General features: G+C 39.9%; 2 protein-coding genes, 2 long non-coding RNA genes and 7 pseudogenes across 42 annotated transcripts; 4 read left to right on the top strand and 7 right to left on the bottom strand.

Moving 5' to 3' along the window:
- Positions 1-114,560: 114,560 nt before the first annotated feature.
- Positions 114,561-119,840, bottom strand: LOC309640286. Its single transcript, XR_014252163.1, has 3 exons — positions 119,295-119,840; positions 114,669-117,465; positions 114,561-114,587 (listed from the first exon to the last, which is right to left on the bottom strand). It is a non-coding gene; the product is annotated as an uncharacterized lncRNA (long non-coding RNA).
- A 97,052-nt stretch (positions 119,841-216,892) lies between these two features.
- Positions 216,893-223,385, bottom strand: LOC309640235 (AP-3 complex subunit sigma-1 pseudogene; annotated as a pseudogene). Its single transcript has one exon. The product of its transcript is annotated as an AP-3 complex subunit sigma-1 pseudogene (transcript).
- Positions 223,386-234,743: 11,358 nt separating this feature from the next.
- DLGAP1 (DLG associated protein 1) lies at positions 234,744-1,085,333 on the top strand. Of its 22 annotated transcripts, none has more exons than XM_082418629.1 (14): positions 234,744-235,284; positions 353,043-353,204; positions 530,298-530,414; positions 757,051-758,079; positions 824,142-824,356; positions 907,285-907,462; positions 920,239-920,479; positions 978,063-978,092; positions 1,025,917-1,026,296; positions 1,032,836-1,032,927; positions 1,058,372-1,058,793; positions 1,075,101-1,075,192; positions 1,079,211-1,079,363; positions 1,082,117-1,085,333. In XM_082418629.1, exons 4-14 carry the CDS (start codon positions 757,123-757,125, stop codon positions 1,082,324-1,082,326), a joined length of 2,970 nt encoding a protein of 989 aa, XP_082274755.1. In that variant the 5' UTR covers positions 234,744-235,284; positions 353,043-353,204; positions 530,298-530,414; positions 757,051-757,122; the 3' UTR covers positions 1,082,327-1,085,333. The 22 variants fall into 22 exon arrangements, with proteins under 22 accessions (XP_082274755.1, XP_082274744.1, XP_082274759.1 ...); XM_082418618.1 differs by lacking the exon at positions 234,744-235,284 and adding an exon at positions 257,061-266,354 and having other exon boundaries at positions 348,541-353,204; XM_082418633.1 differs by lacking the exon at positions 234,744-235,284 and having other exon boundaries at positions 344,192-353,204; positions 530,303-530,414.
- Positions 253,462-256,681, bottom strand: LOC309640311 (serine/threonine-protein phosphatase 2A catalytic subunit beta isoform pseudogene; annotated as a pseudogene). Its single transcript has one exon. The product of its transcript is annotated as a serine/threonine-protein phosphatase 2A catalytic subunit beta isoform pseudogene (transcript).
- Positions 267,469-273,250, bottom strand: LOC309640231 (serine/arginine-rich splicing factor 10 pseudogene; annotated as a pseudogene). Its single transcript has one exon. The product of its transcript is annotated as a serine/arginine-rich splicing factor 10 pseudogene (transcript).
- On the top strand, positions 455,672-462,269 carry LOC309640244 (large ribosomal subunit protein eL28 pseudogene; annotated as a pseudogene). The gene has a single exon. The product of its transcript is annotated as a large ribosomal subunit protein eL28 pseudogene (transcript).
- On the top strand, positions 641,067-647,647 carry LOC309640211 (PX domain-containing protein kinase-like protein pseudogene; annotated as a pseudogene). Its single transcript has one exon. The product of its transcript is annotated as a PX domain-containing protein kinase-like protein pseudogene (transcript).
- On the bottom strand, positions 777,352-787,590 carry LOC309640230 (cytochrome c oxidase assembly protein COX11, mitochondrial pseudogene; annotated as a pseudogene). Its single transcript has one exon. The product of its transcript is annotated as a cytochrome c oxidase assembly protein COX11, mitochondrial pseudogene (transcript).
- LOC309640256 lies at positions 985,584-1,025,897 on the bottom strand. 11 transcript variants are annotated; one of them, XR_014252117.1, is made up of 6 exons: positions 1,017,797-1,025,897; positions 1,010,100-1,010,571; positions 1,004,215-1,004,353; positions 1,002,604-1,002,699; positions 999,514-1,001,626; positions 985,584-996,892 (listed from the first exon to the last, which is right to left on the bottom strand). It is a non-coding gene; the product is annotated as an uncharacterized lncRNA (long non-coding RNA). The 11 variants fall into 11 exon arrangements; XR_014252118.1 differs by lacking the exon at positions 985,584-996,892 and adding an exon at positions 1,005,967-1,006,124 and having other exon boundaries at positions 1,000,682-1,001,626; positions 1,017,797-1,018,313; XR_014252119.1 differs by lacking the exon at positions 985,584-996,892 and having other exon boundaries at positions 1,000,682-1,001,163; positions 1,001,368-1,001,626; positions 1,017,797-1,018,311.
- LOC309640224 (large ribosomal subunit protein uL10 pseudogene) lies at positions 1,043,124-1,044,196 on the top strand (annotated as a pseudogene). Its single transcript has one exon. The product of its transcript is annotated as a large ribosomal subunit protein uL10 pseudogene (transcript).
- Positions 1,085,334-1,112,485: 27,152 nt separating the features above from the next.
- On the bottom strand, positions 1,112,486-1,120,886 carry TGIF1 (TGFB induced factor homeobox 1). Its single transcript, XM_082418737.1, has 4 exons — positions 1,120,308-1,120,886; positions 1,119,872-1,120,056; positions 1,114,275-1,114,501; positions 1,112,486-1,113,467 (listed from the first exon to the last, which is right to left on the bottom strand). The coding sequence occupies exons 2-4, from the start codon at positions 1,119,885-1,119,887 to the stop codon at positions 1,112,892-1,112,894; spliced, it is 819 nt and encodes a 272-aa protein (XP_082274863.1). The 5' UTR covers positions 1,119,888-1,120,056; positions 1,120,308-1,120,886; the 3' UTR covers positions 1,112,486-1,112,891.
- Positions 1,120,887-1,153,433: the final 32,547 nt, after the last annotated feature.

Here is a 1,153,433-nt window from a genome sequence, read left to right as displayed (position 1 = left end):
GAGGAAGCTCTGACCTTGGGTGAGCAGCTGCCAGAGAACAGGTAGTCCATTGAAGCAAGTGACTTAGAAGGATGAAAAGGTATCCACCAGTCAGACAGCAAAAAAAGTGGGTGGAGACTAGATCATGGAAAACATCATTAACAAAGTTACCTAATAATGTATTATTCAAATTGGGGAACTTTAAAAAATTTTTTTAAATGTTTATTTTTAATTTATTTTTGGCTGTGTCAGGTCTTAGTTGTGACACGTGGAATCTTTCATTGCGGTGCACAGGCTTCTCTCTAGTTGTGGCGCATGGGCTCCAGAGTGTGCAGCCTCTGTAGTTGCAGTACGCAGGCTCAGTAGTTGTGGCACACAGGTTTAGTTGCCCCGCGGCATGTGGGATCTTAGTTCCCTGACCAGGGCACATCGAACCCGTGTCCCCTGCATTGGAAGGCGGATCCTTAACCACTGGACCACCAGGAAAGTGCCCAAATTGGGGAACTTTTGATATTGAAAGAGAGTTATTTAATAATGATGCTGGAACGATGGCCAAGATTGGATAAACAGGGTGAAATGATCACCCTACTTGTATACCATGCTCATGTGATGGAGAGTAGCTGAATGGTTTTAAGGCTGGACAGTGACATATACACGTTTTCATTCTTAAAGGTCATTTTTAGTGGCAGTGTGGTGGATAACTAGGAAGGGAGAGGCTGTAGACACAGAGAGATCACTTAATTGACTAAGACAGTTAGTCATCTAGATGAGCGTTGCTAAGAGCTTCATCTGAGGCAGGCATTGTACTACGAGAAAACAGAAGAGGCAACAAATTTGAAACATATTTAGAAGTCAGAATCATACAGATTTGTAACTGGAGTTTGAATATCAAGAGGAGAAAAGATTTTAGTATAACTACAGAGTTTCCGGGTTGGGTGACTGGATGATGGTGAAACCTGTTGAAATAAAGATCACAAGAAGATCAGTAGACGTTGGTGGAGGGAAAGCAAAAGATTAGTGCTGGCAGTGTGGGATACAGTGTGATAGAAATGTCCTGTAGCTGATGGGAAAGAAGGACAGATGATCAGAGTAAAAGTCATGGCTCTAGAGGAACACATGAAACTATTGTAATTACAAAACTACTTGGCTTCAATGGAATGTTTCTCACGGTCTGTACTTGCTGGAATTCCTGGAAGGCCTCTTTGGCTTTTCAATATTAATTCTTTTAATGTTAATGTGTCCTCTAGAAATACAACTCTAATAATGCTTTCTATTGCGCTCTTGTTTTATAACACATGTTTTCTCTATTTCACTGGAGAATATTTCTTCGGTTGTTTTCATAGCTCTATTTCAAAACATTTTGCACAAATTGTTTCCAGAATATTCACCTATGACATTTGTGTGATTGTGGCAGCCCAGACATTGAATAATGACAGTTAGCAACATGATGCTCGAGGGTATGACCCACACCACACGTTCCATCCTATTGTTTCATCTGTCATTGTCACTGAGGCACATTTAGGTATATTTTAATGAAACTATCCAACTAGAAACACTGTCATAAACTCAAAGATGCAGGTACTCATTCATCTACTGTTCAAGCAGTTAGTAAGGCCCTACTATATTCTAGGAGCTTTTAAAGGTGGGAAGGTTCAGTAAGCAGATGGTCTTCCAACCCTAACTGTAATTATAGGTACCATGTTCATCTTGGTTGAGCTGATGTAAGGTTGTCCTGTATGACTCTTTGAATTTCTACCTCTGACTTCACTGTGAACCCATTTTTTCATTTTTCCTGGGTCACAGCCGTCCCAAGTGTGAGTAATATAAAGGTTGATTAGTGGACAAAATCTTTAAGTAAGAAATATTTACTTTTGTAGCAAAAAATTTTAAATATCTTTATTGGAGTATAATCGCTTTACAATGGTGTGTTAGTTTCTGCTTTATAACAAAGTGAATCAGCTATACATATACATATATCCCCATATCTCCTCCCTCTTGCATCTCCCTTCCACCCTCCCTATCCTACCCCTCTAGGTGGACGCAAAGCACCAAGATGATCTCCCTGTGCTATGCGGCTGCTTCCCACTAGCTAGCTATTTCACATTTGGTGGTGTATATATGTCCATACCACTCTCTCACTTCGTCCCAGCTTACCCTTGCCCCTCCCCGTGTCCTCAAGTCCATTCTCTACATCTGCATCTTTATTCCTGTCCTGTCCCTAGGTTCTTCAGAACCAATTTTTTTAGATTCCATATATATGTGTTAGCATACGGTATTTGTTTTTCTCTTTCTGACTTACTTCACTCTGTATGACAGACTCTAGGTCCATCCACCTCGCTACAAATAACTCAATTTCGTTTCTTTTATGGCTGAGTAATATTCCATGGTATATATGTGCCACATCTTCTTTATCCATTCATCTGTCAATGGACACTTAGGTTGCTTCCATGTCCTGGCTATTGTAAATAGAGCTGCAATGAACATTGTGGTACATGACTCTTGAATTATGGTTTTCTCAGGGTATATGCCCAGTAGTGGGATTGCTGGGTCGTATGGTAGTGCTATTTTTAGTACTTTTGTAGCAAATTTCATCATGACATTCTCCCACTTAGACTTTTTCAGTGACTCCCAGTGCTTCTAGGATAAAATCAAAACTCTGTGGTGTGTCATATAAGATCATTCATGATATGTCCTGGGCCCATCTCTCTAACTTGTTTGATTCCCACCTTCTCTTACACATCTTTCTGTCCAGCCATATGCGTATCTTTACTTGCATTATCCACAAATGGTCCTTTCATCTCTCATTCTGTGTTGCACTTTTCTTTGTGCCTTCTTCCTAGTTCACTTTTACCCACTTCCTTCCCTAGGTAATTCTTACTTGCCCTTCAAGATTCTTCTTAAGTATCACTTCCTCTGAGAAACATTGTTTGTTTCCCAAACTGAGTTAAGGGGCCCTCCTTCTTGCCTTGTTAGCTCTCTGTATGTATTTCTATCCCAGCACCTACCATGTTCTATACTAAATATGTGAGATTAATTTGTCTCCTTACAGCAGAAATTTCCTTGAGACTAGAAACCACGTTTTCATCATTATATCCTTAGCACCTCGCATGATTCCTGGCACATGGGAATTGTTCAGTAAATGTTTGTTGAGTGAATAAGTGAGTGAATGAGTCGATGAGTGAAGGAATGAACATGCTCCCTATGGCATCCTGTTCCCCAGGATTCTAGCATCCCCTGTCTCCCTCCTTCCCTGCCCCTCTGAGCTTTCTTCCTGAGGCCATGAACACAGCACTCCCTCTGTCTTTCTAAAGCCACACTCTTACTCAAGGGCAGAGCGCCTGTAGGCTCCTGCAACCCATTTTCCCATGCAGTTGTCTCTGGACTATAGAATATTCTCTTAGGCTTTCACTCTTCAGGACTAACCCCAAGCAAGGAATCTCCCTGAGTAATTTTTTCATACTTCCATGGTAACATATTTCAGTCAGTCAATCCAGGAGCAGAAAATGATTGTCCAGTACCTTGTTTATGTCTGAGCTGTGCCAGGTTTCCCTATACAGCCCTGGAAAAAATAGCCATGTCCCTATCACATGTGGATGGCATTTCACTTTTATATAGGACCCACATTATTTCATTTTACTTTAGTTTTTCCTCACATCACTCCCATGAGGTAAATCAGGCCAATTCTAGTTTTCCATATGTGAAAGATGGAGAAAATAAGGCTGCAAAAAGGAACATAAAATGATTGGCTGGTAAACAGCAGCTGACATTCAAACCCACACCTTTGACTCTAGATTCATTGACCCATCACTAAACCAAACTGATGAACATCTTCCCTCATCCCTGTGTGGTCTGGTCATACTTATGGGGCAAAGTTTAGGAGATGTATGTGTGCTTTGGCATCCGCCTCCCCCCAGCTCACCTTTCTCTAAGTCCTTCCTAGAAGAAAATTCTTTACTGCCTCACCATGTTCTGAAGCAAGAAGAACAGAGGGAGTTGCAGTTCTTATATGAATTTCTGCATTGTTTTGGAGGTGATAGTGGAGTGTTAAAGAGCCTCCATCACCCGGGCATCTGCTAAAGACTTCCTAGTCGTAGATGACCTTGTCACCAGCCCAGCTTCCTGAGAGTCACATCCCCCAACAGGTGGAGGAGACAGTGAAGACAGGGCAACTTTGGGCCTAATTTTGATCCCAAGAAGGAACTGACTTGTGAAGGAGAAGGATAAGATGGAAACCTAAGGAAACGTGGCCATTATCTTAGAGCAGTGAGGCTCCATCTTTAGGAGGTGAGAAGAGGCAGTCTGTTAAAATACACATTGCTGGTTTCCACCTCCCAGAGAACCCTGGGGTCTGAAGTGATGTCTCAGATTCTGCAACACCAAGCACACCAGGCAGGTGATCAGAGGGTCCACTTTGACTTTGAGCATGTGGTAGAAGAAACACTTGCTAGAGTCTGCAAGGGAGTGTAAAGAAGATGATATTTGGGGTTGACTCTCTTGAGTTCATCTACCTCTGTTACTTACTAGCTGTGCGACCTTGGAAAACATCCTTAACCCATAAGGGTTCAGTTTCTTCATCTATAAATCAAGGACCTTTCCAGAAACAACCCAGATACTTTATCTTCCCATTTCATGGGATCATTTAGAGGCTCTAATTATATTTGCAAAGGAGCTTCATAAAATGTTAAACTCAGTAAAGTGATAACGGGCATTCTAATGCTCTATATTTTAGTTTGTCTTCACAACAACCCTGTGTGATACGTTTTTCGAAGTTTCAAAGGCTCCTTGAATCTGTGCCACAAAACTCCTGAGGGAGAAGAGAGCTGAAGAGAGTCATCTTTCAAAGATGAAATTCTGCTTGTGTCACTGTTTTTTATTTCAGCAAGGAAAAAGCAGGCCTGGGTTCTAAAGAACCCACCTGACCTGGTGATCCAGGGAGTGCCCCAATGAACACAATTTTTAAAATCATATGTATAATAGGAAAAAGGAAGCAAAATAACCAAAGACAGAACTTTCTAAAAATTATGTCAGGAAGAATCTGTACCAAAAAGAGTTAAGGTTTGCAAAGAAGTCCAATAACAACCACAAAGGGCAATTTTATTTATGTTTATTGTATGCGTTTTCTATGATTATACAAAAATGTACTTCAAACCCTCATTTTTTGTCTCACAGCTTCCATGTTAGCAGTTTTGGCACAGCTTAGCTGGGCTCTCCACTCAGGGTCTCTCAAAGCTGCAATCAAGATGTTGGCTGGGCTGTGATCTCATCTGAGGCTGGGGTCTTCCTTGAAACTCATGTGGTTGTTGGCAGAGTCCATTTCCTGGCATTTGTGGACCTCATGATGGTTTGCTTTTTCAGGGCCAGAGAGAGAGAGAGAGGTTCTGCTGCTTTGAGTCTCTGAGCTCAGGGAAGACCCTCTTATAAGCCCTCTTATAAAGGACTCCATGGATTAGGTCAGGCCCATCCTGGGTAATCTTTCTTTTGATTAACTTAAAGTCAACTGATTAGGGACCGTAATTGCATCTGAAAAGTCTTTGTGTTTTGCCATATGAAGTGACACAATCACATGAGTGACATCCCATCACTTTTGCTCTATTGGTCAGAAGTAGGTCACAGTTTCTACCCACTCTCAGGAGATGGGATTCCACAAGGATGTGACTTACTCGAGGTCACCCAGGGTGTGTTTGCCACATGGGGAGACAGAAGACCTGCTTCTGTTCGGTAGAACATTTACCAGGCTCACAGGAAGCTCCAGGTACAGTGTGGGACCGTAAGATGAGGTCTCTTTCCCTGCCTGCCTCTAGATGGCTTACAGTCTAGTGCAAGTGATAGGCCAGAGGTTTGGAGCCAATGAAGAGAAAACAGAAATCTCTATCTCTTATTTTGTTTCTAACTCCTTATGGCAACACTGTGAAGGGGAATGATCTTCAAACTGAAAAGGGCAGACATGGAGAGGAAAGTGGAGAGCCTGGGTGGGTGAAGAAATAATACAGCAGCACTTAACTATTCTGAATGTGTCAATGACTGTTTGCCTGGTAAATATCATTGATGGTGGGAGAAACCTTATAAATAAGGACGCTGAAGTGATTCAGAGATATCTGAGCAATCAAGGAGAGAAGGGCTAGAACATGGACAGATGAAAATATTCTAATGAAAATGTATGTGGTAATTATCGTTTGAAAGAACTCTGTGTGCACATATCAGGCACCAGCTCTCAAATTCTCTTGGGGGCCCTGGAAATCCCTGGGGCTCATCTCTTAGGCCAGCTTTGCAGACCTGGGCAGGCCATGTAAGAATTGATCCCATTGTCTCTCAGACCCCGAGGAGATGTAAATAGCACATGGAAGAATAGGGTTCTACTCTTTACTGTTTGAAGCACAGAGCACCATCCAGAATGAAATTAGGCTCCAAAAAATCTGTCTCACTTCCTTGAAGCTTATCATATAAAGGAATGCACCTTTCTCCTTTCTCACCTTCTCCTACGTTTGATGCTAGAAAGAAAAAGTTGGGGGAAGGGAGGAAAAAGAGAAAGAGAGGCATGAAAAGCTGAGGAGCTGCTTTCCAGGACCAATCTTTGGACCCAGATCTCCTGCCCGTCCACCGCCCCCCCCAATCTTCCTAAGTGACAGGCATATTCAGACCATGCAATGCGAGGTTAGCATTTCCCCAAGAATAACCTAACAGAGAACTAAAGATAATTCCTCAGAGGCCAAGGACCTAAAATATCTGCCACGTGTTTTTCTATGTCTATTCCCCGAGCAATCAGGGATCATTCTCCAGCGTCGAGAAGACTGTTGGCTTTGTCACTGCTTTGCTGGCAATACAAGTGTGCACAGCTGCGTCCGCACACGGCCTCAGCAGTAATGCTCCGAACTTCCTGCCTGGCAGACAGCTCCACCCCACTGCTCCAGAATCTGTTCCAGTGGGTGAAATTTGCAGCAATGCGTCCCTTGAGTGTCCTTGTCCAGAATGATTTTTCTCCTCATGTGGCCTCTCTGAATCAATTCCCTTTGGACTTGAAATAGAAGATGTTGCATGCCCCCTGGGAGTGCGACTTTGCCACAGGGGCTAGAAGGACAGCTATGTTGAACCAGGTGTTGACCTCTTGGGATTCAGAATATCTGGGCTCCATCCTGAGCCATGCCTCCCCTTCCCCATCTAAAACCATAATTTCAAGTAAAAAAAGTTTTTCTTATAAATCCATGTCGCAGATTCCTCTTCCTCTGAATGAGTCCTGTTCCTTGTATGGCAAAGGAGGATTCAGATAAAGTCTGACCTCCTTATCACAGCATGCAGGACCCTGAGATTTAAACCCTGTTCCCTCTCAGCCTCTTCTATTACCTCCTTCAACAGAGCTGGAGCTGTTCAAAATTCCTTGTAGACCCCATTGAATTCTGTGATTTTAGGTCTGTGAAGGAGTTGTGGTTTTCTCAGGGGGGAACATCTTTCCCTTCCTGCCTCTGCTGTGCTTCTATTCTTGTCTCCAAACTGACTTTGCCTTTTCCATCATTGGTGACCCCTTCCCTTCCCTTCTCAGCTCCCCTGGACCTCAGGCATGTTACCCTCTCTGCGCTCTGCTCCAGCATTTATGTTGGATTGTAAGGACTTACTTTCCTGTGTGTCTTTTCCACTCTATCTAAGCACGATGAGAAGTGGAATCATGGTTTATTTTTAGACCCCAATCCTTTAGCATGGTGCCTTTATAGAACAATAAATATTTGTTAGACAAATGATGACTGATGTTGACCCCATGTAAAAAGATACAGTGGGGAGGGCATAGGAGATGAAAAGTCCCCAATTTTAGCACAAAATGTTGCCCATTATAGTGTAGTTACAATAAGGCAAAGCTGATGAATATTATGTTTAGAAAAGCAAGCCTCAAAGGACTTATTGTTATGTTACCAGTACTAACTCTGAAACCTTGGTGTGTTGCTGAGTCAGGAGACAGATCATTTTACTTTTAAAGATACATATTGTGAATTTGTGGGAAAAGCGATTCACTCTGTACATGTGACCACGAGAGCCATTGAGAACCAGGCAGAGGAGTTTTTAATGGACACAGTGGAAAACATGGAGCCAGGTATTGTTTTGTAAAACAGGAACTGGCAGTGAAAGTTGTGTGTGTGGCAGATGAATTAGAGAATGGCTTTGGAAAGTGCTCTGTCCCTTCTTTCTTATCAGTGTGGCAATTCCTTCTTCTCCATCACTGACACAGGACTTTTCAGCTCCTACTTAATTCTAGAAGCAAGGAGTTAAAATTTCATAACAGATTGACAGTTATGATTGTAAACATGCTCTTTATTATGTGCAGCGAAACTCTGTCTACCTACAACTTCTATCCACTTGTTTTAATTTTTTTTTAATTGAAGTATAGTTGATTTACAATGTCATGTTAGTTTCAGGTGTACAGTAAAGTGATTCCATTATACATACATATATAACTATTTTTTCAGATTCTTTCCCATTATACACAATTACAAAATATTGAGTACAGTTCCTTGTGCTATATAGTAGGTCCTTGTTGGTTATCTATTTTATAGATATTAATTTGTATCCGCTAATCCCAAACTCCTAATTTATCCCTCCCCCGCTTTCCCCTTCGGTAACCATAAATTTGTTTTCTATGTCTGTGAGTCTACTTTTGTTTCGGATATAAGTTCATTTGTTTCCTTTTTTTTTTTTAAGCTTCCACATATAAGCGATATTTAGCCTCACATGTTAGGGGTGACTGGCTTTATTTTCAGTGTCTCCTTCCTTCCTGGCCAAGTCTTCTGGTTAATTTCTGAGTACTCTTACTAACAGACTTTCACTAATCTTTTAGTCTTTAAAAACCTAAAACCAAACACCTGTTTATCTTCTGGGAGAAATGTCTGTTTAGGTCTTCTGCCCATTATTGGATTGGGTTGTTTGTTTTTTTGATATTGAGCTGCATGAGCTGCTTGTAAATTTTGGAGATTAGTCCTTTGTCAGTTGCTTCATTTGCAAATATATTCTCCCATTCTGAGGGCTGTCTTTTCCTCTTGTTTATGGTTTCCTTTGCTGTGCAAAAGCTTTTAAGTTACATTAGGTCCAATTTGTTAACTTTTGTTTTTATTTCCATTTCTCTAGGACGTGGGTCAAAAAGGATCTTGCTGTGATTTATGTCATAGAGTGTTCTGCCTATGTTTTCCTCTAAGAGTTTGATAGTGTCTGGCCTTACATTTAGGTCTTTAATCTATTTGGAGTTTATTTTTGCGTATGGTGTTAGGGAGTGTTTTAATTTCATTCTTTTACATGTAGCTCTCCAGTTTTCCCAGCACCATTTATTGAAGAGGCTGTCTTTTCTCCACTGTATATTCTTGCCTCCTTTATCAAAGATAAGGTGACCATATGTGCGTGGGTTTATCTCTGGGCTTTGTAGTATAGTCTGAAGTCAGGGAGCCTGATTCCTCCAGCTCCGTTTTTCTTTCTCAAGATTGCTTTGGCTATTCGGGGTCTTTTGTGTTTCCATACAAATTGTGAAATTTTTTGTTCTAGTTCTGTGAAAAATGCCAGTGGTAGTTTGATAGGGATTGCATTGAATCTGTAGATTGCTTTGGGTAGTATAGTCATTTTCACAATGTTGATTCTTCCAATGCAGGAACATGGTATATCTCTCCATCTATTTGTATCATCTTTAATTTCTTTCATCAGTGTCTTATAATTTTCTGCATACAGGTATTTTGTCTCCTTAGGTAGGTTTATTCCTAGATATTTTATTCGTTTTGTTGCAGTGGTAAATGGGAATGTTTTCTTAATTTCACTTTCAGATTTTTCATCATTAGTGTATAGGAATGCAAGAGATTTCTGTGCATTAATTTTGTATCCTGCTACTTTACCAAATTCATTGATTAGCTCTCGTAGTTTTCTGGTAGCATCTTTAGGATTCTCTATGTATAGTATCATGTCATCTGCAAACAGTGACAGCTTTACTTCTTCTTTTCCAATTTGGATTCCTTTTATTTCTTTTTCTTCTCTGATTGCTGTGGCTAAAACTTCCAAAACTATGTTGAATAATAGTGGTGAGAGTGGGCAACCTTGTCTTTTTCCTGATCTTAGTGGAAATGGTTTCAGTTTTTCACCATTGAGGACGATGTTGGCTGTGGGTTTGTCATATACGGCCTTTATTATGTTGAGGGAAGTTCCCTCTATGCCTACCTTCTGGAGGGTTTTTACCATAAATGGGTGCTGAATTTTGTTGAAAGCTTTCTCTGCATAGATTGAGATGATCATATGGTTTTTCTCCTTCAGTTTGTTAATATGGTGTATCACATTGATTGATTTGTGTATATTGAAGAATCCTTGCATTCCTGGGATAAACCCCACTTGATCATGGTGTATGATTCTTTGAATGTGCTGTTGGATTCTGGTTGCTTGTATTTTGTTGAGGATTTTGCATCTATGTTCATCAGTGATATTGGCCTGTAATTTTCTTTCTTTATGACATCTTTGTCTGGTTTTGGTATCAGGGTGATGCTGGCCTCGTAGAATGAGTTTGGGAGTGTTCCTCCCTCTGCTATATTTTGGAAGAGTTTGAGAAGGATAGGTGTTGGCTCTTCTCTAAATGTTTGATAGAATTCGCCTGTGAAGCCATCTGGTCCTGGGCTTTTGTTTGTTGGAAGATTTTTTAACCAGTTTCAATTTCAGTGCTTGTGACTGGTCTGTTTATATTTTCTATTTCTTCCTGGTTCAGTCTCAGAAGGTTGTGCTTTTCTAAGAATTTGTCCATTTCTTCCAGGTTGTCCATTTTATTGGCATATAGTTGCTTGTAGTAATCTCTCATGATCCTTTGCATTTCTGCAGTGTCAGTTGTTACTTCTCTTTTTTCATTTCTAATTCTATTGATTTGAGTCCTCTCCCTATTTTTCTTGATGAGTCTGGCTAATGGTTTATCAATTGTGTTTACCTTCTCAGAGAAGCAGCTTTTAGTTTTATGGATCTTTGCTATCGTTTCCTTCGTTTCTTGTTCATTTATTTCTGATCTGATCATTATGATTTCTTTCCTTCTGCTAACTTTGGGGTTTTTTTTGTTCTTCTTTCTCTAATTGCTTTAGGTGTAAGGTTAGGTTGTTTATTTGAGATGTTTCTTGTTTCTTAAGGTAGGATTGTATTGCTATAAACTTCCCTCTTACAACTGCTTTTGCTGCATCCCACAGGTTTGGGTCGTCATGTTTTCATTGTCATTTGTTTCTAGGTGTTTTCTGATTTCCTCTTTGATTTCTTCAGCAGTCTCTGGGTTATTAAGTAGTGTATTGTTTAGCCTCCATGTGTTTGTACTTTTTACAGATTTTTTCTTGTAATTGATATCTAGTCTCATAGCATTGTGGTTGGAAAAGATACTTGATACTATTTCAATTTTCTTAAGTTTACCAAGACTTGATTTGTGACTCAAGATATGATCTATAATGGAGAATGTTCCATGAGCACTTGAGAAGAAATTGTATTCTGTTGTTTTTGGATGGAATGTCCTATAAATATCAATTACGTCCATCTTGTTTAATGTATCATTTAAAACTTGTGTTTCCGTATTTATTTTCATTTTGGATGATCTGTCCATTGGTGAAAGTGGGGTGTTAACGTCCCCTACTATGATTGTGTTACTGTCGATTTCCTCTTTTATTGCTGTTAGTATTTGCCTTATATATTGAGGTACTCCTATGTTGGGTACATAAATATTTACAATTGTTATATCTTCTTCTTGGATTGATCCCTTGATCATTATGTAATGTCCTTCTTTGTCTCTTATAATAGTCTTTATTTTAAAGTCTATTTTGTCTGATATGAGAATTGCTACTCCAGCTTTCTTTTGATTTCCATTTGCATAGAATATCTTTTTCCAGCCCCTCACTTTCAGTCTGTATGTCTCCCTAGGTCTGAAGTGGGTCTCTTGTAGACAGCATATATACGGGTCTTGTTTTTGTATCCATTCAGCCAGTCTATGTCTTTTGATTGGACCATTTAATCCCCTTACATTTAAGGTAATTATCAATATGTATGTTACTATTACCATTTTCTTAATTGTTTTGGGTTTGTTATTGTAGGTCTGTTCCTTCTCTTGTGTTTCCTGCCTAGGGAAGTTCCTTTAGCATTTGTTTTAAAGCTGGTTTGGTGGTGCTGAATTCTCTTATCTTTTGCTTATCTGTAAAGGTCTTAATTTCTCCATCAAATCTGAATGAGATCCTTGCTGGGTAGAGTAATCTTGGTTGTAGGTTTTTCTCTGTCACTTTAAATATGTCCTGCCACTCCCTCCTGGCTTGCAGAGTTTCTGCAGAAAGATTAGCTGTTAACCTTATGGGGATTCCCTTGTGTGTTATTTGTTGTTTTCCCCTTTCTGCTTTTAATATTTTTTCTTTGTGTTTAATTTTTGATAGTTTGATTAATATGTGTCTTGGCATGTTTCTCCTTGGATTTATCCTGTATGGGACTCTCTGTTCTTCCTGGACTTGATTAACTATTTCCTTTCCTATATTAGGGAAGTTTTCAACTATAATCTCTTCAAATATTTTCTCACTCCCTTTCTTTTTCTCTTCTTCTACTGGGACCCCTATAATTCGAGTGTTGGTGCTTTTAACATTGTCCCAGAGGTCTCTGAGACTGTCCTCAATTCTTTTCATTCGTTTTTCTTTATTCTGCTCTGCAGTAGTTATTTCCACTATTTTATCTTCCAGGTTACTTATCCGTTCTTCTGCCTCAGTTATTCTGCTATTGATCCCTTCTAGAGAATTTTTAATTTCATTTATTGTGTTGTTCATCACTGTTTGTTTGCTCTTTAGTTCTTCTAGGTCCTTGTTAAACATTTCTTGTATTTTCTCCATTATAGTTCCAAGATTTTGGATCATCTTTACTGTCATTATTCTGAATTCTTTTTCAGGTAGACTGCCTATTTCCTCTTTATTTGTTACGTCTGGTGGGTTTTTGCCTTGCTCCTTCATCTGCTGTGTGTCTCTCTCTCTTCTCATTTTGCTTAACGTACTGTGTTTGTGGTCTCCTTTTCGCAGGCTGCAGGTCTGTAGTTCCCATTGTTTTTGGTGTCTGCCCCCAGTGGCTAAGGTTGGTTCAATGGGTTGTGTAGGCTTCCTGGTGGAGGGGAGTAGTGCCTGTGTTCTGGTGGATGAGGCTGGATCTTGTCTTTCTGGTGAGCAGGTCCACGTCTGGTGGTGTGTTTTGTGGTGTCTGTGGCCTTATTATGATTTTAGGCAGCCTCTCTGCTAATGGATGGGGTTGTATTCCTGTCTTGCTAGTTTTTTCGCATAGGGTGTCCAGCACTGTAGCTTGCTGGTCATTGAGTGGAGCTGGGTCTTGTCGTTGAGATGGAGATCTCTGGGAGATTTTCGCCGTTTGGTATTACGTGGAGCTGGGAGGTCTCTTGTGGACCAATTTCTTGAACTAAGCTCTCTCACCTCAGAGGCACAGCCCTGATGCTTGGCTGTAGCACCAAGAGCCTGTCATCCACACGGCTCAGAATAAAAGGGAGAAAAAAAAAGAAAGAAAGAAGAAGATAAAATAAAGTTATTAAAATAAAAAATAATTATTAAAAGAAAATTTTAAAAAGTAATAAAAAAAAAGGAAAGAAAGAAAGGAGAGAGCAACCAAACCAAAAAACAAATCCACCAATGATAACAAGTGCTAAAAACTATACTAAAAAAACACTGAAAAACAAAAAAAAGACGGACAGACAGAACCCTAGGACAAATGGTAAAAGCAAAGCTATACAGACAAAATGACACACAGAAGCATACACATACACACTCACAAAAAGAGAAAAAGGGGAAAAAATATATATACCGTTGCTCCCAAAGTCCACCTCCTGAATTTGGGATGATTCGTTGTCTATTCAGGTATTCCACAGATGCAGGTACATCAAGTTGATTGTGGAGCTTTAATCCACTGCTCCTGAGGCTGCTGGGAGAGATTTCCCTTTCTCTTGTTTGTTCGCACAGCTCCCAGGGTTCAGCTTTGGATTTGGACCCGCCTCTGCGTGTAGGTCGCCTGAGGGCGTCTGTTCTTCACTCAGACAGGACGGGGTTAAAGGAGCCGCTGCTTCAGGGGCTCTGGCTCAGTCAGCCTGGGGGGAGGGAGCGGTACGGAGGAGGCGGGGCGAGCCTGCGGCGTCAGAGGCCGGCGTGACGTTGCACCAGCCTGAGGCGCGCCGTGTGTTCTCCCCGGTAAGTTTTCCCTGGATCCCGGGACCCTGGCAGTGGCAGGCTGCACCGGCTCCCGGGAGGGGAGGTGTGGAGAGTGACCTGTGCTCGCACGCAGGCTTCTTGGTGGCGGCAGCAGCGGCCTTAGCGTCCCATGCCCGTCTCTGGGGTCCGTGCTGATAGCCGTGGCTCACGCCCATCTCTGGAGCTCCTTTAAGCGGCGCTCTGAATCCCCTCTCCTCACGCACCACGAAACAAAGAGGCAAGAAAAAGTCTCTTGCCTCTTCGGCAGCTCCAGACTTTTTCCCGGACTCCCTCCCGGCTAGCTGTGGCGCGCTAACCCCTTCAGGCTGTGTTCACGCCGCCAACCCCAGTCCTCTCCCCTGGGAAGCCCAAGCCTCAGCTCCCAGCCCCGCCCGCCCCGGCGGCTAAGCAGACAAGCCTCTCGGGCTGCTGAGTGCTACTCAGCACCGATCCTCCGTGCGGGAATCTCTCCGCTTTGCCCTCTGCACCCCTGTGGCTGCGCTCTCCTCCGTGGCTCCAAAGCTCCCCCCTCCGCCACCCGCAGTCTCTGCCCGCGAAGGGGCTTCCTAGTGTGTGGAAACCTTTCCTCCTTCACGGCTCCCTCCCACTGGTGCAGGTCCCGTCCCTATTCTTTTGTCTCTGTTATTTCTTTTTTCTTTTACCCTACCCAGGTAGGTGGGGAGTTTCTTGCCTTTTGGGAGGTCTGAGGTCTTCTGCCAGCGTTCAGCAGGTGTTCTGTAGGAGTTGTTCCACATGTAGATGTATTTCTGATGTATTTGTGGGGAGGAAGGTGATCTCCGCGTCTTACTCTTCCGCCATCTTGAAGTTGAAAATCTGTGTTATTTATTGAAACTTGATATGAAACTTACATTTTGGTTGCATTTATCTTTTCTGCGGCATGTGAAAAAACCCGGAAGTACAATTTTAACTGCTGCCCAACCAAGACTCGCCAGACTGGTACTTAGAAGCCTGACTTTTTCTCCCGTAATATTCATTTCATTAATTTCACTGTAGCTATTCTATCAAAATAATTTTGAAACTCGTTTCTGTCAACCTGCATATGAACCAGGCATTACAGCTTCGCCTGAAACTTCAGTATGACAGAAATACCTCTGATCATATGTCATCACCTAATTCCATTCACTAAGCATTTTTCTAGCAGTCGATATGGGCTGGATACTGAAGACATGAAAATTAAACACATGGGAAAGGTCAAATCGTTTTTGTTCACAAGGAGTTTGAAATGCCTCAGGGAAAACAGCTATTTACACAGATAACCATATGCCAAGGTGCTATATGGACATCTGACTCAAGCATGAACAAGGTTGGAGCACAGAAAATGGAGAGTTTTATTCCCTCCTGGGATTGGGGAAAGAATCATGGGGAAGGTGGCATTTGACATTAAAGGTCATGAATGCTGGGAGAATTTCACCAACGTTGGGCCGCTATGTCAGTGATATTACTGATGACATTACAATGATATTAAGAAAGCATCATACAACAAAGATGCAGAAGTGGATAAGTTCAGGGCATTTTTTAGAGGGCGCAAAGAGGCAGGCACAAGGCAGTTTAGGACCCATGGATAGAACAGAGTAGAAGATCCAAAAGGGTATGTACTAGAGCCAGATTGTTGGGGCCCTGAATGCATGACAAGGAGTTCATGGTTATTCTAAAAAACTGGGACTCAAAGACAGTAGAGCAGGGAAGTGATATGATTAGATTTAGGTTCCAGAGAGAAAGAACTATTGGCTCTTTATGGCACACACTGGAGCAGGTAGGAAAAGGAAGAGAGATGAGCTCAGGGGCTGGAGCATTTATAATAATAGTACCTCTAAGAAACACTGGAGTTATGTTTGTAATTTATCTGGTGCTTCTATGTGTGTTATATTATTTAACATCAAGCTTCATGTGAGGTAGAAGTGCACTAAAAGCTGTGAAAAGTAGAGAATGGATTTGATGTCATGGAGGAGTGGAATAGACAGAGCTTGTCAATTATATGTGGGATACTAAGAAGAGAGGAAGCTGAGGGTTCCTCCAGAGTTTCTGAACCAATAGCTTCAGAGAACAATTGTATCAGCTGGGGTCCTGGCAGGAAGCAGTCGACACACTTAAACGAAACATCTGAAGAGTCAAATGAAGGGGCATTTTACAAAGATGAGGGCAGGGGTAAGGGGAACCCACAGGGATAGCATTATTTGCTGGACTAGCAATGGGAGTTCTGAGGACATTACCATCCCTGGGCTTGTAGAGGTGAGGGAGGGGATCAGCTACTGAATGAGTAGGTCTTCCGACCCAGACGGAAGCTGTGGTCTTTAGCAGAGGAACAGAGCCAGCGCAGGTTCGCCCCACAGGCAGGGAGGTGGGAAAATGAACATGTCAACCCCACTCTTGTCCTGCTGCTTCCCCACATCGATTGATACCAACAAGAAGCCAGAGGGCAAGGGAGCCCATTGAGGAGGCCATTAAAGGTCAGCTCCCCAGGGCTCGGTGTGATGTGAAGAAAGGTGAAGACAGTGGTTAGTGGATCTGGAGAGGCAAGTGAGAAACCTCGATATGATCGTGCTACCATTCGTCTTATCCAAATTGTTAGTAAAAGATTATCGACTAAGACTGAGGGCTTTGTGAACCAACTAGCTGTTCCTTCCCCTTGACATTGATCGCCTCATCACCACTGTCTATGTAGTGATGTCACAAGCTGAGAATTCCCTCATGCATCTGTCGTTTCTCCAAAAGAACTTTGTCACATGGTTGGTTGAAATCAACATAGTAGCGTGCACACTGCCCATGATATTCCTAAAACCAAGTAATGATCAAAACATTCGATCTAACAGAATGTAACCTTCATGATGCTTTTGTAGTCTGCCTTTTTATTCCTGACTTTTTACATGCTCATAAACACCTGTTTAATTGTGCTGTTTAGTAGTGTTTTGAGGATCAAAATCAAACCTACCAGTTTACAGAAATGCACTTGAAATTAAGAGATAAGCAACTCAAAACAATCATGTATATATTTAGACTGCTATAGAAAAACCTCATGGAAACTGCAAACCAAAAATCTGTGTCTCTTCATTTATTAGAGATAGAAACACACACACACACACACACACACACACACACACACACAAACACAAACACACACAGAAAGAGAACCTGTAAAAGTTAATGCTCAAATAATGTAAACTGGCCCTGGACATCAATCTTTTAGGCTATTTATTGACCCATTTATTACTCTGACCTATTTAGAAGCCACTAAGTTTAATTACTGCCACACAAAACTTCAGATCCCATAAGCATTTCCTGCCATATCTTGCCCCTTTTGAATCTTGTATGAGAGAATTCCCACTCTACAATCACCACACCCTATAAGACTTCCATATAAAAGTTTATTAGTATAAGTGGTGTATTTAATATTGCCTTGTCGTGTTTGTGGCTTTATCAGTTTCCCCATCTATGTTATAGTGTCTTTGTAAAAACAGCCCATGTCCTGGTTACTTCAGTTGGTGTTTAGTCAATGACTCTTGAGCGGATGAATGAAGAATGGAGGGACAGATGAAAGGATGGAAGAAGGGATCAAGTGGAGGAGGAAATGGTGAAAAACAATACCAGCTTTGTTGTTCTGCGTATCCTTGGAGCTAACTTCACTCTTTCATTTATAATAACGCTGTACACTTGCATCTGTCATTCACATCTTTTCATAGCTACTCTGTGGTAAATGAGATTTTCTTAGAGGCCATAAAGCAGTTCAAATCTGCAATTTCATTAGGCATTCAACTTCCACTATAAAACTTAATGACTAAGCAGATGAACATGGAGATGATTTTGTAAGAAGAAAGTGCATTGGCCCACACATCATAATTGCAAGGCTACTGTACAGCATAAGCAATTCAGATAAGCCAGCTGCTCCGAAAGAAACAAGGCTGCCTTCCTGGCAGTGTTTATCAGCCGAATTATGCTCACAATTCTCTTTCAATGCGTACTTGATTTTGATTGGGATATTCTGAATACATCATGTGGTAAAATCACATGGCCCTGAGCATCCTATCTTTTCAAAAGCACCATGCTTCTTGATTAGCCCAATTATATTTCTCCCTTTCCAACCCACAAATTTGTCTCCATTTCACAGATGGAGAAACTGAGGCAAAGTCAATTTAAGTCATATGATAAGTTTGTACCATAACTAGGATTACATCTGGTAAAAGAAGTGTGTGTTTATATTAAGCTGCTAATTAAATTTATATACAGTTATAATAGTTCTTGTGAAAGCATCTCGCGGCGGGTACTCACATAAATTGGTAGAAGTATAAATCGGTACAATCTTTCTGAAAAGCCACTTGTCAACATCTATTGAGAACAGTGAAAATGTTCATATACATTGACAGTGTAATTAGACTCTAGGTATCCATACCAGGGTAAGAATCTGGGATGTGTTAAAGGATTTATGTACAAAGATACTGTTAATAACAATGCCAGGCACATAGTAAGTGCTCCACATCATTTCATTTAGTCTGTGGTCCTCCCAAAGGAGAAGGGTAGTGTCCTCCCCATCACACAGATAAAAGCTACTGAGGCTTAAGAGGAGATGAAGTAATAAAAATAAAAAGATGAATAAGTCCATGGCCACCTGGATGGTAGAGAGAATCGGAATCCAATATTATTTATTGCACAAAATTTAGAAACTGTATAAATTCCCCAATTAAGAACAGACATGAGAGAGACTTTCCTGGTGGCGCAGTGGTTAAGAATCCGCCTGCCAATGCAAGGGACGTGGGTTTGAGCCCTGGTCTAGGAAGATCCCACATGCCGTGGAGCAAGTAATCCCGTGCGTCACAACAATTGAACCTGCGCTCTAGAGCCCGCGAACGAAAACTGCTGAGCCCGCATGCCACAACTACTGAAGCCCACGTGCCTAGAGCCCATGCTCCACAGCAAGAGAAGCCACCGCAATGAGAAGCCTGTGCACCACAATGAAGAGTAGCCCCCGTTCGCTGCAACTAGAGAAAGCCCGCATGCAGCAACGAAGACCCAACATAGCCATAAATAAATAAATAAATAAATTTATTTTAAAAATTACAAAAAAAGACTTGAGAATGTTAAGAGTTACATATGATAAAAAATTATACTTTAAATAACTTTAGTGGTATTGTGATTTATATCTAAAACAAATATTTATTAAGGACCAATCATTGGATGGGCATTTTCTGTATCCTGGAAATACACATATGAATCTGGAGCTTAGGCAAGAGGTCAGAACTAGAGATAAAATACACAGGATTCACCAACATGGTATATAAAGCCTGAGGCATTGAATACAGTGAAGTAGGGAGTGAGTGAGATTAAGAAGGGGTTCAAGAGTCGACCTCTGAGAACGTCAACGTAAAGAAGTTAGGGAGACGATAGAAACCAGAAAAGGAGACTGGGAAGCTGCAGCTGCTGAGGTGAGGGGTCAGAATGGAGTCCAGGAAGTCAGGCAAAGAAAATATTTCAAGGAGGAGGGTGTGACCAACCAGTCAAATGCTGTTGAGAAGTTGCGTAAAATATGAATTGAGGCTTGAATTTAGTAATATAGAGGTCTCTGTTGACCTTATAATTGTTTCATTGAGAATGATGATTACAAAACCTGATTGGAGTGGCCTGGGGAGGAAAGACAAACTGAAAAATTGGAGAAAACAAATTTAAATACCTCTTTCCCTGAGTTTCATCATAAAGGAGATCAGTGCATGGAGGGTAATGATAGGTCAAGGAAGAGTTTTTTGTTCATTTGTTTAAAAAAAGACATTGTGGTATGATTGTTAATAGGATTGCTGTAGGGAGGGAAAATTTGTATTTTTAGAAAGAGAAGTTAATTGCAAAAGTGATGTCCTTGAATAGGTGAGAGGAGATGGGCATAGCCTAGCGGTTGACCTTAGATTGGGTCCTGGACAGATTAGCTATTTTAACAGAAGGAAAGGCAGAGCACATGCGTCCATATGGTTGGTAAATTTTACGATGGAAAAAGGATAAGTATTTCTTCTGATTGTTTCTATTTCCTTATGAGGTAAGAAATAAGGTTGTCAGCTTAGTGTCTGGAGAGGGAAGTGGTGTTGGAGATTTGAGGAGCGATGTTAAAAAGTTTTTTGGAGAATGGGAATGTAGATTGACAATTGAAGAACAGATAGAATGGCCAGGCAGTATTTAAGGTCTACTTGGTCAATACAGAGGGGTGCAGGGCTAGAACTTATTGGCAAAAGCCTCAAAGGAGATGGCATTTTCTTTTCAGAAAACAAAGAGGGAAAATGGTCTAGATGTGACTCTGAAGCCCTGGAAATCCAGGGCAGAAAAAAAAAAAAAAAAGCTCCTGCTTGAAAAGAATGCAGGAAAAGTAAAGTCCTCAGAGGTGAGTTCAGGTTGAGTTAAAGCAAGGAGCTTTGGAGAAGATGCAGAGAAGAGGAGGAGGAGGTGGAGGGTTTTGGTGATGACAGATTACAGGTTCCAGAGGTGACTGGAAAATGTTTCAAGTCGACTGGGAAAGTGTCCAGAAATGAGCATTGCGTATCTTGAGATGCCTGAGGGGCACAGGGCATGCTGTGGTATGCCCTGAGGGTTTCTCATAGAAAGGTATTATTCTATTTGTAGTCTATTTACTGGGCTGGATTCCTGGTCAGTTGATTTTAGTGAGTTGGAGAGTGTAGATGGGAGAATGGAGTGATAATTTCACTAGAATTGTGTGAGGCACATCGAACTCTCCTTACTATCACTTTTGCCAGTGTCTAGATGAAGAAAGGGTGGTGCGTTGATAAAGGAAATACTTATGACGTAATATTAGTGATTCTTTTAATTCAATAGTAAATACAATAGCAGAAATCAAAATTGAATAATAAGAATGAATCATGTAAAATGCAAATAAGAGCAATTTCTTTTAGATGTGATATTGTGCTGATAATGCATGGTTCTTTAATTTTTTTTTCTACAATGAGCATGGATATATTTAGAGTCCATAAATCATTTCTCAATTTTTTGTGTATAATTGTGCATCCACTTATTGTTTTACCCTTGCAATTATGGACTCATATATTGGCCTAGGAGAAAACAATATAAACAAAAAATGAAACAGAATGAAAGAGAATAGATTAATAGTAGCATAAAAGGCAATAAGGGGTTAAAAATATTCCATTGTATGGGTATGCCATAATTTGTTTATATATTCATCTGCTAAAAGACATTTGGATTATTTCCAATTTGGGGCTATTATAAATGAAACTGCTTGAAAAATCATGTTCAAATCTTTTGTGGACATATGCTTTTATTACTCTGGGTAAGTATCTAAGAGTGGAATATCTGGGTCATTTGGTGGGAGTATGCTTAACTTTTTAGTAAACTGCCAAAGTCTTGAAAAATAGTTGTAACAGTATATATCCCAAATGGTGGTGTGTGATTCTGTTACTTCACTGTCTCACCAACATTTGGTCTTTGACTTTAGGCTTTCTATTGGATGTGTGGTGGTATCTTATTATGGTTTTAATTTGCATTTTCCTAATGACTAATGATGTTGAGTTTATCTTCATGTGCTTGTTTGCCATCTGTATCTCTTTGTTGATAAAATGTCTATTCTCATCTTTTGACCATTCTTGAGTTGTTTTTTTTAAATATATTCTAGACACAGTTCTTTGTTGGATGTTTTGCAAATATCTTCCCCCAATTTGCAGCTGGCCTTTTCATTTTCTTTCTTTTTAAAAAATTTTTATTTTATATTGGAGTATAGTTTATTAACACTATTGTGTTAGTTTCAGGTGTACAGCAAAGTGATTCAGTTATACATATACATGTATCTATTCTTTTTCAAATTCTTTCCCCATTTAGGTTATTACAGAATACTGAGCAGAGTTCCCTGTGCTCTACAGTAGGTCCTTGTTGGTTATCTATTTTAAATATAGCAGTATGTACATGTTTTGACAGTGCTTTTAAAAAACAAATTTTTTATACTTGGTGAGATACAACTTCCTAATTTATTTTTATTTTAGAATTTATGTTTCTTGTATCTTATCCAAGAAATTTTGCCAAACCTAGGGTCACTAAGATGTTTTTCTATGTTTTCTTCCAGAAGTTTTATAGTTTTATCCCTTATCTTTCCATCTATGATTTATTTTGAATTAATATTTGTAGGTGCTGCTAGATGAGGGTCAAGGTTCATTTTTATCTTTATATGACAATCCAGTTGTTCCAGCACCATTTGTTGAAAAGATGATAATTTCTTTCTATTTAATTTCATCTGTGTCTTGGTCAAAACTCAGTTGACTATATCTGTGTCAGTCTATTTCTGAACTATCTGTCTGTTCCATTGATTTGTCTATCTTTATTTCCATACCTCAATGTCTTGATTACAGTAACTTTATAGTGAGTCTTATAATAATATAGGATAAGTCCTCTTAACTTTATTCTCACATATAAGTTTTAGAATTATATTGTCAATTTCTACTAAAAAATGACTGTTGGGATTATGTTTTTCTTGGGATTTTGTTATATCTATAGATCATTTTGGGAAGAATTGACATCTTAAAAATATTGAATCTTCTGATCCATGAATATGGTATATCTCTCCATTTATTTAGGTCTTCTTTAATTTCTCTCAGTAGTGTTTTACAGTTTTCAGTGTACAAATATTGCACAACTTTTATCAGAGTATTAGATTTGTCCCTAAGTATTTTATATTTTTGATGCTACTGTAAATGTCATTGTTTTAAAATATTCTCAGCCTTGTGTAAGTTCTGGAGCTTGTTCTCTCTACTTCTTTTGCGTGGATGTTCCTTTGTCTCAGGTAGTTTCCACATGGACATGTGCTGATCAGTGCTCAGCCGAGAACTCCTGGAGACTGTAGATCTCCAGAATTTTCTCTCTGTGTAACTCTCTTGTTTCTGGTAATCTTCTCTGTGATGTATAGTAGCCCTGGCTTCTCCACTCCCATCTGCTTCTCCTCAACTGTGGGAGATCTCTGGGCTTCCCCTGGGTTTTCCTCCTTGAGCTACAACCTAGAATCTCTCTCCAGGCACCAAGCTGGAGCAATCTAATGTTCACCCTGTCTCCCTGCTCTGAGATCACTGCCCTGTGATGTCTGATATTCAATGCCTGAAAGCAGTATATTTTGTCTTTTGTTGTTGTTTCAGCTGAAAGGGTAAGTGCAGTCTCTCCGTTGTGTTCAGAAGCAGAACTCCTTTATATCCACTTTTCAATACCTCATTTGAGCATCATGCCTCTATGTGAAGAATACAGATAACCACTGCTGTAGGCAAAAATAATGTCCTCCAATTATGATCATGCCCTGATTCTCAGAACGTGTAAATATTAATGTTATTTTACATAGGAAAAGGGACTTTTCCTATGTAATTAAGGTGGGGAATCTTGAAAATGGAAGATTATTCTGGATAATTCAGGTGAGCTCAACCAAATCATAAATCCTTAAAAGTGAAGGACTTTCCTAGTGCAAAAATTAAAGAGATGGCTGAGTAAGGAGTTGATATTTTGTTGTTGGCTCTGGCTTTGAAAATGGGAGAAGAATCCAGGTAGCCTCTAGAATCTGGAAAAAACAGGGATATCAGTTCTCTAGAGACTACTGAAAAGAACCAGTCCACAACATTTTGACTTAGCCCAGTGAGACTAAGTAGTCAAGCTTCTGACCTACAGAACTGTAAGATGTTTAGTTTCTGTTGTGTTAAAGCTCTATGTTTGTGACCATTTTTTACAACAGCAAGAGAAAAAGAACACATCTGCAGAACATTTAAATTTTTAAATGGATAAACTTCAAAAATATATATAATAAACAAGTTATATTTTCCTTTGTAATCTGTAAGTTACACTGCTGCCATTTCAGTACCCATTTGTTAAAATATTCTCCAAAGTATTTTTCCGACAGAGGCTTCAAAAACTCTAGTTCCATGGCTGATGTTTTGTAGATAATATTCTAGTCTTATTAGTTTCTCAGCCATTTGTCATTTATTTACTAGTCACTAGTCATCCTATCCTCTTGGTGACAACTTAAGTATATGACATATCATTCTGTCCCTTCCGCTCTATCATCACGATAACAGTTTTCATTTAGCAGGATAGCTTGTGTCAAAAAGATCGAGATGAATTTAGGAATCAGAATTTCAGGATTACAGTCCTCGTTTTGTTATTGTATCACTTTGGGCAGTTTCACTCTGTTAAACAGAATTCATGTTGGTGTGTCTTGGAGGCAATTGCATTTACCCTTGCTCAGAAGTCCCATAGGAGATGGAAGGAAGTAGAGAAAGGATTCAAAATTCTTTTGTGGTTGAATTTTTTTTTTTTCATCGTAAGAATGAATAATTAACAGAGGAGAGTATTTTACTTAGAGACCAAGAATTTTAATGTAAGTCAGCATGCAAAGAAAGAATATACATGAAGAATACTTTTTAAAAATTGAGGTAAATTTTACAAACAGCAAAATGCCAGATTTAAGTGTACAATTTTTTGAGTTTTGTGTACACATGTGTAACTACCACTTGAATCAAGAAATAGAACAGCTTTATGCCCAAAGAAAATTCCCTTATGCCCCTTAAAATCTAGCTTTGCCTCTTTAGAGGCAAACATTATTCTGACTTTTATCACAATAATTTAGTTTTACCCATTTTTGAACTTTATCTGTATATGGAATCATACAGTATGTATTCTTTTGTGTATAGCTTCTTTCACACAACATAATTTTTTGAGATTCATCAACATTCATGATGTTGTTACATGTATCAATAGTTTTTTCTTTTATTCTTATCCAATCAGCTTTACTGAAGAACAATTTACATACTATGGGGAAATAAAATTTCCCTGGTTTTCTCAGTGCTCCTGTAAAAAACTTCAGTCTCCTGACATATGATAGGAAGATAGAGAATGTTTGCTTTCCTTTCCCCTAGAAATATTTCACTCTTCTCACTCCATGAGAAGAGTATGTAACCATTTGTCTAACTAAATACTCTATGTGAAAGGACAGTACAACTTTTCTTATTTCCCTGATGTGGCCAAAAGGTTACAGCTCAAAAGAGTCTCCAAAGCCTCCAGGGTGCAAGGAAGCTTGGAATGTCATCTCCTCAGGTGTTTACATGTCAACAGGGACGAAGTCCAAATGTTGGAGGCATTTCTAGGTAAACAAAAAAAAAATCCAAGACCCAGGGGCCTGTCTGGCTCCTAGAGAGGTTTTATTGACATTCCAAAAGTTTAAAGTCAGAACCTAGGATCCTTTCCATCCTGGCTCCAAGGAGCAAAGGTTTCTCTCCATCTTTTTGGCAGGAGAGAGGGAGGCAGGGCTTCTTTCCTGGGTATAAATGGCAAGAAGCCATTGTTCTCTGTCTCTGGTCTACAAGGTATAACCCACCAGTTGTGTAGAAAGTTTAAGTAATTTGAAGATAAAGAATTCAAGCGTACATGCTTAGTAATTTAAGGACAACTTAATCATTTATTGTTTAAAAGAAACTGACAATTTCATTATGCAGAGAGTTTTCTGTTTCACCCCCAATTATTTTTCAACAGCAAACATTAGAAATATTGTTAATAATATGCTTACAGCATCCAGCACTTACAAGGTTGGACACACACAATGCTGAGGTGCTGTCGATTGTTACAAGACTGATTAATTCAATAGGCCCGTTGGCAACTAAATTTAGAAAATAATTTAAAATTTGTGTAACAAGTTACCCTGGGCGCATATGGCTGCACAGATTTGTATCATCTCCTCTTATGTGTCTTCTCTCTGTGGAATAACTTGGTACTTTCCACAGCTGGAGTTCAAATCTGTACATATGTTTCTAATAAACTATAAGGGCACAATTCATATAGTATATTGGTGACACCTCCTCAGAAAATGTTACCAGAAGGGTCCTTCCAGGGCCTGAGAGTGGGCTTTTGTCTAACATCCGGAAATGAATTGTTTGAAGAGACACACACACTGACAAAGCAAAAAACTTTATTGGGAAGGGACGTCCGGGTGGAGAGCAGCAGGGAAAGGGAACCCAGGAGACCTGCTCTACCACGAGCTCGCGGTCTCAGGTTTTATAGTAATGGGGTTAGTTTCCTGGTTGTCTCTGGCCAGTCATCTTGCTTGTGCCCATATTTGGTCTGACTCTGTCCTTCCTGGTGGCCCGTGTATCTCTCAGACAAGATGGATTCCAGCATAAGGGTTTGGGGAGGTTGGCAAGACATATTATGGGCTGGTGTCTCCTGCCTCCTTTTGGCCCCTCCTGAATTCTTCTCGCTGGCGGAGCTTGTCACTTCCATGTTACCTCCTGTTGTGAGATAACTTATGCAAATGATTATTATCATGCCTGGGCAGGGCGGGAGGTTTTTATCAATGGTTCCCTAACAAAAAGAGAACACAAAGAAGAAAGTCATGGTTCCTGAGACAATAATCTTTGTTTAAGAAGGTCGTTTTCAAGGCTGGGTGGCACCTGTGGTGATAATTCCAAATTCAGGGTAATGTCTGTGCTTGACCCTTATATCCCTAGAAAACCTCTGTGATCTATAAGAGAAAATTATTATAGAAATAAGATAATTATATCTCTAGAAGACCAAAAAAAATCTGAAAACTTTAAGCATTCTCACAATTCTCTGAAATATTTGGGTGTGGAAAAAATAACCAAATATTAGTTAAGCCAATAAGGGAAGGAATTGAAGAATTCAGACTTATTTCTAGGAGTATTATTAAAAATGTGTTGTATGTCCCCAAATGTTTATTGTGACATTTTCTATAATCGATAGCAATATTCTATAATGATTTAGTAAAACATAATACATCAGATCCTTCCTTTATTTTCTCATGGCATCCTATGTATTCTTCTATTCTCCTATTTTTTTTTACCATGTAATTATTTCTTACATTCCCTCACCGACTGTGAACCTCTGAGAATGACAGTATGTCACAAATACACATCATTAAAATCACTCCCTTGGATATTTTCTCAATTCGTTTGCTCCTTTGTCATTACCATGTTATCCTAACTTGTCAAAACCACAACCCTAGTTAAAGCTAACTTTGAACCAACTTTGCACCTTCATTCATGCAGCTAAAAATGGCTGGAGAAAATAATCAGAAACATACTGACTGGCGTCACTTTTCATGACCACAGACGTCCAGTCTGACTTTCATCCTCCCAGCAATCAATCCCTGGCTCGTCCACTGGCCTGGATCACCATTTTGTACTTCTCTTCTTTCCTCAAACTTTCACCACTTTCTCCAACATCCCCACTTTTCACTGATCACTTTGCCTTCTACTTTTCTACAGTTATTAAGAAAAACTGAAGCAATCAGAGGAAATCTTCCCCACTCTCCCACCACAGCTACTCACCTTCCTGTCTGTCCCATGCACTCTGCACTAAATTCTTTTTATTTATTTATTTATTTGTTTGTTTGATTTTATTTTTTAAATTTTTAAAGTTTTTATTTTATATTGGAGTACAGTTGATTAACAATGTTGTATTAGTTTCAGGTGTACAGCAAAGTGATTCAGTTATACACGTATCTATTCTTCTTCAAATTCTTTTCCCATTTAGGTTATTACAGGATATTGGGCAGAGTTCCCTGTGCTATACAGTAGGTCCTTGTTGGTTATCTATTTTAAATATAGTAGTGTGTATATGTCAATCCCAACTCTCTCGTTTACCCCAGGACATCTTTCCAGCAAATCTCTCTCCTACATCATTAATTTTCCTCTTTCTACTGCATCATTCTCATTAGCATACACATATGTATTTTTTCATTGGAATTAAAAAACAAACCAAATAACTTCTCTTGATCCTATTTCCTCTCCCATTTCCACCCCACCTCTTTGTTCACAATTTTTTCATGTAAATTGAATGACTCTTTGCTTCTCTGATGCTTCCATGATGCTTGGCACCATATACTCCCTCCAAAGAAGTATTTGGGAAGAACTAATTGTGTAGTTGTATAAAATGATAGCTGTAAAGATGATATAGTATTTAAGAAAAATGTATGTAATATTGTGCTGAATAAAAAATCAGTGAACAAATATTATATGTGCACCATTTATATAAAATGTGAACATTTTGACAAAGAACAGAATCTGTTACACAAAAATGATGAGACAGTTTTGTCATATTAGAAGGAGTAACGATGATTGATTACTATTCTATGAAAAGTTCCTCAATGTTTGTTTACATATACAAAGTTAAGCAGAAGGAAACAGAGCCTCCATCACAGCCAGACTTTAAGAGTAAACCCATTGGATACTTGGTGGAACCACGTGCAGGGGGGAGTCAGGCTACCCCAGTCCAGGCCAAACAGCCACAGCTCACAACCTGAGGCCTGACCCAGGGCTGGCTAGAACTTAGCCCTTAATCTATTTTTGAAAAGTTATTTTTCGAGCTCCTAATGAATGCCAAGTACTCTGTTAGGTGACGGGGATACAGTAGTGAATGTGAGTATCCATGACCTCTGGTAGATAAATGGAAGAGTCCTGAACTGGACTGGGAAGGGGAGGTGTATGTGGGAGGCTTCCCTGAGGAAGTTGTCCTTGAACTGAAAGCTATAGGAGGAGATGAAATTAACTGGGGGACCTGCAGGATGAAGGGGAGACATTCTCGTTTCAGAGGGACATCTGCATATACAAACCCTATGACTGGAGTCTATGAAGGGAGCTTGATGCTTTTAAGGAAATGACTGAAGTCAGGGTAATTGGAATGCAAAGAGTGAGAAAGGAGGGGCTTAAGATAGCACCAGAATGGAAGCATGGGCAGATATGCAGGGCCTAGAAATCCTATCTTGACCTTCATTCTAAGAGCACTGTGAAGTCATTAGGCTTTTATGCAGAGGAGTTATGAGATCAGATTTGTTTGTTTAAGGCTACTTTGACTACAGATAACAGCCCTGCTTTCCCAAATTGTCTGTGTCATGGCACACTTACAGGATGATATTTCTTTCATGCCCTGGTGAAAGTAAGAAGAGATTTTGGGGTATTTAGATGAGATTTGATAAAAAGTAATTAATTATCATTAATTAATTGTTCTTCATATAATGTGATTATAATAAGTACGATGAAACGCAAACATTAAGATGTATATTAAAAATTGAATTTGTAGAAAATGTCCAATATAATGCTGAAGCTTTCATTTGTCAAGTGTACTTGCACCCATGAATTGTTAGAATGGTCATCTTGCAGTCTACTTGGACACCAATAAAAGGACATATCAGGCAGAAGTAAACACAAGTTTATTTGACACAGAGATTTGGAGCATGTCTTGAGCTGTATCTACAGTAGCTTCCATCTGGCCAGACTCTGGGTTGTACACCTTGCTCCTTGGGCACCTGTAACCCATACATGTCATTGCTTGGGGAGCTCTGGGTTTTGAGAATGGACTGCGAAAATCCAAAAAGATTGTATAGGTGGACAAACTCATGGGCCATTTTGTTGCATAGCTGAAGAAAAACAGCCAGTTGGGTTAGCATGGTAAGTGTACAGATGTAGAGAGTGTATGGATTCGGTAGATATTTTAAAGGTAAAATCTATACGATTGATGACAGTTTGGATGTGGGGGATGAGGGAGAGGTGTCTGGCTTGCCAAAAGGATAGTGGTGCCATTATTCTAGGTAGAGGAGCATCAGGTGGGGTGGGGGGGCACTACGAAATAAGTCTTACACGGGTTGTGTTTGAGACATTCACTTGAATATATGGTATAGGTGATTCAGTTATTTTTGAAATATATATTTGTATCATTTTTAAAAAATTTTATTTCAGTGTAGTTAATTTACAATGTTGTGTTAGTTTCAGGTATACAGCATAGTGATTAACTTATGCATATATTTGTTCTTTTTCAGATTCTTTTCCCATATAGGTTATTACAGAATATTGAGTAGAGTTCCCTGTGCTATACAGTAGGTCCTTGTTGGTTATCTATTTTATATATAGTAGTGTGTGTATGTTAATCCCAAGCTCCTAATTTATCCCTCCCACCCATGTTTCCCCTTTGGTAACTATAACTTTGTTTTTGATATCTGTGAGTCTGTTTTTTTTTTTTGTAAATAAGTTCATTTATATAATTTTTAAAAATCATTCCACATATGGAATATTCCACATAAAATAGATTCCACATATGGATGATATCATATGATATATGTCTTTCTCTGTCTGACTTACTTCACTTAATATGACAATCTCTAGGTCCATCCGTGTTGCTGCAAATGGCATTATTTCATTCTTTTTTGTGGCTGTGTAATATTCTATTGTATATATACACCATATCTTCTTTATCCATTCATCTCTTCATGGACACTTAGGTTTTTTCCATGTCTTGGTTATAGTAAATAGTGCTGCTATGAACATTGGGTGCATGTATCTTTTCAAATTAGAGTTTTCATCTTTTCCGGATATATGCCCAGGAGTAGGACTACTGAGTCGTATGGTAGTTCTATCTTTAGTTTTTTGAGGAACCTCCATACTGTTGTCCATAGTGGCTGCACCAATTTACATTCCCACCAACAGTGTAGGAGGTTTCCTTTTTCTCCACACCCTCTCTAGCATTTATTATTTGTAGACATTTTTGTTGTTGTTGTTCTTTTTTTTTTAATTTTTAAATTTTATTTTATTAATTTTTTTATATGGCAGGTTTTTATTAGTTATCCATGTTACACATATTAGTGTATATATGTCAATCCCAATCTCCCAATTTATCACACCACCACCACCCCCCACCCCGACACTTTCCCCCCTTAGTGTCCATACATTTGTTCTCTACATCTGTGTCTCTATTTCTGCTCTGCAAACCAGTTCATCTGTACCATTTTTCTAGGTCCCACATATATGTGTTAATATACAATATTTGTTTTTCTCTTTCTGACTTACTTCACTCTGTATGACAGTCTCTAGGTCCATCCACATCTCTACAAATGACCCAATTTTGTTCCTTTTTAGGGCTGAGTAATATTCCATTGTATATATATACCACATCTTCTTTATCCATTTGTCTGTCAATGGGCATTTAGGTTGCTTCCATGACCTGGCTATTATAAATAGTGCTGCAATGAACATTGGGGTGCATGTGTCTTTTTGAATTATGGTTTTCTCTGGGTATATGCCCAATAGTGGGATTGCTGGGTGGTATGGTAATTCTATTTTTCATTTTTTAAGGAACCTCCATACTGTTTTCCATAGTGGCTGTATCAATTTACATTCCCACCAACAGTGCAAGAGGGTTCCCTTTTCTCCACACCCTCCAGCATTTGTTGTTTGTAGATTTTCTGATGATGCCCACTTTAACTGGTATGAGGTGATACCTCATTGTAGTTTTGATTTGCATTTCTCTAATAATCAGTGATGTTGAGCAGCTTTTCATATGCTTCTTGGCCATCTGTATGTTTTCTTTGGAGAAATGTTTATTTAGGTTTTCTGCCCATTTTTTGATGGGTTGTTTTTTTAATATTGAGCTGCATGAGCTGTTTATATATTTTGGAGATTAATCCTTTGTCTGTTGATTCATTTGCAACTATTTTCTCCCATTCTGAGAGTTGTCTTTTTGTCTTGTTTGTAGTTTCCTTTGCTTTGCAAAAGCTTTTAAGTTTCATTAGGTCCCATTTGTTTATTTTTGTTTTAATTTCCATTATTCTAGGAGATGGATGAAAAAAGATCTTGCTGTGATTTATGTCAAAGAGTGTTCTTCCTATGTTTTCCTTTAAGAGTTTTATAGTGTCCAGCCTTACATTTAGGTCTCTAATCCATTTTGAGTTTATTTTTGTGTATGGTGTTAGAGAGTGTTCTAATTTCATTCTTTTACATGTAGCTGTCCAGTTTTCCATGCACCACTTATTGAAGAGACTGTCTTTTCTCCATTGTATGTCCTTGCCTCCTTTGTCATAGATTACTTGACCATAGGTCCATGGGTTTATCTCTGGGTTTTCTATCCTGTTCCATTGATCTATATTTCTGTTTTTGGGCTGGTACCATATTGTCTTGATTACTGTAGCTTTGTAGTATAGTCTGAAGTCAGGGAGTCTGATTCCTCCAGCTCCACTTTTTTCCCTCAAGACTGCTTTGGCTATTCGGGGTCTTTTGTGTCTCCATACAAATTTTAAGATGATTTGTTCTAGCTCCGTAAAAAATGCCATTGGTAATTTGATAGGGATTGCATTGAATCTGTAGATTGCTTTGGGTAGTATACTCATTTTCACAATGTTGATTCTTCCAATCCAAGAACATGGTATATCTCTCCATCTGTTGGTATCATCTTTAATTTCTTTCATCAGTGTCTTATAGTTTTCTGCATACAGGTCTTTTGTCTCCCTAGGTAGGTTTATTCCTAGGTATTTTATTTTTTTGTTGCAATGGTAAATGGGAGTGTTTCCTTAGTTTCTCTTTCAGATTTTCCATCATTAGTGTATAGGAATGCAAGAGATTTCTGTGCATTAATTTTGTATCCTGCAACTTTACCAAATTCATTGATTAGCTCTAGTAGTTTTCTAGTGGCATCTTTAGGATTCTCTATGTATAGTATCATGTCATCTGCAAACAGTGACAGCTTTACTTCTTCTTTTCCAATTTGTATTCCTTTTATTTCTTTTTCTTCTCTGATTGCCATGGCTAGGACTTCCAAAACTATGTTGAATAATAGTGGTGAGAGTGGACATCCTTGTCTCATTCCTGATCTTAGAGGAAATGCTTTCAGTTTTTCACCATTGAGAATGATGTTTGCTGTGGGTTTGTCATATATGGCCCTTATTATGTTGAGGTAGGTTCCCTTTATGCCCACTTTCTGGAGAGTTTTTATCATAAATTGGTGTTGAATTTTGTCAAAAGTTTTCTCTGCATCTATTGAGATGATCATATGGTTTTTATTCTTCAATTTGTTAATATGGTGTATCACATCGATTGATTTGCATATATTGAAGAATCCTTGCATCCCTGGGATAAATCCCACTTGATCATGGTGTATGATCCTTTAAATGTGTTGTTGGATTCTGTTTGCTAGTATTTTGTTGAGGATTTTTGCATCTATATTCATCAGTGTTATTGGTCTGTAATTTTCTGTTTTTGTAGTATCTTTGTCTGGTTTTGGTATCAGTGTGATTGTGGCCTCATAGAATGAGTTTGGGAGTGTTCCTCCCTCTGATATATTTTGGAAGAGTTTGAGAAGGATAGGTGTTAGCTCTTCTCTAGATGTTTGATAAAATTCGCCTGTTAAGCCATCTGGTCCTGGACTTTTGTTTGTTGGAAGATTTTTAATCACAGTTTTAGTTTCATTACTTCTGATTTGTCTGTTCATATTTTCTATTTCTTCCTGTTTCAGTCTTGCAAGGTTGTACCTTTCTAAGAATTTGTCCATTTCTTCCAGGTTGTCCATGTTATTGGCATAGATTTGCTTGTAGTAGTCTCTTAGAATGCTTTGTATTTCTGCAGTGTCTGTTGTAACTTCTCCTTTTTCATTTCTAATTTTATTGATTTGAGTCCTCTCCCTCTTTTTCATGATGAGTCTGGCTAAAGGTTTATCAATTTTGTTTATCTTCTCAAAGAACAAGCTTTTAGTTTTATTGATTTTTGCTGTTGTTTTCTTTGTTTCTATTTTATTTATTTCTGCTCTGATCCTTATGATTTCTTTCCTTGTACTAACTTTGGGTTTTGTTTGTTCTTCTTTCTCTAGTTCCTCTAGGTGTAAGGTTAGATTGTTTATTTGAGATTTTTCTTGTTTCTTAAGGTAGGATTGTATTGCTCTAAACTTCCCTCTTAGAACTGCTTTTGCTGCATCCCATAGGATCATCGTGTTTTCGTTGTAAGTTGTCGCTAGGTAGTTTTTGATTTCCTCTTTTACTTCTTCAGTGATCTCTTGGTTATTTAGTAACGTATTGTTTAGGCTCCATGTGTTTGTGGTTTTTACATTTTTTTCCCTGTAATTCATTTCTAATCTCATAGCGTTGTGGTCAGAAAAGATGCTTGATATAATTTCAGTTTTCTTAAATTTACTGAGGCTTGATTTGTGACCCAAGATGTGATCTGTCCTGGAGAGTGTTCCGTGTGCACTTGAGAAGAAAGTGTAATCTGCTGTTTTTGGATGGAATGTCCTATAAATATCAATTAAATCTATCTGGTCTATTGTGTCATTTAAAGCTTCTGTTTCCTTATTTATTTTCATTTTGGATGATCTGTCCATTGGTGTAAGTGAGGTATTAAAGTCCCCCACTATTATTGTGTTACTGTCTATTTCCTCTTTTATAGCTGCTAGCAGTTGCCTTATGTATTGAGGTGCTCCTATGTTGGGTGCATATATATTTATAATTGTTATATCTTCTTCTTGGATTGATCCCTTGATCATTATGTAGCGTCCTTCCTTGTCTCTTGTAACATTCTTTATTTTAAAGCCTATTTTATCTGATATGAGTATTGCTACTCCAGCTTTCTTTTGATTTCCATTTGCATAGAATATCTTTTTCCATCCCCTCACTTTCAGTCTGTATGTGTCCCTAGGTCTGAAGTGGGTCTCTTGCAGACAGCATGTAGATGGGTCTTGTTTTTGTATCCATTCAGCGAGCCTGTATATTTTGGTTGGAGCATTTAATGCAATCATGTTTAAGGTAATTATCAATATGTATGTTTCTATTACCATTTTCTTAATTGTTATGGGTTTGTTTTTGTAGGTCCTTTTCTTCTCTTGTGTTTCCCACTTAGAGAAGTTCCTTTAGCATTTGTTGTAGAGCTGGTTTAGTGGTGCTGAATTCTCTTAGCTTTTGCTTGTCTGTAAAGCTTTTGATTTCTCAGTCAAACCTGAATGAGAGCCTTGCTAGGTAGAGTAATCTTGGTTGTAGGTTCTTCCCTTCATCACTTTAAATATATCATGCCACTCCCTTCTGGCTTGCAGAGTTTCTGCTGAGAAATCAGCTGTTAACCTTATGGGATATGGTTGTTAATAACCTTGTATGTTATTTGTTGTTTTTCCCTTGTTGCTTTCACTAATTTTTCTTTGTCTTTGATTTTTGTCAGTTTGATTAGTATGTGTCTCAGCGTGTTTCTCCTTGGGTTTATCCTGCCTGGGACTCTCTGTGCTTCCTGGACTTGGATGGCTATTTCCTTTCCCATGTTAGGGAAGTTTTCGACTATAATCTCTTCAAATATTTTCTCGGGTACTTTCTCTCTCTCTTCTCCTTCTGGCACCCCTATAATATGAATGTTGTTGAGTTTAATGTTGTCCCAGAGGTCTCTTAAACTGTCTTCATGTCTTTTCATTCTTTTTTTCTTTACTCTGTTCCATGGCAGTGAATTCCACCATTCTGTTTTCCTGGTCACTTATCCGTTCTTCTGCCTCAGTTGTTCTGCTATTGATTCCTTCTAGTGTATTTTTTATTTCAGTTTTTGTACTGTTCATCTCTGTTTCTTTGTTCTTTAATTCTTCTAGGTCTTTGTTAAACATTTCTTGCATCTTCTTGATCTTTTCCTCCATTCTTCTTCCTAGGTCCTGGATCATCTTCACTATCATTATTCTGAATTTTTTTTCTGGAAGGTTTCCTGTCTCCACTTCATTTAGTTGTTTTTCTGGGGTTTTATCTTGTTCCTTCATCTGGTACATAGCCCTGTGCCTTTTCATCTTGTTTATCTTTCTGTGAATGTGGTTTTTGTTCCACAGGCTGCAGGATTGTAGTTCTTCTTGATTCTGCTGTCTGCCCTCTCTGTTTGTAGACTTTTTGATGATGGCCATTCTGACCACTGTGAGGTGGTACCTCACTGTAGTTTTGATTTGCATTTCTCTAATCATTAGCTATATTGAGGATCTTTTCATGTGCTGTTGACCATCTGTGTGTCTTCTTTGGAGAAATGTCTAATTAAGTCTTCTACCCATTTTTTGATTGGGTTGTTTGGTTTTTTTTTTTTTTCGATATCAAGCTGTATGAGCTGTTTGTATATTTTGGAAATTAATGTCTTGTCAGGTTTCTTAAGGTGACGATGCTGTATTTCCCCCCTTCCCTTTTTTTTCCTTATGTTCCTTGGTTCCCAGTGTTAGGTCCACATCTTTTCCCTCCTGTTTCTGTGTGCTGGGTTTACCTATTCTCCCAACTTCCAGTTATAACTTTATGGGGGAAAATGATAAACTCTGACCCTGTACTTTTTGTTACAAGATTTTCTCCAGACTTTTACCGCATATGTCCAACTTTCTGTAAGTTAATTCCACTTGGAGGGCTTATTTCTCATATCAGATGTGTCATATATCAGAACCCCTCTGATGTGCTCTTCCTGCAAACGCACCAACTCCTTTCCAAGCAACACCAGGCTACTGGTCCATCATTTTCCCTGCAAATGCCAGTCCCTCCCTTTGGCAGCTCGTTGACCTGAAATTTGGGGCTCCCCAAAATGTCAGGTCTTGGATGAAGCCTCACACTGCAGGTGATGGCTTCTGGCATCCTTAGTGCCTTCCTAAGAACTAGGTAATGAGGGAGCCAGTGGTCCCTGGAGTGGACTTTGACTAATGAGAAACAGGAGTCTGTGGAAGCCAAGGAGATTGATTTCCCTACTTTCTTTCATTCATAGACTAATATAAATTATGGGTTTGCTTCTCAGCCTGTGTGGAAAAGTCCTGTGAGCTGAGAGAAACACCTGCTGAGCCTGTCCTAGGCTCCTTGTGAGACTGTGGCCGGTCCAGGAAAGCATCCCCGTGCGGCCCACATCCTTCCTCACCTCCCTTCGCTGTTTCTTCACCTGCAAATCATGCATCCCCACGTTATTCATCACCTCAGGCCTCTCTTTCTAAAGAAACCAGGTTAAGAGAGCTCTTCAAATCCAACATTTTTAAAAAGAAAGGGAACTTTTTTTTTCATCATTCAATTTAGCTCCTGTGTCTGTTAAAAATAACACTCTCATCCCATCCCTTCTGATATAAATCTGGTGCTCATTTAGGGCTGCTCATTCTTTCTTTTCTTGATTAAAGTCAGACTTTCAAAAGCTGTGGTTGTTCTTCCTTCACAGGAGGCATCTCCTCTCCAGCGCGGGTCATTGACATGACCCTGTTCCATGGTCACAGCACTCTTACCTTGATTACTGCACAGGCTCCTGATTTCTTAACCAGGTTCTCTGGTTCCAGTGCCTCCTTCCTGTGATCCGTCTTGCACCCTCTACCAGCCCCCAAGATTGATTTCTTACATATCACCTTCATTTCATTCTCCAGAAACACGTGCACACAAACACATGCAACAACACCTTTAATGATGCTGCATAGCCTACTCTAGAAACTTGAAACTCTTTCTGGGTCTGAAATCCTTTAAACGAGTCAACATTCCAGTCCATTCCTCTCTTTCTGGTGTAGTCACAAGCCAGGGTGTTTTTAACCTTTGAACCTTTGCTCATATTATTTCTTTGGCCTTGTTACCGCATCCTCCAAGCTTGCTCTGCTCGCCTCATGACAGGCTAATAAATCAGGAGATGAGGTGCTGAGGCAAGAAATAGTGACTTTATTCAGAAAGCCGGCAGACCGAGAAGATGGTGACTAGTGTACCCCAAAAAACCATCTTATCGGGATCTGGATGTCAGTTTCTTTTATAGAACAGAGAGGGGGAGGAGGTGAGGAAGTAAAGTCAAAAGGCCATTAGTTTTGCCTGGCTTGGCTGTTATCGGGGAGGGGATGTGTTAATTTCTTCTTTTCTGCAGCCATTCACAGGTGGGCAAGGTCAGATTGTCTCCCTGTGAGCTGAACAAAGGCACTTTAGTTTAACATTCTGGCAGAGGGGCAGGGTCCCCTGAGGCAGGTCATTATGTATGATTATAATAACAAAAGCAATGAAAAGTAAAGATTAAAGTCAAAGAAACATCCAACATGGAGTGTGATTTTGCTCTTCCATGTTACAGCCTGAAGTACCTTTTCCTTCTCCTATAGAATTCCTCCCTGCCTTCAAACCCCACCTTAATACAGTCTCCTTCATGAGGCTTATCATAAGAACTCTAGAACACTCTTCCCTTGAATGTCTTTAACATTAGTTCTATGAAGTTTAATTGTTTAACTGCTTATTGCTTTATGCTACTCATTAAATTGGTTGATATTTTTGCTCTGTTTTCTGAACTAGATCACATTTTGGACCATAGAAAATGTGTCAATTTTTTTATGTGGCCTTAATTATGCAAGGCACAGGATAGATGCACAAAACATTTCTTTATTGATTGTGACTTTGAAAATGAATAGTCCATGTACTATAACTAGAAGTGCCTTCCTAGTTGAAAGCTAGGTAATACTGCCTCATAATAATGATCAGTCACAGGGTTAGTGCAATTTAAGCCAGGTGATATCAGATGCCCACTATACATAGTTGTGAATGTCACTCTACAGGTGAGCCAGTGATTGAAGACTAGGCATGTATGGCTCACTGCTGATATAGAAACAACTGTACTCTTCCCCCATCTGACTGACCCTACCCTGCTAGGGAACATTTACATTTGGATAGGCAGTAGTGGAATTAAGAAAGCAAGTCACATCCCAGCCTATATCTCCAGTGCCATTTTAGACCAAGATCAGACTTTTATTGGCCAAAGTATTGGAATGAACCAAGTAAGAGGCATGGGTATAGACAGTGAAAAATTCAGTGTGGCTACAGTGAACTGAGGTGTGATGAGTGACTGGACAGACATTCAGGTAGGGAAGGTAGAATTTCAGATTAAGGAGTTTGCATTTCATCTTTTGGTTAATGATGCACCACCAAAGCTTTTTAATATAGAAATCTGAACATGCCTATGTTTTAGAAAGATAATTTTTGTAGCAGTGTGGTAGATGGAAAGAGTGGAGCTGGGAAAGCTGACTGGGAGGTTTATGTTTATGCCTGGCTTTCAAACTGTGTTTCAGGGAACAGTGTGAGTGTCTTAGAGATGCCTCATGGGCCAATTAGGGTGAGTGGGTGGGAATCTGGGCCTCCAACTTTAACCTGATGATATGGGCTTCTAAGTAAAATGTTGTTAAAAGAAAATATTTTGCAGCTTAAAAAAGATGGAAAACTCTCAGCTTACTTAGACTGCATGGGAATTACTGGAGAGATTTCAAAAATATCTTGAGGTAGATTCCATTGGACTTGGTTATCTATAACAACTGTGAGGTCAAACAAATAAGGAAGATCACTGGGTGATTGCATAGAAGTGATTGCATTAAACAAGGTCGAGCTCACTCCAAATGGAGAAGATTCTCATGAGGTGCCTCAAGGCAAGGATTTGCATAAGAGGTGATTAAAGATTGGGATCTGGAGCTCAGGAATAAGCTCAAATATAAGTATGGGAGTCATGAACATTAGATGAGCTTTGAGACCAAGGAGGCAGATGATGTCATTGCAAGAAAGTAGAGACCAGAAGAACTGAGGTAACAAACTGAAGACCAGATGGTATTCAGACCATGAGTATCACTTACCTGCCCACATGTATTCTTCTGCCTTTCTGGTGTTTTATGTGGGGTTTTTATATTTATTGTCAACTTTAAAAAATTCATTATTTCTGACTCCTCTGGATAAATTAGAGGGTCTGATAATACTGGGCTCCCATTCCCTCAGGGCCACCATAGGCCAGGAATGCTGCTGAGTGGTGCCCCCTGCACATGGGTGAATCTTATTCTCATGTCAGTTTCATTGAAATAAATGGAGCTGGGGTGAGATGCTTGCATAGGGATGTGTGGGCATGTCTATTCCCTCCTCCTCAGGCAAAGGTGTCCAGTAAAACTACAAATGAGGAAAGAACACTAACGTATCAGAAACATGAATAATTATAACTAGAGAAATACAAGGTGGAGTAAAAACAAAGACTGGAAATAAGAGAAAGTGCAGGCAGAGAGAACCTCCATCCAACAGATGAGGGGGTCAAATTATTATACAAAGATGCTAAGCAGTATGTCAGCCAATAAGTGGCAGAGTCAGAAACCTAAGTCAGTTTTCCAGACACTTAGCCTGGGCACCGAGTGATGCCATGCATCTCAAACTTAAATGTGTCCACGTGTCTCCTGAGGACCTTGTTAAAATGCAGATTCTGATTCCATAGGTGTGACGTAGGGCTAGGGATTCTTGTTTCTGACAGCCTTGAAGGGCGAGGGAGGCTGCTGGTGTGGGGCTCGTAGCAGCAGGGGATCTATTCTATATCCTTAATGTGGTCAAAACACGTGTCTAGCAAATGATTTTCTTCTTTAGAATGCTCACCTATGGCTCTCAGGAAAAGACAAGACCCCAATTTGAACAGAGTTGTGAGATTCGACAGGTTTAATCTCAATGTCTTAACCTTCACTTTGTGTTTTCATCCACTTAGGGCCCAGCGTGTTCCTGAGGGAACCAGTTCTGGGTTTGCTTTTTCCCTATTAAGGCTTAACTCTTAGGAAAAGTCAGAAATTATTTCACACTAACGAGTGAATGCCTGATAGCAAATTTGAATACTTTTCTTGGAGTATTTGAGTGTCATCAATACTCAAAGTTCCCTAGTTCTAGAACATCATTTATCAGTCATTGGGAGAGGAGTGTCCATTCTGGGGTCCTGAGGGAGGCTCTCCATCTACAGGTAACCTTGAAGTCCTACCACAGCAGAAGTTTTTTATACGTTTAGCTTACATGAGTTCCCATATGTTCAAGGTTCTCTCCAGCTTTCTCTTTTACCCTTTTGCTTTTCGCCCCTCCTCGTGAAGGACTAACTTAGCAATCTTGGAGATTTGGGGGCTTTTCAAAGGCTAGATGAATCACATTCCTTTTCCTACTGTTGACCTGCTGAGATGTAAGAAGTATCTGTTGGGTTTGCCCTACCTTGGAAATCAAACACCACCTTAGTCTTGAACAGAAAGCAAAGGTTGAACCAGTTTAGAATCTGGGTAAGGAAAAGAGATTTGTGCAAGACCAATGCCTTGCAAAGGATTTTGTATCAAACAAGAATTTGGAGCAGAACTAGCGCTCAGAACAGTGCAAAAAAGGCCTCCATTAAATGATGATTAGTTGAATGAATGAGAGATTTAATGAAGGGGTTATTCTGTAGCTGAGGAGAAAGGAGCTAAAGCATAGTGATTCCAAATAGTACTCTTCCATTTGTTTTATCTGATGCAAGTATTCCTTCCTGCCTTCGTTGTGTAAAGGCAGCCCCAACTCCTCCTGATGATCAGGATTAATTATCTCTGCCAAGATGGTGACTCCATTTCTTGCCTATTGGTCCACGGACAAGAGGAGTCCAATGACAGCCTTGGCTTGTGGTTCAATGGGAACTTTCTGTGTCCTCTGCAAAGAGCGCTCTCCCCTTTGGTGACCAGGGCTCCAGCCTAAAGGTGCAGGGATGAGAAATGCAAAATCCCCCAGTGGGGTCATTAGGAGCAACGGAAAGTGGGCCCACTCCATCTGCCATCTCTTAATTTCCAGACTGATGTATCCTTCCCACTGGGGACTCAGTGCCATCTAGAGGTCTCGGATTAAATGCATATACTGCATCCCGAAGGATAGCACACCATCCATTCACAGTGTTGCTTCTGAGCTTCATTTGTGCCTTTAGAAAGCCATTCTGGAATTCTATGCGGCTGGCTGCTTCTGGATAATATGCTGTGCAACGCAGTGGATCCCATGGTCATGGGCCCACTCCCTTACCTCCCTCACTGTAAAGTGGGTACTCCGGTTGGATGCAATTCCATGCCTGTGGATCAGGAATTCCATAAGCTCTAGAGAGTGGTGCTGGCTGAGGCATTGCAAACAGGAAATCCAAATCAATACCTAGAAAATACCTATTTCTATGAGGATGAACTGCTGGCCCTTCCAGGCTGGAAGGGGTCTCATTCAGTCTCCTTGCCACCATGTGCTGGTTGGTCTTCTCAAGGAAGAGAACCATAAGTGGGGCTGAGCCCTGGTCTCTGTTGCTGGCAGGCTCGGCGTGTAGAAGTTCATGCTTTGAGCCCTGTATGCAGCCTTTATCTCTGCCACTGTGGATACTCCATTTGTATACCCATCACGATGGTGACAAAGTTCAGCTAATGTCAACTGGCTGAGTCATTTTGTTCCTACTTGGTTGTTCAGCACCCCTTTTATTTTGAATGGTTTCTGATGGTGCGTTGGATCTCCAAGTATCAGTATCAATTTAGACCCTGTGTCCAACCATCTTCATCATGTCTGAGTATTTTCCTTTCCCCAGGTATGGTCAGCAAAGTAACAGCTACAAGTCCCTTTAGAAAAGATAAAAAAAACAAGGAATCATTTGAATTTATACTTGCCGCAGTTTTGCAAATTCCTTTCTTCTAGTGAGTGGCTTCCAGATATGAACAAGGGATTAGGACATTTCACTGGGGCCCCTGCCCTCAGCCTCTTGCTCCTTGATTCTGCCTTCTCTGGCTACAGATAGTAAGCAGAGAATCCGTTTTGACTGCCCCTGCCATTTTGCCTCTAGGGATACCATATTCTATTAAATCTCTCTATGAACTGCTTACTTTGTGTGAGTCAATGCACACTGACTGCCCCTCTGACTTTTCCAGTTGTTCCAGGAGCATCAGCTACCTGGCTTCTGGTGGTTGAGTGTCCCCACGTGGTCCTGACTGCCTCAAACCCCGTCAGTCCCATCGGTGTTCATTAACCCAGCCCTGGGACAGCATCTCTTGCTACCTTTGCCTCAAGGAGACCCCCCACTGCCATTCCTGGTGATGCTCGTGCCCTCTCACCCACTGCCTTCATCAAGCCCCCCTCAACATCCATCCCCAGTGAATCATGGCCACGTGCAGTTCATTTTTGCAGTCCTTGAAATAGATAATCTTTCCCGCTTTATCAGGCCCAGCGTATTCTCAGCTGGGTGATGCTGGGATTTAACTCTAGTTGTATCAGCCTGGTATCCAGGAGAGGAGGTGGGAGCACCTCTTGAGGGAGGTACGTACCTTGTTGGGGAGAGGGCCCAGCAACACCTCCCAGCATAGAGGAAGTGCTGGCTTTTACTGGGGGTGGTGGTCACATCTCCAAGCTCTGAGGGTTAGGGTCTACAGAGCCAGCTCCGCTGGAATATCCATCCAGCTGTCCTATCTTATGCTTCAGGGTCCCAGGTTTTCTCACCCAGGTCTCCAAACTGTCTTGGCTGAGTGTTCAACTTCTCTGGAGTTCTGCGTCTCTAGCAAGTGAGCCTGCCCCTCAACTGAGTCAGACCTCTGACTACAGGTGATAAAGGGCTCTTTGAAAGCAACCAAAAAGGCCTTTGGCCCTCACTGTTACCTTTTATTTCTTTTTATTTTTTGAGCTTTTTAATTTTAATTTTTATTTTTGAAATATAGTTGGTTTACAATGTCACATTAGTTTCAGGTGTACAGCACAGTGATTCAGTTATACATATATATACACATTGTTTTTCAGATTCTTTTCCCTTATAGGTTATTACAAAGTATTGAGTATAGTTCCCTGTGCTACCTTTAACTGTTTGTTCATGGCCCTCAGTTTCTCCTTATACTTCTCTGGGGGCTCAATGCAACTTAGCAATAACCAGTCAGCTCGGCTGTCCTTGTAGCAATTACTCCCTCACGTCTTTCCGATGCCTGGATGGCTGCCCTTGGAGGGGCGTCCCCTCTGCCAGGATGTCTTTCCAGGTCACCAACAAAGATCTCTGCAGCAGCTGGGCCACCGCTTACCCCAGAGTCTGTGTGTGGCACACACCACTCAAGGTGGCACCCTCCTTGTCCCCTGGGTGGTCAGTGAGACAGCCTGGCCCCAGCTGTTCTTCTGTCCTTGTTTCCTTGGACCAACCCTGGCACCACCTGTGTTAGTTGGAATCCTCTGAACAGCAGACACTAGGATGGGATCAGACATGCAGGGCAGTCATTAAAGGAATGTCCAGGAAGGATCGCAGGAAAAATCAGGAAAGGGCAGGGAGAGGCTTGGCTTGACACGTGTGAAAGGCAACGGAAGCAGGGGATGGTAAAGGATGGGGTAGAAAGGGAAACAAACCACAGAGCAATGCTAGGAAAGATTCCGCCTGGCTAAAGCAGCATCCTCATGGCAAAGTTGACTTAGAGAAGTCCCCTGTCTAGAGGCATGGCTACGCACTTGTCCCCCCACTGCCCAATCATTGGCTGGAAGCAGTCCCGGGGGAATGTGAGCCTTGGCATTCACATGGTGGGGTCCCGGGGCATGGGGGCCAGTAGTGGCGGTCAACTGTGCTGCCCATTGCCACCATCAAGGACTGTAATTGCTTCCTGACTAATAGTGAACACTTCTTGAGCATTTTTTATACACCAGGCAGCATGTAAGTAAGACCTTTTAAATGCATCTTTCCCTTTCATCTTCCCAACAAGTATAATGATTGTTCCCATGTTTCAAAATTGAACTAAGGCTTAGAGAGGTTAATTTGTCAACGGTCATAAGGAGTTGGTCCCCTTCCCAAGAATCTTATACGACTTCCCATTAAAGTAATTTTGTATGTATTGACAAAACACATATTCTGATTCTGAAAGTTTACCCAGTTTTGGAATATAATGGTAAATCAGGCAGCAAGGACCCTACCCTCACAGAATTTAAATCTAATAGGGGTTAGATTTGTTAGAAATTGATGTGCAGATATGCAATTATAATATGGCTTGTCAACTGCATGGAAAGGCCATTATGATGTCATGTAAAGCTTCCTGGGGGATGTGATATTTAAACTGTGACTGGAGGATGGGAAGCATTTAGCCAGGTAACAAAAGGTGGGCAAAGGAGAGCACCAAGTGGAGGAAACATTATATGCAAATACCTAAGGGCCAAGGAAAGCATGGAACCTGCAAGATAGCTTGTGATAAAGAGCATCAGAGCATGTGGAAAAGGGCTCCCAACTGTTAGTAATTTTAGACTGTGTTCTCTATGGATGTGCACAGAAGCAGTGACACACAGAAAAGACAGGGTCACATATCCTCAAAAAGTGTGTATTAAATAGCATGAAAGTTGCCTTTCAGATGAGAAACAGAACATTCTTTAAAAAAAATTATGGAACTGCATTGCATTGCATTGAATTGACTTAAGGTGTTTAAAAACCTTCTTATTTGATTAATACAAGAGTTTCCTGGTTGAACTCTCTCCCTTCCATCTGCCTCCACACCCTGCGCCAAGGCTACCTTCTCTGAGCTATCACATCAGTTATTTCACCCTTAAACATAGGGTAATGGTTTCCCATTGATTCTCACAGAGAATCAGCTTTGTGTCCTGACCTTCAAGATGCTTCAGAGGATAGGGGACTTCTGGTTATAACAGCAGGAAGAGTTCCTTTGTATAAACCTGGCCGGAATTGTCAAAAAGAACGATTTCAGGGCACTGGAAATCAACCCAGGAAAGAAAACAAATTGAAGCATTTATTCTTAAAAAAGTGCTAGACATTCGGGTAAGACCATGTTACTTTCTTGCCAAGGGCACTGTCTCCCACCTCACTTCTTTTAGGCAGGAAGGATGGTTTACAACCTGGGCTGCTCACAAAATCAGCAGCTTTGCTGCCAGGAGGGGTACAATCTGTCGGAGTTAAAGGCAAAACCCTGTGGGTTTTCAGGGTAAAAGTGGCAGACGTTCACCTACATGGGAAATAAGCCAATCACCAACTGGGCGTTGATAAACCAAACACAGTATCTGCGTTCAGTGGAACAGCACTCGGTGAGAGAAGGGAAGGAACCGCTGACCCGTGCAGTAACTTGGAAAACCTAAAACACATTGTGTGATGTGGAAGAAGCAGTCACAAAAGAACGTCGTATATGACGTGATTCTATTTATGTGAAATATCCAGAAAAGGCAAAACGACAGAGACAGAAAACAGGTGACTCAGTTGCCTGGGGTGAAGTTTAAGGACTGAGAGCCAAGCAGGCACGAGGGAACAAGTTGGGGACAGAAGTGTCGTAGAACTGGACATGGAAGTATTCACCTGACAGTATAAATAAACCAAGACTCACCAAACTGTACACTTAAATTAGGATGCATTTTATAATATGTAAATTACACCTCAATAGAGGTGTTAAAGTTCTCCAAAATCTTGTTCCGTTGCAGACATATTTCCTGATACTGTCCACACTCACGGTGCAACAGAGCCGAGGTCCAAGTTGGTCCTCACCGGACGTGCGCTCCTCTCCTGCGGCTGCAGCCACACACCCTTCGGGCGGGGCTGCCCAGCTGGTGGGGGGCGGGGCAGGGGGCGGGGCAGGGGGCGGGGCTGCCTGTGGTGCTGAGCTGAGCGCAGGTCATAGGTGACAGCTGATAACTGCCCCTTTGGCTGCAAGAAGCCCCATTTGCCCCAGGGGACTGAAGAGACATTATTATTTCTTACGTCTCCCCCTCCTGAAGACTTTAGGGAACACGACCCACGTCCCATTTTCACAAAGCTCTCCCTGACTATTCTAGTTCACAGTGATGTACAGTCTGATAATTAGTTCTCCAATCATTTAATTCAATAATCTTTCAGCAGATTTTGTTGAAAGCCTACCACGTGTTGGATCCTCTGAAGCAGCTAGAGAAAGGCAAAGTTCTCACTTCCGTGGAACCGATATTCCGATATTCTAGCAATTACATATGGTACTGTACCTGTGTAATTAAATCCATGTTCGTTTTGTTGCCTTTGTGATAGTATAATTTGTTCTCTGAGGGTAGAGAATCTCTTATGCCTCTTTGCATAATCTCTAATACCATCCTTAACACAGTTTAGACCATTTAGTCAAATGAAGGTGTTGTCTCTCTCAGGGATATTTGCATTGGAAGTCTTAATTTTATATATAGCAAGAAAGACCTGGGAAGAGCAATTAAGGAATTTTTAATTAGGGAGCGGGTGGAGATTTACTGGTACCAAGTAAGTGAGAAGGGGTGATTCTCTCTCCATACTTCTGAGATTAAAACTCAATGAGTTTCAGCTCTGCCTGGATCTACTCCAAGTTCGATCTACTTGGAAAGTTCTAGATCTACTTTACTCTTCTATCTATACCTGTAACTTGGAAGTATGTTAAAGGTTTCACTGATAGTGGTAGGTAAAGCTAGCTGCTTTAATATAACTTTCTGAGATTCAGTAGCTTAAAAGTTTATTTCTTATTCATGTCAAGTCCAATGCATGCTTGGCAGGTGGTCTACATCATGGTCATTCCAGGGGCAGGTTTTTAGGTTCCCTCCATTCAGCTGGAGCTGGCAGAGAAGAAGAGATTCCAGAGGGAAGATACACCCTCTCCTGAACCACTTCTATCTGGAATTGATGTGTGTCCTTCCACTTCTGTTCTATTGGCTAGAACTCAGTCACATGACCACATCTAAATAGCTTTGCTTTGTGCTGAGGAGGAAAAGGAAAGAGGTTTTATTGAACATGTAGCCATCTCAGCCTCAGAATTTGTACGCTGTTGTTCCAGAATAGCTCAGTAACCTTGGATATTTCTGACAAATGCTTATGAATAATTCACTTTGACACAGTGGAGAAATGCCATATGCTGGCTCTATTTGTGCTAACTTCAATTTTCATTTGGGTTACTTGCGTTTTTATAGTAAAAATAATAACTCACATTGTTTCACATGACATTAAATAAAAACTGCATTTTACAGATAATTAGTATTGTCTGATGCCTATTTTGTAAAATGGGAGTGTGTGCACAAAGACAGTCTGGAGGGAAAAATGTCAAAATGTGAATAGTGGTTATCTCTTTGGAAAAAGAAATATTTTTCCCTCTGTTTTCTGTTTTCCTGTATTTTCTGAAAAGTTTTAGAATAAGCATATTTAATTTTATAATCAGACAAATAAAACCATTCCATTTAAAATAATGGCAATCAACTTATAGATGGCGTAGCTGATAGTATGGGATGCTTCCACATGCTTTATTTTATTTTATTTTATTTTATTGCTCCTGGGGGTCAATAAGGCAGGCATTAGCTGTATTATGCCCATTTTGCAGATGAAGGAACTTAAACAGGTGATGCAATTAACTTGCCCAAGGGCACACAGCTAAAAGTAGCCAATCTGGGACTTGAACCCAGATCATATCCTTTCAAATTCTGTGTTTTATTCATAGTGTCAAGTTGGTTTCAGGAGCCCAGCAGTAAAATATTGTACTGTTGAATGTTCGGGTTCCCAGTTATTAAAGAAGAAAAATACACAGAAACATGGTTGGAAGATTCTTCTAGAGCAACTCTTAGAAAGACATCAGAGAAGTTTCCCTGTGACTTTCCCAATGACATGATACAGAACTAGGGGAAGGGAAGTGCTGAGTGCTTTTAGGTGTTTTTAGGGGAGGGCTTTTGACAGAGAAATTATAGTGTATGGTCACCTTTGTGACCTCTGTCCACGTGGACAGAGTTTGTTTTCTTGGCCCTTGGCAGCTCTTTTAATAACAAGGACTGGAAAAGTTTCCAGGCCATCTTGTCTGTGCCACATCTGATCCAGATGGCTTTGCACACTCCAATTTTAGTTACTATTTTGTTTTCACCTCTCAGGGTAAAAAAGAACAGCCTGTAACATTGCTGTGGAGAAATTTCTGGAGCACGCACTGCATGGTGAGTGCACAGGAAAGGCCAGGTTGCCACCGCTCTGGTGTTCTAATTAGCCTCTTGTCATTGTCACAGCCATCAGAGTCCTCAGCCTGCTGGGGTTCGGGCAGTGGTCTGTTTCAGGGGCATCTGGCGGGAACCAGAGAAGATGATTGGCATGCAGACTCTTTTTTTTTTTAACATCTTTATCGGAGTATAATTGCTTTACAATGGTGTGTTAGTTTCTGATGTATAACAAAGTGAATCAGCTGTACATATACCTGTATCCCCATATCTCCTTCCTCTTGCGTCTCCCTCCCACCCTCCCTATCCCACGCCTCTAGGTGGTCACAAAGCACCGAGCAGATCTCCCTGTGCTATGTGGCTGCTTCCCACTAGCTCTCTATTTTACATTTGGTAGTGTATATATGTCCATGCCACTCTCTCACTTTGTCCCAGCTTACCCTTCCCCCTCCCCGTGTCCTCAAGTCCATTCTCTACGTCTGTGTCTTTATTCCTGTCCTGCCCCTAAGTTCATTAGAACAATTTTTTTTTTTAATTCCATATATATGTGTTAGCATATGGTATTTGTTTTTCTCTTTCTGACTTACTTCACTCTGTATGACAGTCTCTAGGTCCATCCACCTCACTACAAATAATTCAATTTTGTTTCTCTTTATGGCTGAGTAGTATTCCATTGTATATATGTGCCACATCTTCTTTATCCATTCCTCTGTCAATGGACACTTAGGTTGCTTCCATGTCCTGTCTATTGTAAATAGAGCTGCAATGAACATTGTGGTACATGACTCTTTTTGAATTATGGTTTTCTCAGGGTATATGACCAGTAGTGGGATTGCTGGGTCGTATGGTAGACTCTTAAAGATGTGCCACGAGGCTGGAAGTCTCATTAAGAAAGCTTGTTCAAGACTCAACAGACATAGAGAACAGACTTGTGGTTGCCGAGGAGGAGGGGGTTGGGGGAGGGAAGGATTGGGAGTTGGGGACAAGCAGTTGCACACTAGTATGTATAGGATGGATAAACCACAAAGTCCTACTGTATAGCACAGGGAACTATATTCAGTGTCCTGTGATAAACCACAATGGAAAAGGATATGAAAAAGAATGTACATATATGTATAACTGAACCACTTTGCTGTACAGCAGAAACTAACACAACATTGTAAATCGACTATACTTCAATAAAATCAATTTTAAAAAAATGAAAGGAAGCTTGTTCACATGCTGAAGGACAGAGAGAAAGAGAGAACCACTTCCTAAGAACCAGCGTTTGGACTGGGCTGGAAACTAGTCATTACGTGACCCAAAGGGCATGTTCAAGTTGAAGCTAATGACAGGTAAGGTTAGAGCCAAATAAGCTAGTCCAAAGGCATTACAGCTTTTATGTCACCTGCCCCAAACTGCCAGCTCCTCCCACTCTCTCTCCCTTTAACCTTCCTCTTATCACTACTGCATATGCTGTTCTCTCTTCAGTCTTCCCAACAGAGCAAGTTTTAAAGAACCATGGTGGTCCTGGTGGCGCAATGTTATTTTAGGTGGCAGAATCATTTCGGTCATGAGGGAGTTTTCTCTCCTGTTTTAGCAGAGCCTCCTAGAGCCTGGGCATAATGTACCAAAACCAAGGAAATCAGACCTTGAGTTTCACTTGCTCAAATGCTGTGATGGAGCAGACAGTTAAGGGGTAAATTCTCTGGTCATGGGGTAAGTGTCTGAATGTCACAAAGGGCAAGCAGAGCATATGTCATCTTCTCCAGATGAGATCCAATATTTCTGACCCTATTCCTGAAATGTAGCTTGAAAATTGAAGATGCTCCAAAAAATGTCTCCTGATTAATGAATTGTCAAAAACTTGCAAGAGTCACAATAGGAAATGATTCTCCAACAGGAATGAAGTGATACATATACATATAAGCCAAGAATGTTTCAAACTCTGTCACACTAGCCTCTTGCAGTGTGACCTAATTTGTCTCCTTCATCATTGGCAGATCTGTCAGGAAGTCAGAATTCAAGGGAGAGAGGAACCATGATGGGCTTTAATTTCTAGAAAAGAAATTTCAGGCAGATGTGCGCACCAGATATTATGGAACAGCAGCCGTTTCCAAGCGTATTTATGTGAGACTGTTAAGTTTTATCATTACAAACACTGTTTATGGAGCGAAGATGATGTGACCTGAGTGTGAAGGAAAAAGCACATGGGGGGAGAGTGAGAACTGGTTCTGGGGGCGGGGAGCAGGTGTGCGACTTGCATGTGAGGAAATGGTAATGAAACAGTGCCCTTAATCCTGTTTTTGAGGATGCATAGAGAAAAATCTGAGTTTTCCTAATCCAGTTCCACTCCCGGCAGTTAGTCAGCATTTGTAAGGAGAGGGCAGCCTGGTATGAATCAAATCTGTCAACCAGACACGGCAAGAAAGGGTGACTCAGGCACATACAAAGTCCTTGGAAGACGGAGAGGGCTGTGTTCCCACAGCTGACGGTGCCCTGGAGAGGAGTCCGGGCACCTGCGAAGTCTGGTTCCATAACTTAAGAGCTGTGTGACTCTGGGTTATCCTGTCGAAGCCCCATCTCTCTACACCATACAATGGACACAGGATAGTCACACCTTATATGTTGTTATTAAACCTGAATTCTACCTATGTACATTAAATGCAACTTCCTAATTCAGGGAATAGTCAGTAACCCTAAAAACACAGAGAAAATCCCATTAGAAACCTCCTAGATTTCTCCCAGGAAGATAAGGCATGCCCACATCTGTGAAGACAGCTGCCATTTGGATAATAATGATACTATATTAAAATATATAACCAACAAGGACCTACTGTATAGCACAGGGAACTCTACTCAATATTCCGTATTAACCTAAATGGGAACAGAATTTGAAAAAGGATAGATACATGTACATATATAACTGAGTCACTTTGCTGTATGCTTGAAATTAACATATTGTTAATCAACTATACTCCAGTATAAAATAAAATTTTTTAAAAATTTATTTTATTTAGTTTTGGCTGCGTTGGGTCCTCGCTGCCGCGGGCGGGCTTTCTCTAGTTGCGGCGAGCGGGGGCCACTCCTCGTTGCGGTGCGCGGGCTTCTCCTTGCTGTGACCGCTCCCGTTGCGGAGCACGGGCTCTAGGCGCGCGGGCTTCAGTAATTGTGGCTCACGGGCTTAGTTGCTCGGCGGCATGTGGGATCTTCCCAGACCAGGGCTCGAACCTGTGTCCCCTGCATCGGCAGGCAGATTCTTAACAATTGCACCACCAGGGAAGCCCCTAAAATAAAAATTTTTTAAAAACCAAATAATTATGGAAGAACTACTATTAGGATGTGAACTAGAGCTAATTAAATGTTGCTTTATAAAATATTCTGAAAACATAAAAAGAAAAAAAAAGAGCAAGTCAGAAATGCAGAGACAATGGATTTCTAACACATGCTCCTTAAAGAAGCATATTTAGATACCAAAATTCTTGGGATTGCCTCAGTGTTTGGCTGGTCTTATCATAGATGGGCCTATGTGGCCTTACTTGAGAGCCTGTCGGTCTCACTCAGGAAGACCTCATTTTAATTTTTTCTGTTGATTTTCATGTTGTGTGAATTGTCAGCATTCAGGGTCATTACCAAGCACTAGCACACGTCTTTAGCCTATAAGGTTAAGAGCACTTGGCCTACCGAGTATTCACTCGTCTGCTACTACCCTCCTGCTATCCAGCTGGGATCATGGCCCTGTGCTGGGAGGGATGGAGGGGGAAAGAAACTTCATGGAATTTTCCGGGCGTCAGCAGAGTGCTCTGTAGAGAAGTAAGACAGCATGAAGCCCTTGCCGATTTAAGGGAGAAAGGAGATAGGAAGCTGGGAAGGAAAGGGGCAGAGGAATTGTGGATTGAGATAAAAAATTAAATGTACCTATTTCCTAGGAACCTTGAGCTTCAGTAATCCATAAAATTAAGCTCCTCTTTTTATTCTGTTTCTTAAATAATTAGTGTTTCCTAATCATGCCTTAAGCTTTCCAGGCTGGCTTTGTTTTCTTGACCTCGAGTTGACCTCATCAATTTCCCTGCGCAACTTTTGTTTTACTCACCCTTTGGGCCTCGACTCATTCATCGTTACACTTTCACCTTTGTGATAACCTTCTTTGTAGATTGCCACATCTTCTGTTTGTTTGCTCAGGAATAGTTTACTATCTGGATGTCACTATTTCCATGTCAGTTGGGAACATCATTAGCGCTTGAAGACGTGTAAAGCTTTTTGAATGGAGAACCTCAACTTTTTCCACCCTGTCTAGACTGTTTCCTGCTATCCCCACTTTACTCTTTTCCTCAGTTCAGGGGCATTTACTATAGCTCTTGGGATCCCCCTAAATACTTCACTAATTTCTCCTGTACATCTGATCTTTAAGGCTTTCTTTGCTTCTCTGTGCTTCCATTTAATTCTCCTGAAAGGGTTCTCCTTACAAACTCTTTCCCAAGGCAGCAGGCAGAGCTGGGTAGCTTCTCAAAGGGACCCTTTCTGCTGCCTTGGAAAGCTGAATCAGGCCCCCCCAACCCCCAGGCTCATCTAGGAGGCTCTTCAGTTTCAGCTCGTGTGTATTACATGTATCTGACACTGTTCTCAGTGTTTTACATGCATTCAAGCCAGATGACAACCCCGTGAAATAGGTATAATTACAGTTACTACTTCCATTTCCTAGATGAGGAAACTGAGGCCCAAAGAGAATAATTCCCCAAATCATAGAGCTCAGAGGTAGAAGAGTTGGGATATGAATGCAGAAGATTTGGCTCTTATGCTAAAACTTTTAACTGCCACATGTTTAGGTTAATACATTTTAGTCTTCTGCTTTTATTTGTTGTTCCCACAGTAGATCTCAGTTTGCATTTCATGTTGATCTGATCCTGCTACTTCATGAAAGCTTACTTTGACTTACTACAGAAACAGTACAGAAACAGAACAGTTTGCAAAGAGCAGAAGACAGAGGAAATATCAGGAAATGAAACTAAAGAATTACTGATTTTATGGGAGATTTGAATGCTTAGAGGTCAAACTAGGACTATATAAAAAGGAGATGGTCTTGGTCGTAACCACTTATAAAAGTACTAGAAAAGGGGGAGATTGAGTGTTACCAGATCAGTGATCAAATCACAAAGAAATCTAACAGAGGAAGATCGGCAGTAACTCAGAGCCGCCTGAAATGTACTCCATGAGTTCATTCACTTAACAAATACTCTGTGCCAGGGGGAAACCAGACTGGGGCAAAGCAGTGAGCAAAATGGGCCAAACTCCCTACCATTAGTGAATTTACATTCTAGTGGAATACAGATAAGATAAATAAGGTAAATCAATATAACACAGTGTATGTCTAATGGCAATACATGACATGGAGACAGAAAGAAATAGGGAATGATAGGGGTTGTGACTTAAAGAGGAGGTGAGAGAAGCCTCCCTGGGAAGGTGACATAGAGGGAAGACCTAAAGGGAGTGAGAAAGAGACACACGGATAACCGGTGGAAGATTGTCTCACGCAGGTGGACCCTCAAGTTCAGAAGCCTTGCAGGAGGAAGTTGCCATCATGTTTGATGAATAACAAGGAGCTGGTGTGGCTGAAGCAGAGAAAGCAAGGGGCAAGTAATGAGGTCTGGGTATTGTGAAATCTTCAGGCCATGATTAGGACTTGGATGGAAAATGACTCTTCCAGAAGCATGCCAGATATGAGAATGTATCGAGAGGTGCCTCTTTAAAGATGCAGAGAGCACATAATAAAAGCCACTGTGGGAACCATCCTCTAAAAAATGGGATAGCTATGGACAGATTGGGAAAATCAAAACAGAGCACTTCAACCCTTATTTAGGCAGCAGCTTCCCGTATGTCAGAGTGGATTTTATCAGCTTGAACTAGCAACTAACAACTCTAAAATCGAAATAGAATGTAAAAAGCAACTGTGTGAGGCCATGGTGAATGGTCAAAAGAAGGAAGAAACTGGAGGGGAATCCACCATTAAATCAGTCATTACACAGATTCTTATTTATATACCCCTCTCCCCCACTGGGCACTTCCCAGTTCTCAGGGAGCATTGCAGATAGAGTTCAAGCAGAAAACCACAGTCCTATTGACCTCAGGAGTCAGAGGATGGAGTTTGAGGCTTCCAGAGTGGCTGGAAGTTGATTGGGGGAGGAGAGGAGTGATCCTAGGAAGGAGAGAACCACAGGGGAAGCTTCTATATCTGTATGTAAATGCCCCTTAAATCCTTGCTGACTCTTGATCTGGATAAGGTTAAGATTACAAGGATCCCAGGGGAGGAAACAGCTGGAGAGTTAAAAGAGCTGAGCAGGTATTTCAGCAACTTCCCACCACAGGGGTATAGGGATATCTGAATCTCAGCAAGATAGAGAGACTTAGAAAATACCTTGGAATTTACACCAAAACCCCAAAAGGACCATGGGAGTAAAGACCATATCCTGGGGTTAAAAGATTGACCCTAGGACAAAGGGCAAAAAGGAAAGAGGGCTAACAAATTGCAAAACCAAAGCATTAAAATGGGAGGGACCTTGGGTTTTTGAGGACATGCCAGTGTGATTTGAGTAGTCAGTGGGGTGCAGAGTGTCAGAAAATGAGCCCAGACAGAAATGAAGGGGCCAGATCTTGTAGAGCCTCAGAGGCCATGGGGAAGATTCTGGATTTTATTATGATGTGATCAAAGCTATAGGGGTGTCCTGAGGAAGGCGAGGACACAGTCATATTTGGTAAAATCGTCACTCAGCCTCCTCTATGTAGACTGGGCTATAGAAGTCAAAGTGAAAGCCGGCACCTATTATAGTTGTGCAGGTGAGATGATGATGGTTATGACTAGGACAGCCGCTGTGGGAGGTGGAGAGGAGGGGTAGCGTTTGGTACATGCCTTGAAGATGGACAGAACTCACAGGAGGGTTGGATATGGATGTGAGAGAGAGAGAAATCAAGGATAATTCTCGACCTGCCCTGGCTTAGAAATATTCACCCCATCAGCTTCAGGCAGATGACATCAGGTAGGACCACACAATCCATCATACTCCCTAAGATGGAGAAAGCGCTGGAGGATGGTCCAAGATGTATATGTAATGGCAAAAATGTCCAGCCAGTCAGGCTAGTGTGGTATCCAAAAAGTATGGCAACAGGTCAGGGAGCTCAAACAGCAGGTTACAGAGCGCTGCCATTGGTGACTGGAGCCGAGCTCATGAGAGTCACGGAGCAAACAACATTTTAAAGTGTGGCAGCAGCTAGAAATAGGGCTGAGCCAGAGTTCTTCGGGGTGACCAGTGGGAGAGAAAGGGGGCCTCTGCATTAGAGGGTCTTGGGCACCAGGCAAGCCAGTACTTGCAGGGAACAGACAGACCCGACTTACCCAGCTTGGGATAGAACATGGGCTTTTTGTCCTGGGAAAGGAAAATGTCTAATTAAGGGGCGTGAGGTGGCTGATCAGACTGAAATGATGAGGAAAAGGTGATGTGGTGTGGATTAACTGAGGAGTGAACTGGGGCACTTTCAACGCCCTGTCCCAGCAGAGCAGGGCAGGTCCCAGAGTTTACAGCAACGCCATCTACAGATCAGGACTTGCAGTTGCCTGCTGTAGGCGTCACAGCCAAGGGAAGGTAGAGACCAGGGACTCTATTAAACCCCAGTGGGAAAAAACCCAGAAAATAAAAACTGTTGACACAGATTTGGGAAATTTGAGCCCTGTGCACTGTTGGTGGGAATATAAAATGGTGCATTCATTATGGAAAACAGTATGAAGTTTCCTCAAAAAATTAAAAAGAGGACTACCATGTGATCCACTAATTCCACTTCTGGGTATACACCCAAAAGAATTGAAAGCAAGGTGTCAAAGAGATATTTGTACATCCATGTTCATAGCAGCATGATTCACAATATCCAAAAGGTGGAAGAAACTCAAGTGTCCATGATGGGTGAATGGATCAACAAAATGTGATATATCCATAAAAAAAAATTAGCCTTAAAAAGGAAGGAAATTCTGGAGTTTGGCATTAACAGATACACACTACTGTATATAAAATAGCTAATCAACAAGGACCTACTGTATAGCACTGGGAACTCTACTCAATATTCTGTAATGACCTTTACGGGAAAAGAATCTGAAAAAGAATGGATATATGTATATGTATAACTGAATCGCTTTGCTGTACACCCGAAACTAACAGAACATTGTAAATCAACTATACTCCAATATAAAGTAAAAATTAAATTTAAAAAGGAAAGGCAGGAAATTCTGACACATGCTACAACATGGATGAACCTTGAGGACAATATGCTAAATGGAAGAAGCCAATCACAAAAACACAAATACTGTGTGATTCTATTTGTAGGAGGTCCCTAGAGTTCTCAGAATCATAGAGACAGGAAGTAGAATGCTGGTTGCCAGGGACTGGGGGGGAGGGGATAGTGGGGTGATGTTCAATAAGTATAGAGTGTTAGTTTTGTAAGACGAAAAGAGTTCTGGAAATTGGGGCTGTACTGCAATGTGAATATACTTAATACGACGGAACTGCATAGTATATAAACAGTTAAGATGGTAACACAAAAACAAAAAAAACCCAAAAACCTAGTGTGGCATGCCTCCCTGCTGGGTGAAGGAGCAGTCAATGCAGGCAAAGAGGTCAGCCATCTGCTTCTGGGAAAAGGAGGTTATGCTCCCCCCTCCCCTTGGCTCTCAACACCTCACTGGCTTCCATACTTCCTTATTCACAAGGGCCTCTGCCCTCTTTCCCCTTGTGAATGATGGCCTAAAATGCTTGCAAATGTGGCTTTCCTGCTGTCCTTAGTCACCATGGACTGAGATGAAGTACACCGTTTTACTATTTTTCCCCCAGAATAATTTACTCAACTTGACCCAGCACTTTCTCTCTGAATTTATCTGAGACTTGCTAGAAAATAGTAAACTAAAAGGGATTTTTCAAGTTCTCCAACGTAAAATCAGCAGAAAGGGAATTCGGTCAAGGGTGGATTTGGGGGGTAACTTTCAGCTGAAAGCTGGCTTATGTCAGTTTTCATTTATTTAAAAGAATTCTACTGATTGAGCGAATTTGAGTTTCCTTCTTTGCTGGTCTGTAAGATCTTAGAAGTCAGGACTTTTACCGGGTTTATCATTCCTCCCCCATGAACTGATAAAGTGGCTGACTGCACGTAATAATTGATCAAGACATATTCCTTCAATTGAAATTGATATTCATCCTCTTTGGTTTTTCTTCATTTCTTTTAGCTTGTATTGAAATAGTACCTAGAGTTTTGATTTTTTTTTTTCCTTAAGTATGTATTTCATGATTTCTAAGAACTCTATTATTGGGCTTCCCTGGTGGTGCAGTGGTTAAGAATCTGCCTGCCAATGCAGGGCACACGGGTTCGAGCCCTGGTCCGGGAAGATCCCACATGCCGCGGAGCAACTAAGCCCGTGTGCCACAAGTACTGAGCCTGCACTCTGGAGCCTGCGAGCCACAACTACTGAAGTCTACGTGCCACAGCTACTGAAGCCCACACGCCTAGAGCCCGTGCTCTGGAACATGAGAAGCCAGCGCACCGCAACGTAGAGTAGACCCCACTCACGGCAACTAGAGAAAGCCCGTGGGCAGCAACGAAGACCCAACGCAGCCAAAAAAAAAAAAGAACCCTATTATTTGTAACCTTCTTTTCTTTGTTCTTAGAAAACTTTGGATGGCGTTGAATCTCAATACTCTTCTACTGCTTATTTTCACGTAAATTTAGTTTCCCTAAATTGTTTAGAGGGAGGCTGGGTTCAGAGAGCTTTTGCAGTTACACAGAACTGCCTCTCTCTTGTATTATTTCTGTGTAGTGTTAACTCAAAGAGTCTTGCCCTCTGAAATATCCAGGCCGTGTCCACCTCCCTCATTTTTTGTGGACAATCCTTTTCCTTTCTCTGTATTTTGCTTATCCTGTTAAGTTTTGCTTTCACTCCCACCAGTTTCCCTTTAGTGCGGACTCTTGTCCTGCAAGAAAGCCCTTGTGGGTCGGTTCTGAGAATTCGTAGAAGGCCGGACTGCTCCACCCCCCAGGCCCAGGGGAAGTAGGGGTGGGGGCGGGGAGGCCTGCATTCGCCTGTTATCAGAAAGGGTGGCACTGCTCCCAGCTTCAACTGTTGTTCTCAAATTATCCTTCCACACTTACCAGTGAAACTCTGCAGCTATTTTGGGGTTCTCTTGTTCTCTGGCCCTTCAGGAACCCCTCTGGCTCCCTCTGGTTTGGGGAGCAGATGCCATACACACAGGTGTGCCTCTTGGTGATTTGTCCCCATCTTCTCGTATTTCAGGATTGGTAGGGACATCTTACCTCTTAGTTTTGTTATGGTAAATGTGACCATGAACTTTGGGTTTTGCTACCTCATTACTCTTTCGGGGGAGTGCGTGCGTGTGTCTGTGTGTGTGTGTGTGTGTAGGGGGTGATGACCAGGGGTAGAGGGGTGGTTTTTGAAGGTCCAGTTTGTGAAGGCCACAAACTTATGCCCACAGCTACTATCTCCCCAGAATCTCCTTGAAGAGGTTCTTAAATCAAACCAACACACATCCAGGAAAAGGGACATTTTACTTTATGTGTGGAGATAGTTCAGTGGGATTTGAATCAACCGAAACTGAGGACAGGGGCTGTAGCGAGAATAAATAGTCGTTTGTGCTCCAGCTGGAAGGGAGCCTGAGCTCCTTGCCCTTCCGCCCTTCCGCCCTTCCCATGGCCCTCACCCTGGTCCCCTAGCTGAGTGAGAAGGGAAAGCTCAGGGCTGTCTCAGTGCACAGACATGGTGGAGCTTTGAGAGAGCAAGATGGGACCTGCAGTCCAACTTCAGCCAAAGGTGAGGAAGGAGTCTTGAGTGTGGAATTGAGAGCTCTTCACGCCTCCTCCTGGACCCTGCAGCATCATGGCTCAGCATCCTGTCCTCGGTCTGTTCACACATCCTCCTGGGTGGGGCTGCAGGTGAGCAGTGAGGGCGGAGGGTACCACTAAGTTTCTCCAGCACTTTTGCTCTTTTTTGTCCACCCAAGCCTGTGGCATGGCTCAGGGGTTCAGCTCTTGCTGTTCTTCTCAAGGGACCATCACAGGTCAGTGTTGGAAAAGATCCACAGGCATCTCAGTGAGGTTACTTCTCCTGTGCTCACCAGGTATACGTGTCTCCTTGAGACTGGCCCAAGATGCCCCATGCACTGATCGTTAACATTTAGGTAGTTAGGCTTGCTGGCGGGGTACCTTACACACTCACCCAGGAGGTCACATCACACACACACACCTCCCCCACATTTCATACTTCATCTTATGTCACAGCTGTGACCTGCTCTTCAGTCAAATGCACATCAGAACTGTACATTCTACACCAGGTAGGAGTGATCTCAATTGTTATTGATAACTATAGAACACAGCAGAATATAAGTATTTTTGTGAGGAAAATACAAAGATACCTGGTAGTATCTTTGTCAGAATGCCAGTTAAATAGCACCTTTAGGGCAAAGTCAATGTTTGAACCTAACCCTCAGCCAGGAGAAATGTTCCATGAAGAAGTGAATAGTGACATTAAAAGTTTTGTATCCTGGTGGGGAGAAAGGTGGGGTTTGCTTTCCCAGCTTCCAGATTCTTCTTTTGGAGACTAGCATCTAAAGCATTCTTATGGGAAGTTTCAGAAATGTGTCTAGAAGGCACCTCTAGCTTCCGTGTCTTACCTATAGCCCATCTGGCTTTTGGAATTTTCCCCGTAAGTGCTCATTATTTCACTGAATATCCCACTGTAGGGCCTGTGAATCTGGTACTTCTGGGCTGAGTGAAGGGCGGGTGTTATCCAGAAGCTCGGCAAAGAGGGTGCCCACGTTAGTAACAGATACCTTTCCCAATAAAGGGCGTTCTTTTACACTTTCACTTTTCACTGTGTGTTTGGCACAGCCCAAGCATCCTCCTACTTCTCATCCTCTGTAAAAGGTACCTCAACCCCCTCCTGCTGTGGTTAGTGCTGCTTTGGCTCAAGGTCAGTTCCTTTGGGAAGCTCTGCTTCTTGTCTTCCCCCCCAAACCTTTGCTTCTCCTTGGCTTCTGAATGACTTGGACCTTGGAAATAGATACTTTTCTGATAACGACATAGGCAACTCCTTTGTTGTTTCTATTCCATGGAAAGTCAACATAGAAACAAGAAAAAGAGAGAAAGCAATTCTGGGGTATTAAACAGTGTACTATTGCCCAATGCATAGCACCACCAAGCCAAAGACTTGCCTTTCTTGACCTGCCCATTTAGAAGTAAGCTTGTATGAGGCCTGGGGATGAACCTCCCTGGCCACCAAGAGATATGGTACTCATCCTACTCCCTGGTGAGGGAGTGCAGCCAACCACTCACTGGCGTGCTTACCACTGAGCCCAACCTGGTCCCAGAATGAAGCCTGATGACTCTGGAAAGTAATCAAGACATTCTTCCAGGTCAAGAGCTTTACTCTCCCCACAGTAGGCTTTTCCTGGGAGAATTACGTGACCATGCATGAACAATATGAAAACAAATCCATCAACAACATTTTGCTCAGAAGCCTAAGTGCTCCTGTTTTGATATGTTTGTCTTGACTTCCTCTGCTGTCCTCTGGACCCCACAGTATCCAAGAGGGAGTCAGAGCACAACATAGGAGAGAGGGCAACTCTACCAAAAGTAACAAAAAAGGAGTTCAACCTGACAATCAAAATTCTAGTGGATTTGCTTTCTAGTTCTCCTTCACTTGAAACGAGAAATGTTAGCATGTGAATAAATGTAATTCTGAGATAATATAATTTTCCATGAAGTTTGTTCATTTGTTCATTTATACACTCAACAGATACAAGTCACTGCAGTTAGGTCACTGGTGAAGATTTGACCCCTGTACTCATGGAGCTTGTAATTCACTCCAGCAAATGTGCAAGTGCCCTCTATATGTTGAAGATGGTGACGTAAGAAATCAGTAAGAAGAAGATATAAATATGGCGTGGCCACTTAAGTGAGTCCAATTCTACTCCAACACAGCCCTCATAAGAGGAAAATGGAAGAGGGGAGGGAAGAAGAGAATGATGGAAGAATGCAGTATAACTATGATGGGTGGGGGGACTGTAAAGGGAGACAGCCTTGGAAAGAGGTAGAGTTTCTTGTGGGATGAGGCCACGTCATCTTTCACAATTCAGAGTTGCCTGATATCTGGAGGGTGCTGAAAAGACATTCATTGGCTAGAATTGTAAGCTATTGAGTGCAGGGATCCTCTATCTCCAATGACCATTATAACCCTCAAGACAGTGAATATCTGTACAGTGTCATCCCCACAGTAAGGTGTGAAAATTCACCATGTATTTTGATTTCATTGGCTTCAAACAATAATGTTTTCCTCTAATTTAGGGCAATATTGATAAGAGCAGCCCATTTTACTATCACAAAATTTCCATTTAGAAGACATTATTTTGCAATTTTCTGAATTCTATTTCAGCGATCCTATTTTTCAAAAAATTTTAAATTATGTTAGAAATAATACCCAATTTGTTTCCTGGAAACTTTTCCACCTTCTAGACCTCAGGTAACTGATGTTTTCCCACCCAGTGGAATTCTCTGTAGGTGGCTGTATGAGTTAGTTGATAGTTATGTTTGTATAATCCAAAAAATTGGTTATCAGTTACGGTAAGTGATAAGGAATTTTCCCTGTTTCTATAGCAATGTAAACCCTGGAGATGTTTTTCAGCAAGTCTACTTCCTAAATTATTCCCTGCTTGTGACTTAGGAAGCTAAAGAAGATCCATTGGTTCAATTAGTTTACTAAGAAGCTCTTTAGTGCCCTGATGAACAAGATAACTGAAACACTGTGATACAGCATTCCCATGGCTGGAATTTAACAATAGTTTATTGAGCAAATGGTATGTGAGAGACACTGAGCTAAACTCTTTGAGAAATGCAGATGAATTACATAAGAGACCTACTCTTCTCAAGGAACCTACAGTTCAGTGGGAAAAGCTGAAAGAAAATGAGTGTAGGAAGGAAGTGAATGTAGGAGTGAAACAGTGAGCAGGGAAATTTCAGGGAAAAAAAGAGAAAAGATAAGTATATTCTGATACATAAATACCTAATGAACATTTAGCAAAGAGGAAGAGTACTAATTTTTATTAACTCTAGAATCTTAAAAGTAACTAAAAAACAATTGACCTAGAATTCTATACAGCAAAAACATTCTTCAGTATAAGGGGAAATCTAGACATTATCCAGTGAAGGAAAACAAAGAACATTTGTCACTGGGAGATCTATCCTAAAAAATGGCTAAAAGAAATTCTCTAAATAGAAAAGAAATGAACATCGCAAAAAGAAACAACAATGGGAAGAGTAAAAGTATAGGTAAAGTTATTTTCTTCTCCTCTTATTTTCTAAATTATGTTTGACGGTTGAAGCAAAAATTGTAACACTGCCTGGTGTTGTTCTCAATGTATGTAAAGAAAATAGTTAAGACAATTATATTATAAATTGGTGAGGGTAAAAGGACATAAGTGGAAGTAAGTTTCCTACACTTCACCAAACTGGTAAATTGTCAGCATATATCCTTTCCCCTTCTTGAGTTTTCCTTTATTCTGCCCCTTGGAAAATGTATGTGATGGCTGCCATATAACTTAGACTATTAAAATAAAGCCACAACATAAGGATAATGGAACAAAAAGCTAGAGCAACCTGGCTCTCTGAGTATTTGTTAGAGCAGAGCTGCTACACCAAGTCTGGACTTCCCACGGATTCTTAGTTCAGAGAAAAATAAATCTCTACTGTGTTTAAAAAATTTTTTAATCTCATGGAAAAACCTCATTCTTAAATCTTATTTAGCAGTAGCTTCAAATGCTGGTTTAGGGATGAAACCCAGAGAGCTCTAATTTTGTGAAGCTCCCCCAACTAATTTTAAGTTCCCAAGTTGGGAAATACCACTCTAGCATCTGGCTAAGGAGTAAAAAACAGTCTGATATCAAATTCCCCACTGGCACAGAACTCACTACTTTGCCAGGCCACATATTCCTTCTTTGGAAAACTGAAGTATAGGGTATTCTTTATGATTTTGAATAGCAATTGCTCCGTGAAACTTCAATATATTGATCCGTGTTCTATACTTGAAGCCACACAATTCAGGTTCAATCCTTATTTTCTCCTATGGTTTCTTCTATGAGTTTCATAATTTTGTATTTTACATTTAGGTCTATGATGTATTTTTAGTTAATAATTGTGAGAAGTGCAAGGTCTGTGTCTTGATTCATTTATTTTTGCATGTGGAAGTCCAGTTGTTCTAAAGCACCATCTTTTCTACATTGCATTGCCTTTGCTTCTTTGTCAAGATTTGTTGACTATGTTTATGAGGGTCTGTTTCTGGGCTCTCTATTACATTCCATTGAGCTTTCACCAATACCACACTGTCTTGATTACTGTAGCTGTATAGCAAGTCTTAAACTCAAGTAGTGTCAGTCCTGCCACGTTGTTCTGCCCCTTCAATATTGTGTTGACTATTTTATCATGAATGACTGCTGGATTTTGTCAAATGCTTTTTCTGTGTCTATTGATATGTTTATGTGATTTTTCTTCTTTAGCCTATTGATGTGATGGATTACATTAACTGATTTTCACATGTTGAATCAGCCTTGCATATCTGAGACAAGTCACATTTGGTTGTGGTGTATAATTCTTTTTATACATTGTTGAATCTGATTTGCTAAAATTTTATCAAGGCTTTTGCATCTATGTTCATTAGTGATATTGGTCTGCAGTTTTCTTTTCTTGTGATGTCTTTGTCTGGTTTTGGTATTAGGGCCATGCTGGGTTTGTAGATTGAGTTAGGAAGTATTTCTTCTGCTTCTATCTTCTGGAATACTTTGGAGAGAATTGTATAATTTCTTTCTTAAATATTTGGTAGATTTCACCAGTGAACCCACCTGGGCCTGGTACTTTCTCTATTGGAATTTTATTAATGATTAATTCAATATCCTTAATAGATTTAGGCCTATTCAGATTATCTATTTAGACTTACTTTTTAAAAACACAATCTTATTTTGTCACTGATGTACCTAACATCTTTTAATGACTCCATATTGCTCTTAGGATAAAGTCCCAAGCCCTTCAGATGGACAGTAGTCTATATGATTTTGCATTTTATTCCTCTAGAGCCTCTGTTTCACAGTTACTTTCTAGATCACAATTATATAGACATTTTCAGTTCCTTGAAGGTTTAATCCTCAGGGGTTTTGCCCCCGGCCTTTCATCTGTCCATAATAGCCTTCTCCCAGATTCCTTTACCTAGGTAATAAAATCCCTCAGATCTCTGCTATACTTTCTTTGTGTGCCCCTTTCATACTACCAACCAAAATGTAATTAAGTCTTTATTTTTGTTATTATTTGTTTAATGCTTGTCTTCCCTCCTAGACTGTAAGTTCAGTGAAGACTCTACTTGACTTGATCACTCTTACATCACCCTGCACTTGAAACAAATGGCCATGATATATTAGTCATGTAACAAATATCTGTTGAAAGAATAATTCTCACACTGTTTCTGTGGAGGAGGTACTTACGTTACCTTCCTTGTATGGATGTGAAACTGAGGCTACAGAGAGTGGGTAAATCGCTCAGTTGCATTACCAGTAAATTAGATGGACAAATTGAAAACCAAGTCCAGGACCCTGGCCCCCATGTTATCAAAAACTGTACTGCAACAGGACCCTTAGCCAGGGCTCCATATAGATTCAGGATATACTGGCCTTCATGGGATCCTTGAAATCATTCATTTCTTTATAAATTAGTTTAGATATGTGGATTTTGAGAAGATCGAGGGTCCATAAATGTTATTCACTTCTTAAAATGCTCGGGTTCACAAATAATTTTAAGAACCATTTTCATGGAGAAAGGTCTTAAAGAGTCATCATTTGTTTTTCAACCTGTGTAGACGAAGCTTGTTAGTACTGTGTTTGGCACATAGGAAGAATAAAATCCAGCTAAGAGACGTCCTAATAATGGTTTTGACTTTTTGACAAGAGTAGTGCTGAAATCGTTTATTTTTGTTTAAAAGTTAATCTTAAATGCTGCTTTAAGAGGGGCTGAATTTCCTCTGAAAATTTTCGTTATTGTTTCAGATTAACTGATGCTAGCCAGCTATTTAAACCAAATAAAGTACCTCAAGAGGAGAGTTATTGAGATTTTTTTTAAAAATCCATTTCTCACTATTTCATAAATAAACGAGGCTCAGTATTTGTTAGAAAGAACTGACATTTTATAGAGGGAGAGGTTAGAGAGAGCTATGTCTCCTCAGTAGTTTAAATGCATAAACATTTTAAGCAGTAATAATGGACTATTAAGTAATTGCCTTACAATGTTTAGACCCTGGTCTTTTTGTATAAGCTTCAGCAAAAGCCTGGCTAGAAGGGAAACGATTTGCTGATCATAGTTTTTAGACCAAACTCAGGCTCAAATCCCCTCGAGAATCAGGGAGTGTGCTATGGGGAAATGGGTTCCTGGGTCTCTGGAAATGAGCCAAGACGTTGAAAGCCGATTCTCATTTCTCCTCCCAGATGTGACTTTGCTGACGGTTAAATTGCATCAAGAACCATTAGAGCCTTACATACATTAATATGCCCTTAAAAGAAAAAGCATATATTAGGAGTGCTTGGTCTTTCAGGATGGAAATATAAAGCCCAGGCATAAAAGTTCTGTTGTGTGACAAGAGTTTGGTGATTTCCTAGTTCTGGCAGGTCCTTACTTGTACTGAAAATGTTCCCTGAAATTTGTCCCATTAGGGCAAAGCCATACTGAGACATGCTGAATTAGCTCTTGCACTAAATAGCCTTCTCTTTAAAATTCTGTAAGCTTGGCTAAGTAAACCTGACAGTTTATAGAGAGATAGGTGTGTTTTCTCTTTCCACTAATAAGTAACCCACCCGAAACCCTGCAGAAGCCAAAATTCAAAATGGGATCCCCTGTCTCTATTGCCTTCCCATCTCTTCTGGCTGTTACTCAACAAGTACATACATATCTAGAGACAGAATTAAAAGTTGTGCCTGGTACACAGTTGTCCGTACCCCCCAAACCCTTATCCACAGGGAATATGTTCCAAGACCTTCAGTGGATGCCAGAAACCATAGATAGTACCAAGCCCTATATATACTATGGTTTTCCTACACATACATACCTATGATAAAGCTTAATTCATTAATTAGGCAAGTAAGAGAGTCTCCGAATTGCCAGCTTCTCTACTCTTGAGCTTTGGGGCCATTATTAAGTAAAATAAGGGTCATTTGAACACGGGCACTACCATACTGAGACAGTCTGTCTGATAACCGGACAGCGGCTACCAAGTGACTAATGGGCAGATGCTCTGGGCAAAGGGACGATTCACGTGTCCAGCCATGTGGAGCAGGATGGGCACAGATCTCATCATGCTACTCAGAAAGGCATGCAATTGAAAACGTATGAATTGTTAACGTCTGGAATTTTTCATTTAATATTTTTAGACAGTGGTTGACCATGGGTAACAAACCATGGAAAGTGAAACCACAGGTAAGGGGGGATTGCTATGTTCCTAAACTGCTCACAGGACCACGTCTCTTCCCTGTGGTCTCCTGGGGTTATTACAATGGGAGTAATATGACTTGGAGTGATAGTGTTTTTTCAAAGTTTCATTTTGGGAATATATTTCTTCTTCAGTCAAGAGATCTTGGCTATAATGAATTTCATATCCATTACGGAGGAAGCTGTTTACAACACACACGTGGTTAATATATATCTGTCTGAACTTTCTAGGGGTTGAAGTTCTGCAGTTGAAATTCTCACTGGTCTATTTGTATCAGTTTACAACCATGTGTATTATAGTTTAGAACCCAATATTTAGTGAAAAAGGAATATTAGAAAGGCTTCAGTATGGGGGCTTTGATCATTTCACAAATCTTAATACTTGAGGATAATTGGAGAAATCAGATGTAGGGTGGAAAATGCCAGGGTGGTCAGGTAGCAAAATGCTGCTGAGGGGCAAGAACCAGAGAGAACAGACACCTGAAAATAGCAAAAATCTATCTGTATGCATGACTGGTGAGACAAAGGTTTCCCCCAAATGGATTCCTGCCATAACACTACAAATAAAACTCATTAAATATTTAATGTGAGTAATGTTAAGGTAAGTGCTCAGCTGAATGCAGCAAGAGGATCTTGAAAAAAAGCCAGGTATCTCAACAATTTGTAATTAATCATGAAAAGAACACCATGAACCGTCCAACTTGTTTTGTCCATCTTTTTGGGGAGGGAAATTAATGTTTAAAATTATTATCAAAAAAAAATTATTATCATTGGTTCTCTAAAATGGGTTGTTGAATATTGGATCAATCTCCTTGTTAGGCTTTTCCTTTTAAATAAGATTGTAGATTGGATATTTTGCTAAACAAAAGAAAATAAGACCATGTTGAGAAATCTGTTTTCATAGAGGATTCAAAATACAGTAGTAGCATAAAAGTAGCATAAAAACATCCTTGAGTGATCCCAAAGTGTACATTTTGTTTTGATATGCTTCTCTGTGTTATTGACATTTTCCCTGTATTTTACGGAATAAAACTGAGGAAAAATCATCTAAAACTTAAACCACTGAGGGAAACACCCATTAATATGAATATGTGGTGAATGAAAATTATGTAAGTTAAATTGTCTTTAAAAACTGGATTACAGTTCAGTGACTGAAAAAGAATTCTCCAACAGTTCACATTACTTACAATATATTTGGAGGCATTAATCAGATGGGAATTTTTCTCTTCTTATACAAATTGTAAGTTTGATTTTATCTTTCATCACAACAGTCTCTAGAGACATAGAAAAGGAGAAGCCACCTTTATTAATTTGTTAATGGAGGTTTATCATTACTTTCATGTTATACCTTTGTTTAAATGAGTTTTGCTGGCATCCTTCATCTTGTATTCTTGTGATATTAAGGGCACCGAATGAAAGTAGAGTTCAGGGCAAGGGGAAGACCACATTCTGTGTCATGTACATCAAATAACACAGGCTATTGTCACAATCTATCAGGCCTTTTCTGCTTTGTCTCCTTGGGGACCCAGCTCAAGCCTTACCACATCCTGAGACCCTTAGTGGAATTTATAATTCTGCTTCTATTCTTACTGTGGTTACCCTCAAGTTTTTAATTAAAAATTTGGGAGGGAGAAATCATTCCAAACTTGAAAATGTTGCAAAAGTAATACAGGAAAACACCCACATACCCTGTACCCAGATTCACCTGTTGTTTATTTACCCTTTTGCTTTATCATTTCTCATTTGCTCTGCTCTCTCTTTGTTGTTGGTGTTTTGTTTTATTGCTCTGCTCTCTTCTCCTATGTATCAATGTACTTATATTCACCTATCTATCATATATATAATATATAGCTACATAATTATTTTCCTGAAAAATTTGAGGGTAAATTACATACATTAGGATCCTTTACCCCCTAAGTACTTCAGTGATTAGGGATATTCACTTACATAACCTCGGTCCAATTCTCAACTTTGTAAATTTACATCAATAGGATATTTTTATCTAATGTTCTGTCCAGATTCTAATTTTGTTGTTCACCTAATAGAGTCTGTTACAGCGTAATTGTTGCTTCCAATACAGAACCCAGTGTAGAGTCACGTATTGTTCTTTGCTGTCATGATTCCTTAGTGCCCTTTATTCAGAGACATCTCCACAGCCTTTTTTCCTTTTGTAGCATTGACATTTGGAAGAATACACTCCCAACCCTTCCTTTTTATTAACAGAACCTTCAGCAGTTTATTTTTATGATATTTCCTCATAACTAGAATGAGATTACACATTCTTGGCCAGAATACTGAGTACATGATGCTCTGTTCTTCTCAACATATCACCTCTGAAGATGAATGATGTTCGTCTGCCCCTCATGGGTGCTATTAATTGGTGAAGGTGTGACCTGATTTCTCCACTGTATAACAGCAATTTGTTTTTCTGCCTTACAATTAATAAGTGGTCTGTGGAGAGACGCTTTTTGATCAAGCAAATATCCAACTCACCATCACAATTTCCTCCTAGCTTTGGCTTCCATGGATGGTCCTGACCTGACCCAGTCTTTCCCATGATAGTTGCAAAGTGATGATTTTCCAACCCCAGCAGCCCCTCCACAAGGACCCATCAGCTCTTAGCCTTCTACTGTAAGCAAGAGCTCCTCCTTGTCTGTTTATTATTGATATCGACTCAGAAAATTTATAACTCATTATATATATTATCAAAGAAAAGGAATTTGAAAGTACAACTATTCTTAGTTCTTTCTTTTCCATCACCAACTGTTCCAAATCTTCACCATCCGTTTCACTCACGCATCCCTCCTCTCACTCCAAGGTTATCTGGCTTCCCACTTACTCAAGGAAATTGGGAACATCAGCTGTGAATGACTCCACCTCCTTTCTCTCACCTTGCACATAAAAATATATTTACATCTACATCTATTTTTGTCCACTTTTGTCAAGGCACAGTAGGTGAAGCAGCCTTCCTCATGATTAAAGCCAAATGCTTTATCTATGGTTATTTTTCTTCCTCTTCTCTCTTTTATCTTATTGAAAGTGTGTTGTATAGAATTAATCAAATTCTTTGGTTCGTGAAATATTCTGTGCAGTGGTCCATGCTTGGTTTTTAAAATCTTTTTATCTGTCTATCTCTCTATGTCTTTTCCTTCCTTCCTTCCTTCCCTCCTTTCTTCTTTCCTTCCTTCTCTCCCTCCCTCCCTGCTTCCTTCCCTCCCTCTCCTCTCTCCGTCCTTCCTTCCTTCTTTCCTTCCTTCCTTATTATCTATCTATCTATCTATCTATCTATCTAATCTATCTATCTAATCTATATATTTAATTAAAGTTATGAGCGACTGTGAATTAATGGCCTCTTATTATAAGAAGATCAACCATATTGAATGGGGTCCTCACAGTGACCTCATTAAACCTCAGTTACCTCTTTAAAGGCCCTGTCTTCAAATACCGTCATATCCTAAGGCACTAGGGGTTAAGACTTCAACATATGAGTTCCGGGGGTACACAATTCTCATCCCACTTAGCATCTCACATGAGCCTTTCAGCTTACCTCGCTGTGGACAGTCTGGTCCCCCTGAAGTCCACCAGTGCCCCCAATGTTATCCAACTAAACTACAAACAGTTGAGGAACAATTTGTCTATTTTAAATACTTACCACTTTCTTCTATTCCCATCTGATCTTCAGCAGTATCACTGGTGTCAGAATTGTGGTCTTGGTAGAGCAAGAAAGTGCTATCAGAAGTGATGTCATCTCCATGCATTTTGACTATCATGCACCAAATCCCTTTTCGGCTTTACAGTTGACTACTTTCAAATTTGATATGTGTTTTCTTTTGAGTTATTCTACGGATCACATATACAGTTAGGGGCAACCTCAACCCAGCCTAGAGATTATTCTTAATTTCTTTTCTCGTTCATGAATTAGTATGAGGATGCTTATTGCACTAATATATGGTACGTGCACATATCCTACGCAGTTCAGTGAACATCCATGGAGCACTTGCTATGTTCCTAGCATCCAGCATTCAAAGATGAGTAAGACATGATTCCTGTCCTCTAGGAGTTGAAGTCTATGTGTGGACGCATATACGTGAGAAAATAAATTACAGTTTGGTATGATGAATGAAGATAATGGACGTTTCAGCAACTTTTCTGGTAAATCAGATGGTTTAAAGAAAAATCTGGCATGTCCAATCATAAGACTTTTTACCTCTCTACCTCCTTTTAAAACTGTCTTCACATAAAACCTCTTCCCGTGTTATTAGTCATTTATTTATTCTCCCATAAAACATTGGAAAAAGCACCAAAGGACTGTGCCCTTTTGCTCAAAATTCCTGTACAAAATTCAGAGCAGGACCCTTAGATCTGCAAGCATGATGCTTACATCTCAGTACTGATGCTTTCTGTAAGATTATGTGTTTTCTTGGTCTTTTCTTTGATATTTCATCTTTGACCCACACCATTTTCTCTTTATTCTTCCTTTAAAATAGTTCCATTAATACATTTTTAAATTATACATACTTTCTCTTTGGGTACCATCTTTTTTTTTTTTTTTAATTTATGAAAACCACCACCAACCACCCTTCTCTCATTCTCTTGTTTTAAGTCTTTTCTTTCATGATCTGTACTATGTCTAATCAGAATTAACTCCCTTGATCATTGATGTTCATCTAACTCTAGCTGAAAACATTTTTCTTCTTTCCATAAATACTCTACACTAAAAAAATCTGATGCTAGAAAAAAATTAATTTTATTTCTCACTGTCATTGGCATTACTCCTTCCTTTACATAATTTTCTCAACATTTTCTGACATCTTTAAAGCAAGTAGAGCTTTCATCATTTTTCATTTAGTTTTTAATCTTTCAAGAATTTCTTTACCTTTACTCTGTTGATGCCAAGTTTTCTTTCTTCTGAGAAAGTAATTCCACTTTTGAACAGTTTGATCACGTTTTATTTCACACTTTTATTAGTTCTTGTAAATAGATCTTGTCTCATTTACTGAATCATTTTCTTTTTTATTTTTCTTTTTTTAAACTAATTTTTAGGCTGTAGTTTAAATAAGAATACTTTGGAATCTCTAAGTGTTTAATTTCTTTAAATCAAGATCACTGTTATTTATTCCCTCCAATTTACAATGCATTCTCACACATTCTGAGAATTTTTATCTTTCAGATGCCCAATTATTGGAGCAGTAAACATAAAAATACACCCTTATGTAGGGGACTTTTCCTCTGTTGACTGGTACGAAAGTTTAAATCAGTGCATTTATCATCATTGTTTTTATGTTATTTAAAAATAAATTTAGTCTGTCTTTACTCAAAAATATGCCTGCACAGTTTCACAGTTTACAGTATAGATTCCTGTTTTATGTTGTGTCTCTCACAACATATTTGTGTATTTTCATGGCATGCTTTAATGTCCTTCTCTCTTTCCTCTAGTGGCTTTTCTCATTCCTGTTCACCCTGTTTGGTCCCTGTGTTTGTAGAGCACAGTTTCTTCTGGGAATAGCGATTCTGTTCTCTTATAAAGTCTCTGAACTTCTTCCCCACTATATTTGCTTTCTTTTCCTCTATAATCTTCAAGCAAAACTGACTCTTCTAATGTTACTTTTTCCCACATGGTTTTCTCGTATGAGAACAAGATTCTCCCCGATGAATTCTGCCTGGATCGGATTTAGTTTTAAGAGCTTCATTTTCCCCTTTCCCTCCTTTCTCCCATCTCTTCAACTGTAGAATAAGAAACATCATATTTCTCTTTCCTGAAGATTTTGCCTGCTGTCATTTTCTTGTAGAACTCCAGTAAATTTACCTTCATCTATTTGATCAGATGCAGTACATAGAAGAAATCAAAACCTAGAATTTGGCAAGAGGCAGAACTAAACTTGAGACCCATATCCCCAGCTACACTGACTAGCCACATAAACTTGGGAAAATTATATACCCTCCCTAAGCCTCAGTTTCCTCATCTGGATAATGAGTATATGATGGTAGCATCAATCCTTTTAAGAATTTTTAAATGATAGATGGTAGAATACTTAGCATAATTCTTTACAAATAGTAAGCATTAAATACATATTAATGATATTTTAATTTCATATGCATTATCTTCCTTTTTATTCTGAACTTTCAAGATGTCTTTGCTGTACCCAGTAACACTGTGATTTGCATTGTTATACATTTGTGGTTTTTAAAAATGACAATTTCTTTTTTTTTTTTAGACAATATAGTGTCCATTTTCTCCCCACTAGAATGCTTTTCTTGTCTAGATCTTAACCAAAAGTGATTTCTCGAGTCAAGTCTGTAGTAAGTTTTTGACTGTTTGGTGAATTTCAATTTTTCATTCATCCTAATTGAAAGTGATTAGTATGTGGCAAAGCTAATACTTCTAGGGCTCTAGTTCTATTTTAAACTTCTAGTAATCTGTCCAAACACCAAACCTATGTGCTAAATTTACTGGAACTGATCATTTGTCATGATGGAGTTTATGGGAGGGCACAGTGTTGCCTAGAGCCACTACCTCAATTTGGAAGCTATTGGACAGAGTCTTTAACATTGGCTTACACTTGAAATCAACACTAACATCTTCTTGTGGTCCTTTTTAACTTCTGGTAGAGAGTTTAACATTCACTTAGTAAATAACTATCTTAGGAATATATTCTATAATGTTGCTTCCAGAAATTACAGAATTCACAAAAGAAATACCATGGAGGCTTCTCAAAGTATGCTCAGGGAAAGAATATTGAATTATGTCATTTCCCTCCCTTCAACCTATTTTCAAGCTGCTTACACAAGGAATATGAAACAGTTCAGAGTTTTCCAAAACATCACACAAATAATCCCTGAAGTTGACTACAGACCTTGAATGCAACCTATCCATAAAGGTGGCAAGTTCAATAACTGTTCTCAGACTTGAATGGAACTTTCAAGTGGTCGGCTTTAGTTCAGCTTTAAAGATCATAATCAACAGCAATGAGATGACATTTTTTGTTGTTATTTGAAGCTATGTGTTAAGATAGTCAATCTCCAAACTGCCATCTGTATCCAATGAACCTTTGACTCTCCTAGACATCTGTTTTGCATCCTCTGCTATTGTTTTTGCAAGTTTTTTTTCAAATTTCTAAATATGTATTATTTTAGTTGAAAAATTCATCAGGATACTGCCACAAGTAACCGCAGTATACAATACAACCAACCAGCATATTTTTAAGAGCTTCTTTTCAGATATTCACCTTCCTCTAGAAAGAAAAATGACTAGAGAAAAACTAATGGTGTTCAAAAATAACACAGACAGTCTTACTGGAAAATATTAAAGCTCACTAGAGTTCATTGAAAAGGACTTGTGGATATTTATGTATCTATTTTATCTTACCTTTCCCCACACCCAAGTCATTATTAATTTCTGATAGTTTTATACTGATATTTTAATGTTACCTGAAGCAAAATTAAAATCTACCTCTGTTACACCAAAATTTTTGTCTTTATTTTGAAGAAGTATGTTGTTAGGAGTTTGAGAAGAAATAGTAAGACATTTGAGAACAGGACCTATGTTATCTTCACCCTTGATATTTTTTTCAGCACTGACACGTCAAAAATGAATAACTCACCCGAGTGAACATTAGGCAAAATCAATTCATAAAAGCAAACAGTTAAATTATACTGTAGTGGATATAACCAAAATATTACATTCATTGTAAGACTAGTTTTCAAGAAAGTGATTTTGTAAATTCTAAGTCAATATTGTTTTCATTACTTTAAGAAAGTATTTCTTGGAGAGTCTCTTTGTCTGTCAAGGAACCATGGTCATTTTACATTGTGATTGGTTTTAAAAAATGCAAATTTTAAAAATCTGTCTCAAAGAAAATAAATTACCCAAGAACTCATAAAATTTTAGCTTAATAAATAAAAGGGAAAGTGTTTAAAGTACTTTGGTCTATGTTCTACAGGCATGCCCACAGGGGGGAAAAAAGAGGCAAAGGATAGGAAACTATATAATGAAAATATAGAACACCTATGGACTCAAACAAAACAAAGTCCAGTATGTTATTATGCTTTTAAACAAAAGAAAAACACATTTGAAATTACGGTAACCTTGGGAAGAAAGCCCTTCTAAAAGGCTTTGTGCATTGTACCATATCTCCATTCATACAGAATCAAATGAAGTTAGGTGAAGATGTTAACAGAGCCAATCAGGGCAAAGGCTGGTGGAGACGAAAAAACCCATATGTTCTGAGCGGTAGAACAACTTTCATTCTTAGGAGAGTGGAGGTAAAAACAGGTGACCTCGCCATCCTGAGAATTAATTGAATCAAACCAATCCCTTCCTACTTTCAACCTTTCTTCTCTAAAGAGACATTCTAATTGTATATCAAAATAGTTTCTCTCTGTAGTCATCTCTGTCCTTTTAATGCCATTTCCTTCACTAACCAGTACTCTTTCCCTGTTATATACATGCTAACTAGAGACTCTCCAGTCCAGATGTTTGCAATTGATAACAGACAAACTGTTTGCAAATGGAGTCTAGTCTTATATCGTTCATTCATTTGATTAATATTTCCTGAATGTCTACTATGTACCAGGGGCTATTCAGCAGATACCCAGGTGAACACAGTTTCTGCTTTCATGTATAAATTGCAGTATAAACAGGTACAGAAACATAGAGGAGCAAGGAGGGACTGGATGAAGGGAGGGGGCTCACAAACTCACTCCACTGTCCTAGAAATGTCCGTGTGAAGATGTTCTGAGGGTCTAGGAATATGGCATGTGATTCTGTATTGGGGGGGAATTTTTGAATTAAGGGCTATTTGCAATTTCTTTGGACTGGGTTGTGTATCTTAAAATTGGCATAAGAAAAAGTAAAGGCCCCCAGGCCCCAGGTAGGTACCAGAATAACAACATGGCGCATGGCAAAGGCAATAAGGTATTGATTCAGGATGTTCAAGTGGAGAGAGAAACAAAGCAATTGATACCTCTCCCCCTGCACTAAAAAGGAGCCATAGATTTATCTTATGGGTAAAATATCATGAGTTAATTTCCCGTTTTATATCTGTAGAACTGCCATTTGTACCTTTAGACATCTGAGGCAGTATTTACTTGCGCCTCAATTTAAATGATCAACAAGTGGTAAACCTGCTTTAACCTCAAAGGCATCCCCCTAGTTCCCCAGCTGAAACTAAACTTCCTGGGGCTTTGGTGGCCAGTGTGGGTCGGGTGATTAAGAAGCCTTTCAACCTGCAGGTGGAGGAGGTTGGATGATCTCAGAGATGAGAGATAAGGATGTAAAGTGTTCTTAGAAGAGGCCACTGAATTCCTGCATTAGCTGCCAGCTTTGAGGAGGATCTATTGGTGATTGAGAGTTGAAGGAGCTATAGTTGGAAGTCTGGGAGGGCTAGAAAGCAGTGTTTAAATCTGTGGGCTTCAGAATTCTAGTTCAAACCCAAATGTCCAGAGAAAAAAGGGAAATGCTCCCCTGACGGTTCCCGTGGGACTGTTGTAGTACGCCATCCAACAAGATGCAGGGCAGATTGGCTTGTCAAATCAGTAACACCTGAATCTAGTTAGTGCCGGGTAATTGTTAATCAAGCATGATCGAACCAACCTGGATTCCACCACAAGCTGGAGGGCGTCTAGCTTCTTGCTTTGGCGAGCAGAGCTACAGGGGTGGAGGAGAGAGGCGCAACCTTGGGACAAACTCGGGCTCAGGAAACAGGACTCAGAGCCGGGACTTCCCTGGCAGTCCCGTGATTAGGACTCAGGGTTTCCACCGCGGGGGCGCGGGTTTGCTCCCTAGTCTTGGAACTAAGATCCCGCAAGCGACTTGGCCCCGCCGAAAAAAACCTCAAAACGTCACAAGGAACGTGAAGGGCTGGAAATGAGGTGAGTGGCCTCGGCTTTCTGATGTCAGACACGGGTCAGCCTTGAAGCCAGTGAGAGGTGAGTGAAGACAGCCATTAACTGGCAAGCATAGCTTTAAAATTTTTACCTGGACACATGTATCATATATTCTTTGTGTATTCTTTTATTTCTCACATGTTTAGGCAAAGTTTCTTCGCCCGTCCAAAGAGCAGTTAAATAATATTTTTTTCACTTTTTCTTTTTTATATTTAACTCTTTATGTTAGAGTATAAAGGGAGGCTTGGATTTGATGATTGTTCTCCCCAAGGACCAGTTTCCCCCAAGCTCTTTTTTGAATAATCTAGCCCCATTATTGTTTTGTGATGGTCCTTTTTTTACCTTACATCCTATTACTGTCTGTAACATCCCAGACAGGCTATGTTTCAGGATATTTACCCTGTCTCACTCTTATGTCATGTTTCGCCCCCATTCCACACTATTTTATTTATGGGAGTTTTATATGTTTTATGTTCTGTGGGTAACTTACTATCATAACATTTCTGTTTGAGACTTTTAAAAACTCTTATTATATATACCTATTCTTCCAAATAAACTTTAATTTTTGTCAAGTCCACAAAAATACCATCATGATTGAATTAAACCGTTATATTAATTTGGGAAATATTGACTTTTCAGTACTATTTAATACTTCTGGGTTAAAAATATGTGTATCTTAACATATTTGATCTCCCTTTGCACCTTCCAATTAAGTTCTATAGCTTTTTTTCTTAGGAATTGCAAACTTGCTAATTCTAGATATTTCATGTGTCTTTTTCTTTTGTGAATGAAAAATATGTTTCTTTTATCTTCTAATTTTTGGTTATTGGCATAGGAGTTACCTAGTGATTACTGCATTATATTTGACAACTTACTAAACTAGTTAGTTTTAAAAGTTTTAAAATTGTGAATAATGTTGCATTAAACATTGGGGTGTGTGTATCGTTTCAAACTAGTGCTTTCATTTTCTTTGAATATATACCCAGGAGTGGACTTGCTGGAAACTATGATAGTTCTACTTTTAGTGTTTTGAGAAATCTTCATACTGTTTTCCACAGTGGCTGCGACAGTTTACATTCCCAGCAACAGTGTACAAGGGTTCCCTTTTCTCCAGGTCCTCATCAACATTTGTTATTTGTAGACTCTAATGATAGCCATTCTGACAGGTGTGAGGTGATAGCTCATTGTGGTTTCAATTTGCCTTTCTCTAATGATTAGTAATGCTGAGCGTCTTTTCATGTGCCTGTTGACCACGGTATGTTTTTGCTGAAAAAAATGCCTATTCAAGTCTTCTGCCCATTTTTAAGTCAGGTTGTTTGTTTTTTTGATATAGAGTTGTATAAACTGTTTGTATATTTTGGAGGTTAACCCCATATCAGTCATATCATTTGCAAATATGTTCTCCCTTTCAGTAGGTTGTCTCTTCATTTTGTCAGTAGTTTCCTTGCTGTGCAAAAGCTTGTTAAGTTTCCTTAGGTCCCATTTGTTTAGTTTTGCTTTTATTTTTTTTGCCTTAGGAGACACATCCAAAAAAACAGTGCTATGATTTATATCTAAGAGCGTTCTTCTTATGTTTCCCCCTAGGAGTTTTATGGTTTCAGGTCTTACATTTAGGTCTTTGATCCCTTTTGAGTTTACTTTTGTATATGCTGTGAGGAAATGTTCTAATTTTTAAATTTTAACAATACATAATCATATATTAAACAAATAGCTATCATTCATCTCCATATAATTAGTGAGAATTTTTCCATATTCTGGCATATTTGGCCAGTTTTCATTCTTAGTGTTCTGTGTTATGGCTAGGGGTTTTTTTAGTACTGTAACTTATAGCTAGAAACAAAATTGTAAAATTGACAATTAAGGTTACAGACTGTACTGGGTGGAAAATTGAAATGGAAGTTGTATTTAGTTTGGCTCACCTTTTTAAAACCAGAATTTTGTTTCTTTTTCTTAATAATATATTTTGGTGTCACTGGCACTCAGGATTTTTGTCCAAGAACCAATAAATACAATGACTGTACTTTTTAGTGAATTGAAATACATTTTTACCTGTTATGATCAATAAAACTTCATCCCAATGAATCACTGAAAATTTTGTGAAGACTTTTATAAATGATAACTGTACTAATAGTTCATTGAGCTTGCAACATATGAAGTCAAAGCTGAAGGAAAATTTCAAGATGACTCTTAACTCTGTATATGTAAGATGGGATGCTTAAATGTAAAGTCTTGTTTTTTTAAGATGTATTCCCAAAATGGTTCAGGGTTAGCTTTGGTACAGATTAATGGAGAGGTCAGTCAGTCAATCAGCAAACTTGTATTAAGTGGCTATTCTGGGTTTAGCACCATCCTATATTCTGAGGAGGTTACAGAAATTGTTCTCCCCTTGTGTTCAGCCTATTGTGCTAAGGAGTCCCTCCTTCCTTTGCAGGTTTAGTTTCCTTTGATCATCCTTTAAACAGCAGTTTTCCTGCTGGTTCCATCCTTGGCACCCCCCTTCTCACTCTCTTTCCTTTCCGATGACTCTAACAAGTACCACTATATAGATGACTTCTGAAATACCAGCTTTGGTCCTGACAGCCTTATACCCTGAGCTCAGTAGCTGAATATAAAGTCCTCTACCAAACATCTCTGTTTGCCCTTCAGGTATGTCACTTTCAGTATATTCCAAGTGACCCAACATCTCTCCTGACTCTAGACCTTCTGCTCCAAATTTACTTAATTGTTGGTGCTTGAAACCCAAATGTTGTTCCTAATTCCATCTTATCCCTTACTTCTCATATCCAATTAGTAAGAAAGACTCACTGATTCAGTTTCCTTAACACCTTCTTCTTCTTTCTTTTTTGTTATTTTTAAATTTATTTATTTTATTTATTTTTGGCTGCTTTGGTTCTTCGTTGCTGTGCGCTGCTTTCTCCAGTTGTAGCGAGCGGCTACTCTTCGTTATGGTGCGCGGGCTTCTCATCGCGGTGGCTTCTCTTGTTGCGGAGCATGGGCTCTAGGCGTGCGGGCTTCAGTAGTTGGGACACACAGGCTCAGTAGCTGTGATGAACAGGCTTAGTTGCTCCGCGGCATGTGGGATCTTCCTGGACCAGGGCTCGAACCCATGTCCCCTGCATTGGCAGGCAGATTCTTAACCACTTTGCCACCAGGGAAGCCCCTTCTTCTTCTTTCCTTCCACTGTATCACCGTTGCATTACGTTTGTTCAAGCTCACAACTTACGTCACCTGGATCACCACCATGACATCTTTACTATTCTTCCTGCAGTTCCTCCCCACCCCCAGTCATTGCTTTTCATCCCCTTAATTTCATTTTAGGTGCTAATATCATCATGTCACCCTTCCACTTAAGACTGCCTAATGGTGCCCTATTGACTCTTTTTGATGGAATGTAAGGCTGTTTCATTGTCTTCTGCTCTCCGTACATCCATACTATTTTAAGCCAGATAGCATGAAACTTCCTGTTACCCAGAGTCCCATGCTCTCTCATATTTCTTTATTTTTCTTATAGTCTTGTCTCTCTCCACACAACACATTTCTCCCACCATTTTCACCCAGCTAATCTTTTAAAATTCAGTTTAGTTTTCACCTCCTCTAAGAACCATTCCCTAACTTGTGGTGGTTTTAAAAGTACATCAACAAATTCTTTACTACTTCTCCCTTCAAGAGATGAAGCTAATTATCCTCCCCTTGAGTATGAGCCAGACTTGGAAACTTGCTTCTAACAAATATAATAGGCAGAAATTATGGTAAATCACTTCCAAGAGTAGGTTTAAAAAGATTGCAGCTTCCTTCTTGGTTGCACTCCCTCTCTCTAAGATAACTTTTTCTGGGAGAAGCCAGCTGCCACATCATAAGGTCACTTGGGCAGAGTATAGTAAGACCAGTATCGAGAGGACCTTAATTTTTTGACCAGCAGCCAGTCAGGAACTGAGGCCAGCTAATAACCATGTGAGTGGGGGGAGGTGAGCTCCACGTCCTTACGTTCTGCCATTGTGATTGGAGCCACAACAATGTAAGTGAACTTGGAAGCTGTCCTTCCCCAGTTGAGCTTTCAGATGAGATTGTACCTCCAGCCAACAGCTTGACTGAAACCTCGCAAGAGACCTTGAGCCAGAACCACTCAGCTAAGGGCCTTCCAGATTCCTGACTCACAGAAACTGTGAGAGAAGAAGTGTTTGTTGGTTTAAACTGCTAACTTCTGGAGCAATTTCTTAACCCTTTCCTCATCTCTGTTCTCATAACACCCTGTGCTTACCTGTATGGGACCACTTATTTCATTATTGAAATTGTCTGTTAATTATTCTAATTTCCCTATCAGACTGTGAACACCTTGAAAGCAAGAAGTATGTTTATAAACTACATATTGAATGGGTAAATGAATATAGCAGATGACCTCCACTCTCATAGAACTTACATTCTGTTGAGAATATTACTACACATAGAATAAGTATAAACAATAAAAGTCTATAATAGTCAGTAACCTTAGGTGGTACAGATTCCACTTTATAAGACTTCGGAGGGAGGAGAGACAGGTGAAAGAGAGTCAATCAGATCTAGATAACTAGTGAATTTCAAGCCACTATCTGTTGCAGCTAAACCACAAAAAGGAGTTTACTGATTGTCTTGGATTTTTGCTATTTTTTTCCTCCATGGCAAATTACGAATGATTATCTTTTGCACACATTATCACATTTAATTATCAGCTGGACAAGTAGGATGTTTCTCCTATCTGAAGTTACAGTTTTTAGAGCTGAAGAATAGCCAATAAGTAACAGAGTCTTACTGGGACATCGTTTTGCCTCAGTGAAGAGCTCTTTCCCCTAGACCATATTGAAAGGGGATCACAGCTATGTGACTCAAACTGTGAGAGTTAGTTTGCGAAACAGTTCACAAATACAGACATTTTTGTCAATATTGCCTGTTGTAATTTGTGGGCTTCTAGAAAAGAGGAACTGAATTTGTTAAATTCACTTCCTGTTCTCACAAACCACCAAACACTTAGGCATTTAGCAGTAGATAAAAATACGCGGCTTCCAAGAGTTATCATCATTCAGGGGATTATCACACTTTCAATCTCTTCAGATAAATATCGTTTTGTAGACTTTCAATAATAGTAGTGCAACAAACTACAAGGAGTTGTTTTGCTACTGATTTTACAGTATAATCTTCAATTTGAAACACATTCTGTAAATAGGCTTCAATTTTTATCTATTGAGTGTGCTTTCATATAACAATATTACAAACAAGAATTTGCAGTGAGAGAAAAGAACATTTTATGTTCTATTCTTAACACAAGGACTACATTACAAAGCATAGCACAGAATGAATGGTAATATGAGCAAATTCTATGCCATTGATTACTTTTTCCTTTACAGTTGATGAATGAACTTTAAGTTTCATGTAATTTACTGTATGTATTAAGGAAGAGAAAATACTATTTTCTGGGTGGCATTTTGTCCGGAACAGCATCTCTTGATTTTGTATTCAAATGAAGAGAATTAAGGGCGTTCTCTGTATTGATATCACTTTGTAGTGCGATAGAAGCAGCTTGTGGTGAAGTGAACGTAAATTCCAGATGGAGAGAAGTGATGTTGAACACTGTCTTGCTTCTATCAGCATGATAAATTATTTATGTTTTTTCTCACATAATTTCTTCTAAATCATAGTGCTACAATGGCTAGTTCTCTATTAACTCAGCTCTTTTTTTTTTTCAGTTCTGTATCAAACACAGATAAGAGCAGTCAGTTGATACTTTCAAAATTCTGCCTGGATATCATCTTATCCAGTTTTGAAAGCTCACAATGTACAGTTACTTGCTTAAGTCCACAAAAATTGGCTTCTAAGTCTTCCCGTTCCTTTTGGCTGGGCTCACTCATGGACCCTCAGTAAACCAAGGGTCAGGGAGTCTGTTCTGATCATTTTGGCTGGACTGTCTCACATATTTGGGGGTCAGCTGGCTCTAGCCTTGTCTAGGATGGCCTCAGCTAGGACAACTTGGCTCTTATCCACATGCACTCTCCTCCACCCGCAGGCGAGCTTTGTCATACGACAGGGGCAGGTTTCCAAAAGAAAGAGTGGAATCACATAAGACCCCTTGAAAACTAGGCTCAGAACAAGCACACTATCACTTTTACTGCACTGTTGACCAATGCAAGTCAAGAGGCCAGCCTGTTTTCCAAAGATGGGTAAGGGACTTCCATCTCTTGATGGGAGTCTTTTCAAAGTCACATTACAAAGTACGTGCATGCAGGGAGGGGTAAAGAATTGCAGCAACTTTTGCAACCTATCACAGAGCCTGTCTCTTTAAATATTTCACTTACCCCATTCTTAATCACTTTTGTTCTGAAACTCTAACGAATTTCATTTCCATGTCCCGTAATTTTTTCCTGTTTTCCAACTCTCTCTCTTTTTTTTTTTTTTAACATCTTTATTGGAGTATAATTGCTTTACAATGGTGTGTTAGTTTCTGCCTTATAACAAAGTGAATCAGTTATACATATACATATGTTCCCATATCTCTTCCCTCTTGCATCTCCCTCCCTCCCACCCTCCCTATCCCACCCCTCTAGGTGGTCACAAAGCACAGAGCTGATCTCTCTGTGCTATGCGGTTGCTTCCCACTAGCTATCTATTTTACATTTGGTAGTGTATATATGTCCATGCCACTCTCTCACTTTGTCACATCTTACCCTTCCCCCTCCCCATATCCTTTTTTTTAAAATAAATTTATTTATTTTTGGCTGCGTTGGGTCTTCGTTGCTGCACGTGGACTTTCTCTAGCTGCGTAGAGCAGGAGCTACTCTTCATTGCGGTGCACGGGCGTCTCATGACAGTGGCTTCTCTTGTTGCAGAGCACGGGCTCTAGGAGTGCAAGCTTCAGTAGTTGTGGCACGCGGGCTCAATAGTTGTGGCTCATGGGCTGTAGAGTGCAGGGTCAGTAGTTGTGGCACATGGGCTTAGTTGCTCCGCGGCATGTGGGAATCTTCCTAGACCAGGGATCGAAACCGTGTCCCCTGCATTGGCAGGTGGATTCTTAACTACTGCACCGCCAGGGAAATCCCTATTTTCCATCTCTTTTCCTCTCTGTAAAATATTCTAAGCAATTTCTTTTGGCATAGTTCAAGTTTACTATTTTTATCTTCAACTCTGCCTAATGTGCTATTCAAATTCTCCATGAAATTTTAATGTTGTTCAGTTATAATTTTAATTTCTAAAACTCAGATTATTTTTCAGACAAGCTTGGTGGTTCTTGATAATTTATCTTCTCTGCGTATGTTTTTGAGTTCTTTTATTATACGTAATAAGCATAGTATTTATTTAATCTGTGTCTGATTTTTCAAAATTTCAAACTTTCAGAACTTGCTTTTCTCTATCTGTTGGTTATCACTCATGGTGCTTTGCTTCCTTGTGTGCCTGGTGATTTTTCATTGTGAGATGTTAATTTTCCATTAAAAGTGTTTAAGGATTTCTTTGAATATAGGATGATAGCTCATTTGTATTTGCTTCTGTCAGGTGCCTGGGAAAGTATGAGGAACAATTTTGAAATTGATTCATTGCTTAAGGTTTTTTTATTGCAAGCACAGTTTGGGCTAATATCCATATGAGGACTTGCTGAAGGTTACAGTTCTCAAGGATATTTTCACCCTCCTACTCTGCTCAGGACCAAGGGAAATTTCCATTTATTTTCATAGGAGTTAGGAGGATAGAGCATGTTTACTGCTGGATCACTTTCTTTAAGACTTTATAATGCAGGTTTTACATATCATGTATTTCACCCATTTCAAGGGTAATGTTTTTTCACTTAACAATATGTTTTTGAGGTGCATTCATGTTGTAGCATGTATCAGTAGTTGGTTCCTTTTTATTGTAGAATAGCATTCCATTATATAGATATACCACATTTTGTCTATCCACTAGTTGATGGAAATTTAGGTTGTTTCTGTTTTTTGGCTATTATGATTAATGCTGCTAAGAACATTTCTGTCTAAGTCTCTGTATGGATACACATTTTCATTACTCTTGGATAGAGATCCAAGAGTGGAATTGCTGGTTCTTATGGTAAATTTACATTTAACTTTTAAAGAAACTTCTAAACTATTTCCAAAGTGGCCGAATCATTTTACATTTCTACCACTATCGTATCAAGGTTCCTGTTTTTCCACACCCTCACCAACCAATGTTATTGCCTGTATTTTTTTTACAGCCTTTCTAGTGGTTTTAATTTGCTTTTCCCTAATGACTAATGATGTTGAGCATCTTTTCATATGTTTATTAACCATTCATATATATTCTTTGGTAAAATGCCTATTCAAATATTTTGCCCATTTTTTAATTGAGTTGTTTGTCATCTTATTAAGGTATAAGACTTTGTATATTTTGGACACAGTCCTGTATAAATATGTTTTACAAATATTTCTTCCTAGTCTCCTATTTGTCTTTTTATTTTCTTAATGGTACCTTTCACATGGCAGAAGTTTCTATTTATATGAGATCTATAGCATCAATTTCATGTCATAGACCATGCTTTTTGTGTCATATAAAAAAGTTTGCCTAACCCAAGGTCTCAGATTTTTCTCCTATGTTATCTCCTAAAACTCTAAAATTTTAGTTCTTACATTTAAATCTATAATCCCTTTTGAGTTAATTTTTGTGTTTTGTGTGAGATAATGGCCTAAATTCATTACCTTGCATGTGGTTATTCAATTGTCCAACTATCATTTGTTAAAAAAGGCTATCCATTCCCCATGAATTGAATGAATTAGCACCTTTGTCAAAAATCAAATGACCATAAATATAAGGATTTATTTATGGACTCTCGGTTTGTTCCATTGGCACATATATCTGTATTTATGTCAGTAGAACACATTATCTTAGTAATTATATAATAGTTTAGAGTACATTTTGATTTGGGAGGTGGAAGCTCTCCAACTTTGCTCTTTTTCAAAATAGTTTTGGCTATTCTTGGTCTTTTGCAATTTCATATAAGTTTGTGGATCATTTTGTAAATTTCTGCAAAAAGTCTGCTGAAATTTTGATAGGGATTGAATTGAATCTATAGACAAATTTGGAGGAATTTTCATCTTCACAATGCAAACATCCAAGAACATGGGAATGTCTCTCTATTTAGTTGGATTTTTAAATATTTCTCTCATCAATGTTTGACACTTTTCCTTGTCCAAATATTATACTTCTTTTGTTAAATTGATAACTATCAATATTTTATTCTTTTTGATGCTATTGTGAATGAAATCTTTTTCTTTATTTCATATTCAGATTTTGCATTGCTAGTATATAAAAATTAAGTTTGATTTCTGTATGCTGGTCTTGCACCCTGCAACCATGCTGAACTTGTGTTTTAGTTCCAGTAGTTTTTAATAGATTCTTTATATGATTTTCTATATACAAGACTATATTGTCTGAGAATAAAAACAATTTTTCTTTTTCCTTTCCAATCTAGATCTCTTTCTTGCCTGATTACACTAACTAAATTCTCCTATAGAACATTAAAGAGAAATGGCAAGAGTAGGCATACTTGCTTTGTTCTCATTCTCAGGGGGAAAAGCTGAATTCACTCTTCTAATGAAATGTCCCTCTTTGTCTTTGGTAACTTTTGAAAAAATTTTAAAGTCTATTTTGTTTGACATTAATATAGCTATCCCAACTCTCTTTATGTTACTGTTTGCATGGTATATCTTTTTCATCTTTTTACTTAAAACTTTTTGTGTCTTAGAATCTAAAGTCTCTTATAGACAGCGTATAATTAGATGTCATCTTTTTATTTAGTATGCTAGTCTCTGCCTTTGACATTTAATGTAATTTTTGGTATGGTAGGATTTACATTATCTGCCGTTTTATTTGTGTTCTATTTTTTTTTGTTGTTCCTCTGTTCCTCCATTACTAATTTTTTTTTTGTCAGATATATGCTTCCTAGTGTATCATTTAAATAAAAAAAATTTTTTTTTTCTATGCTCTTGCATTGTTTTCTTAGTGGCTGCTCTTGAGATTAAAATATATATCTTAATTTAAGGAAGTTTACTTTCAATTACTATTAACTTAATTCCAGTGATAACTAGAAGCCTTGCTCTAACGTAGTTCTCCCCTCCTTTTGTGGTATTATTTCATACAAAAGGTGTCTTTTACATTATAAGCCTATCAACTCATTTTTGTAATTATTGTTTTATGCAGTTGTCTTTTAATCAGAAGAGGAAAAGTATTTTAAAATGTTAACACTGTCTTTTATATTTACCTTGGTAATCACTTTTACCAGTATTTTTTCTTTCTTTGTGTGGAACTGTTACCATTATAGGTCCTTTCTTTTCAGTCTGAAATATTTTATATTTGATACGTGATAGACCATTTTTCTCTTGTTGCTTTCACAATTTTCTTTTTGTCTTTGACTTTCAACAGTATGATTATGATGTATGTAGGTGGATCTTTTTGAGTTTATTCTATTTGGAATTTGTTCAGTCACTTGGATGTGTAGATTATGATTTTCATAAAATTTAGAAAATTTTCACAATTATTCAGATGCTTTTTCTGCCCTTTTCTCTCTCTCTTTTCCCTTTGGGATTCCCATTTTGCATATTTTTGTATGCCTACTTGTATCCTGCAGCTATCTGATGCTCTGTTCTGTTTTCTTCTTTTTTTTTTTCCCTTATTTCTCAGACTGGATAATCACTATGGACCTATCCTTAAGTTTGCTGATTCTTTCTTCTGCCATCTCAAATCTATTGCTGAGTTCATCTAATGAACTTTTCCGTTATTTTACTTTGCAGCTCTAGAATTTCTATTTGGTTCTTTACAAAAATTATTTCTGTGTCTTTATTGAAGTTATTTATTTAGTAAGACATAATGGTCATGGTTTACTTTAATTCTTTCTGAATAATTTCCTTTAGTTCTTTGAACATATTTATAATACCTATTTAAAGTCTACTGAGTCCAATATCTGGACCCGCCTCAGGGGCATTTTTAAATTGACTGTTTCCCCCACCCCGTGTATGGACCATACTTTCCTATATCTTTGCATGTCTCATAAATTCTTGCTGGAAATAAAAATACTAAAAAATATATTGCAGCAACTTTGGAATCAGAGTCCCCTCCCTCAGTATTTGTGTTAATTGCTCTTAGATTATGTATTCCCTTCAATGTGTGGTTATCGAGTTGTCTGTTTGCTTCTTTTTATTTTTATTCTTCTTTTCACTTTTAGGCCTGGATTCCCAGGGTTCCTCCCTAGATCATCATTGTTTAATGGTCCACCAATGGTCGGTTAGAACATTTTCTTAAATATCTTGACTCAGTGAGTCTGCAGTGTTTTGCCAAGGATATTTGTGTGTGAAAGGGTACCTCACATTTCGGGCATTTTACAAGTCAGCCTCAGCTTTCACTTCCTGATTGCATAGCGCAAGCCAGGATCAGCTAGAAGTGAGTAACCGGCGTCCACTCTTTCCCAGTTCTTTCTGGGCCTACCAAGAACCCTGTGCATATGTATAACATTGTAGATATCGATGAACATGTCAGAGATTTTTAAAGTACAGTACATTCAGCTAGTTCCTAAACTTTCCTTTTAAATTTTTGGCCAGTCTCCTGTTTGCCCCAACAGTAATCAGACTTAAGCAGCTGTGATAGTAACATTCCAGTGTATTGCTATTGTTTTTGATAATGACTTGGGGCTAGGGTTTTTTCCTGCAGAGCTGAGTTCTGAGTCAGATTAAATAGTGGCCAGTGCTCTGGGATCAGGGATTTTCTAGGGTGCTACAAGCCTGGCCAAAATACTGACTGTGCTCTGGAGACAGAGCTTTTGACAACATTCTAAATAGACCAGTCTCCTTTGCTGGATGCGAGGCTGCCAGCTTTCCATGGCCATTGCTCCGTGGGTCTAGGGAGGAGACATGGAAGCAGCTTCAGCTGTAAGTTAGCCACAGACCCAACTGTTCTTATCGGGTTTGGTGGTTTTTTTCTGTTTGTTCTGTGCCTTGTCTATTCTTAGCATTCTGAAATTATTGGTATTGATAAGTTCACCATTATTTTTGTTGCTGTTGTCAGGAGAGTAGATTCACTGAGATTCTCACTGCATCATTCTAGAAGTCTCACCTGCTGGGTTCTTTTCTTTTTTTTTTTTTTTTTTGCCCATTTTTTTTTAATTGGGTTTTTTTTTTTTTTTTTCACACACACACACTGTATTTTATTTTTACAAGAGATAAATAGACTGACACCAAGCATTGTACATGGATGACCACAACAAAAGCAACAATGATTGCAATTACCAAACATGAAACACACTCATACTATGTCATAATATTGACATTCAGTCTAGTAATCCTCCACTGTAACAGCTCCTTTACTTTGCAGTGAAAATTGATTTGTATATTCTTTGCCTCTGAGTCCTTGTGGGATTTTTTTTTTTTAAATTCAGACAGAAAGTCACAAAAATTATACTCATCCTCATCAGTTCACTCAGTCCCATGTAATTAATTGTTTTTTTTTCATCTTGATCTTTTGTTAGCACTTTTATGAGTTCATCAGTTTTTCATCAGAGTTCTGAAAATGCTTATTCATTCAGTTCAGCAGTACAGTCAGTTACCAGAAACCTGTACTTGTCAGAGTCTTTTCCATGAATTTCTTGAAGATGAAACCCTTTTATAGGAACATATTTGCAAAATCATCAGAGTACACCCAGAACTGTCTGTAAATGACAAAAGACTTAAAAATGACCACGGTAGAAGATTTGATGAAAGTTCATAATAATGCAGTTGACAAGAAAATTAGTTATTTCTGAGATATACATTTTAAAGTAATAACTAGGATTATTACTTATAACATTATACCAGAACATATAAGGTTTTTAGAAATTTCATGTAATGTCTGAAACATTTATATTAACATATTTCCATACATATTTCCATACAAATACAAATATAAGATTTTTAGGAATTTCATGAAATGTCTGAAACATTTATATTAACATATTTCCATACAAATAACCCAATGAAAGTTTAGTATTAGTTGTTTTGTTTGTTTTTTTATACTGCAGGTTCTTATTAGGCATCAATTTTATACATATCAGTGTATACATGTCAATCCCAATCGCCCAATTCAGCACACCACCATCCCCACCTCACCGCAGTTTTCCCCCCTTGGTGTCCATATGTCCATTCTCTACATCTGTGTCTCAAGTTCTGCCCTGCAAACTGGCTCATCTGTACCATTTTTTTAGGTTCCACATACATGCATTAATATATGATATTTGTTTTTCTCTTTCTGACTTACTTCACTCTGTATGACAGTCTCTAGATCCATCCACGTCTCAACAAATGACTCAATTTCGTTCCTTTTTATGGCTGAGTAATATTCCATTGTATATATGTACCACAACTTCTTTATCCATTCATCTGTCGATGGGCATTTAGGTTGCTTCCATGACCTGGCTATTGTAAATAGTGCTGCAATGAACATTTGGGTGCATGTGTCTTTTTGAATTACGGTTTTCTCTGGGTATATGCCCAGTAGTGGGATTGCTGGGTCATATGGTAATTCTATTTTTAGTTTTTTAAGGAACCTCCATATTGTTCTCCATAGTGGCTGTATCAATTTACATTCCCACCAACAGTGCAAGAGGGTTCCCTTTTCTCCACACCCTCTCCAGCATTTGTTGTTTGTAGATTTTCTGATGATGCCCATTCTAACAGGAGTGAGGTGATACCTCATTGTAGTTTTGATTTGCATTTCTCTAATAATTAGTGATGTTGAGCATCTTTTCATGTGCTTCGTGGCCGTCTGTATGTCTTCTTTGGAGAAATGTCTATTTAGATCTTCTGCCCATTTTTGGATTGGGGTGTTTGTTTCTTTGATATTGAGCTGAATGAGCTGTTTATATATTTTGGAGATTAATCCTTTGTCCGTTGATTCATTTGCAAACATTTTCTCCCATTCTGAGGGTTGTCTTTTCGTCTTGTTTATGGTTTCCTTTGCTGTGCAAAAGCTTTGAAGTTTCATTAGGTCCCACTTGTTTATTTTTGTTTTTATTTCCATTACTCTAGGAGGTGGATCAAAAAGGATCTTGCTGTGATTTATGTCAAAGAGTGTTCTTCCTATGTTTTCCTCTAAGAGTTTTATAGTGTCCAGTCTTATATTTAGGTCTCTAATCCATTTTGAGTTTATTTTTGTGTATGGTGTTAGGGAGTATTCTAATTTCATTCTTTTACATGTAGCTGTCCAGTTTTCCCAGCACCACTTATTGAAGAGACTGTCTTTTCTCCATTGTATATCTTTGCCTCCTTTGTCATAGATTAGTTGACCATAGGTGCGTGGGTTAATCTCTGGGCTTTCTATCTTGTTCCATTGATCTATGTTTCTGTTTTTGTGCCAGTACCATATTGTCTTGATTACTGTAGCTTTGTAGTATAGTCTGAAGTCAGGGAGTCTGATTCCTCCAGCTCCATTTTTTTGCCTCAAGACTGCTTTGGCTATTCGGGGTCTTTTGCGTCTCCATACAAATTTTAAGATGATTTGTTCTAGCTCTGTAAAAAATGCCATTGGTAATTTGATAGGGATTGCATTGAATCTGTAGATTGCTTTGGGTAGTATACTCATTTTCACAATGTTGATTCTTCCAATCCAAGAACATGGTATATCTCTCCATCTGTTGGTATCATCTTTAATTTCTTTCATCAGTGTCTTATAGTTTTCTGCATACAGGTCTTTTGTCTCCCTAGGTAGGTTTATTCCTAGGTATTTTATTCTTTTTGTTGCAATGGTAAATGGGAGTGTTTCCATAATTTCTGTTTCAGATTTTTCATCATTAGTGTATAGGAATGCAAGAGATTTCTGTGCATTAATTTTGTATCCTGCAACTTTACCATATTCATTAATTAGCTCTAGCAGTTTTCTGGTGGCAGTTTTAGGATTCTCTATGTATAGTATCATGTCATCTGCAAACAGTGACAGTTTTACTTCCTCTTTTCCAATTTGTATTCCTTTTATTTCTTTTTCTTCTCTGATTGCCGTGGCTAGGACTTCCAGAACTATGTTGAATAATAGTGGTGAGAGTGGACATCCTTGTCTCGTTCCTGATCTTAGAGGATATGCTTTCAGTTTTTCACCATTGAGAATGATGTTTGCTGTGGGTTTGTCATATATGGCCTTTATTATGTTGAGGTAGGTTCCCTCTATGCCCACTTTCTGGAGAGTTTTTATCAGAAATGGGTGTTGAATTTTGTCAAAAGCTTTTTCTGCATCTATTGAGATGATCATATGGTTCTTATTCTTCAGTTTGTTAATATGGTGTATCACATTGATTGATTTGCGTATATTGAAGAATCCTTGCATCCCTGGGATAAATCCCACTTGATCGTGGTGTATGATCCTTTTAATGTGTTGTTGGATTCTGTTTGCTAGTATTTTGTTGAGGATTTTTGCATCTATATTCATCAGTGATATTGGTCTGTAATTTTCTTTTTTTGTAGTGTCTTTGTCTGGTTTTGGTATCAGGGTGATGGTGGCCTCATAGAATGAGTTTGGGAGTGTTCCTTCCTCTGCAATTTTTTGGAAGAGTTTGAGAAGGATGGGTGTTAGCTCTTCTCTAAATGTTTGATAGAATTCACCTGTGAAGCCATCTGGTCCTGGACTTTTGTTTGTTGGAAGATTTTTAATCACAGTTTCAATTTCATTACTTGTGATTGGTCTGTTCATATTTTCTGTTTCTTCCTGATTCAGTCTTGGAAGGTTATACCTTTCTAAGAATTTGTCCATTTCTTCCAGGTTGTCCATTTTATTGGCATAAAGTTGCTTATAGTAGTCTCTTAGGATGTTTTGTATTTCTGCAGTGTCTGTTGTAACTTCTCCTTTTTCATTTCTGATTTTATTGATTTGAGTCCTCTCCCTCTTTTTCTTGATGAGTCTGGCTAATGGCTTATCAATTTTGTTTATCTTCTCAAAGAACCAACTTTTAGTTTTATTGATCTTTGCTATTGTTTTCTTTGTTTCTATCTCATTTATTTCTGCTCTGATCTTTATGATTTCTTTCCTTCTGCTAACTTTGGGTTTTGTTTGTTCTTCTTTCTCTAGTTTCTTTAGGTGTAAGGTTAGATTGTTTACTTGAGATTTTTCTTGTTTCTTTAGGTAGGCTTGTATAGCTATAAACTTCCCTCTTAGAACCGCTTTTGCTGCATCCCATAGGTTTTGGGTCGTCGTGTTTTCATTGTCATTTGTCTCTAGGTATTTTTTTATTTCCTCTTTGATTTCTTCAGTGATCTCTTGGTTATTTAGTAACGTATTGTTTAGCCTCCATGTGTTTGTCTTTTTTACGTTTTTTTCCCTGTAATTCATTTCTAATCTCATAGCGTTGTGGTCAGAAAAGATGCTTGGTATGATTTCAATTTTCTTAAATTTACTGAGGCTTGATTTGTGACCCAAGATGTGATCTATCCTGGAGAATGTTCCGTGCGCACTTGAGAAGAACGTGTAATCTGCTGTTTTTGGATGGAATGTCCTATATATATCAATTAAATCTATCTGGTCTATTGTGTCATTTAAAGCTTCTGTTTCCTTATTTATTTTCATTTTGGATGATCTGTCCATTGGTGTAAGTGAAGTGTTAAAGTCCCCCACTATTATTGTGTTACTGTCGATTTCCTCTTTTATAGCTGTTAGCAATTGCCTTATGTATTGAGGTGCTCCTATGTTGGGTGCATATATATTTATAATTGTTATATCTTCTTCTTGGATTGATCCCTGGATCATTATGTAGTGTCCTTCCTTGTCTCTTGTAACATTCTTTATTTTAAAGTCTATTTTATCTGATATGAGTATAGCTACTCCAGCTTTCTTTTGATTTCCATTTGCATGGAATATCTTTTTCCATCCCCTAACTTTCAGTCTGTATGTGTCCCTAGGTCTAAAGTGGGTCTCTTGTAGACAGCATATATATGGGTCCTGTTTTTGTATCCATTCAGCCAGTCTATGTCTTTTGGTTGGGGCGTTTAATCCATTCACGTTTAAGGTAATTATCGATATGTATGTTCCTATGACCATTTTCTTAATTGTTTTGGGTTTGTTTTTGTAGGTCCTTTTCTTCTCTTGTGTTTCCCACTTAGAGAAGTTCCTTTAGCATTTGTTGTAGAGCTGGTTTGGTGGTGCTGAATTCTCTTAGCTTTTGCTTGTCTGTAAAGCTTTTGATTTCTCCATCAAATCTAAATGAGATCCTTGCCGGGTAGAGTAATCTTGGTTGTAGGTTCTTCCCTTTCATCACTTTAAGTATATCATGCCACTCCCTTCTGGCTTGCAGAGTTTCTGCTGAGAAATCAGCTGTTAACCTTATCGGAGTTCCCTTGTATGTTATTTGTCGTTTTTCCCTTGCTGCTTTCAATAATTTTTCTTTGTCTTTAATTTTTGCCACTTTGATTACTATGTGTCTCGGCGTGTTTCTCCTTGGGTTTATTCTGTATGGGACTCTCTGCGCTTCCTGGACTTGGGTGGCTATTTCCTTTCCAATGTTAGGGAAGTTTTCGACTATAATCTCTTCAAATATTTTCTCTGGTCCTTTCTCTCTCTCTTCTCCTTCTGGGACCCCTATAATGCGAATGTTGTTGCGTTTAATGTTGTCCCAGAGGTCTCTTAGGCTGTCTTCATTTCTTTTCATTCTTTTTTCTTTAGTCTGTTCCGCAGCAGTGAATTCCACCATTCTGTCTTCCAGGTCACTTATCCGTTCTTCTGCCTCAGTTATTCTGCTATTGATTCCTTCTAGTGTAGTTTTCATTTCAGTTATTGTATTGGTCATCTCTGTTGTTTGTTCTTTAATTCTTCTAGGTCTTTGTTAATCATTTCTTGCATCTTCTCAATCTTTGCCTCCATTCTTATTCCGAGGTCCTGGATCATCTTCACTATCATTATTCTGAATTCTTTCTCTGGAAGGTTGCCTATCTCCACTTCATTTAGTTGTTTTTCTGGGGTTTTTTCTTGTTCCTTCATCTGGTACATAGCCCTCTGCCTTTTCATCTTGTCTATCTTTCTGTAACTGTGGTTTTTGGTCCACAGGCTGCAGGATTGTAGTTTTTCTTGCTTCTGCTCTCTGCCCTCTGGTGGTTGAGGCTATCTAAGAGGCTTGATGGTAGGCTCTGGTGGTGGGTAGAGCTGACTGTTGCTGTGATGGTCAGAGCTCAGTAAAACCTTAATCCACTTGACTGTTGATGGGTGGGGCTGGGTTCTCTCCCTGTTGGTTGTTTTGCCTGAGGCAACCCAACACTGGAGCCTACCCGTGCTCTTTGGTGGGGTTAATGGCAGACTCTGGGAGGGCTCACGGCAAGGAGAACTTCCCAGAACCTCGGCTGCCAGTGTCCTTATCCCCACGGTGAAACAGAGCCACCACTCGCCTCTGCAGCAGACCCCCCAACACCAGCAGGTAGGTCTGGTTCAGTCTCCCCCAGGGTCACTGCTCCTTCCCCTGGGTCCCGATGCACACATTACTTTGTGTGTGCCCTCCAAGAGTGGGGTCTCTGTTTCCCCCAGTCCTTTCAAAGTCCTGCAATCAATTCCCACTAGGCTTCAAAGTCTCATTCTCTAGGAATTCCTCCTCCCGTAGCCGGACCCCCAGGTTGGGAAGCCTGACGTGGGGCTCAGAACCTTCACTCCAGTGGGTGGAATTCTGTGGTATAAGTGTTCGCCAGTCTGTGAGTCACCCACCCAGCAGTTATGGGATTTGATTTTACTCTGATTGCGCCCCTCCTACCGTCTCACTGTGGCTTCTCCTCTGTCCTTGGACGTGGGGTATCCTCCTTGGTGAAGTCCAGGTTCTTCCTGTCAATGATTGTCCAGCAGCCAGTTTTGATTCTGGTGCTCTCGCAAGAGGGAGTGAGAGCACGTCCTTCTACTCCGCCATCTTGGTTAATCTGCTGGGTTCTTTTTAACATTAAGGATTAAACAACTTTGTGGTTCCTTCTTTGAGGAGGGAGTTAAATAAAAGACCCATTTCTTGGCACATGGGGAGAAAAAATGAACAAGTGCTGTTTAAAACATCTTTCTGAATAAAATTATACATTTTATATAATCCGGTGGTACTTTTCAGTATCTTAAATGTAATATCTGTTATTAAATCTGTCATAATTTGTGAAAATGTTGGGAAGAGTTACACTGATAATAGGAATATGATATTTTTAAAAAATTTACCAAAGCACTTGGGATTATACTTAAAGAATTTAAGTGGCTTAACCTTCAGAATGTTAGCTCAAATTATGTAAAGGAAGTATCTTACATTAGTACTTTTCTCAAAAGAACGTCATGGCAAATATAGGCATAAAGTATTCATGACAACAAACTCTATGTCATATTTAACTACTTGTGAACTAAGATATGTATATATACATGTATATACACACACATAAAATTGAACTACACAAATTTTTTTGTGGGGAAAAAATCAGGATATTTTGGTGAGAAAATTATAAATATTATTTTAGCTGTTTTTATTTCAAGAGAAAAAATAATTGTCTTCTCTCTACAGTTGCCTGCATAATTTTTTCACTGTAGAGGAATTTTTGTGCAGACTTTCATTTAAGAATTCAAACTTGATAATTAATGTTGATCAACAGAAGAACTTTGGCATAAAAATTAGTAGGAAGTTGTTTAACTCCTTTCTCTTTCCATCTCAAACCCTCCCAGTTTTATGGAACCTTCTCTATAAGGCCAATCTCATTCGCTTTAGTGAAAAGAGATTTCTTTCCATCCAAACTGCCAAAAATGCAAATGACAAAGAGAATACATGAGACACTTGATTATTTTGAATTTTAGCAGATTATATTATATGAAGAGTTTTAAAGAAGGAAAATGAGGTACTTAAGACCACACCATGGGGTTGGTCAGAGGCACAGTCAGACATAGCTGTGCCCCGTGATCTTGTGTACATTACCAACTGGCACTGAGCTCCTGGGCAAGTCACTTTGCAGCTCTAAGACTCAGTGACCTCATCTATTAAGTTGGAGAATCATACCTCACAGAGGAGTTCTTGGTCAGTTAGATAAAGCGTTAAAGTACTTGGCAAATTCATCACACATATAAGCTGAAAAATAGGCACTATAGTAGCTTTGCCCTTAGAAGGAGATTCTAGGCTCTAAAGAAAATGGACAGCTGTGAGCTATGGACTTTTGTGTCAGGAGCGGGTTAAAAGTAACAAGAAATATCAGCTGACAGGAAGAGGAGTTAGATTTGGCTACATTGTACCTGAAACCACATAGTTTAAGGACAAGTAGGCTTTGTCCTCTCATTTTTTTCCTGAAGATATTTTTTTTATTATCAAATAGTGGAGAATTATTTTTAGTGATGGCCATTGGTAATAAAGTTTGAAATCTACAGTGTCTCCCCATGAAGAACATATACTTCTTGAAGATGGATGTTTCTTCTGTACCTCCAAAGTATCAGCATCTGGCAAGCACTCAAATAATATTTGTTGAAATATAATCCAGTTACATGTTTTGAAAAATGATAATTAGAATTACACTACACCTAAAGAACAGCAAAGTGAGTCCCAGTAATGCTAGAAGTTTACATAGCAAGTCTCACTTGGAAAGCAAAAGCTTTAGTTCCATCTTTAAAAACTGCCCTGGCTCTGACTTGTTTGGCCAATGAGACTAAAACAGTTCATTAATGTGTTAAGTGTCAGAGATACATGTGAAACTGCATTGCATATGATCATGAACAGACTGATGTAAAATACTTTTTTTTTCAAAAAATAACCATTATTAAACATGTTCCCCAAAAGTTAGAATCACAGTAAAAGATTACTCTGTGCAGAAAAGTGGATTTCAAATGAGTGCACCCCTAACCTCTTTATTACTTTTAACATAATATTTCTCCCTGATGTCTCATAACCCGTGTTATAATTATTACTCTAAATTCACTGGGCAGCAACAGTGAATAAGTTACAATCCCTGGCATTAAGTTCAATGGGCTCTTTACCCAGAGGACCTGCAGGCTGTTCTTTTCTTAAATGGCATACCAAATGCTTATTAATGACATTAATAATTATCTAAGTGATTAGTGAATTTTCTTTTCAGAAGCAAATTTAAAAGTAGGTCTGGAAAAATCATACTCTGAGGACATAATAACCTTTTTTCATTAGAGGGACATGGAATGACCATTCCATTTATTTTGAAAAGAAAGCTCCTGGACAAAGGAGGATCTGTGAATGAAGACCATTCTTCGGACAAGCAGGAACTTGTACTAGTTGTAATAATGGTAACTTCTCTCTGCATATCTAGATTTTTTTCAAACATTTTACCTGCCTCCATGGAGCAGCTTTTTGAAAAGTCATTGAAAGCATGATGAAAGTCAACTGTAGGAACTGACACTTTTCTATTCTCCACTTTTCAGCGTAGATATTTCAGAAACCATCAAAACCCAACATTTAAGAACTATGAAAGAATCTGGCAACTTTCCATCCACTGCCGCTACAGAGAGGAACATGTAGGAGTGGTCTCAGTAAAAGCAGCCATACATGAAAAGAAATGGCACTTAGGCTATTTAGCTCTGGAAGATATTTACAGTGTACATGGCAAAAATGTCACGTGTATATGCATGCATGTGCATATGAATGTGTGTGTGTAGATACACAGATATGTTCAATCTCATTTGAACAATGGAATCCTTCTAGCTGTGTAAATGAAACAGTCAGTCTGCTAAGCAGTATGGAAATGCCATGAGAATATTCCACTTTTTTCAATGGAAATCAGACCCAAAAGAGATGTGCTTGTTCTAGCTTCGGAAGCAAACACCAGCTACTGTGTTTCAGTCCCTGCTAATTTCCTGGCTCCTAACTGCCGCCTAAGGACTCTACCTGCTGCTGAACTTGACCTGTGAGTCCAGCCTGCTCTCCACATTTACTTGATTGTCTGCCTGTTTTACAATCAGCTTTTTGCTTTGTATTCTCTTATTCATACATGGCCTGATTCCTTTGCCCATTTGGCTTTCATTTCCTTAGCTTTTGTCCCTGTGCATCTGGGCTCTGGCATTTTTATTGTAACAGAGGACAAATTTTGTATCTCTCTGCCCTGATTACATTTGTCAGCAAACAATGGATTCATTGAATGATCTAGGTCCTACTCATTAAGGTGAAAAGGCTGTAAGATCACAATATCCTGTGGAAATATATATATATATATATATATATATATATATATATATATATATATATATACATAAAATATGTATTTATATAATGTATAATAAAATTCATATTTTTATAATTATATGTAATACATAATTATATTTTCTGTATAAGAATTATAAAATATAGAACAATACTAGCTACCATGTATTGAAGTTCCACTGTGTGCAAAGTACTTTGCATGCCTTATCTCCTCTCATCTTTACGGAACCACATCAATTAACTCTTGTCATTTTCATGCAATTTACAGGAAACCAAGGGTCACAGAGTACAGCTAATAAGTAATAGGGAAGAAATTCTAATTCAGATTTCTTTTCTGCCTTAAAGGTACTCTCCATAAAACTTATGGATCTGGAAAACAACTGCATACTGTGATATTTCAGTGGAGGACAAACCTTGTCAGTATAGGTAAAGCAGAAGGTAGAAACCACCAGTTTTCTGGCCAAAAGTAGTCTTTTGTGATCATGGTTAGAAAAATCACTCCTCGTAGTTAACTATACTGTTTTCTTTCCTAACGGTCAATGTGAGATCAACAGTCCATGCAGTCCATAATAATTAAAGGAAGAAATTTCATCTTTATCTCTTCCTTCTCCTGCATCATCTACACTCTGGTGTGTACGTCCTCTCTAGACCACTTGATAAACTCCATTCACCCTTCAAGGAAGTTCTTCTTGATCTCCTTCATCTTTACATCCAAATCCTAAGCACACACACACGAAGACAGGTCCTCTACACTGTGTGCTCCCACTGCATTGATTCCCTACTTCTTTCATACTTATTGCATGTAATCTCCTCCACCCACCATTAGTTGAGCCTGAGAGCAAGCATTCTCTTTTTCACATCTCTATCTCCAGTGCCTAGGATATAGCAGTAACCAGGCATAAATGAATGAGTGTAAGCCTTGAAGAGAAGAAACGCATCAGTGAATTGTCAAACTCAGTGAAGTAATAGAAACCATTCAGATGAGATGAATTTTCCCTCAGTTGCAAACATTAGAGCCTAATTTCCTCCTCTCCACCCCCAATTTCAGAAGGATTCCCAAATAAAATTTCTAGCATCAATGTAATTTTAATGATTTTATTGCGACTTAATTCATATACTATACAATTCACCCATTTAAAGTGTACAGTTCATTTTGTAAATATATTTACAGTTGTGCATCCATGAACCCAATGTAATTTTAGAACATTTTCATCACCTTAAAAAAAGCAACAGTCACTCGCCATAACCTCCACTCTCCCCTGGCCCTAGCCCTAGACAATCAGTAATATACCCTCTCTCTATATAAATTTAGCAGTTCTGGGCAACAACTATAAATGTAATCATACAATATGTGGTCTTTTGTGACTGGCTTTTTTCACTTAGCATAATGTTTTCAAGGTTCAACCATATTCTAGCATGTATCAGTAATTCATTCCCATTGCTGACCGAATAATATTCCATTGTATGGGTGTGCCACATTGTTTCCATTTTTTCAGCTGCTATGAACTTTCATGTGCACATTTTTGTGTGCACATATGTATTCATTTCTCTTGGGTACATGTCTAAAAGCAGAATTAATTTGTCATATGGTAGGTAACTCTATTTTTAACTCATTGGAGGAACCACTAAACTCTTCCTTGACAACTGCACCATGTTACATTTTCACCAGCCATGTATGAGAGTTCTACCTTCTCCACATCCTTGCTAACACTTGATTGTATCTGACATTTTTTTAAAATTAATTAATTAATTTATTTATTTATTTTGGGCTGTGTTGGGTCTCCGTTTCTGTGCGAGGGCTTTCTCTAGTTGCGGTGAGCGGGAGCCACTCTTCATCGCGGTGCGCGGGCCTCTCACTATCGCGGCCTCTCTTGTTGCGGAGCACAGGCTCCAGACGCACAGGCTCAGTAGTCGTGGCTCACGGGCCCAGTTGCTCCGCGGCATGTGGGACCTTCCCAGACCAGGGCTCGAACCCGTGTCCCCTGCATTGGCAGGCAGATTCTCAACCACTGCGCCACCAGGGAAGCCCTGTATCTGACATTTTGATTCTAGTCACTGTAGTGGTTGTGAATTGGTATTTCAGTGTGGTTTTTATTTGCATTTCCCTGATGGCTACTTATGTTGAATATCTTTTCATGTGCTTATTGGAAATTTTCAAATTTTTTGGAGCAATGTCTGTTCAGATACTTCACCATTTTTAAATTGGGTTATTTGCCTTTCTATTGTGTAAGAGTTCTTTACATGTTCTGAACACAAGTCACTTCTCAGATATATGATTAGCAAATATTTTCCCTCATTTTGTGTTTTGTATTTTCACTTTCTTGATGGTGTCTTTTGAGGCACAAAAGTTTTTAATTTTGATTAAGCCCAAGGTACCTGTTTGTTTGTTTTTATCACTGTGGTTTTGGTATTATTTCTTAGAAGCCTTTGCCTAATTGAAGATCACGAAGGTTTACTTCTAAGAGTAAGATTGTCTTCTAAGTTGATTCATCTTGAGTTAGTTTTGTTTATAGTGTTACGTACAGGTTTAACATCATTCTTTCACATGTGGATATCCAGCTGTTCTGGCACTATTTGTTGAAAAGAACTAAATTTCAATTCAGTTGAATTGTCTTGGCACCCTAGCAACAATATGGTTTTAATAAAGGCAGAATATATTCATTAAAGCCAGCAAGCAGTGACATCAAGTCCCTAAATCCTTTATCCTTTTTCCATCGTTGCCTCTATGTATGAATCTAGGACCTTCAAAACCAGAATGTGAGTTGCTTTACATTTTTGGAATAAAGCTATAAAGTAAAGAACAAAAAACTTTACTGGCCTTTAAAATATTCTCTTTGCTCTTGAATCCAAAATGCAGCCGTCTCTCATTTAGCAGCTTATTAAGTAGTCTGATGCATTAGCACTTAAGTGTTTGTATAATATCATCTCTATAATTTAGTTTCATTATGTCCACATCAACTGAATACAGAATGAATGTGATAAGTGACTTCCCAGATATTCTGCTTTAACAGATGGGACTCATTTCTCACAACTACTCAATCCACAGTGACTTGATACATTTCGTATACTGTGTTCCATTTGTGACACATGAACAACATCTATTTGCAAAGAGATTTACCCATAACTATGAGAAATATCATGAACTATATAATCCAGTGTATCAAATTGTTTTCTTCTGGATCTTTTGGCCACCTTATATGTAACTCTCCCCCAAGTAAATACGTTTGTTGTTTTTGAAATTACTGTTGAGCTGACTGAAAATCTTTCTTGGCATCACTGAGAAAGTAAGTGTTAGAGTACGGATTAAAAACTGTACTGAGGATTTTTAATTCTTTGGATCAATAGGTAAAAGAAAAAAATCTTTAAAAACAAGCCAATTAAAAAATAAATCAACTCTTAGAGGAAAACGTAGGGCAAAATCTTCATGATATTGGATATGCAATGATTTCTTGGATATGACACCAAAAGCACAGGCAGCAAAAGAAAAAATAAATAAATTAGACTTTATCAAAATTAAACACTTTTGTACATCTAAGGACGCTACCCACAGATACCATAGTCAAACCTTTATTTTCCTAAAGAGTTTGTATTACGTATTAGTATGAAAATAGTTGTTCTTCATCTAATCTTTGGGTATTATTAACTGAAGCAGAGTAAATGAGTTCATTAATCCTGGCCTTTTGTAAAAGAACAACATATATTTAGAAATTTTTCAAATAATATGTGGATTCCTTAAACCCACCTTTGGCACAAAGGTTATGAGATGCTTCAGTCTCCCTTCACATCGATTCAACACTTAGAGGACTAAGTAATATCCATCGTCTTTTAAATTTTCCACAAAATATGGGTATAAAATATCCTTCTCTATTTTGCTGCCTTGTGAGTGAAAATGATTCCTGAGTTTGACAAGATTCAGATAGTCCTCACTGGGAGCCGGCACATCTTAGAGCAGGTACCATATTTCCACTTGAATATTCAGGCTCTGAGTGTGTCAGTTACATCTGAGTGATGGTCACCTGGGTGAATAGAAGATTTTTTCCTACTTGCAGTTTTATTTGTGTGTGCGTGTGTGTGTGTGTGTGTATACATATGTGCCTAGCAAAAATCCTCTAGAGCTACCACTTATTCAAAACACTAAAAGCATTTTCAAGGAGGTTGAGTGAAAGTTATCACTGAGGAAACATTCTAGGTAGAAGGTACCCAGTGCTAATAATATTGGGTAAGAATAAGATGCTAATTGAATTAGTCAAATCATCCCCGTTTTATACCAAAGAACAGAACCAACCCAAGTCTGTTAGGCTAAAAGACTGAAACAGATTATGAAATATTTTAATTATTGAATATCTCATCAAAATTTTTCTTTCTGGGCATAGGTATTGAGAATTAGCAAATTTTCTCATCTTTACCGTCTAATAAAATGCCATCGCCATGACAGTTCGTGCTCTTCCCCATACTGTGCTGACACAACACATCAGCTACTCTCGAATTCTACTTCATCCAACCAATAAAGCAAAGACTGAACATCAGCGCTCACAGCAGCACATTGCATGATCTAGCCCAGCATCACTGTCAACTATTCTTATACAGATGAACAAATAAGTCCTTTCATTTATACAGTCATCTCTAGATTCCCTAGCAAAGGAAGGGAATCCAGAGAAAGAATAATTCAATGGGCATCCTAAAGCTTTTGACAAATGCTTTAGCCATGGTTTCTGGAAGCAGAAATCTAACAGGAATAAGTACAGGGATCTGGAAGAATAGTACTAAGGGAATCAGGAGGTATAAGGAAAATTTCTTCTTCTCATTATATATGCTTATTTTTCCTGAATCTTAAACTATTTGAGAGACAAAAGGTACTAATGATACTTTGCTTAAACCACTTCTTTGACCTGTTCTCCCTCCTCTGATTCTTTACCTGGATAATGCTACCCATCGTTTAAATCACCTCCTTGGAGGGGCTTCCTGACTTACAGACTATGTTATGGTCCCCTAATTTGTGGCCCCTCATTTACAGTAATGACTTGCATTGTAATTACTTCGAAGAATGTCTGTCTTCCCATCTGGATATTAAGTTCCATTACAGTGGGATGAGCCATCACTGTGAGCTCAGCAGCGTCCAAGGGCTGACACACAGTAGGCAGTGAATAAACATTCATTTAATGAATGAATAAGTCATAATATCCCCTGGGGAAGCAAAACTACCCCTCGTTGAGAAACACTACTTTACCTCTGTATGATATATAGTTGTTCGACCTATTTATTTAAGATTCACTTTTAAAGAACATACTTCTAAAATTAATATTTAAAGAAGCATTATTTTCTGGATAGAATTCGCCTTTATTTCCCACAACTGAATATACAGGTCTAGCAATGATTTTATGGATTTAGCATCAAAACATTCTCCTGGAGCCAACCCCGGTCTTTGTTACATTTTATTTCAAACATATTCCCAATTCCCAGTACTTGAGGACTATCTTTTCAGAAGCAAACCTCCTATTCTTTTTGTGAATACACTGTACCAAGGGTAGTTTTTCATGGCTTCCTAGGAAATCTGTAAGAATTACTGAAGTTATTTTTAGTCCAGATAACTCTTAAAGGCATCCTTCATCTGTCTCAGTCATTCACATTTGCCTTTATTTCAGAGTTCCTTTTACATTAGCTCCACTCTGCTAGAATTTAGATGGACAAGAGCAAAGTTGCTTGGGCAGAGGTGAGGAAAAGTTAAAAGGATTGTCATTTAAATTGCCTTCCTTTACCTACTGCTTGAAGGAAAGTCTCCTTTGAGTAGAATGTTGCTATTATATACCATTTACATTTTAATCAAGGACTGAAATAACTGAGTGCAGACATCCCAGAATAGTGTGAGACTGTTTTGTGAAATGCCTTGGAGTGATTTTCATGTACCCTAGAACATGATTTTATAGATACATTTGAGGTCTGGGATGACAGAAAACAGAGATGATTGCCTTTTAGACTTTGCAAAATTGATTTCTTTGCCTAAGGAAGTCCCTGAGACGGTATCATTTTGATAGTAATCCTAACCAGGTGCAGTGCCCACTTACCTGACACCGGATATCCTGATGGACTTGACTCTAGCTATGCAGAAGCACTGCCGTCATCAGCTCAGCAGAACGGGAGACTCAGAGGATCACAATGGGAAATGGTGGTTTCTGTTGGACATTCAGTCCTAGAACAGGGTGACAGTTATAGAACAAGCTGTATTTATTGCCGTTGGCCCTAGTCCAAGTCTCCAAGGCTACCTTACATCTGTTCTAACATTCCCTACCAAGGGTCAGCAGCTGCAGAAGCAGAAGGTCAATTTGCTAGCCCTTGTTTTTCTATCGTGATGGTGGAGATAAATGTCATGGAGCACTAAAATGAGTGCCCGGGAACTTCCGTTCTCAGGGCATCTCCTGCAGAACTTACGCCAGTTGTATTCATTTGACAAACAGGCAGCTCTAGAAAAGATGCCAGTACCAGTGGATGGAAAGATCAGAGCTACTGTTATGGACCATCCAGCTGAATCGATCATATTCCAGGCGACGTCGAGAGCAGTTGAGGACCAGGTTGCCAAGTCAACATGACTAACTCTTAGCAGAACTTGGGTCATTTGACCCCATCAGTAGGAAAAAAGTTTTTATACTATATATTGCCTAGACTTTAATGTGATTTTGGATGATTTGGGATTTCTTGATCAATTCAGGCTGCTGCGGCTTGACACAGCTGTACCATAGACTGGGTGGCTTAAACAACAGGGACTTATTTCCCACAGTATTGGACATGGAAGTCCAAGATCAAGATGCCAGAAGGGTGAGGTTCTCTCCTTAGATTGCAAATACTGCCTTCTCACTTTGTCCTCACTTGGTCTTTTCTCCACACATGAAGTTGGAGAGAGAGAGAAAGCAAGCTCTTTGGTCTCCTTTTTAAGAAGGGCACTAATCCCATCAGGGGTGCTCCACCCTTATGATCTCACCTAAACCTGATTACCTCCCAAAGGCCCCATCTCCAAATACCGTCACGTTGCAGGTTAGGGCTTCAACGTATGAATTTTGGAGGGAGGGGACAGTTTTGGAGCATGGGCCTCTTTGGAAATGGACAGACCTGAGAAGAAGGCTCTTTGGACTATTACAAAGTGGTGTGAAATTGCTATTTGGGTCAGAGACTGCCAAGAGGGGGCAAAGCAGCCAAGGCAACTTGAGGCAAAATTCACGAGTTTATTTTGGACCTACTAGAGACCACTGCCCCACCTAATTGCGAATGTCATGCCATATGAACTGTTGATGTTTGTTTATGCAGGTGCCTGCCTGCTGCCACAACTTCTCAGTGGCATTCGAAGAGCAATTCTCTCCATCCTGCTAGGTCTCCCCATATTGGTTATTTCTAATTAAAATAAATATTTTCTCCCTCTTACTATAATGACAATATCTCCATCTTATTTTGGTCACTTTTCTTTCAATTCAGTATATATATGGAATGCTTGCTCCTCAGAGCTCTGAAAAATTATCCCTGGAGGGCAGCAACTGGTACCTTGTGCTTTGGGAGGAGTCACATCAGCTAGAAAGGAACTCAGTGGGGCAGCTGGCGGCTACAGTACCATTAGCATCATCTAGGTGTTCTTCTGGGGCTCCTTTCTGCCCTTTAATCCTTCTCTAGCTCCTGCCAGCATCTTTTTTGGGGTGTATCTTTGTTCCCTTTCTGTCCTAGTTCTTATACACTGCACTAGATGTCAGTACACTCTTATCTCCATTATTTGACGCTGTCGCAAGCCTTCGTTCCTGGATTTGAGATGGTGTTTGAGAGAAATATAATGGTTTCAACACTCATGATTATCAGATGTATAGGTCAGGAACTTTGTAAGACTATTTTTCTCTCCAATATACTTGTAGTTATTTGTAGAAAATATCATTGGTAAGCACACTCTAAACTTGTGTGCTTTTCTGGTTGTTTGTAGCCTTTATGTTATCATTTATAATTCAGATAAGTTAGGTACTATGCTATTCTGTTAGCTCAAAACAATTAAGAAAAAACATTGTCATCAGTTTTAAGTTGTCTTGACTCTAATTGCATATACTATACTATAAACACTGGCTTACCAATTTGTTCTTTTTGTGTTGCTAAGTTCTGTTCAGTGACTCACCTTGAAGTCCCCTCAAAATGGTTCAATTTGGGTTTCTTTTATGTTTCCTTTTTTAGTTAAATAACCACCTAGGTCACTGCAAGTCTCTACTAATTATACTCAAGAGAGTCTGTTTTTAAATCAGCCAAGGCTTTTCCCAATTTGGCAATTGACTGCTCAGGTGTCAGGCTGCTGCTTTTGCATAGAAAAAGTCAACATATACAAGGCATCATTACTGTTCTAACAGTTAAAGATTGCCCATGGTTGAACTCTTACTTATGGGGTCCAAATAAATTGCTAAAATGAGAATAAACTCTCAATCGGAGAAGAACTAAGATAGAACTTTGGAAAGGAAACCAAGTAAGATTCTGCCTGGAAAATAATCAATAGAGACTCTGCAGAATAACAGACTGATATACCATAAAAAGAAAATGTTGTTAAGGTATGTTTTTAAAGAGTACAGTAATACTGGCTATGGAGATGGCAACATTTATTCATGCGACCAATATTTCCTGAGTGGCCATTGTATGCCAGACACTGTGCCAGGCCCTGGGCTAGGTTCTGGGAATAAAACCGAATAAACTAAAAAGACTCTCCCAAGTAGCATAGGAGGTGTATTACTGTGTAATATTTGTGCTGTGCTTTCAGTATTAACCATGAAATTTGTGTTGAGATAGACTCTAGAAAACTCAAAGGCAAAGCAGAAAGGCATAGGCTGCTTGATTTCAAGCTCTGTTACTTACTCTAAGTAAATTTTCAGGCCTGCTTTACCTCATCTGCAAAATAATGATATTAATTGTACATACTTCATGTATTTGTGTCATAATTAAATGAGTTAATATAGGTAAGCATTTAAAATAGTGCTTGGGGCTTCCCTGGTGGCACAGTGGTTAAGAATCCGCCTGCCAATGCAGGGGACACGGGTTCGAGCCCTGGTCCAGGAAGATCCCACATGCCACGGAGCACCTAAGCCCGTGTGCCACGACTACTGAGCCTGCACTCTGGAGCCTGCGAGCCACAACTACTGAAGCCCGTGCGCCTAGAGCCCATGCTCTGCAACAAGAGAAGCCGCCGCAGTGAGAAGCCCGCTCACCACAACGAAGAGTAGCCCCCACTCGCCACACTAGAGAATGGCCCACACGCAGCAATGAATACCCAATGTAGCCAAAAATAAATAAATAAATATAGATATAGATAAATAGATAAATCAAAAATAAAATAGTGCCTGACATATAGAAGCATTCAGTAAAGTCAGGCAAAATCTAATCCAGGAATATCCTGTGATAAAAAGGCTCCTGAAGCAGTGTGTGAGTTCAACAGAAAAGAGTTCTATGCTAGATTAGTAATGCCTGCAATGAGTATGAGGGTGGAGAGTTGTGGCGTATGTGCCACTTTTATATATCTTCTCTGCGCTGTCTCTTACTGTGCAGATAAAGAAGCTGAAACACAGACAAATTAAAACATATAACTAAGATGACATACTTATGGAGGAACAAAGCTAGAATTATCATTCACACCCCTATGCCAATTTTCTTAGCCCCACAAATCATCTATTACTTGTAAAGAAATGATTTTCAGACAAGGCTATACAAGTAGTTTCTCAAAGAAGAGAAAAATCTTACCAACTATCCAGAGGAACTAAAATAGAGAATAATTAAGGAATAATGTACCAGATTTGCTGGATTTATATATTTTAGAGATGAGTTAAGAGTTAATTGTTGAGTTGGCTCTTTACAAATTATATTCTTTTTCGTTTTACCAGTGACTTTTGAAGATAACTAGTTAAATTTAACCTAAAGTTATTTTCATCCACTTTTCCATAGCACCATTCAAATCATGTGCATAAGAATTTCTGTAGTCACAGCAATGTATACAGACTGGTTGGTTCTAATGTGTAGGTTTATGTAAGCTGGAAACCTTGAAACAACACACTATTTTTTTTCAAATTAAAACATATTTACTAATAGATCTAGGTAGGAAATTAAAAGAATCCATTAAACCTAGTCATTGAATCTTTATCTGCTCCTGTGTTCACAGAAGAAATAGTTTCTTCTTTCTTTGTAGCTGGGGAAATTAAGACACAGAAAAGTGAATTTTCTGTGAAATGAGCCACGATAAGCAAAAATAAACCCATGAGAACTGGCTTCTCCTCCAGTGTGCTAATTGTGCAGCCTCTTACAAGTTGCCCTACATTCTGCTTTTGGCGGAAAACATGCAGAATTCATGGGTGAACATTTCTAAGACAAGAGGATTATGTCTCTTTGTTTTGGAGACAAAGAAAAATTGTATAATATCGTGCTGTCAGCATGTGGAGCTCCAGCTTTTTTGGCTTGTAGTATGATAATGCAGCTGATATTATGTCATGTACACAGTGGGTGCCAACAAATTGTTATTAAATTCAAGTGAATAAGGAGTGCTACTGGATTTAAAAGATGAACAAACATTTTTACTTCATTAAGAAGTAGCGAAGAGCAAAGCAACCTGTTCTGGGATCCACAGGATTTTTGAACTCATTTAGGGATAGATATTTGGTGAATACACACACACACACACACACACACACACACACACACACACACACAAATAGAAGAATGTGCTGAGTCATAGCAGAAATTCTATATAAAACAAAACCTTACTAAATATTAAAGAGTGTGAGAATTTCAATAAGGAAAAATTAACAGAAGTGGATGGATTAAATAGATTCTTTACTACTCTTAGCTTCACAAGGCATGGAAACATAAACACCAAGAACAAGAACAAAAATCCCCAAAGTCACATATATTGGGTTGGCCAATAAGTTCGTTCGGAACCCGAAGGAATTTTTTGGCCAACCCAATAGTTCCTGTGATTGTTTTTTTTGGCTGCCTTGCATACATTTCCTTTTCAACTCATCCTCCCGTGTTTACTTTTGGGGAATTATCCTTCCCCACAGCATGTATAGTTTTGAAGGGAGGCTCATTCCTGGTGTCCACTCCCCATAGTAGAAATGAGGGTACCACCAGGGCTGTCATGTGACATCAGCTTAGCCAATCAGATTCTGTCTCCTGGGATGCTGGCTCATCAGCAGCACTGTGTCAATGGTGGCTTGTTGTGTCTGCTGGCTTTGAACCATCCTTGTGATTCCTGCTTCCTGCTACTTCTTGTGCATTTATCCCTTTCCAACTCAGGTCTCTGCCAGCTTTCTTCATTTTATTAACATCCTTACTGAGGTATAATAAACATACAATACAGTACACATATTTTAAGTATACATTTTGATAAGTTTTAACATATGTAGACATCCATGAACTCATCACCACAATCAATATCCATCTCCCTCAAAGTTTCCTGTGCCCCTTGGTCATCCCTACCTCCTCCTCCTCCTCCATACCCCCTATTCCCTAGGCAACCACTGATCTTCAGTCACTTTTGATTAGTTTGCATATCCTGACATTTTATATGGATAGAATCATACAAAATGAGTATGTTTTTGTCTGTCTTCTTTCACTCAGCCTAAGTATTTTGAGGTTCATCCATGTTGTAGCAAATATCAATGGTTTATTCCTTTTTATTGCTGAGTAGTACACCATTGTATAGATATACAACAGTTTGTTTATTCATCTGTTGATAGATATTTGAATTACTTCAAGCTTTAGGGTATTAAAAGTGAAGTTGCTATGATCATTCATGTACTATATTTTGTATGGACGTATGCTTTTATTTCTCTTGGATAAACACCTATGAATGGAATGGCTACATCAGGTGAGAGGTGTATATTTTAAAAATTAAGAAATTCCAAGATGGTTATGCCATTTTATATGCCCATCAGAACTGTTTGAGAGTTACAGGTCTTTCAGTAACACCTGGTATGGTCAATCTTACTAATTTTAGCTAGTCTACTAAGTGGGTAATGCCATCTCACTGTGGTTATAATTTGAATTTCCCTGATGACTAAGAATAATGAGTATTTTTCATGGGCTTATTTTCAATCCATATATCATCCTTGGTGAAGTATATGTTCAAATCATTTGCCCATTTATTTATTAGGTTGTGTTTTTTCTTACTGAGTTTTGAGAGTTCTGTATTTATTCTGGATGCAAGTTTTTTTGTTTGTTTTTTCATCATGTGTGTAATATGCAAATATTTTCTCACAGTCTTTGACTGTCTTTTCATTTTTCTTAACAGTGTCTTTCTAAAGTACAAATGTTTTACTTTTGATGAATTCCAGTTGAGCAAATATTCTTTTAATGACTTGTGCTTTTGGTGTCATATCTAAAAAATTTTTGACAAAACTTTAGTTTAGGCAAAATTTCTTGATGAGGTAACCCCTCTGTCATTATGAAATAGCTTGCTTTATCCTTTGTAATACTTTTTGCTCTGAAATCTACTTTGTCTGATATTGATATAGCCACTTCAACTTTCTTTGAACTACTTTTGGCCTGTTATATTTCTTCATCCTTTTACTTTAAATCTTTATGTGTCTTTAAATTTAAATTGCCTTATCTCTTTTATCCAGAATTAAAATCTCTTCTTTCAATTGGGGTATCTAGGCCATTTACATTTAATTTGATTATTGATATAATTAGGGATTAAATCCATCATCTTGCTATTTGTTTTCTCTTTATAGCATCTGTTCTTTGTTCTCTTTTTCCTCTTTTATTCTACTTTAGTTTCTTTATTGGCTTATTAACTGTGACTCTTTGTTTTGCTAATTTAGTAATTGTTTTAGGGCTTAATAGTGCGTGTATTTACTTTATCACAGTCTACATTAAAGTGATATTGCATCATTTAATGTATAGTATGAACACCTTATTTACATTTCCATTTTCCCTTCCTGGCCTCTGTGCTATTGTCAGATATTTTACTTTCATATATATCATAACCCAACACTATGTAGTAATTGTTTTGTGTCAATAGTTAATAACATTTAAAAAATTTTAATCAAAAAGAAATCTTCTATATTTGACCATATAGTTATGATTTCCTTTCCATTGCTCTTCATTTCTTTCTGTTGATCCACATTTTATTCTGGAATCATTTTCTTTCTGTTTAAAGAATTTCTTTTAACATTTCTTGTAGTGTGGATCTGCTAGTGATATATTCTTTTACCTTTTGTACTTTTGAAAAAGTCTTTATTTTACCTCCACTTTTGAAGGGTAACTTCATTGGGTACAGAATTCTAAGCTGATGGTTTTTCCCTTTCATGACTTTAAGGATATTGCTCTTCTTATTTGCATTGTTGCCAATGAGAAACAATATTCCTTTGTTTACAACATGTCTTTTTTCTCTGGCTGCTTTTTATATGTTCTCTTTATTACTAGTTTTGAGTGTTTTGATTATGATGTGCCTTGGTGGAGTTTTCATGTTTCTTGTGATTGAGGGTCCTTGAGCTTCTTGGATCTATGGTTTTATAGTTTTCATCAAAGTTAGAAACTTTTCACTAATTGTTTCTTCAAATATTTTTTCTATTCCTCTCTTTCTCATCTCCTTTGGAGACTCCAAGGACATGTTACTAGGTTCACGAAATTGTCTCACAACTTTCTAGTGCTCTCTCTGTATTTCGTTTTGGAAGGTTTATCTTGCTATGGCTTCAAGCTCATTAATATTCTCTTCTGTCATATCTTATCTGCCTTTAGTCCTTTCTAATTTATGTTTTATTTCACATGTTCAGTTTATTTTTCTATGCCTTCCATGTTTTAACTGTTTGAATATATGGGATACATTAAAATGACTTTTCATGATCTTGTCTGATAATTCTAATATCCACATCAGTTCTGGGTCAGTTTTTATTATTTTCCTTCTCTGCATTATACATTATATTTTCCTACTTCTTTGCATGACTTGTAATGTTTTGTTGGATGCTAGACTCTGAATTTTAGCATGCTGCATGTGGATATTTATTTATTCAATATAAATGTTCTTGAACTTTATTCTGTAAGATAGTTAAGTTGCTTGGAAAGATTAATCCTTTTGTGCAGATGTTGACTATCTCTGTAAAGAGCCAAATAGTATATATTTTAGGCTTTGTGGGCTATACATGATCTCTGTTGAGTATTCTTTATATTTTGTTTTCTTAAAACTCTTGAATAATGTAAAAAAAGTTTTGAAACATTACTAGCCAGCAGGCCATAAAAAAATAGGCCATGAGCTGGATTTGGTCCACAGGCCATAGTTTATTGACACCTGCCTTTCAGTCTTATTTTTCTGAGTTGTTCGGCAGGACTGAAGCAGAACTCCGTCTAGACCTTACTCTTCACTACTGAGGCCAAACACTTCTATAGATTCTACTCATAAGGTTTCAGTCAGTCAGAACTGGCACTGATTCCATACGTGTTTACAGTTTTGTGAATATTTCTGGTGGGAGGGTAAATCTGGTCCTGTTATACCATCTTGGTCAGAAGCAGAAATCTTTCTAGTTTTCTTTTGATTCTGCCATTTCTCTAACAATTCTGCAAGGCTGTATGATTCTTCCAATAGATTTCCTTATGCTAAGTTGAACAGAGTGATTTCTGTAGCTTGTAATCAAGACCTAAGCAGATACAATATATCAGGAGCGGCTGATTAAGGTAATTGTGTTGTACTCTATGGGGAAAAGAAAAACTGCATTGGTCTCTTGCTGTCCTGCAGAAAGTTGGGGTTTTGTTTTGGTTTGAGATTTTCTTTTTTCTTTCTTTTTTTTTTGCTTGTGAGAATATAAACTGTGCTTTTAAAGATAATCATGTAAAGTTTTAATAAATTAAACATTGAAATTTACACAAATTTTATGCAAATTTATGTATATGAAACACATAACTATCACTAAATATGCGCCAAATATCATATCTTCTCAATGAAGTGATAAAAATCTATTAGCAATCCTGCTGGTTCTCCTTGTGGTGACTTTAGAAGATCACAGAACTTCAAGGATTGCAAAAACCTGAAGAACATTATTTCTGCACTGTCAAGGGCCACAGTCATTTAAGAAACCAACCTCTAAGCTCTATAACAGACAACTCATTTCTTTTAAGAGCTAAAACCTGGAATCTGTTTTTTTCCCCATTATATTCACATATTCAAAATCAAACCAGTTAAAGTCAGAGCTTTAAGTTAGGATTTTAAAAAGGGAATAGAAATTGTAATGCCCTTCCATTGTTGAAGGCATCTGGCAGACGATGACAATAAGTGTCTGAAGTTGGAGACATTAAAGAAGAAGGTCAAGTCTATAACAGTGCTTACATGAAACCATGACAACCTTGATTTATTGATGAAGCATAGATTGGAATATATAATGGAGGATCAGAAACCTATATTTAAGAGACTTCTCTAACAGATAGGTAGCCACCTGCACCAATATCTCCATTGGCAGTACCAGACTCTTCCCTGATGTCACACTAACCCCTGGTACTCTGGTTTACTGTCCTGAGCCTGCTCCTGGGCAGCCTATTGTTTCAGGAGCAGCAACACTCTTGGAGCACATCTTATTCAAGGGTGGAGCCAATGAAGGACCTGCTGGTGTAGCTTATACTGTCCAATTGACAGTATTCTGCTATTACCAGGAGACTTTGGGATGCTTGGAATTTCTGACTGAGTTGCTGCTGGTTTTGCCTGACTTCTACTGCATGAACAGGGCTCTGGAAGGGAGCTTCCAGACCCTGAGGTTTCCCTTCTCAGACCCTGTGGTCACCTGCTGACTTTGTGGTTACCTGCATTACAGCACTTTGTTGCTGGGCCTCCTGCTGCTGACTATGAGGCAGTGTCTAACCAAAATTAAGAGTGTGACCAGAACCACTAGGAAAAAACCTTCAAGTGCAGTCAAGGGGGTCTAGGAGGGAAGGACTGTGCATCTTTGCACAGTACAGCTGTCAAACCAGGGACATAGTGAGACTCAAAAACCCTGCTCTGTCCCCAGATTCATGTCATCAAGAGAGTCAGCCTGCCAGCATTGGAGTCATCCATTTATCACCTACCTGACAGGTTCTCCTGCTTTCCTTTCAAACATTACTCTTCCTATTGAGATGTGTGCCTGTGTACCCATCATCAGCCCTCATCTCTTGTAGCAATAAAACATCCCTTATCCTTACCATACAAAAAAAATTAGAAAAGATTTGGTCAGAAAAAGAAATAAAAATTCCTTATAATTCCACCATTCAAAGGAAATAATTTTTAATAATTCTAAATCTGTACTCTGCCTTTTCCATATATGTCGTCTGTATTTACATATACATATGTATATATCTGTATCTATAACTAACCCCTTTTTTCCAAATATAATTAACTTGCTTTTTTTCTAATTTTTTGTGGTAAAATACACATAACATTAAATTACCATCTTAACCATTTTAAGTGTACAGTTCGGCGGGATTAAGTGCATTCATAATGTTGTGCAACCATCTTCACCATCCATCTCCCTAATTCTTTTCATCTTGTAAAACTGAAATTCAATACCCATTAAATAATTATTCTCCATCCCCCTCTCCCCCAAGCCCCTGTGGATGACCATTCTACTCTCTGTTTCTATGATTTTTGACTACTCTAAGTACTTCCTTGAAGTGGAATTATACAGCGTTTTCTGTTTTTTTTTTTTTTTTTGTAACTGGTTTATTTCATTTAGCATAATATACTCAAGGTTTATCCATGTTGCAGCTTATGTCAGAATTGCCTTTCTTGGTGAGGCTGAATAATACTCCTTTGCCATGTATACCACACTTTCCTTATCCATTCATACACCCAGGGACACTTGGGTTGCTTCCACATTTTAGCTATTATGCATAACGCTGCTATGAACAAACACTGGTGTACAAATATCTCTCTGAGACCCTGCTTTCAACCCTTTGGATATATACCCCAAAGTGGAATTGTTGGATCATATGGCAATTCTATTTTTAATTTTTTGAGGAGCTGCCACACTATTTTCCACAGCAGCTACACCATTTTATGTTCTTACCAAAAGCGCACAAGGGTTCTAATTTCTTTACACCCTCACCAACATGTTATTTTCTGCCTTTTTTTTCATAGTAGCCATTCTAATATGTGCGAAGTGGTATCTCATTGAAGTTTTGATTTACATTTCCATAATGATTAATAGTGTTGAGCAACTTTTCACATACTTATTGAACATTTGCCTATCTTTTTTTGAGAAATGGGTATTCAAGTCCTTTTCCCATTTTGGAATCAGGTTGTTTTTTGTTGTTGAGTTTTAAAAGTTCTCTATATATTCTGGCTATTAATCCCTTATCAGATATATGATTTGCAAATATATTCTCTCATTTTATGCATTTCCTTTTTAGTCTGTTGATAATATCTTCTGATGCATGAATTTTAAAAATTTCTTAATTGGAAGCCCAATTTGTCTATTTTTTTCTTTTGTTGCCTATTGTCTTTGATGTCATATCCAAGAAATCACTGATAAATCCAATGTTATGAAGTTTTCCCCTATGTTTTCTTAAAACTTTTATAGTTTTAGGTCTTACACTTAGGTCTTTGATCTATTTTGAGTTAATTTTCCTATACAGTGTTAGGTAGGAATCTAACTTTATTCTTTTGCATATGGATATTCAGTTTTCCCAACAATGTTTGTTGAAAAGACTGTCCTTTCCCTATTAAGTGGCACCCTTATCAAAAATCATTTGACCATATAGGCAAGAGTTGATTTCGGGGTCTCTGTTCTATTCCATTGATCTTTATGTCTGTCTTTATGCCGGTACCACACTGTTTTGATTACTATAACTTTGCAGTAAGTTTTGAAATCAGGAAGTGTAAGTCCTCCACCTATGTTCTTCTTTTTCAATATTATTTTGCTTATTTGGGGTCCTTTGAGATTCCACATGAATTTTAGGATGGATTTTTCTATTTCTGCAAAAAAAAAAAAAAAAAAAAAGGCCATTGAAATTTTTATAGGGATTGCATTGAATCTGTAGATAAATTTGGGCAGTATTGACATCTCAGCAATTTGGAACCTTCCAATCCATGATATGGGATGTGTTTCTATTTATTTATGTCTTATTCAACTTCTTTCAGCAACGTTTTGTAGTTTTCATTGTACAAATTTTTCACCTCCTTGATTAATATATGTTTTATTTTTAATGTTATTGTAAATGGAATTATTTTATAATTTCCTTTTCAGTTTGTTCATTGTTAGCCTATAGAAATGCAACTGATTTTTGCATGTTAACTTTTTATCCTGCTACTTTGCTGAAATAATTTATTGGTTTTAACTTTTTTTGTGGAATCTTCAGACTTCTCTACATATAAGAATTTATCATCTACAAACAGAAATAATTATCTTTTTTTCCAATTTAGATGTCTTTTCCTTGTTTCTTTTTTCTTTTCTTTCTTACATTTTTTTTTTTTTTTGACTAATTACTCTGGCTAAAATTCCGATACTATTTTGAATAAAAGTGGCAAAAGTGAGCATCATTACCTTATTCCTCATCTTAGAAGAAAAGCTTTCAGTCTTTTACCATTGAGCATGATGTTTACTGAGGGTTTTTCATACATGACTTTTATTGTGTTGATGTAGTTTACTTTAATTCCTAGTTTGTTGAGTGTGTATCTCATGAAAGGGTTTTGAATTTTGTCAAATGCTTTTTCTGCATCAATTAAGATGATCATGTGTATTTTCTTCCTTTGTTCTGTTGATGTGGCATATTATCTTGATCAATTTTCATATGTTGAACCATCCTTGCATTCTAGGAATAAATCCCATTTGGTCATGTTGTATAATCCTTCTAATTTGCTGTTGAATTCTGCTTGCTAATGTTTTGTTGAGGATTTTTGCATCAGTGTTCCTAAGGGATATTGGTCTTTAGTTTTCTTTTCTTCTAGTATCTTTGTGTAGCTTTGGTTTCTTTCATGGTAATGCTAGCCTCATAGAATGAGTTAGGAAGTATTTTCTCCTCATCAGTATTTTGGAAAAATTTGGGCAGGATTGAAGCTTCTTTTGATTTATTTTTTCTTTTGATTGAAGAGTTTAATCCATTTCTGTTTCTTTGTATGCTTTGTGATTTTTTGGTTGAAAACTGGGTATTTGAATCAAATAATGTGATAACTCTAGAAACCAGATTCTCCCCCTTCTCCAGGGGTTGCTGTTTTTTGTTAGTGTTTTGTTTATTGATCTTGGTTTTGATTGTTGTAGGCTGTCTCTGTGCCAAGTATTAGCTTAAAGTGTAAACTTAAGTCTTCTTTTTCAGCCTGCCCCTTTCCCTGTCCATCTGCAGTCACCAACTTTCTAATATTCCCCATACATGCAGTTGCTTTTCAGTGTCTAGTCTTTAACGTCTGGTTTCCAAAAGGGGAAAAAGAGAAAAATAAATGGGAGGGGGAAGAGTGCTGACCCTTTAATTACACTGGAAATCATTTCAGCTGAATGGGGAGGGGCTTGTAACAGTGGGGAGAGGTACAACCACAATGGCCACCTGCCTCTTTGTACCTCAGACAAAGGTCTGATCAGATGCAGCACTCAGTGATCACAGTACAGATTCTTGATATTTGGAAGACACTATCCAATCCGTTTTGCCCATCCTGGCTCCTGCAAGCAATGAGCAGGTTGATCTTGGAACGTGAGCACAGCTGCCTGCCACATGGCTGGGGATGGGGGATTGGTAGCAGCAACCGTGCTAAAAGCTGAAATTGACCAAAATGAACAGCAATGATTCACTGTGCAAGCCTATCCTGGAAGTTACAAGCCTTCAATAGATGCTAGAGTTCCAAAAGAGTTATATCAGATTCTGCCAATGCAATTGTAGTCTAGATGGAGAGACAGCTTCCTTGTGCTTCCTACTGGGCATCTTCCCAGAATCCTTTTACTTGCTTTTTAAGCTTATACACAGTGACATTATTTCATTTGAAATGTATATGTTTATATTGTCATGTTTGATGACTACATAGTACTCAGTTTTCTAGATCAGGGGTGAAAATTTTCTTCTATAAAGGGTCAGATAACAAATATTTCAGGCTTTGCAGACTGCACATGGTCTCTATTGATGATGCTTCCACTGCTGCTGCTTTTTCTTCCTACTTTTCTTCCTTTTTTATACAACATAAAAAATGTAAAGGCTATTCTTAGCTCAAGGGCCATCATCTGCATATGCTATAAATTATAGGCTAAATAATAAGGTTTTTCCTTTTATTCACTACCATAAGCATCACTATAATATGAAAGTGAAATAGGTAATAGTTATAGAATAGCAAAATTTATTTCGTCTTCTGCTTCCAGCCTTTACATCATTTTACTGATGATTAGAATTTCCTCACTAAGCGAGGAGACCTGTTTTCCTGCTTGCTCTAAATTTTATTAACTTGATGCAAAAAAAATTACAATAGACTCTTTCAATGATTAATTCAACATACATTTACTTACAGCCCATTAAGTGCACTGCAACATACTGGTAGTCAACTTGATCACACTAGTTTCAGTAGCATGAGCCCTCAATTCAAAACAGAGGTTATTGGTAGCATCATTTAAGCTGTCCTTTGTACTGCATTTTGTAGAACAGCTTTAACTTGGGATGGATCTTAGGGTTTTGACGCTGTAAGCTTTTTGAGGAAATGTTGTCCAAAAAAATGAGGTAGTGAAGAGTGAAATTTAACATGTTGACTTCCTTAATAACCTTTCTGCCCTTAAGGTAACCGTAGGTTACTTTCTGCTGCAAAAATTCCTCAATTTCTTCCTTCTACATTAATTTTTTTTTTTTAAAGATTTATTTATTGATTGCTATGTTGGGTCTTCGTTTCTGTTCTAGGGCTTCCTGTAGTTGCGGCAAGCGGGGGCCACTCTTCATCGTGGTGCGCGGGCCTCTCACTATCGCAGCCTCTCTTGTTGCGGAGCACAGGCTCCAGACGCGCAGGCTCAGTAGTTGTGGCTCACGGGCCTAGTTGCTCCGCGGCATGTGGGATACTCCTAGACCAGGGCGTGAACCCGTGTTCCCTGCATTGGCAGGCAGATTCTCAACCACTGCGCCACCAGAGAAGCCCTACATTAATCTTAAATGACATTCCTATAGAACCTGGTTCACAGGACTAATTTTCAGCAATAGCGCCATGCTTTTGAAAGAAAATGTTGTTAGGCTTGCTGAATGGTTTCAGATACAGAGTTGTTTCAAAAATATATTTTAGGGCTTCCCTGGTGGCACAGTGGTTAAGAATCTGCCTGCCAATGCAGGGGACAAGGGTTCAAGCCCTGGTCCGGGAAGTTCCCACATGCTGCGGAGCAACGAAGCCCATGCGCCACAACTACTGGGCCTGCGCTCTAGAGCCCGCGAGCCACAGCTACGGAAGCCCGCGTGCCTAGAGCTTGTGCTCCACAACAAGAGAAGCCACCGCAATGAGAAGCCCACGCACCACAACGAAGAGTAGCCCCCGCTCACCGCAACTAGAGAAAGCACGCACGCAGCAAGGAAGACCCAACGCAGCCAAAAATAAATTAATTAATTAAATAAATAAATTTAAAATATATATATATATTTTAAAATATGTATATACTGAATAAAAAGGGCCAAGGCTGGGCTTCCCTGGTGGCGCATTGGTTGAAAATCTGCCTGCCAATGCAGGGGACACGGGTTCGAGCCCTGGTCCGGGAAGATCCCACATGCCGCGGAGCAACTAGGCCCGTGAGCCACAACTACTGAGCCTGCGCGTCTGGAGCCTGTGCTCCGCAACAAGAGAGGCTGTGATAGTGAGAGGCCCGCGCACCGCGATGAAGAGTGGCCCCCGCTCGCCACAACTAGAGAAAGCCCTCGCACAGAAACAAAGACCCAACACAGCCATAAATTAATTAATTAATTAATTAATTCTTTTTAAAAAAAGAACCAAGGCTGCTGAAATCCAAATATAATGACATCAATGACATATAGTAAAGTATAAGGTAAAAACAATTGATAATGACAAATAGAAAGTTTATTATCTATTTGATTAATGGATCGAGTCTTAGAGGATAACTTGATGGTGGAAGATGGACATGGAGAGGATTCTTAATGTCTAGTATCTTGAGAATTGGCTAAGAGATAAAGTCTGTCCAGAAAGCAAATGGCACAGACAGAGGCTGCACACTGGAGGTTTGGGTATCCTGCCTCTAGAGGTATGTTTCATTGAACTTTTATATGCAGCTTAGCGTTTGTCTATTTCCTTTTCATTGTCTAAATAAAAAACAAGAAATGATTTTTTTCTAGTTTCCAAGTCCCTTAGGAACAAAACTCTTAACTATAAAAAAAATTGTGAAATTTGAGAATATAACAGATATGATTTCCTATGTCCTTAATTAATACCCATAGATCTAAAATATCTGGAAACTACTTAAGTGACTACTCTCTGTCAGGCACTGTGCTGGGTGCTGTGGATATAGTAATGGACAAAAATGGGCAAAACTGCCTGCTATCATAACCTTACATTACAGTTGAGGGAAACTACAAATTGAAAATGAGTATATTAAAAAACATGGCGATAAGGTCTATGGATAAAAATATGGTCCCCCAAAAGGGACAACATAGATGGCTAGGTCTCACTGTCAAAGAAACATCTTTGACTTCACTCTCCATGTAATGTTTGTGTTGAGACCTAAAGGAAACAAGGAATTGAACCATTCAGATACGAGGTATGAGGGAGGCTTTCAGGCCAAGGTCCTCAGGCAAGCGCAGTCCGAAGTGTTTGAGGATCAGCTTGGAGGAGGTGGGGTGGCTGGAGCATCATGAATAAAGGAAAAAGAGTAAGAGTTGAAATCAGTGTGTATCAGGCCCAGACTGGGAGTCTTGTGGGCCAAGGAAGGATTGGGAATCACTGATGGGGGTTAAGCAGAGCAAGAATAAGTGCCATCTGAGGGTTGTCTGGAGAAGGAAGGGAAGAGTAGGATCATGGAAAGCACTTAGGGGCCTTTTAAAATAACCCACGCAAGTGGGTGGTGATGGTTTGGTCCATGATACTTGTACCTGGAGATGGTAAGAGGTGCTGGTGGGTAAGATGTAGAGTATGAGAAATTGACAGAAGTCATGGGTAACTTTCTTGTTGACTCATTTTTGCTTACTTCTTCACTGTATCTACAAAAAAATCTATAGCAAACATCTTGATTGGAGACATAAAATATTTTCCCTTGAGGTTGGGTAAAAAACAAAGATGCCTCCTATGTCCATTTCTGTTCGTCATTGTACTGGAGGTCTTGGCTAAGGCAGTAAAACAGGATAGAGTAATAAAGTTTTAATTATTGAAAGAAGAGATTAAAATATGTTACTGTGATTGGATATACCTAGAACAGAGAAAAATGGCAAACTTCGGTGAGAAACAATACAATTTTATTTGTTTTTCAAAAACAGAGGGTTTGGGGTTTTTTGTTTTTTTTTTTTCAAGAACAATAATGTGGAAACAGCAGATGACACAGCTATAATGACGCAGTCTCACTTTGGAGATGTGTGAAATGCAGTGATCCTTGAGTACATCACATGATAATTTCCTCACTGACAAATCTGTAAGAAAAAGAGGGAATAGAAAGGCTGAATTAGCTCTGCAGAGTATAATATACCTATAACCATACAGTATTTTTTAAAAATTAATTAATTAATTAATTTATTTATTTATTTTTGGGTGCGTTGGGTCTTCGTTGCTGCGTGCAGGCTTTCTCTAGTTGCAGTGAGCGGGGGCTACGCTTCATCGCAGTGTGCGGGTTTCTCATTGTGGTGGCTTCTCTTGTTGTGTAGCACGGGCTCTAGGCACACGGGCTCAGTAGCTGTGGCTCTCAGGCTCTAGAGCGCAGGCTCAGTAGTTGTGGTGCACAGGCTTAGTTGCTCCGCGGCACGTGGGATCTTCCCGGACCAGGGCTTGAACCTGTGTCCCCTGCATTGGCAGGCAGATCCTTAACCACTACGCCACCAGGGAAGTCCCACCATAGAGTATTAAGTGGAGACTTTTTCTTGAAAGAATAAAAGACTTCTGAAGTTACAGGAAATGATTTGTAATAAGAAAGTGAAAAGAGTATTCAGCAGGACTTTGTTCCCTGTGTAGTCCTACATCTCAGAGGGTGTCTCTACACTGAAAACAACCTATTAATTGGAAGTAAAGTCAAGGAAATGGATCTAGAGACCAAGAAGTGATAGGGCATGGATTCAACATTTGTTGTTTTTTTTGCCACCTCAAACGAGAACGTGGCTCCTGCTTTTGGTCACCATATGCAACAGCACAAGGATGTATAACGGCTGTGGGAATAGTGGCACATTCAGGTACAACATCCTCCCTGGCATGATTTCACAATGGTCAGAAATCTCTAGTTGCCTCTGTTAGGATTCTGTATCTATCATTCTGTCAAGAGGATAGCCAATGGCTTTGATGAAAATAGAACTACTTATCAAAGTCTTAGTTTATGCCAAGTGGAAACAGTAGTTAATCAATTAAGCGGAAGATCAATATACAGAGTAAAGTTGACAGTCTAGAATTATCTGAAATTAATAATAAAATTTGACAGGAATAAAAAATAAATTCCTCCACTAAAGTTATACAAATTAACGGCATGAAAGAGGGTTGGAAAGTCTGGTTTAGCTACAGTTTTAGAGGGGAAATGCCTTTCATCTTGCTTCATATTTCTGTATGGAGAGACCTCTAATAGGGTGATGTTCCTGTTCTCTTATCCCATGACTTACCTGACTAAGGGGTCACCAGCATTAATTCATGATTGGTGGTGGAGCTGACCTTCTATAAATGTGTAAGTGCTGAAAGGCATTCTTACTTCTGTATCCCAGGGCATCACAAGAGAGCAATTAAGGGTAAGTGCATCTACTCTACAAAACCAAGTTCTTTATGATTGCTCTCTTCCAATACCAGGTTCACAGGAACCAGATATAAGAGTTAACAAACTCATTGTGTTCCACACTTATGCTACATACTTCAGTTTAGCTTGTATCTTTAATAAATTTCCATCCATGTGACTTTTGTGCCTATCTTTCAATTTACCCAAAGTCATGTGGGCAAAATTGTATTATTAACTGTGTTCCCTCAAACTCAGCTAAACCGAATATGAAACAACTTAAAAGTATCCATATTGAGCCAAGAATATAGATGATTTAAAGGCAGAGAATACGAGTGGTTTTAAAATACATGAAGGACTCTCTTTGAGAATAGGGCTTGCTCTGTGTAGCCTGGGAAGGAAACACCTTTTTGTTAAATATAGAGAAAACATTTATAGCAATTCAAGTGGGGGCATAAGAATTCTTTCAAGAATCTACCAAGAGCCAATCACAGTGCAAGGTGCTGAAGATACAGCCGTGAACCGGCCCAGCATGATCCCTTCCCTCAAGGAGTTTGCTATTCAGAGGGAGAAACAAACAGGCAATCACAACATGGTGTGAACAGTAACATTTAGGGAAAGTACAAGGATGTTACTAGATCACATATAACAGAGTGTCTGACTCAGTCTAGGCATATGAGAAGGATTCCAAGAGGAAGTGCTATCAAGTTGACGACTAAGATGGTTGATCTAAGTGAAGGAAGGGGAAGTAGAACAGTGTTCCAGGAAGAAGGAACAGCATGTCGAGAAGCTCAGAGAGGAGTAAAGATGTAAGGTGCTTGGACTTCATCCTAAAGATAATGGGAAATAGCTGAAAACAGAAATGTACCAATATTTTGATTTTACAAAGATTACATTGTCCTATAAAGCACAGAGGGTAGCACAGGAAGAGGGGTGATACAGATGGAGTGCATGGGGATAGAGGTGGAGAGAGGAGGGATACACTTAGAATATGGGATGAACGACATGTGAGGTGGTCAACTCCCATCACGTGAAAAGTTTAAGATGCTGAATGACCACATGGTTCAGATGTGTTGTATATAAGCTTCGTATTTTGACCAAGCACACAGTGATCTCTAAGGGCATTGCTGCCTCTAGATTTCTTCACTACCTTGGTTAGTTCAAGTTGAATAGAACTGGGCGAAGGTAATTACTCTTTGAAATTGGAGGTGTTAACAAATGTTCAGCCAAATGAAGCGTAACAGCTGTGTCTTCTCCATCTCACCACCCAAATATGTGGTGATTTTCTGATGTGGAGGTGGTGAGGTCTGAGCGCAGTGTGAGGGGGTGATTTTTTGACATCTCTCTTTTCAAAAAGACATCATTACTTGGAATTTAACATTCCCTAGCGAACATTTAGAGAGATGATTGGTATTATCCCTAGAGATGAGTGGAAGCAATCTGCCTAAATTATGGCTGGTGGTTTATATATATAATCATATATATATGTATGTATTTGTTCTTTATATTTTCAATTCTTATCAAAGTAATATATGCATGTATTTTAACAAATCGGTTTAAACCAAAATATTAACCATGAAAAGCAGCTATCTCTTTCCCACCCTCCCCAAATCTCAAACGCTGATCCCTAGGGGCATTCACTTTTAGCTTTTAAAGCTATTTCTTCTGGCATTAATTTCGTCTCATATTTATTCTATTTCTTTACTTACCTCTTTTAGAAATTATCTGTTGCCTTCCCATTATAAGAGATACAAATCTAAATTTATTTTCTTCTTCTGGCTTTAATTTCATCCTCTATAAAATGTAAGAACGCAGTAAGCATTCAACCACTAGATTGCTGTGAGCCTCAAAGGAGGTTATCTCAGAGCTCGGTCACTGCCACCAAATGGAATGTCCCTTTCACCCACAGAAACATTCTCCATCCTCTGCTCCAGCCTTAGAAACTCACTGAGTTTTAACAGGGAACATGGCTGCTCAGGTGTCACTGCAGCTGGGAGGTAGCCATGTGACTGTCTTCACCCATGGAATATGAATAGAAATAATGAGGGCTTCTTCTTAAAAGGAATTGTCACTTTCCAAACCTTCTCTTCCATCTTTCCTATAAGCTGGAAAGCAAATATTCTGGTGTCAAATAACTTTGACCCAGAACCAAAACACCTTAAAATACAAGGCAGCAAGATAGAAGGATGTCCCAGGATGTCCCAAGATAGATAGAAGTCCCAGGATGATCTCATGAAGCAGAATTGTCCTCGACACCCCTACATCAGTAGTTTGCCTCCAATTTGGGTAGCTAAGGGAGCAGACACAACTTTATTATTCTGTCATGTACTCCTATGACCTGTAGATTATTGTGTGAAAGAGAAATGTTTACATTAAGTTTATTTGATCCACTATAATTTGAAGTATCTTTGTTGTACTCCCTCAGCCTTTTCACTAACTATTGTAAACATTTTGTAAACTAGCAAGTTCTCACTAATGTTCGGTTATTATAACTCAGCTCATCCCATAGAGTCATTGACAATAGCTCTGCTCATTCGCTGTGCCCTTCCAAGTTTCCATCCCAACTAAAAATTAGAGCAAGTCAGCCATGCAAATTAGCGCAGAACTAGCAATTTACTAAATAGATCCCTTGTGGTTTTAAAGAGTTAATACAGTTTCTAAAAGTACCTAACCAAGCCTGCTCAAAGCCAAAGCCTCAGAAAGACCTGGCTTATTACAGACTAGTACTCTCAATTTTAAGGTTTTGATAGTAGTTTTATAACATTCAGCTATTTGGGTGTGAACAACTAAGGCATTCAAAGACATTGGTTGTTCAGTTTAGCAAACATTAATTGAATAACCAACATTCATACAGCACCGATTTAGTAAACCTCTCCTGCCTGGGAGTGGAGGCAGTTCTCTCCTGGGACTAGATTAGGAAATGGAGACTTTTTGGCAACAGTTGGCAGCCGTAAAAAAGAATGAAATAAAAAAGAATGAAATAATGCCATTTGCAGCAACATGGATTGACCTAGAGATTACCATATTAAGTATTATAAGTATCATATTAAGTATGATATGTCTGAAGTATGTCAGAGAAAGACAAATATATGATATCACTTACATGTAGAATCTAAAAAATGATACAAATGAACTTATTTTCAAAACAGAAACAGACTCACAGTCATAGAAAACAAACTGATGGTTACCAAAGGGGAAGTGGTGGGGGGAAAGATAAATTGGGAGTTTGGGATTAACAGATACACACTACTATGTATAAAATAGATAAACAACAAGGACCTACTGTATAGCACAGTGAGCTCTACTCAGTATCTTGTAATAACCTATAATGGAAAAAAATCTGAAAAAGAATATTTATATATATATATATAAATATATACATATATATGTGTAACAGTCACTTTGCTGTACATCTGAAACTAATACATTGTAAATTAACTATACTTCAATTTTAAAATGGTTTAAAAATTTAAATATATATAAAATAAAATAACTAGGAGGCTTTGTTGAATAAGAGAATTATGGTACTTAAACAGACATCTAGAAACACACTTTCCACCCCATCATGAACCAAAGGGAATACTTATGGGGAGAATTCCAGAAAACCAACCAGTGGGACTCTGCTTTGGAGAAAGCCTTATTTTGTTTTGCACAGTAATGGTAATTTAATACTGTAGTAACAACCGCCTGGCAGATGGCGTTTTATTGTCCTTATGGCACAGACCTCTAGTATACTTGACTGAGCTTCTCAAGGAAACTTCTAAAGTAACTAATTTGTGTTGCTTTATCAATGTGACAAGGATTCTGTGCCTAATTTAAAGCTAAGTTAGTGACAGTTTGCATTTCTGAGTTTCAGCATGTATTTCCTCTACACAAATAGAGAAATCATATTTTACAAGTGAAAAATTTGGGCATGCTGCCTGATGGGTATGAGTATATGGAGATAGCGAAACAAGTAACTTGAAATTGAGAAACTCTTCCCAAAATCTCCGTGTTTAACGGTCATTACGATGTTCAACTCGTGCTAATATCAACCTACTGTCTGCCTAAAACCTAGGTAAAAATGAGTTGCTCTGGAATTAGAATGAATACAGGTGTTGTTTATCGTCTCATTTTTAAAACTGGAATTCAACCCCATGGATATTTTGTAAAATCATATTTTATAAACATAAGTGATCTATTAAGTGCTTTAATAAGGGCTATGTTTTCTGCCAAACAGCGTACAAGAGGAGGAAGTCTTTTATACAATAGTGTAAACCACATACTGTTTGACCTCCAGCTTCTGAGAGGGATATTTAATGTGACAAAGGGAGTATATATTTCAGAAAAGCAAATTCTGCAATACCTCAAAGTATTTACCTCTTTAAGTTGTCACAGTAACATGATTTATTTGAGTATCATTCTGCACCAAACCCTTATGGCTTTTGAATCCATATTAAAATCTGTGCTAAACACAGGGGTTGCAAGCAGTTAGATGGGTAATGATGCACCTTCTTGAGTTGTTTTTTTCTTAAACATTATTTGGAAATAATTCACATACCCCATACAACTTACCCATTTAAAGTGTAAATTCAGTGGATTTTAGTATATTCACAGATATGTACAATCATCACCACGGTCAATTTAGAGCATTTCATCGTCTCTAAAAGAAACTCCATACCTTTAGTTGTCACCGACCTATATCCCCTTCCTCTCCAGCCCTAAGCAGCCACTATTCTACCTTCTATCTATATAGATTTCCCTCTTCAGAACAGTTTGTATGAATGGAATCATACAATATGTGGCTTTTGTGACTGGTTTCTTTCACTTAGCCTAATGTTTTCAAGATTCATCCATATTGTAGCATGTATCAGAACCTCCTTTCTTTTTATGGCTGAATAATATTCCATTATATGGATATACCACATTTGTTTATCTATCAATCAGTTGATAGACCTTTGAGTTGTTTCCAGTTTTTGGCTATCATGAATAATGCTGTTATGAACATTCATGTTCAAGATTTTGTGTGGACAAATGTTTTTATTTCTCTTGGGTGTATGTCTAGGAGTGGAATTTCTGGGTCATAAGCTAATACATTTCATCCTTGGAGCTACTACCAGAGTTTTTTGAGCAACTACCAGAGCAGCTACAGCATTTTACCTCCCCTGTATGAGGGTTCCAATTTCTCTACATCATTGCCAACACTTGTTATTGTTCACCTTTTTAATTTTAGCCATTCTAGTGTGGTATGAAGTGGCACCTCATCCTGGTTTTGATTTGTATTTCCCTGATGACTTACAATGTTTAAAATCTTTTCCTGTGCTTAATGGCTACTTGAATATATTCCTTTGAGAAATGACTATTCAGATCCTTTGTCAGTTTTTAAATTAGGTTACGTGTCTTTTTATTCCCCCAAGAATTCTTTATTCCCATCTGATATTCCATATTCCATGGATAAACAGCTTCTCTTTCCCTTCACTAAAAAGTAGTTGAACTATTTTTTTTTTCCAAAGGCTAAAGCCTTTTTAGAACATTTGTTTCTTTGTGGTAAGCTTCTGCTTTTCTGGAGAGTATTGGAGATTTTAATTGCCTTCCTTAAGGCTTCATGACATGACTAAATAAACCCAACACAATTCCTTTCTGCATTAGTAGTTAGAATTTTCCAACCAGAACAGCTCTTATTGATCCCTAGGGGACCAGCTAACAGAATGACAGTGAGTTGGAGAGCTACGTAAGTGTCTAAAGTGATTACAAATTTTAGTATTTTTCTTTCACATTCTTCTAATTCCAGTGAGTTTTTCATGACGACTTTCAAATTTTGCTTTGTATATTGTAGACCCAGGCAAAAAGCAATTTATCTCCCAAACCTTACAAAATTAATTTAATTGTGGTTAAACATTCATTTTGCTGTGATTTGTGCGCATTTGGCTTTGTAATAAGAATTCCTCTTTATAATATAGATATATTTTTCACACTTTTATCTGCCAAATAAAGTACATCAATATGTGTGAGGAAAAAATATGAGAAATGGGCAAAACCAACAGTAATGATGGACACTAACATACCCTTTTAAGTCTTTAATCAGCAAGCAAAGGAAAAATAAATTACAAAGATAAAAGGATTTGAATAAAATAATTATAGAAATACAATAGAACTGATAAATAATCACAGGCTATCTATCAAATAAGCAATAAAAAGTCAAGAATAGTTCTTCTTTTTAAAAGTTTAATAATTTTGCTCCCCTGTTTAAAACCCTCAAAAGCCTTCCCGTTGCTCTCAGGATAGAATTGCAAATATCCCGTGTAGCGTAAGGAGGTTGTGCACATTCTGGGCCCACATGACCCTTTTTGCCTCATTTCAGCCATTTATTTCCTGACTATAAATTTCACTCATGTTAGCTTTCAGCCAATTATTATTTGAGTGCATGAAGCTCTTGCCATTAAAAGCCCTTATACACAATGCTTATGGGAATTTATGGTGTTTTGGTATTTGTACGAAATGGTATTAAGACCAGAAACCTAGGAATAAACAAATCTTAACAAACTTACAGTTACCAAAGGGGAAAGATGGGAGGGGGGGATAAATTAGGAGTTTGGGATTAACAGATACACACTACTATATATAAAATAGGTGAACAACAAGGACCTGCTGTATAGCACAGGGAACTCTACTCAATATTCTCTAATAACCTACGTGGGAAAAGAACCAGAAAAAGAAAGGATATATGTATATGTATAGCTGATTTCACTTTGCTGTACACCTGAAATTAACACAACATTGTACATCAGCTATACCCCAATATAAAAGAAAAATTAAGAAAAAAAAGTCCTACAGAGACTCTTTTTTAAGAGATTCTCAAGGGAGATGCTTAACAGAGAATGGTAACACAGAAACACAAAAGAATCATAGCACTTATGAAGAACTGGGCTGCAGTCTCATCTGAACTCTGGTTAACTGGGCTGAAATATGTGGTCTGGGCTAGTGGACCAACTGGCCTCCAAATTTCCTAAGGCAAACCCCAAGTCTTCGATTGACTGTATACCAACCAGTGCCATGCAAGACAGAAAGCACTGAGGATGGTCAGCCTGCTGGTTCCAAAGGCTGCCCTGGGTCAGGCAAACATCTCAGACAAACGGGTAGAAAAGGAAGGCGAGAAACCACCACAACAAAGCACTAACAACATCAAGCCATGAGGAGAGTGCACCTTTCTTGTCCTGGATGCTGGCATAACAGTTCCTCAGCCTGGGAGAGGTGAGAGCGGGTTGTTGGAAGCGTTAGAGAGAATATCTGAAAATCCATCCCCTCGTGTCAACATTATTCCCTTTTCTGAGATGACTGACACCTTTCCGTGTCTTTAAAATGAATTATAAGAACAGCCTCAAAAAACGAAGACAGGCAAAACCAGAAAATCACAACAAATAGAGAAGGAGAGAAAAGTCAGAAAAGTTATTTTTCTCAAATAACATCTAGAGAGGCCTAGACCCAAACTGGTTTACAAATAGATTTATTCAAACACTTGAGCAAAAATACCTCTTACGTTATTAAGTTTAGCGCAATCAAAGGAAAGCTTCTCAATTTACCTTATTTATTAGTGGTGAAAGTACACCAAATAGAGAAATTAAAGTTAGGTCTTCCAGTTCACACTCAGCATCAAGATAAACCCCAAGTAGTTGTAGAAGAAATGTAGATCAATATTGTTATAAATGTGGCATGTGGACATATATCCCAAAACAGCTAACAAAGAAGAAAAAGGCAATAGAATTGAATACATGAAAGTTTAAACTTTCATATCGGCAAACTGTCATAAATGACCTGAAAATAGAATCCAGGCAAGCTATTTACAATTTATATCAATATGTCTGACAAAAATTGAAATAAATATATAAGACCCAAGTAGACAAATAGGTGAAGAAAACGATTTACAATTTACATAACAGACAAAAAAATTGAAATAAATATATAAATAACTAAGACCCAAGTAGACAAATAGGTGAAGACAAATGTGAATTATAAATTTGGGAAAAACAATTTTTTTTGGAATGCATATAATTGATTAAACATTAGAATGTACATAAAAATCAGTAAGATAAAGAATAAACACTCCAGTTGCCAATGGGTAAGGCTAATGTGGAAACAATTCAAATGTTTCATAAATATATGAGAAAATGTGCCTTAGACACTAGTGTATTCTTATATGTGGAATCTAAAAAAATGATACAAATGAACTTATTTACAAAACAGAAACAGACTCACAGACAAAAAACTTACAGTTACCAAAGGGGAAAGGTGAGAGGGGGATAAATTAGGAGTTTGGAATTAACATATATACACTATTATATATAAAACAGATAATCAACAAGGACCTACTGTATAGCCCAGGGAACTATACTCAATATTCTGCAATAACCTAAATGGGAAAAGAATCTGAAAAAGAATAGGTATATGTATAACTGAATCACTTTCCTGTACACCTGAAACTAACACAATATTGTAAATGAACTATGCACCAATATAAAATTTTAAAGAAGAACCAATCAGAGAAACACTGTGGAAGATGAACTGAATTTAAGCAGTTAAATTTTGAAACACAAACCATCAAAAAAGAAACTAGTATATTGAAAATAACTATTAATAATTCAGATCTTTACTAGGCATTTCTTCTGGCCTCTGAAACAAATTCTGAGGTTTACTATCCTCCCCACCTTGTAGGTTCTTTCAGCCATGTGACAGAAAAGGAAGACAAATGACGGGGTGGGGGGGGGGGGGTGGGTGCGGGAGGAAGGTAGGACCATGGCCCGGAAAAGGTTTGGGGTTTTTTTCCTGCAGTTTGTGGAGGAGACAGATTCGGATGTAAGCTGTGGTGTATGAGAAAAATGATGAGGGGAAAAGTAAAATTTCTAATATATTATTGAAGACTTAACGGAAACCACTGGGAAATTTGTTTTATATTTTCCACTGGTTTCATACACGGAGTTCTACTGGTTTTATACACTGAGTTCTTTTTCTACATTGCTCTTGGTATATAAACTCTGTGGATCACAGCCTTACGTGATTTACATACAATCTTATAGATACAGAATGAATGTCTTTATAAAGATATGCTATAGTCACAAGTAAAAAACAAATGGAGAGAACAAATGCTTTTTGTTATCTCTGGGTGGATATAGGATAATCAATAATTTTTTTTGTAAGTTTCTCTCATATATATACGTGTGTGTATGTGTGTGTATCTTTTTTTTTTTTTTTTTTTTGGCACTGAAACCTGGGATCGAATCTCTCCTGTATTTTAAAGCAATGTATTTATTCTTGTTATTCCCTCCTCAAAAAATAGAGAACAATAAGGGGGAAATTTATAAGTTGGTTATAGTATTTTTAAGAGTGGCATTGCCTTGGCATATTTTTGAAAAAGTCATTTTTTAGAACATCAGAAAAGTCTGCATAAAAAAAAGTTTCCACTTACAGAGCTTTTAAAACGAATTTAATGTTTTTGATAGAATTAATGTCTGTCCTGAATCCATATGACTCACATCCCATTTATTTTAGCTTCAGAATAGAAAAGGAAAATTAAAGTTTGTGTTTTTTAAATAAGAAAGGTGACAAATCTTATTAAAACCTTTGAGATGATGGCAGGGAGGAAGGGACACCTTTTTATATAGGCAAGTTTCAAAATATATCAACTTCTGCCTCAATATTTTTTCCGAGTCAGTAGAAAAATTTTTCACTATAACTAGATGCATTTTCACTTTCTCTAGAGAATCATGTTAGACTTCAGCAGTGAAAATGTGGTAGCACCACGTATACTTCAGTGATACCTGTTCTAGTCCTGGCATGCCTATGGGCCAGGCACCGATGCTTTTCACATGTACACCTCTAGTTTGTAGTCCTCACAGCAAGTAAGGGTGTAAGCTGAAAATGCTGCCTAGAAAACCACAGTAGAAGACAGAAAAGTAATGGATGTGTTCTAGATACATAAATGTTATAGTCATGCCAAATTTGGGCAATGCATCCTTATTCCATATAGATGAGCTAAAACTATATCTAATTCTTTTTTTTTCTTTAACATCTTTATTGGAGTATAATTGCTCTACAGTGTTGTGTTAGTTTCTGCATTATAACAAAGCAAATCAGCCATACATATACATAGCCATATCTCCTCCCTCTTGCGTCTCTCTCCCATCCTCCCTATCCCACCCGTCTAGGTGGTCACAAAGCACCGAGCTGATCTCCCTGTGCTATGCAGCTTCTTCCCACTAGCTATCGATTTTACATTTGGTAGTGTATATATGTCCATGCCACTCTCTCTTTGTCCCAGCTTACCCTTCCCCCTCCCCGTATCCTCAAGTCCATTCTCTATGTCTGTGTCTTTATTCCTGTCCTGCCCCTAGGTTCTTCAGAACCAATTTTTTTTTTTTAGATCCCATATATATGCGTTAGCATACGGTGTTTGTTTTTCTCTTTCTGACTTACTTCACTCTGTATGACACACTCTAGGTCCATCCACCTCACTACAAATAACTCAATTTCGTTTCTTTTATGGCTGAGTAATATTCCATTGTATATATGTGCCACATCTTCTTTATCCATTCATCTGTCGATGGACACTTAGATTGCTTCAGTGTCCTGGCTATTGTAAATAAAGCTGCAATGAACATTGTGGTACATGACTCTGTTTTGAATTATGGTTTTCTCAGGGTATATGCCCAGTAGTGGGATTGCTGGGTTGTATGGTAGTTCTATTTTTAGTTTTTTAAGGAACCTCCATACTGTTCTCCATAGTGGCTGTATCAATTTACATTCCCACCAACAATGCAAGAGGGTTCCCTTTTCTCCACACCCTCTCCAACATTTATTGTTTGTAGATTTTTTTGATGATGGCCATTCTAACTGGTGTGAGGTGATACCTCATTGTAGTTTTGATTTGCATTTCTCTAATGATTAGTGATGTTGAGCATCCTTTCATGTGTTTGTTGGCAATCTGTATATCTTCTTTGGAGAAATGTCTGTTTAGGTCTTCTGCCCATTTTTGGATTGGGTTGTTTGTTTTTTTGATATTGGGCTGCATGAGCTGCTTGTAAATTTTGGAGATTAATCCTTTGTCAGTTGCTTCATTTGCAAATATTTTCTCCCATTCTGAGGGTTGTCTTTTCATCTTGTTTATGGTTTCCTTTGCTGTGCAAAAGCTTTTAAGTTTCATTAGGTCCCATTTGTTTATTTTTGTTTTTATTTCCATTTCTCTAGGAGGTGGGTCAAAAAGGATCTTGCTGTGATTTATGTCATAGAATGTTCTGCCTATGTTTTCCTCTAAGAGTTTTATAGTGTCTGGTCTTACATTTAGATCTTTAATCCATTTTGAGTTTATTTTTGTGTATGGTGTTAGGGAGTGTTCTAATTGCATTCTTTTACATGTAGCTGTCCAGTTTTCCCAGCACCACTTACTGAAGAGGCTGTCTTTTCTCCATTGTACATTCTTGCCTCCTTTATCAAAGGTAAGGTGACCATAAGTGTGTGGGTTTATTTCTGGGCTTTCTATCCTGTTACATTTATCTCTATTTCCGTTTTTGTGCCAGTACCATACTGTCTTGATCACTGTAGCTTTGTAGTATAGTCTGAAGTCCAGGAGTCTGATTCCTCCCGCTCCATTTTTCTTTCTCAAGATTGCTTTGGCTATTTGGTGTCTTTTGTGTTTTCATACAAACTGTGAAATATTTTGTTCTAGTTTACCAATGGAAAAATGCCATTGGTAGTTTGATAGGGATTGCATTGAATCTGTAGATTGCTTTGGATAGTATAGTCATTTTCACAATGTTGAGTCTTCCAGTCCAAGAACATGGTATATCTCTCCATTTATTTGTATCATCTTTAATTTCTTTCATCAGTGTCTTATAGTTTTATGCATACAGGTCTTTTGTCTCCTTAGGTAGGTTTATTCCTAGGTATTTTATTCTTATATCTAATTCTGTGAGCAATAATACCCTTCCCTTTCCTGGTGAAAAGCTCAGCTCTCTTACTAGTCATGCAAAAACCTCACATTTAAAAAAAACAGAAGCAATGTTTTCTTTTGCATGAATTTTAACCTCATACAGACTAGACTAACAGAACCGTTATTTAAAATTCTACAAGGTTTCTGCCCGTTTCCAAGATTTTGTGAATGCTTTGGGCAAAAAATAAAAAATGAATGACAGTTCCCATATACAGTGGATGTTAGTAGAGGCTGAAACAAAAATATTCCGTGGCCTTTGGAAGTGGGAGTGAAACGATGAATAAGATGTCACAGAATCTCTTAAACCTCAAGCTCATTTTGTAGATGTGGCAAAAATCATCTATTGTCTAAGATGACTCAGGAATTCTCAGGGTCAAATTTGAAATTATATATAGCAATCAATATTAGGTAGATGAATACTATATATACAGTTTTATGTTATGTTACTTGGAGTAAATAAGATAATAAGATATAATGATAAGTTAGTTGCAATAAGATAACTTGTTCCATATTTCAGATACAAGTGTGAGCTCTTAGAAGAAAGACTATTCCACTTGGCAGTAGTCCAGCAAATAGATCACCTGGGGCAAGTTGCTCAAATCTGGCTTCTGTAGGATGGAACGTGATAGATGCTGACTACTCCTCTGGGTAATTCACAGGGCACATTAGCATGTCAAAGACTTTCAGAAGTCCTGTAATAGAGACATCTTTTAACTTTGTTTAACCCACTGTCTCCCAAAATTGCTTGACAGTTGTTTTAGTCATTTTGGACTGTTAGAACAAAGTACCATAGACTGGGTGGCTTATAAACAATGGACATTTATTTCTTACAATTCTGGAGTCTTGGAAGTCTGAGATCAGGATGCTAGCATTGTCAGATGCTGGGGAGGGCCCCCTTTGGGTTGCACACTGCTGACTTACTGTGTTCACATCGTGGAAAGAGAGCTAGCTCTCTGCATCTTCTTAGAAGGGCATTAACCCATTCATGAGATCTCCACCTTCAAGACCAGATTTACCTCCCAAAGGCCCCGCCTTCTAAAACTATCAGATTGGAGATTAGATTTCCACATATGACTTCTGACAGGACACAAACTCTCAGCCCATACAACTAGCAAATCTTTTTCTTTCTTCTTCATATACGCAAACTCACATTTCCATTAGTCTATATTCCACAGACACTCTCCAGGGAAATCAGATCAAGGGAAATGCCCTAATTCCAGTGTCAAATTGTCTTGACATTGACTCCCTACCATCCTTAAAATACTTCAAAAACCCCACAGTGATTCAGGCTCCAGCAGACTACCTACTGTGACCAGTGATCTCCAGCAGCTGACCCAAGAGATAATTAGTATCCACCAAAACTCAGAGTCTCAATAGTCAAGGCTCAAAATACACATCCTGTTCTCTTATCTGTGAGAACAAAGAACATAAGTAGAGACCCTAACATAATTTCTGGACTCAATCCTAGAGCTAATTTGCAAATGTTAGAAACCATTTGCCAACAGACTCCATCTTAAAAGAGAAATGGAAAGATGGACCAAACTCCTGGAGTAGCTCAATCAAAACAGGCTGACTATAGTCGAAAATAAATGCTTCTTCCTAAGTCAAAATGGGATTTTTCCCATTAATTTTGATTTAATTTTTCCATATTAAAATTGTCTTAATAAGAAAATGTGGATACAATTATTGCAATGAAATGTCATAGGATAAAGGGGTGGGGGAGGGGAAGATTGGGAGTTTGGGATTAGCAGACACAAACTATTGTATATAGGATGGATAAACCACAAGGTCCTACTGTATAGCACAGGGAACTATGTTCAATATCCTGTGATAAACCATCATGGAAAAGAATATATGTATGTATAATTAATCACATTACTATAGAGCAGAAATTAACACAACATTATAAATCAACTGTACTCCAATAAAATTTAAAAAAAAAGAAATGTCATATGATGAAATCATCTGAGAGAGTACCTAGAGAAACAAAAAAGCACACAGTAACTTTATTGAAGCTGGCAAATTTTGTAAGGCCAACAGGAGGAAGAAAGAAACGAAGAAACAGTATTTCTCTAATTGTAACTTACATGTGATAGTGAGAGTAAAAAATCAAAGCTGAGTTTCTTCATAGAATTAATTTCTCTTCTTTTTTGGTTAAAAAAGATGTTCTTTGCTCTATTTTCTTTCTTTTTGATTTTGGACTGTATCTGTCAAGACTAAACCACAGAAATAGAACCAGTAGGAGATATATATTAAGAGATCTGTTACAAGGAGTTAGCTTATGTGATTCAGGGGGGGTGGCTTGGCATGATGGAAATCATTGGCCGGGCCATGAGCAAGGGCAGCTGGAACTCTCAGATGGGAGACGGGAGCGGAAACCGCTACCCACAGGTGGGGCTGCAGCTCCATCAGGAAGCCTGAGGCTCCTTTTGGGGACTTCTGAGTGATTGAATGAGACCTACCCAGCATATCTAGGATAATCTCCCTTAAAGTCAACTGATTATGGACTTGAGATAAATCTTCAAAATAACTCACAGCAATACCTATATTAGTGTTTGATTGAATAAGTAGGATTATAGCCTAGTCAAGTTAACACATAAACCTAACCATTATGGAGACATATGAGTTCATAGATATAACCAAGTATGTTTTTAAAAGTGATTCATGGCTCAAAATCGATGAATTCTAGGTATGGTTCCACCAACCAAACACATGCACACACACATACCCACACACATACACACACGCATCAAGTTACATGGTAACATGCCATAGTTTAAAACAAATGCAAATCTTGTTTAGGATTAGGTTTGGCTTTATATGACAACAACAGTGACAAGAAGAAAACATTATTTTTTAAAAGATAGAAGTTTATTTCCCTTTCACATAAATGCACTGTGTAGGTACAATATCTAGGGCAGGTATGGTGGCTCTTCCTGTCAGTGATTTGGGTCCCTTTCTGCTGCATCCTCTTCCTTTCATCTCTTCCATCATCAAGGTTAATTCACCACCCACGAAAGCTTCTGGAGCTCCATTCTTCATTTCTGTTCTCTAAGTAACAAAAAGGGCAAAAGAGGAGAAAAGCCTGGGCCCCTCCCCTTTCAAAGAGCCTGGAAGTCCCTCACGTGTGCTTTACACCTCCATAGCCAGAATTTGGTCACTCGCCACATACAGCTGTCATGTAAGGTGGGGAATGTAGTCTCAAGCTCCAGGAGACGGTGCGCCCAGCTAACTTTTGTGGTTCTGTTACAGGAAGCAAAGGGAAGTGCATGCTGGAGTTGGCAACTAGCTCTCTTTGCCTCACAGGGCGATCTTGAAATCTGCAAGAATATTCAGCCTCTTCTAGTTACACTAGCACAGCCTCTTTGAGATTGATTTTGAAGGGTGGGTTGAGCAGGCATTGTAGATATGCTTACGAAGCATAATGGTGATTTTTCACTGGCTCTTTTGGACTTTGCTGGGTTAGCAACTTCTGTCACCTAAAACTCCAGACTTACCTCTGAAACCCTCATGGTGGAAAGGGTTTCAGGATCTAGGACCAAAATTTTGGGGATTAGCATCAAGTCAAATCACTTCTGGCAACTGGCCTTTTCTGTCTTGTCCTCAGATATAGTTCTCATTCTATATTCAGATTTAGCCAGGGGATTTGTGTGCGTGTGCGTGCGTGCCTTTGTGTTTTTATGTTTCTCTCTCAATATATCTTAGGGTCTATGTTATCTAAGATGGGGGAGAGGAGTGGTCCTGCCTTGCTTTGACCAGTATGACCTTAGGGTTTGATGTCACTTCTGATGATGTTGCTGAAATTAATCAAAACAATTTTTTGCCAGCTTTGATTTCTGAAAATTAGTTGAAGTCTGAATTATACAATATTTGCCTTCTCCCTTTCTCCTCAGCTACCCAGCGTAAAATTTCCCTCCTTAAATATTGACATAAAATTATTACTCTTGCATTCAATAAAGGAGGCTTACACATGCAAATCTAAGAACTAGGCTGTGTGGTGAGCAGCTGTGTTTTGAAGAGGACCGTAATTTCCTTTTACATTTTCAAACCTGCAAAGGGGCTGGGGGTAGAGAACAATATCCATTTCTATTTGTGAAAAGAAATGCCTCATTTGTTCATTGCTGATGTCTTTGATTAATCTTGACATGCCTTGACGGTGCAATGATGAGGTTGAATACCTTTTGCTTATTGCAGTATTTGTAATCATTTACAAGGTTGCTGAGTAATAAATAATTTTATTATTGTTGGGAGGGGATGAGTCAATTAGGAAACAGTGATTGCCAACTGTTTATCCCTTATAGCGTCATGTAAAGAGAATTATGATACCAATCACAGCTTTCCTTGAAACTCTAGTCTTTAATTGGCAATAGCAGAGTACACTAACAGCTAGTGGAAGACTCCTTAAAACTATATTTTTTCCCCCAGATAGTCATAAAGGGACCATTGTCTTCCTATAGTTGAAGTAGCATTGAATTTTGTATTCTCTATTATTTTAAACATTTTCATTTCCTCCTTCTGTTTTGGCTTACTCCTTTTTGTGCATCATCTTTGGAAAAAACTATCAAACTGTCATGTGTGTCATTTTGCTAATCATATGTCAACAATTCATAAATTTCGATCACCTTTTGGGTTTGATGTTGTTGAAGACATTTTTTTCCCCTTCATTTGGAAAGTGGATGAGTGGTTTCAGCTCAGAAATGCAGAGAGCTGGAAAAAGAGCAACACACCCACCCCTACAATAAGAAAAAAGCTGGACAAAGTGCAAATCAATGACTTTTCTTAAATCTATCAGAGAACTGAGGTAACAGGGCCAGACCACAAAGAATACATGTTATATGATCCCATTTACATGACATTCTGGAAAAAGCAAAGCTACAGAGATGGAAAACAAATGGGTGGTTGCCAGAGGGTGAGGTTTGGAGATGGGGTAGACTACGAAGGGATTGCAGGGGAGAAGTTTTAGGATGATAGAAGGAGGGTGGCCAACGACTCACCTTAGTTTGCCCAAGACTGTTCTGATTTTACAACTGCACAGCCTGTGTGTCAGGAATTCCTCTTATTTACAGGCAAACCAGGGCTGTTGGTGAAGTACAACCAGGTGAAGTACAACCAGATGAAATACCCTGTATGGTACTGGCTTGATAGATCCGTGACTCTATGCCTTTGTCACAACCCACAGAACTGGATGTTGCAAAAGGTGAATTTTACTGTATGAAAAATTTTTTCAACTCAACTAATATGTCAGGGATCCCAGGGCATAATGCAGGCTATGACAAATGAATCTAACTATGTTAGAAGTGAACTTGATAAGGAATTGGAATCATATCAGTAAAAATTAAGAGCAGATATGTGGAGTTTTTAGGTTTACATGATAGGAATTTGCAAATATTTGCAGGGCTATTATAGAAAAAAATGCATTAAACAGTTTTTGTTGTAGCAGCATGATGTAACTGATACTCTTGGGTTTGTGTAATGCACAATCTGAACAACTGTGCTCTGTGGCCCTGCATAATTAGACTTAATCATTAAATATCTTGAGGTCTTATTTTCCTCATTCATAAAATGAAGACATTACAATGATGATCCCTTTTGCATTTATTTATTGAGGCTATGGGCTCTGGAATTGATCATATCTGTATTCCAATACTGGTTCCAGAACTTTCTACCTATGACTTTGGTTAAGTTATTCAACCTATCTTTGCTTTGGTTTTCCTTTCTTAGGATAAACATTATAATGGCACCTACCTCCATTGCTGGGATAAAGGTAAAATGAGATCATATATATAAACTAGCACAATGCCTGGCACATAGTAAAAACAGACATCATATATTATATATTCCAAGTGGATTGCTAGCTTTCTCATTTGACATTTCTAGTTGTTGGACTTATGTAATAACAGAAGAATATAAAAACTAAAATGCCAAAATAGACTTTTTTGTCCTGTTTTGAAAAAAATCAAAGTTGCAATTCTTATAAATTTAACTTTGTCACCTACATACAAGAATGGAGTTGAAAAGAACATAGAAGGGTGTTACAGGCAAGAAATAGTTACATAACAGAAAAACAGGTACCAAAAAATTGAGCAGTTTTTATTTGTCTGACCTTGGGTCAGGTCCTTTTCACCACAGAGCTTAGACACTCTTACTGTATTAAACATATGGCAGAATTAAGGGTTGGAGTACTTTCTAATCTACTGCTACAAATCTATTGGAAGCTACCACAGTTGTGCAATTAGTGACCTGTTAAGGTAGTAAGCAGGGACTTCCGGTTTCCAGTTGCACATGTAAGGAGCTTGGAAGTTGTACAAGCTCCATCCTAACAAAAAATAAATAGCTACATACTCCAAAAAAATCAACAACAATTCTTCTTGGATCCATAAGAGAGAGGAGGATGCAGTAACAAAGCACTGCCCCCAAGATTAGAACAATGGATAGGTGAATACAGGCTTACCAGAGCAGACTTGCAAGTAGAGACTTCCACAGGAACCAGTGCCAGGGTAGGAAAACCTGAAATGTAATTGATGAATTGCTGAAGGCTTGCTGGAGACAATGCTCAGAGTTAGAAACTCCAGGGGGACTCAGTCGTAGGGAGGGCCCCACAATATTGTGAGATTTACCTCCAGGGAATTCTATCAAGTTCCCACAGTAAACAGTAGGGGAAAGTCCCCTTGTGCTTCCAGCAGGAGAAGAGGAAAAGAAAACATTTTGAAATATGCCAGAGCACTCTGTTCTTCACAAGACCTCCTGTCAGGAGAAACTGGTGAACCAGAGCCTAACCTACTAGGGTATTATCAGAGCCTATCTGACCTGGGGAAGGGAATTATCTGGCTCCAGCCCACTCTAGTCATCCTGTCCCACCTGAGGAGGGAGAATAAAAACCTGAGAAACACTTGTGACGTTCACAGTTCAGAGGCACAGGCTCACTAAAAGACTGAGACCTAATCATAGGACTATAGAATCCTTCCCCAGCTCCACACATTGCCACAACATTATTAAAGGCCTATTTACAGCTGTTCCTTTTACCTGATACATCATGTATGGCTGCCAAGAAAAATTACAAGGCATACTAAAAGGCAAAAACACAATTTGAAGAGACAGAGCAAGTATCAGAACTACACTTGGAAGGGATGTTGATATTATCACACTGGGAATTTAAAACAACTATGATTAAGGTGCTAAGGGCTCTAATGGATAAAATAGACAGCAGGTAAGAACAGCTGGGCAATGGAAGCAGAGAGAAGGAAATCCTAAGAAAGAACCAAAAGGAAATACTGGAGATAAAAAACACAGTAACAGAAATGAAGAATGCCTTTGATGGACTTATTAGTAGACTGGGCAGAGTTGAGGAAAGAATCTCTGAGCCTGAGGATATACTGAGAGAATTCCTGAAAAACAAAAAGACAAAGAGAACAAAGACTGAAATAAACATAACAGAATATCCAAGGACTGTGGGGCAACTACAAAAGGTGTAACATATGCATAATGGGGATACCAGAAGGAGAAGAAAGAAAGGAAAAGAAGAAAGATTTGAAACAATAATAACTGAGAATTTCCCTAAATTGTCAGTCATCAAACCACAGATCCAAGGAGCTCAGAGAACACCAAACAGGATAAATACCAAAAAAAAAAAAAATGAAAACTACACCTTGGAATATCATTTTTGAATTACAGAAAATCAAAAATAAACTCCTGGAGGAAGCCAGAGGGAATAAAACATCTTACCTGTAGAGGAACAAAGATAAGAATTACATCTGATTTCACCTCAAAAACTATGCAAGCAGCAAGAGAGTGAAGTATTTAATGTGTTGAGAGAAAGAAAAAAACCCCACCAACCTAGAATTCTGTACTTTGCAAAATTATCCTTTAAAAGTCAAAGAGAAAGACTTTCTCAGACAAGCAAAAATTGAAGAAATTTGTTGCTAATAGACCTGTCTGGCAAGAAGTGTTAAAAGAAGTTCTTCAGAGAGAAGGAAATTTTTATAGGTCAGAAACTCACATTTACATAAAGTAAGGAAGAGCACTGAAGAAGGGAGAGGTGAAGAAAAAATCATTTATTTTTCTTATTCTTAATTAATCTAACAGATAACAGTTTGTTCAAAACAATACCAACAGTGTATTTGATTAGTCTGTACCATATATATATATATATATATATATATATATATATATGCTTATTTATGCTTATAAAGTGAAATGGATGACAGCAATGATAAAGGAATGGAATGAAGCAATTAGGATTATTGTTATTATAAGGTACTCACACAACTGTGAAGTGGTATAATGTTATTTGAAAGTGAACTTTGATTAATTGTAAATGTAGATAGCAAACTCTAGGGCAACCACTAAAATAAGAAAAAAAATAAGTATAATTGATATGCTATGGAAGGAGAGAAAATGGAAATCAGATAAGATGCTCAGCTAAAACCACACAAGGCAGAAGAAGAGTGAAAGACAAAAATAGTAATGAAGAACAAGAGCAACAAATAGAGAACAGAAACAAATATGGTAGATAGTAACCCACCTATATCAATAAGAACTTGGAATGTCTACAGTCTAAGTGCACCAAATAAAAGACAGAGATTGTAAAAGTGGATCAAAAAGCACAACCCAACTATACATTGTCTACAAGAAACGCATGTCAAATATAAAGACATATATAGGTTAAAAGTAAAAGGATGGAGAAAGTGTATCATACTAACACTAATCAAAAGAAAAAAAAAGAGTATGTTATTTTTCAGACAGAGCAGAACTTCAAAGTAAGGAACATTATCAGGGATAATGAAGGCCATTACATAACAATAAAGGGGTCAATTCTCCAAGAAGGCATAGTAATTCTTAAGGTGTATGTACCTAACAGCAGAGCATCAAACTACAAGAGGCAGAAATTGATAGAACTGCAAGGAAAAAGAGATGAATCCACTATCATAGTTATAGATTTTAACACCCCTCTCCCAGAAATAGACAGATTCACTGGCGTGGAAAATCATTAAGGACATAGTTGAATTCAATGATACCATCAATCAGTTGGATATAATTGACATCTATAGACTACTTCATCCAACAATAGCAGATTACACATTCTTCTCAAAACAGTAAACAGGAAAGGCCAGTCCCCTTGGTTTATTGCCACTCATTGGCTATATATATATTGCACTAAGGGGGGCCATGCACAGCACTAGTTGTAAACTAGTTGGTATTTTAACAAGCCCTATCGTCGAAGAGTTCCTAATCCAACCAGAGAGAATGGCAAATGATTATATACTTAAGTGATAGTAGAAGAATCCAAAAAGCCCCTTGGAGCAAGATGAGAAGAGGACAGATGCACTTTATCAAGATTTTATGCATATATGTGTTTACTCTTGTAACATTAGGGGATTGAGTTTGTAAACTCAAAACCCCAGAAGCACCTGCATACTAAATTTACCCCAGATAAAAAGTATATATTTCAAACTGAAATATAGGATAAAAAATCTTGTCTTTCTTCATAACAATTGAAAAAAAACCTAAATAAGCATGAAGTCACACCATGAAGAATTATTTTGCAAATGCACACAATGTACCTGTACGTGTTTTTACATGTTCACAATGTAATTATACTGCTTTATATTTTATTAGATACTTTTACACATATATTTTGATATATTGGAATATATTAATATATTTGATATTTTGCTATGTATGTATATATAGTCCATATCCCTATAAATTTAGTGACTATGCATATTTATGTCATTTATAGGGGTACAAAGTAGTTTTATCAGAGCATAAAATTAAATAAATGTGATACAATATACACAAGGAAAAAACCATAGAAAACGGACCAGAAAATCTCTTGACATAAAATTGCCAAAGCAGAATCAGGTAATATTAGAATTTTAAGGAGACCTTAGTAGCCTCTAGTTCAAGTCTGTTTCAGAAATAGAAATCCCATTTACTGTATGTCTATTAGTTGATGACCCACTTATGCTTGAATATCTTCAATATGAGAAGCTCACTCCTTTATCAGGCTGCCTGTGACAACACTGGCTAGCTCTAATCTCTTGGAAAATTTATTCAGAATTCCTCTCTTTGCAATGACTCCAGGGTAATGTAGGTTTGCCTTTTGGAGCAGGAGAAAATAGGCCCATTCCATGTTAAAATCTTACTTATGTATCATTCTTTAATACCTTTCAAGCTGTTTCACCTTTATTAGCTTATCTCATTCTTACAGCTCCTGTTAAGGTTTGCAGAAGTATAGTTTTCTCAATTTTATGAATAAACAGCAGAGGCCCCTGCTATCAGGCTGTATAAAGGGAAACAGTGAATCCCATTTAAGTGGAGAAATTGTCTTTGTTTATGTGTCTGTTTGTTTTACAAAATGTTAGATAGCTCTCAGAATCTTTGGCGACTCTGTAAGGACAGAGTTCACATTAAATAACCCCCAGAACCACAGCTCAGAGCTGTCTGAGCCCAGTGTGGCCTCTCTACCCGTATTCCAAAATCAGTGCCTTCCCCTCAGGCAGCTCCATTCTGATCTGACTTTCGTGGGTGCATCCCTTGGGTGGAATATGTCACACGTCTGCACTTTAGTGACAAGGGAAGCTAGGAAATAGGGTTCTTGCTGAATTTTACATGGAGAAGGCAAGATACACAATGTAAGAAATAGCAAAATGTAAAGAGCAAAATGCAGTTCAATTATTTTGAGCTGTCAGAAATGACAGATGCCCACTATGACGTCCTAATTTCATTTCCTGATCCTGAGTTCCCCTCCCAAATAATCTTCCAGGATTTTCTCTCCTGTTTCTATACCTTTTTCAACCTGCACATGGAACTTTACATCTATATCTGTTTATCCAAAATTTACTAGTTTGGGCTCATTGCTTCAGCTTCTTTGGATCATGTCAAAACCAGTTTCATCACTCATCATGAGAGCACGCTGAACCAGTTTTGCTTAGTAATACCTTGAATACGAGTCCTCTTTAAGTCCATGGGGCATAGCAGAATATCTCTTGGGTGGTGATGATGGCTTGAAAATGTTACCAAGGAAGCTCTGATATGTTCTCTATGAAGCACTACTTCAAATACTTTAAATATATTTTAATTTTATCAATTACCCCTCAATCAAGCTGAAAAAATAAAGATATTAAGAGAAGCTGGGTGAAGGGTACACAGGAACTCTTTGTACTATTTTTGCAACTTTTCTGTAAATCTAAAATTATTCCAAAATCAAAGTTTATTAAAAATTTAAAACAAAGAATCACTACTTTTTTGTACAGTTATTCAGGCTTCCATGAATTCATCTCTCTTCCCCTCCCTCGCCACCCTATCCTTAAGAGTGTCACGAAATATCAGGTCACCTTTGCCAGTTTTACTGCCTCACTGCTAATGTCTTCCTACTCACCTGCATCATACCTGAGATAGGTACTCTTCCCAATACTTGTTTATTCTAACCACATTTTGTTTTCTAGTTGTTAAGAGTATTTTGAAGAATGCAAGAAGAACGGTAAGGGGGAAGAGTACAGAAATTTTACCACTTCAAAAAATGTCCACTGTTCTAGAAATGATCTTACTGATTGATTCATATTCACTCATTCATTCATTCACTCAAGAAATATTGATTGGGTACTATGGAGAGTATCCTTTCCTTTGGGAAACCAGCCCCTCCTACTCCATGGGGTAAAGATTTCGGGCACTATACCTTCCCCTAATCCTGAGGCAGAGGTGTGAATGAGACCCAGGATGAGACAGTCAGAATCATTTTCTGGAATTAATATGTGAACAGCCTGCCATATGCTTAGAGCTGGATGCAGAATGAAGCTGCCCTATGGCAGGCAGAGCTGAGAGTTCCCGGTAACAGAGAGCCTTGATGGCATTCTCCGAGCTCCTGGATCCTGCTGTATATAAAGCCCGGGCCAGCTTTAGGCTTCTCTGTTTTATAAATTCCAGTTTTGTTTAATCTAGTTCGTGTTCCGCTTCTGTCACTCGCAACAGAAAGGACACTGAAAGGACACTAAAAATATTCTATCGTTAGTCTGACTTTTAGGCGTATTCGTGCTTTTTTTCTCTTTTATCTTCAAAAATATATTCAGGAAACACAGAGGCTTTGCCAGGGGCTCTTCCATTCTCTGTTTTATAGAGAGGAATTAATCATGCATGGCATAATGGGTGAGGTTAATAACAGTATGTTCAAGGTATAGGAGGAATATCAAGGAAAAAATGAATAAATGCAAAAAAAATCCACAAAACCCACCCCATGCCTTCTATCCCCCCATCACCACCTCCCTCCCTCTCAGTACCTTTGTCTTGATACCTGTTTTTGTGTCAGATCCTTGATCAGTGCCTGAATCCAAATCAGCTTCAATCCCCCTCTTGGCAGTATTCGAGGGTGACTGACAAATTTATTTCTCTTCTTTTTATTTTTTTTTTCTAGCATTTTAAAAATGTAGACTATTCTTTTAGGTAGAGTTTTTATGTTGCCTTTTATGCAGTATCTTGTCATCAAGGTTAACCTACAAATTTATGGTCATTTCATAAGCTGACAATATATTTTTTTGACCTTCACTTGAATCCCCTTTCGGATAGTTTTTTTCTCCTCCATTGGCATTGGATTTGTAGGTGCCACTGGCTGGTTAGTTCACCTTGGTATACTCAAGAGGAACAAGATGGGTAGAATTTAACCTTTGACATAATGATTGGAAAATAGCTACTTGGTTTGGAAAACATCTTGATAGCATCAATCCATTGGTTAATTGGCTCAAAGTCATACTTTTTTTTTTTTTTTTTTTTTTTTGGCTGTGTTGGGTCTTCGTTTCTGTGCAAGGGCTTTCTGTAGTTGCGGCGAGCAGTGGCCACTCTTCATCACAGTGCGCGGGCCTCTAATTATCGCGGCCTCTCTTATTGCGGAGCACAGGCTCCAGACGCGCAGGCTCAGTAATTGTGGCTCACGGGCCTAGTTGCTCCACGGTATGTGGGATCTTCCCAGACCAGGGCTCGAACCCATGTCCCCTGCATTGGCAGGCAGATTCTCAACCGCTGCACCACCAGGGAAGCCCAGTCATACATTTTTGACCTTTAGAAAATGGCAGTGTTTCATTCTGAGTCATCAGCCCGATTACTCTTTTGCTTTAGAAAACAAAGGTTTCTGTGTATTACTCGACTTAGCTGAATTACATATGCAGAATTTAACACCCTGTGCTGTGACCTACAGTTCTTGCCAATGGCTAAAATCTTCTAACATTCAGTAGAAGTTGCATTAAAAGACCAGCTCCTGAGGTAATGGCATTGATGAATTTATCTATTAGAAGATAATAGTTTAATTTGCTGTCCACAATTTGTGAAACGCAATGGGGTCATTACTATATCTTAGTCATATTTTATCTCTCAAGTAATCAGCACAGTTTCTGGCACCTAACAAGAGCCAAATAAAAGTCTATAAATAAAAGTTTATACATGAATAACTAAATGAATGGACAAATATTATACATTTGAAAAAGAGTATACTGAATAATTTTCTCTAAATTTGCAATGTCCTCTTAGGCTTAAAGGAATTGTTTATGTTGGGTGTTCTTTTAGGTGAATCAGAATGAAGAACAAGTATTTCTGCAACCAATAGAACTTTTCCATTTTGGGTATGTTTCTCCTTTACAACAGATGTTTTCAAAGCTTTTTCTCCAACGCTTTATATTAAAAAGTGCCTTATTGCTATAATACCATTTTGCTGTGTTTCTGTTGATTCCACATAGAGTAGCTGAAATATTATTGACAAATAGTTTCCTACAATCTTAACAGGAAAAAAGTTAAAGGTTATCCATTTAATTATTAAAAATAACTATAAGGCATTATGTGAAGATGCCTTGCTAGCTCAGAGAACAGAAAGATAAAGACAGTCAAAGAAAGAAAAAAGCATGAATCAACTCATAAATGATCTTCAGAGAATTTATCTTCTTACATGTTATTAAGATGCTGAGAATCATTCTCATCTCATTTTTTAATCTACATTAAGAATGAGAGCTAAGTCATAATAGGACCTACTAAGTAGTAGGCCAAGAAAAGATTCTTGCAAATGTGAGAAAAAAAAATGTGTGTATATTTATGTACTTAGAAAAAACTCATTGGGACTTCCCTGGTGGCGCAGTGGTTAAGAATCCACCTGCCAATGAAGGGGACACAGGTTTGAGCCCTGGTTGGGGAAGATCCCATATGCCGTGGAGCAACTACGCCCGTGTGCCACAACTACTGAGCCTGCTCTCTAGAGCCCACGAGCCACAACTACTGAGCCCATGTGCCACAACTACTGAAGCCCGTGTGCCTAGAGCCCATGCTCCACAACAAGAGAAGCCACCGCAGTGAGAAGCGCACGCACCGCAACAAAGAGTAGCCCCTGCTTCCCACAACTAGAGAAAGCCCGTGTGCAGCAACGAAGACCCAACACAACCAAAAATAAAAAATAAATAAAATAAATAAATTTATTTTAAAAAATCTCATTGGTTCACTCAAAATAATATTAATCATTTTGGAAAGTGATTGTATTTATATTACTGTACTTAAACCTGCTTTTTTGTTCATTTTCATTTCTTCAGAATGAAACTGCCACCTGTATCAGGAAACTTACAGCTGAATAAAGAGCTGCTCATTTTAATAATCACCATGTGTGTTTCCTCATGCAGGTCCGCATCACATCTGTAGGTACAAATGTTGAGCTGCAAATATCTCCGAGGGAGGCTATACAAATAAGAACTTGGACTCTGGGAAGAGAGTGATGTATTTAAATCTTAATTTGGCCTCCTGGGCAGGTTAATGTAATGGAACATTGCTAAACTTCAATTTTCTTGTGTGAAATATAGAAATGATGATAGATTGTTGCCTTGAGAGGTAAATGAGGGAATATATATATATTTTTTAACTTTCTATTTTATATTGGAATACAGTTAACAATGTGATAGTTTCAGGTGTACAGCAAAGTGATTCAGTTGTACATATACATGTATCTATTCTTTTTCAAATTCTTTTCCCATTTAGGTTGTTACATAATATTGAGCAGAGCTCCTTGTGCTATACAGTAGGTCCTCATTGGTTATCCATTTTAAATATAGCAGTGTGTACATGTCAATCCCAAACTCCCTAACTATCCCTTCCCCCAACCCTTCCCACCTGGTCCATAAGTTCATTCTCTAAGTCTGTGAGTCTGTTTCTGTTTTGTAAGTTAGTTCATTTATATATTTCTTATTTTTGTTTTTTTATTGACATATAGTTGATTTACAATGTTGTGTTAGTTTCTGCCGTGTAGCAAAGTGATTCAGTTATACATATATATACATTCTCTTTTTAAAATTTATTTATTGTATTTATTTATTTTTGGCTGCATTGGGTCTTTGTTGCTGTGCGCGGGCTTTCTCTAGTTGTGGTGAGCGGGGGCTACTCTTTGTTGTGGTGCACGGGCTTCTCATTGTGGTGGCTTCTCTTGTTGTGGAGCATGGGCTCTAGGCGCACGGGCTTCAGTAGTTGTGGCTTGTGGGCTCTAGAGTGCAGGCTCAGTAGTTGTGGCACACAGGCTTAGTTGCTCCGTGGCATGTGGGATCTTCCCAGACCAGGGCTCGAACCCGTGTTCCCTCCACTGACAGGTGGATTCTTAACCACTGCGCCACCAGGGAAGCCCTATACATTCTTTTTAAATATTCTTTTCCATTATGGTTTATCACAGGATATTGAATATAGTTCCTGGTGCTATACACTAGGATCCTGTTGTTTATCCATTCTATATATAATAGTTTGCATCTACTAACCCCAAACTCCCAATCCATCCCTCCACCAACAACCCTCTGCCCTTGGCAACCACAAGTCTGTTCTCTATGTCTGTGAGTCTGTTTCTGTTTTGTAGATAAGTTCATTTGTGTCTATTTTATATTCCACATATAAATAACCTCATATGATATTTGTCTTTCTCTCTCTGATGTACTTCACTTAGTATGATAATCTCTAGGTCCATCCATGTTGCTGCAAATGGCATTATTTCATTCTTTTTTATGGCTGAGTAGTATTCCATTGTATATATGTACCACATCTTCTTTATCCATTCATCTGTTGATGGACATTTAGGTTGTTTCCACGTCTTGGCTATTGTGACTAGTGCTGCTATGATCATTGGGGTGCATATATCTTTTGGAATTATAGATTTGTCCAGATATATGCCCAGGAGTGGGATTTCTGGATCGTATGATGACTCTATTTTTAGTTTTTTGAGGAACCTCCATACCATTTTCCATAGTGGCTGCACCAATTTACATTCCCGCCAATAGTGTAAGAGGGTTCCCTTTGAGAGAGTATATTTAAAGTGCTTATCTGGCATAGTATGTGATCAGTTGTAAGAATAATACTTATTATTAACATAGTACACAGATAAAATCTTATAGACCGTGAGGCAGTAGTGGTGTCTGTTTTCTGAAAATTTTTACAAAAAATTCGAATTATGAATTTCTAAGTATAATAAAATAAAAGACTTAGTCAGGCAATCACATTTTCCCCAGCTTTTTATTTTGAAAAATTTCAAACATGCAGAAAACTTTCCAGAGTATTACAATGACCACCATATATTCACCACAATTCACCAACTGTTCATTTTTTGCCACATTAGCTGTATCTCTCCCTCCTCATGTTTAAATGCATCTGCATGAATCTCCTAAAATCAAGGACATTCTCCCATGTACCCTCAGTGTAAAGATCACTTTCAAGATGCCCAGTGTGGATGTGCTACTATTATGTAATAGATCATTCATATTCAAATTTTCCCAATTGCTGTAATGTTCTTTACAGCTGTTTCATTTTTATTTTCACTTTCATTTTATTTTCATTTTCATTTTAATAATGTTCTTTATAACTTTTATTTTTTTATATTTTAATTTTTGTTAACATCTTTATTGGAGTATAATTGCTTTACAATGGTGTGTTAGTTTCTGCTTTATAACAAAGTGAATCAGTTATACATATACATATGTTCCCATATCTCTTATAACTTTTATTTTATTTTCATTTGATCTTTGTAACTGTCCTTTTTTTTCATTTGTGTTATTTGACACTAATCAAGGATCATTATTTGCATTTTATTGTCATGTTTCTTTTGTCATTTTTTTAAAATAGATCTTTATTGGAGTATAATTGCTTCACAATACTGTGTTAGTTTTTGTTGCACAGCAAAGTGAATCAGCTGTATGCATACACATGTCCCCATATCCCCTTCCTCTTGAAACTCCCTCCCATCCTCCCTATCCCACCCCTCTAGGTCATTGCAAAGCACTGAGCGGATCTCCCTGTGCTATGCTGCTGCTTCCCAGCAGCCAACTATTTTACAGTGGGTTGTGTATATATGTCGATGCTACTCTCACTTTGCCCCAGCTTCACCCTCCCACCCCACGTCCTCAAGTCCATTCTCTGTGTCTACCTCTTTATTCCTGCCCTGCAACTAGGTTCATCAGTACCTTTTTTTTCTTTTTTTTTAGATTTCATATATATGCATTAGCATACAGTATTTGTTTTTCTCTTTCTGACTTACTTCACTCTGTATGACAGACTCTAGGTCCATCCACCTCACTACAAATAACTCAAATTTGTTTCTTTTTATGGCTGAGTAATATTCCATTGTATGTAGGTGCCACATCTTCTTTATCCATTCATCTGTCAATGGACACTTAGGTTGCTTCCACGTCCTGGCTATTGTAAATAGTGCTGCAGTGAACATTGTGGTACATGTCTCTTTTTGAATTATGGTTTCCTCAGGGTATATGTGCAGTAGTGGGATTCCTGGGTCATATGGTAGTTCTATTTTTCATTTTTTAAGGAACCTCCATACTGTTTTCCATAGTGGTTATATCAATTTACATTGCAACCAACAGTGCAGGAGGGTTCCCTTTTCACCACAACCTTTCTAGCATTTATTGTTTGTAGATTTTTTGATAATGGCCATTCTGACTTGTGTGAAGTGATACCTCATTGTAGTTTTGATTTGTATTTCTCTAATAATTAGTGCTGTTGAGCATCTTTTCATGTGCCTCTTGGCCATCTGTATGTCTTCCTTGGTGAAATGTCTATTTAGGTCTTCTGCCCATTTTTTAACTGGATTGTTTGTGTTTTTGATATTGAGCTCCATGAGCTGTTTGTATATTGTGGAGATTAATCCTTTGTCTGTTGTTTCATTTGCAAATATTTTCTCCCATTCTGAGGGTTGTCTTTTTGTCATGTTTATGGTTTCCATTGCTGTGCAAAAGCTTTTAAGTTTAATTAAGTCCTATTTGTTTATTTTTGTTTTTATTTCTGTTACTCTAGGAGGTGAGTCAAAAAAGATCTTTTTGTCATTCTCATTCTAGAAAATTCTCAGCATGTTTTTCTCTTCTTTCGTGACAGTTGATTTGAGGGCTGTAGGTCAGTTGTATCACAGATTGTCCCTCAGTTTGACTGTCTGATTGTTTCCTGGGTCCCAGATTCAGGTTCAGATTTTTGGCCAGATGCTCTAGGTACCACATAGCTGGTGCTGTTTCCTTCTCAGTGCCTCAGGCAGGGGGTACTCGATGTCTCACTCCTTGTGAGGTTCAGTTTGATATCTTGGAGTGCCCACCACACTTTATGATCACTTAGGCTCCCCTGTTCCCCTCCTAATTAATAAATAATCTATGAAGAGACAGTGTGAATTTATATGTCCTGTTCTCCAGCAACTTTTCACTTTGTGGTTTTACTATCGAATTGTGATCTTAGCCTGAATCAGTTATTAATATACGGTTGCAAAGTGGTGACTTTTCTAGTTGTACCATTCCTTCTGCATTTATTAGTTGGCATTCTTCCATAAAGAAGAGTCCTACCCCTCATTTTAGAATCACTACAGACCCCCAGATTTTTATAATTATGATTAAATGTGTTAGAGCATATTTAATATGTACAATAGAGGTGTGCCAATTTTTTTTTAGGTCTAGAATATTAGAACTGTGTGTTGTCCCTGCTGTGGACTGTCCCCAATTCAAAGCTACAGTGGTAGCAATGGGCAGGTGTATATTAGATTCTTCATAAGGATTTTTAAACTTGATGTTATTTTTAAAGAAAAATTTATGCTTTGTTGTTAATAACATGTTGGGATATTTACACTGCTACTATTCTTCATATCAATAGATGCCTAACTTAATTAGCATTTAAATATAAATCTCCATCAAATATAATACTGTATAGGATAGAAAACTATTTCCTTTATTTATGACAATGTAAAACACAAAAGTAAGGGACTAGTACCAGAGCCCAGAGGCTTCATTTGTTTATCCTAAACTTAAAAAATGGCACATTAAATAAAAAGTTATTATATGCTTTGGAATTCTTCCTTGGAATGGTTATTTGTTTTGGTGAGAAAAAAAAATAGGTTTTTGACCCAAGGGTCGAGATATGTATTGGGTTTCTCTTTGCAGGGCTCTTATGTTTTGAATTACTGCCCTAGAAAAGTTCCCAATTCTACTATGAGGTTTTCCTAGCCTCATAGTTTAGAATGAAGGGTCATTGTTAAGTCTGCTGTGTAACAAATCACTCTTTCTTTGTAAGAAATCTGTTTTTCCTATCTGATTACTTTTGAGATTTTCTCTTTGTTTTGCTTTTCTAAAATTTTGCTACAATGTGTCCAGTTATGAAATTATTTTTATTTAACCTTGTGCTTGAATATTGCTTCTTTTCCTTCATCTAGTCTTTCTTCTGAAACTCTTTACATGGGATCATCTTATTTTTTCCTCCATGTCACTCATCTCCCTGTATTTTCTCCCTCTTCGCTGCTCTCTGTACAACATTCTGTATAAACTTTTTCTCTCTCTCTACTTATTATGTCTCTTTATCTCTGTCGCATTGACTACGTTTTCTTCTTCTTAGTTTCAATTTAGATCTTTTCAAATGCCTTTCTTTTCCTTAGTAACTTGTTTTCCTAGTATTTTATTTTCTCCTTCAGAGAATTTCAGTTCTTTTAGGTTTGTAATTTTTAAGTAATTTCTGTTCTATTCTTTCTTTAGATTACTATATACTTTCCTTAAATTCTTGGGATATTTTTTCTAATCAAAGTGGATTATCTCCTTAAACATTTTATCTTTGTGGTTTTTCTGGGGGAGTATCCCTCCAGAGCAGTTTGCTTTTGCTTTTGCTTCGTCCACCATCCCAAATGTATCACCATCCAGGAACTAACTTTTATGTTAATTTCTTGGCTTGGATTTTATTGAACCAGAAGTGGTACTTTAAACTCCTCTGAAGCTCAGATCAGACTCTCCAGGGAAACTTTTGTCCATAGGAAGATCAGAAGGAAACAACATCTGTCTTACCATCTCCCTCTGAGAGGTAGAAGATATTTCCACCCTTTTATTAAGAGGACCACCATTTGAAGATCCTATCTTAATGTGGGTTTCTCAGTCCTCATACTTTGGCTTAGGCAGCCCAAGTCCCCTTCCCAGGTGGGCACTCCAGCACAAGTCCCAAGATTATGAAGGTTGAACTACCCCTCCCCCACCCCATCCCACTGAGCATTAACAATGCACTTACTGTCCCCATTTCTGGGTCCAAGCTCGTGCCCAACACTGAGGGGTGTCTCTTTCTTTCTCAAGAGTGCAGCTTTGTATATAACAATGTATGTTATTTGTTTTTTACAGAATTTCCAGGTGTTTTTAGACAAAGGGCTTTTAAATGATCAAGTCAGACATATTGTTGCACTGGAATTCTTATCCCATACTTTATAACTGATCTTTACTTCCCCTTGAAATATACAGTAAGATTATTTGTAGTGGCATAATTATGCCATGTACCCTTGTTCAGGACTGAGGAATGTGAATGGAATTCTTCTGGGTGAAGCTTCCCTCACTTTCCTGATGATAAGAAGATGAACGTTCCCTTTCTTCCTGCTTGGAACTTTAAGCAACGCGTGGAGGTAGAGTAGCTATGCTGGAGTCAGGACAATGAAGGCAGTTTCCTAAAGATGGTAAAGCAGGAAGACAGAGGAGCTTGGCTCCTTTTTATTTGCATATGCATGATGAATAATGATGCTGAACACCTTTTCATGTGCTTGTTGGCCATTTATATATGTATCTTGGAAAAATACCTGTTAAAATATTTTGCCCATTTTTAATTGGGTCATTTGTCTTTTTATTATTGGGATATAGAGTTCTTCATGTATTTTGAATAGTAGACCCTTAGCAGATATACAACATGCAAATATTTCCCCCCATAATGTGGGTTGTCTTTTCAGTTTCTTGATAGTGTTCTTTGAACCCCAAAAGTTGTTAATTTTAATGGAGTCCAATTGATTTATTTATTCTTTGATTGCTTGTTTTATTGTTGTCATATTTAAGAAACTGCTACCTAGTGCCAAGTATGAAGATTTAGGTCTTTGTTTTCTTCTAGGGGTTTTATATTTTTATCTCCTACATTTAAATCTTTGATCTTTTTTGAATTAATTTTTGTTTATGGTGTGAGGTAGGGGTCTAAATTCATTCTTTTATATCTAACTATCCAGTGTCTCAGCACCATTTGTTGAAAAGATTATTCTTCCCTCATTGAATGATCTTGGCACCCTTGTCAAAATCACTTGACTAGGTCTTTGGGTTTGTTTCTAGACTGTTCTATTCCTTGATCTGTGTCTATCCTTGTGGCCAATACCACATGGTTTTGGTGACTGTTGCTTTGTAGTAGGTTTCAAGATCAGGAACTGTGAGTCCTTTTCACTCGTTCTTTTTTAAGATAGTTTTTCCTATATTTCCATATGAATTTTGGGATCACCTTTTTATTTCTGTAAATAAGGAAGTTGAAATTTTGATAGGGATTGCATTTAATCTATAGATCAACTTGAGGAATATTGCCATTTTAGTAATATTAAGTCTTCTAATCCATGAACACAGGATACCTTTCAATTTGTAAATTTCTTTCAACAATGTTTTGTAGTTTCACTATCCCCATTTCTTCTTGTATCATGGCTCTTCCATCTGGGATTTTTTTCCTTTTCTTTAAATAGTATCCTTTAGAATTTTCTTTCCTGAGGATCTGCTGTTAAACTCTCAATTTTTGCTTGTTTGAAAATACCTTTATTTTTGGTCATTACTGAAGGGCATTTTTGCTTGCTATTGAATTCTAAGTTGGCAGTCATTTTCTCTTAGCATACTGAAGATAGTATTTTATAATATTTTTCTTCCTTTGCTGCAGCTGTTGTCAGTCTAATTGTCATTCTTTCTATGTGAGCTTGAGCCTTTCCTCTTTCCCATACAATTTAGAATCAATTTTTTAAGTTAAAATAAATACCTTTTGGAATATTGTTTGAAATTGCAATTTATCTATAGCTAAGCCTGGAGAAAAGTAACATATTTACAATACTGAGTATTCCTTTGAATGAAATATGATATTGTCCATAATATCTTTTAGTAAAGTTTTGTAATTATCTACATATTGTCCTTGCTTATTCTTTTTTAGATTTTCCTCAGGTATTTACATTCTTGATGCTATTAAAATTGCTATCTATTTTTAAATTTCATTTTTTTTCTGATGCATGGAAGTAAATTGACTTTTTATATTTCTCTTATATTCAGCAACTTGTTATACTAATATTTCTAATTATCTATTTGTATAGCTAGAGAGAAGTTTCTATATAGTTATCCACATCATTTGAAAACAATAGCAATTAATGATATTTTCTTTAATCTGCATGCATTCAGTTTATTTTTCTTATTGTGTTAGGAATTTCAGTTTAATGTTTAATAGAACTGACCAATTTAGACAGTTTTATCTTCTGAGTTTAAAGAACTGCTTTTAACATTTCTTTGTAGCATTTATTTAATTTCCATTTTGTGTATAATGAGATGTTGTGGCACAGAAAAGGCAAATCATTTGTTTTATTTCACTCCTCCAATTTTGGAGTTGGGAATGGGATCTGGAATTTTGAAGTAGTGCCTTCTTTAACCTCATCATATTCAGTCTCATGATGTTTAACCCCATCAATATTTTCTTGTCTGTAGAAAGCAAAACCGTTTTTTTTTTCTGATTTACATTATTATTTGGGGCCTGGGATAAACTTAATGACTGTCAAGATTACTGGTTAGCACAGAATGTAAATATTTGAAGATCAACAGCAGCCACAAGGAAGTGATATTTATCTTCCTTTCAGAGAATTAAAAGGGTGCCCTTGTTTATTAGAGCATTTTTTTAAAGGTCATAGCCTTATTATCACTTTAGCAAGATTTTAAGTAAAGATCATCTATACTTTTTAAAGCGTAACTTAAAAAATGTAGTTGAATCTGAACTAACAATGGTACTCCTAGAAAAAAAACAAATAACCCCAATCTGTTTAAATGGGAGTTTATTTTATGATAAATAGGGACCTAGGGACATGTAATCAACATTTGAATATTTTCCTCATACAAACCTTACTTAAGCATAAAATACCATGATGAAACTAAGAGGCTTAATTTATTATAGTGACATAACTTGACATACATTTTAAATTAATTCTTTTCTACCTTCAACTACAAAGCACATAACACTTTTTTTTTTCATCAGGTAGGTAGTAAGTTTCCACTAACTCATTTATCATATGCACGCAAGCAGATAGAACAAAGTATGCGGAAACTTTGAGATAATCCTTTAGAGACTCTCATGTTCTCTTCAACACAGAATCTTAGCAACCCAGTTTGCTGATAGTCTCCTGGCTTTGGCTAAAGACCATTTAGAAAACTACGGAGAACTTCAATTAATGCCCTTCCTGAATATGCTTGGCTATTATTCTAATTTTTGAACTAACTTCCTATATTTCATTGTTGCAATTGCCACATTGACACAGTTACAGAGATAGTTGCATCTGTATAGCAGAAAGCAAGTGGGCCACGTGCCAGATGAGGGATCACACTTATCTTCAACTGAAAAACTGAAAGAATAAGTCATGTTCTCAGCTGTTGAGAGCTGTCTCTGCGAGACAGAGCGGAGGGTGATTGGTGCCGAGGTCAAGTCCACTCTAAGAAGGGGATTTCGTTTATCTGGAGGTCCATGTTTTCATATTCTTGCACACCATTTGGAACTAGTAATAAAAAGTATTTATTCTTTCCAGCTGTTTAGGTAGGTGAGAATTGTTACTCAATGCCAATTTTATTCTGGCACACGTCTGCACTGTGTGCCAGAAATCCTCATTTCAAATGACACAGTGTGGTAAACACTGAGTCAAAAGACTCCCCTCTGTCCCCTGTGACCTTAATGGATGGGAAGACAGAACTGTTCAGATTGGAAGCCCTATCATAAAACTACTCTATTAATAGGTATGCATACCTGAGCCAGTATCTACTCCTCTTATGTTTAGAAAGACTCTAAATTATTGACTGTAAATATTTTTTCTGCCATCTTACAACATCTGTGCAGCACAAATCATTAATCACTTTCCCTGCAAGGTATCGCCTCGAGTGCTGGGGTCAGCCTAGCATCCTCCTCCTTAAGGACCTGCTCCTGGTATCTCAGTGAATGCTACCTCCGTGCTTGCATATTACACTTGCTGTAAGTGCTCTTGGGTTATGCTTCCTGGTCCCATCCTCAAGGAAGTTCATCTCAAAATCCCAATGTACTTGCTCAGTTTGGGCATGTCTGACTGTCAACAGTGGCTGCTAAAGACTGGATCCTGTGCCCTAAAACATACAGTTCCAAGTTTTGCTGGTATTGACATCAGTTTGGCAGTCTAGATAGAAGGGACTGCTCCATGCTTATTTGAATGACATACAGGATTTAATAACCATGGCCTCTTACTCTCTAGAAATTAACCTACTGGCAAAATAGTTCTTCCTTGTATACATGAATTTTTGTAATCCTGATAATCCCTGTATCAAAACGTCGACTGCCTAGGATAAGAGAATGAGTGCAAAGAAATGAATGAAAGAATGAATGAATGAAAGAATGCATACGGCTGATTTTCAGTGTGCAACAGAAACGAACACGGTATTGTGAAGCAATTATACTCCAATAAAGATCTATTACAAAAAAATAATCAATGTGGTCCATGATAAGCACGCAGAGAAAACTCTGAACAAATTCTACCCATTATTGACGTTTGGTTCTATGTAGTGATGGATGGTTGATGGATGGTTCTATGTAAAAGAAGAAAGAGGACGCTCCAGAGGTGAGAAAAGGATGTCTGATTTCAAAATAAGAGACTTCTTGGTTGCTATGAAGACCAAAAGGAGGGATCATAATTACAACATCAGAAACTGCTGTTGAAGAAATGACTGTTAACTGCAGGGTTCACAAGTAGAAGGGACCTAAATTATGAACAAAGTTTTCTGTGTTATTGATGCCCAGCGTTGATATTTTTCACTTGTGGCCCTTCAAAATATTATGAGCAAAGGATGCCTAGAAAGAATGTGCTTTGTCAGCATTTTGGGGGCATGTTGTTGGTGTTAGAGTTATTTTGAGGGTCCTCAGGATGGCTTGTTTTGTTGGCAGTGTAGGGACTGTTGAGGAATGAAACTGTTGGAATGATGTTAAGAAGCTGGGACACCCTAGCACAGCATGGCCTGTTTTCTTGGTATATATGGCTAAATTCCCGCCCAGGAAGGCTAAAACCAAAAACCACATTTTCCCAACCTGCCAAGGCTGATTATTATTACCTGTAAATATTTGCCAGTTTGTTCAGTAAACATTGAAATGCCTTATTCTTTGGATTGACATATTTTTATAATTAGGGAGAAATACTTTTGACGTGTGCTTGCACCATTTATATTTCTCCTTTTGGATTTGTCTTCATGTCTGACCGATGCTCCCATAGGTGCATTTCTGATTTTTCTTTCATTTATTGATCTCTTTTTAATTCCTAAATCTTTTTATTCATTATGCTACTTTATTTGCATATATGATAAATTATAATTCCCGATTCATTATTTACCCTTTAATTTGGAAGGCAGCTATGCTCACCACTATACTCCCAATGCCATACCTACCCTTTAATTTGGTTTAAGATAGTTTATGACGAAAAGTCAAATTTTATCAAGTTTTCTTTATGGTTGCATTTCTGAAGTTCAGCCTTAGAAAATCCCATAAGTAAAAGACACTCTGTTTCTCAGAATGTACAAAATCACCACTATTTTCTTCTTGCCATCTGATACTTACTTTCTAAGTGTTACAGGATGTGTCTAGTTATAAAAAGAGTGGAGTAAATCATTCTTTTACTACATTTTTTTCCAGTGACAAGGATGAGTAGGAATAATTGCTCTCCATGTGTAGTGATGACATAATATAAGAGAAGGGCAAGCTCTGTTTCCAAGCACAGAGCAGTATTCAGACTACTGCATTTTAGGGCAGGCGGGTGGGAAAGGACAGTTCCACACAAAGATGGGCACACGTTGTGCCCACCTTCAGCCTTCTTGAACCATTTATATAGTTGGTCCTAAAGGACTGATGCTTGAAAAATTATGCTAGGTCAATATGAATAACTTCATATTTCAAGATTACTCACTCTTAATCAGACCAAAGATTCTGATGTTTATCTGTCTCTGTTCCTAGAACGAAGAAAGAACAATTAGAAAGAAAAAAAAACTCTTAAAAAAATTTTTATTTATTTATTTATTTATTTTTGTCTGTGTTGGGTCTTCGTTGCTGCGTGAGGACTTTCTCTAGTTGCAGTGAGTGGGAGCTACTCTTCGTTGTGGTGCGTGGTCTTCTCATTGCAGTGGCTTCTCTTGTTGTGACACACGTGCTCTAGGCGCACGGGCTGCAGTAGTTGTGGCACAGGGGCTCAATAGTTGTGACACACGGGCTTAGTTGCTCCATGGCATGTGGGATCTTCCCAGGCCAGAGCTCAAACCCACGTCCCCTGCATTGGCAGGTGGATTCTTAACCACTGTGCCACCAGGGAACTCCCCCCCAAAAAACTCTTTAAAAACAATTGTCATGAAAATAATAGCCATATAATAAATGTTCATATCAATATCATCATTTCATTTTAACCCAAGTGTATTGAAAGTAAGCTAAAAATATAAATGTATTAATTCAATCAACATATACTGAGCAAGAACCAATTAGGGTCCTCTTCCTGATTTCATAGAGATTATATTCTCACTCTGGCGTTGGGTGACAGGTCACAAAAAAATTAGTGAACAGGAAAAATTTAAATAGTTTTGATAAGTGCTCTGGAAATAGTTAAAATACAGTCATGTGACATAAAATGACAGTTGGCGTAATGGTCAGGGAAAGCATCTCAGAGGAGGTGACATTTAAACTAAGATCTGGGTGACAAGAACCACTATTATTCCTCCTTCTCTTATTCCCAGTAAAGGAACTTGCCCTTCTTATAATTCAATAATACAAAAATCACTATGGGGACTATTAAAATACCTGGAATATTGAAAGAATAAATGTTTATTTGGGACATTTATCTTCTATTATATCTTCTGTATAATTATGTCAGTTATTTGTAATTATATTAATAATCCTTAAATTCATGTCTATCATTGATAAACTTTATGCTTTTTAAAATTAGGTTTATATTAATCTGGAATTTTACAAATATTCCAAATCAAAATATAAGGAATTAGAGCAGGGCCATGCTTATGTACCTGTCGTGTTACACAGAAATTATAGACAGATCCTGATAAATTTAGGAAATCAGTACAAGTGAATCATATGGTTTTGGGTTTTAAGGTAAGGGCAATGACCATTAGAAACATGGAATGTATAACTTTTAAAATCATCAAAATAAAATTCAGTTAGTCTAATGGAAACAAGATAAAAGAAGAAACAACAACAAAAGTAGAGTAAATGGAAAGTATGGTTTGCAATGGTAGAAATAACTCTGAAATTATAAATAATGAGAATATATATAAATAAGTTAAACTCACCAGAGACTCTAGGATTGGATTTTTAAAAAATTGAGCAACATATTTTATATAAAAAGCACTATTTGAAAAAAATTCCTCTGGATACATGCAAAATATTTTTTGAGACATTCATGATAATTTGGAGTTGCAGGCAATTTAGGGTGTATTGATGGAGTTTTTGAGGAAATATTGTGGATGGATACCATGCGGTACCATTCAGCCGTGTGAAGCCACAGCTTAGATGTACATTGAGCACATTCAAAGTATAGAGTGGAGTGAGAAGAGTGAGAATAAAAAATGTGTGCACAATAGAATTTATATAAATTAAACATCTCCATAAACAAAATAACATATACAGACAGAAAGATACAAGTTAAAAATATTTAAATATTTGCTCTCATAAATTTGACAACTTGGAAGAAATGGACCATTTCCTTGAAACCAAGAACTACCTATACTTAAAGACGAAATAGGTAGTCTAAATAGTCCTATAATGATGAATTAAATTTAATTTATAATTTAAAAGCTGGGATAAAAGAAAAGCCCAGGCCCAGATGGTTATTCTGGAGAATTTCACCCAGAAAATAACCTCAATTTCACAAAATCACAGAATCACAGAGAATGTATGAGGACGTAACAATTCCCAGCAGCTCATTCTCTGAGATCAGTGTTAACCAGTAAACCCAGACAAAGACAGCATAAAGCAAGGTAACATTGACTAATAACTCCCATGAATGGAGATGCAAGATCCTCAACAGGATACTAGGCATTCAATTCAGCAATGGATAAAAAGAATTAAATACTATAATCAAGTGGAATGTGTAAGCCTACTCAATATTTGAAATTTAATGTCATCCACTGTATTAACAGTCTGAAGAAGAAAAGTTGTATAATCATATCAATTGACACAGAAAAAGCATTTCACAAAATGTAACATATTTATAATGAAAGCTCTCAGCAAACTAGAAATAGAGGAAACTTCCTAAACTTGATTTTTTTAAAAAAAAGTCTGTTGAAAAAAAAGAGCAAATATCGTACTTAAAGTGCAAGACTGGGTGCTTCCCTATAACATAGTGTACAAGGTAAGCTTTCACTACTCTTATTCAACACAGTCCCGAAAGATCTAGTTGACACAAGGCAAGAAAAAGAAAAGGCATATATATTAGAAAATTTTTCTCTATTTACAGGTTATTTGATGATTTCAACATGAAAAATCCTGGGAAACCTACAAAGAAAAAAAAAAACACCTTGCAGAACTAACAAAAAATTGAACAAGATTGCAGAATATAAGATCAAAACACACAAAAATGCAACAGCATGGATGGACCTGAGGGCATGTGCTAAGTGAAATAAGTCAGATAGAGAAAGACAAATATTCTATAACCTTACAGAAATGAGGGATCTAAAAACCGGAACTCATGGAAATATAAAGTAGAATGGTGGTGACCAGGGCTTGGGGAAATGGGGAGATGTTGGTCAAAGAGCACAAATTTCCAATTAGAAGATGATTAAGTTCTGGAAATTTTAGGCACAACATTTTGATTACAGTTAATAATAATGTATTATATACCTGAAAGTTTTTAAGAGAATAGATCTTAAATGTTCTCACCACAAAAAAAAGAATGGTAATTATGTGACATGATGAAGGTATTAGCTAACACTATTGTAATCATTTTGCAATAAAAGTATATCAATTCAGCAAACAGTACACTTTAAACTTACACAATGTTATATATCAATTGCATCTTAGTAAAGCTGGAAATAATTTTAATTAAGAAATAAAACATATTTAGAAATGTAAATATATTTAGATAATATTCAGAAATGTAAACATATTTAGCTTATATTAGCATATATTAATATTTCTATAAATTTTAGGCAGATAGCTATATGCTATCTATATAATATATTGCATTATGTGTAGTGATATAGTATTTATGTATAAATAACATAGCATGTATTGTTTTAATATTGTATGTTATATTGTATTAAATAAATGGTATTTCCGTATAGTTAATTAGTCTGGCCCGTGAAAAAGCAGAGAGTGTATAGTGGATAATGGTGCAAAAAAGAAGTGTAACAAAGTTGGATCCCTAATCACAGATGTTGTGATAGGTGCAATATCTTTGCAGATCAATGTAGCCTCTGAAATTCATATGTGGCCACATGCATTCTTTTTAACTCATAACCAGAAAGAGGATCAAAGCAGTTTGCATTCCCTTAAGATACCCAACAATATATATTTATTGTCTTGCCCCAGGGCCATGTCTTTCCTCAGTGACTTGTGCTCTCTCTCCTAATATTGACTGAAAGGAACTTAATTTTCTGGATATTCTGCAGAACATAACATGTGTTCACTGTATCAGTTGACCTCAGAGTAATAGAGGTGTCCTTAAATAAGACCCTAAAATATACCCCCCCAAAATGATATATTGATGCATTTTAAAGCATTAAAATTAAAAGACAAACATGACTGTAATTTCATTATCACAATTATCTAATTTTGGGGAATGAGAGAGGAGAAGTATACCAAGACCTTAAAGATTGGTTTGGTTCTATTTCTTAAGTAAAATGGCTGGTACTTGGTGTTTTTACTATCAGTATTATTATTTAAATTGTGCATTCATGTGTTAAATTGTCATTTTATGTATGATGCATTGCTCATTAATTTTTTATGAGCTGGAAGAGCTGATAAAAGAAATGAACATAAAATTAAATCATTATAAAAATGAATGATACATCAAAAGCAATAAAAAGGAGTTTGACGTCATTGGAAACAGAGATCTGAAGGATAGGTTTTAGATATTCAAGCAAAATAGAATAGAGAAGAACATAATGTTTAAAGAGTTAAGAGAAAAAAATGGAGATATGACCAAAATATAATCAACATCTCCTGTTATAAACGCAATAGAACAAATGGAAAATATACATGTTTTAAACATATAAAGGAAAACTTCCCTGATATAGAGGAAGAGAGAATAAAATGTACAAAGATACAGAATAATGAACACCAGTAGATAAATTAGTAAAATTACTGGACTTTAAAGAAATAATTGTATTGGCATCTGAACAAAATACTAGGTTAGTCTCATACTTCTTCACTGCCATATTGAATGAGATAATAATTAAATGCCTAAAATTCTAATGAAAGACACTTTTATCCAGAAAGTTGCCATTTAAGAATCAAACCAAGAGATACAAATTCTCAAACATTAAATAATTAAGGACTTGTAGCATCTGTTAATCTACTTCTAGAAAAATTCTTGTTGAGAATAAATGCCAATCAACACAAAAGTTGACTGGAAAAGCTATGATTAAGAGATTATTAGCATTTAATAATTTTCATATGAAACAGGCTAACAACTGTGAAACTATGGTTAAATAATGGAATATAAATGTTATAAATCTGCATATTATAATAATGATGATAATATAACTAACTATGAATCTGCAGGGGATAGAGAAATGGGAAATAGGTTATCTTACTTCTTTCTTAATGGAATAATGCTCATATCCATGAGAACAGGGAAATGAAGATGATTTAAATTTAGCCAGTGGTGGCTAGTGTTACATTTTACCAGTTGGGAAAGAGTTTAGTCACACATTCTATACTTCATAAAAATTATTTCTGTCAAGTATTCTGCTTTTTAGCCTAAATAATTATATTTACATAGCTACTAATTATTTGTTTTCCAAACATTTTCATTGAAATATATCTAACCTACTGAAAAGCCCATATCATACATATACAAGTTGATGAATTATACAAATTGAAAATATCAATGAGACCACCACTAACTAGGTTAAGAAATAAAGCAATATTAGAATCCTAGAAGTCTCTTTTTGTCCCTTTCCAACCACATCCCCCTACCTCCTTCCCAAATGTAGCAGCTAGGCTGACTTCCAACATCACAAAGTTTTGGAAATTTACGTAAAGAAAAAGAAACTGCTTTGTGGCTTGCTTCTTTTGCCCGGGGATATGCTGGTGTTGTCAGTCTTTTCCACTTTACCTGTTGTGGCTCAAATTAGCAATTCCCTGATGACTCATGAAGTTTCTCAATTCTTTATGTTTATCAGCTATTTGGATATGTTCTTTTGTGAATGACTATTCATGTCTTTTCCCATTTTTTCATCATCTATTTGTTATATTGGTTTGAAGAAGTTCTTTATATTTTCAAGATACAAGCCTTCTGTGGGTTTTACGTATATTAAATATCTTCTCCTACTTGGTGTCTTGTCTTGTCACTTCATGATGTTCTCTTTTGATTACACCTAATTTTGGATCAGTGCATTTATCAACATCTTTTCTTACAGTGATTTTTGTGTCCTTTTGAAGAAGACTTTGACTATTCCATGTTTGCAGAGATATTCTCCTATCTTATCTTCAAGAAGTTTCATTCTTTTGCCTTTCACATACTGTACTAACATCTAATTGGAATGGAGGTTTGTGAAGGAGGTATTGAAATAGTTTGAAGGTGTAAGGGCTGATATTTTTAACAGCTTTATTGAGATATAATTGATATCCAAAAAACTGCACATGTTTAATGTATGCAATTTAATGAATTTGAACATATCAATACACTCATAATTCTATCAGCACAATCAAGGTAATAAATATATCCATCACCTCTAAGATTTTCCTTGTGTCCCTTTTTAATTGTGGTAAGAGAACTTAATGTGTGACCTACCTTCTTAACAAGCTTACTATACTGTGTTGATAACTATAGGTGCTATGTGTACAATGGATCTCTAGAATTTATTCACCTTGCAAAACTGAAACTTTATACCCATTGAACAATTCCCCATTTCCTCCTACCCACATCCCCTGGAAACCACCATTCTTTTCTCTGCTTCTATGAATTCAACTATTTTAGATACCTTATGTGAGTGGAATCACACTGTATTTGTCCTTTTAAGACTGGCTTATTTTACTTAGCATAAAATGTCTTCTAGGTTCATCCATGTTTTCACAAATGGTAGGATAACGTTCACTTGTAAGGCTGTATAATATTCCATTTTATGTATATGACACGTTTTGTTTATCCGTTCTTCTGTCAATGGACATTTGTCTTGTTTTCATATCTTGGCTATTGTGAATAATGCTGTAGTGAACATGGGTGTGCAGATATCTCTTCAAGATACTGATTTTAATTTCTTTGGATATATACCCAGAAGTGGGATTGCTAGATCATATGATAATTCTATTTTACTTTTTTGAGGAACTTCCATAATGTTTTCCATAGTGGCTGCACCATTTTACATTTCTACCAACAGTGTACAAGTGTTCTAATTTCTCCACATCCTTGCCAACACTTATCTTTTTATTTATCCACATATTCACTCTTTCCATTGCTCTTTCTTCCTTCTAACATCCCCATACTTTAATCTGGGGTAATTTTCCTTCTGCCTTAAAAATTTTTCCTCTACTATTCCCTTATAGTGGGTCTACTGGTGACACACAACTTCAGTTTTCCTTTGTCTGAAATTTCTTTGTTTTTCCTTCATTTTTAATGATTTTACTGGGTTAAATTTTAGGTTGGTAGGGTTTTTATTTTTCTTTCAGCGTTTGAAGATGTAATTCAATCGTTCTCTGCTCTCATTGTCTTTTAGCTGATAATTAAGTTAGCTGTCTTATTTTTGCATCTTTGAAGGCAAGATATTTTGAATCTCCTGTTGTTTTTAAGCTTTTTCTTTGTCTTAGATTTTCAACAGTGTAACTATGTACCTAGTTGTAATTTTCTCAGATTTTTATCACTTGAAATACATTTTAATTTTTTAACATATAATTTGTTGCCTTTTATAAGTTTTGGAAAATGCTCACCAATTATTTGTTCAAAAACTGTTTTTGTTCCATTCTTTCTGTATGCTTTTGTGAAATCCAATTACATGTGTATTAGGACAATTCACTGTGTTACATATGACTCATAAATACTTTTTCATGTTTTCCTTTTTTTTTTTGTCTCTATAAATTCTGTCTGGATATGTTTTTCTGGCCTATTTTCCATTCTACTAATTCTTTCTTCAACTGTAACTAATAAGCTACTGAACACAATAGTTGAATTTTTAAGTCCAGTTTTGTGTTTTGAATTCTAAAACTTCCATTTGGTTCTTTTTTAATAGTTTCATTTTCTCTTCTAAAATCTCCATCCTGTCTTCAAATTTCTGAGTATATTAATCACACATACTTAATATTATAGTCTATTTCTGATAACTATAAGGTCTGGATCTCCTGTGGATCTCTCTCTCTCTCTCTCTCTCTCTCTCCTTTTTTTTGGTCATTTGGTCTTATTTCCTGATATATCTGGCAATGTCTAATTGAATGCCACTCATTGTGTATGAACAACTGTAAAGATAAATTTAGGCTCTGCCTGATATTGTCTTCCTCCAGAAGGAACTTGATTTTACAGGCATACCTGGGATATTTTGTAGGTTCAGTTCCAGACAACCATAATAAAGCAAATATCACGATAAAATGAGTCACACGAATTTTTTGGTTTCTCAGTGCATATAAAAGTTGTTTACACTATACTGTAATCTATTAAGTGTGCAATAGCATTATGTGTAAAAAACCTGACATACATACCTTAATTTAAAAAAAAATTTCTTGCTAAAAATACTGACCATAATCTGAGGCTTCAGCAAGTCATAATCTTTTTGCAATAGTAACATCAAAGATCACTGATCACACATCACCATACCAAATATAATAATCATGGAAAAGTTTGAAATATTGTGAGAATTACTAAAGTGTGACACAGAGATGCAAAAATGAGCAAATACTGTTGGGAAAATGGTGTCGATAGACTTGCTCGATACAGGGTTGCCACAAACTTTCAATTTGTAAAACGTGCAGTATCTGCAAAGCCCAATAAAGGGAAGCACGATTAAAAGAGGTATGCCTTTACTTTTGGCAAGCAGTTATGCAGGGGCAGAGATTGAGTTAACTTTATGGTATGCTTTAGGCTTTGTGGAAGCTGGATTTAGCTGTGATTCACTCCTATTTTTGGAGTGTAGCCAGCTTTTCAGTGATTGTAATGAAAAACTTCTTTCCCTTCAACTTTTGAATGTCAAGCTATTACGACTTTGGAGCTTTTTGGCCTCTCCTTGGGAATTTGCAAATGGCCAGATTAAAAGGTATGTCAAATGTAGGTTCATCCCTTCTCTCTGGGACCTTTACACTTTAAGCACTTGCTGCCTTTTGTTAGCTTTTTGATGGAAACACTTATGTTTTTCATTTCCAGCAATTAGAGTTGATCTCAGTGGGAGAATTGTTCAGCAGGAAGCTAGTCTGCCTTTATTGGAAATGTTAACACTTCTAATTATATTTTAAAGACCATGTTTTTTAATATAAGAAGATATGAGGAAACATTTTTTTCAGCAATTAGGAGTTTGGAGAGGGTCCTCTTACTCTTTGTTAATTGCAAAACCAGTACATTTTTGTCCAAGTTGTTGAAGAAGGCACTTGGGCAGAAAGAAAAAGAAAGCAGTTGGTAGGGCTCTTGATCTTATATTTGTTCTGATTTGACTTCATCTTGCTTTTATGTTCCATGAATTGTTTCAGACTTCAGTCTAGATTTATGGAGTCATAGAAACATAAAATATTTGAATTGAACTTAGACTTCATCCTTAACATTTTCCCTTATTAAATCATCTACTTCCATTTTTGTCATTATATCCTATCATATCTTCTTTCCAGGGTTTTTAAAGTTTACTCTCTACTATCTTTATTTCCATTATCATCATCTTTATCATGTCAGGTATGAAACACACTTTATACCCTGTATTTCTAAGGGAGGTAGTTTAAATTTTCTAGCTTTGCCTCTACTGTAATGAAGGAAATTAGAATTGTTACTTCATAGATATTATCAAGAGTACCACTAACCCCATCTAAGACTAGAGTGTTGGTAAAAGACCTGAGGAAATATCCCAAGGAAACAATGAATCTCAGATTACAGAGGCCAAAGATACAATTTGTACCTGCTGTTCCATATGTAGAAAATTTCTATTTATTTTCAGTGAGCTTAATATAATTGAGGAAACTCATTTCCTTATAGTCTATACCTGAATCATTTTCCAACTAATCTCATCATTTTCAAATTCATCCTTCTGGTACCTGCTGAAGTGAGCTATCTAAAACACAAATATGAGCATATTAATATATTACTATATTATACATATTGTATTTTAAATTATTGTATATTAATATTCTTCTTCAAACCTTTCAATGGGCCTCTATCACTTAAACACAAAGTTCAGGTTCCTTGGGCTTTCCATGGTTCGTCTCATACCTATACCTCTCGTCTATCCAAATCTAAACTTTTCCACCTTGCATATGTATTAATGCACTTTGGCCGTATTTACAGGTATTCTTCAAATGCATGTGATTACATGCATGTGATTACATTACATAGGAATTGAACAACCATCTTGTGAGGAGACCCTCTCTCTTGCTGGCATGATAAAGTAAGCAGCCTGTTGGGGGATCCCATATGGTTAAGAAGTGGGTAGGCCTCTAGAAAGGGAAGGCCACCTCCAGAAACAGCCAGCCCGGACCTGGCGTCCTCAGTTCTGTAGCAACAAATGAATGAATTCTGCCAAAAACTGGAGTGAGTTTGGAAGTGGATCTTTCCTTAGTCGAGCTTCTGATGAAACCGCAGTGCTTGCTGATAAGATTGAGACTCTGAAGCTAAGAACCCAGGTAAACCATCCCCAGACTCCTGTGCCACCAAAGCTGTGAGCTAATAAATGAGTGGAGTTTTAGGCTGCTAATTGTGTGATGATACTGTTGTACAGAGGTAGAAAACGAGCGCTCCCATCATGCTGTTTCTCACCTTCGTATTTTGCATTCGCTTGGCCTTGATGCTGTACCCTACCCACCTTTGTTCAACCAACACACTACTATTTGTCATTAACGAGACAATTCATCACTTCAACAAAGCTTGTGAATTCTTGGCTAATGCTGCCTTTTGTGAAATACAAATCGTCATTCATCTTGCTCCTTAACCTAATTAATTTTCAACTTTAATTTTGCACACTTCACACTATATTAGGTGGGAATATTTTCCATAGACTAAACTTGAGGACAGAGACTGTGTCATATTCATCTTTGTCACCACAGCATCTATCACTGTGCCTGTTATGCCCCCAAACATTTCTTGTTCCACTCTTTTCAAGCCTATGACTATTGCTCTGACTTTACTCTTGTTATTATTCCCTTTCTTAGACTGCCCTTTCTGTTTCCTCCCCTTCATGTAAATAGAAATCATTATTCAAGGTCAACTGCAATCGTACCACCTCTGATTATCTTTGAATATGCTTGACAGTCTAAAAATTCGTAACAAAGACTAAGTGTACATTTGATCGCAGAAGACAGGGCAGTGGCCTGGCTTCCTTATCATGCCTCACTGCTCAGAACTACTTCCTGTTCTCCACTGGATGCTAGACAGAAACTGCCTCTTACAGTGAAACCAGGCACCAATTAAAAACAAACTGATTCTGTGTCCTTAATGTACTTTGGTCTAAACTTTCTATGTTTAATCATTCATATTTTTGAGGGGCGTCAAAAGTAGGATTGTTTTAGCTTAATAGGGTTTCAGGGGGGGAAAAGCTTGCAACAAACGAGAAACGAATGATTTATAGCAGTACTCTGAAAAAAAAAGTACATACTTTCATAAGAAAATTTCAAAAGTACTGATGAATAATGAATAAAGTACATAGTGAATGAACAGAAAAAAAATTTTTGGCTACTAATTATAATGCTTTCTCTTTGTTTCGGTATAGTGCTAAAATGTTTTACGTATGGATACTGTCTCATTTAAGCCTTCCAGCAGTCCTGTGGGGCAGCATGTTATAGGGGTTAACAGGGTAAATCGTGGTGTAATAGGAATGCCCTTTTCTCATGGAGTTGTGGAGGTTACCTGAATTGATATATAAAGTGCTCTTAGAATAGTGATGGCATTTTGTAAATGTTAGCTACTGTTATTATAATAGAAGAAACAGGCTAAAAGAGGTTAACGTTACTAGTCAAAGGAACATTACAAGTAGGTGGAGCTGCTGAGTTTAAACCCAATGTGTCTGACTCCAAATCCTGCAGTCTTAACCACTCAACTATATTGCACAGTAATAATTTTTTTTAATTAATTAATTAATCTATTTATGTTTGGCTGCATTAGGTCTTCGTTGCTGCGCGTGGGCTTTCTCTAGCTGCGGCGAGTGGGGGCTACTCTTCGTTGCGGTGCGCAGGCTTCTCAATGCGGTGGCTTCTCTTGTTGTGGAGCTTCAGTAGTTGTGGCACATGGGCTCAGTAATTGTGACTCGCAGGCTCTAGAGCACAGGCTCAGTAGTGGTGGCGCACAGGCTTAGTTGCTCTGTGGCATGTGGGATCTTCCCAGACCGGGGCTTGAACCCATGTCCCCTGCATTGGAGGGCTGATTCTTAACCACTGCACCACCAAGGAAGGCCCTATGAAACCACTGAAATGATCAGTCTTATCTACTGGTGGCAGGAATTTAATGGTTAGACTCAGAATAAAAACTAACTCTATAGTATTACTACTTAATAATCTATTATTATTCTACTATTTCATAATATATTTAATAATTCCCATTCTATGGATCTATCCTAAGTGGGGAAAACAAAACAAATAATTAGGTACAAAGATCTTGATCACTGAATTATTTATAATATCCTTGACTGTTGAAGAATAGTACAATGGTTAAATACATTATATTTTTATATTATTGAATATTTTATTTCCATATATTTATAATTGAATATCATATGCATGTTTTTAAATAATGCTATTATATAGCTAGATAAAATTCTATTTTAAAATAGAATTATTTTGATACATTTTATAAAAGAATTGCCTAAGAAAGAAATCTAGTATACAAAATGAAGTCTAAAGGGAAATAAAATCATAAATGAAAATAGCTCTCATATATGAGTAGAATAAATGAGTGACATTTTAGTTTTCTATTTGAACAGTTATTTACCATACACACCTCTATAATGAGCATGTCTTATGTTTAAAACCAGGAAAAGAACAATAAGTTTGATTTTTAAAACAAACTAAAAGCCTGATTCTCGTTTATGGGTTATAGGAGAAATAAAAATAAAAGATTTTTAATAGGTTCAAAATATTAAGTATTGATCAGATCACAAAAGCAGTATATGCTCTAGATAAGCTACCAATTGATATAGTAATACTATGCTTTTGCTGCCCAAATACGACGATTTCGGTAATAGAGGTATTATAACTTGGAATGAATCTCACTGCATTTCCACTCATGTCATGATTCTGTGAATTACCAGCAGTACTACCAGAGGAAGGAAAAACACCCAGCCCAGGTCCATGTCCCATACTCCTGATCATTTCTTTCCATATTCTTGTGGTGATGGCTAACGTTCAGCCATGGCCAAGCATGTCCCTTTATAATTACTGCAAGAGCCTCATAGCCTATAAGGTCCTATCAGCAGGGAACCCTACTTATATTGTCTGTGTTGAACATATCTCATAGTTGAGTTTTTAACTTTAGCAACGATGGTCCTCAGGAGAAAAGGAGATGCAAAATATTCATGTCTTAGCAAAATGTCAGTTATCAGCATGTACATGTTGCATCTCCCTAATGACTTGGTTTAGTAAGCGAGCAGAAAACACCACCTTGTTACTGTGAAATAGGAAAACTATGAACCAAAGCCTGACCTTTTGCATTCCCTCCACGGGAAGCCTGTCTGTGTGGCTCCTTTATGACAGCATTTAAGCATATTTAAGTATCTCTAATAGATACAAATAGGCTTCCTAGAACCAACATCCCCCTTTATTTCTCCTCCCCCTTACCATCAAACTTCTTGAACAATTGCACTCTCCACTTTCCCATTTCTTTCTTTTATCCAAAAAAAAAAACAAAACAAAACGCAATTTACACTGGCTTCCATCCTTAACACTCTACTGAAAGACATCTTCACGGTTACCAATAATCTTCTCATTGCTGTAACACATGGCTGACTTAAAGTTATTACTTAACATGATCTTTTTCCCCAGTTTTATTAAGAAGTAATTGACAAACATGAGTGTATAAGTTTAAGGTATACAGCATGATGATTTGGTTTACATATGGTTTTTTTTTGAAGTATAGTTGATTTACAGTGTTGTATTGGTTTCTGCTGTACAGCAATAGTATATACATTCTTTTTCAGATTCTTTTCCCTTATAGGTTATTACAAGATACTGAATATAGTTCCCTGTGCTATACAGTAGGCCCTTGTTGTTTATCTGTATTATATATAGTAGTGTGTATCTGTTAATCCCAAGCTCCTAATTTATCCCTCCCCTCTCTTTCCCCTTTGGTAACCATAAGTTTGTTCTCTGTGTCTGTGAGCCTGTTTCTGTTTTGTAAATAAGTTCATTTGTATCTTTTTTTTAAGATTCCATATATAAGTGATATCATATGATATTAGTCTTTCTTCATCTGATTTACTTCACATAGTATGATAATCTCTAGGTCCATCCATGTTGCTGCAAATGGCATTATTTCATTCTTTTTTATGGCTGAGTAATAATCTAGTGTATATATGTACCACATCTTCTTTATCCATGCACCTGTTTTTTTAATAAATTTATTTATTTATTTTTTTTTGGCTGCGTTGGGTCTTCGTCGCTGCACGTAGTTGCGGTGAGCAGGGGCTACTCTTCTTTACGATGCGCGGGCTTCTCATTGCGGTGGCTTCTCTTGTCGCGGGACACGGGCTCTGGGCGCACGGGCTTCAGTAGGTGTGGCACACAGGCTTAGTTGCTCCACGGCATGTGAGATCTTCCCGGACCAGGGCTCGAACCCGTGTCCCCTACATTGGCAAGCAGATTCTTAACTACAGCACTGCCAGGGAACTCCCTATCCATTCACCTGTTGATGGACATTTAGGTAGTTTGTATGTCTTGGCTACTGTAAATAGTGTTGCTATGCACATTGGGGTGCAGATTTACATATGTTTTGAAATGACTATCACAGTAGGCTTAGTTAACATCTATCATCTCATATAGATACAATAAAAACAAAAGAAAAAAATTCTCCTTGTGATGAGAACGCTTAGGATCTACTCTCTAAACAACTTTCCTATACATCATGCAGCAGTGTAAATTATAGGCATTTGACACTGAAGACTTCCTTTAAAATTTGTCTATTTTCCTGGCTTCTGTGACACACTGCTGTTTCTTGTTCAAGTCCTTTTTATGGTTGCCTTTTCTCTGTCTTCTCTGTGAACTCTCTATCCCCTACTCTGTTTATGGCTCAGCACTCTATCTTGGACTCTGCATCTTCTCACTCTCCATGGACAGACATTCATGACCATCGAGTCACATTTACAAATTATATAGTCTCCCTCCTAAGCTCAAAATCTGAAATCGCCCGTTTTCCTACTTTGACATTTTTATTTTCAGATTGTACTGGGACCTCAAGCTCAAAACATAGAAAGCTAGTGAAAAACAAAAAGAAGCTGGGCTTCTGAGTTTGAATCTCACTTTCTCAATTTACCAGCTGTGTCACACTGGACGTATTATTTAAATAAACTCTCTGAGGCTCAGTTTCCTTATTTGAGTTTTTGGGAAGATTGACTAAGACAATGTTTTTTTGTTTGTTTTTTTAATCAATCAAAAATGGAGGTGCTGGAAATTGAACCCAGAGCCTCATGCATGCTGAGCATGTGCTCTACCACTGAGCTACACCCCCTCCTCCCTCATCTATTGTACCTGATTTGGGCCTTTTAGTGAGACCTTGCCTATGCCAACCATGGTTTGCCATTCACAGTACATTTCTAAAATGTAAACTTTCGGTTGGTAGGGACTGCTGTTGCCAGAATATGCCATGTTTTCTCACTTCCTATCATTTTGTACACTGTTTTCTTGCTTTGAATCTTCTTTCCTGTTCTTAAGCTCTTTTCTTTAAATTCTACCCATCCTTCATGTCACATAACCTCCGGAAAGGCTGCTCTGAAGTCTTAACACTTGGTCTGGTTCCCTTTCTGTGTCTTGTCCTGTGGTTGCACTTCTCACCCTGACGTGTGATCACCTCATTCTTGTGTGTGTCCCTGTTATACTGTCATCTCTGTAAGGTGAGGGACCTTTACTGATTCATCACTGTATGCCCAGAAGCTAGCAGAGTTCTGCCTGCCTTTTAAGAAGAGCTCAAAATACATTTGGAATCACACATTTAATACTTTTAAAAGGTGCAAGTCAAGAATCAGTGTTAAAAATCCTCTGCTTTCCTATAGAACCATTTTTTTTAATGTTTTCTATTTTCAATAATTTTCTCTAGCCAATGCTAATAAATGCTCTATTTGAAAATTAGTCCTATGACTAATTAGTCCAATGACACCTCTTTCAATAATGGGCTTAGTGCACTCAGGAGGCTGTCAGCAAATTCTTCTCTCATAATGAAGATCCCTTTCCTCATATGGGGACCTGTTTTGATTTTGGTGTTGCTTTCCTCATTCAATATTTTTCTCTTCCTAATTTCCTTTTAATTTTATTTCTTTATCATCTTGTCATCACCAAAGCATCCATTTTCTTTGTGCTGTTGTTTTCAGGGTGAAGGGAAATGACCTTCTTGTTAACACTTCTCTGGTGCCTGACAGCAGTCACTTCTCCTAGTGATTATGCTGGTAGTCGTGGGCCAGTCACTATCAAATATGAGGGTGCTGAAATTTTATGTACAAGAGCACGATGGTAGTTTATCACTCCAAAGAACTGATGAATGTTTTTAGGCAATTAAAAAATCTGTTAAGCTTCTGGAATCTTCTTGAAGCTTTTATAGTCATAATTATCTGCCCAAAAGTTACTGCCATAAAAAAGCATTTTATCATAATTTACGGAAGTTACCTTAAAATTAGATTTTATTCTGTTTTTACAATGAAAAAATAGTAATCTGGCTATAGAATGATAAAAGTATAAGAGGAAATACAAATTGACATAAGAAGAGAAAAAAGACATTCTCTTGCCTTTAAGGAGTTTCCAGTGTGCTGGAAAAAACAGACACATATAGATAGAAATAATCAGAGTTTACTCACATGTGTGGTATAATAAAGCCAGGCATGGTGTGGAATTTCAGAGTGTGAGAATGACCCTAGACACGAAGATCTGTGTTTCCATCCTGTCAATAGTTTAGCGTTATAAACTCATGTACATTTATTAACCTTTTAAAGTCTTGGTTTCTTCATTTTGAAAAATCGGGTTATTAATGTACTTTACCTCACAAGAAGTATTTGAGGATTAAGTGAGACAACATATATGCCTGATATATTGAACGTATAGCAAATGTTCAGTTCATGATAACTATTATTTTAATTTGCAAAGCGCTATAAACAGAGGAATGGATAAAGAAGATGTGGTACATATACACAATGGAATATTACTCAGCCATAGAGAAGAACAAAATAATGCCATTTGCAGCAACATGGATGGACCTAGAGATTGTCATACTAAGTGAAGTAAGTCAGATAGAGAAAGACAAATATATCACGCATATGTGGAAACTAAAACAAAAGGGTACAAATGAACTTATCTACAAAATAGAAATAGAGTTACAGATGTAGATAACAAACTTATGGTTACCAGGGGGTAAGGGTGGGGGAAGAATAAATTGGGAGATTGGGACTGACACGTACACACTTCTATATATAAAACAGATAACTAATAAGGATCTGCTGTATAGCACAGGGAACGCTACTCAATACTCTGTTATGACCTTTATGGGAAAAGAATTGAAAAAAGAGTGGATATATGTACTGTATGCATAACTGAGTCACTTTGCTGTATACCTGAAACTAGCACAACATTGTAAATCAACTATACACCAATAAAAATTTTTTTAATGACAAAATAAGGGCTATAAAGAGAATACAGGGGAGAAACCTTTAACCATACCTGCAAAGGACAACTGAGGAAAAGACTCAGCCACAAGGGATACCCTTGCGCTACTTGGAAGGCAGAAAGTAAGCGGGAACACTTGTGTTCTAAACACAAAACACTTGTACACTATGTGTAGTTCATACGCATTGTTGCAGATCTGCTGACTTATCTTGTTGGCGTGAAAAGTAGCTGAATCTACCATTGCTTCACCTTTTCTTGCAACCTCCTTTAGCTCTCTGCCTCCTGTGCTACATGTCTTAGCTTCATGACAAAGGGGATGACTTCTGTGCTCATCGCCAAGGGCAGAGCCGACAGGACATGGGTTCAGCCCATCCATGTGGGTTTCCAGCTCATGCGTATGGATTCTATCCTGCTTTTGGTCTTCTCCATTTGCCTCCATACTCCTTTTGATTGCCTGCCTTGCTAACTTCAAGATCTAGCATTATATGAGGAGACACTGGTCTTACAGAGATGCTTAATAAGCCCTCACAATTGTCTAAGCCAATCCCCCAAAACAAATCCATATGGGCACACACTCACTCACACTCTCACCTACTGGTTCTTCTTCCCTGATTGTACCCTGACTGATATATGTTCTGCTCTACCAATCTTCCAGTTTTTCTTTCTCTGCTTTATGGTCTTGTTTTCCATTGCATGTAAATATCATGCCCAGAACAAAATCATGACAAATTTCCCATTCGCGTCTCTGAACACAGTAGCAAACTTGTACCATGACATTAGACATATATACATTTATTTCAGAATTTCATTATCCTTTTATAACATTAATCTATGAAATAAATGAAAATATAAATGTATAAATGAAATATTTAACAATAGAGCTGAATGACTGGTTGATATCATTTCTTCAAAAGCAAGATTACAGTATTTGTGTTTGCACTAAAACAAACAATACGTAACATTGAAGGAGCATACCATTTGTAAGACTGGTTATTCTAAAGGACAGCACGTGTGTCTTCTAATCAGTTCTGTATACATTAGAGGTTTTTACAAATTGACAAAAAGAAAGGATCAAAATAGGGTAGAATGCAAATAGTTGTTAATATGGCTTCTGTCAAGCTCTTTTTCTGCTTCTGCTAGGAGGGACTTTGACATTTAAAAAGATCAGAGACTGAAACAAAAGAAAAACTCAGAAAATTGCAAGTAAATAATTATCTTTCAGAAATACATACTTTATATAAAGATACTATTCTTGGTTCTCATAATTTTTTTTCTCCCACTCATGATTTTCTGTACTGCACTGGTGTCCATGGTAACATCCGTAGTTAATGAGTAGATTACCACTAATGTCCTACAACTGCCAATCACTATTTTATTTTTTTTCTCAAATCATCATATTTTAAGCTTTACTTATTTATTTTTACATCTTTATTGGAGTATAATTGCTTTACAATGTTGTGTTAGTTTCTGCTGTGTAACAAACTGAATCAACTATACATATACATATATCCCCATATCCCCTCCCTGTTGCATCTCCCTCCCACCCCCCCTAACCCACCCCTCTAGGTGGACACAAAGCACTGAGCTGATCTCCCTGTGCTATACGGCTGCTTCCCACTAGCTATCTAGTTTACATTTGGTAGTATATACATGTCAGTGCTACTCTCTTACTTCATCCCAACTTACCCTTCCTCCTCCCCCTGTCCTCAAGTCCATTCTCTATGTCTGTGTCTTTATTCCTGTTCTGCCCCTAGGTTCTTCAGAATCTTTTTTTTTTCTTTTTTAGATTCCATATATATATGTGTTAGCATACGGTATTTGTTTTTCTCTTTCTGACTTACTTCACTCTGTATGACACTCTCCAGGTCCATCCACCTAGCTACAAATAACTCAATTTCATTTCTTTTTATCACTGAGTAATATTCCATTGCATATATGTGCCACGTCTTCTTTATCCATGCATCTGTTGATGGATATTTAGGTTGCTTCCATGTCCTGGCTATTGTAAGTAGAGCTACACTGAAAGTTGTAGTACACAACTCTTTTTGAATTATGGTTTTCTCAAGGTATATGCCCAGTAGTGGGATGGCTGGGTCATATGGTAGTTCTATTTTTAGCTTTTTGAGGAACCTCCATACTGTTCTCCATAGTGGCTGTATCAATTTACATTCCCACCAACAGTGCAAGCGGGTGCCCTTTTCTCCACACCCTCTCCAGCATTTATTGTTTGTAGATTTTTTTGATGATGGCCATTCTGACTGGTGTGAGGTGATACCTCATTGTAGTTTTGATTTGCATTTCTCTAATGATTAGTGATGTTGAGCATCCTTTCATGTGTTTGTTGGCAATCTGTATATCTTCTTTGGAGAAATATCTCTTTAGATCTTCTAACCATTTCTGGATTGGGTTGTTTGTTTTTTTTTTATATTGATCTGCCTGCGCTGCTTGTATATTTTGGAGATTAATCCTTTGTCACTTGCTTCATTTGCAAATATTTTCTCCCATTCTGAGGGATGCCTTTTCATCTTGTTTATGGTTTCTTTTGCTGTGCAAAAGCTTTTAAGTTTCATTAGGTCCCATTTGTTTATTTTTGTTTTTATTTCCATTTCTCTAGGAGGTGGGTCAGAAGGGGTCTTGCTGTGGTTTATGTCATGGAGTGTTCTGCCTTTGTTTTCCTCTAAGAGTTTTATAGTGTCTGGCCTTACATTTAGGTCTTTAATCCATTTTGAGTTTATTTTCGTGTATGGTGTTAGAGAGTGTTCTAATTTCATTCTTTTACATGTAGCTGTCCAGTTTTCCCAGCACCACTTATTGAAGAGGCTGTCTTTTCTCCATTGTATACTCTTGCCTCCTTTATCAAAGATAAGGTGACCATATGTACATGGGTTTATCTCTGGGCTTTCTATCCTGTTCCATTTATCTATATTTCTGTTTTTGCGCCAGTACCATACTGCCTTGATTACTGTAGCTTTGTAGTATAGTCTAAACTCAGGGAGCCTGATTTGTCCAGCTCCGTTATTCTTTCTCAAGATTGCTTTAGCTATTCGGGTTCTTTTGTGTCTCCATACAAATTGTGAAATTTTTTGTTCTAGTTCTTTGAAAAATGCCATTGATAGTTTGATAGGGATTGCATTGAATCTGCAGATTGCTTGGGTAATATATTCATTTTCACAATGTTGATTCTTCCAATCCAAGAACATGGTCTATCTCTCCATCTATTTGTATCATCTTTAATTTCTTTCATCAGTGTCTTATAGTTTTCTGAGTACAGGTATTTTGTCTCCTTAGGTAGGTTTATTTCTGGGTATTTTATTCTTTTGGTTGCAGTGGTAAATAGAAGGGTTTCCTTAATTTCTCTTTCAGATTTTTCATCATTAGTGTATAGGAATGCAAGAGATTTCTGTGCATTAATTTTCTATCCTGCTACTTTACCATATTCATTGATTAGCTCTAGTAGTTTTCTAGTAGCATCTTTAGGATTCTCCATGTATAGTATCCTGTCATCTACAAACAGTGACAGTTTTACTTCTTCTTTTCCGATTTAGATTCCTTTTATTTATTTTTCTTCTCTTCTTGCTGTGGTTAAAACTTCCAAAACTATGTTGAATAATAGTGGTGAGAAAGGACAAACTTGTCCTGTTCCTGATCTTAGTGGAAATGGTTTCAGTTTTTCACCATTGAGAACGATGTTGGCTGTGCATTTGTCATAAATGGAATTTGTTATGTTGAGGTAAGTTCCCTCTGTGCCTCCTTTCTGGAGACATTTTATCATAAATTGGTGTTGAATTTTGTCAAAAGCTTTTTCTGCATCGATTGCGATGATCATATGGTTTTTCTCCTTCAATTTGTTAATATGGTGTATCACATTAACTGACTTGTGTATATTGAAGAATCCTTGCTTTCCTGGGATAAACCCCATTTGATCATGGTGTATGGCCCTTTTAATGTGCTGTTGGATTCTGTTTACTAGTATTTTGTTGAGGAATTTTGCATCTATGTTATTCAGTGATATTAACTTGTAGTTTTCTTTTTTTGTGACATCTTTGTCTAGTTTTGGTATCAGGGTGATGGTGGCCTCATAAAATGAGTTTGGAAGTGTTCCTCCCTCTGCTATATTTTGGAAGAATTTGAGAAGAATAGGTGTTAGCTCTTCTCTAAATTTTTGATAGAATTCGCCTGTGAGGCCATCTGGTCCTGGGTTTTTGTTTGTTGGAAGATTTATAATCACAGTTTCAATTTCAGTGCTTGTGATTGGTCTGTTTATATTTTCTATTTCTTCCTGGTTCAGTCTCAAAGGTTGTGCTTTTCTAAGAATTTGTCCATTTCTTTGAGGTTGTCCATTTTATTGGCATATAGTTGCTTGTAGTAATCTCTCACGATCCTTTGTATTTCTGCAGTGTCAGCTGTTACTTCTTTTTCATTTCTAATTCTGTTGATTTGAGTCTTCTCCCTTTTTTTCTTGATGAGTCTGGCTAATGGTTTATTAATTTTATCCTCTCAAAGAACTAGTTTTTAGTTTTATTGATCTTTGCTATTGTTTCTTCATTTCTTTTTCATTTATTTCTGATTTGATTTTTATGATTTCTTTCCTTCTGCTAACTTTGGGGTTTTTTTGTTCTTCTTTCTCTAATAGCTTTAGGTGTAAGGTTAGGTTGTTTATTTGAGGTGTTTCATGAGGTAGGATTGTATTGCTATAAACTTCCCTCTTAGGACTGCTTTTGCTGCATCCCATAGGTTTTCGTTCATCATGTTTTCACTGTCATTTGTTTCAGGTATTTTTTGATTAACTCTTTGATATCTTCAGTGATCTCTTGGTTATTTAGTAGCGTATTATTTAGCCTCCATGTGTTTGTATTTTTTACAGTTTTTTTCCTGTAATTGATGTCTAGTCTCATAGTGTTGTGGTTGGAAAAGATACTTGATATGATTACAGTTTTCCCAAGTTTACCAAGGCTTGATTTGTGTCCCAGGATATGATCTATCCTGGAGAATGTTCCATGAGCACTTGAGAAGAAAGTGTATTCTGTTGTTTTTGGATGGAATGTCCTATAAATATCAATTAAGTCCATCTTGTTTAATGTGTCATTTAAAGCTTGTGTTTCCTTATTTATTTTCCTTTTGGATGATCTGTCCATTGGTGAAAGTGGGGTGTTAAAGCCCCCTACTATGACTGTGTTACTGTCGATTTCCCCTTTCATGGCTGTTAACATTTGCCTTATGTATTGAGGTGCTCCTATGTTGGGTGCATAAATGTTTACAATTGTTATATCTTCTTCTTGGATTGATCCCTTGATCATTATGTAGTATCCTTCTTTGTCTCTTGTAATAATCTTTATTTTAAAGTCTATTTTGTCTGATATGAGAATTGCTACTTCCCCTTTCTTTTGCTTTCCATTTGCATGGAATGTCTTCTTCCATCCCCTCACTTTCAGTCTGTATATTTCCCAGGTCTGGAGTGGGTCTCTTGTAGACAGCATATATACAGGTCTTGTTTTTGTATCCATTCAGCCAGTCTGTGTCTTTTGATGGGAGCATTTAATCCATTTACATTTAAGGTAGTTATCGATATGTATGTTCCTGTTACCATTTTCTTAATTGTTTTGGGTTTGTTATTGTAGGTCTTTTCCTTCTCTTCTGTTTCCTGCCTAGAGAAGTTCCTTTAGCATTTGTTGTAAAGCTGGTTTGGTGGTGCTGAATTCTCTTAGCTTTTGCTTGTGTGTAAAGCTTTTAATTTCTCTGTCGAATCTCAATGAGGTCCTTGCTGAGTAGAGTAATCTTGGTTGTATGTTTTCCCCTTTCATCACTTTAAATATCTCCTGCCACTCCCTTCTGGCTTTGTAGAGTTTCTGCTGAAAGATCAGCTGTTAACCTTATGGGGATTCCCTTGTATATTATTTGTTGTTTTTACCTTGCTGCTTTTAATATTTTTTCTTTGTAATTAATTTTGATAGTTCGATTAATATGTGTCTTGACGTGTTTCTCCTTGGATTTATCCTGTATGGTACTCTCTCTGCTTCCTGGACTTAACTATTTCCTTTCCCATGTTAGGGAAGTTTTCAACTATAATCTCTTCAAATATTTTCTCAGACCGTTTCTTTTTCTCTTCTTCTTCTGGACCCCTGTAATTCGAATGATGGTATGATTAATGTTGTCCCAGAGGTCTCTGAGACTGTCCTCAACTCTTTACATTCTTTTTTCTTTATTCTGCTCTGTGGTAGTTATTTCCACTATTTTATCTTCCAGCTCACTTATCCGTTCTTCTCCTATTGATTCCTCCTAGAGAATTTTTAATTTCATTTATTGTGTTGTTCATCATTGTTTGTTGGCTCTTTAGTTCTTCTAGGTCCTTGTTAAATGTTTCTTTTATTTTCTCAATTCTGTTTCCTAAGATTTTGGATCATCTTTACTATCATTACTCTGAATTCTTTTTCCAGTAGACTTCCTATTTCCTCTTCATTTGTTTGTTCTGGTGGGTGTTTACCTTGCTCCTTCATCTGCTACATATTTGTCTGTCTTCTCATTTTGCTTAACTTACTGTGTTTGGGGTCTCCTTTTCACAGGCTGCAGGTTTGTAGTTTCTCTTCTTTTTGTATCTGCCCCCCAGTGGGTAAGGTTGGTTCAGTGGGTTGTGTAGGCTTCCTGGAGGGGAAGGGGGACTGGTGCCTGTGTTCTGGTGGGTGGGGCTGGAACTTGTCTTTCTGGTGGGCAAGGTGGCATACAGTGATGTGTTTTGGGTTGTCTGTGAACTTAGTATGATTTTAGGTAGCTTCTCTGCTAATGGGTGGGGTTGTGTTCCTGTCTTGCTAGTTGTTTGGCATGGCGTGTCCAGCATGGTCTTTGAATGGAGCTAGGTCTTAGTATTGAGATGGAGATCTCTGGGAGAGGTCTCGCTGATTGATATTACGTGGGGCCGGGTGGTCTCTGGTGGTCCAATGTCCTGAACTCGGCTCTCCCACCTTAGAGGCTCAGGCCTGATACCAGTGCGGAGCTCAACACCCTGTCACCCACACGGCTCAGAAGAAGAGGGAGAAAAAAAAGAAAGAAAATATATTAATTAATTAAAAAATAAAAATAAAATAAAATAATTAAAAGAAAAAATAATTATTAAAATAAAAAAGGTTTTAAAAAGTAAAAAAAAAAAGAAAATGAAGAGAGCAACCAAACCTAGTAAATAAACCCACCAATGATATTAAGTGCTAAAAACTGTACTAAGATAAAGATAAAAATCAGAAACAAGTCAGTTGCAGACAGCAAACCCTAAGTCTACAGTTACTCCCAAGGTCCACCGCCTCAATTTTCAGATGATTCGTTGTCTATTCAGGTATTCCACATATGAAGGGTACATCAAGTTGACTGTGGGGATTTAATCTGCTTCCCCTGAGGCTGCACGGAGAAATTTCCCTTTCTCTTCTTTGTTCGAACAGCTCCTGGCGTTCAGCTTTGGGTTCGGCCCCACCTCTGCATGTAGGTCGCCTGAGGGCGTTTGTTCCTGCCCAGACAGGAGGGGGTTAAAGGAGTGGCTGATTAGGGGACTCTGGCTCACTCAGGCTGGGGGGTGGGAGGGGTATGGAATGAGGGGCTAGCCTGTGGCGGCAGAGGCCAGCATGATGTTGGAACCACCTGGGGTGCACCGTTTGTTGTCCCAGGTTAGTTCTCCTTGGATCACGGGACCCTGGCAGTGGCGGGCTACATAGGCTCCTGGGAGGGGAGGTGTGGGTAGTGACCTGTGCTTGCACACAGACTTTTTGGTGGCTGCAGCAGCAGCGTTAGCATTTCATGCCTGTCTCTGGTTTCTGCGCTGATAGCCACGGCTTGAGCCCGTCTCTGAAGTTCGTTTAGGCGGGGCTCTGAATCCCCTCTCCTTGCGCACCCGGAAACAATGGTCTCTTGACTCCTATGGTCTCCAGACTTTTTCCCGGGCTCCCTCCCAGTTAGCTGTGGAGCACTAGCCCCCTTCAGGCTGTGTTCATGCAGCTAACCCCAGTCCTCTCCCTGGGAAATTACCTCCAAAGCTGGAGCCTCAGCTCCCAGTCCCCACCCGCCCCGGCAGGTGAGCAGACAAGTCTCTCAGGCTGGTGAGTGTTGGTCGGCACTGATCTTCTGTGCAGGAGTCTGTCTGCTTTGCCCTCTGCACCCCTGTTGCTGCGCTCTCCTCTGTGGCTCCGAAGCTTCCCCCCTGCCCACTCCCCATCTCCGCCAGTGAAGGGACTTCCTAGTGTGTGGAAACTTTTCCTCCTTCACAGCTCCCTCCCCGAGGGGCAGGTCCCATCCCTATTCTTTTGTCTCTGTTTTTTCTTTTTTCTTTTGTCTTACCCAGGTACGTGGGGAGTTGCTTGCTTTTTGGGAAGTCTGAGGTCTTCTGCCAGTGTTCAGTAGGTGTTCTGTACGAGTTGTTCTACCTGTAGATGTAGTTTTGATATATTTGTGGGGAGGAAGATGATCTCCACATCTTCCTCCTCTGCCATCTTGAAGAACCCCGTCCAGTCACTATTTTCTTAAAGTCAATGCAAATTCTCTCTAATTTCAGTGGTTTTCTCATTCGCTCTTTCCATGATAAACAAGAGCTGAATCTGTACCAGGAATGCATGGCATCAACACATGGCTATCTTCTGCCTTATCTGTTTTACCACCTTGGAGAGTTTTATCAAGATAATAACATTTATTCATAAACACTTGGACAGATTGAAAACCTCCCTGTTCTCTTTATATAATGAACATGAAAATAATAGATGATCATATGTCAAATTATTCATGAAAGGCACTGTGCCTTAGGTACCATATTGATGAGTATACCTCAATATTTTTCTATTAAAAGACTGTTTATAGTATTAAGAGCAACAGACAAGAGTAAAACATAATTTAAGAAATGGCAGCCATGTTTATTTCTAGTGAAGTACAGACTCCTTTTGGCTCTACTTCTAGTGAAGTACAGACTCCTTTTGGCTCAGCCAAAAGGAGTCTGTACTTCACTAGAAATAAACAGTGTAAGAAAGTTAGGGAGTGTGAGAAAGTTAGGGAGTGCTAGAGTAGCATTTTCCATACACACTACTTTCCAGAAATTGATTCATGAAATCAGCTTGGTTGGTCATGGTCATCCCTCTTTTATGACATAAAAGAGAATAGGATAGGATAGGACAGAACAGGATACACAAGTCAGATTGTATCATGTGCAGTAGGAGTTAATATTTTGTGAAATTTAATTTAATTTGAAATTAAATGTAAAATGTATTTGTCACCACTGTTTTTGTCCCCTAAAAGAATAATATCACACTTTCTCTTGATTCTGTGAGATTTTAAGTTAAATTTTTTTAATTTTAAAAATATGTCATTTATTTCCTGGAATTATCATAAGAATAGGCAGGGAATAAAAAGACATGTCTGAAAAATATAAACAATTTCTACCATAAGAATTCTACTTATTTATGAACTTATTAAAAAATTAAAAGTTAACCAAAATTCTTCTCATGGACAAAATTGTCTTTGTCTATGACAACATGTTTATAAGCTGTTTGTGCTAGATGATGAAACCTTGATTGTATGGATTTACAGAAGAGAAGCCAAAAAGAGAATTAAACTGCTCAGCTTGGGAAAAAATGAGAGAATTAAGTTAACTTTTATTCCTTGAGATTATAGTCTGGATACCAACTGGATGTTCACATACCAACTGGATATTCATATGTGTAAGATGTTGCCTAATGGCTTCTAGATTCAAATCTATTTTTCTGAAAAATTCTAATTTCTTCATCACCATAAAATTTCTTGTATTCATTTCCTAGGGCTGCCATAACAAATTACTACAAACTAGGGAACTTAAAACAACAAAAATGTTTTTCACTGTTTTGAAGGCTACAGGTTTAAAATCAACGTGTTGGCATGCCCGTGTTCTCTATTCTCACTTCTGCTGGTTGCTGGCAGTGCTTGGTATCCCTGGGCTTGTATTTGAATAGCATCACAGGGCTGTGTGATCACATTGCATGTCCTCACTGCATGCATCTCTTCCGCTGTTAGTCCAAGCTGGCAGTGTTTCTGCTGAGATGGTTGATGGACCTATGAGTCACGTGCCTAATCTCTTCACCAAAAGATTAACCAGACATAACCTTGGCTCTATTTTCAGCTCTTTGAATAGGCTTAGAACATTCCCAACCATCAAATTCTGGTTCCTTTTTGCTTAGCAGTTCCTTCCTCAAGTTATCTGTTTCCCCTAACTTTTTACTATGAGCAGCAAGAAGAAAGAAGACTGCACCTTCTACACTTTTCTTGGAAATCTCAGCTAAATATCCAGGTTCATCCCTTACAAATTCTACTTTTCACCCAACAGCAGAAGAGAATGTAGTCAAGTTCTCTGCCACTTTATAAATAGCATCATCTTTGATTCAGTTTCCAATAACATGTTACTCATCTCCACCTGAGACCTTACCAGAAGCACTTTGAATATTTCTAGACATATTCTGTTCATGTTGATATATGAGTTTGCCAACATAAAAGCTTTTTCTATAGTTCTCACTTCTTTCTGAGCCCTCACCAAAATCACCATTTATGTCTATATTTCTAACAACAGTCTCTTCAAGGCAATCTAAGTTTTTCTATCATGCACCACAAAATTTTTCCAGTCCATACCCATTATTCAATTCCAAAACACTTCACCATTTTTAGGTATTTGTTAGAGCAGCATCCCACTCCTGGCACCAAAATCTATATCAGTTTCTTAGGGTTTCCATAACAAAGTACTACCTGGATTTAATATAATGCTACAGTAATCAGGACAGTGTGGTATTGGTGAAAGAATAGACACATAGATCAATGGAACAGAATAGAGCCCAGATATTGTCAACATATCTTTGACAAAGAAGCAAAGGAAATTCAATGGAGAAAGGATAGTTTTTTCAATAAGTTTTGCTATAATAAATGTACATGAACATGCAGAAAAATGAATCTAGACACAGACTTTTCTCCTTTCACAAAAATTAGCTCAAAATAGATCATTAGCCTAAATGTAAAATACAAAACTACACAACTTCTAGAAGATAACATAGGGGAAAATCTGTAGTGACCTTGGGTTGGGTGATAACTTTTTAGATACGACACTGAAATGTGATCCAAGAAAGACAAAATTGATTGATAAGTTAGCTTCATTAAAATTAAGAAGTCAACTGGAACATGAACAAAAGTGTTAGGGTTTGCTAAAGTTGGGTGGTGGGCACATGGTTTGTTATGTTCTCATTGTACTTTATTGGGTGTCTGAAATTCTTAGTATTAAAAATAATTTAAACTAAAAAATAAGAAAATTCTGATATTTTTCCTGTATAACATTTCCTGAAAATATTTTATTTTTTTATTTATTTTATTTTTTTTAAATTTTATTTATTTATTTATTTATGACTGTGTTGGGTCTTCGTTTCTGTGCGAGGGCTTTCTCTAGTTGTGGCAAGTGGGGACCACTCTTCATCGCGGTGCGCAGGCCTCTCACTATCGCGGCCTCTCTTGTTGCGGAGCACAGGCTCCAGACGCTCAGGCTCAGTAATTGTGGCTCACAGGCCCAGCTGCACCGCGGCATGTGGGATCCTCCCAGACCAGGGCTCGAACCCGTGTCCCCTGCATTGGCAGGCAGACTCCCAACCACTGCGCCACCAGGGAAGCCCCCTGAAAATATTTTATTTAACTCTGTACATTCTTTTTTTAAAAATGTATCTTCATCATCACTAAAAATGTGTTTTGAATGATCTAACATGATTATTGCTTGAGATGCAGATGTTTGACCCAGGTATAGTATTGTAACTGAAAATTTGAGGACTCAAAGACTCATTTGCACAGCACTTCAACAGTTCTTCTTTCTTTAATTCTTCCTGTGGATGTAGATTTGTGGTCTCCACAGATAATTATTCTCTCTGTTGTTTTCATAATGACATTCAATACTCAAAACCATGGTAACACCCCCAAGAATAATTAGCAAATTTGCATTAAATTTCTTTGCCCACTTTTACTTTAGAGAGATGACCTCTCTAAGAAGCCAAAGAGACTGTTGACAGTTTGGGTGGCGCCTTCCGTAAGTGTCAACTTTCAAAATAAAGTCATTGAGAGAGTGTTCTCTAATATGGAAGTCTATATCAGGACTCAAATATAAAATTATTACACTTCTTCTGACAGACAGTAAGGAGGGGACAATCCCATGTTTTATACTCAGATATAAGTTATCACCAGGTAAGCTTTTCCAGCAGAGACTAGGCTCCTTCATTTATGAGCTGTCCTGGGCATTCAAATACTCTAGTACCTAGAATTGTGCGTGGCTTATAGTATATGTTAAGTAAATGCTTGTGAATGAATGAATGAACGAAATAGAATTTGCATTAGTTAAGTATGAGTGTACATGAGGGTTGTGTGCTGTACAATACTCAGGGGTAAAACACATCACTGACAACATAATTGTCTGTTGAGTATGTCTCTTTTTCTGGTACTTGGCAAGCAAGTGTCTTGTTTTAACAAGTTAAGTATACATTAAGAGAAATTTCTGACAAGAAATAAGAAAACATTGAACAGAGGTACAGTTACTATGGACTACGACCAGCAATAACGTTGGTGTTGGTGCTACAAACTACAAACTAGGTTCTGAAACAGTTTACTTCCTTGTGCATGAAAAGCATCCCAGAAGGAAATTTTGCTGTTGAAGAGAAAAGGATTATGTAAAATAGTTAAATTAAAAATATTTAAACATCAAAATTATGCAAAAATTTAAATATTTAAATATGGAGTCATATTATGAATCACTTGACTTTAAGAAAAAAAACCTTGATAAAATTAATAATTATATGTATCATGTAGCTTGAAATGTAGTAGCCATTATTGTCAATAGCAAATCAACACAAGAGTTGCATTTTGCAACAGTAATAGCTTACTTGGCACCTCTATTTACAAAAAAATCACTTTTGGTGAAACTTAATTATATGTTTTGAAGACATATTACAAATATTCTCTTTCAGCTGCCTGGCATATTTGTTGTCTTCTGTAAAGCTTATTTTAAAATGGTATTTTACTTCAAACAGCAAAATAAATGGGCTTCAGGCAATTTCATACCTATTTTGTAAAGCTGTGTAAAGAAGCATATTACTCTGTTACAAATAAATTATTGTCATATGTATTTTCCACTCTATTCTTAACCAATAGATATCACTCACTTCTCTCTTCAGATTATTGAGTGCCCCTGAACTCTCTTAAAGAAGATTTTGACAGTCTGTCTAAACCATTTTTTATCACATTGCTTGCGGGAGACCACTCTGTTTTGACTAGACTATGAAGTGCCTGCAGTACATTAAGAAAAAAGGCAATTCATTAATAACTATAAAATCTTTGAAAAGGTAGTTAAATCATTTCATGCTACATTGTACTATTTAAATTGCCCTAAATGTTTATTACTGGTTTTGGTGATTCTAGGTAAATATACGATACAATGGTAACACCGGTAAACAAATGTTCCCCAAAGAGTGAATTGCATACCACTGGTGAAGCAAAATATTATTTTAGGTAATACAGAGACCAACATTGTCTAATAGTAACACATTTATATTAACACGTATGGTAGCTCGTCTACAAAAATGATCCCCAATGAACCATTCTTTTCTGTTTTCAAGCCATTTTTAGTTACCTGCCACATTGAGTCTAGGTGAGTTGCTTTAACCAGTAGGATGTGGCAGAAGTGATGGTGTGCCATTTTCAGACCTAATCTTTAAGGAGACCTGACCCCTTCAACTTTTTGTGATTTAGGAAGGCCTGAGCCACCAATTAAGAAATCTGGTTTCCATGCTAGACTATGGGACAAGACCATGTAGAAAAGCCATTTGGAGGGGAGAAGATCTGAAACCACATGCAGAGAGAGACAGAGGTCCAGCCACCTCAGTGTCGCAACTGAGCCCAGAGTTCCATGTGTCCCAAGAACAGAGTCACAGTCACATGAGTAAAGACATCCTGGAGGTTCCAGCCTCAGCACCATCTAACTGCAGCAACAAAACAGACCCAGACCAGACCCAGATCAGCAGAAGAACCATCCAGCTGAGTTCTAGTCAATTCTTAAATCATGAGAGATAGTAAAATTTTATGTGTGTGTTTTTTTTAAAGGATACAAAGTTTTGGGGTGGTTTATTACACTGCAGCAGACAATCAAAATGGAAACTGATAGCAGAAGTGGGTACTGCCATAGCAAAAAAAAAAATGTGGTATTGGTTTTGTTATTACGCAGCAGGTAGAGACTGGAAGGGCCTGAAGGTATTGTTAATGGAACCTGGAAAGTATGGACATCAGGATGAGAGGCTGAAGAAAAGGGAACTCGAGTTGTATAACAATAGGAAATTCATAAAACAGCTGCCTGAGATGATGTGGAAGATAGAAGAGACATCTAAGGAACTTGTCATTTTAGCTATGGAGATTTCCAGACAGAAAGTTGAAAGTGCCAGTGGACTTATTTTGGCCCCCTTTGATGAAGTATGGGAGGCCTGAGATGAGCTAAAGCATTCAATTTGCAAACAGAATTTAGAGGAATGTAATGAAATCAAGGCTTGCTAAGTCTGAAAATACAACGGTTTCTCACCCCAAGTATCTCCTTTAAAAAGACTCTCAAAAATAATAATAGACCTCAGTGCTAAGATCACATCTATAGCAAAATGTAACCTCAGGTAAAGATCAAGTACAGGTTACACCTGTAAGACCCTTTGTGAAAACCTCAGGAAAATGTAAGGCAAGTGTGCAGGCCATATCATCTGGACAAAAGATTTCTAAAAATCTGAGGGCATTCCTTATAGACCACCTCTGACAGATAATAGGGTGTCTAAGAGAACATCTAAGAATCTTAAGGGTGTTGTTCCATAGCAAGCTGACCCATGGCCCAAGTAGAGAGGGGCTTCTCTTGAAGAGATTTGTGCTTATGGCTTCTGTCTAGTGGAGCGAGTTATACCATAATACCTAGATGGCTTAAAAGTTCATTTAGGGGCTCTACTAGCTCAGACTAAAGGGTAAAGAGACAGTTGAATAAGAAAAGAGACCTCTGAGCCCTTGAACTACAAGAATAGAAAGCAGACAGAAATTTCCTTAAGTTGCCCACTCAGGCCATTTATCATGGAAAAAGAAGAATAAGCTCGGAAATTAGAACCAAGAGTCCAGAGGACAGAGCTGAGTGATTAGAAGAATCACTCTCAGGAAGCAAAATTTGGTCTAAATCAATATTCACTCCCTGGCCCAGAGTCAGGGCAATTGGAAACACGTATCTGTCTAGATTTCGTAACTGCTATGGTCCAGTGTCTGTTACAAGCCTTCCCAAATCTTTTTGAATGAATTGTCTCTTTCAGTACTCCTGTTTCTGTCTCATCTTTGTTATATTTTGCCAATTCCAGGCCTAAGCCTTAAAAACTCTTTGTTATCTTCTGTTTTTGCACTTTTGTAAGTCCTGAAAGACCACACAGGACATCCAGCTGCCCTGCTGAAGGGAACAATGTAGAGGCCTAGTGGAGAGGGGGAGACCCCAAGACTACATTGAGAGAGAGAGGCCCAGCCATCCCATTGCTACAGCTGAGCCCTGTCTTCTAGAACCATCCACATCAGGCCACCAGACATATCAATGAAGCCACCTTGGACATTCCAGCCCAACCAGCAGTAAATGCTGCTACCTGGGGGTCCTCAAATAAGAAGAGCAAAAAAATCCATCCAGGTGAACCATAGCCAAACCAGAGGATTTTGAAGAAAATAGAATGGTGGTTATTTTAAGATAATAGGCATTGGAGTGCCTTATTATGAACCAATAAAACTATGTGTTTTGGAAACAAATGTAGTGATTACATAACACCTGTGATCCCCAGCAGATTGCTGCCTTTAGTGGATCTGCCCAGATAGTGGATTCACCATAACATTTCAGGCCTACCCCCTGAATGCCTCAAACCTACAGAAATTGAAACGTCAATCATAATTTTTTAGAAGGATGCAAAGTATAAAAAGTGTGGGTTTTTACTGTGGATTTTTAAAAATTTTATTTTTTATTGAAGTATAGTTGATTCACAATGTTGTATTAATTTGTGCTGTACGAGAAAGTGACTAAGTTATACACATATAAACATTCTTTTTCATATTCTTTTCCATTATGGTTTATCACAGGATATTGACTATAGTTCCCTGTGCTATGCAGTAGGACCTTGTTGTTTATCCATTCTATTTATACCAGTTTGCATCTGTGAATCCCAAACTCCCAATCCATCCCTCTCCCACCCTCCTCCCCCTTGACAACTACAAGTCTATTCTCTCTTCCTGATTCTGTTTCATAATTAGGTTCATTTGTGTCATATTTTAGATTCCACATATAAGTGACATCATATGGTATTTATCTTTCTCTTTCTGACTTACTTCACTTAGTATGGTAATCTCTAGGTCCATCCTTGTTGCTGCAAAAGGCATTATTTCATTCTTTTTATGGCTGAGTAGTATTCCTACTGTGGATTATTAAATATTGAGTCTATAAGCACATCATTACATTTTTTCCCAGCAGTACTTTAAATCGTCACTTCTGGGGGTTGGCACCTACGGATTATAAAAATATTCCTATAATTATACATAATCGTGAATTGGAATAAGACCGGTCATTGGTATTTTTTTGGGTTTTGTTTTTTATTTTGTTGTTGGTTATCCCATCATGGATGAATAATTTAAAAGAGAATTTTTAAAGCATAATGACAAAGAGACTGATACAAATGTGAGTAATATTACTGTTAGCAATACAGCCATACGTCTTCAAAGAGTTATGAAGACTAAGTAAATAATACTTAGTGTTTCATAAATATTATCTACAAAAGAACCCCAAAATATCATTAAAATGTATAAAATAGTTGACTACATCAAAGTAAAAATCTTCTGCACAGCAAAGGAAATCATTAACAAAATGAAACGGCAACATACTGAATGGGAGAAAATATTTGCAAATTGTATACCTGATGAGTGGTTAATATCCAAAATATACAAAGAGCTTATATAACTCAATAGCCAAAAAAATCCAATTAAAAATGGGCAGAGGATCTGAAGAAGACATACACATGGCTTATAGGTACATGCAAAGATACTCAACATCACTAATCATCAGGGAAATGCAAATCAAAATCACAAAGAGGTATTATGTCACACCTGTTAGAATGGTTCTTATCACAAAGATAAGAAATAACTGTTAATGAGGTTGTGGAGAAAAGGGAACTCTGTGCACTGTTGATGGGAATGTAAATTTGTGCAGCCACTATGGAGAACAGTACAGAGGTTCCTCAAAAAATTAAGAATAGAACTACCATATGAGCCAGCAATTCCACTTCAAGGTATTTATGGGAAGAAAACAAAAATACTAATTTGAAAAGATATATGCACCCACATGTTCATTCCAGTATTATTATTTATAATATCTAAGACATGGAAACAACCTCAGTGTGCACCAATAGGTGAATGGATAAGAAGATGCGGCATACATATACAAGGGAATACTATTCAGCCATAAAAAATGAAATATTGCCATTTGTGACAGCATGGATGGAACTTGAGAGTATTATGCTAAGTGAAATAGGTCAGAGAAAGACAAATACTATATGATCTCATTTATATTTAGAATTTAAAAAACAAACAAAAACAAGCCATAGATACTGATAACAGAATGGTGGTTGCCAGAGGCAGGGGATAGGAGGTGGGCAAAATAGGTGAAGGGAGTCAAAATGTCTAACCCAGTTAGAAAATAAGTAAATCATAGGGATACAACATGCAGCATGGTGACTATAGTTAATAATCCTGTATTGCATATTTGAAAGTTGCTAAGAGAGTAGATCTTGTAAGACCTCACCACAAGGAAAAAAATTTATTTTTTAACTATGTATGGTGACAGATGTTAACTAGACTAATTGTGGTGATCATTTCACAATATATACACATATTGAATCATTATGTTGTACACCTGAAACTAATGTAATGTTATATGTCAATTTTATCTCAATATAAATTTTTACATAAAATATATAGAAATATTTGATGTTTCTTATTTTGATGAACTGGCAATAAAATTTGTTCTGTTCCATTCTGAACCATAGATTTAGAGACACACATTAAACTAATCAACCTCAAGAATAATTTTGAAGTACCCGAAGTATGCCAAGCAGAATCTATCAAAATATTCAAAATTAAGTATAAAGATATTCAAATGCGTCTCAAAAATTAATGTCTATTGTGCCAGGGGACAAATGCAAAAGCTTTGGAATACTTGCGTTCAGTGTCACGTTTAAACACAAGGTTAGAGATGCTGAACTTTTGTCAGGTTCTTTATTAAATTTGTCATTAAGACGTGATAAAAATCACGTTTGTGAACGGAATAAATACAGTGATCGATAAAGTGCTTTCATCAAAAAATTAAGTTTATTTTAATATTCTAGATATGGCAGAAACCAAAGAAATGATTACTATCTTAAGTGTGGCCATGTACAGTTCATTAACAACTGTTTTGCAGATATGAGTGAATAAAGAATTCCATGAAGACTTTTTTCATTCAACCATTGAAAATAGCTATGATTAGAGATTTCTAAATAATTTGACAGCTCCTTCCCAACTGGTAACATAGACTAAACGTGATAAACTGAGTTAAGCACTGACACTAAAGATGTATTTGGTCTTAGGCTAAGAAAACCTGTTTCAGGCATTTAAGTTGTTACAACAGAAGCAAATTATATTCTGTGCTGAACACATAAGCAATTTTTGGTCCCATTAGTTACACACAATTTTTTAGGAAAAGTATTTTTTCATCTGTTAAAATTTTCATCTACATTAAGGGTAGACCTCCAAATTCTTGACTGTTTGTGAAGAGATAGGGAATGTTTACAAAAAACTGTTCTTTCAGACTGAATTATGTTGACTCTCAGAAAATATTGAGTGTTTTATCTGGTAATTAGGTCTTTACCTTTCTCTGGAAGAAATATTTAATCAGTAAGATTTTTATGCAGGAATTTGCAAATTAATTTTGTACAAATAATGGCTCATTCGAAAAGTCTGAATGGATGAGGATTAGTCAGGATGAGTTAGATGAAGCTGTGGTGATAAATAGTCCCCCATATTCTTTGACTTGCAAAACATGAGTCTGTGTCCTACTCAGTTTGGCTAGAACCCAGGTCCACAACAGTGGCCTTCATTTTATTTTTTTTTTGCTTTGAAGACGTATCTTTTAATAGGTGAGCAGGGGCCATTAGAGAGGAAAGTACCTATGCGGTGCCTTCCACAATGCCAGAGGGTATTCAGCACTGGCATTCCAAGGCTAGTGAAAATGACTTTCTTTCTTTCTCTATGTGTGTGTGTGTGTGTGTCATTTTTTTTTTTTAAGTGAAGTATAGTTGGTTTACAATGTTGTGTTAGTTTCAGGTGTACAGCACAGTGATTCAGTTACACTGTTTTTCAGATTCTTTTCGCATATAGGTTCTTACAAGATATTGAGTATAGTTCCCTGTGCTATACAGTAGGTACTTGTTGATTATCTATTTTATATATAGTGATGTGTATCTGTTAATCCCAAATTTCTAATTTATCCCTCCTCCCCACCTTTCCCTTTTGGTGACCATAAGTTTGTTTTCTATGTCTGTGAGTCTGTTTCTATTTTGTAAATAAGTTCATTTGTATCATTTTTTTAGATTCCATGTATAAACGATAGCATATGGTATTTATCTTTCTCTGTCTGACTTACTTCATTTAGTATGATAATCTCTAGGTCCATCTATGTTACTGCAAATGGCATTATTTCATTCTTTTTATGGCTGAGTAGTATTCCATTGTGTGTGTGTATATATATATACACGTATATATATATATATATATATATATATATATATATATATATATACACATATATATGTATATATATATATACATATGTGTATATATACCACATCTTCTTTATCCATTCATCTGTAGATGGACATTTCGGTTGCTTCCATGTCTTGACTATTGTAAATAGTGCTGTTTTAGAACCTGATGGGACAGATTGTCACTATCAAAGCACTGCCATTTGCCATGGCAGGGGCAAGAAAATATAAGGAATTGGGCACTGACTCTTAAAGCTTCTACCAGGAAGTGACCCACATCATTCCATTCACCAAAGCAAGTCACATGGTGAATTTCAAGAAGGCAGTGAAGTGCAAGCTTACTGTGGGCCAGGAATCATGAGAACTAGAATATTGTTAGCTTCCTAACGGCACCATAACTTCTTTACAAGTTAAGTTTGCTTAAGTATGAAGTCAAAAAGAATGTAAGCATCACATAATTAGAAGTACACCTACCTCCTTGATCAGATTGATATCTTGTCTAATCTGCTTATGAAATTTTTTGAAGAGTTTGCTAAAAACCATTTGAATTATTATAAAAAGACACTTGAAATATTTGGAAAAAGTTCCTGATAAACATTTTTCTCAGTCAGAAGGCACTGGTGAGTGGAGAATGAATCTTCTTCTTACCATGTGTGGGCAAAGTACTGATATAACTACATTCATTCATTCTGTAGATTACTTCAGATGACAGTTCGAAATAAAAGTCTAACAAAGGTCACATATCTTCTCAGGAACTAACCCTCAGTATCCAACTATGTTCGAGAAAAAAGTAATTCTTTTGCTTTCTGATCCCATATGCAAAGTTTTGATTCTTTATTTAACATAAAAACTTTAAAAAGCAAAAGTATTTTATTCAGGAACCTCATCTTCACCTTATGCTAAACCAAATGTGCCTTTATCACTGACTAATCAAAAACATTATCATTTTTTCTCACTGAGTAACGTAATTTTTGATGTGCAGTTTTGCAAATTGACTAGATTTAGCATTACTTATGTAGTCTTTAACATAAAAGCTTGTTTTTAATCATATTTACATTTATAATCACTCTACTTAGGGCAAGTGAGATCATTTTAAATGCATGGCAGTGATACAAAATTATTTTAAACACATGTATTTTAATACAGGGTAACAAAGTATCAAGTAAGCAAAAGTATAGGTGGGACACACATACAGCCAAAAACTGTGGAAGAGTTATGCAAATGCTGATGTTAAGAAAGCAGTAATGCAGGGCTTCCCGGGTGGCGCAGTGGTTAAGAATCCGCCTGCCAATGCGCGGGACACGGGTTCGAGCCCTGGTCCGGGAAGATCCCACATGCCGGGGAGCAACTAAGCCTGTGTGCTACAACTGAGCCTGTGCTCTAGAGCCCGAGAGCCACAACTACTAAAGCCCTCGAGACTAGAGCCCGTGCTCCGCAACAAGAGAAGCCACTGCAACGAGAAGCCCGCGCAACCCAACGAAGACCCAATGCAGCCAAAAGTAAATAAATAAATAAATTATAAAAAAAAAAGAAAGCAGTAATACAATAAATGGATTATAAATAATTGTTTGAATTAAAATAGAAAAATAATTGGCTTAAGTTTGTTCTGAGTTAAAAGTTATCTTACCTTCTTTGGGACTTTTAATCATGAATAAATTTTGGAAGTGCTGAAGATTTAAAAGTACTACTTCCAATTTTAAAAAACCTGATTTTCTAAGGCTACTTATTAATAAACTTTCAAAAATCTGAAAAAAAAATGTACTGTGAAAAATAATTTACATAAAGTTATTTGAATATGTACATATTGTTGCCTTTTTAGTATAAAATATTTGCAGTTACATAAATAAGTAAAGCATTTTCAGACCCACAGTGATAGTTATACTGTGACATTTTTCGCCCCACTCTAAATGGCTTTTTGAGTATATATAAGAATAGCAAACATTTCTTACCAAATGATTTACTGCTGTGAAAGTTTACTCTTAACCACAACTGGCTTAAGATAGGACAGGCAACTGCTTGGGTGAGGCAATTTTAGAGATGTCGAAAAGCCATCTAACTGCCATGAAACTTTACCAAAAACTTCACTTTGTTTGGTTTATGGTGTGAATTCTTATTAAAACCTAAGTAATCCTAAAAAGGACGTAATATTCTCACCTGTTAGTTATTGTTTGTGATTTCAAGTCTCTGAAAACAAACTTTGATTAGGAAGGAGTAAGGGCTGATGTTTTAACTGAATATTTGAAAGAAAAGTGAGGAATGTAAGGATGAGGAGGAACATAGATTAAAAAGTTGAAAATGTCATGACTTTATTCAGGGCTGGCCCTAACAGTTAATCTAAAATCAGTAGCTAATGATATGCCACCAACCCCTTGCAGATACTTGAGATTCAAATCCAGAACCTATGCTAATTATTAAAGAACTGCAAATCAAAACTACAGTGAGGTTTCACCTCACATCAGTCAGAATGGCCATCATCAAAAAATCTACAAACTATAAATGCTTTAGAGGGTGTGGAAAAAAGGGAACCCTCTTGCACTGTTGGTGGGAATGTAAATTGATACAGTCACTATGGAGAACAGTATGGAGGTTCCTTAAAAAACTAAAAATAGAGTTGCTATATGATTCAGCAATCCCAATCCTGGGCATATATTTGGAAAAAATGAAAACTCTAATTCGAAAAGATACACTGGCATCTTTTTTTAAAAAAATACTTTTGTCAGTTTCATGTATTCATGTACCTCATAGTTTATTCAGGAAGATTTTTAAATAACAATTTAGATAAATCCTAACAAAGCATGCATTACTCCATCAAACAATTTTCAGTGAACTCCTATTTTGATACCAGTTGGTGATCATTTTTTTGTATGTGTATATGTGTCTTTTAATTTAGTAATGTTTCCATTTGGTATTGCCTTGGTATTTCATTTCTGTGGAAAGTCTAGTGGAGCCTTGAAAGTCCTCAGCTCAGTTTTTGGATTATTTTTTACTTTATTTTTGTTTTTGTTTAGCTATCTCTGATTTTTTCCCCTCCAACTAAACTTTCAATAGTTCAGATGTGTAATATATTTTAAATTACAAATCTAACCGTGTCCTACAATGTCCTAGAAATGGTAAGTGATTCGTTTTGTCCAGAAGCAATATCACCATGAAATCAGAATCTTCTTTTGTTTATTCCTGGGTTCTAAGGACACTAATAAAAAAGCTAGCGTTTTCCAAGCAGCAGTAATCACGGAAGGAGGGTTTTTCTTTAGTGTTTTATATACACAAAGTTTTCTATTTCTCTTATATATAATAATATGTATATTATTATGACTTTATGAAATATCACAACCACAATTTGAATTTTAGACAGAAATTTAAAAGAGTATTTTTGAGGGTATGAAAAGTAAAACTTTTAGTTGTTTGGTTTGTTTAGTTGTTTCCTTTCTTCAAATTTCTCCTTTATCCCCAGAGAAAACCCCAAACAAAACTCTAATAATTTATTTTTCTTATATCAGTGTAGGTGTTCTGTTACTAACCTACACAGTTCAAGTGATTAAAAAAAAACCCAGCAAACTTCTAAGGACACACCAGCTACTTCCAAGTTGCCTTGCTCCCAGATGAGTGCGAAACTGACCATTCACTTGAGCTTCTATGATGGTGGAACCACACAAGCCAGGAAACAGGGTCAGGAGCTGAGGCCATAGGATGGAGGATGTATAATAGCTTCCTTGTACCTTTAGCTACGCAATCCGAAGGAAGGCTTTGAAAGAGCTGAGGGTTTGATGCCAAAGAAGAAACCCTTTCAGATGCATTTACCAAATGTTAGCTTAACGTTCTTGGTGTGGTTTTCTGTTAATTAAATTACATCACAAAAATTCCCACGAGCTCATTAATTTCAGTCGTTGGGTAGAAGAAAACCCAAATAAACTACTAACTTGTCATTCACTTCTTTCAGCAGACAGAAACTCAGTTGGAAAATGCAGACACAAGATGAGCTACTGGAATGTAAAGAGGTCGGATGGAGTAGGAGCCATAATGGAGACACGCACGACCTTCCTGTGTGAAAGAGGAGACTGGCCAGGAGACAAACAACAGGAAAAGGCAAGAATGGAGGACTCTTGGCAGTGATCCAAGTAACAACCTAGGCTGGAGGAAAGAGAAAATCGGCTCCTCTAGACAGAACAAGGAATGATAGGTAAGTGCTTGGAGTGCAACCAGTGCTTCCAATGACAAGTTGGTATAGGAGAGTCAGGTGTTATAAAAAGGGCCAGGGACCGAGCAGGTATGAGAGAGAATCCAAACAGAAAAGTATAAAATAAACTTTTTTAAAAAAATGGAGCACTTTGCAATTAAGTATTGAGAAGCCTATCTGATTTGTACTTAAAAGTTTTTGGTTTTTGTTTTGAGTGCTTGCTCTGATGGGGCATCTAAAGCTGTTTATAGATAAAAATAGAAAATATAGCTGTCTGCTTTTAAATCAGTAAAGGCACTTTTATGAAATCAAAAACAACTAATAAAATTGCCATGCAAAATAGATGGCGAACGAATTGCAAGAAACAGCACTTACTTTAATGGTTCCATCGATTTCATGGGGGTGATCCTAACACACAGTTTGGCTAGCCAAGCTGTTAAAAAAGAAAATTCAACTGAGTAAATTTGAAGATCTAGCTGGCGCTATTGAGAGATTCATGGATCCGGCAGCATCCCATCCAGTAAATAGAATGGTGATCCAAGGGGTTGTACAAAAGGGAAGGTATTTGTAGGCAGAAGGAGGGTGGGGCAAGGAAGGTATTAGCAAAATAAAGGACCTTTCAGGCCAGAAGTCACCTTCTTTGGGGAGAAGGGTGAGTGTCTTTCACCACACAGATTACTTCTCCTTCCTTTGGAGAGGGTCCATGTGGCAAATTACCTCACTGGTGCTGACCAGAAAATTCCACACTGACCAATTAAGATTACATTCCTGCGGAAGGCTGAAACTACAGTGAGGTCAGGTATTAAATCTAAGTTTAGTTTCGTAGCTTTTAGCACAAGTGATGCCATCTTAGGCCTGTGGTTTTCTCCTTAACAAAGCTTAAATAAACTTTGATAAATACTCCCGTGTAGGCAGCGTATGACTCAAAGGGTTACAAAACAAAGAGAAAATAGCATATCCAAATTAAGGAATTTAAGGTTTGGGGATAATTGCAGTTTTCAAGATAATGATTAACGACAGTATACTCCCTGGCAATAACTGTTGCTAAGAAAACCCTGTGCTGGGACTTTGCTGAGAATCCACCAGCCAATGCAGGGGACACGGGTTCGAGCCCTGGTCCAGGAAGATTCCACATGCTGCGGAGCAACTAAGCCCATGCACCACAACTACTGAGCCTGCACTCTAGGGCCCGCGAGCCACAACTGCTGAGCCCGTGTGCCACAACTACTGAAGCCCGCGCACCTAGAGCCTGTGCTCCACAACAATAGAAGCCATCGCAATGAGAAGCCCACATACCGCAACGAAGACCCAACGCAGCCAAAAATAAATAAAATAAATAAAGAATTGTATTTAAAAAAATAAAGAAAACTGTGCTGTTGTTGGAGGTCACTAAGAGAGGAGGAAGGACAAGGTGGAGAGAATTAGTTTGCTTTTTTTTCTGTTAATGAAGTAAAATTGAATAGCTGTCGTATCATCAAAGGTTTGTTAATGCAATTGTAAAGAATTACAGTTTTTTTTCCAGTGAAAAATTTATTGGATAGCATTTATAGAGTGCAAACGATATGCCACATATGGTTCTGTCATCTTATGCTGTGTGCTGTCTTATGCTCTGGGAACCCAGATGAAAGCTTGTCAGACCACAGTTCAAGTTCCCATAGGTGTTTATTCACATGCATTTTGAGGAAAATTTGTATGGAGAACCTAACCTAGCTACAAAACCTCAGATCACATCAATGTTTTTAAAAGGTACAGAACCACAGAGACAATTTAACATGGAGGAATGTGTAAAAAGAAAGGAATTTTCCATCGATTGCCATTTAGCCAGTAATGGCAAACATGTTCGTATTTCCTTGGTTCCTTTGCAGAGTCGCTCCACTGGGGACAACTGCCCTCACGGCAGTGGCAGTGGCAGTGGTAAGGAATCAAACTTCCAGTGGTCCCCCCGCTTCACCTCTTGGAGGCAACAACATTAAGATACAGGATAGTCAAGACTCAGCTCATTTTCCCCTACTGTGCTGGTTCTCTGGTCTTTCCAGTAATGATGGCACCATCCACCTTTTCACAGAATCCAGAAACTTAGAACTTAGCAGAAACTGTCCTCAGGCTTTAACATCACATTGTAATAAAACTGTACATACTGTTGACTCAAGCTAATTAATATCCTAATCATCCATCCCCTTTGTTTGATCCCCCCGCCATATGACAACCTTTATTTTCCCAACCTGGACCAGACCATGGCTTCTTTCAACCTCCAGGCTTGACTGCCTTCAAAATGTCTGCTTTTTAAAGATTACCAGAGTAATCTTATAAAACTACAAATATTCTTCTGATTCTCTTGCTTAAAATGCAACATAGTTCCTTGGTGCCTATGAGTCGTCTCAATGTCTCAACTCCTTAGCAAGTATCTAAGGCCTAACTTAATCAGACTCCTTATTTCTTCAGTTGTATCCCCAAGTTCTTTATGCTCCAAAAATAGCAAATGACTTACATTTTCTTGTACGTATGTATTAGGTTTTATACTATGGGGAGTTCTCTCTGCCAGGACTTCTCCTGTTCTTCATATCGGCCTTGCAAAGTCTTATTCACCCTCTACAAACCTTCAATTTCCTATTCAAATGTGTCTTCCTCTCTGAGCCCCTCCCTACCTAAAAACAAAACAAAAAAATGTTCACTTTTTTCCTTGTCCACTTCCCTGCCTTTTATATACCTTTGTTAGGACACATATTTTTAGATTTTTTTTTTTTTTTTTGGATTGCTTCTTTCTACTGTAGTGTGAAAACATACTTAATCTTAGTACTTGCAGTATTTTAAACACTCATATGCATGAAGTTCTCAGCATCTGTTTATAGAATTAAAGATTTGTCTTAGAGCTCACAAGAGAAAAAAAGGGTCATTACTGACAGCTGAAATGCAGGGAGTTATAAAAGAGTTCAGTATATCCTGGGAACGGTGGTTAGTTTTGTGTAACTGGAGCGTATGGTCATATGTAATAGGAAGTGGTGGTATTCGTTGGGGACAGATTATAAAAGATCTCATATGAGAAATGTAGGCGGCTCTTGAAATAATCTAGAAATAATCTGGAATAATCTTGCAATAATCTAGAGCCTGATTTTAGCAGTGGCAGATTGGAGGGAATTTCCTAGACATTTCTGGGAATAGTGTCCATATTGGATGTGTGACATGAAGGAGAGTGAATAATGGGAGATCCCTCTGTGGTTTCAGCTTGAGAAACTGGGTAGATTGTGACACCATTATTTGGAATAAAGAATATAGAAGGCTGACCAAAATTAGGAGACATTCTTTTCTTTTCTTTTTTTTTTTTCCAGATAGGGGATTTCAGGTACTTGAAGTATAGAACACGGTTATTATCTGCATAAAAATGAAGGTTGAGTATGTTCAGACCTTACTGTCGCTGAAACAATTTCAGTCTAGAACAGCACCAAGATTAAATTCCCTGAATACCAGGAGGAATTTTGAAGAGGAGTAGCATATTGCCACCTCTGCCCTAATATCACCCTTCTCTGCCTTCTTGAAAAATGTCAAAATAAACCAACAATATATATTTTGTTTTTGACGACAGAAAAAAAGTCTCTCTTTGTGCATCTCCAGAGCACCTAAAAAACAGTAAGAACTTTACATCTGGGCTAAGAGAAATAATGGAATGAACATGCTTTTGTGGAATACACTGGGAATGCCATCAAATAGAGTCCTTGTTACCAAATACTTTACTAAAGGATATAAACACCAAACAACATCATGAACATTCAAGTCCCAGACAAGTGCCTTTATTTTAGTTAAAGGCCAATCTGATAAATTAATTCTGAATAATATTGTGTGGACAAAGTTTCAACTGTTTGTTCATGGTATCACTTTCCAGAAGGTTTACTTGGTGAGACTGTTTATAAAAACCATGCTTCTTTGTAAAGTTTGACTCACTTTTAAGTGCCCAAGACAAAGGAAATAATGTTTGAGGTATCACAAAAGGGTAGATCTCAATGCAAGGCAAGGAGCAAAAGCCCATTTGTATGTGACATATTTATATGTAAAAAAGACCTCTTTGTCTTAGAGGAATGTAATCGCTCTTGTATGTACCTTTGTATTATGCACAACGTATTTAATCTTTCCATGAGCATTTACTGACAATTTTATTAGCAACGGAAAATACAAGATGAACAAATTCTCTACCTTCTTGGCTAACTGGTCGCTGTGTTTTCAACTTTTTCTTATGTAGTATGGATGCTAGTTTCTGTATCATTCTCTTTGTCCTACTCTGGACATATTCCATTTTCTTATCAGTGAACTCGAAATATAACTAGCAGATTGAATTTTAACCCTTCAGCCATTGACTGAGATAAGCTATAAATACTAAAAGGCTCAATTCCCCAGATCAAAGAGCTATTATGTCTGCTAATGAAATTTTATCTTACATTAAATTTTAAGGTTGGCATGCCTACTTTGGCTTCACATTGAGCCGATATTAAGCTCGTCACTTTTTAAAAATAAACTGTCAGTATAATTTCCCCATCTGCTTACTCAAGTGATCTTTTAAAATTTTAAGAAAAAACATGCTAACGAGAGGCCCTAAGATTTATTCCTATTAAGTTTCATCTTGTTGTAGCTCATTGTCTGAGCATGCCAGGACTTTATGAGTAGTTCTTCGGTCCTCTGATGCAGCGCCTATCCTAACAGCATTGTGGCTTTGCAGACTTAACCAGCTTAGCTTCTTTATTCAGTGCAGTGACAAAATCCAGCTGTAAAAAGGACATGGGAGAACTTTTCTGTGTAACTATAGAGTTTTCTGCCTGTCATCTTCAGTGACTGATAAATTGCATTCATCAACACTTTTCCGGATAATATTGTTCAGTTAAATATGATTTCAACTAATCGGACTATAGTATAGGCCACAGTTTTCAATCTTGTCCACAGGCTATGAGTGATGTACTGAAGGGGAGCAGACTATGCCACCCCAAAATAAGCCACTTTGGCATGTTGATTATTTTTTATTCTTTATTTTTAAAATTTTATTGGCGTATAGTTGATTTACAATGTTTTGTTAGTTTCAGGTGTAAAGTGGCTCAGTTATGCATATACATATATTCATTCTTTTTCAGATTCCTTCCTCATGTAGGTTATCACAGAATACTGAGTGGAGTTCCCTGTGCTATACAGTAGGTCCTTGTTAATTATCTATCTTATATTTAGTAGTGTGTATATGTTAATCCCAAGCTCCTGATTTATCCCTCCCTGCCACATTTTCCCTTTGGTAACCATAAGCTTCTTTTTGATATCTGTAAATCTGTTTCTCTTTTGTAAGTAAGTTCATTCGTATCATCTTTTTAAAAATTAGATTCCACATATGAGTGATATTATATGATATTTGTCTTTGTCTGACTTACTTAGTATGAAAATGTCTAGGTCCATCCACGTTGCTGCAAATGGCATTATTTTGTTCTTTTTTATGGCTGAGTAATATTCCATTGATTATTTTAAAGTTACTTAAGAAACAACCAGTGCAAGATGGACATGCTGACTTCCTTTGCCCCTCCCTGGAAGCATGAAATAAATCTCCCACGTGAAGGGTATCCTCCCTATACCAGGAGGTAGAAGGCATCCTTCTCACCAGAGATATTGAATTTAGGGCCAGGAAAGTTGTATAAAAACACCTTGTTACTTCTTCACTAACTTGGTACCCCAAGCTCAAACCCCTTTTACTTGTCAGTTCCTCACAGATTTATTTTTTCCTTGTCTAAAAGGTGTAAAAGCTGCCTGCTTGGGTCACTTTTTTTAGTCGCATTTTATAGATTCTGTACATACAAAATTAAATTTGTTTTTCTCCTGCTAATCTGTCTTATGTCAACTTAGTTATTAGACCAGCCAAAGAACCTAGAAGGGAAGAAGAAAAGTTTTCCTCCCCTACAGTACTTACATGAATTACTGAAAATTAAGATAACTTTCCCAGTATTTGTAAGTTTCTTTTGATCTAGTCAATAATCCTATCTTATTACATGTTAGTCCATGAGAATTTATGCCTTATGCCTTATGCATGTATATTTGTTTATATTGATGATCAACTTCTTAAGTGACTTATTAAATCATCTTTTTCACAGTCCTTTGTAGAATTTTCCTGGGGACCAATGTGAAATTTGGCAATATTTAATATCACAACTTTTTTTTATCCCCTTTTGAAAAAATACTATGGTGACATTGGTAAATCTAAAGTCACCCAACACTTCCCTCTATATCCAGGATTTTTTTTAAAACAAAGATTACTGACAATATTTCTTCAATTGTGTCTGAAAGTTCCCTCAGTGTATTTTACTTTAACACATTTTAAGTATCTAAGGATGACTTACTGTATCTCATCTTCATTAGACTTCAGCTCTCAATAAAGTTTTAAGAACTTTTCTGTGTTGCAGACCTTTCTCTTTGATTAAAAAATATTAGTAACGACAGAAAGGACACTGAAAATAAGACAAGTAGTGTGGTAACATTATGCCAGCTACCTAAATGATTGTGCTTAGGCCATCTTTGATCTTATTCCAATTTTTCTGTTTCCCTTATACTAAAGTCATAAAAATGGAGTCTGGACCATGCTTTCGTAGATCCTTGGTCCTGTGCTTTACTTCATAGCATTTAAAATTGTAATTTTCAAAATCTGAGCTCAACACAAAGCCTGCTTTGAAACTCATTTTGTTTCTTTAGAAGCTTTGCTCTGTCAATTCAGAATAATTTGTGACTGTACTAATGTTAGAATGTTTCATCCCCATTGAATATTAGTTCATTGAAGAGTTTCTCACTATTAGATCATATCTATTTCCTCCAGGTTTTTGGAAATGAGGGAGTCATGTTTGATTACAGTCATCTTTCCTACCTTTATAATTACTTCCTATGTCATTTTTACTTACAGTTCATTCCAAATTTTGCTTATTGTTTGATTTTTCCAAACTAACCCATATACATGATAAAAATTAAATAGTATTAAAGAATTTATAACATTTCATCTTATTCCCCACCATTTCCAATCCTGCTACTGACAAGCAAGCATTTTGTAAATTTCTTCTAGTGTTTCTTCTGGTGGTTCTACCTGTAACTATTAATAATATAAAAACATTTCTCGATTTATTAAACAAAATTTTGATTCTCCTACAAATGACTAAGAGTTAGTTAAAATTCAAATACCCCCATCTAGCTGTCTCATAATATTCTCAATTTTATTAGTTATATTATTACAGGCATACCTTGTTTTATTGGGCTTCACTTTCTTGCACTTCACATGTACTGTGTTTTTTACAAAATGATGGTTGTGGCAGCACTGCTTTGAGCAAGTCTATTTGTGCCATTTTTCAACCGTATTTGCTCACTGTGGGTCTATGTCATGTTTTAGTAATTCTCACAATATTTCAAACATTTTCATTGTTATGATATTTGCTTTATTGTGGTGGTTTGGAATCGAACCTCAGTATTTCTAATGTATGCCTCTATTTTAGTTCAGTCATTGCTTGATTTTGTAATCTTGATCCATTAATTTCCGACAGTCTCTCCTTCAGTTGAACGTACTAGCTCTCCTCACCTTCCTTACGTCCACCTTCTAAATTCTATCAGGTGTAGCTTTATCTTTACAAAGGAAATACCAATGGTATACATATATATAGTTATATATATATAGTTATATATATATAGTTATATATATGTAGTTATATATATGTAGTTATATATATAGTTATATATTGCGTAAGTTGATTCTTGAAACTCAATAAATAGCATGTAATGACAGCTATGTAACTACTGCCCAAGAAAGAACACTCTGGTCTAGGATACCATTTTAATCTCTTCATGTCCAATGTCACATACCCAGGACCACTTGAGAAGAATGCTGCTTAAATCCCAAACAAATGTACTTTTTATATACTTCTTAAGTTGCCTGAAATCATGCCTTATTTTATTTTGTTGCATAAATTCACCATGGCTTTTTAGTATAGTTCTATTTTTTTTTTTAGAATTTTTCACTTTCCCTACATTTTTGTGGCTGAGAGAGTAAATATATGCATTCTTCAATATAACACTAAGAATATCCAGTTACCTATTATTTCATCTGTTAATTGGAATGTATCCCATTCTTTTAAAAGATATCCTTCTTGGAGTTCATTGTCTTAGGGATCTAATTTGAACCAATTTCTTTCTAGGCTTTTTACAAGCAAGTCATTCCAATGTTTGTTTCACTGCATTCCTAACGCAATTACAGTGTTTCTCTTCCTTGATCTTTACCCTTGTTTTGTGGAGGACAACCTCAAGAAATTTCCTCAGAAAGGGGACATCAAAAGTGAACAGTAGGGAGATTCCTTAAAAAACTAGAAAAAGAGTTACCATATTATCGAGAGATCCCACTTCTGGGCATAAATCTGGAGAAAACTGTAATTTGAAAAGATACATGCACCCCAATGTTCATAGCAACACTGTTTACAATAGCCAAGACATGAAAATAACCTAAATGTCCACTGACAGAGGAATGGATCAATAAGAAGTGGTATATATACACAATGGAATATTACTCAGCCATAAAAAAGAATGAAATAATGCCACTTGCAGCAACGTGGATGACCCTAGAGATTATCCAACTAAGCGAAATAAGTCAGACAAAGACAGATATCATATGATACTGTTTATATGTGGAATTTTAAAAAATGATAGAAATGTACTCATTTACAAAACAGAAATAGACTCACAGACATAGAAAACAAACTTATGGTTATCAAAGGGGAGCGGGGGAGGGATAAATTAAGAGCTTGGGATTAACAGATACATACTACTATATATAAAATAGATAAACAATGAGGACCTACTATATAGCACAGGGAAATATACTCAATATCTTATAATAACCTATAATGGAAAAGAATCTAAAAAAGAAGATATGTACATATATATGTATAACTGAATCACTTTGCTGTACACCTGAAACTAACACAACATTGTAAATCAACTATATTTCAAAAAAAAAGTTTAAGTGCCAATATAAAATAAAAATTAAAAAAAAACTTTAAAAATATGAACTGTCATTGTAGCTTATATTATCTTTATTTTATACCCACAATTGAGTAACAGATTGATCAGGTATAGGACTATACGTTAATTGTTTATAAACCTACCGTCAGTGGGATTTTGCTTGTTTTGTAAGTTTGATATCCTCTCTCTTTCTCTGCCTCTGTCTTTCTCAGACTTAAATTTGTTTATTCTTAGTGTTATGAGATTTCACAAGAATGTATATCTGTGTGGATTCGTTTAGCACCCATCTTTCTATGAATTGTACGGATCCTTTTTATTTTATTTGTATGTTTTAACCAAACCAAATAGTTTATGGTGTTTCTTATCTTTCTCTTCACTGTTTTTGGTGTTGCCATTTTCATTTTCGTACACTATAATTGCCTTTGGTGTAAAATTCTTTGAGTTTTGACAAAAGTGTAAACAAGACAAGATACTAAATGGTTCCGTTATCCCCAAATATTCCCTGTGCTGCCTCTTTGCAGCCAACTCCTCCCCCTCTCCCCAATTCCTGGTAACTTCTGATGTGTTCACATTTCGTATAGATTTGTCAGGTAAATAGAATCATACAATATGTAGAGTTTGAATCTAGCTTCTCTCACTTAGTTTAATGTCATTGGGATTCATTTGTGTTGCATGTATCACGAGTTCGTTCTATTACTGAGCACTATTCCTCTGTATGGATGTACCACAGTTTGTTTATCCCTTCACCAGCTAAAGAACATTGGTTTATTTTTATTTTGGACAATTATGAATATAGCCAATAAGCATTCACATATTAGCTATGGTGTGAACATAGGTTTTCATTTTATTTGGATAAATACTTAGGATGAGGGTTCCTCTGTACATGGCAAGTGTATATTTGAATATATAAGAAACCACTACACACTTTTCTGAAGTGCTGTAACATTTTGCATTTCTACCAGCCACACATGAAAGTTCCACTTGTTCCACATCCTCATTATCATTTGGTATTGTTCATTGTTCTTGGTCCTTGGCATTTTGGTGGTATCACATTGTGTTTTTAATTTTCATTTCCCTTATGAATAATGATATTGAAATTTTATTTATGGGCGAATTTACCATCTGTATATCTTCTTTAGTGAAGGGTCTGTTCAAATATTTTATACAGTTTGTAATCGGGTTGTTTCTTTTCTTATTGAGTTTTAAGTGTTCGGCAGGCATTTTAGATACAGTTCCTTGGTCAGATATGTGATGTGCAAAAAATCTTTTCTAGGCTCTGTCTTTTGTTTTCATTCACATGATAGTGTTGTTTACAGAGCAAAAGTTTTAAACTTTGATGAAGTAAAGTGTGTGTGTGTGTGGGTGTGTGTATATATATATATGTATATATATATGTGGATTGTGCTTTTGGTGTCATAACTAAGAATTCTTCACATAACTCCAGGTCCCAAAGACTTTCTCCTCTGTTTTTGTCTAGAATTTTTATAGTTTTAGGTTTTATAGTTAGTTCTGTGATTCATTTTGAGTTCATTGTTACGTGTGGTGTGAAGCATATAACAAACTTTTGAGGGTTTGGTTTTTTGTTTGTTTTTTTGCCTGTGAACATCTACATTAAGTCCTTTAACAGGACTCATTTGGGAGTCAGTGCTCTACTGTCTTCTTCAAGGGTTGCCATTTTAGAAGGGCAGTGCCAATCTTAGTCTAAGACATGTTTCTTTTTTTCTCCAGAGAGTACTGAGATTCTTCTTTTACCAACAGTGTTTTAAGATTTTATGATGATATACCCTAGTTTGAGACTTTCTATTCAAGGTACTTGTTGGGGACATCAATATAAATGATATCTCAACCAAGAAATGTTGGCAGATGAAATGGATTCCAGGAAGCTCTGGGCTAGCATATGCAAAAGTATTAGGAGCAAAGAAGGGAAGAGGCAACAAACAAGGGAGATGAAAATAAGATGGATGGTTAACCTGGCACTTGGAGCAGCTGTGCTAGACAATAAACTGCCCAGAAGAAAACACCTAGGCTCTTCTCAAAAGAATTGGACCACATTCTATAGGAGAATTCAAGCAGCTTATCTGCATGTTAGTGATGTAGGAACCATTACTCTTTATTCCAGAATTTTGCAGAGTGGGGGAAAGTGTTGTGCAGAACCCAATCAAATGGTCATTTCCTGACTGTCGTAAGCTCTAGTCATCTGGGGATGTGGTTAATGTAGGGTGGTGAGAGAACAACAGGTAAATGTAGTAGAATAACTGGGCAGCAGTAAGGACCAACTGTGCTTAGTGGTCTTCAGCGTCTTCAGAGATGGGGCAGCATGGCTATGTGTCCATCTCTAGACTCATACATCTGCCTAGTGTGGGTACAGAGTAGGTGCAAGGTGGGAGTTTTGCCCAGAGCCATTACGTATACTAACTTATGAAATCTCACAATCATCCATTGCCATCATCTACTTAGTTCTCATCACAAAGCTTTCACTCCAGTGATTACCCAATCCCCATTTCAGGATTTCCTCAAAGCCAGTGTTTTTCAAACACAAGGATCTAGAACTCTCCACGAATGAATAACCCTCTTATCTGTCCATGCCTTTTGTGCCCTCGTCCCTCACTTGATTATCTTCTTATGTCATGGATCCCCTTCTGAAGAGAAAGGCAAAGAATATGGTAAATAACCACTGCCTCCGAGGTGAGGATACCTACTAGACATGTCTAGTTGGACCGGCCAATGGAAAACTCTTTAAGACCATGTCTCCAGCAACGTTTGAAACACACCAGCAATCATGCAGAAGAGCAAGGTCCTGGAAGAAGCCAGCTCCATCTCCAACCTGCCAAAGGCACCAAGGTTGACAGACTGATTATCTGAGGAGGGGCCACTCAAAGACAAGTGGCCTCAAATAGTTCACTGATGCCTGAGTGCCATTTGACGAATACTAAAAGCAGAAATAGATGAGAGGCTAGATGGTGTCCCAGGATACGTGGCCTCCTTTGCACTCTGGTAGACCACTTGACCTCTAATATGTAGATGACTAAACCCTTGACCCTTGATTCTCTTTCTCAACTTCTATAAAGAGACTGTGGGCTGGAGCTGGACTGCAAAATATTTGCTGTTGGTCTCTGGGGAGATGAGTACTGAAAATGAGTAAACATTTAAAAACTCTTCTAGAAATGTAACATTGCTGTGACCTTTGAGCACATTTTGTATTTTATAAATGTATTGGTTCTTGACAGATTAGGATTTTTAAAAATTAAATCTGGTCTTTCTGAAATTCTGCTCCATGGAACATAATACACATAAAAAATTAGTGCATTTCTCAGGCTATTGTAAATGTGAAATAATGCTCTTTTATACTTTCTCCAAGAATATTTTTTAATTTTAATATTCCCACCCTCACCCCCTCCCAAAAAAAGGCAAAAAAAGGAAAAATATTCTGCCAAAATGACAAGCTCTTTAAAATGACCAAATCTGTTCCATTTTTTCCTTAAGCTAAAGTATGACCGCCAGTCAGAAATGGGCTTCCCTCTGGTCGGTGTCATGTTTCAGTCCTACCAGGATCATGTCAGGAGTGAGAAGGTCTTCAAAACTCCCCCGTTTCTTCGTTTTATTCTTCCAATTCTCCATTTTCTATTTCCCTGCATTTTCCTGTTACTGATTTCAAGAGCAAGCAAGTTGAATATTTTGCAGGACTTTATTTAAATAGAAGCAACCCTGGGGACTTCCCTGGTGGTCCAGTGGTTAAGACTCTGCACTTCCGCTGCAGGGGGCATGGTTTGATCCCTGGTTGGGGAACTAAGATCCTGCATGCCGCAAGGCATGGCAGATAGGTAGGTAGATAGTTAGATAGATAGATAGATAGAAAGAAAGAAAGAAACAACCCTAAAGAATGTTACTTTCTAAAAATTTGATTTCTCTCTTCTTTTGTTACTGCCTTCCACAATATCTGATTCTTTTTTAGTGTCCCTCGTTGTTGACCAAAACATCCCAGCGGCTCCCTGTTGCCAGCTCCATCAAAGCTCACTGACTCTTGTTCACAGAAGCTGAGTTGGTGGCCTTCCTTGCACTGTGCTGAGTGCGTGTGCGCACTTTCGCACCTCCACAACTTGACCCTCTTGCTTCCCAGGGGTGTGAAACGTTGAGCACTGCCCTGCAAAGCAGACTCAAAGGTGTTATGTTGTGAAATAAAATTTGAAGAGCTGAGCTTTGAAACAGAACATATTCACATCTCTACCTGAAATCTCTTTCCGAATGCCTGCACAGTATCAGGAAGTCCAAGATGAGAGCTGTGCTGACGTCTACATTCTACCTGCTCTAATGAGGTGATAATTTTTGTGACCACCTCATTATTCTTCACTTGACTGTTATCAACTGGAAAAAAGAAAAGAAAAAGAATTGGCTGAAATATCAGGAGACTCTGTTTTAATTTCACACCGGTGAAGAACATAAATCTATGCTGCTCATTCCAGACTTGATAGGAACAGGTGTCTGAGTTTCAAAACTAAATAGTCAAGGGGACAGGAAAGCAGCACGTAAGGGATGGGATACTCTTTACAAGTGTAATGCACTTACTTCATTGGTCTTTTTAAGCAGAAACTTTTCCATGGGGAAAAATTCCTCTATTTATCACAGGACTAATTAAGTGAAAATTACCAAATTTCCAGTAAACTAGCAACATTTATCTAGCACCTACTTCATATAGATTATCATCTTAGCACTCAGAGGGAGGCTTCCCTACTAAATTTAATTACTCCTTTTTTTTTTTTAACAGTGATAAAATATACTTTTATTTACTTCATTGAGTAAGAGGGTCGTAAAAAAAATTATTGCTAAAGTAGATACCAGGCAAACAGAACGGTGCTTTAGAAGCCCAGTTACCTTGGAGTTTATTTAAACTAAGAGAAAAAGGTCATAATGTTTTCATGCAATACATACTTCGTTCTTTAAATAACAATTGTGACAAATAACAGAAAGAATTAAGGAATGCTGTTTTTGTAATCCATACAAAACACCAACATTTTGGGTTATACATAATTTAAAGAAATGTCCCAAACACTTTTCAAAATTCTGTAGTAGCCAATACATAGAGGCATGCCTTAGGTGGCCATAGGAATGCAGTTTAGAAAATAAAGAAAAAAATCACACTGGAACTACTCAATATCTTCAAAATCACTGAGCAAGAAAAGCAACAATGAACTTCCATACTGATTTTACATAACTTCTATACAGTACCTTGACTTAAATCCAAGAGCAAAAGTTAAGGCTCTCCTCCTCTATTTTTGGTAAACAACTGCATGGTAAACTTAGATGACTTTTCCCCCGGATTTTACCTGGGAGTGGCCTTTAAAATTTTTTATTTAAAAGAGGGCAGGTTTGGCACTTTTATACTGATTTCACCAATGTTAATATTTCTTGGGATCTCAGGAAGATTCATATTCTTTACAGCTGATACAGCATGGGCTGGAGCTCCCGCTAAGCCAGCCTCAGATTTCTCCAGTTTATTTTGTGCATCAGTTTGTGTAACAATCTCATCATGTTGGTCTCCAATACCATTCCCCCCATCACCATTTCTGCAAGAATATTGTGAACCTTGTCTACATGGAAAATTAAATCCAGTTCACAGATGTTTTCAAAACATTTGTCTAATGTTTCCACAAATACTTGAATTAGATCTAAAATGCCAAGTTCACTTTCTGAAGAATCCACCCAGAAGACAAAATATAATGTTGCATAATGTCTATAAATCAGTTTGTTGTCAGATCCTCCAATTAATAATCCTCCTTCTAGGAAATTACGTTTTCATCTCTCTTAGATACCAAATGGAATGTCTCCCTGATGATTTGCTGTTGTGTATCTTCACTGTAGGGCTGGTAGAACTTGGAGAGCCGTGGCTTCCCGTGGTTGTTAAAGCAGAGGATCGCCTTCATCATGGCTGAGCCGGGCCGACTGGGTGGGAGCTGGGGGCCAGGGCGGGGGCGGGCGCGAGAGCCTCGCCTCGGGATCTCGCTGGCGATCCTTCCCCACCCGCCCCCTCCCGCATACACAGCTAATTACTCCTTTTTGCCAAAGCAATGCTTTTATAGATTTAGCATATATATAAAATCATGTCTTATATCGTATTAACTGTTTCTATTTCTCGTTCTCTCACTAGACTGAAAATTCCTTGAGGGCAAAGATTAAGTTTTAAACTTCTCTGTAACCCCCTCGGCATCTATCACAATGCTTTCTGCATACGAGATGTTCAAAGAATGCTTGATGAAATAAAATATTGGAGGAATACTAGACTGGTTCCCTGTGTGGGGTTCATCTGGGGGACATGACCAAAGTTGGAAGACAGGATTCATTATTAATTAACTCATGTGGTCATTCCAAAAAAATTTACTTTGTACCTGCTGTGTGCCAGCATTCTTTAAGATGCCAGGGATAGAGTCACAAAAGAGATGTAGATTGTGTAGTCAATGCCCTCATGAAGTTTACACTTGAGTTTGGGCCCAAGAATGGGTTGCCTTACTTCTGGCGCTGCATCTGATGTAATTGTGCCATGAGTAGTTATGTTCTCCCCTTCCCACCCTAAATTCCTGACAATTATACACCTGCCCCCAGGGTTCCCATGATTCTTGTTTTCTTGCTGACAGATGTGAAAGTAAAAGTATCTGATTGCCATTCATATTCTCTGTACCCCTATTAAAACAAAGAGCCAGAGATTCTCATAACTACCTCACGCTTCCTGGCATCAGGTATTCTCCAAGATTTGCTGATTTTGCCTCCCCTAATTGCATAGGGACCAGAGTTAGAGGCCATGGAGGAAGTCCTGACACCATTCAGTCAAGGCTGTGCAGTCTAGGAGAAAAGACTGAAAGGGATTTAGAGCCTAGGAAGCTGGGTCCGATCTGGACCAAAATGCATATTCGATACATGGCCTGATGCAAATATCTTAGCTTTTATGAGCTTCACTTTTCTCACTTGTGCCTAGAAAATAAAGATGCTCACAAAGCAAAAGGAATTATGAACATTGTAGGATTAAAAGAGTCTAATTCTGAGCATTAAAATTGGTACCATTTCAAATCAGGCCATAAAGGGGAAACACCCATCTGATTCCTCTGATGGGTGTAGCAGTTTTTTGAGAAGCCACTAGACTATCTATGAATAAAAGACTAATTTGTTACCTTTTCTTCCATTGGTATAAAGGACACTCCTCCATTGCCCTGTGGTTTCACAACCACATTGTCACTTAACTGGATGGCAAGAATAATGGATTAGCAATCTGTCTTGGCTTGGGTTCCCCAGTAAGCAGAGACTGAAACAAGTACTTCAGTGCAGGTAATTTGTTTGGGGGTTAACACAATGTGCAGGAGTGAAGAACTACAGAGGCTAAAAAAAAAGAAGGGGGAAAAAAACTTACATAAGTGTCCATTCTGGATTCATTATTAAGGTGTACGAAAAGGTCTTCTGCCAGGACTAAGAATGTTATCTCCCAGAATAATCCATCTAAAGAACAGGAAGCAAGAGCTCCCAACCCTCACTGATCAAGGGTTGACTCAGGGCAACCCTGTGTTTCCAAGATGCCTATGAAGTTAGGATGAGCAAGTGCCCATGAGTATCTGGTAGCTTTGGAGAACCACTAGGGTAGAGGGCAAAAATGCCCAGTCCGTGCTAATACAAGATGCTGTCAATGAAAAGTGAATCACATCTTCTTCATGGAACTCTCCACCTGAGCTGTGGCTGGAATCAAAGTTATGGCCAAGAGGATATAAGTTGGCATACTAGATGCATCTCCTGTACAATCAGAAAAGAACAAGAGATTTCTGTGGAAAAACATGACTTTGGGACAACCTGACACATAAAAACACATATCTGCCACCTATGAAGTTTTAAGGCCTTATATTAGACATAAAATCCCAAATAAGCTGGCTGTGCATATTAGTTCTTTGTGTTTGAATATTTCTCTTCCTTGAAATTTATGTAAGTATAAATAATTTTTATCTGTGTCTAAATGACTGTACTGATAAGTTTTGCCATACACTTACAGAAGAAATAATATCATTTCTACACAAAAAATCTCAGAAAATTGAAACTCAACTCACCTTATGAGGCTGGTATTACTCTGATATCATAACCAGAAAAGACATACAAAGAAAATTACAGACTAATATACCTCATGAATATAAAATTTTGAAAATTAATGAAATTTTAGCAAATTGAATCCAGCAATATTACAATAGGATCATAAATCATGACCAAATCAAGTTTTTCACTGGAAAGCAGGGTTGGTTTAACATTGCAAAATCAGTGTAATTCACTATTAATTGAGTTAAGAAAGGTGGGAAATGTGATCATCTCAGTTGATTCAGAGAAAACATCTGATAAAATACAGCATCCATTACTGATAAAAATTCTCACCAAGCTAGAAATTGCAGGAATATTACTTAACCTTATAAAAAGCATCTATGAAAATACTATACCAACATCACAATCAATGACGAAGGAATTAATATTTCTGTGCTAAGTTCAGAACTGCAAGAAGAATGTCCTCTCTCACCACATATATTTAACGTTGTACTGGAGTTTCTAGCCAAGGACACAAGAGAAGAAAAAGAAATAAAAGGAATCAAGATTACAGGAGAAGTAAAACTGTATTTATTCACAGATGACATCGTTACCTATTTAGAAAATCCTTTGGAATATACAAAAAGTTATTAAAACTAATAAGTGAGTTTAGCAAGTTTTCAGGATAGAAGATTAATATACAGATATCAACTGTATTTCTATATACTTTCAATGAACAATTAGAAATTGATATCAAAAGAGTACCATTTTAATAGTATCAGAAATATGAAATGCTTCAGATAAATTTAAAAATAGATATCAAAATTTGTGTGCTGAAAACTACAGAACATTGCTGAGAGAAACTAAAGACCTAAGTAAATGGAGAACTATATGGTGTTCATGTTAGGATGTCATTTATGCCCAAGTTGATCTTCAGATTCAAAGAGATCTTAATTGAAATCCCAGCAGTCTCTTTTGTAGAAGCTGATACTCTGACTCTAAAATTCATATGGAAGAGCAAAATACCAAGAATGGCAAAATAGCTTTTTAAAAAATGAACAAAGTTGAAGGATTTATACAACCTAACTTCAAGATTTATAGTAAAGCCATGGTAATCAAGGCAGTGCGGTATTGGCATAAAGACAGACACACAGATCAATATAACAGAATACAAAATCCAGAAATAGACCCACGCATATATGGTCAATTCATTTTTGAAAAAGTTGCAAGGGTAACGTGGTGGAGAGAGGATCGATTATTTTTTCAACAAATGGCACTGAAGCAAGGGCATATGTGTATGCAAAAAATACACTTTGATCCTCATACTATATACAAAAACTAACTCAAAATGCATCATAGGTCTCAGTATAAAATCTAAAACTGTAAGAATTCTTGACTAAAACGAAGGGGGAAAACCTATGTGACCTTCGTTTAAGCAAAGATTTCTTTTTCATGTAAATTTATTTATTTATTTATTGGCTGCGTTAGGTCTTCGTTGCTGCTCGCAGGCTTTCTCTAGTTGAGGTGAATGGGGGCCACTCTTCCTTGCAGTGCACGGGCTTCTCATTGCAGTGGCTTCTCTTGTTGTGGAGCACGGGCTCTAGGTGCTCCAGCTTCAGTAGGTGTGGCACATGGGCTCAGTAGTTGTGGCTTGCGGGCTCTAGAGCGGAGGCTCAGTAGTTGTGGCGCACGGGCTTAGTTGCTCCGCGGCATGTGGGATCTTCCTGGATTGGCAGGGAAGCCAGTGTGTTCCCTGCACTGGCAGGCGGATTCTTAACCACTGTGCCACCAGGGAAGCCCAAGCAAAGATTTCTTAGATCTAACATCAAGTGCATGATCCATAAGTGAAAAAAATAATAAACTGTATTTCACAGAAATTAATGACTTCTCCTCTTGCAAAGGCACTGTTTAGAATGAAAAGATAAGCCACAGTTTAGGAGAAAATATTTGCAAGTAACATATAAAGGAGTAGTGCCCACAATATATAAAGAACTCTCAAAACTGAATAATAAAAAAACAACCAATTAAAAATAGGCAAAAATTTAAAGATATGTTACTAAAGAAGATATTTGAATGGCAAATAAGCACATTAAAAATATGTTCAACATCTATAGATAAATGCAAATTAAAGCCACACCACAAGGGAATAACTCTACACATGGATTAGAATGCATAAAACTAAAAAGATTGACCATACCAAGTATTAGTGAGGATGTGGAGGAATTTGAATTCTCCTACACTTAACGGTAGAAATGTAAAATGGTCCAAAAATGTTGGAAACAGTATGATGGTTTCTTGAAAATTAAAGACACACTTAACATATGATCAGTGATCACTCTCCTGTATATTTATCCAGAGAACATGTTCCTACAAAGCATATGTCCAAACAAAGACTTGCACATAAGTGTTCATAAAAGATTATTTTGTAATAGCCAAAAAGTGGAGAAAAATATACATCAAGATGAGAATGGATAACCAAATTGTGGTATGCACACACAATGGAACACTACTCAGGAATAAAAAGGAGTAGGTTAGCGCTAACAGTAAAGACAACAGCACAGATGACTCTCAGATACACTATAGTGAGTGAAATAAGCCAGAGGAGGAAAAATACATACTATATGCTTCCATTTCTGCAAAATTTTAGAAATCATCTATTATTAGAACAGAAAGAGTGGGTTTGATAACTGGTAGGAGGGAGATTTTGGAGACGACTCATATGTTCATTATCTTGATTATGGTGATGGTTTCATGATGGTCTCACATACTGATACATCCCACATACACATGAGTGTACACAGACATACATATGTAAAAATATACCAAATCGTGCAATTTAACGTGCAGTTTATTGTATATTAATTATATTTCAACAAAGCTGTTTAATATAACTGCATCATTTTCTTCCATCTTAAACGTTGTATACAAATCACATTTCCTTTTCCTTTCTAACTCAGGATAATTGTTTGGTATATTAACTGCATTTTTGAACCAAAGTGTACAAATAATGTCAGTATCTGTTAGTTAATTAAGCCCCTTTACCCACACAAGTGGCCCTGGGCTTCTGTGTTTTGTGAAATTTTGTTTTAGCTTTTTAGAGTTTGTTATCGGTGGTTTCAAATATCAAAAATTTGGTCTTTTGATTTATTGCTTTAAACCTGTCATAGAATGTAACCCTTATCATCCAGTTAGAAGTCAACCAAAGATTATAGGAAGATGTGTTATAAAAATACCATCTCTGAAGTCAATAAACTCAGGTTCACATTCTGACTCTGCTGCTAATTGGCTGTGGATCCAAGGAAAGTTATTTTTAGTCAAGCCTCAGTCACCCCGTCATGAAATGGGACTGCTACTGGCTAATTCATTGGTTTAGTTTAGAGAATAAATAAAACATTGTATTTATATACAAGGTCTAGTACACAGTAGACACATCAAATTTTTGCATTCCTTTCTCTCTTTTTTAAAGTAATACCTGTTATTTACTTATTTTAAATGTTTGTTTATTTATTTGGCTGCGCCGGATCTTAGTTGTGGCATGCGGGATCTTCGCTGCGTGTGGGATCTTTGTTGCGACATGCGGGATCTTCACTGCGACACGCGGGATCTTTAGCTGTGGCATGTGGGATCTAGTTCCCTGACCAGGGATCAAACCTGGGCCTCCTGCATTGGGAGCACGGAGTCTTAGCCACTGGACCACCAGGGAAATCCCTTGCATTCCTTTCTTCATTGTATTAGATGAATTAACACTAACTCTCTAGCTGATAAAGCCCCAAAACCTCAGTAGCTAAGTGCAATAGAAATTTATTTCTTGCTCATGGAATGTCCAGTTGGTAGCAGGGACTGCGGGGGGAGGGTAGCTTTTGGGGTCTTGGCCATTCAATACAAGGCACACTGCAAGCATCAATATCCAGCCAGCCATGCAGAGAGAGTAAGTGCAGGAAATTTTGAGAGGTTTCTATGGGCCAGGCTTGGAAGTAGCATATGTCATTTCTAGCAACATTCACTTCACCAGGACACAGTCTTGTTACCGTAGCCTAGGAAGAAGTGGAAACCAAATTTTGGTGAATAGCTAGCATGTTTCTACCACATTCCCTGTGTCAATCAAGAATGGAAGTCTGAGAAACACTCAGATGAGCTTTAGGATATAGCGTTAGTAATATCCATTTGTTATACAGAGCCTATGTCAGGGCTATATTTTAGAATTGAGGTTGCTGATACGTGAATTTCTATGTGAGGTGTTATCACTCTAAATACTAATGGTTATAAAATTATAATCATCATCATCCCTGTGGATGTCCTCAGCTACCAGTTCTTGAATGCCAGCTTTCCAACAAGCATCAAACTCTGCATTTTACCAATATTATTTCATTAATTGCTGTTTTAGAGTGGAGAATTCTTAAAGACAGAAGGCATATCTTGTTTTTTTCCTGCAAGTATTCTGATGCTGAGTACAGTAAAAACAGACTATGATTGATATTTTTTGAAAGAATGAATATTAGAAACAGAATTTTCAAACCTAGGAAATCTGCCTCAGTTGTTCAAGCTTCCCAGACACGAATGTATGCTCACCATATTTTTAAGTGTATCTTAAAATGTCTTAGAATGGACATATCAATATTAATAATGCCTGTCTGGGAACTATGCTTCTGAGGATTCAATAAATTATATCTTATGACAAATTTGTATCTACAAAAACTGACAGAAAGTGATTCTCAAGAGAATATGGCTTACTTACAGAATTTTTTGTGTGTAATTTATTCAGCTATCCACACGAATACTGGAAATTCATTGCTGACTTTTCTTAAATTACACATTCTTTCACTAAAAAAGGAAGTTGTTTTGCTTTTTTTTGTTTGTTTTGTTTTGCTTTTGAAGACAACAATAAAAACAAAATAGAATTCTGCAAAAGTGTGTATGCTTATTGCTGATTTATTTGCTGGTTTATGCTAATTTGAGGTCATTTCAGTTTTACAAATTATTCTTTAATCTAGATTCTCTTTGACAGGGATAATGTTTAAAATGGCACTTTTCCTCTAGACATATCAAGTTCATATCTATCTTTATTATGAAAAAGTTAAATACAAACTGGAGTTGAAAAAGGCAGTCAAATTAAGTGTAATGCAAAAAAGAATTATTGAGACTAACGATGTAATGATGTATTCTTTCAGTTGACTGGATATTTTGCATGTAAAATTAAAGGTTAAATTCTAATCCTATTATTTGTTTTTAAACAATTTTACTTAATGTAGTCTGTCAAGAACATTTATGTCTCTGGAGATATTAGAAGACTTCATAATTATAAGCGATTTCCCAAAAGGGTAAAATGTCTTGCTCAATTAAAATACTTAAGGGAGAACTATTGTTTTCAGCTTTATTGAGGTATAATTGGCAAATAAAATTGTAAGATATTTAAAGTACACATTGTGATGATCTGATACATGTGTACGTTGTGAAAGGATCTCCCCCCTTCATTGAGTTAATTAACACATCCATCACCTCACATATTTATCATTTTATTGATTTATTTTTTTGGTGAGAATGTTTCAGTTCTACTCACTTGGCAGATTTCAATTATACAGAGTGGTGGTATCAACTGTAGTCACCCCATTTTACATTAGATCCTCAGATCTTATTCATCATATAGCTGAAAGTTTATTCCTTTTTACCAACCCCTCTCGATTTCTCCCATCCCCCAGACTCTGGCAACCACTTTTCTACGCTGTCTCTATGAGTTTGACTGCTTTTTTTTTTGTTTTTTTTTTAAGAGTCCACACAGAAGTGATATCATGCAGTATTTTTCATCTTCTGTTGAGCTTATTTCACTTAGTATAAGGCCCTGCAATTTCATCCATGCTGTTGCAAATGGCAGGATTTCCTTTTTAAAGGCTGAATAACATTCCACTGTATATCTGTACCACACTTTTTAAAAATCCATTCGTCTGTGGATGGACACGTAAGTCGCTTCTGTACGTCTGCTATTGCAAACAGTGCTGCAGTCAGTCGGGCCCAACCTCAGAGCTGCCTCTCAGACTTCCGTGATTTCCGAGGCTCCTTCTTTGTTCTCATGGATGCAAGCCCCATTGACTACTAGGGCCAGGAAATCCAGGCCACTCCCTCGGGTGGCAGCCACAAAAGCTGGAGCCACAGACATGTATACGATCTCCTTCCAGGATGATACTGGCACCTGGGTAGTGTTATTGGAGGAGGCTGGAGGGAGGAAGTGGGAGAGGTGTCCACCGGCTTCCCTGGCCTCAGGGGAGGACCACAGCCAGCCCTTAGTACCTGCTAAGTTAGAAGCCTGACCCTCAGGCAGCAGCTTTTAAAGTATGCAGATAAACCTCTTTCAGGGAAATACTGGAAATGGGTGATTTTGCCTGCTTCCTCTGCGCTGAGCCCGCAGGGCGATAGGCCAGGTGCCTATCAGGAATTGTTGCTTTGCTATAGTCTTGCGGGTCTCCAGACACAAGCACGTTGGCCTTCACAGCTAGGTGTTTTGCGAGTCCTCCCTCCCGGTGGTTGTCTTAAATGCTGGAGTGATGATATATGCATATGTATAACTAAATCACTTTGCTGTACACCTGACACTAACACAACATTGTAGATCAACTCTACTCCAACATAAAATAAAAATGAAAGCTAAAAAATGAAAAAAAGAATACATGTAGATGTGTAACTGAATCACTTTGCTGTACAATAGAAATTAACACAACATTGTCAATCAACTGTCCTTCAATAGAATAAATTTTTTAAAATGTTGGATTGATAGATGTGGGCTCCAAAGCCTTCACTCCTCAGGGAGATGCTGGGAGTTAGGGGTTCCCTCCCGACTGTGTGGTGCTGTGCCAGGGGTGGGGCTTATTGCAAGTGTGTGTCTCAGTCTTTCCTACTATTTTGATGGGTATATTTTCTCATCCGTCCAGTGTGCACGAATTGCTCAGCTGGTTTCTGGCTCCTTTGGAGGCAGTTGCTCCATGCGTAGCTGTACATTCAATGCATCCATGGGAGGAGGGGGCTTCAAGAGCCTCCTACATAACCATCTTGGTGGACTCTTTCAATCTATTCTTTATTCTCTATTTTTAATTTTTTTAAAATATTAATTACTTATTATTTATTATTTTGGGCCGCGTTGGGTCTTCGTTGCTGTGCGCAGGCTTTCTCTAGTTGTGGTGAGCGGGGGCTGCTCTTCGTTGCAGAGCACGGGCTCTAGGCACACGGGCTTCAGTAGTTGTGGCTCGTGGGCTCTAGAGCGCAGGCTCAGTAGTTGTGGCGCACAGGCTTAGTTGCTCTGCGGCATGTGGGATCTTCCCGGACCAGGGCTCGAAACCGTATCCCCTGCATTGGCAGGCGGATTCTGAACCGCTGCGCCACCAGGAAGTCCTCTTTATTGTCTATTTTTAATTTCTTGAGGAACCTCCATACTCTTCCCTAGTGACTGTAACAATTTACATTCCCATCAACAGTATAAAAGGGATCACTTTTCTCCACATTCTCACCAGCACTTGTTATCTCTTGTCTTTTTGGTGATAGACATCCTAACAGGTCCTTTGCCCACTTTTAAATCGGATTATTTGTGGGTTTTGTTTTAGTTTTTTGTTTTCTATTGAGTTGTACTGAGTTCCTTGTATATTTTGGATATTAATCCCTTATCCAATATGTGGTTTGCAAATATTTCCTCCCATTCCATAGGTTGTCTTTTCATTTTGTTGATGGTTCCCTTTGCTGTGTGGAAGCTTTCAAGTCTGATGTAGTCCCAGTTCTTTATCTGTGCTTTTGTTGCCTTTGTTTTTAGTGTCAAATCCAAAAAATCATTTCCAAGACCAATGTCAAGGAGTTTACCTCCTGTGTTTTCCTCTCTCAGTTTTATGGTTTCAGGTTCTAAATTCAAGTCTTTAATCCATTTGGAGTTGATTTTTGTGTTTGGTATAAGATAATGGTCCTGTTTCATTCTTTTTCATGTGTATATCCAGTTTTCCCAACACCATTTATTGATGAGAGTAGCCTTTCCTCTGTGAGTAGTCTTGGCTCCTTTGCTGTAAATCAACTGACCATATATGCTTGGATTTATTTCTGGGGTCTCGGTTCTATTCCATTGGTTTATGTGTCTGTTTTTATGCCAGTACCATACTATTTTGATTACTATAGCTTTGTAATATGGTGTGGAATCAGGCAGTGTGATGTCTCCAGCTTTGTTCTTCTTTCTCAAGATTGCTTTAGCTATTCAGGGTTTTTTGTGTTTCCATACAAATTTTAGGATTGTTTTATCTATTTCTGGGAAAAATGCTATTGGAATTTTGATAGAGATTACATTAAATCTGTAGAGAGCTTTGGGTAGTGTGGACATTTTAACAATATTAATTCTTCCAAACTATGAGCACAGAAACTCTTTCCATTTATTTGTGTCTTCAGTTTCCTTCATCAGTGTCTTATAGTTTTCAGTGTACAGGTGTTTCACCTCCTTGGTTAAATTTCTTCCTAAGTATTTTAGGTATTGGGATTGTTTTAAAGGGAACTCTTAAATACAATACTTCTGAACAAAAAAATCTGTAGTAGGTCTTTTCTCAAAATGTATACAATAATATATTAATTTTTTTGTTATCAAGATATTCTGATTCTTTCTCTCCCTTTTACTATATGATGATATATAGTTTGCCCAGGGTCATTACTGTATATATTAGCAGTCTCTAGAATATATGGGTGAACATATGTTCTTTTTTGCGTTTATTGTTCTTGGTTTCATTTATTTTTATTTTTAACTATAAGTTTCAATTTCTAAACCGTTAAAAATTTTTTAAATAAAGTTTTCAATCCGTATGTGAAAAGCCAATCCACTCAAATAAATTAGTTTGATAATTTAATGAAGAAAGAATCAGATTGTGAAGGGCTTTGGTTGTTATACATAAGCTTTCAGGTTTTTTCTTGAAGACAAGGAGGATGTACGGAATAATTTTAAACAGTAGAGTGAAATAGCTTATTGTTTTAGGAATTTGATAAAACTTGGTGACTAATTAGAGTAGATAAGGGAGGAGAAAGAGTATCAGAATGACTTCTAAATGTCTGGCTTCAGGGTCTGGGTATATGGTGGAGGGGATCATCAGGGAATACTGTGTGGGAAAGAGCTAACGCTGGATGGAAGGTGGACTGTTTGGTTTGTATCTACTGAATTGGTGATGTCTGTACATTTCTTGCAGGTGGAGATGTTACATGTATAGAAGTGCTAGTTTAAAATTCAGCATCAAATCCTATCTCCTAAAATGCTGTCATTCTTTGGTTTCCATGGAACCTGTCTCTTCATGGCACTGCTGTTCTGAGTCTCTTCCCACCTCTAACACTGGCCTCTTCCTCTTTCACCAGTGGATATTACAGAGACTCCCCAGGGTCCTGACCAAGGGCCCTTTCTCTTCAGAGACCTCACTCTCACCAGTGGTCTCAGCTACCATCTTGGGGGCACAATAATTACAGCTTAGGAGAGGTAGTAGGAAAGTTTGGGAGCAGAGAACTAGAAGGGAAACCAGAAGACAGTAAAATAATGGACATTTCTAGTGGAAATTTTGAAAAATCACATATCCACTGCATAAAATTCTAATTAGGAGATCAAGGAAATAGGAACTACAAAGGGGCTTCTTGTTGGGAAAATTACACCACGTTTACCAGAACAAAGCCAGATTGCAATGCACAGGGCTCACACTGTATTGCAATGGATGAAAGAGTAAATGGGGGGGTTTGGGAGGTGACAGGAAGGGGACACAGTGTATATAGATTAACGTGTACACAAGAATGATAGGGTATAAAAGTAGAGTTGGGACAGAAGCTAAATCAATTGTATTCCAGCATTTATATCTTTAATAAAAAAAATCAAATAAAACATAAAGCAAACATGTTCATTGAAAACCGTTTGAGGATAACAAGACCATTTCCTTTCACTGGATTGGCTCTTAAAAGGAAAAACTAGACATGACGTCTTCACATGTCTTTCCTCAGTTTTTTTTTGGCATTTGTTTAGCATGAAAAAGAACACTTTCCATTTATTAAACCTGTAAGTGATGGGTTCTAAAATTTGGCTACAGGTTATATTACATCACACACGGCCTTCTACTACCTAATATTAAGATATATTACAGACATCACAAAATATTCTCAAAGCCATTCAGGTTAATTCAGTCCCACAGATATACATTGATATTCTATTGAGAGGCAGTTACTATGCTAGGTATTGGGGACCCCTATAGGGATAGCTACAGTCTCAAAAATACAACCCAGATAACCTGAAAAACTTAATATAATGTCATAAAAACTAAGATAGTAGTAGGTTCAGTGAGCGTGGGCACGACTTAATCCAACCTAATGATTCAGGCATGAAGACCACTGAAGCAAGCCTTGGAGGAGAAATAAATACTAGCCAGCAAAATCAGAGAGAGGGCAGGCAAGGCAGAAAGAATAGTATGAGAGAGTTACAGAACTATTCTAGAGCATGTTGCATGAATGGCATTATAAGCAGCAGTCTGATTTACTGAAGCATAATGTATGAATCATGAGAGCAAAGGCCTAAGAAAGAGAGAAAAGCAGGAGAGCCTTGTATACCATTCTAAGGAACTGAACTTTATAAATTTATAAGGGCGCTAAACCATAGCTTTAACGTGTGACGTGTAACGTGGTCTGAGTTGTATTTTTATAAGCCCATTCTTGCTTCAATGAAAAGGAGGCAAGCCTGGGGGAAAGGAAAGAAGTTAAGATGATAATAACCCAGAGGTGAGATGACAAAGCCTTATACGGGCATACTGTTATAGAGATGGAAATATAGGAGGGAGTCAAGATCAGTTCAGATGGTGGGAGAAGTCAACAGTGTTTGGTGATGGATTAGAGGTGACTGGCGGGTGTAGAAGTCTAGGATAGCTCATGGGTTTCTGGTGTTGGTGACTTGGTGGATGACTGTGCCATGAATTCATATAGTATAACAGGAAAAGGAATAAAAATTGGAACAGATGGAAAGGGCAGAAATCGATGAGTTTAATTTGGACCTGTTAAGTTTGGAGTGCCAGTGGAAGTTGTAAGTGGATTTGTCTAGCAGGTCTTTGGATTCCCAAATATGAAACCTAGCTGAGAGGTCAAGGCTGAAGATATAGATCTGGAATCACCATTTAAATGTTACTTAAAACCATGAGAATGAGTGAGAAGGCTTTGTTAAATGCAGAAGCAAACGTGTATGTCTTTCACACTTACCATTCAGGTTGTCCTTCGAGTTCTTTCTTCTTTCACAAGTATACTTCATTCTAATGGGATTTTATCGGTTTGACCATGTTGTGGTCTAGGGGGAGTGCCGCCACATTGATTTAACTAGAGAAATGGAAACGCCTGAATAGGAACCCTATCTGTTCATGGTTTCTAATTTCCTCTTCTTACCAACTTATTGCTGACTTAGCCTCCTTTGAGTTGTCTTCTTCAGAAGGAGCTATGCCTTTCTGTGTTTCTTCTACAGTAAAGGCTCTCACGCCACCTGCTACCAACATGTGCTTTGGGGAGGATGTTCCCAAGGGTTGGGTAAGTTGTGTATATTCGTTTCCTCTAGCTGCTGTTATAGCAACTTGGTGGCTTAAAGCAACATGAATTTATTATCTTAACAGTTCTGGAGATCAGAAATCGGAAATCAGTTTAACTGGGCTAAAATCAAGATAGTAGCAGACTGGCGTCAGTTCTGGAGGCTCTAGGAGAGAATCTTTATCTTTTCTAGCTTCTGTATCCCTTGGCTCATGACCTCCTTCCTCCATCTTCAAAATGCATCGCTCCAACCTCTGCTTCCATCATTCCATCTTTTTCTTCTGCCTTTGACTTTCTTGTTTCCCTCTTATAAGGGCCTTTTTGATTATATTGGGCCCATTGAGGTAATCTGGGATAAACTTCCCATCTCAAGACCCTTTACTTCATCACATCTGCAAATTGTCATGCAAGATAACCATTCACTGGTTCACGGGATTAGGACGTGGTCATCTTTCCAGGGCGATTATTCCACTACTATACCGTCCATGACAAGAAATGAACACAGCTGCTCGCCCTGGCTTGCAGTAGTGCTTATAATAGGCACTATGCTTATTTAAATAAGATAACTGGCCATACATACAGTATTTAAACAGCATTCTTTAAGTGAAACAAACTTGCAGTTTCACTTGTACTGCTCATTTCCAAACAACTCTAAGCATTACAGTGTAAATTTCACGGCCAGTCAATGTAACAGACATTGATCTTTTTTTGACCTCAGCATCAAATTCTCCTTCTTTATAGTTCCCTGAACTTGTTTTGAGGAATCACCTATCTCCAATCATGTGCACTTTTGGAAGCATGATAAATCCAGGTGCCTGCCTTCCATTCTGGAAGTCAAAGAACCAAATGTTTCCTCTCCCTCTCCTGGCACAGCCAGGGAGTGGGAACCTGACTGAAGTTTGGCCAGTCAGATGTTCTCCTTTGTGACTTGAATCTTGATCCAGTAACGTGAACTTTGAAGAAATAGTTGACATTTACTGACTGTAAACTGTACATTTTAGTGCAACACCAAACAGAACTGCTTCTGTCTTTCTGACTTTCTAGAGCTACAGTATTGCCACAAACCCTGCCTGTTTCAAGACTGCAAAGCTTTCAATATCTTTCCAATAAATAACTTTCTCTTCAGTTCACCAGATTTGGTTTCTGTCACTTACAGTCAGCAAACCCCAACAATAGCAGTGTTACATAGATATTATTGCTGTCTGGTTGAATGGACCATAAGAATTTTTAAGAAAATGATTTTCTGCTTCAAGCAAATTTATTCACTAAAGTCACCTAATTTGATTTAGGGTCTGACAGTTATAATGGCCTTATTTATGTGACCTCATTAAAAATTCTATGGATTAGACACACTTACAAATCTGGAAAGGCAAGGTAGTTGCTCTCTCCAGATTATGAAGGCTATTTTTCCTGTATCAGTACTTTGCCTTTTCATGGAATCTTATTTGAAGAATAAGTGCCCCTATACAGTCACTCTTGAATTGGCTGGGGATAATTTTTAGAGCTTTGTTAAAGTATTATAATCACTGCTGAGGATTTATCTCCATTTCTTGGAGTGTTTCATGGTTTACAGATTTTTTTTTTCCTCTTTAATGGAAAATCACTCAGTGAAATTGCGGAAAAGCGATTATTTATCTGAGTCATATTTTTATGGAAACTGTTTTTCACTTCCCTGTATTTTTAGAAGGGTTTTCTTTAAAAAGGATATTCTATTAATATTTATAATTAGATATCACACAAAGCAGATGCTAAATCTTATGCTATAACTTTATGGGTACAATTACAGAAAGAAGATCGTATACTCTTTAGCATAATGTACTCTCTGGGAGCTGTAGAACAAAGGGCAGACATTCTCCATGAAGATGCCCATTCTTTTTTGAGTGGAGGGAAACTGGAAAATGATGATTAACCACTATTTAACTATTATCATCCATAGTATTGATACTTAAGTGGGTAGAGCAGAAGCTCAATAAACACTTAATTGATTGACTCTTTTCTCTCTTTGACCCAAATCTTAGTTCATCTATTCACACAATATTTATTTCTCTTCTTACTTTGAAGCCTTACGGGTGCTTCCTACTTTCAGAGCATGTGGACTTGTGGTCCTCAGCCTGTGTGAATGGGCGTGGCTTCCAAGTGCAGTTGGGATGGAGAGCGGGGAGTCTTCTGAGGTCAGAGGATAGGAAGAAAATGGATTCGTTTTTCTAGTTACCTTTAGGCCAATACCTTGAGAAGCTGGTGGTAAAAATATTGTATAATCTAATCCACAAGAGCCTTCGTTGTACAAATGGGGAAACTGAGGCTCTGGGGGAGGTAATGGCACCGGGTGTGAACGTCAGTCCGGGTGAGTCTAGACTCTTTCCACGACCCCGGCTCCTCCCTGGCGATTGCTTCTTCAAAAATTCTACTAGGGATCCCGAGGATGGAGAGAGAGAAAGGCAAACCCTCTGCCCGTCAACATGAGTTCCTGTGATAGTGTTGAGCGCTCCCGATGACAAGGTTGGGAACGAGAGCTGTCAGGTGAGGAGGGGCAGGTTCACTTCTCCGCGGACGCTGCGCCGGGGAACGCACGGGACACGCCCACTAACGCGCGGGCGCCTCGCGGTTCCTTCGAGGGGTTGCGGGGCTTTCCCCTCCGCGTGGTGTGAGCGCACTTGCGGCCCGGAGCTGCGCGGGCATCACCCGCAGGACGCCGGGCGCCTCCCTGCGGCCCGGGCGCACGTGCCTGGGCTGGGTCAGGGCTGGTGGCCCGCCGTAGTAGCCGGGGCGGGTGGGAGTGCTGGCTCCGGGCCGCGGCCGCCGCCCGCCCGCCGGCTCCCGCGGTTGGGCGGAGGAAGCGCGGGACTCCTCCTCCCCGCCGTATTAACATGCACCCAGGGGCGGGTGACCAGCCCAGCCTCGCCGCCCCAGCCCGCCGCGTCCCGGCGCTCAGCAGCCGCGCCAGAGGCGAGCGCTGCGCTCCGGGCCCCGCAATCCCGAGGACACGGCCTCTCCGACACCTCCGGCCCGGGGGTATCGGCGGCATCCGCGGCGGGAGCGGCCGTAGCCGCCTCGGCTCCTCACTCGAGTCCTTCCCATCGCCTCGCTGGGAGCCTGTCCCGGCCACGGGGACACTTCTTTCGTCCTCCCTCCGAGGCTCGCGGGACCGACGGACGGCCGCGGCGACCGAGGGCCGGACTGCGGGCAGTGGCAAGGTAACGCCGGGCTGCTCCGGGGGCTGGGGCGTGCGCTCGCGGCGGCGGCCACCGGAGCCCGGGCCGCCGCCACCGCCGCCACCGCCGCGCGCTGGGCGGCTCTTGCCCGCCGCGCGGTCACCGCTTCTGTCGCGGGCGGAGGGACTCTGAACTGGGCTCCCCTAGCCGCCGGCCGGCTTCTCCTTCGCCTTCCACCGCCCGGGGCGCACTCCAGCGACCCCCGGGGTACTCCGGGAACCTGGGGATCGGCGCGCCCCTCTCCGGCGTGCGGTTCTCGCTGTTCCCCCCGGGGCCTGAGGAGAGGACGGATTTCTAATTGCGACAGGGTCCCGGAAGGGGGAGGGGAGGAGAACAACAGTCCCCGTCACGTCCACCGGCCAAATTCCCACCCCTCCCCCCACCCCGACCCCAACCCCCGATGCACCTTGCAGGGAAGGAGGGGGCTGCTCCCTGCAGGGCATTTCTCGACTGGCTCCTGGGTCTTTGGCGAGGCAAGTTGTTGCACTTGTTTTTTAGGTGACATTTTGGCATTGGTAGTGGAGCTAGCCCCCTCCCCTGTGTGTGTGCGTGTATGTATATGTGCGTGTGCGCGCGCGCGCGTGCGCGAGCGCGCAAGAGAGAGAAAGCCAGAGAAGCAGAGACAAAGAGAGACAGAGGCACGCAGGGAGAGACCGAGATACAGAAAGAGAGACGCACGGAGAGAACGGGGTCCAAGGGAGCGATCACGGGAGGGTCGACCCCCGCCCGCGGCCGAGGCCAAGGCCGATTCCCGGCCAATCGCGGCGCGGGCGGTGAGACCCGATATTCAGCCAGCTGAACAGTCGGGGCTGAGCCGGGACCAGACAGGGACACCCCTCCTCCGGGCCGGGAGGGATAACAAATTGCACTTTCATTGGGGGGGCGGCCGCAGCTGCAGGCGGGACTTCGGGGGCCGCGCGGAGATGGAGATCCTGCCTGCAGGGCTCGGGAGGCTGCGCCCCTCGCGGGAGGCGAGCCAGCCCAGCCTGGCGCGGTGGCCCCGGGAAGCGGTGGGAAGGGGCTGCTCAGGTGCTTGCGCCCGCGACACTGTCTGTGCCGGCGCGCCGTTCCCGCCCAGGGCTCTCAGGCTCGCCTCCCTCCCGGCCAGGAGGCTGCGGAATTTTCTGTCGGAGAAGGGGAGGGGGTTTGAGGCGACGAGGAGGCCGGGACAGGACCCTCCGTGGGGGGGGCGGGGGCGGTGAGATGTTATCTCCTTTATGGACTCCTGCGAGACTGTCCCCTCTTAACACCCTGAGCTTGGCTCCGTTCTTGAGAGATCGATGCTCCTTCTCCCCCACCCTCCACCCCCAGCATAACACATGAAGTTATGGAATTACAGTGATGAAAAACATCATAAAAGTAACAATTCAAGGCAGATCTTTAGCTTTTAAAGTCTTCGAGAATGGCTTTGTAAACTGGTGATGGATCAGTCTGACTTGTAGTCAGATCCTGGGATGAGGAATGTTCAGAACTAGGAAAGCAATTTTAGGACCAAATGCAAACATCTTGCAAATTATTTTTTACCAGGAAGGAGCTAACTGCCTTTTGACGGTTATTTATAGCCGAATTTCAGCTTCAGGAAGCAACTTTCTATTGGCCTAGGTAATTTTGCATGTAGAGCAGTAATCTTTATCCCAACTTGAACCAAAATGACAGGAAGGCAAGAGATGTTACAAGTATCCTAATTTATCCAATGTCAAAAGGATAAAGTTTTCTTTGTTTACATTTTTAAGAAGGAGATCCAAAGTCATAAAGAAATATCGAATAACTTTGCAAAACATTTGAAATTTAACTGTTTAGGTTACAAAAACTACCCTTGGTTCAGAAAATTCATATTGTGGCGTGAAATAGGAAAGTTCATAGAAATCTGGTATCAATGGCCTTGTTATTAGTTTCCTTTGGGTGTATTAGTTCAGTTTAAAGTTGCTGCAGTAAAGTCACTTCCTTGAAATATTCCTAATTCTAGATCTAAAATTCCATGACTATTAAAAAAACAACTGACTCACTTAAGAGAAAGTATTAGCTACTTTGTATGAAAAGAGACTTGAATGGCTTCACAAATATAGACTATTTAAAAAATTACGTCTGCTGTTTCTCTCTCTATTTCTATCCCAAGGTTAGTTCGCTAAATAAAATATTTGATCTCAAAAATTATAGACAATATAAATATTGGCAAAATGAACTGATAAACAGATTCTTTAAAAGATTATGAAGTAATTTTCTGACAAAACTCTTCAAGTCACACACTAGCAATTGTGCTTTGCGGTGGGGGGGGGGGGTGGAATAATACTTGAGTTTTCCTTATGGGGAATTTTCATGGTTTAGAATCTGTAATTTCTCCTTCAATGTAAACTTCATTTTGCCAGGACTAAAACCTTGATATGAGTGATTATTGAAATCAAGACCTTCTCAAAATATTATGTAGCCCATTCAGGGAAATAGCCTAAACTAACTATAAGTTGTTCTACTTTCTAAGTCCTTCTAAGCGTAAATGTTCTATTGAATCAAATTTGGAAATACGGATTGCATGCACTTTGATTTAACTTCTACTAGGTTATGTATGCCTTTGTTCTATATGGCTGTCTAGACTGATTACTATTTATTTATTTATTTTTTAGATTACTTTTTGTTGTTAGTTTTTGGCTACGCAGCGCGGCTCACGGGATCTTAGTTCCCCGACCAGGAATCGAACCCGACCCCCTGCAATGGAAGCGTGGTGCCCTAATCACTGGACCACCAGGGAATTCCCTAGATTGATTAATTTTTAAATATAAATTTAAAACTGGGAAGAGGGGAAATGAAGTTTTACTAACTACTCATTTAGAGATTTGTAGCATAGTAACAATTTCATGTACAACTCAGTTGAGACAAGTAGCATTCTTTGAATAGCAACTTCTTCTGGAAACAAAGAGTTCAGTGTTCTGATTTGGATCTCATGTAATATTTCAAATTCAGAAAGAATAGTAATATGCCACCTAAATGCGTGTTTTCATAGTGAAGTTTCTATGACAGATTCACATTATGGTATCTTCTGGATCATTCCCACAAATTGTTTTCCCCTTATTCAGAGCAGCCCTGCTCGATGCAGAAGGATCTGTTTCCTCTTAGGAAGCATTCCATTGGAAGACTGTCATGAAGATTTCATCTCTGTAGAAAGCACGCTTGCCTCTCATGATTAATCTAAGGAAACAGTGTAGTTGTAAGTTCTTTTGTTTCCTTTTCTCCTTTATCCCGCTAAAGGAGCACGCTTAAAGCAGGAGCATCGTGAAAGGACTTTTGAAAAATCTGAACACTTGTCTCCAATCCTCACCTCCCACACTTACAATCTATGCCTTACCGTCTATGAGATGTTGTTTTCTTTGTACATTTTTATTTTAAAGAAACACAATCACAAGAAGACCCTTTGTCTAGAATTCTAAAAATTTTGTGCCGCAGATACAGTTGGAGGTTCAAAAGCACCCCTTCATGTCTTGTGCCATCTCTTATTTCCAGAAGATCCTCAGGGCTTGTAATTCTTCATTTTCAAAGAAAGGAATCATTTCTTCTTTGACTTTCTTCCTTTTTTTTTTTAAATCATGGGGAATGTGTAACCTGATTCCTGTTACTCCCCAATGAAGGTGACTTTCATTATGTGGTCTCTCAGGAATTGCCAAAGATGTTGTTCCTAGGAAGGTCTAAACCGTTCTTCTACCACAGAGGAGGATTTAGAACTAATCATCAGTCTTTCACTTTAATTTATTAAACATCCACTGACAACTCATTGTATGAGATACCAGGTACCAGTTCCTTTTCTTCTAACACATACCTCTTTGGCTTATGCAAAATGTATATTTGCTATGTATAATATACCATTAATGCATACCAAAATTTGTGACTTCTTTTTTTTTGTAACCCTGCAACACCCAAACCACCTGCTAAGGAAAACGTGTGGTTGAGGGCAGAAAAAATGGGATGTGGATATAAGGTGGTTAAAATGGTGAATGGCTGTTCTTTGAGGTCTTTTCCTCCTTTCTCTGATTGCACAGAGGTTGGTATTGCGTGTGAGTTGTGCTGACCCACAAATTTTACATCTTTTAGTCTAGACAATGGTGGGGCCAGACAGCTGGTGTACCAGTGAGAAACTGGAGATCTTCTCTGCCTTTATTGACCTAAGGTTTTCCCTGGATGGTGTTTATTGTTTTCTCCTTCCTGCAGGAGGTAATGATTACTGGGTAACAAGTGACAGCCCACTTGGGAGCCCAGCTCACACCCAGGAAACCCTCTGGATATGTGGCCACGGATCTTTGGCTCAGATTCTTGGGCCTTTTCTTTCCTGGGTAGGTGAGAACCTGCATAGCGGGGGATATCATTGCCCAGTTTGGGGTTGTTGTGAACTAGATATCAGTGCTCTGGGTCTTCTCTGAAGATGCAGACCTACCCTCCTCCTGGGATTTGCCTGACACTATACTGTTCATTTTCACATTCATTTATCATGGTTTGCTCCTCCGTCGTCATGGACAATTTCTATATCTTCTCCCAACGTTTCTTGTCGGATTTGTAAGCAACAGCACAAAAGCAAGCGTGAAGAGTGTGGTTTGGCAGTGCATTAACTGCCCGATCCTGCCAGGACTTCTTAGGATTCAGCAGACTGGTAGTCTCATTGGAGCCATGGATGAGCAATTAGGAGAGGAGGATTTGTGCTGGGACCTGAGTATCTCCTCGCTCCTGCATCCCCATCTGCACCGGGAGGGCTCAGAGGCATTTCAGTGGCTCCATCAGGCTGCTTGTGGGAAGGTCTCTCTCTCTCTCTCTCTCTCTCTCTCTCTCTCTCTCTCTCTCTCTCTCTCTCTGGGCGCATTTCCAGCTCTGCTACTTTACTCCCTGACATGGTTTTGGCTAATTTGGAAACATCTGCTAGAGTAACTTCCCTTTTAATTCTACTACAGGAGAACGTTTATGAGTATTCTGACAGGAGGACTGGCATTAACCCTCACTGTAACCTCCAGATTACATCCTTGCCCTGGGGACCCTTGCTTACTGGGTTTCAGTTTCAGTGGAAACTCAGTGTGATATCTTTTTCCGGGCTAGAAATTGCCCCTGGTAGATAGCATGGAGATTTCTTTGCAAGACACAGGCTGCCGTTCAAGAGGAAAATGGCATTTTGATCTTGTCTCAGACTTTGCGAGCAGCTCTTCTTTGATATGATTCATCAGACTAGTCTAGCAAGAAGGCAAGGCACAGTCACTCTCCTCGAAGCTCTTTACCCAGATACGAATGCAGAAGCAAAGTCACCTTTTCTATCAGACAGGGATGAGCTTTCCCACTTGGAGCTGGGAAGGGGCAGCAGGGTAACCTTGAAGCAGTAACACATTTAGAAGTTTCCTGTGTGAACTCCCTGGAACATGTTTCTTACATTATTTCCGCTTCCCTAGACCTCAGCTGAAAGGTCATTTAATCAGTGAAGCTGTCCGGTTGCAGGCAACTTAGTTGCCTTGATACTTTTTACCATGGTCCTTTTACAGTAAATAATGAGGCCTTGACTTTTGTGATTATCTGATCGATTGTCTTCCCCGCTGAACTATGCATTCCCTGAGATCAAGGACTAAAATAGCATGTTCACAATATATCACTGACGCCTAGCACAGCACCTGGGACTTAGTAAGTGGTCAGTAGACATTGACTGAGTGAATGAATGAATGATGAGTGCATGCAAATCTGTATTCCAACTGTGTAAGGACCGTAACTCTGAAGGTAGTATTACATGGCTTTTGCATGGCCCTCCTTGTAGTCTCAAACTGTGCATCCTTTGGTCCTAAGCTTCTTCTGATAACACCTGGTAAACACAGGGCTGATCCCAGCATGGCCAGCATGTGATGGGTTAGGTTGTGCTCTGTTTCCAGCTACAGAAACTACAGTCTTCTGGTCAACAGAGGGAGGTTCTGAAATAAGATACGGATTAAAAAAACAAAGCAATACAAACCCCTCCCCCCCTGAAAAAAAACCCTCTTGCCCCTTTTCCTTTCTCCTCCTTCTCACTCACACATACGAATGGCTTAACCACCCCACTTGCCTTTATCAGATTCCACCCCCTCGCCCCGCCCTTTGATGCTAAACACAAACTTCTTTCCCACCCTTTACCCCCAAAGGATCAAGCATTCCTTCCTGTGTCTCCACTGAATCTGATGCACATTTATTTATTTTAAAACATTTATTTATTGATTGATTCGGCTGCGTCATGATTTATTTATTAGTTTTAGTGTGCGGGATCTTTTGTTGCGGCGCAGGGCTCTAGAGCTCACGGGCTCAGTAGTTGCGGTGGGTGGGTTTAGTTGTCCTATGGCGTGTGGGACCTTAGTTCCCCGACCAGGGATCGAACCCAAGTTCCCTGCATTGTAAGGTGGATTCTTAACCAGAGGACTGCCAGGGAAGTCCTTGATGCATATTTATATTCCATTTTCTGTTGATGTGCTTGTCAACCTCTATGAGACCGTAAGCTCAAGGGATAACAGAGATAGGGGCTAGGAGAGGGGTTGCTGATGGAAGGGATGCAAATGTTCACTGAAGATTGAAAGGTTGAATCAGATCACAGGGATGAGAGGTATGAAGTGGGAGGGGGAGAAGTGGCTACAACTGACTTTCTTGCTGGAGGTTGATTTCTGTAGAGGTACCTACTTAGAACCTATGTGGGGTGGCTCTTGATCATAGGGGATGTTGGAATCTACCATTTTAAATTATATGGGTTCACAGCCTCCTTGGTATTTCCATGACATTTTTATACTAGTTTCTGGCCAGGCAAGTAGTATATTCTGTCCGATCTACACTTCTGAGACACTGGAACGATGAGGTGTGGTGGGCCAGCGGCACGGGTGTGCTAACCTGCCCTTCCCCCCGCCCCCAGCTTTAGATGTTACACCACTGCTCAGCCTTACAGATCTGCGAGGCAATGTAAGACTCAGCATGGACATGACCCATGTTTTTATAATAATGCATCATCACTTTTCTAGATTTGCCTCTACTTTATCGGTAATTTAAAATATTCTGCTTTGATGCTAAGAATATCAAGGGGTTTAGATGATCCACGGCAGATATTTGGCATGGATATAGCCTTTCCAAGGATGGGCGAACGAGCAAATGAAATCATATGATCTTCCTTGTATTCATGAGTATTGAGACTGTCGAAGTGCAAAATATAGTTCAAATCCTTGGGCAGCTGAAAATCGAACCCAAAGCAGTGGGATCGTTTTGGAATGCTTCCTAAAGAGCACGGTCTTATGTTGGACTTTCCTAGATGGTAAGAGTTAAGTAGGAGGAAGGGATGACTTTTCAGATAAAGCAAAACTTTGACAAAGACATGGAGATGCAAACCAACTTGGCAGATTGCTGGCTCAGGGAGATGGTCTTCTGCACCAGCTTCTCTAGTGCATTTTAATTAGACCTGGAAATGAATTTGACTGAGAAGGATGGAGGTACACTCTGGATGGTTTTACTGATGATTCAAGAATGTTTAGCGTTGACAGGAGCATTGAAGGACTTTGTATAGACAGTGACATGGAGAAGTGGCCTCTGGGACGGATGGAAGTGGATCAGTCTGCCACCAGATGGGGACAGAGGGATGCCTTAGGGGGCTGTTGTGCTAATTCAGGTATAAATGATGGGCTCCAGGTGGAGGGAAGTCAGTATGGGAGAAGAGAAGACATGAAATATTTTGGAAAATTCTCAAGTAATAGTCGACTCTTTTCTTTCTCTGTTACTGTGTACCTGTGCCTCAAACTACTTTTCAGTTCTTCATTACAAATTGAGAATTATTGTGAAATGTTTCAGCAACACGAAAAATTAAATATTATGGTAAACACACATGTACCCAATCACTGCACATGGTGTTGATACTCTCAGAGTCTCTCCAAGGCTATGTCCCCTCAGTGGTACCCTGTACACTGAATTTTGTGTTTATCATTGCCACACATTTCCTCATCCTTTGCTAGGTATGTAGGTATATGTGTGTACTACACAGTAGAATCTTGTTTTGCTGTTTTAAAACTCTATAAATAGGAACACCATGCTCTTTGTAGTCTTCTTTACCCAACTTTAATTGATTACTATTTTGTTGATATGAATAGGTATTACTTATTCACTCTTACTACCCTATGGTATTCCGTTGTATAATATATAGTGATTAATGTATTGATGGACATTCTATTTATTTTCCAACAAGGCTGCTACGGATGTTCATACGCACATATCCTTGTGCTAACAAAGGACCTTTCCTTGGGGTATATTCTTAGGAGAATTGTAGGAGGGATTTGTACCTTCCCATTTAGCAGATAATGCCAAATTACCAAAAAGAGTTTTGTCTATTTATCCTCCCACCACCCATCTATAAGAGCTCCTTTTGTTCTGTATCGTTGTCAGCACTTAGTGGTATATGTTATTTTTTGCCAGCCTTTGGGATGTGAAATTATATCTCCTTGCGGTTTTAATGTGTTGTTTCCTGACCGCTAATGTTGTTGACCATTTTTTTGCTCTCTTAACATTCAGATTTCTTTGGAATGTGTAGGTGTACATGTTGTCCACTCTGCCACTGCATAAAAAAACTCATTGATTTGTGAGAGTTATTTATATATTCTGGATATCAGAGTTTTTTCTGTAATTTCATTCCAGAAATGAAATGAAGCTCCTTTCAATGGGCTTCTCCCAACTGGTGGCTTGTCTTTTCATTTTTAGGACATCTTTCGGTGAAAAGATTCTTTTTAAAATTTAAAATAGATGCATTTTTGATTCTTCTTGTTATGGTATCGATATCTTGTTTAAGAAATCTTTTCCATTTCTAAGTGGTAAAAGTATCACCCTTTTCTATCTCATAAATTTTTTTTTTTTAATTTTAATTTTTGGCTGCGTTGGGTCTTTGTTGTTGCTTGCGGGCTTTCTCTAGTTGCAGCGAGCAGGGGCTACTCTTCATTGTGGTGTGTGGGCTTTTCATTGCGGTGGCTTCTCCCGTTGCGGAGCACGGGCTCTAGGTGCGCGGGCTTCAGTAGTTGTGGCACGCGGGCTCAGTAGTTGTGGCTCGCGGGCTCTAGAGCACAGGCTCAGTAGTTGTGGCGCGTGGGCTTAGTTGCTCCGCGGCATGTGGGATCTTCCCGGACCAGAGCCCGAACCCGTGTCCCCTGCATTGGCAGGCGGATTCTTAACCACTGAGCCACCAGGGAAGAACTCTCATAAACTATTAAAGTTTTATTTTCACATTTAGTTCTTCAAGACTTTCGTATCAAAGGTTATTTTATAAAGCCCTTAATTACATTCCAGATTAGGGCACAGCATATAACTTCTCTTGGTCTTAATTTCTTCCTCATGAAGTTAGACTCTGAAGCAGTTGTACTGTATGGATTCTGCTGCCGCCCCTCCACTTCAAGACTTCATCATGTTACGTCGGGAATGTACAGAGCGTCTTAATGGAACTTCTTGCCTCCAGGGTCTCCTTCTGATTCAACTTGCATCTAGATTTACTTTTCTAAAGACCTATCAAAGTCACTGTGAGACTCCTCAAACTCTGACCTTGAGACCATGAGGGCAGCAGCCACGACCATTTTTACTTCCCTGCATCCCCCAGACTCGAGCACAAACCTGGAACATGGCTGGTTGGTCCTCAGATGTGTGAGTGAGAGAAGGCACAGCTGGCTCCCTTCGTGGCTCAGCTCCATTTCTTTTTCTTTTTTAAATTTTTATTGAAATATAGCTGCTTTACAATATTGTATTAGTTTCAGATATACAGCAAAGTGATTGTTATACATATATTTTATATATGTATATAAAATATATATATATACACTTTTTTAGATTCTTTTCCTTTATAGGTTATTACAAGATATTGAGTAGAGTTCCCTGTAGGAGTTCCCAGTAGGTCCTTGTTGTTTGTCTCTTTTATATACAGTAGTGTGTACATGCTAATCCCAAACTCCTAATTTATCCCTCCCCCCCTCCATTTCTTAGTCTCTTACATCAAAACTCTTCTCCACCATGACCACCTCTGCTTGTCAGGACTGTGCTATTCTGGCCCTTCTTTCTTCCTCCTCCTTTGTTTCTTTTTCCTTCATGTATTTAAATTCTGTCGAATTGACAGATCGCCAGCAGCACATTCTCCTCGGGCCTAGAGAAGAGGAGTCTGGAATTTACTTTTCCCTTCATGTCCTTCTGTACAGTTTGAGTGTTTTACCATGAGCAAGAATTTCTTTTAAAATCATTGTTTCAATGCTTCCTCTATCCTTCAAGGCCCAGTCAAACCTCGCCTCTCACATGAAGCGTTTTATGACTATTCCAGCCCAGGGTAGACTGTCCTCTGAGTTCCAGTTGCGTTTTTCTGGATCATTTACTTTATGATTTACATTTTAAACATGTAATGTGAATACTGCTAGATTTTAAGCTCCTTCAAGTGATGAATTGGCTAATGTGCTTTTTGTCTGTCTTCTAGGCCTAAACCCAGGTAGCCAGCAGAGTGGTTTTTTTTTTTAGGAGGTGGCAGCTGCTTTCTTGATGATTGTAATTAGTTATTGGAGATGGCTTGGGCTGAGCGGAGACTTGGAGTGTGAGGACATTGGGAATAGTGACATTACTGGAACATGTAAGGATCTGGAATAAGAGGCTAAATTGTGGTGATAAAAATTTGAGCTCTATTTTGGTTATGTTGACTTTTGACATGACCTGTCCCATCAGCAACTTGGGAAACATTAAACCTGAGTTTTAAGAATTGATAAAGATTTGAGGTTGTGGATTAGGGTGTTCTCTGCTGGAAGTCTATCATTAGATTCAGGATACTAGCAGCTGTTTCTATGTTCCAGACAGTAATCTTACTCCTCACCACCCCCAGTCCTGATTCTACTATTCTGATATGTAACTAACTAGATGACTCTGGGCAAGTTCATTCTCGGAGTTCAGTTTCCTCATGTGAACAAGGAGGATAACTAAAGTTACATATCAGAGGTTTTGAAAGGACTCAGTGAGCCAACCTTTGTAAAGCATCTCGCTCAGTGGTGGGCTTATGGTGGGCACATAATAAATGCTGTTAATAACAATACATTTTTATCTGCAAGAACTCATCTGCCAACCATCTTTTTATAACAAAGTAGCACCTTGGTTTAAAAGGTGCTATTTTCAAAGAATTTAAAAATTATTTAGTCATGAAAGATTTTTTTCTCCTAGTGAAAATTCCTAGATCTGCTTTCATTTTCCCTAATTATCTGATGACAATGAGAGCAATTCACTGAACAACTGCAATAATAGCTAATATTTATTGAGCAACCCCGGTCTTTGGACTCCGGCAGTAGTGCCTTTAGGCTCCACAGGCAGCATTTACAGGGAAAGAGGCCCACAGCCCCTACAGTTCAGTCCTGTCTGATGTGGTATCATATGCTGTGAGGAGAGTACAAAAGAAATCAAAGTCATGTCTTTCTCCCCAAGGAAGATTTAATTGTCAAAAAATTAATGCAGCTAAAGCAACATGCAAAGTGTACATTTTAATTTACTCTGACCAGAATGCATATTTATTAAGGCAAGATGGGATATGGAAAAGGTCTCTAAGCTAACCAGAAAGAGGCAGTTATGCTTGACCCTAACAGAGGAGCATCTCTTAACGGTCACGGTGAGCCCCGGGTCCATTGTACTTTGGCAGGTGGGGCACTCGTCTTCTGATTGCATCCACCTTTGTCTGCTGCGTGTGGCTTATCTTCTGCCTCCAAGTCATGTGTCTTCACGCAGCTCACAGTGAAGACTCAGCTGTGTCTTCACAGCTTCTCTCTTAGAAGGGGCTCAGCAGATAAAAACCAATACTAAACAGAATGAGAACTTTACTGATTGATTAGATGGGAAAATTCCATTGTTTTTTCATTAAGGGAAGGGTTTCTGGACAGTTACATCTAGATTATTTGGGTTTTGTAGGATTTTTATGTGTTATAGCAGCATGATATTTCATGTCTTTGTGATTTAGGTTTAAAACCCCATACACCCAAATACAAAATACTTTTTCACGTCCTTAATCTCACATCCTTAATTCTTTCAGGGAATCCTCTTGGGTAGAAATGTTGGTACACACAAACTGGCTTGAGGTGATCCAAAGAGAGCTGATAAACACACATTAAATGTGAGAAATATTGGCAATACTAATTTACCAAGAGGTTGTGTTCCATAGGTGTGCTTATAAGCTGATTATTTTTGGACACCCAACAGAATTATCCCATAGAAATTATGTATCTGATAGTGGCTGGCTTCTAAAGTTAAATTTCTAGAGTCCTTTTTCACCCATTTTCTACAAGCAAATGAGTATTACTATAATGAAAACCATAGCTATTTAAAATTCCGGACCCTATATCTATGAAAAAAAGGAATTCTCAGTTGTGACTAGGAACACATACCACCCTTTCTGCCACAGAATTAAGAAGTCTCTCGCTCTGCCAGGGGTCAGGTGCTGAACCATGTTCAGGCAGCAGCCGCTGCTAACACGGCGGTGTGATTTCCCCTTGATCCAGGACCAGACTGGTGAGGGGATGAGGGAACCAAGAGGCCCACTGATGGGCGCTAATAATTGTTAACGAGCTACATTTATATAAACCACTTCTCTTTATTTGAATATTTGAATGAAAGAAGAAAACTCTAGTATAGCTCAATTACCCATATTATGTCCTGCATTGAGAACCAAGATATGTAGGTGATTTCTAAGTCAGATGTCAATAAGGGAGTGATGGGTAGAAATGTATTCCTTTGTACTTAGTTCATTTTTCCAGATTTTTATTTTCCTATGCATTTCAGATCCTAAAGATGCCCACAGTTGGATGATAGGAATTACTGATTCATTCATTGATTCATTCAACTAACAACAGTTTATTGAGTAACTAGTACATGCCAGGCACTATTCTAGGTACTTTGAATTCGGTCCTGAGCAACAGCAAGAACGAAAGACAAAAGGCATCCCCTGTGGCGTTTACGTTCAAGTGTGAGGAAACAGACAGCAAACAATAAACATCAGACTTCTTTTCGCGTGTTAGAAGGAATAACAACTATGAAAAAAATAGAACCAGATGAGAGGGATTATTGAAGTACCGTTCTTTGATAGATTTCTAGTATAGAAGGAAATAAGCTTTTTTATTATTTTTATTTATTTATTTATTTAAAGACTTAAATAATAAATTTATTTTTAATTTATTTATTTTTGGCTGCGTTGGGTCTTTGTTGCTGTGCGCAGGCTTTCTCTAGTTGAGTTGAGCAGGGGCTACTCTTCGTTGCAGTGCGCGGGCTTCTCTTTGCGGTGGCTTCTCATTGCGGTGGCTTCTCTTGCTGCGGAGCATGGACTCTAGGTGCGCGGGCTTCAGTAGTTGTGGCACGCGGGCTCACTAGTTGTGGCTCACGGCCCTAGAGCGCAGGCTCAGTAGTTGTGGCGCACGGGCTGTGGGATCTTCCCGGACCAGGGATCGAACCCGTGTCCCCTGTGTTGGCAGGCAGATTCCTAACCACTGCGCCACCAGGGAAGTCCAAGCTTTTTTATTTTTATTTTTTAAATTCAGACCTTCTCTTGAAAGGTTCTAGCTTTGGGATTTGGCAAGGCTCTTGGAAAGGTGTGGGGTGATGTTCACTGCTATGTAGTTCTTTTATCCTTTCTGTCTTAACAGCAGTCTGTATACTTTTCAGATATAGTATCTACCATATTGCATTGTAGCTGCTTGTGGTTTTTAATCTCCTGCTAGATTATGCACTGTAACAACATAGGGCATGCTTCTTAAGAACATATCCCTGTAATAATACTGCTAGTAATAATCATAGTTATTATATCTCTTACTGAATGCTTTCTGTGCACTAAGTGTATTATGCTGCCCCTAAATAGAAAGTGATATCATGCTTTAGAGAATATATTCTCAGACTGCAGAACTCTCACGGGTAGAGCTGATCATAGAACCGAGTTCTGTTAGCACCAGCCTCTGTACCCCTCTGGTGCCTAACCCAGTGCCTGGCATTTGGTTGGCATCCAAGAAATATGGAGTGAAATGGGAATCAAGTAAGTGGCCATACTGTGAAACTGATAACTCTCAGAAATGTGTCTCCAGCTGCCTACAAGATATACCCTCTTGTTTTCAATTGTTTCACTTGACAGCGTAGCTGGCCCAGGAGGTGGTTCTTTGGAAATTTCTTGAAGTGACCCCTGTTTTATTCTTCTTGAATTCCTTCCTTCTGTTTCCACTCATCTCATTTGTGGAGAACTTGATGGAAATAGAAATATTTCTGCTAAAATCATAACCCTGTAGTCTGAAGGTAAAGCTTTTTGTTCTGTAATGTCTGTTATATGACGGAATCTCCACATATCCTTTTTCTGAGTTTTACCTTGCTGCTGACTGGGGCCTGCTCTGATGGGTTCTTTCAGGACGTAGGTGTTTCAATGGCACCAGGAACCAAGGGCCTCAATAAGTTGTGTTTGGCTCACCTTCCACTTTCCACCTGCCTCTTCCCACTTGTCAGAGAAATTTTGTGTGACAGAGGTGAGTCTCTGCGGAATCTTCTGGGGGTGGGACCATCTGCTTGCTGCGAAGAAAGTCAGTTCCTTCTTTCCAGGAAAGGATCTGTCAGCTGTAGGAGAAATGTTAGCTTCTTTTTTGTTTTTCCTTTTTAAACATCTTTATTGGAGTATAATTGCTTTACAATGATGTGTTAGTTTCTGCTCTATAATAAAGTGAATCAGCTATACATATACATATATCCCCATATCTCCTCCCTTTTGCGTCTCCCTCCTACCCTCCCTATCCCATCCCTCTAGGTGGTCACAAAGCACCGAGCTGATCTCCCTGTGCTATGCAGCTGCTTCCCACTAGCTATCTATTTTACATTTGGTAGTGTATATATGTCCATACCACTCTCTCACTTTGTCCCAGCTTACCCTTCCCTCTCCCCGTGTCCTCAAGTCCATTCTCTAAGTCTGCGTCTTTACTCCTGTCCTACCCCTAGCTTCCGCTTCCCATCGAGTAATCTACTGGAAAGGACATTTAGAGCATCCCTCCAAGACAAAGCAGCACACACACAGGTGACACCGGCAATAAAGACCGAATTTAGGGAACACGGTGAACGAACCTGACACACCTTTGGCAACATTCAGATAAGGACTTTAATGGCAAGCGGGAAAAAAAAGATGTTAGATTGTCCTCCTAAGAAATCCCAGCAGGAAAGTGCTCATTGGCTGTCGGGATTCTTTGCGATTGAGCCTGATGGAATTAAACACTTCAATCTGTTTAAACAGACACTGACAAATCAGCACTGTTGTATCCTTACCTCAAGTGCAAGGTAATTCAAGTGGCCTATAAAATACTGGCATGCTGCTATAGTTGTTTTTTAACTTTCATATTTTAAGGAAAAGGCAAGTTGACCGTATAAGCATCTCTATCTCAAATAAATGTTGGTACGGGATGTTTGGCGCATGTAAGTTATCAGAAGCTGAGATGAAGATGGATATGTGTCAGACTGGTAGAACAGTGAACACCCTTTGTAAAGTCCCTGCTGCCATAGTGTCACAGAAAACATGCATTTTGGAAGCGCAATGTCTTCCATCTTTCTTTGCGTGTTTCTACATGCGTTATTTCTGATGCTCTTGTTTGGGATTGCTTTACGTTCCTTACGTAAAATAAATTTGAGTGTTGACTTGCCTAGGGCATAAACTTAGTGAAAGTTCTAGAAAGCTGCTAGAAAAAGCAACGTACTGATAGTAATACATTAATTTCTTGAAGACAGGAAGTATATGGCCAAAGGCTTGGCAAGTTTTCAGTCTACAAGTGTCCTACGTTGAAATTGAAATTCAATTTTTTTTGATATTAGACACGTTCTTAAAATTAACCTGTATACACATGTATGGAGTGCACATGAGTCAAAAACGTTTTATTAGAAATCATATCATTGAAATTGAGTAGTCTACCTCACACAGTCATATATGTTGAGGTGTAAAATGGAAGGATAACTAATCTTTTCTAAGATATTTTAGTCCATCTGCCTGGAATTTTGCTCCCTCCCTCCTCCCAACTCGTTTTGCACACGACTGTTTTGTTTTGTTTTGTTTTCTCATTAATGCCACTCTTTCCCACCATTTGCAAAGTAGTTCAACTTATCACCGTATTCTCTTCCCAGCATCCTGGTTAGCATAGAGATTCTTAATAAATAAATATTGCTTCCTAATAAATATTTATCCAAAGAATGAATGTGAATGAAGTTCTCAATGACTTAACATTTTTTTTTATAATAATGAGCCATCTTTGAACCATTATTTACTTCACACCTGACACGAAATTGATAAACAAAACCGAGATCATACAGCATGATTTGTTCCATTAGTTATTGTTAACTGATCAATTATTCAGTAATTCTGAAAAATGAGAAAGAGGTTGAAGATATTATCCTTGCATTCAAGCATCTCGCTTGGCTAGAATGTTCCAAGAGATTTGATTGCTTTCCCTATAAGGTGGCATTAAATATCTTTGTCAATGTTTCAGTTCATCGATATTCTTCATAAAATTTCAGAAAGGAACCAGTCCATCTGTTCCTAGAGCACTGTCATTCCTTGGCAATTTTATTGGATTTTCCTCTTGGCTGCTTTATCGTTGTTTTGGAAAACTTGTTTTTCTTCTAAGTCCTGGCAGTGTGGATGGAGAAAACCAAAGTCTTCCTTCCATTGTTAGTGATTTCTCCTTTGTTTCCGAAAGATAAATTGAGCCTTCTATGATGGTTTATAAATTTTTGATGATGTTACCTAAACACTTTATTGGCATAAATAGGATTTTGGTTGAGCAGGAGCTGTAAGTGCTTTAGTTAAACATAACCATTATTGGACCCCATGAAGAGTTTAAGCCCATAGGATATTTGTCTTTCTCTGTCTGACTTACTAGGTCCATCCATGTCGCCGCAAATGGCATTATTTAGTTCTTTTTAAAAAATTTTTTTATGGCTGAGTAATATTCCATTGTATGTTTATACCACATGCCAGTCATTTTTTTAAAAAATTTATTTATTTTAGGCTGCGTTGGGTCTTTGTTGCTGTGTGCAGACTTTCTCTAGTTGTGGCAAGCGGGGGCTACTCTTCTTTGCTGTGTGCAGGCTTCTCATTGTGGTGGCTTCTCTTGTTGCGGAGCACGGGCTTCAGTAGTTGTGGTACGTGGGCTCAGTAGTTGTGGCTTGCAGGCTCTAGAGCGCAGGCTCAGTAGTTGTGGCACACGGGCTTAGTTGCTCCGTGGCATGTGGGATCTTCCCGGACCAGGGCTCGAACCTCTGTCCCCTGCATTGGTAGGCGGATTCTTAACCACTGCACCACCAGGGAAGCACCCCCCTTGCCTTTATTTTTGTTTCAAATGGAAAGTTTATTTGCTCAGTACACCAAATAGAATGCAAGCACTGTCATGACAAATATACAGAAATATGCAAATCAACATAAAATAGTAATTTAGTTTAAATGAAGGGAAATCTCTTTAAATGTTATGACAACATACTCCTAAGAATCTTTTTTTCAGTTAATTATACATTTAAATAAAATAAACGGTAATGAATTAAGTGGAAGTTAGCTTGTAAATTTTTCTTAAAAATAAAAATCCAACCCTATTAATCCATGTCAGTTAAACACTCTAACTAAAATTTCCAAGTAAGTGCAAAAATAGGTGGAGTTAGTTACCTTTTTTGCTTGAACAGTCCCAAGGAAATTGGTTCCTACAAATACAGCAGGCAAACTGTTAAGACCGACCGATCTAGAACATAGTGTTGAACTAATTTCAGTCTCAAGTTGTGCTAAATGCTCATCATTAGTATTGCAAAGTTCGGTCCATGATTTGGTTTAATGCCAAGACAGATCCCAGGGCTTCCCTGGTGGCGCAGTGGTTGAGAGTCTGCCTGCCAATGCAGGGGACACGGGTTCGAGCCCTGGTCTGGGAAGATCCCACATGCCGCGGAGCAACTGGGCCCGTGAGCCACAATTACTGAGCCTGAGCGTCTGGAGCCTGTGCTCCGCAACAAGAGAGGCCGCGATAGTGAGAGGCCCGCGCACCGCGATGAGGAGTGGCCCCCGCTCGCCGCAACTAGAGAAAGCCCTCGCACAGAAACAAAGACCCAACACAGCCAGAAATAAATAAATAAATAAATAAAAATTTAAAAAAAAAAAAAAAAAAAAAGACAGATCCCAATTTGTTACAGAAACACATAGGTTACTGTTACAAGTTGGTGAGCACGAGAAACCAGTGTGAGACCACTGGCATGGTTAAATGTTTCAGAAATATCTTGTCCAAATGTGTAGCCAGCCCTGAGTGGTGAAGTACCCCACCCACCATGATCATCTGGATCTGACCATAACAGATCACACATTGGGCCCGCATGTGGAACTTCTTGTAAACGATCCAGGGCTCTTATATGATCCAGTGTATCTATGGATGGGGAGAGGCCACCGTGGAGGCAGAATATCTGTCCATCTACTAAAGCTGTAAGTGGCAGATAATCAAACAGATCTGTAAAATATTTCCAAACATTGGCATTTCCATACTTTCGCAGACATTCATCATAAAAGCCGTATACTTGGGTAACTTGTTGGCTTTCGTGGTTTCCTCTCAATCTTGTAATATGTTCTGGATAACGCACCTTTAATGCCACAAGAAGAGTCACAGTCTCCACAGAATAATAACCTCTGTCTACATAGTCACCCATGAATAGATAGTTTGTATCTGGTGATCTCCCACCAATTTTAAAGAGTTCCATAAGATCATGGAATTGACCATGCACATCTTGACAGATGGTAACAGGACAACGGACCTCTTGCACATTTGATTCTTTTGTTAAAATTTCCTTAGCCTTTTTGCACAGCGTCCGCACCTGGTTCTCGGTAAGTTGTTTACACTCGTTCAGCTGCTCGACCCATTGGTCCAGCTCCTTGGTGAATGCCTTGTCGTCCATGGTGGCCCGAGTCCCTCCCCCGCTGCCCCTGCCCCGGGCGCCGGTCCCTTCACCCGGCGCCACCACCGCCGCCAGATCCCAGTTCCCACATATCAGTCATATGTGGAATCTAATTTTTTAAAAAATGATATAAATGAACTTATTTACAAAGCAGAAACAGAGTCACAGATTTCTAAAACAAACTTACAGTTACCAAAGGGGAAACATGGTGGGGAGGGATAAATTAGGAGCTCGGGAGTAACATACACACACTACTAAATATGAAATAGATAACTAAAAAGGACCTACTGTATAGCACAGGGAACTCTACCCGATATTCTGTAATAACCTATATGGGAAAAGAATCTGAAAAAAGCATGAATATATGCATAACTAAATCACTTTCCTGTATGCCTGAAACGAACACAACATTGTAAATCAACTATATTCCAGTAAAATTAAAAAAAATATGTTAATGGAAAAAAAAGAGTTTAAGCCCCTAGGTTTAAAGCGGGAAGCCAGCTTCCTTTCAGAAAGATACCCCAAACAGAACTAGTTTGTCATCATTTAACTTTACATCCCCACGTAGCAGTAATTCTCAACCTCGGGTAGGCATTGGAAACATCTAGGGAACTTTGGAAACATACCGATCTCAGGCTGTGTCCTAGATCACCTCATCTTCACCTCTAGGGTGGGTTCAGGTGTGAGCATTTACAAAGCTTGCCAAATGATTCTGGGGCACGTCTAGGGATGAGGACTGAGGACCCATGGCACTGGTTCTCAAAGTATGGTCTCTGGACCAGCAGCACCACATCATCTGGGAACTTGTCAGAGATGCAAATACTTGGGCCCAACTCGGACTTACTGAATCAGCAATTCTGGAGGTGGGGCTCAGAAGTCACATTTTAACAAGCTCTCCAGGTGATTATCACGCACGTTAAAATTTCAGAACGATTGGCCTTTAGGTTCCTACCTCCAGCCAAATACTTATGTTTGTATGTCTCTGCCGAGAGTTCCCAGGCAATCACGCTTGGGAATTGGTACTTTTCATGGAGGGAGAAACATAAAACATCACTGCTTGAAACAAGGGATTGTTGCTCGAGTTTTCCTAACTTGGCCATGTTTGCCTGCTTTCCAGACCACTTCCCTGGGAGCTTTCCACCCTTGCCTACTTCTAGAAATGTTTCTCTGAGCTTCTGACTTTCTCCTTGCTCCCAAAGTCATCGTGCATGTTTTGAGCTTCTGGGCTGCTTTTTCTGGCCACCTTTCCTGGAGTTTGCTGGTTTTTAGCCACCTAGCTGTGTGTGTCTGTGTGTGCATCTACTTGGCTCTGAGCCCATGAGCCCCTCCCAGCTCTTCTGCATTCCAAGCCTGTCCGCAACTTTCCTGGTTGTAATTCCTGTCTCTGTGACCTGCCGCTATCCAGGCTCTGGGTGCAAGTTTAATCTTTTCATGTTTTGGGAGAGGGAAGTGAAACAAAGACTTCAGAATTGAAGCAGCTAGCTTTCATCTCTCCAGAATGACATTTTTGTTGAGTGATATTATGACTGTGATTAAAGAGTTATGAATTTGTAGAACATCTGGAGCGATTGCATTCAAATATACCCAAACTCTTTTCAGAGTTCAGTGATGGATGCAGCTGAATCATGGTGATTTTCCATCAGTGCCCTCCTTCCTTTGATGTGGGGATTGAGAGATGACTGACTGCCGTGACCTCTTTTGTGACCATTTGAACTTTATCGACTTGGGAACTTCTCTTCTACCTTGTCCATTGTTTTCTGGGATTGTGGGAGTTATCTTTCCAGACCCCTAGTCCTTCCCTTTTCATTTTACGAGAATACATTTCCATTATTCTGAAGTTTATGTCAGTGTTTTTATGTGACTGTATTTTTTGTTGCATGTACATTATCTTCCTAGTTACTGCTCAAGTCCGAAACCTGGGCGATTTCTGAGGTAGCTTTCAGGTGAGTGAAAAGAGAAGTGGTTTCTATTTTGACTTCTTCACATCCACTCGTAAATTTTACTAACCGCCCACCTTTATTCTCTGTTATTCTCTAACTGCCGACCTATTATTCTCACAAATCAACTTCCCTTCCACAAGTCAGCAACCTCCAGCCTACCTGGTCTCTTCACCGTCTATTTTTCTTTGCTAATCCAAGAGCCTCCTTTCCTGCTCATTCTGTTTTCCCATTCACCCTCCTCCAAACAATCCTCTGAAGTTATATTAGATAAATCATTTTGAAATGTTTCTTTTAGCTGAATTTCCAAATTAATTCATTTGATGTCTTGCCCTCATGACCTATTAGATGAAGTTCAACTCTGCAGTATGGCATTTAAGGTCTCTTATGACCTGGTCAGGTATACTTTCCCAGCCTTAACTCTTTAATTTGTAATTTTTATACAATTTTAAGGTTATTTTCTATCTACAGTTATTACAAAATATTGGCTGTATTCCCCGTGTTGTACAATACATCCTTGAGCCCATCTTATGCCCAGTAGTTTGTGCCTTCCCTCCCCCACCCCTATATTGCCCCTCCCCCCATCTCCCCACTGGTAACCACTAGTTTGTTCTCCTTATCTGTGAGTCTGCTTCTTTTTTGTTATATTCACTATTTTGTTGACTTTTTTAGATTCAACATATAAGTGATATCATACAGTATTTGTCTTTCTCTGTCTGACTTATTTCACTTAGCATAATGCCTTCCAAGTCCATCCATGTTGTTGCAAATGCAGAATTTTATTCTTTTTTATGGCTGAGTCATATTCCATTATACACACACACACACACACACACACACACACACACACACACACACACACACACACACACACACACACACACACACACACACACCCCTACATCTTCTTTATCCAGTCTTCTGTCGATGGACATTTAGCTTGTTTCCATGTCTTGGCAATTGTAAATAGTGCTGCAGTGAACATTGAGGTGAATGTATCTTCTTCAATTAGTGTTTTTGGTTTTTTCAGATACATACCCAGGAGTGGAATTGCTGGGTCATATGGTGGCTCTGTTTTTAGTTTTTTGAGAAACCTCCATTCAGTTCTCCGTAGTGTCTCAGTCTTAACTCTCAATCCTCTACCTCACGTACGTAGTTGTATGCTTCAGGCTGCCTTATGTGTAATTCCTCAAATCATGTTATCTCTTATCACATTTCTGTCTCTGTGTTGCCTCTGCGGTTTCCTCGTCTTGGTATGCCCTTACTTACTTTTCTGCCTGGCAGACATCTAAGCATTGCTCAGGATGGCTCAAGTTTCCCTCCCACAGCTTCCAGGGAAGTTTTACACACCACTTCCTCTGGTTCCAACAGTATCTTACGTGTACTTACTACAACATAGTGTTAAGACTTTGCCGCCATGCTGGTCTCTTCATGAGCTGGTTGAGAAGAACTGACTTCTTGCAGGACCAACAGAAGAAGCATTCATCCCCCAGATAAGTGGAGAATTGGGAACACCAGACGATGCTGTTGGAACAAATGGAAAGCATGTGGGTCCCAGGGTGGGTGAACTGGGTGATGGAGGCCCAGTGGTATGAGAGTGATGTGCAGACTATTTCTATAATCTGGACAGATTCAGGAAAAATGAGGGTTTGGGGAAAAAGTTCAAAAACCAGATTATAGCTCAAAAAACAAAGTGAGAGAGAGGAAGAGTTAGCATGACTGTTATCTTTTCTTGCTTAGCCAATCACTCACTACAAAACTTAGTGATACAAAATAACCATTTTATCACGCTTACAGATTCTGTGGGTCAAGAATTCAGACAGGGCATAACACACTTGTTGGAGAGACGTGTGTAGATGAGTGTCTGTGACATAAAGCAGCAGAGGAAAATGCTGTTGTATATGGACATGATGCTTTGGGGGGAAGGCACCTGCTTTAATTCCTAAAATAGAAAATAGGATGGAGAAGATGATGGAAGAGATACCTTTGGGGTTGGGCTCTGTAAGAGACGTCTCATAGCCAGGCTCAAGTTCTAGGGCTGGGTGAGGAAACAAAATGGGTAAACGTGATTAGATAGTGGTGAATAATTTGTGATGGTTGGAATGAAAGGCGTGTGGCAAGATATACATTGTAGAGAAGCTTTGGGACATAAACTAAAGAGCTTAATTTTATTTATTATTATATGCAGCAAAGGATCATTGACTTTGTTTGTTTGTTTCTTTAGCAGAGCTCTCTTTCTAGAGCCCAACCAGACGTTGATACTAGCATATACTAGAAATGTCTGGAGAAGGAATAGGTGAGTCGAGTAGATGGGTGTAGGGGTTTGTGTCGCCAGATCTCTAACAGATAAGATGCTTTCAGGTTCTGTTGTGATTATAGACTAAATGGTCAAAGAGATAAAGAGTATCCTTGCCCTTGGCTCACCAGGAATCTTTCAGAATAGGTACTTACTTGGTTGTGACAGGGAAGGAAGCTCTGTGAGGGCTGCTATATTTACAGTGGCTAGAATAATGTCTAGTATATTTATAAAAATCAGATTAACAAATGAATATGAGAATTTTTGTACATGTCTCAATCACTCTTTGTACCCATTTTCCTTTAACCTCTTCAAAATCAAGGTATTCCTGGTGGAACTTAGTGGTTTTCAGAAGTTTGGGTTTGGTACCTGATTTCTACAAGCTATTTGAATACTTTTTGTTAACAGTTGATTATTACGTCAAAAAGTTGTTCCCAAGAGGAAACTTAAATTAGGTAGAATTATACTATGCTGGAACAGAAAATGTTTCCAGAGAGCTTTGATCCACTTCTGGTGCTTTATTACAGATGAATAAATTGAGGTCTAGAGAAGTTAAGTGACTTAACCACAGTCATCTAACTGGTAAATGTTGAAGCCAAGATTAGGAGTTGACTTCTAATAGACGCTTGGTATTATTTCCATTGTGTAAAGCTGCACACCACTTTGATTTTTCAAGTCAAATCTTAGCTTGAACTGTAGGAGAAAAAAGTCTCCATCTGGCTCTGCTAAATTCCCAGAGGGAAATTTAAATCCTAGGGTGGCAGAACTCAGGAATGGAGAGGAAATTAACATTGTGTTTAGTTAAATAAGTGAGTGTTTAGAAAAGACACATGTGGACGCTTGTACATTTAACTTCTTGCGGGTTTGTTTTCAAGAATTAAATTCATGTAGACTGGACACTGCCTAAGGTAGAAGGCTTGGCGATTTATGCAATTGTAAGAATATTCTGTAGAAAAGCCCCAAGAGATTGTTACTTAAGACCTGTATTTTCAGGTTGAAAGAAGAAGATCCTCAGAGAAATTAAGTGTCATGTCCAAGGTCACAGAACAATGAGTGACTCTTTCAGAAATGGAAACCAGAACTCTTAATTTGGGAGAAGTGAATATTGCTTTTCAGGTATAAAATGCGTAGCCTTAAAGGAAATATTTGGGTTTAAAGTGGTGCATTTAAAAAATATTTTAATTGTTAAATGTCTATTTATAATATGAAACATAGCAGCGTAACACATCCCACAAACATGGCATCCACGTACAGGAAGAACCTCATCACCAGCCATGAGATGCTCCCCATGCCCTCGGCTTCCTACATTCGGTCCCCATCCTCCATCCTCCACAGTGAACTACTCTGTGGAGCTTTCCTCTCTGTCGTTCTCTCTTCTTTATTCTTTGACCATTATATGCATTATCGGTAAAAATCTATTTCTTAAAAATTGTGCTTGCTTTTGAACTTGATCAAAATGGCAGCAAAGTGTTCGTATTCTTCTGCACCTTGCTTTTTCTATCCAGCGGTATGCTTTGAAGATCCGGCCATGCTGACGGACATGGTCAATCTATTGCAGTGATGTGCAAACTCCAGTTATGCACAGTTCATTCATCTCTTCTCTCATTTTTGTGTATTTGGTTTATTTGACAGTCGCTTTTGTTTGTTTGTTTTTGCTGTCACCAACCAGGCTGCCACAGACATTCTTAGGCATGTCTTGTGATAAATGTCTGGGAAAGGCTGGGCTGGGCAGTGTCCCACCTTTTCCAGATGATGCCCAGCTGTTTTGCAAAGTGGCTGTGCTACTTGGGACTCCCAGCAGTGGCATCTCAGAGTCCCCAGTGTTCTAAGTCCTTGCCAACACTTAGTGTCACCAGCCTTCTTAATTTTTGCCAATCTGGTGGGTGGATATTAGCATTCAAAGGTGGTTTTTATTGTGATTTGGGGTCTAATATTTTTCTGTTAGAAATAAATGGACAATATTGCAAGGGGATGTCAAAATAAGGCATTTTATAAATACTCACTTTAGGCAAGATGACTAAGAAAAACTTACAACACAGTCACATGAAGAAAGTCTAAAATGCGAGAAGAGAGATACTTTCGCACATTTAGCGTGATGGCTGTTGATATATTCAGCAATCACACTTTCATGTTTGTTAATATTTAATGATAGTCTTGAATTAATTAAGTGAAGTTCAATTTATTCATAGTTATTCATTTTATCCTGATGTTTTAACTCATCCTGGAAGAGAATATAGTAAGGTGGGATTTATATATATATATATATATATATATATATATATACACACACACATTAACATTTATATATATGTAAATGACTCAGGATGAAATCATATACTGACCTAAATAGATTACATTGCAAGGTTTGCAGAAGTAATAACACTGTAACTCTTTGGGCTGTTTTCAGATTTTCACAGTTTAATTTTTTAAAAACCCTCTTAGATCCTTGTTTGAAAAGTGTCCTGCCTGTGCTTATTATGTGACATTTGATGACCCCAGTGATGTGATACAGGATCTCTTGGTTCATGTTGTAGACTGTTTTCTACCCCAGTGGGATCTGATCAGGTAGCACCAACTTCCTGTTTTAATATGATGGTAAAATTATGGAATCCCTGGTACCCATTTCTACCCTCCACTGATTAAGTAAGAGCAGTTTTGCTATAATAACTTGTTACCAAAGATAGATGATCAAACTCAGAGAAGTGGAACATCTTTTGATAAAGATCCAATAAATGCCCAAAGTTAAATGAGTTTTAATAAATGTCTCCCTCTATGATCACAGATCTGCACAGTTTATATTCCTGTTTGACAGAAAAGATCCTCTTTGTATTGTGAAGTTATTTTGTAATAAGACATTGAGCATGGACACAATGGGGTCACTTCAGGTGTTACTGTCGCCTTAAGGACTTGGGATGGTTACCTAGCAAGAATCAGAAGGGACAGAGTTAGGAGACCAAGTTTATTTTAGGATCCGCTCGGAGCTCAGCGTTTAACCTGTGACCGTCCTAGAGTTTCTAAAGCAGTGGACCCAAGCAGCAGATGGTTTTTCTATCTGAAGTTGGATTGAACAGGCATAGGCATGCTGGATTCCCACCCACCCCTCCTACTCTCTTTAGGTTGGGTCTCACCCTTTGGTGGCAGCAAGAGACATGATCCAAATTTCAAGATGTGAAAATTGCCAGAAGCCATCCAACTGACAAAAGCCGCCGAAAGAATAAGCTCTCCTAATCCTAGCTGCCTTCATTGCATCTTGAGGCCTAGCAGAAAAGCTGAGGTGATGTGGATTCCCAAACACCTATCTTACTTTTGTTGGCAGGTCTGCAGGATTCCAGAAGGTTCGGAGTTGACAAGTTGAGTATAGCCAAGGGTGTCCCTTGGGGTTCTGTCCTTTGTTGATTGCATAACTCCCTTCCCAACTCCACCACCAACCTTCACCCAAGGTGGACCTAACCCATCTGCTTGTTGCTCTGTCCCCATTTATTCTTTGCTTCCTCTGCATGTGGCTTTGCTCCATATGGTATCCCGAGCCTGGGAAAGCCGTCTCTGCTCCATTTGGTTAATTAGTCTCCGACTGTGTCTATGGCTCACCTTGTTCTTATGTTTACAAGATTATAAAAACTCTGAAACTTTCCCTTCCCAGTTTTCCTGCATCTTCAGGTATAACACCAAACTACAGTTTCCCAAATCCACTACATTAAGGCATTCTATTTCCACTAACTCAAAATCTGTAATGATAGTTCTATAATCTATAATAACATTAATCATCTCATAATCATTTCTCAACAAATGATCTTCTTAACCAAATACATTTTGTATACTTCTCATTTAATCTAATATCTTTCCTTTCTAGTTACATTTCCCTTCTGATTACTGCTACTCGGTATTCTTGAAAGTACCCCATCACATTTTGTTGGTTTTGCATGATTTCAGATCTAATTGAGGAGATAATGCATATGTAAGAGGAAAACATAGCAATTTATTAATACCTAGAAAATTTACTGAGATCTTATTTTGTCCTAGGAAGATGATAGCTTGCTCTGTGTGTGATGTGTATTATCATTTAATTCTTACAGTGAGTCACTGATGCAGTAACGTTATTATCCCCACCTTATAGATATGGAAACTGAGGCATGTAACGGTCCACGGTCACACAGGAAGTAGCTTGTAGAACCAGTAGAGAGAGGGTGCAAATATGAGATATCTGTCCACGTCCCAACATTCTTCATCTCTGGTCTCTACTTCTTTATCAATATGATACATATTTCATCCTCTTTAAACCTTTTCTGAACAAGACAGGTCTTTTAATTTTTGAAACCTTTTTTCGTTGAACTGTAGTTGATTAACAATACTGTATTAGTTGCAGATGTACAGCGAAGTGGTTCAGTTTTATATATATATAATCTTTTTCAGATTCTTTTCCATGATAGGTTATTATAAGATACTGAATATAGTTCCTGTGCTATACAGTAGGTCCTTGTTTTTATCTATTGTATATGTAATGGTGTGTATCTGTTAATCCCATATCCCTAATTTATCCCTCCCCTTTTCCCCTTAAGATGGGTCTTTTAAATAAATCAATCTGTTCCTTGGTCTGAGAGAATGGCAGAAAGTAGTATAAGAATTCAAAAGCAGAAGCAATCACAGCCAGCACTTATATGTAAAAAGAGGCTTTCTGGACCCTAGCTCAAAGGCATGAGTAGGACGGGACTTTCAAATGCCTTATCAAGACCTCTTGGGACGAGACTTTGAAGTGGAAGACGTCTTCTCCTACAGTGGCCTCAAATCCGGCCATCCTGCTGTCTTACTTGTATTGGGGGTGTGGAGATGGAGCTAGGGTAGTTGGGGGACCAGAAAGGATCAGTAGTCTGTGTGCACGTAGAGTGTCAGTTGTGTTGTCCCGTGACCAACACAGCCATCACCCAGGCACCCTGCTCCTTTGAGAACCTGGATCTTATCTATGCTTCATCGGGTTCTGGGTGCTGTGATTTCCTTTTGCTCTTCCGTTTCCCTGGAAGTGAATATGACCTTATCCATTTTGCAGGAAAAAATGCTGGATCAAGGTGAACCACTGGGCAATTGGGTGTTTGAGGAAGTCATACAAATTCCTGTGATGTCCAGTTTCTGCCCTCAAGGAATTTACTGTCATGTTAGAGAGAAAAGACGGGCATAACCAGATTCACTAGAGAAAACCCCCAAAACAAACTTAATAGAAATAACTATGAAATCATTATGTAGTAATGGCTTTGTGGAAATAACTATCAAACGATAATAACATGGAGGTGTTAGGGGTTTGCAGATGGAGGGAGGTAAGGAGTAGGGTTGTCCCTTTGGTGTTTCCTGTGGTTTAGATTTCAGGGAGGCAGTGGTCATGTCTATCCTGGTCACTGCAATGTCATCAGCACCTGGCATAGTGCCTAGCCTGTAGCAGATGTTCAATACGTGTTTGATTGTATGAGTGAAAAGGCATTTGGGGCTGAAAAATATAGGGAAAACGTTTTCTGCATCCCAAAAGCAAATTCCAGAGAACTAACTTTGTGTCTTTAAGCAGGCAGGTAAGCATCCTTGGCTCAGGTTCAATTCTGTTTGTGTCAAGTGCATCCTGTCGTAGAGGCTGGACCACTGAGCTGGTCCCTGGAAATCAGAGCTGACACCTTCCTTCATCTTAACCTCAGCAGTGGGACAATAGGAGCCTGAGCTGAGATCAGGCCCAAACAAAAGAGTGAGTGTGGTTAGTCCTTGGTGGCCACCTTCAGTACTGGTGGCCAAATATTAAATAAACAGTCAGTTTTACACTTGGATTTCAAGAATGATGTACAGTATATTATTTTGCTCAAATATAAATGAACTCTTCTGTTAACTCTCTTGTGATTTGTGGAACTACTTATTTTGTTTATTCTTTTTAACTTAATACTTCTGCTAGTTTTGAAATTGTTTTGAGCTTGAAAAAATAACAGCGAAAAAAGTAAAGAAAATACAAATCAGTGTTTAGCCCACCGAAGAATATGTAGCTGTGTTTCATTTCCCTAGACACTTGCACAGAGTTTGGTGTCTACTCGGCATTACATACGTGTTGGAGTGAATGGGTAGATGGACCTAACTGTATTTTAGATTTAAAAGCAGTTTCTTCCAGTAGAATAAACAATAACAGTAAATGTCAGATTCATGCTGCTAGGGAAATCTACCGATAAATTGGTTTTGGAAAAGTAAATGAAGAATGAGGTGCAAATTTAGTAGTTAACTTCACCGTCTCTTGTATTTGCACTTTCCTTCCAAAAAAGGAGAAAAAGATAAAAGCAATCTAAGAAATAACTACTTAAGCCAAACTACTGCTTCTTTTTCTTTCCCCCAATTTGTGATGAATAGCTCTGCACTTTCAGATATGCCATGAATTAAGTCAGATTCCCACAGAGAACAGTATGTTCAATATTTGGTCACAGTTTGAAGGCATCCCCAGATGGTTTTAAAGAAAAACTAATTTTACGGGAATGCAGGATAAATGACTGATTTTATCCTTGACATTACAAAGGTCCCTCTATCCCAGTGACTATGATCACTTTTTCTTATCTTTATATCAAATGTACATGAATTGAAATTTATATTTTAAAAAGTTGTTAATGCTGAAACTGGGAAGATGACATAACCAGCAGAAACAGAAGAGATGAATTCTAGCAAATGTGTGTTAATCTTTTACACTTTCTCTCAACTGGAATGAGGAACCTGGGGTCCTCAGATAGGGGATGCAGCATGTTATCAACTCAGTTGTTTAACTGGAGTCCTGTAAAATTAGAAAGGAGGACAAGTTTGCCTAGGTTCCCTCCCCATCTGCAAGGATCCTACTGCATCCTTTTAAGACTCTCCACCAACATTCACCGAGTGCCTCGTAAATTCATGTGGTTTCAAATTCTCTGCCCTCTGCTTCCCCAGGCAGCCATAAGATCTTCTCTGACCACCTCACTGACGTATTGTCCCCTGCCCTCAGGGTCCCTGCAGTCTGTCACCTTCCCAGGACGTCTGTAAATGTTGCTCTGGAATAGGCAACCTTTAAAGCATCTTCTGAACCGACAGAATTGAAGCAGCTTTTCCATGATGAGTTTCTGTATTTGAAGCTCATTCAGGAAGCACTGAGTTCTCATCCAGAACAAACAGCGGTATGAATGAGCACATCTGCCCTGTTTTCTAGCAAATTCTGTTGAGAAAATATGAATTTGGAAAATTTTCTCTTAGATTGTTTGTGATGTGAGCGAAGTTGAATCATTTTACTACACTTTGTTGTACAAAGCTGAGGGTTCCAACCTACAGTATGATCTAGGAAAACCATTCCTGTAGCTTGATGTGAAAGACCTTGCACTTAGTAGGCAAACAGATGGTCATAATGAATTTAGAAAAAAATAGCTGCCTAATCACTGTCATAGTTAAATGAATTGTGAACTACTTCTCACCTTAATATTGATGCAAATGTTCTGCCAGTGAACATGGCACAACTTTCATTATTCATTTTTTTAACATCTTTATTGCAGTATAATTGCTTTACAATGGTGTGTTAGTTTCTGCTTTATAACAAAGTGAATCAGTTATACATATACATATGTTCCCATATCTCTTCCCTCTTGCATCTCCCTCCCTCCCACCCTCCCTATCCCACCCCTCTAGGTGGTCACAAAGCACAGAGCTGATCTCCCTGTGCTATGCGGTTGCTTCCCACTAGCTAGCTATTTTACGTTTGGTAGTGTATATATGTCCATGCCACTCTCTCACTTTGTCCCAGCTTACCCTTCCCCCTCCCCATATCCTCAAGTCCATTCTCTAGTAGGTCTGTGTCTTTATTCCCATCTTGCCACTGGGTTCTTCATGACCTTTTTTTTTTTTTTTTTCCCTTAGATTCCATATATATGTGTTAGCATAAAGTTCTCCATAAAAACTCTAAGAGGACATTTTTTGATTAATCCATTTTCCAGATGAGGAAGCAAATACCCATAGAAGTGAATATTTACTGGTTTTGGAAGAATTGGTGGGTCACATTTAATGACAGCAAAAGAACAATTTCATGATTTTTTTTAGGTTTGAGCTATAAAGTGTACTCTGTCCTAGTAGTGTCTAAAAGATCACTCTTTTACGAGTTAGATATCAATCAAAATAAATCTTGAAAGATGCATTTTGTGGGCAATAACGTCACTAATCATGATGCTTAATAAGATTAGAACCTCTTCCAGAAACAATTAAATTTTATAATTTATGTGTATAAGTTTGTACGTGTAATTCATTCACAGTCTCATTTACCAAGCATACATACACATAATTGGCTTTTTTAAATGGCTTGTAGAGTATATTCGCAGCTATAGGCTAGTATTTTCTTAAATAGTGAATGTTTACTACACTTAGGAATAAACGTTTAATTCTCACTTATTATATAAATAGATAATGCTAGTATTAATATTTTTACTTAGGTGGCTCAAGTTTCTTTCACATTTGGACTTTGCTTTATTTAGCAAACAGATATTTGGCTTTTATCCCCAAATTCATTTGTATATATTGCTTTATAGTTTTCTTTTTTATCTATCAAAAGATAGATATCTATCAAAAGAAAATTTATGGCTAATTTACCAGTGAAATGTGTGAAACTTTGAGGGTTATAAATATATTTGAAGAAAAGTTAATATGTGTCTGATACATTAATTCACTTTTCAGTTATTTAAAAATATTATAAGTAAGCTCACTGAAGAAAAATTCAAAATTATAAATAAAATGAATTGATAAAATCCCAGTGATCCTATTAATATTAATATTTGTATGATCAACTCATTGAGATTATTTTAGAGGTACCTTTTTATTTACTAAAATACCATACATGTCATTTAAAAAACTTTTTATTTGAGGATATTGCGAATCCTTTTACATGCTATAAACATGGAATTATATTACCAATTTTGATGGCTATACATGTCATTGATTCAATATATATGTATATATGCATGTGTGTGTGTGTATATATATATACATATATATATATATATATATATATATATATATATATACACATACACACACGCACACACACATAATTTAAATCCTATTTAAGCCCCTATTGTTGAGCATTTTAGGCTAGATCCAGGTTTTCTTTTCAAATAATAAAAAGACAGTGGTGAACATACTTGCACATTCATGTATGAACCACATCTCTTTTGGGGATAAAGTTCTAAACTTGCAATTGTTTTACTAAAGGCAATATGCACATTTTCAAGCCTGTTTTTTTTCCTTAGCTTTGCCAAATTGTTTTCCAAAGAGATCATGCCAATGTAACTTTTGTTACTAGTGTGTGAATATCCTTTCCCCAATCCCTTGCTAACAGTGAGTCTTATTATTTTATACTTTTGACGGAGTGCTTGTAGTGAGCTGAGTGGTGGCCCCCCAAAAGATATGTCCACGTTCTAACTCCAGAACCTGTCAATAACACCTAAAATGGCAAAAGGATGAACATGGCCTTATAATGCAAGGATGTGACTAAGTTAACAATCTTGAGAGGAGGAGTGTATTCTAGATATCTGTCTGGGCCCTAAATGCAATCACATAAGAAAGAGGCAGAGGGAGTTTTGAGAGGGATACTGAGGAGGAGAAAGTACTGGGAAGACAGAGCAGAGATGCTACCACAAGCCAAGGAGTGCTGACAACTGTTAGAATTTGGAAGAGGGAAGGAATAGATTCTCCCCTAGAAGCTCCCTAGGGAATGTGGCCCTTTCAACACTTGGATTTCAGACTTCTGGCCTCCAGAACTGTGACGGTATACATTTCAGTTGTTTTAAGCCGTGAAGTGTGTGATGATTTGCTACAGCAGCCCCAGGAAGTTAGTCCAGTGCTGTACAGAATTCACTGTTTATGAAGAGGTATTATTACAGTTTGAAGGGAACATTTCTGAACCAAATTCTCAAACATCATCAATAACCTGGTCAAGTTCCCACTTCATCTTTAATATCGGTTTATAATTCTCTCTTATCACCTCGGTTGTCTTCAGTAGGTACCAGAGCCTTGGGTCACCTCTTTGTCTCTGCCCACAACTAAGTTCTCCTCCCTCAGAAAGAATCACCCGTGCCTGAGATGTCAGTTACTTCTCTGCACTAAGACCCAAATTCCTCTTTCTTCCTCACATGTCACTGCTGAGCTGTGACTAGACGGTGGCTTTCTGGATAGCTTATTAGCACCTCAAAACCAGCCTACCTACTGCTAAACTCCCTGTCTTGCTCCGTGTAATATATTGTCTACCGTGGTGATTCATATGTTTCTCCACCCAGATGTTTAAGCCAGAATCATGCTTCTTAATTATCACTTCCATGTGGAATTGCTCACAAGGCACTCTTGATAAGCATTCTTAATACCTCTGTCCGTTCCATCTGGATTACATGATGAGACACCATCATGTATTGTTATCTGTCAGAGTTGCCATCTTGATCCGTTGTACTGCCCCCAGCCCCAGACACCTAGTAAATATCCTGTATAGTGAAACCAGAAACTTGTAACAAAAACTGGCTGTGTCACTTTGTCATTCAGCACCTCGTTACAAGATAAAATATAAACTCTTAGGAATGACAAATGAGGTCTTTGCATCTCTTGTTCCTGCCATCATACCTACCTGTCTTTGGAAAACTCTGCTCTAATAATCTGAACCAACTGCAGCTTCCCAGTTTGCATGCCACAGCTTCCAGCTTTGCTCAAGCCATTCTGTCCTTGGAATGTCTCCTTAATTTAGATAACTACTAATTCCTTAAACCTTGATAAGAGGTCTCCTATATCTGAGAAGCTTGCTTAATTCCCCCACTTTGGTATAGCGGCATTTCCCTGTGGTCCCAGTTTGATACTGGGAGTGGTAACTTTGATAAATCTGTTTGTCTCCCCATTAAATTGTGAGGTTCTTGAGGGTAAGGGCTGTTTGTCATCCTTATCTCCAGTTCTACCAAGATGTCTACTAATTATTAGAAATTAACAAAAAATTAGCTGATATATATTAAGTACTTAATTTATGCCAGACATTGTGCTAAGGGTTCTACATAATCACATCTAATCTTACAACACCCCTAGGAAGTTCCCTTCATTTTGTAGGTGAGGAGTTTGATCCACTGAGAAGTTAAGCGAATTGCCTGATACACATTTAGTACAAAGTGGGCCCATATTTGAATACTGGTGGTCTGACTTCAGAGTCATTTTTCTAATATAATCCTTTCAATACCATAAATTTCCTTCTAAGCATTGCTTTAGCTGCATCCCACAAAATTTGGTATGTTGGGTTTTCATTTTCTTTCAGTTCAAAATATTTAAAATGTTCCCTGACATTTCCTATTTGGCTCATAGGTTATTTAGAGGATATACTTTTTATTATTAATATTTTTTGTCCTTTACCTGATACATTATATATATTTTATTTTATTTATTTTTTTCCTTCATTTTGTTTTTATTATAGCATGTTTGCTTAATTTACAGCAAGCAGAAAATAAGCTGGGTCTTGTTTTGATCCAAACATTGATGTTTTAAAGGTTGTACACAATATTGGTTAAAAAGGACATATAAAAATACCTTTTTAGAAGCTTCTATAAGAAAGAAAATACAAAGTTTAACCCCACAACTTTCCTCTTTGCTAGAACTGCAAACTACTGCTACAGTTTTAAATAGACTTTTTGTTGTTTAAACTATACGTCCAGGAAAATCTAAAAAAATTAAAGAAACATGCATATAAATGATTGCATAGCAGAGCATGAACATTAACTGCAAACAGTAAAGAAATGAACGTTAGAAATACTATCAAATATACAAAGGTTCTAGAATCAATCCTTTAAACACATTCCACAAACACTATTTAAAAACCACCTTTTGTTCTTTACAGGCAAGGCCTAGATTACTAAAACCAAAATTGAAAAAAAGTAGTCCTCTAAAAGGAATGGTTTTCCCACATTTCTTACTTACTATGCCTGTAAGCAAGCAATCTAAAAGTTTTAAAGATGCCAGCTTTTATTCTGAAATGAGATTGGACACGTCAAGTCACTTTTTATTGCCCCCAAATGATCTCATAGAGAGATGTTAGAAATTATAAAGAGTTAGGGTATTATTTTCATCAGGTACTACACTGATAATCAAAAACTCAAGAGATGTGACTTTCTTAAAATTAATTTTTTCCAGAATTATTTTAAATCTCATGGCACCACAGAATCACTTAGAATGGGAGTGTTGTCTTTTAACTTGCCTCACATTAAATAAACCGAGGTGTGAAGAACAAACCTCCTTCATAAACATATGGGCAAATTTTGATACAAATGCACACACCAAATGCTTTAAGCATCAAAATTCAGTCCTTTTACACTATGTGCACACACAAATCAAACCTACTTTGAAACACTTTACTTGCTTTTAACAGCAGTAAGAAAACTAAGCAATATTATGGTCAACAATGCTCCTTAAAGTTTAGAGTAACTGCGTAAGAGCATTCTTTTCCCTTAAAATTATTTCTGCCATCATCAACCTGCCCAAATTTTAAGGTGAGTTTTTCCGACGTTTGTATGGTTCCAAATCTTCACAGAAACCAGGAAAGTGAAGGCTCCGTGTTTCAATCAAAAACTCTATCTCCCTGAAAATGCTACTTAACCCAGTTGACATCATTTCCCAAGACAGTGGGGTTAACAAAAGAACTATTCCACACTATGCCAAAAATTATCATCGTGGGTCTAGACATCTTGACGAGACCAAAGGTCCACCCTGAACCTAAATGTGTCTGGTCGGTCAGTGTTGTACGGTGGCTACAACTTCACTTTTGTATCATTCTACCTTATTGGCAAGCTACATTTCTAGGTTAACAGTTCTACCAAATATGGATATGAAAGGTTATTTTTAATAAGACAATGTTGCAAATTATGGTCAACCAACATCTTTTCACCAATACCTCAAGTATTAAAAAATGAGAATCATTACAAAAATATACAGAGACACCACAAATTGGTAGCTGCCCATAACATTAAACAAACTGGACTCTTAAGAGTGGCTTCTCAACAGCATTTCATTTTAATAATAACCATTGCCTGGTACAGGGAAAACTGACAAGTGTTTTTTAAGCATCATTGCAACACTGTATTCCTGATAATTTAAGTCAACCAAACTGGGAGTAAATGAATGATACATGCCTAAAAATATCATGGTTTATACTATCAGTGGCCACTGGACTTAGGACTAGTCCAAGACCTTGATCTAGATTTTGACCTAGACCTAGACAGTGATCTTGACTGAGATTTGGATCTAGGTGGTTCTTTTTTCCTTGATTCCTTTTCATATCTTGAGCCAGACGTATAATGTGTTTTGGAATCTGTTTTAGAGGTGCCTCTAGTTTTGGTGTGAGATGCAGACCTAGAACGTGATTTAGCCTTCATTTCTTTCTTGGGCTGGGACTTGGACCATGATCTTGAATTGGATTTGGATCTTGAAAAAGATTGATTTCGGTGTTTGAATCTATCATTGTCGGAATGGCTTCTGCTACGCCGTGGTCTTCCAGTCGGTCTACTGTTTCTAGGACTATAAGATCTTCTGTCGTTGTAATCAAAGGAAGGAGTTCTTGATCTCCTTTCAGTAACTTCAGCTTCTAGAACGTCTGTATCTGTCATAATCATCATAGCGTGCAGAGCTATACACATTCCTCCCTTCCTTGGCTTTCATCTGATTTGGAGTCTTTTGATCCCCCTGTGCAAATGTATTTCAGTTTGGCGTCCACAAATCCATTTTCTGTCCAAATTATGTAAAGCATCTTCTGCATCACGAACATCCTCAAATTGAACATATGCAAATCCTCTTGGACGGCGAGTGTAGAAATCAAGTGGAACATACACATCAACTATAGGACCATAACGACCGAATTTACGTCTCAAATCTTCAGACCTGGTATCGTCCGCAAATTCCTTACAAAGAGAGACGTGTTGGGGGGACACAGGTACGGGGACATGACGGCGGCGTGAGTCTCAGCAGGGACACTAAGGGACTCAGCAAACCGTCTGCACCTCCGGCGCCGGATCCTCAAGACACACACAGCCAGAGAGCTGCGCTACGACCTATTTTATTTATTTTTTATGGAAGTGTAGTTAATTTACAATGTTGTGTTAGTTTCAAGCATACAGCAAAGTGATTCCATTATACAGATAAATACATATGTATTCTTTTTCATATTCTTTTCCATTATAGGTTATTACAAGGTATTGAGTATAGTTCCCTGTTCTATACAGTAGGTCCTACTTTATATTATTTTTATTATTTCAAAATTTTAAGTTTTCTTAATAAGCCAGCATATAGTATATGTTGGTGAATGTTTCATGTGAAATTGAAAAGATTATGTGTTCTGCTGTTGTCCAGAGGGGTGTTCTGTAAATGTAAACAGAAATTATGTCAAATAAGTTGATTGCATTGTTTAGGTCTTCTGTGATCTTACTAATGTACTCTGTCCTTGTTCTATCCCTTCGAGAAGAATGGTGAAGTCTTCAACTATAATTGTGGATTTGTCTGTTTCTCTTTTCAGTTTTGCTTCATGTATCTTGACGTTCTATTGTAAGGTGCATGTGCATTTAGGATTGTTGTGTCTTTTTGGAGAATTAACCCCTTTATCATGCCACGATGTCCCTCTTTATGACTAATAATGTTCCTTTTTCTGAAGTCAACTTTATCTGTTATTAATATAGCAACTTCAGCTTTCTTTTGGTTAGTGTTTACGTAGTTCATTTTTTAATTCTTTGTGAACTATCTGTATCTTTATATTTGAAGTGTGTTTCTTGCAGACGGCATATATTTGGTTCTTGCAGACGGCATATATTTGGTTCTTATTTTTTATTTTTTTTACTATCTATCTTTTAAGCTGCTTTCTATTTGTCGCATCTGTTGTTCCTTCTTTTTTCTTTTATTATATTCTCTAATAAACAGCATGTTTTATAATTTCATTTTATCTGTTGTATTAGCTTCTTTATTCATTTGTGTTAATGTTTTAGTGTTTGCCCTATGATTTGCAATAAACTGTACATCTTTAATTAATTAGAGCCACCAATCAGATGTCATTTTATCACTTCACACGTGTTATGTAAGGTCTTTTCAAGGATCTTACAACAATATATTCTCTATTCCTCTCTCCCATCTTTTGTGCTTTTTTTCCCATAAATTTTACTTTTACGTATGCTATAAACATACAGTATGTTGCTACTATTTTTTACTTTAGACCGTTTTATTTTCAATCAATTAAAAATAAGAAAAAAAGAATTTTATGTTATATTCATTGATTCCATTTTCAACACCATTTCTTTGTGTCGATCCAAATTTGTTTCCTCTCATATTCCTTCTGCCCGAAGAACTTCCCTTACCACTATTTGTAGGGAAGGTCTGCTGGAAATGAATTATGTCAGTTTTTCTTTTTCTGAGAGTGTCTTTACTTCTTCATTTTTGAAAAATATTTTCACTGGGCATAGAATTTTGGATTGACTTTTTTTTTTCTCTTTCAGCATTGCATTGTCTTCTAGCTACAATAAGTCCACTGTAATTTTAATCTTTGTTCCTCTGCATAGAATGTGCCTTTTTCTGTAGCTGCTCTCTAAGATTTCCTTTTTTTTCTAAAGTGGAATTTGTTTGCTTTTTATCCTGCCTGTGTTCTCTGAATTTCTTGGATCTGTGTTTGCTTAGTGTCTGGGTTTTTTTTGTGTGTGTGAATATTCTTTTTTTAAAATTTAATTTTTATTTTTATTTTATATTGGAGTATAGTTGATTTACAATGTTGAGTTAGTTTCAGGTGTACAGCAAAGCGATTCAGTTATACATATACATATATCCATTCTTTTTCAGTTGCTTTTCCCATATAGGTTATTACAGAATATTGAGTAGAGTTCCCTGTGCTATACAGTAGGTCCTTATTGTTTATCTATTTTATATATAATAGTGTGTATATGTTAACCCCAAACTCCTAATTTATCCCTCCTTCACCCCCCACATTTCCCCTTTGGTAACCATAAGTTTGTTTTCCAAGTCTGTGAGTCTGTTTCTGTTTTGTAAATAGGTTCATTTGTATCATGGTTTTTTTAAGATTCTACATATGAGTGGTATCGTATGATATTTGTCTTTCTCTGTCTGACTTACTTCACTTAGTATGATAATCTTTAAGTCCATCCATGTTGCTGCAAGTGGCATTATTTCATTCTTTTTTATGGCTAATATTCCTTAGTGTCCATTTTTAATTTTGGAAAATTCTTGGCCATTATTTCCTCAAATATTAGTTCTGCCCTGGGAACTAATATTTCCTTCTGGGATTCTCCTTCTGGGATTCCAATTACATAGTGTATTAAACCATTTGATATTGTCTCACCACTCTTGGATACCCTGTTACGTCCCTCACGCACATGTGTGCACGTGCACACACACACACACACACACACACACACTCGTCTTTCTTTCTGTATTCCGGTTTGAGAATTTCCTATTGATGTATCTTCAAGTTCCTTGATTTTTTCTTCAACTATGTTGAGTGAATCTGTTGACGGCATTCCTCACCTATTTTTAAAATTCTGGCATTTTCATTTCGTTCTTATAGTTTCCACCTTTCTGCTGAACCTTGTAATCTGAGCTTACATGCAATCCTCCTTTTTCAGTAGATTCTTTGACATATCAATCATAGTTATTTTAAATTTCCTATCAGGAATTTTCACCATCTGTGTCATAGTTGAGTCTGGTTCTACCAATTGCTTTGTCTATTGGGAGTGTGTTGTTTTTTCTTGCGTTTTCATATGCCCTGTATTTTTTGTTGTTGTTGAAATTTGGATACCTTGTGTAGTTCAATAGAGACTGAGGTAAACAGTTTTCATGCTTAGAAACAGGCATGTCTTTCCTTTTTTCTAGCCCTTTCATGCGAGAGTTTGAGCAATCTAGTTAGGATGTAGGTTACTCTTGAAGTTTGTTGTCTCTATCATGGACCTCAGTGAGCCATGAGCTTCAAATTCCCCTAGTGGTACCTTGTGTTCAGGATCAGGTTGGGCTGTCAGAGGTGTTTTGTTTTTCCTCAATGTCTGCTCTGTTCTCAGCTTGAGATTTCTTCTTAGCTGAACCTCATATCAGGTCTCCTTCCATATTTTTGTTCATCTCTGAGCAGTGTTCTCTATGACTTGAGCTCTGTTAGCATTTAGCATCACTACTGAGTGGAGACTGTATCCCTGGGTGTTTGGGGCGTGGCCTCCTGAGATCTCCTGCCCCTTCCCCATCTGTAATTCTGAGCCCAGCGTGTATTCTTTCTCCTCCCTCAAGAGTAGGTTGTTGGTTGTTCTGTTTGATTTGTTTTCTTCCCATGGCTGCAGTGGGTATTCTCCAGTACTCAAGGCTGGTGGGGTTAGTTCCTCTACCTCCAGAAGATGAATGCTTTAGTTCTGTAGGAGAGATAGAGGGGAAGGTTCCAGGTGGAGTTCTGTGTGCTTCACGTGGGAGTTGCTATTCCCTTTTCCCAGGTATGCATTACAAGGGATGCTTTACTTAGACATTTTCTCAGCTTTTCTGTGAGCACTTGGTGGGGATTTGTGGAGACATTGACCTGAAGGTGGCTGGACTCCTCTAATTTCTGTGACCTCCAGGGGCTTCTAAATCTCTTGCCACTTCACCCCTAGCTTCCGCCCTGACTGAAGTCTTCTTCCTGGTGCCTGGATGTGTCTCTCACAAGTACGCACAGCTCATATTATTTCTCCCTGCAGTCAGCTGTCTTTCCTCAGATGTGAGGCCAGTTGTTTGCCTCACAACCTCAGCTCTCCTGTGGGTACAAAACAGTCATGAATTTTCAGTGTGTCCAGATTTTTACTGTAAGTGTGGCAGTACTCTTTTTCTTCCTTTCCATATCCCTGAGTGGAAATTAAAAGTCCCCAGAGCTCTTATTTTCTTACTAAATCATTAAACTAAGGCAACATTTACCAAACCTTAAAGTTTCAGGACCCTGTTACATAAAATTTATTGAAAACCCCAAAGGTCTTTCATTTCTGTACTAGATGATCTATAGATAGATAGATATTTACTGTATTAGAAATTAAAACATATTTTAAAATAATTTATTAATTAATTTAAAAATAAAACCAATAAACCCATTATATATTAACATAACGTTTTTGGAAAATTAAACGCATCTATAGAACAAAGTATATTTAGTGATAAACATTTTACTGATTGTTTTATAATGTTCCAAATCTATTTCGTGCCTGGTTTAAGAGACAGTGCAGTTGGAATTTCGTATCTCCTTTCTGCATTCAGTGGGTTGCTGTGTGACATCATATAACCTCTGGAGAATTCCACTGTAAACTCATGGAGGAATGAGAGTGAAAAGTAGAAATGATGTTTTAGCATTATTATGAAAATAGGTTTGACTTTGCAGACCCTCTGAACAAGATGGGATTGACCTCCCCCAATAGGAGGAAATGAAACTATACCCCTCACACAAATGAATATTTATCCAGTGTGAATATTTATCCAAGTCCCAGTGTGTTAGAAGGTTCAGTTTTCTTATAACATACTACACTTCTGAGATCTTAGGAAAGAGAAAAATATAAAGGCAAATGTGGATCTAGTAAAGGACTGAAGTCATGTTTGAACCTAGGTCCACCTGACTCTAAGCCTATGTTCTGTCTCCCATGCCCTTCTGTCTTGGATGGATTGGAAAACAGGTACACCAAAGTCCACTCCACAGTTAGCACCTGTTTCCTATAGCATCTACATTGGTCTTCCCCAAACTGGGAACAGCATCTCACACCCTGTATAGCTACAAATAATGTTTAGAAGATTGTTGGATCTTATAGAAAGGTAAGTCATGAGCACTACCTTTGGATATTTAGAATTGTATAGGTCTGTATGTATACAGGCAATTCATAGGTTTCTTACTGTTTCATATATTAACCAAGCATGTTTAATACTTTTTAAAAGTTCCCCTTGTATGTTGTTTTACAAATATGTTATGGCTATCAACGTGTAACTTTTATTTTTCATGAGTGAAAGGAATTCAAAATCTGGAATTTGTTATCAATAAAATGCTCCTGTTTTGATATTAGCAGCCTGTTAGCAGTCTAACCTTGGTACAGTTCATCTTTGGAACTTGCAATTATTATAAGTTATTCACGAAGGATGTAATTGTCAGGACACCTGATAATAAAGAGTGAGAGGACAGACAACATTATATGATGGAGTGTGAACATATGCTTTGTTCTTTCTTCAAGTCTGCTGCATCTTTGTTGAATTTCATGATGTATTAATATGTCACTGCATATTTAGGTCCTGAAGCATGAAATATATTCTAACCAGAATGCTTGCCAAGATACTAGTGCCAGAATTGGAATGCTGGAGTGTGCTTATTGAACAGCACTAACATACTAAATAGGTTGCAAGTTTATATTTTACCGTGAAGCCTTAAAGTGATTAAAAGAGGAGAGAGGGAAAGAGAACTGACAGGTTCTGTAAAAACTAAAACGGAATCAATTCTCAGGCACACACCAATATCATTCATAATGCAAATGTCCATGATATAAATAGCCTGCTTTATTGAACTCCTACTGTATTTCATTGTGTTAGGCTCTTTCCTGACATTGTTTCTGTCCTTCACAACTACCCTTGAGGTGGGTGATACCCCCATTTTACAGATGAAAAAACTGAGGTTCAGAGACATAAGAAACTTAGTCCCAAACCCCAAATTAGTAAGTGACAGAGCTTATATTTGAGCTTGTATCGGCTGAGGTGCAAAATCTATACATGTCACTTACATTCCACCAAGCTTTTTTTTTTTTGCAACAGTAGAGAAAAGGTAAGCCAAATTTGTAGTCGAAATATTAATATTTGTGCTTAGAAACTTGAGTTGTTAATTCTCTATTAAAAGGCAATTCATTATGCAGCATTATATCCTAAGGATTTGACAAATCTGTAACCTGATTCACTGCATACAAGTTTTCCGATTTAAAAAAATTAATTTACTAAGGTTTTTCAGGGAGTATGAGACAGAGACAGGGTACTTGCTTTAAAAGCTCTTTGAAAATTATTAATTGACTAAAAATTGTTCCTCTAATATTAACAGCTGTTATGTAAACATCATGTCCTTGGCCATAAGCAGGAGGAGGAGTGGGAAATTGTATTTCAGTGGACCCAGTGTTCAATCTTGTTTTGTATAATGTCACAAAATCCTGTACAGTGAGCATTATCTTTTCTTTAGAGACAAAGAGCTATAGATTCAGATGAGAACCAACTTGTGCAAATTGATGCAGCTCATAATTGGCAAAGTCAGAATTCATATATGAGAATATCACACGTTCATCTGACAATAAGAAGATGCCAGCCACCCTCACTTTGCTGAGAGGGACTATCGTCTCTACGTTACTTATTACGATTTTTGTAACAGAGTAAACATTTGTCATAATCACATTGATTATATACTATACTAAGCATCCCGTAAACGTAACTCTTTCATGTACTCCAAGTCAAAACAATTAGGTAACTTTATGTACTTTTTTATGAGTAAAACAAACTAAACTATTTCATCTTTATTTTGAAAGGCAATTTCCAGGACATGTCCTGGCAGTAGTTTAAATTTACTTTAATGTCTTCATAAAAAAGGAACCAAAATAAACATGTTATTGAATATTTTCTGTATTCTATCTTAGCGTTGTCTTAGGTCTTTAAATGGATTTTCTTATTTGATAATCACAAAAATTCCATTCGGTACTGTTTTCAGTCATATTGGAGATTGAAGAAATGAGGTCTATAGAGTTGTAACTCTGACCATCTTCACATGGTTAGTCTAAGTCTGGCATTGAACACACAGTGTCAGATTCAGAGCCTAAGGATGAAGAATGGTAATTGATACTTATTTTGATGATCTTGTGGCACCTCAAAAGAGAAATCCTTTCTGGATTGTCAAGAAGGATTGTGAAATGTAGGTTTCTAAAAAACATATTCTTGAAGTATAGAATATATAAACAATGCAGTAAACAGTTTCCAGCTGGATGTATTTTCAGTGATCACATCCATGTCAATAGCCCCCAGATAAGAACCAGAGCATTATTAGTTCTCTGGGAGCCCCTTATTCCCTCTTTGAGCCATTACCACCCTTCCAAGGAAACCTCTGTCCTATACCTAACACTATGTTTGTTCTGCCTGAGTTTGAACTTTATAAGAAATATACTGTGTGTGTTCTTTTGTATTTTTTTTTCTGGAAATCTTATACTTTATTTTTATTTTTTTAATACCTTTATTGGAATATAATTGCTGTACAGTGTTGTGTTAGTTTCTGTTGTACAACAAAGTGAATCTGCTACATGAATACACATGTCCCCATATCCCCTCCCTCTGGAGCCTCCCTCCCACCCTCCCTATCCCACCCCTCTAGGTCATCACAGAGCACCGAGCTGATCTCCCTGTGGGATACAGCTGCTTCCCACTAGCCATCCATTTTACATTTGGTAGTGTATATATGTCAGTGCTACTCTCTCACTTCGTCCCAGCTTCCCCTTCACCCCCTGTGTCCTCAAGTCTGTTCTCTATGTCTGTGTCTTTATTCCTGCCCTGCAACTAGTTTCATCAGTACCGTTCTTTTAGATTCCATATATGTGTGTTAGCATACAGTATTTGTTTTTCTCTTTCTGACTTACTTCACTCTGTATGACAGACTCTAGGTCCATCCACCTCATTACAGATAACTCAGTTTTGTTCCTTTTTATGGCTAATATTCCATTGTATATATGTACCACATCTTCTTTATCCATTCATCTGTCGATGGACATTTAGGTTGCTTCCATGTCCTGGCTATTGTAAACAGAGCTGCAATGAACATTGTGGTACATGACTCTTTTTGAATTATGGTTTTCTCAGGGTATATGCCCAGTAGTGGGATTGCTGGGTCATATGGTAGTTCTGTTTTTCATTTTTTAAGGAACCTCCATACTGTTCTCCATAGTGGCTGCACCAATTTACATTCCCACCAACAGTGAAGGAGGGTTCCTGTTCTTTTGTATTTGGCTTCTAACTTAGAAACTGACCCTGAGATGCAGATTCACATGCTGGAAGTGTACTGGGAAGTCCTCTTGGTAACCACCTGGAGGGAGTGGGTGAAGGAGGTTTCAGCAGGAGGAAACTGAATTGAGATGCAATTGCACCAAAGACCTGAGCCAGTCCCACATGGAACTCCAGGGCTGGGTGGCCAGGATGCGCTAGGGGCCTGGGTCCCTGTACCTCCACCTTGGCCATCTCAGTCTTGAAGGGGGGACTGGGGACTCTTAGAGTGCCCCCACTGGGCCATTGAGATTCGCTCCATTCATTTACCATTGTGGGGAAAAGCTCCCCAAGGGGAAAGGGGGAATAAATTGGAAATTTGGGATTAACAGATACACACTACTGTATATAAAATAGATAAACAACAAGGACCTTCTGTATAGCACAGGGAACTATACTCAGCATCTTGTAATAGCCTATGATGGAAAAGAGTCTGAAAAAGAATATATGTATATGAATCACTTTGCTGTATACCTGAAACGTTGTAAATCAACTATACTTTAAAAAGAGAGAAGATGGAAAATCAGAGGTTAAAAAACAAACAGATTCACTTTGCTATAAAGCAGAAACTAACACACCATTGTAAAGCAATTATACTCCAATGAAGATGTTAAAAAAACAAACAAAAACAAAAAACAAAAAAAAAACCTAAGCAATAATAAACTTAAAAAAAAAAAACCTCCTCCAGGATTTTGGTTGGTCTGTTTCCTCAAGAAAACTTGGAAGAGGAGGTCTAGTGGGGTAAAATGAAGCCGTTGCTTCAGCAGCTGGTCTCTGGGCCACAACTTGTCATCCCCTTCCTCTCCTACCAATTCTAGAGCCCCTCACTCACAGTTACAGCACCTCTGCTTGTCTGGACAGATAACCGAGTAGAGTGATCCAAATCATCATCTCTAAAGGGTCTGCGTTCCTGAACACCATGCCCTTCTCAGGCTGCAGCACTTGTCCATCTACCACCACAGTTGGTCAGGAGGATATAAAAAAATGCCCTGCAGGGACTTCCCTGGCGGTCCAGTGTTTGAGACTTCGCCCTCCAATGCAGGGGGCACGGGTTCGATCCCTGGTCGGGAAACTAAGATCCCACATGCCTCGCAGCCAAAAAACCAAAATATAAAAACAGAAACAATACTGTAACAAATTCAATAAAGATTTAAAAAATGGTCCAAATCAAAAAAAAAAATCTTTAAACAAAAATTAAAAAAAAAATGCCCTGCAAATTATCTGAGTGCTAAATATGTCCTTCACTGCCCTGTTGAGATACATCCGCTTATCTTACCCTAATGTTCAGAATCAAGTATTGCTGCCAGAATTGTGACTTCTTTCCAGGTCTGCTAGTCTCTTGATACAAGGTGCTCAGAGTGACGGGGGGGTGGGTAGCTGTAGTTTAAAGTTTCATTTTTCCCTTGACGTGTCCCCTTTGGAAGTGTTTCCTCTCTGGGAACCAGCCCTTTAGACCTTTGGTACCTGCAGTTTTGAGTACAGGAAGCACATGTTTCCCAAATGGGTCACTGGGAGAAATGTTAAATGAGTCACTCTTACATCCACCCCTTGGTTCCTAAACAATCATCATAATTTAGGGTATAGATTGCATCCTAGAAATATGGTGCCCCGTGCTGGCACGTTCCCATACCCAAGCAGGGACCTCAATTGCAAGTTCAAAAGGCCATTCCATCCTCTGTTGGGCTAGCAGCTTTTGGGTGGTGTGACATGTGATAGGACTGGTGGATCCTCATAGCTGTGTGTCTGCTTCCATCCATCATTTGATATATGTGGTCCTCTGGTCCAATGTGATATTACCCAGCCTCCTTTATCTGTGGAGTAAATACAAGCCCGTGGACAGTGGTTCTCTTTGAGATCCTTTGGGCACTGAAAGCAGACTCATACTTGGAGTAGGTATCAATTCCAGTTGAGATGAATCACTGCCTTTTCTAGAGTGTAAGGTTTCCAGTGTATTTCAGCTGGCCAAGCATCTGGTGATTCTCCCAGAGGGATAATGCCCTATTAGGGTATCAGTGTTACTTTCTGTTGCTGGCAAATTTGACAAGTGGCTGGGCAGTCGGTAGATCACGAGGATGTTGGCCCTGTGCACAGCATCCAGGTCCACTACCACGACCTCTCTGTTCATGTACCCATTGTACTACCGCTGGAGTGGTCAAGGGGCTGCTGGCTGATGTCAGTTGACCAGATCATCTGTCTGCCTGGTTGTGTCTTCCTCTTCTGTAGTGGCTGTTCCCTGGAGGGCTCTAACATAGGTTGACAAGTCCTTCAAGCTCTTCCTACTTCGTGCTCACTCCCATGGTCTTTCCAAGACCCTCTCCCCAGACCTCCTTCCTCTCAATCTTTCTTTTTTTAATTTTATTGAAGTATAGTTGATTTACAATGTTGCGTTAATTTCTGCTCTACAGCAAAGTGACTCGGTTATACACATATATATTCTTTTTCATATTCTTTTCCATTATGGTTTATCACAGGATGTTGGGTATGGTTCCCTCGCTATACAGTAGGACTTCGCTTCCTCCCAATTTTCCAGTCATTCTCCTTCCATGTAGCACTGCCTGGAATTTTGCATCCTGTATCCAATAGTCCTTGACACCTCTAAGTATTCCCCTTTCCCTAGTCTCTGGGTACTGAGTAAATGGTTGTAGACCCCTTTGTGGAAGGACTGGGTGAATCATTAACATACATACTTGCCATGGGTTTCTGGGTCCTTCTTAGGAACCCAGTTTTTCCGTTAGTTAATGGGCTTGGTGTCTGAAAACTGGCTCAGGTCCAGACGTTAGGCAAAGGATCGTGAATTTTTGTTGAGGCAGCCCTTCTCAACTTCCTGATTATCCACCTTTGATTTGTTTTGATCATATAATTGGACAGTATCCTTGTTGGCTGCCCATCTTTTTTTCCACAGAGGATGCTGAGTTTGATTGACCGTCCCCATTACCCTGAAAGGGTCACCAATTCCTGGCTGCCATTCTTGATGACAGTCATGCTCATCTCTGCTGTCAGGGGCATTGCTCGGTAATAGCATCTCCTACAGTCAGCCCTGGCGTAGGAGAACAGCACCATCAAGCATGTCAACATAGTCTGTACCTATCTAACTAGTACATTTCTTATGACTTTGGTAAACTGTGTGTCCTCCAGGACCTCCCACAGAATGTGGTCACCTGGTAGGTTTTCTGGCCTTAGTACATCCTGGAAAATATACTCTACCATGCCCACTTGTCTGTACATTTTGGTCCTTTTTTTTTCATTGTCTGCCATGGTGTGGACATTGCTTCCTCCAAATTTCTGAGAACTATTTTAGCAGCACGTTTGCACTGTCTTCTAGGTTCATGTTTAGGGAGTTACATCCTATATCGTGCATGGTTGTTCCCATATCAGTAAACTGTTCCTTATTAAACTGTATGTCCCTCCCCACTAGGTCTGGGACTCTCAGCATCCTACCTGGACCCCTCCTCTCAGCTCTGGCCATGCGCGTTTGTTTGGTCCCACAGCTCCTTCTAGTATTCTAGACTCTCTGCTCCCCCAGAAGACCCAGCACTTAGCCAGCCAGGTTGTGTCGTGACTTGACCTAGTAATTTTTCTGGCAGATCAGAGGGGAAGTGGACTGAGTTGTAATGGTGACATTTGTTGTCTTGCAAGGAGAGGCCTCAACATCATCTTTATCCAGGGACTGGTGCCAGCCTTAGAGAGGGGAGTGGCCCACTTTGTTAGGCCAAGGAGGTTCAGGGCAATCTCGTGATACAATATTTTCAAGTGCATTGACTGAGATGTTCTTATCTCGGATCTCAGGGTCCCTCTCGTTCCCGACAAGGGACCTGACCTTGGCGCAGCAGACTTGCTGGGGCCGGCTGAGCGGCCAAGTTTCCCCTTATTTAAGCCCAGATTCTCTGACTGCAGGAGCTGAGAGTCTCTGTATACGTTCACCAAGGAGGCTGTGTAGTGCCTCTTGCAAGATGAAGATACCTGCCACCCCTGCCGAGTCTCCCTGTATAAGCGTGACCCGTCAAGAAATGGCACTTATTTCTGCTCTCCTTGAATCTGGGCTGAGTTCGTGACTGGCTCTGACCAATAGGATGTGGCAGAAGTGATGGTTATGTTCCTGGACTTCTGAGCCCATTAGAGGCCTGGCAGCTTTCTCTTTCTCCTCGTGGAACCCAGCCACTGTGCTATGAGGAGCCCAAGCCACAGGGAGAGGTCACATGAAGGACAAGTGAGGTGCTCCAGTTGAAATTCTAAGCCGATGTCTTAGGCGTAAGCCAGAATCCAACGCCAGCGTAGGAGTGAACCACATTTCATGGGCCCTGAGATGACTCCAGGCAACACGACGTGAAGAAGCAAAGCTGACCAGCTGGGCCCAGTCAACCCACAGATCACAAGAGATAATAAAATGGCCGTTGTATTAAGCCACTAAGGTTGGGGTGGTTTATTATGCGTCAGTGGAGATCAGAGAGAGTTCGCCTAAGCTTTACGCTGCGCTGTACATTGGTGGCCTCAGTTTTTCATTGTCTTTCTCTAGTGTATCCTTAGCAAGAGCTAGCTGATCCCATTGCCCTTATAATGACTACTTCACCCAAATCTGTCAAACAGCCACGATATTGTACAGTGTCTTCCCTTCTGCCAGTAGAAGTTTTAATAATTGTACCATTATCGCATCCCAGGGGCTGTCAGTTCTCTACTGGTGATGGGTCCTCCTTGTTAGTTGTTGGGTGGGCGTTGTTACGCTATTCCTGGTATTAACCCTCTTAACTCGGGTCCACCAGGAAACACTCTGAAACTCAGAGGTTTGCAGGAGACAACAACATCTATAAGGGAAAGAGAGGAGCAGGTGAGGCAGGGGGAGAATTTGAACTGAGAGGTAGCGACACTAAGGGCCTCAGCCAAACCTGTGGGATACTCGGGACCAAGACCAGCCCTTCAGAGATGTCCTGCATTGAAGCAATAGTGCCAGGGCCACATCACAGCCATTCATGGGATGCCGTTGATCCCTTTGACAGAGGAATCCAGGCATGAGCCTTCAGCGGTCAACACTCCGGGCAGCCAGGAAAATGAATGCCTTGGGTGTTGGGGGGATTCTGTGTGGTACACCAGACCAGCCACTACAGTTTCTTTTGTTGATTGTAATGGTGAGATTCATCCATGTGGTTGAGTGTAGCTGTTAATTGTCTGTCCTCATTGTGTGACTATACTGAAATGTATTGATGGGTTCTGTTGCTCTGAACATTCTTGATCAGATCTTTTGATGAATGTGTATATATATGTAGGCGTATGTGTATATATTTGGGGGGATTATATACCTGAGAGCAAAATTGCTGGATCAGAGTAGATATGAATTTCCAGCTTTAGCAAATACAGTTTTCCAAGATGTTGTAACCAATTTATACTTCTATCAGGAATGCATGAGGGTTCCGTTATATATAGTTTCATATTTCCTTTTAATTTTTGGAAATGTGATACTTTTATATACATATATGAGTATTTCTAATAATTCTTAACTAGAATGATACATTATTTAGAAATCTTGGGAGTTCAGTAACGTTGAAAAAAGTCAAAGTTAATTTTATTTGGTTGTTTTGATATATTGGTATTGAAAATCTAGCTAGATTTATTGAATTTTTCTACCAATTTGATTTTTATCTGCTTAAAGCTTTAGCATATATAATTGGAGGATTGATTTCCTTTTACCAATGTTAATTTTGTGTGTCTGGATCCCTTCAAAAGGAGATACATCTGTAGTTATTAAATTTTCTAGATTTGTATATTCTTTGATAGAGGTAGGAAGACCAAAGTGTTATCATTTCTCAGCATGATGTATATCTTTGAGGGGCCCAGATTCATGGCTATCTTGCTGTGCTTGACTGCCTTCCACACATGAACTTCCCTAAAGATTTTAACCACCTTGGAAAGAAACAAATAAAAAATTTAACCATAGTCTAAGGTGTCGTCTTTTTTGGTTTTTTTTTGGCTGCATGGTATGTGGGATCTTAGTTCTCCGACCAGGAATTGAACCCACACCCCCTGAAGTGGAAGCATGGAGTCTTAACCACCGGACCACCAAGGAAGTCCCTGTCATCTTTTTTTTTAGCATCATTTTTTAAATGAACACTGTCAGTATACCAGAGTCAGGTGCCTTTTCTCACCTAGTATTTTATTATGGTTATTTTCCTTGTCAAAAGAAATCTGCATCATCATTTCATTTTATATATTCATGGTTTAGATATATCAGAATTTATTTAAATAACAGTGCTGAACATTTGGATTGTTTTCATTTTCTTGGCTCTTGTAAATAATGCTAATTATATATAAAAATATAGCTTCTCATGCTATTGTATCAATTAAGCTTAAATTTTGGAAGGAATTATTAGCTTGGGTTAAAGAGTTTTTCTAGATATTGTCAAATTACCTCCAGAAATATTCTTATTTGCTAATGTGTTACCTCTGCTGTTGGGTCTACAATTTTCCTACACTTTTGCTGTGGACACAGTATTTACAGTGTATCACTTTTGCCAGTCTGATATATGAATAATATATGTTGTTGCTTTAAATTTTATTGCTTGTTTAGTAGTGAGATGGAATATTTTAGCATATTTTCATTGGACATTTTGTTATTTCTTTTGCAAATTGTCTTTCATCTGTTTTTAATTGGTTCATCTTTTATCAATTACTACCAACTATAAACCCTTTGCTTTCCTATATGCCAATATGGCCTATATGCCATATCCTATATGTCAATGTCATGTTTGTATCTTGCCTTTGCTTTTCAACTCTTCCTGTAATTTTGACAAATTTCTTTTTTTGTTTATGGTTTATGCTTTATGGTTTAACCTGATGCTTTTAGGACCTTTCCAGCCCCCAGGTTTTCCTCTGATTTAGATCTCAAATTAGACATGTCAGCCAGAGTGAGATGCTTACTGGTCTAGTTCTGTGGTTTTTCATGGTATTTTCTATGCCTGGCATAGCACTCCACCCCCAGATGTACAAATATACACACCACTATAACTGCTATAAAGAATAAGCACCTGGTAAATATCAACCCTTTTGTCAAGACTTTGGTCAAAGATGACCGTCTCCTGGAGCCTTCCCTGAGTCTCCTCCCTTCCTCCTCTCTGTAAAGTTGATTGTTCTTTTCTCCTTGTTTCCTCTATCATCCTCAAAGTAACTATTATGAGACCTCCAACACTTTAAGCCTTGCATGCTCTTACTGAACTGTAAATTTTTTTGGACAAAATTTGTATTATGTCCATCTCCATACTCCCAGCAATGTAGGATACTTACACAGCAGATGTCTGTTGGGTACTTTCAGATACACGATTGATTGAAATGATTTGCCCAGGCTTGGAGGGCTGCTAAGAAGCACAGCCCAGCCTAATCCCAACATTCTGTTCACTTTTAAAAAGTTTTTTTATTGAAGTATGGTTGATTTACAATGTTGTATAAGTTTCAGGTGTACAGCATAGCTGAATATACATATATATATATATATATATATATATATTCTTTTCAGATTCTTTTCCCTTATAGGTTATTACATAATGTTGAGTAAAGTTCCCTGTGTTATACAGTAGATCCTTGTTAGTTATCTATTTTATACATAGTAGTGTGTGTATGTTAATTCCAGCCTCCTAATTTATCCCTCGCCCCCACCCCCTTTCCCCTTTGGTAACCATAAGTTTGTTTTCTGTGTCTGGGAATCTCTTTCTCTTTTGGAAATAAGATCATTTGTGTCTTTTTTTTATTTTTATTTTTACTGTACCCCATTGCCACTGTTCTGCTTGTGAGGTAGTGAGGACCAGGAATGGTTATCGTCTGCACAGATAATTCAATTCAGAAAGTTCACATCCTAATCCTTTCTTTTTCTTACCTAGTTTACACCCAGCTAGAACTTATTTAATTTACTTGTGTAAAGAAGAGATCTTTTTCTCCTTAAAGGGAAAAACTTGAGCAGCCAAATAATACTTTGGGATGGTTTTATGGAAGACTTGTCCATTTTCTTTAGACTTAAAAGTCCTCCCGCCTCCAGATTTTTTGTTTCTTACTGCAAATGTTACTTTTTTTTCCTTTTAACTAAATTGTGTTTTGCCCATTATTTTTTCTGGTTAGTAAAATTCGTATTGCTAAAGTGAGATTAAATTGAACGGTTATTGTTTTGTGGCTAGAATTGCATGGAATAAGCCACCTTCTTCCATAAAGTAAATGGATTTCATGGTTCAGCAACTAGCACAAAACTCATTTAATGTGACAGGAGAACATGATTTTAAAAGTTAAGATCCAGATGATCACAAAATCATTGACTTCTTTTGAGCTGGAAGTGACCACAGAAATTGTTCTTTCTTCAAATCACCAAAGTCAACATCGTAGAAATGTATTGATCTAGCTTTTGACTAAATTGCCTCTATTTGCATCCTCTCATAAGGCCACTAATTTTATATGGTTCTAATTTTTATAAGGTTTCTTCCTATATCAAGTTCTATTGGCCCCTTATCTCTCCATTGAATGCTATTTGTTGGGAACCTACTAACCTTCTCTGTTACTTGGACTATTGCAGTAGTCTAACTGGCCTTTTGTTCCCGTCCAACTCACTCTGTCCCACAACCACTCCCAATCCACATCCACACTAATTCTAATGTGCTTGGGGTTGCCAAAGGACATCTGCTTACCATTGCCTGTCTTCCTACCTGGTGAAAAGTTACCTGCCACTTCCTGGCAGTGTGAACTTGGATATTCACTAAACCTCTGTTACTCGATATTCTCAGCTATATAGGCTGATAATAGGTCTCCCACCTCACTGAGTGGTTTTACAGGTTAAATGGTGTGTGCAACAGCCACTATTACAACCACACCAGACCTTGTGGTCAGTGGCACAAGGTCCCAGACCTCTACATCTCTTCCATGGACCATCCCAGGGAAGGTCTAATCCCATCTCAACAAGCCTCCTGAATGGTATAGCCCCACTGGTGTGTCTGAGTTCTCTTCCTCATCAGCTATCTCTTGGAACTGAACACTTGCAGACGATTCTTTGCTCATGTGCTACTTATTGAAACTCTATTTATTCTTGTGCTAGTTATTGAAACTCTATTAGTTCTCTGTTTGTTCTATTTGTTCTTGTTTCTGCTCCCTGAGAGCAGGTGCATTTTGTTTGATTTCCTGTTCTCTTCAGCAGCAGAACAGTGCCCTTTGTAGCGGAAACTCAGGATGTGAGTGCTGTCATTTTCTCAACCCCCTGGCACCTTCCTTGGAGGCCAGTCTATTCTTTCAAGCTAGTTTTGGTTCCCTGGGAGGGACACCATTGATCCTAATGCCATCAGGGAAGCCACTGGACCCAGTCTCTGTCCTGAGGAAAAGTCTTCTAAACACATAAGCCAATTAGGTGAGACACAGTGAAAAAGCCACTTTGTATTAGATGTGAGAGTGAGAAAGGTCACAGGAAAAAATAGGAAGCTGTTATATGCCATCCCCACCACCCGTGTCTGTGGTTATATTTTTAAATTCTCAGATGGCAACACATTTTCTGAGACAGAGAAAGTTGGCACTTTGAAAAATATTTATTTTCTTGTTTTTTGAGTAGTGCTTGAGGCAGTGCTGGCCTGAAAGAAATATGGGGCTTTCTTCCTCCCTTTCCTTCTCAGTTAATGGTGGGTGTTTCTATGCTGTCTCCAGATCACAGGAAGTATCCGGAGGAAATGAGCTAAATCCACCACACGTGTTGACCACCCTTGGGAAATAGGCCCGGCGTTGCCCTGTGACTTCACCATTAGCGAATATCTGTGGCATTAGCACTGCTGCTTGGCTACAGCTTCTTTCTAGGTACTGATGACCAGTTTCAAGTTGTAGTTAAAAATTGTGTGGAAACTCCCTTTTCTTTTTCAACCACTAACTGCACCAAGTGCCGAAAGTCCACTTATGAATGTGAATGTTTTTCCAACTGTGTGGAGCTGAATATATTTCGTGTTAAGTAGATCTCTGATATTCTTGTTCTTTTTCTAGAGAGCAAAGGTACCCTTCTCCACCACGGTTATTCTGTATCTCAGCAATTTGCCCGAAGAACTGGTAGGATATCGTTGTTCCTATTTTTAGCTTTTATTTCAGGATCATAGGAATGCATGGGGAGAAGATTTTTTTTTAGTTTTATTGTATGTAAATTTTTTACATCCTTTTTTAAAAATATTCTTTTCCATGATGGTTTATCACAGGACATTGAATATAGTTCCCTGTGCTATACAGTAGGACCTTGTTGTTTATCCATTCTGTATATAATAGTTTGCATCTGCTAATCCCAAACTCCCAATCCTTCCTTCCCCCATCCCCATACCCCTGGGCAACCACAAGTCTGTTCTCTATGGAGAAGACTTTTTCTAATCATACGATGGATACCCTACATAATTGTCCCCCATAAACCATGTGGGGATGTTTCCTTCTGACGAATCTTCTGTGACTTTGCTATGTTTGCCAGTCCCTTCTATGTTTTCCACATATTATTGCATCCTCTGATTTAATAGGATTCGATGTTTATATCGCTATTTTTCCTTTGAAAGAATTAGAAAAGAAAGAGATATATGACAAAATTATGTAGACTGAGAAAATAGAGTCCATTCCAACTCATTAGATTTATTTTAACCCTAAAAGCTGTTTCCTGGTAATGTATGTGAAAGCATATGTTATATGTAACAGTCAATTCATGATATCTATACTTCTATTACCACCTCGTGTATTAACTGTGGTGAATATATGTATAGGTAACATCTTATGGAAAAACCCGAACAAACTTTTTGGCCAACCCTATATATTTGTTTGTTTATTTATTTATTTTATAAGCTTTATCCTCATTTCTTCCTTCTACCTGCCATTTTCCATTTTATTACTATCTCACAGAGCAGTTGGCCTGTGCCCACTAAATGCAAACTCATTTACATAATTATTAGAAAGGAAAACTGTCTTCATAGGAAAACAATCAAAATGTATTTCCAACTAAGCAGGAACTGACTTCTGTGTTATCTAATGCTGTTAAATGAGATTTCATTTGCTCACACTGCTTACTGCATGTCATTAAGCGTTGTCTGTTCTTTCCAAGTAAAATGTCCTGGAATATCGATAGGCTTGTAGAAATAAACTGCTGGATAGGACTTCCCTGGTGACGCGGTGGTTAAGAATCCGCCTGCCAGTGCAGGGGACACGGGTTCGAGCCCTGGTCCGGGAAGATCCCACATGCCACGGAGCAACTAAGCCCATGTGCCACAACTACTGAGCCTGTGCTCTAGAGCCTGTGAGCCACAACTACTGAGCCTGCGTGCCACAATTACTGAAGCCCACGCACCTAGAGCCCGTGCTGCGCAACAAGAGAAGCCACCGCAATGAGAAGCCTGCACGCTGCAATGAAGAGTAGCCCCCGCTCGCTGCAACTAGAGAAAGCCCACACAGCAATGAAGACCCAATGCAGCCAAAAATAAATAATATAATAAATTTATATATAAAAAAAAAAAACCGTTGGATAAAAAACGTTTTCATCACCATCTCCAAACCTCTGCCCCTTTCCTCCCTCTAGAGTCGTACGACTTTGGTGTCTAGCAAGAAGCCTGCCTCATTCAACAGTGGCCATCTGTGGGGTCTCTACAGGCCCCAATCCTGAGAGCCATTTAGCAGAGGAGGAGTTTTGACTGGAATTGGGATGTTTAGAGGTTGATGACCGGATAGTGTGGGAAGTTGCAGCCGGGACCGAGCAAGTGGGAAGAAGGGGCTGCAGAAGGGAGCCAGAGAGAAAAAAGGAAAGTGAGATTCAGTTCTCTGTAATATTGCAGAACCTAACATGTATACACACAACATTTTGTCTCAGAATATCAAATCGATCCTACAAGTCAGCCATGGCCTCTGAACTAGAGTTTGGCAAGAAGAAAGGAAGAAGGAAAGAAGGGAGGAAGGAAGGAAGGAGGAAAGAAGGGATGAAGGGGGGAGGGAGGGAGGGAGAGAGGAAGGCAGGCTATGTCCATTCCAAGAGACAACCTCAGCCTTTTTTGTAAATTTTTTTTAATTTTCATGAGCATGAGAACAAGGCTCCTTATTTTAAAATGTAACAAAACATTGGTTTGCATAATTGAAACATTTCTGAAAATGTAATTTAGAATTTGGCAGGAATATAGACTTCACAGGGGAATGAAACTTTATCATCAGAATTTTTATATCTTGAAATGCATGGTGAAGTATTGCCTATCATTTCAAAAAAAAATTCGTTTTTTTTTTTTTTTATATTAAGTACAATGCGCTCTAAGCTCTCTCTCTCTCTTTTTTTTTTTAATTTTATTTATTTATTTATTTATTTATGGCTGTGTTGGGTCTTCGTTTCTGTGCGAGGGCTTTCTCCAGTTGTGGCAAGCAGGGGCCACTCTTCATCGCGGTGCGCGGGCCTCTCACTATCGCGGCCTCTCTTGTTGCGGAGCACGGGCTCTAGGCGCGCGGGCTCAGTAGCTGTGGCTCACGGGCTTAGTCGCTCCGCGGCATGTGGGATCTTCCCAGACCAGGGCTCGAACCCGTGTCCCCTGCATTGGCAGGCAGATTCCCAACCACTGGGCCACCAGGGAAGCCCCGAAAATTCTTTTTTAAATTGTTTTCTTAAGGAGAATTTTTAGCTAAAGACCTTGCTTTCTTTTCTTTTAAAACACGGGTAGCATTAAACATCATTTTTATATTGCTGAGTTTGAAAGATGAATTAAATAATTAGAATTGCCATTATCTTGGTCAAATTATATTTTCCGAATTTTAAAAATTCAGCCCCTATTTTCTGGGTATATTCTAGTTGATCATAAACGAGTGGCCTTTGTGGCAGAAGTTCAGTACTTTGTTTACAGACCAGGTAAACATTCCATTCCATTAATCCCCACTAGTGACTAACTACTCACATACGATAATGGAGACTTCTGAACAGCCGTAGTCTTTATATTATAAATTGTAAAGTAAATTAAGCTACTTTGAAATTTGCTGACATTTCCAAACCAGTACTAATGATACCTCACGTCAGTTTATTTAGAAAATAAGCCTTTAGTTTACAATATTATTCAGCAAAAAAGAAAAACAAAAGGTAAAGCTACTTTTTAATCTGATATTAGCCAGGGCCAGGGTTCTGCCATAACTGATAGATTGATCCATTATCTTTTGCAATATGATACTAAGTGAGGATTCCAAAATACGCAATATTGTTGGAGATAAAAACGTCTATAAATCTGTACAGTTTCCATCAAAGCTGGCTTGACCTATAAGCATTCTAAATGATTACTTTGGGAGAGAAGCAGGGAAATTTTGGTGGGAGCTGTGGGGAGAACAATGGGCCAGACCCCATAATTTGCTGGCTACAGACCTCATTATGGCAGGCCTTTTGACTTTCTCTAATATTGCCTGTGGAATTTTGCCCATGGTTCGCCTATGGGAAACCTCTTTAAAACTGAAATATTGCCTAGAAAATGTGAGTAGGCGTAAAGTGAAAAGTGAATATAATTTACAGCATAAAAAAGTCCTACCTGAAAGGTACACAAAATGGCAACATTTAGTAGGAACTTCAAGTATTTGAGGATAAATCTTTCCTAGGCAAGTAGATAACTGAAAATAATTATAATTATTTTATTTGTTTTAGACAGATTAATCCTTTTAATTAATCCTTTTATTAATCCTTAACTTTTTTTTTGTTTACCAATTCAGTGCTCTTTAGTAATAACAAAGCAGTACTCTATAGTGGTCAAGTCTTAAAGTCAGAAAACGTGGCTTTGGTCTCCGATTCTGATGTTCATGGGCCATGTGACCTTGGAAATGTCATTTTGATCCATCCGCATCTTTCTTATCTGTAAAATAGAATTAACCATGCTTGCCCTGCCTGCCTCCCCTTGTTTTCTTGAAAATTGGATAAGGTAATAAATATTAGTTATTTTGTTTTTTGTTTTTTATTGAGGTATACTTGACATAGAACATTATATTAGCTTCAGGTGTACAGCATAATGATTCAGTATTTGTGTTTATTGCAAAACCACCATAAGTTTAGTTATCCATCACCGCATTATTTATTATTTTGAACATGACTGTTTTAAATGAATGTATGGGATTATTTATGATTTTGGTTCCTAACATTAATAATATAAATGGAAGAGTCTCTTTCTGATTAACCTATTTTGTTCATAAATATAAAAATAATTTCCTCACATTTAGTGGATTTAATAAAACATTTAAAATATATAGTTACGAGTTCAACTTTGACCCCTCATACATCTTAATGTCCTAAAGGAATTTTAAACTTAATATCTGTTTTCACAGTTGGATAACACAAAGTTATTGATTGCTGTTTAGGTACCTATTGGCCACAGAGTAGACTGCAGCTGTTGCTACCCGGCACAAAAAATCTTCCTGCTCTCGAAAAGCTACAATCAGTAGTCCACTCTGTTGGTTTAAATCTGTGATTCCTTTCTTTCAGGGACCCCTGGACACATTACTCTGTCTGTGCTCCTGTGATGCTTAAGTCACACTTGTTAAAATACAGATTCCTGGTCATTTCACCTGTGTGGTCTTAGGATTATGCTTTTCGAATAAGATCTCCAGGTGCTACTGATGTACACTAAATAATTCCATATCACTCTTTTTTGGCCACTAAATTCTCAATGTCTGACAAATTAGTAAGTGTAATTAATTCTTCTCAATTTTATATAAGGAAAACTCAAGGGGGAAAAAAAGACTTTATCATGCCTAAGATAATAATCGGCACTTTCATTTTAGATTTTCTTTTTTACCAGCAGCTATGGCTAGCTTTTTTGTTCTATCTAGGATAGGCAGCATTATTTTTGCAAAAAAATAAAAAAATTAAAAAAACGCAAAGATGAGGTTTAAAGATTTCAACTTCTTTCCCACCTTTCGTCCAACCAAAGCCTGTGAATGTCAACTAAGAAACCGCAGTGTCTGTTTCAGCAGAAGAGTGTTGTGTTGCCAGCCATAATGGGCATCAGCTGGGCTCAACCTACAGCTGAAATAAATGGTTGAAATTTTTAATCTGACTGTTGATCATTTGGGAATGCTTCCACTGCCATTAGTAACAGTGTATAACTTGATTTCCTGCTTTTTACATGATTTACCCAACCCGATGTTAGTCTTGATACCCTGATAATGTCTAGGCTTCAAAGGAATTTAGAAGATTTTGCCATTTTTTTAGCTATCTAAGAGAAGAGTTAATTTATGGTAGAATATGGAAAAAAAGGATATCCATTGCTCTCAAAAATAGTAAACTTTGGTAGGTGCCTGAGATGGAGGAAAGGAAACCTTCAAACCTTTGAAGCCAGAGTAGATTGTTCTACAGCAGTGTTCTTAATGTGTTGTCCCTCGCCAGCAGGATCAGGACACAGGGAGCTTGTCAAAAATGCAAAATTTCAGGCCCCACCCCAGATCGACTGAATCAGAAACAATGCGAGTGGGCCCGGCAATCTGTGCATTAACAGGCCCTCCAGGTGGTTCTTATGGGGGCTAGAGTTTGAGAACCATTGCTCTGAAGCATCGTTTGTGAACCCTAAGATGCAGTCCAACTATGCATTCTTTCAGTACCCCTAATGTAAAAACCTGATGATTTATTTCCATTGATCTAGATCAGTGCTTCTGGCCCAGCCCTTCTGAGAAGCACCAGACTGCCATCAGCCACCAGCAGATGCTGAAGCAGCAGGCTAGACACCTCTGTCTGTCCTTTCTCTGTTCAGGACAACAGCAGGAGAATTGTCCTTGATGATACATGTAGGGCAAGGCTGGAATGTTTCTGCAAAATAATCCAGGTCAGCTTCTCTCTAGCTAAAATTCACCAGATCAGCCAGATGTTAATATCTTGTCAAGATCTTTGTTGGTTTCCTCTAGTCCTGAATGCGACACCTGCACCGTTCTTGGCTGCCCGTGTAAATGAGGCAGATCCTGGGTTTGTTGGCATACCAGTGCCTTCTGTAGACAGGGCTTTGACAGTGATGCTCTCAGGGCCGTTCTGAGACTCGACCTATGTCGCTTTTTTGCCCATATCAAATTGCTACTTAGAATGCATAATAACTAGGCTGTACTTACACACAATTATGCACAGAAGGAGAAGAGGCAGGTCCTGGGAAATACAAGATGCTTACAGAATAGGTGCTTTAGCTACACACACCTTGAAGGTTTCTTTCCATTTTTTAAAATCCCTTTCCAATAGCTGGCTTGCTCTATGCCGATCTGCTTCTCCACCTGTCTCTCAACAAAACCTGCTCCTACACCTGTAATTTGAAAAAGGTAAGCATCACATACTTTGGGGTTAATTGTGCTGTCAGAGTGTTGGCTTTACTTTCAACAGCCTCAACAAAGGATTTCTGAGAAAAGATGGGGAAAAAACTTTACTAAACATCCTAGCATAGAGGGAAGAAAAACCTCAAAACAGTCGGCATCATTTATTATGTTTACGTTTTTGTTTCTCTACTCATTAGGTGTTTAACTTTGGACAAATAGCTTCTGACCTTTAGTTTCATCACCTGTAAAATAGGATCATACTGCCTATTTTTACAGGGTTATTTTGTGTGGTAGATATAATTAATGCAAGGTGAATGTACATAAGTGGATGCTTAAAAGCTGGTAACTATCATTTGTTACTTGTTACTTTTAGGGCTTCATGTTAGGAGTAGAAGATTAACTTTATTTGCAATGCAGAAATGCTAAGAAAGTGGTTTTTAAAAATAGAAATATATCCTTTCTTTTTAACAGTTTGACATTGAAATGAGTTATCAAAAAGATGTTTTGAAATCACCTCCCCTGAAGGTCTTTAAGATAGGTCACACTGGATGTGGAAGAGGCTGGCTTGTTTTAGATGACTAAACTCTAAAAATTCTTCCCCATTTTGAAATTTAGTGAGTTTATCCTTGGCCTGATGGACACATAGAAAATTGATTTAAGTGACACAGATGAAAGCAAAGAAATAACAGTTGTTCTCCATTGACCAATTTTAGTGTTTGTGAAGTGGTTTGTATAGTTATCTTTTAGTAGCAGCAATAATGCTTTTAACTTCCATACCCATCATCATCTTGCATCAGTTTCAACACATTTTCTGTAATAGCTATTAAGTCAATAGACACTGCAGCCTGCTAGACTCCGAGCTGGTAAACAATTTGTCCAGGATAGAGAGGGGCCAGGCCTGTGTAATTTCAGGTTAATATATCTGCTAAACCTACATGCAGTTTCCCCTTTCACTATGTTTGACTTCAACTCGTAAGGTAATTGGGAAAGTTGAAAAGTAACATTTCCAGTAATGAAAAAAATCAATTTATTAAAATCTTTTTTTCCCTTTATTCTTGCAGAAGAGCAGAGGGAACTGTGATATAAGAAATATGTATTTGGCATTTGACCCCTTTAAGATACAGAGCTGCTAAAACCCTTGGAATTTCCTAAATGCAGCGAGCAATAAAGGTGTCCTTTGTTACATTAATGAAGTGACTTATGGAAAGCACCTGAGGATGGGGGCTGGTTGCCAGGGGCGCCAACCACGTGATTAGAGGGTGGGACCTTCCAGTCCCACCCCCTGACTTCCTGGGAGGGGAGAGGGGCTGGAGATTGAGTTCAATCGCCAATGGCCAGTGATACGTCAATCATTCCTAAGTAAGGACGCTTCCTTAAAAACCCAGAAGAGCAGCATTCAGAGAACTTCCAGGAGAGTGAACGTAGGCAGGTGCTGCAAGAGTGATGCCGTCAGAGAGATGGAAGCTTCCAGCCCTTTCCCTGTGTGCCTTGCCTGTGCGTCTCTCCCATCTGGCTGTTCTGTGAGTTACATCCGTTGTAACAAACAGGTAATCTAGTGAGTAAAATATTTACCTGGGTTCTGTGAGTTGCTCTAGCAAAATAATTGAACCCAAGGAGGGGGTCGGGGGAACCTCCAATTTAGAGCCCGTTGGTCAGAAGCACAGGTGACAACTTGTGATTGTCTGAAGCCCGGCGGTGGGGGCAGGGAAGCCTTGCGTGTTTGAGCCTCTAACCTGTGGCACCTGATGCTACCTCCAGGTGGATAGTGTTAGAATTGAGTTGAATTGTAGGGCACCCAGCTGGTGTTGGCAAATTGCGGGAAAAATCCACCACACATTGGAATTGGGTGCAGAATCTTAAGGACAAATCGAAATGTGCAGGAATTCACCTTGGATGTTGCCTATTGTTAAAAGACAAAATTCAACCGAGTGAGTTTTAAAGATCTTACTGGCTTTGTTCAACAGTTTATGAATCAGGTAGCATCCATTCTGGCAGAAGGAATGGAGCTCCAAGGAGCTGTACAAAATGAAAGACTTAATAGGCAAAAGGGAGCAGGACTAAAGAAGTTATACTGGGCAAAAACGTGGGTTGGTTATTGCATCTTTCCTTTAGAAGATGGCAGGGGTCTATCAGGATGATTTCCTAACTAGCGCTTATCAGGCTTTTCCTGATTGACTGGTTAAAGATTCCATTTCTGGGAGAGCCAGAAACCATAATTAAGTCTCAGCTTGGTGACCCGGGGCTTAGCATAAGCGACTACATTTTAGGCCTATTGTCCTGTTTTTAACACAACTGTATATGCTTAAAATGCGTAAACATAGCATTTTTTCACTGCTTGCTTCCCATGAATGTGCCTTATCTCCCGATATGATTTTATATGTCCTGTGGTTCTGAACACACAGTAGGAATTTATGAATATTTGTTGAATTTAATTAGTATTAGGTATACACTGATATTTCTAAAAAATGTATATGGCAGAAATAACACACACCTGACTTTGTACACCATTAACTAATATGCCATATGCCTCATTCTCTGTTTAGAATGAATGCCTTAGGAAGTCACTAAATCTTAAAAGCACACAGTAAATTAGAGTAACATATTGATGAATGGTCTGTAAAACAGCTTTATTCACTCATCAACTCTGCTTAATAGCCAGATAAACATGTCCTGAATAAAAGTAGGATTAAGAAATCTTTACTTCTATCTGAATACCTTAAATGTTAAATACCACTGGTTCCCAAGATTAAGACTGAGCTACAGAATTACCGGTTTGTCCTCATGTATCTTAACATTTTATTAACTGGAAATGTAATAATGGGTGAAATTGACTAATTTTGGCTCTAATAGTTCCAGATTTGTGACAGTTTCACCCCACTAAAAATTGCAGGACTTCTGTCTGTGCTGTTTATGAAAAAAGGACTTGTTAACGCCTGTAAGTGTAATTAAGAGCAATGAACGTAACAGTATTTGAGAAAAACTCCTTGGACTTTAACGTGTTTCCTTAAAATATACAAATGGACGCTGATAATTTCAACTGAATGTTATCTGTTCAAAGAAGGTGGACGTGGGATCCATTTTTTTTTTTTTGATGTAAAGGGTGGTTTCTAAGAACATATAGAAGTAATAAAATTTTAAATTGTTATGTAGACTTTAGTAACGTAAATGGCCTTTCTTAAGATTAGTACTAGCTCTGACTTTGACATCAAACAATTACAGTGAACCAAAATCAGCCTTGTGAAGCCAAACTAAGGAAATACAGCCCTTTAATGACTAAGTCATGATTATTAAGAAAACTACTACTCATAATAATGATTACAAAGACTTGTTATACTTGTTATTGACTAGGTATTGTGCTAAGCAATAGAACAATAGAATAAGTGATTTATTTTCTCAAAATTACTCTATGGCGAATGCCTTACCATACGCATTTGACAGGTGATGGCACAGAGGCTCAGAGAATTTAAGTGAACTGACTTGGTTATACAGGATCAGACCTCAGGTGTGTATGGCTCTAGAGCCCATGTTATTAACGTTCGGCTCTAATTTAACAACTCGGCAGCTTTCCCTCTTATTTTCAGTTCTTCCCCCACCGTGAAGTATCACACAGATGATACTCCAAAGAGCTCCGAGAACAAATTAGTACAAATTACGCAGTATAGGTTTCAGAAATAATGTGTAAAACCCAGCCAGGACCCCTTAATTCAGTGAATGTCAAGCCCCACCCTCCAGCCCATGGGCCCGCTTCACCTATCCAGAAAGTACTCCTTCAGCCTCTTGTTGCAAGAAAGATGTAGGAGGTTCTTCTCTCTATTGGGCCTCTTTAGGCCACTCAGCCCTAGCGTGAGTTCCTGCCTTCCCAAATGAACCAGCCAGGTTGTTCTTGAAAGGGGAGAACATTTTGCTTTCTCTCAGAGACATCAGGTACCAATGCTTCTGTCCACTCCACATGGTTTGCTGTATGGAAAACTACCTTGATCTTTTATTCCTGGGAAAGGCTCTTCCTCACTCTCTCGGGCCTCAGAGTAGCAGAAGAAGAACATCGTAATTGAGAATAGCACAGTTTCCTTACTTAACTTTGCTATTTTGGAGGAATTCTTGGTCCTCACCATCATGAAGGACACTTAACTCTACAGAGGGGCTCCTGCCCCGTCCTTGGGGTGGAGATGGAATTCCCTGTTGGGTTTCCTGGTGGTCTTACCTTTGAAGGTAATGGACCATATAATGGCACTGTCTTTGTATCTTTGTAGAGCAGACTTTGGATCTGGAAGCTTTGTCAGTTTGCTCTCTTCCTTTCTTCACTCTCTTTTTCCTCAGACTTGGAATCAGGAGTTAAATTTTTATTTTCTCTTACTGAGTAATAGAGGCAAAAATCACCTGGAAAAGACTAATTCAGCATCTTTCACGTGTTTACAACTCAAGCTCTCCTTGCGACACCTATGGGGTAGAAACTTCTCTTTGTGTATCTAAGTTAAGCTCAGGGTGGCTTCTCCATATGCCTTTTTTTGCAGGATGCGTGTTTCTTGAGTCGAATGGACCCTGAATCGCCCACAGAATCTGTCACTTTTCCAGTGGTCTGAGGTCAGAGTGCACGTGATCATGAATTTGTCTTTATCCCAGGATTTAGAAACATTATGTTAATTCAAGCTCACACATACAGTGTTAGTTGGGCAATTGACTACCGAGTGTTTTTGTATTCCTTTTTGGTATTCAGGAGAGGCTGCAGATTGTGTTTTCTCTCCTACAAATCAGGAGTTTTATAGTTAATGGTTATTGACTTAAGCAGTTTGTTATAAACTCTTCTGGTATTCAAAAATCATTAGGTTGTAAAAAAAAAAAAAAAATGCTATTTGGCCCTCAAAATATACATTGTATCTATCTACATTTACCAGAATAATTCACCTTTTCATCTTTCCTGCGTCTTTTTCCATCCCTACTCTTAATTAATGGCAGATATTTATAGGGTCCCTACTGTATGCCTAGTAGATTTACTAGGTTAAGAAATCACCAGCAGCTGGCCAGAGGTAATGCACTGAGTTCTCTCACTGAGATAGACATTACTATTTAAAAATAATGATTTTAAAAATGAGACCAAAGTCTTAATTTCGTTTTAAACTTGCTACTTGATTCCAAATGAGTTTATCTTGATTTCTTTGGACCCAAGAGACTGCAATACTTACTGCCCTAATTTTTTAGAGACAGTAACAGCAATATAAAAAGAAAAAAATATCAGATTAAATAGAAGTTAGTGCTCATTTGGAATTTCATCTTCTTTATTTTATATGCCGATAGGAAAAAATGTGAGCTTAGATAAGGAATGCCAAATGCAGTATGCTATCTCTTTTACAACATGTGTTCTGCGTTGGAACACTTCAAAATTTTACATAAAATTCAAATGAAAGACTGAAAATCAGGAACTGGAATCTTAACACTGGCATTTCTCTGTAAGTAAATAGGATTCTTCCTTCTTTTCTTTGACACTAATATTATTCTTTGACTATTCTGAGGAAGATTTAATTTTAACTAATGGCTTATTTCAGCATAGCTGGGCCTAATGAAGATATTCCCCATGTGTGTCTCATGTTCACTTCCTGGAACCAAATGCTCTTTATCCTCAACAGATGAGGACTGAAACCCCCATAAAGCAATTTCTAAAATCCTTGAAGAGAAAAGAAATCTTAAAATGTCACTGTTGACATCACAACCTTGCTAAATTCTCTGATCATCAAAATCTTGATTTCTAAAAATAGATTTGTTCCCACCTGCTTAAAATCATCTGATTCACTGAGGGAGGAATTTGTGTTTCAAAGAAGGAGTATTTTAACAATAAAACTGAAGTTTTCATGTGCGAGCTACATTTTTATGAATAATTAAATTCTTTCAAAAAGCAATTGAAGCCAGCGATGTGAGGGCTTTCCATTTGGGGGATTTTTTTCTTCAATTCTTCTCCAAGAGAATATTTCCATTTACAAGGGCATCTTTATGTGCTGTTGCTTGATTGTTTAGATGTTGTCATATGTAGATTGAAGTAAGTTCTTTTTGAAATGCCAATGAAATAGGGAATGAAGAAAAAGGAAATTAATTTTTAAATTCTTACACCTTCAATAGCTCCTTGTTTCCTCCTGATTAAGAACAGTAGACATTTGATGATTGATATTTACTAAAATTTCAACAGTTTATACCAACAGCAAAATCCATGTCATCTAGTAAATGGATACTTTTTGAGGCTCACGGAGCCCCTAGTAGAACTCACTGTGGCTTTCTTTTTCTGATTTTCTTTGCATATACAGAAACTTTGTTGTCACGTTACCCTATTCAGCCACATAGCTACTTTTGTATTCATTTATTCAATAAGTATTTATTGCACACCTTCTGTGTATTGTAAATACTAGGGCTTGGAGAGGCAAGGGTAAGTAAAATGTTGTGTTTACCCTTAGTTCATCAGCTAGCAAGAGAGATGCACAGAAACAGACAAATGCAGACAAACATGTAATTACAAATTGTGTCACTAAGTAAAAAAACTGTGGATTGAGATGAAGAATAATGGGAGGGGACCTGGTTTAAATAGATTGGCCAAGGAAGGCCTTGAAGGAAATTGCACTTGAGATGGGATCTAGATGTTGAGGGTCAACCACATGTAAAATTGGAGGCAGAGTGCATTCCAGGTTTGTGCAGATATGTGCAAAAGCATTTGGGTGGAAAAGAAATTGACATGTTCAGGAAACGGGAGGAAAGACTGCTGTGGTTGAAGCAGAGAGAGAAGGGCATGGGATAAGATAGAAGCGTCTCCGTAGGCAAATAAATAGGAGTCCAGACTTACTTTTCCAAGGTCACAGTAAGGAGTTAGGGTTTTAAATGCAAAGGGCAATCACCAAAATTGTTTAAGCATGCGAATGACAAAATCTAATTGATGCCTTAGGGTTGTTTCTTCTACTTCCAGGAAACCCCACCTATGGGAATTTGATTTGACAGTCATTTTGGGGTCTGTTCTAAGTTTTAAGAGGTGATGAATGTCTTGTTCGAGGTGGGAGCAGAGGACATGCAGAAAAGTAAATCCATTCCTTAGCGGTTTGGAGCTTGAGTAGACATGACTTGCTGATGGATTAGGGATGGGGCATGTGGGAGAAGGAAGAAACAAGGGCAACTGCTACGTTTGTGGAAGCACAGGTGCCCGCTGATACCTTATCCTGAGAAGGAGAAACTTGGAAGCAGAGATGTCAGGATTCCGGTGTTTTCTCTCGGTCGGTCTGTTTGAAGCAGCCTTGAAATACCAAAGTTAAGATGCCAGATAGGCAGCTTGAAATGTGAGGCTGGGCCTCAGAACCGAGACTTGGCCTGAGGCATATAAATGTGAGAATCATAAAACATAAAGATGATTTTTATCCATGGGCCTGAGTAAGATTACCTTAGACTGTATGGTTATTATAGAGAGATGGGTAGATTATAAAATATCTTAGCCTTTAAAATGTAAGTAGGCACATCAGCCAGGATAAGATATCCACCAGCATTCTCGTTTATGGTCCTCAGGAAGGCATGTTTCAGTGTATTGTGACAAGAGGCTAAATTCCTTTTCTTCCTGGAACATCTAAAGCTTGGGTACAGACTCAGAATAAATACTCTAGTAAATGATCTACATCGAGGACCCCTGGATCCTTGTTAACTTTTAGTTAGAAAACTCTGATGTATTTTCACTCTGATTTTTTAAGGATCCAATCAAGCAATAAGTAAAAGAATCACAGAGCTTCCAAAGGGAAGGTGCATAAGCCCCACCTGGGTGTAGACGCTCTTTTCCTAACATACCATAATGACGTGAGGTATAAGGTCTTTGTCAGTGGATCCAGGTTGTGCTCCCACCGCTTGTCTGTAAACAGGTTTGGAGCTGCCCATCTGGGTTGCTTACGGCATTGCTGGCCCCAGGCCCCATTTTTGTACGACATCTGACTAAAGAGGGAGTAGGCTCCAATTTCCTTGACCCAACTTACCAAAAGAATAAATTCACTTATTAGCGTCTCCTCCTGAGTCAACAGTTCATTTTCTCCCTTTAAGAGTTTCTAACCCAAAACAAATACACGAACGACAGTAAATCAGTAACATCAACAAAAACCAATTACCTTAATCTTTTTCCATACAAAATTTTTAAAATTTATATTTAGATCAGATAAAGAGGGCCTAGTATCAAAGCAACACACAGATGTGATGGGATCACAGCCAGATTGCTTGTCCATTTCGGTGAACTACTCTCTGGCGATATTCAGAAAGGCCTCTGGTGCCAGGGGAGTGATTGTTCTGCCTGAGAACATCTGTTTTTGGGAGCATCTCTTAACAAAGGCTATACCTCTTCTTGACCATGACACAACATAAGAGCCAGTACTTGAGCAACTCTAAAGATCGCTGCTGCTACGGAAGATCAGTTTATCTAAGTTGCAAGTCATCATCCCAAGGTGCCGCTGTGGACTATGGGGTGGTTTCTTCACTTGCCCTCAAGCTAAGGGGCCCTTCATCAATTAGTGCCATACGTGTCATCGAAAATAGATGACAGCCTGTGATTGGTTGGGACTGACATCACTCGGCATTCCAAGTTGCAAAGAAATAACCAGTGACTCCACCCAAGAGTATCGTGTTATGGGAAAACAAGGATCTTCATTGAGCAAGGAATTGAGATCCCAGAAATGCAAGAAAACCCAATGTGGTTGAAGTTGGCCCAAGGCAAAAGTGTGATGAAGAAAGAAGATTTTCTGAGCATATTCTCAGCAGCTGGACTCTGTCATTTTTCTGACATGAAAGGAGGGTGGGGAAAGTAACCTAGTTAAATTTCCCTAGTTTCAGAAGTCTCCTGCCCAGTGCTGTTGAAAAACAAGTGCTTGCATTTTAGAAAATGATCACAGGAGGAGTCTTCTTCCCTAGGAAGTACTTTGTTTTGTTGCCTAGACAGATATATCTCCTTGAAGTTGATGTATATCTAGCTTAAAGCAAACTGATATACAAGCTTGACTTGACCAACTCTATCAGTGGGAGTAGGCTAAGTTAAGTTGAGGTAATAAATAATGTTGCTTATGATTGATGTTCATTTTGGACGACTTATAGTCCTGCACCAAGCTGCTTTCTTCCAGGATACGTGCAGACTAATGTAGCTGGCCCAATGGTAAGCTCTCCAGGTATAGGTCAGAGAAAAAAGAAAACTTGGAGGAACCGTGAAAGAGGTTTGAAAGGAGATGTGCTCAAAGGGGGCAAACACACCTGTACAGGGATGTTTAAGGCAGTTTTATTTGCAATTGCTAAAACTTGAAACCAACCAAGGTATCCTTCAGTAGGTGAATGGATAAATAAACTGTGGTACATTCAGATGATGGAGTGTTCAATGCTAAGAAAAAGTGAGCTATCAAGTCATGAAAAGACAGGGAAGATACTTAAATGCATATTACTCTGTGAAAGAAGCTATTTTGAAAAGGCTATCTACTGTATGATCTGAATTATATAACATTCTGGGAAAGGCATAACTATGGAGACAGAAGAAAGATTAATGGTTGCCAGGGATAAGGAGGGTGGGAGAGATGAGATGAGTAGGTGCAACACAGGATTCTTAGGGCAGTGAAACTATTAGATATGATATGGTATGGTATACAGCTCAGAAGTAGATGTTAAGTACTTTCAATTATTGTGCAGCCAATCCCCAGCAATTTTTCATCTTGCAAAACTGAATCTTGGCCCCTATTAAACAACAGCAAATCCCCATTTCCCTGTCCCCTTAGCCCCTGGTAACCACCATTCTGCATTCTGTTTCTATGAATTTGACTACGCCAGGTACCTTATGTAAGTGGAATCATACAATATTTGGCCTTTTGTGACTGACTTATCTCACTTAGCATAATGTCCTCAAGGTGCATCCATGTTGTAGCATGTGTAAGAATTTCCTTCCTTTTTACGGCTAAATAATATTCCATTGTGTGCTATACCACATTTCGTTTATCCATTCATCTGTTGATAGACACTTGGGTTTCTTCCACCGTTTGCCTCTTGTGAATAATGCAGCTGTGAACGTGGGTGTACAAATATCTCTTTGAGACACGGCTTTCAGTTCTTTTGGGTATATACCCAGAAGTGAAATTACTGTATCATATGGTAATTCATTTTTAACTTTTTGAAGAACTGCAATACTGTTTCCCATATTGGCTGCACCATTTTACATTCCCCCCAATAGTGCACAAGTGTTGCAGTTTCTCTACATCTTTGCCAATGCTTATTTTCTGGTTTTTTTTTTTTTATAGTAGACTTCCTGATGGGTGTGAGGTGATGTCTCATAGAGATACATTTTTGAGGTAATTTTGACATACGATGTAATTTTTATTTATTTTTAAAAATTTTTGTTGAAACATAGTTATTTACAATGTTTTTCAGGTGTACAGCAGAGTGATTCAGTTATATATATATATATAAATATATATATTTTATATTCTCTTCCATTATAGGTTATTATAAGATTGAGTATAGGTCCCTGTGCTATACAGTAGGTCCTTGTTGGTTATCTATTTTATATATAGTAGTGTGTATATTTTAATCCCAAACTCCTCAATTCTTTAATGGTTAAAATGTCTTTGGCTGCGAGTGACATGTAACTTCCTTTCAAATTCACTGAAACAGAGAAGTCTAAGTATTTTGAGGGAATCCCATATTACATCTTGGAGAATTTCTGCATTGAAAAACTCTGTTTTAATATATTATACAGATAGTGTGAATGATGTGTGTTTCAGGGAATACACTTTAAGAAGTGCTCTTGTAAGGGAGTAGAATGGGTTATAGAGTTAGGAACATCAGGATTCAAAGCCCAGTTTTATCTCTTATAAACTGACTGGCCCACAAATAAATGCAGTGACTGCAACAGACCATAAAATATTCATATTCTGCACCAGTGTTGGTTATTCCTGGGATTAGTAAATATTATCATCTCTGGGTTCTGATTCAGGCACCATTTCTGTGATATTTGCTAGCTATCATTAGCTAGCAAACGTCTTCTCTGAAACATCCTGTTATCTTCTTAAAAATTTTTCATGTTGCAATCATCACTGTGTCATCTACTGCTCACAGGAATGAGTAGTTGTTGCCGTGTGTCCAAATCTGTTGCCTTCTCTCATGAAAAATCATGATGTTTCAGGGGAACTCTCAGCTTTCTAGAATGCTATTATTATAGAGTGAGAGATGAGAGTGAAGAAGAGGTGAAACAGTGGGGGTTAAGTAAGGAACGAACTAGATAATGAAGTGTGTCGTGTGTCAAGTTCAGGGGGTTGGACCTTTTTTCTATAGGGATTGAATGGCTTGCAGTAAGTATTAGGGTAAACAGTATGGAGGATGGATTGGAGACTAGTTACCAACATCAAGATTAGGTCGTAGATCTTTGCAGTGTTACAAGAGAGAAAGGAGGCTCTGTGTTGGAGTAATAGCAATGCTAAGGAGCCATTGCAAAATGGAACAGACAGGATGAAGTAGGATAGGTGGAAAGAATTCTAGAATGACTTCCACATTTCTGATCAGGGGAGAGTGAAGCTAATAACTGAGAAGGAGAAGATTTTGGAGGAAAGAAAATGACTTCCGTTTTGGAAATGGATCCATGGAACATCCCTTTGGAGATGTATAGGAGATAGATGAGTAGGCAGTTTTGGAACCTGGGAGGACTTGACCTGGGGATCGAGAGCTAGGAGTCTTCCGTGAAGAGATGGTGATAGGTTGCATCCATGACCTGGCTATTGTAGATAGTGCTGCAGTGAACACTGGGGTGCATGTGTCTTTTTGAATTATTGTTTTCTCAGGGTATATGCTCAGCAGTGGGATTGCTGGGTCATATGGTAGCTCTATTTTTAGTTTTTTAAGGAATCTCCATACTGTTCTCCATAGTAGCTGCACCAATTTACATTCCCTTCGCTGTACAGCAGAAACCAGCACAATATTGTGAAGCAACTGTACCCCAATAAAAAAAAAGTGGGTGATAGGAGCCATGGGGAAGGATGAGCTTGCCTAGTGAGAGCTTGTAATTCAGGAACAGAACCGTGAGGTCAGTAGCATCTCAGGGGTGGGCCAAGGCAGAGAAGATGGTGGAGAGAAATAAGAAGGAGTAACGAAATACCGAAATGATGGCAGGAGAGATGGCCAATTTTTTCTTTAACAAGGTCTGCATTAACTATTTTGTAAAAAAATTTTTTTAAAGATTTTTGTTTTTTTGATGTGGACCATTTTTAAAGTCTTTATTGAATTTTTGTTACAATATTGCTTCTGTTTTATGTTTTGGTTTTTTGGCCCTGAGGCATGTGGCAATCTTAGCTCCCCGACCAGGGTTCAAACCTGCACCCCCTGCATTGGAAGGCAGAGCCTTAACCACTGGACCGCCAGGGAAATCCCTGCACTAACTTTAGATATCACATTAGCAAGGAAAAAGCTACTTTCCCCAACCTTTTTCAAGTGATAAGTCAAAACTTGTATGAATTTGGCTCTTGGTATGACTCTCCCTATCTGGTTGTAATAAGTATTTATGATCTAACTGAAATCAACAATCTCAAGGTAAGAGACGGAACTGAACAAAAATTGACCCAGAAGAGTGACAGTTGCTGGTGGTGGAAACTGCTTGAGAGAGTTGAAGTTCTGGGTGCTAGTTCAGATTTTTTGCTACGGAATAGCTGTGTGATCTTGAACTTCCAATTTAACTTATCAGGGACTCAGTTTTACCATCTGAAAATTAGTCTCTTCATTTCCTTCCTGCTGTAAAATTTTATTACTTTTAAAGCAAAGTCATACATTTTGCTCATTCAAGGTCAGAGAAGTCTTCCCTAGAATAAATGGTATATAGCATTCATTAATTTAAAATAAGGTACATTTATTTCATTTATGAATTAAATTTCCATCACAATTACTTTCAATAACATTTTAAAATCATCATCTGGTCAATGATACGGCCTTGCTTTAATCTTTATTACATAGATTTGTAAATTATGGCCTTGTGTTGGTTTTTCATCCACATCTCTTATTTCCCAATTAGGCCATTAAATTCTTTTTCACTCCCCAAATCATCAGACAAAATGCCTTGTAGATGTGTTTGTAATAAAGGCTCAATACATAGCTTTCAGTTGATTAATATCATTTACCTTTCCGCTCCAACTTGACCCATCATTTCTTCTTTTTACCCTTTTCATCCATTCCCATTTACCATTCCAAAAAGGATTTGAGTAGTTAGAGCACTGTGGGTGTTTAATAAATAATAAGAACAGCATATTTCCCATTTTAACTTAAATCCTGTTCCGTTTACAAGACACATTAGAATAGGTAGTTTGATATCTCTGAGTGTCACAGAGGCAACACTTCTTTTACCCCAAACACTCTTGCTCCACAGACTTTATACCCTAATTTTACCTATTATGCAACTCTGATGCTTCACTGTTTTCTTTCTTTGCCTCATTTCCTTTGTTGTAACTGGCATCTCCTTCATTCTAAATGTAGCCCTACTCTGTGTGCTTCTTTTCATTCTTGCATTTCTAGGTCTTACGTGTTGAGATCCCAGTTAACGATCTTCTAATGGTCTCTAAAATAGTTACTGCCTGCTACTCCATTTCCTCACAAACGCTATGCATGTATGATCCTTCTCATTAATACAAGAATCTGAAAAGACTCTTGCCCATATTTTCCCATTACCACCTGTGTTCTTTTTAAATTTTTTTGAGTTTTATTGAAGTATAGTTGGTGTACAATATTATGTAAGTTACAGGTGTGTACATACCTGCGTTAACTCTTAACCAGCTCTTTGACCTTGGACAGGTGTATTGGCCTACCCAGGTGTGGCTAACTTACAAACGGGTGATACCTGCAACTGTTGCTTCTACATATTGCTAATGTAGTATTAAATCATGATGATGTATATCTGGTGATTTGCCGTATTTAGTGAACCATAAGCTCCTGAAGGGATGCTTTAGTTGCCAAAGGAGGTCATAGCTATCGTTACAGTCACCCTACGGCCCACCCATGGGCACAAATGTACTAAATATTTTTTTGAGTAACTTTCCCTTAGACACTTTGTCAGCCCACATCAATACATGTTCTAAATCTTTGTGGCAGTTTTTTTAAAGTCATGGTTTGTGTTCTACACATTTCTTTGTGCTTTTCTATGCTTGGAAAGCTTTCATATAATTTCCTCTAAAAACCTACAAAAACTTCATGTTCTCTACAAAAATGATTTGAACAACAGTATAACATTATTGTCAGTTTAAGGGCATGTTTACCCTAACTCTATTATAACATTGTACCCTAATTAATATGGGATTATTCATAACTGAAGTGATAAAAGTAAAATGTGAAAAATAAATCTACTTTCCTTTTATTATATGTATGTATATATATATTTTTTTTATTGTGTATCTTGTTTTAAAAGTCTCCGGATGGCAAGAACCCTGAATATGTAGATTTCTTTTACTGGAACAGCCTGTCAGTTGTATGATACCCTGCGGTTTTTTGAGGTCCATATGCTAATTCCCAGGGCTCTTCTTTTATTTATTTATATAATGTGGTAAATTATTCCTTGCAGCAAGAAGCAATCTGCATCTCTCAAATCAGATGTGATTAGCAACAGAAGGGCTTTCTGCTAAGGTATGGACCAGTGACAGAATGAATGTATGTCACTAACTGAAACAGAATGAAAAATGAATGAAAAATAAATATCTAATCTACTTGACACCAGTTTGACCCAGGTTTTAGGGGTTCTGAGGAAGGCATTTTAAGAGCTAATATCCTGAATAAAGTGGCTATGTAGCTGATGATAATCTCAAGTAATCAGAGAACAAGCTTCATTGTCTCACCATGACTTTGGCATTCTCTTGATTCAAAATCTGTGTGCTTCCTGATACCGTCTGGGAATACATGTATGAAAATGAGAGTGGAAAAAGGAAAGGGAAATCTAGTGGTCTAATGGCTGGATCAAGGCAGTAGTTGTTCGGGTCAGGAAGGCTGAGTTCCATTTCTGGCTCTCTCCTCCCTTCCTGGCTACAGTACCGGCTGCCGAAGCTGTCGTTATTACTTATTGTATTGTTTTTTAAAGTGATTATTTCCATGGCAACGAGGCACCGTTCCAGGCATCAGGGAGGCGTGACAGCCACAGTGGAGTTGAGAATCAGCAAAGATAAAGGTATGTAGAACTTTGAGGGCAAAGATGTAGGATGGACCTGGCAAAGCAGCAAAGTTAGTCTAATTTCAAATGTCAGTTAATGGAAAATTTTGGTTCATGCTGACTAAGGCAAGCAAATAAAGTAGCTCTTTTTATTTTTCTAATGGTAAAAAAAAAAAAACAAACCGATAGAATACTCTTCTGAGAGGAATACTGCGGGTGAAATTACAAGATCTAACCTGGAGACATCAACAGGTAGTCTTTCTTGATCTGGCCATCAGTCTTATCTTTTTATGGGTGTCCAATTGATTAATGGTAATGGGATAATTTTAGCGATGTCAGAATGAGGGACTAGAGAGAGAGAGTACTTGATCTGGAGGCTGCCTTGATATTAAAATATATGTTCCCACTATTGCTGTTAAGGTTCAACTTGTTTTCCAGAGATTAACAAATAAAATTATTTTTATGAATAAGACATGGTATGTGAAAATAGATTAATCCCTGCCATTCCATTCTGTCATCAGAGTGGGCTGCCTTGCTTCCACAGGAAAACAAAAATAGTTAACAGATCAGTAATAATAATCCTAAGGATCTCAACTTTTTTTTTTTTTTTTTTTTAAATCCTTTTTTTTTTTTTTTTAATAGCTACTTTATTTATTTATTTATTTATTTTATTTTTGGCTGTGTTGGGTCTTCGGTTCGTGCGAGGGCTTTCTCTAGTTGCGGCAAGCGGGGACCGCTCTTCATCGCGGTGCGCGGGCCTTTCACTATCGCGGACCCTCCCGTTGCGGGGCACAGGCTCCAGACGCGCAGGCTCAGCAGTTGTGGCTCACGGGCCCAGTCGCTCCGCGGCATGTGGGATCCTCCCAGACCAGGGCCCGAACCCGTGCCCCCTGCATTAGCAGGCAGACTCCCAACCACTGCGCCACCAGGGAAGCCCAGGATCTCAACTTTTTGAGCACTTAATAAAATCCAGGTGCTGATCTAATCAATTTCAGTATGCTAGTTACTTCTCTGACAAGAGGGAGATCTTTTGAAATCCTATTTAGTGTGGACAGTTACCTTCATAATGAAATTTAGCCCTTAAAATGTCCTCACTGGACCCAAGAAACCTAGATAAAGCTGATATTAGGTAGGTTAGGTAGTTACTTCTCATTATATGTCAGATACAATATTGAAGGACACATTTGATTGTGTTATTAATACTCCCCTTGGGAGGAAGCGCCTCAGCTCCTGTTGACCAAAGCCATTTTGGGGGATGCAAACTGCTTGCTGCTTCGAGGAATAATTTACCATTTTATGGCATTACCATAGTGTCGGGAAGCTTTATTGACTTTTGCCCATTTTATTAGCGGAGTGAAAGAGCATTTTGGACTAATCTTTTCCAAGTCACTGAGTTTCAGAGAACTGATCTAGAGTTATTTTACTGAGTAGGTAGGAGCCATTGAAATGATCTCAGTTAACTTTATTCTCAAAATTGCATGTAGGTTCAAATGGGGATGGAAATACGTAGCTTCTTCTCTTCACTGTCAAGATGCGTGGGTTTTCTCCATTCGGTTGCTTAAGAAGGCCACCTGGTCACATTACATGGGTTGAAAAGAAGGCAGGAAAATAATGCATTATATTTGAGCACTTTGTACGTACATAGCATAGTCCCCAAACAATCCCACTCGATCCTCATGAGGAAACATTCCTTTGAAGTATATATTTTCCTTGTTTTATGTCTAGGGGTGCTTAGTTCTGTACAAATCCATACAAAGTTTAGTGACTAAGTTTAGAACCCAGACCTCTTAACTACCCGCCTAGTGTTATTTCTAGCATAGCCTCCTCCCGTTAAACCAGAGAGAGATATCTTCCATTTTAATTTTATTAGGATTATCTTTTCAAAATTTAATTATATAAGAAAGAAGAATACTAATGGAAATATGAAAATCTCCTTAACATACTGAGTACTTGGGGTTTAAGTACATAATATGTTACTCGTTAGTAGATGTGCTTGCACAGTAGTTGAATTTTAAAAGTTGAAACTCCAAAGATAATGACCTTTCAATTAGATGAATATTAGAACATGATTCCCCAGGTTATGTTTTAACGTTTTGTTTGTGCTTCTGTACTCTCTGGAAGATGATGCTGTAATTCTTAGGACATTTAGCCTTTGTAAGAAAAGGGAGTGAAGGTAATTAACCTCTGATTTCTTTGCTAAACTCTGTTAGCAGGCAGGTGGGTCCTGTGACCTCTACAGGGCAAAATTATGTGAGGGAAAGACATGGCCAGGAATCACCTGCTAATTCTAAATACTGTTACTGAAATGCCCACTGGGCCTATACATGTTACTTGGTTTTCAAGGTATGTAGTGGCCCTGGCTTTGAACCCAATGTTGCTGAAATGTGTCAAATTCATGTTTGCTTTAAAGAACTTCAGGAGAGCCGTTCAACAATCCTTATTAAATCCTTGCTGTCTTCATTACTATGCTTGACGTGAGAACTATATATATGTGAGAGAGCACAAAGTATAAAGCCAGTGATACAGGAGACCTTTCATTCTTCATATAGCCTTTTCTAAAAATGGATTAGCATTCCTACCCTGGAGGGTTAGCGAGTAAATATTTTATTTAAACCCAGGAGTTAAAGACCAGAAATCTACAAAAGAGAAGATTTATTTTAAAGTGGAAAATAATTGATTCTCCTCCACAGAAGTGCTATGGTTATATTCATCATATAGGAAGAAACTTTTCAAAAGCAACTTCATACCAAGATGTAATATTTCTCTCAAAAAGGAGCACAATGCTATGTTTTTATTGTCCCCAGAGTTGTTAAATCTTATTTCTATGTTCTGAAATTTTGCCTACCGGGAAAAATCTATTAATTGATCATGAGAAAAATAATAATGAAAATCATAACTGTAATGCAAAATGCAAATAATCTAGTAATGGCTAATCCTTCATTGAGGGCTTAATATTTTGAAAGTGCTGCAAGCCTAAGAGATGACTTCTACAACTATCCTTTTATATACATAAATAAAATTGGTATATAAATAAAATTTATGATATTTATAACACATATATAAAAATTCATGTATGAATTAAAGTTTAGTGAAGTTAGCTTGGAAATGGAATCCTGGTGACTCTGACCAGAGCCTGGGCTGAGTCACTGTATTCCACTGTGTGAGGTAAGAAAAATTAGAAAGAAACAAGTACCTGGAAGTGTAGAGTAAGAAGAGATCCCCTCAGTATAAAGCAATTGAGAAAGACTTCACAGAAACAGTGGTGCCTTAGTGGGACTTTGGAGGATGAACTGGATTTGAACACACTAGGGTTAAAAATAACATCAGATCAATTAAAACTTTAGTTGAGTTTATTGTGCGTAAAAGAACAGTTCATGAACTGGGAATCTTCAGACTGAAAGGGGAACGAAACTCAAAGGTGCATTGTGATAGGTCAGCTTATAAAGTGAAAATGTGGAAGCTGTTTAACCTTTACCATGACTGGTCACACCGTGGAGGTTCATGGATGGAAGGAGGTTGGTGAAAAGTGATTATCTTATACCATTTTAGGATAATGATTTAAGTTCTGTTTATGATTACTGGAAGCATTTGCAAGAAATAACCTAAATTTTGCCGTGTCACAGAATAAGCTAGATTGGGTTTTACTTGCATGGTTTACCGGTTTTGTCAGTGTAGGGGATTCTCAGGTCAGGTCTCCATTTAATTTTCACCCCAGTGAGTGGAGAAGGTGAAATGCCAAAGGAATAGGAAATGGGGGACTCTTGTCTAGCCCCTTCCTATCTGTTGGAACGTGAAATGAAAATCGAGACAGATTGTTAGAAGATGAGAAACACGTTGTGGAAGACCTTAAATATGAAATTAATAGAAAGGCATAATAATGCCACAGAGCCAGATCCTTTCACTTTGCTCCATGAAAGATGACTTTTGAAGATTGGGAGAGAAGAATCAGATTCATCAAATATTACCAGTGAACTGACTCTTTCAAAACGTGCTCCCAATCGTTTCTAGCAATTGGATATCATTGTGATTGTATTTTATGGTATAAATGTGCCTCTGAATATTTATCAGATTAGTCTTCATTTTTTATGTCTGTCTGTCTATCTACCTACCTGTCTGCCTACCTGCTTGTCTCTGAAGATAATTGTAGGCACACTCTAATAGATACAATAATGGCCATACAAGGTCTCAAAATTCTAGGCCTTAGAGAGTAGAAGCACAATAATTTTAACATGAGAAAACTTTTCAGTAAGTCATATGTCAACCATTTCAAATTGTGTGTGTATATATATATATGCACACAAAGTACATACATATACTACTTAGATATACATATACACATATACTAGTACATATCATACAATAGTATTGTATATATATAGGTATATCTTTGAGTAGTATATGGATAAACATATATAAATACTATTCTATGTATTTTTATATGTATAATATATACTATATGTATATTATGTGTGTGTATATATATAAGTGTATATATATATATATGTGTGTGTGTGTGTGTATGTATATATATGTATATCATTGAGTAGTATTTACCACTTGAGAAATGCTACATGACAGGCTGGTTGGAAATTAATGATTATTTGTGGGAAATTAATTAAGGAAATAGTATTCTTGATTGTTGTCTAACGCCCCTTAAATGTTAAATTAGGGTGTGCCTCACACTTGAACCATCTGTTTTAATCAGGTCAGTGGTGAGGTATATTGTGTGTGTGGCAGAGTCGAACTCAGCTGGTACCTGCGTTGCTAAGTTGCCCTCAGGAGTACATCCCCAGAGCGGCTGAGTCCTGACACCAGAACAGTGGATCGAAGACAGAGACATCTCATGGGCACTGTGTCTGAGCAGAGGAGATGAGATTGGTAAACTCATATAGAGAAGTGAGTTGAAATCCTGGGAAACAACATACTAATGATAAGGGAGAGCTTAAATGGGCTGGACAAACAAAGTCAGAGGTTTGTAAAGACGAGATAGTTGATGCTGAGTATCTGTTAGATTAGATTCTACTCTCAGTGGTATCGCTTAATGCTCTGCTTATGTGCTTCTGGGACTGGGAGCAGGTCTGTCACCTGCACGTAGATCATCTCTAGTAAATGGGAAGAGGGAGTGCTTTGGGAGAGGAAGGAAAGGGAGAAAGATGGAGATGTGTTAAAGTATGTCTTATTTTCTTTCTTCTATGACTCCTTACCCCCCATTTTTATTCTATCAGTAGTCTCTTCTCCAGCCAAAGACAAATGCTTGTCCTCCTTTTCTGCTTGTTGAATTGGCAGATGTTTAAATGTTATTGTTATTTTGAAGGGGTAGTTATTTTAGTATGTTGTAGTGAAAATTAGAACAATAATAATTTTCAAAATTGAGATATATTCCCTTTACTTTCTAGTGAATAATATTTGGGAAGTTATTAAGAATTGTATCTTATGCCTTGTGTTACCCATTAGACTCCAACTCCTTTTAATAGTCATGAGTGTAATTTTACTTAAGATTTTCATCAATCTCATTTATTCTGTTCCTAGAGGAATATGTGTGTATAAGGGATGCAACACATCAACAATATTTTATTTGCCTTCTTTCTTTTTCTGTGAGATTACATCTGGGTTTTGAACATGAAATTGGCACTTGTACATGTACTTAAACTAACTCTAAATGTCTAAGCAGTGTATATTGGTTTATTCATTTTTTCAAAATTGTCTCCCATTTTCTAGTATATATCTCTTCAGAGACCTCTTCTTTCATTTAAATATTTTTATTAGATCTCAGTGGTAGAATATGTGCCTTAATTACTTAACTTGAGTGAGCTTCAGTTATATTTTTGGAACATAGGCACAGCAACTTAGTCAACATACTTCTTGAACGTCTACTGAGTGTTCAATATACAGAAACTATTGAAGAAATGGAGCACTTTACCTCTGCCTAAAGAAGGCCCGGTCAAGTCAGCTTTACTAAGAAAATATTTACTAAAAGATGAGAGTGGTATCTAGTAGAACCGAAGGAGATGAAGGCCCACTGGTTTGTCTCAGGGGTAGAATTAAAAAGCCCTTGGGGAGAAGGGAGCTATGTCTGTCCCCTCTACTCTGTTCTTTTCCTTCTCTGCACTCTTGTTCTCGCTGTTCATCCTCTGTTTCTTGTTTCTGCCTCTAAGTGCCTACAGTCTCTCTCTCTGTTTAGAAATTAGCACAAGTAGCCCCAGGAGCTTCCATGGCTCCTGATCCTACATGATTTTCTAGCCCCAAGAACAAGTAGTAATTTATTCAGTCTTGGAGCCTATGACTATGTTGGTGAAATGCTTAAGAAAGAGAGGACCTAATCACCCAACTTAGATGATGGGTAGGGAGTGGAGACAGGAGATGACATGCTAGGAACATGGAAGCAGGGACCCGCCCTCTCTGTGGAGGGGAGTGTGATGGGTGTGTAGTTGTCAGAAGACTCTCAGAAAAGGGAATGTTTGCTGAGGTGGCACCTCAAGTGCATCAAATGCAGAGGTACATAGGAAGAATGTGAAATACAAGATGTAAAATGTGGAAGTCTCTGTTCTTACCTCATTCCTGGCCTACCCATTTCCTACTCTTTCCCAGTCTACTGTCTACACTGTAGATAACCATAGTTTGTAGCACTTTCAGACTTTGTTCTAATATACACACCCACTCACCCACACAAACACATGGATGGATGGATGGATAAGCAGATAGATACAGAGTTTTAGTTTTTACATAAATGAGGTCATGTTGGATACATTATTAATCTTGGCCTTTTATTTTTCTTTTAACAATGCATCTTTCTATATTCAGTGCCTGTGACTCTATTTTTCTATATTTAACTGCTGCATATTATTCCACATATTATTCCATAATACAGGTATGGATTTAATTTAGTCATTCCCTAAGTTCACGCCCAATAAAAGTTAAGGAATTATACTCTCAGGTTTATGCAATAATAAACTATCTTATACATATTTCTGTGCATATGTAATTATACTTAATATGATGGATTCCAAATTGTAGAATTTTTGGATCAAAGCCTAGGTACTCTTTAAATTTTGATACAGCCAAGATGCCTTCCGAAAAGGCTGTACTAACTTACACTCCCACCAAGAGTGTGTCAGATTACTTGTTTTCTATTCTCTCAGCAGCTCTATGAAGAATGTTTTCTTGGTACCCTTTCAAAGTGAATCATGACTGTGTTTATATTACCTCAGTGGTGTGGATTATATATTTTATAAGAAAGGTCTCGTACATGTCACAATATAAGGGCAATGTAAGAGAATTAAGTGTGATTGAAGATGAAGTTAATTTAAAAACCCTAAGCAATGTCATCTCTTCACTAAAACTTGTTTATCCTTTAAAAGGAAATGTTGATTACACCCAACTCATTGTGATCAAAATATGCTCCATAATTTCTTAAACAAGAAAAACATGGCCAATGACTAAAGGTTTTAGAGCTTTTTATAAGTACTTGACATTTTCAAGCAATGTCTTTGCCTGAGAAAAAATTAGCTCAGAGTCTGGGAATAATGAATTTAGAGGAATACGCCAGTTCTTGTCTATTCTGAACTTGATTCTCTCCTTGAGATGATTAGAACGGTAGAAAATGATCTCTCCGAATTGCTAAAGGCAGAATGCATCATTCTCTTTCCCTTTGCCTCTTCTGTATTCATATCTGGAGGGAGTATTAGCTACAAATGCAACCATCATGCCTGAACTCTGCACACACACGTGTGCATGTTTGTGTGTGTGTGTGTGTGTGTGTGTATGTGTATGAATGGGGAATGAATAGCAGACACCCAGAATAGCCCTCTGAAATCCTTGAAATGCATGGGTTGCATGGCAAAATCCAGACCTTTGAAGGTCCCTTATTTTGGGAAGAGAACAGTTCCTCCCATTGATTCACTGGATAGAGTCAAAATGTATGGAATCAGAAAGCTCTATCACAGTTATACTCACCTTGGGAATTCCCTGGTGGTCCAGTGGTTAGGACTCAGTGCTCTCACTGCCGAGGGCCTGGGTTCAATCCCTGGTCGGGGAACTAAGATCCCACGAGCCGTGCGTTGCAGCCAAAAAATACAGAAAAAAAAAGTTATACTCATTTTAAATGACCTAATCAATAAGTAATCTAGGCAACAACCGTTGTCGAGGAAATAGTATTTTAAGTATGCTCTGGACGGTTGTGGGTTAGTCTTGTTAAGTGCCCTGATGCACATGCCAGATTCCAAACACCTGAAAACCCAGGACATTGTTTTGTGTCCAATAAGCCCTTGATGCATCTGTTAAATAAAATTTGTTTCACCTCTACCTTCGACTAAAGAAGAGAAATATTGCCAACTAAGAATTACTGACCAAGTGCTCAGAATCTTTCTTCAACAAAACCCAGACTTTGTTGTAAGACTCTCCTTTTGTTACAGAACCAAAACTTGGGCCGCTCGCCCACACGCAGCAAAGCCAGTCTACTGATACCAGATTGTGGTGAAGGAAAGTACAGTGGAGTCTGAGACAGCTAGCGCTCAAAAAGCCCAAACTCCCCAAGGAGTTTCTGCAAAGCGAGCGTTTTTAAAGGCGAGGCAAGGCAGCGGTATCCCAGCGCATGTGATCAGGTCATGCATAATTCTCTGACTGGTTGATGGTTAGATAAAGTAAAAAGGCGATAAATTGTTACAAATACTTCCTGGTTCCAGCCGGACTCCAGAGGGGTTGTGTTAATTTCTTCCAGGTGGTGGCGGTTTTAGCATCTGCAAAACTCAGGAAATGTGCATCAGATACTGTTATCTAGGTACTTCAGAGGAGCTACAGCAGAGGATGGGGGGAGGGGTCTGTCCCAGGAAGGCCCCATAGGGTCCTACTTGGTTATACTTTTAAGACTAAAGACCATTTACGCTTCTGACTTAGAAAGTTTCCTGTTGACACTATCTTGGCTAAAACTAATATTTCCTAAATTGATGGATATTCCTTGATAAGTGACGGCAAAGGTCACAGTCCTCAGATAGGAACAGTAGAGTTCTGATTGACTGAGATTGTGGTAAGGATACATCACTTTGGTTTCCACTGAAATTCAAGTAACCATTTCTAACAGTGTTAAGGCTACATGATGGAAAAGCAGAGGGGGAAAGGACAGAACTCAGCTGTTGCTACTTGGATCCCAGTAAGGGAGTTGTGGTTTTACATTATGGAAAACGTAATCAGATTGAAAGCTCTTGAGATAGAAGACAAGTTATGCAACTCAAGTATGTGCCAAAAGTAATTACTGGATATACTGAAAAACAAGTAAGTTGCGTAGGAGAGCCTAGTGACATCAACAGCTGGTTATTGCCTTGGACCACATACACTATTTGAAATAATGCCAGAATATATGCCAAGCGTTATTTATGCTTGGGATGGTTTTAGGTAGCTATTTGCTATTTTCTATGATCAAATATGATTCAGTGTTTTTCATTTGTTTTCATACTCTTCTGGAATGTTTTTCTTATTTTAGAATCTACAGATTTTCCTTTTTATAGCAATATATCACATGTAAGTGTATTATAAATGAAAACTACCTGTTTGCCAAATTTCTCTACATCAACATTTATAAACTGAGTTTAAACTGATGAAGAGAAAAAAGTTGGTTTTGTATAGTTAGAAGCAGTAGGACTCATATATACGCGTAAATATTAACTGGACATAAGGGTTTGCTCTGTTTGAAAAAAGCACTCAGTATGATAAATTCAACTCTCAAGTCATAATCTAAAGGATTTTATTCTACTGCTTCTTCTTCAGCCTAGGACTTGGCACAGGTACATATTGGGATCCCGTTACATGCCAGGTGCCGTGCCCGGTGCAAGGCTGCGCGTGGAGGGTCAGGAGCCCAGGTTGGGCTGCTCACCACTCATAAGCCAATAATTCGAGAGGCAAGTGTCAGTAGGAAGAAAAGATGCTTTAATAAGAAAAGCTGGCAATCTGGGGAGAAGGTGGACTCGTGTTCAGAGACCAACTCCAAAGATTCTGCTCAGCCATGACAGCTTTCAAAAGGAAGAATGGGGTGGGGTTTGGGGGGGAAGAATCTCAGTGAATCACCCAGGCAGGAGGTGGGGGTCTGCATCATTCTCCACTGAGTGCAGACTGGCTGACTCTCTCTGCAGATGTTATCTCACCTTGTAATCTGCCTGCAGGATTGCTTAGTGGGCTGTTGCCGGTAGAGAGCTAGTCATTTTTGAACTGCTTAATTCTTTGTCCTTACTTCTTTTTATCTAGGAAAAGAATCAGCAGGTTAAACAAGGTATTGGTGTGCATTCAGGAGAGCATAAGTCAGGAGTTAGTTTCAATTGCTTAGTGATCTCATTCCTGTAATTAGATTCTTTTAAGATTAGAGGGGAAAAGAAATGGGCAAACAGGAAACGGGAAAAAGAGGTGCTGTCACTCATGGCGTGTACAGGCTAGTATGATACCTGAGGCTTACAGTAAAGACAGTAGAATAATACTGTTCCATTGCTTTTTTAAAAATTAATTATTTATTTTTGGTTGCATTGGGTCAGTTGCTGTGCACGGGCTTTCTCTAGTTGCGGTGAGCAGGGGCTACTCTTCTTCGCGGTGTGTGGGCTTCTCATTGTGGTGGCTTCTCTTGTTGCGGAGCACGGGCTCTAGGCACGCGGGCTTCAGTAGTTGTGGCTCGCAGGCTCTAGAGCACAGGCTCAGTAGTTGTGGCTCATGGGCTTAGCTGCTCCGTGGCATGTGGGATCTTCCCGGACCAGGGCTCGAACCCATGTCCCCTGCATTGGCAGGCAGATTCTCAACCACTTCGCCACGAGGGAAGCCCTGTTCCATTGCTTTTTAAATGTAATGTTGAATCAAATCAATCTTGGGGGCTCTTAGAAGTAAAACAATGCTTAGAAAACCATTTGCTCTAGAAAGAACTCAGTTTTGGTCTTGGGTTGGTTGGTCTCAGTTTGAATATCTAAATGTATTTCTCACAAAGGAGACTGTTGAATTCTGGAATTGCATATTGCTGTGGAAGGGTACTGAGCAAATAAAGAATATATGATATGTTTGCTTATCATCTGACTGAATGCTAGCAATAAACTCCTCTTCTTGTTGAAGCTCAGATTGGGTGAATAGTATCAACAAGATTTAAATTTGGGGACTAATCCACTTAATCCAAATGCTGCTGTATGACCTTGGAATACCATTCTGTAACTTCCTTTGGTTCCTTATCAGCATCCATGTATTAATATTTCTTTAAAAGACATGTTTGAGGCCTTCCCTGGTGGTGCAGTGGTTAAGAATCCGCCTGCCAATGCAGGGGACGTGGTTTCGAGCCCTGGTCCGGGAAGATCCCACATGCCATGGAGCAACTAAGCCTGTGCGCCACAACTACTGAGCCTGCGCTCTAGAGCCCGCAAGCCACAACTACTGAGGCCGCATGCCACAACCACTGGAGCCCGCGCACCTAGAGCCCATGCTCTGCAGCAAGGGAAGCCACCGCAATGAGAAGCCCATGCACTGCAACGAAGAGTAGTCCCTGCTCGCTGCAACTACAGAGAGCCCACGTGCAGCAATGAAGACCGAACGCAAAAAAAAAAGAAAAGAGACATGTTTGAAACTCTTGGATCAGTGGGAAATATTATGGTAAAATGATAAAATTATATCCGATAAAAGAAGAGCTCATAATTATGAAACACTTAAACACAAGTTCTGAATTTTCTCCCCAAATTATGGATCAGATTTCTTTTCTGGCAATTATGCAGAAATTGTTGTTGGTTTGAAAAGTATTAAATCCTCTAAGTTACTAGAAGAGAAAAAGTGCTATTTTAATTTTTTTCTGATCAATTTTTCTATTAATAATAGTTAAAAGTTATCTATTTCCTGTTCTTTATTTCCAATCTAGTAGTTACATTGAAAATACAGATTTACATTCTACCCGTATGTCCCAAATAGTACTTTTAACTCCCTAGTATGAATTGATGTTGAAATCACTGTATTTTCTATTCTTTACTTCATAACCCTTTTCCCATCACTTGATTATGTTTCTTGACATTTACCTTTTTACTGGTAAATACACTTAAAGCCACCATGGTTTGATTTATCAGATTCAAGTGATGTATCGCTGAGCTCTAAAGGAAAGGAAATGAGAATCTTTAGGCTACATCCCATTTTTTTTAACTTTCTCTCTACTTTGGTGAAAGTATTTTCAGCTTCTTCTCATCCTAATCCTGCATTTGTTTTAGTCTCAGTTCTGCTGTTGAACAGATTCAATGCTCACTGCCAATCTGTTGCCATAGTCTTTCCGTTCGTCTCCTGATGGCTCTAGTAGTTTCGATTATAAGTGCTCATGGGAAAAATATTACTAAATATTTTTGCATATTAAAACATATTTGTATATGGGTTTTTTTTACCCACATGCCATCTTGGCAGAGTGTAAACGCCAAATCATAGTTTCTTTCTTCGTGTGTGTGTGTGTGTGTGTGTGTGTGTGTGTGTGTGTGTGTTTACTGAATTTTGCAAGCGTCGTTCTCTTGTCCTCTGGACAGTGATCTGAAGTAGTCAGTGGGCAGCCTCACCATGTTTTCCCTTAGAAGTCTTTCTGCCTAGCTTCCCAACTACTCTTTTCCATATATTTTATTTTTGTTTTTATAGCTTATATTTTATATTTTAGAGTTTTCCTGTTTTTTTTAAATTTTATTTATTATTTATTTTATCTTTAGCTGTGTTGGGTCTTCGTTTCTGTGCGAGGGCTTTCTCTAGTTGCGGCAAGCGGGGGCCACTCTTCATCGCGGTGCGCGGGCCTCTCACTATCGCGGCCTCTCTTGTTGCGGAGCACAGGCTCCAGACGCGCAGGCTCAGTAGTTGTGGCTCACAGGCCCAGCTGCTCCGCGGCATGTGGGATCTTCCCAGACCAGGGCTCGAACCCGTGTCCCCTGCATTGGCAGGCAGATTCTCAACCACTGTGCCACCAGGGAAGCCCAGAGTTTTCCTCTTTTAAAGTAACTTTATTAGGTCCTGTCTCAGGGTTGACCATTTCAATGAGTAGTTTTCTGAGAAAGGAGGGTGCCCTTTGAACCTATGGAGTCAAATGTTATTTAAAATTTTTTCTTTAAAATTTCCTTGACTTACATTGTTAAATACTTTCTGGTTCTTTTTTTTTTTTTTTTTTTTTAAATCATTCTTTTTTTGGCCGCACCGTGCAGCATGCGAGATCTCAGTTCCCTGACCAGGGATTGAACCTGCACCCCCTGCATTGGAAGCACGGAGTCTTAACCACTGGACCACCAGGGAAGTCCCTGGTTCTTTTTAAAAAATTTTTTTTTCTTTTAGAGATTCCTGTTACTGCCTACTTGAAACAAAATGTCCCAAACAGAAATACTTGTCTTTCCTTACACACTTGTTCCTTTTTATCTCCACTGACTTGACAAGATAAATGTGTTAAATCAAGTAGTTACACTGACTTCTTAACTCCCCAGACGTGCAAGGAAGGCAGATCTAAGGAGGTTCTATCTGCTCTTTGGATGAGCAGGGCAATGGGAGACAAATTGAAGAAAAGAAAAAAAGGCTAATGAATCATTCTACATAAGACAAGTGTAAACAGAAAATTCCAGACTGTGTTGGAGAGGTTTAAAGTAGTAAAGAAGATAGACATGAGAGGAAGGGAGAGACATAGTGACTCTGTGTGTGTGTGTGTGTGTGTGCGCGCGTGCACTCATGCGCACACGTGTGCACACCCTGATGCAGTGATGCACAAGGCTGGCCTGGAGGTGGCGCTGTGTGTGAGCAGGGGAGGCGTGAGATGGCCTGGGTACATTTCACTCACAGGTCCTTGGATTTCCTTTCACACCCAAGTTAGAACCCTGGGAGGCTCCTTGGGTTCCTCCCATTTCCTCACCTTATTTTCTTACATCCGTTGCCCCATGAATATTAGCCTCTATTATCTGTTGATTCTGCTTCTGATCTGGCCTTTCCCATCCATCACCACTGCTTGTCTTCAATTCCTGCCTTAGTCTGGCCTTCAGCCTGTCCCCTTAGTTTGTTCCTGTAGCTATTCTATTTCCTCTTCCTGTGTAATCAATTTTAGCACTATTATTAGAGTGATCTTGCCGAAATTCACATGCATCTGTCTCCCGATGAAGTTTTCTAGGTGGTTCCCTACGGTCTGTACTAAACAGGATAAAGGCCGGCTTCTTGAACGTGGCGTGGGACCTGTCAGCAGGTTCTTCTCTGACCATCTCCCACGCACTCCCTGTGTTCCAGCCATCCACAATCCCATGCATTATTTTCCTATTTCATATATTCTTTCTTTGTACCTTTTCTAGTGATGTGTCCTGCCGCCTCCCCCTCCCCCTAGCCTCAGTCCCTGTTTCTTCAAGACTCAGCTTCAGCAACACTGGGATTGTCCCTTCGTGTTGGAACACATGCCCCCACCCCCACCCTCCACCGCATGTATCTTTTCGAAATATAGTTTTGTCTGGATATATGCGCAGGAGTGGGATTGCTGGATCGTATGGCAATTGAGTACATTGTTGATGTCCAGCTTGCACTGCTGCTAGAAGTGTGTGCTCTGGGGTGATTTCAAGGAAGAGGTTATTTTCTGTACCTGAGAACAGCGACCTGGTCTTAAAATTCTGTCTTTACAGAGATGCATTATGTCAGGTTAAGAATTAACACCCGTTCATGGACTTCCCTGGTGGCGCAGTGGTTAAGAACCCTCCTGCCAATGCAGGGGACCTGGGTTTGAGCCCTGGGCTGGGAAGGTCCCACGTGCCTCGGGGCAACTAAGCCCGTGCGCCACAACTACTGAGCCTGCGCTCTAGAGCCCGTGCTCCGCAACAAGAACAGCCACCGCAATGAGAAGCCCGCGCACCACAACGAAGAGTATCCCCTGCTCGCTGCAACTAGAGAAAGCCCGCGCTCAGCAACGAAAACCCAACACAGCCGAAGAAAAATTATTTAAAAAAAAAATGAATTAACACCTGTTCTTGTGTCCTCCTTCATGATAGGAAATTAAAACAGCAGAACCTTGATCAGAATTGGACTGTCAAGGTCTTGGATCAGCCCAAGGTCAAACACAGCTCCCTGTGCATGCAGAAGGCTTGCTAAAAGGACAGAGAAGGAGGAGGATGTAGTCCACAAACCAGATTTTGCCTGCTTTGCTATTTTGCCTTAGGCTCATTCCGAAGACCAAAATATTTGCTCTCTGTGTGAAAGCCTCATGCATTTGTAATCTTGCTGCATTTTCTATTCCTAGCTGAAATAGGTGCACAAAGCCCAGTTTTAACAGACAATGATTAAGGACTGAAAAATCAAAACTAGAAGTTACAAGGGTGATTACAAAAAGCTTAGAGCAGTGCTGAAATCAAGCAGGAGATCATAGTAACATCTGAAGTGAGATGGGGTTTGAGTCATCAGAGCCTTTGTGGGTTAAGAGGGCTGTCTGTTTAAATCACAAATGCATGTGATGTGATCTGCCTTAATATACATTACATGGATAGGTGAAAAACTGCAAGTTTTAAAGCTGAGATGCTTAAATGCAGGCTTTCTTAGTGCCATGCTTTTGTGCGGTAGAGGTCATGGAGTTTTCTTACGCTTCTCTCTGTCTGCCTCACGCCCCGGCCCTGCACTTAGCTGTATACATTGTACTTAACAAAGTCTATTTTTTAATTTTATTTTTCTTATTGGGGTATAGTTGCTTTACACTGTTGTTAGTTTCTGCTGTACAGCAAAGTCTATTTTAATTGCCTATTTGTCCGTTTCCCTTGCTAGACTGTAAACTCCTCAAGGACACTGACAGTCTTATTGACATTCTCTTTCTCTCTCTCTGTACCTAGCAACTACCTAATACAAGTTGTTTTTGAATGAATGAAAGGGACAACTGCTTATGCAATCTTTGAAGTTTCCTGAGTCTTTCTGTTTCATTTTTGTTGAGTGTGATTGTGTATGTGTGCTGTATTGTGTTGTTACATTGTTATTTTTGGCTAAAAAAGTACACTAGGCTGACTATTGGGTAATAATATGTTATTAAATAGACTTAGTTGATTACCTCCCATGAGGGTAGAAGGGGAGATGATTAGCATTTTCTTAATTTTCTGGGCATTGTTTCAGGTGGGTATTACAAGCATGCTTAGTTTTGAAAAAGATCAAAAATACACATGCGTATACACACACAACAGAATTGGGAGATAGGGAAGCAGAGAATGGGGATAAGAAATAAAAAGCTTATACTTAGAGCCACCTTTTCACCTTTCTTCCTTAGGATCGTTAACAATTCTATCATCCACGTTTTTCTAGGGGAGATAGGAACCTAAGCTTTGCTTCATTTTCCTGTCCGGAGACATGAGACTGGAATTAGTTCTTAGTGCCATTAAATCCTAAAGCAAGACTAGGTAGATGATGTTGATTAAAAAAAATATATATATTGAGGACAAGAGAAAAACTCAACAAAAAGCCATTCCACTTAAAAATGGTGCTTTGCCTGAGCCCTCATTAATGACTGTGGTTTCAGTTACTTGTGCACTGTTGATTCTCAAATCCCTATTTCCACCTCAACTTCTTCCACGGGCCTCCAACTTCAGTAGATGAATGATCATCTCTATGTGAATATCCCACAAGAACTTTGTATTCGTGATGTTACCATCTCCCTCCTTCATTTTCCTCTCCCCCAGATACGTTTTCCTGTGCCCCTTCTCTAGCTTAACTAAAATATTCAGACCATTCTTTACTCTGGCATCTTTCTCCTCCACATTCGAAACATTCAGTAGGTCTCGCTGCTTTTGCCTCCTGACTAGTTGTTCAAATCCACCCCCTCCCTCTAGTCTTACTACCTTCTTCCTAAGACTTAAGTCCTTGCCTTTGCCTTTCTCACCTGGACTACAGTGCTGGCCCCTTAATTACAGTCGGCCTTCGGTGCCCACAGGTTCCGGATTTTGGTACCCGTGGCGAGTCCTGGAACCAGTGCCCCATGGATCCCAAGGGACGACTGTGGTTTCCAGCCTCCATGATGCTCACTGCTTCCACTCCTGTAACAGTAATAGGTACAACAAAGTGTTCCTAATTGCATCACTCTCCGACTCAAGGATGCTCCCCCTTGATCACCTGCCTGGTCCTTTGTGTCTCCATCACTGAATTGCTTCAGTCCATTGCCTTGAGCACCATTCTCCTTTTTTTTTTTTTTTTTTTTTAACTAAGGCAAGAGTTGTACCAGATTTTCTCCCCTAATCCCATTAGCCAATGCCCCAACTCCATCCACACACTTCTATTCTCTTTCCCTCTGGGCAGAATTCCTGTCCTCTCTATTCCCCAAGAGCCTGGGCTTGTCTTTCTGTCCAACACTCACTGTGGCATCCAAGTGAGGCATGTGTTTCTACTGCCTGGCATTGTACCTGGTTGCTCAGTAGGTATTTTAATTCGACTGTAGAAAGACTAAGGCAGGGTCCTTAGACGGATATCATAATTCTAGGGAAAACAGACAATGTAAAATTACTTGAATTAGGAAAAAAGAAAGAAAAGTTGTGGGTAAGTAAGGAATTGCATAATGTTTGTAGTTCTTGATGATAATTCAAATCAGAAGATAAAACTGGAGAGGTTCTTGTCAGCTAGAGACAAGGTAGAATAACAAATATTTGTTCTTAATGAAATACACACACACACACACAAAATTAGGGAGAATTATTCCAACTGATGACTACATCTCAGATATAGGGACAGGCAGTTCTATTTCTGGCTGTCCCATCAGATGATGTTGTGACCTTAGAGATTTGTCTTTGCCTATCTGAATGTTTCCTTCCATTGGAAAAATAGCTACATATCTCTAATGTAGGATGGGGGTCAGCTGTATTGCTTAAATTTTCGTACTAGTCTTTAACTTACTTTATTCCACAGTCACTGCTTCATCAGTGTTTGCAATAGAGAAATAGAGGGGATGAGAGAAATAGCACTTTTTTGCCCTCTGTTCCCTCTGTCTCTTATCAACTGAGAGAGAAGTATGAATTTTAATAACAGTTTTATTTCAAATAGCATTCCCCGGGTGAGTTAATCATTCCTCTATTAAAAACCTTTCAGTAATATTATACCACCTTGAAAATTAAGAAAGTATTATAAATCTGTAGTAGTCAGGATGCTCCAAAGAAATAGAACCAATGGGATATGAAATGTATATAGATACAGATATAATCTCTCTACCGAGCGATTTATTTTAAGCACTTGGGGGCTGGCAAGTCCACAATCTGCAGGGCTGGCTAGCAGTCCAGAGACCCAGGGAAGAGTTAACATTGCAGATGAGGTTTGAAGGCAGTCTGCTGGCAGAATTCCCTCTTCCTTGGGGCAAATCAAGTCTTTTTCTAAAGGCCTTCAACTGATTGGATGAGGCCCATCCACATTATGGAGGAGAATCTGCTTTCTATGCTAGTCTCATCTAAAAATACCTTCACAGCACCCTCCAGGTGTGTTTGACCAAATACCTGGATACTGTGTCCTAGCCAAGCTGACACATACAATTTAACCCTCACAATATCTGAGTCATAAAAATTAAATACCATTGGCCAAATTGGGAGAGAAAATTGTGAGGGATAGGAAGGAAAGATTTGTTAGAAAATGCTTAACGTTTCAGAACAAAATTTTAACCATGGTGATGCCTGTGATTTACCAACATTAAATCTATGTCTTAGGTATTATATTTAAATTGTTCTTTTCTCCTGAGAATCTTGAATTTACCCCAGTGCAGTCATACCATATGTGTATTGCTCTTTGTTTTGGAGGTCCTTAAAATGAGTACATTGCTTATATCCTTTGTACAAATGTATGTTGACAAAACAAGATTCATTAAGATTTTTTAGCATTTTGAGAAAAATAGGTAACCAACTAAATATTAAAGTAGTATCATTTTGAAAAACCACTTAAGTTTCCTGAAGAAGCTAATTTACTATTTCTGAGTGTTCCCTCTGTCCCTGTAAATCATTTTATTTTTGTGTAACATTTGAAAGAATTGCTAAATTTCTTAAGGAAGAATTTGATTTCTTAGTACTTCTGAAAGAAGTAGATGCATTGAATTTGAAAGTTTGCAACTTTTTGTTGTAAAAGAAAGCTTATTTGGTAAGACGAAGTGAAAGCAATTTAAAGAGGATAAAATTAGGAAAGTGATCATAAAGAATACATTTTTGATTCTAAAAATATTGAATCAAATCATTAACCAGATGATTTTTTACAGAGTTCTGAAAGCCACGTGCCAACTGATTTCTCTGAAATTATACTATGCCAGTCCCTCTGATGTATCTACATTGGTACTCTGAATAACTGACTGTATTATGTGTTAGATGTAATTAGTGTTTAAAATTAGTTTGCTTGGATCGTCTTGAAGCAAGTGCTTTATAATTTAGGTCAGCAAAGAAAATGCAGTGTACTAGATTAGCACAGTTCTAGCTATTTTTGTTCAGCAGCTGCAGAATAAGAAAACTTGACTATAAGATTCCCTCCCTCCCCGACTGACAAAGTAATGTACTACATTATTACATAGCATTTACGTCTTACGAAAGTGAAGAGCAAAGAATCAATTTTTCTGTGGGATTACTTTGCTACCTGTCTACATGTTTGTCTAGATTATGTTTGATTTATGGCGTGAAAGATCACAAGCACTGTTGACTCTTTGGATCTTGCCTCTAGAAATATGCATGGAAAGTGTTTGCGTGTGCTTAATGTTATCTCACAATATGAGGCAGGAAGAGTTCACTCTTGTAAGGGTGACTGACAGGTTCTTACTACAGTGAGAATCTTTAAAAATTAGGAGTTAGGGGAGAGCCAGATAAATTATTTTGAAATCATCCATACAGGTCTCATCTATAGCAGTGTTTCTTAGCTTCTTTTCATTATTGCCCCACTAAAGATCCTACATGGACATTTTTTTTTCTAAGCACTCCTGTGTGAAACTTTAATACATGGATAGATACTCTATTCCATTTATGTACTCTGGCTCTTGGAACAAAATAGCTAAGATTTTTCACTTCCTGCAAGAAACAATCCTCGTGTTAATACATGACTTCCTCTTTATTAGTACTTTTCTATCAGATTTGCAAATGAAGTTTTATATTAAAGGGATTCAGATTTTTTTCCTCAGAACCCTAATTTCCAAGAAAAATTCAACTCCCCAACCTCCCGTAAAATGGTTCAAAATTTTCAATTTTTGACAGTTTGATTTAACATAGATTTATTTACAACTAAGCATATCTTAAGAGATGATTATTTGGGACCCAGATAGACTGTCTTAGATTTCAGGATGATTTAAATTCATTTTATTTTATTTAATTTATTTTTTATTTTTTAGGAGAAACATTCAGCAAACAAGAGCAGTGAGGACCTTTGTTCTTGTAGGCATTACTTTTTTTTTTTTTTTAACATCTTTATTGCAGTATAATTGCTTTACAATGGTGTGTTAGTTTCTGCTTTATAACGAAGTGAATCAGTTATACATATATAAATTCATCTTATATTGGAACTTTGCTAAGTAGAATCCAGATCTAGGAGAGTTTTATTGCAGAATGTGGTCCCTGACTACATCGGATGAATATATATTTGAATCATTTTGACAATGTCTATATGTTTATAGATTTTTGGCCAAAATTATCATAATTTGTTGCAATCTTAATGTAAGTCCACTTGAAAAAAATCAGAGTATTTTGCTAAAGAGGAAAGACAAGATATATACATACTGATGCAAAAAAAAAAAAAATCTTCAACTAATTACAAGCTATCACATTTTTGTGGGACTAGAGATACAGCTTTTGACTTAATATTAACTTTTTTTTTTTGACATCTTTATTGGAGTATAATTGCTAATATTAACTTCTGAAATTTAAATTTATAGTTAAGACAACAGCCAAATAGTTATTTAAATATTTCATTTCTAATGGATAAAACTAGAAGAGGGTATTTTATTGACAATAAAATTGTAAAGACAGGATTAAATGAATTTTTAAAAAAATCTCTGCCTGTGAGTAGCACTGGATAACTCAATTTAGTAATACAGAATTTCATTTATTTGTGCAATTCTCATGCATATTTTCCCACTGCCAATCAGGTCATTTGTATTTTAATAGCTTTATTGAGGTATACATTACCTAGTCAGATTCATTCATTTTAGTTGTATAATTCACTGATTTAAAGTACACCTGTAGGGTTCCACAGTCATCATTCCGATCCACTTTTAGGACATTTTCTGTCACATCAAAAAGACCATTGAGGCTTTTGGCAGTCAATTCTTGTTCCTTCCTCCAAGCCCCAGGCAGCCACTAATATGCTTTCTGTCTCTGTAAATTTGCCTTTTCTAAACTTTTCCTAATTATGGAATCTGCTTGCTATGGGTTTAGTTTGCTGTTCTGTTTCTAGTTTTTTTTAAAAAAAATGATGTCAAAGTTCTTAGACAGCTAGATCATAGGCCTGATTACTGATCCCCTGCTCTTTGTTCTTTTTTTTAAAATTAAAAAAAATTTTTTCCTTTATAAATTTATTTATTTTACTTATTTTTGGCTGTGTTGGGTCTTCGTTGTTGGGCTTGGGCTTTCTCTAGTTGTGGCGAGCCGGGGCTACTCTCCGTTGCCGTGCGCGGGCTTCTCACTGGGTGGCTTCCCTTGTTGCAGAGCACGGGCTCTAGGTGCGCGGACTTCAGTAGTAGTGGCGCGCAGGCTCAGTAGTTGTGGCACACGGGCTTAGTGGGGCATGTGGGACCTTCCCGCACCAGGGCTCGAACCCACGTCCCCTGCATTGGCAGGCGGATTCTTAAGCACTGTGCCACCAGGGAAGCCCTGTATCTAGTGTTTTAAGGGGGAAACTTTATTGCAATATGGCTACATTTCCTTCCATCTCCTTGTGTTACTACTGTCATATTTTTACATCTTTATCTGCTATAAATCCAACAATAGAGATGTACAATGCTTATTTTATGCCGTTAGCTTTAAATCAGTTGAAGAAAAAACGTATTTACACAGCTTTTATATATTATCCTATGAATTTTTCTTTTTTTGGCACTGCATTTCTTCTTGTGGATTTAAGTTACCATCTGGTGTAATTTCCTTTCAGCTAAAGGACTTTCTTTAGAATTTCTTTTAGGGCAGGTCTGCTAGCAGTGAAGTATCTCAGCCCTTGCTTATCTTTTCTTCATCTTCATTTCTGAAGGGAAATCTTGCTAGATATAAGATTCTCAGTTGATAGTTGGTTTTTTTACCCCCAGCACTTTACTAAATATGTTATCCTTCTGATTTCCCTGTATGTGATACATCATTTTTTTCCCTTGTCTTTCAAGATTTTATCTTTATATTGGCATTTCAACCATTTGTCCATGACGTTCCTAGGTGTACCTCTTTCTGTTTGTTGGAATACTTTGGGCTTTTTGTGGATTAATGTTTTTCATCAAATTTGAGAAGTTTTCGGCCATTATTATTTCTTCAAAAAATAGTCTATTCCTTTTTCTCTCTCATCTCCTCTGGGACCCTCATTTGCACATATGTTAGTGTGCTTGTTGGTATTCTGTAGGCATCTGTTTACTCCCCATTCTTTTCTTTCTGTTTTTAATATTGTACAATTTCTATTGATCCTATGTTTAAGTTTGCTGATTCTTTCTTCTGCCAACTCAAACATGCTTTTGAGCCCTTCATGACTTTTTCAGTTACTGTATTTTTAAACTCTAGAACTTTTCATTTTCTTCTTCTTTATAATTTCTCTTTATTTATATTCTCTATTTGAAATCTCATTGTTATCATACTTTCCTTTAATTCTTTGAATTTGGTTTCCTTTAGTTCCTTGAATATATTTATAATATATTTGCAGTCTCTTTCTACTTAATCCCACATCTGGGCTCACTCAGACAGTTTCTGTTTTCTGCCCTTTTCCTGACTGTGGATCACAATTTCCTGTTTCTTTGCATGTCTCGTAAATTCTTTGTTGAAAACTGGACATCTTAGATAATATAGCAACCTTGGACTCTTCCCCACACCCACCACTCCCCCCTCCCTGGTTTTATTGCTATTGCTGTTTGTTGATTGGTTTAATTTCTTGCCTGAGCTAACTTTGTAACATCTGTATTTCCAGAGTTCAGAAATGGTTGTTTTTGATAATTTTGTCAAGTTTTCTCATTGCTTTTGGGGGACAGGATTTGCAGAACCCCTCACTCCTTCATTTTGGAATTTCTGCCTCCAATCTCTGTGTTTGTCAGTGTAATTTCTGCTCTCACTCATCTGTCTAATCTGTACTTGGAAATGTGAGTGTATTTTCTTTTGTATCTTCCTATTATCATATGTTTAAATAACTATTTTGATTTAAGAATGGAATACATAAAAGACTATACATTGAACTTTACAGAATGATTTTTTTCTTTGTCCCTACTTCTTAAGGCTGTCATTTGAGAGGACTGTACTAGATTTGGTGTTAGAAGGCCAGAAAATTCATTATTATATTTTGTACAATTAGTTTTAATATGGAAAAATTTAAGTCTTTAGTTCCTTTTGGGCATACCATCAATAAAACAGACTACTAATAATGTTTCTATTAATTAACATAATCTATTACTATATTAGATACTCCCTGAAAAACCCTTCTGATCCAAAGTCCTGATAGAAAAACTACAATTTCTGTTGGTTTTCTCTCTGCAGGAGGTAGCTTTAACTGAAGTTTAGGTTTAATGTTAATGTCTCATCATTTAACTCTTCTCACAAACAAGAGACAAATAGAAACAACTTTTATTGGTTCTTCTTTCATTCCACAGAAATTCTCCCCTTTTCATCCCCAGGAGTAAATCCTTTGACTACGAAGTGCTGTGATCCTAACACTGGATTGTAGACTTCTCATTTCCAACCAGCCTATCCAAAGTTACTTCATTTATCTCATTCATCATCTTTTTTGTGTTTGAAAACTATTTCATTTGCAGAACTTCATTGAAGATGAAGTTTTCCTTTGCTCTCACTGTCATGAGGCCCACCTGTTCTTCCATTCATGTTTCTCTTCCATTTTGGTCTGCTCCAACATCCTAATCACTTAGCTTCTGCTTCATAACGTTTCTGGTTGCTCCTTTTTTGTTGTCTCAGTCTTTCCCTTTTTCTAACATAATCTCTTATGAATGAAATAAATTCCTGTCTCTGGTTTAATTCACCTCCAAGCACACATATCCAATTCCGTCCTTTCTAGAATCATAGCATTACACCAACGTTGGCATTTCCCATACCTTTGTCCTCAGCGCTCCTCTCTTTTCTATCAGTATCCTCTCCCCAGGTACTCTATCTCTTATAATCCCAATGAATTTAAGCACAGCTGAAAACTCCCAAATTTATACTTTCTTCCTGACCTCTCTACTGGGCTCCAAAGTTGTCTACCCTGCCTGAGAGCCACACTTGGATTATAGCTATTCCTTACCCACAGCCACTCAAGTTAGAAACCTGGAAGTCATATTTGATGCTGACTTGTTCTGAGCCCCACACCTAATTTACCAAATCTCTTTGGTTCCGACTTGAATATATATTCCAATTATTTCTCTCTCCCTGTCTACTATTCCCATTCCTAGTCCAAGCCACCACCATCTCTACCCTGAATAACCACTGTCATGCCCTCCCTGGTCCCTCTTCATTTTTCCTCTCTATAATCCAGTCTCCAAATAGAAGCCAGAGTAATCGTTCTAAAACATAAATTAGATCCCTGTATCTGTTGTTACAGACAAACAAACAAAACCTGCTGGAGTTTGAGAGGGCTAATGAGTTACATCCCCCTCCTCGCCACCAGAGTTTTAAAGCAATTGAAGGAGACAGAGGTATCAAACATGGAGACCAGAGTGTCAGCCAGTGATGAACTGGCCCAGGCAGTCACAGGCAGGGCTGAATACCTGCAAGCGAGGAGCTCCAGGGATAAAGAGGTTACCACAAAGCTCAACTCTGGGCCCAAAGCAGACCAGAGCCTTGCTTTCTGCAGGCAAGAGGAAGGGGCTGCCTATTCACGGCTGGCTCTTCCTTCCGAACTCGCCACTCAGAGGTGTGAGAACATGAGAGAAGCCCCTAGTGATCATCTCACAGGTTTCCCTTCACATGAAGAAAACATTAAGAGTCAAGAGTCAGTATTCCAAAGGAAGATCTCTAATGCTTTTCCCTGCACTTAGATTAAAATACAAACTGTTTGAATATACTTGTAAACCATATATCTGATTAGGAGTTAATATCCAAAATACACAAGGGGCTCATACAGCTCAATAGCAAATAAATAACCTGATTTAAAAAATGTACCAAAGACCTGAATATATATTTTTCCAAAGAAGACATCCAAATGGCCAACAGGTACATGAAAAGATGCTCAACATCACTCATCATCAGGGAAATGCAAATCAAAACCACAATGAGATATCACCTCATATCTGTTAGAATGGCTATTACCGAAAAGACAAGAGACAGCAAGTATTAGTAAGGATGTGGAGAAAAAGAAACCTTTGTGCACTGTTGGTGGGAATGTAAATTGGTACAGCCACTGTGGAAAACAGTATGGTGGTTCCTCAGAAAATTGAAACTAGAACTCTACTATATGATCCAGCAATTCTATCATTACTTCTGGGTATACATCCAAAGGAAATGAAATCAGTATTTTAAAGAAACTCTGCACTCCCACGTTCATTACAGCATTATTCACAATAGTCAAGATATAGAAATAACCAAAGCGTCTACTGACACATTAATGGATAAAGAAAATGTGATATGTATATATAATCCTATATAATATATATACATATTTTTATATTATACATATGTATAATATAAAATGAATATTATGCAGCCTTAAAAAAAGGAAATTCTGCCATATGCAACAACAGGATGAACCTGGAGCACGTTATGCTAAGTGAAATAAGCCAGTCACAGAATGACAAATACAGCATGATCTCCCTTATATATGGAATCTACAAAAGTCGAACTCATAGAAGCCGAGAGTAAAATGGTGGTTGCCAGAAACTGGAATATGGGGGAAATGGGAAGATACTGGTCACAGGATATAAACTTCCAGTCATAAGATGAATAAGTTCTGAGCATCTAATTTACAGCATGGTGACCATAGTTCATGTAATGAATTGTACACTTGAAAGTTGCCAAGATCTTAGATCTTGTGTTCTTCCCACATACACACAAAAATGGTAACTATGTGAGGTGACGAATGTGTTAATTAGCTTGATTGTGGTAATCATTTCAGTGTATACATATGTCAAATCACATTGTGTACCTTAAAGATAGACAATTTTAATTTGACAGACCTCGATAAAGCTGGGAAAAGACCCAAACCCTCCTTTCCTGGGGTTCCTAGGATTGAGTGGGTAGTACCTGCTTCTCTATTGTCAGCTTCTAGAACTTTCCCTCCCACTCCCTATGCTGCAGACATTCTGGCTTTCATTGTTTATTTCTCAAACACACCACACTAGTTAGTCCCTGAAGGCCTTTTAACTTTTTCTTCTTTTAGAAGCATTCTGCCCTCAGCTTTTGCATGACTAGTCCTTTTTAATTATTCACATTTGTGCTCAAATGTCACCTCAGACTAATAACATGACCACCCAATTTAAAGGAAATGCTTGAGCAATTTATCATCCCATTTTATTGTCGTCACAGAACCAATGATTATCTGAATTTAAATTGTTCATTCGTTTGCCTGTATAGTGTTTGTTGCCCTCCGACTCTGGAATATCAACTTCATGGGGTTAGAAGTATGGCCTGTTTTGTGCCTTACTTTATCCCAAGGGTCTCGAACAATGTGTGATTCTAGTAGGCCGTTTGCAAAGATTTGTTGGATGAATGGACAGATTATTCTTTCTGTTATTCTGATGCTTTCAACAGACAAACATTTAATGGAAAGTTCCAGTCCTGGGCAAGCACATATGTAGATGTTTGTAACCTACATATGGTATTGGCTGCACTGGAGTTCATGTTTTAGATGACCTGGGATGAGAGGGAGCTAGTAGTGTAGGTCAATGCTTTCTACCAGCTATTGGGTTGGCCAAAAAGTTTGGTCGGGTTTTCCCAAACAGAAAAACCCAAATAAACTTTTTGGCCAATCCAATATATCCCTTGCTGCCCTGGGGCTGTGGAATCCCTGGCAATAAGGAGCAGATAGGTCCGGGCTCCAGGGGGTTCTGTTGGTTGCCCAGTGGAGAGGTGCTGTGACTGTGGTGTACTTGGCCATCAGATTGGCCGACCTTGCAGAAATCAGGGGATTGCCAGAGCTATCGGTCATAGAGCAGATGGGGTTCTCTGTGGTTTTTCAGGTCTTACGGAATTCTTAGAGCGCGTGCTGCTCTAACTACTCCATTTCTCATCCTGTCTGAAAGTAGAGCATTACTTGCATAATTGGTTAAATAATTCATTTGTACCACAGTTACTTACTGAGAGCCTTATTTGTTCCAGGCATGATTTGGAAACTGGCAATACAGAAGTGACAAAACACAAAATCTCATTTCCTATGAAGTTTGCCTTCTAATGGGGAAAGTACAGATAATAAAGAAAGAAATGGTATTTCATATAGACGATGAGGTGGTGGTGAGTGCAGTGGAACAGAGTAAGGCATGGGATGATAGGGATCTATTTACATGGTAACGTTTGAGTACCTGAATTGGGAAAAGGGAGTGTTATCCTTATGGCTATCCAGGCTGGGGAATGACAAATGCAAAGGCTCTGTGTCAGGGACTTGATAAGTTCCAGAAGGGGCAAGGAGGCTAGTGGACTACAGCAGAGTGAACAAAGGGGATAATAATAGTAAGGTATGAATCCAGAAAGAATAGGGTATTTGGGGGCAGAGGGATGTCATGATCTAATTTATGATTTAAAAGGATTCCTGGCGCAGATGTAGAGAATGGACTTGAGGACACGGGGAGGGGGAAGGGTAAGCTGGGATGAAGTGAGAGAATAGCAATGACATATATACACTGTCAAATGTAAAATAGATAGCTAGTGGGAAGCAGCTGCATAGCACAGGGAGATCAGATCCGTGCTTTGTGACCACCTAGAGGAGGTGGGATAAGGGAGGGTGGGAGGGAGGCCCAAGAGGGGGAGGGGATATGGGGATATATGTATACATATAGCTGATTCACTTCGTTATACAGCAGAAACTAACACAACAATGTAAAGCAATTATACTTCAATAAAGATGTTAAAAAATAAATAAATAAAAAATAAAAGGATTCCTGGGACTTTTCCCGGTGGGGCAGTGGATAAGAATACTCCTGCCAGTGCAGGGGACACGGGTTTGATCCCTGGTCCGGGAAGATCCCACATGCCTCGGAGCAACTAAGCCTATGTACCACAAGTACTGAGCCTGCGCTCTAGAGCCTGCGAGCCACAACTACTGAAACCCGCGCGCCTAGAGCCCGTGCTCTGCAACAAGAGAAGCCACTGCAATGAGAAGCCTGAGCACCACAACAGAGTAGCCCCTGCTCGCCACAACTAGAGAAAGCCCGCGCGCAGCAACAAAGACCCAACACAGCCAAAAATAAATAAAATTAAATCTTAGAAAAAAAGAAAAGGATTCCTTAGGCCACTGCACTGAGCGTATACTATAGGGAGCAAGGCCAGAGGAGAGAGTTAGGACACTGTTGGAAGAATACAGGCCAAAGATAATAGTGGACTAGATTAGGATGGTAACAGTGAAGGTGGTGGGAAGTGCTTAGATTCAGGATGTATTGGGTTGGCCAAAAAGTTCGTTCAGGTTTTTCCATAACATCTTACGGAATTCTCTGATAGATTGGACATGATGCGTGAGAGAGTGAGAGGAGAAAATGATGACATCATTATTTTGGGGTTGTGTTACAAGAAATAAGGAGCTGTCAATGTTTGATGTAGGGAGAAAATGGGAATAGGCAGATTTGGTGGGCTGTCAGGTGTTTGGTTTGGGGCATGTAACGTTGAAGATGCCTATAAGTTGTCTACATAGAGATTTGCCAGGGCTGTTGGATACAAATCTGAAATTCAGGGAAGAGGACTGGGCAGGAGATACAGATTTGGGAGTTGTCAGTGGTTAGGTACTAGTTGAACCTAGGAGACTGGACGGGTTTACCAAAGGAATGGGTAGACAGAGAAGAGTTTCTTGGATCTAAGGAAGAAGCTCCAAATGAGACTGAGCATGAGACACTCAGGAGAGAGAAGGAAGAGTGGGGGAGGGCTCACGATGTAAGAAAGAGTACCAAGGACCAGTGTGAGCTCACTTCCGTCACAGGTGGTCCTTGGGTCAGGAGGGCGGGTCTACGATGAAGATGAATGGCTGACCTGGGACCCAGGAATGTGGGCGTCACTGGTCACCTTGACGAGAGCAGTGTCCACGGAGCTGGTGGAGGAGTTGGAGCTGTGATTGGAGCAGATTTAAGATTGTGTAAGAAAGATATTAGAGACAGCAAACAGACGATTTTTGAGACATCGCTGTAGGGAGAGTAGAAGGGGAAGCAGAAAAGTAGCTAGAGAAATATAGGGGACTCCCGAAAAGGTTTCTTTCTCTTTGTAACTTTTATTTTGAACTGATAGATTCACAGAAAATTGCAAAAATGTACGGGGTGGGGGGGGGGGAGGTTCTCTGTATTCTTAACCCAGTTTCCTGCAAAGGTAACAACTTGCATGACTATAGTAAAAATCACAACCAGGAAATAGACATTGGCACCAGGAAATAGACATTAAAGATTTTACTAGTTGTATATGCACTCGTGTGTGTGGGTATTCTATATGATTTTTATCACATGTATACATTTGTATAACCACCAGATCAAGATCCAGAACTTTCCATAACCACATGGCTCCCTTGTGCTACCCCTTTAAAGTCACACATTCCCCCTCCCTAACCCTGTCAACCACTAATCCATTCCTCACCTCTAAAATTTTACTTCAAGAATGTTATATAAATGGAATCATACCTATAACCTTAGGGGACTGACTTTTTGCACTCAGCATCTTGCCTTGAGGTTCATCCAAGCCGTTGTACCTCTCAGGGTTTAGCTCCTTTTTATTGCTGAATAGTATTCCATGGTATTATGGACCCATTGAGAGACATCTGGTCTATTTCCAGTCGTTGGTTATTAGGAATAAAGTTGCTGTGAACAGTTGTGTACAGGGTTTATGTGAACAGAAGTTTCATTTCCCTGGGGCCAGATGCCCAAGAGTACATTACTAGGTTGTCTGTTAAATGCATGTGCACTTTTATAAGACACTGCCACACTGTCCTCCAGAGCGGCTGCACCATTTTCCATTCCCACCAGCAGTGTGTGAGGGACCCAGGTTCTCCACATCCTGGCCAGTATCTTGTGTTGTTTCTCTTTTTTATTTTAGCCATTCTAACGCATGCATAGGCATAGAGATTTCTTGTTAAGAAGAGAGAAATTGCAGAAAAGTCGGAACCCTACTTATACCGCCAGCCTCTTGTTAGGTAGTTTGAAGACTGTTAAAAATCCAGCCCATATTTTAAAGTATTGAGTGGCTGCTGTGACATGTATGACCGTAGAAGTCATGTTTGTTTAAAAGAAGTTCATGCCCCCACCTGGAAGCTGATTCACCTAAGTTATACACATCTGGGCACTAGGGTAAAATTTATGGTAGTTTTCAGCAACCTAGGAATTACAAATTTGAGCTTTTGTATTTTTTTAATCTATTCATGTGTTTGTCAGAGGGACAGTATGTAACTTCAGTGTTCCTAAAAGTTGATTTAAGCTTATTAAACACAGGTGAGTAGGACAAATAAAAACCCTTGAAAACAGAGTGGAGGAAAATATATATTTAAATATATATATATACAGGCAGACCTCATTTTCTTGAGCCAGAATTGTCACCCAAATGCTCGCTTTCTTCCCCTTGGTCACTGTACTTGATAGATAGCCTTAAGGCCTGCGTTTCTGCTTGGAAGTCTCTTTGGAGTGAGTGAAGGAGCTTCTATAATTCTGGATAGATCATTGTCATAATCACAGAAGACATTAGTGTTTAATTGTGCTGACAGCGCAAAAAGTCGAGAGTTGATCTCTCTTCTCTAGGGATTTACAGTCACCCGTGCAGAGGTAGTGGGGAGTCACACACAGAGAATCACCTGTAAAGAAGCATCAAGTCAGATAAGAATAAAGGCTTAGACATTCCCCAAAAATACTGCCGTGAGTATATGTTTCCAGGGGGGAGGGTGTACAGAATTAAGGGTGGTGGTAGAGGGGGGAGGGGGATGCTGGCTTTTCTTCATTCGAATGGAAACACTTATGGAAAAGACAAGATGACAGGTGTGGATAAGTGGATGAGAGCTTGTTTGGCTGCTAGGACAGGGAGGACGTGCCAGGCGTCAGGAGCTGCCTTATAAAACAGGAATCGCAGGACATTTATCTTTGTTGAAGGAAAGCCACGCCGTGGCCTGTGCGCATGTGTATCCTTACAGCAAGTGGAACTGTGACTTTCACTTAGCAGGTGCTGAGTAAATGTCATTAGCTTGATCAATAGAACTTTAAAAAGGCAGAGGGGATGCTTTTCTAAGCCATGGTGAGAGAAAGCAGTGCTGTGAAACTGCAAACTTTGCACAAACACGGGGTGCTGAGGAAAGGGAGAGATTTGGGAGCATTTTTCACCAAAGGCCAGAATTCTTGGCATGTATAATAAAATGGGCCTGTCATGTGACAGATATGTCACCAAATGCAAGTTTGTGTGCCCAGCACACAGTGAAGCCAAGTAATGCCAAAACGTTGGAGTTTGGAGCAGAGAAAGGTTTATTGCAGGGCCATGCAAGGAGACTGGTGGCTCGCGCCCCACAAACCCCGAACTCCTGGAAGGGTTTCAGCAAAGCATTTTTAAAGGCCAGGAGAGGGAGGGGCGTGGTTGGTTGTTGCAAATTTCTTGGTGTTGGAATCCTTTGTCCTTGCAGCTGTCCAGGTAGGTCAGGTCACAATGTTCTTGTAAATCTCCAAGACAAATGTTATTCTCTGTTTTGCAACCTTTTATCTCTGTATGAATGGAAAAGTGTTATACCTTTAAAGGTCAGAGCCTTGAGAATGGGCTATCCTGCATATTTCAGGCTATAGGCAACTTTCTTAACTCCAAGCAGAAGCAATAGAATACAAAGGTTAAAGTAAAAGAAACAGATCCAATATGGAGGCAGGTTTGTTTCTCCCTATTACATATAGAATCTAGAAGCCTGAAAGTTCCTTTCTTTGAGGTTGCAGGAAAGAACAAAATCAGGGAAGAAAGAAATTTGGCATGAGATAGGGAGGTGTATCCTCATTTTGATGAAGTTGGCAAATGCCTCTGAGTGATTAAATCAATGGTTTGGTGTTATCGCAGGAGTTGTGCAAACTTTTCTAGAAACTACTGTGAATATTTTTCTTCAATGAGGATCTTACTCTATGACTCATTTCAGTAACTCATAGTTTTATTCCACATTTGTAAATTAAGTTTGGCCGGGCAATCTGTATGATTCTCATGGCAAAACTACACATTTGCATTTAAATGTATCAAATATGCCAAAACAGACTTCTAACTAAAGAAGGATCATTAGTTTTACATTTTAGCATAGTTCAAACAAAATGTATATAACAAACAAAATAAATTTGAACCCGGTATGACTTAAATTCATGGTTCTATTTGTGCATCAAATCTAGGTTATTCATGATGAAACACTAATATTTTGATGAGTGATTAGGTACTCAGACTTATCTTTATTCAAAAGGAGTCAGAATAAACCGAAGTAGAAGTCTATGGTTTTAGATATTGATTTTTTTCTGTTTATTTTCATATGCTGTAGATTTAAAAGTATTTTATTATGCTGTGTGTATATATGTGTGTTTTCAGGTTAGAAACAAAAGTCTATTCACCTAAGAGAATGAACTAAGAATTGAGCACGTGTAATAAAATTGTTTATCTCAGAGCTGCTAAGAACTTACAAACGTGACCCTGTAATAAATAAGTATAGCTATTTTTGTAAGTTCTTACAAACCAGAAAACTCCTCCCGCAAAGATGTCAGGCTTAATTTTCTGCTCTATGGAGCACAGCTAGTAGGATAGCAAAACCCAGTGACATTTTCCACAGTGTGAGTTGCCAACCACTAGTAGCCTGTGGCAGTGTTTAAATCTACAGCAAACAAGCTAACAATTGGTGTTATGTAATAACACCAATTATGGATTATGTAATTCTTAAGATTCCTTTCTGTGGTGTTTACATCACTGTCAGAATCATAAAGGCAGAACTAGGGACTTTCTACTAAGGTAGCATTTTCTTACACCCATGAGTCCATATAATCTTTACGCTTCTCTGCAGGTTTTTTTGGGTTAACCTCTGCATCTTTTGCTAAACTCCTAATGAAATGGACTATATTTGAGTGCGCTCCCTTACGTGTGTGTTAGGGCTGTGATTTCAGTGGTCATTATTTTTGCAGAATGGCCTATATTAATTCCAAAGTCTCCTGGGGAGCATTAATTAGTAAGATAATAACATGCTGCTACCTGGGTTCTAATAAATGCTTCAGCAATTAGATCCAGCCTGCAAATTGAAACGTTGGTAATAGCAGTAGGAAGAGTTGAATTCAGAGGAACTGAGAAACGATTTATTGTATGAATAGAGCAGAGCGAAAGTCAAAAGAGGAGCATTACAATATAATGGACCAAAATATCTGTAGGTTATGAAACACTGTCAAAGTTCTAGGGGAAATAAGATTATCTAAATGGTCCTATTACAGTTCCTTTTTTTCCCCTGGATCTGTAAATGACATTTTATGAATAGACAGTAATACTTCAATTACCTGACAATGGTGTTGAACAGAAGGGTGATAAATGAGTAAAATTTCTAGATAATGGGAACACATCCCAACTGCCAGATTGAGTTTATTTTATTATTTTGCTTTTTATAATTGAATATGTATGGTATGTGTTTCCTGGTCATCTCTTAGAAGATATTGCTCATAATTGAAATTTTTCTTTTTGCCTTAAGTGTTTACCTTATGGAATTTAGAAAAAAAAATATTGGTACCCAGCTGTGTTCAACACACTGTGTTATAGGCCTTGTGAGTAGTATAGAGGCTAATAGAGACCCTGAACATCTCACGTGCTATTGGTAGAAATCAGTACTTGGGCAACTAGTCCTCACATTTCATATGTCAAGTACGTAGTTAGTTATATTGTAATACTCTGTCGTCCAGGACAGAATGTGAAATCCTGAAGGAAAGGGACTGTATATTATTCATTTTTTTAAAGTATAACTTTCAGAGAAAAAATCATGGAGGACTGCAGTTTAAGAGATTTCAAAGTAATGTTAGTTGAGTGGAGTTGGTGGAGATGGAAAATTCTAGAAATTTTACAATTATTGAGGGAAAATGTGATTATACTTACTTTTCATGTTGAGGAAAATTGAAATACGCTGTTTTGTATTAATACCTTTATATAGCTAGAAGTATTTTGTTTAGAAAAATATAATGCCTTATTTCATTTTATAATGCCTCATTTTAAACTGGTTTTTTCTTAAACAATCAGATTTGGTACACATAAGTTAACATATTTTTCTAAGATGTCCCAGAGAGCTGAACTGTACAGTATCCAATAACATTTCCCTCCATTTTTTGAGAAGAAATAAACACTTTGAACAGATGGGATAATCAGCTTTTATTGTAAAAGCCAGGATATTATCTCTTCTCACTCTACAGAGTAATGAACAGACAGCTAAAGCATCCATTTTCATCAAAGGAGTTGGACAGTAAAAACTGTTCTTTCCTTTTTTATGTTATATGATGGAGAAATGCATTCTCAGAAATTAATACTTGGTTTTAATTGCATCCCTTGGAAAGCTGTCTGATAAGGTGGAATATTGAACTGTGAAAATGAAGACAAGAGGATTCATTCAAGAAAAAAATCTTTTCTCTTAATTTCCACTGATTTATAACCTATATACAATATAGCACATGAATCTTAAATGTACAGCTTAATGAAAATGAGGGGTGAATACACCTGTATAACCCCTACTCATAGGAAGATACAGAATAATATCAGCCCAAAGAACTCCCTTGTTGCGCTTCCTAATTAATACCTCCCACAGGTAACCACTATGATGCATTTTTTTTTTTACTATAAATTAGTGTTATTAGTTTCTTGAGTTTTATATAAATGGAATAATAGATTATGTTCTCTTGATTTTTTTTTTAATCCATATTATCTGTAGGATTGATTGATCCATGTTGTAGGCAACAGTTCATCCTTCTTTGTGGCTATAGAGCAGTCAATTTTATAAATATAGCATAATTTATTAACTGATTCTATTATTGATGGACATTGCCTTATTGCTGGGTTTTGGCTTTTATGAATAAAACAGCTATTATGATTCTGGTACGTGTCATTTGGTGCATATACCTACTCATCCCCTTGGCTATATCCCTGGAGTGCAATGTTGGTCAAAAGCTCTGTATTTGTTCAGCTTTAGCCCCACAATCTTTCAAGATGATTGAACCAATTTACACCTGGACCAGTCACGTATGAATTGCATTTCCTCTGTATCTTTGTCAACACTTTGTATTGTTTTTTGTAATTTTAGCCATTTTTTTCCTAAAAGCTATCTTGTTTTACTTTTCATGTTAGTCTACAATCCATCTGGAATTATTGTTATGTTTTGCATACAGTGTGAGAAAGTAGTCAAGACTCATTGTTTTCCACATGCATTTTCAATTTATCAAGCACCATTTATTGAAAAGAACTAATTCATTGTTTTCCCTACTTATTGAGATGGCATGTTTGTCATAAACTAGGTGGCGATGCATGTGGGTTCTTCACTCTTTGTTCTGTTTTATAGGTTACTAGCATAAAACTATTTCTAACACCATTTAATTTACTGTAGAGATGCCCTCATTTCATGTGGTATTGCTCAATTTCATTTTTCTTCTTAATGTCCTATGAAGAGTTTCTTTTGGCATAGTTGGATTTTTCCATTATATATCTTGCTTCAACTCAATTGTTTTCATACTCAATTTTGTTCATTTCTTTCATCTATTATTTTTGAATTTAGTTTGCTATTCATTTCCAAGTACTTTTGAAATCTGTTTAAACTTTCATTTTGAAGTAAGTTGAGTTGCAAAACATTTGCAAGACTGTGACAAAGAGATCCGATAAACTCATCGCCCAGCTTTGCTAAATGTGGACATCTTATGTAACTGTAGTACAATTATAAAATCATGAAATTAATATTAGCTATAAAAATTGGTACCATTTATAAACCTTCTTTAAATTTTGCCAATTGTGCCACAAATATTTTTTTTCCTAGTTCAGGATCAAATCCAGGATGACACATTGTATTTAGTTGTCATGTTTTTTTTTTTTTTGGTGCAGAAAAATGCTATTTATTTATTTATTTTTTAACATCTTTATTGTAGTATAATTGCTTTACAATGTTGTGTTACTTTCTGCTGTATAATAAAGTGAATCAGCTATATGTATACATATATCCCCATATCCTCTCCCTCTTGTGTCTCCCTCCCACCCTCCCTCTCCCACCTCTCTAGGTGGTCACAAAGCACCGAGCTGATCTCCCTGTGCTATGCAATGCTTCCTACTAGCTATCTGTTTTACATTTGGTAGTGTATATATGTCCATGCCACTCTCTCACTTCATCCCAGCTTACCCTTCCCGCCCTGTGTCCTCAAGTCCATTCTCTGCATCTGTGTCTTTATCCCTGTCCTGCCCCTAGGTTCTTCAGAACCTTTTTTTTTTTCCTTAGATTCCATATATGTGTGTTAGCATACGGTATTTGTTTTTCTGACTTCACTCTGTGTGACAGACTCTAGGTCCATCCACCTCACTGTAAATAACTCAATTATGTTTCTTTTTATGTCTGAGTAATATTACATTGTATATATGTGCCACGTCTTCTTTATCCATTCATCTGTCGATGGACACTTAGGTTGCTTCCGTGTCCTGGCTATTGTAAATAGTGCTGTAGTGAACATTGTGGTACATGACTCATTTTGAATTATGGTTTTCTCAGGGTATATGCCCAGTAGTGGGATTGCTGGGTCATATGGCAGTTCTATTTTTAGTTTTTTTAAGGACCCTCCATACTGTTCTCCATAGTGGCTGTATCAATTTACATTCCCACCAGCAGTGCAAGAGGGTTCCCTTTTCTCCACACCCTCTCCAGCATTTTTTGTTTGTTTGTTTGTTTTTTGGTTTTTTTTGTTTATTTTTTATTTATTTTTTCTTATTAATCATCCATTTTATACACATCAGTACATGTCAATCCCAGTCTCCCAATTCATCACACCACAATCCAGCATTTATTGTTTGTAGACTTTTTGATGATGGCCATTCTGACCGGTATGAGGTAATACTTCATTGTGGTTTTGATTTGTATTTCTCTAATGATTAGTGATGTTGATCATCCTTTCATGTGTTTGTTGGCAATCTGTATATCTTCTTTGGAGAAATGTCTGTTTAGGTCTTCTGCCCATTTTTGGATTGGGTTGTTTGGTTTTTTGATATTGAGCTGCCTGAGCTGCTTGTATATTTTGGAGATTAATCCTTTGTCAGTTGCTTTGTTTGCAAATATTTTCTCCCATTCTGAGGATTCTTTTCGTCTTGTTTATGGTTTCCTTTGCTGTGCAGAAGCTTTTAAGTTTCATTAGGTCCCATTTGTTTATTTTTGTTTTCTTTCCATTTCTCTAGGAGGTGGGTCAAAAAGGATCTTGCTGTGATTTATGTCATAGAGTGTTCTGCCTATGTTTTCCTCTAAGAGTTGTATAGTGTCTGGCCTTAGGTCTTTAATCCATTGTCATGTCTCTTTATTCTCCTTTCACTTGAGGAACATCTTTAGACTTTGTCTTCATGACCTTGACAATTTTGAAGAGTGCTGGCCAGTTAATTTGGGGAATGTCCCTCAATTTGGATTTGTCTGATGTTTCTTCATGATTAAATTCGGATTATTCATTCTTGGCAAGAATACCCCAGAGGCAATGATGTGACCTCAGTGAGTCATATAAGGAGGTAAACGATGTTGACACACCTCATTTCTGGTGTTGTTAAGTTTGATCATTTGATTGAAGTGGAGTCTGTCAGTTTTCTCCACTTTAAATTTATGGGGTTTTTTTTCCTTTGTAGTTAGTAAGTATCTTGTGGGAAGACAGTCTGAGAATACGCAAGTATCCTGTTTTCTCATATACCTCTGCCCGCTAATTTTATCCTCCGTCACTGATTCATGCCTCTGCAACAGTTATTATGGTGCTGGTTGTGAGATGGTGATTTTCCCTTTGCCTCATTCCTTCTGTATTTATTAATTTGATTTCTACTCTAAGGATGAGCTATCTCATCCTTATTTATTCATTCAACCACTTATCTGTAGTATGAACTCAAGCATATTTGTTTTATTCCATGAGATAAAATTCATTATTATTATCTGGTCATCGGGAGCGCCTTCAGGCTGGCTCCTCAGTCCTTTTGACTTGCCATCAAAGTTTGAGCACTTGCTTACTTTCTGGCCCCAAAAGATGGGGCTCATCTTGCCCCATCCCCTCACCATGCTCATCTCTGCCTCGTTCCTGAGAGCAACCATTCCTCCCAGGATTTTTCGTTCCTTTTATTGAAGAAGGATATTTGGAAACCAAGTTCTGGGTGCTAGGTGTGTTCATTGAACTTCTACAGTTGCTTCTAGGTTCTCTCTCATCTGACAGAGCTAGGACATAGGTGTATATATACAAACACACACACATCTATATCTATTTTACATCTATTTGTGTATATACACACACACATATAATCATGAGTTTATATTGATGCATCTGATTCCAGTCCGTCATCACAGGGTTCATTCAAGTCAACTTCCTTCTATTTCTAGTAACTTTAGCGCTGAGAAACCTCACTCTTATTATCATCAATGTATTTAAATTATTTACTCAATCTGGAAAATGCACATAGTTTCACAATTGCAATTTTATACCTCTGTAAAAATATCTTTAACTACAGTACAATATGTGTACAGTTCTTTTTGTCTTTAGCCTTAAAGTATGCAATCAAAACACTGTTTCTGAAGGTTACTTAGGTTAGCTCTGTTCTTTCCTGTCCTCTTCAGTGTGGGTTATGTTATTTATTTATAATGCAATGTCTATGGAAAGTGTTCATTTCTGAGTATTAATTTCATATTCTGTTGCCTTAAAAAAAACTCTTTTGTTGTTTGAGGTACTGTTTTTATTGATTCTTTAGAATTTTCCATTTTCCACTTTAGCGTCCACAAGTAGGAATAGTTCTACCTCTTACTTATTCTATAATTGATTTATTTCTTCTGATTGCATTTGCTAATAAAGTGAATAATAATGGAGATACTGGACCCCTTCCCCTTGTTCCTGATCTGAGTAGAAGTGCTTCTAGTGTTTTCCCATTAAGTAAGATATTGGTTTTAGGATTGAGGAATATAAATATTTTTCATGTTAAGAAAGTGTCCTTTCTTTTGTTTTCTTGAGGGTTTTTATGATGAGTGAATGTTGAAATTTTTTTTAGGCTTTTCAGCATGTATGGTAATATATATGGTTTATGATATTAATAGATTTTCTAATATGAACCAACCTTGCATTTCTGGAATAAGTCCTACTTGATTGTGTGTGATGTTGTATTTTGTTTGCTAAAATTTCTTTAGTACTTTTGTGTTGATATTCATAGACAACTATGGTCTGTAATTTCTTTTTTTGAACAAAGTTTTTTAGGTTTAGGTATCAACATTATACTGGCTTAAGAAGAAACAGAGGTTTTTCTATCACTTACAGTTTATAGTGGAACTAAGGGACAGGACCCCATAATCAAACCCATGGGTATTTCTATTGTAAATTGTAAGAATATTCATATTAAGCGTCATAAATAATGATGATAAGTGGCCTCACATCAGTTCAGGTCAGATCAGGTTTTCCTGACAAATAAGACACAAGAAAATCTTATCTTCAAGAGATTTTTTGGGAGTTTGATATTGTCAGTAAGGGGTTTATTTATTATTCCATAATAATAAAAATATTTAAATTTTTATATAAAATGTATATTGCATTATTTAATAAGAAAATTGTTTACAAACTATTAAAACCTTGACCAGTTTATGCTATCTTAGGAAAATAAACAAGATTTAGTATTGTGTTATATATCTAGAAAAAAGCTAACCATAGGAAAATAGTCTAGAAGAAAATGCACCATATTAGTAGCAATGACTATGATGTGGTGGTTTAAATATTTTTATAAATATTTTATAAATTTTATATTTTAAATATTTTTATTTTATACTCTGCAGATTTTTAATGAAGATAGTAATTTTACAATGAAAATAATTTTTTTGTCAAATCGACTTTAGTACATAGTCTTCATTGTTCTGTAAGTTTGACTATAAGCAATTTGAAAAAGTCGCCTTTTGTTATCTTTTCATGGTGGTAAATTCCACTCTAAATCAGGTCCTTCATGATAGAGAGGGAGAGAAATTTCTTTGAATATTGTTTTAATGTGTTTGTTTCATGTGCTGAATTTTACTGGCTAATTTCATTCTCAGTCTGTCTCCTAAAACATTATAAATAAACTTGGGATGAGTTTATAAAAAACAGTTTTATATTAAACCAGTAGAGTTTAATCTGGCATATTGTCTGGTTTGCTGTGGAGAGCATCAAGATATAACAAATAGTCCCTCAAATATGAAAGAGTTCAGATGCAACAAGAACTTTGAAGAGCAGACATCTTTTAAGTGCTAACGCTACTTTCCTGTAGTCTAACTTTAGCAAATTGCTAATTCCTGAATCTGTCTCCTTATTTATAAAACAGAAGGAAGAACACCTCATCTGAGGATGAAGTGAGGTCATTTCTATAAAGCACCAGCCCAGTGCTTTATATTATGTGCTCACTAAATGGACATCCTATCTTCCTAAGTTTTAACCAAGAACAGCAAAGAAAGAGGGAAAGAATAAAATACCTACTCTTCATCAAGCACTGTTAAAAGCACTTTATTTGTATTAATTTCATTATTCTTTTCATAGCCCTCTGTGGAGGGCACACATAGCTTCCCAAAGAGGCAGGGTAGGTGGCTGGGCTGTGATGTCAAGTCTGTTCCTCTGACCCAAAGCCCACACTCTTGATGACGAGACAATCCTGCCTCTGAACTATTAATGTAAAAATGAGAGTAAGGCTGCTATTCGTGTGGTTTAGTATGTATAAGTAATATTGGAAAAGTAACTCTGAAGCTCAGTTAACAGATTGGTATTTCTTTTTTGTCCCCTTCTGTGTTTCAGCACACAGTGAATGGTGCTTTTGAGCGCCTTCTGTGATTACCATTCACACCTTTTCTGGGGACACTTTCTTAAAAGAACCAGCAAGCATCCAGTTTACTGAGATATAATCCCAGATTCATGGAGTTGTTGCAGACTGGATACCTCTTGTCTCACTGAGACTGGGTAAGCGTTTAAAAATTCATTTACTGTTATGGATGATGTTGGGTGTGATGACCTCTTCTGAAATCTTTCTGCTTTGATATAAATCGGAAAGTTTCAATAACTAGACACATGGTGGAGGGAAAAAGTAGGCTACTGTAAAAAGGCATTGGTATTTGATTGATGCATTTATTATTATATAAACATATGCTGATGTATTTGAAGATATTTTTATTACTTAATGTGAAGTATGATGTGTTAACATTGCAAGGGGAATTTCACGACAAGCATTCTTTTAAAATATAACTGCAGACCGGTTTTATGAAACCTGTAATTGCTACAGTCTATGTTGTTTCTACTGCTATAAAATCGATAACTAAATTGGAGAGGCTATCTCCTTGAAATTGGTTATGATGAAAATGTACCTACTATGATTATCATCTATGCAAATCCTGCCCTGACTGTGAGCTTTCCTTACCTGTACTTGTAGTGCGTATAATTTTACTTCTGCGTACCTTTTCCTCAACGTTAACATTTTCTGTTCCAATATACTAAATTGCCAGTCAGTCCATTTGGGGTTAATCATCGAAACAGAATTGAGGCTGGGAAAAGGTAGTGAAATCGAAGCAGATGGCAGAATAGGAGTAGTTGCTGCAGGGAGTTTGGGGGAGATGAAGAAGATGAGCAAGGTGACTCTGCATCACTTAGAAGGATGTTCCAGTGGCCTCCATAAGGGCAGAAGTGAAGGGATGAAATAAGTGCTTTGGTCATGACATGAAGTTATCTTGGGTGGATAGATGTTGAGAAATAAAGGTCATCCAAAGGTTTTCCTTCTCAAGTTTCCTTCTCAAGAGTTATTCTGCATCTCAAGTACCTGAGATTCAATGTGGGTCAGTACCTCTGAGACTGAAATAGAAAGATATTTACATGAACTAGACATATTCATGTGCCATGTGTAAAAACTTTTCATTTATTTCGTGTACAGTGTAGGGAAGGGATATCAAGAAAGTTTCCCAGTGAACAAAGCCTGGGAAATGGAAATTAGTAAGCCTGAAGGTGTGAAAATGCCCCTGGTGATAGCACAGTGGCTGAGAACATGGGCTTTGGGGAACAGATCAGTTTCTCTGATTTGAATCCTGATTCTGCCACCTTTTGGCAACCACTCCTATGGTAGTTGTGAAAATTAAATAAACTAAATTACAAATTAGCACACAGTAAGTGTTCAAAAATGGGTATGATTATGTTAGGTGATAGTGCACGTATTTGTAAGGACTTTTTTTGTTTGGTAAGGACTTTTACAGTTTCACCAATTCTTGATCTTAATACCGTTTTCTCTATGAGGACTTAAATTTCTCATCTGTATACCCTCCTACTATGTTGAATTTTCCTTAATCTCACCTAGCCAGCACAGTTAGGAAGACATTACTACATTTTTCAAGACGAGATTGTTGGCTTTCAAATCTGGCATATATTATATTTCTCAAGATCATTGGTATTTTAAATTTTATGATACTAAATCTGCCACTTTCTAGCATCTTAATATAGGGTAAATTATCTAACTTTTCTAAATAGTCTCATCTTTGAAATGAGAACAGTAGAATATCTATGAGAGTTTTTGTGCAGAATAAATAATGTAAGATACAGTGCATGACACAGAAGTACTCGATACACATGGCTACTGTGACTGTTACTACCATTATTGTAATTATTCTTCTTAAACTCATTTACGAATGATGTGATTGCTGATGTTGTCAGTCTTTAATTTGTGGAACTCGAAGCAGGAAATTCTACAGTTTTTTCATTTTTATAAATTATTATACATGAAAAATCTTACACCACTTTTACACTTTTGAAAACATTATTCACCATCATCATTTTGTACCCTCTAAATACAGTATATTTCGTTTAAACACAAATCTCATTTCATGATGCTACTAAATTATCTCTAAGAACAACTGCTTTTAAAACTCCCCAAACTTGTTTCTTTCTAGAGGGAATTATAAAACTTCCATTTTACATTTTTCACATTTTTATGATTCTTAATATCAGAGTTTGGCTGTTTCACCCTTAACTTTAGACTGCTGACCCAACCTCCTAAGTCTGTAAAAATCGTAAAATAAATACTAGGTAATCAGGATACTCTTTACTACTTACTCCATCCAGCCGTTATAACTTTGTACTCTGTCTTATCTCCGTGGTTCTGAATGCTTAGAACTTGATTCCATAATTCAGCCTTAATGTTCAGCTCTGACTCAGATTATATTTGCCCCAGTGCAGTACTGGGTTTGAAATAACCAGTGAATTTTAGGAAACTGAAAAATGTGCCTCCGTCTTTCATATTAAGATCTGATATTGACCACGCAAAGCTGTGTACCAGGCCTCCTGATAATGTTCTTATGAACTGTTGTAAATAATAAAATAAAAAAATTTTTTTTTAGTTTTTCTCCATTTTATTTATTTTTCTGGTTTATTTCCAAAATGTTTTTAAGTAAGTTGTGTGAGCAAGTAGGAATAAGAATATATCAAATGTTTCAATATGTAGCTAAAGACTTATGGCATATGTAGGATTAACCAATAAAGTAAATTTTCAATAGAGCTAGTTTATTTTTTTATGTAATCTGGGCCTCAACCAGATTTTTGACAATAACAGTGTAATTATTTCACTAAAGCTTTTATAAGTAAGTAGATCATAAGATCTTTCAGAGTGGGCAGCAAGGTAACATTAGACCATTTGAATACATTTTATAACTTTTTTATTTGCCACTTAAAGTATCTGGATAAACAAAAGGACTTATGCAATTATATATAAAAGTTAGAAACTGTTTTTATTGAAAAGACAGCAGAATTTTAAAACCACTTAGTCTTAGTGGTATAAAATATTTCCTTCCTAATTTTTAAAATTCACGATCTTTGAGAGCATTTATCCAAAAATTTAGCATTATTTTCTACTTATATCTTTGAACATAATTCTTATAGTTCAAAAACAAGAAATTTAAAGAATTCTCATTGCCTACCATTAAATTCCAAACATCATCAAGTGCAGGGTATTTGTTTTAGGTGATCTCAGTGTTACTGGTAACGCTCAGTGTTTCTAGAAAGACTCCACTGCCAAATTAGGTGATCAGAGAAGACTGTCACTTTTGGAGTGTTGTTCATTCCCAGGTGTTTAGTCTTGCCTTTCATTTTATCATGTTTTCCACTTCACTATTCTATCAAAGACTTTTTGAGGAAAAAAGCATCTTCCCAAGTAAGGTCTACAATAATTTCTCTTGCGTTTGATGTCTAACAGAAATAAGCAATGTCAAATACATCATTACCACTTCCTTAAAGTTTCTGGATAATCTGTCCTATTTCTCATATAGTTTCTGAGGACTGTTTCGATTGTTTCCTGGGAAGGGCAGGGGTGGAAGTAGGGGATTTTTGTAGAATGGGGAAAGTATAAGGAGAAACTTGGGATGTCTGAGTACATAATCCTAGTGCATCCCAGGACAGTTCCTGAGAAGAAAAATCCTGTTACTTCTCCAATGTTCTGAAGGAAATGAAACATTTGGTATTGATATTGGTGGTTAATGAAAATTTAAGGCCAACTTTAATTGATATGACCTCTCATTAAGTCAGTACTTAGCCATATTTATATTGTTTACTACAGTATTCACTGATAACCCAGATGTCTCATTTCATTAATTTAAATTGGGTTGGGAAATCTGCAGAGTCAAAAAGCACTTAATACTTAAGATTTTTTTTTCCCAAAGGGTATAATGTATTATTAGTACTTAGTCTAAGTTTGTATTTATTTTTATTTCTACTTTATAAGAAAACTGGTACTTTTCCCCTTATGCACATTTGCCTTATTGGTTTTACTTATATAGCCTCATTCTGAAAGTATATGGATAATAGCAGTAATTCATGATTCTTGGTATGAATTGTAAGGAAAGAGCATAGAGTTTCATACCGATCTGGAATTATTGATAAACAGATTATATTTATGAAACATTTAAGTTCACCTTAGTTCTTAAATAGTATCAAAACTCCAGTTGTTTTTACATTATAGAGATTTTTCTAAATAAGTCATTTCATATGTAACTTCTTCAGGTTCAGTTTTATAATATGATTTTAAGAAGATCGTGATCTAGTGAATTTTCCTTTTATATTGTTTGTAAAAGTCAATTTTATCTAGGAATGGCAAAATGTTTATTTCTTGGCAAATTTGCTAAAAGAGATCTACTCAGGTGTATTGAAAATTTGACTGTATAATTAAGAAGTCAGGATGGTTGTCAGGCAAAGAATAAAGTGGGTCCACAAATACCTTCCAGCTTTTTATATTTGCCCTGAAACTAAATCTGTGTGAGGGAAAGACCACTGGACATGAAGTCAGAAGACCAGGTTGTTTACTGTGATTTTAGGCCACTCACTTTCTTGGCCTCTTAAGATTTAGTTTATTTTTTTCTTAACAAACAAACAAACACATTTCTTTGGGTTATTGGGGAATTAAATGAGCTAATATTTGTGAAAGTGTTTTTGAACTTTAAGGCTCTATAAAAATGGTGCCTGTGAATGTTGCAGTTACCAGTGGTGTAATATGAAAACTTTTATCATAAATAGTTTAAAGAGTCTAAATGTGAAATTCTGTTAAATCTTTTAATTTAAAGAATTTCAAAAGGTAAGCATTTTCGATGGGTTTGACATCGCACTTACTGTTACATGTCTCTTTTCATTTAGCACGTGATGATTTCTGTTTCTTTCATTGATTGAACATGTACATTCAGAGTAAATGGTATATATTGACATTTAATATTTTATTTTTGTTACATATTAAACCCTTGTTGGATTATTCAGAAGATTCAGAGAATCTGTCATTGGTGTCAGAGAAATGTTAAGCAAGGAATAATAAAGATTGTATAAATTTAGCAGTTCTGATGAAGTAAATTAAATTTATTTATGTTCCATAATATAAATTGGGAACTGGAGTGAAATATAGGTCCTTTTCTGATCATATTATATGTGATAAGGAAAGACAGGTAATTTATAAGAAGCATAAATTTGCCTCTATGAACTATGTGTCTAGATACCAAGTAGATAGATTTTCCGGTGTAGGTGAAAACTTGGTCCTGACTTACTAAGGTAGATGACATAGGAATTGATGGGGGTGGAGTCAAAACGCAGTTTTGTCTAAGTCCAAAGTCAGGACTCAGCACCTAGCTACACCTTCTTCATGTATATTATAAAAGAAATCATTGATCTGCAGTGTGATACGTATAGCTGATTCACTTTGTTGTACAGCAGAAACTAACAAAACATTGTAAAGCAACTATATCCCAATTAAAAAAAAAAAAGACTATTTTGTCCCCTTCAGTTGCACACAGAGTCTCAGTGCTATATAAACTGTGAAAGTGCTTATACTAAGTTGTTTTAAAGGAAATTTTTAATACATGAGCAAGAAAGATATTTTTGAAGCTCTTCTACTAATTTTGGACCATTTACATCTAATAAATGACCCTTTTAATGTCCTGATAGGTACCTTCGTGACCTGTAGAATGATTCATAGATGACTACATAGGGGAAACAGTTTATTTGCATAGTCTTATTCTAAGAAATAAGTAGCTCCCTGCTCTAGGTTCATTTAACATTTTATTTATTCAACTTCTGTCCTACTTATCATCTTGTCCTGCAAAGAATGCACACTTGGCAGTTGACCCTTTCATCATGAGCTCCTAGAGAGAACAGTCTGTGATCTATTCATCGTGGTGTTCTTGCTCCCAGCCAGAGTTCCTGACAAATAATAGGCACTCAATAAATATTTAGGAAATGAAAGCTGGATAAAAATAATCAAGTACACACCCGGGGTCCTATAACAAGTCGCTGTTGTAATTGATTGTGAAAGTCTTGTTTTTTTATTTCATGTACTAACACATTCTGTGACTCATTTATTTATTCAAGAAGCATTTATTAGATATATACTGTGTGCCCAGCCCTTCTCTGGATACCAAGGATACATCAATAAGCAAAATAGATGAAAAGCCTGACCCTCAAATGTTAATATAGAAGTCAATGTGAAATAGAGTGGATGTTATTCTTTGAATTAGCCATTGACCTGACCCCTTACATGAGCAAAGAGGAGATCAGATGTCATAGGATCATTTTGTTATAAGGAACAGAATCCCTTTCTAGCTAACTTAGATGGAGGGGATTTACTGGGGTGACACACGAGGAGTATGTTATGTAGGTTTGCTGTGTAAGTTCAGCCTGGCCTGCAGGCAGCCGTTACTTTCTTGAGCTGACAGTCTTTGTGGGTCTCATGGCCTCTCCTCTTCCGTTCTTCCTTTAAATCTACTTCATTGTCATCTTTCTACCTTCAGACCTGCTCCTTCCACACTTGCCCGTGGCCAGCACACTGGCCCCCAAAGTGTACTTTACACAGACTTTCCAGAGCAGCTGTCCAGAGCTGAGTCCATCTCTGTGGACCAGATTCCATTTCTGGAGTGGATCTGATTGGTCCACCTTGATCAGTTATTCATTTAAACCCAATAAGCAGTAGTTAGAAGAATGGAGTTACCTGGTGCATATATAAGCTCCCTCTACGCCAGAGGGCAGCAAAAGGACCCAAAAATGGGATGTGCGTACAAGCTGGCTTCTGTATAGTAATAGGCGAGTCCCACTGTGTTAATAGTGATTATAGGTGGATTGGCATTTATGGTTTATTTTGGTGCTTCTTATGCGATAAATAGAAAGCATATATTCTGATACATCACTTTGTGCCCAAAGTAGCAGTGGCAACCAACCAATAGTCTTATATTTCTACATTATAAAAATGTCACAGATGATTCATGGCATATATTTAATATGCATACTTTAAATGCCTGAATGTGATAAATTATTGGTAGGATTTTTAATTTAAAGGTTCAGTGGAGTTCACACTTTTTCTAACACCATAGCGTTTCAGTTCCGTGACGTTGCTGATAGTCTCCTTTCAAATACATCTTGCACCAAAAATCTAGTATATTTGGTTCTTGACAACTTCAAGCAGGATATGGGTGATTTTTACTTTTCTTCCATTCTCAGGTTTAGTATGTAAGCTTTGATGTCCAGACCTGGAGTTGGCCACATCCCTTAGCAAAAGGACCTTATTTCTTCCAGGCAGTGCCTCCTTACCTTTCCTTCCTTTACCAGAGCCATGCCAAACTCTAGGACGTCCCATTTCAGTCCCAATCATCTGAATTTTCAACTAACATATAAACCCATGAATCCAAGTCCAACTAAAACAAGCTTAAGGGACCGTTTAATGAGGCTGCTTGGCTTTTTGAACTATTGAATTATGTATTCAGTAGTGTTTATTACTTTTATTGTGCAGAGCTCTGAGTTCAATGCTGGGGACCTAGCAGTGATCCTTGTTCTTTTTCTCCTGCAGTGGGTGGTGGTGTGGGCAGTAGGGCAGGATAAAAAGCAACTTTCTTATTTGATACATTTTTGCCATTTAGTTGGATATTCCTGCTTGTTCTTTGAGATGACTTTAAAGCCCACCATGTAAGAATAACTGCTTCTACTCTGGACTTTCTCACCCATAAGAAATTCGCCCCTATTCGGATAATTGTTTACTGCCCAGTTAACTGTCTTTTGAGGAATTAACTGTTTACTGCATTATTGTATCATCCTGTAGCCATTTGGTCTACAAGGCATAAAGAGGTTCTTGAACCAATTTGTTTTCAATAGTATTAGAGTCTTCATACATCTGTTGCATTAAATAATATACTAATTTGCACTCAGTTTTAATACTTGTTCAAAGTCTAATGTAAACACTATTGAGCTTTTAAAGTTCCTCGTGGGGCTTTCTTCACTGATTTTTCCCGCAGATTTGGAGTACCGCTATAATATATTGCTACTGCCGTATTTCCTATAGTTTAGGTAAAGTCAAAACTCAAAGGAATATATTGCTTCTATTTAAAAGTCTGGATTTTTATCTTAAGAATGCTAAGACAGAGGTGGGCCTGAAAGTGAGAAATGGTATTAGTGACTGTAGTTTCAAACTCTTCCCACCCTCCCTAAGGAGACAGAAACTTTCTGCTCTGTCCTGCATCTAATATTCCTACAGAACTGACCCCTCTATTGAATGCGGTTTGAAGCTCACCTGTTTGACTTGAGGCTGTGAAGACACATCTCTAAACTCAGGCTGGGACCTTTTTTTTTTTTTTTTTTATTTTAAACAAACTCTTTTGCAAACTGAGGTCCAGAAACTTTCAGTCATCATTAGAGCTGGTGGACTCATTTGCTACATACAGTAACAGGGAGATGCTTCTGCAACAAGCAAATTAGGCCAGGAAATCCTTGGTATTTCTCAGGTTTCATGTTATCCAATCAAGAACTTGTTACCCATTTCTTTCTTTCTTTCTTTCTTTTTTTTTTTAAATTTATTTATTTTTGGCTGCGCATGGGCTTTCTCTAGTTGCGGCTACTCTTCGTTGCAGTGCACAGGCTTCTCATTGTGGTGGCTTCTGTTGTTGCAGAGCACGGGCTCTAGGCGCATGGGCTCAGTAGTTGTGGCGCACGGGCTTAGTTGCTCTGCGGCATATGGGATCTTCTTGGACCAGGGCTTGAACCCGTGTCCCCTGCATTGGCAGGTGGATTCTTAACCACTGTGCCACCAGGGAAGTCCTACCCCATTTCTTCGGATCATCTTGTATACAAATGGCATTAAACATAAAATGTCAATTGATACTTAAATTGTCACAGAGGCTGAGATATGAAATGAACTGAAGTGGGGAGCTTTTCACCCATCTATTCATTCAGTTAAGTGTTCAGTTGGAAATGCATTTTGAGAGCCTTTCTTACATGAGTGGAACTGATGTGGGGATTCAAAGGAAATGCTTATTGTTGTTTTAATCTGAGGATGTGGTCAGTTACAAATATGACCACACATTTCTCGCTCCTGGGATTGATGGTGAAGTTACAGATGTTCCCATCTAAAAGTAGTTTGCTTTGGTCAATGGGACATTAGCAAAAGTGATGCAAACAGTCTTGAAAAGTGCTTGCATGGTGCAGCTTGCCCTCTTGATGCTTTTTGTACCTGGTGTCCGTGGGAAGCAGCACAGGGCAGCTTGTTAGATGATTAGAAGCACATGCTGCCAGAGCCCTGAGTGAGGACGTGTAGGCCCCGCAGGCCCAGCTGACACTCAAACTGATCTCAGATGCGTGAGCTGACCTAGCTGAGATCAATGGAACCTGACCCAGAACAGAATTTTGAGCTAAATAAATGGTGGGTGTATTCACACATTGGATCTGGGGGTGGTTTATTAAACAGCAAGGGTTAACTGACCCAGGATGGAAAGTAATACACCTTTAAGACAGTTACACTGGAAGGCGGGGGTAACTTACAACTAAATATTCTCAAGCTTAGATTACCAGAATTTGCAGGCAAGAGAAACTTTTATAAAGATGGCAGAAGTTGGGGAAGAAGAGTTTAGTTTTAAGGTCAACTTTAAAATCTAAGTAGGCTTTGGGTAAATATAAGTAAGCAGAAAGGACAGTATACATGAGGAGACAACAGCTGGGAGGACAGAAGGAAACATGGGACTTGAATGTAAAATCTTACTTTTCAGTCAACTTGATGGAATATATCCAATGACGTCATACCTCTATGAAAGTACTAGCTTTACCTCGAACCCAGGCCATTTGAGGCGACCGCCCCGGAAACAAATCTGAAATATTCTAATGTTTCTGTCCCTTATATTCATCTGTTATGCCTCTAGCTTTAAGTTCAGGTCAGAAGAAGAGTTGAATTGGGTTGAGAAATTTGGGTGAGGCCTAAAAAATGTGCTTTTGGAAAAGGAAGTACTTCTTCTTTTTACTAAATTAATCTCTCCAGTCATGTAAATATGCTTTATTTTGCTAACTTTACAAATTAGGGATCAGAAGTTTGTTAAAAAGCATTCTATTTACTCTTTTTTAGTTCTTCTATCTCACCGTGCACAAAATATCGTTCCTCTCCATTTGAAATGATAAACCCATAATTTTGCTTTTAGATGTATGACAAGATTGTGCCAAATTGAGAGTTGTTATAACTAATTACTAATCATGGTGTGTCTAATCAAAATTGTCATAATATATCTTGTTAATGGTACATGTATATGAGCTGAAATTTCAATTAATATGCTTTCTATCTCTACTGAATTCACAATATGCTATATAACACTATTTCTCCTTCAGATCATGGTCAAAGAACCCTTCCTCAAAGAGAGCTTATTTATAAATTCAGTCTATTTCAGTTTTACTAGGGTTTCATAGAGCTGAGCTCATTTTCTTTACGGGACTTCTTTCAGTCTTTGTTTGCACTTTGATTGAATGAAGTCTGTCATCTTCACTGAATGGTAAGCTCCTTAAGAGCAATGACCAAATGTCTTTAGAATTACTGTTTTGTTCTTGGCATGGAGCTCAGTGGCTGGCATCTAATAGGCACTGAACAAATATTTGTTGAAAGAATGTATTAATGAAGAGATAGCTCTTTTACTCTATGAGGTCTCAGTTTCAATGCTAACAATAGAAAGGTGAGGTGAATTTATTCCAGTCAGAGACAACAGCTGAGGTCCTAAATGGAAAAGAGTTTCGTAGACTCAAGAAACAGAAAGAGCAGGTGAAACCAAAGCTGGGTGGTCCACAGGGAGAGATGGCTTCAGAGAGGGAGTCAGGGCACCAATCAGATGGGGACTTCTAGGTCATGGTAAGAGCTTGGGTTTTGTTTTAAGTGCAGTGGGAGAAATTGTAGGATTTAAAACAGGGTAGTGATGTCGTGTATGCTGAGAAACCCTTGCTACTGTGCAGAGAATGGGCAGGAGTGGGAGCTTAGGAGGTAGGTCAGAAGCTCTAAAGTAGTGAGGATTTTGAACTCTGTTTCATGCTGAGGGTATGGAGAAAAGTAGATGAATTTGTGATATTTTCTGAAGCATCATTAGGATGTGCTTGACAGATAAAGAGGAATTGCAATATTTCCCACGTTTCTGTCCTCACTGATCAAGTGTCTGGTGTTTCATTCACTGACGTGCAGAAAGCCTATGGATGGGGTGCAGGTGCATTGGTAGAGGGGTGGAGAAAACACAGTCTTGTGAGTGAAAAGATGGAAATCAGCATACCATGCAGGCACTAATCAAAAGAAAGCTAAGATGGCTTTATTACTGTCAAACAAGGAGATTTTAGAGCTAGAAATATCAATATTACCAGGGGAAATAGGGATATTTCACAGTGATTAAGAGGTCAGTTCATCAAGGGTCCTAAATGTGTCTGCACCTGATAACAGAACCTCGCATCACAAGAAGCAAAGTTTAATGGAACCAAAAGGAGAAATAGACAAGTGCACAACCATAGTTGGATATTTTAACACTCTGCTGTCTGTAACTGATGAAACAGGTGGAGGAGGTGGGTAAGGTGTAGAAAATCAGAACAAAACTACCATGGTACATGACCTGCTTGAATATTTCACACAGCAGCAGAGAATATACACCCAGAACATTCACTGGGAGAGATCATATGCTGGGCTATAAAACAAGTCTCAAGAAATTAAAGAGGATTGAAGTCGTCTAGCAAAGGATGGTCTCTGAACACAAAGGAATTAAACTGGATCTTAGTAAGACTATCTTAAAATTTGGTAAATATTTGGAGATCAAACAACACTTATAAATAATCCATATTTCAAAGATGAAATCATAAGGGGAATTAGAAAATATTTTGAACTGACTGAGAATGAAATCATTTCAGATCAAAATGGGTAAGATGCAGCTAAGCAATAATTAGAAGGAATTGTTTCTGTATTAAGTCCTTATATTAGAAAAGAAGTATCAAATTAATGGGCTAAGCTAGTGCCTAATGAGACTATAGAAATATGATACAATTAAACCCAAAGCGAGCAGAAGCAAACATAAATCAAGGAGCATAAATCAAGAACTTAGTGAAATAGAAAAAAAAAAAACCAAAACACAAAAAGGCAGGTTTTTAAAAATATTAGTGAAACTGGCAAATCTTTAGCCAGACTGACCAGAAAACAGAGAATAAGCAAGTTAATATTAGGAAAGACAGATAATGTAAAACAACTGAGTTTCATGCCAAGGATGAGGTTTATTTAACATTCAGAAGTCAATGTAATTCATCATATTAACAATTGTAAAAATATGACTCATATGATTATCTCAGTAAATGCAAAAAAATTATTTAACAGAATCCATAATAAAACTTGCAGCAGATAAAAGGGAAATTCTTCAGCCTGATAAAGGACATCAGATTTAACAACTATTTTTCATTGTTAAATCAGAAACAAGGCAAAGCTGTTTACTCTCACAACTTTTATTTAACGTTTTACTTGAGGTCCCTGGCAGTACAATAAAGCAAAAAAAAAAAAAGGCATGTACATTGAAAATGAAGAAGTAAAACTGTTTTAATCAGAGATGAAGTGATAGTCTTTTTAGAAAACCTTTTAATATGTGCCAAAAAAGCTTTAGAACTAATAGACGAGTTCTGCAAGTTTGCAGGACACAAAAAAATCAATTGTATTTTTCTATACTAACAACAAACAATTGGAAATTGAAATTTAAAAAATGTAATTTATAGTAGCGTAAGAATATTAAATATTTAGGAATAAATTTAACACAATATATTCAGGATCTGTAGACTGAAAAGTTCAAAATACAGTTGAGAGAAATTGAAAAAACAAAATAAATGGAGCGACATCCCCTGTTCATAGATTAGAAAACTCAATATTGTTAAACTTTCATTATCTCCAAAGTGTTCTGTAATTTCAATGTAAGCCCAGTGAAAATCCCATAAAACATCTTAGTAGATTGACCAGTTGATTAAACAATGTACAGGAAATTTTAAAAAAAAGACTAGCCAAGACAAACTTTTAGTAAAAACGTAGTTGCAGAACTTGTATTACTTGATTTCATGCCTTACTATATGCTACAGGAGTACGTTATATACTACAGAGGTACATCATATACTACCGGGGTACATGATATACTACAGGCGTACATCATGTACTACAGGGGTACGTCATGTACTACAGGGGTACAGCATGTACTACAGGGGTACATTATGTACTACAGGGGTACATCAGTTACTCCAGGGGTACATCAGGTACTCCAGGGGTACATCATGTACTACAGGGGTACATCATGTACTGCAGGGGTACATTATATACTACAGTAGTCAAGACACTGTGGTGTTCAAGTAAGGATATTTTTATAGATCAATGAAAAAAATAGAAAGTCTACAAATATGATGAATTGATTTTTGACAAAGAAGCCAAAATAATTCAATACAGAAATGCTAGTTTCTTCAACAAATGATGTTAGAACAATTAGATATCCACACAGGAAAAAAATAAACCTCAACCATCACCTCACATCCTACACAGAAATTGATTCAAACTGGACGATAGACCTATGAACTGCATATAGACCTAAAAATCGTAAAATGTAGGGGAAAAACAGGAGATTATCTTTGTGACTTTGAGTGAGGCAAAAAGCACAAGTCATAAAAGGAAAACAAATTAATAAATTGGACTCTTAAAAATTAAAATATATTGCTTACAATATATTTGTGAATATACTGTATCACAGTACACTACTTAGAAAATTAAAAGACAAGCCGCAGACTGGGAGAATATATTTGTAAAATATAGACAAAGATAACCTGATTTTTTTAATGCATAGGTTATTTGAGTAGATACTTCACCATGGAAGATAAAGAAATAGCAAATAAGCACATGAATAGATGCTCAACATCATTAGTAATCAGCGAAACACAAATGAAAATCACAATGATACACCCTTTCATTCCTGCTAGGATAGCTAAAGTGAAAACAGAATAACAAATGCTGGCAAGGATGCAAGGCAACTAGAAATATCATCCATCACTGGTAGAAATGCATAATGATACAGCTTGTTTGGAAGACATTATCACTGTATGTGTGCAGTTGATGAATTTTATTGTATGTAAAAATATATGTATTATATAATCAGTAAATTATGAATATTATTATATTTCAGTAAAGTGCATAAGGAAATGTTTATTCTACAGAGACCATAAGCGTAATCCAGTATAATTACAACTTGAGTAATTTCTAAATCTATTACTGGATCACTATATTGAACCCAAAATTCCAGAATTTAAAAGCTCTTGATTACCTAAAACTTTGAAGAATGAAAAATATTGGCCAAATAGAATTGCTTATAACAACGTTGGACTGCATACATAAAGAAAATATTCATGAAAAATTGTTTCATAGAGTACACGTAATGCCTGGTTACATCCTCATTTTATTACGTAATACCTAGAATCGAGGAGTGTCGTCAGTGGTAAAACATAGAATGTTCTTGCACTAGTTTCTAAATTACCTTTATTGTTTTCAATCATCGATCTGAATTGGTTTAGTATTTTCCCCAGATGATCTATTGGTCTGCTCTGGCTTTTCTCGGGGTGTTCGAAAGCTGTCTCCAGTGTCTATGTGGATAGACACTGTTTAGGAATCACTAGTGACCTTGGAGGCTGATTTTAAAGAGAGTGTGGTCTGTGGGGTGGAGGCTACTTGAATTTGGAAGTTGCTAGAGATAAACTCTCAAGTACTATGCACAGCAGCTCTGCTATTTTCCACCATAATTAAAAGTTCAGTGACAAATCGTCCTCAACCCCAGATTGGAGCTACTGAGTGCTTTGCTCTAGCTGCCTATCCTTTTCAATGACTGAGTGCTTTCAATGACCATGACACCCAGTGACTGGTCAAATGTTCATGATTATCCATCATAATACTTATAATTATGTAATATTTTGTATGGCTAACACAGATCGATCCTGTGTAAATTATTTCCACCATTTTATCTTAATATTCATCTCGTGTTTATAAATTTAGAGTGGTTATAAATGCTGACAGCACTGAAGAATCTAGGTTCTGCATATTGAAAATAGCATTTTTCTGTATTTGACTGCATAGTACTCAAACTAAGAGATGAGAAAAAGGTATTGATGACACTGCTTTTTAAAACGTTTTTCTTTTCCGACCGATGACAAAATAAAAAACTTTTTTTTCAATTGTGTCTAGTGCTATTTATTCAAAAAGATCTACTTTTCCATCCTGAAATTCTAGAAGTAAAAGTGTTAGAAAGGTTATTTTAATGTTAGCACCCAGAAAGGCTTCATTAAATTTCATCACGCATAAGAGATACAAAGATGGCAATGGTCCTGGGTATGTTTTCACTTCCTTTAAGCAACATATGAGAATTATAAGTTAGTCTTTTTCAGTCTTACGGGTTTGTTTGTTTGTTTGCAGTTGTTACGTGCATGTGTGTGTGTGTGTGTGTGTGTGTGTAAAATTGTAATTAGGGTTTCCACCACAGATTTAATGAAAGCTTGGAAAGGGCAACTTTAATCCATTATAAACGAGAGCAAGAATGAATTAAAATCATAGCTTTGGATCGTGTTGACAGGAGAGACAATGGGGGGACTTCGGCCCATTGAGTGTACAGTCCCCCATTTGAAAGGTTTCCTGTTGGTTTTATGTATTTGCCTCCTACTCAGTTTTGCTACTGCTTTGGCTAAGAATGTACTGTGGCGGGGGGTGGGGGGGTTGTTGAAGAGAACAAGAGAATTACAGCTCTTTAGACTGTGACAGAATATACCATTTATTGAGCTAAAATTAAAAAATATATATATTTAATTCAACGAACCTTTAAAACATACAACCAGTTTAGCTGATCAGCTTGAATGCATCTAGGAAGAAAAACAGAGTTCATCAAATAGGCATAGTCTTCTATATTTGGAGTTGTTATGGTCACTTCCCCCAGCGCACCAGCTAAGATGACGCCAATAGCTGTAAAATCGTGAGAGGAACAAACGGTAGAGATGTGAGCAATTATACAGTATCTCACTCTGTTTTTCTCATAACCGCCTCCTTTCAATAGCATGCTGTGTTTACGGGGAAATAACCCTAGGACCTCCTACTTTGTTTCCATAATATTTTTGAAAGTGATTCTTCTGGAATTTAATTAACACTTGATACTGAAATTCTTATGAGGAAGTGTTAATGGCAAAGACAAGGTTGAAGGGAGAAGAGAGAGGAGACCAGTGATGGGTCACATTCCCTCTGGGAGTGGGAGGGCTGAGATCTGAGAAAGGTGGATGGAATGGCCTCAGGATTGAAGAGGAAAAAGGCAAAGATGTAAGTCAAGGAGTGGGAGTTCCTCCAAGTCCTGCCAAGTTCTGTTTCCAAAGTTCAATTGTTATTTCCTACTCAGAAAATTTCAATATACATAGACCAAATGGAGATTTAAGGTCACAAACGGCCGATCAGTCTCCTCTCTCATCAACTTTTCCTTATGTTAATCCTGTCCCTTGAAATGCTGTATCCTCCATGCACCCAAGAAGATTTGAGCCTTTTCAAGAATATCTTTCCCTACCTTGTATTCCTGTTGTACCCAGTTGAAATGTTTCCACCTTTCATAATATTCTGTAACTCCCTGCAACAGTTAATTTCTCTTTTGGAACCTTCCTTCTGGTTTGTTAATGTACCTATAGTAGAGCTTGTTTCGTGTACTAGGTTCATCCATTTTGGTCACCAAACCGGACTATGCACTGCTTTGTCTTTTTGTCTTCACATTCTTAGCATTTGTTGTGTAGCATGATTAGATACCCACTAAATGTTTAAATTTGAATATATAGAAGAAAATAATTTAAGATGTATGTTTAGAAAATCACAAAAAAGCATTAAGGCTACATAAGATACTGTTACTGTTCTTTGCTGTTCTAAGATGATACATATATAATTCTTAAAACTTTTATGACAGATGCAAGTTTTGGTAAGACAAGCAGAGCTAGGAATTTTGGGAAAAAAACCTCAAAAGACTCATATATGTCTCGAGATGAAAAATTCTAAGTTACATTAATCAGAAGTCCTGTGAAATATTTTTGATATGAATAATAACAAACATAAGATACTTCAAGACTTAAATATAAAAGATTATCTTCAGGGTGATGTTCTTATTTAGGCAGGTAAATATACTTTTTAAAATCATGGAAATGTGGTCCCTTAAGCTGGCATTTAGTTCTTAGTGGACTTGTAAATCGAAAATGACATTTTTGAAAAATAAAGAGAGCTAGCTCTTACCAGTTTTCTTTGCCGTAAGATGAACTCAAGTATCTTCTCCAGGAAAGCCTTTGTGAGTATATTCTACTGATACTCTCCCCCTGACCTGTTCTGTCCTACATGGAAGGCAATTCCACATTGGGTAAGTGAAAACTCGTACTGAGAATTGGCTTAGTGCATTGTTTTAGATTTTGCCTGCACTTGAATTGGGCTTTGACTTTGACATCATGTTACAACTTTTAGATTTCCTACCACCTTTCAGACAGTGCAGTTTTATGGTCCAGCAGTTCACATCCTAATAATTCTTATTCCCTCTAAAGATTTGTAAATTTTTCTGTGTCAAGCAATCGAAATGCACTGCATTTTCTTTCAAATTAAGATTGGTGAAACCATAAGTGAAACATTCTTGTTTTAATGATGTCTGAAATAAAAAGAATCCTAGGAAGTGTGTGAACCATTTGCTATATCTAGATGCTATGCTATGTCTTGCTTTTTAAGTAGGTCTTTCCTTTTTCATATCACTTTCTCATAAGCAGAGTAATATCCCTATTAAAAAGCCAATTTTTATTTTAATATATTTTAGTCACTCTTCTGTACATTCCCAGTTGCAACAGCTGCTAAAGTTTGTGTTTGATCATTTGGGGATCAAATTCTAATTATTCTTCAGCTCTCTTTCTCTTCCATCCCATATCTGTACTTGAAATTCTAGAGGGAAGCAGACAGGTACTTAAATAGAAACAAAATCAGGCATGAATAGGGAGTATGCAACTCGCTTTTGGGAGCTTGTTAACTTTCAGACTTTTCAATATCAGTGAATTCAGTCAAGAATTATTCACAAAACAGTGACTTCAGAGCCCTGGAAAACTTATTTTCCTTACAATCCTTTACTCTTAACTTAAGGAGGAGAAAATAGAACAAGAAATATGCTCCTTTATTGTTAGAGTTTATAGGAAACTACACTGAGTAAATTTTCAAAGGTAATTCTGTGCCATGATACCTGAAAAATTATACTACTACTTGAAAACAATTATCATGTATCTTTTTCTATGTCATGTTATCACTGATCATTGTCTGGCAAATGTTATTAGAGAAGAGCAAATTCATTAATAAATTGAGCCCAGTGAGTGGACCAAGTAATTCAGAAACGATGGTAACAAATTAAGAATTGTATGTCAATAACAGAAGTCCAACAACAAGTCATCAGTAGGTGTCCCCACAGGAGGGAGGGCAGAGTAGTGAGGAATCTGTTGGTCTGTAGTATGACTGTGACCATGTGTATGAAACAGGAAAGCATACAGAGTTATCTTTATCCCCTATACTCTTTTGTTTGGAAATATTAAAACCTGGCCGGATATCAAAATCCATCCATCCCAGCTGGGTATTATTTCACATCTAGGGTATCTCTCAGTGTGGATCTAGCCAGCAGGCTTGGGTTTAGGACATGTGGTGAGATTGGCAGGGTTAGGAAAGGGTAGAAAATGCCAGAAAAACCTGGAAAGAGACAAAACATCGAATCCCTGGAAGGGGTGGCAATAGCAAGTCAAGTTCCCTACCCTCAATAAACTGGGATCTCAGCAAGGATGTAGACATGAGGCAGAAGTCATGCATCTGGTGACCAGATTGTGACACACGGTAAACAACAGGTGTTAGAAAAGGTTGATCCTGATAATCTCATCATAACTGGGGCACAGAGTAGTTCCAGAACTCCCACCCTAGTCCTGCCCGATTCCCTCTTCCCCATCCACCCTGTAACAGCACTTTTCCGTAGGATGAGGATAGAGATAAAAGCCACTTGTTTCCTATATTGTGTACCTGTGCATAGTAAACAGAACTTGTGGTATTTTCATATCCAATGTAGTGTAAACAGTACATTATTTCTTGTGATGCCCATGTGAGATTATTATTACTTTCAGAGAGTGCAATGCTATGTAATACATAGACAAACATTAGCTGTCCTACGTCGATGAAAAATATTTAGACGAGAAAATCAATATGATGGATCCAGTTGGGCATAGGAAATGTACAGCTTCTGATTGCCATTTAATCTATGACATTTTCAACTGGTAGAAAAAGAAGTCCGAGATAGCAATGGAAGAAGATTGGAAAAATTATTTTTTCTCTGTGAGTCTGTTTCTCTTTCGTAGATAAGTTCATTTGTGTCATGCTTTAGATTCCATATAGTGTAAGTGATATCATATAGTATTTATCTTTCTCTTCCTGTCTTACTTCACTTAGTATGATAATCTGTAGTTCCATCCATGTTGCTGCAAATGGCATTATTTCATTCTTTTTTATGGCTGAGTAGTATTCCATTGTACATATGCACCACATCTTCTTTATCCATTCATCTATTGGGGGAGAGATGGATTAGGAGTTTGAGATTAGCAGATGCAAACTATTATATATAGGATGGATAAACCACAAGGTCCCACTGTAGAGCACAGGGAACTATATTCAATATCCTGTGATAAACCACAATGGAAAAGGAGATGAAAAAAATGTATATATGTATAGCTGAATCACTTTTCTGTACAGTAGAAATTAATACAACATTGTAAATCAGCTATACTATGATAAAATAAATTAAAACATTTTTTTTCTGTGTCAGTTCTTCCATGTTCTTCCTTACGTGCCAAGTGCCTGTGGCACAGCTGTGGGTAACGTGCTTAGTAGGTGATGAATCACGCCAGTCATTCTGTGAGCTCCTTGTGATGCCTGTGTGAGATTATTATCACTTTCAGAGGGTGTAATGCTATGTAATACATAGACAAACATTAGCAGTCACATATGAAACCTCATCAGTGCAAACCTTCATCCATTCAGTCAACATTCATTGAGTGCTTACTGTGTACTAAATGTTGTACTTCTTTACTCATTCCTACTTCAGAGTAAGACAGTTGATATGATATGTCATGCAAATATTAGAAATAATTTGATTATTATGAAGTATATTTGAAAGATTTGTGTAGGTTAATTATTTTTTCTTTAATAACTGGTACCTGGGCTGAATTAACTCTTATTAATTTAACTTTGAAAATCACTTTATTTTAAAATTAGGTGACCTTTAGCCTAATTTCAAAGATGTAATTATAACAGATTTGGTAATTATAAGCATAATGAATAGCACTCAATGCATACTACCTAAAAGATTATAACTTTTCCCTTGTCTACTTCTACAAAGAATTTGAAGTAATTTACTGTTTTAAAACTCCAGTAAATAAATATAATTAAACACTAAGGGGGGAACGTGGTGGGGGATGGTGGTGGTGGTGTAATGAATTGGGAGATTGGGATTGACATATACACTAATATGTATAAAATGGATAACTAATAAGAACCTGCTGTATAAAAAAATAAAATAAAATTCAAATTTTATATTTTTCTATATATATATATATATATATATATATAAAATTAGAGACTGTTCAAAAGAGTTATCAAAAGCGAATTAACTGGAGAAAGAATTTCTGGGTACCAGGGATTTTTTTTTTATGGCAAAGAAGCATTTAATTCATTGCAAAATGTCTAAAAAGTAACATGGTAGCCTGTATCGTCCACATTATTATACTAAATACTAAATAAATTATAAATACTAAAAGTATTTATTTAATAATGATAATAATAAATGTATACACCACTTAATTACCATATGGCAGGTACTAATATAGGCACTTTACATATATAATTATGTTCTTACACCTCTAAGGTTCAGTTTATGGTTACTAACCCAATTTTGTGGATGAGGAATTTGAAATTAAGCTAGTTGCCCATATAGTAAGTGATGTAGCTGGGACACCACCCTAGCAGTTTGAGCTCAGGGTCCGTGCTCACAAACCCTTCCTCAGATTACTAAGTTAATGACTGTGTTATGGATAATACATTTAAATTTAATTCTTAAAATTTAATTTTGGGGAAAAGCTTGATGTTCTTCAGATAAATGTTTATGTTGTCCCTCTGTAAACCATGAAGGTATACCTGTTTTAACTTGTTGAAATCAGCACATTACCTTTGTTTCTGTAGACCCTGGGTATTTCATTATCTCCTCTTATCAACTGGCTAGTCAAACCTCTTTGATTTTTTCTTCTTTCTTCATCATATGCCTGTGCTCCATTGCACTAAAATAAGCGACTGCATTTTATGCTATAATCACTCCCGAGGCTCTGTTTTCAGGGTGTTCTCATTCATTTATTTGAACATTTATTGCGTGTTTCGTTTATCCAGGCACTGGGCTAGGTACTGGGGAAACAATGGGGAATGAGACCAGCAAACCTGATTCTTGCTCTTATGAAACTTAGAGGGAGGGTCATGCTATAAATCACTGTTGTATGATCAATTATTTAATTACAATTATAGGAGTCCTATGAGATTCTAAAGCCAGGCAACTTGATGTAGTAGGGGATTTGTGAAGCCTTCTTTGAGGAAGTAATATTTGAGTTGAGAAGTAAATGAGAATAACAAAAATTAGAAATTTGCAATTTGGGAAATCACAGAGGTTCATGAAATTGTATTCAATACTCAGAGCACGTATTGCTCGGTTTCTCCTTCCAGGCATCCTTTCTCGGATCACCAGGCATTATTATGTAGTGGGTGGTGTCTTCCGGGCATAGTTTCTAGAATCAGAATCTGCTTACCCACCTCTGAGTCAGTTTGATGCCAGCATTTGGCTAAAGCTCGGGCATTTGAAAAATCAGCTTCCAGAGGTTTTCCTAGATGCAGTTCTGGATTTGCCCCATTTATGTCCGCATGAGGAAGATAGGTCTCTCTCTACCCCACAGACTCTCCTTCTCTCTCCACTCTTGTGGGGACTGCAGATTTTGAAGCTGGCTTCTGAAACTCACTATCTTTATACCTGGCTGTAACCTTTGGTAAAGTTCAACTTGTTCCGTCTTCTTTTTAACTTTATTCCAATAAGAGATGCCTTCATTTCAGGAGCCTGCTTGCTGATGGTCTTCTTGCTCTCCCAGTTCCAAGTTGGTGACCTCTCTCTTTGTTCAGATGAAAGCCTCGTGAATTTTTCTTCCTTATCTCAGAAATGCTCCTAAGTCAGAACCCACTTGTAAAGGAGAGATGAAGACTGTCTTGGGCTGTTAAATGATCCATCTGGTCCTTTACAGCTCAACTTTTCACTCTCAACGAACCGCCAAAGTTTTCTCTTCTGCTCCTATTCACAAGAGTTAGTTTTTACAATCAGTTTTAAGTGAAAGAGGTATCTTCAACTCACCAGAATAAACTTCCCTCGTAGAGCTGCAAGGCTCACGGCCTCTCTTAGGTAAGTCTTTTCTTCTGATGGGCTTTTCTCCATGGTACCTACTCAGACCACCCTATGCAATGTCACGGTTACCTCCACTTCCATTCCCAAGCACTTTCTGTCAACTAACCCAGCACTATTTTTTTCTTTATCCCACAGCACATAGCACCTTCTAACCTACTATAAAAGTCCCTTATTTATCACAGCAATTGTTTGTTGTCTGTCTTCTGGTCTATGGTGTAAACGCCACGTGGCAGATATTTTCTGTTTGTTGACTGATGTATTTCAAGCGCCATGAACAGTGCAACCAACAGATAGTTGCTGGATGGTTGAATATAACATCCAGAAAATGTTACAAGCAGAATTCTTCAGTAGAAGAATAAGTCCGTCGTTTTTTCATAGCCTTTAGAAGTATAGGAAGGAAGTGAAGAGATAACATGGAAAAGCAAAGCTTCCACGAGTTTGTGTGTGCATACGTGGGCACTTATGCTGGTGGAATTTATACCAAGCGGTTATTACGGAGATTTGATTCATAAATAATTTTTACTTCTCCTAAACAGATTTTCCAGGGACATTATTATACTTTAAAGGCATTTATATTTTAGCAAAAACTAGACATAATAAGAAAATTCTGTATGTTGGTACAGAATTTAGTATATCATGAAATTATGAAGTATGAGAGAGTAATAAATATGAGATTAGTAATAAAAAGCGTTAATATAAAACTGATAGAGAAATCTAAGACTGAAAATAATAAATTGAATGTAATAGCTTTTGTCAGGAATTTTATGATTCCACTCCACTTTTCAAAATTGGAGTTCTTCCTCAGTGGAGTATAAACTGTGTGGGTTGCAGTGGTAAAGACCATGGACTCCGGAGTCAATCTGTGTTCAAATCCCAGATTTGCATCTTAGCTGTATGACATGGAACAAGTTTTAAAATATTTTTCAATTTTTTGTATGTGAAGCACTTTATTTTTTTTTATAAATTTATTTATTTTATTTATTTATTTTTGGCTGCATTGGGTCTTCGTTGCTGCGCGCAGGCTTTCTCTAGTTGTGGTGAGCGGGGGCTACTCTTCATTGTGCTGTGCGGGCTCCTCATTGCAGTGGCTTCTCTTGTTGTGGAGCACGGGCTCTAGGCACGCAGGCTTCAGTAGTTGTGGCATGTGGGCTCAGTAGTTGTGGCTCGCGGGCTCTAGAGCACAGGCTCAGTAGTTGTGGCGCATGGGCTTAGTTGCTCCGTGGCATGTGGGATCTTCCCGGACCAGGGCTCCAACCCATGTTCCCTGCATTGGCAGGTGGATTCTTAACCACTGCGCCACCAGGGAAGTCCTAAAGCACTTTAAAAAGTGCCTGACAAAGTGTCAGCACGAAGAACACTCATTATTGAGTGTCCCTTAGAAAAAAATTTTAATGCAATTCTTGGCATTGGATCTAGAGGAAACCATATGTATGATTTAAATATAGCATCAAGCGTACCGATATTACGCAGCGTACCAATAATATGCTGCTAAAAATGTTCGAGAAGAAAAAATTCGAAATGGACACTAATGGCCTATAATTTCTTGGGTTGGAATCTATGTAGAAATCTCAAGAAGGAAGTAAACAGAACTTGACTCTAATATGGTCCCTGGACTGTTCAAAAGGATTTGTTACTGAAAGATGTTAAAACCTAGCATTATTATTTCACAAATGTTGTTCACATATATTGTATTCAATGATATAGATAGAAACTGGAAAGATATCCCTGGCCTTTGGGGCTTATTATCTAAATAAAGCAGACAGGAGTGAAAGAACCACTATAATTATCCCAGTGGGCACTTTAAAAAAGTGAGGCTGATGTATAAATTAGGAGGTTTTATGATTTTGAGGGTAAAAAGATTTTGCCTTTGTCAAGGTTTAGCTGATGTAATAAAATGCTGAATAGTTACTGCCCAGGGGCCCTGATGCAGATGGATTTTGCCCAGAGGGAGAACACTTCCTTACTCAAATAGGATGCTTGGGCCTAATGCATTAGAATTGTACTTTGACTAATACCTAGGCTTCCTTTGTTTAATGCTGTAGAATTTTGGATTTGTTTTTCTCTTTGGACCTAGACTTTAGAGGGAGAAATAAGTCAGCATTGTTTACATGTGAGCATAGAGTAAATGTGCATTTACTGGCCTAAGTAGAGAAGAACTTGAAAGAATTGAATCCAAGAGAGAATTACTAAGATGGTCTGTCGGTCATGGGATTGGAGAACTGCTTGCATTTGTAAAGAGCCAGGACAGGGAATCTTATATTCCAGAGTGACTTGGAGAAGCATGGAAGCAAGAATGAATGAAACCTTTCCCTTTGGATATGTGGAATAATATTTACTATTTTAATAGTACAGGAGAAGTTGACATTTTTGTTGCTTCGAGAGAAGTATCTTGTGTTCTTACCTACTGAGTGCCTGGTTACATGCCTGGGAACTAAACCCAGGATACACAGGGGAATCAGATGTTTCCTGCCATCAGAGAACTCACAGCCTGGTGTAGGAAAGAATATAAAAACAGATATGCTATGGGAAGCACAGTACTAAAGATGTGTTCAAGATATTATGAAATGAAAGAGACATCTAACCTGATTGGAGTAGAGGAGTGGGTTAGGGCAGCCCTTGAAGTAGTGACAGATGAACTAGTAAAGAATGAGATGGGAACCAAAGGGGAAAGACGGGGGTGGGAGGAGGGATAAATTAAGAGTTGGGGATTAACCTATACACACTACTATACATAAAATAGATGACCACCAATGACCTATTATATAGCACAGGGAACTATACTCAATATTTTATAATAACCTATAAGGGAAAAGAATCTGAAAAAGAGTATCTATCTATCTACATATCTATCTATCTATCTATCTGTCTGTCTGTCTGTCTGTCTGTCTGTCTCTGAATCCCTGTGCTGTATACCTGAACCTAACACGACATTGTAAATCAACTATACTTCAATTAAAAAAAAATTAAAAGAATGAGATGGGAAACTTCCTGGGGAAGATGACAATTGAAAGTTCATTGTAGATTTATAACTTGAAAAACACCAAATTAACTGCACATACCTGTGTACACTCATTACACACACATAAACACAACTGCTAAAAAGAGGATGAAAACAAAAAGAAAGTGTATAGTTGAATGCAATTAAAAGAAACTGGCAGCCAAGGAAATGAGAAGTATCTTCTGAATGAGGACTAGCATTTCCCATAGGAATGATTCTAGGCAGACCAACCCCTGGTGTAAGATTTTTAGCGAAGTGTCTCATGAGTGAGGACAGAGGAATTCTAATAAGGATGGCAAAGTGCTTCATCTGAGGCTTCCCCTTTTCTCCTGCCTTTTAATTAGATGATAAAATATGGATAAATCACAAAATATTTAGCTTGCAAGTGTAGCTTAGAAGAAAAGAAAACTGATTTCACGGATCGTTACAGAAATCCAAGAAGCCATTCATACTATCTCAGAGCAAACACTCTGGTCTTCCTTTCTTAGACTTTGAGAAGTGGTGTGAGGAGAAAGGAGTTAAACCTTATGGTAAGAATTTCATTTTCCAAAACCCTATGAATGGAGTTTTATCACCCCCATCTGTGGAAAAAAACTGAGGTTTAGAAATGCTAAATAACTTGTATGTTGCAGAAGGAAGAAAGTTCTGGAGCGAGGATTTGCCTTCATTCCTAAGGAGCCAAAGCTGTTGGTTTTTCTGACCTACCGTGTTGCCTCCGCCATGTTGCCTCCTTGGTTTTCATAATTGTCTTCTCTTCTCCACTAATCCTGAAGACATTGGGCTAAGGAAGAAAGAATGAGCTAAACTGAAATTCTTTCATATCTCTTTGGCGCTCAGTTCTGATGAAAGTTTTGGAGAAGGCAGAGGCTACCATTTAGAAGGAAGTGCTTAGTTCATGGTGATTTTCCACCTTTCAGAGTTGACCTCCTCGTCCACGCCTGCTCTGGTAACTCTTCAAATTTCCATCCAAACTGCAAAACTCAGTGCAAATTCCCTTGTTCTCTCTTGCTTTTGACACTTACCTCAACGTTCTAAAACTTTTCTTTTTCTGACCTACAAAATTCAACACTGGCTTATATCCTCCCATGTATGTCGCATTATTTCTGTGTGCACTATTTTCATTTCCCTACGTGGTTAAAGGCCCAGTGTACGTGGATGATGCTGTAACTTTCTCCTTCAGACCCCAAAGCACAATGCTGATCACACTGTGCATTTTCAGTGAAAGCTTTTGTCAGAAAGTGTACCGGTAACCAAGTCCCGAATTGAACATTGAAATCATATATGTTGTCATATCTTGGTTACTGACATCTAGCCTGATCATATACAGGTCTGTAGTTTATGGGATATCGCCATATGCATTGTATTATTTGACACTGCATCAAATGTATTTATATGACTTAATTGTTATAATGATCAGAAAATGTTTGCTTTTCAACTCACTTGTTAATGAATGAAGCACTCACACTTGTTCTTCTGGCCTTTCTATCATTAAGAGCCTTGGATTTCACATGTATTACTGTTTAATAACTTATTTTAGCTTGGTTGGAGCTTTTAAAAGGTGAAGTTGATCTTATTTGGCAAAGCATGTGAGAGCAGTTCCTTCGCGTGAGGCTTCCTGTTTTGTTAATTAGGGTTGCTGCCAGCTTTTCACATAGAAATTGAAGTTGTCCTTTAGCGTTTTCCTCCTTTTTTTTTCCCCCTCCTGGAGGTTCACCAATAGATCTATTACTATTTGTACAAATGTGTATCTTTTAATTTATGAACACAGCCTGATCTTTCCTTTGGAATTCTTTGTCCGGTAACTACAGGGGCAGTCCCTGCATTTTTTTTTTTAACATGTTTATTGGAGTATAATTGTTTTACAATGGTGTGTTAGTTTCTGCTGTATAACAAAATGAATCAGCTATATGTATACATATATCCCCATATCCGCTCCCTCTTGCGTCTCCCTCCCACCCTCCCTGTCCCACCCCTCTAGGTGGTCACAAAGCACCGAGCTCATCTCCCACTAGATATCTATTATACATTTGTTAGTGTATATATGTCAGTGCTTCCCCCTCCCCGTGGCCTCAAGTCCATTCTCTACATCTGTGTCTTTATTGCTGTCCTGCCCCTAGGATCATCAAAACCATTTTATTTTTTATATTCCATATATATGTGTTAGCATACGGTATTTGTTTTTCTCTTTCTGACTTACTTCACTCTGTATGACAGACTCTAGGCCCATCCACCTCACGACAAATAATTCAATTTCATTTCTTTTTATGGCTGAGTAATATTACATTGTATATATGTGCCACATCTTCTTTTTCTATTCATCAATCAGTGAACACTTTGGTTGCTTCCATGTCCTGGCTAGTGTAAATAGTGCTGCAGTGAACATTGAGGTACATGACTTTTTATTTTTTTAATAAATTTATTTATTTTATTTATTTTTGGCTGCATTGGGCCTTTGTTGCTGCATGCGGGCTTTCTCTAGTTGTGGTGACCGGGGGCTACTCTTCGTTGCGGTACGTGGACTTCTCATTGCGGTGGCTGCTCTTGGTGCGGAACATGGGCTTTAGGCACGCGGGCTTCAGTAGTTGTGGCTCGCAGGCTCTAGAGCATAGGCTCAGTAGTTGTGACGCACAAGCTTAGTTGCTCTGCGGCATGTGAGATCTTCCCACACCAGGGCTCAACCCTGTATCCCCTGCATTGGCAGGCGAATTCTTAACCACTGCGCCACCAGGGAAGCCCCATGACTCTTTCTGAATTATGGTTTTTTCAGGGTATATACCCAGTAGTGGGATTGCTGGGTCATATGGTAGTTTTATTTTTAGTTTTTTAAGGAACCTCCATACTGTTCTGCATAGTGGCTGTATCAATTTACATTCACACCAACGGTGCAAGCAGGTCCCCTTTTCTCCACACCCTCTCCAGCATTTATTGTTTGTAGATTTTTTGATTATGGCCATTCTGACCGGTGTGAGGTGATACCTCATTGTAGTTTTGATTTGCATTTCTCTAATGATTAATGATGTTGAGCATCCTTTCATATGTTTGTTGGCAATCTGTATATCTTTAGGTCTTCTGCCCATTTTTGGATTGGGTGGTTTGTTTTTTTGATATTGAGCTGCCTGAGCTGCTTGTATATTTTGGAGATTAATCCCTTGTCAGTTGCTTCGTTTGCAAATATTTTCTCCCATTCTAAGGGTTGTTTTTCGTCTGGATTATGGTTTCCTTTGCTGTGCAAAAGCTTTTAAGTTTCATTAGGTCCCATTTGTTTATTTTTGTTTTTATTTTCATTTCTCTAGGACGTGGGTCAAAAAGGATCTTGCTGTGATTTATGTCTGTATGTGATTTATTCTGCCTGTGTTTCCCTCTAAGAGTTTGATAGTGTCTGGCCTTACATTTAGGTCTTTAATCCATTTTGATTTTAGTTTTGTGTATGGTACTACGAAGTGTTCTAGTTTCATTCTTTTACATGTAGTGGTCCAGTTTCCCCAGCACCAGTTATTGAAGAGGCTGTCTTTTCTGCATTGTATATTCTTACCTCCTTTATCAAATATAAGGTGATCATATGTGTGTGGGTTTATCTCTGGGCTTTCTATCCTGTTCCATTGATCTGTATATCTGTTTTTGTGCCAGTACCATACTGTCTTGATGACTGTAGCTTTGTAGTATAGTCTGAAGTCAGGGAGCCTGATTTCTCCAGCTCCGTTTTTCTTTCTCAAGATTGCTTTGGCTATCCAGGGTCTTTTGTGTTTCCATACAAATTGTGAAATATTTTGTTCCAGTTCTGTGAAAAATGCCATTGGTAGTTTGATAGGAATTGCATTGAATCTGTAGATTGCTTTGGGTAGTAGAGTCATTTTCACAATGTTGATTCTTCCAATCCAAAAACATGGTATATCTCTCCATCTGTTTGTGTCATCTTTAATTTCTTTCATCAGACTCTTATAGTTTTCTGAGTGTAGGTCTTTTACCTCCTTAGGTAGGTTTATTCCTAGGTATATTATTCTTTTTGTTGAAGTGGTAAATGGGAGTGTTTCCTTAATTTCTCTTTCAGATTTTTCATCAGTAGTGTATAGGAATGCAAGAGATTTCTGTGCATTAATTTTGTATCCTGCTACTTTACCAGATTCATTGATTAGCTCTAGTAGTTTTCTGGTGGCATGTTTAGGGTTCTCTATGTATAGTATCATGTCATCTGCAAACAGTGACAGCTTTACTTCTTCTTTTCCGATGTGGATTCCTTTTATTTCTTCTTGTTCTCTGATTGCTGTGGCTAAAACTTCCAAAACTGTGTTGAATAGTGGTGAGAGTGGAAAACCTTCTCTTGTTCCTGATCTTAGAGGAAATGGTTTCAGTTCTTTACCATTGAGAATGATGTTGGCTGTGGGTTTGTCATATATGGCCTTTATTATGTTGAGGTAAGTTCCCTCTATGCCTACATTCTGGAGAGTTTTTATCATAAATGGGTGTTGAATTTTGTCAGAAGCTTTTTCTGCATCTATTGAGATGATCATATGGTTTTTATCCTTCAATTTGTTAATGTGGTGTATCACATTGATTGATTGGCATAAACTGAAGAATCTTGCATTCCTGGGATAAACCCCACTTGTGCATGGTGTATGATCCTTTTAATGTGCTGTTGGATTCTGTTTACTAGTATTTTGTGGAGGATTTTTGCATCTATGTTCATCAGTGATATTGGCTTGTAGTTTTCTTTTTTTGTGACATCTTTGTCTGGTTTTGGTATCGGGGTGATGGTGGCCTTGTAGAATGAGTTTGGGAGTGTTCCTCCCTCTGCTGTATTTTGGAAGAGTTTGAGAAGGATAGGTGTTAGCTCTTCTCTAAATGTTTGATAGAATTCGACTGTGAACCCATCTGGTCCTGGGCTTTTCTTTCTTGGAAGGTTTTTAATCACAGTTTCAATTTCAATGCTTGTGATTGGTCTGTGTATATTTTCTATTTCTTCCTGGTTCAGTCTCAGAAGGTTGTGCTTTTGTAAGAATTTGTCCATTTCTTCCAGGTTGTCCATTTTATTGGCATATGGGTGCTTGTAGTAATCTCTCATGATCCTTTGTATTTCTGCAGTGTCAGTTGTTACTTCTTTTTCATTTCTAATTCTGTTGATATGAGTCTTCTCCCTTTTTTATTGATGAGTCTGGTTAGCTGTTTATCAATTTTGTTTATCTTCTCAAAGGACCACCTTTTAGTTTTATTGATCTTTGCTATTTCCTTCATTTCTTTTTCATTTATTTCTTATCTGATCTTTATGATTTCTTTCCTTCTGCTACCTTTAGGGGTTTTTTTTGTTGTTGTTCTTCTTTCTCTAATTGCTTTAGGTGTAAGGTTAGGTTCTTTATTTGAGATTTTTCTTGTTTCTTGAGGTAGGATTGTATTGCTATAAACATCCCTCTTAGAACAGCTTTTGCTGCGTCCCATAAGTTTGGGGTCATGTTTTCCTTGTCATTTGTTTCTAAGTATTTTTGATTTCCTCTTTGGTTTCTTCAGTGATCTCTTGGTTATTTAGTAGCATATTGTTTAGCCTCCATATGTTTGTATTTTTTATAGTTTCTTTCCTGTAATTAATATCTAGTCTCATAGCGTGGTGGTTGGAAAAGATACGTGATATGATTTCACTTTTCTTAAATTTACCAAGGGTTTTTTGTGATCCAAGATATGATTTATCCTGGAGCATGTTCCATGAGCACTTGAGAAGAAAGTGTGTTCTGTTTTTTTGGATGGAATGCCATATAAATATCAATTAAGTCCATCTTTTCAATGTGTCATTTAAAGCTTGTGTTTCCTTCTTTATTTTCATTTTGGATGATCTGTCCATTGTTGAAAGTGGGGTGTTAAAATCCCCTACTCTGATTGTGTTACTGACGATTTCCCCTTTTATGGCTGTTAGCATTTGCCTTATGTATTGAGGTGCGCCTATGTTGGGTGTGTAAATATTTACAATTGTTATATCGTCTTCTTGGATTGAACCCTTGATCATTATGTAGTATCCTTCTTTGTCTCTTGTAATAGTCTTTGTTTTAAAGTCTATTTTTTCTGATATGAGAATTGCTACTCCAGCTTTCTTTTGATTTCCATTTGCATTGAATATCTTTTTCCATCCCTTCACTTTCAGTCTTTATGTGTCCCTAGGTCTGAAATGGGTCTCTTGTAGACAGCACATATATGGGTCTTGTTTTTGTATCCATTCAGACAGTCTGTGTCTTTTGGTTGGAGCATTTAATCCATTTACATTTAAGGTGGTTATCAATATGTTTGTTCCTATTACCATTTTCTTAATTGTTTTGCGTTTGTTATTGTAGCTCTTTTCCTTCTCTTGTGTTTCCTGCCTAGAGAAGTTTCTTTAGCATTTGTTGTAAAGCTGGTTTAGTGGTGCTGAATTCTTTTAGCTTTTGCTTGTCTGTAATGGTTTTAATTTCTCCGTCGAATCTGAATGAGATCCTTGCTAGGTAGAGTAATCTTGGTTGCAGGTTTTTTCCTTTCATCACTTTAAATATGTCCTGCCACTCCCTTCTGGCTTGCAGTTTCTGCTGATAGTTCAGCTGTTAACCTTATGGGGATTACCTTGTATGTTATTTATTGTTTTTCCCTTGCTGCTTTTAATATTTTTTCTTTGTATTTAATTTTTGCTAGTTTGATTGATAATGTGTCTTGGCATGTTTCTCCTTGGATTTATCCTGTATGGGACTCTCTGTGCTTCCTGGACTTGATTGACTATTTCCTTTCCCATTTTAGGGAAGCTTTCAACTATAATCTCCAAATATTTTCTCAGACCCTTTCTTTTTCTTGGACCCCTATAATTTGAATATTGGTGTGTTTTATGTTGTCCCAGAGGTCTCTGAGACTGTCCACAATTCTTTTCATTCTTTTTTCTTTATTCTGCTCTGCGGTAGTTATTTCCACTATTTTATTTCTCAAGTCACTTATCCATTCTTCTGCCTCAGTTATTCTGCTATTGATTCCTTCTAGAGAATTTTTAATTCATTTATTGTGTTGTTCATCATTGTTTGTTTGCTCTTTAGTTCTTCTAGGTCCTTGCTAAACATTTCTTGTATCTTCTCCATTCTATTTCCAAGATTTTGGATTATCCTTACTATCATTACTGTGAATTCTTTTTCAGGCAGACTTCCTATTTCCTCTTCATTTGTTCGGTCTGGTGGGTTTTTACCTTGCTCTTTCATCTGTTGCGTATTTGTGTCTTCTCATTTTGCTTAACTTACTGTGTTTGGGGTCTCCTTTTCACAGTCTGCAGTTTCGTAGTTCCTATTGTTTTTGGTGTCTGCCCCCAGTGGGTAAGGTTGATTCAGTGGATTGTGTAGGATTCCTGGTGGAGGGGACTGGTGCCTGTTTTCTGGTGGATGGGGCTGGATCTTGTCTTTCTGCTTGGCAGGGCTGTGTCCAGTAATGTGTTTTGGGGTGTGTGTGAACTTAGTATGATTTTAGGCAGCCTCTCTGATCATGGGTGGGGTTGTGTTCCTGTTTTGCTAGTTATTTGGCACGGGATCTCCAGCACCAGAGCTTGCTGGCTGTTGGGTAGAGTTGGGTCTTAGCAGTGAGGCAGAGATCTCTTGGAGAGCTCTTGCTAATTGAAATTATGGGAGAGCTCTTGCTAATTGATATTATGTGTGGCCTGGAGGTCTCTGGTGGTCCAGTGTCCTGAACTCGGCTCTCCCACCTCAGAGGCTCAAGCGTGACACCAGGTCGGAGCACCAAGACCCTGTCAGCCACACAGCTCAGAAGAAAAGGGAGAAAAAAAGAAAGAAAGAAAGAAAATAAATAAATAAATAAAATTATTTTTAAAATAAATATAATTATTAAAATTAAAAAATTTTTAAAGTAATAATAAATTTTTTTAAAAAAAGAGAGCAACCAAACCAATAAACAAATCCAGGAATGATAACAAGCACTAAAAACTATACTAAGATAAACATGAAAATCAGAAACAAGTCAGTCGCAGACAACAAACCCCAAGTCTACAGTTGTTCTTAAGGTCCACCACCTCACTTTTGGGTTGATTTGTTGTCTATTCAAGTATTCCACAGATGCAGGGTACATCAAGTTGATTGTGGGGATTTAGTCTGCTGCCCCTGAGGCTGCATGGAGAAATTTCCCTTTCTCTTTGTTCGTACACTACTGGGTTTCAGCTTTGGTTTCAGCCCCACCTCTGCATGTAGGTTGCTCTCAGGCATCTTTTCCTGCCCAGACAGGACGGGGTTAAAGGAGCAGCTGATTCGGGGGCTCTGGCTCACTCAGGCCGAGGGGAGGGAGGGGTACAGATGTGGGGCGAGCCTGCGGCGGCAGAGGGCAGCATGATGTTGCAGCAGCCTGAGGCACGCCGTGTGTTCTCCCGGGGGAGTTGTCCCTGGATCACGGGACCCTGGCAGTGGCGGGCTGCACAGGCTTCTGGAAGGGGAGGTGTGGATAGTGACCTGTGCTTGCACACAGGCTTCTTGGTGGCTGCAGCAGCAGCCTTAGCGTTTCATACCCATCTCTGGTGTCCGCGCTTATAGCCAAGGTTCGCGCCCATCTCTGGAGCTCGTTTAGGTGGTGCTCTGAATCCCCTCTCCTTGCACACCAGGAAACAATGGTCTCTTGCCTCTTAGGCAGGTCCAGACTTTTTCCCAACTCCCTCCTGGCTAGCTGTGGTGCACTAGCCCCCTTCAGGCTGTGTTCACGCAGCCAACCCCAGTTCTCTCCCTGGGATCTGACCTCCGAAGCCTGAGCCTCAGCTCCCAGCCCCCGCTGGGTGAGGAGCTCACCCCACCCCGGTGGGTGAGCAGACAAGCCTGTCGGGCTGGGCTGGTGAATGCTGGTCGGCACCAATCCTCTGTGCGGGAATGTCTCTGCTTTGCCCTCCACACCCCTGTTGCTGCGCTCTCCTCCGTGGCTCTGAAGCTTCCCCACCCCCCACCACCCCCAGTCTCCGCCAGTGAAGGGGTTTCCTAGTGTGTGGAAACCTTTCCTCCTTCACAGCTCCCTCCCAGAGGTGCAGGTCCCGTCCCTATTCTTTTGTCTCTGTTCTTTCTTTTTTCTTTTGCCCTACCCAGGTAGGTGAGGAGTTTCTTGCCTTTTGGGAAGTCTGAGGTTTTCTGCCAGTGTTCAGTAGGTGTTCTGTAGGAGTTGTTCCACATGTAGATGTATTTTTGATGTATTTGTGGGGAGGAAGGTGATCTCCATATCTTACTCCTCCGCCATCTTGAAGGTTCTCCGCCTGCATTTTTATTGTTAATCTGATGGAAAGGTCTGATGATTTTCCTACACCTGAAAAAAAGAAAAAGATGTTTAAAGTTATACATATAGTACCAAAGTAGCGAATTCTCTTTTTACTTAGGGTTTTCTAGGTCAGTTTATCTTCCATAAAATTGCAAACATCATAGGAGGCTAACTATTACAGTGTACAGTCGATGAATTAGAGAAGCTGTTAGATATGGTAGTTTTGATCCCTATTTCATGTTTCTGGTATATCTATTAGCTGCTTTTTATGTGGCTCCAAAGAAATTAATATTTATTAAGTGTTTAGTGGAAATCAGCACATTGTTATAGGGTACCTGTGTTTGGCTACAGATATTTATGCAGCAATCAGTTTAAACATTAGAGCAAAGGCATCAGCCCAATAGGGAGGAACTCGGGCTCAGGACAGGACAGTCCTGGGGTCACATCACATGCCCACTTGGCCACTTGTCAGATGCACAGTCTTCCTCAAGTTACTTAGTCTCCGTAAGGCTCAGTTTCCTCATGTGCACACGTGAGTAATGTGAATGAAGAATGTTGCCTGCCATATCAGTAAACAAAGATGTTGCATCCATCAAGCCATTACATTACAGCCGCCCCACTCCATGGTGAACCCTGAGGGAAGTCAGGATGGAAAGGGGATAGCCATCCCCCCACCAACGGTGCACCCTGAGGAGACTCAGGATGGGAAAGCACAGTGTACTGGCCCCAGACACACACGCAAACACACACACAGAGACACTCTCTCGCGCTCTCTCTCTCTCTTTTAATTCTTATATCCTTCTAATGTAATTATGTTAAAATTTGTGGAGGGACAGTCGTCTGATTGTTTGAAAAAGGAAAACCAACTGCAGTCTCCCTGCTTCCAGTGTAGGGTCTGTATCAACCACTCCACATGTACCCCTCTCGTAGTTCACTTTCCTGAGAACCTGGGGGATCAGACATGTGAATTCACTTGCCAGTAAGCTTCCTTCACTCAGAGCTTAGGCAGTGCCTTCCTCTAATCTGATTATGCCTTTATCAGTCATCCATCACTTTCCGGATTCGAAATTTCCTTGCTATCATCCCCATTTCTGTAATTCCCTCTATATGATGTTTCAGAAGTGGCATCATTCCTGAGACTATCACTGTACTCAGCAACTTCCCCCAAAACAAAACCTAAAATTCCCCTGACAAGTAAACAGTCATTATGTCACGTTTCCCTGGACTCTTCTCCCAGTTTTCACACACTGTTTTCTTCTTCCTTTGGTAGGTTGCTTTGTTTTGTTTTATCATTGGAAGTGATAGGTAATGTTGTGAAGTGATTAAAAACATGGGCTTTGGAGTCAGAAAGACAGAAGTGGATACTTCAAATTACTGACTCTCAGATACTGACAATGTTATTGTATCTCTCTGAGCATGATTTTATTGTTTGTAAAGTTGGAATAACTACGTTACTTCACTTAGAAAATTGTTGGGAGTCTTATCTGGGAACAGCGTATATATAAAACTTATATCCTTCTGGACTCCATGTGACCTCGAGGGGGGGTTTATTGTTGTTATTGTTTCTTGTTGTTCTTGTTATTGTAACTTTGCTGGTCTTCCTCCCTTCTTCCATTCCTATCCCCTCCCCCCCACTCACCCCCTCATCTGGCCCTACATGCACACTCAGACCAGGAGCTTCTTGACTTCAGTGTCTGTTCCTTTTCAATATTTATTGAATTAATTGAATTTATGAATGCATTTATTTAATAGTGTTAAGGCTGAATAGAAAAAAACCTTTCTTGTTTCGGCTCAGAAAGAAAGAAATGATCAGAAGCCACTCAAATGTCTTGCCGGTATTGGACCAGCTGGACTCCATTCATTCCTTCATTCATTTTTTTCCATGGCCCCTATGGACCAGTCACTGTTCCGGGAGCTGAGAATCCAGCAGTCAACAGAAAAGGTTCCAGCTCTTAAAATTCTAGTGGGTGGAAATAACCTATAAACAGATACATAAATGAGATCATTTTACTTAGTGGTAAGTGCCACCAAGAAAATTAAACAGGACAAAATGATCGAGTCATTGAATATCTTTGGTGACCTTTGATCTGAGAATTGAATGATCAAAAAATGCCTAACTTTGGAAGTGGGGGAGTGCTTTCTCCAAAGGAAATTGCACAAAGACCCTAATGTGCAAGAATATAGAAAGAATTCTTACAGATCAATAATGAACCTATCATTCAGGGGGCGATGACAGAACAAAACATGTTTCCACATGTCAGGACTCAGAATGTATCACATCTCCATATATATGTCATGGAGAAGACACTTGAACTATTTTATCCGATCTAAATTCTCTGGAAGGGAAGACATTTTAGAGCAAAACTAGTGGTGAGCAGTAACAATATTAGAGCTCAGAGTCAAGTCTAGACTATTGTTGTTAATATGGGTGTGATGTTTAATGCAAATATTAAACGTGTGGTGTGGGAATAGGTGTTGGAAAACAATGAGGGAAATTCTGCTCAAGGTTTTGTCTTGCATTTGACATTGATAGAAGGACTTAAAAATTTATAGGAAAACCATAGTAGAATACAATTGGTAGGCATAATTTATAAATGGTTAAGGACTTTTTAAAAACTATTATTTTAGCAAAATCAGTCAAGAAGTGCTATAATAATTATATCAACAAAGTCATAAATAAAATGGAAGAATAAGACGAACTATTGTTACCATTGTGGATTAAATTCTCTCTTGAAAGACAGACCCTTTTAGAATGAATCAAAAAGCAATATTTATCTATATGCTTTATGTAAAAGTCTAACCTGAAGTGAAAGGTTCCACTTTTTTTTTTTTTTTTTTTTTAACAAATAAAGACACGGGCAAAGCTTTATCACAAGAATGAGAAAGAAACTTTGCTATTACAAATGAGATTGTGTTTCTTTTGAAGGTTCTGAGTGGATTTGTTGGTACACAGGAAAGCTATGGATTGTTTGTAATTAAACATTTAGTGATCTCTTATTAGTTTTAATAATTTTCTGATTGAAGTTATCTTAAGAAATTACTTCTACCCCTGGACAATATTTTTTGCAATAAAAGTTTAAAAAATATAAATTTTTCTATCATACAGTAGAGGATGGATTGGTTATAAACAAATTATAGTTCAGAAGAATACTATACAGCCATTAAAACCTGATATCTGATACTATCCTTAAGTAATCTTTTTTGGCAAAAACATTCTGGAAGAATATAGAGCAGATGTTAATAGCATTTAGTTTTTTCATTCTTTTTATATACTCTGAGCTTTGTATGATGAATCATCACAATTTTAAAAAATCAATAATTATATTTTAAAAAGCAAGACATTTCTGCTTAGAAACAGTATGACAAAATGAGCTTTTCACTTTCATAGATGCTCAATACAGATTCTTTTTGGCTCGACTAAGTAATAAATTTAGAGTTGAGGCAATTCTTTGACTAGTGCTAAATCATGGTCATGAAGGTAGCGTTTGTACTACATTAGGGAATTTTCAAATAACAACTCAAAACACATAGGAGTGATTTACACATAGGAGTGATTTCTTCCAAGAAATCCAAAGTGCTTTAAAGATAGACCTGTTGGGTGTTCTTTCAAAATAAATTTATGTGAGCAGGGCACTTTTATTTTTTTTTTTAATTTTTTAAATTTTTAATTTTTTTTAGCAGGGCACTTTTAAATGGAATTACTATGACTAGAAATATATGAATAAAGTATATGTCAGAGGTTCATAAATTTTATTGTGTATCAGAGTCCTTGAATGGCTTATTAAAGAAGAAATTGTGAAGCTTCAACCCCAGAGTTACTGATTCCAGTAGATCTGGGCTAAGGCCCAATCATTTGCTTCTGTAACAAGTTTCCAAGCGATGCTAATGCAGCTGGTCTAGGAACCCACTTTAAGAACCTCTGGTGTTAATTCAGAAACTGGGAAGGCTCTCAAAGTACCCTGCTTGCAAGCTAACAGTTGAGCCTGCCACAGTTTCATGCACATATATCAATACTAATAGAAGACACTATACCCTAGGTTAGAGACATAGACGGTTTATTACAGCAAAAGTGGCAGCCAGAGAACTGTCTTCATTCTGGTGCCTGCTCCACACACCCGAGTCTGCACAGGGCAGTGCTGTGAGGCTGGATGTTTACCTGCGCTTTTGCAATACGTTTGCATCATAGGAGAGGAACACCTCAGTTAGGAGACTCTGAGCTTTTATTGGTTGCTGGGCCATCTGCCTGCCTTCTATTACAGAGAGAGAAAGAGATTGATTTTCCCTTATCCTAGAATGTAAGCAAATCTCTTCCAGAGACTTAGGAAGGAGCTGTCTTTGTCTCCAGGGCTCTCTATCCTAATGGAGATCCTATCTCTAGCTTCTCAGGCTGTCTGAGATGCAAAGATCCCCACAGTAGCCTTTGCTCAGAAGGCTCGGGACCCTATGGAAGTGTGAAAATAACCAGGGATAATAAAATAACCAGAGACCATTGTTTCCCCACAGTGGGTATAGTGGATACGTGAAAATGACAGCCATTAACTATTTCTAATTAAGTCTTTTTTTATTTTCTCTTCATGAATGAGTTTTAATAAGGAGTTGCTCATTTTCCCATGTGTACTTCCCATATTATACTTCCATAATCTTTTGCCCACGGCACAGAGCTTCTTAGGCGCTATTAGGCAGAGCTGCGTCTTCTCCAGGTCACGAAGCTGCATGGTATAAAGCGAGGGCATCCTCGCGGTCAGATTCACCGGCCTGGGAGTTTCTCCTTTGCTATTTGGTAGTATCTTCTCTGGATGCTAAACCTTAGTTAACCTCTTGGAGCTCCTGATTCTTTGCTTGTAATATCGGCACACATTCCTTGTTCTCTTAGCAGATAAAAATAATATATACCTAGTGCTTTGTATGACACCTACTATATAAAAGGTGTTCAAAAATTGTAATTATAATGATTATTAGGTGTGCCATAGCCAGACAGAGTCCCCAGCTAATCCAAACTAATACACATAACCTATCCCACACTGAGTTGAGGTGAAATACGAGTGCCGTTACTTGGAGAATAACTCCAGATGACACACCACTTATGGCGAAGTGCTCTTTGGGGATTAAAGATGTTGGAAGTTTAAAGCCATCCATCGTCTGAGCAGGAAGTGGCTGCTTTGCCAGGCACAGGGAGCCGCTCGGGCAGATGCCACCCATTCTACCCATTAGTCCACAGGTGATGGGGGAAGATAGGAAAAGAGGGTTTCTAAGGGCCGTAGCCTGTCCTCAGGAATGTGGTCTCAGGTAGTTATTTATTCTCCTGAAGCTGAGGTTGCCAACATCTAATGGTAAAGAATTATTTTTGGAACACGAAATGTTTCATCCGACAGAGAATGTAGATATCACAGAGCTATTCATCAAGACAGCCATGCTGAAAGTGGTATGAACTGCAGGATTTAGGAGAGAAAGAAACTGGAATTAAACTATGAAATGATTCAAGATGCAAGGTGGAAGAACTAACTGAGTTCCAGATTGTAGAAATTCAAGTAATTGTACCGGAGAATGTGTAACTCTGAATGTGTTCCATTTGGGTGGTCTAGTTTATTTGCCCATTGCTAGCGTGGTTCTGAGGTCAGGCTTTCCTTTAGTTTGCTGAGTTTTTTCCACCAAAATGGAGCTCGTCTTTCACCTTCTGCATTTGTGTGTTGTGTGCCTGTGGGTGCACGTGTGTGTGTACTCCAGTTTTGGGAGGGCTATAAAGGTGAGTGACACAATCTCTGTCCTCCGTGAGTTTATAATTAATAAGGAATGGAAAGAAAGGTAATGCATACAATGATAATAAGGCAAAGTCTAAGCAAAATCAAGACAAGAGGAGACTGGGCCATAATGTGTGTCTGTCTTCACAAAAGTTGGCTTGAGTGTTGCATATTTGCTGAGAGCCCAGATTATGAAGTGAGAATCTCAGTTTTTACTCTTTCTTCCTGATTAACCTTGCACCCGTTGTTTTCCTTTTAGCGTGTTTCCTCACAGCTAAAATTGTATAATGCAGTAAAGATAAATGAAATGATGGATGACTAGACCATAGTAAACACTCACTAAATACTGGCTCAGTTGACTCTCCTGCTTTAACCATTAGCATCTTTAAACACACTTAAGAAAAGCCTTTCTTGAGTACAGGAAGAGGTCTCTCAGAAATATATGTGATAATAGTAACTAACAGTGATTAAGCATAAACTTATGTTGCAGGTATGCTAAGTACTTTACCTACCTTTATTTAGTTTTATGAACATACCTAAGAGCTGAGTGCCTTTTTTACCCCCACTTTACAGATAATGAAATAGAAGATTAGAGAGTTTATGTAATTTTCCTAAAGCGTGTAAGTGATAGAGCCAGATGAAGTGGTACCAGCTCACTTAGTATTATGGTTCCTTGACCTTTATTCATTTGTTCCTTTGTCTGAAATCTATCTATCTGTCTATCTGTCTATCTGTCATCTTACTATTCTGTCCCCACCCCTGAACACTGCTAGAAAAATCAGTCTTCTGAATATTTTACTCATTCACTATCTCAAGAATCATTTTTTGTGCTCCTACTAAGTATTAGACAGTGTGCTCTGGGGAATAAGGCACGATCTGTCTTTTGGAAGCATAATACAGCACAACCCAACAAATGTTTGTTGACACCCATCTAAGAATCGGGCACTGGGGCCACCATTAATCTGTAGGGGAAGCCAGTCATATAACCAGATAACTCCGGTGCAGTGTGGTGGGTGCTATCATGCAGGTGAACGTGGATTCCTTTGGAACCACAGGGGCAGAAAGAAGACAGACACGGAGATATTTCAGTATCTGCACCATGCTGGATGCCATGCATACCTCGTCCTATCCACGCCTTGCAGCAGCTCTGAATGATCCCAGAGGACATGTGTGGTTTTCTCACTAAACCCTGACTCCTAGCTTGTGGGATCAAGGATGCCATCAGGGAGATTGGGACATTCATGTTGTGTCTAGAAGGATAAGTGTTAAACATCTGGGAAGACATCTTAGCTGGGAATAGAATGTAGAAAGCGTGGTCCATCTGGGAGGAATGTATAGTTTGGCCTGATGAGAAAATAGGATATTTTCAGAAGGATGAACAGGAAATGAAGTGAGGAGAGTTATTTAGAATCAACTGATAAAAGGCTGTGAATGTGATGCCAAGGAGGGTTCTTGACTCACAAGTGAAAAACAAAGGCATGTCTCAAAGGATAAAAGCTGTGGGTATGAGATACTCCAACGTTTGGCTCGATTTAAACCCTTGGAATTTATAACTCGCTGATTTGCTTGTAGTTGGGGATGGGAGGGAACATGATGGAGACAAAGAAAAAGAAGATACAAAGTTTAAAAGACATACATTTTTGGCATACCCCCAAGTTAAATTATTCTGTAACCTGAGAGAATACCCAATGTGCCTGATTTACTCTAATTTTAGACAGTTGGCAGAATAAGGGTATAATTATATAATTTCTAAGTAAATGATGATTTGTCCAACCAGTATTCCTAAAGTGGATCAAGCCCTTAATAAGTTTGTATTTGATCTATCCTTGTAGATAGACTCTTAGTTTTACCTGTTCACCTACTATAATGAAATCATAACTTTTATGCATTAAATTTTAAGTCTGTTCTCTCCTGGGAGAGAATCTCCTAAACATGTATTAAATTCAGGAAATGAAGTAGGAATGTGTTTTTTTAAAGTGATCAACATTATTCTTAAAACATTGAATTCTCTCTTTGCTAGGGTGTAGGGGTACAGGTGGGAAATGGGCTGCAGAAAACCATTGAAATGCTACTTTTGTGATTTTAAATGCTATAAGGGTTTTTCTGAGCTAAAGCTTTTTGTCATAGAGATATTGATTCTGAATTCAGGAAAACACATGCAAACATAACCTCTTTAACAAATGCCAAATGGTTTTATCCATGTCTGAATAAAAATGAGTCTTAATAATGACATAAGGTCTAGAGAATTTGGTGTTCTGTGACCTAATGGTTTTGTCTTTGCATGTGGAAACCTCCAAGAGGGACACTCTGCTTTTAAATCAATCCGTGTTGTTTGGGAGTGTAGTTTAATCTGATTTTGCCTGAAGTAGTGTTCTTATTTTAATCGTAGCTGTGATCTCGGTTGATATTATTGAATTTAACATGTAGACTGGATCTTACCTATCCCTTCTCCTGGAAATGAAGAGACTTGTTTCTGAGCCAAATTGGACTGTCCACTAACTGACTCCATCACAGGCATTTGTCGGAGATATATTTGCAGGCAGTGTTTTCTCTGTTCCCGAATGCGTATGTGTGATAATCACATGCTTCATTATTGGAGTTAGTTCCTGCTTTTCCCATTTGCTTCTATCATCTTGTTCTAGGCAGAGAAGGAAGATATGTACGTGGCAGCTTCCAGGCATTAGAATCATAATTACCTTTGTCCTTAAATAGCACCTTGACCCACCATAGATTCCGTCTCCTTTTTCCTATGTTCTTTGGAATACTGCGTGTATTGTAAGTACAGCTTTATCTAATTGACTAAGTGATAATATTCAAAATTCCAAAGCTATCCCTTCCATAGGAATTTGTATGTGGGCTACAGGGTCTTCTCTGCTCACTTAGGCCTTTGTTAGTCCCTGGGAAGATGGGAACAGACATCAGCTGGTGTTGAAAGCAATGATGGGCCTCGTCTACTAGGCATTTGGTCCCATCGCACACTGTTCCTCACTGTCTTTTTAGCCTGTTTCTCCCTTCCATGGCTTCTGTTTTCCAGTTGGGGAAAAAAGATTGTCCTGAAAATTCTATCTGGCCTAATTTTTACTTGCAAGAAAATGTGATACAATTGTGTATGTGTGTGTGTGTACTTAACCTCCAAGCCCATTCCTGGAAATATATAGGGAAATATTTATTGTTAAGGACATAATGAAAGAGCACTATTTATCGTAGATATTTTTCTTCTAATTTTTTCAATAATGAGAAACTAGTGAAGTGTTTTATTGTATGAACAAAGATAAATCACGAAAATATGAGGCTGACAACAGACAAAATGTTCATTTCTTGCTACATAAAAATCTCGTTAGAACAACTCTAATGATCTGATTTAAAAACATATATATTCAAACAGCAAAAAAAATGCATATAAATCAACTGTAATCCAATAAAATTTTAAAAAAACACAAAAAATTAAAATTTCACGGTAGTGGCAGTTAATGAACATTTTGATAATGGGTGATTAGGCTTTTTGCTTTTACTTCTGTTTTCCAAAACCAATCAGTTATTGTCTATGTAATTAAAACATTAAGCAAACAATGATAAAAATTAATAATTTCGATAAAAAGGATAAGTTTGTCATTGCTCAGGCCCATTTTTATGATTGCTAGCTCTGCTTAATTAGGACAATTCCATATTACTTGTGCTATTCAGCTTTGAACCTTGAGCTCATTAATGGCAGAAAATGGATGGAAAATACCTATTTGTAAGGTTTTAGATGAAAGCCATCTAGCAGTGATTTCTGTACATTGCTGGGATTTTGGCAAAAATATTTGTCACCTACTGAGTCAGAGTCTGTATGTAGGGCTCTGACAAATGTATTTTAAACAGTGCCCCCAGCAATTCTAACATATAGCTCAAATTTGGGAACTGCTAGCCTGGAGGCAGCTTTTCAAAATACTTTCCCTTTCTAATTTTATTTTTTTGCAATTTGAACTTTTTTGCGTTTGTGATGCTCTTCCTTTAAGATCAGTGCTTCATAGTTTTTTCTCACATCTGTAATTATCAGTATTCATTAAATTTCTCGGTGTGTATAGTGCTAGTACCTTCTTGGGCTTGCTTTTGCCAGGAAAAGATTTCAACGATCGGGAATTCCCTGGTGGTCCAGTGGTTAGGACTTGGCACTTCCACTGCCAGGGGCCCAGGTTTGATCCCTGGTCAGGGAACTAAGATCCTGCAAGCCACACAGCGTGGCCAAAAAAAAAAAAAAAGGTTTTAACTATCAACTCCAATGTGAATTAATAGTGAGATAAAGTACTACATAGCACCATACTTGTGTTTCTTATGGTAGATACAAGTGTACCTCCCTTGTTGTAATGCCTGAGACCTATTGTTGGCATTAAATTTGTTTGTGTGTATATGAGAAATAATCCAAAATGTATTCTTTAAGAAGTATATACCTATCATACCAGGTAATAGCTGTAATTTGGAAAGCTAGTTTTTAGTACGTCATTGGGCCATCTGGTTTGGAAAGTTCTGTAGACACTGTGCTTAAGTGAATATTTAATAGTTTTTTATGGTAAAGTCCACACCTAAGGGTATAACACCAAGAAAAAAAAGTCACGGCCTCCCAGGGGCACCTCTTCCTAGGCCAAACCAGAGAAATGCCAGCAGCTCTGTTGTTAGTTGTATAAATACCTTCCACGGCATGTCTAATGAAGGCTGGCATCTTCTCAGTCTGTATTTTGGTTTCCATTTATATTATCTGCCTGCACAGGACTGAGGGCAAGAAGCCTAGATATCATCACACATTGTGTAAATTTTCGAATTAGATTCCTTGTATCGTCAAAGCCAGCATCTCCGGATAAGAGGAAATATTTGTTTCAAAATGAAACCCACATTCCCCTGTCTTCCTATTCCTCCACTTACTATGCTTTTGAGTTTTTACAAGATTAATAAGATCTGAATAATAACTGAAACACAACTCTGTTACAGTTTCTCTTATCAAATATTCATTTTTTTATTCATAGAAATAAGAAATATCAAAACATTTTGACTACTTCCTGCAGGGCAGTTTGTGTTAGGGCTATAGAAAGTACATCATAGATCGAAAAAGTTAATAAGACCATGTATGTAGTTTTCTTGTTTTCTTAGAAAATTTTCATTTGTCTCTCCCCTTTCAAAACTCATTATTTGATGTTTAAATAAAATATTTTTAGAGTTATAAATGTTAACCCTAAAAATCTGGGTGATCACTGATTGACAGCACAAGTAAATGATCTTCTGTTTGTTTTACTTTTCTTGGATTTTAATTTGCAATTTACATCAGCACCCTTGGGAAACCCAAATGTATTCCTTAGACAGGCTGTCTTTACTGAGTTCTAGAAGGTGGTTCAAAACAGACTGAACTTCACTTCTACAGTGACTGGCAGCTTTTCTCTGCGACATCACATTCAGAGAAGTTGTCTGCTTTGTTAGCTGGTGCCCATGTTGCGTTTGATCTCCACACAAATGTACTCAGCTATTGTGTCTTGCTAACTAAGCAAGAACGGCTGATGGTTAGATTTCATAGATGATCCCAACTAAAATTAAAGTTATACATAATGTTCAAGTCTCTGTTTTATACTTACTTTTTTACTTCTATAAAGTTCACCTACAGAATACTTTTTCATATTAGTAGCTTTTATAATTTATGTAATTCTTCTAATACTTATTGTATTTCTTCATTTATTTTATTTTTTTAATTTAAAAATTTTTTGATGTAGACTATTTTTTTTAAAAGTCTTTATTGAACTTGTTACAATATTGCCTCTGTTCCACTCTCGGGCCTTTGGCCCCGAGGCGTGTGGGATCCCAGCTCCCCGACCAGGGATCCAACCCACACCCCTGCATTGGAAGGCGACACCTCAACCACTGGACCACCAGGGAAGTCCCTTCATTGATTTTAGAAATTGTATGCATGTAGTGTATAAATACTACCTAGTATATAGATACTAACTAATAAAAACCGAGCACCTAGTATATAAACATTAATGAATAGAAATATTTTTGCAAGTTTTAAAAAATCTGGCCTCAATTTCCTCCTTTGGCCTAATGTTTCGCTCATGTGTGTAAAATGTTCACTCTGTTTCTGGTACCCCAAGCCTATCTCTGCATTATGACAGCCTTCACTGCCTTCAGTAGCAGGGCGCCCCTCTATCTTAACATAACGTTCAATTCTGTCCTGCTCTTGGACCTATTGGAATCAGACTTCCCAGTGTCCATCTGGCTGCACCCTCAATTGTTATAAAAAAACTCCCCTCTTGGGCTTCCCTGGTGGCACAGAGGTTAAGAATCCGCCTGCCAGTTCAGGGGACACAGGTTTGAGCCCTGGTCTGGGATGATCCCACATGCCGCAGAGCAACTAAGCCCGTGCGCCACAACTACTGAGCCTGCAGTCTAGAGCCCATGTGCCACAACTGCTGAAGTCCATGCACCTAGAGCCCGTGCTCCACAACAAGAGAAGCCACCGCAATGAGAAGCCCGCGCACCACAACGAAGAGTAGCCCCCGCTTACTGCAACTGGAGAAAGCCCGCGTGCAGCAAAAAAGACCCAACGCAGCCAAAAATAAATTTATTTATTTATTTATTTATTTATTAAAAAAAAGAAGAAAACTCCCCTCTTTGCCTGGCCACCGTATTTCAACCCTCAACACCAGTACTTTATTTTTAAATTTTTTTAAATTGAAGTATAGTTGATTCACAATATTGTGTTAGTTTCAGGTGTACAGCACAGTAATTCAATTATATATATATATTCTTTTTCAGATTCTTTTCCCTTATAGGTTATTACAAAATATTGAATATAGTTCCCTGTGCTATACAGTAGGTCCTTGTTGGTTATCTGTTTTATGTATAGTAGTGTGTATATGTTAATTCCAACCTCCTAGTTTTTCCCTTCCCCAGGCTTTCCCCTTTGGCCACCTCAAGTCTGTTCTCTGTGTCTGTGAGTCTTTTTCTGTTTCATAGATAAGTTCATTGTGTCATATTTTAGGTTCCACATATAAGTGACATCATATGGTATTTGTCTTTCTCTTTCTGACTTACTTCGCTTAGTATGATCATCTCTAGGTCCATCCATGTTGCTGCAAATGGCATTATTTCATTCTCTTTTATGGCTGAGTAATATTCCACTGTGTATATATATCACATCTTCTTTATCCAGTCATCTGTCGGTGGACATTGAGGTTGTTTCCATGTCTTGGCTATTGTGAGTAGTGCTGCTATGAACATTAACCCTCGTACTTTACACCCTCCTTCCCTGCTTACTTTTTTCTTTTAAGATCCTCCCTCACATAAAATGATGTCACTCATTTATCTTGTTTATTTTCTTTCACCTTCCCTAGATTGTAAGTCCTACAAAGGCAACGTTTCCTGTCGGTTTTGTTCTTTTCTGTACCCTTAGCATCGTGCACAGGGACGCCAGCTGACCTCACTAGATATTTCTTGAATGAGTGATGAGGCCTGGATTCCCCAACCCTCCTCTTCTTTCTGTCTCTCTCCATCCGCAGCAAGATCCCACAGTAATCGTAGTTCTGTGTCAGATGGAACTGTGCTGTTCTCGCCCTGAATCCTCAAGGCCAGAGAATCCAGCCTCCTGGGGGGGCTTCCTCTTGGGCCCCGTAGCTTGAGAGTCATTTCTGGTCCCTGGATGGAGTCATGTGTGGATGTGTTTCCCTGCTTGTGCCCTGAGGGCCCTCAAACATGGTCTTTTCTCAGCTTCGAATCCTCCAGGCTTTGGGAAGTCATCCTTTTTGCCCTGTTTCTACGCCTCACGAGGGACCAGCCTGATGCTCTGTCTGGTTCCTTTCTAACAGGCTTAGCTGGGTTTGCTTGCCTGCTCTCAGGTGTAGTCGTTTGTTTGCGTTTATCACACGCAGCTTATTAATTCGGCCCATCTTCCCTCTACCCTACTACACTCTTGGCCTCACAGTAATTTCGTTATTCTTCCTTCTTGGTTTCTAGATCCTGACATTGTTTTTGTCCACATTTTTGTCCAGACTCTGTCCCTCGAAGTGTCCCCGAGTAAGAGATATAAAGTTACTGTGTTCTGAGTTTGCCAAAGCATCATTTTGTTTTTCAAATCAACTTTTTCCACATTCCTCTCTCTGAGTATGGTAATTCTGCCATCAGTCCAGGCTACTTTAAAAGTCATCAGGAGGTACAGAGTTATTTTTCCCCTGAAATCTGGCTGAACTGCCCTGTGGGTTCTTTCCATTCTCCTAAAGTAATTTCTCTTTTCCTTCTACCGACATCTTATCTTTTCAGTTCTCTTCTCTACCTCTGTTCTTCCTATAGACTTTGAGTTTTTTTAAAGTATAGTTGATTTACAATGTGTTAGTTTTAGGTGTACAGCAAAATGATTCAGTTTTATATATATATATATATATATATATATATATATATATATATATATATATATATGCTATAGAGTAGGTCCTTGTTGTTTATCTATTTAATATATAGTAGTCTGTATATGTTAATCCCAACCTCCTAATTTATCCCTCCCTGCCTCCTTTCCCCTTTGGTAACCATAAGTTTGTTTTCTATTAGACTTTCAGTTTTAACTAGTCTAATTCTCTTTGAGCTTTGGGATTCTAGATTAGAAAGATAACTTATAGCATGATAGCTTTCAATTTCCATCCTAGCTTCTAATTTGTGACAGTTGCACCAAACTTTCCTCTGTGTGTACTTACATAGAAAATATTGATGAGATACGCCCCTTAGCCTACTTTGTTTTTTTTAGCAATTAGGTCTACCACCCACAGTCTGGGTTCCTGGTATCCAAATAAGGATCAAGACCTAGGTGTGAACAGCAGTGTCACTGGAGACCTGTGAGACCATCACTCCAGAAACCCTGTGGATCCAAACCACCTCCTTAGCTGTACGCCATTGAAAACAGAGCAGGTCAGCCCACTGGGTGTCAAACATCAGTGCTAGTGACTTGTGCTTGTAAAATTGAAGAATACCAGATTCAACGGCACAGGGAATGTAATAATTCTGCTACAGCCATAGGTCAAAGGCAGCAGGTTCATTGACACCAAATTTTAGCCCTGGTGATTAAATTCAAGATTTGCTTGCTCAGAAACCTTTGGTGGGGTACTTTGTTGTATGTATTAAGTGGTTCTTCTTTCCACTATTATTTTTTTTGTTTCCTCCTCTGTCATCCCACTCCTACCCTACTCCACCCACATTCAGCTTGCACTTAGGGGACCTCTTCCCTCTAGGAAGAGTTGGCATTTATACATCTGCCCCTTAAGGGCTTCTCTCCACTTGGATGGCCATACTTAATGTTTAATTGAAAGTGACCTGTGTCCAGTGAATTTGAATTCCTCTCATATGTTCTCTTATGTGATTTCTTTGGCGAGAGGATCTATTGTGTTTGTACCCACATCCAAGCTTTACCTTCATTTAATTCTGTTGACCCATTAGGACTTTGGGTCCCAGCTTTCCTGGATCAGACAGAAGCATATTTGGCAGCTTGGCTGTGACTATATTCTGCTTGAAATTAAACTTATAAACAGTTTGATTAGAAATAGTGCTTTTTTACTTACGTGTTAACATCATTGAATAAAATGTGTGCAAGTGTGTGGATAACTTCATGGCAATGTCTGTTTACTAATTATGTCTCCATTATCACATTTAGTAGGTTTCAAAAGATTCTTACTCCACATTGCTTCATCTTTTGAAAATTTACTTTATAAGCTCTGCCGATGATAAAGTCTTGCATATTCTGCCGTTTAAAGTTGTACACAGGTTTCTTGAGGAAAAGGATGTGTAGACAGAAATATAATGAAATTATTTTCACCAGAGTTGACGATCCATCTCAGTTTTTATTTTAATTCTCCTATTGATTTTGTAGGGCTCTTAACCGGTATGTAGCAACTAATATATTTAGGTGTTAGTACTGGCTCCGTAAGCCTAAGTAAATCTAATCCTTCTGCTAGACAATAGCTCTTAAAATAGTTAAAGACCCAAATAGTTTCCTAACTATCCCATTTTACATGTTAAACATTCTCACTTTCTTTAACTATCGCTCATATTGCCAGGTTTCGGGAGCACTTAATTCAGAAAGCACTTGAACTCATCAGTGTTCCTTTTGAAAAATGACCGCCAGAAATCAGCATTATACCTCTGATGGGGTCCAATTTGTGTATTATACATCTGATGGAGTCCAATGAGATTATCATGTTCTTATTGGGTTTACTACTTGGGTTAGGCAGGCAGATATTTCATTAGCTTCTTTTGACAGCCATGTATGCAGTAGATAGTATTGAGCCCTAAAGCCACGTCCATTTGCTTGTCCCATTCACTTTGTCATTTTTCACCTGATCCACTGTCACAACAGTTTTCCCCATCCTATGTGGCTGGGGATGAGTTTGCTTTTTTTTTTTTGTAAACAAACTCATTACAATTTTTGAAAGTAAATACTATCAAAAAACGTGACTGAGACAAAATACTCAAGAGAGTTTATTATGGTGTAGGCTGACTTACGACATATTTCCTATAATTATTTGCTGTGATCATATCTATATTCTATACAATTTAAGTTAGAGGCAGCTGCCCTGGCAGAACTGGAGAGAATGCTCTTTCCTTTCAATGCTGGGCCAGTTCCACCACCACAGATCACACTGCTTCTACTTTTTCAGTGCATAAATTTTGTAAGGCTTTGCTTTCTTAACAAATACAGTTAAATATTTGTTAATGCTTTAATGATGACATTAACCCCTTCCATGGCAGACCCCTTTTTTGAGGTCTAAAGCATTTTACTGTTTTCTGAAACGCTGGCAATATTGAACATACATCAGATATATTCCTTTAGTTGGACTGCAGTGAAAATTGATGAGTTTAGTTAAGATTAATTTATGGCTTTGTACACACTGTTTTCATTTCTACAGGGGGCTAATTTATTAGAGTATATGTTATCCTCAGATACCTTATCTGTACCAACTCTATTCACAAATCATTTTGTCTCACCATCAGAAAAATCTATCATATTTATTCTTTTGTCAAAAAGAATAAATTATAGATATTTATAGCAATTAGGTATACTGATCATGTAGATTATTAATGACAAGTTTTAGACATGTCTTAGTGACACAAGTACTCGTGACAAAGTAGAATGAGTTTTAGAGTTCATTAAGTTGACTACCCTTCTTATATTATAGGACTTTCACTCAGAAAAAAATCATCTCTATGATATACTAAATCATAGATATAGGAATTATATATATATTTATTTATATGTGTTATATTTATTTATATGTATTTGTGCATTTATCCATTTTTAAATTTTTATTTCTGTGTAGCGTGTGTGTGTGTGTGTGTGTATAAGCCTAAGGAATTTAAGAAGTGTGCTCAACTTTGTGTTTTCCAGAGAAACCCTGAACACTTACCTTACAGAAGAATAGCTATGATATGGGAAACAACATAAAACGATAACTAACACATAGGAGTGAATGAAAGCTAATTATGGTGAATGTAACCAGTATCAATGCAAGCTTTTTAGATGGACCACATTTTCTAAAATTTCAAAACATGAAAACAGAAACTTACAGCTATGTGACTCTTAACATTCCTCCAACTTTTATACATCTCAGAAGTAGCTGCCTTCAGGCCGTTGATATAATATAGACATTAATGTTAACACCTAACAGGCATTCCTTTTGGGAATTGCAAATGATGAAAGCTAAAGCTAGAATAAAGTTAGGTTGATAGTTTATTTCAAAATTAGCAGGCAGAATTAATATATTTCTCATAGGCTTTGTCACGATTTAACCAAAGACAATTTTTTGGTTAGAGAGAAATGTTTATTTCTACCAAGGCCATAAAAAGGAAAATAAGCTTATTTTGGAAGAATACAGAGGATGGAATTAGTAATGATAGCTTAAAGTTTTTCTCATAATTCTGTATCAGAGATAATCCATCATCAAGTATGTCCTGTCAATTCTCAGTGCCCAGTACTGTCAGACTCGCAAGTATAAGATGGGATTGTTGCTTACTTCATAATTGTCAGCATAAGACACATGGAACGTTCTCCACAGAAAGATATCTAAAGGGAAATGTGTCATTGCAAAGGCGGAAAGTTGTATTGTTTTTATCAGACTGTGGAAGAGTCTATATCAACATTTGATTAATTACTGTAAAAGCTTAATACAAACCCATAAGGGGTTGGTGGGATGGGAAGAGGGGGAGCAGTGTGGAATTGTGGGAATATCCCTAGCCTGGGACATAGGACCCATGGGTTTTGAGCCCAGATCTACCATTAACTAGGTATATGATGGTTTGAAGGCAGGAAATAAACACTTAAAAAATAGACTAATCATATGCTTTGAACAAGTAATTTATTCATGCTGGGCCTCAGCTTCCTCATCTGTTTTAAGTGAAGCCATGAATCAGAGATTTTACCTGTTTTGTTCATTGATGCATTCCAAGAACTAGGAACAGCACTTGGCAAGATTGTTTCTCCATAAACATTTGTTGGATAGATGAATGAATGAATGAATAATTGCCAGAGTAGCTAGATGGATTCATATTACATACTTTAATTAACTTTTGCCTTGAAGAGTTGCCAGGACTTACACATGATTAAAAAATCTGAAAACTAACTTATACAGGTATTAAGATTTCATTCAGTATCAGGAATGTGAAGGTCATGTTGAGGTTAAATAGAAGCCAAAACCAGTGTTCGTTATTTGATAAAATCCGTGAAAAAGAACGTAAATGTCAGAAAAATGTTAGCAATATTTCAAAAACAATACGTACTAAGAACAGTGCCTGGCAATTATAAAATGACAACTTATTTTCATTCATTGTAATGGAAAAGAAATTGGGCAAACTGTGATATAGTGACTTTTTTATGAATAAATCAATTTTTTGATTAAAAAGCAGTCACAGGCATACCTTGATAATTTTCATTATAGCAAGATGAATTAACATCAGTAAAATTGTCTGGCATGTTTAGTCGAATATATAAAATACAAAATTAGTGGGAACCACAATTTTGAGATTATATACTTAAGTTTTATCCATCTTTGAACAGTTGAAAAATCATTTTTTAATATTAGTAAATTTGATTTAAAATAATAGGGTTTCCCTGCTTTGTATGAAATATTTACTTTAGTTAAGAAAAATAGCTAATTAATAATAGTTTTCTTAATATTTAGAATGTCAAATATATTTAAATCATTTTTAAACTAAAGATACAGGCATTCAAGTATTTTTTAGGCTATGGGGAGACCAGATAATTTGTTTACCTACAGTTATGTCTGAATTTTACCCATCATGCTACTTCATCACTAGGACCAAGATTCAGTCAACATTTTATTTTTAAAGCCCATGAAATCTTTCCCAAATCAAAGGGCCCTTTGACTATTACCTTAAACTTAGCCTAACTTACAACCTCTTGTGCTAACTAAACTTATTATGGTAGACATTTCACAACATATACATATATCAGATGATCACCTTGTATACCTTAAACTTACACAATGTTATACATCAAATCTCAGTAAAGTTGGGGGAAAATAAATAAATAAATAAATATTCACAGCCTCTTGCAATCACAGTAAAAAGACATTATTACTTGGTGTATCTAAAATGCCCAAGATAAGGGATATTGGCCAAATAAAAATGAGTAAATACCAGTGCCACTTTTGTACTTAACCTAATGTTGAAAGTCAAAACCTCACGGATGTTTAAGGTTTTTCATTTCATAATCTAGTTTCACAAATGTTACACTTGACTCTGTGAAGTGTTATTATTTCTATTTCATGAAAGAAGTAGCACAGAAAATTTAAGTGACCTAAATAGAGTTACACAGCTACAAAGAACGATTAAGAACTTAAATCCAGGTCTGCTGTTTCCTACTTCAGTGCTTGTTCCCTGCGTCACCACTCCCCATGTCACTGTGGCCATGTCACCACTGCCCATGTCACCACGGCCCACACCGTCATTACCTTCACATATGGCAGCTTCCAGTAGGATTCTAGCTTGTTTGCGCAGCAAGTAGACAAACTGTACTAGTGTCTACAACTGCATCCAAGGTTAAGGGATACTTTTATGCTTGTTTTGGGGAGAAGAGGTAAAGATTTTTCTTGTTGTTGTTCACTTAAGAGAACCATATCACTCTTACAGATTAGCATTCTGAGAATGGAAGTACTATGTCAATGCAAAAATAACCCTCTCATGTATGTATATATCTTCTATAACATGCCATATTGTATAAACTGTAGTTTGCAATAAGAACATTATTACAAATACTGAACGACAGCAACAACAAAAGAATAACAAAGAACCAAAGATAAGGAGGGCCTTTTTTATCGCCTAAATCAATTTGAACATGTCAGGAGTCCAAAAAATCAAAAGCTCTCTCCCATTATCAGATCCCCTAACTAAAGGGCTGTTTGATAGTAGGTTTGTAAGATAAAGAAGGTGGGGAGGAGGCTTTTAGAGGGCTGGGTGTCCAGTGAGGGCAGACACTGTATTTGCAATGACTGAAAGTCCGTGAAGAATAGGATTTAATGCCAATGTATTGCTGTTTGGGCAAATGAAAGTTCAGGCAGCCAAACTCTCACTACAGTGAGAGTTAAAGGCAGCTTTGTGCTACCCATGCTGAGTTCTGTCACAGTAGTATCTCTGGAAACCGTCTGGGTTACAGTAATATGTGACAACAATCCACAAAACATAATTAGCACTAAATAACCCAAAAGATAGTTATAGCAGCAAGTGCAATTACAAAATGGCTTTTTACATAAAGCTAGCTCGGAGCAGTTCTCTTTTAAGATGCAAAAAATAGTCTATGGTTCATATACAAATCTACTAGACATCCTTCATGGAACACATGACGTATATCTTCCCCCACATAAAACCCACACAAACTATTCTTACTTTCAGAATACGAACATGCCTTGGGTTCAAAGTCATCATGACATCCTAAAATTATCAGACTTGGAATTATGGCTAAACTGTGCACACTGGCTTACACACTTACAAACACAGACACACACACGCACATTCCCCATGTGTGAATTTGAGTTGTAAATAAAAACTGAGGAATTCTGTAAGCAAGTTTTAAATTAAATTGTGCAGTTCCATGCGTTTATTGAAGTTTCTTTCTGATTGAAGAAACTTGCAGCGTTATTGGACCACGAGGACCTCCATTCTACACAATCCCCGATCAAAGCCTGCCTATTTTTCACAATCCTCTGTGTCACCTACATGTACAGAAGATGATCAAAAAACCACTACACCAAGGGGGAGAGAAAGCTCCCACTGTTTTGGTGACAACATTTTATTTCGACTTTTTTTCCTTTTTAAAAATCAGCATGAACTAACTTGCTAAGGAAATTTATTTATGGTTAGAAACTATATTCCAAGTCTAATAAGCAACCAAAATGTGTAATAAGGCTAAGACCAATATTTATGAGTATTTAATAAATAAGATATTCATTTCTTTAAATATTACATATATATTTATATTTATGCATATATATATACACACACACATATATATATATAGTCAGATACATAGAAACTATATTTCTTTTTAAAGCCTTATTTTTTTAATTAATTAATTAATTTTTTTATTTTTGGCTGCGTTGGGTCTTCGTTGCTGCGCGCGGGCTTTTCTCTAGTCGCAGAGAGCGGGGGCTATTCTTCGTTGCAGTGTGTGGGCTTCTCACTGCGGTGGCTTCTCTTGTTGAAGAGCACGGGCTTTAGGCACGTGGGCTTCAGTAGTTGCAGCACGTGGGCTCAGTAGTTTTGGCTCGCAGGCTCTAGAGCGCAGGCTCAGTAGTTGTGGCGCACGGGCTCAGTTGCTCCGCGGCATGTGGGATCTTCCTGGACCAGGGCTCGAACCTGTGTCCCCTGCCTTGGCAGGCAGATTCTTAACCACTGCGCCACCAGGGAAGTCCTAAAGCCTTACTTTTAGGTTAATGGTGTCACATAGAATTTAGATGCCATACATTTGTTACATGATTTTTTCCTCTGGCCTTATAAAATAGAGAATTTGAAAATTACCTATTGGTAGAATCGTACTATAAGACATATTGTAATTTTACCATGAAATACTTCTAACTATGGGAAAATACAATTGTTTAATTTATTTTAACCTCTGTCTATAAACAGAACGTCGAAAAGATCTCAGATAATCAAAAGAGCTCATAATGACTCCTCACGCTATAACCAAAGTCATCTCACCATAACATAATTATGGTCATGTCTCTCATGCTTCCTCACTCCTCACCCCCCACCAAATCCCCAAATGTCAGTGGTTTCACATTATACTTGGATAATGACCGAAGCCATCTCATAGCCCACAAGGGCCTGTCTGGCTGGGCTCTTCCTCCCCTCCTGCTCCCCCACTTAAACCTTTCCCTTTGTTCCCACTGCTTAAAGGATATTTGCATGTGCTCACTCTTAGACAGTCTCTCCTTTACTGTCTTTCCCTGAGATTTTATTGAATTGCAGCAAGGTTTTGCCCTGACTTAAAATGAAGAGTGCTGGCATGAATGAGTTGTCTATAGCTACGTGAACCTTGTAGACAGTCCTTTAAATTTGAGTAAAGTCAGCCAGATCTTAGTACCATAGCCTCTAATGCAAATCATATCCCAATGGAGAATTGGTGATAAATTACTTATGTTTTAACTTACACTAAAGATATTGAGTAAATTTTTGACTATCCAGAGTGACAGAAAAATGGATCATTTTCTAGAACAGATCATAAGCTGGGCCATAAAGCAAACCTCAGTAGTTTTGAAAGGATGTAAACAGTGCAAAGTATGTTCTCTGATCACAGTGGAATGAAATTATAGAAATAAATAGCAGGAAAAAACATGAGGAACTCACAAATATATGGAAACTATACAACATATTACTAAATAACCAGTGGGTCAAAGAAGAAATCAAAAGGGAAACCAGAAAATACTTTGAAGATGAATGAAAATGAAGACACAACAAACTAAAATTGATAGAATGCAGATAAAGTGTTATTTAGGGAAATGTTTAGCCATAAATGCTTAAGAAAGAAAAAAGAGTTTAAATCAATCAAAATAGATCACAGACCTAAATATAAGAGCTAAAACATGATACTCTTAGAAGAAAACAGGGGTAAATATTTATGACGTGGGATTTGGCAAAGGATTCTTAGATAAGACACCAAAAGCATAAGCCGTAACAGCAAAATAGGTAAATTAGACTTCACCAAAATTAAAAATTTTGTGCTTCAATGGACACCATAAATTAACTAAAAGTACAACCTGCAGAATGGAAAAAATGTTTGCAAGTCATATATTTGGCAAGGGACTTGGATCTAGAATATATAAAGAACTCTTACGATTAAATGTAGAGTTACTTTATGATCCAGCAACCCCACTCCTATTTGTATGCCCAAGAGAATTGAAAACGTGTCTGCGCAGAAACTTGTGCAGCTATGTTTATAGCAGCATTTTTCATAATAGCCAAAAGATGGAAACAACTCAAGTGTCTGTCAGCTGACAATGGATAAAGAAAAAATGTGGTATGTCCATAGAATGGAATGTTATTTGACCATGAAAAGAAATGCAGTATTGCTACATGCTACAATGTGGAAGAATCTTGCAAACATTATGCTAAGTATAAGAAGCTAATCACAAAAGACCACATATTATATGATTCCACTCATGAAATAGCCAGAATAAAGAAACCTATAGAGAGAGAAGGTAGGTTAATGGTTGCTTACGGCTGGGGGGCATGGGCATGACAGGAGGATGGATTTGAATGCTAGCTAAAGGGTAAAGGGTATAGGGTTTCTTTTAGAAGTGGTGAAAATGTTCTAAAATTGACTGTGGTGACAGTTACATATAGCTGTGAATATGCTAAAAATCATTGAATTGTACAGTATAAATGGGTGAATTGTATGGTATGTGAATTATATCTTAAGAAAGCTGTTTTTTTTTTTAAGGTGATAGGGGAAAATATTAACATAGGTAAGAGCTACCAAATAGCAGCGAATCTTAGTTTAGCCATCATCTTTTTCAAAGTTAGATTGGGGGCTATGGAATAAAACATTGTGTCTGAGTTTCATTCTCTGCAAGAGAATCTAATGAACAGTGTAAAGGAAAAAGGATCAGTCAGTAGATATAGAAAGAAAGGAGAGAGAGGGTCTACCAATCTCCATCAGTCCAGTATAATTGTCAGTCATCTATCTGTATACAGCTAGTGAAAGCCTGTCTTCCTCCGATCAAGGGCCACCTGGTCCTGCAGAAGACATCTCCTGTAGTGAATGATGGGGAAAAATCCGTGCTACTAACCAGCTAATGCCCAGACAATCTCAGTTCAGCTAAGTAAGTGTGCGTTTCTGGTAAACCTCTTCTGAATGCTAACGTTTTTGTAATGGAATATATTCTTAATAGCCGTTTGTATAAATTTGTGTGTAACCACCAAGAAGTACTATCTAGAAGATCCATTCATTGTCTCAGAAGAAATTTCTCATAGAATCTGGAGTCAGGCATGCCCCATAGGGTGGTCTGTGCTCCATCCCATTGGTGGGCAGTCTTTTTCTGCATAATGGCCAAGCTAAGAAAACGAAAGTGTTTACTGGCAGCACTTTTATTTCAAATCACAAAGTGCAGAATCTGCGATCAGACTTCCATATAATTTTATTATCACTAAAGGATTTCTTTTTCTGGGGGAAAAAAATCCATAAACCGTAAAAACAGCACGCATAGCATGATTACAATGCTGTGCTTTTGAACATATATGTCAGGTAGGAACTGGTGGTGCTGGGTGAAGTGTTGGTGGGATGTCTTGGTTCAGTCAAAACCAGAACAAGAAAAGTGAGCACCAAGAACAGACCTGTGGGTGCTGGGGAGGCAGGAGGGGGAAGGATGGTTGAAGAGATCACGTCATTTCCCAACACAGTGGGAGGTTAACAAGTGATTGCTTTTCTTCTCCACTCCCATTTGCTAAATGGAAAATTTTTGTTTTCATGCTGTATCGGTTTCTTAGGGCTGCCATAACAAATCACCACAAACTGGGGAGCTTAAAACAACAGAAATTGATTCTCTCATTTCTGAAGCTAGAAGTTCAAAATCAAAATCAAGGTGTTGGCAAGATCACTTTCTCTCTGACCCTTCCTGGCTTCTGGTGGTTCCTGACAATCCTTACTATTTCTTGCCTTGGGGCTGCAATCTCTTCCTTTGTCTTCACATGGCCTTCTTGTAAAGACACCAGTGACTGAATTTAGAGGCTACCCTAATCCAGTGTCATCTCATCATAACTAATTATCTCTACCCAGTGCCCCAGTCTGCCCTTTGGATGACGGCATATCCAGTTGACAGCTTGCCTGGAACCTCATGAGAGATCCTGAGCTAAGCAGGTGCCAGATTCCTGAACCTCAGAAAGATAACACATGATTGTTGTTTTAAGCTGCTAAGTTTTGAAGTCATTTGTTCTGTAGCTCTCGATAAGTAACACACCATCTGACAGGAATACTTCCTTTGGGTGCAAAATTGGATTTTATGGTTTCAACATATCTTACAACCCTAGTAGTTGTTTCTTAAAAAATGTAAGTGAGGAGAAGTTCCTTGTTACACATGATAAGCAGACAATGTAATGATAGAATTTAGCCGAAGTGATTTTATGGTAAATAAAATGTTTCTGAAAGGGAAAGATAAATAGTAAGAAATCTTTATAGTTTCTCACCGATAGCCTCTTCATCTCTGCTACAAATTAGAAGTTCCAAAGATTAGGAGAGCTAGTGTGCAGGTAGCCTTGCATTAATCATAGTATCCAGACAGCAGATGACTGAAATATTAGATTCATAAGATATATATATATATATATGTGTATATATATGTATATATATACATTTACCTTACATTACAGTGATAGAAACAGATATTGATCTCTTATCTCACTAGGAGTCTTGTGTTTGTGTAAAGCTACTGTCATAAAATGTCCCGAATCAATATAGATAAAGATAAGAAAAGATAAGAAAAATTCAAGCAAAAGGGGAAAATAAAGGAGAGTAGAGGCAGTAGGGTAAGTAAGGGTTGTTCAGGTAATTCACATAGTGAGTGAGTGAGCACATTGGCAAACCCATGCCTGACATGAGTGTCTGGTTATCAGACTTGCCCAGAATGTCAAATTTATATGAAGTTTACTCTTGGGTTTTTTGTTTTTGTTACCTAATAAATGACTAAAGGTTATACATATAACCCACATGCTGATGTCAGAAGTCTTCATTTAAAAATATCCCAGAGCGCTTTTTTGCCTGGAAGGCAGTTGATCCTTGATGGCTGTTGTCGTAATACATAGATATGTGTGATCTTCTGAAATTCACTTAAATAGTGTTTAGTTTGGTTTTAACTTTCTCCCCACGTGGGTTCTTGGAAGTGTGAAAAAGCAATTGAAATCATTACCTTGACTTCCTTCTTCTTTAAGCCTTTTGATGGACATGCCCATGGGCAGTGAAATAGGGAACAAAATGAGCAGACCAACAAAGAAGCCAAGGACCTGGTCTAGTCAGCCCTGAACAGTTCTACGCTGACCATTTAACTAGTCAGACACTCAGACATGGTTAGCACAGTAGGAGTCCTCCAGTTCTTAAGGTGAGCGGTTGTTGTACCCTCGTTGCCAGTGTGTTGACTTTCTAGGCTCCCTACCTCCATGTCATGGTTTTCTTGACCATCCAAGCAAGCACTTAGTGGAATCTATTTATGCTTTATCTGTGGCAAACTCAAATTCACCCTCTTTCCTAAATCAAGAGCTGTTTATTTTACAGTTAGGTGGAAAGTAGAGGTACTTACGGAGAGAAGTGCTGGGAATTGGTGCTGATGGGGTAGTTACAGTCAATGTCATTTATTTTAGAAAATCAGCTGAAAGAAAAATTAACTCCCTCGTCAAAACGATCTCTCATGTATTCTACAAATTTCACATTCCATTAAGTCATTGAGATTAGTAATCACATTGTAGGCAGCAAAATGTCACAGGAGAGTTCTACATACAGAACAATTTAGTGTTAATTGTATTAAGCCGATTAAGACTTACCCAAAAATCTATCATTCTTTGAGAGAGAGGGTTATACCTGGTGCCCAGGGGAAAGGAGGGGGAATCTGAGAAGTTCTAGTTAGGTATTTATTGCACAGCCAGAGGAGCATTGGGAAGCAAGTGAAAAGCACAAAAGGAAATTCAAAGGTGAGAATGGAAGATTCCATAGACAAATTCTGCCTTCTTCATGGTTTTGCCTTGGGCCATGGTGGCAGTTGGTTATACCTGGAGAAATCCCGGCCATCTGCTGCCTTCCCCCTGCTTCCAGTTTGCCTCTGCAGGAGGTGAGCTTCCAGAACCAGTTGGAAAGACTCAGAATCTTAGGTTCTATCAATTCAGCTCAAAGTCCCCAAGGACTAGCATGGTTCATCTAGATCTGCAAGATTCGCCTGCATTTCTTGTGTATTCCAGTCCTTCACTGCGAAAAGCTGAAGGATAAATGATCAAGTGAGATCAAGTGAGTAGTATCAGGGTTTGGCCCAAGGCAGGGATTCTGAGAAGCCAAGTGACAGGCAGCCTGGGCAGAAGTCCAGACTAGGGGGAGGCAGGGGCGAGGCAAAGGGAGAATGCAGAGTTGAAGTGTAGGTGTAAGTGGGGGATGAATCTTATGAACCAGTTATTATTACAAGGGCAGTTTTCCAGCACTGATGGGAAGATCACCAAGGACCAAGAGTGAGGCTTATCCAGTACTTCCCAGGAAACAGTGCAGCTGGGATCCCTTCTTCTTGCTGGATTGGATCTCACAATCAGAGCTCATGGTGGGAGCTGAACCTGGCACAGACATTTGATGGCTTAAAGGGGACCTGGGTGTGGGGATGAGGAATGATTACAGCACTTGGATGGACTTCCCGCCTGTTCTTTTTTCCCTCTTTATTTTTAGTTCAATGTATAAGGATTTCCCTGGATTCAGGGAGTCTTAACACCTTTCCCTAAAAATATAAGAACCTGCTGGATGGACTTTATGGGTTTTCTATCTTTGTAATTGATTTTCCTACCACAACCATGCCCTCCAGAATGTAATTTAACAAAGCACATATGATGCATTTATAAGAAGTTGTGGGAAAGTATCTTCATGTGTGCTGTGTAAAGAAACTTTCATTAGAAAATGACTCTTAGCTTCCATTATGATATAATATGTCTTAGGCAGTTCTGCAGTAACAGAGAACCATGCACAGGGTGGCTTATAAACAACACAAATTTATTTTTGACAATTCTGAAGGCTGGGAAGCCCAAGACCAAGGTGCTGGCAGATTCTGTGTCTGGTGAGGACCCACTCTGTAGCTCACAGGTGGCCGTCTTCTCACTGTGTCCTTACATGGCAGAAGGGGTGAGGGAGCTCTGTGGGGTCTCTGTTATAAAGGCACTAATCTCATTCCTGAGGGCTCCACCCTCATGACCTAATCACCACCTCCCCAAAGGCTACATCACTAAATACCATCACATTGGGGATTAGGTTTCAATATAAGATTTTTGGTCAGATACGAACATTTAGTCTATAGCATAACACTGATTCAATCAATATTAATGAAACTTTTTAATGAGCAGGGGGTTGTTTATGTTTGTAAAACATGTCTTCTTGTTTATATAGTTTAATATTCTAAAGTAACTGCAGTCTATTTCAAAGAAAAATCATTAAAAAATAGAAAAGACAGTGTACAAGGAACACCTTTCAAATTTGATAATAACCCCCTTTTCATAGTATATGTGGCGATAAACTATGATTGATTAATTGTACATCCATTCACTTATTTATATTAAAGTTCTAAGCACCAGTTCTACCAAGTTAAAGTGAGCAAAACAGATACAGGTCCTGCCCTTACTGAACTTAGAATTCCAGTGGAAATTATTTTTCATCTAAAATTTTCTTTGCCATCTTAGGCCATATATTTTGCACTTGGTCAGATTTTAGAACCATTTATAAAATCATTCTTTATGTTTTTCTTTAATTTTGTACTTCATATTTATTTTATTTAAATATATTTAAATGTAAGACTTGAAACATTTTAATAAGAATTCATTAAAACTAATGTAAGACTTTATTAAATCTCACATGAGGCATCCCTGCATTTCAGATAATGAAAAACAATGTATTGTAGAAAGATGCCTGTTGTGTTAGTTTTCTGTCACTGTTATAACAAATAACCACAAACTGAGTGGCTTAATACAATGCAAATTATCATCCAGTTCAGGAGGTCAGAAGTCTGACATGAGTCTGATTGGGCTAAAACTAAGGTATCAGCAGGATTGTATACCTTTCTGGAAGGTCTAAGGGAGAATCCATTTCCTTACCTTCCTCACCTTCTAGAGGCCGCCCTCATTCCTTGGCTTATGGTCCTCCCGTCTTCAAAGTCAGCGGTGGCCGGCTGAGTTCTCCTCATCCTGCCATCTCTCTGCGTCCCTCTTCCACTTTTCAGGACCCTTGTGATTTGTCCAACCTGGATAATCCAGAATCATCTCCATATGTGAAGATAGGCTGGTTAGTGACCATAATTCTGTTTGCAACCTTAATTCCCCTTTGCCATGTAACCTAAAATATCCACAAGTCCTGAGCATTAGGACATGGGCACCTTTAGAGCTGTTATTCTGCCTCCCGTTTCTACTGTCAGTGTAAGAAATGACCACCCCATCCAGCCAAGCACATGTCAGTTCTCTTCAGGAGGAGATTACACTGTCTCTTTGAGTTACCTGTTGCAGTTTCTGTTAACATTTGCCTGATTGCCTGTGTGTAATCTCAAGCTCACCTTGCACTATTTGAGCCCTTTCCCTCTTCTCTGCAGCTCTGGGAGCCACTAGCCATTATTCTTCTCCATTTGAAAACAGTTCATTTCCAGAAACCATCACTGCATTCAGGCTTAGTTATTGATAGACATAGAAGAGATTAGCGTTACCTACAGTAATAAATACGTTTGTCTTACATGTTTGATAAGTGGGAGGAATAATAATGACAGCAGCTAAGCTCTTTGTCATTAGTAATTCATTTCATTGTTCTAACGGTGCTATGAGGTAGATTCTTACCCTGAGAATGAAAAGCTTGATGGGAAGGAATGTAATTTACATGTATCGAACAATCATGATTCTGTAACCTTTGAATCTAGTCCTGTAAATAAACACTCGTAAACAATAACATTTTACTTTGGCTTTTTTGTTTATTTTTCATTTTTTATTATTTTTTTATTGAAGTATAGTTGATTTACAGTATTATGTTAGTTTCAGGTGTACAGAACAGCTGTTCAGTTATACATATACAGATTTTTTCTTTTTCAGATTCTCTTCCCTTACAGGTTATTACAAAATATTTAGTATAGTTCCCTGTGCTATATAGTAGATTCTTGTTGGTTATCTATCTTATATATAGTAGTGTGTATCTGTTAATCCCGTATTCCTAATTTGTCTCTTTCCCCTTTGGCACCATAAATTTCTCTTTTATATCTGTGAGTCTCTTTCTGTTTGGAAATAAGTTCATTTGTATTATTTTTTAGATTCCACGTATAAGTGATATCATTTAATCTCTGTCTTTCTCTGTCTTACTTCACTTAGTATGATAATCTCTAGGTCCATCCATGTAGCTACAAATGGCATTATTTCATTCTTTTTTGTGGCTGAGTAATATTCCATTGTATATGTATGTATACCACATCTTCTTTATCCATTCATCTGTCGATGGACACTTAGGTTGCTTCCATGTCTTGGCTATTGTAAATAGTGCTGCAATGAATATAACATTTCACTTTGTATTGATAACTGTGGATCCACTAGTTTGAAAATGTGTCTTGGTACAATCATGACAGCTTACATTTGTGAATCCTTACCGTGTGTCAACACTGTTCTTAGTGCTTTACAGGGCTTATCTCATTCAGTGCTCCTCAAATATCTATTAGGTAGGTGATATTATCTTCATTTTACAGTTATGGAAACTGAGGTAGACTGGAGTTAAGTAAGTTGCCCAGGAGCACACAGCTGTAGGTCACTGGTCCCAGCCCGGGAGACTGGGCACACAGTGCTTGCTTATTACCACCCTGCTCTGCTGCCCACAAATTGCCTGCATACTGCTGCATCTGTGAGGGTTTTGAGATCTATTCCCTTTCTTATTTGGACCCTGAGTCAGTAGTTCATTTGAACAATGGCCAGTTTTGTTCCTGTTTCACTGCATGTCATTAAATGCTAATAGTTACTCAATTTAGTGTCACTTAGTACAAAATGCATTCTCTCCTTTTATTTGTTCTTAAATGTGGCCACTTTTGATGATAATGCAGGAGTACATTGCAAGTGTGCAGTATTTTGTCTTCTGTAATTTCTGATAATAGAACTTAGACAAACATTTAACTGCATGTTTGCACACACAGATGGTGCACACACACGTACACAGAAATTGCACAGGAAATGCTTTTACTTCATTAGTTTAGGAAATTAGAAGTGCTAAGTACTAGCTCACATTTTAGCAGTTTGTTTTCTGGCTGTATCGTGACGCCCTGCAGCAAAAGCTTTCTTTGAGTACTTTAGTTAACTAAATGTAGAACTGCATAGCTATTGCTATGTTATTGAAAGATGCAAATGGATATGTTTCTCTCACCTTTGACAAGAAGTATAGCAGAAGACACTATAGCATCTTAGTGTTAGGAGGGCTCTTAGAAAGTTCCTAATGCTCTAATACAGCCTCCCAATTATGAAATAATTTTTATGTGGTGTTCCTGACACTTTCAATGATGGTGAACAAACTTCTTTACTAGGTGTTCTATTCCATTTCCAAGCAGATCTCATTATTTAAAAGTTGTTCCAGGGACTTCTCTGGCGGTCCAGTGGTTAACACTCTGTGCTTCAGATGCAGGGGGCGCGGGTTTGATCCCTGGTCGGGGAACTAAGATCCCACCTGCTGCGCGGCACGGCCAAATAAATAAATAAGTGTTTGATTCTGGTAAAAAAAAAAATTATAAAAGAAAAAGTTGTTGCATTACCGAGATGAGTATCTACTCGCTTTCTTTGTCTCTGGTATTAGCTAACTTAGCCCACTGCCTCACTGCTTGGCCCTTAATAGGAATTCAATATATATTTGTGTTTGATGGAAGCTCATTCACCTTTTAATATCATGGACATTCAGCTCAATTCAGCTAAAGTCATTCACAGCCATTAGAAGTTAGATTGAATCTCTGCTTTCCAGTTCCCCTGCTAACAGAGAAGTTATACGTGTATCATTATAATTAAGTATATGCTATACATGTGCTCAGGATGCTATAGAATCACAGAGGAGAGACTCTGGATGGGGCAGGGAGATGGAAAGTAGAGGAGGGGGCGACAATGTTTTCAAGAGTAAATAAGTTTGATCTGAGTCTTAAAGATGAGGAGGAGTTATCCCAGGAAGAAGGAATGCAGAGGTGAAAGGGCACCTTAAGAAGAGAAATAGTAGCACAAAAGCAGGGAGGCATCCTGCTGTGTGTTGGCTCCATAATGCAGGAGTTACAGTTGAAGCGGAGAGCAGAGGACTGGGGTGGAAATGGGGGGGTGGGGGGGCGTGGAGGGGGTAAAGTCATGAAGGCCCTGAGTGCTGTGTGTGGTCACTTTATATTTGTGGAAGTTGGGGATCAAGGGAGGCACAGTCACACTCGGATGCTCTCTTCTTTTCCTGAATTTGGCTCCTTTTCAGACTAAGCAGCTACTCCCTTTCTTCCCCACCCCCGATGACATATCTTCAGTCCTGTCCCCATCATGCACATCCTCTGAATGTCTTCTAGATTTCAATGCACCACTTGAAATGGGAGTCCAAAAACTGAACTGAATATCCTGGTTGCTTCCTGAAAAAAATCAGGGTACCTAGAGATTGGTGTTTTTCCTTTCCGCACTCTCATTCCATGAACACCGTCTATCTGTGCTACCTTTTTGCTAAGTCATGTTATACCTTTGATGCATTTGAGTGTGTAGCCAATTAAAATGCTCGGTCTTTTTCAGATGGCCTACTTTGTAGCCAAGACTTTCCAATCCTTTCTTAATGCTTTTTTATTTTGCTTAATCTCTGTGCATTCCTTGGCAATATGAGATATCACCCAGTTCACCATGCCTCATCATGACTGCTTGATGAGATCATTGGAATCCAGACTTTGCCTCTAGTGTAATCATAAATTTAGCCTTTTGCCATTTACCTATCTGCTGAGGATGTTATTGCATCTTGGGGCAAAGCAGCACAGATCTGTTTGCTCCTGAGAATATGATGTTTTGTAAAAGGCAAGAGAAAGATTCTCACTCACCTCCCCCATATAAAATATATAGCTGATATTTATTTCAAAATACAACTATTAAGTAACAAAAGCAACTTAACCATATCAAATATTCATTTATATTTAATATGTCTACGCATAGCAAAATAAACTAGAACACGTTCCTAAAGAAGGTAATGTCAATTTATTTTCTTTTCTATTTCAGACAAAGGTAAATGCATTATTAGATAGTTAATGACAAAATAAATACCCCTTTTTTTCAACTTATATGATCCTGAAATTGTACATTGTTTCCTTGGTTTTCAAGATCACGTTCTTGTTATTATATAAAATTGTTTTCATCTTCAAAGGAGTTCTTGTCCTCAGTATTATAGGCTGGCACCTGTAGAAAAGTAACAGAGAATAGGCATAAAATAGAACAATAAAAGACAGCAGTAGACCTAATAGAGATTATTCTGATGGGCAGTAGATGTTTTGTTTGGGGAAATGTCTGGTTCACTAATGCACCTGTCTACTTGCTAAGAGTGCCATCAGCCCTTTGACAAAAGTTGACTGTTTAGATTATTTTTGTTCTTTATATTATTATTTCTATCATTTATATTATCTATCAAAGTGCATTAACCTTGATGCTAAATATCAGGTGTTATGCTGTGTAAGCACATACAGGTCAAGTACCCAACCCAGGAAATCTCAAGAGGATACTTACATTTCAGTGGAAATTGGTTTATTTTTAGAGATCACTTTCCTCCTCCTCCTGAGTGATGCAGGCCCAGAAACTGAGCCTGTCCACTACTGCCACCGAATAGGTAATATCAGTAGAAATTTTCAGACCAAAATCTTCTCTCCACCATTTATAGGGAGAAAGTTGACAGACTTAATTAATGAATCATTTGTCTCTTTCTTCTGTACCCCAAAGTATCCAACTTGTTTGTGATTTAGGCACAGGTCTAATTTACTGTCTTCTAAATGACATTTTTTAAATGTGGACTTTTAAAAAATTTTTATTTTGATTTCCAATGTGTTAATTTCTATTGTATAGCAAAGTGATTCAGTTATACATATATATAATATTCTTTCTCATATTCTTTTCCATTATGGTTTATCACAGGATATTGAATATAGTTCCTTGTGCTGCACAGTAGGACCCTGTTGTTTATCCATCCTATATATAATAGTTTGCATTTGCTAACCCCAAACTCCCAATCCTTCCCTCCCCCAACCCCCCCTTGGCAATCACAAGTCTGTTCTCTATGTCTGTGAGTCTGTTTCTGTTTTGTAGATAAGTCCAATTGTGTCATATTTTAGATTCCATATATAAGTGATATCATATGATATTTGTCTTTCTGTTTCTGACTTAGTATGATAATCTCTAGGTCTATCCGTGTTGCTACAAATGGCATTATTTCATTCTTTTTTATGGCTGAGTAGTATTCCATTGTATATATGTACCACATCTTAAATGAGGACTTTTAAGATCTTTTGTCTAAATGACTTGTTAAAGAGATCTTGCAGGTGAAAACAGTAAAGGACTATTTCTTTGGACTTATTCCACGTTCCACACTCATATACCTTAGACTCCTCTCGCCGGTGCCCTCTCTGCTTCCCTTGCTTCTCTCTCCTGCATTTCCTCCTCTGCTTTTCCTCCTTCCAACCTCAGCCCCTGCTGCTGGGCTCAGCTCCACACCCTATGGAGGGTGAATGATTGCTAGGAGTCCTTGAATGCAGTTGTGGCCCAGACATTGTCTGAAAAAATCTGTAAAAAATACAAACACATGGAGGGTAAACAATACGCTACTTAATAATCAAGAGATCACTGAAGAAATCAAAGAGGAAATCAAAAAACATCTAGAAACAAATGACAGTGAAAACACGATGACCCAAAACCTATGGGATGCACCAAAAGCATTTCTAACAGGGAAGTTTATAGCAATACAATCCTACCTTAAGAAACAAGAAACATCTCAAACAACCTAATCTTACACCTAAAGCAATTAGATAAAGAAGAACAAACTAACCCCAAAGTTAGCAGAAGGAAAGAAATCATAAAGATCAGATCAGAAATAAATGAAAAAGAAGTGAAGGAAACGATAGGAAAGATCAATAAAACTAAAAGCTGATTCTATGAGAAGATAAACAAAATTGATAAACCATTAGCCAGACTCATCAAGAAAAAAAGGGAGAAGACCCAAATCAATAGAAATAGAAATGAAAAAGGAGAGGTAACAACTGACACTGCAGAAATACAAAGGATCATGAGAGATTACTACAAGCAACTCTATGCCAATAAAATGGACAACCTGGAAGAAATGGACAAATTCTTAGAAATGCACAATCTTCCAAGACTGAACCAGGAAGAAATAGAAAATATGAACAGACCAGTCACAAGCACTGAAATTGAAACTGTGATTAAAAATCTTCCAACAAACAAAAGCCCAGGACCAGCTGGCTTCACAGGCAAATTCTATCAAACATTTAGAGAAGAGCTAACACCTATCCTTCTCAAACTCTTCCAAAATATAGCAGAGGGAGGAACACTCCCAAACTCATTCTACGAGGCCACCATCATCCTGATACCAAAACCAGACAAAGATGTCACAAAGAAAGAAAACTACAGGCCAATATCACTGATGAACATAGATGCAAAAATCCTCAACAAAATACTAGCAAACAGAATCCAACAGCACATTAAAAGAATCATACACCATGATCAAGTGGGGTTTATCCCAGGAATGCAAGGATTCTTCAATATATGCAAATCAATCAATGTGATACACCATGTTATCAAATTGAAGGAGAAAAACCATATGATCATCTCAGTCGATGCAGAGAAAGCTTTCGACAAAATTCAACACCCATTTATGATAAAAGCCCTGCAGAAAGTAGGCATAGAGGGAACTTTCCTCAACATAATAAAGGCCATATATGACAAACCCACAGCCAACATCGTCCTCAATGGTGAAAAGCTGAAACCATTTCCACTCAGATCAGGAACAAGACAAGGTTGCCCACTCTCACCACTATTATTGAACATAGTTTTGGAAGTTTTAGCCACAGCAATCAGAGAAGAAAAAGAAATAAAAGGAATCCAAATCAGAAAAGAAGAAGTAAAGCTGTCACTGTTTGCAGATGACATGATACTATACATAGAGAATCCTAAAGATGCTACCAGAAAACTGCTAGAGCTAATCAATGAATTTGGTGAAGTAGCAGGATACAAAATTAATGCACAGAAATCTCTAGCATTCCTATACAGTAATGATGAAAAATCTGAAAGTGAAATTAAGAAATCACTCCCATTTACCATTGCAAAAAAAGAATAAAATATCTAGGAATAAACCTACCCAAGGAGACAAAAGACCTGTATGCAGAAAATTGTAAGACACTGATGAAGGAAATTAAAGATGATACATACAGATGGAGAGATATACCATGTTCTTGGATTGGAAGAATCAACATTGTGAAAATGACTCTACTACCCAAAGCAATCTACAGATTCAATGCAATCCCTATCAAACTACCACTGGCATTTTTCACAGAACTAGAACAAAAATTTCACAATTTGTATGGAAATGCAAAAGACCCCGAATAGCCAAAGCAATCTTGAGAAAGAATAACGGAGCTGGAGGAATCAGGATCCCTGACTTTAGACTATACTACAAACCTACAGTAATCAAGACAGTATGGTACTGGCACCAAAACAGAAATATAGATCAATGTAACAGGATAGAAGCCCAGAGATGAACCCACGCACCTATGGTCACCTTATCTATGATAAAGGAGGCAAGAATATACAGTGGAGAAAAGACAGCCTCTTCAATAAGTGGTGCTGGGGAAACTGGACAGGTACATGTAAAAGAATGGGATTAGAACACTGCCTAACACCATACACAAAAATAAACTCAAAATGGATTAAAGACCTAAATGTAAGGCCAGACACTATCAAACTCTTAGAGGAAGACATAGGCAGAACACTCTATGATGTAAATCACAGCAAGATCCTTTTTGACCCACCTCCTAGAGAAATGTTAATACAATCCAACATACTTTTTCAAGGCTTTGGCATAAAAGACACGGAATTGTAAAATGAAAACCTTAGTTAATCATGATGTGTGTGCCTGTGTACAAACACACACACACACACACACTCACTCTTCGCCTAAGAATTCTAAGTTGAGTAAGTCACAGTAAATTTTACAGAACATATTGAAGTAAAATGAGTCCTTTTGAAGTAGTAGAACTTGGGTACAGAAGTATGATTTTTATTGCTAGGATTGCTTTTGACAAGGTGTTGCCACAGGGCTGGTCAGAAGGGCAGAGCATGAAATGATTTGCTTGAGTAATGTGGAAAGTCAGGGGTTCAACTTGCATTAGCATCTGCATGCTTGTGTGTTGCCTTGAGTTGTCAGAGCACACTGTTCTTTCCTCCAGTCTGTGTTCTTACACGTGAATATTAAGGTGAATCATTGGGTGGCACAGTAGAATCTAATCTTTCATTCTTTTACGAAAGAAACTAAATAAGGACGATTGATGGTGAATTTCCTTAGAATTAGTTAAAATTTTCTAGATAAAAGTCTATAACATTTTACATTAAACATGGTGGCTTTTGTATTTTCTTTTTCTTTGGCAAAATTTTTTTTAAAACTTATGTTTATGTTTAGTTTCTTTGGGGAAAACCTTAATTTACATCACCCCAACTGAGATTTAAGTAGTAACATCTCTCAGCCTTGTCTTTACACCTGAGGCATGTGGAAATGATTTATGCGAAATGGCCCGGACTTCAGGGTAGGTCAGACTGTGGCGGGAAGATGCTGAGTTTCATTGACGGTGCGCTTCTTTTCATGCTCAAAGCTGAAACTTTGCAGAATAGGGAAAACAATGGTCACTAATGAGTTTAGTGTAAAAAAGAAAAATATATGTGTATAAACAGTTGAAGTCAATTTGAAAGAAAATCAGAACAAAAGGTAAGAAAAAAACCCAATTTCCTTGGCAAGATGATGGAGAAGAAATATTTTGTTGGATAAAGGCATGAATTAAAATCTCAGAAATCTGCAGTTTAGGACTCATGAAAATAAGTTTTTGTTTTCACTTGTCACCTCCCTGGTTTCCACCTCTGCTTCCCAAACAGGTTCAATAAATTGTGGCAGAGGTCAATCTAAAGGATTGATAAACTTGGACGTGTACTCTATTCCGTAATGTATTAAATCTCAATCCCTGCTCTGAGGTTTCTGTCTGGAACGCCTGAAACAAATTCCTACATTATCTCCCAGGCTGCCTCAGCACCTCTCCTCTGTTTTGTCCAGCTCAGTTTGATTTCCTCACTGGTCCGTCCTGCTAATTTGGGGCCTTTGTTTATGGTTTCTCCCTGTCTGCCTTTCAAAGGCTCTGCCTGTCTTCCTAGATCTTGTTCCATTGAACTGCTTTCTATTCCTGGAAGTTTAGCACTTGACTGCAGACTGTCATGATTCATGCTTTTGTATGTTACTATTCCTGCATGTAAGCTATTTTAGGTCACGTCTTATTCATTTGTGCTTCTACAGCTGTCAAAAAATCAAGGGTCACTACAAAACATTCCTTGATTCAAGGTGTTTCTGTGAGAATTAGGACATAGAGTCAAGATGGGAAAACTTTTTTTAACTTCAACTGTTCCCCAATGTCCATAGACTGGAACAGGCCAAGATGTGCATATTTATGTAAAAATATGCTAAAATTTTTATGATTTCTTGCTTATGGACCTCAGAATGTGGTCTCATAGTCTGTCTTTTAAACAATGTGAAAATATAAACAATGTGATTGACAAGCATTATTTTAGATTCTGGATGTGTTCCCAAATGCAGGACAAGTTGACTAGAGGTAAGAGTGATGTCTTGGATGGGTCATGGTTGAGTCTAGTAATATGTAGATATTAGATCGGACTCAATTACCAGCAGTTGGGTATCTCAGAATTAACATCTTGAGCTATCAGTTTTCTGCTAACAAGCTGGATGATCATGGGCATGGTATTTACCTTCTCTGCATATAAACATCCTTGACTTCAAGACAGTTTGGACCAGTTGACCAGTTGGACCATCTCTAATCAACCTTGCAGCTCCAAAGTTTTGGTTTCCATTTAATTGTTGGTAACTGGGACCATCAACAGAAGTACCTCTTTGTGCAAAAATAGGGTAGCTGTGAATCATGGCACTTAGAAGAATAATTTCTAGGAATTAGGATTCCAACTTCCACGTCTTGAGAAGAAGGAATCTCCTGGGCAACATTTGCCATGGATAAGCCTTCCCTCTCTCCTGTGAACTGTCTCTGCCTTACGTAGCACAGTGGGGGACACATTACATAGGTCTGGATCTTCAAACTTGTTGTGCATCAAGGGATGAGAAAGAAGGGGAGGCAGGATGAAATGTGAGATGTTACCTCCCAGAGACTTTTTATCTTCTCTGAAGCATACAAATTTTAGAAAGGGAAGGGAGGAAGGGAGGGGCTGACCCAGAGGTGGTAGATAGAGTGCCGACCCTGAGAACAAAAGAAGGTAGAAACACGCTTATATGTGGAATCTAAAAAAAAAAATGATACAAATGAAGTTATTTATAATACAGAAAAAGACCCACAGACATCGAAAACAAACTTTTGGTTACCAAAGGGGAAAGCAGGGGGGAGGGATAAATTAGGAGTTTGGGATTAACATATACACACTACTATATATAAGGCAGATAAACAACAAGGACCTTCTGTATAGCACAGGGAACTATATTCAATATCTTGTAATAACCTAAAATAGAAAAGACTCTGAAAAAGAATAGATTTATATATATGTGTGTATAACTGAACCACTTTGCTGTATACCTGAAACTAACGCAACATTGTAAATCGACTACACTTCAATTAAAAAGTAAATAAAGACCCCAAAACATTATTTTTATAAGGTAGAAATGGTGTACAAAATACAAATGGAAGGAATTATTGGAATTTAGTTGAATTCCAAAGGAATGTAGTCTTGGGTTTAGCAAAATCAACCAGGGATTGGATCAGTATTTATGCTTATTCTGGTCCAAAGTCATCAGTATCAAGAGCCTGAACCATAATCACCTTAGAATCAGGAAGAATGTCTTTTGATAATAAGAATTCTAAGAACTATCTCTTTTGTTTGCAGTGTTTGAATGTTTCATAATATCATTTTCCTTTTCTCACTGAAACTTATCTTTTGCTTCTTCTTTTGTAACTCTTCATAGCATTCTGGAAAAGGTTAGTTTAGGGCTGGCTGGATGGAGTTGAATGGCCATAAAAATCCTACTGCACAGCCCATGACTGTGTTTCCTAGGATTTTTCTTTTATGAGACTTTAGTGCGTTAATGAACGGTCCTTTGCTACTTCCCTGGAAGCAGAGCAAGTGGGTGAGTTTCTGCTGACACATAACCGCACACGGCGCTTACTGCGTCAGTTTCCTGCCTTTCTCTTCTCCCAGGGATTTCAAATGCCAGCCACCAGCGCTGGGCTTGTTGATAAAAATCTTTAACTGCTATGGTACTTTGAATCTGAAAATCAATCTCCCGGTGTCTTGAAAGCATTCAGCCTCAAAAATTCTCAAAAGTGAGGAAAATATGAGTTTGTTTAAGAAAAAAAAAGCTGGCTTACGATTAGGGGCACAGCTATGCTATGGTGAGATGTGAATTGGTTTCTGATATTCAGCTCTCCGGCGATAAATAACACTGACATCTGGGGCAACGTGCTCCCGACTCACCAGCAGCAAATGTTTTATCTTCCGTGGCTGCATTTGAATTCTGCAAAAACTGTTCTTTTTGAATTTGAAGGTAAACCTGACTGCTTTGTTTTGTTTTGAACATTCACCTTCCCATTCTTAGCTACTGGTTTACAGCAAAAGCACAAATGTTTTAAAAGCCCACTGCTGTAAGAGCTAGGAGTGCACTTTTGTGTTAAACAAAAGAGTCTAGAATACAGTGTTTCAGGAGAATATTGCCAATTTTTTCTTTCTTTCTTTTCTGACTCGCCTCAATATAAGTGATCACAAAGTTTATTTTCAGTGGATGCAGTGAAGCCACGGCCAGCCACAACTTCAGATACTTTTCCCAGATCCCCCTACTGATACTAAATGGGGTTTTATTTATTTTCATAAGAATATTACCCACCCCCCCCAATTGCTCTTATGTCATGTTCCTATTTACAGTGTCCTGAATGCATAGATACGATTTGCACATTCACAGTTTCAGAATGAGACAGTGAGTTCTTAGTCTTTTTCAACTCTAAGCAAATTCTGGAATTCTGCAAAGAGAGTGTGGTAAGGCAGGTTGTCTCCAACTTTGGTTACCGAGAAAAACACAGGACGAAGTTGGAGGCCCCACTTGTCCCATCTGCTTGACCATGACTTGTTCTTCTCCCTCAGAGCCCAATGCTCCCATCTGTAAGGTCAAGTTCTTGGACTAAATGAACTTGACAGACCTTCCAGCTTTAAAAGTTATATAATCCCACGTCTGGAAAATTTTCCTAGAAGATAAACAATTTATAGGATATATGTCTATGAGGATTTTGGAGAGAAAGATAAACACCCATCCTCCCTCTCTCCCTCTCTCCCTCTCTCCCTCTCTCCCTCTCTGTCTCTCTGTCTCTCTGTCTCTCTGTCTCTCTCTCTCTCTCTCTCTCTCTCTCTCTCTATGCATCTAAGTGTATTTTACTGGAGGCTGCATTCCTCTGAGAATCCCTTTTACTTCCATGTTTCTAAAAGTGTTTAGTGCCCTAACATTCTGGTTTAACTTGGTTTCCTGGGGCATAATAGACTTTTTGTTTTTTTTGAGTATTGAATGAATCGGTTGTGATACCTGATTCAACTTATGTGGGTATATTCTTCCTAAGTCCATACTTTAGGATTTTGTTTTCTCTTTTCAGTATGTGAATCTGCTCTTAAATAAATTATTTAAGCAGTCAAATGTTTTTTAAAAGTCTTGTTTTATAGTCAGCTCTACATGGAGAGTCTGTAGGAAGGAAGTGACACGTTGTCACTCCATTCATAGTAGGAAGTCACGTGGTACAGGTCTGAAGACTCAGCTTTTATCCTTAAAGTGAAGTTTCCGAGTAAAAATCTTGCTTAAGAATGGTGGTGACAGGCATGAGAAGGTACAAGGTTACTAAATATAAACATAAAATTATAAGAACAAGCGTTCCTGAGCTGAAAAATTATTAGCCCCTCAGTAATCTAATTAACCATGAACTATAAAGCAGTAGCAAAATACTCTTTCATGGTGATCTTCTAAGTTGTTGGCATGAGGACTTTCTCAGGTACAGAGAAACAGTGTGACACCAAAGCTGCGGAGTAGTTGTTGTTTTTGTTTTTTTGTTTTTTTTTTGTTCCTGTTAACTACATGGGGAGGTGACAGCTGTGGGTGTTGGACCTAATAGCAGAAGTGAGCTTACCACCAATTATAAATACCAAGGTGAATGGAGTGATAACTTCTCCCTCCTAAATGTTTTGCCCTCTTAGATAACAAGGCCTTTGATTTCTTCTAAGGGGTAACTTGTCTTCTGAAATGACTGTGGGCCAAAGGCAAAGAACGGATCTTAGAGTAGAAGGGAAAAGAGTGGTCCCCTCCTTCCCCAACATCTGCAGGTTCCATCCCGTCTCTGGGGAGGTTCCAGAGGAACATCTGCTAGACTTTGGAAGTGCGATTTGCTTGGTGGAAACCAAATTATTCTTTTCTCTGTAAAGAGGCACAGAAAGGTGAAGTTACCTGCCCACAGACACCTGGCTGAAGGATATGAGCTTAGAGTCTATTGGATGTAACTATGGGCAGTGGAATAGAAGGATGGAGACGAGGAATGTTTACAAATGGCCTGTGGATCTGGGGAAATTGAAAGTTGAGAAACAAATACTAAGGTCTGTCTTTACTGCATGGCTACTATACTTCCTCAGGGTAAACATCATGCCTGGTTCCTTTGGGCCAGCATATCTAGAACCAATTTCACTGTTATTTATCTTTGCCAGAGCATCTGACCACATCAGGCCGTTCATGTGCATCAGGCTTACAAATCAGGCTGTTGTGCATCCGACCGCATCAGGATTCTTACTGTCCCCACGTAGCCAAGTGCATAGTTGGTCATTCCATCTAGTCTCTTTTCCTTATTTTGCAAAATGAAATTCTGTTTGTCATTCATTCATTCATTCCTTTAGTCATTGATTCAAGAAATACATATTGAGCACCTGCTACGCGCCTGGTGGTGTTCTATGCATTGGAAATTGAGTGCGGACAGAACAGACTCAGACTTATCCTCATGCCATTCACGCTGCAGAGAGAGCATCTATACAGCCATGAACCGAGTACGTTATGACAGTAGATACAGTGTATGACATGGGGACAGGGGCAAGGGAGAGAAATAGAGCAGGGAGGTGAGTGGAATGGCAGGGGACAAAGCTGCCATTCTCAGTAGGGGAGGGAAGGAAAGGAAGCCTCACCAAGCAGGTCAAGTTCACCCAACAAGGGGAAGTAGATGAGTGCCACACGGGTGTCTGGATGCTCCAGATGGCGCCCAGGGCCCCGAGGTGGGAGGGTGTCCAGTGAACTTGAGGAACTGCCCGCAGACCAGTGCACTGATGCAGCAGAGGAGGCTGAGGCCAGAGGGGCCCTAACATCATGCAGGACCTGGATTCCACTGTGATGACTTCAGCTTTACACTGAGAGAGAGAGGAAGCCACTTGGTAGGTTTTGAGAAATGTGATTTGATTTTTTTTCTTTGAGGTGTAGTTGACATATAAGATGCTATTCATTTCAGATATAATTGACTGACTTTTTAAGAGGATCGCTCTGGCTGCTGGGCTGAAAATAGACTGAAAGGGAGAAGTGAGGAGGTCTTCTGTAAGCTTGAGAAGTGCAATAAACATCCAGGTGGAGATGACGAGGGGCAGCCTGATGGAAGAGCCCGGGGTTCCGGGGCTGCCCACTGATACTTCCAGCTCTCCTTTTTTTGCATTCTTGGTAATGTGTCTACATGTCTTCCCTCTTCCCCCTTGAATAATTAACCAGATTCAGCAACTACAGTAAGAAAATGATATAAAAGGCAGTTAATTAAAGTAGAGAGCCATTCGTGAGGCTGATAGGCTGGAAAACAATGAGAAAGTTTGATTTCAGGAGAAAATAAGTCCTTACGCAGTGAAATCTTCACAGATGTAGACTTAAAGCAGTAAATATCCTGAAGGAATTGAAATATCCTGAAGGAATATGGTTAGAGCTCCTGCGTTGTGTTCTTTATTTCACCGCAAAGGTCATTGTTCATTTTTCCTTTGAGTTTTAAAGTCAACACCCCTGCTTGCTGCTTCAAGTTATTTTTTTCCTAGTAAGCTAATTAATGCCATTATATAGGAACCCCAGGACAGGCTCGCGGAGGTCAGCACGGCGCCTGTGGCTGGAGCTCCTGCAGGAAGGGCCAGGGAGCTAGGAGGCCACGTCTCACTCTTGCCATCTGAGGGTGACTTTGAGCAAAATCACCAAAGTTTTGTTCACCTCTCCATCCCCGGTGCCGTGTTAATACCCAGGGAATTAAAATGATTTTGCTGTGTCTGTCACTGGCATATTGAATTTTAGATCTCAGTATATACCGAGTTCTTAGATGATAGGGATTTAATTATATAGCAGAAACAGAGTGAAAACTTAGCTTGCATTCCCATCTCTCTCCTTTAGTAACCTTGGTAAAGGTGTCAGTCCTCTTAACTGCAGTGTCTTTATCTGTCAAACCTTTGCTGTGAAAAACATACAGGATAACATTTCTAGGGCTGCTTTTTGCAGTAACAGGGCATAGAAATAAGGCAGCATTAGTGTAGTCATTGAAAAGCTGAGGCTGGCCTACGAGGATTCAATTTATGGTTCTATTCCTTCCTAGCCAGGTGAACTAGGCCAAGTTTCTTAACCTCTTTTTTCAGTTTCCTCATCGGAAAAATGGGACTGAGAGTATTCTGCCTCATATCCCAGGTGGTTCTGAAGATGAAATGCCTTAATCCATGAAAAGTGCTTCCAACAGTGCCAAGCTCACGAATGCACGCGGCCGTGATTTACGATAAGCCTCACTGCTGTGACTGTCAGGGGGACTCCTGTTGTTCCTTGTACCTTCCTCCCCGGCCCTGTACTGCTACTGTAAGTGAAATTCTAAACCTTCCAAAGCTGCTTCACTACCAGGATCCCAGGACATGTTTTTGAAATAAGAGACCTTATCTCATGGGGCTTCACAGCTTTGAAACAAGATATGATGAAAGAATTAGTATCACTCTCTCCCTCTCTTTTATTTCTGAATGGAGAAATAAAGGTAAAATGAGTGAACAAACGTCAAGAGGAATTGAAAAGAAGCCTAACTAACTAGCTAGGAGTCCTCTCACTCCGCATCCGTGAAATCGTGCGCGATGCTGTCACCTGTTGTGCGGACTGCAATTCCTAGACAACCTCTGTTGTCTTGCCTTTGTTACTCTTTTCCATCCTGTGATAAACTAGAAGAGTCTTGTTTTTTAAAGAATTACCCTTAAGGGCTTCCCAGGTGGCGCAGCCGTTAAGAATCCGTCTGCCAATGCGGGGGACACGGGTTCGTGCCCTGGTCCGGGAAGATCCCACGTGCCGCGGAGCAACTAAGCCCGTGCTCCACAACTACTGAGCCTGCGCTCTAGACCCCGTGAGCCACAACTACTGACGCCCGCACGTCTAGAGCCCGTGCTCCGCAGCAAGAGAAGCCACCGCAATGAGAAGCCCGCGCACCGCAGGGAAGAGTAGACCCTGCTCGCCGCAACTAGAGAAAAGCCCACGTGCAGCAACGAAGACCCTACTCAGCCAAAAATAAATAAATAAATTTATTAAGAAAAGAATTACCCTTAGGACTGAAGTCTTGGTAACCGAGGAGGTGTGGTGTAGGTAAATGGGGAGACTGTGGGGATATATCCTGTAGACTGTTGGGGCAGGTACCCTGGCCCCAGGAGGATGGATGACGCCTCGCTGGAACAAGATGTTATGACCTGTTTTGTTCTTTGCTGCATCCTCAGCACCCCCCGAAGTGCCTTGTGTACACCAGACGTGCAGTGGAGGAAGATGAAATTAGAGGGGTGTCAATGTCCTAGATACAGCTTTAACATCCCATTGATATAAATGCTCTCAAAGGTCAGTGCTTAGGAAACAACACCCACTTTAAAACAAGGTTGTTTTCTAATTGAAATGTAGTTGATTTACAATATTGTGTTAGTTTCAGGTGTATAGCACAGCCGTATATATATATATATATATGTATATATATATATATATATATATATACACACATACACACACACACATATGTATACAGAAACACACATATTCTTTTTCGGATTATTTTCTCTTATAGGTTATTACAAAATATTGAGTATAGTTCCCTGTGCTATACTAAAACAAACTTTTAAAAATCAGAAATCACCCCTTAACAGAACTTGATAATAGAGGCATTCTATGTCAATGGGTAACAGAGAACAAGGATGGAAGAGTTTGAAACAATAGATATATAATACTTATTTATTTAAAGTTAAGTATATATTTTATGGAGTACCTATAGACATACAAATGCTAACAATACAGTTAGTTGGTACCTCTCTGATACTGCCAGATCATCCAGTTTCATTGCATATGAAAGTGTTACACAGGAACACTTTGTCACCGAAATTCTGAAAACAATTTGTTCAGCCTTCTGAAATAATACCTCAGGAGAGTGAAGAAAATCATTTAGAACATTTCCTTAATATTGTTAAAAAAGCAAAGTTCCACTGAGTGAATTATAAAGATCTTATGGACTGTTTTCAACGATTCCTGAATCCGGCAACATCCCAGGTAGTAAACAGAAGGGAGCTCCGAGGAGTTGTACAAAATGAAAGACTTTTAAGGTAGAAGGGAACAGGAACAAGGAAGTTATGCTAGCAAAAAGTGGACTGTTGGGGCAAGGTCACTTTCCTTTAGGGGATGGCAGGGGTCCATCAGGCCAATAACGTCACTAGCGTCGCCCAGGCAATTTCTCAGTGACTGGTTTAAGATTCCATTTCTGGCAGAGCCAAAACTGCTATTAAGTCTGGGTTTGGTGATGAGGGGCCTGGCATAAGTGACTCCATTTTGGGCCAGTTGTCTTGTTTTTAACATTATCTATGTGAAGAACTTGGTAAAACCTAATTATACTTTATTACATTTTATAATTGTATCATGCTCTGCTTCTTCTGGGGAATATCAGGTAAGTATCTCCAAGATACATGCCCGCGCCCTCCCCCTCCTTCCAATAATAACGAACTCATACTCATAAACCCTTCAATAATAACTGAGACAAAAATATACATGAGGGTTTCTTTCTCATCAGCAAGTGGTGCTAAAAATTATAGGTTTTCAGTGTTAATGTTTGAACGTGTACTTAAGGCATTGGATTTTTATGAAAGGTTCCCCCTTCCATAAAGATGACTTAAAGTGGAACCGTGCATATGAAAAAAAAGAAACTGATGGATCTGAGCCCTGCCCCAACCTCTTTGCTTTCTCTTCAGCACGTAGGTGTAATCATGTTAGGTGAATAAAGAACATGTGTGCATTCATTGATATAAATGCTCTCAAGCTCTCTAGAAATAGCAAAATCAAATCTGACTTGAAAAGGAAGCGTAATGCTTCTCAGCAAAGTGATACTGTCCAAGAGAATTCTGATGATACATCATTATTTCCTGCTCTAAGGTCAATGAATTGCTCTGGGACTCTGTGTATTATCTCTGCACTGCTGTTGTCTGGGACGTACTGCTCCTTTCACAATGTGGGCCTATTGCTTATAAAGAAGAAAAACTGCTAAGATTAAGACTTTTAAGAGATTGAATGTTTGTTTTACTGCATTTAAAAAAAATAGCAGTAAAGCTGCTAAAACAGCAAGCTTTGCCTTTTTTTTTTTTTTCTGAAATGCTTTACTTTACTAAAGAAATGCGCTGAAAAATCTCTTCGTAACATAAGCTTCCAAACGTGAGCATATGTCTTTTGTGGATGTCAGGTCATATCTGTAACTCATCACAATATATATATTTGCAATACTGATGGAAGAAAGGGTATGCATAAAATGTTAGAGCTTCAACGACAATTAATATGGAAATATTTGGACTTCAGAGAATTAGTAGACAGAGTCACAGCCCTCATGAGTGTGCCAGGAGTTCTCCTAAGCACATAGAGGAGCTTATACAATTTGAATATCAGAGTAATAGCAGTAGTCATCGGAAGAGTAGTAGAATGTAGCTGTTGCAACTGCCACGTTGAATGTTACGAAATTGCTAATGCTGGGTCGTTTTTAATCTATAGAGTGATAATTTCATAGGACTTAACATTACTATGGTTATAAGAATAAAGACGAGCTAAAAGTTTATGGAATTTTACAGACTGTTCAGAAAATGTCTTACCAGACATTTGCTGCATTATAAGAAAAGTTCTACCAGTGTGGTATGCTATCACAGTGTACTTGGCTAAGACCCACTCCGTGACACTGAACTACAGCAGACATCATTGAAATGCACGTACCTGGGATTTATGATACGCCCTATCACGTATGAACTAAAAGCAATTTTATCCTATATTCTTTAGCCTCTTAGTATCCTTGTGATGTGGATAGTGATAAAAACCGTTCCTATTTTGTGGTGGAAAACAGTGATGCAGAGACCCAAGAACTCCTCTGTAGTCACTTAAATATTCTGGCTTGGGAGAGGGACAGCCTTTGGCACAGAATCAACAAAGAATGACCAGTGATATTTATTTTTGTGTTATTGCCATTTCTCCTATCACTAACTTGATGACTCATAAAAATAAGAATCAAATAAATATGATTACTGTCACATTTAAAGCAGTATTTACTCCAAAATAGGTACCACATGATTTTGTATAAATCGTATAAACTAGGCAGTTTTTATTTTCAAAAGATAAATTTAATGTGTTATGGCGATGTTGAAAATCTAAAAAAATCTCAAAAATCTAGGAAAAAAAGAATGTTGTTTAATGCATAATTTTTTTAAATTAGAAAATTAAAGTCATTGGTTAGATTCTTAAGAAGTGGCCCATTAATCGATCAAAGCATGGTCATCTTAAATATCTTCCCCTCCTACAGAGGACTTGGTGGGAGAAGCAGGACTTTGTTAGCCAGATATCCTGCTGGCACTCTTACCTATGGAAATGCATTTCAAATTATTAATAGAATGGACTGCATATTAGGTAATATTAGGGTATTAAAGTGACATTTTTGGGTGTACTTAAGGTAGGATGGTTATGTAGGAGAATGTCTTAGTTCTTAAGACATGCATGCTGATGTATGTAGGGTTCAAACATCATGATAACTTCAAATGGCATAGCACAGAAGAAAGAAAAAGATAACAAGGATGAGCAAAATAATAACAATTGATGAAATTAGGTGATGGGCACACAGATGTTTATTGTATTGCTATTAATTTTTTTGAAGGCCCGAACAATTTGGCAATATAAAGGTAGAGAGAAAATATTCCAACATATAGAGATCCTAAAGTCCATTTTTAAAGTCCATTTGGATGTTGCTTACCTTTGAGCCACAGTGTAGGGTAGCCCAGCTAGGAAAAAATAGAGTGGGTTTCCATTTTTCTAAAGCTACACCTGAATGAAATATCCAACTTTTCTTTTTAAAAAAAATAGTGGACATTTCTGACACCAAGGGGAAATCCCCAGGAGATAATATTTATCATCCAAGTCAATGGACTTAGAAGTAAATGTCGTGGGGCATGAAGATAGCATGGAATAGCCCATTGCTGTGAAACGGTTGTGTTTGGTATTCAGTTTTGTTTGTGTTCTTGTGGGTTTCATAGTGAAATCTAAAACATATCATCATGGACTCTAAAGTGACCTTGAATTAGCTCTTGATCTGACAAGGTCATGGATGATGAATATCTCTGCCCATGGGAATGAATTCTCCTCTCATGATGACTCAGGGATGCCAAGTCTTGGGAATACCTGGCAGTAAGTTCACCGAAGCAAAACTGGGGCAACAGTGTCCTAGTCCTCAGTGCCCATCAGTTGTAAGTCTGTGTTCCTACCTGAGAGATGACAACAAAGTTGCTCTTAAGGAACACTTACTATGTGCCAGGCACGGTACTAGGAACAGGCACTTCCTACGAGAAAGGAACTATTATTATATCATCTCACAGATGGGGAAATGAAAACTTAGAAAGATTGCAAGTAACATGGTTCAAGAAACAGTTTTTTGAAAATTTATTTTATTGAAGTATAGCTGATACACAATGTTGTGTTAGTTTCTGCTGACAGCAAAGTGATTCAGTTATACATATGTATTTGTTCTTTTTCATATTCTTCTCCATTATGGTTTATCACGGGGTATGCAATATAACTCCCTGTGCTATACACTAGGACATTGTTATTTACCCATTCTCTATATAATAGTTTGCATGTTCTAACCCCAAACTCCCAGTCTTCCCTCCCCCACCCCCCTTGGCAACCACAAGTCTTTTCTCTGTGTCTGTGAGTCTGTTTTGTAGATAAGTTCATTTGTGTCATATTTTAGATTCCACATATAAGTGATATCCTATGGTATTTGTCAAGAAACATAGTTTTTTTGGTATTTGTCAAGAAACATAGTTTTTTTAAGTGTCCAAGGCCAACCGTTAACGCAAATGACTGTGACTCCAGAACTTCCTGCTTTGCCCCCCACTGCAGTGCACAAGCCTCACAAACTGTTGCCTAAGGGCAGCTTCCTCCACCAAATTAGCTCTGGGTTTGGGGCAGCTGGGAGGAGAGGTGTGTGGCAGGTGTGTGTACACTCTACCCGTGTCTGATGTACTGTCACCACGCTCATGTGACCTGCAGCAGCCTGAGCAGCTGAGGGCATGCTGCGTGAGTGCATCCCTAGCCCCAGTTGTGTATCTGACACGCACCATCGCAGGCAGTACCAGCTGCCTGACTCCTAGTGCTTCTGTCTACCCTTCTCCCCTGGTTGCCGCCCTGTTGTCCTCACGTTTCTGAAAAGAACTTCTGAATGCGCAAGTTAGCAAAATCTCTTTGCTCTGCCACTTCTCAGAGGAAATTGTGACTGTTTTTGAAGCTAAAAGTCTTTTGTATAAGTTCGTACTTCCAAGGCCAGCTTTAGCCCCAGATCTCCTTCACATCTGGCCACTTGTGTGTGCCTTCATTTCAGGTCTGTCTCCCGGAATGCTGGGCATACGGGCTTGCAGATGCTGGTGCAATCAGCTGCGAGACAGATAGTGTCCTTGAAAAGGTGATCCACACAAGCCAAGTTAATTCCCATGGCTTAAAAAAAAAATAGAATGCATAAAATAGTTCAGGATGAGTCTTGGTAAAGTTGTCATATGGGCAGTACTCCTTTGGCCTCTGAAAAGACTGGGGAGGAAGCTATAAAATGGAGTGTATTTTGTTATGGAAAGCCACATTCTATAAAAAAAAAAAAATCAAAATTATGCAAGAATCGATTGAAGGCTCTGAGGATAAAGGGGAACCGTTTTTGAGTAGCAGATATGTTGGCATCTCATGGTTTCCATGAAGGAAGCATGTTAGCACATCATTCTTCTACATAATGGCAGACGACCATCCCAGGTAAATAACTGTAAGGGAGAAAGTCCCCAGATAGTATCACTGGCTACTCAATATGCTAACAGAATCATTGCCTGGGCTTCTTTCCAAAATATTCAGGATCATACCAATGTGTAGCAATGTAATGGCAGTGCACAAAACCTATGTTTTTAACAAATTGAATGAAGGGAGGAATGAGGCGCCATACTTTTTTCTTGCTGGTATTATCCCGTATCTTACATCCGGGGCTTTGGGATTTTGCATTTCTGTTTGTTTCAGATTGGTGACAAATTATTTCCTTTTTCTCATTCATCCATTCAACAAAGAGTTACCTCTTTGTAGGCACTGTGTGATTTCTATTGTATTTTATATGAAACCATTCTTTTTAATTTTTTCGATTAAAGTATAGTTGATTTACAATATTACATTAATTTCAGGTATACAAAATTGTGATTCAATATTTGTATAAATTATACTCCATTTGAAGTTACTATAAAATATTGGCTATATTCCCTGTGCTGTACAATATGTCCTTGTGTCTTATTTATTTCATACATAGTAGTTTGTACCTCTTAATCCCCTACCCCTATGTTGCCCCTCCCCCATCCCTCTCCGCACTGGTAACCACTAGTTTGTTCTTTATATCTGTGAGCCTGCTTCTTTTTTGTTATATTCACTAGTTTGTCATAGTTTTTAGATTCTACATGTAAGTGATATCCTATGGTGTCTGTCTCTCTCTGACTTATTTCACTAAGCATAATACCCTCCAGGTCCATCCATGTTGTTTTAAATGGCAAAATTTCATTCTTTTATGGCTTCGTAATATTCCTCTATATGTGTGTGTGTGTGTGTGTATCATCTTCTTTATCCATTCATGTGATGATGGATACTTAGGTTGCTTTCATGTCTTGGCTATTGTAAATAATGCTGCTACGAACATTGGGGTGCATGTATCGTTTTGAATTAGAGTTTTCCTTTTCTTCAGGTATATGCCCAGGAGTGGGTTGTTTTGGTAGTTCTATTTTTAGTCTTTCGAGGAACCTTCATACTTTTGGTAGTTCTATTTTTAGTCTCTTTGAGGAACCTTCATACTTCACCTTTTCCACGGTGACTGCACCAATTTATATTTCTAGCAACAGCGTAGTAGGGTTTAAATACAACCATTCTTTGTAAGAGTTGTATTTTAAGCTGATGTGGTATATTCTTGTCTGGTTGCATCTATAGATTTATGGTGAAATTTCATCATAATAACTTAATGCAATGAGAGGCACTCTAGGAAGATTCACAGACTGGTTTCACTCATCGATTCTGCAACCCGAGCGTGCTTCGCAGGCAGTAGCTTCAGGATCACCTGGAAACTTGTTAGAAATGCAAATCGGGGGGCCTGACCTGCTGCATTGGACATCAACAATCAGTATTTGAATAATCACCATGCATCAGAATCCCCTGGAGGTTTGCTCAGTCACACAGGCTGAACCCCATTCCCAGGAATCCTAACAGAAACAGCTAGTAACAGGGGAGTTTTGAACAGTGGTGAAAGACATGACCCTGGGCCTGGTAACTTACTACTTTGACTTTTAATAGAACAAAAAATGAATTTCTCAAGGTACCCAAGAAAAGAGGTGGAAAGGCCATTGTTTTTTTTCCTCTAGTTCTCAGCATCTCCATTAAAATCGGGAAGAAGTGATAGTAGACGATGGCCTCATGAACAGCGAGATCAGAGGGCATGTGCATCTTATGGTATATTTGGTATCCATCGTCACTGAGCCAAAATGAAATTAGGTTCGATGATTGCCGGGAAACCACATGGGACTTACAAGAAACCCATCAGTTGTTGATCTTTTCAATAGGAACGTAGCACGCCTTGAAATATTAGATCCAAAAATGTTGCCAATTTCCAACAAAAAACTTTTTACATTCCAGTGCTCTGAGCAACTCAGTTTACATCATAAAAGATAAAGTTATTTCTATGATCATACCTGGAATTATCCAGAAGGCTCCGATTATGTGACTCATGTTAGAACACCTATGATTTTATTCGAATTGTTTCATTTTCACGTTTATCCATATATAGGAAGAAAAAATTATTGCACGGCTTAACCTTTTTTCTTTAGATTTTCAGTCATTTTACGGAAGTTCTACTTTCATCACAAAATCTGATTACAAGATTATTAGTTTGATATTATTTATTATTAGTCTGATGTTATAGTCTGATATAATTGTTATTAGTCTGATGTTGATTTTCTAGAAACTGTCATTAAAAAGGTTATTCTCTGAGGGTCTTAAATCCTTTTCCTCTCAATTTTCAATATTTTTCCTAAGATAATATTTTATCATAACTATTTTTTCTGTAATAGTATATTAAATCTAATAATATTTAAATATATTATAGTAATACTTAAATCCAAATAGCATATTTGTAATAGTATATTAAAAAGTTACGGCATCATGGTGCTTATTCTTACTGATAAAATATACCAACTAGATTTTGATGTATAAGTACCTATGTGATAAAAATACATTGCCAGGGCTATAGGCAAAAAAACTACACGTTTTTTATAAAAAAAAAAATATATATGTGTGTGTGTGTGTGTGTGTGTGTGTATATATATATATATATATATATATATATGTATATAAATACTGTGGAAACCAAGGAAACAGTTAATCATTTCCTGGGATTTCCTTATCTGTTAAAAACAACAACTTGTGTCTGGTAACTGGTACTGCATTTCAGTAAAGGACTATTTGGCTACCTGAGAATTTCTAACGCAAGTAAAGTACAAGATAAAGGAAGTATCACTTTAGAGGGCAAACTTGACATGCTTGGAGGACTAAGAAGATGAAACAAGATATTTAAGTAAACAGAGCGTGTAAAAAGAGGATAAAATATATGGGTGAGGAAATGATATGAAGGAGGTCCTAACAGATTCAGTCTCTATTATTGAAAATAACCATGAACATGCAGATAACCAGGAAGACTTATGTAGTTTGATTTTAAATGGAAGATACTTTGCTTAGCCTTTGATTTGAGAAAAATAGTTGTTGGGATGCTGCAATTCTGACTGTAGCTCTGAGAGCCATGAGCCTGATTATCACTTAACCACTGGCTAATTTTTCTAATGTGAGACTATTTATTAAAGAAGCAAATCGGGTTTTGGTACTTTTTTCAAAAGAAGAAATGTATTTTTAAAATAGATATTTTTTTCTCTTCAGGGATCTTCTAAGTGTATACTGAAGAACTATAGACTAAAGACTGATCATTCCCATTAGCTAAGATTGCTTAACCGATACTTTAATGGTCAAAATTTTCTAACAAAATATTTTTGTTTCTCTAGCTCCTTGTTTTAAAAACCTAGATTCCATGAAATAAATGATGGAACAAATTGAATTTTCCAAATGATGTCAATAGTTTATTTAACATATAGGGGGTAGATCAAAATGCAACCCTTCATACATCTCATACTTAATGACACTGATAACCGAGGCTTTGGAAAATGCAAATGGGGTGGATTCTCTGAGTTGCTATTTTGGTCGCTACTTTTTGGCCGTTATTAGATATGACTTAAGTCTTGCAGTCAGAGCTGCTCTACTATAGACTGTAATATCAACAGTCTATATCAACTCCCCCAAAGCTGTCCAGTGTACCACTCTCCCACATCACATCATGGCCCTACTTTGCCGTCTGTCTGCTCGGTGATAAAGTCTGTCCCACGTGACCTACACTATAGTTCTCAAATTTTGACGTTCATGAAAATGCATGGGTCATTTGGTATCAATGTTCATTCCTGTTTCTACTCCTCAAGAAATTGTAATTTAGTAAGTCAGAGGGTTGGGGGACATTTCACACATCTACTCTGCTAAAAAGTTACCCCAAGTAATTTAGATGCAGGGGGTCCATGGATTATTCTCATAGATCTTTACCCAAAGGTTACCCATTTCTAACAATCTGAAAACAAGCAGCTTCCATTGCCAGCTCATTTGCTTTCAGTGGCCTGAAAGGGAAGCTACATACTTTGATTAGAATTAATGGTGCTACTGTAAATGTATAATCCTTCAGTATGTTGTATCATCATGTTCTTTTTTACTATAGAAACCTTCTCAATAGTTACTGAATATGTTATTTTGAAGGAAGCATACCGAAAAAAGGAGTGAGAGGAGATAATTTTTCAAACTTCTACTGTATATTTGAACAGTTGAAAAAATTTTTTTCAACACCGAGAAGGTTTTTCTGCTTCTATTTAATTAAAGGAAAACACAGTCCATCAAAACGTTGTCTGAAAATTGTCAAATTGACTTAAATTAAAAAGCTAGCTTTATTCGTTTTTAGGATCTAAATAACTTCAGATGTCAGCCCCTTTTTTTCTACTTAACAAAGGCATAAACTTAACCTTAGGTTATCAATAGAAAATAGTTTAGAATTGTTATGTAGATTTGGGTCATAATTTATGGAGGGTCTTCTAAGAACTTTTATAGATATAATCTCATTTAACTCATGACACTTTGAGGAAAGTGGCATTCTCTTTCACAAATGATGAAACAGACTGAGAGGAAATGTACCTTCTACAAATAGAGGTATGACATACCTGAAATACTCTAAATGGCATGTGTCATCTACAGGTTGTTTTTGCAGGTGAGGAATCCTAATGAATTTTTTATTTTGCGTATATAATAATATTGCATCATAATATTTTCATTATAGCTTTACAACTCATAACTCATTTCACGCTAGTCATGATCAGTGACAGGAAGTAATTACAAAGTGATTCATGTTAACTTAGTTTAAGTTTCATAATTTATGCTATCACTGGAGCCATTTGTACATGTTGAATTTCATATGCTCAAAACTCAGGCAACAATTGCTTCCTCCCCCCCCCACATGGAGTTTTGCACACACATATGCAAACATACAGGCATATACACATACATGCATACACACATGCAAATGCACACATACATGTATACACACATATACATGCATACACATGCACGCATAAACATTCATACACACACATAAACACACACACACACACACATAAACCGAGAGATCAAAAGTGACAGTGTCACCTCTTTAAGTCACAGTATAGTTTACAGCCAGTGGGCCTTGCCAGCCTCCCCTCTTAATGAGACAGACTCACACGTAGATACTCGCGCAGCTGTGAGCTCCAGTGCCCCCAGGGGTGGCCCCTACCAAATGGCAGCATGCAGACCAGTACGAAGCCTCCTCCCTGGCAGGCAAACCCGAAAGAAAGAAGGGGCAGAGGCCAATCTGAGCCTGCTCTGTTCCTTCTCTCACATCGCCCACTAAAATGTCAACCCTTTGCCATGGGGAGGCATGTGGAAGAAGACCAGAGGTTATTATTCTAGCAGAAGTCTTTTCACCAAGACCTGAAGTCATGGAATTTGGGGCCACCCACCAAACAGTATCCATTATAACTTTAATGTTTTGTATCATAAAAGTGATTCTTGCATAGTGTAAAATTCAAGTCAATAAAGTACAAATAACAAAATTAAACTTTCTCGTAACACCACCATCCCCTAAAAAAACACTTAACATTTTGATGCTCGTGCTTCTTTCATTTTAGACATTTATGTACATATGCATGCCTACATATATTTACTTATATTTTAACACACATCTTAACACATACACACATGTATGTCTCCATCTTCATAGGCATAATTCTAACATGACCCTAGTAATTCTTACTGCCGTAGAATCCACACTTTTGTGTAATCCCCTCTCCTTGAGTGTGGGCAGACTTTGTGACTTACTTCTTTTTTTCAACCATTTTAAAAAATTGAAGTGTAGTTAATTTACAATGTTATGTTAGTTTCAGGTGTATAGCAAAGTGATTCAGTTATACGTGTGTGTATATATATACGTGTGTGTGTGTGAATATAAATATTCTTCTTCAGATTCTTTTCCATTTTAGGTTATTATAAGATACTGAATATAGTTCCCTGTGCTATACAGTAGGTCTTTGTTGGTTATTTATTTTATGTATAGTGATGTGTATATGTTAATCCCAAACTCCTGTGAGTCTACTTCTCTTTTGTAAATAAGTTCATTTATATTAGTTTTTCCGATTCCGCATATAAGTTGTTACATGAGCCAACGCGGGCTGTGAAAGAATTCACAGAAGTATTAAGAAAGGAAGAAAAGAAAGTTTTTATTCACTTTCCAAGGGAGGAAAGGGGCCAGACGCAGAGAGTGGCATTAACACTGAAGGGTGGGGTTTTGAGTCTTTTACTGAGTTTCAAAGGGCAAGATGCAGGAAAAGGGGGTGGGTTCATGTCTCTTCTGGTCCACAGCAGTACCCAGGCTGGCTGTGTCTCTATAGGATGTGGTTTCTTGGAGAATAGACTTTCAGTCTTCAGTAATTTTCCAGCCTTAGGGTGTCTGAAAGAGACTCGATAGTGGCCCTTGACAGGCGCTACTCTATTGTGAACAGTGTTAGATGGGTTTACGTAAGTGGTATCATATGATACTTGTCTTTCTCAGTCTGATGTACTTCACTTCATATGGGAATCTCTAAGTCCATGCATGTTGCTACAAATGGCATTATTTCATTCTTTTCATGGCTCAGTAGTATTCCATTGTGTATATATATCACATCTTCTTTATCTATTCATCTGTTGATGGACACTTAAGTTGCTTCCAGGAGCATAGTTTTATTATATGTAGGGATAAATATGTCTGAACCCAAAGGAGCCATGGATGTGGTTTATTGAGTTTTCAAGAATAGGAAAAGTGCTTATGTATTGGTCTCTCCTGCTCAAGTATGCCACCAAGCACATTTCTTGGAATTTCTCAATAAATAGTTGCTAAATAAAAATGAGGGGGAAAGAATAAAAGAGTTAAATGTAAACAGTTGTTATTCAGCATTCTAAAAATCAGTAGGGATGTTAAGTCTTATAGGTTTTAAATCAGCTAGACCAGACAACTGTGTAGATAGTATTATTTACTTTTATGTAGTAAATCTCATCTCCTCGAGGATAAATATCAATGAAAATAGGGAAATAAACAGCATTACATTAAAGTGTTAAGATAATTCATTTAGGGGGAGAAACATGCCACAATTTATTTATAAACCTTAGGGGATCTGAGCTATAAAATGCAGCTTGGGAATCAGAGAATCATTTTTGACTGGTCTTTGAAAACGTTAGCTCAGTGTACCACTGTAGCATATGAGCCAACAGATTTCCTGAGCCTTATTAGGAAGATATATGAAAACAGAGGTGAAAATATTTCAGTGTTCTTATAACATTCCAAGCTTCACCATCATAAATATTATGTGTGGTTTGCACACTGTCGTCCCTCCAAGAGACCTGTTGGACTTGATGAAGACCCACCCAGAGAATGACCAGAGGGATCATGGCACTTCTATTAAAAATAATATTAAAAATAAATATTATTAAAAATAGATTCTATTGAAAATAATTAAAATAAGAATATCCAGCACTGCTTCAGCTCTTACTCCAGTCCAAGTGGGAGTTCCTCTGCGTGTATTTACAGATCGAATCCTCACAAAATCTTCTTGGGCAGGTAATATTATTTCATGCCCATTTTACAGATAAGGTTACCAAGGATCAGAGAATTTAAGTGACTCACCCAAGTTAGACAGCTAGTAAGTGGCTGAAGCAAAATTTGAACCCAGGAAATCTGGTCCTAAAATCCATGCTCTTAACCATGACACTCAACAGGGAACATCATATATTCTGTTCTGGGAAGTGGAAGACAGGGACAAAGTATTATGGGCACATACAAAACAGAAAACCATGCCGAGAGACTGAACTTGGATTTGTCCTCTGTTTACCAAAATACTGAAAATAGGTTATATTTTCAGATGAATAAGAAAAAGTGTTACTTTGGACAATACAGGCAAAAACAAGCAAAAAAACCCACTTTTATTTAACACATTATTCCAAATAATGCTAGGAATAAAATAGCCGGTTCAAAAAAGGCTTAGATAGTTTTATGGCTTATAGCACCAGAACTAGAATAACTGCTATTTCACCTACAAACATGAACAATTTTCATGTGGTTCACGTGATTATTAATCTCATGCTGGTGTCATGATGTCACCCCTGGCCTCCAGGTCACTTCCTCACATTTGGGGGTGGGGGGAAATGCACCAGACTCATTTCCTCCCCTAATGGGTGACTAGCACAGGTGATAGTGTCACAGTTACTTTTCCTTTATTCCCGCCTTATTTTAGCAATTTCCCCATATTGGCGCATCTTGAACTTTGCTGTTACCCAAACCTCTCCATGTGTGAAATGTTTGATTGACAGTAAACCCATTCTTATATTAATCCTCTCCTTTTTAAAATTTGAGGCTGCCCTCCCCCTGCCCCGCCCCGTCCCCCCGTCCCCCCGTCACTCAGATTCTTACTTTTCTGGACTCTGTCTCTCCTGGGTAATTTCATTTCCTCCCTGACCAGTCATCATTTCATTAAGATTTGCAACACCCTCAATTCCTTTACCCCATAGTCATTGGACTCGTCCTGTCCTGATCCTAATCTTAAATCCAACCACATTTTTCCTACCGCTTCTGTTTTTAAACAGCTAGAGAGTGTCTAACATATGCATTTCCTAATATTTGTCAGGGAGATATTAAATATATGATTCATGAGTCAATAAATGCATGAGAAATACAATAGCTTTCCTAATTGGCTGTCACACATTCATGATTTCCAACCTCAGATGGTTCATTAATATCCATTGACAAGCGGCACTTAAAACCCTTTACAGTATACACGGTGGATGAGAAACTGACACTGGAGCCACATCCTTGGGCCACATAACATCTCTAAGCCTCAATTTCCACATCTGTAAAAGGGGATAACAATATTAGCCACCTTATAATTTTTTTTCTTTTTTTTTTCTAATGGTGCTTCATTATTTTTCTTCATTAAATATGTGTGATTTTGAATTTTTAAAAGAAAAGATATTTTTAAAATTCCATTGAACACATACTTAATGGGGTGTCCACTGTGTTTTGGACACCATGAGAGCACAAGATGAATGTGCTGTGCCCTCTGGTTTCAAGGAGCGCTTCATCAAGTCGCAGAAGATGTTCTTCCAGTGAGCTGGAAAATAGGCTTGATTAGGATAAGTCTTAGAAGAGAAGGACAAAAATGTCCTGGGTGAGCTCAGTGAAGGGAACAGCTCTGACCTGTGCAGAAGTCAGGTTACTGTCAGCAAATGAGGTAAAATAGGCTCTGAAATTTTCTTTTTCGATCCAAAACAAACAAAAAAAAAGTTTAAAGAATAAGTTCTAGGATCCACTTGCTTTTCTGTTCCTTCTGCAGTAAACATCCTAACTCTTCTTTTAGATTCATTTTTATGAATCAATAAGAAAGGAGACAAAGAATGTCAAGATGTATTCAAATTGCCATGAGGAGAAAGGGGTGTAATTACTAGTTATAAGAGCAGCCCTAAATTCATTCACTTATTGTAATTCTTCTAAAGGAATATATATTGAATATTTTGAAACATATTGTTAAAATATGATTCAAAGAAGGGCGACTGTTTTGATAATTTATAAAACAGAAGGACTGGATTATATAAAATGTTTTCCATTTGATATAGTCTTTCAATCAAAGTTAAAAACCTAAAGAAATCTTCCAAAGGAAATTATTGTTCTCAGAAGGAAGGGTGGACAAGTTTGTGATTTGGAAATTAAATTGGCTGGGTGAATAAGTAAGAGCGGACTGAAAACTTAGAGCCCTTGTATTGGGAGGCATTAACGTTGGGTTGAATCCCAAGTTTTCCTTGGTTACTGTCAAATGGAAATAGAAATTAAATGTAAGCAGATCTTATTAAGAATTGTTAGTCTGAAGAGCACTTCATCAGTTCTAAAGTATATGTAAGTGTCATGGCTAATTAAAATTGAATTTTAGTGCTGCTAATATAATTTGCAGTCTGAAGAATCTGCTCTCTGGAAACCTCTCCAGTACTTGGTCGAGATATTCTTGGTACGGTAGTTAGTATTCATTTGGGACCAGTCTAGTTATGTCTAGTTGACCTTCCATCCAAGAAACAAACAAACAAACAAAAAAAACAAAGCAAAACAAAAAACTTTACATATCTTGGGTTTGGAGAAGAGTTTTTTGGTGTAATTGTTTATAGATACGTTGAATTCTTCTCAAATAGAATCAGGAGTGAAAGCTGAGATACGTAGGCTTTGAAACCATGCTTATCAAAGCATTTTTAAAAATTTTAGTGGAGTCGTGACAGGAGGAAGATATAATTTATGTGGACTCTGTTTACTCATAAAAAATAAAATAAGAATAGGAATAAAGAAACCGTGACAGGCTACGAGTAGTCAAAAAGAGTAGAAATATTTTCCCAGATGTCCTATGGTGTTATCTATTTCCTATGCAGTTCTCTATCTCCACCAAAAATGGAGATAATCCTTATCTTCTATATTCCCACACTTGTATACATCCCTTTCACACTGAATCAGGACTGACCTGTGTACCACAATACTGCAAAAGGGTGGTTTGTGCTTTCTGAGCCTGCGTCCTCAAAGGCTGCTGTGACTTTCACCTTGGCCTGCTGGGTCACTTGCTATGGGAGCAAGTTGGCCTCTATGCTGTGAGGACTCTTTACAGACCTGTGGGAAATCCCATGTAGAAAGGAATAAGACCTCTGGCTAACAGGCAGCACCAGCCTACTAGCATGTGTGTGAACCACCTAGTAAATGGTCTTCTAGCCTCAGTTAGGCCTTCAGGTGGCCAGAGTCCAGTCAACATCTGTCTTTATAATCTCACGAGTGACCTTGCATCAAAAATTGATAATAATTATTGCTTTAGGCTATTAATCTTTGGAGTATTTGGTTATGCATTAATTGATGATCAATACAGTTACTTACACTGTAATGTATAATTTCATCAAATGCCATTCTGACCAAGGAGATGAGACCACATATTATAAACAACTGTTGTAGCCATTTAATGCTACTTAGAATGCTTTAGAACTTACATCAGATGATCAACAATATCAGTTGCTACCACATTTGGAGCTGAATGATTAATGAAACATCTGCTTATATTCCAGATAGTTGTAAGAGTAAGCCAATGGTGGCCATGATCTACCAAGCTGAATGATAATTAAATATTTGCCCCTATTTGAAACTACTTCTGTTTTTTCCACATTACTGTGAATAGCATGCATTCCTATTTTTTGAAGAGTAAAACTTGGCTAAAGCTGAGACTTTAGATCTACCGAAGACTCAGCCTCCAAAGAAAACTCATAATAGTTTCACACGTCATCAGGTACGGTTAATGTCACTTTTTTGGTGACTATTTCACATTTATTGGCTGTTATGTGTTTTTTTCAATGAGCTATATCAGGAATTTATCCTTGACCTTCCCCTTGCACTGAGTAACTCTCTTGAACTCCAAAAACCAGAAATTGCAAAATTTCTCACATTTGTTATGTTAGCACATTGTTTTCCTACTCGAAATATCGGACTTTTATTTTTTTAACACCTTTGTTGGAGGATAATTGCTTTACAATGGTGTGTTAGTTTCTGCTGTATAACAAAATGAATCAGCTATATGTATACATATATCCCCATATCCCCTCCCTCTTGCGTCTCCCTCCCACCCTCCCTATCCCACCCCTCTAGATGGTCACAAAGCACCGAGCTGATCTCCCTGTGCTATGCGGCTGCTTCCCACTAGCTATCTATTTTACATTTGGTAGTGTATATATGTCCATGCCACTCTCTCACTTCTTCCCAGCTTACCCTTCCCCCTCCCCGTGTCCTCAAGTCCATTTTCTACATCTGTGTCTTTATTCCTATCCTGCCCCTAGGTTCTTCAGAACCATTTTTTTGTTTTTTTTAGATTCCATATATATGTGTTAGCATATGGTATTTGTTTTTCTCTTTCTGACTTACTTCACTCTGTATGACAGACTCTAGGTCCATCCACCTCACTGCAAATAACTCAATTTCATTTCTTTTTATGGCTGAGTAATATTCCATTGTATATATGTGCTGTATCTTCTTTATCCATTCATCTGTCGATGGACACTTAGGTTGCTTCCATGTCCTGGCTATTGTAAATAGAGCTGCAATGAACATTGTGGTACACTGACTTTTAAAGTTGATGGTGAATTCCAGGCTCTTACACTTATTTCTGCAAAATTGGCCATTACAGCAACCTTGTCCTCTTAATTCTGTTGCACTGTTATAGTCTTTAGGCCTTCATTCATATAAAGGAACGCCTTCAGGGTGCTGATTTCTTGCAGCAAGATCATTACTGAGAAGACAAGTCTAACCTGTTACAATTTCTCTCTTCTATATGCCCTGGCCCATCAATTAGTATATTTACATCTCCTATTAAGTATGAACACCTTAAACTGCATATAACCTTAAACTGAGCTGCTTTCAAGTATGAAGAATTTTCAAAAATGTTGATGACCTATCAATAGAGCAAGAGATCAGATAAATTTTTTCTGTAACTAATGTTGCATTCTTGACCAATGGCATCTATTTATGTGTTGGTGGCAGGAATTCTGGGGGTAGTCTTTGTGTTTTATGCCCAATTTTTTTCTCTTTCTGAAACTAATGAGTAAAATTAAGAAGCCTAAGTATGACTAAAGGAATCCTTGATTTTAGTAATACTGTATTCTAAAATTTTGAGCTAACTCCATAGTAAACTCCAAATATTTAAAAAAAATATTTATTGATACCTACTATTAATAATGGATGCATGAGTCAATCTTCAGTTACATAGAAAAGTAGCCATGTATTTGCATTCACAGTGCTTATAGCCCGTTCCCTTCTGACTTGTATATTTTATGGGCTTTTAATGTTAAGAGTAGTAATGTTCTACTATTCTGTCTTCTCAATTGAATATATTAGTTATGGTTCAAACACTTTCTGTATCACTCACAGACCTGGCAGGAAGTAAGTTGCACTCAGATGGTTTAAATGAAGAAAGTTTTTTAAGGAAGGGTCGACTTACAGAGTGGTTGGCAGGACTAAGAAAACAAACAAAAGATGTTGAAGCACCAGAGAATAGCAACGGTAGGAAGAAGTTATATCTATTAAAAACTAAGAAACAAGGGGATGAGCCCAAGAGAGCTAGAGCCCTAAACGAGATCATTTGGTAGATGTGCTAGTCTTCAAAAGTTATAATTATTCCTGAAAAACTTTGCCACAGCAGTGAATATGCAGCGAGGAAATATCTCAATCTCTCCCACCCTACCTGCTGATCTGCTGTCCTGCAGATGCTTCTTACAGGCATTTTCCATTCAGAAGCTAGTGTAACAATATGTCCTAGAGATCAGCCACCCAGATCTGCAAAGCAGAGCAGAGAAGTATGGAGATCTTGGAAAGGAAATAATGGAGAAAAACCAGCATACCTCCATATGAAAATGCATTTTTGGTAGCAGGCCTTCTGATCTTCTTAGGTCATACTTAAAATGCACTTAAATATAAGGAAAAATTAGTAGTTGCTTGAAATTTTATTCAAATAGTAATATAAATTGAAATAATTACAATATCCCTGAATGTGGCACGTTTCTTCTCAAAGGTAATATCAGACAATAAATAAGTAATAAAAAGTAACTGATAATCTTGAAATTAATTTATGTATCTGTTGACCATACAATAAACAAACCCCAGTGGGTGGCCTCTTCAGGACCATGGACAGATTTCACCTGGCTGTTCTGTAGTTCTCAACAGTATATTGTGCTTTTGCTACTTCCCTAGCTAAAACTTCCCAAGTTGTACTGAAATGATTGAAGCTGTTATCTGACTGATTTTATAAAGATGTTATGAGATTACAGCTAAAACCTTAGTTAAAATGATTAGGCACTTTGTGGTAGAAATTTTCCCTCATATGGCAGGATCTATGAGCATCTGCCGTGATGACTCTCTTAAGACTAATTCTCTCCTCTGTAGAAGCTGTGAAGGGTGATGTTTTGTGTTACAGAGCAGGATGCCGGAAAAAGTTAGTATTTTACCACTACAGCTTCAAGAAGATTTGCATTTCTGGCACAGTAATGTAATAATTCAAAGTAGCTTTTAGAACTACAGTAATGCCTTTACATAGCAAGTGACCTTCAGCTGTTGTTACATAATCTTGAGATTTATTAAGATCATTATAGATAATGAAATTCCAGATGACCTCACTAATCACATTTTTCCAACTATATCAACTAGATCATTTCCTTTATTATTTATTTACTTATTATAAATTCATTTATTTATTTTTGGCTGCATTGGGTCTTCGTTGCTACGTGTGGGCTTTCTCTAGTTGTGGCGAGCAGGGGCTACTCTTCGTTGTGTTGCAAGGGCTTCTCATTGCGGTGGCTTCTCTTGTTGTGGAGCACGGGCTCTGGGCACGTGGGCTTCAGTAGTTGTGGCGTGTGGGTTTCAGTAGTTGTGGCTCACGGGCTCTAGAGTGGAAGCTCAGTAGTTGTGGCGCACGGGCTTAGTTGCTCTGCAGCATGTGGGATCTTCCCGGACCAGGGCTTGAACCCGTGTCCCCTGCATTGGCAGGCGGATTCTTAACCACTGTGCCACCAGCGAAGCCCAATCATTTCCTTTAAAACAAAAAAATATAGTACTGTGGTTTTTTGCACTTAGCCCATCTTGTCCAGATGTCAGAAGCACCCACTAATACCTCAGAGGACTACATAGAAGGCTGCAACTATTTTGGTGCAGAATTATAGACTAAGCCACTAAACTAAAGGGTTTCAAAACATGGATCAGTTCTTGGAATACTTCTATAATTTAGGAAATATGAAGAATAGTGAACTAGGCTGGTCTTACTTTCTAATGAATTATAGATTTTACTTCTCCATAAACATGTTTCATACTCAGCTGGAGATAAGAAAATGCATTTTTATATTTTTATTAAATATTAGTTAAAGCAATATTTATAAAACATCTGTAGGGTATAAAGAAAAATAGTACACTAAATACATAACTTACACACAGTTTTAAAAGAAAATGGTAACAGTATCCTGAATATGTATTATTCCCTTGATATTCTTTGTCGCTCCAATCTTGAATTATGTCCTTTCATTTTCCTTCTGTGTTTCAGAATTACACATTATGGTTTTATTCAGTAAATGTTTGTATAGATTTACCCACATATTGGCCACTCTTCTGTCCTGCATTATTCTTGCATCTCAGATTTCCATCTGGTATCATTTTTCTTCTGCCTAAAGTATATCTTTTGGGATTCTCTTTAGAGAGGAGCCACTGGTACTACATGCTCTTCAGTTTTTAATTTAGGTGAAAAAGTCTCTAATTCTGTTTCATTCTTGAAAGATCTTTTCATTGAATATACAATTCTAGATTGAGAGTGTGTTCTTGCAGCCTCTTAAATATACTGTTCCACTAACTTCTGGCTTTCTCTGTCAGTTCTAAGAAGTCAGCTGTCTGACTATAGTCAATCCTCGAATGAAAAATACCTTTTCTTTTCACTTTAAACATTGTATCTTTATCTTCAGTTTCACCCTGATATGTATAATTGTTATTTTTGAAATTTATCACGCTTGGAATTTTTGCACCTTCTCAAAGGTACTGTAAGAGTCAAAAACAGACGTGGGCTCTGTCTTATGAAGCTTGTGAGGAAATGAGAGAAAATGAAATAAACGCTAGAAACAAACCTGGTTTTAGATATGTTGAATGTGATGCATCTTGAAAGTATTTAAGTGGAGGTACAAAGTAGACAATATATATATTCTATATATATATAAACTCAGAAACTCAGAGAAATTTGGATTGAACATTTAAGTTTGGACATCAGATAGATAAAGGAAGAAAATAGTATCATAGATCTGTTGAGACTTTTTAAGATTATAATGTAGAGTGAGAAGGGATGAAGTCTTAGGATAGATCTTGAGAAATTCTAGTATTCAATGGCCAAGGAAATGGGGACTGAGGACTGAGAGGAAGCAAAAAGGGACTAGGGAGAAGTCAGGAAGAGTCTATGTTTGCAGATTGCAATACAATCTTTAAATGAGATAGCCCTGAAATCAGACTTAAGTGGGTCAAGGGTAATGGAGAGAGAGAAAATGGAGGCAAGAAGTCATGTACAAGTCAATGTAGACTATAGTATGAGGCAATAAAGAACAACTTTGAAATTTCAATGGGCATATGATTGCAAAGGTTGATTTGGTGCTCAGCCAGTATCCATTGTGGATTAACATCAGCCCTTCTGACGTCCTGAATCATTCAGAACCAGAATGAAGTGAGAGCCATTATCTGGGACATTATTGGTCTCATAGTGATTAAAAAAAAAAAAAAGTGGCAGGACCATGCAATTACTCTAAAAGCTTCTTCTTAGAAGTGGCACGTATCACTCTCACATATAATTTCATTAACTAAAGAAAGTCACATGGCCAGACCTAATGTGAATGGAGGTAGCAATGGGGAGGGGATATTTTAATTAGATATACAATCTAATATGGTTAAGGTCTCATAGGTAGAGAGAGATTTTTTTTCTCATTATTTTCATTGTAAATGAGGAGAATGGGAAATGAGAGGCCCTGTGAGTTGAGAGATTTTTTTTAAGGGAGATAATTAATGATGTTTAACTATGATGGGGGTGAATCTAGATGTAAGAGAATTATTGACCGTATTGGGAGAATAGGGTCTGGTTGATATTTTGAGGTTTCCAAGAAATAGAATCCAATTTAGGAAGGGTAGCCCTGGTCCTAGATAGGAAGACCTTCTCCCTCACTAATGAAATGTTTTAAAGAAGGGATAAGAGCTCCACTAAATATATTTGTAGGTTTGTTAGAGGGTACTAGATAGAATTCCAATATGTATGATGGTTTCTCTTTGCTCTGTGAAGTAGAACACAAGAAATATACTAAGACAATGGAGAAAAGTAAGGAAGGTGTCCTAGGTCAAAGAAAGCTAGGAATATAGTGAAATTCTTCAACTTGATAAAGAACATCTACGAACATCCTACAACTAACATTATACTTAATGGCGAGAAACTAGAAGCTTTTCCCTCTAAGATCAAGAACAAGGCAACGATGTCCCATATCACCACTCCCATTCAACACTGTACTGGAAGTCCTAGCTAATGCGATAAGACTAAAAAGGAAATAAAATGTGTACAGCTTGAGGAAGATGAAATAAAGCTGTTTGTTCACAGATGACATGATTGTCTATGTAGAAAAAGAATTGACAAAAACACTAGTGGAACTAATATGCAATTATATCAAGGTTACAGGGCACAAAATTAATATATAAAAGTCAATTTTTCTTATATACCAGCAATGAAACATTGGAATTTGAAACTAAAAACACAGTAACATTTATATTGTTAGCACCAAAAATTAAAATACTTAGATGTAAATCTAAAAAATATGTACAGGATCTGTATGAGGAAAACTACAAACTCTGATGAAAGAAATCAAAGATCTAAATAGGTGGATATTCCATGTCCATGGATAGGAAGAGTCACTATGATTCAGGTGTCAATCCTTCCTAATTTAATCAGTAGGTTTAACAGAATCTGAAAAAAATTCCCAGCAAGTATTTTGGCACTGTCAACCAACTGATTCTGAAGTATATGTGGAATGGCAAAAGGCCAAGAATAGCCAATATAATACTAAAGAAAAAGAACAAAGCCAGAGGCCTTTCCGTCTCTGGCTGCCGCCAGGAGAGGAGCTGCCGCTATGTCCGCGCATCTGCAGTGGATGGTCATGAGGACCTGCTGCAGTTACGTGATTAAGAGGAACAAGCAGACGTACAGCACCGAACCCAATAACCTCAAGGCTTGCAACTCCTTCCGCTACAACCGGCTCATTCACCGCAAGACTGTGGGCGTGGAGACGGCGGCGGACGGCAAAGGAGTCGTGGTGGCCAGGAAGCGGAGATCCGGCCAGGGAAAGCCAGCCACTTCCTATGTGCGGACCACCATCAACAAGAATGCCCAGGCCACCCTCAGCAGCAACCGACACATGATCCGAAAGAACAAGTACCGCCCAGATTTGCGCATGGCCGCCCTTGACAGAGCCAGCCGCCCTCCACAGAGCCAGCCGCCATCCTGCGCAGCCAGAAGCCTGTGATGGTGAAGAGGAAGTGGACCCGCCCCACCAAGAGCTCCTGAGCGATCTATCCCCTTCCCTCATGCAATAAAACTGTCAGCTGACATGCCGCAAAAAAACAAAAACAAAAACAAAAACAAAAAAACCCAGAGAACTGACAACTAATACTACTTGACTTCAAGACTTAATATAAAGCTACAGTTAGTAAGATGGCATAGTAGTGGTGAAAGAATAGAAATAATACAACAGTGGAATAGAGAGTCCAGAAATAGACTCATACATTTATAATCAACTGATGTTTTACAAGGGAGAAAAGGCAATTCAATGGAGAAAGGACTGACTTTTCAACAAATGCTGTTTGAACAATTGGACATTCATACACAAAAATAATTTATACAGACCTTACACTTTTCACAAAGATTAAATCAAAATGGATCATAGACAAAAATGTAAATCACAAATCTATAAAACTTCGAGAAGATAGCAAGAGAATAAGCTAGGTGACCTTGGGTTTGATGGTGAATTTTTAGATACAGTACCAAAAGCACCATCTATGAAAGAAAATTTTAAGTTGGGATTTACTAAAATGAAAAACTTCTGCTCTGTGGAAGACACTGTCAAGAGAAACAGAAGAAAAGCCACAGACCGGAAGAAAATATTTGCAAAAGACATACCTAAAGAACTGCTATCCAAAATATCCAAAGAGCTCTTAAAATCCAACAGTAGGAAAACACACACACACACACACACACACACACACACACACACACAATCTGATTAAAAAATGAGGAAAAGACTTGAACAGATACTTCATGAAAGAAGATATGCAGATGGCAAATAACCTTAAAAAAGATGCTCCATGTCTTACATCATCCCTTAGGGAAATGCAAATTAAAACAACAGTTACCACTACATCTTAAAATGCCCAAAATCCAAAGCACTAACAACACCAAACGCTGGCAAGGATATGGAACAACATAAACAATTATCCATTGCTAGTGGGAATGCAAAGTGGTACAGCCACTTTGAAAGACAATTGGGCAGTTTTTTATAAAAATAAACATTTTTAGCATACGATCCAGCAGTTGTGCTCCCTGGTATTTACCCAAATGAGTAGAAAACTAATGTCCACACAAAAACCTACCACAGATATTTACAGCAGCTTTGTTAATAATTGCCAAAACTTGGAAGCAATCAAGATGTCCTTCAGTAGTGAATGGATAAATAAATGGTAGTATATCCAGACAATAAAATAATATTCAGTACTAAAAATATATGAGCTATTAAGCCATGAAAAGACATGGAGGAACAGGGCTTGCCTGGTGGCACAGTGGTTAAGAATCCGCCTGCCAGTGCAGGGGACACAGGTTGGAGCCCTGGTCCGGGAATATCCCACATGCTGCGGAGCAACTAAGCCCATGAGCCACAACTACTGAGCATGCGCTCCAGAGCCTGTGAGCCACAACTACTGAGCCTGCGTGCCACAACTACTGAAGCCTGCACACCTGGAGCCTGTGCTCCACAGCAAGAGAGGCCACTTGCATCACAACGAAGAGTAGCCCCCACTCACCACAACTAAAGAAAGCCCGCGCACAGCAGTGAAGACCGAACACAGCCAAAAATAAATAAATCAATTAATTAAATTTAAAAAAATTTTCTTTTAAAGATATGGAGGAACATTAAATACATATTACTAAGTCAAAGAAGCCAGTCTGAAAAGGCTACATACTGTATAATTCCAATTATAGTTGGCTCTTGAAGAAAGCAGGGGTTAGGGTTGACCCTCTATGAAGTCAAAAATCTGTGTATAACATAGTTGGTCCTCCATATATACAGTTCCTCCCTCTATATCTGCAGTTCCATATCCATGGATTCAGCCAATGGTGGATTGTGTAGTACTGTAGTATTTACGACTGAAAAAAATCTGTGTGTAAGTGGACCCATGCGGTTCAAACCTGTGTTGTCCAAGGGTCAACTGTATATGATGTTCTCGAAAAGGCAAAACTGTGGAGACAGTAAAAAAAGATCAGTGGTTGACAGGGATTCCTGAGGAGTGAGGGAAGAATGAGTAATACAGAGCACAGACAATATTTAGGGCAGTGAAACTATTCTGCATGATACTGTAATGGTGGATGCATGCCATTAGACACTTGTCAAAACCCATAGACTGTACAACACAAAGAGTGAACCCTAATGCAAACTATGGGCTTTCATTAATAATAATAAGTCAATATTGGTTCATCAACTGTAACAAATGAATGGACCATACTAATACAAGAGGTTAATAATAGGGGAAACCGTAGAGGGTGAGAAGGGTATATGGGGACTTTCTATACTTTCTGTTGAATTTTTCTGCGAACCTTAAACTGTTCTATCTATAAAGTCTATTAATATAAAAAATCGATATTAATCTAATTCTTTAACCCAACCCTTTGGAGGAATCAGATAGATGTTATCTACGCTTAAGCATTTTGTACTTTTCTCAAAAACCAATGCCTACGATGATAGATGCAAGGTACAGCCACAGACTCGGTCATTGTATGTACTAAGCTATGATATATTTATTAACGCTTAGCCAAATAAACATGAATGTGTCTAGAGCTGTGTTTGTGTATGCCATGCACATGTCTCTCCTAAGCATTCAAAATATTATTTAAATAGTTTGTGAATATGGATAAAATATAATAAGAAAAGTAAAGAGAAAGAGAGGGCAACTAATTTAACATCAGTTGATAAGAGGTACTGAATTTGTGGGAAGCAACGTGTTCTAAAATTGCTCCATGCTTACTCCTTTGTGTCTTTCCTTCTTTGGTGTAAACCTTGACACGTTCCAGTGAATTCCCAATGTCCCTCCCCCTTCCAAAACCTATTCCTACTCACACTTTTGGTGAGGAAAAGCTACACTGACCTGAAGAGAAGCTGCCGTGCCAGTGATGTGATGTTTTACCTTTGCTGTGGAAACTGCATTAGTGCTTGTTTTAAGGACACACCAAGCCTTTATTTGTGTCTTTAATATCTGCAAACATCCTTGGCAGAGAGAGGATGCTCCAGATTAGAGTTGATCCTCCTCACTTTTGGCCAGTAAATGAGCCAGTCTGTTTAAATGAAGAGGCGGGGCAGGGAAATGTCCCTTTTACTTGCCACACAGAACCAGAAATTCCCTGACTGAAATATCAGAGTGGTGGCTTTGCTTCCGAGAGTATTTACTTTTAAGGTTCATTTGCTAAGTTAATTCAATAAAAGCACAGCAGTGAAGTCAGCTGAAACCTGGATTGTACGAACGTATTGAATACAAAGGATGAGACTCTGTTTGCCCCCTTCAATATCTGTTCATATGTTAACTCTTTGTCTTGAAAATCTTGGAAGTTGTATGAATTTATCTTTGAATATTGACATAGGTCATTGGTAACAACATATATGCTATGTTAACTAGCATCTTGTCCTACCTAGCCTTTATTTTAAGATATTTCATTGTGATCTCTCTCAGTTGATGTACATCTAGATAACATCATTGTGTTTTCACATTGAAGTTTAAAAAAAAAAATCTAAGGGTGCTATTTAAATGTATACAATAAAAATTTATGGGGGCTTCCCTGGTGGTGCAATGGTTAAGAATCTGCCTGCCAATGCAGGGGACACAGGTTCAAGCCCTGGTCCCGGAAGATCGCACATGCCGTGGAGCAGCTAGGCCCGTGCGCCACAACTACTGAGCCTGCACTCTAGAGCCTGTGAGCCACAACTACTGAGCCCACGTGCCACAACTACTGAAGCCCGTGTGCCTAGAGCCTGTGCTCTGCAACAAGAAAAGCCACCGCAGTGAGAAGCCCGCACACCGCAACGAAGAGTAGCCCCCACTTGCCACAACTAGAGAAAGCCCGTGCACAGAAATGAAGACCCAATGCAGCCAAAAATAAAATAAATAAATAATTTTTTTAAAAAATAAATTTATGCATTCTCCATAAATGGCAGAATTTTGAAGTATTTTAGAAGAGTTTATAATATTCTTCTCTGTTAGATATAATAGGATATTAATAGCACAAAATTATCTTGCATCTCACATAAAGGGTAGCTGGTGTAAAATACAATGAAATAAAGTGAATGAAAAGAACACAGTTGATATTATAGTAAAACAAATTGCAGCTTTCCTGACAACGTAGCCCAAATTTTCCACTTCTCTTTCCTTAACTATTTATAGATCTAAACTGTTGTCTTTATTTTACCGTGCATTTTCTTATCAGAGAAAAGACACACTATCAAAAAATGCATTATAATCCTAATAATCAAGGTAAAAATTCTGGTGTGTGTTTGTATGCTTTGTTCTGTTAGGGTTCCTTCCCTGAATGAACCAGATAATTAATCATGTTTTCCAGAGTGGAAAATTGGCCTGATTAGACCAAGGTCAAAATGCAGTTCATTGCTAAGGTTAATTAATTCCAGTACCCTGGCTAGATTAATAACTAATCTAGCCATCCAGTGGTCAACATGTACGAGATTGTGATTTGCATTTCTATTTGAGTAGGTGGACGCAGAGATAGAAAGGTATATAGGGCTTTTCTATACTCATTGCAAGCTATAAATCAATGCTAAATTCATCACAGATTGCCTTGAAATTAGAAATGTCCGTGTGCACACTCTGCCTCCACCTGTTACTGGACCAAACTTGGGTCCCCTCCCCTGTGCGCAGTAAAGCCAATCTACTGACACCGGCTTGTGGTGAAGGAAAGTGCAGCATTTATTGCAGGGTGCCAAGCAAGGGAATGGGCAGCTTATGCTCAAAAGACCCAAACACTAAGATGGCTTTCAGGGAAGGAGTTTTAAAAGGCAGTGTGAGGGAGGGGGCTGCAGGGTGCGAGATCAGCTCATGCACAATTCTTGGATTGGTTGGCATCAAGGTGAAGTTTCAAGCATCATCAAACTTCTGGTTTCAACCAGTCTAGGGTCTATGTTCTTGCAGTCAGCAGTTTTCATCTGGAGGGGGTCTGCTTCCTGTAAAAACAACTCAGAAATGTGTGTCAGGCCTTTATCTATCTCTTTCAGGGAACTGGGAGTTCAGTGTTTCTGCTGTGTGGTGGATTCATAGTCTAAATTGTACCACTTTCCTGGCCCGACAGCTATTCTTTGTTTCTACATCTTCACGTTCCTAATCATTATCTCTTGAGCCAGCCTTTTGAGACTCAAGAGAGGCCTGGGAAACTAAAGCAAAAGTCTTTTCCTTCAAAGAACAGGGACACAGGGGCATGCATATGGTTTCTTTGATACTCCTCAACTGGAGGGGAACATGTTCAGGAAAAGAAAGGGAGTAAAGTTTGGGATAGAGAGGTTAATCATAAACTGAGCAGAGGAACTCAGTTTTAGGGGGACTCGGTTTCACACCCCACCACTAAAGCAGTGAGTTCCTTGTGGGGAGGGACCTTATTTGATTTCCCACCATAACCTCTGTGTGCCTAGCACAGCATTGAGACAAGATTGACCTTCAATAAATCTTACTAAATGAATCTGAAAAATTGACTCTCTTTGGGGGAAATCAGGGTCACATGTGAGGTTTTACAATGAATGCTTTCCCAAATAAAACAAATAAAGGAAAATGCTGCCTCCTTAGGCTGCATCTTTATGCTCTGAGTTATCACTAGTTATCAGAACCCTAGTTCCCATTCCCATCTGCCTCTTCCTTCTTCATCAGTTTCTCTTCCATTTTTTTTTAACATCCTTATTGGAGTATAATTGCTTTACAATATTGTGTTAGTTTCTTCTGTATAACAGTGAATCAGCTATACATATACATATATCCCCATATCTCCTCCCTCTTGTGTCTCCCTCCCATCCTCCCTGACCCACCACTCTAGGTGGACACAAAGCACCGAGCTGATCTCCCTCTGCTATGTGGCTGTGTTCCATTAGCTATCTATTTTACATTTGGTAGTGTATGTATGTCCATGCCACTCTCTCACTTCATCCCAGCTTACCCTTCCCCCTCCCTGTATCCTCAAGTCCATTCTCTACGTCTGCATCTTTATTCCTGTCCTGCCCCTAGGTTCTTCAGAAACATTTTATTTTGTTTTACATTCCATATATATGTATATTTGTATTTGTTTTTCTCTTTTTGACTTACTTCACTCTGTATGACAGACTCTAGATTCATCCACCTCAGGACAAATAACTCAATTTTGTTTCTTTTTATGGCTGAGTAATATTCCGTTGTATATATGTGACACATCTTCTTTATCCATTCATCTGTTGATGGACACTTAGGTGCTTCCATGTCCCGGCTATTGTAAATAGAGCTGCAGTGAACATTGTGGTACATGACTCTTTTTGAATTATGGTTTTCTCAAGGTATGTGCCCAGTAGTAGGATTGCTGGGTCATATGGTAGTTCTATTTTTAGTTTTTTAAGGAACCTCCATACTGTTCTCCATAGTGGCTGTATCAATTTACATTCCCACCAACAGGGCAAAAGGGTTCCCTTTTCTCCATGCCCTCTCCAGCATTTATTGTTTGTAGATTTATTGATGATGGCCATTGTGACTGGTGTGAGGTGATACCTCATTGTAGTTTTGATTTGCATTTCTCTAATAATTAGTGATGTTGAGCAGCTTTTCATGTGCTTCTTGGCCATCTGTGTGTCTTCTTTGGAGAAATGTCTATTTAGGTCTTCTGCCCATTTTTGGATTGGGTTGTTTGTTTTTTTAATATTGGGCTGCATGAGCTATTTATATATTTTGGAGATTAATCCTTTGTCTGTCGATTCGTTTGCAAATATTTTCTCCCATTCTGAGGGTTGTCTTTTCGTCTTGTTTATGGTTTCCTTTGCTGTGCAAAAGCTTTTAAGTTTCATTAGGTCCCATTTGTTTATTATTGTTTTTATTTCCATTTCTCTAGGAGGTGGGTCAAAAAGGATCTTGCTGTGATTTATGTCATAGAGTGTTCTGCCTGTGTTTTCCTCTAAGAGTTTTGTAGTGTCTGGCCTTACATTTAGGTCTTTAATCCATTTTGAGTTTATTTTTGTGTATGGTGTTAGGGAGTGTACTAATTTCATTCTTTTACATGTAGCTGTCCAGTTTTCCCAGCACCACTTATTGAAGAGGTGGTCTTTTCTCCATTCTATATTCTTGCCTTCTTTATCAAAAATAAGGTGACCATATGTGTGTGGGTTTATCTCTGGGCTTTCTAGCCTGTTCCATTGATTTATATTTCTGTTTTGGTGCCAGTACCATACTGTCTTGATTACTGTAGCTTTGTAGTATAGTCTGAAGTCTGGGAGCCTGATTCCCCCAGCTCTGTTTTTCTTTCTCAAGATTGCTTTGGCTATTCGGGGTCTTTTGTGTTTCCATACAAATTGTGAAAATATTGGTTCTAGTTCTGTGAAAAATGCCATTGGTAGTTTGATAGGGATTGCATTGAATCTGTAGATTGCTTTGGGTAGTAGAGTCATTTTCACAATGTTGATTCTTCCAATCCAAGAATATGGTATATCTCTCCATCTGTTTGTATCATCTTTAATTTCTTTCATCAGTGTCTTATAGTTTTCTGCATACAGGTCTTTTGTCTCCTTAGGTAGGTTTATTCCTAGATATTTTATTCTTTTTGTTGCAGTGGTAAATGGGAGTGTTTCCTTAATTTCACTTTCAGATTTTTCATCATTAGTGTATAGGAATGCAAGAGACTTCTGTGCATTAATTTTGTATCCTGCTACTTTACCATATTCATTGATTAGCTCTAGTAGTTTTCTGGTAGCATCTTTAGGATTCTCCATGTATAGTATCATGTCATCTGCAAACAGTGACAGCTTTACTTCTTTTCCAATTTGGATTCCTTTTATTTCTTTTTCTTCTCTGATTTTTGTGGCTAAAACATCCAAAACTACGTTAAATAATAGTGGTGAGAATGGATAACCTTCTCTTCTTCCTGATGTTAGAGGAAATGGTTTCAGTTTTTCACCATTGAGAACGATGTTGGCTGGGATTTGTCATATATGGCCTTTATTATGTTGAGGTAAGTTCCCTCTTTGCCTACTTTCTGGAGGGTTTTTATCATCAATGCTGTTGAATTTTGTCAAAAACTTTTTCTGCATCTATTGAGATGATCATATGGTTTTTCTCCAATTTGTTAATATGGTTTATCACATTGATTTATTTGCATATATTGAAGAATCCTTGCATTCCTGGGATAAACCCCACTTGGTCATGGTGTATGATCCTTTTAATGTGCTCTTGGATTCTGTTTGCTAGTATTTTGTTAAGGATTTTTGCATCTATATTGATCAGTGATATTGGCCTATAGTTTTCTTTCTTTGTGACATCGTTGTCTGGTTTTGGTATCAGAGTGATGGTGGCCTGGTAGAATGAGTTTGGGAGTGTTCCTCCCTCTGCTATATTTTGGAAGAGTTTGAGAAGGATAGGTGTTAGCTCTTCTCTAAATGCTTGATAGAATTTGCCTGTGAAGGCATCTGGTCCTGGGTTTTTGTTTGTTGGAAGATTTATAATCACAGTTTCAATTTCAGTGCTAGTGATTAGTCTGTTTATATTTTCTATTTCTTCCTTGTTCAGTCTCAGAAGGTTGTGCTTTTCTAAGGATTTGTCCATTTCTTCTGGGTTGTCCATTTCATTGGCATATAGTTGCTTGTAGTAATCTCTCATGATCCTTTGTATTTCTGCTATGTCAGTTGGTACTTCTTTTTCATTTCTAATTCTATTGATTTGAGTCTTCTACCTTTTTTTCTTGATGACTGTGGCTAATGGTTTATCAATTTTGTTTATCTTCTCAAAGAACCAGCTTTTAGTTTTATTGATCTTTGCTATCGTTTCCTTCTTTTCTTTATTTATTTCTGATCTGATCTTTATGATTTCTTTCCTTCTGCTAACTTTGCAGTTTTTTTGTTCTTCTTTCTCTAATTGCTTTAGGTGTAAGGTTAGGTTGTTTATTTGAGATGTTTGTTTCCTGAGGTAGGATTGTATTGCTATAAACTTCCCTCTTAGAACTGCTTTTGCTGCATCCCATAGGTTTTGGGTCATCGTGTTTTCATTGTCATGTGTTTCTAGGTATTTTTGATTTCCTCTTGGATTTCTTCAGTGATCTCTTGGTTATTTATTAGTGTGTTGTTTAGCCTCCATGTGTTTGTATTTTTTACAGTTTTATCCCTGTAATTGATATCCAGTCTCATAGCTTTGTGGTCAGAAAAGTTACTTGATACGATTTCAATTTTCTTAAATTTACCAAGGCTTGATTTGTGACCCAAAATATGATCTATCCTGGAGAACGTTCCATGAGCACTTGAGAAGAAAGTGTATTCTGTTGTTTTTGGATGGAATGTCCTATAAATATCAATTAAGTCCGTCTTGTTTAATGTATCATTTAAAGCTTGTGTTTCCTTATTTATTTTCATTTTGGATGATCTGTCCATTGGTGAAAGTGGGGTGTTAAAGTCCCCTACTATGATTGTGTTACTGTCGATTTCCCCTTTTATGACTGTTAGCATTTGCCTTGTGTATTGAGGTGCTCCTATGTTGGGTGCATAAATATTTACAATTGTTATATCTTCTTCTTGGATTGATCCCTTGATCATTATGTAGTGTCCTTCTTTGTCTCTTGTAATAGTCTTTATTTTAAAGTCTATTTTGTCTGATATGAGAATTGCTACTCCAGCTTTCCTTTGCTTTCCATTTGCATGGAATATCTTTTTCCATCCCCTCACTTTCAGTCTGTATGTGTCCCTAGGTCTGAAGTGGGTCTCTTGTAGACAGCATATATATGGGTCTTGTTTTTGTATACCTTCAGCCAGTGTATGTCTTTTGGTTGGAGCATTTGATCCATTTATGTTTAATGTAGTTAATGATATGTATGTTCCTATTACCATTTTCAAAATTATTTTGGATTTGTTATTGTAGGTCTTTTCCTTCTCTTGTGTTTCTTGCCTAGAGAAGTTCCTTTAGCATTTGTTGTAAAGCTGGTTGGTGGTGCTGAATTCTTTTAGCTTTTCTTGTCTGCAGAGGTTTTAATTTTTCTATCGAATCTGAATGAGATCCTTGCTGGGTAGAGTAATCTTGGTTTTAGGTTTTTCCCTTTCATCACTTTAAATATGTCCTGCCACGCCCTTCTGGCTTGCAGAGTTTCTGCTGAAAGATCAGCTCTTAACCTTGTGGGGAGTCCCTTGTATGTTATTTGTTGTTTTTCCCTTGCTGCTTTTAATATTTTTTCTTTGTATTTAATTTTTGATAGTTTGATTAATATGTGTCTTGGCATGTTTCTCCTTGAATTTTTCCTGTATGGGACTCTCTGTGCTTCCTGGACTTGATTGACTCTTTCCTTTCCCATATTAGGGAAGTTTTCAACTATAATCTCTTCAAATATTTTCTCAGTCCCTTTCTTTTTCTCTTCTTCTTCTGGGACCCCTATAATTCAAATGTTGGTGCATTTAATGTTGTCCCAGAGGTCTGTAAGACTGTCCTCAATTCTTTTCATTCTTTTTTCTTTATTCTGCTCTGCAGTAGTTATTTCCACTATTTTATGTTCCAGATCACTTATCTGTTCTTCTGCCTCAGTTATTCTGCTATTGACTCCTTCTAGAGAATTTTTAATGTCATTTATTGTGTTGTTCATCATTGTTTGTTTGCTCTGTAGTTCTTCTAGGTCCTTGTTAAACGTTTCTTTTATTTTCTCCATTCTATTTCCATGATTTTGGATCGTCTTTATTATGATTACTCTGACTCCTTCTTCAGGTAGACTGCCTATTTCCTGTTCATTTGTTTGGTCTGGTGGGTTTTTACCTTGCTCCTTCTTCTGCTGTGTGTTTCTCTCTCTTGTCATTTTGCTTAACTTACTGTGCTTGGGGTCTCCTTTTCGCAGGCTGCAGGTTCGTAGTTCCCATTGTTTTTGGTGTCTGCCCCCAGTGGCTAAGGTTGGTTCAGTGGGTTGTGTAGGCTTCCTGGTGGAGGGTACTGGTGCCTGTGTTCTGGTGGATGGGGCTGGACCTTGTGTTTCTGGTGGGCAGGACTGTGTTCGGTATTGTGTTTTGGGGTGTCTCTGAATTTATTACGATTTTAGGCAGCCTCTCTGCTAATGGGTGTGTTCCTGTCTTGCTAGTTGTTTGGTGGAGGGTGTCCAGCACTGTAGGTTGCTGATCATTGAGTGGAGCTGGGTCTTAGCGTTGAGATGGAGATCTCTGGGAGAGCTTTTGCCTTATGATATTACGTGGAGCCGGGAGGTCTCTGGTGGACCAACGTCCTGAACTCGGCTCTCCCAACTTAGAGACACAGGCCTGATACCCGGACAGAGCACGAAGACCCTGTCAGCCACACGGCCAGGTACATGGGGAGTTTCTTGCCTTTTGGGAAGTCTCAGGTCTCTGCCAGTGTTCAGTAGGTGTTCTGTAGGAGTTGTTCCACATGTAGATGTATTTGTGGGGAGGAAGGTGATCTCCATGTCTTACTCCTCCACCATCTTGAAAGTCTCTCTCTTTCGTTCTTTTGAGGCTCTGATATTTCTCTCTTGGCTCTTGAAATATCTCTGTCTTCAGACACACACAAATCAAAGCACCCTTTTGAGCCCTCATCCATCTTCATACATTCTCGTAGCCTATAGTGTTAGCTGAGCTTCATGGAGGCATTGCCTTCATGTCATGACTCCCCCTTCCCACCTTCTGTGTCACCTGTTCCTCATTCCCACGCTCCTGGCCTCCACCAAGCTTCTCTGTTTGAAGACCCATAAGACTCTCTGGAGCCAAATCAAGAGGTATTCTTACCTGGACTCTGATTCACCCTATGCCATGTCCTCTTTCTTTACTTTTGGTTTCCAGGACATTCCCACCACTCACTACTTTGATTTTTCTCCTGCTGGTCTGCCTAATTTCTAGTCTTCTTGTCAGGATGATTCCTACCTGAATCTTCTCAGCCCAATACTTGTTCTTTGTTTTGTTAAACTCTAAAAACATTTTCTGAATGGGGGAGTGGGTTTCTCAACATTTTCTGTAGCTATTAGAGACTATTGATGCCTCTGTGTGTGTGTATCTATGTACATATATATGTATGTACACATATACACCTCCCACTTTAGAATCTCCACTGAGCTTCAAAGGAAGCCATTTCTACTGGAATTTCCCACTGAGATTTCCAGTGTAATATGCCCAAAATGCATCTCATCATTTCCACAAGATTACACCTGCTCTTCTTCCTGTGTTAAGCATCTCTGTGATTGGCACCGTCATCTCTCCAGAGACTCAAAGTTTGGGAATATGGACTTCCTTGGTGGTCCAGTAGTTAAGACTCCATGCTCCCAGTGCAGGGGTCACAGGTTCTATCCCTGGTCAGGGAACTAAGATCCCACATGCTGTGCAGTGCGGCCAAAAAAAAACAAAAAAAAAACAAAAACCCACAGATTAAAAAAAAAAGTTTGGGATAACCTCCACCTCATTAAACCTCAAACTAGTGGATTTTATGTTCTTAATGTCTCTCCAGTGTATGTACTTCTCTCCATTTTTCCCACCAACTGTGTGATGTCCGCCTGGCATCATTTCATGCCTGAATTACTGCAGTGGCCTCCCAGCTAGTCCCCTCCAATCATTTCTCATACCAATCTCAATGCAGAGCTGATTGTATCACTTCCCTACTCCATGCCCTTCCACAGTGGTTCGTTGCACTCAGTAAAGATGGAATGCCTTAGGATAAACGCTTATGTTTAGACCCTATTTACTGTGGAATCTGCTTCACGGAAGGGCAGAGATTGTGTCTCATTAATTTGTATACCCTCAAAAATCTAACTTAGTGACTTGTACTTAATTAATGCCCAAAACATATTTGCTTAATACATAAGCAAACAGATAAAGATACAAATAAGTGTTATCAGTATATTTTAATACAAGGAAGAGAAAGTACTTTATGGAATAATATAGTTTGTCACTTTATCATCCATAGATTTCTCTTAACTTGGTTTTCCTCACTGATGATAAATACGATAAGTGTTTGCATCAATAATGTTGAGTTATTTGGGAAATAACGTTTTGAAAATTGTTTTAAATGTTCAGAAATTAAGTTACCTAAAATAGGATTTCAGTGATGGGGTACTTTTTATATCCATTAAAAATTAATGATCCAAGATCCTATTTCCCAGAATATCTGTATTATTAATGATATTATTAAAGGCATATGACACACCCATTAGGCTATATGATTTTCATAAAGGTCCTATGAACGTGGTATAATTATTATTTCTACTTTAAAAAATGAAATCACCCTATTCCCTTCTCTTACATTTCCAGATTAATAGCAGAATCAGTCAGTTTGGGAGTTATTAACACTGATGATGTGTTTGAAGGACTAAATGGCTCTGGCAGCATCCTAGGATCCGGAAAGAGCATCTCAAAGTCATCATGTTTGATGACATTTAGAGTTCAGTGTCCCCTGCCCTCCTGTGGGTACCACTCATTAGGCACGAGCTGCCTGCCTCCCTGTCACGGAGTTAAGTGACATATGATTGGACCTATGTAGATTCTAATTCTGCAGGGAAAATGTATTCGTATTGGAATATCTGCTTTTGCAAAAAGAAACACAGGAAAGAAGCAGTATCTACCAAGTGTGGTAAATTAATAACTTTTCAACTATGTACACCAAACACGTATATATTTATATTTTTAAAAATACTTTCCTAGAACTGCTGAAAACATGAAAACATGCTTGCATTCTGTCCTTACCTGGGTGAATGAACTGTGAAAGAATGACCGAAAAAACCAAGAATGGGTAGAAAGTGAAGCTAAAATGTAATTCAGAAAAGCCTCTTTAATACAGTGACTTATGTTGCCATTGTAGAAATAGCATCCCATCACTCACGTATAGTGATTCAGTCATTGTACATAGTGATGTGTTACTTTATCCTTGTCTCAAGAGATTAAAGGAAGATTTTACCATTGTTTCACTGAGGAATCATATTGAGTGATTGCTGATATTTCTGGGTAAAATGAAGGAAATAGTGATTTACCACCAAAACTTTCAAACAGGGTCTGGGCCAACTTATACCAATTCTGTTGGGGACAGTCTAGGCTATTCCACTGAGGAAACACTTAAAAGGCTAGAGGTCTTACTGGGCTCTACTGAGACATCAACTCATATCACCTTCCACCATGTGCAATGAATAGGTTGAATGCCTTCCAGATTTAGACTAAAAATCCCACCAAAAAGGACAATTAAGCAATCTCCCTTGATAACTCTAACACTTAGTAATGAACAGAGTTAATGCATACCTACTCCAAGTCTATAACACTAAAATGTTGGTCCATCTTTTTTCTTCTGTAGTTAGGCATTATGAACAACAGATCTTTATCGTCTTCTACCAGTGGCTCGTGATTAATGCCATTAATAACTCACCCCTCGGTGTAAAACACCCTGCCATCTGCAGATGCTTTGTTGTCACAGGTCTAGAGAATCTGTGAGATTTATTGTGATCAGAGTTCCCTAAACATAGTGGCTGCATTGTACTGTGTGGTCCCTTCTCACCTGTGTGGCTCAGTGCTCAGATGGAATAAAGTACGGTCTACTTTAACCTCAAAAATGTATTATTACAAGTCAATGAAGCTACATGATCTCTTTGGAATTTTATTCTTCCAACTTCTGGCCAACTCTTGTGCTTCTTTAGATTTAATGCTATGGGCTCTGGCCTCAAGGTCAAGAGACTGGTCTTAGAGTCCTAGTTCTGCCAGTAACGGCTTAACAATGGCAACATGTCTCTTCTGAGGTCAGTTTCCTTATGTGCAGATGAAAGAGTTGAACTAGATCAGAGGTTTCCTTTGCACATCAGGGTTGCCTGAAGGGCTTTCAGTAGATTTTTAGGCCTCACCCTAGTGAATTAGCATCTTCTGGGGCTGGAATCTTCTGAGTTTTCCCAGGTTCCCTATCTTGGAGTCACTGGGTAGATAAACTTCATGCCCACTCCAGCTCTTCAATCTCATGTCCATTCTCTGAGAGGCTAGCACCCCACTTCCATCTGCAAAGTTTTCTGTTCCCCTGGCCCATTTTCCTGACTGGTGTCATATGTACAGTAAATACTGAATCAGTCAAGACAGCAAAAATCATGTTTAAAAGTCTCTTCCACTGGAATCATCTTTTCCTTTTCCTAGCCCAGTACGTAGGGGACATTAATGTTAACTGTTGAGTCAAATTCTCCATCAGTGATGTCCCACCTCAACAAAAAGACACCCATGTCACTCGATGAGCTGACTTCCGCTACATCTGCACCCTCATCCACAACCACTCTCTGCTTTGAACTTCTACTTATGGTCATAGACTCAGTCTTCCATTCATTTACTCTTTCTTCATTTGTAAACACTTACCCCACACCTTGTAATTACCATACACTTGATAGGGAAATGAATCCCATGGCGAACCTGGCTGAAATGGTGACAGCCCTCAGGGAGCTAACAGGCCATGAAGTATATGGACAGATAATGGATCAACATTAAAAAATGTGTGAGGAGTGATAGAGGTCATAGAGCAGGCCATGGGAACACCTGGGAGGGTTCATTGCCCTGTCTACACAATTAGGAAAGGTCTTCCAAAGAAATGAATTTTAAGCTCACACAGAACTGCTGAAGAGAATTTAATTAAGCTGAAGGGAGGGCATGTTCAAGTCCAATGTAAAACTGCCTCTGAAGATTCAGGGAGAGAAGTTCTAATGGAGTAGAGCTGAAGTCATATTGTAATAAATTAAGGAGCTGGTGGGGGGCCAGGAACTATAGATATTGAGTATTTTGTGTATTTTCCTAGAAATCTCCCCCCCCTCTGCTCTCTCCCCTGGGCATTGGCAAGTCCTCTCGTAGCATCCTGTGCACCAGCCTCAGTAATACACTGACTATGTTATACTGGCCAATTGCTATTATCCATCTTCCCTGACTACCAAACTCTTTGAAGACAAAGACTATCTTATTCTTGGTATCTTCAACCTCTAACACAGTGCAGTACACCTAGTAAGTGTACAATTACCTTTTAAACTGATCTGAACCAACATCCACTTCCTGCATTTCAGTATATGGCAATTTCCTGTTTTCCTGTCTCTTCTGATATGCTTTATCTTTCAAGAGGACAGAGAATATATCTTTCTAATATCGTTATATTCACTCTACCTAACATAGGCCCTGACACCAATGTGCACCCAATAAAATTTTGTTTGATGGATTACCTTTATAAATTATAGTTAAATTTCAAATAAACACATATTAAGTAATGTATTATTCTGCTTAATAATGTATTTTATACACATTATTGTTCCAAAAATGGATTTAAGTTTGATATAATGTAGCCATCATAAGTATATTTAAATATGAGGCATGCAATCTTTTTTAAAACTTAACTAAAATAAAACAAGAGTGAACACCTCAATGTTGGATAGCTGTATCAATTTAAATTTCTCAAGTTGAAGACATTAAAGAGTCCTTTAATCACGGTAGATGTGCGTCCCTAATATTCAGGATTAAAATAGAAGTCTCTTATTTAAGGACACATACCTGACTACTGTCCTTTAAATGAAATGGTGTTTCTCTCTGTGAACCTCCTTCTATTGGGCAAGAACAACTTGAGTTTGCCTGTTTGGGTGTATTTTTATGGCTTCAGTTCTTTCTTGCTGAGGTGATTCACCACTGCTGTAACCCTAACCCTCACCCCTTGGGCACCAAAGCCAAAGAGCCTCCGGCCCCCTGTCTTCTTTTTTTTTTTTTTTTGAATATATATATATTCTTTTTTAATTTTTATTTATTTATTTATGGCTGTGTTGGGTCTTCGTTTCTGTGCGAGGGCTTTCTCTAGTTGCGGCGAGCGGGGGCCACTCTTCATCGCGGTGCGCGGGCCTCTCACTATCGCGGCCTCTCTTGTTGCGGAGCACAGGCTCCAGACGCGCAGACTCAGTAATTGTGGCTCACGGGCCTAGTTGCTCCGCGGCATGTGGGATCTTTCCAGACCAGGGCTCGAACCCTTGTCCCCTGCATTGGCAGGCAGATTCTCAACCACTGCGCCACCAGGGAAGTCCCCCCTGTCTTCTTTTACTGGTGGATGTGGGGCCACCATTACCTGCTACTCCCCTGACCTCACTCAGTCCACTCATTCTTACCCTTTTCTCTCTTCCCTTTGATAGAGGGGGCAGCTTTTTTTTTTCCCTCAGGTTTTCCTCACTTTAGAATGGTTACTGTAGTTTCTCTTCCCACTACTTGGCAACTTAATTGCCACTGACACCTGCTCTGGTTGTGTGGGAGCTCTCTCCGCTCTGCCTGTTGTAACTGCCATTTTGTCTTCCACCTGAGGGCAGGCCTGGAGAGGTGCCTTGTTCTTACAGCCCTCATACTCTCTGTCTCTCTCTCCACTCCCACCCAATTGGCGAGATGGGACCATCTTCATTATTGGCGTTTTAAGGTTTGCAGAAATCAGAATTACTTCTCTTATTGTCCCATTCCTCCTAAATTCCAGGAATGTATTATGTTACTGGCATAATGAAAATAGGCCCAAGTGAGCTCCCAACTCCACCTGTGACTAAGACTCCAGCATTCAATTAGTCAAGCTAAGGAAACACTGTTCTTTGCATTGGTTCAAAAAGTGTTTTCATGTATGTAAAGGAAAACAAACTCTGATTCCGTATGCTCTTTTCTATTGTTTCATGCTAATGTATGGTATTTCAAGTGTATTGTGTCTCAAATTTGCTTGTCTGAGTTGGCTTGGAAACCAAATTATAATTTGTAATATTTTTTTCTATGGAAATTAGGTTCTCTGTTCCAAACACACAATTTATAAGGGAAATTCCAATCACAGCAGCTCAGGTGGAGACAGCCTGTACAGCAAATCATAACTGCAGCGATTGTATGTCTTACTTCCTCTCGGATTGTAGTATCGAGAATCAATAGAGCCATTTTCCTTTTAGATTTTAAGTGTGTAAAATTTTCTTTATGTAGCTGAACGTTCACGGAAAATTATGCAAAATAATTTACAGATAAAGACCCTCAGAGTTGGTTGAAATTCTAAGTATCAGAACTGAAATGGATACATGTTCATTCCTTCAGAAAATGTTTATGATTTCTGGTTTTTAAAAAAACAAGAAACCAACCACCTCACAGTTTGAGGCATCTATTCTCTTCTACATACGTCAATGATTTTAAAAACAGAAAAAAAAGAAACTTTAAAAGACCGACCTAGGATCCAAACCAAGATAGAAACAGAAAAACGAATCTGGGTTATGGGTCCCCAAAACAGGCAATGGTGAATGACAGTTGGCTCTTTGGGGGTCCCAAGAACTAAAGCATTCTGTGTGGAGGAGGGGTGGACCCAGAGCCGGGCTCTGCATTCGGCCTCTCCCAAGGCTACAGAATCTGCTTCCAGGCATTCCCAGGAGCCGTGACTTAGATGGAGCCATATGAATCAGGAACCAAGCTGTAGGCAGGCTCGGTGACTGTCTCTAATGGGTAATTCCTTTGATGCCTTCAGGATCAGGTTAGATGTTGTCTCCTCCAGGGTCTTCATTCTTGCTTCCTTTGCTTCTGTGATGACGGAAGGGTGGTCCTTGCCCCACTCCAGTGCTAATCCACCCCCTGCACTTTAATCCCATCTACTCCAGCCTTTTATGAGACCTCATCAAGGAATTTTTCTCTTCTCTTTAACGTTTTGGCCTTTACTGTCTCTTTTACATGAATATTTAAACATTCAACTGACCACCATCCTAAAGAAATTCTGTCTCACCTCCATGTCTCTCTGTATCGTTACCCAGTTGGGCCGTATGCCTTCTGTGACTCTTTTTGCAAACCAGCAAATAGATAGGGATGCCTTCCTGTGAAATAAGCAGGAAAGTAGAGATGCAGGAAGGTGGCAGGAACCTTGGAATTGGCATGTACTTCTGTGTTCTTTAGGAAGTCGGAGGCATATTCATTTGCGAAGAATAACGAGGAGGGGAATGAGAATTTTGGGGTGCAGACGTAGCATGAGGAAGTAAGAAGTAGAGTACCAAAGCCACTTTGAAGTGGTGCAAAAAGAGTTTCCTTTTCTGATGGTAGGTAGACCCTTGAGTGGTGAGGTGGACCCTCTCCAGGCTTGTGGGTATTAAATGCTGGAAGGCACAGTTTCCTTCCTCTGACCTGAGTCCCACAGGAATGGGCACTACACATCCTCAGACTTGGGAACTAAGGTTGCATCAGACAGCAATCACCACTTTCTAGTATCCTTAGTTGGCGTATATCTTTGCCTGCTTATTTGCAGGTTTGGTAGCAAAATGAAGTGAAAGCAGCCTTAAACCTAGTCTCAGTCATTATTTTTGCCAGTTTGAGCCTCAACTCTACTTTCTTGTTTAACCTACTTTATTTATTTGTTTGTTTGTTTATGTTTTTTCTTAACATCTTTATTGGAGTATAATTGCTTTACATTGTTGTGTTAGTTGCTGCTGTATAACAAAATGAATCAGCTATATGTATACATATATCCGCATATCCCCTCCCTCTTGCATCTCCCTCCCACCCTCCCTATCCCACCCCTCTAGGTGGACACAAAGCACCGAGCTGATCTCCCTGTGCTATGCAGCTGCTTCCCACTAGCTATCTATTTTACCTTTGGTAGTATATATATTTCAGCGCTACTCTCTCACTTCGTCCCAGCTTACCCTTCCCCCTCCCCGGGTCCTCAAGTCCATTCTCTACGTCTGTGTCTTTATTCCTGTCCTGCCCCTAGGTTCTTCAGAACCTTTTTTTTTTTTTTTTTTAGATTCCATATATATGTGCTAGCATACGGTATTTGTTTTTCTCTTTCTGACTTACTTCACTCGGTATGACAGACTCTAGGTCCATCCATCTCACGACAAATAATTCAATTCTGTTTCTTTTTATGGCTGAGTAATATTCCATTGTATATATGTGCCACATCTTCTTTATCCATTCATCTGTGGATGGACACTTAGGTTGCTTCCATGTCCTGGCTATTGTAAATAGTGCTGCAATGAACATTGTGGTACATGACTCTTTTTGAATTATTGTTTTCTCAGGGTATATGCCCAGCAGTGGGATTGCTGAGTCATATGGTAGTTCTATTTTTAGTTTTTTAAGGGACCTCCATACTGTTTTCCATAGTGGCTGTATCAATTTACATTCCCGCCAACAGTGCAAGAGTGTTCCCTTTTCTCCACACCCTCTCCATCATTTATTGTTTGTAGATTATTTGATGATGGCCATTGTGACCAGTGTGAGGTGATACCTCATTGTAGTTTTGATTTGCATTTAAAAACTTTAGGAGCCATGTGACAGTTTAGAATGCTTGTTTTAGGCAATTGTGAAAGGAAATCTACTGTAAAGGAAAAATGGCAAGAAATTACTTTTGAGACCTATTGACCCAAACCTCCTAAGTTCCAGGCACCTACATCTCAACAGGTCAAAAAGTTAACTCCTCTCCACCCCACTGAATTCCTCTGGCATCTTCTAGATAAGGCATCACCATCTTCCCAGTCATCTCCACTAGAAGCTTAGCATGGTTCTCTTGGTTCTGCCCCTCCAAATCTACTGAAATAGGCAACTTCCTCCACTTTCCCACAACTACTATTTTAGTTCAGATACTAGACAACTTCCTTCTTTTGGCACTCTGTCTCCAGTCCCACCAACTCTATGCCGATTTTTCACACTCTACTTTTTAATCAAGCACAGTTTTAAACAGGACGGTCTCTTGCTTTGTAATTAGCAGTTAGATGTGGTTTCTCCTAATGTAAGGCACCGCTGTCCAGTTGGACCTTCAGTGATAAACATTCTGTATCTGTCTATCCAATATGGTAGCCACTAGTTACACTACTGAGCACTTGGAATGTGGCTAGGGCAACTGAGCAACTGAAATTTTGCTTGTGTTTACTTTTCATTTAAATAACCACATGTGGATAGTGGCTGTTATGTTGGAGAATGAAAGTTGAAGGAATAAAATCCAAAATCTTTGGCATGGTGTGTAAGAGCATTCACAGACCAACCACAGCTTTCCCACCTCCTGTCTCATCCATTCAGTACCTATGCTGTAGGTACTTCTTATCTCCTCAGAACTCCAAAAAGACCTCATATTCTGACTCGTTCTGTATGTGTCTTGGTTTGTGGGGTTTTTTGTCTGGTACATTCTTTCTCTTCTTAACCTCCTGTGAGCACCTATAAATCCTGTAAGGATGCTCAGATGTGACTTCTGAAAAACCTCCTTCTACCTTCTCAGGCATCAGTTAACTTCTTTTTTCAGGGCTCCCATAACAATATGTATATCCTTTAATAAAGCATTTAACTACTGATTGGCAATTATTTGTTTCCTTAGCCATTATCCTAAATTTCATTTTCTCCTTTAAGCAGTCAATTAGAAAGCAGGTTCCAAAATTATTACGTATGATAGATAACTAATATGTTGAGGAAAAAAAAGATTCAAGCTAAATTTCAAGTGAATTATGAAAGGGCACAATGAAAAATAAAGTGGGAAGAGGATCACCTCAGTTACCACCACTGCATGCTCTATGCATAGAAGTCTGTTGAAGGAATTTAAGGGAATTAGTTAGCTTTGACCTTTATAGAACAGCGAACATTTTCCTTTACAATTCCAAACTGTATTCTTTTACTTCTTACTTTGTCTGTATTTCAGATGTGTTCCTGCTTGATGTCAAATCTCTAAAAGCTAATTAAGTGATAGATTTTCCATTGAGCACACCATATATCTTTCAAGGTTAAGCAAGAATAAAACACTTTGCCTGGATTTTCCATTGTGAAATTGATGGGGGGGAGGGGGGAGGGAGGATTATTTTTAAAATGATGCACGGCAGCACAGGAAAAAAAACAATGCTGTCAATTAAAACTGATAGATACAGCCAGCCTTATCAATGTTTTATAATCACTAAAAAAAAATCAAAGTGAATTAATGATATTTTTGAAATTTCCTGGGAAAATGACTTCCTGCTCATTGAATTATCTTGGCAACATTCCCACCTTTTGAGCTCACTGGAGGGCGAAGAGAATAGCATACTTTTTGTCCTGATTTTATGGAAAGCAAAGCAATCTGCTCTGTTTTTGAGGATGCTATTATTACCATTTAAAATAAATGAGTATTTAAATGAATCTGTTCCTTAGTACCTATTCAAACTCTTCTAGTTTCATTGACACTATTATGTACAGACAGTTGAAAGAAATATGGCTATTAAGCAGAGCTGAATATTATAGAAAGTGAATACATAATGACTGGGTTTCTGTTACTTCCTATTTTTATTATGAAGAGTTTTATAGTCAACCAGATTTTAAATTATGAACCATTTCTGGGCTGACAGTTGAATCTAGAAATGGTGGTAATCTTAAGCCTCTTGTTTTCATGGGAATGGTATCAGGAATGACTTTTGAGAAAGAGTTTAAGTGTTAACCAAGCTACTTCCTCCTTTATTCCTTTCTGACCTCCTTGGACTCAGTGGAAACACTTTCCTCTCTGCTCCAAAGCACTCTGTGTAGACATGTATGTATCACTGAGTTTACTGGGTTATATTGTAATTAGATGTGTATATTTCTGCATCCCCACTGGCCTGAGTGCATCCACCCAGCGCCTTGCACATGGCCTTACACTAGATAGAGACTCAGTAAATGTGTCAGGGAGGAAGAACAGGAAGAAGAGAGGAAGGATGGTTATTTTCTGGGCAAAATGAATGATGAAAATATTCTCATTAAATTACACGAGACCTAAAAGCCTGAAAGCTTTAAAGTGTGTTAAAGTAGAAGCCTAAATAAAAACTCGTGGCAAAACAACAAATTTATATGTTAACAGAATAATTGATAATTGCTTCTATATTGAAAATCTGAAAAATGGAACTAGATTCTACCCGTTCCTAAAGTATTTCCCCAAGACAAATCTGAGCCCTTTGGAAATGTTTAATATTTAAGCAAAAATATTATAACGAATGAGAAAACTAAAGTAACTCAATATATGAATGGTCATAGACAGGGACACTTAATAAACAGAAACTATGATCAAACAAATATGTGGGAAATTATTCAACTTTCTAATTAATTAAAGAAGTGAAGTTAGGCTTAATTTATCATCTATTAAAAAACTCACAATAAAAGTAGAGCTAATCAACATCGCTAACTAGAGGAGAGTGCATATAATATCTGTACTATTATAAATAATATACAAGTAACTAGTATATTTGTTATACAAAAGTCTCAATAAAGTGAGTACCCACTGACATCCTAAATCTTGTGTCTTAAAGTCTGCCTAAATATTTCAAAATACATGAATCTTACAGCTTTTTGGAAACAATAGGGAAAATCTCATGTAAGATACAGTACATTCGTTTAAGAAAGTATTATGCAGCCCTTAAAGGTGGCAATTAACAAAGTCTGGATACCACTCAGTAAATACTTGTAATCCAGTTTTAACTAAATAGACACAAGATACAAACTTTTATATACATACAATAACAAAGTACAATTATGATTATGCAAAAAGACCAGAAGGATACACATTCATAATATTAACAGTTGTGTTTGAATAATGGACTCTAATTTTATAACTTTGACAACTGAAAATATATTGAAATGAAGGGCCTTCTGAAGAATGGCGTTATCTACCCAGGTAGTCAAACTATCACTATGCAGCATGATCTCCTGGAAATCTCTTGGGAAAATGTTTTTTAACCACAGGAAGACTCTTAACATCCTCTTTATAACATGAGGATGTCAACATTCTCAGAAAGAACACCCCTGAGAATTAAAATACCCTGCTTCACCATTTTTCCATGGTCCTGATAAAGCTGACCTGTCAAGACTGTTTTCCCATAGAGTAGTTTTCCAAAGTTGGCTTCATTCCTAAAGAATGAAACCCAGAAATCAGAGGTTCTCTATGTGTTCGTGGTGATTATTTTAAGTCAGTGGTTAAATGGGAAAACACTTCCCCCCAGTTCACACATGCCAGATAATATTAACACAAATGACAGACACATTCCTGTTGGCATGACCAGAATTATTCATAATTTTCTTAATTCACCACATCTGATACCAGTTGTAAAACACATCATATGTACCCTATGAGTCAGAAAAAAATGTTTATAGGTAAACTGTGACATGCTACTAATTGTAAGAAGCATCCTATTTCATAGATGTTAAAATGTTTCTAAAATGCATATTAACATTGATGAAAACAATGATTCTAGCTTGCTGACAGTCACTCTTCCTTTACCCTGCTCTGGAAAAGATGTCTTGAATGCTAGCAACAGAAGACAAAGATGTTTGCCTACACGGTGGGCAGGAGGCCCGACCTCCTTAAGGGTGGAAGGCCAGGGCAGGGTTATCAGAGCTTCTGTGCTGCTTCCCTGAGCGGTTTGCATAGGGCTTGAATTGCTTTTCCACTGGTTTCCACTCATAAATACCCCATCAGGGTTCATTGCCAATAAAACGCAGGGCAGGTGCAAAGTCGGACCCCTTGTTGAGAGCTCCACCCAGGCGTGCAGCTGCGCCGCGCTTGGGGTGATGAGCATGTGGAGGGTGGAGCCTGTCTCTCGCCGATCTACTACCTTTCCGTTTCCGGTTCCTCCTCCCACCAAAACACTTGCTTTTCTTGAGCCTCAAGATGCCGCGGTGTTTGCGCATCAGTCCATCACTCCAGAGCAAGTAAGTGAGGATGACTTTCTTCTAAGGATAACGTTGAATGTATCTTAATTGATTTTAAGTATACCATTGAAAAACTTCAGTGGGTAACAAATCATATGATATGTACCCATAAGGAGCTTGGGGAGAAAGGTGAATTGTAGCTTGAGGCCAAACACCATAAATATCTTGTCCTAATTCATGTGGTCATGTTAAAGAGGTAATTTTAAAAAACTGCAAATTTGGAGCGTTTTACAATACCATGGTAACTTCAGAGTCTAGCAGTTTGCTGACATACCTGGCAACTCTTTTATCTTAAGAAATTTGAGGCACTTCATTTTTGAGGTTACTGAGTTTTATAATACTATCAATGACAATCCAAGTATAATTTTTAAAGATTACTGGCAAAGGATTAATCTCCAAAATATACAGGCAGCTCATGCAGCTCAATATCAAAAAAACAAACAACCCAATCCAAAAATGGGTGGAAGACCTAAATAGACGTTTCTCCAAAGAAGATATACAGATTGCCAACAAACACATGAAAGGATGCTCAACATCACTAATCATTAGAGAAATGCAAATCAAAACCACAATGAGGTATCACCTCACACCGGTCAGAGTGGCCATCATCAAAAAAATCTATAAACAATAAATGCCGGAGAGGGTGTGGAGAAAAGGGAACCCTCTTGCACTGCTGTTGGGAATGTAAATTGATACAGCCACTATGGAGAACAGTATGGAGGGTCCTTAAAAAACTAAAAATAGAACTACCATATGACCCAGCAATCCCACTACTGGGCATATACCTTGAGAAAACCATAATTCAAAAAGAGTCATGTACCACAATGTTCATTGCAGCACTATTTACAATAGCCAGGACATGGAAGCAACCTAAGTGTCCATCGACAGATGAATGGATAAAGAAGATGTGGCACATACATACAATGGAATATTACTCAGCCATAAAAAAGAAACAAAATTGAGTTATTTGTCGTGAGGTGGATGGACCTAGAGTCTGTCATACAGAGTGAAGTAAGTCAGAAAGAGAAAAACAAATACCATATGCTAACACATATATATGGAATCTAAAAAAAAAAAGGATCTGAAGAACCTAGGGGCAGGACAGGAATAAAGATGCAGACATAGAGAATGGACTTGAGGACATGGGGAGGGGGAAGAGTAAGCAGGGATGAAGTGAGAGAGTGACATTGACATTTTATACACTACCAAATGTAAAATAGATAGCTAGTGGGAAGCAGCCGCATAGCACAGGGAGATCAGCTCGGTGCTTTGTGTCCACCTAGAGGGGTGGGATAGGGGGTTAGGAGGGAGACGCAAGAGGGAGGAGATACGGGGATATATGTATCCGTATAGCTGATTCACTTTGTTATACAGCAGAAACTAACACAACATTGTAAAACAATTATAATCCCATAAAGATGTGGAAAAAAAATAGAACGGGTGACATCTGTCTGATGCATTATTTAAATATGCATTATCCAAATATGTTCTCTGATATCTACTAACTGTTTAGTGAGCACACTAATTGTTTTAGTACTTAAAGAAAAAGAAGTATACAGTTTCATGTCATTTGTGGAGACAGAAGCTGATTGCTTTCATTGATAAAAGCCTCATTTGAGAAGTTCTGGGATTCCGGTTTTGTCTCCAGATGTGGCGTGTATCTCAAATAGGTCGTGACCTTCTCTTAGGAATCTAAGAATCATTTTCAGCATGTTTCTCCACGAAGCTTTGCAGTTTCCCATGTATTGAAGCAGCTATGAGGGCTCTGGGAAAGCAGTGCTGGTTCCCTACGCGTCTCAGTCAGTATGTTCTCCCTACTTAATCTCCAGTATTCAAGAGGTTTCAGCTGACACCTGAATGTAAACATGTTCTCCCTACTTAATCTCCAGTATTCAAGAGGTTTCAGCTGACACCTGAATGTAAACAATTTCCAAACCTTTGCATCCTAACTTCTTCCAGAAATTCTAGTCCTGGATATTCTGCTGGCAGCTTGAACTCTGCATGAGTAAAGTGGAACCCATCAACCCTCTCCATACCTGCCCCTACTCTATTTTGTATCTCATGGGAAACATTCCTATTTTCTCAGTAATCCGGGCTGGAAACATTGGGACCTTCTTTAACTTCATGCTCCCTCTCGTTCCCCATGTTTAATTAATTGCAAATCCTATCAATTTCATAGGGATTTTTGCAGTCTTTTATATTGTATGTCTCATGAACCTTGGATGGGAATGGCTTAATTTAGTAGTCTTCAAGTGCACGTAGACTGTCTGTGATAAAACTTTCTACTTTCCTATATTCCTGCTTTTCTAAAAGAGTAGTCATTAGGGATGGCAATTTCAATTTTTTTTGTTTTTTATCCTTCAAATGATCTTTGAGTTAAAGTGATAAATCTCTATTAAATAATAGAAGGTATCCTAACATTTCAAAACTGGCATAAAATATACTTAAATTTTCTTAAATATAAAGGCAGAATTAATAACTCTATAGGTAGAGTTCTTTCATTGCTAGGTTTTAGCTCAAAAATAATTTATAAATCTGGACAATATTAAGTGAAACACTAGGACATGTTTTAAATATGTATATAATTATTAATATGAACTCTTTCTTTATTGGTGTTCAAAACAATTCAGTATATCTTTGGTCTTGAATTTACTATTATAACTTGATAAGATTTTTCATCTGTAGCTAAGCTAATGATTTAAAGCTTGAAGAGTATATATATATTAATCCCTTTATCTCTGTATTTTTCAACAATCTTAAGAACTATTTCAAAATTTCAACTTTAGTTTCCACATTAGAAAAATAGAGACCAAGAAAATCTTTAAAGTAACAGCTGCTGGAAATTAATCTTTTCTGCTAATCTTTTCTACACCTAAGCTATTCAGTTAAACTTCCATGTTTTCCCATGAACTTTTGGATCTGAGCCATTGAGAATCCTCTTTATTGCGGGGGGTGGGGGGGGAGTGTTATTGAATTCACCTGCACTTCAAAAATACATTCTAAGCAGAAAAGTCAAGGAACCAATGTAGAGGAGAGTATACAGACTCTGGGTTTTGGCTTTATTTCTCTTAATTTCCTGTCTCACATTCATTCATTATTTCATTTAACCAATATTTATAAAACACTAACGAGACATATTTTTCTCCAAACATCATCAAAAATTTATAAAATCCTACAAGATATAGTCATTGCTAGAATCCTGTCCTTTTAAAAATCAAAAACCATAAAGCTGTTCCATTTGATTTGTTGTTAAATTAATCTTTTCATAGATTCCAGGATTAAATTTGTGTTAGACCAGGGTCTGACTCTTTTTTCCATAAAGCTGTGGTGTTTTGGACCATTTCACAAAGTCATGATGTTGGCTACACTTCAGTGTGACTACAGACCTTCCCTAAGCTTTTATATTTGTGTAGGGCAAATTGCAAAGGTGAATTATTAAGTCTACTTAGCTGATGATTTCGTGTTTGACCTAGTTTCAATAATGTATGCATAATTTGGAAAATATAAAGAAAACACATTAAAAATGAGATCAAAAATGGATTCTTGCCAGAGCTGACTGTTTCCCAGTCCTGAAATCCAGGCCAGGCCGGCGTCTAGCTCAGCATTTTCTCTGCAGCGCGTTCCAGGGAAGCCATGTTGTCATAGCAGAGGGCGTGGAGACAGTCAGGTCCTCAGTACCTCTCCCCTGAGTGTGAGGACGGTTTTGATGGCCCTGGCTTCCAATCCTGTTTGATGGCTGCCTTGGCAGCCTGCAGACATGACACACATCAGAAATTGAAAGTGAACATCCACAAGGGGAGGTATGAAAATCTACCATACTATGTAGTTTTCTGTCACCCTTCCCAGCGTAAGCTGAGTGAGATGTCTTTTCCTAGGACCTGGACCATCAGTGCCTTTCTTCAATCAGAAGTTGTTTCCTACCTTCACCTCCCTTCTCACATGCAATTCATCAGCAACTTGTGTCCTCTCTTCTTTTTTTTTTTTTTTTAACTTTTTATTTTATACTGGAGTCTAGTTGATTAACAATGTTGTGTTAGCTTCAGGTGTACAGCAAAGTGATTCAGTTGTACATATACATGTATCTATTCTTTTTCAAATTCTTTTCCCAGTTAGGTTGTTACAGAATATTGAGCAGAGTTCCCTGTGCTATACAGTAGGTTCTTGTTGGTCATCCATTTTAAATATGGCAGTGTGTACATGACTCTTTAAACAAAACATAGCCTGAATTCCTCCCAAGCCCACAAAACCCATGACTTGATCTGCCCACAGCTTTCACCTCATCCCTCAATCTTCAACAGCCACATGGGTCACCTTGGGTCCATTTTCCCAGCTTAGGGAACACTCGCTCTTTCCGTTGCCTGGAATTTGCTTCCTCTAGATTTTCACTTGGATGCCTCCTCTTGGCTTAAATGTTTCTTCCTCTCAGAGGCACGTAGTATTGTTATGCAGTCAGAGAAATAGGAAACATCAACAGTCTACCTTTACCAAGTCTGTTCCAGTTGTGTCCCTCTGATAGGATGCCTGAAAGAGCAGTGCAGAGAGCAAAGTTCAAATTAGTTGAGGCCACAGGGTAAATGTGTTCCGTGATAGCTTCTGCTTTGTCGGATTAAATTATTGTACTTCATTTTATTCCAGTACCACTTCTCAGGACTGGCTGTTTTGGGGGAAAGAATAAGTTGCAGATGTTATCAAATCACATGCTTGAAATATCCCCATCCTTCTTTGGTAGGCACACTTGTACAATCCATGATTGTTCTCTCTGAGGACCACCCTACTTTCTCTTATGCAATGGACTCACCAGGCACTTTAGAACAGAATAGAAATTCAAACCAGGGTTTTGGGATACTTTTAATATTTTTCTGAGGATAATGGGAGACAGATTGTGACAAATTGAATCCCCTTCCCTCACCCTTAGGAAATTTTATAAATAAGAGCTTTTTGGTGGTCAGGGAAAAAGTGATGTCCCAAACTAAATGTATTGTTGATGATTCTTTCCACATTTAGTTAAGTATGTTATCTAAATTTGATTATCCTTCCCCTTCTGTCATCCCTTTACAGTGAATCCTTGTGTTGCTTTTTGTTTCTGTTGATGATGAGTTAGTCATTCAAGAAATACGTATTGGGCATATATGTGCTGGGCCCTGTGCTGGATTTGGGGGATAAATACAAATCTTGTGCACCCATGGAACTTACTTTCCATTGGAAGAGATGAGTTCTACAGATCACTGTATCCTTACACTTGGACAAGTGCTCTGGAGGAAACATACAGCATCATCTGATGAGACTGTAAGAGGTGTCCTAACCTACTCTGGAGCTCAGAAGGCACCTCCTTAAGAAAGTCCCATGTGAGCTGAGTTCTGAAGAATGAGAGACAATTAGCCACAGAGGAGGGGAGAAAAGAGTAAACTTTGTGCTTGGAGCCTTTGAAGGATTTTAAGCACAAATGTGACGTGATCAGATTACACTTAAGCAAGATCACTACGGTACTCTGTAGAGAATGGATTAGAGAGGAAGAAAATGAAAACAGAACAGTTAGAAGGCTATTAAAGTTGCCAAGGAAAGAAAGAGTTGTCGCTTAGATAAGGTACGGGTATTGAAGACGGAGAGAGTAGATATATTTTTGAGTTATAATTAAATCTTACGTAAGTACTATATGGGGACTTGCAAAATTCTGATTAATAGTACATCTGTGGTTTTCATCATGTAGCAGTCAGGCTTTATTTAAAGTAAAATTTATATAAAGGTTTCTTTGGTATGAATTGTTAGATTGAGAAAACATTGAGAAATATGCTTGGTTTATCTGATCTCATAGAATAATCAAAAATTCATGATGCAGTCATAAAAGGTGTAGAAATAAATGTAAAACTGTAGGAAAATGTCATTTCATCTGTCATCAAGGCAAGCATATTTTGATGTGCTAAATACAAAAAAACAGTTTTTTAAAGGAAAAAGTATCAATTTTAAATTTGTAACTTTTGATAAGAGGGTATGTGTGAAGTACGTTCTTTCTAGATAATTTTTCTTTCTAAATCAGAAGATTATAATAAAAAAGACTTTTAAGCCATTAGTTTCTTATTTAATATACATCACATGAGATTAATATACTTTGAAATCTTTCAAATGAAAACTATTCTCAAATAAAATTTCTCTATTCCAAGAATAATTACATATTATTTTGGGGGGGAAAAATTAACTCTTTTGTATTGTAAAGAGAAGAAAATTCCAGTCCTTAGAACTTACATGACAGCAAATTGACTGCTGTTTCTTCTTACCTCCAAATCTGGAGACAAGGTTTCACTGAAAATTCATTTCATATGAAGTAGGCAACAGTATTTACTTTTTTTAGTAGACTTTATTTTCTTGGAGCACTTTTACATTTACAAAAAAATTATGCAGAAAGTACAGAAAGTTCCCACATACCCCCCTTCTTTCTGCACACAGTTGATCTTATTATTAACATCTTGCATTAATGTGGTACATTTTTTCACAATTGATAAACCAATATTGATGTTTTAACTAAAGTCTGTAGTTCATGTTGGGGATCACTCTTCGTATTGTACAGACTATGAGTTGTGACAAGTGTAAACTGTCATGTCTCAGCCATTACAGTATCATCCAGAGTAGTTTCACTGCCCTAAAAATCTCCTGTGCTTCTGGTCTTCATCTCTCCCTTGTTACCGCCTGAACCCCTTGTAACCATGACTCATTTGACTACCTCCATAGTTTTGCCTTTTCCAGAATGTCATATAATTAGAATCATAGTTGTTTTTGAAGACTGGCTTCTTTCATTTAGCAATAGGTATTTAAAGTTCCTCCATGTCTTTTTCTGTGGCTTGATAGCTCATTTCTTACATTGCTGAGTGATAGTCCATTGCATAAATGGACCACAATTTGTTTATCCATTCATCTATTAAAAACATCTTGGCTGCTTCCAGTTTGGGCAGTTATGAATAAAGCTGCTATAAATATTTGTGCACAAGTTTTTGTGAGGACATAAGTTTTCAACTACTTTGGGTAAATACCTAGGAGTGCAATTGCTGGATTGTATTATAAGCCTCTGTTAAGCTCTGTAAGAAATTTCTAGAAGGTGTTCCAAAGTGGCTGTGCCATTTTGCATTCCTGTCAGCAGTGAATGAGAGTTCCTGTTACACTGTAAGGTCTGTATCTAGGTTCATTGTTTTGTACATGGGTGTCCAGTTATCCCAGCACCATTTGTTGAAAAGTTTATCCTTTCTTCATTGAATTGCCTCTCTTCTTTGTCAAAGATCAGTCGACTACCTTTGTGTTGGTCTATTTCTGGGCTCTCTAATCTGTTCTGTTGATCTATCTATCTAGTCTTTCACGTATGCCACACTGTCTTAATCACTGTAGTTCCGTAGTAAATCTTGGAGTCAGTCTTTCAACCTTGTTCTTCTCATTCAATATTGTGTTGGCTATTCTGGGTCTTTGCCTTTGCATATACACTTTAGAATCAGTTTGTCAATATCCATAAAATAATTTGTTATGATTTTGATTGGAATCTATTGAATCTATAGATCAAGTTGGGAAAAATTGACACCTTAATGATACTAAGTCTCTTGTCATTTATTTAGATCGTCTTTGATATCTTGCATTAGAGTTTTGTAGTTTCATTGCTTACTTCGTAGATGACCTGTTACGGAAGGTAAACATTTTCAACCTAAATGTGATATCATTTTGTTAAGACTTGTAAACTACCACTATTTTTTAAAATTTTATGGAAGTATAGTTGATTTACAATGTTGTGTTAATTTCTGCTGTACAGAAAAGTGATTCAGTTATACATATATATATATATATATATATATTCTTTTTCATATTCTTTTCCATTATGGTTTATCACAGGATGTTTAATATTGTTCTCTGTGCAATACAAGAGGACCTTGTTGTTTATCTATTGTATATATAATAGTTTGCATCTGCTAAACCCAAACTCCCAATCCCTCCCTCCCTCCACCTCCCTCCCCCTTGGCAACCACAAGTTTATTCTCTATGTCTGTGAGTCTGTTTCTGTTTTGTAGATATATTCAGGATATCATATGGTGTTTGTCTTTCTCTTTCTGGCTTTGCTTAGTATGATAATCTCTAGGTCCATCCATGTTGCTGCGAATGCCATTATTTCATTCTTTTTTATGGCTGAGTAATATTCCATCTGTTGATGGACATGTAGATTGTTTTCATATCTTGGCTATTGTAAATAGTGCTTCTATGAACATAGGTGTGCATGTATCTTTTTGAATTATAGTTTTGTCTGGATGTATGCCCAGGAGTGGGATTGCTGGATCATATAGCAACACTATTTTTAGTGTTTTGAGGAACCTCCATACTGTTTTCCATAGTGACTGCACCAATTTACATTCCCACCAACAGTGTAAGAGGGTTCCCTTTTCTCCATACCCTCTGACATTTATTATTTGTAGACTTTTTAATGATGGCCATTCTGACTGTTGTGTGGTGGTACCTCATTGTAAACTACCACTGTTTTTAAGTAATATTCTCTAGTCATCAAAACAAAAGCAAAAGGTGCAGCATCTGGGCAGGTCTTAATAAAATAAAAATAAGACCGACATCAATAACAACTAGGAATTAACAAGAAACATAATTTTTATAAGTAAAATGATTCCTGGATGTTTATAATATTTGCTCCTCTACAAATTAGAAAGGAACCTGAAAAAAAGTAATAGTTCATAGTTATTGAGGGTCTTCCCACTGAGACAGATGAACTTTAATATGACTAAATGTGAAATAATAAACCACTGATGATATCATTCAAAAATAATATCTGCAAAGATTTTATTTCTGCGAAAGAACTTCAGTAATGAAAAGTTCTGTTTATTTGAGTTAACTTACTCTATCAATGACTTTAAATGATGTTTTGCTCTGTTACAAAGAGAATCTGAGGTAACTTAAGTGAATGAATCCACTTGGAAAATATTACCTACAGTGTAGTTGGTTTTCAGTACAGGTTTTGAAACTGAATAAGTGACTGCATTCTAAAGTGAATAAATTAACAAGTAAATAGGGACAAAGAGAAAGTACTGACAGTTTTTAAGATGAAAATAGTACAGAAAAAAAAAATAGAAAAATACATAACAAATTTTTGAAAAATCACTAGAATTATCTGATCAATCAAAACAAGGAGGGAAAGATAATCAGATACCACTGTCCTTTAGATATAAATTCTAGTTATACAATTTATTTGAAAAGGAACACAATTGAATAGCTGATTTAAGTTTTAAATAATGTAATTATTTCAAAAGAGAGATGCCTCTTTGTAGTCACATTTTCAGTAAAATAATTTTGTATAGGAATAGCCCAAATCTCACAGCAATAATACAGAAAATGGTTGATAATAATCACACTTTGGTTTTCATCTAAGTGAATTCATATATCTGTGTGTGTGCATTGTGTCTGTGCATACATAATAAATTATATATATGGTATGAGTATGTATATTATGTGTAGTATAATATATGCACAATATTAATGTGCTAAGAATTGAAAAGTGATTTTCTTAAAAGTGGTTTTAGTTCTTAATACTTTGTCATCTAAAATCTCCATATAATATATCAAGTAAGACATTTTAAAGAGAAATTCAACTTTAAAAACAAATACTTGTTTGGTACATATTTTGGAGCATTTAGAAGAGCATTCACTCTGCGTTTTATATTCACTAAACACTTAGATAACAGTATTTAAGGGGCACTGTCCAGGGCCTGGGAATGAAAAGATGAAAAATGTAAGGATGACTAGGGAGTCTAGTGGGATGGCAGGAATGTGTGCAGATCATAGTATTCCACTATGGAGATATAACTACCATACAACCCAGCAATCCCACTACTGGGCATATACCCTGAGAAAACCATAATTCAAAAAGAGTCTTGTACCACAATGTTCAATGCAGCACTATTTACAATAGCCAAGACATGGAAGCAACCTGAGTGTCCATCGACAGGTAAATGGATAAAGAAGATGTGGCACATATATACAATGGAATATTACTCAGCCATAAAAAGAAACAGAATTGAGTTATTTATCGTGAGGTGGATGGACCTAGAGTCTGTCATACCGAGTGAAGTAAGTCAGAAAGAGAAAAACAAATACCATATGCTAACACATATATATGGAATCTAAAAAAAAAAAAAAAGGTTCTGAAGAACCTAGGGGCAGGACAGGAATAAAGACGCAGACATAGAGAATGGACTTGAGGACATGGGGAGGGGGAAGGGCAAGCTGTGACAAAGTGAGAGAGTGGCATGGACATATATACACTACCAAACATAAAACAGATAGCTAGTGGGAAGCAGCCGCATAGCACAGGGAGATCAGCTCGGTGCTTTGTGACTCCTAGAGGGATGGGATAGGGAGGGTGGGAGGGAGATGCACGAGGGAGGGGATATGGGGATATATGTATATGTATAGCTGATTCACTTTGTTATACAGCAGAAACTAACACAAAACTGTGAAAGCAATGATACTCCAATAAAGATGTTAAGAATAAATAAACTGTATTAAGTGATCTGATGTACATATGTTTACAGAACATCAAGGGAACCAGGAAGTCAGCTGGGGAGAGGGAAGAATCTCTGAGTTGGGGTGCTGGACACAGGGCACATATATTCAGGCCTCAAAATATAAATGGCTTTTGGAAGATTCTTAGAGGAAGACATTCCTCCATTAAAGCTGGATACACATGGTAGCTTGCATAAAAGCATGATGGGATCCCAGAATTACAGTTCTGTGTGGCAAAATGGGCAGATTTCTAGCAATAAGAAAAGCACATGAGATTTACCTTTTATATTAAAAAAAAAAAGAGGCATAGGACTGTTAATAGTTAGAAACATCACCATTGAACAAAAACAGTGTGTCATGTGTAATTCCAGTTTATTGAATCAATTTAGAATAATGACCCTACCTCCACACTGAGAGATTTGTCTTTTCTGGGTAAAGTAAAAGCATGGGTTGCCAAAGCCCAATGGGAAAATTCCTGGCTTTTGAAACAGTGTATTTTTAATACAGCATTAACCAGTAGAGACCTAGTTATCTTGTCTCCTCCCAAATGATCTTTGTCTGTATTAACAAATGTAAACAATTCTTCTGCCATTTGATACTACTAGGATGGCTATGGATTTTCTTTCCCCAGGGCTTTGGTTGTGGTGTGTAACACAGCCCTATAAACTGTGCAGAAGCAAATTTAGATCCTGATCAATATAGGTCATTACAAAGTCTTTGTAAAGTAGCTCAGTCTTCGAATTCATTTAATTATTTTAGATCCAATGTGGGAAAAGCAAAGGTTACTTTTAACATTTATCCAGAATTGTTTCAAATATTTGAAGATCTTTTCGCAGCACAGATTTGCTTTGCGTAAACTAGTTCGATTAGTCTAAAAATAGACTCTGGGTAGAGTATTATTAACTTACCTGTGTGGGCATTTATGAACATTTTGTTCTGTCACTGTAACAAGATGATAAAATACCCTCAGGTCTCTTTTTTACTGTGAAAAGTTTTCTGGAAAAATAAAATGGAAAACTACTTAGACCATACTTGATGGGAAGAAAACTAAAGTGTTTTGCAGATCTTAGTAGGAAACTACCAGGCAGAATGAACTTACAGGTGTGACTAACACTTTGCATTGTTAAATGATTCTGCATGCACCTTATGTAGAGATTATTCGATGGTCTTTCAAGGGAAACTACATGGAACTTAGTTCTTGGCTTTTAGAAGTGAAATCCATGAATCTTACCTTTCTGAAGGAAAGAGGATATGGGCCACCCTAAAGTAGCCACGTAACTTATAAAGAGTAGAGAGATGAGACTTCTGTTGATAATGTGGTTTTTATTGTGAAATAATTATTTCTCTAAACTGCCTACTTTTGGTAAACATTATAATTTTTTTTTTTTAAATACAAATGGTCTCCCCAAGAGAAGACACTTTTTTTTTTTTTTTTAATTTATTTATTTATGGCTGTGTTGGGTCTTCATTTCTGTGCGAGGGCTTTCTCTAGTTGTGGCAAGCGGGGGCCACTCTTCATCGCGGTGCGCTGGCCTCTCACTGTCGCGGCCTCTCTTGTTGCGGAGCACAGGCTCCAGACGCGCAGGCTCAGTAATTGTGGCTCACGGGCCCAGTTGCTCTGTGGCATGTGGGATCTTCCCAGACCAGGGCTCGAACCCGTGTCCCCTGCATTGGCAGGCAGATTCTCAACCACTGCGCCACCAGGGAAGCCCAATAAACATTATAATTTATACACACACACACACACACACACACACATACACACACGAATCTTCTTTTTGATCTGTCTAGTTTCACATCATCTAAGAGATCCTGGTATATCCTTCTTCTTTCTAAATCTTTATTTACTTAATTTGCCTTTCACATTAAATCAGTTGTCATTGTGTTTTGTGCTAGAATTAAACTTGGTCTACAGTTTGCTCTGTAGACACTAAATTATGCAGAAAAGGAACTGATATTGAGTATTCAACTTTTTTGCATAATCAGAGGCCAAGAATTTTATTTAATGTACTTTTTTTATTTCTAAAGAGAATTTTTGGTTCTTGTTTTCTTTCTGTCTATCTTGGCAGCTCATGCCTCTGTAACCATCACCCATTAGACTGTATGTGAAGTAATAGAGATTTGTTTATAAAGAATCTGAAAAGATATCTATATATAACTGAATCACTTTGCTGTATACCTGAAACTAACACAACATTGTAAATCAACTCTACTTCAATAAAAAGAAAAAAAAATACCATCCTACACACACACACACACACACACACACACACACACACACACACACACACACACACACACACACACACACACACACACACACACACACACACACACACACACACACACGTAATTGCTATTTCTAAGGAGCCCACCTATGATCATCCTTCACTGAAAATACCTTCTTTCCTTGTCCAGAATCCTCTCAAGCCTTGTTCTCTTTCTCCTGGCCTTTACAAGGTAGATTTAGTGCTATCAACTCTTGACAGACAACACTTAATTAAACTCAACACATTTTTATTTCACTCAATTCTACGTGTCCTTGGTTTGGTATTAATAAAACCGGAGTCATCAGCCAAAGATCTTTTGCAGGCAGTGGTGTGCTGGTGATGTTTAATATTTAATAACCAGCTTTCAGAATAAGGTGTGTCATATTTGTCAGTTGCTGTGGTGTGTTATACTTTCTCCATGGCCAACTTCAAGCTACCAGCAAGTCTTCGCTGACCCCAGCACAACCCTCTAAAATAATACGGAGCATGAGTTTCTGCAAATCCCTACATCATCTCCTCTTAAATTGGCTCTATCTAGCGCTGCAGATTGGGATACATGTGTTGCTACTGGTGTTTCTTCTCGTATTAGAACTACTGCTGCTGCTTTCTCAGTAAGATCTCCCCTAATTTCTTTCCCTGGAGCAGGTAGAACAAAATCAACCCAAAGGGTCAGCTGTAGATATGTTTGTTTGTTAGAACAACCCATACATAAGGCCCATGTGAGAAGTGAAAGTGCCAAATACCAGATGCTTTTTTTTTAAAAAAGAGAAGAAATCCAAAGAGATTTTTAACAAGGGAGCAATAAGGTAAATGAAAGGTTGATTTTTGTCCAGATATAGCAGTAAAAAAAAAAAAAAAAAAACCACAAAGTGGATCCTTGAGGTTGTACAAGAAGATCAGGTAGAGAAACTTTAGGTTTTGTTTTGTATAAAAGTGTTTTCAATCAGGATGCTAGAGCTTCTCATTTCCTGATGTATATTCTTGTGTCACAGGTGGTAGCCCTTGCTGAATTTACTCTTTTATACTGCGATAGTATATTTTTCAACCAACTGTGAAATTAAAAAATTCTTCCTGTAGCAGTTGGATACAGTTTGTTAGTTTGTATCTTATCAAAAACTGCTTAAATGCACCTCTGGTGGCATTTCAGTGATAATTAAAAGCAGAATTCCAATGTTTCAGGAGTGAAGGATATTTTCAGTTACTACTTAACTCACCCCCATGTCACTCTGCCAGGAAACTAGTCCATCACACGAAATAACAGGGGCCTGATTCTTTGTTTGGTCCTTCATTTCGTCGCTCCATTTCTCAGTAGCCAGGGTGAGAAAATGGCTGTGATAAATGGGTCTCTGTTTCTTAACAGAAATGTGAAAAAACTTAGACATAAGTCGTCTTAGTAAGTCAGGTCAAATAGTCAAGGAAATGTGAGGCACTATTATCTAACTTGGGCAGAAAGAGAATATGATTTCATTTTCACGCCAACCCAGCAGTAGCTTCTGTCCGTGAGCAAAGTTCCTCGGCAAAGGAACTGCTGAGCTTTCTACTGACTAATCTGTTTCCAGATTTTTTTTCTTTCTAGACATTACTAGACACCCTTACAATCGTTATCTTCCTAAAGCAGAACTGGGAACTTTTAACCTCCCAGTAACTCTTCGTTTATGGCCAGTTCCTTCTGGTTAGAAGTGATTTCTCCTGTCTCTGAACCTATCTACACTATGTTAAGCATTTTTTAATCCCCTACCATCTAAAAAAAACTAAAAGAATATTATATGTGACAGAGAGAGAGGGAGCACATATGATAAAGGGGTAAAACATATTAACATGTATCCAGGTGAATCTGGGTAAAAGGTTCGTGAGTATTCTTTGTACAGTCAGCCCCCCGTATCTGCAGGTTCTGTATCCACAGATTCAACCAACTGGGGATTGAAAATACTGGGAGAAAGAAAATTCCAGAAAGTTCCAAAAAGCAAAACTTGAATTTGCTGCACTGGCAACTATTTATGTAGCATTTACATTGTATTTACAACTATATACATAGCATTTACATTGTTTTTACAACTACAGTTGACCCTTGAACAGTGGCAAATTTAGGGACACTGACCCTCCTTGAAGTCAAAATTCCGAGGATAACTTTACAGTCTGCCCTCTGTATCCACGGTTCCACATCTTTGACTTCAACCAACTTAGGATCGTGTAGTTCTGTGTACAGTATTTAATGAAAAAAATTCTCATATAAGTGGACCCTTGCAGTTGTTATTAAAAGGCTCAGCTGTATTTACATATCATTTACATTGTATCATGTATTATAAGTAATCTAGAGATGATTTAAAGTAGGTATAACAGGTTATATGCAAATACTATGCCATGTATATTTATATAAGGGACTTGAACATCCGTGGAGTTTGGTTCTAGGACCCCCAAAGTTACCAATCCCACGTGGATGCCAGGAGATTACTGTACTGTACTTATTCTTGCAACTTTTTTGTATTTAAATTTTATTTCCAAGTAAATAGTTAGAAGAAAAAAAAGTTCAGTATCTGATCTCTATCTATCAAACCCAGTGATAATCCTCCTGTAGGGGCCATCTGTTCCGGTTACCCCAGGTGATCCACATGATTACGGTGTTGTGTTTGGATTAAGCCTTGCAAGGTGTGCCCTGCCTGATAAAGCAACACAGGGGAAAAGTCACGTATGGGGAAATTTGGGAAAGTGGAATGCCTCTGAGGGAGGGTGACCAACTCTCCCGGTTTCCTTGGGACAGAGGGGTTTTCCAGGCATAGGAGTTTCAGTGCTAGAAGTATGAAATCGCAGGCAAATCAGGATGAGTTGGTCACCCCATTTTAAGGAGACTCTGAACAGATGAATACAGCTGATGCTAAAAGCTGGGGTCAGGAGAGCTGGGAGAGGAGGCTTGAGCAGAACCCTAAATTCCAAGCGAGGGCCTTTCAGCTTCATTCCATGCACAGTGGGAGACCCAACGAGCTTGAACTACAACAGGAGAGAGTTGTGTTGTAGGAAGGGTAAGCTGTATTAAAGGAAAAGTCATCTTTGATTCGCAGGATTCTTTGGAGAGGGAGACCAGGTCAAAGATCTCTGTTGCTCCATTGTTCAAAGATTCCCGGTGAAGCCCAGGCTCCTTAGCTCAGAAGGAAAGACTTGTTTATAAGAACTGCTGCTGTGTATCCAGGACGATTTAGTTGACTCTGCTTCACCACCCACCAAACTTAACCTTGTAAGGTTAGTGTTATTATGCCCAGTTTGCAGATATGGAAACTGGAAGATCGGAGAGATGAAGTGCTTATGGCCAAGGGCACTCAGCTGCTCCTGGAAGAATTAGAAATCACACCACTGTCTGCCTCCAGATTCTTACTTTTCTGTTCCAGGTTTATGGGTCACACCGTCCCCATAGGAGGCCCTGTGCTTGCCACCCAGCGCTCACCACTTCCTAGATGGGCTGCAGCCTTTCCCTGGGGTCATGTCCTCCTCAGGTTCCACCCACCAAAAGTCTACCCAGCCCTTAATGGTGCTCCCTCCATGCAAATTCTGATACTAATGCAGCTAGAAATGATTTCTCTGCCCTCTGAACACCTGGCATATTTTGTATCATTCACATAGTCCTTCCCTTTTGGATAGTTACTTGAAAAACAATATAATGTGTTAGAAATATGGAGTGTATTTTCAGGGGACCATTTGGTTAAATTTACGATCTACCCCATCGCAGGTGTAGCATGTGGTCTTGGTCTGAGACCCCATGCTATTAGAGCCTCCAGTCTCTCATATGTAAAATTGATACAATTTTATGTTATTTATACGATTAGCATAAAAAATAACAAATATATAAAAGATGACTTAACATGGTATCTGACCATTGCCACCAATGAAATTATAAAGCTATGAAGGCCAAAAATCTGTCATGCTTTTTTTTTTCTTTTTTTGAGTTCAAGCCCTGTTTTGAACATGTAAGGCACTCAGTGAGTATTTAATAAATAAGGGTTAATATAGAGTGGGACATTGGAATAGATATGAAGAAAGAAGTTTCAGGAAGAATAAATGTGATTTAATAAATGGTTAGCTATATGTTTGGTGAGGCCACTGTGGGGAAGATTCAAAATGCGTGAAGCTTTGAGTCAAAGATTCCGGTTCTAAAAGGAGGTGGGACAGAGCTGTCATTAATGTTTATTTAATTAAAGATAAAATTATCAAGCCATTGAAGCCACATAGGAGAGAGTGAGGGTTCTAGAGGTTAGAGCTTGGGCGGATGTGTCAGTCTAGGCCAAAGTGCCAGTTCCACCAGCTGTGTGGCATTGAAAAAATTACCTCACGTTTCATTTTCCTCGACTCGTGGAATGATAATAATCCTCTGTAATGAATGTAAAACATTCACCGCAGTACCTGGTGGGCAGTAAGCACTAAATCACTGAGCACAATAGCAGAAGTAGTCAGGACTGTTTTAATGTTAAAAAGAAATGATCTACGAATTTTAACTGACGCGGAAGCTAGCTGTGCGTATTTGATGAACAGTGAACCTCACTGCCTGTGGAGAACCCTCAGGGCCATTACTTCTGACAGCTGTTACAGCTGCTGATGTCATTTAGCAGAATACAGAGCACTCACAGATAATTCCTAGGAATAATGACAACCTCGCTTAACGCGTGGTGACATTTTTATGTTCCATACTCCCTATGAGTTTGAAGGCTAAAACAAATAAATAACAGATGTAGCTGATAAATTAAAAACATACTTCTTTTTCTTAAGTTTAAAGGCAGGGTTTGTCTTTTAGTCCACGCTTTGTTGGCTGCTGGTTGACGGTTAGCAAAGATAAAGTCAGAGGAGGTACCTTTACACAGATCGCTCTTAAGATGCAAATATTTTATAGTTTTAGTGATGGGAACCAGGTTTCTAACATACCATGATTTTTCGAAATAGACATAGTGTCTTTTTTGTCAGTGTCGATTTAGAAGAACATGTCGTAAGAAACAACAAAAAAAAATCAGGTGGTACAAGCTTCTGACCCAGGTTAACCTGGAGAACCCAGGGACTGGTAAAATTAAAGAACGAGCCCAGGCAGCTCAGGGCAGCCTTCAGTCCCTGACATAAGGACTGGACTTCTAGGCACAGACCGGAAGCCTCTTCCTGGGAGAAAGACAGGCCCCCCGGGGTGGGATAGGATATGGTGAGGGTTAAGATTGTTAGGAGCGTTGCGGGTACTCTGAGGCACCTAGAACTAGCACCCTGGGGACACCGGATCAAATGTCTGGTTGATCCAAAGAGGACTGGGGATGAGGGTAGAGACTGGGTGGAATCTTGGTTCTAAGAGAATAACTTATTCCTAACTTACAGGGCGGGAGGTGGGGGAAATGGAGGTTAGACAGAGGTAAGGGTGCAGAAAGGAAAGTGGAATTTATACAAATACTGGCACAGGTTTTCCTCTGTGAATAAAGGAGCTAGAGATATCCCAGAAGCCCAGAAGAAACCCTGAGTGGATCCAGTTGGGTGCAGTCATGGGAGAAGGGAGGGGAAGGACCACATACTTGAAATTGCCTTCTTATCAGGGAGGGCGCTCTCAGCAGCCGTTAGTTACATGGCTCACGTTCCCACCAGGTCTGTTCACTTCATTATCTTGTCTTTCATCAGCTCACAGAAGGTATTCCAGGCTCACGGTCTCGTTGGATTCATGTGTGCCTTCTTTTCCTCCTTTTGGTTGAGACTTTGTGCTCTGTGCTTGGACTGGGCTGTAGGATCACGCTTCACAGGAAGCGTACTTGAGGTACTCTTCCAACTTCAGTAAGTAGAACTTGGGTTTATTAATTTTCAGATAGAAAACAAGGAAAATGAGTTGATTAAAATGACGGACGCCTGAAGTGGTGGGACATCTTCCCACTTTCTACCCTTAATAATATATACATAGGTCAAAGGCCATTTACTTATTAACCCTGGCAAGAGAGGCATTCCATGGCCACCTCACCTCCACCAGTGAGAAAGGACTTGATCCACTTCAGAGACAAGTTCAGAAGTCTACCTTGACTCCCTGTAATCATATAGGCTTCTAGAAAAAACCAGCATGGAATCCCTTTATACCTAGTTATAGGTCTGTATACCTAGTTACATCCTGAGACTGGGGCTCTGCAGAGGACCTTGAGCTCCGCACAGCCCAAGCTGATGTGATGGTCCATCCAAGTGTTAGGCTCGTTCTGCTCTTGGCTCTTCCAGCTTCTGTTGTCCTACCTCAAGACTCACTGAACCCCTCAGGATGACATCTTTACCCAATCTCAGAAAAGAGCTGGTGTTCACGGGAGTGATTCCTTTCAAGATTTAGACCCTATTATGGGTGGTTGCATTGGCCTTTGAGTCACAAGGGAAAGGATCAGATTCGCCTACCCTCTGGATATGTCCAGGGATCAAATTCTTATGTGAAATGTGCCCAATATAGGTGCAAATGCCAGCTCATAGGCCTGTAACACCAAATTCACCCAATTTTAATGTTAATGACATTTTAGAATACTGATTTTAATCAACATATTTCATTTTAGATGTTAATATTCCTCAAGTGCTGATGAAGTAGATTTGTAACTACAGTAAATTTTTCTTTCAAATGATCCATTTAAAAATTATGGAAAACCTTTTATCTTAGCAAAGTAAATAAAAGATTGTCTCTAACTTTTCAAGGAACATAACAGTTTGCCTGAGAACAACCTAGGAAGTTTGCACTTCAAAGCACTTGGCCTTGAGTGCTGTCATCAAAGTGGCTTTCACCCTGCACTGGAGCATTTACAGTTGCTAAGGAATAGTATCATTTAACATATGCACTCTCAGTAGGGATTTTGTTGTTGTTGTTGTTGAAGAAAAATGTCATATTTGACTTTAATGTGGATTACACTTTTTTCTGAGAATATTTCTTCTAATTTTTCTGTGGTGAACCAGCTGCTGTTGCTATGCCATCAGCTCTGTTGCTATGGGGGATGCCTTGGGTGTTTGCCAGACTAGGATTGGTTATTTCAGCACCCTTATGTTCATCAGTTGACATTTTTCTGTGTTGAATCATGCTATTTTATCTTAATTCGATGGGTAGGCTCAATAGTGTTGATCAGCTTTGAAAGAACTGAAATTAGATATAAAGGAATCTGCCTATTTCTCTCCTCAGAAAACTTATTAAGAATTCAAGTGGTATGTGTAGGACACATGCACATATACACACACATGCAGCGCTAAATGGGGCTATATTTAGAAACAGGCCTGTTTACATGACATGTGACTCTTTAAGTCATGAGATTCAGAGAGCTAAAAAGGGATGAATATTGGCATTTATGTAGTTATCCTGCACAGAGAAGTTATTTCAAATCGGAGGGGACCACATCCTGTCGACTTCATTGACAACTGTCAAAATGAATACAATAACTGCTATTTGGGATTTATTCTCCATAAATGCGGTTCTCCGCTCTCCTCTCTGCCTTCAAGATAATGTCTTTGGTAAATCTTCTCTAGTATCAGATCAGATTTCTAATGAGCTGTCCTTATCTCTGTGATGTGGTGACATTAATTGAATATTTCAGACAAGTGCCAAACTTCAAATTGTCAAAATTTGAAACTCTTTGAAGAGAAAAAAAAAAAAAAAAAGAAACTCATTTTGATGATGATTGTCTCCCTTCTTGATCTTTTTCTCAAGTGCCGGGAGAAATAACCTTTGGAAAAAAAGATCTAGGAGGTTCTGTGCCCTGGTTGCTTAGTCACTAGTCTATTAGAACAGGACAGGACCCGAATGTGTGAATGTGTGAGTGGATTTTTAATCTTAATAATTACCCCCCATCTAAAATTACTTTCTGTCTTTAACAGTTAAAGAGGCTGTATGCACTTGGGTTTCAGAGAACACAGTTTAACATTAATTTCAAGGAATTTTTTATACATATAGGTCTTTTCAGACTAGTGAGATATATACGTATATATAAATACATATAAAATTTTTACAGTCAAAAATACTGTATTTTTGAATAAAAGGTATGTTTTTTGTATTCTAGGTAGAAAATGCTAACTGAAGAGAGCTTCAGAATGTGAATAATTTCCATGTCCAATTCATGATGGTATAATACATTTACTCTTCTGCATATTTAAAATTATGGTATATTTAGAAACAGAACTCAGTGAAGGAATAAGAACAGAAGCATATGTTGGTCTCAAGCTGTGTCCTCATCTCCCCCTTCCATATACCCTCCGCCCAAAAGCAAACAAAGAAATGTAAAACCTGGATGAACGCTAGTATTCTATTTCAAGATTTGCAAAATAATTTGAATTATTCTTTTGGGGGGGGCAACATTTGGGAGGGAAGGACATAATGTTATTCTTAGTTACCTCTATAAATGCTTTTGGATGGCATGAAGTTTGAGATGTGTAACATGGCAGAATAACGCTGGCAGAACTAAAAACAGGGATAAGCAATTTGCTTAATGTCATATTCCACAGGCATTTCAAACCCAGCTCCTTCATAAATGTGACCCCCATATCACTCATACATACCTCAGTTTTTACACATACAACACTCTGTTCTTTCTGTCATCACTTCCATGGGAGCTTCTCCATGGTTGGGTCTGTACTTGATTTAAGTTTTGTCTGAATGACCTCAATTACTGATTGCTATGTAGCTTAACTCATCTTTGGCCTTTCACATTTGCCCCTTCTCCCACACTCTGTTGAACTGTCAATCTAAATGTCCCAGGCCAGACATCCTGGGGTCATCCAGGAGCCCTCCCTTTCTCCTTTATCGCACTTCCAGTTGCCCATCAAGACCTGTTCAATTATACTACTTTATTTTTTATTTTTTAAATTTTATTTATTTACTTTTGGCTGTGTTGGGTCTTGGTTGCTGCATGCTGACTTTCTCTAGTTGCGGCAAGCAGGGGCTACTCTTCATTGCGGTGCACAGGCTTCTCATTGCGGTGGCTTCTCTTGTTGTGGAGCACGGGCTCTAGGGGCGCGGGCTTCAGTAGTTGTGGCACGAGGGCTCAGTAGTTGTGGCTCACAGGCTCTAGATCGCAGGCTCAGTAGTTGTGGCGCATGGGCTTAGTGGCTCTGCCGCATGTGCGATCTTCCTGGACCAGGGATTGAACCCATGTCCCCTGCATTGGCAGGCGGATTCTTAACCACTGCGCCACCAGGGAAGTCCCTATAATACTTTAAATCCCTTCCTCATTCCATCCCCGCCGCCACCGAATTAGTTCACACCCTAACTCATTCTTGCTCAGACCATACCAGTAACTTCTATCTGGTCCCTAGGTCCAATCTCGCTCTTTCCTAAGAATTTTTATAAAACACAAATCAGGTGTCTTACTCACCATACTTATTTGCATGTCTAGTAGACATTTTATAAACTTGTCCAAACCTAACATTTGAGCTTCCCTAACACCCAAAACTTTTTCAAACTCAATCTTCATCAAAGTAAATGGACCGAATCATTTGTTTTTTGTTTGTTTGTTTCCCAGTTTTATTGAGATATAATTGACATATAACACTGTATAAGTTTAAAGTGTAAAACATAGTGATCTGAGAACTGTATACATTGTGAAATGATCACCACAATAAGTTTAGTTAACATCCATCACCTCACATAGTTACATCCTGTGATGAGAACTTTTAAGATCTACTTTCTTAGCTACTTTCAAATATACAAAACAACATTGTCCTCCTCATGTTGTACATTACATCCCCAGAACTTATAACTGGCTATTAAGTCTTCTTTTTTTTCTTTAACGTTATGGTTTATTACAGGATATTGAATATATTTCCCTATGCTATACAGTAGGACCTTGTTGTCTATCCATTCTCTATATAATTGCTTGCATCTGCTAATCCCAAACTCCCAATCCATCCCTCCCCCACCTCCTCTCCCACTTGGCAACCACAAGTCTGTCTCTATGTTTGTGAGTCTGTTTCTGTTTTGTAGATAAGATCATTTGTGTCATATTTTAGATTCCACATATAAGTGAGATCATATATTGTCTTTCTCTCTGACTTACTTCACTTAGTATGATAATCTCTAGCTCCATCCATGTTGTTGCAAATGGCATTATTTCATTGTTTTTTATGAGTGAGTAGTATTCCATTGTATGTATATACCACACTATTTACAGTAGCCAAGATGTGGAAACAACCTAAATGTCCATCAACAGATGAATGGATTGAATAATTTCTAAGGCCCAAAACCTTGGAGTCTTTCTCAACTCTTTTCTTTCATGCCCAACATTAGTCAAACAGCAAATCCTATTGGCTTTACCTTGAAGATATGTGTAGAATCTCACCATTTCTTCCTCCTTGCCCAGCCACCAGCCTGCTCTAAACCATCATCCCCTGATGCCCAGGCCTTTGCAATGGTTCCCAACAGTCTGCCTGCATCCTTGTCTCCTGCAGTGCCTTACTGGGTTCTGATAAAGAGGTGAGCGTCAGGTGCAGTGAGCGGATTATTTTCACATTTTATAGATAAAGATTCTAAGACTGTAAATGTTTGAGTGGAGCAGGGACTTGCCTCAGATTCTGATTCCTAAGCTCAGGTTCTCTTCACCCACGACAGCTGTGTCTCGTAAAGCTTGAAGTGACTGGTTTACAGTGAGACAATTACAGAAGAATAAAGCCTGGAACTCGACTCAGTACTCTGCCCATCCAAGTATTGTATAATTCATACAAGGGAAACACTAATGTTGCATTTATTTTGACAAATAACATTTTGAATTGAAAATACACCTGGGAGTTTAGCAAATTGAGCTTTAGTTAATTCTTCAGGGAAACATGAAACTTTCCTTTGAGAGCTGAGATCAGGGCATTGAAGGACCTGGAGTTTTTAAAGTACATTCACAATTATATGTGAATGATTACACATGATAACTGCAACAACAGATACTTTTAACTGGCTGTATATGTTATATGAGGTTATCTTCCTTGAGTATAACTAATTTATGGACATTTATTCCATAAGATTCATAGTAATATATTTTGGGGGTCATAACAGGTGGAACAGGTTGTATTCTTTTCATGCTTAAATAAATGTGTCTTTCTAAAATTATTATCTGCATTAGGGAAATGCAAACCAAAGCCACAGTGAGGTACTACTTCATACCCATTACGTTGGCTGTTAAAAAAAATAAAAATAGCAAGTGTGTTGTTTGTTGAGGATGTGGAGATATTGGACCTCTTGTGTATTGCTGGTGGGAGTTTAGATCAGTCACTGTGGCAAACAGTATGGTGGTTCCTCAAAAAGTTCAACAGAATTATCACATGAGCCAGCAAATCCATTCTAGGTACATACACAGAAGAATTGAAAGCAGGGACTCAAAGAGGTACTTGTACATCAGTGTTCCTAGCAGCATTAGTCACAATAACCAAAAGGTATAATCAACCCGTGTGTCCTTGAACAGGTGATTAGATAAACATAATGTGGTTTATCCCCACAATGGGACATGACCCAGCTTTAAAATGGAATGAAATTCTGATACATGCTACAACATGGATGGACCTTGAAAATATTCTAAATAAAATAAGCCAGACATAATAGGACAAATATTGTATGTTTCACCTATAGGAGATATCTAAAATAAACAAATTCATAGAGACAAAGTAGAAGAGTGGTTACCAGGGACTGAGGAGAGGAGGAATGTGGAGTTACTGTTGAATGGGTACAGAATTTCTGTTTGGGATCATGAAAATGTTCTGGAAATGGAGAGTGGTGATGGTTGTACAACACTGTGAATGTAGTTAATGCCGATGAATTCTATAGTTAAAAATGGTTGGAAATGATGATTTTATGTTACATGTGTTTTACTGCAAAATTCTTATCCAAGAAAGAAATTAAAATGTAAATCATAGAGTGATTTTCTGAGGAGCTTAGGACATACTATGTTGGAAATATAAGTTGTTCTGTTGTTTTGTGTTATCTTTCATGAATATTATGATTTTCATTGAACCTTAAATTTAAAGGGAGTTTACTCTCTTAGAGGAAAACATAGGCAGAACACTCTATGACATAAATCACAGCAAGACCCTTTTTGACCCAATGCCTAGAGAAATGGAAATAAAAACAAAAATAAAAAAATGGGATGTAATTAAACTTAAAAGCTTTTACACAGCAAAGGAAAACATAAAGAAGACGAAAAGACAACCCTCAGAATGGGAGAAAATATTTGCAAACGAAGCAACTGACAAAGGATTAATCTCCAAAATATACAAGCAGCTCATGCAGCTCAATATCAAAAAAACAAACAGCCCAATCCAAAAATGGGCAGAAGACCTAAACAGACATTTCTCCAAAGAAGATATACAGATTGCCAACAAACACATGAAAGGATGCTCAACATCACTAATCATTAGAGAAATGCAAATCAAAACCACAATGAGGGATCACCTCACACCAGTCAGAATGGCCATCATCAAAAAATCTAGAAACAATAAATGCTGGAGAGGGTGTGGAGAAAAGGGAACCCTCTTGCACTGTCGGTGGGAATGTAAATTGATACAGCCACTGTGGAGAACAATATGGAGGTTACTTAAAATACTAAAAATAGAACTACCATACAACACAGCAATCCCACTACTGGGCATATACCCTGAGAAAACCATAATTCAAAAAGAGTCATGTACCACAATGTTCATTGCAGCTCTATTTACAACAGCCAGGACATGGAAGCAACCTAAGTGTCCATCAACAGATGAATGGATAAAGAAGATGTGGCACATATATACAGTGGAATATTACTCAGCCATAAAAAGAAATGAAATTGAGTTATTTGTAGTGAGGTGGATGGACCTAGGGTCTGTCATACAGAGTAAGTGAGAAAGAGAAAAACAAATACCGTATGCTAACACATATGTATGTAATCAAAAAAAAAAATAGTACTGAAGAACCTAGGGGCAGGACAGGAATAAAGACACAGATGTAGAGAATGGACTTGAGGACGTGGGGTGGGGGGAAGGGTAAGCTGGGACGAAGTGAGAGAGTGGCATGGACATATATACACTACCAAATGTAAAACAGATAGCTAGTGGGAAGCAGCCGCATAGCACAGGGAGATCAGCTCAGTGCTTTGTGACCACCTAGAGGGGTGGGATAGGGAGGGTGGGAGGGAGATGCAAGAGGGAGGGGATATGGGGATATATGTATACATATAGCTGATTCACTTCGTTATATAGCAGCAACTAATACAACATTGTAAAGCAATTATACTCCAATAAAGATGTTAAAAAAAAACAAAAAACAAAAAGATAAAGTGAGTTTATTGCTTTTTTGAAATTCTTATGGAGATAATTGTAGGTTCACATGCAGTTTTTTTTTTTTTTAAAGATTTTTTTTTTTAAAGTTTTATTTATTGATTGATTGCTTGATTGCTATGTTGGGTCTTCGTTTCTGTGCTAGGGCTTTCTCTAGTTGCGGCAAGCGGGGGCCACTCTTCATCGCGGTGCGTGGGCCTCTCACTATCGTGGCCTCTCTCGTTGCGGAGCATAGGCTCCAGACGCGCAGGCTCAGTAGTTGTGGCTCACGGGTCTAGTTGCTCTGCGGCATGTGGGATCTTCCCAGACGAGGGCGCGAACCCATGTCCCCTGCATTAGCAGGCAGATTCCCAACCACTGCGCCACCAGGGAAGCCCCACGTGCAGTTTTAAGAAATAATGTATACTGCGTATACTTTACCCAGTTTCTTCCAATAGTAACATTTTGAAAAACTATAGTATATCACAACTAGGATATTGGCATTGATAAAAATCCACTAGTCTTATTAAAATTCCACGGTTTCACGTGTACTCATTTGTAGGGATCTTTGTGTGTAGGTGTGTGCATATGTGCAGTGGACTCTCTGTATCTGTGGGTTCCACATCCGCAGGTTCAGCCAACCTCGGATTGTGTATCATGTTTATCTGAGGTTGATTTAACCCGTACGTGCGGATCCTGCAGATACAGAGGGGAAGGGCAACGTTGGGACATGAGCAAACATGCATTTTGGTATCCTCATGGGATCCTAGAACCAATCCCCCTTGGATACTGAGGGAGGATTGTTCTTAGTTGTATGCAATTTTATAACATGTATTTAGGTTCATGTATTTACCATCAGTGTCAGGACCAGTTCCACTGCCACAAGGATCCCTAGTGAGACCGTTTCAGGGGCACACCCACCTCCCTCCAGCACCAGCCTTCCCCTCTTACCCACCTCATTCCTACCACCCCTCCCTCAGTCCCTAACTCTGGCTGGCGCTAATCTGTTCTCTGCCTCCATAATTTTGTCATTTCAAAAATGTTGTATAAATGACATAATTTATAAATGGTACGTAACTTTTTTAGGATTGGCTTTTTTCACTCACATAATTCCTTAGAGATTAATCCAAGCCCTTGCTTGTATCCGTAGTTCATTTTTGTTTGTTTTAAGTTGCAGAGTGGAATTCCATTGTATGTAGATTTAACAGTTCATCTCTTGAACATCTGGTCTTTTTCCAGGTTTTGGCTATTATGAATAAAGCTGCTATAAATAAACATAAGTACTGGTTTCTTGTGTAAACATAATTTTTCATTTTTCTGCAGTAAACATACATGGATGCAATTTCTGAGTCATATTGTAATTGCATGTTTAGTTTTATAAGAAACTGCCAAACTGTTTGCTGGAGTGGCTGTGTCATTTTACATTCCTACCAGCCATTCACGAGGGATCCATTTTCTCTGCATTGTAATCAGCATTTGGTGTTTTCTCTATCATTTCTTTTAGCCATTCTCATAGGTATGTATTAATATTATGATTTTAATTTGGATTTCTCTGGCCAATGATGTTGAACATCTTTTTTTATGTACTTATTTGCTGTCTGTATACCCTCTCTGATGAAATGTCTACTCAAGGCTTTTGTACATTTTCTAATTTGTTTTATTACTATTGAATCTGAGAGTTCTTTACTTACTGTAAATACTAGTCCTTTGTTGTATGTGTGATTTTGCTAATATTTTCTCCTGCTCTGTAGCTTTTTATCCTCTTTCCATGGATGTTCACAGAGCAATAGTTTTTTTTTTAATATATATATACATCTTTATTGGAGTATAATTCCTTCACAATGCTGTGCTAGTTTCTGTTGTACAATGAAGTGAATCATCCGTATGCATACATATATCCCCATATCCCCTCCCTCTTGAGCCTCCCTCCCAGCCTCCATATCCCACCCCTCTAAGTGGTCACAAAGCACCTAGCTGACCTCCCTGTGCTATGCAGCTGCTTCCCACTAGCTATCGATTTTACATTTGGTAGTGTATATATGTCCATGCCACTCTCTCACTGCGTCCCAGCTTCCCCTTCCCCTTCCCTGTGTCCTCAAGTCCATTCTCTTTGTCTGCATCTTTAATACTGCCCTGCCACTAGGTTCGTCAGTACCATTTTTTTTTCAATTCCACATATATGCGTTAGTGTACGGTATTTGTTTTTCTCTTTCTGACTTACTTCACTCTGTATGACAGACTCTAGGTCCATCCACCTCTCTACAAATAACTCAGTTTTGTTTCTTTTTATGGCTGAGTAACATTCCATTGTATATATGTGCCACATCTTCTTTATACGATCATCTGTGGATGGACATTTAGTTACGACAAAGGAGGCAAGAACATACACTGGAGAAAAGATACCCTCTTCAATAAGTGGTGCTGGGAAAACTGGACAGCTACGTGTAAAAGAATGAAATTAGAACACTACCTAGGACTGTATACAAAAATAAACTCCAGATGGACTAAAGACCTAAATGGAAGACCGGACACTATGAAACTCTTGGAGGAAAACATAGGAAAAACACTCTTGGGCATAAACCACAGCAAGATCTTTTTTGACCCACCTCCTAGAGTAATGAAAATAAAAACAAAAATAAACAAATGGAACCTAATTAAACTTAAAAGCTTTTGCACAGCAAAGGAAACCATAAATAAGATGAAAAGACAACCCTCAGAATGAGAGAAAATATTTGCAAATGAAACAACGGACAAAGGATTAATCTCCAAAATATACAAACAACTCATGGAGCTCAATATCAAAAAAAAAGCAATAGTTTTTCATTTTGATGAAGTCATTTTTTTTTCTTTTATGGGTCATGCTTTAGTGTCAAGTCCAATAACTGTTTAGTCCTAGATCCCAGTGATTTTTTTCTGTTTGTTTTTTTCCTGCAAGTTTTATAGTTTTGCATTTTATACTTGAGTTCATGATTCATTCTGGCTTCATTTTTTTTATAAGGTGTGAGGTTTAGGTCGAGTTTTTTTCTTAGTTTTTGGGTTTTGCCTATAATGTTCAATTGCTCCAACACTATTTCTTGAAAGGCTATCCCTTCCTTCACTGAATTGCTCTTGCACCTTTGTCAAAAGCCAGTTGAGTATATTTGTGCGGGTCTGTTTTTGGATTCTGCCTTCTGATCCATAGAATTGTCTATACATCCACCAACACCAGTGCACAGTTTTCTAGAAAAGATTACATACAGCCGTATACTAAGCCTCCATATAATTGGATTGATTTCTCATTTTTATTTCTCTTTGTCATGATTATTTTAGCTATTCTGGGGTCTTTTTTCTTTCCATATAAACTTTAGACAAAGCTTCTCTATGTCTATAAAAGACCTGACCAAGATTTTAATAGGAATTGAGTTAAGCCTATAGATCAGTTTGGGCAGAATTAACATCTTTACTATGTTGAGTCTTCCAGTCTATGAAGGCAGTATGTATTTCCATTTATTTTGATCATCTTTGATATCTTCATCAGTATTTTGTCATTTTCAACATATAGATTTTGCACATACTTTCTTAATTATTTAATTTGCAGTAGTTTTAAATGGCATTGTTTTTGTTTCCACATGTTCCTTGTTAGTATATTGAAATGTGATTGGTCATTGTGGCTTGACCTTGTTTTCTGCAAAATTGCTGAAGTCACTTATTGGTTCTGGGAGTTTTTTGTAGAGTCCTTGGAATCTTCCATATGTAATACAGTCATAACATATTTAAATAGAGGTGATTTTATCTCTTCTTTTCCAATCTGTATGCTGTTTATTTCTTTTTCCTGCCTTAATGCAGTGGCTAAAACTTCCAATACTATGTCAGTTAGAGAGTGGTGAAGGCAGATATCCTTGCCTTGTTCTGATCTGAGGGGAAAGCAGTCAGTATTTAAGTAGGATATTTAAGTATGATATTAGCTGTAGATTTTTTTCTAGGTGCTCTTTATCAGGTGGAGGTAATTTCCCTTTATCCCTAACTTGCAGAGAGTCATTATCATAAATGTATGTTGGATTTTGTTAAATGATTTTTCTGTATCAATTGATATAATCATGTGATGTTTTTCTTCTTTAGCTTTTTCATGCATTGTATTACATTGACTGATTTTAGAATGTTGAACCAAGCTTGCACAATTGGTCATGGTGTATAATTCTGTTTATACATTGTTGGATTCAATTTACTACTGTTTTGTCGATGACTTTTGCATTTATATTCATGAGGGGTACTGGTCTGAAGTTTTATTATTTTGTGTTTTCTTGTTTTGGTTTTGGTATTATAAAATGAGTTGAGACTTCTTTGTGTTTCTGTTTTCTAGAAAAGATTGTGAAGGTTGGTTATAGTAAGTCTTTAAATGTTTGGTATAATTCTCCAAGGAATCTATCTGGATTTGGTGATTTCTTTTTTAGTAGTTTTAGATTATGAACTGAATTCCTTTGATGGTTATAAGGCTATTCATATTATTTGTCCCCTCTTAGTTGCTTTGTTCGCTTGTGGCTTTCGAGGAATTGGTCCTTTTTTTCCAAGCTCTCAAATTTTTTAGCATAAAATTTTTCATTGTATTCTTTTATTATGTTTTTAACAGTTGCAGAATCTGTAATGATATTCCTTGTTTCATTTCCAAAATTGGTGATGTGCATCCTCTCTTTATCTTTGTCAGCCTTGTTAAAGCTTTTTAAGTGTTGTTGATTTTTTTTTCCCCCGAAGAACAAGCTTTCTGTTTCACTGTTTCTCTATTTCTGCTTTGGGTTTATTTTGCTCATCTTTTTCTAGTTTCTCATGTGGGAACTTAGATTACTGATTTGAGACCTTTCCTCATTTCTAGTGAGGAAATAGAAATTTCTCTCTGAGCATGGCTTTAACTGCATCCGTGTATTTTAAGTTTTCATTTTTATTCATTCTGATATTTTTTAAAATTTCTTTGAGACTTGCTCTTTGACACATGGATTACTTAAAAGTCTGTATTTTTAAAAATTTATTTATTTTATTTATTTATTTTTGACTGCGTTGGGTCTTTGTTGCTGCGCACAGACTTTCTCTAGTTGCAGTGAGCAGGGGCTACTCTTTGTTGTGGTGAGCGGGCTTCTCATTGTGGTGGCTTCTCTTGTTGCAGAGCATGGGCTCTAGGCACACGGGCTTCAGTAGTTGTGGCTCGCGGTCTCTAGAGCACAGGCTCGGTAGTTGTGGTGCACGGGCTTAGTTGCTCTGCGGCATGTGGGATCTTCCTGGAGCAGGGCTCGAACCTGTGTCCCCTGCATTGGCAGGCCGATTCTTAACCACTGTGCCACCAGGGAAGCCCTAGAAGTCTGCATTTTAATATTGACATATTTAGAAATTTTGTTAGCTTTCTATTACTAATTTCTAGTTTGATTCCATATGGTCAGAGAACACATTATGTATGAGTTCAATACTTTTAATTTTGTTGAGGTTTGTTTTATGGCTTAGGAGCTGGTGAGTCTTGGTGAAGGTTCACTGGGTGTTTGGAGAAAAAACTGTGTACTCTGCTATTGTTGGGTGTAGTGGTCTCACATGTCAATGTGGTTCAGTTAGTTGACTGTGTTGTTCAGATCTTCTATAACTTTGCTGATTTTCTGTCTAGTCATTTTATCAGTTTTTAAGGGCAGGATATTGAAGTCTTCAACCATAATGTGGATTTCTGTATTTTTCTTTACAGTAACATCAGTTTCCATTTCATGTATTCAGGCTCATGTTTTCAAGCTCTATTTGTTAAGTACAGATATAGGATTAGGGTTGTTGTCTTCCTATCAGATTGGTCTTTGTACCATTGTGTTATGTCTCTCTTTTTCTCTAGTAATAGTCCTTGTTCTGACGACTACTTTATCTGATATCAATATAGCCACACCTGTTTTTTAAAATTAATGTTTGCATGCTGTACTTTTTCTACTGAATTTGAAGTGGGTTTCTTGCAAAGGGCATTTAGTTGGGCCATGTATTCATTCACTCTGCCAATCTCTGTCTTTTACTTGGTGTATTGGACCGTGTATACTTGAGATACTTGCTGAAATGTTAGTGTATAAATTGGCCATTTCATTATTTGTTTTCTGTTTGTTTCCTCTAGTTCTTGTTCTTCTGTTTGTCTTTTCTTGCCTTTCTGTGTATTACTCAAATAGTTTTGAGTTTTTCTTGATTTATTTATAATTTTTTTATTGTGATAAAATGTATATAACATTCACCATTTTAACCACTTTTAAGTGTATACAGTTCAGTGGCATTAAGTACATTCATATTGTTGTGGAACCATCATCACTGTCTTGTCCAGAACTTTCATTATCCCAAACTGAAATTCTGTGTCTGTTAAACTCTCCCTTCCTCTCTGCTTCCAATCCCTGGTAACACTATTCTTTCTCTCTCTGTGAATTTGCTTGTTCTAGGAACCTCATATAAGTGGAATCATGCGATATGTGTCATTTTGTGTCTGGCTTATTTCACGTAACATAATGTCTTCTGGGTGTACCCATGTTATAGCATGCATCAGGATTTCATAAGGCTGAATAATATTCCATTCTATGTATACCACATTTGTTTATTCATTCATTTTTTTTTTTTTTTTTTTAGAAAGAGATTAGAAGTGGTCCCTGATCAGATTCAGGGCCAGTTGCTTCTCGGAATGTTTGGTGATATTCTTTTTAAAGTTTAATTTTTATTTATTTATTTATTTATGGCTGTGTTGGGTCTTCGTTTCTGTGCGAGGGCTTTCTCTAGTTGTGGCAAGTGGGGGCCACTCTTCATCGCGGTGTGCAGGCCCCTCACCATCGTGGCCTCTCCTGTTGCGGAGCACAGGCTCCAGACGCGCAGACTCAGCAATTGTGGCTCACGGGCCCAGTCGCTCCGCGGCATGTGGGATCTTCCCAGACCAGGGCTTGAACCCCTGTCCCCTGCATTGGCAGGCAGACTCCCAACCACCGCGCCACCAGGGAAGCCCTATTCATTCATTTTTAATAAATCTGTGGGTTATTTCCACCTTTTGGCTTTTGTGAGTAATGCTGCTGTGAACATAGGTGTATAAATATCTCTTTGAGTCCCTGCTTTCAATTCTTTTGGGTATATACTTAAAATAGAATGACTGGATCACATGGTAATTCAATCTTTAAGTTTTTGAGGAACCACCATACTGTTTTCCACAGTGGCTGCACCATTTTATGTTATTTTGTTTCCAACTTTATTGAGATATAATTACATATAACATTGTGTAAATTTAAGTTCTACAATGGGTTGATTCGATACACTTATATATTACAGAATGGTTACAAGCATAACATTAACTGACACTTCTATCTTGTCACATTATTACCATTTCTTTTTTGTGGTAAGAACATTTAAGATCTACTCTCTTAGCAACTTTCAAATATGCAACACAGTATTATTGACAATAATAATCATACTGTACATTAGATGCCCAGAACTTACTCATCTTTTAAGTGGGGGTTTGGTCTCTTTGACCAACATCTCCCCATTTCCCCCACCCTTCAGCCCCTGGCAACTACTAATCTACTCTCTGTTTCTATGAGTTCAGTTATTTTAGATTCCACATATACGTGATATCATGTAGTATTTGTCTTTCTCTGTCTGACTTATTTCACTTAGCACAATGTCCTCAAGGTCCATCCATGTTTTTACTAGTGGCAAGATTATCTTCTTTCTCATGATTGAATAATATTCCATTTGTGTGTGTGTGTATCCATTCATCCATTGATGGACACTTAGGTAGTTTCCATATTATGATTATTGTGAATTATGCTGCAGTGAACTTGGGAGTGCAGATATCTCTTTGCGATCCTGCTTTCATTTCTTTGGATATATATCCAGAAGTGGGACTCCTGGATCATGTGGAAGTTCTGTGTTTAATATTTTCAAGAATCTCCATACTGCTTCCATAACAACTGCATCAATTTACATTTCCATCAACAGTGCACAAAGGTTCCCTTTTCTCCATATCCTCACCAACACTTATCTCTTGTATTTTCATGATTGCCATTCTAACAGATTTGAGGTGGTATCTCATTGTGGTTTTATTTGCATTTCCCTGATGATTAGTGATGTTGAGCACCTTTTTCATGTGCCTGTTGACCATGTGTATGTCTTCTTTGGAAAAATGTATATTCAGTTCTTCTGCCCATTTTTAATCAAATTTCTTGGTTTTTCGCTATTGAGTCCCACCAACCATGCACAACAGTTCCAATTTCTCCACATTATCGCCAGCACTTGTCATTTTCTGGGGTTTTGTTTTGCTTTCTTTTGTTTATAATGGCCATCCTAATGGATGTGAAGTGATATCTCACTGTGGCTTTTACTTGCATTTCCCTAATGATTAGTAATGTTGATCATCTTTTTATGTGCTTACTGTCCATTTGTATATATACTTTGGAGAAATGTCTGTTCAAGTCCTTGACCATTTTTTAATTGGGTTGTTAGTTTTTTGTCATTGTTGAGTTGTGGGAGTTCTTTCCATGTTCCAAATATAAATCCCTTATCAGATATAAGTTTTTAAAATATTTTCTCTAGTGGTTTTGAGTATATCTTTTTGCATAGTTTTCATAGTGGCTGCTCTGTGTATTACAGCATACATACATTTCTTATCACAGTGTATTAATACCAACATTTATCACATTAAGTAAAATTTGGAAACCATAGCCATTAGATCCCTTTACCTTCCAAACTTTTAGATATCATTGTCTTAAGTACGGATTGCATTCTGTTTTTTTAATCATCAAATATATTTTATGAAACTCTTTAAATTAAAAGATTGCATATACCTGTCTTTCTGTTCGTTTCCTTGTTCCTTTCATTATGTTCCATGAGTCTTTTTTTTTTTTTTTTTTTTAATTTCCTTTCCATTCAAAGAACTTCCTTTAGTTAGTCTTTAAGATTAGGTTTGCCAGTGACATATTCTTTTTTTATTTTTTATTTTTTTAATAAATTTATTTATTTATTTATTTTATTTTTGGCTGTGTTGGGTCTTCGTTTCTGTGCAAGGGCTTTCCCTAGTTGTGGCAAGCGGGGGCCACTCTTCATCGCGGTGCGCAGGACTCTCACTGTCGCGGCCTCTCTTGTTGCGGAGCACAAGCTCCAGATGCGCAGGCTCAGTAGTTGTGGCTCACGGACCTAGTTGCTCCGCGACATGTGGGATCTTCCCAGACCAGGGCTCGAACCCGTGTCCTCTGCATTGGCAGGCAGATTCTCAACCACTGCACCACCAGGGAAGCCTGACATATTCTTTTAATTTTTCTTTGTGTAAGAATGTTTTCATTTCTTCTTCATTCCTGAAGGATCATTTTGATGAATATTAAACTTGCAACTGACAGTTATTTTCTTTTGTCATTTGAAAAATGCCTTACCACTTCCTTCTGGCCTCCAGAGTTTGAAGTGAGAAGTCTTCTGTTACCCACATTGGTGTTCCTCCATAGAAATGCTTGTTTCTCTTTGGCTGCTTTCAGATATTTTCTTTGTCTTTTATTTTCACAAGTTTTATTATAATGTGTTGGTGTCTACTTCTTTGGGTTTATCCTGTTTGGATTTCCCTCACCTCCTTGAGTCTGCAGATGTGTGTATTTTACCAAATTTGAGAAGCGTTCAGCCACTATTTCTTTGAATATTCTCTCAGGCCCACTTTTTCTTTTTCTGGGACTCCAATGAAGTGAAATTTGGATCTTTTGTTATTGCCTTGCACACCCCTGAACTTCCTATTTATTTTTAAAATATTCTGTTTTCTCCCTGTCGTTCAGATGGGGTGAATTCAATGATATGTCCTTTGTCTGCTCCACCCCTCTTTTCAGTCCACCCACCAAGTTGTTTTCTTCTACTATTTCTGTTATTGTATTTTTCAATTCTATTAATTTCCGTTTGGTCCTTTATTATAACTTCTGTTTCTCTGCTGAAGTTTCTTTTGTTTCATATGTTCCAAAAGAATTTGCAGTTGATTGTTGAAACGTTGATCTGATGGCTGTTTAAAATTCTTGTTAGATAATTCAACCATCTGATTCATCTCAGTATTGCCATCAGTTGGTTATTGTTACTTAAGTTGTGACTTCTCTTGAATTTTGGTATGACAGGTGGTTTTTTATTGTATCCTGGACATTTTGTCCGTTAAATTAGGAAACTTTGGATCCTATTTAAGTATTTCATTGTAGCAGTAGTCACACTGCTGGCCTACTTATCTGGGCCATGGTTCCAATGGCAATTGAGTTTTCAGTGCCTTTCCATTTTTATTTCGGTTGGCTGGGTTTTTTCACCAGTCCGTGCTGGCACCACCTGAGGGAGCAGAATGGGCTTTTGATGGCCATGCCTCTGGATGCCTCTCAGTGAGAGAAGAGTGTCTCAAGTCTGTATGGACAACGAGGCTTTCTTGGCCTACTACTTGTCAGGTATAGGAGTTTTAATGAAGGGACACTTGAAAAATGGTATCTGAGAAAAAGATACAAAATTGGTAAAGAGGTATACAAGATATATTCCCAAGAGTGGGGTTGCTGGATCATATGGCAACTCTATTTTTATTTTTTTGAGGAACCTCCGTACTGTTCTCCATAGTGGCTGCACCAATTTACATTCCCACCAACAATGTAGGAGGATTCCCTTTTCTCCACACCCTCTCCAGCATTTGTTATTTGTAGACTTTTTAAATGATGGCCATTCTGACCAATGTGAGGTGGTACCTCATTGTAGTTTTGATTTGCATTTTTCTAATAATTAGTGATGATGAGCATCTTTTCATGTGTCTGTTGGCCATCTGTATTATGTCTTCTTTGGAGAATGTATTACTGAATCACTTTGCTGTGCAGCAGAAACTATACAACATCGTATAGTTGTATGTTATATAGTTGTATGTTGTAATACAGCATTGTAAATCAGCTATACTTCAATAAAATAACTTTTAAAAAAGGAGGTATACAGGAAAAGGTCATAGAACTGTGCTGAAGACACAGCATTTTCTAGAGATGACCCTACATACTCTCCATCTGTGATGGAGGTAAAGGAAATAAGAAGAGGCTCCCTGTCTTTCTGTTCACTGCCTTTGCCTCTGGAACTGAGCATATCACCTAATTACCATAAAAATTAGCATCATTGCCTTCTATTTTAGCAGACATTTGATTGGGGTGGCATTGGCCATGGTAAGTAAGTACATAATTTACTTCTACTGAATCTGCTGCCCAGCGTGAACCATGAGGGAACTGTAGAAATTAAGTTACAGCAAATTGCATTATTTGGGCACTCGACAGTTGCAGCATGGTTCCACGTAGATTAGCCAGGCTTGCCCCCGAGACATATTTCCCTTGCTGGGTCTTCTTTTAAAGGCACCGTAAGCAATGTAGGAACGAATGATAAAAGTTAGTTCAACTACAGTTGCTAACCCTTTAGATTTTTCTCCAAAAGTTGCCATTCAGGATGTTTTCTGAGTGTGAATTCTTGTATGTTTACCCCTCAGAAGGGTGAATAAGGCATGCATGAGAGATGAAAATACTTGTGAATAGCGCGTTCTCAGCAGCTCATCACGTATGCTGGCTTAGGAGCAAAGACAGTTATGAATTGGTAACAATAAATTATATACCAGCTTCTCATGTCTTACTGTTGCTGGAATTTAATCAAGATGTTTTAGTATCGACCCTCCATGTCAGAGACTTCAAGGTAACATGATATCAGCCACATCTACTCAACATACTTAAGTGGGAGAGTCGGACTGAAGCATTTAATATCTTGGAAGACAACTAAAGCCTAGTTTGTGATCGAAACATAACTGTATTATATATTTTTTAATCCCCGGTTACTGCAGATAATGGTGTGTATTGACATTGCAAAATATTGTAATTAAAGAATAGGCTTAAAAAAAAAAAAAGAATAGGCTTAGTATAGAACTTTAAACTGCACTACTTTTTGTTTTCCATTATTGAAATAGCTTTAGGGTGGCCATTTCTTTTCAGACTATTAGCAAATGCAGCCAGCCTTTGTGACCAAGAGCTCAGTTTTGTCACTTCATTATCATTATTATTGACAAGAGAAAGAGGTTGGTTGTATGTTGATTTCAAGGCAAATTTACATTTTTTAAATTGTTATCTCTCTGCCATTGGACAAGTTGACACAAAATAAGCTATTCAACATTTAAAAAGACTTTAAATAGATCAATTTCAGAAAATTTAACTGGGGCTTTGGGATTTCAGATTATTTGCTTAAGTATAGCTGTAATTCTCAGCAGCTATAGAGGGTGATTTTTAATTGTTACGGAGTAAAAGATAATTTTGGAATGTTTTGGAATTTGCTTGAAGAGGTTTTATTTTAGGGGAAACCCTCTCCTCTAATCGCCATGACTCACGCTTCCTCCTTAAACTCCTTGAGGGCAGGCACCTTATCGTCTCCATCTCTCTGTTGATGCTGCAAAACCCACACCACCCCTATTTATGTGTAATGACCGGACTTTGATTATATATACAAAATAGTAGATACAACAATAGGCTCTAGGGCTTCCCTGGTGGCGCGGTGGTTGGGAGTCCGCCTGCCAATGCAGGGGACATGGGTTCGAGCCTTGGTCCGGGAGGATCCCGCATGCCGCGGAGCGGCTGGGCCTGTGAGCCGCAGTTACTGAGCCTGCGCGTCTGGAGCCTGTGCTCCACAACAAGAGAGGCCGCGATAGTGAGAGGCCCGCACACTGCGATGAAGAGGGGCCCCCACTTGCCACAACTGGAGGGAGCCCTGGCGCAGAAATGAAGACCCAACACAGCAATAAATAAATAAAATTTAAAACAAAAAAAAAAATAAATAAAAAAAAATAAAAAAAATAGGCTCTACCATCTCTTATGGTTTTGGACCATCCAAATTTCAAGCCAGTGCTTCTTAAATAATCACTTTTTAAAAAAAAAACAGTGATTAAATTCAAAGTAACTTAAATATAGATGCATTACGTTGTACCATTACAATGCCAGGTAGTAAAGCTCCTTGAGGGCAGGAATTTTTCTTTTTTCTTTACAGCCCCATTCCCAGTACCTGGAACAGTATCTGGCACATAGTAGCCCCTCAATCTTTGTTGAATGCATGAATGTATTTTTAAGACACTGTGAAAAATAGCCAGTTAGGCTGCCTTTGTATGGGAAGAAAACCCCAGTTTTCATGTCAGGAAATCTAAATTATTGTCCCATCTCTGCTACTAAACTGCTGTGTGATCTCAGTTATGACACCTAACCTCTGTGCCTTTCTTATCTATGAAATGAAGAAATTAGATTTTATGAATGATAAAGTCCAGTCCATGTTTAAAAGTGCATAATTCACTGATTGATGATTCTCAGCATGCATTGGGAAGTGGTGCTTGGAAACAAATTTACAATTTGTGGCCATGGAACCAGTGTTGCCAACTGGCATATCTGGGGGTTGGAACTAAGACTTGGGTCCCTGGCTATTAAAATTTTGGCTCTAACAATTGAACTAATCATCAGCTAGCTAAATAAATAAATAAATAAATAAATAAATAAAGGAAAGAAGGAAGAAAGAGAAAAAGAAAGAAAGGAAGGAAGAAAGAATGGAAGAAAGGAAGAAAGGAAGAAAGAAAGAGAAAGAAAGAAGGAAGGAAAGAAAGAAAGAAAAGGAAAGAAGGAAAGAAAAGACAGAAAAGTCAAAAGCTTTTCTATACTCTGGCATGGAAAAGTGATTTTTAAGAATAAGGAAAACTAAATCTAACACAGAAGAGTAAAATGTCACACAGTGATAAAAAAGAACTAGATTTAAATCCTAACTCCAATATTTTCTGTGACCTTGGCCAAGTAATTTAATTTCTCTGCCTCTATTTTGGCATCTATAAAAATGAAATAATGATAATATCGAAATGAAGTCATTTATTTATAGTTTCTGGGACAATCTAGGCTTTGAAATCCTTACAGTCAGCCTGATATAAAGGAATTAGGTAGGTGGATGGAAATGAATTTGACGAAAGGTAAATCTGTATATTTGGCTTGAGGCAGACACCAAGAGGTGAAATAGTGGTTGAGTGCATGGCTGAGATCAGACTGTCTAGGTCTGATATAAATAAAGCTGGTACCTTCACTCACCAGCATTAATAAGTTGGTCATTTTCTTACCATCTCTGCATCTCAGTTTTCTCATCTGTAAAATGGCGCTAATAACAGTACCTCCCTCATAGGGTTATTGCGAATTTTCAATGAAACAATCCATGTAATGTGCTTAGAACAATGCCTGGTGTATAGCCAGCACTCAGTAAATGAGGCTGTTCTTATTATGTTCCATTAAGTTCATCCAGAGGTGGGGAAATTGAAAGGGATGTAGAAGCTTGCCAGCCCAGTGAACAAAGAGAAAGCAATGGGGATTCAGTAGGACCAAAGAGATTATCATAGTCTAGTGGGTTTGGGGAGGGGAGTTGTTGTTTTTTTAGAAAACTATTTATAAACATATTAAGTTTTGAGATTTTAGGAAAGAAAGGCTGTGTAAATCCAAGACGTTGGGAGTTCCCACTTAAGTCATTGACAGTAAATATCACAGTCTCCTATTTATTCTTGGGTGGTGAAACTTCTTTTAAGAAATCTGCCATAGGGAAAAGGTCTTTTAGTCTTCAGCCACGTGGGTTAAAAGGTATCACTAAATCGTGCTCCAACAGTTGTAAGTAGTCAGTCTTTTTATAACAGGGCAACAGCTGAGGTATCAGTGAGTCATTACGTACCCTGTGTCTACCAGGGAGCCCAAATCATTCTGTCTGTAGAGAAGTGAGTCAAGTTGGGGTCAGTATCTGTACATTTCAGCACAGAGGGTCCTCTAACCAAACTCTTGAAGCTGCAAAGCTGCCACAGATAAACTGAGATATGAGGACAGGATGGAAAGAATACAGGTCAAATTAAAAAAGACAATAAAATAGAGGCTAAGTTTCCAACTAGCACTACACATCTTAAAGTGCATTTCTTTGTGGTGAGCTTTAAAGAGACATGAAATAAGCCTGTGTGTTTCATGACTGTGAAACCTTTTTCAATTGATTGGGAAAATTTGGGTATGTCTGAGCACACATTACCTCATTTTTTTAAAAATTGTGTGCAAAAACAAACAACCTGATTAAAAAATGGGTAGAAGGAATGAACAGACATTTTTCCAAAGATGGCATGCAGATGGCCAACAGGCACAGGAAAAGATACTCAACATCACTAATCATCAGGAAAATGCAAATCAAAACCACAATGTGATAGCACCTCACACCTGTCAGAATGGCTATCATCAAAAAGAACACAAATAACAAATGATGGTGAGGATGTGGAGAAAAAGAAATCCTTGTACACTGTTGCTGGGAATGTAAATTGGTGCAGCCACTGTGGAAAACAGTGTGGAGGTTTCTCAAAAGACTAAAAATAGAACTACCATATGACCCAGCAATTCAATTCCTGGGTATATATCAAAAAAAAAAAACCCAAAAACGCTAATTCAAAAAAGTTACATGCACCCCAGTGTTCATAGCAGCATTATTTGCAGTAGCCAAGATATAGAAGCAACCTAGGTGTCCATCAGCAGATGAATGGATAAAGAAGATGTGGTATATGGGTGTATATGTGCATATATATAATATATATATATATGCACATATACAAAGTGGAATACTACTCAGCCATAAAAAATGAAATCTTGCCATTTGCAGCAACATGGATGGGCTTGGAGGGCATTATGCTAAGTGAAATAAGTCAGAGAAAGACAAATACTGTATGATATCACTTATATATGAAATCTTAAAAATACAACAAACTAGTGAATATAACAAAAAAGAAACAGATTCACAGATACAGAGAACAAACTAGTGGTTAGCAGTGGGGAGAGGGAAGTGGGGAGGGGAAATAGAGGGGTGAGGGATTAAGAGGTAGAAACTTAGGTATAAAATAAGCTACAAGGATAGATTGTACAACATGCGGAGGATAACAAATATTTTACAATAACTATAAATGGAGTATAACCTTTAAAAATTGTGTATCACTGTATTGTATACCTGTAACTTACATAGTATTGTGCAGCAACTATACTTCAACTAAAAAAAAAATGTGAACTTGTTCAGAAATAGGTTAAGACTCATTATATCAAGTGGATTGGGGTAGAAGGGCCTTCTTAACAGAGAGTAATAGAAAGATTTCTCCCTTAGAAGCGTTGTTTCTTACACATTAAGGTCATCTAGACAGTATGAAGTGCATCTTTAAAATGTAAATATCCCTTGAAAGTGTCAGGTGTCTACATTGTTTACACTTCAAAGTAAATCACTTTTATCACTGACTTTTCTCTCTTCCCTGGTTGAGGATTTGACCTTTAAGGCAATGAAGTTTCAAATGGAAGATAGAAATTAAATTAAATTAGAAATTAAATTAAACACTGAGGGACTTCAGAGATAAGTTGGCTTGAGGTAGGACCTTTGATTAAATGTTCAAGTAGTCAGCTGGTAAAGAAGAAGACATTGAGGCATTTGAGAAGAACAGAGGCTAGATTAATTTAGTTCACATTTACACCAGGATTTTCAGAAGTAGGTGGTCCAGTTCCAAAATTCTATATACAGTGCTTAAACTGTAATTTAATAAGGCTTGAAGCTCTTGCTACAGTCTGTGCCAGTTCATTACAACAGGGTGAATGTTAATGACTACGTAATTAGCAGGGCTCAGGGCAAAAATGAAAGGGCAGGCACTTTGTTCAAAAAGCAGGACAGAGGGTTGTTACATGTACACAAATCTAAAACCATTTCTTTTCTTCCACCATCTCTCTCTCAACTAGTAGCATTTTTTATCGGCTATTTAATGTAGTTCCAGGTAAAGAAAAGCAAAAGTTTCAATTACTAGCATGAATTTAACCATTCATCTTTATATTGTGCAATACAAATATAAGAATATCTAACTCTCGAGCAGAATCACCAAAATCATGCAATTTGTATGTCATAGATCATGCATACATACGTCATTCTTACCAGAACAGTGGAAACACTACACAAAACTTAGTCTACCATTTTTATTTCACTTATTGATACGTGTACCAACATGTACCAGTAGCCTCCCTTTGGCTTTCTGATGAGTGAAGGAGAAAAAGAACTCTGATTGCCCTTCCTTTCTCTTCCTTTTTATGTATCATCTTCGGCATAAGCAGCTGGCTAATACAATGGAAAACATGCAAGAAATAAAGGATATGATAGGGTTTCTTGGTCATCTGTGTTTCTTAGAACACCAACGTCTTCTTACAAAGTTGGAACCAAATTCTGGTTCCCATGGAAAGCATGGCCTCTTGGAACTGTCAGCCATAGACATAGCATACTCAGCAAATCTCACTGACCTCCCAGGAATCGTGGGTCTACCAGAATTCACATTCACGCATGTTATATGCAGATGAGGCAGCAAGGGATGTCTGGGGACAGGCATATTATTCAGGTACCCCCGATCACACACGTGCGCCATTATCCTGTTGGACTGTACCCACAGAACACTGACTCAAATATAAAAGCATTGAACAGCACAGGGCTGTTCTGTGCATGGAGCCCCATGGAGCTGCCCAGGTGGGCACGCCCATGCATCCAGCCCTGCTTTGAAGTTTCTTACACACAAATGAGGAATCAATCAGCAAAGAGGTTTGCAAAGGAAGTGGCAACTGTCTAGTCTTCCTTTTTTTGCTTTTTATTTGATCTAAGGCTGCCTCAGGCATATGGGAAGTAGCAGAATAATTGCAGACCTTGTTGTGAAATTGATTCTTACTCTAAGACCTGCAGGGATGAGAGCATCAGGAGGCTGGTCGCTAGTTTAACTTTTGGTCTTCAAACAAACACAGTGTGTTATGGACCATAAATGTGAGTAACATTTTACGAGAAAACTTGAGATTTCAAAAACTGATGCTGCTTATTTGGTAAAAGAGGTAATTGGGTTAAAAAAAAAATAAAAGAAAAATTAAGAGAAACTATTTGAGTGGAAGGACAACTATACTGAAAGTTAGGAGGCCTATGGGCTAGCTCTGGCTTTGTTATCTACTAACTGTGACCTCAGATAAAACAGGTCACCTCACTAGTACTCATTAACCTCATCTATAAAACAGGGTTTGACCTTACGGGGTTTCTATTTTAAACTGTGTTTAGTTGAAGAGGCGTTTATAAATCAACAAACTCATTTTAAAGATACAATTGTAGACTTCAAAGAATTCTTTCTAGAATTTCCAGATCTCCCCTCTGTGCTTCCTCAGCTGTGCATGAGGACCTGTGGTTGAATGATCATCTCTCCCACATTTCTGCATCTTCTTTATCCCGAAGGACAATTAATCATTGCTAAAAATCAAGGGGAATTTGAGAGAAGTCGAGTGACTTTTTAGGTCTGTGGATTTATTCCAGTTCTGTTTTTATTTTTACTTTAGATCTTTCAGCTTGTGCCCCAACCAAAATTTACCTTGCTCCCTGAAAGTTCTGCTTTATGACTTACTGAGTAGCATTATTAATATTTCATCCGGTGATTATTTTCACTGTATTTTAGAAAGGACTGCCAAAATGTAGAGCATGGTTTTTATTACGTCTTGCAGAAAATTGATTTTTTCACACAAAGGTAGACTTAATCTTTTTTTTTAATCTTAATTTAATTTAATTTTTAACATCTTTATTGGAGTATAATTGCTTTGCAATGGTGTGTTAGTTTCTGCTTTATAGCAAAGTGAGTCAGCTATACATATATGTATATCCCCATATCCCCTCCCTCTTGCGTCTCCCTCCCACCCTCCCTATCCCACCCCTCTAGGTGGTCACAAAGCACAGAGCTGATCTCCCTGTGCTATACGGCTGCTTCCCACTAGCTATTTTACATTTGGTAGTGTATATATGTCCATGCCATTCTCTCACTTCATCCCAGCGTACCCTTCCCCCTTCCCGTGTCCTCAAGTCCATTCTCTATGTCTGCTAGACTTAATCTTATAGTCAACAGAGAAATAAATATTTGAAAATAAAAGCAGGAAACAGAAGGGAATTAAAATGTGCTGAGTTCTGTTATGTACCAGTTACTGTGTTTTACATGTATTATTGCGTTTAATATCCACATAATCATCTGTAGTAGGTAATAATAAGAATACTACCAGTTTTCCATGGGAGGCCAGAAAGTCTTCTGGGAGCTTCCATTCCAATATTATATGTCCAACCTCCTGCATGAGAAGCCCACTTGGTACTGACCTCTCAAAGTCAATATGGCCAAATTAAGCTCATCCTTTTTCCCCAGAAGTCTTCTCTAGCCACAGGCTTTCTCATCTAAGTGATAGATAGTAATGTCCTCTTCCAGTTGTGTGGGCTAGAAACCTAGAGGTCATCCTTGCCTCCCTCATTCCTTACCCCCTCCACCCACTCCATCAGGAAATCCTGTTGACTCTCCTTCAAAAGATACCCAGCCTGGATCTGATGCCTCCTCACCAGCACTACGTGAGTCTGAGCCAACATCTCCTCTCGCCAAGAAGGCGAGCTTTCCACCTGCCTCCATCCTGGCCTCCCCTGTGGTCTCTTCCCAACCAGCAGCCAGGATGAGGCTACTGAAACAGAAGCTGTGTCAATTCTGAGCTCAAGCTCCTGTGGTGGCCCCCATTTCACTGAGTAAAAGCCGAAAAGCCTTGAGCTGCCCTGGATCCGTCCTTCCCTCCACCTCCCCACGGTACCACTCACTGCCCCTCCATTTCTCTGCTACTAATCCTGTACTAGCCAGCGCTACTCCATCCCCACTGACCCCCTAGCAATTCCAGGAACAGCCCCTGGGAACACTCCTGCCTCAGGGCCCTAACCTTGGCCATTCCCTCTGCCTGGAACACGCTTGTCGTGCACATGACTAACCCCCTCACATCTTTCAAGATTTTGGTTACATGTCACTTTCTTAGTGAGCTCCCCTTACCGCCCCACAGCCAACGATGGCCATGGATGAGGAGTCAATGACACACAATGGACAGAGGGCACCTCTGAAGGTTGGGGAAGGTGGTGGAAGGCTGGGCAGATCCTACAGGACAGGGCTAAGCAGACACCCCAAAGTAGTGACTCTAGCACAACCCAGTGCGGTAGGGAAGAGCGCACTATTGAAGCAGACTACTTAAGTTCAGATTCCTGTGTGTGTGTGTGTGTCAGGGTGTTTTGTTTTGTTTGTTGTTTTTTGGGTTTTGTTTATTTTTTTGTTTGTATTTTTGTTTTATACCTTTCCTTCGCTCTCATTCTTTCGCAGATATAGAGACTAAATATTGTTACTCGGTGATAGAAAAAGGGCAGGAAGAAAAAGTTTAAAAGGGACTGTTGGGGTGAGGGAAGGGAAAAAAATACCCAAGAATCAGGAATTCTGTATTCTAATCTCAGTTCTGTCACCAAACAAATGCCTTGGGCAAGTCATTCCTTAGTTTCAGTTCCCTCATCTCTAGAATAAGGAAATTAGGCAAGAATCAGTAAGTTTCCCAAACCCGCTTGATCAGGAGAATGAACCTGGGAGCGTTTGCAAAATGCAGATTACCCTGAATCTACCCATGAATAGTCTGATTTAATAGGTCTTGCATGAAATTCTATAGTTTGTATTTTTCACGAACTTTCCAGACAATTGTGATGATCAACCACACTTGGGAACTGCTAGATTAGATGACATTTAAGACACCTCCCACTGTTTAAGATATTCGTTTACCTAGATGTTATTTAATTCAGAAAACATCCCAATTGTAATAAAATTGATTTTTATTGTATATGTGGGTGTCTCTGTCAAAAACTGCATAATATTTTCATTTTTTTCTATGGAAAATTAAGAACAATATCTAGCACAAAATAGATTCTCAATACTTATAAATGAATAAATGGTCAGTTCCAAATGTTTAGAAAGTAAACATTTTTTAGTATCTCCTTGAGTAACCTATTTCTCATATATGTAGGGAAAAATTCAGAGTTTGTCTAGTGTCCTTCAATATTAAGAATATTTAACACAATAATCATACATAAACCAGAGCTCATAATGATAATTATACCTGAAAGTTTTTGATAATGGAGAACCATTTTTATCTTTTATAACATAGGTAAATGAGATACACGTGAAAATATAATATTCCCAAGGTGCTTTATGTGCTATGAAAATACATGATATTTTTGTGCTACTGTTGTTCTAGCTTTTTACCACCCACAGCGTCCTAATTCTTAACCTGTCAACTTTGCCAGCCTCAAATTATTGCTGGAACAACTTCTGCAGAGAATTGTATTAACCCCGAATTTTTTGAATGACCAGTGTTCTTTTTGGAAACAAATACAGTGTTGCGGGTTTTGAAAGGGGTTGAACTTTGAGGCAGAGAATCTGAGATGTCATTCTGTCTTTGTGTCTCTTAATAAAATTAGGCAAGCCCTGTCACCTCTTCTGGCCTCTGATTCCTCTTCTGTGAAATGATTTCTCCATTTATTCAAGCACTATCATTCTTGTAAATAATTAGGAGGTAAGAAATTACTCACCCCCAGATTCAATTCTGAATATCCCTCCACCTCTGCCTAATACTTAGATCGACTATTTTTCTCATTCCCTCTGATGCTATTTGAATGTGCTACCGAGGGCCACAAAATCATATTGCTTAGAAGCAAACAGAAACAGAATTCTGTTGATACCTTCATTTTTCAACACCAGTCATTTGTGCATGTAACACAAGTCCTTGTCTCCGTGACCTTTCAGAAAGGAAAATGACAGCTCAGCATAAAGCATGTGATGTGGTCATACTAGGTACCCCCCTCCTTAAGTCTGGGCCCAATTAGAAGTTCCATTTTATCGCTTTCATGAGAAAGTATTGTTACTAATTGGGGGTAATGCTTTGGTTTAGGCATCAGCCAGCACCTAGTAATGCCCTTGGAAAGATTCTGCCATAATTGGTGTCATCCTGTGATATCAAAAGAACTACCCTAGAAAGAATATTTTTTAACCCCTTTTTTTAGTCACAGCTGCTTAGTTGCAGTGTTGTTAAAACAAATAATGCACAGGAAGTGAACACAGTCTTGTGTGTGTAATATGTCTTACAAAATCACATGATCAATGCTTGCATTTTATTGCTTTTTAAAGAGGATATAAATGTTAATAGTAGAAAAGTAGACTGTAGAATAGCAAGCCTATTTATTACGGTGATACTGTTTTTTATTTGTATAGTTGATTTTCTTTTCTGAAAAGCATAAAAATAAAGTGTAACATCGTGCAAGAGCCCTGCCACACGAATTTTCTGTGACACGCTCTTCTCACATCACTGAATTTAATGGCTGCCCGGGTGGTTCTTAGGCAATCTTCTTAAGTATCTTTTTGTTGCCGGGTAGTTACTGCATCTAATTATTGCATTCCGTTGTGTTTCAGAACAGTTGAGCATCACATACCAAGAGGGACATCGGGTTAAAAAAAAAAAAGAAAACTGCAACGTTTGGATCTTTTCCTGCTTTAGAAGCAAGAGGAATGGAAAATTGATAATCAAAGGTAAAACTGTCTCCTTTTCCCTTAAATCACATATCCCTACAGCTTCCTTTTCAGTCACCCTATGTAAAGCAACTTTTTTTTTTTTCTTTTTTGATTGCATGGTGGAGTTTAATGAAAGTATTTCTGGCTTGTAATTCCAGGCATATTAATAGGCTGCTGACATATTCAAGTCTGTGTTGTTTTAACTCATTAGTTGCCTGTTCAGAATCGACCAGATGTGTTTTATATGTTTCATCTTTATTCTTGGTGTTGATCTGCAGCGGCAGAGCGGGCGGATGCCATTTTCGTAAATCTGCGGGCTGAAATGTTGTGCTTTAGGTTCAGGCATGGAATTGTGGGAGTAGATGACATAGTATCAGCTTCTTTTTTCTTGGAGTGTTGGACAGGTTTGAATTTATCACCAGAGACGTGATCAGCTTGATCTGTGTGAGGTAAGAAAGGCAATGGAAACACTTGAGGCAATGCTATGATCTCTGCTCCTTTCATTTTATTGTGTAGTTTATGGAAAGAAAAAAGAAAGGTCTCGACAATGGAAAAATCAAAAATACTACATATGTGGTGTCACCTCTAAAGGGGATTGATACTGCTGAATATACTAACAATTGATCGTGTTTGTTTTGGTTGCTTGCCTGGGACAACTACTTGGGCATGATCCTTTATTGGGGAGCTGATCCTGAGCATTGGGGAGAGTGAATGGGGGAAGAAGCAAAGACCAAAGTAAGAGCAGGTGAATGAGTTCTCCACGGTGCACATGGGAACGTGGTCCCCCTGGGACTTCCAAGAGGATCTGGGATCCCTCCTGGAATTTCTGCCTGAAGGATGTGTGGCCAAAGCTTTATCCACTGGCTTTTTCCCCTTGGTTGTGGATTGCTCCTGGGTCATTAACTCCCCCACAGTTCTGGGCTGTGCTGGCACTTGTCATTTGTGGTAGACACTGCAAAGGCAAAGAGAATCTGAGTTGGCACAGAACCGTCCATCTGTGCAGCCATGGCTGAAATCAGAGGTGAACCAAGGGGGTGTGATGCAGGGAAGCAGAGGTGTCTGTTGTAGTTCTTTTTACTTTATTTTCAATCATCAAATAAATCACATGATCTTCCTAAATGAACTATTTCCAGGAAGAAAATGTTTTGTGTTTTAAAGACATTGAAGCGTGATATCCAAATGGCATAGAACCAAAGGGAACTCTGTTTCAAAACTAACTTCTTCATCAATAAATTGTCCATGTTCAGAGTGAAAAGTACGTCTTGGCCCACGTGTGCATTGGGTATTATATATAGTAAGATTTGAAGTATGACCAAAATATTGGAACAGAGATAATAGAATAATATTTTATAGTACCTGTACTTATTGCTCACCGTATATTGATTTATGTACAAGAAGGTATCTGTGGAAACACAAAAATATAATTATTGTCTTTCCTATTTGGAAACAACCTCATTAGCAGTGTCATTATTTGTGTGAAAGGCGTGACAAATTATGCACGTCCGAGCATAAAGTTACAAGGATGGTCAGCTGGCAACATAGATTTAACATGTTAAAGTGAATCAGGGTTCGTTTGTTTGTTTTCGGCATGAGGATATTCAACAGATGAAAATGAAGCCAGGTAAAGGCTGTGGTTGTGTTGTGACCTAGAAGATCCTTTGTGCAGAGGAGGAATGTAATCAGTGAGTTCTCTAAGGAGCAGCTGTGAAAACAAATGAACAAGCAGACATTTCAACCGATGCAATTAACATGCAAATTCCTAATGAAGGAAATGAAAATGGGGGGGAGGAAGGAAAACGGTAGCAGAAAGAGGCCGGGCAGGGGAACCCAGGAAGCAGTGACAGGTGGCAAGGCAGAAATCCCCAAACTGGACAGAATCAAACTATAGAATGAAGAGAATCCCACAACAGTGGAGAGATACTTCTTAGAGCAGACCTCATCCTGAGCTGAGGTCCCAGTTCATTTGAGGCCTGATAAATTCCTGGGTCATCACAGAAAGAATCAATGACTGTGTCTTCTCACCTGAACAATGCCGTCGCCTCTCATTTGTCTTCCTTTCTGTGGTCTCATGAGACTCCAAGGTCTCCTAAATAAAAGTTCTGACCATATCTGCTCTTTGCTCAGAAAATATTTCCTAATTGACCCAACTCATCATTGTCCAAACTTCTTAATCAAATATTTAAAACCTGCCACTCTCAGTTTTCGACTTATTTCTTATTCCTTGACTTCACTCACCAGTGGTCTAGACCCTTGGTTAGTACTGCAAATTCTGTGATGTGTCAAGTCTTCCAAGTGATTTGGATGCACTTGGGTTCTCAAACATAAGTTGGTCTAGGACAAGGCCCAAGAATTTGCATTGCTAAGAAGTTCCCAGGCTGTGTTGCTGCTGTTGGTGCAGGAACCTTACTTTGAGAACCATTCGTAAAACAAATGATCCAGTCTGGCACTACAGTTCCTACATTGCAGTTTGAACTCAAAGACTGTAATAAAAGGACTCACTTACCAGCATCCACCATTGTGGAGAGGTGTACTAGGTTAAGTACAGGGTCTGTCTTCTGGTCAGAGACCATCTTAGCGTCATAAAGTCCCCAACAGTAAGCTTTTTGATACATTTTTATATCCCCCACTGTGTTATAGACTCATAAATATTTGTTGGTTGGATGGATGGACAGATGGATGGATAGAAGTGAAGGGAGGGAGGGAAGGTGGGAGGAACAGAGAGACAGGTTTGGCAGGCAATGGTTGGTTTCAGCAAGGAACTTAACGCCTACAAAGAAACTGCTCTACAAAGAAACTGCCATTAGGGAAAGACTAATTGCCATCACATGAAAACCTCCTTATTGTGTAAGACTATACTCAATATATCAGACATTTGATTAGGTGGAATAACTATGTATTCAGAGCCTGAGTGTCTGGGTATCAATAGTATTTTGCTCTTTAGTAAGCAGAGTCTTTCAAAAAAGACTTTTTGCCATTTGATTGAGTACAACAGGGGGGAGATATCGTTTCTATCAAGACAAATTGTACATTTTGCTTTATGAAAGAGCCACTGGCTATGTGAAACCGGGAAATCACATCCAGTTAATAAATTCCTTTGCAAATGTCTCTTCCTGGAGTTTAAATTTTGCAGCTGCAACATCATTTGAATGTTTATTCACATTTCGGACAATTGTGCCTTCTGGTTTTTTGCTTTCTTGCATTCAAATGTGTTCGTGTATCAATGTTGCAAATTTTCTCTCTGCATCTTTTATCTGCACACATCATCCCATGATTGGCTTGGTAAATTTATCCTACTTTTCGTGCTAAAATAACTGTTCCTCCTGTCTGTTTTCTGCCTGCTCTTTGATTTTTTCCAGAAATTGGGCTGAAGGCCTGCTTTTAGAGCTCAGTGTGAAATTTATTCTGTATGTTTTTAAACCAAGTTCCCACATATTTCCTTCTGCTGTAGGTTCTGTAGTGGCATCAACTTCAAAACGCACCCTTGAAAGAGCCTCTTATAATTAGTATTAGCATAAATAATAACAGTGAATGAAAACAGGAATCTCAAAAATTTATTGCATCATTCACTTTAACGGTAGAAAATTAAAATTGTCACGTCCTCCTATGGCATGCCTCATGTTAAGCTTCAAGAAAAGAATCTAGTTCCAACTTTGTTATTACCTTGATGTACATCCTTGGTTGAGTCCTTAGGCCTCAGCTACCTCCATTATAAAAAGAAGGATTTAGGATACATGTCCCTAAAGGACTATTCTAGTTACTTATCTTGCAATCTCAGGATGCAGGTCATATGAAATGCTACTTAAAATCAGGTGTGACAGTATGAGTGAGTCAGTTCATTAACTAATATGTCACCTATTTGGCAGTGAAGTTGAAAGAGCAGGGTTTTGGATACAGAAAAATCTGTGCTCAAAACCCAGCTCTTTCACTTGTTAACAGTATGAGCTTGGAGAATTTAGTGCACCCCTCTATGTACCTTAGTATCTTCATCTGTAAAATGGGGACAGTGTTGTTACCATCTGCCAGGTTGCTTTAAAGACTAGGGTTAATCTGAAAAATATCCAGCACTTATCTGCTGAGCATGGTGATCTCTAAAGACCTCTCCAGGCCTCTAAGCCAACCAGAGCCCAAACCATGGTTTTAGAGGTTAATGGAGATTCCATTCTTCTTCTCCACTATAATTCTGCAAGGCTAAGAAATGTTTATCTGTGACTCTAAAAGATGAACCCAGTTTGGAAAATGTATCTGTAATTTAGTCATCTGAAACTTGGCAAGACTAATGGGAAAATTCAACCGTAGGCTTTCAGCTAGACAGGATATCTGGTTCCATGCATTGTGAGTGATTTACATAGAGCAAACAAGGCCCTTTTCATCATCAAGACCGACTCCCTCAGTGTCAAAGCTTAAAGTTTGCAAATCGCTTTCTGGCTGTGTCTTGTTATGTGGCCACAGTTAGGGCAGAAGTGAAAAATTCTTCAAGACATCGGTTGAGTCTGAATAAATATTTATATGCTCTTGATTTGTATATGATTCCAGTAAGTTCAAAGGTATTCCTTATTTTTTTCTTTCTTGTCCTCTGAAAAATTATGTTTATAGCCAATTTGTCTGATGCAGCCTTATACCCAGAGGCAAAAGAAATTAAATTTTGGTCATTAGATGATTCGTTTACTACAGAATTCATACAAATATTGTATATTTTTCTGCTCTTTAAATTTATTCATTTCTTTTGAGGTTGAATTGTCACTTCGATATTGGTTAACCCCAGTCCTACCTCAGCAGAAATCCAGAGCTTTCTCCTTAATAGGGGTAGATCAATAAAGTTTTGGTGGACTATTTCATCTATCTTAGCAGAGGATTTCATCCTGTTGTCTTCTTTACTCTTTCAGTATTTTATAAATCCTCTGCAAGGTAATATCTTTTGAGATAAAGCTTACTATATTTTATTCTTCTATACTTTTTCGTCAGAAGTAATTTAGAGCCAAGAACTGCTGGTGCCGTTTGAGTACATTGGTTATTTTAGACACCTGTAAGAGAACTAAAATCTAATTGTGGGATGTTGTGTTTGTCATGTCTCAGAGACATATGACTGTCAAGATGAAAATCATACTGATGAAGCAGTTTCAAACTCTAGGAGATATATATATATACACATACACATTCAGTGCTTGGTGATGGTAGTGGTGGAGGTGATGGTGTGATATTGTTTACTTAGACAACCCAGTCATTCACAAGAGTATAGTTATTTCTACATAGACCAATTATTACCAAAATTGGCCTTTTTTTAATGAAAAGATCTATTAAATACTCTCTGAAAGACACATATTCTCTGTTGTATGATAGAGTAATTCCTTTATTAAACAGAATATAATAGAGTTTATCACAACTCACATTTTTTTAGTATTTGTTGACACTTTAAGAATACCCAAGGACAACATTTACTATGTAGTAAAAAGACCTCAGCTTGATGAGAATTATAAGAAAAAAAGAAAAGAATGAAAGGCATGTTGGCCGAGTTTATTTCATTCTCACTGCATTTTCATCATGTGCTAGGAAGTTTCACCTAAAATATTTATTTAAAAGCTACGTTTACAGAAAAGATGATACCACTTTAAACAACCAGCATTAGTGCTGGCATTTTTTTTACCATCCCAAGAGGATCTGGGAATTATAAATCAAATAATGTACAAATCTGACAAAATAATTGTAGTGATACACAATGCGTTTCTCTCTGGCACTTCAAATATTTGAGGTCTTTGTTTGTATTTATTTATGATTAAAAACGTAATAGCAAACATATATTAAATACTTAGGTTTGTGCCCATTCAGGGGAGATATAATTTTATGTCAGCCCTTTTAGGGTCTTTGGCTGGGCCTGAAAATTAAATTGATGTAAGAAAGATCAACAGCAGAAAATTACACAAATTTATTTAATATAAGTTTTCTGTGACATGGGGTCTTCATAAGGAAATAAAGACCCAAAGAAGTAGCAGGACCTTCATGTTTATATACTAGGTTGAACAAAGAGGCAGAATTGTGGCAACCTAACTAAAATACACAGGGAGGCTAAAGGAGGATGAGTTATTTTGATAAGATCTCTTTGTACAGAATTCTCTTATCCTCTACTCTGGTGATAACAATGTTTCTTTCCTCCCAGTACAGGGAGGACATCTTTCACATGGGAGGTTTATCTCCTGCTTTTAGGAAGCAAAGGGGACAGTCAAAACACAATGTTCTACTTGTACCTGCTGTTTTTCAAATGCCTTTGACTCTAAATAATCCTCATGCCAAAGTGGCATATTTTGGGGTGGCGTATTCTGCTACCCTCCAGGCATTGTTTTGAGCACCTTGTCTGAGTTACCTCCCGTATTCCTTACTCTAAACTTTGAGAACATTTTATACACCTTAAGGGAGAAATTGACAAATCCACCATCACAGTGGGTAGATGTCAAGATATTTTTCTCCAGGATAGAGGAAACTCACAAAAAACTCACTGACGACATAGAAGACATGAACACACACTAAGAAGCTTCATTTGATGGTCATAAGTGGACTTTTTCAATCAACAATTGGAGAATACCGATTCTTCTTAAGTTCCTGTATAATATTTTAAAATTATGTACTGAGCCATAAACCAAGACTGAAACGTACTCTCCATTTCACAGATGAAGAAACTGAGGCATAAAGAAGCTAAAGAACTTGCCAAAGAACACAAAGCTAGTACATGGCAGAGCAGGGCACAGACCCATGGCAATCAGAGCCATCTGACTGCTGCATGACCTCTCCTTACTAGTTGTCCTACAGGGGAAAAGCAAAGAGCTGGTCTTTAAGAGATAATTTAAACTTATTTATCAGGGCAAGAGGGCCAGGATTACCCCAATTTTATAGATTATATTTGAAAGCAAGGATGTGACCAATTTGAGATGATCCAGTTGGAGTGATAGTGACACTAGATTTAGGAGAAAATTCAAACCATAAGTTAAAGTAGATTTAGATAATTGCTAGATGTTTAAATAGCAAAAGCGAAGCAAGACTGATGTAGTTTGAATTATTACTGTAAATTCATTGCCTTTAATAACCCAGCCCTGAATTATTGATCACATTTAGGTTCCTGTGTATAAAATAAGACATCCCACTGGTGTTTCACAGTCACATCAAACTCTTATTTCCAACACTCAGCCCATAGACGCCCCCTCCCATCTTCTCCTCCCTCCTCTGCTGTTCTCTGTCCCCATCTATGTCACCATGACCCACACACCCAATTGCTTAAGTTGGAAACCTGGGAGTCATCTATGAAATCACTCCTCCCCCACCCACCACCATCTTTGGTAAATTTGAATGAACTTGTTGAATGAAGTTCCATATTACCCATCTAATACGTGAATGCCCAGCTAGTCTGGTGATTGCAGTCAGATTGTGGCAATCAGGCATTATGCTCTGATGTTGTCTAACGTGTTCGGGTTTCTGGCCATACTATTCAATTCCCTGTATGGTTTTGGTTTTTTTTTTTTTTTTTTTTTTGCATTTTGTCGTGAGTGGTGGTGTGTCGTAGGTGTTGCGTGTAATGACATGCAGGGACCATCCACTGTAGAACAGCTGAGATGTTCTCTCCTCTCCATGAAGGCATTGGATTTGTTGACAAATACAGCGTATTGCCTTTGGCACACACAGCTCTCAGCAGTATTGCCCTCTTTAATTTTGTCTCCTGGGGAAAAAAAGTATCACTTTCCTGGCAAGGCAGCTTTCCTAATCAAAGACTTCCCGGGTCTTAAGTAATAAGAAACTCAAATGTTTCAAACAGCAACTTATAGTGGGGCTTAACTGGGCATGTATTTTAATCTCCTTTGGGGATCAAGAAACTCTAAATGTTACACATAAGAAAATATTTCATGAGGGGACACATGGATGGTTTCATATATTTTGGTCCATTTTTATCTAAGAAAAGTTACTGGCAACATAACGTGTGCATTGGTATTAAAAGCTTGAGTAATGTATCTTTTTCTTGACCTGTAAATTACTGCTTCTCTCCTGATAATTTTATTGTCATTATTTTTCACTTGAACCTATTTCTAGGTATGGGAAATTTTGCATAGTTAGAATATGAAGGAAGGTGCCTTGGGCAGGTAAACGGAAGGCCTGAGTTCCCATAGGATTTTAATAAGATGAACCCTGCCCCCCAACCTCCCACCCCAGGGAGACGGTTAACAGAAAAAGAGAAGAATTATGGACTGAACTCCATGGAAGGCCCTCATTTAGGAGGCAGGAGAAGAAGGAATTAGCTGGGAAGTTCAAAGAAAATCAGAGCTAGACAGTGGTTAAAGCAGTTTAAAACACATCTATTCAGGACTATTGCAACAGGGCCAAACAGACCTCAGTAACGAACTGGTTTCAATTCCAAATAAAACATGGACAAGTAGGGATTTATAGCCAAGGAGCAGGTGGGAGTCAGTGGATGGAAATTACTAAGAGGAAACATCAGGAGCAAGAGAAGATTCTGGTTAAACAGACCTAATAGGATTCTTGCTAAAGGCAGACCAGGGTGATGAGGTACCAAGGGTGGAAGGTGAAGACTTTGATCAGATATCAAGAGTGATCAGTTATGGAGGGTGGGGAGTTCTGTCTAAACTGACTTAGCAAGATCCTTGGTACAACTGCATGGTGCAAGTCCAACCAGGGTGAACCTAAGGGGGAGGCCCTGAGGCTTCGAGGAGCCGGACTCCTTAATCAACGAGAGTCTTGGTCAGAAGGGTGCAAAGAGAGCCAGGAGAACAGGGATGGTTTTCGTCATGAAGGGGAAAAAGAAAGTTCCAGTATTCAACCTAGCAAATGTAATTAATGTGCTTATGTCCTAATTCTAAATTTAGCAATTTCTTTTAAATATGGCATCTATTTTGTAAGCTTGTATAACTACAAGTTGTGAAATGATAGTCAGTCAGCCCATCTCACGTGACTTATTCATTCTTTAAAAACTGGACCACCATTTGCTCAGTATCAAAATCTTGGCGTCATCTTTCCAGTCCTACTTATCTAGCCCATCCCTAGGTCCTGGTTGTTTTTTCCTTGGTTGTTTCGAATCCCTTCAGTCCTGACATGCTCTCCACCATCACTGGTCTGCCTCACGCCTCAGCCCCTGCAGAAGCACCCTTACCAAGCTTTGTGCCTCACACTGACCTCATTCCCAAATTCCATTTTGCAAGCCATCCTTAGATTAACCTCAAAACACCATTCCTGATATATTTTTAATAGTTGCTGTTCACTGAGTCCTTATGGACCCGATGCCATGTTAAGTACGCTGTTTCATTTAATTACTATAACCAATTTCAAATGGTAGGTGCTACTATTACTCCTCCTTTGCAAGTGAGAAAACTGGATCTTTCAAGAGTTTGAATAACTCCCCGAAGGTCACAGCAACTAAGTAGAAAATTCTGTCTAACTCCAAAACCTGAACCCTTCACCACTGTCGCATGGTACCCTCTGTGGCCGTGTGTAAAAGAGATGATGGTAACCAGACAGCTGGGTAAACTGTGATTAGATTGTGAAAGATTCCATTGATCTCACCCAGTGGACAGAAGCTTATTCAAGATTCTTAAGCAGGGGGTGGGGAGAAACACAATCAGATAGATGGTGAGTAGAGTAGAGGGTGAGGGATGTGAATTGCTCCCCTTCATGAGCCCTGGCCGAGTAGCATTTCCTGCCCTCTCTGCATGGGATATCCTTACTGCATTTCTCTGCCTCACAAATCTCCTTCTAGACAGTCCTCTGGTGTCATCTTCCTGGAAGAGTATGCCTCTGCTCAAAGCTCTTAGGGTATCGATACTCTGTTATATTTCAGATCACTGTGCAGTGATTCACATATGATTCTCAGAAAATCTTCTTGGGGTGTTTCTAACTCCATCTCAAAGATGGGAAAGGAAGGCTCACAGAGTTGTTGTTAGATAAAATCATCTTTGCGTTACCAATGCCTGGTACCTAGTAAACGCTCAATAGATATGTAATGAGTATGTCAGCTACCTTTAACTGCGCATATATTTTATTGTATTAAAAAATTTAAACTCTTAGATAACAGGAATGAGTCTTTCCCATGTTTTTGTATCCCTCATAGTACCTCAGAATGCAGAGTGTATTGCACGAAGCAAATAAAAGTACTTGATTTATTCATCTTAATAGGTCTTCATTTTATGTTATGGGCAGACCTGAGAGACATTGAGGGTTTGGTTCCAGACCACTGCAATAAAGAAAATACTGTGATGAAGTGAGTCACATGAGGTTTTGGTTTCCCAGTGCATGTAAAAGTTACATACACTATACTGTAGTCTAGTAAGTGTGCAATAGCATTATGTCTAAAAAAAAAAAAAAAAAAAAGTACAGACCTTAATAAAAGAAATACTTTATTGCTAAAAAAAAAATGGCTAATCATCATCTGAGCCTTCAGCAAGGTGTAGTAATAACATCAAAAATCACTGATCACAGATCACCCTAGCAAATGTGACAATAATGAAAATGTTAGAAATACCACCATTGTGAGAATTCCCACAGTGTGACACAGAGACCCGAAGTGAGCAAATGCTATTGGAAAAATGGCACCAGTAGACTCGCTCAGCTCGGGTTGACACAAATGTTCAATTTGTAAAAAAAAAAAAAAAAAAAAAAAGAACACAATATCTGGGAAGTGCAATAAAGCAAAGCACAATAAAATGAGATATGCCTGTATTTTCTTCATTTCATTTTGAATGCAGGATACTTTAAAGTAGGGTTTTAAGTGAGTACTTTTTCCCAGAAATTAATACAATGCCTGGCTCTCTTGGAAGGCCATTTTTGCCCTAGAATTATATGAGGTTTGTATGCTCGATAACTATCAGACCTGGTAGAATGAAAATAGAAATGGAAATAATATTATCAACTTTTTTTGAAACTTGACCATGTAGCAGGCTCTATGCCGTTCACTTTATAGACTATATTATTTTATTCTCATAATGCCCTATGGAGGAGTAGGTGTTATTTTTAGCCCCATTTTACCAATGAGCAAGGAAGGCACAGGAAGGTTAAGTAAATTACCCAAGGTCACACAGCTAGTAAATGGCAGAGCTGGAAATTGAACCCTGGCACCATGATGCAGAGTCTATGCTCATTCCCTCAATTAATGAGTATTTTTATACCCTAGACTACATCAGTCTTGGTTTTAGGTTCTAATAGTTGGTCAGTGAATGTGTTCTTAATGATCGTGTGAGGTGTAGTTGAGGGTATTCACTGGCTGACGTATAAAAGTAGAATTATTATTTAGTGGTGGTTGACTCATTTCAATGAAAAAATCATTTTTCGAAAGCACTTGTTCTTAGTTTTCAGATTTTACATGCTGTACTGATTCATCTGCAATTAAAAGAAAGCAATTGCAAAGTGACTAGGAAATAGTCAATTATTGTTCAAACTGCCAAGCTTCAGGAATTAGCATTCTAGAATTTGCACAAATGTTAAGCCAGGAAAAAGAAGTCATAAAACACCATTTCAACTGCTTTTGAAATTCTTCCACGTATTAGTAATTGTAGTATAATTTAAATTTTGGAATCATAGAATTTTAGACCTGGCTGGGAACATTGGGATCCTCTGGGCCAGCTTTCTATTTAATGCCAGAAGTGTTCACACACATTTAGAAAATAAGACATTTGACAGATATTCCTCTAACATTGATGTAGAGCCCATAGAAACAGTTAGTGGATTTTTTTACACTGTGGCATTACTTTGTGCCTATGGCTAGTAAGATATTAGAATATTTAGCCAGTCCAGTCCAGCGGGATCTCTTGTCACTCTTTCCTGGGACTTTCCCATGCCACCATCTGGCCCTTGGAGAAAAAACTTGCCACCCTCTATCTAAAGTATTGCAGCTCTTTATATATTTTATTTTTAAATCTCAAAATTATTTCTTCTTTCATTTGTCACATGGAATAAAATGATTGTGACCGACTAAACAACATAAATACAAAGAGCCTACATATGGTTTCCATGTCTAATAAGTAATTCTTTTCCTCCCTCCCTCCCTCTCCCTCCCTCCCTCTCCCTCCCTCCCTCCCTCCCTCTCTCTCCCTCCCTCTCTCTCCCTCCCTCCCTCCCTCTCTCTCTCTCTCTCTCTCTCTCTCACACACACACACACACACACACACACCACACGCATGCACGCAGTTGTTCCTGAAGCTGATAAACTGGGCACCATAATGGTCTTTCTGTGCAAAATCTGAGTGTTGGCAGTTGCCCTAAGATACCAACAATGTTGCATAATGTATTTGTGAGAAAAGACATAGTAATGTTGTTTATGATCATTTAAAGACATAATTTATTAGTATCCCATAGATTTGTGACTACGGTTTTTGAATAGAATCAGATGCAAATAGTCCCTTCTTCACTAAATCCTTCCCCATGTGGCCCCTGCCCTCTTGCCACCCTTTCTCCTGATCCCTCCCACTGGCTACCTCCTCATCGACCAGGGGGACCATTTCCTCACAGGTTTTACCAAGGGCCAACTTCTTGCCACTCCTTCTTCCCAGACACTCCCTGGTCTTTTTCCTGCCTCCAGTGTCCTCCTTTAGGTCTTTGTTAAAATGCTGTCTTCTCAGAGTAGCCTTCCCTGACCACCCTTTAATGTCTACGTCAGCTCCCTTTTTGTTGACATTTGTGACACTCATCACAATATGCAGTTCTCCCGTTGTCCACCTATGTGTTACGTGTGTTTGCATATGTGTGTGTGCGTGCATGTGTGCAGGGGTCGTACCTTCTTTTCTACTTGGATGTAAATTTCCTAAGGTCAAGGACGGAATCTGTCTTGTTCACCAGTGTTCTTCTAGTTTCTAATATAGTGCTCAATCAATAAATATCAAATAAATGAATGTCCTGAAATTAGAAGTGTTGAAATGTTTAGAGGTATTAATGAGCATTCAAATGTCATTGGGATCTTTACCCAATTTTGCTGACACCAATTACGTGTTCATTTATTAACTGATCACTTATCATTGAATGATCATTATTCCAGGTGCTGTGTACGTATGTCCCTCTTCACGAGCAGTGATGTGGGTGTATTTGTGTCAGTGATGCCTCTGCAATTATACTTATTCAGAAAATTTGGAAAATAAGAAATAATTGTGTAACTGAGGACAGTGTTTTAGATTACATACTTTAAGAGCAGCCTGAAAGACCAACAGGGAGGGAAGGCGTTTGATGTTCTTAAAATGAAATCAGATGGACTCTAGTGGTGGAAATCCCAGCGTTTGAGAATGTTTAGACATGATAGAAAGGCACCTGAATGACAGTGTGATTAAACGTTTCCAAGCAGATATAATGAGGCTTCTGTTTAGCATGCTGTGGAGAGTGCCCAGAACGTCCTATTCGGATATGGAATAAATAGTTCAGGATGGTACTGATCATGTTGTATCATTAAGTGCTGGAAATAATTGTTTACCTGGCGGTCAGAACACTTTGAAACATGATTTTAGAGATTCTTACATCATCTCTTCCAATCACTATCTCAGAAAGAAATGATTTGCCTGAGGAATCGCACCTGTTATGAAATTGCCATAGACTGAATCCCGTAGTCCTAGCACTCTTCATGAAGCCAGTGCCAAAGTGGGCGGCGGGTGGAAGGCTCATCAGGTAGAGTGGTCAGAGGCCACTTAAAATGGTCCACAACTTCCACTGATCCTTCCTCACATTCCTGTGAGCTAGATGTCTCAGGGGAGGCTGGACAGCATCCTTGTGGTCACGGAGACCTGTGTGTCTGTGAGGATACAGACTGGCCTGTGTGGGTGATGGACCAGTGTACATGACACCTCATCCCAGGAGGCACCACTATTTCCCACCCTCTTCTTCAAGATCAGGGAAAAAGGAGAAGAGTTGCCCAGCGTGGCCTCACAGGATTTTTGTAGAGCAGACAAGAGACAGACTGCTGAGATGTTAGTTACTGCAAGTGGTCCTCTTTCTGTCCGCTGCATGCTTGCCCGGCCCGTGCATACAGTAGCTCTAAAGGCTCTACCTTTCTTCATGCCCTCATTTCCCTGTTAGTTTTTCTTTCTGTTGAACTTACTGAAGGGACAGATTCGTTTCTTGTGCTGCATGCAATGAGTCGTAATTTAGCCGTCACATTTCGGCTAAATTTGGAGAGCACAGTTGTGCTACAGGATGGCCTTTGACAGCAGATGCCTCTCCATCCCTTCCCCTACCAAGCCAAGAAGCGTCTGCCGAAGCTATAGGCTCTTTATTCTGAACATAACCTTCGAATACCGAGCATAACCTTTAGATGGAAAATTTGCAAGCATTTTGGGAAAACTCAAAAGAAGAGTTATTTCCAGTTTTTACCACCACTTAGCAATTCAGTTGGGTCATTGGAGCACCATCATCTTCCGTGGCCCAAAATGTCAAGTTGAAAGTCAAGAGCTCTTGCATTTGTTTCTTGCGTGACCATTGACTGTGCTTGACCTTGGGCATGTATTTTGCCCTCCACTTTAGTAAATGTGCCTGGTTGCAGAGCTTTTGTGAATTAACTTGGATTTTTCGCTGATGTCACGCTCTGTTTTCCTGCTTTTCCATGGCAATATTGTCTTTTAAGGCCCTGCTTGTCTTTGTGAGGACTCAGCCATTTCTCTTGTTCCCATTTATCATGCTTTTCTTCTCTACTCATTTGAATAACATGAGACTGTAAAGCATTTAGAAAACAGACAGTGACCTAAATGGTAAGTAGTTATAGTCATGTTTTTCATGTGTGAAATCAGCAGTTACAGGAGATACGTAATTGCCTCTAGTGCCTGAGAATGCTGTTGTTACAAGAAACCCAGTGGTGGTCTTGGGGGAAAATACTAGGCAGCTAACAAAGGAGAAAATTTCCCATTAAAAATAAGGTTTATCCCAAACTCAACATGCTTTTGAAAAAACTCGGTCTTGCTGTGAACTATTGTATGATGATTTCTTTTAACACTTGAAGTTCTTTTATGCCATCTTGAACCATGCCAAATGAATTTTCTAGATGTGTTTCTCTTCACAGTGATTAGATAATTTAAGTCAATAAGCTACATATGAAAACTTACCACAGCTGGTACCATATGTGGGATTAGAATCTTTAAAATCTATCTCTCAGGTCGTATTTTTTTTTTTTTGAGGTCTTAATTTACTATTATATCAGAAGAGAAATTAGCAACAAAATAGTATTTTTTTTAAATTATTTATTTATTTATTTATTTATTTTTGGCTGTGTTGGGTCTTCGTTTCTGTGCGAGGGCTTTCTCCAGTTGTGGAGAGCGGGGGCCACTCTTCATCGCGGTGCGCGGGCCTCTCACTATCGCGGCCCCTCTTGTTGCGGAGCACAGGCTCCAGACGCGCGGGCTCAGCAGTTGTGGCTCACGGGCCCAGTTGCTCCGCGGCATGTGGGATCTTCCCAGACCAGGGCTCGAACCCATGTCCCCTGCATTGGCAGGCAGATTCTTAACCACTGCGCCACCAGGGAAGCCCCAACAAAATAGTATTTTAATATCTGTTTTTCTATTTTATAGCAAATACATGATCCTCACAATTGTGCTCAATTATGCTCTTCAGATAAAACATTTTTTTTTCCTGAAAAACCATCAAGTTGATTGCTAGTGAGCTACACGAGTCCCGTAGTACCAATTTTGCTCCGTGACGTCAGTTGACATTTTTTGTTTCATCGATGAATCAAATAAATAAATGCTTCCAAATGTTTCTTCTGTTCTCATTTCTCTGAATCCAAGATCTTCTTTTTACCTACTTTCCCCCCTCCCTCTTTCCCCTGTTGCATTTCTCTGCCCCTCCATTTTTACAGTAAAATTTGACTAATGATTACGAGAAGGGTGTCAATAGTCAACATCCTGATAGGTTAGTAAGAAGAAATTAAATATGTTTTTCCTTTTGGACAAATATTTTTTTTCTTTTTAAAATGTACTGGTGGCTACAAATCTATTTTCTATACAGTACCACATCCTACTTTGCACAGAGTGAATGTAGGTAGGTACCTGGCTTTTGAATAACCTTGAGGCCCGTGTTGATGATCAAAATTTCCACCTTTATATTTTCAACTCAGATGGCTTCTTCTAGATCCTTTCCTGAAACAATATAATTGTTCCTAGAAATTTCAGCTGATACTAGAGTATTCTGGGTCAAATGACTAGGAATACAGAAGTATTATTATGCAAATCTTTGTCTTTAAAGTGGAGCCAAAAGGCAGCTGCTGTAAACGGACAGAAAAATCAAGCAAAGAAAATTCATCTTCTGGACATACTGTTAGGCTCCCTTTTGCTATTTCTTGTAGGATGTTTCTGTTTTTCTCTTGAGGGGGGAAAATGGTTTCATTAATCTGGGACAGCTCTCTGTAGAGGTTTTATCCTTTTTAGAGGTTGCCTTTGAAAAGTTGCTTTGATATCTATATATTTGGGTGTCTATGACTTAAAACTAAAAAAAATTTTCAGCACCGTATGTAACCCGTTAAGAGTCATAGGGTTGCTACTGTGAGCTTACACAACAGATTCATGGCAGGTCAGGGAAAAAGCTGTTTTATGGGTTTTAAGCACCTTATATATCCTTAAAAGGAACTTGCAAAAAGACACACATCTCTATTTTTTAGAACTATAAATGCACGGATAAAATACATAGGCACATATACTGTATACTTACACTATATGTGTATATGTTTATTTGTATTGTGTGTGTCATATATGTATTTGGGCAACTATATAATCAAAAGAAATAAGTGTGGTGATGTTTAAAAATATGCTATTGCAAGTGCTTTATGTTTTTTTGTATGGTATTTAACAGGTTAACCCTGGGCTTTTATGAGCTTCGTATTTTACAGAGAGATGATCCTAGACGTTGTCCCTTTGTAATTGTGAGCCAATGAGGTCGTGCACAGCCAAGATGCCTACTGCAATCTCTGCACTTAAAGGCGATGCAAAGTCAGCTCAGAGACAGTGTTTAATAACGGCAGAGAGATCCGCTCTATCCATCTTTGCAATCAGTTTTATTTATTTTTTAATGTGATCCCCGCCCCATCCATGAGAGGATTCACTTTCAGAAAGCTACAGCTGCGTCCATGCTCTGCGTGCACTATCTTGGCCAGGTGCTTCTAATTGCAGGCTTCCGAGGAGAAGCCCAAGCCCAGCTGTGCTGGGATTGATTCCTGCCACCATGGGAAACTGGAGAGAAAGCCTGAACTAGGTCAGAAGACGGCCTCCCTCAGCAAGTCTCACTGACTCTGGCTGGTGCCCTTGTTTCCTGGTTTGCTGCTACCTTGTCCCTTGGTCTCCGTGGTTCCTGGCCTCGTGATTCCAGTCACGCTGGCCCTGTAGACCTGATAGCACCCACCTGTGGACCCAGCTCCCTGCTCTTGACTTTGAGAGAAATTCTTGGCCCCAGACCAAGACATACAGAGCAGTAAATCTCCGGCCAGGAAACAAGTCATTCTGTATCTAGTCTCATTTACTTGGCAGCTTGAATCGAGTTTCTTCAGTGTCCCTCAGTTTTCCCTGTGATTAGGGTTCATGCCCTGGGATTAGCGATTTTTTTGAGTTCCCGGCTCAGCCTTCCTGGGTGACTGCATTTCCTGGCTCTGTCCATAGTCCTTAAAGACCTTGCCCTTGAGTCTCCATTATTCCAGTCCTATTTCTGCACAGCCAGATACAGGGACTGGGTTTTTGCTAATACTGTTTGGGCCTCTGCGATCCTTAACAACACAATTTGAGACCAGCCTGTTGTCCCTAATGCTTGGAATGTTCTTTTTTTTTTTTTTTTTTTTTTTGTGGTCTGGTCATTTGCTCTGTATCTGTTATGACTCAGCTCGGGCATCAGTGCGTGAAGCCTTCTCTGGCCTCTCTCTGGACCCCACATCCCTACTGCTAGTAGACTAGGCTAGGTGCTCTTTGCCTGTGCCCTCCTCATGGCCTGTGCACACTTCAAACATGGGCTGTGAATTATATTATAATCATTTATTTACATGTTTTTCACTTCCCTGCCACACACACTGGTCTGTGTGTCTCCTGGTGCCAGGGACAAGGATGTGATTTTTAAATGTGTCTTGAGTGAATGAATAAATCTTCAGATGTGTGTTTCTGTGCGCTAAGTCTATATACCATAGCGGACCCTTTGCCTCGCTCCTATATATTGACCTCCAAGCTTCATCCAACTATCACTAGCCTTTGCTGGCCATCATCTGTTCTTAAGCTATGACACTTGAGCACCAACTTAGACCACATGCTTGCTTGTCTGATGCCCTATGACCCAATTCCCATGTGCCTTGTCTTGCCCATTCTGGCTAGTTGTGGATGGTCTCCACAAGGTCCGTTGAAGTTCCTACTTCTGTTGACAGTAGCTAAACACCTGGGACTGACGCTTTCTCTGTCTCAGGCTAGGAAATGATCCATATCAGGATAATGTGATTCTCGTGAACTCTGAACCCTTGAAAGAACATGCCAAGCCCTAGACCTTCCTCTTCAATCAGCAAATAAAAAGTATTGAATGAATCACCTTTAACAGTGATTATCGAGATAGCAAAATATTTTACGGCAAATAGTTTCTGAAAATTCAGGACCATTATTTCAAAGTGAGCAACGGTGTCAGCTAAGACCCAGGTTCTCTCTGGGGTCATAAGCTGTTTTGGTTCTTGCGAGCCAGAGGCCCTGCTCTGTCATTGCTTCAAGATCTGGGACCCAAAATACCAGAGATCTTCCTTTCCTCAACCACACCAAAATTCCATATCCTAAGCGACTTACAGTTGGTGAGAGATAAGACTACCTTTAGAGACAGTATTCAACCATTTTTCCCAATAATATTATATTTTGACTATGTTCCTTTTGGGGACAAAAATCAACCCACACCTTGTCATCAGGAATCTTCCTTGTACCTAGCATTCTGTTGGGATTTGGCCCAAAATCTCTGTGAAAAGTTGACTTAGATTTAGGCACTGAGGAAGGGACAGTTTACCTTGACTTTTTGTGAAGATCAGTGGCTGACGAGTTTCCAGAACCTTTTTGGTCATAATCTGTTCAGTCAGTGACTCTAGGTATTTCCTTTGAGGTTCAAGAGCAGCGTCACCATTTCTAATTGCTCTGCCCACCTGGGCACTTAGGATCCCTCGGTGATAAGAGGTAGACATTACTTGAGATTCTCACTTTCATGTGTTCCTGCCACAACATGGTTTCTCTCCCACATTCTGAGTTGATTCTAATAAAATCTACCCATTTTTCCTTCAGTGCACTTCGGGGATTCTGCTTTTGCTGTTTCCTCAGCCCAGAATGTTCTCACTGGCAATTCCTTCTCACGCTCAGGTCTCGGGTGAATGTCTCCAAGAAAGCTTCCCGTAATGGCCCAACTACAGTGCCCCCGCCCCCCAACTCTCCACCCCAACTCACCCCAGCCCTGCTTTAGACACGTTCAGTCACATCATCCTGCTGACTTTTTTCCTAACACTTATCAAAACGTGAAATCATCTTGTGTTTACTTGTTAACTGCCTGTCCATACCTCCTCCAACCACCACTATTAGAATGTGAGTGCTGAGAATGGGAAGCATGTTTATCTTGTCTTCTGCGATATACCCAGTTTCTACCAAAGTGCCCAGCCTACTGTAATCATTCAATGTGTATGTATGGAATGAATAAAAGAAATAAATAAAGGGGAGTAGGGTAAGAGGAGGGAGAGAGACAGAGACGAAGGGAGGGAGGGAGGAAGGCAAGAAGGGAGGAAGGAAGGAAGGAAGGGAGGAAGGAATTATGAATGTTTTGTTTTCATGACTGAGGATTTTGTATTTGGAAGAAAAAGAACCTGTGGAAATGACAACCAATTGCTCTACCATTTGTTGATGTCTTCTTTTGTTGGGAGGAATCTTCAGCCCTCCCTAGCTGCTTGGAGCACAGATCTCATTCTTAAATGTCCATCATTGCTGAACTAACACTGCATATCTTACAATTACCAGTTATCTCTCAGTGATTCACTTCAAGATTCATCTGTGGACAACGAGTTTGAAAAGTTAGGAGTGATGTGAAATTCACCTCTCTTACTGGCTTTCTGTCATGACATGGTTACACACAGAACCATGTGTAACCATGTATTGTCTGATCGTTTCCTTCGCCATGAAGCCTTTAACTTCAGCCTTTCTACCAGTCAGTGACCGGATGACCTGTAGCAATTTAATGGGGCATGCTGACATATTTAGTAGCAGCTCACTGCTCTTTTTAACAATTGGTAACATTGTGTGAACAACTAGAGGCTTAATTTTATGGGTGGTTTTCAAACAAGTGATGGTTTTTAAAGCTCTCTTAAAAAATAGTATTATAATTAATCTTCATTAGTTTTTAGTCAAGATAAATATCCATTTTCGAGCTAGTGACTGTATTGAAGAGAACCCTTCAGCTAAAAATGAACTGTGTGTAATTCAGCACATTCTCTTTATTAATTCGGCCAGCCCCCTCTGCTGTTTAAAAGGTATTTTTTTTTCATTTTCAATAGCTTTTTTTTTTTTTAACCTCAAAAAGATACTTAAAATTCAGTCATTGTATCAAATAAAGAACAGGTGCGGATGTCAAGTAATTTCACCAGTGAGAATATTTATATATCCAGATGATGTCTCATTTCATAGGAAATCTTATCAAAAGCCCAGGTTTCACCACATTGTTACTGAATTAAAATACAGAAAGAGAAAATTTCCAGTTTAATAATGATCTAATCTTTGTGGGTAGATAAGTAGACAGAAAATAAACAGATTTTTTAAGAGCACTCTTTCTAATGAAAAGAATGAGTGTTGGAAGTCGGGGACCCTGGATTCTAGTCTAGCTCTGCCACCAACACTTGTGTGCCCTTAGACAATCATCCTCACTGTCTGTCCATATTATTAAGAACATTCCAGCCACTTTCCAGGGAGTTCAAAGTGCTATTATAATTTCAGTAGCATTGTGAAACAGTAAAATGCCACTTAAATGTAAACCAATTTGAGAGTGCATGAGCTTTTCTTTGTTCTATGATGCACTAATTATTGGTGGCTCTATCATTTAAAATACTGAGATAAAATTATTGGTATATACACACTACTATATATAAAATAGGTAATCAACCAGGACCTACTGTATAGCACAGGGAACTATACTCGGTACTCTGTAATAACCTATATGGGAAAAGAATCTGAAAAAGAATAGATATATGTATATGTATAACTGAATCACTTTGCTGTGTATCTGAAACTAACACAACATGGGAAATCAACTGTACTCCAATATAAAATAAAAATTTTTTTAAATTTACTGGTATGTAAAAACATGTATAATAGTAATAGAAGATACCATCTTTGTCATGAAAAAAAAATAGGTTATCCACAAGAAGGAGTCATTTGTGTTTGCATTATATATAATGCAAAGGAAAAGATGACTTCCAGAATGGGGAGTGAAAAACACTGTAGATTCTCTTCCCAACAAACCATCACTTAACTGGGTACAATTTTTTTAAAAAAATTAATCATTTAAAGAGAATTGTCCTAAGGACATATAGCAAACAGAGAAAGACTCATTCAAAAAAATGAGAGGAAATCTACTAAATTTCCTTTAAGGCAAGAGTCTGTAGCATTTGAACTATGACCCCACCTCCCACCCCAAGTTCCAGGTGCTCTAATCAAGGCAGGTGCAACCAAGAAGATTGGGCTCCCTCATTCCCCAGCTCCCAGTCAGGAGCGAGTTCCACCCAGGGAAGGACAGGTTGCCAGCTTTCTCATGTCTCCCCATTTTACAAAAACTATTCCAGGCAGGTGTGCCTAAGAGGTCCAGGACTCCTCTTCTCCACTTAACCCCCATTTGTAGGACAGAAACTCTACCCCAGGCATAGAAAACCAAGGATATGAGGACCCAATTACTCTCAGCCCAGCTCACTTGTAAACCCAAGGTTCCAGATGGGGAAAGGCAAGCCAAGAAGAGGGGGACCATCTCTGCCACCCCACCTGCTGGTGAGGCAAGGTGTCACTCTGGGAAAAGCGAGCCAATGTGTTCTGCCCCCAGCTCTTGTGTGGTGGTACAGAGGTTCTACCAGGGGAAGAGGTAGGACTCAAGGATGATGGACTCCACAGCTCTGCCTGAAGGAGCTGACTCTACTGGAAACAGTGCATGGAAAATTCCGTACCTAAGGACATTGTCAAAAGCAACAGACATCTTGTTAGAGAACAATTAAGAAGGAGCTCATAGCTCCATGATAACAAGCAAAGTGGCAGAGCAGGCAGAAGTTTAACAGAGAAAAACAATAGAAAAAAATGAAGAAGAACGCTCCTGAGATCATGGTGGTCAGGAAGGCTGTGCACAAGTGCTAAACTGCACTCACTCAGGAGCAATCAGAGCTGGATGTGGACAGACCTGAAACCATCCCCTAAACCATCCACAGATCAATCAACAAAGGGCAGAAGCCTCACGGGCACTAGGGGTTTTACCAAAAACTGGCTGAACACCAATCTACCTTGACCCAGAGGCAAAACTCCTAGGAAAGCGGGCTTAAAAACAAAATCACACCTACCCCTGGCAGTCAGTGTGCATGCCTGAGACTGCACCTTCTCAGGGATGCTGGGAGAGGAAACACCCACGCTGGTATTCCCTTACTAAATGTGGAGGCAACCACATAAACCACTTAAACTGTGATAGCAGCCTGCAAGCCACACACACACACACACACACACACACACACACACACACACACACATACATCAAATGGCAAAGAGTAAAAAATATAACTGGCTAACAGAGCTTACGCACAACCTTTGGCCAATAAGTGGCTTATGCTGTCCCAGGAGAAATTCCTAGGTAGCTAGGCTGAAACATAAAACAAGAGGCTTCACACAGTGGGGTTGGGGGGAGAGTAGATTTCAAGTCACTAAATGTATAAATAAATGACTGAGAAAACAAAACAAAAACAGTATCAGCCTGTGGAGGAAAAGGGGGCAGTCAGTATGTGTTCTAAACAGCTGACTTAAAAATGAACTTTGGGACAACCTGGAAGAAATATGGACAAATTCTCAGCAAAGCACAACCTTCCAAGACTGAACCAGGAAGAAACAGAAAATATAAAGAGACCAATCAAAAGCACTGAAATTGAAACTGTGATTAAAAATCTTCCAACAAACAAAAACCCAGGACCACATGGCTTCACAGGCGAATTCTATCAAACATTTAGAGAAGAGCTAACACCTATCCTTCTCAAACTCTTCCAAAATATAGCAGAGGGAGGAATACTCCCAAACTCATTCTATGAGGCCACCATCACCATGATACCAAAACCCAACAAAGATGTCATAGAAAAAGAAAACTACAAGCCAATATCACTGATGAACATAGATGAAAAAATCCTCAACAAAATACTAGCAAACAGAATCCAACAGCATATTAAAAGGATCATACACCATGATCAAATGGGGTTTAGCCCAGGAATGCAAGAATTCTTCAATATATGCAAATCAATCAATGTGATAAACCATATTAACAAATTGAACATATGATCATCTCAATAGATGCAGAAAAAGCTTTCGACAAAATTCAACACCCATTTATGATAAAAACTCTCCAGAAAGTAGGCATAGAGGGAACTTATGTCAACATAATAAAGGCCATATATGACAAATCCACAGTCAACATCGTTCTCAATGGTGAAAAACTGAAACCATTTCCTCTAAGATCAGGAACAAGAGAAGGTTGTCCACTCTCACCTCTGTTATTCAACATAGTTTTGGATGTTTTAGCCACAGCAATCAGAGAAGAAGAAGAAATAAAAGAAATCCAAATTGGAAAAGAAGAAGTAAAGCTGTCACTGTTTGCCAATCATGTGATACTATACATAGAGAATCCTAAAGATGCTACCAGAAAACTAAAGCCAATCAATGAATTTGGTAAAGTAGCAGGATACAAAATTAATGCACAGAAATCTCTTGCATTCCTATACACTAATGATGAAAAATCTGAAAGAGAAATTAAGGAAACACTCCCATTTACCACTGCAACAAAAAGAATAAAATATCTAGGAATAAACCGACCTAAGGAGACAAAAGACCTGTATGCAGAAAACTATAAGACACTGATGAAAGAAATTAAAGATGACACAAACAGATGGAGAGATATACCATGTTCTTGGATTGGAAGAATCAACATTGTGAAAATGACTATACTACCCAAAGCAATCTACAGATTCAATGCAATCCCTATCAAACTACCAATGGCATTTTTCACAGAACTAGAACAAAACATTTCACAATTTGTATGGAAACACAAAAGACCCCGAATAGCCAAAGCAATCTTGAGGAAGAAAAACGGAGCTGGAGGACTCAGGCTCCCTGACTTCAGACTATACTACAAAGCTACAGTAATCAAGACGGTATGGTACTGGCACAAAAACAGAAATAAAGCTCAATGGAACAGGATAGAAAGCCCAGAGATAAACCCACCTACATATGGTCACCTTATCTTTGATAAAAGAGGCAAGAATATACAATGGAGAAAAGACAGCCTCTCCAATAAGTGGTGCTGGGAAAACTGGACAGCTACATGTAAAAGAATGAAATTAGAACACTCCCTAACACCATTCACAAAAATAAACTCAAAATGGATTAAAGACCTAAATGTTAGGCCAGACACTATAAAACTCTTAGAGGAAAACATAGGCAGAACACTCTATGACATAAATCACAGCAAGATCCTTTTTGACCCACCTTAGAGAAAGGGAAATAAAAACAAAAATAAACAAATGGGTCCTAATGAAACTTAAAAGATTTGCACAGCAAAGGAAACCATAAACAAGACAAAAAGACAACCCTCAGAATGGGTGAAAATATTTGCAAACAAAGCAACTGTCAAAGGATTAATCTCCAAAATATACAAGCAGCTCATGCAGCTCAATATCAAAAAAACAAACAATCCAAAAATGGGCAGAAGACCTAAATAGACATTTCTCCAAAGAAGATATACAGATTACCAACAAACAATCAAAACTACAGTGAGGCATCACCTCACACCAGTCAGAATAGCCATCATCAAAAAGTCTACAAGCGATAAATGCTGGAGAGGGTGTGGAGAAAAGGGAACCCTCTTGCACTGTCGCTGGGAATGTAAATTGATACAGCCACTATGGAGAACAGTATGGAGGTTCCTTAAAAAACTAAAAATAGAACTACCATATGACCTAGCAATCCCACTACTGGGCATATATACCCCGAGAAAACCATAATTCAATCAGAGTCATGTACCACAGTGTTCATTGCAGCACTATTTACAGTAGCCAGGACATGGAAGCAACCTAAGTGTCCATCATCGGATGAATGGATAAAGAAGATGTGGCACATATATACAATGGAATATTACTCAACCATAAAAAGAAACGAAATTGAGTTATTTGTAGTGAGGTGGAGGGCCCTAGAGTTTGTCATTCAGAGTGAAGTAAGTCAGAAAGAGAACAACAAATACCGTATGCTAACACATATATATGGAATCTAAAAAAAAAGCAAACTGATTCTGAAGAACCTAGTGGCAGGACAGGAATAAAGACGCAGACATAGAGAATGGACTTGAGGTCATGGGGGAGGGGGAAGGGTAAGCTGGGACGAAGTGAGAGAGTGGCATGGACATATTTACACTACCAAATGTAAAATAGATAGCTAGTGGGAAGCAGCCACATAGCACAGGGAGATCAGCTCGGTGCTTTGTGACCACCTAGAGGAGTGGGATAGGGAGGGCGGGAGGGAGATGCAAGAGGGAGGGCATATGGGGATATATGCATACATATAGCTGATTCACTTTGTGATACAGCAGAAACTAACACACCATTGTAAAGCAATTATACTCCAATAAAGATGTGAAAAAAGAAAAAAAAAAAGAACTTTGGGGACCTCAAATAACCATAATTTGGAGATTGCCTGTACACAATATTTTTTACACATGATATATTCTCCTAATTACAGTTTATTAAACTTAGTTCTACAGTCAGTTTTCCTTCCCTGGATACACACTGGGGGAATTAGATGGCTTGAGAATAACCACCATAGCCCAATATATATGCTTTCTTTTTCTGGACACAAGAGAAATCCTCTAAATATGTCATGTGAATATATATTTATATTTATATACATATAAACACACACACATATATGTTTGTGTGTGTATAGATTATGTGTATATGTGTATGTAATAGAGAGATTTTATAACATATATTTTCTATATTTAACATTCCAAGAGTTAAATGATCTCCCCAACAACAAGCTAGGAAAGGAAAAAAGAATTAAAGGCTGAGGATTTAAGAAGAAAAATAATTTTTGGAATGGTCTGAGTTAGGATTAATGGTAATTAGATTTGTTAGCATTGGACTGGGATCGGCTCTGAACTTGATGTAGGCTGTGGTCCTAGAGCAAAGATGCCAGGAGTGAACCTAGGGAGGAGAGGAATGGTTTCAGGAGTAGTGGCTCAGGAGATCCCTGCTGGCTAGTACCTAGAGATTTTTTCATTATGTGGAAAGGGCCTTCTTCACGGATCAGGAACAGAAAAAAAATATCAGTGTCGGTAGCCAGGTAGGGAAGCAGGGGTCTAAAGTCAGTTGGCATTTGAACCACACCCAAACATCACAGTAACCATGAACTGTTTTAACACCAGTAACTCTGTGACAGGCAGAATTCTGAGAATGACCCCCAGTAGACCTCTGTCTTGTATAATCTCCTCCTCTTTGAGTTGGGGTGGAACCTATGAAGATGAGGAGGTATCATCATCCTAATGGAGCAAAAGGGAGATGATTTCAGCTGGCCCTGTCTGATCACATGGACCCTTTCAGGGCATCATGGGTGTGCTCTGAGCCCCAAGTAGTAGGGGTAACTCTAAACCCCACAGCTATTCTCCCTAAAGTCCACCCAGTGTCATTGTGGATGCTGCAGGAAGATCTCTAGCTCTTAGTCATCAGGCGGGCCTGGGGTTAGCACATCCTTTTCTACAACATAATCATTGATGCTGAGCCCAGGTCATGAAACCGGACTCCTCAGATAGGAACTCAGCGGTTCAGGAAGCAACTCAATCCTGTCGGACAGCACCAAACATTGCAGAACTCTTCACAGGTCTCCCTCTAACTTATAGCTGTTGTACTCTTTGTACAACACAAACAGTTTTGCTCAAATAAGGCTATGTGCAAAAGTCTAGTTGTTCTTTCACTTGACAGCCCTTCATTTATTTAAAGGAGGGGTAGTTTTCTCCTGAGTTTTCCCTGGGCTCTTTCTCTTTCCTGTGGAAGTATTCCAGGCCACAGTGTTGCTGAAAGCTGAACACAAAGCCTAGGTGTGTCTGACCAGCACCCAGCCATGTCCTTCCTCAGTCTCAGCACCTTTCTTTAATAAAAGCTGCCTAAGATGGCTTTAAAATCTTTTGCTGCTGCATCATATAAATAGGAGCTTATTTCCATGTACCAGAAAGTGATCCCCAACCTCGTTCTGCATATAGACACACAGTAAATGTCATTAGTTAATAAATAACGTTTTAAAATAAAACAAATACAAGATGCTGTTGGATTCTCTTTGATTTGTGTAATACAGTTTTTCAATTCTTTGCTTCTAAAGAAACAAGAAACAAGACTGACTTTTAATCAGACCAGATGCTTTCAAAGGAAAATCTAGAAAGAAAATCACACACATATATATATACACACACACACACGCATACAACACATGGAAACATAACAAAATGTAAAGGAAATGGAATCTAGTAGCCAAATTATGTTAATTTGACTCTCATTTTAGTTGAAAAGCAAGAGAGGTCAGACATTGCTATCTAAATTCATTACTCACAGAGAAATTCCTTTTTTTAACAGCTTTATTGAGAAATAACTCACATACCATACAATTCACGCATTTAAAATGTATTCCTCAGTAGTTTTTAGTATATCCATTCACAGTGTTATGTAACCATCACCATAATCTAATGTTAGATTTCCCCCCCCCGACCCCGAAAGAAACCCCTAAATCCCTTTATCCATCATGGTGACGTAGAAGGCATTGTCATCCATTGGGAGTCATGGAGAGCAAGTAATCTGGAAAAGGGGAGGAAAAAAGAGAGTAAGAGATGGGTAAAGGAATGTCTATATTCTCTGAAGATCGCCCTGGACTCCTGGGCTTCTACTAGAAGGCAGACATCTTCACAACAGTTTTGCCTGGGAAATTGAGCTTGTGGAAGATTCGCTGTGTGATTCCATTTAACCCTCATGGAAGTATCAGGGCTTGGATAAAGGCTGCATTGTGAATTACATTCCTCCCCACTAGGCTTGCCCTTTCCTTTCCAAAGGGGTTCAGGCTGAAGTAGAATCTGAGCGTAGTGTGTGTTTTGCTTCAGCAAAGAGGCAATTGTCATCAAGTGGTGCTGTTTTCACTAGGAAACTGAGAAACAAATATTTGTACTGGGTTGCTTTTCATAATGCCTATGTGATTTCCTTTCATTTTCTGCCTTTTTAAGTTCCAGGGGCCAGTGTGTTAAAGAAAATCTAGTGCATTTTATTTTTAAATGATCGGAATGTGAATAGAATGTTCATTAAAGGCCAACAGCTGTAACCAAATGCAAGAGTCTTTTCCTTCCTGCGAGTTATAAACTCTGAATTGATCTAAGAATGGACTCAAAATGTGAATGATGGCAGAAATGGCTGTTTATCCTGTTTTACCTCATCTCAGCCCGAGGTTGGGTGTATCTGGAACTTTTTACATCAGAAACACCAACTGCTAAATTAGATATTGTTCTGATATGAAAAGCCTTGGTAAGCAGCCTTGTTCAAAAGTGCTATTTTTCTATATACTATTTTTCTAAAGCCACCAAGGGGAAACAGAGTTGTTGGTTTTGTGTTTTTTGCCCGTTGAGATAAGCGTTATATTACTGGGTGTCTGGAGTTCTGTTCCTTTGTTCCCTCTGCCGGCTGAAGAGAAGTATTACTGGCGCTCGAGGGTTTGATTTTTGCAAGCCTGGGAGCACATTTTCTCCTCTGCCACAATTAAAAGAGCTAAAAAAAAAAAAAAAAAAAAAAATGCGACGGTCCATATTAAAATTTCCAAAAGCAAATGAAATTTCTCCCACTTTCTCCTCTTCTTGGTCTCTTCCGTCACCCTCAGATCGTGAAAAAGTGGTACACACAGGGCTTGGGGACCTGACAGCTGAAAAGACAGCCTTGTGTCAGGCAGTGAGACAGTCATGTGTGTGTGGTTGTAAAAAGAAGTGAATTCCAGAGGAGGAAGTCTTGTGTGTGGGGAGCCCTCAGGAAGGATCTAGGATTCTGTGTGACCGATAGTTATGTCAGTTATTTTACAATATTGTAGGTATCTTGGCACTGAATATGCCTGTGCTCTGAGTTCAGGACATGAGAAATCTGTCTCTTTTCCCAGCCATGTATTATCTCTAAACTAGAGATAGTTAGTAAACAACTGCTTCTGCTTTAAAAAAATTGGGTTCTTATTTAAGTTAAGCAGTTTTATGTTTAATTACTGCTTTTAAATACTCCTTTCCCTTGATACTTGAATATTGGGGTTAAAGAAGCAATGAACATTTTTCAAAATCGATTGCACTGAAATTATTTTAAATAGCAGTGCATTTCTATCATCTCCCTGTTTCTGTGGGTTAACCCCAAAGTTCAAAGCTGAATCAAAATTGCTAGTCGAATTCCTTCACAAACTCAGTGATAAGTGTATACTATGACTCCAGGTGACGTTTACTAAGATAATTTAAAACTTGAGATTTAGACCAGATTTGCAGCTTAATTTCAAATGGTCTTTCTACTTCTGAAATCAGACTTCTTTTATTTCCTATTATATATTCTTGGCAGGAATGAGGGAATGTGGTCAAAGGTACAAACTTTCAGTTAAATGCTGAATGAGGTCTGGGGATGTGATGTACAGCATGGTGACTACAGGTAACAACAGTGTATTGTGTATTTGAAAGTTGCTGAGAGAGTACATCTGTAAAGTTCTCACCAAAACAATGAAAAGTAACTGTGAAAAGGGATGTGTTAACTAACCTTATTGTCCTTATCGTGGGAATCATTTTGCAATATATACATACATGAAATCATCACATAGTACACCTTAAACTTATACAATATTATATGTCCATTATATCTCAAAGCTGGAATAGGAAAAAACCCGCTACTAAATAACCCATAGGTCAAAGAAAATGTCACAGTGGAAATTTTAGAATATTTTGAATGGGATGAAAATGAAAGCAATACACATCAAAAGTTGGGAAGCATTTAAAGCAGTATTTACAGGAAAATTTATAGCACTCAATGCTTTTAGTAAGTGAAGGATTAAGTTATAGGTTAACTTAGTTAACTAAGTTAATTAGTAAGAATGTCACTTTTATTTAGCACTTTAGAGAGCAGCTTTATTCATACTTGTTTGGTCTTTGCTCTGAGGAGACCAAGACTGAGAAAGCTGTGAAATGATTAAATTCAAACCGGATGTAGTGAATGGCAGACAGCCTACACTTCAAAACGCAGTGCTCTCTGGAATGCCTTCTCAGCCCTCTTTTTCTACAGTTTGATCCAGCGGCTTCCCCAGGTTCTTCTCCCCCACCACCCACGTGGTATCACACACTACCCTTGCACTGGTTCCCAGGTCTAAACTTTCCCATTGCTTAGCTAGTCCCCACCAAGGAGAAGCAGAGCTGAGCATTCTGCAATCTCCACCTGATGCCAAAAATCTTGGCTCCCTGTGCACCAATGCCAAACAGAAATACGGAGACAGAGATTTGGAGGGAAAGAGAGATGGCTTTATTCCTTTGCCAGGCAGAGGGGAAAACACAGCAGGTTAGTGCCTCAAGAACTGTGCCCCCCTCCCTGGGGAATTGAGAGACGTTATATAGCCCTGGTCTATGGTAGGTCATAAGGCTCAAAGTAATGAAGGTCTTGCATTCTTCTTCCTGCCTTATTTCAAAACGGTTACAGGCAGCCCCGCTAATCGGGTCCGTTTGTCTCCAGGTTATTGGCCTGCGACCTTCTTTCTGAAATGCAAATGCTACAAGGGAGTGCAGGATGTAATTCACATAGTGTTAAGGAGTGATAGGTTAGCTTCCTGAAGTACAAATCTAGGTACAGACACTACAGATTAGTAACAGTTAAAATAAAACTAGGCGTGATTAACTCTTTCAGGCCATTTTATGTTTCTTCTCTAGCCTGTTCACTGTTGCCTTGTTTTCTTTGTTTATCAGAAAAGTCTCATTTCTGTTTTTGCTGCACACCTTTCAAATAAGTGACGACCTTCTCTTCGCATTTCTGCCCAGCTTAAGTTTCACATTATTCAATCAAACCAAGGTGATGGCAAAGTCAATAATCACTTTGAAAAGAAGTTCCCACAGTGAGCAAAATAGAGATAATTGGGAATTCAAAAGAGAAGGAAAATAAAAAGACCTTTGAAACATGGAAAGAAGAAGGTGTCAGGTCAGAGAAATGTGCAGAACTTAACTTCTGATCGTTTGACTGGAGCAGGTAATTATATTCTGAGTTATCTAAGGAAATCCCTCTGTGTTTAAAGTGGAAAAACACATTTTGTTTTCATTTGGGGCAGGAACTGAGATCAGACAAGGTGAGCTGCCAGTACAAAGCCCTGTGATTTAAAAGCTGCATCAAAGGAGCACAACCTTGTAAAGCTGGTAAAACGAAAACTGACAGAAAGTTTTGCTCTCAAGCTACCGCCATATGTTATTAAATTGAGGTATAAAAATACAACTTGACAACTCTAGATCTAGACTAAGTATTAACTGACAGTCTTGTCCTAAATGTGAAAGAAGTTTTCTCCTGTTAAAGAGAGGATAGGAGGGAGACGCAAGAGGGAGGAGATATGGGGATATAGGTATAGGTATAGCTGATTCATTTTGTTATACAGCAGAAACTAACACGCCATTGTAAAGCAATTGTATTCCAATAAAGATGTTAAAATAAAAATAAGGAGAGGATAAAGGTTTCCTAAGTAGCAAAGTTCTTTTTAAGCTGGTCTTGCTGAATTAAACAGAGGAAGCAGATTCTTCAATGAAAATAAAGCCTCTAATTAACATGTAAGTGAATCAGATGCTGATGCATATAATCACTGCTTGGGGGAAATAAACCCCAAGACTCTCCACATTTTTTTTTCTGCCTTGGTGAGTTGTCTGTGCAGTAAATAATTAGTTTCTTGATTTAAAGAGGTTGACATTTGGATAGATTCTGCAACGAGTATTTTCGCTCTCCTTTTTCTTTTACCCATTTAATTCTACCATTCACTTGCACCAAGACAGCCTGGTCTGCCTCAGTAATTTTCTTCTGGTATATATAGAACAATATAGAATGATCTGTTCTAAATTTATGTCCTGTAAGTACAGAAAACCCTCCTGGTTCATAGACTTATAATGTGCAGTTTTGAGTATGCAACGTGTTCTCCGTTAACCATCCTGAATGTAATTGATAGCTGCTCCTTGCCTTCAGAGTCAATTATAAAAACAACTTTTAAAAAGAAAGAGAACAAATCTAATTTTTAACAATAGATTGTTAAACAGGTTCTCGTAAAGAATCCTTTTTCCCCATAAGGGAACTCCTTAGAATAAATTAAATGAAAAAAGAAAACCACAGGATTCAAATAGAAACCATAAATTCTGTGATTCCAGGTAGATAGATGATAGATCAAGCCCTTAGTTGATCGATCAATAGACAGACATCAGTAAAAATAAAAATGTGTACCTAGACACATATCAATTCCTAAGAAAAAATGATATGTAACAAAATATTTTCTCCACTTAGCTAATTATGGGTGATTCTTTTTCTTCTTCATATTTTCCACAAGAAACATGCCTTACTTTTATTATCAAAAAAAGGTACATTGTTTTTACAGAAAGAGAAAGATGAGCTCCTAGTAGGAATGCTCTGTCCCTATTGTAACCAGAAGATGTTAAAAGCCAGTATTACGAAGCAAAATAAAATTAGAACTAAGTCACTTGGCCAGAAACTTAAACAGCGGAATTTATCAGGAGATCAAATCTTTATTAGTGATAAATCCTTACCAACACTTAGGTGGACTATTCCAGGCATTTTTGCCCTGAGCAGCTTCCTGCTCTGCCCCTCATTTATAGTGGGGATCATATGTACATTTATTCCTTCTTAGTAGAACTTTATCAGAATTTCTAGCTTCGAGTCTGAAATGTTTGGGGGTTCCCAGGCTGAAGCAGGCCATGGAAATGAAGTGAGCTACATAATTTGCAGGGCCGAGTGCAAAATGAAAATATAGAGCCCTGTGTTCAAAAGTTATTAAGCATTTCAAGGCAGCTACAGCAGAGCATTAGACCAAGCAGGGGGCACTTCCAAGCATGGGGTCCTGTGCAACCGTGCAAGTTGCCCATGCAGTGAAGCCAGCCCCAAAGAGAGTACACGCTCGGGAGGGAAGGTCTCAGTTGGAATCTTGTTCTGACACCAGCTATACCTGTCAGAGCCTCATTTCCCCCTTCTGCAAAAACGGAGGCCCTCTAAAGGGGTCTTTAGAGGGTAAAAGATCCGGTGCAGTGCCTGGTGTCAAACAAAGCCAGAGGCTGCAGTGGTAAGGACAGATTTTACTCAGTAGTACACTATTGTAATAGGGACAAGAATCCAGTGTGAACCAAACTCTAACTCACTTTGTACCAAGGTGACTGGTCATTTTAAAGGGAGGATGAGGTGGTAGGGAGTGGGGGGCAAGCTGGGGCTTTGTAGAGTCAGGCAAGTGAAAATTTACAAAAAGTACAAAGGGAAGGGTTGGTCCACGCCACACCATCTGGTTTGCTAGCTGGCGCTTATCGAAATTAGGCTCCTCCCCTCCTGCAGAGGCAAACAACCATCTAGAAAATTCCTGTTCATTTCCTTAATTTATCTTTTACTTTGGATAGCTCCCGTTATCAAAAATAAGGTATTTCATGACGAGCAACAGTGTGGCGCAGTGAAATAGGATTTAAAATTAAATCCTTGTTCCACAGAGGAAAGCACTACACAGTGTCTAATTTGGGGCATAAAGAAGAACTTCGAATCAATTGTTCCCTCACTTCACATTCTTGGTAAATAGGAGTGTGACTCTTTGAAAAAATGTCATAAAGCCTTTTTAATAGAACAAACTCGAACTTGAAATTTTCTTTAAACGTGGAAATTACCCAGCAAAAGGAGAAGAAATGGCTCCTAGGCAGCTTATAATACCAATTTTATTGTTGACTTATTTCTGAACATTCTTAACTGAGAAGAATTTGATGAACAAACACTTTAGTATCCTGAATTAAAAACCATGACAGAAATTTATTTTCAGAGGTACATCTGCTGGTTAATGGGTGGTTTGGGCCACTGTTTTCTCCAAGAGTGTGTAAGTTTCACTACAGGGAAATTGTTTAAATTACAGATTCCTGGCTTCACTCTGGATTTACTGAATCAGAGACTTTGGCATTGGGTCTCTGAAATCTTATTGTTAACAGGCTAGTGATTCTTATGCACATTGAAGTTGGACAGACACACTCAATTAACCTCACATTCATGTGGAAATAGATGAGCATTTTGTAAGGTCTCCAATGTGTAAAGATCAGAAGCACAGCTTTCTTTTTACTTGTTTTCTCTCCCCTGGTCAGGAGATCTACCTCTGTTCCTATGACTCTACTGTATACGCAAGATATTTTTTTCACCTGAACCAAGTACTAAATCCTGGATCTGGAATAAAAATGAAAACGGAAAGTGGCCCCTTGGCTCACATCCATGGGAAGAATTCCAAAAAACCCCCTCCCACCAGCTCTTTCCTAGTTCCCTTCTCTCCACAAACTGATGGAGGATGGTTGGTGAGCATATGCCTCGTGGGGCTCAGAGCTCAACCCTGCCCCATCCACCTTCCTTTGCCTTGAATTTACATGGGAAATTGATGTTTCTAACTGGCCCTTGTCCGTATATGGGGTCTTCCAGCAATAATGATGGTCTCTGAATCATCAGACCACACTCTCATCACCTAAGCTTTATGAACAGGAGAACATGTCTGTAAAACAGTCAAAGTTTATGAATCTGATCTGTGGCCAGAAAGTAGAGAACTGCTAACTGGTCCACATGGGGACTAAATCACAGGGCATAAATCTGGACGTGGCAAACTGTGTTACCTAAGAATTCTCAGGTTTTAAGGAAACACAAATCTATTTGTGTTCATCCATATCTTCACCTTCCTTGCTCAAACCCTCCATTTTTCCACCCAGGAAACATTATTGAGTTTCAAGGTTAGGTGAAGTGACTTCAAAGTAAATGAGACAGACTATTGGTGTTTTGTAATATTGTGGCACTCATGCTACCATGTACGTTTATATAACCTCCTTGTGCACCAGTTTTTTGTTTCTTTTTTTTTTTTAAAGTAGGCTACAACACTACTTCTTTTTTTTTTCCTTCAGTTTTTCACTTTATTTATTTATTTATTTTTTTTGGCTGTGTTGGGTCTTCGTTTCTGTGCGAGGGCTTTCTCTAGCTGCGGCAAGTGGGGGCCACTCTTCATCGCGGTGCGCGGGCCTCTCACCATCGCGGCCTCTCTTGTTGCGGAGCACAGGCTCCAGACGCGCAGGCTCAGTAGCTGTGGCTCACGGGCCCAGTGGCTCCGCGGCGTGTGGGATCTTCTCAGACCAGGGCTCGAACCCGTGTCCCCTGCATTGGCAGGCAGATTCTCAACCACTACGCCACCAGGGAAGCCCCGCACCAGTTTTTTCATCTGCAAACTGGAGATTTTGAGGCTTTAATCAGATCCAGTGTCTGAAGCATCTACTGCTTCACTCCATATTTATACTTTCAGCTGCACTGGAGATTGTCAACCCTGGTTTCACTGGAGTTGTCATGGGGAGTTATGTCCCTCCCTGGAGATCCTGAGTGCCCTTTATGGCCACTTGTCTTAAACTGGGCCAGCTATTCATTGAACCCACTTATTTAAAAAGCTTTGAACTAGGGGCCAATAGATGTGGATTCCAGATCTAGTTCTACTAACTGCCCAAACTAGGATAAGTTTATTCACCTCTCTGTGCATCAGCGACGTTTTTTTGGATCACAGTATTGGATGGACATATTATTTACGAGGTTCTTTTTACTTCTAATACTCTAGTTAGACACACTGTTTAATTATATGGTATCTCAGGGGTTGAAGGCGTTCAGCAAGCTTCTCTCACTTAAATTTTCATAAAAATGGGTGAAGGGAGGGAGAATCTTTTAAATATAAGTGGGTGGAACTTTGAAAATGTGTCCTGCAGAGTTTTATGAGTCACATCAGCTGATCTAATGCTGGCCCTGCTTCCCTCAGTTTTCGATTGTAGGTGCTTTAATCTTCTAATATTTCAGTGTCAATTTATTAGTTACACGGAATAGCCTCTCTAGAAGCATATATGTGAGGATATTAGATTCCATTGTAACTCTGTCAAGTCTCTTAAGCCTTAAATAACTTACTTCCCTGAGGAAAGATGTGGTTTACCTTAAACTTTGAAAACTAAAAAGGCACCTAGGGAAGTATCTGGTTTTTTCAATGAATAGGAAAACTCCTAACATTGAAAACTTCGTGACATTTTTCACAGCAGTCAGACCATTGCCCTCAGTGTCTAGTCCATATTCTATCATGAGTGTTGGCATCTGCCGGTTTACATGGCCTGTTTAAATTCCTATTAGGTGGACTTGTCACTTCTGTGGTTCAGAGCTCTTGAGTACCACATGCTTACTTTTACAGAATGCCTAAATGCAGAAATGACCTAATAGATAGTTTAAATTTACATAGTGCCTTGGCACCTTTAAACTTCTAAATAGTTTACTTTTCCTAGCATCATCTTTAAGATTTAGGAAGGTAAACACCAATGGGAATGTTGATTTCAAACATGGCTCTTCTCTACTTAGAGTTGAATGCCTATAAAATTAATGTCATTTAAAAAAAATCATTGGATATTTAACCTATTTACTTAATCCATTTCCTTAACATTTTTGCATTAACTAAACGCATTTAGAAGATAAAATAATCAAAGGACAAAATCGGATTCTTTAACCATGACCCTTTGGATAGCATAGCATGAAGGTGATCCACTCATAAATTAATTGAACCAGAATCTATTGGAGACCTATTCTGAGCAGAATCAATTCCTGCCCTTGTGGCCTCCTTCAGTCTGTAAAGGAAACAAACATCCAGCAAACAGGCACTTATTATAGAATAACAAATAGCGGTAAACTCGATGAAGAAAGAAAGAAAATAGGGTGTGTGAGAGACAACAAATGGGAAGACAGCTTAATGGAAGTGCAGAGGGCAAAGTATTTCTATCAAGGAAAAAGCATTAGTGATGATGCCACCATATACAACATGCAAACCTTCATTTTCCAAAACTTAGCTCTTTCGCATTAGGGTGTCTTGTTTTGTTTTTCTCTCCTTCATTGGGTTAATTCCTCATTTTAAGTCAAGCCCACGCATGAAAATACAGTTTCAACACTTACAAGGTATGGATGAGGTAGATGAGGCTCTTATCAGACCTTTATTAACTTTCAGTTCTAGAAAGTTTATGCCAGATCCAGTCAGATGTACCAACTGTAGTGAGCTCTCTCCATGACACATAATTTCTAAAAAGTAAGATATATGGTGTCATGCTAACAAGACAAGAAAGACAGCATATGTGGGGGAAACTGAGCTGAGAACTAAAAACATGAAGCTCAGCTCCAGGCACGCTGGAGAGGACAGAGCCGTCAGAAAACAAGAGTCTCAGGAATGTACTAGCATTGGGGGTGGTGATGGGGAAGGAACAGGAGGAGAAGGAAGGAGAAGAAAGAGATGACATAAGGTGAGATATTGAGAGTTAACTCTGGAAGGAACCCCAGAGCTCTAGTGGGTCTGATCTTGGGGGGTGTGGGCATGGGGTGCAGCAACTTGAATCAGGATCTTATTTCCCTGACCAGGAATTGAACCCAAGCTGTGGCAGTGAGGGCACTGAATCCTAACCCCTAGACTATGAGGGCCAGCAGGCTTGAAACAGGACCTCGGTCCTTGTCCTCTTTGAAGAAAGAATTCAGCAAAGAGATGGAGGTAGTGAAACGGGGAAAGTGTTTATTAGAAGCAAAGTGTGTGTGGAAGAACGCACGGGCAGGCTTGGACTGAGCTGCATGCTTTTGGAATGGCTTAAATTGCTTATATGGGGGCAGTTCTCCAGGTTCCCTCTGGCCAATCATCTTGCTTGTTGCCCATATCTGGTCTGACTCAGAGCCCTTCCTGATGTGCATGCACACCTTTTAGCCACGATGGATTCCAGTACGAGGGTTTCTGGGAGGTTGGCAGGACGTATTATGGGCTGGCGACCCCTTCCTTCCCTGATCCCTGAGGATCTTTTCTGTGCATGTGTGGTCTGGGAGGTCTCCTTGACCCCAAGAAAAATGTGGCCTCCTTATCTTTTACTGCAGCAGAGCTCTGCTCCTGCCATTGTCTTTCTCTTGAAGTACCAGCAGGAGACAAGTACCAGCTGCTCAGCCTGGGGCCCTGCTATCTCCTGTCTCAGGTCCAGATCTGACAATAAGCTCCATTCTTAGATTACAGACAATAGATTCTGATCTTTTTCTGATCTTTACATTCTTTTCTGGATAATCAGCGTGTCTCTTGTAAAGCACTGCAAATTCAGGTTGCATTTAAATACAACTGAACAAGTTGTTTGTGATGGTGAGAAGTAGTGCTTGGCTTATTGCTGTTGGAAAGAAATGTCAACATTGAATCTGTTATTGTCTTACTTAATGCTGTTATTAATACTTATGTTCTAGATCATTGAATAGCATTCTGTGCTTGCCGTCATTTCCCAGACCAGTCATGCCAGACAAAACAAGCTGTCTCTGATTTTGTTCAATGAGATTGTTGTCACTCACCATTTACTGTCTATATTTTGGGAATAGTGTACCTGCGACTGAAATAATCAAAGGAATTGGGAGCCCAGTCCCATTTTTCCGATCTCATTGTAGCCATAAAAAAGTATGGGTGCCTTCAAATGGAGTGGAGTTGCTAAAATTTTTTCTAGTGATTTGAGATTCAGGTCATTTTCTGTTCCACTTGGAGTGGAACAGAAAATGGAGTGTAGTTGCTAAAATTTTTTCTAGTGATTTGAGGTTCAGGTCATTTTCTGTTCCACTTGGTTGAATGGTTTTTAGTTTGTTATATGTGTTAAAGGAAGGAAAAGGAAGTATTTTCATTTCTTTCCTAGTTATTTCTTTTCACACAGTAAAGAAAGGTTGACCCAGTCATAGCTCAGAAGTCTAGAATTAGCAATCATATTAAAACATTTGAAGATTTCTTGCTATTAGTTTCTTGCTATTAGGTTTTCAGAAAACTGTTTGTTGTATTTGATCAGTTAGGAGTTTATGATATTGATTAAGCTTGGTGAACGTAGATTAGCTATGATTTGATACTTTAAATAAAATGTTAAAAACGAAAACCAAAAAGCTCCTTGGGCCCTAGGCAAGAAGACATTGGCATGATAATATAAGTGGCTGAACTATTTTTAAATCATACATTAACATCTTTTTTTTTTTTTTGGCAATTGATTGGCCTTCCAAAATTAAGGCTAATGTTAAAATGAGTTTCTGGAGGTCATGCTGAAATTATAGAAAATTGACAATGGTGCGACTTTAGAATATATTTATTTCTGTGAAGCAGATTCTCCCTCCCTTCAGCCATTTTTATGAAAGTTTAAGTGAGAGAAGCTTGCTGAACCCCTTCAACCCCTGAGATACCATATAATTAAACAGTGTGTCTAACTAGAGTATTAGAAGTAGAAAGAACCTCGTAAATAATATGTCCATCCAATAACGTGATCCAAAAAAAAGTCACTGATGCACAGAGAGGTGAATAAACTTATCCTAGTTTGGACAGTTAGTAGAACTAGATCTGGAATCCACATCTATTGGCCTCTAGTTCAAAGCTCTTTGACATGAAGCATTCTCATATCTTCTGCATGCATATCTCTTTTTTTAAATTGAGGTACAGTTGATGTACAATATTATGTAAGTTTCAGGTGTACAACATAGTGATTCACAATTTTAAAAGGTTATACTTCATTTATAGTTACTATAAAATATTGGCTATATTCCCTGTGTTGTACAGTATATTCTTGTAGCTTACTTGTTTTATACATAGTAGTTTGTACCTCTTAATCTCTTACCCCTTTCTTGCCCCTTCCCCCTTTCCCTCTCCCCACTGGTAACCACTAGTTCATTGTCTATATCTGTGAATCTCTTTCTTTTTTGTCATATTCACTAGTTTGTTGTAATTTTTAGATTCCACATATAAATGTTATCATACAGTATTTGGCTTTCTCTTTCTGACTTATTTCACTTATTAGCATAATGCCCTCCAAGTCCATTCATATTGTTGCAAATGGGGAGATTTCATTCCTTTTTATGGCTGAGTAGTATTCCATTGTGTGTGTGTGTATATGTGTGTGTGTCTGTGTACACACACACACCATAGCTTCTTTATCCATTCATCTGTTGATGGACACTTAGGTTGCTTCCATATCTTGGCTACTGTAAATAATGTTGCTGTGAACATTGGGGTGCATGTTACTTTTTTAATTAGCATTTTTGTTTTCTTCAGATACATGGATAAGTGGAATTTCTGGGTCATATGGTAGTTCTGTTTTTATTTTTTCTGAAAAACCTCCATACTGTTTTCCACAGTGGCTACACCACTTACATTCCCACCAACAGTGTACAAGGGTTCCCTTTTCTCCGCATCCTTGCCAACATTGTTATTTTTGATCTTTTTGATGATAGCCATTCTGACAGGTGTGAGATGATATCTCATCATGGTTTTGATTTGCATTTCCCTGATGATCAGTGTGATGTTGAGCAGCTTTTCATGTACCTGTTGGCCATTTGAATATCTTCTTTGGAAAATTTTCTATTCAGGTCTTCTGCCCATATTTTAATTGGGTTGTTTTTGTGTTTTTACTGTTGAGTTGTTTGAGCTGTTTATATACATTGGCTATTAACCACTTATCGGTCATATCATTTACAAATATTTTCTCCCATTTAGTAGGTTGTCTTTTCATTTTATCAATGGTTTCCTTTGTTGTGCAAAAGCTTTTAAGTTTGATTAGGTCCCATTTGTTTATTTTTGCTTTTGCTTCCTTTGCATATCTCTTGATGAGTAAGTATTTCAAGTTTTATAAAGTATTGGTTGTGGGGAAAAGATGAATTTCATTTATTTTCTTCAAAATAATCTATTCCTATAAATAAGGATATCAGCTCATTAAGTAAGTTAGAAAGAACTTATTTGTTCTTCAATGCCTTCACCATCACCTTATACCTTTTGGTTGAAAACATTGACTTTGTTGCATTCTTTTTGTTTCCATTTTATCTCCAGAAAGTCTTATTAGGTTAGTAGTTTGTGGTGTTTAAATTATCAGAGTTTAAGTTGTGAACTAAGAAAATCTTTGCTATAAATAATCTGACTTTCATTGACTCATCTACTAAGGAGCTCCAAAACAGAAAGATTGTTAGTATCTAAATGTTGTTTCCTCCCAGTGTCAACAGAGTTGGGTTTTTTTTTTTTTCTATTTCTTATTGAGCAGCTGATGTTGAAAGAAAATCACTCATAGGAAGTTTCTAGAACTTCTGTCTACTTAGTTTGTTAAGTGTGTAAAGAACCGCTTTGCTTATTTAGTTTGTTTCCGGCTAACATGAAAATAAGGTCACTTTGAGTTAGGCATTAAAACACTTGTGTCAGAATTTTTAGATTTGCTTCTTTCTTTTTTTTTCCACCTTCATTATCCTCAGATAGCACTGCCTGAAGGTGACTTTCCTGATTTGAAAGTGTGAAGTTGGAGGATTAAAATGAATTCATCTTCTTTCTGGAAGAACGTGCTATGTTAGTGACGACAGAACATTTTAATATCTTCGTTCTCTCCTTACCAAAGTGTGAACTCTTAATTCCATTTGCCTCTTAGATAAACAGCTGTGTCTTCTAGGGTTTGTGTAGATTTTTACCTTCGAATCTACTTTGCATCAGAAACTGGCATTTGCCAAACCCTGCTTTTATTTGTGTAATTTGGTTATGGGTTAAGAGCTGGGTTACTTAGACATCTATAAGTAAGAGCATAAATATAAAAAATGGTGAATAGTAATGCGAGATTATGTCATCCAGTTTGCCCAGTCTTCCCTCTTTCTACAGTTCATAGTCTCCCTGTTCCCCATCCCATCTTAACCTCCGTGGTCCATTATCGTGCACCGTTTTTACAGAAGAGCAAACTGAGCTTCAGGGAAGTTAAGAAACCTCCCTGCCATCACACTGTTTGTCCTGGGGGAGCCAGATTCTGAATCCAAGCAGACTCACTCCAGAACCCAAGTTCTGACTCGAGCGTTTCTAACTCTGACTGTATGCAACTTACTTAAACTCCCCTGCCTTCGTCTCTTCTCATGTCAACTCACGATGTAATAATAATACTCGCCTCATGGGGTTGAGAGGGTTAACTGAGTTAATTAACACTGACATGTAACTCATAGCAGTATAAATAACTATAAAGATAATAGTGATGAAAATGATGATGATGATGATGACGATGAAGATGAAGAACGTTGATTTCTAATAGGATTGATACACTGACTATTTAGGGCAGATCACATCTAAGAGAAGTCAATCTCAATCTATGAAAAAAAGTTTCACCTTCCCAATGGTGTCAGATTTCAACTAAAAATGCAGGAGGGGCTTCTTGCTTTGTGCCTCTAAACTATCTGGGCTCAAAAGAATTGTTCTAAAGAAAAAGTCTACAGAAAAACATAGATTTGGAGTCTTTGCTCCACGACGCTGAACGTCTACACAGAACCTATGTTACCTGTTTAATATTCATCACCCGTTGTACTGGGGCGTGTAACACAGCCAGGCACAGCAGATGCTCTCCGTTCTTAGAAGGCAGCTGGAGGAACTACGAGATAATTGAAATTGAGACACACATATGTGAGCACATTCTTTATCCTCTGTGTAAAGAAATACTTTTCAATGGCAGAGAAAGATACCACCTTAAGTCAGACGAAAACTCTTCTCTCGTACTACAGCTGTAGGGGCTGCAGTATACTTAAGGAACAATGGGAATTTTGAATTACAGAGTTGACATTCTCTCTGTAACATGAATGGATATTTGAACAGAGTTCAGAAATCATAATGACAGCCTGCAGGCAAGAAGGCTCTCATTGTCTCTTGCCCTTCTCCTTCAAGATGGCTCAGACAAGCAAGCCCATCTTTTGGACATATTACAATGTCACAGGAGAACTTTTTTGTAGTCGGGGATTTCAAAATAGTGTAATTGTTATACATTATGAAATAGGAATCACTAAAATAATGGGACTATTATTAGAGGTACTTCTGCCTTAGAATGATAACCACATCGTTTTCCTGAAAGAACGCTGGCGTGTATTTCTTGAGAGATATGGGAATGAACGTTGTGCCGGGTGGTCTGAGAGTTGATTAGCTGTATTTCACATCATTAAATTATAAAGCATTTTAAATAGCAAATGGACAACTGACCAGGAGAAGTGTAAACAATTATAAGATTTATCAGTTTATCATTTTGATGTGTATATTATCTCCTTATGAGAAAGTGTTAATATTTAAATCATCCCAAGGAAAGATTCACATAGGGACCAAGGATTTCTCAATAATTTTGCTTTTTCAAGAAATATTTTAATCAGGTTTAGGAATATATATACAGATGTATATTCAAATATAAAATATGCATACACACGTGTATATATTATATTTACCCTTTAGGTTTTAGATAAGTATTTCCCCTTTTCTAAAAATCCTAATAAGTCAAATATTGATGTTCACAGTTACAGAATTATGTTATAATAGTACAATTTTGAAATACCTAAAATAGACCAAAATTATCATGTAGTCCGTCTCCCACGTTAGCTTGCGTTATCTCTGATAAAAAATACATTCTTTACAAACTATCAGGGGCTCCTAAAGAAGTATATCTTGGTTAAATAGAGATGTGAATAAAGATTACGACCTTATAGTAACACCAGTATTTTATGTAGGGCTCGTTTCTGATGATTTTTGTGGTCACTAAAGTCTGAGAAACAGTACTTCAATCCTCAACTTAAAAAAAAAATTTAAATCACTTAATAAGTAGATTTCTGAGGGGGCATGTAGTAAAGTCTCCCAACATGATTTTTGATCCCTTATGCCTATTATTTTTGCTTCAGATATTTAAGAAGCTATGTTGTTCTATATGTTTATGATTATTTTATCTTCTTTGTGGATTAAATAAACCTTGTTATCTATATGGAAATATCTCTTTCAGTCAGCAGGAAGGAAGGAAGGAAGGAAAGAAGTCACATTTAATTCTCATATAAATCATATAGTGTAAATATCATTCATCCCAAAAGGACAATAAAACTCAGAAAGTCTTAAGTAACTTGCTTAAGGCCATGCAGCTAAAATGCTAAACTAAGCCTATCTGATTATAGAACGCGTGTTTTTGCCACTAAACAGCACTTCCTCCACATTCTGCTCTGCTGGTAACAAGACAGACAACAAATGTGCAAGTCACTTAATTTCTCACGTCCCTCTTTCTCACCTGTACCTGTAGAAGTTGGTTTGGATGATTTCTGAAGTCCTTCCCAGCTCTCAGGTTTTAGACATTTGACACGTATTGTTGCTGTTTTACCAACACACAGCAGATGGCAGTACAGATCAAAGACCAGCTCTTCCACTTCCCTCTATTCAGGCTCTTTGATTCTCTAAATAATGATTCCTCTTCATTTCCATCATTAGTTATTACACAGTCACTACAAAATAAAAACATTCTTAGGCTACAATGTATATTGTAAAGTATATTTTATCATATATGTTTAAAAAATACATATTTGTGCATCATGTTTATCAGTACCTGCAAATAACCTAAACATCTAAATCAGTCCGCGTTATTGTTGATATTTCAAATATCTGGAAATCAGAAGATTTAAGTTACAGCTTCAAAATGTAAACATATATAAAAATACATAACATTTCTCACTGTGTATTATACATACAGTATAGATATACATGCAAAAACATACATAACATTAATATACCTAATTTAAAATTTATACCAAAACACAAAAGTATATAATTCACTCATTCAGTTAATATGTACTGAACACCTATTAAGTGAAACATAATTACAAGCCTAGAGATCTGGTAGTAAACAGACAACTAATCCTGCCCTCCTGGAGTCTATATTACATTGATTACATTTAATCATTTACAACAATTAAATGAAAAGAGAGTAAATATATACAGTATGTCAGATAGTGATAAATGCAAAATAGGAAAAATCAGAAGAGAAATATGTTTATGTGGGGATGGAGGGTGCGCTTATATCTTATTTATGTATATATTAGCATATGCATTATTTATATTATATATTAACATATCATAGCTTTATTATAAAAGCTGATTGGAAAGTGTAACATATGACAGATACTATCCTGTAATCCAGAAAAGTGGGGATATATGTATACCTATAACTGATTCACTTTGCTGTACAGTAGAAAATAGCACAACATTGTAAAGTAACTACACTCAAATTTTAAAAAAAGGATAGAAAGATACTATCCTTTTGGGACTTCCCTGGTGGTCTAGTGGTTAAGACTCCATGCTTGCAATGAAGGGGCCTCGAGTTCGATCCCTGATTGGGGAACTAAGATCCCTCATGCCATGGCACAGCCAAAAATTTTTTTTAAATAAATAAAATAAAAGCTAAAGCGATGCTCATTAAAAAAGAAAAAAAAAGATATTATCCTTTTAATCCAAATGAGAATCGGTTAGTGAGAAAACCAAGGTAGAACCTAAGGACTAGATTGTGGTATAGAAAATCTCTGTAGAATATCAATCCTATAGAATATCAGATCAAGGGCACCAGGGCTTTGGAATGCTGATGCTAGATCTTAAAAGACTGCATAGTTGTTAGATCCATAAGGGTGTTTCAGGTGGGTGAAATTAAATGAGAAATGGTTTGTACTTGAAATTAAATACAGAATCCTCTCTCTTCTGCGTCTTATATATTCAGATAAATAAAGGCGACTTTCCTCTTACGCAGGATTGCCTTAGCCAAGTTTATGTGCATCGTGACAACACAGGAACTCAGATTGCAGTCCCAGATGACAGTGCTTTGGTTTCAATGATGAATTAACATCCCTTAACCTCTAAAGTTTGCTTATGAGTGCACCAGTTGTTAACTTCCTTTGTACTCTCCAAGTAAGACCAGTGCTAATATTGGAATCGACAAGCTCTGAGCACCAAGTGTGGTGGCCTTAAAAACACACCATTCACGTTGTTACTGAGTCCAAGCTTGTACTGGTCACCATATGACAGGTCAATAAATGGAGAGACAAGTTGTTGGGACAAGGAATAGCAACTTTATTTGGAAAGCCAGCAGACCGAGAAGATGGTGGACTAGCGTCCCAAAGAACCATCTTCCCCGAGTTAGAATTCAGGCTTCTTTTGTACTCAAAGGGGAGGAGGTGTGGTTGGTTGTTTCAGACTTCTTGGTATCAGAATCCTTTGTTCTTGCAGCTGTCCACGTAGGTCAGGTCATGATGTTCCTGTAAACGTCCAACAAGACAAATGTTGTTCTCTGTTCTGCAACTTTTAATCTCTATATGAATGGAAAAGTGTTGTACCTTTAAAGGTCAGAGCCTTAAGAATGGGCTGTTCTGTATATTTCCGGCTATAGGCAACATTCTTGTAGCAAAAGCAATAGAATACAAAGGTTAAAGGAAAAGTAACAGATCCAGTATGAAGTCAGATTTGTTCTTCCCTTTTACAGCCTCTCTTACTGTAGGTGCGTCATTGTCTGAGGGCCCAGCTCTCTACGTTGTCTCTCCCACCACAGCTGTGCCAAGTCCTATTTCCCCTGTGCTGCTTTCAGCCAGTGACTAAGCACATCAGGACCATGAAGACAGGCCCAACCAGTGAACAGGGGAGGACCCTCCTGCGAGTGGCTTTGGCTTGTGGACCTCCCATCAGCCTGCCCAAACCCTTCTTAGAAATGCGTTGCACTCTAAGACTCCTCCTCCCTTTCCTCTGTCCTTCCTCAGTCATCAGGCCTACTTTGAGGTCCACACACCCTCCCCACCTTCTTTAGCTCCCTCTTCCATAAATCTCTTGCACAGTTAATCTCATCTTTGGCCTCTGCTTCATAGCAGACCCAGATCAACATACCACGTGTCTATGTATCTATCTTTAATGTGAAGACCACCCTCTGTTTTCCCATCTTCCCTGTATTTACACACCTTCTATCAGAGCACGGTCCGCCTCTGTGAGAGTCATCATCTTGATACCGAACAGGGTTCTTGACCTTCTCCAATCAATAGAAATTGATAAGAGGCCAGTCAAGAAATTCAGGCAAAGCTTTACTGGGGCTCCTGCAGCCACAGGAGGGAGGGAAAACAAGTAACAGGTTCCCTTGTTCGCTCGCCGAGTTGGGGCGAGCTGGTTCCTTATATGGAGTGAGTGTAGGGATGTGTCCAGGGGTCAGATCGGAGGGGTGGCTTAGGTCGTCTGCCCACCCCTTTGGTGGTGTTGAGTTCAGGGGGCATGTGCAATACCCTGTTTTTGCTCCCGGCTCTTCAGAAGTGGCAATTGGGGGTTTTGTTTTGTTTTGTTTTGTTTTGTTTTGGTCTTTTTGTATCATGTTGTCCAGAATTTGCCCCAGCTGCACATGCGCTCAGTTATTTTTAGTCCCTTATAGTTTCTTTGCATTTTGTTGCTCGGGAGGACGTTTGTCCAGGTGCAAGCACTGCAGAAAAGGGTCCCAGGTCCCAGCCTGTCTCAATCTCTGACTGACATTTAGAGAATCAGCCCTGGTAACACGGGGTGAAGGTGATGCATCCGTCTGTACGCTCCACCTCTCTTCTTTATGACAATGTAATTCTAAGCGAATCAGGGCATTCTGATGTTTTTCTTAAAACTTTGAGATGGCCCATTTCACTGGACTCTCTGATGGCGTGAGGGACACTGGGGTGGCCCACACATTCTGGTTGTGTCTCATCATTCTGCTGTAACATTAGTACTGGTTATCAGATATCACTAACTCTTCTTCTGAGCACATGGTAGAGTCACACGTGTCCTCTTTAAAGTTAGATGTGACTATAGGACTTGCTTTGGCCAAAATTATGTACAGAGATGCCATGTCACTGCTGAGAAGAAACTTCAGGAGCCAGTGTACAGCCCCCAGTCTCTTCCCACTGCCCTGGTGAACTCGGAAACCTGTGTCCAGATGAAACCTTTGTGAGCCTGTGCCCTCAGTGACTGCAGTAACCAGAGCCCCCCTGGCAACTCCTCTGGTCATATCATGTGAGCAAGAAATAAGCTTGCGTTCTGTTGTCACTGGGACGTTTAGAATTATTTGCTGTCAGAACATATGCTGACACATACCACTTCCCACTAAAAACTCCTTGAGAACAGAAAATATCCTATCAACTTTCTGTTCCCAAACCCCATAATATAATGTTGCAGGATAAATACTAATTGAAAGAGTGTTTAAATCATAAAATGTGATCTCAATTTGATTCAAGGTTTTGGTGCCTGCTTCCTAAATATAAAAAGAGAATTTTCTTTTAACCACTCTAAGAGAATGCATTTCCAAAGATGGTGCTCAGATAATGAACATACTGTTCATTTTCTTTGAGTCAGATGTTATTAAAGAAGGGATATTATGAAGGATGTGATATTGTGGCTGAAACTTGAGCTAAATTTTAAATGTTACCAAATCTGAACAATCTCAACTCAGGTTATCATCATCTAGCGTCATCATTTTGGGTGTGTTTGGGTCTTCTTACACTTTTAGTGTAATAGTTGAGAAAACAGAAAGAGTAAAGTTACAGGGAGTTTTCACTTCATTAAATTTATGCTAATGTTTGAACCAGTGTTTGCTTCTCTTCCTAAAGGAATGATGTATCTCTTTTGTTTCTCTATGTATACTATTGTATAGTTATGACTTATACTTGTTGATTTTCTATAGTTATTTTCATGAAGCTGTTCTATGAACTAATCTAATCCACACAGAATAGGGATTCTTTTCAGTGTGGAAGAACTATGCGCTCTTCAAAGACCAGATCAATGGCTTACTTTGCCATCCTGAGGAGGCTTTTGATTAAATGCCTTGAGAAAAAAAATTTAATTTTAAAATAACCCACATCATTAGAGATTTGGGTTCCCCACCCTCGTGAGTTTGGTATCATTCATGGGGCTCCCTTGGGGACAATTTCTTAATAGTACCACTCAGAAACTCTTCAGAGAATGGATATTTATACCTGAAGGATCAGAGAGCAGGTGAGAACCATCAGGAGAATGTTCTCCATTCTACAAAACCAAGTGACAAAAATCACCTGAGGGCAAATGGCATAGAAGTTGGAGGGTGGCAATCACACTTCCCTTTGACCTCACCCCAATAGTTGTCAGGTTGCTTTCTGCTTAAGAGAATTCAAGAGTTATAAAACGACTTTTAAAATTTCTATAATATTCTTACTTCAAAGTAATCGTGGCATCATAAAATCACTTGAAGTTTTATCTGCAGATACAGATTCCACATAAAAATTTAAAATTCCATATTTTAACGATATTTCAACTATGTGATGTCAACTGCCAGACTTTTACCATCATTCCAGAAATAAAGTATACAGAAGAATGGATTAGCCAAAATATGATGGTGTGGAACACCTTTGAATTTTGCCTAGTAGCTTAGCATCTTAAAAATTTTACTGACTCTTGTGGATTGAAGGAGGCTGACCCTGAAAGGAAACTTTTTTAACTGAAGTTTCAAGAATGCAGGCTGTTTGGAGAAATGAATATTGGTATGTGAAGGGGAAAAAATGGAAAAGAAGAAGCAAACAACATATAACAATACATTCTGCTGACTCTAATTAAATATGGCAACAGGTGGTAAAAGGGTATGTCTTCACCAATAGGGGTGATGGAGAGGAAGATGCCCTAGTACAGCTTCAGCCTGAATCAACGTCTCCAAGTGTTCTTTGGAAAAGGTCTCAAGAGCTACCTGCTGTTTCTGTGAGGGTGTGGTGGTGATCTCACATCTTTCAAAGACAAGTTATTTCATCTTCCCACCTCCCCACTTGGGTTCACAGGTTGAAGTACTAAACATTTAATGGAGGATAGATCAACACTTTAGAGTTCCGTGTGCATTCTCTTTTCTCACTTTTCCAGAACAGGTGACATACAAGGCTATCCTGTGAGCATTAACCTGTTTAAAAATATAGATAGTAATACCTCCAACTGCCATTACTAAGATTTTAGAAACTGTACAAGTTTCTACTGAATTATTTTAAAAATGGATAGAATTTCATGTTAGCAATATTAAACCTTGTTTTAGCTTCAGCTCTAAACTTTATCAAAGCTATTTTACCTTCTAGGAACCTTAGTTTCTTTTCTATAAAATGAGGATGAAAATAATGCCTATCCTGCCTGTACCTCACAGGTGTGCTCTGAAGATCGAATAAGATCTGTAAATAAAAGGATTTGCATATTGTAAAACTCCATGCAAATCTAGGGGGTTCTTATATAAATATGCATATAATATTAATGTTTGCTCTCCTGACTTGAAATTATTTTCCCCCTAAACTTCTCAATAAGAGAACTGAAAATATTAGCCTGTTTGGCCTCAGCAGGATATAGCTTTGTGCTCACAGGGCAATAAAGAGCATGTGGGAACTTGGCATTGACCCTACCTACTCAGGAAGATGAGTGGAGAACCACTTATCACATTGTATTGCAATTGTTTAATTATCTGTCTCTCCTGCTAGTGCAGGGATAATGTCTGTCTTAGGAAGCATTGTTTCTCCAGCAGTAAGCATAGGGTCTGGCATAAAGTAAGCCCTTAATATGTAAGAATGAAAAAAATGGATGGATGGATGGATGGATGGATGGATGGATGAATGGATAGATGGATGATCTCAGAGGCAATTAGCACTACAGTCAGGGGGAAAAGTCAAAACCTAGTCCAAACCCATGATTACAATAGGATATCCTAAAAGAGAGTACAGGCCTGGAACTCAGTAGTATGGCCCACCTGGCAGAGCACATCTGGGAAGTCTGTTCTTGGGTAGCATGTTGAAGACAAAGTGACAAGAGCTAGGCAGTCAGATCATAGGTTAGCAGAAATCAGTGGGTCTAAGGCAGAAGATGTCTTAGCTCCCAGAATGGAGCTGGAATGCTTATCAGTTTACCAAAAAAAAAAAAAAAAGAAATTCCATAAGGGGCCTGGGACAAAAAATCTCAGACTTAGGAATTAAAGCCCAGAGGGGGATCAGATTTGGGCCAAGCAAGACCATCATTTTAAGAACAGGGAAATGATGGGAGGCTGGACCAGGGGAATCCTTTCAGGAGCACAGATGTGACAATCAGCATGAGTGAGTATGTTGGCCAAATAGGAGGAGGAGACCCAAAGCCACCCAGCCAAGAGTGACTTTGGAATTGGGGCAGAACAGAGTTGGCATGAGGGCAGTGTGAGTGAGAACAGCGACACACAGCTAAACGGAGCCCAAGCATTGGCTGCCATCTGTGCGTCACGACCATCTATCCCCACGGGTATCAAGTTTTTAATTCTGATATGAGATTAAAGGTTACATGCAGACTAATGGTTTGCAAAGGGTAAAGGCATTTTACAGAACTGTGTAGGGAAGTAGTTACCAGGTTGTACGGTGTGCCTTACTCTGAGCAGGGTGTTGTTCTAGAGACAGTGACAAACGTCAGCTCTTTTTCAATCTCAAGGCATTTTATTGCTGCTTCTACCTTGGCAACTACTATTCAGATTTTCCATAATTCTTGGTACTTAACAGCCAAAATTTCCCTCATGCTCTCCCCTGGTTTGGTATGGGATTGACCTAGCAGAGACCACAAATTTATTAGGTCATAATTTCCAGTTTCTATCCGTCCCCCTACACTCTAGGATTTGTTTGCCTATAAGAAAGGGAAGAAAGAATAAAATTATTAAAATTCCTCCTAAATCTAGCTCAGATTATTACACTGCATGGGTGAGTGGGCATTGCTTGACTGACACGACTCAAGATAAATGCTACTTCTGACCAAAAAAAGATTTGGCAAACTGCACGCTTCATGCTTTGTCATGCTGTGAAAAACGCCATGTGATTTAGAATCAATATGGTGCAAGATAAGTATAAAAAGCCAGATTTGAATTTCATTACTTTAAAATGTCAAGAATGGGCTTTGATGGCTTAGATTAGTGTTTCGATTCTTCCTCCTAAATCTGAGCAATTACTTTTCTTCAAGAACTAACATATTTCTTGAAAATGGCTGATCAGCGTGTGTATGTACTCTTTGGTATGATACCATACACAATTTTCACATTTTATTTGTTTTTCTAATAATCTATTCAGATGAACATGGGATAGTTGGGTTGGACAGTTTCCTTCTAATTCAAATAGAAGCTTTGTTTCTCCTTAAACCTCAGCAGTGTAATGGGAGAAGCCATTTGATAGGTGGGGAGCAAATGCACCCACCACAGAACAAGTCAGTTCTTGATTTGGATGCAAGTCATTGACCAAGGTTTTTTCCTCAGGGTAGTGTATGTCTTGAGACATCTGATACAGATGGACTAAAATTGTTACCAAACTCAAGTTTGTGTGCCCGACACACCAGTGAGGCCAAACACTACCGAAACGTCACCTTATATTAATTAAATGGTAGGAGGGAAATGTGGTGATAAGATTATGACAACAAAAATTGTTTTTTAAAATTATGTAGCCTTTGCTACAATCTGACCTCTGTTTCCTAGAAACTCAAAATGTGGATAGTTCTGAACATTGAAAGCCAATGATCAGGAATTATTGAAAGAGACCAAGGAGTTATCAGTTCCTTTTTTTCCCTTCATTTTGGATGCATATGAAACTAATATATATTTTTTTCACATGGAGGAAGGAGATGATTAGAAGAGGTATCCGTGGAGCGTGATTAAGGGGCTAAGACCTTATGATAAGGAGAGACTCTGGAACCTGAGTGAGCAGAGCAATTAAGTCAGTACAAGATGAGAATGGCTAGCCTTGGAATAGCTGTGCCCACGAGAACAGACCCATGCCTTAGCAGGGATGCACATGTAACATGGACTTGGGAAATCAATCTGGGTCAGTCTTCATAACTTGTCTTGAGTCATTCATTTCTTATGGATATATTTATTTCATGTATATTTATGTTTGTTGCTGTTTGTTTGCTTTGTGGGGAAGGGAGTTGGGAACATGCAATATTTCCTGAAGCTTCCCAACGGTAAGACTCAACAAGCACCTCGTGCTCATGCAGATTACCAGAATTCCTTCTTGGAGACACTCCTCATTTTAACCTGAGGTCAGGACTGGGGACCTCAACACTGGCCCATCTGAGGAGATGTCTACTTGTTTAATAATGTGCTGATTGATGGCAGTGTTCCAAATAGGGGTATGTGGAGAGATTCTTCATGCTTTTTTACTATGGCAAGTTACACTTATGTGAGGCCCTAAACAGCATTCAGACTGAGCCCCTTCACTGTGGGGTGACCCAATTATGAATGGGCCCAAAACCAGTCGTTAGGTGAAGTGACAGGCCTCTGTAGGAAGGAGAAATCAGACTTTAGTAGACTCTAAAAGAAATACCAAAAAAAGAAAGGAAAAGAATATCACTTGTCGTATGTACTTTGCCTTTGCCTCTTGTAAGAAACGTGCTGTCCTTTGATTTTAAATTTTTTGAAAGAATTCTGGTTTGCCAGAGATGAACTTTGCATTTCTTCACGTTTTTTATTCACTTATCCTGATTTTCTGCCCTGTCACTGACGGTGCTCATTTAGTGTCTTGGTAATTATCTTTGCAGTTCCTGCATTCAATACACAGTGTAGAAGAAATAATCTATACTACTTAGCTTACATTCAGTGCTAATTGTAAATGCTTTTTAAATGTACAGTTGTGATATTTACCAGTCTTCGTTATTCACTGTTAAGACTGTTCAAAACTAGTATTGATTTCCCCCCGACACACACACTCAGTTTTCATTTACTAACACTTGAGATACTTTAGAATCTCACCACCAAGTTTCTGACTCAGCTTTTTCTTTCTCTCAGTAAATTTCTCCTGAGATTTGGTAGTCCTGGTGCGCTGGTGTATCCTTGAAAGATACACACAAAGGGAAAAACAAATTGCTTCTGTGGATATTATAAATCAGAGTATTGGTCTGTAAAGTTTTGTGTACTTGGCTGCTCTAACTTACTAAATCAAGCTGAGGATGTTGAATTATAAAAGACAAAATGTGTCTGTCTTTCCAAGACGATCTTCAGAGATGAACAGCAAAAAATAAGATCTAGGTTACATATAAACTGATCATCCTTTTGAAATCTTCCACATAAAGAACGTTCTCCCCCTGGAGCTTTTATATGACTGAGCTAAATATAAGTCATGGTCCGTTGGAGGGTTTCAATATAAATAAGTGCAAATTTCATCAGATTACAGAGGGGAATCTGCCCAAGAACCACGGAATTAGATACTGTTATGACTCATACATTCCTGCCTTGACAAATTTCTGTTTTGATGTCAGACAGTTGGTGAGTAATTCCAGGTTTGTCATCTTCTATATTTGCAGAAGGTCCAGCCAGAGTGACTATGCAAATGCTTTCCTTTAATTAAATTTCATTGTATTGCTGATAGTGGTATAGAAATTATATTTGTAGTAAATATTTCCAATAGAACTTAAATATGTGCAAATATTACTATAGTGATGAAAAATCACATAAGGAGCTCTACTCTTCCCTCTGCTTCCAAAGAAAAAGGTCAAGAGAAACGTTAAAGTCTAAATTTTTGGTGGGTAGAGATATAAACATATTTTTTAGTGGTTGGAATGTAAAATATTATATTTTATGCCAAATGATTTGAATGCTACAAATGAATCTTTTAGAAGAGAAAAATTACCCTCTGTTCTACTGTTAACTATTAATCATACATAAGCTTTGAATATTTTAGGATATTTGTTTTAGCCAATGAGGACGATCTTTGGGGGGAATTGGGATGTTTTAGTCCAAAAACTATTAAAAATTAAAAGAAGTTTTCTGCATTGCTGCTTTGAACCATATTTTTAAAATAGATTAACTAATAATCAAAGGAGTGTCAGAACCTGTATTGGTATTCTGTAGCTGCATAACAAATAACCTCAAACTTAGTGGCTTAAAAAATAGCATCCATTTATCTCAGAGTTCTGTAGGTCAGAAGTCCAGGCAGCTCGGCTGGCTTCTCAGCTTAGGGTACCACACGGTTGAAATCAAGGTGTCACCTGGCCTGGGCTCTTATCTGACTCCGCTGGGGGAGAATCTGCTTACAGGCTCATTCAGGTTGTTGCCGTATTTTCGTTCCCTGCAGCTATAGGACTGAGGTTTCTGCTTCCTTGCTAGCTGTTGGCCAGTGGTTTTCTCAGCTTCTGGAGGCTAACTACATTCCTTGACTTGTGGCCCCTCCATCTTCAAAAATAGTAATGACACATCGAACCCCTCTTGTGCTTTTGGTCTCTCTGACTTCCCCTTCTGCCTACCTCTTCTGCCTTTTAAAGGGTTCGTGTGATTAGATCAAGTCAACATGATAATGTTCATAGCCTAAGGTCACCCTAGTTGGGATTTTAATTACAGCTGCCTACTTTTTTTTTTACAGCACCACCTAGATTGTTGAATGACTGAATAACCGTGGGGCCATCTTTAGAATTCTGCCTACCATAGAACTCTTGTAATACAGCTCTCTGAAGGCTGTCTTCATCTTGGTGAAAAATAAACTGCCTGTGAAATCTAGTCTTGCAGATACAAACTTCATAGTTTCAGCAAATATCATGCAATACATTATTTAAAAGGAATTTGGAAAAGTTTGATGTTTTTAATTAAACCACAAATGTGAAATAAGTTACATTTTATGGGGAATGAAGAAGAGACTATTACTTATGGTAACTAGGACTTTTAAGGCATTTGATTTTTGCAACCTTTCCAAGTGACTTGAATGATTACGATAATACTTTATGAAATTCACCAACCCAAAACTGTCTACTCTAGTATTATAGGAAGAATGGCAAACCTGTTTTGAAAAAATTGGTACATCAATCTTAGGAACATTTATTTCCTCTATTGTTCTTCTTTAAAGGGACACATGATTGTTAGAAATGTAGGTCTCATCAAGACATTTATATAAGACAATGGAATGAAGAAAACTGTTTTCTATAAAAATCAGCTTTTTGTTTGTGCCATTCAACACCTCTACCCAAGGCCACAGTTAGATCAACCTGAGATTTCCAGCATTTTCTTTTAAAAGAGATTCGCAAAACGAGATTTCTTTAAACCTTTATTGTTAACCTCTTTGTCTCTTGTTTAATATGGTCAGAAATTATTGTTTAAATCCCTAAAAGAGATGAAGAGCAATTGGTCACCATCCTTTGTAGAAGGCACCTAGGGGAGGAAAAATCTTTCCCATGAGTAGAATCTCTCAGCAGTGGAACTAGTGGGTCCACCGTTGCTAATGGTCTAGGTGCAATGGTGAACTATTAAGAGAGGACGGTTCCATGAGTGAAAGGTCTGGATAGCCCCACCTTTACTTATTCTTTAGTTCTATTTTGTCATAATAGCTTTGCTAATCTGAGAATGTTTCTTTTGGGAGTGTCAGCAAAAGTACAGAAGACACTCTCAAGTTAGAAATAGGCCAATTGTAAGAGAACATTGCTCAAACTAAACATGGACCATTACCAAGACCCCCTGGCCAGGGATTCCCCAAGGATGCCACATTTTGACATTGAGAATGTTTCTTAATCCTGTAACAATTTGACCTCTGTAACTGTAGCCTGAGGAGGGATATTTCCCACCTATATTGTTCATCTGTGAAAGGTGTTCTGAGGACGGATATGACAAGCCTGGATTGGCCTTCATCCTTCAGATAGAAGAGGATTAATAAATACAGTGTAACATGTGATGATCCTGGTGAACATTGATAAGCATCCTAACAAAGCCCATTGGATGTCTCCATTTCCTTCCCTAAAATGCATCATTGACTCAACAAACTACAGGGAAATAGGACATATTTTACACTGACATCTCCCCACGATTTTATATAAAGGCAGACTTCTTTATAGTTGGAGGAACTTTTGGGGGCTACATTTGGTCCCTATTCTGGCTGCTCTTATTACTATACTGCTTCTGAGTGTGAACCAAGGACACCAAGGACAGTGGAAATGTAGCTCCCATGTCTATTCAGGCTTTGCTTTATTTCCTTTCAAAGTTCCTCTATAGGCTGCTATATTGTGGAGTAAGAAATTGGGTTCAATCTCGTAAGCGAAGGTGTGGAGCTCGAAGGTTTACAACTGTAGCACTGTTAACACCTGGTCTCCAGGGAGCAGGTCTGGGGGAGGCGGATCACTGCAAACATGCATAGGTATTTTCAGCCACAGTAGGAAAGCTGCCCCTTGACCCAAGGAGCTAAGCAGCTCCTTATGTTGTCAAAATTTGCCTACAAAGAATGCAGTGTTGAAACCTCAAGCCCAGGTAGCACACCACCACATTCATATGTCAGTTTCCAAAACAATAGACATTTTCTTCTTGAACATCATCTCCCAGACATTCTGCTGTTGAGCACAGCGTGTTACCAATCTGTGATTTCTTGGCTGAAATGAGTCACGTTACTCCAGTTGTTTATGGCGTGTCAGGATATGTGTGATGGGAGGAAAAGAAAAAAGAACCTATACGTATAGCCTCACTTAGTTTTTCACCCCGTTGTGAAAATGGGGTATTTCATTTTTTTCCTCTCTCTTTATTTGAGTAAAGATAGAAATCTCTCTGCTCTGAAATGGATGCCTAGACCTTGTTATGGATAAAATGTTTGGAGAACTGTATAGAAAAACTGAATATGACTCCATTTATATTTTATACATTATATTTTTTCAACCATAAAATCCTACTTTATTTTTTTAATTTCATTGTGATAAGAACACTTTACATGAAATCTTGCCTCTTAATGAATTTTAAGTATACAGTACATTGTTGTTGACAATAGGTACAATGCTGTACGTCAGCTCTCTAGACCTTATTCATCTTATTTAACTGGAACTTTATGCCTCTTGATTATAACTCCTTATTTCTCCTTCTCCCCGCCCCAGCCCCTGGTAACCACCATTCCAGTCTTTGATTTTGTAAATTGAACTATTTTAAACCTCATGTAAGTGATGTCATAGACTTTTCTTTCTGTGTCTGGCTTATTTCACTTAGCATAATGTCCTCAAAGTCCATCCGATTCACATATTGCAGAATTTCTTTCTTTTTTAAGACTGAATCAGATTCCACTGTGTGTATTCACCACGTTTTCTTTGTCCATTCATCTGTTGATAGGCATTTAAGTTGTTTGGCTATTGTGAATAGTGCTGCAGGGAATATGGGTGCTAACATCTCTTCAAGATCCTGATTTCAATTTTTTCAGATATATACCCTGCAGTGGAATTGCTGGATCATATAGTAGTTCCAATTTTAATCTTGTGAGGAACCTTCATACTGGTTTCCACAGTGGCTGCACCAATTTACATTCCCACCAACAATATGCAAAGGTTCCAATTTCTCTACATCCTCACCACCAATACTTGTTGTCTTTTGTTTTTGGATAACAGCCCTCCTGCCAGGTTGGAGGTGATATCTCACTGCAGTTCTGATTTGCATTTCCCTGATGGTTAGTGATGATGAGTATTATTTTTTTTCCATATACCATTTGTTTTTCTTGTTGATGTAAAACCTCAGGAGTTCCCTGGGTGAAAGTCAACACTGTCCGCTATACACAGAGGCAAGGAGTGACGGAAGAAAGGCAGGTCACTCCAGATTAGTAGGTGGCAGTTTTAATATGCAAGGAATTTACTTAGGAGGCCTGTTTGGGGTGGCCTCAAGATTGGTAGACCTCCGCACCCGCCAGCCAGAATTTTAGGAGTTTATTTAGAGGCCTTAATGGGGTTCAGTCACATGTACAGTCTAGATGGTCTCAGTAACATGTTAGTCTTTCAAAGCCGTGTCCTTGAAGTGGCTCCTAGTGTGGGAACAGTGGTCAGAACGTCCATTCCAAGGACCGGGAGTGGGAAGGAGCCTCTGATTACCCAGGTCCAGTTCCCAAGTCAACTAGTGGTCACGTCCTCACCATGGTCTCCTCCAACAGCTCTTTGGAGAAATGTCTGTTCAAGTACTTAGCCCATTTTAAAATCAAGTTATTAGGTGGGCTTTTTTGTTGTTGTTTGTTTGTTGCTGGTTGTTATTGAGTTATGTGAGTTAGATTTTGGAGAATTACCTCTTATCAGATATATGATTTACAAATATTTTCTCCCATTCCATAGGTTGCCTTTTCACTCTGTTGATTGTTTCTTTCACTGTGCAGAAGTTTTAGTTTGATAAAGTCCACTTGTCTTTGTAGCCTGTGCTTTTGGTGTCATATCCATGAAATCCAAGATCAAAGTCATGAAGCTTTTTCCCTGTGATTTCTTCAAGGAGTTTTATAGATTCAGGTCTTATGTTTAAGTCCTTAAGCCATTTTGAATTTATTTTTGTGTATAGTTTAAGTGTCCAGTTTCATTCTGTTACTTGTAGATATTCAGTTTTCCCAACACCTTTTGTTGAAAAGACTATCCTTTCCCAACTGTGTATTCTCGGCACTTTTGTGGAAGATTAGTTGACTATATATAAAACCCAACTATATTTTACAGTGACTATAATTATAATAGCTGATAGTGTGTGTTTACTCATACTGGTCTAAGCTCTTACACTACCCTATATAATCCTCACAGCCACATATGAGATAATATTATTATCTCCATTTGATAGATGAGGAAACTGAGGCACACAGAGGTTAAGGAACACAGCTGGCTAGTCGTAAATGAGTGTTTGAACCTAGAGAGTCTGAACTCTTGACCACTACACTATAGCTCTTCTGAAAGGCATATTATTTTAAATGTCTTTAGAAGACAGGAATTGGTGCTCATTTGCCCCAGTTGGGAGTCCATGAATACAAAGCTCTTCTCTAGGTCGATGGAAAGGCGCTAACATGAAGGAAGCCATTTTTCCAAATTTTATTATGTCCTCAATACGTAAATTTATGGCACTAGCTCAAAAGTACTCTATCTTTGATAATTATAACTAATATTTTTGACAACATACAAAGAGATTTTGCATATAATCCTCTTAATACTATGAGAATTGAAATACTAAATGCATGTAAAATGGCGTACAGGTTACAAATATTGGTTCTTATTGTTTTGTCATTGCTTCTTTTGTATAGTATTTAACCATCTCAACAGATAAGTAAATTAGTGTTATCACCATCACCATTTTACATTTGAAGGATCATACTCTAAGAAGTTAAAAGACTCACCCATGTTTACAGTATCTGATAACGAACCTCAATGATGGGAAGGAAAAAGGGAGAAAAAGTAAGTTACCAAAAGGAAAAACAACCTATAGAGCATTTCGAAAATATTTTCTGTGTTGTTTCTTGGTTAGTTAGTTAGTTAGTTTCAACGTTAGTTACTATTCGTGAACTATCTAGACCCGTAACTACTCTTCAGACCCGTAACTACTCTTTTTCTCTATTTTCAAACTCATTTATTTTTCTCTATTTTACAGCTTATTAAAGAGAATGAGGAAATGAAAAGTTTAAATAAGCCTACTTTATAAAATAGAGGGAGGGAGATTTGAAATGGAGGGAGATAAAAATTAGAACTGTCTTCAGGCTTTTTCATTCTTGCTCTCTGTTACTGCTCTCTTATAGGCTTCTGCTATTGGCTGTGAAATATGGACTGAATTATTCATAAGCCCTGTAGAAGGAAGGCCCACACATATGCCTTTAAGGGTGTGTGTTTATGTGAGTCTATATGAAAATAAATTACTAAAAGTTATCAACACTGGCTGAAAGAATGGCTCAAAACCAGTACTTTAAAAAAAATAAGTCACAAGTATTTGAGTATCCGGAAGTCCAAGTGATAAACGAGTAAATATTTAGAACCCAAGCAGGGCAACCTGGTATCAAACCATAACCAGACTATCCTCCACAGGGAGTGTGGTGAGCCAGCAGGTATTCAGGAACTCAGAGATGCTGGCACAGCCAACTAAAAATCAGGTGATACTAGAGGACAGAGAAAGTAGTAAGTCCTTGATAAAGACTCAGGTCAAGAAGCATACTAAGGTTCCCCAGCCTCAGTGCCATATATGAGGTGTGGTCATCAAGGCATGAGGCAATAGCCAGAATCAACCCCAGAATCAACCGAATGCATCATAAGTTAGAGTTAATACATGTTTGAATCATTGTTTAATGTTGGTTGAAATGTATTGTCAAGTCTCTTGCTCTGATGTAGGATCAATTCGCTTCTTTGTAGCTGTGGTATCCACAGTGAGAAATCACTCTTTAGATCTATGGGGAATTATGCCTGCATTGCTTAATTAGGTATCTGGAGTTATCAGCAAATTTATCATTGAAAGACTATCAAAAGAAAAACCAAAAAAAAAAAACTTAAGGACATGCTAGCTGTGTCTTTCCCTCTCCAACTAAAGGGTAAATTCAGTCTGTGTTCTCTGCATTTAAAAGCTCTATCCAGGGGCTTCCCTGGTGGTGCAGTGGTGTAGAATCCGCCTGCCAATGCAGGGGACATGGGTTCAAGCCCTGGGCCGGGAAGATTCCACATGCTGCGGAGCAACTAAGCCCGTGTGCTACAACTACTGAGCCTGCACTCTAGAGCCCACGAGCCACAACTACTGAAGCTCATGCACCTAGAGCCCGTGCTCCACAACCCGAGAAGCCACTGCAATGAGAAGCCCGCGCACCACAACGAAGAGTAGCCCCTGCTCGCCTCAACTGGAGAAAGCCCGCGCGCAGCAACAAAGACCCAACGCAGCCAAAAATAAATAAATAAAATAAATAATTTTTAAAAATAAAATAAAACCCTCTATCCAAAGTCTCTTAAGCCTTATCTTTTTGCCACATAGCCCCCCCAAAAGAGAAAGTACGGCTCAACTCAGAACAAAAGGCAAAGTTGGGTAAGAGGTGAGCTGCCGCCTTTCCAAAAGCCATGTTCAGATGTGATACAGTGATACAATAGGTATCAACTAGTGTGGATTTAACCAAGCCTAAGAAGTTTTAACGTGAAGTCTCCATATAATACATAGAAATGAAAGTTAGACCAACTGGCTATGGATAGTAATTGAAACACTGGATACCACCCTCTCTTCTTTTTCCCACAAGCTGACCATTTTTCTTAGCATAGATTCCATATTCATATATTCATATTAATAATATACAGTATAAAATGTCTGTAGCCACAAGTGGAGTAATATACTTTTCAAATTGACCCTAAAATGGTGTTTCAGATCCCCTGACATGTTGGATATGAAATTTTACAAATGACACCTTGTTGCTCTTTTTCTATACCCTCCCTCCTTTCTTCTTTTTTTTTTTTTTTAATCTTTATTGGAGTATAATTGCTTTACATTGTTGTGTTAGCTTAGGCTTTATAACAAAGTGAATCAGCTATACGTATACATATATCCCCATATCCCCTCCCTCTTGAGTCTCCCTCCCACCCTCCCTATCCCACCCCTCTAGGTGGTCACAGAGCACTGAGCTGATCTCCCTGTGCTATGCAGCTGCTTCCCACTAGCTATCTATTTTACATTTGGTAGTGTATATATGTCATCTCTCCTTTCTTCTGAAGTACAACTTTGCCTTCTAGTATTTTAGTGCCAGCCAATGATCAGTTCTCACAAGTCAGTAGGCAAAGAGAATTTGTTATACTGTCCAACATGGAATCTCTTCGTATGAAGTGACAGAACTCAGGTTTACAAGTTACAGAATTCTCAAGGGAATTCCATCATGCCAAAGAAGTTTCATGCCAATTTGCCCATATTAACGAAGAAAATGTTGCTAGAGTTTGAAAGATAAGAAGATACTGAAGAGAAAACAATGCCACTTTTACTGAATACTTCTATTGAGCTTTATTTGTTTTGGTACTGAATTCTATTCTGGATTTTTTTCCTTCTCCTTTTCAAGCCTGAGAAATTTCAACATCCCTTTTCCCTCTACTTCACCTCCTGAAAAAAATGTTAAATTATAGTGGACTGAACGGTACCCAGCTGAGGCTTAAAATGTGTAATCTGTATCGAGAGAGCAAAGCAAGCTAAACACGAGCTCTGCGTCAACGTGACCATCTTCAATTTATCTTGAAAAAGTATATGGAACAAAGATGCACAGTGATGCAAATACTCGTGTGTTTTTTGGTAAAGAATCTCTGAGGTCACATCCCTGTATTCTCTAAGGGTTCTCGGGCGAGAAATGCTGGTAGGGAAATGAGGAATATTCTACTCGAATAGAATGAGCTATAAGGTCTGGGGGTGGAGCCACCACAGCCAATGTTTCCGTCTCTGTAATCACATCAGGACTCAGTTTCTTCACCCAGGATGCTGCATTTCGAAATGCAGTGCTTTTCCACTGAGACTCATTTTCAAATTCTCCTTGTACCTGCTTTGGCTTTTAACACATCTGCTTTTAAAAGACGCCTGAATTGGGGACCAGCTGTGCTACTTCTAGCGTTACCTCCTGCCAAGGACTCGGTTTGTACAGTAGTATCTAATCGGCTTAATAAAAATCTTTCAAAGCTGTCATAGAGAGCTACTAGCATTAAAGGTATCTGGCCTGTTTTTTCCTAACTGAAAAATAAATAGCTAAATTATAATCTTTCCCAAAGGGCATATGATTGTTACCTTTGGGTTTTTCCAGCAATATCTGTCCAAGTAGTGGACGTGAGTTGTAAATATTGAATCAGTTGTCACTGAAATTGGATTGATGGTATGCTTAAGGATTTTCAAAACAGGACTGAGAACTGCACTTTAGAACCAGATTAGCCAGTGGGCTGTGATCGATTTGGAAAGAGGTGATCCCTCGGTGATTAAGACAAAGAAAATCCTTAGCCAGAAACCATTAGCAACCGATACAATGTCGAGTGAGTAGGTGGCTTTGTGGCAGCATGAAAGCTTTTTAAAGCATGTAAGTGGCAATTTCCTGTTGTTCTCAGCTCAACAGTTTTATTTCGGGAACATTCCTATGACCCAGAACCTGGTGATGTGAAAGTTTATTATCTCCCCTAATCTAAGATATTATTTTCTGTAAATGATCAATTTTTGTGTCTTTCCATCCCTGGATTGATTGATTGATTGATTATTTATTTATTTATTTATTTATTTATGGCTGTGTTGGGTCTTCGTTTCTGTGCGAGGGCTTTCTCTAGTTGGGGCAAGCGGGGCCCACTCTTCATCGCGATGCGCGGGCCTCTCACTGTCGCAGCCTCTCTTGTTGCGGAGCACAGGCTCCAGACGTGCAGGCTCAGTAATTGTGGCTCACGGGCCTAGTTGCTCCGTGGCATGTGGGATCTTCCCAGACCAGGGCTCGAACCCGTGTCCCCTGCATTGGCAGGCAGATTCTCAACCACTGTGCCACCAGGGAAGCCCCTTGGAAAATTTTTAATTCATTTTGTTTTCAATAGCATAAAATATGAAACACCCTCAGAACAAAGCATCTGACTTATATTCTTTCACTTACTGACATTTCAGTATCTTTAACACTGACTCAGATACCTTATAACCTGTAATTTAATAGGTATTCTTTTCTCTGTAGTTGTAAAGAAAGAAAATCTTAGTCCGATAGAGTAAGACAGCTAAGTGGAAATTTGTACAGGTAACAGAAACAGCCTGTTCCAATTACATTTTGGAGACTATAGGTACAATTTTGAGGGTTAGATATTTGGTTATATGGCATATTTCAAAATACCCAAAGTGAGTGAGGTAGGCACAATAGGATGATAAATAGGAAATAATGGTGGAGTAGAAGCCCTGTTAATAGAAGCTGGAGTTAAAAACTGGTTTCTAAGAGCCAACATACTTCAAAATCTGAGAATAGAAAATATTAAATGGCCCTGTAGCTTCTTACTAAAAAATAATAGTTAGATTTACGTTATTCAAGTACATATTTCTTTGATCTTGAGAGAAATGCCTTGAGTGGAGGCTAGAGTTACTAGACTTACAGAGACACGTACTGTTCCTTCTTGTGAATTTCATCTCAAATATATTAAGGCTATTTCTATCTGAAAACTTAATGTTTCTAAAGCTTCTTCAAGTCACTGTTCCTTATTTAAGTGCTAACTAAAACTGTTCAGAATTTTACAGCTCCCTATTAATACCTAATAAAAATAACATAAATTTCTTCAAGTGGATATAAACGCATAATTATCAATTGGTGAGGATTTCTTCAGCTCCTGGACCTTCCTTCTTCATTGTTACCCAACATTCTATTCCTTTATATACCTAACTTTTCACCTGTTTCAAAGCCACCATCCTGCCTTCAATGTTCAAGTTTTCCTTTTGCCTCCGGTCAGGATTTTTTTTTAAAAACCTTTTTTTCAAAGTCTGTCTTTGAAGCCAAGCAGATTATTTAATTTCTCTGGACATCTGTGTGATTTATGTAAAATGGAGTTTCATAAAATGAATCCCAGAAACAGGCTCCAAACTTTCTCTGCACAACAGCAACTGTGTAGCTCTGGCTCTGCCACCTCACCATGGGGCTCTGCTTGACAGCGAGCTGGCGCATCATCACAGGCTGGGGTATGTAGAAGCCTTGGCTAAGTGGGGAGCTGGACAGGATTGGTCCCCAGCTGCCTGCATGAGCCAGAAAGAACCCAGACTCCCTGCACCTATTAAAGCAGCCTTGTAGAGAAAGAAGATGGCTGAAATATCAAGTACCAGGAAGGTGAGGAACAAAATCAAAATCAAAGGCGTGTTAACAAACCGAACTTGGGTCTGCTCACTCATGCGCGGTAAAGCCAATCTACTGACACCAGGTTATGGTGAAAGAAAGTGCAGCATTTACTGTAAGGCACCAATAAAAGGAGAATGGGTGGCTGGTGCTCAAAAACCCCGAACTCCCTGAAGGGTTTCAGTAAAGCGTTTTTAAAGGCAAGATGTGGGAGAGGGGTTGCAGGGTAGGTGATCAGCTGGTGCACAATTCTCTGATTGGTTGATGGTGAGGTAACAGAGTGGTTAACAGTATCAATCCTTAGGTGCCAGTAGGTCTGGGGGCTACATGCTCATGGTCATCAAGTAGTTAATTTCTTCCATTTGGTGGGGGTTTTAGCATCTGTAAAACGACTCAGGAAGTGTGCATCAGTTACTGTTATCTAGGTACTTCAGAGAGGCGCTGAGTCTCTAGGGGAGAGAAGAGGCAGACGTGAGATGCTGAGTCAATTTGGACCCATTGATCACGAGTCTTTACTGATATCTCACCAGTAAGTCCTTTGGGACCTCAACCTTTGGCATTTTAGAACATGGAGGCTCTTTAGACTTTCCTCCAGCCCTTAGTTTAACTTTCAAATGAGTGTAGGGTCTACAGTGCATAAAAATAAATCAGGAAGGCCAGGTGACGCTACGTGAACTGGGATGTCTGTGCCCCAGAGTGGACAGTGGTGCCTCAGCGCCAGCTGGTGGTTAAAATGTAGGATTGATGGACCCGCATTGCCAGATCACCCAGGATTTCAGGAAGCACTTGAAATACTTGTCTTTGTGTGAAATCTCTAGTTTGTTTTTTTTTTCCCCTGTTGGAAGGCAAATCAAGGAAATGGAGTTGGCATCCCTCAATCTAGATAAATCCCTTGTTTTGTTCAATAAGACACCAAAATTCAGAAAAATAATCACAAGAATTGCCCATTGTCGCATGGATGTGTAGTGGCAGGGACCAGATCTGAAGGCAGTCTCCTGATTCTCAGTTTAAGCTTTATCACACATGATTATGAAATTCAGGGAGGTTGTTTATAAGTGAAAGAGGATGGAAGAATTTCAAGTTATATTATTCATTGAGCTAAAGTAAACTATAGTTCTTTAAAAATACTTCAAGTACTTAAAACAAGTTTTCCTGAATCTGAAACTATCTCATTTATTTTCACCAAGTCAGTGAATAATGAGCGGTATATATTGAAAATTTTTTTCATACTTAGCCATTGAAAAGTTACTTTGACAGAACATAAACAGAGTCTAAACATTAATTTCAGTGCAATGGGAATTTGCTTTCTCCTTATCCATGATCTTTTATTTAAATAAAAGCAAACCCATTTTTAAAAAATTATAGAATTGTTCAGGACAAATATAGTTTGAAAAAATGAAGAACTATAAGTTTCTCCTTTTGTAATAATTTTCTTACCTTAATAATCCCTGTTCCAAAAATTATTAGTTCAAAAAATACCCAGCATTATACCATTCAGGATGTGTGTGTGTGTGTGTCTGTGTGTATTTAAAATATCTTGACTAATACCTTTGTGTTTCCACTTATTCTCTTATACCCAATCACTATCTACACCATTCACTTTTTTTAAATTAATTAATTAATTTATTTATTTATTTATTTATTTATTGGCTGTGTTGGGTCTTCGTTGCTATGTGCGGCCTTTCTCTAGTTGTAGTGAGCGGGGGCTACTCTTTGTTGCGGTGCGCAGGCTTCTCATTACAGCGGCTTCTCTTTGTTGCGAAGCACGGGCTCTAGGCACGCGGGCTCAGTAGTTGTGGCGCACGGGCTTAGTTGCTCCACGGCATGCAGGATCTTCCCGGACCAGGGCTCGAACCCATGTCCCCTGCATTGGCAGGTGGATTCTTAACCACTGCGCTACCAGGGAAGTCCCCCATTCACCTCTGCCTATTAAAAAAAAGATTTTTACGTGCCATAATGATCAGATAATTCAACTTATAATTTTTTACCCTTTGATCATAGTAGTCTTTTCGACTTATGATTTTGCTACTTGACAGCGTAGGAAGGCTTGGCCATTTTTTTTCAAACAATGGTAGAATTAGAGTTTAGGGTAGGGAAAAGCAGCGTGAGAATGTGGTTTCTAGCATTTGAAAGTTTTTGTTATGCCTAGATGGCTAAATCTATAACAACTGTAATAGGTTTGTTCTCAGTGTACCAAAGCTCTGTGCTAGGCCTAAAGGCTGCGGAAGTAGACACGTAGTCTCTATCCATGAGACAGTAACGTGAGTGAGGGGAGATTCACTTAGAAAGTGGAAGAAGTGATGTTGTCTTGAAGTAAGAATTGTCCAGAAAGGTGACCCAATTTTCTGTAACGTATTGAAGGATTGCAGCCTCCCAGTGAGGAAGATTCTAAAACCTGGAGCACTGGTGATCTTTCAGCACCACATGAATAGATAATTGTATTTTTGTGAAGAGTTTAAAGGTTCAGTCTTACTTACAATAAGGCAATAAGGCTGGATAATTTATAGTGATGACATGGTTTTTGTATTTTTAATATAATTCAAAATATATTAACTGAAAATATAGTGACAAATTCTATATAAAAAACTTGCTAAACTTCAGCAGTTATCTGAGAACTGCAAAATAATGCACCATTTTTCACTCAAATTATTAGAAAAAATTTAATTCGATAAAAATATTTTGGTACAAGTATAGAAAATGCATATGCTCTACATTGCTGGCAGCAATGTAAATTTAATGAGGCTTTTTTGGGGATGACAATTTGGCAGTATTTCAAATTTATGATAAAACAATTTCATTTCTCAATCTCATCTAGAATACATTTCCCATAATAGCAAATCGTGTTAACCCCCTAAATGTCCATCCGTAGGGGAAAATTAACTTACAGTACAACCATTTTATGGAATCCTCTGCAGCCACAAAAAATAATGTAAGTAATCCATATTTCCTAAAATAGAAAGACCTCAAAGACAACGATTTTGCATGCCAAACCAACTACACAGTTTCCAGCATCATGGTTGATAGGTGATTTAGCTTTATCTGAAATGTTTGCATGTTCTACAATGTCATGCATTATGAAATCAGTAATAAATATGAATTTTAAACTAACGAGCAAAGCAGAAATTAGGGAAAGGTTAAGAACAATTATTCTAGTACTTTCTAATCTGATGAAAATATGGAACGTTAGGGACTTTTAAAAAATATATATTTATTTATTTATTTTTGGCTGCGTTAGGTCTTCTTTGCTGCGTGGGCTTTCTCTAGTTGTGGCGAGCGGGGGCTACTCTTTGTTGCAGTGCGCAGGTTTCTCATTGCAGTGGCTTCTCTGGTTGCGGAGCACGGGCTCTAGGCACACAGGCTTCAGTAGTTGCGGCTCGTGGGCTCTAGAGTGCAGGCTCAGTAGTTGTGGTGCATGGACTTAGTTGCTCTGTGGCATGCGGGATCTTCCTGGACCAGGGCTCGAACCTGTGTCCCCTGAATTGGCAGGCGGATTCTTAACCACTGCGCCACTAGGGAAGCCCAAGGACTATTTTATTAAAGAGCTGCAGTTGGAAAAATAACGAGTTCATCTGGTCCAATATTCTGTAGAGCACAAGAACATTCATTCATTCACTCTTTCTATTGTTCATTCAATGTATATTTATTCAACACCACTATGGATACAAAAGTGACCATAATGCTTGCTGCCATCAAGAAGCTTACAGGGGGCAGTGGGTGGGAGAAAGGGAGGAAGGGAGGAGCTTACAGTGATTCCTAAGAAATGGATAATGCTCTAATTGTGATGAGTACAGAGTATGATGGGAGTGCATGGGTTCCAGAACCTTCTTTGTAGCTCCTAACTCTGTTCTGTAATCTCTAAGATGTTGACTTCCAAGTGGCTCATCTCCCAACTGTGTGACATGATCATCTGCCTCTGGAACTGACTGCCTCAGCCCTGCTATAAAAGGTCTCTATGGATGGGTTTTTATTTGGCTCTTTTTTTCAGAGGGAAGTTTCCTCTTTGCCTCCCGACTCCAACAATTAACTGTAAGGCCAGTCTTTCTCAGACCCCCTGCAAGGATAAAGCAACCTAGACCCAACTACTACTCAGCCACTTCTCTCTTTTTTTTTCCCTTGATTTCTTCTCTGTTTTCTTGTATTTGAAACTTCACTGGAGGAAAACCTAGGTAGCTCTGTGCTTAATGTGCACTTCCCCAGCTGTGCTGGGGAAGTGGTCCTTCTCAGGATATCCAGAGGTAGAATAGGAAAAAAAAAAAAATGGCATTTGGTCAAATGATTGAGGGGAAAAATAATGTGTACTAAATCATTTATCTTAGTACAGAAATTTTCAGAGCCTTTAGTTAATAGTTGTATCGTGAATCTCCAATAGGGGTAAAATCTCATTTAATGACACATTCCTTTTTTTTAAATTGAAGTAGAGTTGATTTACAATGTTGTGTTAGTTTCTGGTGTACAGCAAAGTGATTGAGTTATACTCATACTCATATATATTCTTTTTCATTTTCTTTTCAATCTGGTTTATCACAGGATATTGAATGTAGTTCCCTGTGCTAAACAGTAGGACCTGTTGTTTATCCATCCTATATATACTAGTTTGCATTTGCTAATTCCAAACTCCCACTCCAACCTTCCCCCACACCCCCTCCCCCTTGCCAACCACAAGTCTGTTCTCTATGTCTATGAATCTGTTTCTGTTTCATAGATAAGTTCATTTGTCTTATGTCCCTTTTGTGTGTGGGCAATACAGCTATTATTATCTGGAAAATTCTGAACACAGTTTGGGAAATCACTTTCAAATGTCAGTCCAAACATGTCAGTAATTGCCTTCCACGTGAACCAATTTTTCCTTAGTTACCTTAGGAACTGCTGTCACTTATGCTCCATAATCAATATATTTCTCTTATTATTAATTATTCTATTAGTTATAAAGTATCAAAGCTGGGAGAGGAAGAAAAGAAATCACTTTGCTTATTATTCATAATGTCACCTTCAAGTTTGTCCACATGCATATTTTTACATGGCTGCAGTCACCACATGTGGTTTCAAATATGTAAAGAATTTAATATTATTTTAAAAAATTTATTTGATTTATTTTTATTTTTGGCTGTGTTGGGTCTTCGTTGCTGCACATGGGCTTTCTCTAGTTGAGGCAAGCAGGGGCTACTCTTCATTGCAGTGCGCGGGCTTTTCATTGTGGTGGCTTCTCTTGTTGCAGAGCATGGGCTCTAGGTGCGTGGGCTTCAGCAGTTGTGGCACGCGGGCTCAGTAGTTGTGGCTCATGGGCTCTAGAGCCCAGGCTCAATAGTTGTGGCGCACGGGCTTAGTTGCTCCGTGGCATGTGGGATCTTCCTGGACCAGGGATCAAACCTGTGTCCCCTGCATTGGCAGGCGGATTCTTAACCACTGCACCACCAGGGAAGTCCTGAGAATTTTAATATTATTTCATAGGATTTTTCTAAGTTGCTCTCTGGTCTTTTTAGTTACCATTTTAACTGAAGCACCATTTTCCAGTCAGCAATTTACTTATTTCCCTACGGTTAAACAGTTAAGTTCCTTCCAATCCTCCCCTACAATAAAACCACAAAGTACATCTTAACTTAATCCATTATATTTTTCATTATTTTCAGACAGATTTTTCAAAGACTCATCCTCCTTTGAATCTCACTGCTATAAAGCTCTTTTATGTCCCTTATTGAAGATTATTCTTTAAAGTACCCAGCAACCCCTAGGGTTTTTACAAATAGTGATTTGACAAACACTGTTGTTGATTTCCCATCAACTAGCTTTAAAGTAGCCATATGACCTCCCTACCAAACAAGCAAGAACATTTTGGGGCAAAAATGGTCTGAAACACTGTGTACCTACTGGGTGCACTTATAGAGGATTTTCCTAAGTAGGTCATCATTTTATTTTCATTGATGGCACAGTCATCAGTGCTTTCAGTAGCTTGGTGGAAGTATATTTGTAAATGCAACATATATTTTATTCTATCATCTAAAAAGAAATTGTATGCTACAGATCAACCAGCTAAAACTCAACTTTACTTTTTTTTGTAACCATAGGACTTTGCTTAACAAATAATTTGTTTTTTTTTTAACAATTTCTTAACCTTCTTCACCAACAAGTAGAGATAATAACTCAGAAACCCCCATATTGCAAACATTGTAACACCAGACTTATTCAGTTATCAAACTTCTGTGAAGTTTTAATCATTCAGACTAGTGACTTACTTGACAAATATTCACTGAGCACCTATTATTGGCCAGACATTGTTATAGAATACAGTCATGAACAAAAGAGACAAATACCTTTTCTTCACAAAGATGTCATTCTAGTGATAAGAAGAGAAAGACAATAAAATAAAATAAGGTAGATTGCATATATAGAAGGTTAGAATGTGACAAATGATGTAGACAAAAAAGAAATCAGAGAAAAGTGAAAATAATGCCAGAGAACAGAGAGAGGGTTGCAAATTTAAATAGAGCCATCAGGGAGGACCTTACTGAAAAGGTAACAATTGAGGACAAACCCTGAAGGAGGTGAGAGAGTGAGGTATACGTGAACCTGAGGGTAGAATATGACAGGCAAGGGAAAGGGCACGTAGCAAAAATCCAATATAATTGGGATTTACTGTGTACGAGAAAGAGCCCCGAAATTTGGAATTAGGGAACCTAGATTTTAGGGTGAGCTCCTGTAATATCTACCTACGTGACATTAATTAGCAAGTCACTCAGCATCTCTGAAGTTCAAGTAAAAAATATAGGGATGGGCTTGGGGAACGGAATCATTTCTGAATTTCTTCCCTACTCTAAAATTCCATAGCTATTTGCTCATGAATAACTGAGTCATTAAGAGGAGGTTAGATGGCATTTATTAGCACATCTAATTCACGAGGCAGGGAAACACAGGGTGCATTTAAGAAAACTCGACATGGCAGATGCCTCCAGTGAAAGGGTTCAGTGCTTCAGTGTTAAACATCAGTAATCTGGAAATCATAATTACACCAAATACCTCATTCTCTGAAACAGAGCAATATGCTGATTCTAGGAGTGATGAGGATAAAGGGATGAAAGGCTAATAGATTTCACCTGCTGGTAGCACTATTAGTCTCATGAAAGTTCCTATTTAGTTTGATATGATGTATCATTTCAACACGTGGTATGGTATGTTCTGTTCATGCATTTTGAAAACTGTCCAAGGTCTGATGGTTATTTATCTGCTGCCAATCAGAGTGCCCAAGCAAGTTAGGAGACTGGCATCCCATGGAACAAACCAAAGCAATGCCGTTCTCAGCATGTTCATTTTATGATTTGTCACGTGCTTTCATTTTTCCTTAAAACTACACTTTGCATAGAACCACGAATAAAGGTAATTGGTAGCTGTGTGATAGATATCCACACAGAGAGATGGTTCCCTGTATATTTACATGCTTTGGGTGACCTTTGGTGATTAAAAATTCATATGCCTGAGACAGTTTTTGCACTAATAGCACCTCATCAGCGAAAGAATGAGTGGAATTTTTAGCATCTTCACAGCAGCCTTGCATTTCTTTCTAGATTTTTCTATTTAGGTCCACTTTACAGCTGTTTCTAGGAAAGAAGCATACCTGATTCTTCTCCAGCTTGGAATGTTTTTTTTGTTTTGTTTTGTTTTTCTTTTTCATTTTTATTGAAGTAGATGAGACTGAAACTGATTGGCTCACCAAGGGCCCTTTAGGGAGGATATCGCCATTGTGTGCTATTTAAGCAAAACCGTCATGAAGGCACCACAAAGAATGGTTTTAAATTTCAGCTCTTAGTGAAGTAAATCAGATTCAAGGTCATTTATTCCTCAAGCTCTGCCCAGGGCTGCTGAGCTGGAGACTCATGACCCGAGTCACCGTAAACAGAGGTATGTTTTATCTTCTCTTTTGCTACGGCTCTGTTTTTGCAGCAATGCTATTCTAAATTGACCTCAAATCAATGAAAATGTTATATAGCAAGTGGTCCTATGTGAACAAGAGCTGTAGAACTTACCTCCTCCTATGGAGACGGGAGGGAATGTGAGGGAACGAACATTTTTTTTTGAATACTTACTATGCTCCAGATTCTGGACTACATAGTAAAGCATACCATTTCATTTAACCTTAGTACAGTAGATCGTTATTCCTATTTTTAAACAGGGAAACTGAGACTCGGGCAAATCTTACAGGTAGTACATAGTAAAAGACTTCCAAAATCTCTACACTTTCCGCCAAAAAAGCATGCTGACTCCCATTAGCTAGCCACTGATTGATTGCACTGGTCCAGTAGTCGTCTGACTTTGAACCCCAGAGCAGCACCGTGGCTGCCCCAGATGCAGGGGGGCTCCAGGAAGCAGGCGCCGTCTGTTGCCGGGGGACGTGGCTGGGGCAGCAGCTGATTCAGGCTGTGTCACCGGGGGCTGAGCCACCACCCCTAGAATTCATATCTTAATAACGACAGGTAGCTCCTGAACCTTGGGAAGTACCAAAACCCTCAGCCTGACTCACAGGACCTAATGCCAACTGATACATTTATTTTGTGAGACATTGCAGGACTGAGACCAAGGAACAGATTTTTGCATCCCCTTTCTGATAGATGGTTTCCCTGAGGAGTCTCTCTTGTAACCCAGAAAGTCACAGAAGAATCAGAGATAGGGACTTAGGCACTACTAAATGGATACCTGTCTAGCTAATCGAGTATGGGCTGATCTTCTGGTGCTTTTTCTAACCTCCAGAACTAGAAATGATTGTTTAGGATCCGAGCTTCATTCTTCTAGAAAGTGTTGTAGACTCAGAAGATTCTATTCTCTCAACTGTTCTCTTTTGGTACTTTTTTTTTACATCCTCTGGTAACACCCAACCCCTGTGTATTTATGACCCAGTATACTCTGAGGTTTCAGCATTCTACCCTGAAAAATGCAAAAACCATCCTAAACTAGAGAAGAAAAATTTAGCCTCGTTATTTTCTTAAGGCAGCACTTTTTAATCCTCTTTTCTTCAGGCTCAGAGTGGCGCGTGAGACTCTGGATGCCTCAGAATGAAAGAGCGAGGGACATTTGTGCGACTCTCTTAGTCAAGAAGAACCACTAACACCTGGAATAGTTTTCAATGGTTTATAGAAGCCTTTTTCTAGCACTGCTTAAACTAAATTCAGTTTAGCCTAACTAGTGTGGGGGGGGGGCGGGGGGGGGATGGCAGAGGTCAAGGGAAATTGACTTAAGAAGCACCTTTGTCTTTGGTAAATGGAAGCACCATTGTAGCCACAAGAACCCGACAGCACTTTTTGACATAATGTTGTCAATGCTCTTCTGGGAAGAGCAGGCACCATTTTGACCTTAAGGCTCACCTCCCACCACGAGGAAGCAGATTCAGATTCACTCATCCTGAGGCATCTGTGTTGGGCTGTTTTCGAGATAAGACCACTTGTATCCTGGCAAGAGATTGTTTCAAAGCAAAGTAACCGTTTTCTAAAACTGCTTGGCAATGTAAAATGTCAATTTGAGGAATTCCTTGAGGGTCATGGAAAGAATCCAAGAAGTGTCCTGTGTCTATGGTTAGATTAACATTCTGTTTACATTTGTAATCACAGCAAATAGGACTCAGGTGCAAAATGCCAATCTTAGAAAGTAAAGAGCTACACTCAGGAAACTTTTCATTTGGTGTTTGTGTTCTGGTGAGAATGGCAGCATCACAGTCTAAAAGTAAGATGAAAGGGGACTTTGGAGTCAGAGAACCGAGTCTTGGATCAGTTGTGTGATCGGGGGCCAGTGGCTTTACCTAATGCCCTGAAGGACCGTCGCCACATTGGTGGAATGGTTATGACAGTGATACCTCATTGAGTTGTCACAGGTATCAAATGCAACGTGTGCAAGAAATGCTCGGGGAAATGAAGGGTGCACGCACCTGACCTTGGACCGGGTCAGCGCTGTGTCCCTGCACACACTCCAGACTCAGTGTCCTTTATAATTACTGTGCACCCTCCAGCCGTCTCATTTCCTTCTAAATCCCCAGAACGCAGAATTGTGCTTGTAGCTTGGTCAGTGCACAAGAGGCAGTTGTGGCTGGCAGGCAGGCAGGTAGGCGGGTAAGTTCCTGCTTTTATCCGAGTTGCCCAGCATCCAGGTCTTTCTCTCTCCATCTGGTCCCTTCATGCCGCCTGGTTTCTTTTTCACTCCTGGATTATTGTCTCCTGGGTCAGCCCTCTGAGTCTTGGAGACAACAGCCTGAGATCAGGCCCCATCACCCTCCCAGGTCAAGTCCATGCTCCACAGAAGTTGTCCCCACCTCCAGATCTACCCTGGGTGCCTTTTAATGAGACATAGCGATACTCTGCAGAGAAAAAGAGGTTGTGCTCAGGACGCCTACCCAAAGGACGGCTTTCAGAGTGTGGTCGTCAAGGATGCTCTTCACCAGATATGTCTAGTCTCCCCATTTGTGGTTCATAAAGAACTGCACTCCCCCGACCCCTCTAGTTAGCTGTGGCCGCGTGAGTTGCTTTGGCCAAGGACATGTGAGCGCAAATGGTCTTGCTGCTTCTGAGCACAAGCCCTCGGAGACAGAGGAGAATTTGACACGTCCCTTTTCTTGCCTTAGTGAAAACGGAAGCCAGTGTCCAGTGAAAAGCCTTAGTATTGGCATTGCTGGGGGGTAATGGTCACTTGATCCGACTCAGAAAGACTGGAATCCTGCCCAGCGGTGGTGCTCCCTGTCTGCCAGGCCTCATCAGGGAAGCTGGGATTCCACAAGGACATGAGGTCAGGGCTCCATCCTCTGAAGCTCCCGCCTCAACTGCAACTTTTCCTTCCAGTCCTAAAGCTGAGAGACTTCTTTTTTTTTTTTAATTGAAGTAGAGTTGATTTACAATGTTGTGTTAGTTTCTGCTGGACAGCCAAATGATTCAGTTATACATATACATTTTTTATATTCTTTTCCATTACAGTTTATCACAGGATATTGAATATAGTTCCCTGTGCTATACAGTAGGACCTTGTTGTTTATCCATCCTATATATACCAGTTTGCATCTGCTAACCCCAAACTCCTACTCCATCCCTCCCCCGCCTCACCTGAGAGAGACTCTGATGCTGATACTTAATCTAGAAAAAGTTTTAGGCTTTCCTGAAAGCTATACGACTATCATGGGGAACAGTTTTGCCATGGCTTTCAGGAAACTTATAGCCATATTTGACATGTAATCACTGTTATTTTTCCCCTTTCGGTGAGTACATTTGCATTCTTGTATTTTCTTTGAATCCCATTTTTTATTCCAGTGTTGGTATTAACTTTTTAAAAACATCTCTTATCATCACCTAACTAAAACATGTTTTGAAGGAGTCAAAAAGTTTATTTTTTTTTTCAAAAAACTTGCTTATCTGAGGTCCGTATTTTTTTGTGTGTTTTTTTTATTGAAATATAGTTAATTTACAATGTTGTGTTAGTTTCAAGTGTACGGCAAAATGATTCAGTTATACACATATATATTCTTTTTCAGATTCTTTTCCATTATAGGTTATTACAAAACATTGAGTAGAGTTAAAAACATGTGGCGGTCACATCAGGTGAGGACAGGAACTGCATCTCGTTCATTTGAGGGTCCCCCACCCCAGCATGGGACCCGGCATGTAACAAGTACCCAAGAGTACTCTGTAGAGTGAATGAATTAGCATTTTAAAAACAAGTATTATTATTCTTGTAGCTAAGCCTTGGGGCAAATCTGAAAACAGGAGAAAGGTTCTTCCATTAAGTAAACAGGAACAGCTATATCAATTGGACTCAATCCTGAAAATATGATTCAGACTCATCATGACATTCACCGCAAATAGAGACTAGTGCTGTTGTTTGTGCCCTGATTTATATTATGGGTCAAAATTTCAAAATAGGAATCCAGATTATTTTTCTTCCTTTAGACGGAAGCTGGATTAAAAGCAAGGTTTAGCCAAGCAGTGACTTCATTTATGGCTTCAAGAGAGGAATGGTTCTATTTTAAGACTGTCACTCTCACACTTGAAAGTAAAGTGAAGGTTACTGATGCTAGTAGAAAAGGGAAGCCATCTGAAGAATCATTAATGAAGGCACAGTGCTGTGTTGACTCTTATCTTTTATCCCTGGCTTTAAAAAAAAAAAAAAAATTTATGCCTTAGGTAGTGCCTGTCAGTAAATAAAATGTTAAATTTTCCATTATTATTTTTGAATTATTCTGAATTTTTTTTCAGGCTGATTCATGCATCAGACATACATCTGGGCAAAATTTAGCAATTCTTCCCTCTAACACAACAAAAGACATATTCCTCCACCTCTGTTTCCCCCCATCATCTTATTTTTTTTTTTTTTTTTTTTTTTTTTTTTATTTTATGGCTGTGTTGGGTCTTCGTTTCTGTGCGAGGGCTTTCTCTAGTTGTGGCAAGCGGGGGCCACTCTTCATCACGGTGCGCGGGCCTCTCACTATCACGGCCTCTCTTGTTGCGGAGCACAGGCTCCAGATGCGCAGGCTCAGTAATTGTGGCTCACGGGCCCAGTTGCTCCGTGGCATGTGGGATCTTCCCAGACCAGGGCTCCAACCCGTGTCCCCTGCATTGGCAGGCGGATTCTCAACCACTGCGCCACCAGGGAAGCCCCCCATCATCTTATTGATAACCCCGTTTAGGAATATTTTAACGGGAGACCATGAGAAGCACTAATCTTTACAGAAAGGGTATATAATTTGCCGTTGGTGGAATTTCAAGCTTCGGGGGAGACCCACGTGCACACGTGGCAGGTGTGCACGTGTGTCGCCTGTGTGTCTCCTGTCCCAGATTCCCTGCACAGGCATAGGCGTGATCCCAGCTGACTGGTCAGTTCTGCCAGATAGAGGTATCTTGTTTAATAATTCTTACCGTTAAAGCAAAAACTCCTGGAAAAGACCTGATAATCTCTTAAACTAAGCTAATATAAACTAATTCATAGGATGACCAAAAAGTTACATTCGTATTATGTAAACAGAATATTCTTTTTTTTTTTTTTTAACTTCTTTCATCCTTGAAATTCAATTACTTTGTCAGGATATGTCTCCTTTTTTAAAAAATATTTATTTATTTATTTATTTATTTATTTATTTGGTGTGGCAAGCAGGCTCCTTAGTTGTGGCTCCCGGGCTCCTTAGGTGCGGCTTGCCATCTCCCCAGTTGCAGCACATGGGCTCCTTAGTTGTGGCATGGGAACTGTTAGTTGCGACATGCATGTGGGATCTAGTTCCCTGACCTGGGATTGAACCCAGGCCCCCTGCATTGGGAGTGCAGGGTCCTATCTACTGTGCCACCAGGGAAGTCCCTAGACAGAATATTCTTCCCCAAATACATTGAACTGAAGAGTCAAACAGGCTGATCTGGAAAATGCACATTTACCTAATAAAAATTAAAAGCAGTTTAAGAGAAAACTTGCTCTTTGGCATAAAAAATCAGTTGTCCTAAATATATTTAAATATTTATTTTTAAGTATGTTTTTTTAAAAAAATTTGTCAGTTTACTTGCTCTATCAGGATTCTTTTAAAGTAGGTATTAAGCTGGGACAACGTGAGAGAGTGGCATGGACATATATACACTACCAAAGGTAAAATAGATAGCTAGTGGGAAGCAGCCGCATAGCACAGGGAGATCAGCTCGGTGCTTGTGACCACCTAGAGGGGTGGGATAGGGAGGGTGGGAGGGAGGGAGACGCAAGAGGGAAGAGATATGGGGACATATGTATATGTATAACTGACTCACTTTGTTATAAAGCAGAAACTAACACACCATTGTAAAGCAATTATACTCCAATAAAGATTTTTTTTAAAAAAGTATGAAATAAATATCTCTGAACTTTTAAAAAAAATTTAAAAATAAAGTAGGTAGAGATGGCAGGATCATTTGGGATCCGTACAAAAATGATTTCATCTTAACAGGAACAGATCAGTGAGTCATAGTAAAAATTTATAGTTAGCACATTGGATTTATGCATTTTTGTTACAGTATCGTGATAGTTTAAAGATATTTGATAAGTTATCTTTAAGTCTTTAATCAGATAAATCTTGGGGGGCAGAAATGCTTATGGGCTAAGAAAACCTAGTTTGAAGGCAACTGAAAATAAAAGGTGAAGTGTTTTTGAAATCACCATAGAAGTCACGGGATAAAACGGATTCATTGCAACATCTAATTTATATATCTCTTTTTTTAAATGTGGATGTTGAGTAAAGGACATCATCTAATGTAGGAATGCATAATGTTGGGAAAGTGTCTTTGTGATTAAATTGCTGGCTGCAAGGTGAGCAGGTCTAAACACTCAGAGAAAAGGGTGCTGGACCATTAGACAGCAGCATAGGCTGTGCCCAGAAATGACCTTCACAAAGAGCTTTAGATGATGATTACATTAGTTGAAAGGGCTCCAAGCAGGAAGAGTCATTAATTTGGGGAGGAGTTGATCAGTGATGCTTTTCATTTCTCTCTGCTGCTTCACACAAGACTAATTATTTGTTTTTTAAAGATGTGAAGTTTTCTGTCAAACTCTTATGTAGTGGAATAATCGCTATTTTACAGTGAAAGGGGGGGAGGGGTACCCTCACTTGTGGTAACTTGATTCCCCAAGTTCCTTTTTGGAACTTTTCTCTCTACCTTCTCCCCAAGGCTTACTAAATGCAGAATCTGAATAATTTTAATAATTCAGTCAAATGGCAAAGTACATTACAGATATCTGAGCTGGAGCTTTTCCTGGTTTCTGAGTGGATTCTGTATTTTCCTGTAGCCTCATTTTACATCCCTTCTGATGAAGTTTAAATCCAATGCTTATCATTCTTCCCTCATAATAACTACTCATTCACCCATTCAACAAATATTTACTAAATGTCCTTTCTGTGCAAATCATGAGTCAGTTACGCTCACTTAAATATAGGGTTGGCCAAAAAGTCCGTTCGGGTTTTTCCATAAGATCATATGGAGAAACCCAAACGAAGTTTTTGACCAGCCCAATATATTGTTATTTGAACCTGCCAGTTTCAGTGGCTGCTGTAATTGGCCATCCAGACACCCATTTAGGACCAAAGTATTTATTGCACCCGCTGCTGGGCGTGTTGGCAGCTGATGGCTCTCAGGTGCATCCCTTCTGAGGCATTTGGTTGAAAGGAGCTGCCTCACTCAAGGTTAAGCTTCTTCCCCAGGGCAGCCCACATCCAAGGACTAGTCAGTGATGGCGCTACAAAGGCTCAACTCCCTTGCCTCAATCTGGGACAATTCTGAAGGGCTATCTGAGCTCCAGAGCTCGGCATTTTCCTCCACCCAATCCTTCTTCCATGGCTACTTTAGTGATGGTTCTCCCCAGTGTACCCGCCACTGCATCCTGCTCTCAAATGTCCATCTCTGAGTCTGTCTCCATGGAACCCAACCTAAGACACGATAAACCATAGAGCATCACCTGTCCAAGCCATTCTTCACAGTTCTCTCTATTGTTTCCATCATCTCTCTTCATATTCAGAGCAGCACTGTATTTTTGGTTACCACAGTAGCCATTGCTTATCAGATTCTAGCCATCAAAACAGAATGCTCTGATATTTTCCCCCAAAACTTTGCAGTCTAACCAGTGGCAGGTGAGTGATGCTGGGTGTCCAGACTATGCTTAAAGAGAGTGGTAAGATTGATGCTCGGTGCTAGTCTATTTTGAAAAGCAAACTGAATCATTAGCTCATCTGGCAGAATATTTTCAATTTACTCCCATTAACCTAACTTTCTTGTGTAGCACATTATGCTTTAAGTAGATTTCATTGTATATTGTTTCGCCCATCAGGAGAGCAAACAGTAGGAACTAGCAAAATTAGGTCCCATTTGTTTATTTTGGAACTAGCAAAATTAGGTCCCATTTGTTTATTTTTGTTTTTATTTCCATCACTCTAGGAGACAAATCCAAAAGATATTGCTGTGATTTATGTCAAAGAGTGTCTTGCCTATGTTTTCCTCTAGGGGTTTTAGAGTATCCAGTCTTACATTTAGGTCTTTAATCCATTTTGAGTTTATTTTTGTGTACAGGGTTAGAGAATGTTCTAATTTCATTCTTTTACATGTAACTGTCCAATTTTCCCAGCACCACTTATTGAAGAGACTGTCTTTTCTCCATTGTATATTCTTGCCTCCTTTGTCATAGATTAACTGACCATAGGGTGAGTGGGTTTACCATTTCTGGGCTTTCTATCCTGTCCCACTGATCTATATTTCTGTTTTTGTGCCAGTACTATATTGTTTTGATGACTGTAGCTTTGTGGTATAGTCTGAAGTCAGGGCGCCTGATTCCTCCAGCTCTGTTTTTCTTTCTCAAGATTGCTTTGGCTATTCAGGGTCTTTTGTGAAACTTACATGAAACTGTAAATCAACTAATTTGTTCAGTTATCATGCAGGTGAACTACTTTGTCTCAGCCTTTGCACCTTTTACTTAAATTCAGGCTGTGTCAGAAGAGGGCGGAGGCCTCCTAATGGAAGAGGCATCAACTTTAGCAGGGCTTCTGTATGCTGGATTTATAACCTGTTACACTGGGGTTCCTGAGGCAGTTCACTGATGCTTTCTGCATGTACTTGAGGAAAATGAAAAAGATCAAGCACCTTTTCTGTGGTGGAAACTTAAAGACTTTTTTCTGTTTTCTGATAGAAATTGTTATTTTCATCCCTGAACTCCAAGGAAAATAGGAACATTCTAGGACTTGATATTCTATTTTCTTCCTCACTATTCAGTTCTCTATATCAAATATTTATGAAGCACCAAATCCATATGAGAGGATGCTAACCTTCACACTTGGGACACATCAGGGAACAAAACAGGCACTGTCCCCACCCTAAGTTCCTACCTTTGTCCACTTTCTTTATCCCACTATGTATGGGAGGGAGGAGCTAGGAAAGGAAGCAGTGATTTTATGGAACATATTTCCAGATTTTCACACAGGCCTTCTTTCAGTTAGTTATTCTGTTTTATTATCAGATCATGTGGCTCACTTATTTGCTTAGATTTATTTTCTTGAACTATAGTTGATTTACAATGTTGTATTAATTTCTGCTGTACAGCAAAGTGAGTCAGTTATGTATACATTCTTTTTCATATTCTTTTCCATTATGGTTTATCACAGGAGAGTGAATCTAGTTCCCTGTGCTATACAGTAGGACCTTGTTGGTTTATCCATCCTATGTATAATAGTTTGCATCTGCCAACCCTAAACTCCCAATCCATCCCTCCCCAACCCCTTGGCAACTACAAGTCTGATCTCTACGTCTGTGAGTCTGTTTCTGTTTTGTAGATAAGTCCAATTGTGTCCTGTTTTAGATTCCACATATAAGTAAGTAATATCATATGGTATTTGTCTTTCTCTGACTTACTTCACTCAGTATGATGATAATCTCTAGGTCCATCCATGTTGCTGCAGGTGGCATTATTTCATTCTTTTTTATGGCTGTGTATATATATATTCCATTATATATATGTAGGTTATATGGTCACTTTTATTTTGACTACTGGAATGCGATTTTTGGTGTGAATAAGACTGAAAGCTCTCACCCTCCTCTACATCACCTGTAAATATTGCTGGAGTGATGAGGGGCTGGGAATGTGAAGGGAGGGTATATTTATTTAGTGTTTAGGATACTCCATGCACTTTACATAAGATGTGGCATGTATTCCGCACAGTGAATCTGAGTTGGATACTCTCTTTATCCCTATGTTCCGTATAAGAAAGCTGAGCCTTAGAGATGGACTCCGTAACTTTCTGGAGAGGACACAGATGGTGGGTGACTGAGCCAGGACTGATCCCAGGTCCACCTGCCTCTCCCTCCTGTGCTGATTTTCTGCAGGTAGAAACATCACACTCTGGTATACTGGCCTTATCATTATACCCAGAGCTAGAGAAACCATTCCCCAATACAGTAAGCGTGTTTTCACATTTTGAAACAAACGTGCTTTAAAATCAGTTTGAGCAATAGAGCCTCGTGGGCATAAGACATTCAGAAGAAGAGGACGTGTTACAAAGATGGGTGTGACATTTGAGGCGTCCCTCCTGATGGCCGCCACATATACAGAAATCTATTAAGAGTATGTGTTTATTACTCTTCAATCCTAAAGTTGTAAACTTCATGAATTGTCTGAAGCCAAAGGAGGAGAGTTTGTGTTTCATGGAGGATTTAAAATACTGACACAGAAAATATTACTTGTTTGTTTCTATATATATCCTGCTTTGTTTTGCAAAGGATGCGGAGTGGCCTGTAAGGGTAGTTATCAGTGGATCAATAAGGATATAAATAAAAATTAGTATCAATGTAGGTGGACTTTAAGGCCCTGAATAATTACTTACATTAAGCTGATATTCTTAAAGCCAAAAGGAAAACTGTATATTAGTTTGTTGGTAGTCTACCTTAATTGCCAGGACAAGGATGCCAAAAACACAGCCCAGCACCTGGCCTGGCACTTTCCTCACCCACACACAGTGTGAGTGAGGTCATAGAGCTCTTTTGTGCAAAGGCCAAATGGGGTTCAGGTTCATTTAAAACAGTGCTCTTGGCCGGCACTACCAATGGATTACAATTGGCAAAAATGGAAGCCTCTTTTTGTCATCGTGGACTGGCTTCTCTCTCTAGGGTCAGGTCAGTACGTGCTTCAGAGAGTACTCAAGCCTCTGAAAGGCTGAAATGGTGAAACACACCATTTGATGTGTGTTTCTCTATTTTTCTAGGGAGAGACTTCTGAGCTTTTGATCCATGAAAGGGTCACAGTCAGGAATGCATTGATCTTGGGTCCTTTAAACCCCCCCTTCAATATTTCTGTCAAGGGCTTCAATAAAAGGTGAGCAGCACATAGTTCAAAGGCCCACTTCTCTGGCAAGGGCCTGGGGCCAGTGTTCTGTGTCACTGATTAAAGCAGGGCCGTATACTCTAAATGATCAAAGCCACCGTCAGCCAGCACCGTCTTGGGAGAACTGAGAGCCTCGTCCAGGCTGGCTCGGACACCCACCTGGGCAGGGAAAGGGTGAGGCAGAACCGATCAGATATGCTTCTTGAGGGTCTTCTCTGTGCCAGAAAATGAGGACACACTGTTTGTTAGATCAGGCTTAGTCTCATGATCACACTATAATTAATTACTATTTTTGTTATTTGTTTCGAAGGACAGAAGGGCTGGAATTGTCCGTAAAATTGAGCTATTGAGCTGAGTATCTCCCAGAACAAACATATCTCCAAAATTTTCACCATGTATTTATTTTCAGAGTCTTTTAAAGGTCTAAAACCATCATGTCAGTTTAGGGATACACGAATATGCTTATAAGAAACAGATCTAAATTCATCTTGCTGGTTTAGGACTATAGAAATCTACTGTTTATAACTCTGCCCATTGAAATAGTTTTTCGGTGCGTTAAATTCAGAGACTAGATTACTCAGGCAATACCGAGTAGATTTGTTAAATTTACATTGAAATATTTAATGCTCACCATCAAGTGAAGCCACAAATTGATCATGTTTTAAGGAATTTAGTGTTTCTTAATTTTACGATTATTAGAAGGATTGTGTAGAGATGGGGTGGAAGTTTGCACTCATCTGATGGCTTCAGTTTCTCCATGAATTAGGGGAAAGCTGCACAGGCGAGAGATAAATGTTTGAGGAGAACGTATTAGAAATGAACATTGTGGTTTGTTTTGCTACAAGCAAAGAAAATATTTGTCAACTTCATTTTTAACCATGCACAGATATCCAAAATGCACTACTCATTTGAAAAGTAGTCTACCATACAATTCTACGGTCGGATTATCTGGATTTGGATCCAGCTAACTTAGTTGGGCAAGTAACACTCTGTGCCTGTTTCCTCATTCGCATAATGGGGAAGTAACAGGACCTACCTTAGAGAAGTGTCGTATATATTCAATGTGATTGCTGTAGGTAAATGCTTACCTCTATGTCAGTAGAATCAATATCTGATACACAGTAAGCAAGTGTGGGCAATCATTGCTTAAGGAAAACCAACGGCACCAGAGACAAGCTAAAATGAACATTCCAAATAAAGGACCCCGATGGAAAAAGAATTTTTAAAAAAAACATTATTAGAATTAGAGATTAGAATTTAAAATTGCTCATACAGAACATTGAGAAGCTATTGCAATCATGCAGTGGAAGTGATTGATTTGTTAATAAGATAGTCAAACAAAATTTAGAGCATGAGAAGTAAAAGGACAAAGCTATAAAACAAACAAGAGCAGTTCAGGAGCTCCATGGCAGACTGCTCAACAAAATTGGCTTTCTCTGCTGCCACAGCCCGACTGCAGTTCCAGCCTCCCTTGCAATTTGGTGTGGCCAAAAGCATGAGTTCTGGCCAGTGGAACCTGGGAAGTGACGTGTGTCACTCCCGAGCGCAGCCCTTTGTGCTGTAAGACAGTGGCCGGGATCGCACAGGAGCCAAGGTCTTGCTTTTGTCTGTGGCCACGTCAGAGAGGAGACTGGGCAGGTAGGCAGAGGGAACAGTGAAGTTCAGTGCTGCACTAGGAGTCTGAACTTTGCCTTGGGGCTGGGGGTATCTACTGAAGTGTTGGTTTCCTATAGACGGGAGTATAATCAGCAGATGTACATTTCCAAAAATCCACTCCTTGGGCTGGTGGAGGAGATCTAAGGGCGGGGTGGGTGGGATGGACGGCGGGGAGTGAAGGCTGAGACTTAACCCTTTCACCTGGGTGGTTACTTAAGTCCGATAGAGGCAGTGTTGGAGGAAGGACGGCAAGTGAAACTTTGGCAGGTAGCAGCAGCAGTTGTGTTGGGCATGGGCTTGAGATGCCAGGGTAGGAAACAGAGGTGGTCACAAATGTCATAGCTCTGGGGGTGCTTGTGCCTCGGTCCTCTCCCCCATCACCTCCTGCAGTCTGTCTGTCTCAAACAATTTTCAGGCTGTTTTCTATCTGGAATATACAACCTCCCCCACCTGGACAGTCTAGAAAGTTCCTGAACTGCCTTTTCCCCCACATCACCTCTTCCGTGAAGGGCTTCTCTCTCCCCCAGACAAGACTGACTGCTCATCCTTTGCCCCTTCTCTCCCTTCATGACCTCTCCTCTCTTGTAGCATGTATGGAAAGGTGGTCATCATGTGCACCAGACGTTTTTCCCACTAGATGGAGAGCTTTGGGATGGTAGAGATTTTTTCATCATCTTTATGACTAGCAGAGGACCTATGACATAATAGGTGCTCAGTAGATGTTTGAGCTAATTAATAAAATAAGGGGACAGGAAAAGGTATGAACCTTGAACTGGTACCATGCTCGCTTGCCTTCTCATACGTCTACCCAATTGTATGATTCCTATTCTTATAAGGAAACTCTGCTTAGGAGCCTGTGAACACACTTGCACTGGGGGAAGAGAAAGAAAATTACTCCTGCCTTTCTTTTATTTATTTGTTTTTGGCTGCATTGGGTCTTCGTTGTGGCGCGTGGGCTTCAGTAGTTGTGGTGCATGGGCTTAGTTGCTCCGCAGCATGTGGGATCCTCCCAGACCAGGGCTCGAACCCGTGTCCCCTGCATTGTCAGGCAGATTCTTAACTACTGCACCACCAGGGAAGCCCACTACTGCCTTTCTAACAGCCAGAGTTTTCCAGAATTGTACATTACAGCATACTCAAGTGAATATATCATTCACATGGTAACTTTAACTCTTAGGACATACATAGTTTTTCGTGAGTTGTTTACCCAATATATATTCTTCCCTTTCTCTTAGTATCAGAACTCCAGTTTTAGTTGGAGTAGCAATGTGAGTGACTGAAAGACCACATTTCCCAGCCGGCAGTACACCAAGATGTGGCCATTTACATAAAAAGAAACGAAATTGAGTTCGTTGTTTGTAGTGAGGTGGATGGACCTAGAGACTGTAATACAGAGTGAAGTAAGTCAGAAAGAGAAAAATAGATACCGTATGCTAACACATATATATGGAGTCTAAAAAAAGAAAAAAAAAAATGGCTCCAAAGAACCTAGGGGCAGGACAGGAATAGGAATAAAGACACAGATGTAGAGAATGGACTTGAGGACATGGGGAGGGGGAAGGGTAAGCTGGGACGAAGTGAGAGAGTGGCATGGACATATATACACTACCAAATGTAAAATAGATAGCTAGTGGGAAGCAGCCGCATAGCACAGGGAGATCAGCTCGGTGCTTTGTGACCATCTAGAGGGGTGGGATAGGGAGGGTGGGAGGGAGACGCAAGAGGGAGGGGATATGGGGATATATATGTATACACATAGCTGATTCAGTTTGTTATAAAGCAGAAACTAACACACCATTGTAAAGCAATTATACTCCAATAAAGGTTAAAAAAAAAAAAGATGTGGCCATTTAAATCAGTCCTGGCTAATGAGATGGTAGTGAAAAGGTAGTATTGAAGTTTACATGGCTCTTCAAAAAGAACTGACGTGCCTGGAAGATTTGTCCCTTTAACCTCCTTCTTCTGACCCTGATGGCTGGCACCCTAGCATCTGTCTTGGAACAAGAGGTGACCTTAAATTTGGAGAGTAGTTGTAGAAGAGCATTAAGCTAGTAAGCATCTGAATCTGGACTACCAAAGAACCAAATGCAAGCAGAGGATGGGTTGTCTACTATTGTAGAAACCTAATACTATCTAGCATGGCTTCAACGTTTGGTAATTAATAGAAGTGCCCTAATGATTCTTAATTTTATTATGATTTCCACATTGTTTTGTGTATGCTCAGGAGGTAACAAATTTTCATCTCAGTGGAAAAATTAGAGAGATGATATGTAACACTGCAATGTGTCCTGAGACATCTGGAAGGGCCTGCAGGTAGAGCCCATTATGGAAAACAGCATAATCGTCCTCCTTGTTGATAACTCAGAGTACTAACCACTCTGTGCTCACAGCTCCATGCTGATTACAAACACACACAAATACAAATTCTAGGATGTGCTGCAAATCATTGTTTGCCTTTTCTACATCTTTAGTCTTTAACGAGTCAGTCAGATAGGGTGGTCCAGAAATCCTTTTGTCCCTTGGCGTGCTGCTCTTCTTTTCCACTGCCCTGTTCTCCCCCCACCATAACCCAGCCCATCTCACTGCTGCTCCTTGTGGCCTGGCGAAGGGACTCATTCACCCAGTGGTTCTTGTTCCTGGGAGGGTGAGGATGGACACTGTCATTCTTTTTTTCCCTCAGCTGTAATGAGCTGTAAATTAACGTTGTGTAGGTTTAAAGTGTACAGCATGATGATTTGATACACATATATATTGCAAGATGATGAAGGTTAGTTAATATATACATCACCTCACTTTGTTACCATGTGCATATGTGTGTGTGGTTAGAACATTTACTCTTGGGGTAGCTTTCAAGTATACAATACAGTATTATTAACTATAGTCACCATGCTGTACATTACATCTCCAGGGTACAACTGACAGTCTGTACCCTTTGGCCAGCATCTCCCCATTTCCCAGCCCCTGGCAACCTCCATTCTACTCTCTATTTCTATGAGTTCAACTTCTTTAGATTCCACACATAAGTTAGAGAATGAAAAATGTTGTATAATCTCACTTATTTCATTCAGTAAAATGGTCTTGAGGTCCCTCCATGTTGTTACAAAAGGTAGGATTTTTTCCTCCTTTTGATGGCTGAATAATATTCCATTATGTATATATATTTATACCACTGTCTCTTTATCCATTCATCTGGTTCGGGACACTCAGGTTGTTTCTATGTCTTGGCTACTGTAAATAATGCTGCAGTGCATGTGGGGGTGCAGATAGTGCTTCAAGACAGTGATTTCACTTCCTTCAGATATATACCCAGGAGTGGGATTGCTAGATCATGCTATTTTTAATTATTTGAGGGACCACCTTACTGTTTTCCATAATGGCTGAACCAATTTACATTCCTGCCAAGAGACACTGTCATTCTTTAATCACACTCATACCATAACTGCCATGGGTTATTATGCTAAAAATTTCCATTCCCAATAGAATAAGGAGAGGAAGGGAAACAAAGTAACAAAGGGAAGAGAAAACGCCATCCTGCCATGGGCACGTGATGGTCTCCTCCACTCTTATCCCCAGTCTTATGCCTGGTACTCTCCTTATTTTAACAATTTTGTCATTAATTTGTTGAATGAGTGAATATGTAATGACTAAGCAAATGTTTGGTGCTGCCATGGTGGTTGTCCCAACATCAGCTGAAATACAGAAATAATAATGGGATCTCAAGGAATGTTTGGTTAATACTGTCCACAAAGGATTGATAATGCCAGACAGTAAAGCAAAAACCTGGCCACCTGCACCCACTCATTCAGGGAAAGAGGCATAAGTCAAAAGAAAACTGGTAGATATCACTCCCTTCCTATTTCCTGTATCAAGGCTTCATCAGTATTTGTTCTTCTACTTTTGCCTTTGAATAACCTTGTTTCCCTTTTGCGCATTGGTTCAAAAGTCAGAAAAATATAACCCCCTAAAAGCAACATATTGAGCACTTGTGCTACTTGAATAAAAAGCTATGGTAATTGTAGAGAAATGGAGATCATTATTTTTCTGCATCATTGGTTTTGGTTTGTCCGTCTTTCACAGTATGAGAATAAAACACTTTCTGCATTGTTTTGTTCTGTGAAAGTTAGAAAATGCTGGACATGAAAAATGATTTTCATTTTTGGACAGATGTGATATATCTTCAGAAGCTATTTCTATCCAACAGTTTACCTGTCTTTTTGAAAACCTTGACTCTGAAAATACCTCTAGCATGATGAAAACCTCTTCAGCTTTCTGCATGGAGTCTTTGTTGCTTGGATTTAAAGATAAAAACTAAGAACATACAAACACCTTGTAACCATAGGTGTCTTTGTTTATGTAACTGTACTTGAAAACTTACAGCTAGGTGTGTGATTTTGTAAAGGGATGACAACTTGATATTTTCATTTGCCAGAGTAGCTGGACAAAGTAACATTGTTGTTTCTATGTCATAAAATTCTACTAAAAAATCCTAATGGGTGGGCTGCCCAGATAGTTACTAACGAATCCTGGTGGGTGTTTGCTCTAACTCCATTTTTTAAAATGGTTTATGTGATTGATAGTTAAGGAAGTAAAATTTGGAAAATTTGACTTCTTAGCTTGCATTGCCAGAAAAGGGAAAACCATAATAGAATACCAAACTTAAGACAATCTAAAACTAAAGATAGGGAATAACCTCAAAAAAATTCAGCCTACGTGAATGTTGACTAGTGTCCGTGTGGCTTATGCAATAAGCATGTAAATCCTTGAGAGACGTCACCACATAAGGACAGGAGAGCAAACCAATACAGAAACACAGAGTATCTAACTCACAATGATGAAGACAGGTGGTAATATAATGGTTTGTTCTATTGAGTGCTTAACACAAGCCCAGTGATATGCTGTATCCTATTTATTCCTCAGCACAGCCCTATTTCAATACAATCACCTTGGTTTTTTTTAGAGTTAAACATTGCCATACCTGCATTTCACGGAGGAGGGAACAGAGAGGAAATTCCAGTTCAAGATGGTCATAGGAAGATCCTAAACTCACCTGCTCCCACAGAACCCTGAATCTACATACCGAACAATTTCCTCTGAAAAAACGCCCAGAAACTTAGCTGAGTGACTCTTACACATTGGAGGGAAAAAAATGTCGAAGCACATAGGAGAGGCCATAAACCCCACGCACGGCAACTCCTAATCAAGAGGGAACTCATAACCTTGAGCTTTTCCCTAAAGAGGGAAGGGTTTGAACCCCACATTGGGTGCCCCAACATTTAAGAGCTGCACCTGAGAGATGAGCCCCAATACATCGAACTTTGAAAGGCACTGAGGCTTCATCCACAAGACCCACAAGTCTATAGTGAAGTGAGAAATAGCTCTTCAAGGGCTGGTACAGGTTCACCTCTCCAGGTCCCAGAGAAGACGCAGCCAAGTGAAAAGTGCCCCGTCTTTCTGTGAAAGAGGCTTATTTCCTTATCCTAAAGCTTCAGCCTGAGGGGCAGGCATGTAATTTAACACTCATCCAGGGGCCTGTGAAATATTCTTCACAGAGGAGGCCAGCAGGTACCATTTTGCACCCTTCCTTGCCCCAGCTTGTCAGCACCTCTCAGAAAGGAGGTTGGATATTTCACTGGCACCCTGAAGCTTGTGGCTGCTGACCAGGGGACACCACTATATTGCCAGGTTCTGGTGGCCAGTGAGCTTTCACTCACAGGCCCTGCAGGACTGTTACAAACGGAGAACAAGTTCTTAATTGGCTACCCCACCCAAGGCACAGCACGGAGAGAGCAGACTGAAACACACCCCAGTCTTTCTGTGAAAGAGGCTTATTAGCTTATTTTCATAGCTGTGGCCCAAGGGGCAGGCTTGTAATTAAACACACAGGAAGGGGCCAATTACAATCCTAGCCAGAGGAGAAAGGCATAGGCCATCTTTGCGCCCTCCCTGACCTCAGGTTATCAGTGTATCCAAGAAAGGAGCCTTGTGTACATGTCAGGCACACTGGCTCTTGTGTGTGCCACCCAGAGGCCATAGTTCTTGTTATCCTGGCTCAGTGACCAGCAGGGCTTGTGTTCACAAGTTCAATGTGATGGTAGCAAAGAAAAAAAAAAAAAAACAGTTCTTAACTATCACCCCAGGGCTCAGTGTAGAGAGAGCAGACAGAAACACCCGTCTGCCAGTCTTCCCCTGAAAAAGGTATATTTGCATACTTTAAGCTGTTGCTTAAGGGTATGGCTTCCAGTCAGCCTAAATCTAAGTGTTTATTGAACTCCTCACCTTTGGAACGTTGGTTGATCATGGCATGCCCTAAAGTAGGGAACCTTTAAAAATCCAGTAGGCTACTTGAACAATCACGAAGGTTTGAGAGAAAACCAAGAGCTGGGGCAGGGTTGAATGATAAGTTTCATCCCCTACATGAGGTCACTCCTTCAAAACTGGGAGAGGTGGCAGTTTTAGCTAATGCATAGAAACCAACAAGAGTCAAACAAAATAAAGAAACAGAGGAATACGTTCCAAATGGAAGAACAAGATTAAACCTCAGGGAAAAATCCTTCATGAAATGGAGATAAGTGATTTACTTAATAAAGAGTCAATATAATAGTCATAAAGATGCTCGCAGAGCTCATGCAAAGAATGGATGAACAAAGTGAGAATTTCAACAAAGAAATGAAAAATATAAGAAAGCACAAATAGAAGTCACAGAGCTGAAGAATATAGTAACAACTGAAAAGTGCTCTAGAGGAGTCCAGAAGAAGAGAAAGGGGCAGAAAATTTATTTGAAGAAATAATGACTGACAACGTCCCTAACCTGGGAAAGGAAACAGTCATTCAGATCCAGGAAGCCCTGGGAGTTTCAATGAGATAAACCAAAGACAATCATTTCAAGACACTTTATAATTAGAGAATCTTAAAAGCAGGAAGAGAAAAACAACTCATTTTGTACAAGGGAACCCCTACAAGACTATTAGCAGTTTTCTCAGGTGAAACATTGCAGGCCAGAAGGGAGTAGTATGATATATTCAAAGTGCTGAAAGGAAAAAAAACTGCCAATCAAGAATACTCTACCCACCAAAGTTTTCCTTCGATTTGAAGGACAGATAAAGAGTTTTCCTAACAAGCAAAAGCTGAAGGAGTTCATCACCACTAGAGCAGCCTTACTAGAAATGTGAAAAGGACTTCTTTACTGATAGTAAAGGGCTCTAATTAGTAACAAAACATATGACAGTATAAATTTCACTGGTAAAGGTAAATATATAGTAAAATTCAGAATACTCTAATGATGTATAAAGGTGATTGGTTAATCATTTATAAATCTAGTATGAAGGTTAAAAGGCAGAAAAGGTAAAAACAACTGTAATTACAATAATTTGTTAATGGATACACAAGATAGACAAACAACGTAAATGGTGACATCAAAAACACAAAACATGGGGTGTGGGGCAAAAATGTAAAGCTTTAGAATGCATTCAAACTTAAGCTGTCATCAACTTATAACAGTCTATTTTATGTCAGCCTCATGGTGAACACTAAGCAAAAATTTTCGGTAGATACACAAAATATAAAGGCATCTATGCATAACACTATAGAAAATCATCAAGTTACAAAAGAAGAGAGCAAGATAAGGAACAAAGGAATTTCAACACAGCCAGAAAAAAAAAAAAGAAAACTTTAATGGCAATAAGTACATACCTATGAATACTTAAATGTAAATGGATTAAATGCTCCAATCCAAAGACAGAGAGTGGCTGAATGGATTATAAAAAACAAGACACATCTCTATCCTGTCTAAAAGAGACTCACTTCAGATGTAAGGGCACATGCAGAATGTAAGTGAAGGGACGGAAAAAGATAATCCATGCAAATGGAAACCAAAAGAAAGCTGGAGTAGTTGTACTTAGATCAAACAAAATAGACTTCTAGACAAAGACTGTAATAAGGAATCGAGAAGGTCATTATATATTGATAAAGTGGTCAGTCCAACAAGAGAATTTAACATTTGTAAATATTTATGCACCCAAAAGAGGAGCACCTAATTATATAAAGCAAATATTAACAGACCTAAGGGGAGAAATAGACAGCAATACAATCAGAGTAGGGATGTTAATCAGTGGATAGATCATCCCAGAGAATCAGTAAGGAAATATCCGCCTTAAATGACATTAATTAAGTCTGGTGTTAACTACATCAGTGACCTTAACAGACATGTCCAGAACATACCATCTAAAAAAGCAACAGAATACACAATCTTCTCAAGCATACATGGGACATTCGTCACAATTGGCCATATGTTAAAACAAGTCTTATGAAATTTAAGAAGGGTGAAATCATATCAAGCATATTTTCCATCCATAACAGTATGAAACTAGAAATCAATTAGGAGAATACAACTGAAAAGTCACAAATATGTGGAGATTACACAACATGTTACTGACCAATCAATGGGTCAAAAAACAGATCAAAATATACCTTGAGGCAAGTAAAAATACAAGATAACAAAACTTATGGGAAAAGTTCGAAGAGGGAAGCAAAAGCAGTTGGGAAGAGGGAATTTCACAATGATAAATGCCTACATCAAGAAGCAAGAAACATCCCAAATAAACCACCTCACTTTACACCTCAAGAACTCAAAAGAGAAGAAGAAATGACATCCGGTGTTAGTACACAGAGAGAAAATGACAAAGTTCAGAGTGGAATTAAATGAAATAGAGACTAAAACTGATCAATGAAACTAAGTCACTTGTTTTTTCTAAGAAAAGAAACAAAATTGACAAACCTTTAGCTGGTATCACCAAGGAAAAAAAGAGAGGACTCAAAATCAGAAATCAAAGAGGAGACATTACAGCTGATTACCACAGAAATACAAAAGATCAAGGAGACTATGAACAATTTTACTATAAACAAGTATACACTAACAACTTAGAAGAAATCGATAAATTTCTAGAAATGTACAGATAGTCCCTGAATTATGATGGTGCAAAAGTGACATGCATTTAGTAGAAACTATACTTCAAATCTGAATGTAAATCTTCTGTATGATTCTCTCTTGTGGTGCTGGACAGCAGCAGCAAGCTACAGTCAACCATGTAATCACAGGGTAAACAACCAGTGCACTTAACAACCATTGTTTTTCACTTTCAGTAGAATCTCAATAAATTACACTTTATTTTAAAATAGACTATGGGTTAGATGATTTTGCCCAACTGTAGGCGAATGTAAGTGGTGTGAGCATGTTTAAGGTAGGCTAGGCTAAGCTACGATGTTCAGTAGGTTAGCTGTATTAAATACATTTTCAATTTCTACAAAGAAATAGAAAATCTGAACAGACCAATTACCAGTAAGGAGATTGAATCAATAATCAAAAACCTCCCAACAAACCAAAATCCAGGACCAGGCAGCCACACAGGTAAATTCTACTAAATATTTAAAGAATTAGTATCAATTCTTCACAAACTCTTCCCCAAAAAACAGAAGAGGGAACACTTCCAAACAAGGTTTTAAAATGACTTTTTAAAAATGACTTGCCCTCATTTTACAAGGTCAGAATTACCCTGATACCAAAATCAAACAAGGATGCCACACACAAATACCACCCACACACACACACACAAATTATAGGCCAATATCCCTGATGAATATAGATGCAAAAATCCTCAACAAAATACTAGCAAATTGAATTCAACAATACATTAAGAGGACCTTCAAGATGGCAGACGAGTAAGACGTGGACATCACCTTGCTCCCCACAAATACATCAGAAATACATCTACATGTGGACCACCTCCTACAGAACACCTACTGAATGCTGACAGAAGACCTCAGACCTCCCAAAAGGCAAGAAACTCCCCACGTACCTGGGTAGGGCAAAAGAAAAAAGAAAAAACAGAGACAAAAGAATAGGGACAGGACCTGCACCAGTGGGAGGGAGCTGTGAAGGAGGAAAGGTTTCCACACACTAGGAAGCCCCTTCGCGGGCGGAGACTGCGGGTGGCAGAGGGGGGAAGCTTCGGGGCCACAGAGGAGAGCGCAGACACAGGGGTGCAGAAGGCAAAGCAGAGAGATTTCTGCACAGAGGACGGGTGCCGACCAGCACTCACCACCCCAGGAGGCTTGTCTGCTCACCCGCCAGGGCAGGTGGGGGCTGGGAGCAGAGGCTCAGGCTTCAGAGGTCGGATCCCAGGGAGAGGACTGGGGTTGGCTGCATGAACACAGCCTGAAGGGGGCTAGTGCACCAGAACTAGCCAGAAGGAAGTCTGGACCTGCCTAAGATGCAAGAGACCATTGTTTTGGGGTGCATGAGGAGAGGAGATTCAGAGCACTGCCTAAACGAGCTTCAGAGACGGGCGCAAGCTGCGACTATCAGCGTGGACACCAGAGATGGGCATTAAACACTAACGCTGCTGCTGCAGCCACCAAGAATCCTATGGGCAAGCACAGGTCACTATCCACACCTCCCCTCCTGGGAGCCAGTGCAGCCCGCCACTGCCCAGGGTCCTGTGACCCAGGGACAACTTCCCCAGGAGAACACACGGCACGCCCCAGGCTGTTGCAACGTCACGTGGGCCTCTGCTGCTGCAGGCTCACCCTTCCTTCTGTACCCCTCCCTTCCCCCAGCTGAGTGAGACAGAGACCCCTAATCAGCCACTCCTTTAACCCCGTCCTGTCTGGGCGGGAACAGACGCCCTCAGGCGACCTACACGCAGAGGAGGGGCCAATCCAAAGCTGAATCCCAGGAGCTGTGCGAACAAAGAACAGAAAGGGAAATTTCTCCATGCAGCCTCAAGAGCAATGGATTAAATCTCCACAATAAACTTGATGTACCCTGCATCTGTGGAATTCCTGAATAGACAACGAATCATCCCAAAATTGAGGCGGTGGACTTTGGGAGCAACTATAGGCTTGGGGTTTGCTGTATGCGACAGACTAGTTTCTGATTTTTATGTTTATCTTAGTTTACTTTTTAATGCTTATCATTGGTGGATTTGTTTATTGGCTTGGTTGCTCTCTTGTTTTTTAATTACTTCTTTATTTTAATAACTTTATTTTTTAAATTTTATTTATTTATTTTCCTCCCTTTTCTTCTGAGCTGTGTGGCTGACAGGGTCTTGGTGCTCCGGCCAGGTGTCAGGCCTGAGCCTCTGAGGTGGGAGAGCTGAGTTCAGGACATGACCAGAGGACACCTCCCAGCCCCACATAATATTAGTCAGCAACAGCTCTCCCAGAGATCTCCGTCTCAACGCTAAGACCCAGCTCCACTCAACGAGCAGCAAGCTACAGTGCTGGACACCCCATGCCACACAACTAGCAACACAGGAACACAACCCCACCCATTAGCAGAGAGGCTGCCTAAAATCATAAGTTCACAGACACCCCAAAACACACCACCAGACATGGTCCTGCCCCACCACAAAGACAAGGTGCAGCCTCATCCACCAGAACACAGGCACCAGTCCCCTCCACCAGGAAGCCTACACAACCCACTGAACCAACCTTACCCATTGGGGGCAGACACAAAAAGAACAGGAACTACAAACCTGCAGCCAGTGATAAGAAGACCCCAAACACAGTAAGTTAAGCAAAATGACAGACAGATACACAGCAGATAAAGGAGCAAGGTAAAAACCCACCAGACCAAACAAATGAAGAAGAAATAGGCAGTCTACCTGAAAAAGAATTCAGAGTAATGATAGTAAAGATGATCCAAAATCTTAGGAAATAGAATGGAGAAAATACAAGAAACATTTAACAAGGACCTAGAAGAACTACAGAGCCAACAAACAATGATGAACAACACAAATGAAATTAACAATCCACTAGAAGGGATCAATAGCAGAATAACTGAGGAAGAAGAACAGAGAAGTGACCTGGAAGATAAAATAGTGGAAATAACTACTGCAGAGCAGAATAAAGAAAAAAGAATGAAAAGAATTGAGGACAGCCTCAGAGACCTCTGGGACAACATTAAACACACCAACATTCGAATTATAGGGGTCCCAGAAAAAGAAGAGGAAAAAAATGGGACTGAGGAAATATTTGAAGAGATTATAGTTGAAAACTCCTCTAATATGGGAAAGGAAATAAGTCCAGGAAGCACAGAGAGTCCCATACAGGATAAATCCAAGGAGAAACACGCCAAGACACATTATCAATCAAACTAGCAAAAATTAAATACAAAGAAAACATATTAAAAGCAGCTAGGGAAAAGCAAAAAATAACATACAAGGGAATCCCCATAAGCTTAACAGCTGATGTTTCAGCAGAAACTCTGCAAGCCAGAAGGGAGTGGCAGGACATATTTAAAGTGATGAAAGGGAAAAACCTAAAACCAAGATTACTCTACCCAACAGGGATCTCATTCAGATTCAACAGAGAAATTAAAACCTTAACAGACAACCAAAAGCTAAGAGAATTCAGCACCACCAAACCAGCTTTACAACAAATGCTAAAGGAACTTCTCTAGGCAGGAAACACAAGAAGGAAAAGACCTACAATAAAAAACCCAAAACAATTAAGAAAATGGGAATAGGGACATACATATTGATAAGTACCTTAAATGTAAATGGACTAAATGTTCCAACCAAAAACATAGACTGGCTAAATGGATACAAAAACAAGACCTGTATATATGCTGTCTACAAGAAACCCACTTCAGACCTAGGGGCACATACGGACTGAAAGTGAAAGGATGGAAAAAGATATTCCATGCAAATGGAAATCAAAAGAAAGCTGGACTAGCAATTCTCATATCAGACAAAGTAGACTTTAAAATAGAGACTATTACAAGAGACAAAGAAGGACACTACATAATGATCAAGGGATCGATCCAAGAAGAAGATACAACAATTGTAAATATTTATGCACCCAACATAAGAGCACCTCAATACATAAGGCAAATGCTGACAGCCATAAACGGGGAAATTGACAGTAACATGATAATAGTAGGGAACTTTAATACCCCACTTTCACCAATGGACAGATCAACCATAATCAAAATAAATAAGGAAACACAAGCTTTAAACGGTAAATTAAACAAGGTGGACTTAATTGATATTTATAGGACATTCCATCCAAAAACAACAGAATACACTTTCTTCTCAAGTGCTCATGGAACATTCTCCAGGATAGATCATATCTTGAGTTACAAACCAACCCTTGGTAAATTTAAGAAAATTGAAAACACATCAAGTATCTTTTCCGACCACAATACTATGAGACTAGATATCAATTACAGGAAAAAAAATGTAAAAAATACAAACACATGGAGGCTAAACAATACACTACTTAATAACCAGGAGATCACTAAAGAAATCAAAGAGGAAACAAAAATTTGTTTCTAGGTAAACACGACGGCCCAAAACCCATGGGATGCAGCAAAAGCAGGTCCAAGAGGGAATTTTATAACAATACAATCCTACCTCAAGAGACAAGAAACATCTTAAATAAACAACCTAACCATACACCTAAAGCAATTAGAGAAAGAAGAACAAAAAAACCCCAAAGTTAGCAGAAGGAAAGAAATCATAAAGATCAGATCAGAAATAAATGAAAAAGAAATGAAGGCAACAATAGCAAAGATCAATAAAACTAAGAGCTGGTTTTTTGAGAAAATAAACAAAATTGATAAAACTTTAGCCAGACTCATCAAGAGAAAAAGGGAGAAGACTCAAATCAACAGAATTAGAAATGAAAATGAAGTAACAACTGATACTGCAGAAAAAGAAGGGATCATGAGAGATTACCACAAGCAACTATATGCCAATAAAATGGACAATCTGGAAAAAATGGACAAATTCTTAGAAAAGCACAACCTTCCAAGACTGAACCAGGAAGAAATAGAAAATATGAAGAGACCAATCACAAGCACTGAAATTGAACCTGTGATTAAAAATCTTCCAACAAACAAAAATCCAGGACCAGATGGCTGCACAGGCAAATTCTACCAAACATTTAGAGAAGAGCTAACACCTATCCTTCTCAAACTCTTCCAAAATATAGCAGAGGGAGGAACACTCCCAAACTCATTCTACGAGGCCACCATCACCATGATACCAAAACCAGACAAAGATGTCACACACAAAAAAAACTACAGGCCAATATCACTGATGAACATAGATGCAAAAGTCCTCAACAAAATACTAGCAAACAAAATCCAACATCACATTAAACGGATCATAAACCATGATCAAATGGGGTTTATCCCAGGAATGCAAGGATTCTTCAATATATGCAAATCAATCAATGTGATACACCATATTAACAAATTGAAGGATAAAACCCATATGATAATCTCACAGAAAAAGCTTTTGACAAAATTCAACACCCATTCATGATTAAAAAAACTCTCCAGAAAATAGGCAAAGAGAGAACTTACCTCAACATAATACAGGCCACATATGACAAACCCACAGCCAACATCGTTCTCAATGGTGAAAAACTGAAACCATTTCCACTAAGATCAGGAATAAGACAAGGTTGCCCACTCCCACCACTATTATTCAACATAGTTTTGGAAGTTTTATCCACAGCAATCAGAGAAGAAAAGAAATAAAGGGAATCAAAATTGGAAAAGAAGAAGTAAAACTGTCACTGTTTGCAGATGACATGATACTATACAAAGAGAATCCTAAAGATGCTACCAGAAAACTACTAGAGCTAATCAATGACTTTGGTAAAGTAGCAGGATACAAAATTAATTCACAGAAATCTCTTGCATTCCTATACTCTAATGATGAAAAATCTGAAAGAGAAATTAAGGAAACACTCCCATTTACCACTGCAACAAAAAGAATAAAATATCTAGGAATAAACCGACCTAAGGAGACAAAAGACCTGTATGCAGAAAACTATAAGACACTGATGAAAGAAATTAAAGATGACACAAACAGATGGAGAGATATACCATGTTCTTGGATTGGAAGAATCAACATTGTGAAAATGACTCTACTACCCAAAGCAATCTACAGATTCAGTGCAATCCCTATCAAACTACCAATGGCATTTTTCACAGAACTAGAACAAAACATTTCACAATTTGTATGGAAACACAAAAGACCCTGAATAGCCAAAGCAATCTTGAGAAGAAAAACGGAGCTGGAGGACTCAGGCTCCCTGACTTCAGACTATACTAGAAAGCTACAGTAATCAAGACAGTATGGTAGTGGCACCAAAACAGAAATATAGATCAATGGAACAGGATAGAAAGCCCAGAGATAAACCCACCCATATATGGTCACCTTATTTTTGATAAAGGAGGCAAGAATACACAATGGAGAAAAGAAAACCTCTTCAATAAGTGGTGCTGGGAAAACTGGACAACTACATGTAAGAGAATGAAGTTAGAACACTTCCTAACACCATACACAAAAATAAACTCAAAATGGATTAAAGACCTAAATGTAAGGCCAGACACTATCAAACTCTTAGAGGAAAACATAGGCAGAACACTCTATGACATAAATCACAGCAAGATCCTCTTTGACCCACCTCCTAGAGAAATGGAAATAAAAACAAAAATAAACAAATGGGACCTAATGAAACTTAAAAGCTTTTGTACAGCAAAGGAAATGATAAACAAGATTAAAAGACAACCCTCAGAATGGGAGAAAATATTTGCAAACAAAGCAACTGACAAAGGATTAATCTCCAAAATATACAAGGAGCTCATGCAGCTCAATATCAAAAAAACAAACAACCCAATCCAAAAATGGGCAGAAGACCTAAATAGACATTTCTCCAAAGAAGATATACAGATTGCCAACAAACACATGAAAGGATGCTCAACATCACTAATCATTAGAGAAATGCAAATCAATACTACAATGAAGTATCACCTCACACCAATCAGAATGGCCATCAACCAAAAATCTACAAACAATAAATGCTGGAGAGGGTGTGGAGAAAAGGGAACCCTCTTGCACTGTTGGTGGGAATGCAAATTGATACAGCCACTGTGGAGAACAGTATGGAGGTTTCTTAAAAAACTAGAAATAGAACTACCATACGACCCAGCAATCCCACTACTGGGCATATACCCTGAGAAAACCATAATTCAAAAAGAGTCATGTCCCACAATGTTCATTGCAGCACTATTTACAATAGCCAGGACATGGAAGCGACCTAAGTGTCCATCAACAGATGAATGGATAAAGAAGATGTGGCACATATATACAATGGAATATTACTCAGCCATAAAAGGAAACGAAATTGAGTTATTTGTAGTGAGGTGGATGGATCTAGAGTCTGTCATACAGAGTGAAGTAAGTCAGAGATAGAAAAACAAATACTGTATGCTAACACATATATATATGCAATCTAAAAAAAAAATGGTTCTGAAGAACCTCGGGGCAGGACAGGAATAAAGATGCAGGCGTAGAGAATGGACTTGAGGACACAGGGAGGGGGAAGGGTAAGCTGGGACGAAGTGAGAGAGTGGTATGAGCATATATACACTACCAAATGTAAAATAGCTAGCTAGTGGGAAGCAGCTGCATAGCACAAGGAGACTAGCTCAGTGCTTTGTGACCACCTAGAGCCGTGGGAGGGAGATGCAAGAGGGAGGGAGGGGATATGGGGATATATGTATACGTATAGCTGATTCACTTTGTTATACAGCAGAAACTAACACAACAATGTAAAGCAATTATACTCCAATAAAGATGTTTAAAAATAAATAAACAAATAAATAACAAAAGGTGTATTTACTAGTAAAAAAAAAAAAAAAAAACTACATTAAAAGGGTCATACACTGTGATCAAGTGGGATTTATTCCAGGAATGCAAGGATGGGTCAACATCTGCAAATTAATCAATGTGATACACCACATTAACAGAATGAAAGATAAAAATCATATGATCATTTCAACAGAGACAAAAAAAGCATTTGACACAATTCAATGTCCATTTATGATAAAAACTCTCAACACAGTGGGTATAGAGGGAACATACATGAACATAATAAAGGCCACATATGATAAGCACACAGCTAATATCCTAACAGTGAAAAAAGCTGAAAGATTTTTCTCTAACATCAGGAAAAGACAAGGATGCCCACTCTCATCACTTATATTTAACATAGTTTGTAAGTCCTAGCCAGAACAATTAGGCAAAAAAACCCCAATACATATAGGGTTGGAATGGAATCTCTAGAATAAATAGTCTAGGGCAATTAATGTATTACAAAACTATATTTAAGAATTAAATAGAATGAATTTCAATAGAAAAAATAAATACGTATAAAAAACCCTAAAGACTCTATCAAAAGTCTGTTAGAACTAATAAATTCAGTAACATTGCAGGATACAAAATCAGTGTACAAAAATGTGTTGCATTTCTGTACACTAGTAAGAAAGTAAGGATACAATGCCATTTACATTTACCTAAGAATTAATTTAACCAAGGAGGTAGAAGACCTGTACACGGAAACTTATAAGATCTTGATGCAAGAACTTGAAGACAAAAACAAATGTGTGCTCATGGATTGAAAGAATTAATGTTGTTAAAATGTTCATACTATTCAAAACAATCTGTGGAATCAATGCATTTCTTGGCCTCTAGGCTCTCGCGATCTAGCAGAAAAGACCGAGGCACACAGGAATGCCAACACAGTCAATAAGAGGTAAGTACAAAGGACTACAGATGCAGAGAGGAGTGAATAATTGTCTTCTGTCTAGAAGCTCAGGGAAGGCATTGTTCAGAGATTACATGTGAACCAGCCCTAAGGTGAGTGAGGTTTCTCCAGATGAAGAAAGGGGGCAAGGCGTTCTAAAAGGAGCAGTACCATAAGGGCATATGGATGTGACAGAAGCAAAGTGCATTCTGAGAGCAGTACCTAAATAATGGGAGCATCTTTTGCTTGTGAAGAAATGACAGAGATGATACTGAAACAAAAGATGGGATCCAGATTTTAAGAGGCCTTGGGCATCACCTTGGAATTGTTCTTTATCTGTAATCACTGGGCACCATCACAGGCTTCTTCAGGGGTGGGGGTGGGGGTGAGTCCTGTCATGATACAATTGTTTCAGAAAAATTAACTCTGGCAGGAGAAGGAAGAGAGACTGAGAAGAATGTGGTGAAATGGTGGGGGGAGAGGGGCAGGAGCGCAGTGGGGGGCTGGAGGCTGCGGGCTGCCATCCTCCCCTCCAAACCACCATGCAGCTGCCACATAACAGACTCTATAGCAAATATGTAAAAGTCTTAGATGAAAACATAGGAAGAACATTCTTTGACATAAATCACAGCAATGTCCCTTTTGATCCATCTCCTAGAGTAATGGAAATAAAAATAAACAAGTGGGACATAATTAAACTGAAAAGCTTTTGCACAGCAAAGGAAACCATAAACAAAACTAAAACACAACCCACAGGATGGGAGAAAATATTTGCAAATGATCCAACCAACGGGATTAATCTTCAAAATCTACAAACAGCTCATGCAGCTCAATATCAAAACGAAAACAAGCAACCCAATCAAAAAATGGGAAGAAGACCTAAATAGACATTTCTCCAAAGAAGACATACAGATGGCCAAGAGGCACATGAAAAGATGCTCAACATCACTAATTATTAGAGAAATATCAAATCAGAACTAAAATGCAATATCACCTCACACCAGTCAGAATGGCCATCATCAAAACAATCTACAAACAATAAATGCTGGAGAGGGTGTGGAGAAAAGGGAACTCTCCTACACTGTTGGCAGGAATGTAAATCAGTACAGCCACTACAGAGAACAATATGGAGGTTCCTTAAAAAACTAAAAACAGAGCTAACATATGATCCAGCAATCCCACTCCTGGGCATATATCTGGAGAAGACCATGGTTCGAAAGGATACATGCATCCCAGTGTTCACTGCAGCCTACTTAGAGTAGCCAAGACGTGGAAGCAACCTAAATGTCCATCAACAGAGGAATGGATAAAGAAGATGGGGTGTATGTATACAATGGAATATTACTCAGCCATAAAAAAGAATGAAATAATGCCATTTGCAGCAATATGGATGGACCTGGAGATCATCATACTAACTGAAGTAAGTCAGAGAAAGACAAATGTCATATGATATCGCTTATGTGAAATCTTAAAAAGATACAAATGAACTTATTTACAAAACAGAAGCAGACGCACAGACTTAGAAAACAAATGTATGGTTACCAAAGGGGAAAGGTTGGGGGGAGGGATAAATTATGAGGTTGGGATTAACATATACACGCTGCTATATATAAAATAGATAACCAACAAGGACCTACTGTATGGCACATGGAACTCTGCTCAATATTCTGTAATAACCTAAATGGGAAGAGAATTTGAAGAATAGAGACATGTATATGTATAACTGAATCACTTTGCTGTAATCTGAAACTAACACAACATTGTTAATCAACTGTACCCCAATATAAAATAAAAATTTTGGACTTCCCTGGTGGCGCAGTGGTTAAGAATCCGCCTGCCAATGCAGGAGACATGGGTTCGAGGCCTGGTCCAGGAAGATTCCACATGCCATGGAGCATTTAAGCCACAACTACTGAAGCCCATGCACCTAGAGCCCGTGCTCCGCAACAAGAGAAGACACTGCAGTGAGAAACCCGTGCACCCCAACAAAGAGTAGCCCCTGCTCGACACAACTAGAGAGAAGCCCGCGCACAGCAACGAAGACCCAATTCAGCCAAAAATAAATAAATTTATTAAAAAATAAAATAAAATAGAAATTTTTTTTTAAAAAGAGGCTGCTGAAGACTTAAAACCTGAAGTATGAAGACTTAAATATGAGGGGGGGGATTGAAGCTGAGTCATGCATGTGTAGGCAAGGAAAACTTTCCCTCTACTCTCCCAGGTTCAATAGCTGGGTCTATGAAATAAACTAACAACACAGACTAACAGGAGAAAAAGTATACAAATGCACTAACTTTTTTTTTTTTTTTTTTAAACATCTTTACTGGAGTATAATTGCTTTACAATGGTGTGTTAGTTTCTGCTTTATAACAAAGTGAATCAGTTATACATATACATATTTCCCCATATCTCTTCCCTCTTGTGTCTGCCTCCCTCCCACCCTCCCTATCCTGCCTCTCTAGGTGGTCACAAAGCGCCGAGCTGATCTCCCTGTGCTATGTGGCTGCTTCCCACTAGCTATCTATTTTACGTTTGGTAGTGTATATATGTCCATGCCTCTCTCTCACTTCATCCCAGCTTACCCTTCCCCCTCCCCATATCCTCAAGTCCATTCTCTACTAGGTTTGTGTCTTTATTCTCATCTTGCCCCTAGGTTCTTCATGACTTTTTTTTTTTTTTTTTTTTTAAGATTCCATATATATGTGTTAGCATACAGTATTTGTCTTTCTCTTTCTGACTTACTTCACTCTGTATGACAGACTCTAGGTCCACCTACCTCACTACAAATAACTCAATTTCCTTTCTTTTTCTGGCTGAGTAATCTTCCACTGTATACATGTGCCACATCTTCTTTATCCATTCATCTGTTGATGGACACTTAGGTTGCTTCCACGTCCTGGCTATTGTAAATAGAGCACAAATGCAATAACTTTTAATGTTATATCCATGGGGGCATCCCCGGGGGGAAAAAAGTGAATACCCAAAAGAGATGTGAGATTTGAGCATTTATATACCATACTGTCTTAATAGCGGAAGTGGAAGGGGGATGTAGGCCACTTCAAGGAGAGTGAATGATTTTTAGGAAAGATGGATAGGGCCTTGGAAGGGTAGATGGGAGACGTGATGGTTGTGACAGAGCTTGTCTGGCTGTGATGGGGACTTCTAGTGTCCTCTCGTTTGTTAAGAGTCAGTCTTCCCTGGGTGATGAAACTCCCAGGAAGGGATGGATGAGAGTTAAGTTCCTTTGGGCGGATCTGTATGTCGGGGAATTCAGAGAAGACCTTTCCCTGCATTTGCATTTTTAGCTCGAAATTAGCCTTACACCAATGAGGCATATTTTAGGGTGGCATATTCTGCCACCCTTCACATTCAATAAATAATTCTTAATTATTGGGAAAGTCAAAGATGAATATGGCATGGCATTTGCCATTAGGACTTGGAGCGAGAATTTAGGGCTCTGATAAGGGGAGAAACATTAGCTTCAGAGTAGAATGAAGAACCAGAGGCAGGGGTGTGTGTGACATTTTTGAAGAATGGTGATTATAGATCTGTTTAGCCTGCACAAGGTGAAGGTTTAGGTAGGTGACAAGTAAGAGAGTAAGTCTTTTCCAACCTGGCTCCGCATCAGCTCCAAGGGGAACTTTACTGACTCACCTACTTTCCAGGTGCTTCCTGGACATATGTGTTGCAAACAAATAACCAAGTAAAATTACCAATAGAACTTGATGCACGACTAGGGTTGAGAACTACTGGAACAGGTCAGATATTAGGAACTGGATTATGGATGCTCTGAGTTTTAGAGAAGACAGTGAGCAGTGGATTGCTGTGGACCAGGCATGATGGAGGGGGATCCCTGTCCGAATGGCTAAGCAGGGATGAGAAGGAAGAAACGAGGCACAAAGATACACTGATAGTCATGGAGGCGTGGACAGAAGGGAGAGAGTAGGCAAACAGAAGTCTGCTGCATCGTAAAGTCTTGAGAACATGCCGATGTTCACTGCCCCACCCAGAGTACCCAGTATCTTGACTCACAGAATGAGAATGGAGTAGGTATTTGTTGAATAAATGACTGAATCAAGTAAACACATGGGGAAAAAACCCAGGAAAACTGAGGGGTTGTGGAATATGGTATCACCAAAACATAATTCAGAAGAATGAATGTTTAGAGGAAAAACCTGAATCCAGTTTTAGACTTAGTAGGTTTAAGTAAACAGACATGATGATAGAGGTTCAAATGTTTGACAAGCCAGTGTACAAAAGGAAGCCGTCGGGCTCCTAAGTTTCTATAAGTTTCCATCACTCCCTCCTGTTTCGTTTGTATTTGACTAGGGGACTAAAATATGCATAATGTTTCTAACAGACAAAATCTACCCTGGGATCCACTGAGTGCCACTAAAGGGTCTGGTATCTGCTCTAGAGAAATCCTGATTGAATGACAAAGACGCTAAGAACAGTAAGTCACGATGGAGGAGCAAGGTGGGAAGAATGGAGCCTGTGAACCGCAGATATTCCAAAGGAGGGAAGGATTAAGGTTGTAGGGAATGTCTGTCTATATTTCAAAGCCAACTGCCAGCTTCCCACTACGCCTCCCCAATCCAGCACACCCCACCCAACAACAAGCACGTGTGCGCGTGCGCACATACACACACACACACACCCAATTGCTTGGGCAGTTAGGGACCCAGAGAGTCTGTTGAGCAGGCTCTTGACTTTTTTGGAACCATAATATAGAAAGAAATGCCTGAGGCAAAAGGTTAATGCACCGCCAGAGATCACGGCCACCTTCCATTTATCCAAGCTCAACGCTAACATTTTAACTTCAAAAATATGCCCCATTATTTCCAGCTTGATCTCTTAGTGATTTTATGTAGGTTATTTTGATGAAAGCTGAAAATCTTTCACACGCTGGTTGTTTTATACTGTGTAGCCAAAATTAATAGACCAGAAACACCTTCCTTTTAGTGACTCACTCTTTTTCCTTTTCTGATTCATATAGTTTACCTTTTTTTGTTTTTTTCACAGTACAGATCAGTGAGTATTCTGGTAGTCTAACTGATGTATATTTCAGGGTGAACAACAGAACATTAACATTGGCTGAGGGCAGGACTGGAGAATATTCACCTTACCTTCTGTGAAGAACAGGCTAACAAGGCTAGAAGGGAAAAGGGGGTTACTGAGGAGGAGGAGGAGGGAAGTCCTCCTAGCTTTTTGGTATTAACCTACCTGCTCCATCCATGATACCCAGGAAACAAGACAAAAAGTTTCAAAAAATATTAATACCATAGAGAGGAAAATAGAGTTGCAATTACCTCAAGTCCATTGATCCTTCTTCAATGATGAAAGAAACAGCATCTGAAACAGAGAACACATAAGTGGCTCAGAAATAGAAAGCTGCCCCTCTCTCTGAAGTCAACGTGACAAATCTTGCTTAAGGCAGACAAGTCTACTTACTTGAACCATACAGCTTAAACCATATATAAGAATTCTTTAATTATGATATGGCCTTAAGTTAAATTCCCTGGAATTTCTGTGGATTCCTCAAAATTCATCCTGAATATTCAATGCTTTTAAGCTCTTAAATCATCCACTGGGACTCCAATCAGGCTGTCAGTTCTTTGAACTTCTCCACCTTTAGACCCTGTTACCCAGTCCTTGCTGGACTTCCTTCCCAGAGCCTGAGGCTGTGTCAGCACCGGCACCCACACCGAACACAGATGCACCCACACAGAACACGGACGCACCCACACAGAACACGGATGCACCCACACAGCACGTGAATGCACCCACACACCCTTTAACTGTGAACAAATGAAGATGAAAGCATTGATGAAACTGGCAGAGCTAATGACCCCTTCCAGTGTCTGCTGGCTGGTCCCTGTCCTCCTGTTGGGAATTTTCTCCGTATCTATGACATCCCTCTCTCCAACCTCTCTGCCTCTCTTCTTCTCTCCTCTATTAAAACAGCAACAGATTTGATACCATCAGTTTGTCTTTGATAGAAACACTTTCACACAAAATGCCATGTCTTTCAAACGTTCCCATTGGATGCCTGTTTGTGTCAATCTCTATCTATAAAATGAAAGATTTTCTGTTTCAAGTTGAAAGAGTTTCTAAGCTGAACATTAAGCAGGGATAACTTTAAATGCCTTGAAGATAAATCTGCTTCCTATGTTAAGCTGCCTGAACAAGAAGAAAATGGACCCCCAGAGAAATTAGATCCTTGGGCTACTGTCTTTCTTTCTTTTTTTTTCTCTCTCTTAAGAGTCATTCTCTTCCCATTTCTCTGCCCAAGGCGTCTGGACCCAGGGCTAATTCTTAGGGCATCCTCTCTCTCTCCACCACCCAGAGTAGAGACTCCAAACACAACCCTAACAGATGTCTAATCATCCCTTGGGAAGCTTTCTGTCCAACTACTGAATGCTTCCAGTGTATTTCCCTCATCTTTCTATCTTCCCACTGGCGTCACACTTCTCTAAGCCTCATCCTCTACCACCCTCATTAAGAATCAGTGCTAACACCAAAGGAAACCATAAACTAAATGAAAAGACAACCTACAGAATGGGAGAAAATATTTGCAACCGATGCAACCAACAAGGGCTTAATCTCCAAAATACACAAACAGCTCATACAATTCAACAGCATAAAAAGCAAACAATCCAATAGAAAAATGGGCAGAAGACCTAAATGGACATTTCTCCAAAGAAGAAATACAGATGGCCAATAGGCACATGAAAAGATGCTCAACATTGCTAATTATTAGAGAAATGCAAATCAAAATTAGAATGAGATATCACCTCAGACCAGCTAGAATGGCCATCATTAAAAAGTCTGGGCAGTGGCGGCGGATCCCGGCAGGTGATGGGAGTCGGTGCCTCTGGACCTGCCCCTGGTCCCGAGGCGTTGGTGGTGAATGGGCATTCCGGGATGGCCTTCATGGAGAAGCCACCGGCCAGCAAGGTCCTGCTGGACAACACGGTGCCGCTGACAGCAGCCATCGAGGCGAGCCAGAGCCTGCAGTCCCACGTGGAATATATCATTTGAGTACAAAGAGGAATTTCTGTAGAAAATAGTTGGCAGATTGTTAGGAGATACAGTGACTTTGATTTGCTGAACAACAGCTTGCAGACTGCAGGCCTAAGTCTACCTCTTCCTCCGACAAAACTGATCGGTAACATGGATCATGAATTCATAGCTGGGAGGCAGAAAGGTCTTCAGAACTATCTCAACATTATCACCACAAATCATATCTTGTCTAATTGTGAGCTGGTTAAGAAGCTTTTAGATCCAAACAACTATTCTGCAGACTATACTGAGATTGCCTTACAACAGGTTTCCATGTTCTTCCAATCAGAACCAAAGTGGGAGATGGCGGAACCATTGAAATACATAGGTTGGAGGATAAGGAAGAAATATTTCTTGATGAAGATTAAAAATCAGCCAAAGGAGCAGCTAGTGTTAAGCTGGGCTGACCTCGGTCCTGACAAGTATCTGTCAGATAAAGATTTTCAGTGTCTAATCAAACTTCTGCCGTCCTGTTTGCACCCTTACATCTATCATGTTACCTTTGCCACAGCTAACAAATCCTCAGCATTGCTAATTAGAATGTTTAATGAAAAAGGAACTTTGAAGGACCTGATCTACAAGGCAAAACCAAAAGACCCATTCCTAAGGTACTACTGCAACCCTAAGAAGATTCAAGGCCGTGAACTCCAGCAAATAAAAACATACGGGCAACAAATATTAGCGGTACTAAAGTTTCTCCTTGACAAGGGATTCCCTTATGGGCATCTTCATGCTTCCAATGTGTTGCTGGAAGGGGACACTTGCCGGCTGCTGGACCTTGAGAATTCCTTGTTGGGCCTTCCTTCTTTCTACTGATCTTATTTCTCACAATTCAGGAAAATCAATACATTGGAGAGTGTGGACGTCCACTGCTTTGGCCACTTACTGTATGAGATGACGACCGCCAGACTCGGTGCCTATAGACTCCTTCTCTCCTGCACTGTCTATGGCTGTGGTGGCCATGTTGGAGTCTACACTGTCTTGTGAAGCCTGTAAAGATGGCAGGTCCACCATTTCCTGGCTCTTACAGATGCCATTATTCAGTGATGTTCTGCTAACTACTTCCGAAAAGCCACAGTTTAAGATCCCCACAAAGTTAAAAGAGGCATCGAGCATTGCCAAAGAATGTATAGAAAAGAGGCTAATTGACGAACAGAAACAGGTCCACCAGCATCAAAGACTGATGAGACCTCAGTCTCACCATGGATCTGAAGAAGAAAGAAAATAGAGGAAGATTATAGTTTGAAAGAAGTCAAAACAATCTGCTGTTGAAAATAGTGAAGAGCATTCAGCAAAATACAGCAACTCCAGTAATTCAGCAGAATCTAGGGCCAGCTCACCTCTCACATCCCCGTCATCACCGACTCCACCCTCCACAGCAGGGATGCCCGCATTACCTCCTCCTCCTCCTCCACCTCCTTCTCCGCCACCAGCAGCTCTCTTGCCTCCTGAGAGCACAGAGGCACCCACACAGCTTCTGCCCCAGGCTGTGAATGGCGTGAGCCAAGGGGCCTTACTCACCTCCATCCAGAATTTCCAAAAAGGAACTTTGAGGAAAGCGAAAACCTGTGATCATAGCGCTCCTAAGATTGGCTAAAGCTTTGTGTGTACACTTGGAGGGAAAAGTTCTTTTTTTCCTTCCACCTCCAACCCCTAAAGTACCCTCTTTCTGGATGAATAATTGCTGAGCCAGTACAGCAACATACGACTTTGCAGATGCTCGTGTAAGAGGCTTTTCAAGAGGGAAATAATCTTCAAGTAGAGTAAAGTCAGGCTAGCATTGCTGCCTTAAGAAATATTTTGCTCCTTTGTTACTGTTGAAAAGGAATCTTGTTCATCCTCTAATGGTCATCTTTTGGTGGCAGCAGCATATTGGAATCAATTATTTCCACCAACAGAAGGAAATGGACAAAAAACAAAAACAATGACAATATACAGTCACAGCAGTGAATGGCCTTTGTGTTGCAATCCCTCCTATCCTGTCAGACAGCTCCTAGAAATGTTCCTCTCATAGTTCATTTTCTATTCTAAAGCATTTTCTGGTTATTTCTTAGATAACTCCCATTTTTACTACCTTAATTTCATCCTAGACATTAACACTGTAGCCCAAAGCACAGTTACGCCGCTGAGAGTCAGAGAAGCAACTGAGTTCTTCATTTTCCCCTCAAATAGAACGGAGAAAGTTCATAACAGTCTCTTAAGTTCAAACAGGAACTCCACTGTGGTTATAGAACTCAGGGCTGCTAAAGGAACTACTCTAGACTCTTAGTTCACTTTAGTTAGTATGTATCGAACAGACAAAAAAATGTTAACATCAGAAAAAGCTCTTTAGGGGCTTCCCTGGTGGTGCAGTGGTTGAGAGTCTGCCTGCTAATGCAGGGGACACAGGTTCGAGCCCTGGTCTGGGAAGATCCCACATGCCGCGGAGCAGCTGGGCCCGTGAGCCACAACTACTGAGCCTGCACGTCTGGAGCCTGTGCTCTGCAACAAGAGAGGCCATGATAGTGAGAGGCCCGTGCACCGCGATGAAGAGTGGCCCCCGCTTGCCACAACTAGAGAAAGCCCTCGCACAGAAACGAAGACCCAACACAGCCATAAATTAATTAATTAATTAATTAATTTTTTAAAAAAAGAAAAGCTCTTTAGAGGATCTTCTTAATCCTCAGCAATTAAGTCAAGTTTGGGGTTTGCCAGGGGAGGGTGTTATTATTACAACACAAGTACATTTGGCAAAATGAGTTCTGATTTTTGAAAGATTTATCCAAATATATCATCTTTTTAATGTTACTCATTTATTAGAAAGATCCTTTATCCTATGATTTGCTTAAACCCTTAAATAAATTGCACTTTAAAGGATTATAAATAATCCATCTAAAAATTCAAGTTACACACATCAGTGTTGGTTACGATGCAGAGAGAATGTCATTGTGTATAGTTTCATATAATTTGTGATAAATGTTCAGCTGTATTTTTTATTAAAATAAACCATATCACAAAAAAAAAAGTCTACAAATAACAAACGTGGAGAAAAGGGAACCCTCATACACTGTTGGTGAGAATGTAAGTTGGTGCAGCCACTGTGGAAAACAGTATGCAGGTTCCTCAGAAAACTAAAAATAGAGTTGCCATATGATCCAGCAATCCCACTCCTCAGCATATATCCAGACAAAACTATAATTCTAAAAGATACATGCACCTCTATGTTCATAGCAGCACTATTCACCATAGCCAAGACATGGAAACAACCTAAATGTCCATTGACAGATGAATGGATAAAGAAGATGTGGCAATATATATACAAAGGAATATTACTCAGCCATAAAAAATGAAATAATGCCATTTGCAGCAACATGGATGCAACTAGAGATTATTATACTAAGTGAAGTCAGTCAGAAAGACAAAGACAAATATCATATGATATCACTTATTTGTGGAATCTAAAATATGACACAAATGAACCTATCTATGAAACAGAAACAGAATCACAGACAATAGAGACTAGACTTCTGGTTGCCAAGGGGGAGGGGGGTGGGAGAGGGAAGGATTGGGAGTTTGGGATTAGCAGATGCAAACTATTATATGTAAAATAGATAAACAACAAAGTCCTACTGTATAGCACAGAGAACTAGATTCAATATCCTGAGATAAACCATAATGGAAAAGAATGTGAAAAAGAATGTATGTATATATATAACTGAGTCACTTTGCTGTACAGCAGAAATTAACACAACATTATAAATCAACTATACTTCAATTTAAAAAAAAAAAAGGAATCATTGCTAATACCCTGTTGCGGGGAGGAAAGGAAGAAGAGGTGTTTCCTACTGTCCCAAGGGCCGGTGATCACGAAGGGGCACTTCCGAAGGGCGACCCGTGTTCTACTGGCCTCAGTGTCAGCGCCCAGGACACTCAGGACCGCAGTGGGATTCTTCCCAGACTGGAGAGGGAGGCATTAGATAGGGTCCTGGCAGTGTGAAATGACATCAACAGATCCCCGAACTGCGGAGATTTCACTGCTGAAGATTCGAGTGTTAACATGCGTGGCTGATGATGGGACCAGGACGATGAAACAATGTAGCGCATCAGAAAGACTGTTACCGTAGACAGAGGCAGAGAGATGCTCACTAACCAAGTAAAACAGAAGCATCCAAACTTTTAGTCTTTTTAACGGTAATCTGGAAAATGGCAGCAAGCTGGCATCATTTTTGAACTCCCCAAATCACCCCATACAAACAGAGCAACTAGGAGAGCAAAAGCAAAACCTCACAGGCCACATCTACAGTCAAGTGGTGGGAAAACATATCCCTGTGAACCCCCGGTATATGTGTGGGTTGGAATCAATGACTGGTGATGTTAAGATATGCGTGTTACAGGAAACAGAAAGAAGGAGGCAGAAAGGCCTCCTGTGGCCCCAGGAGCCTGTAGAGTCTTGTTGGCTCCAGTTTGTGGGTGAACACAGAGCACCACTGTGGGTGGTGCTGGGGCAGCCTGGGCCCCATGGACCCTCAACAGAGACCCATAACAGACGTAACCAACGTCCCCTCTGAGACAAAGCCCCGCACTGACGAGAAAATGCTGGGGATGGAATCCGTATTGAGCAGGAAAGAGACAATAGGGGCAAAGGAGACAAGAGAAAGAGAAGATCTAGATAAAAGTTGGGGAGGGGGAAAGGGTAGCTACCAGACACTGTGAGGCTGTCATTGTGAACGCTTCCCAAGACAGATGCGGGGGGCTAGAGCTGTGAAGCCAGGGCACTCTCCTGATCCCACCTTCCCTCCTAAGAGTAAAGAAAACTCATGCCAGTTAAACGTTAGTACAGAAAACAATTGCGGTCAAAGCCATAAGGGAAAATGGACCTGTGAAACACAATAATGTCCCTACAGACATGAAACGCATGCTGGCAAGACAGGCCGACCCAAAAATGACAGTCTAATAATTCATATCAAGCTAAATAAAAGGGAAATAAATGATAGAAGCCTTGAAAGAACAGCATAACCCCAAATTTAAAAAACTCAAGAAGATGCTAATTAGAGAAAACACAGACTTGAAAAGCAAGTCTATAAAATTTGGGAAACTACTAGAGAAGAAAGAAAAATTCACTTTAAAATCTCAGACTAAATTAGAACAACCAAAGCCGTGAATGAACACCACAGAAAAATGCTTTAAGAAAAATAGAATGGGAAAGAATGACTATCTTTTAAATAAAAAGATAAAATATATATACATACTTATATATATACATATATGTAAAAAAGATATAGACAACAGGAAAGGAGATCTAGTATCATAGAAGTACCTAAAAAAGAGAATCAGTGTAATGAAAGAGAACATATATTATCAATTATAATTCAAGAATATTTTTCTGAAATTAAAAAAAATACTTGCACTACATATTGAAAGGACATACCTGGCAAAATTGACCCAGAATGGCCTGCACCTAAACATAGTCTAGTAAAACTACTGATCTTTAAATAAAAAGAAAAAATTCTTTCTGGTGCCAAATTTAAAGATTAATAGCCCTTATAAAGAAAGAAAATGAGACTGTCATCAGATTTGGCAATAGCAGTGCTTTATGCCAGAGGACAACAGGGTAACGTTTAAGAAATACAAGGAAAGCAAACCTGAGCTAAGGAGTTTATATCCAGCTACACTGATCTTTAAATGTAATGGTCACAATTGTTTATGCCCACGTAAGAACCCAGAGTATAGTTCCTATGAGTCTTTCCTGGGAAATTTACTGGAGAACAAGCTTCAGACAACCAAAATGATGGAAGAGACATCAACAGTAGTAGTGGTAGTAAGCACTAAATACAGTGTATTTGTTTGTATAAATTGGAGTCCCTGTAGGTTCTAAGGGAGAGGGTGTAAGAGGAAATGGCCAAAGGATGGAGGGTAGATGAGAAAGAGGATATGAGACGTAGAGGAAAGCCCTCTGATTGTCTCACAGGTATCAATGGGGAGCAAAAAGGTACTCGTTGAAAGTAGATTCTGGGGAATGGGAAACAGGGAGAAGAAGGGGTCACTAGCTAATGTCAATTTCGTTCATAGTAGGGTGTTAGGAGGAAGTAGTAAAAGGGGGATTAAAGGTATCATACACAGATGTTAGTAAGTTCATACACCATATTAGCTCATGTCAAAATATTAATAAGAAGACATCAGAACAAAGAAACACAAACCTTTCTAAATACAAAAAGATATGCAAAAGGGAGAGAGCAAGCAAACACTGTAGACCAGTACTTCTCAAACTATTGGTCGGGAAGGACCAGTAGTTTTGTTTGTTTGTTTGCTTTTTGTTTTTTGTTTCCCCCCCCCCCCCGAACAATGGCAAACCGCTATTTTTGTAAAATACACAGTCATATGCTTGGACTTTACGGCAGATTGCCTAAACATTTCTAAATGTGTTCTTTTGCTTTCTGTACATATGCCATGGCTTAGTAACAAACAGTTCATGGATCAGACTGGTAAAGACCATCCAGTGAAAGAATAGGAATGTAAAGCAATAAGATTAGGGGTGCGTGTATATATTATATATATGGAAATATACATAACATTAATGTGACAAAACTGATGCCTGTTAAATTAATTAAACAAGGAGGCCATTAGACTCATGCCCTGATGCCACAGAACCCTGTGTAAGCAAACCAAAACCTAAGACAGTAAATGCTTCCAGGTTACAAAATTAAGACCTAAGGACAACCCATCACAAAGAGCCAACTGGGCTTTAAGCTGCAGCTGATCAGTAATTTCCTTACTTCGCTTCCACCTTTTCTCTGTAACTTTCTCCCCAGGCTTCCGTCAGTGGAGCTATTAAAAATTTCCAGTTTGGCACTGCCCTTTTGAATCAATTTTTGCTCAGATCTTAAATTTTTTAAGATCTTTTAACATGTCAAACATTTAGATCCTATTAATAAATGTAAAAGGGCTTAATTCACCAATTTCTTAGAAAGGATTTTCAGATTACTTAACAAGGCAAAATCCAACACTCCAGGTTAATATATTGATATATTATTTATGTATATTTTATATATGTATACTTTTCTCCACTTGGAATAATACATGTAATTTTTTCAGATGAAGGAAAGTCTGAAAATTACACTAACACTTGTCTAATAAAGAGGAAGGGGATAAAAATATATATGATCTGGGTGCATATGTAAAATTAATACATATATAAGTAAACATTAACATTAATGAAAGGATAAAAATCAGAGCCTTTAAAAATAAAATAGTAACCAAAAGGTAGAGGTAGGAAATAGGACAGAGGGGAAGAGGGGATAAGAATAAAAACTAGATTTGTTTTCTAAATTTGACTTTAGAGTCATATAAAAATTTACATAATTATAAAATTAAATTTAACGTAAAGCAGTCTCTAAACATCAAAATGTGACAGCTGAGCCTTATGTCCAGCAGGTGGCATAACAACACCAGGAGTACCCTTCCAAGTGTCTCTGAAACAGAGACTTGACTGTTGTCCTAAGTGGAATGTTACCATAAGGGCAAAAACAACTACAGAGAAACTTAAACTGATATTTTCATCATTTTCTTGGTGGTATCTTAATATTTATTCTGAGACCATGTGTGTGTATTATGGATAAAAGCAAATGAGTAATTATATCATTGAAAACCTGAATATTTGACATAAGGAAAGTACACGGCAAAAAATAAAATCCTCTACTACTGAATTTGAATAACAAGTATTTTATTAAACTAAATAATTCCTAGCTTTGTCCTCTGAAAAGACTTAGAAACAAATGCTCGATCTCACACACTGAGATCATGGTCTCCACATACCATTTTCTACTAAAAGGAATCAAGTGCTCCTTGAAGAAACAGCTGATTACAGGTCTGTGGCAGGAAATATATAAGATGATATCAGAATATCAAAGGCAGCTTCGATGATATCAGAATGCTGATATTAAGTTAAAGAAGCTCCCAGCAGCCAAAGGTGAGAAAACTTAAACAATAATAAACACAGTAACTGCAATAAGTTGAAACACGTCAAGTGTGCTAAACTTCGTGTATTCCTAATGATAACTATGAAAATAAAATACTACTGACCATCCTTGAAAATTCAGGGAAACCAAAATCATTACAAACTAGCAAAGAGGAGCGATCAGGGAGGATGGAGGAGGGATGGAATGGGAGTTTGGGGCTAGCAGATGCAAACTAGTATATAGGATGGGTAAACAACAAGGTCCTACTGTATAGCACAGGGGACTGTATTTAATATCCTGTGATAAACCATAATGGAAAACAATATGAAAAAGAATATATATATATGTATAATTGAATCACTTTGCTGTACAGAAATTAACACAACATTGTAAATCAACTATACTTCGATTTAAAAAATTACAAATAAAAAATAAAGGGGAGAGATCAAATATTTATCCTGCTTTCTCTATACAGACTATTCCAAGTAACCAAGTAGTAGATGAGATGTTTCTTTTCATAGAAGTATTTCATCTAATAAATGAAGAAGGAATTTTAAAATTTCAATGCCACCATTTTACAACCTTTAATGAATCATCAGATTCAGACAATGGTAATCACTGACTGCCGATATCACCAAAAAGCCATTAGGCATGTGCTTCTGGATGGAGGTATACCCCACCACCTATGGGATATTTTTGCCAGAAACTGAACCTTAATCTGATGACATTGCTATTCAGTACTAGTTCTGTGGAGCCATCGAGCATTTGAAATGTGCCGAAGCCAAATGGAGATGCGCTTTAAATGTAAAATACACACCAGATATATCGCAAAAACTTAGTATGAAAAAAAGAATGTAAACTACTTCAATAATATTTATTATTGACTACAAGCTAAAATAATATTTGCATATGTTAGATTTTTAAAAATTATATCATTAAAATGAATTTCAGCTAATTCTCTTCCTTTTTTAAATGTCATTATAAAATTTAAAAGTACATCGATGGTTAAAATAAGTGTATAAAAGGTAAAATAAAATTATGTTTATGGCTAATATTATATTTCTATTTGGACAGTCTTGCTCTAGTTGTAACTACAGCTTACAGGAAATACCTTGAACAAAGGAACATGTTACATGGCACCAGAACGGAAATAGCAAAATCCAGGCTTTTGGAATCACTGTAATTCATACTTCTAATCCATTTTAACGAGAGTCAAATTTACCACAAATGTATGTGCCTGAGATTATAATTCACGTAGAGGTAGTCATGAATATTAATATCGATGAAATCACAGATTTGGTTTCTCAGTTATATTCTCACTGTTGCTCATAAAAATAAATGTATAACAATTAAAAACTTATAAAACTTTGCATTGCCTAAAGTAATTTATTACCAGTGGTATGTGAACTGCCCTATGCAAAACAATGATGTATAATTAGTTCCTCCTGAAATTTTTAATTTTTAAATAAACTGAAAACTTACTATCTCAGTTTTATCAGCTATATACATACATAATTATTATCTCTATACTAGTAGAAAGCCTTGGTTTAAAATTTACTATGTCCTTAAGCCTCCAAATAGCATTCCTATAGCTCATGAGAACTTAATTTAAAATAATTTTCTTGATTAAAATGTAACACAAAATCAAATTAGACGTGAAATCTTTAAATCCTTTCCATCCTCTCTTCCATCTTTACTGTTGTCCCCGAAGTTAGACATTAAATGAATAAATGTACTATAAAATGTCAGAATAGGTACTGACTTAACGTTTGCTCATACTTCAATTTTAATGACTTTTTTACATACTTGACATAATAGGCAACGAAAACTATTAGGTAATTTGTGTCTCTGTTTATTAAATCAGAAATAATTTAATGGTATCTTAACTTCTATTTTTACTCATTTATGAAAAAAAGTATGAAAATTTAGCATGCTTTAATTTTTTACCAGGACAGAAATGTCTAGCCAACTCACAGAAAGATATCTTACACACTCATACAGCAATGCACTGATAAATACTGTATATATATTGAAAATCTTGGAATTTTTTTCTTTACTCACGCTGCACCAAAGCAAGCAACCACTAGGGGGCAGTGCTGTTAAGGCAACGGTCTCTTGGGGATTGGAAAGGACAGCTCAGATCAAACTACCAAAGGCTAATGAGATAAATAGCAACAAAAGCATGTGTTTGTTTCACCTTCCTTTTCTGAAGTTATACGGACAATACGCAAATTCATCACAACCTCTTGGAAGAGACATTTTGCTGAAAGCCTGAGCCCTTTAGCTTAGTGACAGTCTTTTGGTGACATCTTCAGTTCAATTAAAATCAGCTGAATTCCAAGCAACAAAAGCATAGTAAGTAACTAACCCTATCGTTTCTCCATTTTTTGGCTAAGATTGAAAGTAGTAATTAACCCATAAAGCCACCCACGACCTACAAAAAGAATAAGGTCAAAACTTAAAAATCCAAAGCCATGAAAATCTTTTTACAGTTTCTAAGATTATATTTTTGTCTTTTTTAAGGGCATAAAGTTCTTGTGAGCAGTTACTTGATGGTACATTTCGCAAAGAGTATTGGACATAGTCTATAAATCCTTAATCTGTGATAATGAGATAATCATTTATATGTCAGATGCAGAATAAGCAGACTGCTATGTTCCAGTGCCTTTTACTATGATGTGAACTTTCTAATATTCAAGCAACAAATCACTTTTTTTTTCATTTAGAATATTAGAATCTAAGTATTATATAAGCTATACTTTGAATCATGCATTTGACTTACTTATATTTTAATAAACTATTCTAGATAGTTCACATTATTTAGTTTCGAACAATTCTTGAAGTCTCTTTGGAATATATAATTTCACAGCAGGTAGTTCAGGTGATCATAAAAGTGCATGATTAATATAATTAATCCTAGTTGACTTTGATTTATTTCTTCAGATCTTTTTGGCTTTGAAATTGTGCCTAGAATTTCTATAGCCTATTTGTCTTGAGGTTTTTATAAACAGTAAATGCTTTGCTCCTCTCCATGTGGTGGCCATCATCTGGCTTTTGGCAACTAGAAATTGCAGCTCGCCAGGGTTTCTGTCAGGTTGGAGATATTTTTACTCTTACCGTATCGGTCAGCATCCCATTGCAGAGAGACCTCGCTTCAAAGGGTTGAAAAGAGAATTTAAAGCAGCAGCTGTTTACAGAGCAGTGGGCAGGTTAACAGAAAGCAACCAGAGAGGCTGAATTACCCAGAAATCAGCACAGTGGGAAGTGGTCCCCACCCTAGGCGTGAAGGGATGGAAGCAAGGAAGAAAGAGTGTTTCCGGAGCCTGAGAGCACTGGAGCTGCCATCCTCGAGGGACCACTGCTGACACACGGATGCTGGGAGGAAGCACGCCAGACAGACCCACCCTCTGTCCGTCCTCCCACCCTCTACTCTCCACCAGTGCCTCACTTGACCACCCAGAGCTTGGCAGGGAGGGGTGGACCACAGGGAGAGGGGTGGCCACAGCAAATGGGGAAGAAACAGGACCACTGAAGGGACCGACTCAAAAAAGACAGTCTCACTACTGAAACTTGTCTGTATGGCTCCCCCCTGAGCTTTTTACTCCACTCCCCACATTCTTGCCAAACCAAAGCAGAAACAGTATTTTAGGGAAACGCTTCCTTACGCACGCCAGGCTTTTAGACAAACGTTTTGTTCCCTACTGCCTGTCTCCCATCTTTTGTGCGATTCAAGAGGAAGCACTGTTTGTGCTAGAAAAGCCTAGAATTATTTCTTTTCAACATCTCACCATGACAAGCTTTTGAGTAGATTCAGTGCAGTCAGTGCTCCTTGAGTTTGGGGAGCTCAGTCAGTGATCCCCAGAGAAGGGAGACTGGATTAATTCCCTTCTGTATCTCTAAGGAGTTGCCATGAAAGACCTAGCTCAACTCAGCACCCCCAACTGAACCATTGGAATCTCACCTTGTTTGGCTGATTTTCAGTGTTTCCTTTCCTTCTTATAATCTATTTGAAACTCCAGCAGGAAAAAAAATTCAAATGCAAAACATGTCACTTTCATAAAATATGGCTCTCATTGTATTCCTACCCCTTCCTTACCCTACCTCCCCTTTTTTTTAAAATTTATTTATTTATTTATTTATGGCTGCGTTGGGTCTTCATTGTGGCGAGCGGGGGCTACTCTTCGTTGCAGTGCATGGGCTTCTCATCGTGGTGGCTTCTCTTGCTGCGGAGCACGGGCTCTAGGCACGCAGGCTTCAGTAGTTGTGGCACGCGGGCTTCAGTAGTTGTGGCTTGCGGGCTTTAGAGCGCAGGCTCATTAGTTGTGGCTCACGAGCTTAGTTGCTCTGCGGCATGTGGGATCTTCCCAGACCAGGGCTCGAACCCGTGTCCCCTGCATTGGCAGGTGGATTCTTAACCACTCCGCCACCAGGGAAGTCCCCCTACCTCCCCTTCTGATCTTTCCTGAAAGGACGAAAGAAAAGGAAATCTCTATGGTTTCACTAATTACACTATCATTAAATGACTGATGATTTTGTCACACAAGTATGGGCAAAGCTCTGTAAGAAAGCAACTGATTAAAGCTGATGACTTTCTTTCAAAACGCATATTCTGAAATTGAATCAGTGAATAAAAATTTATTCTTTTTTCTCCCTTCTTTCCTCAGAGTCCTCTGCATTATGCAAAGGAAGCCTCATCTTATTTTATTCCCAAACCCCTTTTCTCTTTCCCCTGCACTGTTGGTTCCCATCTTATTCCCACTTACATCACTGCTATACTGAGTGGGTCCCAGGTGTGTGGGCTTTGTACAAGCAAGCTTTATCTCTTCATCTACTTGCTTCTGAAGATAAATCCTTGGCAGAAATGCAAACAAATGGAATGGGCTTGTACATTTCTGTCAGGGGCAAGGCCTTCCTATAGCAACCCAATCACAAAACTGACTTGATTTTCTCCTAACAGTTCTGAGCAAAATTAAAAACTGGATACCGCTGCCTACATTGGGGCAGATTTAATATTGCTGGATTCTCTTGTAATTACAGGGTGCGTACACTCTCTCACACCTTTTCCAAATAGGTCTTACAAGTCTTCAAGGGACCTGTGTCAGCTAAATAATCTTGAGAGTTATTACAAAGAAAGTTTAATTGTTTTTTAAATATTTGTACATTTATCAATGCCAGTATTTATAGTTCAGTTTATTTGTACAGGTTGTACCACTTACTAACAATGAGACCTAATTAAAATAGGTAGCTTTTATGTCAATTTTTGGGGAAAAAAAAGGAAGAGAAAAGCTAACAGATCTATGCCTTAAAAATACAGATCTTATAATTTCAGTTCAAAGGAGCCAGTTGGGCCACCAGACTTCCCCACTTCACAAAAGAGCTGCTCGGCTAAGGGTTTTCCAAACAAGACATCTTTTTTTTTTTTTAATGCTTTAAATCATTAAAAATAGAGGGAACAAATCTAAGAAGGTAAACCAATTAAGTAGGAACTTTTTAATGAACATTTTTTTAGGCATATAGAAATTGCAAGGAATAAGAGGATTTTTCTGCAGGCACTGTCTTATTAGGCTAGATTTATCCTGTTTATTGTGGAACCACATGACTGGATGTGCCATCCGGGGAGAGGAGTATTCTATGATGTAGAGAAACATCTAGTTTCTCTTCAATTTGTCATTTTTAGAAATAATCACAAAGAAGTGCATTTTTCCATAGTCTTCCATATACAAAGTATGTCAAGGCAGGACAAATATTATGATTTCGATTCCATTAAATAGTCATTGTAGGGTTATTACCTTTGAATAAATTATGACCTCAAATGTATCTAAGGAAATTATAAAAGTGAAAATAAATGTATCTGAACGCACTTTTTAAACTTTAATACTTAAAGGATAATTAAAACACTAGCACCTAGTGTTGTTCTATAGACTGAGTTTAAATACGCAAAGCACTTGGAACAAGACCTGGCAGAGGTCAATATAAGAACTTGCTATTATTATAGAGTTTTTAAAATAATTATGATTATAATTGAATTTTAGAATTTTAAAATAGGATGAAAGAATTAGCGTTCAAGTCAGTGGTTTTCAACCTTTTTTTAAGCAGCAAAATCTAATTTTTCAAAAATTCTTTCTGCAAACACAAAAGGTCGAGTGCACCCCAATGAATAGGCCAGATAAAAAGGAGTCTCTGCTTGAAGTGGGGCCCAGATTCCTGGCATCAGCTGAATCCCCCGAGGCAACTCCGGAACCCAGTCTGAAAGCTAAGCCAAGGCACCCCACCATTTCACAGATGAGGAAAATAAACCCTAGGGAGGGAGATGCCCTCATTCCCAAAGCCAGCACATTCAGATTGCTTCCCAGAAAATAACTAATACCCGGTCTACCTGAAAACAAATGCTTTTTGCAGGAGATACTCAAAATAGTTAACCAGTAACCAACCAGAATATCTCTGCCTAGCTGGAGCCTCTCATAATCAGTATTAACTCGTTAGTTACTAAATTATAAGGCATTTTTGTGGGAGGCAGGATGTCACAGTGGAAAGATGGGGGAGCCAGGCCTTTAGTATCAAAGTGATGTTAACAACTGGTGATTTCCTGTTGATGGGAATGTAAATTGGTGCAGCCACTACAGAAAACAGTATGGAGGTTCCTCAAAAAACTAAAAATAGAGTTGCCATATGATCCAGCAATCCCACTACTGGGCATATACACAGACAAAACTATAATTTGAAAAGATACATGCACCCCTATGTTCATAGCAGCACTATTTACAATAGCCAAGACATAGAAACAACCTAAATGTCCATCGACAGATGAATGGATAAAGAAGATGTAGCATGTGTACACACACACACACACACACACACACACACACACACACACACACACTGGAATATTACTCAGCCATAAAAAAGAACGAAATAATGCCATTTGCAGCAACATGGTTGGGCCTAAAGATTATCATACTAAGTGAAGTAAGTCAAAGAGAGAAAGACAAATACCATATGATATCACTTATATGTGGAATCTAAAATACGATACAAATCAACATATCTATGAAACAAAAACAGACTCATAGGTACAGAGAACAGACTTGTTTGTGGTTGCCAACGGGGTAGGAGAGAGAAGGAATGGGAGTTTGGGATTAGCAGAGGCACACTACTGTATATAGGATGGATAAACAACAAGGTCCTACTGTATAGCACAGGGAACTATATTCAATATTCTGTGACAAATCATAACGGAAAAGAATATGAAAAAGAATATATATGTATAACTGAGTCCTTTGCTGTACAGTAGAAAGTAACACAACATTGTAAATCAACCATACTTCAGTAATTTTTTAAAAAATCTATATTTAAAAAAAAAGAACTGGTAATTTCAACAACGTATAGTCATACTGAATGCACACCAGCTAAATGTCAGCTCTGGGTGTTTGAGATGTCCTCTGCTGGAAAAAATCCACGTCAGATTGGAATCCTGTTGAGAATAGCTATTCTACAGATGGAAACTCCAGAGAACCGTATCTATTTCCTCTCATTTGGTCTCTCTAGAAATTAAAGTTTTGTTCTCCTCTGGCCTTTTCCAAAACATTTAGGCACATTGTCTTCCAGAAGAAGGAACTACTGATGATGTCCACCATTTTTAAGGAAAGTAACAGTATAAATCACCTCTCTTACATGGGAGAGAGTAATGTGAACCAAATATCCATTGCCATAAATGAATTTGTGATAAAGAACTATTGTGAAGTTAAATTTCTTAAACCCAGGTCATTGCAGAAAGTTGACAGTAGTTGAGATAGAAATTGCAAATGATTGCTTTGTATTTATCATTCAGAATAAGTTGAACAGTCCAAATAGCTGAGAGCTACTAATTGCAGAAGTGGATCCATCTTAACAGAAGAATTTACAAAAATACTTGTCGTTCCCTTGTACTTATTGAAATAAATGTTGTCAGTGGTTCTTGACACAAAACGTTACCTGCATAATAGGCAGGTGATAGTGACAGGAGGAAAAAAAGAACAAAGACGAGCCTGGTGCCCCAGATGGGAGAACTGGTATGCTGGATTGAACAGGAGGAGGGTGCGGGGAGAGATGGGAATGGGAGACTGTGTGTGTGAGAAAGCAGCAAAGCGGCTACAAACAGCTTCTTAACTTGAACTCGGATGGATTCCTGCGACTTCATGAAGTTTAGACTAGACTTCCCTATGTCAAAAACAGGTCTGGCCCTCTGTCATATGCCAGAAAAATATCTCTGCATCACTTTTCTGGCTCCTGGAGGAAGGAAGGAGGGAGGCACAGGAGCAAATTCGTTTACGTGTGTGACTTCAAGGGAAGAGCATTTGGCTAATGAGTCAGCAGCTGTTTGGTTAAGCTAATGACTCATCCTGGGATATTTATGGAGCACAGCTATTTTTCAAGCTTGTAAAAATGTAAAGGAAAAAAAAAAAAGCTCCCTAAGACCCCAAAAGCAGATGTTTCTGCAATTATGAACAAAGTATACTGTTCATACAGTAAGAACTGTAAGCTCTTCCTCCAGATTCATCGGTTTATCTGTGAAAACATGCGAGTCTTCTTAAGAGGTGCTAGATTTATTGCCAGTGAACAGAGAACGTCTACCGATTACTTATTTTATGCCAAGCATTGTTCTGTGCAAAAAAAAAAAAAAAGCATAAGACAAAAGCCCCAGCCTTTAAGGAGTAAAGTAGGATAAGAAAGTTATATACCCCAAAAACATAACTGATAATGAAAAGTGATCTTTTTAATGACAACATGAGTGTCATGGGCTATAATTGGCATAACTTCTCATCTGCTTATAATAAATATATATTACATACGAGTTATATATAATTATATATTATATAATTATATTGTGTTTTATATCAATTATATTAATGTGTATTGATATGGAATCTATTACAATCTATTATTGTTATAATTACTATATAATTATTAATAGCTTATAATTAATAGTTGCTATCTATTGAAACCTTACTATGATCCAGGCCTTGTGCATCTGAGGCCTCCTGTCAGAAAAGTATGTATTCCAAAGAGAGTTTAAAATTGGACTAAAAGAAATAGCATAAACCCCACTGAGAGGAGACAGAGGGGAGTGTGACAGTGGCCTAAGAGATGGCTGTCGGGGTGGTCATCACATTTGGCTCAGAGGTACTTGCTAATCAAGAAAGGGAAACTGGATATGTTACAGAAACTCAAGGAGGTGGTTCATTCAGCTGGTGTCTCTGAATAAGCGTTCGCGCAGGAATTAGATCTGAAATTGCCTTTGAAGCATGGGTAAGATTCATTTACTAATGGCAGGAATTTCCCAGCAGGAAAATGGCTTGAACAAAAACAGTGAGGCAGACACAGGACAGTCACAACTCGCTGCCTGAACAGCCACACTCCGATCAGTACATAAACCCGTTTGATTAGAATGAAGGACACACGTGGGGAAGAGTGGGCAGGAATCCGGGGCTCCTGGGCTGGAGAAAGGCTCAAAGGCCGAAGTGGATTAGTAGCAGGAAGATTACTCTGGGCCGAGTGCAACGTGCGCGAGGCTGGCAGCGGGAATCTGGGTAGGGGTTTGCTGTAGACTGGCCTAGGGAAAATGAGACAGGACCTGCCACGCAGAGAGAATGCCAAAGAAAGGAAAAGGAAGCCACAGCGAAGGTAGGTGAGGACTACTCAACTGTGAGAAGCAACCAGAGAAAAAACTAAAGATGGCTCTAGAGTCTGAAGCCGGGGTGACCGGATGAAAGCGGTGAGAGTAGACCTGTCTCGTCGCACAAGAAGTTCTTTTAGACACAGCACTGAGCTTAGAGTGCTGGCCGAGCTCATGCTAGTGATGGACACAAGAAACAAATCTCGCCCGCGTCTAAAATACAGGGAACTGCAGCCAGGAGCTAAGTGGGGACCTGCGATTTCTATTTGAACAGTCAGGTCCAGGTGACACTCGGGTGATTGACTGATGAGATCTCAGGGGATGTTGAGAAAAAAGCATCCTGATTGGGGGGGAGGGGGGGTGATAGGTACCTGCGCTTAGAAGGCATATTAGTTTGGGTGGTTTAAAGGACGTAAATTTTCCCCACAGTTTTGGAGGCTGGAAGTTCAAGATCAAGGTGTCAGTTTCTCCTGGGGCCTCTTCTCCTGGGCCTGCAGATGGCTGTCTTCTCCCTGTGTCCTCACGTGGTCACCCCTCTGTACATGTCTATGTCCTAATCTCCTCTTCTTATAAGGGCCCCAGTCATGTTGGATTAGGTCCCACCCATAGGACCTTATTTTAAACTTCATAATGTACTTAAAGGCCCTGTTTCCAAATACAGTCATAGTCTGCAATACCTGGGGGCTTAGGACTTCCACATATGAAATTTGAAGGGACACAATTCAGCCCATAACGGAACATAAGAAAACTCGTAAATGGGGAAGAGGATGAGCATTAAAGCTTCAACAGACACAAAGGGCCCGGGAATTAAGGACTCCTCTTTTTGTTTGTATGTTAGGTGGTACCAGGACTGGCATTCTCTGAGATCTTGCCCAAACATCTCCCATTACACAGTAACATTGCAAAGTGAATTTTCAATGCCGCATCTTTTCAGTTCTGCACACCTGAGAGCATGGTGCCTAGAGAGTCAAAAAAACGACCTAAATAAACCCAGTTAGTTAAGAAGCATAAATGACGTCTAGGTGGCGTTGATTTTTTATTTATTTATTTATTTATTTATTTATTTTTGGCTGTGCTGGGTCTTCGTTTCTGTGCAAGGGCTTTCTCTAGTTGCGGCAAGCGGGGGCCACTCTTCATCGCGGTGCGCGGGCCTCTCACTGTTACGGCCTCTGTTGTTGCAGAGCACAAGCTCCAGACGCGCAGGCTCAGTAGTTGTGGCTCACAGGCCTAGTTGCTCCGTGGCATGTGGGATCCTCCCAGACCAGGGCTTGAACCCGTGTCCCCTGCATTGGCAGGCAGATTCTCAACCACTGTGCCACCAGGGAAGCCCTGATTTTTTTATATCAATAAATGCATCACAAAAGCAAGGTGAAAATCACAAGGAAGATGGCTGAGACACTGCAGCATTTTCTCTTATGATTTTCTGATTTTTGTTCTTTCAAAAGACTACCGGGGCTTCACTGGTGGCGCAGTGGTTGAGAATCTGCCTGCCAATGCAGGGGACATGGGTTCGAGCCCTGGTCTGGGAAGATCCCACATGCTGCGGGGCAACTAAGCCCTGAGCCATAACTGCTGAGCTTGCGCGTCTGGAGCCTGTACTCGGCAACGGAGAGGCCGCGAGAGTGAGAGGCCCGTGCACTGCGATGAAGAGTGGCCCCCACTCGCCACAACTGGAGAAAGCCCTCGCACAGAAACGAAGACCCAACACAGCCAAAAATAAATAAATAAATAAATAAATTTATTTAAAAAAAAAAAAAAAAAAAAGACTACCAACTGGAGAAGGTTCCCAAGCTTTCCCATTTGGTGAGGGTGCTTATTTTCTTCTGTCTGTTCACAGGAGACTTCTCTTCTCTTCTTTCCATTACTTCTGACCAAATAGGGCTGTCTGTGCCTTTCTTTCCATTTAGAATTCCAAATTACCAGTCTTTTCATCTCTCCCCCTCAAGTCCAAGTTCCGGGCTCCGGTGGTAGCATTTCAGTGTTACCTGCTATCATTCTAGGGGCTGTTTGCTGGAAACCTGCCCAGCTGTAAGCTTCCTGCACATACTGGTATCTCTTCAGAAAATAACACAGACTTTAGAGCAGGCTAATGATTTATTTCCCCATCCTGATAAGTTTTGCAAATGCTTCACTCACAATGGAAGACTGTGGGTGGGGCTGGAATTTATATTTTTGTTCTCGGCAGGAGGGTGGGGTGTGAGAAACACCATAATCTCACATTGTGGTGTCAATCATTCTTTACTCAGTTTATGTTCTTCTACAGGTTTATTCTGGTATTTACTTTCAGTAGAGGACCCAAAGCATTTTTTTAAACCTAAATATGTCTCAGGTAAACTCTAGTACTCCAGAGACAGCTCACTTTGCACATGACTTAGTGGAACATATATTTTCAACCCCCCGTAACCAGCTAGCGGGAACTTGGCAAGTGACACATCCTTTGTCGGTCTGAGCTGCCTCATCTAACAGCAGAGATTGATACGGTGCTGAGTGCATCAGGAAAATGAGTTTTATTTTGGAAATACTGAGTTTAGCGTCCTGTTCGAACAAACAAGTATCCCTGTCCTTCTGGGACTGCTGTGAGATTAAATGAGTACTTGGTATAAAGTTAATTCAAGAAATGGCAGCCAGTGAGATTATTAATTCAAGGTAGCTTTTGCCTTTTCCTGCTGAATATCCCCTAAACTCTCGCAAATATGAGATTAATGAGTAAGAAACAGATGTGCTCATAACTTTGCTCTGAAATCTCAAATAAGGCAAAAATAAATCTAAGTAACAAATATTCTTTTCTTTTTTTGTGGGTAAGAACAATTAACATGAGACCTACACTTAATGCACTTTTAACTGCACAATACTGTTAACTACAGATATAATATTATACAGATCTCTTGAACTTAATCATCTAGCATAATTGAAACTTTGTACTCCTTGAACAGAAACTCCCCATTTTCCCTGCACCCCGGCCCCTGGCAACTACCATTCTACTCTCTGTTTCTGTGAGTTTGACTATTTTAGAGACCTCATATAAGTAGAATCATGCCATGTTTATTCTTCTGTAACTGGTTTATTTTATTTAACATGATGTTCTCCAGATTCATCCATGGTGTCACACAGAGCAGGGTTTTCTTCTTAAAAGACAAATATATATCTGTATTCCTTTGATTTCGCTAATGTTTTCTGTAAGTAAATTTTATAGGAACCTGTTTCTGATGGGTGATCGTAACTCTTTAGATACGAACATGAGTGATTCCATTTTACTCTTCCAAGTTATCATATTAAAGTTTAATAACTGTAGAAAACTACCTTTAAGAAAAAATTTCTAACAAATCTCTTAAAATGCAAGCAATTGAGGCTTCTCATTTTATCCTTTACTTTTCCATCATATTCTCAAACTGAATTAATAAGTAACTATTAATCACCTAAACTCTGTAAGGCACTGTGCTAGTCTGCTGTAGAATATACTGAAAAGTACAAAATAGGCTGCTTTCCAATCAGCTGGGAAGAAAAGGCATAATGATGAGGGAAAAGATGGATATAAATGCAATACATGTCTGAAGGGCCTACTGTGTGTCAGGCACATAGGGAGTAAGAACTACTTTAGACCATCTCATCGAAACCTCACCACATCCCCGAGACGTGCCTGACCCACTGATGTTCAGAGGAGGTAAATTGCCAGCCCTACGTCACAGGTCTGTCTTGCTCTAAAAGCCTAAGTATTTCCTATATCAATACCCATCATGAAAAGTTACACGGTAGCCAACAACATACTAACAATAAACAACTGTCAAGATAATTGCAAAAGAGTTGTCATATGGTACTAGCGATGAAAAGTATGTGTTTTAAGAGATCAGAGGAGGCAAGAATCATTGGATTAAAACGATCAAGGAAAGTCCTACAAAATATAACCCGACACTATACCCTACATATCTATGTGGTTCAGTACCCCACAAATTCTCTATAACCCAGTCCAGTCCATCATGGGACAACCAGACAATAGTCAATCAGCTCTCTATTTTATATTTCAAGCATTTTATTCCAAGCCATACAGAACTGAAGGGCACTGGAGATTTGGGGTGAGCTTCCCTTACGTTGCCAGCTCTTCTCTAAGCTGTTTTGAGGCCCCTGCCCTTAGCTACTGGACCTTCTGGAGCAGGAGAAGCCACCACTTTGCAATGAGCACAGAACATTCCCCAGGAACTCTTCCTTCCTTTCCTTCCCTTATGGTCCCTAAATTCTTTCGTTACCTTTTAACACCCCCAGGCCAAAGCCCTGCCGCCTCCTGTTGTATATGACTCCGCCGTAGGTTGTCATCTCAGCCATGTCTGAGTTATGCTAGTGTGTCTACGTCCTTGCTGGCTTTGAGTCATATCACAAAAGGTGACAGAGGAGAAACTGGGGAGGAAAACCAAGCCTTCTCCAAATATAACTATGATCCAAGTCTTTTTAAAAGGTGTTCTGATTTAATAAATAAAGTACATTTTCCCCCTTAGGGACAAATACTCTGCATTCTGCCTGGCCAGAAATATGGACCTTTTGTAGGCGGGCATTTCTAATTTTTAATTTTCTTGTATTTTGAAGTTCTGCTGTTTCCAGTGCATTTGTTATTTGAGAATCCTTTTAAAATAGGAATCTACATAAAAACAAACTAGGATCTTGTCTTTAAAAAGTAACCTCTGAAAATGGGTGGCAGTGAGCATATGGATATATTATCTGGACCCTAGAGAAAGAACAGTACAATGAAAATTGAATAATTTTTTTTCTTTCCAGAGAGGAATAAGAAAGATATGTGGCAGTCACACCTGCACAGCTAGTGCAAAGCTTAATTATTTCTGCTAGAAATTAGAAAAACATCCTTCCTTTTGCAAACACAATCTAAATCACACTGAACAAAATTACCATTGGCAAAGATGAAAATCCCACCTCATTTTGGACAGAAATTATTAGTTAGCCCATAAGTACTTCCTGCTGATCGAGCACTGCTCCAAAACCTGATATCTCGAATTTGGCAAAGTCTTTCTTTTCTAGCTGATGTTCCTGGTAAAAGTTGGGCCATTGCTCCCGTGTCCTCCGACCCCGCAATTAGCCAAGACCCATTGAGGCAGCGTGTATCACCTGTGGGTAGACCATGCTGCATCAGTTTCTTCTCCTTTCTTGCTGTTTCTACCCCTCATTATATCATCATGACTCAATGCAACGACTTCACTCAGACAAGTGGATTATACTTGCACTTCTCGCATACTCTTCATTTAATTCTACTTCTAAAATGTTGTTGTGCTTTTCCCCTAGTTTTTATGGCCTCCTCCTCCTCCACCTCACTGCCAGTCAAAATCTGGCCTATACACCCCAGAAAATTCCAAATGGAAGAGTAGCTGACTGCAAAATCCAACCATTAGAAAGCTAGAGGGAAAAGAAGGAAATGGTCTTTAAAAAGTTCTAGAATGGGAAGAACTTTTAAGCTTTGGAACAATAAAAGAAACCATAAAAGAATCAATACAATTGATTGCATAACATTTTAAAATTTTGATATGGCTTTAAAGTAAATAAAATGAAAACCATTAATAAAAAGCTATATAGAAGTATCAGTAGATGTGTGTTAATACACTTTTAAAGAGAAAAGAGGTAACTACTAAAGAGTCATAGAGACATGACTATGATTTAATGTCAGCTTAAATTATGAGAGGCAAGGTTTTTTCTATTAAATTAACATATTTTAATATTTCATCAGAGATTAGGTCATGATGATAATAGCACTTCTAATGTGTTGCTGATAGCATTATTATTTAATACAGATCTCTTGAAAAGCAATTTTAATCAAACATTAAAAGCTAAGAATAGACTCATGCCTTTGACTCAATGATTCCATTAAAAGAAATTATCCTAAGAAAACAATTTAGCATCTTCAATAAATGGTGTTGGGAAAACTGGACAGCAACATGCAAAAGAATGAAACTGGACCACTATCTTACATGGTACTCAAAATCATCAAAATGGGTTAAGGACTTGAACCATAAAACCTGAAACCCAAAACGATATAGCTCCTAGAAAAAATATATAAGGGATAAGCTCTTAGACACATCAGTCTTGGCAATGATATTTTGGATTTGACACCAAAATCAAAGGCAACAAAAGCAAAAAATAAACAAGTGGAACTGCAAAAAAAATAAATAGCTTCTGTGCAGCCAAAGAAACCTCCAACAAAATGAAAAGACAACCTATGGAAAGGGAGAAAATGTTTGCATATCATATATTTGGTAAGAAGTTAATATAAAAAATATATAAATAACTCTTAATACTCAATAGCAAAAAAAAAGAAAAAGCAAACAATTCAATTAAAAAATGGGGAAAAGATCTGAATAGACAGTTTTCCAAAAAAGACACAGATGTCCAACAGGCACATGAAAAGATGCTCAACAGCAGTAATCATCAGGAAAGTACAAATCAAAACCACAATGAGACATCACCTCACACCTGTTAAAATAGCTACTATCAAAAGACAAAAAATTGTAAATGCTAGGAAGGATGTGGAGAAAGGGAACCCCTGTGCACTTTTGGTGGGAATGAAAATTGGTGTAGCCATTATTAAAAATAGTATGGAGGTTCCTCAAACAATTATAAGTAGAAATACCATGTAATCCAGCAATTCAACTTCTGAGTATTTTTCCAAAGCAAACAAAATCACTATGTCAAAACTGTATCTGTATCCCTATGTTCACTGACGCATTATTTACAATAGCCAAGACATGGAAGCAACCTAAGTGCCCACTGACAGATGAACGGATAAAGAAAATGTGATACACACACACACACACAATGGAATATCATTCAGCCATACAAAAGGAAATCCTGTCATTTGCAACATTTATACACTAACAATGAACTATCATAAAGAGAAATTAAGAAAGCACTCCATTTACAATGCATTAAAAAGAATGAGATACCTAGGAATAAACTTAACTGAGGTGAAAGACCTGTACTCTGAAAATTATAAGACATTGATGAAAGAAATTGAAGACAAATAAATGGAAAGATAGACCATCCTCATGGATTGGAAGACTTAATATTGTAAAAATGTCCATATTACCTCAAGCAGGCTACAGATTCAAAGCAATTTCCATCAAAATTCCAATGGCATTTTTCACAGAAATAGAACAAACAATTCTAAAATTTGTATGGAACCACCAAAGATCCCCAAGTAGCCAAAGCAGTCTTGAGATGCAAGAACAAAGCTGGACACATCATGCTCCCAGTTTTCAAATTATATTCCAAAGCTACAGTAATCCAAACAGTATGGTACTGGCATAAAAACAGACACATAAATCAGTGGAACAGAATGGAGAGCCCAGAAATAAGCCCACACATATATGACCAATTAATTTATGACACAGGAAGCAAGAATGTACAATGGGAAAAAACAGTCTCTTCAATAAGCCATGCTGGGAAAACTGGACGGCTACATTTAAAAGAATGAAACTGGACCACTATCTTACCCAATACACAAAAGTTAACTCAAAATGCATTAAAGACTTGACTGTAAGACTAGAAACTCTAAAACTCCTAGAAGACATAGGCAGTAAGTTCCTTGACATCACACTTAGCAATATTTTTTTATCTGACCTCAAAGGTGAGAAAAGCAACAAAAACAAAAATACACTAATGAGACTTCATCAAACTAAAAGGCTTCTGCACAGCAAAGGAAAATATCAACAAAAATAAAAAGGCAACCTACTGAATGGGAGAAGAAATTTGCAAATCACGTATCTAATAAGGGGTTAATATCCAAAATATATAAAGAATTTGTATAGCTTAATAACAAAAAATAATAATTTGATTTAAAAATTGGCAGAGGATCTGAATATTTTTCCAAAGACATACAGATGGCCAACAGGCACGTGAAAAGATGTTCAACATCACTAATCATAAGGGAAATACAAATACAAATACAAATCACAGTGAGATATTACATCATAGCTGTCAGAATGGCTATCAAAAGGACTAGAAGTAACAAGTGTTGGCAGGGATATGGGGCAAAGGGAACCCTAGACACTGTTGGTGGGAATGTAAATTGGTGCAGCCACTATAGAAAATTATATGGAAGGTCCTAAAAAAATTTAAAAATGGAACTACCTTATGATCCAGCAATTCTATTTCTGGGTATTTATCCAAAGAAAATAAAAACACTAATTCAAAAAGATACATGCACCCTGTATTCATTGCAGCATTATTTACAGTAGCTAAGGTATAGAAACAACCTATGTGTCCACTGATGGATGAATGGATAAAGAAGGTATGGTATATATACCCAATGGAATACTACTCAGCAATAAAAAAGGAATGAAATCTTGCCTTTGCAACAACATAGATGGACCCTGAGGGTATCATGCTAAGTGAAGTAAGTCAGACAGAGAAAGACAAATACCATATGGTTTCACTTATGTGTGTAGTGGAATCTAAAAGACAAAACAAACAAACTAAACAAAACTCACAGCTACAGAGAACAGAATGGTGGTTGCCAGAGGGGAAGGGAGTTTGCAGATGGACAAAATGGGTGAAGGGAAATAAAGGGAACAACCTTCCAGTTATAAATAAGTAAGTCATGTGGATGTAACATACAGCATGATGAGTAGGGTCAATGATAATACTTTACTGCAAATTTGAAAGTTGCTCTCATTACAAGAAAAATAATTTTTTGTAACTTGGTGACAGATAGTAACTAAACTTATTGTGGTGATCATTTCACAACGTATACAAATGTTGAATCACTGTGTTGTACACCTGAAACTAATGGCATGTTGTATGTCAGTTATCCTTCAATTAAATGAAATGAACAAAGCAATTTTCTGATACTATAGGTCTAGTTTTAAAAGATTTAAAGACCTCACAGTACCATGAAGAAAATAAATAATATATAAAAACATGCATAGAGAAGAAAACACCAAAAGGGAAGTGTAACAGTGATGTGAGAGGGTGGTAAGAATTATGGGTGATGCTTATTTCATTTTGTCAATTCTCTACATTTTCTACAATGTATTTTTTCATTGTGATAAAATATATATAAATATAAACTTTACCATTTTAACCATTAAGTGTACAGTTCATAAGCATTGAGTACATTCACATTGTTGTGTAACGGATCTCCAGAACTTTTTCACTTTGCAAAACTGAAACTCCATACCCATTAAACACTAACTCCCCATTCCCCAGCAATGACCATTCTACTTTCTGTCTCTGGAGTTGACTACTTGAGTCACCTCATACAAGTGCAATCAGACAATATTTGTCTTTTTGTGACCAGTTTATTTTACTTAGCATAATGTCCTCAAGGTTCATGCATGTTGTAGAATGTGACAGGATTTCCTTCCTTTTTAAGGCCATATTCCATTGTATGTATTGTATTGCTTTTATATTTTTTATTTACAAATTTTAAAATCTTACCCCACCATATGAATCTCATATGGACCTCTTCTCTGTTCAACCACGTAAAGCCCCTTTTCTACAGTAGGCCTTTTGACATTGAATTTATTCAGTGTCATGCTCTCATTTACCTGCTTCATAGTAAGTTCTTTATATCTCACTTTTAAATGAAAGCAGAAGCCCTAGGACAGTTAGCCCCATAAAAAAGAAAAGCATTCAGTGGCTGTGCTGGGAGAGACAAACCCCTGATGTATTATAGGAGAGGCTGGCCTTTTTCTCTCCTCCTATAGTGAGGTCTTTTTGGTTGAAGGATATTGAAATCTGAAGCTCCCCTTAGGAAACTGAAAAGTTTTTCAGAAAACATTTAAAAGTCCTGACTTGAAAGATCCTAATACATTATCTTCTACCTTCTCCTATGGACTCTGGGCCTTCCTTGAAATTTTCCAGCCTAGATTCATTTTGTCAGGTTTCAGAAAGAACAAAATTACCTAAAATAGAGAAAAAAAAAAAAATTGGCAGGCAATTTGGCCAAAGCTCAGAGTTGGTCAGCTAACAACTCTGGCAGAAGGAAATGCTGTAAAGCCAGAAGCATGTTCCCCATGGGATGCTCACTCAGGAAGCCACAGGCCAACCAGGGAAGCCAGTAGCTCCTGACACCTGAGCCAGGGCCACATAAGCTCTTGCACCATCACTCCCTCTCCCAAAAGAAGGATCAATTCCCAAACCAGGCTATTTGATCCCCAGTAAAAGGGGCACAAGGTAACAGAGCTCTTCCTGAGATGAACTGCAGCTTCCAGGAGTGAAAAAACTGGTAGCTTATTATTTGTTATTGGCTCTAGAAAAATCTTACAGCCTCATTAAAAACAAATTTATTGACTGTTTTCTGCAAAGGGCAATGTAATAGTTAATTTGATATGTCAACTTGCCTAGGTGATGGTGTCTAGGTATTTGGTCAAACCCCAGCCTAAACGATGCTGTGAACACATTCTTTAGATGAGATTAACAGTTAAGTCAGTTGACATTAGAGCAGATTACCCTCCATGGTGTGGGTGGGCCTCGTCTAATCAGTTGAAGTCCTTAAGAGAAAAAAGCTGGAGGTCCCCAGAGGAAGAGGGAATTCTGCCTCCAGACTGCTTTCAAACCTAAGCTGTAACATTCCCTGGGTCTCCAGCCTGCTGGCCTCTTCTGCAGATTTGGGACTTGTCATCCCCCACAATCACATGAGCCGATTCACTCCTTATTGGTTCCATTCCCTGGAGAGCCCTGAATAATGCAGGCAAGAAAAACCAGGTAATTCTCTATTTGCTTTGCCTAGTCTCTTTTACTGAACGTTGTTTTTTCTAATTAGATATAGGCAGCTTAAAGCCTGGATCTTTTATTATATTTCCCTGTGTCCCTTACAGAATCTTGAAAAGTGCTTTGTAGATAGTAGGTGTTCAATAAATATTTGATTTCTTAATTTGAATAAAAAGCCAGATGATAATACTGTCAAAATGAAGTCTTCCTGGGCAGTGATTTGTTGAGATTTTTTTAAATTAACTGTTAGACATGACAAGCCTGCAGCAAAAGACTTTGCTTCCATCAGTTGTCCTTTTTCTTGTTATCCTTTTGTAGCTCCAAACCTAATTAATGTAGAGGCCCAGAGTCTGGTTCCTATTCTGGGTCAGTGCTAACAATTGAAATCTAGGTAGGGAAACGTGACCTCAAGGTTATGCTCTAGCTACTGAAAGAGGCGGGTGGGGATGCTGGTTCTTTGGGACAGATGTGGGGTGCTGGTGGGGGCAGTTGTGGAATCAAAGGTTAATACAGCTGTCTCAATGCTTGATTGTTCCTTAGGCCTGTATTCCAGCATTCCTGGCTTCAGGAAGTAAACATACCACAGCTGGACTGGAACCTTGGCCAGAAGCAGACCACATAGGCCCCAGGGTGTAGGGCTTCTTTGGTGTCCTCAGAGCAAGGGAGCAGGCTTATGCTCACTTCCTGAATCCCACTTAATATTAAAGTGGGTTTACAAACCCACAGCCAACATCGTCCTCAATGGTGAAAAACTGAAACCATTTCCACTAAGATCAGGAACAAGACAAGGTTGCCCACTCTCACTGCTATTATTCAACATAGTTTTGGAAGTTTTAGCTACAGCAATCAGAGAAGAAAAAGAAATAAAAGGAATTCAAATTGGAAAAGAAGTAAAGCTGTCACTGTTTGCAGATGACATGATACTATACATAGAGAATCCTAAAGATGCTACCAGAAAACTCCTAGAGCTAATCAATGAATTTGGTAAAGTAGCAGGATACAAAATTAATGCACAGAAATCTCTTGCATTCCTATACACTAATGATGAAAAATCTGAAAGTGAAATTAAGGAAACACTCCCATTTACCATTGCAACAAAAAGAATAAAATATCTAGGAATAAACCTACCTAAGGAGACAAAAGACCTGTATGCAGAAAATTATAAGACACTGATGAAAGAAATTAAAGATGATACAAATAGATGGAGAGATATACCATGTTCTTGGATTGGAAAAATCAACATTGTGAAAATGACTCTACTACCCAAAGCAATCTACAGATTCAGTGCAATCCCTATCAAACTACCAATGGCATTTTTCACAGAACTAGAACAAAAAATTTCACAATTTGTATGGAAACACAAAAGACCCCGAATAGCCAAAGCAATCTTGAGAAAGAAAAACCAAGCTGGAGGAATCAGGCTCCCTGACTTAAGACTATACTACAAAGCTACAGTAATCAAGATAGTATGGTATATTACTCAGCCATAAAAAGAAATGAAATGGAGGTATTTGTAATGAGGTGGATGGAGTTAGAGTCTGTCATACAGAGTGAAGTAAGTCAGAAAGAGAAAAACAAATACAGTATGCTAACACATATATATGGAATCTAAGGAAAAAAAAAAAAAGGTCATGAAGAACCTAGTGGCAAGACGGGAATAAAGACACAGACCTACTAGAGAATGGACTTGAGGATATGGGGAGGGGGAGGGGTGAGATGTGACAGGGTGAGAGAGTGTCATGGACATATATACACTACGAAATGTAAAATAGATAGCTAGTGGGAAGCAGCCGCATAGCACAGGGAGATCAACTCGGTGCTTTGTGACCACCTAGAGGGGTGGGATAGGGAGGGTGGGAGGGAGGGAGATGCAAGAGGGAAGAGATATGGGAACATATGTATATGTATAACTGATTCACTTTGTTATAAAGCAGCAATTATACTCCAATAAAGATGTTTAAAAAAAAAAAAAGACAGTATGGTAGTGGCACCAAAACAGAAATATAGATCAATGGAACAGGATAGAAAGCCCAGAGATAAACCCACGCACATATGGTCACCTTATCTTTGATAAAGGAGGCAAGAATATAAAGTGGAGAAAAGACAGCCTCTTCAATAAGTGGTGCTGGGAAAACTGGACAGTTACATGTAAAAGAATGAAATTAGAACACTCCCTAACACCATACACAAAAATAAACTCAAAATAGATTAAAGACCTAAGTGTAAGGCCAGACACTATCAAACTCTTAGAGGAAAACATAGGCAGAACACTCTATGACATCACAGCAAGATCCTTTTTGACCCACCTCCTAGAGAAATGGAAATAAAAACAAAAATAAACAAATGGGACCTAATGAAACTTAAAAGCTTTTGCACAGCAAAGGAAACCATAAACAAGACGAAAAGACAGCCCTCAGAATGGGAGAAAATATTTGCAAATGAAGCAACTGACAAAGGATTAATCGCCATAACATACAAGCAACTCATGCAGCTCAGTATCAAAAAAACAAACAACCCAATACAAAAATGGGCAGAAGACTTAAATAGACATTTCTCCAAAGAAGATATACAGATTGCCAACAAACACATGAAAGAATGCTCAACATCATTAATCATTATAGAAATGCAAATCAAAACTACAATGAGATATCATCTCACACTGGTCAGAATGGCCATCATCAAAAAATCTACAAACAATAAATGCTGGAGAGGGTGTGGAGGAAAGGGAACCCTCTTGCACTGTTGGTGGGAATGTAAATTGATACAGCCACTATGGAGAACAGTATGGAGGGTCCTTAAAAAACTAAAAATAGAACTACCATACGACCCAGCAATCCCACTACTGGGCATATACCCTGAGAAAACCATAGTTCAAAAAGAGTCATGTACCAAAATGTTCATTGCAGCTCTATTTACAATAGCCAGGACATGGAAGCAACCTAAGTGTCCATCGACAGATGAACGGATAAAGAAGATGTGGCACATATATACAATGGAATATTACTCAGCCATAAAAAGGAACGAAACTGAGTTATTTGTAGTGAGGTGGATGGACCTAGAGACTGTCATACAGAGTGAAGTGAATCAGAAAGAGAAAAACAAATACCGTATGGTAACACATATATATGGAATCTAAAAAAGAAAAAAAAATGGTCAGAAGAACCTAGGGGCAAGACAGGAATAAAGATGCAGACCTACTAGAGAATGGACTTGAGGACACAGGGAGGGGAAGGGTAAGCTGTGGCAAAGTGAGAGAGTGGCATGGACATATATACACTACCAAATGTAAAATAGCTAGTGGGAAGCAGCCACGTAGCACAGGGAGATCAGCTCGGTGCTTTGTGACCACCTAGAGGGGTGGGATAGAGAGGGTGAGAGGGAAGGAGATGCAAGAGGGAAGAGATATGGGGACATATGTATATGTATAACTGATTCAGTTTGTTATAAAGCAGAAAATTACACACCATTGTAAAGCAATTATACTCTAATAAAGATATTAAAAATAAAGTGGGTTTTAGTTACATTAGGAGAAAAAAATTTCTTATGCTTATCTTTAATGTTAATAGTAATCCTAAGATACCTCTAATATGACTTAATAAAATATCATTGGTTCTATTTGTAGTTTTGACTTGCATTTCTCTAATAATTAGCAATGTTGAGCATCTTTTCATGTTCCTCCTGGCCATCTGTATGTCTTCTTTGGGGAAATGTCTATTTAGATCTTCTGCCCATTTTTTGATTGGTTTCTTTGTTTTTTTGATATTGAGCTGTATAAGCTGTTTGTATATTTGGGAAATCCATCCCTTGTCAGTCACATGGTTTGCAAATATTTTCTTCCAGTCTGTAGGTTCTAGATTTTGTAACTGAGGGTTAACTGAGAGTAAAAACTATGACTGTTTTGCAGCCTCATAACAGGTCAAGATGTTTATTTCCATCTTTGTTTCCACTTTTTAAAAAATTCCCTAAAAGGTACATCACTTGTTTTATTAGTCCAGTATTTCTCCCTCACCTCCCATATGTTTGCAATACATATTCGCTATGATTTGTAGCAATGACATATGTTGTAATACAGCATTTAACAGTTATACCTGAGTACAAAGTATGTTCATTACGAAGGCATTCTTTCTTTGGAGGACTTTTTATAGTTATTGGAGCCATTAGGATCAAGTTATGTAGCAATAAGAAACCTAGGATGAAATCTCTTTTTTAAGTTACCCTATTTTCCTAGAGCCCCAGTGTTTGAAAAATGCAAACAAATCATCTCATATGTTCTCTATGAGATTTAAAATGAAATCTCTGATCAGTTAGTGAAATTAATTTTTATATGAAATAAGGGAGGGATAAATTGCTTGAGTACAATAGAATTCAACTCATCTTAAATTCTGCATTTTCACTTTTGTGATATGTTTGCTTTATCCTGCTCTGAAAAACTATGTTCTGTTGCTCTACCTACAATGACAAGCATTAATCAAACTTACCGTTATTATTAAGCACTGATTAAACGTCCACACCCTAACACAACAAATCTGCTAGCTTCTCTGCATGTGCCTTCCATCTTAGTGCAGACAAGACAGACAAGAAGGCCTCTTTTTTTTGTTTGTTTGTTTTTTGGTCACACTGCACGGCATATGGGATCTTAGTTTTATCAAAGACATTTAATCCTAGAGTCTTCCTTTACATAATCTATACGTAAAAGGCCCTTTAGATGAGGCACATTAAAACATTAAATGAACACCAGCTTCGGATAGAGCCTCCTTAGCGGCAAGCTGACAGACGTGGAAGAGTTGGCACTCTTATTAAGGGCAATAATTTTGAGTTTTTCATAGTTTTGTGGCTATTCACAGCTAAAGTAAAAACCCAAAGAGCTTCATCTGTGCTGATTTCTTTGTTAGAATTTTTTTAAAGGACATTCTGAAAATTCTGTACTTGGGCCATGGTCCACCTTTTCTGTGAATATGGGTATCTTTACTTGATTCCAGGTATCTTTTATAAATTAGGTCCTGGGCCACTCTCTTCTTTCTATACATATTTTTTGGAGAGCATGCACCCTTATATTATCTTCCTAAAGTTGGAGTGTGTCAGTGGTGTAACATGTGGAGAAGAATGTGCAGGATATTTTGCAAAAACCAATGGTCACTATATAAATAGGAGACCTCCCTGTGCTTCTCTGCCATTTAATCTTCAAGAAGAAATGACTAAAGACTAATTTAAAGAATTATTGGATGTGTTGATTGGCCAACTGACAATCAGTGAGATTTCTAATAGAGCTCCATAATATTAGGGTACTGTAAAGTTTGGTATATGTAAATTCAAGTATTTCGACCTGGAGAGAGAAACCACCTTAATCTTCATAATTTTTCCTCTAAACACTTGCAGAGCAACACAATGCATAATCATCATTTTCTTTGAATATTGTTAGGGAAATTAGTATTTCTCTTTCAGAATAGACTCCTGTCTTCTCAATGCTTTTCTTTCATTAGTTACCTCTTTCTCCTTTTTGTCTCATCAGCCTGTTAACACCTGCAGTGGATGTCTTTTAGAAAGAAGTTAGAGGAACAATGCTCTTCCCCAAAAAATCAGTTGTTTTATCACTAGTTGTTTGTTGTTATGATTATTCTCTCCATAAATTTGGGCAGGAAGAAGGAGAAATTAAAAAGCTCCTTTCTATGGTATCACTTGTGAGCTGTTCCAACAGAGGTTTGATGGAGTAGGATGATTTAAAGTAGTAAGAAAAGGTATTTCCCTTGAATTTCAATTATCTCTGCTTTTTCTAGGTAACATTTGCACAAATAATTGACTGCCAGTTCTAAATCATCCTGCAAACATTATTGTGCTCTTTCTAAAGCTTCATAAGACAATTATTTGTCTTTTGAGGACCAGGAATATAAAGATGCTTGCTATTTAAAACTTCCATGATGCTTTTCTCTAGGTAAAGAGATGATGCTTGATACACATTTTTTGTTAACTTTCTGTATTTTCAAGTTTTCTTTAAGGTGTACATTCAGCCATTTTATTCATCCAATGTTAGTTAACTGACTGCCCTGAGACAAACGACATGCTGGTTGATGGGATTATAAAGAGAACAAGACAGACACGTACTGGAAATTTTGCTGCACAAAATAAAAGATTGAGATCAACAGCTTGAAAGTGATATGAAATTGAGACAAGATTCAGCTTTTCCTTTTAAGATGAAAGAGCCTCTTAACCATGATTAACTGCTGATGGAAAGATACTGATAGAGAGTGAAGGGCTTAAGATAGAAAAGAAGAGGAGGCGACGATGGGAGCCTGGTGAACTTGTAGCTCCTTCCTCTAAGCATGATCAAAGGAGGAAAGATGTGATGGAGTTAGGTACATTTTCGGGACTAGTGTCAGGAAAATTTTCCAGTAAGTTATTTTACCTGAAAATAAAGAGTAAGAGGTAAGATTGATTGTTGGGAATGATTAACAAGTAGGCAGAAAGAACGTTCAGAACAGCTACCGGGAGAACACGAGGGAGCAGTGACAAGGAAGACGTGGGCCTCCACCTGGCATCTGGTGCCCAATGCAGCTGAGAGCTATACATTTATACTGGGACCAATCTGTACAGTTGGGTGATTTTCTCAGAAGCGCTCAACAGTCTTACTTACATAATGGAAATAAATAACCCCCCCCCAACTTTTAAATAGCTTCACATAGTCTGAAGCCAAAAGTAGACTCAAATATGCCTTAAGCCAAAATAACCAAGGACGGGTTTCAGAAACGGAACGGAGAGTGACAAACACCACCATTAACCTCTGTATAGTCGTCCCTCAGTAGCCGTGGGGGATTGGGTCCAGGACCCCAGTGGATACCAAAATCCATGGATGCTCAAGTCCCGTATATAAAATGGCACAGTATTTGCATAGAACCTACACACCTCCTCTCATGTACTTTAAGTCATCTCTAGATTACTTGTAATACCTAATACAACCTAAGTGCTATGTAAATAGTTGCTGGCACGTGGCAAATTCAAGTTTTGCTTTTTGGAACTTTCTGAAATTTTTTTTTAAGAATACTTTTGACCTGCGGTTGGTTGAATCCATCAATGCGGAACCCCCAGACATGGAGGGCAGACTGTATGTGATGTCTTCTCCTTAGATACTGTCATTTTCAGATGGAGCTTAGATGATGGGGGGATTTCCAGGGTGATAGACTGCCTCCGTCCTTGCCAGTGATTCTCAAAGTTGAGCGTGCATCAGGATCACCTGCAGGGCTTGTTCCAACATGGACTGCTGATTCAGTTTCTGACTCAGTAGGTCTAGGCTGGGGCCCTACAATTTGCATATCTAATAAGTTCCAGGGTGCCGCTGACACTGCTGGTCGGACACCACTGCTCTAAGTCAAACCCAGCAACAGGATGAATACGTGCAGTGGTTAAAGTTACCAGAGCTGCTATGTTCAGGGTCTATTTCTCATTCACTGCTGGTTCTCTGCATACCTACCGCAGTGCCTGGCACGTAACTGACACCCAGTAACTGCTTTGAGGAAGGCAGGCAAACCAGCATTACTTGAATGCCCTCCACGAATGTGGCTGGCACATTGCTCTGTGGATGCCAAGAGGCACTTTCACATACACAGAAATATCAACTCATTGATAACATCTCTTTGGCAAAGGAATAAAATGCCAAGTTACTGACATAGCCTAAGCTCCTAAACTAATAGCATTTATTTCAGGCTATGATCTTAGTTCTGTATAAATAGAAGGTCACAACTAACCACAAGTGTAGATCTTTGCAAACTAGAAAATTTCAAAAAGTATATTATTTTCTCCTTTGACCCTATAAGCAAGGCATTATATTTAGCACCATAATCCCCACTTTAGGGAAAATCTTCAGAAACTTCTGCCTAGCTACTGACAGAACTAGGACCACAGTCTCTTAATTCTTGTGATGTCACCACTGACCTATGCCTTACCAGGTCCCGTGGTCAGTCTTCTCTGCATCTTAGTCGGTCAGCAGTTTGAACCAGCTGACTAGTCCTTTCTCAAACCACTGTCTTCTCTAGGCCCCGTGCTGCCTGGTTTCCCTTCCGCTTCCTTCAGAAACTCTTGCTCTCTCATCCTCTCCTGGACCTTGGAATGTCAGAAGGCCCCGGGGAGCTCTTGTCCTGACTGCCTTCTCCTCTGCCCCTCGATGATCTCACCCAGCCCCAGGACTGCGGACAGCAATGCTGAGGTCACCCGGGTCTGCATCCCCAGCCCAGACTTCCCTCTCGCCTTCACACTCATTTATTCAACTGCCAGCCTGGCATCTCCACTTGAATACCTAATACGCATCTCAAATGTCAGAGGTCCAAAACAGAATCCTCACCTGCCTCAAACCTACTTCTCCCCAGTCTTCCTCGTTTCAGGAGATGTCACCCCCATATATCAGTTCCTCAGGCCAAAATCTTGGGCACCATCTTGGATTTCTTTCCTGCGCTAACTTTCCACAAACCCCTTTGATCAGCTTTTGCTCCCACACTCTTTCTGAAGCAACTCCTTTGTACCATCTCCCCTGATGCAACCACAGTTGAAACTACCGTCTCTCTTCCTTTAATCCATGGCAAGAGCTTCATAACTTCCCACTCACCTCCACTGGTCCATGCTCCACCAAGCAACTGGAGTGATTTTGTTTCAAGGTGAGTCAGACCACAACAGTTCTCTGATTGTAACCTGCCAAAGGTTTCCCCCGACAAGTAGAATAAATCCAAGTCTCTTACCTGACTATAGGATGCTACTTCCCTATCCTCATCTTCCACCACTACCCTACCCAGCCAGCCCCATGGAATCCCAGCCACCCTGGCCTTCCTTCTCCCTCTTGAACATAACAAGCTTCTCCTGCTTCTGGGCTTTCCCCCTTTACAGCTGCTGTTCCCTCTGCCTGTACTGTCCTTTTCCAACCCCTTTCCTAACCACATTCGCCACAGTGGTTCCCCACCACCCCATCACTCTCTATCCCATTTTTGTTTCCTTCTGAGCACTTACTTGAAATTATTTAAATAGTTGTTTGTTTAAATATTTACCTGTATCTGGCAACTGGAATATAAACTCCAAGCAGGCAGGGATTTTGTCTTTTTCATCCCAGATCATTTAGAGCATTATTTAGAACATTGCACACCACACAAGCATGTTGAATTGATGAGCTTTAAATCTGTTCTTCTTCTACAACGCCATGCTGGTGCCTTTTAATGTATTATTTCATAATTTGATCAGAATCTACTCCAATATCCAGAAGATAGGTTGTTCCAATCAATGGTAAAGCCACATACTCAAATCTCCTCTTCTTGAATGCCAGAAGTCATTATTCCAAAGATAGATGCTTGGGCAACTTAACAGAAATCTCACGCCATGGTCTTTATATAGTCCCCAGACCACAGACTATGTTTTGAACTCCGCATGAACTCCTTCTGGCTAGTATTTTTCAAAATGCTACAAACAAGGTCAAGTTTTTCATTCAAGTCCTCCAGAATATTCTAGATAGACTTCAATTTGAGAATTAGTTGAAGTTCCCATATTGACTCTATGCCCTAGCTCAAAAATATTTGACAGTGATTATCTGCTTTTTGGTGTCATTCAGCATTTTGTGTTCTGAATTTAGGCCACAGAAAAGAAATAAAGAAAATCCGTGCCTCAGGGTGTTTACAGAGTTGTGGGTTTTTTCCCTCCATGTTTCAATTCTATTACTTTAGCATTAAAAACAACAGGAATCTCCCTTTGGCCAAGTACTTAGGATTTAAAACCACCTTGTGCTGCTTTAGATTAGGAGTTAACCTAAATTTGGTTACATTTCCTACCACAGCCAGTTAATTCTCTTAATAGAATCATTATAAACCTGAAGGAATAGAAGCAAGATTAATTCATCCCAAGTAGAGTGTACCAAGGTGAGACTCCCTTATTTCCACGCCAAACTCCCTTTGCCCACAGGTTTGTACTTTCTTCTTATATTTATGTACCACCTCCTGAAATCCCTTGACTGATAATAGCTTCCACTGGTTAAAACGTACGTCATGCTCTAGTAACTGCTGAAACACTAAGTGTATCGAAAGCTACTGTTAACACTTTGAGAGTAAGTTAAGTTACACAAGTGTCCACCTGAGGCCTGTCTTGTACCTTTGCTATGCTAGGTGTCAGAGTATATAAGTTGGTCAAGGTTCCTTTGGCTAATAGTCCCTTTTCCTTCAAGGCTCTTCCTCATCAGACCACACTTACCTGGTAGGTTTCCCAAAGCGCCAGCACTGGGGTATGTGCCCCGGGTGATTTCATCCACTGTACTGATGACCCCCATGTTTACCCCTAGCCACATGCTCCTAGCATAGCTCATGCTGTCATCTGTCTGTGGGGACATGTGGATGCCCAGGGACACCTCACACACCACGAATCTGAAATCAAACTCATTATTTTCCTACCTTCACTGACACGTCTGCTCTCCTTTCTTCCTGTATGACATCCCGATTCACATGATCGACAGGACTATGACTGACCATCGTCCCCAGCTTGAAACATTGAATTTTTTCCTGAGCTCTGTACTCATAATAAATTGATCCCTAAATCACATAGGTTCTACTGAAGAATATGGTGCCTCTGGCCTGACCTCTCCTTTCCACCCACACTGCCAATTTTAGGAGCATAATTTCTCTCACTCTTTTGTGTCTTTGATGAGATTTGGGGGTGGATGCGTAGTCTACATCTCCATTTATATCTTGACCTTCTCCTCCTAATTTTATCTAAGGAATGACTCTTGCAGCAATGTGAGTAGCATTGTCCGATGGAAATACAATGAGCCACACATGAAATTTTACATTTTCTAGTAGCCATATTGTAAGAGAACAAAGAAACCAGTGACATTAATTTTGAGACTGTATTCAATTTAAACCAGTACATCCAAAATATTACAATTTCAAACTATAATTTAGATTAAAATTTTCAGTAGATATTTCACAGTCCTTTTTCTCGGTTCAAAGTCAAGTGCTCAATGGCCTTGTGTGGCCAGTGGCTGCCATATTTCATAATATTATTGTAGGTGGTGAACTGGAGTGGTGCTAACACTCATAGAGAAGGATATACCTATAGCATCAGTGAGCAGTAAGGCCATATAATGAGATACTGGTGATGGAAACAAAAAAATAACCCATAACTACACTGAAAAAGATGAAGGTAGCCATCAGGAGAGAACTCATAAAAAAGATGGAATCAAACGGAGGATAAAACCACAGCCCAAATTAGGGAGAGGGTCAAACGGAAAACATTGCAACCAGAAGACAAATAGGTCCTGGAGATCTAACGCACAGAATCCTGATTTTAGTCAAGCATACTGTATTATATGCCAGAATTGCTAAGGAACCAGATCTTAAATATTCTCACCACGAAAAAGAAATGATCATCCTCTGATGTGAGAGAGGCATTAATGAACACCAAGGTGGTAATCATCTTGCAATGTGTAAGTGGATCAAATCAACACACTGTACACCTTGAACTTACACAATGTTGCATGTCAATAATATCTCAAGTCAAAACAAAACATCACAGCCTAAAATACACAGAAGAGAATGGACCTTCAAGAATAAAGTTTCCTTAAAAAATCCCACTAGAGAGCTAGAGGCACACTGTATCAGGCACTAGAAAGGGCCCTGGGGCAGATGAGTAATTAAGAGATGGCCTTGGGAAGAGCAAGGTAAGTAGGGCACCTCACCCTCATGCACCTGTGAGCCCAGGCAGCTGTGACTCTCTCCTCCAGACTAAATGGCTCAAGAACTATAGTTTGACCTAAGTGAAAGCTCTTCTGCTGGTTTTTCTTTAAGGGAAGCAGACAAGAACCTGGGGGAATGAAATGGGACCAGTGAGGCTGGTGTCGGCCCCCAGGGTAGAGCACTGAGGGTGTATTTGGAGGTGGGGACTCCAATAGGAGGGGCCCCTAGGCTTTGCTGCAGGTAAGGAGAAATGCCTCTCACCCATCCTGCCCTCCCCACAATGACAGAAGACAGACTGCTGAGCTCAGAACGCACATTAATAGAAAAATTAATAGGGTTTCTTATTTCAGCTGAGGCAATTCAGACTTCAGTCCTGTCCTTGACCATAAGTGTGAAGAGAAAGCCAAGAATCATCAAACTTTGAAAGAAAACACTTCAAAGAGAAACATCAAATTCAACAAAGTGAAGAACTCACTCCCAGGAAACAGTGTCAATAGAAAACTAAGGCAACTTGAAAATAAATATAAAAATAACATAATCCTCCTCCTCAAATATTCAATAATATTTAATAAAAATAGAACAAGCTACTATTTTTTAAATGTCTGGGAATTAACCATATGACCAAACAACAAATATACAGTCTCAGCTTAAAGTCTGGAGAGCAGAATGAAACCGACTCAAAGAATGAATACTCTGGAAGGAAGCTCTAAAATATCACGTAAACAAATGCAGGGATGGATAGAATGGGATGAGTCAGGACACGTAAGAATTGAAAATAGAGCCAAATCTTAAACATCTGTCTAATAGGAGTTTTAGAAGAGCAGAAACTGGAGGAGAGAAAATAGTGAGTGACTTTAAAGAAAATTTCCCTGAGCTGAAGGGCACAGCATGGTTCACCTCCAGAATATTCAGATATAAATCAACTTATGCACGTATAACATCTTCCAGGCAGAGGGAGGGGTGGACACAGATTAATTACAAGGGAGTGAGGACGAGGTGGGCCAGACTTGTCATCAGTAATGCTGTGTGCCAGCACGCCTGGGGCCAACCTTCCCAAGTGCAGAGGGAAAATGAATAGTAGTTTGTATCTAGTTCATACTCAAATTTAATGTGGGAAAACAGAGTGTTTTGAATAAAGTTTACTAAATGAGGTCCTTTCTGAAAAAATAACTAGAGAATTTATTTCAGCAAATGCATCCAAGGAAAAAGAAGGAATAAGGGTATCAGAAATAATACAATAGGGAAACTCTTACCACTAAGGTTTAAATGCCTGATTGTACATAGTACAATAAAATATAAAACCTCAAACAAAAATTCCCAGATCTTTTCACAAAATCAATATGCTAGGGTACTATCATGTTCCAAAGCAGGATCAAAGCGTTAGATGTGACACATTCCTATGCAGCCGCGGAAGCCTTTACTGGATGTGACTCAAAGAGTCCAAGAATCGGCTCAATCACATCACATCGGCATCCTTCATCCATTTCTGACACCTGAGCAGCTGGGGCCACTGCCCCGGGCGCCCTGGATTAGAGGGCCCACTGTGGCCTTCCTCTGGCCATGCCCCCCACAGCAGCATGAGGTGTCTGTGGGCTCCCTGAAGTCCATGCTTCCCATCGCCCCACCTGTAGACCACGCTCCTCGTACCTGCGAAGCTGCAGTTCCCAATCAAGCGTCCCTGAGCCGACTTCCAATCCCTGCCTAGCTCTTCCCGAGGTCGCCCTCCTGTGGCTGACCAGGCACCGGGGTCCTCAATCCTCTGACGGGGATGGCCAGGGGGTGGGGAGTTAGGGCAGAGGCTGGACTCACACGCAGGTGCCCACATGCATCCCACTCCCGCATGGGACGCATCCAGGTGTGGGAAGAGAGACGCGCGAGGACCCTCCATTTGTGTTCCTGTTCTAAGCCCCCAAAGTGTTAGGGACTGGCCTCCCCTCATCTTTGGCAGAGGAAGAAAGGCAGGGAGGGGAGAGAGAATTCAGTCGAGGAAGAAGTGGAGTTGAGAGCGGACTTCAGGAAATCACCAACCAGACATAGCGATTAGAGAGGGAAGAGATGAAAGCCCTCAGATGGAGTGTCAGGAGGTTTCCTGCACGAAGTTAAAAGTGGCCTAAACAAAGTGTATACTTACTGCCGCACACAGCACGGGAGGGAGGCCCCAGGACGGTTTCTTCCGGTGGCTGTGTGACATCCTTCATAACCTGCTCCCTTCCATCTCTCCTCTCTGTGTCTGTAGTCAGTGCAAGCTTGACCTCTTCGGCCGTTGCCCTCAGGGGCCCAGCATGCTGACTCTAGCCCTAAGGGATGCAGCTAGGCAACAATGTCCAGAAGCAGGAAAATAACCAGCCTGTCTTGGGTCCCTTTTACAAAGCATGAAAAGTTCCTAGAAGCTCCGCCATCCCCCGCATCTCATTTGCCAGAACCCATCACTGGCCAGAGAAAGTGCCTTTACCCTTGGCCAGGACTGACTCAGGCTGATGCCAGGTGGCCCTGAAGCACAGCCCACCTTGGGGCTCTGTGGGCCAGAAAAGGGAGTGTGGCTGCAGGGGAGGCACCTCCTGGGGGAAAGGCCAGAGGGCCAAGGACTGACACTTAGGGGATCTCCAAGCAGGGTTCCCAGACCAACAGCACCACCTGGGGACTTATTAGAAATGCAGATCTCCAGCTTCACCCCAGATCTCTGGAATCTGCAGCTCTGGAAGTGGGCCCAGCAGTATGTTAACATGTCCTCTGGGGGCTCTGAGGTGCTCAGGTTGGAGAACCACTGCCTGTACCCACCTCCCTCTATTGGGATGAATCTGCAAAGGCGAAGAAAAGAGGGAATGAGCAGGCAGCTGTGAAAGCACCCCAGGAGGGAAGGAGAGAGTTATCAGCAACGTCTAAGGCAGTGAAGAGACCTAGGTTTTACTCACAGAGCTTATGGGGAACAGAAAATTGATCAATTGCACCCAAAGCAGTTACATGCAAGCCAAGGGCTTTCAGGAAGGCCTGTGCAGTTTAAAGGAAGACAAAAAGAATCCAATGGAAAACTCAAGACACTGGAAATGAAGTAATTCTCAGGGGAGGACTTTCCTGGGGGGCTGTGAAGCGAGAGAAATTAGCGCCATGTGCTTTAACACCTGAACCACTTCTCAAGAGCGGCTGTTGAGCGTTTGGAATGAGGCTCATCTGAACTGAAATGTGCCACTGACATAAAATGCACACTGGATCTCAAGCCTCAGTATAAAAAGAGAAAATGGACGATAATCCCTTACTAATTTTATACTGATTACATGTAAAAAGAATAATACTTTTTGATAGATTGTTTTAAATATATTCCTAAAATTAATTGCACCTCTGTTTTTTAATGAAGCTACTAGAATTTTCACTTACATTTGTGGCTAACATATTGTTTCTGATGGAGAACTCTGGTCTAGAGCAAAAGGGAGTCTAATGTGTTTGGAGAAAAACTGGATGAAAAAGTTTAGAGAAGGGTTTAGAAGTTTCAGGTCAACATAAGGATCTAAGAAAAACACTACATGCAGTTGTTTCAAGATTCTTCTCATGTTAAATTGTGTCTTACAATATTGAGAGAGGAAAATGTTTCTGCCCCTTGAAAAGAAAAAAAAACCAAAAACCCTGAGGAGATTATGAAGATACAGAAGTTCACCTGTTAAAGACTGGCTACTCATTTAAAGCTGTCAAGGAAGAGTTGAGTTCATTGAGTGAGGATATAATTTGGTGCTGAAATTTCTTCCATGTTTGAAAGAAACCTCCAACTAGTAGGTTGAACTAAACTACTGGTGGACAAAAGAAGAAAAAATACCAAAGGTCATCCCTGGCTTTTTTGGGTTCATGCTCGAGCAGAAAGATCAAGCTATAAGAATAAGAGGTCTGACAGTGTTCCTTCAGATGTTATAACTGAGTCCATCTCAGAAGTGCCTCAAACATCTAAACAGAGGACTTGCTTAGGAAGAGTCTGGTACCAACGACTACAGCAAACAGGAGGACAGTGCTAACTGGGGGCTTTTTTTTTTTTTTTTTTTTAATTTTTTGGCTGTGTTGGGTCTTCGTTTCTGTGCGAGGGCTTTCTCTAGTTGTGGCAAGCGGGGGCCACTCTTCATCGCGGTGCGCGGGCCTCTCACTATCGCGGCCTCTCTTGTTGCAGAGCACAGGCTCCAGACGCGCAGGCTCAGTAGTTGTGGCTCACGGGCCCAGTTGCTCCGCGGCATGTGGGATCTTCCCAGACCAGGGCTCGAACCCGTGTCCCCTGCACTGGCAGGCAGATTCTCAACCACTGCGCCACCAGGGAAGCCCCTGGGGGCTTTTTTAAAAAGGAACATGTTGCCTCCTGAGAAGCTGTCACTCAAAACCTTCCTCTCAATGCTTGGAGGCCATACAGGGGAGAGAAAAGATGCTATAGAAAATATCCTTATTTATAACTCCATATCCTCAAATTCCACAGAACCTACAAACGCTTTTTTCCTCAACAGGCTTCAACTACAGCAACATGGATGGACCTAGAGACTGTCATACTAAGTCAGACAAAGAAAGACAAATATCATATGATATCACTTATATGTGGAACCTACAAAAAAGATACAAATGAACTTATATACAAAACAGAAATAGACTCACCAGACATAGAAAACAAACTTACGGTTACCAAAGGGGAAGCGGGGGAAGGAGGGATAAATTAGGAATTTGGGATTAACAAATACACACTACTATATATGAAACAGGTAAACAACTAGGACCTACTGTATAGCACAGGGAACTACATTCAATATCTTGTAATAGCCTATGATGGAAAAGAATCTGAAAAATATATATGTATATATAGATATGTATAGAGAGATAGGTAACTGAATCACTTTGCTGTACACGTGCCACATTGTAAATTAACTATACTTCAATAAAACCAGGATTAAACTGTCTTAGACTTTCTGTTTCTCAAATTGTGAACTCTCTTAACTTCCCTTTCTCAATCTTCATGTGTTTTGTTGGCCGATGCTAAGTACTTGACTTGGTTAGGAGACTACTTCTTGTTCATTCTGTAGCTTTTTTTTTTTTTTTGCCTCCCTCAAATTGCATTTTCTCTTAACAGTAGCACTGAAGTCCCAGCTACAACACCAGACATTCCCCACTCTCTTTCTTATTGTTGTTTAAAAAAATATGAAATGGGGAAAAAAGTAAAAATGACCCCACTGGAGAATGTAGTCCCATCAAATACAGACTCTGAGATTCCCATACTGGGTTCTGCATGATTTACTATAAAAGAGAGATGAATGGCTAGGACCATAAGAAAGACATTCTTCAGGGAGAGAACTATAGATCTAAGTGCTTTGCTTCCAACGGCAAAGTTTTAACAACCAGAAGTTTTATGTGGTGCATATATACAATGGAATACTTCTCAGCCATAAAAAAGAATGAAATAATGCCATTTGCAGCAACATGGGTGGATCTAGAGATTATCATACTAAATGAAGTAAGTCAGAGAAAGACATACCATCTGATACCTCTTATATATGGAATCTAAAAATATGACACGAATTTATCTACAAAACAGACTCACAGACATAGAGAACAGACTTGTGGTTGCCAAGCTGGGGGCTTGGGAGAGGGATGGAGTGGGAATTTGGGGTTAGAAGATGCAAACTATTATATATAGAGTGGATAAACAAGGTCCTACTGTATCCACAGGGAACTGTGTTCAATAGCCTGTGATAAACCATAATAGAAAAGAATATAAAAAAGAATATATATATATATATATATAACAATCACTTTGCTGTACAGCAGAAATTAACACAACATTGTTTTTTTTTTAGTTGAAGTATAGTTGATTTGCAATCAGAATTTTTAAATTTTCAAGTAACCAATGTCTAAAATACTTTTGAAGCAGAAAAATGTTGAATACATTTTCAAGGTTAACCAAACAAAGGAATTATCAGTGTGGTCATCAACAAATAGGTAAAGTTTTGAAAATATCTGACACGTGTAAAATCGACCTCCTTGGTCAATGAGAACACAAATGTCATCCCCTGAACGTGAGTATATTAAATTCCTATTGCTGCTATAACAAATTACCACCAACGTAGGGGCTTAAAACAGCACACATTTGTTAGCCTACATTTCTGGAAGCCAGGAGTCCAAAATGGGTGTCACTGGGCTAAAGTCAAGGTGTTGGCAGGGCTGTATTCCTTCTGGAGGCTCTAGGGGAGAGGTTTCCCTTCCTTTTTCAGCTTCTGGAGACCCCCCCCCAACAAAAAAACATTCCTTGGCTCATGGCCCCTCCTTCATCTTCAAATCAGTCTCTGGCTCTGACTCCCCTGTTTTCCTCTCACCTATAAGGACCCCTATAATTACCTTTGACCTACCTAATTAGGATAATCTCCTGATTTCAAGATTTTTATCTCAATCACTCCTGCAAAGTCCCTTTTGCCACATAAGCTACCTTATGGACTGAATGTTTGTTTTCCCTTCAGAATTCATATGTTGAAATCCTAACCCCCAAGGTGATGGTATTAGGAGGCAGGGCCTTTGGGAGGTGCCTAAATCATGAGAGTGGAGCCCTTCAGGGTGGGATTAGTGCCCTCATACGGGAGACCCCACAGAGCTCTCCAGCTGTCCTTCCACCATGTGAGGGTACAAGGGTGAGCGGACAGTCTGCTCTCACAGAACCCGACCACCCCGGCACCCTGATCTCAGACTTCCATTCTCTAAAACTGAGAAATAAATGTTTGTTGTTTAAGCTTCACAGTCTGTGGTACTTGTTATAGCAGCCTGAACTGACTGTATCCTATTCACAGATTCTGGAGATTAGGACATAGCCATCTTTGGGGGCCATTATTCTGCCTATTCAGTAGACCTCTAACGATTTGCACTTTCTGGAAAAGAAAAGAAATGAGATGTTAGAGCAGTTCCTTCAGAGTGAAACATCTTTATTTCACCTTCGCTTTTGAGAGATATTTTCCCCAGGTATAGATTTCTAGGTTGATAGGACTTTTTCTTCTTTACGTACTTTAAAGATAGATCTTTTTGGTTACATTGCTTCTGTGAGAAATCTGCCATTCTTATCTTTCTTCCTCTGTAAACAACATCCTCTTTCTTTGGCTGCTTTTAAGATTTCCCCTTTGTTACCAGCTCTGTACAGTTAGATTATGCCTTGGTGTAGTTTTCCTCATATTTCTCATGTTTGGAATTCATTGCGCTTCTTAGATTAGTAGATTTAATAATTTTCACCAAATTTCAGCCATTATTTCTTCAGTAACCCCTTCAGGGGCTCCAACTACACAAATATTAGGCTGCTTAACATAGTCCCAGCTCACCAATGCTCTTTTGTCTTTGAGGGATTCTTTTTTCTCTATTTCATTTCAGATAGTTTCTATTTCTGTGTCTCGAAATCCACTCATCTTTCCTTCTGCAATATCTAGTCTTCCATTCATCCCATCCAGTGTATTTTTCATCTCACACATATTAATTTTCTCTCTATTCAGTTTGGGGCCCTTTTATATCTTCAGTGTCTCTACTGATCTTCTTGATTGGTTACTAGACACTGTGAATTTTACCTTGTTGAGTGCTGGATATTTTTGTATTTCTAAAAGAGATTCTTGAGCTTTGTTCTGTGATATAAATAAATCACTTGGAAACAGCTTGATTTTTTTTTTTTGAGTCGTGCTTTCATGATTTGTAAGATGGGTCCAGAGCAGCACTAGCTAGTTCTTCCCACTACTGAAGTTAAGACCTTCCTAAGGACTCCACCCAGTGTCCCATGAATTCTGAACTGTTCCAATCTGCCTGGTAAGGACAAGTGCTAGTCTCGGCTCTGAATGAGCACCACATGTTGTTTGCTCATCTTTTCAGATGTGCTTTCCCCCAGACTTGGGTAGTTTCTTCACATGCATTTGCTGGTCAGACCCTCTGCACCTCTCTGGGATTCTCTCTGTATAGCTCTCTTCTCTTGGGTACTCTGTCCTGAGAACTCCATCTGCCCTGGTCTCCTTGGACTTTGGTCTCCTACACTCACGCAGTCAGCTCAGCTGGGCTCTGCCTGGATTTTCCCCTCCCTGTGCCGTAGCCTGGAAACTCTCTTTGGAATAAGTGAGTGAAATCGACAGGTTTTCCTCATTTCTTTCCCATCTCTCAGGAATCACTGGTTTTCATTGCCTGATGTCTAGTGCTTTGAAAACTGTTGTTTCATATATTTTGTCCAGTGTTTTTGGTTGTTTCAGGCAGGAGATAAATCTGATCCCTTGTGACTCTACCTTGGGCAGAAGTACCTCAACCCTTTAGCAATTTATAGACCCTTTGAGAATTTCCTTATCTTGTATTTATCATTATCTCAAACAGTTCTTTCACATGTTTCTCGTAAACAATTCTGAGACTTTCCATTTATTTGAACACAAGGCTGTGGCACTAGGGACATAAGTCAAATAACTTTTTGCTTTAAAATCATTAAGTGTGACTGAACTGTCTAGTGTGAAATAGTTTTCTTATTTTACTTATTAGAATATTGTTCAACTTTCATTGAAGTACATTCACTGATCTTTCACTCATCCTATTACTCAACTTCCAATGTGTCAGTTAAAATAAAACCTGTTCACACCACTTAACATCAAATATCATGTTTTGACAGTTTGGTATCAGAGGCTTTTGAGCAGAGACTGTGCCCTACAGGGCCTTTTATTCCCGTCCCTTGAGTGGCATCATATAAACATGGTTCTAATGTACAATAAGAAAGGAAGTGTTTCTAAGATAGTATCTTTTTAGGAAGATAGCTTTATTCTAAACTATGTTTGATCCTTTTATGTTTTCGACATTTGACCATTTCCTTCCTTAAAATAAAATACCTATGCATTCGCAAGGCATAAACCACTGCCTATAGCCTTCGTATATTGAGAAAAACAAAATAAACATGTACCTAATGTTAAGGTCAAGAGATGAAGTGTCTTCTCATAATAATAATGTTGAAAATAGTTTTCCTTCTTCAGTACAATCTGACAGGGGTGGAAATAAAAAGTCCCAAGCAAAAAGTCTTGGATGAAATAACTTCATCTAAGCCATAGAGTCCCCTCAGCCATTTTTTTTTTTTTTTTCCATCTTACTAGAGCCTAGCTTATGAGAATCCCAAAGAGATAACTAAAAAGGGTTCTGAACCCAATTCCAAGCGGTCGGGGGATGGCTGTTTCCCTATACCATTGAGCAATTCTCAATCCCCAAGTCAGGGTCCTACAGTTTAACTTAATTCTGACACTGTCTATCTGGAGATAGAGTCAGACCACACAGGTTAAGGGCTCAGTCCTTCAAGACTGCCACCCTCCCTCCCCCACTTCAGATGCCAATCTCAAATCCAGGTTGTCACCTACATTTCTGACCAGATTATAAATCAGAGGTTCCCACAGCCCCTCCTTGGGTGCAGTTAATTTGTCAGAGGCTCACAGAACTCAGGAAGCCAGTTTACTCACTAGATTGCTGATTTATTACAAAGGATACAAAAGGATACCCACCAATGGCTACATGAAGTGACAGACGGGCAAGGTATGAGGCACAGAGCTTCCATGCCCTCTCCAGGCACGCCTCCCCACATCTCCCTGTGCTCACCAACCCTGAAGCTCTCCAAACCCCGTCCTTCTGGGGTCTTATTGGGGCTTCATTACATAGGCACAATTGCTTAAAACATTGGCCATTGGTGACTGAACTCAACCTCAGCTTTCTCCCTTCCCCAGAGGTCAGGAAGTGGGACTGTAAGTTCCAACCCTCTCATGTCTTGACTGGTTTTCCTGCCAACCAGCCCCCATCCTTAGGTGCAGTCCAAAAGGCACCTTATTAACATAACAAAAGACACCTTTATTGCTCTCATCACTTAGGAAATTCCAAGAGTTTTGGAAGCTCTGTGCCAGAGTCACAATGACATAAAAGCTTAGTGTGTGTGACTGAAATATCAGATATCTTACTATCATCATTTAAGCATCCATATTTCAATGGTTTAAATATTTCCATTTGGAAAATTTAGAGTAGAACTCTTGGACATACCATTGCAGGAGTTAAGGAAGTTTAAAGGATTGTTTACTCAAAAATCTGAGCTAAAGCAATTTCTTATGACTTTTAATTTTTTAAAGAATTAGCTTATTTTCTATGCTGTATATTTGGTTTACAACTAATAGACTTGGAGAAGACCTTTAGTCTCCTAAGGGCTGACCATAGAACCTAACTTTGGTGGGAACACAGTAGTATACATAGACGAACCCTTCCATGGTTAAGTAGGCAAATGGCCCCAGACATCAAGAGAGCAACATGTCACCATCTGTCTCGAATGGTTTAAAGAGATTCCAAGTGCTTATTTACTTATTGTAAACTCTCTCTTACCTGTAATTTTATTCTGTTGCTTATAGTTCTGTGGCAATAAAGAAAATTGCTCAGCATCCTCCAAAATTGTTCATACACTTAAAGATAAAATTATTCACCCAATCACCATCTTTCTTTATGTAAGACGATATCACTGAAGTTTGATAAATGAGTATGTGTTAAGGGATTAATATTAATTTATCCTCTTCTCTGTGAACATTTGCAATGGTTTTGCTTCTAATCTCAGCACGCCCTTTTGTGTCACCTCTCGCCTGGCTCAGTCCGTTGAAACACAAGGCTAGTGGGGTCAAGGCTGCAGGTTGAGGATAAGAGTTGGCCAGTTCACTCGAGGAAAACCAACCCCTTGCCATGGTCAGAAGCCACCCAGGTATCTCCATTCAGGTAACTGGTTAATGAGTATCACAAGGGAAACCGGTCAGTGGTGTGATGTTAACTCAGAACAGCCTTTGCACCAATCGGAAAACCTGCTCCGAGGCTGTATATAGGCTTGGTCACAATGCCAGAGCACCATGATTTGATACAACGTATTGAAGAGCCAAGGAGTTTAAAGGAAATTAAAAAAAAAAAAAGCAGTAAAAGTCATCTCTGAAAGGGGAAATTTTTTTTTTTCTTCCCAAGAAGGTCTGATCTGAGTTCAAGGTTAGTTGACTTTGGTCAGATGCTCTACAGATGGAGCATCTTAAAAACCAACGAATCACTAACAAGAATGTAAAATGCCATTGGGAACCACTTCCCTCTAGTAGAGCAATTTCCATATGTTTTTCTACCGTCTTGCATTTCCCATAAAATATCTCGATAATTCTAATAACCTAAATCTCCAAGAAAATGAACATTCAGTTAATCGGTCAATCAGTTAATTCGATTAACATTCAGTTAATCGGTCAATTCAGTTAATTCGGTCAATCGGTTTCTTCTTTGTAAACCAAAGAGGTTTTGGAATTACCAAAGATTTTAGTGGATACATTTAAAATTAAAGTCAGAGAGTTAGACCAAACAATAAATCAGTAAACAAAAGAAAAATGAAAATGAAGAACCCGTATACCAATTTCAAGATACTTGGATAACTCCTCTCCAAAAGTTTTCTAATACATTCATCAAAAGACACATTTTCCACCAAAATTTAAAACTCAACCATTTGAGACTTGTAAAATACCAACTTATTAGATGTCCATTTCTACTCTATTATAGTGATTTCCTCCCTCAGAAATATCTTTATGTATGTATTTGTCTATGTGTGTATTATGACGCTTTTGAGTGCTGAAATTAAAAACCACTTTGAGAAAACTACTGGCCATCACATTCTAATTCACTTATTTTATTCTAATTAGAGTATTAATGCTTGAATAAGCTCTAGACAAATGACATTAGTCCTACAGCATAGGCTACACACGTAGAAATAAGATGAGCTTTCTTCATTTGCTGTCTAGGGTCTGCTAACCCAAAAATGCTTTTTTTTTTCAATACGAAGGGCAGATATGGTAACTTCTTACTTGATTGACAGTTTGCTTCCTGTGCTGCAGTTTAAGGAAAACTTTCTCACCTTTTCTTCCATGTTGGATTCCCCCTTCAGTCTTTCCGTTCCTTGAACTTGGATTACTGTCATCCCATGTAATTCATTCACCTTGATATATCTATACTTTTCTTTTAAAATGTCGACCTATCAAAATCCTCTGTTTTATAATACTACAATTAGAAACACACCATGAACAAACAGTCCCTTTTGAGGGCTGGTAGGGATGAAATAATTGGCCAAGTGAATTTGCCTCAGACTAGGACAAATGCAAGCAGAGGTCAGAAGAATCACTTCACACAGAAATTGGGGCCAGTTCCAGTGCCATGGCTACTTCCTCAGCTTGAGAAGTTCTATGTCTATTCTTTACTCATTCACTCGGCTTGCATTAAGTATTGATGATGTGCTATCCACTAGGAAAATAAAAATAAGCAACATTAGAAACGGTTCCTGCCCTCACGTGGCTTTCTATGCAGTGGGAGAGAGAGATGCTTCTAATAATTCAGCAAACACGTGTGGACTTAAGTGTGATATGCAGCTGAGGGCAGGCGGGGTCTGTGAGACTTGACTGTAACAGAGAGGATTTGATTCCCTGAGGAGGCGCCGACTGACCGCAGCTTTGAAGGATAAGAGCAGTTATCTCCAGAATGTAAATTTAAATCGTGCCATGACTTTCCACAAATGATGAAATATTGGCTTGTGCCTCTTTTTCAGAGTTCCTGTCCTGTTAGGTTTATTAACTAGCCCTGTAAGGTTTGTAGGGATGCTCAAGCAATTGTACATTGAGTGGTAAATCTAATAGGCAAAGCACCTTGGTCAGCCTGTTCCTGAACATGGAGATATTTGATTGGTGGCATGGAAAATCTTTGTGTAATGTGAAATTCACTTCTCTGATATTGTTGTAAAGCTGCATCTCTTCTGATGCTTTTCCTAGCATATACCATCTGTGTTTTAGGAGTTAAGTAAATGAATTTGTTTTCCTTAAAGAAACAAAATATCATGTGGACCACAAAAAGTGTAGACAGGTGGTCTTCGGTAAGACACATTTTTTTCCAATGTGATTTATAGTACTATTTAGTCTAATAGTTACTAACACCTCACCCATCTTAAAATGATCTTCTTAGAAAGATAGAAAATAGCAGATTTCTTTTTAAGAACAAAGAATAAACTGGTACTTATGCCAAATGTTTTATCTATGTGATATTCAATACAATCAATTATATATTATATTGAGTCAACCACACACACTCAACTCAATTCAACATTAACTCAGAGATGATGATGTCCTATGTAGGAAAAAAAGTGTTGTTTAATAAAGAAAAGTTGTTCTGACCAGTAAAATTATCTAGAGTAAGATAATGGAGCTATAACAGCCATAGTCCTGTGAGGAAAACAGAACCCATGCCACGTGATTCAATAGAGGTAATTTCATATAGGGAATTAGTTACAAAGATGGTGGCAAGAGCTGAAAAACAGAGTAGCAGCAGGAAACCTACACCACCCTGGAGCTGGGGGGTGGAGATACAGGGGAAAAGCTGTGTAACTAGGACCCAAAGCCACAGCTGCATCACTCCTACAACCACTGAGGTAACTGCAGCAGAGAGAGGGAGAAATACCCTGGCTTCTCCCTTCATTTTCCCACCAAGCTTCCCAGCCACTCAACCTAACTCAAGCCAACTGTACAGGAGGCTGACATGGGGTTTGCAAATAGCCCCATGATGCAGAGCAGAGGAAGGGCAAAGAATAAACCTGAAGGCAGACAGACAGATGACTGGCACAGAGCCAGGAAATGATGCTGAATGGTCCCATGCCTAAGGATTCCAGACCCTAGGACTGTCAGTGCTTCTTTTTCTTAACCTTTTCCTTGAAACTGTCTTTCCTTAGAGCCACTTTTAACTGTTCCTTAACGAATGTGTTATTTTTTCCTTCTATACTTTGACCAATGTAGGCGTTGATGCTTGGCTATTCCCCTGTAAAAAAAAAAAAAAAAAAAAAACAATGCCAGACTAACTAGATCCACTCATCTGCAGAGCTTGAAAAGCCAGGCTGTAGACATAGCCAGGCAATGTAGACAGCCATGTGTGAAGCACAAAGAAAGAATTCTGTGAAACCCTAACAGCAGTGGGGGGAGCGGAGGGGGGAGCGGAGGGGGGACTAGTCTATACCCAACCCAAAGTGTATAGACTGGAATGTAGTGGTTATCATGGGAAAAAATGGTGGGTTTAGGAAGTGGGCGGAGTGGAGCATGGCGGCCCAAGCGGCCCACCCTCCAGCCTACCTTCTCTATTGTTGGAGATCCACCCAAGGAATCAAGCAAGGAGCTATATCCCATTCATCATATAAGGCTGCCCCCTAACAATATCAAGAACTTAGTGGAAACATCTTATAAATACATCTTCAAATTAAGGTAGGACGTTCCAAAGCATCATGTCCGGGTTTAAATGAAATGAGACAAATGTGATTAGTTCTTTCGTTCAATCAAAATTCGGTGTTAATTTTAGCAGTGACTCAGATCATTTCTGGTATCCTTTATTAGCAACAAGTCAGAACCTTTAATTATGAGTAACTTGAGTCCACAAAGAAAATGATACCTTTCCAAAAAGGTTTTCATCAGAGACCAAATTATTGTAATACTTGATAGTTTTCTTCAGAGGAAATACTCTGCGTTTAAGATTCGTTGTTGTCGTTTATGTGTTTTAGATTTGGAAAATTCGCAGAAAAATCTTTTTACTGATATAATAATGTAAATAACTTGACCAGGTAATAAAGCATATTTATAGTTGATCAAATCTATTTTGAATTGGCTTGGGAGATAACTTAATTTCTTAATGTTTGGCTTTATAGGGAAGCTGTTGATTTTTTAACTTTTTATCTTATATTGGAGTATAGTTGATTTACAGTGTTGTGTTAGTTTCAGGTGTACAGCAAAGTGATTCAGTTGTACATATACATATATCCATTCTTTTTCAGATTCTTTTCCCGTATAGGCCATTACAGAATATTGAGTAGAGTTCCCTATGCTATACAGATGTTGATTTTTAAAAAATTGATCCCTGTTGCTATGGAAACCATACCATTGACACATTAGTCAAGGCCCTGGAGCGATCTGGTTCAATAACTAATATAAAGCACAGAGAACAAATGCACCAAACCACAGTCTTCTTGCCTCGTAACTACCCCCCATATTGACAGGCTGGGCCGTCCATGGGTCAGAGCAAAGTCACAGTGGCCCTGCCATCTGAGACAGCAATGGAGAATAAGGACGCTTTTATGGGAGAAGCTCATTATTTTTCATGCTTTTAAAATTATTTGTGCAACTAAAAGATTTAAGAAACAAACAAGGGAGTAAAGTAATCTAAGCCATGAAATCCCTAATCAGACAAATGTTGCTATTAAGTACACCTGCTGTAGCTTTCTACCAGAATCAAAACCATTGCTCGGCATCATTAAGATCAAAGTTTTGAGACGCAGTTTCCTAGAAGACGAGGTGGCCAAGAGCATCATCCCTGGGCTTGGCTTATCTAATAATTTTCATCCACAGAGATTCTAAATATGTAGTCTAAGATTATCTTGGGTATCTATTATTGGAACTGTATGTTAATGTTTTCATTAAATTGGAAGGACACCTCATTATTTGAAACCATTGCTTTACGGAAGATATTAACTCTTGAAATCCCATAAGAAGATGCTCTTATCTTTCTTTTACAGGAAAGGTATTGAGCAAGTATGTTTAAGAATTCTTGGTGGTGGTTCTTTTCTCTTCGAAAAATTTACTTTGACCTTCACGTTCACCTTTTTTATTTCTACTGAAATGTTAGAACCAACCATACTGCTCAGGGATACTTCCAAGCCCTACATCCTGCTCCAAACCAAACTATCTTTTAAATATTATTATATATTCCCAAACTATGAGACATGAAGAGGTCAAAGAGTAGTATATGTTTTTTCTTCAAGTTTGCTTCTATCTTATCAGGTGGTTCATACTTTGGCTGGTAAGTCCTATTTTCTTCCTCAATCACATTATTAGGTACAACTGGAGATATTCTAATAGGTAATGTTTCTGAGCTCACCACCAGGCACTGTGAAAGATTTTACATGTATTAACTCTCTTAATATCTGCATCAATCTGACGACGTAAATATTCTTATTATTCCCATTTTCGAGACAGGGAAACTGAAAAGCACAGAGAGGTTAGTTAATGGCATGTGAGGTTCAGACCCAGGTTCTATGGCCCCAGAGCCTGGCTTTCAATGGCTCTGCTGCCTCTGAGATTTATACCCCAGATGTAAAGAATTCAAAGAGTTTTTGAAAAGAAAACAAATATGATAAAAGGGCACCCCATTGTTTGTTAAATGCAACCAAACTCAACTGTTAGAATGAGAGCCACTTTCACTGTTTCCTCTGGGAATACTGTGGACAGGTTCCAATCCCTCGGTGCCTAGGCAGAAGGCTTGGTGGGTCCCTCTGGTCACCACAAAGGTGCAAGGTAGAAGCACACCAGGGACCCTCTCAATGACAAGGTGATTCTTACAGATGGCCAATAGGCACATGAAAAGATGTTCAACATTGCTAATTATTAGAGAAATGCACATCAAAACTATGATGAAGTACCACCTCACACTGGTCAGAATGGCCATCATCAAAAAGTCTACGAATAATAAATGCTAGAGAAGGTGTGGAGACAAAGAAACCCTCCTACACTGTTGGTGGGAATGTAAATTGGTACAACCACTAGAGAACAGTATGGAAGTTCCTTAAAAAACTAAAAACAGAGCTACCATATGATCCTGCAATCCCACTCCTGGGCATATATCTGGAGAAAACCATAAAAAGATACATGCACCCCAATGTTCATTGCACTACTATTTACAATAGCCAAGACATGGAAGCAACTGAAGTGTCCTTAACTGATGAATGGATAAAGAAGATGTGGTATATATACACAATGGAATATTACTCAGCCATTAAAAAGAATGAAATAATGCCATTTGCAGCAACACGGATTGACCTAGCGATTATCATACTAAGTGAAGAAAGCCAGACAGAGAAAGACAAATATCATATGATATCACTTATATGTGGAATCTAAAAAAAATGATACAAATGAACATATATACAAAACAGAAATAGACCCACAGACATAGAAAAAAAAAAAAACTCATGGTTACCAAAGTGGGAGGACGGAAGGGATAAACTAGGAGGCTGGGACTGACAAATACATACTACTATATATAAAATAGATAACCAACAAGGACCTACTGTATAGCACAGGGAACTCTACTCAATACTCTATAATGACCTATGACGGAAAAGAATATGAAAAAAAAAAGATAAATATGTATGTATTACTGAGTCACTTTGCTGTACACCTGAAACTAATACAACATTGTAAATCAACTATACTTCAATTTTTTAAAAAAGACCCTATCTCCAAAAAAAGTCATCTCCTGAGGTACTGGGGGTTAGGACTTCAACATATGATTTTGAAAGGGACACGATTTACCCACAACAGAGACCTAACTCCAAGGACTGTGATACCTTGGAGATAAGAGCTGCACATATAAGCTTATGTATATAAACATATGTATAAAGTGTACAATGTCACTTTACTTGCTGTATTGTAGTAAATAGTTGGAATCATTCAGAAAGAAGAAAATTGGGATGTGGGTTACATTAATGGAATTTGGATTTATTTCTAATGCCTGTTTTTCTTAGGTACGGTTTGCAGTCCCTGAGCTAATTCCTCTTTTCTAAGGTTGACCAGTCCTACTGATTTTCACACTCACAAAGGGAGTGATCCTCTGTGAGACCCAGACTATTTCCTGGCAGCAGTGTTCTTTTTCTCACACCAGAAAAAAAAAAAATCTCTTTCACAGTAGATAACCCTCTATCTTTATAGTTTATCGCTTTTGAAACCTTGACATGAGTAAGCTCTCTGACGATGCCAAAATCAAAATAGTGTTTCATCATTACGTGAATGAAGCCTGGCATTCTATGAAGCCAAACTTTTAAATATCCAAGTAAAGTTTTTTTTTTCCTTTTTTCCTTCCTCCTAAAATATATATTGATCAATTTAACCTCTTTGACCCTTGGAAAATGACAGGCGAACAGCTTCAGAAGTGGGGGGGAGACCATAGGACTCAGTGAAATTAAGACAGAAGATTGATCCCAGAAAACTAAATAACCAGAAAAGAGATGTGAAATAGGAAACTGAATGGAGAGCAAGAAAGAAAATGGGAACAAATTGCCTTTGAAAGTGAACGGTGAAAAAAGCTGAAAATGAAACCACTCCTTGCTTACTTTTAATAGCTGCATCAAGAGAGAGTTTCAGTAGAAAAAGCCTTAAAATGTTACTGGTCCTGATTCTCATCCTTAAGCTGACTCCCTCCTCACCAGGCGCCCCATCTCCCAAATTCTATCCAAACCACAACCCCCATATCTAATCCCTAGAGGGTATATTAGGTACAGGAACACAATTAATTCTCTTCACGGTGTGAACAAACCAAAGAATTTTCCATAAGAATTGTGAAAACAAATGACTTCAATTCAAGAAATATTAAGGATCTACTATGTATTAGGTACTGTATAAAATAAATTTCTGCCCTCAAGGGGGGAAAAAAAAAAGCCCAGAACAGATAAAGGTTTCTGGTCTTGACTCTGGCTACAGACTGGCTTGGTTCCATGAAGGGGCACCTACACCCCATCATGTTCTATTCCCTTCATCCTGTTCAGGATGAATGTGAGACTAAGATATAAAGGGACAAAGATAAGCCCTCTCCTAAGGCAAATGTGGTTGTCACAGATTCAGATCTAATAGATGTGTTCATCCTTCCGAGAACTCGCTTCCGAATCTGAATGAGATTTCCCCAGGTCATCTCTTCAGTCTCCGGAACCGGCGTGACACGTCTGCTACCCTGCAGTGTCGCCCTCCCGGGGAGGAAGTCATCTCATGCAGAGATGGAGAGCTCGGCCCGCGATCAGATGCCTGCCTTCTGCCACCAGCACTTTTAGTTCCGAGGCCTCGGCCAAGTGATTTAGCCTCTCTTTGGGCCGCAGTTTCTTCATTCAGGAAGGATAATAACACGAGGATCGTTGTTAGGACCGTGTGTACACATCGCTGGGCACAGGGCCTGGCTACTCAGCGAAGGCTGTCAGTATTCACTTCTGTTAGCGTTCAGCAGATGGGGTGACCCCAGACGACTCCTCTCTTGCATAAAAAAGACATTTCTCTTTCTCTCTGAATCCCAAGACTCTTCCAGGCTTCTGAACTTACAGTTTTGCCCTCTGCCCTTTCTGGAATTCTCTGTCTCAGATTCTGGGGATGAACCTCTGGTCTCGGCCCTTTTTTCCTCCGGCCTGTTCTGTTTGTCATCAAGACCCCTTCCTCCTCTGCTCAGCCGTGGCTGTGTCCCCAGGGCCCTCTCCAGCATCTCAGTTTAGGCCGAGTGGCCCCATGGGAGAAGTGACACATCCCTGAGCTCACGCCAGAGGCCAGGACACGTTTCTCTCCTGTCTCAACTGGTTCCACATCCATTTTGAGCCTGGTGTCCTGCACCATGTACCCCGTCTGGCAAGTGCAAATCATAGATTACTGGCCAATTCTGAACTCCGTCAGAGGTAAATGTGTTTGCCCCAGGTTACATGTTCCATTCACATCCTGGTCTTCTGATTTACCAGAATTTAATCATTACAGTTTTGTGTTTACTGTACATTTAAAGTATTGTGGTAAACTAGCAGACATCGCTTCCAACAGGGAAGAAAATGCTATACTGGCTTCATCACCTTGGCTTTCTCCTCCGTGATGCACTAAGGTGTTCATTTGCTCCTGTCAAGTTCCTTAACAGCCTAAAGGACCTGTCACATGCCATTCTCTGCCCCCCTTCTCGCCTGTGGGAAATTTTTAAGTACTTACTAAAAGTCAGGAAATACAAGTCATTTCACTCATTTCAGTTCATCTGTTTATTATGTGTACTGCACATCTGTCTTTAAAAACTCTGTAAAGAGAACAAACAGGAGAGGTTTCCAAGCAAGGTGATGCTTTTTCAGAAGTCTGGATGATGAAGAAAAGGGAGCTTTAATGAAAACAACCATGTAACCTTAGGACTAATTGGTCTGTTTAAAGATGCAGCTAAGCCTGCCTGCAGTGCCAGCACTTGATTTTGCAAGGGCTGATTTTATAGGACTTGATTTTACCTGAACCAGGTGGTTACTTATCCTGACGTAAGTTATTGCATTTAGCACCTTTACCGATAGGTGAGGAATCAATCCCAAACCGAGCAATGCTCTTAGGCCCCAGCACCTCTCAGGAAGGCAGTTCTGGGGCAGAGTTCAAAGTACTGACTTAAATGGGGCCCCATTTAATCTATCATTGTGGAACAAATTACCCCAAAACTTAGCAACTTAAAACAATAACCATTTATTATCCACACAGTTTCTGTGAGCCAGGAATTCTGGGAGTGGTTTACAGTTGACTCTTGAACAATGCAGGGGGTTAGGGGCGCAGACCCTCTGCCCCCAGTTGAAAATCCACTATAACATACAGTCAGCCCTCTGTATCCGTGGTCCCACATCCTTGGATCCAACCAACCGCAGATCGGGCAGTACTTGCTGTAGTATTTGCTATTGAAAAAAATCCACTGATGAGTGGACGCACGCAGTTCAAACCCGTGTTGGTCAAGAGTCAACTGTGTTCACATGTTCTGGCTCAGAGACTCTCATGAGGTGGCACCGAAGATATGGCCAGAGGGGTAAGTCTCCCATAAACCTCCAGCCCCCCTTGGAACCATTCAGAGATGGTTCACTCACGTGCCCGGCAAGTCTACTCTGGTTGTTGGCAGGAGGCCTCAGTTCCCGGCCACGTGGACCTCTCCACAGAGCTGCTCCCCCAACAGCAAGTGACCGAGAGCAGGGCACAAGCCAAAACGTCACTGATGACCCAGGCTCAAAGTCCCGCACGGCCAAGGAACCTCTGTAACATCCCACTGGTTCACAGGTCAACCCTGTTTCATGTGAGAAAGGACTAAACACGCAAACATCAGGAATCAGTGATGGCTGAGGACCATCCTGGAGACTAGGGACCACAAAAGGAAAAAGGTTTTCTAAATTATACACGTTTATAGAAAAATTGGTCATTGGAGGCTGAGGGTGTTATTTGTGTTTGAGCCTCAGGAGCCAAGATCCTTTACTCTCTTGAGTTTGGCATGTTTCTTGATTCATGGCACGTTACCACCACTGGCCTGGCACAGGCTCTTTTGTTTGATTGTTATTCCACTTTTTTGAAAATGGAAAATTTCCATTCTTCTTCCTCTAGTAGGCATCAGCTCAAAAGACCTTGATGTCTATCCTTAGATATACACGTATGTATGTATGCATCCCTATAAGATACATGAGGTCTGAGGGTTAATTTTAAATATACATAAATGGGATTGTGCCACAGGTGTTTGTCTTTCTGAACTGTATGCTCCACACCATGTTTTAAATGTCTATTCCTGTCTCTGTCTGTGGATCTAGTTCATTGCTGCACAAGTCTCAGTAATATTCAGTGGTCACATTTTACCCCTCTCCTCCCTTCCTGCTGGTTACCTCGTCCTCCAGTTCCCCACTTCTTCCAGTTATACAGTCATGAACACAGTGGACACCCAGAACCTGACCACTGATTGCCACCTCTGCCTTCACTGTCCAGGTTCCAGCCCATCACCTCCAGCCTGGATTACCCTGCTACCTGGTCTCTCCATTTCCACTCTGTCCCCTGTAGTATATCCTCACCTGGCAGCCAGCATGATGCTTTTAAAGTGAGTCATCTCACATCATCCACTTGCTCCAAGCCCTGAGGGGCCTCCCATAGATCTCAGAGTGACATCTGACTGCTCACCTTAGGCCACAGGGCCAGGGCCTGGTCAGGACCCCACTGTCCTGCCGACCACTTCCTCCGGCTCTCTTGCTTCCAATGCTGCAGCTACACGGATCTCCCTGCATTCATTCTTCATTCCAGCACATTAATTGAGCAAATAGTATCCGCCCAGCATCCTTCTAGGTACCTGGGGTACAGCAGTGAATACAGCAGGCCGGCCTTGGGGAGCTTTCATTCCAGTGTCGGCCACCCACCAAGCACACCCAGGCTCCTGGCCTGGCCCCTGCTGTCCCCTCTCCCAGCAGTACTCTTCCCCACATTTCCACATGGGTCGCTCCCCAGCATGTGGGTCTCAGCCCAGGCTCCTCCCCAGAGAGGCTTTCTCTGACCTCCCCCCCACGCGCTGCTTTATTTTCCCTCAAATCCCCATCATAGATGACATGATAGGTTCAGCTGTTTAATGTCAGCTCCCTGGTCAGACTGAAAGATGCAAGAGGACAGCGCATTTTTTATTGTTTCAAGTTACTGGGTCAACAGCCCCAAAGTACCAGGCTTTTTATATTTGTGTTTATGTTCTGACGCCTGTGTTGCTGCCAGGAGCTCAGCTGACGCGGCTCTCAGCACACCAGCCTCTGTAGCACCAGCCCATCTGCTGTTTCTAATCCATTCCGAGCTTGGAAACTAAATAACCACACCTCATAATAACAGCCAGTGTCCGCCCAGCGCTTTCATCCTCACGACAGCCCCGTCAGTTATGGTCTATTATTATCCCCACTGTTCAGTTCAAGAAACTGAGGCTCAGAGAGTATAAATACTGTGTTTCTGGTGACTCAGATAATAAATGTCAGAGCCAAATTAGAATCCATGCAGCCTGGCTCCAAAGCCTTCACGCTTAACCACTGTAATACAAGCCTATCCCTTCCTAGAACTGCATGTAAAGAAAGAAAAATTGGCTGTGAGTAGCGCCTGCAGGGCCTTCCTATGAGGAAGGGACATAAATTTTGATATACCCATTTTGGTTACTTTGTACCTCAGAGAGGTCAAAGTATTAGGGGGAGGGGCTATGCAAAATAGATAGTACAGCACAGAGAACTATACTCAATATTTTGTAATAACCTATAGGGGAAAAGAATCTGAAAAAAAGATATATATGCATATATATGTATAACTGAATCACTTTGCTGTACACCTGAAACACTACATTGTAAATCAACTATACTTCAATTAAAAGAAAAAACCACAAAGTATCAGGGGGCTAAATTCTAGACATACGAGTTATATCCTATAAGCAGCGGAGTTGCAGTACATGCAGGATAGTAACTTGAAAGCATGTGTAAATTCATGTGATCTAGAGCAACCCCTCCACCTCCTCCACGTATTCCGAAGCTGGCTTCTCCTGGGGGTACCCACGTTTAGCCTCCATTCACAGCTCATTCTCTCTCTGCCTCATAAGCACTCCATGTGCTCTCTCCATGAATCCCCTACAAACTGGTTTTTAATAAGAGCTGAGGCAGGCAGCTTGTGTGTCAGAGCTGACTTGAAATGCCCACACAAGATCACTGTCTCTCTCCATCCACGTTCATTGGCTTTCAACATGAGGATTAGGACTTCTGAGTGGTGGGTCATCACTCCTGATTCTTTGCTCTTGGCTATGCTGACAGTTGTCACATTACCCTACGTGGGTCTCCAAATTGTGAATAGTTTTGTGGCTGTTGGAGGGCTGGAACTTTTCTCGAAGGCTATTCAACAGCATTTCGTCCATTCATGCACTCATTCAAACGTCATATTTAGAGTCCTACTGTAGACCAGAAATCCTGCAAGTGTGATCAGACAGACCCCAGGGCCTTTGCTCAAGCCATTCACAGTCTAATAGGCAAGAATATACCCAGATGATTGTAATAGTGTTGCTAGGGAAATCATGGCAAAATGCCTATGGAATTATGGAGATGCTTGTTGGGAGTGGAGTACCTATCCTGAACAAGGGGAGAACCTCTTCCTTTTCCAATGCTAGACCAACTAAGAAGAACTAGGCACATGGAAAGGCCAAGATACAGGGAAGGGAAAAGCTCAGCTCCAGCCAGAAATGACATGATCTGTAGGGAAAACCTAGAATTGGTATGTCATTGGAGCACTGAGGGGAGACCACAGAACAAGGAGGAAACAGAGGGGAGCTGAGACAGGCAGGGTCGTGCCGACCTTGGTTATGGTGAAGGTTCGGGAATTGGTTCACATCAGGATGTGATCACAGCTTAAACAGAGCGAAGTCTGTGTGGAGATTGGACTGGCAAGAGGAGAGTGGGTTGGGGGCACCTAGCAAGTGTGAGGGATTCAGTCTGTAGCCCCATAACAAGGTAGGACTGAAAGATGGTGGCTTGACCTCTAGAGGATGACCCCAGGATGGCTGCAAGGAGAGAGCTGTGTATTATGGGCTAAGTCTTTTATTAGAAGCAATGAGTGAAGCCAGGATCGGGGATTTGACTCTTATACAGGATTTGTATGAACAGAATATTTGCTTTCCCTTGGGAAAAGACAACCTCTCAAACCCTGAAGGCAGAGTGGAACAAGCTTGGACTTTGGAAGGAGAGCAGCTTCAAATCTGTATTCTAGCACTAGCTGTGTGACCCCAGACAAGTTATCAAACCTCTCTGATCATAACAGCCCTCACCTGCAATGTCTTACCATCTACACACAGTTCTGACCCACTGTTGGGACTCAGACCCAGGAGCTATTAGCCATTCGCATTGCTGTTCTCATGATCATCATTGCTTTGCAAAGAAGAGGTAGACAGGACAGCAAGTGGACGGCTGCACCTGTCTTGTTGGTGATGATGAAACTGTGTCAACTTGTGTCATCAGCCCATCCTTGGGCATAGTAACCTGACACCCCTGTAAACAGCAGCAGCACCCAAAACACTTGCTTTGAGGCACACCTGAATAAGTTATTTTTCAACCCAATTTGCCCACCACTACCAGATTAACCTTCCCAAAATACTGTAGTGTAGAATTTTCTATTTAGAAGCTAACCATGGAGCACTGTTCCATTTCTACTTCCCTGAGGAAGAATGGAAGAAATCTCCCAGGACCTGGAGAAGGAGGATATCTATACCTGCTTTATCCATCTCACAAGGTTGCGGTGAGGATCAAAGTGGGTAGTCCCTGTAGACGGGGTCTGTGTGTTACAAAGCTCTATACAGTAAGTCCCCTACATACGAACCTTCAAGCTGCGAACTTTCAAAGATGCGAATGTGCATACCAGCCCCTGTATGCCAGCTGTTATACTGTACTACTGTACTTTTCAAGGTACTGTACTGTAAGATTTTAAATGTTTTATTTTTTGGTGTTTTTTATTTACGTATTATTTGTGTGAAAAGTATTATAAACCTATTACAGTACAGTACTACATAGCCAACTGTGTTAGTTGGGTACCTAGGCTAACTTTGTTGGACTTAACAAGCACACACTCTTGGAATGGAACTCGTTCGTATGTAGGGGAGTTACTGGACAGAAAAGGGAAATAGTGTTTACTGATGGCCTGCTATATGCCCAGTGAGTAAGTATTCTTTCTTAGAGCCATTACAGTAACTCTTTTAGGTATTTTTATTCCATTTTCAAAGATTAAGAATATCTGAGGCTTAGCAAGGTCAAGTCCCTTGGGCAAAGGTACACAGCTCTCAGGAACGAACAGGGTTGGGATTCAGAACTGTGCTTTGGATTCCTCATTGGGTGCCCCATGCTCTTTCTAAAAGGACCCCCTCCCTCCAGGCAGACTGATCTAGCTAGCGCTCCATGGACACCTTCTCTTCGCTGTTATCCAATTTTATCCCCTCTGCACAGCCCCACTTAGGACCTGCCCTGGCTGCACCTGCATCCATCTGTCCCTTCCCCGAGATGCTTTACTTGGCATTAAATCATAACACAGAGAGCACGAGGGGTTTTTGCACTACTGTCTGGTTTAACTCTTAATTCTGAAAATTTTCACTCTATGTGTAATTTTATGTCACCAATAGGTCTGAAAGTTTTCGGAAGGCAGAGACTACCCATTCTCTATCATGCCTAGATTGATTCTATCGATTGATCCATCTACACCCACATGTAGTAGATATCCCTAGATATTTTAATAGAAATACAGTCGACATACAATATTATGTTAGTTCCAGGTGTACTACATAGTGATTTGATATTTGCATACATTATGGAATGATCACCACAATCAGTCTAGGAACCACCTGCCCCCATACAAAGTTATTATATTGATAGTATTACTAGTATTGATAGTACTACTGACCATACTGTATATTACATCCCTGTGGCTTAATGATCTGAGGTTTGGACCTCTTAATCCCCTTCACCTATTTTGCCCTCCTCCCACATCCCCTCTGGTAACCACCTGTTGTTCTCTGTCTCTATAAGTCTGTTTTCATTTTGTTTTTTAGATTCCATGTATAAGTGAGATCATACAGTGCTTGTCTTTCTCTGTCTGACTTATTTCATTTAGCATACTCTCCCCTCTAGATCCATCCATGTTGTTGCAAATGGCAAGATTTCATTTTTTAAATGGCTGAGTCGTCTTCCATTGCATGTATATATATATAACATACACACATACACATATATAGAGCCACAGCTTCTTGGTCCATTCATCTATAGATGGAAACTTAGGTTGCTTCCACATCTTGGCTATCGTAAAGAATGCTGTGTATATCTTTTCGAATTAGTGCTTTTGTTTCCTTGGGGTAGATACCCAGACGTGGAATTGCTGGATCATATGGCAGTTCTATTTTTAGTTTTTTGAGGAACCTCCACACTGCTTTGCATAGTGGCTGCACCAATTTACACCAATCGATAGTCTTTTCAAAACAGATGGTATCTTCCTGCACAATATTCCAAAACAGTCTCCCATAGACACTCTGGTATGAAGGCAACAGCTTGCTGGGTCCCGGGTCAGTCAGGGTCTTTAAAAGTAGTCAAGTGGGCTCTTAAACACTAACTTATTGATCTGATCTTTGAGTCACCCCAGGCGATGCATGAGGGTAGATACCCCTGGACATTTAAACATGTATTGAATGAATGAGTCACTGAAGACTCATTCATTCAATACATGTTTAAAGAGGCCTCCTCTTTCCACGAGCCTCCTGGCTTGTTTACTGTGTATAGGCCTTGAAAGCGTTCTGTTCAGGCCCAACACCCTTAGGGAAATTCACACAACTGCAATCTCCTCTTACAGTGTCACGTGTATGGTCACTAATCAAAATGAAGAAACTGTAATGGCAGTGCCTGTACTTTGTCAATATTTTTTTTTTTTCAGTAAATGGAGTTTTGTTTTTAGTGACTAGGCAAAGTCACTAAATAAAAGTAACACTTAGTTAGCAGATCCTCGCAGAGAGACTTGTCTTTCCACGCGACTGCTCCCTGCCTGGGGCAACTCAAAGATCAGATCAATAAGTTAGTGTTTAAGAGCTCACTTGACTACTTTTAAAGACCCTGACTGACCCGGGACTCAGCAAGCTGTTGTCCTCATACCAGAGTGTCTATGGGAGACTGTTTTGGAATATTCTGCAGGAAGATACCATCTCTTCTGAAAAGACTATCAGTTCGATGAGTCTGCCAGCTTTTCTATACAACTGTGGCCACTGGGAGGCACTGTACCAGGTCCTCTCCTTTTAGCCTGAGCGCCTCCCCATGTCCCTCAATTCTGATCTGAACAGATCAGGTCCCAAACCAGTAAGGGTGTGAGAGGGAGAGTTCACACCAAGAGGGGACTGGACACAAGGTGAGCGAGCAGGCTGTGATCAAGGCCGGTGGCCAATGACCAGGAGGGCCAGGCTTCCAGAAAGAGAACAAGCAGCCAGAAGAAGCAGGCCCCCGCCCAGGGCTGTGCTTCTCTGCTCCTTCTGGCTGCCTTCTCTGCTCCTGGGTTCAAGCCCAGAGAGGAAGACTGGGAGGATCAATTCTGGACAATGAGTTGAAACTCTGAATCAGTCCAACTTGATTTTCAAATTGACTGTGAAATTACCCAAAACGTTATGAAAAAGACTCCTTCAACTTCTTAGCAGAAATGGGGTCTTGGGGCTTCCCTGGTGGCGCAGTGGTTGAGAATCTGCCTGCCAATGCAGGGGACACGGGTTCGAGCCCTGGTCTGGGAAGATCCCACATGCCGCAGAGCAACTAGACCCACGAGCCACAACTACTGAGCCTGCGCGTCTGGAGCCTGTGCTCCGCAACAAGAGAGGCCACGATAGTGAGATGCCCGCGCACCGCGGTGAAGAGTGGCCCCCGCTTGCCACAACTAGAGAAAGCCCTCGCACAGAAACGAAGACCCAACACAGCCAAAAATAAATAAATAAAATAAATAAATAAACTCCAATCTCTAAAAAAAAAAAAAAAAGAAATGGAGTCTTGAGAACAAATGGAGTTCAGATATGGAACAACAGAGAACACTCCATTTCTGCCACTTGAATTGTGACTAGAGCGTCTGACCCCAATGCATGTATTTGGTCACTATTTCATTCATGTCCATTTGCCTCACTGGACGGGAAGCTACAAGAAGGCAGAGGCCATCTGTCTTTTCCTCTCATTTTATCCTCAACTCCAAGTTCAATGAGTGTCTTACTGAGTAGCAAGAGGCAGAGGTGTAAAGTGGGAAGAGTCCAGCCTCTGAAGCTGGGAGACCTGAGTCCTACAGCATCAGTTGCATAAGTGAATGAATTCCCAAGTGCAACGCACCCTGCAGCGATCCACCACCTTGAACGCAGCCCAACTCCCAAGGTCAAATGTCTTCCCGTTCACCATCTGTAAGTTGCAGAGCCCCCTTGGACAGCAAGCTGAACCCCTAACCCCTGTCCCCTCCCCCCATCCCCCTCGCCCGTCTGCCCTTTAGATGTCCCTCCAGTAGGAACCCGGCTGAGCCCAGCTCACCCTACCTGGCTTCCACACAGCACAGGTGCGTGTTCTCAAAACTGAATCTTGTTTTTCTAATGACCTAGACAGCAACTGGCTTAAGTGTTTTCTACTTCTGGCCGGTCAGTGCCTAGCATCAAGTGGGCAAGTGCGTATGGAATGACAGTTCAGGGAGAGGAGAAGCCAATTCTAAGGCGACTGCTCCTTTCATGTTTCAGTCATGCCTCTGATTCAGTCGTTATCTGCGAGATGCTCTGAGCAGCGATGAAACCAGCCTCCTCCCAAGGTGGCTCCATCCCCGCTGCCTTTGTCACATCCTGTATGTTGACCTCATGGTCAGCCACGCCCCTTGAGCCCCTCAGGGTTCCCAGGAGGTGGAGATGTTCCTTCTGCTGGCGAGCAGGCCCTGAGCTCCTCCCGAGGGCACGTCTGCATGGTCCATCTTAGAGGCTGACTCCACATCTTCCTTCTGGCACAAACCTTGTGGCGGAGGTGGGGGAGTGTTGTGGGGGGGGGGTATTGTTCCTGTCTGCCACTGAGCTTCAGAAGATGCCCACGAGGCACTTTTTGTTGTTATTGGCTAGATCTCCAGAGGGGAAAAAAGTGCCCAAGAGGATTTTTGGACCCCATACTCTGTGGGAGACCGGATGTCAGGACATCTTTGATTTGGGCTGTACCCGTTCACGCATCTATCCACCGCAAGCTGCTGTGACAACTCCTGTCTGCCCAGCGCCCTTCAAGTGGCCCTTCCCAAATGGCCAGAGCTCTTTAGAGCCCCCCATGTGGGCAAGTTGGGCAGGAGCGTTACTGGGCTGTTTAAGTACATTCTGGACACTCTCACATGGCCTTTCTACTTCTGTGACCAGGCCTGTGGTGGCCAGCATCTGCCGCAGCAGTCGTCGTCACAGGAGAGGTGCAGGTCAGGGGTCAGGTCAAGCAGCAGGGTAGGAGGGAACATGCAGAGACCCAGAAATCGGCCGTTCTCCTGAGGGCACGCAGGCTGGAGGCCGGCAGATGCACCCATCTTGCCATTGCTGGAAGAGGAGATGCATCAATCAAGGCCAAGATGATGCAGACAGCAAAATGTGACCCCAGTGCCTCCCTGGATGCTCTATTTGCAAAAAGCCATCTTCTTTAAGTGGGATTAATTATTGCCATAATTACTTTGTCTTTTGAAAAATAATCCTCTATCCAAAAGTAACACTGAGCTGCTATTGAGATTTGTGGGAAGGAGCACATTGAAAGGGATGCACCTTTAGATTGTTTTGGCCGAGACCAGTGACTGCTTCCTGCAGTCCTGCCAGGTGGGCTGGGTTAGAATTACCTTGGGCATAATGAATTAATTACAAGCACAGACTCCCAGGCCCTACCTTGTCCTACTGAGTCAGAGGGGATCAGGGCCCAGGAATCTAGATTTTAACAAGCATCCCAATTCATTAGGAATCATATCCAGATCTGAAAACCACTACCTGGCCATTGTCTGGCTCTGCACCTCACCTCCAGTACCCGAGGAAGGCAGGTGCACAGACAGGAAGCCAACAACATCTCGTTCCCAGACCCAAAGTCGGGGGCCAGGGCAGGACTGCATGAAGGGCTCCTTCTCCGAGTTCCATCAGCCTAAAGGGTCAGAGCCAAAGTCAACGGAAAGACCACTTTGGCCTATTTCGACGCCAGCTCCCACACCCAAAGCTTACATCTCACCTCTCCATGCAGGGGAAGGCGAGAACGACCACATAGATACCAGCCAGAGGCTGAAGGGGGGGGTGACAGCATGTTTGCCAACAAGCCAGGCCTTGGCAGAGCGGACAGGTGGAGTGGGGAGCATTTAGCGGGGCTGCCCCACCTTCAGCAAGGCACAGCCTCTGCACCCAGAATGATGCTGTGTCCTTCGGGCCTTCTTAGGGGAGAGAAAGGGCGGGCAGTAGAGAAAACGGTGGAGACAGTACTTAGGCGCTGCTCAGAAGCTACCTTAGGGCCATTTTAGACCAGCTTTCACGTAACCATGACAACAAGGTAGACAACTCCCAAACCCACAAAAGGGATGCATCTGTTTCAGGATGTTTCAAGGGCCAATGGGTCATTCCTATTCTTCCTTAACCCTAGCGCTGTGTGGTTTCCCACAGGTGCTTGGATAAATGTCCAAGAGCTCCCTGGACTGTTATGACCCCACCTTTCAGGGTCACTGGACAACGGTGTCATTGTCACCTCATCACGCCTACTCTCATGGTTCTGCCTCTTAGGAGTTGGTGGAAAGAGGAGGCAGGGGGCACAGAGGGATCCCTGCTGAGTCCCAGGGACCTAATTCTGACATCACCACCAAGAGTCCCAGGCCAGAGCATCTGGGGGAGTGACCATGTGGACACCCCGTCAGGCGGGGGTCTTTCTAATGGAGGAGGGTCTCAGAGCCGCACAGACTCAGGGGCAGCCTACACAGGCTCTGCGCGTCTGTCCCCCACTCAAGACGTTAAATGCTAAAAATGAACTAATGCGGACTTCTAAAACAGACTGCTCCCAAAACCGCCTCGAGAAATAGGAGTGATGATTCCATTAGTAAAGTATTTTAAAATGCAAACCGCCTGGGAAAATATTTGCTGCGTATTTGATAGCAGTGGGCTCAGCCCAATGCCAGGCACAGTAGCTACTTGACAAGTTGTAGCTGTTATTGTCATCATTAACATAGAGCTTCCTACAAGTTGATACAAAAATAAGAAAGCGCTCACAGCAGACAGGTCACAAAAGATGAGGCTTAGCTGGCCCACAAAGCGTATAAAATATCCTCCTCATTAAAAATCAAATAGTAAGTTAATAAAAGAACTTTTCCCCACACATTGAATTGACAAACTTTGCTTTTCTAGTTGTTATATTTTCAGATAATACCCAGTTCATTGCAGCCCGGCACTCGTCACCTTTCCATAGAGTGACCTGCCAGTTCATCTTATGAGATTACCAACTCTAGAAATGTTCGTATATACTTTGGTGCAATAATTCCATGTGTGGAGAATTCATTCTAAGAAAAAGAACATACACAAATACTTATCTACAGAATGTTCCTTACACTGTCGTTTATTAAAGCAAAACATGTTACGAATTACCTAAATATTTAACAATAGAGGTTGACGAAAAATATCACTGTACAATATAAAGATATTCAGACATATGTATGATGTTGCAGACCACCTTTCTGTTATCATGCAAAGACGGTCAGGATAGCCAATATTGGGAAAGGGAACTTGCAAAACCTGAATGAAAGTGTAGAAAAACATAATGCGTGCTAACAATGATTGCCTATGCATGGTGGAATTATAAATTTTTTAATGTTTGGTTCTGCTTCACAGCCTTTTCTAGTTTTTCTGTAGTGTATAAACATTGCTTCTATATTAAGAAAAGCAATAAACAATTTTGACTTTTAAGACTTCAGGACGTAGTCCCAGACTTAAACACATGTCTGAACTGGGATCCCTCTTTCATCTTGCTAATATTTATAGAGAACTTATATATGCCAGACTCTGCTGGTGCTGGGAAGAAAAGCATACATGTTAGCTGTTAACTATTGGCTTAGTACTTGTTTTACTATTAGCACGATTATTAGTATTGGTACTAGCGTCCGTATCAGTATTGGCATTATTAGGGGAGTGAGCATAGATGAGAAAACAGGTCATTGCAGGATAGTATATTCAAGCACAGGGAGATATAGGAAGGGTCGCTAACCCAGACTTTAGGTGCCAGAGAAGGGAGGGCTTCCTGGAGGAAGGGGTAAGTTTAAGTCAAGAGGGCTGCTAAGGAAAAGGAAGGGGACGTGTTGCTGGCAGAAGGAATAGCACAGGCAGAGAATTCACTAAGAGAGCCATGGTGCAAAGAACCCAGGTCCTGGTTGAGTCACCCTTACCCACAGCTGTACACCCGCTTTGCAGAAAACTTTGACAAACACACTAAGGGACCTTTGTTCCAAGGAGGCGATAAAAATCCACAGCAGAGAATTTAAAGTTCAGCAGAGAGAAATAAATTTAGTCTATATTACTCCTTCTTCTGCTAAAATACACATATCATAAGCATAGAAAATGTTTAGATGGATTCATCTGCCCCCAAGGAGCAATCAATGGACTCATTTCTCAGCACACACCAGAGCCTGGGTAGGTCTGGAGGTGACCTCCAAGTGACAGGCAGAGGGGTCCCTCATGGCCTCTGAATGTCATCATTGGACTAGATGCGGTTAGGAGAGCACTTCCCAGTGTTGCCATGAGTGTTTGCACAAAGGCAGAAAACCACAAATGTAGCTTCGACTTAGATGAACCACACACCTCGGCCCCGCGGGGTCTCCTCTCTTCTGACACAGACACAGTGACCCAAAGCCATCGCTGGAACGGTCAGAACAGTGGGATTTGCTTTGCCAACTTATTCAAATTCACTTGCAAATCCACGGGAAGAATATGCTTCAGATTTCAAAGTCTTGGCTTAGGGAGTGATTAGATTAGGTAAGCAACCTTACTTTACTCTTAAGTTCCTTCCATCTAAAAATGAAAAAACTGAAAATAGAGCTACCATATGATCCTACAATCCCACTCCTGGACATATATCTAGAGAGAACCATAATTTGAAAAGATACATGCACCACAATGTTCATTGCAGCACTATTTACAATAGCCAAGACATAGAAGCAAACTAAATGTCCATCAGCAGAGGAATGGATAAAGAAAATGTGGTACATATATACAAGGGAATACTACTTAGCCATAAAAAAGAATGAAATAATGCCATTTGCCGCAACATGGATGGAACTAGCGATTATCATACTAAGTGAAGTCAGACAGAGAAAAACAGATATCATATGATATTGCTTATATGTGGAATCTAAAAAAAAAATGATACAAATGAACTTATTTACAAAACAGAAATAGACCCACAGACATAGAAAACAAACTTATGGTTACCAAATGGGAAAGGGGGGGAGGGATAAATTAGGAGTTTGGGATTAACATATACACACTACTATATATAAAATACATAACCAATAAGGACCTGCTATATATCACAGGGAACTGTATTCAATATTTTGTAATAACCTATATGGGAAAAGAATCTGAAAAAGAATAGATACGTATAACTGAATCACTTTGCTGTACATCTGAAACTAACATTGAAAATCAACTATACTTCAATAAAAAATAACAAAGTGGACCGCTAAAATAAGATTCCTTATGTAATTATTACATTAATATTTATCTCAAAAATAGAATACATGTTAACATACAAAATGTGTTAATAAAATTAAATATTCATAACAAAAATTTTTTTTAATTGTAAATGAAATCATCCAAAAGAACAAGAAAAGAAAATTGTACATGGAAATCGTAAGGCATAGATGGAGAAGAGTGGGTGGGTGAGGGCCCACACTCTGGCACCAGCCCCTTGTATTTGGCCCTGTTTCCAAGATTTACCAGCTTTCTTACCTTGAACAAATTATTTAACCTTTTCGTGGCTCTATTTCTTCATCTGAAAGTGGGGGGATCATTGTACCTACTCCACAGTATTGTCCTCAAGGTTCCATAAGCTAATGTATCTGAAGGACTTGGAACCATGCCTGAATGATGCATGGTTCCATATACAAGCCAACTATGGCTTCAGATGGTAGTAAGGTCCATATACAAGCCAACTATGGCTTCAGATGGTAGTAAGATCCATATACAAGCCAACTATGGCTTGAGATGGTAGTAAGGTCCATATACAAGCCAACTATGGCATCAGATGGTAGTAAGGTCCATATACAAGCCAACTATGGCTTGAGATGGTAGTAAGGTCCATATACAAGCCAACTATGGCTTGAGATGGTAGTAAGGTCCATATACAAGCCAACTATGGCATCAGATGGTAGTAAGGTCCATATACAAGCCAACTATGGCTTGAGATGGTAGTAAGGTCCATATACAAGCCAACTATGGCTTCAGATGGTAGTAAGGTCCATATACAAGCCAACTATGGCTTCAGATGGTAGTAAGGTCCATATACAAGCCAACTATGGCTTGAGATGGTAGTAAGGTCCATATACAAGCCAACTATGGCTTCAGATGGTAGTAAGGTCCATATACAAGCCAACTATGGCTTCAGATGGTAGTAAGGTCCATATACAAGCCAACTATGGCTTCAGATGGTAGTAAGGTCCATATACAAGCCAACTATGGCTTGAGATGGTAGTAAGGTCCATATACAAGCCAACTATGGCTTCAGATGGTAGTAAGGTCCATATACAAGCCAACTATGGCTTCAGATGGTAGTAAGGTCCATATACAAGCCAACTATGGCTTCAGATGGTAGTAAGGTCCATATACAAGCCAACTATGGCTTCAGATGGTAGTAAGGTCCATATACAAGCCAACTATGGCTTCAGATGGTAGTAAGGTCCATATACAAGCCAACTATTATCATCATCATTATTAAGTATTATTCATGTATCCCTTTACTTCTCTATTCATTTTTGTTGAAAATAATAAATTAGAGCACTTAACTCCAACCTCCTTTCCTGCCTCTTTAAGAATATTTTTAAGGAGCACAATGGACTTTGAGCATATGACTGATGTGAGGAATATGCCTCTGTGTTCAAATGCTCCTCCAAGGAGAAATGCTCAACAACTTAACTGCCCAGGGAGTTGTCAAAAGGTCTCATTCCAAAAACTGGATGCCTAGCTTCTTAACAATGAAAAACTGTATTACGTCCTTATCGTCAGATAAGCTCAAAAAACCTCTTGGGAGCCAGTTGCTGTGCTGGACACAAATACAAATAGAAGACGGTACAGATGCATGCCATGAAGAAGCAGGGAAAATGGTGATGTAGATGGGGTGGGAGGGAGGGGAGGTCCAAAAACTTCACACAGAGGACCGTGAGCTGCTTAGTGAGGATGTAGAGAAACCACCAATGGCAGGGGTGGGTGGGGGGAGGCCATGTAGGAGGGGAAAATCCCTAAGCAGGTCTATCTCCAAGGTTGTCTTCTGTATGTAACTGGTTTGCAAGTCAGATTATCTCAGCTTTGTGAAAAATATCCTAATGGGGAGAAACTTTTTTACTGGCGTACAAGTACAAACCTAAACGATTCTAACATTTTAAAAATGAATTCATACTGTTTAATGACCTAATGTACCATGTACCTGTTACAATTTGCCTTCCTTAACAAATTCACCGGCTGGTATCCCATCAGTTTACTCCAGTGGACTTCATATTAAAAGACAATGAATGTAAAAGAACAATTCAATTTTGCCTTCCTTATCTCACTAGTAGAAATGGTTTTTTTCAGCATCAAAACGCTAAATCATATGCATAGCTGAAGGCCTAACATTTAAAACTTCTCTGATGATGTAATAAACATTTATTTAGGCTAAGAAAATTGCAACTGGCTGCTTTCCTCCTATGTCACAATAGCACATTTATGATTCTTACACTGACGTAACAGCCATTTATCATACTTAATGGGGTATATCATTCATTCAAATATTTATTTTTCTAGGCACTGATGCTGATAAGTATAATTATATATGCTCATTTGAATATGGAATGTACCATAATTTAGAGTTCTTTCAATCTTTCAATAAAGGCATTTATACAAGAATAATATGCCCTTCAATCTGGCCATTGGTTTTCCCCAAAATTTTAAGATGTAAATACACTGTTACTCATCTACTCTCGCCCCCTGCTTTTAGCATCTATTAATTATTCTTGCCTGAATCAGTTATTAACCAGCCTATGTGATCTTCTAATGATAGAATCATCATCATTTCTAGATTCATTAGTTGATAGTCTACTGTAAAAAAAGAGCTCTCATTTAGCATGGACTGTATATACTTATTTTATTCAATTCTATTCGTTTTGCTGCTCAAATTTTTCTGCCCCAGATTTGGTCAGAGGGAGCACCTTCAAGTAAACTCCTATGACATTTGATATTTCCCAATGTTTCTTGAGCTTTTCCTTACTTTATGACATAACAAGAAGTTCCAGGAACATCTTATATTTTCCCAGCCCCAGTACTGGATTTCACAGAGAAGCCATTTCCCCAAGGAGCCCTGATTCCTTTTAGTCAAGAATGGTAGTTAGAACCCAAGATGTGGGTGCTGGAGGTACTCGTGGCTACAGTCGTGTCATTGCTTCCAAGTCCTCTCAGTAGAACTAGGAAATGTGTGTGTGTGTATGCGTGTGCACGTGCACACGCACACACACACACCTCTATCTACATCTATTAGAAACCATTTGCTTAGACCAGTGGTTCTCCACCAGGGAGATTTTGCCCCCAAGGGACATTTGGCAATGTCTGCAGACAATTCTGACTGTCAGAGCTGGGGTGAGGGGGTGGGTACTACTCCCATCTACTAAGCAGAAGCCACAGTTACTGCTAAATATCCTACAAAGCACAGGACAGCCCCTCACAACGAAGAATTATCTGACCCAAAATGTCAGTAGTGCTGAAGTCGAGAAACCCCGCTTTACACTGTTATCTCGGATGTCAATCCAGCAACAGTGTTGGCTCTTGCATTTCCTGTGACAGTGAGGAACACGGCCACCTCCAGCCACAGCACGCTTACTTATGTGATCAATCCTCGAATACACAGAAAGTATCTTTCCGAATTGCTGTCCCACCTCTCTGCAGAAAAACAAACCTATGTACTGAAACAGTATTTGTCTAGGTGGGATTTCTTTTGTTTTAGTTTCTGGGTTTTTTTTTTTCTTCTTTGGTCTTTAGCTTAAAGATATCAAAGTACTGTATTCACAAGTTACTTGGGTTGTTTTTTTTTCCTGAATCTAATTAATGCAGGAGAACAATCTGAGCTTTATTGCTTTGCTCTTCTCTATACTTGTAGCTCTGAAAATAAACTGTATTTTACTTAGATCCATATGTCCTGGAGTATGAAAGTCTTTAAATGTATGAGCCCTATTGGCCTGTGTGATTTTCTGGCTAAATTTCTTATACCAAAAGAGGTTATTTTCATAATATTATTTTTTCCTTACACATTAGTCTTAAAAGAGCACGTTAAAATTTGAGTTATGACAACTCCGGGAATGCCAGGGCTGTAACAGGAGAGGCCAGGGCCTGAAAGTGACTTGCTCAGGGTTAAAAACAGTGTTCAGCCTTCACATCTAAGTTAGAGATAGATGGGCACTTCTCAGCATAGATACAGTACTGTTAGGGGTACTAACAGAGGTAGTGCAAACTAAAATTTCTGCATTTGAAGATGACACATTCTTTGGAATCTTAAAAGTGAAAGAAAAAAAAATCCCACGAATCTGTCACTAAATGGAAATACAACAAAAACGGGTTTATGTAAGGTAAATGCTACCAGACCACTTTACTCAGGGATGATGTATTTTGAACTCCCATTTACAACTCAAGAGCAGATTTTAGGTGATATCGTAGAGTATAATCAAAAGGTAGCAAAACAAAGAGAAGAAAAAACCAGTAACAAGATGTCTTTATTTCCAAATCTAGATCTCTCAATAGAGAACTCTTCTGAGCTCCAGAACCTTGAATCCAACTCTCTGCTGGGCATTACCTCCTCCTAGGGACCACAGTCACCTACCCTCATCAAGTCCAAAGTAGATTTTATTACAGTTAACTCCAATTACTGGTGAACTGTTTTGATGCTGACCAGTGAACTGGGACTGTTCACCCCCATAGCCGGGCTCAGAAACTAGGGAAGGAGGTAGTCGCCTCTGAGCTATTTAATTTACCGGCTGCACGTACTTACGACCCTTAAGAAAGGCGTACTTGAGCTGTTCTATTTATTCAGACATTGACATATTACTTTACACTTTACTGTGTGGTTTGGCAAACATTTTTATTTGATCGTCTCGACAATCCTCTCCTACTAACCCCCTGCCTTTTTTTTAAGCAAAAAAATTCAACTTTAATAACATTCTCAAATGCACACTCATAGAAATGGATAGACCCAAGCTTCAAACCTGTATCTTCTGGCTCTAAACTCATGCTTTCTCAATCGTGTAGGAATTGCAGACACTAAGTTTCTCTCCTGGTGATGTTTCCACTGTGCACAGAGAAACAATGTGTGCACACACTTCCATTTTTTTTTTTTTCTCAAACTCTTGCATTACACTGAAGTAGTCTTCCCATTATATAACTGGGGAAACTGTGTCTCAGAGTACTGAATGATCTTGCTCAATATTACCCAGATTGGAAATGGCAAAGCTAGAACAAGACAGCAGATATCAGAGTTCCTAGTTTAATTTTCTTTCATTTGTGGATCATAAAAGAATGCTTCCCTGAAAATGCTTTCTACTCCTGTTGAGCTATAGAATCAATCCAAATTGCATCAGTATATTAGGAAATTAAATAATCCCTTTTACCACGTAGTGACTGTAAGTGTAGCAGAACTACAGTTTTATAAACTTACAAGTTGAATTTTTAATGGTTAAGGCTGTAGTTGCCGGGCAAAAAATTAATAATCCTTTCTAGCAGTTATCAGCACTGAAAGTTTCATTTTCGCCAGAGGAATGTAGAAAACTGGCCTAAAATTACTTGTATGAGTCAGAATGTAGCACTCACCATTCAGGAAAACTGTTGGGAAGGGGAAGCAATTGACAAGAAGTGATCTCATCCTTGAAAGAGGGCATGACTATTGATTGCTGTCTGGTCAACAAGACCTCCTACATCAATAGACATTGCTTTGTGGATACTTTGACATGTCTCCTTGGGTGGGGTGGAGCGAGCCATGCTCTAAATGAAAGCCCAATACAACACAACACATTATAACACAACACAAACATTCATTTCATAGCTATCAAGGAAAAGTTGAAGGGTGAGGTATATGGCAGTAGGCAGCACTCAGTATACCCTCGGAAAGAAATGGTGCCTAAATTGGTCACGCCAGGTGGTGGCAGAAGGAAGGTAGAAACTTGAAACTGTGGCACAAAAATCAGAAATATAGATCAACGGAACAGATTAGAAAGCCCAGAGATAAACCCACGCACCTATAGTCAACTAATCCATGACAAAGGAGGCAAGGATATACAATGGAGAAAAGACAGCCTCTTCAGTAAGTGGTGCTGGGAAAACTGGACAGCTACATGTAAAAGAATGAAATTAGAACACTCCCTAACACCATACACAAAAATAAACTCAAAATGGATTAAAGACCTAAATGTAAGGCCAGACACTATAAAACTCTTAGAGGAAAACATAGGCAGAACACTCTGTGACATAAATCACAGCAAGATCTTTTGACCCACCTCCTAGAGTAATGAAAATAAAAACAAAAATAAACAAATGGGACCTAATTAAACCCAAAAGCTTTTGCACAGCAAAAGAAACCATAAACAAAACAAAAAGACAACCTACAGAATGGGAGAAAATATTTGCAAACAAAGCAACTGACAAGGGATTAATCTCCAAAATATACAAACAGCTCGTGCAGATCAATAACAAAAAAAACCCAAACAACCCAATCAAAAAATGAGTGGAAGATCTAAATAGACATTTCTCCAAAGAAGACATACAGATGGCCAAAAAGCACAAGAAAAGATGCTCAACATCACTGATTATTAGAGAAATGCAAATCAAAACTACAGTGAGGTATCACCTCACACCTGTCAGAATGGCCATCATCAAAAAATCTACAAACAATAAATGATGGAGAGGGTGTGGAGAAAAGGGTTACCCTCCTACACTGTTGGTGGGAATGTAAATTGGTGCAGCCACTATGGAGAACAGTATGGAGGCTCTTTAAAAAACTAAAAATAGAGCTACCATATGATCCAGCAATCCCACTCCTGGGCATATATCCGGATAATTCAGAAAGATACATGCAACCCAATGTTCATCGCAGCACTACTTACAATAGCCAGGACATGGAAGCAACCTAAATGGAATGGATAAAGGACAGAGGAATGGATAAAGATGTGGTACATATACACAATGGACTATTACTCAGCCATAAAAAAGAATGAAATAATGCCATTTGCAGCAACATGGATGGACCTAGAGATTATCATACTGAGTGAAGTAAGTAAGGCAGAGAAGGACAACTATCATATGATATCACTTATATGTGGAATCTAAAAAAATGGTACAAATGGACTTATTTACAAAACAAAAATAGAGTTAAAGATGTAGAAAACAATCTCATGGTTACCAGGGGAAAAGCGGGGGAGGCATAAATTGGGAGACTGGGATTGACATATACACACTACTATATATAAAATAGGTAACTAATAAGGACCTACTGTGTAGCACAGGGAACTCTACTCAATACTCTGTAATGACCTATATGGGAAAAGAATCTAAAAGAGTGGATATATGTGTATGAATAACTGATTCACTTTGCTGTACACGTGAAACTAACACAACATTGTAAATCAACTATACTCCAATAAAAATTTTTTTAAAAAGAAACTTGAAAGTGATGCATTGCAATTTCAGTGAACTCAGTGGTAGCCTGGCTTAGAACCAACCCATCAGAGGAATGGTGAGAGCAGCCAGCATGACAGATCGATCCCATCCTACTAGTTCTGCCTAAGTACATTTCAGCAGGTTCCTATTTGATAGCATGACTCAAAAACTCTACTTTAATGGATCCATTTTTCCACTGCCTCCATATTAACTTGGTAAAGCAGTACGATGACTGTGGTACCCCTTGTGCAGAAACCATCAGTAGCTCCCCCTTATCAATCCAGTAACTTAAAAACGTAAAGTCATTCCCAGTCTGGCCTGAACCTAACTCTCCAGCCTTAACTCCCAATTAAACCCATCGGGAATCTCCAGTCTGCCCCTGATGCACTGTAGTGAGCTACCCTTGAACATGAAAACTTGGTAACATCAGTGGATGGTATGGAGTTCCCTTAATAACTCCCAAGGAAGCGATACAGATTTGCCAAGGGGAACCTTCAAACAAAGCTAAGGATGTGAGATGTGGGAATTGCAGGTCTTTCCCAAGTGCCTACCAAGGAGATTAAAATTACTCAAGATGCTTGTGAAACCGAGGACCAGAGAAGGGGCAAGGCCTTCAGCAATCTTGCTAGTGGATCAACTCTACGTTCAGGAATCTTTGACACGGCATGTGTGTTATCTTGGCCAAACTCTCACTGGGCTGTGCATGTCTTAGATTATCCGAATGTTTCCTCCATCCCTTTGCATAGCTGGCCTGTGCTTCACTCTTGGAAACCTGTAAGCACCTGTGCTGAATGGTTGGGACCCCAAGTGCTGCCTGCCACTCCTTTTCTGAGCCCTGCCTTCCTCCTCAATTCGGTTCCTCCATTTTCCTTCCATCCGCCCCTTCCTTTCCAGCCCTCCACCACCAGCAGTTCAGGGCACCATCACTGCTCCTTCTGTTTCAATAGACACCCGCTGGTTCTCCTCCTTCCACGTTCCCTTACTGCCCTTGTCACCCCCTCTGAATGCCAGTCCCTGGAGCCACCGTAACCCTGGTAGAAACCATGCTTTCAGCAGAGAAAATGTGTGGGGGAAGGGCTCCAGAAACATATTTAATGGCCTAACGGGCTGCACCTCTAGTTCCTGAATCAAAACTTCTGAGATACAGTCCCTGAATGTCATTTGATTACTTTTCCCCCTTTAATGCCTGTGTTAGGCCGGTTGTTTAGTCTCTTTCCACTGACTCTTCGAGGCTGCAGAGAGCCTGGAAAACATCTAACAGAGCATTGCTTATTTCAAAGAAACTGAGGCTCAGAGAGGTGAAGTGACTGCTTTGACGTAGATGCGCTCAAAACGAGAATTATTCTGCGTGCCAAGGTCTCCTGTAGCCAGCGTGTGTATTTCAAATCTTCCTCAGGAGTGCTTCATTTTCGTAGCAACAGACATGAAATTTAAGCAACAACAAGAAAGCACACAGCCGGTCCAAGAGCCCAGTAATAACAGGTAAGGCATGTCTCACAGCTCAGCTTGAACAGAGATGATTGAGAGGAACCAGGACAACGCAGACGTGCCAGCAGCATCTCCATCCTTCAGAATGTTAATATCCCAGCACTTCCTTCTCTACCAGACCCTCTCCCCCTTGTCAGACACGAGAAAACCCGTAAAAGTGTTTCCTTCCTCTTTAAGGCAGCTTAAAGGTGGGGGGGGAGGGGAGGCAAGCTCCTTGAACCTGATTTCCTTTTTTTACCTTCTTCCCACAATTCGTGCTACCACCACAATCCCATGTCCTCAGTCTGAGGGAGAATGTGTTATTTGTTCACTGTGATGTTGGTATCCGACATTTTCCCTTTCTCCCCAGGTACTGACTTTCCCATATACACAATTCTCACAATGTAAGTTTAGTGTGATTATTATTTACTGTAGCAGAGTATTTACTCCATATCCTTACGTACATAATGCTGCTTTACGAACCACCCAGAATATGCTCAACGACTGTCAAAGCCCAAGTCTTCTCTTACTTATGCCACCATTTATTTAGTAGCAAATGACAGGTGAATGGGGCAGACCCTTGAGATTGGCCAGGTATATGTCTAATGACTTGACGAACGTCCACATTTATAAATACTAGTGTCGCTCGTTACTCTATTATATGATGCAAAATATTTAGGTGACTGTTCCAGAAATGAGGACATAAAGATAACAATGATGGAGAAAGATATTAGGCTCCTTGGACCGCAGCCATCACTCTTAGACTGACCTCCGGCTTCTTCTGGTTCTTATCTACTGGTGCAAAGGCAGCATGCTGCTGCCCCCTGTCTGCAAGTCCTTCAGCCCCGAATGCAAACCCCTGCCTCTCTAATGGGCACTGCAGCCATTCTCTGGGCAGTTCACTACAGTGCACTTGAAACAGCTTCTATGCTTCTTCCACCCATCCTACCCTCTCCTGCATCCACACTCCCCACTGCAGTGACCAACTAGTTCCTCTCACCCCTCTGCAAGCATCAGCTCCTAGATTAGGGGGAGGCAGTGTTGCCTAGTGGTTACAAACACAGACCCCAGAGCCAGCCTTTCTTCACTGGTCTCCTGGCCCCCATCGTTTACAATCTGTATTACTTGGGGGTAAATTATCCTGTTTCTTTGTGCCACACTTTCCTCATTTGTAAAAGGGGGACATTAATAATACCTACACTGTAGAATTCTTAATAGGATTTGATGATTTGGAATATATAAAGAACTTAAACAGGGCATCTGAAACAGACGTTTAGTCTTTCAGGGTATCCTGCTCAATAAATAAACTGTTGGCAGACAGGTTGAAAGAATAACTCTGGAGTTTCAACGTACACAGTGATAAGTTTGGACAAGTTTTGAATCGGAAACTACCATGGTAACCTCATTGGACCATCCATCTCCTTACATAGCGTAGTCATATTAACTGTATGTTTTGTATTGTTTCATTTTGTAGATGTTGGTCCAAGTTAGGAGAAAAGGTAAGATTTTCAGAGTGATAAAGGACGATGCTAGAAAGGTCAGAATTCCGAGTTTTTTAAATAAAATTAATTCTCACTGCCATTTTTTTTTTTTTCTTTTTTGGCCACGTGCACGCCTTGTGGGATCTTAGTTCCCCAGCCAGGAAACAAACCCGTGCCCCCTACTGTGGCAACACAGAGTCCTAACCACCGGACCACCAGGGAGGTCCCTGCTATTTTCATACCTTACTTGTCAGGAACACAGGTAGATATGGAAGAGTGGTCCACAGGTCTCAGTTTCACTCATGAGGATATCACACGGTGCAAGTTCTTAGAAGTTAAAGGGAAGAGTTTCTGAGCAGCAGTTCAGTAAATGTTGTTATTATTTACAGTAATGTGATGATGATATTCTATAGCATGTGAATGAATGTTCAAGCTTAGGACAAACTAAGCAGGGTGTAAGGATTTTCTCCCCTCAAAGTTCTATCGATTAACCCATGAGAGCTTGGGGTAGATCTGAGAGAAGAACAAGAGTTGTTTCTGTTTCGTGGCTTCTCCCCTTCCCCATCTGAAAACTGTTCTTATCTGAGGGCAGCAGACCCTCACTATGGAAATTATCATCTCCCAAGCATCGGTGCAGATTGGCAATGCATGTGCCAGCTTGCCCACTCTCGACAGATGTCAAGGATCCCGAACGTTCCATATGCTCCTCTGTTCTCCGGGAAGGCACGGGGGCACAAGCAGATTTGGCTGGTGCAGCCGTGACCGTGGGTGTCTCTCAGGCAACGTCACTGTCCTTGGGCTATTTAGCACCAGACAAGTTTCCAGCAAGTTGAACATATTCCATGGTGGACAGCACGGGGAGCTAGTCAAGCTCTCAGATGTTTGGCTATAAGTCTACGGATATCTCTGGGGTTTCTAATTAGCTCACTTGAACAAGGGAGATATGGTTTGGTGCAGCATCATTTCTATAGGCTGTTGGGCATCTTGCTATAATAGAGAGCAGGGACTCTTCTGTTTTCATTGACGTTTCTTCTCACCGAAGGTCTCAGACTTGTCAGAGCTCACTCTTCTTTCTAAAGGCAGCAAAATGTCTTCAAAAATGACATTCTCCCAACAGAAAGAATTTACAAATATTGCATCCAACTGTAACTGGTATTTCAGAAGTAGCCCGTTCTGGGCTGGTCTTCTGTTTTCCTTATCTTTTCTTCCCCCTTGTGATCGTTATTTTCAAAATCAAAGGCTTAGTTGATTTTGAAACTCTCCAAGCTTACAAAAGCATTCCTAAGAACGGGTCAATCACATCTTCTGTTTGAGATTCGGTTCTAAAATGCCTTTTTCAGCTGCAACTAGCAGTTTCCATCTTTGTTTCTTTTCCTTTCCAATTTTCTTGGTTCCTTTTTAACCTTCTTGATCACCTCCTTAGGTCCTAACGGGGGCTACTTCTTCCCTGAGCTCTGGTGCAGAGACTTGGCATCTTTCTACCAGGTCTCTATGAGGTTCGCTGCCAAGGCCTCTGACTGCGGCTCATTCCGTGTGCTTTAAGTATTCTGTTATTCTTGTACATAATTGTCATAGCTGAGCTTATTACGCTCAGTTTAATAGTTTAATAAAACTATTAAAATTCTTTTTTAGGGACTCCCCTGGCGGTCCAACGGTTAGGGCTCCCCACTTACACTGCAGGGAGGCACGGGTTCAATCCCTGGTCAGGGAACTAAGATTCCGAATACCATGCGGCGCAGCCAAAAAAAAAAAAAAAACTTTTAAAAGAAGCCATAGTGAGCGTTGGAAGGGCTTTTAATTAAGACGGAGTTGGTAAATTGCTATGAAAGTAAAACATAAGTTTTCCAGTCCAAACTAGCTATGCATTTCCCATTTGTCATTTACTGCGTACTACTCTCTTGGTTTCTGCTTGAGGAAAAAATGTCATCTTTATTATAATGGTTTTAAGCTAGCAAGACATATGGCAGTGGATTAGGGAGGGAACATAATTTCAGTCACTGATTATTCATGAATAGACTAACTGAAGAGGGGAATTTAGTTTAAGGAGAAATAATGAGAACTTGAACTCTATGAAATTTTTCTTCCTTCAGTTGAGATTTTGATCTCTTTTGAAATTTTGGTCCAAGTCCAAAAGGGTCTGTATTTCAGTCCTGCCATAGAAGTCATTCTCTGTTCTTAAATCAGGATAGAAAACAGAAAAAGTAATTATATGCCTCTTAAGGAAAATTCAGGAATTCACTACTTTTATATCCCACTTTGAGTAATAAACAGAAGCTGTGTTTGACAGGAATATTATTTCACCTTGTAGTTCCATAACAATCTCCCTCAAATAATTCAGGGTACCTCTTCCTACTACTGAGTCCCCCCAGAACCTTATAGAGAAGTAGAGGCCACAGAACTGCAGAGCTGGAACAAACCTGACATCACCGAGTCTGGGGATTACTTTGTCTTCAGCTGTGAAACTTTTTGTTTCCAAACAAAAACTTACACTGGGGTCTGATAGACAAACAGACACAAGTTGCTGTTCTGGTTGAAGCAGAAGAGATAACAGAGTTGCCCCGACTCAGCTTCCCCCAACTCCCAACCCCTCCAAGTCAGCAAGGGGCCTTTCCAAATCCAATTCTAGCCCCACCTCAGACTGTTCTAGAAGCAAAGAAACAAGGGCACAGAAAGGGGGCTCGCCTTGGCTTGGCCGGGCTCACCGGCATCCCACAGCACCACCTGTTTCTGTTTGAGCTCAACCCCTGTCCCCTCCCTGGCTTTGCATTTCTCCAGGGAGCTTATGCGATGCTGTATATTTATATCATGTGTTTATGCATTTAAATAGATATATGGATATGTATAACTGAATCACTTTATTGTACACCTGAACCTAACAACACTGTAAATCAACTATACGCCAATGTAAGATAAAAAATTTTTTAATAAATTAAAAAATACCCCCAGTTGATTGTAAGACCCTGGAAGGAAAGAGCTCGTCTGATTCCTTCATGCCACCCGACAGCCCCTCGGCATCCAGTGCTGAGCTTTACATGAAGCAGGTGCTCGGGCCACAGTGACTGGTGTGAACTGAAGTTGCCCCCCACCCTGAAAGATGGGCCACATTAGGTAAAGCGCTAGAGCTATTAGGAGTACAAGAAGTTCAATTTTGGCTTGTTGAAGTTTCAATATCCAAGTTCATATGGAATGTAATATTTTATTTTCTGAATCAAAGTGGGCCTTAGTTGTGCATCAGAGTATTAAGTATCAGAGATCAGGGGTTTCAAAACATCAGCAGGTATCAGAATCACCTGAAGCACTTGTTTAAACGGCTTGATTCACTAGGCCTGGGGTCTGAGAATCTGCATCTTTAACAAGGTCCCAGGTGATACGGATACGGCAGGTCCAGGTCCTCTTTGAGAACAAACTACCATTGACCTTACACAAAGATACTAATTTGGCATTAAGTACATTTTCAACCCCTGGCATAGGCTGAGCCTGGAGCAGCTAAGTAGACGTTATCAATTAACCTCTCCTTCTGCAGCTGGGCTGCCAAAGAGGCAAGGGAAGTGCTATGATTCAGTAAAAGGAATCAGGATTTACTTCAGTTCTGGCTAAATATTTCACAGAGGAGCCATTACTCAGCTCATTAGGTTGCCGTGTTGTACGGTTGAAAATTTATGTCATTTCCTTGCCAGGTGATTCAGTGAGCTATCACATGCCATGTCACCGTATACCCCACCGTGAGCAATCCTCTAGTCACTGTACATCTTGAAGGTGAGCAACTTCCTACTTATTGAGTTCGAATCCATCTACTGACAGTGTGTGGGGAATACATTTCTCCTGATCACCTTAGAAAATGAAGGGAAATTCAGAAATAATGCCGTTTGCAGCAACATGGATGGACCTGGAGATTATCATACTAAGTAAGTCAGAAAGAGAAAGACAAACATCAGTACCATATGATATCACTTACACGTGTAATCTAAAGTATAACACAAATGAACCTATGTACGAAACAGAAACAGACTCACAGACATAGAGAACAGACTTGTGGTCGCCAAGGGGGAGGGGGTGTGAGGGAGGGAAGGGCTGGGAGTTTGAGATTGGCGGATGCAAACTATTATGTATAGGATGGATAAACAACAAGGTCCTACTGTATAGCACAGGGAACTGTATTAATATCCTGTGATAAACCATAATGGAAAAGAATATGAAAAATAATATATAGAGGTATAACTGAATCACTTTGCTGTACAGCAGAAATTAACACAACACTGTAAATCAACTCTACTTCAATAAAAATTTTTTAAAATACAAAAATAAAATGAAACGAAATTCAGTCATACTATCCTTTTTCATAAGGATCCAATCTTGACCTTCTTTGCATGATTACTACCATCATCCTCTTCACCTACCATCAGAAAAAAATTTTTCCCTAATTTGTATGAGATAATTTATGCAAAATCGATTCAGTTCCACAAACACTGAGTACCGTAAGCCAACCACTGTGCTGAGAAAAACCAGGCATGTGTAACATCCAGCCTTCATCCTAGAGGCCTGCATAGTTCATGTAAAACAAGGAATGTGGCCCAAATGGACTCAAAACTAGGTGCCCAGTAAACTTTTGTCTTCAGAGAGAGAGCCATTTGACCTGGTAGGCATTTACCATCCAGAACTTTCTAGTAGGACTTACCTATTTGCTCTATTTGTACTCGCCTAATTAAGCCAGGGCTTTCTCAGCTCACAGCTGGAGAAATTAAACTCGGGAGGGTTTCAATGTCTTATCCTCAAGCAATTCGTGGACCAAAATCAGGATTAGAACTCTTGACTCCTTCTAATTCCCAGCAAGCAATCATCCTCGCAGGTTTTACAGAAATTCTCCCACCTCCACCCAGGCTTTTGTTAGCATTCACGGTTTTTAGACACTACTGATGACATCAGAAAGATTCCTATTCTAATTTTCTTCAATATTTTCATATATTTAGAAAATGAGGCATCCCTTCTCAATCCTTTATTTCTATCCGGGAGAAGAGGTGAATCACTTCATTGAGGCTGGCAATGGATCCCTCTTCATCATTGACGGCCCCCAGATGCTGCCAAGGCGGCAGGCGCTAGCAGATGGCAGTGATTTCTAATCACCAATTTTGCCTTATTCTAAGGAGTTATTTATAGAGTTTTCATTGCTCTAGAGTCCACTAAGAAGGCAGTAAAAACCTTAGTCCACCTGAGGTCACTTACCCAAAGGTTGTGTTTTGTTCTAAGTTGTTATCCAATTTGAATTTTGGCTGATAGGAAACAGCAGGTTTTAATGGATGAAATTTTTGGTCTGGAACTTCTTGACTTTCTTTTTTAAAGCCAAACCCAACTCTGCGTGCCTTGTTTTAAAATCACTTGTGGTGGATCATACCAACCTCGAAACTGCCAGCAAATGCATTACATTTTCACTTCTTTGAAAACGGGGGTATGGAGAGAAAGCTGTCCTGCTGATAACAGATAACATCTTCCAATTACTGCCCTGGGGACTCTTTACGATTTGAATAATGACATGATAATGCACATTCTCATTGGACAGATATTTTAATGATTCCTTAATATTAGCTAGGAATACTAGGTAATCTGTAAAAAGTTCTTAACTGTGAAAGAATAGCAAATGACTTCTTCCTGTTCCTTGCCCACCAGAAGGGCATTCTCAAGAACCTCTCATTAAACCCATTAGAAATAATGCTGGATCAAGAAAGCTGAAGTTTGTCAATATAAGCCTTGAACTTAACTTGGCTTAAAAATAGGAGGAAAAAGTATTTCTTCTAGAAAACTCAAAACCACTTGAACATACCATAGTTAGATATCTAGGCAAGAGAAAATCATGTATGGGCTATATACTTCTCATAGAGTTTTCCAGCATTCTAGGTAAATAGAAAAGTGAATATACACAGAAGGTGTCTCAGGCAGGCAGTCAATAAGTGAACACCTTCTGTGTGCCGTACACCAAAGAGGCGGCAAAAATGGAGACGTATGGTCCTTGCTGTTCAAGGAATTTACCCACGATTAACACTGTCTACTTGGAAGAACCAAGAGAAAGAGAAACCTATAAAGTTTTGCAGTTCCAAGTGTTTTCTTTTTTTATTCAACCACTCTCCCAGTGAAATAGAAGTAATTATCACTAATAAAAAGAAATCAAAAGCAGGAAGAAAAGATCCATGGTCAGTAAGAGCCAACTAGCATCCAGGGTTCATTAGGTGTCACCTCTAGACAGCTGGTCCCTTTTAAAACTCAGCCTGAGAATACAAGTTGCAGTTAATGGTCCATCAAGGTGATGTAACCCATGACATGAATTTAATACGAAAGTACAGATGAACTTATGACTAGTCAAGGACTAAACCTCAACTTCCATCCAGCCATTTGGTTTATGTGGTCTCAGGTCCTGACTGAGAAAACTTAGGCGTTAAAAACCTGGAAGCTATGACTTCAAAAGTCTTTCTTGCCTGCAGTCGAAAATTTCAGTCACATGCTACTAAATGGATGAACCTTGAGGACCTTATACTAAGTGAAATAAGCCGGCCATAAAAAGACAAATACTGTATGATTCCACTTACACGAGGCATCTAAAGTAGTCAAATTTATAAATAAGAGAACAGAATGGAGGTTGAGGGGAGGGGGCTTGGGGGAGGGGCAAGGGGGAGTTGTCGAACTGCTATAGAGTTTCAGTGCTGCCAGATGAAAAGGTTCTGGAGGTCTGTTTCACAACAATGTAAATACCAAACACTACTAAACTGTGTACTTAAAAAATGTTCAAGATGGTAAATTTTATGATATATGTATTCTATCACAATAAAAGTTTTAATGACATGAGAAAAAAAGAACACCTCACTTAGGAAAGATCTTCAGCAATTGCTTTCAGCTGTTTAAGCCAGAACTTTTACCGCTGCCCTTTGCCTTGTATAGCAAAAGGCTATCGTCGCAATAAACAAGCAGCCAGGTGGTCTTGAGTATAGAATTATCACTGTTACTGAGATTTTTCCAAGCAGACAGAAGTTCATTTCTAACTTAAAAGTCCATATTCTAACCAAACACCACCACCTATTTTTAGATAGTATGCTTTGCATCTACTGATTTCAGCAACTCAAGCTAGAATTTCCTCAACACACACACCTTGCCACCCGAACTATGAAGAACAAAATCAGTGAGGCACCCGTGACTGTGGCTCAAGCATCTTAAAAACTAAAATATCCAGACCTTCGCCTCAGACAAAATTTATTGTTCAAGATTTAGGAATACGCTGTCCCTAGCATGACGCTTCAAACACATTTTTGTAAGTTACTTTTCACAAAGTTTATTAAAAGTGTATGCTAATTAATGCAAAATTGGATGCTACATGATAACATTCTGTTTAAGGATATTTTCTCACTGAGAAATCATATTTGTGAGATAGCCTAAATGTTTCCTCCCCTCTTACGAATGCCACATAAAAGAATAATCAGGCATAAATAGAGACTCTCTTAAAAAAAACCACCTTCCATGGCAGTGGCTACCAATGGGAGCAGCACAGCAGAATCGCCAAGGGAACATTCTGAAAAAACAGACGGCCAGGCCAAACCCCAGGTTTTCACGAGTGGGGGGCCCGCAATCTTTTCTCAAGGGTGCCGCTGACGATCCTGAATCACAGCCAGAGTTAAGAGCAAAATTCGATAGTTATACACTCCTTGTGAGATGTTTAATCAATGACTTAGGAGGGCACAGCTTTCGTCCCATGTAAGTTACCCCTAAATAACACGTCAGGAGATTTTTTATTCGTACTTCCTAATTATGTCACATTCATAACCACGCATCTAACCTGTTTCCCATCACACTCTTTGTATATTGTGTTCTCATTTTGCCCGTGAGCCAAACGAACAGGGAATTATGTCTGACTCAATGTTCAGTACAGTGTCTAGAACACTGGCACCGAGTTAAGCGTTAAAAAACAGTAGGAACTTAAAAATTTTTAAAAAAATAATAAATAAAAAAAACAGTAGGAACTACGTGTGGCTTTCATACACCCAAAATTCTTTCACGCAGGTATATCAGGTTTAAAATCTGCCCTTACACATCACGTGTGCAGGAACGTAACTTTTTCTTCTTTGCTGCAAGTAAATTAAGCTTACCTTTGAGACCTCCGGCTCCAGTCCAAATGGAGAACTTGGGATACTTGTGCCGTGAAAGTTAACAGTCACGCTGCGTGAGGTTCTCTCTTTTAGAGAGAGATTTGGTCGAATGAGGTGTTCTTTCTTCACGCGGGGAGGCTTACGCAGCGTCCCACGCGGGGCTGCCTCCTCCTCCTCCTCCTTGGCGTCTTCTCCCCGGCCCTCGGGGCCTCCGTGCTATCAAGTGTTGGTAACACCTGTGGTCCGCACCGCAGCCTCTGGTCATGAAGTGGGAGCACCTGTGTCCTCCCCGCCCGCACCTCGGGCCTCTGGTCCTTTCAGCACTTCTGCAACTACTCGGCACTGTTCCTTCCTCCCCCGGGCTAGGGAGGGAGGGGCTCTCTGAGGTCACCCGTCCACCGAGTCAGCCCTGGACCCTCACCAATCCCAGCGTAAATCAAACCTACTAGGCCTCCCTAGTAGGCTTGCCATCTTTCCAAGCGTGGGATGCAGGCAGAGATCTGTGACGCTCCCAGGCCTGTCTCACCTGAGCCCATGCAGGTTTCGACCCTAGGGGTTGATAGGGTGAGAGGTGAGCCTGCTTTCCAAATCTGTCTGGAAACACAAAAGACCCCGAAGAACCAAAACAATCTCGAGAAAGAAGAACAGAGCTGGAGACACCACACTGCCTGACTTCACACTGGTCTTTTTTTACACACTGTTTTCTAAGCTGTAGGTCAAGAAATAATTGTGTTCACAGCCAGCATTTTTAAATTACATGGGATCCAACAGGATAGGGTCAACTAGAAGAGAACATTTGCTGTATTTCTTTTTTTTATATACTGGATCAAGAAGTAAACTCTATTTTTTTTTACTGTCAGTAAAGGATCAGAAACTCTGGTCTCAGATTTCAAGAATCTGCTTCTGGGCTCCACCTTTAGCATACTGTTCTTTTTGCTTTACATTTTCTCTTTGGGAAAGAACCTTTGCTAGAATTGATTCCTAAGCTATATTTTGAGCAACTGTATTAAATCACGATGTCTCTTTTGGAAATCAGGCACTTCTTTCCAGCCACTGGACATCACCACTTAGACATCTATCCCTTGGAGACTGGAGCTCCATCTATCAAATGGCGAATACAATATCTGTTCTATGCTATTGCTATTAGTCATTTAAATGTTAATCTGTCTTGAGTGCTTGGGCTATGTCTTAATCAACATTTAATCATGAGGGCCTTTTCTTGCATCTTACAGTGCCCAATAAATGCTATTGAATTGAAAAAAAAAAAAAAAAGAAACTCTGGTCTCTCATTCTGTCACCTTTTAAACTCTCTGGTGTCCCAATAAGATCTTTTATCTCTGCTATCTCTGGCTTTCCCAGTAAGAAAACACTTCCGTAGAATCACCCTTCAAGCTCTCTCCTCTCGGATTTATTTTGTAAACTGTACTCTAAGCGTTGTAGACTCTCCTGTGTCTGGCTTTTCTCCCTCCTATGTCTGGTCCCCTCAGTGTCCAGTCAAGACATTCCTAATGACCCCTTCTGAGCTGAGGACGTTTTCATTCCTGCTTTCTCTGTGTCCCCTTCTGTCCTTCCTACCCTGGGCCCATTAGCTTCACCCTCGCCTAGTTTTAATGGTCAGAGGAGCCAGGGAATCAAGAGAGAGAAAATACAACACAGAGCAATTCGAAATTTTAACCTGCCACACAGGAATGTGGCGGTTTCCTAGCACTTTAAATAAGTATTTTTTTAATGCCTAGACGCATAATAACAATCCCTCTAAACTGTTTGATTTGTTTATACTGGTAGTCACCTATTTTACAAGGCTAGATAAAGCAAAGAGTCATTTAAAAACGCTGCCCTCAAACATTTAGGTTTGAGCAATTATACTCCAATAAAGATGTTAAAAAAAAAAAAAAAGTAAAACACTGAAAACAACAGCTGATATGCAAGGTGCAGGCATGGAGGCCAGGTATATAAGAGAAAGCAAAAGTAGCTGGACCAGAATCAGAGTACAAAGTATGAAAAGCAACTTAATCTGGGATGAGAGAAGAACATACTACACACTTTGTCATTTATTTTACTGCTATAGTCTACACCGTAGTTTTGCTTTAGAGGCCAAAGTAACTAACTCTGAATATAATTGCATAAATTACCCTATTATAGTCTCATATCCCATTGTGCTACCTCCTCCACTCTCTGTCTTCCAGCCACTTTGGCTTTCTTTCAATTCCTTGGACTTGCCATGCTCCCTCCTGCCAAACAGCCTTTGCACATCTTTTCCCTTGCTTCTTTGCTGAGTTTGTCCCTACTTATCCTACAGCTCTCAGTTTAAGCGTCACTTCTGAGAAGTCTTCCTGGTGACTCCAATATAAATTGAATTCCTTTGTGGGGTTTTTTGTTTGTTTGTTTAAATTTCTTTTATTGAAGCATAGTTGATTTACAATGTTGTGTTAATTTCTGCTATACAGCAAAGTGATTCAGTTATATGTGTGTGTGTGTGTGTGTGTGTGTATATACACACACACATTCTTTTTCATATTCTTTTCCATTATGGTTTATAATAGAATTTTGAATATAGTTTCCTGTGTTATACAGTAGGACCTTGTTGTTTACCCATTTTATATATAATAGTTTGCACCTGCTAATCCTAAACTCCCAATCCATCCCTCTCCCACTCCCTCTCCGCCTTGGCAACCATAAGTCTGTTCTCTATATCTGTCTGTTTCTGTTTTGTAGATAAGTTCATTTGTGTCATATTTTAGATTCCACATACAAGTGATATCATATGAAAAAAAACCATTTAGTTTTGACTTAAAACATGTAAATGGTTATTGATTCACTAACCTTTCATGAGGCATCAAGGCCTTTTTTTAAATGAATCTGTTGATTGAAGTTCCAAGCCGTCTTTCCTGCATGAGCCACATTCATGACGTATTACCTACAAATTCTGGTTTCGGTTTTCTTTAGGTTGGGATGTGCAAAACCATCTGAACGCAGCATCCTTCTAAGCTGTCATTATTTTTTCCATGATTTACACTTGTCTCACCCACAACTACTTTGGCAGCAATTTTTAACAACACTTTGTCTTGTCAACCTTCGCAAAGCTTTCTAAATTGAAAGAGAAACAATTTCTTTAAACTCTTTTTTGAAGAGATTTTAGAGAAATGGCTTTTCTGCACTCATAGTTCAACACTCTTTGTAATACTTAATTGAACTAAGTAATCGTAATGCCACGTTAGACTGACATAAATAGATTTGAGGAAGAGTCTAGAAAAGCTCTAAAGTAGCTTGATAGTATGAGCGTTCCTTGTGCCATGGGCAGCCTAGCTGTTTCTCCAGAGAGGATGAAGAGGGTCCATTAAGCTGGGAAGCAAGTTAGGTGTTTTGTGAAAAGGGTTTCTGCTGCACTAAGAAAAAAGATTCACCCTAAGATAAAGCAAAATGCAAGGTATGATAATTTAAGAAAAATGTCCTCATGTAGCGAAAAGAGCACTTTTTGATGGGGGAAGGAGAAAGCGGAAGTGAGGAAATTCTAGATTCTAGACACGGACACTGCTTCATTCGTGACTTTGCGTAAATCAAGTAAACTTCCTAGAGTTCAAGGTTTTTTTAATTTTTTTTTTGTTTTTCTTTTTTTTTTTTTAATGAAGCTAGACTAAGTCCTCTTCAGCTTCGAATCCTATTGTCCATACTCACCCAAAGTTCTCGTGGGTCAACGTGGTTTAGGTGGAAAAGGGGTGAATTGTGCTCAGTTTCTTCTTCCTTGAAATGGGGGACTTGGCATCCCCCCACCCCCGATTCCTCAGGTCTGCTCTGCAGGATGATCATTCTGAAAAATGGCAAGAGGTAGTCTTTTTTTTTTTTTTTTTTAACATCTTTATTGGAGTATAACTGCTTTACAATGGTATGTTAGTTTCTGCTGTATAACGAAGTGAATCAGCTATACATATACATATATCCCCATATCTCCTCCCTCTTGTGTTTCCCTCCCACCCTCTCTATCCCACCCCTCTAGGTGGTCACAAAGCACCGAGCTGATCTCCCTGTGCTATGCAAGAGGTAGTCTTCAAAAGATTCAGTGACCAGACAGTTTTACAAAATGCTGGGGTAAAAATGTTTAAAAGGTTTCTTTACTGAAAAACTTCACAGCCTTTAATAGGCTAAAGGGTTTGTGAATGTCTAAAAAGAGGATATAATAGCCAGCTTCCCCCAAATATATTGCACCAAATCTCTCTTTTTTTCTTTTCTTTTTTTCCTCATAGAATCTCTCTCAGGATTAGAGATCCACAGAAAACAACTTCGGGGAAATTCTAGCCCAGCTATTTCCGTGGTCCTTTCTATCTCCAAATTCCCTAGCCTACATCGTTGGCTAATTGAGGCTTTTAACAAACAAGGTATTGGAAATGGCCAGAGAAGAAATGGGGATTATTTTTAAAAGACAAAAGCTTGAACAGAGTCAGGAAGGGTATGGAAATTTACCAGAATCTTCTTTTTTATTTTTTAATTTTTATTAGAGTATAGTTGATTTATAATGTTGTTAGCAGGACCTCCTTTTGATGTTTTCCCTGGCACCAAGAAATGACCACCAATAAACTACAATTACTTAAAAAATTGTGTACAATATTTGTATTGGTAGAAGTGATTTCCAAATTATCTCTATTAGCTCTTTGGTCCCTCCCTTGATGCATATACATTTCAACTCTCTTGATTTATTTTTATAATGTCAGTGATGAGACTATCCAGAGAAAATGGAACAGAGATTAAAGATGGTACTAGGAGTGAATAATAATAAAGAATAACAGAGTTGGGTCTTTCTACCAGGAAACCTTGCAAATTCATGTACAGAATTTGTCCAGAAAACGCATTTACCTCTATCTACCAAGTGAATAAGGCTCATGTTTTTATTCCTCTTTTATTTTATGTGCAAGGGATAAGTGAGCAAGAACCAAAGTGTATCTTGAAAGACTAATCTCAAGTCTTTTTAAGGAGTGACTAACATTAAATGTATTAACAGCTAAGAATTATAGAAATTATACTCTTTTGTAAGAACAAAATATTTAGTCTTGACAGCTTTGCTTTAATTATGAGGTCCGTCTCTTCCTCAAGTGCTGATTCATTAAGTGGTTCAACTATAAAAAGATCAAGTGCATTTTCTCCCAATTTGAATGGATTGTTTAATCATCACTGAAAACTCACTGAATGGCAGCTCCAAGAATGCATATGATCAATGCCATTACAGTCTGACTCTATAGACGAAGTTTGGAGGCAGGACCAGATGAAATCCATGGACTCCATTTTTCCATCAGCATCCTCAGAGGCCCAGCCTAACCTTGGCTTAACCCCAAGCTTGAGGACCGCAGAAGAATAAATAAAATTCCTAAAATTATATTTCCTTAAAGTTTGAGGTCATTCTGAAGCCAAGCCAGCATTGCTGCAGTGTTTATAGATTTCACCAGGTCTAGTGCCACCTACTGGACCATATTACCACTGTTGACCCCAGAGCAACCCAAATCTGTTCTCCATCTTACCCTGCACTGCTGAGTCCCATGACTATGGAGCAAGATGCCCTGTTTAGCATCTGTCTGGGTAGCACCCTGCAAAAGGATTCTGATCTCATATGTCATCCTTCACAGCCTTTGGTTACTGAGAGAATTTGTCAACACGTAACCTAAACGCTGTGCCTGAGAGTGGGTCCCCTCAATTCTGTTGGTATAAAGTGGAGCGAAAGGGAATTCTCACCAGATGAGGGTCAGGAAGGAAAACTTTTCCTCCAGCTCAGGGCTGTAGGCTTTATTACTGGTGTTTCCTTGTAAAAGGCACCCATCTCTCTGGGAAATCATGTCAGTAAAATTTCACTAAGTCCAATAGTCAGTCACAGGATAATCTCTTTTTTTTTGTCTTGTGTGTTTTTTGCTGAATAGTTCTTGACATACGAATGTTACTTAATGTTACCTCTGCCATTTCAGGATCGCTGTTTTCCTGATGAGGCATCTGGTATGAAACAAAGCAACAATTAAAGGTCAGAGGCAGCTATTATACAAGGATTTTCTTTGAAATGTGTTCCGTGATAATATCACTCCACCTGGAAGGAATGGTGAGCGTAATGAGCCCAGTGTTCCTATAAACAGCCAACAATATCAGACCCAGAGGAGCAGGCCGAGTAGTACAAATACAGCTCTTATTGTTTATGGCTGTATCTAGGTTAAGGGAATTTTAAAGGGTGTGATTCCTCTGCGATTTGAAACACATTCTGCAAAGAACCAACGGGCCATTTTTCCCTGTGCATATTTGCAGTGTGAACTCTGGGCTGGTCATATATAAGTTTATATATGTCCATATATTATATTCATAGTGTTATCTCAATTTTCTTGCCTCTAAAATGGAAAGATTTGGACTAGATTATATTGAATAAATAATGTTCATTGGAAAAATTATTTTTAATATTATTACATATCATTTTTTTAAAGGAGGCAGATTTAGACAAATTGGCTGAATTGCCACATACAAATTCCTAGTGAGCTTTCCCTTCTGCTGAGTTTGCATTTACTCAGTGGAGTAAGCAGTGCGCTGATTTTCTGCATTTCCTTACTTCAGCATATTCCCAGATATCCCCATTTATTTATTAATTTCAGTCGGTAAGGTATTCAGTCAACAAAAAGAGGGCGGGGCAGAAAGATGCCTAAGAACTGGCTCTTGCCTTCTGAGAGCCTGCAATCCGAAAGAGAAAACAGGGCACTTAGGAAAACACTGAACGGATACCTTAAATATAATGTACACATACAGCAAAGTGCTGTAAGAGCTCAGAGAAGAGGCAGATCACCCCCGGATGGAATGAACAAAGAGGGCTTCATGGAGGGAGGAGAGTTGGAATGGGTCTTAAAAGATGAGTAGGAATCTGAGGGTTTTCCACTTAGAGTCTTCAGGCCAAGAAGATACCAAGCATATTGTAGGAATAACAAGTACCTACACAGTTTATGCAGAGGAGCTTGGGCTGATGCGTTTGGAAAATAGATTTGAGCAAGGTTATCAAGGATCTTGAATGCCTGAAGTCAAGGCTTTATAAGCAAGAAGGAGCCATGGAACATTTGTGAGTAGGTGAGGCTTGCGCATGGGGGAGCTGAGCAGAGGCTAGAGGCAGGAATAGAGCTCAGAATAGGAGATCATTGTCGTCATACAAACTAGAGACAGAGCCAGATCTGGCGTGGAAGTTAGAGAAGTCAAAAGAAGAGGGGAGATGTGAGAGAGGTCCATTTATCCATTAAATTAACAATTACCGAGCATTAGCTGTATGCCACCGTTTTCCAAACATCCATCATTTGTATACCACCATCATGATTTTTGCCACATCTGCTTCTCCTGGTGTTATTTTTTTACTTAACATTTTTTTACAAGTAGACTCATTTTCAGTTTAAATACATTATCTTTTTCAAAAGAAGTTTGATGTCACTTCCACTTGCCTTGCCTCCAACAGAAGTTAACCATGAAACTAAGAATAAGCAAAACAAAAGAAGTTAATCACTTAGGTAGATGCTGTGTCTGCTGAAGCCTGCTTAAAAGGGAGGAAAAGCAAAAAAGAGATTTAAAAACATACCATCAGTAAGCAGAGACGTTTCTGCTTTGACTAAACTCAATGGATTGTAAGAGAATTGAAATGGAAATAACTTTCTCATTGTATGCCAGTGCTGGGGTACTGTGCTCTGAGCCAGCTCCAGTGCTGGGTCCTAGGGATGCAAAGATGAACGTCATCCTCTGTTCTCAGAGGGCTTGGCTGAGCAGAAAGATAGGAAGCCCACAAATGAATCCCGACAGAGCAAGAAGAAAGCCCATAGTGGGCGGTGGATGCCCTAGGACACTGCTGGCCTATTGGGAGCTTGGGGCGCCCCTCTCAGACTTCTTCCTCAGCCCATGATTCCTTGGCAATTGAATCCTAGTTCTAGCGTTTAATTCCTATTTCATATGTGTGGGCTGCTTCCATCTAGTTGCTAAGAACAAGCATAACAACCTGCCCTTATTTTCTGAGATAACAAAACAAAGGGGGAGATTTCTTAGGCTGAGCAGAAAAGTTAAAATAGGGTGGGAAACACCCCAGGTAAGCGGTAAACTATTGCCACATAGGAGGGTCCACAGGAGGCTGTCAGATCCTTCGCCCCTGTCAGAGCTACACCCTGAGATGAATCAACCTCTTAGACAGCCCGAGATCACGGGTCTGAGAGCCAGGGGCATGGAGCCCACTATCCCTCGGCAACCAGCTCCTAACTTCCTCCATGTGGTTCAGCTTTTATATTTTTAGGAGATTATAAAGCTCACTGTGGATGAACACTAGGCTGGCTGTAAACTGGAACGTGTATTGGCCTTAAGAGTAACGGAAGCCACCCCAGAGTGGGAGAGGCGGTAACTAGAAAGATGGCTGCGGAAACAATGGCTGAGCTCCATCAATATGATGCTGTGCGAGGTGAATAAGATGGTGGGGTAGGGAAGCAGTTGACTTCTGAAGGATGAATAGGAATTACTAGGCATCGAAGGGCATTCCCCAAGTGGAGGAAGTAAGCACCACGCAAACGTCATAAAGAACAGAAGAGCAGGATGGGTAAGGAAAACCACAGGTGGTCTGGGGGTTGTAGCCCAGAGCCTGGGGGATGGCGAGAGGGGATAGAAGTGAAGCTGGGGGATATTCGTATCAAGGCCCCTAGGGGCTGTGCAGGCAGGCTACACGAGGGGTCAGGCTTTATGTTGATGGGAATGGAGACAGTTTTGGGCAGGGAAGGTGCGTGATCAGATTAGGAGGTGAGAAGATCATTCTGGAGGAATAGGAAGAGGAGGTGGAGGCAGTGAATGGAAGAGGCAGTGGGACTTGAAAATCATTTTTACCATTTCTAAATCTCTTTCTCCTTTGCCCGTTTTGCCGTTCTCAGCACCCACAAGCCGAATAAGGGATGTCCAAGGCAGGATTCCATTATAACAAACTCCCACACTGGAGAAAATAGTTTTCCGAAATCAAATTTCTTTTTTCTTCTAACCCATCATCTAATCTGTGTCGTTCCTCCTGCTTCCCGGAGGCGTACCGTTCCTCTTTCACAAGTCTTGGAGTATCCACTCAAATGCATTTATGGGACGTGTAAGTGAGCCAGCAAACTGATGGGGTTTTCCCCCACCTTCTGTTTTATCCATTCAACATTTATTGAGCACTTACTCCGTGCGTGGCATTGGGTTAGATGCCGAGCAGTCAGATCCCTTGAGGAGTTCACATTAGGGCGGAAGACAGAATAATGTGCAAATAAGGAGTCTTCAGTGAGGTGAATGCTTAGAAAGCACTAAAATGCGGTTCTTTCCAAGGGGCCATGAGTTGCCCAGGTCCAGGACTCAGTGGTGGAGGGAGGAGAGGTGGTGAGGTCCCTGGGCAGGGCACCTGTGGGCTCAGATGAAGAACAGCAGTGTCCTGTGCTGGTACTTACCCAAGTACCGTAAGTTACCTCGAATTTCCAGGAACCCACAGGAGAGACAAACTGTGTTGCCTGTAAAAGATTCCCTGTCCATCTCGCATTCCTGCACTCTTATCCCTTGGGCATAGAGAAGACGATTTCCCCAGGGCAGCCCTCCATTACCCATGGATCCAGTTTTACGCTGTAATTAGTTGCCACTGGATTCCAACGCTTTTCATAGAATTCATGTTCGTCCTTATAAACGTGTTTTTCCCCAGCTTAATTTTTTAGGTTTTTTCATTTACATTCAGTGACCCAGAGCAATGCTCAGGGTCTATAAATAAAAATAAATCTTGATAGAAAACTTAAACAATTCTAAAGGGATTTCCTCATCCGAAGGACACAGGATGTTGACCATGTTGAAAACCAGTTACGTGGCTGCCAGTTGTAGACCAAGGACCATAACAGGTGAACTCTTATAATTTATAGAGCTGTGTTGTCCTAAAATAGCCTTCTCTAAAGGAGAGACAAAAAAAGAAAGAGGAAAAAAAATAATACATTGCTAAGCCCACACAAGCAAAAAAAGCAAAAAGTGGGATAGTAAGAGAAGACGCCCTGTTTCTAGTTAAACATTCTACGTGCTAGAAGCTCAAGGCAACAGCAAGGATGTTTTCTGAAATCTGACCAACCCTGGGCATCTTGGGTCCAGAGAATAAGTAGTAGGGCAAAAGCATCCCCGTTTTGAATCTCATTTCATCCAAAAGTTTTCTTGGAATCTAAAATGAACGATTTTCCTGCAAGCAGCATCCTTTTAACATTCCTATTCCCATTTGAAGCCACTTCCCACCTGACTTACACAGTTGGGTCTCACACTCACCACCCTTGCTCGTTCTCAGATCTGCTGGGCTGGAATTTTAAGCTGCCCGTTTATTTGGCTGGAAAGTGAAACTTACAGTCCTCCTTCAGTGGAATTGTGTCTTGACACAGATTCAGGTAGAGGAAACAACACCCCTCAGTGATCAGAAGGAAAGCTGCCATGGGCGGTGGTTACAGCAGGGACCACTCATGGGATGCCAGTCCAGTGAAGGGTTGATTGTGAGTTCTCTCCCCTACTCTGATTTCCTTCATTTGTCTTTCGGGTCTTTACTTACCACTGTAGCGTAGGCTGCCTCCCTGAATGAAGGGAATTACGGCCCCCAGCCCCGTTAGCAGATGGCGAGGAGAAGCAGCCATACAGAAACTGAAAATTTCCAGGCTAAGTTTAGAGATGTGAAGAGAAAAAAGGCGTCTTTCATGAAGAAGTTCGTAAATTCTCCTAGGTTTCTCGCATTTTTCCCTTTCAATGGCCTATCTACAAGTATAGGTAATATATATGTTAAGTATATGTCTATGTCTCTGAAATCTGTATGCAATTTCCATGGTTGAAATTATTGTCTTATTAGATAATAACAACAGATGAACAATCCTACTTCTATATGATGTTGGAACGCGTGATTTTTCTCCTGGGTCCTCTTTTTAAGTATGCTTATGGGACTATGTATTTAAATAAAAGTGCATCAGTGATGGCAAAGCGACAGGACTGCCACACCGCACGACATCAGCTTGCCCCCTGCAGGTGTGCTGCTGTACACAATGTGTGCATATGCTGCAGCCTTGGTGACATCCCATCGCTGTGGTTGAGTGACAAAGACGAACTTTGTCATTGATAGCGTAGGGGTGCACAGTGCAAGTGCTGGGATTCAACTTCCTGGATTAACTCTGAGTAAATGATTTAACCTCTCTGTGCCTCATTTTCCTCCTCTGGGAAATGCAGTCAATAAGAGCACCTACTTGCTAGGGCTGCTGTGATAACTAAGTAGACGATGCCTCTAAAGTGCCCAGGGCAGGGTCTGGCACATAGACCTATCTGCCTAATGCTTGCTGAAATATACTAACAGGTATAAACTTAACTGAACTACCTCTTTAATAAATAAGCCAGTGTCTTATACATCATCGCCTAATGGATAATATAATACAATTACCACTATTTTAAACATTATATATTGTCTCCCAACACAAGAATGTACTTTCCATGAAGGAATGGACATTTTGAGTTGTGTTCATGACGGAATCCTTGGTTCCTAGAACTATACCATCATTTAGTATATACTCAACAAATATTTGTTGGGAAAAAAGGAATACGTGAATGTTAGCTCTTTTATTAGCTTCTAGAGATAACTGAGAAGTGATTGTCTACACGGGCTCACTTCTGTATTGAGGCTGAAGACATTATCCACATAATATACAGAGGTCTAGGTGAGGTGGGGAGAAGGGGGCACGGGTAGCCGGGGCCCTGGGCTCAGCACATTCACAGGCTGACATCTATGATGTGTATAAAGTTGCTGAGCCCTGAACAAGATCTCAGGGCCACCTAGTCACACCTGAGGATGTGCATTCCCAGGGGGCAGTTTCCTCGTTAGCTTATTAAATGCTTATTAGATGTTTAAGCTAGATGGGTCTTCTTATATCAAAAAAAATTGATATGATGAAGTATGAGAGTATGTATTATCTTTTTTCTTTTCATTTTTTTCTTTTAGCAGCTAAACTTTTCTTCAAAGGAAAGTCCAAAAGCTGTTGAGGTCCGCTGATGGCAGGCTGGTCCCTGATGTGCTGCCCCCAGCATCCTAAAGTTTCTTGGAGCTGTCAATAGGGCCGGAAGCACAAGTGCTTTAAGTCTCACAGCCCCGGGGTCAAGTGTTAGCTTAGCTCTTTACTAGCTGTGCTCCCTGGGCAAGCCATTCAACTTCTGTAAACCTCAGTGTCTTCATCTGTGGGAAGGGGAGAAATCATGCCAAGCTTGCAAGGGTTCAAAAGGGATCTGTACTGAGTTCCTGCCCCATCATAGGCCTCTATAAAGTGCAGCTTGTATTTCACAGAATTCAGAAATACCAGTGAGATCATTCTGTAGCTGATTGAGTCCCTTGTAAGCCACCTCAGCAAGAGAAAAGGACTTCCCCTCGTGACATCGATGTATCAGCAGCCAGGTTCTAACCAGAAAGTTCTCCCATCTTCAAGATGTGCAGAGAATTTGACATGGAGTCTCCCAACATTTTCTCCCATCATTGTCATGGTAGCTCAAGAGCCTCTAATTGCTGAGAAGGTCGAGGAGGATGCCTGAGCCGCAGGATGGATGCAGCCCCTGTGCCGTGGATGGGACGGCAAAGTAGGCATCCATCCGCAATCTTCATGAGACTCCACTCACAGAACGATTAGCACAGTGCCCACACACAGACACGTTATTCCCAGGACAAAGACAGTCATTTTATTTATAAATTACCACCATTTTTACATAAAAATATCGTGTTTCTGAATTTCCCTGGTGGTGCAGTAGTTAAGAATCCACCTGCCAATGCAGGGGACACGGGTTTGATCCCTGGTCTGGGAAGATCCCACATGCCGTGAAGCAGCTAAGCCCGTGAGCCACAACTACTGAGCCTGTGTGCCACAACTACTGAGCCCACGTGCTGCAACTACTGAAGCCTGCGTGCCTAGAGCCTGTGCTCTGCAACAAGAGAAGCCACCTCAGTGGGAAGCCCGAGCACCGTAACAAAGAGTAGCCCCCGCTCGTAGCAACTAGAGAAAGCCCACACACAGCAACGAAGACCCAATGCAGCCCAAAACAAATAAATTAAAAAAAATACAGATTGCCAAATGCAATGTGGTACCCTGGACTGGAAAAAAAATATATTGTGTTTCTAAATTAGGAGGCTGGGATTAACATATACACACTACTATGTATAAAATAGATAACCAACAAGGACCAACTGTATAGCACAGGAAACTGTATTCAATATCTTGTAATAATCTATAAGGGAAAAGAATCTGAAAAGAAAATATATGTGTGTGTGTGTGTGTGTGTGTGTGTGTGTTTATAACTGAATCACTGTGCTGTACACCTGAAGCTTACACAACACTGTAAATCAACTATACTTCAATTAAAAATTTTAAAAAATATATTGTGGGGCTTCCCTGGTGGCGCAGTGGTTGAGAATCTGCCTGCCAATGCAGGGGACACGGGTTCGAGCCCTGGTCTGGGAAGATCCCACATGCCGCGGAGCGACTGGGCCCGTGAGCCACAATTACTGAGCCTGCGCGTCTGGAGCCTGTGCTCCGCAACAAGAGAGGCCGCGATAGTGAGAGGCCCGCGCACCGCGATGAAGAGTGCCCCCCACTTGCCGCAACTGGAGAAAAGCCTTCGCACAGAAACGAAGACCCAACACAGCCATAAATAAAAAAAAAAAAAAAAAAAAAAAAAATCTTAAAAAAAAAAAATATATATATATATTGTGTTTCTCAAAATTGAGAAAAAATATATTGTGTTTCCGAAGCAGGAGACCTGCCATTCATGTATTTATTCAGCTAACGTTTACTGAGTACGTCCTATGGAACGGGGACTTTCCAGGAAATGGTTATACGAAAATGAGCGAGACCCCTTATGCCCACTAGAATCCCGTGGTCTCCTGGGAGAGATCCGCATAAAAGGCAATAAATGACCACAGACATTTCCAGTGCCTGGTGGCAGTTTGGATGATGTGCGTGAGAAAACACATGAGGCAGCTGTCAATTCTGCCCCCCTGGGTTCAGCAAAGGCGTCACCAAAGAAGTGACAACAGGGCTGGGGCTTGAAGAAAAAGTTTGAGTTTAGTCTAATGGAGGGAAGGACCATGTGCATCCCAGGAAGAATCACAGATGTAAGAAATAGAGCGTCTAGTTGAGTGGTTCTCACTGTGATTCCTCAACCAGCATCAACATCATCAGGGAATTTGTTAGAAATGCAAATTCTTGGGAACCACCCCTGAAACTCAGGATTGCGTCCAGCAATCTGTCTTAACAAGCCCTCCGGCTGATTCCCTGCACACTCAACTTTGAGAAGCATTGGTACAGTCAGTTGATGGTATCAAGGGAAAGAAAAAAATATATTAACCAAGTATTTGTATTTTACATAATACAGAGATATCTAGCTATAGATTTTCCATCCCCCCAAAAGATTGAAGCAGGCTACATGATTACATACATCATCATTAAAAGGGATAAGGTACACAGCCAGAGAAAACAATGAAAGTAGAATAAAAGTAGAAGAGTAATAACCATTACTGTTTTATTGCAAATTTCCCAATAAACTTCCCGGGATTCAAATATAGATGGAAAGGCATTTATCTGACAAGAATAGCAGTACCTGCAAGATGTTAACAGTACCTGGCAGTTGTTAAACACACAGTTTTGCTAATACTAAGACCTGAGAGGGATTCCCTCATCACACCACATTCAGAAGACAAGTTTTGCAGAGGTGGATGACATCCCAACAGTAAAAACCACACAAGTATACATATCAGCTTATTATAACTTCCTTACACAGGCTTAATATCAAAGAGAGTTCAGTGAAAGGAGTCCAGTGGGAGGCCTTAACAATGAGGTCAAGTTTGTAGCTCTCAGACGATCTGACTCACATCTGGATCGTATCCTCGGAGACGAACGACACGGAAGCATTAAAAAGCCAAAGGAGAAATGGAATGGTTAGACCTGAACGAAACACAGGGCAGGCTTTGCATATCATCCTAAGAGCCTCAGCTTTGAATATTGTGCTGCTCTGGACTCTCCAAACCTCCCAAATTGAGATGTCTTTGCACCCCTTAACTTTTGCACCTTCCAGACTTGTTTTTTTCCAAAAGCTTTTTACCTGATGCATTACATATGGAACACAGACTACACAATCTAGGGCTTGATTAGATTCCAATTTGTACTATTCTTGATTATTTTATATTTATGTGGTTTATTTTCTCAACTAGACCATAAATTAGATAAGGCCGCTCATTTCCATGTGTCCTTTGGCGCAGGGAACATTTAAGAGGAGGCTTTATTGGTTTATTTTTTTATTGAAGTATAGTTGATTTACAATGCTGTGTTAGTTTCTGCTGTACCTCAAAGTGATTCAATTATACGTATATATACATTCTTTTTCATATGCTTTTCCATTATGGTTTGTCACAGGATATTGAATATAGTTCTCTGTGCTCTATAGTAGGACCTTGTTGTTTATCCATCCTATATATAAAAGCTTACATCTGCTAACCCCAACCTCCCACTCCATCCCTCCCCCAACCCCCTCCCCCTTGGCAACCACCAGTCTGTTCTCTATGTCCATGATTCCGTTTCTGTTTCATAGATAGGTTCATTTGTGTCATATTTTAGATTCCACATATAAATGTATCATATGATATCTGTCTTTCTCTTTCTGCCTTACTTACTTCACTTAGTATGATAATCTCTAGGTTCGTCCATGTTGCTACAAATGGCATTATTTCGTTCCTTTTTATGGCTGAGTAGTATTCCACTGTATATATGTGCCACATCTTCTTTATCCATGCCTCTGTCGATGGACATCTAGGTTGTTTCCATGTCTTACTATTGTGAATAGTGCTGCTGTGAACATAGGGGTGCATGTATCTTTCTGAATTATAGTTTTGTCTGGATATATGCCCAGGAGTGGGATTGCTGGATCATATGGTAGTTCTATTTTTAGTTTCTTGAGGAACCTCCATAGTGTTCTCCATAGTGACTGTAGCAGTTTACATTCCCACCATCAGTGTAGGAGGGTTCCCTTTTCTCCTAGGTGGTGGTTCTAATACGCTTGCAGCTGCCCAGCTGGGCAGAAGGGTAAACTTTACTCGGATGAGTAAGCTTTAGTGGGCCTCCCATGGTTCCGCCACAGACAGTACAGGGTCTCAAGCCACTGTGGCCAGGGAGCTGGGCCTGGCCAGACCTAGGAAGTTGATAGGCAGCCTCTCTGTTTCTTTCCCGGGGCTACGTGGAGTCTGGATCTGTTTCTCCCTGTATGTTTGCTCCTCTCTCTTCTCACATGCTCCCTCTGCAGAACCTTTGTTTCTGCTGCCCCACAGTCTGAAATAGCGCATGACTCTGGCTTCCAGTGGTGCCAACATTGACCCTTCCTGTACTTGACCTTGCGGATTAGCTCACCAGGGTTCAGTGACTCTAGGAACATCCTCATTTAAATTTCCAGGAGCCAGCATCTGATTGATTCAGCCAAGCCTCCACGTGGATGCCCCTGAGCTGGGGTCTGCAAACCCAGTTCAATCAGCTCAGAGGATGTGGTGATCGCCTCAACATTCCTGGCCAGGACAGCGTCAGCAGATGCTGAGCTCAAGGGAAAAAAATTCCCCAAAGCATGTGTCCTCTGAACAGCTCTACCGCAAAAGGGGGCCACTCTAGGTACTTTCTGGGCCTTAGCACTTGGTAAAGTAGACTTGTACAGCAAACTTGGTAAGAAAAGCAACAGCATTTAAAAGAAAGGAATTTATGAAAGGAAACTTTTGATTCAGGTAAAAAATAGATAGATAGATAGATAGATAGATAGATAGATAGATAGATAGATAGATGATAGATAGATAGTGAGTCGGGCTGTGAAGCAAGTTGTCTAGAATGTGCCAGAACATTTTCATGGGACTATTCAGCTAGTGACGAGAGATGTAGACAAAAATAACTCCGTTTTCATCAGAGGCTATTTCCACTGCTTCTTTTCAAGTTGTCTTGTGTTGTATCAGTCGTTATGTTTTACATCATGGTTGTCTTTATATCCCATTAAACAGTTTAATTCTATCATCATTCCTGTTTCTCCTAGATTAGTCAATGGCTTGCATGTTTTTCTCAGCCTTTTTTTTTTTTTGGAGTAGACACTCATGGTTTGTGCTCTTTTCTGTGAAAATTCTGCAGATTATCTGTTTTATCCCCATAAGGGTAGGGTGTCCATCCCCCTGCCCACAGTGCCTCCTAAAGAGCCGATGGCCATGGCTGGTCAAGGTGACCACATTCTCTTAGCGACTCCCAGGGGAATCCATCTGCAGGCTTAGCTGAGATAATCACACCCTCTTCTAGAATGATCCAAATGAGGGTAATCCCATGGGGAGCACATCTCCAAAGTCACATAGAGTCAGGACAGCTACCTTCCCACCTGTGTCAATGCAAAATAATGTTAGGAAGTTTTATAATGTACTGCTTCAGTTACCTCCACATAAAAATCCTCTCCTAAGCCCTGTGTTCTTTTACCCAACCAGCAGTAAGTATAGACCAATAATAATGACGACTTACTAACCATTTCTCAAGGAACACTACTCTTCACCTTTTTATTCTCAAAAACCATAATGAAACCACTTTTGAAAGCTTTGTATGAAGACAAAGGCAATGGCAATTGTGCTACCAATGTGACCAAATTGGAAGAGGTCTGGGTTCTTGTTTCATATGTTTTGTTTTTTGTATAACACCATATCTTTTGAAAGGGAAATGTTCCAACGGCATTTATTTGTAGCAGCAGCCTGATTGAAGGAGGTATTCACAAACAAAATCAAACTACAGATGATTAGGATAGCAATTAATGTTCATGAAAAGCCAAAATACATTCTGCGTATATAAAACGGCTTAGCCTCATGCTTTGAGTAATAGAACTGGTGTATTTCAGCCTGTGCTTATACAAAGGTGCTCTAATGGTATTTGTACAGTTTTAAGTACTGATACATAGTACATGAAAATCATTGAGTGGGGAAGCCTGAAAAAGTGAAAGAAAATGGCATTCAGTTATCTTCTGCAGCTACAAATTCAGAAAGTGAGAAAATATCCCCAAAGTGGGCCTTTGGGCAAAGTTAACTCACATACGTTTTCTGTTTATTTTACCCTAAAATGGCATGACTTCATTTGTTAGTAGTATGTTAATGAGAACCATTCCCTATTTAAAAAAAAAAAATTATTTAAAATCATGCACCTGTTAAACATTCATATCAGTCTTTATTCTCAATCTCCATAGAATGGGGGTTTATTAGTAGTAGAGGAAAACATTACTAATAAAAAATCTGCATCCATGTTGCATAGAATTTTGTTCTGCCTGGAAAAAGCGCCCTGTGTGTTTAGTCTGTAGTGGAAACACATGTGGGCGGAAGGTCTGAAGTGGGAGACACTGCCCCCATCGGCCAGGACATTCTCACCCTTTTGGGGGTTACTGTTAACTCCCTTTTAGTCTTCTCTCATGAACTGCCCAAGCAAGAAATAATTGCTTCTTTTAGATCTTCTTGCTCCTCCCCACCCCTAAACCTATCCTCTAACTACAGCCAGGGAAATCCCTAGTATAAGCATGGCTGTGTCGCTGCCTGGTTTAAATTGCTCTCATGGATGACCACCACCAGCAAAGTCAAGTCCTGTGTATTACAGCATAGCTGACAAATCTCTCCAGGATTCAGCCCTGATTACCCATCTCACTTAGGACTTGGTTCAAATGCAAGGGTCAGAAAACAAATCACAGTGGTGTAGACAAAGATAAAGGTCCATTCCCTCCCCCATAAACAAGATGCCGGGTCCTTTATCTTGTGCTTCTACCATCCTCAGACTGTAACTTCCACCTCATGGTCCAAGATCACTGCTCCCCAAGCTCTCAAGTCTGAATCCCAGCCAGGGAAGGGGTAAAGAAGGTATGCCCTTCCCTTTAGAGTCATTTTCCAGAAATTGCATCTGCCATTTTCAGTTATACTCCATTAGCCAGAATCAGTCACCTGTGCACATCTAGGGAGACTAGGAAACGAGTCATTAGTCTGGGACTGCCTTTATACTCTTCAGTAAGAGAATCCTTTCTTTCTCTGCAGTTGAACGTTGTAACCTGGCACGGGCAGGTCACAGGTAAATGGGGGGAGGCAAAAAAGTGACTTGACGCTGAAAACATTCATGGAGATTTCTTCTTCCTGGCATCTCCTTAAACCAGATACAGTGCTCCCTGTTCTCCTGGGCAGGGTCCCCCACGTTGTCCTTTCTAAAGCAAGTTGTGATAGTCCAGCTGTCCTTCCCGATCGAGGGAGAGACTGGACACCCTTCGGGTGGGTCTCCTCTCTCTGCATGTAAAGAGAAATGAAGCACAGCAGCTCTAAATAAAGACATGCACAGAAGTCAAAATAAGAACTTGCCAGCTTTGCAAGACTGTTTTCCATCTTGTCAGCATCTTCTAACGTGTGGTTTGTTTGTTTTTCCCTTGGTGCTAAAGAATGACCTGCCTTGGGAATTCCCTTTACAGTGCTGGATTGTTCTCGCTTTAGTCATCATCTGGACAGCAATGCGTCTGCTCCAGGTGTGAGAACTCTGTAAAAAGCGGTACATCTCACACTCAGAGCTCATCTGACAGTAGCCAACATAGGCAACATATTTTCCAAGCCAACAATCGGGACATGTCCTCTGATGGTAAACTCGAACTTAGGAGGATAACAAAACATAATTTTGAAGTCATAGTGAACAAGAAAAAATGAGAGATGATCACCATCGTCATAGAAACCCTTACGAAGGCATGTTGACTCACACTCCCCACCCTGGCTCAGAGAGGAAGGCACAAAAGACAATTTCCCTTTCTATTTTCAGAAATCTTTTACGGCCGCTTAAAACCTTATTCCGGGGCTAGCAGCTTCCTTTTCCAAGAATGTGGAAGGTAACAAGAATTGTTCTTTATCTTTTTTCATGACTAGGTCACATCTCTCTGAGCACATCATAAGCCCTTTGGCCATTAGGGATTTGCTGGTTGCATTTGGTTGTCTGCAGCAGCAAATGCTGAGCCCTGCAAGGGGGGCATGCTCAGTTAATTCTTCCCGGGATGGTGTTAGTCACATCGTGGGCTGCAGCAAGTGATGTCCATGGTTGCCACTTACGAACATGAATTAGGAGAGGGAAAAAAAGAAGTGACAGAAAGAAGTAGGCTGGGAAGGAAATTCATGAGTAACAAAAGAAGAAAATAAAGAATGAGGGGAATACACATATGGACACCGAGGGGGGAAAGGGGCGGTGGGATGACTTGGGAGATTGGGATTGACATATATACACTAATATGTATAAAATAGATAACTAATGAGAACCTGCTGTATAGCACAGGGAGCTCTACTTAATGCTCTGTGGTGACCTAAACAGGAAGGAAATCCAAAAAAGAGGGGATCTATGTATACGTATAGCTGATTCACTTCGCTGTGTGGCAGAAACTAACAGAACATTGTAAAGCAACCATACCCCAATTTAAGGAAAAAAAAAAAAGAATGAAGGGAGGAAGAGCAGGACTTCCATGGTAGGTGCCACAGCTATTATTTAGCCATTGAGGGTTTTAGATCATCTGCCCTCGCTCACCAGGAAGTCACTGAATGCGTTGCTTTAATTTATAATCACAAATTAATCAATTTTCCTTTTTAAAAGACAAGAGAGTAGAAGAGACTGTAAGATTTTCCCTAGAAAGGGCCAGGGTATTAAGTCATTTATCTGGCCTTAGCCAGAAAGTTAGATGGAGCATTTAGAAATGTTTACGATTATTTATTGCCATTTTTTTCATGACCTTATTTGCCTACATCACAGAGAAAAAGATCAAGATTTCAATATCCTTTTACAAATATTGAGTAAAGAAGGACCAAAGTTAACTTACTTATTCTTGATGCAATTTATTACTCTCTATGAAAATGTAAGTGCTTGCCACTAGGCTGAAAATAGCCCACTTAAGTTGTAGTAGAAATCACACTGTGCATGTTTAACTTACAAAAATGATCATCAGTTACATCATTTAACAAATTTATCATTAATGGCCTTAAAAACCCTCTTCGTTTGTGTGTCCTCAGGCAACATCATCTTACATGAAATGCCATTCACAGATTAAAGATAATTACATAAATATTGAATACATGATTTCAAATAATCTTCTACATTTTGGAGTAAATATGTATAATTCATGTTTTCAGCTCTTGCCAGCTCCACATTTTATTTAGCAAAAAATATCCACCCAAGACCTAGATGCTTCAGAAGGAAAGGTTGAAGCATTATTTCATATTATTTTATATACTGAGGTATATGTAATCATAAAACTTAGTCTGTGACCATAACCCAACTGGTTTGCTATTTTTGTCTTTTATTTTTAAGTCTATATTTAAAAGGCAAAAATGTCTTCAATGGGACCTGTTTTATTCAGAGAAACTTTCTCATGCAATGGATTTTTCCACCTTAATTAGCTTGTGCCACAGTTTTGCTGAAAACATGTATTTAATCTTTCTGGATCCCTCTTTGCCACAGCCTACTCTTGGTATTGTAACTTCATACAAAGTGGTCCCAAGGTATTTTATGCTAAAATTTCCTTTATATTAGTGTCCTCAGTGGGCAAGTTTTGATTTACAGGTTCTTCCTGAACCACAGGTGTCATGAGTCCTGCTTTTCCTTTTTGTCTCTTCAGGTGTCATTTTCTTTCTCTCCTTCCAACAGTTTGTCCTCAGTCTAGACATCCTGTAGTCAGCAGGCCAGGCAAACTCCCAGATTTTAACTCCAAGGCAGGGAGAACTTTGAGAGGTGAGATATTCATTGGTGGGTCGTGGAGAGGCAGAAGTGGAAGGCTAACGGGTAGCAAAAGGCACATTCACCTGTATGCCTCCTGCCTCACCTTGAAAACCACTGGTCCCTAAAATGCCTGAGAGATGGTCCCTTCCTTCCTTCCTTGGCCCTTCCCTCATCACACAGTCCTGTTCTCACTCAGTAGATGTGACTTGAACCACAGGATGGACCACCCTGGGAAATTTTGCACTGATGCATTAATTCACTGACTAAATGCTTTACTGAGTTCCCACCATCAGCCAAGCACTTTGCTGGCCACTGGATGCATAAAACATAGCCTCTACCGTCAAGAAGCTCCTAATTTAGTAGACTAACCAAGTTCAAAAGATTCCAGTGATTAAAACCTCCCATCAGTTTTCCCAAGCAATGAATCCAGAAACTGAGAGCCTAGGAGGAGAAAAGGAGCTTCATAAAACATGGTTAGAGATTTTCGTCAGGAGCTCCCACACACAGTATGTCCCATGGAACAGACAAGTCCTGACCCCACAAAACTCCGTGTTTTTCTTCATTAGGCCATATGTGGGTGTTTCATTCTGTTTTTTTAATTAAACCAATTTCTCTCCCTGTCTGAATATCTGAAATGACGTTTGTGATATTTTTGGAAAGTCACATTGGCTTTTCCGGACAACTCTCCATGTGACAATTTTTGTATTGTAGGAAGCTTTAAAAAAAAAAAAATCTGGCTGTCAGGAGAATTGCATTCAGCTACTGAAGAACTCTCTCTGTTAGAGTCCAAAGAAAGTACTATGCCCAGGAGAACAGCAGCCTCCGGTACTAAAGCGCGGGGAAGGCTTGGAATGACCTGATTTCCCACAGGTGGATCTGTAGAATGCCCTTCTCTCCCAGGCAGACATGACCCTTAGGTTCAGGCCCTTCATGTCCTCAGGAACATTTCAAGAGCCTTTCCTTTGGCCATCTTGCCATCACTTGTAAATATTTACCAGAAACTTTTAAACCAGCAAAAGGAGATGCCCTGATAGTCAAATTAGCCAATTCAAGCTTATTTGTTCTTCATCGGCTCTCAGTTTGTTGACAGGAAGCTCTTAATTCTCTGATGACAGAAATACACGGGCAGATTTTCTCTACAGCTCTGATTTATTTGCCACACCATTAGTTTTTCCAACTCTAATTACCACGGGGGGATTGTTTGCTGTAATTGTTACCACGGAATTCTAACGGGAAAGTATGTGAAAGAAGATACAGAGATATATTCTAAAGTTATAAGGTGCCGGTAGCCTCTTTTATTTATGTTTTTCACTCACATTTATGGGGTGCTTACTGTGTGTCTGTGTGGCCCACCTGGTACAAGGTAGGGAGATGTAAAGGTGGCTAAGAGGTAAGCTAGCCTCAAGGAGCTTGAGCTAGCAGGGAAAGCATGAGACAAAGCATTCCAGAGGAGCTGGAGAGTGTGCAGTAGATGCCCTGCGAGCACAGAGGGGAACTAATTCTCTCTGCAGGGGGCAGATCAGCAAAAGCTTCCCAGATTAAGTGAGCCCTTCCGGTCTGCTAGCTTGACGATTAACATACAGTTAAGATTAAAAGGAGAGCAGCAGGGGAAAGATACAGTTATTGGAATCCTGGAGGGAGGGGCAGTTTTTCTCCCAAGTCATTTAAAAATAGTTTAGCATTTTTATACGTTCTTTTCCGGGTTTACTAGCTTTCACCCCTACTGTCTCTCCTATAGGACTGGCATGGGCTTTCCTGGCCTACAGAGGTAACAGGGCTTTTCCAACAATGCATTAAAGCTGCTTTTAGGGAGAGTCATGAGTTCTGCCAGAAAACCAACTCAGTAGCAGACACACGTGGAAAGAGAGCAATATCTATTGACCAAGCGAAGCGTTAACCATTGTCCCCCTCTCCTTCATTCCCCCAGGTCCTTGCGGGAGACGGGTCTGGAACCTAACCACCGGGTGTCCATGACCCCTGTGGTTGCACCCCATCAGCGATGAAAGGGTTATCAGGCAGCCGCAGCCATCACCACGGAGTCACCTGCGATTCGGCCTGTGACTCGCTGTCGCACCACGCAGACCGCAAGCCATACCTGCTGAGCCCGGTGGAGCACCAGCCGGCCGACCACCCCTACTACACTCAGCGTACCTCCTTCCAGGCGGAGTGCGTGGGCCCCTTCAGCGACCCGCTGGCCAGCAGCACCTTCCCGCGCCGACACTACACCTCGCAGCAGGAGCTGAAGGACGAGTGCGCCCTGGTGCCTCGCACCCTGGCCAGCAAGGCCAACCGCATCCCCGCCAACCTCCTGGACCAGTTTGAGAGGCAGCTGCCTCTCAACAGGGATGGCTACCACACATTGCAGTACAAGCGCACGGCTGTGGAGCACCGCAGCGACAGCCCCGGCCGCATCCGCCACCTGGTCCACTCGGTCCAGAAACTCTTCACCAAATCGCACTCCCTGGAGGGGCCGTCCAAGGGCAGCGTCAACGGGGGCAAGGCCAGCCCCGAGGAGACGCAGACCGTGAGGTACGGCAAGCGAAGCAAGAGTAAGGAGCGCCGCCCCGAGCCCAAGCCCCGCACCAACACTTCCCCGGGCTGGTGGAGCTCCGAAGACAACCTCGACGGCGACATGTGCATCTACCACGCCCCCTCGGGCGTGATGACCATGGGCAGGTGCCCCGACCGCTCGGCCTCACAGTACTTCATGGAGGCCTACAACACCATCAGCGAGCAGGCTGTGAAGGCCTCCCGGAGTAACAACGATGTCAAGTGCTCCACCTGTGCCAATCTGCCCGTCACCCTAGACACGCCATTGCTGAAGAAGAGCGCCTGGTCCTCCACGCTGACCGTGAGTCGAGCCCGAGAGGTTTACCAGAAAGCCTCAGTTAACATGGACCAGGCCATGGTGAAGTCAGAGTCGTGTCAACAAGAACGTTCCTGCCAGTACCTTCAGGTACCATTTATGTGGAGGGATGGATGTTTAGATGTTGTACCTGCTGATTGTGTGGTATTTTCTCCTGGGTCCTAGTCTTGGCTCTACTATGAATTGCCTATATGAACCTGAGCGAATTACTTAGCATTTCTGGGGCTGAGGGCTCCTATCAGGAAACAAGCCTGCTAGCAACCTCATCCAGTTATCTTGAGAGACTATATATAAACGTGCTTTGAAAAGCACGCCTACCTAAAGGCAAGGAGTTATTAATGTTTTGTGTTCCTCTTTTGTCTGAAGGATCGTGGGATAGTGAGGAGAGAAAAGGGGAGTTTACACAGAATTTTAAAATAAATCCGCCTTTTTACAAAAGTCAACAATGATCTTTGGAATTCTGGAAAGAATTTAATTAGATCTATTCAGTTTTTTTATTATTATTATTATTATTTTAAATTCTGCCTGAAGCTATTAGTTTGGAAAAATTAATCTACATCTTCACCACTGCAATTTTCTTATCACCACCAACTCTAATCACACCCCCACCCAAGTCCCCACCCCCAGAGCACAGGGAGTCGGGGTGATGCCCTGCGCCCCGAAGAGGTGGAGATGGAGCCAGTTTGGGGACCTGACAGGCACAGCTCCAGAGACCCAGGACAACAGAGAAGACGAGGAAAAGAAGGGGAAGCATCTGCACGATAAAATACGATTAGTGTCAGAATGTAAATCCCACACACGTACAGACCCAAGACCACTCCTCCCCTTCCACAGTCTCCTATTTTTCCTACTGCCCTCCAATCCACTTAAAACAGATTTCACCTGGATAATAATATCGGGGGAAGAGTCTTTTTCTTCCCTACCTCCTCCTTCTAGTATTGTCATTTTTCCCAAGACACAACCTTCCATAAGAGGGATTCTCATATTTTTCCTTTTCAAAGTGTCTTTCTCCGCCCTCCCTTGCTATCCTCATCTTTTTAAAAAAGGTTTTACTGAACTATAAAATCATGACATAATCATTTCCCACTCTTAAGAATAAACGCAAGGGAAAAAGTCTTCCACCAAGACATTCATCTTGTTGCTCTCTTTGGATTTCTTCTGACAAAGCTGACTCCCTTGGAAATGCCTCCACCAAGCCCTGAAAATATTCCAGTCACTGGACAGTCAATGGCAGTCACTGGACAAGGACAGTGCCAGAGCCCATTCCCAGAGTTCAGAAGAGGCCACTATTATGTGGATAGTTTTCACAAACAACACAGTATTTCCTACTGAAGGTGGCATCGTTTAATTTACTATAAGGTTGTTATATGTGTTAATTAAGTCATCAAGAACCACTAACAGAACTTTAGAGGTAAAGGGATCATCTAATCCAACCTCTTCATTCATTTAGCATATAAACAACTAGACTCAAAGAAAGGTAAAGGCCTAGTGGGTCATACTGCTAGTATGTGGCAGAGGTAGGACCAGAACCCAAGTCTCTTAACTTATAGAAAAGACCATTACAAGGGTTACAACTGAAAGCTTTAGCAATTCTTTAAGCACATAAATCTCATCCACTATTGAGAATAAAGTATTTTGATAAGATATCTGTCTTGAAGAAAGGATGTGTAATGAGATAGAAAACCTAGGATACATTTTTGTCTATGAAGGTTTTGTGACTAGCGGCAAAAACAAAACATTCAATTTTTTAAAAAAACTTGAACTTTAATAAGTAGTGATGAGATTAGATAAGAAATATCTAATTTAAAAGGATATTGTACATGGATCTAGGACCAGCCTTTGTTAGTAACAAAATGCTTTCATGATACTAGCATAATTGCCTGCTTCCTACCTTAAGTTCATTTTCCTTTCCTTTTTATAACCTTTTCGAAGTTAAAAGCTCAAGTAGTGGTGAAAAGTGGAAGGATAAGGAAGAAGGAAAATGATATTAACTGAAAATCTACTATGTACCAGATACTGTAGCAAACATTTTCACATTTGTTATTTCATTTAATCCTCATAATAGTCCTGAGAGCTACAGATAATAACACTCAGTTTTTGCAAGAGAGGAAACCGAGGCTTAGAAATATCAAGTGACGTAATGCTATGTGGCCAGTAAGTTGTAGAACTGAGATTTAGACTTAGATCTATCTGATGCAAAATAGCTCTTTCCAAAACACCCCAGCACAACTCTGGAATCAAGGACATGATATGGTGAGCAAGGAGGAAGAAAAATATTTAAAGTAAACATATTATTATTCAAGTTCTTCAGTAAAATAAGAATGAAAGCTTTAAGATTTAAGTATGGGATTTAGTATAGTAACATTATTGGATCTCATATTACAAAGATTTGGAAATTCTATTTTCAAATTGCTTGCCTTCTTTTAAGCTAGTTTTTTTTTTTAAACATCTTTATTGGAGTATAATTGCTTTACAGTGTTGTGTTAGTTTCTGCTGTATAACAAAGTGAATCAGCTATACGTATACATATATCCCCATATCCCCTCCCTCTTGTGTCTCCCTCCCACCCTCCCTATCCCACCCCTCTAGGTGGTCACAAAGCACCAAGCTGATCTCCCTGTGCTATGAGGCTGCTTCCCACTTAAGCTAGTTTCTTTTAATGAAATATTTGAGGCTTACAGAAAGATATGAAGAAGAAAATAAATACCCATTTATACATCACCCAGCTAGAGAAATAAAACATTAATTACAATGGATCACACAGGTACCCTCCTCAATCCCATTTCCTTCCCTTCCTCCCGAGAGTAATTGCTAATGTGACTTGATACCAGAAGCACCTTTGTCTTTAATTCCGGAGTTACTGAAAGACTGAAAAAAATGTAATATTTTCTGTTCTTCACTGAGCAATAATTAACTCTAAGACAAGCTAGTTCAACACTTGAAATATAAACTGAGCTCCAAGTCATATCTTCTTTAGCAAATATTGACATTTATTGAGCTCCTATTCTGTGCAAGACTTTCAAACTGAAAAAAAATCCTGTATTTCAAAGTGGGGACATAGTATGTTTAATAAATAAACTAAATGTAGAGCAGTGTGTTCTTCCCAACCAGTGTGCTGAGAAGACGAGCTCATATAAAGAAAGGGAAGAAGAAGCTGGACATTCACAAGGGGAGAGAGGAGATGGGAAACTCCTAAGAACTGGACGTCCTTCCAGCTCTCTTCTTGCTTTATAGGGAAGGGAGAATCTATGTCCTGCAGAAGCTCCCCTTAGGAAGATAGGTTTAGCCAGTCCCTGTCAGCTCCTCTAGAATAATTTCATTTATAAGCTCATTCTTAGAAGCAAATTTGGGAACAAATAGGTTCTTTTTTTTTTTTTTCCAGTTGTATTGCTTTAATTATCAACTAATATTGAAACTGGATGTACAAATGTGTTTGATTTCAATGTCACAAAGTTTAGTGGACAAAGCCTTGAACTTTAAATAAGAGGGTCTATGTTTTAGTTCCTATTTGCCGCTAACTAGTTGGCGATCACTCACTAATGATAGGGCTTAGAACCATCATTTCAGCTCTCCGGGTCTCCTTCTTCTACTATAAAGTAGGGCACTTGGTCAAGAAGGCCTGGGATCTCAGTCCACATCTTCAAACTCCTAAGTTACATATGCAGAGCACTAATTAGAGCCATTTTCAAGAGTTGTAAAGCCTGGAGCTACCATTTAATACATGCTTAAAGTAGATGCTTTTCCAATGTTATCTAATTTGCTCTCTGAAACTCTATGAGGTATTTTATAGTTGAAGAAACTGAGATTTAGTAAATTAGATTAAGTCACTTGCCCAAGGATACACAGCTAGTACATGGCAACACAGAGGATCAAACCTGATTTGTCTGCCTTCAAAGCCTGGATTTCTCCATTTACTTGCCTGATCCCTACCCATTCCAAATATAAAACAGAAGGAGGAAGCGACATATACTATATACCTATTATGTTCCAGAAATCATACAATAACTCATTTAGTACCCAAAACACCTTTGTAAAATTAGTATTACTATTTACTCCAATTTTATGGATGACAAAACTGAGGCACAAAAGATGAAATCATTTGTCCAAGAACTCATGCATAGTCATTGGGAGAGCTAAAACTTGACTGTGGATCCGTCTGAGTCTATAATGTGCTTCAGAAATAGAAACAAATGCATTTTTTTCGTATTAATATTTGTCTTATTCTGTAGCAAATGTATGCATTCATTTGACCTCCTCTGGGTGCACACAGTTAAGAATGCACGTCCATGAAATGTGACCCATCTCAGATGAGCAATGGAATGGCTGGAATGTCCCTAATTTAATTTGACTGAGCATAGGTTAATATTCACCAATAATGGAATTCTAAATACTAAAAAGTTCTGATCTGCTCTTTTTAGAATTTTCACTTAGAAATCATTTAACTTAGGCCACTGCCACGATTATATAGAAAATGAGAGGTCTGTAGGTATTGGGTCTCCGTCTGACATTGATTTAAAAATAAAATACTGTAGCTTGAAATCATTGCAAGTTCCAGTTAATACAATTGGTGAGATGTGCTTCCTCACAAGCTGTTTGTAGTTAATTTTAAAAAGACTCCCTTTTTTTTTTTCCAATATTGTTATTTTTAAATATCAAGAATCAGATGTCTGCTGTTTAGAACTACTGTACGGCTGCCAGTGACTGTCTGTGTCAGGATTTGTAGCAGAGACATGGATTTGAAGACATTAAAACTGTTTAATTCTCAGTTGAGATGTGGTTGGCTTTTGTATATTTGGAATAGAGCATTTATGGCACATCTCAGGGTAAGTGCTAATCGTTAAGTAAATAAAATAGGAAGGGGGTCAAAGGAGTAAAGGGAGTTTTGGTTGTTGATTTGTTTTCGCTTTAAGAAAGCAGGATTCTTGGTTCTGTATATGCCTCTTTATGTAAATGGGTGTTGAGTGACTGGCGTAATAAGCTATTCAGAAGAGCAAGATTTTAGATTTCCAACTGTTAGCCTTAAAAAAAAAAAAAAATCCCTTCAAACCCGTGTATTTTGCATTCATCCAGCGGCAGACACAGGAAAAAGGAAACAAAACGCTCTTCGGTAAAAGTAGAGAGAGAGAGACACGGAGAGAGAGGGAGAGAGAGGGAGAGAGAGAGCGCGTGTACAAGACGGACAAGAAAGCAAGCACCCTCAGAGATGAAATTTTAGGAGAGCAAAATGATCGACCTTTTTAAGGCTGAGTGGGTTTCTTCAGTTTGTGTGCAAGTTTCAAGAAATGGAAGGACTGACCAGGTTTGAGTACAACTCTTTTATTACTTTGTATTTGGTGATAGTGTGTTGTTTGTTTAGGTGGGAGGTTTTTTTGGGGGGGGGGGAGTTTTTGTTATTTTATTTTTTCTCTAAGTAATGGCTAGCACAACTGAAAGGGCTAAAATCTGATGTGTGTACAGATGGTAAGAAAACAGGTAGAGACATCAGATACCTACACGTCTGTGTCTGCAAGAGGCTGCATAAAATCTTTAATTGACAGAGGATCTAAGGTGCTAGATGCCATGAGAGGACATTGTGTGTCTTAATGGTTGAAATGTGATCCGTTGTTTTCCATGACAACAATCCTGAATGCTTACTGTTCCTTTGCAAAAGTAACATTTCTGGATGGTTGGGGTTTTTGTGGATTTTCTTGTGGCTTTTTTTCCCTGTTGGTTAAATAAGACTCCACAAAAGATCACTGAAGAATCATTCCTAACAAGCATGAACCCAGAGTTATTTTTTCAATGCAGGTACAACTATTTTTCAAAATTTTGTTCAAGATTATGTCAGCCTTTGCCCAGTGGGGTTTTCTTTCCCCAGCTGAGGTTTTCCTTCCTCTTATTTTAGAACAATTTAAATTATGTTAAATCAGTTTAAAAAAAACTATGTGAAATGTGTGACAGGGCTGAGCAGTTCTGCTAGTGACTTTGGTTACTGTGATGTTTCCTTGCTGCCTTTTAAAAAAAAAAAAAAAAAGTTAACCACATTGACGATTTTCTTTGTTTTCAATTTAAATTGCCCTAATAATCCAGCAAAAAGTGTCAAGATTCTTGAATGTATTTCCTACGTGGCTTGTACAATCTTCTCCCTATTTTTTCCCTGATCTTAGTAGAGATGTTCCTCTTTCTTGATAGAAAAATGAGGTTACTTCTGCCTGATCCTACTTTGAATGTAGAATCAGTGATTCTGGCAATTCTCTCTCTGATTCTCTATAACTCTCTCTGTTACTCATATCCCAGTATTGGGCAGGGGAGACAATTGGCAAAATATTCTGAGAAAGCAAGGGTCCAGAAAGAGTCAGTGGTAGTAAAAGAAAGATCAAAAATCCTTCCTGAAAGTTGTTCAACTTTATTATTCTTGGTCTGCAGTTTCATTATGCTAAAGACATTTTCAGCTATACCAAAAGTGCTTGGTTAGCCGCAATCAAAGGTTTCATGGCACAGACTTTCAGATCCCACAGAGTCCAGTCTACTAATGGAAGGTATAGCATTGCTTAGCACAGAGTAAAAAAGAAAAACCAGCTTTGGATCGCTTAGTGGCCAGTGGACTTTATCTCCTCTTTCTCCATTCTCCTTAGAGGACAGTTTGCTTGGTTGCAAATTAAATACAAGAGCCCAGGGTAAATATTTACCATTCAGTAAAGAAGCATTCATCCATAATCTCTGGTCCATTTGAGATCATGCCTTTACATGACCTAACACAAACAGTGATTTGTGAATGGTAGAACACATCGGTTCTTTTGCTTACGGTTTTATAGGGGTCACTAAAATATATATGCAGTATGGCCAGCTGGCTTTGACTCGGTGGTTAGACTAGGTTTTTTACCATTTTAGTTTTAGGTTCAAAAGCAACAACCTCTCTTGGTGGATTACTGTGCTCATTGGTGAGTTGAATCATGGAAAAATTCCATCTTTATTGTTCCAAACAGCTGAAATCAGAAACTTCATATGGTTCAAACTGTAGTACCTCTGAACAGTCAGATTTTTTTTCTGTCATTTGCCAGGATAGCTTGGTAGAGAAAAAAAAAACTTGGCCTTTCAGGTCAAATCAGGTTACTATTACTGAAATCCATAAGGAGTTATAAGACCTTACTATGATTTATGTTACTCATTTGAAATTTTGAATCCGTAAGTTTTCCTGTTGGCTAAAAATAACATGCATTTGGGACTTCACATCAACGGTTTACTTATCTGCTTCTCAAAACCATCTCGCCTCATTCCCCACCAGCAGGCTGTGTCCCTAGTAACTGCCATTTGGAACACATTAGGACACAGGGAAAAATCGTTTTACTCAATTTTTATAAATGCATATTTAAGTGTTTTAATAAATTCTTGGACAGAAACCACGGTACGGTAAGGGGGGGGGTTAATTTTTTTTCAGTGAATGATTTATTCTCCTTCAGCCCAATCCTGTTTGTAACTAAAAGGTAAAGATAAAGAGCTAATTACTGTTAAACAATTAGCAAAGGTAAAGGAGGGAATAGAGTGTAAGGAGATGCCCACCAGCTCATTCCTTCATTTGCCGTGACCAATTTCTTACTTCTATTGTCTAACACTTTTATTTCTTGGGGAACGCTCATATGACCAAGGAATGACCTCTTCTGATTCTCTGATCTTTTAAGTTTAAGAATATAAACGATTATCTTGTAAAAAAAAAAAAAAATTGGTTTTTTCCACCTGTTAAAGTTTAGCAATATTCCCTGCCTTGTTTCCATTTCTAAAATAGACTTCTAATTACACTCACAGAATGGGCTTTCTAGGTAGGTATACCTTTTCTTTCATGTACATTGCCACTCTTCTCTATCAGTTGGAGCTTCTACTCCTTGTTCTCCCAGAATTTGGAAACTTCCTACAAAATTCAGGCTTGTGCTATCACAGAACTGTCTAGAAAGCAGAGTTATGTGGAGTCTAGAGTTACTGTATGTTGTACGCATGTGTCTAGGTCCATATATACACGTTACATCTGCATAGGCATTCCTGTACCCATACTTCTAAAATATGCATTTATACTTATGCTTTCTTTGATCTCTGATTCATGACATAAGATCTATTTCAAACGTACCATTTCATAAAGTCCACGAAGGAAGAATGGCTATAAAGTGGGGAAACAGACCTTTCATAGATCCTGCTAAAAAAACACCTTGCCTTGCTTTTAAAGTGATTATTTTAAATCTCAGACCACTAGTATAAACCAGCTAGGGGGGTCCTGCTTCCTTAGTGTAAGGATAAATCCCTTTCATACAAAGAGACATCCAACAACAATGAAAGGAAATGACTTCTGTTCCTCTCATTTTTTTTAACCACTGTTAATTATATACTTGCAACATTGTCAAACTCCTCGCTGATTTTACTCTCCAAGTCTCTAAAACTTTAAGGTGTGTAATTAAAGAAGCAGGCAGGCTTTATTTTCTGTTTTTCAGAAAAAATGATGGTTTTAGTGTTCTTGAGCCTCCTCGTTGAAAGGCCGTCCACTATACCTTCTCATTCACAAACTCTTCCCTGGAAGGTGGGCGTAGCATCTTTCCACCTACCTATTTCTCACCTAATAATCCCCTTACAGAACAATTGTTTGAGATTATTTAGTGCAACCTACTCTCTCTAAAAGTGGGAAAAATAAACCCTAAGGAAATACCTTGACTGACAAAGATGAGTAATCTCATCAGTAGCAGGCTGAGACTAGCACACAAACTGCCCAGCTACAGCCCTGTTCTTTTTCCCACTATGTCTTTCACATCTATGAAAACTTTTAAGGCTCTTTTCAAAGACTAACTCATCCTTTCTTATTCCATCCATTTAAGGCAGTGGGGTCAAGGTACAGGGAGGCAAAGAACTGATCGGAAAATGAGATTTGAAGCATGGTTTTGGCTTAAAAGGTTCACAAGAGATGAAGACAGTTGTTAACTAAATAATTACCTGAAGTTTGTAATTCTGTGGTTACAAATGGCAGGGTACGACTTTTAACTTCTAAATAAAAGAAATGGGTATGTTTCTCCTGTTATCCCTGTCGATCCCTCCTGCATCCCAATGGTTTTATTATGAGGAAACCCTGTACCAATGGAGGACAAAGTGAGCAGAACGGCTCCAAGTTCAGGTGTGTAATCTCTAGGCATTACACTCAGAGCCCTGGGACTGGATTGTGAGGACGACATGATTCTTTCTGGCATCTTCCACTATCTTGGCAGCCAGCTCCTCTCACCTCACTTTCCTAGGATGAAAATTATTAACATAGCTGTAACCATATTTTTCAAAGCAATGAGTGTGTGTGTGGGGGGGTGTGTGTATGTAATATGTGACACATAGGACATGCTATATTGGGTTAATGGGAACAAATATATTAAATCAGGGTAAGTCTAGAAAATGTGAAACAAATAATGCATAGGAGACATCAAGGGCTACAGGTGGATCTCTTGGTCATTGCTTTTGAAATTCAAAAGTGAGAAAACAGAAGATCTAGCTCTAAAGTTGAAAATGCTGTATGAAACGTTATATAGTGGCATCCATGTGGGTAAAAATGAGCACAATGATACCACATTCGTCTGCATGTGTAGTCATATATGTGTGTGGCCACTTGCTCTATCATTGAATATTTAGGGCAATAGTTCCTTAACTTTGTGTGTGCAAGAACCACCTTGAGGGTGTCTATAAAATGAGGATTTGTGGCATTGATCCGAGAGATTCTGATTCTGTAGATCTGGGATGAGTCCAGTACAGAGATCAATCTAAGGGCCACACTTCAACCTGATGCTAAGGAACTATCAGACTAGATTCATCATTGTATTTACTGAAGGGGGCAGTAGAGTCTAACAGATGAAAACATTGGCTTTACTATCACTGTGGACCTCCCACGTGACTTTGGGCTCCCTCTACTTAGTACTTCCATTTCTATATCTGCAAAATGGGCATAATGATATGACTCTTGTGTTTGTTAAGGTCTTAGAAAAATATTTCATTTCAAATTTGGGAAAGAAGTAAAAACTATAATGTGAAATGTTTTGAGTTTACAAATCCTCAGATGTTAGCATGCTTCACTGCTTCTTCACGTGTTTCATATACCACTTTTTCTGTTACATTTTGCTTGATCGAACTTTCGTTACACCAAGGTTAGCCTGAACATATCCGATCCTGGGAAAGGAAAGCAGTCTCCCAATGTCGGATGACAAGTCTTCATCACAACGTAGATTTAAGGCTTCCTCGCCCCATGTGCCAACTAAACACATAAAGCTTTTGTCTGCAGATGAAAAGATCACAAAGGGTCAATCTTTTGATAGCTCAGCTTCTGTGGGTCAGGTTTCCCCCATGGCTCGATATTTGCTAATGGAACACAATTTTTCTGGCCTCCTCAAGCTTTCGTGTGTGTTTAGACAAAACCTGCTTTTGTTTTCAGATCCTAAGTCTGTCAAGACCTGCTGCCTTATTCCAGGCAGCTTTGGTAAGTCCACAGGGCAAGTCTAATTAAGAGCAACAGCTATGGGGCTTGTGTACAAGGGGACTCTATCCACTCACCTCCTTTCTTGGGTCTCTGTTGGATGCGTGGGAGTTCTTCCACTGTTGCTGGCAGATGACAATAGGTCCTTGTCCATCACTCTTTTTTGCTCGTGTCTAAAGTCCCTGATCACTCCTGTTCATTCTCAGAAGCCAGCTCCATCACAGGCCACCTGCTGGCCCAGGTTGTACTCCAGGCATCAGTCTGACTGGTGGCCCCCAGCAGTAAATACATACAGAGAGACGCCCCTTTTAAGTCCCTTAAAGGATCCCGACTACTTGTAATCCTTGGATAATTCATCTTTTCTTCTTCTTCTTCTTCTTCTTCTTCTTCTTCTTCTTCTTTCTTCTTCTTTCTTCTTTCTTCTTTCTTCTTTCTTCTTTCTTCTTCTTCTTCTTCTTCTTCTTCTTCTTCTTCTTCTTCTTCTTCTTCTTCTTCTTCTTCTTCTTCTTCTTCCTCTTCCTCTTCTTCCTCTTCTTCCTCTTCTTCCTCTTCTTCCTCTTCTTCCTCTTCTTCTTCTTCTTCTTCTTCTCTCCTAACTAGTAGAAGTTCAGCGGGCTTTTCGGTAACTCAGGGGGTGTCAGTGCAAGTAACTGTCATTTGTTTGCAAATGAACCTGAGCTTTCTGAAAATGATTCCCCTGTAAAATCTTCCCCCCATCACACTCCTCCAGGCTTCTCGTTGATTTGAGATTGTTTCCTGTTCTCCCACCTCTTGGAAGTATTTCATGGCACGCTGAACAGACACTTTTAGTCAAAAACGCCTATAAATAACTGATTTTCCTGCTTGCTGCCTTCTCTCTAAGGCTTTCACAAAGGAGGTGAACAAATCCACTAGAAACAAGAACTCTCTGTGAGGGCTGCGCGGTGACGCTTATGAAAAATCCGATCTACAGGCCAACAATTATCGTGTGGGTCCCTTTGCCATATTTGACTTAGGCAATCACTGCCCAGAAAAAGAAACATTTTATTTCATGCCAGCTGTTCTCATGAACTGAACAATCAATCAAAAATGTCTTATATGAGCTTTCCTGCTTCTTTAAAAACGTTTATTTTGACTTTCACGCTGCTTTAAAAAAATAAAATCCCAAAGCCAACAGCTGTTTCTTAGATTCTATTGGTAAATCTAGGTGACCAATTCCTATGGCTATTCTGTGATAGGAAATGTGAAACTACGTCCACGTTCCTCCTCCAAACTGGCCTTGCTTATAGAGAGTTGCACTGTCTGGCCTGTCTTTGCTCTGTCTCCTATGTCACCCATCATCAGCACCCCCACATCTCCCAGGGTGGTGTCATGGAACTCCCTGGAAGACTGCACTCAGCTAGGCAAGGCCATAATACCAGCCTTCACTGACCTCACTGAAATGTCCCTTAGAAATCAGACACATGACATTAATTATACTCCTTCCCTTCCTCCACACCTTACTGAGCAAAGGAGAATTGGGCTTAGCTATTTTATTATATAATTTGGAATGGGAAACTGTCCCAAAACCATGTTTACAGCTGGGGAAACTGAGGCCTGGAGAGATTAACCAGCATTCCCTTGGCTCTTTGGTTGTAGGGGGGGCGGGTGCCTTCCTCAGTCCTCTCACCCCACCTGTTAGCGGTCCTCAATCACGGAGCATGAGATCATCATTGATCTTGGTGTTCCGTCTACTCAAGAAATTCTGCCACCAGCCCTGCTCCCGGCTTTTTCTACTCTAGGCACTGGGTCTAATGTGGTTTGGGTTTAGTCTGTTGCTAAGGTTTCTAGAAAGTACATCTCGTTAAGGCTTTCCTCTTTGTGAACTGAACACGCACAGTCAACACAATATGGGAAAGAACTTCAAAGGACAGTTAGCTCAGTGCTTTTGACATTTTTAACCATGGAATTCCTTGTTCATATAAAGCAGAATATATTAAACATAGAGCAGTCCCCACTCTGTATCCATGGGTTCAGCAAATGGAAAATATTAGATAAATAAATAAATTTCAGAAAGTTCCAAAAAGGAAGCTTGAATTTGCCATGTGCCAGCAACTATTTCCATAGCATTTCCATTGCATTTACAACTATTTTCAGAACATTTACACTGTATTAGGTATTATAAGTAATCTAGAGATGATTTAAAGTACACGAAGATGTGCATAGGTTATATGCAAATACTGTACCATTTCAAAGAAGGGACTTGAGCGTGCCTGGATACCAAGAGATGATTGCAGTACTCACACTGAAGCAAGACTAGGAGAATTCAAATCCAAATCCCCTTCCCTCCCATCCACTGCCCTGCATCCAAGTTTCCCTGAAGGTGGGGGGGGGGGGGCTTCCAAAGCACAGTTTGAAACTTGTTGCCCATTCCTTAAGCAGATCTAAGCTAAGGAAGAGTTTAATGATTGGTGGGGGGGGAGGAGACACAGGAATGGGAAGGACCAGGATGGGGCAGAGGAGGGGAGTCTGTATCCACTCTTGATAAACCAACTCTTGACAAGTCAGAAAAATCAGAAAACCCTGATGAAGTCCAAAAACTGTCAGTTAACTGTCCCAAGCTTGGTAAATTTAATTGGCAGCTCTCCCAGGCTGCAGTTCAGCTGCCCTGTCTTTCCTGAAAACGACAACTGATCATGGGTGCCAAGAGTTCCTGATTGGCTCACAGTATGAAAGCACTTCTTGACTCCAACAGACTAGTTCTTATGTCACCTTCATTCCTTTTCCTCAGCTGTGACCCAGAGAGAGGGACTGACTTTTCTACGAACAGGCAGGCCTTTCAGCCCCAGGCCAGTGCTCAGCCCGTACACCATACTGAACACTTCCATATCTTCATCACATGCTTGATGTACTTACATGGGATAATGAACGATGGCAATGATAATAAGCCAATGATGAAGGAGAAGGAGAAAAAAGGTGAGAAAAAGAAGGACGATAATTTACTGAGAAATTTCAATAGGCCTATGCTTAACATATATTGTCCCTATTTCTGAAAGTTACTAGGGTAGCAGTTCATACCCTCATTTTATACAAAATGGAGGTAATTAATTTGCCCAAGATTATACTGCTGGTAAGTGACAGAATGGAGATTTAAACCTTGATCTGTCTGATTCCATAATCTGTTCACTTCCCATTGTACCATGCTGCCTCTGCTTGGTAAATATTCCCTCTGATCTTTTCCTGACAAATTGTTTCTCAATGAGAATTTATTTTAATGACAATTTTTTAAATGATTAACTATAATTAAAAAACAGATTCTACCTCTATGATTAGGTATAGTTTGGAAAGTGGCCATGTTAGAAAGTAACATATGAGATTCATTTGCAAAGTCAGATGTATAATGTAAATTGGAGTAGAACAATATTATTTCATATAACTGGAAAATTACATCTCAGCCTATGAAAGAACCATCACTCAAAGCTGTTGTGCTTATTTTTTTTTCAATGAGAAACAATACAGTTTATCCCTTGAGACTGCCAACCTGATTGTAGTTGTAACATTGTTAAAACACCATAAGGTTATGTCCCAATTAGAACTGTCTGCCCATTTAATATCCTTTGCTTGTATTAATTTGGGGATGTTTTCTTCTACAAGAATTAACTTCGCTGAAATGGTGAGGAAGGAAACGAGGAATCCCCAAACCCAATTTCTCTATAACACTGTGACTTTATACTTTTGTCCTTTGGGGAGACCAGATAGTTATCTCCAAGGCATGTTTTGAGCCAGAATTCTACTGGGTGCATGAGCTCCACACATCCCAAATTGTTAACTAAATATTTGGGAAGTTCACAAACCTTACTATTTGTTAAATTATCACAGGTCCAAAGGAAAAGATATGTTTCCCTAAAGGTCAACCTTTAGAATGCTTCTTAATTACTTATATAACTGAAACAAGTAAGCCATGTAATTAATACCCAGTGCAGAGGACTCATGTGTATCAATTGAAGGTGGCCGGGGGCTACAGATACCCAATAAATAGTTCTGTTAGGGAACGTTAGCAGAGTTTAAACTAAATTTCTATAATAGATAATACAGAACACTCAGGCTTTTGAAATCCATCAGGATAAAAGGTGCCATACTCAGTTATGAATCTGGAAGTCGTGGAGTCCTTAGTATCCTACTTTTCAGCTCATTTTGGATTTTTCCTCATGTACATGTATCTCATCACAGAGAATTCAGTGTTCTAGCAAGCCCTTATTTAATGCCCTCCCCCTTTGCTTAAGCCCAGATGAAGTTCGTTTAAAGTAATGGATACAGTCTTAATGTTTCCACAGCCTCCACTTTCTCTTGGTTCAATATTTTATAAAATATCCCCATGCATAAGAAGGAAATGTTAATTATTCACTTCACAGGGACATGTAGGTAACTAAGAAATGAAAGAGTTCACTAAAATTAAACCATGCCAATTTCATCTCATTGATGTTTTTGAACACTGTATTTCTTAGAGTCAACCAGCGATGATTTCACCCGTCATAATATGTAGTCTCTTCACGTTATCTAGATCGTGAGTGTATAATGAAAGATTCTGTTAGATCATTTACAAGGACAGCCTTCTCAACATCTTTCATTCAACCAAGATTTATTTAGCACCTCTTTGACCCACACTGAACTCTGGGAGAGGTGACTACGTAAAAGTGGGAAAGGGAAAGACCAGTGTGGGGAAAGGAACAGCACAGACGGGGTAATGACCACCCAGCTGGAGAGAATAAGGAAATGGAGGACAGGATTGAGTCTCTAGTTGATGAGATGATATGGAATATGTTTTTTCTAAAACACTCAAGTTTCCCAAAGATGGAAGATATGGTCTAGTCTGGAGGCCAAGCACCAGCAGTTTAACTCTCTGTACAGCATCTCTAAGGACAAGCAATGGTGAGGATGAGACAGAGCAGGGCCAGGCACCCCAGAAGGACATGGGAGGCATCAGACATCAAGCAAGCTGAGTCCAACAGCCAGGCTTCCGGCCCCGGAGGCAGTGGGGCTGCCCAGCGCCCTGAGAAGAAATCTGGGCAGACAGCAAACCTGCTGTGGGGAAACCATGCTCGCGTTCACGTAGCATCGCGTGCTCGTCCAGCAGCAGACCGGTAGGATGGGACCGCCTGGATTCTGTGGGGGGCAGCACCACCCTGTACCCCCAGAGAACTGAGATGCCGCTGGGGCACCAAAAGTTCACAGGCACGAGAACAGCAGAGGGACAGCAAATCGGGAGATAACCCCAGGGAATAACAGATGGGTTTCTCACACCAAAACCCAACTGTATCCCCAGCTCATACCCCTGAGCAGGCAACTGTTAGGTAGGAAGATATTTCCTAACAAAGGCATCAGATCCCAAGTCAGGTGAAGACCTTCCTGTTATTAAAAATATGTAACGAGAACTGCTGGCTGAACATGTCAGGGACAGAGCGAAGGAAATTTCCGTATTTGGGGAAAGGAGGGCAGGTGGCCCCCAGGGTTCCTTTCAAATCAAATAGTCTCAGCACATAGTGCTGTGCCATACGGTAGCCACTGGTCACATGTGGCTATTTAAATTTACATTAATTAAAGTTAAATAAAAGGAAAGATTCAGCCCCTCGGTCACCATAGCCACATTTCTAGTGCTCAGTAGTCACATGTGACTGGTGTTTACCATATTGAACAACAAAGATATAAAACCTGCCCATCACTACAGAAAGTTCTATTGGACTGCGTGATTCTAGTTGTTTCTTGTCTATTTTAATATACTGAGTTCTACTAGATTTGCGCTTTGCCCCAAGAAGGTAACATCCTGTTGTGATGTCCCAGCGCTTACAGGTGTCAGAAGCAGGCGGTACCTGTTCTGTGTGCCCCGGTGAGAGTGAGGGCTGCCGTGGGAATGCCTGTTTTCTGCCACTTACTCATGACACGGCATCAAATAAACCACTTCACCACTCATATCTTCTAGTTCTTCCTTTAGTAAAATATCTTGCCGAGTTATTGTGAAGAGTAAATTCTTTAAAGTACCTAGCGTTCAAAAAGCACAACTCATTTTTTACTAGAAACACAAGAACTAGCGTGGGATTTTGCCCAGATTCTCACCCACCATTTATCAGTACTTGCCATGCCTGGGGCCTTGCTCTGGGCGCAGAACGCACAGTGTTTCCCTGGGTCTTCCCATCCGCCCTGGAGCTGGCCCTTCCAAGGAGCCTGCTTGCCTCCCACTCTGCCTTTTGTACCTGACTAACCATGAGCTGCCCAGGCAGTAACCAGCCCAGCACTTCCACTCACATTCTGAGCTTTGGGCCGAAGCTCTCGCTCAGACAGTAACCCTCACCTGTGATTCTCATTTATGAAAGAGGGCTGCCAAAATTTTCTCCTACTCACATTGATTTGTAAATTACAATGTTGTGGCACCTCTGGGAGCTGCCGCTGGGTGCCAATGGATTCAGAAGTTGGCGATGCATGGTATTATCTGCTACAGCCAGCCACACGGCTGGTGCCAATCAGACAGGCCCCTCTCCCCCCGACAACAGGTACCATTTGCACATTACCTGAGACACTCCTGCATCCCTCACCTTCTCCTGCCTTTGACCAAACGGCAAGAGCTTTCTAGAGAGGCCCTTGGAGTATTCACTACGGGTTATTTGGGGGCAGTGTTTACTTCAGCCCTATTCACTGAGAAGAGTGGGCCCCTTCCTGCTGCCCATGAAAAAAATCAATGTACCAATGGATGGGTGTCAACGAGAGACTTAGCACACCATTCTGAGTCGGAAATAAGAGTCACCTGCTTAGATAAGAGGCAGTAATCTCATGGAATAATAACCAGCACGTACGTTGTAGTCTTCTGTTTTAACGTAACCGGTATTACCAAAAACATGCCGTCTGGCCACATTTGTTTACTTTCCAAACGTCAAAAGCCGTATTTTCTCACACTGTTCTCTGAAACCAAGTGTTCTTTGGCCAACTCTGAGGCCTAGAAAGAGATTGCTTCATCCCCACAAGCCAGAAAAATGCCATTGGTGGCAGGCCAGTTGGAAAGCTTGCTTTCCAGAAAAGGCCTTTCTAGAAAAGCTTACAAGCCAGGGCTCCCTAACACAGACCCTCAGAGGAAGAGGGTTTCCAGGCCTGGAGCATCTCGGGAAGGTTACTTATAGTGCCGGGGCTGCCCGGAAGCAGAAGTGACGAGCTTGCACGTCTGACTGACTTTGGAAGTAATCCTACCTTGAGAAGAACGTTTGATGGGGTGGAGGAGAACTTAGATGCAGGAAGGCAGGGCACACCTATCCACCTAATTCAAGTGCTCTTAGCCTGCGACTGTGGACAGATAGGACACGTAGTCCCCAAGAATGGACTCTAGGGGGTCGTGAACTCCTGAACTTAACACATTAAGGAGGGGGTTGTGTGTATTCATCCTGCTCTGGAGAAAAGTCCTTAGCTTTTAGCATGTCCCCAAAAGACATAAAGGGCTACTAACAAGTTTAAATTATGATATCCTTAAAATTAGGTAGCTTTTTCCCCAGATGATCCAGCAATCCCACTCCTGGGCATATATCTGGAGAAAAACGTAATTCAAAAAGATACACACACCCCAGTGTTCATTGCAGCACTATTTACAATAGCCAAGACATGGAAGCAACCTAAATGTCCATCCACAGATGAATGGATAAAGAAGATGTGATACATACATACAATGGAATATTACTCAGCCATATAAAAGAATGAAATAATGCCATTTGCAGCAACATGGATGGACCTAGAGATGATCATACTAAGTGAAGTAAGCCGGACAAAGACAAATGTCTGCTATCTCTTATATGTGGAATCTAAAAAAAGGATACAAATGAACTTATTTATAAAACAGAAATAGACTCACAGAGATAGAAAGAAAACTTATGGTTACCAAAAGGGATGGGGGGAGAGGGATAAATTAGGAGTTTGGGATTAAAATATACACACTACCATATGTAAAATAGATAACCAACAAGGACCTACTGTATAGCACAGGGAACTAATATTCAATATCTTGTAATAACCTATAGTGGAAGACAATGTAAAAAAAGAATAGATAGATAGATATAATTGAATCACTTTACTGTATACCTGAAACTAACACAACATTGTAAACCAACTATATTTCAAGAAAAAAAATTTTTTAATTAGCTTTTTCCTTAAAAACTTAAAGTTGATGACTTTCCTTCTTCCTTGTAACGTCTCATTAGAAAAGCCTTTTGGGTTACAACCTTAGAATACTTTGAGGAATGGGCAATTTTTAAAGAATTATTATTGTGGGTGCCTATTACCTGAAATAGATAGATCCTGTGTTGGAACTTGGAGATCCTGTTACAAAGTAAAGTGTGTAATAGGATTTATCGTAAAGGAGCTCTTCCTGAGTGATCAATTCAAGTAACAAAAAGTGAGGTTCTGCTGTGTACAAGGGCTGAAGCTGAGAGGAGAGGGGAATTCAAAGATTTGTAAAATAACTCGTACTCTTAGAGAGTTTGTAGTTTAGTGGGACACTGGGTGGTTAGATAAATAGAATACAAGGCAAAGTAAGAAGCAGTATGAAGATACCTGAACAAGGAATATGGAGGTTGATAGGAAGAAAAATTCCAACCTGGGGTTTAGGAAAGGGAGGATAAAGAAGAAAGGTTTCCCCATTTGAAACACTATGTCTCTGAAGCTTTGGTATCATTTCTTTGGAAGCATATTGGTAGGGATTTCTCTTAGCTTTTTCCCATTTTTACTAATCTCTCAGTAATTTAGCTCTGTATCTCCCATGCCTGACTTAGTGCCTAACAAACACCATTTATGTATGTATGGATGGATGAATGGATGGATGGGTGATGGATGGGTGGGTGGATGGATGGATTGATGAATTAATAGGCGAGTGGGTGGGTGGGTGAGTGGATTGATGGATGGATGGATGGATGGATGGATGGATGGATGGATGGATGGATGGATCACAGGCAGGAGAGAGGAAAGGCACAGAGAGAGGGAGAGAAGAAGAAATAGAATTCACAGCATCATAGTAGTTATTTCACCAGCCAGCTCAGTTCAGAGTCTTGTGGGAGAGGAGTTTAGAAAGGTAAACATCTCCATGGATCAGGAGTCTGGACACAGTCTAGCTCAGCTGAGTGGCGTGCTCAAGGCCTTCCAAGGCTGAAATGAAGATATCAGCTGGGCTGGGCTCTCATCTGTAGGCTCTGGGGAAGATTCTACTTCCAAATGAATTTAGGCAGATAGCAGAATTCAGTTCCCTGCAGCTGTACAACTGAGGTCCTTTCATCTGCAAGCCAACAAATGTCGTATCAAACCTTTGATCAAGCTTTGAATCCCTCTGATTCTCTCTGCCACATCTCTCTGACTTCCTCTTCTGCACTCAGCCAGGAGAAAACTCTTCTTTTACTTTTTAATTTTATTTTATTATGGTAACATAGACATAACATAACACCCCTCTTCTTTTAAGGGCTCATGTGATTACACTGGGTCCACCCAGATTAATCCAGTATAATCTACCTATTTTAAGATCACCTATTAGTAACCTTACTGACATCTGCAAAGTCCCTTTTGCCATGAAACAGAACATATTCATGGGTGTGACAGCAGGGGTTAGAGATCATGGGAGTCAAAATTATGTCTACCACAATAGTTAACAACAGAGTGCATATAAATAGTAAATTGGTGAGGAGGGCACTTTTAGTGACAGTCATGCCATTCAAAGGCATGCAGTCAGTTTTAGGAAGATAAAGTACAGCTTTGGATCCAGACAGCTGTGTTCAAACCCTGTGTTTTACAGATTAGGCAACTCTGAGTGAGTTATTTAACCTTTCTCTGCCATGGGCTCCTCCTTTGTAATATGGTGGTAATAACAATCCTATCATGTAGGGGTCTTGAGAGGATTAAATGGGTGAATGTAATATAAAAGATGTAGAACAACACTTGGAAAGGGAGCATTATATATTATATAATGCCTCAATGAATGCTATTATTATTACTATTGCGTGTGAAAACATGGTGGTACCAACATGAACTGAAACAAGGCAGCAGATTTAAGAGACATTGCAGAAGTTACTGTTAGAGGACACAATTTCACTTAGTCAGGCTTTTGAGGAAGTGAAATCCTATAGCATCTGTACTCGTTTCCTATTGCTGCTATAACAAGTAACTGCAAATCTAGTGGCTTAAACACAAATTTATTATCTTACAGCTCTGGGGATCAGAAGTCTGAAATGGGTCTCACTGAGCTAAAATCATAATATCAGCAGGGCTGTGTCCTTTCTGGAGGCTCTAGGGGAAAATGCATTTTCTTGCCAATGTTCCAGCTTCTAGAGGCTGCCTGTATTCCTTGACGCCTGGCTCCCCCTTCATCTTCGGAGCCGGCAATCACATCACTCTGATCTCTGCTTCTGTGGTCACGTCTTCTTCTCTGACTTTCCTGCCTCCCTCTTTCACTTACAAAGACCCCTGTAATCACATTGGGTTCATCTGGACAATCCAGGATAATCTCCCATCTCAAAATCATTAACTTAATCACCTCTGCAAAGTCCCTTTTGCCATGTAAGGTAACATTGTCATAGTTTCCCTGGCTTAAAACGTGGGCATCTTTGGCGAGCCATTATGCCACCTGCCACAGAATCTACCACCTCATCTGTGATATGTTTTTTTAACCTAATCATTTTTGAAACTTTGTATGAAAAGTGTGTGAAATCATCTGCCCAGAGCATATCAGCTAAATGAGATCGATGTACGCATTCAGTGGTCCTGGAGACTTCTTTCACGTGGAGATGGACTAAAAAGGGCATCAGTTTCTGTGTTTGTTAGATTATTTTAAACTATTTGACTATTTAGACTATTTAAACTATGTTAGTCTATTTTAAGCCATTTTAAACTATTGGGTCTAGATTCCTCTTTGCCTATGTGTTATATATTTGCTGCTTTTTTTAAATTTAGAATGTTTAATATTCACTTAAACTTACACTAAAATGCCAATTCTTCATATCACTTGAAGACATCTTTCCAATATCTATATGTAAATACATACATTTTACACATTTGCAATTAACATGTTGCATGTATTTTTGCCTTTTGTTGTACATAATATAATTTTTAAATCAAATACTTGTGAGCACTAAGTACATGTCAGGCACTCTGTTCAAGACTGGGCGTACAAAGTTGAAAAATACAACTTCTATGCTCAAGGATTTCTTACCATAGTGGGAGAGAGGAGGGATGCTGATGGTAAGAATTTTTATTTTTTATTTTTATTGGAGTATAATTGCTTTACAATGTTGGGTTAGTTTCTGCTGTACCATGAAGTGAATCAGCTATATGTATGCATATATCCCCTCCCTCTTGGGCCTCCCTCCCACCCCACCCCCCATCCCACCCATCTAGGTCATCACAGAGCACCGAGCTGAGCTCGCTGTGCTATACAGCAGTTTCCCACTAGCTAGCTATTTTACACATGGTAGTGTATTTATGTCAAACCTAATCTCCCAATTCATCCCACCCTCCCCTTCCCCGCCGTGTCCACATGTCCACTCTCTACATCTACGTCTCTACTCCTACCCTACAAATAGGTTCATCTGTACCATTTTTCTAGATTCCCCATATATGCGTTAATATACGGTATTTGTTTTTCTCTTTCTGGCTTACTTCACTCTGTGTGACAGACTCTAGGTCCATCCACATCTCTACAAATGACCCAGTTTCGTTCCTTTTTATGGCTGAGTAATATTCCCTTATATATATGTACCACATCTTCTTTACCCATTCAAAAGGAAAAAACATGTTTAAAATATATAGAATTGCCTAGGCTTGGAGGTTGAATGACTAGGTTGTCAGGAAAGAGAAGAGTAGAAATGAAGACCAATTCATGGTTTGAAAAATTGGATGCATGTCAGTATCTCCAATTGAGATAGGTAATCTGGGAGAAAAAATATGTTGGGATGGAAAAGATGATTTAGTTCTAGACATCTTGAATCTGATGTGCCTATAGAATATCCCGTTGAAGGTGTCCCATAGGCAAGCCTTCACTTATCTGAATATTATTTAGGAGGATATTACAATAATTCAGACAAGAGATGATTGTGGTTCAGACTAAGCTAGAAGCAATAAAGATGGAGAGAAGTAAATGTATTTTTCTACCATATCTTTAAGGTGCCAGCTTGGTCGAAAGTCCTCAGGTGAGGAAGACAGAGAAGTGAAGCCAGCTGAATTTATGAGTCTGGAGTTCAGGAAGCTGTCAGGGCTGGAGAAAGGTTAGCTGGGAGTTATCACGTAGAAGGTAGAGGAAAGTTTGAGTGAATGAGATCACATTGGGACATGAATGTTAGAAGGTGGGGCAGCACAGACCAGTTTCCTAGGTTACACAGATATTTAAGCACAGACAGGTAGCAAAGGAAAACCATGCTAAAGAGTCAGCAAGATCAAAACAGCGTGGAAGTAAAGGGAGATCAGGATTTCAAGAAATAGGAAAAGTTGAACAAGGTCAACTACCAAAGAGGGGTCGAGTTAGACCTGGAACGAAAAGTCTATCAATGAATCTGGCAATTAAGAAGTAACTATTTAATTTGCCAGTAGTTTCATAATTATCATAACGTATCATTTTGTATATATACATTGTATGCCTATATATGCTTATCATTTTAATAAATGCTTATTATTTTTAATGTCTAGCATTTTAATAAAAATATTGTGGCTATTAACGTATGCTAACACACCATGGTTAGAATACTGATTTCTCAATTATTTCACATTTGAATTTTTTTTACATTTTTCTCCGTTATGAATAATGCCTTAAATGTCTTTTTCAGTAAAATGTGGACAGTTTTTTCTGGTTAGTATTCCCAAATATTATGCACTCCTCTTAAATTAAAAAAAAAAAAGAAGTGCAAGTAGATCTTAGTATCTTCAAATAATTTAAAAATTCTGATTTTGAATAATTGTTTTGCAGAGACTTGTTTGCCCTTTCCGTTGTTTTCAGATGGAGACAATCACAAACATTTGGACTATGGTCTAGCACGGAAAGCACACTTCCAAAGCCAGCATTTCCTCAGTATATTACATCCTGAAGTCCTCTATTGATGTAGCATTATAGTGACTAATCTCCAGAGGAATCTGTTTCCTTTCTCTACATTACAAACCATTTAACACCCATTAGTAATAGGTTTCTTCACTTGCAAATGACTAAAGTAATTTCCCATTTATTAGCTATTTTTGTTGACCTCACTTCACTAGAGATCCTCAATCTAAGTTTTATTTTAGCAATCACAATTCTCTCATCTAATTAACAAAAAAATTGGGCCACTGCCTCAGTGGCCTGCATTCAACCCTATTTTGACTGGCGATTTTCTAATAATATCTCATGCTCCTTTCCACCCCTGTACTTGTAACAGTAGTTTCTGTTCCATTGAGTTCATTCTTTTTCCCTAATTCTCTTTGCCCCCATTCTGCTCTGTTTGTTTTTTTTTTTCCCTTACATTTTTTTCTTTTCCTTTATTTACTTAGTAACCTATCCAAATCTTTCACTGTTACAAATGCCTCAAGAAGCATCCAATTACTTATTCAGTAGGAATTCCTGGATTCGCTGGGCCAATGGGAATGCCAAATGGTAAGGCTTTTTGCACGTTACCAAATGACCTCTAGAAAGGGTCCCTGAATTTTCACCCCAGAAGCAGTTTCCATTCTTGACACCCTTTTTAGTAGATTCTTCTCTATTGTGAGTCCAAGCCCACCTCTCTTTCTTTAACTTGGATGTAGAGCTATGTGAAATAAATCAAATTTTTCTTCTACAAGGCAGTCCTTCAAATGTTTGATTAAAACTATTGTTTGCCCATAAGTCTTCATTGTTCTATCTTCAAAAGACCTAGTTCCTTCAGCAATTCTCTGAGAATAGGACATCAAGCTCTTTTAGCTGACAACAGACAAATTGTATTTTGTTCCAAGAAAAGCAGCATCTCTCTTAACTTATGGTATTATTTTGTGAACAATATTTCAGTTGAATTTGGACTTCACAGCACCCATTGAAAATCTTTGGATATGAATACCCTACTTCTATCAAGGTACCAGCTCGTCTGGCAGCCATGCCAACCTGTCTCACACTCAGATAAAAATTGTGAGCCATTCATTCACGTGAAATCATTTTGACATGTTTCTCTTACCTTGTACTATGCGCTTAGGTGGTTTAACATAACGTAGACTATTACGTTTATCTTTATTAAATGTCATCTTATAAATACAAATGTGTCTTTCTAGCCCAGGGTCACTCCTTACTATTGTGCACAGTCTAATTCTAGAGAACATCATTTATATTAGTAGTTATCTTAGTTATTTATTTATTACCATAATTTTCCAGAAAATGACAGTAGAGTCTTGAGGACAGGACAGCTTGTTTCTAATTCACCCACCTAAAAGTGCCATTTGGATGACCAGAAAGAATGCTTCTGCTGTCAAAATTGAAGAAATATTAAATCTGAAATCCAGTATTTTAAATATTTTCCCAAGATGTATTATATTGTAAATCTCATAATAGTGTCTAATATATCATCATGGAAGTTGATGATTAAAAAACTGTTCAGAATAGGGCCAAAAAGAAAGGCTTATGCATACCACTAAAGACTATTCTCCAGTTTTTCTTGAAATTATTTATATACCATCTAGGAAAAGCCATTCAACCAGTTGTGAATCTCCTATTCAGTCCACATTTTTTATTTTGTTCAAAAGTGTATCACTTTATTACAGGTATTATTGGGAAGGTTCATAATATACATTTATTGGGGAAATTTTGTAAAATACATAAGAAAATAAAGAAGATAATCAAAATCACCCAGGGATAATCAATGTAAAGATTTTTGTATTAATTGCTGTTCTTTGAAAATACTGATATCACTAAACCGCTGAATAAGCTCGCCAAAAAGAGAAAAAGAAAGCATAATATAAACACTATTAGGAATGAAGACAGGAACAGGGATAAATTTACAGTAGATATTAAATCTATCATAGGAATAGAACAGAAATAGATTTTATACCAATATATTGAAAACTTAAGTGGATAATTTCTTAGAGAAATAAATTATTCAAAACTCAGTGAAAACAAGAATCTTGAATACATCCATAACAATTTAAGAAATTGACACATTAGTTTAACATTTACTCAGAAAAAGAAAGACCAGACCCAAATAGTTTCATGAAACCAGCGAGCAAAAGGTAATCCCTGTCATATAAAAATTCTTCTAGAGATCTGAACAAAGAAAAGGTGCCCAGTTCATTTTAGGATTTCGTATAATCTTAAATAGATGACAGCAGTCTGAGAAAGGAAAATTGTAATGCAATTTCTCTCATGAACCTGATGCAAAAATTCTTAATAAATATTTCAATAAAATTAAATAATTATAAATAATGTAAAATAATATGACCAGACAGGATTTATTTGCTAATGAAAGGAGCCTTAGCATTAGAAAAAAAATATTCATATAATTCACAGCAACTAGGAGATTAAAGGAGAAAACACACGTGACTATCTCAATATACGCATAAAAGACATTTTATAATATTCAACAGCCATTAAGGATTTAGAAAAAAGTAAAACAAACTAGTAATAGAAAAAAATTCTTAAAGTATATGTACATATGTATAGCTACAGAAACTTCATGTCATATCAGATCATAAAGGTATTCCTTTTAAATCCATGAAAATGATATACCTCTTCTAAAATGTGTTGAACTAGATTTTGGCCACTGGTTCTTTTTTTTATTGTTATTGAGGTATAACTGACATATAACGTTATATTAGTTTGAAGCATACAACATAATGATTCAATATTTGTATATACTGCAAAAATGATCACCACCAGAAATAGAGACACAGATGCGGAGAACAAACATATGGACACCAAGGGGGGAAAGCAGGGGCGGGGGTGGGGGATGGTGGTGGTGTTGGGATGAATTGGGAGATTGGGATTGACATGTATACACTAATATGTATAAAATAGATAACTAATAAGAACCTGCTGTATAAAAATAAATAAATTAAATTAAATTTTAAAAAAAAGATGATCACCACCATAAGTCTAGTTTACATCTGTCACCATACACAGTTAAAAAAATTTTTTTCTTGTGATGAGAACTTTTAAGATCTACTCTCTTAGCAACTTTCAAATATGCAGTACAGGATTATTAACTATAATCACCATGCTGTACATTACACCCCAGGACTTATTTATTTTATAACCGGAAGTTTGTACCTTTTGACCACCTTCACCATTTCACACAACCACCACCCCCCGCCTCTGGCAACCATCAATCTGTTCTCTGTATCTATAAGCTCAGGTGTTTTTTTTTTCAATTCCACATGTAAGTGAGATCATACAGTATTTGTCTTTCTCTGTCTGACTTGTTTCATGTAGCATAATGCCCTCAAGGTCCACCCATGTCACAAATGGCAATATTTCATTATTTTTATGGCTGAGTAATATTCCATTTCATATATACACACACACACACACACACACACACACACACACATATATATATATATATATATGCATGCCACATCTTCCTTATCCATTCATCCATCAATGGACACCTAGGTTGCTTCCATGTCTTGGCTATTGTGAATAGTGCTGTAATGAACATGGGGGTGTTGGCCACTGGTTCTTTGATGACATTTTTCTGTTGACATTTTCTGTTTCATGTCTGTCTACAGCCCATCCTCTAGGATTTTCCCCTAGAAAGGTTCATTTGAGCAATAGTACCCAAATTCTGGCATGTCCAAAGCTCTTTTTACTTGAGTCTTTACATTGGAAAGAGCTTAACTAGACAGAGAATCGTTGGCTCCTGCTTTCTTGGCTCAATCTCTTATAGATGCTGCTCTGTTCTGTGCTCAGGTTACATGTTTCTGCAGGTACGTCTAATGTCCACCTCATTTTCTCTCCCTTAACCTCATTTTATCTTTTTGCTTGACCACCTAAAGGATTCTTTTCAAAACTTTTTTGAGACATTTCTTTACATTGACCATTCTGAATGACTTCTCACCGATAAAACGGTTACCTTTTCATTAAATAGATTTTAGACTTTTTATTTCAGAAAAGCTCTCTTGCATTATATTTTAAGATAATTATTCTATTCCATTGGTTTGACTTCCTTTGCTAATCACAGCTATGCCTATGTTGGCTATATTGCCTTGTTTCTCTAATCCTTCTTTATCCTTTTTATCTCTGCACCATTTCTTTGCTCTTTTCATTCTTGTTCTTTGTGTCCCTTTATTTACCTTGCTTTCCTTCAATTCTGCCAGTTCCTATTTCACATCCTCCAGCTGTCTACCAGCAACCTTCGTTTTCTCACTTTTTTCCCTGAGTTCTTATAATTCTGCTTTGTGATCTTCCTTTATAGATGTAACTGCTTCATGAATTACTGTTTCTAATTTGGGTTATGCTTTTAAACTTTGTGGCAACATATTTTCCTGGTACATTTTCATTATTTATAAGAAATTTGTGGCTGCTGTTTTCCATATTCCCTATAGGACCTGCATGCATGTTCCTTTTATGTTACTCTTATTTGAACAAGTTTTTTGGTTTTTTGGTGTTTTTTTTTTTTTTTTTACTATTCAAACAGTTTAATAAATCTTTTTTCAGAAGAACTCTGCTGTCGGTAAATCTTCACAATCGCATTTACATTTTAAAATTCGGAGACTTGGAACTATCACAAGAAATGCTAGAAGCCTACTAGATATACATTTTATTTCAATTTCATGGTACTGAAATTTCACAGTACTTGTTTAGTACTCTGAATGTAAAATAGCCCTAGATCTTAAAGGAAAAGTACAGTCAAATTTGAAATCAGAATGTAATCTTTGGGCAAGCTGTTAGGGCTTTAGTGATTCCTCTTCCATTTTGAGCTTTTAAAAGAGTGACTGTTCGTAATGAAAGTAGTAACCAACTAGTTTAGAAATAATAATAAAAATTCATTGCTACAAGTATGAAGTGCTCATAATTTGAAAGGGGACCAGTGAATTAAGTTGAACCATCAAGTCCGTGCCAACATATTTAAGAAACAAAGCAGTTTCTTCTAATACTACTTAAACTCTAAGTATGATTTTGCACAGTTATACATTCTAAGTAGGGTAAATTCGTTGGGTAAATTAGTTGGGAAAATTAGTTATACCTTCTAAGCAGGGTAAATTAGTTGGGTAAATTAGTTGGAAAATTAGTTATACATTCTAAGTAGGGTAAATTAGTTGGAAAAGAACCATAAGGATATAACATTTAAAATAGAAGCCTTCACATTATTGTAAATATTTCTCCTCTGAGAAGACAAGATACATGATTTTTCAAAAATCACAAATCTGAAGCAGGACTTAGTTCTGACTTCAGTGATAGCCTGGGAGCGGCAACCTATGACCCTCTTTTGCTTCAAAAAAAAGTATAAGAAAGAATGATGAGATCAACATTCACCGTTCTTGGATCTTCAGCAAATTCAGGATCAATGTAGAAAAATACTGGCATATCTACTCCCTCTTGTGGATTAAGCCTTTGTTCTTCAAGACAGAAGCACTGTGTTTTATTGAAATACTGTCCAGCTTCAAATGGTACGACACTGTATGTAGAAATTCCGATTACTGGTTTGTCAGCAGGAGTCTTAGCTTTATAAAACGCCAGTGCAGTCTCCCCTGGCCCTACATATATTTCTGTTTGCTGAGGTCTAAAGTTGCACTGGAGACTTGCATGCACATCTGCATTAAAGGTGACTTCAGTGATGCGATCCTTAACAGGTCCCATGTTTTCAGTCTGGTCTGATGCATGACCTGCTACTGCCGATTCTCCAGGTCCGGTAGTCTGGCAGCAGAGCCGGTAGAGGGGCACGGAGGCGTGGGACGCCCCCAGGATGCCCACGGCCGCCGCGGCCACGTTAGTGAGTGTCTCGTTCCGCCGCCGTCAATCCTCCTCCTGTGCGCGCGTGAGGGGCTTCGTGCTCTTCGGCCGCCGCCGCGGCTGCACCGCCAGCCTCGGGCGCCTCCCTGTCCCGAGCCGTCTCAGCTCCCTCTCAGCGGCCCCTGTCCCGCTCCTCCCCGACCTGAGACAAGGTTCTACCTTCTCCGCAGCCCTGGTCCGGTTCCCAGGGCCACCCGCAGAGAGCGACGCGCCTTCATCCCGGACGCCAGAGCCCTCCCATGGCCTGAACAAGTTTTTTTTTTTTAAAGAGAATCAGAAGAAGGTTGGCAGTCGTTTTTCAAGCATTCATGAACCAAGGGCTTCCTTTGCTGTTGCTACAGTTACACTGTTTCTTTATAGCATGGTGCATTTGTGTACTCACACATCCTCTGACTCTCAGACGAAACCTAGTTCTTTCCTCCCTCAGTTACTTCATGGATGACCTCGCAGGTTGCCAGTCACGTGGGGACAGAAATGATACAGTCATTTTTAGAAAGAATCTTTCTGGCCCTTAGTGAGATTTGCTCATTCACCCTCCACCACTTACATTAGTCCCTGCCCTTCCACGGTGCAATGCTCTCAGACTGAGGTCCTCACTTCGGGGGACGGTGTATTTGTCAGAGCGTTCTGAGCTCTGCTACTGCTAGGTCCCCTTCATACCTCTCATTTACCTGCCACATTACTATCCCTTTTCTCCTTGGCTTTCTGCCTGACTCCGATTTGGGAGTTTGTGGAGGTTCTGCTGGTTTTGCTGAAAATGTGATTTGTGGGTGATTCTCTTTGTTTTGTTGTATTATTGTGTTTTGTTGTTTGGAACGGCTGCCAGGAAGAGACGTGAGAAGATTCAGTGGAAACCAGTCCTGTTAACGTTTAGAAGTATTTTCCTCCTGTTTTCTTTCTATAAAGATGACTTTGCATAAGGAAGCTCAGGTTATATGTATACCCATCGACCAAGTTAATCTTCAAAAAATAAAAGTAAAACAGAGTCAGCTTAGCATACTACTTCTTCATAAACCCAAGCTGCTTCTTCCGATGCTCAGAGATCTTCCTTTTAACAGCCTGTTCTAGGATACTGCTGCTTTGTAAACTCAAGCCCATCAAGCTGTTATCTTTTGGATCATTCAAAAGACTTGTCCATCGTCCTCTTTCCCCATCACATTTTCTTTGACAGTTTTTAATTACCCACCTTGATTCTGGGGTCCTACCGAAAGCTCTTTGTGTGCACAAAGATGTAATTTTGTAATTGAGCACAGCAACTTAAGTTGATTGTTTTTAGGTGTGCCCTCCTTTAAAAAGGAAGATGTCTTCACTGGGAAAATTAAATTATGAAGTTAATAAATCTTATGATATTTTAAAACATCCTGCATGCTAATTTTCTAGGCAAAATGCTAGATGTAACTGCTCTGCTCAGTTAGATGTAACTGATCCAATAGTGGATCTTCATGCAGTAGGGAGGTCACAGCTGTGATGACAAGGGAACGATATAAAACGGTCAGATTTTATAAACAAGAACACTAGTCCTGACACCCAACATAGAACACATGCTTTAAATGACTTCGCCAGTAGCAATTACGCTATCATTACCCTCCCACCACAGCCTGCCAATTTAAGAGCTCTTTCATTGATTCATTCAGAAATGATTTATTAAATGCCTACTTTTGCCAGGCCCTGTGTAGATGCAAAGGATTCAGTGATGATCAGAAACAGACCTGATTCCTGCTCTCATGCTCCTTATTATCAGTGGGGAGATAAACATTACTCAAATCAATCACACAGATAAATTTAAATTTACTACCATGGCAGGGGCTACTGTTGAATTATGCTGGGAGCTCTTCCCTGTCTGCAGTCCTGGTTGTCCCTTTCTTTGCTGGCAGGAACTGTGGCTGACTTCAGATTTCCATAGGACTAGGGCCCCTTTAGATTCTAGGGGATGGGCAACTAGTATTTCTTAGCACTACCCTAAACATCTTGCGCCTAAGATCAGACTGCTGGGTCCCTGAGCCAAAAATGCTTATTCCCTGCCTTCCCTCCATGCAATCCATCCCTCGTCCCTGCCCTGTTAGAAGAGTGACCAGTGGGAAGGCAGGTCTCTCCATAGTGAGTTTAAAACTAAGAGGCAACCCAAGCAAGTGTCTTCAAAGATACCAAGAGTGTAGTAGCCCAAGCACCTTCTGAACCCTCTGCTCGTAAGTAAAAGCCTATTCCAAGTGATCAGTTTGCTCAATACCTACAAAGGAGATTATGATACTGTGATAGCAGATTGACTTAAGAAGTTGGGGGAAACAGTGGTTGGGACTGGGTCTGAAGGAAGACTTAAAGTCAATTAGACAATGAGCCAGGGGAATCAGGCAAAGGCAGGGAGAAACAAAAGGGTCAGAAATAAATCTAGTGTGGTTAGGTCACCAAGGTGGTGCAAAATGAGTCTGGGAAGATATGCAGGACTCTATCAGTCAGGGTCTTGGAGGTAGTGTCTAAAATTTGAATCTTTATATCCTTGTTTGTGTGCGTGGAACAGCAGGAGTGGGGAGAGATGATATCCACGTTGCCTTCTGAAAACATCCCTTTAGAGGAAGTGAAAAGATAAATAAAATGAAAGAAGGAGAACCAGTTAGAAGACAAGTATAGCATCTCAGGTGAAAGAAAATGGTGACTGGGGCTAGGATGGTGACGGTGATGTTGAGGCAGGTGGATAGTTTCCAGAGATTCCCAATCTATAGGACTTGGCGATGTGGAGGGAAAAGGAAGTGTCCGGAATGGTACCTATGTCTCTGACTTGCATAAAAGATGGTGTTTCCATTCACTGAAGTAGGGAGTTCGAGAAGAGCTACAGTGGGGTGTGGGCAGGAAAGGGGGAGGAGAAAATGAGTTTGATTTTGAAGGTGCTGCGTGTGAAGTGCTTCAAAGAATCTAAGTAAAGTTGTCAGGTACCTGAAGTTCATGTGGGAGATCTGGAATGAAAATACAAATTTATTTTGAGAAAACAGAATTTTTTTGAGGTATGGTTGATTTACAATGTCGTATTAGTTTTAGGTGTTCAGCACAGTGATTCAGTTATATATATATATATATATATTCTTTTTCAGATTCTTTTCCCTTATAGGTTATTACAAAATCTTGAGTATTGCTCTCTGTGCTGTACAGTAGGTCCTTGTTGATTATCTATTTTATATCTAGTACTATGTATGCGTTAATCCCAACCTCCTAATTTGTCCCCCCTCCTTCCCCTTTGGTAACCATAAGCTTGTTTTCTTTTTTTTCTTTTTTTTCTAAATTATTTATTTATTTATTTATTTTTGGCTGTGTTGGGTCTTCGTTGCTGTGCGAGGGCTTTCTCTAGTTGCGGCAAGCGGGGGCCACTCTTCATCGCGGTGCGCAGGCCTCTCACTGTCGCGGCCTCTCTTGTTGCGGAGCGCAGGCTCAGTAATTGTGGCCCACGGGCCCAGTTGCTCCGCGGCATGTGGGATCTTCCCAAGCCAGGGCTCGAACCCATGTCTCCTGCATTGGCAGGCAGACTCTCAACCACTGTGCCACCAGGGAAGCCCCATAAGCTTGTTTTCTATATCTGTGGGTCTATTTCTGTTTTGTAAATAAGTTCATTTGTATCTTTTTTTTTTTTTAGATTCCACATATAAGCGATATCATATGATATTTGTCTTTGACTGGCTTACTTCACTTAGTATGATAATCTCTAGGTCCATCCATCTTGCTATAAATGACATTATTTTATTCTTTTTATGGCTGAGTAATATTCCATTGCATAAATACACCACATCTTCTTTATCCATTCCTCTGTCGATGGACATTTAAGTTGCTTCCATGACGTGGCTATTGTAAATAGTGCTGCAATGAACATTGGGGTATATGTATCTTCTCAAATTATAGTTTTCTCCAGATCTATGCCCAGGAGTGGGATTGCCGGGTCATGTGGCAGCTCTGTTTTTAGTTTTGAAAATACAAATGTATGAGTCATCTGCATACAAGAGGTTTCCCTGGAATTCAGATTTCTCTTCACCGTGCTTCTTTTTCTAACCTTTCCAATTTGCAGATCCTTTTCTTTGATAGAGAAAATGGTAAAGTTTGAGAGTTTGATGTTTAGTCCTCCTCCTCCCCTTTCTCCTCCTTCATCATCATCTGTTCACATTACACCATCTGGACCACGTCTCAGGATTGTCTCTGTTCTTCTGTTTGTTCCAATTCATATCTTTCAAAAAGCCTTTTTTTTTTTTTTTTTTTACTGTCCCTGGCTTTTTTATCGCTTTTATTATTTTTTAATTCAAACTTCATTTAATTCTGGGTTTTAGCACTCTTGGTGCAATTCCTGTAGATGCTCATCACTTACGTGTATTCTCCCTTGATTGTGAACCCATCTCTCTTGTTAGAAACAAGTTCCTTTAATTTGAGCACTTCAAAACCCTCCTTGTTCAATTCTTTTGGTCTCTTTAAAGGCTTTCTTCTTTTATTCTCATCTCAACCATTTGCTGTTATATCATCAGAATTAAGGTTTGGGATCCTACTTTCCCTCTTGAATCACCTGTCCTTTCATACTATCTAATCAAAAACAAGTCTCCCCTTGTTAATCAACTATACTCCAATATAAAATTAAAAGTTAAATAAATAAAAATACTAGTCTCCCCCTTCCTCTCTTCCTCCTTCTTTCCCTTCCTCTTTCTTCTCTTCTTCTTCATCTTCTTCCTCTTGCTCTCACTCTCTCTGATTTGGGGGGTTTTTCTTACTGAAAATTAGCCATGATTAAAAACCAGCACAAATGGTTCTTCAGGTATGTCTACAGTCCATGAGTTCTCAAGGATTTTCCAAGTTTGGGGTTATCTTTACACTTTCCCCACCTCTCCCTATCTACCTTCAACAGAATTTATTATATATAACAAATTCTTGTAGTTGCAACCATTATATGACAATATTTCTATGACAAATTAATTTATTAACATTTATTATGATATCTGCAAACCATAAAATTCACCTATTTAAAATATACAATTCAGTGGTTTTAGTGTATTCACAGAGTTGTGCAAACATCACCACCATCTAAGATAAGAACATTTTCATCACTCCAGTAAGAGACCCATTTGTATTCACTTCCTAGTACACTGCCCACAAGCCTAGGGCAACCACCGAGCTACTTTCTGTCTCCATAGATTCTGCCTGTTCTGGACATTTCATATAAATGGGATCATACACTCTGTGATGACTTCTGTCAATCAGCATGCTGTTTTCAAAATTCATCCATGGTATAGCATGTGTCAATACTCGATTTTTAATGCCAAATCATATTCCATTATATGGCTATATCACATTTTTACATCCATTCATCAGCTTATGAACATTAGGACTGTTTCCACTTTTGTGTTTGGGCTCTTGTAAGACTGGTTCCACTTTTTTGTTTGGGGCTCTTGTAAATAATGGTGCTGTGAACATTTGTGTGCAAGTTTTCGTGTGGACACGTGTTTTCATTTCTCCCGAGTATATGCCTAAGAGCGAAATTGCTGAGTCATATGGTAACTCTATGTTTAACATTTTGAGGCAAATCAATCATTATTGCTTTTTCTTTATCATTTCTCATTAGAGGCAGCCATGCTCTCATTAATTCAGGAGGGGAGAACTGGGGGCTTGATTTTGCATGGTGACAAAGTCAAGGAAAGCTTAAACAGTCTTTAAGCTAAAATTGCTTTGCTCAGTAACACTGTCCTTGTCTATTGATTATCCAAGACTTGTCTCGCTGTTGTGATTGCATATTTTACTTGGTAAAGCTGGATTTTAGTAAATGAGACTGCTCGAATTCTGTGAAGTAAAACGCTTGAGAGAGGAAGCTGCAACACTTCCTTTGCCCATCTTGGAAATGAGACACTTTCACTAAATAAGGTTCTTCTGGGATGTTTTCTATGGAAGTCATTTTTTAAGAAAGAAAAGGTGTTTGCCCAAAGCTTTCTAAAACATGTTTAATTCATTTGAAGAAAATTAATCGATTATTAAAGAATGTGACTTTTTTTTCTGAAAGAGAATTTGATGACCTGAGGACAGATATCTATTGCTATCTTGCTTCTGGGTCTCTGTCTGTGGGAGCTACCGGAATGTTGTATCCAACACAATGTTGTGTGTGTCTGCACACTTATCTTCAAAATTGTAAAATGCATCTATCTTTCCATTCACTGGTCAGACAAGCAGGTTTTCTTTTTAAAGAAAATTGCAGAGATCGCTCCCCCACGTGGATTTCTCCTTGACAAAATATATATTATCCACTAACGTGCTGCAAAGTGAATCAATAGCCCAAGAATCCACCAAGCTAAAGAAAGACAGCAAGGTAATTTTGCTGGGACCGTGAACAGGCAGGACATTATCATTGCAACTGCCCTGCCTACTGAACGGGCTTAAGAATCTCCACTAAGGAGTCACTTCGGTGATAAGATCTGAGTTTGTTAACTATCTTCATATGAAAGAAACTGTAAAGTTGCAGGTCTAGAGTTGTGAGCCATGGGCCAACTGCTCCCCACCTCCCAAGTTCTGTGTTTACTGCCTTACTCACACACTTTGCATCGGCAAATCACAGGGAGAAGCTAAATGCTCTCAGCTGCGCTAGACCAAATCAAAGCTGAGATGAATAATGAACTTACTTTTCCATAAAGACATTCTGTTTGGCATTTCAGCTAATAAGGTAAGCTAATGGCAATTCTGGGCTCTGGAAAAGAAGATAAATAGTCTCTTTGTGTTTGTTTTCTGTGCTAATCCATAATTTTTCTTTTAACATACTGGAGTTAATGTCATGTTTCATGATGTCTGCGAATTTGGGATGAACAATTTCATAAAGAGTACCCACCCACCCCCATCAGTGTGCCCTTTTCCTTTGATTTGGTTGCTTATGGTACCGGAGGGGATGAGGGAGAAATCCAGCTTTTTAGTAAGAACGGCATCTGTATAATAATATTGTTATCATGTATAATGCAAAGTGAATTTAGCTTAAGAGCAGAATAGGTAGAGGCAGCAAAGACAGATAAAATGTTATAAGCCCTGATCATTGAATGTAGTTAGCGTGATATATTGTAAATTAAACGTTGAATACGCTCCAAGGAAAGCAGCATACATACTTCGTGTTGGTTTCTGAGTCATTTCATTTCTAAGTACATGTTATTCTAGAGAAGGTAGTAATTTTCAATTGCTAAAATTATTCCACAGCTTCGGTTTAGGTGGGTTTTATTTTGTAAGACTGTTTTTAAAATAGCAGCATGCCGGTAATGTGCATTTTCCTTATTACTTTCTTGATTTACTGTGGCTGCAAGGATTTCAGTTCGTGTGGAAAACGTACTTGTTTGTCCACTGAAGTTCAGGGAATAAAAAAACCATCAGACCTCTGTGAGACTTTCATGGCTACCTTGGCTACTATATCTTAAAAACAAAATGTGATGAAACAGCTATGAGATTGGGATTTCTTTTTGTGATCCAGCTTTTCAGGGTTTAACACGGAGATTTTTCTTTTAGTCGTATCGGAGCACAAATCCCTGAGACTAGCAAAAGCTTAGCAAGATGGGGTGGGGAAGAAATTACCATCTTTTCTTTTCAATAAGAATGACAAAAATGAAAAATAAGATTTCTGTTTTCTGGGCTCATTGCTATGTCACCTGAAAATCAGAGACTCTGTTCTCTCAAAGTAGGTGACCTCAAAAGATATTTCAGAAGATCTATTCAAAACAGCCAAAGTATGTGGGAAATTTCGGAGAAATGGAAAGGAAATGGTTCTCCTTTTCCTAGCTAATTTTCCCATTTTGTTTTTATGCATGGGAGGTGAGCTGTGACACCAGATATTTTTGTTTCGTGGAAACCTTTAAACATTGCAATCAGACTCTCATAGAAAAGGAAGAATTTTTCTTCTCCCTTCCTCTAAATTGTTCACAGTATCTGTTTTTCCTAGAAGCATAAGGAGATACTAAGTTTGAGCAAAAGGACCAGCCACTGCTAAAGACTTAGTTCCACTTACATGTCCCCCATGTGCCACCTACAAATTTTAGGCATTTCTCTGGAGAAACCTCTAATTTAGCAAACCTATGAGAAGTAGGAGTGTAGCATTTTAGTCTACCACAGCTCATTTTTAAGAACATATGTTACCTATTCATACTTCAAGGTTTTAAAATATGTCCATTTCACGGCTTTTCCCTGTGTGGGGGACTGTTGGAAGCTCAAACATGGCGGACTGCTTGGAGTTTGTAAAGGTGTTTGTCTTCTTTTCCTCTTTCTCCCCTTCCCCTCTCAGACCTCATTACTCCAGACCATCCTTGACTGTCCCATGCACTTTTACTGCTTCTTTATTTCTGACATTTTCCCCCCATTTCCCTTCTCCCCAGCACCACTGACCCAGAGCCTGTGGGTTGCACTGTGTCCATTTGGAAGTTGGAAGAAATGAACAAACTAGAAAGCAAACTTTGATGACCCCCAAGTTGTTGTCTTCTATTTCCTGTCATTTATACAATAAGAAAACTTTGATACCAGCATGACTTTTTTATCCACCACTGCCACCTAAAACCAACCCGATGATTTCAATATGCAGGGTTTTTGACCAGCATCCTCTTGGTGATTCTTTTTGTCTACAGTGGTCAACCCACTCACCCTTCACCATGAGATGCAAAGTTCCTAGTCCTTCCAGGCACTCTTAGTGATGCCAGATGAAGGCAGGTGTTACAGACTGACTCATTAACTCTTTGTGTTAATTAATGGAGAAAATCTAGAGAAAGCAGCGCCTCTGCCTTCCCTTCACACTCACACACACACACACACACACACACACACACACACACGCACGCACGTGGCAAAGACCACGGAGCAGCCATCCACGGAGGGCAGTGGTAACCGAGGCAACAGTGTGGTCACAGATGGCCCGCCATCCTAACAAGTTCTTGGCACACGGCGAGGAGGCTTAAGCAGAAGGCAGCAGACAGATTTGTTCCCAAATACATGTGAAGCCCATTTGTGGGGACAGTCAGGATTAAGTGGAGGAGGAGCAAAGACGAGAGGCGACTGGAACATCTCTAGACTTGGTCATGATCGCTAAGGTTACCTCGTTGACGCACACAGGCGGGAAGACCCGAGGGTATCTGCGTTGTAAAAGTAAAGGCATTACTGAAAAGCCAACATCTCTCAAACTGGGCTCACTATCTTCCCCACAAGACTTCTTAACCTGCATTTCCTACTCCTGTAACTAGGACCACTGTCTACCCATTTTTTCAGCCTAGAAACAGAGGGGAAAACCTTGATTTTCCCCTCTACCTCCCCTCACATCTCTAAGGTAGACTCCTAAGAGTTGGTTGGATGGATGAATGAATGGATGGGAAAATCACCAAGTCCTACAGATTTTATTTCTATTCACTTCTCTTCAGCCCCTCTGCCACTATCCTTGTTGAACCTCCATAGTTTCTCACCTAGATTAGTATTAATTCCTCCTAAGTGTTCTTCCTGCCTCTAGGTTTCCTTTAATCCAGTTCATTCTATATATTGGGTTGGCCAAAAAAGTTTGCTCGGATTTTGCCGTAAGATGTTATGGAAAAACACGAGTGAACATCTTGGCCAACCCAATACTAGCGTCCAAATGACATTTCTGAAATACAGATAGAATCAGTAAATCTTCTGCTTTTACATCCTTCAATGGTTCCTCCATACTCCCAGTGGTAAAGTCCAGACTTCTTACCATGACTTACAGGGCATGACATACTTGGGGACCTTTTTCCTTCACAGCCTGATTTCTCAACACTCCCTCTGTCCACTCTGCATTTCATCCACACTGATGTACTTTTAACTTTCTCATATCCATTCACGCCAAACTCCTCTCTTCCCTACTTACGCCTTGTGAACTTTTTAGTCTTGGCTGAGATGACACTTCCTCCAAGAAGCCCTCTCTGACTGGCCATGTTTGTGTCCAGTCTCTCCCCATAGTTCTCATCGCATCCATTATTTCCTTATCACGCTCCTTCTGTTTTACATGGGGTTGCCTATTCCACTCAGTTTCATGAAGGTAGATATCTGGTCTCTTATTCACAGTCATGGCCACAAACAAGCCCAAAGAAAATTCTATCCGACTGCATGAATAGAAACTTGGACTCCTTAACGACTTTATTACCTTTTGTTTTGATGAGGTTGCAGAAATCAAATGCAATGATTCTTTATGTTACTCATTCCTGCAAAGAATTGTGCTAAAGCCATTCATGTAAATTCTTTAATCTTCATGTGCTTATTCCCATTTTATAAATGAGATGACTGAGGCTCAAGTTGCCATGAGTAACACTGATATTAACGAATGGGCCCCCTGGTCTGTTTGATTCCAGGAGCCAGCTCTTTCTGTCCTCCACGTGGCCCACTGCTGCCCTGGAGTGAGAGAAAATTTTAATCTTAAAAATGAATAGTGGATGGTAGAAAAATCCTTGATTTTTCACCACCTGCCTGTTCCTTTGCTTTCTGACCTCCCCTAGTGCACCCCGAGCGTATTCTTCCCTTATTGTTAACCTGAAAGTACCTTTCTTTGTGCTGTATTCTTTCTTCTCCAGCCTCAGTGCCTTTTTCTGCCTTTCTTGTTCTCTCCATGGTGAGAGTAGCTGGGCCTCACGTTTCTGTTCTATTTCCATTGTCCTTTTCAACATGAATTTCTTTCCCGGTCCTGCTCTGTGATTACTCTTTCCACAGCGCTTTTGCCTGAGCTCAGTTAGATCTTAACATTCATCAGTCATAGCATGACATCAGACTACTCAGGGGGCTTCCAGTGGCCTTTCAGGGGGAAGCAAATTGCTGCTGTTACCACCCAACCGCTTAATTAGCGGTGCTCTCTGCGGGAGAAATCTCTAGAAGTGCAGCTAGAAAAGGGGCATCTACAACCTCTGGACAACGATGCACGTTGTGTTGACCGTGACTGTCTTTGGGGTCCTTGTGATCCAAACCAACCCATGGACGCACATGGTCCCAAAAGAGAGACAATAGTACAGCATCGTGTGAGGAGCACACACTTTTAAGGTGGATGGACCTCGGTTTCTCTATCTACGTGGCCTCGAGACATCAGTTTACCTTTCTGTGCCTGTTTCTTCATCTGTAAAACAGAGATAATAACGGTGCCCACCTCGTAAACTGTCGCCCAGCACAGAGTAAGTCCTCTTCCACGTTGGCAGTGTTGGTGGATGGGGTATACGGAACAATGGCTCTGGATATGGCCCATCCTCATCCTAGAAAATTGTGAATGTGACTGTTCATGGCAAATGTGACTTTGCAGGTGGGACTGAGCTAAGGATCTTGGGATGGGAAAATGATCCTGGATTATCTGGGTGAGCCCTCAATGGAATCACAAGCGTCCTTGTAAGAGGGAAGCAGAGGGAGACTTGACCACAGGGGAAGGCCACGTGACCGTGGAAACAGAGAGAGATTTGAAGATGCTGTGCTGCTAGTTTTGAAGTGGAGGAAAGATGGGCAAGGCAAGGACATGGACCCTCCCCTAGAGCTTCCAGAGGGAGCTCAGGGCTGCTGATAACCTTGGTTTCAGCCCAGGAAACCAACTTTAGACTTCTGGCCTCCAGAACTGTAAGGGAAGAAATGTGAGTTGTTTGAAGCCACTAAGTGTGTACAATTTGATACAGCAGCCCCAGGAAACTAATACAGCGGTGATATTTTAGGAAAGGAAAGATGACTCCAAGTGAGCTGATAGTGTAAGAAAGGGGATATTACAAAGGCTGCTGCATGGGGGGCTGGGGGGGGGGGGCTGGGGGGATTGGGGAGGCCCTCTGAGCCTTAGATGTGCGCCCGACAGGTGGTTGGAGGTACCGCAGTGCCGTGTGTTAGAGGAAGGGCAGAAGGAGAAAGTGGAAGGGTGCTGCCTGGGTGGGGATTTTAGGCAGAACCAGAAGGGAGGTCTTGTGGAGGCGGGAGCTGGTGAGTGGTGGTTGAGGCTGGGATGTGGCAAGGAGGGTGCCGAGCCGAGGGTAGAATGCCCTGCTCGGCAAGGAGTGATCAGTTCAGAAGAAAGGATGGTTTGGGGGATTTCCTTGAGGAGGGAAAAGAAATGTGGACTTAGAAAAGACCCACAGAAACCAAAGGACCCATTTTCTATTGTTCCCAGCTCCCTATTACTCATAGAAAAAAGGCAATCCAAGAAAAGGCGTTTTGAAAAAGACCTGTTGTGCTTTAAACCAAGTCAAGACTATTAGCAAGAGATTGAGCGCCTTCAGCTTAATCTATAAAGCGGTCCCGTCCAGAGAGGCTGAGTCTGGAGTGAAGTTTGTTTTGAACGCTCCATGTATTGTACATAATTTGGTGTTTCCTGTAGAACACACTGCCCTTTCTCAAGGCCATGCCTCCACATATGCTGTTTCCTCTCGTGTAATACCCTCTTTTTCTCCCCGGGTCCAGCTGGCAGTCTGGACCACCATCCAAGTCTCAAGTCAAGTATGACCTCCTTGAAGTAGTTTCCATGGTAACTGCACTATCTAGTATGTATTTTCCAGCAATGTCGTCACTTCATTGCAACCACACCTGAGTGCTTCTCGCTCCCCTCCCGCTACAAATTCTACCTCTCCCTCCACAGATTGAGATCCCTGGGGGCAAATACCAATCTATTAGTACTTGTGTCTTCTGCTCCCATAGTGCATGGCATATAGGAAGCCCTCAATAAATGTGAATGGTTGCTAAGAGAGTAGATCTTAAACATTCTCAGCGTAAAAAATAGAAAAAATGGCACTGAAGTGATGTGGTGAGGTGTTAGCTATGTTAAGTTATGGTGGTCATCATTTTACACTATATAAGTGTATAAAGTCAATAGGTGGTACCCCTTAAATTAACACAGTGTTATATATCAATTATAGCTCAGTAAAGCTGGAAACAGCACACACACAAAAATGTATAAGGGGGCTTCAAGAACAAAAAATAAATGTGAATGGATGGATGGATGGATGGATGGATGGATGGATGGATGGATGGATGGATGGATTCATGAATTTTATCCTATGGGCAGAGTTATCGTGGAATAAAGAAAACAATACAGTTCATGAATCCTAATATCAGTGTCTTGAGAAAGTAAGGCCTTCTACACTATTCTTTCAAAAGCAGGAAATTATAAAACGAAATAACACCAGAACTGCATGAAACAAGTATTAATTAATTCCTTTATCATCTATTGTATAGTTCAAATAACAACTCAAAATCAGAGCTAGAATTTAAGAACAAGTTTTCTGGAATTCCAGATCTAATTCACCATCCCTCCTATGACATGATTTTTTTTTTTTTTTAACTGAGGCAGTCTATCAAAGGAGAACAACAAAATACCATGTTAAATGCACACTGATTTATTTTCAAGTGCAATAAAACCGCAGGTGGGTTTTTACCTATTGTATTTCACAATTGAGGAAAACTTGCCTAAAATTCACAATTTTTTTCTTAAAAAAATAAATATGTCATGTTCAGTGCATGCTACTATCATTAATGGTTGCTACTATTATCTTTTTTTTATAAAAATGGATAGTAAGAGCAGTAGTCAAACATGTCATGTTCATATTGGGAATAAAATTATATGAACTGACTCACAGATAAAGAAAACAAACTTATAGTTACCAAAGGGGAGAGGGATAAATTAGGGGTATGGGATTAACAGATACAAACTGCTATATGTAAAATAGATAAGCAACAAGGATATGCTGCATAGGACAGGGAATTATACCCATTATCTTGTAATAACCTATAATGGAGTATAATCTGCTAAAATACTGAATCACTATGCTATACACCTGCAACTAACACAATATTGTAAATCAACTATTCTTCAATTTTAAAAGTTATCTTATAGTAATTAAATGCATCACTAATAAATTATCAAGTGATTAAATATCTACAGTCTCTGCCCACAGCAAGCAACTCAAAAGGCCCAATTAGTATGTTGAAGTCTCAGGAACAAATTATAAACTACTTTATCCTCATTCTACATCCTTTTTTCTAATTTATTTAGGCTGTGCCAGGTCTTAGTTGGGGCATACGGGATCTTCATTGTGGCATGTGGGATCTTTAGTTGTGGCATGCAGACTCTTAGTTGTGGCATGCATGTGGGATCTAGTTCCCCAACCAGGGATAGAACCCAGGTCCCCTGCATTGGGAGTGTGGAGTCTTACCCACTGGACCACCAGGGCAGTCCCTGAAGTATTTTGTAAACTTTGAATTACATAGTTAACAAGCTCTAAGAGTTTATTCATTACTGTGAACAGGAAAAAGTTGCAGCTCACTACCAGATTGGGTGATACATACCTACATCATACATCATACATGTAGAATTTGAACACTTTCCGCCTGTAAAAGGCACGATGCCTGCCATTGTAGGCAATACAGATATGTGTACCAACCATGCCCAGTTCTGTGCTTTACAACTGCTGAGAATTTCTAGTCTTATTTGTTTATAAACCAAGCAATGGGCTGTTTCTTAACATCTGAAAGACCCTGACCGGCGTGATTAAAACTGATTAATTGCTTTAAAGAAAATTGCCTTGAAGAAAGAACAACTAGCATTTTAATATTTCCTGACTTCAAGTAACAGTTTTACTCCCTCTTATTACTCTGTAATTAAGTCCTGTGTTTGTGGCAGGAGAATAATTTTGTTGGGCTAAAACATCAGGAAAACTCAGTTCTTTTACCCACTCACTGAAGCTTTAAACGGTTGGCTGTTATTTTGACACAGTTCCAATCTTCTCTCTCTCCTTTCCATGGTTTTAATTTTGTGGCTCTATCCCAATCTACATTATTTTAAAATTACTAAGAAATTAGATGTCATCAACTAGTAATGTACTGGTCTTTTCAAAAATTGTCTCTTTTCTAAACTACCATGTAATCTAGAGAGAGGACAAAAAGTGTAGTGTCTGCATTCATCACTGCACATGACTTTTATAAGCTGGCATATTTTGCTTTCTCAAAACAAAATTCTAAATCAAGTCTAAGGTTTTTTAAAAATTTAGTATTTTTGAAAGTTTTGTTTATGAGGAGGATACATTTGTATAAGATATAAAATTAATATTGTTCATTGCTTGATTAAATTAATGTATTCACACAGAGTCAAAAATCGCACACAAATCAAGCTGAAGGGACCATAGGAGGGAATATACTTAAATATCACCTATGTCTAAGTGCTTTGTTTTTATAGAAAAAACATAAACACTCTAAGTTACTGAGGAGGGAGAGCTAATTCATTATAGCGGAAGTTTGAACATAAAAGGGAAAGAAGAAAGAAAATAACATGTTTGGATTTTGAAATCTTGTTACATCATAACACCCCAAATTGGGAAGAAGATGGAAAACACATCTTGAAAACATGTGCACATGTTTTTCAGATGTTAATGTGCAAAAACTAGTCCACTCATGCATGCCTCCCCTCACAAAATCCCAGCCCTATTTTATTGACACATTTTCACATGGAACAGTTGGATCTAATGAGAGGCTAGATCTTGCCTTTGTGTCCGAAACTGACTTATTTCTCCCCTCATTCTGAATTCTCCTGTAGCCAGCCCCAGAGCCTGGAGAGCCTGCTTCGTTGTTCATCATTAGCGTTTATCATTTTTACAGAATGCCACGGGGCGCTCAGAACTATACCTTGCTATTCAAGAGAAAACACAAAATCCCTGCACTTGGCGGGGAGGGTGACCCCGACCATTAAAAGCATTCACAGAGTCTAAGAAAAGGAAACTACAAGAGTGATGAAACCATGCATCTGGTAGGCTGCCTCTGAGAGGTGGATTCCCAGGGGCCATGGATGAATGGGTGCCTGAGAATTCTTTCTCCCGCTTAACCTGACCACCGACTGCGATGGCTCAGGGCAACAGACTACCTTGGAGCAGGGGCAGGTGGCAGTCCCGCAGTGGAGCAAGCCAGGTATTCAAGTCACATAACAGGTGGGCGAAAGTGCCCTTCCTCCCCAGTGGGCAAACACCATTCACCTGCCATCTGTGTGACAGCATTCAGGGTCAGGGGAACACCTGACAAAGGGTGAAAGAGAACCTTCTCCCCTTACTCTTATGATCATGCAGAGAAAACTTCCATAAAAACCGAGGATTAGAATGTGGCATGGTCCATTTGCAGCAACATGGATGGACCTAGAGATTGTCATACTGAGTGAAGTAATTCAGGCAGAGAAAGAGAAATATCGTATGATATCGCTCATGTGTGGAATCTAAAAAAAAAATGATACAAATGAACTTATTTACAAAACAGAAACAGCCTCACAGACTTAGAGAAAGAACTTATGGTTACCAGGGGGGAAGGGTGGGGGGGGGTGGAGGGATAGTTAGGGAGTTTGGGATTGACATGTACACACTGCTGTATTTAAAATGGATAACCAACAAGCACCTACTCTATAGCACAGGGAACTCTGCTCGATATTCTGTAACAACCTAATTGGGAAAAGAATTTGAAAAAGAATAGATACATGTATATGTATAACTGAAAAAAAAAAAAAAAAAAAAGAATGTGGCATGGTGACGACATACACCCCTGCCCTCACACAGACCTGATTTCCTCTTTCATATTACCCAATAAATGCAATTTCCTCCTAAAGTACATTTTTAAATAAATAAGAGCGGTAGGATTCTGACAAAGGTATATTTTTCTGGGTGGGAAAGTGATGCATTTGGTTTCATTTCCTCCTGGTGTCATAATCCTTTGTCACATCAGCAATGCTACCAAGACTGGAACACTGATTTTAATATTTCATACTTTAATTGACTAGAGTTCTCCTGTATATCTACTCGGTTTGAAATTTGGGGTGACAGTATATTTTCAGCTCAACATATTTTAATTCTTACCCTAGACTCCATGGAATCAGATGACAGCAGGTTTAAGGTAACATTAACCACTTCTTATTTTTGGCAGGTTGGTAAAAATTATTAAATTTTAATTATTAAATCGGTCTATAAAGTCAAGTAAAATGCACTCAAAATCATCTTTATATTCATTATTGTAACCACAGAGCCTGCCACATAGCAGGCACTCAATAGATAGCTGATGAAAGAATGATGGGGGGAAAGCACATCATTAGAAGGGTGAAAAGAGAAATCTCCATATGCAATCAGAAGGAACTCTTTCTAACCATATTTGAGGTTTCCGTTAAATGAATTTCAATCACCAAAAAGTAAAACTCAGGTGAGATGCCCTTAGACGTCCAATGATTGTGACTGGTTTCAAAAGAGCTATAGTTTGTTTGTTAGAAAGGAGAATAAGGTACATGAAGTCCTCATAACATAAAATTTGCCTTTCTTACATAATGGAAATGGTAAAAGTGGCATTAGAGTTCTGCTTCTTTCTCCAAAGGATATTTTTTTAAAAGCACCCACAAATGTCATCCCATCTATTTTTAAGCAAAGTGCTGCTGGATAAACAGCTGAATCGTCTCAACCCAATGGGAAAATTCAACTTTAATAAGCTATTTTATCTCATTGAAAATAAGTGACACAGACCTATACAGAACATATGGGTTTTTGCATATGATTACATGTACATTTTCTTAACTTTAAGTACAAAATTCTAACCCAAGCTGAAAATATAGGAAAGCAAAATATCTTTAACAATAGTTCTTGCAAGATTCTAATTGCTGATTCTCTTACCCATCTTTCATCAGTTTCCAGTTAAAACCTGTTCCTTAGGTTTTCTTTGCAAGTGATGGAATAGAATCTGTAGACTGAGATCATGTGAAGATGACACAAATTCTAAAAGGCCAGACCTATATGGGCTGTAAATCCGTGGACTTTTCACAGATTTCGTTTTTTTAAAGAAAAGTGGGTTTGGGGTTTTTCCGCAGAATTCATTTTGTAATGAAATTGATACATGTTAATTCTGAAAAAATACAGACAGTACGGAATGGTACCGAGTTAAAAGTAAAAGCCCCCTGCTTCCCAGGCTGCCCCCTCCTACTTCCTAAAGATAACCACCACTATTATCATTTTAGTGTTCTCTTCTGATATTTCTTGCATGTACTCAAACACAAAAATATACGCGTATGTATGAGTGTTATACTGTAAATACTATTCAGCACGTGGCCCTTTTACTTTATTATATATGCAGTTGACCCTTGGACAACACAGGGGTTGGGATGCCAACCCTCCATGAAGAAGAAAATTTGCTTATAATTTATAGTTAGCTCTTCCTATAGGCGGTCCCTCCGTATCTAAGGTTCTAGATCCTCGGATGTAACCCATCAGGATCATGTAGTTCTGTAACATTTACTATTGAAAAAAAATCCACATATAAGTGGACCCACGCAGTTCAAACCCACATTGTTCAAAAGTCAACTGTGTTGGTCTTCTCTCCATGTCAGTAAATAGATCCACCCCATTCTTTTTAGTAGCTGTGAGATGCTTCATTACATGGCAGTGTTCCTTCCTTTAGCAATTGTTTAATGCTCATCTACCATATGCCGGGCACACTTCCAGATACTGAGAATACAGAACTAAACAAAACAAAATCGCTGCCTTCAGGAAGATCACATTCTACATATTGAGGAACTAGGATGTTTAGCAATGCATATCGACAACCGTCATTCACTATCCCATTGTTAGCTTTTTACAAATGATGCCAAAATAAATCGCCCAGTAATTAAATCTTTAAACCAATTCATCAGTTGAATAACTTGCAGATATTATTTTTATATATTCAGTTTTTCAGTCAGTGCTTTCTTTATGTTATCAACTGAGAAATGAGTTGTGAATTTTTCATTAATTAAAATAATGCAATAATAGAATTTTTATGAATCACTCTATCTTCTGTAAATCTACATCCTCAAGTACCTTAATAAAGATATTAAAATTTTATCTGAATTGAATCCACCTGGGCTAGCCTATGTTAATGCTTCAAAGGGGAAGCTGGTCAGATGCCCTAGTTTCCCTCTACTTTTACTGATCCATGTGCTAGAAACTTCTGATTTAATTATTTCATGATCCCCAAATGCCTCCCAGATACAATTTTTATGTCTCCTTTTGGTTTCTGTATAACATAAGAACAAAGGAAGGATGTTTTGTAAATCAAAACAAATAAATGTACCTCTCCATAGGAAATTCAAGAAAATTATGTCTCCTACAAAATTGGACAGAAAAATCAATTGTTACTTATGTGATTCTTGTTCAGAAAGCCATCCCTAAAACACCAGATAGGGAAAACCACTTCTGAGTGTCTGTTGCCTCTGTGTCCCATATATTCATTACAACTGAAATCAGGTCAAATTTTACATCTAGAAGCACTTTGGACAGAAGAAGAGAAGAAATCCCCCCCTTTCCTGCCTCATCCTACCCCACAGTGTCCTACCCACCCCCCAAAAGTATTTTCTGTTTGGGACTTCTTACAGTGATATCGGAACATTCGACTAGTTTGTCTAGAAGCTAGGAAGCACTTAATTTTTTTTTTCTGATTTAAGAACTATGTCCTCCTTTAAAAAAAAAAAATTCCCTGTGGACATTCTGACACAAAAGAGTTTGTTTTGTTTTCTGGATGTTGTCCAACTCTGTCTCAAGAAAAAAGAAAATAATTACTTTTTGCCAGATGGGATATCATAAGTGGAGCTTAATTTAACACTTTTCTATTAATTCAAAATTTTTTCCTCTGCACAAACAATTGCAAACTTGAGTGGGAGGTTAAGTGCCCCCTCATCCAGCAGCAGTGAGGTGTATATGAATTACAGCAGGCTCAGCCTTATTACTAGGAGGAAGCTTGAATAGCTGAAGAACCCAAATCAGGTCAGTTTGACTCATTACCGAAAAGGTAAAGAAAGGGGAAAAAAGACCCAAAAAATGCCTTTCTCAAACGAAATACATCTGCGTTGTTACTGTTTGTAGGAGTTCACAACTTCTGTACTGGAAAAACATCATCGTTGAATATGAAATGTGGGTATGTGTCCATGTATGTGTGAGAGAGAGAATTCTAAAGACAGAATATTCCAGAATTCCAGTCAATATTGGGGGATAGAAGGAATCATGGAGCATGCCATTAGCAAAGACTCTTCTACAAAGATAATCATTCATTATCTTGAATAAGATTCCTACCTCATGACAGTTTTTATCATAAAAAGTTGGCACGGTCTAGGTTCATGATACAATGCAAGACGTGACACATACTTATTTTTATAAGCCAATGTCACGTTCATGTCTCTATTTGCTATATTTCGTTTGCACAGATTCCTTTGAGTGAAACAAGTGTTGGTATAAGCTTTACAAAAATTATAAGTTCCCAAAGACTGCGTTTTGTTGTGGTTTTTCCCATCTACACGTAGGAGCCACCCTCCATTTTTGTTCTCTGCATATCCAGAGAGGAGATCAAAACAGTTTTGCAAATTGTGAAAAGAAGTCATGAAGATGAATCATTTTCTCATTTTGTTGAGTTCAGAGGATAAGTAGTTGCAGTATGACGAAGCTGAAAGCACACGGGCCCTAGAGAGAAGAGATCTGAATTCTAGCCCAATTCTGCCACTTATTAGCCGTATAAACTGTAATTTACATTCAGGGTGTCAGTTTCTTCATTTGTAAATGATGGCATTTATCAAAGCATGATGTAAATAGATGTTCATCTGAAGAGAAGGAATTGAATTTGACAAACCGAGTGATATACTCAGGTTTCTTCATTGGTAGGCCTCCACACAAACACCCAATTGCAGCTCCCTAGAGGCCACCAACGACTCTCTCCTGGATGCTGGCTATGCATCCAATTCCCCAAAGCCACCGCCATGATACTGCACCCCGCCCCCAGCTCCTGCATGCACAGGGCACTCCCTACCTCTGCATATCAGATGGCAGACTTCTTCCCTGCTATTCATAGAGGAAAATCCAGGACTGAAGGTTCCCACACTTACATCCCAACTGATCCAAACATCAGGTATAACTCAGGTGATGTAATAAACGATTTCATGAGCACTTTTTTTCATTTTATTTTATTTTTTAAGCTTATTTGATAATCTGCTTGGAACTGGAAATGCAGGCAGGAATAAGACATAATCTCAGCCAGAGGAATGATGTCATCCTGCCTCTCAAGTTGCTTACAGATGGGTGCGTGAGACGGATTTGTCAACAAGTGGTTTTAAAATATTGTGATAGTGTTACATTAGTAGTATGGGCAGGTTGTCAGAGCAGTTCTTTATTTTTTTAGGTGAGCTCTATATTTGTTCCATGAAGGCAGGTCATTATGGAATTCTTGGTCTTTTAGAATGTAGAAGGGCTTAAACAAAAGATAGGTCTCTGAGAATCCTCTGTATTTCGTGTGGTGTGATGTGTAGATTTTCCTCTTCATTTGTCAACAAGAAACAAAAATCTCACAAATGACCCTCTTGCCCTTAAAAGCTTGTCAATTAAATTCACGAACCCGGCGGGTGCTCTGCTAGGCGCTGGGTCTGAAGCCCAAACAGCAGAGGTTCCCTCTGCTTGGACAGCCTTTGTGGGGCTCCTGAGCGGCCGGTTAGGGAGCTGGTATCTACATGTAGGTTTTGACCCAAACTTACTCCTAGAGAATGAACAGAGCACATACAGCTCATGACTGAAGAGAGCCTGCCTATCACCCAACGCTGGGGGGTCCTGTCTGCACCTGGAGTCTCGCGCCCACCGCCCCGGAAGCCGCCACCTGTGATGGTTGGTTCTGGGTGTCCCACCTGGTTAGGCTAGAGGACCCAGTTATTTACTTAAACACTAATCTAGGCATCCCTGGGAAGGAATTGTGTCGACTAAAATCTACAATCAGTTGACTAAGGAGAGGAGCTGACCCCTGATAATGTGGGTGGGCCTCGTCCCATCAGGTGAAAGGCCTAAGAGCAAAGCGCTTCTTCCAGGAGAAGAAGCAGCTCTGCCTGCAGACGGCAGCGTCAGCTCTGGCCTGAGTTTCCAGCCTACCAGCCTGCCCACCAGATTTCATACTTGCCATCCCCCAAAACCAAAACCATGTGCCAATTCCTTCAAAGAAATCTCTGTTCATTCTGTTCTGCTCTCAGAACGCTGACTGATCCACTGTCCCTTACTCACAGGCCACTGAAGATTCCCCCAAGTGCATGGAACTTCCCACTCCAAGCCCCTCCCACCCCCAGGCTCAAAGAGCCTTGAACTATTCCACAGTCCACCACGGTTCAGCTCTATTATGAATCAAATAGGCTGTAGGGGGTTGGCTTCCCGTGGGAACTTAATCATCACTTACAACATGATTTCTACACAAAAATACTTTCTGAATTCCAAAAACAAGCTTTTGTTTAATAGACATTTTATATATACATATATATATATATATATATGATACTTATATGTAAGTTCATATCTTCTTTATCCTTACAGTAAGGCCCTGAGTATGTGTTCCTGTCCTCATTTGATGTTTGAGAACACTGAGGTTAAAAGAGATTAAGGTCACTGTGCCAAAATCACACCTGGTAAGTCGTAGAGTCAGATCTGAACCCGGGTTTACCTGATTCCAAACTCTATACTATATTCATTTCACTATGATCCTTCCCCGTACATGAAAAACTACCTGGGTAAGAATTGCATAGTGGCAAAACATTCCATTTTCTTCTGTGCCACGTTTGTAGGTGTGCTGTGTGGAGAAGGGTTTAGACATTACCTAACATTTACTGAGAGCTTACTATGTGCCAGGTGCTTATTTTAAAGATTCCTTTAATGAAACGTCTAGGTTGAATAATATATCATTTCTATACTTGGACACTTCAAGATTCTAAAACATGTTATTCCAATGATTTTTTGTCCCAATCCATCTATTTTGGTCATAGATATTTAATGGGTTTTTCTCTCTTGTTCTTAAATGACAGAGGTTTCACATTGACATCAAGTACCATATAAATTAGAATAAAAAGACAGGGCTGTTCTAAGGTGAATGAAAGCCTTTTAATTTATTTATTAATAACATGCAAATGCCTTTTCATTTTGTTAATGGTTTCCTTCACTGTGCAAAACTTTTAAGTTTGATTAGGTCCCATTTGCTTATTTTTTTGGTTTCCTTTGCCTGAGGAAACAGATCCAAAAAAATTATTGCTAAGACGATGTCAGAGTGTACTGCCTATGCTTTCTTCTAGGAGTTTTGTGATTTCAGGTGTTACATTTAGAGGTTCAAACAACTAGGTATAAAATAAGTTACAAGGGTGTAATGTACAGCTCAGGGAATATAGCCAATATTTTATAATAACTTTATATGGAGTATAATCTATAAAACTACTGAATCACTATGTTGTACACCTGAAACTAATATACTATTGTAAGTCAAGTATATGTCAATTTTTAGAAAAACAACATTCAAATACATTCAAGCATCAGGCTGCCTACTCTTGCTTTTGCACATGTCGTACCAACCCAGCTGATGGACTGACTCCTTCTGGGAGGGCATCTCCAACCCTGGCCAGTGCATTCTCTGACTCTCGGCTACACAGGATCCCATTCAGAAAGACACTCCTGTCTGTCCTTATTCTGAAGATAGAGAGCCATTTAGAAATATTCTTCTACAAAAACACAATCAGTAAACATAAAGGTAACTGAGAGCCAGAGCACTCAATTCAAGGATTATTACTTTAGGGTCTCATAGCTATTCATCCAACAAGCAAGCACATCTTAAGCATTTACTTTATCGAAGGTGCTTTGGGAGAAACGAAGATGAATCACATTGTATCTCTGATGAATAATGAGTGTGGCGGCGCTCGGTACTGGATGCTCCAAAAATCAATGTTTTTCAAACCAATGGCCGCAACCAATTAGTGGTTAGTGAAATCAGTCCAGTGGGTCACAAACAACATTATTTTTAATTAAGTAGAATACGATAGAAGAAAATAGGAGAGTGCATGGCATGCAGAGAGGTTAAGTAGTTCTTTCTTTCAGTGGTGTATGTGCATGTACCCGTTTCCAAAGTAAGATGTATTTCTTACTGTGAAACATAGTTAAAAGACTGTTCAAAAGCTCCTGCTTTAGAGAGAGAGAGAAAGAAGAAAACAAAAGCCTTGGACTCAAGAAGCTTGCAGCTTTCTGGGAAGATAAAGCTGATTAACGAACACAGAACCCTTCAGATAAAGCAGCTCAGGACTCGGGGCTAAAATGAACCTTGCTGATCTCGTGCCCCAGTGGGATTAAGACCAAGGAAAAATCACCGTGACAGTTCAGTACTCCTTCCTCCTCAACAAACCCTCCACGCTCAGCCTTGAGGACCACACCTCGGTGACCCTTCTCAGACAGCGTTGCTTGTTCCTGCCCAGCTCCCCAGCTCCTGAGGTTGGATCGGTGCCCAATGGGCACGTCTCTTGGGCCACTTCTCTCTTTTACATTTCTTAGATCACCTCATTGTTCTCAGAGCTTTAAATACCATGCGACTGCCCACATTTGGTTTTCCAGCCACATTACCTGAACTCCCAGGCTTGGATACCCACATCCCCATTCAGTCTCTCTACTGAGATGTCTCGTGGGCATCTCAAACTGAATACGTCCCCAACTGAACTCCTAAGCTTTTTCCCCCATCTCTGCACCTCCCTTGGGCCTCCTCATCTCAGCTCATGGGAATTCACTCCATCCCACTGATGAGGCCAAAAGCCTTGGAGTCTTTCATGACTCCTCTCTTACCTGCAATACCCATGTCCCGATCATCGTTAAGAAACCCGCTGGCCCTATCTTCTCCCCATCTCCTCCTCCACCACCAGCAGCCCTCACCTCCACTCTAGTCTGGATCACTGCATAAGCCCCCCACACTGTCCCTCTGATCCTACCCTTACCCCCTTCTAGCCATTCTCAACCAGCACCGGAAGTGATCCTTTTAAGCCAGAAAGTGTCACATCTCTCATCAAAACCTCCGATCTATTCCCATCTCACCCTGAGTCAAAGCCACGGTCATCACCATGGCCTGCAAAGCCCACATGATCTGCACCCCACACCTGACTGCCATCACGCCCACCATCACACACAGCTGCGCTCACCTACAGTCTCCTCTCCCTCCCACCTGGCCTCCCCTCAGGACCTTCTCACTCTTCTTTCAGCCTCGAGCGCTCACCCTACAGATCTCAGGGCTAACCCCTCACCCCCCACCATGCTGATCTTTCCTCGGAGGTCTCTTTTTCAATGAGACCTTCCGGGTCTGTGCACACCCTTCAACACTGCACATCCCGCCAGGATCCCTCCTCCACACGTACTCTCTGGTCACCCTCCCCGGCTTTCTTTTTCTCCATAGCACATTCGCCATGTAACGTACATTTTATTTATCTTATGAATGTCCTTTTCCTCCTTCCCTGCGAAGGCAAATTTTTTTTCTGTTTATACATTGCCGTGTCCCCTGTGGCTAAAGCAGCAGCTATTTCACAATAATATACATTGAATAACAAATATGTATTGGATAAGTGAATGAGTACTTTTACAGTATTTTGAAAACATCACAAAAGAAATGGTATTGTACTTTTACCTCCAGCCTAACCACTAAGCAAAGGAAAAGAATACCGTCATAAAGTTTGGTCTAAGAAACCTTACCTCAAATCCTACAATGAATACTCCAGGTGGGACATGCCCTCTCACTGGAGCTTGAGCTAGTTTGGAAATCCTGGTTCAGGTAGCTGTTGGGTGTATCACTCATCTGTGCCCAGGCTTTAGTGACAACCCCTGTTAGTTCTAGATATCATGCTGCCTAGAGGAAGTGGGTTGAAATATAGGCTTAAAGTACAAATCCTCAAGAGACAGTTTCCCCATACAAGGATTATTAACGTGGAATTTTGTGTTACACGTGTGCAAAGGACACTCAAAATATTATTCAGTTCTTTCTAGATTCACGTAATTTGAAAGATGATGGTATGGTTGTATTAGAGTGTGGTATTCAGGAAGGAAAGATTCTATTTTGGTCCATTTGAATGCAATACACTTTCAGATGTTGTAAATGTAACTTGGAATAAAAAGTCCAAACATCACCAAGATGCAGTAGTAATCATATGATAGCGATGAAAAGCAGGAAATTTTTACTTGGGTCTCTTCTTAAATCTGTTGAGTTTTTTTTTAATAGATGCCAAATACCTAAGTGAATGATTCACAAGTATAATAATTCATAGCATCATTTGAGAAACTTAATATCCCCAAATTAATGATAAAGGAAAATATTTGCTGAAATTCATTTCAAAATTCGTAATTTGGAAATTAACTATTAATACTGGAGATGATGGCCTTGATATTTTTTAGATTCTAAACGAGCTTTAACAGTTGTTCCTAATAAGATTATCAGACTTTACGTTCTAAGGAGAAAGATCCAGGCTCATAAGCATTTGACAAGGACTGGGGTCTCCATACATGCTGGGAGATTCATAAAATTTTAGCCAACACTGAAGTTTACTTTTGATGAATGGTATCTCTACACCTGGGCTTCTGTTGACCCCAGAAGGAAGCTCACTAACCTTCTATCCACATCGCTGCTTCTGAACCAGACACAGGGGTCTAGTTTGCCTCAGGGGATTCAAGTCATGGAATTATAGTACAGAAACCTACATGACTAGTGACTGCAAAAATAATGGAAAAATACGATGGCTCAGCTAGCCATGGCAAGCCAACAGACATGCCTCCAATATGTCAGAAAGACATGTTAGACATGAATAGTTGCATTAAAAACTAAGGACTCTAATTTAGCTTATCTTCTGTATAGTCAGTGGAAATACATATATTTACCATAGACCTAAACTTCTGGTGTTTTTATCTTGCTATCTATTAGAATATCTATTCTTGCTCATATTTCACTAAACCTTGTAGCCAGCTATAACTGCTGGGTGACCGGTGTTCTGTGGGCACTACTTTTTAAAGTCTTTTGGTTCTTCCAAGCAGCTAACCCTCACTACTTGTTACAGGTTTCAAAATGTTATAGTGTTGTATCTCCCAGCAACTTAATGCGTGAGTTTTATGTTTAATGGAAAATTACTAAGTTTTGAAGCTTACAGACAGAATGATATGATGATATGATGAAAAGAGCATAGAAATCTGAGTGAGACAAATGTGCCTTTCAATTCTGACTACGGTTTACTAGCTATACATTTTCGAGGATGTTATTTAAAGCATAAGTTTCAATTCTCTCATCTTTTCAGTGGAATGACTAACAGCGCTGGGGTTGTGTATTACATGAGATAATGTTTGTGCAGCAGGGAATATAAAATGGCTGCCAGCAGGTCCTAAAGCTAATTGCTTCCCTATAGATATACTGAAGGAGAGGAACGATCTTTGTCCCAGCTTCCAAGCAAAGGTCCAGAGATGCTTGCTGATAGAACAGCCTGAGATCACACGCTCGGCCATGAGACAAGCCATAGAGCTGGGGAACGTGATAAGCCAAGTCCTCTGCTACTCCTGAAACATACGGAGACCTCAAGTTGGGGGGAGCAAGGTTTCCCCAAAGCAAAATCGTGGGGATGTGACAACAAGAATCAGAACTAGAACCGGGTAGCAAAAGCCACAGATGTTCACTACAATCAAAGTACAGGGTAGACAATGAATAAAATGCGTTTTCCTCCCCTCTCCTCATATTATACTGGAATATAGTACCGTAGTTACTATTTCTTGTTCTGGTATCACAAGGGTATCTTCCCAATAGATCGTGCCCCCTTTGACATGAGCATCACCTGAGCAATATTTTCTGCCAGCCCCCAAAGGCCCACGGATCCTTCCCCTCCTTTGAGGGGTCACAGACCTTGCCCCTCCACATCTCTCCCGCAGTGCCATTTCCCAATGGCAATGTGCTTTGCACAGATACGTTCAACTCCAAAGGAGCAGTTTTAGCACCAAGAAGGGGATTCATAAGAACAAACTACAAAGCCAGTAGGTAATTCGGAGGTACTGAAATTTAATACTCAACTTAGCTTGATTTGCTTTAAAGCTATTTTTACTCTTTCCCTTCATCCATCCCCCCAGATTTGCCTGATCCATTTAAAACTTGTAAACCCCTTTGAGACCAGACTGTGTTTTGTGAAATGTCTTTGGTGTATCGCCCTGGCACCTGCTACGGTGCAAGGTACCCTGTAGATACCTGTAAACGTACGTGGGTGAGAATAATTCCATAGGGTAGCAGTGAGTGAATCACCATCAAATAGCATTGTTTACAAAGTTCTATTCAAGGGTATTTTAAACTGTTATTTGGAGAAAGATGTGGCAAAGGGTGTTAGCCCTATTTAAAAAGAGGTAGGTATTTACTCTTGTCCTTGATAGGTAATTTTTAAGCAATCTGAAGCAAATTAACTTTTACACCAGCTTCAGAATTCAAGGGGAGTTAGAAAGGGTGGTTGCCAGGGAAATCGGTCCTTGGGATCTACACATCGTGTAATTGTAATTTTCCTATTCTTGCTCTTTTTCTTTTTTTTTTTTTTTTCTGCTTTTGCTCTGAAAAGAGCAAGCTAAAAAGGCTACAGGGACATTTATGCCAAGTCGCATTTGTCAAGTTGAAAGCTGTGTGGAGCAGAAAAGCAGTTCTCCCAGCTGCAAAGAAGATGCAAAGGAGGCGAGTGAGTAGGGAATCTGAGAGCTCACTAAAAGTGCTTAGAAGGCCGATGCATTACAGCCATTTCTGTACAGAGTGCCAGGCAGGACCTTGACATCCAGGGCAAAGCCTTCTTACAAGTGCTGAAAAACCACCGGCGTGCTTGGAGGCCCTCACAACACCCTTGAAAGTGTGGCAGTCATGCAGGTCTTCTGATTCCTCACAAACTGTCCATGTACGTTTAAGCAAAAATTGAGAACAACAGTTGCTAAGGGCACCACGCGATGGTGAGACAGCAAGCGCTGCTTTATCTCACAATTATTTTCCATATTTATTATTTTAAACCCTCTTTATCCGTGCTAGCCAATTAGGGACAAGCTACTGGGTGTGCTTATTTCAATAGTTACATTTTATTTTTAAAAAGTACAGAGTATGGGAGCACGCACTCCATTTTTTTTAAAGTTAATTTGTTCACACCCTCAATCAACATATCAGAGGCAGCGTGATATCCTCAAAGGCTTTGGTATCAGATAAATGCAGACTCCTACTCGTTATGATGAGCTTGGGCGAGTCAGTCCAGCTTTTTGAGTTCAGTTTTGCCGCAGTAAAATGGAAACAGGAGCGTCTATTTCATAGGACTGCTAGAGGGATTAAAATAAAGTCACATTGGTATCACTTCCAGCCCTTGAGATTACTCTATAAATGTCAGCTTATTCTGTAATTATCTCAGATCCCCCAGCTTTCCTTTCCTAAGTACAGGTTTGCCTCCTCCTATTTACCCTTCCTTATCAAGCTCGGGAAAGGCCAAATAGGTTGACCCCCTTCAGCTATAGCCAAGTGCCCTCACTTACCTGGTTGCTTCAATTGAAATGCTCAATTGTTGAAGAAATCAACAGCTGCTAATGGGTAGCCTTGCAAATACAAGCCTAGCATTGATACCCACGATTTTAATCACAGCTCTCCCTTGCTATATTGTCTTTATTTCTATCTAATGAACCAAATGCCTAAGTTATTTCTCCCAGCTTCTTTGGCTCCTGACGAAATAGAAACTGGCTCTAAACCTCACCTATGCCTTAGGTTTATGCGTTTTCTTCCCAAATCTCTGCAGCCCAGAACTGCTCACAGAAATACCCCGGCCTCCCCTGGTATATTTCAGGACACATGCTCCATTTCGGCTGTCCCGGCTTTCTAAGTGTCTGCATTCCTTTTGTGGCTCTCAGATTTCCCCAAATCTCACGCATTTTCATTACTCCAAACCTCACCATCCAACTTCCCATCCTGAGATAATCTGCTCTCAAGGAGTCACTCACACATGGCTTCATCTCCCAGCCCTCGGCTCCCAGACCATCCCTGGCACAGAATGTCTGACTCTGTCTATATTGAGTTATACTCTATGACAGCAGCTCCGCCAAACCCCGTGTGCATTGGAAGGGCCTTTTCAAAGTAAGCCTTCCCATGTCTGCAATAGTATGTCTTATTTTAATTTCAAGGCATGTAATTCTTTGTTTATGAATTTTTTTTTCCCTCCAGACAGACTTTAAAACTCTCAGAAGTTGTTTTCTTATCTGAACTCTGTGTTCTTTAGATTATCATAAAATGACAATTGTTACTCCTAAAACAACCAAGATCTAAATACGAAGAAAAAAAAATCCCCGGACTGTGTATGGCAAACCCCTCCCAGCTTGGGCACCGTGTCACTCTGACCTAGCTACTAACCTCTCTGGACTTCAGTTTCTTTATTTAATAAGCTGAGATGATAATATTTACTCTTCCTATCCTTCAAGGCGGTTGTAAGGATCATGAGACAATTGTGTAAACTTATGTTTTTGGCCAAAGCGTGACATAGATGAATGCTAACTGTTATTAATCTGGTCACTAAGGAATACAAACATTCAGTTCTATAATTGCTATCCCAGAATACATCCATTCGTGTTCTGATTTTTGCACATATTCTTTAAAAAGCTGTTTGATAGATTCCTGAGCTCCATATTTTTCACATTTTAGCATCTTTGATACTGGAATGTATCATTTAATCTATGGAGTGTCAGAGCTTAATTGGTGGTGTTTCTTTCTTAGTGGTACAAAAATGTATTGAGGAGTTTGCGTTGGTATCTTGGATTCAGGAAAATGCAGCATTTGGAGCTTAGGGGAAAGCTGAGGAAGTGTAAAAGTAGGGGTACCTTGTCTATTCAGAATAGAATAGAAATTCTAGTAACCAAGAGGAGAATAGGATAACCTCCCCCCGACCAAAACAAACAAACAAAAAAAGCAATTAGCAAAGAGTTTGAGACATTCAGACAGAAGGAATTACCTTGAATGATGCCACTTGAAGGTTCCCTATGGGAAACCTTTTATATATATATAAAATATATATAATATACATTATATTATACATTATAAATTACATATACTATAAATAGAAAATATATAATAATATATTTTACTTATATTTATAATTTTCATATATATGAGATTTTTCTATTTTTACATAGGGTTACATATACATATTCCCTTTGCTTTTATATCTTTATACTAGAATATCTACTTTAATGACTAGAAGGATGTTAGTTAAAACACCACTGCTTTTTAATCCCAAGATATTTATAGCTCGCCATACTTTAAAAGTAGCCACGAGGAGACAGATCTGTAACATTTATTCTCAGGTTTTTAATGGTGCTTTGAAGTTCACAAGCTATATTCACACACATTATCTCTATTCATTATACATCTATTATCATCCCCATTTTACAGACGGAAAAATTGAATCAAAGAGGTGAAGTGACTCATTCCAGGTCACACACAGTGAGTGAAAGCAAAATTGGTGTTGGAATTAATTAGTTCTTCTTCTCCAGCCTCTCCCCACCACAGTGACTAAGCGCTGCACGGAGCAGACACTTCGTGCAGCCCAGCACCTCCCTGACCACTGGCTGTTGGCCTTAACCGTCCTCAGACATCTGGAATGCATAGGTCTTGAGTCAAGGTTTCTAAAAGAAAAATAGCTTCTCCAAATACAAAAATATCTCCCATGGAGTTTTCTTTTTCCTTAAGATTTCTGCTTTATGAACAAAAAAGGAGTCATGTGAGATTCGATCACTGGGAAGCCAGGCCAGCTTCAGGTGGCCCAAGGAAGCAGGCTCCCCCCTCGGTCCTACAGAATAGAGATGAGTCCCCAGGACAGAGAATGTAGAGTATTTCCTGATGGGTCAGTCTCACTTAAAATTGATGGGCGAAGGCAGTATATTAGAAATGTAAGTTTTTGCTTAATATATTTCAATTATTTCTGCCCCTCCATTATCAAAGAAATTGAAAGCAAGGCATGAGAGTCTTCTTGGAAAGCCAACGTCATCCACCATGAGGGAGCACCTGTGTGCCGAGTGCAGAACTCCCATAAAACAGACCTTTATTGAGCACTTCCTGTGTGCTCGTGGTCATTACCTCATTTAATCCATGTATAACTTTATGGGGTAGGAAACAGACAAGGAAACTGAGGCACAGAGAATTTAATTAATGAGCCCATGGATGTCCCTATTTAGTGGTCCAGCGGAAACCCAAACCTGGAAAAGCTGGTTGCAGAGCCCAAGCCCCTAACCCTTCAGCAGTACGGCTTCCCCCAGTTTCAGCAAGCTTACTGAGCCACTGGAGAGATGACACAAAGACACAGAAAACAAGTCATGTATATAAATGCCATTGTAGGATTATGCAACTTAAGTACTTAGAAGGAATCTGTGGATCAGGTTAGGGGCCATACCGTCTCCATCACAACCATACAACTCTGCCCTTCTCATTTAAAACCAGCCACAGTCAATACGTAATGAGTGAGCATGACTGTGTGCCAATAAAACTTTATTTACAAATGCAAATGGCAAGCTGGATTTCACCTGTGAGCTACAGTTGGCTGACCCCTTATGTAGATGGTACATGCTATAGATTTCACAAAGGAGTTGAATTGAGGCTGGAGCAGTTGGAGGGAGCTTTGGGATTGCTGAGTTCAGCTTGAAGGAAGATTTGAGATGGGTTTACAAGAGCCTGTGTGACCTGGTCCCACCTCCCCAGCCTCTCCTGGCATTTCCCTCTTGGTCAGGACTCTCCCGCCACAATGGCATCTTCTTCCTAGGCTTCAGTTACACACAAAGCTTATCCCTACTCTAGAGACTTCGCACTGGCTGATCCTGCTGCCTGGAAGCGCCTCCCCAGCTCTCCTCCAGGTTGGCTCCTTTGGTCGGAACTGATCTCCTCTTAGATGTTACCTCTTCCCGGTGGCTTCGCTGAGGAACAAGTTAAAGGAGTTCTCCTCCAACCCCTTTGTCACATCACCCCATCTTATTTTCCTAATGGCATTTATGGTTTCTGAAATCGTCTTGTTCATTTACGGGTATACTTGTCTATCATCCATCTCTTCCTGCTCTCCTTCTGCAATGTAAGCTCCACAATTTGGGATCAACGTTTGTATGGTTCACTGCCTGCACATTCCCGGCACCCAGACCATGGCTGGAAAATGAACAAGCAAAAAATACTTGCAGAGACACCGCTTTGGGAAAGCAGGTGTTTTCCTTGCTTGCTGCAAGTAATAAATCCTGCCTTCTCTGGAAAAAGAAAAAGAAAAAAGAAAAAGAAAAAGAACCTTGCAAAAGTGAAGGAAGAAGGGAGGCAGACAAGGAGAGAGGCAAAGAGGGAGACAGAAAATGTAAGCATGCCACCATTAGGTGGTATTAATTTTCTCTTGTTGCATTAGGATGGCCCATCATTCAGTGCCCGTGACACTATTTCAACTAAGAAAACATCTTCATCCTGTAATTAGAGGATGATAGCACCTGGTTATGGTCATTCCTTGTCAGAGACAGGTCTTTTTACTCCTGAACCATGACATATGGTTTAAGTTATAGCCTGGCTATCCCCAAAATAGAAAAATGCACACTAATCCTCATTTTGTTCTCTCAAAAATAAAGTTTTCCACTGGAGTTTCATGCTTAAACATACGCATTAAAAAACAAATAATCCTCTTTTTCTCTAACCCATACTGTTGTTAAACCCTAAGCTTTATTAGACTGATTTTATTGCTATTTCTTTAACGAAGCTCGTGCAGGCAAGCAGGACATCTGGCTTGCCTGTCATCAACAAGTGCCCAGGCTGTTCCTTTATCTGCTCCAGCTTCCCTTTCTTACAAAGACTTCCATTCCCCTAACCACTAGGACCAGTAATAGGAAGGTTTTCGCAGACAGATGCAAGGTTAGTTTTTTCTTTGGATTTGCCTAAACCTTTTCTCTCTGTGCAACTGACACAGAAAGACACAGCAACCTTGACTAGATCACAATAGTAGCTGCAGCACATGACTCTCCTTTCTTTTCAATGGAAAGGGAGTAACATTTCATGCCCTGGCCCCTAAACAAACTGGTATGCTTTCCTTGAAAACAATGTAACCAACCACTGCCTCCTCTTTTGCTTTCAAATTTAAGAGACATAATAAAAACTGTGGCTCAAATTATAGCGACTTTGCTGGCCCTTATTGTTCAGCAACAGTATTTTTCTTCTCCAAAGTCTTGAGGTTCTGTTTCTTTACGTTTTTCCTGGAGCTAATTTCTGTATTATTTTACATGTAATTTATTGTAGGCTACTTTTCAGTGTATGAATAATGTATTGATTTTTAAAATCCATTCCAAAGCAAATCACTTCCATAAACTTCTTAGCTGCTATCATTTGAAAAATATGTTTAATTGAAACATATACGCATTAAATACTTCCCAGCTGGTTCCCTTAGCAACAGTTGCAGCCTGTTTCTAGTATAAGACCAAGTTTCTACCATAAACTAAATTTGGGGAAAAAAAAACACCTAAACAAAAATTTGCCATGTTTTGTTTCATAAGCAATATGAGCTAATAAGTTGTCATTGGTCTCTGACATAGTTCAGAGAGCAACACTTATGAGCTGTGCATCAGTACTGAGAAATGGCAAGCGTTGGCTGCCTCCTCTGTGACCCTCAGCTGTACCAACTTAATTTATAAGATGTAATTACTGAGCCAATAATGAGGTTCTGAGTATGATCATATCTTTGCAGTGACTCACCTGCCAATGGAAGGAAAACAAGACTGTTCTCAGCATTTATAATTTCCCTAAGAAGTCTCCCTGTTGCTATGGTGATGTGGATGGGTTTTTAGCTAAAAAAGCAAAAACTCTACATTGCTACTACCATAATTAATAAATGGCAAATGGATCAGACGTGATGGATGAGGAAGGTGTCATGGGACTATAGTTGTTCAGTTCTATACGTGCCACAAGATCATACAGAGAGAGACAGCATCAAATATGGTCACGGCAAGACCCCAAGAGCTGCTAGGCTGGAACTCTGCCCCTTCGTAGCTGGGATGTTGGGCGAGTTACATAACCTCAGTTTCCTCATTTGTAAAATGGGGATAATAATAGTGCCCTTAGCTGTGTGGATCAAATGAGTTAACATTTATAAAGCATTTAGAACAGTGCCTGCACATAGGAAGCATGATTTAAGAATTTGTTAAATAAAATAAGCTGCATAGTGAAGCTTAACCAAACTTTATTTGTAGTTTTCAGCATTAGAACCTACAAACCACTGTTTTCAGGTCCAGGAATAGTAGCATCTCTTCAGTCTGATGTTTCTAGATATATGTTTTCAAATTATATAGATAAATGTATAAATTAAGGAGGAAAGAATAGTGCTTTTAGTGGAATGTCTGTTCTCAGGTCCTAGAACCGATAATGTTTAAAAATCTATGTCTACTCTGTGTGTGTATCGTTGTGGACAGTTAACACTTTAGATTTAAAATTTGTATGTTATTAATCATAAATTTTAGATTAAGTACACACTTATCTTTGAGTTAAGCCAAAAATGCTTTGGACCCTAGTGCCGCCATTTATTAGTTGTGTGTTCTTTGGCAGATTTCTTAAGCTCTCTGAGCTTCTGCTTCTCATCCGAGAAATACAGAAAAATACACAGAGTTGTTGTATCGAGGAAGCAAGATCCTATAAGCAAATTTCTTAGCATAGTTAAATGTTAATAATGAAACATGGCATTATTTAGTGGATAATCAGTGAATAGTTAGCATGAAAATATTCAATACCTTTTTACCTTCTCAGTGCGAACCTGGCCAGTTCTAGGGAGTCCTTCCTGGATCCTCCTTCCCCATCACCATTACTGATAACTCCTGTTCCTAGTGTCTCCTTAGTGCATAGTCCATCTACGGCACCACCTCTGAAACTTGCTAACATGTTGACTTGGAACTGTTCCCAAATTTTCGTATGCTCTGTCTTCTCATCTCTATTATCAGCTTGTTGAGGGCAAGAACCAGCCTCCCCATTTTCTGATCTCTTTTAATTAAGCCCTGCGCAGTGTTCTGTGCACAGTACGTAGGATGTTCGTTCCTTCTTAATGGATTCAAAGAGTGGCCATTCTTATGCATTTCTTTTACCAAATGGAGGAGATATGAGACCCTAGGTTGGGTCCGTGTTGAACTGGGGAATCTAAGAACTGAAAATAAGGTCAGAAAGAAGCCCTCTGTAGCATAGGGTGGTGACCTGCTGAACTCAAAGGAAATGATTGTAGAAAGAAAAACGAACAGCGTGCTGAGAACATTGTCTTGAGGGGTCCCCACAATTAGGGACTTGGAGCAGGATCCAGCAAAGCTAGAGGGAAAAAGAACAATCCAGATAAGTAGTGGATAAATCAGGTAAGTAGAGTAACAAGAAAGCCAAAAGGGGAGAGACTCTTAAGAGGTGTTTTGAGTGTATGTGTGTGTGTGTGTGTGTGTGTGTGTGTGTGTGTGTGAAGAGGCCAAGAAAAATTTAAATTAAGAAAGTGCCACTAGCTTTCATGAGGAGATCATTGGAAACCTTCAAAGAGTGTTCGAGCACTCTATGGAGGCTGAATCCAAATTAAGAGGATTCAGAAAGAATCGGTGCTTGGGTAGTGAATGCAGCTGGTGTAGACCACTGGTTTAGGAGGAAGCACTATGGATACAAGATGCTAGAGATGGAAGATGCAGGGAAGGTAAAAGAGAAATATTCCTGAATTTTAAATAACAACTGAAAACAAATCATTGAAAAACTCAAATAAAACCGCTTTCCAACGGCATCCGTATGCCTGACAATTATTTTCAGCGTGAGAAAATGGAGAAGTGAATCAAATGGTTATAATTTTTCCTAGTACACAGGTTCTTTCAAAGCTTGAGACATAGATTTGCATGTATTCAAAATATTTTCAGACCAATTATGGTAAAACACTATTATTGAAAAGTTAATGTCTAAAGTTTTACATAATTACCTGTATTATCCATATTCACAGTCAGGAAAGAAAAGAAGATAGACTTTTATAAAGCAGGAACTATCTGTTTTGTATCTGCATAGGTCCCACAGGATGAATGGACAGGGTACACCCCTCGAGGTAAAGATGATGAAATTCCCTGCCGTAGAATGCGGAGCGGCAGCTACATCAAGGCCATGGGAGATGAAGACAGCGGGGACTCGGACACCAGCCCCAAGCCTTCTCCCAAAGTTGCTGCGCGAAGGGAAAGCTATCTCAAGGCTACTCAGCCATCCCTTACAGAACTCACCACACTCAAGTAAGTGTTTCCAACGCTCTACTTCCGGTAGCCCCGCCCCCTGTATAATCACCTACAATCCGATCTTGCAACTTCTAGCGTAAATGGGGCAGAAAACATCCCACAGATGGAGGACTGTGATGTATTGAATGTTCTATCGATCTTGACCTTGGGTCTGACTCATACATCCCAGTGCCTTCAAAGACAGGCATCTAGGTGCGCCCTGCATAGAGCATAAGCTGAACCCCCAACCTTCCAAAAGAGTTTGCAACAATCCAGAATGGCCTCTAAAAAGAATTAAGATTTCTGACCAATGAGGATATCTGTGTATCCCCACTCTTGGACGTTGTTTAGCCACTAAATCTATGGGGCAACTCTTCCTTAAAAAACTCTTGAATTTTTCAGATGATTGAGTAATAAAATAGAGTAGATTATCTTGGAGAAGGTTATAGAATGTGGCTATGCTTAAAAATTGGGTAATATGTGAAAATTCTTGACAGATGGTTTTAAACTTGGACACTCGATACATATTATAATTTGTAAGACCTTAAAAAATTTTTTTGTTTTGAAAAGCATGATTCTAAGTAGTCCTTACTTCAGTTTGTGCTATTTGTAAACAGAGAACAGCATTACAAAAGAAACTACTGAAACTGATTATTGTAAGGGCTGATTTAGTTGTTAATATTATTTCTGGAGAGCAAATCAGAGCCTTGGAACAGATCATCATGTGGATCACCATTTGGACTAAAAAAAGTATTATGGGTAATTAGTATTTTTAAGTGCCTTTGATTCCATATTTTGAGGAAATACATATTACTATTCATGCATTTATATTGCATTACAAAATAAAATATTAAAAGGCAAAGTAAATAAAACAGAAAAAAGACCAAATCCATCAGATTGAGAAGAAACTAGATTATTAAACCTAGAATACTAAAAAACAGCTGACTTCTATCATGAAAAATGTATTCAAATAGCAAAGTATCAATATATTATATCTTAAAGAAGTGACAGAGAGGGTCCCCTCATGAATTTTTTTTCAGAGGATCATGTGGAACCACTGTGGATCATTTCAATGAAAAATGAATACTAATGACATTAGTAAACCAACCCAAGAAAAGCAGCTCTTTCTTTCCTTCGGCTTCTGGTTGCCCTTCCTCTTTGCCTTTATTACTGCAGGTGATAGTTTCCTAGTGTTGCCATGACCAAGTACCACGAACTTGAAACAGTACAGATTTATTATCTCACAGTTCTGGAAGCTGGAAGTCTGAAATCAAGGTATTGTCAGGGCCACGCTCCTTCTGAAGCCTGGAAAGAATAATCCCTCGTTGCCTCTTCCTAGCTTCTGGCTGTGTCCGGCCACCCTTGGCATCCCTTGGCTCGCAACTACGGCACTTTGATCTCTGCCTCTGTCGTCACCTGGGCTTCTCCTTTCCGTGTCTTCGCGTGGTTGTCTTCTTATGACGTCAGTCATATTGGATCATATAGGATCAATAATGACCTCATTTTTAACTTGATTAAATCTGCAAAGACCCTATTTCCAGGCAAGGTCATGTTCACAGGTATTAAATTTAGGACTTTGACATATCAGTGTGGGAAACAAAACTTTGACATATCAGTGTGGGAAACGCAATGTAACCCCTTAACCCTGCCACACAAGGTAACAGTTGATCACAGAAATGGAAAATACAATCGGGTCTTCATTGCACTGTGGCACCCCTCACAGAGGCTCAGAAAAGAACTGAGCCAGTCTGCAAAGAACTGGGTTTGTAATAATGGCAGTGGGCTGAGGTGGTAGGAAAATTGGGGGGGCCAAGGAACTTTCTGGGAAGTATCTTCTATGAACTTTAGAATATATCTCCCCTAGAGACAATCAAAGGTAGTCACAGCCGTGGTGTTAACTGACATCTTCTAGAAGATGCAAAAAAAACGGGGATGCTTTGGGCAAGAAATTCACTTGGACCCTCAAGATCTCAGTGTCCTCAAATGCAAACCAGGCAGTGGGATTCTGCAACTTCCAGAGTCCCTTCCACCCCCTTTATATCCCATTCATTTATCTATTGGGATGCATGTCACTTCAGATGCATGATGCTTTGGGTCGTGGGGGATGAGATACAATGACTCCTGCTGCTTGAGTCCTACCAGGGACAAGGAGAAGAGAAAAGAACAGAGCCACAGGGGAGGGTGCAGGGAGTGCTCTAAGGAGGCTGAGGACAGGGGAGGCGCAGAAATCAACTTTCACCGTTGAGTCTTGGACCCATCCCCTTATTCCCTTATGGAGAATCTGCTCTGAAGTCACTGGAACTCTTTCATTTTGCTTCCACCTGATGTTATCTTCCTTTAATGTCCTAGAGCCTGTTTTTACAACCATCCTATATATATATATTTTTTACTGTTCAGAAGTTTGAAGAGCAGAAAAAGGTGAATACACAGATAGTGGCTAAACTGATGGTAGAAAGGTCAGGTACCTGAGTATCAGAGTAGTGACTGCACCTTTCTTCCTCCAAACCTGTGGAAATTCCAAATGGTACCCAATTTACTAGGGGACACCTACTACACTGAAAAATGTTTTTCTTTTCTAAGGATGGAGTTTCACCAAACCATCTCTGTCACCCTCCATTCTTCAGTAGGCAAGACAACAGCTCACTGTCATTCACACACGCCTTTCTTCCCTGTGCTACCATCACCTCCCCCAGACTTATTTGTCATAGTCTGTCTCCATTCATTTCTCCCTCATCTGCTCCAGGAGCTCCCTTTCCCCTTACGGTCCACATATTCAGCTTCCATCATACTCAACGACATAGGTGTCTTAGTGATGTCTAGTTTAATGAGATTTCAAGAGGTACACAAGGGAAAGAAGGGGAACATACTAGGAAAGCAAAAATTCAGACATGACATAACTCATAATCCATTCTTTTCTTTCTTGACGATGTTTTGACTGGAGCTCATTATTTTTCTAGTTCGAAGTATTCCATCCCTCATAAGAAAAAAAGATCCCCATATCCTGGAATTCTAGTTCCCCAAAAAAGAAAACTATATTTTTGTTCCTACTTCTTTGACATTTAAGTCCATTTTTTTTCCTCCTTCCTCCTCAGCAATTCACAGCTTTAGGGATGAATCATAGCCATGAACCAAGATAACTAAAATTAGCCAAGTGAGATGGGGCAAACATTTTGTTTGAGGTTTTCAACTCCCATCTTCTCTCAGGAATGTTGGAGAAGAGGCACTCCTACACTTTCTTACATTGTTTTTCTTCTTTCTTTTCTGTTTTCCAAAGGCATCTTGAGAGCTTATTTCTGAGGCTGGTTTTCATCAGCTACTTAATGTCAATGATTGTGTCTTCAGGTAGATAAGGCCTAAGGTCAGTTGAACATTCTGGAGTCAGAAGGAGTCTTGAGACAATGAACTCCATCTTTGGGCTGCAAAACTTCTGTAGCTACTCTCTGGGGACCATTATCTCTCCCACTCCCTTCTCTTCTCCCACAGATAGTAACAAATCCCTTCCCCTCACCACTAGCTTTTCCTTCTTTCTTCGTTATTAACTAACAACGAATTTGAAATGGCATATCACCCAAGAATATTAGTATTTTCAAAAAGAACTTCTGAATGTTTAATAGTAAATTCTCAGGCAAGTAGGAGAGAGGTTTGGAGGCCCAAGTTCCCTCAAAGCAGGTCACCACATCTTGGCTCTGATGAAGGATTTAAGTCTTTTACTTGGATTTGCTATAGTATGCTATTTATTCTGGAAAGGAGACTCCTGTCTGCTTCCATGATTAGTTAAAGCCATGTCCAAATCCCATCGTGGACTTTTATTCAATAGACTGTAAAAAGGACTTTTAAAAAATGACATTAAGTGAGCTGTCATGTAAAAGATTCTAAAGTTAAATTCAAATAAATGTCCATTAATCCTAAGCAAATAACACTCTAAAATCTCTTCGTAGTTCTTTATCCCTTCATCCAAGCACTAAGAAAAATTTTCTCCTGGAAGAAATAGTCAGCCTCTGATATTATAGACTTTGAAACTCCTCTGAAATCGGTGAGATGGGCCCCAGGCTTCTGTGCATGCTTGGCTCTGGAGAGCTCCCAGCAATGTGGATAATGTATCTAACAAAAGGCTTCAGGAAGATTTATTTTCAATCCTAAATGCTAATTTATTTTCAGGAGGGTTAATCCTCAAAATCATCATTCTTTTTCTAATCCTGAAACTTTTTTAAAAAATAAATGGCTCTGTGGCTTTTGGCAACTGGTTTGATGTCTCTGAGTCCCACCACCCCCCTCCCAAATTACATGAGAGTCTCATGCTCTTAGCTTGGATGGTGCCACTTAGATTGCTCCCTCTCAGCCCCACCCCAGCCCCATGCAGACAGCATTAGCTGATCCCAGAATTAATGGATCCCAGCACCCTCCCAACTGAGTACAGACTAGGCCTCGGATCCCTTCTCAACAGAGCTTCAACCACACTTCTCATTGACCAGCCATGACACAAGGTGCTATCCCTCGTCTATGGTCTCTGAGGAAACTTTCAGCACTAATGTGTATAATTATAAGGATGAAGCACAAAGCACTGGCAGTTCACAGTCTGAAGACAAAAGAAGGTAGTATTGGTAAACGAAATAATTTGAGAAGAGACAGATGGGGTTGTTCTCCTTCAGCTTTAATTCTGGAGATTTAAAATGAGTCAGTTCTACATCAGGAACCCAAAACTGTAGCCTCTTGCTGGAGTGTCTTGTTTTGCTTATCTATGTAGAAGTTTCCTTCTCCCTTTTTTCTCTCTAGACACACTACATCCTCTGCTGTTTCTTCACATTCCACGTGCCCCTCCCACCCACCTACAGCTCCTTGTATTCCTTTTCTTCCCAGAAAAAGGAGGGGGCACGGGCTATGAAGATGGAAGCATGGCGATTTTTTTTTTCCTAAGGTTGTGAACCATATTGAAGAACATAGCCACATCTTTCCTTCTTTGTCTTAAGTGGAGGGAAATGTTTCTGTTTTCCTTTGTTGTGTTTCCCCCAAATGCTTTGATATTCCGCTCCTGTCCCTCAGTAACTGTAACATATAGAAGCAGATGCCCCTTCCAATGGGAGGATGAACAGACTAGCATAACCCAACACTACAAAATTGTGAGTTTATGTCCTCAGTGACATAAACTCAGGATAGTTTCCCATCTTTCCCGACCATAACACTGTCTTCTTATATCCTCTATCCTCCCAACCCCTTCCCCCCCAAAATAAGAAGAAATGGGAAAAAGTTTAAAACAGGGAAACTCATTCATTTACTCATAGACAAATTATCTAAATACCTTTCAACCCACTGCTAGAAAAAAAAGCCTGGTTAAAAGACAAAATAAACAAACAAAACCACTGGTACAAGAAATTGCCTATTATATTCAGCCCCTGTCACCATGCCCAGCTTAAAAAAAATAGGTCTCTCTTTGGGGTGTGAATACCCTCCTCCAAATGAGATGGGCGTGTGAGTATCATAGTCTGTATCCTGGTCTCCTGCTCTTTAGCAAAGACCATTTTGGAAAGGAGCCTGCATTGATTGCACTGTCCCTGCAATGATCACAGCCTCAGAGAGGAACGAATTGTCTGTGTGTCTTTGAGGGAGGTGAAGGAATGAAAGGAAATTCAGATGCCTTTTAGAGAGAAGGAATGGAAAGTTTAAAACACAGGAGAGAGATTTCAGTTTTAATGAGGTTCTAAGTGCCTGAATGAGTGCTCAGGGCTTACATTTCTTTGTCTTGCTTTGTTTTGATTGTTTAATCACCATAACTCCATACATGAGATTTTCCCCACTTTATAAATGAGGAATCTCTGTCTTAGGGAGATTAAATAACTTGTCCAAGGTTACATGTCAACTAAGATATGAGGCCAGGGGTTGAAAGCAGAAAGAATAAAAGGCTGGTTGGAATGATGGACTCACTGAGACTGCAGAGATGAGCAAAAGATATGAAAGAGGGTCCAAAATGGAAGAGAAAAGGAAGATCAACTGGGTGCCCAGGAAAAGGAGCCATTCAAGGCAGATACGGAGAATTCAGAGCAGATTTGAGGGGGATGTCAGAGGCTGCAGTGAAATAAGTTCTGACCTGGAAGTGCAAGCAGGCAGACATGCAGCTGAAACAGGAAGGGCCTTGAGAACATCTTGACTCAGGCTTGGCCGGGAGTAAAGAAAGGAAAGATCAAATGACCAAAGGATTGAGGAGATTAAGAGTTAAGTAGGCATTGGCTGATGGGGTCATGGGGAGAAATGATGGTCTCTTGGGAGCCTGGGTTCAGCCCAGTCGGGACAAGTGTAGTAGCAAACCCGGGACCTGTGTGTGCTCTGTGTCTGTACAGTGTGTCAGCTGGGCCTTCCTCACATGCCCCGGCCAGGTGTGGCAGTGTCAACAAGGCCCTAGAGACAGTGGAGAGATGGGGGCAAGGGAAGACCCCAAAGAGGGTTCTGGAAACGAAAAGTCCTCACTCCTTTAAGGCTATACTACTTACTATCCTGCCAGGGAGACTTCTGTTTGCAAAGAGTGTTAAAACTCCTTTCCTTTGCCCATCTGTTTGCAACCATTCCCTCAATTTCATATCTGTGTTCCCTGTTAAAAGTGCAGACAACCAGGTATAAAGAACATGCTAATAATAGTCAGAAATTTTATTCGTGTTTCACTCACTCATTTATTCATGTAACAAACATTTATTCAGCACCTTTAATATTAAAGTACTGTGTGAGGCATGTACATGTATATATATATATATATATAGCTGGATATACTCTCAAATCTAAAAAGGGCAAAGGCAGGCACAGTAGAAATGAAAGGAATTAAAATTCAGAGGCTGGTAGTACTAAAGTTGATCATTTTGTTCAGAATTTTTCTCTGATCAGAAAAATCCACTTTACCTGGCACGGGGAGGGTTTTGTTGTTGTTGTTTTGGGATTTTTTTTTTTTTTTACAGTTTACTATTTTGTCAGGATAGTTCAAGTTATTAGCTTTGCTGTCATTTTATATCATTAAGGAAATCTCCTCATGGGCCTCAGATGGCAGGAATGAAAACAGTTCCTTGAAAAGGACCTCTAGGCAGATGTATTAGAAGCTGCCTCTCATCCTTTTTGAGGGAGGCTGGGTGTTAAGTCCCAAGTACATGTACCTTTACAGACGATGCATATGAATAACAAAACCATCAACATCCCTATATATAAAACAGAAAGAAATGAGATCAAAACTGCAGCCCAAGGAATTTAGGTTAACTGCAGGGAGGAACTTCTAACTGCCAAGTTTTTAATTATTGCATAAATTAATTTGGGAATTTTGAGAGCAACTTTCCCAGGCATCTTTTAAAACAACCTGAACTCCCTTTCTCTGAGCACATTGATAAATCTGCTTGGAAATTTGGGTGGAACAGACCAAATCTCTGTATCAGATTTTTCCAGCCTGTGGAGTCTAAGCCTTATCATGTACACTGACCCTATATTTTTAAGATAAGCATGCAGGAAGATGAGATTTCAAGGTGCCCACATAATTCACTGCTTTGTAAATACATCACTTCTCTTCCTGACTCTTCTGCTTCAATCAACTAAATTACCATTTTCCTAAATTCAGTCTTGAAATGTTGTGGTTCACCTCTCACCTCCTCAAGCTTTAGGGCTTCCCTTCACTCACGTGGATGACTGCAATGGACCAGTTTGTCTAGCTGCCTCTAGCCTCTCTTGGCAACCACGCTTCCCAGAGACTTTCTACCAGGTCACCACGAAATCATTTCTGAACCCCATGTGTCTCTTCATATGGTCCCCAACAGCGTTGAGTTTCTCTCTCCTTTGAGAGCTTCTTCCCTGCTTCCCTCTTACAAGGATTCTATGCTTCTATCAAATGGAGCTCCTAATTGTTCTTAGGATCTATTTTGCTGGCTTCAGGCCTGTCCTAGTTGGGATAGGCTACATTATACTGGGAGTAAAAAACAACCCCTAAATCAGAGAGGCTTCTAACAACAAAACTTTATTTCTTGATCATGCTACCTGACCATCTTGGGTCAGTAAGGAACTCTGCTCGCCTTGGTCACCCAGGACCAAGTTATGGATACAAAACATCAACAAAGGCTCCCAGAGTCACCAAGGCAGGGCACGAGCACAGGGTCTTAACGCTTCCTCTCGCAAGTGGGACAGGTCTCCTCCGTTCCTGTTTATGGGCAAAAGCTAGTGACATGGCAATGTCTATCTTCAAAGAGGGCAACAAAGGCAATCTTACCATGTGCCCAGGACATGGATGCACAAAACAATATTTGGCAAGCAGCACCAATGACTATCAAAGTCTGTCTGGACACAAAATTTTTGGCTTACTGTCTCTCCCACAATATATTCACAATATATTCATGCCCCACCACCATCAAGGGGAGAAAACCCAAAAGCCCTGTCCTGGTCCTATCATAGCCCCATCAACCTCAAAATGTATGGTCTGTGGGTGATGTGTGATAGCCAATAGAGCAGGGAATGATGCACTATAATAGCTACATCTGGTCCAGATGTGGCTCCTCTGCATCTGGAGACCTGCAGACTCAAAACGATAAACGATTTGCCTCCCATACACCCCATACATAATGACAGGAGAAGGTCAAACCATCCACAATAAACATTCCCATTCAAAAAGGAGATGGGAGCTAACAGTAGTCACTGGTCCATAGCAATTCTGAAATCCCACTGGGTAGGATGCTCTCAGCTCTGGGGGAGGGAATGTTTCTTGATTAGTCTGCAATTCTGCTCCTTGGAGCAACTTCTCTGGTCTTTGTCCCCCATGTCATCCAGCTCCCTGGGAGACTGTTCCATTTCTATTATCCTCCATGACCATATCCAAAGTACACATCAGGGAACATGTTCTCCTTGGAGCCAAGAGACATTTTAGGACTTCTCTCATTGCCGTGTCTTTTAATTTAGGCTTGTGATGCTTTGGGAAGTACGGCTCTCTCCAGACCATAGTCAACTTCTTACCTATTGGTTCCAGTGAGTTCCATGTAGCAACCATCACACAGAACCCTTGGAGGTGCAATGGCCATTTCTGCTCTATTTGTTTGCCTTCCTACCCTGATGCCTCTCTCTATCTCAGATACTCTCAGCTTATCAACTTATTAGCCGCTCTTCCCTGCAGCATTTTAATCTAATTAAAAAGATTCACTTAACTGTATCTTCATTCTAAATCATTTGACTCCATTCAGAAGCGTGAACAATGGAGTGAGGGGACCATGTCCTTGATTTGAACGGTGCCACACAGGGTGGTTTTCATCATGTCTTCTTTACTCAAAGGCTTTCTTGGGTTTACTTTTTACAAATCGGGTTGAGATCAGTTGCTTCTTCCAATCCCACAAGTCCACAAATGTCTAGACTCTTCTTATTCCCTTTCATTATTGCTTGTATTTAACCAATTCTTTTCTGAGTTTTTTTCAAAGTACGTAACACCTTGTTGAAGGCTGCCAAGAGCAACCAACACATTTTATTAACAATGTGTTTTGCAACTACTTCCCCTAGAGTTATGAGTTCATTTGTTACATCATCTGCCTTCCTAGTTGTTGTAGACAACAATTTACCAAATGACTCACCACTGTGTAACATGGATCAGTATGTTTCCAGACTCTGATAATTATCTTGCTTCCTGTTACCAAATCCTATAACCATAGCCACATATTTTAGGTTATTTTGTTGTTGTTGCTGTTGCTGTTACATGAGTACCCAATTTCTAGTACTAATTTATATACAAGCTAGGATAGGCCAGGTTAAGCTTTGTTAACAAACAACCCCAAATTGCCAAAGCTTATTTCTTGCTTACAAGTTTATTTCTTGGACAAAATTTCTTGTGTCCATCATGAGTTAGCAGGAGGCTCTGTTCATTGTATTCACTCAGATACCCAGAAAGTATATCTGAAGGTATATCTCAATCAGTGCTCCCGTGGTTATTGAATCAGAGAAAGGGGATGCAGTGAATAGGAAACTATTTCCTGGAAGTGATGCACATCGCTTGTGTTCACATTTCATTGCTAAAGCCACCTACATGACCACACTAATTTCAAAGAGGCAGAGAAGTGCAACATTGCCACGTGCCCAGAAATGGAGAGCTGGATGTACATGATGAACAGCAGTAATGGTCCTCAAAGCCTTTGTTTATGCCATTCCCCACCCTATACCCCAGGAATGCCATCTCCTCTTCATCTGTTCATTCAAAAAAGGCTTACGATAGCATGTTGCTCAAGAGCGCAGGCTCTGAGGCAAGATTATCTGGGTTCAAAACCATAGCTCTGCCACTTCTAGATGGGTTACTGTGGGAAAATTATTTAACCATTCTGAGTCTCAACTTCCTCACCAGTTATACAGGGATGGTAATATTTCCAACCTCAAGAGTAATTGTGAAGCTTGGGAAAGGTAGCGTATGTGAAACTCTTAGAACAGTGCCTAGCAATGGTCAGTGCCCCATTCATGTTAGCTATTACACCATTATTATTATCATTGGCCACCTACTACTATGAGCTAAGCACTGGGATATATCAGTAGTCAGGGTTCCTAGTATATTAGAACTTACAATCTAATGGTGGAGAAGAGTAGAAGGAAGTCTCCATTCTTTTCATTTTCCCTCTTAAATTTAACCTCTCCCTGTTGGCTGTTATTTCTTCCTCCTAAGAACTCCGGAAACACTGTGTTGAAACCTTTCTCACGGTAATTACAGCCTTCTCACACACTTGCCTATTTCCTCTGTTCCCCATGCCAAAGGGGGTTCAAATGCTATCTGAAGATGATTGTGGGGACTTCCCTGGCGGTCCAGCGGTTAAGACTCTGCGCTTCCACGGCAGCACGTGTTTGATCCCTGGTAGGGGAACTAAGATCCCACGTGATGCACGGTGCAGCCAAAAATAAAATAAAGCTGGTTGTGAAGCCCATGGCACAATCCCAAGGAGATGCAAACAACACTCACTCACCATTACACCGTCCCTACCTGCTTACGGGGCCTTGATCAACAGCTTCCTGGAGTAGCTTTCACCTGTAGTTGCTGAGATGAATTGTGATCTCACATCTGCCCTCCACCCTTTGGCTGTGTCTCTGCTCGCTCAGACTCTTCACCCTCCCTCTGCCTCTGAATCTGTGGTTCTCAGAAAGCTCCCTGTTCTTTCCCAACCCCGCTGAGCATCGTCAGCCCACCTGGAGGCTGGAAGCTCAGCCTGGCAGGTACACATTAGCGTGTTAAAAATATGATGCAGCCATGCCTCGTACTGTCATCCACGCTGAACATGGGCATATTTCCCTCAGTTCATCTGGGGAATCCCGTCCTTTCTAGTTCTGGGAGGAGGAGGGGAGTGGATGTAACAAATCAGTCTTAACTACTTTTAGAATTGGAGAAGGGTTCTCTTCAATGATAGCGGTAACTCTTTCGCACCCTGTCCAACTTATCTGTGAACCCAAATAAACCAATGAGGAGGAGATATATTTGCTCATCTATCCTGATAACTAGGAATATCTTAATATGCTTCCAAGCCTATTTTTCAGGATAAATAATTGTAGATAACAGTTTACCAAGTGTTTTCAGTATATCTCATTTGATCCTCCCAATGGCCTCAGAAGGAATTTGGAGTTGATTTTAAACAACACTTTACAGATAAACGAAGGGTTTCGCGTGGTTATGAACTTCACGAGATAGAGCCGGGCTCTGCTTTCCACTCCAGCTTTCTTCCTCCCACTGCCTAGTGGAACTCTGGTCACTTTTCCCCCAGCAAGACTGTCCCCACCATCTGGACACCATTCCTGACTTCCAGCTCAGAAACTTCTTTTAGTTCTTTGCACCACTTCTCTTTCCCAGAAAAAGCAGAGCTGACAACTCAAGGCATAGATCCAGGTTACCAACTGCCTATGAAATTGCCACCACCATGGTATCATCACCCCTGGGCCAGATGTCAAGAAAGATGGGCACTTGGCTGTGAGTGCAGGTACCTGAGAAGATCGGGCTGGTCCTAGAGATCGTGTCTGGAGAGGCTGGGATTAAAAAGCCAAGATGGGACTCTTTCCCTGGTTGTTTCCCTTGTTTCCTCCACTCAGTGAAGAAAGGTTGTGTCAGAGTTTCAGAGTGAGAGAAGTCAAGGATTAGAAGGGCTGGCTATGTTCTTTAAGCCTGAGACTGTGCGCTTCCTCATTTTAAGGAATCACTCAGCGGTGTCGTCTGGGTCCAACTGGCCAATGAGAGCCGAGGGTTCACATCTCCTCCCAACTCCACACTTGGTTTTGTCACCCTGGTAACTTGATATTGGCCATGATGGGAATATTTATACCACGGAAATCAACAAACCCTACCAATCAGATATTCTTCCTCCCAGAGAGCTAGTTTTTAAACATTTTCCTCTATGCCACTGCACATTATCTTCATGGAGTCTTGATTCTGAGATAGATGAAAGAAAAATCTTAGAAGCAAGGCTGGAAAGAACTTTAGAGATGATTCCCACCCTGTTATATTACAAATGAGGTGGAGGCCCAGAGAAGATCAGTGACTTGCTTAAATTATGGGGTAAGTTTTAGGACCCAGGTTTTACGACCCAGGTTTTCTCATGCTCAGCCAAGAATTCTTTCCAGAGAAATCAAAGTTTTCAGCAGCTACATTCCCTGAGGGAGACAAGAGAAATATAAAATTCGATCTGTACTGCAAATATCTGATTAAGCACCACCAAGAGTGATGAAAACTATTTTGTAGCATTATTTGTAAGTTTCAAAATTACATTATGTATGTTACCTCAGACTATAAGTGCTAGATTTGTTCAGGAAATAGGAAATTATTAGGAAGTAGAAATAGCAAGGGGTGCCTTCCTAAAACAGAAAGGATTCAGCCTGGAATTTGAATAATTACTCAGAAGTAATAGACTGGGGAGGGGAAAGGTGTCTGAATATAAAGAAACCAAGCTGATTGATGCATGAGGAGTATTTAAAAATGGGAAACTGTCTTTGGAAAGATAGTGAAGACTTTTATAAGCAAGATCCTTAAATATCCAGAGAATTCATTTTGTTTTCATCCAGTTAGTGAGAGTGAATTGTTGGTGACAGAGAAGGGGAATTAAGTGATGTTTTGTTTCAGAAAGACGGCCTGTACATTGTGGAGTGAAAAGTCAATTATAGGAGGGTTTTTCTCCCATTTAGATGAAAGGATATGCTATACTATTTTCACGGGTATCTACATCTAGATAGATGTTTTCTGACATCTCAGTGTTCGTTCTTTCTGTAGGGAGGCTTTATGGGTGATTTCCTTTTCTTTCTTGTGCTTTTCTCTATTTTTGTTGTTTTTTTATTATTTGTGTTTTTTGTTAGTGTGCATTTAATTTTTTTAATTGAAGTATAGTTGGTTTACAATGTTGTGTTAGTTTCAGGTGCACAGCAAAGTGATTCAGATATATATATATATATATATGTTTCCTTTCAGATTCTTTTCCACATAGGTAGTGTATATTTAATTTTAACCCAAAAACTGATCTTAAAGAATAATAATGACTAACACCTAGAAGCACACCCTACATGCCAGTACATATAATAATATTAATGGTAATGGAAAAGAATATGAAAAAGAACATATATATGTATAACTGAATCACTTTGCTGTACAGCAGAAATTAACACATTGTAAATCAACTATACTTCAATAAAAAAAATTTTTAAAAACTAATAATTCTAATGGTACCTATAAGACAGAAATTATTATAGTACTGGATTACTCAATGAGGAAACTGGAACACAGGAGGTTAACTGACTTGTTGAAGGGTACAGAATTGGAGCTCCACAGCCAGTATTTCAATCCAGAGCCCATACCATGAACCACTATACTACGCTGCCTCTGGATGTAATCCAGAGACAAATCATACGCAGAGAGTTTGAAATCAAGTAAAGGAAGTTTCACTGATCCAGACACGAAATGCTAGAAGTGCAGACCAGGGTGATAGCAGAAGAGGTGATATGCAGTTAAACAGGTAAATAAAAATATCAAAAGTCAACCAGGAATGGGTCATTTCCCTTTGTATTGCTATTTTCTCTTGTTTGTCACAGTGATACCCTACATCACAACAAATGCCATGCCTACACACCTCTCCTTTCTGTTTAGGAATAATGGTAAGGTTTCCTTTTTTATTATTGTAAAAATAACACTCGTAAAAATTTCAACAGCACCAAAGAGTGTTTTAATAGTATGTAAAAGTCTTCCCTCCCTCTCCAATCCCTTTTTACCCCTCCTTAGAGGTAAGAATTGTAACCATTTCTTGTGTATCCTTTCAGAAATGTTCTATGCATATACTACATATACATATCTACACTTTCTTTACACACACTGTTCTACAATTTGTTCTTTTCACTTAAAATTATTTCTTAAACATTGTTTTACATAAGTGCATGTAGATTAACTTTTTTTAAAAAATTCTTTTTAACAACTGCAAAGTATCCCATTGTATGTGTATACAATAATTTAGGTAACCACTTCCCTCTTTTTTCAAAAATATTTTTTAATATTTTAAAAATATTTTTAATATTTATTTAAATAAATAAATTTAATATTTTAAAATTTTTAAAATATTTATTTATTTGGCTGCGTCGGATCTTAGTTGCGGCACATGGGATCTTTTGTTGCAGCGCGTGGGCTTCTCTCTAGTGTGGCACACGCTCCAGGGCACACCGGCTCTCTAGTTGTCGCATGCGGGCTCTAGAATGCATGGGCTTAGTTGCCCCGTGGCATGTGGGATCTTAGTTCCCCGACCAGGGATTGAACCCGCATCCCCTGCTTTGGAAGGCGGATTCTTAACCACTGGACCACCAGGGGAGTCCCTGATGGGGAATATTCTGTATGCAAAGCTATAGAAGGTTAAAAGGGCTTAGTTATAAGAAAAAGAGCTATTTCTCTTTGGTTATGGGATTATAAATCTAGGGCAAGAGTGCAGTAATGAGCTAAGAGTTTAAACGTAATTTTAATAAACATGAGGTCTTAGGATCTCAAAACCCTTGATCATTTGAAGAGAATGAAAAGGAAGCAAAAAGCATGATATAAAGTGAAATACGTTCCCAGCTACCGAAATCAAAAGGTATAATCATAAAGCCTGCTTTTTCAATTCTTTGCATGCAGGACTGGGTTCTAAGACTATGCCACTCAGGGCTTGAATATAAACAACCTACCACTGGAAAAACAATCCAGGGACCATTGTAAAAAGAAGTAGATTTTTGGTTTTGGGTTTTTAACTGACAGTCATGGTGATATTTTATCAACAGCTAGAAATTTCCAGCTTATTTTCCTTTCTGAATATATTGAGATTGGCTGAGCTGTTTGGAAGATAAGTTAAGATCTTTCTTCCCACTCCTCTGGCACTGGCTGTTTTGAAAAACACAACTATCATCTTACGTAAGGGAAATACTTAGTATTAGCTGGAGGGAGAAGTGACCCTTAGGGTGAAAAAATCTTAGGTTGTTTTGCCTTGTTTTCCCAAAATAAGGTAAAGCTATTAAATGCCTGTACTACTCAACACCCTGGACCTTCCCTGAGTTTGGTTAAGTAGTTGCCCATAGCAACCACCGACACTGGAAGAAGCTGAGCTGAGTACTGTGGGGAAAAAAAGGTGGTGAGCATCTGTCCACCTTCCCTGATCCTTTCCTGTGCCCCGGAGGTAACTACGTTAAATCTAAATGATAATTTAAATACATTAATAATGTTTTCTGTGCTCCTTTATTTAAAAAACAAAAGCAAAAAACACCTCTACTCATTCAATGACATGATAAAATACTGAAAATATAACAATTGTCCTTTGAGTCTGCTGGCTGCTCTGGACTCTGTTAAAGGCGGAGTACCAGGAAGCAGAGGAAGGCTGGGAAGAAACCCCACAGAAGGGGCAGCTCACTCGGCCACCCCCCTCTGTCTTCTTCCCTCTCCCATCATCACCATGTCCACTCCTCAGGGGCCCACTAGTGACAATTAAATCGCAGACCTGACGATGTAAAAGCAGCACAAAATACTGAGAAAAGGCAGACCCAAGTACAGATCTGCAATTCACCACTCTGCAACCTTAAACCAGTTACTTAACTTCTCTGAGTGCAGGGTCTTTTTTTTTTTCATTTTTAAAATGGTTCAATTATAATTAAGTGAATATTGTGAGGATTAAATGAGCTAACATATGGAAGCACCTAATCTGAAATGCTTTATCCAGAAAGCTCGTATTTATTGTCTCCAATGTGCAAGCCACAAATTTTACTTTAAAACCCACCAAGCAACCTAGAGGGAAAAAGACAACGGAAAACCACAGAAACAGATACGTTTACAGAGAATAGATGCCTCAACCCACCCCCACCCCCATATACCAAGCCAATTGGGCGGATCCCTGTGGGATTCTTTCCACACAACCAGAATCCTAGTCTCCTCCTCAAGTGGAGGACTGGCCCTGGACTGTTTTTCTTCTACTCTGTGGCTGCCCTTGGCCTTTGATCCCTGTAGGTTCACCCCCTGGTCCCTGTCCCCAGAAGGAAGGTACTTCTGTTGCTGCCTCTCCAGTTGTGCCCTCTGACTGAGGGTCTATACGGGGTCCCTGGAAGCCCTGTCTTTGTCCTTTATCCATCCTCACCGATTCGTCGCCTCTGTTGGGAGACTTCATGGGCAGGTTGCTGAGACCGATCTGTGGTTTGGTGCAGCCAAGTGTTTTCTTTACTGTTCTAAACCGGTATGTGTGCCTGTGTTTCCAGGAAGTCACTGGTTGGGGAGCAGGGCTTGCACTGGACCAGATCCTTCTGCTGAAACTTGTAATACACTAATTCCTTGACTCACTTGACCAATTTGGGTGAAACACATGCCTCTGATAAGGTACAAGGTCACCTACCTGATCCACCACTAAAAATGTTAAGATTACCCTGTTTTCTTGCTCACTAACCTTTAATGATGGAAAGCTTTCTTTCTTCTCTTATTCTTCGTATTTTTCATTCTTTGATCTACATCTGCCAGTATTGACGATTTTCTGTCTCTGAGAACAATGGCTCAAGAAAGAGTGGTGAGGGGCTTCCCTGGTGGCGCAGTGGTTAAGAATCTGCCTGCCAATGCAGGGGACACGGGTTCGAGCCCTGGCCCGGGCAGATCCCACATGCCTCGGAGCAACTAAGCCCGTGCGCCACAACTAGTGAGCCTGCGCTCTAGAGCCCGCAAGCCACAACTACTGAGCCTGCGTGCTGCAACTACTGAAGCCCGCATGCCTAGAGCCCTTGCTCTGCAACAAGAGAAGCCACCACAATAAGAAGCCCACACACCGCAACGAAGAGTAGCCCCCGCTTGCCGCAACTAGAGAAAGCCCACGCACAGCAACGAAGACCCAAAGCAGCCAAAAATAAGTAAATCTAAAAATATAAATTAAAAACAACAAAAAAAAGAGTGGTGATGCACCATAGGAAGGAAAAATAACTACATGATTAAAAATGAATTCTGGTGATTATTTGTACCAACAAAGTGCCTGTTACTGGAACTTGCTTGGACAGCACCAGCTCCCAGCCCCTGTGTGACATCATCCCTTAGCTCAGTGGCTGAGCATTTGGGACTGAAGGGTCTGGAGCTCGTTCACGGATCAAAGTCGGGGTATGCATTTTGACTTCCGCCCAGGATTTTTGGGATGGGCTGTCACTCAGTGCATGCTCCTCTCCTCCAGCCCCTCAAGAGAGCACATGGCCTAAATACTTCCGACGGAGTATTATGACTATTAGAAACACTTCTCATGTGCAGTGGTTATGAGACTTATTTCATTTTTATGTAGCTTTTACATTTGTAAAGGTTTGTCATTATATCTCATGTGTTCATTAAACAGCCCTCCTTCTCTGCAGGAGAATCTGCTCCACCAGTTACAGGTCACGAGCAGAACTGGAGCTCAAGCCAGGTCTCCTTACTCTTCAGCCAGAATGTTCTTCAAAATACTAAATGCCAGTGAGGAATGGGTAAAGGACACAGTTTTTAAGAAGAGAAAACAAGAGTTGTTTCCTCCACATCTTCACTATGGAATTTCTTGGGTCTAGAGTTCTAAGTGCCGTGCTTATCTTTATCACAAATTAATTTCTCTCTATCTCTATCTCTACACTAGGACCCAGGACAGATGCAAAGAAATGATATCAGTGATAATATTTGCCTGAGGTTTCTGGGAAAAACCACCCTGTGGGAGGTGTTGATTCTCACATCCTTAATCATGTCAACCCTTCTTATCATCAGATGACAGCTCTCTGCGATGGACCAAGACCTTAGCTCCGCTCACTCCACTTAGCCTTTTAGCACTGCCAGATGCTTAGAGAGATGATACAATGAGAGGATAATCCATTTTGTTGTGGGTTTTGGGTGGTGTGGACAAACAGAATATCTGTGTTTTATTTGGGTGATTTGCACTTAACAAGCCATGCAACTCTAAGAAAACTGGTAAGAATAATGTAGAAAATATTTTTTAATGAGTATCTAGCTTATCTCCCAATAAGAAAAGCCCTTTGTTACAAGGAATTTGGGGACCTCTTCCTGGCTTCTCATGACATCCAGCTCCCCTGTTGCTTATGACACCCAGTAAATGACTCTGTGATTCTCCTGATCCCGGTCAGTTACACATGTCTCGAATATCAGGGTCATGCCAATTTGGAAATAAGTGGCCAACTCATTTCCCAGCAAGGGAAATTACTTTCTCCCTTAACAATAAGTAAGTTTTCATTGGATCATCTTATGATCTCTAAGATATCAGTCTTCGCTAAGATACCGATTCTAGGGACTTCCCTGGTGGCGCAGTGGTTAAGAATCCGCCTGCCAATGCAGGGGACACAGGTTCGAGCCCTGGTCCAGGAACATCCCACATGCCGAGGAGCAACTAAGCCCGTGCACCACAGCTACAGAGCCTGGGCTCTAGAGCCCGCGAGCCACAACTACTGAGCCCACATGCTGCAACTACTGAAGCCCGCGCGCCTAGAGCCCGTGCTCCACAACAAGAGAAGCCACCGCAATGAGAAGCCCACACACAGCAACGAAGACCCAATGCAGACAAAAATAAAATAAATTAATTAAAAAAAAAAACCGATTCCATTGCACAGAGATGAATGCACGGGGCCTCATACAGGGAGGCAAGGAGACAGCAGCTTGCAGAAGTCAGCTGTGGGGGGAAAGGAAACAAGTGACGCACTTCCTCCCCACCATATGTTATCAACTTAGCCCGATCCTGTGTGCGGAGGGCTGGCAGAGCTCCCTCTGCTGCTGGATCACTTGGACAGTAGCTCACATTCACGCAGCTACCTTGATAATTAGGTGGAGTCCCTGCCAACTTCTGCAATCTGCCCTCTAGGAGGCAGCTGGCCAAGCCATGCCTTTGCGGCCGTGCGTGATCCCACGTGGATGATTCAGCCCTGCTGTCCTATGTCAGCCTTTCCCACCTCCACACAAAGCCCTGAAGTGGGAGAAGCTCTCTCCACAGAGACGAACCTTCTGCGTTCAGCATAATGTAAATGCCAAACAGGGGATGCTGGCTTGGTTATTACCAGGCCCTCCTCAGGCATCACTTCCCATTGCCATGGTCAGGTTCAACAAGGAATTAGGAGCAAGCAACACGGAGAGTTCTGAAGTCAGAAGAAAATGAATGGGTGCCTATAACTGAGATGGGCTTTGAATGTGTGTCACAATAATGCATGTTGGCGACTACATGGTCTTTTATTTATATATTAGGTACCAGTTGACAAGCTTCCCGTCTTATTGCTGGGCCCTGAGATGTCACCTTCCATGTTGCCATGGTTAAGGAAGGATTAAAAGCCAGATAGGGGTGTGAGGGCAGGTGGTACTAACAGACCCCCTGGGACCTGGTCAGCCACGCCCAACCTTTCAAAGGAGAAAGGGGATGTATACAGTTAGACTCGAAACATGGAAATGCACGTGACAGCCTGGCTTGTTCATTTATCCATCTATTCAACAAGTACTAAATGCTTGCTGTGTACCAGGGACTATTCTAGGCCCCAGGAGTACCATAGTGAACAAGACAGACAGCAGGCCTGCCCTCGTAGAGACCTTGCAATCCAGCAGAGGAGACAAAAATAAGCGACATGGATAAATGAAGTAGAGTGTAGGTCAGATGGGGATAAAGTGTCAGGGGCAGAGCACTGGGCTTTGGATGGGGATGAAGTGCTGGGAAGGAAAAAATTAAGCAGGGGAGGGCCACACCGAGAAGGGGATACATGGGTGAAGGCCTGAAGGAGGTGAGGGCGTCAGGCCTGCAGCGGTAGGAAGGGAGAGGATTCATACGTGCAAAGTCCCTGAGGTCACCTGGTATGTGTGAGGCCCAGCATGAGGCCTGTGTGGCCAGAGCAGAGTGGGCGAGGGGAGAGCAGAGGAAGAAGGGTCCCAGAGAGAAAGGAGCCACACTCACAACAGGCCTGCAGGCCATGTGAGGACTCCAGGTTTTACTGAGTGAGATGGGAAGATATTAGAAATCTTTTAGGTAGAGAAGTGGCATATCAAGAGGATTACGCCAGCTGCGTTTTTTAGGAAGAAACTACAGGGGGACAAGGATGGAGGCAGGGAGGACGCTATGGCAGCATTCCAGGGTAGCAATAGTGGGGCCTGGACGGGTGGCAGCATCAGGGGTGGGAGCAGAGCCCGTGGGTGTGTGAAGCATCACATGTGGGCTGTGAAAGGAGGGGCCAGGCAAGGGTTCTGGCTGAGGTTGGGGGCAGGGGGGTGACCGTGAGAGGAGCAGATTTGGGAAGAAAGGACAGAAGGTCCTTTCTGGATATTTAGGTGTTAAAAAAAAAAAAATCAGAAATCCAAAAAGAAGTTTCCTGGGGCGTCCTTGTTAAAGGCCCCTGCACCTTTGCTGTGACTTGGGAAGGGGGAGGGGTGGGTCTAACAGTTGCCCTCCTACCGAGAGTTCTGAAGGTTTAGGTTCATTTCTTTCATATCAGGTAAATTTTAAACATTTTTTAAACATCTTTATTGGAGTAGAATTGCCTTAAAATGTTGTGTTAGTTGCTGCTGTATAACAAAGTGAGTCAGCTATACGTATACATATATCCCCATATCCCCTCCCTCTTGCGTCTCCTTCCCACCCTCCCTATCCCACCCCTCTAGGTGGTCACAAAGCACCAAGCTGATCTCCCTGTACTATGCGGCTGCTTCCCACTAGCTATCTATTTTGCATTTGGTAGTGTATATATGTCCATGCTACTCTCTCACTTCCCCTTCCCCCCTCCATGTCCTCAAGTTCATTCCCTTTGTCTGCGTCTTTATCCCTGCCCTGCCACTAGGGTCATCAGTACCATTTTTTTTAGATTCAATATATATGTGTTAGCGTACGGTATTTGTTTTTCTCTTTCTGACTTACTTCACTCTGTATGACACTCTAGGCCCATCCACCTCACTACAAATAACTCAGTTTCGTTTCTTTTTATGGCTGAGTAATATTCCATTGTATATATGTGCCACATCTTCTTTATCCATTCATCTGTCGATGGACACTTAGGTTGCTCCCATGTCCTGGCTATTGTAAATAGTGCTGCAATGAACATTGCGGTACATGACTCTTTTTGAATTATGGTTTTCTCAGGGTATATGCCCAGTAGTGGGATGGCTGGGTCGTATGGTAGTTCTATTTTTAGTTTTTTAAGGAACCTCCATACTGTTCTCCATAGTGGCTGTATCAATTTACATTCCCACCAACAGCACAAGAGGGTTCCCTTTTCTCCACACCCTCTCCAGCATTTATTGTTTCTAGATTTTTTGATGATGGCCATTCTGACCGGTGTGAGATGATATCTCATTGTAGTTTTGATTTACATTTCTCTAATGATTAGAGATGTTGAGCATCCTTTCATGTGTTTGTTGGCAATCTGTATATCTTCTTTGGAGAAATGTCTATTTAGGTCTTCTGCCCATTTTTGGATTGGGTTGTTTGTTTTTTGATATTGAGCTGCATGAGCTGCTTGTATATTTTGGAGATTAATCCTTTGTCAGTTGCTTCATTTGCAAATATTTTCTCCCATTCTGAGGGTTGTCTTTTCGTATTGTTTGGTTTCCTTTGCTGTGCAAAAGCTTTTAATTTTCATTAGGTCCCATTTGTTTATTTTTGTTTTTATTTCCATTTCTCTAGGAGCTGGGTCAAAAAGGATCTTGCTGTGACTTATGTCATAGAGTGTTCTGCCTATGTTTTCCTCTAAGAGTTTTATAGTGTCTGGCCTTACATTTAGGTCTTTAATCCATTTTGAGTTTATTTTTGTGTATGGTGTTGGGGTGTGTTCTAATTTCATTCTTTTACATGTAACCGTCCAGTTTTCCCAGTACCACTTATTGAAGAGGCTGTCTTTTCTCCATTGTATATTCTTGCCTCCTTTATCAAAGATAAGGTGACCATATGTACGTGGGTTTATCTCTGGGCTTTCTATCCTGTTCCATTGATCTATATTTCTGTTTTTGTGCCAGTACCATACTGTCTTGATTACTGTAGCTTTGTAGTATAGTCTGAAGTCAGGGATCCTGATTCCTCCAGCTCCGTTTTTCTTTCTCAAGATTGCTTTGGCTATTCGGGGTCTCTTGTGTTTCCATACAAATTGTGAAATATGTTGTTCTAGTTCTGTGAATAATGCCATGGGTAGTTTGATAGGGATTGCACTGAATCTGTAGGTTGCTTTGGATAGTATAGTCATTTTCACAATGTTGATTCTTCCAATCTAAGAACATGGTATATCCCTCCATCTGTTGGTATCCTCTTTAATTTCTTTCATCAATGTCTTATAATTTTCTGCATACAGGTCTTTTGTCTCCCTAGGTAGGTTTATTCCTAGGTATTTTATTCTTTTTGTTGCAATGGTAAATGGGAATGTTTCCTTAATTTCCCTTTCAGATTTTTCATCGTTCGTGTATAAGAATGCAAGAGATATCTGTGCATTAATTCTGTATCCTACTACTTTACCAAATTCTTTGATTAGCTCTAGTAGTTTTCTGGTAGCATCTTTAGGATTCTCTTTGTATAGTATCATGTCATCTGCAAACAGTGACAATTTTACTTCTTCTTTTCCGATTTGGATTCCTTTTATTTCTTTTTTGTCTCTGATTGCTGTGGCTAAAACTTCCAAAACTATGTTGAATAATAGGGGTGAGAGTGGGCAACCCTGTCTTGTTCCTGATCTTAGTGGAAATGGTTTCAGTTTTTCACCATTGAGAACGATGTTGGCTGTGGGTTTGTCATATATGGGCTGTATTATGTTGAGGTAAGTTCCCTCTATGTCTACTTTCTGGAGAGTTTTTATCATAAATGGGTGTTGAATTTTGTCAAAAGCTTTTTCTGTGTCTATTGAGATGATCATATGGTTTTTATCCATCAATTTGTTAATATGGTATATCACATTGATTGATTTGCATATATTGAAGAATCCTCGCATTCCTGGGAAAAACCCCCACTTCATCATGGTGTATGGTCCTTTTAATGTGCTGTTGGATTCTATTTGCTAGTATTTTGTTGAGGACTTTTGCATCTATGTTGATCAGTGATATTGGCCTGTAGTTTTTTGTGTGTGTGACATCTTTGTCTGGTTTTGGTGTCAGGGTGATGGTGGCCTCATAAAATGAGTTTGGGAATGTTGCTCCCTCTGCTATATTTTGGAAGAGTTTGAGAAGGATGGGTGTTAGCTCTTCTCTAAATGTTTGATAGAATTCACCTGTGAAGCCATCTGGTCCTGGGCTTTTGTTTGTTGGAAGATTTTTAATCACAGTTTCAATTTCAGTGCTTGTGATTGGTCTGTTTATATTTTCTATTTCTTCCTGGTTCAATTTTGGAAGTTTGTCCTTTTCTAAGAATTTGTCCATTTCTTCCAGGTTGTCCATTTTATTGGCATACAGTTGTTTGTAGTAATCTCTCATGATCCTTTGTATTTCTGCAGTGTCAGTTGTTACTTTTCCTTTTTCAGTTCTAATTCTGTTGATTTGAGTCTTTTCCCTTTTTTTTTCTTGGTATTTCAGGCTAATGGTTTATCAATTTTGTTTATCTTCTCAAAGAAGCAGCTTTTAGTTTTGTTGATCTTTGCTATCATTTCCTTCATTTCTTTATTTATTTCTGATCTGATCTTTATGATTTCTTTCCTTCTGCTAACTTTGGGGTTTTTTTGTACTATTTTCTCTAATTGCTTTAGATGTAAGTTTAGGTTGTTTATTTGAGATATTTCTTGTTTCTTGAGGTAGGATTGTATTGCTATAAACTTCCCTCTTAGACCTGCTTTTGCTGCATCCCATGAGTTTTGGGCCATTGTGTTTTCATTGTCATTTGTTTCTAGGTATTTTTTTATTTCCTCTTTGATTTCTTCAGTGATCTCTTGGTTATTTAGTAGTGCATTGTTTAGCCTCCATGTGTTTGTATTTTTTACAGTTTTTTTCCTGTAACTGATGTCTAGTCTCATAGCATTGTGGTCGGAAAAGATTCTTGACACAATTTCAATTTTCTTAAATTTACCAAGGCTTGATTTGTGACCCATGATATGATCTATCCTGGGGAATGTTCCATGAGCACTTGAGAAGAAAGTGTATCCTGTTGTTTTTGGATGGAATGTCCTATAAATATCAATTAAGTTCATCTTCTTTCATGTATCATTTAAAGCTTGTGTTTCCTTATTTATTTTGATTATGGTTCCTCTGTCCATTGGTGAAAGTGGGGTGTTAAAGTCCCCTACTATGATTGTGTTACTGTCAATTTCCCCTTTTATGGCTGTTAGCATTTGCCTTATGTATTGAGGTGTTCCTATGTTGGGTGCATAAATATTTACAATTGTTATATTTTCTTCTTGGATTGATCCCTTGATCATTATGTAGTGTCCTTCTTTGTCTTTTGTTATAGTTTTTAGTTTAAAGTCTATTTTGTCTGATATGAGAATTGCTACTCTAGCTTTGTTTTGATTTCCATTTGCATGGAATATCTTTTTCCATCCCCTCACTTTCAGTCTGTATGTGTCCCTAGGTCTGAAGTGGGTCTCTTGTAGACAGCACATATATGTGTCTTCTTTTTGTATCCATTCAGACAGTCTGTGTCTTTTGGTTGGAGCATTTAATCCATTTACATTTAAGGTGGTTATCAATATGTTTGTTCCTATTACCATTTTCTTAACTGTTTTGGGTTTGTTATTGTAGGTCTTTTCCTTCTTTTGTGTTTCCTGACTAGAGAAGATCCTTTAGTATTTGTTGTAAAGCTGGTTTGGTGGTGCTGAATTCTCTTAGCTTTTGCTTGTCTGTAAAGGTTTTCATTTCTCCATCGAATGAATGAGATCCTTGCTGGGTAGAGTACTCTTGGTTTTAGGTTTTTCCCTTTCATCACTTTAAATATGTCCTGCCACTCCCTTCTGGCTTGCAGAGTTTCTGCTGAAAGATCAACTGTTAACCTTATAGGGATTCCCTTGTATGTTATTTGTTGCTTTTCCCTTGCTGCTTTTAATATTTTTTCTTTGTATTTAATTTTTGATAGTTTGATTAATATGTGTCTTGGCATGTTTCTCCTTGGATTTATCCTGTATGGGACTCTGCATTTCCTGGACTTGATTGGTTACTTCCTTACCCATATTAGGGAAATTTTCAACTATAATCTCTTCAACTATCTTCTCAATCCCTTTCTTTTTCTCTTCTTCTACTGGTACCCCTATAATTCGAGTGTTGGTGCTTTTAACATTGTCCCAGAGGTCTCTGAGACTGTCCTCAATTCTTTTCATTCTTTTTTCTTTATTTTGCTCTGCGGTAGTTATTTCCACTATTTTATCTTCCAGGTCACTTATCCGTCCTTCTGCCTCAGTTATTCTGCTATTGATCCCTTCTACAGAATTTTTAATTTCATTTATTGTGTTGGTCATCATTGTTTGTTTGCTCTTTAGTTCTTCTAGGTCCTTGTTAAACGTTTCTTGTATTTTCTCCATTCTATTTCCAAGATTTTGGATCATCTTCATTATCATTACTCTGAATTCTTTTTCAGGTAGGCTGCCTACTTCCTCTTCATTTGTTTGGTCTGGTGGATTTTTACCTTGCTTCTTCATCTGCTGTGTGTTTCTCTGTCTTCTCATTTTGCTTAACTTACCGTGTTTGGGGTCTCCTTTTCACAGGTTGCAGGTTCGTAGTTCCCGTTGTTTTTGGTGTCTGCCCCCAGTGGCTAAGGTTGGTTCCGTGGGTTGTGTAGGCTTCCTGGTGGAGGCAACTGGTGCCTCTGTTCTGGTGCATGAGGCTGCTTGTCCTTCTGGTGTGCAGGAACGCGTCCGGTGGTGTGTTTTTGGGTGTCTGTGAACTTAGTATGATTTTAGGCAGGCCTCTCTGCTAATGGGTGGGGTTGTGTTCCTGTCTTGCTAGTTGTTTGGCATGGGGTGTCCAGCACTGGAGCTTGCTGGTCGTTGAGCTGGGTCTTAGTGTTGAGATGGAGATCTCTGGGAGAGCTCTTGCCAATTGATACTATTTGGGGCCAGGAGGTCTCTGATGGTCCAATATCCTGAACTCGGCTCTCCCACCTCAGAGGCTCAGGCCTGACACCCGGCCAGAGCACCAAGACCCTGTCAGCCACATGGCCAGGTATGTGGGGAGTTTCTTGCCTTTTGGGAAGTCTGAGGTCTTCTGCCAGCATTCAGTAGGTATTCTGTAGGAGTTGTTCCACATGTAGATGTATTTTTGATGAATTTGTGGGGAGGAAGGTGATGTCCACGTCTTACTCCTCCGCCATCTTGAAGGTCCAGGATCTAAACATTTCTTTTATTAGGCCAAGGATTGATTCTTTAAGCATTTATTTATTTATTTAGGCACATGCCCTTTTGAGGAGCCAATGGAAACCATGAACATTCTCCCCAAACAGCATGCACACACACATTGTATCTTGCTCGCAGTATCTGGAAATCCATGAGCCCCCAGCCTATATGCAGCGTTTTGAGGCAAAGACATACCCACTTTTAGTGAAGAGTGGGGGTGGTCCCCAAGGACCATTTCAATGGGGTTTCATCTATGCTCTTATTTCACAAAATTGCCCTTGTAATATTGCCCTTGTAACAGGAATAACACTACAACCTTTAAAAATGCGAACTGGTAAATATTTAAGAAAAATAAATGCCGTAAATATGTTTTCACAGAATCAGTCCTCACGCAAAATCAAGCCTGTGCATCAGTGCCTCTTACTGTCTTCCCAAGGGTGGTCACCAGCCCAAGGTTGAGCTTCTCTGCAAGGGTGTCACTAACTCACCACTCCTAACAGGACCTATTGTACTTGGGACTGCTAAAACTTATAAATATTAAGCCAAAACCTCTTTTCCTGTTTCTAGGCCCCAAAACACACGGCCATACAGAACAATTCCCAAAATATCCAAGAATCCATCCATCTTTACCGTAACCTACTTGGCCACTGGGGTGACACAGACTTGAACTTTAACCACAGGGACCAGAGAAGTTATGAGTGGGTGGAGTGGAGCCTAGGGTGGCTGGCCTGTGAGTGGACCCTCCTTCTGCCAGGGCATCTTGCCATCCAGGTCATGTTGTCTGTCTCAACCCAGTTCCCCAGAAATGGCACCCGAGATAGAGCCTCCGTGCTCTTCCTCAAAGGAACAGGAGGCCAGACAGGGAGGGTGATGTCAGGCTGGGCAGAAGGCAGAGCAGGTGCAAGATGGGACATTACCAAGCTGGCCGGGGCTTTGCAGGAAAACATAGCTGATTATTTGTTTACAAGGGATGTCTCCAAGGAGACCTTATGGAACCACTGCATTCTGGAACATTCCATCAGAGAGTGAAAGGACAGTTTGTCTGCAAGTTCCTTCCAGTTTCCTGTCTCTCCTTGGTCAAAACTTGCTCCCACAGGGTATTAATTGGGCCATGCTTTGGAGTTGTGACATGTGGTCCCTCCAGTCACCCAGTAAGGAAGCCTGAGGCTCCACAGGCCCAGCGGCTCCCTGGGGCTGAGTCCGAGGGGTCAGGGAGGACCAAAAGGACCTGGGAGGTGCGTAAGCTGCATCCAGTACGTTATCTTGGCAGCTGCAGGTGCTGGTGACACACACTGTCGGGTCAGAGAATCACCTGGTTCCTTCTGGTCTGTGGTGGACGCTGAGCCAGCAGGGGAAATGCAGAGTCAGGGTCCCACCTCCACGGTGGACGGGTTGAGAGGAGGAAAGCGAGAGGTCAGGGTCTCCGTCTGAGAGGTCAGCATGACACCAAAGCAGAACAGAATGTCCCATCATAACGTCTGCAGTAGCCCCAGCTCAGCGTAGGGCAGGAGGCCACTGCTGGGCAGGCGAGTGAGGATCCAGGACCGAGCGGCTGGGGCTCCCGGGATAAAATGCAGGTTGGACATGGAGTGGGTTAAGGCTCGAGCCAGCTGGCCGTAGGTGGAGGGTCTACCGCACGGAGGTGGGAGCAGATGGGGGTCGACACGTAACTTTGCCATTAAAAATGACAGATTGCCTACTTGCCTATTTTAATTGTGCTTTGTTTGTGTTGCTCCCCCTGAGTATCAGGCTTTAAAATGCAGAGATTGTTACACTTTTTAGGAAAATATATTTTAATTCACATACAGTACACAGCTATCTATGTATACCATATACATTACATAATGATGACCATTGACACCTAAATAGATATGTGTGTGTTTTGTCTCAAGCTCTCTCTCTCTCTCACACACACACACACACACACACACACACACACACACACACACACACACACCACCTTGCTTCACTAAACAGCATCATGCAACCCAGACTAGACTTCGACAGCCCTGGATTCGAGCCAGCTTTATGAATCCAGAGCCCATTGTTCTTACAAGCCACTTTGAGTTTTCTGACCCCATTGTAGTAACGAACATGTATGAAATAACAAGGGAAAAGAAAAAAAGGCTGTTTTTTACAAGCTTTCCCATCTCTGCTGATTTCCAGTGAGTACTGCTATGCTAAATTGAGCCAATTTTGATTAGTAATTATCATCGTGCCTTGCAAAGTTGCTAGAAGATATGGTGCTTGTCAAGTGTATTATGACATTGCACCTACTTTTCCGAGGGATATCATTTCTCATAGCCCGGTGAGCTGCCACCTCTTCCCCACCTGTTCTCCATCATCATAGTTGACAGGTCTTTATTGCCTCAGCCCCAAAAGTCCTGCCCATGGCATCCCGTGAAGGTGAACCTGCACTAATTGATTCTGTCATTTCTAAGAGGCAGAAACCACATCTGTGGGAGCCTGGTTGGTTCTTTTGTTTTAATGAAGCAACAGTAGCCTCCATGTTTGTCTGTGCCTGTCTGCAAAGTGACAGTGATTTATCTCAGGCTGAAAGCAAGTTCAGGGCCCTCCTTGGGAAGCACATAAATCTCCCAGCCTCCTTGTGACAGATGCTGATGCCCTGCCAAATACGCTCACCATGATTCCCTCAGAGGGACCCGTCCCTCTTCCCAAAGCCAAAAACTTAGTGTCCACGGCCCTATAAACCATCGAGCTCTCCCCTTCTCCTCTGATTCTGTCGTGGACGCTTCGTATTTAAAAGAAACACAGGCAAGTACTCTTCCTTCGGTTAAATCTAGTGTCTGTTCCCTGCTTTTCTGGAATAAACCAGATAATGAAAATCACAATTTAATCCCACTTCCTCATGTGAGAGATAAGAAAAACAAAGACTCAGGGAGACTCTGAAACTGTCCATACAAAGAAAGAGCACCGTTTGCCGGGGATCTGCTTGTTTTACAACTAAACAAAGAGTCCTTCTCATTCTAGCTCATTCTAAAATCTTTTTGTAGACTTTGAATTTTTTAATTTTCCACTGATTCTGACATGTAATCTGGGGGCCAATAAGCATTTCCTCAAACTAAAAATCAACAGTACTTAGTTGATCCTTGAAAGCCAAGAAGACCTTATCAACACTTGCCCCCATTTAGGCTACAAGAATCTTCTTTGACTCTGAAATAATTTATGTACCAGACCTACTGCTTCCAACAGTTTCCAAAATAGACCCTCTGACAATTAAAACTATTATTGCTGATTACCTTAGTATGGTGCCTAAGTTCTGGTATTTCCTTTTATTGTTTTTTTATTCTTTCAAACCTAAATTTCTCTTTTTAAAATGTGACACTATCACTTCTTTTGTATTTTTCATGAACACTTAAGATCACTCATGTCCTCCCAAATGCTTCAGCCAAGGACATTATGGAGTTCTCACCTTTGTTGACCTGTCTGTACATTTTATCTGTTGACCACTGTCTTCCTGAAACTCTTCTGTTGGCTCCCCTCTCTCTTTGCTCTCGTCCTAAACATCAGACCATCCCCTCTCCCTGTCTTGTAGGTGCCCCCATTCTTCGCCATCTCTTTAGATACTTGGTCTTTGTCTCTTCTCATTTGATGCTGCCTCTGTAGACAAGCTCATCCACTTTTGCAGAGTCATCTATTGTCTGCTTGGTTTTAACTCTCAAATCGACCTCTTCAGCCCAGGCCTTTCAACTGAGCTCCACATCTTCTAGAAGGTTCCAACTACCTCTGAATGACACACTGGCACCTTGGTATTGAAAGATGTCACAACGGGACACTTCACTCTCTTCCTACCTGTTTCCTCTTCTCCATTCCCTGCCTCAGGGAGTGACATCATGATCTAAACCCTGCCTGAGTGGGCTCCCTGGGTTCCCCTCTGTCACCTCCATTTTCTTCAGCCTCTACTTCAGCAGGTCTTTAAAGTCTATTAATTATGTCTCCTAAATATTTCTCTAATAAATTCTCTTCTTCATCAGATTCTTCAAGGACTTATCTCACTATGTCTTGCTATTGTTGTTGTTTTGCTTTACTTTCTTCTCTTTTTCCCCCCTAGGGTCTTAGTTCCCTGACTAGGGATCGAACCCATGCCCCCTGCAGAGGAAGTATGGAGTCCTACCCACTGAACCACCAGGGAATTCCCTTTTCTTTTTTTTTAATTGAAATATAGTGGATTTACAATAGTGTGTTAGCTTCAGGTGTACAGCAAAGGGATTCAGTTACATTATTTTTTCAGATTATTTTCCAGGCTATTACAGGCTATTACAAGATATTGAATAGAGTTCCCTGTGCTATACAGTAAATCCTTGTTGCTCATCTATTTTATATATAGTAGTGTGTATCTGTTAAGTCCGTACTATTAATTTTCCCCACCCCACCTCCCTTTCCCCTTAGAAAACCAAATTATGGTTACCAATGTGAGTTTATATCTGTTTTGGAAGTAAATTCATTTATATATTTAATTTTTTAAATTGAAGTATAGTTGATTTACAATGTTGTGTTAGTTTCATTGGTACAGCAAAATGATTCAGTTATGCATACATGTATTTCTATTTTTTTCAGATTCTTTTCCCTTATAGGTTATTACAAAATATTGAATAGAGTTCCCTGAGCTCTACAGTAGGTCCTTATTGTTTATCTATTTTATATATAGTGGTGTGTATCTGTTAATCCCAAACTCCTAATTCATCCCTCTCTCCTCTTTCTCCTTTGGTAACCATAAGTTTGCTTTCTATGTCTGATATCTCACTGTGTCTTAACCGTCTGTCTACATATTACTCTCTGCTAAACTAAGGGCCAGACTAGATTGAGAACTAGACTTTCATAGCCATCTGTCTCTTCAGTGACCAGCACTGTAGGTATTGGCACATAGTAGGTGCCAATAAATTAATTCTCATGTGAATGAAAAAAACAGTAAATGTATAAATGACCTACAACATTAAAAGAGTTTTGAACAGAAAAATTAGCTATAATATCACATTACAGGGGTGGTTTGGTTGTTGTTGCTTGTTTTTAGCAGGTCTTTTCAGTGCTTTGTCTATAGGCATACATTTTTTTAGATAGTTATAATAAAAATAATGGACATATAATTTTCTGTTCTGCTTTTTTCTACTTAAGCATTGATTTGTAGCCGTTTCTCCACGTGCTTATGTGGGCTTTATAGTTCTCCTTTGTAATGGCTACATTATATGGCAAAAGTAATTCCAGGACGATAGGGGTAGGATTGCCAAGCCAGCGCTGGAAGGATTACATCTGATACACAGCACTGAGTGCCAGGGGAACCTGCCAAAGTGTAATAACTTTGAAAACCTCTTTAACTCAAAGCCCAAATTTTCCCATTTGCCAAATAACCCTAATCATAGCTGTTTGTAATCCTCAGAGAAAGGGTGTTGTACAAGTGGAAATTATTTTTAGCATCTTATAGGTTTGAAATATGTTTGTAGACTAGAAATAACTTGCTTTCCTTTGTCTCTCCCTTTGAAGGCAGAGCAGGTTAATGATAACCTACCTTCCCAGAGCAGCCAGGGTTGAGAAGAGTAAGCGGGGAAGGCCAGGCAGAAATATTTCACTTCCTTTGTTGTTCTGGACTCACCTATTTTCATCTTTTAAAAAGTTTCCTCCCTGCCTTTCTCCCATAATATGATCATCTTTGCCTGAAGTGATCAAATTTTAGCACTGATGAATTATCCCTAGCCCAACTCTCATGTTTCAGATGAAGAAAGAGAGTTCTGGAAAAGCTAAGCAACTTCAAAGTCCTCATGTCCTTGGCTTCTCCTTGCCCCTTCCAGAGTGACCCATTTCTGGAAGAATTTTGGAGTCAAAAGAAATCCCAAACTTTGGGTGACTTTCCATTAATTTTTCAGAAGAAATGACGACCAGCAAGAACGAAAACCACCTCCCAGAGGATAGTGAAGTCCCCTTTGTCCTCATGTAATGCTATGTTTTTATGACTCATCAATTAAACAATACTAACCACAGTGAAATCATAAGGAAATCTACCATATAAATATATGCTCATTTTCCTCTCATTCACTTTAATGTGACAATATTTCCATGCCCAAAAAAGACAAGCCCATTTTGTGATGTTCCTGTTTTGATTATCGTTAACATTTTTCCTAAACTTTGTTTCAGAAGCATAAATTGTCATGCAATGCTCTTTACCTCTGCTTGTTGCATAAATAACCATTGCTAAATCTCCCATTTTTTGTCTCAAAATCCACCATTTGATAATGGCCATTTTCATTTATGACAATGTAAAAAGGCAAATGATACACTCCATGAAATCTCTTCTGAGGTGTTTTCCCCACTGAAGTACATTCATTTGCCATTCTTTTTTTAAAATAAAAATTGTATATATTTAAGGCATAAGCATGATGATTTGATATACATGTACATCGTAAAATGATTGCTACAGTCAAACTGATGGTGTTTAACACATCAGTGCCTCACATAATTACTATTTTTTTGTGTTGAGAACATTTGAAATCTACCCTGTTAGCACATTTCCAGTATGAAACACAGTATTATTAACGGCAGTCATCATGCTGTACATTCAATCTGTAGACTTATGTATCCTACATAACTGCAACTTTGTACCTTTTGACCAACATCTCCCCTTTTCCCCCACCCTCATCCCCTGGTAACCACTGTTCCACTCTCTGCTTCTATGAGTTAGGCTTCTCTACATTCCACATTAAGGGGATCATGAGGTATTTGTCTTTCTCTGCCTGTTTTGCCACTAAACTTTAACTCTGAGCTCCAAGCCAAAGTTCATTATTAATATCAATCTTTTAGTAAATGAACGAGACCTCATTGAAAAACTTCTTGAGCTCAAATGCCTTATTTTATACAACACATGCAGTGCTTGAAAGTCATTTACAAATGAAAATTGTATTAATCACCCATGCTGTCCATTCACTTAGCTTATTTTTGAGGTTCACTTAAAAGGTTTGGTCTTTGCTCAGTGAGAACCCCATACTCTCACCTGTGACAGCAGATTGCCCAAATGCTGAGACTTCCTTGTTAGAATCAAGGACTGTTAAAGTCTGAGGGTTCTCTGTTAGCATCCAGGACATTTAGTCCAAACTTTTGCTTACATTTCTCCAGTCTGAGGGTACACATACCTTGATAGCCTTTTCCACTGATACCTCTCTTGATCAGAAAGATATTTATTCACTGAACTCACATCTACTTCTTTGCTATTTTTACTCATTTATTCTCATTAGATATTTTAATATAGCCACACCAAAAAAAAAAATCATTCTAAAATCTTTCAGAAAATGAGTTACTACCATGCTCTACTTTTCTATAAGTTCAAGTTAAAGGAAACATATCAGACATCAGTAACGCAGGCTCTCACTCTTCCCATAAAACCTATCAGACAAATATAAATAATATAAATCCATTTTCCTATATCTGGGATTCAACACTGAAGTTTGTTCCTGAGGTTCCTTCTGGGTTTGTTTCTGTTATCTGTAGCTACTTTATCTCTTCTGGCCCTAAATATGTGACTATCTAATCATCATCATAAAAGCCAAATGGAAGTATTTGGCCTATAAAGTAATGCATTGGAACCATGTAAGCCATTAGCCTCTGTGGAAAGTAGAATAATGACCCCCCACACACAAAAAAAAGTCCACATGATAATCCCCAGAACGCGTGCATATGTTACCTTACATGGCAGATGGACTTTGCAAATGTGATTAAGGATCTTGAGATGGAAATGCAATCACAAGCTATCATATAAAAGGGAGGCAGAAGGGTCAGAATCAGAGAAGGAGATGATGACAGATGCAGAGGCCAGAGAAGGAGAGACTGGATGATGCTAATTGCTGGCTTTGGAGGTGAAGGAAGGGGCTACAAGCTAAGGAATGCAGACTGCCTCTAGAAGGGAAAAGACAAGGGAAGAGATTCTCCCCTGGAACATCCATAGGCAACTCAGCCCTACTGACTCTTTGATTGTGGCCGTAAGACCCACTTTGGACTTCCTATGCCCAGAACTGTAAGATAATAAATTGGGGGGGGGGGGCAGTTTAGATCATTTACATTTAATACAATTATGGATATGACTGGACATCAGTTTACAATGTTAATGTCATTTTCTGTTTGTCTCCATGATTTTTGTTCCTCTGTGTCCTCTTTCCTGTCTTCCTTTGAATTATTCAAATAGCAATCATATTCCATTTTAATTTTTCTATTGGCTCTGTGACTCTCTCTCTTTGTATAGATGTTTGAGTGGTTATTTTCAGGATTACTTAGTACATACCTAACTTTCCACAGTCTACCTGGAGTTAATATTTCCCCCAACAATATAACACCATTTTCTCTCTCCCCTTTTTGTTATAATCATCATATATATTTTCACATACCAAAAATCCCATTAAATGATGTTCTGCATTTGCTTTCCACAACATACATATTTTAAAGAACTTGAGAGATGTAAAATAACCTCTTTAGCCAGATATTTACCATTTCAGTTGTTTTTCCTGAATTCCTCATGTTCTAGTTTTCCCTCTGGTATCATTATCTTTCCATCTGAGAACCTACCTCTAGCATTTTTTTGTCTTAAAGCAGATCTACTGGGGATGGATTCTAAATCTGTGTGTTTTTAAGCCTCAGTTCGAGGTTGTATGTTACAGCAGCGATAGGAAACCAATACACCTCTCCTTCAGAACTCCTTACATCAGTGAGCAGATATTTACAGACACAAATAAAATGAATACACCAATGCTGCACAGGCTATTAAAAACCATGAGAAGGGAAGTGGACATTATTTTCTCAGTCCATAAAGCGAGGCGGATATTTAAAAGGGGGACTTGGGTGGCATTTTACAAATCTGGAGAAAGCCTTGAGGCAGGAGTGTGGTTGTCGGATGGAAGGAACAGCAGGAAGGCAGGTGAGTGGCAGGGAGTGGGCGAGGGGCTAGTGGCAGAAGATGTGGCCAAGGAGGTGGCAGAGCCCTGGCCTGTGAAGTTTACAGGTTTCACCCAAAACGTTGAACTTGAGAGCACTTCTAGAGCTCATTTTTGTTTCCTTGATTTCGTCTTTAGCAAGATAGGCTTTCCAGGACACCCCTTCCCCTGGCTGTGGCTCCAGAACCAGCCCGAGCATCGCACATCTTCCTTGTGGCAGCAGCTGGAGTGGGCGCAGTGAAGAGCAGCCTGGTGGCGGTGGAGCCGGGCAGGAGGGGGGCCCATCAAAGGAACCTAATCACAGAACACACTGACACTGCGGCGGGGTTGCCGCCGACGGGGAGAAAATATCTCCATCGTTTGGACACCTGAGCAGAGGAGTAAAAATAGAATCCCCAGGATTTAAAAATAAAATAACACACACACACAGAAAGCAGACCCAAATCTCTCCTGAGACTAGAACAGTTTGAAGGGGGGAAAAAAAGAAGAAAATGGAGCACCAATTTTGATAGAAAAGAGAACTGGGGAAGAGGATGGTGAGTAATTCCAGGAAGCCCGGTTGCTGGGGCACAGAGACCCAACCCCTGGGGGCTGGAGGAGGAAGCAGCCCAGGTCAGGCATCTTGTTCTGGTACCTGAAACTGTGGACCCAGCTACCTTCCAGGAAGCCCTGGCATGGCGCCCAGGGACACACTATGGCTGGAAGTCTGGTGCTTCTCCCTTAATCCACCTCTCCCCTTACACATTTGTGTGCAAGCATACACACAAACACTGTTTGTTTCCACTCTAGTCTTCCAAATGACTCCTGCTGTGGATGAAAGACCACATGCTCAATATTTTGAAATTAGGGGGGGTTTTTTGACACTCAAAATCTGTACCGGGAAAGAAATGAGCTTCTCCTGGGTGGGAATAACCTTACCTCAGTGCTTACAAATGAAAATACAAAGGATTCCCACCTCCATCACCATTACCACCACTTCCAGAAATTGCTTCAGGATCCAGGATCCACAGGAAGGGAAAAGCCTTTTATTCAGAAGCAAGCAACTTCAAAAGGATATTACTTTCTTTTTATTACAGCTTTATGGAGATAAAATGTACATGCCATGCAATTTTTATCCATTTAAAGTAGACAGTAAAACGGTTGCTGGCATCTCCACAGTTAAGCAAACACTAACTACTACAGTCAATTTTAGAACATTTTCATCACCCCAAAAACCCCTATGCCTCTTTTCCATATTTCCCCTCAACCCCTCCTCCAGCCCTAGACAACCCTCAATCTACTTTCTGTCTCTATGGACTCATCTCTTCTGGACATTTATTTCATAAATGTGGTCCTTCGTGATTGACTTAGCACGTTTTCAAGGCTAATCCATGTTGTAGCGTGTATAAGTACTTCATTTCTTTTTATGGCTCAGTAATATTCCATTGTATGAATGTACCACATTTGATTTATCCTTTCTTCAGTTGATGGACATTTGGATTGTTTCCACGTGTTGACTATTATGAATAATGCTGCTATGGGCTATGTGGCCTGTTTTCATTTCTCCTGGGTACACACCTAGGAGTGGCCTTGCTGGGTCATATGACAACTTTATGTTTAACCTTTTGAGGAACTGCCAGACTGTTTTCCAAAGTGGTTGCACCATTTTTCATTCCCACCACAAGTGGTGGGTTCCAATTTCTCCACATCCTGGCCAACGCTTGTTATTACCTGTATTATTAATTATAGCCATCCTAGTGGTATTTCTTTGTGGTTCTGATTTGCATTTCCCTGACAGTTAATGATATTGAGCATCTTTCCTTGTGCTTATTGGTCACTTGTATATCTTCTCTGGAGAAATATCTATTCAGAACCTTTACTCATTTTTCAGTGGGTTATTTGTCTTTCAATTATTGAGTTGGTTGCAGGAGTTCTTACAGATATAAGTTCCTCATCAGAGATATGATATGCAAAAATGTTTAGCCCGTTCTGCGAGTTTTCCTTTCATTCTCTTGACAGTGTCCTTAGAATTGCAAATGTTTTTAATTTTGATGAAATCCAATTTATCTATGTTTTCTTTAGTTGCTATCTTCATTACTGCAACTTTTGTAGTAAGCTTTGAAACTGGGAGATGTGAGCCCTCCAATTTTGTTCCTTTTACAGATTGTTTTGGCTATTCTGGGTCCCTTGAATTTCCATAGGAATTTTAGGATCAGCTTGTCAATTTCTGCAAAGATGCCAGCTTGGATTTTGATAGGGATGTACTGAATCTATAGATCAGTTTGGGGAGTACTGCCATCTTAAAATATTAAGTCTCCCAATCAATGTCTTGAATTTCTTTCCATGACTTTGTAGTTTTGTGGTTTTCAGAGTATAAGATTGGCACTTTTTTTTTGCTAAATACGGTCCTAAGTATTTTATTCTTTTTGATGCTATTGTAAATAGAGTTGTTTCCTTAATTTAATTTTCACTTTGCCCGCAGCTACTATGCAGAAATCGAATTGATTTTTATATATTGATCTTATACCCTGCAACCTTTCTGAACAAAAGGAACTGGGATTAAAATATACAATTAAAAAAAAAAAACCACACAGGTCGCAATAAAAGAGGTCAAAAACATTTTAAAAGAAATTCAATTATAAGTTTGAAAAGAAGGTAAGTCGTGTTCTTATCCAGAGGAATAAAGGGACATAGGACCCTTGAGGTCTGTAAAGAGGTAAGACAGTTTGTCAGGGGAGTAAGAACATCGCAGATGTTTTTGTTAGTTGAGATTTTAACTTTTAGAATATTTAACATAAAGTTTCTCTTGGTGTGGAAGGGACTCATTTCCTTGTCACCTCAACACTCATACTTGGCATAAGCCAAGTTTCCAGACTTAGCATCCTTGGGAAGAGGCCACCTTACAGTGGTACAGTCGCTGTACAACTAATCTAATGACCACAAGAAAGGCAAGATTGGGTGGACCTTTGTGAGTTGTTGCCAGCATTTTCTTTTTTTCTCAAAATCAAGCTAGGCCATTAAAGGGATTCTGGGTCTTTGCCCACATTCTCCCCAAGTTGTCTGACACAAGGACCATAAACACCAGCAAAGTCCCTCCTTGCATGACTAGTCTGGTCCAGTTGGTTTGTACCTAATATTTCATACTAAAATCTTGGAGCGAAAGTGAATTTTAATGACCCTTGAGGCATCCTTTTCACCTCCCAACCAAGATGGTTACTGAGAACAGCTTGGGATACAGAGATTCTATCCAGAAATCTCCTACCCGGTTTTTTAAACAAATAAACAGGCAACAGTAACTATGACAATAGCTGTGTTTTAATAAAATCAAGTTACATGGATGCATACTTGGCACACAGATGAGTAGCAGTTGAATCAATCAATTAGTCAAAAACAGGAAAGATGTAAACTTACCGAGTTTTTAAGAATTTGAACAGTAAATAATCTTCTGTTTTTAAACTTCTACAGTATTTAATGGTATGTAATTGGCAAATATGGTTTAAAACTTTAAATAAAATTTTTAAATGCCCTTTGAAAAAATATATATGTTCTTTGCTCCCAAAGGATCCACTTATGGACATGTGTGCTGTAGTCAGTCTTGTTTAAGGGCACAGATATATACATGCAAGGGTAAAAAATTTAAAGCTGCCTTAAATGTCCATTAATAGGAATATGTTTAAATAAACTATGGGATACTATGCAATCATTAAAAAGTGTCAGCCTCCAAAAGAACTGACCCCCAAAAATGTGTACAAGATAAATTACTTATTGAGAAAATCAAAATATATAATATCACATATATATATATGATATCTCACACTTTTAAAAATCACATATTAGAAAATAAATATTTCTCCATAACAATATTGATCTATGAATATAAAAGAAGAAAAATACATGGAAGGATCCTGTGATAAGCAGAATAATAGCCCGCAAAGATGTCCACATCCTAATCCCAGAACCTGTGAATACGTTATTTGGTGACGAGAGTTTAGCGCAGATGAAATTAAGGTTATGAACCAGCTGACTTTAAAATAGGGAGATTGGGACTTCCCCGGTGGTCCAATGGTTAAGAATACTCCTTCCAATGCAGGGGACATGGGTTCGATCCATGGTCGGGGAACTAAGATCCCACATGCCGCAGGGCAACTAAGTCCACGCGCCACAACCAGAGAGGAGCCCACGGGCCTCGATGAAAGATCCCTCATGCCGCAACTAAGACCCGACACACCAAATAAATATTTTTTTAAAATAATAATAAAATAAAATAGGGAGATAGTTCTGGATTATCTGGATGGGCTCAATGTACTCACAAGGGTCCTTACAAGTGAGAGGGGGAGGCAGACGCGTCAGAGTCAGAATCAGAATCAGAATCAGAGGGGCACAGCAGGGAAAGACTCGACTGGTCATTGCTGGTTTTGGAGGTGGAGGAAGGGCCATGATTCCAGGACACAGCTGCCTCTAGAAGCTGGAAAAGGAAACCCATTCTCACTAGAGCCTAGAGAAAACTATCCTTTTGACACCTTGATCTTAGCCCAGTGAGACCTGTTTCATACTTATGACCTCCACAACCATAAGATAATAAATTTGTGTTGTCTTTATCCACTAATAAAGACAGTAATTTTTTACAGCAGCAACAGGAAATGAATAAAGATGCACAACAAACTAAATAGTAAGTTATGTTCAGTGGAATAGAATTAAAGTGCAATGAGAGGACACCTTTATTTTTTACACTTTACAGTTATTGACTATGTTTTTTATATGAACACATGTACCTTTTGTAATTTAAAAGATTTTTTTAAAAATCTGTGGGGTTGTCTATGAGAGAAGAGTAGACAGATGGACAACTATAATAAAGAGTAGACAGACTGACAACTATAAGGATGTTGAGAAAGGAAAGGATAGTCCTTTCTGTTTGCATAACAGCAACTTTCTGTTTGCATCACAGCAACTGGAGGAGGTGGGATTTAAAGTGGATCTTAAATCAACAGGATATTGACAAGCAAAGATAGAGGCGATCAAAATGAAGAGGCAGCGTGAACAAAGGGATGGTCCAAGCACGTGGGAAGACTAGCGGGTGTAATTTACATGATATTCAGCAGAGCACAGTGGGACTTAACATCTACAAGAGCTTTAATCCCTGATCCCAGAGGCTTGGATGGGTTACTGCGGGTTTGGGCTTCATGTGGTAGGTGATGGAAACCTATGAAGGTTTTGGCATTGTGGAAAACACTAAATGTGTTACTTTTTCAGATTAATCCTTCAGTGCAGAGAGATAAAGGGAGACAGAGAGGTACACCCCACCACAGCTAGGCCCTGAGATCAGAACAGAAGGGAAGAGGGCAATGCAGAGAGGAATTTAGGAGCTGCTGTGGAAGCCAGTTCTGGAAAGCTTCATCACTCAGCAGCTGTGGGCTGGCAGGAGAAGGAAGCAGAGCAGTAGGAAATGTGAGGGTGAGAAAGGGTTGGGATAAACTGAGTTTTAGATGCCAGGGGAGTCTCCTGTGTAGGTGCCGGGTGGCAGCGGGATAGGGGTGACTTGTAAGGCTCCAGGACAGGGGGGTGCCATGGAGAGTGGGCACAGGGCCACGGCCAGAGTCTGGACAGCACCCATCTGCGTCTCCACGGCAAGATCCATCTTTCTGTCACATCTTCGTCCCTTCTCTTTAACCCATACGCTTCCCCTGCCTGCCCTCCCAGGGAACTTTTATACCTGGCATAGTGATCATTTGTTCTTCTTTCCCATAGCCATACTTAGCCTTTCTAAATATTTCACAAACATAGTGGTTCAGCACCAGAAGTCTTGCACTCTGCATATTCTCAGGGGTGAGTGTGTGTCTCTCCACACGCTGCTGACGTGCACGGGTCTCTCTCTGCTGAGATTCTAGTGACAGAGTCCCCAGCAGCCCTGAGAAACCCGGGCCCACAGCCCACACTGTTAGGAAACCTGTTTTTACTGCTGACCTAGACCTTTCCATCAGAAAGGTCTTTTCTTCCCGAGATCTGCCAAAACAAGAGGCGTGACCTGCTTTTTATGTGCATCGTAAAAGGTAATTAGTTCAAGACCCTGATGTGCACAGTTAAACTTTTCTCTTATATATACTAAGTATTTCATCAGAAATTCTTCTCGAGTAAGTCTCACTGGCAATTGTGCGAAGTGAGGGACTGGCAAAGAGCAAAAATAAAAGAACGGACCACTTGCTTTGGGGGGATTCATGCCATTTGAGTTTTACAGACACACACATCAACCCCTCCCCCTGGTCTCAAAAGAGGTGTCCGCACCCCAGGAATCCTACGTTAGATCTGAAGAACTAGCTTCTGGTCAGCTTTTTCCTCTTAATACCCAGGAAGCCAAGGGACCAACATTATTAGCTTAATTGTTCTATTGTATTGAAAGGAAACAGTATTTAACATCAAAAGGCAAGACATTTTTCTGATCTGGTCTTGCTGATCCACTCAAACTTATCACTGATTTGAAACACCTTTCAGAATCAAAACATAACTCTCTACCCCAGACATCCTGGGAATGACATTTACATCTCTCTTTTCTTTTTTTTTTTTAACAAGAGGAGATGACCATAACAATATTCTATGAACAATCCCAAGTACAAAGGCTGAGAATTGCTTTCTTTCCCTTATGTTCAATGTGAAACAATAAGCAACAGGACTCTAAGGAATTTATTTTATGATAGGCGCTTGTATCACCCCTGCTCGCCCCTCCCCCAGCCACTATGCATATTTTCTACCATCTCCACTTTTACGGAATTATCTACTTTCTTTTCTTCATCATATTCCCTTCAGTTTGTTCCTTGAAATGATCACTTTGGATACCGCATGGGTTGATACTGAAATGGCCCCTCCCTGGTGAGGAGCTCCTGGTCACTGGGGAATATTTCAGAATTTCCCTGTGAACGTCCATGTTAAGTCCCCACCCCGACTCTGCCAAATACCCAGTCCCATTTATGGATGGGTATTTAAAGAGAAACTTTGAACTGTCATTGAAATAGATTTTTTTAAATTTATTTATTTATTATTTATTTATTTTTGGCTGCATTGGGTCTTCGTTGCTGGGCGTGGGCTTTCTCTAGTTGTGGCGAGCAGGGGCTACTCTTCGTTGCAGTGTGTGGGCTTCTCTTTGTGGTGGCTTCTCTGTGTTGCCAAGCACGAGCTCTATGCGCACAGGCTTCAGTAGTTGTGGCATGCAGGCTCAGTAGTTGCAGCTCGCAGGCTCTAGAGTGCAGGCTTCAGTAGTTGTGGCATGCGGGCTCAGTAGTTGCAGCTCACGGGCTCTAAAGCACAGCCTCAGTAGTTGTGGCACACGAGCTTAGTTGCTCCACAGCATGTGGGATCTTCCCGGACCAGGGCTCGAACCCGTGTCCCCTGCATTGGCAGGTGGCTTCTTTACCACTGCGCTACCAGGGAAGTCCAGGTTTTTAAAACGTAGAAGGCCTTGACTTCCCTGGTGGTCCAGTGGTTAAGACTCCACTCTTCCACTGCAGGGGGCGTGGGTTCAATCCCTGATCAGGGAACTAAGATCCCACGTGCTACATGGCCAAAAAAGAAAAAAATTTTTTTAAATGTAGAAGGCCTTGAAAATGATTTTATAAACACACATATAAAATAATTTTCCCAAGAATCTCTCTGAATTGGCTTCTTGAAATGGCAGCTGAGCAAATGTTACATAATTTCCCCTTTTATCACACTCAGGGTGAGAGAAACAGTGCAATGTCCCCAAAGAAACATGCAGGTGCTGGGGCGGGGATGGGGTAGAAAAAGCATTTTCACTTTTAGGTTATGACGGAGAGTCGGCTTAGCCCCAAACGTGGCCAAGGTCCCTAAGCAAAGAAGCCAAGAACTGAGTCGAAGTGAAAAGTTAATCGTGCATTTGCTCCTCCCAGAGGCCAGGCACTGGGATCCAGGTTGAGGCCACTGTAGCATGGTGATACCAAAAACCGTGAGACCGCTGGATTTCTGAGCATTCGTTTCTTCTGGGCTCTACTAACACACATCCATGCCCCGCTCCTGACCTTCTAGAACTGAGTTCCCCGGAGACAGAGAGCTCCAGGTCATGATGATGAGAACCTTTAAAAGGCAAAATTAACTTTTCCTTTAAAACTAGCCACACATACTCTTCTCGGTTTCCGAGGATGTACATTCCCTTTCTGAATGCAATTTTATAGTCAGGGCGTGATCTGTTATTCGGAGGCTGATGTGCCGGTAGAAGAATGAGACAAACTTTCCATTCTCCTCCCTCTCTTTTCACTCTGCCTCATCACTGGTCATTTCACTGGTCATTTCACTGATCATTAAATCATTCGCCAATAGGAAACACAAACAGGGTGACAGTCGTTCAGGGGGTTGAGGTGTCTCAGCAAAATGGACGGTGAAGTGAGCACCAGTTCTGGATTCTGAGGACGTGGGTTCAAGCACATACCAGATCTAGGCCACAGATGTGATGGCCAGAGGTGGGTCTCACCTTGGATTGAAACCTTGAAACCTCAGCTCTGCCACCGACCGTGTGACTGAACATGTGAATGCACTTTATTGCATGTCGATTCATTGGTCTAGTCATTGGGAATGACGGTAATACCTATGTCGTAGTACTGTAATGAAACGACTCACGTACAAAGCACCCAACACAGGGGCTGATGGGCAATAGGTAACTCTTGTTATATGTGATGGTAACTCTCGTTGTCCTAGTTGTATAAAATCAAATGTGTTCCTTAACCTTCTGTCTTCAGTGCCCTAAACTATAAAATAATGCCAACCTCACAGAGCTGTAAGAATTATCCTATTGTATAATATGAAAGTATCATGCACATAATCACCAGTAAAATACTAGTTATAGAAAAGTCTTAAAAATTGGGGTCAGCTGTTTACAATAGCCAAGACATGAAAGCAACCTAAATGTGCATAGACAGAGGAATGGATAAAGAAGATGCGGTATATATATACAATATATATTGTATGGAATATTACTCAGCCATAAAAAAGAATGAAATAATGCCATTTGCAGCAACATGGATGAACCTAGAGATTATCATATTAAGTGAAGTAAGCCAGACAGAGAAAGACAGATATCATATGACATCACTTATATGTGGAATCTAAAAAAATGATACAAATGAACTTGTTTACAAAGCAGAAATAGACTTACAGACAGAAAAGAAACTTATGGTTACCAAAGGGGAAAGGGAGAGGGAGGATACATTAGGAGTTTGGGATTAACATACACTACTATATACAAAATAGGTAAACAACAAGGACCTACCATATAGCACAGGGAACTGTACTCAATATCTTTAATAATTTGTAATGAAAAAGAATCTGAAAATGTGTGTGTGTGTATATATATATATATACATATATAACTGAATCACTTTGCTGTACACTTGAAACTAACACAACCTTATAAATTAACTATACTTAAGTTTAAAAACTGGGGGTCAGAAGACCAATAAGAAATCTCACGTACTACTTTGGGAAACGATTTCACATGACCCACTCCAGCTGAAGGAGCTCTGTCAGGGAGGAACCCCAGCCTCGTAGGCAAGCAAGGGGTAATAAGCCCCCAAAGGAGATGCCTGGGTGACAAGCAGGGCGGGTTGCCACACCCCACAGTAGCCCAAAGGGGACTCTGAGATGTAATAAATCAGAGCCAGACAGTTTATTACGCACAGCACAGCAAATGGCAGGAACATCAGGTGGTGGTGCTGGTTCCCCCGCCTCCCAAGCCCCCTGGGCAACATGGTGGGTCCAGATGGAAGCCGGTCACACAGCAGGCTGTGCTGCAGCCGAGGAACGTGTGGCCCAGAGCTCAGCACCTTTGGTAGCAAGCGGCAAACAAGCCAGTCCCCCCGCTTCCACTGAGGAGCGGGTAGTAGCCACACCATGCTCACCTTGACCTACCTTGTTTTTACGTGACCAGCTACAGGAACTGCTCAGTAGCAGGGATGTATGGCTTGAAGTCTGCACTCTCGAGACGGACATTCAGGGATGCTTGGGGCCCATGGTGGACTGTCCCTCCCCCAAAATGCATAGCATATAAGCCAGTCATTACAGTAATTATTCCATCCTGGGTATATACACAACCGAAATGCAAGCCCATGCCACCAAAAGACATACAAAATATTCATAGCAGTGTTACTTTTTAACAGCCCCCAAGTGCAAAGGACTAAAATGTCCATCGACAACAGAATGGATAAATACATGACAGGACAGGCATACAATGGGATACTTACACAGTTAAACAAACAATAGCTACACCGAACAACCGGGCCAAATCTCGTAAACATCATGTTGAGTGAAAGGACCCAGACACAGAAAAGGACACACCCTTTATGATTCCATTTATCTAGAGTTAAAAGCAAGCCAAACCAATCCACGGGCTTGGACGCCAGCAGGGCGGGAACCTCTGGGGAGGGGAGGAGGTGGTGACAGGCAGACAGCCTCTGGGACACTCGTGATGCTCTCTTCCTTGATGGAGAGGTGTTTCCATGGGTGTATTCACTTTGGGACAAGGCATCCGGCTATAAACTTATAACTCACATCCTTTTTGCCTATATGTTATATTTCAGTAAAACTTTTTTTTTTTTAAAGAAGTTGGGCCAAGTAGAGAGAATGGAATGATCGGGCCCGCGGCCACCATCCCTTTAATGCAAGCCTTACTGCCAGCAGCGAGAGGAGGAGAAGCCATTAGCAGGCCGGCTCTTCTAACAAGGGACAGCATCGCAGACAGAGACTCCTAAGTGAGCCTTAAACAGGGGACATCACCAACATTCCACAGCATTCCAGAGAATAATCATACCACAAATGACTGCTCGGAACTATCGCTTCTAAGAGCCCCCAATTACCACAAGTCCTTCTATCACTGACCATTACATAGTCTTCCTGATTAAGTACCTTGTCACTAGGAGGAAAGGGAAGATACCGCTTTTGGTGTCTGGCAGAGCCGTCGCCCTGGCTTTTATTAAGGCTTAAACAGGAGATCTGAGCTTCTTGTACCTGAGCACACGCCCATAGGAAAATTCTGGCACTGAGTTATTGGAACAGCTTACGGATGCTACCAAAATCCCGAAGTTGGCAGTCTTTGCAGAACTTTCCTCAGACAGCGGCTGAAAATTATTTCTAATAGTAGGAGGATGGAGGTGGGGTGCCAGCTGCTGGGAGATAGTGGGAGAGGTAAGCAGCCTAATTTTGGGGTAGAAAGAAGTCTTATTTCTCAGCTTGGATTCCCAGTAACAGAAAAATATATTTTGGTTCTTTCTGTTACTTTTTAACTTGGCAATTTATAACTCCTAACATCTGACTGTCAGGCTACACAGAAATATTAGCAGAGTGCGGATCTGTTTCCCTCTCAGTCTGCTTAAGTTAATGTAGCACCAATGTCTGGTATTCGCAGAACAGAGTAGAATATATTTACTAACATATAGCATATAAGGTCAGTTAAAAATAAATAACATTTAGTGATCAATTAAAATGAATTTGGCTAGACTTTTATCAACAGGGGAAGAAGTTATTCAAGAGATCTGCAGTTAGTTACACCAGAAGGTGACGACCAGATCTAACCTTCACCTCTAAGCATCTAACCTGAAAGCAAACAGGAGAGCTGGAATCATCAATCCAAATTGTCAGTACAGAATTGTACTAGAAACCCAGTTTAATAATTTCTGGTAGAAATCTTTATCCTAGTATTATCATCAGGATTTTTATTGTCCAACTATTTGTTTCCTCTGACCACCCTGGGCTTCCTTAAGCCACAGATTTCTTTATATGTCACAGGCTCTGGCATAGTACCGGGCACATGGCTGGTAGTCAATGTGTTTTGTTGAATGAACAAATAAACTTGCTTGGCTGGTATCATGGGGAGAGAACAGGAGTGCTTACTGATCAGCTCAGCCCATCTGAGGTTCTCTCATCAGCTAGACCCACCAAGTCTCAGAACACAGTGACCCCATTTCCAAGCTTTGTCATACTTTTCATTTTTTAAAATAGATTTTATCTTTTTAGAGTAGTTCTGTGTTTACAGCAAAATTGGGTGGAAAGTACAGAGATTTCCCTTATACCCCATCTCCACATGCACAGCCTCCCCTGTGATCAACATCCCCACCAGATGGTCCATTTGTTACAACTGAGGAGCCTACACTAACACATCTTCATCACCCAGAGTACAGAGTTGACATTACAGTTCACTGTGTTGCACATTCTATGCACTGTGACCAAATCGTAATAACCCACCACTGTAGTATCATACAGAACAGCTTCCCTGCCCTAGAAGTGTTCTGTGCTCTGCCTCTTCATCCCTCCCTCCCCACTAACCCCAGGCCACCAGGGATCTTCTCAGTGTCTCCATAGTTCTGTCTTTCCCAGAATGTCATAGAGTTGGAATCACACAGTATGTAGCCTTTTCCAATTGGTTTCCTTCACTTTGTAATATGCGTTTAAGGTTCTTCCTATCTTTTCATGGCTTTATTGGTTTGGTTTTAGTGCTTTCTATATATTTTTTAAAATTTATTTATTTACTTATATATTTTTTTATTTTTGGCTGCAGTGGGTCTTCGTTACTGCGCATGGGCTTTCTCTAGTTGCGGCGAGCAGGGGCTACTCTTCGTTGCGATGTGCCAGCTTCCCATTGCGGTAGCTTCTCTTGTTGAGGAGCACAGACTCTAGGCTCACAGCTTCAGTAGTTGTGGCACACGGGCTTAGTTGCTCCGCGGCATGTGGGATCTTCCCAGACCAGGGCTCGAACCCATGGTCCCCTGCATTGGCAGATGGATTCTTAACCACTGCACCACCAAGGAAGTTCCTGCTTTCTATATTTTTAAGATGACACTTTTTTTTTTTAATGCAACTGTTTTTTATTTTTATATTTTTAACAGCTTTATTAGAGTATAATTGCTCTACCATGTTGTGTTAGTTGCTGCTGTATAACAAACTGAATCAGCTCTATGTATACATATATCCCCATACCCCTCCCTCTTGCATCTTCCTCCCACCCTCCCTATCCCACCCCTCTAGGTGGTCACAAAGCACCAAGCTGATCTCCCTGTGCTATGCAGCTGCTTCCCACTAGCTATCTATTTTACATTTGGTAGTGTATATATGTCAATGCTACTCCCTCACTTCATCCCAGCTTACCCTTCCCCCTGCCCGTGTCCTCAAGACCATTCTCTACATCTGCGTCTTTATTCCTGTCCTGCCCCTAGGTTCGTCAGAACCTTTTTTTTTTTTTTTAGATTCCATATATATGTGTTAGCATATGGTATTTGTTCTTCTCTTTCTGACTTACTTCACTCTGTATGACAGACTCTAGGTCCATCCACCTCACTACAAATAACTCAATTTCATTTCTTTTTATGGCTGAGTAATACTCCATTGTATATATGTGCCACATCTTCTTTATCCACTCATCCGTCGATGGACACTTAGCTTGCTTCCATGTCCTGGCTATTGTAAATAGTGCTGCCATGAACATTGTGGTACATGACTCTTTTTGAGTTAGGTTTTCTCAGGGTATATGCCCAGTAGTGGGATTGCTGGGTCATATGGTAGTTCTATTTTTAGTTTTTTAAGGAACCTCCATACTGTTCTCCATAGTGGCTGTATCAATTTACATTCCTACCAACAGTGCAAGAGGGTTCCCTTTTCTCCACACCCTCTCCAGCATTTATGGTTTGTAGATTTTTTGATGATGGCCATTCTGACTGGTGTGAGGTGATACCTCATTGTAGTTTTGATTTGCATTTCTCTAATGATCAGTGATGTTGAGCACCCTTTCACATGTTTGTTGGCAATCTGTATATCTTCTCTGGAGAAATGTCTCTTTAGGTCTTCCACCCATTTTTGGATTGGGTTGTTTGTTTTTCTGATATTGAGCTGCATGAGCTGCTTGTATATTTTGGGGATTAATCCTTTGTCAGTTGCTTTGTTTGCAAATATTTTCTCCCATTCTGAGGGTTTTCCTTTCGTCTTGTTTATGGTTTCCTTTGCTGTGCAAAAGCTTTTAAGTTTCATTAGGTCCCATTTGTTTATTTTTGTTTTTATTTCTATTTCTCTAGGAGGTGGGTCAAAATGGATCTTGCTGTGATTTATGTCATGGAGTGTTCTGCCTATGTTTTCCTCTAAGAGTTTGATAGTGTCTGGCCTTACATTTAGGTCTTTAATACATTTTGAGTTTATTTTTGTGTATGGTGTTAGGGAGTGTTCTAATATCATTCTTTAACATGTAGCTATCCAGTTTTCCCAGCACCACTTATTGAAGAGACTGTCTTTTCTCCATTGTATACTCTTGCCTCCTTTATCAAAGATAAGGTGACCATATGTACGTGGGTTTATCTCTGGGCTTTCTATCCTGTTCCATTGATCTATATTTCTGTTTTTGCACCAGTAGCATACTGTCTTGATTACTGTAGCTTTGTAGTATAGTCTAAACTCAGGGAGCCTGATTTGTCCAGCTCTGTTATTCTTTCTCAAGATTGCTTTGGCTATTCGGGGTCTTTTGTGTTTCCATACAAATTGTGAAATATTTTGTTCTAGCTCTGTGAAAAATGCCATTGGTAGTTTGATAGGGATTGCATTGAATCTGTAGATTGCTTTGGGTAGTATAGTCATTTTCAAAATATTGATTCTTCCAATCCAAGAACATGGTATATCTCTCCACTTGTTTGTATCATCTTTAATTTCTTTCATCAGTGTCTTACAGTTTTCTGCATACAGTTCTTTTGTCTCCTTAGGTAGGTTTATTCCTAGGTATTTTATTCTTTTTGTTGCAATGGTAAATGGAAGTGTTTCCTTAATTTCTCTTTCAGATTTTTCATCATTATTGTAGAGTAATGCAAGAGATTTCTGTGCATTAATTTTGTATCCTGCTACTTTACCAAATTCATTGATTAGCTTTAGTAGTTTTCTGGTAGCATCTTTAGGATTCTCTTTGTATAGTATCATGTCATCTGCAAACAGTGACAGTTTTACTTCTTTTCTGAATTGGATTCCTTTTATTTCTTTTTTGTCTCTGATTGCTGTGGCTAAAACTTCCAAAACTATGTTGAATAATAGGGGTGAGAGTGGGCAACCCTGTCTTGCTCCTGATCTTAGTGGAAATGGTTTCAGTTTTTCACCATTGAGAACAATGTTGGCTGCGGGTTTGTCATATATGGGCTGTATTATGTTGAGGTAAGTTCCCTCTATGCCTACTTTCTGGAGAGTTTTTATCATAAATAGGTGTTGAATTTTGTCAAAAGCTTTTTCTGCATCTATTGAGATGATCATATGGTTTTTCTCCTTCAGTTTGTTAATATGGTGTATCACATTGATTGATTTGTGTATATTGAAGAATCCTTGCATTACTTGGATAAACCTCACTTGGTCATGGTGCATGATCCTTTTAATGTGCTGCTGGATTCTGTTTAATAGTATTTAGTTGAGGATTTTTGCATCTATGTTGATCAATGATATTGGCCTGTAGTTTTTTGTGTGTGTGACATCTTTGTCTGGTTTTGGTGTCAGGGTGATGGTGGCCTCGTAAAATGAGTTTGGGAGTGTTGCTCCCCCTGCTAAATTTTGGAAGAGTTTGAGAAGGATAGGTGTTAGCTCTTCTCTAAATGTTTGATAGAATTCACCTGTGAAGCCATCTGGTCCTGGGCTTTTGTCTGTTGGAAGATTTTTAATCACAGTTTCAATTTCAGTGCTTGTGATTGGTCTGTTCATATTTTCTATTTCTTCCTGGTTCATTCTTGGAAGTTTGTCCTTTTGTAAGAATTTGTCCAGTTCTTCCAGGTTGTCCATTTTTTTTGGCATATAGTTTCTTGTAGTAATCTCTCATGATCCTTTGTATTTCTGCAGTGTCAGTTGTTACTTTTTCTTTTCCATTTCTAATTCTGTTGATTTGAGTCTTCTCCCTTGTTTTCTTCATGAGTCTGTCTAATGGTTTATCATTTTTGTTTATCTTCTCAAAGAACCAGCTTTTAGTTTTATTGATCTTTGCTATCTTTTCCTTCACTTCTTTCTCAGTTATTTCTGATCGGATCTTTACGATTTCTTTCCTTCTGCTAACTTTGGGGTTTTTTGTTCTTCTTTCTCTAATTGCTTTAGGTGTAAGGTTAGGTTATTTATTTGAGATTTTTCTTGTTTCTTAAGGTAGGATTGTATTGCTATAAACTTCCCTCTTAGAACTGCTTTTGCTGCATCCCATAGGTTTTGGGTCATTGTGTTTTCATTGTCATTTGTTTCTAGGTATTTTTTGATTTCCTCTTTGATTTCTTCAGTGATCTCTTGGTTATTTAGTAGCGTACTGTTTAGCCTCCATGTGTTTGTATTTTTTGCAGTTCTTTTTTCCTATAATTGATATAAGATGACACTTCTGATGATCTAAATTAGTTCTCATTATTTCTGGGGGAGAACCCACAAATCCATTGTCCCAATCCTGACCGCAATTAAACTCATCAGGGGAGATAGACTCAGAGGCCCAAACACTTGCTCAAGACTTTGAATTTTAACCAGTCTAGGGCGGGGTCTAGGCATCAATACCGTGTAGTATGTCCCTAAGTGATATGACCAGAGTTGAGGACCGTTGCTGTAGTTGGTACATTTATTCTAAATACCTTAGAGTTGCTGAATGTCTTTAATAATAAAAGAGGCTACAATTTCATCCGCCACATGCCCCACAAGAAATAATTTATTTTAATATAATCAGCAAAGTCATTGTTACATGTCATATCTAGCATTACCATATTTTTTTCTTTTTTTGGCCTCTGCCAGCTTATTGCTTCATTAAGAGTGCAGGTGACTTAAGATGCACTATTCTGGTTTTTTAATGCTATGATTATCTCATAATCTAACTCCAGATTCAGAGCACTCTTGGACATAAACTTGGGCCTCTGATTTTAAATAGTCTAGAACTATGACACCATAAAACTCATAGAAGAGAACACAGGCAAAACATTCTCTGACATAAATCATACCAATGTTTTCTTAGGTCAGTCTCCCAAGGTAATAAAAATAAGAGCAAAAATAAACAAATGGAACCTAATCAAACTTATAAGCTTTTGCACAGCAAAGGAAACCACAAACAAAACAAAAAGACAACCTACAGACTGGGAGAAAATATTTGCAAATGATATGACCAACAAGGGCTTAATTTCCAAAATATACAAACAACTCATACAACTCAATAACAAAAAAACAAACAACCCAATCAAAAAATGGGCAGAAGACCTAAATAGGCATTTCTCCAAAGAAGACATACAGATGACCAAGAGGCACATGAAAAGATGCTCATCATCGCTAATTATTAGAGAAATGCAAATCAAAACTACAACGAGGTATCACCTCACACCAGTCAGAATGGCCATCATCAGAAAGTCTATAAATAATAAATGCTGGAGAGGGTGTGGAAAAAGTGAACCCTCCTACACTGCTGATGGGAATGTAAATTGGTGCAGCCGCTACGGAGAGCAGTATGGAGGTTCCTCAAAAAGCTAAAATAGCCTAGAACTGGAAGGTCAGTTCTGCCTTCGTTATCACCCTGGATGGATAAACATGCAGCAAACCTCAGGAGATTTGTATGGAGAGAAATCGCATAAGTATTACTTTTAAATGTGAGTGCCATATATGATGATCCTTTCCTCATTAAGGACTCCAAGCACTTCTGCGGTATATACTAAATAACTAATGAATCACTTAGAAATGGAATCAAAGTCTAGTTTCACATAAGCAAGTCTGACAGCCTCTCATAACACCCTGGCAGGACTTCGTCCTTCTGCCAATTCTCAGCAAGTGTCAAAGTTGAGTGAGGTTTCCTCTGCCAGGTCCCCTGCTGGGATGATTGCCAACAGGCAGAAAGAGATCATACTGGGGCAAAGATTAATATCTGACCCCCGGGTGAGATTACCTTTCAGTAATGAATCAGCAAGGTTTCTTTGAAATCAGCAGAAATATGAGAGGAAGCATCATTTACCATGAATAACCGTCACCAAGGAATTAGGAGAGTGACCTTTGGGTAAACTACTTAAAACCGTGGGTTCCATGTTATCATTTTTTAGAGCAAAGGCATGTTCATTTTAAATGCCAGCACTGTGCCCATGACCTTCCCCCCACCCCATGGGTCACCAGAAGCTCTAAGAGGTGTGACAACCTAACCACTCCAGCCTGGACTCTCCTCTCCCACCCACACTGCCCTGCTCTAGACCTCACTTCTCCCTCTTGCTCTCACCCCTTTTCTCCCCCACTTCCCAGCAAAAGTCCTTGAAAGTGTTCTGTGTCCTCCCTGCCACCAGTGGCCTCCCCCAACCCTCCCCCAAGCCCACCGTGCTCTCCTGAGGTCACTGGTGACCCCACCCCCGGGGCCAAATCCAGTCTCCGCTCTCAGCGCTCATCATGCCCGACCCCCCAGCGGCATTTGATCGCTGACAGGTAGCCAGTCACAGACATCGTCCTCTCCTGGCTTTCCTCCTCCTCCTCCTCCCTCACAGAAAGCTTCTCTCCATCTCATTTGCTGCTGCATCCTCCTCTCCAGCCTCTCCCCACGTGAGCGCCTCAGGGCTGTGTCCCCCTCCCATGGGGGCCTCAGCAACGGCCAAGGCTTTAAATATTATCATCACTGCCTAGACTCCAAAATGGGTACCTGTAGCCATGACTTCACTCCTGGACTCTAGACTGAGACCCCCATCTTCCTCAACATCTCAACACCTGGATTCTCAAACTCAGCAGGTCCCGTCTCCTCCCCACACCTGCTCCTCCCTTGTCCTCCCACCTTATTTAATAGCCTCTAGAGCTGTCCAGTTGTTTAGACCAAAGGCTTTGAGGTCATCCTCCACTCTCCTTTTTTTTCTCACATTCCACATCCAATTCATGAGCAAGTCTAACTGGTTCTCTTGTCAGAATGTATCTAGAATCCGACCACTCTGAACACGTCTACTGCCAACACCCTAGAGCCAGCCGCCATCATTACTTGCCTGAATGACTGCAGTCACCTTCAGACCAGTCTCCCCCCTTCCACTCCTGGCTCCTGCAGTCACCCTCCACACAACCACCAGACCAATTCTGTAAAACCCCGAGTCACATGGTGTTTCTGTCTGATTGGAACCCTCCAGTACCTTCCCATCTCAAGCCAAAGACCTAACAAAGGCCAACGTGATCACACACACACACACACACATACACCCATCTCCTCCTGATTCTGTCTCCTGTGAGTCTCCTCTGTCCCCTCCACTCCAGCCACACTTCCCTCCCCGCTGCTCCTGGAACAGGCCGGGCACACACCCAGATCAGGACACTTGCACCTGCCCTTCCCTCCATCTCAATGCTCCATCCACAGTCATCACTCTACCCGGTCACTCAAGCCAGGAGTCCATAGACTCTCCATCTATTTTCTATCTCAGCATCCGCTTATTTCCTTTATAATATATACCATTATTAAGGACTTTTTCATTAGGTTTTCCCCCTTTTTTTGTTTGATTGCGCTCAGGCGTTTGCTCCCCCACTAAATTATAAGTACCATGATGAACTTATTCCCTATTATCCCCAGCACCTAGCCCGGTACCTAGTATATAGCAGGCACTCAATACATAATTGTTAAATAAGTAAATGAATGAATGAATTGGATAAATGAGCGGCTCAATCTGCCCTAAACTGATTGTGAGTAGGATTATACAGCTGCTCCATCACCACACTGGGAGCATGGCAATAGGGCACACTGCACCTGTGGCTTGGAAATAAGGGAACAAGGCAGAGGGGAAGTTGTAGCATCAGGTACCTGAGGTGGTGCCCTGGAATATGTAGGGAGGCACTGAAGGGGAGAGCAGAGGTTTGGTACAGCTTCCTCCAGAGCCTGAGTCCTGGCAGCCAGGAAAGTCGTCCTCTGCTGCCTTTTCAAAAGCTAGAACCATTCGAGGCTGCCTGCATAAGCCGTTCTCCCCCTGGAATAGATTCTTTGTGTTTCAAGGTGACTTCATGGACCTGATAAGGTTTTCTCATTGTCCGTATCATTTGACAGAAAAATACCTGTCTCCTGATAAAGAGAGAGATTTAATAGCAATCTGAATGCTTTGAGAATGTTAAGCTTGTGTTCAATTTAACAACTAATGTCTTTTGCAGTTCTAACTCAAAACTTTAGGACAAATGGACAAACTAAATGGACATGTAATTTTTATTTTAACATATGAGACGCAAAAGCCTCCACAAGGGGTGTGTGTGTGTGTGTGTGTGTGTGTGTGTGTGTGTGTGTGTGTGTGTCTCCCCTTTCCAGCATTTGTAATTACTGTACATTTATGAACAAACTTAGGGTTACATTAACCCTGATAAATTCACAGAGCAAGGACAGCAGCTTCTTTTTATAAAACTATTCCAGATCAATCAATTTTTATGGATATTTCATATGCAACCCAAAAATGTTGCACTTTTGCCTGTTGAGATAATCCGTGGGATTTTTTTTTCTTCAACTTTTTGATTGAGCAGTTAGAGATATCAACCTACTGTCCTCATTTATGGCATCTGGTATATGCCCAGTCCCTCATATGGCCATGTTCCTACCTTGATGGAAAAACTCAAGTCCTAATCAAAGTCATTTTGGGGTTGATTGAGTGGAAAGTCTCACTGTTTTCTCACGTGACTTTTGAGTCCAGAATGCCTAATGAGCTGATGCCATGTTATATTAGGAGATCTGTGAGGCAAGAGTCTACGTAGAGAAATATCTTCGAATAGGCTACTCTGCTTAAACTCACCTTTTGGTTGAACCTTCTGTTCACATTTATTTCTTCATTGGTCCTCATCATAAAAGGGTTTCTAACTCAACATTAAAACAATCATTACAGAAGATCTTAATTAATAGCAAAATACCACCATCGTTGCAGATATTATTTGTTTGTGGTACCATATCTCTGCGTTTAATATGAGCATTTAAAATGCTATTCATTCAATGTGGAATCTTACAAAATAACATAAATCTACTCATTTACAAAACAGACACAGACTCACAGACATAGAAAAAGAAACTTATGGTTACCAAAGGAGAAAGGGGAGAGGGAGGGATAAATTAGGGGTATGGGATTAACAGATACACACCACTATATATAAAATAACCAACAAGGATTTACTGTAGAGCACAAGGAACTATATTCAATATCTTGCAACAACATATAACGGAAAAGAATCTGACAAAGAATATATATATACACTTATATATATATTCAATATATAACTGAATCATTCTGCTGTACACTTGGAACACAATATTGTAAATCAACTATAGTTCAATTAAAAATAAAAAATAAACTGTTATTCATTCATAGTTGTATCATCCATCTCTCTCAACTTCAGAACAGGACACAGTGGACCTTCCTTCCATCATTGCTCTCAAGGACCCTAAACAGATGGGCGCTGGTGCTCCACACCTGGAGGTCTCTGAGCTGTACTGGCGGGGCTGGTGAGAGTGTCTGTTTAGGCTCCCCTCCACCCCCCAAACTAGGCCTCCCAAAGGAGGAGCCTGAAACTGGCAGCCCGCCAGGAGAACTGGCAAGTGAGGATTTGAGTGGCTCTGGAAAATCCCAGTCTACTATTAGGAAACATCTAGACAGATGATTTCTAAAGTCTCCAGCACTAAAACTCCCAAGAATTGAATAAAGTAACGTGTTAAAACACACTTCTAAAGTGTATTCTTTTAAGCACTCCAACATTTACATCATCAATTTTTTGAACATCGAATAGACAAACTAGCATGCAGTTAGTTCCACAAATTCCAAAATGCTTAAGTTTAATAGCACTGCCATATAGTAACTCATTTGTCCCCCAAATAGATAACTCCCTGGAAATACGTGAAGAAGCAAACGGATGTGACTTTATGTGTAGAATAAGGTCATCAGGGCGGCTCATCCAAAGATGTCCTTCTACCTACACCCTTCCATCGATAGCAATACAACATCAGCTATTTTAACTAATTAGGAAAACATTTTGATCCAAGACAGTACTTTATGCAAGGGTCGGGGGGTGCCGTTGGCAAGGATAGTTAGGCACGTGTTGAATGCAGAATACAATTTTAGACTTGGTGGTAGAAAGAAAGAAAAACCATGAGAAGCTACCGTCTCTGCGAATACTAGTTTACCACCACGTGTCCTTCTAGCTTGGGAGCCGACAGAGATTATGTGCCTGTTGGGACCCTAACTCATTACCAGTGAGTGAGTCAAGCACTGGGACTGAAGCCCACCAAGAAACTGGCTTGTTAGCTTCCATGAGTTTCCATGAGAACTTTTAAACCTTCCTTGTATATTATCAACGTAGTGCCCTTACACATAAAAAAAAGTCCCGGGGAGGAATCCACAGGGAACTCGTTACAAACTCCTCCACTCCATTATTCTTCTCACCTGATTTTAAAGCACAAGTAATGCTCTTCTTTTAAATGTAAGATGCTAAAGACCATTCTTGGCAGGAACACCGAGGTAAACCAGGAGCCCAGGTCAGCTTAAGGTACAAAGGGGGTGGGTGGGGCCTGCCAGGTGGTACTGGAGTGGTACAGGCCTTGGCGTTGTTCTCTCCAAACTGTCATGCACGTAAGACCCACCTGGGAATCCTGTTAACATGCAGGTGCTGATGCGGCAGGCCTGAAATGGGGCCTGGGATTTTGCATTTCTAACAAGCTCCCAGGTGATGCTGGTCCTAGGACCAAATTTTGAGCAGCTTGCTTTTGAAAATACCCTGAGAGCCTAAATTAATTGTGCTGCAGTGGAGCTCAGAAAGAGAGGAGGTGGTGAAAATAATACGAACGTTCCCCAAATGATCCCATGAATGTGTGATGCACCAGAAAAGACTCCTTGTTTAAACATATGTGAAGAAAACAGGCAGATACAGCTAATTTAAAAAAACAAAACAAAACCTAGCTTATTAACTTTTTTACCGTCAGAGCCTACGGCTGTTATAACATAGATACTGCAATGTATTCATAATTCTATCTTACTTCAAATTTGTGCTTGTTTCCCCCTAATGAGCTCCGCCACTTCCAGCTTAAATCCTAGAAATGCTAACTCAGAAGTGGGGAATGTTCTTTTCACGTTAGATATTTATCTTGTAAATAAACCCGGCAGGGGCCACCTGGAGTTTTTTTTTTTTTTTAAGATTTTTTTTTTTGATGTGGACCATTTTTAAAGTCTTTATTGAATTTGTTACAATACTGCTTCTGTCTATGTTTTGGTTTTTTGGCTGGAAGCGTGTAGGATCTTAGCTCCCCAATCAGGGATCGAACCCACACCGCCTGCATTGGAAGGCGAAGTCTTAACCACTGGACCACCAGGGAAGTCCCCACCTGGAGTTTTTTAAAGGGCCCAGGGCAGGCTGTTAGTAAACCTCAGTTCTAGCATCAGCTGTGCCACTAACTAGCTGGTTAGACCACAGACCTCCTCTGAGCCTGAATTCCACATCTGTGAAACGAGAGCCTTAGAAAAAATGACTCCATCAATCCAGGCCCCTGACCTCCTTTGATTCTTTAAGTCACCAATGGCAAATATTTAACAACTTGATTTGAGCGGATTACCCTGGATCTTCCAGAAGTCCCCCTTCCTTGCAGATTTGTCTCATGCTTGTCCTCCAAGAGGTGCAGAACCTCCCAGCCAGCCAGAGCCTTCTGGAGCCTCATTCCACGGTGTCGACCGCCCCCTGCAGGCGCTCCCCGGGACTGACTCGCCCGGTGATCGGGGCACGTCTCCTTGGAAACAGACTCAGTCTTACCACCACATAGACACTGGCATAGGAAAGGGTAGGACAGAGCATACGTGTCTTTTTCATTAGAGGAGCGACAAAGGCTAATTCATAAAGACCCAGAGGAGAGGAAGGGCCCTCAGGGGTTGGAAAGGGGAAGGACAAGGGGCAAGTCTTAGCTGTCCCGACAGCAGCATCTGAAAAGGGAGCTTTATTTATTGTCTAATCCCTTAGCTCTCTAGCTCATGTTTCATACACATTACTTATCAGAATCTTGGGATTTTCCACAGCAGAATATGTATAATCTATTATGTTGCTACCATAATAGAGTACATTTTGACCAGACGGCTTTTATCCCTTTTTATGTGTTAGTAAATGACTGTTCAGTGCTTCTCTATAGAAAAGTTAAACCATCCTCAGTAAGATGAATATTATCTTTGCATTCTCTCTCACTCAAAGCATAAGAAATTACTATAATTCACTGCTGCGCACAGGTAATAAAAGTGGGTAGAAGTCGTCCTTTCAACATCTAAGCACATTTCTGGAAAAGCTTTTGACTGCCAATAGTCCTAATGATTACCGTCTTTGTACCTAATTGACTTAGTAGCAGTACATGCGGTGATTTGAATACTATTTGATCCCGGTGATAATGGATTAATGGGCCGTGTCTTCATTTTACTCACAATGCTTTAGAGTATGTTTCTGCCTTGTATTGTAGGCAATTATACTTTCTTTTCAGAATCTGTGATGTTAATGATTCTTCACACTTCCTGAAAAAACTTTTCTTTCCTTTTTGTTCAGATGAGGGGGTACTTTCTCTCTAAATATGAGTTTTAGAACCGCTGCGTTTCTACAGTTTAAGCTGATGTAAAACCTAGCCAATTAATGTGCATTCCTGTGTGTTTCGTGGCACATCAAGATTGTATTTTAAATGCCTTTTCCTATGGTCACCTCATCTTTTCATGCCTTAATTAAGGCATCAGGGTGGCTATAAGGAGCTGCAGTAGCCAGCGATGTGTTGGAAAGGCAGCGGGCAGAGGAGTAAAGTCCAGGCCCTAGGAACCACCTGCATTTCCCGGAGAATCAGAGAACAAGGGGACAGCCCCACCACCCCTTGGCTCCTGCTTGCCTTCCTTTCCTGTGACAACAGCGTGGACCCATTGGGCAGGGAAATGGAATATTCAGGAAGCCTCATACAGTGGTGGCCAACCAAGCCTTCAAGCTCACACCCATGAGTACATTCTTGACATTTATATACATTACAAATTGATCACCACGGTAAGTCTAGTAACCACCTCTCACCATACAAAGTTATTACAGTATTATCGACTATATTCCCTATGCCGTACGTTAGATCCCCGTGACTTACTTATTTTATAACTGGAAGTTTGTACTCTTAATCCCCTTCACTTTTGTCACCCAACCCCTGACTCCCCTCCCCTCTGGCGACCACCCATTTGTTCTCTGTATCTATGCGTCTGTCGCTGTTTTGTTTGTTCCTTTGTTTTGTTTTTTAGATTCCACATATCAATGAAATCAGATGGTATGTGCCTTTCTCTGTCTGACTTATTTCACTTAGCATAGTATACTCTAGATCCATCCCTTTTGTGGCAGATGGCAGGATTTCATTCCTTTTTATGGCTGAGTAATATTCTAGTGTGTGTTCCAGTGTGTGTGTGTGTGTGTGTGTGTGTGTGTGTATAACACATCTTCTTTATCCATTCATCTGTTGATGGACACTTAGGTCATATTGGAAATAATGCTGCAATAAACATAGGTGTGCAGATATCTTTTCAAATTAATGTTTTCATTTTCTTTGGATATACACCGAGAAGTGGGCTTTCTGGGTCATGAATATATGCTTAAAGCATCCATTATTCACTGCCACAGACACAGACCCTGCTTCATCGCGGCAGAAGTTTAAAAATTTGGAGATTAACGTGGTTCTGCTTATTCTCAGGCATGAATGCAGTTCCAACACCCAGCTTTGGACTAGGTGAGGAATCATGTTATTAGTTTTCTTCTACATTCTAACCTGTTCATTGTCTGAGGGTAGACTTATTTTTTAATTAAATTTTTACTTTGGTATAATTGTAGATTCCCATGTAGTCATAAAAATACTGCAGAGAGATCCCAGTGGCGACGTCTTGCAGAACTACAGTACAGTATTGCAGTCAGGATGCTGACACAGTCAAGATACAAAACCTTTCATCACACAAATATCCCTCATGTTGCCTTTTTAGAGGCACATTCACTCCCCATGCACCCACACCCCTTTCTATACCCCTGGCAACTACCAACCTGTCCTCCATTTCTATGAATTTGTCATCTCAAGATGGTTATGTAAGTGGAACCATACAGTACGTAACCTTTTGGGAATTACTTTTATTGCTCAGCATTATTCTCTGTGGATTCATCCAGGCTGGGCCGAGTAGTCTCGCATGGTATGGATGTACCACAGTTTGTTCAGCCATTCAACTGTTGAAGGACATCTGTTCCCAATTTATTATGAATAAGGCTGCTGTAACATTCCTGTGGAGGTTTTGCAGTGAACAGAGGCTTCATTTCTCTAAGATTAATTTCCAGAAGTACAATGGCTGGTCATGTAATAGTTGCCTGTTTCATTTTGTAAGGAGCTGTCATAGTATTTTTTAGAGTGGCTGCACCATTTTACATTCCCACCAGCAATCCATGAGTGATTCTGTTTCTGTAAATCCTCATCAACATTTATGGTCATTATTTTTTCCGTTTCGCCATTCTGATAGCTGTGTAATGGTATCTCATTGTGGGTCTCATTTGCGTTTCCCCAGTGGCTAATGATGTTGAATATTTTTTCATGTGCTTATTTGAGAAACGTCTCTTCCCATCTTTTGGCCATTTTCGAATTGGATTTTGGGGGGGGGGGTTGGGTTTTAAAGGTGCTCTGTTTATAGAAGCTACTAGTTCTTTGTCACATGCGTGATATTCAGGTATCTTCTCCAGTGTCTAGCTTGTTTTTTTCACCTTCTTAATAGTCTTTCACAGAGGAAAGGCTTTTGATGAAGTCAAATTTATCAAGTTTCCCTTTTATGGCTCATTCTTCGTGTCAAATCTAAGAACCTAGTTTAGAATCCCAAAGATTTTCTTTAATGCTTTTTCTGAGTCTATGTTACATTGAAGTCCACGATCCATTTTTAGTTTATTCTTGTACAAGGTGTGAGACTTAAAGTTCATTTTGTTTGTGTATGGATGTTTACTCCAATACCATTTATGAAAAAGCCATCTTTTCTCCATGAATTGCACTTGCACTTTTGTCAATAATCAGTTGAGCATATTCATGTGGGTTTAGTTCTAGATTCTCCATTCTGTTCCATTGATCTGTGTGTCTATCCCCCCACTAACACCACACAGCTTTTTTTTTTTTTTTAAACAAAAATAAGTATTTATTCAGGAAGTGGTAGCATAAGTTTAAATCAGGAGTAATTATAGCAGATTTTTTTTTCTTTTCTTTTCTTTTATTAATTTATTTATTTTATTGGTTTTTTTATTGGAATAAAATTGCTTTACAATGTTGTGTTAGTTTCTGCTGCACAATGAAGCGAATCAGCTATATGTGTAGCTATATCCCCTCCCTCTTGGACCTCCCTCCCACACCCCCCCAAATCCCACCCATCTCGGTCATCACAGAGCACTGAGCTGAGCTCCCTGTGCTGTACAGCAGATTCCCACTAGCTATCTGGGTTTTCTGTTTGTTTGTTTTGTTTTGGCTGCATTGGGTCTTCGTTGCTGCGCATGGGCTTTCTCTAGTTGCGGCAAGTGGGGCTACTCTTCATTGCGGCACACAGACTTCTCCTTGCGGTGGCTTCTCCTGCTGCGGAGCACGGGCTCTAGGCACGCAGTCTCAGTAGCTGTGGCACGCAGGCTCGGTAGTTGTGGCTCGTAGGCTCTAGAGTGCAGGCTCAGTAATTGTGGCGCACAGGCTTAGTTGCTCCGCAGCATGTGGGATCTTCCCGGATCAGGGCTCGAACCCATGTCCTATGCATGGGCAGGCGGATTCTTAACCATTGTGCCACCAGGGAAGCCCTAGCTATCTGTTTTACACATGGTAGTGTATTTATGTCAAACCTAATCTCCCAATTCGTCCGACCCTCCCCTCCCCCCTCTGTGTCCTCATGTCCGTTCTCTATATCTACGTCTCTCTTCCTGCCTTACAAATAGGTTCATCTGTACCATTTTTCTAAATTCCACATATATGCGTTAATATATGGTATTTGTTTTTCTCTTTCTGACTTACTTCACGCTGTATGACAGACTCTAGGTCCATCCACATCTCTACAAATGACCCAATCTTGTTCCTTTTTATGGGTGAGTAATATTCCATTGTATATATGTACCACATCTTCTTTATCCATTCATCTATCATTGGACATTTAGGTTGTTTCCATGTCCTGGCTATTGTAAATAGAGCTGCAATGAACATTGGGGTACATGTGTCCTTTTGAATTATGGTTTTCTCAGGGTATATGCCCAGTAGTGGGATTGCTGGGTCATATGGTAGTTCTATTTTTAGTTTTTTAAGGAACCTCCATACTGTTCTCCACAGTGGCTGTATCAATTTAGATTCCCACCAACAGTGCAAAAGGGTTCCCTTTTCTCCACACCCTCTCCAGCATTTATTGTTTGTAAATTTTTGATGATGGCCATTCTGACCAGTGTGAGGTGATACCTCACTGTAGTTTTGATTTGCATTTCTCTAATAATTAGTGATGCTGAGCATCTTTTCATGTGCCTCTTGGCCATCTGGATGTCAGGACTCTTTAGTTTTCAAAAGAGCCCTGGGTTGACTCTGATGCCAGTGGTCCACAAGTGGTGCTTTGAAAAACATCAGGATCTACAATCTGGCTTCGTCCCCATAACTCATAACACTAACCTCACCAAAATGTTGTCACTAACTTGACAACATTTTCCACTCGACCAAAGGGTGACGTGGGTGAGGCAGAGTCAGATCCCAGCTTTATTTAAAACTTTGATATTTTATTCATCGTGGATTTTTGTATTATTTTTTCTTTTTTTAATAATGCAGGAAATATTATTTAGTTACTGAGATTTTGATGCCCCCTTAAATTTCGTACCTGAGGGAATTCCCTGACGGTCCAGTGGCTAGGACTCCTCACTTTCACTGCCAAGGGCCCGGGTTCAATCCCAGGTCAGGGAACTAAGATCCCACAAGCCACGCGGCCAAAAAAAAAAAGGAAAAATTTCATACCTGAAGCAAGTGAGTCACTCACCTCACACCCTAGTCCCAGCCCTGCTTGACCACTGCCCTTTCTAAAGCTCTCCTCTCTGGACTTCCCTGGTGGTCCATTGGTTGAGACTCCACACTCCCAATGCAGGGGGCCCGGGCTCGATCCCCGGTCAGGGAACTAGATCCTGTATGCATGCTGCAACCAAGAGTCTGCCTGCCACAACCAAGAAGTCCACACGCCACAACTAAAAAGATCCCACTTGCAGCAACTAAAGATCCCACACCACCACACAGCTTTGATTACTATAACTATATAGTAAGTCTTTAAATTGAGTAGAGTGAATCCTCCCACTTTATTTTTCAAAATTATTTTAGCTATTCTAGTTACTTTGACTTTCCATGTAAATTTTAGAATAGTCTACTTCTATAAAAATATGTGATTTTGGGCTTCCCTGGTGGCGCAGTGGTTGAGAATCTGCCTGCCAATGCAGGGGACACGGGTTTGAGCCCTGGTCTGGGAAGATCCCACATGCCGCGGAGCAACTAGGCCCATTAGCCACAACTACTGACCCTGCGCGTCTGGAGCCTGTGCTCCGCAACAAGAAAGGCCGCGATAGTGAGAGGCCCGCGCACCGCGATGAAGAGTGGCCCCCACTTGCCGCAACTAGAGAAAGCCCTCGCACAGAAACTAAGACCCAACACAGCCAAAAATAAATAAATAAATAAAGGAGTTCCTTTAAAAAAAAAATGTGATTTTGATAGGAAATGCGTTAAACTTGCCTATCAATTTGGGGAAAATTGACACTTTTACTATGTTGTGTATTCCAACTCATAAACATGGTATGCATCTCCATTTATCTAGCTCTTCTTTGATTTCTTTCATCAGTGTTGCATACTTTTCAGTATACAAGTCCTGCATATGTTTTGTTTACAACATGTAATTAGATTACAACTAAGTATTTTTTAAGTGATTTTTTTTAAAGGAGGCAACACTTGTTTGTTTATTTTTTAAAAAATTATTTATTTATTTATTAATTTTTGGCTGGGTTGGGTCTTCGTTGCTGCACGTGGGCCTTTTCTCTAGTTGCGGCGAGCGGGGGCTACTCTTTGTTGCGGTGCGTGGGCTCCTCAATGCGGCAGCTTCTCTTGTTGCAGAGCACAGACTCTAGGCACGCAGGCTTCAGTAGTTGCAGCTCACGGGCTTAGTAGTTGTGGCTCGCACACTGTAGAGCGCAGGCTCAGTAGTTGTAGCACATGGGCTTAGTTGCTCTGCGGCACGTGGGATCTTCCCAGACCAGGGCTCGAACCCGTGTCCCCTACATTGGCAGGTGGGTTCTTAACCACTGCACCACCAGGGAAGTCCCTTTAAGTGATTATAAATGGTGTTGCATATCTAATTTCAGTGTCCATGTCTTCATGCTGGTATACAGAAATACAGTTGATTTTTGTATAATCTTATATCCCGTGACTTTGCTGAATTGCTAGTTCAGGAATTTTTTGCAGATTCCTTGGGATTTTCTATGTTGGCAACCGTGTCGCCTACAAATAGGGACAGTTTTATTTCTTCCTTCCCAATCTGTATGCTTTTTGTTTCCTTATTGCACTAGCTAGGACTTCTAGCACGATGTTGAATAAGAGTGGTGAGAATCGACGTCCTTGCCTTGTTGTTAGCTGTAGGTTTTTTGTAGATAATCTTTAACAAATTGAGGAAGTTCCCTTCTATTTCTATTTTTCTGAGAGCTTTTATTAAGAATGAGTTGTCAAGACAGTATGGTACTGGCACAAAAACAGAAATATAGATCAATGGAACAGGATAGAAAGCCCAGAGATAAACCCACGCACATATGGTCACCTTATCTTTGATAAAGGAGGCAAGCATATACAGTGGAGAAAAGACAGCCTCTTCAATAAGTGGTGCTGGGAAAACTGGACAGGTACATGTACAAATATGAAATTAGAACACTCCCTAACACCATACACAAAAATAAACTCAAAATGGATTAAAGACCTAAATGTAAGGCCAGACACTATCAAACTCTTAGAGGAAAACATAGGCAGAACACTCTATGACATAAATCACAGCAAGATCCTTTTTGACCCAGCTCCTAGAGAAATGGAAATAAAAACAAAAATAAACAAATGGGACCTAATGAAACTTAAAAGCTTTTGCACAGCAAAGGAAACCATAAACAAGACCAAAAGACAACCATCAGAATGGGAGAAAATACTTGCAAATGAAGCAACTGACAAAGGATTAATTTCCAAAATTTACAAGCAGCTCATGCAGCTCAATATCAAAAAAACAAAAAACCCAATCCAAAAATGGGCAGAAGACCTAAATAGACATTTCTCCAAAGAAGATATACAGGTTGCCAACAAACACATGAAAGAATGCTCAACATCATTAATCATTAGAGAAATGCAAATCAAAACTACAATGAGAGATCATCTCACACCGGTCAGAATGGCTATCATCAAAAAATCTACAAACAATAAATGCTGGAGAGGGTGTGGAGAAAAGGGAACCCTCTTGCACTGTTGGTGGGAATGTAAATTGATACAGCCACTATGGAGAACAGTATGGAGGTTCCTTAAAAAACTAAAAATAGAACTACCATATGACCCAGCAATCCCACTACTGGGCATATACCCTGAGAAAACCATAATTCAAAAAGAGTCATGTACCCCAATGTTCATTGCAGCTCTATTTACAATAGCCAGGACATGGAAGCAACCTAAGTGTCCATCATCGGATGAATGGATAAAGAAGATGTGGCACCTACATACAATGGAATATTACTCAGCCATAAAAAGAAACGAAATTGAGTTATTTGTAGTGAGGTGGATGGAGTTAGAGTCTGTCATACAGAGTGAAGTAAGTCAGAAAGAGAAAAACAAATACAGTATGCTAACACATATATATGGACTCTAAGGAAAAGAAAAATAAAGTCATGAGGAACCTAGGGGCAAGACGGGAATAAAGACACAGACCTACTAGATAATGGACTTGAGGATATGGGGAGGGGGAGGGGTAAGCTGTGACGAAGTGAGAGAGTGGCATGGACATATATACACTACCAAATGTAAAGTGGATAGCTAGTGGGAAGCAACTGCATAGCACAGGGAGATCAGCTCGGTGCTTTGTGACCACCTAGAGGGGTGGGATAGGGAGGGTGGGAGGGAGGGAGATGCAAGAGGGAGGGGATATGGGAACATATGTATATGTATAACTGATTCACTTTGTTATAAAACAGAAACTAACACACCATTGTAAAGCAATTATACTCCAATAAAGATGTTAAAAAAAAAAAAAAGAATGAGTTGTTGAATTTTGTCAAATGCATTTTCTTCATCAATAGATAAGATCATTTAATTTTTCTTCTTTAGCCTATTAATATGGTATTACATTGATTGATTTTCAAATTTTGAACCAGCCTTGCATCTCTGCAAGTGGAATACCCCATCCAAGTAGAATAAACTATTACATACTGGGGAATTATCTTGTAACCTAATGTAAACATGACTCCTAGACATTCAGGGCTGCTGCTAGCCTATGTAGTACTTTTGCACAAATTAGAAAAAGGTGTCCCTTCCTCAAATAAAGAATATGGCCAACTACCTAAGCCCAACTTAGAACCAAAACCAGGTAACTGCCACAAATAAGAAGAAGACGCCTAAAGCCCTGAAAATTTAGTTTCCATCGAAAGGAACTCAGATATAATTGTAGAATCATTATTGGTAATATTTTAGGAACCATGGGAAAAGTGCCAAGAAAAATGTAAATATTATCTCAGTTTTTCCAAAGAGAGGATTCTAAAAATTGAAAATAGTTAATCTAACGTAAATCCTTGGGGAGATTTCAGAATGAATTTTTAAACAGCTGGTCTGTGATGATTTAGAAAATAGGGAGCCAGCATAGATTTACTAAAAAGGAATATATAGGACTGTCTATATTTTCCTCTCTGAAATGGTTGAGACATGTCAGAGGAATGTAACTGCATTTAGAATAGCATTTAAAACATTTAAAGAGTAGATCCCGATAGGCTTGCAGGCAAAAATTGAAATCAGAGAAGCATGGGCTGGGAAATAGAGGTATATGATAAAGAGCCTAACAGGAAAGACTGTATTGTTAATGGACTGAGCCAACTCAAAAGATCATGGATTTGCCCAGTACTAGTCAATAATTTTACAGGTGATTAGGTAAGAAAATACATGGCATGCTTATGGGGAAGGCACAAGGTAGTTAAGACTACAGAAATTAGATAGATCGAGCTTCCAATTCTAAGTTTACAAACTCATCAGCCTCAGTTTCCTCATGTATAAAATAGGAATAATAATGCTTCATAACTGTTATAATGATTCATAATATTGGTGTGCTAACTAAATAAGATATTATAGGTAAAGCACAGAGCCTTGTAGCACTCACGGATTTGGGGTTTTGTTATGTTTGCTTCTGTTATCACATTTGCTGGTGACACAACTGGCAAGAATAGCTGATATATTGTGTATATTGTATGGGGATGACAGGATTAGCCTTTGGTTTCAATTTCACAGGAACAAAAGGGTCAAAAATCGTAATGACTTAACATCTTTTGAGGTGAAGATCTAAAAGTTGCCCAAAGGGAGCTTACCAGAAGCTAACAGCGTGACTATATGCCAAACAGTCCAAAGCTTTCTCAGACTGCACCCCAAGATGATTTTCTACAGAACAGACAGTAATAGCCATTCTGTATTCCACACTTGTCAGTCTATATTTGAAAAGCTGAGTTTGGTTCTAGATGCTCTGTTGTCAAAGAGAAAGTAACAAATTGGACCAACCTTAGGGACGAGTCATCAAGTTAACAGAGATCCTACAAATCTTGACCTAAGAGAACCAGATAAAGGGGGTGTGTCACCAGGAGGCTTAGCTGGGGCACGACAGCTGTGTTCTAATCAATTGAAGACTGTTAACACGGAAGACACGTCTTCTTTGAGATCTTTTGATATGCCCGTAGTGAGTGTAGACACAGAGCATTTGACAGTGAGGAGTAGAAGAAAACCAACATTAAAAGAATTATTTAAGACTCTGTCTTTAGTTGCTTTTTTGTCTTCCTAAAGTTAAGTCAGAATATGAAGCACTTTATGAAAAATCTATCAAAGTACTTTCACACAGGCTTTAACGGCTCCAATGTGTCAATGTCAACTTACATCTGTGTAAGTACATCTGTTCTGCCCTGACACTTTTTAAATTGAAAGAAACACTCTGCCTTCAGCTCAAAGCAGCATTTATACCCCTCCTAAGAATTATCACTGTGGGCTCTTTACTAACTAGTACATTTGAATTGTCATCCCATCTTCCTTAGTGATGACATTCTTTCTTTCCTTAACCAGTTCATAAACTGACACTCCTGTCAACAGTCTTTCTGCAATCTCTAACTGCTTATAGAATCATTTTCCAGGATGTGTTAATCATGGCAATAGCATTTATTCTCAATAATACTGTACCAAGTTTTAATTACATTACTGTTTTGCAATCACTAGAGCAGTAAAATTATACTCAGATTTATTACTATACTTTCCACCAAATAATAGAAGTATCATTTTTCTGTTTTCAGCCATAGCAATAATAGTTAGTTCCTGAAATACTACTATATTATTTGTGCCCCAGAAACTTACCATAAATGATCAACAGAGTGTCTTTTCAGGGGAAAAAAGTGACAGTTTGTTTTCATTATGTTGGTCCCCAAATTTGTTGGTAGCTTAATTGCTAATAAATGAAATAGAAGAGGTTAAATACTTCTGATAAAGTGAGATTTCTACTTTGGAGCATATACTCAAAAGAATTGAAAGCGGGGACTCAAACAGCTATTTGTACACTTAGGATTATAGCAGTGTTATTCACAACAGCTAACAGGTGGAAGCAATCCAAGTATCTGTTGATGGACGAATGGATAAACAAAATGTGGCATATATATATATATATATATATATATATATATATATATGATGGAATATTATTAAATAACATTAAAACAAGGAAATTCTGACCCATGCTGCAACATGGATGAACCTTGAAGACATTACGCTAAGCAAAACAAGCCAGACAAAACACTGTCTGATTCTACTTATGTGAGGTACTTAGAGCCATCAGACTCATAGAGACAGAAAGTAAAGTGGTCATTGCCAGGGAAGGAAGGGTGGGGAGTTAGTGTTGAATGGGTACAGAGTTTCAGTTTGGGATGATGAAAAAGTTTTGTGGTTGGAGGATGGTGATAACGGCACAACACTGTGAATGTTCTTAATGCCACTTAAAAATGGTTGGAATGGTGGATTTTATGTTATGTGTATTTGCCACAGTAAGAGAGAGAGAGATGCTTATTATGCAGTAAATTCTCCAAGCTCTATAAGGTGGGTATTGCTATCTCTACTTTAAACAAGAAATAAGTGTGGCTTGCCCAGTACCACGGAGCCAACTGAGATGTGAAGCCAAGTTCATAGCACACAGAGCCAAGTTCAGCAGCGCGAGCTCCCTGCTGTGAAACTGCTTGTACTAAGGGCAACTACTCCTCCACAACAAATCTCATGTCTCTCTGAGTTATTTTAATTGATTTCGTGATCATTTTGGTCCTAAGCCAACTAAAAGGAAGAGAATTGCAGGAATTATTTTGAGGTAATACGTAAGAATTGCTTTTGTAAAACTGGTTACCCTGGAGCAGAACAAAGACAGAGAAGCCCCACTACTAAGCTGCAGCTGTTGTTCATTTCTAGGTGGGATCTGCCCACGTGGATACGCAGCATGTGTACTCGCGCGGACCTCCTTGGATGCTAAAAGCATGCTGTAGCCCCCAAATTCCATCATGGGGATCTTTGGAAACAATTCTTTGCGTACTAAGTGCTGTATCCTCAGCCAGCCATCAATAAAACTCTGCTGGGCACATCTGAGTATTAAGAAAGGTTCTTTCCTTACTGCTACCAAAGAGAGAAACAAATTCCCTTGGGCCTGACTATAGTCTATATATCATGGTGAGAGGCGTCACCCAGGAACGGAACTCCACAGGTCATCCCTGAGGGACCTACACACCCCCTCGGGCCTTCACCTTCCATGGTGCCCTGATTCTCTTCAGGTTCTCATCAGGGTCTTACTGCGGGGTCTTGTCATAATGCCTTGGGGGGGCTTCAGACCCCATCACCCCTCTCCTCTCACACTTATTTGACAAATATTTAAGGAGGTCTAATATATGCCGGTCACTGTGCTGGGCTTTGGGAATGCAGTGATGGATTCCATATAATCCCATGACCCCAGATGTGGTTGCTGGCTTCAGGAACCCATAGTTTTAGGGGGGAGACTGGCCAGCAGGCGATTATGACTTCAATAAGCCTCTGACGAGAGCAGTCTCGGCCCTGTTCACCCCAGCATCCTGGGTATCAGCCATCCCGAGCACTGTCCTGCGCCCTGTGCCTCCAAGTCTTTGCTCCCTGGGTCTGGAATGCCTTCTGTCTGGCTTACTTTTACCTAGTGACAATCTACCAGAGTCTAACTCCAAGCCGACTTCTCTCCAAAGCTCTTCCTAATGCCTCCACTCCAAAAGAGTCTCCGTTTCCTACCCTCTTCTTGAACATCTATTATAAGCACAGCACAGATTCTCTTGAAGTTCTGCACATTTGTCTCTGTCTGGAGACTGACGTTATCAAAGGCAGGAATCTTGTGTCCTCCATAGCCTCTAGCACAAGCATTACGAATAGTTGGCATTTGATTCATATTGTTTTAAATCTAACGTTGCACAGTCTAGAGAATCTAGGGGAAAGAATGTTTGAATTCCAAGTGTCAGAAGAGTCTAAATGTGATAGATAAACATATTTGGCACACTGGAAGAACTGCATTTTATGTTGAAAATTTCCATGGCTGATGAATTATTGTGAAAAGAGCTGCACCTTTATTTTGCACAAGACCCACTTTATAACTGAAATGAATTATCCCAGCTTATAGCAGATGGCTTTGCAGAGAGTTAGCCTGTGGCTCTTTGATAATCTTCCCAGTAGAACAAGTCAACAACCCCAACCCTTATCGGGTTTTTTTCTACAGAGCGAAGCTAATGGAGCAAAGAGAAATCCCCAAGATTATTTCCTCATCTCCCTTTTACCGCACCCTGGACTTCTAAGAGATAGCAAGGTCCAGAACGCTTGACAATGCCATATCTCCCAGAAATAAGGCTGACATTCATCCCCCATGTCAAACATTTATGGAAGAAGAACAACAAAGAATATAACAAGGGACCTATAGGAGTTTGTTCCTTCAGTTTGTATCTTAAACTATAAAAGTTGCCCCTGTGTCTAAGCTGTGCTCTTCTGATAGGGATAATCAGATGGTAAAATGGATTGCTTTATGAATTTACAATTCTAAGAAATAGAAGGAAAATGAAATGTTTAGGGAACAACAAGGTGTTGCAAAAGAAGTTTGAAAAAAGGACTCTATGTGGCTAGCAATGAATCTCTCAGTCTGTTTTTCTGGGAATGTCTTAACTTCTTTCTTGAACGATGGTTTTTCTGTATATAGATTTCTTTGTTGACAATCTTTATCTTTCAGCACTTTGAATATTTCATCTGAATGCCTTCTAGCGTCCATAGTTTATGATGAGAAGTCAGCTTTTAATCTTATTGATGATTCCTTGTAAGTGGTGAGTCACTTCTTTCTGCTTTCAAGATTTCCTCATTGTCTTTGCCTTCTGACGCTATGACAAGGATATGGTTAGGTGTGGATCTCATTGAGTTTATAGTATTTTAAGTGTTTTAAGCTTCTTAGGTATGTAGATTAGTGTTTTCATCAAATTTGGGAAGTTTTTGACCACTAATTCTTCAAATATATTTTCTACCTCTTCTTCTGGAACTCCAATTACATGTATGTTGATGTGATTCATGGTGTCCCACAAGTCTTTGAAACTGTTTATTTTTCTTTATTCTTTTCCTGTTTCTCAGGCTGCATAATCTCTCTTCAGGTTTGATTCTTCTTCGAGGGGCTTGCTGTGAGTCTCTTGAGTAAATTTTTCATTTGAGTTATTATCAAGTAGTTATCACTGGGAATGAGAATTTATTACTTATTTATTTCATTTCAGAAAATAATCGTTATTTTCAACTCCAAAATTTATGTGATTCTTTTTTTGTTATATCTGTCTCTTTATTGATAGTCTCAATTTGGTCATACATAGTTGTCATGCTTTCCTTTAAATCTTTACACATAGTGCCTTTAGTTCTTTGAAAATATTCATCACTGATTTAAGGTCTTTGTCTATTAAGTCCAACATCTGGCTCCCTTCAAGGACATTTTTTATTAGCTGCTTTTTCTCTGTATTTGATCCATAATTTCTCGTTTGTTTGCAGGTCGCATTATTTTTTTGTGGAAAATCGTACATTTTAGATATTATAGCAACTCTTGAACCAGATATTCCCCAATTCCTTTTTATTTAAATCTTTATATTGAAAAATAAAACACATATACAAAAATCACACAAAAGACATGACTTAATGAATTATCATAAGGCAGATGAATTATCATAAGGCAAATACCCTTGAAACTACCATCCAGATCAAGTGTCTCCCTCTCCTAAAAAGTAGCCACTATCCGGACTTTTATGGTAATCATTACCTTGTCTTTGTTTATGGTTTTATCGTCCAAAGTATCCTTCCCTTAATACTATACTTCATGTTTCCCACTTCCTGAATTTGATATATATTTTGAGTTTCTTAATCTACAAATTTCCCCCTCCATCCTTTCTCTCCCTCCCACCCCAGTTTATTTTATTCATTTTGTTTGTTTGTTCTACCTTGCTACTGATTATTCTTTAGCAACTTTCCTGGACTAGCTCTTTAGATTCTGGATTCCCTATAACATATATCTACTGACTTCTCTGCTTCCTTTTATTAAATTCTTGCTTTTATTTTTAAACCTGGCTTCCTTGGGTTCACCCTGGGGTCATCATAGTTTAGTGATTAGCCAGTGATTGGTCAGAATATTTTCTAAATACTTTAAACCAATAAGAGTTCCACCTTTTGCCAATGGCATCTGCCTATGAAGGCACACTTTCAAATTTCAGGAAGTTTACAAATCAGCCTTAGCTTTCAATTCCTGCTTATGCAGGGTTTCAAGGTCAGCCACAGGTGAGTGACCAAAGTCCTTTCCTTTTCTTAGGTCTTTTCTGGGCATGTGCACAGCCTTGTGCATACATGAAGCCTTCTAGGTTCTTAAGCAGCACATCAAAACTTTTAAATATCCCCCATAGCCATCAAATTGTCCAGGTCTTTCTTTTAAATTTTGGGCCAGGCTCTTGTTTTGCTCCAACTGAAATTATAACCTCAGGCAGCTATGATGTTAGCGATTTCAGCCAATTACTACTGTTTTGGGTAACAACCTGGGATAGGGGTTTTTCCACAGAATTGAGCTCCCAGTCAGATCAAATAGTATCAACACTCTGGGGATGGGGCTTTTCCAGGGAGGTGAGAGACCAGTCAAAACATCACCATGCACTGAAGATAATGCTTTCAACCGAGCTCCATGAGGTGCATCCCCTGTGTTGGTTTTGAGGCTTCTGTGGTTTGTGGCTGCTATGCCAAGGAGCTGAGGAGCATGGGAATGGGGGTATCTACATTCAGTACTTTTTCTTGCATAAATAATTTTCAGTTTGTTCTCTGAGTTCAATTTCCAGAGTTCTGTAATGGTTGATGTTGCCAGTAGTTCTGCAATTGCTTTTGTGTAGACTAGGACTCACTGAGGTCCTTCCTCTGTCATTCCAGAAGTCCCACCTCATATGTGAAGTTTCTTGCTCTGTTATCTTGAATAATATTTTCCTATAAACCTTTACGGTCATGAGAATTGAAAAAACCTATGCCAACACAAAAATTTGAACATGATTGTTCATATCGGCATAATTCATAAAAGACAAAAAGTGGAAACAAACCAAGTGCCTGTCAACTGATGAAAGGACAAACAAATTAAGGTATAAATCCATGCCATGAAATATTATTCAGCCATAAAAAGGAATGAAGCACTGGGCTTCCCTGGTGGTGCAGTGGTTAAGAATCTGCCTGCCAATGCAAGGGACATGGGTTCGAGCCCTGGCCTGGGAAGATCCCACATGCTGCAGAGCAACTAAGCCCGTGTGCTACAACTACTGAGCCTGAGCTCTAGAGCCTGCAAGCCACAACTACTGAGCCCACGTGCCACAAATACTGAAGCCTGCGTGCCTAGAGCCTGTGCTCCACAACGAGAAGCCACGACAATGAGAAGCCCTCGCACAGCAACGAAGAGTAGCCCCCACTCACCACAACTAAAGAAAGCTTGTGCACAGTAATGAAGACCCAACACAGCCAAAAATAAATAAATAAATAAATAAATTTATGTTAAAAAAAAAGGAATGAAGTACTGATACATGCTACAGCATGGATGAACCTTGAAAACATCATGATAAGTGAAAGCAGCCAGTGGGAAAAAGCCATAGATTATACGATTCCATATGTATCAAATGTCCTGAATAGACAAAGACATAGAGACAAGAGGTAGATTAGTGGTTTCCAAGGGTTAGTAGTAAGGAGGAATAGAGAGAGACTAGTAATGGGTACAGGAATGTGGACAGGGAGGGGGAATGAAAACATTCTAAAATTAGTGGTTACGGTTGCACAACTCTGTGAATATACTAAAAACCACTGAACTGTACATGTTAAAAGGGTGAATTTTATGGTGTATGAATTTTATCGCAATAAAGCTTTTTAAAATCCTTCATAGGGTCTTTAGCTATAAGTAAGAGAATGTTGAAATTTGGGAAACTATTTCAGGTCTAGAGTAGTGATCAACTGAGTTCCCCTCTCATTCATTTATGTATTCATTCATCTATTTCATGGGGTGATTCATGTGCAGTGCCTGGCATAAAGAAAGTACTCAAGTAGGTGTTAGTCATCATTAGTCATTTTAAAAATGTCAGGGCCAGTGTACCACTGCGTAGCAAAATGAATGAAATACTGACTCCACCTTCTAAGAACTCAAAAATCGAAGGAGTACACAGACATGTAAACAAAAAACTACAGCAATGGGAAAAGTGTGTGGCAGAGAAATATAAAAGACACTACAGGAGTACAGATGGAGAAGTAGTTTATTTAGTCAGAGAGAACAAAGGAGGCTTTCTAAAGAGAACTGACTAGAATCCCATTAGACTCAGTGATCTGGAATCATGATTCCAGATTCTCCCGGCAATAGGTGCTCTAACACCTAGTGACCTGATAAATGAGTTGAAGTAAGAGTTCTGTGGGTAGAAAGTGGAGGAAGAAGTGTATTCCAAGCAAAAAACAAAAACAAAAAATCCAACATGTGCAGAGATAAAGAAGCATGACAGGGTATGCATGGTACATGTGAGGAAGTAGCAAAAGGTGATACTAGAAAAGTAAGTACAGAGTTTAGACTTTCTCCCACCGATGAAGAGGATTCACAGAGGACTTTTAAGCAAGAGAGTGTCCTAATCACTAGCAGGAGAAGAGAGATGCACTGCAGGGGACAAGCCCGGCCATAGGGAGCCTGGTTTGGGAGGATCAAGATGAAGGCTGAACTAAGGAAGTAATGAAGCAAGAAGGGTGAGGAAGACGTGGAGGAAAGGAATTGTAAGTGTATCCAGGAAGTAAAACTGAGAAAATTAGATCATCAACTGGATTTGGACAGTTAAGAGGGAAACAGGATAAACACCTGGATATTTGGTTTGGTTGACAGGATAGATTTCAATGCCATTCATCTCAATGTGGAATAAGTAAAAAGGAGCAAATTTGAGGGAAAAGGTAACATGTTCATTTGGGGGTTGTGATGAGTATTTGATACCTGTGGAACACCTGGGTAGAAGTGCACAGTTAATTGGAAGTTTAGTTTTGAAGTTTAAGAGTTATGAGCTACAAATAGATCTGTGAGTTGTCAGGATAAAGTTAGTAGTAGAAGCGACTGAGCAGATGAGGTTGTCCAAGGAGAGAATGTAGAAAAAATGAGAATATAAAGAACTGTAAAATCTTAGGGAATAAGAACATTTGAGGACAAGGGAGAGGAATAGGAACTCCCATGTGAGTGTCGGCAAGATTCCCCAAGAAATAGGAGATGGGAAGAGAATACAGAAGTCAAGGAAAGACCAAGGTTCCGTCTCAATTACCTTGAACACGACATAACTTCTCGAAACCATGGTTTCCTTATCTGCAGGTTGGTATTAATAATAACTAAGTGGTTTGTAAATGGTAATAAATGTCAGCTATTATTATAAAGTAGAAATAACTCAAGAGTTCAGAGCTGCCAAAGTGAACAACGTGAATGCAAGTTATACGTTCAGAAGGACTATAAAGGCATCATACATGAAGTTGCTGAGAAGAAAGCTGGGCTCGGTTTTACCAAAGCAGGTTGACCAAAAGAACACCCTGCATTAGAGTCCCCAAAACTAGTAACTGAGCGGTGTCACCCACTAAGTACCATTTTCCACACTGAGGCCAAAGGAATCAAAGCCTCTCAGTTGAAGCCATGAATGCTTGTGAGAGTGAATTGATAACAGAGTCATGACCAAGGACAAAATACTTTCATCTTCAAAACAGAGCAATTGGATTAACCCCAGAGTCAATAAAATGTTTCCTCTGAGTCCTATCGAATAACCTGACATTTCAATGCTTTTATAAGTCGAAGTCAAGGCAAAGTGGGAGAAAAAAAAAGAACAAACAGAAATTAGGATATAGATCAATCAGTAAGATAGTCCATCACCTCCAGAAATTCTCCCATTAGACTCACAGAGTCATGAAGCATTTCCTTCTCTGGAGGAAAAAAAATTCAAACCATCTGAAGTTATATTTTTTCAGCTTTATTATCCATTCTGACAAACTTGTATTTATTTGTATATATTATAACGTGTATATATTATAACTGACAAAATGGTATATACTTAAAGTGTACAATGTGATAGTTTGACTGCATGTTTTTTGAAATGATTACCACAATCAGGTTAATTATTACCTCCATCACCTCACCTTTTGTGTGTGTGTGGTGAGAATGCTTAAGTTCTACTCTCCTAGCAAATTTCAAGTACATGACACAGTATTATTCACTCTAGTTACCATGCTGTACATTAGTTCCCCAGAGCTTATTCATCTTGTGGAATTATAATTTTAGTGACACATTACAGGGTTAATCATTTTCTCTTTGGGGACATTGATTTAAAATGTTGTGTTCCGGACAGAGAAAACAGACTTGTGGTCCCCAAGGGAGAGGGTTGGTAGAGGAGACAGTTGGTAGTTGGATTCGAAGTTTGGGATTAGCAGAGGCAAACTATTATACAGAGAATGGATAAACAACAAGGTCCTACTGTATAGTGCAGGGAACTATATTCAACATCCTGTGATAAACCATAATGAAAAAGAATGTGTATATATATATATATATGTGTGTGTGTGTGTATATATATATACACACACATTTATATATATATAGAGAGAGAGAGAACTGAATCACTTTGCTGTACAGCAGAAATTAACATAACATTGTAAATCAACTATACTTCATATAGGTTATTATCACTATTCTTTTCCATTGTGGTAAATCAACTATACTCCAATAAAATTAAAATATTTTAAAACATTAAAAAAACTATACTTCAATAAAATAAAAATTTTGTTTAAATGTTGTGTTCCAAGTATTATTGCATTTTCTCTTTTTGCAGTGGCACTCTTACTGATACACTAGCCAAGTGTGTTTGTCTAGCTGATCCACAGCCACCTAAGGGCATCGTCCCACCTTTGGGTGCAGTTAAAGGACATGATAATGAATGGGGCTCAACCAGGCCAAAATCTCAGTTCAGTTGGGATAAGCCATGAGAGGTTAACTTAGCATAAGCAATCTGGGGAGAAAGTGAAAAATGATGGATGTCATTTGAATAGGCTAACATTGATAAATAATTAATCTTACACGAGAGCTAATATTTCTGAATAGGCACACTCCTTTCCTTCCTAGCAAATCAACTTCCTCTTGAGGTGAAAATAATCACTGCATTCTTTTTTGGAATTTCTTTCATGAGTGTTTCAGCGTCAGGAGCACATGTACATACTGTACCCTTTATGTTGACAGCTGTGGGCTCTGCTCTCTAAGTGGACAAGATAAAAGAGTTCATTTCCTTATATTCAGTGTATCATTAAAGAATGCACTGTTTTATCAGAAATGACTCACCAAAGTAGAACTATTCAATCTCTTCTGAATGATTTTTCAGTTTGGAATTTGGGAATTATGCTTTATTTCATAACAAGCAGCCAGGGTGAATGATTATTTCAATGATGCTTCATTCTCCATCTCAGCCAGCAGACACTCATTTCTCAGAACATTGGGTTTTCACTTCTTCTTTTGAATGGAGATCATTTACGAAACAGCCACCCCCAATGCTGCCCTGATAACCGCTTGGAAGAGCAGCATTATTTATGTTGGCAATATCATTGCTCTGGGTCAGGTTACAAAATAGCCAAAGAAACACATTTGTCACCTCTCAAGTTCTATGTGAAAGTGAACTTCAGGTTATAAATGCTTCTAGTTAAGTCTCTCTTTTCCTAGAAGAAATCTCAAAGGGAAAATTTATTCTTCAGTTTATTGGTTTTTTGGCTGGAATTTCTGGCATGGGCATTTATAAAGTGGTCCATGGGGAATCTCCATAATGGCACAGGATCCAAAGGGAACACCGCTAGAACAATCAGTTTCTCTTTTATGGTAGTAAAATACATAAGAGATTTCCTTTTGATGTTAAATTCTAGATCTGTTCTAATTTGTCCCCTCCTTCAGCGTAGTTCCAAAAAGTGGCTGTTAATCAAATTCTCAGCTTTTAGCATAAAATTTATAGACTAATTTAGGGAAATTTTAACTTTTTTTTACAATATTGAGTTTTCCCTCCAGGAAATTTGTTTTCCTCTTTTATTAGGACTTGTTTATTGCCCTCCATAAAATTTTTTTTTTTTTTTTGGCTGCGTTGGGTCTTCGTTGCTGCGCTCGGGCTTTCTCTAGGTACGGTGAGCGGGGGCTACTCTTCCTTGAGGTGCACTGGCTTCTCATTGCGGTGGCTTCTCTTGTTGCAGAGCACGGGCTCTAGGCTCGCAGGCTCAGTAGTTGTGGTGGACGGGCTTAGTTCTCCACTGCATGTGGATCTTCCTGGACCAGGGCTCGAACCTGTGTCCCCTGCATTGGCAGGTGGATTCTTTTTTTTTTCCTTTTTAAACATCTTTATTGGAGTATAATTGCTTTACAATGATGTGTTAGTTTCTGCTGTATAACAAAGTGAATCAGCTATATGTATATATATATCCCCATATCCCCTCCCTCTTGCGTCTCCCTCCCACCCTCCCTATCCCACCCCTCTAGGTGGTGACAAAGCACCGAGCTGATCTCCCTGTGCTATGCAGCTGCTTCCCACTAGCTATCTATTTTACATTTGGTAGTGTATATATGTCCATGCCACTCTCTCACTTCGTCCCAGTTTACCCTTCCCGCTCCCCGTGTCCTCAAGTCCATTCTCTACGTCTGGCAGGCAGATTCTTAACCACTGCGCCACCCTGCCCTCCATAAAGTTTTATCACTTTTTTTCAAAAATTTCTGGTGCATTTCTTTTTTGTAATTTCTACTTATTTTATAATGTTTTGCCATTTTGAATGGGATTTTTAAAGTAAAATTTCTACTTGGTGGTGGAAGTATATAGAAAAATTATTAATTTCTCTATTTTTACCCTGTATGTAACTATTTGGGGGATCACTCTTATTAGTTCTCATTTTTTTCAGTTTTTCAGTTGATTTTCTTTTACCTTCCTACTAATTAATTGTATAATCTGTAAATACTCAAAGTTCACCTTTTCTTCACAATATTTATATTCGTATTTCTTTTTTTTTTTCTAATTTCATTAGCTAGGATCTCCAGAATAATGATAAATAATAGCAGCTATATTGGGTCTACATCTATCTCCTTATCAACTTTAATTTTTAATTGTAAGCAATGTTACAGCAAAAAAAATTTTAATTTAATAATGAAAGAAAAATCGCCCTGAATCCCACGTGAAAACAAACTTTAAAAATTAGTAATAAACACAAACATAGAAAACAAACTTGTGGTTACCAAAGGGGAAAGAGGGGGAGGGGGATTAATTAGGAGTTTGGGATTAAAACATACAAACTACTATACATAAAATAGATAAACAACAAGGACCTACTGTATAGCACAGGGAACTGTATTCAATATCTTGTAATAACATATAATAGAAAAGAATGTGAAAAAGAATAGATATATATGTATAACTGAATCACTTTGCTGTACACCTGAAACTAACACAACATTGTAAATCAACTATATTTCAGTAAAATTTTTTTTAAATTACTAAAAAAAATAATTGTTTGTACGTGTATAGAAAGGGTAAGGAAGGACGTACACTGAGCTGCTCTGGGTAGTTCTTTCAGGGGAGTGGAATTCTAGAGCAGGAAGAAGGGGAGTGGAGACCCACTTTCTGCTTTGAGCACCTATGGATATCTTGGCTTTTTGCAAGGAGCAATTTCTACTTTTATAATTTTAAAATGCATCTGGGACACAACATTGTAAATCAACTACACTTCAATAAAATTTTTTTTAAAAAAGACTAATGTCAAATAGCAAAAATAAATTAATTAATTAATTAATAAGTATACTGGGAAATTTATTAATACAGTTGAATAGTTCTGAATTTAATATATCAAATATGAATACATTTAATAAACAGATTTATTACCTTAAGTATAAAGATATTGTATGCTAAGGCTTTTTTCATTTTGCAAAAGATATTGACTTAATAAAGAAATATGTGTTCATAAAAAATAAAATAAAATAAAAAATGCATCTCGGAAAAAATCTGAAGAGTATAAAGTATGTAAAGACTTGTCTTTGGATATCAAGATTTAGAGATGCACACATTTTTAATGTCTAAAATTTAAGTTTTGTTCACTAAGTTAAATCTCAACTAAATGAGATCAAGATTAGATAGAGAGATAAATAGATGATAGAAAGATTGATATAGTTATAGATATATAACCACTTGTTGTTACTAGAAAGTCCAAAAACAAAAAGATGGCACAGAAAAGAATTGGGTACAAAGGAAAAGCTTGCAAATTACACAGGGCAGAAGTCCGGGGTAGGGCAGTAGCAGCTCTACTCTCCTCCCCAGGCTGCCTAGGAAAATATGATTGAGGAAATTATTTCCTGGGCTGAAAAAATTATAATTGCTCTCTGATGTCATCAGATCTCAATGATTTCCCATCAAACGTTTTCTTTCCTAGACCCCACGGGGGAGTTTAGCAACCACAGGAGGGCATCTCTAGTATTTGCCCCCGTGTGTAGGGTGCCACATCAGTCACCGTCCTACCCTGTCTTATTACTGCCTGCGTATTAGAACAGGACTAAACACACACTCTTCGTTGTTCTCTTCCAGGATTTCCAATGAGCACTCCCCCAAACTGCAGATCCGGAGTCACAGTTACTTGAGGGCCGTCAGTGAGGTCTCCATCAACCGAAGCCTAGACAGCCTTGACCCTGCGGGCCTGCTCACATCACCAAAGTTCCGCTCCAGGAATGAGAGCTACATGCGAGCCATGAGCACCATCAGCCAGGTGAGCCCTGTGGCTGCATCTGTGAACTGTACGAGGGTTGGTGGAAAACAAGAGGGCATGACGTGAGGAGGTTGACATCCCCCGGAATGATGCTGATGGGTCTGGCAGGAGGTCAGGTCTAAATGCTGCCTGGTTTGGTCACAGGGGGCTCCTGGTACCAACAGTCTACCAGCAGGGGAGGGGTCCTTGGCAGATGGATAAAGCACATCAGGGGAGTCCTTGGAAATTCATTAGCAGTCAGTTGGCACCAACAAATTAGTCATTAAGGAGTTGTTGGATGAGGCTTCGGTTGTAAAGATGTTTGAAGGATAGAAGGACAGGGTAGACATCATTGGCAAAACCAAGGCAGTGTCAAATCATAAAAGTATTAAGCAGGTAATCAAGACAGGGACCCAGGCACGGGAAATGAGATACGATCTATTTACCCCAACTGGGTCCTAGGTGAATATTGCATCTTGGTTATAAGACACAAGCCCAGTTCTAAGAACTGGTACCCAGAACTAGGGATGAAGACTCAGTAAAGGTGACTTAATGTTGCATCCGAAATATTCAGCTAAAGTTTCTTGGTGACTCCCACTGATGGTCTCAGAGAATGTGGGAGAGGGTTAGGCTGCCCAGACCAAGGGAGGGTTGAACCTAGGACTCCTGGAGGGCCTGACCCTGCAGCTTTCAGGGGCCACCAGGCGAGCAGGAGGTGGCTCCAGGGCTTCCTCTGGGAGGAAAAAGGGTATTTTTTTGTAATAATGTTTAGGAGCTCTGAATTTTAATTTCTATCACAAGTTTTAAAACTAAGCACCATACTATTAACTCAGCTCATATGCAGTGAGCAAAACACTGGGCCAGATTTTGCCAGCTAGTCAATGGTGAATAATGCCTAAATCCTGCTCCCCAAGTGTACAGTCTAATGGAGAGCATACAAAAAACGTGAAAGTGCTGTAAATAACAAACGTTATTTACTTGAACAAAAACACTCTGAGGTATGGGCTTCCCTGCTGGTGCAGTGGTTAAGAATCCACCTGCATTGTTCGATCCCTGGTCCGGGAAGATCCCACATGCTGTAAAGCAACTAAGCCCATGCGCCACAACTACTGAGCCTGTGCTCTAGAGCCCGCGAGCCACAACGACTGAGCCCACGTGCCACAACTACTGAAGCCAGCGAGCCACAACTACTGAGCCCACGTGCCACAACTACTGAAGCCAGTGAGCCACAACTACTGAGCCCATGTGCCTCAACTCCTGAAGCCAGCAAGCCACAACTACTGAAGTCCTCGCGCCTGGAGCCCGTGCTCTGCAACAAGAGAAGCCACCACAATGACAAGCCCACGTGCAGCAACGAAGACCCAATGCAGCTAAAAATTAATTAATTAATTAATTAGTTTTAAAAAAACACTCTGAGGTAGGTAGGGCAAGAATTAACCATAAGAGCTGCCTTTATTGGGTCAGGCACTGTGCCAACTGCTTCATATTTTCATAATATTCATTCTTATAAACACACTGTAAGATATGTAAGTAACCAGAAGTTAAATGGGACTTTCTTTGTGGTCACAAAATTGTCACCAAGATCCCAAATTGACTGAGTAAAAGGTGTTCAGTACCGAGGATTCTAAAGAGAGAGCTTCTAGGCATGGGGTCTAGGAATATGCATTTTAACAAATATTCCAAGTGATTCTAATAAAGCAATACATTAATAAAGAAGTATTTATTAACGTAGTATATATCTGAACTTTGAAAATGCTGGCCTAAAGCATATTCAAGGAATAATGAATTCTCAAGTGTAGTTAGAGCTCAGAATACTTAGAGCAATGGGAAATCTGTTCTGAATTTTGTCCTGGGGACATTTTTTTGTACATGGCCTTCCATTCAGGGCCCAGGGGACTGGACTTTATTCATTAGGAATGGGACTGATTGAAGATTAATTAAAACTTCAGCTTTTAAGCAGGCAAAAGATATGATCAGAACTTTGATGGAGGATAATTAATGTAGCAAAAAAAATGTAGGAAAGATTAGAGAGGATGAGAAAGAGGCTAGAGGCAGAGAAGCTAGTTTGAAAGACATTGTGATCATCAAGGTGAGAATTACTGCTACTGCTGGTGCTGCTGCTGCTGGTGGTGGTAGTGGTGAGGATAGTGGTGGAGATGGTGGTGAGGTGGTAATGCTGGTGGTGGTAGAGTTGGTGGTCATGGTGGTGGTAGTGGTGATAGTGAAGGTGGTAATGCTGGTGGTGGTGATAGACTAAGCACTGAAGCATCTCTGATCTGTCAGAGTGAGACCCCGAAATAGGACCACTGCTCTCATTTTGTCCCTACCATCAAAATAGAGCTCCCTGCTCTAAATGGGTTCTTGAAAAGCAAAGGCAGGGATCACAGCAAGGCTCCAAAAGCAGGGTAGGGCAGGAGTCAGGGAAAGCTGACATACTAGATTCCAGTATTTGCCTACTGTACATTTCCTCACTTTAAAGTAATCTCCAAAGGGAATTCCCTGGCGGTCCAGTGGTTAGGACTCTGCACTTCCACTGCCAGGGGCCAGGGTTCGATCCCTGGTCAGGGAACTAAGATCCCCCATGCCGCGCAGAGCAGCATGCAAAAATGAATGAATGAATGAATAAATAAATGTAATCTCCAAGAGTATGCACACTTATCTGTGCTAGGTACTGCTGTCCAGTGATACCCACTATCCCAACTCTTAGGTAAATATTTGGCACCTCATTTGGTGAAATTTGGACTTGCCTTGTTCTTACTTTTTTCACAGTAAACAATATAATATTTAAAACGTCTTTAAGCTTATCTTTATGCTGGACAGGCTCATGGTCATATAGCCTTCCAGAATTGCAAAATAGTCTACAAATCCCAGGTGTCATACCTGCAGAATACTTCGGTGGGTTTAGAATATTTCGTTGGAAAATGTTTATACACACTTACAGCTTTCATAATTTTACATGGTTAAAACAGGAGAGCAGGTCACTTCCCCATCAGGACATGCGTCTACACAGCTGCCTGCTTTTAGTCCCTATGCTGTAGATCTGACCTTCCTTGAGACAGTGTCACTTCCTGGTGACAACTTAGTAAAGTATCAACAAATCACTGAAAAGGCACATGTGGGCCTTGATCCAGGGGCGGGTCAAGTCTGCAATTCAGTGGCATGATCATTTCGCTTTTAGTAAAATACAGAAAGCAGAGCCATCCTAAATGGATTCCTAATGACACACCATTTTTCTAGTTCCATATTCAATTTTCAAGTAATAGAGTATCGTGAAGGATAATTTCAAACTTTCTATCGCAGTCCCAACGTTGTCATTATTCAAAGGGAATGGTTTCTTCTTCAAAGCAATCCTACTATACTCTAGGCTTTTCAAAAAGTAGTTGGTTTTTGTGATGTCGGAGATATTCTCTCTTACAGATCTTTAGTAGCAGCTCTAGTAGTATAGAATTTAAGTACATTATATCCTATTTCTCCTTAAAACCTGATATATTATTGATATATTATTCATCAAAGGCTCCTAGAAAGATCAAAGTAAAATGTTGTAAGCCAAGAAATTGGTCTAGAATAACTAAATTGTTTGTTTCTGCCATTCATACCTTACAGAAATAAAACATTCCTAAAAACAGACTGTGCTTGGATGATAGAGAAAAACTGAACACATTTTTATATGTTTAAAACCTTTCTGTATTTTTTTACTATATATACATCTAATAAAACAGGGGCTTTTAAAGTAAGACTTAAGAAGAAAGAATTATAGAAAGTCACATTTAAAAAAAATATTTGGTATAATAACTGTCATTTCCAAATTAGTTTAATTTACATCTCAATTTATTTCAAGTCCAAACCTCAAATATCTTCATCTGGAATCATAAACTAGAAGCTCACAGACATATTTTGTCCAGTAACATGTTGAGTTTCCACATCATTTTTTAATTTTTTTTTAAGAGGGACTCCATTATCTTTATTTATCTTTTTAATAGTTTTTTGGCCACGTTGGGTGTTTGTTGCTGTGCTCGGGCTTTCTCTAGTTGCAGCAAGCAGGGGCTACTCTTCGTTGCGGTACACAGGCTTCTCACTGTGGTGGCTTTTCTTGTTGAGGAGCACGGGCTCTAGGAGCACAGGCTTCAGTAGTTGCAGCACGTGGGCTCAGTAGTTGCAGCACATGGGCCATAGGGTACGCAGACTTCAGTAGTTGTGGCTCGTGGGCTCTAGAGCGCAGGTTCAGTAGTTGTGGGCTTAGTTGCTCCACAGCATGTGGGATCCTCCCAGACCAGGGATCGAACCCGTGTCCCCTGCATTGGCAGGCAGACTCTTAACAATTGCACCACCAGGGAAGTCCCACATCATTTTTAAAACATGAATGTATTAGGCAGTTATTGTGCTTGGTGGTAATACCAGCAGTTTAGCTGTGACTTTTGACCTAGATCATCCCTTCACTTTATATACACAAAGAAATGGAAACTCAAATAAATTAAGCATCTGTCAGCACCCAGCTAGTCAGTGACAGAACCTAGAAAACCCAGGTGTCCTGACTCCTAACTGGTAAGTTTCTCCAATGTCTGCTGGAATTGGGGTATGGGTGGCAATAATAATGCCAATAATAGTAGTAGTAATAATGAAAATGAGAATAATGGAATAGTTACCATGTATTGCTTACCTGATATAAGCTATAAGCTTTGCATATTATCTCATTAATTTCATAGCAACTATAAGAAAGATCATTTTTTAAATTTATGAAACTCAGTCTTAGAGAATTAGAGTAACTTGTCTCATTCTTCCCACTACACTATCTCACAAAATAATATCTAGTATTTATCGAATGCCTACCATGTGTCTTGAAATGTGCACTTGTATATTTCATTTTTTTATCCTTAAAGCATCCCTATGATGTAGGTATTATTATACGCATTTTAAAGATTAGGAAAATGAGGCTCAGAGAATTCAAGCGAATTGCCCATGATATAGTAGAAAGAGCATTAAACTACTCCTTCTTTCCATATAGAAAATAAATCCAAACAAATTTAAAATCGGAGCACTAACACAAAGTGACAAAAAATTTTAAATTAGGGGAATATGTGTATGATATTATGGTGAGAATTATAACTTTTAATAAAATAAGAATTATAGAAAACATAAAATAAAACATAGACATCTAATCTAACTAAAAATCAAATATTTCTGTGTAGCAAAAGACATCTTAAAGTTAAAATTGACAGGGGGAACATTTAAACACATCAAGAAAAAAGCTTAATGTTCCAGTTGCCTAAAGTGTTTCTACCAATTAGTATGAAAAGACAAACAACGTAAAAGAATTTGGGGCAAAGCTTATGAAATAGCAAATCAAAAGGGAAAAAAGTACCAAGTCCAATAAATATAGGAAAAGATGTTCATATACACTAGTAGGCTGGTAAAGATAAACTGAAACAGCACAATATCACTCTTAACCTATCAGGCAGCAAAAACAGCTAATACCCAGTACTGGTGACCATGTTGAGAAATGAGCTCTGACTTACTTGCTATTTGGGATGAATTGCTACAATTGTTTTTGAAAGTAACGTGGTAAAATCTACAAAAGGTAAAATAAATCTTTTGGCACGGGAATCCCACTTGTGGAACTTTATAATATAGAAATGAAAGTACCAGAATATAAAGATAAACAAACAAGGAAGTTGGTCATAGCATGGCCTCCAAGGACATACTTGAATCATCATCCACAAAGCAGTGGTTAAATAAATTATGGTCCAATCATACTATACAATATCCTGGAGGTGGTGGCTTAGTGTCTGAATCTCCCTGAGTCTCTGTATAAAAGCAGACAGAGCAACTAGATAGAAAAACTAAAAACTCATGGACAACATTTACAACAAAATCAGATGGCAAGATATTCCGTGAACCCAAAATGTAAGTAGATAGGAACAAACCACCAGTAGCCATAAGCCTGTGTTGCATCCACATCTGTGCCGGAGAACACAGAGGAAAACAATGACTTTCTTGATGGATGTGAGTAAAGCAGAAGGAAACCAGCAGCAGGTAGTTTGGGGGGGTGGGGTATGTATTTGAGAACAGCAGCCAAAACTGGGAAGGATTTACCTTCTCTAAGAGCAGGTAAATTCAAGGAGCCTGCAGTAAAATCAGGAGAGGTTGGGGAAATCTGAGCCTATGTATACACTGGAAACCAACCAACCAGTTTTTCCTTCAAGAAGAAGGCCCAGTTCTGAGAAGAAACAGTTGGGAATAGAATCAAATATGAGCAAGATAGAGACAATAGCAAAGAAGAAAAGAGAAGGTTCAGGTAAAAGTTGGGGGAAGGAACAAGAGAATCAGGAAATCTTGGAAAGCAACACAATGCTAAAACAATAGAAGAGGAAGCCCTGTGGAAAATTCAGGGGGAAAATCCTGAATGTATCACCTTCTCAAGGTCAGAAAAACTAATTTTACTGAGAAATGAGGAACAAAAAAATATCCACTTTAAATCACAAAGTCACTATAATAAAGAAAAGGGAATAAGGAGCAGAATAACATTCCTACAGAAAATGAAAGCATGCCAGAAAGACACACCCATGAAATAGATCAAAACTGTAACACACTCTCTCAAAATAAGCTAAAAGATATTAAGAAAATGACATAAGACATGGGAGGAAAAGATATATCTGAATTTTCAAAAACTTAAAAATGATGTCACAGAACTCAGGAAAGAATTAGAAGTAAAAGAAAAATCATTTCGGAAATGAAGATTAGACTGAGGGAATAGAGGAGCAAATGAATGAGACATTTTATACACTGAGAAAAATAGAACCTGAAAAGGAGGAAGAATTTTTAAATCAAGAAAAAAGAAGAAGAGTTAAAAAGGATTCAAGAGAAATTGATAAATATGGAAGATAGGCAAAGATTGACCATAGAGATAACAGAAGTCTCTGAAGAAGATAATCAAAGCAAAGGACCAGAGCAAATAATAAAACATTAAAGAAAACATCCCTGAAATAAAAAGATTCAAAAGAATATACCATGTACCTGAGAAACTGACCCAAAACAATAAATACCAAGACATAGTCTAGTAAAATTACAGGATTTTGAAGAATTAAAAAAAAAAAAAAAAAAAAAAAAGAACCACCACCCCCCCTTTGGACTTCTAGACAAAAAAAGCAAGTGACTTAAGAAAGAACAAAAATTAAATTATCATCAGACTCTATAATAACAATAGTTTATGCCAAAAGAAAATTGAGTAATCTGTTATTATAGTCAAGGGGGAAAATGTGAACCAAAGATTTTATATCCAAAAAAAACTGACTTTCAACTCTAAAAAGCATGGGCACACTATTAAAAGCATGGATGAATGCAGGGAATATTGTTTCCATGAACCCATCCTGAGGCATCTACCAGACAGTGAGCTTTAGACAAACCAAAAGACCAAATGTAAGAACTAGTGGCAAACAGATGCATGACTTTACTTCTGGACTCTCCATTCTGTTCCATTGGTCTGTATGTCTGTCCTATGTCAGTGCCAAACTGTTTTGATTATTGTAGCTTTGTAGTAAGTTTTGAGATCAGGAAGTATAAGTCCTTCGGTTTGGTTTTGGAAATTATGATGTATCAATGTATTTTTCTTCATGTTTCTTGTTCTTGGATCCCAACAATGAACACTAGGAGTTTTGGAAAGAAAAGAGAAAGCAGAAGGAAGGCAATTGCTAACGAAAAAATTGTCCCAGAACTGAAAGACATGAATTTGCAGATTAAGAGGGCCCACACAGTACCCAGCAAAACGGATGGAGAAAGATCCACACAGAGAATGCCATGGTGAAACATTAGATCATTTGGTACCTAAAAAGGTTCTAGAAGGGATGGGGCAAACCAGCTCACATGGAAAGGCTCAGGAATGAGAAAGGCATCCACTTGCTCAATCTCTAGCACACACGGAGGCTAAGAGACAAGGAGCAAAGCCTGGAAACATCTGAAGGAAGAAGGGATACAGCTAGAATTCTAAATGCAAGCATGCTCTCCCTTAATGGTAGAGGTGGGGTACAGACATTTCCATCAATGTGAGGTGGCGCCTTCCCAAGAAAGCACTGGAAGATGTGCTCCACTGAAAGGAGGGAATAAAATAAGGAAGAGGGAACAGGGGCTTCACCACAGGCTAGATAATAAAGGGCACCCCTGGAATGATGGGGAAGGGAGATCCCAGGACAGCAGTGGGCTTGGCAGCCATAGATTGCAGTAGGATAGGAAACTCTAAGAGGGATGCTTCAAGGGCAGGAAGGAAAGCAAGAGGTCTATGAACATATCAAGAGATTCACATAAGCATGTGTTCCGCAATATGGATGCAAACAGCATAAGATCCAACTGGAAGAATTGAAAATGGTTGCCTCTGGGGAGGGAGAATTGGGGGTGGGATGGGTGGGTCAGGGGTCTGCTCTTTGTCTTTATAAGCCATCTAGAACTATTTGACCTATATTTGTGTCTAAGTTGGATAAAGAATCATCTTTTTATATGAAAAATGTAGTGGCAAGCATTAAATGTATAGTTATTTGTAAAACTAAGACTAATGAGAGCTACAGTGGGAGAGAACGTGTATGTTATATGCTCTGATAATGTCAATCTAGCACAACTATTTTTAAATGAGGGAATAATAGAGACAGCAGATGCAAAAAAAAAAAAAGAATTGTGAACTGTCTTCAGTAATGGGGTTGGGCAGTGGTGGTATTAGTATGCTATTCTGAGGCTGTTGTGTACGTACTGTGGAAGAAAGCAAATGAATTATTGTAGTATATCACAATTCCATCATCTTCTGTGTCCTTGAAAACCAGGATTTTTAATATGCGATAAAGATATACGTATAAATATAACATAGAAGAAGTTACATAAAAACACTACAGTGTGAATTTGAATTAGATGTATTCATAACCTAGTTCTCTGTCCATTGAAAGGCCTAGGAAGAATGACCAACCCTGTAGCAATGACAGTGAAGCTTCCTGGTGCCCAAATTGTGTTCTTGTGATACCATTTACCACTAAAAGAAAAAAGGCTTTCTGGAAAAATACTAATTTCAGGACTGGGCAGGAAAGATGCAAGATAAGTTTTGAATAACTTGTCATACCAGGTACAGAGGAAGTTATCAAAGACCACTGGTCTCATGTCAAAAGGACCCAGGAGCCAACCTAAGAGGTTCCCACTGGCCACAGATGGGACAGATGAATTAAGTAAGAATGAAAATCGAAGTGGATTTAAAACTGTCAAATACTTTAAAATCTATGAGTCCATTTTGATACTTTTAAAAATTAACTGGTCATGTTTAGTAGATACAAGAAAACAAATTTATTATCTTAAAAATTAGTAAATAGAGACATCCCTGGTGGTCCAGTGGTTAAGAATCCACCTTCCAATGCAGGGGATGCAGGTTCGATCCCTGATCGGGGAACTAAGATCCCATATGCTGCGGGACAACTAGAGAGCCCATGCACCGCAACGAAGAGCCCACACTGCAGCTAAGACCTGACGCGGCCAACTAAATAAATAAATAATATATTTTTTTTAAATTAGTAAATAAAAGGGAAAAGAGCAAACATCTGCTGTTACTGTGTGAACTGAACCCACTAACCAAATAATATGAGAGGAAGCATTTCTTTATTTAAAAAAAATTCCAACTAGTGACTGTAAAAGTTGGTAGAACCAAGAATATCACCATTTTGCAACCCTCAATGAACTAATGGATCTAGGCACTGAGCATCGATGACTCCCAACAGCATAAAAAGAGAGATAACCAGACATAATGTGCTTGCTGATGAGACAGCCCATGACACATGACCTCTAGTCTTGCCAAAGAGATTGAACCTGAGTCTGATCAAGCCTCTGGATCCAACTTTCAAATTTCAGGAAACACGAAGGACAGTGGAACATGCTAAATCCTCCATGTGCAGGAAATCAGCAAATCCAGACTCTGGGAAACTTTCCAGGTCAAACGCCCCAGGTGCTTCAATAGATAAATTGTAATATTTGTTAAAAACAGGTGGAGGGAGGCCTGAATATTAAAAGTGAATTAAAAGGTATCATAAATTTTAAAAATGGGTAAGACCAAACTGTAGAGTCTAGGGATGCACATCTAGGTGAAAAAAACATAAATGCAAAGGAGTGCTTACAATAAAACTCAGAGCAGTAGTTACTTTTGGAGGGAGGGTGGGGGCTGTGGATAGGATGGGGTCTATGGAGGGGCTTCTAGGTGCCTGAGAAAATTCTGTTCCTTGATCTGAGTACTAGGTACAAGGGTGTTGGCTTTATTATAATTCACAAGCTATGCATTTATTTTGCATGGTTTTCTGTATCTGTATATAATAAAAACAAAAAGTTAAAAGAGAATGAAGGGGCTTCCCTGGTGGCGCAGTGGTTAAGAATCCACCTGCCAATGCAGGGGACACAGGTTCGAGCCCTGGGCGGGGAAGATCCCACTTGCCACGGAGCAACTAAGCCCGTGCGCCACAACTACTGAGCCTGCACTCTAGAGCCCGCGAGACACAACTACTGAAACCCGTGCACCTAAAGCCCATGCTCCTCAACAAAAGAAGCCACCGCAATAAGAAGCCTGTGCACCCCATTGAAGAGTAGCCCCTGCTCAACGCAACTAGAGAAAGCCTGCGCCCAGCAACGAAGACCCAACACAGCCCAAAATAAAGAGATATATAAATAAATTTATGAAAAAAAAAAGAGAGAGGGGCTTCCCTGGTGGCACAGTGGTTGAGAATCTGCCTGCCAATGCAGGGGACACAGGTTCGAGCCCTGGTCTGGGAAGATCCCACATGCTGCAGAGCAACTAGGCCCGTGAGCCACAACTACTGAGCCTGCGCGTCTGGAGCCTGTGCTCCGCAACGAGAGGCCGCGATAGTGAGAGGCCCGCGCACCGTGATGAAGAGTGGTCCCCACTTGCTGCAACTAGAGAAAGCCCTCGCACAGAAACGAAGACCCAACACAGCCAAAAATAAATAAATAAATAAATAAATTTTAAAAAAAGAGAGAGAGAATAAAGAAGGAGAATCTATTAAGAATATAAATATAAAATAGAAGGTTAAGTGGAAAAAAACAGGTTGCAGAATTATTCAATATATTTACTTTCTGATTCATTTTTTATGAAAAATAGGGTAGGAGGCACTAATACCCTCTGAAAGGTAATCATCCAAGTTTAATTGTTGTTACCTTGATAGGGATAGATACTTTACTATTTCTTTGTGATGTTTGATTAATAGGGGAAAATCTAATAATAATAATAAATATATATGTATAGTTTGTTTTACTTTTTACTTTGAAATCATTCCAAACTGACAAAAGAGTCACATGTAAAATAAAAAGACCTCCTGTACATCACTGACCCAGATTCATACTCATTGATTATTAAAGTTTTGGCTCATTTGCTCACTCTCTGTATATTTGACAATTAGTTGCAAATATCATGTCCCTTTACCTCTAAATGCACCTCCAACTATCTCCTAAAAACAAGTATATATTATATATATAATTTTTAAATATGGACATATATAATTATTAGCCTTGAAAATGTGCAGGGATCTTATATCAAATTAGATAAAGTATATGAAAATACTACTTTAAACTGTAAAGAATTATTATTAAGAAATATATGTCTCTTTTCCACTTGATATGCTTTAAGGTAATTGAAGTTTAAAGAAATTAGCCATTATTGGACTGCATCTTCATATAACACAAAATGAAGACAGGCAAAAATTGCCATCATTTTCAGTATATGCTCTAAGCTTAATTATAGTTTAATCTGTTAAATTTTCAATTACTCATGAATTTGATATTAAGGAAATTTGACATACGAAGTTCTAGAAGGTAGCAGAACTTTGAAGAATGCTGCCACACCTCTATCAAATCAGCTGCAAAGTGAGAAATTGACAGAAGCACCTGCTCTGGCTTTTTTTTTTTTTTTAAGGTGGTGCTCAAATCCAATGTAAATTATGTACAGAGGAATATAATAATAAAAACTGATTCTTCGAAAAGGGAAGACCTCATTTGGAAGAATATTAAAACACATTTATAAACAATTTGTGGACCATATCAGCTTTTACAGAGAAGAATGAAACCTTCTTTAAATAGTATGTAGATAGTTTGAAAATCTCAATAGTGCCTTTCAAGATTTTGACATCTGGGTTTGGTCAATTTTTGTGCATGATGTGGGTATCTTGTCAGAAAATATAAGGCCTGTTTTTATACTTTGCACTAAATTAAGTTTCAGTCGATGCAAATTATTTGACGAACTAGTCACTTCCAAAGGCACAATAAAAATACTAGTTTCTAAAACGTTTGTGCTAAAATTACAGCCTCATTGAAATATACGAAATCTGACCGTAGGCCTATAAAATTGGCCCCTAGGTTTGCAATGATAAATAAGGAAGAATTAGCACCTTGGCGTGCCCTGATGTAAGATTTCCCTACACCACGCTTCCTTGCATTCTAAAAACAAAGTTCTTTTTTTTTTTTTTTTTTTTTTTAATTAATTAATTAATTTTTTAAAAAAATACAGTTTAAAAGGATTCTGTAAGGAATTAAAGGTATTTAACTAAAACAAAAAGAAGTGAAAAACAAAGTTCTTTTTCTTTAGAATTTAATTGACTATTTGGGATCATAAACTAGATACCATTCTACTATAGTCTGTCAGGTAGAGGAAATAAAATGCGCTGGAGTTTACTGCAATCGGACGGGGAGCTCTTCTGGGGGATGCACTTTGGAGACGCTCCGAGGGCGAGGCGGCTTCTCCCCCGGAGCAGCGCGGTGTTACGGTCCCGTCTCGCCCGCAGGTGAGCGAGATGGAGGTGAACGGGCAGTTCGAGTCGGTGTGCGAGTCGGTGTTCAGCGAGCTGGAGTCACAGGCGGTGGAGGCCCTGGACCTGCCGATGCCCAGCTGCTTCCGCATGCGGAGCCACAGCTACGTGCGCGCCATCGAGAAGGGCTGCTCGCAGGACGACGAGTGCGTGTCGCTGAGGTCTTCCTCCCCGCCGCGCACCACCACCACCGTGAGGACCATCCAGAGCAGCACGGGTGAGTGGGCAGAGCTGGCCCCGCGCCCGGGGGGCGGCACGACTGCCCCCAGACACTGCACGTGGTCCCCTCGCTGTTATCACACGGTCACCCGTCACCAAACCCCACCCACACCCCGGGAGGCAGCGCCTCTGCTCCCCTGCCCGCCTCTATCCCCAGCCTCCGGCCACATCCACGCACCCCCTTCTTCCTCCATCTCCATCTCTGGTACCAACAGAGGAGACTGCAACTGTGGGACCAAGAGGGATGGCACAGGGGGAAGATCGTCCCCAAACGCCCACACAACATCCTAGGACCAGCACACTCATCCCACCCAACTCCTCCTCTCCATCATCAGGCCCCGACTTTTAGGGGTGTGACCCCTCCAGGAATCAGACAACCTGATTGTTGAGCATCACAGAGTTGGAAAGCTTTTTAAATTCCAAGATATCCACAAAATGACTCTCCCAAAAGACCTGAAGAACCACTGCGACAAAATTAGAAATGGATGATGCAGTAATATTGATTGCACAGTTTATGAGTTTTCTTTCCTTATAACAGAAGGCAGATTTATTTCATCATTTTAAAACCTCCTGACTATATGCATACGGAACCTCCTTTTCCCTCTAAACTGAATTTAGGTTTATGCTGCTACACTGTCTTTTGATCTGATTTTAGTCAGAGAGGCACAGCAGAGCTTAACTGGTTTCCATGACACTGGACCTACATTGGAACATAGCCATAGATTGTGTGTGACAGTGTACGTGTGTTTTTTGGGTTTTGGGGTGCTTCTTTAATAACATTTGGGTCCAAGAAGAAAATCTCCTCCATAGTTAACTAGTCTTAACTTTGATGGAATTCAGCATTACTCCAATAAAGACTAATTCTACAAAAAGATCATCAAACCAAGAGTCAAGATAAATAATGATGAATTAATTAGAAGGAAGAGTCTGTGCTAGACTATTGTATCCTTCAGTTTTTGTTCTAGGTGCCTCAAGTGTAATTATCATTCAGCCTAGAACTTTTGCAGGCTTGAGAATTAATAGGTTCTCAAACCTGAATTAAAATCCTACTAACTAGAAAGACAGGGTTGAGATAGAATTTGCAAATAACCATTAGAGGTGAAACAATAGGCATTCCTTCTGGACCAATGCAAATTGGGATCTCAGGATTAGGGGAAAGATGCTTCTAGACGTTACCCTGGCTCAGCAGCCCCACCAGAGCCCAGCAGCTCTGCCCCTGGCTGGCTGTCTCCCACCAGAGATGGGGGCTGTGCATTCTTGCTCACTAGGAAATTTCGCAAGAACAGCCCAGACAAGATTAATAAGTTAAATAAGGTTGATTCAGGAAATGAACACATTTTTTAATTCATTCATGGGCATACTTATGTGTGTTTACATTTGTGCACTAAGTGTGGCTTGAAGGTCTGCCTGTGCCTCTAGCTCCTCACTGCGTCTTTGGTGTTTCCTTGTTTCCCTGCCCCTACCTCCAACTCCCCCCCCAGCCCTCTTCCGTGTCTGGTCCGTTCTCTGTATAGCGGCCTCGTCACCCGCCAGCTACTCTTCTGTGCTGCAGTTACTCCTTAAACATGCAAAATGCAGATCCTTGCCCAGAAGGGCCGAGGGAAGGAAAAGGGCTACTGGTTCACCTCCACCTCCACCGCCCCTGCAGGGAGCAGTGTTGTGGGTAAAGTGACAAGGACTCCAGAATGGCTGTTTTCAGATCAACTAAGAGGCGTTTGTGTTTCGTCCTTTAAGAGACAATTTACTTACTCTTTGTACTGTGCTCTTCACCCCAAATACCCTATTCTGACCTTCCTAAGACCCTTCCCAGCTGCTCTGGGGGTTTCCAGAGTTCAAACAATAAAAATCCAGATAAAATCCAGGTTGCCAGTTACATCGGAATTGCAGATCAATAGTGAATACTTCTGTAGTGTAAGTATATCCCAAATATTGCATGGGACCTACTTATACGACAGAATTATCTGTAGTGTCTGTAGTGTTTGCTAAATCTGACAAGCCTATCAGAGAAGGAAGTGAGCAAGGCCTAGGAGGGCGTCCTGTGCTGTTCCATTTAGAATGTAAATTAAGGGACTTCCCTGGTGGCACAGTGGTTAAGAATCTGCCTGCCAATGCAGGGGACACAGGTTCCATCCCTGGTCAGGGAAGATCCCACATGCTGCAGAGCAGCTAAGCCCGTGTGCCACAACTACTGAGCCTGCGTTCTAGAGCCCTCAAGCCACAACTACTGAGCCTGCGTGCCACAACTACTGAAGCCCGCGTGCCTAGAGCCCATGCTCTGCAACAAGAGAAGCCACTGCAATGAGAAGCCCATGCACCGCAACGAAGAGTAGCCCCCGTTCGCCACAACTAGAGAAAGCCCACATGAAGCAATGAAGACCCAACACAGCCAATAAAATAAAATAAAATAGAATGTAAATTAAATTGGAGGGGTTTTAGCCAGAGGCCCTATGTGGGAGAACAGCCAAATAATAAAAGAAATAAATGAAAACATCACGGAGATGACAGCAACTGCTCCATCTTGGGCTCCACATGCCTTGTCCTAAGTCCTGGACCCCGTCCACCTGCAGCCTTCTAGATGGGAAGGCTCCAGGCTTGGCTGCAGCTGCAGGGGTTTAGGGGCAGGAAGATATCACAGGGAATGGTGAAGCATAAAATATCAGAGTTTTGTACAGGACAGCCAGTGACTTCGCCCTTCATCATCCAAGTCAACATTATGATATATCATTTTTACAGTCAGGGAAAAGTAAGCAAACTATTTAAGGGCTAAATATTACAGTAGATTCTAAGTAAGGCCTTTAGAATTCTAATATCACTTTTCACAATTTCTCTATGCCATGAATTGGTTCTTTTTAAAAAGTCACTTTAGGATATAATAAGATTCTGTGCCCTTCATTCTACTGCTCTCATAATTCCTGGGTTTCCTCCTTACCCCTCTTCTTTCTCTCTCTCTCTCTCTCACACACACACACACACACAATTTTCCCTTTCTCTGTCACGTGATGTCAGTACCATCATATTTTCTTCTGCTGGTTTCCTTCCATAGAAAATCTACTTTCTCATAGGACCTACTAATTTTTGAAAGCGTGCGCTCATCTGTGTTAATCAGGAACTGACTTTGCTCTAATTTTAACCATTTCCCCATGTACACAGGTCAGATTTACATCCGCGTTGGGACATGACGTAGATTTCTCCTTTGCTCATTATTCTTGGGACATTTACAACAGATTCCATTTGTCCTAAACTTCCCTTTGCCTGAAAAACAATGCTTCGTTTTTGTCAAATGCAGTTAATAGCTATACCTTCTCTCCCCATGACAGTCCGCATTCTGAGTCTTTGATTTTTGTGTCAGCCCATTTTGAATGGTTCAGATTTTCAACAAAATAGACTATTAAGCTTTTCTCCTCCAGCCTTGTCCATTGTTCATCTGAGCAAAATGACACCACCGACAAAGGTCCACAACAGTGTCTACTGCCACGTGGGAGAATCAGGAAGATGGGCTTGGCTCTAAATGGCCCTAAGGAGCCCCGAGTAAAATGATCAAGGATTAATGGAGCCTCAGGGGCCAACTAGGAGCTGAGTTAGGGAGTGATTTATAGTTATGCTTCTTTTGGTTTATTGACTTTTCAGTTTATCTAACTATGATACAGTCCTATGTTATCTCAGCTTATCATCTGCTTCAAGCACGCAGATAATCTCTCCATCTAATAGATTCAACAGGTTTTTATATAATCATCGCACCTGGGACTATTTGGTGAGGATTAGCGCTACTGTAGGAAAGTAAAAATTTTAAGAGGGCAGTTAGCCCTATGACTGTGGGAAAACAAGCACCCTTACCTCAATCGTCTGACTATTTTAGGTGAAAGTAGAACTTGGTGTTAGAAACAGACCCAGACCTCCACTTCAGAGTACTGGATTCGACTGGCCTCCTTGTGGAATATACAAATGCAATTGTATGCATTTAAGGATGAGGTTTCTTTTTACTTCCTACGCTAAGCATCCAAGATCTATCAAAAGCATTACCACATTGCAGCTAGACAGACTACAATATGGTGACACCAGGGGCCTGAATAAGCAAAAATAGTGTATCATCGTCAGTGGATCTACTCATACAGATACACAGACGCACACGTGGTCAGAAGAGACAAAATACATCGTTTGTAGTTGTTACCCAGCAAGTAGTAGGCAGGAGGGTCAGTGGGTATGGACAGAGGGAGATTTTTTTCAATAAGCACATATTGCTTGTCATGATTTTAAAAGCCAATATAATATTTGAATTAAAATAATACTCTTTGACAGAAATAGGCAGACTATCATGATATATGCTTCTCTGGTCTTTTAAGTTTTCCCTTTGAAATTACAAGTTTTTGAAGGAAGCTTTATGTAGCAATAATATAATATTTATAAAGAGTAAGTATATGCCACACTGTTGCTCAAGTTTGGCCTGTGTGCTATATTTCTTTTATTAGCGGAAGCTCTTAGAAATGGATGGGGTTGAACCGGTCTCCTGTTCTTGATGGAGCCCCCAGGAAGGGCAGCGAGGGCCCAGGACAGAGCGTCACCCTGGCGAGGAGCCAGGGCCCTCCAGCAGGGAGCCAACACGCTTTGCCCTCTTGAGTGCGGCTTGGGGCCGCGGTGATCACAGCATGTTTTTCCAGTTTGATTTTTCTAACAAGAGAGATGGCATTGTCCTTTAAACAGAGACACGCTCTTCCATAATCTTAACCTCACACACTTTCCCAGCTCCAGATACAAACGCAGTTCCCTTTTTGAGCACCTGAGGTCGGGGCTGATGTCCCAGGAGCTCTCACAGGTTTGGGTCCTCACATGCAGGCAGCCATCCCATCTAGAAGACCACACCAAACCTGCCTTCCAGCACCCTACACTCCGATCCCATACAGCCCGCTTCCCCCCCCACACCCAGCAACAGCAACAAACCCTAAGCACACAAGATCTTAAGCAGAATAACATTAAGGTAGTAATTTACATTTATAACACACATGCTAGGCATTCAATAATGGAGGAAAAAAAGGTAAGAGAAGATGCAGAAAAATACTTGTTTTACTCCGATGTAATTGACATACTACATTGTCTAAGTTCAAGTAACTGTGATTTTAAAACTCCCAACAAACAAAAGTCCAGGACCGGAGGGATTCACAGGCGAATTCTATCAAACATTTACAGAGGAGTTAACATCTATCCTTCTGAAACTATTCCAGAAAATTGCAGAGGAAGGAACCCCCCCCCAAGCTCATTCTATGAGGTCACCATCACCCTGATGCTAAAACTGGACAAAGATACCACACTGTGTACGTTTAAGGTGTAGAATGAGTTGATCGGATACATTCATATGATTAGCACCACAGTGTTAGCTAACACCTCCATCACAGCACATAATTACCACCTCTTTTCTGTGGTGAGAACATTTAAGACCTAGTCTCTCAGCAACTTTGAATGTAATACAGTATTGTTGACTATAATCACGGTTCTGTGCATTCGATCTCCAGAACTTATTCATCTTCTAAATGGAAGTTTGTTCTTTTGACCACTGTCTTCCCCTTTCCTCCACCCTCCCGCCCCTAGTAACCACCACTCTACTCTCCGTTTCTAAGAGTGCAGCTTTTTTAGATTCCACATGTAAGTGAGATTATGCAGTATTTCTCTTTCTCTGACTTATTTCACTTAACATAATGCCCTCAAGGTCCACCCACGTTGTCACAAATGGCAGGGTTTCCTCCTTTTTGTGGCTGAATAATGTTCCATTGTGTATCTATATACCACATCTTCATCCATCCATCCCTCCATGAACACTTATGTTGTTTCCATATCTTGGCTATTGTGAATAATGCTGCAGTAATTAGCAAAAAAAAAAAATACTTAAGTACCTCACCAACTCCATACTCAACAACTGTTTGGGGACTTCCCTGGTGGTCCAGTGGTAAAGAATCCACCTTCCAATGCAGGGGACGTGGGTTCGATCCCTGCTCAGGGAACTAAGATCCCACATGCTGCGGGGCAACAAAGCCCACATGCCACAACTACTGAGCCCTCACACCACAACTAGAGAGAAGTCCACGTGTCTCAGCTAAGACCCAATGCAGCCAAAAGTAAATAAATAAAAAATAAATCATTTAAAAGTCTGGATAATCAAGGTGACTTTCCCAGGGAAATAGCGTTGCTGTTAAAACAAGTTGAATCATAAAATATTAGCAATAGAAACTTCTACATCATCCAATCCAGGGGTCTGAAACTACAGCCTATGAGCCAAATCTAACCTGCTGCCTATTTTTGTAAAAAAAATTTATGGGAACAGAATCACATCCATTTGTTGACACATTGTCTGTGGCTAAGTAGTTGCTCCAGAGACCGTATGGTCCAGAAAGCCAAAAATGTTTACGCTCTGGCCCTTTACCGAAAGAGGCTGCCACCCCTGATCTAATCCACAGAACCCCTTTTAAGGTAGGAAAACCAAGGCCCAAAGTGGTGGGCTTCTAGCTGGAGGCAAAGTCAGAATAAAACCCCAGGTGAGCCTTAGCCCTTTGCTTGTTTGAGCCCCAGCTCTACAAATTCATGGAGAATCCTAAGAGTTCAGAGGAAGCTCACTTCTTTCTAACAGGCGCAAAGTTAATTAACAGGTTGTTTTTATAAAGCAATGAGGGAAAAGTTCAGAAGTCCAAAGGACACACAGTGGTCAGCAATTTTTTTAAACGAAGAGCCTTTCTTTTCTATTCAAGATAAGAACAAGTAATAAATTTCAGATCTTGCCTGGACTGGTCCTTTTCCCTCTGCTTGTGAAGCTCCCTTCCTTGAATTTCTCCAAACATCCAAGTAGAACTGGAGATTTCCACTTCCTCCCATCTTATAAGGCCTAGACCAAAAAAAAAAAAAAAAAAAAAGGCAAGATTTGTAGTACAACTTATGCCTCTTGTGAGGCAACTGCTCTGTTTTTTACATCTGAGAAAACTGACAGTGATGACTTTTGGAAGAATTTTGGTTATAACGTTTCTTCTTTGGGACCCTCAAGGTGACATTCTTCTGCACTCTAAGTAGAAATATTATGAAGTCATAAAATGCAAAAGTCCTGTCGACACTGAGGAAGACAGAGGGTCTGAAGAGTGTCTTCTGCTTTCATCTCCTCCAGGGTTTTGCTGCATATAAATCACCTCTCGGGGGTGTGGAGAGAAGGGAACCCTCTGACACTGTTGGTGGGGAATGTAAATTGGTGTAGCCACTATGGAGAACAGTATGGAGGTTCCTCAAAAAACTGAAAACAGAGTTGCCATATGATCCTGCAATCCCACCGCTGGGCATATACCCAGACAAAACTATAATTAAAAAAGGTGCATGTACCCCTATGTTCATAGCAGCACTGTTTACAATAGCCAAGACATAGAAACAGCCTAAATGTCCATAGACAGACGAATGGATAAAAAAGACGTAGTATATATATATATATATATATATATATATATATATATATATATACACACATACACACACACACACACACACACACACACACAATGGAACACTACTCAGCCATAATAAAGAATGAAATAATGCCATTTGCAGCAACATGGAATGAGTTAGAGATTATCATACTAAGCGACATAAGTCAGACCGAGAAAGACAAATACCATATGATATCACTTATACGTGGAATCTAAAATATGACACAAATGAACTTATATAAGAAACAGAAACAGACTCACAGACATAGAGAACAGTCTTGTGGTTGCCAAGGGGGCCAGAGGGGGTCGGGGGAAGGATGGATTGGGAGTTTGGGATTAGCAGATGCAAACTATTGTATATGGAATGGATAAACAACAAGGTCCTACTGCAGAGCACAGGGAACTATATTCAATATCCTGTAATAAACCATAATGGAAAAGAATATATATATATATGAATCACTTTGCTGTACAGCAGAAATTAACACATTGTTAAATCAACTACAGTTCAATAAAATAATTTTTTTAAAAAATTGCCTCTCGTATAACTGATTCACTTTGTTATAAAGCAGAAACTAACACACCATTGTAAAGCAATTATACTCCAATAAAAACGTTAAAAAAAAAAAAAATTGCCTCTCAGGACCAAAGCGCCAAGCCTGGAGGTATCATGCACCGTAGACAGCACTCAAATCTGCCTTTGCCCATCGGAGGGGTTGTCACAGGGCCAATAGTGATGGGGCCCCAGGGTCTTCCGGCCTTTAGGGTTGTTGTGAGGTTCAAATGAGATCATTAATAAGGAAGCACTATGTAAATTACACATCAGAATGCCTCTACCTTGGCTTTCATTTTAATCTCTCAATCTCGCTTAGTTTAATAACAGAGATAATGGCTAATCCTGGAGCACGTACACCTTGACAAGCATTATGAACCAGTTGCATAGATTATCTTGTGTAATCCTCACAAATACTCTGTGACATGTATGGGATATGATATCATCGTTTTCATCACGCAGGAAAAAATATTAAGGCTTAGCGAGTTTAAACAGCTGGACCAAGCTAGTAAGTGACAGAGCAGACTCGTAAGTTCTCTTTACTCATCAATAAATGCTTAGTAAAGTATAGTATACCCTGAACTAATTTATTACAAATCTGTCTACAGAATGAGAGGCTCAGGAACTCTTTTCTTTCATTTTTCTTCCCACAAATATTCATTTAGTTCCTGCCATGTTTGAAACCTGTGTTTGCCATTAAAATTTCTGAAAATCCCTCTTTAAAAGAAACTGTTTTGATCACATATTAGTGACGTGGTTTTTCATGCTGGTTTGTCTAACCCTGGAATATCTGTTTAAAGTGAAATTAAAGATGTTAAAAAGAAAGAGAAATGACAATGAATAAAGAAAAAGCCTCAAAGAAGAAAATACTCTTTGGGTTTAAATTTTCATATTACACTTCGTCATTTTGAGATGAAGGTGGATTTAAAAGATCAAATATCCAACCCTTGATCTAGTTATAGTGCTCAGACAGCACTGAATGGAAAAAAGAATTTGTACCAACTCACGTGTAAAGTAAGCAGGTGGTAAAGTCTGTGTTGTGGCTGATGAAATCATCAGAGGTCTCTACCTTGCATTAAGTAAAAAAATACTACGATAATTTAATCTTGATCTGGCTGGTCTCTTGGCTGGGTTGAGCATTCACAACCCAGTTACCAAGGTCAATCAGAAAACACAAATTAGAAAGTCAGACTTCTTTCATGTGAATATGGGAAATTTCTCAAAAAAATTAATGACATGACAACACAGAACCTAAAAATTCACTTTTTTATATGTCCGATACCTCCGTAGACACTGTTTTGTAATGGAATAAGTGGACATTTTTAAAAGCCTTCACTAAGTCCAACGTTGTCTGATCCAATTCGTATTGAACTTTAACAAATATAGTAAAATAATAGCAACTGAAAACCATATGTGTGATTAATGCTGGCACTTGGACAACCCTACACAGCTCCAGCTAGTAAATCCAACAGCCAAGGTTTTATATTTCTCTCTGTTCCTCTTGCCATTGACTTTCTGTCAAGCATTCAGGGTAACCCTTTACTGCTGCCAAGTGTCCTTACTTAAAAAAGAGAGAAGACCAAGATGAATAGCACCATGATTTTACTATATTAGCAACTATATAAGAAATAGTCTTATATTTATCGTAATGAGAAAGCAATGATCATGTCACTATTAACACTGAAAGTTTTCTCTGCCATCTGCTGGTGTCCTACTGACATGTAAATTCCACCAGCATACAAGATAACTTTTTCTTTTTCACCCTTTTCTTTTTATTGCCATTTTTTTAACTGAAGTATAGTTGATGTACAATGTTGTGTTAATTTCTGCAGTACAGCAAAGTGACTCAGTTGTACACACGTACACATTCTTTTTCATATTCTTTTCCATGATGGTTTATCACAGGATATTGAATATAGTTCCCTGTGCTATGCAGTAGGACCTTGTTGTTTACCCATTCTTTATGTAATAGTTCGCTTCTACCAACCCCAAACTCCCACTCCATCCTTTCCCCTCCCCCACCCTTGGCAACCGCAAGTCTGTTCTCTATGTCTGTGAGTCTGTTTCTGTTTCATAGATAAGTTCATTTGTGTCATATTTTAGATTCCACATATAAGTGATATCATATGGTATTTGTCTTTCTCTTTCTGACTTATTTCACTTAGTATGATAATCTCTAGTTGTATCCATGTTGCGGCTCTTTTTTACGCTTTTCTATTAATTATCAGTATTGCTGAGAATACTCATAACTTCTAATTTAACTTGCAGAAGAAAATAACTAGTCTAAATTATCTCTAAAAAATACAACAAACTGTCAAAATTTAATTAGTGTTTACCCCTACAATATTTTTTCAGTTTTATGGTTTCAAGGGGATATATAATATTATTAAAATTAACTTTGCTGAACCAGTTTTATACTTTACAGGTATATCCCTGACAAGGAATATCAGATCTGATGAAATCAGAAGCTCACTCTGAATTTCTGAGTAGGATTACCATCCTTTGCCTCTTAAAATCCAAACTTGAACTTCTTTTTCATCTGATATCCTTATCCCATTACATACTTTCCCCCACAATTAAATTATATAATTTAAGAAAATCAGTGAGTCCATGTCATCCACTGCTTTGCCTCTAAAATACCTTATTCTCTTCCAAAATGTTGATGACGGCCAGAGAATTATGACGAGATATGAAATGTTGGCTTTTATCATTTTCAAGGAACTTCTTTCCATCATCTTTTATTTTTAACTTTTTGTTTAGAAATAATTATGTATTTACAGGAAATTACAAAGATGGTACAGAAGTCGCTTATACCCCTCACTCAGTCTCCCCCAATGGTTACATCATAGATAACAATACAATATCAAAACCAGGAAATTGACTTTGGCACAATGTATAGGGGTAGATATCACAAGCGCAGATTCTTGCAACTACCACTGCCCTCGAGATACAGAACCATACCATCATGACAAAGATCTACTCTTGGCCACATTTTACCACTTTGAATCAAGTATAGAAACCGAACCTCCCTACAAGTCCCTTTGCCTTCTCTCATTTATAATATAATTATCTTAAATATTTTCTCCACATACATTGAGAGCCACATCACACAACGTTATACTTTTTGCTTCAAACGTCAAATATAATGTACAAAATATCGGAGGCTAGAGAAAGTCTACTGTATTTACCCATATTTTTTTGCCACATTGCCAAGTCTGGGAAATTTTTAGCCATTATTTCGATGACCACTTTTTCATCCCCACCCTCCTTCTCCCATCCTTCTGGGACTCCAGTGACCCAGGAGCCACGACTTCTTCAATGCGTGGTTTGAGCAGGGTTTCCTTCGAAGAGGACACAGGTGGGCTGGCACTATCTTTTTTAAATCTCTATTATACGACTTCTGCCTGTCAAACGTCAAAACAATTCTTTCCACACACAGAGATGCCCCACCAAACGTGACCCAACTTTCACACAGGGGCGACCACCCAAAATTACGTTTCACGCTGCACCCTGTGCTCAGTGCCTCGTATCACTGTCAGAGTCCAATATCCCCCTTCCCAGTCTTGTCCGAATACTTTTTCTCACCATTCTGCAACCTATGGGATAAACTGTACACTCTTTAAAAATACTCAACTACTCAAAGCAAACACTCAACAATCTTGATTGAGAAAAAGGTGAAGACAAAGAATGCTCAAGGACAGCAGTATCCATTGTCCTTCAAACCATCTAGGATGACTTTAGTGGCACATTCTGTCACAGTGGCATTTTAATAAAGCACAACGTCTTAAAAAGTAGTGCAAACACCAGACATTCTCTGTTTATCTAGCCTTTGGAATTGCCATGTGTTTGCTCAATTCAGATGGCAGCTACATCAATATCTTTTCCAGTTTTATTGACAGCACATTTACTGTACCCCATTAAATAAAAAGAATGTTTAAAGAAGCTTTCTTTCCGGAATTCCCTGGTGGTCCAGTGGTTAGGTCTCCGTGCTCTCACTGCCGAGGGCCCAGGTTCAATCCCTTTTTGGGGAACTAAGATCCCACAAACCATGTAGCACAGCCAAAAAAATAAAATAAAATAAAGTAACTTAACGAAAAAAGAAATTCTCTTTTCATTTAAAAATTAGTTACCTGATACAGCCACTATGGAAAACAGTATGGAGTATCGTCAAAAAATTAAAAATATAACTACCATATGATCCAGCAATTCCATTTCTGGGTATTTTTCCAAGGAAAATAAAAACACTAATTCAAAAAGATATATGCTGGGACTCCCCTGGTGGTGCAGTGGTTAAGAATCTGCCTGCCAATGCAGGGGACACAGGTTCGAGCCCTGGTCCAGGAAGATCCCACATGTCGCAGAGCAACTAAGCCCATGCACCACAACTACTGAGCCTGTGCTCTGGATCCTGTGAGTCACAACTACTGAGCCCACATGCCACAACTACTGAAGCCTGCACACCTAGAGCCCATGCTCTGCAACAAGAGAAGCCACCGCAATGAGAAGCCTGCACACCACAATGAAGAGTAGCTCCTGCTCATCACAACTAGAGAAAGCCCTGCGCAGCAACAAAGACCCAACACAGCCAAAAATGAACAAAAATAAAATAAATAAATTTTAAAAAAACAAACAAAAACAAAAAGATATATACACACCTATGTTCATCGCAGCACTATTTACAGTAGCCAAAATATGGAAGCACACTAAGTGTCCGTCAACAGATAAATAGATAAAGGAGATGTGCTGTACACACACGTAATGGAATAGTACTCAGCCATAAAAAAGAATGAAATCTTGCCATTTGCAACAACAAGGATGGATCTAGAGGGTATTATGCTTAGTGAAATGTCAGACAGAGAAATACAAATACTGTATGATTTCACTTATATGTGGAATCTAGAAAGCAAATTAACAAACAGAAAAAGACTCCCAGATACAGAGAACAAACAGATGGCTGCCAAAGGGAAGTGGAGTGAGGGGATGAGTGAAATAAGTGAGGGAGATTGAGGCACAAACTTCCAGTTATAAAATAAGTCACAGTATGTAATGTACAACATAGGAAATATAGTCAATAATATTGTAGTAACTTTATATGGTGACAGTTGGTAACTAGACTTATGGTGATGATCATTTTGTAATATATAAAAATATCAAATCACTATGTTGTACACCTGAAACTAATATAATCTTGTAAGTCAATTATACTTCAATTAAAATTTTTCTTCTTTTGTAACTAATAAAGTTCAAAATAAAAAAATTTTAAATAATAAAATCAGAATTAGTTACCTAAAACATAAATAGCTGTCTATCAGAAAAAAAGAAAACCACGTTCCACAAGTCCTTAGTACTTTCTTAATTGCTTAAATCAAAAGAATGCAAGCTTTTAACTTGGGCCTTCGGCAGTCTTGAGGTCTCTACTAGTCTTATATGGTATAAGATCTCTGTTAGTACCTTGTGACCCAAACTATAGGTTAAAAAGTTTAAATACCACTTAATTTATCACTTTGCAGCTGTTCAACAATTAGCCTTCAAAACACAGAGCTACAGTTCTCACATACAAGATTTGCCCCATGAATATTTGGTGATAGTTGATTGATAGGTGCAAATGTAAGATTTCCTCAGGAAATTTTCTACTTCACTGAATTCTCTAAGTTTCTAGGATGACTCCGACATCTATACAGAAGCAGAAAGTTCTTTACTTTTTTCTCATGCACCTGAAAATAAACCACTTCATTTTAGAAAGAGTGGGATGGTCACATGTCTCTCACACACCATCTTGAGAAACAAAGTTTCAATCATTTTTTATTTGGGGAAAGGACTTCCCAAAATGGGTAAAATAGTGAGATTCAAGGAGACTGGTAAATGTTAACTTCTGCAAATAAAGGCTTCTGTTTATTCTTAGGCTGTTAGTTTCTACTTTACGTTCTTTCCCCACCTTGTTCTAGCCAAAGCCCTATGGAGGTTACACCCCTACCTCTTCCCTCTCTTATCTGTAAATTTAAAAATTATACTAATATTATTAGCCTCAGTCCTGAGCTGGCCTCAAATCTCTCTTTAACCGATGAATAGCTGAGTAAGGGGGACTTCATGGACGGCTGATCCCATCTCTGGAATAAATTTTAAACTATGAGAAAATCTATAAAAGATTTGTATCAACATTGATTCTTTTTTTTCTAGCTTTCTCTTAAAATGCATCATATTATTCAGCCCCCAAAGTACTAAAGTACCATGAAAGGCCAGAAAAAATACTGATAAACCCTAAAAGTGCTAGGAACATGGAATTTCTTCCTTATTTTGAATCTCCATTAAAAACCAAGAAACAGCAAAACTCCCACTCTTTGCAACCATCCAAGCCATAAGATACAACCCAAGCGGTGTGTTGAAATCTCTAAAAACTTTTTGAATGTTCATTATTTTTGACCTCTACTTCCCTTCAATGAAACTGTTCTGCAGAAACAATCCGACACAGAGAAAATTTTATAAAGATGTTCACCACAGCATTATTTATGATGGTGAAAGATTTGAACCCCCTTTGTTGGTGGTGAACATTTGTCTACCGGTAGGGAAACGTTAGGTAAATTATGGAACATTCACTTCAATGAACTATTATGCCAAGCATAAAAATTATATTTAGAAATAGCTTATGATAATATTTAGGGGAAGAACTTCTGATATTATATCAAGCTAGAAATCTACAGTACATTGAAGCACTGTCCAAAATTGTGTGTTTGTATATGCGTTGTGTACACAGAAACCTGCATACATAGTGCAGAACTATGTTAAGAAATTGCACCCAGGGAAAAAAAAAAAACTGGGAGGAAATAAATGCACTAGAATGTTAAACAGTGATTACCTTTGCTACTGGAGCCAAAGATGGTTTGGGTTTTTCTTTTTTTATATATATAAATTTATTTATTTATTTTTGGCTGCGTTGGGTCTTCGCTGATGCGCATAGGCTTCCTCTAGTTGCGGCGAGTAGGGGCTATATTCGTTGCGGTGCGCGGGCTTCTCATTGCCGTGGCTTCTCTTGTTGCGGAGCACCAGCTCTAGGTGGGCGGGCTTCAGTCGTTTTGGCTCGCGGGCTCTAGAGCGCAGCTCAGTAGTTGTGGCGCACGGGCTTAGTTGCTCCGCGGCATGTGGGATCTTCCCGTACCAGGGCTCGAACCCGTGTTCCCTGCATGGGCAGGGATTCTTAACCACTGCGCCACCAGGGAAGCCCTGGGTTTTTCTTTATACTTTATTTTCCAAATATTCTGTAGTGGGCATGTTTTACTTTCATAATACAGAAAATGAATTTTATTTTTAAAACAGAAATAGCTAACATTTCAGGGTTAGGGCTCCATTTGGAACACTCAATTAAATTTTAAAATTAAATTAAACCCTAAATTAAATTTTTTAAGGATCCTTTGCTTTGTCTTCCCCACCTCTCATAGGGGTAGCAAGTGAGCTTTCTGTAGATTTTGCAGGTTTTCTTTTTTGCCTTCAGATGTCAGAGGCAGTTCATCTGCAAACAGCAGTTGCAGGTGGTTTTTGAAGAGAAGGGCGTTTAGGACAAAGGCATAAAGCTACATAAAACCAGCTTAAGGGGTCTTTGGAAACATAAATCCATGCCTTTGTAGTTCTTATGCTGACAGAGCTAAACGCTCAGAGGCACGCTGTCAGCTTTCACCTGTGTTCCAGCCAGAAAAGCTCCCCAAGCAATTATGGGGAGAGAAAAGGTTTCTGCCACCACCACGATCTCACACAGCAGAGGAGGCCACCTCTTTCTGTTTTTAGAAAGGCGAGAACTCTTTAGAAAGTAGAAACAGTGAAGTGCTGGATGGAACTGTGCAGAGTCCCGGAAGATATTCATCATCCTTATTCATTAAGAAAGAAAGTGATGTTGACAAATTTACACCAAAAACGGATTAAGAACTCTTGCTTCATGAGAAGTGTCAAAGCCACAAAACAAAGGCCAGTGCTTTTGGGGATTCCTGTGACCCCCGGCACAGCGCTGGCTCTGGAAATGAACATCCCTGGGCTCATGGGTGGCATTCATCACAGCATCTGCCTTTTCCTTCCCCAAACCTTTTCCTTTGTCTACACCTCCTCTTTTCATTATTCTTTTCCAGAGAGAACTCAAAAGCACTTGGCCTTTTCTCACCCATTCCAACAACTCAAGGGGAAACTTTAGGAAAGGTGAATATTGCCATGCTAACCAATTCTCTCTCTTCTCACCTATGTTCTCCTGGAACTCTGTTTGAGGGAACACGGCACGAATGAGGCCCAGAAACAAGCAGTTGAGTTCCCTTCGTTCACATGGTCACACAGCTTTGGACAAAACTATTAATACTGTGGGCTGGCGATTCCCAATCATTATTGTGTAGAACACGTTAATTACATCAGAAGCATTGTGAAGCCTTCGTCTAGGGAGTGAAAGAGATAACTCTGCTGTGTTATCTACTGAATTTTAAAATCTGTATACATTAATTCATACCTTTCAACCTGGTAGTAGATCTATATAGCATTCGAGCTGAACACGTGAAACAGGAGAATTTTAACCAGATGATGAGTGGGCCGAAGCTTACTTCCTGCCTGTGCTTTACAGGTTTGCCATGAACTTTAATGATAACTGTATGTGTTCATTTGCAGCCTTCCTTCTGGGCTTGTACCTCCATCCACCTATTTACAGCCTCTGGTTCTGTTTGAAAACCAATGGACTCTTTGAACCTGTGTGTCGTTTGTGACAGTCCATTCCAAATACACTCCTCCGGGTTTCAATTACATAATAGGGAAGCCCTAAACCATCTTAGAAAATCACACATGGTTTTGTTTTGCTTCCAAAGAAAGACTTAATAGGATTACATTACAGAACAAGACACCCACACTTCTCTCCCCTCAAACTGGCTCTGAATCAAAATTACGGATTTTTTTTTAAAAAGAGCAGGGGGAGATTAAGAAACTTGTGGTCCTCAGATAAAGTTCTTTCTTAAGGAGCTATTTCTGATGTTAACACACCTCCAGAAGCACTTGGACGATTCAGAATAGGGCAGAACCTTCATAGTGTCCCCGCCTGCTTGCCTATGTTTTTCTATGTAGCTCAGAATGGTAAATCATCGTCAAAACCTTTTATTTTTGGATGCCCCATATGTTCGTTTTCTCTCTTTCCAAATAGTCTGACGAAAAGGCACAAGCAAATAACTGAAGCCTTAATGAAATAGGCATATTGATCAATTCTGCTTCCTGGGCACTTCCTGGGAATGTGCCTGGAGCAAATGTGGACCTGTGGTTGCCCACTAAACATCTGCAGGATGCCAGGCTTCCTGCGTGCTCTGTTTCACAGGCCGCTGTTTGTATATTGCACGTGTCATGCTGCGTATCAGAGGAAGAACCACCAAATATTTATGTACTGAAGGTTATGATCAAGTGAAAGACTAAAAGCAAACTCTGAGTTCTGAGAATAGAAATGTGAGCAAAAACATAATGATCAATTCGCTGCTCAATTCTCCCTCCACAGAGCATGCTTCTACCCCATACCATATGCCTTCATTTTATCCCCAAAGGCAATTTGCACATCCTCATACTTCTAACTCCTAACAAGCTACTGGAAAATTGACTCGTCTCACCTTTTCAGCTAAAGCCTCCCCCAACTTGATAAATCTTTCCAATTACTGCATAAGCCTCGACTGTCTGAACTTACGTGTCCACAGGCCCCCAACCCCATCCATCTTGGATTTACCCGTCCTCATCCTTATTTCTCCTTCCTCCTAATCTTCTCTCACACACGGTTAATATCAGCTGTTGTCAGTTTCAGTGCCTAGTAAATATTCTGGGAAAGGTGATTGAAGTTCAATCAGTTGCAGCTGTGCCAAACTCCGCTGATAAAGCGGTGGATGGTGGGAAAAAGCTGGGAGAGGGAGAACTGGCTGAATTACCTCGATTCAGAATTCACCCTGATTGTATTTGGTGGTGGTTCAGGTTCTGCCTTGTGTGTACAGATTTCCCAATAGCCAGTGTCGGATTTGGCACCAAGGCACTGTTTTATGAGGATTCATTGACGATACTGGCAGCTCTAAATGCCGATAATTGATTTTTCAGAAATATTCCCTGTACCTTCCCCGCCCCAGCCCTCTCTTTATCCATCCCACCCCCATCTATCTGAGCACATCTGAAGGATCATTCCGGAAAGAAAAGAAAAGCAATAGGACCACTTCACTATCTTATGTTTGGCTTTCAAACTGGGGAGCTGATGGTAAGAGGACTGGTCCTGTTGAGACAGAGTTTCTTCTATCTTTGCTACACAAACGTGTAGTTCTGCAAGCTGCAAAGGGTGGCAACTTGAGCATTTTAACTAAAATTATCATCGCCTCTTTTACCCGCCCTTTTTCTCTGCTCCAGTCCCCTACGACTTCAGCTGCAGTGGGCAGGCAGTTATTGAAAGAGCAAGTCTGAGATGTGATAAGCCTTTGCCAACAAGCTCCTGACCCACCTGCCACTGGACACCCCAACTTTAGTTCCCTTCAGTGGGCCTGCTCAAAATCACAGCCTGTTGTTACTCGAAGGAAATAACACCCCGGGCAGTTATCAGCTCTTAATAACTGAGGTTGAATAAGGTGGTCAGATATTTCCCGAAGGAGAGCCCCAGAGTAAGACGTTCTCATGGAAAACCCTGGGTAAACAGGAGATTGAAGCCCTTTTCCATGTGAAACGGAGACCAAGGAAAAGGGAGCCAGCCCCACGCCTATTACTTCCCCTGCCCCCAAAGTCCAGCCCGCTCGGTGCCTCAGAGGCCCCCCGTCTGAGCCCCCCTACAGACCCTGCTGTCACCCACACACTAGGAGAATCAGGAGATGGGAAGGGGGAGCGCATTTCTCAAGAGGGACCAAGAGGGCAGTAAGAACGCTGAGATTCCCCCATTTAGTAAATGTTCATTTGGGGTTGCAACCTCAGGCTTTAGGACAGAGCAGAATGAAACCCAAAACTTCTAGCCATTAACCGGTCCTTCCTTTTCCCCCCCCTGGACCCAGTGTGAACTCACCAAAAAGGCCTCTGACCGGGACGCAGGCACAGCCTGTGAGGACCCTGCAGTCCACCTCCACGTCCTTCTCCACGCTCAGCCCCTCTGCCCATCCTGCAGCCGCCTCATCACTACCAGGTGGGCTGAGTTCTGCCTCTCAGCCCCAGTCAACACGGCTGATTGCGTGGGCTCCACGAACCGCTTTTCTGGTCTATCTCACCTGGGTGGCCCTTTCTCCTTTTCTTGTTTTACATTTCATTTTCGTTCCAATAGACCAACTGGACATAAACATTTCGCCTGGCTCTTCTCTAACTCACTTTTTATACTTCGTAGTGATGTGATCCGATTCACTTTTATGATGGAAGAATTGATCACTGGAGTCATTATGGGAGGCATCGGGCTGTGGCGTTTACAGACCCCCAGCTATCGGTTCTTATCAGATGTCAGTTCCTGAAAGAAAACGTGATACGCTGGTTGGTCTTTTGCTTCCTTTTGTGTTACCCTCTTACAAGCAGGGGCTGGGCTCACTGGCCGTACAGCCCAGGCCTTGCGCCATACGGCCCCTCCTGCCTCTTGGCCTGCTTCTGTCCCAGGCACACGGCCTTCTGGCTACCCCTGGTCCGCAGCACATCCCAGCTTTACCCCATCATGGCTGTCCTCCGGCCTGAGCATCCCGCCTTCTTGGGACACCTGTAACCTATTAGCTGCTCACAGGGCACTTTGACCCACGCAATGGGGAGCTCTGACCTCCTGAACCTCGGCAAGCTCATTCCTGCCTCAGGCTCTGGTGCCTCTGCTTGGACCCCTCCCCCGCCACCCACCCCATGATCCTCGTCCCTCTGGGCTCTGTCTCAGGACCACCTGCCCCGCCCCATGGCGCTCTCCTATCCCTTGCTATGCTTTCTTTTTCTTCACTTACTGCTAGGGGTCATGAAATTCCGTGTTTACTTGGGTATTTGTCATTTAATTCTAGACGACTTTCTCTGTCTTATTCACTACTGTGTCCCCAGCTCTTAGAACAGGGACATCTATAACAGATGCTTTTAAAAGATCTGCAGAATGACTATGAGAGAGAGCCGTGCTTCTCTCCCCATAGACATGACCCTCATGGAGACAATGTGAACCCATCAGACCATAATCTTCAGCCTTTTGAACCCATGCCCCCTTTTGATAAAGGAAAAAAAGTCTCATGTCCCCCTGCAGGGCCTGTGAGCTAGGGGTGCAGTGGGATGGGCGGGGGGTGGGGGGTGAGGTCGGTGAGAGTTTTTGGATTACCAAAAAAAGAATGAGCCACAAACCCTTCAAATCACCTTTCCTAAATATACCTTCTCTCAACCAGGGATTTGGTGAGAGCAGGGAAGATACGGTTTGAGACGGTCTTGGTTTAGGGGAGGTGGTCTCTCCTAGTGTAAAATGAAGGACCATAGGGTATTCGTGGAGAGAGCCCACTGCACACAGAAGCACAGATCCATCCATGCCCCGAGCTGGCTGTCCTACCCTATTTAAAACACCTGTGCTTCCTCTCCTGTGCTAGAGGGATAGCAGTGATTCACTGTCAGTGGACTTAAGCTTTAGTTTGTGTGCTGATCTACCTAAAAAACCCAGATCCGGGCCGATCCTGGGAAGGGTCCCTTGGATCTCAGAGGCAGGACAGCATCCCTGCTATTCCCGTACCACCTACCTCTGATTTCTGTACCAGTGAAGCGTGGCAGCAGTGGAAATGAGGAGAAAAGAGGACTGTCTAGTATTGTCTGATCCTTTGGTCCAGAAAACACTTCTCTGTGCCAAATCTGAGTTCAGGGCCAGGAACACCAACATGATAAGAAAGCATCCTTGCCTGGAGGACTTCCCAGTCTAGCAAGGAAACCAACACTTTTCATTTCAATGCCATTTGCAAAATGCCCAATTTTTGCATTGCTTTTACAGTGGCAGAATTTTCTAGGATTGGGTGCAAATATGCATGTTCTCTGCAGACTGAAAAGAGGCTGAAAACCCTGGTGTAATCTGTCTCCCTGAATTATTACAGGATTTTAGAAAGTTGACATGTACAGTAACTTTGAACTCCTCAGGCATCTCATTGGGAATTCAGTTCCAGCTCAAAAGTGCTAACGGTACAGCTTACATCCAAATGGAGCTTCTCAGATCGGAAGAGTTGGTTCAGTACTTGAATTCAGCTCTTGATTCGTCCACGTACAGGGAATGATTCCTAAAATGCGTCCTTTGGAGTCAAGGACTTCTAAAGGGGTGTTTTTTGGTGACTGGCTGGAGGCTGAATGGACCAGCCCAGAATGAAGGAAGGTGTCGGGGGATTGGCATGGATGTCAGGGTACAATGCAGTTTTCTAATTTTATTTAAGCCAGGATTTGGATTTGAGTTTACTTGTGGGTTGCATTTCCTTCATAGCATGTACCATCGTTTGCTATAAACACCTTGAGAAAATGTGCTACATTTGTTTTCCCATCATTGTATACCCAGTGCCTGGCATAGACTAAATGCTTAATAGATATTTGTTGGATAAATTAAACAAATAGACTTTGTACAGTTTCTGCATCCCATTCTCTCTGGAGAGTGGATTCAACCATATTAAAAGCTTCCCAAGTGGTTGAAGGCATCCCATTACTCCACTTAAAGAAACCTGGTCCCTCTCTCCTCTCTTCCTTTCACCTGATAAAAAACAAAAAAAAGGAAAAATGCCGTATCTGAGTTCCGGATGAAAGGTCCAGGGTGAAAGGTCTCCTTTGCAAGTACTGTCCAGTGTGCTCTTGAGATTTTTTTTCTTTCCTTTGGGAAAGCTCATTGGAGTCCTTTTGTATCCTTTTGCTCCTTCCACATTTCCAAGCTTTAGATCCCTTATGGTTAAATTCCTTAAACTTGTAAATTTCCTTGTAAATTCTTGTTGGAGAGCAGGCAGCAAGATTAAAAGCCATTTAAGTCCAGATGCCTGTCACCAAGAGGCCCCTTCCCCTCTGCCCTTCCTGAAGGTGTCCTTGGAGGGGGAGGGCCCTTGACAGTCAGGTGGGATCCTGGGCTCTGGGGTGACCAGCCACGACTCAGCCGCCCCCGATACTTCTCAGGCTAAATGAGTCAAGACGACCCTGTATAATCTTCAAGTTGGTGAATCCGCAGCTCTGACAATAAAGGCATTGCTTTACCACGTCAGATCTGTGTTCTGTCTCAGGAATTACAAAGAATGAGTCATAGAAGGTAATTCTGCCATTTTCTCACAGATTGAACGATGCCATTCGGAATCTCAAAGGAGGCTGAGGGCCTGGCGCTTCACTCCGTGAGAGTCCCCTGCTCTAAGCACTCGGTGGCCCCGGCATCCATTCTTTCTAAGGACCTTATTTCTGTGCCTCTTTAATGTGGCCGAAGGGCTCTAAAGGGCCCCTTTCAATCAGACTGATATAGTCCTTGCCTTCACAGAAGATAGGAATCCCACCTTCCAGAAATGCAACAACCAACGCAGGAGAACAGACAAAGATGTCAGTGATTACAATGCACCATTGTAAGCACAATGATATATACACATGTATAAGGATCTCTTTTCTTCTGCCTCCATCAAAAGCAAGTGACAAAGTGCTCTTCCAGAGACGGAAGCCTGAATACCACCGTCTCTCTCCTTTCACCGTCTCTCTCCTTTTCTTTTCTCAGACTGACACATAGTTACAGTGAGAGAACTCGCAGAGTCGTGAAATCCTAAGATACAAACCGTATCCAGATGGGTGGGTATTCAGATACATGGGTATATAAGAGGTCAGCAGGCAGATGCTAGATCTCTGCTTACTAATTCATCAGGCTTTTAGCAACCTGTTTCTCCATTTCAGTCCCATAGAGCTAACCCACAACATCATCCGTAATGCCTGGTGATACTCATTTCTCTCTTTCTGAACTCGGGTCTTCTCTTAAATTTCATATCAAAATTCCTTTTTTCCCCCAATTCCTAAACTCATTGGTACCAGCGTCCTCTGGATTCTTAAGAATACCTCACTATCGAGTTCTCATTGGGGGCATTTTTCTGCCAGGTTATATGACTCTAGTGCTTCACTGCTCCCAATGTTTCTTGCTTACTTGTCCCTGGTAAGTTCCCATCCTCCTCTGATGGGAGTAGCCCTCTGATCTGTATCACATCCTTCCATCAGCTCCTGTTTCTCTCTGTGTCCAGCTCACAACACCACTCGACCAATCGCTGTCACACATACTGCCTTCATTGGGCCTTTTCTTCAATGGTCAGAATCAACATTTACATCTTCAGAGCCCACTTAGGTTCTCATACCTGCCAGCACTTTGAGCAAGAGAATTTCTATCATGTTTTCCATCATCTGTCCTCGCCCTGGAGCTGTTGCTGTGTGAACTCTGCAGGGGTGATGAAGGGAAGAGATGCGGCCCGTGCCCATGGAGGCGTCAGTACTGTACCTGAGTGTGAAGATGGAACGCCCACCTCTGCTCACCACCCACGTGCTCGGGGACTGGTATTAAATGTACGGTGGCCATTTAATGTATGGCCGAAACTGGGTCCCTTTGGAGAGTGAAAAAGGCACCAGTAATATTTACACTGAGATATATGGTCACCCTATTGAAATGGCATTTTGAGTCAGAAAGTGTGTTTAAGCCCAGGACCCTAGAGGAAGCTGTGTCCTAATGCTCCTTTGCTGTTGGTTCGGGCAGAGCAGCCTCGTAGAAAGGACGACGCTGTGATCACTGAAGGGTGATACGTCTGAGAGGCAAACACAGATCACTCATTCCAGCTGCAATATTTACACAAGTACAACACAGTACAGTACCAGGAGGTGAATAAAGCACAACAAAGCTGCATTCCCTACCCCCCACCGAAGTTTCCTGAGAAGTAGTCTGAGAAGTTTAAAATATTTCTTTCCAAAAAGAAACACTGAAATAACCCCTTCATTTTTTTTAGATTCCTTTCAGATAGCCTCGCAGATGGTTTGCTGAAATCATCACACCAACAAAATCTGTTTGGCTCAAAAAAGTAAAATAACCCTACCAAATTATCTGCATTTCTCTGTAATAAAAAGCTGAATTTCTAAAACAAAAAACTGCATTTCTTATTTCCATCTATTAAACTTATCCCTGCTCTGCATTTTGTCAACTGAACTACAGAAATAATTCCTTAAAGAGCCACATGTTTTTCTCTTTCTTACTGAATTCTGGAACCCCAAAATGTAGTGTTATAAATGCTGACTTTTTCCCTGTTTGCTTTTTTCCTACATATTCATGTCTTTTCTCTTGACACAAGCCTCATATCAAAACATCCAAAAGACGTTAAATACTAATACATCCAGGAGGTGTTCTTTCTTACTCTAATTGCAGGCATCCATCCAGTTGCCATGGCATCAGCTCAGGAACAAACAGACAAAGCTCGGATTAAAAATACTTCCCTCCAGGAAAGATACCTATGACCAAACAGGCCAGTCAGTGGGACAGCTGGGGAGCAGAGTCCCATGTTCTCTCAGAGGTTTTAGTTCAAAGTGGTTTTGAGAAGATTTGAGGAAATAATTGCCCCTCCCCACCAATGGTCTCGATGCAAAGACAAGCATGCCAGCCCCCCGGGGTCCCTGGTACCCAGGACACAGCCCCTCCCGTGGGCTCTGCACAGCTTCCTCCTCACGAATAGGATGTGAGGAGATGCAGTGAGGTGACTCAGTTTCCGACATCCTATCTGCTGTCACTGCAGTCTTGTTTTCACATTTTTTAAAGCATCTGCTCCTGGGTGCTTATGGTTTTTACAAAGCAGTCTTAATGTTCCCAGTAGTATAATTGCCCAGATAGAGCCATGCCTGCGGCTGCTCTGGGAACCGTCAAGATTAGTGGCTCAGCATGGGAAGGCGACTTTGGGGAGGAATTTGTCTAATGTAGGGCATATTCATCCCCAAGGGGATTCTCCACGGAGCGCTGTTGGGTGACGTCTCCCCCTGGCGGCTGCTGACGTGCGCACAGGGGACAGACAATTATACTCCAATAAAGATAATAAATAAATAAATAAATAAATAAATAAATAAATAAATAAAATTAAAAAAAATAAAATATTTCAAGAAAACAGAATTTATCCACATTGAATGAAATTTTTTTTTTTTTTTTTTTTTTTGGCCACGGCTTGTGGGATCTTAGTTCCCTACCAGGGATTGATCCCGTGCCCTTGGCAGTGAAAGTGCAGAGTCCTAACTACTGGACCACCAGGGAATTCCCTCGAGTGAACTTTCAAATAAACATCCCTTCATCTTCTAAAAGGAGACAAGTGAAAAGCAGCCACTGGCTCTCTGGACACACACCCCTCCTCATGTTTCCATTTCTTCATCAGAGGTGGGGACCACCATCCTCTCACACTTAAAGCCATTCTGGCAATTTCTCTCCTCCGTTTTCTCTGATTGGTTCGCTACCAGCCCCGTTTGCCCTTTATAACATTTCTCAAGTGCCCTGTTCATCAGTTCCTCCAACCTATAAACATACAACTGCCCAATAGCATTTGAAGGAAAAGTGATAAAATTCAGAGCCCAGAACTCAAAGGCTCCCGCTGACAGGGAGTTCTGATTCCTCTTTGGGACAGCTCCAGACTTTCACCCCCGGGAACAGTTATTTCTGGTGACTCAGAGTCACAGCCTTCACGCTGGTTCAGAGATTCTGGACTAAGCGGTTTCTATTCCCATAATGTGCCTGAGTCCCCATCCTCCTTCCTAGTCCTTCTTTTCTCCAGATGGTCTTGTGACCAGCTGGCACCACCAAGCTCTACACCCTCACAGCCTCGGGGTGGATCCTACCTTCACAGAATTTAAAACACCCGATACCCCCTTGCTTCTCTTTGTCCTACTAAGTAATTTTCCTGCCTGTTTCTAAGACCAAATTCCCATCTTACACTCTTTTCTAGGACTTGGATCCCTGTCCTCTGTCTTCTCACCCAGTCACTTATTGCTTCCTGGGTGAGACAGAAGGTCCATTTCCCCTGCTGGGCTCTACCCTCAGGGTCCACTGTGCCTCTCAGGAACTTTTCAATTGCCCTCCCATAAGAAGCATAAAGAGATGGCAATTTGCACACCCCTAGTCTTGACTTCTGGGGTCCACTCCAGGGAAGTACTCACAGTTGAGCACATAAAACACACCGCTATTTTACAATTCAAGGCGGTCTCAGGAAACTCATAGATCAAGAATAAAATAAATGTGTACATCTCAATGTTACCCCAGCATCTTGGCACACACTGAATATCTGAAACAGTCACTTGTAGGAGCTCTGTCTCTCTCACCCCACGACTCTGCTGTGATTCTTGACTTCGTATTGCCTTATCCCTCTCTACATCCGTCTGTCAGATCCTGGCTGAATTATCTCCATTTATCCTATGGAAACAGATCACTTTTTGCTCTGGGCTCGAAATATACCAACACAGATTCAGAAGGAATCTTTTCGCCATCACACTAAGTCCAAGGTACTCCTGGGCTCATCCCCTACCCCGTCTCTGCATCAGCCGCTTCTCCACTCTGGCCCAACTGGCCAACCCAAACCCAGCTTCCCTACAACCTCCGGCCCCTCAGGATCCCCAGCTCAACTCGCCCGCACAGATTTCATCCCATAGGTGTGTTTAGAATCCTTCTCCCACCTTGCTCTATTGTTTTCTTTGACTTCGCAGCATTGTCTTTCTCCTAATCCCATGTTATGATTTTCACCTTCTTAAAGTCCTCACCGACTTGTGGGGCCGGGGTGGGGGGGGAATTTCTTCAGAACCCCCAACACAGGCCCTGCCCTACCTTCTCACCGTCAACCAGAACACCACACACTGACGTGGCTGGATGAAGAATAACTCCAGAATGCCTTCACCCTGGAGACCCGAGGACAGTGGTTATTTCTCCCTGCTTCATGGAGTGTTTTGCCCCTCTGATGAGATCAGACCATTTGTACGTCTAAAAAGCCATCATCCCCTTTCCATGAAAATAAATAAATAAATGTAATTTTTACATATCACAAAAACATAAAATAAAAAGCCATCATCCGCTTACATCAGCAGCTGATGCAGGCGGTACCAACACTGAGCACTGATCAGTAGAGATGCAAAGACAAAATGCACCCCCTAGCAGCCTCCTTGCCCAACGTATGCTCCCTTTTGTCCTTTCCAAATAAACAGATTTTCAGTGGAGGAAAAAACTTCATTTTAAATGTATCGGGACACTCTGACTTCAGCTGTAAAGTCACAGAGGATTCGTGGCCCTGCAGATAATTATATACCAAGTTGCACTGAGTCAATTACCCTGAGTATCTGAGTTTCCCTTTTCTCTTTATCTAATCATAGTCGGCAAGGAGCTATCCCACTAATCTGACTGGCGTACATTTATGCAGCGTTGGCCTTCATATTAAAATAGATTTTCTGACAAGTTTCTGCCTGGGCATCATGTAATTAAATATTTTGCTTCTCTTCAACATGCAGATTAGCGTAGGTAGACAAGAGAAAATCAGGAATGGCTTTTGTGGTGATCTGGGGGCTGGCTTCCTGATGGCCACAGAGTTGAGCAAGGCCAGGATTAGTAACCTAGATCCCAGCTCTGCATCGCCAGCAGGCCTACCTCCTTCCCTAGTTGTGGAACACTAGAGAAGCCAGTTGAATTTCCAGGGACAGAGTGTCTTGATTTCCCAGTGGAGGAAAAAAGTTAATAAAGAAGGTGGTTGATGACAGTAATTCAGAGCTAATGTCCATCTCCCCAAGAGTGTAACAGAAGAACTCATAACAGGAGAGCACTTGGAAGCTTTAAAGTGCTGAATAGTTAGCAAACAGCTGCCATAGGCAGAATCTCAGACCAACTGGATCATCTGGCCCTCACTTATAGAAACAAGGTTGGCTTCCCAGGGCCTGAACCACTGCCAACGTCAATAAACGGGGAAAGATGCTGAGCGACCTTGGAGAGCTAATGCCTCCGATTTCACTGTCAGTTGGGAGTGGGGGCGGGCTGTGGTGTGCTCTGATGCCTGGTAAAAGAATACATCGCTAATTAAAATGATAAAATTGCTTTTGAACTCTGGAGACCAGGAGAACTTTATAATTGACTCTTATAATGCGTTTTTGGATGCCTAAACACAACTACTAATTGTTGGGAGTTGGGAGGGTAGGGGGTGGGTAGGTGGGTATTTGTATTAACAATAAAAACACTCCAAAAAATGTACATAAAGGAAATGATTACTTCTCTCCTCTGTAAGAGTCAACCTTTGCTCTTGAGCTAAATTCCATTACCAGAGGCAGCTTATAAAGCAGCCAGGAATTTGTTTCCCTTGATGTAGTTTTGATGACATGTTGAAATGATTAGTAAATTGCTCAGACTTCTCCTAAGGATAACTCCTTATACACTGAGGTGAACTAAAACAAACACTGACTTGAGCAAATACAGAGAAAAATATGGGCCACCCTTGTGTCATTTTCGGCATTTTCCCCTTATCTTTTCTTATGTGAAATATTAAACTAATTCCCCAACTCGTCTTAAAAATAGTATTGTATGGTGGAATTATGGAACTATTTAGGCCAGTATTTTATCATTACATTGTTACAATCATAAATGTAGGGTTTCCCTGGTGGCGCAGTGGTTGAGAATCTGCCTGCCAATGCAGGGGACACGGGTTCGAGCCCTGGTCTGGGAAGATCCCGCATGCCGCGGGGCAACTGGGCCCGTGAGCCACAACTACTGAGCCTGCGCGTCTGGAGCCTGTGCTCCGCAACAAGAGAGGCCGCGATAGTGAGAGGCCCGCGTACCGTGATGAAGAGTGGCCCCCACTTGCCACAACTAGAGAAAGCCCTCACACAGAAACGAAGACCCAACACAGTCCAAAATAATTAATTAATTAATTAATTAAAAAATAATAATCTGTTAAAAAAAAAAAGAAAAAAAATCATAAATGTAAATACAGGCCAATAAATTTAAAAATTTTTTAAAAGTTTACTTGCTAAAGCCACACTCACATTACTATAACTTTTCAGAGTAAATTTTGTTCACCCAACTCATGTTTTTTTAAAGTAGCCCATTAACTCTGGAAATTGTCTGGCCCAAATGTAATAGGGAGCTTCCTTTATCAGTTATGTGGCTACTCTTGAGGGTACCTACTAAACCAAACCTCCATATGTGCCTTTGGTCTATACCAAATCCTGTTCTGTGTGGCTAGCCGATTTTGTCCCATTTTCCTAAGTTATATTTGCTTCTTCCTGACATTATTAGAAACCAGCCACCCTGAGCACCTCTTGGTCTCAGCGAACAGTGACATGAGATGCAGAGTCTAGTTCTGGTGTTGGTGGTTAAAAAAACAAACAAACAAACAAAACAAAACAAAAAAACTAATAGGACCGTTGAAGGGAAAAAACATGAAAAATAAAAAAGAATAGAAATTATAAGAAAATTCCCTTAAAAAGAAATACTTGAGGAGGAAATGGGGAAACCAAAAGATCAATCACTTCCCTTCTTAAAACTCCCTTTTTGGGACTTCCCTGGCGGTCCAGTGGTTAAGGCTCCACACTTCCACTGCAAGGGGCATGGGTTTGATCCCTGGTCAGTGAACTAAGATCCTGAAAGCCATGCAGCCAAAAAACAAATAAATAAATACAAATTTTAAAAATAATAATAAAATTTAAAGTCTCAAAGAAATTTAAAAAAAAAACAAAACCACTGCCTTCTCCAATGTTCTTCTATCAGCCTTCCCTTCCTCTGGGCACTTGGACTACTTCATCCCAGAACCCACCCTCAAAGATCCTGGAACTAGCAGGTCATCCCAGGCCATTCAAAGACCATGGAGTTTCAGAGTCAAAGGCCCCAGGTCATCTTGGAATCCCCAAAACTTCTCCAAGAGCTAAACCAAGGCCAAGTAAATCTCTCCTTCCTTGGTATTGCCCACTCAAATCCTGACCCAGCCCTCAAGATACCACTAATAATCCTAGAGTTTATAAATTCTCAACAATCTTAGGAATTTCACCCAAAAAGGTGCAGGGTCGGGGGAGGCTTGTTAGCTTTTCTCAAACTGTATTCCAGGATTTCATGAGGTGTTCTAGAAAAAAAAAATTTTTTTTAACAAAAAAATCTATATCCCACCTATGGAGATATGTTTGAATATAACACATATTTCAAACCTCTTAAGAAGTCACAGTGCTTGTTTCCATACTGAAAACTCTAAGAAACCCTACAGTAAAGCAATCTCTTCCATTGTAATTGATCCAGAATTTTACAAGTTGCTTTAATCACAAAATCTTTTCTTTTCCCCTCAAAACCTATTTTTATATCTCTCAGAACTGGTCTTCCAAGGCTTACATTTGGGAAATATTCGAACACAAACTATGCCATGTTAACCTGGGTGTATTTGTGTGGGTTCAAACCCTAGACACAGGAAAATGTACCATTATATCCATCACCCATGTTTTGGTTTGCTGAGGTGGGTAGCAAGTCTCAACATGTAACAGCTTCCCCTTGAAATGGTTGATTACCTTTTCTTTTTAATGACGATGCTTAGAGGAGGAAGATGATAGGGCCACTACAAAAGGATACATGATGCCTGTTGTCTGATATATACAAGGACTTAGATGATTTTTCAGACATTCAGAGCATCGCAAAAATGAGGGCAACCTGACCCTGACTGATGGGAAATCTAAAATTACATTTCTGAAATCCGTTAAAAGTCGAATGGAGAATAGAGTTTATTCAGCAGCTAGGTTTTCCTCTTTGTTATCTAGCTGATGAAACGGTTTGTTGTTTGAGGAGCTCAATTATAATCTGAGGTTTTGGAAACAGTTTGGAGCATTTAACCTGAGCAGGGAAATAAATGAACGTAAGTTCTGCCAGAAACCACTGATCCTGCTTTGCAAATAATACACTAATGCCATAATAATACAAAGACTCTTCTTCAAAACTTCTTTTTCAGTTTAGTAGACATTTGTCCAGTTTATAGTCTGCAAAAACATTGTGCTAAGGGGTAGGACCTTAAAATCTTTCTCGAGAGATAGATATATGCACATAACAGGGAACACATGAAACCTGGGGCAAAGTAGGGGGCTGCTAAAGGTGTGCTGGGTGTGAATGAGCTGAATGGCTTTAAACTGCAACATTTCTGTTCTCTAATCTGTTTCTCATAAATACTTCCCTGCAGTGGAGTCAATAGTGAAGGGCCTTGGAGAATCTGGAGACCAGAAAGGAGGATGGGTGAAAGAGGCCACAGGCTCACATATCAATGAAATTTGTGCAAACATGTGAAGAATCCACAAGGGGGCTGGGGAGTGGGGCTGCAGACACTGCCAGATGTTTCCAAACCATCCCAGTCTACCCTTTAACCCATTCCTTACTTAGCCTGTTTGTCATCTTTAAGTAGAATACATTTTCGCTTATTTTTCTTTTGTCTTGTCCTTTTTTTTTTTTTACATACCTAGAATAAAATGCCTTAAACTAATGGCAGAAAAGCAAAGATTACCAACAGCAACATTCTAAAGTTTGTTCTAAGACACTGTAGTAGCCTTACACGAACAGGTATTTAACATCTTTCTTTTTGTTTATGACTTTTCAGAATTACATTGATCTTTCTCTTAGGTCGCCAAGATGCCCCAAAAGGTTGCATCTATTCCATTTCCGAGGATAATCTCTCTCTGCTTCCCTTCCCCATGTTGGATTTCTACTTTGTATCTCATGCCTCTGTCTGATTTTAAGTCACACAGATTCCTTCCTATGAATCAAGAAATTGGGAGGTGATAACCATGAACCACATACATTTTGGATGGAAAATAATTCTGTCTTATAATGTGATTAAATTTTAAATACATCTTTGAGGTTCGGAATCATTGTACTCATTATGCGAGAGCTGCTATTTGTTCAGAATTTCTCTTTTCATATGATAGGTTGGTCATTTGTCTTCTCTGGCCATTTTTATCATTACCGTACATGCTTGCTTAGCTTCCTAGCATAACATTTGTTTTGCCTTTTTTTTTTTTTTTTGGCATTAAATTCCCAGTTTTTTCTATGAAAAGATTATATATGCTTCTACAAGTCATTTTTTTATTCCTACCTACACCTTCAATACTTTCAGTATTTCTAAAAGCACTTTTCCATTATAATGACTTTACATAATTAGTTAATATCGCAAAGCTTGATATATTTAGAGCTCGCTCCTCATTTTTTTTTTTTTTTTTTTTTTTGGCCATGCCACGTGGCTTGCAGGATCTTAATTCCCTGACCAGGGATTGAACCCAGGCCCCAGCAGTGAAAGTGCCGAGTCCTAACCATTGGACTGCCAGGGATTCCCTCGGTTCCTCATTTTTAACAGCAAACGTTCTTCATTATTTTTGATAATTCTAAATTTGGGAGCCAACTTCTTACCAGCTCTGATAAGATCATCACCCTGTTTAATCTATAAAGTGATTAACGATGATTAGCAAAGTACTATAGCAAAGCAAGTCAATTTTTCTATTACGTTGTTTGCTATGCTCATATGATTAGTATTGTCCTTAATTTTTTAAACCATCTGTCCATTTTATGAAGGCCAATTCAGTGAAAACTAGATAATATAATCAGAAAATCCTCCTAAATGGGCACTCATCAGCTGAAGCACCTGAAGGTACCCTGAATTGAGGGAAGGTGCCTGTGTCCGTTTCCTATAGCTACTGTAATAAATCATCAAAAACTTGGCGACTTAACACTAATATATTATCTTAGAGCTCTGAGAGGCTAGAAGTACGAAGTGGGGTCACTGTGCTAAAATCTAGCTGTCGGCGGGGATACCGAGCACCTTCTGGGGGCTCTAGGGAAGAACCCATTTGCTTGCTTTTTTCATCTCTTAGAAGCTGCCCAGGGACTTCCTTGGTGGCGCAGTGGTTAAGAATCTTCCTGCCAATGCAGGAGACACAGGTTCGAGCCCTGGTCAGGGAAGATCCCACATGCCGTGGAGCAATTAAGCCCGTGCACCACAACTACTGAGCCTGCACTCTAGAGCCCACGAGCCACAAGTACTGAGCCTGTGCGCCACAACTACTGAAGCTGGCGTGCCTAGAGCCCGTACTCCACAACAAGAGAAGCCACTGCAATGAGAAGCCCGCACACTGGGACGAAGAGTAGCCCCCACTCGCCGCAACTAGAGAAAGCCCGCGCGCAGCAATGAAGACCCAACGCAGCCAAAAATAAATAAAAATAAAAAGTAAATAAATTTTAAAAGAAAAAGGAAGCTGCCCACAGTCCTGGGCTCACGGCCTCTTCCTCTATCTTCAAGCCAGCAGTGCCAGTCCAGTCCTTCCCACTCTCCATCGCTCTGCCTCTGACCCTCCTGCCTCCCTCTTTTACTTATAAAGACCCTCGGAATTACCTTGCCCCCCCCCCACCCCGGATAATCCAGAATTATCTCCTCATCTCAGGATGCTTCCTCACTTCTGCAAAGTCCCTTTTCCCAAATAAAACAACATTTATAGGTTGCAGGGATTAGGACTTGGACATCTTTGCTGGGGAGGGGTAAGGGCATTATTCTGCCTACCACGGTGCCTCTGACATCTGTTCCCCAAAGAGGAGCCCATGCTCCTACCCACTCTTGCGGGGAGGGTGGTGTGCACCCTTCTTAACAGACTCTAAAAGGCTACTTAGAACCTGACCAATGAGCTCTCGTCTGGCTGGAACTCCTCTCTTCCTGAGACAATTGAAGTCTGTTTCCATGGTGAAGGCCTGTCTGTAGGGCAAAAGTCACAGGAAAGAAATACCTGCATATAAAACCTCCATTACTATCTACAGCATTAATATAAGGAAACATGGTATTTGCCCTACAAACTGAATAAAAATATGCAATATGTATCACTGTCATAACCAACGCATTTATGCATGAAAGTGGAGGATCTCCAACTTTCAAGAAAATTATGGGGACTTCCCTGGTGGTGCAGTGGTTAAGAATCTGCCTGCCAATGCAGGGGACACAGGTTCGATCCTGGTGCAGGAAGATCCCACATGCCATGGAGCAACTGGGCCCGTGAGCCACAACTACTGAGCCCATGTCCCACAACTACTGAAGCCTGCACGCCTAGAGCCCATGCTCCGCAACAAGAGAAGCCACCACAATGAGAAACCCACGCACCACAACGAAGCATAGCCCTGGCTCGCCGCAACTGGAGAAAGCCTGCGCACAGCAACGAAGACCCAAAGCAGCCAAAACATTAAAAATAAATAAATAAATAAATAAATAAATAAAGGAAATTATGGCTTGAATAAAAAGTCTTCCTCGGGCATACTGTTTATATAGTGTATCTTAACGAGCTGTCACCTCTCTCAGAGAACATCTTCCATATCAGTGTTAGAATACAGTTATTTGACCAGGTGGATCAAATATCACCTGTTTCTAGAATAATAGGCACCAATTATTGACACACACACCCTTTTTTTTTTAGCCACATGGCTTGTGGGATCTTGTTTCCCTGACCAGGGATTGAACCCAGGCCCTTGGCAGTGAAAGCTAGGAGTCCTAACCACTGGACCACCAGGGAACTCCCCTATTGACCCCTTTTATGTTTCAGAAACATCGTTTTGTGCTTCAGGTTTGTGACCTTATTTAATCGTTTTGTCACTCCAGTGAGGGTGATATTACTTGCTCTACTATACAGGGGAAAAAATTAAGAATGTTGGAGAATAAGCAATTTGCCAAAAAGCATACACCTAGTAAGAGATCATGATACTGCATTCCCTCCCTGACACTAATTTCATTTCATTCACTTTTTCTTACCATAATTTCTCAACAATATGGCTAACAGGGTTTGCCTTTTACGGCCCTTGCAAGTATTCTCCGAGATGATTTAATACTCCTTAATTATTTGCTTACCACCTCATTTCCTGTCTGTGATGATAATTCTTTGTCTGATCTTCATTATTGCTGTACATTCCTCACATGGGGGAAGAGGCAGCTATGATTATTTCTAGCCACATAAGCACTTATTACTTCATCCTTGATTTTTCACTGGGCCTCTAGAACTGAAAAGCATCATTTATCATCTCAAATAGAGATGAAGAAAAAAAAGTTTCTCTCTTAACAGATTTGGAGGCTTTCTAGTCTAATCTTCTCTCCATAAAACCTCAGGCTAAGTTTCAGTAAAGCTATTTCTGTTTATAGCGTTGTATCAGGACAGTCCTTATTTATTGTTGATATATTGGGTTGTTTATTATAAAGAGAAACTAAATTGATCTCTTGGTCTTTTCTGAATATTTGGCCTTTTCTCACCTCATTTCAGCTAACATCAGCATCTTCTCCATATTTTATCAGTCAGAGCACTCAATGTATTTCTTTATCAAAGTTTTGGGCACTAGTCTTCAATCATATGATGCACATAAATAATGGAGAATGCACCTAGGAGGTCCATATTATGAGAGCTTTTCCTAGAACCCAGTAAGAAGTCCTGTGTTTAAACATCACATCGGTCCTCTGAGAGTTACCAAATTCACAGCTGAAAGGGACTTTGAGTTCATCTAGAGTAGCTGCCTCCTTACAGGATAGGCAACAAAGATCAACTAACTTAATGGCAGTCAAACATCTTAGAGAAGAGTCAGGATTCAAATCCAGGCCTTCTGAGTCATAAATTATTAATCACATCTTTAGAAAAATTACAAACGTAGAGAAGATCAGGCCCAACTTCTTCTCCTGTATCTTCTTCACTACATCTCTGAAAACTGGTCTTCTGGCCTTGGACTTTAAATCTAGAACATTTTCCAAAGTATCATGGTCTCCCGGTAATAATATACTGGCTTTTAGAGGAGGAAAGGAAACAAATATGAACCCAAGCAGAAGGAATCTGCCGTTTATCCAGCAGTATCCATTTATGTAAATACTTTAGAGGCTGCTCTTGGAGGAGACAAATAAGCATTTCATTTAGTCGTTATCATTGATCATATAAGGCAACTAGAGATCAGAGTTCTTTGAAGAAGGTGGTTATAAAATATACCATTGAATTTTTTAAATGCTTCACATTTTTATTAGCATCACACAGTGAGTATATGTCAGTCTGCAGACCTGGAAGCATAGTTTTCTCCCTGAGGATGCCGTCAAGAGAAATTCTTTCCTATAGATACTCCTGGGTCACAAATCAATGTGAGAAACGCCCTTTAATGAATCCCTCCCAGACATCATCTCTGACCCTAAGAAATCACTGAAAATAATGACAGGATAGTGTTGTTTTCAAGTGCATTTAAACCTCTTGAAATTTCTCTAGAATAATGCCAATTCCTAGCCCCTTCTCTGGTGCTAGAAACAGTGGTTGAATGGAATCCTAATAAGCCTCCATTTTATGTGGAAGATGTTTGTGCCGGTACATTGAGTTGAAATGATCCCCTCTTCTTTCTCCAAGGCAGCTAGTCCCACACTTTTTCAGGTCTCAGCAGATCAACAGTGATTCCAAGACCACTCCTTCCTGTGACTAAACCTTCTTAGCTTTCTCTAGTCATCTTTCCACAGGACTGTGGAAAGCACAGCTGGTAGCATAGCCTCAACAGAGACCTTCTTATTCTTCCTAAACCTGAGTGTGTGAATGGTAGTGGTTGTGTGTGTGTGTGTGTGTGTGTGTGTGTAGAACACTACCATGGGTAAAAAATATATTTTCCCCTAAATTCTCAATGACTAAGCTTTGAGGATAAAAGAAAAGAACACGTGTAACAACAGAATAGAATATTTAAAATCAGGACTTTCTCAGAAAATTTAGACTCTGTGATCACTGCACCAACCTGTACTTCTTTCTTCTGCCCTTAAGCCTGTGGACATCACTGCCATCCTTTCTAGATCCCAGATAGACCCTGAGGGCAGAGTTCATAGCTGGTCCTTTTGTGGTCTTCTTCTTTCAACCCTAAGCAATCTGGACTGACGTTGTTGGTTTTGGTTTGCTCCTGTTCTGCTGTGACAATCATAAAGAGAGAACAGATGGGGAGCTCTAGCCAGTCTCTCCTGTCATGCTACTGGCCTGCCACTACAAGAGAACTTGAGTATTTTACCATCAACTAGAGCTAGGAAAGCCACAAAGTTTCTACAACTTCAGCTGAGATGTCCTGTGAGGACCTGCTGAGCTATTCTCTTGGGAAATAGCTCCGCAACCTAATAGAAGTCAGAAAACCACAGTGATACCTCACATCCCTAAGTTGGGTTTCTTAAAGAACCAAAGCAGCCTCAAGCTCATAGGCTGTATCTATGGTCCCATGTCATCTATAACACCTGCAGCTCGTGGGTCATATTGTGATCACTAAGGGACTGAGCACACGGGGACTGAGGTGCGGAAGTAATAAAAACTGTGGATGGTCATAACATGCTCTTTTTGGGTGGTTTATACTTAGCCATTCCCAGCCACATTCCACGGGTCAAGTGCAGCCATCCAGAGCTGTGTTTTTCTGGAAGTAAAAGTTGATATTCATTCTTGCAACAGAAAGAATGATAATGTTGTCACACAAGCACTTTTATGATTACAGAGGCCTCACTTTGAGTTTGGCTGAAGCCTTGGATCCATGAAGTGGATGGTTCCAGACACACTAGAAACATGGACCTCCTCAGATCATGGAATGACTTGCTGTTTAGCAGAGAATTCTGGATTGAAACCCTGGGAAGCCACTGATGGTTTTTAAGCACAGAAATGTCTTCATATCTGTCCCAGGATATAAAGGTGATGAGTAATATTAGAATAGATATAAGAGGTAGTGGGGCAAGAGGACAGAGAATTCTCTTGTCAAATCAGGGTCCAGGCCAGGAAGGAGAACACCTAAAACCAGTAGGGCGCTGATTCACTGGGGCAAAATGGGGAAGTTCCGGGGGTCACAAATGGCCCTAGGGCAGATTCATTTGTACTGAAGAGGTGATTCAGGTGGAAGATAAGGGATCATGGCCCAAGGAATAATTTTACTATTACTTAGAGGCAGAGTTGATTTGAGAAATGGTGATGTCTGAGGGATGACTGGGCTGGTGATGGAGGAACTGGAGTAGAGATAAGGTTACTAAAGTTGGGGAAATTGTGTGAGACCCTAAACCTGGATGTTGAAATCTCAGAGGATGGGATGGAAAAGTTCATGAATCAGGGGTTACAGTTGCTACAGAAAAGGAAGAATATCCTGGAAGTTAGTCGATACAGACAGAGAAAATGGTGAAAGTGCATTTTAGCCTCAAAACAAGAGAGTCTATAGGGTGGTGGGAACAAACAAATGATCTACAAATGGCAGCAGGAATGGAAAAGTACAGTGGTCCACGCAAAACCTGAGATCGATGATTATAGTCGGGGACAGAAACCTGGTGATTGGGAACACGGGTAAGAAAGAGACTTTTCTGTGGCTACCTTGCTGGATATTGAATTTTTAACCATGAAAATGTGGTATCTTTTCTCATTAATTTTTTTAATAAGTTACTTAAACTCTATGGACTTAAGGCTTTCACGGATAAAAAGAGATCTTAATGTCACCCATCTCATTGAATTGTTATAAAGATTAAATGAGTAACGTACGTAAAGTTGTTAGGACAATACTTGAAACAGTAATTTTTCATTAACTGTTAATGATCTACACCATCACATATCATAATCATCTAATTAATCTCAAAATGTAGAGAAAACAGCATCTAATAACAATGCCTGGGGCTTCATCTGGAAAGACTCAAAGCTTTTTTCTTTTTCTTTTTTTTTTTCTTTGTATGCCGACCTTAGCATCTCTTCTTGAGAAAGGGTGAGAAGTGGCCTCAAATTGGCAAGGGCTTGAGGGCAATGGGATTATCAAGGAAAAGTCTTTTTCCTTAAGGCCGAGGTGGGGAAAGAAGGTTTCACTCACAATACAAAGGGATCCCACAGAATTTGGGGTGCACTGGCACCGGCTCATACTGGCTCGTGAGAACTGATTGTGACATTTTCAAGAATTTTTCCAGCTGGTGGGTGTCAAGTTGGCAGCTTCCCAACAGCCATATGGCAGAATTTGCACCATAAAAATCAGCAAATGTTTCAAATCAGAAGGCCCTTCAGAGAGCCGATTGCTAAACTTGACCAGCACAGCCCTGCATATGCATCGTGGAAAGCACTGTAAGAGAATAAATGACAGAGTGGGTCCAAGGGAGGTGGGAATGTGCAGCCTGGGTGAGACAGCTGCAGGGGATGGAAGTGAGCAAAGATACCAAGAGTGGAGGAAACAAGAAATGGTGACATAAACAGCAGTATCTTATTAGTAACAGGGAAGAGCTGATTTTCTAGCCCGAGTTTCCATCGAAATGCTAGCCTTCTGACCAACCCTCTGCAAATTTGCCTTCCTAATATAAAATGCTGTCTGACCATTGTTTGCAGCTTGGAAAATCAAGCAAAGACAGGTGATCTAAATGTTCTTTGCAACAGATTTTCTCACTAGAGTTCTAAGTGAAAACAAAAGCACATATGACTCCTTTTGCATAGATTGTACAATTTACAGGGCACCAGGGGACATATACAAGACTCAGTATTTTCCCTTCAGCTCCTTCTGTACTTTTGATCTTTCCCTTCTAGTCTTCTTTCATAATCACATTCTTAGACCTAGGTATCTTCAGTGGGTATTGAGATTACCCTTGCCCTTGCCTTCCTGTCTTAAACCAAAAATAAAATGTCTTGGATTTAATAGGAGGAGCAAAATAGATTAAAAGCCAGATTACTGTTTTTGAAATGGAGACTTGATGAAGACTATCCAGGCCAATTATTCATGGTATGATATGCCTTTTTAATTAACACAGGCACACTCGATAAGCAAGTTGGATGTCAATTAGGCTACCAAATTTTGCATCCAGGATTGAATTTCAACATTTATTGCATTCTCACCATGTGAAAAGCACTGAAAGAAGAGCTGCAAAGGAAGTAAAATGCATGGCCTCTGTCCCCAAGTAGTTTGGAATATAGGAAGGAGACTGGAGATGAAGAATTCAGATTCTGAGGTCAGAGAGCCCCAACTTATAATCCAAACTCTTCCACCTGGAGTTGTGTAATCACAGGATTTTACTTAATCTCTCTGGGCTTCAGTTTTCTCATTGTCAGTCAATTCAGGCTGCTATAACGAAATATCACAAACTGAGTGGCCTAGGAACAACAGAAATTTACTTCTCACAGTTCTGGAGGCTAGAGGTCTGAGATCAGAGTACCCACATGGTCAGGTTCTGTGTCTGATGAGGTTTCTGCTTCCTGGTTCATAAATGGCCTCACATGTAACTTCACATGGAGGAAGGGGCAAGGGAGCTTCCTTGAGCCTCTTTTATAAGGGTACTAATCCCATTCATGAGGGTTCCACCCTCATAACCTAATCACCTCCTAAATGCCCCACCTCCTAAGACCATCACATTGAGTGTTAGGATACCAGCATGTGAATTTTAGGGGGATACAAACATATAGGCCATCTTTATTCAATTTGCAGAGATGAAGTGAGAGAATGCATATAAAAGTTAAACTACTGCCTGGTACTTGGCAGTGCTAAATATTAATGGGTGGGGATGATGTTGATAGTGGTGGACTTGGTGAAAATGATAAAAGTGATGAAAGTAATGGAAGTGGGGGAAATAGAGGTGATGATGGTGGAAGTGGTAGATGTGGTGGAGGTGATGATAGTGGAGGTGATGATGGTGGAGGTGATGATGGTGGAGGTGATGATAGTGGAGGTGATGGTGGGAGGTGATGATCATGGAGGTGATGGAGGTGAAGGTGATGGTGGTGGAGGTGATGGTGGAGGAGGTGATGATGGTGGAGGTGATGGTGTTGGAGGTGATGGTGGTGAAGTTGATTGTGGTGGAGGTGATGATCGTGGAGGTGATGGTGGTGAAGGTGATGGTGGTGGAGGTGATGATGGTGGAGGTGATGGTGGTGGAGGTGATGGTGTTGGAGGTGATGATGGTGGAGGTGATGATGGTGATGATGGTGGAGGTGATGGTGGTGGAGGTGATGATGGTGGAAGTGATGGTGGTGAAGGTGATGTGGTGGAGGTGATGATGGGGGAGGTGATGATGGGGGAGGTGACGATGGTGGTGGTGGCAGCAGTTTTCATTGTAAGAGTCATCTTCCTCTTCATCATAATAGCAATTTGTATACTAACAATAGTTATTACAATAGTCTTTTTAATAAAATTGTTTAGGAGTATCCCATCAACAGGGATTTTCTTTCGATTAGTACTTCTAGAGAGCAAAAATATAAGAGAACCAATGGGAGCAATGCTGTAGTAGAATTCACAGGTCACTAAGGGCAACAGAAATGTAATTAATTATAATGCTGTGTACTAAGGGCCATAACAACAATATACCGAGTGGTAAAAGAATGCAATCAGGGGATAGATTTGTGCCTCAAGAGGATTGTGAAGGCTTCACTGCAAAAGGCAGTGAGCTGAGCCCAGAAAGTGAAAAGAAATTGTCCACATGGAAAACTGGGGAAGAGTGTCCAAGTCAAGAGCGTAGCACATGTAGAGGAACAGAGACCCAGAAGTACATGGTGTATGAAGGAAAGAGTGGACCACAGAATAGGGTACACAGAGGAAGTGATGGAAGAAGAGGTTGGATCTGGGCCTTGAACTTTATCCTTCAGGCGGTAGAGAGCTAGTACCTGTTTTTAGGTAAGGAAGTCACTCTTATGGAGAATGAATTAAAGAGAAAAAAGCCTAAGACAGAAAGACCAGTTGGAAGACAGCTGAAAGGGTCCAGACGAGAGGACACAGTGCTGGCCCAGGCGTGGAACTGGGGACGGAGAGAAGAGAACGGGTGTGAGAGCCTACCCCAGAGATGGAGGGGAAATAGGAACAAAGGAAAAGGAGTGTGTTTGAAGTAAGTTCTCCCCAGCTTCTCTGCATTTAGGCTGCTCTGATACGGGAGGTGTGCTTGCCACACTATTGATAAGCATCTGAAATTGAGCCTAGAAAGAGGAAGAACACAGTGGCTGCAAAAGTAATACAGATTAAGAACAAGTACTTCAGTAGCAAGCGGTCTCTAAAACACTCCCTGGTGTTACCTAGTTCTCATTAACTTTTAAGGATAAGAAATGTAGAAGGAGAAATGTAGAAGTCAAATTCTGTCTAGTGTGTGTGTGTCTCTCTAATCAGCAATGAGTGACTAAAGAGTAGTGATCATGTTTCCCCCCCCCCCAAAAAAAACCTGGAAAAATCTGGAATCTTCATAACTGATTTTTAACAGAAAAGAAAAAATATTAACTCACCAAGGCTCCTTTCTGAAAGTCACTGTTCTATTTTTAATAATGCTTCTGTATTTCCTGAACAAAATTATGTCTCGTAGAAAATTCTGAAGGAGAGAATAACGTGAAATTCATAAATAACATGAATAACTCAGGACTTTGCTGTCAATTGGAAGGATTCGGCTTCTGCTCTAAGTGAAACAGGAGCCATTTCTGAGTTCTAGCAAATGGGTTACATGATCTTGGTTTTTAAAGAATTCTTCTTATTGCTCTGCTGGGACTAAGACTATATGGAAACAAGGGTAAAAGCATCTATGATCATTTCTTCAAAATAAATTCTAAAAAATGGAAAGTAGAATTATTTCATCAAGCCTATATTTGTATAGGTTCTCTTACAAATTATAATCCCATCAGCAGTGCATGAGGATATGTGGGAGAAAATATCTGTTTAGAAAGTTAGGGCTTCCCTGGTGGCACAGTGGTTGAGAGTCTGCCTGCCAATGCAGGGGACACGGGTTCGAGCCCTGGTCTGGGAAGATCCCACATGCCACGGAGCAGCTGGGCCCGTGAGCCACAATTACTGAGCCTGCGCGTCTGGAGCCTGTGCTCCGCAACGAGAGAGGCCGCGATAGTGAGAGGCCCGCGCACCGCGATGAAGAGTGGCCCCCGCTTGCCGCAACTAGAGAAAGCCCTCGCACAGAAACGAAGACCCAACACAGTCAAAAAAAAAATTAATTAATTAATTAATTTAAAAAAAAAACAAGAATATGTGAGTAGATGAACAGATTTGGAGTTATAAAAAAAAAAAAAAGAAGAAGAAGAAAGTTAGCTCCTGGGGAGTTCGAGTTCCAAATCTGTTTTCTACCTTTGGAAAATAACTAGCTCCATCTAGGACTTAAATAATCTATTTCCATGACACGGTTATCGTTTCTGCTCAAGTACAGTCATGAAGCAGGAAAGCATGAATTATCAATTTAAGAGTAGGTAGATTAAGAATTGCTTCCCAAGCAGCCGCATAGCACAGGGAGATCAGCTCCGTGCTTTGTGACCACCTAGAGGGGTGGGATAGGGAGGGTGGGAGGGAGACCCAAGAGGGAGGAGATATGGGGATATATATATATGTATAGCTGATTCACTTTGTTATAAAGCAGACACTAACAGACCATTGTAAAGCAATTATACTCCAATAAAGATGTTTAAAAAAAAAAAGAATTGCTTCCCATGTTTATCAAACATTTATTGAGCACCTACTGTGTGCCAGGCACTGGACTGCTCCTGAGGACACAGCAGTAACACCCACCCAGGAACTGCCCCGACTTCAAGGAGCAGATAATCTGAGATTTTTTGATTTTTTGTAATGCTTATGCATATAATTGCTTACTATGGTTATAGGGTGTTAAAAAGAGAGAAATAACGGTGTTAAGATTCTAGGTCAACTATGAAATGTGTGGTCAGGGAAAGTTCATTGCCCCTTCCTCAAGGAAATCTTCCTTGAGTTCCAGGTGAGGGAACAGCAAAGGACAAAGGCCAGGAATGAGAAGAAAAAGTTAACTAAAAAAAGCCAGCATCGCTGGAACACAGAGATTAGTAGTGGGGAGAGAGGGGAGGAGGGATGTGAGTGGTCTAAGTTAAAAAAAGAAGTAGTAAGGACCCAGATAACCCAGAATGTCATACACCATCTGAAGGATTTTGAAAGTGTTGTAATGGGAGGCTAGTAAACGGTTTCAACCAAGAGTCGAGCAGCTTAACCTTTTCAGATGTCCTTTTCTGAGGTATAATTGATATATAACATGTTAGTTCCAGGTGTACAATGTAATGATTCAATACTTGTATATATGGCTGAATGATCACCACAATAAGTCTAGTTAATATCCGTCACCACACATAGATGTTCTTAATTTAAAAACCTAACATATGGGACTTCCCTGGTGGTGCAGTGGTTAGGGATCCTTCTGCCAATGCAGGGGACACAGGTTCAAGCCCTGGTCTGGGAAGATCCCACATGCCACGGAGCCACTAAGCCCATGCACCACAACTACTGAAGCCCGCGCACCTAAAGCCCATGCTCTGCACAAGAGAAGCCACTGCAATGAGAAGCCCGCAACGAAGAGTAGCCCCTGCTTACCACAACTAGAGAAAGCCCGCGCACAGCAACGAAGACCCAATGCAGCCAAAAATAAATAACTAAATAAATTCATTTAAAAAAAAAAAAACCTAACATAAAACTAATAGACTGACCTTGATCTCAATGTGCTTAGTTATGGAAAAGTTAATGTTAGATGGTTTATAGACCAAATATGGACCATTTCGCTTACCGGACACTTGTCAGTCATTAACTTCAGGATATGGTTAATATAAGCAGAATTGTTCTATACATTTGGAGACATTGAAATAGAAATGACTTAGAAATCTCTCCTAAACATAACACAATGTTATGCTTGATTGCACTTGTAGAAACCATACCCTTGCATTTTCACTGTAGGCTTTGAGAATGACAATCAGAATTTTTGCACATCACTTACCAAATGAAAATGAAAACCTCTAAGACAAATTTGTTTCTGCAGGGTGGCTATTGCACTCACATAAAGATTTAGCTGACAACTAACAAAAAAGAATTTGGGGAATAGATGGGAGAAACAGCTGTCCAGGAAGCTATCAGTTGCCAGGTTTGCCTGGAATGCAGTGGAATTCCCTGGAAGCCCCATTTAGCTCACTGATGATCATACGCCTTTAGAAATCACATTAGAGGCCCAATTTTCTGTCTCATCTCCTCTTGAAAAAGATAGTACATTTCCAGGCTCCCCCAGGATGCATAATTTTGCACCATATTTACTGGTTATTACCACCATTTATCTCTCCAGTCATCCCCCCAGTCCATTTTGTATAAGTCTGAATACGCCTTGCACACGTTTAAAAATGACACTCTCAGTTAGACTTCAAAAGGCAGAAGTTAGCTAAAATGAGCTCACTTTGATTATCTTATTCCAACAATTAAAAAGTTTTAGCTTTCTTGGATTTCCCTCGTGGCACAGTGGTTAAGAATCAGCCTGCCAATGCAGGGGACATGGGTTTGAGCCCTGGTCCGGGAAGATCCCACATGCCGCAGAGCAACTAAGCCCATGCACCACAACTACTGAGCCTGCGCTATACAGCCCGTGAGCCACAACTACTGAGCCCACGTGCCACAACTACTGAAGCCCGTACACCTAAAGCCCATGCTCCACAACACAAGAAGCCACTGCAATGAGAAGCCCTCACACTGCAACAGAGAGCAGCGCCCCCTCTCCGCAGCTAGAAAAAGCCCACACGCAGCGATGAAGACCCAACGCAGTGAAAAATAAATAAGTAAATTTATTAAAAAAAAAAAAAAGTTTTAGCTTTCTTAACAGTATTCACTTTTTTACATCATCATATGTGGGAGATTATAAAGATGCAGCGCAAAATGAAAAAAAATGTCTAGAAGGCTTGGAACCCTAGAATTAGTCTGCCTTGCTTTGTCTTAAAGACTGGGATTGTACAATCTAGTGAATATTTATTTTTCCTTAACCGTTACCTAGCACTTGTATTTGTCATCCGTTGTTCAAAGAGGCTTTACAAATATTAACACATCAAATATTACATGTGTAGTATTTGATGTGTACTATTTGCGTAATAACACATCATGGGGCATTCTGTTTCTCATTTATGGTGGACAGCTCCTTAAACCGAGAATATCCTGATGAAAGGTGCCAAGCTAGCTCTGAGGATCTGAGTAGATATTTAGCGGAGCAGAGTCCAATATTTGGCCAAAGCCATATAAGAATTTGTTGGGGAGGAAATATTTTCCCTCTACCTTCTTATGTTCTTTCCTTGTGGGCCTGCAAATTAAACTGACAAAAGACAGATTAGCCAGAGAAAACACAGAGTTTAATTCAGGTACATATAGGATTTCATAGAAAAATATAACTCAAGGAGGTAGTTAGAATTTGAGGCTTATATACCCTCTTACTAGGGGAGGGGGAGGAAAAAGCACGTAACCAATGACTCAGGAAAGATAAATGGGCCCTGGGGAGGATAGATGAGAGATATGATAGTTTTATGACAATATCTGCTTAAATGTGGTGACATTTCTCTTCTCTGGTGGTGAATCAGTCTTACCTGGTTGCAGGAACTCCTGGAGAGTGAATTTATGACAACCGAGCTGGCTCTACTTTTAAGCAGATAAGAGAGTTCAAAAAAAGAAACCCATTCTCAAATGTCATCAGCTCAAAATAATTTTATGCCACAGCAGCATATTCTGGATGCCTTTGGAAAGAACCAGGGCCAAAGAAGACTGCCCTTGACCCCCACTGCTAGCAGCCATTCGGGCTCTGAGCTAGCCCTGAGGGCAGAGCTCTGTACTGGAATGAGGCGAGAATGGACAATCTCATGTCCCAACATACTCCAGAGGCCCAGTCACTCTGGTCTAGAAGCGTCAGAGATGTGCTGAAGTCCAGGTTTGCACTGAGGCCATCCTCAGGGACAAGACCAGCACTGGAGAAGCCTCACTACCTAGAACATTCCTCTGTATTTCAGGGTTTTAATGATGTCTCATAGAATGGACTTTTTCAAGAGTGCAGAATTTTTTTAATCTCCTCTTAGTCGATCATAGTGGGAAACTCACGTGGTCCTCTTCACCAACAAACACCACAGACATTTACCAACACCAGACAGTCTATGCTATTAGTGGCATCCTCGTTTTGACCGTTGAGGAAACTGAGACACAGAAAAGTTTAACCCTTTCCAAGGGTCAAATGGCTGGTCAGTGATGCAGTCAATATTTGTATCTGTTCAGTTTGACTCCAAAATTGAAGCTCTTAGAAATTCCCTGGTGGTCCAGTGGTTAGGACTCTGCACCGGGGGGTTGGGTTCGATCCCTGTTCAGGGAACTAAGATCCCCACAAGCCGTGTAGTGCAGCCAAAGAATAATAATAATAATAAAGTCACTAGCATGTGATAATTAAAAAAAAAAAATTCAAGCTCTTAACAACCATGAATCGTGCCTCTACTGTGAGGGCTTCCTTGAAATTTTTTATTTTAACTAAATACAGGCATAATAAGTGACTTCAAGGAGCTTTTATGGATAGTATTAATGTGACAATATTATAACCTAAAAAGCAGTCTTGCTAATAATATCACTCTCTCGACCCATCCTAATGTAATAGATTCTTCAGATCTGGTCATTTCTCTGCCCTAAGATGATATCTAAAGCAGAATAACACCATACACATTATACATAGGTATAGGTACCCTTGATTCACAGTTTCTGATCCTTTGCAGAGTGCCTCTCGATACTCATAACCTGCCCTAGACCCCAATGTTTCTCTCTCATTATCACTCAGCTCAGGAATGATGGACTCAGTCAACATGCCCCAGTATCTTCAATAGTATCATTCAGAAGCTTTACACTTACTCCCAGAAATGTCTGCCCCAAAGAAATTTGTGATTGAATTGGTGATAATGAATACACTCAGGATCTTTTTAGAGTAGAGGTTCACTGGGGGAGGAAACAGAAGTTTGAACCATTGTATAGATTTCTAGATTGTTAGAGGTAGATATATTCTAATTTTAGATTATTCTAACCATTCTCCTCCATAATTGGACATGGTGCCTGCACAGTTTCAGGGGGCTTCAGGACCCCCCCCCTAAGTCCCATCCAAGGACCATGTTCTCCTGCCTCCAATTCTGTGGCCACATTGACTTTCAGCTGCTGTTGATTAGGAAGTGTATTTGATCCTTTTGTGAACGGCATTGTTACATGCAACCAACAAACAACAAATTTTCATTGTACACATACTCTGCCAGGCACTGTGCACTGTGCTAGTCACGGGGGATACAAATATAAATCAGGTATAATCCTCGCTTTCAAGTTTCCATCAGAGAGAGAAGCGTGAAGGCAGAGAGAGGCAGGCCAGTTTGGGTGTGTACGAAATGCAGAGGAGGGCTTCCCTGGTGGCGCAGTGGTTGAGAATCCGCCTGCCAATGCAGGGGACACGGGTTCGAGCCCTGGTCTGGGAAGATCCCACATGCCACGGAGCAACTAGGCCCGTGAGCCACAACTACTGAGCCCGCGCGTCTGGAGCCTGTGCTCCGCAAAAAGAGAGGCCGCGACAGTGAAAGGCCCGCACACCGCGATGAAGAGTGGCCCCCACTTGCCACAACTAGAGAAAGCCCTCGCACAGAAACGAAGACCCAATACAGCCAAAAATAAATAAATTAATTTAAAAAAAAATGCAGAGGAGACGTCAGGAAAGGTTTTACAACACAGGAGATATTTGAGTTGGTTCTGAAAAATGGGTAAGTGTGCAGCAGCTACTCACATGACCACTTACAAAAAAACTGGCAGATTAGAATCTGATCAATTTCTTTTAAAAGCTATTTGGAAGTCTCGAAGATTCCGCAGAAGGTGGAGAAGAAAAGAATCTGAATTTTTAAATTTCATTCCATGTTTTGTCAAACCATGTCTATATTCTGTGACCCCAGATAAGACTGGAAGCAGCATCTTTGCACAGCTTGATGGGCATTCTCCGGGCTTTCCATGTGATGGTGTAAAACAGCACGCAAACACCAGGGGGCAATGCGGTTTCACCAAAAATCACAGGAAACGCTCCAGATCTTGTTTTGACTACGAACTTTTAAAGCATCCTGGTGCAAAGGTGAAATCCTTAATAAAAAGAGAGTTTCGCTAAGGAAAAAAAAAACTTTTAAAAATCGTTTCTTCGAAAGCTTTCCCGAATTGCCATCAAAATTGCCTTTCAGCATTTGCGCACAGCTGAACGTTTTGCAATTATTTGCAAAAGAATTACTTCAAATTTTTTTCTCAGTACGGCTGCCCGATCTGCCCCATACTCTGCCTAAGAAACCTAACCAGCCCCCAGCTAGCCCGAATTCACACGGCTGGGACTCTATTGCGTCCTCAGCCCATCGTGGGCTCTCCTCCCTCCGCGTCCGCGTCCTTGCAGCGTATCCAGCTGCCTCTTTGGCGGAGCTGCGGCTCCCTTGAAGGTAATTCCAATCGGGCCTGTGTTTTGTTTCCGGCTCAGCAGCCGCCAGGTGTGTGCCCTCCCTTAACCCCCAAGGATGAGAGATCAAAGGTGTGTCTACATCTGCCTCCTGTCCGGCTCTTTAATCTGTTACATGTTCAAAAGGGACAAGTACGGTATTGTGTGCCTAGGGAGGGAGGACAAATCAGAGCCATGGAAATGGACAACGTCCCAGAGTGTGTGAACGTGCTCAAAGGATATGGGGTTATGTCGGTCTACATAGTAACCCTGCCATTTGGGGAGTGTTTTCTTTCAAATTATATTATGAATATTATGCGTAAATGGAGGTCTTCCTTTCTCTGATTGGAGCCCTACTAAACCCTCTTAAAAAATACATTGTAGGGAATTCCCTGCCGGTCCAGTGGTTAAGACTCGGGTTTTCACTGCCTTGGATCAGGGTTCAATCCCTGGTCGGGGAAAGAAGATACCGCAAGCCCTGCAGCATGGCCAAAAGATAATTTTAAAAAAATTTTAATACTGTACATAGGCCCATTTGGAGACTACTGTTAAGTGAACTATAACGAGGCAAAGGAAAATCCTTTTAAAATTATGAAATGGACATTTTAAGGACATTTATAGGGACCTTATTTCACATACAGCAAAAACGACAGACCAAGGACTTAAGGAAACAGCAGAAAAATTTTAAGAAAGACGGTTTCCTGTGGACCCATCTATTTTCCACATGAACAAGACTCAATAAGTACGGAAATACATTTTTTAAAAAACAGTAGACTGCAAATTAGATATTAAGAAAATAGTCTTGGAAGCAGAGGTAATGGACGGTATGGAATCTACCCAGACATCAGCCCTCCTGCAGTTCTTTCCGGCCACAGTTTTGGATGAAGGGGTAGGGCAGAAAAGAGCTCACAATCTAGTAAGAAATTATTTCTAAACTTAAATTTAGAAATCATTTAGAAAGTTGAGTACCCACAACTTTCTTTAGATTCTCAGGAGAGCTCCCTAATTTCCAGCAAAGACATAAATGTGAGAACACGGACAGTTTTTTTGCCTCTTCTCTCCTGTGCCCACACACACACAGAAGCAACTTTCAGCTTCCTCTTCTCTGCACAGCGGTGACCAAAAGGAACTTCAGCAACTTCAGTTGTGCTGAGCTGCCGTCACAGACAGATATTGTCACATTTTCTTTCCTCAGTTACAACAACTTTGAATCCAAAAGTTCACAATGTGTGAGAGAGAAGAAGAATGACACAGTTATTAGATTCTCCGGTGAGGAGAGAGTCCTTATCAGCTGCATCAAATATTTCCATTCATCTACTTATATATTTATTCAGCACTATGTCCAGACACATTACGTGATTCTGGAAATCATTGATCAAAGTGTCTTGCTCACAATCTAGAAGTGGAAGCTGGCATTCATGAAATACTCACAGAGATAATTGCTCTGAAAGAAACACAGTTCTTGCAGGAGAATCTACTGTAACAAAGGAACTAATTTAGAGGGTCAGGGAGAACTTCCCTGAGAAAATCCTCACAAGCCAAGAGCTGGAAGATCAGGAAGAGTGACAGAGGGCACATGTTAATATTCAGAGACCTAAAGGGTGGTGTGACTGGAGTACCGATTGCTAAGGGCTGAGATGCCAGGTAAGGTCAGAGAATTTGGGCTCAGGTTCAGTTACCTGTTGCTACATAACATATGACTCCAAAACATAGCAAAGGAGCTTAAAAACAACTGCTTTAGTATACCCTACGATCTTATGGGACATGAACTTAGACAGGGTTCACCTGGATGATTCTTCTGTTGCATATTCAGCTGGAGGTTGGGCTGGTCTAAGAGATCCTGGATGGCATTATTCACATGGTACCTTAGTTTCAATGTCGGGGTGTGTGTGCTCAGCTGGGGCCGTTGAACAGAGCACCTGTAAGTGGCCCCTCCAGCACTGCAGCTATAAGACATCTTACAGGGCAGCTCAGGGCTCCCAGAGAGAGTGCCCGGGAGACAGGAACTATTAAGGTTGGGCCAAGATAGTATCATTTTCACCGTATTCTATTGGTTAGAGCAGTCACAGAACCCACCCAGGTCAAGGGGAACAACTGTTCTCAATGGGAACAATTTCAAATAATTTGTGGCTATCTTTAGTCAGCCATGGTTCACCATTGGACACAAACTATTTACATTCCCCTGTAGGCAAAATGTACTCACTCCTAAAGCCGTCCAGAAAAGTCATCTTATTATGGCATTAAGTTCAAGTTTGAGGTCCAGGTTCTTACCATCTAAATAAGGGTCAAGTGCTGATAAGGCATCTTTGATATAGCTCTCTAGTACAGCTGCTCTCACTATGAAGACTTGTGAACTGAAATGAAAAGTATAATACCCCCCCACCATACACACACACATACCAACCCAGCATATACGGATGATACAGAGGTGAGATCAATGCAGTGAGCATTCTCATTCAAAGAGTGGAGGAACAGGAGGCACAGAGCAATCACTGGCCTGTAGCAGTTCTGAAATCTACATACTGCCAGTTCCTCGACTTGGAGGGCCCAGTCCTGCTCCCTGACTCTCTGCAGCTCTGGTTGCCACCCTGAAAACTCTTGGTCATACCTCCTAAGTTATCCTGTTTCCATAATGTCTTAGTTAGCTCGAGCTGCCATAACAAAATACCATAGACTGGATGGCTTAAACAACAGATATTTATTTCTTACACTTCTGAAGCCTGGAAGTCTGAAATCAGGGTGCCAGCATGGTCAGGATCTGGTGAGGACTCTCTTCCTGTCTTGTAAATGGACACCTTGCTGTGTGCTCACAGGGCCTTTCCTCAGTGCATACATGTGGAGAGGGAGAGCAATATATTTCTCTTCCTCTTCTTTCAAGGGCACTAATCCCATCATGGGAGCCCCACCCTCATGACCTTATCTAGACCTAAGTAACTGCCAAAGGCCCTATCTCCAAATGCCATCACATTAGGGGTTAGTTAGGGCGTCGTCAACGTATGAATTTGGGGAAGAGGCGAGGGGAACACAATTTAGTCCTTAGTACATAAGAAATGGCATTTGCCACTGAATAATCTTCTCAGCCTATTTCCTGCCCATAGACGTTTGGGGGTTTTAAAGACTCTTCCACTTTGAGCTACCTCTGCCCATTTTTATCCAAGCTGATAATGTGTACACTAATACACTCCTCTTGAAATCTTTGTGGGCCTCCTATGAATCTTATTAGACTTCACTCTGTTAGACAAAACACACATCCACAATTCTCCTCAAGACAATCCCTTCTTTGGCCTGGGCTCAGAGTCAGGGTGCCGTGGGAAAACACCCTTAGGATTCTTAGAAGAATTTTTGTCTCTTTTAGAAGCTTGAGGCACACTTAAGTCTTTCTGAAGGCATAAAAAAGGGTCTTATGGCCACACCCTTGAGATGATCTCCACCATCAGTCAATTTCTAAGTTGAGAGCCTCTTGCCTTTGAAAAACCTAGGAATGTGAAACCGTTTTATCTTTTTTTAAACCAACAAGTACTAGCTCTATATATTTCTTCTAAATTTTGCTTGAAAACTGAACAGTTCCTTTCTTTAACTCATCTTTCTTTATACATTATCATATGCAACTTTTTTTAAAGAACCAACTGGCACTTTAAGCATTCTACCTGCAAATCTCCTTACTAAAATCTATGAATTCATCAGGTATTTTTTTATTTTCCATGTTACTACAGGTGACAACGTTGCCAAGCATCCTGTCTCTACATCAGAAGAGTTGCCTTTTTCTCTAGTCTCCCAGTTTGGGAGGACGGTGGCAATTTTTCCCTGTCCTCCTAGCTTTCACCAGCAGTCTCCTCAAGGCCTTCTAGCTTCTTCCCTCAGCTGATGTTGTTTGTCAGAATGTCTAAACCTGGTCTCTCCATCACAGCAGTCTTAGGACTTCCAACCTGGTATGTCAGGGTTTCCAGAGACAGAAAAAAGAGGCTGCCTGTTTCATAAAGCCTGGGCACAGACATTGGGAGAGCATCACTTCCACTGTACTTTAATGGTCAAAGCAGTCTCAGAGCTGGCTCTGATTCAAGAAGAGGGGACATAGCCCACATCTCTCTATGGGAGGTGTATGGAAGAATTTGTGACCATTTTTATTCCACTACGGGTGACATCATGTAGGGCTTTGCAAGTCATGTTAAGGTTTTTGAATAAAGGCTTTTATCTTAAAAGTAATGAAAAGCCATTTAAGAATTTTAAAAGGGAGAGGATATCACATAATTGGACTTGCCTTTTGAAAAGATCACTCCAGCTGCAGTATAAGAATGCACTGGGGGACTTCCTTGATGGTCCAGTGGTTAAAACTCCGTGCTTCCAATGCAGGGGGCACAGGGTTCAATCCCTGTTCGGGGGAACTGAGATCCCACATGCCACAAGGCACGGCCAAAAAAAAGAATGCATTGGAAGAAGGTTATTAAAATCAGAATGGCTCTTTCTTAGTTCCTCTTTCTCAATCCATATCTTATCATACAGATTCCTGTGAACATTACCACGGCAATTTGGCCTGGGGTAATGACAGTAGAGGCAAGAAAACTGCAGATTCTAGAGATATTTGGATATAAAATCAATTAGCTAATACTCCTTGAAGTCCACTTAGGGCATAATCTTGCTTCCAACCCTAACCCTAACCATAGCCCTAACCCTAACCCTAACCCTAAACCTAACATTGCTAAACTTACTTCTTGGGAACTTTGTACATTATAATCCTGAAACCTAATCTCTACTGTAATTTATGTATATTAACTCCACACATCAATGTTCACTAATCTCCATGAAGACCAGCCTCTGAATAGAAATAGTCAGTGGTCAACAGAATAAAATCTAGGATTCTGCTCAATGATATCCACAATTAAGATAACCTGTTTGAATTACACTTGCTGGGATTGATCAGATTTTCTTTTAAGACACCTGGAAACACTTGGGAATTATCACTTATTCGTTTGATAAATATTGATTAAGTATGTACTATATGCCAGGCATTGTTCTGGTCAAGGGAGTTACAGCAGCAAGCAAGAAAGACCCGGTTCCTGTTCTCATTCTGCTTACGTTCTAATGAGGAAGAACAGCCCAAAACAAAGAACCAAATAATAAATCAATGAGATAATTTTTAAGTAGTGATAACTGCTATAAAAAAAAAATAAAAGAGAGAGATGGGCCAGAGAATTCTTACTGAGACTGCTCTAAATACAGTAATCAAGGAAGGATTCTTCGAGAAAGTGACATTTGAAGTAAAAGCTGAATGAAGAGAAAGAGCTAGCTGTGGGAAGATATAGCAGTTTGGGGGAGAGCATTCAGGCCGGAGGGAGCAGCAAGTAGGGGTGGAGGGGGGACAAAAAGGAATTAGCACTGCAAAGTACAGAGAGAAAACCAAGTGGCTAAAGCATTTGAGTGAGGGAGAAAGTCACCTGAAATGAAGTAGAAGAAATAAGAAAATAAGCAGGAATACATCACATAGGGCCTCAATGGCCAGGGTTAAAAATCTGACGAGTATTTTAACAACACTGAGATGTCATTGCAGGGTTTTAGTGAGCCCTAGCCATTCACACTTTAGCATGAATTATTTTAACCTGACCCTTTCTCCTAAGAATTACTTTAGATCAACTGAGGTGAGTCATTAGGTGGAAAAAACATTTCGGTAGACTATGAAGATTTAAATGGGGGAGAGGGGATGGGTAGGCTCCACTGTGTGTATATATACATATACGTATGTGTTCTGGCTCACCCGGAATTCTAGGCAATGTCAATGTCAGCCAGTCACCAGCTAATGTCTACTGTGTGTCCTAGAAGTCAGCAGTGCTACATGTAGCTTTTCAGCACCAACATCAATCATTTCTTAAATATTCATATTTTTTTAATATTTCTATTTTAAGATAAAGGAAATATCTTCTCATTCTATAACTTTTTGTATGATGTTAATATTAGCTACCTAACCAGATTTAGCCAATTCTAGATTTTCACTATAACATAGTTAACCTTGCAATATAAAAGCCTATCCTGCTATAGGGAAAAGCTTGATTTGGGGTTCAAAAAAATAAGAGAAGTACATATGGAGTAACAAATCACTAATGTTTTTGTTAAAATAATGTTTACAATTAGAGTTCTAAAGTCCGAATTTTGTTTTTTAATGGACCTTTTTATCCCTTACTCTATAAATGCATTCCTGGGCTCCCACCCACCACCACCCACATCTCCCATAAGAAATTCTTTAGACTTTCTTGCTTTACTTGCATCAAGCCTGTTTCTACACACTGATTAGATCGCACTGTTGTCCTTTCATCTGAGTGACAGTTGCTGACACCATAGTTGAGCACAAAAATAAATATGGCTGGAAAAAAAAAATCAATATTCTGACCTGGCTTCCTGCATAAAGATTCCACAGTTTAAAAAAGACAGGATCATTGCTTACTAAGCCAATGACTCATACCTCTTGGCATGGTTGCCTGACCAAAAGAATGCCAAAACCGTTTAGCTTGTGTTCTTAGTTGATGGTCAATGAACTGTTATTTCCAAGGTGACCTATGTATAGTATATTTTTGCATATGACAGGTTTAAGAGGTTGTGAAATTACTGGCAAAATAATAGTAAATGCTCAGCTTATTCACATTTGGCTTGTTTGGTTAAATTACAACCCCTTTTGTGAATATCTCAGAAAGTATTTGGAAGGTCAAGATTTTCTTCTCTGGGCCTGAGTAGAAAGAAACATCAGTTATGGCCATGGTGTGCCAGACCTGGTTCATACCAGCTGGCAAGAGCCAATTGTTACATTGTCAGGAATTTTCTAAGTCCATTATTAAACATAGCCATTATTACAAATCAAATTAGACAAACTTCCAATTATAATTATGTTAAAAAACGAAGGTAATAAATACCTAAAACTCTTTACTTCCTAATAGTTTGACTACATTTTACTGTCCATGCTCTTGGGGTTCTTTATGTCTCCTGTGCGTGTGTGGTGAAATACTACATGATGGTTTTGCTACCACCCATCTCTTCCCAAAGCCACGTTTGGTGACATCAAAGCTGGTACCTCGACATAGGCCTTAGTGGGAGTATTTACATAGTGTTGATGTTGAAAGAGTTTTAATTTAATGAAAATAATTTATACAAAAGTGAAAAATAGTTTAACAGCAGATCACATAAAAGATATAATGATAATGAATTTATTGGGAAAAGAGCAAACTGGGATGAAATTCAGTGCATGATTTTGTCAAATCATGATTGATTTGCTGGCTATGAATACAAGAGTTTGGCCCAAATCAACAAAAGTATTCTGTGAGACTCTATTGGCTATATGGAACTTGCAATAAAGAAGACGGTATATTTTATTATTATGTATAGTTTGTGTACATCATTTATATCAGTAAAACTCATAATATATACACATAATACAGGCACACTTTTTCCTCTGGAGAGTTCCTTGTTAAACATTGACCAGACATTACTGGTTCCACAGGAAAGATGAAATTCAACTGGTAACTTAAAAGCAGTTTTTTTCAGAAAGTTATAAAGGAGAGCGAGTTTGTCTCTTTGTGAACATAATCTGTTAAAATCAGTGTGTGTTCAAGCTGATAGCAGTTCGGTTTACCAGTAATGAAAAAGGGTTTTGTTCCCATTTTTCATTTAAGACTCCTCCTGTTTGCAAGACAACCAGAATTTCAACCCAATGAAACTGTAGACTTTTTTTTTTCAGCCTAAGGTATCATGGCTATCACATAGGGTTTGGAAAATATTGTTTATTTATAATTATGACTTATAAAAAAAAACTTTCAAAATCAAACTATTGGACCAGGTCTAATTTAGTTTAGTATTTTCACCTTTCAATTCACCAAAAAGGCACATGAATATCCAGTCAAGGGTAGTGTCTATTTGCTTCATGAAAAATTTGACAAGCTCAACCCCTCCACTGACCTGCAGTGGATGGGAACACTGAACACAGGAGACCAGAAATGGCCTCTGGTCCAACCACCCCAGAAAAGGAAGTTGCCAGATCACACCATGATTTTTGACCACCTATTATGTATTTAACAGAAACCCTGTCCCAACACGTATCAAATGATCTCTAAACACAATTTAAGTAGGAAATATTAGACCTTGGTGTCTTTTTGAGTGAAGTTTTATCAATCCATCATCCAGCATGATTTATCTACAGACACAGTCGTTCAGACTATTGAGACTTGGCCTTTGTTTCATCCAAACACACGTCAGATCCCTTATTTAAGTGAAAAACGCTCCCAAATGGTACTAGTGGGGAGATGAAGACACTCATGAGGTCTAATCAACGACTGAAAATTACTTCGTTTCTGAAGTTGATATCTGTTTACTTGAATTCTCAAAAAGCCAGGAAAAAAAAAATGCAGATCTGAAGCATGTATGTATTGTGAGAAACCTGGCAAAGGTAATTTGGATCCATTCTATAACTGCCACTTTTTGTTTTTATTCAAGGTGTCATAAAACTGAGTTCTGCAGTTGAAGGTACGTTTTTACAACCACAAAATCAATAACGTTTTGCTTCGAGGTTGCACCGCGTGGCTTTGTAGCTACACCGCTTCTGTGGCCGTGGTGTCTGAAGCCATGTTCTAATTGCCAGCTACCGCCATTCCATCTGTGTTTCTCCTCGTCCTGGTCCCTTTATGCCACGCGTCTCTCAGCGCCCCCATGAGTGGCCTTAACACTGACCCCAGAGGCAGCATTGATGAGAGCAAATGTGTTTGGTTCTGTCCCTGATGGGATGGTCTCGGGCCCAGTGCTCCTTAGAGAGCCCCTCCCTCTGCAGCATACTTATCTGAGGCTGGACCTTGAGTCTTGTCAGGAACCTTGCCCCCCTTCTTTCAGTAGGACCTTTTCTAGAGGGTTTTGGTCCCTTATCCCAACGTAGCAGACATGTTTGCCCAGGATGTCTGCAGGCATGGAGTCATTATAGCTTCCTGATGAGAAAATTAAGTGGTGAAGGCATTTGCCAGTCTCCAAACACGAGGTACCACCCAGGAGGTATTGCAAGAACCAGCTTCCTTGAGTGTCACCCATGTCACCCACACCGGGCAGTCTCCTGGAATTGTGCATTCGAGAAACTGAGAAGAAAATGAAAAGGGATTTAAAGAAAAAGGAGGGTAGGTGGGGGAGAGAAGACACAGCCGTGTTTCACTGAGTAACCCCCAAAATGATGTTAAAAACACCTCATTGTTTGAAATGACTTACTAGTTATTGGTATAAAATTGACCATCTTTCCCTCAGAGGAGCCTACATTTCGCAAGTAGGGAATGTGTCATTTTCTCTCTTTGTGAGTGTCTGTTTGTTGTGGGGTGTGTGTGTGTGTGTGTTCTCGTTTATTGGGGATTTGTCAGTCATGCTTTGGAGGGTTCTTCATCCCCACTTAATCAGGGGAGGCTCCTTGGAAGAGGTGGCGGGCTTTAAGGTGAGTTTTCAAATTTCAGAAGAGATGTGGCTTCACGAATGGGCAACGCATGGAGGTGGGGAGCGGGAAAGTGCCACGGGGGTTGGAGTGGTGAGACCACCTGCTAGACTCAAGCAAAAGGACCGTGTGGGCTGGAGTTGGTAGGTTGGGAGATGAGAGAGGGACTCAGGAATGTCCCCACGGGGCTGGCACATCCAAAGCGGGGGGTTCTGTCCTTTTAGGGGATTTAGTACCATCATATTTTGCAAAACACATTAAAAAGGCAATAATTCTGACATTCACGGCAGAAAGTGCACTGCTCTCTCAAGTAAGGAAGGGACCGGGAGATGGTGCAGGCAGTGGCGTTTCAGGGTCAAGAGAGGAGCTAAACAATGTCCCTCAAGGAACGAGGGAGGGCACAGTGCATGTGTCAGGCCCCTGCAAGGCCAAGCAGGGATTCAAGGTTCCTCTGCACGGAAACACGGAATTTTATTGAGAGAGGATCCAAACCTCACCCTGGCTAACAAAACAGAAGACACAGCAACGAAAGCAAGCAGGACCATGAGAATGACTTTGCCTGTGGAAACTCCCAGTGGCAAGTCAAGCCGTGTTTCAGTTAATTATCTGTAGAATTCCAGATAACAGTGGGTCCACACTGGGCTGTGTGGATGTGTTATCGAGGAATGGCTTTGAAGTCAGAGCTTTTAACATTGCCTGCTTGGCCTAAGCACAGTATTCCACTTACAACAGAAGGATGGAAAAACACATTTTTTAAAAAGCCAGAAAGCCAAGAGAACATTAGATAATGTAAAAACTATTGTTCTGCTAGAACAATGGCCCCGTCATCATTTTGCTCGTAACTATGGTTACTCCTGGTCGCATCTGAACCCCCCAAACAGGTTTATGGTCTTCAGAGAAAAAGAAGAGTGAGGAAAAAGAAGGGCAGGGAGCAGAATGACTGCCTGGGGCTTTTTCAGGAGCACCTTCATCACTCTGAGTGCCTGGGGCTCACAGGGAGTGGCCGTGGGTACCAGAGGTCAGGACTACTTGGACTGCTGCTTGAGCATCTTTTTGGCAGCTTCTTGGCTGGGGGCTGTAGTAGCTTGAAGGCTTGGGAGCATGCTGTGTTGTAGCTGTGTTAGAACCTGTGTGTCTGGGGGCCCCCGGGGCGCCGTTGTTGAGTGGAGGGGGTGTTCCACGCATGCGCTCTCCGTGCATCTGGAAGGGGAGAGTTTGACAAGCATGATTTGTGGGATGTACATTGGACACTGTTGTCTCGATTCGAAATCAAACCTCAGATGGTGGTGCTTGTGAATGCTTAGCTCTTTACTGGCTATTTTCCACCTGCGGAATGGACTCAAGGCGGCTTCTACAGCTTATGAAGGCAAGAAATATGCAAATCAGTGGACGGCATTCACTGCCAGAAATGAAACCTATTTCCTTTTCTTTAAAAATGACTCTGTTCTGGATTATCCTAGAACTCTGAAAATGGCACTAAGGTTTTAGGTAGGTTATCCTTTTCTTTTTCTCTTCTTTTTAAGGAAAAACAATTGTCAAATCATAAGAGAACGTCAACAAAGATTCCACGTGCTACTTCCTACTGAGTATTTTTGTTACGCAGGTCTGTCCGTTCTCTTTTTCTGAAGCAGGGGTGCCCCCTTCAGCATTTTGCAGCTTCATGTAAGCTTCTAAAATCAGCAGAAAGGAAAAAGCTATTTATATCACGAGAATGGTAAGGTTAAAAGTGAATGGGCCTTTCACATTTTAAAGACTTAAAATTACGGTGAAAGAGAAACACACATCAATACTTTCTTTTGCAATGAAAAAATAGTTGAACAGGAAAAAATTTAGGTTTGAAAGAAATAATTGCAAAGTTTTGTTGCTAACACTGATGAGTTCTGGACTCTAATTTCAGATTGATAACCCCAAACTCAGAAAATTGGGGGGAATTCCCTGGGTGTGCAGTGGTTAGGACTCTGCGCTCACTGCCGAGGGCCCGGGTTCGATCCCTGGTCAGGGAACTAAGATCCCACAAGACACGTGGCCAAAAAAAAAAAAAAAAAAGAAAAGAAAAGAAAATTGGGGTAAGAGAGAAACATCCAGACAGCTAACTGGGGAGAAGGAGAGATAGTTGGGGCGATAGCAAGATTTCCATGACAGAATCTTCTAAATATTCCTCTTAAAAGGGATTTTCCCTCTTGAAATTGGAGCAGGAAGAGGCACATATTTCCACAAGTAGGACCAACGTACCAGCCTGTCCAAGCAAAATGAGAAGGGAGGTCATGGAAGCACTGAGTCATGCCTGAGTTAGAATCGCCCTGACATCCTGCAGGCATCTTTCCAGGGAGAGAGCAGGGGAGAGAGGGTTCAGCCCCAGCCAGAAGCTCCTTATCCGACTCCCAGCTCACTTGGGGCTGGGAGGCTGCAAGCCTGGAGGCTGAGGACAGGCCTTTGCAACTGATAACCAGGTGCACTCTGTGAGGAGACTTGCCTCAAAGGCGACTTGTTTATCCCTTGTAGGTAGGTGACAATCCGAAATTTCAAAATGATGTCAAATTCTTCTGAAAGCCTCTACGAGGGAATGAAGTTTGGCTTCTCTGGAAAAGTTCCATGTCTTTCAAAATGGGAACAGATGAGCCTCTAGGAAGAAATCTAAGAGGCGAGATGGTGACCCAAGCCCCCACTGTCGATGGCCCCTTTGGAGGGGAGGCTGGGTTTTCAGTTAACACCGGAGGTGACATTTTGATTGTGAATCCCGTGTCTCCATGAACAGCTTCGATTTCATAAACAAAAGCTCTGCTGGGCTTGTGGAGCTTTTGTTTTCCTTTTTTCTTCTTGTCACTTCATTTTATTTAGATAATTTTTTTCTTCCAGTGTTATTGAGATATAATTGACATACGGCACTCTATAAGCTTAAGGTGGACAGCGTAAGGATTTGATTTACGTACATCATGAAATGATCATCACAGTAAGTTAATGAACATCCATCATCTCATATAGTTAGAAAATAAAAAAATTTTCCTTGTGGTGAGAACTTTTAGGATTTACTCTCTTAATAACTTTCATATATAACATACAGCAGTGTTCATTATATTTATCATGTTGTACTTAACATCCTTAGTACTTATTTATCTTATAACTGCAAGTTTGTACCTTTTCATCACCTTCATCCAATTCCCCCCTCATAACCCCCCATCCCCGCTCCCCAACCCCTACCCCACCACCACCTCCCCACCTCTGATAACCACAAATCTGATTTCTTTTTCTTTGAGTTTGTTTTTGAAGTATAATTGACCTACAACACAATGTTAGTCCCTGGTGCACATCATGACTCAATATCTCTATACATTACAAAACGGTCACCACTAGATACTTCAAAAGTCTCTTTCTTCATGGTAATGACTTGTGTACCACAAACCCCACAGAGCAGGGCACTTAGGACTGTTGTCACATCCAAGGTGATGTTCTCTGTGGCCTCAAGGCCTCAGACCCAGTGAATGGAATGACTCCTCAAGAATAGGTAAAAATAAAATAAGGAAAAACGTGACTCAATCTTTGTTCCCATTTTCAAAATTTGCAACACCCACAGCTTCATGTCTGTATTGTAAATCTGTAAAAATAGAGCTGCTTTTCAGTTATGAAGAGTTGATCTGACCTTTCATGTGTATTGAGGAATGAGATAATTTTGCTTAAGAAATTCTGTTTTCCATAATATGACATGCAGTGTTTCCAAAAATGCCCCAGTCTCAGTCTGTTTGGGCTGCTATAACAAATTACCATAGATTGGGTGGTTTAAACAACAGAAATTTCTCTCTCACAGTTCTGGAGCCTGAAAGTCCAAGATCAAGTCCCTGGCAGGTTCCTTGTCTGGTGAGGGCCCCTTGCTGGGTTGCAGACAGCTGACTAGGGAGCTCTCTTGTGTCCCTTTCATAAGCGCACTAATCCCATTCACAAGGGCTCCTCCTTCATGACCTATTCACTTCCCAAGACCCCACCTCTTAATACCTTGGTGGTTAAGATTTCAACATATGAATTTTGGGGGGACATAAATATTAAGTCTGTAGCAACACCAAATGAATTTAACATTTAAAAAATATTTCAAATATATTGATATCATTCCCTCCCTAGATGAATTTTGTTCTTGTCATTGTATCTTTCTTTTTTTGAGCAAAGCCATATACGTGATACATCAGGTTAGACTGTGGTAGATCCATTAACAAATAGATAGCTGATGGGACCTCTTTCTAGTAATAAATTTAGGATGAAGATTCAATATGTTTACTACTGGAAATCAAAGCAAAACATCTTTACAGACCTTCAAGTCAGAGAGCTATAGAGATAAGGAAGGGCTGCCTCCAGGGAAAGAATCCCTCCCCGTTCAACCAGAGTGAAGGAGGGCAGTGTGTCAGGGATCTAAAAACAGAACATTGTAGAAACTGAAATCAAGACTCAAGAAAGTTGTTTCTGCAAAGACAACCAGACCCTCTGCCTGCAGGGCTAACCTGGACTCTGGATCAACTGTACTGAGCAATCAGGGTTCTCTCCTCAAATGTATTTTGCAGAGCATTGTTATACTTTTGGTGAAATTGTACTATTAAATAACAACGTCTCTGGGAAGAATGAGCACTGAGCTGAGAATTTACCAAGTAGCTTCCAAAAACTAGGACCCTCCTGAAATGGCAGAGATAGAGTCATGTGACCCATAAAATGGAAGTTGAATTTTGCCTAAATTGCAGTCTTTGTCGGGATGACCCTCACCTTGGGAAGAGTTCACCTCGGATAACCAGTGGCAGCATTTCAGAACTTTCTCACAGTCACCTTTTTATTTTGTGTTGTTTTCCTTTTTCCCCTTCTCTCCTTCCCTCTCCCTCCTCCTCTATTCCAGCTGCACTTCTGTTTCTGCTGTGTCACAGAAAGCAAAGTAGACGGCCCTTCAGGCAACAGAAGGCCAACCACTAACTGGATGGGTTTGGCAAGTAACTACTTGCCTAGTTATCCAATAAGATGGAGATCTCTATTGCCTGGGGCAGCTGAAAAGACCAAACAAGCTGATGTATGTAAAGGACTTAACCTAGTGTATGGTATACAGTAGGTGCTTCTAAGCTCTTGTTCTCTTCTCTACCTTTCCCTCTCTCTGCTGACTTCCCAAGCCGCCCTGCAGCCCTCCCTCTCGCCAGGGTCCAAAGATCTAGCCAACAAGTGATCACTTCCACTGGATTATATGGTGGCACACCGCTGAAAGTGTCATTTTTGGGCAAAGCCATAGAAAACAACCAGAATAAACCTTTGCTTCTCTGCTTTGAGAGAGTTTTGAGGGAAGCAGCTCCTCAGATGGGAATAGAGCTCCTTGATCACCTCACGGGAGCTCCGTGCCCAAGTGAACAGGGCTGGGGTCCAATTGCAACCCCACTTGGAGGTGTTCCCATCAGATGGGATCATTCCCTTACCTGCTCATCCAGCCCTGGGTGGGGTGGGGAGGAGAGGAAAGGTTTCAGCTGGTCCAACAAACAAAGTGTTAGGTAAACACTGATTTTATCAATATTAATAATGTTTTCTTATGAACTAGTTTATAAGGTCACAGTGTTCCTGAGTGTGCCATTTGTCAACACCAACCAAAAATATGGAAATTTTTGAATAAAGAAAACTAAAGAGACAACAATCACAGCCATCCAAAGAGCAGCCTTCTATAAATCTTTACATCTATAGCCAAAAACTAATAAAGTCTGTGCTGAATAAGCAGCCTTGAGCACCTAGCAAGAGATTAGCATAACTCAGAAGACAGTTTGCTTCCAAAGCACCAAAACATACCCTTCACCACCCTCCCTGGGGCAGGAAATAGAAATTTATAAATCCAAGGCAAGCTGTAAAGGAAAATCTGCCAGTTTAAGTCACTGATTTATTTCCTTGCTTTCCTTTTTGTTTTTTGAGAGAGTAAGTTTCAGTGCTTATGTGTTGACTATTTTTAGCAATCTTCTGGAATTTTTCAGTGTACACAAAGCTCTTACCTAAAAAAATAACCAACTCTATTATGCTGCATTAACAAGGCAGCTTTTAAGGACAGTGGTCTAATTTGCAGTCTTTGAAGTCAATTCAATAGTGATTTCAAAGCCACTTCTAGCATTTTGGTTCCAAATTTAGAAAATGGTCTTTACATTTTCAATCTAAAATTGTGGTCTGACCTTACTATTAATTTTGGAACACACCGTAATTTAGACAACTGCTGAAATCACTTAAGGCTTTGGTTTGGAGTATGAAGCTGGAAAATCACACCCTCTTAAATTACCCATCACATCCATTAAAATTAACTGTGAAATCAACTTGATGTTGATCCTGTGTGCATTTGGTATTCAACTCAGATGCTTACTTATCTAAATATTGCCACAGCTGTATATACAACGGTTTTGTTGAAGCCATTAATGCTTTAAGTTGGAAGAATACACATTATGACTTTAGTTTGGTTTCACTGAGGAAAAAGCCAAAGCATTTTTACAATAATACGTCAGTGAAATGCAAAATCAGATACCAGTCCCAAAAGCTTTGTGGATCTGAAATGTTTTGGAGATATGTATGGATTTTCAGGTGTTTCCTAGTTTTAACCAACATGTATGCTTCGGTGGAAACAGAAAGCTAATGGTTACAGCTCTCTTGAGTACAGTGTTTCTTGAACATATGCCTGTTACGAGATACAGAGGCAAGTTTAATTTCCTTTTAAGCCTTCTGTATACCATGGTTGATTTTATAGATGGCCTCCTCAAGTGTAAACTCCTAACACTGAGTTTGGAACACACTCTATTGGAGGAAAGTATTAAGCAGTATAAAGGACATTCCTAGGTTCAAACTTTGTCCCCATTAACTCCTTGGCTGTGTTGTAATCTGAAGCAAGTTACTCTCTCTGAATCACACTTTCCTCATCTATAAAATGGGCTTAAAAGTACTGAGCAATCCAGATGATTAAGAGGCCTAAATAAAATGAGATCCTGTTGAAGTACCTAGTAAAGTGTTTGGCACATAGGTATTCAATATATTTTAGATGTTTATATATATTGTTTTGTTACTGTCTTTATTTTTATTGCATTGGCTCAAAAACTGAATTCTCAAAATCAATGCTTCTACTTTTGCTTGATGTTATTTCATAAGTTTTTAAGAGTAATGATCGTGTGCCTAAGTAATTATGAATTTTTTGTTTTTACTAAATTGAATATAATTTTTTTGCACGTAACCTAATGGAAATCTAACCAAAGTTAGATAGAATCAAAATCACATGGTACTTAGGAAAAATGATCAGCATGTCTCCAAATATCCTTTACTCCACTGTTTTCCTTTCTTCATCTGGTTGTTAATGTGGTTTAAGTTTGGAGCATTTTTGTTTTGTTTTAATATTGCTTTGGAATAACATTACTCCAGTAAATGTTCCTCAGATTAAAAATAGAACACTTTAAAAAAATCACCCTAGAATGATTTAGAACATACCAGCCTTTTCAATATCCCAGCACTTGTAGAATATTATATTTATAAGGCACATTGAGGGAAAGAATTCAGCCTGCTTGAGGCCTATGGCAGCTGGCACAGAAAGACTTTATTTCCAAACATATTTTATTACTTTATTGTTCTTAACCTATTAAGACGAAATTAATAAAGTTATTAAATGCCTGCATTATGCCATGTCTCATACGAGGCCATGAGGAAAGACAGATGAACCAGACGTAGTTCTCCTATCTAGAAAAGGTGGCATCTATGGAAACAGATCATTACAATTTCATATAATAAAAATGGAGTAGTAGGAGTAGATTAAAGGAGTTACATGAACATAGAAGTCAGCCTGGGAACTCTGCCTGGGGATCAGAAAGATGCCCCAGCGAAAGACATACAGAAGGCAAAGCGGAAGCGGTGTATCTGCAGATGTCCTGAACCCCAGTGCAGACAGATCCCGGCCGACACCTCCAGGAATCAGATGCGGCCGCTCCCAGGCACGATCTTGCCAGATGGCAGGAGGGAGCGGCTGGGATCCTTAGAATGGGACACATATAAGTGAACATCCTCCAGAATGTGTGTCTACAGTGAGGAGCTCTGGTCTCCGTGATCCCACTGAGGACGGGGGTCTAGGTGCTAGTGGAAACAGCTCTCAGAGAACACTGAGCAAGCAGCCCTGTACCCTGGAGGTGAAGCTGTGAGTTTCCCCCGTGCACTTGGTTTTTGCCTTAGGCCAATCTTGTCCTCGACCTGCATGGAGCCTCACAGGCTCCTTTAGAAAATTCACCCTATATCATTTAAAATATACCACAATGATCCACATCCCCTGTTTTCGGTTGTTGTTTTGTGGTTTGTTGTTGGGTTTTTTTGTTGTTTTTGTTCGTTTGTTTGGTCGGTTGGTTGGTTGGTTTTTTTGGCCAAGCTGCACAGCTTGCGAGATCTCAGTTCCCTGGTGTGGACTGAACGCAGGCCACGGCAGTGAAAGCCTAGAATCCTAACCACTAGGCCACCAGGGATCTCCCAACATCCCCTTTAGATAAATTTGTCTTCTTTAAAAATCTTTTAAAGAATTTTTATCATTTTTTAATCTACGATTAAGTATGTAAAACTCATTCAGTTTATGATTAGCTATGATCCCTTGGTAATCATACATATTTAGTATGTATGAAAGTATTTTCAAATGTAATGGAATTTTGTGAATGGTAAGTTTAACAATTAGTGATGCTAACATAATGTTAGTTTATAATAACATTCAATTAAATTTTTATTAGTTTTGATTTTGCAATTGTTTAATCCATGGTTTAGCGCCAGTAACTTTTTTCAAGACTCAAATATTTTATATCCTCTTGAAAGGCTCATAAGCTGAGGCCTGGTGCCTCACAGGACATAATCATTGTAATAGCTGTTCTGTGCCCTTATGGGATTGCTGTGGGGTTAAGTGGGGTGAGGGACTGAAAGTACTTCTGAATTTAGAGTGAAATATAAATATTTGTTATCATGAATATATTGCTATGTATAGAAAATCAGTCTACTGTTGATACCACAGAGGAGAGTATATGTGTATATACATACATATATATATGTACTGTCTTATTTTTATGGAATAACTGCCCCTAGAAACTTGGTAATATACATTAATCATTATTTATTAATACATTTGTTATTTATAATTAGTAAAAATATATATGTATATATACACAGAGTAGTATTATCTATAAATACATTGCCTTACTTTTTCGGAACATCCGTGCAATCTTGTTTGCTGCCTTCATGAAGGATATGTTTCCCTATAGCATAGTTGTTCAGAGTTCAGTTCTAGAGTCTGACTGCCTAGGTTTGAATCCTGGCTTTCCTGCTTATTAGCTGTGTGACTGTGGGCAAGTTAACTAACTTCTCTGGACCTCTCTTGCCTCACTAAAAATTGGAGTGACAATAATAGTTAATGATTAAGTTGTTTAATCCATGATAAGTTCGTGGAACCGTGTATGTCACATCGTATGCACTCGATAAACGATGATGGTTGTAGTAAAAATAACATTAGCCCTACTAGGAATAAAGGAGGTGAGAACAATTCTCCAGCTAGGAGAGGTCTTTAATTTACACACACGGTATAGGAAGAACACAGGTGTGGACATACGTTCGGTTTCCATCACTGCTGTGTCCTCAGTGGAGAATGTAGTACAGGGACCACGACTGGGGGCTGACTAGCCCACCTCTCCACATGCTGAGTTCTCTGTGTGGGAACTTTGTCAGTTTCCATTACTTGTTCAAGCGAGGATTCATTTCAGCCCCAAGTCCAAGGGCTCACTGCTCTGTTTCCTGCCATGGCACGTCCTGACTTTCCTGGATGCTTTGAAGTGCTTTTGAAGATCACATTCTATTACCACACATCACAAAGAATTCTGGTTTTGATCCTGGGAGTGGGCCATACTGCATTGCTTGGCCCAGAAATCAAGGATTTCAGTGTGAGGTTTGGAGTAAGAGCCCGTGGCTTTGCAAACAAGGCGGCCTGGCTCTTAGCCCAGAGCAGGCCTTCAGCAGGACTTCATGCCAAGTTACCCTGTTTCTCTTGCTCTATACCTTTTTTTTTTTTCCCAGCAAATACTTATTAAGCATCTGTTGTCTGAAAGACACTATCATAAGAGCTGTGAGAGATACAAAAAAAAAAAAAAAAAAAATCATCGTGAACCTATCTCATTAGTCTAATCAACTTAAAAGACAAGTCTAGGGGACTTCCCTGGTGGTCCAGTGGTAAAGAATCCGCCTTACAATGCAGGGGACACAGGTTCGATCCCTGGTCGGGGAACTAAGATCCCGCATGCCGCGGGGCAACTAAGCCCACGAGCCACAACTACTGAGCTCGCGCACCTCAACAAGAGCCCACGTGCCGCCCACTACAGAGCCCACGCGCTCTGGAACCCATGAACCACAACTAGAGAGAGGAAAAATGCGCACGCCACTGCTAGAGAGAAGTCCGAGTGCCACAGAAAAAGATTCCGCATACCGCAACAAAGATCCCGCGTGCCACAACTAAGACCTGATGCAGCCAAAAATAAATAAAATAAACAAGTAAAAAAAAAAAAAAAAAAGCAAGTCTATGAATAGCAATAGTGGGAGTCAGTCAAATGATATATTGTATTTCTTTTATTCATCAAACTGATGTTTTATCATTATGTGCATTTGAGATTTAAGAGGCTTCCCGCCTGGGTCTCTATGGTAGATACCATATGCCAAGCTGGCTCTACAGGCATCACATCTGTGGGCAGATTTTAAGCAAAGGGGCCGCTTTACAAAATTCTATACAAAATTCTAGTCCTGTAACAGCCCATGACCTTGTGCTGTCTTCACAAAGCAGCACATTCATGTTCTTCCTTGCTTTTGTACGGGATCCTCTGGCCGCAGCCGAGAGCACTTAGGCCATGGGGGGACTTTTCTATTCGAAACCAATGGGTGTAGAAAGCTCTATCAGGAAACCGAAGGTTAGTTTTTTTGAGTTCTTGTGGCCTTATCATGGAAGATGGTCAGATAAAATAGATTAAACAAAATGAGACTTATTATACAACCATCGAGGCCCATCTAATATCCACTTTGATACCATAAATGGATGTGACAACTTTAGGACCTTGGTGAACTTTATGCTACAAACAGGCTCATTTAGAGCTGTTCCTCAGATAAAAATAGGACTCAGAGACTGATGGTATTAAGGACTGACGGAATCAAATGTTTCTGCTAAAAACAGCAAATATACAACACCTTGGGGGCTTAATATTATTCTTTAAATGTTCCTACTCTTAAAAATGTAAGATTAACAGACGAGTCATTGTGATCTTTATAAAGTATAAAATTATTCCATTAACAAGATGACATGCAAAGCAGTGAAATACACATTAATGTAGCTGAAAGAAGAATATGAAAGTATGAGATCAGGAGATGAAAGAAAAAAAAAAAGCTGCCCGGAAGAAAAACAAACAAAAAACCTAGAAATGATAGTGAAATACCAGTTGATTTATGAATGGAAAATATTAAAGGGCTAGCCCGATGGAAGGGTCACGTGGTAGCCTTCCTACCTACCATATTTGGAATTGGTCCTTACCAAAACTCTATTATATTAATATATTTTTGAAAGAACTAGAAAACATTTTTAAAAGCGTCATCAAAATCACAGATACAGGAAAGCGGCCCCGGAAGCAAAGCATGGCTACCTCTACCCAATAAGCTGAGCGTATTTCTACAGGGAGACAAGAGGAAAGACTTAGACAGAGACCTTTCTAGAATCTGCAGTTCATTCATTTTATTTCACCAGAGCGTGGCACTTAAAATGAGGAAGTGAAATTCCTTGATTAGCCTTTGCCTCTTTCTTGCTTTTTAACTATCCCTACAAATATCCGTAAACATATACACGCAAAATTACAAAACAGTAATAATAAGGACAGGGTACCCCAGCTGCCCATTAGGTAATCAGGCTCATTCTGAGGTCCTTTATCTGATAGTCTAGTTTTGTTCTTAGAGAAAGATCAGTTTCCTTAGAAAGACATATGAACTGGTTTAAGATGTGTAAAACTATCATTTTTAAAAAAATTCTACTGAGCCAAGTACTGTGGAGGTACAGGGTTAGAGATGGTCAAGACAGGGGGTCTGACGTCTTGGGAAGACAGAAATCCATAATCACAGTGCAGGGATGAGAGGTGTGTGAGGCATCTTCTAAGGGCTAAGAGGTCACAGGGATAGTGTGGATAATTCAGGAAGTTTTCACAGGAGAGCTGATAGCAGACAGGACACGTGAAAGATGAGTAGGAGTTTGCCAGGTAAAGAAAGGGAGGGTGGAAATTACAGGCAGAAGGAACAGTGTGTGTCAAGTCAAAGAGCAGGAAATATGTCAATTATATTATATTTGAAAAAAGGCGCCAATGCTGTATAGGGAGAGAATAGGAAGCAGCAGAAGAGAAAGGGTTAAGTTATAAGAATCCCAACAAGGGGTTTGGGTATCATCCTTTAGGAAGAGAAGAACCACTGAAGACCTTTCAGGCAGGGAATACAGTGATCAAGTTTGCCTCTTCAAGAGATAACTCAGAGGACAGTGTAGGTTTTGACTGGAGACAGAGAATCCTGTAATTATTAGGGAAGGCCTGTCAAGACCAAGGCAATCCATGAGATGGAGGAGATTGGATTCATGGAACTGATGACTATATAAACATACCTATGACAGAGGGGAATGTGGGGTTACAAATTGGATATTGCCAATTTCTTTATTTTTGAACGTTAGAATCAAATGTAAGGGGGTTCCATTAAGCAAAAAAGAGTTGGATTGAACATAAGAAAGTTGTTAACAGATAGCCAACTGCAAGATGAAGTTCTTAATCTGGGTCAATGAATGAACTTTAGAGAGTCCCTACAACCATCTGAAATTAAAATCACACTTTGTACATGTGTGCACATGTGAATTATTTCTGGAGAAGAGTGTCTATAGCTTTCAACAGATAATCTAAGGAGTCAATGACCCAAGATGTAAAACAACCTCTTCATTGCAAAATTTGTAGAATTGCAATTTCAATGAAGTTTTAGAAAACAGGGTTGAATACAGTTATGGATTGTGTTTCTAAACTTTTTTAAAAATCCATACCCCCTTTTGATATCCTATAGGTATATATACACAGTCACTCCTGGCGTAAACAACCTCCTTCCACTCTGAAAGGCTGATAGATTCTCCTAAGGGAAATATGCAAAGCATCCCCCTTCCCTGCCTCACCCCTCTCTTCCCCCTGCTCCACCACCCCAATCGCGCTGAGCGTCCTTCACAGTAGCACCCTCCGGCCAAAAAGATATGGTTAGGTTTCACTTTCTGTCACTGTAATATACAAACCAATAGATATTTCATTTTCCAAATTTAAAATGATGTTCTGATAGGGTTTCGCTTCTAGTAATATGACAGGATATATACACACGTATGCACACACACACATATATATATAAGCATACATATATATGCTTAAAAACACCAAAGATCTAATGAGTTAGTAAGGAGTTATTGGAAAGCAGGAAGTAGAAGAGGTAACCAAAACAGTAAAGGTGCTCCTACCCTGAGGGCATTTGCTGAATCAGGTTGATCATAAATTCAGGTTTTGATGGTCCCCTATAGTAGGAAGAAGCAGACAGACATTAAAGTCCAGAGCCTGCCCAAGGAGAAATCTAACAGGAAAACCCTATCCCATACAACATGCACCCCAAAAGCTTATACCCTATATAGGTAAGAATGAATCAGAATGTAACCATCTCCACATGAGACATTTCCCAACCCCAGCTCCAAGCGAAACAAAATATACATGCACAAAAAACTCCTGTGGTGGTACGAAGGCAAGGGATTATCCATTCATGAGAAGTTGTAACCATATATATACTTCTTTCATGCCCTTGGCCCAAATTCACATCAACTGAGCAAATCAAACGCCCTCAATCCATGAATAGTTCAAATGATAATCCTCTACAGAAAAAGGAATATTTTCCTAGGCCACAAATAGCTTTCCAAAATAATTCTCCAAGGAAAGTGATCTGTTCACTGTCAAAAATAACCAAATGGGGCTTCCCTGGTGATGCAGTGCTTAAGAATCCGCCTGCCAATGCAGGGGGCACGGGTTCGATCCTTGGTCTGGGAAGATCCCACATGCCACGGAGCAACTAAGCCCGTGCGCCACAACTACTGAGCCTGCACTCTAGAGTCCATAAGCCACAACTACTGAGCCCACGAGCCACAACTGCTGAAGCCCGTGCGCCTAGAGCCCATGCTCCGCAACAAGAGAAGCCACCGCAGTGAGAAGCCCACGCACCGCAACGAAGAGTAGCCCCCGCTCGCCGCAACTAGAGAAAGCCTGCATGCAGCAACGAAGACCCAACACAGCCAAAAATAAAAACAAACAAATAAATAAATTTATTTTTTTTTTAAATTGACTTTAAAAATAACCAAGCACACAAGGAAACAGGGCATCATGAGCAAGAAGAGAACAGACCTCCTGAGGATTAAGATGTTAGATTATTAGAATTGTTACAATACAGATATACATGCCATGTGTAAAGAAATAAAAGATAAGCTTTAGAAGATCTGCGGGGAAAAAAAACTATTTGTAAATGACTAGGCGATTCGAAAAAGTGTTACTTCTGCGATGGGAAGAGCTTTATCACGGGGAAAAGACGTATAGGGGGTGTGAACTGGGTGCTTCTGGGGTGCTGACAGCATTCTATATCTTGGCCTAGATGGTGGTTACAGGATGTTCATTTTGTAATTATTCTTTAAGAATATTATACACACAGAGAGAGAATATTTAACAAAATATTCTATTACAAGGCAAACTATGTTTTTTCAAATTACAAAAATAATCCCCCTCCACATCCCTCCCCCGACCCCCCAGGAGTCTGATATGCCCTCCTGTTGGAGAATCAACAGGATGACATTTAGGGCTATAGAGTATAGAGGAAGGACTGTAGAGATAGGGTATGAGGAACCACATGTGCTCCAGTGGCACCTTCTACCCCATGGGTCTATACTGGAGGGAGGAGCGTAGGGGAAGATTGACCAATGCTTGGGATCTGGTCAGTGTCTTCCCTGAGCTCTGATGCCTTATAATTTCTTTAATCTGTTCTTCTCAAGAGCATATGTAACCTAAAGTTTTAGTAATAACACACCAGAAAAATTTGGTTACAAAAAAAATTACTAACACTAATAAAATATTAGGGCTATTTTTATGAGACCATGACATTGTTTCAGAATTAAATGTTTGACAGCTTTCAAAACTGAATTCACATACCATGAAATCCACCCAATTTAAAGTATATAATTAGATTTTTTTTTTTTTTTTTTTTAGGATATTCACAGAGTTGTGCAACCATCACCCACAATCTAAGTTTGGAACATTTCCATCACCCCAATTAGTCACTCTCCACCCTCTGACCCCAAACCTAGGCAAGCACTAACTGACTTTCTGTCCCTCAGAATTAAAATGTACGCTTTTAGTTTAACTGCCTTAAAGCAAACTATTTTGTATTATGAATGCTTGAAATTGCCCCAAATCTAATCTCCTGAAAAGAATCGCTAACTCAGCCTATGACTGTTTTCTGTTGGGGGCAGTGTTTAAGTGGCGCTACCTTGGGGAACTGTGCAGATGCCGAGCATCTCCAGGGCAACATGCTTGACCTGAAGATGGTCTCTCCTCACCACTGTGACCCACTCACCCCCCAAACACACATGCAACCTCAAATAGGGTGTGATGATCAAAAATGCCAGCACAACTGCATGTAGGTCTTGGCCACCAAAGCTAGTAGGTGGCAATGTGCCCAAATCGTTACATAACCTCTGAATCGTTGTAAGATTTAACCGTCACAAAATCATTAGGCATGTACTGTAAAGATTTCCATGAACGGAGAGGCAAAGCCTGGTCGAAGTCGCTGCCAGGAGCCCCGAGGCAGTAGAGGCAGTGGTGTAACCGAATCAAACTTGGGTCCACTTGGCCGATGTAAAGCCAGTCTACTGACACCAAGTGGTGGTGAAGGAAAGTACAACATTTATCGTAAGGTGCCATACAAGGAGTTTGGGACAGCTAGTACTCAAAAAGCCTGAACTCCCCAGCAAAGCATTTTAAAGGCAAGGCGAGGGAGGGGCATCCCAACTTGTGTACAATTCTCTGATTGGTTGATGGTGAGGTAACAGGATGGTTAACAGTGTCAATCCTTAGGCACCAGTAGGTCTGGGGCTACATGCTCATGGTCATCAAGTAGTTAATTTCTTCCATTTGGTGGCATTTTAGCATCTGTAAAACAACTCAGGAAATGTGCATCAGATACCATTCTCTAGGTACTTCAGAGAGGAGCTACAGCTGAGGATGTGGGGAGGGGTCTGTCCCGGGAAGGCCCCGTAGGGTCCTGCTCGGTTCATAGGCTCTATGAGGCAGACACCAGGCAGATTCAAGGGCTCATCGCTTTGGTTCTTCCCTTTTGCAGGTTCTCTGAGTGGTGGGTAGACTTTGCTTCTCGGAACATCTGTGGGGGACCATCTATATGGGACCGTTATGTATTTTGTCTTTTAGGACAGGTGGGAGGGGCATTCAGTGAAATCCACCTGGGTCTTTGTGGTCTATTTCTTGGAGTTTAGATTATTTTGCTCTTGAGGTCCTATCTTAGTCTTATCAGGCTGCTCTCACAAAATATCATAGGCTGGAAAGCTTAAACAACAGACGTGTGTTTTCTCACAGTTTTGGAGGCTGGAAAGTCCAAGATCAAAATGCCAGCAGGGTAGATGTCTGGAGAAAGCTCCCCTCTTGGATTCTAGACACTGCCTTCTCACCCTGTCCTCAAATGGCCTTTCCATGTGAAGAGAGAGAAGGGGACAGAGAGAGGGAGACATCTCCCTGGTACCCTCTCTTCTTATAAGGGCACTAATCCCATCACCAGGGTCCCACCCTCTGCACCTCATCTAAGCCTAATTACCTCTCCATCTCCAAATACCAACACAACAGGGTTGAGCCTTCAACATATGAAGCCTCGGGGAAGGGGGTGCAGACATTCAGTCCATAACAGGTTCCCTTAGGTGCATAAGGTAATATTAGGACCAATCCCTCCCTTTAAACAGAACAAATAAGATAAAATTTGAATTAAAAGGGGGTGGGGTAGTCTTCATCTGTTAGTTTCCCCTATTCTTGTAAATAGTCTTTATCATGACCTGTTTATCATGAGCTGTTTCTGTGAAGGAAAAATAAACTGGACCTTCCCTTCTAAGAAAGTTACATCTTAACATTTGTGGGATTCAGGTACTAAGTGAACGGCTACCAAGTGCTTGCTGCTCAGAGAAAGTGACACGGCAGAAACCAGCCGCCAGCCTCGCCAAGCTGTTTCCTTTGACATTCCAGAGGCCCGCCCAGCCCTTCTGGTTTCGCGGAATGTTGTCCCTCGGTCATCACGGGGTGGCTGAGGAAAAACCCTGCAGCCTCCCCGGTGAGCTGGAATAAGACCTCATTCGCCAACAGGGACAGATACCCTGAGTGGCCCCCACGGAGCCCGACGCAAGCTCGGGGGCACAGTCACGGCGGCCAGTCCCCATGTGGCCCAGTGCGTGCAGAGTGTCCCAGACCCACTGCCCCAAAGGGACAGTTCACACCCGGGTCACCAAAGCCCACCGTCTCACAGAAGAGGTGGACGTGACCGGATCGCACAGACGAACATCCAACAGGCTCCGACAGGCTCAGTTTAGGCGGCACGAGAGAGGTGGGCGGAGGTGACTGGGGAGAGCCTGGTTCCTCTCAGCACTGGCGTTTTATCAATTGCATCTCAAATGCTGTCACTCACCCGGAAAGGTCCTAAAACACCCCTTGCTTCCGCTTTTGAAGCAGAGGGATGTAGCGGCAGCTGTCTGGGGGAGATGGGGCTGGGCCTGAGGGGGAGGAAGGAAAATTACCAGATGGGACTGGACCAGACGGAGGAAAGCAGGCAGTGAGGGAAGGTGGGAATATCTCCACTGATGTCCAGCCAGCATCCCCCCACTGGGGGCCCAGGGGCTGCATAGAAAACCTCCATCAGCTGGGAAGCTAGGAGAAATGCCCTCATTTTATAGGGAGGAAGAATTTTCCTTTTCACAGAGCCTTGAAGAAGCTCAAGGAGAGATGTCAGCAGAACTTAAAAGGGACTGAATCCCTTACATAAGTGAACTTGTGTATTGGATCCATTATATACATGAAGCCTGGAAACAGGAGATTAATATCAGGGCTGGCGTAAATAATAGCTATTAATTGCAATTAATAACATTAACTACAATTAATTACAATTCACCACAGTAGTATTAAGCACTTACTTTGTTCTAAGTCCTGCACTGGGAACTTTACCTGTATTATCTCACTTAACCCCTCAACAACCCTATCAGAGAAGTACTTTCAGCATGCCCACTTTACAGACAAGGATACCAAGACTCGGAGAAATTAAGCTCCCAAGATCACCCAGCTAACAGGAGGCTGACCTAGGACTGAAATCATTGTGTGATTCCATAACTCTAAGCTCTGGCAGGAAGGAATGACCTCACTCATGTTTCTAAAGTGAGTATCTTTCCAACTAGCCAGTTTGGGATTGCCTCAGGCAGGCAAGGAGTTGGGAAAAGAAGAGAGGAAACAGCCACCCCTTATGATGCCCCAGGCTGGGACAAATGTACGAGATCTCGCAGGGGCTCTGTAACCACAATCTAGCCTTCTTCCCAGTCTCTTTAGCACAGCACAGGTTATGAAGGGGGTGGGGACCTGTAGCCCCAGGGAGACTGAATTCTAGGCCACCCTTCTCCCACATTTCCCTGCAGAGCCCATCTTGGAGGGGTAACTGTACCCATCATTCCCAGATTCCAAGCCAAGCAGTGTACACCAGGAAACGAGTTTAACTGTAGATTCGTTAGGAACACACACACATCCGAGGGTCCACGAGTACCCTTCACTCCTGAAGAGCCAGCCCAGCTCACTTATTTTGAAGGTGAACCTTAGTGTGTATCAGAATCACCTGAAGGACTTTTAAAAACACAGATTGCTGGGCTCCACCCCCAGCGCTTCTGAATCCTGGGTCTGGGTGGAGCCTGAGAACTTGACCCACAGGTTCCCGGTGCTGCTGACACCACTGGTTGGGGGACCACCTTTGAAAACTACGATTTTAACTGATGGAAGCCTTAGCTTTGTCTGTGACTTCATTTCTGGGCACGTATCTCTGCATGTTGAAATGCGATAGCAGCTGTTCAAGGACGTTCATCCTTACCACCTGTGTTGATTTCCTATTGCTGCTGTAACATTACCACACGCTTAAGGGCTTAGAACAACACCAGTCATCTTACAGTTCTGGAAATCAGAAGTCTAAAATGGGTCTGCAAGGGCCGCGATCCGTTGTGGAGCCTCCAGGGGAGAATTGGTTTCCTACCTTTTGCAGCTGCCAGAGGACGCCTGCACTTCCTGGCTCGTGGCCCCTTCCTCTGTCCTCAAAAACAGCAGCAGAGTAGCATCTTCAAACCTCTCCCTCTCTCTCACTCACACACACACACACACACACACACACACACACACACACACACACACACACACCCCTCTGCTTCTAGAGTCACCTCTTCTTCCCTGACTAACCCTCTTAGAAGAATCCTTGTGATTTCATTGGCCCACCCCAGTTGAGCCCACCTAAATAATCCAGAGCAATCTTTCCATTTTAAGACCCTCGGGACTTCCCTGGCGGTCCAATGGTTAAGACTCCACGCTCCCACTGCAGGGGGCATGGGTTTAATCCCTGGCTGGGAACTAAGATCCCACGTGCCACGTGGCATGGCCAAAAAAAAAAAAAAAAAAAGACCCTTAATCACATCTGAAATCCCCCTTTGCGATGGAAGGGAACATACGCACAGATTTTGAACATTAGGACGTGGGCATCTTTAGGGGCCTTCATTCTGTTCACCACCCCCGCCATCCGACAGCTGCTTACCCTCCTATATCACAGTGCCCTTCCCACACAAGAAAAACCGAAACCGTATCAGGATTTGCATGATGCAATCCCTCCTTCGGACTCTCCTGGTAATGAAGCATCTTGCAGGGAGAGAGGACGGGTAGTGGGGGGAGGAAGGCAGGAGCCCCGAGGGAGGGAGTTAGCCAAGTGCCTCTTAGACCAGGCCCCAAACACCCACTAAGTCTCCCCACGCTTGCCAGACTCTCTAGAATCTAGCGCCTTGGTGCCTCTCCCTCTGAGCCAGAAGCCTCCAGGCTCCCCACTGGGCCTCACCCCAGGTCAGTGCTCACCCCAGGCTCGGCCACCAGCACCGCCTCCCAAACCTGCCAGCAGGCGCTTGTGAAAGATGCAGAAAGAGGAACTCTACTCAAAGCCTTCTTGCCTTTTGAGTTTCCGATGATTACCTTCAGAACTTTTCTGGGCTGAAGTCCCAGCCTCCAGGCTGTGAACTTTCTGTTGGTGCATTAATTTGCTCGGGCTGCTGTAACAAACTACCACAACAGACTGGGTGGCTTAAACAACAGAAATACAGAAACGTACCTTCTCACAGCTCTGGGGCCTGGAAGTCTGAGGTCAAGGTGTGTAGGCAGGCTGTTTCTCCTGAAGCCTCTCTTGTTGGCTTGCAGACAGCTGTATCCTCTCTGCATCCTCACCTGACCCTTCCTCTGTGAGACGCCCCTGGTGTCTCTCTCTCTCTTTTTATAAGGACCCAGTCCTATTGGATTCCAGCCCACCCTCATTTTACCTCATTTTAACTTAATCACCTCTTTAAAGACCTTATCTCCACCTCTCTGTGTTAACAGGTGGGCCAGGCGCAATCAGGGCAGGCATAGGGAAGGGTAGGCCAAGCTGGGACTGTCACCGTGTGCACCTGGGCCCAGGTCTGCCTTTTGGTCTTAGGTCAGGGATGGAAGGAAGGTGGAGGAGGTCAAAGAAGCCCCCGCAGGCTGAGGCTTAGTCTCTATAAGCAAGAAGCAGCATTTAAGGCTCACCCTCCCGAGAGCCGACTCCCTGCAGAAAGTTTTTTGCTTGATACACAATTTACAGCAAGTCACAGACATTCCACCAAGTCAATACACACCCTGGACCCAGAGGAAATAAAGGAGCAGACAGTGAGGGCTTGTGTTTGACGGTCTTTGCAGGGGCTGTGTGGTAGAAAATGATTTCATCCTCAAGGCATGGCTCTGAGAAGGAAGTCAGCCAGCAAGTTGAAACAAAGCAAACAGCCTTATCTTGTTCTTGATTCATGGGTTCCTCTGTCTTCAAAGCCCTTTAGAGGCAGGACACTGAATTGTCACTGTGAGAGTAACTGCTGATGCAAAGTCCCCCCTGGGACCTTGCATCTGTGACTTATAAGACCTGGGGTCTCTGACATTTTTCTTTGACAAACCTTTGCTGCTCGCTGGTCAGACCCACTACCCAACATGGGCTTAAAATATACACATATAAAATACACACATGTATATACTAAGTAAAATCAGCCGGTCACAAAAATCACAAACACTGTATGATTCCACTTACAGTATAAGAGGGACCTAGAGTTGTCAAATTCATAGAGACAGAAAGTAGAAGCGTGGTTTCCGGGGGCTGGGGGTGAGGGAGGGGAAGCTCTTGTTTAATGGGTAGAGTTTCAGTTTTGCAAGATGAAAAGGGTCTGGAGATATGTTGCACAACAGTGTGAATGTACTTATTGAACTGTACACTTAAAGATGGTTAACATGGTAAGTTTTATGTTACATATATTTTAGCACCATTTTTAAAAAAGGCTGCTGTAAGCAATCATGTAATAGAATGATTAATGATCATGTAATAGAATGTCAAGCCAACCTAGGTTTGAATCCCATATCTGCCACTCACTAGTTTTGGGACAGTGTTCTAAGTTTTTTGTTTAGTGCCTTAAAACCACAGCAATCGTGTTATTATTTCCCAGTTTCTATGGGGCAGGAATTTGGGAAGAGCTTCGGCTGGGTAGTTCTGGCTCAGGGTCTCTTCCGAGCTTGCAGTTGGGTGGCTGGAGGGCTGGATCACTGGGGCCTGCTGAACACCTCTCCCTCTTCTTAAGAGTCTCCAGGCTTCTTCATGTGGTCTTTCCATGTGGCTGACTTGGGCTTCCTTACAGCATGGCGGCCTCAGGAAAATTGGATGCTTCTGTGGCGGCTCAGGGCTCCAAGCAGGCAGATGTCCCAGGGACTAAGGGAGAAACAGCATCACCTTTTCTGATCTAGCCTTGGAGGTCATGCACTGTCAGTTCCTTCCTACTCTCTCGGTCACGAGCAAATCACACACTTCCCCAAGTGCAAGGGGAGGGGTATCAGACTCCACCTCACCATGGGAAGTGGCAAAGTTCTAGAGCAGGGTTGGCAAATTACGACCCTTGGAACAAATCAGGCTCACCTCTCCAAGGCAGCCATGTCCGTGCATTTACATATTGTCTCTGGCTTTGCCACAATGTCAAAGTTGAGTGTTTGGGACAGAGACTGCATGGTCTGCAAAATCAAAAATATTTACTGTACAGCTCTTTATAGAGGACTTTCCTGACCCCTGTTCTAGAAGACCATGTGGGATGGACAATATTGTTTTAGCCACCTTTGGAATATGCCGTTGGCTGCAGGCAGGTTACGAGCTGCTCTGAACTTTACCTGGGTCTCCAACTCTGTAAAAAGGAATGATGATCATATGTAAAAAGTACTCAGCACAATTCCACACCTGTAACAGGTAAAGTATACAATTTAGTTCTTCCCCTTCTAGGCTTAATTATGATTTGAGAGTCGCGGAAATTTGTTTACTGCCACTGTAGGTCTATTGGCAGTCAGAAATTCCCAATTTTAGACCCTCCTTGGAATTAAGGCAGACTTTACAGAGACCCTCTTTTTTTTAAAAAAAAAAAACTCTTATTTTATATTGGAGTATAGTTGATTAACAATGTTGTGATAGTTTCGGGTGAACAGCAAAATGATTCAGTTATACATATATTACATGTCTCTATTCTTTTTTTTTTTTTTAAAGATTGATTGATTGATTGATTGATTGCTATGTTGGGTCTTCGTTTCTGTGCTAGGGCTTTCTCTAGTTGCGGCAAGCGGGGGCCACTCTTCATCGCGGTGTGCGGGCCTCTCACTATCGTGGCCTCTCTTGTTGCGGAGCACAGGCTCCAGACGCGCAGGCTCAGTAGTTGTGGCTCACGGACCTAGTTGCTCCGCGGCATGTGGGATCTTCCCAGACCAGGGCTCGAACCCGTGTCCCCTGCATTAGCAGGCAGATTCTCAACCACTGCGCCACCAGGGCAGCCCCTAATACATGTATCTATTCTTTTTTTAAATTCTTTTCCCATCTAGATTGTTACATAATATTGAGCAGGGTTCCCTGTGCTATACAGTAGGTCCTTGTTGGTTACCCATTTTAAATCTAGCAGTGTGTACATGTCAATCCCAAACTCCTTAACTATCCCTTCCCCCCCACCTTTCCCTGCTGATAACCATAAGTTCGTCAGAGACCCTCTTTTTAAACACATATTTATTACTCTGGAGGAAGGAAATGTTTGCAAGAATTCTTTTAAAAATGCAATCCCCCCTCCCCCGCCCCCCAGCCATCCTCCAATGCATTATTTTATCAGACTAGCTACATTTTTACCTTTCAGAGAACAAATACCTAAGGGACTGAGGCAATCTCATAAATTTGGAACTGAGTGACCGGGGAACAGCATGGTGGTGGCAGGTCTCCGATGCCCTAGGGAGAGAAAGACACAAGAAATTTGACCTACTTCACAGCTGTGCTCAGGGCTGCCTCAGCCTCAGACAAAGCAATGAAAAATGTTTTCTTGGCCTCCCCTTACCCATTGCCTCCCTTTCCTATTGCCCAGACTTGTTATCTCCGCCCCGACCTCCTCCACCGGCCAAGATCGCCCTTGGATTTTTTCCTCTCCTCCCCTGGATGCTTCCAAGGCCAATCCTCCAGCAGCTCCCAGAGATTATCTGCTTGTGACCCTGCTTTCCTCCCTGCTCCAAATTCAAGCAGGGTCCTTATGGAGCCTAGTTATTCAGTGCTTCTGAACTCTTTCTCTCTAGAAGAAAGCTTCTATCCAAGAAAACAGAGACCCCTAACAGGCACTTACTGGGGTAACATTAGACCTGCCAGTCCCAATTCTCCCACTCATTTACTCAAAAACCACCAAAATTAACAACTGTTAATTTGTGCATCATTTAAACAAACCATATTCTGTCTCCTCTCCAAATTACGTTTGACTCCAATCACTTTTAAAATCTACTTAGCTTCACCCTGAGCTGTGTTGGAAGAATAGTTCCTTTTTATTGCAGCTGTATGTCGCCATGTTATTTTTATATCAAATACTATGAGTGTTTGGGGGGGGGCAGTTGGGAGGGGAAGTGTGTAACTAGATGATTAGAGAACACTCCCTCTGGCCCTATGAATTTTTACAGCATTTTTCCCTCCTATTTTGCTTAAATTTGCAACTTTATGCAAATTTGATAAAACATTTTGTGGTATCCCCAGAGCCCCAGCTCAGTATCAGCCAAAGGCCAGCTCAATTTACGCTGCTCCAGGAAGAGTTGTGGTTTGGAAAAATTACTCAGCTGGCTGCCAAAAAAGTAAAAATTGTTACTACTACGGCTGGTGCTGCTCCTACAGATTGTTGTAAAATGAACAGAAGGTAGTTAAGCGCATTGCCCTAGGTCACAGACCTACTCATTTATGGACCTGGAATTCCAAAGACTTCTGGCTTTTCCAAGCATTCCGTTCATTCATAAATTCATACTCCCTAAGTGTACCAGGCACTGGGCCCTTTCAACCAATATTGCTTCCTTTACTCCGTTCTCCAGAATGCTTTTTTAAATTTTATATCCAATATCACTTATAAAATAACGTGCTGCCAACCATTCTCTTAAGCTCAAAAAAAATTTTTTTGACAACATACTTTCTAATCTATCCTTAGGTTAGCGATAGAAAAATGGACTAAAATGACAGACATTGAGATATGTTTAGTAGAAAAGCTTTGGTTGTTTTGCTTATTTTTATCTCAGGTAAACATCTGGGAAGTAACTAAAAATAAAAGTATGTCTGAGATGGTTGATGTTTCTGAAGTACTTTTAGGACTAAAACCGTGAATGTAAAGGTCACATGAAATCAGAATTTTGAGTGTGTCTATAACAGGAGCACTGCTGGTGGATGTACTGAACAATACAGTTTTAGCCTGAGATTCAGTTTGTTTCATCACCTACCCCTTACCTGGCACCAGACTAGATAACTGAGACACCTGGTTGCCATGGAGATGAGATGGCATCATCGGATCACATCTGTGTACAGGTATAGCTTCAGAGTTTCACAGGCCTTTTGCACAGGAGCAGGGGTACACCCGGCTTACTAGCTGCTAAGACAAAACAAAGGGATTTCCCTTATGAAATGGTTGATGTTGTTGTTACCATGTACTATTTATCGAGCACTTACTATGTGTCAGGTAATATTCTGAGCATTTCTCAGGTATTACTTCATTTCATCCTCCCACCAACCCTGCAAGGGTTACTATTCCCATTTCACATAGTAAAAAACTGATGTTTAAACAGATTAAACAGACTTCTCTAGGTCTGCCTCCAAAACTTATATTCTGAAATATCATGCATAATTGCCTCTCAGGCATGGAAAGCAAAGTTATTGCTGTTTGCTTGATTTTTAGTAATTTAAGTGCATCATTTTTAGTAATTTAAGTGCATCATTTTTAGTAATTTAAGTGCATCATTTTAGGGCTAGTATCCTACCTAGTTACTTTGGCAAACTAGGGAGGTTTAGTTGACAGGCCTTAAGCAGTGCTTGGAGAGGGTCTGTGCTTTTAAATTCTCAAGTACTTGAACTTAAACAGAGTGAGCTGGTCCCATTCACATCCTGCCCTCCAGCCCCCTCTAGCTGGAAGTTATTACTGTTGACCACGAGGGCAAAGGAAAACATACTTGAAAATGTTGTGGGTTTGTTTTTGTCTCTTCTGAACTGAGTGGTAATATAGAAAGTAGGAAGACAGTTTTAAACCACTGACAGGGATCCATCCCGCGAGACCGCAGAAATTCGTGGCAATTTCTGCATTTTCCAAGATACAAAGACAGCAGAGGCTGGGGCCAGTCATCCGTGTGATTTAAGGAGATGGGGGCTGCAGAGGGTGGGATGGGGTACAATGGCACAAAGCTGATAAAGACGGACCAGGCAAGCCACAACTCCCAACCCGAGGGGAGGGCTTGAGCTTAGGAAAGATGCAACACCTTCATAGGCCATTTTATTTTCTCCCCGCATCTCCTCCTCTCAGTAGGTGGCTCCATGGCTGGGAGGGCAGAATGTGGGGCTGCTCGAAGCTGGGTGGTGAAGGAAGGCCTCTCTAAGGAGAGGATTTATGAGCTGAGACCAGAGGGATAAGATGAAATTTTAACATTAAGCACTAGGGACAGGTATCTTAAAATGTGCTCTCACACACGGAACTTCTGCGTAGGGCTCTTCATGCTGTAGAAACCCCAACATGTGAAAAGGATAGGATCTCCCCACCTCCAGTAAAATCTCCTCGGGAGTTTTCTAGATGGTTTTTGTATTATTGGAATTTTGTTGTAACAAATAACGTAGGAAGGAAAGAAAAGAGAGCCTCCTTCCTGTGTTTGAGATATAAGTGCCACACCATGTCCCCTTACATCATATTAACTACATCATCCGTCTCATGACACTGTGAGGTTACCGAGGCTGTTACCCAAACTCAACAGATGAGGAAACGAGATGAGAGCTGAGTCATCTGAGGTCCTGCAGCCAGTAAGTGGCAGGTCAGGATTTCACCAGGTCTGGTTGCCTTCAAGGCACTGCCTTTTCCAGACACCACTGGAGGAAGCTGGGCCACCATGGCTGAGCACCTCTTTGAAATACAGCCTGGTTTGGTGAGATCTTGTATAATAGCATTTGCCATACAGAATCATCTAATCCAACAAATAAGTATAATAGGAAACAAAGATCTACCTGATCACTAATTTCCCTCTGCTTTCATACCAGAGCATCAGCATAACAGGAACGAGCAAAGTGTGATGAATTCTATAGGAATATATATAGGAGGGGCTCACAGAACACAGAATCTTGAAGCATGAACAGTTTTCCAAGCCAGGAAGGAGGCTTAGCATCTGTAAAGTCATTGCATAAGTGCCAGGCCAAACAGATCAATAAGCAAATCAGTAAAATTTTTAAAAATAAAATTAGAGTGGACTTCCCTGGTGGCGCAGTGGTTAAGAATCCGCCTGCCAATGCAGGGGACAAGGGTTCGAGCCCTGGTCCAGGAAGATCCCACATGCCACGGAGCAACTAAGCCCATGCACCACAACTACTGAGCCTGCGCTCTAGAGCCCATGAGCCACAACTACTGAGCCTGCATGCTGCAACTACTGAAGCCCGCGCGCCTAGAGCCCATGCTCTGCAACAAGAGAAGCCACTGCAATGAGAAGCCCGGGCACCACAACAAAGAGTAGCCCCCGCTCGCCGCAACTAGAGAAAGCCCGTGTGGAGCAACGAAGACCCAACACAGCCAAAAATAAAATAAAATAGATAAATAAAATTAGAGTGACTTAGATGGTAAAGGCGTTTATTTTCTCCAATAATAGCAAGTCTAGAGGTAGGGCAGCCAATGAATGTACCAAAATCAGCTTTGTGCCATCCTTCTGTCTTCTGGAGTAGGGGCTCCCTGTGGTCCCCAGATGGCAGCCACAGTTCAGGGTATCCCTTGCTGATGACAATGTCCGGGGGTAGAAAAGGGATGTCCCTGACTTGTGTCACTTTAAAAAGGGAGGTAAACTTGCCATGAAGCACTCGCATCAGAATTCCCTCCTCATCCCTGTCTTGTAGAACAATGAAGATTCAGCCTCCAAATCTAGGGAGGGGCCCACCTCCCCCAAAAGTCATGGCTGCTGGGAAGGGCCCTGTTAGCAAGGAGGGTGGTTATGAGAAAGCGAACAACACTTGCCACAGGCATAAAGGCATGAAAAAAGATGATATTCTGGAAATAAGTTGCTAGGTGTGAAAATGTCAGGAGAAACTAATAATTCACACTGCAGCCAGGTGGTAAAGGAGTTATATGCCAGTGTTTGGCTGTGTCTCCAAAGTCCGTGTCCCTAAAGCTTTTGAAGACAGTAAAATATCAACAGTGTTAAGAGGTTTTTGTTATTTTTTTTTTTTAATGTGGCAGTTGTATATAATTTCCTTCAAAAACAAATGGTTAAAAAAAAGACAAAATACACGGCAACATATATGGTAAAAATAAAACTATTTAATTTAGTCAGGCATCATAGCAGTGTAGAAATAATAGTGTATCTGGTCTTTATTTTGACATTTGTACTTTTTTATGATTACAGTAGTAACACGTATTCATTTTTTTTAAATCAGAAAATTCCAAGAAGCCCAAAAAATAAAGTAAAAATCATCCATAAGCCCATGGCTTGGCTATAACGACTTGGTGTACATGGGGTCCTTACATACATAGTGGTTTTACACAAAGTTGCAGTAGAAAGCGACAAATTTTCCGTCAAATGAAGGCAAGCTACTGCTGGTCTGTTTAGAGGGGAAAAAGCAACAAATAAAACAAATGTACACGCTGACTTACATTATAGAATAAAACATAGCACATAACAGAGGGGGAAAAAGTAGTATAGCTATTGTTTTTGTTTCTTTTTTTCCCTAAAGGGGTGTTATTTCTGGTTTGTTTACTTTCTGTTTTACAGAGCAGGTTATCTAAACCCCAAACTCTGTAACTAAGGAAATAACACAAGTCTGTCCATGAAAGCAGGGACTGCGAGGTGGTCCTGGCCGGGAGGGATGGGGGATGGGGTACCGGAACTGAGGACAAGTGTCATCCTGGTGAGTTACAGCTTTGGTCCTCAGAGTGGCATCAGGTCAAGGCACGGGGGCCTCAGCACTAAAAAAGCCACGGGGATGCTCGAATCGGCACCTTGAGGAAGGCTGTGTCCATCTGTGCCTCTGCAGAAGGGCCTCTACGAGGGGTCAGGATGCAAAAGATTCTTGAATTTTTCACTTCCAGTTTTTAAAAGGAAATCTGAACATCTCTGCATCTAACAGCAAGATTGTTTTTTTAAAATGCTGGGACCTGCCTGGGCAAGAATCCGTTATGAATGCTGTTGGCTTTTGGGTTTTTTTGTCCCCTATTTCTTTAATTTTATTTATTTATTATTTTAAAATATTTGTTTTATTTGGTTGCGCTGGGTCTTAGTTGCAGCAGATGGGCTCCTTTAGTTGCAGCTCAAGGGCTCCTTAGTTGTGGGATCTAGCTCCCTGGCCAGGGATCGAAGCTGGGCCCCTGGCATTGGGAGCACGGAGTCTTAACCGCTGCGCCACCTGGGAAGTCCCTTCTTTAATTTTATGATTTTCTTTCAGGCACACTTTTTAGTGGCACTACCGATTTCTGGTTAGAAGATTTTTTTGTTTGCGGCTTGCTGTTAAAAATCTATACAAAGACAGACAATATCCTGCCACTAGGGAGCTGTTTGACCTTGGGAAAGTCACTTAACCTCTCTGGTCCTTAGAAAGTGCAAGCCAGAGGTTCAGAGTGGCAGCCTGGAAGAGATCTTAGAGGTCATTGAGCTCTGCTCCTCTGTATTATCTGAGGCTCAGAGAGGGTGAGTGACCAGCCAGGGGTACAACAGCTTTCCCCACATTTTATTATTTTGATTTTTAAGAGGAGGAGTCCAGTGAATTCGGAAGTTAATTAGGTTGTGTTTGAAGAGCAAATGAACAAGAGACACTTCAGTGTAAAAGAATGAAAACTAAAGCTTTGAGAAATAGAGATACGATATTTTATAACTATTCAAATGGGTTTGTAGGAAGGAAGTGTGAACTGTGTAAGATGTGACACATTCGATGCACACTATTTACCCCCAACAAATATTTACTGGCTGCCCCTTGGAGCTTAAAGTTCTGTAAGGAACTGAGAAGATAATCATGATGCAATAAGTGCTCTGTCAGATAAAACGTGAGGGGTTCTCATGAGAACTAAGAGGAGGCATTTAGAGGGACTTCCGGAAGCCTTCCTGGAAAAGGCGACACCTCAGCTGATACCTGAAGGAGAAAGAGGACAGAACGTTCCTATAGGGAAATTCCATCTGCAAAGGCCAGGGAACTTGGTGGCTTGAACAGCTAAAAGGAAAAGTGGTCGGGAGGACGTGGAGTTCTGAAACCTGAAAGGATGAGGAGGAACTAAGTAATTAGAATCTCCAAAGCCCCAGACCCACGTCTTTATCCCGAGGGCAGAGCTGTCAGCTGGATCCGTTCATAATCTCCCCCTCCTGCTCTGAGCGTGTATAACAGTTTGGAGCCAGGGGCAAGACAGAGCCCGTGAGACCAATTAGAAAAGTATTTCTCAAACTCCTGACAGACAAGATACATTCTACCTGTTAACCCGGAATGTACACAGATCTCAGGACACACACTGACACAAGCGTCCCGAAACCAAACTTACTTTTCCTTTGTTTGATGCACTCTGACGTATTCTAATCTATTCCTTTTTTTTTTTTTAATGGTGAAACTGCATGACCCACCTCAACTGATTTCGTGACCCGTTAATAAGTCACAAGTAGTTTGAGGAACGCTGAGGTAGGAAGTTGCTGTCATCCTCCAGAGAGGAAATAATAGCATCTAGGGAAGCAGAAAGGTGGATTGTAGAATGTGGAAGGGTTCCAGAAGGATTTAAGAGATAGGAGGGAAGGACCCAAAGGAATTAGAGGTGATGCCCAGAGTTGTGGCTTGAACTCTGGGTAGGAAAAGGAGTTACTTGCTAAGATAGGGAAAGTGAACTTGAAGATCTACTAGGAGGGTAAAGACACTGAGTCTTTGAGAAATGCCCATTTTGTTTGGTCAACACAAAAGTACTTCTTCATTTGAGGCCTATCTGAAGAAAAAGCGTCTAAAGGCTACATTATGTAATTCCAGAAAGTGGTCAGGTTTTACTAAAAGAGGGAGCAAAATGGTGGTGTTGAAAAGGAGGAAACCATTCATTGTGGGGCGGGGGGTAGGTTCTGCAGTGAGCCTCAAAATCCTACTTAGAAAGAACAGTCAAGCTATAAATCCCAAGGAAACAACCCAGATCGAATACTCACCTGGTGCTTTGCTGCGGCTGCCATCAGGGCTTTTGTAAGACAGAGAATAGGGTAAGTAGAGCCTTTGACTTTTCAGGTACCAAACCCGATGGCAGGAGTTAACTTCTTTACAAAGTTGGCACCGCTTTTAGAATCCCCGATCACTAGTTCAGGAAGGGAGCGGGCGTTGCTTATGCACTTCTTGTAAAAATGAAAATCCATTAACTTTATTCTTCATGCACGTTCTCCAACAGCATCGGGTCAAAGGGACTTTATTCCTTCCTCTTTTCAGAGCTTCCAGGTCCCAATCTGGCTCCTTCTAAATCTTTTCTTTTACAAAACAATAGGGAGTGGTGGTAGCCTGTGGCTAGTTGAAGATTTTGAACAATAGGTGTTTCTGAGCCGGGTTTATTGAAATGGTCCTGTCTGTGTCCTGGGGGTAGATTGTAAATGAGATGTCGACAGGAGCTCTTTTGTGTGGATGGCATTCGGCCTGAAAGAGAGGAATTTCCTTACTGTGCTAGTATTTAAAGTAGATTTGTTGCTGCTTTTGCTAAAACTTTTTATCCAGCTGCTGGAGCTAACAGCACTGAATGAGTCACTCGGTAAGACTGAGACTTCCTGCCCTCCCTAGCAGGGCTCCGACTCTGTCATTTACATTTAGAAAGGACAGACTCCTAAGAAGATTGCTTAGATTTTCATCAGCTTGAGCCTCTTTTTCAGATCGTCACAGGGACCTGAGCCGCCAGCAATCCGTTACCCCCAGGAGAGGGTGGCCAAGCCGGGCTGTTTTCTCACTCCCTGGAAAACTTCTGGCTGTTTTGCTCGCTTTCTTTTTAAAATCCAAGAAGAGAGACAAACACCGTCTCCCGCCTTACGCCTTCCCTTTTTTGTAAACGACAGGCAATTTCAGTTTACTGTAATTACCTCGGGCTGAGGTTGAACCAACTCCACACTTAGAAGATAAGGCAACAGTTTTATTACCTCTCAGCCAGGTGCCTGGGGGTGACAAGGCTGGCTTTTATCTGGAGACGTGGCAAGGTTATCAGTAACTGAAAGGGGCTGAACCTTTGAGCGGTGGCCATTAACATGCTTCCCTTCCCCGTGATCAATTTCCTAACTCTTTATTGGTAATTAATTTTGATCCAAAGGCCAGCGCTGGTCTCCTCCAGTGTTTCCGCATTCCGGCACCTCAGCACTTCGGCAATCCTACTGATAAATGGTGTAAATTGCAACCACGGGCCAGTCCCGTAACATGAGCTTGAAATTCCAAACAAGGTCCCAAACATACAGCCCACTGACTAGCTTAACATCCTCTCATTTGGTAGGTTTGCAGTGGGTATAGTTGGTTTTTCAAAGAATTGATTAATATAAACTTTCACCTACGACAGTAGAAATCCAAAAGAATCAAAATGACTTCGCTTTACCATCCATGGTTCCTTTTGAAAAGTAAAATGTAATCCACAACAGGAGGCAGTGCGGGGCTTGTTCTAGATTAAAAAAAAAAAAATTTCTAGTGCTTGATCTATTTCTGTCTACAGTTCACGGACATGTCTAGCCACACAACAGTTTATTCTTTAATTCAAGCTATTTTACATGGAGTCTCTCTGTTATCTCTTGGATTGGAAATATGGGATAAAAACTTGTGTTCTGAAAATGATTTTCCAACTGTGTCCTGGGTAGAGCTTTAATGAATGAGGAATGCCCTTAGGGATCAACTTTTAGGTGAGTGTCCTGGGCTGCATCAAATTAGCGCAGCAGCCAGCCGGGACCTAGCGTGGAACCACCCTCCCGTCAGTACAAAGACCGGTGGGCCAAGAAGAATGTTACTTTTATTTCTTTGGCTGTGAAGTCAGATCATAGCTTTAGGGTACAGGGTGAGAATGCGGAAGAGAATGATGGAAGGGATGGCTCACAACACACACACACACACACACACACACACACACAAGCACACAACCTGGCAGATATGAAGTGTTTATCTCCAAGCGTTTATCTTCAGACTACGCATTCTGTAATTTATATAGACAGCATTCCACACTGTGAGAAGAGGCCAGTTAAAAGCCCCTACAAGTACCCCTGTTACCATTATAACAAAACCCAACAAAGGTGCTTCTGCCGACGGTGTGTGAAACACAGTGACAAACCAATGAACACCCAGAACTCACATGGTCGAGGAAAGAGAGACAATGTCAGAAGTAATATCGAATTTGAAATCAGATTCCTCTTTTCTGTAAAGGTGTAGAAACCTTGCCCACCCACCAGGCCAAGCCCACCACCTCCCAGTCACTACCCATCCCCCATCCTCCTCCTGGGCCAGGCTGGGACAGAGCTCCGTCCAGGACCAGAGGTGCCCTGGAGGAGGAGGCCCCTGGCGGGGGCTCTGACGCACCGAGGCACCTGAAGGGGTGGGTGGCCACCATCCTTCAGCTGCAGCTCTGAAAGCCACAGGCCAAAACCTGACCTTGCAACTACTTGCAGTGTGACTGTTTCACCTTTTCCTGCAGACAGACAGGTTAGAGTACCCAGGCCCCCCAGGGTGTGTCATGCAAATCAGCTTTCTACAATCCAAAAAGTTCTGAATTCCAAGCACGTTTGACCAAGAGATTCAGAAAAAGGTTTTTGGACATTGCTCTCGTGAGGGTTCAAAGGAGAATCTTAATGACAGAAGTATAAGGCAGCTCTTTAAAAGAAGAGAAAGGGGGCTTCCCTGGTGGCGCAGTGGTTGAGAGTCTGCCTGCCAATGCAGGGGACACGGGTTCGAGCCCTGGTCTGGGAGGATCCCACATGCCGCGGAGCAACTGGGCCCGTGAGCCACAACTACTGAGCCTGCGCGGCTGGAGCCTGTGCTCCGCAACAAGAGAGGCCGCGATAGTGAGAGGCCCGCGCACCGCGATGAAGAGTGGACCCCGCTTGCCGCAACTAGAGAAAGCCCTCGCACAGAAATGAAGACCCAACACAGCCATAAATAAATAAATTTTTAAAAATAAAGGAATTCCTTTAAAAAAAAGAAGAGAAAGGAGGCTTAGATGAGAAGAACCCAGGTTCCAATCGGACCCCATGCTGCAGAAGGTGGGCAACCCAAACTCTCTTGCCTCCAGTCACTTGTGGAGTTGGGATTATAGGGCCAGGCACCTGGTTCCAGGAAACACAGTGAATGAGGATGCTGGTGGGCAGTAGGTAGAGTAAACTGATAGATTTTAGTGCTGGCCTCACCAGTTTGCTGGGATTTTTAAAAACGTTTTATTGGAGTAGAGTTGATTTACAATGTTGTGTTAGTTTCAGGTGTACGGCAAAGTGAATTAGTTATACATATACATATATTCATTCTTTTTCAGATTCTTTTCTCTATAGGTTATCACAGAAGATGAGTAGAGTTCCCTGTGCTATACAGGAGGCCCTTGTTGGTTATCTATCTTATATATATAGTAGTGTGGGTATGTTCATCTCAAACTCCTGATTCATCCCTCCCCACCACGTTCCCTCTTTGGTAACCTTAAGTTTTTTGTTTTGGTTTTTTAAAAAAATATTTATTTATTTATTTGGTTGTGCCAGGTCTTATTTTTTTTTTTTTTAATTTATTTTTGGCTGTGTTGGGTCTTCGTTTCTGTGCGAGGGCTTTCTCTAGTTGCGGCGAGCGGGGGCCACTCATCATCGTGGTGCGTGGGCCTCTTCACTATCGCAGCCTCCCTTGTTGCGGAGCACAGGCTCCAGACGCGCAGGCTCAGCAGCTGTGGCTCACGGGCCCAGTTGCTCCGCGGCATGTGGGATCTTCCCAGACCAGGGCTCGAACCCGTGTCCCCTGCATTAGCAGGCAGATTCTCAATCACTGCGCCACCAGGGAAGCCCCCGGTAACCCTAAGTTTGTTTTCGATAACTGTAAGTCTGTTTCTGTTTTGTAAATAAGTTCATTTGTGTCATTTTTGAAAAATTAGATTCCACAGGGAACTCCCTGGTGGTCCAGAGGTTAAGACTCCATGCTTTCACTGCCGTGGGCCTGGGTTCAACCCCTGGTCAGGGAACTAAGATCTCACCAGCCACGTGGCATGGCCAAAAAAAAAAAAAAAATAGATTCCACATATAAGTGATATCACATGATATTTGTCTTTCTCTGGCTTACTTCACTCAGTATGACAATCTCTAGGTCCATCCATGTTGCTGCAAATGGCATTATTTCGTTCTTTTTTATGGCTGAGTAATATTCCATAGCATATACATACCACATCTTCTTTATCCATTCCTCTGTTGATGGACATTTAGGTTGCTTCATGTCTTGGGTATCATAAATAGTGTTTCAATGAACATTGGCGTGCATGTGTCTTTTTGATTTTTTTATGGTTTTCTCCAGATATACGCCCAGGAGTGGGATTGCTGGGTGATACGGTAGTTCTATTTTTAGTTTCTTCAGGAAACTCCATACTGTTCTCCATAGTGGTTGTACTAATTTACATTCCCACCAACAGTGTAGGAGGGTTCCTTGATATTTTAATTTAATTCTGGCAAATGACCAAAACCCAACTGTACAGTGGAATTGTGAATGCAGTCTGAAGTGGACCTTTATGAACCCACTGTAAAGTCTGATGGTGTTTGCTGTGTGGTGCAGACAGAAGAAAACTGGGGGGCCCCGGCCAAGTTCTTCTCTGGGCCTGTGTCCTCATCTGTCAGTGACACAGTTGGATAATGAGGTGTCATTTTGAAGCACTGATCCTGTCATCTGAGAGTCAGTCAGGGGCTGGTGTCCTTTCTGGGCCCAGCGAGCTGGTAGACGGTATTCCACAGCTTAACCCACAAAGTCTGTCCTGTTTTTCCTTTGAGGAGGGGGGTTTCAGGGAGGAAAGCGGAAAGGAGTCGGACGAAGAATTAACTGCCTCACTGCACAGATCAGGCCCCTCTACATGCCTTGCTCTCCAGACACAGGTAATTATTTCTCATCGGGCTCCAACTGACAGGAAGACATGCTGGATACATTTTCTTTCTTCTTTGCTTCCTCATATATCCTGTTTCCCCCAGTTTGCCTGATGCAGAAGCTCTGCTCCAGGTGGAGCCAGCCCGCCAAGCCCTCTCTGTCCACAGGGCAGCAGCACCAGGCTGCTTTGACACAAAGGTCTGCCTTCTCTCCGAAGCCCAGGGTGTTGGCCAGAGAGCAGAGGCTCCTGATCGATCCAGCCAGAGGTTTCAGGGAGGACTCAGCCCGATGGACCACCATGAGACGTGACCTCACCGGGTTTGGACACAGCACCCTCGCTCTGCATGGCCAGCTCACCGTTTCAAGGGAGACCAGTGGGCAGTGTGTGCCCGAGACCCTGCTCCCACCTGGAGCCAGTCAGCCACTCCATCTGGCCTCAGAGCTCAGCACCCCCTGAGGTCCGCTGTGTGTCCCAGACACAGCCCCACGGCGGACAGTCCTGCTGGGCTGTGTGATCGCATTCCAGGTTTCCCTTGCTTTCCAGGTCCATGGTACAGGTGTCATGAAATGAGACCAGGAATAAGAAGTCAGAAAATAATAAGGAGTGGAAGGAACTGAGGAGGAAAGGCAGCTGCTCTGGGGAAAGGGCAGTGAGCACCACAGCCCCACATGGATAAAGCCCAGCAGAGACGGTGGAGGAAGTTAGGTGAATAATTCATAGGACTAACCACTTCCAGCTGATACGAGGTGGGCCTTTCACATTCTAGCTCCATGTCAAAAGCCGGCCAATCACAGCTGCATTTGGCCAGCACTTGACCAAGGCCAAACAGAAGTGGGCATCAGTGATGGGAGATTATGTTGCAACATCCAAGGTCACAGAGACTGGCTTTGCTGAGTATTCATTTTCTTTCTACCCTGGTGACCTTGCTTTCCTAATTATTAGTCCCTTTTTCTGCTTCTCCAGGAAATCCCTTCTCATCCCTGTTCCTTCCTTCACGGAACAAGTATTTACCACCATACTACTACGTGCCATGCATGGTCTAAGTACTGTGGTCGTCATGAATACAACGGACAACAATGCCTGACCTTGTGATTCTTACATCCTTAACTAATTCCTTTCTCTCAGCTTGGTCAGGAAAAAATAAAAAATTTCACCTAACAGGGAATATAGGCAAGTATTGCTAAGAAGTGACATCTAACAAGAAATGAAAGCTAGCTGATAAGAAGCTTAAAAGCAAAATGTCCTTCCCCCACTCCTGGCACCATCCCTACCCCAGGTATCCCAGGCCTGTTATCTTCCAACAAGACCCAGTCTGCCCGAACCTGAGGAGGTGGGACCAGCTGCCCAAACAGGAAACCCTATTTCATTCTGTAACCCTGACCTTGGGTCCTGAATCTTCCCCTCCTGTAAACAGTCCATGCAACCCAGGAAGACCTGCTGACTTGCCTGGGACAAATTCTGAAAAATTCACATAATGTTACAAACATTAAAAAAGAAAAAAAATCCCTAGATCCTAGAGGAAGTGGTATATCTGATTCAATCGTTAGAAATTGCTTTATAAAGTCATGGAACAAATGGAAATTTAATCCTAACAGATGACACTGCCAGGGCAGTCACTTGTGTGCCTGGATGACTCAGTAGCATCTGTTGGAGAGGCTGGAAAAATAAGCCATGAAATCCTGAAGGCATTCCCTGCTGGAAGCAACGGCCCCGCCTCGCAAATTAGTAAGCCAGGCGTTCTCAACATCCTGCTGTGAACCTTTGTGCCTAGTTCTATGAAGGTTATGACTCACCTGAGCTACCGGTCAAATGATTCTTACTCAGAGCCCTCAGTTTTTAATCTTTACTATTAAATGATCAAGGCAACAACCAGCCGAATGTCTGTCTACTTTCCAGATGTTCCTTTGAAATGACTGATTTTAGGCAACGACTGGTTTTACATAGGGTAACCCTCAAATTCTCATGCTAACTGGTTGCCAAGCTTCATTAAAGGGTCACATTAGAGGCTTTAGACCTCCGTCCCTGGACCTGGGCCTTCTAAAATGACTTTCCGCCAAACAGCACTTAACTTCCTTTAATTTAGTTAATTAATGGAACTTTTTGAAGAGAATGGTTACTTTGATCTAAACCCCTTTCTTAGTTTCTGGTTAACATTTCCAGACAGGGACAAAGAGGGATGTCCTCACGCCTGGCAGAAGCTACCAGCAGCTCACAACTGCAGTCCTTCCTCCAAATCAGAGACCATGGAGGGCGGGAGAAGCCCTGAGAGGAAGAAGGCTGGTTAAAACTTCTGCCCTTGTCATTTTCGTGGGTGTTTGCCCCAGACAGAGAGAAAAGAGCTAGGGTGGGGCTGCAAAGCACGCTCTCTGGGAAGCTGGGTCTGCAGTTTGGAAATCCTCAGTCATCCTTGCAAATCAACTAACTGGAAGCAAGCGACGGGAATTAGAAATGCTTCTACCTGCAAGCTTCCTGCAAACAATCAACAAATTCAGATAAAAATGGAAAATGCAAGTCCCACCCACCAGGAATCCTCAGTTTCCTGGCTATTCATCCTCACTTCCATCCACCTAACCAAATGGCCACAGCAGTTTTTGCTTTTCAGCTTGCCAAGGAAAGAAAAACTGTTGCCCTAGCGGCTGCTTTGGAAAAAAAAAAAGGTCAGCAACCTCAACCCAGAGATCTTACCCTGCAGCACGGGTAAAATTTTTGTTGAGGTGATAAGTTAAAAATTAAGACTTCTGACTCTTGACTTCCACTCTGCGTTTTATGGTCAAACGCAGCCCGGACGTCCCGCGTCCCAGCGTGACTTACCTGGGAGCCGAGCCTCGGACTGAAGTTGTACCTTGAAAGGTACATCGGTGATGTTCCGAGCTTGGTCACAAGGGGGCGCTCGAGATCCGGGCTGCCGCAGCAATACTTTGTTTTCTCAGACTTGGTGTGGCGAAGGAGGAGGGCGTGGGGAGGGGGAGTGGGGTGGCGAGGGAGATGCAGCTGGCTTTCAAAAAATCCTTTTGTTCTCTGAAATCCTGCCGCTTGCCGTTTTAGAAGGCAAAGGTTGCCACGTTACCTGTTGCCAGGGTCCTGAGAGTGCTTGGGGAAAATGTGGGCGACAAAGGTAGCGTACAAAGTCCTGGGCTCGGTGGCCTTCCAGCCCTTTGGCCGGGCTTGGCGCTGACATTTGGAGAGCAGCTGCCGCGATCGCCGAGCATTGTTTGGTTGTAGTTCTAACAGAGGAGTGGCTGCGTGTTACATCATTTCCAGGCATGAAGTGCCTGGGGTTTTTGTTTTTTTTTTTTTAATGACTAATTTTCGGATCCCTCCCTCCCTGGAGTTTGGGACAGAACATGCACTGTGCACGACAGCCTCACCTCAGGAAGCCCAAGTTTTGTAGCAACTTGTTAAAATAACTCGGGTGCCTCAAAAGGAAAAAAAAAAAAAAAGCTATGTTTCTGAAACAAACCTTTCCATTCTTCCTTCTGAGAACAATGCTGTGTTTGATTAGCCATGGAGGCTGCTCCCTGAAAGATCTGCTCTCCCCACCAGGGCCGGGCTGCTATCGGCTGAATAGATCTCTGAGCCAGACAAGCCTGGGCTCCGGGCATTTGTCTGGCATTAGGAAGCGTCTGGAATACTAGTAACTACCAACTGGCGAGCCTTACGACTACAAGAGTTCTTACACCACCCTTCCCTCTCCGTCCACATCCCTCTCCGCCCCCCTCCACCGGCACACAAGCCTGCTTTTCTCTACTTCGAGGGAGGAAAGGTTAGCTCGTTTCTGTGGTTTCCGTGGCGGATGGCTCTGGTGGTAATCAGTCCCGTAGCCACGTACCTGGAGCCAAAACTAAGCAGGACAGAGGCCAGCAGAAGCCCTGGGCCCCCCCAGGAGCCCCGCGTCCCGTCCCGCAGCCCTCTGATCACCGCCTCCTCACCATGGGGCCAGCAGACTGCGGACCGCTGACCACCACACTTTGGGTGGCCTGTAAATGTTAAGCTGCAAATATTTTGAAACAAGGGAGCGATTTTTCCATGTGTATTTTGTTTCGTGGAGTTTCTCTCCTTTTGCAGAATTTTTCAAGTTGCAGCTGGGCACGCCTTGCTGACCACTCCAAATGCATTCATCCTCCAGACCTTTGCGCTCCTAGCTCAGTCCTCTGGGTCAAAGGACTCCCAGAGGACTGAGCTAGGAGCAGTTTCCTGGAATTCCTCGTGGAGAGCATTATCTTCTACTGGACGCGGTGTTTCAGGGAAGGCTTACTAGGCGGATGAATACAGGTGGTTTGGCTGAACAGAAGAGGTGGGACTGGAAGCCCTGTGAACGTCTAGGAGCTGCATGACTTAGAGAAGTCAGTTACCTACCCTGAGCCTCAGTCTTACCATCAAACAAATGGGTTAGTGAGATCTATCTGGGTCGTGAGACCATGTCTATTAAATTCTTTTTCTTTTAAATTAATTTATTTATTTTTGGCTGCGTTGGGTCTTCGCTGCTGCTCTCGGGCTTTCTCTAGTTGCGGCCAGCAGGGGCTACTCTTCGTTGTGGTGAACGGGCTTCTCACAGCGGTGGCTTCTCTTGTTGTGGAGCATGGGCTCTAGGTGCGAGGGCTTCAGTAGTTGTCGCAGCGGTCTTAGTAGTTGTGGCTCACGGGCTCTAGAGCACAGGCTCAGTAGTCGTGGCGCACAGGCTTAGTTACTCCGTGGCATGTGGGATCTTCCCGGACCAGGGATCGAACCCATGCCCCCTGCATTTGCAGGCGGATTCTTAACCACTGGGCCACCAGGGAAGTCCTGTCTATTAAATTCTTAGCACAGCGTGTGTTAACGGAGGAAAGATGGACTCTCCAGTGATTCAGCTGATCTAAGGGCAGGTGAAGCATCTGGACTCATTCTCCATCTCATCATCTTTGTTTTCACCTGGGTTTGTGCTTTTATCATGTGAAGGACTCCAGCTAGATCACAGATTTGTTTGGCATTTGGTGGGGCAGTCCAGACTGGGGAGCATGTCACCCCGGGGAGGATGATCTCCACCGTTCATTGTAAATTCAGCACTTCTGGGCCTGCTTGCCCAGAAGTGGCAGCAGCAAACTTCTCAATTAAGAGTTTTGTCTTCATCGGTGCCAATATGTGCTCCCAGGATGCCAGAACATTCCTCAATGCTACCAACAGCCTGCTGGTAACTCTCCCTGGCCTCCTCTCTTAGCATCCTTGTCAATGGGTCCCTACTTCTCAGACAGAGAGCTCGCTCCCCAGCGAGGGCCCCATATTCCATCCTTGGACGACCGACTCCTAGAAAAGTATTCTTTATGCCTCTCTGAGCTTTTCCTTTTGTGGTTTCCCTGAGGGCCTCATACGGCCTGAGTCCATGCCATCCTTTACACAATAGCCTTCGAAATAATGGGAAACCCCTCCATCTACCTTCTCTTGCAAACGAAACACCCTCTCTTCTTAAACCATTCCTTATAAGACATGGTTTTCCTCTCCTCAGAGAACCCTGTGATTTCCCCTTAAAGGGAGGGCAGAAAGGCGGCAAGGCAATCCTTCCCTCATTCTAGATATCACACATGTACGCAGACATGCCTTCATAGAAATAGAAAAGTTACCTGACATTAAAACCACAAGTCTACTCTTCCCGTCCTGTATTTGTGCAGTCCTCCCTTTATGTCCCAAGTTTAGGTCCTCCCACATTTCTTTCCTTTGGCCTCTCCACATCGTTTTGCTTTCTAAAGTAGCCTGTAGTTTCAAGTTACCTCTCTAGTCTCTCAATCTCATGTGCAATACCACTGCCCTGTCCCCTGGATTTGCGAACGTTCCAAAATCGGTGCTTCTCAAACTATCTCTGGTGATGGACAGTTTGTTTGCTTATTTGATGTCCAATCTGTTGCAGATCAACATTTTGGTAAAATGCAATAAAAATGAATTACTAGAAGAAAGAAATTAAAAAAACAAAAACATGCAAAAAACAAGCCATCATCTTTCTAATGGATTCAACTGACAGAATCTCTGTAGAATTGCTCTAAAGTTTCTAAATGCTTCCTCTGGATGTTTTCATGACCTATCTCACGGTGCACTCATCAGATACTTTGTGAATCCAAACCTGTCTGTGGGTTACACTTTGTATAGCATGGCGACTGTGTCATAGGTGTGCTGGAAATGCTTAACAACCAGCTCTCTGGGAGGATGCCTACTGAGTCACAGCACTTGCCAATTTCCGTGGTGTAAACACTCACACCAAGGTCAGTTTCAAGCTAGCAAGGAAATGTCACTGAACACAGACTTGGGGAGGGATTTGCACAGTTGAATCTAGCAAGCTGGTAAGAGCCAGCTCCAGCGCCCCACTGTTAACCCCATTCCATTTTTTAAATCTCTTTTCCAATAAAGCACTTCCTTTTGAGGGCTTGTTAACCTCCTGTTCAGCTGGACCAAATCACTCAAATCAGGAGACCTTTGTCCTCGATAGAAACTAGACCGTGGTTCCAGGCAGCCCTTCTCTCTCTGGTGGTCTGGGCTCAGCAAGAGCAGACCATCTGATACGACTCACTGCAAAGCCAAAGTTGCTCTGACTAGTAAAAGCAGATCAAATCACAGCCTGCTTTGTGGTTAAGAACAAGGTAGGACAACTTGTTTACACCTACAAAGTCAGCCATGTACTTGTATATTTTGGAATTCTTCTGTTGATCTTTTGTGTTTTTATTTGTAGTTCCTTATGGGCTTGTTCTCGTATCTGAAAGCGTTTCTAACATTCAGCAACCAGGAACTGCTAAATAATTCCTCAACATAGCTTTAGAGTATGTGACCCATTAGCTCAGCCAGTAAGTCCATATTAATAAGAAGAAATAAAAAGTAGGTTTGCTCCTACATCCGTTTTGTGTCCAGCTGACATACATAGGATAACCGGAATGAAAAGAGAGTCCAGGTAGTTTTCCAGAAATCCTTCACCACTCCAGACAAAAATAATCCCTGGCTCTGGTCTTCCTGAGACAACAGCATTATCTTTCTATGCAAATGGAGAAAATATTGAAGAATCAGCTACAAACTGAAATAGGGTAGGAATTTGTTCTCATTTGTTTTTCTCCATAAGTTCTTCTTTAAAAAAAAAAAAATTTCTGAACTCAAATGTAAAAACCAATCTCTGGTCTCTTGATGCATTACACTATTATGTGAATGAAAGTAATGACAGTGAAATCTGGAAACCTGCTCCTTCTGACTCTTCTTGTAAATGGATAGGAGACTTTTCAGCCAACTTTGAGCTGGGATAGCACATCACCAGGACCCAAAGAAGGACAAAAATCAGTTTATCTGCAATGAACAAATAAACCTATGCGACAAAGGAAAGCAGTAATAATGATTAAATCAACAACATCATTTCTTTTTCAAGTTCCACTTGAGTAAAAGGAGCACTTGCGTTTTTTAATCAGTGTTTTTGAGAATGTTCCTCTTAAACAAATGAAGTGTTTCCCTTACTGCATGTAAGCCCCTCATTTTTTGTTTCTGTCTTGACCAGACAAGATTTATTAACTTGTGTTTCACCGTCCTTGGGCCCCACTCTACCACATGCCTCCTGGTGCTCAGACCTCAGTGGATTCTAAATCATTCGTGGTGCTGAATCACGAGAGTAGAATTTTAAAAACAAAACAACAACAACAACAAAGAGAGAAGAGAAGTGTTCAGGGCTTAGCCTGCAAAACTAAGAAAGCGTGATGCTGGGAAAAATTGGGGGATTTAGTTGTCTTGAGTTTTTGGAGCAGCCTCAGATGCACAAGAACTGGGGCATGAGGAGGAAGGGAATTTTGAGAAGTGTGAGTTGTGTGTTGGGTCTCCTTTCTTTGCCCTCAAAGTGCAATCTTAAAGATTTGAATTCCTTTAAAATTCCTATTTGATGACTAACAGGTGGTGCTTCTTTGAGTTTGACTGGGATGGCCCTGGCAGAATTGTGCCGAGCTCTAAACACTAGTAAAATCTCATAGTAAAGCCCCTGGGATGTAACCCCATGGCGATGGTCCCCTAATTCAGAGTGAGCCAATCTCAAATTCTTACCTCCTTTGGGCATCGGGGCTGGGCCAGCCTGTTGAGGAAGCCACGTCCCCAGGGTCCTCCCTGTCCAGTCTAACCCTAGTGGATACCTAGCATTGCTGCTGCTGTCCTGAAAGTCCCCGGCGATCCAAGTCCCCAGAATTATCCCTATTGATATCGAAGAGGAAATGATAACAGCCACCAGATGGCGCCAAATTGCACTTGGCCCCGGGGGGTGCGTAGTCAACCACGACATCACACTGGAAATAATGTGACACCCCCACCCCCAAATCATAGGTATCACATCGTGCTGTAAATCTCAGCAAATGATACGATACTGTATTTGGCCGCGTTGTCCGGTTTTGATTATCCACACCGAAGGAGGAAACTGGGGGTAGCTAACAAGGAGCAGTAAACAATCCAAAGGATCAGACATTTGATGTTGGAAAGTGGCACTTCATTTCTTTGGAATATAGGTGGGCTGAATGTCCTGAGAACCCATTTCGAAAAAAATACAGTAAGTCCCCTACATAGGAATGAGTTCTGTTCCGAGAGTGCATTCATAAGTCCAATTGTTCATAAGTCCAACAAAGTTAGCCTAGGTACCCAACTAACACAATCGGCTATGTAGTACTGTACTGTAATAGGGTTATAATACTTTTCACACAAATAATACACTAAAAAAAAACAAACACAAAAAATAAAGAAAACATTTTTATTCTTACAGTACAGTACCTTGAAAAGTACAGTAGTACAGCACAACAGCTGGCACGGTCACATCTTTGAAAGTTCGCAATGTAGGGACTTACTGTAATGAGTTCACGTCGTAGGAGAAGTCATAAAATGATCTAGTTTCTTAGATTCGAATAGATAGATTGATTCTATCCTAATGATGGTCCCTCCCCGGCCCACCCACTCTGGTCTGCAGCTGAGTAACTGACACCGAGCATTATCCCCTTCAAACTTCCTGGGAAGCGGAAGGTAGCTCCTCAGTGGTTACAATGCATGAAACTCAATCAAGTGAGGGGAAACATCAATGATGCACGTGTCTGCATCCCTTGGCTTCCCTGTGGCTGGTGGGATAACCTGAGCCCGGGCTGGTCCTGCTCCAGCTCTGCCTCCGCCAGTGCTGTGAGCCTCCCTCTGCTGGTCCCGTTACCGTTAACTCTCAGGCTCGTTAGCTAAAAGCTGCGGAGTTTGGAGCGTGTACTGCTGAGCTCTGTTCATATTTAAAGATTTGTGATTCACGCACAGCTGAGATGGAAGGTTTTCCTGGGGGAGCCTCTGCCAGTCCCAGGTAACTGAGAGGAGGCTACATTTCTATTATTCAGGTTACCCTCACCTCCAGAGCACATGTGATACTGTAATGTGACATCTGTGCGTTTCTTTTCCTTCAACTCTTGGGCAAGCCCTGGGAAGCAGCCAAACATTTCTGTCCCCATCTTTTATGGTTAAGGAAATTACACCAAATCACAGGGCAGTGGAAGAGCAGGGCAGAGAAATGCGATCCTTCTGTTCGTTGTTCGTTATAGGATGCTTTTTTTGAGTGACCTCAGGAAACACCCTGAATATCGAAGTGAGTATTTCATTCAGCGAGATGGCCTGAGTGACAACTAGAACCATGGGTAACTAGCTAGCATTGTGTGGTCAGGACTAGCCGATTTGGTGTTAACAACAGTCCCAAAAGGAAAGGCTGAGGGTGAGGCTGGGAATGAGGTGGGGGAGAAAGTGATGGAAACACAATAGTTTGAACCATTTTTTAAGGGGACTCAACAAAAGTCTTTAGAAAGCTGGTTAAGGAATCATTCTTTACCAGGGGGCGGTTCCCACGTGGAAACTTCATTCTTTTCAATCTGTGTTTTCCTGCATCGTGCTCCACAAATACGGAGTGCTGAGAAGCAGGGTGTACAGCTTCTTCAGGACCCTGGGTTTATCCTCAGATGTTTGCAGAGAGGGGCTGCAGGCTGCTCCAGTGGGAACCTCCAAAAGGGGCGCCTCACTGTGCAGAACCTTGGGCTGATCACGTCGCCCTGAAGGACAGCACTTTGGGGAGTGGGTTCCTACAGGCCACACGCAGGCTGACCTCCCAACTAGCGGGTACATTTATTTTACAGTAGGAGACGTGTGTGTGGTGTCTTCCCTCTCAGAGGACGGATCTGCTGGGAAACAGCAACACAATTCAGAACTAAAGTTTATAGAGTGAGCACATACCCAGAAAAAGGAAGGAAGGAAGGAAAGAGGGAGGGAGGGAGGGAGAAAGGAAGCAAGAGAAAGAAAGAAAAAGAAAAGGAGGGAGGAGAAATGGAATGAAGATAAAAGCAAGGTGCAAGAAGTTAAGACAGTGGGTTGAGCTCAGCCCCCCACCGGCGCCCTGCTCCCTCCCCATCCCCTCCCCCTCCCCCATAGGCACTTTGCCCTGTTCTTAGGATTAGAACACACAGGCTCACAACCTCTTTGCTTTCTTCTTCTTTTCAGTGTTCTTTATTGACCCCCAGAATCTTCTCCAATGAGTTACTTTGTTCAGCATTAGCTGTGGTTAATATTTCCCTGAGAAGGCAAAGATTTCCCAAGTCTTTTCCATGTTATACATTATCTCTCAGGGTGCCCTGTTGCCCCGGAAGATTTCTACAGATGGCTAGTCCTGTCTGTTTTCTGTCAGTTCATATTAATCTCCATTTCAGAAACTTCCATCTCAGAGGTCAGTGTTTTTCCGTCTCTTTCCCCCTCAGTCGTATGGGGGTGTCGCCTTAGAGGAGGCCCAAATATGCCCCCTAAGCAGGGATCTCACTTAGTCTATCAACAGACCTGTTTTCACGTTCAATGTCTTGGTGTGTTTCGTGGGCCCTAATTTCCAATGGATGTCAGTTACAATATTGGCAATTAAAACCCATGCAGAAATCAGTGTCTTTGTTTTCGCTGTCTTCCAGTGTCATCTTGCATTACAACATATAAGAAGACACCACCTCCAGTCCCACCCAGAACTACCACGAAACCTTTCATTTCTATCACAGCCCAGAGTAGCACAGAGTCGGCCCAGGACGCCTACATGGATGGACAGGGCCAGCGAGGGGATATTATCAGCCAGTCTGGACTGAGCAACTCCACGGAGAGCCTGGACAGTATGAAGGCTCTGACAGCCGCCATCGAAGCCGCCAATGCCCAGATCCACGGCCCAGCGAGTCAACACATGGGCAACAGTGCTGCCACCGTCACCACCACCACCACCACCGCCATGGCCACCATCACTGCAGAGGACAGGAAGAAGGACCACTTCAAGAAGAATCGATGCCTGTCCATCGGGATACAGGTAACAGCCTCCCTTTCTGTCCTTTGAAATAGGAGCCCAGGGAGTTCCCTGGTGGTCTAGGGGTTAGGACTCGGCGCTTTCACTGTCACGGCCTGCGTTCAATCCCTGGTCGGGGAACTGAGGTCCCACAAGCTGAGTGCCTCAGCCAAAAAAATAAATAAATTTGTTAAAAAAAAAAAAAAAAAGAAATAGGAACCCCAAATGAAGAAATGTACCCCCCCCTTTTTTTTTCCAGAAGATTCACTATCTTGCCATTTTGGATGATGTAGCTATTGTAGGACCAGACTTTCAAATTACTGGCTCTGGGCTCCTGTATGTTGTGAAATGTGATTTTTAAAAATTACGAAGGTGTTTTGTCTATAGACATTATCAGCATCTTTTTTTTCCCCAAAAAATTCCAATCTTTTAAAATTGAAGTATAGTTGATTAGCAGCTTTTATTTTTGCTCTCAAAATTGAATGTGGTGAGACAAGGGGAGGATAATTAAACAAACATGAACACAATCAAACATAAAGTGTCCTCAATTCCTAATGCACATTTTGATTCTCAAAAAAGGAGTGGGCATCCAAGAACAACGTGGATGATTGGATGGTGTTACAGTGTGTTCAACACTATTGAGTAACCATACGAGAACAAAAATGTGAACCACTTCGCACAAACGTGGGAGTGATGGCCAGTGAGACCAAAGGGAAGGAGAGTGTGGAAAGCAGTAACTCCCATCACAGCATCATGAGGAAAGAATGTGCACCAGGGTCAGCGTAACTGTGGGCTATTTAATCATGCATTTCATTCAAAAGGTAGACACTTCGGCAGGTTTCTCAGTTTAGCTCTGTTTTCTGTTGCCCAATGATAAGATCAGACTGATTCTTGGTTGTTAGATGGGTTCAGCTTGGCTTACCCTGCTAGAAATTTCCTCCCATCCATGGAGAAGAGTCATTCTTTCCCCCCATTTTTGTTGTGCTGTACCGTTCTGCAGGCGCCCTTTGAATAATAACTTCCTGACGTGATGGCCCATAAATCTATCCACGCTGAACCAACTCTAAGGCACGTCTAAGCACCAGGCGTGGGGTACGTTTTCACAACGATGATGGATGTTCACCATCCATTCTGCAGGGTCCACTTTGAAAGGACAATTAAACTTTCTCTGGTAGCAATGAGTCAATGCTTTTTTATAACCAACAGGTTACCATGGCACGACTTGTCAAGTTTCCTGAAAGAACTTGTAGCACAGGTGCTTGGGACCAGATGACCCAGCGGGAGGCCCCGGGCCGGAAGCCAGCCTCCACCCACCCTCACTCCAACCCCAATCCCAGGAGTTAATTCCCTCCCACCGCCCAGAGGATTTCGAGGGGTGGGAAAGAGCAGAGGTCGGTCTTCTGTGTCGTCCCAGGCAAATTATTTAATCTTCCTGAGACTGTTTTCTCATCGAGGCCACGTAGGATTATTTGAAGGAGGGAGTTTACAAAATCCAGCTTCCTGTAAGGCTTTCAGTTTGGGATGATGAAAAAATTCTGGGGCTGGACAGTGCTGATGGTAGCACAGTAATGGGAATGTACTTAATGCCACTGGAACTGTACACTTAAAAAGGGTTAAGTGGGGCTTCCCTGGTGGTGCAGTGGTTAGGAATCCGCCTGCCAATGCAGGGGACACGGGTTCAATCCCTGGTCCAGGAAGATCCCACAAGCCGCGGAGCAACTAAGCCCGTGTGCCACAACTACTGAGCCCGTGCTCTAGAGCCCATGATCCACAACTACTGAGCCCGCGTGCCACAACTACTGAAGCCCATGCACCTAGAGCCCGTGCTCCGCAACAAGAAAAGCCACTGCAATGAGAAGCCTGTGCACCACAACGAAGAGTAGCCCCTGCTTGCCGCAACTAGAGAAAGCCCGCGCGCAACAACGAAGACCCAACGCAGCCAAAAAATAAATAAATAAAATTAAAAACAAAAAACTGATGGATACAATATATGTAAAGTTCAAAGCATAGTGCCTGGCATATTAAGGGCTCAATAAATATTAGGTTTGATTGTTATTATTAGTATTAACCTCCTTTAAAATTTTGATTAGCCAAAAACACTAAAATTATATCATCAGCCGTGGGCTTTCTCAATTTTTTTCAGGACAGAGATTTAATTAACCCTGCAACATATTTAAAATTTTTGAATGCCTCTTCATAAATTTAAGTAGATTACCCTACATACTATGTAAGAAAGGTGACATTTGTCAATATTTGGATCTAACAAAGGGAATTAAAGTCAGAGAGATAAATTTACCTGCAATGACTAAAGCTTAAGAAGATGACAACGCTTTGATGCAAATAAGCTGTGAGTTTGGACAGGTGGGGCGAGCCTGGAACAGAGTACAACGTCCTTCATCCTCGGACCCCTGCTTCCTTTCTTTCTCCCTTTCCCGGTGCATTGAGCACCACAGTTCTTAAGGGGAATATCTATCGTGCATCTTTCGAAAAAATTTCATTGGGTAATTCTGAAACTACCCCAAAGTGTAAGGCTGCAGCATCGTACTTTGGCTGACATCCTGAGCGTTTTTAATTTCCATGAGTGTAGCCGTATGGAATCGGTTAGAATCCCATTCAGGAAAAAGGAAGCCGTGCTCGTTTCTCACACAGAGGCAGTTTCATATACCAGATTGGTTCTACAGTAATGGGAAGGCTGAGAGAGCAGAAAAGGGATGCAGTAAGCGGTCACCCTTGGACTAGGGGAGCAGAAGCGGAAAGACGGGGTTACCAAAATTCAGGAACTCAGAGGAGAGGCCCATATAGCCCATCCCAGACCACTGAGGCCAGCACGGCCGGCTGGTGCCAGGACTTGCAAGGGCTGGCGCACGCGCTGTTGGGCTTCAAAAGGGCTGGGGTTGGAGCCACAGCTGCCAGCAGAAGGTGGAAACAGGAAGGAAGCCCCCTTCCCTCCTCCGACCTTCCTTGGTTAGAACCTAATTGGAGGCCAGCGAGCAAGGAACCCTGGGAAATGTAGTCTTCAGAGTCCTGGCCCCTGTGCCACAGAGCAGCTGGGTAGAGAAGGTGGGCTTGGGGCTTCCAGACAGTAACTAAGTCACCAGAATGAGGCACTTTGTCCGATTAATAAATAAATGTGCTATTTCCCTCAATGAGCACATGCATTCAAAAGCCCGTGACGGGTGTGGTGAACATATGATCTTGGTTCATGTGTTCTTCTAGTGGGAGCAACTCACAGCACTAAATATGATTCTAGAGTATTTAAAAATATGTATTTTTATATAATATGTCACCAAAACTCACATCAACTACTTTTTCTGGTGCTTTTTCTGGTGTTCTAGTCCTGGGTGGGTGGGGGAAGGATATGGATAAATGAATAAATGGAAAGCTATTCAATATTTCTATATGGGAATACTCCAAAGTGTAAAGATGGCAATTCTCTCAAAATTCATACAAATATTTAAAGAAATTTCAATGAAAATTCCTACGTGATTTTTATCACTTAGTCGAGACTGGGGGGAGGGTTTTGACAATGTGATGTTAAAGTTTATTTAGAAGAAGTTAATACCCCAAAATACCCTAGAGGTTTTGGGGTTTTTATGAGTAAAATTTATTTTTTATTTAAAAAAATTTTTAAGTTTTTAATACAAATTTTAAATGTTACTTTCCATTTACAGTTATCACAAGATATTGGCTGTATTCCCCATGTTGTACAATACATCCTTGAGCCCATCTTACACCCAAGAGTCTGGGCCTCCCCCTCCCCCACCCCTATATTGCCCCTCCCTCCCTCACCACTGTTAACCACTAGCTGGTTCTCTGTATCTGTGAGACTGTTTCTTTTTTGTTCTACTCACTACTTTGTTGTATCTTTTAGATTCCACATATAAGTGGTATCATACAGTATTTGTCTTTCTCTGTCTCACTTATTTCACTTAGCTTACTGCCCTCCAAGTCCATCCATGTTGCTGCAAATGGCAAATTTTCATTCTTTTTAATGGCTGAGTAATATTCCATTGTATATATGTATCACATCTTCTTTATCTATTCATCTGTTGATGGACACTTAGGTTGCTGGAGTTTTTAAATTACATTTTAAAAAAAGAATTATGGGACTTCCTTGGTGGATCAGTGGTTAAGAATCCGCCTGCCAATGCAGGGGACATGGTTTCAAGCCCTGGTCCAGGAAGATCTCACATGCCGCAGAACAACTAAGCCCGTGTGCCACAACTACTGAGCCTGCGCTCTAGAGCCCGCGAGCCACAACTACTGAAGCCCGCGCACCTAGAGCCCGTGTTCCGCAACAAGAGAAGCCACCACACCTGCCGATGCAGGGGACACGGGTTCCAGCCCTGGTCTGGGAAGATCCCACATGCCGCGGAGCAACTAGGCCCGTGAGCCACAACTACTGAGCCTGCGCGTCTGGAGCCTGTGCTCCGCAACAAGAGAGGCCGCGATAGTGAGAGGCCCGCGCACCGCAATGAAGAGTGGCCCCCGCTCGCCGCAACTGGAGAAAGCCCTCGCACAGAAACGAAGACCCAACACAGCCAAAAATAAATAAATAAATAAATAAATAATTAAAAATGAATATCTGCTTAAAAAAAAAAAAAAAAAAAAAAAGAGAAGCCACCACAACGAAAAGCCTGCGTGCCACAACGAAGACCCAACGCAGCCAAAAATAAATAAATAAAATAAATAAATTTATTTAAAAAAAAAAAGAATTACAAGAGGAGATTTGTCACAGAAAATATCAAGATGTATTACAAAATTATATCAGGAATAAAAGAGAGGGAGGAGCAATAAGACCAATAGATCAATAGACCCAAAACACATTTTTATATATGAGACTGTTTGGGTAAATATATATGGGTAAAATTTGGTATAAGATAAAGTTGGCATCTCAAACCAAAGAGATGAATTAGTTAATAAAAAGAGCCAGGTCAATTGATGATTCATGTGCAGAAAAAATATTAAATTTCTGTATCTTCTACACAAACATTTCAGGATAGTGGATTTAAGAACTAAATATGAAAAAAAAAAAAATGAAAGCATAAAAACAAATATAAGAGAACTTTTGGTCTTTCCCAACCATAAAAGCTAGATTGACTACATAGTAATTTAAGATTCTCTACAATGAAGGACAAAATTTAAAAGACAAATGATAAACTGGGAAAAAATATTTACAGTATATATAGCCAAGAAAGGGTTTAAGGGTCATAAGATATAAAGAGATCCTATAAAGAAGAAAATAAACAACTCAATAAGAAAAAAAAACCCACAATAACTAGCAAAGGATATAAATAGGCAATTTACAGATAAAAATACAAGAGGTTAATAGATATTTTTCACCTGTGATATTAGCAAAAATTTTAAAGTTTGCCAATATTTAATATTGGTGAACATTTGGAAAATGGATATTCCCATACACTGATAAATGCTTTGAAGAGCAGTTTGTCAATATCCCTTACAGTTGAATATGCTCAGTACTTCCATCTAACATTTCTACTCCTAAGAATTTTTCTCATACAATAATTGCAGAATTGTTCTAAAGATACATATGAAATATTAATTATAATACTAAATGTAATAACAGCAGAGAGAAAATTACGCTGATGCCCACGTTGCTTACATAACCATTAAAAGGAGTATTTATGTAGCCAACAAAAGGATTGAGTTAGAGCTATATTTACTAACATGATAAAATGTCCAAAAGATAGCAGTGTTAATGAATAAAGCAAATTGCACACAAAAAATATATAGTATAATCTCATCTGTGTAAATTTAGTATTAATAATCATTTTTATATATAATATATTCTACATATGTTAAAAGATGGTCAAATATGCATCAAAGGATTGACAGTGCTTCGTGGGGAACTTTTGCTTTCTACATTATATACTTCTGTGTTTTAGTTTTATACAACTTATGTTAAATTGCTTTTTATTTAGAAAAAAATAATTTATTAAAAACATAGAGAAAAAAGAGGAATAAATCTAACTGCTCTGAATAGTCATAAAATTTATTTCAAATTTGGGTTGGGCCTAATCTGTCACATAAGCTATCAGTTATATACAGATACATTTTCTAGATACATTTTCTAGGCCAATTCCTTAATTTAAGGGGAAAACAAAATGAAGATACTCTATAGTTATATTAATAAGGTTAATACCTAAATCTCCTAATGTCAACAATTCTAACTACAGTAAATGAAATTTCTTTCTTCTTTTGCATTTTGTTATCTGCAAATTCAAAACTTTCAACAACACAATCCCATGAGGTGCTCCCTTCTAATACAGAACTCACAGGTAAGTACATCCTCACAAATCCATGCAGGAATCACAGACATTTATTAGGCACTTTGGAAATGAACAAAACTTCATTTTACTAAGATCAGCAGGGTCAAAGTGCATGATAATGAAGTTGCTCATCAAACACATAAACATTGAACAAAAAGGTTATAAATCACAAAACATTCCAATAATATTATAGAGGTTTCTAATGAAATGTGACTTTGTTTTTCAAGCAAGATGACTAAAATAGAGCACCTCTACTTTTGGTTATTTCTTCAGGTGGATGATGCTGAAGAACCTAACAAAACAGGGGAAAATAAAGCACCCAGTAAGTTCCAGTCCATAGGAGTGCAAGTAGAAGAAGAGAAATGGTGAGTCCACATGCATTTGTCCCCTTTCGTCTTGATGTTGGCAAGTATGGTACAAGTATTTTTTCCCTATGATAAACCTTCAAGATTCAGTGTTATTTCCCATGAACTTCTGGGAGCATTCAGAGGGTGAGCCTGAGTCAATATTAGCTGATTCCTTCCTCTACTTTAATACTGGAGACCATTCCATTTAAATATTAGCTAGAACAGTAGTGTTGGGGCCCAAAATATGCCTCAATGGCATGTTGATTATTTTGAATTAAAACTACTTAAGAAACAGTCAACGCAAGAGGGATACTTTCACCCTCCTCTCTGTCTCCCTGAAAGCAGGAAATAAATTTCCCGTGTGAAAGGTGCTCTCGTACTGGGAGGTAGAAAGACACCATTATCACCAGAGATAGGGGACTCAGGGCTGAGAAGCCTGCATACTTGTTACTTCTTTACTAATTTACTACCTAAGCCCAAACTTTGCTTAAATTCCTTACTAATTAAACACCCAAAGCTAAGTTTCTTTGTCCTGTCAATCCCTCTCATATTTATCGCTTCTTTGTCTAAAAAATATAAAAGCTATCTGCTTTGGCCACTTCTTAGGTCCCATTTCTATGCGACCTCTATGTGCACACAAATTAAATGGGTTTCTTTTTCTCCAGTCCACGGGACACAATCTGTCTTGTGTCAATTTTATGATTGTTCCAGCCACAGGAACTCAAGAGGAGAAAAGGGGAAATGTCCCCTCCCTGACAGTAGAATAAGTGGATCCCACTCACACACACGTAAACACTGTGTTGCCGAAGTATTCCTCTTCAAAAAACCGTCGCAGTTTTGACTATAGACTTTCTAAGAGAAGAGGACTTATCTTATTGGTATTTTTACTTCTAGAGCTTAATAGTGTCTCATGTTTAGTATGTGCTCAATGAATGATGAATGAATGAACGAACAAATGAGGAGTAGGAAGGGGAGAAGACTCCCTGTCACTATGCAGAACCACCAGTTTCTTTAGATTGTTCTTTAAGATAAGCTTACTTTAGTCTTAGTATCTAGAAGTAGGAAATTTAGAGTTTGAGAAGATCACAGAATCCAGTAGCTGGAAAGGACTTCTGAGGTCAGTACATTCATTTTATAAATGAGAATTTGATCTGGAGAGGTATGTGAGTTTCCCAGTCAAACTGTGCGGACCCTGATGGATGGAACTGTGTTTGATTGATTGTCATACCCCCAGCTTCCAGGCTGTGCTTTTCATATACTAAGTATGTAGTGAATGTTGGCTGAATGAAGTAAAACTGCAGTTATAGTGGGAGAAAGAACTCTATACTCTAAATCAGGATATCATTTCAACTTTGCCACTAACTTTTTATGTGTTAATAAGGAGAAATCAGTTGGATGTCATCCATCCATCCGTTCATCACCCATCCATTCAATAAATATCTATGGAATGTCTCCTATATACAAGGCCCCATGTAACATAAACTTAAAATCTGAGAATAAGTCATGCATCAGTTCATGGAACAGGTCCTATTTTACAGCCTCCTGTTATTGACACTGCCTTTTATCTAAAAGATTTTCAATATACATATATATAACATTTTGATGCTACTATATCTGATATAATTATACAATGCTGGAAGCCCCACAAAATTGGTACAACCCTAATGTGGAAACTAATATGACAAAAATTAGCAATAATTATACAACTATCCAAATCCATTGACCCAGTAATTCCATTCATGGGGCTATCCCGAATGAAATCACTCAGTGAAAGGGAAAAGATTGTGGAACATTACCTATCGTTGTAAAAGAAAAATGTCAATCATCAAATGTCAAGCAATAAGAGAATGCTTTTGTAAATTATGGCATGTCACCAGGATAGACTATTATACAGCTATTAAATGTGATTATAAAGAAGATGTGGAAACATGGGAGAAATTCCCATGATACAATGTTAAGTGAAAAAGAGGACATAATACCCACATATAATATTCACAAAGAATAACAAGGACCGAAGTGTAATCTGTAAAAATGGTAGGTTTAGGAGTGATTTTTTTTTCTTTTACTCTAAAATGTTTACTTATTGTATCTACTTCAAGTTTTAGTAATCATTATTTTCAAACCAACCCTTCTGGCCCATGTTCCTTTCATTGTTTTAGAAAATGTTTTGAAAATGTAAACTTAGTAGATACGAAAGATCTCATGGTAAGAAAACATATTCTTCCTTCCCCTACAAGCCCGACTTGCTTGTTTTCCTCAATGATGTAGTGGTTAAGAACACAGACTCCTGAGCCAAGGCACCCAGATTCAAATTCTGACTCTTCCACCTACTAGCTGGGAGGCCTTGATCAAATTACTAAATATCATTTTGCCTTGGTTTCCTTATCTGTAAAAAGAAGATAACAGGCAATTTCTGGTCCAGCAGGTAAAGAAGAGCTTAGACGTCACCATTCTGTCTTAGCAACAAGTAAAAAAGCTGTTCAAACTGAAAAATCAACAACTCTTCTTAAACCAGTCAGAGAAGTGAGGCCACAAGACAAATCAGTGCTCTAGGTACTGCAGAGACTGACAGACACAGAGAATCACAACTTTCTGGAGTAGAAACCCACAAAAGAAAGCCCCACGGGAACCAGTACCAGGGTAGGAAAACATGAACTGTAATTGATGAATTGCTGGCAGCTCAGTGAGGACAAGTCTGAGAGTTGAAATTTTTACAGGGACCCAGTCATAGGGGGGCCTCCATACTTTCATGAGTTTTACCTGCAGAAGATCTACCAGGTCCTCACAGTGGAAATCAGAGAAGAATCCTCTCATGCTTCTGACGGAGAGAGGGGAAAGGAACCATTCTGAAATATGCCAGAGCATTCTGTTCTTAACAAGATCTGCCTGCAGGAGAAACTAATTTACCAGAGCCTTATCTGCTGGGTTTCTAATCAGAGCCTAAATCTACCTGGGAGAAGGGAAATACCTAACCCCAGCCCCTTCTTGCCATCCTGTCCTGCAGTGGGGGGAAGTGGGGGAGAGATTGAGAAACACTGTTGAAGTTCACAGTCCAAGGGCACAGGCTCATTGAAAGACTAAGACCTAATCGTAGGAGTAGAGAATGCTTCCCATACCCACCACCTCACCACCGCATTTATTAAAAACCCATTATTCACCACAGTTGTTTTACCCAGTACATCATGTCCATCTTTCAACAATGACTTACAAGGCATACTAAAAGGTAAAAAACCCAGCTTGCAGAGACTGAACAAGCCCTAGACACAGAGTCATCTATGACAAGAATGTTGGAAGTCTGGGTGTACTCTGATGCTTTTGCAAAAATGTTCCTATAAAAGGGTTTCATCTTCAAGGAATTCATGGAAAAGACTCTGACAAGTACAGGTTTCTGGTAACTGACTATACTGCTGAACTGAATGAATAAGCATTTTCAGAACTCTAATGAAAAACTGATGAACTCATAAAAGTGCTAACAAAAGATCAAGATGAAAAACAAAATTAATTACATGGGACTGAGTGAACTGATGAGGATGATTATAATTTTTGTGACTTTCTGTTTGAATAAAAAAAAAAAATCCCACAAGGACTCAGAGGCAAAAAATATACAAATCAATTTTCACTGCAAGGTAAAGGAGCTGTTACAGTGGAGGATTACTGGACTGAATGTCAATATTATGACATAGTATGAGTGTGTTTCGTGTTTGGTAATTGCAATCATTGTTGCTTTTGTTGTGGTCATCCATTTACAATGTTTGGTGTCAGTTTATTTATCTCTTGTAAAAATATAATACAGTGTGTGTGTGAAAAAAATAAATAAGTAAAAGATTTAAAAAGTTAAAAAAAATACTAAAAGCAGGAAAAAAAAAAGCTTGGATGGATGGCTGGGTAGATGGAGAGATAATAGGAAGTATTCATAAATTCACTGGTGAAATTTGGTAGGTTGAATCAATTGAATCTAAATCAAATATTTCTTTAGAGGGTGTGGAGACACGCAGCCTTTAGGTTAAATGACAGTTTAGAGAAGTGGCAAGTAAATAAAGGTTTTGTACATTAAAATAAAGATCTGGGTTACACAGTTTGATAGCAATTTAAAAAAAAAAAGAATGTTGGAAGTAACAGATGAAGAATTTTTTTACACTATGATTAAAATGCTAAAGGCTTTAATAGAAACAGCAGACAGCATATAAGAACAGATGAATAATGTAAGCAGAAAAATGGAAATTCTAAGAAAAAATAAAAAACAAACGCTAGAGATTGGAAACACTGTACCAGAAATAAAGAATGCTTTTGATGGGCTCATTAGTAGACTAGGCATGGCTGAGGAAAGAATCTCTGAGCTTGTGGATACAACAGTAGAAACCTCCAAAACTGGAAGCAAAGAGGAAACAAAACCTGAAAAAAATCAGAACAGAATATCCAGAAACTCTGGGACAATTACAGAAGGTGAACATATGCATAATGAGAATACCAGAAGGAAAAGACAGAAAGGAACAGAAGCAACATTTGAAGCAACAGTGACTGAAAATTGCCCCAAATTAGTGTCAGACACCAAACTACAGATTTAGGAAGCTCATAGAAGGCCAAGCAGGATAAATGCCCAATACAATACACCTAGACATGTCATATTCAAAGAAAACCAAGGAAAAATTCCTGAAACAAGCCAGAAGGAAAAGACATCTTTCCTATTGAGGGGCAAAAATAAGGATTATATGTGACTTTTCCTCAGAAACCATGTAAATAAGAAGAGAATAGAGTGAAATATTTAATATTTGAGAGAAAAAAACACCAGCCTAGAATCCTACACTCTGTGAAATTATCCTTCAAAAGGGAAGGAAAAATAAAGACTTTCTCAGACAAACAAAAATTGAGGGAATTTGTAGCCGGTAGATCCAACTTGTGGAAATGTTAAAAGAAGTTCTTCAGAGAGAAGGAAAATGATATAGGCCAGAAACTCAGATCTACATGAAGAAAGGAAGAGCATCAGAGAAGGAAAAAGTGAAGGTAAAAGAAAAACTTTCATTTATCTTATTCTTAATGGATCTAACAGATAACAGTTTGTTCAAAATAATAATAGGAACAATATATATGAATATATTATCCTCTTGAGTATAAGTGAATTGAATAACAGCAATGATACAAAGGATGAAAGGTAAGAATTAGGGCTACTTAATTATTATAAGGTACTTGCACTACTCTTGACGTGATATAGTATTATTTGAAAATGAACTTGGATTAGTTGTAAAATGTACAGTGAAAACTCTAGGGCAACCACTAAAAAGAGTGAAAAAGAAGTATAACTTACATGCTAAGAAAAGAGGGAAATGTGTGGAAGACAAAACTAGGACAACAAATAGAAAACAGTAACAAATATGGTAGATATTATCCAACGATATCAATAATCACTTTAAACGTCAATTGTCTAAATATACCAATTAGAAGACAGACGTTGTCAGAATGGATTAAAAACAATACCCAGTTTTATGTTTTCTACAAGGAACCCACGTTAAATATAAAGACACATACAGATTAAAAGTAAGGGGATCAGACTTCCCTGGTGGTGCAGTGGTTAAGAATCCACCTGCCGGTGCAGGGGACATGGGTTCAAGCCCTGGTCTGGGAAGATCCCACATGCTGCAGAGCAACTAAACCTGTGCACCACAACTACTGAGCCTGAGCTCTAGAGCCCGCAAGCCACAACTACTGAGCCCATGTGCCACAACTACTGAAGCCCATGCGCCTAGAGCCTGAGCTCCGCAACAAAGAGAAGCCACCGCAATGAGAAGCCCGTGCACCACAGCAAAGAGTAGCCCCCCCGCTCGCCGCAACTAGAGAAAGCCCGTGTGGAGCAACGAAGACCCAACACAGACAAAAATAAATAAATTTATTTAAAAAATAAGAATAAAAGTAAGGGGATCAGAGTGAAGTAAGTCAGAAAGAGAAAAACAAATACTGTATGCTAACACATATATATGGAATCTAAAACAAAAAAAAAAATGGTTCTGAAGAACCTAGGGGCAGCACAGGAATAAAGATGCAGATGTAGAGAATGGACTTGAGGATACGGGGAGGGGGAAGGGTAAGCTGGGACGAAGTGAGAGAGTAACAATGACATATATACACTACCAAACGTAAAATAGATAGCTAGTGGGAAGCAGCTGCATAGCACAAGGAGATCAGCTCGCTGCTTTGTGACCACCTAGAGGGGTGGGATAGGGAGGGTGGGAGGGAGATGCAAGAGGGAGGGGATATGGGGATATATGTATACATATAGCTGATTCACTTTGTTATACAGCAGAAACTAACACAACATTGTAAAGCAATTATACCCCAATAAAGATGTTAAAAACAATTTTTTTTTAAAGTAAGGGAATGGAGAAAGATATACCATATTTACACTAGTCAAAAGAAAGCAGATGTGGCTATATTAATTTCAGACAGCAGACTCTGGAGTAAGGAAAATTATCAGAGATAAGGAGGGATATTACATAATGATAAAGCATTCAGTTCTCCAAAAAGACATAACAATCTTTAATGTTTATATGCCTAATAAGAGCATCAAAATACATGAGGCAAAAACTGAGAGTATTGCAAGGAAAAACAGATGAATCCACTCTTATATTTGAAGACTTCAACCCCCTCTATCAAAAATAGACAGATCCAGAAAGCCAAAAATCAGAAAAGACATAAATGAACTCAACAGCACCACCAATCATCTGAATATAATTGACATCTGTAGAGTACTTCATCTAACAGCAGCAGATTACACATTCTTCTCAAATTCACATGGAACATTCACCAAGATAGACCACATTCTGGGCAACAAAACATATCTTGATACATTTTAAAGAATAAAAGTTGTACAATGTCTGCTCTCAGACCACAGTGGAATTAAACTAGAAATCAATAACAGAAAGATGGCTGGAAATTTCCAAAATATTTAGAGATTAAACAATACATTTCCAAATGACACATGAGTCAAAGAAGAACTCTCAATAGAAATTTTTAAATATTTTGAACTGAATGAAAATAAAAACACAACTTATCAAAACTTGTGTGATGCAGCAAAAATAGCACTTAGAGCAAAATTTATAGCATTGAATGCATATGTTAGAAAGGAAGAAAGATCTAAAGTCAATTGCCTATGCTTCCACCTTACCAGACTAGAAGAAGAAGAGCAATTAAATCCAAAGTAAGCAGAAGAAAAGAAACAATAAAAATTAGAGCAGAAATTAATGAAACTGAAAATAGCAAATCAATATAGAATATCCACAAAACCAAAAGCTTATTCTTTGAAAAGACCAATAAAATTGATAAGCCTCCAGCCAGGCTAACTAAGGAAAAAAAGAAAGAAGACACAAATTACTAATATCAGAAATTAAGGGACTTCCCTGGTGGTACAGTGGTTAAGAATCCGCCTGCCAATGCAGGGGACATGGGTTTGATCCCTGGTCCAGGAGGATCCCACATGTCATGGAGCAACTAAGCCCGTGCACCATGACTACTGAGTCTGTGCTCTAGAGCCCACAAGCCACAACTACTGAGCCTGCATGCCACAACTACTGAAGCCTGCACGCCTAGAGCCTGTGCCCTGCAACAAGAGAAGCCGCCGCAATGAGATGCCTGCGCACCTCAATGAAAGAGTAGCCCACGCTCACCACAACTAGAGAAAGCCTGTGCACAGCAGTGAAGACCCAACACAGCCAAAAATAAATAAATAAAATAAATTAAAAAAAAAAAAAGAAATTAGAGGGGGACATCACACAAATCCCATGGAAATTAAAAGGATAATAAAGGAATATTATGAACAACTCTATGCCCACAAATAATAACCTAGATAAAATGGACCAATTCCTTAAAATACATACTCTGCCAAAACTCACACAAGAAGAAATAGACAATCTGAATAGGCCTATATCTATTAAAGAAATTGAATCAATAAATAATAATCATCCAAAGGAGAAATCACCAGGCCCAGATGGGCTCACTGGTGAATTCTACAAAATATTTAAGGAATGACTTATATCAATCCTCTATAATCTCTTCCCAAGATAGAAGCAGATGGAATACTTCCTAAATCATTCTATGAGGCCAGCATTACGCTAATACCAAAACCAGAAAAAGACATGATGAGAAAAGAGAACTACAGTCCAATATCTCTCATGAACATAGATGCAAAAATTCTCACGTATTAACAGGTCAAATTCAACAATATATAAAACAAATTGTACACCATGACCAAGTAGGTTTTATCTCAGATATGCAAGGCTGGTTCAACATTTGAAAATCAATTAATGTAATCCATCACATCAACTGGCTAAGAAGAAAAACCACATGATCACATCAATAAATGCAGAAAAAGCATTTGACAAAATCCAATACTAAATCCTGATCAAAAATTCTCAGCAAACTAGGAATAGAGGGGAACTTTCTCAACTTGATAAGGAATATCTATGAAAAACCTACAGCCAACATATTAGTTAATGGTGAGGACCTTGAAGCTTTTGTGCTAAGATCAGGAACAAGGCAAGAATGTTCCCTCTTACCACTGCTTTTCAATATCATACTGGAAGTCTTGGTTAATGCAATAAGGCAGGAAAAGGAAATAACAGGTATACAGATTGGAAAGGAAGAAACAAAACTGTCTGTGTTCACAGATAACACGATTGTCTACATATAAAATCTGAATGAATTGACAAAAAAACTCCTGGAACTAACAAATAATTATACCAAGTTTGCAGTATACAAGGTGAATATACAAAAGTTAGTCACTATCCTGTATACCAGCAACGAAATAAGAAAAAGAAATAAGCTATCAAGCCACAAAAAAGACAAGGAGGAAACTTTACTGCAGGTTATTAAGTAAAAGAAGCCAATGTGCAAAGACTACATACTGTATGATTCCAACTATACAACATTCTGGAAAAGGCAAAACTATAGAGACAGTAGAAAAAAAGTGTTTGGGGGAAGGGACGGGTAAATAAGCAGAGCACAGATGATTTTTAGGGCATTAAGACTATTCTGTATGATAATACAGTGGTGTCATTTTACATCTGTGCAAACCCACACAATATACCACACCAAGAGTGAACTTTAATGTGAACTGTGAACCTTGGATGGTAATGATATGTCACTGTAGGCTCATCACTAGTAACAAATGTATCACTCCAGTGGGAGATGTTGATGGTGGGGAGGCTGTATATGTCAGGGCATAGGAGGTATATGGGAAATCACTGTACTTTCTGCTCAGTTTTGCTGTGAACCTAAAACTTCTCTAAAATGTATTAATTCAAAAAAAAGAGAAAGGGTACACAATAGGGTAAACATCAGTGTTGTCCTGGGGTGTTTTGTTTAATATATGTAAAACGTTTAGAAAAATACTTGACACACAGGAAGCACTATATAAGTGTTTCCTATTCTATTAGGTACCTAAATAGAATCTCTCTAAAGACTGACATCTCAAGAAAGCAATTATACCATCTTTTCTTAAAAAATAAGAGAAAATTGAGACTTCCCTGGAGGTCCAGTGGTTAAGACTCTGTGCTCCCAATGCAGGGGGTACGGGTTGGCCCCTGATCCCTGGTCAAGGCCAAAAGTAAAAATAAAAAAAAATAATAAAATATAAAATGAAAATAAGAGAAAATCATCTGAATTTTTTAAATGTACTTCAAACATTTCCCCTGCAGTCAACAATTCTATATCACCAAATTCATGCCCTGACACTTGTCCATCTACAGGAGTGTTTAATATTACATTATTTGGACATGCCTAATAGCAACCCCCAAACTTCAAATGAGCTACTTTCATCATGTTATTAAAAAGTTGAATAATTAATAAATTATTGAAGTTTGTAGGCTGCTCAGTTCCTCAGTAAACTGAGTGATTTCTTTTAAATTCATCCCCCAAAAGGGCTAGCAGCCCCAATTTTGCTGCTTAACCTTCCAAAATATACCCGTCCTCAAAGGTCACTTTGTAGTTAACCGCTATGAAGTAAATAAGCATTAAAAATTGATGTTAATGATTGTTTTGAGCCTTTCCAAAAGAAACCCACTGTCAAACAAGCAGGGATTGTTTCTTCTATTTCTAATTATAATTCTTTTTATAATTTTGCTGGTAGTCATTCATTTAGATAGGATCTTAAAACACAAAATTGGGCAGATGAGATTTCTTAAAGACAGCTGTGGGTTCTCGCCAGGCGTCCTGGAGTGAGTGACATCGTCTTTAAACCCTGCGTGGCAATCCCTGACGCACCAAAGTGATGCCCAGGGAAGACAGGGCGACCTGGAAGTCCGATTATTTCCTTAAGATCATCCAACTTCTGGATGATTATCCGAAATGCTTCATTGTGGGAGCAGACAATGTGGGCTCCAAGCAGATGCAGCAGATCCGCATGTCTCTCCGAGGGAAGGCCGTGGTACTGATGGGCAAGAATACAATGAGGCGCAAGGCCATCCGAGGGCATCTGGAGAACAGCCCAGCTTTGGAGAAACTGTTGCCTCACATCCGGGGGAACGTGGGCTTTGTGTTCACCAAGGAGGACCTCACTGAGATCAGGGACATGCTGCTGGCCAATAAGGTGCCAGCTGCCGCCCGTGCTGGTGCCATAGCCCCATGCGAAGTCACTGTGCCTGCCCAGGACACTGGTCTGGGGCCTGAGAAGACCTCCTTCTTCCAGGCTTTAGGCATCACCACTAAAATCTCCAGGGGCACCATCGAAATCCTGAGTGATGTGCAGCTGATTAAGACTGGAGACAGAGTGGGAGCCAGTGAAGCCACGTGCTGAACATGCTGAACATCTCCCCCTTCTCCTTTGGGCTGGTCATCCAGCAGGTGTTTGACAATGGCAGCATCTACAACCCTGAAGTACTTGACATCACAGAGGAAACTCTGCATTCTCGCTTCCTGGAGGGTGTCCGCAATGTTGCCAGCATATGTCTGCAGATTGGTTACCCAACTGTTGCATCTGTACCCCATTCTATCATCAGTGGGTACAAGCGGGTCCTGGCTTTGTCTATGGAGACTGATTACACCTTCCCACTTGCTGAAAAGGTCAAGGCCTTCTTGGCTGGTCCATCTGCATTTGTGGCTGCTGCCCCCGTGGCAGCTGCCAGCACCGCTTCTCCTGCTGCTGCTGCCGCAGCCCCAGCCAAGGCTGAAGCAAAGGAAGAGTCGGAGAAGTCGGACGAGGACATGGGATGTGGTCTCTTTGACTGATCACCAAAAAGCAGCCAACTCAGCCAGCTTTATTTGTGAAACAAGGAAATAAAGGCTTACTTCTCTTACAAAAAAAAAAAAAAAAAAAAAAAGACAGCTGTGGGATTTAAAAAAAAAAATTATCCAGTGATAAAGATGAGACTTATTTTCGCATTGAATGGCCATTACAATCCATCTTTTCCTTCCCCAAATAAACAGACTGATAAACAACACTAACCTAACAAAAAGTGAAAAAAAGAACGAAAATAGAGCCAGAGAAAGAAAGAGATAGTGCAAAGAGAGGAAGATTAAAAGACTTTTGGAAGAGGCCCAGAGACTCCTCATCACCTTTTGAAACCATCACAATTTAGGAACCAAATCTGACATAACAAAGTCCGTCTGGCTGATCCATCTATTCAGAGGTAGACTTGTACATTCAGGGTGTTCTTCAGTGTTCCCTATCCAAACAAAAGGAAAATTAATAACTCATTAGTAAAAAAACAAAATGCACTGCGTAACCAATCTACTTCAAGAAAAAGAATCGAAATGGAGTATCACAATTCTTCCTGGTATATTTGCAGGCAGCCATCACATCCTGAAAATGCCATTGGTAGCAGAAGTGCCACGTCCATTCTCCAGAGCTGCCTCACCGTGGGGACTGGGCAGAGAGGAAGGCTGCCTAAAGATCACTAGTTTAAATGCCATGGCAGCACCAAGCCAGGGTCAATGAATGCGTGTGGTTTTGAAGCAAGACTGCTTTCTTAAGCCAGTAAAGAAATGCCTCCGGGACTTCCCTGGTGGCGCAGTGGTTAAGAATCCGCCTGCCAATGCAGGGGACACAGGTTCGAGCCCTGGTCCGGGAAGATCCCACATGCCGCGGAGCAACTAAGCCCGTGCGCCACAACTACTGGGCCTGCGCTCTAGAGCCCGCGAGCCACAACTACTGAGCCTGCGTGCCACAACTACTGAAGCCCATGTGCCTAGAGCCCGTGCTCTGCAACAAGAGAAGCCACCGCAATGAGAAGCCCGTGCACCACAACGAAGAGTAGCCCCAGCTCACCGCAACCAGAGGAAGCCCATGCCCAGCAATGAAAACGCAACGCAGCCAAAATAAATAAATTTTAAAAAAAAATAGTTTTTTAAAAAAAAAGAAATGCCTCCTCTCCATCCAACATTATCTAGCTGTCCCCAATTCCTGTTTCACGGGTCAGCTAGTAGGATTATTTGATAGGATCCACATGGCATATTTTTGCTGCTCTGCAGGACTGATCCTAAGCAAAGCAGGCACGTCTTGCCAACCCCTCTCCCAGAGACACTCCCCTCAGCTGCTGCTCTATCCCAGGGCCTCCAAGCATCCCACCCCCATTCTCTCCCATCCTTTGGACTGCTCCCCAGGAGTTTGCATGAGGTCTTCTTGTCTTTCAAGCTGATAATTAGCAAATCTAGTAAACCAACCCTTTCTATTGACTAAGGTGAAAAAGCTAAAAGACTCCCAGGGATCTCCTCTTTCCTTCCAAATAACAATTGTATTTCAACAGTAGTTCAAACTAGACTTTCTTACATTAGCCCATTAAGTGACTCCAAGACTCTTAACAGTGGACACAAAGAGGAAGAATATTATCATTTTCGTTATAAAAATAGCATGCAGATTTACTTGCAGGAAAACATACAGCAGTGTGTTAACAGTTTATATAAGTCTCTGATGGACTTTGGAGCAATTGAAAAAACTGTGATTATACGTGTGGATGGAGAGATAGAGATCTTTTTAAGTGTTATCTATCTTTTCTATAACAATTGTGTATTATTAATATACTTAATGATAAGAAAAGATAGTATTTATACATTATGAAAATTTATAAATTACAGAAATAAAATAAAATTTCCCATAATCCCATCCATTAACCATGAACTAATAAAGGGGTATATTTTTACCCATGCTTTTTCCATGAACATTTTGAAAGTTGTTGAAATCATCCTATGTATAAAATTCAGTAATGTTTTAAAAACCAACTAGTACAAGAGCTTTATCATTATTAAAAATTCATGACAAATACTTCTTTTAATGGTTACACAATATTCAAGAATATGGGTGGACCATAATTTGCTTCCCCTTTCTCTCCCTGTTGAATATCTACATTATTTCTAGATTGACTTTTGATTAAAAGTGGCAAAAAAAAATATACACATCGATCTTTGAGACCTTCTGAAACTAAATGACAGTAAAAGGATTTTGTGTTTGTTTTGGCACAAACTGTCAAGGATGAAGAGAACAAGAGAGGAAAAAACACAACAGCAAAATTGTGAAAGCTGGAAGGCAGATAGACAAGTGATATCTGACTTAGGCGACCAGAAACAGCTGAATCTAAAGCCAGTGATGCAGAAATCTAAGATGTAATTCAATTTAAGTTTCAGAACCCACAAAAGGCATTGACAGCACTGGATGTAGGGGTGAAGGTGGAGCTAAAAGCTGCCTGAATCTGCAGTCATGTGACAGACAGCCCTTCCCCACTCTGGCAGGAGACTGGAGGCTTCCCTTCAGAGGCTAAAACAAAGGGTCCTGGGTCTGGAGGACAGCGGCACAGTTGAGGGCAGTTTGCTGTAATGAAAATAGGAGGATAAATGAAAATTCACAAACATAATGTTGAGGCACCTGCCCTAAGCGTTCTATGTTCACTCAGCTCCCAGAATCCCGGCAGCCACGTTCCCACTATGCAGGCATATGGAACAGTCTATGGTGGGAGAGCGGACCAGTCTGAGCCCAAAGACCCAAAGAAACCACCATCAGGGATTTTGCAGGTGAAAGCCCAGTCAGATCACCTGACACTGAGGATGGCAGTGGATGAGCCCCTCACCAAGGCACAGACTTCTCCAGAGGCTTTTACTATGCCTTTCAAGGAGGCATGTGGTAGAGTGGGGCCCAAGGACGGTGAAACACAAGTTAATAAATCTTGTCTGGTCAAGACAGAAACAAAAAATGAGGGGCTTACATGCAGTAAGGGAAACACTTCATTTGTTTAAGAGGAACATTTTCAAAAAGACTGATTAAAAAATGCAATTGCTCCTTTTACTCAAGTGGAACTTGAAAAAGAAATGATGTTGTTGATTTAATCATTATTACTGCTTTCCTTTGTCACATAGGTTTATTTGTTCATTGCAGATAAACTGATTTTTCTCCTTCTTTGGGTCCTGGTGATGTGCTATCCCAGCTCAAAGTTGGCTGAAAAGTCTCCTATCTGGGACTTCCCTGGTGGTGCAGTGGTTAAGAATCCGCCTGCCAATGCAGGGGACACGGGTTCGAGCCCTGGTCCGGGGAGATCCCACATGCCGCAGAGCAACTAAGCCCAATGTGCCACAACTACTGAGCCCGCGTGCCACAACTACTGAAGCCCATGCACCTAGAGCCCGTGCTCCACAACTGAAGAGTAGCCCCCACTCGCCGCAACTAGAGAAAGCCCGTGCGTAGCAACGAAGACCCAACGCAGCCAAAAATAAATAAATAAATAAATTTATATTAAAAAAAATTAAAAACAGAGAACTGGAAAACCCAACAGAAGAGTTGGAAGGTACACGTGAAGACATTTCTAGAAAAACGTACAAAAAGGAGAAAAGCAAAGAAAGAAGTAAATATAGAATTCAGGAAACACATCCAGAACAAGAAAGGGGGAAAGGAAAGGATGATGGAGAAAAGGAATCCCCAGACAATGGTGGTGCAGCAGGTCTGGGGAGTGACCAGGTGAGAGGGAGCAGGTCAGAAGCTGTGAAAGATTTCTTCAGGAAGACTGGTAGAATTCCTAATCTGTTTCAATGCATGGAGGGGACATTTACATACCTGGAGGAATTTTGAGGATTAAGTGCTAAGTATATAAAAATTAAGCAAATTTTTAAAAGGAAAAAAATGTGCAGGAAGTAGAATTTAATATGGCATATTTGTTTGCTAGGGCTGCCATAACAAAGTATCACAGACTGGGTGGCTTAAACAACAGAAATTTATTTCCTCACAGTTCTGGAGGCTAGAAGTCCAAGATCAAGGTGTCGGGAAGGTTGGTTTCTTCTGCAGCCTTTGGTTTGTAGATGGCCATCTCCTTCCTGTCTTCAGATGTTCTTCCCTCTGTGTCTGTCTGTGTCAAAATTTCCTCTTTGTATGAGGATATCAGTTACACTGAATTAGGGCCCAACCATATGACTTCCTTTTACTTTAATTACCTCTTTAAAGGCCCTATCTCCAAATACAGTCACATTCTGAGGTACTGGGAATTAGAACTTCAACAGGAATTTGTGGGAGGAGCACACAATTCAGCCCATAACACATGGTCAGCTGTGAATACTATTTTCTGGTCATAATAATGTGGCCATAAAAGGCAAGGTCTGAATATTGGTCCAAATTTACAATGCAAGTATATCAGGAGAATGGAAAAATACAGGAACAGACCAGAAATGAATTTATGTGTGTGTGTGTGTGAGAGAGAGAGACAGAGACAGAGACAGAGACACTGAGAGAGGAAGGAAGAATGATGATGAGGTGAGAGAAATCTAAATCTTCATCTTTCCTATGGACAAATGCTGAATATAAAAAAATAGCAATTTTTGTTATTTAGAAATAGTGTTTATAAGTGGCTGCCTCTGGAGCAGTAAATTGTTACGTAAGTGGGCCAGGAATTTCTATTTTTCATAGCCAGCCTTGTAAAACCATTTGATATTTTAAAACTGTGCATGTATAAACATAAAAAGTGGACTGATCAAAATAATAATATATAATATTGTGATAAATATCTTTGTACAGTATGTATTTTCACTATTTCAGATGATCCCATTTCCTGAAATGGAATTCCTGGGTCTAAGAATTATAACATTTTTTAATGTTCTTGATAACCATTTGCAAATAGCTCCTGAAAAAAAAATCTGTACCACTTTACACTGAGAGGGAGGCACTTGAGAGCACAGATACCTCCCCAAATCCCATCATGTACTTTTTTTGTTTTAACAGCTTTATTGAAGTTAGTGAACATACAGTAAACTGTACATATGTAAAGTGTACACTTTGATAAATTTTGACATATATTTGTCAAATCTATATATATATATGTGAAATGAAACTATCACCACCACCAAAATAGAGAACACATCCATCACTCCCACAAGTCTCCTCCTATATAGTCACTCCCTCCTTCCCACCCACTCCTCCTCCCCTACCACTTTCCCCACTTGCTGTCACTTGTTTGCATTTTCCAGAATTTTATTGAAATAAAATCTTGCAGTACGTAATTCTTTTTGGCCTGGTTCCTCTCAGTTGGCATAAGGACTTTGAGGTTCATCCATGCTTTGCATGTATCAATAGTCTGAACCTTTTACTGCAAACTAGGATTCCAATGTATGGATATACCAAATTTGTTTATTCAGTGACCTGTTGATGAACACTTAGATCATCTCCAGTTTGGAGTTATTCAGTAAAGCTGCTATGAACATTGTGTACTAATCTAACATATGCTTTCATTTCTCTTAGGTAAAAACCTAGGAGTGGGTTGGGTCTAACGGGATGTGAACATTTAATGTTTTAAAAAACAGCCAAAGAGTTTTCCAAAGTGGTATACATTTTACATTCCTACTGTGTGCAAGTTCCTTTGTTTCATATTATCCCTACCATGTAAGAGTTCCAGTTGCTCCGTATTATTGTCAATATTTGGTATGGTCGGTCTTTTTAATTTTAGAAATGTTAATAGATAACGTGGTATTCTCTCACTGTGGTTTTAATTTGCATTTCCCTAATGCATAATGATGTTGAACATCTTTTCATGAGCTTATTTTCTATCCATATATCTTCTTTAGTGAAATGTCTTTTCAAATCTTTAAAAACAGAGCTGGTTTTATATATATTATTATTGAGTTGTGAGAGTACTTTACCTTCTGGATGCACATTCTTTATCAGACAGGAGATTTGCAAATATTTTCTCCTTGTCTGTGGCTTGTCTTTTCATTCTCTCAGAGTTGAAAAGCAGTAATTCATAATTTTAACAAAGTCCCGTTTTTCTTTTATGGATTGTGCTTTCAGTGTCATATCTAAGAAATCTTTGGCTAATTCAAGGTGACAAAGTTTTTCTATGTTTTCTTCTAGAATGTTTATAGTTTTAGATTTCATGGTCTATGACCTATATTTGAGTTAATTTTTATATATGGTGCAAGGTATGGATAAAATTTTTTGCATATGAATATCCTTTGTACCTTTTCTCAAATATTTATTGATTTATAAAAATGGATATATTTTTGCATTCTCTATGTTGTTCCATTGATCTAAGTGTCCATCTTTATGCCAATGCCACACTGTCTTGACTATTGTAGCTTTATAATAAGTCTTGAAATCAGGTAGTGTAAGACCACCAACTTCCTTGTTTTTAAAGCTCTTTTTTTACAGCTATTTTAGGTCCTGCACACATTCTGTCAGCTTTGCTCACTGATATTTCGTATTTTTCTTGCTGTTGTAAACGGTATTATTTTAATGTCAGCTTCCAATTATCCACTGATGGATCATATAAATACCAGTTTTTTGATATGTAAATCTTCTTTTACAGTTGTTTCAGATAGAAGTGTAAATAAATTCAGTCATTCTTACTCCATCTTGGCCAGAAGCAGAAATCATCACTGTAGGTTTTATTTGTCTTGTAGTTAGGGTAAGCCCTGTCATTTAGCACTATTCTCTGGTTGGAAGGTCATGGAATGTACTGGAATGTATGGAAATCATGGGGAAAGAAAGAGCATTCCAATCAAAGACATCCAAATTAAAAGTAACTTCACCTTTCCATATCTAAAGTTTACAAGTTGGATACAATGAACACCAGTAGCCTCTTTTAGGCATATGTTCTCTGATTCAACATTCCAGCAGTGTTCCCTCAATTTTAAAGTAGCATTACACGCAGATGGAGACTTTTAGTTGAAGGTCTAGGTCCAGTCTCCTGGGTCTTGCCTTTCTGCTTGTTGCCCTATTTCCCAGGTTGCTATATTGTTCGCATAATCTCTAGTTCAGAAACAAGAGATAAATGTGGATAAGTGTGTGGTATGGGTTCTGGCTTCCTGCCCCCATCCCCACTCAAATATCTTTTATAAGGTTAGATATTTATATGTGTTTTGGAACAATTTATAAAGCAATAATTTTTGGTCTTCACAATTGAAAGGGTTAAGGGGAGCTAGAAGCTTTGCAATGGTGTACTTCTGCGTTATTTATTAACATTGTCAAGTTGACAAATCGACATGTCTTTAGTGGTTGTACAGAGAGAAGCTACTGGTCTCACAGCAATTTTCTGGCAAGGAGACTCCAGAATGTTATTTTCCTAGTGTATGTGTATTTAATACTTCCATTTATGTCTTCGTAAACTACTTCTTAACTGTCTGGCCTATTTATCTGGAGCTCATCCAAGTGAGAGTCATTGTTACTGCAAGGACTATTTACCTTCAGAGACCAGGGAATGAGAGGAGAAAACTCATCCCGGAATAAATGGATAGTAAGTCACTCTGTGGCCTTTTCCTCCCTCTTCAACTCCCTCACCCCCACTCCATTCCTTTGTTAAATAGATGAAGTTGGAAAACAGTGAATGTCTAGAGCAGGATGTGCGTGTTTGGAGGTGTGGATATGCAGAGGGAAAGCCAAGATCTTTTCATCTATGTTTCATTTATGGGATGGGGCTGAGAGCAGATGGATATTTTGGTGATTTGCATAATAGCTTCTGGTCTTTCTTATCCCCAATTGGTGGAACCATCTCCTTCTCTCCTATGTTACAAAATAATGCACAGACCTCGAGGACACACTTAATGGTTAGGGGGGTAAATGCTGGCATCAAAATGTGCTTGTGGGGAATTCCCTGGCGGTCCAGTGGTTAGGACTCAGTGCTTTCACTGCCGGGGCCCTGGGTTCAATCCCTCGTGGGGGAACTAAGATCCCGCAAGCCGTACGGTGTGGCAAAAAGGAAAAAATGTGCTTGTGAATGACACTTGCCATGTCAGCAGGTTTGTGAATGCAGAGATTGAGTCACAGGTGTGGAAGGAAAGCACTAGCATCTATTACGAGAGCTGCTCCCCATTTCTAGAAACAATAGCCTACTTTTGATTTTTCACCAAAATTACCTCTATTTCCATACAATTCTGAGTTTTTAACATCTCCCTTGCTTCACACGTTAAAGCTTGTGGCCTCATAACTGGGTGGAACAAGCATGTGGAAAGGGAGCATTGTTTTCTCTTTTAACACCATGTCAACTACTACAAAAGATCTCTTTTGATTGTAAGTGACTTAAATACGTAAACATTTGGGCTTGTAGTGATTTGTGCCTTTTCAACTAAGCAGAATGTTAAAAACAAAAAGCCAAAATGGAGGCAGCATCTTCTGACAGCCAGTTCAGGGACCACAGACTTGGCAAGAACTTCGGCAGTCAAAAACATCCAGCCTTTGCCAACCCAGAAGCTTTGGATCAATCCCACTCCTCACAGCTTCCTTGGAGTATGACAAAGCCTAGCACTCACTCTCCATATTATACTTGACAAACAATCGCATTTCTTTGCCAAGTTAACAATACCATAACCTAGCCAAATAGTTCTTCCAGTACACCTGACTTTTAAAGGTGTGGCATTCATGCAATTCAAATTTCAAAAGTCTGAAACTTGGCATAATTCCTGATATGCCTCATACATCTTTTCTTTCTTTTCTTTCTTTCTTTCTTTCTTTCTTTCTTTCTCTCTCCTTCCTTCCTTCCCTCCTTCCTTCCTTCTTTCCTTCTTTCCTTCCTTCTGTCCTTCTTTCCTTCCTTCTTTCCCTCTTCACTCTTTCCCTCCCTCCATTTCTCCTCCTCCTCCCTCCCTCTTTCTTTCTTTCTTCCTTTTTACATGCTTTTCAAGATAATTTAGTTGGCAAAAAGAAAAATAACCATCTTACTCACAAGCCTATGGCCCCCCTTTGACCCCAAAACAAGACTCAATAACAGAGAATTGTGAGTGAGACTTCTCAGGCTTTTGTTCGTTACCTGGGGTCAGGAGCCATTAAATGACCTAATGTTCTGGTTGCTGAGGGAAAGCCATTCCTTCTGGGGCACAGTCAGCTCAAGGATGTTTTGTTGAGGCTCCCAACCAAAGTTCCCATAGTGACACCCATCAAGGATACAGCACCTGCCCCGCTGGTACTAAGGGGAGAATGGCCAAATGCTGGGCCCTCGCAGACACTATCAGGTGATACCAAGCCTGCTCTCATCACTTTCCATTCCCTCCCTTTCTTTTATTTGACAAATGCATTACAATTATTTGGCCTAGAGAGAGTCTTCATGTAGAAAACCTATTCTAATTTTCTTTGCTTAAAGAGAGCTTCAGGCAAAAGTATGATGAACGAGGAGGGTTTTAAATAACCAATGGATGCTTGTGTTGAGGCAGTTTTACAATCTGTCAATAGGACAGTGCTAACCACATACAAATAAGCAGCAGGACGGTTTCTTCCCACTGAACTTGTGAGCAGGGTTGCATGACATGTAGGTTCCTCTGTGCTCTGTTCTAACTGGGAAGCTTGTCTGACAGAGTGAACCTCTTTGTTAGGAAAAGTCTTAATTCTTGATCTCAATCTCCTCACCCCCCTTGCCTACCTTTTGATCTATCTTTCGTTTTATGTAATGAGACATACTGGATTTTTACATCGGTTAAGTGCCATTTCCCAAGAGACCAAGATGGCGCACTTTTGAAGAAAAGCATTTTCGAATTCCACATATATTCAGCCTTGACAGCAGGCATGGGAAAAATGTCTAAAGAAGTAGAACAGCGTAGGACTGGCGTTTTTTTCTTTGAAACTAGATTTAGCCCTGAAAAGCAACCATTATGTGGATGAGAGGGATGGAGAAGAGAACCAGGAGCCAGAGGATTCTGTAACGGGTGTGACTGAGGGAGTCTCCCTCAGATAAGTTTATGGCTTGAGTCTCAGATAGTTGAACTTGCAGGAACAAAGCATGTGCGTTCTAAAGATATAGACTGTGCTTAGTTTTCATTCATGACTTATTTTGTTTAAATACAGCCCCATCAGACAGGGGGGATGAGAATGGGCCTCCAAGGTTGACCCTCTGTTCACTGATTTGTAATCTGCTGGACAGAAAAGTAGTGCGAGCAGGGCACAAAATCCTCTCATCAGAAATATAAACTCGGGCTTCCCTGGTGGCGCCGTGGTTAAGAATCCGCCTGCCAATGCAGGGGACACAGGTTCGAGCCCTGGTCCGGGAAGATCCCACATGCCGCGGAGCAACTAAGCCCGTGTGCCACAACTACTGAGCCTGCGCTCTAGAGCCCACGAGCCACAACTACTGAGCCCACGTGCCACAACTACTGAAGTCCGCATGCCTAGAGCCCGTGCTCTGCGACAAGAGAAGCCACCGCAATAAGCAGCCTGTGCACCGTAACAAAGAGTAGCCCCGGCTCGCCACAACTAGAGAAAGCCCGCGCGCAGCAACAAAGACCCAATGCAGCCAAAAATAAATAAATAAATAAATAAACAAGAAATATAAACTCGTTTCATAGAAAGAGCACAAAGCAACAGCAGAGGTGAATGCCCACAAGTGCCTTTCCTCTTGCCTTCAGAACAGACAAGGTATTGTACCCCGTAGTGGTTGGTCCAGTCTTTGGTTTCATGGTTTTCTGCTCCTTTGGCCAGAATACTGGCCGGTCCTTTTCAGAAGTTGTAATTATCACACATTTTGCCTTTAGGGCTTCAAGGACCAAAGAAGCTTCAAGACTGGAAATTGTGGGTTTGCAAACAGCAGGCCATGGGGTTCAGCTTTCAGGTTTATACCATCCACCAGCAACTGATCTATTCTCTTCAGAAACACAGAAGTGAACCCAATGACTCCCTCTGTGTTCCTATCAAAACTTTTAAACAACAACAACTTGATTGCACCCTTCACCCAGAAGGAACTCTGCACATGAAAGACATAAAGCGTTTCGTAGAGCAGAACATTCTTTGAAAACTCAGGGTAGAAGAAAGCGCTTGCTTAAGGAACTTAATTGAGAGAAACAGTGTAGCCCGGACAGGGCTGCCTGAGTTCAAAGGCACCGCTTTTAATCCCAAACCATTTTAATTTTACTTAACTTTTCTTTCTTTCTGGGTGACTAACCTGGAAACTTCTACTCATCTCCTGCCAAGTAATTTTTCTGAAGAAGGTGGATACTTTACAAGATTCATATAGCCAGGAGCCCTCTGTCAGGAATGCTGGTGGTACGGTTTTGTGTAGATAAAAACAGAGGCACAAGGAAAGTGGGTCATTGTGATTTGCGTGTGGAACAGACTCGGTCTCTGGCTAGTTTGCTCTGACTGGAAACAATAAGGCGCTGGGCCTTCCTTAAGTTTGGAAATGGAATGCCTCTGGCAGCCCATGATCTTGGAGAGGGGAGCCGAGTGTTTTCGTGGCTGGGATTTTGTGTTAGTGGAACAGGCAGAATGTCAACTGTTGTGAGGAAAGTCAACCAATTCGCACACATGCAGCTGGAGAGAAAGCTCAGCTTCAGATGTCATTTAACGTGTTGGTGGATGAACAAGAAGAAGGCAGAAATGGCCTCTCGCAGCCAAGAAGCCGGTGGTTATTGGAAGAATCGCGGTAGCACAATTGTTCTTGCTTTCACTGCTAGTACAAGGAAGGACATTCTTTCAGACTTTCACACTGAGCGATTTTTCCTATGACCCATTTCAGAGTTAAAGAACTTATAAAATGGCCACGCCTGATACCTTCCACAGAAGTAACTTCTTGCAAACAGCAACAGTGAGATGGGCCAGCCTTTTTTGGCGGGCCTATCTTCATAAAATGAATGGTGAGAATGACAACGTATATTATTGTGATCATCCTAATTATGAACACAGATCAACTGTGCAGTCATTTACTTTCTTGGTATTTATTCTCTAGGGGGAAAACATGGACTGATTAAGATGATTGTACCCTCTCCTTTTTGTGACTTCCAGTCTGTTCATTCTTTATTTTTGAGGGACCAGAATATTAGTATTAATTGGCTCTGATAGAGTGTTCCACGAGAGTTAAGAAAAAAACATATAATCCGGTTTATTAAATGTTGTATGGACATTATTCAGTGCATTCTCCTTTAAGGCTGGCACTATTGAACATTAACTGAAAATCAACTAGCAAATAAACCATCTTAACATGGCATAATCATGAGCCAGTCAAGAAAACATATCACCTCACACCCGTTAGGATGGCTACTATCGAAAAAGTCACAGACGTAGAGAACAAACATATGGATACCAAGGGGGAAGGGGGGGGATGAATTGGGAGATTGGGATTGACATATATACACTATTGATACTATGTATACAATAGATAACTAATGAGAACCTACTGTATAGCACAGGAAACTACTCAGTGCTCTGTGGTGACCTAAATGGGAAAGAAATCCAAAAAAGAGGGGATATACGTATATGTATAGCTGATTCACTGTGCTGTACAGTAGAAACTAACACAATATTGTAAAGCAACTATACTCCAATAAAAATTTTTTAAAAACCAAAAGAAAAGAAAAAGCCAGAAAATCACTGTTGGCAAGGATGTGGAGAAATTGGAAAACATGTATTGCTGGTGGGAAGATAAAATGGTACAACTGCTAGGGAAAACAGCTCCTTAAAAAATTAAAAACAGAATTAGCACATAATTCAAAAATTCTACTTCTGGGTATATACCCAGAAGAATTGAAAGCAGAGTCTCAAAGAGTTATTTGTACACCCATGTTCATAGCAGAATTATTCACAATAGCCAAAAGGTGGAACCAACCCAAATGTCTACTGATGGATGAAAAAATAATTATTATATACATATATAATATCCCATTATATACATATAATGGGATATTATTCAGCCTTAAATAGGAAGGAAATTCCGACATATGCTACAATATGGATGAACCTTGAAGACATCATGCTAAGTGAAATAAGCCAGCGACAGAAAGACACATACTGTATGACTCAACTTACATGAAGGACCTAGAGTAGTCAAATTCAGAGAGACAGAAAGTGGAATTGTGGTTGCCAGAGGCTGGAAGGAAGGGGGAATGGGGAGTTGTTTAACGGGTACAGAGTTTCAACTGGGGAAGATGAAAAGGTTCTGGAGATGGATGGTGGTGATGGTTCTACAACAGTGTGAATGTATTTAACGCCACTGAACCATACACTTAAAAATGGTTAAAATAGTAAATTTTATGTTATGTATATTTCTTCAGAATAAAAAATAAATAAAATATTAGATCAGGAAGTTACCTTAAAAACAAAAGAAGTATAAAGTGGGGGTAACAGATACCTGATGCTGCCTTCAGTAGACATATTCTCTTATATCCTGTTAAATCATCATTTCCTGTCTGCTCTAGGAGCCAATGAAGCTCTCTGGTGGTGTGTTTTAAATTACTTCAGGCCCACACCTTCCCTTGCCCCTTGTCTGAGAAAGAATTCACTGCTCGCCTGTCCTTCCCCACCCCTCCCTCCTTCCATACGTCCTCACCTTTGCGGCAGGGGTCAACAAGAGACATCTAGAACCATTTGGTTGTATGTCCATATAAAATGGTGTCAACAAGTTGTCTTTTATCACCTCGGTAGAAGAACTATGGAGAGGGAAATTAAAGGCGCAGGGAAGGATGATACCGGAAAACTCTAGAACCTTGAGCTGATTTTGCCCCAAAGGCTTTGTATCAAATTATCACGATGATTTCTATGATCAAGAGACAGGTGAAGCCTTCCCAGGGAAAGGAGTTTTAATGTTAAGGGGAGCTTAATGACATTTTAGTTTGCTTTCAGGTAAGAGCTGTCCCTGGGAAATGTGGTTATGTGGGATTCAAGATAGTTTTGGCCCCGGTGGGTTTTTTTTTTTTTTTTTTTTTTTTTCCTCCTCTTGTTTCAAAGGAAATTACGCAGACTAAGAGATAACCGAATTGTTTCCTTACCCCTCACCAAACTTACCCCTCACTGAATGTCAGGATTCAAGCCACTGCCGATTTGGGGAGGAAGTTGAAACCCGGACATCATTCTGGCTTTGAGAGCGGTGCCTGTGGTCCACTTCTAAACCTTCTCTAGATACGCTTTCGTATTCCATATTGAACAGAGATGAGGGCTCTGTGATCTTTACACTAGAGCCAGGGCAATCGATGCGCTGGCGTCAAGGGCTACCTCTGCAGACTGAGAAGATGAGACCCCCTCTTGCACACCCACGAAGAGACGCAGAATGTAGTTCTGCTTCAAGAAACATCCTTGAACTAACACGTCTCTCTGTATCCCTCCAAGCTTCCGCAGGTTCACTCGATCCAACAGCGTGACGACGGCCGTGCAGGCCGACCTGGACTTCCACGATAACCTGGAGAACTCTCTGGAGTCTATAGAGGACAATTCGTGCCCCGGCCCGGTGGCCAGACAGTTCTCCCGGGACGCCAGCACCTCCACGGTCAGCATCCAGGGCTCAGGAAACCACTACCACGCCTGCGCGGCCGACGAGGACTTCGATGCGGATTTCGACCCTTCCATTCTGCCGCCCCCAGACCCCTGGATTGACTCAATCACCGAAGACCCCCTGGAGGCCGTGCAGAGGTCAGTGTGCCACCGGGACGGCCACTGGTTTCTGAAGCTTCTCCAGGCGGAGCGGGACCGCATGGAAGGCTGGTGCCAGCAGATGGAGAGAGAGGAGCGCGAGAACAGCCTGCCCGAGGACAGTAAGTGCGGCGGCGCAGCGCCTGCGCACGCGCCCGGGGTCGGATCCCCGGGGCCGGGGGCGGGGTTGGGGGGGGTGGGGGATGCTTTCGTAGCGCTGGGCAGGCCCTGCAGGTCCCCATCCCAAACGGGAACGTGTGGAAGAGCTGGGCGATTCGGGCCGAGTCCACACGCCCCTGGTGCCCAATAAAGACCCCACCCCCAGGCAGCTGTAACACCTTCTCTCCCTCTGCCTCCGCGACCTGCACCTCCGGACCAACTTGGGGTGGACTCATGCTTCCGACACGGTTTCTCTTCCCCAAGATGCTCCCGCAGTGGTGCTGCTTCTCAGGGAATGAACAGAAATTCTAACTAGTTTCAAGATCCCCAGATACGCGTGCCTTGGGCATTTATAATCTTCCAGGCGTATTACTTTCATTAACATACAGGATTAAAACAAGGCCGGGGGGCTTTCCCTGGTGGCGCAGTGGTTAAGAATCTGCCTGCCAATGCAGAGGACACGGGTTCAAGCCCTGGCCTGGGAAGATCCCACATGCCGCGGAGCAACTAAGCCCGTGAGCCACAATTACTGAGCCTGCGCGTCTGGAGCCTGTGCTCCGCAACAAGAGAGGCCGCGACAGTGAGAGGCCCGCGCACCACGATGAAGAGTGGCATCGCCGCAAATGGAGAAAGCCCTCGCACAGAAACGAAGACCCAACACAGCCAAAAATAAATATAAATAAATAAATAAATTATAAAAAAAAAAAAAAAAAAAAAAAACAAGGCCGGTCGTGTCTAGGCCTGTAGGCGCCAAGCTTATTGACATCCTTAGACCTGGTTAGCCCGCACTTTCCCCCTTAGGTTTTAGGAAGGCAAACCTTCAGCCGCTAAAGCAATTAACCCAATTTAATGGGTTAAAATAAATGATCAAATAAAGGATGGTTAAGTTAAATAAATAACGGAGACCCCGCACACCGTTCTTTTCAGACTTGGCCTTTTAACAACAACGATTCTTTTTGTTTTGTTTTTTTTAATTATTTAATTTATTTATTTTTGGCTGTGTTGGGTCTTCGTTTCTGTGCGAGGGCTTTCTCTAGTTGTGGCAAGCGGGGGCCACCCTTCATCGCGGTGCGCGGGCCTCTCACTATCGCGGTCTCTCTTGTTGCGGAGCACAGGCTCCAGACGCGCAGGCTCAGCAGTTGTGGCTCATGGGCCTAGTTGCTCCGCGGCATGTGGGATCTTCCCAGACCAGGGCTCGAACCCGTGTCCCCTGCATTGGCAGGCAGACTCTCAACCACTGCGCCACCAGGGAAGCCCCAACGATTCCTATTAACAGTTGACAAAGAAGTTGCCAGATTACTGCAGTCCGGTTGCACATTAACAACAATTTTGAAATTGGAATAGAATTTATAATCAGTGTGTATTTCATTGTTGCGTGTTTATTTCCCTCCGAAAAACGATTATTAAATGAATGGTGGATCTTCCAACCGATGATATGTTTGAATCAGAGAAATTCAGTGGTAGGCATCAAAGCCTGCCTTCATTTTTCTGTGGGAACCACCTGGAAGAGTATTATCGTGATGTGGTTTTAGACCTATTTTTTAAATCATTTAACTTTTTATTGTGAACATTTAAAAACACTTACAAAAGTAGAGAGTTTACTGTAATGAACCCCCATATTTCCATCACCCAGCTCAACTACTGGCTGGTCTCATCTTCCCCCCCATGTCATCATTTTTGCCAGAGGACCTTAAAGAAAATCCAACGCAGCCCGTCACTTCACTACGTATCTCTGATAAGGACTTTATGTATATGTACATAACCATCGTGCATTATCATCTCTAACAAAAACAATAATAATTTCTTAATAATTAGATCGAGAGCTTTCTGTAAATCATGTTCAGTTGACTTACTAAGTGAACCAAACTAATCGTGTCAGGGAGCAGCGAGTTTTCCGTAAAGGAAGTACTTTTGTGAGAATGGAGACTGGTAAATGACAGTTTGCAGGTTGTGGGATTTCTGCTCTGTGTCTTGCTCACAGCTCTTCTCTGCTTTTTCTTGCTCCTGACCCCTATCCCCTCACTGACTAACTTATTTGTTGCCTTTCTGAGCAGGTTAAAAAATCCATCAATGGGTTTCTGTAACGTTCCTTTTGTTCTTGCATGTTATGAGTGTAAACAACTTAGCAGTGGAAAAGTAAACCTCCTTGACACTTGACCCAACCGTTGGTGCCACTGCAGGCTCACCCAGGTGTGGATCCACAGGGAGAATATGCTCTGTGCCTAGGTGACAGGGGTGTGAAGAAGCACAGCCCGGCGGCAGTGGGCGGGGGAAGGTTCCAGTAAGAAATTCTTAGCAGTTGCATCTTCTTATTCTCCTTTCCCCGTGGGTATACCCGAAGCCTAGTAGCTTCTCCTGGGAAAAATGCCCATGTCTAAGGAGCAATGGCCTCGGGTGCACAGCTCAACAGGGCAAGCTGTCTTGCAGATTTCAGTTCATTCAATGCATTGATTCGAACTTGTTCTAGCTTCCCTGCTTGGCTTCCAATAAGACCTGGGGAAGCTGCTCATCTGGTGTTCTCTTTTAATCTGATGCTTTCTTCCCATCTGAAACTAGATCTACTTCTCTCAACCCAGCTTTATAATGATGCATGAGGATAGTCATTGTATAAATATGTAGAAAAATCTTCCTTAACACTTAAGGAGCTATGAAAACAAGTCAATGTATTTTGATACAAGCACATATATTTGAAAGGTGAAAATCTTGTTAGAAAATCAGGTTCTCATCCTGTGTTTGAGATGAAAGAGAAGCATATTTGTATCTTACACATGAAGGAACTGCTCACTCATTCACTGTTCCAGAATTTTACTTCAGATGTTATTTGAAATATTGATTTATAAATAGGACTTATAAACCTATTCCATATGAAGGTATTTTGTTATAACAAAATTTGTTCTAATAATAATTTGCTGTCTTTGTACACAAAGGTGCCGCTGTCCCACCATGAATAAGCCGTCTTCTTAAGGACGTTGTCTTTAGAGTAGTGATAAATTTTCTCAGATCTGCCTCTGTTTTACGAGGTTGCTGCCTGAGGGCGGTAGGGGGGTGTGAAGGTCATGGCTGCAGAACAGACAAAGATAACTTAGGGTGGGAGTATTTTTGGTGCTTTGCTTAAAGTATTCAACTGAGTAAATTAATCTTAGATGACAAGTATGCAATGAGACCCGCCGCACTGGGGAGTGAGTCTCCCTCTGTAGTTTGAAACGTATTTCGATATCAGAGCCCCTTTTTTCTAAGTTAAAAAAAAAAAAACATTACACACAACACCAATAAATATAATAGGAAGAACGGTGAAGCTCTTTGGTGAGGGCCTGGAGTCCTATCTGCTCAGCCTCTACCACTCTCTGGACAGAGGTCCCTAGAAACCCTCCCTGCCACCAAAAAAAATCCCAGGATTCCTAGAATACAGTTTGAAAGCCAATGGTCTATAGTGAAAAGTCCAACTTACTAATTTTTTTAAATACAATTTTATAACTTTAGATCAAACAGCTAACACAAAGATCAGAGGTAAATGCCTTTCCTACATGGTTTTTTAAATGTACAAAACTGATTCAGATTAGAAACATCTATTTGTGTAAGCCTATCTAACCTACAAAAATGGCTCTTCCTTCAAGTCTCAGCTTGGGCCTCACCTTCTAGAAGTCTTTGCAGAATGCATCCCTTCAGGCTGAATTGGGTGTGCCTCCCTGGTGCTTCTGTAATAGCCTGCACATTTGTCTAGCAGGTATTTCCAACTTTATTTGATGATAATCTATGTATCTCTCTCCTCCACTGAAAAGTGAGGTCTGAGGACAGAAATTACTCTTGTCTCATTCATCTTCACATCCGCTGCCCCTCTGACGGTTCTTGGCACAGAGTAGGGGATCAGTGAATATGTATTTGAGTCCTGGGACTATCTTGGAAATACTGTTTTACAAAAGTATTTTCCTTGGCAAAGCCTTTCTTCCTAAGTAGTTACAAAATATTCAACAGGTAGCTCACCCGCTATTGTTGCCAAAAGCTGGAAGGGGCGGTCCCTTGCGAGGTAGGGAGCCCTGCTGGTCAGAACGGGGATTTGGCAGGGACATGAGCACCTGCCACAGAAAGGCTAGAAAGGACTTGTGTGTCGGTCAGCTGCATGGGCTAGATGAACCCGTGTGTCCCTTCCAGCTCTTGGGGCACGATTCCATCCCAGAAGCACTTGAAAGCTTTCTCTATCTTTCATGCCCTGGATGGTACAAAACAGAAGCTTCCACCCACTAGCATTCCAGAATTCTAAACAGCGCAGAGGTACACACACGTGCCCGGTCAAAGAGTCGCCAATTTCAAATGAGGCAAATGGAAATCAGTGAGGATCTGATCAGAAAGCCGGGAGGAAGGGAGAATATAAACCCGTGAACGAACACCCATCTTGTCCTCACAATCCCCTGGGCTGTGGGCTATAGGCTTTGACAGGTGTTGTTTTATTTGCCCTCAGAACAGCTCTCTGGCAGTCTCTCGTCCAAGGTCACAGAACACAGAAGCGCCTGATGGAATAGATACAACACGAATAACATTTGACAAGATAATGATACTTCGTGTGTGCTTGGCTGCTCTAAAGCTCTGCATACATATCTGTCCCTGCTTCCTTGGCAACCGCAGTCCTGTTCTGATAAGTGGGCCTGGGGTTGCAGAGGGCCTTTGATTTTACTAATTCTCTCATTTAACCTTCGCTTTTTTTATAAGGGGGGGGGGAGCGGGTAGTAAGGAAGAGGGACCAATCCCGTTTGGCAGGCATAGCCAATGTCTGAGTAACCAGCTTAAAAAAAAAAAAAAAAATCTGTGTACACTCAGAAAAATAGCTTTGATAAATGGGTCAAACGCAGATCTGTCTCTTGGCCCGGCCACCTTATGTGTCCTTTGGGTCCTAGATAGGAAGGTCTCTCTTCAGGGTACATGACGACGGTGGCTCCGTGACAGATCCCTCCCAGGAGAGCTGGTCTTCATCCTCGGTAGGGAAAGATAAGCAGGATAGGGTGGAAGAAAGGAATGAGTCCAACCACACCTGCTTAATTTATTTCGTGGGGCCCCGGAATTATTCCAAATTTTCAATATTTTTAAACGTTTGGTGACTGTGCTTAATGCCTCTGAACGGCCCACTTAAAAACGGTTAAAATGGTAGATCTTACGTACATTTTACCACACACACAAAAATATCCACCCCCACTGCCCCCCCAAAAAAGTCTGCAGCAGCTGAAGGTAGATGGGCCAGGCTTGCTATCTTCACATCCAGAGTTATTCATCATGCTTATAAGAATGTAAGGTATTTTGTTAAATATCTTCCTGAGTTCAAAATACAACATGTCCACTGGCAGGGGTGGGGTGAGAAGTTAGGAAGAGAACTCATCTGCTACATGGGAACCTGAGGTTCAGATCTGGGGCGTGGGGTGGCTGCGATCACCTTTCTCTATCACAGAGTTGAAGAAAAACAAAAAAAGCCATCCAGTCTTCAGGAATTATTCAATGATCACTTATTTTATGCTGCAATCATCCTGATTCTGACTGCTGCTTCCTAGGGATCTTGTTTGTGGCCTTCCAGGACTGGAAAACATTGCTTTCCCCAAAACTGGACAAAGTGCTCCAGGAAGCACAGAGAGGAAACAAGCACTCACAGTCACCCGGTCACCTCCAGCCAGCTTTCCCAAAAGTGCATCTATAAATTCTTTGGGTGTGTGGGTCTATTGTTTTCCCTGCTAAAATAAAAGCAGCGAGAGGACTTTAGTTCTTGGGCGAAACCTTGCTCCCTAACAGTCGATGGTAGGTGTTTGGCTCGATAACAGAAGGGAAATCTGCAGTGAGCGAGGTTTCCTCGCGGCCGCGGCAGCTGACAGAACGTTCCCGCAGCTCTCGGAGTAAACCGATCCGAGCTTGTCTCAGACAATGGGGCCTTGTGTGAAACAGCTGTCTCGGGGAGATGGCTCGGTGCTGTTGGCCGGGGCCTGCCTGTTACAGAGATCCGTCTGGTATTATCTGACTGGGACGAAACGCCCAGATGGAGCGCAGGGCTCCCACCAGGAATGCGGTCCAGCACTGACGGCTCGAAACACGGGCTCGGGTTTCACTGGCCCCAGGATGAAATACTGGTTGATTGTGCTTGGAAATCTAGCAGTGCCTCCTGAATTGTGGACAACTTATTTGTGGAATTTTCAGCCTTTATCTGAAACGAACTGATAAACCCAAAGCGTGTGCGGGATGGAGGCAGATTAATTCCACTTTAATTTTGCCCGGTAATAGCATCCCCGTTAGTGAAACTTGGCCTTGAGTCCCCCAGAAGGCCTGGGCGCCTTGGCAGCGAACATGGGGCTGGTAACGAAACCCGAAATGGGGTTTGCCCGGTTTCAGGTTGAGTTATGGGAAGCTATGCACAGTCATTGCTGCGACCGTTGATGGGTGCCATGCCCAGGCTGGCTCTGCCCAGGGTCTCTGCAGCCTGAGGACTGGTGGGTGGGTGGCAGGCCGACGAGTGCTCTGTGATTTCCTCAGCTCAGTTGCCTCAAGCCTTGTGTGCTTCTAAGCGGGGCAAGGTGGGTGCATCCTAGCTCCTTCCTGTTTTATTCTCATCTTTCTTTTGCAATGACCCTCAAAAGTTCCCTCCCAGGCTTCCCTCATGGCGCAGTGGTTAAGAATCCGCCTGCCAATGCAGGAGACACGGGTTCGAGCCCTGGTCCGGGAAGATCCCACATGCCGCGGAGCAACTAAGCCCGTGCGCCACAACTACTGAGCCTGTGCTCTAGAGCCCACGAGCCACAACTACTGAAGCCTGCACGCCTAGAGCGCGTGCTCCGCAACAAGAGAAGTCACTGCAATGAGAAGCCTGTGCACCACAACAAAGAGTAGCCCCCGCTCGCCGCAACTAGAGAAAGCCCGCGCGCAGCAAGGAAGACCCGACGCAGCCAATACATACATACATACATATATACATAAATAAATAAAATTTATAAAAAAAAAAAAGGTCCCTCCCCATGCCCATGCCCCAAGACACACACACGCACACACGCGCACACACACACACACATGCACACACACTGCATAGTCTCTTTTTTAAGGTCTGGCCAACCTGAAATTAGTGACCAGGAAGTGGCAGGAATGAAAAGAAAACTGTGTGCAATGTGCCTTATGTTTAACCTTCTAGAACGCTGGCTTCATTTTGCTTTGCGCAGCACTGGGCACAAGGAGAAAGGTGTTGGTGCTGGAAGGTCATTTCCGAGCATCCCTTCTGTGGGTGTGTTTCACTGGGAGTGGTCTGAGGCTGAGGGGCGCGGAGGCGTGGAGAGGTGAAGATGGGCAGAGGGAAGGCAGGATGCCCGGAAGCAGCTCTCCAGGTCCCTGGGCCAGTGCTGTTCCCATTATTCCAGACACTTCTGCGTTGCAGAGAGGCAGAGATTGCAGAGAGAGGGCCTGACTCATAGAGCATGGTCCCCGATCGCTTTCTCTAACAATAACCGACAATTTCTGTGAAAGATCATTGCAATGGCCTTCAAATGCAGTATTTAGTCCTTCCATATTCCCAAGGGAAATGTTAACTCATTTCATCTCATTCAGCTTTCAAAGGCTCAAAAACTGTATTTATCTATGTGATGTAGATGCTGTTACTATTTCATGGCTGATGTAAATGGAGATGTGGATCGAAGCGTAACCATCTTTTATGAGTGAGACTCCTGGAGTAGGGACTGGGGAAAAAAAATTAGCTGAATTTTTGAAAACTTGCTCTTCACAAACAAAATAATATTTCCCCCATGGTTTAGCCCCGTGGAAGCTCTGGTTTTAGTCCGTGGGATAATTTCTACTGGAGAATTCTATTCTTTATTCATTAGCTTTTAATAAATTCATAAATTCATCATTCTTTGTTCATTTAAGTTTTGACTCCTTTAAGGGGGGGAAAAAAATTGCTCTTGTTACATTCAGAGCAGCCCTTGTCAGCCAGGAGTGAAACAGATCCATGTTTTCTGTGGAGACCTTTTTATTGACAACAGCTCTGGATCACAAATGTATTTGAGAAGCAGCTGGGCAGTTGGTTGGAGAAATTCTTTTCCACGAGGACAAACTCGTGAATAAAAATGTCTCCACTTGGATAATCCCGACTTGAAATCACACAGATTTGGTCTGACAAATCCACATGACTTTGGAGTAAGTGGGTGGATCCACTTTTTAAAAAATTCCTTTTTCCTCCTCATTCCTAAAGTCTACGACATTCCCCCGGGGTGGGGGGAGGGAGGCCAGGTGAGTAAAAAGTCAAAAGTTGAGGATAAGGAGGTTTAATTCACCCACAAACTCGTTCAACTTTTCCCAAATGGCTTGATTCTTCCAGCCTGAGTAAGCACAACTAGTATTATAAACAGAAAACCAAGAGGAAGAATAGCCCCACCAAGACTATCTTAGCTAATTAATCAGTCAAGACTGTAAGGAAAAAGTGGTGCTAGGCACGGTAAAACCTTAAAGAAGCAGAATCTTAGGCCTGGAATCTTGCCATTAATTAATTTTTCTGGTTAACGTAGAGTTTATTGATGAGTCAGTTCACTTCAAAACTTCTTCCAACAGGATAATTGCGAGTTACATCAGCACAGTCTATGCCATGCCTGCTTATAAAGTCAGACATATAAATAGATGGTGCTGGAAAGAATGTGGAGAGGGCAGAGACAGAGCTGTGCATGGGAATTTGAGGAGCAAAGCGAGGGAGAGGTGAAATGGGATAGGCCTTTCTGGAGGATGCACACCTGCGCACAGGGGGCGGGGCCAGTGTGGGGGCGGGGCCAGTGTGGGGCGGGGCCAGTGTGGGAGCCAAGGCAGGAGGCACCCCAGCTCAGTGTTTAGCCTGAGCAAAGGCACTGCGGAGAGACCAGCTTTTGGATTTGGGAAACTGAGGGCCCAGGGCACTGAGGGAGTGGGCAGAGGTGAGGCTGGACAGGTGGGCCATTGAAGGGAATTTCCCGCTTATCCCAGGGATGATAGGGGAGCATGGAAAAGTTTTAAGCGTGAGAATTATATGAGATAAGAAGACCCTCCAGTTAATAGGACCAAACCTCCCAACTGGCAATGGAGGGAGAACATTCATGCTGTGGAAGGGGTGATGGAGCCTTGTAGCCCTAATCGTAAGCAACCAGGGACTCCTGAGAGGAATGTGGATGTGGGGAGACAAGAGGTGTCCAGCGGTTGCTCAGACGTGCTGCACGAAGGGTTGGTATACACCAGAGTTACAGATTTGAGCAAAATAAACCTATTTTACAGAATAGTTGAACCCAGGAGCATGGATGGGATCACTCGAGGGGACTGAGGGAAGGGGGCTCAGGACTGAGTTTTGTGTTCAACATTCTCGAGGTGGAGGGAAGAAGAGGAAAACGAGGTCAGGGCCAGAGAGCACTGTGGACGCCCAGGGGGCTGAGATTCCTTTGTGCCAAACGCAGAGGTCCAGGAGGGGGCAGGGGAGGGGAGAGCCAGACCGCAGGGAGGGGGGACCACTGGGAGCTGAGGATGTAGAGAGAGCAAAGGAGTCCGCCCTTTGGAGAATCCAGCGTTTAAGGGAATGTATTGGTAAGCTCCGGCTGCCGTAACAAAGTACCACCCGTGGCCTCAGCAACAGAAATTTCTTTTCTCGCAGCTTTGTAGGCTAGAAGGCTGAGCTCAAGGTGCCCGTTTGTCCCTAGGCCTCTCCCCTTGGCTTGGTCTTCCCTCTGTGTGTATCTACGTCCTGATCCCATCGTCTTATAAGGACACCAGTTATGTTGGCTGAGGACTCACCCTGATGACCTCGCTTTAACTTAATTACCGATGTAAAGGCCCTGGTCCAAATGCAGTCACGGTCGGAGGTCCTGGAGCTCAGGACTTCAACAGATGAATCTGGGAGGACACGATTCAGCCCATAACAGGGGAGAAGAGGAATTTTATTTTAGTTAGAGGGGATCACGAGATGGGGGAGGATTTTCCCCTTAGAATGGGAGAGACTTGAGAATGCTGGCAGCCCTCTCAAGTAAGGCTGCAGAGAAGGGCAGAGGTGGCAGAGAGGGAGTAGGTTCTCCGAGCAGCCAGGAGGGAGGCGGGCCAAGGACACAGGTAGATGGGAAGGGTGGGCATAGAGAGCTGTTTAGGACGGGGGCAGTTATCGGTCGCGGGCTGATTCCGTTAGGAAGCAATGGCAGTAACTCCAGGCACCTGATGTCTCTGATGCCGGCCACGTCACTGCTCGCCCATCACTCGTTAGAGCTTTAGGGAACTGTGTAGGGGGCAAGTGTCAGGAGAGGGCAGAACACTGAGAGTGTTCATGCCTGAGCCCCCTGTTTACTTCATCTCATAGGAGGCAAAGCTATGGTTGAAGATGAGGTAGCAGGGGTCTAGTTGTGAGTGAATGAGAGTCAGAAAAGGAGGGTCAGGGAGGGAGGTGACCAAGACCATCTTGAAGGACTAATGAAAGGCTGCAAGAGATGGGCTGAGTTTGGAGCCCATGGGTTTGAATGGCTCTAAACCACATGGCAAAACACAGCTCACAGAGCATCGGGTGGGCCCAGCGCCCTGCAGGCCAGATGTGTCTGGCCTACTCTGAACCTGAAGATGGACCTTGTTTTGCTGGAGCATCTGTGGCTCCCGGGGAGGGTCTGACTCTTGATTTTGCAGCGAGTCTGTTTTCTGCACAGGCTCCGGCAGGATGGTCTAGGCGTCCAGCCTTGGTTAAGGTCCTGTCTTCTCCGTGTGTCTCTGTCATCCAGCAGCCAGTTGGCCACTGTTCTAGCTCTGTTAGGTGGGGAGCTATGCCAGACTCTACAGATAGGCACGAAAATCTGGGGCCCTGAAGAATTGTTGTGGATTCCTTATGCACACAGACCAAAGGCATGATTCACCCACGCACTGACGCTTGTCTAAGTCTGCCTGCATGAAAGCCACCAAAAAAAGAGGACATTCAGTCAGCTCACACTGTTGGGGAGAGACGACGGAGCGTGAAGATTAGCAGGAGAAATAATTCCCTGTTTGGGATCATGTCACCTTTTAGTTTCCCAGGTGAATGACCAAGAGCTAAAGAATATCGATAGGATATAGGAGTTACAATTCCTGCTACATCCTTACAATTTTCATATACGATTTCATTAAATAATCAGCAATCCTATGAAGATAGTATTATGATCGCTTGACAGACAAAGAAAACAGAGTCTGAGAGTACAATAAATTCTCCCAAGATCCGCAGCTGATAAGTGGTATTTCTGACTCCAGTGCCTAGTCTCTTCCTTGTATGTTACACAGAGAGGAGGTTAGGAAAGGAAGCAGACCAGGTGAATTAGGTGTAGGCGGCAGGGCCTGGGACGTGTTCCATCCAGCCTGCCCACTGTAGAAGCTTCACCACTGGTGGGACAGCCAGACGGACTCCTTTGTATTGATAGGTAGTGTCCAGGTTGAAGATATAAAAAAATATGTCTGTTCTGCTCTGTCTCGGAGGCCTAACATGCTGATGGTGGAGCCGGCATAGTCTGTAAGAAATGGAAGCAGTCAAAGCAACCAGTGCTTCTGGCTTGTCAGCTCTAGAGGCCTAACCCTTCCTGGAACATTCAATGCGTATGTTAGTTATGCTTAAGGATATTTTTTTCAAACAAAGGGTCGCACATATTTATTCCTGAACCAAACTACTCATGCAGAAACAAAGACAAAAAATCATTTTCCCAATAGAACACCTCCAACTGTCTAGATAGTGGGGATGTTTTCAGCTTGACATGGTAAGATGCTGGTGACTTTGATACAGTATAAATATGTGCGTCATCTCCCATGCGGGTCCTCGTAGACCCAGCTCAGTCTCATCCAGTGTCTCCGATTGGAGCTGGACCAGATTTTATTATGTTTTTATCCAAATCCACTGGGGAAGGGGATGATTCTGCTTTTGTTTCATGGCCAGGAATCCCTTGATCCTGAAAGTCTTGTGACAAACACATTCAACCACACAGATCGTGATGGCAGAGATAGGGAGCTAGGCCTATGGATATACAATAAGGGTTTGTTTTTTTTTTTTTTTTTAATTAATTAATTTATTTATTTATTTTTGGCTGTGTTGGGTCTTCGTTTCTGTGCGAGGGCTTTCTCTAGTTGTGGCAAGCGGGGGCCACTCTTCATCGCGGTGCGCGGGCCTCTCACTATCGCGGCCTCTCGTTGCGGAGGACGGGCTCCAGACGCGCAGGCTCAGTAGTTGTGGCTCACGGGCCTAGCTGCTCCGCGGCATGTGGGATCTTCCCAGCCCAGGGCTCGAACCCGTGTCCCCTGCATTGGCAGGCAGATTCTCAACCACTGCGCCACCAGGGAAGCCCCCAATAAGGGTTTTTTTTTTAAACTCTAATTCCACCTACTTGTGGGTTGTTGTTGTTTTTTTTTTTTTTATGTTTGTGTTGGGTCTTCATTTCTGTGCAAGGGCTTTCTCCAGTTGTGGCAAGTGGGGGCCACTCTTCATTGCGGTGCGCGGGCCTCTCACTATCGCGGCCTCTCTTGTTGCGGAGCACAGGCTCCAGACACGCAGGCTCAGTAGTTGTGGCTCACGGGCCTAGTTGCTCCGCAGCATGTGGGATCTTCCCAGACCAGGGCTCGAACCCGTGTCCCCTGCATTGGCAGGCAGATTCTCAACCACTGCACCACCAGGGAAGCCCCTCTAGATGTCTGGGTTTTTGATTGAATGTAGCGAGGAAATTTTAAATCGTAGTTTTCATAAAAGACTATTTTGTCTTTCTCTGCTTCTCATTACGATGCATAGTCTTTCAAAGAAAAACCAAAACTTGAACCTTACACCCGCCATCTCTTTCAAGTGATCCCTGGTTCCTGCATTCTTTTCATGACTGAGATTTCTTTGTGCGACAATCATTTTCGGTAGACGTGCTTTGCCCTCCTGCCCTGATGTAGGACAGGGATCAGACTTGCCGAACTTCTGCAAATTCCCCCACTGACTGGTTACAGCTGCCCCCCTTCTCTCCACTGGCCGTGGCTAGAAAGTGTGGATAAAGGAAAGAAATCACCCTCAGAGGCCTTCAGTTGAGTAGATTCAGAACCAGTTCTCAGTAAGTGTTGAGGGAAAAGGGCACAGCTGGACCAGGGCCCCAGGGAAGGCACTTCATACTTTGAGCCCAGCTTTTCTCAACTAAAATGATGACATTGGCCCTGCCCCACGGGGTCTTGTGAGGATCACATTAGATGTGCGTGTGAAAGTGCTTTGAGGGGTCTGGGCAAGATGGCGGAAGAGTAAGACGCGGAGATCACCTTCCTTCCCACAGATACATTACAAATACATCTACACGTGGAACTGCTCCTACAGAACACCCACTGAATGCTGGCAGAAGACATCAGACCTCCCAAAAGGCAAGAAACTCCCCACGTACTTGGGTAGGGCAAAAGAAAGTGCTTTGAAATACAAGGTAATAGTAATATAAATAGGCAGGTTTTTGCAAAAACCAAACAGTGATGGCCTTTCCGATCTTCCTGGCTTTGTGTGGTGAACTAACCCAGGCCTGTCCTCTCTGCTATGATCCCCCAGAGCCACCCATTCATCGTGGGATGAGAGGTCTCTAGGCTTATAAGTGGGGGAGTTAATAAAGAGATGCCCACTTCTTACATAGAAGGAATTCAGTTCAACAGCGTTTTGGGTTGTTGTTCTGTAGTCCCACTGGGGGATAGACTAACACAGGAGCTGGGAGGAAAGGAAAGGGAGAAAGGAACCTAAAAAATTCACCATCAGGGTTCTTTTAGGCATGCAGGGAAACCAGGCTTCCCTACATGCAAAGAGCGGCAAAGCAAGACAAGGCCTATTCTGTGATTACATGTGATACAAATAGATGGAATAAATCATGGTTAAATGGCATGCCTGGGGTGATACAGCAGAGATTATTATTCTGGAAGAGGCAGGGAATGGGCCCTAAGGGAAATGGATGGTAAAAACTATTAACTACATTTGGATGGAACAATCTGGAAAGACTGTGTGGACCAGAGTGTGAGAAAAAAGCAACTAAAGGAAACCCCAGAGGCACATCTACCTCCTGGATGGACAGAGCCTTAAACTGCCCATTCTAGGCCGTGGGGTCTCAGCTGTGCTAGAGGGGTCACCCCAATCTAACACTCTCCTTTGCTCTCAAGAAGGCCCTTAGCTGTCACCTTTCTAGGACCAAAGGAGACACCTTCATAAACTCAGGGGTGGGACTGGGATGTTGGTTGTCTGGTCTAGTGGTTTCCTTTAGGGAGGGAGGCAAGGGGGACAGAAGTAGAGAACAAATACTTTATCCATAGGCCTTCCTTTCACTGGAGAGGGAGAGAGGGGAAAAAAAGAAAGAAGAAGAAGCTCAGAAGCAAATTTGAAATAAATTAACATTCAATCCTTTGAGGGAGAGCACATCCATGGATGTTTGCTCTCTTGCCCTTTTTGTACTTTCATGTATTTTAACTTTTTTCCAAAATAAAAAACAGTGACATTTTCAAATGATGAGTACTATAACAGTTTTTGGGTTTTTTTTTTCTCTTCTCTTCTGGGCAGAGCAAGTGTGGGGCCCACAGTCGCACACCCACAGAGGAAGTGTGGAGTCCTGGTCCTCAATAATAAACATTTATTGAGCACTTGCTGTATAATCAGATCCAGTCCTAAGCAATTCACACACATTGCCGCTTTTAACCTTCACAACAACCCTGCCAGTAAGTAGGTACCCTTAGCCCCATTTTACATATAAGAAAACAAAGATTCGGTGACTTGTCCAGGGCAGTGGCTAGGAAGTGTTCCAGCAAGGATCCTTGGCCAGTCAGGGCCAGTACTCTTAACTTATGTGGTGCCCCGTGCTGTCTTTTCTGCTTTGGGGTGTTGAGAAAAGGAGGGAGACCTCACACAAGTGATTGATCTGTTAAAGAGGAAAAGGTAATCATCCCCACAGATTTTACAAGCAGATTGAAAAAAAGTCAACTCCTAGGCCCGAAAAATTGCTGCCTGGTGGCTCTCAAGGGGGACCCCCGCTATCCCTGGGGAGGTAATCTCTGCACTTCAGCTCTGGTGTGACTGGTGACTTCTATAGTTCAGAGATGCCCTGGTCACATGTGCGGGAAGGCTGAAATATTTGGGTAGTGCCCAGGGCGTGGGCAGCCGAAATCACTATCCAGCCTGGCAGCCTTCAACAGAGGAGCAGATGACTACAAACCCCAAAATGAAGTTGCTTTTCGTTGTCTTCTCAGTCTTTGTGGGGAATGAGGTCAGGAAAGGGAGATCTAATTCCACTCCGAGTCAAAGGCTCGGTAAATTCAGAACAAAATTACAGCAGCAAAAACACTGCTTCAGTCCCATAAAATCTCTCCCTGTGAAGATCTCCAAGCGGGCAAGCCCCCCTCGGAGGCTCCCCCGCTCTGGCTTTCTCTGTGGGCGCCGTCTCCCCTTCCTTCCTGCCCGGCGCCCAGTGCCGGGTGGCCGGGCTCCAGCCGCGCAGCTGCCGGGACCCCACCGGCGTAGGGAGCGCCTCTGGGATAACGCGGAGCTCGGGATGCCCGAGATGCTGGGGCCGAGGCTCCTTTCTGCTCAGCTCGCCCGTCCGCTGAAAGGTTCTCCCCTTCGACTGCACCGGAGGCAAGAAGTAGCTTGCAACGGGGAGGACTTTCAGCACAGTGCACAGGGAATTAAACCTCTATGAACAATAACGTTGGTCCGTGGAGTGGAAAAGCAGGGGCGGTGCTGGCGTCCCCTAGGCAACGGGCTGACAATGTTCACTCCTTAGACAATCTTGCAACTGGCCATGGCTCTTTCCTGACAGTACCAGTGGCTGAACTCCGGAAAAATAATGAAGGCTATGGATGGGATATGGTGAGTGCCACGAGATTCCCCGCTCCAAGTTAGGGCTGCTTTTCTTGTGTTTGGACTCGGATTAGAAAAACAAGCTAGCAGACCATGACTGTTGACACAAATAAATCCATAACTGTACTGGTAAACACTTGAAATTCATCCTTGCAGTAAAAGGAAAAAAAAAAAAAAAAAGCAGAACTATTTGCCTCCTTTCCTGGTAACATCCAGGGCTGTGATGGAAAACTCCGTTATTCCTAAGAAAGATGCATGATGAGCATGTGGTTTTCTCCAGGTTGGTTTTCTGCTTTAACCCAGGACCGTCTGTTCCACGGACCGCAGAGCAACGGCCACGACCGGGCTGTGTGCGTGTGCGCGCGTGCGGTGTGCTTATCGTTTTCCCTAATTACTACAGCATAACTTCCTCTTTGCTTTACCAGACTAAGTCTCAGCAATGAGACATCACGTGTAAACTTCTTGTCTGTTTGCTTTTTTCAGTTCTAGGGAAAATCCGAACCGCAGTTGGCAGTGCCCAACTTCTTATGGCCCAGAAATTCTACCAGTTCAGAGAACTGTGTGAAGAAAACCTGGTAGGTACCCTTACCCATCACTACCATTTTCCCTGCTAGTACCACGAGAAGAACCTGTTGTCAAGACCGGTCCAACTAAAGTAGAACCGAGTCAGAGCCCATCGGACTCTCTTACCTGGAATAGAGAGTTTTCTGATGAATCATATATTTCCTGCTTTTCTTAAAATTAAAAATATTTATGTTTTACTTAAGTAATCTTTGAAGAAAGAATCCAATCAGGTTAAAACTCCATTCCCCCTCCCCTTTTTTTTTCGGTAACTGAAGACTTTCCATTTTCCTGGCCTTCTGATTTCATTATTCTTACCAAACTATGGAGCAGACTGATATGTAAAAAATAATATTACAGCAAAAAAATCATTTTTGATAATGAGTTTCTTTCTGAAATAGCCATCAGGGCCTATTTTCTTATCAGAGTTCTCTGTTTTAATTCAAGAATCAGAAGTGGAAGCTGTCATAAAGTATAGATTTGATCTCCCTGAGACCAATGAATCATTCATCCTTCTTGGACATACAGAAACAAAATAAACCAGAATAAAGAGACAAAACCAATACTAGCATCAACATTTAAAAAAAATTACCAGCAAAATACAAGGGCAAGAGCTTCCTCACAGAATTTTTTTTTTTAATGCTACCATCTCTACAAGTGTCATTCCACAAAAATAGCTTTTATTGGTCAATTAATGATCAAGTTGGATCTAAATAAAGAAAATGAAAGGCAACTCGTTTATCCCCTGGAAGGTTAAAAACACGAATCATTTGCAATCTGATTGACCCAAACTATGATTTTAGAGTTCTAACCACATCTTGTTAACAAGGACAAATACAGACTGAATGGAATTTATCTAGACAGGGCTCAACCAAGAGCAGATCTAAAGCCTGCAAAAGTTGGTGCTCTCCGTCCCTCTTTACCAGGCTTTTCTTTTTGAACCCTCCCCTTGGGGCTATCCTTTCCTTCCTCCTCACCCCCACCCCTGACATCTATAGTTTGTTTTCTCCTCCCTCAGCAAAAATTACCTGACCCTTCTTTCACCTTCTCAGAAATTCTATTCTGAATTATGAGCTAATATATATTAGTAGATGTATTGATAAGTGATTCAGCCAATATCTTATTGAGCTTCACTACATGCAAGGTACAGAATTCCTGCTAATCTGTAAACTTGCAGATGTGTCACAGATCTTAATTAATATGATTCTTTGCTCTTTAAATGTAAAAAAGTTCATATGAAGCCATATTTCTCAAACTGGCCAAAAGACACAGGTGGAGACCAATAAGTACACACTACAGGGCAAACACAGCACACCTTTGAAAAGAATTATAGAAGGAGGAGGAGAAGCGCACCGTGTCCTCAGAGCTTTTAAGTTTATGATCTGGTTAAATCCTCAAAGCAACGGTCTGGAGTATATGGTGACATTATTTTTATGACGGTTTTACAGTTGAGGAAAACGGGCCTGGAAGAGCTCAGTGACTTGCTAGGGCTGCATGGTAAGAGGCAGAGCCAAGGTTCAAATCCCAGTGTGTTCGACTTCAATTCCTGTAAATCCCCCCCAGGATTTGAGTCCCCTCCTCACCCTGATCGCTCAGCTCCATCTCCTCTGCAGCAGGAAGCACGGTGGCCTGGTGATGGCACCACTTAGGTCTACAAAGCTGCATAAAAGCAGCACGGAGATTGCTCACAACCAGGCCCAGCTCTCCTTGCCTGAGCTCTTAGTCTGAGGAGGACACCTGAAAACGCTTGCACCTTGTCTCCGACTTGACTCTCAGGCACAGAATAAATGGATTGCAACGAAAGTCAACCCAGGGACCTGGCCCTCCTTATCCTTCTCAACCTCTACCACCTCTGACCTCCAAGTGGCCTGGTTCAGACTGAAGCGCGTTGTGCATCTCCTTCTGTGCTGGGGTGTCCCAGGAGCCTCTGATTCGGAGACTGGCTGAGCGCCCAGGCTCTTTCTCTCTGCTTCCCCATCCATCCCCTGGATGATGTGGCAGCAAAGAGAGTCTTGGTGGGAAAGGAACAAATTGCCCGTGTTACAGAGTTAAACGACCTCTATCATTTCATCTACTGATGCGCTAAAACAGTTTAACCAACAGGGCTTGTGACCTAAAAGACTTTGGTGGACTTCAAAGTATGAGCAATTTAGCTTTTAGTTACCAATAAGATAAGGAAATATACTGCGAGATCATAAAACTCCATTTGACAAGTTCTTTGTCAAAGCTATTATCTGTCTATTCTGAACCTAGATATTAAGAAACCTTCTTTTTAGTTTACTAAATCAAAGTACTACAGAGAAACCCTCTTGTTAATTCAGATGTCATTAGAGTTTAACACTGACCCAAATACTTGCAAATTTTAGAACTTACTTATTCCAATGATCTATGGGTAGTTTTTAAAGTGTAAGTTTATAAATATATTCTTTACTTGTATTTATTTTGAAGCCAGACCAATAATGCTAGTCCATGAAAGGGCTAAAACGTTCTTTCCAACTTATTAACTTTGATGGTCACCAACCTTGCGCTTCCTGAAATTCTGATGATATTCTCATAGGGTTGGTTTTAAAAGTACGAACTGGCCTCCAGTTATTATAGGGCATGAGACTTCACAGTCTTTCCAATTGCCCAGATTCCCAGAGGTAACCAAAACGGACCCCTGCTAGAAACTTTTGGCAAATGGGAGTCCCACCCATCTGCCCATGAATGCCTTTAGCTACTGTTGCAGGTAGTAACCAACGATGAACACAACACCTTCAGTCTTTAGTTGTGTTTTTCCTGTCTCAGACCATATAAATGAGTGGTTCGTACTTTCTAGTACTTGTCAGGGATATGTGAATGAGGGCAAAGAAAGTCAATCCACAAACCAAAGGATGTTTAATATTATCTAGCAAATGGGTCACTACAGACATCTATGTGTATGTATAGACAAGTGTTCTCACATTTGCCGTGTTACGTTATGGTCAATTTAAAACTAATTCGTTTCCAAATGATTTTGTCCAAGTACTTATATGATAAAATGACTTCCTACATTAGAGATATCTTAATTGTTAAACACGCAGTACTTTGAAAATCCAGTTCTTTTATTACTTATCACTTGTTTGCCCTAGTATTTTCACTCAACATGAGTATTAAAATGAATCTTACTTTAGATTCCTTATATGTTCTCTGAGTATATTGGATGGCATGGAGTTGAATACTGACTCTAGTACCAATACACTGTTTTTTGTTTTTGTTTTTTTTTTTGCAATAAGGTATTTTCATTTAAATATAGCTTTAAATGCATCTTGTCATAGATCATACATTCTGGGATTTTTCAAATGTTTAGACTCCCTGCCATAGCGTACTGATGGATGTTATAGTAACAAAAGAAGAATTTTACTTTGACATTGAGAATCACTGACTCAAATGTGTATAAGATGAGTGTATAAACTTATCATTTGCAGTGGAATCTTTTTTTAAAAACCAAACTCATAGAAAGAGAGAGTATAAACGTGGTTGCCAGGGGCTTGGGTGTGGGGGAAATAGGGAGAGGTTGGTAACATGGTACAGATTTTCAGCTATAAAATGAATAAGGTCTGAAGATCTAATTAGAACATGGTGACTATAGTTGATAGCAGTGTATTATATAACTGGGCTTCGCCAAGAGAGTAGAACATAAATGTTCTCACACACACAAAAAGATAAATACATGTGGTGATGATGTGTTACTTAACTCAGTGGGGGAGTCCTTTCACAATGTGTGTATATATCAAATCATCACGTTGTACACTCTAAATATTTTGCAGTTTTATTTGTCAATTAGTCCTTAATAAAGGTGAATATGTATATAAGACATATATACATATAAAATATAAAATAAATAAATAAAAGCGCCATCTATAGCCTCACTTTTCTCTCCTATCTGAAAACCAAAAGGAACTCATCCTCCTTGGTGTTATTTGAAATATTTGAAAATGCCACCTTGGTCCTATGCTTGTAGCCCTAGATCATCACCTCTAAAGCGTGACTGTTTTTCTTTCTCTTGTACAGAATCCCAATGCTCATCCAAGGCCCACCTCCCAGGATTTGGCGGGGTTCTGGGACATGCTGCAGTTGTCCATAGAAAATATTAGTATGAAATTTGATGAACTTCATCAGTTAAAGGCCAATAATTGGAAACAGATGGATCCTCTTGACAAGAAGGTAGAACAATGTAGATTTTGTATGGTTCATTTAAAAACCTGCACAAACACTGGACAGTCTAAATAGGCTTCTGCTTTCAGTCTTGCTGTTTACAATGTGAAATGGAGCTGATATCATATTAATTTCATTGTAATGACAATGTTTACATAGTAATCATTTGGGATATTATCTGTAATATGTTTCAGGCATATTTTTAAAGAAAAACCTGTCTTTGTGAATTGGAAAATGGGAATGTGGCTTTTTTTTGTTAATTAAACTTTAAGTTAAACCATTTTAGTCACTGGAAGGAACTGCCTCCATTTTGCTTTTTAAACTAAAATAAATGACATCTTCAGTGCATGATTACATACAGCAAGAGTTCAACTTCCTTACACCCCTAGAATGTGTTTCCGAGAAAATAGGAAGCCCTGCAAACTAACCGACTTTGATAATCATTTCATAAATACAGTAATAAAGAAACCACTGTTGTTCAAGTCTAAAAATATACACACCGTAAAGTTTGACAGTTATCATAAATGTTGGGATTTTTTTAAGAGTTTTACTATTGGTTGATTTGCCTTGGGGAATATTGCTCACTGGGTTCCTCATGCAAGAGCTTAGAAATAAAGACTCAAATTCTTTTACTTGAATTAATAAATGGCAATTTTCACATTTGATTATGGCGGGTCCACCAGGCTTGCCCAGGTATCCAATGTCCACCTCCCTAGGCTGGCCAGGCATGCATGACTTTTTTAACCCTTTGCTTTCCTATGGCCTGAGGTCAGATGTCTCTGAGAGATTCAACTTCTAAATATTAGGCACAGCTATACTTGTGATGCCCTTTTCTGATCCCTTCACCTATCAGAGAGCGAGCAGCAGTCCAATCCATTCTGCTGCTGCCCATTATAATACCAGGGTTCTTGGAGTCCATGGGATCCCAGGAGAAATCCAGTGCCAACAGCCAGTGCATAATCAAAGGGGCCACCGCTCTCGTCACTGTCGCTCATCTCTAATTCTGTCACCATCCACCTGTGGGGTTTTGGTGCGAAGCATCAAAGTACCATTGATGTCTGTGTGGCCTCTCGCTGAGGGAGCCAAACATTTGCACTCAATCTAGTTTTCTTTAATCTGGGTTTAAAACTGTCTGCTAAATAAGCTTTTAAATTGGTCTGATTTTAAGAAAACACTACAGATGTACACACATACTGGTAACTGAGTTTCTAGAGCTGATCCATCTAATTTCTCACTCATGGATTTTTAAAAATTATAGTTAAAAAAATAAAATGTGCAAGGAAAGGAAAATACGACTAAAAAGTTTCCAACATTCATACTTGCAAAAATATCTACTGAGTCACCCAACAATGAAGATTTTAAACGTCCAAAAGGAGCGAAGCTAAGAATTGATATATGTAACCTAGTGACACAGTAAATCATTAGTTAACTTGATTTCTAAATCTTCATGCACGTTGTCTGTGATCAGAGCTTTGCATCACCCCATGAACTGGAAGGGGAACAATGAACAAGACAATCAGAGTTGGTGGAATATGGTTTGCACTCTGTGCTTCCCTTTTTTATCCACACAAGACTCCACCTTAAACAGCCGGCGGGCAACTCCAGTGCAATACGTTAACTAGGCGCTTCACCCAGGCAAGGAAGGAGGAACACAGAGAACACCATTTGGAGAATCATGGAATCCCTAATTTAAGATACTTTTCACATTTAGTTTGATGAGAATTTAGGGTATTTTATTAAAAAGTGAAATCACCAGATTCACGTGGACCTTTTTGCAGCCTGAAAACTCACCGTCTTTTTCCTAGAAATCCTTTGTGGTTTAGGTTCCCTTCTTTCCCACTGTACTTCTTTTTCCAGCCCAAGTGATGAACGGCTTTTGTTTTTGCAGCGGCATTTAAAAATAGCCACCAGTTTTCTAGTTTGCTGCTGCTAGGGGGATGAACTCTTTCAGTCTTGTGTTCAGTTTTCATGGCATAGTGTCTGTCCCTGTGATGGAATTGCCTTCTGGGCCGCCACAGTCGCCCCGAGGTCCCCAAGGCGTGACGGTCCAGCAGCATGTTTTAGGAGCTGACTGCACTACCCCCGTGGGTAAGGAACTGTCCAAGTCCTCCCTCCAGGGTGACCCTGCCCAGTACATTGCTGTGTGTTTGTGTGTGATGTGCAAACGCGTGTAACTCACTGTGGCATCAGCAAAGCTAAACGAACGCAGGCTTACAATCTTCTTCCTCGTTTGGTTGTTTAGGTTTGGGTGGGCCCGAGGAGAGGGCGGGGAGGCTTTTAAACTCTGAACCGAGCTCGCACCCGCCGCCTCCCTCCTTAGGGGGGATGCAGAGTTCTAAGACGCGCCCGCTGCCACCCTTTCCCATCTCTGGCACCCGGAACAGTCTGGAGCCTCCAGAGAAAAACCGCAGTAAATGTGCTGGGAGCCGCAGCCTTTCAGCAGGCGGGGGGGCATTTTAAATACCCACATCCTTCCCTTGGAGAGACCTAGTTCTGCCATCCAGCTTTACCCTTGGCCTTAAACTTACCGGTATATTTTTCCCCCTGCATCTTTTGAATACGCAAGCCAGAATAATGAAGAAAAAAATGTATACATATCTATACATGTAGATATATGTATATACAGTGTGCAGATCAGAACTAACCTAACCACCCTTAGGCTTTAAAAAAAAAAAAAGTGTGCTAACTACTGACCTATCCCAGTTTTTCCCAAGCTTGTCCTGAGAAGCTGTGTAATGTCCTGAACCTTCTGCTTTGATCAGGAGCGAAGGGCCCCTCCTCCAGTGCCCAAGAAGCCGGCGAAGGGCCCCGCGCCGCTGATCCGGGAGCGCTCGCTGGAGAGCTCGCAGCGCCAGGAGGCCCGCAAGCGCCTGATGGCCGCCAAGCGCGCCGCGTCCGTCCGCCAGAACTCGGCCACCGAGAGCGCCGAGAGCATCGAGATCTACATCCCCGAGGCGCAGACCCGGCTCTGAGGCCCCCGGCCGCCGCGCCCCCGCCCGCCTCCTCCCCGGCGCCCGCCCTTCGCCTTCTTGGCCCGCCCACCCGTGTAGACGCGGCCCCTCTAGGTCACCCGCCATCCTCCGTTCTCTCGAGCTTGTCTGTCCCTAGATTCCAGCAATATCGAACCATAGGGTATCTCAGAAATCCAGGATCCCGGGGCGGGGGAGGGGTGTCCCCGGGGGGGGGGGTCCCCTCGGGACCTCGCGGACTTCCACCCGAAAGAAACTAGGAAACTAGGGCTCCGATCCCCCTGATTTCCCCGACACGCTTCCTATTTGGGCAAGCAGATGGAACGCTTGATTTCCAACCTCAGAAATCACACACCCTGTCACCGGAGTCGGGAAGTGACACACCGAGAGGGGACGCAGAGGGGCTGGGGGGCGGGGGACCAGGATGCGGAGTGGGGGAAAGAGAAGCAAACCCTGCGGGTGCCGGGGGTACCTGCGTCGCTCACAGCTGCACAAACTGCCTCACTCTTGTGTCATCAGTCACTGCTTCAGATGTCTCAATCAGCAGAAGATTGTCAATCCGATCTTTCAGGGATATCCATCTATTCTGAAAGGCAATAAAATGAAGACAGGCAAGGCAAGGCAAAGGAAGCACTGCTAGTTTAAAAGACTACATAAGGGATTTTTTCTTTTGTCCTATTCTTAAGAAGTTAGACCTGAAGTGTTTTATCAGCTTTTCTCGTACTATGTATATTATATTGTTGTGATGGTGGTGGTGGGGTCTTTAGGGGAAAGTGTTGGTTCTATTAATTTGTTAGTGTCCATCCTGGGGGCCTACCTAATTACACAGAGCTAAGTACATCTCTGCTTACGGAGTGCTGTACATGGCAGCCGGGCTGCTTTCTGCGAAAAGTTGGGATTTTCCTAGCATCCCCTTGGAATGCTACACATCCGTCTCTTTTAACCCAGTAGTTCATACGGCAGACGTCTGTCTCCATCAGTCTTTTCTCACTGCTCCAGAGAGTCCTAACACACCCCCGAATAAGGATTTTGTCCCGTGTCAAACCGGTAAAATAAGCTTTCTGTCCCAGTAGACATGCTGCCTCGTTCCAAAGAGCGGCCACTTGTCTTGAGGTCCCAGGTAGAGAGAGAAGAAATTTGACCTGCGAGGTTCAGCAGCCACATAGAGGGGGACAGTGTCATGATTCCTAAACACTGAAAGAAACCCAGGCTTTTGGCAGAGAATGTTGATTTCCGTTTTTAGTCCTGATGGATGGCCAGTATGACCTTTGCATCCAGCTCAAGTTACCTTTAAATGCCCTTACTCGTAGCAGTTTAAGCACTTAGAATGAGGTGATCTTAAATGATCACTGGCGTTTTATCCAGCTCCCTAAAGCGTTAGAAATTACCATTGAAAAATGAAAGACTTTTAAAAACATACATCAAATACTCTTGCACCAGAGACGCTTTTTAAAAAAAAAAAAAAATACACTCTCATAGCCAGGTGCTAATTTAATTTTATTTAAGAAATTAAGAGAGGTGATGGGTTCTGGCAACAACTATTTTCATGGACATATTCTAAAACCACTAGAGAATTCGCTACCTCTCAGAGCCATTGATGCTTTGAGCTATCTTTATAAACAGGGCACAAATGTTTACTGCTGTGGTTTACAAGACAAGGGCTACTAACATTTAAAAACCAACCAACCAACTTTTAACTAGGGTGAACAGAGCACCTTTGAATGCTTTATAAAATTGGAGCAGACAGAGAATTTGAGCTTCAAGTTTTGCTGGTTTTAAAAAGAATACACCTTTTCTTTACTCTGTAGCAGCCAAGGAAGGTCACACAAAGTTTGCATCAAGTAAGGCCAACTGCCACCTTGGGTAGCCTATGGTCTCATTCAATCCTGACGGTGACTCGGAACTCACAGATTAACGTGAAGGAAGCCACATCCATTTGAAGACCAGGTGTCCCCATCCACAGCTCTGTGCCCTGAGGTAGAGATAAGATTTGGATTAAGAAATAGATTTCTAATACGATTCAAGATCATCCTACAATATTTTCTTTGGAAACTGGTTTAGCCCAGGATATTTTAAAGAGAGACAAGAGATGGCCTATTTATCTTGTCTATGTGAATGGTATTTGTATATTCATAAGCTATTTTTGGTAAGAATTTTAAATCTTTTAGCCGAAGGCCTCCAGGCACCATGACCTTTGCCTTCCTTGAAAACACCAATTGTACAAACACTTTATAAAAGGCTAATTATTGATGTTAAGACATGATCCCACATAAAGCTGCCTGTTAATCACTTGCCCCCTTAAGCTGACATCCATGACCATAACCTTTGTTACATTGTTCTTCTGATGTAATTTGTAGAAATGTTTTTTAGTTCATATTGGAAAATGTATGTACCCTGAAAAATTACTTATTTTGTTTAACTTTGGTATAAAGGTGTTTGGGCATTTTCTCGGGGAGGGGGGGATTACAAAAGAAGTTTGTCTCCCACATCAAAAAACGTTAAAAGAAATTAAGTATTTATTATATTTTTTGCAGATGTTTCCATACAACTCACATAACCTTTTTGTAAAGAGAGATGAAGAAATGGATTAAAGATTTTTAATATTTGAAATGGTAAATAGAACTAATTTATTTGTACTATATTTCTGTTATTTATAGATGTTTCCTTAATGTTTTACTGTGCATTACCACTTTAATTTAAGCCTTATCCTTGTGAATTTACCATTTCTTTTTTAAAACATGTCTAGATGCATATTTTAAATAACTGGAATGTAAATCACTAGCATATCTGAATTCCCAAATGTAATTTTTAAAAATTATTTTGGTTTGGAAAAAAAAAAGATTCATTTGAAAGCCTTCAGATGGAGGGGTGGGGAACATTTTTATGGCTTTATGAATTGGAATTTCATAGGCTTATCTACCTAGATTGCGTGTGGACAAAAAAAAATTGTAAATAGATGAATGTTTCCCATAATGTAAAAAGAAATTAATAAAATACTCAATGCACTGCTTTCAGGTCTGTGTGTTTTCACTATAGAGTCCTACTTCTTCTAAAATATAAGTAATTGTCTTTGGGGGGGGTGAATAATTAAGCAGTTAAGAAGCATATCATTGTGACTTTCATTGTAACAACACATGTACTAGTCCCTGTGAGCTGGTGGGTAGGCCTTGCACCCTATGGCAGGGCTTTAAGTACCAAGAACTAAAAGTCCTTTTATTGTGATGATTACACGCATCTGAAAGTTTCAGGTCAGGAGCTGTATGTTTTATGAAAGATGTTATTAGCTTCTCAAACATGTTCAAATCTGTATAGATTTTTTACCCACGTGGATCTCTTTGAAAACATTTCATCAGTTTTGTTTCCTACACGGTTCTCTGGGGTAGGGAAAATCAGAATGATGCACTGTGGTTTTCATTTCATCCTCACAGGACTGAAAAACTTCTCCCTGAGGTTCGGTCACTCGCCCAGTGTGACACAATTATTAAGTGACAGATTTGAGTCCAAAATCCAAGCCTGCGTTCAGCTTTGTCTTCAGTGAGGTCTTTATCATTCTTCTCACATTTAGAATTGGTAATTGCCATTGTCAATTTCCCCTGGTTTTCATCAAGGTCATATTTGTAAGCCTTACTTTATACACAAAAATACAGACTCACCAAAAACAACAACAAAAAAGTAAATTAGAACACTTTATAAAGTGGGCTTACACTGATCTGAAAATGCCACAACCCTGAGACCTGTGTCCACAGTACTTCCTCCCACCAAGTTCTTGGGCAAAGCCATCCATCTATATGCAACAAACTTGGAAACTGTTAAGCAGATAAGCCACTTTGTCTGATTTTTATACACAAGCAAGACCTGTGCCAGTCACCAAAATAACACAATGTACTTTTGAAAGTGCTTCCAAAGAGCAATGATCAAGTGGCTGGATGCAGGCGAGGTTGCAAAGATCTCGTAACTTTGGCTCATGCCCTGACCGTTCATGTAGTCTGAACTGTGATTATACTTCTTGACTTTTAGCAAATTAATTCTTATATTTCATCGGGGCTCCTTAAACATTTCAGCCAATCCTAAAACAAAATGAGTTAGTTTTTGCACACAGAAATTTGAATTTCAGTGAAGCAATTTCCCATGTTACAGGGTCCACTCCCGCCCCACCCACAGCAAAATGTAACTTCATTTTTTATAGATATCGAACAAAATGGTTTGAATTTCTTTTTGTATCTTTGAAATCCACCCCCTTGAAAATATAAACTGATTTTGGTTTAAATAAATGACATATGGAAAATCCTACTGTCTGAATGTGTTCATTCTCTAATGCCACTGTTACCAAAGGGTACCAAAATCCACCTGGGGTTTGTTCAATAGGCTGTTTAACTTTCAGCTACTAAACTAAGATCAGATTAACTCCTTTTGCAAACAGAAACTAGTGGCCCAGCCTGAAAACCCTCTCTGGTCCTAACGCATTTACTAATGTAAGTTTACAGAATAGGTCTTAAATTCCTCTGCAAGTCACTCATTTCCCCTGAAGCAGAGAGAGGAAATAGTGTGCTCTTCCCTATGTGGGCTTCCTGCTGGCCCAGGGAGGCATCATCAGAAAACCACAGCAATGGGAAGCCCCAGTGCAATAGTCAATGGATTATTATGATATGTCCTCTATGCAAATGAGCACAACCCTGAATTTAGAGAATACGGCAGAAAACAAGAAAACACTTTAATAAACACCAAAAGTCAAAGTCGGCCATGTAGCTGATTGAACTGTTGCTATTCATCAAATGTTTTCACTAGAACAGATGAAAAAAGTGCCATTCTTCTGCTTCACACTTCTAGACTGCCTTCAGGGAGTAGATGCTAATGTCCTCTTTCCAGGTTACTCGATAGGTAAATCAGTGTCACGAGGGAGCTTCTATAGAGACCTCAATAAAGAGATTCTTCCATAGAAAAACTCTCCTTGGGACTTCCCTGCTGGCACAGTGGTTAAGAATCCACCTGCCAATGCAGGGGACACGGGTTCGATCCCTGGTCCAGGAAGATCCCACGTGCCGCGGAGCAACTAAGCCCGTGCACCACAACTACTGAGCCTGCACTCTAGAGCCCGCGAGCCACAACTACTGAGCCTGAGTGCCACAACTACTGAAGCCTGCGTGCCTAGAGCCCGTGCTCTGCAACAAGAGAAGCCACTGCAATGAAAAGCCCGCCCACTGCAACAAAGAGTAGCCCCCGCTCGCGGCAACTAGAGAAAGCCCGCCTGCAGCAATGAAGACCCAACGCAGCCAAAGGAAGAAAAGAAAAGAAAAACTCTCTTTTTCACTTTGGAAAGGAGGAAGGGGGAAGCAAATGGAGTCTTAGTTCTCTCTTGTGATATAAAGAGGGAAAATGCATTCTTTCTATTGAGTCTAGTATGAGGAGGTTATAAACAATTACAGGTTTTGTAGTCTTAAATCCTGGTGCTTTCACTACCTCTGAAGACCAATGCTCTGCAAACAGAAAACATTCCTGCATAGCTAGCCTTCTGAGATCTACACCCATAATGATCAGTTGATGAGTCCTTCCTTCTTTCTAGGACATTCAAGTCCAATGCCTACTAGCAATTTCTATTATGAAAAAATGAAGAGAAACATCTAGGGAGTTAGATAATACTGTGGATGTCCCCATAAAGTATATTGGAAGAAACATCTCTGAAGATTAAAATATTCTATTCACTGAAAAAAATTGGGGGAGGGTACATTTTAGAGGGGTTTTAGTCTTAGGGAATAATCTCTTGCTATAGAAAATGTTTACTTCTATAAGTGACATTCTTTAAAACACCAGCTTCGTCACTTCATTTCCTTTCTAGAATAAGACCTAATGTACTTTGCAACCTCAGCCAATACAATGTCTGTTGGTAATTCCCAAGTGTGAGAAGAGGCAGATCTTAAACAAAGGTGAGAAGGAGTTTAAATAATTTACTCTTAGAGTCCTTTGGAGGGAAGAGACCCTCGCTGCCTTCACTGCCTTTGCCGGTGGGAGTTGACAGTTTTCTTCTCTGCAGCCTGGCCCCTGGCCAGGAGCAGGACCTGGGAGGTCAGAGTGAGCCTGGTACTTCTAACGTTGAATTGGACAAACTTGAAAGAGCAACTCAAGGGCTCCTGACTTGTTTCTTACATTAATCAAGCAAGGTAATGCGTCTGGAATGTCTGAAAGGGAATCCTTTCCAAGGAGCTGGTGTCTGTTTCCATCTTGAGTCGATGCCCCAAAGATCCCTTGACTAGCAGGTTGTTCAAAATGACATCATAAAGAAAGAAAGCAGTCTTACAGAGAGAGTGAAAAATTGATCAGTAGTTTGGAAAATTGGAACAGAGGAGAGATGTTGGCACAGGACAATAGGGATTTCCAAACTGACTGAGCATGCCTGTTAAGCACTTTGGAAATAGTGGTGAAGTGAGGAATAGTTATTCAGATAACTCTGAGTAATCCTGGACACAAGGAAAGAAAAACACCCTACTAATGGGGACCTAAGCCACCTGTCAGTGGCTGAATTCTTCATGTATTTGTTCTCAAGGGCACTTCATTTAAAGACAGATTTTGAGGAGGCCAAAGACCAGCTGTTCTTCTAGCAAAGGCAACACATTACAGTTAGGTTAAATATTCAACTGAGAGAACCTGAGTTAAATATTAAGGTAATGCTGACCTACAGAAATACGAGGTCTTGACCACACTGGGAAAGTTGGCATACCGTCCCCAGAGACAGTCATTCTGACGGAACTGCATCACCTGAATGATTCTCGTGAAAGAAGGCAGGTCCTCCACCACTCCTAGTATTAAAATGTGTTCATTAGATAATAGACACAGAAAAGACAGGTCTCTCCACCCCTTCTACACCCCGGGATCCCTGTTGGCTTCATCATGCCGTAAAGATTTCCCAGCAGGATTCCTGTCAGGGACTCCAGATTCACAGGCAGAGAGGACCCAGCTGGGAGCAAACAGAGGCAGAGGGAAAAGTCCCCTCACACTCCAGCGGAAACACCCACGTGTCACCTTGATTGTAACGTTCTGACATGGGGTTGGTCAGAAAGCCTTGCCATAAGCTTATAAGACATTTACAGATATTCTCAGCATTTCTCTTAGAAACTGGACCGACCCTCTCATCAGCCTCATGCTGCCCCGAGTAGACCTGTCTGCCCAGCAGGGACAGAGCCGTTGGGTAAGTGGGGAAAAGCTTGGGCTATGGAGCCAGACTGCCTGGGTTTGAATCCTCTGCACTACCATTTACTAGCTGTGTCTTCTCAGGCAAGGTACTTAGCCTCTCTGTTGCCTCAGTTTCTCCATCTGTACAATTAGGATGAAAATAGTACTTGTTTCATAGGGTTGGTTTAAGGATTAAATGAATTAATATATGTAAAGTTCTTAATACAGTGCCTTGCACATGGTAAGCGTTCAATAAATGTCCACTAGCATCATCATTATTACACATTTACGTTTACTAAGAGAATACTGTTTGATATGCATTCTGTAACTTAATCCTCACAGCAGCCCCGTGAGATAGTCACTACAGGTAAATTAGGGAGCACCTCGAGGTCACAGGTAAGTGACAGAGCTAGTATTTGAATCCATCTAACTCTAGATGCTTTGTACGTACGAGACTTTTGTGCAAGACAAAGCAATGCATCTTTTTTTTTTTTTTTTCTGGTGAAAAATGTACCCATATGAAAATTTCAAACAGAATAAGAGTGTATATAATGAAAATAAGCCTCCTTTCACTCCAGTTCTTTTCTGCAATATTCAACATCTTTGAACACTTTATTGTATACCCTCCCAAAATTTTTCTATACACATTCAAGTATATATTTTTCCTTTTCCCACAGACTGGAAGCATACTACACACATTCCTCTACTGTTTGCTTTTTCATTTAGTAATGAATGCTCCATTTCAGAACATTCTGACCCACCCATTCTCTTTAATGGCTCCATAGCATTCCAGTTTATGAATGAACCATAAAACATTGTTAGTCCCCCTACTGATGGACTATTAGGCTGTTTCCACCACTTGCTATGACAAACAAAATCTGCAGTGAAAATCGTTTTACAATGTATCTTCAGTACACCTGGAAGTGTATCTAAGGGTTATAGTCGTAGACAAATGGACGTGCACTTTTGTTCTTAAATATTGCCAATTGGCTTTCCAAAAGGGCTGCCTTGATTTTCACTTCACCAAGCAGGTATGAGTTTTAGCACCTACCTTTGCAAACAAGGAAACAAAGCATTCATAAAGTAAATGCAGAGGCATGCTTAAAACAGCAACCACAAATGCAGGCACCTTCCAGTTGACTTTCAACAAGGAAGGAAAAAAGTCGCTAGAAATGTGGAGGCAGATTTAATGTAACATCAGCCCCAAGGTGTGAACTCCTCCAGGAACTGGGTTTATTTGCACAGCCCTTACTTAGATGGCAGCCTAAGATCCCAACGGGTTCCTGCAGCAGAGTCTAGGCTAACCCTGGGACTCGATCCAGGACAGGAGCAGAGCGGAAACACTTTGATGGTCAGTAGGTTTATACCGGGACACCAGTGCCTATGCATGGTAGTTCTGTTTTTTAATTATTAGTTTTTTAAAAAGTAGAACTCCAGGGACTTCCCTGGTGGTGCAGTGGTTAAGAATCTGCCTTCCAATGCAGGGGACAGGGGTTCAGTCCCTGGTCAGGGAACTAGATCCCACATGCATGCCGCAACTAAGGAGCCTGAGAGCCACAACTAAGGCCTGGCACAACCAAAAAAAAAAAAAAAAGTAAAACTCCACATCTAAAAAGGCTTTAAGGTGATTTACAGAATTAAATCATAAAACACTGAACAGTTTTAAAATTAAAAAAAAGAAATAAGAAAAAGAAAATTGCTAGATAAGTAAATTCACCAAGCTCCCAGGGTCCTGAGTTGTGAATCCTAAGTTTCTTTCTAAGCTTCCTGATAGTCAGGGCAAAGCAGTCAGCGTTTTTTTACAGTCTGTTTTCATTCAGTTTGGAGACACCAAAAGTTTAAAAAATCCCCCTTCTATGCTCAAAGAGCTACAAAACTGATTTTGCAAACCTAACGTGTGAGCACAACCGCCTCGCAAATCACAGCGCTGACAAGTGACCACATAGAACGAAGTATGACGACTGTGTCTTTAAAACCATCCCCCTTTTATTTAAGTGGTTTGAGTGATTTTTTGGTTCTTGGCAAACAAACGGCCCCAGAATAAGACAGAGTTAACTGACATCCTTGTTGAGCCCGACATCCTTTGAGTTCAATCCAAGAATGTGTCCTTCCTTCTAGGAAGTAAGCAATATTTCAGTGGGTTTTTTTTTTCTTCCCCCCCCCCACCTCTTTTCTTTTCAAGCAGACCTCCTGACAAATAAGAGGTCCTCCTTTTCCTGTTCAGACAGGCCTACATCAGAGCGTGTGACTGTTGAGACCTATTTGTCTATGATCAGGAAATCTTCGTTTCCCAAACACATCCCTTTGTCACGCTAAAGGCTGCAACCCTTTCAGCCCAGCAGTCTCAGCGGGAAGACACTGCTGTCCCTTGGGGCTGTCACCACCCAACACTGGTATCTGTGCTGTGACCCGGAGGGCAGTTTCAGCTGCACTTAGGCAAACAGTCCTGTGCCTTTTAACACACATCAGGACAGTAGATTCTTCCTCCGTGTCGGGATGCACATAGAGGACTTCACGCAGCAGTTAGGGTCTGAAGGTCTGGTTAATAGTTCAGCCCCAGACCTGAAAAGATGGCTTTGAAGTTGAATTTATTTAGCCCTCCCCCCACCACCCACAAGTGGATTCTGACTCGGTAGGTCTGCTCTGAGAGCCAATTTGCGTTTCTAACAAATTCACCAGGGGAGTCTACTGCCAGAGTCCACAGGCACGTCCCGCAGCAGTTTTCAACCTGGGAAGAAATCTGCACAGCAAATCAATTACATCAGGATGGGGGAGGCAGGAAGGGCCAAAGGCATCTGTGTTTGGGTGCAGCCAAGGTTGAGAACCTCCACTGTAGAGGCATCTTAAGCAAAAGGAATGGGTTGATCAAAGGCACGGAGGAGAGACGGAGCAGTGAGACAGGGGTCAATCGCCAAAGTACATAGGTATAGCTAGAATGACAGGTGCTTTGCGGGGGGTTGTACTTTAACTCATACGCCAAGGCAAGGACAGATAAGAATTCATGTGCTATGCACACACACAAATTCTATCGTTACCTAAATCATGACTAGGAATCTTATGACCCACTTGCTAGTGGAGCACAATTTCTCCATTTGTATCTAAGGGGGTTAGTCTGGGGCATAAGTGAGCATGTCTGATGAGCGTGAGGCTTCCCATTGAGGTTAAACATCTCTGTCAGTCTGGCTCTCATTCTGAGAATTAGAACCCAGAAAGTTCAACATCATACAGAGTATTTATATGAAGTGACTAGCTTGCATCAGTTTATTTTCCAAAATATACTTTGCAATAAAAGGTGAATCAATTACTACACACCTGAGAGTTTTCCACAGTCACCTAGCACAATCACATATTGTAAGGAATCACTTAAGATGACAGTTTTCTCATCTATCACAATTTTAGTTCATTGAGACTATTATAACAAAAATACCATAGATTGGGTGGCTTAAGCAACATTTATTTCTCACAGTTCTGGATGCTGGCAAGTTGAAGATCAATGCTCCGGTAGATTTGGTGTCTGGTGAGGGTCTGCTCCCTAGTTCATAGATGGCTAAGGGAGCTCTCTGGGGTCTCTTTTGTAAGGGCACTGATCCCATTCACAAGGGCCCCACCCTCATGATCTAATCACCCCCCCCCCAAAGACTCCAACTCCAAATACATTGGCAATTAGGCTTCAGCATAAGAATTGGTGGTCAACACAAATATTCAGTCTATAGCAGCCACTTTTCTGCTCTTGAATAACTCCAGAATCTCGAGAATATTGGTCATGTGTACTCAATTATTTACATAGTAGTAAGTGCTATTCTCCCGCAGGGGCTTAAAGCCTGAGAGTTCATATCCTACACAACAAAAAGACAGTGCCAGTTTGTGTCACAAAAATATCCTCAAGCTTTGGTCTGTGATCAGACTCCTTATGTTAATCAACCTTCACTACAATGAACTTCCTGTACAGTCATATTTTAGACTCTCTCTGGATATTTTATATAAGAAAGAGATTTGAACTATAAGGATGAAACCACAGATACTGAACCTTCCAGGACAATTTAGATGTTTTTAATTTTTGTTTATTTATTTATTTATTTACGGCTGTGTTGGGTCTTCGTTTCTGTGGGAGGGCTTTTTCTAGTTGTGGCAAGTGGGGGCCATTCTTCATTGCGGTGCGTGGGCCTCTTATTATCGCGGCCTCTCTTGTTGCGGAGCACAGGCTCCAGACGCACAGGCTCAGTAATTGTGGCTCACGGGCCTAGTTGCTCCGCGGCATGTGGGATCTTCCCAGACCAGGGCTCGAGCCTGTGTCCCCTGCATTGGCAGGCAGATTCTCAACCACTGCGCCACCAGGGAAGCCCAACAATTTAGATGTTAGAGATTTTGTATTTAGATGTTGATATCGATGGATATACAAATCAGAAAAAAAAAAAAAAAGTCCTTTGTCAGACTAAGTGCCTCATACTTCGTTCCAAAGCATACTGTTCTCCACTTCATCAAATTCCTGCTCCTCCTCGCTCCTCCCTCACCCAGAAATCTATGCAGGTTTTTCTACAGACGATAATTTGCAAATCTAACTGACTTCCAGTGTCATCCTCCCTACTTTTAAAAGAGCTCTCAAGCCTGTTGGTCATGCAGACATTATGCATATAGAAATATCAGAGATTGTGTGGGCTTTCCATGGCCCTGGAAACTCAATTATTTTGAGTTATCCTTTCTGTTTTCCCTCCTCCCCATTCCAACCCCTAGCTGGGGAAGTCCCAAGTAACTGCCCCCAGGATTTCTACTAATTCTCAGGTAAGAGCTTAACATCTGTGGTCTTTTTAGGTCTTTGGGTTCCTGCTACATGATGTTTATATTCTGTATCATGTTGAATTGGCCTCAGGCTCAGTCCCTTTTCTATACACACACTCACACCCACACCCACACCCACACAAATCTCACAGCATGATATGGTTCTTAGGGTCTGGCAGGGGACTTCCCTGGTGGTCCAGTGGGTAAGACTCCACGCTCCCAATGCAGGGGGCCCGGGTTCGATCCCTGGTTGGGGAACTAGATCCCGCACGCATGCCGCAACAAAGAATCCGCATGCCGCAACTAAGACCCGGTGCAGCCAAAATAAATTAATTTAATTTAATTAATTTTTTTAAAAAAAGGTCCGGCAGGATTCTGAGTGCATCCTTCAGCCATCCCTCCTCCGTGGAGCACCTGGGACCAGCTTCACTGCACTGACTTTCCGCAGCTCCCCACCTTGCTCACCTCCCTCTCTCCCTCGGGCAAAATATTGAAGTGTCTCTCCCTGGCCACAAATGGGACAATTTGAGCATCAATAAGAAAATAACTGCAATGGATTAAAACGCATCAAATATGTAAAATCCAGGAGTTCATCATGATACTTGACACTTCAAGCTCTCAGCCCAGCACTCACAGAGTCTTTGCAGTGACGGAAGTGTCTGTGTCTGACTGGAGCATCCTGCCTGCAGACTTCCACAGCATTGGTTCCTCTGTCCTCCCAGGTATCCTCCTAAGTGGGTCCTTTCCTATCACCCTATTTAAAATCGTACACTCCCACATCCACCCGACCTGCAGGCACCTCTCTCTCTTCCCTCCTTGTTTTTCTCCACCCCTTCTCACCATCCAACGTACAACAGACAATCAACAAAATACATAAATAAAAGGTCCTCTTCCCTTCTCCCAACTAGAAAGTAAACCTGAGGAGGGTAGGGATTTTTCTCTTCTGGTCTGTTTTAATCATTTTGATATTTCCAGCACCAGAACAATGCCTGGCGTATAAGAGGCACTCAATCAATATTAGTCGAATGGATGAATGACAGTTGAAGTTATTTCTCCCCTCTTCTGTTAATAATCCCTCACTATTCTCATTTCTTCTATAAAAAGTTGTTGCAGGGCTTCCCTGGTGGCGCAGTGGTTGAGAATCTGCCTGCCAATGCGGGGAACACGGGTTCGAGCCCTGGTCTGGGAAGATCCCACATGCCACGGAGCAACTAAGCCCGTGAGCCACAACTACTGAGCCTGCGCGTCTGGAGCCTGTGCTCTGCAACGAGAGAGGCCACGATAGTGAGAGGCCCGCACACCGTGATGAAGAGTGGCCCCCGCTCGCCGCAACTAGAGAAAGCCCTCCCACAGAAATGAAGACCCAACACAGCCAAAAATAAATAAATAAAGATTTAAAATTATTAAAAAAAAAAAGTTGTTGCAGTTGTTTGTGTTTTCCTGTTAGGTTAAATATAGAGGAATTCAAGTCAAAAGGGCCTGGGGCAACTCAGGATGGAGTGAGCATATTTACTGCAGGAGGCAAGTAAGGTAAAATCGCTAATTCAGAGTAAAAGATGCTGATGAAAACGTAAGCCTGTTCCCCTGATACTCTCGGAAATATTGGGCAGGGGCAGGGGTGAATGCTAAACTCCCCCCATAGGATGAGACGGGAGCTACAGTGCTTTGGGAAAGATTTTTTTTTTTAAGATGACAGATGACTGCACACAGGAAGCAGAAAGATTTGGAGTTTGAGGTTACACAAAAAGGGGGACACACCCCAGTACCTCAGAGCTGGCACACTGAGAATTCACAGGATGACAGAAATATCACAAAGCAAAAAGCAAACTTGTCCATGAAGCCAAAATGTTACTAAGTGCTCTGTGGAGCAATCCGCCTGAAATCCGCCTCCATTCACACATGAAGACACTGAGGTGCGGAATCTCAGGTGTCTTGGGCAAGTTCACAGCCAAGCCCATGACACGTGGCTGAACTGGATTTCAACTATAGCTTTGTACCCATCGACTGTGTGCCTAGAGCCCCGCCAGGATTGACTCATATACTGTGTGTGTATAAAACCTTAACTTTCCTGTCGAGTTCATGACTAAATGTCCATAAGATTGAAGCAGCAGGCGGAGCAGAATCCAATACCGCTGAAGAGCTGTCTTGTCTGGGAGATCATTCAGCTCAGAACTCGAATCCCAGCTCTGTCAGGTCCCAGCTCCACGGCCTTGGATAAGCTCATCCAGCCTCAGTTTTCTTGTCTGTCAAAGACATAGGACGATACCTATTTTACCTACTTCATTGACTGTTGTGAGGATTCAGTGGGAAGACATTTCATAGGAAACCTTCAGCAGAATCCTGGCACATGGTTAGCACTCAATAATTGGTACCGTAACATTTTTGCAATAGCAGAAGTTTTGAATTTTTGTTTCTTGCACAAAGGCTTGAAATTGGTTTAGTAACAACGTCTTAGATTAGCTATTAAATCTAACAGGTTTTTAACCAGTTGGACAGGTTACTTCATGTTGTTGTTCATTTTTTCTGCATTAGTCATGAAGACTGGATGCCAAAGCACTCATTTTACCCTCTAACATTTCTCAGTGTATAATCTCAAACTTGCAGCCAAATTGAAAGACTTTGACAGTGGTCACCCCCACATATACCCACTGCCCAGCTCCTACCATTAACATCTTCCTGGACCGGCGGTATCACCCATCTATCCATTACTCATCCCTCTCCCAGCCGGCCATCTCTCTTTTTTTTTATGCATTTCAAAGTAAGTTTCAGACATTTACATCTGAATACTTCAGCATCCCTGTCTCTAATTAGAGTTTAATGTTTGTTTACATTTTTTAATCCCTGAATTTTGACATAGAAGGTACATTGGAGATCATTCAGTCTTATTCCCTTCATTCCATAGATGTGGAAACTGAGCCAGTATGTGTGTTTTCTGGAAATGGCATTAGCTTTGAGAGTGATGATCCCCAGCAACATTCAGAACCATGTTTTAGGATTTTCTCCATTTCATTTTTCAGATAGTTTTTTTTTTTTCAAGACTTTGTTTTTGCAGAGCATGTTTTACAACAACATTGATGCACCAACTGCCTTAGCAGAGTCCTGTGGTCACCTCTGAACCAGGGGTAGTATCTCCTTTCCCTGAATCACGCAGTTCCCCTAATGGAACTAACAAAGGTTACCACTGCAGAGCTTCCCTCGCAGGGCACCTGGGCCTGCGGAGTGATGGGGTTAAGGTCTGCTGAGAGCAAGGCGGGGGCAGCTGGGTTTTCCCAGGCAGGGCCCTCCAGCCTTGAGCTGCCACATACACTGTACAAGTGTGACCGCTTTCCATGTCTGTGGTGGCGAGAAAGGATTGGGAAGTAGGGCCCTACCAAGCCATTTGACTGTTCTCACTCCACGAAAGCAACGCATTAACAGACTCAGGCAACCTTCTCCTGACGGTACCACTTTTGTGAACTACTCTTCTATCTTAAATTTCCCTTTCCAGAAAAGGTTGTGGAAAAACTAGTTTGGATGCCACCTAGTCTAAATGGGGGGTCTGAATATAGGGTAAAGTACACGCCAGCTTTGACGGCAGGGATAGCTTGAGAGTTCCTCACCAACCTTCTGGGGGGAGGGGCGGTGTCGGGTTAGGATTAATCCAGTTTGGTTTTTTTTGTTTTGTTTTTATTTTCTTTTCGGGGGGGGGTGGGGTGTGGTGGGGACCACGGTGCCTGGCTTGTGGGATCTTAGTTCCCCAACCGGGGGTCGAACCCAGCCCCAGCAGTGCCAGGGAATTCCCAAGACTGATCCAGTTAGGTTGATTGTAGACGACAGTTGAGTGCTAGCTTCCCCCCCACAAAGAACATGGGTTCCTATTTGGGGTCTGACAGAGGAGCCCCTGGTCTCAGCCTGGCTTCTGTCACGGCCCTTTGGCTTCCAAGAGCTGAAGGCCAAATTCAGGGTTGGAGGAAGGACATATCCTTCACGAAAGCCACAGGTGGTCCCACGTGGCTCCAATGCTTAGGATTACACGATGTTGGCCCCGTTGGTCGTTTCTCCCGTGCTGGCCTGCGGCTTAGTTGTGTGAACACTTTAATGTACGCTTACAGTGACAATAGGGACAGAAAGGGCAACCCAGTGTCCCTTTCCCTTCTGTCTCTTCACCCAGACCTTTAGCCACACCTGTGGGTGTGGATGGGGCCTGGCTGGTCCTCACTTTCCCTTCATTTCAGAGGCCCTCGGCATGGAACCTGGATCACTGAGCAGCAAGAAGTCAAGTCTGGGGTGGGAAATACTGAAGCGGAGCCAGGGCCATTCAGGGGCGCATAACCTGAAGTCCCACAGGGCTCCGGGCTCAGAAGGGTCCTGTGCTTGGTTTAACACTCTGCTATAACCATTTACAATTCCTGATCATCGTACCTTCCAATCTGTGTTTTGTAAGTGAAGACCAATGGGACGGTGGTGGGTGGGTGTGCATGAGTGGAGGGAAGAGGCATCGTGTGTGTGTGTGTGTGTGTGTGTGTGTGTGTGTGTGTGTGTGTGTCTGCAGCTATTCCCGGCTGCCCCGTCCTCACATCGCGGTCCACACGTCCATGAGCACAGGACTCCAATGGACCCATGATGCCTGGGGGATCGGCGAGACTCAAAGTGGGCGCCAGGTAAGGTGCTAGACCTACACCCGAATCATCAGAGGAGCTGACGGTGCCAAGCAGCCATCCTTTCCATTCGAACCGGAAACAAAGCAGTGACATTCTAACAAACATAAACAAGCAAGGAACTCCATCATATTCTTTCCTGCTCTCATGACTTCCCTGTATTAGCCAACTACTTATACCCACAAGGATGACAGAAAAGGAAAGAAAGGGCAGTCCATGGTTCCTCCTCCCTCCAGCCCCTCTGCACTCTGTGAGCTGAGAGAATGTTGGAGAACGTTGGTAGGATGTGAGCATATTAAGTGAAAAAACAAGTAAACAAGAATTTACTTTTATGTACTGTTTCCACTGTTCTAGTAAGAACAAAACGTACATGTAGCAACAAGCTACGAAATAGAAAGTGTGTAATTTGGGTGATTTTGTATGTGTTACATGCTGTTATATTTAAAACTGGCATTGCACAATATAAAGATGGATGGTAAAAATTCATGCTATTGGGGCTTCCCTGGTAGCACAGTGGTTGAGAATCTGCCTGCTAATGCAGGGGACGCGGGTTCGAGCCCTGGTCTGGGAAGATCCCACATGCCGCGGAGCAACTGGGCCCGTGAGCCACAACTACTGAGCCTGCGCGTCTGGAGCCTGTGCTCCGCAACGAGAGAGGCCGCGATAGTGAGAGGCCCGCGCACCGCGATGAAGAGTGGCCCCCGCTCGCCACGACTAGAGAAAGCCCTCGCACAGAAACGAAGACCCAACACAGCCAAAAATAAATAAATAAATAAATAAAAATTTTTTTAAAATTCATGCTATTAATTTAAAATGGTAGTTTTTCTTTCCTGAAAACAATAAATAATAGAAAACACCATGACAAGTTGACAGAAAGGAGAAAGCTTTACATTTTAGTACCTTTAATGGTACTTTTTTCCTGTTTTTTGAAGTGGTCCCACGTGTGCATTTTGCACCAGGCCCTGCAAATTACCGAGCCAGCCCTGAATTTGAATTATGGAGCCTAGACACCTGTATTTGAAAGCCTCCTGCTGAGACATTCTGAAGCAGCCAGAATCTAGAAGCTAGGTGCTCTTTCAAAAGCTTCCCAGGGCTCTCTCCCCACCACCCACCCTGCCCCTCTCCCCTTTGGCCAGCAGAGTCCTGAACACAAAGGTTCTCTGAGCACAAAGTGTCAGCCTTGCATAGCTGTGGCTCCCTCAAATGAGACTTAAAACTATTCTTCAGATGTCCTCAGTGTTAAGCATGCAGTTGCCCAGCTACTCTGAAAAGACTGCTCAGTTTTAAACGCACTACATCTTGACTTCAGAGGCTACACATTTTTATTCCTTGGAGTCATAAGGTTCTTTCCTATCCAGTTTCTAAATGCCCCTCTGATTTCTAAGTTTACAATTACAGTCATTTTCCTAATCAACTCCAGGTTTTCTCGGAGCTCTGTCCTCAAGAAATCTCAGGGGCCCTTAAGCTGCTCCCCTGTTCTGTCTCCAGTGAAGGCCAACACACCTGGTCCTGGCAGGACCAGCTGGCACTCCGCAGCCACAAGGCCACGGGTCCCCCTCTCCCGCCTCCGTCTCCTTCTCGTGGAAACACCTCGTCTTCCCCCCTTCCCTGTCCCCTCCCCCCACCCTGCATCCTCTTCATCAATTCCCATTCCTTCTACCTGAAGCAAAACACTTGGGACTCTCCAATTTGTGTGTCTGTGGGTGTGGCCATGCCACACGGCTTGTGGGATCTTAGTTCCCCGACCAGGGATGGAACCTATGCCCCCTGCAGTGGAAGTGCGGAGTCCTAACCATTGGACTGCCAGGGAATTCCCTCCAAAATTTTAACACAGACTCTTCTCTTCCCTGGACTGAAGCGTCATCCCTAAAGTTTAGCCATCCTTTTGATAGTTTTGCCCAGAGAAAGTAGTCATTTCATCATTTGCAGACCCCTATATTAAACTTTTTACTTGCATTCTGTCACACAGTAAACATTTTACTTAAGTTTATGATGATACGATTTTAAGGGACTTTCAAACAACCTACAGTTATCAGATCTATATGTATTAGTATTTATGTCCTTAGAAAGTTAGAGCTTTCAGAGGCTGAAGAGGTAGATTTAACCCAACCCTTTAGCTTTACTGGTGAGAAAACCAACCTGGAGAAGTTACGGTCACCCTGGCCTAGTATCACTCTTAGTTCTTCTGAAGTAAAGCTCAACGTTCTTCCTTCTTCATCAGGCGGCAGCTTCAGTTATAAAGTTTTTACTGAACCAGGTTTGTTCTGCCCTACTCGCAGCGAGCCAAACACTAAGACACCAAGCTCTGCAGCAGAGAGGGTTTATGCATAAGACAGCCTAACGCAGAAACAGGAGAAGGAAGTCTCAAAATCACCTCCCAGAAGGCTGAGGGCCCGGGGTATTTATGGGATGAGTTGACGTCCCAGGCGTGGGGATCGCGGAGAAAGGTGATGGGAAACAGGTGCTTCATCCTCGTTCTGCGCAGGCGCAACTCAGCCGCCGCCTGTGTACTTTCAAAGGCGAAGGCGCTTGGCGCGATCTGAGGGTGGGGTTTTCGGCCCTCTGACGTCAAAAGGTTACCGAGCACACACTAGAGCATGCCCAGATGGAGGGTCAGTGGTCCCATTGTCTTTTTTCTTGCAATTCTTATTGGAGTATAGTTGATCTACAGTGTTGTGTCAGTTTCAGGTGCACAGCAAAATTAATCGGCCACATATACCTACATCTACTCTTTTTCCTTCTTTCCCTATCCAGTCTTAACCAGCTCAGCTCCGACTAGACACAGCTGATCCAGGTTCTTGGAAAACATCTTATTGTTTAGGCTCCCGAGCGGCTTAGAAGACAAGCAAGGTTTTTGCAGCAACATTTAAAAGGACCTTGATCAGTGAAGGCAGGTTACAGGTGAAACGGATTTAACTAATGATTACCCACGGTATCGCAGTCACCCCTCAGTTTCCCTGGGGGGTTGGTTTCAGGGACCCGTGGATGCTCAAGTCCCTCATATAAACTGGCCGTAATACAGTGAATACAGTTGGCCCTCCGTATCCGGGTTCACATCTGCAGATTCAGAGGGCTGAGTGTATATCAAAACCACAGAAGGCAGGAAGCTTCTGGGTTCACGAAAGCATTCACGTGCAGGGAGGGTGGAGTACCCAGTTCCATGGAGACAGAAGCTCCTGTGCTGGGGACCCTTCCGGACCTCACCCAATGTACCTCTTCATCTGGCTACTGTATCCTTTATAATCTCCTTCACAATAAACTGGTAAAGGGATTTAAAAAGGGATAAAGAAAGAAAAAAGGAGGGCAAAGAGTGAAGGAAGAGGAGAGTTGAAGGAGAGAAATTTTCCTTGAGTAACGAGGGAAGGAAGCAAAGGCAAAACATCCAAGAATGGACACGTGAGATTCTCTTCAGCCAGTTCCTGTTTCTGGTTAAAAGACTGTGATGTGTGATAAATAGTGTCTGGAGTATAAAACAGACAGATGAAGAAACTGAGGCTTGGACAAGTAACTTGAAAAGGTTAAGAGACAAACCCAGTTTTCTTATCTAAATAATCCCCCAAGAGCCCTCCAAGAAGAAATGAAAAAAATTTTTCTGTCATAATAAATTTAGCATCTTTCAGAAGAACGGGGAAAAAAACATCACAAAAGGCACAATGAGATCTCTTCAGAGGATTCCTCTTAAGTGAGCCCAGAGGGAGCAGGAGAAAGCAAGTCAGAGGCTCTGGATGGTCAGCGCTTTAGTAACTAAGAACCAGTGTTATTTTGAACTTTGCAGGAATGATGCCAGTGGTAAAACTTCAAACAGCTAGTTTGAGAGAGATGATGATTACCTAGTCTTCAGCATAACGGCCACCACTCTCTCCAACGTACAACCCGTTTCTGAAGCCCTCATACCCCTGTTTTGTAGAACAGCCTCAGAGAGAAGGCAGTAGGCACAGCATTAGGGGTGGGGGACCTGAACTGCTGCCGTTGTGAAGACAGGCTGGAGGCAGGAAGAACTGGCGGGGCCAAGCCTCGCAGGACAAGATCAAAGGCTGAAACTGGATTAGGAAACTGCCAGGCTGGCTGTGTCAGGCAGGACTCTGCACCTGGCCAGGTAATGGTGGGTGTGTGGAGGTAGATTCATTCTATCTAAGATGCAACAACATTTGTAGATCAATCTGCTTTGCTCTAAAACTTTTAAAGCGTTTTTCCCCTCGTTACTTCATTTAATCATCTCAACAACGTTGAGATTTAGGTTTTATTTTCACCAAATTTAGAGAAGCAGCAGCCAGGCTTAGAGATGACAAAAAACTTGCTTGAGGCTACATAAATTCAAATCTCTTTCACCTGTGCCCCCAGTTCTAAAATACCTCCCGAAGCAATGTAAAAAATAAAGCTTTTTCTTTTTCTTTTTCTTTGACTGGGCTGCGTGGCTTGTGGGATCTCAGGCTTGCAGTATCTCAGTTCCCTGATCAGGGACTGAATCTGGGCCACGGCACTGAAAGCCCAGAATCCTAACCACTAGGTCACCAGGGAACTCCCTAAAGCATTTTTGAAAATCCAAATACAGATGTATAAAATCCTGGAGGCCAAAATTGCATGGGCCTTGAAAGGGAAATAAAGCCTAAGGACTAGTATTGACTTGTAATTGACTGTAGAATTTAATTAAAAATTTTAAAAAGACTGGATGTAATCTAACCTATCACCCTTGAATATAAATGTGTCTTGGTAAGGAACAGTGCTGTATGTTTGTAACTCAGAATTTCCAATCCATTGACAGAGTCCATATTACCCTTACCCACACCTGTTGAGTGCCATTGTGATGGACAGAATATATAGCACTTAATAGCTGCTGTACTGATAAGAGTTCCTCTACACTGAACTGTTTCTCCTGGTTACTCAGCATCAGGCCAGCAGACATTAATTTAGGTACCCGCATAAATGTCCTTGTAAGTGAGCCTAAGAGCCCTAATCCTCCATTGGCAGAGATTTGAGTTACAAAGAGGGACACCCCTGGACGCCCCCGCCCCTAACCTGTCCATTTAACATTGTGACACCAAGTATTATCATGGAAAATGCCCTTTAACTGAAGAAAACATGCTGTTGTGTGAACCCAGTAGGCAGATGGAGAAACAGGAAGGCTGAGATTAGGGTCTGCTTTACAGTTCTTTTGATGTTTCCCAAGCCAACTGGGGAAGCTGGTGAGGCTCTGAGAGTGATCAAAGGCGCCTCTGCAGGTTCAGATTAACAGGGAGTTGGCGAATCAGGGCAGCACCTGCCTGCGAATAGCAATACACCTCACCAAATAAAGTTAATCTTTTAGTCAAGCTTGGAGGTGACAATCCTTTTAGAAAACTTACTCAGGCTAAGTTTATTCTTGCTGTGTCTTAGGTCTCTGAAGGGAAAATAATGCTCTGCTTTTGTTTCTTCCCATAGAGGTATTTATTTATTTTAAAGCTGATCTTTGCCCCGGGTGTATACCATTTAACACCTCTGGCTCTGGTTTCACAAAAGGTGGATGTTTGGGGGTTTGGAGGAGAGGGGTGGAAAGGCACTGCCATAAATCTTTACTTGCCTTTAAAACTTCAAGTGTTAGGAATTCCCTGGCGGTCCAGTGGTTAGAACTCTGAGCTCTCACTGCTGAGGGCCCAGGTTCAATCCCTGGTCTGAGAACTAAAATCCCACAAGCTGTGCAGTGTGGCCAAAAAGAGAAAAAAAGAAGAAGAAAAAACTTAGCGTGTTATTCGATGAAGCTGTACCTCTGTCCCAGAGCAGTTCCTTCATCTCTATTTGGGGAAATATTGCTTAAAAGACATATTTTTTTTGTACAGAGGAAATTGAAAGGAGCAGCACAGAGTAACTATAGCCACTAGAACAAGTCTAAAAATTCTCAATCAAAATAAAAAACAGAAACATACTAAAAAAGGTAGTAGGCCAAGGTCACAGGCTCAGAAAGCCAATACTTAGGGAAATGAAATGCACTGAATAGTAGATTAAGTGTTAAGACTTAGCACAGAGAAACTACAAAACAGATTTCTTGGCCTTGGAGAGTTCATTATTTCAGGCCCTGGCTCGTCATAAGGTTTAGGAAACCAAGAGGATGTGTCACATTCTGCAAGTCTCCGTGGCCAAAAGGAAATGGAGTGGTGGAGGGAAGGGGGAGTTTGATAGCAGAAAAATAAGTGGAGGTACTTGAAAGAGAAAACTTGCATATGATCATCTGCCAAAGCGACCATCAAATCTTTACTGAACAGTCTGATAAAAGTGGGACGGTTCCAAGTTGTTTCATTTCAGGCATAGTATGTGGAAAGTGAACTTGCAGAATCTCACAGGGAACGTGGCTCTATTATGGCTGGTACCCACACACAAGCCGAGCTCAGATGAATCTCAGTTTCCTCAGCTACACAATGGGAATAACATCTCTCATCCGGGTTGTGAGGAGTAAATGAGATATGCACCCAAAGTGTTCAAGAACTGTTGTAATAATAATATAACAAATAATAAAGTCTTCAATAAATACTATAGCTTTTCTTTTCCAAATCACTCTAACATTTTTCATTTCAGTACTGGACTTACAGATGCTACCAGAAAACCATGTTACAATTGGAAGGACCGTTGATGAGAGAATTTAAAGTACGTGATGTTCCAGATTGTGGAGATTGACTGTACGAATAGGCTGGAGGAAAAGAAAAGTTAGCTAACGTAAATATACACATACGCATTTCACAATCTCATTTGAATAAATCAAATTCCAAAACAAAAATCACTGGAAATAACTTTTTACTTTTTTTATTATTATTATTTTTTTGCCACACAGCACGGCTTGTGGGATCTTAGTTCCCCCACCAGGGATTGAACCCAGGCCCTCGGCAGTGAGAGCACAGAGTCCTAACCACTGGACTGCCAGGGAATTCCCTAGAAAGAACTTTAAAACAACAAAACATTAGTGATCAGATTAGGTAACAAGCCAAAAGGTAACAAAATTTTATTTAAAGGGTTAAAAGTTAAAAAGACTATCTTTTACTGTATTTCAATCTATTTACAGTCTCTAAAAGCCCTATCCTCATATTAAAATTTATACGAAAAGAATACATGCCTTGGCTTCCCTGGTGGCGCAGTGGTTGAGAATCTGCCTGCTAATGGGGGGGACACGGGTTCGAGCCCTGGTCTGGGAAAATCCCACATGCCGCGGAGCAACTAGGCCCGTGAGCCACAACTACTGAGCCTGTGTGTCTGGAGCCTGTGCTCCGCAACAAGAGAGGCCGCGATAGTGAGAGGCCTGCGCACCGCGATGAAGAGTGGCCCCCGCTTGCCTCAACTAGAGAAAGCCCTCGCACAGAAACGAAGACCCAACACAGCCAAAAATAAATAAATAAATTTTTTTAAAAAAGTTACTTAAAAAAAAAAATACACGGCTTTAGTGTATTAAATATATATATATTAGCAATAATTTGAGGCAAGATAGAAAAGCTGAATTTGTCCTAAGATCATAAATTTGAGTGATCCAATCAAATGTGACCATGTTCAAGTTTCAGTAATTTATTTATAAAGACAAGTTTGGAATATTAAAAAAAACAAGAAAACCAAGTTGGCAAGGCTTCTTAGGATAAAAATTTACCTTCTAGAAAAACCCCTCTGTTGTTTCATTTTCCGTATCTCTATGCTGTTACTTAAATGTCTGTTCTCTGCAAGTCTGAGTACATTCCTATCATGGGATTTGATTCCATTTGTAAGTCACTGACTCAGTGCTTCAGAGTTTGTACATTCTCCAGTGTCTATAAAACATTTCATTCAAGAACTGTTTCCTTGACATTTGGTGAAATCCTTGTAGTTGTGGTCTCCATCGCTTTATCATGCTGCCCTTATTTGTCAGCTGTCCTCTTGTGACCGTCAACCTTAAGTTACTCCTTTTCTTCAGCCACAAGGTATCTGTTGAATATTTTCTGCTTTCAGTCTCTGAATCATAAAACCCATCTCAGATGGCAGTCTGTTTTTAGTGAGAGGTCAAGACTTGACACATTCTCCTCTCACTGAGACTTGTTTAAACCTTGATCTCTGAATACTGCTTTTTACTCTCTGGCCGGGTTCCAGATATAAACTTTATTTTTTGGTTAGATCCAAACCCACGTTTACCTTCCTGCAGTGTTAGGTCTATTTGTTAGTGTCTTGGTTTTACATATTGTATGGGCTATAGGTATACCACAGTATGAGCTCAGTGCCAAATTAAACTCTCATTGGTTAAGCTGACCTGGGTGATAATTCTACAGCAAATTGCATTTCTTTTACAAAAACTGTCAAATGCCCCAAAAGACTACAAAAGCAAATTTTTCTATGTCTGCAAAGAGAATAAATTGTCAACTCCCAGTGTTCTACTTACGAAGAGACACAGTGGCTAAAGAATAGTTTAGGGCAGTGGTTCCCAAATTTGTTTATGTATTAGAATCACCAGGGGATCTTTAAAAAATTCCGAAATCCAAGCCACAGTTGTTTTTAAAGCTTTCCAGGTGATTCCAATGTGTAGATAAGTTTGAGAACTCCTGATTCATAGTTTAAAAGTAACTAGAGGGGTCAGTCATCCACTTTCAAAAGAAGGGAACTTCGAGGGGGTAAGACGTGCAAGTTTGTACCTTGATACCTGAGGGCACACCTCATTCTTCAGAAGACTAAGGGTGGCAGAGAGCTGCAGCCTTAATGGCTTGAGATATCAAGGACAGAGTTGGGGTTGGTATTGCAGATGAAGTTAGGAGAGGAATCCTGGAAAGGAAGGAGCAGCAGAAGGAGCAATCCTCAAACTCTGAACCCCAGTGAGTCCACTGAAAGGCAGCAGCTGGAAGCTGAAAGAACTCATCAGAGATCTGAGCTACTACCTACTACAGGCAAGAAGGAGACTGAGGTTTCAGTCCAGCCAAATGACTGGCTGCCAGAACACAAATTAACACTCTTCAGAGGAATGTAGCAGAATCCAGAGTCCTTATTAATGTATCATCCATAACGTCCACTGTATAGTAAAACATCATCAGACAAGGAAAAAGCATCAATACGTGACTCCTACTGAAGCAAAATGCAGTCAAAAACTTTAAGGAAGCTATTATAAATAACTTATAGGAAAACATACTCTTATTTAATAGACTGACGGGGAATCTCAGCAGAGAAATAGCAATGATAAAAAAAGGACTAATTGGGAATTCTACATGTGACAAATACAATAACTGATGTCAAAATTCACTGGATGGCCTCAACAGCACTTTAGAGACAGTGGAAGAGTTGGTGAATTAAAAATTAATACAAACGATCCAATCTGAAGATTAGAGAGAAGCAAGATTAAAGAAAAGGGACTTCCCTGGTGGCACAGTGGTTAAGAATCCACCTGCCAGTGCAGGGGACACAGGTTCGAGCCCTGGTCCAGGAAGATCCCACATGCTGCAGAGCCACTAAGCCCGTCCACCACAACTACTAAGACTGTGCTCTAGAGCCTGCGAGCCACAACTACTGGGCCCGTGTGCCACAACTACTGAAGCCCATGCACCTAGAGTCCGTGCTCCGCAACAAGCCACTTCAATGAGAAGCCCGTGCACCACAACAAAGAGTAGACCCTGCTCACCCCAACTAGAGAAAGCCCGTGTGCAGCAACAAAGATCCAACGCAGCCAAAAGTAAATAAATAATTTATTTTAAAAAAAGATGAAAGAAAAACATGATAATCTCAGATAATGTACTGGAGTTCTAGAGATCTACTGGAGTTCTAGAAGGAGAGGAGAAAAGAGAAAAAATTTTTGAAGAAATAATGGCCAATATTTCCCAAATTTGGTAAAAAACAAAACAAAACAAAACATAAACTTACAGATCCAAGCTCAACAAACCCCAAGCAGGATAACTACAATTATACCTAGGTACATCATAGCCAAACTGCTGAAATACAAAGATGAAAGAGCCAGAGAAAGACATTACATACAAGAGAACAATGATACAAGTGACAACTGATGTCTCTTCAGAAACAGTGGAAGCCAGACAATAAATGCCTTTGAAGTGATGGAAAAAAACAACCCAGAATTCTATCTTTAGCGAAACTATCCTTCAAAGATGAAAGTAAAATAAAAGTCATTTTCAGTGAACAAAAATAGATTATTAGTCACCAGCAGGCCTCCACGATTCTCAAGAAAATTCAAGCTGAAGAGAAATGACATGTCATTCAGACTCACAAAGAATGAAGAACATCAGAAATAGTAGATATTTAGCAAATATAAAAGGCTATAGGGACTTCCCTGGTGGCACAGGGGTTAAGAATCTGCCTGCCAATGCAGGGGACACGGGTTCGAGCCCTGGTCCAGGAAGATCCCACATGCTGTGGAGCAACTAAGCCTGTGTGCCACAACTACTGAAGCCCATGCGCCTAGAGCCCATGCCCTGCAATAAGAGAGGCCACCACAATGAGAAGCCCGCACACAGCAATGAAGAGTAGCCCACTCAGCACAACTAGAGAAAGCTCACGCACAGCAATGAAGACTCAATGCAGCCATAAATAAATAAATTTATATTAAAAAAAAAAAGACTATATACAGGCATACCTTGTTTTATTGCACTCTGCTTTATTGTGCTTTGCAGATGTTGTTTCTTACAAATTGAAGGTTTGTGGCAACTCTGTGTCAAGTCTATTGGTGCCACAGCATTTGTTCACTTCATGTCTGTGCCACATTTTGGTAATTCTCGCCCTATTTCAAACTGTTTCATTTTTATTCTATTTGTTACAGTGATCTGTAATCAGTGAGTTTTCTTTTTTTTCTTTTTTCTTTTTTTGCCACGCTGTGTGGCTTGTGGGATCTTAGTTCCCCAACCAGGGATCGAAACCACACCCTCGGCAGTGAAAGCCCAGAGTCCTAACCACTGGACCGCCAGGGCATTCCCTCAGTGATCTTTGATGTTATTAAGTATTGCAAAAAGATTATGACTTGCTGAAGGCTGAGATGATGGTTAGTACTTTTTATCAAATAAAGGATTTTAAAATTAAGGTATGTACATTTTTTTATTGCACATTTAATAGACTACAGTATAATGTAAACATAACTTCTATATGGACTGAGAACCAAAAAACTTGTGTGACTCACTTTGTGATATTCACTTCATTGTGGTGGTTTGGAACCAAACCCACAATATCTCCAAAGTATGCCTGTATACATTCTCTTTTCTCTTAATTTTTAAAAAAGACACATGCCTGTTTCAAACAAAAATTATAACATTATACTGTTGGATTTATCAGGTATAGCTATTATATATGAAAAACAACAAAAAAAGAAGAGAGTAAATGGAACCATACTGTTCCAAGTTTCTATATTTTGTATGAGGTTGTATAATATTAATTCTAAGTTGACTGTGATAAATTAAAGATGTATACTGTAATCCCCTAGAACAACCATTAAAAACAATATAGTTTGAAAGCCAATAGAAAAATTACAACAAAATATTAAAAATATTCAACTAACCCAAAAAAAGGCAAGAAAAGAGGAACAGAGGGAGGAAAAAATCCAAATGGTAAACTGAATCCAAACATATCAGTAGTTATATTAAATATAAACCAACTAAACACACCAAGTAAAAGGCAGAGATTGTTAGGCCAGTTAAAAAAGCACGACCCAACTACATGTGATCTTAAAGAGATGAACTTTAAACACAAATTAAGTTAGGGCTTCCCTGGTGGCACAGTGGTTAAGAATCCACCTGCCAGTGCAGGGGACACAGGTTCAAGCCTTGGTCCAGGAAGATCCCACATGCCATGGAGCAACTAAGCCCGTGTACCACAACTACTGAGCCTGCACTCTAGAGCCTGCGAGCCACAACTACTGAGCCCACGAGCCATAACTACTGAAGCCCACGCGCCTAGAGCCCATACTGTGCAACGAGAAGCCACCGCAATAAGAAGCCCCAACGAAGAGTAGCCCCCACTTGCCACAACTAGAGAAAGCCCGTGCGCAGCAATGAAGACGCAATGCAGCCAAAAATAAATAAATTTTAAAAAACCACAAGTTAAAAGTAAACAAATGAAAAAAGATATTTCATGCAAATATTAAGCATAACAATTATTTCTATTTGGCTCCAATTTGAATAAACACTTTTTTACATGTACCTTTCCGATTACATTTGTTACACACCAGTTATTTATCAACCTGGATCCATTTGGGGAGATTCTTTTTTTTTAATGTTTGGGTTTCATTTGACCCTTGACATTTATTTTTCTTTTAAATCACTCACATGACTGCTTTCTCCCCTCCCCCCGCCCCAGTATGATTAATGAAATGAAATGTCTTATCAAGGGAAGCCTTTCAGGATTTGCTGGTCTCCCTTATCTGTACTCAAAGGATTTCGGCATTTGATCTAGCTATTAAAGCAGGTAATGATTCTTAATCCCCTTTGATTTTTCATTTTTATTTGTTTACTTTGCTCCTTTTATATACATTATTTCATTTTTGGTTTTGTCTATTTCTGCAACTCTGAGGTGGGGCTAGCCCACTGGAGGCTGATGAGCCCTTCAAAGCTGCCCCCCTCACAGGCTAGAGGCACCACCTTCTCCTCCTTTGTTTTTTCTTCCAACTCCTGGTTGTCCTCATCAGTTTTTCTTTCACTTAAGAGAAGTCTTTTGACTTTAGCTCTTTCTACAGTAGGCACTTTCTAAACGGAATTTCAAAATTAGACAAACTTAAGGTTGGAAGAATTTTCCTACATTCTTAAACAATACTGAAGCTCTAATGCCCCCTCAAACTTAGACAATTCATAGCTGGGGCAGGGCTGGAAAGAACATGACTATAATAACAAAGAAACCTCATACTAAGCATGACTACAAAGAATGGTTTTGTGGCATGTGACAAATCTGCTCAACCATGTAAGTGAAAGGAACACCACCAATTCCCTTCTAGCCATCCTGGCTTCATAAAGAATTGCCTGTCCCAACAAACTCCACTTGTGTATGGCACCACTTTTCACAAACCGTGACCTTAGGAAAGAAACCTAATAAACTAACAGTCCCATGGGAGACAGAACCTCACTGCTTTAACCACTTTAGACAATGTTTTAAAAGATGCTTTTAAATGTAAAGGCCTTACCTAACTGGACCACTGAACAAAAATTATTTTAGACGGTAACATGCAAGAGGCAATACTAAGAACTGCTTGGGTTGTTGTTTACTTCTGAAAACTTGAGCCATGATCAGGTGCTTTGAGATCTTCCTTTTCAACGTGGGTCATGTCTTAAAATACGCAGACCAGGTCACCAAGGGATTTAGTGGTTAGCTAAACACCGATGGAAATGATTCATTCCAATTTACAGCTTTAAGTAAAGATTTAAGGGCCTGCTATGCCTCCTATCAAGAGTAAATTATCACACATCCTGTTTATACAGACTGGCTTGTCCACAGTTCTTCAAAGAGCTGGTGACACCCCCCTAACTCACACTCCACCCTACCCCCAACTTCCTGCTCATTGGGGTGCTATATTCCTACTCATTTTTAAGAAGCGCCTCCCTCAACAAAATACTCTGCATTACAGTACTTTTTAAAGAAAATACTTTATTACGTCATGAAAAAAATGCATCAATCAACTAGATTCATACTTGTTTGAAAAAAAAATTGAAAATTTATTAATTAGACAGTATGGGCATCCTGTTCCACATGGGAATGAGAAGATGCTATAGGTTCTCTAAGTATTGCACAGTCTGAAAAAGACACCAACAAAAAAGGGGGAGAGAAAAAAAAAAATCACATGATCTTGGGAACCACCTCACATTATGAATAACCTACCAAGAAACATTTAAAAAAGAAAACCCTTTGTTTCTACAGTAGCTTTGAGTTTATAGTTCTTGGAATGACTGTATTCCATTGACAACATCTCAGTAACAGGAAGCTTCATTTTAGCAATCCCATGTGCAAATATTAATAAAAAAATATATAAAATAATGCAATTCATCTCTTGCCATCATCCCAGCAATCATAACATTTCTGAGAACTGTTTTGCTTGAAAAAAGGGGTTAAGCCATAAGTTTTGCCTGAAGCTCCATTTCTGCAGCCCGTTTGAGTGCAACATCTACCAGAAGCTGAAATCCACTAAAATCTTGGTTGAGGTCCGGTGGAGTAGGGGGAGGAGTGTTGAAAAGACCACTCTGTGTGTGTGCACTTGGTCCAGATTTACACGTGTCCTCTGGGTACATGAGGGAGGTGTCTGTAAAGCTGCTGGCTGCCATCTGCTGTATATCTGTGTTTTGTCCCACACCAACTGACTGGCAGAGAGAGAAAGGCACATCTTTCAGTGCAGTCACAGTGGTATGACAGATAACGGATGGACGAGCCAAAATGGATCCTGGGGATGATGGCTTAGGAGACAGTGGCCTCCCTAGGGCTGGGTTGGGTCCAGCTGTACAGGAGTGAAAAGGGCTCTCCTCTAGAGCCGGCATGAAGTTTTTGATGCCTGTCGCTGACTCCACAGAGCTGGCTTCAGATATCTTGGCCCCTCGGCGGGAAATTGTGAACTGATTTGGATCTTTGCCATCCTTTCTCAGCATGTCGGGGAGGAGCCTGCGCCGGGCGTTGATAAACCAGTTACAGACCTGAAATCACACGGGGATGTTTTAAACGCTTTAATGCTCCGTCAACGCGCCCGAGAGCCTTCTTGGGGGCGCCTTACCGCTCTCTCTCTTTGCATTAAAGGAGGCATGAAAAGGCGTATCGGGACCTACAAAGTTATTTAGAGGTATTTGAGCCCGGCCAAGAAAAGAGAGGTGTTTCCTGTCATAAACTTCCTCTTTTCCTAATACAAATCCCCTTTTTGGTCTCTCATCGTCCTTAAACCTTTTCAGGAGGAAGGAAAAGAAAGGTATACATTCTCAAACGTTTGAAAATGATTTTAGAGAGGGAATTTTACCTTTTAACTCTCTCCATATTAACCTGTTATCTACCGCCCCAGCATTTAAGTTAATCAACTACAGGAAAACCTTTCCTGTATGAAAAGAGCCACTCCTCCCAGTTACTGATTTTTCCCAGTTCAAATGACTATGTCAACAGACAGAACATGAATTACCTCACTGAAGTCTGAACTTGTTTAAATATCAAACCAGTTTCCTGGGCAATAGAATAAGATTTAACCTCCTTCTTATGTTTGTTGCATAAAGGAAGGCTCTTTTAGGCATTAAAGGAAATGCTTTTTGACAGATAACTGTCAAGTGTTTTTCTCTATATAGCCAGTTATTAGCTGTTAGCACTATAAAGTTTACAAGAAAAAGATATGCCCCCTTTTTTTTTTTTTTTTTGAGTGGGGAGGTACTTAAAGGCTTGCTATACAGGAATGCTGTAAAGCGACTTTGGGGAAAAAACCCACCACACCCCCAGGGAATACAGCTGGCGTTCCTTTCCCTTACCTGTAGTGTTGAGAGGTGTGTTTGTTGGGACAGTAACGCTTTTTCTTGCTCTGAGGGGTAGGCATTGTATCGGTGTTCATACAGCCAATCGCGGAGAATCTGAACGGACTCCTTGGGCAGGTTGCCCCTCCGCCTTCTCTTGCCTGAGCCAGCAGAAGAGGAGAGGTCCAGGGGGCTGTCCATGCTGTCATCTTCCTCGGTCTCACTGCCAGACGCGGCAACAACACCTAGGAGAGGACAGAGGCCAGCCGTCAGACACTTTTATCAGCAAAGCTCACCTCTTTTGACCACTCAGCACAACTGTGTTTTCTCAACTCCTGAGAGCCAAACAAGCGAAGAACCGGTGTTTTCCGTCCTGAAGCACCAGAGCTCATGCGAAGTCTCAACAGTAATTCGACTAGCAGCATATTCTAGATTCCCAGCCCACTGGCAGATTCCCTTTCGTACCCACTTTCCTATAGGATTCAACATCTCACATTCCTTTTGAATGATGCTCAGAAATGTCTAATCCAGCAAGTGAGACAAAGCTGCACCTAAAGCGAATAGCTTGCCACGTGTGAAGCAGGAAAGGTGTCATAAGCAGGCGGGATGTGTCTGACAACCTTCTCCGTGAGGTCATTGCTAACTAGGAAAAACAATCCAACGGGTAAACTAACGTACCTTTGAAACACTGTTCTTCCTCCCTCTTCCACTGAAGGTTTTGAAATAAAAGGGAAGATTTTTTCCACTGATATAAGCAAAGAAAATTACACTTGTAACCCAGTTAGTATTCTAAAGATAAAATGCATGGCAGAATTTTCTGCCAATTCCTTTTCTTTTCCTTTTCATTGCTACCTCCATTTATTCAAAACTAGACAACACCTACTTTTAATGGACAGTGCTAGTCACTTTTTACTAAATACAAACAACCACTGAAGTTTTCAGTTTCACTGCATAAAAATATTTTTCAATTTTTAGTACTTAATGTAAGAGGTCAAAAGATGCCTAGTAGTGAATAAATTTTAAAACTTCTGTAAATTTTAACTGCCAGTTTAATCCGAACCCAGGATACTACATATCAATAAGCAGAGATCAGCTTTAAATCGTTACATGACAAAGAAAACTGAATATGCAACCCCCAGAGGAAACTCTTTTGTTTACAAGCGCTTTAATCCTACCAGAAATTTTTAAAAAGTCACACCCATAGAGAATATTTAAATCACACATAGACTGGGTTCTACAAAACTTCAGACTTGGCCCTTTTAGACATTTAAAGATAATTTTGAACTTTAACCCTTCCCCGTTTCAAAACTACAAAAGGCTGCTCTGACTAAAGATGTATATTCTCGTTTTTGAAGACAATTTAGAATTTTTTAAACATAAATAAATTACAAACTATAGTATGCTTGAAAAACCAGTATTTCTATACAAAGGAAATTAAAGTAGCATGACATTTAAAGGTAGGCATTCTTAACTTTGTTGACACAAGCTCAAGTGGTTTACCTTGATAGGAAATAAAAACAGAATATTCCTCAGAGTGATAAACCATTCAATGTATCTTAAAGGAACTTTTCCCAAACCCCATCCTTTCAAAGCACTTTAACACAATGAGACTCAAAAAGCTACTCATTCAAAGATTTGTTGATGAGCTAGCTCGGCAGTTAATTGAGTCTAACTCTTCTTGGTGACACATTTTCAGTTTTGGACTGCAGGGGGCAGAATATGCTGGAGGGAGTGTCCACAGAAAAGGCAGAACCTTCCGAAGACAAAGTAAAGCAAGTTCTAACAAAAGAGTAGGATGATCTTGCAAATTCACTTTGGCTCAAGGCTTAATTAACAAACAGCCATCAATAAAAGGCCCAGCAATCCTAAATTTTAACCACAGCTGCGTATCTGATGTTTCTCTACCCAGATTTCATTAAACTGCTTAAAAAAAAAGGAGGCACATTTAAAACTGAAAGTGCTTTCACTGTTGAGAAGATGAGAAACTTTTAAAACCTGTGTTGAAACTTGGGTGAAGAACTATTAACAAAAAAACCTTAAGAAATTATAAATGTTCCTGTTTTACATTTGCTCTGATAAAGAAATCTTAACTTTTAAAAACGTGTCAAGTAACTGAATGACTAAAGCAAACGTGAATAAAGCAATTTGTTTAAACTCTTCAAAAAGTCTGAAAAGCCAGAACTTTTTCTCTAGGCTATTAACCCCACCTCCCCTTTTTAACGTTTTAGAAACAGTGTGAAAGTCCGCTCACTGAACAGTGAATTCCCAACTGTAAGTTGATAATCACAAATAGTTTGAAACAAACAAAAAACCCCTAAAGCCTGTCCTTTGATCTGCTTACTTAGTTTGACAAGAAGCCTGATCTTTCAAAACAGGTTAGTAACACAAAAGCAGGTTTCAGTTAAGCAACACCAAACTGCGGCGACTTTACTCTGTTCTCAGTTCATTTAAATAAAAGAGCGGCCAGGCCTCCGGACCTCTTAACAAATATTTCCAATATGTGCACAAAAGCTGACGGAACAGGAAGTTAAGACTTCAGTTCCTTGGCTGTGCCAGCTGATATTTCACTACAGCAAACCACGTTTGCTGCTGTCAGGACTGTTTTCATTAAAACTCTCCCTCCGGATTGTGGCTCAACTTGGAAAAACAAAAAGACTTTTCCAAGTTACTCATTTCCTATTGTAACAGAGCTTTGGAACACTTTCCCGGTTACGACTTGTTTCCAAACATCTTACTCTGCTCACACTTTTAAAAATGTGGTGGTCGGGGGCGGGGGGGCGGTGCGGTGCGGGGGGGATCACAAGCCTCTTTTACTCCATCCACATACAAGGAAATTTGTTTAGAAAGCCACAAGATGGCCTATGAATCCCACAGCCCTAAAAAGCATTTTTTTCCCCCGAATAGTAACAGGGGGAGGGGCAGAGCCCGGGGGAGGGCCAGAGAGACAGTGGTTGTGAAGTTGAACTCTTAAAAAAAAAAAATCTGGAAGAGGCTACAAAAGGATCTGGGAATAAGAATAACCGAAGGCAACGCTTAAGGGTATAAATAGGAAAAAGCAAACCTAACCTGACAGGTTTCCTGATTAGAACATCTCAGGAGAAGCGACGGGAAACGTACTTAACCCCCCAGGCACTAAATCCAAGGAGCGCTGGGATGAACCCAGCCGCAGAAGTCTGAAGCAAGAATCCCACATCGTCAGAAACCTGGAGCAAAGAGACAGGGGATTCTCCTCAACGATTCTTCTGCTTGTTTGAAAATCTTTTGGGGAGGTCTTTTGGGCATTCTCAGTTTTCTAAGACGAGACACTATCGTCACAAACCAGTCTTACCAAATCCCCGGCTCCGCGATTGAGTTTTTAAGTGCTTTTGTTTTCAACAAAACTTTTAAAGATTTTCACAGACTTTTATAAAACGGACAGTCCAACTCGGCGAGCCAGGCGGGCCAGATCTCTTCCGGAGCCCTAGCGGAGGCCACTGGGCGCGGGGCCCCCAGGTGGCTGGAGGCCGGGGCGGGGGCGGGCAGGACCTAGAGGGACTCGCCGAGGGAGGAGCCCGGCCCGGCCGGCCCGGGAGCTTTTGTTCCGCCAACTCCTCGGCCCCCGCTGAAGTCGCCCCTCCGACCGCACGAGTGAGAGCAAACCCAGGCCTTGGAGTTTCAGATTACATGAAGAAACTGAAAACGGGGCCGTGAATCTCAACCTCCTCAGGGGCCTGCCCACCCGCAGAGGATTTGCCAGGAAAACCTAAAAAGGGAAAGAAACCCGGGCAACCTCGGCAGTCTCCGCTCCCCCGCAAGGGCTCCGAACCAGTCGCGAAGTTTCCCCTCCAACACGTCACCTTTCATTGTTTCCATGAGTCGGCGCGGTAGCAGTACCTCGCGCCCCGGGGCAGCGCGCCCCGAAGATTCCCCAGGGACCGGCGGGTTCCTGCCCCGTCCCCTGGCTGGGGTGGGGGGAGGGCGCCGAGAGAGGGGAGCCGGGAAGGACGGTGGGGCACCGGTACAACAGCGGGGGGGGGGGGATACCCCAGAGCCTTGCGGGTGGTCAGGGAGGATCATCACTGCCTTCCCCGCCAGAGCCCGAACAATGGGGGGAGCCCGCCCCGGCGCAAGCCCAGCTCTGGTCTCGGATCACAAGACGCACCCGTCAAAAACAACCCAACTTGTTCCAGTCAGTTCACCAGGAGGAAGAGAACGCCTCCCAGGGACGATCTGGACCTGTCAGCCTTCCACGAGTTGACCTGGTCTCCCTGGGCGCCCCCGGGCACTCCCCGCGCGCCTTTTCTCGCCGAGCCCAGTTAAACGTCCAAACCTCTGAGCCCCCGCTCTCGCCCTTCAGGGTCCGCGGGGAGTTAGTTCCACTACAACTACCAAGGCCCCGGGGTGGACGTTTACTTTGACTCCCGCTCGCAAAGCGGGAGGTGGGGAGCTCCGCGTGTTTCAAAGGCATCAGCCCAGGATCAAACGAACAGAAGTCCAAGGTGAAAATGTGGCCGAGGGAACCCTCTCGGCTTCGAGGCTGCCCCACTCTAACGGGAGTCTGTTCTAACCGTACTCGCTCGACGAGTCTGAAAGAATGTGGAGCTGGAGAAACTCTGGCCGCAGCTGGGCATGCGCAGTAGTCACCCCTCCCCCCAACCCGCCCGCGCTGGCTTCCCCGAGCGATTAACTTCTGTTTTGAACCACTCGACATAAATCACAACAGAAAAGCCAACTCCGGCCCACGACGGAACATTCGGGGGTACCTCCCTGCTAGGGACTGAAAAGTTAACTTCAAAAGGGAGTTAACATTCTTTGACCTTTCGTGGTGGTCTTTTTTTTTCCTTTTTCTTTCTGTGTATTTTGTTTTTAAACCAGACTGACGGCAAGTTTTAGTTATAAAGCTTCCAGAACGCTTCGTGGAAACAATGACAGACTCACTCTTTGCATGTCACACTTGAACTCAATCTGACTGCACGCCGCTTGCCATCAGTCCTAACTCTTCCTCTTGCCCCAGATACATCGTGGGAAAACTTGTAGAGGCTGGGAATTCTGAAAAGTCTAGCTTTCCAAAGGGACCGACACCCGGGGGCGACCTGGGGTCCAGAGTCGCCTTTCTCCGAAGGTGTAAACGCCTCATCCCTGGAGAAGACGTGCCCGGCCCAGCCGGGAGTGAGCGGGGGCCCAGGAGCCCAACTTTGAGACAAAGGAGCCGCGGCTCCGCCGGCCGGGCCGCCCAGGGTCCCGACGGGGAAAAGCGGGGCAGGGGTGCCCCCGACCCGGACCCCACTCCCCCGCCCGCGAGAAAGAGCAAGAAGCCACGCGGCGAGCGTGGGGTGTCGGCGGAGACAATGAAACTTGGAGGCGCACAAACAAGGCGGCGAGCGTGTTTCTTGACAACGTGCCAGCAGCGTGGAGAGGCCCGTCTCCCCACAACAGCCCCTCGTGTTGTGTCTAGAAGGAAAACAACAACTGCCATTTCAGACGCAGCCTCAACAAAGAGAACGGCCGCCACTCGGGCCTGCAAGCCCCGGGGCGGAAAAGTCCACCAAGTCACTCTCGCCCCGAGCCCAGCGCCGCCCCTCAAGCACGTTTCCCTGGTACTCGCGTCCACGGCGCGCGCAGCCCGCGAGCCTCACCTTTCTTGCTTTTCATTCTGGAGCTCCCCTTCCAGCGCGAGGCGACGCTGGGGTCTCGAGGGGCTAGCAGCGAGGGCGGAGGGGCCGAGCGATTGTCCTCCTTCCCGGCCAACTCTCCCGTAACTTGTAGGACGCGCTCCAGCCGTTATTGCTAAACAAGGCGCTCGGATCCCAGGCTCCCGCTCCTTGGGTGGAATTCAAGTGACACTTGGGCTTCCTCCTGCCGGGATCTTCTGGCAGCCGGCCGGGGGCTCTCCCTCGCCCAACTCGCTCCCCTCCCCACTCTGCTCCTTTGTTCCCCGCTCCTGCTCGGCGCACCTCGGCGCTGTCAGAGTGAGCGAGGCGAGGAGGGAAGGTACAGGAGGTCCTGCCTCCGCCCCCAGCCGCCCGCCCCGTCCCCCGCCCGCCCCGCCGCTCCTCCGCCCCTCCCCCGCACCTTCCAGCCGCGGAGGACGGCACCGAGCGCCGCGGCCGCGCCGCCTCAGCCCGCGTTCCCGGGCCGCTGTCACCCGTCCCTCGTGGGGGCGGCCGAGCCCAGAAACGCGATCGCTGCTCCCCACTGCGCGCACGCCGCCTGCATCCCCGGCTCGGCGGCGGCGACACCAGCCGAGCGCCCCGAGTTTCTACTTTAGGCCTTTCTTCCCGGGGCTGGCGAGGGTGCGTTTGGTTAGGAAATTGCAACAGATGGAAAAGAGGCCTTCTCCTCCTCCCCCTCCTCCAACCAGGGAAGAAAAGGCTCCCCTTTCGTTTTTGACAGCTGCCCCAACTCCACCGTCCCCGCTCTGGCCGCAGGAGAAGACAGCGGCTGCTGGTTCAAGGGGCGGGGCTCCGTAGGAAAAGTATTCGGGACAAGAACCAACTTCTTCCAGAATGCGCGGCTGCCATTGACACGCGGGCGCGGCGCGGCGCACCCTTCTCCTCCGGGGGCTCTTCCTCCACAGCAACAGTGGGGGGCGGGGGGGGGGGGAGGATGAGACACAGACACCCCGGGCGAAAGTCTGTTTCCCCCGGCTAAAGCTGCGAGTTCCGGACTGGATTGCAAGGCAGTTTCGAAATCTAACATGTTGCGGACAGACACTTGTCATACTCACATGCTCTTTAAAAGTCTCTGCCTGGGGACGGCCCAGACGCGCGCCCGCCCTCCCGAGACTCGGCCTGACATCCGCACCCCCGGACCCGGGCAGCTGTGCCGCCTTTATGGGAAGGGGGCTACCACCCCGGGGGCGCTCATCTGTTTCGGTGAACAGAGTCTACTTTTAGGACTTATATCCTGCTAGGGGACCCTTCTCCCCACCCCCCCACCCCCGGTACTTCAAACAGAAACTAACCATTAAGTAAATACATGTTCCTGTTGCTTTATTTTGGTTGAGAGGAGGACTCCAGTAGGAGTTCCTAGATGAAATTACCCTTTAAAAAGACCAGATGCTTTAGGCTCATTTCAAGAAACGCGTGCCCCCTCCCCGCCTTCTCCTCTGCGTGTAGTTTTCGCGTGTTTGTCCCCTTCGTTGTTTTGAAGTAAACGAACTGTCACATGCCACACTAAGACTTTCCCCATCACTTAAAAAAAAAAAAAAACTCAAACGTAAATAATTTAGCCTAAAAGAGACGTCAGCTCCCGAGTCTGCCTCCAGTTTCTGCTCTGTGCTGTTTTTGTTTTGTAATCTCTGTGAAGAACCCGGCAGAAGCTCCGTGGAAATAAGGTTCAACCCAAAGAGGAATAAGGCAGCCAAACGATGACTAACTAGATTTTGGAGCCTCTGTTTTAGGATTACACTGAAAATTAAAGCCAGCCTCCCACCCACTCACTCTCCCAAAAAAAAAAGACACCCCCGCCCCGAGAGTGAATAAGGCCAGAGTTTACAAAGCTTGGGTGGTTTTTTCCAATTACAGGACTTAAAATGAATAAACAAGGAAAACAGCGTCACTCTAAGAAGGGAGCGACCTTACGATTTTTTTTTTTTTTTTCCTGTGGTGTGCCGACGGCTCGGCACCTAAGAGAACACACATCTAAAACGGCCAAGGGGGTAACATGGTCCTGGGGGAAACCACCAGCCTGGAAGGGCTCCCCTGCAACTTGCCGGTGCGCAGTTCCTTCCCGGCCTGGCTGCAGATGAATCAGCGGCTGCGCCCGCGCGCAGGACAGATGTGGGGCGGGGAGGGGCCCGTTAGAGGGCCGCTCCGCTCCCGCGTTTGAAGGGTTGTTTGTTGCTGGGATTGGTGGCTCACATCCGTTGGGGACCGGGAGAAGGGGGAGGAGGGACGCAGGAGGAGGAGCCGGAGCGCCGGCGCTCCGCCTCAGCGGTCGGAGTGGCAGGAGCCTTGTCTGGAGCCGGGCGGTTACTGGGGAGACGCTTTGTTTGCTAACTTCGAAAGCCGCTTCGGCTGCCTCGGCCGCTTTCGAAGCCGGTCCACGAAACCCGCCTTCGGGTCGGCTTAACCCTCCCCCTGGCCGTTTGCACCAGCGCGAGACAAAACTGTTTCCTTCTTCCGCGTGGTTCTCCGCGGCCACGCGGTGGCTCTCATTATGTACACAAAGGTATCTTTTCCTTCGTCTAATGAACTTGGCTGATTATTGCGATTCTCAAGCAACCGAGATGGAAACCGAGAGTTGCAGGGAGTTTATAGCTAGAAAACAAACTTTACCGGAGAAGGGGAAGGGGCGCCGAGAATTAAAAGCCTCTTTTCAAATGGCCAGGAGGAGAGAGTCGAACTTTCAACTCTCTCGCTGGAGGTCCGGCTTGATCCGGGCAATGCTCACCTTTGGCTCGAGCGAGTCACACCGAAGCAGTTATTAAAGCTGGCGAGATGCTCCCGAGAGGAACACGGGCCCCCTCCCCCGGGTCGATGTCCTCCCTCCCACATCCCCAAGGCCCGTCCCAAACTTGTTTGAAGCTTTGGACTGTTGGTGCATTCTGGGAAGAAAGTGCCTGGAGTCTGCGTAACACAGGCCAGGAAAACAACCCGAAAGAGTGGGCTTGAAAAACCAGCAATTGCTTAGGATATTTTTGTTTATTTGCTTTTCTCAAGGTGGAAAAACAAGTTTCAGTTCTGGCTCTGTGAGTCCCTAAATGTCCCAGGTAGGGCCTCTCGGTGAAAGTGATCCAGTGTCCTTTAAGATTCTTCCCGGGGTGCTTGGGGGGAAAAAATGTGGATTCACATTTACTATGTATTATTTGCTGAATTCATATGGATGTTATTAATTATATTGGAAAATTGTATGAATGAAAAGTGAGAAAGTGTTTGGTACTTTATCATCGTTTTACACCATTATTTTTTCCCTCCAGGCACACAGTTCCATTTGGTGTCTTATCTTCCCAGGCTGCCTCAAGGCCAAGAAAAGACACAGAGTTAAGTTACTTTTCACAGCTGCGAGCCCTTCAAAAGCAAAAACTCAAAAAGAAACTTGGAAAGGCACATAAGCCAGAAAAGTGTATCAATATTTGCAGTTATTATTATTTTGATACCTGGTCCATCAAGTGATTGGAGACTATTTATTTCCTTCATCTCAGTGACTGTTGATAAAGTCTGATTCCACGCGGCACTGTCTTACACGGAGGAATGATGACTCACAGTCACTGGATCCCTTTTGCTTCTCCTCTCTGGGGAACAGATATTTTTATAAAATATGCAGACTGCGGGGCTCCAAGCACTGCACAAGCGTTCTATAATCATCTCTTGACATCTCAGGTCAGGGGGTCCTAGGCTGCTTAAGGAGAAGCCAACCATTGTCTTTTCAAGGGCCTGGGGCTGGGCTACAACCATCTTGTGGTGATTTTTATCTGTCCCATCAACATGACTCTCCTCCCCTTAGTTACATAAATAATGTAACTTGTGCTACTACTTTCGTTTGTAATCACTTTTCTCCTGGCCTGCATTTCCCTTCCCAGCCCTTTTTTCCCTCTGTAGCACAGGCCTTTTTCTTTTTCTTTCCCTAGAGGGGATTTGAACTCAACAGGACAAAGCAGAAAGATAATTGTTGAGCACAGCCTCTAACCTCTCTATTCTCAACATCATGATCTGTACTGTGTTTTACAGTTTACGAAACAATTTAAATGACCTCATTTAATACTCAAACTAGTAAGCTAGGTTATTATTTTTTTCCTAAAGTCAAGATAACACATTCAAATATAACAAAGCTAAAAGGTATAAAACCAAGTACTGGACATAAATTACCTGGCTGTAAATCAGGTGTTCTCTGGCATCATCTGTGGAGGGTCTGGTGGATGTGGAAGGCAGTATAGGGCAGAGACTGACCACAGATTACGACACCAGGGCCACCTGGACACATGGAGGTTGCTCTAAAACCTGTCTCTTCTCTGAAATCTACCTGGAGTTTTACCAGAGGCTCTCTTCCAACCTGCCTGCTTTTTGTGCTTTTTTTCTTTCCTCATTTTTTAATTACAAAAAAAGGGGCGGGGTGGGGTGGAAAGTAGACTGTTCTCAAAAATCCAAGCAAGAAAGAAGTATACATAGTGAAATAGGAAAGACCTCTTAACTGACCCCTTCACTCTCCATATGCGCATATGTATACTACACTCAAATGTAAGGGGGTTTTCATTGTTATTTGCTGTTTTCAAGTCCCCTCTGCCTGGGATGGCCCCATAGCATTTGCTGCCTATCTGGCTTTTTCTCACCAGTCAGAATTTGACCTACATATCATCATCTCAGAGGAGTCTTCTGTGACCACTTGACCTAAATTTAGTTACCTTTGCTGCCACCATCTAGCTCAGGGGTTCTCAACCGCAGTCCTGTTTGGGGCTGGATAATTCTCGGTTGTGGGGGGCTGTCCTGCGCATTGTAGGATGTTTACTAGCATCCCTGGGGGCTAACCAATACTGGCTGGTAACACCCTCCCCCCAAGTTGTGACAAACATCTCCAGACATTACCAATGTCCTCCAGAGGGGACAGAAATTGGGGTAGGGGGACACCTCTGGTAGAGAACCACAGGTCTCGCTCAACCCTTTCTTTCTTTCTTCCATAGCCCCACAATTTTTTTTTTTTGGCTGCGCGGGCTCTTAGTTGCTGTGGGCGGGCTGTTCACTGTGGCGTGCAGGCTTCTCTCTAGTTGTGGTGCGCGGGCTCTGTAGTTGCGGCATGAGGGCTTACTTGCCCTGTGGCATGGGGGATCTTAGCTCCCCGACTAGGGATCGAACCCACGTCCCCTGCATTGGAAGGCGGATTCTTAACCACTGGATGGCCAGGGAAGCCCCATAACACTGTAAGTTTTAATTATTTTGCTCATTTGACTGTTAGTGTGTTCGTTGTCCTTTGACCCCCCCCAATAAAATGTGTGCTCATTGTTAAATATTCCTGCACTTGGCACAAGGCCTCAACCATAAAGGGACCCAATAAATATTTCTCAAACAAAATAATGCATGAAAATGAGACTGTAAGAATCATTAATGAGAATACAATCCGTTATTGTAAATAACATGCCAGGCAGCGTTAAATACTTCACATATTTTAATCTTTATTCCTGAAAACATCCTAAGAAGCACGCCTTATTATCCCCATCTGACAGACGAAGAAGGGCAGTTCAATCATTTGTCCCACCATTCTGACCCCTGGTCCATGATCCAAACAATAATGATATTCTGCAGCTTGCTTTTTTCATTTATGTTTAGTGCTGAGCATTTAAATAGTGTCTAATTTGTAACTAAGCACAAAAAGAAAGTGCAATTATAGTTAAAATATTCAACAATTGATAAAACATAGGCACCAACCAATGCCAGGAGCTCCTTTGGTTTGTAAACGAGGGCAAACTAAACCAGTGTGTCTCAGCAGAATGTCAGCTTGTATGCAGATTTTTGGGGGCTTGTGTGAGTATATTTGTAGGAGTCCCTGGAAGGTAGACTAGCTGAGTCAAAGGGCTGTGCATTCAAAATTTTCACGATGTTGCCAAATTGCCCTCCAAATCATCTTACATATTTAAAACCTCTTTCTCTACACCCTTGCTAACACTGCACATTATCAATCAATTTCATATTTGTCAATCTCCTAGGCAAATACATGACACCTAATTTTTATAAGGTTTGCATGTCTTGGTTTGAGAAGGTGAGAGCACGTTCTTGTGTTTTTTGTGCATTTATTTCTTCTTTTCACCTATTCATAACTTTCATCAAGTTTTCTACTGTGTTCATTGTTTTTCCTGTTCTTTTTTTCTTCTTTTTCTTTTTCTTTTGGCTGCTCTGCTTCCAGGATCTTAGCTGCCTGACCAGGGATTGAACCTGGGCCCTCAGCAGTGGAAGCACGGAGTCCTAACCACTGGACCACCAGGGAATTCCCTTTCTTCCCTTTTTAAAATGGTGAGAACCAGCCTGTTTTTGTATTAGCCTAAAAGCATTTGACAGAGAATTAAAGGAACAAGGTTAGATGGGCCAATAATGAAGGCAGGGGGGGTGATGTGTCCTGATTTTAAAAAAAAGAAAAAAAAATATAGTTTGGAATAGTACCATATTTATGGGGTAAAAGTAAGACCTTCAGAATACTGTACCAGTTTTTAACTGAGTCCCTTTCTCCTCTTTCCATCAAAGGGTTAATCCACTCATATGTTTCCATTTATCACCATTACCTCGTCTCAAAGCTGTAGAGGACCCATTTATAACAGCAATAAAACGATGAAATATCTAGGAATAAAATTAACAAGAAATATGTGCAAGTTTTATGAAGAAAACTTTAAAACCCTACTGAGGGACATAAAGGAAGACTTAAGTAAAATAAAAGATATAATTTATCCTTTCCTGCAAGATTCAATAGCGAAAGCATAAAGATGTTTATCTTCCCCAAATCGATCTTTAAATTCAAAGCAATTTCTATTAAACTTCCAACAGGATATTTGTTTTTAAATTGCTACACTTCATCAAAATTAAACAACCACACAATAGCCTGGGAAATTCTGAAAGAAGTGTTGGGGAATGGGAGGAGGGCAGGGGAAACCCCTTCAGATATTAAAGTGTATTTTGAAGTTAATAATAATTAAAATGTAAGTGTTCTGTACTGAGAATAAATAAAGAGGAAACAAAGAACAATGAGAGTTTAGAATATGATACGGACATTTAGATTTTGGCAAACGTGACTTTTCAGATCAGGGGTAAATTGAATTGGGACAATTGACTACTTTTAGTTAAAAATCAAGCTGGATCTCTATCTCACTCCTTTAACAAAAATAAAACTCATCTGAATCAAAGACTGAAATGTTAGAGATTGACATGTTAATTAAAAATGCACCCCTGTATGTTCTAGAACAGTGGTCCTCCAGGCGGGATGTATGTGGCAACTTTGCCTCCCAGGGGACATTTGACAATGCCTGGCGACATTTTTGGTGATCACAGCTAGAGAGGAGGGCATGCTACTGGCATCTAGTGGATAGAGGCCAGGGACGCTGCTGTTTTACCGCACACAGGACAGACCTCCCCAGAAAACTCATCCTGTCTGGCGGGTCAGTCGTGCTGAGGTTGAGACCACTTGTTCTGGAAGGAGGCATGAATATGATCGTGGAGTGGAGAGGCCTTTCTAACCAGGACACAAAATTGAGACCCAGTAAAAGAGATCCATGTGTATAAGCATTTTGTATTTTTAAAAAACTTGTGTATGGGGCTTCCCTGGTGGCGCAGCGGTTGAGAGTCTGCCTGCTAATGCAGGGGACACGGGTTCGAGCCCTGGTCTGGGAAAATCCCACATGCCGCGGAGCAACTGGGCCCGTGAGCCACAACTACTGAGCCTGCGCGTCTGGAGCCTGTGCTCCGCAACAGGAGAGGCCGCGATAGTGAGAGGCCCGCGCACCGCGATGAAGAGAGGCCCCCGCTTGCCGCAACTGGAGAAAGCCCTCGCACAGAAACAAAGACCCAACACAGCCAAAAATAAATAAATAAATAAATAAATAATAAAAATAAAGGAATTCCTTTAAAAAAACAAACAAACAAAAAAACTTGTGTCTGAGGAAAAAAATCATAAAATTTTCAAAAGCAAAAAAACTGGGAAAAAATAACTGGCGGCACATGTCAGGCACAAGACCTATTTACCGAACTTATGGAGAGCTGATACAAATCAGAGGAAAAAAACCCTGTTTTTAAAAAGTAAAGTTGGGCAAAGTCTATAGATAAGCAGTTCAAAAAAAAAGAAAAAGAAATCCAAATAAACAGAAACATGAAAAAAAAAAAAAGCCACCATGAAAACTTTATTTTGCAGTCATTACAGCAACAAAGTAAATCAGACTGAGCTGATATAGAAAGATTACTAATATATGTTGATAAGCTTTTTTGTTTTTGTTTCTTGGGGGGTTTTTGGGAGCACTGTGAGGCTTGTGGGATCTTAGTTCCCCCACAGGGAATTAAACCTGGGCCCTCGGCAGTGAGAGCTTAGAGTCCTAACCACTGGACTGCCAGGGAATTCCGTGGTACGTTGTTTTTAAGCAAGGCGAAAAACATTATAGTATTACCCCCTTTTTAAAAAATTATTTATTTGGTTGCTCTGGGTCTTAGTTGCGGCTCTCTGGCTCCTTAGTTGTGTCATGCGAACTCTTAGTTGCGGCCTGCATGCGGGATCTAGTTCCCTGACCAGGGATTGAACCCTGGCCCCCTGCATCGGGAGCTCAGAGTCTTAACCACTGCACCACCAGGGAAGTCCCTAGTATTGCCCTTTTGTGTAAAATGTTTTATGCCTGTATTTTTTTGGAACGATACTCAAGGAAACATTAACAATGGCTACCTTTGGAGGAAGAGAAGGGTAGAAAGGAATGAGATGCATGGCAAGGAGGGTTTTTTTAATCTTATACTTTTTTGTACAAGTCTGAGAAATGAGAGAGAGACAGACAGAGACAGAGGAAGAATATGAGCTGGAGTTGGAGAAGGCAGGTGCCCAGTCTAGACTGGTCATCATCATTTTATTTTACCTTCACTTATTCCTTCTTCCCAGCTCTTCCTTTTTTTTTAACGGAGATCTGAGTTTCTGTCTTAGTTTCCTTCTCTCTAGAGAACTTCTTTTAACGTTTCTCACAAGGCATGTTTACTATCATCATTTTTGATGACTAAATAATAGTTCGTTGTAACTATGGATATAATTTATGTACCAATCCCCATTTATTGGACACTTAGGTTTCGTTCTGGTTTGAGTTAGAAGGGATTTTCAAAACTCATATAAAAACCTGAGCAGGGGTCTAAAATAGGATGAGCTATATTTGGGGCCTTGAAGTCTGGTTCTACAGTTCAGGAGCCAGGGGTGGTTAATCATTAGCAAGTGTGAATAACCCCCAGTGACACCCTGGGAGTTCATTATTCACTGCTATTTACAGGAAGTATCAAAGGCTGTCAAACCATTTGAATTGGATTGCCAAATCTGCAAAACTGGAAAGGTTAATCCTGATGCAGGTAATTTTTACAGAAAATTGGGCCAAGCATTATAATATGTAAAAAGAGAGCAAGATACTTTCCTCAGAATGAATGAATAAAAGCTGTCGATGTATGGATGGAGTCCGCATACCCCCCCGAAAGGCACGCAACATTTAAGGAAAGGCTTTCTCTTCTATTGGTGTGTTCTTACTAGGGGACAATCTGCTTCCTAAAGTGTTTCATCAGGCCTCCACAGGATGTCATGCAAAAGCCAAAACGATTATTCCGTATTACCTTAAAAGGGAGGAAAACATATTCACTTCCAAGCTACTTGGATAAACTTTATCTTTAAAACTTAGGTATATTTTATTTTATTTCTCCAACCCATTTTGGAAGCTCTCCTCAGCAACACACTTACAGAGTAGATTAGCGGGGGCAAAATAAATTTCTAAATCAGTCCATATTTGTCTCTCCCCTTCCGTTTGTGCTTGGCAGCAATTCATACACATATCTACTAGTCTTGAATACATTTTATTTTTTAAAAAAACCTTAAAAATAGCCAGGTGACCTCACAAACAAGGGCTTTGTCCTGCCTAGAATGTCTTTGTTTTTGTTTTTTTCCCTTTTTTTATGTAAAAATGTAAATATATCTAATAGTGGAGATCCTAGTGTAATAAATCCCCAAATATTCATCACCCAGCTTCAACAATTATCAACCCATGGCCACTCTTGCTTCATCTATATATACCCTCACATACTTCCTTCTCTCCTATATTATTCTGAAGCAAATCCCAGACGTTCTGTCCCTTCTAGATAAGCTCTCGTAGTTAATGCTCTGCTTGCCTGGCAGTAACACCTTCCTCCCTAGGCTAGATGGTTTGTTTACTAAAGGAGCTAAGAAGTCCCAGAATTATGCCTTATTGTATTTTCCTTTCTAGCTATTTCTCTTCCTGTGGTTAAGCATTTTCTTCTTGCCAGAGAGAACAATTACATTTTATCTTTAGATGGGGCTTTAAAGCTTTTAGTTCTACTAGCCTCTGTTAGACCAATAACTGAGGTACATTTTCTCTTTTGCACAGTCCTACCCTCAAGCATTTATATCAGTTTCTCCCATTTGAACTTGTCAAACAATTGCCCTGATTTTTTTTTTTTTCCCGTGGTTCAGGAAGCATGTTCACCAAATCAGTATCTCACTTTGAGGTCTCTAGAAATATTGTTCTACTTTACTGACAAAGAAAAACATTACTTTAAAAATTCATGGCTACAAATGACTTTAAGGCAAATTATTTCCTTCTCGTGTGTGTGTGTGTGTGTGTGTGTGTGTGTGTGTGTGAGAGAGAGAGAGAGAGAGAGAGAGAGAGAGACAGAGAGACAGAGAGAGACAGAGACAGAGACAGAGACAGACAGAGGAATAGGAAGATGGCGGAGTAAAGTCTAGAAAGATTTGATACATCTAGTATGGAGTTGTTTTCATCCAGAACAGCCAAATGGTGACATTAAAACACAAACAGGCCTTATTTAAGTCTTAAAACATAATATTCTGACCATTAGGTTTGAAAAAAGTAGAATCATCAATAGCTTATCTGAATGCTTTCCCTCCCTCCCTCCATCTCTCCTCTTCCTCCCTGCCTTCCTTCTTTCCTTCCTCTCTCCCTCTCTTTCTGTCTCTCTCTCTCTCATAATTCTTGGACACATTATCCCTCACTGGAAATCACAAATCTGTGACTAATCCTAAATATTTTATACTTCACAAGAATCCCATTTAGTTGTTAAAACTAAACAAACCAACTATTCCCAAAAATGGTGTCTAGATTTCTTGAGTTAGGTACACTTTGCCTTCATCTAATATGTTCATCCTACCAGCTTTTTTATGGGAAAGAATAAACCCATACCTACACAAACTTCTATTTGATTAGTCATTTGTCACTTATTTGTCTGCTTGAAAAGTACATTTTCCAAACGTTCTGTAACCACAGTGCTTTGCCTTCTGTCATTTTTTTGAGCCTCCAAGAATTCTTGAGACATCATCACCCCAGTCTAAAATATAAGCCCCTCCATGGAGCTTTGAAATCCAATTCACAAAGTAACCTACCTATTTTTCAAACTAAGGATGCTGTTTAGACAAAGTTTCCTCTCACTCACCTACCCCCCAAATTCTTCTCTTATTATTTTGCAAACTGCCGTCAAATCATTTCTGCTCAGAAAATGAAAAATCAACTTTAGTCCAGGAAAAAAATAACGTAAATTTTGTTTGTTGGACTTCAAGTTGTGTTAAGAAGATTTGAGTAAGTTACTCTTAAGGAATCCTTATCTGGTAACAGGCGGTCTAAACTGGAAACAAACAAACAAACTGAAAATACTGGAGTGGGAAGTTTACACTCATTCCTCATTGATTAGCTGTGGGATTAGAATGCCTCACCTCCACCGGCACCGCCCCCTCTCACAGAGCAGAAGGCCGTTATCAATTGTTCTCAAGAAGTACAGCTGAGAAGGTTTGCAAGACATGCAAAAAGAGTTTATACTCTTACTTCCGGGATAATGAAATTGAAGGTTTACTTCCTTTTACCTGGGGGTCTCGAAATCTACACTCTAACCTACATCCACTCCAGACCTTATTTGAATGTCCACAGAAATAAAGCAAAACAAAACTAAACTAAATTTGTGTGCTTCTCTTCCAGGATTCAGCTTTGTCTATTGCAAAATTTGACAATTTATAGCCTTAAATGTCAATGCCTGTGCCCGAGTTGGTGGGATTTTGCTTTCCCATTCTCTTGCAAATTTTCTGCAATGAGCTTGGATTCCCTTACTTTTAATCAGCATAAAAAGCAATACGTTTATTTTTTAAGTTTTAAAAAAAAGCTGCCTATCCTTGGCACCAGAGTATAGATACAATTACAGGTTCTACATGTGAACTGAAAGAGTGATAGTATGCATTTGACAAATATTGGCAGTGATTCTTGAGTGCTCACTATGTGTCAAGTTTTTAAGCTGGTTGGTGTGAAAATAAAATAAGTAAGCAAAGAACAATAGGTGAATGTGCCCAGGGGGACAAAGTACGAGAAAAGATAAGTAGTTCAGGGCATTTCAAAAACTGGAGGAAGCAGAGTTTGCAAGGATTTGAGGAAACGGAGGCCTGTTGCTCAAAGCCAGTGACAGAGCAACTCACCAAAGTACATCTACAGTCTAGAAAAGGGGTGTATTCTTTGATCCAGCAACTATACTTTGGGAGATTTATTCTAAGGTTTGGTGGTCTGATTTGGCAGATACAGAAGGGAGTCATGGAAGGTAAACCTCAAAAAGTATGGATATATCGAGGGACTTCCCTGGCGGTCCAGTGGTTAAGACTCTGTGCTTCCACTGCAAGGGGGTGCAGGTTCGATCCCTGGTCAGGGAACTACGATCCCACATGCCGCATGGTGTGGCCAAAAAACTCCACAAAAAACAAAAAACATACTAATAAAAAATGTATATTGAGGTCAAATTACCAGCCTGAGGTGGGGTCAGGCCTTATTCTGTAGGAAATGATGACTATTCAGCCATACTTCAGGGAGATGAAGTTTGCCGTTTTCTCTAGAATGAGTTAGAGGCAAACAGCCTGCTTAATACGGTTTTAAAAGATTAAAGGCCCCAAATTTCATTGTGCCTGTGAGAATGGGAATGATTTTTTTCACTTGGCAGTTTAAGTTTCTAAAAATAAAATTTACTGAGCCTACCTGATAGCCTATTTATTACAAACACTTAAAATATAGAAAACACTTTACCATCGTTTATACTGTAAAAAGATAATGAGTAACCTAGATAATGCGAACCACTTCAGGCCAGGCTGGAGCCAGAATTTTGACTGCATAAGTCAGCTGTGTTACGTGGCTTTATTTTTCCTGTTCACACTGCAGAGGTCAAAGGGTGTGAAAGGCTTGCAAAAGGCTAGATTTCTCAGCTTCTCCAAGCATCCTTGGGAGGTGTCAGCCTGCAAACAGGCGGTTGGCTAATTACTGTGGTTATGAAGTGCCTCCTGGGCCTGCTCATAACTATTTTTTAAATAGGCTGTTTCTCACCTTGATTGGCAAGATGTTACCAGATCTCTGATGGAAAGGAGGCTGTTCCTTAACTGTGTTTGCAGAATGAAACTGCAGAATCAGTTCTGGGGAAGTCGAGCTGATGTGGGGTTGAAGCATTTAAATCTGGGGCTGCTGCCAACCCTCATTTTTTTTTTTTTTTTTTTTTTGTATGTGCGGTAAAATATATATAACATGAAATTTACCATTTTAGCCATTTTTAAGTTCATTGACATTAAGTACATTTGCATTGTTGTGCAACCATCACCACCATCCAATTCCAGAACCTTTTAATCTTCCCAAACTGAAACTCTGTTCCCATTAAACACTAACTCTCTCTCCCCTCTCCTCAGCCCCTGGTAACCTCTATTCTACTTCCTGTCTCTATGCATCTGACCATTCTAGGTCCCTAATATAAGTTGAATCATACAATATTTGTCCTTTTGAGTTTGGCCTATTTCACTCAGCATGATGTCTTCAAGGTCCCCCCTGTTACAACATGTGTCAGAATTTCATTACTTTCTCATTTACCTTTGTTTTGGAACTTTTTATTTTAATATAATTTCAGCCTTACCAAAAAAGTGGTCAGAATAGTATAAAGAAATCCCATATACTCTTTACTACCCAGATTCCCCAGATTTGGTTCATTATTTTACACACATACACAAGCATTTCTCACGTATACCCTTTTCTTTTTTCCAAGTTGCAGATATGTTGCCCCTTGAGCCCTAAACACTTCAGTGTGTATTTCCTAAGAATGAGGACATCCTCTTACATCATACAATTATCAAAATTAGGAAACTAACATTGATAGAATGCTATTACCCAATATTCAAACCAGATTCATATGTTGCTAGTTGTCAAATAATGTTCTTCATAAGCAAGCAAAAATTTCCTTCAGAAGAAAGCAAAAATTTCCTTCAGAAGAAAGCAAAAATGTCTAGACTAAGATCTGATCTAGGAGCACGCGTTGTATTTAGTCAGTGTATCTCTTTAGTCTCCTTTAATCTGGAACAGTCTTTGTCATTCACGACCTTGGCATTTTGGAAGAGTAAACCCCTGTTATTCTACAGAATGACCCTCACTTTGGCATTGTCTCCAGCTTCTTCCGTTAGATTGAGGCTGTGCATTTTTGACAGATAGATCACAACAGTGACATCAGGCCCTTCTCAGTGCATCATATTAGGTGGCAAATGATTTCAATGTTCACATGTCCCGTTACAAGTGAATGTTACATTTGATCACTCTGTTAAGGTTGTGTCTGCTGGGCTTCTCCACAATCAAGGTATTATTTTTCCCTTTGTAATTAATAAAGAAAGGTCGATGTCCTATTCGTAACTTTTACCCTCTAGTTTTTTATTTATTTATTTATTTATTTATTTATGACTGTGTTGAGTCTTCGTTTCTGTGCGAGGGCTTTCTCTAGTTGCGGCAAGTGGGGACCACTCTTCATCGCGGTGTGCGGGCCTCTCACCATCGCGGCCTCTCTTGTTGTGGAGCACAGGCTCCAGACGCACAGGCTCAGTAATTGTGGCTCATGGGCCCAGTTGCTCTGTGGCATGTGGGATCTTCCCAGACCAGGGCTCGAACCCGTGTCCCCTGCATTGGCAGGCAGATTCTCAACCACTGCGCCACCAGGGAAGCCCTACCCTCTAGTTTTATAATCCATTATGATTCTAGCTTGAATCGAATATTACTATCATATTTATCAACTGGTGATTTCTAACACCATCATTTCTCTTACATTTATTTGTTGGCATTCTACTGTATGGAAGAGCTTTTCTTTCCCCATTTCTTTCTTTGCTTGTTTATTTACATCAGTATGGATTTGTGGAGTTATTATTTGTGGAGTATGTTATTCAGTGGGTTATAACTAGTTACCATTTTTTTTAAACATCATAAAATTTAATTGTATCAATTGTGCACTCATCATCTAGTTGATAAATGATTACTTAATAGCCATATTGTATATGGCCTTAGCTCCTCATTATGAATGGGCCAATTTGATATTTTATGACTTGCAGAGTAGCTGCAAAAGAGATACGGATGTTGTATAGTATTTCTCTTTCCAATATTTCTCACGTTTGTTAATAATTGCAGCCTCTCAAAAATCCCTCAAGTGAAGAAGTGCAGACATATTGAAATACTTATTTAAATAAATAAATTAGAGAGGATGCCTTTGAAATACTGTTACTCCATTCTTTGAGGACTTTCTTATTTTCTGGTACAACAAAATGTTCCAGGCTCATATTGGCTTTCCCTGCCTAACCCTGGAATCTATCATTTTTCCAAGAAGCCCTAGTTACTTTCAGTGAAGAAGGATATATAGACACCAAGATCTGGGCTGTAAATGTGCAATGTGCATATTACTACTGGAGTGTCATTGCTTCTAGGTCCTCTCAGTAGACACAGGTAGAACACACACACACACATACACAGTATCCAGTTGAAAACCATGAATTCACACTAATACCTCTGATTTCAATCCAATACCACAGGCTTTATTTCAGTCTTCCTATTCTTCATGGTTGTAACTCTTCTCTGACAGTAAGAAACCTGTTTCCCATTACTCCCAAGATAGTGACTACTTGTTCAATTGTAGAATATACCAGCCGTGCCTCTACATGGCACGACTTATAATTCAATATTCCTTTGTTTCTTTTCTTTAATCTGAGGCTATAAGGTCAAAATACCATGTTCAAAAGTTACTTGAGAGCTTCCCTGGTGGCGCAGTGGTTAAGAATCCGCCTGCCAGTGCAAGGGACACGGGTTCGAGCCCTGGTCTGGGAAGATCCCACATGCTGTGGAGCAACTATGCCCGTGTGCCACAGCTACCAAGCCTGCGCTCTAGAGCCCGCAAGCCACAACTACTGAGCCCACGTGCCACAACTATTGAAGCCCGCACGCCTAGAGCCGGTGCTCCGCAACAAGAGAAGCCACCGCAATGAGAAGCCCACACACCACAACGAAGAGTAGCCCCTGCTCACTGCAACTAGAGAAAGCCCACACGCAGCAACGAAGACCCAACGCAGCCAAAAGTAAATAAATAAATAAATTAATTAATTAATAAAAAAGATTTCTACAAAAGTTACTTGAGTCAGCTCTTCCTTCTGTCCTCTCCAGTGTGACTGTAACTCTTTTGAAATACATTTAGGTTTATTTTTAAAATTTATATTCCCTTCTATGGTTGCCCCACATTCTTTTGATTTTATCAGTATTATGATAATGATGACTTTTTTGGTATGCAAAACGTTAGCGTGATTCCAAAATCAATACTGAGTGGAAGGCTCACGCAGAGAAGTGTCAGTCCTTCAGGTCATTGACAACATATACTATCAATTGTTTTGCTTGAAGAGATAGGCTCACCTCACTCATATTTGAGAAAAAAACTGTCAAATACCCATGTCTGAATAACAAGTTTGTCAATCAGCTGTTCTTTGAAGTAAAAATGGTGTTCCATTAAAAACTGGCTACTTCAGCTTGTAACTCAAACAGCAGAAGTACTTCATGGGTATTTCCCATTTAGTCACACAGAATATTCAAAAGACATGTACTCAGGTCAAGTTTGATAACATTACTAATTTTTACAGCTGCTTCAAGAATATTCTTAAGGGAAACTGTTTTTTTTTTTTTTAAACCAAGAGTGTGTGTCACTAAACAGTACGTGCCACAGCCTTGATTTGTGGTGGCCCCTGCAGTTTTACCTCCATTGCTTTTGCACCATCAGTGTCAATGTCACCTCTCTGAAAAAAGGCAAATAAATGGCTTCATATTATTAGGAAAATAGTTTCGATCTCATGGACCACCTGAAAGTGTCTCAGGGACCCCTAGGTGTGTGTGGACCACATTTTGAGAACTGCTACCATAGATAAATTTTTGTATTTTCCTTTTTTTCACTTAATATATTCTGGAAATTATTCCATATCAGTTTATAGAGATCATCCTTATTACTGTTATTTAATAGTGTCATAGTATTCCACTGTATGGATAATACCATCCTTCAATTACTTTCTTATGTTTGGACATTTAGACTGCAATTACAAACAATGTTGCAATGAACAATCTCGTGCATACATATTTTCATATTACTGAATGTGTTTCCTGGGACAGCTTCCTAGAAGTGCAAGTGCTACGTCAAAAACAAACACCTGTGTGGTTTTGTTAGATGTTCCAAACTCCACTTCACAATGGTTGTACCAATTTGCATACCTACCAGCAATGAATAGGAGTTCCTGTTTCTCCACGGCCTTAGCAACAAAGTATAATATGGGGGACAGACATGTAAATTAATCAGACATTAAATGACCCATAGGCTATCTATAAAGGGGACAGCAGCCTTTTCTGGGAACTTTCTCCTCCAATACCAGTCTGTGGGTTGATAGAATTAACTGGACCCTAGCCAAAGCTGGGCCAGATTCCCTATGCTGGGAACTCTGAAATTAGGACTGATGTCCCACTCTGTCTCTGTTAGGAAATGATGTAAGCTTGGGGTCCGTTTTATCATATTTGGTCATATACCAACTAAAGTAGAGAAAACCAGTTTGCAGAAGCAGAGATGAGACTAACCTCAGTTCCTGATGGCTCCTCTAATTCCTATGCTAGCTCCTGCAAGGTTTGCCTGAACTTCCAGCCCTTGGATTACAGTCGAGACTTGGTACATGTTATTATTTGATGATACTCTTCTTATTATCACTAATTAGCTACTTATAATAAAAAGAAGCATAATTAAGAAAAATAGTTACAATACAATGAGATGTGGCACTTGATCATAAGCCTATATTAATTAGATTATAAGCTTGAGTTGCTCTAACAAAGACCCGAATCAACATGAAAGAACTTTATTTCTCTCTGTGTCACAGACTGAACATAAGCACTCCAGGGCCAATATGGCAGCTCTGAGATTTGGGGGACCCAGACCCTTTCTATTTTATTGCTCCACCATGGCTACTCCCTTGTAACCTAAGAAGGCTGCTTTAGATCTTACTACCTATCAACCTCTTGGCCACTGAGAAAGGAGAAAGGAACAAGGCGAGGCATGTCTGTTTCTTTTAATAACCCAAGAATATTTGGTACATATGATTTCTTCTCACATCCCATTAGCTACTACCAAGTTACATGGTCCAACCCAGATGCTAAGGAGGCTGAGAAATACAGCCTTTGGCTGAATGGCCATGGGCTGATCTAAAATTCAGGTAATTCTATTGCTAGCAGAAGAGGGAAGAATGCATTCAGAGAGGCAACTGGCAGCCTCAGCTACAGTGCACCCCTTGATCACTCACATATTTCTGCTCATCCTCCTTCCTAGATATAAAGCACACTTTTCCCCGTTCGAGTGAGGCAACACAATGTTCCACCTGGCTACTGCATTCATTTCAAAGTCTAGGACCTCTGAGTGATATGCATTCCCCTCATCAGGACCACCTGTGACTCTCACGTGCATCTTCTGAAAAACAAGTCATCTGTCCTCCCAACCTCCGCCCACCAGAAACATAGTGGTAAATGAGGAACAGGATCATAAAAACGCTCTTTCAGAAAAGGAAAGAAAGGGAGGGAAACAGCAGTCACTGGACCACTGCAATGACGTTAACGCCCACTGAGATTAGAGGCTCCCTAACCTGGCAACAAAGTGTGTTTCTCCACTGGACCCTGGCTCTGCCAAGGAATTTCCCTGTTCATTCATTATCATCTGTGGCCTTTGGCTTTGCCTCTGGGAGGTTCTTCCATCAATTATCCTCCATAACTACATCTGAAGTGGTATTGATAAGTATGCTGTCACATAGATTCAGTTGTGAGGACCCTGAGGATTGCATGAGGGGGTTAAAGAATTACAGGTTCTTGAAGGATTCTTAATATGTTTCTGGTATATTTCCTTCTATTTAGTTCCTTGGTTTAAAAGTTCCTTTGTAACTGCAGCCATATATCTTGTCTGGAAAAAGTTCTTAAGCCTGAGGAATCTCCTCTTTTACTCACTGGCTGGCACATGGCACAAACCCACATGTGAAATATTGTGATGGATACCCCGAGGCCATGTGAAGTAACAGGCTTGGGTTGGAAAGGAACCAAACTTTATTAATCTATCTGGCTCCCATTGTCTGGTAAAGAGCGCTCAAGAAAAAGACTTTCCAAAACCTCCTTAGTGGAAACGTATTCCGTTCCACCGTGCTAACTCTTGCCTGGACTTGTTCTCTCTCATAGAACTTAGCTAAAGGCAGAAAAAAGCAGCCAACATACATAAACAGTCCAACTTTTCTCAAACACTTCTCTTAGAGCTATGGACCTGATTGGCATAAGCACTATAGTCCAAGATAGTGCAGGAGATAGTTTATCTGAACTAATTTAGCTACTGCAGCTTTCTTTTAGTCAGTGTAGCATGGTTTATCTGTCTCCATCCCTTTACTTTTTTAAAAAAATTATTAATTAATTAATTTTTATTTTTGGCTGCGTTGGGTCTTTGTTGCTGTGCGTGGGCTTTCTCTAGTTGCGGTGAGCAGGGGCTACTCTTTGTTGTGGTGCATGGGCTTCTCATTGTGGTGGATTCTCTTGTTGTGCGGCACAGGCTCTAGGCGCGCAGGCTTCAGTAGTTGTGGCACATGGGCTCAGTAGTTCTGGCTCATGGGCTTAGTTGCTCCATGGCATGTGGGATCTTCCCAGACCAGGGCTCAAACCCATGTCCCCTGCATTGGCAGGCAGATTCTTAACCACTGCGGCACCAGAGAAGTCCCTCCATCCCTTTACTTTTGATCTGTCTCTTTATATTTACATCGGATTTCCTATAGACAACATATAGTTGGGTCATTATTTTATCCATTCTTATAGTCTCTGTTTTTTAATTGGTATATTTAGACCATTCACATTTAAAGTAATTATTGATATGGTTGGATTAGTATCGACCATAGTTATAACTGTTTTTGGTTCATTGCTGTCCTTCTTTGTTTCTTGTTGTCCACTCGTTTCCTGCCTTCTCCGATTTTTTTTTTCTACCACGCAGTGTGGCATGTGGGATCTTAGTTCCCTGACCAGGGATTGAACCTGTAACCCCTGCATTGGAAGCAAGGAGTCTTAACCACTGGACCGCCAGGGAAGTCCCTCTCTGGTTTTAATTGAGCATTTTGTATGATTCAATTTTCTTTCCTTTCTTTATTTTTTTCTTTTTTTTAATAGGACAAGGGAGTTATTAAAATATTTTATTTATTTATTTATTTATTTATTTTATTTATTTTTGGCTGTGTTGGGTCTTAGTTGTGGCACCGGGATCTTTGTTGCAGTGCACGGGCTTCTCTCTAGTTGTGGCACGCGGGCTCTGTAGTTGTGGCGCATGGGCTTAGTTGCCCCGCAGCTTGTGGGATCTTAGTTCCCTGACCAGGGATTGAACCTGCATCCCCTGCATTGGAAGGCGGATTCTTTACCACTGGACCACTGGCGAAGTCCCTCTTTCCTTTCTTTGTATATCAATTATACTTCTTTAAAAAATTTTTATTCATTGCCCTACAGTTTGTAATATACTTTGACGACTAATCTAAGTCTCCTTTCAAATAACATTATACCATTTCATGGGTAGTACAGGTACTGTGTAACAGAATAGTTCCAATACCTCCCTCCCATCTCTTACAACATTGCTGTCATGCACTTCACTTATCTATAAGCTATAATCATCTAATATATTGTTGCTACTATTACTTTAAACTAATGGTTAACTGTTAAATCCGCTAAGAATAAGAAAAATAAAAGATTTTATTTTACCTTCACTTCTCAATGCTTCATTTCGCAAACTTTCTTTTGTTATGTAGATCTGAGTTTCTGACCTATATCATTTTCCTTCTCTCTGAAGAAATTCTTTCAACATTTCTTACAAGACAGGCCTACTGGAGACAAATTCCCTCAATTTTTCCTTGTTTGAAAAAGTCTTTATTTCTCCTTTGCTTTTGAAGGATAATTTTGCTAGATACATAATTCTAGGTTGCTGATTTTTCTTTCAGTGCTGTAAATATTTTACTCCACTCTTCTTTTGCTTGCATGGTGTCTGAAGAAAAGGACGATATAATTCTTATTCTTGTTCCTCTATAGCTAAGGTGAGTTTTTCTGCCCTCTCTGGCTTCTTTCAAGATTTTCTCCTTGTCTCAGATTTTCTGCAGTTTGAATATGATATGCCCAGATGTATACTTTTGTTATTTATGCTGGGTGGTATTCTCTGAGTTTCCTGAATCTGTGGCTTGGTTATTAATTTTAATCCGATTAATTTTGGAAAATTCTCAGCCATTATTGTTTCAAATATTTCTTTGGTTCTTCTCTCTCTCTTCTTCTTCAGGTATTCCAAACACTCATATGTCACACTTTCTGTCACTGTCCCACAGTCCTTGGATTTTCTGTTGCAACCTTTTTTTTTTTTTTTTGTGGCCACACCACCCAGCATGTGGGATCTTAGTTCCCTGACCAGGGATCGAACTTGTGCCCCCTGCAGTGGAAGCACAGAGTCTTAACCACTGGCCCACCCGGAAGTCCCTGTTACATCTTTTTCATTCTTTTCTTCTCTTTGTTTTTTAGCTTGCGAATTTTCTACTCATATCTTCAAACTCATTGATTCTTTTTTCACTATGTCTAGTCCACTGATGAGCCCATCAAAAGCATTCCTCATTTCTGCCACAGTGCATTTGATTCCTTTTTTTTTAAAATTAATTAATTTATTTTTGGCTGCGATGGGTCTTCATTGCTGTGCATGGGCTTTCTCTAGTTGCAGTGAGTGGGGGCTACTCTTCGTTGTGGTGCGTGGGCTTCTCATTGCGGTGGCTTCTCTTGTTGCAGAGCGCAGGCCCTAGGCACGTGGGCTTTGGTAGTTGCAGCGTGTGGGCTCACAAGTTGCTCCACGGCATGTGGGATCTTCCCGGACCAGGGCTCGAACCCGTGTCACCTGAATTGGCAGGTGGATTCTTAACCACTGCACCACCAGGGAAGTCCCAGTGCTTTTGATTTCTAGCACTTCCTTTTGATTCTTTCTCAGAGTTTCCATCTCTCTGCTTATATTACCTGTTTTTGCATGTTGTCCATTTTCTGCATTAGATCTCCTAACATATTATTCATAGTTATTTTAAATTTCTGGTCTGATAATTCCAAAATCTCTGCCAAATTTAGTGGCCCTATCAAAAAAAGTAAAAGTGAAAAGAAACAGGTGATATATTAATTTTAATAATATATTTTACTTAACCTAATATGTCTAACATATTATCATTCAACATGTAATCAACATAAATTAGATATTAAAAACTTTTTGCACTAGGTCTTCGAACCCCAGTGTGTAATTTTTTGTTTGTTTGTTTTAACGTATTTTTAAAATTAATTAATTTATTTATTTTTGTCTGTGTTGGGTCTTTGTTGCTGCATGCAGGCTTTTTCTAGTTGCGGCGAGTGGGGGCTACTCTTTGTTGTGGGGTGCGGGCTTCTCACTGCGGTGGCTTCTCTTGTTGCAGAGCATGGGCTCTAGGTGCGCAGGCTTCAGTAGTTGTGGCACGCGGGCTTCAGCAGTTGTGGCTCGCAGGCTCTAGAGCGCAGGCTCAGTAGTTGTGGCACGTGGGCTTAGTTGCTCCACAGCATGTGGGATCTTCCCAGACCAGGGCTCAAACCCGTGTCCCCTGCATTGGCAGGCAGATTCTTAACCACTGCGCCACCAGAGAAGTCCCGTATTTTTTTTAATTATAGCACATCTCAATTAGTACTAATCACATTTCAAGTGCTCCATAGCTACCTGTGGCTGGTGGCTACCATGTTGCTGGTGGCTACCAGCTCAGGTATAAGAAATCCCTATCTCTGATTCTGAAAGCACAAACACTGTGATAAGACTTATATACATATATATATATATATATATATATTTTTTTTTTTTTTTTTTTTACTTTTAACTGTGGCAAAAAACCATATAACATAAAATTTACCACCTTAACCATTTTAAGTGTACAGTTCAGTGGAAGTATATTAACACTGTCGTGCAAACAATCTCTAGACCTCTTTTCATCTTGCAAAACTGAAACTCTGTACCCATTAAACAGCAACTCTCCATTTACCTCTCCTCCCAGCCCCTGGCAACCACCATTCTACTTCCTGTTTCTATGAATTTGACTACTTTAGATGTCTTATGTAAGTAGAATCATACAGTATTTGTCTCAGAAATGGGATTGCTGGATCATATGGTATTTCTGTTTTTATTACTTTCTGAGGAACCACTGTGCTGTTTCCTATAGCAGCTACACCATTTTACATTTCCACTAAACAGTGCACAAAGGTTCTAATTTCTCCACATCCTTGCCAAAACTTTTATTTCTGTATTTTTTTTTAAAAATAGTAACCACCTTACAATCAACAGGTAGAATATGGTGTAATGTGATATCTCATCATGATTTTGATTTGCATTTCTCTAATGATTAGTGATGTTGAGCATCTTTTCATATGTTTGTTGGCCATTTGTATATCACCTTTAGAGAAATGTCTGTTCAAGTCATTTGCCCATTTTTTAGTCAGGTTATTGTTTTGCAGCAAATACAATCAGATACACACCTAGGTAGTCCAGGATGGGAATTAGAAGACATTACTTGGATCACTATCGTACTTAGCAACACATAAGATCAACATAAAGAAAACTACTTCATAACAAAGGATACAAAAAACAAACAAACAAATAAAATTGAAAGTACTCTCCTGACCTAATATAAATACAGCCCTCTGCATGTGGTATATGGTTTGCGGTTCTGGTTGAAGGTCAATGAAGATATAATTAAGCTCAATAAGGTACAGAGATCTGTGGAATGGGGAACCAACTAAAGCAGAAGTTACAGTCTAGCGGCCATTTTCATCGATATTTCCCTATAGACGTTTCAGTCTTTAAGACATCTGGAATATGTTTTGTTATTTAATCTGACTTTTTTTTTTTTTTTCCAAATGATTATCCAGTTCTCAACATCATTGACTGAATAATTCACTTTTTCACCTACCTGAATTTGAAAAGCTACCTTTTTTTACATGTTTAAATCTTACATGAATTTGAGGCAGTTTTTGTTTTTCCTAGTCTACTCCATTATTTATTTATTCTTGTACCTGGATCATGGTATTTTAACTATTGTAGCTTTATAATACCTGGGGAAAGAGTCTATGAATTGATCCCCACTATTCACTCCTCCTTCTTCCTTTTAGCAAGAATCCCTTCACTCTAAATTTTAGCTGAACATAGATATATGTTTGAGAGCTGGGAATTATAGATCACAGCCTGCTCTGCAGACTGGTGTGGTCACATGACTAGACTGAAGCCCATGATGAGTGAAAATGAAGCGTTTAACTTCCAAGTCATCCCCTTAAAGACAAATCTACTTGGTCCGGACTCTCCTATGGGCTAGAATGTGGATGTGGAAGTGAGCCAGCTTCCATGTGAAAAGGACAACAACCTAGATAGTAGCAGCAGGAGACAGAAGAAATCAAGATCCCTAAATAACGTCCTGGAGTACAGCTTCATTGTAACACTGGACCATTCACCTCTAGACAGTTTGGGGAAATTAAAAAAAAACCTTCTATCTTATTGGAGCCCTGTATCTGGTGTCTCTTTGCCTATAACCTAAATAACAAAAAGCTGTTAAGAATAACTTTTTTTCCCATTTTAAATATAATAAAGTGTAGGGACTTCCCTGGTGGTCTAGTGGTAGAGAGTCTGCCTCCCAATTGAGGGGACGCAGGTTCGATCCCTGATCGGGGAACTAAGATCCCACGTGCTGCGGGGCAACTAAGCCCCCGAGCCGCAACTACTGAGCCTGTGCACCTCAACTAGAGAGCCCGTCTGCCACAAACTACAGAGCTCATGTGCTCTGGAGTCTGCGCGCCGCAACTAGAGAGAAGCCAGCGCCGCAATGAAGATCCCGCGTGTCGCAACTAAGACCCAACACAGCCAAAAATAAATAAATAAATAAATAAATATTTAAAAAAATAAACGTAATAAAGTGTATGTCAACTACAGAAAATTCAGAAAACAATGAGCAAAAAGAAGAAACACACCATATTTCTTCATAATTACACCATCAAGAGGTGGATATTTGAGGATATATATTTGTTTTCTGTGATTTCTATACTGACAGACAGAAAGAGATTTATAGTCACATACTTATATAGAAATGGATATATCTATCTATAACAAAAACGGGATTATACTCTATATTTTGAGTTGTGATACACTATTTCACATAACAGTGTATATTATGAACTTTGCCATATTACGAAATATTCTTTTGGATGTAGTATAATTTATTTAACAAACTGCCCATTGTTGGACATCTAAATTGCTACCAATTTTTAACCATCATAAATAACATTGAAATAAATAACGTAAAAAAATATATTTGTGTTTGTCCATGATGACTTACTTAGGATGAATTCCAACAAGTGAGATTTCTGGGTCAGGGAATATGCAAAATTCTATGTTTTTTTATATGCATTTTCAAACTGCCCTTTAGAAAGAATATAGAAGTGTAGTGCAGAAGACTATCACCTTCTCCAGCCTTTCTGACATTAGGTATTGTGGGGTTTTAATTAACAAAAACGTTTGCCAATTCCTCATTTTCTTTGTTTTCAAAGATATTTTAAAGGGAATTTGGGAGAGACTTCAATGTGGTGTGTTGGTAAAAGGAAACCGTGAGCTTCAATAGGATGGGGTCCTGAGGCCTAAAGAGGACACGGAGATGAGGCACCTCTTTTTAAAACTTCATTGTTAGAGTCAAGAGGCATCACTGGAAGCAGCATCATAAGGAAGTACCAGGTAAGATCCAGGGTTAACAGAATCACCCATCCAACTGGGGCTAGACTTAGAGCTGAAGCTGGCTACAAAGCCTGGAAACTTAGGGGAGGTGGTAAAGGAGAAGGCATTACTGTTAGTTGATTACAGCACCACATACTCTTGTGCACTGAGAGTATGAGGGTTCAGGAACATTTAAGAGATGACAGTTGTTATTTAACGTTTTACTATAATTTTGACCAGTTCAGTGTAGCATGAAACAAAAATAGAAGGAAAGGAGTAGATAAAATTATCATTTTGTATAAATGATTTGATCGTGCATCTAGAAAATGTGAGAGAATTAAAGTGCTCAGTAATGAACTGTGTGACCTTGGGCAATTAATCTCTCTGAGCTTCAGTTTTTTCATCTTTAAATCAGGATAATAATGATAATTAACTTACAGGGTTATTATGAAGAGTCAATGGGAAAATACATAAACACATAGCACAGTGACTGCCATTTGGAAACTGATCAATACTGCTACAATTGTACCACTTATTTTTATTGTAGCAGTTAGAGGACAAATTTTTAAAAATCAGTAACTTTCTTGTAAAGCACCTATAAACAGCTAAAATATGATGAACAGAAATCTCATTTATAGTAGGAAAAAAACCCTCATACAATTCTTAAGAATAATCTTAGTAAAAAAATATATTTACTAAACTCTATGAAGAAAACTCCAAAATGTACTCAAAGAAAAATAATAACTTGAATAAGTTAATGAAACAACCATCTTCCTGAATGGGAAGTCTCAGTACTACAAAGATGTCAGGTTTCACTTTTCCAAAGAGGAAATGCAGATAAATCTGTCCAACAGGCACATGAAAAGATGCTCAATGTCAGTAATCATCAGGAAAATGCAAATCAAAACCACAATGAGATATCACCTATCAGAATGGTTATCATCAAAAAACCCCCACAAATAACAAATATTGGCGAGGATGTGGAAAAAAGGGAACTCTTGTACATTGTTGGTGGGAATGTAAATTGGTGCAGCCACTATGTAAAACAGTACGAAGATTTCTCAAAAAACTAAAAATAGAACTACCATATGACCCAGCAATTCCACTCTTGGGTATATATCTGAAAAAAACAAAAACACGAATTTGAAAAGATAACATGCACCCCAATGTTCATAGCAGCACTATTTATAATTGCCAAGACATGGAAACAACCTAAGTGTCCATCAACAGATGAAAGGATAAAGAAGATGTGGTGTATATACAAAATGGAATACTACTCAGCCATAAAAAAGGATGAAATTTTGCCATGTGCAGCAATATGGATGGACTTGGAGGGTGTTATGCTAGGTGAAATAAGTCAGTCAGAGAAAGACAAGTACTGTAGGATATCACTTTTATGTGGAATCTAAAAAAAATTGATACAAATGAACTCATTTACAAAACAGAAATAGACTCACAGACATAGAAAACAAACTTATGGTTACCAAAGGGGAAAGCAGGGGGAGGGATAAAATTTGGAATTCGGGATTAACCAGTACAGACTACTATATAAAATAGATAAACAGGGCTTCCCTGGTGGCGCAGTGGTTGAGAATCTGCCTGCCAATGCAGCGGACACTGGTTCGAGCCCTGGTCTGGGAAGATCCCACATGCCGCGGAACAACTAGGCCCGTGAGTCACAATTACTGAGCCTGCGCGTCTGGAGCCTGTGCTCCGCAACAAGAAAGGCCGCGATAATGAGAGGCCCGCACACCGCGATGAAGAGTGGCCCCCACTTGCCGCAACTAGAGAAAGCCCTCGCACAGAAACGAAGACCCAACACAGCCATAAATAAATAAATAAATAAATAAACCCAAAGCTTAAAAAAAGAAAAAGCTGCTCATTCTTTTTAAAAAAAAAAAAAAAAAAGATAAACAACAAGGACATACTGTACAGTGTAGGGAACTATATTCAATATCTTGTAATAACCTATAATGGAAAGGAATCTGAAGAATATGTGTGTGTGTGTGTGTGTGTGTGTATATATATATATGTATATAAAACTGAATCACTTTTCTGTATACCTGAAACATTGTAAATCAACTATACTTCATTAAAAATATTTTTTTAAAGAAAATAACCTTTACAAATTGTATAAAAAATTTAAATATATATATATATTTTAAAGCCAAAAATAAATAAATAAAGATGTCAGGTTTAACAAAATTCCAATCAAATCTCAATTCCAGTTTGAGAATTGGAATTGAGAACTTTACCTAATGATAAACTAATCTCTTGGGAAGAACGAGTGACAAACAAGATGACTTTAGGTCAACAATTAGTAAACTTGATTGCACAAGAGCCAGGTCAAGAAGAATAAAATGTTCATTGGCTACATTTGCCTTTTTCAACATGAAAATAGTTTCACTGATTCCATGAAAAAAAAAAAATTCTTATTTTTTCTACTCTAAAATCATGCCAATGAGACAATGAACATTCCTTTTTAGTCACTGAAGTGTTAATACCTGGGGGTACTGAGTAACTAGAAATCTTTTACCCCCTACATTTCTGAGTTCACCAAGGGACATTCAATACATTCTCTTTTTCACACTCGAAGAATCCTTGTGAGGTAGGTTTTATTCGTTATCAGCTCTACTTTATAGAGGGAAAAACTGAGACTTGGGCAAGGAAGCTTGCCAAGGTCGAAGAGTGAGTCACTGGCAAAGGCCTGAATGAGTCCATTCCGCTCAATACAACATTCTGAGAATCTAATGAGCCAGATCCAAGCCGGGTGCTGGGGATGCAGAGCGGGTAGGATGAAGCCACGCCCCTCTCCTACCTGGGTCCTCCAGGCCCGGGGCTCCTCCCACCTGCGGACAAGGGCAGGGCGGCGGGCCCAGGCCGCAAGCTGGACCCTGGCTTCATCCATGAAGGCTGGTCTCTTCCTCCATGCCTGGCCTTTCCCAGCTGAGGCAAATCATTGTTGTCCTAGAGACTTCTTTCCCCCTTGTAAACAGATAAGATGTTTTTGAAGGATTCCTGGCTGTGTTTCCTTACAAGAAGCTGGTTTCTATTTCCTAAAGCCTTTCTACCCCGGGGCAAGGGCAGGAGTCCCCTCTGGAAGAAAGAGGATGTGATGAAGGGGGATATGGTCTTCAGGGCAGGAAGAGGAGGGGAAAGCCTGCCCTTCTTCCTAAGGCCGCTGCCGAGACCAGCGCGGAGCCGGAGGTAAGGGAGTGGGCGGCCAGGCGGGTTCATTCCTCTTTCTGGGCTGGGATGAGGTCGCACGCTGGGGCGGGGGCGGAGGAGAGTGGATGTTTCCCAAGCTGCTCTTGGTTCCCAGGGAGTAACACCAGACCCAGAAGCTCCCCCAGGCAGGTCTCAAGGATCAGGGAGACACAGAGGTGGCCGGCTTGAGAACCACGGGACCGTGCGAGGATAAAGGGGACAGGGACCAAAGGACCTGACAGCAGAGGCTTAGGGGGCAAAGGCCTGGGGGGCGGTGTGTGGCACAGACTCAGGGGGTGACTGCAGGAGCAGCCATTCATTCCTCCAGCAGCCACTTCACCCAGCAGATGTGGGACACGGCCCTGAGGCCAGGGCAGGCCTGGGCACAGCGCCCTCCAAGCCCCTTTCATCTCAAAGCCATCGAGGATAAGCCCCACCCATTCCCCTAGATCCAGGGAGAGAAGGAAAATTTCAGAGTATTTTATGTAAAGACCACTCAAGTAGATAAAAATTTTAATCAGCCCTAATGAGACGATGAACTTTGAATGAATGGAATGTTTACACTGAAATATACCTGTACAAATGGGAAGAAATGGAAATACTGTAAAGGAACCAAATTGCTGTTCTCTTGATACCTGAGAAGTGAAGGGCGGGTGTGGGAGAGGGAGGTGTGCTGGTCGATGAGCCGTCAGGGGGAAAAGGGTTCCTCCTCTATGTGGCCATAAATTTCCAAAGGAGGCCAGCTTCACCTTCAGCCAGAGAGAGTGGATCCAGCATGGGCTACTCAGTGTTCCTCACACTTGGGTATGTTATCAGAATGGCCTGGAAGTGAGACAGGAAGGGGGCAGGGCACAACCTTAAAAGAACGACATAGCCCGAGGACACGACATAAACTGATTAGAACCAAACAGGTCCAAGATGGTGGACAAGTCGACTTCTGCTAGACCTTGAGCCGCAGGATACACTCGTTGTAACACATCAGCAAGCTAAATGACACACCCACAGGCGCCATGACAGTTCCAAGGTGGACCGTAAGGGTCAAAAAGTGGGCGGTGGCCCAATTCCTGGAAATCCCCACCCCTTCCCCAAAATAGCTGGAATACTCCTCCCACTCATTAGCCTATGAAATTACCCACCCCTATAAAAACTGACAACCCCATACTCTGGGGCCACTCTCCCCTTCTGAGATGGCCCACACTGTCTGTGGAGTGTGTTTCTCTCTAAATAAATCCACTTCTTACCGTCACTTTGTCTCTCACTGAATTCTTTCTGCAATGAGACATCAAGAACCTGAGCTTCATTAAGTCCTGAGAACAGGTGTGATCTCAGTTAAAAGACCGTGGGTTCAAGTCCCAATCTGGGTTGCAGGGTTTCAGAAGGCTTGTTTTTTTTTTTTTTTGGCTGCATGGCATATGGGATCCTAGTTCCCTGACCAGGGACTGAACCGGAGCTCCCTGCATTGGGAGCGCAGAGTCTTAAACACTGACCCACCAGGGAAGTCCCTGGAAGGCTTGTTAGACCAGACTACATTCACAGGTATTCTGACTCATTATGTCTGGGATAAGGCCCAAAAATCTGCCTTTCCGACAAGCTTCTAGGTGATGCTGATTCTGCCGTTATGGGGACCATACTTAGAGAACCACTGGTCTAAGTGAAGCATGGCCACTGCAGTAATTAGGATATTGTTCTGGCTGCTTTAATAGTGATCAAAATAAATGGACAGAAGTTTCTCTCTCTGTCATGCAAAATGCAAAACTAGTAGGAGCGGAAGAGGGTAGTGCAGCTCAGCTTCACAAAAATGTCTTGGGTGCCAGGTTTGTTCTACCTGTTTTCGTCACCCCCTAAGTAATTGCCCCCATCTTCATGTTTGAAGCTGACTCAGTACCACCAAACCTTCATGCCAGCAGAGGGGAGGACCTGAGACGGTGGAGAGCACGCTTCTTCTCCTTCTTTTTTTTTTTAAAAAAATATTTATTTATTTATTTGGCTGCCCTGGGTCTTAGTTGCCGTACTCGGGATCTTCATTGCGGCATGCGGGATCTTTAGTTGTGGAATGCGGGCTCTTAGTTGCGGCATGCAGAATCTAGTTCCCTGACCAGGAATAGAACCTGGTTCCCCTGCATTGGGAGTGTGGAGTCTTAACCACTGCACCACCAGGGAAGTCCCAGAGAGCACACTTTTAAAGGAATAATGCAGGGACTTCCCTGGTGGTCCAGCAGTTGAGAATCCAACCCCCAATGCAGAGGATGTGGGTTCGATCCCTGGTCAGGGAACTAAGATCCCACATGCTTCGGGGCAACTAAGACTGTGCGCCACAACTACTGAGCCCGCATGCCTCAACTAGAGAGCCCATGTGCCACAAACTATAGAGCCCACGCGCTCTGGAGCCCACGCGCCACAACGAAGAACCCGCATGCTGCAACTAAGACCTGACACAGCCAAAAAATAAAAATTAAAAATTAAAAAAATAAATAAATAAAGGAATAATGCAGAAATGGCCCACATCATCCCCAGTCACATCCTAATGGCCAGGACTTAGCCATATGGCTGCACCCAAGTGGCTTCTAGCTTGGTGATTATATTTCCAGATAAAATTCAGAGGAGTTCTCTACAGAAAGGAAGAAAGAAGAGAGTGGATATCTGGGAGCAATTAACAGTCTCTGGTTCCATTCTCCTTTCCAGCAGTTGTTTAAAGGTGCACATAACACAGTTTTAGCCAATGAGGAGGGGATGCCTACAGAGGGCTTCTGGGAACAGTTTTCCTCTCTCCAAGAGACACATAGTATCCTCTTCAGGGTTGTGTCGTTTTGGATGTGAACCCTGAAAGAGCAGGGGAGCCAGCCTTTAGACAAAGCTTACAAGGTAAAGACGACAGAGAGAAAGATGGAAAGACCCTATATGCTTGATGAAGACCCAGAACCACGGAATTAAGTCAACCCGGAAGCTTCCCTGCTTGTAGAGCCCTTGTTGTGTCAGATAACAAATTTCTTATTCTTTAGGCCACAGTGAATTGGTTTTCCTGTTGTTCGCAGCCAAATCATCTTAATGAATAAGGTGACTTTTTAAGTGGCTTTCTTTCTTTTTACTTTTGCATTGAGGGCCTCTTTATATTATCCTAAAATCTCAAAGTTAGTGTGAGATTTAAGAATACACAACCTCTTCCCTTTTTTCTCCAGATAACGTCTTCTGAGCGTCTGTTGCTTGCTGGCTGAGACTCCCCTAATTGTTTACCTCATTTGAGACCACTGTGTCCCGGCTGCCATTGTCTTTTCTCTGGTTTATTCCTTCATCCTGCTGGGGCGTATCGCCACACTCCTTCTCAGATGTGGCTTCTCCTCCCATCCTTCAGGCTGGGGTTGCCCCCACTCCGTGTTTCTCTAGTTACCACTTCCTTCTCTGTCTTCCAGAAATTTATTGAGAATGAGATCACTGATGGCCCCTTCCTCATCTCTTGATTGGTCCTTGATTATTCCTTTTTATTTCTTTACTATCATTTCAGTGGGGTATCAGGAAGCAGATCACATCAATATGTCTTTCCGTCATCTTGAACCAGAAGTTTCATGCCCTTTATTTTTAAATTTTTTTTAAATTTATTTTTTATTTTTTTAATGCTATTCTTGTCTGCTTACATTCTTTTTATGTATGTATGTATGTATGTATGTATGGCTGTGTTGGGTCTTCATTTCTGTGCGAGGGCTTTCTCTAGTTGCGGCAAGTGAGGGCCACTTTTCATCGCGGTGTGCGGGCCTCTCACTGTCGCGGCCTCTCTTGTTGTGGAGCATAGGCTCCAGACGCACAGGTTCAGTAGTTGTGGCTCACGGGCCGAGTTGCTCCGCGGCATGTGGGATCTTCCCAGACCAGGGCTCGAACCCGTGTCCCCTGCATTGGCAGGCAGACTCTCAACCACTGCGCCACCAGGGAAGCCCTCATGCCCTTTTAATAAGACATATATCATTCAGACTTGGAAACCGAGTGATTAGGTTGGGTAATTCACATTTCATAATCTCTGAAACAACACCATCTTTCTATTTCTCAAAAAAAGAAAAAAATTTTTTTTTAGCATATTCAAGATATACTTAGGGGACTTCCCTGGTGGGCCAGTGGTTAGGACTCTGTGCTTCCACTGCAGGGGGCGTGGGTTTGATCCCTGGTTGGGGAACTAAGATCCCGCATGCCGTGTGGCTCAGTTTAAAAAAAAAAGCTATAATTAGAT

This window comes from Balaenoptera physalus (genome assembly GCF_965194825.1).
Source record: "Balaenoptera physalus genome assembly, chromosome: 12".
NCBI lineage: Eukaryota > Metazoa > Chordata > Mammalia > Artiodactyla > Balaenopteridae > Balaenoptera > Balaenoptera physalus.
This window is presented reverse-complemented; position numbering and strand designations above follow the sequence as displayed.

Excerpts from the sequence above, each read along its gene's own strand:
- DLGAP1 (XM_082418629.1), top strand. The coding sequence starts at position 757,123 with ATGAAAGGGTTATCAGGCAGCCGCAGCCATCACCACGGAGTCACCTGC. Across the intron at positions 824,357-907,284 it reads ACAGAACTCACCACACTCAA|GATTTCCAATGAGCACTCCC; the intron begins GTAAGTGTTTCC and ends GTTCTCTTCCAG. Across the intron at positions 978,093-1,025,916 it reads ACTGAGTTCTGCAGTTGAAG|TGTCATCTTGCATTACAACA; the intron begins GTACGTTTTTAC and ends GCTGTCTTCCAG.
- TGIF1 (XM_082418737.1), bottom strand. Across the intron at positions 1,113,468-1,114,274 it reads CACACCTCTCAACACTACAG|GTCTGTAACTGGTTTATCAA; the intron begins GTAAGGGAAAGG and ends GTGTGATTTCAG.